Source organism: Pseudophryne corroboree, chromosome 4 (assembly GCF_028390025.1).
Source record: "Pseudophryne corroboree isolate aPseCor3 chromosome 4, aPseCor3.hap2, whole genome shotgun sequence".
NCBI lineage: Eukaryota > Metazoa > Chordata > Amphibia > Anura > Myobatrachidae > Pseudophryne > Pseudophryne corroboree.
The window spans coordinates 502,257,042-503,218,352 of NC_086447.1; the positions used below are offsets into that span (position 1 = coordinate 502,257,042).

Here is a 961,311-nt window from a genome sequence, read left to right on the forward strand (position 1 = left end):
AGTCCTGCAATACCCACATAAGCTGTGCAGCGGAGGGGAGATAGCCGCCTATTCACAGGCTGACTATAGCGGCGTGCGTGTTGAAGCCGCTAGCGACGGAAGATGTGGACGGAGGGTGCAAAGTAGATGAAGGTCGATGTGCACCTTGTAGTTACACCTGAGCTAGGTGTGTATGGGGGCGGGTCCTGACGCGTTTCGTCACGCTCCATGTGACTTTTCAACTTTGAAAAAGTCACGTGGAGCGTGACGAAACGCGTCAGGACCCGCCCCCATACACACCTAGCTCAGGTGTAACTACAAGGTGCACATCGACCTTCATCTACTTTGCACCCTCCGTCCACATCTTCCGTTGCTAGTGGCTTCAACACGCACGCCGCTATAGTCAGCCTGTGAATAGGCGGCTATCTCCCCTCCGCTGCACAGCTTATGTGGGTATTGCAGGACTCTCATGCCGAGGACGCTCGGCTTTGACCAGCCCACCGGAGAGGTATTGAGATTTGTTCTAACCGAGGGACCCATACTCAATTGGGAAAGTATCAGTGCACCCTGTTCTCTAATATTAATCAACCTCACTAAGTGGAATACGGACTTTCTCTATCAAGGTTATGTCCGTCATCTCAATATTAACCACGAGCTATTATCAGACATCATGAGTATACTATAAAGTGACTCTCTTTTAATATTACTTTTACCGGTATACATGTTTTATATTTATAATTATTTTTATTAATCAATAAATACTGCATTTATTCACGTTGATTCATTAAAACAACATGCTAATTAGCAAAAGTAAAAACTGACAAACACATAAAACATACAGTGTATATTTACTGGTTGGGTATGCGTGACCGGCGGTCACCATACCGACGCTGGGATCCCAGCATAGAGATGGCCAGCGGGGGATGGGGGGTCAAGCGCAACAAGCCCCTTGTGGGCTCGGTGGTGAACTGTGCTCACTGCGGGATCTATACTTTCAAACAAGGGGGTAGCTACAATAGGTGCAGGCTGCTATGGGCCCATGCTGCCTCTGGGGCCTGGTCTTCCCCCTGCACCTATTTATGCTGCCATTTGCTTTTTTTTCTTAGCAGTGTGCTACAGGCACATCTGCTGTCCGGGCCAGCTCGGTCTTTCCTCACTATCACTGATGCTGGGAGGAGGCATGGCTGAGACTGCAGGGACATCCCAGGACTACGACCATACCTCCTCCCTGTTTCACTCAGTGAGGAGAGATGGAGAAAGCCTGGTAGAGCAGAGATGTGCCTGCAGTGCATATAAATAAAACAGCAGCCAATGGTACTCTAAAGGTGAGCGCCTGCCCACTGGCTCTGTCTGATGGGGGAAGGGGAGGGAGGGCAGTTAAGTCAAAAGTGGTCTGCTGCCGGGGAGGGAGGGTGGAAGGAGAGAGGAATGGTCCACGGAGATTGAGCTTCAAGTAGTATTGGAAAGGAGGGGAGGGGTTGTGCTGGGGGCCTCCAAAGGTATAGCTAGGCCCCTGCTTCCACAGGGATCAGTATGATATCCCGGCGGCGAGCGCTTTGGGCCCGGTGGCTGCTCTCATGCAGCCAGTGTGAGACGCTGAGTTGGGGGTTCAGGAGCCGGTCAGAAAGCCCTGCAGACCTGCTGTAAGTGAGACACACACACACTCTCTAACACTTTTCACTGTAGGGAGGAGAGGAATAGTGAGGAATGAGGTGTAGGGGCTCTACCTGGCATAAGGTGTATAAGTGGCACTATGTGGCATAATGTGTATAAGGGTCTACATGGTGCAATGTGTATAATGGGCTCTATCAAGCATAATGTGTATAAGGGGCTACCTGGCGCAAGGTCTATAAGGGGTTACCTGGTGCAATGTCTATAAGAGGCTACCTGGCACAATGTGTATAAGGGGCTACCTGGCGCAATGTGTATAATAGGCTACCTGGTGCAATGTGTATAAGGGGCTACCTGGCGCAATGTGTATAATAGGCTACCTGGTGCAATGTGTATAAGGGGCTCTACCTGGCACAATGTGTGTAAGGGGCTACCTGGCACAATGTATATAATGGGCTACCCGGTGCAAAGTGTATAATTGGCTCTACTGTGGCAAAATGTGTATAAAGGGTACTAATGTGTGGTGTAGTGTGACTAATACACTACTGTGTGGTGTAATGTAATATGTATTATGTAACCACGCCCCTTCCCCATGAAGTTACACCCCTATATTTTTAACGTGCACCTTCGGTGCACACTGTCACTGTTTTAAGTATGCGGGGGCACCAATTCTTTCTCAGGCACAGGGCTCCAAAATGTTTAGCTCTGGCTCTGGGAAGGGTAGCAGATTAGTACCAACTCCCCCCATCTTGGTGCCACTGGATATACAGAGAAACCGGGAATTTGCCAGACACAGCAAAATGTCTTGGGCTGGGTGGATATGTGGAAGGTAATGACCCAGTTAACAGACCCAGGCTTGCGCCCCTGCAGTCGACAAGGGTTGTTTTGCTGGGGCATGCGACCTGGGTTGATGCCCCGGCTTATGTCTGAATGGAGCGACCTGGGTCGCACCTAGAATGAGCTGATTGGCTGTTCGAGGCTGCCTGAGGTGAATTCTGATGACCTCCTCAGCAGCAGACATTAGATGATGCCAGAGGCACGCTGAGGAAGATTGGATTGTGGCTTGTTGGTATGATGTATTGGAAGGTAGAAGAGGGCAGGGAGAGGGGAGTTAAAGTGCAAATAACCGGCACCATGAAGAATGCCATGGTATATGGCAACATTTCAAAGATCCCTTGTGTTGGCAGAGTATTGCAGTGACTGGTGTAGTGACGTCTGTCCACACACTTAATGAGCTTAAACAGTAATGCAGGTTTATTCAGTAAACACACAGGTGACTTGAATGTATTATTGTAATAGGCAATTGGACCCTTATTTTAGACAAGGTAACAAAGCAGAGGTAGCGGTACTTATCAGTCTGTTTATGTGGCTGCAGTATATCAGCAGGTGATGTCTTCAGTAGTAAAGGGATGGAGGACTGCATGGCTATGCAGTCTGACTCCCGCTGTGAAGAAGGTGTGCCACCCGGCTCTGTGATAGCTCTGGCGGCGCGGTACATGCAGGAACACTAAGTCTCTCACTCTGTTCACACACTGAGCTCTGCTCCCAGTCTCATCTCTACACGTTCTGTCACTAAGATGGAGGATCAGAGTATACACTAAGCTCCACCTCCAAGAGACACAGGCACAAGGGAACAAACACTAGGGGATGTGTCCATGGGATTCTATTGTAGAAGGAGACAGGCACAGAGTGCACCATCTACTAACACTCCCCCTCACTTAAGACTGTCTCCGGTCACATATTTAAAAGAACATGACATTTTATCAAATATTTCAATAAAGTAATTCCTGTAACTGAAAACATAAATGTGAAGCAAAACAGTAAGAATAAATCAACATTAAACATTTTCCAGTTCACATTCCTTCAGGAAGTATGATGACAGTCCTTTTGTCAACATGTCGGCAATGTTTTCTTCACTTACAGCATATTCCACATTGATGGACTTGTTTTCCACTAGTTTACGAATGAAGTGATGTCTTATAGCAATGTGCTTAGACTGTCCATGATGCTATGTGCTACAAGAAAGATCTATTACTCCCTTGTTATCACGCTTTATGTTGATGATATCACTGTGATAAAGAAGACCTAACTCACATAAAGTCTCTTCTACCCAAAGCACTTCTTTTTAAGTTTCTGTGAGCACCATATACTCCGCCTCTGTTGTGGAAAAAGCAACTGTGGGTTGTTTCCTACTTGCCCAGCTTACAGCTGTGCCTGCTAGTGCAAACAGGTATCCAGTATAGGAACATCTGTCGTCCTCATCTGACCCCCAGTCGGCATCACAGAATACTTTTACACTGGTGTCTGTTGATTCTGTAAATCTCAGCTTTAGTGAACTTGTACCTTTGAGGTACCTTAGAATTCTCTTTACTGCAATCCAGTGTAGTCTCCCAGGATTATTTGCAAACTGGCTTGGCCAACTCACTGCATGTGTGATGTCAGGTTGTGTCCCAGTACTTGCATACATCAAACTACCAACAGCATTTTTGATAAGGGATTTCTTGCATTTCCTCTATTTCCCCCTTGCTGCTTGGTGACATGGCCTTGACCATTTTTACACTTTTGTCAATGGGAGTACTTACTGGTTTTGCATCTGTCATTCCGTATTTGGAAATTATTGCCTCAATATATGTTTGCTGGCCAATTGTGACAGTCCCTTCTACTAGGTTTTGCACAATTTTCATGCCTAATAAGTGATTTGCAGGGCTTAGACCTTTTAACTTGAATCTTTGTTTAAGCTGGTGCTTGTGCTTCACATCAATGATGTGATTTTCTTGACCTACCAGAAGTAAATCATCCACATACACAGCTAATATGAACAATTTGTCTTCCATAATCTTATGGTATAGGCAGTGATCAGTCTCTGACCTAACAAAGTTCATTTCTAGTAGCACTTCACATACCAACTTCACATACCAACAATGACCACTTTGATTGAGGCCAAATAGTGACTTCTTTAGGAGACAAACTTTCCCAGTTTGGAATATATCCACATCATAGTGTTCATGTGGTTCCATATAAATTTCCTCAACTAACTCTCCATTCAGGAATGCAGAATCAAAATCTAGCTGATATAACAGTAGATCATGTAGTGTAGAAATAGCAATCACTAATCTTAAGGTACAATACCCTGCGACAGGTGAGTAGATCTCTCCGTAATTGATTCCGGACTTCTGGGTATATCCCTTGGCAACAAGGCAGGCTTTGTAATGAGCTACTGTCCCGTCTGCATTCAACTTCATGCAGAAGATCCACTTGTTCTTGATCGTTTTACAGTCACTTGGTCTATCAACCATAGTCTATTTACTGACAGTTCTGTATCAATTGTTGACTTTCACTCTGTCCAATCACTGCTTGACTTTGCTTCTTGTATGTTTTCAGGTTTACAGTAAGCTATGTTTACATACTCCTCACTGTATTACTTGGCTGGAACACCTTTGTTGCTCCTCATGGAACTTCTGTTCCTTGATTTGTTGTCTACTTTGACACTCTCAGATTTAGACACGCTTTCTGCTGCCTGTACACCCACTAATACATTATTTTCTTGCTCCACTGCTCCAGTCTGTGGTGCTGTCTCGTAGAATACCACGTCTCTGGATTTAAGAAGACGTTTACTTGTAATATCCCAAAGTCTGTATCCTTTGCTTTCTTTGCAGTATCTGAGCATTATACATTCTATGGATTTTGGATCTAGCTTTCTCCTTTTCTCCTTTGGTATATGTGCAAAGGCTTTGCTCACTAAGATGACTGACACTTGGCTTTTCTCTGGACCACGCCTCCAGTGGCGTTTTGCCTTTGACAGCCACTGTATGTGCACTATTCTTTAGGTATACTGCAGAAGATAATGCTTCTGCCCAAAATTTCCTTTCCAGTCAAGCATCACTAAACATAGTCCGTGCTCTTTCAACAATTGTGTGGATTGCCTGCTCACTCATGCCATTCTGTTCCAGTGTGTAGACAATTGTTACCTGCTGCTTTATGCCATATTTTCTAACGAATGCATCTAAGACTTTGTTATCATACTCTCCACCATTGTCTGATCTCAGGATCTTTAGTTTCAGACCCGTCTGTGTCTCCACTAGGTTTTTGTATTCCACAATTTTGTTGACAACTTCACTCTTTTCTTTAATGAAGTACACGTGTGTCATTCTTGTGACATCATCAATGAGTGTCATGAAGTACCTATAACCACTGATTAATTCCACCTCCATTGGACCACACACGTCAGTGTGCTCTACTAACTGACTTTGGAAATGGGTTGCGAGTTTGCTTGCCTTTTATGCAACTCTCACACATGGGTCTTTCAGCGTTGCTCACAGTGTTCCCTGATACCATTCCATCTAGCAGTTTCTGGACGTTGTTATATCCTAGATGACCCATGTGTTTGTGCCACAGCTCCACCGACTGTTTTTCATCAGTAGGCATCATTGCAGTACACTCTGCAGTGTCCAGGACATATGGCTGGTTGCATCGGATTGCTAAAGCAAGTCCCTCTTTTATTTTGCACCATACACATGCACTTCTGAAATTAAACTCTATAGCCTTTCTTCTCTAGGACACTGATAGCAATGAGATTACTTCTTAAATCAGGCACGTACAACACATCTTGGATATCTGTAACAACTGTTCTTCTCCAATTCTTAAATGTACTGTGATTGTCCCAGCTTGTGATGCAGTAAGGACCTTATTTCCAATCCCTGTAACTGTAGTGGGTACACACAGTGTTAAAGTATTGAACCAATGGCTATTGCAGCTGAAATGCCTAGTGGCCCCCGAGTCCATGTACCAGCAATCCTTCCTGTGACTGTCTGCTACATTCAGTGCTGACTCATTTGGCTTGTCACAGTGATTCTGCGCACCACTGGAATTTCTCATCCTGCAATCTGAAGCTTTATGTCCTATCTTGTGACATACAAAACATTTGAACTTGTGTTTTTTAGACTTTGCGCCCTTTGTGATCATGGCAGAACCCTCAGCTATGGTCTCGACAGGAATACGTTCTTGGAACTGTAGTAGCTTTGCCCTTACAATCTCTGTTGTCAGCTTAGTATCATTTGACTCTAAAGCAACCACCAAAAAATCTAGGGGGTCATTCCGAGTTGTTCGCTCGCAAGCTGCTTTTAGCAGCTTTGCACACGCTAAGCCGCCGCCTACTGGGAGTGATTTTTAGCTTCTTAAAATTGCGAACGAAAGATTTGCAATGTTGCGATAAGACATCTCTGTGCAGTTTCTGAGTAACTCGAAACTTACTCGGCATCTGCGATCAGTTCAGTGCTTGTCGTTCCTGGTTTGACGTCACAAACACACCCAGCGTTCGCCCAGACACTACTCCGTTTCTCCAGCCACTCCCGCGTTTTTCCCAGAAACGGTAGCGTTTTTTCACACACACCCATAAAACGGCCAGTTTCCGCCCAGAAACACCCACTTCCTGTCAATCACAGTACGATCACCAGAACGAAAAAAAAACCGTGAGTAAAGGGGGTCATTCCGAGTTGTTCGCTCGCAAGCTGCTTTTAGCAGCTTTGCACACGCTAAGCCGCCGCCTACTGGGAGTGAATCTTAGCTTCTTAAAATTGCGAACGAAAGATTCGCAATGTTGCGATAAGACATCTCTGTGCAGTTTCTGAGTAACTCGAAACTTACTCTGCCAGTGCGATCAGTTCAGTGCTTGTCGTTCCTGGTTTGACGTCACAAACACACCCAGCGTTCGCCCAGACACTCCTCCATTTCTCCAGCCACTCCCGCTTTTTTCCCAGAAACGGTAGCGTTTTTTCACACACACCCATAAAACGGCCAGTTTCCGCCCAGAACACCCACTTCCTGTCAATCACAGTACGATCACCAGAACGAAGAAAAAAACGTGAGTAAAATTCCTAACTGCATAGCAAATTTACTTGGCGCAGTCGCAGTGCGAACATTGCGCATGCGCACTAAGCGGAAAATCGCTGCGATGCGAAGAAATTTACCGAGCGAACAACTCTGAATGACCCCCAAAATTCCTAACTGCATAGCAAATTTACTTGGCGCAGTCGCAGTGCGAACATTGCGCATGCGCACTAAGCGGAAAATCGCTGCGATGCGAAGAAATTTACAGAGCAAACAACTCGGAATGACCCCCCTAATTCTGGCGTCACATTCTGCTACATAGCTATTGCCACTTCTTCCTCGTCCACCTGTGCCCCCACAGATGCCAACTGCTGAGCTATCGACAATAACTTATAAATATAATCATTCATGTTCTTGCAGGCACTCAGTTTCATTCCATATAGCATGCATCTCAAACTTATCCTTCTCATTAGACCTTTGTCTTTATACGCATTTTGCTGGGCTATCCACATGTCCTTAGCTGACACTTTCCCACTGACTATTTAATAGACATGCTGCTCCACAGCTAAATATATCATCTCGATGGCTCTGTCTACATCATCTGGGTTAGGACCTGCTCCTGGGTCTATTGTGACCTTCCACAACTTTTCCCACTTAAGCTGCATCTCCATGGCAAACTTCCATGTAGCATTGTTATCTGAACCTTTCACCTTAGCAAAGTTCATACTGTGTCCTATGTTATACATCTTCTCTGCACTTGTATAAAATGTCACTTTAAACTTTCTCTGTGTTATTACTCAAAACACTCAGGGGTTAATCTTTTGGTACGCGGGTCTGTGCCCATAACAGTAAACAGTAATGCATGTTTATGCAGTAAACACACAGGTGACTTGGATGTATTATTGTAATAGGCAATTGGCCCCTTATATCAGACAAGGTAACACCAGCAATGGTAACGGTACTTATCAGTCTGGTCATGTGGCTGCGGTATATCAGCAGGGGATGTCTCCGGTGGAAAGGGATGGAGGACTGCATGGCCGTGCAGTCTGACTCCCGTTGTGAAGAAGGTGTGCCGCCTGGCTCTCTGATAGCTCTGGAGGCGCGGTACATGCAGGAACATTGTAAGTCTCTCACTCTGTTCACACACTGAGCTCTGCTCCCGGTCTCAGCTCTACACGCACTGTCACTAAGATGGAGAATCAGAGCATACACTAAGCTCCACCTCTGAGAGACACTGGCACAAGGGAACAATCACTAGGGGATGCACCCATAGGATCATATTGTAGAAGGAGACAGGCACAGAGCGCACCATCTACCAACACCTTGTATCAGGGGGTGAAGAAAACACAACAGCAAGTAGTTAATAAGCTGAAATCATTAAAGAAATGGGTTCCAGGTGATAGGTTGACCTGTCATTAGGCCAACAGTCAGTATGTCGACCACAGTGGCGCATGCAGGGGGGATTTCTGTGTAACCAGAAACCACCCCTGCCCAGCCAAATTCTTTTTTTCTGGGACAAAGATAGCTGTGTCTCCGTCTCAGTACAAACCACGATCGCGATCACAGAAGCTGCTGCTGCACAGAGCTCTTGTCGGCAGAGCTCAGGCTGTACACAGAATCACGTGGGAATTGCTGCTCCCGCTCCTCACATTCTGCTATTACAGGCCTGGCCAACCTGTGGCTCTCCAGCTGTTGTAAAACTACAAGTCCCATCATGCCTTGTCACAGTTTTGTTATTAGGCAATGCTAAAACTGTGGCAGGGCATGCTGGGATGTGTAGTTTCACAACATCTGGAGAGCCACAGGTTGGCCAGGCCTGTGCTATTACATGGCCCCAGGTGTGAGTGAGTGAGTGAGTGAGTGAGTGAGTGAGTGAGTGAGTGAGTGTGTGTTTGTGTGTCTGTGTGTGTGTGATATGTAAATATGTATTTTAGACACAATACAGTATACAGTATTGTATATAATATATATATATATATATATATAATATATATATATATATATATATAAATAAATAAAACAAATGCCATGGACCGGCACTCCCTTACAGTACTTCCAACATGCTCATGTGCCCTCAGTAACAAGATGGATACCAGACTACACAAACAGTCGCGGCACTCGGAGTTTTAAGCAGGATAACGTGTATTTTTTAACATTTCACAGCATTTCCAACGTTTCGGGGCTGTATCACCCCTTTGTCAAGGTGAATTAACGTTAACATCAATGTTAATGTTGAAAAATACATGTTATCCTGCTTAAGAGTCCAATTGCCGTGGCCGTTTGTGTAGTCTGGTGTGTATATATATATATATATATATATATATATATTATTTATTTATTATTTTTTTTTTTGAAGAATGCCTGCACACTCAATTCCTGTAGCAACTTGTTGGGGTGCCACTAAATCTTCATGTTTAAAGGAGAGCAATCCTCTGGCATGAATACTTATAATCGTAGTTGAAAGTGCACTCACCAATCCAATCCAATATTGGATTGGTGAGTGCACTTTCAACTACGATTTTATATATATATATATATATATATATATATATATATATGTATACACGAGTAGCCATGGCTATGACGCCTCCCCCAAGTGTGCATGTGGGATTAAATTAAAGGGGAACGAAAATAAATATTAGAGGCAGTATCAAACTGGGACATGGAGGGTTAGATATTCCAATCCACCAAAGTAATTTGACTAATAAAATCCAATTTTGTGTGTACGAAATAAAAATACACCTTATTTATATGGTGGTTTCTCTGCAACGGGTGATTCTCTGAAGAAATTGAATCTCCCCGGGCAGATAGTGACTTTAGTTGTTATCCAGTATTCATGAAGAGTCACATGGGGGGGTCATTCCGAGTTGTTCGCTCATTGCCGATTTTCGCTATGCTGCGATTTGTTGCAAAATGCTCATGTGCAAGGCACGCAGGGCGCATGCGCTTAGTTATTTTACACAAAACTTAGTAGATTTGCTGGTGTTCATGCGGCGCTTTTCAGTCGCACTGCTGATCAGTGAGTGATTGACAGGAAAGGGGCGTTTCTGGGTGGTAACTTAGCGTTTTCCAGGAGTGTGCTAAAAAACGCAGGCGTGTCAGGGAAAAACGCAGGAGTGTTTGGAGAAACGGGGGAGTGGCTGGCCGAACGCAGGGCGTGTTTGTGACGTCAAACCAGGAACTAAACTGACCGAGCTGATCGCAATCTAGGAGTAGGTCTGGAGCTACTCAGAAACTGCAAGAAAATATTTAGTAGCAGTTCTGCTAATCTTTCGTTCGCTATTCTGCTAAGCTAAGATACATTCCCAGAGGGCGGCGGCCTAGCGTGTGCAATGCTGCTAAAAGCAGCTAGCGAGCAAACAACTCGGAATAAGGGCCATGGTCCGGAAGATACCTGTTTGTATAGGAATACAACCAATGTCATAATCATACAACAGAGGTTCAATCAAAGTTATGACCCCTGTGTCACTGCTGCCCAATGTCCCCTATTGCCTCCTGGCCTGTTAGTCCAGCCTTCTTCCCCGTTATTCCTTCCTCCTGTCTTTCCAGGAGCATGTCTCTCAGCCTCCTGTCCCCTGTTACTCTGGTCTCCTGTCTCTCCAGCCCCCTGTCCCCTGTCACTGCAGTTTGCAGACCCCTGTAACTCCAGCCTTCTGCCCCATTACTCCAGCCTTTGGTGTCACCACAATAACCAACCCCTTTCATGGGCTCTCTCTGACTTACCTTCTTCTCTTCAGCCTGCATGTTCCTCTTCTTTAAAGGTGATGGGGTGATACAATGTTTCTGCTGCATGCAGAAAGAATGACAAATGAGTTTGTTGTTGTTACGTAAACTTTGCAGTAACTGTAGCTTATACGGAAACATTTGTAAACATTTCCACAACATTTTCCATACAGTCTGTTGTGGAATCTGCAATTCTAAACTTGCACGTGTTGTCGACTTCTTAGGGCTGCACATGTAGATGTCACGGACACAAGCCACATGTTCCTCTGATACAGGTAGCCTCCAAGAACTTTTCCCTTTGCATAAACAACCAGTGTTTGTAAAATTCTTGCTTCAGTTGTAGATGGACTGCATTGTAGGTCGAGGGTTCCCATATAATGTTCTAAAATGCTGGTGCACAACAGTAACAGAGTTTGTTTTTGCTAATTCTAGCACAAAAAGCCTTCTCTACCAGCATAAAAGCCATTTTGCTTGTATGACGCAATGGCAGTTCATTCAATGCTGCAGTCATAAAAACTGTCATTCCAGCTGTGATTTTTTTTCTCTTTCCTCCACTTCCTTTACATGTAAACGATTGTCCACTATCCTTTCTGTGAAGTAATTTTTCCTCAAAATTCCCCTGAACCTCCCATCCTTCAGTCTCAGTGCATGTCCTTGTGTTCTAATATTTCTCTTCATTTGAAGAATGTTTCCCTCCTGGACTTTGTTAAAACCCTTGATATATTTGAAAGTTTCTATCATTGTTCCCCTTTCCCTCCTCTGCTCCAAACTATTCATATTGAGATTTCTTAGTCTTTCTGGATATGTTTTGTGATGTAGGCCATGCACCATTTTATTTGCCCTTCTTTGTACAGCCTCCAATGTACTAATATTCTTCTGAAAATATGGCCTCTAGAATTGAACACAGTATTTTAGATGAGGCCGTACCAATGACCTATACAGTGGCATTATTACTTATTTCTTTCTGCTGCTCATTCCTCTCCCTATGCAACCAAGCCAGTGGCATGCGGTGAGGTCAGTGGCTGGGAAGGCACAACAGCCATAATGTCCGCCGAATCCTGCCGATGACCCCTACCGCTGCCAAGCCAATGCCCGCTACTGCCTCTGAGCCGATGCCCACTGCCGCCGCCAATGGCCTACAAACTCGCCCACCATCAACTGACCGAGCCCTCCGCCACTAACTTGCTTCTCAGTCCGATGCCGCCAATGCCCGATGCCTGCCTGCTCATCATACTTGTGATATATTGTAAATTTTTATAGAAATAAAAATAAAAATTAGTGTTTGGGACTGGGAAGGGGGCGGGAGGAGGCCATGAATGCAATATTGTTGTCCAGGGCTTCCATTAATTTAATGGAGAAGGGTCTGAATGGGTTAAAAAAAATGTAAAAAAAAATGCGTGAGGTCCCCCCTCCTAAGTATAACCAGCCTCGGGCTCTTTGATCCGGTCCTGGTTGTTTAAATACTGGGGGGAAAATTGGACAGGGGTTCCCCGTATTTAGACAACCAGCATCGGGCTCTTAGTCTTGGTCCTGGTTCCAAAAATACGGGGGACAAAAGATGTAGGGGTCACCCGTATTTTTAAACCCAGCACCGGGCTCCACTAGCCAAGGACATAATGCCACAGCCAGGGGACACATTCATGTAGGTCCCAGTGACGTGCGGTGGGGTGAGGCAGGTGAGGCAGAGCCTTTCCTGTCATACTATCATTTGTGCCAGAGTTTTGACTGTATAAAGTATATGAAAAATACAAATAATTTGTTTAAAATATCTTCTTTGCTTTATTCTAATGATTTTTAGAGCCAAAACTCTGGAGTAAAAAGTCCATGGCACGGGAGGCAGTGCCTTACCTGTCTATCTTTTCCAAACATCCCTGATCAAAACTCACCAAATTTCCAGGAGTTTATACTGCTGTACCTGTGTATAATGCCCAGATGTACTCTTTGGCTTATATATTGCGTGTAAATCTGTCTCTGGGGCTTGCCAGTGCCTCCTGACTCATTTAGCTCACCGCATGTCCCTGGTAGGTCCCTGCGGCCATGGCATTACCCCCCAACTAGTCACCCCTGGCCGGGGTTCCCTGGAGGAGTGGTGACCCCTTAAATCAAGGAGTGTCCCCCCCCCCCTCCAGGCACCCAAGGGCCAGGGGCCCCTGAGCGGTGGGTGCCTGGGTGATAGCCATAAGTGTGTAAAAAAAAAAATTGTTTTTTGTTGTGGCACTGCAAGGCCCAGCAAGCCTCCCCCACTTGCTGGTACTTGGAGAACCTCAAGGACCAGCATGCAGGAAAATAACGGGCCCACTGGTACCTGTAGTTCTACAACAACAAAAAATACCCAAATAAAAACACAACACACACACACCGTGAAAGTAAAAATTTAATAAAACACACTTACACACTCACACATACTTACCTACATCCCACGCTGGTCACATCCACTTGTCCATGTAGAATCCAATAGGGGTACCTGTAAAAATGAGAGAGAGATTACTTACCTACATCTCACACCGATCATGTCCACTTTTCCATGTAGAATCCAATAGGGGTACCTGTAAAAATGAAAATTATACTTACAAATGAAGTAATCCACAGGAGGGGGGAAAGGGGAGAGAGAGAGAGAGAGAGAGAGAGAGAGAGAGAAAAATGAATATTATGCACTCACTGAGGCGGGAGGACGTTGGGGCACAGACATGGGAGAGTGCTGCTGCTGGCTGTAAGGACGGAGCAGGCACCAGAAGAGGAACGAGGGGGGGGGGGGGGGGGGCGGGATTCCTACCCGGCCACCGCACACAGGCGCCGCACCGGAGGAGGAACAAGAGGAGAGGCATTCCTACCCGGCCACTGAACTCAGGCATACAGGCGCCGCCACTTCCGCCTCCAGCGCCATCTGTGGGTGATTGGACAGCGGATCCAGCACTAGATCCGCTTTGCCAATCACATCTGGGGGACTGACAGGGGCGTGCATTCATTGGGGCTGAATGCACATCCCTGTCATTGAGGCACCAGTATAGGTGCCGCTTCCCCATGCATTTTCAATGGGCTTTCACAGCCCATTGCTTTACCCTGCCCCCTGCTCGCCCCCCGCTGCCCGGACTTTTAGTGTTAGCAGCGGGAGGCACCTCACCCCAGGGGCGGAATGGCCCACCAGGACACCAGGACAGATTCCAATGGGCTGGTCCCATATCCCGCTCAGCCAGGCCAATTCACACTCAGGGTGGGCTGGCTTACACTGCTTCCAGTACTTGTGGTTCATTGGAATGTAATCCGGAAGTTAGGCTAGCGGACACTTTCAGGTGCCGCTAGCCGTGATAAGTGGTAATGCTGTTCTACCAATGGGGGACCTTGAGAAAGTTAACCAGCCCAGCAGCATCCTCTCCCTGGCCCCAGACAAAGATCTCTTCAATGAGCCCGGCCCAGGAGCAGCAGCAAAGCGATGGTCGGAGCCTGGTTCACTACACCCGCTGCCACCCCAGCTCCCGCACTCTCACTGAACTGGCCAGAGCGAAAGGGGACCCGGCAGAGAGGTTATTTTTAATTACATTATTTGCATTATCATGTTAGTGTAAGGGCTGACCAGGCAGCACTCACAGCCAGCCCTGGGACAATCTCTAATGCAACGTCCTTCAGCCCTATAGCTGCCCAATGTCTGTCCATAATGATGGGCCTTTTATGTGGTGTCTACGTATGTAATGCGGTGGCTACGTATGTAATGCGGTGGCTATGTATGTAATGCGGTGCTATACGTGTAGTGCGGTGCTATACCTGTAATGTTGTGCTATTCGCGTTATGTGGTGCTATTTGTGTAATGTGGTGCTATACTTGTAATGCAGTGCTATATGTGTAATGCAGTGCTATTTGTATAATGTGGTGCTATTCATGTAATAATGTGGTGGTTATGTATGTTATATGGTGGCTATGTATGTAACATGGTGGCTATGTATGTAATCAGGGGCGGATTGGCCACTGGGACAGATTCTGTTGCGCTGGTCCCCTGTGTCTGTGTTACACTACTTGTGTGTGCTCCCTCCCTGTACTGTGCTGTATGTAGTGTGTGCTCCCTCCGTGTACTGTGCTGTATGTAGTGTGTGCTCCCTCCCTGTACTGTGCTGTATGTAGTGTGTGCTCCCTCCCTGTACTGTGCTGTATGTTGTGTGTGCTCCCTCCCTGTACTGTGCTGTATGTAGTGTGTGCTCCCTCCCTGTACTGTATGTATGTAGTGTGCGCTACCCCTCCCTGTACTGTGCTGTATGTAGTGTGTGCTCCTCCTCCCTGTACTGTGCTGTATGTAGTGTGTGCTCCCTCCCTGTACTGTGCTGTATGTAGTGTGTGCTCCCCCTCCCTGTACTGTGCTGTATGTAGTGTGTGCTCCCTCCCTGTACTGTGCTGTATGTAGTGTGTGCTCCCTCCCTGTACTGTGCTGTATGTATGTAGTGTGTGCTCCCCCTCCATGTACTGTGCTGTATGTATGTAGTGTGCTGTGTGCTCCCTCCCTGTACTGTGCTGTATGTAGTGTGTGCTCCTCCTCCCTGTGCTTTGAAACATATAAGGTTCAAAAAAAGTGGTTTGTAGAATGAAAAATCAATAAAATCAGAAGTAGATTAAAGGCATGACTGCAGTGTCAGTAGACACTGAAAGTGGGCATATCAGTCCTTGTATATTCAGATGTACAGATGTAAATCAGGGAAGGGCATTGTAGCAGCATATGCATAAAGGGGGTCATTCCAAGTTGATCGCTCGCTGCCGATTATCGCAACGCTGCGATAAGGTAAAAAAATAGCAAAACTGTGCATGCGTATGCGCCGCAATGTGCACGTGCATTGTATGGGTACAAAGAGCATCGTTGTTGTGCAATGCTTTCAGTGACGAATCCATTCGCACAGACGATCGCAAGGAGATTGACAGGAAGAGGGCGTTTGTGGGTGGCAACTGACCGTTTTCTGGGAGTGTTTAGTAAAATGCAGGCGTGTCCAGGCGTTTGCAAGGTGGGTATCTGACGTCAATTCCGGGACCTCTATCGCTAGAATCATCGCACAGGATAAGTAACTACAGGGCTGGTCTTGTTTTGCACAAAATTTGTTCGTGTTGCTCTGCTGCACATGCGAAAATACACTCCCCCGTGGGTGGCAACAATGCGTTTGCACGGCTGCTAAAAGTAGTTAGCGAGTGATCAACTCGGAATGAGGGCCACTGCACAGGTAAACATTAGCATAACGTAAAGCAAAGGAGGCCCCAACTGCAGGGCCGTAACTACGTGTGTGCCAAGTGGGCTTGGCACACAGCGCAGTTGCCCTGAGGGCGCACGGCCAGCGGCATGTAATGAGTCAAATTGACTCATTACATACCGCCTCTGAAGTCCGCGCCGTGCGCCGCAGCCGCGCTGGAGGAGAGAGAAGCGCCAGAGGCAGCTGAGAAGGAGGAGGAGGGAGGGGGACTGGAGCCGCAGCAGCGCTATTTCATTGGTAGTAAGCGCCGCTGCAGCATCCCCCTCTCCTTCCGTATAGGCTGCCCGGCGCTGCTGTGGATGCTGGGATGCGGTTCCTTCCTCCCAGCATCCACAGCAGCGCCAGGCAACCAATACGGAAGGAGAGGGGGATGCTGCAGCGGCGCTTACTACCAATGACATAGCGCTGCTGCGGCTCCAGTCCCCCTCCCTCCTCCTCCTTGTCCGATGCCTGCACACTGCACAGAGGAGATGCCAGCACGAGAAGCCTGTCAGCGGGGGAGAAGGTAAGTATATCCCTCTCTCTCTCTCTCTCTCTCTCTCTCTTTCTCTCTCTCTCTGGGGGACACCGTCTGCCATAATGTGTAAAAAGAGGGACTGGCTGCCGCAATGTGTAAAAAGGGGTCCTAGCTGCCGCAATGTGTAAAAAAGGGTCCTGGCTGCCGCAATGTGTAAAAAGGGGTCCTGGCTGCCGCAATGTGTAAAAAGGGGGACTGGCTGCCGCAATGTGTAAAAAGGGGGACTGGCTGCCGCAATGTGTAAAAAGGGGTCCTGGCTGCCGCAATGTGTAAAAAGGGGGCCTGGCTGCCGCAATGTGTAAAAAGGGGTCCTGACTGCCGCAATGTGTAAAAAAGGGTCCTGGCTGCCGCAATGTGCAAAAAGGGGGCCTCGCTGCCGCAATGTGTAAAAAGGGGGCCTGGCTGCCGCAATGTGTAAAAAGGGGGACTGGCTGCCGCAATGTGTAAAAGGGGGCCTGGCTGCCGCAATGTGTAAAAAGGGGGACTGGCTGCCGCAATGTGTAAAAAGGGGGACTGTCTGCCGCAATGTGTAAAAAGGGGGACTGTCTGCCGCAATGTGTAAAAAGGGGGACTGTCTGCTGTAATGTGTAAAAAGGGGGACGCTGTCTGCTGTAATGTATAAAAGGGGCTCTACCTGGTGTAGTGGCGCTACTGTGCAGCGTAATTTGAATAATGGAGACTACTGTGCACCGTAGTATAAATTGCTATTATTTTGTGGCCACGCCTCTTCCCCATGAAGCCACGCCCCTATATATTTTTTGCGCGCCTGCGGCGCGCACTGCCCCTATCTTGCATGGGGGGCGCCAATGTCGTTTCTTGCACACAGCGCTAAAATGCCTAGTTACGGCACTGCCCAACTGTGTCTATCTCAGAATCAGGACCTCTGAGGAGTGACACCGCCCTCTTGACAGGCCCCTCCCCCTCAACAGACTCCACCCCATTAGGGCTGCTTCCATAAATTTCCTGGGCTGGTGTTCGATCCCAATCTGCCCCTGGCAGCTACTATGGGGCCCAGAGCTGAGAGAGGCCACCTTCCCTGTCACAGTTACATGTGTTATATATAGGGGTGTAGCTACCATAGGTACTTTAATTGCCTACCAGTGCAATGCCCCACCTACTGGTGTGATCTCCACGTCCTGTGACACGATCCTCCTGCTGTGACTGCCTACCAGTGCAATGCCTCACCCACTGGTGTGATCTCCACCTCCTGTGACACGATCCTCCTGCTGTGACTCTCTAACAGTGTAATGCCTCACCTACTGGTGTGATCTCCACCTCCTGTGACATGATCCTCCTGCTGTGACTGCCTACCAGTGTAATGCCTCACCCTCCGGTGTGATCTCCACCTCCTGTGACATGATCCTCCTGTTGGTGCTGTGACTGCCTACCAGTACAATGCCTCACCCACTGGTGTGATCTCCACCTCCTGTGACACGATCCTACTGCTGGTGATGTGACTGCCTACCAGTGTAATGCCTCATCTACCGGTGTGATCTCCACCTCCTGTGACACGATCCTACTGCTGGTGATGTGACTGCCTACCAGTGCAATGCCTCACCTACTGTTGTGATCTCCACCTCCTGTGACACGATCCTACTGCTGGTGATGTGACTGCCTACCATGCTGCATTAGCCTTGCTTACTACCACTGTGGGTAATGCTAACAATTTGCTTAAGCCCAATTTGTGTTGGGCCCCGCTTATAGTTGACTTACTCCAACCTACATGAGGCCACTTTTCATATATTTCCAGGGCCACTTTACCTTCCCAATCTGCCCCTGTCTGGCATGGAAGAAATGTGAATGATAAATCAATGTAAATGTACCAGGAGGTATTGACGAGCCTTTATAACATTATCTTATACTGTGAATTTCTTATCCTGTTTCCAAGACAAATAATTAATTTAAATTGTTAATTAAGCGAAAGGAAGACATGATATATTTCATGAGATATATCAAGCTGTGGAGAGAGATAAAGTTGAGTATTTGCCCAAATGAAATGAAGCTTCTAACTACAGGTATCATTTAATGTACTGTGCTAGATAAGTGACCGAAGTTGATTTGGTGGTTTGGACATCTGCACTTTATCTCTCTCTAAGGCTTGATACATCTCCCCAAGAGTGCTGTATATAAAATAAATGTCTGGGTGCTATACAGCAGGCCAGGAGCACAAACAGGACAGCAGCGTAAAAGTCATTTCAGTAATAATTTGCGGACCCTGTGAAATTAGCATTCAGTAAAGACGGGAGACTCAGTCAATGAATACATAAAACATTTTTTAGTTTATGATAAAATATAAAAAGTTTATTAAGTGGAAAATGTAATAAATAATATTTGCGAGACATCTCAAAAACAGTCGGTTTTGGGGGCTGCCCACAAATATTAACCAGCCCCTGAATGTATGTATTGGGGAATGCAGTGGATATTTGAGATATCTATTGCGTTCCTCCTATTTTGAAAACAAAAGCAGCCACCAAAAGTTTCTACGGCAGATGGTAAAAACTGTGAAACTCCCCAAGGTCCAGAATGCAAAGCATTTCTGAGCTTGGCCCGGCAGCTAATGCCATTTCTAAATGTCTTTTGTAGCCTGTGGGCTACATTATGCAATAATTCCCAGGAGAAGGATCCTTGGTATCCCTCTGCATTACTGTCTGCTCTCACATATGCAGTCTGATGATTGCACATGTGAACTAGGGCAGCCGGGGTCTAAACCCAGAAGTAAAGTGATCGCATTAGCAATTATTTTACCTCTCATACATTGCAGGGACGGACGTGAGATTGGTACTCATTATGGCATAAAAGCTACACCTCTGGACTCATGAAGAGTCATCCTTCAGCACTCAGGAGAGGAAAAACCCCTTGGGGGGAAACCTCTGGGGAACCATGGCCTCAGGATCGCCCTTCCCTCTGGGCATTAAGAGGTGTACAAATAGAGGGGTCAGTATGCTATCCCAGCACATGGGATTCCGGTAGTTGTCATACCGATGCCAGGATCCCAGTACAGAAAAGACTGACAGGGGTGAGTAAGGGTGTTCTCCCCTCTTCCCACCCCCCTAACCCTGCCTGTCCGCAATCTAACCCTAACCTTTCCCTTTATGCCTAACCCTCCTGCGGAGGTGCATAATCCTAACCTCTGTCCATGCTGCCTAAACCTAACCCTCCCTCTCCAGCAGCCTAACCACCACCCCTCTGTCCCTGCTGCCTAAACCTTATCCTCCCTACCTCGCAGCCTAATCACTCCTGGGGGTGCCTAACCCTAACCCACCCTACCCGTAGCCTAACGCGGGTGTAGTATGTCTGACCGGCGGTCAGGAGACCGCTGGTCAGCATACCGATGCTGGGATCCCAGCAGGGAGGGGCGAGTGTAGCAAGCCCCTTGCGGGCTCGGTGGTGACCTGCGGTCGCCACACGTTCTATTCCCACTCTATGGGTATCGTGGACACCCTCGAGTGGAAATAGTCCCTGTTGGTCGGCATGTTAATTAAGCGAAAGGAAGACATGATATTTTTCATGAGATATATCAAGCTGTGGAGAGAGATAAAGTTGAGTATTTGCCCAAATCAAATGAAGCTTCTAACTACAGGTATCATTTAATGTACTGTGCTAGATAAGTGACCGAAGTTGATTGGGTGGTTTGGACATCTCCACTTTATCTCTCTCCAAGGCTCGATACATCTCCCCAAGAGTGCTGTATATAAAATATATGTCTGGGTGCTATACAGCAGACCAGGAGCACAAACAGGACAGCAGCGTAAAAGTCATTTCAGTAATAATTTGCGGACCCTGTGAAATTAGCATTCAGTAAAGACGGGAGACTCAGTCAATGAATACATAAAACATTTTTTAGTTTATGATAAAATATAAAAAGTTTATTAAGTGGAAAATGTAATAAATAATATTTGCGAGACATCTCCAAAAACAGTTGGTTTTGGGGGCTGCCCACAAATATTAACCAGCCCCTGAATGTATGTATTGGGGACTGCAATGGATATTTGAGATATCTATTGCGTTCCTCCTATTTTGAAAACAAAAGCAGCCACCAAAAGTTTCTACGGCAGATGGTAAACTGTGAAACTCACCAAGCTCCAGAATGCAAAGCATTTCTGAGCTTGGCCCGGCAGCTAATGCCATTTCTAAATGTCTTTTGTAGCCTGTGGGCTACATTATGCAATAATTCCCAGGAGAAGGATCCTTGGGATCCCTCTGCATTACTGTCTGCTCTCACATACGCAGTCTGACGATTGCACATGTGAACTAGCGCAGCCGGGGTCTAAACCCAGAAGTAAAGTGATCGCATTAGCAATTATTTTACTTCTCATACATTGCAGGGACGGACGTGAGATTGGTACTCATTATGGCATAAAAGCTACACCTCTGGACTCATGAAGAGTCATCCTTCAGCACTCAGGAGAGGAAAACCCCCTTGGGGGGAAACCTCTGGGGAACCATGGCCTCCGGATCGCCCTTCCCTCTGGGCATTAAGAGGTGTACAAATAGAGGGGTCAGTATGCTATCCCAGCGCATGGGATTCCGGTAGTTGTCATACCGATGCCAGGATCCCGGTACAGAAAAGACTGACAGGGGTGAGTAAGGGGTGTTCTCCCCTCTCCCCACCCCCCTAACCCTGCCTGTCTGCAATCTAACCCTAACCTTTCCCTTTATGCCTAACCCTCCTGCGGAGGTGCCTAATCCTAACCTCTGTCCATGCTGCCTAAACCTAACCCTCCCTCTCCAGCAGCCTAACCACCACCCCTCTGTCCCTGCTGCCTAAACCTTATCCTCCCTACCTCGCAGCCTAATCACTCCTGGGGGTGCCTAACCCTAACCCACCCTACCCGTAGCCTAACGCGGGTGTAGTATGTCTGACCGGCGGTCAGGAGACCGCTGGTCAGCATACCGATGCTGGGATCCCAGCAGGGAGGGGTGAGTGTAGCAAGCCCCTCGCGGGCTCGGTGGCGACCTGCGGTCGCCACACGTTCTATTCCCACTCTATGGGTATCGTGGACACCCTCGAGTGGAAATAGTCCCTGTTGGTCGGCATGCCGACCATCGGGATAGTGAGAGGGCGGGATTTCGGTGGAGGTCATGTGACCGTCGGTCTCCCGACCGCCGCTCACATGAATACCACCTGCCTAACGCTAACCTCCCCCGAAACGCAGCCTAAACCTAACCCAGCGCCTGACACCTGAACCTAACCCCCCACCTGATGCCTAAACCCAACCCTCCCACTCCCACAGCCTAACCACCCCCAGGGGTGCCTAACCCTAACCCACCCTACCGCAGCCTAACCCTAACTCCCCCCACCCACAGCCTAAACTTAACCCCCCACCTGAATCCTAAACCTAATACCCCGCCTAAACTTAACCCTCCCTCCCCCGCAGCCTAACCACCCCCGGGAGTGCCTAACCCTAAGTTCCCCCCACCCGCAGCCTAAACTTAACCCCCCTGCCTAACGCCTAAACCTAACTCTCCCGCCTGATGCCTAAACCTAACCCTCTCTCCCACGCAGCCTAACCACCCCCAGGGGTACCTAACCCACCCTATCTGCAGCCTAACCCTAACCTCCCCCCACCTGCAGCCTAACCCTAACCCCCCGACTGACGCATAAACCTAACCCCCCTGCCTGATGCATAAACCTAACCCTCCCCGGCAGCCTAACCAACCCCCCGTGCCTGATGCCTAAACCTATCCCCCCTTGCCCTGCCATAAACCTATGATTGTGGGGATACGGGCATCGGTATCCTTGCCCATTCGGAGTTCCAATGTCGGGATTCTTAAGAGTGTCGGGATCCCAGTGTCAGTATTCTAACTGCATAAACCCGACATCCAGCATCTTTACCGCATCTCCTAATAGGTAATGCATATTTCCCAACATTTGGAGCATGTGTCCGCAGCTCTCCTCCCAGGGCAGCTATTCAGGGATCACCCACTGCGTGTAGACGAAGATGAAGAGATGAAAAATCATTGTTAGTGGATGAACAAGCAGAGAGACAAACTGCAAACAGTGGTGTGGTTGTGTAGAGAGAAAAATCTCTCTATGTAAATATGTTACTCTAACTACTGAGGACATGGAAAATACCTAAAATAAGGACAATTATCCCAAAGGGCCAATTGTTTTTATACAATACACACATTGGGGGGATAAGTTCTCTCTTATAGTAATTAGTGGGTACCTTCAGAAAAGAAATTTGACCAGTGAATAATAAAAGCTATAAATTGCTAACATTTAGGGGTCAATCCAATTAGGTACGAGTTACCATTGCTGCGACGTTTCAACAGCATCCAAACTCACACCCTTCGTGGCCAGATTCAGCCTATGGGGCTACCAGAAAGTGCGGCTGTTGTAAGACAAACTCGCACCTAAACTGACCCCTAAGTTGTTAAATGTGATAAAATAGTAAAATATAATGGTATAATTGTGGGCCTGATTCAGTCATGGTTGTTGAAGCGATCGCTGCTGCAATCTTGCCGTTCACAATTGCATCGTGAGTCTGAGCAGTCGTAGGCTGAGCAAGTCTCCTAGACACAGGGGGCTCTCCAGCAGCAACACAGGTCACAATGGGCAATTTACGCACGCACATGGAATGGCGTTTGAACGGACCTGACACGCTGGTATACAGTTAGCCACCCCCATTACCACCTCAAACGCTGACTTCCTGTCAATCACTTTGCGATGGGATCCTCTATGTGAGCTTGATTTCATTTTATGCGCAGTGCAGCTTACATGCATGCATAGTGAAAAAGCATTGAGCCACTTGGTGTAACAGTAGCTCTGCATCCGCATCTGAATCAGGCCCCCTGAGCGGTAAGGAGAAGGACTCTAGGGAAAGGACTATGTCACCTTTATTATATGTAAAGATAGGGAAACAGTTACTTGTTACAGCTCCAATTCATATCATTTATACCATTCTGTACCATTTCATCATTTGGTTATTCTATGGGGGAGATGTATTAAGCCCTGCAGAGTGATAAAGTGGAGAGAGGTAAAGTACTAGCCAATCAGCTCCTAACTGCCATGTTACAGGCTGTGTTTGAAAATTGGCAACCATGAGCTGATTGGTTGTTGTTAGTTGTGAGTTTATCTCTCTCCACTTTATCACTCTCCCAGGCTTTGTACACCTGCCCCCAGTTCATTGATATACTGTAAATGTCAGCCATTTCACTATCTCCCCCGATCTGTTTTGTTCTTCCCCCGATCTGTATGTTCTGTATCATGCTCTGCCCACCCTTCCTGTTTTTCTGTATTACAGTATGTTCTACATCTCGCAACCCCCAAAGTGTATGTCCTTCCTCTATATGTCCTATAGAGTACGCCACAATTTCTATGTTTTTGTATTGTGCCCCACACCATCTGTATGTGCTATACCAAGTTGCCCCCTTCTGCATGTTTTGGACTGTCCGCTCTCCCCCACCATAGACCCTATGTTTTGTACTGTGCTCTCAATATCCCCCACCACACACACAATTACACAACTATGGTAACTTACCTCCTGCATGCTATTCTCCAGTCACTAATTCCTCTGCGACCCCTCCCGTCGTCTTCAACTGACACTTTGCAGATCTCTTTGCCGGTCACCCGACACTCTGCAAATCTCTTTGCCAGAACTTTGCCAAATGATGATCTAAATAACCAAAATTTCCTGGTCAGACACTTATACTTATACTTATACTTATGTGTATACTTATACTACTACATTTTATTACATACTTTCATTTTTATTCATTTGCAATTTATCTATTTTATTGACATTTTATCCAAAACCCAAGATCCTTTTTCATATAGACCCAAGTTATCTGCTCCAGGTTAGTATCATACACTGGGCCTAATTCAGACCTGATCGCAGCAGCAAATTTGTTCTCTAATGGACAAAGGGGGTAATTCAGCATTGATCACAGCCACAAATTTGTTAGCAGTTGGACAAAACCATGGGGGTCATTCCGAGTTGTTCGCTCGCTAGCAGTTTTTAGCAGCCGTGCAAATGCTAAGCCGCCGCCCTCTGGGAGTGTATCTTAGCTTAGCAGAAGTGCGAACGAAAGGATAGCAGAGCGGCTACAAAAAAATATTGTGCAGTTTCTGAGTAGCTTCAGACCTACTCAGCGCTTGCGATCACTTCAGACCATTCAGTTCCAGATTTGATGTCACAAATACGCCCTGCTTTCTCCCAGCCACGCTGCGTTTTTCCTGGCATGCCTGCGTTTTTTCAAACACTCCCTGAAAACGGTCAGTTGCCACCCAGAAACGCCCACTTCATGTCAATCACTCTGCGGCAGCCAGTGCGACTGAAATGCATCGCTAAACCTTGTGTAAAACTACATTGGCCGCTGTGAAAGTACGTCGCGCGTGCACATTGCGCCACATACGCATGCGCAAAAGTGCCTTTTTTTGCATCATCGCGGCGCAGCGAACATTTTCAGCTAGCGATCAACTCGGAATGATCCCCCATGTGCACTGCAGGGGGGGGGGCAGATCTAACATTTGCAGAGAGAGTTAGATTTGGGTGGGTTATTTTGTTTCTGTGCAGGGTAAACACAGGCTGCTTTATTTTTACACTGCAATTTTGATTTCAGTTTGAACACACCCCACCCAAATCTAACTCTCTCTGCACATGTTATATCGGCCCCCCCTGCAGTGCACATGGTTTTGCCCAACTGCTTACAAATTTGTTGCTGCGATCAACTCTGAATTAGGCTCAAAACCATGTGCACTGCAGGTGGGGTAGATGTAACTTGTGCAGAAAGAGTATGGTAACTTACCTCCTTCATGTTATACTCCCGTCGTTGCTATCTCTGTGACCCCTCCCGTCGTCTTCAACTGACACTTTGCAGATCTCTTTGCCGGTCACCCGACACTCTGCAAATCTCTTTGCCAGATGATCTAAAAAACACAAAAGACTATCATTAAGCATAGTACTAGTTTAAGTACAATAAAATGTCCATGAGTCAACCAGTTTCCCAATTTCCCTTAAACCAAACAAGATACTTTCAAAGTTATCAATGTCCCATTTATCTATTTTATTAACTTTTTCATCCCAAAGCCACGATTCTGCTTCATAGAGACCCAGGTTATCTGCATCTCCTGTATGTGTGCTTATCCTCCATACTGCCCTCTTTATTCCTGTAACGCTACATTTTTATTCCTAAATATGTCGTTCCTTCCTGCGCTTCTCCTATTTATGTGCCTTTCAGCTGACTATACTGCACTCTGTCTTTCTTACCCCTCTCCATCATACCCTGCTATGTAGGACTCACCTCCTCCTACCTGTCTTCCTGCATGGAAACTGGAAACGTCAGCAGCTGTAGCTAGAATGTTACAGGAAGAAGCAATGTAATGTCACAGGCTAGTGATGTCACAGGCTAGGTGTGATGTCACAGTAACTAGCAGCAAAGCTACAGAGTTACAGCTATCTTACATATACATTTTCTACATCAATTACAACTGAATATACATGAGTTTCTAGTTTAAAAAATGAGACTAGTGTAGAAAATGAAGTATAAGGCAATGCTGTACAGAGTGCCTCAATGTATAGGTAAAGGGAAAACATAAGTGACAGGAATTTCTAGACTAAATCACCACTTATATTTTATAAGGAAATAAAGCTCTTTATCTAAGAGGCTGAATTAATAATTTTCCGTGTGTGTGTGTGTGTGTGTGTGTGTGTGTGTGTGTGTGTGTGTGTGTGTGTGTGTGTGTGTGTGTGTGTGTGTGTGTGTGTATATATATACACATATAGAGAGAGAGAGAGAGAGAGAGATAGCTATACTAACTATACTGTCCCATTAAACCAGGAAACTCACGAATTATACAGTTTCTGTGGCTGGTTGACCTCAAGTCTGCATTTCACCTGGTTTAATCAGCCACAGAACCTGTGTAACCCATGAGCATATAATGAGTAGAGATGTGCAGCGGGCATTTTTCGTGTTTTGTGTTTTGGTTTTGGATTCGGGTCCGCGGTCATGTTTTGGATACGGACGCATTTTGGCAAAACCACCCTTTCGGGTTTTGGATTCGGATGCGTTTTGGATTCGGGTGATTTTTTTAAAAACCTCAAAAACAGCCAAAATCATAGAATTTGGGGGTAATTTTGATCCTATAGTATTATTAAGCTCAATAACCACAAATTCCACTCATTTCCAATCTATTCTGAACACCTCACACCTCACAATATTATTTTTAGTCCTAAAATTTGCACCGAGGTCGCTGGATGACTAAGCTAAGCAACCCAAGTGGGCGGCACAAACACCTGGCCCATCTAGGAGTGGCACTGCAGTGTCAGACAGGATGGCGCTTAAAAAAATAGTCCCCAAACAGCGCATGATGCACAGATAAATAAAAAAAGAGGTGCAAGATGGAATTGTCCTTGGGCCCTCCCACCCACCATTATGTTGTATAAACAGGTCATGCACACTTTAACAAACCAATCATTTCAGCGACAGGGTCTGCCACACGACTGTGGCTGAAATTACTGGTTGGTTTGGGCCCCCACCAAAAAAGAAGCAATCAATCTCTCCTTGCACAAACTGGCTCTACAGAGGCAAGATGTCCACCTCATCCTCATCCTCTGATTCCTCACCCCTTTCACTGTGTACATCCTCCTCCTCACAGAGTGTTAATTCGTCCCCACTGGAATCCACCATCACAGGTTCCTGTGTACTTTCTGGAGGCAATTGCTGATAAATGTCTCCACGGAGGAATTTATAATTCATTTTGATGAACATCATTTTCTCCACATTTTCTGGAAGTAACCTCCTACGCTGATCGCTGACAAGGTGACCGGCTGAACTAAACACTCTTTCGGAGTACACACTGGAGGGGGGGCAACTTAGGTAAAATAAAGCCAGTTTGTGCAAGGGCCTTCCTGCCAGTATACGTACGGACTATCTGACATGCCTACTTGGATGCTGTCACTCATATGATCCTCCACCATTCTTTTAATGGTGACAGAATCATACGCAGTGACAGTAGACATGTCAGTAACTGTTGGCAGGTCCTTCAGTCCGGACCAGATGTCAGCACTTGCTCCTGACTGCCCTGCATCACCGCCAGTGGGTGGGTTTGGAAATGTTATCCTTTTCTTGGCAGCTCCAGTGGCGGTAGAAAATGAAGGAGGAGCTCTTGGCGGGTCACGTTCCGCTTGACTTGACAATTGTCTCACCAGCAGGTCTTTGAACATCTGCAGACTTGTGTCTGCCAAAAAGAGAGATACAACATAGGCTTTAAACCTAGTATTGAGCACGGTGGCCAAAATGTAGTGCTCTGATTTCAACAGATTGACCACCTGTGAATCCTGGTTAAGCGAATGAAGGGCTCCATCCACAAGTCCCACATGCCTAGCGGAATCACTCCGTTTTAGCTCCTCCTTCAATCTTTCCAGCTTCCTCCTCACCCGTATCCTCATCCTGGTATACTTCAACAGTGACATCTTTAATTTGAATATCAGGAACTGGACTGTGGGTGCTCCTTCCAACACTTGCAGGGGGCGTGCAAATGGTGGAAGGAGCCACCTCTTCCCATCCAGTGTTGGGAAGGTCAGGCAACGAACCCGCCGACACATTTGGACTCTCCTTGGGGATTTGTGATTTAGAACGCACAATTCTTTGCTGTGCTTTTGCCAGCTTAACTCTTTTCATTTTTCTAGGAGGAAGATGAGTGCTTACATCGTCATGTGAAGCTGAACCACTAGTTATGAGGAACATAGGAGAGGGCCTTAGCCGTTCCTTGCCACTCCGTGTCGTAAATGGCATATTGGCAAGTTTACGCTTCTCCTCAGACAATTTTAATTTAGATTTTTGGGTCATTTTACTGAACTTTTGCTTTTTGGATTTTACATGCTCTCTACTATGACATTGGGCATCGGCCTTCGCAGACGACGTTGATGGCATTTCATCGTCTCGGCCATGACTAGTGACAGCAGCTTCAGCACTAGGTGGAAGTGGATCTTGATCTTTCCCTATTTTACCCTCCAAATTTTTGTTCTCCATTTTTTAATGTGTGGAATTATATGCCAGTAATATATCTGGAATTAGACAGCAGTAATGTCTGGAATTAGATACCACTAGATAGATACCAGATACCACTGTGACTGGAATGATGATGACCTATGCACAGTGACAGGACACTACCACAGCACCCTACAGCAGCATGAAGCAGCACAAGACACTGAGCATTGACCAGTGATACTAAGCACTGATGATACGACTGAGAACTGACACTGAGCAGCACGATGCAGCACAAAACACTGTACTAGTATTAGTAGTGTAGTATTACTGAGCCGCACAAGACAATGAGTAGTGATACTGAGCAAGATGATACTACTGAGAACTGACACTGAGCAGCACGATGCAGCACAAGACACTGTACTAGTATTAGTAATGTAGTATTACTGAGCACTACGATGCAGCACAAGACAATGAGCAGTGATACTGAGCACTGGTGATGATACTACTGAGCACTGATACTGAGCACTGATGATACTACTGAGAGAACTGACACTGTGCAGCACGATGCAGCACAAGACACTGTACTAGTATTAGTGAGCAGCACAAAAGCACTCTGGAATTGTCACCCCCCAGATACCACTGTGACTGGAATGATGATGACTGATGCACAGTCACAGGACACTACTACCACAGCACCCTACAGCAGCAACATGCAGCACAAGAGAGACACTGTACTAGTATTACTGAGCAGCAATAAGTACTGATACTGAGCACTGATACTGAGAACTGACACTGAGAGAACGTAGCCACGTCCTCTCTGTACTCTCTAAAATGCCCGAGTGAAAATGGCGGCGACGCGCAGCTCTTTATATGGAATCCAAATCTCGCGAGAATCCGACAGCGGGATGATGACGTTTTGCCTCTTTGGGTTTTCCGAGTCAGGCGGGAATAACCGAGCTGGGCTTGGACCCGTGTTTGACACGTGGAGTTCGGGGGGGGGGGGTTCTCGGCGAACCAAACCCGCTCATCTCTAATAATGAGGAGAAGAAATAAGAGTTGTCTTTTTTGTGGTGCACTAGAAGTGTATTATTCAATATCAGCATATATAAAACTGTAAGGCAGGCCCGCAAGGTGACATTCACAGGGAATAGGTAATGAAATCCACTCAACTTGTTCACACCCACTGGACATGTTGGAAAGAGGTTGAGTGGACAGTGCGCGTGGCAGTGCCCTGTGGCACCACATGGCACCATTGTACCGACAGCTGGACTGCTGAGAACGGAACCTGGAGGGTACATAACTTTTTGGTTTTCATTTCATCTCATGACACTCCACCCAAAGCTACTCTTCTGGTTGTCCTATCAACTAGGACAACAATGAAGGTGACTCCATAACATTTCTTCCATTGTTTTTCCATGTCACAGAAACATTGCATGTGTGTTACAGGTGACCATCCTAATCATCTCTCCTTCACTTCACAGTAATGTCATTGTTAGTGATACATTATTTGGATCAAGCATCAAAAGGAAACTTAGGTATAAGAGTCTGGCCGGCATATCACTTATTGCATGACGACCTTGTGTCTGCGCTGTACTGTATGTAGACGGAGCATTTGGTTTTGCTAATGACTTACATAGACTCCATTAGAGGGCATGCCGACATACTGTAGCATATTGTTGAATGTTAACATGTATGATCTTAAACTCCATCTATAAATGTTCTGCTGCGAGACTTCCAATATGCTCAGAATATTGCTACTATGACAGATAATTTAGTATATACTAGCTGGAGTACCTGGCGTTGCCCCGGATTTTAAGAATGCCTGTTTACAAAAATAAATGTTAATATTAAACACACAGTATAAATAACATTGTAGATAGCTGAATAACCGTGCTTTGGTACAGGATGAGGATGGTAAATTAGAATGATAGTTTGTTAATTTACGATGATTGGAGATCTACAGTAGTCTATAGGCATATCTTGCTTCCCTGATGCACTTTGTGTAGTGGCCACAGCCCTTTTTGGTCCCTCAAGGGACCCTGCTCTTCCCACTATACAACTCTCAGTCTTCCTGCTGCCTCCATTCCCCTCCTCACATCATGTCACCGGCCCTGTCACATATCATGCATGTCCTGATATAGTGTGTGCTGCTGGCCCACCCCTAGGGGTGCTAGCGGTGTGTTACCTAGTGATGAGCGGGTTCGGTTTCTCGGAATCCGAACCCGCCGAACTTCAGCTTTTTTTACACGGGGCCGAGCAGGCTCGGATCCTCCCGCCTTGCTCGGTTAACCCGAGCGCGCCCGAACGTCATCATCCCGCTGTCGGATTCTCGCGAGGCTCGGATTCTATCGCGAGACTCTGATTCTATATAAGGAGCCGCGCGTCGCCGCCATTTTCACACGAGCATTGAGATTGATAGGGAGAGGACGTGGCTGGCGTCCTCTCCGTTTATAGAGAGGAGAGTAGAGAGTTAGAGACACTATTTACTAATTTTGGGGAGCATATTAGGACTGGAGTACTAATGATTTGATACACGTTCTGGCGCTATGATTGTGCTGGTTCTCTAAGCTGCTGTTAGGGGGAGAGATAGTCAGTCTCTCATGAACTGCAAAAACAACATGTAAACCATAAAACAGCGCTAAATGAAGAAACTAAAAAACAGGTGTTTCCTTAAAAAGAATTATATACGTTTTAATAATACATATAAAAAATGAGGAATTCTCATGAATACACCATAGGATAATGGAGCCTCTATAGCCAGTCTCTGACCCTTGACAATTAGATGTAAATGTGCACACCTCTTGGTTTTGACAATGTCCCTGTGACCGGTCACAATATCAACAGGATCTTCACTTAAATATGCAGATGAGTCCAATCTTGTGATATATTTACCAGGATATAGTGGATTGGCCGGGTATCCCACCTAGCGAAGATCCAGAGGCTGTCTCAGATCCAACGCCGATGATTTTGGTGGTTTTCCCTCTATTAATTTTCCACGTCCATGGATTAGGAATGTCCAAGATGGTGGTAACTGCAATGGTGTCCTGGAGGTGATTCCGGAATGTCTGGGTCAGGGCTGGTATCCTTACGCGTTTCGCTGGCGTTTGGCAGCTTTAACAAAGGCCTTTGTTAAAGCTGCCAAACGCCAGCGAAACGCGTAAGGATACCAGCCCTGACCCAGACATTCCGGAATCACCTCCAGGACACCATTGCAGTTACCACCATCTTGGACATTCCTAATCCATGGACGTGGAAAATTAATAGAGGGAAAACCACCAAAATCATCGGCGTTGGATCTGAGACAGCCTCTGGATCTTCGCTAGGTGGGATACCCGGCCAATCCACTATATCCTGGTAAATATATCACAAGATTGGACTCATCTGCATATTTAAGTGAAGATCCTGTTGATATTGTGACCGGTCACAGGGACATTGTCAAAACCAAGAGGTGTGCACATTTACATCTAATTGTCAAGGGTCAGAGACTGGCTATAGAGGCTCCATTATCCTATGGTGTATTCATGAGAATTCCTCATTTTTTATATGTATTATTAAAACGTATATAATTCTTTTTAAGGAAACACCTGTTTTTTAGTTTCTTCATTTAGCGCTGTTTTATGTTTTACATGTTAGGACTGGAGTACTACTACCTGCTGATAGTGTGACCAGTGACCATTGACCACCAGTTTAATCCGTTCTCTGCCTGAAAAAAAACGATACACAGTGTGACACAGTCACATACCATATCTGTGCTCAGCCTCAGTGTGCTGCATCATCATATGTAATACTGTATATCTGACTGTGCTGAGTGCTCACTGCTCACACAGCTTAATTGTGGGGGAGACTGGGGAGCAGTTAGAGCAGGAGTACATAAATAATATATTTTAAGTACAGTGCACACTTTTGCTGCCAGAGTGCCACACTGCCAGTGTGACTGACCAGTGACCACACTGACCACCAGTATATTGTGATTGTCTGCTTAGGACGGAGTACTACTTGCTGATAGTGTGACCAGTGACCAGTGACCACCACCAGTTTAATTAATCCGTTCTCTGCCTGAAAAAAAAGATACACAGTGTGACACAGTCACATACCATATCTGTGCTCAGCCCAGTGTGCTGCATCATATGTAATACTGTATATCATTATCTGACTGTGCTGAGTGCTCACTGCTCACACAGCTTAATTGTGGGGGAGACTGGGGAGCAGTTATAGCAGGAGTACATATTTTAAGTACAGTGCACACTTTTGCTGCCAGAGTGCCACTGCCAGTGTGACTGACCAGTGACCACTGACCACCAGTATATTGTGATTGTCTGCTGACCACCAGTATATTGTGATTGTCTGCCTGAAAAAGTTAAACACTCGTCGTGTGGTGTTTTTATAAACGCATTCTGCAGACAGTGTCCAGCAGGTCCGTCATTACATAATATATACCTGTCCGACTGCAGTACTAGTGTGATATATATATATATTTTAATTTTATCTCATTATCATCCAGTCTATATTAGCAGCAGACACAGTACGGTAGTCCACGGCTGTAGCTACCTCTGTGTCGGCAGTGCTCGTCCATCCATAATTGTATACCACCTACCCGTGGTTTTTTTTTTTTTCTATCTTCTTGATACTAGTAGCTTACTTTAGGAGTCTGCAGTGCTGACAGACAGTGTCCAGCAGGTCCGTCATTACATAATATATACCTGTCCGGCTGCAGTACTAGTGTGATATATATATATATTTTGATTTTATCTCATTATCATCCAGTCTATATTAGCAGCAGACACAGTACGGTAGTCCACGGCTGTAGCTACCTCTGTGTCGGCAGTCGCTCGTCCATCCATAATTGTATACCACCTACCCGTGGTTTTTTTTTTTTTTCTATCTTCTTGATACTAGTAGCTTACTTTAGGAGTCTGCAGTGCTGACAGACAGTGTCCAGCAGGTCCGTCATTACATAATATATACCTGTCCGGCTGCAGTACTAGTGTGATATATATATATATTTTAATTTTATCTCATTATCATCCAGTCTATATTAGCAGCAGACACAGTACGGTAGTCCACGGCTGTAGCTACCTCTGTGTCGGCAGTCGCTCGTCATCCATAAGTATACTAGTATCCATCCATCTCCATTGTTTACCTGAGGTGCCTTTTAGTTGTGCCTATTAAAATATGGAGAACAAAAATGTTGAGGTTCCAAAAATAGGGAAAGATCAAGATCCACTTCCACCTCGTGCTGAAGCTGCTGCCACTAGTCATGGCCGAGACGATGAAATTCCATCAACGTCGTCTGCCAAGGCCGATGCCCAATGTCATAGTACAGAGCATGTAAAATCCAAAACACCAAATATCAGTAAAAAAAGGACTCAAAAATCTAAAATAAAATTGTCGGAGGAGAAGCGTAAACTTGCCAATATGCCATTTACCACACGGAGTGGCAAGGAACGGCTGAGGCCCTGGCCTATGTTCATGGCTAGTGGTTCAGCTTCACATGAGGATGGAAGCACTCAGCCTCTCGCTAGAAAAATTAAAAGACTCAAGCTGGAAAAAGCACAGCAAAGAACTGTGCGTTCTTCGAAATCCCAAATCCACAAGGAGAGTCCAATTGTGTCGGTTGCGATGCCTGACCTTCCCAACACTGGACGTGAAGAGCATGCGCCTTCCACCATTTGCACGCCCCCTGCAAGTGCTGGAAGGAGCACCCGCAGTCCAGTTCCTGATAGTCAGATTGAAGATGTCAGTGTTGAAGTACACCAGGATGAGGAGGATATGGGTGTTGCTGGCGCTGGGGAGGAAATTGACAAGGAGGATTCTGATGGTGAGGTGGTTTGTTTAAGTCAGGCACCCGGGGAGACACCTGTTGTCCGTGGGAGGAATATGGCCATTGACATGCCTGGTGAAAATACCAAAAAAATCAGCTCTTCGGTGTGGAAGTATTTCAACAGAAATGCGGACAACATTTGTCAAGCCGTGTGTTGCCTTTGTCAAGCTGTAATAAGTAGGGGTAAGGACGTTAACCACCTCGGAACATCCTCCCTTATACGTCACCTGCAGCGCATTCATAATAAGTCAGTGACAAGTTCAAAAACTTTGGGCGACAGCGGAAGCAGTCCACTGACCAGTAAATCCCTTCCTCTTGTAACCAAGCTCACGCAAACCACCCCACCAACTCCCTCAGTGTCAATTTCCTCCTTCCCCAGGAATGCCAATAGTCCTGCAGGCCATGTCACTGGCAATTCTGACGAGTCCTCTCCTGCCTGGGATTCCTCCGATGCATCCTTGCGTGTAACGCCTACTGCTGCTGGCGCTGCTGTTGTTGCTGCTGGGAGTCGATGGTCATCCCAGAGGGGAAGTCGTAAGACCACTTTTACTACTTCCACCAAGCAATTGACTGTCCAACAGTCCTTTGCGAGGAAGATGAAATATCACAGCAGTCATCCTGCTGCAAAGCGGATAACTGAGGCCTTGGCATCCTGGGTGGTGAGAAACGTGGTTCCGGTATCCATCATTACTGCAGAGCCAACTAGAGACTTGTTGGAGGTACTGTGTCCCCGGTACCAAATACCATCTAGGTTCCATTTCTCTAGGCAGGCGATACCGAAAATGTATACAGACCTCATAAAAAGAGTCACCAGTGTCCTAAAAAATGCAGCTGTACCCAATGTCCACTTAACCACGGACATGTGGAGCAGGGCAGGGTCAGGACTATATGACTGTGACAGCCCACTGGGTAGATGTATGGACTCCCGCCGCAAGAACAGCAACGGTGGCACCAGTAGCAGCATCTCGCAAACGCCAACTCTTTCCTAGGCAGGCTACGCTTTGTATCACCGGTTTCCAGAATACGCACACAGCTGAAAACCTCTTACGGCAACTGAGGAAGATCATCGCGGAATGGCTTACCCCAATTGGACTCTCCTGTGGATTTGTGGCATCGGACAACGCCAGCAATATTGTGTGTGCATTAAATCTGGGCAAATTCCAGCACGTCCCATGTTTTGCACATACCTTGAATTTGGTGGTGCAGAATTATTTAAAAAACGAGAGGGGCGTGCAAGAGATGCTGTCGGTGGCCAGAAGAATTGAGGGACACTTTCGGCGTACAGGCACCACGTACAGAAGACTGGAGCAACACCAAAAACGCCTGAACCTGCCCTGCCATCATCTGAAGCAAGAAGTGGTAACGAGGTGGAATTCAACCCTCTATATGCTTCAGAGGTTGGAGGAGCAGCAAAAGGCCATTCAAGCCTATACAACTGAGCACGATATAGGAGGTGGAATGCACCTGTCTCAAGCGCAGTGGAGAATGATTTCAACGTTGTGCAAGGTTCTGCAACCTTTTGAACTTGCCACACGTGAAGTCAGTTCAGACACTGCCAGCCTGAGTCAGGTCATTCCCCTCATCAGGCTTTTGCAGAAGAAGCTGGAGACATTGAAGGAGGAGCTAACACAGAGCGATTCCGCTAGGCATGTGGGACTTGTGGATGGAGCCCTTAATTCGCTTAACAAGGATTCACGGGTGGTCAATCTGTTGAAATCAGAGCACTACATTTTGGCCACCGTGCTCGATCCTAGATTTAAAACCTACCTTGGATCTCTCTTTCCGGCAGACACAAGTCTGCTGGGGTTCAAAGACCTGCTGGTGAGAAAATTGTCAAGTCAAGCGGAACGCGACCTGTCAACATCTCCTCCTTCACATTCTCCCGCAACTGGGGGTGCGAGGAAAAGGCTCAGAATTCCGAGCCCACCCGCTGGCGGTGATGCAGGGCAGTCTGGAGCGACTGCTGATGCTGACATCTGGTCCGGACTGAAGGACCTGCCAACGATTACGGACATGTCGTCTACTGTCACTGCATATGATTCTCTCCCCATTGAAAGAATGGTGGAGGATTATATGAGTGACCGCATCCAAGTAGGCACGTCAGACAGTCCGTACTTATACTGGCAGGAAAAAGAGGCAATTTGGAGGCCCTTGCACAAACTGGCTTTATTCTACCTAAGTTGCCCTCCCACAAGTGTGTACTCCGAAAGAGTGTTTAGTGCCGCCGCTCACCTTGTCAGCAATCAGCGTACGAGGTTACTTCCAGAAAATGTGGAGAAGATGATGTTCATTAAAATGAATTATAATCAATTCCTCCGTGGAGACATTGACCAGCAGCAATTGCCTCCACAAAGTACACAGGGAGCTGAGATGGTGGATTCCAGTGGGGACGAATTGATAATCTGTGAGGAGGGGGATGTACACGGTGATATATCGGAGGATGATGATGAGGTGGACATCTTGCCTCTGTAGAGCCAGTTTGTGCAAGGAGAGATTAATTGCTTCTTTTTTGGTGGGGGTCCAAACCAACCCGTCATTTCAGTCACAGTCGTGTGGCAGACCCTGTCACTGAAATGATGGGTTGGTTAAAGTGTGCATGTCCTGTTTATACAACATAAGGGTGGGTGGGAGGGACCAAGGACAATTCCATCTTGCACCTCTTTTTTCTTTAATTTTTCTTTGCGTCATGTGCTGTTTGGGGAGTATTTTTTTGAAGGGCCATCCTGCGTGACACTGCAGTGCCACTCCTAGATGGGCCAGGTGTTTGTGTCGGCCACTAGGGTCGCTTAGCTTACTCACACAGCTACCTCATTGCGCCTCTTTTTTTTCTTCTTTGCGTCATGTGCTGTTTGGGGAGTGTTTTTTGAAGGGCCATCCTGCGTGACACTGCAGTGACACTCCTAGATGGGCCAGGTGTTTGTGTCGGCCACTAGGGTCGCTTAGCTTACTCACACAGCTACCTCATTGCGCCTCTTTTTTTCTTTGCGTCATGTGCTGTTTGGGGAGTAGTTTTTTGAAGGGCCAGCCTGCGTGACACTGCAGTGCCACTCCTAGATGGGCCAGGTGTTTGTGTCGGCCACTAGGGTCGCTTAGCTTACTCACACAGCTACCTCATTGCGCCTCTTTTTTTCTTTGCGTCATCTGCTGTTTGGGGGGTGTTTTTTGGAAGGGCTATCCTGCGTGACACTGCAGTGCCACTCCTAGATGGGCCAGGTGTTTGTGTCGGCCACTTGGGTCGTTGAGCTTAGTCACACAGCTACCTCATTGCGCCTCTTTTTTTCTTTGCATCATGTGCTGTTTGGGGAGTGTTTTTTGGAAGGGCCATCCTGCGTGACACTGCAGTGCCACTCCTAGATGGGCCAGGTGTTTGTGTCGGCCACTTGCGTCGCTGAGCTTAGTCACACAGCTACCTCATTGCGCCTCTTTTTTTCTTTGCGTCATGTGCTGTTTGGGGAGTGTTTTTTGGAAGGGCCATCCTGCGTGACACTGCAGTGCCACTCCTAGATGGGCCAGGTGTTTGTGTCGGCCACTTGGGTCGCTTAGCTTAGTCATCCAGCGACCTCGGTGCAAATTTTAGGACTAAAAATAATATTGTGAGGTGTGAGGTGTTCAGAATAGACTGAAAATGAGTGGAAATTATGGTTTGTGAGGTTAATAATACTTTGGGATCAAAATGACCCCCAAATTCTATGATTTAAGCTGTTTTTTAGGGTTTTTTGAAAAAAACACCCGAATCCAAAACACACCCGAATCCGACGAAAAAAATTCGGTGAGGTTTTGCCAAAACGCGTTCGAACCCAAAACACGGCCGCGGAACCGAACCCAAAACCAAAACCCGAAAAATTTCAAGTGCACATCCCTAGTGTTACCCTCACAGTGTTTGTTCCCAAAGTGTTAGTCATATGTGTAACAAGTTTGGTGTAAATTGCTCCAGGCATTCCAGAGTTATGCTGACTGCTGAAAAACTCTGTGCTGCTGCCTCACCCCTAGGGGTGCTAGGGGTGTCTTACCCCCACAGTGTTTGTTCCCAGCTTGCAAGTCATATGTGAACCAAGTTTGTTGTAAATTGGTCCAGGCATTCAGGAGTTATGCTGTCTCCTGACATACTCTGTGCTGCTGTCCCACTCCTATGGGTGTCTAACCCCCACAGAGTTTGTTTGCAGATTCTAAGTCATATGTGTACCAAGTTTGTTGTAAATTGCTCCAGGCCTTCCACAGTTATGTTGTCTGCTGACATACTCTGTGCTGCTGTGCCACCCCTAGGAGTGCTAGGGGTGTCTTCCCCCCACAGTGTTGGTTTCCACAGTGAAAGTCATATGTGTACCGAGTTTGTTGTAAATTGCTGCAGGCATTCCAGAGTTATGCTGTCTGCTGCCTCACCCCTAGGGGTGCTAGGGGTGTCTTCCTCCCACAGCAGGGCCGTAACTACGTGTGTGCCAAGGGGGCTTGGCACACAGCGCAGTTGCCCTGAGGGCGCAACGGCCAGCGGCATGTAATGAGTCAAATTGACTCATTACATGCCGCCTCTGCTGTGTGCGCCGCCGCGGCGCTGTGGAGGGGAAGACAGAAGCGCCGAGCAGCGGAGAGAAGGAGGAGGAGGGAGGGGGAGCAGGGAGCCGCAGCAGCGCTATTTGATTGGTAGTAAGCGCCGCTGCAGCATCCCCCTCTCCTTCTGTATTGGCTGCCCGGCGCTGCTATGGATGCTGGGATGCGGTTCCTTCATCCCAGCATCCACAGCAGCGCCAGGCAGCCAATACAGAAGAAGAGGGGGATGCTGCAGCGGCGCTTACTACCAATCAAATAGCGCTGCTGCGGCTCCCTGCTCCCCCTCCCTCCTCTTCCTTCTCATCTCACTGCATGCACCCAGGGACCTGCCAGCACGAGGAGCCTGTCAGGTAAGTATCTCTCTCTCTCTCTCTCTCTCTCTCTTTTTCTTTTAGAGGGACACCGTCTGCCATAATGTGTAAAAAGGGGTCCTGGCTGCCGCATTGTGTAAAAAGGGGTCCTGGCTGCCGCATTGTGTAAAAAGGGGGACTGGCTGCCGCAATGTGTAAAAAGGGGTCCTGGCTGCCGCATTGTGTAAAAAGGGGTCCTGGCTGCCGCATTGTGTAAAAAGGGGGACTGGCTGCCGCAATGTGTAAAAAGGGGGACTGGCTGCCGCATTGTGTAAAAAGGGGGACTGTCTGCCGCAATGTGTAAAAAGGGGGACTGGCTGCTGCAATGTGTAAAAAGGGGGACTGGCTGCCGCAATGTGTAAAAAGGGGGACTGTCTGCCATAATGTGTAAAAAGGGGGCCTGGCTGCCGCAATGTGTAAAAAGGGGGACTGGCTCCCGTAATGTGTAAAAAGGGGGCCTGGCTGCCGCAATGTGTATAAAGGGGGACACCGTCTGCCGTAATGTGTATAAACGGGGACGCTGTCTGCTGTAATGTGTAAAAAGGGGGACTGTCTGCTGTAATGTGTCAAAAGGGGGACGCTGTCTGCTGTAATGTATAAAAGGGGCTCTACCTGGTGTAGTGGCGCTACTGTGCAGCGTAATTTGAATAATGTAGACTACTGTGCACCGTAGTATGAATTGCTATTATTTTGTGGCCACGCCCCTTCCCCATGAAGCCACGCCCCTCTAAATTTTTTGCGCGCCTACAGCGCGCACTGCCCCTGTCTTACATGGGGGGCGCCACTGTCGTTTCTTGTACACAGCGCTAAAATGCCTAGTTACGGCACTGTCCCACAGTGTTTGTTCCCAGATTGTAAGGCATATGTGTACCAAGTTTTGAGTACATTGCTCCAGCAATTCCAGAGTTATGCTGTCTCCTGATACACTCTGTGCTGCTGTCTCCCACCCTAGGGGTGCTAGGGATTTCTAATTGTTTTAGTTGCCTCCGCCGTGTTTTAATACGCTCGTATGTAAAATTTCACGATCATCGCTTGTAAACTGTGGATTTGTATAGAAAGACAGAAGAGTAAGTGAAGGCTGCATAGGCATGAAATTATATAAGGGGTCTTTGGTTTGTGATGGGTTAATGAGAGAGCTTTGCTAGTTAGATTAGCCTCCCCCCTACCCCCGGTGAGTCTGGTTGTTTTCTGCATGAACCTATCAGGTTGTTTAGGGGAGGTAACATTGGGGGCGGGGGGGTATATAGATAGGGAGCGAGCAGCAGCACTTCCTCTTGGGTAACTGGAAATCCCGCCCGCCCTTCCCCTTTTTTATTTTGTTGCTGCTCTCGAATTTGGCTTCTATTTGGCTTGCAATTCAATCTTCGCTTTCGGCGGGAAGGCGCATTTGACCAGCGGCCACATGGGCATAAATGGTCTTTGACGAGCAACTACCCTTTCCAAGGACAGCTAGTGAGTTCTGTTCGGACGAGGGGATGATGGCCATTTTCGTAGGAAATGGTAACGCTATGCCATAGTAAGGGGTAGTGTTTGCCTTTTCAGGACAGGTTATGCGTTGGCCAGATGAGGCGTTTAAGTCGCCTCATATCATAAAGTGGGGGCATTTAAGACGCCGCCATTATTACGTAACATCCATAGGCTAGAGCTGGTCATCAAGCGTTTTCCTTGCCATCCCTTACCAGAAGGGTCATTCCACTTAATAAATACGTTAATGACCTTTTAAAACTTATGCAGTGGTTGTCCGCGTCTTATTGTGTCCGTGTCATTTATTTTAGTAAGATAAGCTATCTTAATGGTTATGGTAAAGGTAGTCACAATAAATCAATAGACACCTTATGACGGATTTTCGCTTTTATATAGTAGATACACTTAGAGTTACTTTGATATGTGACTGTCATACTTGTCAACATTTTATAACAAGTTCCAGGGATGCTTGGTGGCTGAGCCCAGTGCATGGTGGAATGTCATGTGCGGATCTGTCTAGGAGGACCTTGGTGCACTACAACTCCCATCGTGTCATGTTTACTGGACTTCATTATAATGTGATGATTTGTTTTTAATTTATGTTAATTACTCATGTTCCATACATTTTCATTTATACCACTTAATGTGCACATAACACAGTGTTTATACGGCCTAATTCAGACCTGTTCACTCGCTAGCATTTTTTTGCAGCGCTGCCATCAGGTCAGAACTGCGCATGCGTATGCACTGCAATGCGCAGGCGCGTCGCACAGGTACAAAGCGGTCCGTTGCTCTGCGATGGGTTTTTTGAAAGAATCCATTCACATGGGCGATCGCAAGGTGATTGACAGGGAGAAGGCATTTGTGGGTGTCAGCTGACCGTTTTCTGGGAGTGGTTGGAAAAACACAGGCGTTCCCAAGCGTTTGCAGAGCGGGTGTCTGATGGGAATTCCGGTCCCGGACAGGTTGAAGTAATCGCAGTGGCTGAGTAAGTCCTGGGCTACTCAGAAACTGCACAAAATAATTTTGTACCGCTCGGCTGCACATGTGGTCACACACTTGCACAGCAAAAATACACTCCCCGGTGGGCGGCGACTATGTGAACGCAGGACTGCAAAATACAGCTAGCGAGCGATCAGGTCTGAATTGGCCCCATAGATCCTCCAGAAACCCCATGGGGCTGTTTTACTGGTCCATGTCAGGTTTGGCCATCCAAGTGTGAGGTCAAATTGATCAATAATCCTCGGCCACAGCTCCAGAAGCGGGATGGGCCTGCGTGTGGCCAGCTGTACAGTGGAGACATCGGATAACAGCCCATGTCCTCTCATGCTTTATAGTGCTTAGTTGCAAAATTGGTGGTGGTGGTGGGTGTTTGGTAGGCTAAAGCACTGGGGCTCGTTACAAATACTGGAGTCTATTTACTAAGCCTTGGAGAGAGATAAAGTGGACGGAGATAAGTACCAGCCAATCAGCTGCTAACTGTCATATTATAGGCTGGGTTTGAAAAATGACAGGAGCTGATTGGCTGGTACTTTATCTCCATCCACTTTATCTCTCTCCAAGGCTTAGTACATAGACCCCATTGTATGCAGTGGATGTGGGGGTGATGAAATGGTTAAAAAATAGATACTTTTTTGCTGGTGAGCTACAGGGCCCAGATATCACACACTTACCAAGTTCTTGGCTACCAGTTGGGAGGGGTATGGTGCAACCATGTGGCAGTGCAGGGGCATGACAGCAGAATCGCATCATCAAGGCACGATGACATCATTGTAAAGCGGGGGAAGGGGCCATGATGATGGGATTCAGCAGGAATAGCGTCATCAGCTCGCCTGGACTGGTCACTTCACACGGGAAGTGGGCGTCAGCGTGTGGAACTGAGGCATTACTGAAGATATGCCTACACCTTGGTGCCTGCTATCCTGGAGTCTCCAAGAAATTGAGGGAGAATAGGCAAGTACCATATGCTCTATCATGCGTTGGGATCATGTAACCAGCGGTTGGGATCCCAGCGATCAACATCCTGATGCCGGGATCCTGGCTGCCAGATTGCCGGTGGGGGTACGAGTGCAACAGAGCCCCATGCGGGATCGCCAAGGGAGTAGCTACCATAGGTGCAGGGAGTGCAGCTGCTATGGGGCCCAGAGCTGAGAGAGGCCACCTTCCCTGTCACATTTACATGTGTTATATACAGGGCAGGGGTGTTGGAATGGGGGGGGGGGGGGGCAAGGTGACAGCGTGCTCCCCCCACACATGACAGATGCGCCAATACTGGGGCAGAGGAGCGGCAGCGGCTATGTTAAATACCGCTGCTGCACACAGAGTTGGGTCCGACCATAACGCCGGGTACAGCGCCACCCTGGCCTGAGGAAGGGAGACACCGTTAACACTCAGCAGGGCTGCTGTACGTCTGCCGGGTGGGCGGGGACAAGGGGGGGGAGCAGGCTGAGCAATTGCCGGAATCAAGTGGGTGCAGCCACCAGCGCTGCTGGTAAGAATTGCAGGACAGCCGCAGTGGAGAATGAAGAGCGAGGCTCTTCTATATTAAAGAGTTGGACCTCACTGCTAGGCTAGTCACGTTGGTAAGCCTCTGATTATACCTGGCTGACCTGTGCTCCTCCTCCCCTCTGTACTCAGTTCTGCTCCCTTTACTTCACATTGTACGTCTGTCTTCTGTCTCTCCCAGTATGTCTCCATGTCACCAGTGTGTATGTCTCCAGCGCCCCCCCCCCCCCCCACCACCACCACCAGCCACCATTGTGTATGCCTCTGTTCCCCCTCTGGCCGCAGTGTGTATGTCTCCATTGCCCCCCCCCCCCTTCCCTCCCCATCTCCAGTGTGTATGTCTCCAATTCAGAGCCGTAACTACAGCGCAGTCGCCCTGAGGGCGCAACGAGCAGCATTCTATGTCAGCGGCTTGTAATTAGTCAAATTGACTAATTACAAGCCACCTGTGCTGTGTGCGCCGCGCCAGAGAAGAGGAGAGGAGCAGCGCCGGAGGCAGGGGAGGAGGAGGAGGGAGGGGGACTGGAGCCGCAGCAGCGCTATGTAATTGGTAGCTGCGCCACTGCAGCTGTCCCTCTCCTTCCGCATTGGCTGGCCGGCGCTGCTCTGAATGCTGGGATGCACTTCCCTTATCCCAGCATTCACAGCGGCAGTGGGCAGCCAATGCGGAAGGACAGGGACAGCTGCAGTGGCGCCGCTACCAATTACATAGCGCTGCTGCTGCTCCAGTCCCCCTCCCTCCTCCTCCTTCTCCCCTGCCCAGGATCTGCCAGCAGCTGCATCGAGGAACCTGACTGCCTGAGCCAGGGGGGAGAGATGGTAAGTATCTATCTATCTACCTAGCTATCTAGCTATCTATCTATCTATCTATCTATCTATCTATTATGTCTGCCGTAATGTGTAAAAAGGGGACGCTGTCAGCCATAATGTGCAAAAAGGGGATGCTGTCTTCCGTAATGTGTAAAAAGGGGACGCTGTCTGCCGTACTGTGTAAAAAGGGGACGCTGTCTGACGTAATGCGTAAAATTGGGGACGCTGTCTGCCGTAATGTGTAAAAAGGGGGACGCTGTCTGCCGTAATGTGTATAAAGGGGACGCTGTCTGCCTTACTGTGGAATAAGGGGACGCTGTCTGCCGTACTGTGGAATAAGGGGACGCTGTCTGCTGTACTGTGGAATAGGGGGACGCTGTCTGCCGTAATGTTTAAAAAGGGGACGCTGTCTGCCGTAATGTGTAAAAAGGGGACGCTGTCTACCGTACTGTGTAATAAGGGGACGCTGTCTGCTGTAATGTGCAAAAAGGGGGACGCTGTCTTCCGTAATGTGTGAAAATGGGAGACTGTCTGCTGTAATGTGTAAAAGGGGATGCTGTCTGGCGTAATGTGTAAAAAGGGGGACTGGCTGCCGTAATGTGTAAAAAGGGGACGCTGTCTGCCGCAATGTGTAAAAGGGGACGCTGTCTGCCGTACTGTGTAAAAGGGGCTCTACCTGGTGTAGTGGCGCTACTGTGTGGCGTAATTTGAATAATGGAGACTACTGTGCACCGTAGTATGAATTGGTATTATTTTGTGGCCACACCCCTTCCCCATGAAGCCACGCCCTATTTTACATAAGGGGGGGCGCAAATGCAGTTTCTTACACACAGCCCTAAAATGCCTAGTTACGGCACTGCTCCAACCCCCCAACCCCCCTCCCCCGCAGCTCGTCACAAGTGTATATTTCCCTTAGGGCCGCAGTTTGCTAGGAAGCTAGGGGCGCCAAACTAAGATTATATCTTGCCCCCCCAACTTAAAACTGTTCTGATGCCCCTGATACAGGGTATAGCTACCATAGGTGCAGGGAGTGCAGCTGCTATGGGGCCCAGTGCTGAGAGGGGCCACCTTCCCTGTCACAGTTACATGTGTTATATACAATGACGTGGCTACCATAAGTGCAGGGAGTGCAGCTGCTATGCAGAGCTGAGAGGGGCAACCTTCCCTGTCACAATTACATGTGTTATATGCAGGGTGTAGCTACCATAGGTGCAGCTGTTTTGGGACCCACAGCTAAGAGTGGCCACCTTCCCTGTCACAGTTACATGTTTTATATACAAGGGTGTAGCTACCATAGGTGCAGGGAGTGCAGCTACCAGGGGCGGATTGGCCCACCAGGACACCATGACAGATTCCAATGGGCTGGTTCCATATACCCCTCAGCCAGGCCGATTCACACTCAGGCTGGGCTGTCTCACACTGCTTCCAGTACTTGTGGTTCATTGAAATGTAATCCGGAAGTTAGGCTAGTGGGCACTTCCAGGTGCCGCTAGCCCTGAAAAGTGGTGAAGCTGTTCTACCAATGGGGGACCTTGAGAAAGTTAACCAGCCCAGCAGCATCCTCTCCCTGGCCCCGGCCAAAGGTCTCTTCAATGAGCCCGGCCCAGGAGCAGCAGCAAATCAATGGTTGGAGCTGGGTTCACTACACCCGCTGCCACCCCAGCTCCCGCACTCTCACTGAACTGGCCAGAGTGGCGACTGAGCACTGAAGGGGACCCGGCAGAGAGGTTATTTTTAATTACATTATTTGCATTATCATGTTAGTGTAAGGGTTAGGGCGTTCCCGGTCACAGTGTATGGTTTGGGGACTGGACAGGAGCAGGATGTACTTTGTTCTCAGGATGCCAGCTGACCAGGCAGCACTCACAGCCAGCCCTGGGACAATCTCTAATGCAACGTCCTTCAGCCCTATAGCTGCCCAATGTCTGTCCATGATGATGGGCCTATTTATGTGGTGTATACGTATGTAATGCGGTGGCTACATATGTAATGCGGTGGCTATGTATGTAATGCGGTGCTAGTCATGGAATGTGGTGCTATACGTGTAGTGCGGTGCTATACCTGTAATGTTGTGCTATTTGTGTTATGTGGTGCTATTTGTGTAATGCAGTGCTATACGTGTAGTGCTATACATGTAATGCGGTGCTATACGAGTAATGTGGTGCTATACGTGTAATGCGGTGCTATTTGTATAATGTGATGCTATTCATGTAATAATGTGGTAATATGTATGTAATATGGTGGCTATGTATGTAATCAGGGGCGGATTGGCCACTGGGACAGATTCTGTTGCGCTGGTCCCCTGTGTCTGTGTTTCACTACTTGTGTGCTCCCTCCCTGTACTGTGCTGTATGTAGTGTGTGCTCCCTCCCTGTACTGTGCTATATGTAGTGTGTGCTCCCTCCCTGTACTGTGCTGTATGTAGTGTGTGCTCCCCCTCACTGTACTGTGCTGTATGTAGTGTGTGCTCCCCCTCCCTGTACTGTGCTGTATGTAGTGTGTGCTCCCTCCCTGTACTGTGCTGTATGTAGTGTGTGTGCTCCCTCCCTGTATTGTGATGTATGTAGTGTGTGCTCCCTCCCTGTATTGTGCTATATGTAGTGTGTGCTCCCTCCCTGTACTGTGCTGTATGTAGTGTGTGCTCCCTCCCTGTACTGTGCTGTATGTAGTGTGTGCTCCCTCCCTGTACTGTGCTGTATGTAGTGTGTGCTCCCTCCCTGTACTGTGCTATATGTAGTGTGTGCTCCCTCCCTGTACTGTGATGTATGTAGTGTGTGCTCCCTCCCTGTACTGTGCTGTATGTAGTGTGTGCTCCCTCCCTGTACTGTGCTGTATGTAGTGTGTGCTCCCTCCCTGTATTGTGATGTATGTAGTGTGTGCTCCCTCCCTGTACTGTGCTATATGTAGTGTGTGTTCCCTCCCTGTACTGTGCTGTATGTAGTGTGTGCTCCCTCCCTGTACTGTGCTATATGTAGTGTGTGCTCCCTCCCTGTATTGTGATGTATGTAGTGTGTGCTCCCTCCCTGTACTGTGCTGTATGTAGTGTGTGCTCCCTCCCTGTACTGTGCTGTATGTAGTGTGTGCTCCCTTCCTGTACTGTGGTGTATGTAGTGTGTGCTCCCTCCCTGTACTGTGCTGTATGTAGTGTGTGCTCCCTTCCTGTACTGTGGTGTATGTAGTGTGTGCTCCCTCCCTGTACTGTGCTGTATGTAGTGTGTGCTCCCTCCATGTACTGTGCTGTATGTAGTGTGTGCTCCCTCCCTGTACTTTGCTGTATGTAGTGTGTGCTCCCTCCCTGTACTGTGCTAAATGTAGTGTGTGCTCCCTCCCCATACTTTGCTGTATGTAGTGTGTGCTCTCCCTCCCTGTACTGTGCTGTATGTCGTGTGTGCTCCCTCTCTGTACTGTCCTGTATGTAGTGTGTGCTCCCTCCCTGTACTGTGCAGAATGTAGTGTGTGCTCCTCCTCCCTGTACTTTGAAACATATAAGGTTAAAAAAAGGGGTTTGTTGAATGAAGAATCAATAAAATCAGAAGTAGATTAAAGGCATGACTGCAGTCTCAGTAGACACTGAAAGTGGGCATATCAGTCCTTGTATATTCAGACGTACAGATGTAAATCAGGGAAGGGCAGGCGCGCACGCAGGGGGGGTTTCCGAGTACCCATAAACCCCCCCCCCAAGCTGCCGATCATCAACTGAACTTTGACGTGTTTTTTTTTTTTTTGTGTACATCGCGGACAGTGTCTCCCTCTGCGCAGGCCAGCTGCACACTGAGCTGGCTACTGCATGTAGGGGGAGCTGCAGCAGCTCCTCTCAGGCAGAGTCACTCAGTGCAAGCAGCCAGCCAGCCGCGCCACGGGACTTGAGCGGCGCAGTCAGCGGGACCCGGACCAGCGGCGGTGAGTGACGGATCATCTCGCCATCTCGCGGCCAGTGAGTGCGGGAACAGGGGGGGGGGAAGCAGCCAGCAGGGACCCGGACCAGCGGCGGTGACGGATCATCATCTCGCGGCTACCAGTGAGTGCAGGAACGGGGGCGGGGGGGGTGCTGGTGCGTCTACCACCAACTGTATGTCAGGGGTTGAAGGAGGGGCACTCTGAAAATAAATTGCTGCAGTGATTGGTGCAGCATGTACCTCCCCCAGCCATCACTGTTTGTGCAAGTAGCGTGTCATGTCATGTGTATAGGTGCTGAGGGCTGTGCTTCCTGTTAATGGGTGTGTGTATATGTATTGTGTGCATGTATATTGTGTATGTATGTGTGAATGTACTGTATGTTGTGTGTGTATATATGTTCTGTGTGCATGTATACTATGTGTTTATGTATGTATGCATGTAAGCTGTGTTTATGTATGTGTGCATGTATACTGTGTGTCTATGCATGTATGTATACTGTGTATGCATGTATGTATACTGTGTGTGCATGTGTATTATGTGTCTATGCATGTATGTGTGCTGTGTGCATGTATACTATGTGTATATGCATGTATGTATGTATACTGTGTGTGCATGTATGTATACTGTGTGTGCATGTGTATTGCGTGTCTATGCATGTATACTGTGTGTCTCTGCATGTATGTATGCTGCTTGCATGTATGCTGTGTGCATGTACAGTATGTATGTATGTATGTATGCTGTGTTCGTAAGTATGCTACTGTACAGTATGTGTGTGTATGCATGTCTATGTACACAGATTTACTGTATATGTGTGTACACACACACACATGTATATATATTTATATATATATACACACATATACATAGCTTGTGCTGTGTGTGTATATGTGTGTGTATATATATATATATATATATATATGTTTATATACTGTGCTGTGTGTATGTGTGTGTGTGTGTATATATATATATATATATATATACATACATACATACAATCGTGTACGGTGGCACTCAGGCAAATAAAGACAGGACAACAGCCTCTGTAACCAACGTTTCAAAGACTCCTCTTTTTCGTCAGGGCATGGCCACAGAGGCTGTTGTCCTGTCTTTATTTGCCTGAGTGCCGCCGTACACGATTGTTCGCTTGGGGGAGCTGTGGAGGTCTCCTTGAACGGAAGGCAACGAGAAAGGTACCGTTTTGTAATGCGGAGAACTGCCGGGCTCACTGTGATAGATATATATATATATATATATATATTATAGTATATGGTCGGAAACCCCCCTATGAAAATCCTGCGTTTGCCACTGAAGGGTAATGTAGCAGCATATGCATAAAGGGGGTCATTCCGAGTTGATTGCTCGCTGCTGATTTTCACAGCGCTACGATCAGGTAAAAAATGGCAAAACTGCACATGCGTATGCGCAGCAATGCGCATGTGCGTCGTACGGGTACAAAGAGCATCGTTGTTGTGCAATGCTTTTAGCGACGTATCCATTCCCACAGCCGATCGCAAGGAGACCGAAAGAAAGAGGGCGTTTGTGGGTGGCAACTGACCATTTTCTGGGAGTGTTTGGGAAAACGCAGGCGTGTCCAGGCGTTTGCAGGGCGGGTATCTGAATTCAATTCCGGGACCTCCGTTGCCAGAATCATCGCACAGGATTAGTAACTACAGGGCTGGTCTTGTTTTGCACAAAATGTGTTTGTGTCGCTCAGCTGCACATGCGGAAATACACTCCCCTGTGGGTGGCGACAATGCGTTTGCACGGCTGCTAAAAGTAGCTAGCGAGTGATCAACTCAGAATGAGGGCCACAGTCACAGGTAAGCATTAGCATAACGTAAAGCAAAGGAGGCCCCAACTGTGTCTGTCTCAGAATCAGGACCCCTGAGGAGTGACCCCGCCCTCTTGTCAGGCCCCTCCCCCTCAACAGACTCTGCCCTCATTAGGCTGCTTCCATAAATTTCCCGGGCTGGTGTTTGATCCCAATCCGCCCCTGCCTCTTCCGCTGCTTCCCACCCTCACATGCAGCCATATACACAGGGGAAAAATGATTAGAATAATAAAAGAAGATATTTATCACAGAATCTGTGCTATAAATATCTTCTTTTTATTATTTTAATCATTATGACAGGGGAGTCACTGCCTCCCCTGACTGCACGTCCCTGAACCAAGCATCTTGACTAGCCTTCCTCATTGCTTTGTTACTTACCTGCCTTTAAGTCACCTAAAATAGTGACTCCTAGATCCCTTTCCTCCTCAGTAGTTTCCAGTATAGTGTCATTAATACTATATTTAGCCTTTGGATTTTTGAGACCCAAGTGCATGATTTTGCATTTTTTGGCATTAAACTGTGATTGCCAAACTCTTGACCATTCCTCTAGTCTAGATCCTCAGTAATTTTTTTACTCCTCCTGGTGTGTGTACCCTGTTGCATACCTTTTTTCATCTGCAAAAAGACATACAGTACCTTTAATGCCATTTGCAATGTCACAAATAAAAATATTAAAAAGCACTGGTCCAAGTACAGATCCCTGGGGTACTCCACTGGTAACATTTCCCTCTTGTGAATGCACTCCATTTACTACATCTCTCTGTTTTCTATTCTGCAACCAAGATCTTATCCACTCAACCATCTTGGTATCCAATCCGAGGCTTTTGAGTTTATTTAGTAGTCTGCAATGTGGGACAGCGTCAAAAGCCTTACTAAATTCTAGATAAGCTATATCTATGGCCCCTCTATCTATTACTTCAGTCACACAGTCAAAAAAGTCAATAAGGTTTGTTTGACATGATCTATCCCCAGTGAATCCATTCTGTTTAGGATCCTGAAAATTGCTGGATTTCAGATAATCTACAACTCTTTCTTTCACATGGTTTCCATCAATTTCCCTACTACTGATGTAAGGCTCACTGGTCAGTAGTTCCTTCCTTCAAATTTTTGCAGTGGGACTACGTTTGATCTTTTCCAGTGCTCTGGAATTACTCCTATAGCTAGTGACTGGTTGAATAATTCTGTTAATGGTGCTACCAGCACCTCTTTAAGCTCTTTTAGTATCCTTGAATGTGTCTCATCTGGTCCCACTGATTTATCAATTTTCTGATTTGAGAGTTCTGTTAGGACCTTCTCCACTGTAAATATACTTGTTTCATTTTTCTGAATATCCCTACAACTTAACTGTGGCCCCTTCCCCTCTCTTTCAGTAGTGAATACTGAGCAAAAATAATTATTAAGATAATCTCCTATTACATTGTCTCCCTAAACAAGACTCCCAGTCTCTGTCTTTAGTCTTATTTTTCCACCTTTTCTTTTTCTCCTTTTGCTTATATACCTAAAAAAAAGATTTTCCTTCTTTACCCACTAACTTGGTCATTTTCTCCTCATGCAAAGCACAGTGGATCAGGTCTCAGTGGGGGCTGATTAGTGAATAGTGTTTATAAGGAACTCTAACTAGGTTAATAACCAAGGCTTGCGCTCTAGAATGCCATTTACACAGCATTCTGAAGTGCAACAAAGCATGTGATGTTGGCAGTAAAAGACTGCTACATCTCTGCTTGTGGCCTGACCAGCAGCAGGAAATTAGTTCTGAAATTTTCATTTAAAACACCGGGGATAGAGGAAGAGGGCGTATTCATTGCGACCATTTCAGAGAAAGCACATATGGCAGCAGCTGTGTCCCATGCAAACTCGCCAGTTAAGTGCTTAAATAGCATAAGTATAGGAGCCACTGCTAAGTATGAATGAGCCATGGAATGGAAGAAGCATGTGAGAGGAGTGTGGAGGTGCTAGAAAGAAAGACAACCATAGGTACAGGTTGGAGGGAACTATGTAGGGGAGATCCATGGAAAGGGCGAGAGAAAGCCTTGGGTGGTGGGGGAAAGAAAACCATGGGAGAGGGGAGTAAGACAATTGTTATGTGAACATAAGTAGGTGAAATGTCTTTTAAGAAGGGTGAGCGGTGTGTAAAAGTGATGTACTGTAACTGCAGTTTATTATTTATTAGCAAATATATAAAAATGTTTTGGGTACTATAAATTTAGGCTGGCTTTTAGATTCTAAACTTGCCCCTGAGTGATGAGTACGGAAGTTGTGGACAAGCTCCGAGACGCAGGGTCTGCAAGCGCCTACGATTACTGTATATTGCCTGGCATACACAGATATATGAGACAGCAGAGCACCGCATGAGCCTGAACCAAAACATCAACGCTGCCAAGCGTATACATTGGTTAAGCCCAGCCAGACAGCCAATGCCTGGCAGACTTGAGAGCCAGAGTGCCGGTAATTTGTTGCACATATTTAAACAGGGTGCACCTAGAGCCCCCACAGAGGGACTATGTTAGAACACTCTGGCTACGGAAAAAAAAAGTGTGATAAGAAGTTGCTTAAATTCTACTAAAGGCCAGTACTCACTGGCCGATGCGGAGGAGATGTGTGCTGAGCGAACCGCTCAGCACACATCTCTCCCGCCGCTCAGCACAGCGCGATCTGTGCTGAGCATGCGGAGGGAGACAGTGGGGCCGCTCATTTCACCCAGCGGGTGAAATGAGCGACCCACTAGATTGGCCTGCATGGCATGCCAATCTAGCACCAGCGATAGCGATGCGCGGGGTTGCGCATCGCTATCGCTGTAGGGGCTACACACAGAGCGATCAGACTTAAAATCTAAGCAATCTAGTCAGATTGCTTAGATTTTAAGCAGCGATCGCTCCGTGAGTACCCCCCTTAACAAACATACAGGCTTTGTGAAGGATTTTGTTCAGCTTCAGTTGCAGTTTTTCTAAAAAAGCAAAACTGCAAATGCTAGCACTCGCATGCTGGGGGCCACCCAGCACAGGGCAAGGCCACCTAGCATTTGAAGGGCCGCCCCGCAATGCATTCACATTTATAAATGTGAATGCAACGCAGGCTGCATGATCATCGGGCTTTACCAGTAGCCCCCTGCATAATCAGCCACGCTGTTTATGCAGGCGCACATTTTTTATTATTTTAAACTGTATCTATGTCTGTTGCCTAGGAACAGATTATAATTGTGAATTCATTTGATTTGAAAAGTGGTTTAAATAAATACCCCTCCATACGGACAGCGTTCCTTCTTTTGTTTTTGATAAACATTTATTTAGCCTGGCTTAATGACATATGAAAGGTAAAAGGGGAAAAACTGATCAACCTCTATATAAAGGTTAATTACGTAATGAAACACAGCTCCACCATGAGACCTCAGAGTCAGACCCGCTGCATACCCATCTGAGTATTGTCAGGTTCACTTCGTGGCTTTTTGGGTCTCCATCAGCGGCTGCTCACTGCAGCTGTTACTCCATCCCCTTTATCCCAGACTGATGCGGTGCTTTCCTTCTGTCCCTGCCATCATCCACATACTGTCAGGGTTGGTGGCTATGGTGTCCTTCTGCTGGATGTTTCCGGGAACTATCCAATACCTCACTGGTACCAGCCTGGTGTAAAGCCAAGACCCCACCGGTACACATCCAGTGAACAGCCAAGACCCCATTGGTACCAGCCCAGTGTACAGTTAGACTTTAGTGGTCCACCCTAAGTCCCATCAGTTCCAGTTTAGGGTACAGCCTTATTTCCACCAGGTCCAGCTGGGATTCTGGTCCACTATCCAGCTTGAGTCCAGTCCGCTATCTCGCTGGTAATACAGTCCGCTGGCCAGCTTACATTCCAGATCGATCTTCCCAATTAACTGTACTGCTTTCACTTCCCCAGCAGTCAAGTCTAATCCAGAATCTTGATACTGCAGTATCCTTTCTGTCCCTCATGTGAAGAAACTGCATCTAGCCTCATTGTCTTCTGCATAAAGGGTCTAATTCAGAGTTGATCGTGTATTGTGTATGGCGATGTGATATATTGTTATCTCGCATCGATATGCAGCATACTTGCCTACCTGACCCTCTCCATGAGGGAGAAAATGCTCTGTTCCTGGACTTTCCTGGTGATGTATGATTGGCATCACCTGTAGTGAAACACCTTTCTTATCAATTAACTAGCCCACCACAGGTGATGGCAATCATACATTACCAGGTAAGTCCAGGAACAGAGCATTTTCTCCCTCATGAAGAGGGTCAGGTAGGCAAGTATGATATGCAGTTGTGTTGCACTGTCATTTTGGTGTATACTCAGTTTAAGGCTCTCTCCAAAAGCTAAACACAATGATCTGGCAGGGAGTGTCAGGCCCAGCCAGCTTAAGTTGAGTCCTTAATTGCAGGACCAGGTGCAGTAGTTGTTAAAAGAGTTTAAGGGGTACATTTACTAAGCTGTGATAAGAGTGGAGAAGTGAGCCAGTGGAGAAGTTGTCCCATCAACCAATCAGCAGTTCTGTATAATTTTATAGTATGCAAATTATAAATGTTACTTCAGTGCTCATTGATTGCCATGGGCAACTTCTCCACTGGTTTACTTCTAAGCTCTTATCACTGCTTAGTAAATGTCCATGTGGTGAAACGTACGTCCAAAACGGCCCGACACAAGGACTCCCCACTGCAGGGGGAGCCGTGACGAGCAGCGCGAGTATACAGCGGCTGAAGCGGCACAGAATGGCTCAGATCGGTATCTACCTTCTCCTCTCTTCCTTCAGGCGCATCCAGACCCTGCAAGGCTGCTGGCATCAGGGTCCGCCTAATACCACAAATGGGACCATGAGCCGCCGCCTGTTCTCTTTCTCTCCCTTCAACGGCACAGCCCGCGGTCTCACTCTCATCTGCCCTCCGCTCTTTGATGAGGTCAGATAGCAGAAGGGATTCTCGGACTGGAGTGCCCACTTTTTCTTTCCCTATTGTTTAATTTTAATAAATTTTTTCTATAGTTACCCACACTTCATTGTTTTTTTATACCATCAGGTATCAATGTTCCCTTTGGTATGTTAATAACCAGTGGCTTACTCAATGTTTATACATTAGTACTTATTTGTTATTCTATATTTAACTGACACTACCATTTAAGAGTAACCTTGCTGTGGGATTACACAAAAAAACTCCCTTTATTTTTCCAATTATACTTCAATGTTCTAATTAGCAGATTGTGTGCATTAAATCCATGTACTATTTTAGTCACTCAATATACTGAGGCTGATTTGGGTTTCCTCTATATCCTTCTCTTCCCCTCTTTCTCCCCCCCCCCCCTTTTTTTCCACATGTACATTGACCCTTTTCCTAGTGGCACATTTGGACCCTGCAAGGCCATTCGGGCTTCAGGGTCCATCTAACACCGCGACAGGAATACAGGTTTTTGTACATCTCTTTATTTTTCTGGACACAGCTCACGTTCCCACTCTCATCCGTCCTCCACTCTTAGATGAGGTCAGACAGCAGATGGGATTAGTGAACTAGAGTGTCCACTAATTCTATTTTTCTGTACACTGTTTTTTTGATCAAAATTACTGTTCATGGTTACAATCCCGTATGCACTCAAAGGTGCATAGTGACACATCTGTTTATCCTACGAGAACCATGATATATTTTCTAAGATTTTGAGTGGCTACTCACAGGGCATTTATATTATGACCATATACTATACATAAGGGTTGTTTCTGTTTGATTTGGCGTGACTCATGCAAATTGTTGTTCACCTCTATATAATAACAACAGTCACTTCTATTATACACAACCAAATTATTCCAGGGTTCTTATTTAGTAACCTTTGTTTATGATACCTTGTGACACCTACATTTAGATACATACTCTTAGGTTGTTACATCAGTGCTCCATCAAAGTTCTATGGTTACCTTTGAACTGTTTTGCCTATGGAATACTCTGTCGTATGGTTACTTTTGAATTGTACTGTATATGAAATGCTCAGCCACATGGATGGGTAGCCACCCGTGTTGTATTTCCATGAATGTTATATCTACAGCAACTCTCCTATAATATTGAAGGGAACGTAATTATATGCTTATGATCATTCTAATTGTATAATATTCTTACTGGAGATACAACAGAGGAGTCATGCCGATGTAATTATCAGATCTTTGTTATTTTAGCTGGGATCAAGAAGGATATCCTAGTCTTATGCGCAGATTTTCTCCAGCCACAGGATCTAACAACCTATAATGTATTATGTATGCCGCCTGCTAGAAATTCAGACAGATGTGTTTTTGAGCTGTGTATGAATTAGATGCTCAGGTTTTATGATTACATACGAATTTTGATAAATTTTTGCCACAACGACTAATTCTACGTCCAACATTATATTTCTAGGGGAATTCTTTAAATATTATTTGAATTATATACCCCATGTATTTTATAGTCTAATGTTGACAAATAAAAGTTACGTTTTAACTTTGAACAAACATTTCATCATCATATATATACTATAACAAAAAAGAGTGCTCCAAACAAAGGAATCTTCTTTCATCGGTGAGCTGTGAGTCCTACCAAACACGTCGATTAACTGTGTACTTGTTACATTATTCCTGGAGCACCTCCAACATAACGGATAACTATCCATTGGGATTTATTTGTGCTAGTTGTTTTTTTTCTAATTGATTTCTATATTTCAGTCTGGTGCGGGATAATTTCCAGTTTATTTAGTAAATGTCCCCCTAAGGGCCTAATTCAGACCTGATCATAGCAGAAAATTTGTTAGCAGATGGGCAAAACCATGTGCACTGCAGGGAGGGAGGTATAACATGTGCAGAGAGAGTTAGATTTGGGTGGGGTGTGTTCAAACTGAAATCTAAATTGCAGTGTAGAAATAAAGCAGTCAGTATTTACCCTGCACAGAAACAATATAACTCACCCAAATCTAACTCTCTCTGCACATGTTATATCTGTCCCCTCCCAACCCCCTACAGTGCACATGGTTTTGCCCATCTGGTAACAAATTTGCTGCTACGATCAGGTCTGAATTAGGCCCTAAATCTTGACCTACTGGAATGCACCACATGATAACTGCTGCAGGAAAGGTAATAAGTACAAGCCAAGTGGACATCTCTGCACACCATAACCAAATTAAATGACATTAGTTGATTCAAAAATTTTCAGGATTAATTCCAAAGCCCAGATTTCTGCCACCAACATTATCAGTAGTCCTTTTGACTAATTTTGTTTACTATTAGTGAACCTGCACCAAAGCAGACAACCCCTCTTCTTCTATACGACCTGCAGGCTGTCTGGATGTCGTCTGTCATTGTGACAGATGCCTGAATCCTGGCACCAATCAGGAGATCGACGATGGATACCCGACAGCCAACAACCCGAAGATGAAAACGGGGTGTGGGTTAGGGTTAGATACTAGGGGGTTGTAGGATTAGGCACTAGGGGGGAGGTTAACTCTAGCCACCTAGCCCAGACGGTTAGGGTGGGGGAGTAGAAATACTTACCCCCTTTGCTGTAGGGATCGGCAGTGTCAGGATGTCGGGGTCGGTCATTTGACCAACAGCATACCGACAGCTTGGATAGAGGAAGTAATTCAGAGATGAATGTAGATCGCTGCATACGCAGACAGATCTGCGTTCATATCCGCACATGCTGGGGGCCACCCAGCACAGGGTAAGGCCACTCAGCATGTGTGAGGATGGCTACCACTGTATCCACAATTAGATTGCGAACGCATCGAAACTAAGGGGGACCCCTGGCTGCGCTGTCAGGTGGTTGGCTGCCATTTTTCTTTTAACGGTGCGGCTACGTGTGACAATCCCGGCCCACCTCCATTCAGGCTGCCCTGCCCCCCTAATGGCGCATCACCACCTCACGAAAGCCTGCTGCTGTCAATCACATTGCGGCCACATCCTTCAAGTATGCAACCGCAATGTGTATGTCCGCACAGCCTCGATGTGGTCACTGCACATGCACAGTTTTCCGCCACCGGCAATTTGCGCTGCAGGCCACACCAATGGCAGGGTCTGAATGACCCCCATAGTATGTATTCCTCTGCACATTGTATACATTTAGTTTAAGATGTTGAAAACTAGAAAAAAATCCTTTTCATTCCCAGAAGCAGATTTTATTAAAACACACACACACACACACACACACACACACACACACACACAGCCTAAGGACCTTAATCAGTAAGGATTGCAAATTCTGCTTTTTAGTAGAGATGAGCGGGTTCGGTTCCTCGGAATCCGAACCCCCCCGAACTTCAGCCTTTTTACACGGGTCCGAGGCAGACTCGGATCTTCCCGCCTTGCTCGGTTAACCCGAGCGCGCCCGAACGTCATCATCCCGCTGTCGGATTCTCGCGAGGCTCAGATTCTATAGCGAGACTCGGATTCTATATAAGGAGCCGCGCGTCGCCGCCATTTTCACACGTGCATTGAGATTGATAGGGAGAGGACGTGGCTGGCGTCCTCTCCGTTAGAATAGATAGAGACACTTGAGTTGATTTACTACTAACTTAGTAATTTTGGGGAGCATTAGGAGTACTCAGAGTGCAGAGTTTTGCTGATAGTTACTAGTGACCACCACCAGTTTTATTTATTATTTAATATAATCCGTTCTCTGCCTGAAAAAAAACGATACACAGTCACATACCATATCTGTGCTCAGCCTCAGTGTGCTGCATGATAATATCATCTATGTATATCTGACTGTGCTGAGTGCTCACTGCTCACACAGCTGAATTGTGGGGGAGACTGGGGTGCAGTTATAGCAGGAGTACAGTGCACACTTTTGCTGCCAGTGTGACTGACCAGTGACCACCAGTATATTGTCTGCCTGAAAAAGTTAAACACTCCTGTGGTGTTTTTTTTTTTTATTCTATAAACGCATTCTGCTGACAGTGTCCAGCAGGTCCGTCATTCATTATATTATATAAATATTTACCTGCAGTAGTGTTATATTTTTTTTGTTCATCTCTATCATCTTTATCATCTCTATACTAGCAGACGCAGTACGGTAGTCCACGGCTGTGGCTACCTCTGTGTCATCAGTGCTCGTCCATAATTGTATACCTACCTGTGGTGGGGTTTTTTTTTCTATCTTCTTCATACTAGTAGTTTAGGAGTCTGCTGACAGTGTCCAGCAGGTCCGTCATTATATTATATATACCTGCAGTAGTGATATATATATATATTTTTTATATCATTATCATCTCTATACTAGCAGACGCAGTACGGTAGTCCACGGCTGTAGCTACCTCTGTGTCGTCAGTGCTCGTCCATAATTGTATACCTACCTGTGGTGGGGTTTTTTTTTCTATCTTCTTCATACTAGTAGTTTAGGAGTCTGCTGACAGTGTCCAGCAGGTCCGTCATTATATTATATATACCTGCAGTAGTGATATATATATATTTTTTATATCATTATCATCTCTATACTAGCAGACGCAGTACGGTAGTCCACGGCTGTGGCTACCTCTGTGTCGTCAGTCACTCGTCATCCATAAGTATACTAGTATCCATCCATCTCCATTGTTTACCTGAGGTGCCTTTTAGTTGTGCCTATTAAAATATGGAGAACAAAAATGTTGAGGTTCCAAAAATAGGGAAAGATCAAGATCCACTTCCACCTCGTGCTGAAGCTGCTGCCACTAGTCATGGCCGAGATGATGAAATTCCATCAACGTCGTCTGCCAAGGCCGATGCCCAATGTCATAGTACAGAGCATGTAAAATCCAAAACACAAAATATCAGTAAAAAAAGGACTCAAAAATCTAAAATAAAATCGTCGGAGGAGAAGCGTAAACTTGCCAATATGCCATTTACCACACGGAGTGGCAAGGAACGGCTGAGGCCCTGGCCTATGTTCATGGCTAGTGGTTCAGCTTCACATGAGGATGGAAGCACTCAGCCTCTCGCTAGAAAAATGAAAAGACTTAAGCTGGCAAAAGCACAGCAAAGAACTGTGCGTTCTTCGAAATCACAAATCCACAAGGAGAGTCCAATTGTGTCGGTTGCGATGCCTGACCTTCCCAACACTGGACGTGAAGAGCATGCGCCTTCCACCATTTGCACGCCCCCTGCAAGTGCTGGAAGGAGCACCCGCAGTCCAGTTCCTGATAGTCAGATTGAAGATGTCAGTGTTGAAGTACACCAGGATGAGGAGGATATGGGTGTTGCTGGCGCTGGGGAGGAAATTGACAAGGAGGATTCTGATGGTGAGGTGGTTTGTTTAAGTCAGGCACCCGGGGAGACACCTGTTGTCCGTGGGAGGAATATGGCCATTGGCATGCCTGGTGAAAATACCAAAAAAATCAGCTCTTCGGTGTGGAAGTATTTCAACAGAAATGCGGACAACAGGTGTCAAGCCGTGTGTTGCCTTTGTCAAGCTGTAATAAGTAGGGGTAAGGACGTTAACCACCTCGGAACATCCTCCCTTATACGTCACCTGCAGCGCATTCATCATAAGTCAGTGACAAGTTCAAAAACTTTGGGCGACAGCGGAAGCAGTCCACTGACCAGTAAATCCCTTCCTCTTGTAACCAAGCTCACGCAAACCACCCCACCAACTCCCTCAGTGTCAATTTCCTCCTTCCCCAGGAATGCCAATAGTCCTGAAGGCCATGTCACTGGCAATTCTGACGAGTCCTCTCCTGCCTGGGATTCCTCCGATGCATCCTTGAGTGTAACGCCTACTGCTGCTGGCGCTGCTGTTGTTGCTGCTGGGAGTCGATGGTCATCCCAGAGGGGAAGTCGTAAGACCACTTTTACTACTTCCACCAAGCAATTGACTGTCCAACAGTCCTTTGCGAGGAAGATGAAATATCACAGCAGTCATCCTGCTGCAAAGCGGATAACTGAGGCCTTGGCATCCTGGGCGGTGAGAAACGTGGTTCCGGTATCCATCATTACTGCAGAGCCAACTATAGACTTGTTTGAGGTACTGTGTCCCCGGTACCAAATACCATCTAGGTTCCATTTCTCTAGGCAGGCGATACCGAAAATGTACACAGACCTCAGAAAAAGACTCACCAGTGTCCTAAAAAATGCAGTTGTACCCAATGTCCACTTAACCACGGACATGTGGACAAGTGGAGCAGGGCAGACTCAGGACTATATGACTGTGACAGCCCACTGGGTAGATGTATTGACTCCCGCCGCAAGAACAGCAGCGGCGGCACCAGTAGCAGCACCTCGCAAACGCCAACTCTTTCCTAGGCAGGCTACGCTTTGTATCACCGCTTTCCAGAATACGCACACAGCTGAAAACCTCTTACGGCAACTGAGGAAGATCATCGCAGAATGGCTTACCCCAATTGGACTCTCCTGTGGATTTGTGGCATCGGACAACGCCAGCAATATTGTGTGTGCATTAAATATGGGCAAATTCCAGCACGTCCCATGTTTTGCACATACCTTGAATTTGGTGGTGCAGAATTATTTAAAAAACGAGAGGGGCGTGCAAGAGATGCTGTCGGTGGCCAGAAGAATTGCGGGACACTTTCGGCGTACAGGCACCACGTACAGAAGACTGGAGCAACACCAAACATGCCTGAACCTGCCCTGCCATCATCTGAAGCAAGAAGTGGTAACGAGGTGGAATTCAACCATCTATATGCTTCAGAGGTTGGAGGAGCAGCAAAAGGCCATTCAAGCCTATACAACTGACCACGATATAGGAGGTGGAATGCACCTGTCTCAAGCGCAGTGGAGAATGATTTCAACGTTGTGCAAGGTTCTGCAACCTTTTGAACTTGCCACACGTGAAGTCAGTTCAGACACTGCCAGCCTGAGTCAGGTCATTCCCCTCATCAGGCTTTTGCAGAAGAAGCTGGAGACATTGAAGGAGGAGCTAACACAGAGCGATTCCGCTAGGCATGTGGGACTTGTGGATGGAGCCCTTAATTCGCTTAACAAGGATTCACGGGTGGTCAATCTGTTGAAATCAGAGCACTACATTTTGGCCACCGTGCTCGATCCTAGATTTAAAACCTACGTTGTATCTCTCTTTCCGGCAGACACAAGTCTGCAGGGGTTCAAAGAACTGCTGGTGAGAAAATTGTCAAGTCAAGCGGAACGCGACCTGTCAACATCTCCTCCTTCACATTCTCCCGCAACTGGGGGTGCGAGGAAAAGGCTCATAATTCCGAGCCCACCCGCTGGCGGTGATGCAGGGCAGTCTGGAGCGACTGCTGATGCTGACATCTGGTCCGGACTGAAGGACCTGCCAACGATTACGGACATGTCGTCTACTGGCACTGCGGGTTCACTACGGCTGGCCGGTGGTCGGGCTCCCGGCGACCAGCATCCCGGCGCCGGGTGCCCGACTGCCGGTTTACCGACAGCGTGGCGAGCGCAAATGAGCCCCTTGCAGGCTCGCTGCGCTCGCCGCGCTACGCGCGCCACACTATTTTATTCTCCCTCTATGGGGGTCGTGGACCCACACGAGGGAAAATAAGTGTCGGTATGCCGGCTGTCGGGCTCCCGGCGCCGGTATACTGAGCGTCGGGAGCCCGACCGCCGGCATACAGAAGACCACCCGGCACTGCATATGATTCTCTCACCATTGAAAGAATGGTGGAGGATTATATGAGTGACCGCATCCAAGTAGGCACGTCAGACAGTCCGTACGTATACTGGCAGGAAAAAGAGGCAATTTGGAGGCCCTTGCACAAACTGGCTTTATTCTACCTAAGTTGCCCTCCCACAAGTGTGTACTCCGAAAGAGTGTTTAGTGCCGCCGCTCACCTTGTCAGCAATCGGCGTACGAGGTTACTTCCAGAAAATGTGGAGAAGATGATGTTCATTAAAATGAATTATAATCAATTCCTCCGTGGAGACATTCACCAGCAGCAATTGCCTCCACAAAGTACACAGGGAGCTGTGATGGTGGATTCCAGTGGGGACGAATTGATAATCTGTGAGGAGGGGGATGTACACGGTGATGAATCGGAGGATGATGATGAGGTGGACATCTTGCCTCTGTAGAGCCAGTTTGTGCAAGGAGAGATTAATTGCTTCTTTTTGGTGGGGGTCCAAACCAACCCGTCATTTCAGTCACAGTCGTGTGGCAGACCCTGTCACTGAAATGATGGGTTGGTTAAAGTGTGCATGTCCTGTTTATACAACATAAGGGTGGGTGGGAGGGCCCAAGGACAATTCCATCTTGCACCTCTTTTTTCTTTCATTTTTCTTTGCGTCATGTGCTGTTTGGGGAGTGTTTTTTGGAAGGGCCATCCTGCGTGACACTGCAGTGACACTCCTAGATGGGCCAGGTGTTTGTGTCGGCCACTAGGGTCGCTTATCTTAGTCACACAGCTACCTCATTGCGCCTCTTTTTTTTCTTCTTTGCGTCATGTGCTGTTTGGGGAGTATTTTTTGGAAGGGCCATCCTGCGTGACACTGCAGTGCCACTCCTAGATGGGCCAGGTGTTTGTGTCGGCCACTAGGGTCACTTATCTTAGTCACACAGCTACCTCATTGCGCCTCTTTTTTTTCTTCTTTGCGTCATGTGCTGTTTGGGGAGTATTTTTTGGAAGGGCCATCCGGCCTGACACTGCAGTGCCACTCCTAGATGGGCCAGGTGTTTGTGTCGGCCACTAGGGTCGCTTAGCTTACTCACACAGCTACCTCATTGCGCCTCTTTTTTTCTTTGCGTCATGTGCTGTTTGGGGGGTGTTTTTTGGAAGGGCCATCCTGCGTGACACTGCAGTGCCACTCCTAGACGGGCCAGGTGTTTGTGTCGGCCACTTGGGTCGCTGAGCTTAGTCATCCAGCGACCTCTGTGCAAATTTTAGGACTAAAAATAATATTGTGAGGTGTGAGGTGTTCAGAATAGACTGAAAATGAGTGGAAATTATGGTTATTGGGGTTAATAATACTTTGGGATCAAAATGACCCCCAAATTCTATGATTTAAGCTGTTTTTTAGGGTTTTTTGAAAAAAACACCCGAATCCAAAACACACCCGAATCCGACAAAAAAAATTCGGTGAGGTTTTGCCAAAACGCGTTCGAACCCAAAACACGGCCACGGAACCAAACCCAAAACCAAAACACAAAACCCGAAAAATTTCCGGTGCACATCTCTACTTTTTAGCAGAATTTACAATCCTTCACTCGCATGCTGAGGGCCGCCCATAGCAGAACAAACCTGCTCAGCATGCTGCCCGCCGCCCGCTCACTGCGATCACGCTGAAATTGCGACACAATCACAATTTCAGCGTGATTGCAGAAATTATGGAAGCAGGGGCGTTTCAAAAATGGGCCTCCGGGTGGGGGTGGGCCCCCTCCCCTGTACGCCTCCCCTGTATGGCACTGTAGACTCTGGCATTGTGCCGGAGTCTACTGCGCACGCGCAGGTCTCTGGAAACATGGAGCCCACCATGATCCAGAGACCAATTTGCTGGTGATTTCCGCCGCGATCGCAGCGCCTGACGCTGAACTCCGGGAAGGTAAGTATTAAAATGGGTGCAATGTGTGGATGCGGCAGCAGGAGACCAGCCGCCATTTTTAAGATCAGAGCAGCTGCATGTGACGCCCCTGACATGCCCCGATTTTCCCGCCACCACCCCCACAATGCTCTATCACCGCCCGCCTCACGAATGCCTCTACCTGTCAGTCAGGTAGAGGCGTTCGTAGTTACTGCGGGTCACCTACAGTAAATGCGGGCGCATGGGCAAGACTGAACCAAAATTTTGGTTGGATCACGGATTGCGATCCAACCTGAATTAGCCTCCTAAATACAGAATCCTGATTATTCTATATTAGAAAGGTGGAATAATACCGAAGCAAGAACCAAAAAGTATTTGTCGTTTTTATGAAATACACTTATGTTTATTTTCTTGAAATTTGAATAAAAAAATAATACTTTATTTCTCCATACTGCATAGATTTTATTTGATGGGTAATGACTAATGGAATTTTCTGAAAAATCTAAGTTTTCTGAATTAAAACAAGGCATACCTGTAGTCTGTGTGGTTACCGCATATTGAAGTTGGAATGTAATCAATATGGACTCTCAGTGGCAAAAAGGATTAAATCTATCAAACTTCCTAAACATTCAGGGTTTGGTACATTTTCCTTACCTTGCTTCTAAATCATCCCATCAAGTACTGGATATCTAAAAAGTAGGGATGAGCGGGTTCGGTTCTCGTCGAACCGAACCTCCGCACATTGCGTTCCAAGCCGGGATCCAAGTCCGGCTCAGGACTTCCCGCCTTACCCGGATCCCAAAACGAGGCAAAACGTCATCATCCCGCTGTCGGATTCTCACGGGTTTTGGATTCTATATAAGTCTCCATGTATCGTCACCATCTTCACTCAGGCTGTGAAGAGTGTACTGGATGAACGTGTCCATCTGCAGTACTGTGTTGTCTGGCGTGGGGCGGGTGCTCTGTCTGGTGTATCTGAAAGGGGGTGCTCTATCTGCTGTATCTGAAAAGGGGTGCTCTATCTGCTGTATCTGAAAAAGGGATGCTTTGTCTGCTGTGTCTGAAAGGAGTGCTCTGTCTGCTGTATCTGAAAAAGGGGTGCTCTCTCTGTGCTGTATCTGAAAGAGGTGCTCTCTCTGTCTGCTGTATCTGAAAAAGGGGTGCTCTGTCTGATGTATCTGAAAGGGGTGATCTGTCAAAAAAAAATTAATAAAAGCTAAAACCCAAAAAAACTAAAATTAGAATTATAAAAAAAGTTTATTTTTTGTTTGTTTGTGCTGTACCCCAGTGTAATACTATACAATTGTTATTTTATTTCATAAGTACTGTGACACTGCCGGTCAGACCGCAGTATATTATTTCCTACTTATACACGTATTGTGTGACGCTGTCGAAGGTAAACTGCAGTGTGTAACTGCTGAGTTATGTCGTTTTCATGTTGGTAGTGTAAGTGCACCCTCTTGTGGAAATAATTTAAAACATGAATTTTGAGAACTAATGTCCTACAAAACATAATAAGCAGAAATCTTCATTTAACAGAGAGAAACAGACAATGCTGGTACTGACAGCAGTGAGAAGAGAACAGCAGCAAAATAATCTAGGAATGGATTTCAAAGAAGCAAATGCATTTGTTCAAAATAGACTACCCAGTATACTATAAACAGCATATTATATACACACACACTTCCCAACTTTGAATGAGTCAATGTGGGTCTCCTGCTGCGCAGCAGAGCTGTGCCTGCCCGAAAAGGGGGTGTGACCTTGGCAACGGGGAATGGCTAAGCAACACTGCTGCAATCGTGAGCCACGCCCCCCATTTTCCATCACTGTGGTGGCATGGCCAGTGCTCTATGAGCTGCTGGCATGCCCCCAGTCCCTCTAGTCTCCATGAATAGATGCTATGCGCATGCGCAGTGTCTAAAATTGCAGCTGCTCTAAAAAGATAAAATACAAAATGGATGATTCAATTAACTGCGAGACAGCTCGACTCACAAGTGCATGCAAACGCAGTTCTGTATGCGTGTATTTGGGTTACCTACAAAAAACTGCAAGTTCAAGGTGAGATGGAGGTTAATTGATGTTTCATTACTGGTGTTTCCACGGGTTTAGAATGAAATACCTACAATCAAAATCCCGACATTTAAAATACTGAAGAGGTCAAAATAGTAATACCAACATTTAAAATGTCGATAGGTTAAAAAGTCAACACAAGTTTTTCATCTGTTTTTTGGTGTGTATGTCGACATAGGTCAACATGGACACCGTATAAGTGTACCGCGTCACCTCGCATGGCCACTGGGATGGTAAAGTAAGAACAAGTCGGTTTCAATGAAAAAAATCATGAAAAACCCATGTCGCAGTTTTGACCTGTTGACATTTTAAATGTCGGTATTTTGACCTTGTCTGTATTTTAAATGTCGGTATATTGACCACATAGCACTGCTTGGCTCACTCTACAGATGGAGCCACGCTCATCTGAGGTGGCTCCATCGCAAACAAGCACTCCCGGCGTGACTAAGCTGTCCAATCACTAGCGATTCCCCATCCCGGCTGCAGCAGGCGCCGTGGGCTGTGTGGGCGTCCGCTGCAGCTGGCGCCGCTGACTGACACTAGAGGTCATAATTGACCCCTAGTGTCTGAGCGGCGCTGCTATGGGAGAGACGTCATGACGTGTCTCCCATAGTAGAGAGGAGCCGGCGGCCGGAGACGGAGGACAGCGCAGCAGAAGCGGTAAGTATGTGTGTGTATTTTTTTTTTTTATGTATGTGTGTGTTTGAGGCACAGCTACAGGGGCACAACTACAAGGGGCACAACTACAAGGGGCACAGCTACAGGGGACACAGCAACTTGGGGGCACAACAACAAGGGGCGCAGCTACAGGGGCACAACTACAAGGGGCACAGCTACAGGGGACACAGCAACTGGGGGGCACTACAACAAGGGGCGCAGCTACAGGGGCACAACTACAAGGGGCACAGCTACAGGGGACACAGCAACTGGGAGGCACAACAACAAGGGGCGCAGCTACAGGGGCACAACTACAAGGGGCACAGCTAGAGGGGACACAGCAACTGGGGGGCACAACAATAAGGGGCGCAGCTACAGGGGCACAACTACAAGGGGCACAGCTACAGGGGACACAGCAACTGGGGGGCAAAACAACAAGGGGCACAGCTACAGGGGCACAACTACAAGGGGCACAGCTACAGGGGCACAACAACAAGAGGCGCAGCTACAGGGGCACAACTACAAGGCTACAAGTGGCACAGCTGAAGAGGCACAACAACAAGAGACGTCATGACGTGTCTCCCATAGTAGAGAGGAGCCGGCGGCCGGAGATGGAGGACAGCGCAGCAGAAGCGGTAAGTATGTGTGTGTATTTTTTTTTTTTATGTATGTGTGTGTTTGAGGCACAGCTACAGGGGCACAACTACAAGGGGCACAGCTACAGGGGCACAACTACAAGGGGCACAGCTACAGGGGACACAGCAACTGGGGGGCACAACAACAAGGGGCGCAGCTACAGGGGCACAACTACAAGGGGCACAGCTACAGGGGACACAGCAACTGGGGGGCACAACAACAAGGGGCGCAGCTACAGGGGCACAACTACAAGGGGCACAGCTACAGGGGACACAGCAACTGGGGGGCACAACAACAAGGGGCGCAGCTACAGGGGCACAACTACAAGGGGCACAGCAACTGGGGGGCACAACAACAAGGGGCGCAGCTACAGGGGCACAACTACAAGGGGCACAGCAACAGGGGACACAGCAACTGGGGGGCAAAACAACAAGGGGCACAGCTACAGGGGCACAACTACAAGGCTACAAGGGGCACAGCTACAGGGGCACAACAACAAGAGGCGCAGCTACAGGGGCACAACTACAAGGCTACAAGTGGCACAGCTGAAGGGGCACAACAACAAGAGACGTCATGACGTGTCTCCCATAGTAGAGAGGAGCCGGCGGCCGGAGATGGAGGACAGCGCAGCAGAAGCGGTAAGTATGTGTGTGTATTTTTTTTTTTTTATGTATGTGTGTGTTTGAGGCACAGCTACAGGGGCACAACTACAAGGGGCACAGCTACAGGGGCACAACTACAAGGGGCACAGCTACAGGGGACACAGCAACTGGGGGGCACAACAACAAGGGGCGCAGCTACAGGGGCACAACTACAAGGGGCACAGCTACAGGGGACACAGCAACTGGGGGGCACAACAACAAGGGGCGCAGCTACAGGGGCACAACTACAAGGGGCACAGCTACAGGGGACACAGCAACTGGGGGGCACAACAACAAGGGGCGCAGCTACAGGGGCACAACTACAAGGGGCACAGCTACAGGGGACACAGCAACTGGGGGGCACAACAACAAGGGGCGCAGCTACAGGGGCACAACTACAAGGGGCACAGCTACAGGGGACACAGCAACTGGGGGGCAAAACAACAAGGGGCACAGCTACAGGGGCACAACTACAAGGCTACAAGGGGCACAGCTACAGGGGCACAACAACAAGAGGCGCAGCAACAGGGGCACAACTACAAGGCTACAAGTGGCACACCTGAAGGGGCACAACAACAAGGGGCGCAGCTACAGGGGGCACAAATACAAGGGGCACAACTACAAGGGGCGCAGCGACAGGGGCACAACTACAAGGGGCGCAGCTACAGGGGCACAACAAGGGGCACAGCTACAGGGGGCACAAATACAAGGGGCACAAATACAGGGGGCACAACTACAAGGGGCGCAGCTACAGGGGGCACAACTACAAGGGGCGCAGCTACAGGGGCACAACTACAAGGGGCGCAGCTACAGGGGACACAACTACAAGGGGCGCAGCTACAGGGGCACAACTACAAGGGGCGCAGTTACAGGGGCACAACTACAAGGGGCGCAGTTACAGGGGCACAACTACAAGGGGCGCAGCTACAGGGGCAAAACTACAAGGAGCGCAGTTACAGGGGCACAACTACAAGGGGCGCAGATACAGGGGCACAACTACTAGAGATGAGCGGGTTCGGTTCCTCGGAATCCGAACCCGCCCGAACTTCAGCTTTTTTTACACGGATCCGAGCGACTCGGATCTTCCCGCCTTGCTCGGTTAACCCGAGCGCGCCCGAACGTCATCATGACGCTGTCGGATTCTCGCGAGGCTCGGATTCTATCGCGAGACTCGGATTCTATATAAGGAGCCGCGCGTCGCCGCCATTTTCACACGTGCATTGAGATTGATAGGGAGAGGACGTGGCTGGCGTCCTCTCCATTTAGATTATAAGAGAGAGAGATTTACTGGAGTTTAGGACTAGGAGGAGTACTGTAGAAGTGTAGAGAGTGCAGAGAGTTTACTAGTGAGTGACCACCAGACAGTGCAGTTTATTTAATATATCCGTTCTCTGCCTGAAAAAAGCGATACACACAGTGACTCAGTCACATACCATATCTGTGTGCACTGCTCAGGCTCAGCCCAGTGTGCTGCATCATCTATATATATTATATATCTGTCTGACTGCTCAGCTCACACAGCTTATAATTGTGGGGGAGACTGGGGAGCACTGCAGTGCCAGTTATAGGTTATAGCAGGAGCCAGGAGTACATAATATTATATTAAAATTAAACAGTGCACACTTTTGCTGCAGGAGTGCCACTGCCAGTGTGACTGACCAGTGACCTGACCACACTGACCACCAGTATAGTTAGTAGTATACTTATATTGTGATTGCCTGAAAAAGTTAAACACTCGTCGTGTGACTTCACTTGTGTGTTGTTGTTTTTTTTATTCTATAAAAATAAAACTCATTCTGCTGACAGACAGTGTCCAGCAGGTCCGTCATTATATAATATATAATATATACCTGTCCGGCTGCAGTAGTGATATATATATATTTTTTATATCATTTATCATCCAGTCGCAGCAGACACAGTACGGTAGTTCACGGCTGTGGCTACCTCTGTGTCTGCACTCGGCAGGCAGTCCGTCCATAATTGTATACCACCTAACCGTGGTTTTTTTTTCTTCTTTATACATAATACTACTACGACATCTCTTTATCAACCAGTCTATATTAGCAGCAGACACAGTACAGTACGGTAGTTCACGGCTGTGGCTACCTCTGTGTCTGCACTCGGCAGGCAGTCCGTCCATAATTGTATACCACCTAACCGTGGTTTTTTTTTCTTTCTTCTTTATACATACATAGTTACATAGACATCTCTTTATCAACCAGTCTATATTAGCAGCAGACACAGTACAGTACGGTAGTTCACGGCTGTGGCTACCTCTGTGTCTGCACTCGGCAGGCAGTCCGTCCATAATTGTATACCACCTAACCGTGGTTTTTTTTCTTTCTTCTTTATACATACATAGTTACATAGACATCTCTTTATCAACCAGTCTATATTAGCAGCAGACACAGTACAGTACGGTAGTTCACGGCTGTGGCTACCTCTGTGTCTGCACTCGGCAGGCAGTCCATAATTGTATACTAGTATCCATCTCCATTGTTTACCTGAGGTGCCTTTTAGTTGTGCCTATTAAAATATGGAGAACAAAAATGTTGAGGTTCCAAAATTAGGGAAAGATCAAGATCCACTTCCACCTCGTGCTGAAGCTGCTGCCACTAGTCATGGCCGAGACAATGAAATGCCAGCAACGTCGTCTGCCAAGGCCGATGCCCAATGTCATAGTACAGAGCATGTCAAATCCAAAACACCAAATATCAGAAAAAAAGGACTCCAAAACCTAAAATAAAATTGTCGGAGGAGAAGCGTAAACTTGCCAATATGCCATTTACGACACGGAGTGGCAAGGAACGGCTGAGGCCCTGGCCTATGTTCATGGCTAGTGGTTCAGCTTCACATGAGGATGGAAGCACTCAGCCTCTCGCTAGAAAAATGAAAAGACTCAAGCTGGCAAAAGCAGCACAGCAAAGAACTGTGCATTCTTCGAAATCCCAAATCCACAAGGAGAGTCCAATTGTGTCGGTTGCGATGCCTGACCTTCCCAACACTGGACGTGAAGAGCATGCGCCTTCCACCATTTGCACGCCCCCTGCAAGTGCTGGAAGGAGCACCCGCAGTCCAGTTCCTGATAGTCAGATTGAAGATGTCAGTGTTGAAGTACACCAGGATGAGGAGGATATGGGTGTTGCTGGCGCTGGGGAGGAAATTGACCAGGAGGATTCTGATGGTGAGGTGGTTTGTTTAAGTCAGGCACCCGGGGAGACACCTGTTGTCCGTGGGAGGAATATGGCCGTTGACATGCCAGGTGAAAATACCAAAAAAATCAGCTCTTCGGTGTGGAGGTATTTCACCAGAAATGCGGACAACAGGTGTCAAGCCGTGTGTTCCCTTTGTCAAGCTGTAATAAGTAGGGGTAAGGACGTTAACCACCTCGGAACATCCTCCCTTATACGTCACCTGCAGCGCATTCATAATAAGTCAGTGACAAGTTCAAAAACTTTGGGTGACAGCGGAAGCAGTCCACTGACCAGTAAATCCCTTCCTCTTGTAACCAAGCTCACGCAAACCACCCCACCAACTCCCTCAGTGTCAATTTCCTCCTTCCCCAGGAATGCCAATAGTCCTGCAGGCCATGTCACTGGCAATTCTGACGATTCCTCTCCTGCCTGGGATTCCTCCGATGCATCCTTGCGTGTAACGCCTACTGCTGCTGGCGCTGCTGTTGTTGCTGCTGGGAGTCGATGGTCATCCCAGAGGGGAAGTCGTAAGCCCACTTGTACTACTTCCAGTAAGCAATTGACTGTTCAACAGTCCTTTGCGAGGAAGATGAAATATCACAGCAGTCATCCTGCTGCAAAGCGGATAACTGAGGCCTTGACAACTATGTTGGTGTTAGACGTGCGTCCGGTATCCGCCGTTAGTTCACAGGGAACTAGACAATTTATTGAGGCAGTGTGCCCCCGTTACCAAATACCATCTAGGTTCCACTTCTCTAGGCAGGCGATACCGAGAATGTACACGGACCTCAGAAAAAGACTCACCAGTGTCCTAAAAAATGCAGTTGTACCCAATGTCCACTTAACCACGGACATGTGGACAAGTGGAGCAGGGCAGGGTCAGGACTATATGACTGTGACAGCCCACTGGGTAGATGTATGGACTCCCGCCGCAAGAACAGCAGCGGCGGCACCAGTAGCAGCATCTCGCAAACGCCAACTCTTTCCTAGGCAGGCTACGCTTTGTATCACCGCTTTCCAGAATACGCACACAGCTGAAAACCTCTTACGGCAACTGAGGAAGATCATCGCGGAATGGCTTACCCCAATTGGACTCTCCTGTGGATTTGTGGCATCGGACAACGCCAGCAATATTGTGTGTGCATTAAATATGGGCAAATTCCAGCACGTCCCATGTTTTGCACATACCTTGAATTTGGTGGTGCAGAATTTTTTAAAAAACGACAGGGGCGTGCAAGAGATGCTGTCGGTGGCCAGAAGAATTGCGGGACACTTTCGGCGTACAGGCACCACGTACAGAAGACTGGAGCACCACCAAAAACTACTGAACCTGCCCTGCCATCATCTGAAGCAAGAAGTGGTAACGAGGTGGAATTCAACCCTCTATATGCTTCAGAGGTTGGAGGAGCAGCAAAAGGCCATTCAAGCCTATACAATTGAGCACGATATAGTAGGTGGAATGCACCTGTCTCAAGCGCAGTGGAGAATGATTTCAACGTTGTGCATGGTTCTGATGCCCTTTGAACTTGCCACACGTGAAGTCAGTTCAGACACTGCCAGCCTGAGTCAGGTCATTCCCCTCATCAGGCTTTTGCAGAAGAAGCTGGAGACATTGAAGGAGGAGCTAACACGGAGCGATTCCGCTAGGCATGTGGGACTTGTGGATGGAGCCCTTAATTCGCTTAACAAGGATTCACGGGTGGTCAATCTGTTGAAATCAGAGCACTACATTTTGGCCACCGTGCTCGATCCTAGATTTAAAGCCTACCTTGGATCTCTCTTTCCGGCAGACACAAGTCTGCTGGGGTTGAAAGACCTGCTGGTGACAAAATTGTCAAGTCAAGCGGAACGCGACCTGTCAACATCTCCTCCTTCACATTCTCCCGCAACTGGGGGTGCGAGGAAAAGGCTCAGAATTCCGAGCCCACCCGCTGGCGGTGATGCAGGGCAGTCTGGAGCGACTGCTGATGCTGACATCTGGTCCGGACTGAAGGACCTGACAACGATTACGGACATGTCGTCTACTGTCACTGCATATGATTCTCTCAACATTGATAGAATGGTGGAGGATTATATGAGTGACCGCATCCAAGTAGGCACGTCACACAGTCCGTACTTATACTGGCAGGAAAAAGAGGCAATTTGGAGGCCCTTGCACAAACTGGCTTTATTCTACCTAAGTTGCCCTCCCACAAGTGTGTACTCCGAAAGAGTGTTTAGTGCCGCCGCTCACCTTGTCAGCAATCGGCGTACGAGGTTACATCCAGAAAATGTGGAGAAGATGATGTTCATTAAAATGAATTATAATCAATTCCTCCGCGGAGACATTGACCAGCAGCAATTGCCTCCACAAAGTACACAGGGAGCTGAGATGGTGGATTCCAGTGGGGACGAATTGATAATCTGTGAGGAGGGGGATGTACACGGTGATATATCGGAGGGTGATGATGAGGTGGACATCTTGCCTCTGTAGAGCCAGTTTGTGCAAGGAGAGATTAATTGCTTCTTTTTTGGGGGGGGTCCAAACCAACCCGTCATATCAGTCACAGTCGTGTGGCAGACCCTGTCACTGAAATGATGGGTTGGTTAAAGTGTGCATGTCCTGTTTTGTTTATACAACATAAGGGTGGGTGGGAGGGCCCAAGGACAATTCCATCTTGCACCTCTTTTTTCTTTTCTTTTTCTTTGCATCATGTGCTGATTGGGGAGGGTTTTTTGGAAGGGACATCCTGCGTGACACTGCAGTGCCACTCCTAAATGGGCCCGGTGTTTGTGTCGGCCACTAGGGTCGCTAATCTTACTCACACAGTCAGCTACCTCATTGCGCCTCTTTTTTTCTTTGCGTCATGTGCTGTTTGGGGAGGGTTTTTTGGAAGGGACATCCTGCGTGACACTGCAGTGCCACTCCTAGATGGGCCCGGTGTTTGTGTCGGCCACTAGGGTCGCTAATCTTACTCACACAGCTACCTCATTGCGCCTCTTTTTTTCTTTGCGTCATGTGCTGTTTGGGGAGGGTTTTTTGGAAGGGACATCCTGCGTGACACTGCAGTGCCACTCCTAGATGGGCCCGGTGTTTGTGTCGGCCACTAGGGTCGCTAATCTTACTCACACAGCTACCTCATTGCGCCTCTTTTTTTCTTTGCGTCATGTGCTGTTTGGGGAGGGTTTTTTGGAAGGGCCATCCTGCGTGACACTGCAGTGCCACTCCTAGATGGGCCCGGTGTTTGTGTCGGCCACTAGGGTCGCTAATCTTACTCACACAGCTACCTCATTGCGCCTCTTTTTTTCTTTGCGTCATGTGCTGTTTGGGGAGGGTTTTTTGGAAGGGACATCCTGCGTGACACTGCAGTGCCACTCCTAGATGGGCCCGGTGTTTGTGTCGGCCACTAGGGTCGCTTATCTTACTCACACAGCGACCTCGGTGCAAATTTTAGGACTAAAAATAATATTGTGAGGTGTGAGGTATTCAGAATAGACTGAAAATGAGTGTAAATTATGGTTTCTGAGGTTAATAATACTTTGGGATCAAAATGACCCCCAAATTCTATGATTTAAGCTGTTTTTTAGTGTTTTTTGAAAAAAACACCCGAATCCAAAACACACCCGAATCCGACAAAAAAAATTCGGTGAGGTTTTGCCAAAACGCGTTCGAACCCAAAACACGGCCGCGGAACCGAACCAAAAACCAAAACACAAAACCCGAAAAATTTCAGGCGCTCATCTCTAACAACTACAAGGGGCGCAGCTACAGGGGCACAAATACAAGGGGCGCAGCTACAGGGGGCACAACTACAAGGGGCGCAGTTACAGGGGCACAGTTACAGGGGCACAACTACAAGGGGCGCAGCTACAGGGGGCACAACTACAAGGGGCGCAGCTACAGGGCGCTCAGCAACTGGGGGGCACAACAACAAGGGACGCAGCTACAGGGGGCACAACTACAAGGGGCGCAGCTACAGGGGGCACAGCAACTGGGGGGCACAACAACAAGGGACGCAGCTACAGGGGCACAACTACAAGGCTACCAGGGGCACAGCTTGGGGGCACAACAAGAAGGGGAGCAGCAACAGGGGGCACAAATACAAGGGGCACAGCTACAGGGGGCACAACTACAAGGGGCGCAGCTACAGGGGCACAACTACAAGGGGTGCAGCTACAGGGGCACAACCACAAGGGGCGCAGCTACAGGGGCACAACTACAAGGGGCGCAGCTACAGGGGGCACAGCAACTGGGGGGCACAACAACAAGGGGCGCAGCTACAGGGGGCACAACTACAAGGGGCGCAGCTACAGGGGGCACAGCAACTGGGGGGCACAACAACAAGGTGCACAGCTACAGGGGCACAACTACAAGGCTACAAGGGGCACAGCTACTGGGGCACAACAAGAAGGGGCGCAGCAACAGGGGGCACAAATACAAGGGACGCAGCTACAGAGGGCACAACTACAAGGGGCGCAGCTACAGGGGGCACAACTACAAGGGGCACAGCTACAGGGGGCACAACTACAAGGGGCGCAGCTACAGGGGCACAACTACAAGGGGTGCAGCTACAGGGGCACAACCACAAGGGGCGCAGCTACAGGGGCACAACTACAAGGGGCGCAGCTACAGGGGCACAACTATAAGGGGCGCAGCTACGGGGGCACAACAACAAGGGGCGCAGCTACAGGGGCACAACAAGGGGCGCAGCTACAGGGGCACAACTACAAGGGGCGCCGCTACAGGGGCACAACTACAAGGGGCGCAGCTACAGGGGGCACAACTACAAGGGGCGCAGCTACAGGGGCACAACTACAAGTGGCGCAGCTACAGGGGCATAACTACAAGGGGCGCAGCTACAGGGGGCACAACTACAAGGGGCGCAGCTACAGGGGGCACAACTACAAGGGGCGCAGCTACAGGGGCACAACTACAAGGGGCACAGCTACAGGGGGCACAACAACAAGGGGTGCAGCTACATGGGCACAACTACAAGGGGCGCAGCTGCAGGGGGCACAACTACAAGGGGCGCAGCTACAGGGGGCACAACTACAAGGTGCGCAGCTACAGGGGGCACAGCAACTGGGTGCACAACTACAAGGGGCACAGCAACTGGGGGCACAACTTCAAGGGGCACAGCAACTGGGGGCACAACTACAAGGGGCACAGCTACAGGGGACACAGCGACCTGGGGGCACAACTACAAGGGGCTCAGCTACAGAGGGCACAGCTACAAGGGGCACAGCTACTGGGGGCACAGCTACTGGGAGCACAATTACAGGGGTCACAACTACTGGGGGCACAGCTCTGGGGGCACAGCTACTGGGGGCACAACTACAGGGGTCCCAACTACTGGGGGCACAGCTACAGGGGGCACAGCTACAGGGTCACAGCGACTGGGGGCACAACTACTCAGGGCACTGCTACAAGGGGCACAGCTACAGGGGGCACAGCTACAGGGGTCACAGCCACAAGGGGCACAGCTACTGGGGGCAAAGCTACAGGGGGCACAGCTACAAGGGGCACAGCGACTGGGGGCACAACTACAGGGGTCACAACTACTCAGGGCACTGCTACAGGGGGCACAGCTACTGGGGGCACAGCTAGAGGGGTCACAACTACTGGGGGGCACAGCTACTGGGCTCATAACTATTGGGGGCGCCTGCTTCATCCTCCCTGACGCGGGAAGACGTTAGCACTCTCCCCTGTCTGTGCTAACGTCTTCCCGCGTCGGTGATGGCATAATATTCATTTCTCTCTCTCTCTCTCTCTCTCTCTCTCTCTCTCTCTCTCTCTCCCCTGTGGATTACTTCGTTTGTAAGTATAATTTTCATTTTTACAGGTACCCCTATTGGATTCTACTGGACAAGTGGACGTGACCAGCGTGGGATGTAGGTAAGTATGTGTAAGTGTGTAAGTGTGTTTTAATAAATTTTTACTTTCACGGTGTGTGTGTTGTGTTTTTATTTGGGTATTTTTTTGTTGTAGAACTACAGGTACCAGTGGGCCCGTTATTTCCCTGCATGCCGGTGCTTGAGGTTCTCCAAGTACCAGCAAGCGGGGGTGGCTTGCTGGGCCTTGTAGCTCCACAACAAAAAACAATGGCCCTCATTCCGAGTTGATCGGTCGCAAGGCGAATTTAGCAGAGTTACACACGCTAAGCCGCCGCCTACTGGGAGTGAATCTTAGCTTCTTAAAATTGCGACCGATGTATTCGCAATATTGCGATTACTAACTACTTAGCAGTTTTAGAGTAGCTTCAGACTTACTCTGCCTGTGCGATCATTTCAGTGCTTGTCGTTCCTGGTTGACGTCACAAACACACCCAGCGTTCGCCCAGGCACTCCCACCGTTTCCCCGGCCACTCCTGCGTTTTTTACGGAAACGGTAGCGTTTTCAGCCACACGCCCCTGAAACGCCGTGTTTCCGCCCAGTAACACCCATTTCCTGTCAATCACATTACGATCGCCGGAGCGAAGAAAAAGCCGTGAGTAAAATTACTTTCTTCATAGTAAAGTTACTTGGCGCAGTCGCAGTGCGAACATTGCGCATGCGTACTAAGCGGATTTTCACTGCGATGCGATGAAAAATACCGAGCGAACAACTCGGAATGAGGGCCAATATTCTTTTTTTTACACACTTATGGCTATCAGCCCGGAACCCACCGCCCAGGGGTGCTGGGGACAGCCTCGGGCTTCACCCCTGGCCCTTGGGTGCCTGGAGGAGGGGGGAGACCCCTTGATTTAAGGGGTCCCACTCCTCCAGGGATCCCCGGCCAGGGGTGACTAGTTGGGGGGTAATGCCACGGCCGCAGGGACCTACATAAATGTGTCCCCCGGCTGTGGCATTATGTCCCTGGCTAGTGGAGCCCGGTGCTGGTTTTAAAAATACAAGGGACCCCTACATCTTTTGTCCCCCGTATTTTTGGAACCAGGACCGGACTAAGAGCTCGGTGCTGGTTGTCTAAATACGGGTAACCCCTGTCCAATTTTTCCCAGTATTTAAACAACCAGGACCGGCTCAAAGTGCCCGAGGCTAGTTATGCTTAGGAGGGGGGACCTCACGCATTTTTTTTTTTACATTTTTTAACCCATTAAGACCCTTCTCCATTAAATTAATGGAAGCCCTGGACAACAAAATTGCATTCATGTCCTCCTCCCACTCCCTTCCCAGTCCCAAACACTAATTTTTATTTTTTTTTCTATAAAAATGTACAATATATCACAAGTATGATGAGCAGGCAGGCAGCGGGCATTGGCGGCATCGGACTGAGATGCAAATTAGTGGTGGAGTGCTGTAAGCCATTGGCGGTGGCAGCAGGCATTGGCTCAGAGGCAGTAGCGGGCATTGGCTCGGTGGTGGTAGGGGTCATCGGCAGGATCCGACATTATGGCTGTAGTGCCTCACCAGCCACTGATCTCACCGCACGCCACTGCTGCACACATCCTTTTTGCTGAGCAAATGGGCTCTCATCATGAATAATGGGCTGCATTGGGAGGGGGTGAAAGAGGTACAGTTGCTTTCAGTGACAAGTTTTAGAGCAACATATATTTGAACTCCATACCCAGGCCATCTTTCTTGATCTGTCACTTTCCTATTCCGCACAACTCCCAGCTCCCCGTGTTACATATGTGTTCTCCCAATATATGTGTGATTTGCCAGAGTTAAGTCACCCTCCCTCACTTCTGGGAGTTCTCAAACTGTGGTGGATCTCACTAACCCCTAAATTATTTTTGCTACTCTTCCCGACACGTGTCCTGGCAGTATCGCCCTCACTAAGCTACTTTCACCCAGGTGCATATCTCCCATGTACAGTACTAAATCAGTTCCCTACATTAGCTGAGAAACGAGGTACGTACCCTTGTGCTGGCAGTATCTCTCAGTCTCGGTCAGAGACGTAACTAGGTGTGTGCAGAGCAGGGACATGCAGTCAGGGAAGGCAGAGGAGGCAATGCCTCCCCTGTCATAATGATTAAAACAATACAAAGATCCTACTTTGTATTATTCTAATCATTTTTAGCATGAAAATGCAGTTTAATCTGTGTGGGAGGCTCTCGCTGCCTCCCACTGACAATAATAAAGTGGCTGAAGTGGGGGGCGGAAGGGGGCGGGGCCAAGCTGCGGGCTGGAAAAGCCCATTGAAAAACGAATGAAAAGCGGCACTAGAATGTCTGCCTCATTGACAGTGGGCTGTTCCTTCAGCTCAGATCAAGGCACACCCCTGTCAATCAGCAGACGTGATTGGACAGTAGCAGAGGCGGGCTGAGCCGGGTGGGCAGGGTGTCAGATGCCATTCCCCCAGGGCCATAAGCGTGCACAAAGGGGGTGCCAGGTGTGCACAGGCAACCCTTTATGTCACACACAGCTGCTGTCGCCAGGCACTCGCACGGGTGGTTCATTGCCTGTCTCCCCAGTCCAGCGGGTGGTGGGCTCCGGTGCTGGGAGGCTAACAGCAGCGTGGTCAGGGGAGAGCTCGACTGTGAGGAGGCAGAGTGTTCCTGTGATGCCGGCATGTGCCCGAGCAGGATGCAGGAGACTTCTGCCCGTGGCCGGGAATGGAGGGGGGGAGTTGCGGCTACCTCACACTGCAAGGCGATGCTACTGTGCTCCAGTGTGTACAGAGCAGGTCTCCCCTTCAATCTAGTGCTGCTGTGCATAGGACCTGGTGGTCTGTTTGCAGCAGCGGTACCCCTCCAGCCCTGCTCCACCCAGTCATGCTCGTCGCAGCTGAGCTGCATGACATCACATCACTGATGCCACACTCCTCGCAGAGTCAGGGAAGAGGAGGAGCATCTGGAGGAGACAGATGTTGGAATGGTGCCGTGCACCTGGCTGGAGGAAACCGGAGTGGACACCATCTGCAAGCTGACTATCCCATAGTGCCAGCTGCTGAAGAGGTGAGTAATGCTGTGCACAGAATGCAGAGATAGGGAGTTTTTCAGGCTAATGTGGGGGTGTAGGTAATAAATACCACCCAGGCGCTAACTAGTGGTTGCTTCTGTTTAAAATAGCCACCATGTAGGAGGGGGTATGCGGTTAGCATACCGACTGTTGGGATCTCGGTGGTCACAATACAGACACCGGGATCCCGAAGGGGGCACCATACCATCTATGGGTGTCCACGACACCCATAGAGGGAGAATAGAGCCTGTGCCCGCAGCGTGGCTAGCACAGCAAGCCTGCAAGGGGCTTAGTTGCGCTCGCCCCCCTGCCAGCATTCCACCGCTCGGGATGCCGTTGTCAGCATAATGACGTTCAGCATCCCGTGAGGCAACAAATCATACCGAACCCGTATGGTTCCGGAGGTAATAAATACACACAAGGCACTAATACAGGGTGTGATACCCACAAATCACAACCCTACCATAGGCAGGCCCGGCAATCAGCGGGGTCAAAGGGGACACTTGTGCCCGGGCCCCGATGTTCTGAACACTAAACATAGCCTGCGGCATCTAGTGGTGGATCATGAAAGGATCGCGCCAGCCACCCACCTGACACAGGCCGTGCAATATAGGTAGGCAAAACCTATTTAATTAGGCATACAGTGCCGTGAATCCCCCTCTGGTAGCCCCCTGGTCATTTGGTCCTATCCCCGAATGACATGACGCACCGCATGACACTGTGGCTATCCCTTCCATCCATCCCTGCTCTGTCCCTCCCTAATATGTCACTGCTGTAATGTTTAATCCACCGAGGATTAGAAGACACACCGGGCAGGATAGTGGTGCTTCCAGGCTGTGGGGGTAATTCAAACCTGATCGTAGCAGCAAATTTGTTAGCAGTTGGGAAAAACCATGGGGGTCATTCTGACCCGATCGCACGCTGCAGTTTATCGCAGCGGTGCGATCGGGTCAGAACTGCACATGCGATGGCATTGCAGTGCGCCGGCGCATGCCAGATGGCCGAAGGTCACCGCTACAGTACGAACGCCTCTGCCTGATTGACAAGCAGAGGCAGTCGCTGGGTGGGGGGGACGAAATGGCGGCATTTTGCCGCCGTTTCATGGCCGCTGTCCGGCCAACGCAGGCGTGGCCATAACGTGGTGGGGGCGGGCCGCAGCGGCTGTGTGACGTAACACGTAGCCGCTGTGGGATGGGGAGCGTCTAGTATCTCCGGCCAGCTCGCTAAAGCTGCTCTGGCCGGGAGCTACTCCTAAAGTGCAAAAGCATAGCTGCTGTGTGATGCTTTTGCACTTCTGTTGGGGGGGCCAGCCCTGACATGCAGGGCGGGATAGCCCTGTGCTGGGCATCCCCCTGCATGTCTATGGACATGATCGTAGCCCTGCAAAATTTAGCAGGACTACGATCAACTCGGAATGACCCCCTATGTGCAGTGCAGGTGTGGCAGATATAACATGTGCAGATAGAGTTAGATTTGGGTGGGTTATTTTGTTTCTGTGCAGGGTAAATACTGTCTGCTTTATTTTTACACTGCAATTTAGATTTCAGTTTGAACACACCCCACCCAAATCTAATTCTCTCTGCACATGCTATATCTGCCCCCGCTACACTGCACATGAGGGGTCATTCAGACCCGATCGCACGCTGCATTTTTTCGCAGCTGTGCAATCGGGTCTGTACTGCGCATGCATGTGGCCCACAATGCGCAGGCGCGTCGGCTGCCGTCGCCAGCCATCGTCAGGCAACGACGAATCTAACGAAGAAAGCGATCGCACCGGCGATCGCAACAAGATTGACAGGCAGAAGGTGTTCGTGGGCGGCAACTCACAATTTTCTGGGAGTGTCCGGAAAAATGCAGGCGTGCCCAGCCGTTCCGGAGGAGGATTCCTGGTGTCACCACCTGTCCGGATCGTCGCAGCGGCTGAGTAAGTCCTCGCCTGTGCAGAAACTGCACATACTTTTGTTTGTGCAGCTCACTGCACAGCCGATCGCACCCCTGCAAAGAGATTACCCCGTCCCCTGTAGGCGGCGATTACCTGGTCGCAGCAGTGCAAAAAATAGCCTGCGTGCGACCAGGTCTGAATTAGGCCCATGGTTTTGCCCAACTGTTAACAAATTTGCTGCTATGATCAGGTCTGCATTACCACCTGTGTTGGTAAGTGATCAGTGTATTTAATACTATCTCTGTCTTTTATAATATTAAGAATTTAGGAATGTGTGGGTCTAGGGACAAGAGGGTGGGGGAAGTGGTTGGGGGTGCCCCAGACATGTCAGTGTATCGGACCCCAAGATTTCTGTTGCCGGCCCTAACCACAGGCTGGGGACTAGAGCACACAGGCAGATTTCCTATATATATTATGAATGAAACTAGGTTTCCTTTGCTGTCCAGCTGAAATCAGTCTTCTAAACACGTGGCTACATTAATAACTGACAAAAGATAAAGGTAAAAATTGCATGCCTGTGCTTAAAAGCTTTTACATTATCATTTATAATATATAGGAAAATTCAGTAGATAGACTAGAAATAAGCACAACCCCTGGGCAGCACTAGGCAGGTGTGCAGCTAGAGAGGGGAAAGGTTGGGGCATATAACCTGATAACGGAGAGGGTTATGCATCAGCAGGAAAGCAGGAACCTGGTAGGATTTGGCATGGTTGTACTGTAATATATAACAAAAAGGTACACCTCTTTGGCCTTCTTTGTGTGTGCTGAGGGCTGCAGCGCTGTCTGCTGTGCTCGTCCCCCTCTCTTGCTCTGGCAGCACTGCAGACATTACAGCCGGCAGCACTGGGCAGAGAGAGTGTATTCCTGTGCGCTCATCCGCTATCTTCTTCTGGTCTGCTAGTGCTGCAGCTATTGTGGCAGGCAGCACTGGGCAGGCAGAATGATTCTCTGTGCGTCCCACCCCCCCTTATGGTGTTATGAATCAGGAGTTCAGAGGACTGTTGTCAGCTGCTAGAGTTGTGTAAGTGAACTGTTGCTGGGCAGAGACACACACACACACACACACACACACACACACACACAACCCCCCTCCCTTCCCCCCTGTGATGAGAAGGAAGAATGAGGTAGGGGTATAGGGGCTACCAGTCTTAATGTGTATAAAGGGCTCTACTGTGGTTTAACATGTATATAGGGTACTACTGTGGTGTAACATGTATAAGGGGTACTACTGTGGTTTAACGTGTATAAGGGGCTCTACTTTGTGGCATAACATGTATAAGGGGCTCTACTGTGTGATATAACATGTATAAGGGGCTCTACTGTGTGGCGTAATGTGACTTAACGGACACTACTGTGCTGTGTAATGTGAACAAGGGACACTACTGTATGGTGTCATGTGAACAATGGGGACTACTGTGCGGTGTAATGAGTGAAGGGGGATGGTGAGAGATTCAGGCAGGAGATGTGGGCGTGGCAGAGAGACGCAGGCGGGAGATAATGGTGTGGCTGAGAGATGCAGAGGGCAGGAGGTGACATAAGTCTGATTGAACCTCTGTTGTATGATGATGACATTGGTTATATTCCACACAAACAGGTATCTTCCATACCATGTGATCTCCTACATGAATAGTGAAGACCTACTGAAGAAGCTGTCTGCCCAGGAAGGATACATTTCTTCAGAGGTTCCCTGTAGTGAGAAACCACCATATAGGTAAGGTGCAGGACTGTCAATAGGCGGTGTTAGATACGCCTAACAGGTGGTGCTAGACACCCTCTGATGGTGCACCCCCTAATAAAATGTGCTGTGCATGCCTATGCCCAGGGCGGCCACATTTTAAGTACTCACAGACCAGCATTCCCTTCAGGAGGTAGCGTGACATTCTGTCACCAGCCGCTTCTCCCTGTGGACACAGCTCAACCATGAAGCCTCTGCAGATCCTCACCTCCTCCAGTTCAGCAGGACCTGCAGCTGCTTGACTGCCCTACCCCCTCTTCGGCCGCTGACAGCTCCCTGCAGCTGCGGGTGTCCCTCTGCTTGTGGATAGCAGACTGATCATGGTGCTGGGAGCTCAGTGGAGTGCTGAAGGGAAGGGCAGAGTGGTGGGATCTCCTGGCTCATGATGCGTACCGCTGCCAGGTGAGTGCAAGGCCTCATTTTCTGTAGTATAACTCCCAACTTTCATTTCTTCTAGGGCCCGATGTTAGGGGCGTGTCCTATTGGCTAGGGGGCGTGGCCTCACAACAAGTGCTGCGATCACAAGCCATGCCTCCATTTTCATGATTATGGGTGCATGAACAGCGCTCAATGAGCTGCTGGCCATGCCCCCTGTCCCTCTCTGTGGGGGGAGGGGATGTAGTTATGTGACCAGCGGTCAGGAGTCTGCAGGTCCCAATATCTCCCCCTACATCCCACCCCCTCACAATCCCGACGGTGGGCATAGAGTGGGAATAGAATAGAAACTGTGGCTACCGCAGGTGGCCACCGAGCCTGCAAGGGGCTTGTTGCACTCGACCCCAACCCGCATGGCATTCCGCTGCCAGGATACCAGCATCGGTATGCTGATCAGCGGTCTCCTGACCGCCGGTCACAAATACCACACCCCTGCCAGGGAATAGACGCTGTGCACATGCGCACAGCATCTATTCACCATTGCTCTGATCAGAGCAGCAGATGACGGGGATCTCCCAACTACCACAACCCCCCTTACCACTACCACCACAGGACACTGCAACCCGTGGGTTGGACAGCGGGACAGACCGTGAAAAATGGGACTATCCCACCAAAATCGGAACAGTTCTTAGGTATGCTGTAGCACTAGCTGTGCTGGTTATGGGGAGTGTGATTAGTAGCTGAGGAATTCCCGCTGTGTGGTTAGCGAGATTAGCGATTTTAGCCAGTACCTCCCCAGGCATTTACCTCACCAGGCAGACAGGGCATTTGCTAGGGTGTTTGGCGCCTACCTGCAAACTAAAAGTTTGTGCCATCCCTACAATATTTTACAAAGTTACAGTGTGCGCCTAAGGTGTGTGTCGCAAAAAAATGGGAGATCTCACAAGGTAGGGGTGTGGCAACACAATAGTACCCCCATTTCAAATTATGCCACGTGGTAGCACAATCTTATTCACATTACATTGCATTTAGTGCCCGATTCACATTACACCACATAATATTGCCCCTTATTCATGTTACACTACAAAGTAGTGCCCCTTATACACGTTATGCCACACAGTAATGCCCCTTATATATGTTATGCCTCACATTTGAATTATTGCTGAAGCTGTTGAGATTAGACCTGGTGAGGCCCCGGTAGTATTGGAGGAGCAAGATGTTCTGAAATGTCTTAGAGGTGTCAGCATGACTAAATCTGCTGGCCCAGATGGGATCCAAGGTAAAATCCTTAGAAAATGTAGTAATGAGCTAGCTTGGATTTTTACGGCTATATTTAATACCTCTCTACAGGTCTGTAAAATACCAAACTGTTTTAAGTTTACAGAAATTACCCCTGTACCCAAAAAGGGCTTGCCTAAATGTTTAGATGATTATCGGCCCATTGCGTTAACATCATTAGTTATGAAATGTTTTGAACGATTGATGTTAAAACATATCAAATCCCATTTTCCTGCGAATTTTTACCTTTTTCAATTTGCCTATCGGCAGAATCGGTCTACGGAGGCCGCAGCTCTGACTGTTTTACATCAGGCACAGAACCATTTAGAAAAGAAAGGGACTTGTGTGAGAATTTTATTTGTAGATTTTAGTTCTGCGTTTAATACTATTGTACCGGCATCTTTGGTTTTTAAGCTTTTTAATTTGGGCTTAAACGGGTTCACGTGCAATTGGATTTAAAACATTTTGACCGATAGGCCTCAAGTAGTCAGGTTAGATAAATCTGTGTCTGGTGAGGTCTGCATAGGCACGGGGGTTCCGCAAGGGTGTGTTATTATATTCATTATTTACACATGATTGTTTTTCAGTCTCTGATTCTGTTAAAGTGGTGAAATTCGCAGACGACACTGCAGTTGTCGGTCTGATAAGTGGAAATGATGAGTTATCTTATAGATCCGAAATTTTAAGTTTACAGGAATGGAGTAAAGTAAATTGTTTGATTCTAAGCACATCCATAACAAAGGAAACGGTTGATTTTAGACGTGGTAGCAATAGACCGTTATTTCCTGTATTCCTGGATGGAAAGCCGATTGAGGATGTGGCTTCTTTTACATTTTTGGGCACGTACATTTCTAATGATCTAACTTGGTCCTTGAATAGTATTTTTTTGATTAAGAAGGCGCAGGAGCGCCTTTTCTTTTTAAGGAGACTTAGAGCTGTCTGTTTGATACAAGTACCTTAGTTAGGTTCTATCGTATAGATAGTGTTTTGATGTACGGAATGATAGTGTGGTTTGGAAATTGTACTGTAGCGGAACATATTGCTCTTGAACGTGTGGTCAAAACTCCTAGTAGGATCATTGGGGTGTCCCTGCCATGTATGAAGGATTCTTATACTGAAAGTGTATTAAGGAAAGCTAGCTGTATACTCGCTGAGGAGAGTCATCCAAATTGTTTGATCTTTGAAAGATTGCCATCCTTAAAACATTTTAGGAGTGTTCGTGCCCATACAAATCGCATGTCAAACAGTTTTTTTCCAACTGCTGTTCAGGTTTTGTGCTAATCTTTTAGAAATGTAGTATAGTCTTACGGTTTATCTTATTGCATTGAATGCTCACATTGTATTTCATTGACATCTCGTTGCTGTTTTGTTAATGACTAATAAAGTATATTATTATTATTATTATTATTATTATTCATTTGGGGTGACAGTGGGACACATTCACAGGACAGTAGGAGAGTAGGTCAGGCACAGGGTGACATTAACCATTCCCCTGTGTCACCCTAATCTGATTTTGCCATTGCCAGCCCACATATTACTTTTGCCCACAGCCCCTCACACCCAATTAGCCACTGAGGTGGCTGGTCACCACTGCTGTTTTCCTGGCTGCTCTATTTTCCTGGATCCGACAGGTGCAGTAGGGAGGAGTGGAGACAGAGGGGTGGGGGGACTGGAGACTGAACGGTGCGCTTCACAGTTCATGCTGCAGATGCCTGTCATATAGTGCGACAGGAGCAGGCTGCAGCGGCTAACAGCAACCATGGACGGAAAGCATCAGGGAAGCAGGGCAGGGAAAGCGCGTCTCCTGGACAGCGCCTCCCTGCTTTGTATACCCTTGCTGAGCAGGTAGTACCAGCTCTGATTATAGAGGAAGCAAATTAGGGCACAACTTACTTTTACAACTTACCATTTTCTGTAGGGACTATAAGAATACTAGTCATGCAAGCTTGTACACGTTTATATGTGAGCCAAAACATTATCTGGAATATATTTGACAGAAGTCCACTTTATTGATGACTAAAGTGCCCTAAAATTATAGACAGTAGTGAAGTTGCTCAAGAAGGTGAAGATCCTAGTCAGGATGAAAGGAAAATTGTGTCCCTAATACCTAAATCAGTGTTTTCCAACCACGTTCCTCAAGGCACAATAACATTCCAGGTTTAATTATATCCATGCTTGACCACAGATGGCTAAAGTAAAATAATCTAGGTACTAATTAAGTCACCTGTGCTATTTTCAAAACATGGGGGTATATGCAATTCACGGCGAATCGCGGCAATTTTTCGCCGTTTTTTAATTCGACTAAATTCGCCAGGTGAATTCCGGAAGGTGGCTTCCGGAATTCACCATATTCAATGAAAAACGGATTCGCCAGAATCGCGGGCGAAAATCGGCCGATTTGGCGGATTTTGCCGCGATTTAAAAAAACGGGAAAAACCCGGAAAAAAAAATGGCGTGGGGTCCCCCCTCCAAAGCATAACCAGCCTCGGGCTCTTCGAGCTGGTCCTGGTTCTAAAAATGCAGGGGAAAAATTGGGCAGGGATCCCCCGTATTTTTAAAACCAGCACCGGGCTCTGCGCCTGGTGCTGGTGCCAAAAATACGGGGGACAAAAAGAGTAGGGGTCCCCCGTATTTTTAACACCAGCATCGGGCTCCACTAGCTGGACAGATAATGCCACAGCCGGGGGTCACTTTTATGCCGTGCCCTGCGGCCGTGGCATTAACTACCCAACTAGTCACCCCTGGCCGGGGTACCCTGGGGGAGTGGGGACCCCTACAATCAAGGGGTCCCCCCCCCAGCCACCCAAGGGCCAGGGGTGAAGCCCGAGGCTGTCCCCCCCATCCAATGGGCTGCGGATGGGGGGGCTGATAGCCTTTTGTGATAATAAAAAGATATTGTTTTTTTCCATTAGTACTACAAGTCCCAGCAAGCCTCCCCCGCAAGCTGGTACTTGGAGAACCACAAGTACCAGCATGCGGGAGAAAAACGGGCCCGCTGGTACCTGTAGTACTACTGGAAAAAAAATACCCAAATAAAAACAGGACACACACACCGTGAAAGTAAAACTTTATTTCATACGCCGACACACACATACTTACCTATGTTGACACGCCGACTGCCACGGTCTCCGACGATCCGAGGTACCTGTGAAAAAATTATACTCACCTTCCAGCGTCCAGAGGTACATCCAGGTCCAGAGATAATCCACGTACTTGGCAAAACAAAAAAACGAACAACGATCCATACCGGACTAGAAAGGGGTCCAATGCTTTCACATCAGACCCCTTTCTCCCGAATGCCGGGACATCACGTGACTCCTGTCACTGAAGTCCCTTCAGCCAATCAGGAAGCGCTACTTCCGTGGCGCTCATCTGATTGGCTGTGCGCTGTCTGTGATGTGACAGCGCATCGCAAAGCCGCTCCATTACTTTCAATGGTGGGAACTTAGCGGCTAGCGGGGGGGTCACCCGCCGGTCAGCCGCCGACCGGCGGGTGACCTCACCGCTAGCCGCTAAGTTCCCACCATTGAATATAATGGACTGGGCTGTGCGATGCGCTGTCTGCTCAGACGCACAGAGCCAATCAGATGAGCGCAACGAAGTTGCGCTTCCTGATTGGCTATAGAGACCTTTCTGTGACAGCTGTCACTGACAGGTCTCTCTGCATTCGGGGATAGGGGTCCCATGTGTCAGCATGGGACCCCTTTCAGTCCGGCATGGAGCGGGTGTTCGGTTTGTTTTTTTCTCCAAGTACGTGGATTTATCTCTGGAGCCTGGTTGAGGTGAGTATATTGATCTTTTATTTTCAGGTACCCCTGGATTCTACATGGAGAAGAGGACCGGTGTCGGCGTGTGAACATAGGTAAGTATGTGTGTGTCGACGTATGAAATAAAGTTTTACTTTCACGGTGTGTGTGTCCTGTTTTTATTTGGGTATTTTTTTTCCAGTAGTACTACAGGTACCAGCGGGCCCGTTTTTCTCCCGCATGCTGGTACTTGTGGTTCTCCAAGTACCAGCTTGCGGGGGAGGCTTGCTGGGACTTGTAGTACTAATGGAAAAAACAATATCTTTTTATTATCACAAAAGGCTATCAGCCCCCCCATCCGCAGCCCATTGGATGGGGGGGGACAGCCTCGGGCTTCACCCCTGGCCCTTGGGTGGCTGGGGGGGGGGGACCCCTTGATTGAAGGGGTCCCCACTCCCCCAGGGTACCCCGGCCAGGGGTGACTAGTTGGATATTTAATGCCACGGCCGCAGGGCACGGCATAAAAGTGACCTCCGGCTGTGGCATTATCTGTCCAGCTAGTGGAGCCCGATGCTGGTGTTAAAAATACGGGGGACCCCTACGCTTTTTGTCCCCCGTATTTTTGGCACCAGCACCAGGCGCAGAGCCCGGTGCTGGTTTTAAAAATACGGGGGATCCCCTGTCAATTTTTTCCCCGCATTTTTAGAACCAGGACCAGCTCGAAGAGCCCGAGGCTGGTTATGCTTTGGAGGGGGGACCCCACGCCATTTTTTTTTAGGATTTTACCGTTCCAGCAATAAAAAAAAATAATAATAATAATAATATTTTAAAAAATATATAAATAATATTTGTGCCTCCAAAAAAAAAAAAAAAAGTACCTAATCCCTTCTAATATAAATAGATCTGCTATTCCCAAAAAAAAAACCACAAAAAAAACATGTTTAAATTTTTTTTATTTGTTTTCACCCTCCAAAGTGTGGCGGATTGAAAATGACGAATTTGCTGTCTAAAAGCACTGCTGTCGAATTTCCAAACTTGAATTGAATATGCTTTGGTCGAATTGCAGCACTTATATCATTGCAGAAAAGTCGAATTTGCAAAAATTCGAATTTCAAAAAGTCGAATTTTGAAAGTCCGTTTTTTGGTCGGAAAGCACTGAATTGCATAGGCGAATTTTTTTTTTGGTCGAAAATGACCCGAAATTCGACAATTTCGGGAATTCGACCGCAATTGCATATACCCCATGGACTGTTAATGTGCCTTGAGGACTGTGGTTGGGAAGCCCTGACCTAGGTTATGATATGACTGCATCTCCAGAAGTAACTTCAAAATGTCTGGAAGTTGGTGTCTAAACAGTTGAAAGTAGTGAATAAATTTAATCAACTGGGACTTTAACACATCAAACATCACTTTGATTCTCCTAATCTACACAAGAAAACCATGTAGTACATGTCCAAAGCATGCTGTACATTGGAGACTAGACTCAAAGGCTTTAATTCAAAGTATAGCTCTTGGAGTTAGTATCTGCAGACAATGTGGCTACAAATATGCTCTACTGAGAACAGATCACTTAGTTGAATTCATAAGATCAGACCACATTTAGAACAGCAAAGCCAAATTGGTCCAGCCTTATGGGTGTCCTCGTTAATTTCATAATCATAATCAACACTGGCAGCCAAATTGTATCAAATATAAATTAAGAAGTTATGTATAACCAGGGCCAGATTAAGTCTACAGGGGGTCCGAGGCATTAAAGACAGGTGGCTTAACCCCTCCTTATAGCACCACAGCACCCCCCTCCCCCAATTGCGTTTATGCTACTCAGAACCTCCACGAGGCAAGAGCAGAAGCGCAGGTCCTACCTGCACTCCAGGGCAGACTGCCTCCTCTGGGGCAGCACGGGGTACAGTTGCTTGTCTTGAGCCCTGCCACCAGAAGCAACTCTCCCAGCAGCTGCATGGCAATTATTGCCATCCTGCTGCTTGCGGCAGAGGCTGGAGATGACCAGAATCATCCAGGACAGCAGCTACAGTAGGGGTGGATCAAGACTTTTCTTTTAGGAGGGGGGGTGGTGGTTTAAAAATTTATTCTGATTCCTCCCCTCTACCCTCATTACTCCTCCCACTTCCACAAAATACACCATCAGAGTGGAATGATGCCAGGCCCGGCGACAGGGGGGGTCAAAGGGGACAATCGTCCCGGGCCCCAACGTTGTGAGGGGCCCCGAGGACCGGCTGCGGCAGTGTGGCGGCTGCAAGCTCATCATGGATGAAAGTAATTATATACATCGCAGCAATGAGCCGCCGCACCGGCCGCCCGCTGTGTAGTTAATAGCAGCATGATGCTGCTATTAACTATAAAGCAGGCGGCTGGCGCGGCATCGCATTGCCGCAATGTATATAATTAGCCAGCACTAAGAACAACGGCACCCATGTGGTAACCCCCCTCTGCCCCAAGGTCAGCTGTGCAATGACGTCGCTCTCCTCCCGGCCCGCCCTGTCTCTGCTGTGGCAACTACCTGAGAGGAGCGGCCGTGCAGTCTGCAGAAGCAGGACTGCAATTAAAATGACTGCCAGGCTGGCGAATATACAGAATAAAACAGCCTGAGGCAAGCAGGCTAGCAGCTTGTGGGGAGACTGGTCTGAATAGCGGCGGCTGTGTGCTGGTAAGTGTGCGCTCTTCTGGATTTTGGGGCTTTGGGTTTGGGCACATGTCATAGATGCATGAATGCAGGCCTGGCGAAAGGGGGGTGGTCAAAGGGGACACCCTTACCGTGCCCCGAGGGTCAGAGTACTTTTAGTACTTTTACAACTAACTGCCTGTCTGTCACCAATTTAGTTAACTAAAGCCTAGTACACACTAGGCGATCCCCGCGAACATCGGCGGCGGCGGGGACCCGGCCGGGTGCCGGCATTGGCAAGTGCATACACACTTGCCGATGCCGGTGAGGAAGGGATCGATGGTGGGGGGAACAACGGCAGCATGGCTGTCGTTAACGAGGACCTTCCTCGTCTACAAGTTCAGACGAGGGAGGGGGGGCGTTAACGATGTGCGCATCGATAGTGACATTGAGTGTACACACTAGGCGATATTGTGAAAGATCTTGCTCAAATCAGCCCTTCTGAGCGAGATCTCTCACTTTCTCGTCTAGTGTGTATGGGGCTAAAGTGTCTGGCCGCAGAGTCCTCCCTTCCCCCCTCACTTGGTCCCGTCCCAGTGGTGCATGCAGCCGTCACGACATCATGACTATGATGCTGCATCGCCTTCCATGTCTCTTGCCATTGAGGAGCATGCCTGAACCAGCCAAGCCTCCTGCCAGTGTTGGGCACAGGTGTGCGACAGTGCATTTACAGACTGAGGGGGTGGGGGGCCCCAGAGATATCAGTGTATGGGGCCCCAAGATTTCTGTTGCCAGCCCTGAATGATGCACTAACATATCGTGCACACATTTGCCGGAGACTCACTGTCACCCAATGCTGAAAAGGTGTTCTCCATGACATCAAGCAGAGTGAAGTGGCTTCCCTAGGTGAGGGAAGCAATATGAGAGCTGACATCCCCTCATTGTTAGAGGTTTGTGTTGCACTTTCGGAAAGATAAGGGAGCCAAGGGGGGTCAACAACAAAGGGTAGTAAAAGACCATGGATTTGTGCAACAAGCAAGATGGGAGCTACAGTACTGGTAGACGTTTAAGAAGAGCAAGAGAGGCAGAAAGAGGGGAGAGAGAATGCAAAAGACACAAAAGAAATCTCAGTCCATACACAAAAATAAACACAGCCAGACAAGGCCAAGCACAACTGCTAATAAGGTCACTCTTGCATCTCTGTAGCTCCCAAATAAAAAAGAAAAATAAAGAGACATTGGGGTATATTTACTAAGCTCCCGATTTTGACCGAGATGGTGTTTTTTCTTCAAAGTGTCATCTCGGGAATTCACTAAGCACAAATCACGGCAGTGATGTGGGCATTCGTATTTTTATTACGGCTGTGTAGTAAAAATACGAATGAATACACCATCGGTCAAACGCGGCTGTTTAGGTATTGAACTCGGTCATTTACTAAGCATTCGTATTTGAAATCTCTACCGTGAAAATGCATGTGCGGCCGTGATAAAATACTAATCGTACAAAAAGCCTAAAAAAAATAGACCTGCTTTTGAGAAGCGTGTTTACATGTGTTGCCAATTCTACATTACTCACACCTGACTTTTTGGACCTTTAAAAGGGGCCCAAGCACATTTTTCTCCTCTCTCACTCTGAAATGGCTGCTACCGTGTGTAGTACTGCTGTCTTGTTTGCTGGGGGATACCTGACACTGCTCCATGAGGCTACAATAAACCCAGGCCAGGAAAATGAACATGGTCAGCAGGTTGTACAGGTTCCGCGTAGGCTGGCGATGCCTGGTTTTTTTTTTGTGGGCGTTTAAACTTTAACAAATTGGCTGATGACCAGGTTATACAGATGGTCCGACTAAATGTAAATAACATTTTCCGTCTGTATGACCTTGACAAACTGAACCTAGACCCTGAGACAGCACGCTCTCGCTCTGTCTCAGGCCTGCACAAACTCCTGGCTGTGTTGCACTTTATGGCTACTGGCAGCTTCCAGCCTGTGACTGGCGATGTCATTAGTATCTCACAGGCCACCTTTTCTAAATATTTAATTCAGGTGAGTTAAAACATACATACACGTCTATGTCTAAGTGGTGCTTCTGTAATGTAATATAACACAGTATTGTATTGATTACAGGTCATGACACTCACCTTAAATTTAGGAATGTCCACTCAGGTTTTGGATGTCTTGGATGGCCACATAGATGCCTCTCTCTGCTTCCCTACCCAGGAGTCGCAGTGGCATGCAGTCAGGGTAGCTTTCTCTGAGCTTGCGGCCATGCCCAATGTGCTCGGTGCCATAGATTACACACACGTTGAGCTGAGGCCACCTAGGGGCAGGCAAAATATTTATACCAATAGACATCTGGGCCAAGACACTAATGTGCCGGTGGTTTCTGTAGCTAATGAAACAATACACATATTCCGTGTGAACAATTTATTACCTTGAACACAGGCATTTTTGCTGTAACAAATCAACATAATTTTTAAATTAACAAACTATTAGCTGCAGGCCTGATTATTATTTTTTTTGGTGTGTTCTGGGTGCCGAGGTTTGGGCTGGCTCGTTGGTCCGGGTTCTACTGGAGCGTCTAACTGGGGATTGAACTGGGGTCTGGCTTGGTGTAGTTTTCCCCGAGCTAGAGCTGACTTGGTGTGATGCCAACACATTAAGGCTTTGACTTAGTATATTGAGGCTTGCAGTGAGTTGCGTATTAGCGGCAGTGTTGCTTGCTATTATTCTGGACAGGTTGTCGTTTACAATTTGGTTGTGTTGGATTAGCTGAATTAGGGATTGGTGCTGCTGCTGCTGTTGTTCATCCATGATGCGTTGGAGATTGGCTTGCATTTGGGAGTTGTCTGCCCTCATCTGCTCCATTGAATTGGCAATTTTGCCCACCTGAACTATAAGTCTGCCTGAGTTTCGACTCAGTCTAGGCAGATGATGGGGCAGACTTGCCAGGTATTGGCTGTGGGTGTTGAGGCACGCATAGTTTTGCTCCTGTTGTGTGGCCCAACGGCTCCAAAACTCAGGGCCCATTTGTGTCTGGGGTGGTGTTGTGCTCAATTGGGGGCTTTGGGATGTTTGGGGTGGTTGGGGTATGTCCTGCGGCGTGGTTGGCTGGGTAGGATCGATGGGCTGCAGGTGTAGTGTGTAGGTATCCTGCTGGTCAATTTCCTGCTGGGCATCCTCGGTCATGATGGCTGGTTCTGTATGGGGTTGAAGACAGCCACTATTTAGTAAATATTTAGCATTGGTCTTACTATAGCTTTACGTCAACATGCATTACTTCTTAATATTCATGTTGGAATTGATAAATAGATTGTGGCCTAAACTTAACTATGTTGTTCACCTTTTTGATCAGACCACATTTAGAACAGCAAAGCCAAATTGGTCCAGCCTTATGGGTGTCCTCGTTAATTTCATAATCATAATCAACACTGGCAGCCAAATTGTATCAAATATAAATTAAGAAGTTATGTATAACCAGGGCCAGATTAAGTCTACAGGGGGTCCGAGGCATTAAAGACAGGTGGCTTAACCCCTCCTTATAGCACCACAGCACCCCCCTCCCCCAATTGCGTTTATGCTACTCAGAACCTCCATGAGGCAAGAGCAGAAGCGCAGGTCCTACCTGCACTCCAGGGCAGACTGCCTCCTCTGGGGCAGCACGGGGTACAGTTGCTTGTCTTGAGCCCTGCCACCAGAAGCAACTCTCCCAGCAGCTGCATGGCAATAATAATATGTGGCTTCTAACGTTCACTACTCAGTTGTAATAAGTTTGAGGGAATTGTTGGACTCTGAGCCATAATTAATGTGCGAACACGAAGAACTGTAACAAATACAAATTATTACATTTACATATTGGGTATGAAGCTTCCTTTGGAACAACACACACAATACAATAAATGTGTTGACCAATACACTCATACATTGTTCAAGGCAGTCAGTGGTCTGCCCAAAACGTTAACAAATATAGTGGTCTAAAATGTAAACATTAACAATGGGTGAAAAAGTCTTAAGGTGCCCTATGTTTAGAACTGGTGATGTTGGCCATGCAAAACAATTGGATGAGACTTAACATTTATGTAGGTGTTTTTAGCAAAGATTAAAAGTATAAATATTTGTTGATATGGCCAACATCACATCTGACAATTAACCATCTAAAAAAAACCTTACCACCATGTGCTTGCTGTTGGTGATTATTACAAGGATGACTGTTCATGTGTTTTTATTTTTTTGCTGTGCACAAACAGTGGTGCAGATGTATAAACCTGGAGAAGGCATAAGGAAGTGATAAACCAGTGATATGTGCAAGGTGATAAAGGCACAAGGCAAACAGCTCCAATATGTAAATTAACAGTTAGTTAGTTTTTTTGTGCTGCTGCCTTTATCACCTTGCACATCTCACTGGTTTCTCACTTCCTTATGCCTTCTCCAGGTTAATACATCTAACCCACTGTTTTTTACCTGCTTTACAGGTAATTGTTATGTTTACTCACCAGACAACTGAGGGGATTGTGGATCCTCACTTTGTGGGCTGGCCAAAATAGCTTGTGGTGGCAGGGCCGACACTGCGGAGATGCGCCGTTGGGGTGGTGATGATGGTGCTGGTGATTCAGCCTCAAGACAGCGTCTCTTGGTTGGCATCCTAGCCACAGTAACCGAGCCCTGTGATGGGCGCCTTAGTGGAGGGGGGTTTGCTGAAGAAGAACCTATGTGATAAGATAAACATTAACATTTTGTTTTTCTATGTGTTTGCAGAATATGTGTTTACAGTAAAATCTTACCTGCATTGCCACCATCTGCATCTCTTGGCAGTGTTGGATGTGGCCTGGCTGTGCTGCTTCTCTTTCATACTGTAGAAATATGAAGAATGTCCTCATGAACATACTATTTTGTTGATATGTTTTTGCAAATTCCTTATTGTGATGTAAACATATGTGGTACCTGATGAGAAGTAAACTAAACGATGCTTATGCTTTTCTGCCTGACTTCATTGGGTGTGTATACTTTAAATAAGAAACAATTTCACCAAACAAACAATACATACACAAAGGCGCATAATGCACAATATTATACTACTTAAAACCCAAACGTCGTAGCTTGACACAACCACAATATTGCACGCTAAGTTACCAATTTTTGATGCTAACAAGAAAACACTACCCACAAATATCTGCACAAAATTGTAAACATCAAATCCAAATATGCATGAAAAATCACATCAAGCATACAAAGGACAACCCAGAACAACACACAATAAACATAAATCCATTGAAATTGTTAAATAAAAAAACTTTGCATAAAACATAATAATCACACTTCTTTAAAATACACCTACAAACATTTACTTTTGACATAAAACACCAGAAAAAGGCCAAGGCAACCAGAAAAATTGACAATACAAAGGATAAAAACATACATAATTGATATTAACACTACATCAGGCCTGACCAACCTGTGGCTCTCCAGATGTAGTGAAACTACACATCCCAGCATGCCCTGCCACAGTTTTAGCATTCCCTAATAGCAAAACTGTGGCAAGGCATGATGGGACTTGTAGTTTTACAACAGCTGGAGAGCCACAGGTTGGCCAGGCCTGCACTACATCACCAACACATTAGAAGAATGAACCAACGTACAATCACAATTAGCTAGAAGACATTTCAGACAACTAAGGACAAAGCACAGATGTTTAAATAAAAAAAAAAAAAAAATAACTCACCTTGGCCGATCCGAATCCCGGACATGAGTCGCACCAACCACTTCTGGCAGAATCAGAGTACGCACAGGCTCCTCCCAATCCCGATAAGACGCTCGGAAGGGGTGTCCACCCCCGGTTTGGCGGGCTGATTTAGCCTCCTTGACACGGTGCTTGATGTCGTAGAATCGCTTACGACACGTGTCCTCGGTCCGCCTCACCACACCCTCACTATTAACAGCTGCAACGACCTTCCCCCACAGAACAGTCTTCCTGCGTGACGACACCTTTGCAGCATCATGGCCAAACAACTGTCGATGATGCCTCATCAGCTCCCGCACCAATGCCATATTCTCAGCGTAGCTGAATTTAACATTGCGGCCCGTCTGTAGTGGTGCGTGGCTGCGGAGCCACAACACCATCACTATCACTATTACTGGAGGCCGCAGCAGCAACCTCCCCCTCCTCCTCACTAACCTCCTCCACCTCACTCACCTCCACCCTCTCACTCACCTCCTCCACCTTACTCACCTCCTCCCTCTCACTCACCTCCTCCACCACACTCACCTCTGACTGGGACATAATCAGGACAAACAACAAATAACACTGAGAAAAAAAAACAGTAAACACACTCCTCCACTACCACTATACACCACACACACACACACACACACACACTCACTCACTCACTCACAAACAATGACAATAGACGTTAAAAAAAAACAATGACAAAAAACTTGACAGACTTTTAAATAACTACACAACAAGTATGACAAGACTACTTACACACACAGTACAGCACTCAAAAATCGAAAAGAACCTTCTCAAATCTTCCACAAACTCCAAAAACTCCAAAAACTCACCAACTCCTAACACACCTTCCTCTCACCTCTCCACTAGCTAAACCCACGAGGTGCGGCCGGTTTGGGGCGTTTTTATAGTAATGAGCACAGACACTCCTCCATCATGAATCAAACCATTCACGGACGAGTGACAAAAACGAAACTTAGAAAAAAAACGCGGCCGGGACCGGATAAACACTACCGTAACAGAAATGTGACGCAGTCGTAAAAAAAACTCATAACACGGCCGCAAACCCACTAAATCGGCCGCATTCTACCTTACAAAACCACGAATGACATCGACATCGGAAAACACGAAAAATACAAATACGACAGCTTAGTAAATGAGGCGTAACATTTTCAAAAAGTTGCAAATTCACACATTCGATGTCATTCGTGATGAATCTCCCTCCAAATCGGTACAAATACGAATTTTAGTAAATTTACCCCATTATTGTTATTCATACTTCGGGCAGTATTCTATTAGGTGTGGTGATTTACCGCACGGTAATAACAGGCTTTTTAGCCAAATAACTCTATTGGGCTATCCAATTACAGACAGTTTTTACCGTGCAGTAAATCACCGGTTATCGGCCTATACCACATGGGATCCATGATCATCATGGACCCATGTGTTACCGTCAGATAACGGGTCTCCTGGAGCTGGTTATCGGGGATTCTGCTTCGCGTGCATGAGGCATGTGCAGAGCCGGATTAAGACCAATGGGGGGCCCGGGGCACTTTAGAGAGTGGGGCCCCTAATAGAGAAGGCAGAATAAATATATATATATATATATATATATATATACTTGCCTCCCCAAGCAGCACACGGCGGACCTCCTGCCCTGCACTCCTGTCCCCACTGCAGCAGCGGCCACACAGACAGGACAGCTGAGCGACGGCTCAGCTGTCCAATAATGTATGAATCAAGCAGCCTGCCGCTCAGTCATTGGCTGGGCAAGTAATTAGTACACCCTCCCCTCCCTCCCCCCACACACACACACACACACACCTCTCAGCGCCACTGGTCTTATCCCCCACTGTGAGAAGGTGATTGGGATATATAATACGCACAATACTCCTATATCATTGGACACAATTGTTCCATTGACTAAATATACAATATTTGTTATAGCAGTAAATTCCCTTTCTTTATACAGCTACTGTATATCCAGTACATATGTTCCATTAACACTCCACACAGTTTTCAGTCACACAGTTTCAGAGACTGAACCAATCCTTTACCAGCTGGAGAGTGAAGAAGAGTGGAGAAGTGGCCAGTAGAGAAGTTCTCTTCCGCGCGAGCCCACCATCACCTGTCAGCGGTCTTCATATTAATTTTATGTAATCTTGAAGGGAAGTACCTCCTGCCCTGCACTCCCGTCCCCTCTGCAGCAGCGGCCGCACAGACAGGACAGCTGAGCGACGGCTCAGCTGTCCAATAATGTATGAATCAAGCAGCCTGCCGCTCAGTCATTGGCTGGGCACGCAGGCTACTTCATTCATACATTATTGGACAGCTGAGCCATCGCTCAGCTCAGCTGTCCTGTCTGTGCGGCCGCTGCTGCAGTGAGGACGGGAGCCAGGGAGCACAGCACCGCAGATCGGATCGGAAGAGAGATCCGATCTGCGGTGCGGCAGGGGGCCCTTTTGGAAAGAAGGGCCCGGGGTACGTATCCCCCGGGCCCCCCCCCCCCTTAATCCGGCTCTGGGCATGTGCCCCCTTTATTTCGTCTGTATGCGCAACACCTTCTTACTATATATGGAATGGTGCTAAAAGCTACATAACAGCATTGTTAAGTATGTTGAGATACTGTAACTTGAAACAAAGAAAGTCAAGCGTTTTAAACCTTCAATAACTAAGGCCCTCATTCCGAGTTGTTCGCTCGTTCTTTTCCTTCGCATCAGTGCGATTTTCCGCTAACTGCGCATGCGCAATGTTCGCACTGCGGCTGCGCCAAGTAAATTTGCTAAGAAGTTTGGTATTTTACTCACGGCATTACAAGGTTTTTTCTTCGTTCTGGTGATCGTAGTGTGATTGACAGGAAGTGGGTGTTTCTGGGCGGAAACTGGCCGTTTTATGGGAGTGTGTGAAAAAACGCTGCCGTTTCTGGGGAAAACGCGGGAGTGGCTGGAGAAACGGGGGAGTGTCTGGGCGAACGCTGGGTGTGTTTGTGACGTCAAACCAGGAACGACAAGCACTGAACTGATCGCACTGGAAGAGTAAGTCTGGAGCTACTCAGGAACTGCAAAGAAAAATCTTTTCGCAATATTGCGAATACTTCGTTCGCAATTCTGCTAAGCTAAGATTCACTCCCAGAGGGTGGCGGCTTAGCGTGTGCACTGCTGCGAAAAGCGGCTAGCGAGCGAACAACTCGGAATGAGGGCCTATAGCGGGTGTATAACAATACATCACATCGCAGGTTACTTACCATTCTTGATTTTCGGATTGAGTGCCAAACTACCCTTCGATTGCATATTGGGCCTAATTCATGTTTGTAAGCAAATGCAATTACAATTTTCTCACCTATGGAACTGCCAATGTTAGCAAGTGAAGTTGCCATCCAGGAATGAAGAGAGACACCCACTGCCATTGAAAACTCATTCAGATTTGCGGATACATTTGCAGCCTACACACAAAAGCGAGAAACATCGGAGCTAAGGGTTGGTCTATGGCTAATCAGACTGGACACAGCAGTATTGGTACATGAGCAGGGGTATATCTAGGGGTCCGAGCACCCCTGGCAAAGTAAGGGACTGGCACTTAAAACCCCCTCACCCGCCCATTCTTTAAATAGGGAAGGTGCGTGTAACTACAGTATGTGTGTGTGTGTGTGTATGTATGTATATATATATATATATATATATATATTTTTTTTTTATTATTTATTTATTTATATATATATATATATATATATATATATATATACATACATACATATACACACACACACACACACACACAGTATATATATATATTAGGGATGTGCAGCTGGCACTTTTTGTTTTTTTGTGTTTTGGTTTTGGTTCTAATTCCACTTTCATGTTTTGGTTTTGGCTTGGTTTTGCCAAAACCACCCTTTCGTGTTTTGGTTTTGCTTTTGGATTATTTTAGGGGGGAAAACATAAAAACAGCTAAAATCACAGAATTTGGAGGTAATTTTGTTCCTACGGTATTGGGCGATATTCACGCCCAATCTCTCTCTAAAGTGATGGGAGATCCATCTGCCTAGTTATGCCGGGTGTGCACATAGACGCTCCCATTCAGAGCGTCTCTGTCCGGGCGCGTGGACGGAGACGACCTCCATTCAAGTGATAGGGGCGCATCTCCGTTGCGGGCGCCCAACAAGTCGGGGATGCTCTCAGCGATAGGCGCGCCATAGTCACAGACGGAGCCAAGACTAGCATGGCTGTTTGAAGCAGGGAGGTTCAATGATTGAGTAAGCTCTTCCATGTTCATATAGTGGTCTACTCTCTGAAACCACAGAGAAGAATCGGGACAGTGTGTGGATCTCCAATAGCATGGTAGAAAAGTTCTTGCAGCATTCATCAAATGCCGCAGTAAAGAGTTTTAATAGGTTGAGAGAGGTATATCCATTAAAGGAAACAACCAAACCTCAGGTGTGTCAGATAAGAGGAGTCCAGTAATCTTGCTCATTACTTTTTGGACTATCCAGAAGTCAGTTATGATCGGGCAAGTCCACCAGATGTGTGGGTAAGGCTTGCATGAAGTATAAGATTTTAGGTATGATGTTCATTTTTATTGTGTTGAATCTACCCAGCCAGGACAATTTCTGAAGATCTTTTTTGAATTGTGCAAGTAAAGGGGGAAAATTGAGTCGATATAAGTTTGCGGTAATAGGAGATAGAGGGATTCCCAGATATTTGAGTTGGGAGGGATGACAAATAAAAGGAAATTAACTTTTGAGATCAGGTCCCACAGATGAGTGGGACAAAATATTCATGGACACAGATTTCGAGTAATTGATCTTAAAATGAGAAACTTGACTAAGGGGGTAATTCCAAGTTGATCGCAGCAGGAAATTTTTTAGCAGTTGGGCAAAACCATGTGCACTGCAGGGGGAGCAGATATAACATGTGCAGAGAGAGTTAGATTTGGGTGGGTTATTTTGTTTCTGTGCAGGGTAAATACTGGCTGCTTTATTTTTAAACTGCAATTTAGATTGCAGATTGAACTCACCACACCCAAATATAACTCTCTCTGCACATGTTATATCTGCCTCCCCTGCAGTGCACATGGTTTTGCCCAACTGCTAAAAAATGTCCTGCTGCGATCAACTTGGAATTACCCCCTAAATCTATCGAATTTATGCATGAGGGCAGAGAAAGAGGACACCAGTGCAGTTATAGTAAAAGGCAAATCATCGGCAAATAGTGCTAGTCTGAATTTGTTATTATCAATCGTGATACCTTTAATATCATGGTTGAACTGAATAGCTCTCGCCAGTGCAACCATACAGAGCACACAGATAAGGGGAGACAGTAGGCATCCCTGTCTCAAGCTGTTTTTAATTGAAAAATAATCAGAGAGGGCACCATAAACTCATAACTGGGCTGAGGGAGAATGATACAGAACGAGTATACGGTGGAGACAATAAGGCCCCAGACCCAGGCAATGGAGAATTGCCAATCAATTCTGTTGAAAGCCTTCTCCGCGTCTGTAGAAAGAACGATTGCATGGGGACCATTGTTGGTTACATGATGAATGAGATCTATAATTTTTGTGGTGTTGTCCCTGACTTCCCTTCCCTGCACAAAATTTACTTGATATCCATGTATTAAATCTGGAATAAGACAACCCAACCTGTTCACAAGCAATTTGGTATATAGTTTTATATAACATGTTAATAGTAAATGGCTCTATAGCCAGAGCACTGAGTGGGTCTTTGCATTTTTTCTTTCTGGGGAGGTGGAGGGGGGGGGGGGATAACAGGGATATGTGCCTCAAGAGACTGAGAGAACACTGACTCTGCAGAAATCGTATTAAAGGCCCGTAAAAAGAGAGGCATTAAGTGGGATCGAAATGTCTTCTATCTATCGAAATTTGTCTGGGCCCGGGCTTTTCCCAACTGGTGTTGATGCCAAAGCAAAATCTAATTCCTTGATGGCAAATAGTTGTTCAAGAGAGGCTAAATCATCATCTGCAAGTCATGGGAAGCCAACCAAAGAGGAATAATTCTCCACAGCTTCTGAGAATGCAGGTAGATTATTTGGGGATTGACATATTTTCAGATTGTAACGATTCATATAATTTTGTAATGCAGCTGCAATCTGAGAGAAAGAATGTACAGTTCTTCCGCCAGAATCCTTTATCGAGTGCACATATGTCTGCAATCATTGGGCTCTCAGTGCTCTAGCCAACATAGAACCAGGTTTATCACCCCATTGGTAATATTTATGTTGGCACCTTCTCAGATCATGTGCAGTCTTGTCTTGCAGGAGTTTTTTAAGGGCCAATCTAGCTTCAGTAAGATCATGCAACACTGCGTCATCAAGGAAAGTCTCCAATAGTTGGATACTGGTCAATAGTTGTTTACGTTGGGCTTCCTTCTCCCGTTTCAGTTGAGACCCTAATTGGGATACATTTTCCTCTAATCACACACTTATGCCATTCCCAAACTGTTATTACAGGAGTGTTTGGGATATCATTGAGATATAATCAGTGATGGATTGAAGTTCATCTTTCATGCGCTGATCAAGAAGTAGTATTTCTTTAAATTAGGAGGATTTATAATAACATAAACTGGGGCATGGTCAGACCATGTAATTTGGCCAATGTGGCAGCTTGGGAAAAATTGTAGATTCCTACAATCAACCAAAATGTAGTCAATGTGGCAGTAAACAGAATGAGGAGAGAAAAAGGTGTAGTCTCTGACAGTGGGGTGCTGAACCCTCCATAGGTCTAACAGTTGATATTCATGTAATAACTGCCATACTTTATGATGGTCTTTATGTGAAGCACGAGGTGACCCAGAGGAAGTCTAATGGGATTTCAAGGGAACAATTGAAATCGCCACCTAGAATTAAACGCCAGCCAAAGAAATAACAAAAACATAAATGTAGCATATACAAGAATGCACGGCAGTTGACTCAACCAGTAAGTGTATGTTACAGTGTTACAGATCTCACAGTGACAAAGGGGAAATAAGGGAGAAGAAAGAAGAAAATAAGAAGAGGGAGCTGAAGAAACAGATTTACGGAAAAGTAAACAATAAAACACATATAACTGCAATAATTTGTAGTGATACCTAGCATAAAGAGAAACAGTCCGCTGTTGGGACATATGGGGTACATCTTTTGATCCATGTTATTTAATACAAATTTTATCTAATTCACCTGTGGATCTAGGTATCATTATGCGGTGATAGAACAGTGTGTATCTGCCTTCAGTTGCAATCATGTAGATAAACATAGCTCGTATGCCCCTACTGCTGCGGCCAATATGCATAGCCATAAAACTACTCGAGCAGTCAATGTTCCTCATTGTTACGTCGGTGCTCCGATGGGTGTCTATATAGTCTTTTCTGGACTGCAGCTTCACTTGTGATATTTAGCAGGTTCATAGCCTGAAAATGTGCACATTGTTGAGGAATTCAAAAGAATATGACACTTACTGTATTATTGTCCTTTATTTACATGGCGCCACAAGGTATCCGCACAGGGTCGGACTGGCCCACTGGGGAACATGGTAAACCACCAGTGGGCCCCATAATATGGGTCCCCCACCTCCTCCAGGGATCAGGTTCCAGACTGTGCACTTGAATTATTCATTATATGTTAGCTTACACCATATTGCACAGGAATATGGTGTACTTTCTACAGTGCATTGCAGTTATTAACCTGGTACATTATCATGCATATACTAGCAATATTTACTACAGTATATATTTATAAAGGGGCCCAGACCATGCACTCTCTAATGGTTAGCCAAACCCCTAAACATGGGCCCCTACTGCTGCATTCCCCGGTGGGCCCTTAATGCCCCAGCCCGACACTGTATCCACAACGCCCAATTACAGAGTACATTATCAAAATAATCAAAACAGGAAACTAGTGACTTACAGTTGAAGACAATATAGGACAAGTACTGGATGGATGAATAAACATACCTACAGCAGCAGACGACAATGACATAAGTATCAGGGTGGCAGAAGACCGTGGGATTTGGTGCCATTGAAGATGGTTTAAGTAAGCGAAGAATAAATTCATGAGGATTGAGAACCCTGCTCATGAGAGCTTACATTCTAAAGGGGAGGGGCACACAGACAGGGGTGACACAGATGGGGAAGACAGTGAGCGTGGAACAGAGGATTCGGATGAGTTTAGGCTGGGTCTTCAGAGCCCATTTGAATTTGGTAGAGAAGTGGGGAGTCTGAGGGGGGAGAGGTAGAGAATTCCAGAGAAAGGGAGCAGCACATGAGTAATCTTGAAGGTAGGAGTGGGAGGAAGCAATCCGTAGACAGGAGAGGCAGCGTGCATTAGCAGAGCAATGAAGACAGGTGGGAGTGAAGAGGGAGATAAGGTCAGAGATGTAAATGGGAGAGCAGTGGGTGAAGGCTTTGTAAGTGTGAGAAGTTTGAATTGAATTCTGCAAGGAAAGGGAAGCCAATGAAGGGCTAATAGGAGAGGGGAGGTGGATGTTGTACATTTGGTGAGGAAGATGAGCCGGGCTGCACTGAGGACAGATTGGCGTGGAGAGGCATTTGTCAGGGATGCCAGTTAGGAGATTACAGTTGTCCAGTCTGGAAATGACCAGTGAGTGGATAAGGGTTTTAAAAACATCCTGGGGCAGAAAGGGTCTAAACCTGGAAATATTTTTGAGATGAAAATGGCAGGTTTGTGAGAGGTGCTAAATGTGTGGTTTAAAAGGAGAGGGTGAAGTCAAAGATTACTCCAAGACAGCACACTTGGGGGCTAGAGGAGATAGTAGTGCCATCAATAGATAATGAAATTGTGGAAGGTGAGGTAATGTGGGAGGGTGGGAAGAGGATCAGCTATGTCTTAGACATGTTAAGTTTAAAAAAGCGCTGGGACATCTAAGAAGAAATAGCAGAGAGACAGTGGAAAGATACCAGTGAGGAGAGCAGGGGAGGAAAGGTAAATTTGAGTATCATCAGCATAAAGATGGTATTGGAAGTTAAAAGAGCTAATGAGTTCACCTAAAGAGAATATATATAGAGAGAAAAGGAGATGACTAAGAATAGAATCTTGGGGGCCACCTACAGTTAGTAGAGGTGTGGGGGAGGTGGAGTCATGAGAGGAGACAGAGAAGGAACGGTCAGAGAGGTAGGACAGCCAGGAGAGGGCAATATCATGGAGGCCAAGGTAGTGAAGGATTTGCAGGAGAGGGTGGTGGAGGTGGGCAGAGGAGGGAGTTGACAGTGGCAAAGGGGTGCCAGGGGTTGAAAACTAGGAGCTGAGATTCTTGAAGTATGACTGCTTAGCGAGGGAAAGGTGTCACGATCCTGACTGTAATTCTCAGATTTGGTAACTTACCTTTGCCATCTGTCCTGGATCCTGCGTCTTTTCTGTTCACTGGGTTAAACAACTTGCCAGGAACATGAGTTTCCTGAGTGCTGAGTTCTCTGCCTGGAAGGTAAGAGTTAATGAGCCCCACCTGTGGTGATTAACCTACTGTGTGAATTCAGCAAGTCTCTGCATGGTGTGCCTACACAGCAATCATTGTTGTCATTCTAATATATGCCTTTCTGACTCCAGGGGTCACCAGATACATTCTCCACTGTGCTCAGCAATCTGGAGTTTAGGCCTAAAAGCCAGCATCCTCTGTTCATTTGTAGAAGTTCAGGCTTCAGTGTTCTTTCGTCCTGCTAGGCCTCACTCCACATCAGAGCCTAATCTAAAGTACTGATGTGGCAGGGTCTGATCACCTGACCTGGAGCTATCTAATCCTGTGCCAGCCTGAGACTCTCTGAATCACCTGTTGCTGCTCACCAATCATCAAGGACCAGGTAGTATAAGTCTGGAGACTTGAGTTGCAGACTCTGCCAGTTCCTTGTGTCACACACAGCTCTGTGTGAGCTTAGAAGCTGTACTGCGGTTACTGTAAAACTCTGCTCTTTTGCTACCCAGTCTGGATTACAGTTGTGTTACCATTGCTATCCATTATTTCTCCAGTCTCATCTTAAAGCCACAGCTGCAGTATTCTTCAGTCTCGTCTTAAAGCTACAGCTGCAGTATTCTACAGTGTCATCTTAGTCACAGCTGCAGTATTTCTCCAGTCTCGTCTTAAAGCCACAGCTGCAGGATTCTACAGTCTCGTCTTAAGCCACAGTTGCAGTATTTGTCAGTTTCGTCTTAAAGCCACAGCTGCAGTATTCTTCAGTCTCGTTTTAAAGCCGCAGTATTCTTCAGTCTCGTCTTAAAGACACAGCCACAGTGTTCTTCAGCTTAGCCTTAAAGTCACAGCTACAGTCATTGTTCTACTTACAGTTGCGTTTCCAGTTATATCTGGTACCAGCCCAGTTCCAGTTTCACCAGTAACCAGTCCGGCTCACAACCTCGCCAGTAACCAGCCCAGTTCCAGTCTCACCAGTAACCAGTCTGGTTCTCAATCTCGCCAGTAACCAGCCCAGTTCTGCGCAACTCCAGAGAACCTATTTCATAGTAACCTTGAGTACACAAGCACCTACTCCTGTGACAGTATATTCAGTTCAATATCATGAATACATTCACCATCCTGCTATCAACACCAAGTCCTTGGTGATCCAGTGATCAGGATACGGCTCCCTCTGCTGAGGCCTGGGTTTGATCCCCGGTCAGGGATTGCTCCTTCTTCTTACTGATTCCTACAGACCAGCCTAATATACACAGTCCTCCAGTCGCCCGCACAGACTTCACTAACACCGGGTTCACAAAAACCACAGTCATGACAAAAGGGCAGCAATGAAGGATGAGAGCATAATTTTGAAATGGAGTATTGTCTTAGAGCATGATTTCCTTCACTGTCTCTCAACAGTGCATGAGCATTTTTAAGGTATCTGGTGCATTTGGTGTACAAGAGTTGAGGTTGTAATCTGCGAGGGTGAATAGTGGTTGGTGGAGTGAGAGTCAAGAGCAGAAGTAAGGGATGCATTGTATAGGGAAGTGGCTTGTTCACGGCATGAGAGAGAGAATATGAGAGAAGTGAGTCAAATAGGGAGTATAGGGATGTGGTGTCAATAGCCTCAATGTTACACTTAGTGATGGTAGCCTTAGGAGGTAGAGATGGGGAAGCAGAGAGAGATAAGTTAAAAGAGAGCAGGTGGTGGTCAGAGGGGGAAGGGGGAAAAGAAAGTTGAAGAAATCATAAATATCACAACGGTGAGTGAAAACCAGATCCAGTGAGATCCCATTCACATGGGAGGGTGAGGCAATCCACTGGGAGAAACCAAGTGAAGAGGTGAGGTTGAGGAGGGGATTTAGTGGGGATATCAGTAGGGATGTTAAGGTCGCCTAGGATAAATCAGGGAATGTCAGAATAGAGGAAGCCAGGAAGCAAAGTTGTTCAGGAATTTGGAGGAAATGCTGGGGGGGGGGGGCAGTTATTGACAGCAATTTGAAGAATAGCAGGTTGGTAGAGGCGTGTAGCATGGACCTCGAATGTAGAGAATGTGAGGGACGGTTCTGGTAGGTGCAGTTAGAGAGTAAAAGGACACCAACACCACGGCGACCCCTGGGACGCCGTGTGAGAATGTGAGTCCTCCAGCAGAGAGAACTGCAGGAGAAATTGTGTCAAGAGGGGCTAATCCAGGTTTTCAGTGATGGCTAGATGTAGGGAATTGGAGATGAAGAGGTCATAGATTGGGACCAGTTTGTTACAGACAATTCGAACGATAGCAGGTTGGTAGATGCGTATATCATGGACCTCGAATGTAGAAAATGTAAAGGACGGTTCTGGAGGTATGAGTTGGTAGGTGTGGCTAGAGGGTAAAAGGACACAAACACAAACCATGGCGACCCCTGGGTCGTGGGGTATGTGAGAATGTGAGTCCTCCAGCAGAGAGAGCAGCAGGAGAAACTGTGTCAAATGGCCTAATCCAGGTTTCAGTGATGGCTAGGAGATGCAGGGAATTGGAGATGAAGAGGTCATAGATTGGGACCAGTTTGTTACAGACAGATCTGGCCTTCCAGAGGGCACAGGAGAGAGTCTATGGCTGTGATTTGAAAGAGATTATCAGGGCTTTTGTAGCGATGAGGTGAGATGCATTTGAAAGGAAGGGATATAGGGGGTCATTCCGAGATGATCGCACTTAGCAACTTTTTGCTGCCCGTGCGATCAACTAGACGCCGCCTATGGGTTTTTTGCATAGCAAGGATGCGAATGCTTGTGCAGCCGTGCTATGCAAAAACATTTTGTGCAGTTTCTGAGTAGGTTTCAATTTACTCACCCGCTGCGATGTCTTCAGCCTGTCCGGTCCTGGAATTGACGTCAGACACCCGTCCTGCAAATGCCTGGACACGCCTGCGTTGGGCTCACCACTCCCAGAAAACGGTGAGTTGCCGCCATGGAACACCTTCCTGCTGTCAATCTTCTTGCAATTGCGGCAGCGATCGCTGTCTTCGTTCTTCTTGTCGTTGCCCAGCGACGGCAACAATGCGACTGCGCACTGCGGCCGCCGCACATGCGCAGAACCGACCCGATGGCACCACTGCGAAAAACAGCAGCGTGCGAACGGGTCGGAAAGACCCCCGTAGATTGTGAAGTGATGATGCTGGTTCCAGGGGTAGGAAGGGAAACTGCAGGAGTGGGGCACGGAGGGAGTGTGGTATAATACTGGTGGAGAGGTGACAGGGAGGGGAGGGAGAGAGCAGGGCTGGGTGGTGGGGTGTACATGATGGGGCAGAAGTGAATGACAGTGGGGTAACAGAAGCAGACGGGAAGTAAAGTAGAGGAGAGGATGGGAGACAGAGGAGAGAGGGTGAGATGTAGGAGACTAGGAGAGAAGAATAGGGCTGGTAACGGGGCAAGACAAAGAATTAGGTAGACAAGAATGTTGTCAGCCTGGGCATAGTGTGGATGAGGTAAATAGGGATAGTAATTTGAAAAAAGGAGTGGTGGCAGAATTAGCAGTAGAATTTCAGAAATGCAGGTGATAGGAATACCAAGGGAATTCAGAGAGATGAAAAATTACAGTGTTTGTTTATGTGAGCAGAATCTCAGTGTACCTTCATTAACTATTCCTCTCAGACCAAAATTTGTATGCAAGGTATTTTCAATGTGAAGCAAAACATTCATTACAAATGTTTTCTACAGAAAATAGTTGTATAGTGTTCACAGACAGTGAGAATTGGAGGATGTTAGAAATGAACATAGATTTGTAGTTGTGAAGCAGTCCAAGTGTTGATGTAGTTGTAAGTTGTTTTTCTTAATTTGTTTGTTGTTTTTCTTTCAGTTTTTGTCCAGTTTAAGTCCAGGATAAGTCTGATAAGTCACATATCATTCTGCATATCGCGCCGAAATGTCTTTGAATATTGCACCGATCTGTTTCTGTCCCATTATAACTTTAATTATTAGCAAACAGTTCAAATATCTATCATTATTCTACATACTACACTGAATTGTAAATGAATATCGCACTGAATTGTATTTTTCTGAATCTGTACGTAATCCCCAGGGATACCACGCTCTTTCTATTTAATTCTTGCGTTCTCCATTTTTCTAGGGTGCTCTCTCTCATCCCATAATCATCAGTGGCATTCTGCAATGCTTATGGTAACAGAACGCCACCCCATCAAGGGACAGCAGAAGCAGCCCTCTAACGTATATTTCCGAGCCATTGTCTGTTTTTGCTACTCTCTCATTCTGTCATTCGATGTTTAAAACAGATGATCGAACAGCAGAAGTGCTAAGAAACATGGACCTAGCACTGGATTTTCATAAATTCAGTTTACATATATATTGAGAATTATATATCACGGCGCACGTCACTCAATAACATCTTCTATTTAGTGCATTTATCAGTATACTAAAAGATATTCAGGCACCCGTTAGTATAAATTCATCATTCTAACATATGAATCGCATGACTGTCTGTATGTTTGGATTGATTGCACATGTGGGGAATTTATTTACCTATGGTCAGACCGCACTGAGTATGCCCAATCTCGTCTGATCTTGGAAGCTATACACTGCAGGGCCTTGTCAGTACCTGGATGGGCGACCACCAGAGAATACTAGGTACCGTAGGTATTTTATTCTCCCACATTGGTGACTCATTCTTTTATACCAAATCATGATTCCTTGACACACAAGCTGAGCCTAAGAGAGCCACTCATTCCCACAAATATATTTCCTGGATAGGAAAATAAAGGAATTTTTGTGACAACAAAGGGAACACAATATTTTCGCTCAGTCATTTAATCTTTTTTTCGCCTAGAAATTATAGCATTTGTGCATTTATTTGATATACACCAAATGCCTTCCTTCCTTCTTCCCCTTTTTTTAGTATATCCTAATAAAAGTTACATTTTAACACATTCGTATTTTCAATCTTATAAGTGTGCCCTGGAAAAGGCATACTGTATAGTCGCTTTTGTCTTTTTCTTTCTTAAAAAGACCATACCTTTTTCATAGTTTTCTGAACTATCTTCTGGGAGCACCACCAATTTGTTGCTGAATTTATAATACCGTTAGGCTTGATGTTGGTTATCAATATTGTAATAGCTAAATAAATATCATACATACGGCAGTACGGATGGTGTAATGGTTAGCATTACTGTCTCACTGCACTGAGGTCATGGGTTTGATTCCCACCATGGCCCTAACTGTGTGGAGTTTGTATATTCTCCCCGTACTTGCGTGGGTTTCCTCCGGGTACTCCGGTTTCCTCCCACATTCCAAAAATATACTGGTAGGTTAATTGGCTCCCTACAAAATTAACCCTAGCGTGAATGTGTCTGCATGTACATGTGATATAGAATATAGATTGTAAGCTCCACTGGGGCAGGGACTGATGTGAATGGCCAAATATTCTTTGTAAAGCGCTGCGGAATATGTGTGCGCTATATAAATAACTGGTAATAATACTGTATCCTGTGCAGATTTATATCTTTCTAGTAACTCATGTTCATAAGGCCACGTCTTTGATGTGTGCCTTTTTATGGGGTGTGGCCACATGTCATCCACCCAGTGTTTGTCACATTGGAGGAAACCAAGCACTCTGACAGCTGCTTTTCCCAGCACTGAATGGAAGCACATTTACAGCTGCTCTGCAACTAGTGTCTCCCAGTTCTCTGCACGTGCGTGAGACACTACTGCACATGGGTGGGACAGCGTGCCAGTGTCTAAAAATGGAACTGTCCCACTAAAATTTGGATGGTTAGGAGTAGGGATGAGCTCTCCGAACAGGGAACCAAGCACACCCGAGCCGCAGCTCGGATATTCCCGCCACAAGTCCGAACGCCATCATCCTGGCGTCGGATTCTCATGAGACTTGGATTTTATAAAAGACACCGTGGTCGGGATTCTGCGCCATTTCCCGGATAACGCATGCTGCTGTATCCTGCTGATCACTGTGTACTGTAAAAATACAAATAATCCTGGCACCTTAAAAGAATGCAATTCCAGCTGCTCAGAGTGTGACTGTAAAAGGCTGGGATTTTCAACCTTTTTAAACTCGTGGCACACTAAAAATAAGAATTTACTTACCGATAATTCTATTTCTCGGAGTCCGTAGTGGATGCTGGGGTTCCTGAAAGGACCATGGGGAATAGCGGCTCCGCAGGAGACAGGGCACAAAAAGTAAAGCTTTCCGATCAGGTGGTGTGCACTGGCCCCTCCCCCTATGACCCTCCTCCAGACTCCAGTTAGGTACTGTGCCCGGACGAGCGTACACAATAAGGGAGGAATTTTGAATCCCGGGTAAGACTCATACCAGCCACACCAATCACACTGTACAACCTGTGATCTGAACCCAGTTAACAGTATGATAACAGCGGAGCCTCTGAAAAGATGGCTCACAACAACAATAACCCGATTTAGTTAGCAATAACTATGTACAAGTATTGCAGATAATCCGCACTTGGGATGGGCGCCCAGCATCCACTACGGACTCCGAGAAATAGAATTATCGGTAAGTAAATTCTTATTTTCTCTATCGTCCTTGTGGATGCTGGGGTTCCTGAAAGGACCATGGGGATTATACCAAAGCTCCCAAACGGGCGGGAGAGTGCGGATGACTCTGCAGCACCGAATGAGAGAACTCCAGGTCCTCTTTTGCCAGGGTATCAAATTTGTAGAATTTTACAAACGTGTTCTCCCCCGACCACGTAGCTGCTCGGCAAAGTCGTAATGCCGAGACCCCTCGGGCAGCCGCCCAAGATGAGCCCACCTTCCTTGTGGAATGGGCCTTAACAGATTTAGACTGTGGCAGGCCTGCCACAGAATGTGCAAGTTGAATTGTGCTACCAATCCCACGAGCAATCGACTGCTTAGAAGCAGAAGCACCCAGCATTGTTGGGTGCATACAGGATAAACAGCAAGTCAGATTTCCTGACTCCAGCCAACCTGGAAACTATATTTTCAGGGCCCTGATAACATCCAGCAACTTGGAGTCCTCCAAGTCCCTAGTAGCCGCAGGTACCACAATAAGCTGGTTCAGGTGAAACGCTGACACCACCTTAAGGAGAAACTGGGGACGAGTCCGCAGCTTTGCTCTGTCCGAATGGACAATCAGATATGGCTTTGTGAGATAAAGCCGCCAATTCTGACACTCGCCTGGCCGAGGCCAGGACCAACAGCATGGTCATTTTCCATGTGAGATATATCAAATCCACAGATTTGAGTTGTTTAAACCAATGTGATTTTTTTAGGAATCCCAAAACTACGTTGAGATCGCCCAGTGCCACTGGAGACATCAAAGGGGCTGTATATGCAGTACTCCCTTAACAACTTCTGGACTTCAGGAACTGAAGCCAATTTCTTTCTGGAAGAAAATCAACAGGCCGAAATTTGAACCTTAATGGACCCAATTTGAGACCCATAGACACTCCTGTTTGCAGGAAATGTAGAAATTAACCTAGTTGAAATTCTTCCGTGGAGCCTTCCTGGACTCACACCCTGGCACATATTTTCACCTAAGCGGTGATAATGTTGTGCGGTCACCTCCTTCCTGGCTCTGACCAGGGTAGGGATGACCTCTTCCGGAATGCCTCTTTCCCTTAGGATCCGGCGTTCACCCGCCTTGGCGTCAACGCAGCTGCGGTAAGTCCCGGAACAGACACGGTTCTTGCCGAATCAAGACCCTTCTTAGTATCTCTTGAAGTTCCGGGAACCAAGTCCTTCTTGGCCAAACCGGAGCCACGAGTATAGTTCTTACTCCTCTCCTTCCTATCATTTTCAATACATTGGGTATGAAAAGCAGAGGATGGAACACATACACCGACTGGTACACCGACGGTGTTACCAGAGCGTCCCAGCTATTGCCTGAGTGTCTCTTGACCTGGCGCTTCAGGTGGGACGCCATCATAACCACCTTTGGTCTTTCCCAACGGTTTACAATCATGTGGAAACTTCCAGATTAAGTTTCCACTTTTCCGGGTGGAATTCATTTATGCTGAGGAAATCTTCCCAGTTGCCCACTCCCGGAATGAACACTGCTGACAGTGTTATCACATGATTTTCCGCCCAGCGAAGAATCCTTGCTGTCATTGCCCTCCTGCTTCTTGTGTCGCCCCGTCTGATAACGTGGGCGACCGCCATGATGATGTCCTACTGGATCAGCACCGGTTGACTTTGAAGCAGGAGTCTTCCTAGGCTCAGAGCATTGTAAATTGCCCTTAGCTCCAGTATATTCATGTGGAGAGAAGTCTCCAGACTTGACCACACTTCCTTGGAAATTTTTTCCCTGTGTGACTACTCCCCAGCCTCTCAGGCTGGTATCCGTGGTCCCCAGAACACAGTCCTGAATGCTGAGTGTGCTGCCCTCTAAAAGATGAGCACTCTGCAGCCCCCACAGAAGAGACACCCTTGTCCTTGGAGACAGGATTATCCGCTGATGCATCTGAAAATGCGATCCGGACCATTCGTCCAGCAAATCCCCTGAGATCTGCCGAATGGAATCGCTTCGTAAGAAGCCACCATTTTTCCCAGGACTCCTGTGCATTGATGCACTGATACTTGGCCTGGTTTTAGGAGGTTTCTGACTAGGTCGAATAACTCCTTGGCTTTTTCCTCCCGGAGGAACACCTTTTTCTGGACTATGCCCAGAATCATTCCTAGGAACAGCAGACGTATCGTCGGAAAACAGCTGCGATTCTTGGAATATTTAGAATCCAGTCGTGCTGTCGTAGAACTACTTTAGATAGTGCTCTTCCGACCTCCAACTGTTCTCTGGAACTTGCCCTTTTCAGGATATCGTCCAAGTAAGGGATAATTTAGATGCCTTTTTTCTTTGAAGAAACATCTTTTCGGCCATTACCTTGGTAAAAGGCCCGGGGTGCCGTGGATAATTCAAACGGCATCGTCTGAAACTGATATTGACAGTTCTGTACCACGAACCAGAGGTACCCTTGTTGAGAAGGGCAAATTTGGACATGGAGGTAATCCTTGATGTCCAGGGACACCATATAGTCCCCTTTTTTCCGGTTCGCTATCACTGCTCTGAGTGACTCCATCTCGATTTGAACCTTTTATGTAAGTGTTCAAAGATTTCAGTTTAGACTATGTCTCACCAAGCCGTCTGGCGTCAGTACCACAATATAGTGTGGAAAAATAATACCCTTTTCCTTGTTGTAGGAGGGGTACTTTGATTTATCACCTGCTGGATATACAGCTTGTGAATTGTTTCCAATGCTGCCTCCCTGTCGGAGGGAGCCGTTGGTAAAGCAGACTTCAGAAACCTGCGAGGAGAAGATGTCTCGACTCTCCAATCTGTACCCCTGGGATAATACTTGTACTATCTAGGGGTCAACCTGCGAGTGATCCCACTGCGCGCTGAGACTCTTGAGACTACCCCCCCACCTTGAGTCCGCTTGCATGGCCCCAGCGTCATGCTGAGGACTTGGCAGACGCGGTGGAGGGCTTCTTTTCCTGGGAAGGGGCTGCCTGCTGCAGTCTACTTCCCTTACCTCTATGTCTGGGCAGATATGACTGGCCTTTTGCCTGCATGCCCTCATGGGAAAGGAAGGATTGAGGCTGAAAAGACGGTGTCTTTTTCAGCTGAGATGTAACTTGGGGTAAAAAGGTTGGATTTCCCAGCTGTTGCCGTGGTCCCCAGGTCCGATGGACCGACCCCAACTAACTCCTTCCCTTTATACGGCAATACTTCCATGTGCCGTATGGGATCTGTATCACCTGACCACTGTCGTGTCCATGACATCTTCTGGGTGATATGGACAACGTACTTATCTTGATGCCAGAGAGCAAATATCCCTCTGTGCATCTCACCTACATATATATAGAATGCATCCTATTAAATGCTCTATATGAATAAAATATTTTCAGTCAGGGAATCCGACCAAGCCAACCCAGCACTGCATCTCCAGGCTGATGGCGATCGCTGGTCGCAGTATAACCACCGTATGTGTGTATATACTTTTTAGGATATCTTTCCAGCTTCCTATCAGCTGGCTCCTTGAGGGCGGCCGTATCTGGAGACGGTAACGCCACTTGATAAGCGTGTGAGCGCCTTATCACCCTAAGGGGTGTTTCCCAACGCGCCCTAATTACTGGCGGGAAAGGGTATAACGCCAATATTTGCTATCGGGGTAACCCCACGCATCATCACACACTTCATTTTATTTTATCTGATTCAGGAAAAACTACAGGTAGTTTTTTCACTCCCACATAATACCCTTTTTTGTGGTACTTGTAGTATCAGAAATATGCAACACCTCCTTCATTGCCCTTAACGTGTGGCCCTAATGAGAAATACGTTTGTTTATTCACCGTCGACACTGGATTCAGTGTCCGTGTCTGTGTCTGTGTCGACCGACTGAGGTAAATGGGCGTTTTTAACGCCCCTGACGGTGTTTCTGAGACGCCTGGACCGGTACTAATAGTTTGTCGGCCGTCTCACGTCGTCAACCGACCTTGCAGCGTGTTGACATTCTCACGTAATTCCCTAAATAAGCCATCCATTCCGGTGTCGACTCCCTAGAGAGTGACATCACCATTACAGGCAATTTCTCCGCCTCCTCACCAACATCGTCCTCATACATGTCGACACACACGTACCGACACACAGCACACACACCGGGAATGCTCTGACAGAGGACAGGACCCACACTAGCCCTTTGGGGAGACAGAGGGAGAGTTTGCCAGCACACACCAAAACGCTATAATTATATAGGGACAACCTTATATAAGTGTTTTCCCTTATAGCATCTTTATATATATCTCAATATCGCCAAAATCAGTGCCCCCCCTCTCTGTTTTAACCCTGTTTCTGTAGTGCAGTGCAGGGGAGAGCCTGGGAGCCTTCTCTCCAGGCTTTCTGTGAGAGAAAATGGCGCTGTGTGCTGAGATAGGCCCCGCCCCTTTTTCGGCGGGCTCGTCTCCCGCTATTTAGTGAATCTTGGCAGGGGTTAAATATCTCCATATAGCCTCTGGGGGCTATATGTGAGGTATTTTTCGCCAAAAAAGGTTTTCATTTGCCTCCCAGGGCGCCCCCCTCCCAGCGCCCTGCACCCTCAGTGACTGCCGTGTGAAGTGTGCTGAGAGGAAAATGGCGCACAGCTGCAGTGCTGTGCGCTACCTTTAGAAGACTGCAGGAGTCTTCAGCCGCCGATTCTGGACCTCTTCTTACTTCAGCATCTGCAAGGGGGCCGGCGGCGCGGCTCCGGTGACCATCCAGGCTGTACCTGTGATCGTCCCTCTGGAGCTGATGTCCAGTAGCCAAGAAGCCAATCCATCCTGCACGCAGGTGAGTTCACTCCTTCTCCCCTAAGTCCCTCGTTGCAGTGATCCTGTTGCCAGCAGGACTCACTGTAAAATAAAAAACCTAAGCTAAACTTTCTCTAAGCAGCTCTTTAGGAGAGCCACCTAGATTGCACCCTTCTCGGCCGGGCACAAAAATCTAACTGGAGTCTGGAGGAGGGTCATAGGGGGAGGGGCCAGTGCACACCACCTGATCGGAAAGCTTTACTTTTTGTGCCCTGTCTCCTGCGGAGCCGCTATTCCCCATGGTCCTTTCAGGAACCCCAGCATCCACAAGGACGATAGAGAAATAGGATTTTAATTACCTACCGGTAAATCCTTTTCTCGTAGTCCGTAGGGGATACTGGGAATCCATTTAGTACCATGGGGTATAGACAGGTCCACTAGGAGCCATGGGCACTTTAAGAAATTTACAGTGTATGCTGGCTCCTCCCTCTATGCCCCTCCTACCAAACTCAGTCTAGAAAACTGTGCCCGAGGAGACGGATATAGTTTGAGAAAAGGATAAAGTGGTGAGATTATGAACCAGCACACACAGAACAAGAGGAAAGCCATGCTAACCAAACTTGAAACAGGAACAGCAACAACTGAACAAACCAGAATACTTAACCAAGTAACAGTGCAGGAAGAACGAAGCACCGGGCGGGTGCCCAGTATCCCCTATGGACTACGAGAAAAGGATTTACCGGTAGGTAATTAAAATCTTATTTTCTCTTACATCCTAGGGGATACTGGAAATCCATTTAGTACCATGGGGAAGTACCAAAGCTTCCAAACCAGGTGGGAGAGTGCAGAGGTTCCTGCAGAACTGACTGACCAAACTGAAGGTCCTAAGAGGCCAAAGTATCGAACTTGTAAAACTTTGCAAACGTGTTTGAACCTGACCAAGTAGCTGCTTGGCAGAGCTGTAAAGCAGAGACACACCGGGCAGCTTCCCAAGAAGAACCCATTGACCTAGTAGAATGGGCCTGTACAGATTTTGGAACCGGCAAGCCTGCCGTGGAATAAGCATGCTGGATAGTGAGCCTGATCCAGCGTGCAATTGACTGCTTTGAAGCAGGACACCCAATTTTATTGGGATCATAGAGAACGAACAGCTAGTCCGATTTCCTGTGACGAGCTGTTCTCTTTACATACACCTTCAAAGACCTTACAACATCCAAAGACTTTGAAGTAGCAGAGGTGTTCGTAAGAACCAGAAACACAATAGGTTGGTTGATGTGAAATGCAGACACCTTAGGGAAAATTTGCTGATGAGTCCTGAGTTCAGCTCTGTCCTCATGGAAAATTAAGTAGGGGCTCTTGCAAGACAATGCCCCTAACTCCGACAGATGTCTTGCTGAAGCCAAGGCCAGCAGTGTGACAGTCTTCCATGTAAGGTACTTTACGTCTACCTCCTGTAATGGTTCAAAGCAGTCTGATTGGAGGAACTGCAGCACCAAATTGAGATCCCTAGGTGCCGTGGGAGGCACAAAGGGAGGTTGGATGTGCAGAACACCTTTCAAGATGGTCTGGACCTAAGGGAGAGAAGCCAATTGTTTCTGAAAGTAAATGGACAAGGCCGAAATCTGTACTTTAATGAAGCCTAGACGTAGGCCCACATCCACTGCCGACTGCAGAAAAAGCAGGAAACATCCCAGATGAAATTCCACCGCAGAATATTGTCTGCTCTCACACCAAGAGACATATTTCTTCCATATATGGTGGTAATGTTTAGACGTTACCCCCTTCCTGGCTTGGATCATAGGGGTAATGCATGCCTGATCACTCGCTAGCTGTTTTTTGCAGTTCTGCGATCACATAGTCGCTGCCCACCGGGGAGTGTATTTTAGCTGTGCAAGTGTGCGATCGCATGTGCAGCCAAGCGGTACAAAAAGATTTTGTGCAGTTTCTGAGTAGCCCAGGACTTACTCAGTCACTGCGATCACCTCAGCCTGTCCGAAACTAGAATTGACGTCAGACACCCGCCCTGCAAACACTTGCGAACGCCTGCGTTTTTCCAACCACTACCAGAAAATGGTCAGTTGAAACGGTCAGTTGACACACACAAACACCTTCTTCCTGTCAATCACCTTGCGATCGTCCGTGCGAATGGATTCTTCACAAAAACCCATCGCAGAGCAATGAACCGCTTTGTACCTGTGCGACGCGCATTGGGGTGCAAACGCAGTTCTGACCTGATCGCATCGCTGCAAAAAATGCTAGCGAGTGATCAGGTCTGAATGACCTCCATAGTCGGGATGACCTTGTCAGAAATCTCTCTCCTGGCTAGAATCAGCCGTTCTACTTCCATGCCATTAAACGTAGCCGCGGTAAGTCTTGAAAGATGAACGGGCCCTGTTGCAGAAGATTCTCGCAAAGAGGTAGAGGCCACGGATCTTCGATCAGCATCTCGAGAAGATCCGCGTACCAGGCCCTTCGAGGCCAGTCTGGAGCAATGAGGATTGCTTGAACCTTTTCCCTTTTTGTTCTTTCTAGAATTCTTAGGATCAGGGGAAGTGGTACCCAGCTGGTAGACCCACGTAGATGTCAGAGTGTCTACCGCCGCTGATTGTGGGTCTCAACTTAGAACAATACCGCTTGAGCTTCCTGTTGAGTCGAGAGGCCATCATGTCGATCTGTGGATATCCCCACCAATGTGTCAACCACCAGAACACCTACGGGTGAAGGCCCCACTCCCCCGGGTGTAGGTCGTATCTACTGAGGAAGTCTACTTCCCAGAAGTCTACTCCCGGAATGAAGACTTGCGGCTCTGCTTTTCATTCCGCCCTGACGGTTTATGTACGTTACTGCCGTCACATTGTCCGACTGGACTTGAATGGCCTGATTCCGAAGTAGAGATGAGGCCTGCAGAAGGGCATTTGTAGATAGCCTGAGTTCCAGGATTTATATTGGAAGGATGACTTCCTGACTTGACCATCTTCTCTGAAACATGCTCCATCTGGGTGACTGCTTCCCAACCTCCGAGGCTTTGAATCCCGAACCTCTGACCCTCTACTAGGTGAGAAGTCTGTAGCCACCACAGAAGGGAGATCCTGGCTTTTGGTGACAGACGGATCCTCTGGGTCATATGAAGATGCGATCCAGAACATTTGTCCAATAAATCTAGCTGGAAGGGCCTCGCATGAAACCTTCCGTACTGAGGCCACCATTTTCCCCAGAAGGCGAATGCACTGATGCACCGAGATCCGTGTTGGTTTCAGGACAGCCCGAACCATCGACTGGATTACCATTGCCTTTTCCAAGGGAAGGAACACTCTCTGAAACTCTATGTCCAGTATCATTCCCAGAAAAGGAAGCCTCTGTGTTGGTTCTAGGTGAGATTTTGGTAGGTTCAGAATCCACCCATGATCCAGCAGTAGTCTGGTTGAGAGACCAATGCTGTCCAATAACCGCTCCCTGGACGGTGCCTTTATCAGAAGATCGTCCAGGTAGGGAATTATGGTGGTCATTGCGAGCTGATCGCAGCCAACAGCTTTTAGCTGCTGCTGCGATCAACAGTCCACGCCTATGGGGGAGTGTATTTTAGCTTAGCAGGACTGCGATCGCTTGTGCAGCCCTGCTAAGCTAAAAAAAATCAAGCAGAAGAAGACTAGGGCTGGACATACTTACCCTGTGCGATGGATCCAGCGATGATGGGCCCGGCTTTGACGTCACACCTCCGCCTTCCGTTGACACGCCTGCGTTTTACTCATCACTCCCCGAAAATGGTCTCCAACGGTTCGGATCCGCCCATCCACGCCTCCTTCCTGTCAATCTTCTTAGTGGTTGCCGCTGTGACCGCTTCCCGCCGGTAGCTGCGATGTAACCCAGGGCCGGGCAACGTCGCGCACACACACAGCGGCCGCCGCACATGCGCATTCCGCACCAGTTCGCACTGCAGCGAAAAACCGCAGCGTGCTAACGGGTCGGAATAACCCCCTATGTTCACTCCGTTTGTGGAGTAGAAACATCATCTCTGCCATCACTTTGGTGAACACCCTTGGTGCCGTGGAGAGACCAAATGGCAGGGCCTGCAACTGGTATTGACAGTCCTGCAGTGCAAACCATGGATAAGCCTGATGAGGTGGCCAGATCGGAATGTGAAGGTACGCATCCTTGATATCCAGAGACACTAGAAATTCCCCCTCCTCCAGACCTGAGATCACCGCTCTCAGAGACTCCATCTTGAATTTGACCTGGTCGCACAGGCAGTGGCGTAACTAGAAATTTTTCTCCCCCAAGCCAAAAAATTCTTCGGCGCCCCCCCCCCCCCCCCATCCATCCCCCATAATTGGCACTATTAAAGGGATAAATGTGCGCGCGCCGAAGGAGCGCGCTGTAAAATAGGGTGTGTGGCTTCGTTGGGATGGGCGTGGCTTCACATAAAGGGGTGTGGCATTGCAGGAAAAGACTACGTTATACCCCAGTTTTCCAACCTGCACGCCCAGACGTTAGCCACCACTGGAAAGAAAAATAATCCTGATTCATGCCCCTTACATTTGTAATTTTTCCTCCTTATAGTAATGCCCAGTATACATTATGCCACATACTGCAATGGCCCTTAGACATTATGCCACACACAATAATGCACATGACACAATATGCACACACCATAATGCCCCCGACACATTATGCCACACACCGTAATGCCCCCGACACATTATGCCACACACCGTAATGCCCCCGACACATTATGACAGGAATCGCAATGCCCGTTATACATTATGCTACACACTGCAATGCCCCTGATACATTATACCACATACCACAATGCCCGTGATATAGTATACAACACACCGTAATGCCTGACACATTATGACAGGAATCGCAATGCCCGTTATACATTATGCTACACACTGCAATGCCCCTGATACATTATACCACATACCACAATGCCCGTGATATAGTATACAACACACCGTAATGCCTGACACATACCGCAATGCCCGTTATACCCTATGCTACACACCGCAATGCCCGTTATACATTATGCCACACTGCAATGACCCTGAGACATTATACCACATACCACAATGCCCGTGATACAGTATGCCAGACACCGTAATGCCTGTGACACATTATGACACACACCGCAATGTCCGTGATACATTATGCCACACACCGTAATGCCCATTACACATTAAGTCCTACAGTAAGGCTTCTAATTACTTTTAAATGACCTGCTCGTTGCCAGGGGTTTTCATGCTCAGGGTGTCATGCTCGTTGCCAGGGGTTTCATGCACTGGGTGTCATGCTCGTTGCCAGGTGTTTCATGCACTGGGTGTCATGCTCGTTGCCAGGGGTTTCATGCACTGGGTGTCATGCTCGTTGCTAGGGGGTAGTGCTTGTTGCTAGGGCTGTGCTCCCAGTGCCACATATGTCCCCAGTGCCAGATATTACCCCACGGTGCCAGGTACTCACATGACCCCAGTGCACAATATAGCCCCCCCCTTATGTGCCAGGTACACATATACCCCCCAGTGCCACATATGCCCCCAGTGCCAGATATTCCCCCTCAGTGCCACATATGCCCCCAGTGCCAGATATCCCCCCCCAGTGCCACATATGCCCCCAGTGCCAGATATTCTCCCCCAGTGCAAGCTATGCTCCCAGTGCCAGATTCCCCCCCCCCCCAGTGCCACATATGCCCCCAGTGCCAGATATTCCCCCCAGTGCCACATATGCCCCCAGTGCCAGATATTACCCCCCCCAGTGCCAGATATGCTCCCAGTGCCAGATTCCCCCACCCCCCCAGTGCCACATATGCCCCCAGTGCCAGAAATCCCCCCCCAGTGCCATATATGTCCCCTCCCCCGCTGCTGCTCCCCCGCTGGTTTGTGTTGGAGGGACACGGAGGGCACAGCGCGCGCCTCTCCTGTGTCCCTCCTGCATCATCTCCGGCCGGCGGCCGCGGGTCTAATAAACGAAGTGCCGTTCGTGAGCTCTGATTGGCTCACGAACCGGCACTTCTTCTATTAGACCCGCGGCCGCCGGAGATGATGCAGGAGGGACACAGGAGAGGCGCACGCTGTGCCCTCCGTGTCCCTCCAACACGGCAGGGAGGGTTAGTAGGAGCAGATTGACATGCGGACGCTCGTCCGCATGTCAATCTGTGCTAAATCAGTGGCGCCCCCGCAGCCCCTCGCCCCCAAGCCACCGCGAGGGCTGCGGGGGCAGTAGTTACGCCACTGCGCACAGGCTATTTTGTGCACTGCTGCGACCAGGTATTCGCAGCCTACAGGGGAGGGGGTTAGAGCTGTGCAGGTGTGCGATCGGCTGTGCAGAGAGCTGCAAAGCAAAAAGTTTGTGCAGTCTCTGCACAGCTCAAGACTTACTCACCCGCTGCAAAGAATCTTCTTGGAGCGGACGCCAGGATCCCTCCATGCAAAAGGCCAGGCACGCCTGCGTTTTCTTCGACACTCCCAGAAAACGGTGAGTTGACACCCCCGGCCAGCCTCTTCCTGTTAATCTTCTTGCGTTCGCCGCTGTAAACGCTTTCTTCGTTCTTTTTATCGCTGCCAGGCGACGGCCGCTGCCGGGCAGTGACGCGCTTGCGCATTGTGGTCCGCACGCATGCGCTGTTGAGACCCAATCGCACTGCTTCAAAAAATGCAGAGTGCGATCGGATCGGAATGACCCCGAGTACACTAATAACCGCTTTCCCCCTGCTATGACCCCCTGGTACCGCTGAGGTAATCAGGAGTCTCTCCGGAGGAGCTGCGCGTCCCTGTCAGCGTCTGTGTCAGTTGCAGAGAGAAAATTGCGCTGGTGAGCTGCTAGATCCACTCAGAGTGAAGCCCTGCCCCCCCAATGGCGCGCGGTCTTCCCGCTCTTTTTTTATACTGGCTGTTTGTGTCTGAATGCATAAAATGGAGACAGACTCCTTTTATGGCTTTGTTGCCAGTCTGGGTACTGTGTCCACTGTTCAGCGTTTGTGTCCTTACACAGCGGGAGACGCAGTCCGCCCCGTTCAGAAGCCGTGCGTCTCCATACCCTCATGCCGCCATAATGGCCAGCGACCCGTTAGCCAGGACGCCGGCTTAGTGCTCACCACTCTTCTTTCTTCTGGCTCTGTTAGGAGTGGCGGCGTGCTGCAGGAATGTATGCTCGCCGTGGTGGGGCTTGCGAATAGTTCCCTCAGGAGCTAGTGTCCTGTCAGCGGGGAACCGGACCATTAACACTTCAAGCGGTTGGGCCGTTGCCCCCCCCTAAGTCCCATGAAGCAGTCAGGCTGGTGCCAACCAGCCCTGCCTGAAAATAACAAACATAAAATAAATGCAGAAAACTCTTCAGGAGCTTCCAGAGACGTGACCGGCTCCTCTGGGCACATTTTTTAAACCGAGTCTGGAAGGAGGAGCATAGAGGGAGGAGCCTGCGCACACTATCAAATTCTTAAAGTGCCCAAGGCTCCTAGTGGACCCGTCTATACCCCATGGTACTAAATGGATTCCCAGTATCCCCTATGACGTAAGAGAACCTATATTAAAGGATGAGCCATTACTCATGGGCCAGTGTTATAGACATGCCCCCAGGATAAAAGTTGCCAGCCAGCCAGCCCCAGTAGTGGTCTTTCAGATGTGGTTGCAGTTGCTATCACTGCTCTTTCCTTGGAAGCAGCAGTGATAGCGCTGTATGGTGATGCAGCAGGAGGTGTCTACTTTAGGGATGGCCATCGACCATCCATGATTCGAAATCATCGATGGTCTATGACAGATGTTGAATACTTTTTCCATCGATGGGGGATAACCAGATGGCTTCCCACCATCAATGGTTTAGTGCTACCAATTTTTTTTTTTTTCCCCTCATAGTGTCAGGGCACTGAGCTTAGCACCGCCCCTGGCAACCACTAAGCCATGCCCCCTAGCATTGATTGGCTTGCAATCCCTGAGTCTGCAGCTGCTTTGCATCCTATGTTGCAGGACCCGTTTAAGCATCCTGCGCAAAGTACAGAAAATCGGTACTTTGCAACGATGGCTGCAGGTGCAATACCTTTAATATTGGTTTCTCTTACGTGCAATAGCACTTACATGAGGCCCAGTGAGTGATCTCTTTGATAAACTTTGACATGAATGATCATTATCGGCATTTATTTCAGGCCCACACACTAAACCCACCCACGTACCCTGCATGGCTCACATGAAGATACCCAAGGTGGGGTATTTATCAAAGCATGGAAAGAGAAAGTGCCAACTAATCAGCTCCTAACTGAAATTTTCAAACACAGCTTGTGAAATGAGAGGAACAGATTGGTTAGTGATTTATCTCTCTATGGGCGGGATGTTCTAAATGGAAAATGCTGTAAACCCCCATTCACCGCATTTTCCGAATCTACTAAGCCCCAGCCGCCGGATCAGCGCCGCGGAGGTGATCGCCAGCTTTTGCTGGCAATACCCCACAGAAGCCTATGGGCTTCTCTCCGCAGCGCTGGTGTGAGGGATCCCTCCCAACATGCCCTGCGACCTACCACGTCACTCTGCGCATGCGCAGAATGACTCCGGGAGGGGGGGGGGGGGGGGCTGTGGCGAAACCTGGAAGTCAGGGAGCCGCCGGGGAAGGACAGCTCTTATCGGACGAAGTGTCCTTCGCAATGCTAATTGTATACTTAAGTACTTTTGCAATAAAACACGCAAATTTTGACCACGTAATTCGTGTGCTGCCAGTAATATACAGTGGCGGTTCTTGCCACGGGCAAGCAGGACTTTTGCCCGGGGCGCCGCCTTCCGGAGGGCGCTGGCGCCATCCGGAGGGCGCCGCACCGTGGCAAGATCCGCCACTGCTGCCCGCTGTGTCCCCCGTCCGCCTCCGCTGCCCGCTGCCGTCCCCGTCCTCGGCGCCTCCTGTGAAGGGAACTAGACGCTATGCGTCTAGTTTCCCTTCGTGGAGAGTAACTGCTGAGCGGTGCGCGATGACGTCATCGCGCACCGCACAGCAAAGGTCCTCTCCAAGAAGGAAACTAGACGCATAGGGTCTAGTTTCTCTTCGTGGAGAGGACCTTTTGCTGTGCGGTGCGCGATGACGTCATCGCGCACCGCTAAGCATTCAAGCGGCGCTTTCAATGTACAGGGGGCGTGACTCACCACGCCCCCTGTATTAGGCCACGCCCCTTTCCTGCCCGGGGCGCTCTGCGCCCTTGAACCGGCACTGGTAATATAGAGGTTGCCCAACCCTATAAATCGTACTAGAGACCAAAAAAAATAAGAATTTACTTACCGATAATTCTATTTCTCATAGTCCGTAGTGGATGCTGGGGACTCCGTAAGGACCATGGGGGAATAGCGGCTCCGCAGGAGACTGGGCACATCTAAAGAAAGCTTTAGGACTATCTGGTGTGCACTGGCTCCTCCCCCCATGACCCTCCTCCAAGCCTCAGTTAGGATACTGTGCCCGGACGAGCGTACACAATAAGGAAGGATTTTGAATCCCGGGTAAGACTCATACCAGCCACACCAATCACACCGTATAACCTGTGATCTGAACCCAGTTAACAGCATGATAACAGAGGAGCCTCTGAAAGATGGCTCACAACAATAATAACCCGATTTTTGTAACAATAACTATGTACAAGTATTGCAGACAATCCGCACTTGGGATGGGCGCCCAGCATCCACTACGGACTATGAGAAATAGAATTATCGGTAAGTAAATTCTTATTTTCTCTAACGTCCTAAGTGGATGCTGGGGACTCCGTAAGGACCATGGGGATTATACCAAAGCTCCCAAACGGGCGGGAGAGTGCGGATGACTCTGCAGCACCAATTGAGAGAACTCCAGGTCCTCCTCAGCCAGGATATCAATTTTGTAGAATTTTACAAACGTATTTGCTCCTGACCAAGTAGCTGCTCGGCAAAGTTGTAAAGCCGAGACCCCTCGGGCAGCCGCCCAAGATGAGCCCACCTTCCTTGTGGAGTGGGCATTTACAGATTTTTGGCTGTGGCAGGCCTGCCACAGAATGTGCAAGCTGAATTGTACTACAAATCCAACGAGCAATAGTCTGCTTAGAAGCAGGAGCACCCAGCTTGTTGGGTGCACACAGGATAAACAGCGAGTCAGATTTCCTGACTCCAGCCGTCCTGGAAACATATATTTTCAGGGCACTGACAACGTCTAGCAACTTGGAGGCCTCCAAGTCCCTAGTAGCCGCAGGCACCACCAATAGGTTGGTTCAGGTGAGACGCTGAAACCACCTTGGGGAGAAACTGAGGACGAGTCCTCAATTCCGCCCTGTCCGAATGGAAAATCAGATAAAGGCTTTTTCAGGATAAAGCCGCCAATTCTGACACGCGCCTGGCCCAGGCCAGGGCCAACAGCATGACCACTTTCCATGTGAGATATTTTAACTCCACAGATTTAAGTGGTTCAAACCAATGTGACTTTTGGAACCCAAAACTACATTGAGATCCCAAAGTGCCACTGGAGGCACAAAAGGAGGCTGTATATGCAGTACCCCTTTTACAAACGTCTGAACTTCAGGGACTGAAGCTAGTTCTTTTTGGAAGAAAATTGACAGGGCCGAAATTTGAACCTTAATGGACCCCAATTTCAGGCCCATAGACACTCCTGTTTGCAGGAAATGTAGGAATCTACCCAGTTGAATTTCCTCCGTCGGGCCTTACTGGCCTCGCACCACGCAACATATTTTCGCCAATTGCTGTGATAATGTTTTTGCGGTTACATCCTTCCTGGCTTTGATCAGGATAGGGATGACTTCATCCGGAATGCCTTTTTTCCTTCAGGATCCGGCGTTCAACCGCCATGCCGTCAAACGCAGCCGCGGTAAGTCTTGGAACAGACAGGGTCCTTGCTGGAGCAGGTCCCTTCTTAGAGGTAGAGGCCACGGATCCTCCGTGAGCATCTCTTGAAGTTCCGGTTACCAAGTCCTTCTTGGCCAATCCGGAACCACGAATATAGTGCTTACTCCTCTCCCTCTTATCAATCTCAGTACCTTGGGTATGAGAGGCAGAGGAGGGAACACATACCCTGACTGGTACACCCACGGTGTTACCAGAGCGTCTACAGCTTATTGCCTGAGGGTCCCTGGACCTGGCGCAATACCTGTCGAGTTTTTAATCATGTGGAAGACTTCTGGGTGAAGTCCCCACTCTCCCGGGTGGAGGTCGTGCTGAGGAAGTCTGCTTCCCAGTTGTCCACTCCCGGAATGAATACTGCTGACAGTGCTATCACATGATTTTCCGCCCAGCGAAGAATCCTTGCAGCTTCTGCCATTGCCCTCCTGCTTCTTGTGCCACCTGTCTGTTTACGTGGGTAGAGACCGAAACGAACTTACTGGCAGCGCCTAAAATGGAAAGATCTACCAAATTGCAATAGCACCTGATCGCTGCCGATAATAGGCACTGTGTATGTGCCTATGAATGCAGTGATTAGGAAAGGAAAAAAGAAAATCGGCTGCGCTTAAGGTGCTTTACAAATTGGTATATATCATGAAGAGTTGACAATCTTCTGTATAAAATTTATTTATTATATAAAATACAGCTACAACAGATAAAATTGATCATATAAAAGATAAATGCATAACCATACTCAGAAGCACCATAATATGAGCATACAGTATCAATCAAAAATTTGTGTCTAGAAATCCCCTGATTCAGGGTACAAGATTGATACTTGTTTAAAGATTGTAACAATAGTAACACTTAATCTTTACAATTTTACTCTCTACAGTGTGATGTGGCTATATATAGAGACAGCAGAATTTTTTCTCCAATCATTGGAGACAGAAAAAGGGCCCAGTAGTTAAATAAGCAATGAACAATATACCGTTTTTACCTCTCCTATGGGCTGGTACTACCGAGCGTCCTCGGTAGAGTCCTGTATAACGCCCACAGTATGATGTTGAGGAGCAGGATTTTGATGAAGAGAATAATTATCCGGGCTTGCTCTTTAGTTTGTAGGTTGTTCATTGCTTATTTGACTACTGGGCCCTTTTTCTGTCTCCAATGATTGGAGAAAAAATTCTGCTGTCTCTATATATAGCCACATCACACTGTAGAGAGTAAAATTGTAAAGATTAAGTGTTACTATTGTTACAATCTTTAAACAAGTATCAATCTTGTACCCTGAATCAGGGGATTTCTAGACACAAATTTTTGATTGATACTGTATGCTCATATTATGGTGCTTCTGAGTATGGTTATGCATTTATCTTTTATATGATCAATTTTATCTGTTGTAGCTGTATTTTATATAATAAATAAATTTTATACAGAAGATTGTCAACTCTTCATGATATATACCAATTTGTAAAGCACCTTAAGCGCAGCCGATTTTCTTTTTTCCTTTTTTTTTTTTTTTTTCTTTTGTTTACGTGGGTGACTGCCGTGATGTTGTCCGACTGGATCAACACCGGCTGACCTTGAAGCAGAGGTCTTGCTAAGCTTAGAGCATTGTAAATGTCCCTTAGTTCAGGATATTTATGTGAAGTGATGTCTCCAGGCTTGACCATAAGCCCTGGATATTCCTTCCCTGTGTGACTGCTCCCCAGCCTCGCAGGCTGGCATCAGTGGTCACCAGGACCCAGTCCTGAATGCCTAATCTGCGGCCCTCTAGAAGATGAGCACTCTGCAACCACCACAGGAGGGACACCCTTGTCCTTGGTGACAGGGTTATCCGCTGATGCATCTGAAGATGCGATCCGGACCATTTGTCCCGCAGGTCCCACTGGAAAGTTCTTGCGTGGAATCTGCCGAATGGGATTGCTTCGTAGGAAGCCACCATTTTACCCAGAACCCTTGTGCATTGATGCACTGAGACTTGGCTCGGTTTTAGGAGGTTCCTGACTAGCTCGGATAACTCCCTGGCTTTCTCCTCCGGGAGAAACACCTTTTTCTGGACTGTGTCCAGGATCATCCCTAGGAACAGAAGACACGTCGTCGGAACCAGGTGCGATTTTGGAATATTGAGAATCCAATCGTGCTGCCGCAACACTACCTGAGATAGTGCTACACCGACCTCCAACTGTTCCCTGGATCTTACCCTTATCAGGGAATTGTCCAAGGAAGGGATAACTAAAATTCACTTCCTTCGAAGGAATATCATCATTTCGGCCATTACCTTGGTAAAGACCCGGGGTGCCGTGTACCATCCATACGGCAGCGTCTGAACTGATAGTGACAGTTCTGTACCATAAACCTGAGGTACCCTTGGTGAGAAGGGTAAATTTTGACATGAAGGTAAGCATCCTTGATGTCCCGAGACATCATGTAGTCCCCTTCTTCCAGGTTCGCAATCACTGCTCTGAGTGACTCAATCTTGAATTTGAACCTCTGTACGTAAGTGTTCAAAGATTTTAGATTTAGAATCGGTCTCACCGAGCCGTCCGACTTCGGTACCACAACAGTGTGGAATAATACCCCGTTCCCTGTTGCAGGAGGGGTATCTTGATTATCACCTGCTGGGAATACAGCTTGTGAATGGCTTCCAAAACTGTCTCCCTGTCAGAAGGAGACATCGGTAAAGCCGACTTTAGGAAACGGCGAGGGGGAGACGTCTCGAATTCTAATTTGTACCCCTGAGATATCACCTGAAGGATCCAGGGGTCTACTTGCGAGTGAGCCCACTGCGCGCTGAAATTCATTGAGACGGGCCCCCCACCGTGCCTGATTCTGCTTGTAAAGCCCCAGCGTATACTGAGGGCTTGGCAGAGGCGGGAGAGGGTTTCTGTTCCTGGGAACTGGCTGATTTCTGCAGCCTTTTTTCTCTCCCTCTGTCACGGGGCAGAAATGAGGAACCTTTTGCCCGCTTGTCCACGAAAAGACTGCGCCTGATAATACGGCGTCTTCTCATGTTGAGAGGCGACCTGGGGTACAAACGTGGAATTCCCAGCTGTTGCCGTGGCCACCAGGTCTGAAAAACCGACCCCAAATAACTCCTCCCTTAATAAAGCAATACTTCCAAATGCCGTTTGGAATACGCATCACCTGACCACTGACGTGTCCATAACCCTCTACTGGTAGAAATGGACAACGCGCTTAGACTTGATGCCAGTCGGCAAATATTCCGCTGTGCATCACGCATATATAAAAATGCATCTTTTAAATGCTCTATAGGCAAAAATATACTGTCGCTATCTAGGGTATCAATATTTTCAGTCAGGGAATCCGACCACGCCAACCCAGCACTGCACATCCAGGCTGAGGCGATTGCTGGTCGCAGTATAACACCAGTATGTGTGTAAATACCTTTTAGGATACCCTCCTGCTTTCTATCAGCAGGATCCTTAAGGGCGGCCATCTCAGGCGAAGGTAGAGCCCTTACAAGCGTGTGAGCGCTTTATCCCCCCTAGGGGGTGTTTCCCAACGCACCCTAACCTCTGGCGGGAAAGGATATAATGCCAATAACATTTTAGAAATTATCCGTTGTTATCGGGGGAAACCCACGCATCATCACACACCTCATTTAATTTCTCAGATTCAGGAAAACTACAGGTAGTTTTTCCTCACCGAACATAATACCCCTTTTTTGGTGGTACTCGTATTATCAGAAATGTGTAAAACATTTTTCATTGCCTCAATCATGTAACGTGTGGCCCTACTGGAAGTCACATTCGTCTCTTCACCGTCGACACTGGAGTCAGTATCCGTGTCGGCGTCTATATCTGCCATCTGAGGTAACGGGCGCTTTAGAGCCCCTGACGGCCTATGAGACGTCTGGACAGGCACAAGCTGAGTAGCCGGCTGTCTCATGTCAACCACTGTCTTTTATACAGAGCTGACACTGTCACGTAATTCCTTCCAACAGTTCATCCACTCAGGTGTCAACCCCCTAGGGGGTGACATCACTATTACAGGCAATCTGCTCCGTCTCCACATCATTTTTCTCCTCATACATGTCGACACAAAAGTACCGACATACAGCACACACACAGGGAATGCTCTGATAGAGGACAGGACCCCACTAGCCCTTTGGGGAGACAGAGGGAGAGTTTGCCAGCACACACCAGAGCGCTATATATATACAGGGATAACCTTATATAAGTGTTTTTCCCCTTATAGCTGCTGTATAGTTAATACTGCGCCTAATTAGTGCCCCCCTCTCTTTTTTTAACCCTTTCTGTAGTGTAGTGACTGCAGGGGAGAGACAGGGAGCTTCCCTCCAACGGAGCTGTGAGGGAAAATGGCGCCAGTGTGCTGAGGAGATAGGCTCCGCCCCTTTTTCGCGGACTTTTCTCCTGCTTTTTTATGGATTCTGGCAGGGGTTAAATGCATCCATATAGCCCAGGAGCTATATGTGATGCATTTTTTTGCCATCCAAGGTGTTTTTATTGCGTCTCAGGGTGCCTCCCCCCCAGCGCCCTGCACCCTCAGTGACCGAAGTGTGCTGAGAGCAATGGCGCACAGCTGCAGTGCTGTGCGCTACCTTGTTGAAGACAGGACGTCTTCTGCCGCCGATTTTCCGGACCTCTTCTGCCTTCTGGCTCTGTAAGGGGGCCGGCGGCGCGGCTCTGGGACCCATCCAAGCTGGGCCTGTGATCGTCCCTCTGGAGCTAATGTCCAGTAGCCTAAGAAGCCCAATCCACTCTGCACGCAGGTGAGTTCGCTTCTTCTCCCCTTAGTCCCTCGATGCAGTGAGCCTGTTGCCAGCAGGTCTCACTGAAAATAAAAAACCTAATCTAAAACTTTCACTAAGAAGCTCAGGAGAGCCCCTAGTGTGCACCCTTCTCATTCGGGCACAGAGATCTAACTGAGGCTTGGAGGAGGGTCATGGGGGGAGGAGCCAGTGCACACCAGATAGTCCTAAAGCTTTCTTTAGATGTGCCCAGTCTCCTGCGGAGCCGCTATTCCCCCATGGTCCTTACGGAGTCCCCAGCATCCACTTAGGACGTTAGAGAAAGAATATTACAGCGCTCAGGAACATATACTATTTATTAAAATACAATATTTGTAAAACATATAAAAATCACATCCACCGGCCGGTACTTAAATTGCACAGAACTGCAGCTAATACTGCAGTTATATAAGTATAAAATAAGAATTTACTTACCGATAATTCTATTTCTCGTAGTCCGTAGTGGATGCTGGGGACTCCGTCAGGACCATGGGGTTTAGCGGCTCCGCAGGAGACAGGGCACAATAATAAAAGCTTTAGGATCAGGTGGTGTGCACTGGCTCCTCCCCCTATGACCCTCCTCCAAGCCTCAGTTAGGATACTGTGCCCGGACGAGCGTGCATAATAAGGAAGGATATTGAATCCCGGGTAAGACTCATACCAGCCACACCAATCACACCGTACAACCTGTGATCTGAACCCAGTTAACAGTATGATAACAACGAAGGAGCCTCTGAAAAGATGGCTCACAACAAGAATAACCCGATTTTTGTAACAATAACTATGTACAAGTATTGCAGACAATCCGCACTTGGGATGGGCGCCCAGCATCCACTACGGACTACGAGAAATAGAATTATCGGTAAGTAAATTCTTATTTTCTCTAACGTCCTAAGTGGATGCTGGGGACTCCGTCAGGACCATGGGGATTATACCAAAGCTCCCAAACGGGCGGGAGAGTGCGGATGACTCTGCAGCACTGAATGAGAGAACTCCAGGTCCTCCTCAGTCAGGGTGTGCCCCTGACCAAGTAGCAGCTCGGCAAAGTTGTAAAGCCGAGACCCCTCGGGCAGCCGCCCAAGATGAGCCCACTTCCTTGTGGAATGGGCTTTTACTGATTTTGGCTGTGGCAAGCCTGCCACAGAATGTGCAAGCTGAATTGTACTACAAATCCAGCGAGCAATCGTCTGCTTAGAAGCAGGAACACCCATCTTGTTGGGTGCATACAGGCTAAACAGCGAGTCAGATTTTCTGACTCCAGTCGTCCTGGAAACATATATTTTCAGGGCCCTGACAACGTCAAGTAACTTGGAGTCCTCCAAGTCCCTAGTAGCCGCAGGTACCACAATAGGTTGGTTCATGTGAAAAACAGAAAACAGCTTAAGGAGAAATTGAGGACGAGTCCTCAATTCTGCCCTGTCAGAATGAAAAATTAAGTAAGGGCTTTTATATGATAAAGCCGCCCATTCTGACACACGCCTGGCTGAATCCAGGGCTAATAGAATCTTCACCTTCCATGTGAAATATTTTAATTCCACAGTGGTGAGTGGATCAAACCAATGTGACTTTAGGAAACTCAAAACAACATTGAGATCCCAAGGTGCCACTGGGGGCACAAAAGGAGGCTGTATATGCAGTACCCCTTTTACAAACGTCTGAACTTCAGGCACTGAAGCCAGTTCTTTCTGGAAGAAATTTGACAGGGTCGAAATTTGAACCTTAATGGACCCTAATTTTAGGCCCATAGACAGTCCTGTTTTCAGGAAATGTAGGAAACGACCCAGTTGGAATTCCTCTGTAGGGACCTTCTTGGCCTCACACCACGCAACATATTTTCGCCAAATGCGGTGAAAATGTTTTTCGGTTACATCCTTCCTGGCTTCGACCAGGGTAGGGATGACTTCATCTGGAATGCCCTTTCAGGATCCGGCGTTCAACTGCCATGCCGTCAAACGCAGCCGCGGTAAGTCTTGGAACAGACAAGGCCCCTGCTGGAGCAGGTCCTTTCTTAAAGGTAGAGGCCATGGTTCTTCCGTGAGCATCTCTTGAAGTTCCGGGTACCAAGTCCTTCTTGACCCATCCGGAACCACGAGTATCGTTCTTACTCATCTCCTTCTTATGATTCTCAGTACTTTTGGTATGAGATGCATAGGAGGGAACACATACCCTGACTGGTACACCCACAGTGTTACCAGAGCGTCCACCGCTATTGCCTGAGGGTCCCTTGACCTGGCGCAATATTTGTCTAGTTTTTTGTTCAGGCGGGACGCCATCATGTCCACCTTTGGTTTTTCCCAACGGTTTACAATCATGTGGAAGACTTCCCGCTGAAGTCCCCACTCTCCCGGGTGGAGGTTATGCCTGCTGAGGAAGTTTGCTTCCCAGTTTTCCACTCCCGGAATTAACACTGCTGAGAGTGTTATCACATGATTTTTCGCCCAGCGAAGAATCCTTGCAGTTTCTGCCATTTCCCTCCTGCTTCATGTGCCGCCCTGTCTGTTTACGTGGGCGACTGCCGTGATGTTGTCCCACTGGATCAATACCGGCTGACCTTGAAGCAGAGGTCTTGCTAAGCTTAGAGCCTTGTAAATTGCCCTTAGCTCCAGTATATTTATGTGGAGAGAAGTCTCCAGACTTGATCACACTCCCTGGAAATTTTTTCCTTGTGTGACTGCTCCCCAGCCACTCAGGCTGGCATCCGTGGTCACCAGGACCCAGTCCTGAATGTCGAATCTGCGGCCCTTTCATAGATGAGCACTCTGCAGCCACCGCAGAAGAAAACACCCTTGTCCTTGGAGACAGGGTTATCCGCTGATGCATCTGAAGATGCGATCCGGACCATTTTCCCAGCAGATTCCACTGAAAGGTTCTTGCGTGAAATCTACCGAATGGGATCGCTTTGTAAGAAACCACCATTTTTCACAGGACCCTTGTGCAATGATGCACTGATACTTTTCCTGGTTTTAGGAGGTTCCTGACTAGCTCGGATAACTCCCTGGTCTTCTTCTCCGGGAGAAAACATCCTTTTCTGGACTGTGTCCAGAATCATTCCTAGGAACATTAGACGTGTCGTCGGAAAAAGCTGCGATTTTGGAATATTTAGAATCCACTCGTGCTGTCGTAGAACTACTTGAGATAGTGCTACTCCGACCGCCAACTGTTCTCTGGACCTTGCCCTTATCAGGAAAGCGTCCATATTTCTTTTAGGAAGAATCATCATTTCGGCCATTACCATGGTAAAGACCCGGGGTGCCGTGGACAATCCAAACGGCAGCGTCTGAACTGATAGTGACAGTTCTGTACCACGAACCTGAGATACCCTTGGTGAGAAGGGCAAAATTTGGACATGTAGGTAAGCGTCCCTGATATCCAGTGACACCATATCGTCCTGGTTCGCTATCACTGCTCTGAGTGACTCCATCTTGATTTGAACCCTTGTATGTAATTGTTCAAATCTTTTAGATCTCACCGAGCCGTTTGGCTTCAGTACCACAATATAGTGTGGAATAATACCCCTTCCCTTGTTGTAGGAGGGGTACTTTGATTATCACCTGCTGGGAATACAGCCTGTGAATTTTTTTCCAATACTGCCTCCCTGTCGGAGGGAGACGTTGGTAAAGCAGACTTCAGGAACTTGTGAGGGGAAGACGTCTCGAATTTCCAATGTACACCTGGGATACTACGTGTAGGATCCAGGAGTCCACTTGCGAGTGAGCCCACTGCGTGCTGAAACTCTTGAGATGACCCCCCACCGCACCTGAGTCCGCTTGTATGGCCCCAGCGTCATGCTGCGGACTTGGCAGAAGCTGTGGAGGACTTCTGTTCCTGGGAATGGGCTGCCTGCTGCAGTCTTCTTCCCTTTCCTCTAACCCTGGGCAGATATGACTGGCCTTTTGCCCGCCTGCCTTTATGGGTACGAAAGGACTGAGACTGAAAAGACTGTGTCCTTTTCTGCTGAGATGTGACTTGGGGTAACAAAAGTGGATTTTCCAGCTGTTGCCATGGCCACCAGGTCCGATGGACCGCCCCTTTATACGGCAATACTTCCATGTGCCGTCTGGAATCTGCATCACCTGACCACTGTCGTGTCTATAAACATCGTCTGGCAGATATGGACATCACATCTACTCTTGATGCCAGAATGCAAATATCCCTCTGCGCATCTCGCATATATAGAAATGCATCCTTAAAATGCTCTATAGTCAATAAAATATTGTTCCTGTCAAGGGTATCAATATTTTCAGTCAGGAAATCCGACCAAGCCCCCCCAGCGCTGCACATCCAGGCTGAGGTGATTGCTGGTCGTAGTATAACACCAGTATGTGTGTATATACTTTTTAGGATATTTTTCAGCTTCCTATCAGCTGGCTCTTTGAGGGCGGCCGTATCTGGAGACGGTAACGCCACTTGTTTTTATAAGCGTGTGAGCGCCTTATCCACCCTAAGGTGTGTTTCCCAACTCGCCCTCACTTCTGGCGGGAAAGGGTATACCTCCAATAATTTTCTATCGGAGGAAACCCACGTATCATCACACACTTTAATTTATCTGATTCAGGAAAAACTACAAGTAGATTATTCCCACCCTACATAATACCCTTATTTGTGGTACTTGTAGTATCAGAAATATGTAACACCTCCTTCATTGCCCTTAACATGTAACGTGTGGCCCTAAAGGAAAATACGTTTGTTTCTTCACCGTCGACACTGAAGTCAGTGTCCGTGTCTGTGTCTGTGTCGACCAACTGAGGTAAATGGGCGTTTTTACAAGCCCCTGACGGTGTCTGAGACGCCTGGACAGGTACTAATTTGTTTGCCGGCCGTCTCATGTCGTCAACCGACCTTGCATCGTGTTGACATTATCACGTAATTCCTAAATAAGCCATCCATTCCGGTGTCGACTCCCTAGAGAGTGACATCACCAATACAGGCAATTTGCTCCGCCTCCTCACCAACATCGTCCTCCTACATGTCGACACACACGTACCGACACACAGCACACACACAGGGAATGCTCTGATAGAGGACAGGACCCCACTAGCCCTTTGGGGAGACAGAGGGAGAGTTTGCCAGCACACACCAAAAACGCTATAATTATACAGGGACAACCCCTTATACAAGTGTTTTCCCTTATAGCATTTTCACATATGTAATCATATCGCCAAATAAGTGCCCCCCCTCTCTGTTTTAACCCTGTTTCTGTAGTGCAGTGCAGGGGAGAGCCTGGGAGCCTTCCTCACAGCAGAGCTGAGCAGGAAAATGGCGCTGTGTGCTGAGGAGAATAGGCCCCGCCCCCTAAAACGGCGGGCTCTTCTCCCGGAGTTTGTGAGATCTGGCAGGGGTTAAATACATCCATATAGCCTCAAGGGCTATATGTGATGTATTTTAGCCATAAAAAAGGTATAATACATTGCTGCCCAGGGCGCCCCCCCCAGCGCCCTGCACCCTCAGTGACCGCTGGTATGAAATGTGCTGACAACAATGGCGCACAGCTGCAGTGCTGTGCGCTACCTTATGAAGACTAAAAGTCTTCTGCCGCCTGTTTCTGGACCTCTGGACCTCTTCAACTTCGGCATCTGCAAGGGGGGTCGGCGACACGGCTCCGGGACGAACCCCAGGGTGAGACCTGTGTTCCGACTCCCTCTGGAGCTAATGGTGTCCAGTAGCCTAAGAAGCAAATCCATCCTGCACGCAGGTGAGTTTACTTCTCTCCCCTAAGTCCCTCGTAGCAGTGAGCCTGTTGCCAGCAGGACTCACTGAAAATAAAAAACCTAACTTAAACTTTTATTCTAAGCAGCTCAGGAGAGCCACCTAGATTGCACCCTTCTCGGCCGGGCACAAAAATCTAACTGAGGCTTGGAGGAGGGTCATAGGGGGAGGAGCCAGTGCACACCACCTGATCCTAAAGCTTTTATTATTGTGCCCTGTCTCCTGCGGAGCCGCTAAACCCCATGGTCCTGACGGAGTCCCCAGCATCCACTTAGGACGTTAGAGAAAAGGTATAATACATTGCTGCCCAGGGCGCCCCCCCCAGCGCCCTGCACCCTCAGTGACCGCTGGTATGAAGTGTGCTGACAACAATGGCGCACAGCTGCAGTGCTGTGCGCTACCTTATGAAGACTGAAAGTCTTCTGCCGCCTGTTTCTGGACCTCTGGACCTCTTCAACTTCGGCATCTGCAAGGGGGGTCGGCGACACGGCTCCGGGACGAACCCCAGGGTGAGACCTGTGTTCCGACTCCCTCTGGAGCTAATGGTGTCCAGTAGCCTAAGAAGCAAATCCATCCTGCACGCAGGTGAGTTTACTTCTCTCCCCTAAGTCCCTCGTAGCAGTGAGCCTGTTGCCAGCAGGACTCACTGAAAATAAAAAACCTAACTTAAACTTTTATTCTAAGCAGCTCAGGAGAGCCACCTAGATTGCACCCTTCTCGGCCGGGCACAAAAATCTAACTGAGGCTTGGAGGAGGGTCATAGGGGGAGGAGCCAGTGCACACCACCTGATCCTAAAGCTTTTATTATTGTGCCCTGTCTCCTGCGGAGCCGCTAAACCCCATGGTCCTGACGGAGTCCCCAGCATCCACTTAGGACGTTAGAGAAAACAATATCAGTTTCACAATAAGTATAGCAAAACGTTTTCTTCTTTGTAGCCCAATAGTTTATGGCTGATTTTTCAGTGCTGCAAAGCTATAAAACATCAGAAGTTACTTTGTTTCATTTAAATCATCTGTAATAGGTGTTTCTAGACACTGCTGCAGCAATCAATAATGAGATCACCACACAGACTCCTGTATTCAGTGTCTAGACTGGAATCCAGTGGCAGGCTTAGTAAACAGTTATTGTATATGCAATAAGCATCGTGGCGATGGGTGGCAATGTCTCTTAGGGGTCTATTCATGAAACAGTGAAAAGTGTGGAGAAGTGATCCAGTGGAGAAGTTGCCTATGGCAACCAATCAGTCAGGGCCGTTTCTTGGGGCAGGCGAGCAGTGCAACCGCACTGGGCGCCCGCCGCGGCACTAACTGTGGCTCCCTGCTTCCCCCTCCTATTTCTCCCCGAGTACCCCGCTCGGGGGACAGAGTTTCACGGAATGAGGCGGTTGAGTCGTTACGTCGCGACGCAACCCCATCAGTCCGCGAAACTCCCCCCCCCCCCCTGAGCGGAGTAAAGAGGGGGATCCAAGTTAGGAAGAGGGAAAGGCCGGCGCGAGGAGCGACTGGTGAGGCGGGCCGAAGAGCGGTAATCGCCTCTGTAAGTATTCTCTCTCTCAATGTGTAAAATGGGGACACCTGCCGTAATGTGTGAAATGGGGACTCTTGCCTGCCGTAGTGTGGGGATTTAATGTATCAAGGGCATTGCGGTGTGTGGCATAATATGGTGCCCCCTGCACCATACTGTGTGGGGCTTAATATGGTAGAATTTTTTTTTCCTGTGGTGGTCGTGATCTGTTGGAGCAGGGTCAAAAACTGGATTGTGAGGTAGTCTTTTCAGGCGAGGCCACACCCATTTAGATGAGGCCACGCCCCCTAGTCGGGTGCGCGTGCACGTTTTTTTTTTTATCTAGGTGTGTGTGTGTGTGTGGGGCACATTTTTTTTTATTTCATGGGGGGGGGCGCATTTTTAAATCTCGCACCTGGAGCCAAATTGGCTAGAAACAGCCCTGCAATCAGCGTTGAGGTAACATTTAAAAAATGCCTTCTATACAATTGTACGGAGCAGCCGATTGGTTGCCATGGGCAACTTCTCCACTGGCTCACTTCTCCACACTTTTCACTGCTTCATGAATATACCCCATAGTAAGGATGTAGTTGGAATCCCTACAGTCAAAATACCAACACTGGAATCCCGACCGGCAGTACCGCCACAGCTATAACCACTGGGTGTCCACGACACCCATGGAGTGGGAATAGAACCTGAGGCCGCAGCGTGGCGAGCATAGCGAATCTGCAAGGGGCTTCGTTCCACTCGCCCCACTGATGGCATTCCGACGGCCGGGATTCCGGAGTCGGGATTTTGACCGCTGGGATCCCGTACCCAACCCCTCTTACAGTAGGTCATCCCGCCCTCTATGCTTTTCTAAATACCCCGTCTGGTTTTTCTGCTATGTCAAAATAATCACTTAACGGAAATGCAAAATTGCTAAATAAAACAAACTTTTTTTGGCCAGATCTTATGCACATGGCGTGTTATTCCCAAACAATACAAAGTGTTCCGTGGCTACTGTAGTGTGACCATCTAATACTGGCAGTTCACTTGTGTCACACAGTGACAGCGACTGCTGTACTTTCCTCACAAAGGTGCTGTAGAAGAAGCAAAGTTCTAGCAATACACAGACGTGAACTGCCAGTGACGGGCGTACCATGGTGTACAGTACACCGTCGCCTCCCCAATCTCTTTCCCAGTGGTGTGTGCTGCCATTACAAAGAATTAATAAAGCGCTGTTCAGCCTGAGCAGGCCGGCCGGCAGCCGGTACTGAGCACACTGACAGCTGCTGTAAGAAGTAGCGGCAAGCAGTGAGGGCGGCGGAATCTATTGCGAGCAGTTCATCACCGGGTTAGGGCGCTACACACTGCACGGCTCCCCGCTCCCCGCTCCCATCCAGCTATGTCCGACCGCTTCTCCCTGTCCGACTGTGATGCCATCGGCTTCGACCTGGACCACACTCTCTGCAGGTACCGGCTACAGGAATCCAGCAAGGTGAGTGTGCTGCAGGTGGGAGGCGGCTGGCTCGGGGCTTAAGAGCGCGCCCGGAGAGGCTGCCATTACCCTCCAGGCACAGCTGCACATGACGAGGCCGCAACGTCACTGGCCCTCACAGGCTTCTAGTGCGAGACAGTAGCAGCTCCTCACCCGGCTGCCGCTCACCCGAAGACGAAGGGGTTACCCGACGGTTTCGCACAGATAGGCCTAGATAGCCATGAGGCCCCTCACCAGGGCCCGTGTGACATGCGCATTCGTGGCGCGGTGACCGTGCATGGGAGCGTCTGTGTGTGCCCGGTGTGCATAAGATGATATATACAGTATATGCAGGCAGCAGCAGCTCGGGCCATGCTCATCATGCGCACTAGTCGTGTATCACGTGGAGCTTTAATAAATAAATAAATAATAATAATAATAATAATAATACTCTGGTGTGTAATATTTTACCAAGATTCAATAGTCACCGTGGTTCTTCTTACACGCTGTAATGGCTCATTCGTTATGTTTATGTACGTAGCAACCTCTTGAAACGTAAAAGTCTCAGGATGCTCTGATAATAGTAAATACTCTAACGTATAGAAGGAAGCAAAAAATTAAATGTTTATGCTCTGCTACATGAAAGTACACACTGGAAATGCTGTTTAGTTATTTTGTAGCACACTTTTTACTGGTAACCACATGAAATAGGATATATTTAGATATACAGTATATTATGTACATAGATGTATGTTTGTGTGTGTGTGTGTGTGTGTGTGTGTGTGTGTATATATATGTGTATGTATGTATATATGTATATATTTTTATATATATATATATATATATATATATATATATATATATATATAGTTTCTGTAAAAGTCCGCACTCACATCAAAAGAGTCCATGTATTAGGGGTGCTCCTCAAAAAACCCCAAAAGGTTTCACATATACCAGGTATAAGAGACCAAAAAGATCTCAAAAGAGGGCACTCACCAGTCCAATTGACTAAAAGGCTTTTATTATTTCATCACAGTCATCAGTAAGGAGTCGACGTTTCGACCTATAAGGTCTTTCTCAAGACAGTCACCAAAGACATCCAGTCAGCATGCCAGCTAACAGCATACTGACTATGCCTGCCGGTTCCCCTTATATAGCAACACAACCAAATTTAATTAAACAACCATCATCAATCATTAGAATCACATTGCAGCGCTGACGCCCCAACAATGTATATAGCATATCACAAGATAGAGCTAGCCAAGTTACTTATACCTAATACATACCGGCAGGTTAAATTACATACACCTGCTCATGATCAGCATCAGCCGGGGACGCATAGTGCACACCCGGAAATACCGGAAGTGCGTTATATGCGTTCCACCGGCTATATACACCCATAACAACATCGCCGTGGAACGCAAAACCCGGACGTCCTGGAAGCGCATCAAATGCGCACCCGCAACACCACCGGACGCGCTCCACAGTACACATACCACATTCTTGTAATTATAAGGCATAGAGTCACTTAATATCAAAGAACCGAGGTCGCATTGCGCACACCCGGAAGTACCCGGAAGTGCATCATTTGCGTTCCACCGGCTGTTGAGACCCACCATAGCATCGCCGTGGAACGCAAACCCGGAAGTGCCGGAAGCGCATCAAATGCGCTCCAGCAGCACCACGGGGTGCGCTCCACAGTGTACATACCACTATTATTATTATTGTAAAACATGGAATCAATTGATATCAGCATAAAAAATGTCCTACTGCGCATAATCAGTGCTATAACTCACTAAAACACATGTATATAGTAACCATACGATTATTTCAACGAATATCAATGATGAGGATCTGCTCAAAAATCACTATTGACCATACAAGCAAGTGGTCACAATAGGGTAGTTTAAAGTAGACACTCCGCTAGACACTCTAAAGTCACTGTATATAGCTCTATGCACAGATGGTACCATACAAATGTATCTAGGGCAGGTTAATCTCAACACATATTACATAAACATATATTAAAATGCTATAGAAGAGGACCCGGCAGAGACCAGACCACCCAGTGAAAGAATCTTAAACAATATATTAATGGCAATCACTGCCATCACTTAACACTAAACATATAAAATATATATATACATAACAACTAACAATCGCTGTGCCTCTCATAGAAGGAGAATTAAAACATGATTCCCACTCACCTGCTAATGAATGAAAATATTTAATGGATTATGTTCATTAAGACCACGTGAGGCAATAGTATCAAGCCTGTGGATCCAACGAGCTTCACATTTCTTCAGGGTAAGTACTCTATCACCACCCCTCAGGGGTTCAGGAATATGATCAATCACCATACAACGTAGTGAGGCCACTTGGTGATTAGCATGTAAAAAGTGTGTGGCCACAGGTTTATCAGAATAACCAACTTCTATGGCTTGTCGAATAGAATATCTGTGATTGGCCATCCTATCCCTGAATGATCTCTTGGTCATCCCCGTATAATAGAGACCACAATGACAAATGATTATATACACCACAAAAGCACTAGTACATGTCAAATTGTGCTTAATGGGTATTCTTGTGCCATTGTGTGGATGGCGAAAGTCTTTGCCACTGAGCATCGAATTACAGGTGGTACACCCCTTGCATTTAAAACAACCAGTCCTTCCTGAGCGTAACCAGCATGAAGACCCTACAATAGGTTGCATAGTGGGACGCATCAGTAGCTGGTGCAGATTGGGGCCCCTCCTATATGCACACATCAGAGGTTTAATTCCACGTAATTTCAAGCCGGGATCTGTGGCTAATAGTGGCCAATGTTGTTCCTGAATCCTCTTCGTAGTCTGGGAGGTGTGATCGTAGGTGCTCACATGTATCATTCTATTCTCAGAAGCCTTATTAGGCATTGTATGTCTTGGATACTTATGTCGATGATATGCTTTATTGATGCACCTATCAAGTGTATCAGGTGAGTACCCTCTTTGTAAAAACCTGGTTTTCATTTCATTAATTTGATCACGGGCAAGTTCACTCGAGGAATTTATCCTAAGTACTCTCAAAAATTGAGTGATCAGAAGACTTTCTTTCAATGTAGGGGGGTGTTGGCTGGTAGCCTGTAGTAAAGTATTCCGATCAATCTGTTTACGAAACAGTGTAGTACTTAATCGAAAACCATCCCTCCAAACAGTTACATCGAGGAAGTTGACCGTCTGTAAATCCACATTACACGTAAATCTAATAGGTTCATCCAATGCATTAAGGGAATCTATCATACTAGTCACTTCGTCCCTAGTGCCAGACCATAACAGAAAAATATCGTCAATGAATCTAACATACAATAAACATTTGTGCCCAAATCGTTGATAGATGAAATTACGTTCATAGATGGCCATGTACAAATTGGCATATGCCGGTGCCAGGTTGGAACCCATAGCAGTACCGTTAATCTGGTATTTCCGGGTGTGCACTATGCGTCCCCGGCTGATGCTGATCATGAGCAGGTGTATGTAATTTAACCTGCCGGTATGTATTAGGTATAAATAACTTGGCTAGCTCTATCTTGTGATATGCTATATACATTGTTGGGGCGTCAGCGCTGCAATGTGATTCTAATGATTGATGATGGTTGTTTAATTAAATTTGGTTGTGTTGCTATATAATGGGACCCGGCAGGCATAGTCAGTATGCTGTTAGCTGGCATGCTGACTGGATGTCTTTGGTGACTGTCTTGAGAAAGACCTTATAGGTCGAAACGTCGACTCCTTACTGATGACTGTGATGAAATAATAAAAGCCTTTTAGTCAATTGGACTGGTGAGTGCCCTCTTTTGAGATCTTTTTGGTCTCTTATACCTGGTATATATATATATATATATATATATATATATATACACATACATACATACACACACACACACACACACACACACACACACACACACACAGTGGTCGAAGTGGAAATTTTGAAGTGGGGGGATGCAATTATGCGGTCACCCAAAAGGGGGCGTGTCCCGTGTAGTAACACCCCTTATACCAGAGGTTCTCAAACTCGGTCCTCGGGGGCACACACAGTGCATGTTTTGCAGGTCTCCTCACAGAATCGCAAGTGAAATAATTAGCTCCACCTGTGGACCTTTTAAAATGTGTCAGTGAGTAATTAATACACCTGTGCACCTGCTGGGTTACCTGCAAAACATGCACTGTGTGTGCCCCCGAGGACCGAGTTTGAGAACCTCTGCCTTATACTATCTAGTACTGGTGCCCCTTTCACATTATAGCACACTGAATGAGCTGAAATTCACATTGTAGCACACTGAATGAGCCCAAATTCACATTATAGCACACTGAATGAGCCCAAATTCACATTGTAGCACACTGAATGAGCCCAAATTCACATTATAGCACACTGAATGAGCCCAAATTCACATTATAGCACACTGAATGAGCCCAAATTCACCTTGTAGCACACGGTATGAGCCGACATTCACCTTGTAGCACACGGTATGAGCCGAAATTAACATTGTAGCACACTGAATGAGCCAAAATTCACATTGTAGCACACTGAATGAGCCGGAATTCACATTATAGCACACTGAATGAGCCGAAATTCACCTTGTAGCACACTGAATGAGCCGAAATTCACATTGTAGCACACTGAATGAGCCGAAATTCACCTTGTAGTACACTGAATGAGCCGAAATTCACCTTGTAGCACACTGAATGAGCCGAAATTCACATTGTAACACACTGAATGAGCCGAAATTCACCTTGTAGCACACTGAATGAGCCGAAATTCACCCTGTAGCACACTGAATGAGCCGAAATTCACATTGTAACACACTGAATGAGCCGAAATTCACCTTGTAGCACACTGAATGAGCCGAAACTCACATTGTAACACATTGAATGAGCCGAAATTCACCTTGTAGCACACTGAATGAGCTGAAATTGTGACAGCAGGGACAGCCAGATTGACGACAGGGAGAGAGAGACAGTGACAACAGGGAGAGAGAGACAGTGACGACAGGGAGAGTGACGACGGAGAGACAGTGACGACAGGGGGAGAGACAGGGGGAGAGAGAGTGACGACAGGGAGAGAGTGACGACAGGGAGAGCGTGACGACAGTGACTACAGGGAGAGTGACGACAGGGAGAGCGACGACAGGGAGAGTGACGAGAGTGACGACAGGGAGAGTGACGACAGGGAGAGACAGTGACGACAGAGAGAGACAGGGGGAGATAGAGTGACGACAGGGAGAGTGTGACGACAGGGAAAGTGACGACAGGGAGAGTGACGACAGGGAGAGACAGTGACGACAGAGAGAGACAGTGACGACAGGGAGAGAGGCAGGGGGAGAGAGAGTGACGACAGGGAGAGAGAGAGTGACGACTGGGAGAGTGACGACAGTGAGAGTGACGACAGTGAGAGTGACGACAGTGACGACAGGGAGAGTGATGATAGTGACGACAGGGAGAGAGAGTGACAACAGGGAGAGAGTGACGACAGGGAGAGAGGGGGAGAGAGAGTGACGACAGTGAGAGAGTGACGACAGTGAGAGTGACGACAGGGAGAGAGAGACAGTGACGACAGAGAGAGACAGTGACGACAGATAGAGAGACAGGGGGAGAGAGAGTGATGACGGAGAGTGACGACAGGGAGAGTGACGACAGGGAGGGTGACGACAGGGAGAGTGACGACAGGGACAGCAGGGAGAGAGGTGACAGCAATGGAACATTACCTTATTTGTTGCTGGCAGCAGTGAGCTGGCGCTGGGCGGCTGGTGAGCGGGGACGGCGGCGGCTGGTGAGCGGGAGCGGCGGGCGGCTGGTGAGCGGGAGCAGCGGGCGGCTGGTGAGCGGGAGCGGCTGGCAGCGGTGAGCGGCTGTGAGCTAATACAGCGCTCTACATAGCCGCCAGCCGCCGCGCAGGGACGGGGAGCACCATGTGCAGCAGGATGCCACTTCCCTCGCCTCCTGCTGCACTTTCTGGGCTCATTTCCGGGTCAGTGGAAGAAGTGGCGGTATACCATACCGCTGTATACCGCCCCACTTCGACCACTGTATATATATATATATATATATATGCAAACAGATAGTACAGTGCCACTTGTGAGGTGAAAATCTCAGTAAGACTATGTAAACGAAAAATAGAATTTCGATAAAAAACTAAAAGCCCACGTATCCTTATCAAATGGTGTCAGCCAAACCCTAAAAATACAACACTGGTATAGTATTGTTAAAATGTATAAGAAATGGGGGGATAGGGGTACCGGCGACAAGTGCGGCTAAAAACAGTGGTTTAATATGCTTTAAAATTAAAAGCCAAAAGATGTTATAAAATTATAAAAATAAGTTTTAATATGTACGAGAGTAAAAACAGTTTCAAAAAAAGGGTTTAAAATGCAAGAATTTTTTTTTTCCATATAAAGGACTATACGAAAGGTATAAAAGGATAGGAATTCAAACTTAACTTGAAAACAGTGGGTGGTCAGTACAGGCCCACTGTTTTTAGCTGCACTTGTCGCTGATACCCCTATCCACCCATTTCTTTTATATATATATATATATATATATATATATATATGTATATATATATATATATATATATATATATATATCTATCATACCTCCCAACATGAGTTGCTCCTGGACTTCCCTCTTAATGTATGATTGCCATCACCTGTGCTGAAACACCTTTCTTATTCATTAACCTGTTTAACACAGGTGCTGGCAATCATACATTAAGAGGGAAGTCCAAGAGCAGAGCATTCTGTCCCTCCTGGAGAGGGTCATGTTGGGAGGTATGATATCTACAGGGCCGGACTGGGATCAAAAATAGGCCCTGGCATTTTTGAAGCACACAGGCCCACCTCGGTGTCAGCATCTGACTCCTCCCCTTACTATTCCCGACTCCTCCTACTTCTTAGTCTATGCTCTTACAAATATAATTAATATTATAACAACATACAAGTGTATATCATTCTGTATTAAAATACACACAACCATTGGTTGAAGTGGAAATGTTAAAGTGGGGGTATGGAAAAATAAAGGCTGTAACTAAGCGTGCGCGCTCCAGAAAAGGGGCGTGGACACGCACGCGCCCCATTCACTAGAATGAGAGCGTCTGTGTGCACTCCTGGCGGGGCTAATCGGCGACCAATCAGACAGAGAGTGTCCCATAGAGGTACTGTGTGCGGGTGTGGCCAATTAAAATGGGAAGTGATACACAGACATATGCCTCCAATAGTGCAGTGCCAGATCCACAATTGCCCCCACAGTGCCAGATCCACAAATGCCCCACAGTGCCAGGTATATAAATGCCCCCACAGTGCCAGATCCACAAATGCCCCCACAGTGCCAGATCCACAAATGCCCCACAGTGCCAGGTATACAAATGCCCCCATAGTGCCAGATCCACAAATGCCCTCACAGTGCCAGATCCACAAATGCCCCACAGTGCCATGTATACAAATGCCCCCATAGTGCCAGATCCTCAAATGCCCCCACAGTGCCAGATCCACAAATGCCCCCACAGTGCCAGATCCACAATTGCCCCCACAGTGGGGGCAATTGTGGATCTAGCACTGTGGGGGCAATTGTATACCTGACAGGTATACAAATGCCCCCACAGTGCCAGGTATACAAATGCCCCCACAGTGCCAGGTAAACAATTGCCCCCACAGTGCCAGCCAATTGCCCCCACAGTGCCAGGTATACAAATGCCCCCACAGTGCCAGCCAATTGCCCCCACAGCAGTACTGCAGCTGCTTACCGCTGCTGCTCCTCCGGCTGTGATGTTAGGTGTCAGGAGCTCAGAGCGCGCCAGCGCGGCTATGTCTGGCGGCGTGTAGCGGACTTCAAACCAGCCGCCGGTTCATGAGCCAATCAGAGCTCGTGGACAGGCAGCGGCGGCTCCTGATTGGCTGCCGGTCCGCGAGCTCTGATTGGCTCACGAACCGGCGGCTGGTTTGAAGTCCGCTACACGCCGCCAGACATAGCCGCGCTGGCGCGCACTGAGCTCCTGACAGCTGAGACACGCTGCCGCCGGACTGAGCGGCAGCGTGTCTCAGTGACACAAGAGGGGGTCAGCTGGACCGGCCCACGTGGCCATCGGCCCTTCTGGCATTTGCCAGAAGTGCCAGATGGCCAGTCCGGCCCTGGATATATATATATTTCTCTTACGTCCTAGAGGGTGCTGGGGTCCACATTATTACCATGGGGTATAGATGGGTCCCTTGGGAACTTTTAAGAGTTTAATAGTGTGGGCTGGCTCCTCCCTCTATGCCCCCCCACCAGACTCCGTTTAGAAAATGTGCCCCGTGGAGCCGGTCACAGCTAGGGGAGCTCTTAGGAGTTCTTTTAGTTTTATTGTTTTTTAAAGAGTTAGGTACAGGGAGACTTCTGGCAACAGCCTCCCTGCTTCGTGGGACTTAGGGGGGAAGTAGGATCCAACCCTTGAGGTTAATGGCCCCTATCTCCGCTGACAGGATACTGAGCTCCTGAGGGTGATGATCGCAAGCCCCTGAGGTGACCGCTCACTCCCGCAGCACTGCCGCCACCCCCTAACAGAGCCAGAAAATGGAGTGGTGAGTATGACGCCGGTGCCCCGGTAAGCGGGTCACCGGCGGGAAGCAAGACTAAGAAATTTCAGTCATGTCTGGGCGTCCTCATGCCTGGATCCCTGGGTACAGGATATTGTTACCCAGGGGTACAGACTGGAGTTTCAAGAACTCCCACTCAAATATTCTTCAAGTCGGGCTTGCCAGCTTCGCTGATAGAAAGTGCTATCCTACAGGAAGCCATTCAAAAATTGCTAAGGTCAAAAGTAATTGTTCCAGTTCCTTCTCACCTACAACACAAAGGTTATTATTCAAACCTGTTTGTGGTACCGAAACCGGACGGTTCGGTAAGACCTATTTTAAACCTAAAGTCATTGAACCCCTGTCACGATCCGGGTATCTGGACGCCATTTCTTACCCATCAGATGCCTCCTAAGGCTGGCTCAGCGCTCCAGGACCGGATCCCATCTGTTATCCTGATGTGTACATTCCTGTATCCTCTCCTGTCACTCTGGGACGCTGTCACAGTAAACGCCATATTACACCTGGCATGGCGTCTCCCGCGGCCTCCGCCGCCGTCCCTGAACTTCTGCATGCAGAGTGTCTGAGTGGCGATTACGTCAGCCGCGGCCTCCGCTGTGTCCGCGTGGTTGGATGTGCATCTGTCAGCCTGGCGCCTCCTGTCTCCGGTGGCCGGCGCCGCCATTACTGTTTTCATTACCACATGGATTACAAACCAAACTTCCCTCCAAGTGTCTGCATGGGCGCAGCCATCTTGGATTCTGTCAGCTGATCATTTCCACCAATCTGTTCTCAGTATTGATAATCTGCATAATTGCCTAGCCAATCCCTTCCTTGCTGCAGGTATAAATACACTGTGCCTGAGCAAGGAAGGCGTCAGTGCTTTGGTTGTCAAACCTAGTTCCTGTTTGTCTCCCTCCTGTGATTGTCTTCCAGGTTCCAGCTCCTGTCTCAAGACTTCCACCATAGAGACCCGCACCAGCATTCCACCTGCGGTGTAGCCTGACTCTCCAATCCATTGTGGATTCGTCTGTTTCCAGCTACAACATTACCTGCTTCCAGCTCAGCTTCCAGCAGAGTACAGCTTCCCTTAAAGGGCCGGTGTCCTTTCTACACTTTACCACTCTCCACCGGTATTATTATTTCTCCGCTCTCAAGTTCTACATTTCAGTTCATATTTCATCGCTCCCAAGTTCATTTATTATTTAACTGGTTCCAGCCAGTATCCACTCCGTGCTAACAACAGTCTGGTTCCAGCCAGTATCCACAGCAGCTGTTTTATCTTCAGCAACCCAGCTTTTCCTGGAACACCAGCTGGCACAATCCTGGGTTATCTCCATTGCTACAGTCGGGCCTGGTAAGGACTTTCCATCTAGAAGATCATAAGAACTATCTCACACTACCAGTGCCCTGTGGCTCCTGCCATCCTGTAGTACCCAGGAACTGTATTTATTCTTTGCTGACTTTTACGTTTTCTTTTACTGCTGCTGTGTTGCGGAGTTGTCATAATAAACATCATTGACTTTTATCCAAGTTGTCGTGGTCACGCCTTCGGGCAGTTATTATTCATGTTACTTACATGTCCAGGGGTCTGATACAACCTCCCAGGTTCCGGTACATCTCAGCCCCTACAACTGAGGCTGCCTCCCGTCAGCTCAGGCCCTCAGTTGTGACAGTAAGCACTGACCTAATGAATCCAGCCGGAGACCAGGATCAAGCGGCCAGGCCGATGCAAGAACTGGCAGCCCGACTAGAACATCAGGAGGCTGCACAGGGCCACATCATCCGCTGTCTCCAGGATCTCTCTACTCGGCTGGATGGGATTCAGACAACTCTCCGTGGATCAGGCGCGTCTGGTGCGTCAACCACAGTGACTCCAGCTATAACCCCACCCACCTTACCCATTTCTGCTCCACGTCTTCATCTTCCAACGCCAGCAAAATTTGACGGATCTCCAAGATTCTGCAGGGGATTTCTCAACCAGTGTGAGATTCAGTTTGAGCTACAACCTGGCAATTTTCCCAGTGACCGTACAAAAATTGCCTACATTATTTCTCTTCTCAGTGGCTCAGCCCTTGATTGGGCATCACCGTTATGGGAGAGGTCCGACACCCTGCTATCTTCCTACACTGCCTTCGTGTCAACATTCAGGCGCATCTTCGACGAGCCAGGCCGGGTAACCTCAGCTTCATCCGAGATTCTCCGTTTACGCCAGGGGTCACGTACTGTAGGACAATATCTGATACAGTTCCAGATCCTGGCATCCGAACTGGCATGGAACGACGAGGCCCTGTATGCTGCATTCTGGCATGGCTTATCTGAGCGTATTAAAGATGAGTTAGCTACCAGAGACTTACCTTCTAAGTTAGATGAGCTAATCTCACTCTGCACGAAAGTTGATTTACGTTTCAGAGAGAGAGCAACTGAGCGTGGAAGATCATCTGCTCCAAAATCTTCTGCTCCTCCTCCTCGTCAACTGTCACCATCTAAAGATGAGCCCATGCAACTTGGCCGTTCCCGTTTAACTCCTGCTGAGCGCCGAAGACGTCTCTCCGAGTTTCTCTGTCTCTATTGTGCAGCTCCGTCTCACACCATTAATGCCTGTCCCAAACGTCCGGGAAACTCCAAATCCTAGCTCGCCAAGGAGAGGGCCGGCTAGGAGTAATGATCTCCTCTCCATCTCCTCAAGATTGTAATCTCCCAGTCTCGCTTCAAGTTGCTCAACGTTATCGGAACGTCATTGCCCTCCTTGATTCCGGAGCAGCTGGGAACTTTATTACCGAAGCCTATGTTAAACGGTGGTCCCTACCCACCGAGAGACTTCCTTCGTCCATTTCTTTAACTGCCGTGGATGGCAGCAAAATTTTTGATGCAGTTATTTCTTTTAGGACTCTACCAGTTCGTCTGAGAGTGGGAGTTCTTCATTCCGAACTTATTTCTTTTTTAGTGATTCCAAGAGCCACACATCCTGTGGTCCTGGGCCTTCCATGGCTCCGTCTTCACAATCCTACAATTGATTGGACGACTACGCAAATCCTGGCATGGGGTTCCTCCTGTGCTGAGACATGTTTGTTTAAAGTATTGCCTGTCTGTTCTTCCTCCCCCAGGTCGTCTGATGTTCCACCTCCTCCATATCAAGATTTCACGGATGTGTTCAGTAAAGCTTCTGCTGATATCCTTCCTCCTCATAGAGAATGGGACTGTCCGATTGATCTCGTTCCAGGGAAGGTTCCACCTCGAGGCCGAACTTATCCGTTGTCTCTGCCTGAGACGCATTCTATGGAGGAATATATTAAAGAGAACCTAGCAAAGGGGTTCATTCGACCTTCTTCTTCTCCAGCCGGCGCAGGCTTCTTTTTTGTAAAAAAGAAAGATGGTGGTCTGCGGCCGTGCATCGACTACAGAGGTTTGAACGACATTACCATCAAGAACCGTTATCCTTTACCCCTGATTACTGAGCTCTTTGACAGAGTTAGCGGAGCTACCATCTTTACAAAGCTGGACTTGCGAGGTGCATACAATCTCATCCGGATCCGTGAGGGTGACGAGTGGAAGACCGCCTTTAACACCCGTGACGGACATTATGAGTACCTCGTCATGCCCTTCGGATTGAGCAATGCTCCAGCTGTCTTCCAGCATTTTGTCAATGAGATCTTCAGAGACATTCTATACCGTCATGTCGTGGTCTATCTAGACGATATCCTCATTTTTGCCAACGATTTAGAGGAACATCGTTTTTGGGTTAAAGAGGTTCTGTCCCGTCTCCGTGTCAATCATCTCTATTGCAAATTAGAAAAATGCGTCTTTGAAGTCAAGTCCATTCCGTTTCTAGGGTACATTGTGTCCGGTTCCGGACTAGAGATGGATCCTGAGAAACTACAAGCAATCCAAAATTGGCCGGTACCCTTAACCCTCAAAGGGGTCCAGAGGTTCTTAGGGTTCGCCAACTATTACCGAAAGTTTATACGAGACTTTTCCACCATTGTGGCGCCTATTACTGCTTTCACTAAGAAGGGTGCTAACCCGTCCAAGTGGTCTGAAGAAGCCATGCAAGCATTTCATCTTTTAAAACAAAGGTTCATCTCTGCGCCTGTTCTGAAACAGCCTGACATCGACTCTCCTTTCATCTTAGAGGTGGATGCCTCCTCCGTTGGAGTAGGAGCGGTGTTATCTCAGAGGGCTAAAGATGGCCATTTACACCCTTGCAGTTTCTTCTCCCGGAAGTTCTCCCCAGCTGAGCGCAACTATGCCATTGGCGACCAGGAGTTGCTAGCCATCAAGCTCGCTCTAGAAGAGTGGAGGTATCTGTTGGAGGGAGCTTCTCATTCAATCACCATACTTACAGACCACAAGAACCTTTTATACCTGAAGGGCGCACAATGTCTCAACCCTCGTCAGGCCAGATGGACACTTTTCTTTTCCAGGTTCGACTTTAAACTCCAGTTCTGTCCGGGCTCTCAGAATCGCAAGGCCGATGCCCTTTCCCGCTCATGGGAGCAAGAAAATGAGTCAGAGTCTTCAGACAAGCATCCTATTATAAATCCGTTGGCATTCTCCACGGTAGGGATGGACTCTACGCCCCCATCAGGGAAAAGTTTTGTGAAGCCGATGCTAAGGAAGAAGCTCATGCATTGGGCCCATGCTTCCCGTTTTGCCGGACATACAGGTATCCAAAAAACCCTGGAGTTTATCTCTAGGTCCTATTGGTGGCCAACTCTGAAAAAGGACGTCTTGGAGTTTATTGCATCTTGCCCAAAGTGTGCCCAACATAAAGTATCCCGCCAGTCGCCTGCGGGGCAACTGGTTCCACTATCCGTTCCCCGTCGACCATGGACCCACTTGTCGATGGATTTCATTACAGACTTACCCATGTGCAACAAGTTCAATACCATCTGGGTGGTAGTTGACCGGTTCACCAAGATGGCACACTTCATTCCTCTCACCGGTCTTCCGTCAGCTTCCAAGTTGGCTCAAGTATTCATACAAGAGATCTTCCGACTCCACGGTCTTCCTGAAGAAATTATCTCAGATCGAGGAGTTCAATTCACAGCCAAATTCTGGCGAAGTTTATGTCAAGTCCTCCAAGTCAAGCTAAAGTTTTCCACGGCTTACCATCCTCAGACCAATGGTCAAACCGAGAGGGTGAATCAGGACTTGGAGGCCTTCCTCCGCATCTATGTGTCCTCCTCTCAAGATGACTGGGTTCAATTACTTCCCTGGGCCGAGTTCTGTCATAACAACCAGTATCATTCTTCATCTGCTTCAACACCATTCTTCACTAACTTTGGATTCCACCCTAAAGTCCCTGAGTTCCAACCGCTTCCAGCAACTTCTGTTCCCGCAGTGGATATCACCTTGCATCAGTTTGCCAATATCTGGAAGAGCGTACGATCAGCTCTGCTCAAGGCATCGTTCAGGTACAAGAAGTTTGCGGATAAGAAGCGTCGAGCAGTTCCTGCTCTCAAGGTGGGTGATCGGGTATGGTTATCCACGAAGAATTTGAGGTTAAGCGTTCCCAGTATGAAGTTTGCACCTCGCTATATCGGTCCTTTCAAGATTGAACAAGTCATCAATCCTGTTGCTTACAGACTCCAGTTGCCTCCCTTTTTAAAAATACCCAGGACATTCCATGTTTCCCTGTTGAAACCGCTGATCTTGAATCGGTTTCATTCCTCACTTCCTCCAACTCCGAAAGTCCAAACTCAACGAGGCGTTGAGTATGAAGTGGCCAAGATCCTGGACTCACGTCACCGTTACGGTCAACTACAATATCTTATTGACTGGAAGGGTTATGGTCCTGAGGAACGTTCATGGACCAATGCTTCTGATGTCCATGCTCCTGCCTTGGTCCGGAGATTCCATTCCAAGTTTCCTCAAAAGCCAAAGAAGTGTCCTGGGGCCACTCCTAAAGGGGGGGGTGCTGTCACGATCCGGGTATCTGGACGCCATTTCTTACCCATCAGATGCCTCCTAAGGCTGGCTCAGCGCTCCAGGACCGGATCCCATCTGTTATCCTGATGTGTACATTCCTGTATCCTCTCCTGTCACTCTGGGACGCTGTCACAGTAAACGCCATATTACACCTGGCATGGCGTCTCCCGCGGCCTCCGCCGCCGTCCCTGAACTTCTGCATGCAGAGTGTCTGAGTGGCGATTACGTCAGCCGCGGCCTCCGCTGTGTCCGCGTGGTTGGATGTGCATCTGTCAGCCTGGCGCCTCCTGTCTCCGGTGGCCGGCGCCGCCATTACTGTTTTCATTACCACATGGATTACAAACCAAACTTCCCTCCAAGTGTCTGCATGGGCGCAGCCATCTTGGATTCTGTCAGCTGATCATTTCCACCAATCTGTTCTCAGTATTGATAATCTGCATAATTGCCTAGCCAATCCCTTCCTTGCTGCAGGTATAAATACACTGTGCCTGAGCAAGGAAGGCGTCAGTGCTTTGGTTGTCAAACCTAGTTCCTGTTTGTCTCCCTCCTGTGATTGTCTTCCAGGTTCCAGCTCCTGTCTCAAGACTTCCACCATAGAGACCCGCACCAGCATTCCACCTGCGGTGTAGCCTGACTCTCCAATCCATTGTGGATTCGTCTGTTTCCAGCTACAACATTACCTGCTTCCAGCTCAGCTTCCAGCAGAGTACAGCTTCCCTTAAAGGGCCGGTGTCCTTTCTACACTTTACCACTCTCCACCGGTATTATTATTTCTCCGCTCTCAAGTTCTACATTTCAGTTCATATTTCATCGCTCCCAAGTTCATTTATTATTTAACTGGTTCCAGCCAGTATCCACTCCGTGCTAACAACAGTCTGGTTCCAGCCAGTATCCACAGCAGCTGTTTTATCTTCAGCAACCCAGCTTTTCCTGGAACACCAGCTGGCACAATCCTGGGTTATCTCCATTGCTACAGTCGGGCCTGGTAAGGACTTTCCATCTAGAAGATCATAAGAACTATCTCACACTACCAGTGCCCTGTGGCTCCTGCCATCCTGTAGTACCCAGGAACTGTATTTATTCTTTGCTGACTTTTACGTTTTCTTTTACTGCTGCTGTGTTGCGGAGTTGTCATAATAAACATCATTGACTTTTATCCAAGTTGTCGTGGTCACGCCTTCGGGCAGTTATTATTCATGTTACTTACATGTCCAGGGGTCTGATACAACCTCCCAGGTTCCGGTACATCTCAGCCCCTACAACTGAGGCTGCCTCCCGTCAGCTCAGGCCCTCAGTTGTGACAACCCCTACTTGAGGGAATTCAAATTCAAGATGGAGTCTCTGAGAGCGGTGATCTCAGGTCTGGAGGAGGGAGAATTCCTGGTATCCATGGATATCAAGGATGCGTACCTTCACATTCCGATCTGGCCGCCTCACCAGGCTTATCTCAGATTTGCGCTGCTGGACTATCACTATTGGTTCCAGGTGCTGCCGTTTGGTCTCTGCACAGCACCAAGCGTGTTCACCAAGGTGATGGCGGAGATGATGATACTCCTCCGCAAGCAGGGTGTGAACATAATTCCTTATCTGGACGATCTGCTGATAACAGCGTCTTCCAGGGAGAAGCTGTTGCAGAGCATTACTCTTTCAACTCAAATACTCCAGGATCATGGATGGATCCTGAATTTTCCAAAGTCGCATCTGGAGCCGACAATGCGACTGTCCTTCCTGGGGATGATCCTCGACACGGAAGTACAGAGGGTGTTTCTGCCGGAGGAGAAAGCATTGGTGATACAAACGATGGTCCGGGATGTCCTGAAACCAGTCCGGGTATCGGTTCATCAGTGCATTCGCCTTCTAGGGAAGCTGGTTGCCTCCTATGAGGCTCTACAGTACGGAAGATTTCATGCATGGTCTTTCCAACTGGATCTCCTGGACAAATGGTCGGGATCTCCACTTTACATGCACCAGAGGATATGTCCGTCACCGAAGGCCAGAATATCGCTCCTCTGGTGGCTGCAAACCTCTCACCTACTGGAGGGCTGCAGGTTCGGGATTCAAAATTGGATCCTCCTAACCAAGGATGCAAGTCTCAGAGGTTGAGGGGCAGTCACCAAAGGGGAAAACTTCCAAGGCAGGTGGTCAACTCTGGAATCCATCCTTCCGATAAACATTCTGCAACCAAGAGCTGTGTACAATGGTCTTCTACAAGTGGCACATCTTCTGAAACATCAGGCCATTCAGGTTCAGTTGGACAATGTAATGACAGTGGCCTACATAAACCGACGAGGCGGAACGAAGAGCAGAGCTGCAATGTCAGAGGTAACAAGAATCATCCTCTGGGCGGAAAAGCATGTGGTGGCGCTGTTGGCAATCTTCATTCCAGGAGTGGACAACTGGGAAGCGGACTTCCTCAGCAGACACGATCTCCATCCAGTAGAGTGGGGCCTCCACCCAGAGGTGTTCGCAGAGGTGACAAGTCTTTGGGGCTTACCTCAAATAGACATGATGGCCTCACGCCTCAACAAGAAGCTTCGGAGGTATTGTTCCAGGTCGAGGGATCCACAGGCAGTGACGGTGGACGCCCTGGTAACTCCGTGGGTGTTCAAATGAGTGTATGTGTTCCCTCCACTTCCACTCATCCCAAGGATTCTCAAAATAATCAAAAGAACAAGAGTTCAGGCGATCCTCATTGCTCCGGAACTGGCCAGGAATGGCTTGGTACGCGGATCTTCTGGAGTTACTGCTGGAAGATCCGAGGCCTCTTCCTCTTCGAGAGGACCTTCTGCAGCAGGGGCCGTTTGCTTATCAAGACTTACCATGACTACGTTTGACGGCATGGAGGTTGAACACCAGAATCTTAGCTCGGAAGGGCATTCCGAACAAAGTTATTCCTACCCTGATACAGACTAGGAAAGGAGTAACGTCAAAACATTACCATCGGATTTGGAAAAAATACGTGTCTTGGTGTGAATCCAAGAAGTTTCCTACGTTGGAGTTTCAACTTGGACGGTTTCTCCTCTTCTTGCAAGCAGGTGTGGATGTGGGCCTGTGCCCCATAAAAGTCCATATTTCGGCCTTGTCCATTTTCTTCCAGAAACAATTGGCTGCCCTCCCTGAGGTTCAGACTTTTCTTCAAAGGGGTTCTGCACATCCAGCCTCCCTTTGTGCCTCCTACGGCACCTTGGGATCTTAACGTGGTGCTGCAGATCCTGCAATCGGATTGGTTCGAGCCTTTACAGGAGGTTGAGGTCAAGTTTCTTACTTGGAAGGCGGTCACACGGTTGGCATTGGCATCTGCTAGACGTGTGTCAGAATTGGGGGCATTGTCCTACAAGAGCCCCTACTTGATTTTCCATGAAGATAGAGCTGAGCTCAGGATGCGTCAGCAATTTCTTCTGAAGGTTGTGTCGGCTTTTCATATCAACCAACCTATTGTTGTGCCATTGGCTACTGACGCCTCAATTACTTCAAAATCCTTGGATGTTGTGAGGGCTTTGAAGATTTATGTGAAGAGAACTTCTCGTCACAGAAAGTCGTACGCTTTGTTTGTCCTTTATGATCCCAACAAGATTGGGTGTCCTGCTTCTAAGCAGACGATTTCTCGCTGGATCAGGTTTACTATCCAGCATGCATATTCTACGGCAGGCTTGTCATATCCACAATCTGTTAAGACCCACTCTACTCGTAAGGTGGGTTCTTCCTGGGCGGCTGCTTGGGGTGTCTCAGCCTTATAGCTTTGCCGAGCAGCTACTTGGTGAGGGTCGAAAATGTTTGCTAAGTTCTACAAGTTCGATACTTTGGCCTCTGAGGACCTAAAGTTTGGTCAATTGGTTCTGCAGGAGCCTCCGTGCTCTCCTTCCCGTACTGAGAGCTTTGGTACATCCCCATGATACTAATATGGACCCCAGCATCCTCTAGGACGTAAGAGAAAAGAGGATTTTGGTTACCTACCGGTAAATCCTTTTCTCGTAGTCCGTAGAGGATGCTGGGTGCCCGCCCCGCGCTTCGTTTTCCTGCAAATGTTATTTGATTCAGTACAACTTCGTTTTTAGTTAAGTATTGCATTGTTACTTGGTAAGTAATGTTTCAGCCATTGCTGAGATTTTCAAGCAAGTTAGCTTGATGTTCCTTGTATGTGTGAGCTGGTATGAATCTCACCACTATCTGTGTTAAATCCTTCTCTCGAAGATGTCCGTCTCCTCGAGCACAGTTTCTAGACGGAGTCTGGTAGGAGGGGCATAGAGGGAGGAGCCAGCCCACACTCTCAAACTCTTAAAGTGCCAATGGCTCCTGGTGGACCCGTCTATACCCCCATGGTACTAATGTGGACCCTAGCATCCTCTATGGACTACGAGAAAAGGATTTACCGGTAGGTAACCAAAATTCTATTTTTTCAATAACATGATTCGTAAAATTTCATCCATACTGGATATTCCATGGTCAACTGTGATATTTGAAAGTGGAAGCGTTTAGGAACAACAGCAATTCAACCATAAAGCGGAGGACCACATAAAATGACAGGGTTTTATATAGAGATGGACGCACCATGCAGCGGCCACGTCCATTGGGTCTGCTCACGCACACCAGCCATATTGCAAATGCGCGACCCTTCACCATGCGATCACATAGTGATGGACAGCGGCAGCCGGCGGGGGTTGGGGGGCGTAGACGTGGCGTTTGGCAGGTGTGGTCCGGACAACACAGACATGAGACATGCCCGGACCGTTTTTGGGGCAGCTGCGTGACGTCACACGCAGCCCCTCCAAGAAAAAAATGCAGCTGGGTTATCTGCCAGCGCAGGCAAGTTTGCGAATGCATCACGGGGCGGCCTTGCCCTGTGCTGGGTGGTCCCCAGCACGTGAGTAGATGGTGCTGCGGAAGCAAGATTTGCATCCATCTCTGAATAGACCCCACAGAGCAGGTCAACAACTGCTGTGGCGCATGGTGCGTAAACGTTGCCAACGCTCTGCTGATTCCATAGCTGAAAAGTTCCAGACTTCCACTGGCATTAATGTAAGCACCAAAACTTTGCGGCGGGAGCTTAATGGAATGAGTTTCCATGGCCGAGCAACTGCATGCAAGCCTCACATCACCAAGTCCAATGCCAAGCGTAGGACAGGGTGGTGTAAAGCACACCGACAGTGGACTGTGGAACAGTGGAAATGTGTTCTATGGAGTGACGAATCATACTTCTCTGTTTGGCAGTCAAATGGGTGAGTCTGGGTTTGGTGAATGCCAGGAGAACATTACCTGCCTGACTGCATTGTGCCAACTGTGACGCTTGGTAGAGGAGGGATAATGGTATGGAGCTGTTTTTCAGGGTTGGACTCTAAGTGATATTATCTTATTTTCAGTGAAGGGCAATCTTAATGCTTCAGCATACTAAGACATTTTGGACAATGCTGTGCTTCCAACTTTGTGGCAACAGTTTGGGGAAGGCTCGTTTCTGTTCCAATATGACTGTGCCCCAGTGCACAAAGCAAGGACTATAAAGAAATGGTCAGCATCCCGGCCGTGTAGATGCCGGCGGTCAGGTGACCTATGCCAGAATCGTGACAACACTCGCAATCCCGGCGCCCATAACTTACCTTCGGGGTGAGTGTTAGGTCCCACGGAAGGGAAGGTGGGTTATGGAGTGGCACTATGCGGCTGGTCGCTGTTTCCACTTTACTAAGTCTGAGCATATTGCTACATAATTTCTTTTGTAATAGCCCTGATTCTCCTGCACTTTGTTATATTCAAATTTAGGCACGATTCATTGGTTTTAGATTTACCACCTGCAATAGTTAAAGGTTATTTAGGCAGGTGTTTGTGCCTTTTGCTTATAAATTTGCTGTGTCACTTAGTTGCAGAGTAACATGGCAAGGGAAGTAGAAAGGCTTACAAAGCAAAGCTTTGTTTTGCTCTTCTGCTATTATTTTATGCATGTTCTAAATGTTGATAAAAATTTTCTAAAGGTCGCACAGAGCCCGGAGCCCTCTACACAATTTGTGAGATGGAGCTGTGGACTAGCCGTCGGGAAGTTCGACGTTTGAGTCAATTATTGCGGAACTTACAAGGCAGGTAGATTATCAGTCAGAAGTAAATTACTCGTCTTTCCCTTACTGCAAAGTGCATTTCCAAGGTTTCAGCATTTACGGATAGGATTTTTTCAGTCTTTGAATCTGCAGCCACTAAGAAACGGTCTTGGCAGACTTCGGTTGTTTTTTTGAATTTCTGCAGAGTGTTGGTAACACGATGCCGGCGCCCAGGATCCCGGCGGCCAGAATACTGACCGTGGGATCCCAGCAGCAGAATTCCAGCAGGGGGGGCGAGCTCAACAACGCCCATTGCGGCCTCGCTGCGCCCACCATGCAGCAGGCTCGGTGGCTCGCTGCGCTCATCAGAAGTTCTATTCCCACTCTATGGGTGTCGTGGAAACCCACGAGTGGGAATAGTCCCTGTGTGTTGGCATTCCGTCAGGTGGCATTGTGATCGATTGGGATTCCGGCGTCGGCATGGTGACCCCATCCCTCTGCAGATACTCACAAGAGGAGGGTGATCTTATGAATACTAATTGGGAGGATGCATCTAGATGGATCTGGGTTGGTCCTGAATTTACAAAAATTAGGCTACTGGAGAAAAGATCCCTTATTTCAACTCCTAAGGTGCAAATTCCTTGGCATGTCTGGTTACTCTTGCAGGGGAACCTTCAGAGGACATGCCTCAACAAACTCTTCATCCAGGCACTGGCCAGTAGAATTCATTACAGTATGTTCAGGGGCCCAGATTCCAACCTCAGGTGGTACTGGCTCATATTCTGGGATGTCTGGCTCCAGTCCATTCCAGACCACAGGGCATGTAGCATTGTGTACAGAGGATACATCCTAGCCTTGGTAGGTCCCATACCCAGGAGATTTTTTGCCACTTGTCCCCTTCGCAGTCCATCCATTCAGACATCTCTTTTGCCTATGGTACATTCTCTCTTATATTCCAGAGTAATTATTTTTGTTCCCTAAGGCCAGAAAGGGCTTCAGTATTACTCAAACCTCTTCCCGGTAAGCAAACCGGATGGGTCCTTCCATTTGAATTTAAAACAGCTAAATTGCCATCTCTTACAAAATTCAGGGTAGAATCTCTGCACTCGTTCATTAGCACAATGGATGGTCGGGAATATTTAGCTAAATTAGATATAAAGGACACATATTTTCATATTCGCATCTGAAAGGGCCATTATCAACGCCTCTGCTTAGCAGTAAGAGACTTGCATTTTCAGTTTCAAGCCCTACTCTTCTGCCTGTCCACTACTCCCATGGTTTTCACAAAGGTCATGGCTCACATGGTTTCATTGTTGAGGTGCTGAGGGTCTCTCAGCTGCTATCTTTAGATTACTGCACCTTTTGTCCTTTCCTCAGGATAGTCTGCTTTAGGGGCTTTATCTTTTATCTCTCAGTAGTCAAGTTCCAGCACTATCCACTCTTTTTCAGAGATATTTGGCTATCATTCGAGAGGTAAGGACCTTTCAGGGTATATTTCGAATGTACATCTGATTTTGGTCTTGAAAGCTCTTCAGAAGTTTTCCTTCAAAACATTTGAGACTGAAGCTGTGTTATTTTACATGAAAGGTATTTTTTCTATTGACCATTGCATCTGCTAGACGCATCACTGTTATGATTCCAGCACTCTGGTCAGAGGAGATCTTATGGCAAGGACCGGAGCACTGGAACGGAATGCTGGGGAAGGGAGCAGGACAGGAAAATAGCCCCTGGCGCCCTAACTCTGTTGTCTCACCCATGTTGTCAGAAATCCCCTGCGAGACTATGGTTTCTTGAGCCCTTGGCAGCCGCGTTTGAAGGGCGGATTATGTCTGCCCAACTTCGATGCCCCCCGGTCTTAATGAGAGACAAAGGGAAACCCAAGACAGGGTGATAACAAGAGGCCCTCTAACTAAACAACCAGGCCAGGGGCTAAGCAAACTCAAAACTATAATATGTGCGGAGAAACTGCCAGGGAAAAGGACAACCAAAATATCCACTTGTCCAATTCTCCTACCCGGCACCGCCGAGTACCAGAGAGGACTTGTGGAAGCGGAACCCTCCGCAAATGCTCCAAACACAAAATATAAAAGGTAAAGCGGCTGAGCCGCAACACACGGCAGAGCCGCAACTCACGAATACCACTGGATATAAAACGGTGATCAGTCAGGACTCCAGGGAACCAAACGACCTCTTGGGATGAGATGACAACTCCCAAATACCGGACTTCTGAGGACTGGAATGACCGGATACAGCAGGACTGGAAACAGACTCTCAGCAAACAAAGGCAGCATGCAGGAAGCTATTACCGGCGTCTGTGAGAAGCCCTGGGAGTGTATTTAACAAGGAGTCCTCCAATCAGCTGCTAAAGGCTGATTAGAATAAATGCCGTGCAGCTGCCTTGCTGCACGACCAGAGAGCAGGTGAATACCTTAATTTCCTAAAGCCTAACAACGGGGAACGCGGTCCGCCAGTGGCGTCCCCGTTGCTAGGGTCCGTGCGGCTCAGCGCGCCCGGCGTCTAGCGTTGCTAGGGAGCCGGCGGCTGTACGCGCACGGCGTCTCTAGTTGCTAGGCGCCGGGCCGCGCAGACAAGCGGACCCCGGCGCCTAACAGTACCCCCCCCTTGAGGAGGGGTCAAGGAACCCCTAAAGCCAGGTTTCTGAGGAAATTCCCGAAAAAATGCCCTCTTGAGCCTCGGGGCATGAAGATCCTTATCCAGGACCCAAGACCTTTCCTCCGGACCATAGCCTTTCCAGTGAACTAGAAAATACAGCCGACCCCGGGACAATTTGGAATCGAGAACCTTCTCTACCAAGAACTCCTGTTGTCCCTGTATATCCACTGGAGATCTACCCTGAGAGATCTTCCGAGGAAATCTACTGGAAGAAACGTATTGTTTCAACAGGGAACAATGAAACGTATTTCCAATCCTGAGAGATCTTGGTAAACGTAACCGAAAGGCAACTGGGTTGACTCTTTTAATAATAAGAAATGGCCCAATAAATTTGGGTCCCAGTCTAGCCGAGGATTGTCGAAGCCTGATGTTGCGAGTCGACAACCACACCCTATCTCCCACCTTAAAAGTGCAAGGACGTCGGAGCCTGTCAGAAAATTTCTTCTCTCGAAAGGCCGCTTTTCTGAGAGCAAGGTGCACCTTTTTCCAAATGGCTCTGAGATGGGAGGTTAAGGTTAGCGAGGAGACTGAGGAATGATGAAAAAAAGAATTAGCTCTGGGGTGAAAACCAAAAACTGAAAAGAATGGAGACTCTTTAGTGGAGAAATGACAAGAATTATTGTAAGCAAATTCAGCCAACGGAAGAAACTCGGACCAATCATTCTGGAGTTTGGTGAATACAAGCGCAAATATTGTTTCAATGATTGGTTAACTCGTTCGGTTTGCCCGTTGGATTGTGGGTGGTAACCGGATGTTAACGACAATTTCATCTTCAATGAGGCACAAAAACATTTCCAGAATTGTGCGATGAATTGTGGACCCCGATCAGAAACAATATCAGTAGGCAACCCATGAAGCCTGAATACATGGCGGAGAAACAAAACTGCCAACCCTTGGGCAGAAGGCAATCGGGGAAGAGCAATAAAATGAGCCATTTTACTAAAACGGTCCACTACCACCCATATGACTCGGAATCCGGCTGAAAGGGGAAGGTCAACCACAAAATCCATGGAAATATGAGACCACGGCCTGAGAGGAACATTTAAGGGCATAAGTTGCCCGATGGGCAAGGAACGGGGAACCTTATGCTGTGCACAAACCTGACATGAATAAACAAATTCCTTGACGTCTTTAGAAAGACCAGGCCACCATACTGAGCGAGAGACTAACTCCAATGTCTTAGAGACTCCTGGATGTCCTGAAACTTTGTTATCATGGAATTCCGTTAAAACAGTAGCTCTCAAAAACTCAGGGACGTAAAGACGACCAGCAGGAGTAATTCTAGGAACTTGGTGTTGAAGCTGTTTTAACTGGGTAAATAAATCTTGTGTGAGGCCCGCCCAGATGACCGAAGATGGAAGTATGGGGGTAACAGGATTGTTATTGTGAACCGGAAGAAAGCTACGTGACAGGGCATCAGCCTTAGTATTCTTGGAACCAGGCCTGAAAGTGATTATAAATTTGAAACGCGTAAAAAATAATGCCCAACGTGCCTGCCGGGCATTAAGCCGCTTAGCCGATTCAATGTATTGCAGGTTCTTATGGTCAGTCAATACCGAAATAGTATGTTTTGCTCCCTCCAGCCAATGCCTCCACTCCTCAAAAGCCCACTTTACCGCCAGTAACTCCCGATTACCAACGTCATAGTTGGATTCAGCGGAGGAGAATTTCCTGGACATAAAGGCACAAGGATGTAACTCCAGAGACTCCGGATCCTTTTGAGAAAGGATAGCCCCCACTCCAACCTCCGAGGCATCAACCTCCACCACAAAGGGCAATTCCGGATTAGGATGTCTGAGGACTGGAGCCGAGACAAAGGCTTGTTTCAAGGCCCGGAAGGACAACTCAGCTTCACGCGACCAGTTGGTAGGATCCGCTCCTTTCTTTGTCAGAGCTACAATGGGAGCAACCAGGTCAGAAAAAGAATGAATGAACCTCCTATAATAATTCGCAAACCCTAAAAAGCGCTGAATTGCTTTTAAATTGGTGGGTTGCGCCCAACTAAGGATGGCCTGGAGTTTCTTTGGTTCCATGGAAAATCCCTGAGGGGAAATTATGTACCCTAAAAAAGATACTTCCGTGACATGAAACTCACACTTCTCCAACTTGGCATATAAATCATTCTCACGTAACTTTTGAAGAACCAGACGCACCTGGGTAAGATGTTGTTCCATTGATTCAGAAAAAATCAGGATGTCGTCTAAGTAAACGACCACGAATTTCCCTAGGAAGTCACGGAGCACATTGTTAATGAGGTCTTGAAAAACTGCCGGAGCATTGGACAGGCCGAACGGCATCACCAGGTATTCGTAGTAACCCGACTGAGTACTGAAGGCCGTTTTCCACTCATCTCCAGATTTAATTCGGATGAGGTTGTACGCTCCTCTAAGGTCAATTTTAGAAAAAATCACAGCAGAACGTAACTGATCAAAGAGTACAGAAATCAACGGCAAAGGATAGGTGTTTTTAACTGAGATCTTATTCAGGGCTCTAAAATCAATGCAAGGTCTAAGCGAGCCATCCTTTTTCTCCACAAAGAAGAAGCCTGCACTTAAAGGAGATTTTGATGGTCTAATAAATCCTTTCTCAAGGCTCTCCTTTACATAATCATTCATAGCCGTAGTTTCTGGCCCGGATAATGCATATAATCTTCCCTTTGGCAATGCGGCACCAGGAATTAACTCAATAGCACAATCATAAGGCCGATGGGGAGGCAGAATGTCCGCATTGCCTTTGGAGAAAACATCAGCAAACTCCTGGTATTCCACCGGAATAAGTTCTGGAATGATAGCTGCTACTCTGACTGGAAACGTGATACATTCCTTATCACAAAAAGTACCCCAATGTGAAATCTCCCCCGACCGCCAATCAATGGTGGGATTATGAAAGGCCAGCCAAGGGTGACCCAGAACAACTGGAACTACTGGGCAATGTGTAAGAAAGAACTCAATTTTCTCGGAATGTAGAGCTCCTACTGTAAGTAGTACAGGGGGTGTACGGAGAGAAATAATCCCATTAGACAGCGGACTCCCATCTAAGCCATGCATGGTGACACACCTACCCAAAGGTAACTGAGGAATGCCTAAGGCCTTAGCCCAAGTTAAATCCATAAAGTTTCCTGCAGCTCCACTATCAACAAAATCCGACACCGAAGAACTGAGGCTGCCAAAGGAAACTTTAACTGGGACTAAAAGGGAGTTATTCGAGGAGATAAGCTGCAGACCTAGGTGAACCCCCTCACAATTCACCTGGTCAAAGCGTTTCCCGACTTGTTCGGACAATTACGAGCAAAATGTCCCTTACCCCCACAGTACAGACAAAGACCAGAATTTTGCCTTCTGGCTCTTTCTTCAGGAGACAGCCGGGAGAGACCCATCTGCATGGGCTCCTCTACGTCTTCAGGAATGGAATATACACACGGACTTGACCTTACAGGTGCTCCTTTTTCAGCCCTCCGCTCTCTGAGACGACGATCAATCTTAATAGAAAGCTCCATGAGTTTATCGAGAGTCTCAGGAGCGGGGTACTGAAGGAGACTGTCTTTTATAGACTATGATAAGCCGAGGCGAAACTGACTGCGCAGGGCTGGGTCATTCCAGCCACAGTCGTTCGACCAACGGCGAAACTCCGTACAATAAACCTCCGCAGGATTTCTACCCTGTCTGAGAGCGCGCAACTGACTTTCAGCGGACGCCTCTCTATCAGGGTCATCATACAAGAGCCCTAAAGACTCAAAAAAAGCGTCAACTGACAACAATGCCGGATCCTCTGCTCTTAAACCAAATGCCCAGGTCTGAGGATCCCCCTGGAGCAAAGAAATAATAAACCCGACCCGCTGAGATTCAGTACCCGAGGAAGTCGGTCTTAAACGAAAATAAAGTTTACAGGATTCTTTAAAATTAAAAAACTCTTTTCTATCACCAGAAAAACGGTCAGGCAAATGCATCTTTGGTTCAGGGACTACCCTTGGGGAAGCTCGCAAAAGATCTTCCTGCGACTTCACCCGAAGAGAAAGATCCTGAACCATCTGAGTAAGTTCTTGAATCTGGCTGACTAAGAGCTGACCAGGATTTGGCCCTAAACCTGTTGGATTCATGAGGCCGATAAACTCTCACAAAACTGAATGAGAAAAAATTAAACCCCGTTTAATTTTAAGTTTTGGTACGGCCGGTAATAATGTTATGATTCCAGCACTCTGGTCAGAGGAGATCTTATGGCAGGGACCGGAGCACTGGAACGGAATGCTGGGGAAGGGAGCAGGACAGGAAAATAGCCCCTGGCGCCCTAACTCTTTTGTCTCACCTGTGTTGTCAGAAATCCCCTGCGAGACTATGGTTTCTTGAGCCCTTGGCAGCCGCGTTTGAAGGGCGGATTATGTCTGCCCAACTTCGATGCCCCCCGGTCTTAATGAGAGACAAAGGGAAACCCGAGACAGGGTGATAACAAGAGGCCCTCTAACTAAACAACCAGGCCAGGGGCTAAGCAAACTCAAAACTATAATATGTGCGGAGAAACCGCCAGGGAAAAGGACAACCAAAATATCCACTTGTCCAATTCTCCTACCCGGCACCGCCGAGTACCAGAGAGGACTTGTGGAAGCGGAACCATCCGCAAATGCTCCAAACACAAAATATAAAAGGTAAAGCGGCTGAGCCGCAACACACGGCAGAGCCGCAACTCACGAACACCACTGGATATAAAACGGTGATCAGTCAGGACTCCAGGGAACCAAACAACCTCTTGGGATGAGATGACAACTCCCGAATACCGGACTTCTGAGGACTGGAATGACCGGATACAGCAGGACTGGAAACAGACTCTCAGCAAACAAAGGCAGCATGCAGGAAGTTATTACCGGCGTCTGTGAGAAGCCCTGGGAGTGTATTTAACAAGGAGTCCTCCAATCAGCTGCTAAAGGCTGATTAGAATAAATGCCGTGCAGCTGCCTTGCTGCACGGCCAGAGAGCAGGTGAATACCTTAATTTCCTAAAGCCTAGCAACGGGGAATGCGGTCCGCCAGTGGCGTCCCCGTTGCTAGGGTCCGTGCGGCTCAGCGCGCCCGGCGTCTAGCGTTGCTAGGGAGCCGGCGGCTGTACGCGCACGGCGTCTCTAGTTGCTAGGCGCCGGGCCGCGCAGACAAGCGGACCCCGGCGCCTAACAATCACTGAATTGGCTAGCTTACCTTGTAAGACTCCCCTTGTCATTTTTCATTCCGATAGGGTGGTTCTTTGAAATAAGCCTCCTTTTTACCAAAGGTGGTTTCAAAATTCTATATTGTTCACCTGGCCATTTCAGGGGCAGCCTCTTTCTTTGCTACCATGTCTTCATTGCTTTTGGATGTTGTTTATACTTTATGGATTTATATTGACTGTACATCTTCAATTCAGCGTACGGATTCCCTTTTGGCCTTGGTTGATGCCCCAAAGATAGTTTGGTGGCATTCAAGTGTTCCATTGCGAGAATGATAACCTCTGCTAATGTATCTACCAGGCTTACCTGTCTTCAGATAAGCTTGCTCTTTCTACTAGTGCAGTTGGAGCTTCTTGGGTGGTTCGCCATGGAGCCTCGGCTGAACAGTTGTGCAGAGCATCGACCTGGTCTTCTGTACATATCTTTACAAAATTTTACTGGTTCCATACTTTTGGTTTTAGTGACACTAGTTTAAATCAAAAGTGTTGTGTGCTACTTTGCCAGGCGTGTCGCTCTTCCCCTGTTGGCCTTGCTTTGTAAAGTCTCATAATGAAGACTATAGTATCCCCCAGATAGAATGTAAGAGGAAATTTAATTTTTGTGCTCACCGTAAAATTCCTTCCTCATAATCTATCTGAAGGGTACAGAGCTCCTACCCTGATTTGTTCTTGTTTCTTCTATGTTCAGGTTAGTTCTTGTTACATACTGTAGTTATAGTTGTACTTCCTCCGTATGGCTTATTTATGCAAAACCTAAGGTTCGGTAAAGGTGGAAATGGTTAGAGGGGGTGTAGCTTACACTTAATTTGTTAATGTCTATACTCCTTTGCCAGCCCCTCTACCTATAAGACTACAGTGTCCCCATATGGATTACAAGGAAGGTGACTACAAAAATGCAAGTTTTTAAAATCAAGGGGGGTCATTCCGAGTTGTTCGCTCGGTAAAAATCTTCGCATCGCAGCGATTTTCCGCTTAATGCGCATGCGCAATGTCCGCACTGCGACTGCGCCAAGTAAATTTGCTATGCAGTTAGGATTTTTACTCACGGCTTTTTCTTCATTCTGGCGATCGTAATGTGATTGACAGGAAATGGGTGTTACTGGGCGGAAACAGGCCGTTTTATGGGCGTGTGGGAAAAAACGATACCGTTTCCGGAAAAAACGCAGGAGTGGCCAGAGAAACGGGGGAGTGTCTGGGCGAACGCTGGGTGTGTTTGTGACGTCAAACCAGGAACGATAAGCACTGAACTGATCGCAGATGCCGAGTAAGTCTGGAGCTACTCAGAAACTGCTACGAGGTGTGTAATCGCAATATTGCGAATACATCGTTCGCAATTTTAAGATGCTAAGATTCACTCCTAGTAGGCGGCGGCTTAGCATGAGCAAATCTGCTAAAATCCGCTTGCGAGCGAACAACTCGGAATGACCCCCCAGATGTTGTAATTTGAAAGCACTTAAACTGCATGGTAAAACTGTGTGCTGTACTGGCAATAAGGCAGTTCTTACCCTAACTGTGTTTTAGATTGTTATTTAGTTACAGATGTATCCATGCTCATCGTGGCTACATGTTAGACACAGCCACATGTATGTCTTAGACGTGCATGCACATCTTTTGCATGAATGGGAACGGCAAATGGCGCAGCGCGAGTACGCCAAGCCGCACCAAGAGTGCTAGTTTAGTGCAAATGTAGCTACGATGAGAATGGTTACATCTGTAACTCTTATGATCGCAGTGCTCAGATTACATAATTATGTTGAAAATACAAAGGGATGAAGGTCCGGATCATGAGTTATCAAAATAATAATCTAAAAGGTATATGGACCAATCTTCCCTGTATGTTCTACATAATTATATAATCTAAGCACTGCAATTAAGTGTACTACAGTATATATGTAAAGTGTTGAACTTATGCACTTTGAGTTTTGAACTTATGCACCTTGGGGGTATTTTAGGTATGGTTGGATTTGCTTTACATGCAGCAAAACAGAGGTGCCAATTTATGTTTTTGCTGGTGGGTGCTCAAGCCTGTGACGCCCCCTGCCTTTTTACACATTACGGCAGGCAGAGTCCCCCTTTTTACACATTGCAACAGGCAGAGTCTCCCTTTTTACACATTACGGCAGGCAGAGTCCCCCTTTTTACACATTACGGCAGCTGAGTCCCCCTTTTTGCACATTGCAATTAAGTGTACTGTATATGTAAAGTGCTGAATTTATGCACTTTGGGGGTATTTCAGGTGTGGTCGGAGTTGCTTTACATGCAGCAAAGCAGAGGTGCCGGTTTATGTTTTTGCTGTTGGGTGCTCAAGCCTGTGATGCCCCCTGCCTTTCTACACATTACGGCAGCTGAGTTCCCCTTTTTACACGTTACGGCAGCAGAGTCCCCATCACGGCGCCCAAAGTGCATCGGCCCTGGCCAACACACACATACTGCTGCCATTATGTATTAAAGAGGCCTCCCCTACCCCCCCCCCCCCCCCCCCCCCGCAGCGCAGCACCACCACACTACACTACAGCAGATTTGCCACAGGCTGATCCAGAAGCCTTACCAGCTCTCAGAGTCCCAAGGGAACCGCCCACACGCTGCCGCTACAGGAAGCTTCCATGCCTGCCCTCACTGTGGAGATCCATCAGGCTGGGTGACCCAGATCACAAACACACAGTGTAGACGCCAGGCAATGAATGAGCAGCTGCTGAGATAAGCAGGAGCCAGGCGATAGACAGGCAGAGGGGACCCCAGTCTAGCTGGGCACATACACCAAGTAACCCCGGGGAGGGGGGAGTTCTAGCTCTGGCCACCAGCCGCACATACCGAAACCACCTTGCGGGGAGAATTCTTGCCTGCCGCGGCCTTTACTTCCCTCTCTTCTACTTCCTGTTCCACTTCCATGGGCTCCTTTTCGCTGCCACCCCCAGCAAGTCCCAATTTCACAGATACCCACAGCTCCAGCGCTGCCGCCATCGCATCAATCAGACTCTACGGGCGAGCTGTACACACACAGGTTGCGCTGCTCAGTCCTCTGTCCGGCAGTCATAGAGCGTCAGGGTGCCCTGGCTAGACGAGATGCTGCACATGACCCACAGGTGCAGGCGGTGATGGATCAGCTGGGGAGGGGTGGGAGTTGAGTATCAGGGCGGGAGCTGGATGGGCGTTGGTGCTCTGGCCCAGGAGCACCCACGGAATCGGCGCCTATGCAGCAAAGTACTGATTGTCAGTACTGTGTGCATGTGCAGGACCCTTTCTGTACATGCGCAAATGGGTCCTACAGTGACAGACGCTGATCAGCATCAGACTGTCAGTGATTGACAGTCTGATGATGCGAAGGGGTGGTAGCGGCCTCTGTTTCTCCAAATGGAGACATGTTGCAGGGGAGGTACGGGTCCAGGATCTCTGCCAGAGCATAGAGATTTCCCGGCCTCTAGGTAGCAGCTGCTGTGGCTGGTATGCACGACCCCATATGTCTGCAGCCCTCCAGTGGCTCCGGGGAAGATCCGCTACTGTGTTGCCTCTTGCTGCATTTCCATATTAGGTAACCATATTATCGCTGCTGCTTCCATGTAAGCTGTAGCAATAAAAATTCCAACCACCTCTGAATTAAGCCCTTTATTTTATGTTTTACCCCTATGTGTGGTGCTGTAGAAACGTTGTGGTGCCATATAAATAAAATATCAGAAATAAAGCACAAAATACTTATTTTGCTCTGTGACTGTTATTCACTGTATTAGAAGCAGAAGCAATCAGTGCATGAGTAGAGGGCAAGGCATCAATGTAGACATTACTGATTGCTAATGTAACAAATGGCAAGTTAGTTTAGATTTTAATGTTTGAAAATAAAAATTCCTCTTTAAAAATGAGTAGGTTGCAGAGCTACGCAGCCTGGTTTGTTTCCCACAATACCAGGAGTGTGATCCCTTCTGCCGTTGTGGTCCTATTAAAATGTCAAGTCTAGATAAATACATAAAATGCAAGAACATAATATTAAAATGACATCTAACTGAAATAACAACCAGTTTAAGTTAAAAAAAAATGTAAAAGTCTTTTTTTTTTTTTCATTTTGCAGTAATTTAATATAGGTTGCTTTCTGATCTATTTACATCTATTTATTCTACTGCTTAGTGCTGAGAAGACTTCTCCAGACCATGCTGTTTGCATTGAAGTGGGAAAATATGTATTAGGTTTTTGTCTGTATTGATAGGTAAATTGCTCACACGGGTGTGGTATGCGTGACCTGACCGCCGGTCAGCATACCTCTGCCGGTATACCGGCAGCAGAATGCTGGCGGGGGGGCGCAACAAGACCCTTACGGGCTCGGTGGCGACCGCATTCCCTCTCTATGGGTGTTGTGGACACCCACGAATAGAAATAGTCCCTGTTGGTCGGCATGTTGACTGACGGGATTGTGAGTGGGCTGGATGTAGGCGGAGGTATTGTTGTCATATGACTACATCCCACTCACACCATATATGATTTAGATCAGAATCCGGCTTAAAATATTTACCTTTATTCCTAGAGGTTTAATGCTTGATAAAGTAAATCGTAATGCTTTTGTTTGCCAAAACGGTGGGTTTCCAATCTGGTGGGTTGTGGTGCAGTTTTGACTTTTGTAAGTTGTAGTTTTCAAATAACATATCAAACAGCATGAAAAATTAAAGCTGCACTTCAGTAAATTCCTTGGCTGATTCAGAGTCATATGCAGGTCGGATTCAAATGTAGCCCATTGCGTTCTCGGAAATAAACTTGGGTCTCCACCTGTATTCAGAGTTGGCTGCATGTACAGATGTAGCCGGGCTCAACTTACCTGCGATGCTCCCTGTCTGCTTGTGAAAGTAGCAGTAATCACTATTAGTGTGCATTTGTACCAACCACATCTTTACATCTTTGGTGCATTCGATCCATCTGAACTCAGACAGATCTCTACTTAGGCACATCTTGCAATAATCTGCTATTCCGTCTCTATGCCTATGAAACTATTATATAGCATATGCTCGGCTGGGGAATGTGTGTAGTGGAAAAAAATAAAATAAAACACAAGAATTGCATTTCTGTTTGTAGCCCTCAGTTTTTGCCAAGTAAATACACCACACACTGGGACACTACAGTGGTTATAGAAAGCCTGCTGTGACTTTGGCTGATTCTATTACCAATATTTATTTGGTGCACGTTGTATCTTTTATTCTGAGTTTAAGAGGACCATGTTATTGATTCCTATATTATTTATGTATTGCATGCCTTGTGCACTATGCATAAAAAGAGTCTTCTTTTACTTGAGAGAGTACTTTTTAAATGTGTATATCTTGACTACATTGCCAATAAAGGGGCTTTATGTTTCATGGTCTCTCCTGGGCTGCTTCCTCATAAGCTGGTCCAGCTCTGACATGGCAGGAAAGGTGTCACATTTGAGGAAGCAGCCCCGAGACACACAAACTTTTAGTTAAGGGTGAGTAAACGCTCAGAGCCGGCCCTAACAAATATGATGCCCTAGGCAAGATTTTGGCTGGTGGCCCCTAGCACCACCGCTGGTTCCGCCTCTGACCTTGCACTTCTTTCCCAGCACCATCACCCCTCACCCATAGCAGTCCTTATTTTGGTGTTTGGACCCCCTATATTTTAAATAGGAACAGTTCCCACATTTTGTGCACGGCCCAAAAAGGAGTGTGCTTTTGCTGGCAAGGGGCATGGCCACACAATAGTAACCCCAATTCCAATTACGCCACACAGTACTGCAACTTTATTCACATTTGATCATGCGATAGTGTCCATAATTCACATTACATCCCACAGCAGTATTACTTTACCTTATAAACGAAAACGATACTCCTCACAGTAGAGCCCCTTTTTCACATTACATCACACTGAATTGCTCCTTATTCACATTACACCACACCCTATTGCTCTTTATTCACATTAGACGACACAGTAGTGCCCTTTCTATACGCAACGCCACATAGTAGAGCACGTTATACACATAATGCCACACATTAGTAATGCATTTATACACATAATGTCGCTTACACATGACACCTTATTAATGTCCTTATAAACATAATGCGCCTTACACATTATGACAACCTTTATTAATGCCCTTTTACACATAATGTCCCTTATACATATGCCGCACATTATTAATGCCCTTATACACATAATGACACATAGTGCCCCCTACACACTATTAGTGCCCCATACACATAATGACACACATACAGTAGTACCCTGTTACACATATGCCGCACATTATTAATGCCCTTATACACATAATGACACACATAGTGCCCCTTACACATATGTTGCACATTATTAATGAATTTTTACATGACACACATAATGCTCCTTACACATATTCCGAACACTACTGCACAACCAACCCACTCACATGCACACAGCACTCACACTGCCACTAACACTGTGACCTCTGCCTCTGCTTGGATACAGATGTGTCCTCATAAATCTTGCCTCAATGCTAACGTCGGGCACACCTTTTTTTAAGAAAATGCATCTTATTTGCATTGCTATGTGGCTAGGATGAACAAGCAGATTCTGCTGATTAAAATGATATGCAGCATTGCTATATACTGTGTGAGACTGTGGCTGTATCTGCATATGAAATGCTACATACAGAATATAGGCATGCCGCATATCATTTAATCAGCAGAAGCTTATGGTTCTCAATAAAAAATAAATGATAAAAAAATAAACATTTACCATCACTCCAACTTATCCCTAATTGTATCGCACCATGGGGTATATTTACTAAAATTCATATTTTTCAGAATGAGGTTAAAGTTCAAACACGAATGACATCGAAAGTGTAAATTTGCAACTTTTTTAATTTATTACGACTAATTTACTAAGCTGTCGTATTCTGCATTTTCGTGTTTTCCGATGTCGATGTCATTCGTTTTTTTTGGCAGTGTTTCTCTAACGTCCTAGTGGATGCTGGGAACTCCGTAAGGACCATGGGGAATAGCGGGCTCCGAAGGAGGCTGGGCACTCTAGAAAGATTTATGACTACCTGGTGTGCACTGGCTCCTCCCACTATGACCCTCCTCCAAGCCTCAGTTAGATTTCGTGCCCGGCCGAGGTTGGATGCACACCTAGGGGCTCTCCTGAGCCCTTAGAAAGAAAGTATAGTTTAGGTTTTTTATTTTCAGTGAGACCTGCTGGCAACAGGCTCACTGCAGCGAGGGACTAAGGGGAGAAGAAGCGAACTCGCCTGCTTGCAGCCGGATTGGGCTTCTTAGGCTACTGGACACCATTAGCTCCAGAGGGATCGACCGCAGGCCCAGTCCTTGGTGTTCGGTCCCGGAGCCGCGCCGCTGTCCCCCTTACAGAGCCAGAAGCAAGAAGATGGTCCGGAAAAACGGCGGCAGAAGACATCAGTCTTCACTAAGGTAGCGCACAGCACTGCAGCTGTGCGCCATTGCTCCTCATGCACACTTCACACTCCGGTCACTGAGGGTGCAGGGCGCTTGGGGGGGGCACCCTGAGCAGCAATAAAAACACCTTGGCTGGCAAAAATACCACAATATATAGCCCCAGAGGCTATATATGTGGTAAATACCCCTGCCAGAATCCAGAAAAAAGCGGGAGAATAGGCCGCGGAAAAGGGGCGGAGCTATCTCCCTCAGACACACTGGCGCCATTTCTCCTTCACAGATCCGCTGGAAGGAAGCTCCCTGGCTCTCCCCTGCAGTCTACACTACAGAACAGGGTAAAAACAGAGAGGGGGGGCACTAAATTTAGGCGCAATATATATATAATATAAAAAGCAGCTATAGGGGACATAACTCAGTTAGTCCCTGCATTATATAGCGCTCTGGTGTGTGCTGGCATACTCTCACTCTGTCCCCCCAAAGGGCTTTTGTGGGTCCTGTCCTCATTCGGAGCATTCCTTGTGTGTGTGCGGTGTGTCGGTACGGCTGTGTCGACATGTTTGATGAGGATAATGATGTGGAGGCGGAGCAGATGCCTTTAGAAGGGATGTCACCCCCTGCGGGGCAGACACCTGAGTGGATGGGCTTATGGAAAGTAATGAGTGCACGTATAGACTCCTTATATAAGAAAATCGACGACATGCCAAATGTGGGACAGCCGACTTCTCAGCTCGTGCCTGCCCAGGCGTCGCATGGGTCGTCAGGGGCTCTAAAACGCCCGCTACCTCAAGCAGACCCAGATGTCGACACTGATACTGACACCAGTGTCGACGACGATGAGTCTAACCTGATGCCCACTAAGGCCATTCACTGCATGATTGAGGCAATGAAAGAGGTGTTACACATTTCTGATATAACTACAGGTACCACTAAAAAGGGTATTATGTTTGGAGAGAAAAAACTACCCGTAGTTTTTCCCCCATCAGATGAATTAAATGAAGTGTTTGAAGAAGCGTGGGCCTTCCCTGATAAAAAATTGGTAATTCCTAAGAAGGTACTAATGGCGTTCCCTTTCCCGCCAGAGGATAGGTCACGTTGGGAAACACCCCCTAGAGTGGATAAAGCGCTCACACGTTTGTCTAAAAAGGTGGCACTACCGTCCCCGGATACGGCCGCCCTCAAGGAACCTGCTGATAGAAAGCAGGAGGCGATCCTGAAGTCTGTATATACACACACAGGCATTATACTTAGGCCAGCTATTGCGTCAGCTTGGATGTGCAGTGCTGCCGCTGCGTGGTCAGATAAACTGTCAGAAAATATTGACACATTAGACAGAGACACGATCCTGTTAACCATAGACCATATAAAAGACTCAGTCTTATATATGAGAGATGCACAGAGGGAAATCTGCCGACTGGCATCTAAAGTAAGTGCATTGTCCATTTCTGCTAGGAGAGGCTTATGGACTCGCCAGTGGACAGGAGATGCAGATTCAAAAAAGCACATGGAAGTGTTACCATATAAGGGTGAGGAATTATTTGGGGATGGTCTCTCGGACCTAGTTTCCACAGCAACGTCTGGGAAGTCAGCATTTTTACCCCATGTCCCCTCACAGCCTAAGAAGGCGCCGTTTTATCAGGTTCAGTCCTTTCGGACCCAGAAAAACAGGCGTGGAAAAGGCGGGTCCTTTCTGTCCAGAGGCAGAGGTAGGGGAAAAAGGCTGCAACAAACAGCAGGTTCCCAGGAGCAAAAGTCCTCCCCCGCTTCTTCTTCCAAGTCCGCCGCATGACGGTGGGGCTCCACAGGCGGAGCCAGGTACGGTGGGGGGTCGCCTAAAAAATTTCAGCGATCAGTGGGTTCGCTCACAGGTGGATCCCTGGATCCTGCAAATAGTATCTCAGGGGTACAAGCTGGAATTCGAGGCGTCCCCACCCCACCGGTTCCTAAAATCTGCCTTGCCGATTGCTCCCTCAGACAGGGAGGCGGTGCTAGCGGCAATTCACAAGCTGTATTCCCAGCAGGTGATAATCAAGGTACCCCTACTTCAACAAGGCCGGGGTTATTATTCCACACTATTTGTGGTACCGAAACCGGACGGTTCGGTGAGACCCATTCTAAATTTGAAATCCTTGAACACGTACATAAAGAAATTCAAGTTCAAGATGGAATCGCTCAGGGCGGTTATTGCAAGCCTGGACGAGGGGGATTACATGGTGTCCCTGGACATCAAGGATGCTTACTTGCATGTCCCCATTTACCATCCTCACCAGGAGTACCTCAGATTTGTGGTACAGGATTACCATTACCAATTCCAGACGCTGCCGTTTGGACTGTCCACGGCACCGAGGGTATTTACCAAGGTTATGGCGGAAATGATGATACTCCTTCGAAGAAAGGGAGTTTTAATTATCCCGTACTTGGACGATCTCCTAATAAAAGCGAGGTCCAAGGAACAGTTGTTGGTGGGAGTAGCACTATCTCAGGAGGTGCTGCACCAGCACGGCTGGATTCTGAATATCCCAAAGTCACAGCTGGTTCCGACGACACGGCTACTGTTCCTTGGTATGATTCTGGATACAGTCCAGAAGAAAGTGTTTCTCCCGGAGGAGAAAGCCAGGGAGTTGTCATCTCTAGTCAGAGACCTCCTGAAACCAAAACAGGTATCAGTGCATCGCTGCACACGGGTCCTGGGAAAGATGGTAGCTTCTTACGAAGCAATTCCCTTCGGCAGGTTCCATGCCAGAATCTTTCAGTGGGACCTGTTGGACCAGTGGTCCGGATCGCATCTTCAGATGCATCGCTTAATAACCCTGTCTCCAAGAACCAGGGTGTCTCTACTGTGGTGGCTGCATAGTGCCCATCTTCTAGAGGGCCGCAGGTTCGGAATACAGGACTGGGTCCTGGTGACCACGGATGCAAGCCTTCGAGGCTGGGGGGCAGTCATACAGGGAAGAAACTTCCAAGGACTATGGTCGAGTCAGGAGACTTCCCTTCACATAAATATTCTGGAACTAAGGGCCATCTACAATGCCCTAAGTCGAGCAAAAGCCCTGCTCCTACACCAGCCGGTGCTGATCCAGTCAGACAACATCACGGCAGTCGCCCATGTAAATCGACAGGGCGGCACAAGAAGCAGGATGGCGATGGCAGAAGTCACAAAAATTCTCCGATGGGCGGAGAATCATGTACTAGCACTGTCAGCAATGTTCATTCCGGGAGTGGACAACTGGGAAGCAGACTTCCTCAGCAGACACGACCTCCACCCGGGGGAGTGGGGACTTCACCCAGAAGTCTTCCAGATGCTGGTAAACCGTTGGGAAAAACCACAGGTGGACATGATGGCGTCCCGTCTCAACAAAAAGTTAAAAAGATATTGCGCCAGGTCAAGGGACCCTCAGGCGATAGCTGTGGACGCTCTAGTGACACCATGGGTGTACCAGTCGGTTTATGTGTTCCCTCCTCTGCCTCTCATTCCAAAGGTATTGAGAATAATAAGAAAGCGAGGAGTAAACACAATTCTCGTGGTTCCGGATTGGCCAAGACGAGCGTGGTACCCGGAACTTCAAGAGATGCTCTCAGAGGACCCGTGGCCTCTACCGCTCAGACAGGACCTGATACAGCAGGGGCCCTGTCTGTTCCACGACTTACCGCGGCTGCGTTTGACGGCATGGCGGTTGAACACCGGATCCTAAAGGAAAAGGGTATTCCGGAAGAAGTCATTCCTATGCTTATTAAGGCCAGGAAAGATGTTACGGCAACGCATTATCACCGCATATGGCGAAAATATGTTGCATGGTGCGAGGCCAATAAGGCCCCAACAGAGGAATTTCAACTAGGTCGATTTCTGCATTTCCTGCAAGCAGGAGTGGATATGGGCCTAAAACTAGGCTCCATTAAAGTACAGATCTCGGCTCTGTCGATTTTCTTTCAAAAAGAACTAGCTTCAGTGCCTGAAGTTCAGACTTTTGTAAAAGGAGTGCTGCATATTCAGCCCCCGTTTGTGCCTCCGGTGGCACCTTGGGATCTCAACGTGATGTTGAGTTTCTTAAAATCACATTGGTTTGAGCCACTAAAAACCGTGGATCTGAAATATCTCACGTGGAAAGTGGTCATGTTATTAGCCTTGGCTTCAGCCAGGCGAGTGTCAGAATTGGCGGCTTTATCATGTAAAAGCCCTTATCTGATTTTCCATATGGATAGGGCAGAGTTGAGGACTCGTCCCCAATTTCTCCCTAAGGTGGTGTCAGCGTTTCACCTGAACCAGCCTATTGTGGTGCCGGCGGCTACTAGTGAATTGGAGGACTCCAAGTTGCTAGACGTTGTCAGGGCCCTGAAAATATATGTTTCCAGGACGGCTGGAGTCAGAAAATCTGACTCGCTGTTTATCCTGTATGTACCCAACAAGCTGGGTGCTCCTGCTTCTAAGCAGTCTATTGCTCGCTGGATTTGTAGTACAATTCAGCTTGCACATTCTGTGGCAGGCAAACCACAGCCAAAATCTGTAAATGCCCATTCCACAAGGAAGGTGGGCTCATCTTGGGCGGCTGCCCGAGGGGTCTCGGCTTTACAACTTTGCCGAGCAGCTACTTGGTCAGGGGCAAACACATTTGCATAATTCTACAAATTTGATACCCTGGCTGAGGAGGACCTGGAGTTCTCTCATTCGGTGCTACAGAGTCATCCGCACTCTCCCGCCCGTTTGGGAGCTTTGGTATAATCCCCATGGTCCTTACGGAGTTCCCAGCATCCACTAGGACGTTAGAGAAAATAAGAATTTACTCACCGGTAATTCTATTTCTCGTAGTCCGTAGTGGATGCTGGGCGCCCATCCCAAGTGCGGATTGTCTGCAATACTTGTAAATAGTTATTGTTAACTAAAGGGTTATTGTTGAGCCATCTGTTGAGAGGCTCAGTTGTTTTCATACTGTCAAACTAGATATAGTATCACGAGTTGTACGGTGTGATTGGTGTGGCTGGTAAGAGTCTTACCCGGGATTCTAAATCCTTCCTTATTATGTCTGCTCGTCCGGGCACAGTGTCCTAACTGAGGCTTGGAGGAGGGTCATAGTGGGAGGAGCCAGTGCACACCAGGTAGTCATAAATCTTTCTAGAGTGCCCAGCCTCCTTCGGAGCCCGCTATTCCCCATGGTCCTTACGGAGTGCCCAGCATCCACTACGGACTACGAGAAATAGAATTACCGGTGAGTAAATTCTTATTTTTACGGGAGTGAATAGTAAAACACTGCCGACATTAACACAATGAATCTCGGCCGGATCTGTGAGATCCGTGCAGGGCTTCATTGTGCACCTTTCGTAAGAAAAATAACATTGTAACAAATCTAAAAAGAAAAATGCGTGGAGTCCCCCCCCCCCCCCTCCTAAGCAAAACCAGCCTCGGTCTTGGTTGACAAAATATGGGGGGGGGGAATGACAGGGGTTTCCCCATATTTCATAAACCAGCACCGGGCTCTGCGCCTGGTTCCAAAAATACGGGGGGACAAAAAGCGTAGGGGTCCCCCGTATTTTTGAAACCAGCACCGTGCTCCACTAGCCAGGTACATAATGCCTCAGCCGGGGGACACTTTTATACTGGTCCCGGCGGCCCTGGCATTACATACCCAACTAGTCACCCCTGGCCGGGGTACCCTGGAGGAGTGGGAACCCGTTAAATCAAGGGGTCCCCCCCTCCAGCCACCCAAGGGCCAGGGATGAAGCCCGAGGCTGTCCCCCCCATCCAAGGGCCGCGGATGGGGGGCTGATAGCCTTTAAAAAAAAAGTGAATATTGTTTTTAGTAGCAGTACTACAAGTCCCAGCAAACCTCCCCCGCAAGCTGGTACTTGGAGAACCACAAGTACCAGCATGCGGTGGAAAACCGGGCCCGCTGGTACCTGTAGTGCTACTACTAAAAAAAATACCCCCAAAAAAACAGGACACACACACCGTGACAGTATAAGTTTATTACATACATGTACACCTCCAAACATACATACTTACCTATGTTTCCACGAGGCTCGGTCCTCTTCTCCATGTAGAATCCTTGGGGTACCTGTGAAAAAATTATACTCCCATAATCCAGGGTATCTTGTATTCTTTGTATAATCCACGTACTTGGCAAAACAAAAAAACGGAAACCCGACCACGCACTGAAAGGGGTCCCATGTTTACACATGGGACCCCTTTCCCCGACTGCCAGGACCCCCCTGACTCCTGTCAAAGAGGGTCCCTTCAGCCAATCAGGGAGCGCCACGTCGTGGCACTCTCTGATTGGCTGTGTGCTCCTGTAGTGTCTGTGAGGCAGCACACGGCAGAGATACAATGTAGCGCCTATGCACTCCATTGTATCCAATGGTGGGAACTTTGCGGTCAGCGGTTGACCGAAAGTAACCTCACCGCTGACCGCAAAGTTCCCACCATTGGATACAATGGAGCGCATAGGCGCTACATTGTATCTCTGCCGTGTGCTGTTCACAGACACTACAGGAGCACACAGCCAATTAGAAGAGTGCCACGACGTGGCGCTCCCTGATTGGCTGAAGGGACCCTCTTTGACAGGAGTCAGGGGGGGTCCTGGCAGTTGGGGAAAGGGGTCCCATGTGTAAACATGGGACCCCTTTCAGTGCGTGGTCGGGTTTCCGTTTTTTTGTTTTGCCAAGTACGTGGATTATACAAAGAATACAAGATACCCTGGATTATGTGAGTATAATTTTTTCACAGGTACCCCAAGGATTCTACATGGAGAAGAGGACCGAGCCTCGTGGGAACATAGGTAAGTATGTATGTTTGGAGGTGTGCATGTATGTAATAAACTTATACTGTCACGGTGTGTGTGTCCTGTTTTTTTTGGGTATTTTTTTAGTAGTACTACAGGTACCAGCGGGCCCGGTTTTCCACCGCATGCTGGTACTTGTGGTTCTCCCAGTACCAGCTTGCGGGGGAGGCTTGCTGGGACTTGTAGTACTGCTACTAAAAACAATATTCACTTTTTTTTCAAAAGGCTATCAGCCCCCCATCCGCCGCCCTTGGACGGAGGGGACAGCTTCGGGCTTCACCCCTGGCCCTTGGGTGGCTGGAGGGGGGGGACCCCTTGATTTAAGCGGTTCACACTCCTCCAGGGTACCCCGGCCAGGGGTGACTAGTTGGGTATGTAATGCCAGGGCCGCCGGGACCAGTATAAAAGTGTCCCCCGGCTGTGACATTGTGTACCTGGCTAGTGGAGCCCGGTGCTGGTTTCAAAAATACGGGGGACCCCTACGCTTTTTGTCCCCCGTATTTTTGGAACCAGGACCAGGCGCAGAGCCCGGTGCTGGTTTATGAAATATGGGGGAACCCCTGTCATTATTTTCCCCATATTTTGTCAACCAGGACCGGCTCAAAGAGCCCGAGGCTGGTTTTGCTTAGGAGGGAGGACCCCACGCATTTAAAAAAAAAAAAATGAACACTTTCCTACCCCTTCCCACTGATAAACATGCACGGATCTCACGGATCCGTGCATGCCTATCAGAACACGGTAAAAAAAAAGCTGGTCTATTTTAAAACTGCTTTTTTTTACGATTTGTATTTATTCACGGCAGTGTTTGGCTATTGCCGACAGTGTTTGTGAAATACAAATTTTAGTAAATGACCGAGTTCTATCAAATAACAGGCGTGTTTGACCGATGGTGTATTCATTCATAATTTTTCTCATGGACTTCAAAAAAAATACGAATGCCCTCATCACTGCCGAGATTTGTGCTTATTAAATTCCCGAGATGACACTTTGAAGAAAAAACGCAAAATCGTTCAAAATCGGGACCTTAGTAAATATACCCCCATGTTAGCATAATCATAATAAGCAATGTGAAAAAATAAAGAACGATTTTGGGGTCATCTACTGTTTATAAAATAAAGGGCCATACCCCAAGCATCCCTTCCTGGAAATAGGTGCTTGCACATGCGTGGTCAGCAGCCCACACATGCTTCGTAGTCCAGTGGTGTCCTGAAAAAGAAGTGAAGTGGCCACATTAGTGATCACTTCACTTCTATTACATCACATGGACTGGCTTTTATCAGAGTCCCTGTCCCTGCATTCGTTTTTTGTTTTTTTTAAATACATTTGAGCATATTGCTGCAATAAGTGGCATTATAAATTATAATAACCTGATCATGTCACGCCTGAGGTCAGAGGCTGACCTGGGGAAGCCTCAGGCGTAGGGGCAGACATGTAGTTGAACCTGGATGGCTGGATAGGGTTCCTAGACATGCAAGATACCCTTGGAGCATGTGCCCGAAGGTGTGACCAGAATAACAGAGGATTGTATAAAAGGTAAGTCTTTTATTAAGCACGCAGGTAAAGCAATCACAGCGGTAGATGGTAGTAGACTCAAATATCAGCAATCGGTTAACCCCAATGGAAGCACACAGATAGGTACCACAAAGTCAGTAATAGTCCTCAGTGCACAGAAGTCAGATAAATGCTGTTGGTAAAATTAGGCATCAAGATGGCGGCAATCATGGAAGATGTATTGCTGGTAATGGGACTCCATATATGCAGACAGCTAACTACTAAGACGGAGGTAATGAGCCGATACTGACCAGAGAGAGATTATACTGGTGATGCAGGGTTGATGGTGAATTACCGATGATGCCGAACCAATGATGAGAAACAGATAACGAGGAAACGATGATTGAACACCGAAAGCAAACAGAATCTATGATGGGTCGGGAATGATGCTGAAACAATGGAGTCAGGCTGCACCACTGGATGGAAATTGGCGCAGGTCTCTTTAAGTGGATGGAATCACAGGAACTGGTAACCTGGAACTACAGAGCAGAGAGAACAACCACAGACAGCACAACAACAGAGATATCCAACACTGGATTAGACACCCGTAGCACTGGCAACCAGAAAGTGCTTTTACAGGAAATTTATACCCACTGGGAAGTGGTGATTGGCTGAGCAATCAGCTAGGAAGCAGACTGCAGATGATTGGCTGTAGAGACTCATGTGATCTGACCAAATATGGCTGCACCCGTCTTTAAATATTGGAGGGAAAGTCTGTTTGGAAACAGCGTACCTGTGGCCCACAGTAATGGCGTCGGCAGCGGAGGTCGCGGGGAGCTGAGAGCGACATGAGCCCTGACAGGAGGGACATGCTGCACCGGACGCCTCATCAGCAGCACCGCATGACCTCGGGAGCGACTGTGAGGACACTGTGCTGTGCAGCAGACGCAAACAGCACAGAGGATAACCGGACCTGGAACGCAGAGACAGTCTGGAGAGACAACTGAGAGGCAAGTACGTGTGTCCTGTCACCTGGATTGTGACGGATCATTAATAAATATTCCTGAAAGAGCTTTAAATCAAACATTTCTCTGACGTCCTAGTGGATGCTGGGACTCCGTCAGGACCATGGGGAATAGCGGCTCCGCAGGAGACAGGGCACAAAAGTAAAAGCTTTAGGATCAGGTGGTGTGCACTGGCTCCTCCCCCTATGACCCTCCTCCAAGCCTCAGTTAGGTTTTTGTGCCCGTCCGAGCAGGGTGCAATCTAGGTGGCTCTCATAAAGAGCTGCTTAGAGTAAAAGTTTTGATAGGTTTCTTATTTTCAGTGAGTCCTGCTGGCAACAGGCTCACTGCAACGAGGGACCTAGGGGAGAAGAAGTGAACTCACCTGCGTGCAGGATGGATTTGCTTCTTAGGCTACTGGACACTAGCTCCAGAGGGACGATCACAGGTACAGCCTGGATGGGTCACCGGAGCCGCGCCGCCGACCCCCTTGCAGATGCCGAAGTAAGAAGAGGTCCAGAAACCGGCGGCTGAAGGCTTTTCAGTCTTCATGAGGTAGCGCACAGCACTGCAGCTGTGCGCCATTGCTCTCAGCACACTTCACACCAACGGTCACTGAGGGTGCAGGGCGCTGGGGGGGGCGCCCCGGGCAGCAATGTTAATACCTTTTCTGGCTAAAAAGAATACATCACATATAGTCCCTGAGGCTATATGGATGTATTTCACCCCTGCCAGGTCTCAGAAAAACCGGGAGAAGAGCCCGCCGGAATAGGGGGCGGGGCCTATCTCCTCAGCACACAGCGCCATTTTCCCTCACAGAACTGCTGGTGGGAAGGCTCCCAGGCTCTCCCCTGCACTGCACTACAGAAACAGGGTTAAAACAGAGAGGGGGGGCACTTATTTGGCGATATGATTATATATTAAGATGCTATAAGGGAAAACACTTATATAAAGGTTGTCCCTGTATAATTATAGCGTTTTGGTGTGTGCTGGCAAACTCTCCCTCTGTCTCCCCAAAGGGCTAGTGGGGTCCTGTCCTCTATCAGAGCATTCCCTGTGTGTGTGCTGTGTGTCGGTACGTGTGTGTCGACATGTATGAGGACGATGTTGGTGAGGAGGCGGAGCAATTGCCTGTAATGGTGATGTCACTCTCTAGGGAGTCGACACCGGAACGGATGGCTTATTTAAGGAATTACGTGATAATGTCAACACGCTTCAAGGTCGGTTGACGACATGAGACGGCCGGCAAACAAATTAGTACCTGTCCAGGCGTCTCAAACACCGTCAGGGGCTTTAAAACGCCCATTTACCTCAGTCGGTCGACATAGACACAGACACGGACACTGACTCCAGTGTCGACGGTGAAGAAACAAACGTATTTTCCTTTAGGGCCACACGTTACATGTTAAGGGCAATGAAGGAGGTGTTACATATTTCTGATACTACAAGTACCACAAAAAAGGGTATTATGTGGGTGTGAAAAAACTACATGTAGTTTTTCCTGAATCAGATAAATTAAATGAAGTGTGTGATGATGCGTGGGTTTCCCCCGATAGAAAATTATTGGCGGTATACCCTTTCCCGCCAGAAGTTAGGGCGCGTTGGGAAACACCCCTTAGGGTGGATAAGGCGTTCACACGCTTATCAAAACAAGTGGCGTTACCGTCTCCAGATACGGCCGCCCTCAAGGAGCCAGCTGATAGGAGGCTGGAAAATATCCTAAAAAGTATATACACACATACTGGTGTTATACTGCGACCAGCTATCGCCTCAGCCTGGATGTGCAGCGCTGGGGTGGCTTGGTCGGATTCCCTGACTGAAAATATTGATACCCTTGACAGGGACAGTATTTTATTGACTATAGAGCACAGAGAGATATTTGCACTCTGGCATCAAGAGTAAGTGCGATGTCCATATCTGCCAAAAGATGTTTATGGACACGACAGTGGTCAGGTGATGCAGATTCCAAACGGCACATGGAAGTATTGCCGTATAAAGGGGAGGAGTTATTTGGGGTCGGTCCATCGGACCTGGTGGCCACGGCAACAGCTGGAAAATCCACCTTTTTTACCCTAAGTCACATCTCAGCAGAAAAAGACACCGTCTTTTCAGCCTCAGTCCTTTCGTCCCCATAAGGGCAAGCGGCCAAAAGGCCAGTCATATCTGCCCAGGGATAGAGGAAAGGGAAGAAGACTGCAGCAGGCAGCCCATTCCCAGGAACAGAAGCCTTCCACCGCTTCTGCCAAGTCCTCAGCATGACGCTGGGGCCGTACAGGACCCCTGGATCCTACAAGTAGTATCCCAGGGGTAAAGATTGGAAATTCGAGACGTCTCCCCCTCGCAGGTTCCTGAAGTCTGCTTTACCAACGTCTCCCTCCGACAGGGAGGCAGTATTGGAAACAATTCACAAGCTGTATTCCCAGCAGGTGATAATCAAAGTACTCCTCCTACAACAAGGAAAGGGGTATTATTCCACACTATATTGTGGTACTGAAGCCAGACGGCTCGGTGAGACCTATTCTAAATCTGAAATATTTGAACACTTACATACAAAGGTTCAAATCAAGATGGAGTCACTCAGAGCAGTGATAGCGAACCAGGAAGAAGGGGACTATATGGTGTCCCGGGACATCAGGGATGCTTCCTTCATGTCCCAATTTGCCCTTCTCACTAAGGGTACCTCAGGTTCGTGGTACTGAACTGTCACTATCAGTTTCAGACGATGCCGGTTGGATTGTCCACGGCACCCCGGGTCTTTACCAAGGTAATGGCCGAAATGATGATTCTTCTTCAAAGAGAATGGACGATATCCTGATAAGGGCAAGGTCCAGAGAACAGTTGGAGGTCGGAGTAGCACTATCTCAAGTAGTTCTACGACAGCATGGGTGGATTCTAAATATTCCAAAACCGCAGCTGTTTCCGACGACAATTTGCTGTTCCTAGGGATGATTCTGGACACAGTCCAGAAAAGGGTGTTTCTCCCGGAGAAGAAAGCAAGGGAGTTATCCGAGCTAGTCAGGAACCTCCTAAAACCAGGAAAAGTGTCAGTGCATCATTGCACAAGGGTCCTCGGAAAAATGGTGGCTTCTTACGAAGCGATTCCATTCGGCAGATTTCACGCAAGAACTTTTCAGTGGGATCTGCTGGAAAAATGGTCCGGATCGCATCTTCAGATGCATCAGCGGATAACCCTGTCTCAAAGGACAAGGGTGTTTCTTCTGCGGTGGCTGCAGAGTGCTCATCTTCTAAAGGGCCGCAGATTCGGCATTCAGGACTGGGTCCTGGTGACCACGGATGCCAGCCGGAGAGGCTGGGGAGCAGTCACACAGGGAAAAAATTTCCAGGGAGTGTGATCAAGTCTGGAGACTTCTCTCCACATAAAACAATGCTCTAAGCTTAGCAAGACCTCTGCTTCAAGGTCAGCCGGTATTGATCCAGTGGGACAACATCACGGCAGTCGCCCACGTAAACAGACAGGGCGGCACAAGAAGCAAGAGGGAAATGGCAGAAACTGCAAAGATTCTTCGCTGGGCGGAAAATCATGGGATAACACTGTCAGCAGTGTTCATTCCGGGAGTGGACAACTGGTAAGCAGACTTCCTCAGCAGGCACGACCTCCACCCGGGAGAGTGGGGACTTCATCGGGAAGTCTTCCACATGATTGTGAACCGTTGGGAAAGACCAAAGGTGGACATGATGGCGTCCCGCCTGAACACAAGAGACCCTCAGGCAATAGCTGTGGACGTTCTGGTAACACAGTGGGTGTACCAGTCGGTGTATGTGTTCCCTCCTCTGCTTATCATACCCAAGGTACTGAGAATTATAAGACGTAGAGGAGTAAGAACTATACTCGTGGCTCCGGATTGGCCAAGAAGGACTTGGTACCCGGAACTTCAAGAAATGCTCACAGAGGACTCATGGCCTCTGCCGCTAAGAAGGGACTTGCTTCAGCAAGTACCATGTCTGTTCCAAGACTTACCGCGGCTGCGTTTGACGGCATGGCGGTGGAACGCCGGATCCTAAGGGAAAAAGGCATTCCGGAAGAGGTCATTCCTACCCTGGTCAAAGCCAGGAAGGAGGTGACCGCACAACATTATCACCACATGTGGCGAAAATATGTTGCGTGGGGTGAGGCCAGGAAGGCCCCACGAAGAAATTTCAACTCGGTCGATTCCTGCATTTCCTGCAAACAGGAGTGTATATGGGCCTCAAATTGGGGTCCATTAAGGTTCAAATTTCGGCCCTGTCAATTTTCTTCCAGAAAGAATTGGCTTCACTTCCTGAAGTCCAAAAGTTTGTCAAGGGAGTACTGCATATACAACCCCCTTTTGTGCCTCCAGTGGCACTGTGGGATCTCAACGTAGTTCTGGGATTCCTCAAATCACATTTTAAACCGCTCAAATCTGTGGATTTGAAATATCTCACATGAAAAGTGACCATGCGGTTGGCCCTGGCCTCGGCCAGGCGAGTGTCAGAATTGGTGGCTTTGTCTCACAAAAGCCCATATCTGATTGTCCATTCGGACAGGGCAGAGCTGCGGACTCGTCCCCAGTTTCTCCCTAAGGTGGTGTCAGCGTTTCACCTGAACCAGTTTATTGTGGTACCTGCGGCTATTAGGGACTTGGAGGACTCCAAGTTGCTAGATGTTGTCAGGGCCCTGAAAATATAGGTTTCCAGGACGGCTGGAGTCAGGAAAACTGACTTGCTGTTATCCTGTATGCACCCAACAAACTGGGTGCTCTTGCTTCTAAGCAGACGATTGCTAGTTGGATGTGTAGTATAATTCAGCTTGCACATTCTGTGGCAGGCCTGCCACAGCCAAAATATGTAAATGCCCATTTCACAAGGAAGGTGGGCTCATCTTGGGCGGCTGCCCGAGGGGTCTCGGCTTTACAACTTTGCCGAGCTGCTACTTGGTCAGGAGCAAACACGTTTGCAAAATTCTACAAATTTGATACCCTGGCTGAGGAGGACCTGGAGTTCTCTCATTCGGTGCTGCAGAGTCATCCGCACTCTCCCGCCCGTTTGGGAGCTTTGGTATAATCCCCATGGTCCTGACGGAGTCCCAGCATCCACTAGGACGTCAGAGAAAATAAGAATTTACTTACCGATAATTCTATTTCTCGTAGTCCGTAGTGGATGCTGGGCGCCCATTCCCAAGTGCGGATTGTCTGCAATACTTGTACATAGTTATTGTTACAAAAATCGGGTTATTATTGTTGTGAGCCATCTTTTCAGAGGCTCCGCTGTTATCATGCTGTTAACTGGGTTCAGATCACAGGTTGTACAGTGTGATTGGTGTGGCTGGTATGAGTCTTACCCGGGATTCAAAATCCTTCCTTATTGTGTACGCTCGTCCGGGCACAGTATCCTAACTGAGGCTTGGAGGAGGGTCATAGGGGGAGGAGCCAGTGCACACCCCCTGATCCTAAAGCTTTTACTTTTGTGCCCTGTCTCCTGCGGAGCCGCTATTCCCCATGGTCCTGACGGAGTCCCAGCATCCACTACGGACTACGAGAAATAGAATTATCGGTAAGTAAATTCTTATTATTACTAGGTTCTAGAATCCAAATAGTTTTTATAAAATGGTGCTCCTTCATGGCCATGTTTGATCTGAAGAGAGCTTGTAAATCATGTAAAATGCTAATGATGAGACACACCCTTTCTGTTCCCCTTCTCCAATCATTGCTCTTGGTCAGTTTTGCAGTGATTGTGTAATTCTGCTACATATATCGCCAGAAACCATACTGACTGTAACAAATAAGAAAGAGTTTTCACACTTTTGTAGTATACATTAATATCAGCTGTACAGTTGGATTGCCTGTTAATAAAGTTGTTGGGCAGCTGAGCATGCTAGTGATTCTCATGGTACTTAGGGCCGGATTTCAATTTGTATGCAAAAAAAAATGGGAAAAATATCGTGGGCAACTGAAGTCCCCCCTTAGAAGGATAAAAACCAAAGATTATAATCAGGTCAGTTTTTTAAATATTTTTGCTGTGGTTTAGGGATCCACAAAGGATATTTCTCTGGCAGGGTCCACAGTTTATCCACAGGGTAACAATGTGATATGATGGAGCGACAGCGTATTGGCACCAAACAATCACAAGCTTTCAGTCCTCCCAGGATGCAACGGACCCGTCCATATATCCCCACCCACTGGCTCAGGCAAATCAATTTTTTGTTTGTTGCGGCAGGAGCCGGACCATGGTCAGAGGGCTGCTGTTCTATGGCAGCCCTAAGCTTTCTTATTTTATTTTTATAGTCTTACTATGTTTTTGAGCGATCTTTCTTAACAGCGTCTTATACGCATATTGGAAAGAGTTGCTCCAACAACTCTCTGCCGGGTCGCAACAACGCTTACCATGTGTACAGTGCTGTCTCGGCGTGCACCTGTGTCGGATATACTAGCAGGTCCAGCAGACGTTACCAGGCTCTGGTCGGGGCACGGGGAGAAGGTAAGGTATCAGTTCCCCATAGTCGGGGAATACGAACACAGCAGCACTGTATTGGAAGGAGACTACCAAACAGTAGCTGACGCGCCGCCACCACGGGTGCTCCAGCGTTAGGCCTTAGGGATCATAAGGCACCAGGAATAGTATGAGGATGCGATCCCTAGGGTTGATGTCAGCAGTGGGGAGTTAGACGCTCTCCTGGTCGCCCCTCCCCCCAGTTCATGACCCGTTTCCGCGAGTCTCCCGCCATGAACTGTTGCCTCACTTCCGTCTCAGACGCTACCACGAGGGGTCTCGGTCGCAGCATAGGCCGCTGCGTCTATGTTCATTAAGCACTACCGTGAGGAGACCTGGTTGCAATACAGGCATCTGTATGGCCGGTGCGTCTGTATGCACGGTGCATCTGTGTTCACTAAAAGTTCCCGGAGCGGCGGTGTACACTAACGTATTGATCGATCTTGGAAGTGAGGTGAGTCTCCCTGTATCCCACTCTACTGAGTACGGGTCATGCAGCACTAAATTTCTATCTACTTTTGTCAGTATGAATAGTTACATTTAAGTGCCTATTGCATATGAGTCTGTGTACATTACTGTGGTTTTCTTCGCATTGCGTCTGAATACGTTAAGATCTGTATTAAACAGAATTCAGTAATATGTACTCCTACATACTTTAAAAGTGTTCATAGTTGATTATGTGCTCATATGACTAATATAACATGTGACTGACTGCTAGTGTGAGTGCTTACTTTTATATATGTTTGTCAGTTGATCTTCTGATCCTCAATGCGGGTGCATGGGTAAGGGTCAGATTGATATCACTTTAGAACGATAAAGTGGTTACAGTCACAAATTGTGTAGTACACTGGGAAAATGCTGATTACTTATCATGTCTAAGAGCGGCAAAAGTGACGAGAGTACACTTACAGTAACACCAACACTCATATCATGTTGTCTTGCAAAAACTGTGTTATCCTTTCTGATTTAGTACAGGATGGTTTATGTGTAAAATGGTTTGCTTTTCAGCATAATACAAGGGAGATCCCTGATCTACGTCAAGTACAGATAAATCCCCCTTGGGCGATGTTTGCACAGACCTTGTCCAGTATAGCTGAAAGTACAGCGTCAATACCAGGAATAGGGTTCACTATTAACCCATACATGCAGCTCTCTACCTACGGTATCCCCAACAACTTCTCCAATGAAACAAGCTGATAAACCGAGTGTAAGTAAATCATCAACTGCACAGTCTACACATGATGATTCATCAGACGATGAAAGCTCTACATACTCTACTTCGGCATACAAAGAACAGGTAGAGGGTATCAGCTCAGTGAATATAGCTGAATAAATGAGAGCAGTAAATGCCTTTCTGTCCTCAGAGGGTCAGCAGAGCCTGTGTTAAAGATAAGGTACCTATGTTGAAACGTCCCAAAAAATAGGGCCTCCGCATGGGGGACCCCAGCAGCTGATGGAAATCATGGAAAAGGTTTGGGTTATACCCAATAAGGAATATAGCTTCCCAGTAAATGGGATTCCAAATATCCTTTTCCAGCTGGGGACTGTTTAAAAATAGGAAGTGCCTCCTAAAGTAGATATGCATATCAATGAGGGGTGGTTTTCTGAAAACCATATTGTCTCTGTCTGGGGCAGTCATAAGGCCAGCCATGACTTCACCTTGCAATCTACAGTCACATCACACTGGATAGGCCCAATCTCACTAGATCTTGGAAGCTAATCAGTGTTGGGCCTGGTTAGTTCTTGGATGGGAGACCACCTTGGAATACCAGGTGCTGTAGGTACTCTGGGCTGAGGTACTGGAAGACAGGTTTTCAGCGCCTGCAAGGGAGCAAAAATCCCATATAGCTAATTTGGACAATAATGTTCTAGGGCATCAGCATTAACAATAGCTGCTTGCAGAGCAGTTTTGCTTACATAAATGGAAAGCTGATTCAGAATCAAAGAAGGTTCTGGAAACTTTGCCTTTGGCTGGAAGTTTCTGTTTGGGAAGGAGTTAACAGATATTCTGGAGTCAGAAACAGACTCCAAGAAGGTCACGTTTCCTTCCACATATAACCCGAAACCTAGAAACCTAGGGGTCCGGTTTTGGCCTTGTCGGTCATAAAGGAACGTAACAGCCCCAATACAATAAGGCAAAGAAGCAAAGGCAACCAGAGGGCCAGCTTCCAAACCAGAGGATAAGCCATCGGCATGATGGTGCGGGCCTCCTTCTGGGGGGCCCCAAAAGGATAGGGGGCCGACTTCTTCAGTTTGCACAGATCTGGTAGCAGTCTACAAACAGATGCCTGGGTTCAAGAAGCGGTATCTCTAGGTTATGCTTTCCCTTCTAGAAGCATATTCCTCGAAGGTTCTTCTGTTCCAGTCCATCTCGAGTAGAGGCGAAGGACAGGGGTGTGCAAGAAGCAGTTCAGAAATTGCTTTTGTCAGGAATAATCTTTCCAGTAACCCCTGCACAATAGGGACAGGGGTTTTTACTCCAACCGGGTTTGGGTTCAGAAGGATCCTTTCACCCCATTCTCAAAATCCTAAACAGATAACTTTGGGTACCACGGTTCACATGGAGACGTTTCGCTCCATAGTTTTTGCATGGAGCCAGGAGATTACATGGTATCCCTGGATAGTCAGGATGCTTACCTACAGGTTCCTATAGCACTGTTCCATCAGTGTTATCTCAAGGTTCACCATTCTCCAGCAACATTTTCAGTTCCAGACCTTACCCTTTGGGTTAGCCACAGCCCCCAGAGTATGTACCAAAATTATGATGATTATGGTAGCTTATCTCCGCAAGAATGGGATAAGAAAATTGCCATACCTCGACCACCTTTTTTATCCTGGCACAATCACAGGAAAAGCTTCTGTGCCATCTCCAACAGACAATGACTTGTCTGCAGAGACACGGGTGGTTCATATATTGGGCAAAGTCATCTCTGGTTCCGTCACAACGGATGACTCACTGTGGGGCAGTACTTAATTCAAGTCTGCAGAAATTGATTACCTCGGAACAAGATATCCAAGGTACAGTTGTTACACAGTAAAACAATATCAATCCACGCAGCTATGCGACTGATGGGTTTGAAGGTGTCAACAATCGACATGGTGGCGTATGAACAATTCCACTCAAGACCTCGGCAGCGTTTGATTCTGGCCAGATGGAATGGAATACATCAGACAATAAAGAAACAGACTATGGTACTTTCACACAAGATAAGAAAGTCATTAGCCTGGTGGCTACAGACATTCCATGTAGACAAAGGGAGAACCTTTTTGGATATCAGATGGGGGATCCTGACAACAGATGCCAGTCTTCAGGGCTGGGGAGCAGTGTCCGGAAGATTATGGTTCCAGGCAAAGGACACTCTTCAAGGAAGACCAGTCCAGATCCGCTCGGATAATTTAACGGCAGGGGCGTACCTCAACCATCAGGGAGGAATGCGCAGCCAAACAGCAATGAAGGAGGTAAGTCACATACTAAAGTGGGCAGAACTCCATCTTCCAGCATTGTCCGCAGTATTTGTTCTGGGAGTCCTAAACTGGGAAGCGGACTTTCTCAGTCGACACGCCATTCAAGTAAGCGAATGGGCTCTACACCCGGAAGTCTTTCAGACTCTGGTACACAAGTGGGGTTTGCCAGAGATAGATCTCATGGCGTCCCGTCTGAACAACAAAGTGTTTGTATACGGGGCAAGAACAAAGGATCCCAGTGCGATCTTTGTGGACGCCTTGTCAGTGAAATGGGATTTTCATCTGGCGTATATATTTCCTCCGATCATCCTGCTACCAGGGTGGTGAGGAAAATAAAAGAAGCAAACGGTGCCGTGATTCTAATAGCTCCGGCTTGGCCCAGAAGGCATTGGTACACAGATCTGCAGATAATGCCGATGGATGCTCCACTTCTGCTCACTCAACGTCAAGATCTACTAATGCAGGGTCCTTGTTATCACAGGCATCTGGATCGACTATCGTTGACGGCGTGGCTCTTGAAACCTCTATCCTGAAGTCAAGAGGATTCTCGCTACAGGTAATTCAAACAGTACTCAGAGCAAGGAAACCATCCTCGGCTCGCATTTATCACCGAATATGGTAGGCCTATATTCATGGTGTAGTGAAAGAAACATGGACCCGAAATCTTTCCAAGTTTCCAGGGTCTTAGATTTCCTTCAAGTGGGAATGAATAAGAGTTTGAAGGTGGCTTCCTTGAGAGTACAAGTATCAGCGTTGACTGTATGGTTCCAAAAGAAAATTGCCATGTCACTGGATTTGCGTACTTTTTCCAGGGAATGCTGTGCATTCAACCTCCTTTTGTTCCTCCTACAGTGCCTTGGGACTTAAGTCTAGTCCTCAAAGCCCTTCAAGTTGCTCTGTTTGAACCACTTAATAAAGTGGATCTTAAATGGTTGACAGCTAAAGTTCTCTTTCTACTGACTATGGCATCAGCTAGAAGAGTGTCCGATTTAGGAGCGCTGTCATGTTCTCGTTTTCTGATTATTATTTTTTATCCAGACAAAGCAGTTCTCAGAACTAGGTATGAGTATCTTCCTAAGGTGGTGTCTAAATTCCATCTTAATGAAGAAATTGTCCCGTTTTTTCAGGTATCGGGACTTTCTGGGGGAGATGCGTCGCGGGACGTAGTCTGAGCATTAAGGATCTACGTGGATCGCACCAGTGCCATCAGAAAGACAGATTCTCTCTTCTTTTTCTACGGAATCCACACGAGAGGATGGCCTGCTAATAAATAGACGCTGGCTAGAGGGCTTCAAATGATGATTTCGGAAGCATATTCTCAAGCAGATCTCCCTGTTCCGGCTAATGTCTCTGTTCACTCTACTTGTAAGGTAGGTTCTTCATAGGCAGCACAACATGGTGCTTCAGCAGAACAGATATGTAAGGCAGCCACATAGTCTTCCAATAACACATTCATTAGACATTATGCTTGGATACTTTTGCCTCTCATGACGCTGAATTCGGGCGTAAGGTTCTCCAGTCCAATCAGGAGCGTCCCCACCACTAAAATTGCTTTGGGAAATCCCATTGTTATCCTGTGGATAACCTGTGGACCCTGCCGGAGAAATATACGTTATGGTAAGAACTTACCGTTGATAACGGTATTTCTCCTAAGTCCACAGGTTCCACAGGGATCCCACCCTGACGCACCTGATTTGAGGATCTTGCTACTCACTAACCTCTTCCTTCTTGTACGGAAGGATGTGCATGTGTGTTCTTCTCGCCTGATTAGGGCTCTACATGGTGCTCTTGCCTAGATGCTTTGGAATCCAACTGATTTGCCTGAGCCAGTGGACGGGGATATAATGGACGGGCTCGTTTCATCCTTGGAGGACTGAAAGCTTGTGATCGTTTGGTGCCAATCCGCTGTCGCTCCATCATATCCCATTGTTATCCTGTGGAACCTGTGGACTTAGGAGAAATACCGTTATCAACGGTAAGTTCTTACCATAACATATATTTTCTATGTATTTCTAGATGTCTTGCTGTACAGTTAATGCAGTTTTTCAAATTCCACAAAACTGTTGAATCTGAAATACGTTTTAAGATTGTTTGTTTGCACAAAGCCAAACAAGAGACAAATGCCCTACACATATAAACAGAGCAGTCCCAGATACAGAGTGCCTGCCTGCAGTAGGTTGCAGAATGAAACTCCATCAGAGGGCAGGGCCACATATCTTAGTAAGATGTATTAACATTTAGTTTTGTAGCCATTTAAAGGGCAACAATAAAACAACATTTGCATAAAAAATAAAATATGTTGAATATACTAAAGGAAAAAAGAACATACTTATATTTGTGTCAAAACTATAAACATTGTTAAAAAGGCTTTGGGTGATAGCGTTTTATGCTCTTCCACATAGGAGTAGGGCTGGGGGAGCATGGTCACTTCATATAGGGGGCCCCCTCCTCACTGAAACACATTCCCTCCTTTATACTATAGCAAATCACCCCACCCCCTTCTTACCTTGGTAGCATCACTTTTTTTCCTCATCCCTCCACTTTAAAACATCCTCCTCACATATGTATTAACACCATCCCTCACTACATTAGCATGCCATTTCTTCCCCCTATCTCTTTTCTGAACACATGACCCTTGCATGTTGCTTACCTGTCCTGTGGTGATGTTCCTTTCAGACACCACTGAAATTAAGGTGCAGATGCAATTACCCGTGGGTTGTATTATGCGGCCTTCCCTCTTGGGTAAAGGCAGACCAGTGGCAGGCCATTTGTTGTGCATCAGTGGTTTAGATGCTTGATATCCCGGCTGTTGGGATCCTGGCGCTCTGCATACCGGAGCCGGGATCCTGACTGCCGGGATACCGACAACTATTCTCCCTCTTGTGGTGTTCACGACACCCCTGGAGGGAGAATAAATAGTGTAGCGAGCGCAGCGAGCCCGCAAGGGGCTCTCTTGTGCTCGCCCCACTGCCGGCATTCCGGCAGTCGGGATTCTGGCACCGGTTTGCTGGGCACCGGGATCCCGACCGCCGCTATATCATAGTACACCCCTTTAGATATACCTCTTGAGGATAGGTGAGGAATTAGATAGGTTTATGGCAATGCAATCCAGACAAGAGGTCAGCAGGGAGAAAAAAGTGAATGGGTGATTAGTTATGTGAGACATCATTGAAGGGTGTCATTGAGGATTAAGTTATAGGAGTTGGATAGTGTCCATCAGGTAAAGAACTGGAAAAATAAGACAGTTTCCCAGGTGTAATAGCCTACATGATGCAAATAGTGTCAAAATTTGGGCAATTTTCTTTAGCCCCATAATGTGTACTTCTTTTAAGATGTCATCCTGTAGGTCTGTTCTGCTTTGTATTAATAATTTAATGGTGTGTAGCCTTATTTTATTCTGGAATTAAGTATAATTGCCTTACCACAACCCACAATACAGTACCTCAAGTACTTAACACTGGTTGCTTAAAAAAGACGTCCAGACATAATTGCAGCATTTCCAAAGCTTTTTGGAACATCAAACAAGTATTTGCTAAAAAAATTTAAAAGCCGTGTCTTCCAAGTAAAAGAATCACTTCAATTAAGTTTAGTTTTATATTTTTCCCAAGATAGTTTGGACTTGATACAGAATATAGAGAGGGAGGGGAAAACAAAATATGGGGTACATTGGTAATCAGTGATTGAAAATTTTATATTGTTAACACATTAGGGGTAATTCAGACCTGATCGTAGCAGCAAATTTGTTAGCAGTACGGCAAAACCATGGACCTAATTCTGAGTTGATCGCAGCAGCAACTTTGTTAGCAATTGGGCAAAACCATGTGCACTGTAGGTGGGGCAGATATAACATGTGAAGAGAGAGCTAGATTTGGGTGGGGTGTATTCAAACTGAAATCTAAATTGCAGTGTAAAAATAAAGCAGCCAGTATTTACCCTGCACAGAAACAAAATAACCCACCCAAATCTAACTCTCTCTGCAAATGTTGAATGTTAGAATTGACTAGTTGATGCTCATGTAGTTTTAGGTTCATAGCCAATTTACAGTACCTGTTTTATACTTATTTATTCTAAAGTTCGAAAGATTTCCATATATAGAGTTATTTACAAAGAGTATGTAAGGACAGAAGTTCTGTCATTTGTGTCTCATAATCTGCATACATTTAAATCTTATATTCTCAGGGTGCATCTCTGATGCCCATAATATGTGGATTATTGGGGGCGATAGAGGACAGCCTTGCTTTGTACCATTTTCAATTAAAAATAGAATGGTAGCAGTACAATTTGCAAGTGCTGATGCAACATAGCTGAACTATAAAGCTTTGATTGCATGTAGAAAATACCTGCTGAAGTCTTCTTGTTTAGGATATGATGCCATGATACCCTGTCAAAGGCTTTTTCTGTGTCTGGGTCCATATATTCGGCCCAAATATCTTCTGGTTTTATATGCCCCCTTCAATGAAACAGAGTTGTGGTGGCTCAAAGTTGTCATGACCGAGGCAAGTCTATTTGCCTGAATCTGTGGGCCTGTATCTAGCACATAACTAGAGATCTCTGCATTATATTTATATAATTATAATTGCTTCCTGGTCTCTCTCTTGAATTTCTGCCATTGGAGAATGCCTTTGAATAGTTCCATGAGTAGAGGCATCAAAACTATGGTAAACACTTTATACTAAGACACTGGGGTATATTCAATTAGCAGCGATAACGGACTTTTCGCGTGAAAAGTCCGGTTTTCGCGCAAAAAAACTGACTTTTCCCACGAAACGCAATTACAGCCTATTCAATTTTCCGGGAAAATTTATCGGTGATCATTTTTTCACTAATTTCACTTCACCTACTCTGAAGCAGGTGAAAAGCTGGGAAAAGTCACTATTTTAAGGTAAAAATGTTTGGATATGGTACAGAACTCCTGGGACACCCCCCTTAATGACTAATTAGGCACATTGAGGTTTTTAATTATTTTTAATTGGCCAATAATGACATGTAATTTTTGGGATGAAAAAGTACAAAGTGATGGAAATTGGGGTTCAAGGTATGGGACAGGTATATTGGGGTGCTTTATGAGTGGGACAGGTGTTTTTAGGCTTGCAGATGGGAGTAATCGGTCTGTTTCCACTTTTTTTTTAAAGTACCCTAAAATGACCCTAACATATACTTATACCCATTTTCATGTACCCCAAATTTAATGAGAGCATTTATTTTGCTCAAAAAAACTTGCTTTCTATCATTTTTTGGCATTTTTAAAAAAATGCATATAACAGCCATTTCACACCATTTAAGTCCCCAAAAACTCTCTAATGTGATCTCTAATACACTTCTCTTCTGTTTTCCTATGTTAGTTTAGCATTTTTTGGGGTACAGGCTGATTTCACCTGCACTTTTCACTGCAAGAATTTTCATGTGAAACACGTTTGGAATTAAATAGGACGAAAAATTGCCGCAAATTTGCGGATAATTGAATACCATAGACCAGGGCTGGCCAAACCGGTCCTGGAGATCTACCAACAGTTCATGTTTTCCAGGCCTCCTGGAGATCTGTAGAATGGTCAGTTAGGAATGAATGCAGCACATCTTAATTAGTAATGACTGTACCTGTGCACCAGCTAGGTGGTCTGGAAAATGTGAACTGTTGGTAGATCTCGTGGACTGGTTTGGCCAGCTCTGCCCTAGACTGTCAGTTATCACTAAAATGGCTTTAAAGGGAAAGGTCATAATCATGGGGGAAATTAATCTGCCTGATGTAAATTGGGAGGGGTCTTTTACAAATTCAACTACAAGTGGCACATTTTCAAATCCTTACATGGAGCATCTCTCAACCAATTGGTGAGGGGGTCCACTCTCTAAGGGTGTGTACACACGGTGAGATAAATCTGTGAGATTTTGACTAGTCAAAATATTATGAAAAGTTAGTGCATATCTCATGGTGCTAGGCAGCTTGCGATACAGATTCGATCCCGATGCGCGCTCCCGTGGGGTCGGTATCGTAAGGCTAGATAGACTGCGCAGGCAAGTCAATCTTGACTATCTAGTGTACAATCTAGTACAAAGTATAGTCAAAATTGGCACTTAGTCAAAATCGTACATAGACAAAATCTCAAGCACAGATAGTCAAAATCTGTTCTATCTGTGTTATCTGGGCTCTGGGGGAGTTCAAGGGAAATAGCATAGTCAAAGTCGAACATAGGAGGGATCTCACCCTGTGTACACACCCTAAGACTTAATATTAGATTTAATACTCACAAATGGTGACAGGATATCAGACATACAGTATATGTGGGTGAGTACCTAGGATCCAGGGATCATCAGGCAGTATGGTATAGTATAAAGACGGGGTCCAACTCCTGTCACACAAAAAACAAAGTTGTTGGATTCTAGGAAGGCAAACTTTGCAAAAAATGGTTAGATGTTTAAGCGATTCACTAGTAGATGGAGGAACTTAAAAGTAGTGCAGGAGAGGTGGGAAAAACTAATAAATACCTTTGTATCAAAAGGGTTAGGAAAGCACCAGGAAAAGAAATCGAACGTGGTTCACAAAAGAGGTATCAACTAGTGCAAAAGCAAAGAAGATGTCCTTTAGGAAATACAAACAGACTCAAAATAATAACGACAAAAAGGTGTCTCTTACCAGGTGGAACTAGGCTAAGAAGGTGATCAGGCATGCAAAGCGAGTACCTTACTTGCCTGGAAGCGGGTCCCTCCTCCCCGGCCAGCCCCATCTTCCCAGTGATATTTGGGAAGATGACGCTAGCATCTAGAGAGCAAAGACTCTCACACACAGTAACTGTAGCTGGATAGGGGAGATATACTGCAGATATGATACAGACACTGCTCTCAGAGGCTTTAATGTAGCAGGAGCCCTGGACTGCCAATGTGATTTATAATAATGCATTACACTTAATCAGGGGCACCAAAGCCTTTTTGGTTGGGGGGAAGGGGGGATGGACGGACAAGATATAATTTAATTTTAACGCTCCTAAATCGCTGAATGTCACCCCCTCAAGTTGGACTTACCTGCCACACCACCTACCTGATGACAGAGATAGGAAACAGGGAAAGTGTAGCAAATATCTTTGATATATGCTGCAGAACCCTTGTAATACCTGTAAGGGTATTCTGATTTTTCGCCCAATTTCCCACAAAATGTGTATAATAAATATGCCCCATAAGCATAACTGTAACATATGAGTGACTTTATGTAGAAGACGAAGAGACAGGGTCCACTCATAGCTCAAACCCAGGCTGACGCTGTACATGGAAGATAATAAGACTTTACAGAGTACATTTTCTGCTAAACCCGGTTGAAAATAGGAGGAGGTCAAGGGGTACTACAAGGGAAGAGGGTGGGAGGAGAGCTGAGGGGGAAGAGGTAAGGAACAAATTAAGTTGGAGGTGAGAAGGGCACAGTGATGGTCCCAGAGCAGGGGCCAACCCATGTAACTAGCCACACACTGTAGGGGTAAGAGCAAGGGGAATTAGGTACCTGGAGGCAGCCGGAGAAGGGCTGTGGGAAGGGAGGAGGTGGAGCATCCGAAAAGAGTATTATCTTCATCCTGACACTGCACGTATTGTCAAAGTCGAAAAATATTCCAGTACATATACCCCGTACTAACCACACACACACATGCCCCCTGCGCGTACACTTGTTCCGCCGTGCGTGCACATATCCGCAATTTGCGTATGATCGCTCCCGCGGTCCTGCGCGTGGTATGGGTATCTACGGTGGAGTTTGTGAGTGCATAGAGGGTTATCAAAACATTACATATTTAACCCAAATAGTGCACATTGTACACATAGCTCCCCTGCACCACATCAGCAAGTATCAACAGTTTAAATTATTCCAGGACTAAGGGATTCGCCTTTGCATGATAGGAAGGGACAGACTAAGGTTAGAAGGTGATGTCTAGTATCCAGCTGTAGGGTATTTTAAGGGTAACATTCCGGTGTTGGTTACAGGAAAATCGCATGTTCCTGCGTATAGTTATGTGCAGAAGTAGAATATAGATATAAACTGTATTTACTGTATATTATGTATGCGGCGGGAATCCAGAGGAGACCACCCACAAGAGCAGTTGAGAAAGACATCGCCCACCTTTTCAAATCAACCTATGACCTCTCCTGTAATGTAAAGATGCATCTCTGTGTCCAATGGACAAAGAGATTACAGTATCCATTGTATTGTTTATGGAAGTAGTGTATAAAAAGCCTGTTGCTGCCTGGCCGGTCAGAAGACTCTGAACGCTATCTACCTGATGAGCGGAGGACTGGTCCAGGTTGCGCAAGCGAATATTCTCACGTATGTACATTGACTGTAGCCATTTACTCTGTTGTATTGTAGTGTATAAATTGTATTGTTATCCCCTTCCAGATATATACGCTGAGGTTTCGGATCCCAGTGTTTAACTACAAATCGGTGTCGTGTCCTCTTTTCCCTGCTAGGGTTTAAAAGCGTATTTAACTGTATAAGGTTTAAGAGTGTATTGATAAGGTGTGTACGCACTGCGGGTACTTTATACCGTCAGTGCTGCATAAGGTTTAAGGTGTAACATCATTGCAGTGCTTTGCTGCATACGGTTTAGAGTGTAATAACATCATTGCATTTCATTACTAATAAGGTTTAAAGTTTATCAAGAGTGTTTGCGCGCGCTGTGTGTACTTTGTACCCCCAGCGCGGCGTTTGTACGCTAAGTCCGTACAAGGTACGGGACTCTGTGCGCAAATAGCGTACAAAGTGCGTAGCTTGTGTATTAAGTCTAGCGGCCGCAGCGGCTCCATGGTAAAAGTGTGTTTAAAGGTATAGCTTTATGGTTTAAGATAATATCGACATTATCAGTATTAACTGTAGACGGTGGCCGCACTGCACCCCATATCCCAGTACTTTGACTTAAGCCTATCAAATGTTATTTTTTCTTTTTTGTTTGGGGGGGGGGTAGGGCAGCATATCCCCCTTGCCCCCCTTGTTTTCCAGCACCTAAGCACTTAGGGGGTCATTCCGAGTTGTTCGCTCGCTGACGATTTTCGCAGTGCAGCATTTAAGTGAAAAAAATGCGCATGATACGCAGCGCGCATGCGCTAAGTACTTTCACACAAGACTTTGTAGATTTACACAATCTCGAGCGACTTTTATTTATCGCTCGAGTGATCGTAGTGTGATTGACAGGAAGTGGGTGTTTCTGGGCGGAAACTGGCCGTTTTCAGGGAGTGTGCTAAAAAAATGCAGGCGTGCCAGGTAAAAACGCAGGAGTGGCTGGAGAAATGGGGGAGTGGCTGGCCGAACGCAGGGCGTGTTTGTGACCTTAAACCAGGAACTAAACGGACTGAGGTGATCGCAGTCTAGGAGTAGGTCTGGAGCTACTCAAACTGCAGGGAATTATTTAGTAACAGTTCTGCTAATCTTTCGTTCGCACTTCTGCTACCGGTAAGCTAAGATACACTCCCAGAGGGCGGCGGCCTAGCGTTTGCAATGCTGCTAAAAGCAGCTAGCGAGCGAACAACTCGGACTGACCCCCTTAGTTAACAATACAAAAGAGCATGTAGGCACATACAGTATCACTTCCTTGAGGACATCATTCCTGCAATGAATAGTTGCCGAGACTTTTGCAGCTCTTTAATAGAAAATGCTATCAAAGTATAACTACGGCTTTTCTATTCAACTGATAAAGTTACATGAGATACTTTTTTCCATATTCTTCATACTGTAGGCATCGCCTACTATTGATAAAAAACCACAGTCCTTGTTGCTCTTGCGAGAATTAATCAATAACTGCACCTCACCGGTTATAGTAGGGAGCAACTCAATTGCCTTGAAGGCTGTTTTAACATTATATATATACAGCATATATTATATATATATATATCACATCCATACCCGTCCTACAAATTTGCAAGGCTGCCGATTATCGATTGACCACCCATGTGTACGGATCATAGTGCACACATGTGAGGCCAAACTTTGAGAAAATTCAGTGTCTTTTTTTATTGCTAGGCGTACGCAAGTTGATTGATAAGAAGCTGGTGTTTAGGGGTGGTAACTGGGAGTGTCGGGAAAAACGCAGGCGTTTTCAGGGCGGATGTGTAATGTCAACTCCGGCCCCGATCAGCCAGTTTCTTTCGCAATGTAGGTATAGGTCCTGGGCTACGCACAGACTGGAAAATAGGATTTTGGTACTTACCAGGTAAATCCTTTTCTTTGAATCCATAGGGGGCACTGGAGTACTCTTGGGATATGGGCGGCGTAGCAGAACAAAGGCACTGAATATTTAAATTTAGAACTCTCCACCCCTCCATATCCCAGAGTACCTCAGTGTACGAACCCAGTGTTTTTACTGAGCGAACTACTATAGAGAGGTTGACAATGGAGAATTCCTATAACATAACGGACAACAACAAAGTTGACCCATAACGTTAATGTCAACTAAACAGTTGACAGCATAACCGATAGATCTTTATAGTTTGAACCAATCGGTGAAAATGTGTTACCATAAGCTCCTTTGAGCTTAATACAAACCAGGTAAAACGTGTTACCCTAAGCTCCTCTGAGCTTAAAACAACCCAGGTAAAACTGCTCTGGGTGGGCGTCCTATGGATTCAAAGAAAAGGATTTACATGATAAGTACCAAAATCCTATTTTCTTTTTCATCCACTAGGGGTCACTGGAGTACTCTAGGGACGTACCAAAGCTTCCCTCGTGGGCGGGAGAGCTGTTTGACACTTGTAACAGTAGGCAGCCAAAGCTAGATGCTGATGCCGCAACCATTCATAACGTGTAAACGTGCACAAACGTGGTGCACTGAAGGCTATGTAGCCGCGTCGTAGACGCTCCACGACCCGCTGGGTCTGACATTCCCACAGAACCTGTGGGATGAGCTATTACTGACGTAGGCGATTGTAACTTAGCCTTAAAGTAAGCCTGACTTGTAGTCATTATTATCCAACTGGATAATGTCTGCTGAGAAACTGGCTAACCCCAGTTGGCAGCATCCTAGAGAACAAACAACGTATCCGTATCACGTACTGTAGACGTTCGGGACATATATAAACGCGTAATGCGTGTACCACATTCAGAATTCTAGAATGTGCTGTCAACACAGGAACCACTATTGGTATATTGATGTGAAGAATAAGAAAGCGGAATTCGTCCGAAGATCTGCTTTGTCATGAGAAAACTCAAATACGGTGGCTTGGAATACAAGGCACCCAAATATGAAAACAAAACCCTTGCCGAAGCTAAGGCTAGAAGAAAAATGTTTTCCCAAGTGAGAAACTTAATCCCCATTTGTTGTAAGGGTTCAATATGAAAACTGTAAGAAATCTGAACCCAACCTCAAGTCACCTGGCGCTGTAGGTGGGATAAATGGAGGCTGCACTTTGATGACACCTTGTAGAAAGGTGTGTACAGACGCAATAGAGTCAAACGTCTTTGAAAATAAGTTGACCACACAGATACCTGCACCCTCAGTGCAGATAAACGCAGTTTTCCATCCCACCCCGTTTAACAGAATACGGGTAACTTGAAGGATGATGTCGGAAACTTCCGAGCTTTACCACCTATGTAAGCACACCAAATTTTGTAATAATGAGCTGCCTTAAGCGGCTTACTAGCTCGTAACATGGTTGGTATAACCGATACTGTAATGCCCTATTTCTTTTCTTAAGAGGGCGGTCTGAACCCTCACCCCGTCAACCGCAGCTGCGGTACATAGGTAATAGGTACATAGGTAACTATGGATAAAAGAACGTTCCCTGTTGTAACAGGTTGGACGTATTATGAGCGGGCCAAGATCGTGTGCAAGTATTCCTTGGAGATTCGAGAAGCAAGCTCTCCGAAACCCATGAGATATCACTAGTATGACTGTGACGAACTGTCTTATGATCCGTTTTGGCAACGGAGAGAGCAGCGGAAAATGGTGGAGCCAGATACACGATGCTGAATGACCACACGAATGTGAGAGACTCCACCGCCACTGCCCTTGTGATCTGTTGTTTTGTACACATACTGAGCTTTTGTAATTGTGGCGAGATGCCATCATGTATACCTGAGGGTAACCCCCTTCTGTGGACTCACATATGAAACACCTCTGGATTTAATGTCCAGTTTTCAGGATATAAATCCTGACGGGTGAGATCATCTGTCTAACAGATGTCCACTCACGGAATGAACCCCGTTGACATTATCACATAATGGTGTTCTGGGCAATTGAGGATTCGAGTTACCTGCCGCATTGCCATGCGGCTTCTTGGTTCTCCCTGGTTGTTGTGTATGCAACTCCCGTTGCGTTGTCTGACTGCCCTTGGTCAGACTGAAAGCGAAGCATGTAGTGCATTGTAAATTGCACGGAGTTCCAGGACATTTATCGACAGCAATCTGTCGTGATCCGTTTTAGAACCTCTGTCGCTGATCTTTTTTAACTACAACTCCTGAACCTCTGAGACTCTCGTCCAGAGTATATACACCCTCGCCCCTCTGTGGGAAACGCGAGTGAAGGCCGGCGAACTAAATCGCTTTGAAACACATCATTATTCTTAACAGGCGAATACACCAATGTACCGCTAGTGTGCGTGTTTTGCACTAATTACTAGATGTACATTTGTTCTTGCTGGTGTAGTAGGTAAATGTCTTTGATTTACCGTATTTATAATCTTACCTAGGAATTGACGTCGTTCAGACGGAATTAGATGCGATTGTTTTTGAACTTGATCTGCCACCGCAGTATACATTAGTAGCGCAAGTTAGAGGAACTTTGTTGAGACAGAGTTCTTATGAGCAGATCGTCTAAGATAGAGGAACTCTGTTGAGACAGAGTTCTTATGAGCAGATCGTCTAAGTATGGAACGATTGTCACTGTCAGGACTCTGAGATGAGCTATCATCACCAACATTACTTTGGTAAATACCCGAGGCGTTGACAAGAAACGGTAGACCTGAAATGGTTAATGGTTGTGGCGTTTTGCAAACGCTAGAACCTGTGATGAACAAACCGGAATGGGTAAATACGCATTGTGAAGATCAAGTGCAATTATGCAATTTTGTGGCTCCAATAAGCAAATACTAACCGCAGAAAATCCATTTTCAAACTGCAGTAAGTGACTTGCTGATTGAGATTGCGACGGAGCTGTCTGGTTTTGTTACCTCAAACAGAGGGGAATAAGTAACCCTGACTCTGTTGGTGTACTACTGCCTGGTTATAAAGACAGCTGAAAACCAGCAGAGACTAAATGGCAACCTGCCAAACCGTTCGACAGAGGCAGTCTTGTCCTTTAATCTGTAAATAGCTGAGACATCCATGAGTTGAAGTCTGGAAACCCCGCAAATGTAACATGTAAAGACGCGCTTCCACAATTGGAAAAGAGGTCATCAAGCCACTGGCTTGCTGACTGTAGCGTCCTGTCGTTACAAGGCGTGACTGTTTTGTACCACCGCCTTGAAAAAACTGAAGTCTAAAGGGATTAAACGCCGGCACAAGTATTTCCGTTTTGATACTGGATGCGGTAATGGCTGAATATCAAATTTAGGACCAAACAAGCTCTGGCCTTGTCGTGCTGAAACTAGCGACGATGAAAAGTGAGAATCGAAGTAACCGGCGTTAGCAGAAGCTTTACAGATATACTCTGCAGCTTCTTTTAACAGTGATCTCATTGTTTCCATACATAGAGTCTAGTGACCCAAATGTATCTTGGGTCTTTATAATGTTTGACACAGACGCATTTACCAATGGCGGATCGCGTCATTTTGGAAACGATTAAATAGTGGTCAAAGTCTACTCAGTCTCTGTAAAAATGGAGACATTGACTCACTGGGATTTAGCAATGTATGTTGTCAAAACCCCCGCACTATCTGAGTGCTGGTCTAATGTACCCTTCTCACTCGTAGTTATCGGTGTGAGATTTGACATAGAATCGTGCATTAAATTATAAGACCAGTTAAATAAACACCCTGGTACCCAAAGGGAAATTGGCCCTTTGGAAAGACTGTCTTTTGTTAGAGCTGGCGGAGTACTTCCGAGACTCCGATGTTACCGCTCTTTTAATTTGAATTGCCCATGCTTATAGGATTTTTAAAATTTATTTTTAGTCTGCGCTAGAGCCTTACTCGCTATGCAGACAGACACCACAATAGGCAACGGACAGACACTTGCACGACTTATTGAAGTTATTATGTGTCATATATATATTTTATTGTATATGAAACTCATGGTTGTTCCTCTCTACGGAAATCTTTAGTAAAAGGCGAAAGATTTATTCGATCTGAAGAGAAACCAGAGTATTCTTTATGTGAAAAGCAGTTCACATGGGCATGTGAAACCCGAACCAAATTCCCACTAACACCCCTGCGCCTCTGGTGGCTTAGAGATGTAGGGCAGGAATGTTCCAGAATTACAAACTGGAAAACAACAGGAAGCATGGTTAAAATGGCCCCTTTGCCATGCTGACCCTGATAATCACAGAACAAATTACAAATGTTTCCGTGTTAATATAGCCTATTATACAGTATAATCACAGGCCGGGTACAACACATGCTCTATGAATAAATATATATAAGCTCATAGCCTATGATAATTACAGACATTAATATATTTATACAGCATTAATATAGGCTCAATAGCCTATTATACAGTGATAACCACAGACCTTAATATAGGCTCCATAGCCTATTTACAGTGTTAATAACAGCCATTAATATAGGCTCAATAGCCTATTATACCGTGAAAATCACCGACAGTAATATAGATTCAATAGCCTATTACTGCCAGGACAGGTAACAATACATTATAAATACCTGTGACATATATATATATATACACTGCTGTTCATATATTTGATCCGCCAGCTTCCACCGTGCCTCTTCCCCCCTGTAACGCTGTGTGTCTGCGGGAAGCCTGCACTGGCATGTCACCGTCTCTGTACTGAGACTGAGGGAGCGTCTGCGGCCGTATGGCGCTGAGCGGCCGGACGGAGCTGGGCGGCCGAACTCTCTGCGGGAAGCCTGCACTGGCACTTGTGGGTGGATGGTGCTGGGCGGCCGGACGGAGCGGCGGTCATACTGAGACTGAGTATGGCTTCCCCCCTGCTGGGCGGCCGGACGGAGCTGGGCGGCCGAACGGAGCGCTGGGACGGGCGGCTTGCAGACGTAGCGGCTGGGGCTTGGCGGGCGTATGAGCGGCGAAGCAGCATATTAACCCCAACATAGCGGGGCGGCAGCCTGCGCTGACCGCCCCGTTCCCCAGCCTACCTTGCTTGCTCCTGATCATGGCTGCGACGGGGCTTCTTATGTGTAAGCTCCGTCCAGCTTCAGTGATGTAACTCATGGCTGTGACGGGGCTTCTTCTGTGTAAGCTCCGTCCAGCTCTGTAGTCCTGGCTGCGACGGGGCTTCTATGTGTAAGCTCCGTCCAGCTTTCAGTCAGCTTTCCAGTGATCTATGGCTGCGACGGGCTTCTTCTGTGTAAGCTCCGTCCAGCTCTCTAGTCCTGGCTGCTCTTTGCAGGAGCAGTGGGCTGTCTGTGGCTGTGAGGGTGCTCTTTGTGAGGACCGACACGCCATGCGCTGCCCGTGCAGCGGCACTATCCCGGACCCATGTCTTTCTTGAAACTGGGAAGGGATGTGCTATTAAAAAAAAAAAAAAACATGAAAAATTAATAAAATCTTCCAACAAGTGTGGGAATCCCACAAGCCGATGTTAGTGCTTTGAGCACAGAAAAAACACTGGGTTCGTACACTGAGGTACTCTGGGATATGGAGGGGTGGAGAGTTCTAAATTTAAATATTCAGTGCCTTTGTTCTGCTACGCCGCCCATATCCCAAGAGTACTCCAGTGACCCCTAGTGGATGAAAAAGAAAATACATTAGATGGTGAGTGAGTTGCAAATGGATTTGCAGCTGACCGTCTATCGCAAAGCTTTTCACATGGCGTATGCAGACTTGCATGTGGCAGATTTTCACTCTGGGTGGCGATTTACTGATCACAAACCTCTGCAAATTCACAGAGGAGCGATCAGGTTTGAATTAGGCCCCTAGTACAGACAAGTGATAAACATACGTTATGTTAAGAACTTACCGTTGATAACGGTATTTCTCCTAAACCCACAGGATAGACTGGATAACAATGGGATATGATGGAGCGACAGCGGATTTGCACCAATTGATCAAAGCTTTCCGGCCTTCCAGCTTGCAACGGGCTCGTCCATATATCCCCGTCTCCTGACTCAGGCAAATCAGTTGTATTCCAAAGCTCAAGGCAGGAGCATCATAGATAGCCCTAATCAGGTGATAAGAACACACATGCACACCCTTCCGTACAAGAAGGAAGAGGTTAGTGAGTAAAAGGATCCTCAAATCAGGTGCATCAGGGTGGGATCCCTGTGGATCTTGTGGACTTAGGAGAAATACCGTTATTAACGGTAAGTTCTTACCATAACGCATATTTCTCCGGCAGGGTCCACAGGTTATCCACAGGATAACAGTGGGATTTCCCAAAGCAATTTACTGGTGGGGATGCTCCTGATTGGACAGGAGAATCCTTCGCCTGAATTCAGCGTCATGAGAGGCAAAGGTATCCATGGCATAATGTCTAATGAATGTGTTAATGGAAGACCATGTGGCTGCCTTACATATCTGTTCTGCTGAAGCACCACGTTGTGCTACCCATAATGATCCTACCTTGCTTAGAGTGAGCAGAGACATTAGCCAGAACAGGGAGATCAGCTTGAGAATATGCTTCTGAAATCGTCATCCGAAGCCATATTGCCAATGTCTGCTTATCAGCAGGCCATCCTCTCTTGTGAAATCCGTAGACAATGAAGAGAGAATCTGTCTTTCTGATGGCACTGGTACTATCCACATAGATCCTTAATGCACGGACCACGTCCAGCGATGCATCTCCCGCAGAAAGGCCCGGTACATGGAAAGCCAGGACTACAATTTATTTATTAAGGCGGAATTTAGACACCACCTTCGGAAGATACTCGGATCTAGTTCTTAGAACTGCTTTATCTGGATAAAAAAATCAGAAACGGGGAGCGACATGATAAAGCCCCTAAATCTGATGCTCTTCTAGCTGACGCCATAGCCAGTAGAAAGAGAGTTTTAGCTGTCAACCATTTAAGCTCCACTTTATTAAGTGGTTCAAATGGGGCAACTTGAAGGGCTTACAGGACTAGACTAAAGTCCCAAGTCACTATAGGAGAAACAAAAGGAGGTTGAATGCGCAGCATTCCCTGGAAAAAGTACGCACATCCTGTAAGATGGCAATTTTCTATACATACAGTCAATGCACTCTCAAGGAAACCACCTTCAAATCTTTATCCATTTCTGCCTGAAGGAATGTTAAGACCCTGGAAACTCTGAAAGACTTAGGGTCCATTTTCCGTTCACTGCACCAATGAATATAGGTTTGCCATATTCGGTGATAAATGCGAGCTGAGGAAGGTTTCCTTGCTCTGAGCATTGTTTGAATTACCTGTTGTGAGAATCCTCTTGACGTTTCAAGAGCCACGCCGACAAAGACAGTCGATCCAGATGTCTGTGATAACAAGGACCCCACATCAATAGATCTATACGTTGAGGGAGCAGAAGTGGAACATCCATCGACATCCTCTGCAGATCTGTGTACCAATGCCTTCTGGGCCAGGCCTGAGCTATTAAAATCACGGCACCTTTCCCTTGCTTTATCTTTTTCACCACCCTTGGTAATAGGGTGATTGGAGGAAACACATAAGCCAGATGAAAGTTCCATCTCATCGACAGGGCATCCACAAAGATCGCTCTGGGATCCTTTATTCTTGACCCATATGCAAACACTTTGTTGTTCAGACGGGTCGCCATAAGATCTATCTCTGGCAACCCCCACTTGTCTACTAGAGTCTGTAAGACCTCTTGGTGTAGAGCCCATGCGCTTGCTCGAATGGCATGTCGACTGAGAAAGTCCGCTTCCCAGTTTAGGACTCCCGCAACGAACACTGCGGACAATGCTGGAAGATGAAGTTCTGCCACTTTAGCATGTGACTTACCTCCTTCATCGCTTTTTTTCTGCGAGTTCCTCCCTGATGGTTGAGGTACGCCCCTGCCGTCGCATTGTCCGGGTGGATCTGGACCGGTTTTACCCGAAGAATGTCCTTGGCCTGAATCAGTGCCATGTATATGGACCGAATTTCCAATATATTTATTGGCAGGCAACCTTCATCCTTGGTCCATTGCCCCATGAAAAATAACCTTCCTGACATTGCTCCCAAGCCCTGGAGACTGACATCTGTCGTCAGAATTTCCCAATCTTGTATCCAAAAGGGACTCCCCTTGTCCAGAAGGGATGTCGGTAGCCACCAGGCTAATGACCTTCTTACTTCTATTGAACCATAGTCTGTGTTTTTATCGTCTGGTGCCACCCATTCCATTTGGCAATGATCAGACGCTGCAGAGGCCTCAAGTGGAATTGTGCATACTTCACCATGTTGACTGTTGATACCATCAAACCCATCACATGCATTGCTGCGTGAATGAATACCTTTTGACTGTGTAGCAAGTCCTGAATCCTTGACTGAACCTTGGATATTTTGTTCAATGGTAACATTACTCTCTGAAGACTTGAATCCAGTACATCTCCCAAGGTAGTCATCTGCTGTGACGGAACCAGAGATGATTTTGCCTAATTTATGAGCCACCCGTGCTTCTGCAGACATGTTATTGTCTGTTGCAGATGACATAGGAGCGACTCCTGCGACTGTGTCAGGATTAAAAGATCGTCGAGGTATGGAAAAATTCTTATCCCCTGCTGTCGGAGATAAACTGCCATTACCACCATAATCTTGGTAAATATTCTGGGGGCTGTGGCTAACCCAAAAAGTATGGCCTGGAACTGGAAATGCTGTTGGAGGATAGCGAACCTGAGATAGCACTGATGGGACAGTGCTATAGGAACATGTAGGTAAGCATCCTGTATATCCAGGGATACCATATAATCCCCTGGCTCCATGGCCAAAATGATGGAATGTAAAGTCTCCATATGAAACCGAGGTACCCAAATGTATTTGTTCAGCACTTTGAGATTGAGATTGGGCCGAAATGACCCATTTGGCTTCTAAACTAAAAACAGGTTGGAGTAAAAACCCTATCCTCATTGTTCAGGAGGAACTGGAATGACTACTCCTGACTGATACACAAAAAGAAAGAAATAATAGCAACGCTAAATTCAATTGATATTAAAAAATGAGATGGATTGGATGAAAACGGATTAAAATATTTATTTAATAACTCTGATTAATAACCAATTAAAAGTCAATATGACCACCGACGGAATTAATGAACCAGAAATGTCCGTTCCTTTTAAATAACTGGACACCAGTTTAGGCAGAATATATAGGCTTAGGAGCTGATTGCACAGTCCCAAAAGGATTATTACCGCTTCTTGTGCCGCTGGAGGGAGAAATGTCCCATAGAAGATCCTTCAGTTGGGAGTTAGTAACGTAATCTCAATCCTCACCAGTATGCGGAGCTTGGCTTGCGGAAGGGTCCTTGATATGCCTGTTTGTATCCACCAAATTGTAGACTCTGGACGTCCAGTATGGTCCGGGCACTGATTCAGCAACAAATCGACGGTGATCAGGATGGCATCTGACGCGTTTCGCTGCAGGTCCTGCTGACTGAACCAATTTCTGAACTGCCTCTTGCAAAGCCCTGGCCTTCGTTTCTACCCAAGACGGGCTGGTACAAAAAAACCGTCGAGGAGGGTACTTCTTGAAGGCAAAACATAACCTAGAGATACCGCTTCCTGCACCCAGGCATCTGTTGTAGACTGTTGACAGATCTGTGCAAATTGAAGAAGTTGGCCCCCCACCCTCGGGTCCCCCAAATGGAGGCCAGCACAAACAGGCTGATGGCTTATTATCTGTTTTACCAACCGGTCCTCTGGTAGCCCAATGCTTTTTAGTCTTACCAGACTTGTTGCATTGGGACTGCCTGCTATCACTTTTACTTTTAGCTTTTTCCTTGAAACCGAAAGGCCGGAACTTTAGGTTTGAAATTGTATGTGGAAGGAAACTTGACCTTCTTGGAGTCTGCTTCTGACTCCAAACTATCTGTCAATTCTTTTCCAAAATGAATATCTCCAGAAAAGGGCAAAGATTCCAAAACCTTCTTAGATTCTGAATCGGCTTTCCATGTTCGTAGCCAAACTGCTCTGCGGGCAGCTATTGTTGAAGCTGATACACTGGTGGCAATAGTACCCATATCCAAGAACATTGCAGCCTGTTTTATATGTGCTATATGGGATTTTTGCTCTCTAGATGCTATTGAAAAATTCCCCTCCAATGCATCAGCCCAGGTAGCCACTGCCTTTGCCATCCCAGGTGAAGCCATGGCTGGCCTTATAACTGCCCCAGACAGCGATAAAATGTTTTTTAGAAAACCATCCACTCTCCTATCAGTGACATCATTTAATGATGTTGAAGGCAAAGGTAATGTAGATTTTCGCACTAATCGAATCACATGCGTATCTACTTTAGGAGATTTCTCCCTTTTTAAACAATCCCCAGCTGGAAGAGGAAAATTGGCATTCCATTTCTTAGGAATTCTAAACTTCATATTAGGCGTAGCTCAAGCCTCTTCCATGATTTCCGTCAGCTGATCTGACCCTGGAAACTCAGTCTTAACTGTTTTGGGACGTTTAAACACAGGTGCCTTGGTTTTTAACACAGGCTCTTCTGAATCCTCTAAGGATAGAATGGCTTTCATTGCTTTAATTAACTCTGCTATATCCATTGAGCTGAGACCTTCTTCCTCCTTTCGTATGCCGAAGTAGAATTAATTGAACTTTCATGCTCCGATGAATTCTCATCTGAACCATGTTTAGCCTGTGAGGATGAAGATTTACTTACTACCGGCTTATCAGACTGTCTTTTGAGAGGCTGCTGCTGGAAGTGATACACCACAGGTGGGAAGCTGCATGTAAGGATTAATCGTGTAACCTATCCCCGGTACAGGAGTTGTAGGAATTATCCGTTCAGCTATACTGAATAAAGTCTGTGCAAACATAGCCCAAGGTGGATCAACCTGCACCTGAAAATGCCTTGTATTTTTCAAGAACCCCTGGTGAAAGCTAAAACAATTTGCACACAAAGCATCCTGAACCAGGGGGGCCATTCCGAGTTGATCGCTCGCTAGCTATTTTTTGCAGCGCTGTGATCAGGTAAAAACTCGGCAAACCTGCGCATGCGTATGTACCGCAATGCACATGCGCGTCGTACGGTTACAAAGAGGATCGGTGCTGAGCGATGGATTTAACGAAGAATCCATTCGCACAGCCGATCGCAAGGTGATTGACAGAAAGAGGGCGTTTATGGGAGGCAACTGACCGTTTTCTGGGAGTGTTTGGAAAAACACAGGCATGTCCAAGCGTTTGCAGGGCTAGTGTCTGACGTTAGTTCTGGGACCAAAAAGACTGAAGTGATCACAGCTGCTGAGTAAGTTCAGAGCTACTCAGAAACCGCAAAAAACTTTTTTTGCACCAGTCGGCTGCAAAAGCGTTCGCACACTTGCAAAGCAAAAATACACTCCCCCATAGGCGGCGACTATCTGATCGCTGCGCTGCAAAAAATAGCTAGCGAGCGATCAACTCGGAATGACCCCCAAGATCCTGAGAGGATAACACAGCTTTGCAAGACAAACATGATGTGAGTGTTGGTGTTGCTGTGAGTGTATCTTCCTCACCTTTGCCGCTCTTAGACATGATAAATAATCAACACTTTCACAGTGTACTACACAATTTGTGACTAATCACTTTAAGTTTTTTAAAGTGACATACAATCTGACCCTACCCATGCACCAGCATTGAGGATCGGAATAAAACAAAACTGACATTGTAACGTCAACAATCACACTAGCAGTCAGTCACATGTTATACATTAGTATAATAAGCAATATGAGCACATCATCAACTACAACTACATTTCAAGTATGTAGGAGAACATATTACTGAATCATGTTTAAACAGATCTACCGTATTCAGATGCATTGCGAAAGAAACAACAGTAAATGTATACAGACTCGTATGCAATAGGCACTTATCTAACTATTCATACTCAAAAAGGTAGATAGAGACTTAGGGGGTCATTCCGAGTTGTTCGCTCGGTAAATTTCTTCGCATCGCAGCGATTTTCCGCTTAGTGCGCATGCGCAATGTCCGCACTGCGACTGCGCCAAGTAAATTTGCTATTCAGTTTGGAATTTTACTCACGTTTTTTTCCTCGTTCTGGTGATCGTAATGTGATTGACAGGAAGTGGGTGTTTCTGGGCGGAAACTGGCCGTTTTATGGGTGTGTGTGAAAAAACGTTACCGTTTCTGGGAAAAACACGGGAGTGGCTGGAGAAACGGAGGAGTGTCTGGGCGAACGCTGGGTGTGTTTGTGACGTCAAACCAGGAACGACAAGCACTGAACTGATCGCAGATGCCGAGTAAGTCTCGAGTTACTCAGAAACTGCACAGAGATGTCTTATCGCAATATTGCGAATCTTTCGTTCGCAATTTTAATATGCTAAGATTCACTCCCAGTAGGCGGCGGCTTAGCGTGTGCAAAGCTGCTAAAAGCAGCTTGCGAGCGAACAACTCGGAATGACCCCCTTAGTGCTGTATTACCCGTACTCAGTAGAGTGTGATACAGGGAGAATCACCTTGCTTCCTGGATCGATCAATACGTTAGCGAACGCTGAGCGGATCCAGACGCTACCAGTGTACACTGCCGCTCCATGAACCTATAGTGAACACAGACACTCAGTGAACACAGAAAAAAGAAAAAGAGAGTGCGCTGTCAATGGCAGCCTGTATAGGGAAGGTCAATTCCCTGAAATGGGTATACAGATAGCGAAAGAGTTATACTGGCGCCGGCTGTTGGTCAAATAATGAAATTACAATTAATAAATATAAAATATGACACTCAATTTATTTATACATTCATAAAAGAGAAAAAAGTACTCCCATTTCTCAAAGGAATAAAATATAGCAATTGCTAAAATTCGTTTATCTAAAAGTGCAAGGTGCCACTATTTTCCTTCTAAATATATTGTCCACGGCTTCTGGCTAAGACTCTATTCCAAATTGCTCACAAGTCAATAGATGACACAATTGTTACCAGACTTGCTTCAGGATAAACGTCCCCCTAGGTATCTCGTGCAAATAAGATCCAGATGGCAACAGGGAAAGGTCTGGGTCTGTAATGAGCAGTGAACACAGACGCACCAGTCGCACAGCCGCCTATGCTGCGACTGGGTCCCCTTCGTGTACAGCATCTGAGACTGATGCGGGAAACAGTTGATGGCGTGAGACTCGGAGGAAACTGGTCATGAACCAGGGGGAGGGGCGACCAAGAGAGCGTCTGACTCCCCACTGCTGACATCAACCCTAGGGATCGCGGCCTCATACTATTCCTGGAGCCTATGATCCCTAAGGCCTAGCGCTTTTGCACCCGAGGTGGCTGCCACGTCGGCGACTTTTTGGTAGTCTCCTCCCAAAACAGTGCGGTTGTGTCCGTATTCCCCTTCTAAGTGGATCCGATGCCTTACCTTCTCCCCATGCTGCGGCCACAGCCTGGTAACGTCTGCTGGACCTGCTAGTATATCCGACACAGGCGCCCGCTGAAACAGCACTGTACTCGTGGGTAAGCGTTGTCGCGACCCGGCGGAGAGTTGTTGGAGCGACTCTTTCTAAGGTACATATAAGATGCTGTTTAGAAAGATTGCTCAGAAAAAAAAATAGTAAGACTATAAAAATAAAATAAGAAATCTTAATGCTGCTAAAACCAACAGCCCTCTGACCATGGTCCGGCTCCTGCCGCACCAAACAAAAAACTGATTTGCTTGAGCCAGGAGATGGGGATATATGGACGGGCCCGTTGCATGCTGGTAGGCTGGAAAGCTTTGACTGATTGGTGCAAATCCGCTTCATCATATACCATTGTTATCTTGTGGATAATCTGTGGACCCTGACGGAGAAATTAACATGTCACAGGAAGCCTACAGACCAAAGACTTTTAACTGTTTTAAAAATTGTTAGGGTCGGTCCCAGTTAATGTGAGCAGGCGTGGCCAATGCAGGGAGCAGTGGCCAGCCCCCCGCCTTAGTAAATTTAAACAAAATGTATTTGTGCAGCCTAGGGGGGGTGGTGGTGGTCATCAGGCTGATGGGCGCTGTATACTGGTATGGGTGGCGGGTAGCATTGTTCATCACATCCTCCCCCCCGCATATCACTTCAGGGAGGAGTGACTGCCTATGCAGTTGCTTCTCCCCCCGGCGCAGCACACAATCAGCGTGTGTTCTGGGCTGGGGAGAGAGGCAACAGCAGAAGCAGTTACTCCTCTCTCTCCCGCCGCACCCAAGTGCCTACATCAGGTAAGGGGGGGTGGGCCCATGTAAAATGTATTCCATCACGGCATCTATGCCTTGCTGGTTCCATCCATCATTCTGAACACCTACCTTTTTGGTTCCGCCAAACATTCAGAAAACCTGCATTGCTGTCTTTATACAGCACTCCAGAAAACCTGCAATGTTATCTTCAGCATTCTGCAAACGTGCCTTGCTGTTTCAGTCCAGCATTCTGAACCCCTGTCTTGCTGGTTCCGTCCAGTATTCTGAACTCCTGCCTTGTTGGAAAGCCAATCCTGACATCCTGAAAACTTGCCTAGTCGGAAAAAGCCATTCCTAACATCCTGAAATCTGCCTAGTCAGAAATCCAATCCTGACATCCTGAAATCTGCCTAGTCGTAAAGCCAATCCCGACATCCTGAAGACCTGCCTAGTCGGAAAGCCAATCTCGACACCTGAAAACCTGTCTAGTCGGAAAGCCAATCCAGACATCCTGAAAACCTGCCTTTTCGGAAAGCCAGTCCCAACATCCTGAAAACCTGCCTTGTCGGAAAGCCAATCCCGACATCTGGAAAACCTGCCTTATTGGAAAGCCAATCCCGACATCTCAAAAGCCAATCCCAACATCTGAAAATCTGCCTTGTTGGAAAGCCAATCCCGACATCTGGAAAGCCTGCCTTGTCGGAAAAAAGCCAAACCGACACCTGGAAAACCTGCCTTGTCAGAAAGCCAAACCCAACATCTGGAAAACCTGCTGTTCTGGGTCCGCCCAACCTTCTGCAAATTTACTTTGCTGGTTCCGTCCAGCATCTGGAAAACCTGCTGTGCTGGTTCCACCCAGCCTTTTGCAAATCTGTTTGCTGGTGACTCCCAGCATTCCTACTGCTAGTCTTCATGGACTTTCCGTTCTCTGAGACCACCAAGCTACCTATTGCACTGGTGGTTCACACCGCCAGTGTTTCAGTTCCCAAATAGCTGGTCACTTCCTCTCCTACGTTCCTCAGCCAACTGCCACGTCTGCATGAGGAGATTGTATCTTAAGCCTGCGCAATTCTGTCCACAACTCTCAAGTCCAGACCCAGAGACCAGACCTAGACCGGATTCATAAATTACTACAGCCGTGACACTACCATTTATATGTATATCTGGAATTGTGAGGGATTGTGAAACTACTGTACAGTACTTGGTATAACATCTTTCCAGAAATCTAATTATATATCTATGTTTAGTTGTACTTACGTGTAATAAACTACAGCTATTTAACGATACATGTATTTATTGTGAGGATTTTCCAGTGGAAAAGCAGACAAGAGTAGTTTCCGGAGAACCATTTCAAAGAGAATCACTTAAGTATTTAAAGTAGGTCGACAGTCATTAGGTCAACCACTGTTGGTCGACATTGACATGGTCTACATGGAGACATCGTCGACACATGAAAAGGTCGATATGGATTTTTGAACTATTTTTTGGTGTCATTTTTTCCATAACATGACCAGGAACCTAAATTAGTGTACCGCGTCCCCTTGCTCGGCACAGGTTACCGTTCCCAATCGTAGCAAATGTGGATGGTAAAGTATGAAAAATGTAAAAAGCTAAAGAAAAAAAGCCATGTCGACCTTTTCATATGTCGACCATTTTCATGTGTCGACCATGTATCCATGTCGACCAATAGTGGTTGACCTAATGACTGTCGACCATAACATGGTCGACCATCCAAACGGATACTGTGGAGTACAGGGAGGTTACATTAGGAGTATAAAGCTTATACCGTTATTATTTTTTATCCCTGCAGGTGTAAAAGCTGAGTTTATATCATAACTGGGACTGAGCAGTGTAATTGCAATACCTATTGTTTTGCAATTGAAGGTCACTTGTTATGTGTGTGGGAAGATTCTGCATTTGAGTTGTGGTTAAGAACATAAAATATTACTATGAAGCATGTTAATGCATATGTAAGCCTTCTCAATTGTCCTGATACATCACCTGCAAACTAGACAACCCTCAGAATATGTTGAGCAAGTGAGCGCTTCAAAGTTTTAGTAGTTTTACTGGCAGACTGTGGCAGTGTAACCATAGCTCTATTCAAGAGGTAATAAATAAATAAATAAATAAATAAATAGAGGTATTGTGACAATCTGTGGTAAATAGCTTGGTAGATGGCTAAAGGTGTGTACACACTGTGAGATATTGCCTTGCGATTTTGACTATATAGTCAAAATCACAAGGAAAGTTAGTGCAGATCGCAAGGTGTTAGCCACCTCGCAATCCCGATTCGATCCCAATGTGCACTTCTGCTGGGACGGTATCGCAAGACTGTGCAGGCAAGTCAATTTTGACAATAGTACAAAGTATAGTCAAAATTGGCACTTAGTCAAAATCACACATAGCCAATATCACAAGCACAGATAGTCAATATTGCATAGTCAAAATCGAAGATAGACAAAATCTCACCATGTGTATGCACCTTTAGTGCATGCTTGAATCAGGGTCACACAGCTTTTCAGTTTCAAAGTAAACAAATGGAGTTTTAGTGTCAGCAATCAGTATTAAATAAAACAAAAACCAGCACATCCCCCGTGCAGGGCACTACCTCACTTCTTGGTCCCTTTCTAAAATGGACAGATACTGTAGTCTGCATGCAAAGTCCCAGCCCTGTCTCTCACAGGTAATATGCATCCTGGCCTTTTCAGACTCAGGGCCAACCGGCCTAGCTTGTTCTCAATATCACATGCGCAGTTAGAGATTTGCGGTCTTCCTTGTCTCCTACAGATTAGACACTGGCCTCCTGACTCCCACTGGCCTCCTGGCTCATTGAGCTCTTTAGCTGCTACAGACCCACTTGGACTCCACAGGCAGCCTGACTGGCTTTCGCAGCTGCTGGTGCATTCTCACTTGACTGCATAGTCTCCTGGACTTTCTCCAGGCAGCCATTAGGTATGGTCACACCTCTTATTTCTTCTCTGTGGTCAGATACATCCAGCCCCACACAGAATCCATGGCTCCTATCTCCATCTATGCTGATACTGCTACAGTATTTTAGCTCAAAACTGAGAAGAGATGTAGACTTCTGGCCTGGTAGCTTCTGGAAGTGGAAAAGTGTCTGGAACTTAGCAGCACCTGTTGAGGAACAAGCAAACAAGAAAGAACTTCAGTAGCCAAGAGTGGTGTTGTAAGAATGCATAATTTTCTGAGCAGGAATATTCTGACTTAAGATATTTTTTCATTTTGTAAATCGTGTTACCAGAATGTATAAAGGGTATCCCTGTTCTAAAGAGGTCTTGCCTCCTTAGATCTTTTATGGCAAATTTGGAATATGGTGTTAGGTGAATATCCAGTTTTGAAAATGTCCTTTATCTCTGCTCCCTGAGATGAAAGAAAGTAACGATGGCAATACATTTTTCAAACAATAAATATATTGCTTTGCACACAACCTCTTGAGTTACCAAAGGAATTTCCATTTTATGTATTTTTGCAAATCACTTCAATATACTGTAGATTGTAGGTGCCTCATCGGGATGGTTTTCAGTATGCTGGCTGTTGGGATCCCGGCACTCAGAATACCGGCGCCCGAATCCCAACACCCGGCATACCGACTACTATTCTCCCTCTTGGGAGTCCATGACCCCCCTGGAGGGAGAATAAATAGCGTGGTGCGCCACCGTGCCTGCAGCATGGCCAGCGCAGCGAGCCCGCAAGGGGCTCATATGCGCTCGCCCAGCTGCCGGCATGCCGGCGGTTGGGAACCCGGCGCCGGGATAACATACTACACCCCCTCATCATACAGGTTGTACAAAAGTAGAATGGTCAATCTGTACTGGGTTATAAAACAAGATCTTGAAGACTAGGGCAACCAAACAAGGGTAGTAGAGGAGACCATAGGGTCCTAAACAGGGCAGATCTTTCGATTAAAATGAGAAGTGACTTAACAAATGTGTTATATTAGTAGGGAACTGGTTCCTTTAGAAGTGATGTAGCACTGGTAGCTGGGCTTACTTTTCCTATGTTATTAAAATAGTATCTCATTTTCTTTTACAGTTGATTTATGACAGTTTTGCTCGGTATCTGGTGGCAGAAAAAGGATATAAAGAAGACTTGTTATCAGTTACACCTGAGGAATGGGATTTCTGGTAATCTTATTTACTGTAATATTTGTGTGGATAACAAGATGAACTGATATAATTGCATACATGTATTTCACACGTATTTTATTTGTTCGAGGTGTGTTTTTGTTTGACTAATTAACAGTTAAAAATTAACCTGATCTTTTTAAACCTTTTTAAGGAGGAAATACTGTTAGTTTCCTTATACTGTCCATACACTAGGTTGATATTGACCCGTCATTCGACCCATCCCATTCATATCATGCATGTTTTGGGTGCAAATGCCATGCAATGCACGGCCCCGTGGGTCATACATTGCTTCAACTGATCATATCTGCTGTACATACGATCAGTCGATCCTGGCCACCGGCAATTGCTAAAGCACCATACAATCTATCGCATGCTGGGGAACTCGCGGTGGGGGGATGGGTCATAGGACAGCTTGCATCTAATGCAAGTCGTCCTAATGTATGGGCGACATTAGGCTCAATTACTGGTTTGTTTGTTTTTTTAGTGTTATTTATTTCACTTTGTACCTATCAGTATATTTCTACTCATAACAGAGAATGGGGTATATTTACTAAAATTCGTATTTTTCAGAATGAGGTTAAAGTTCAAACACGAATGACATCGCAAGTGTAAATTTGCAACTTTTTGAATTTATTACGACTAATTTACTAAGCTGTCGTATTCTGCATTTTCGTGTTTTCCGATGTCGATGTCATTCGTATTTTTTGGCAGTGTTTTACGGGAGTGAATAGTAAAACACTGCCGACATTAACACAATGAATCTCGGCCGAACCTGTGAGATCCGTGCAGGGCTTCATTGTGCACCTTTCGTAAAAAAATAACATTGTTACAAATCTAAAAAAAAAATGCGTGGGGTCCCCCCCCCTAAGCTAAACCAGCCTCGGGCTCTTTGAGCCGGTCCTGGTTGACAAAATATGGGGGGGGGGGGAATGACAGGGGTTCCCCATATTTAATCAACCAGCACCGGGCTCTGCGCCTGGTCCTGGTTCCAAAAATACGGGGGACAAAAAGCGTAGCGGTCCCCCGTATTTTTGAAACCAGCACCGGGCTCCACTAGCCAGGTACATAATGCCACAGCCGGGGGACACTTTTATACTGGTCCCGGCGGCCCTGGCATTACATACCCAACTAGTCACCCCTGGCCGGGGTACCCTGGAGGAGTGGGAACCCCTTAAATCAAGGGTTCCCCCCCTCCAGTCACCCAAGGGCCAGGGGTGAAGCCCGAGGCTGCCCCCCCCCATCCAAGGGCGGCAAATGGGGGGCTGATAGCCTTTTGAAAAAAAATTGAATATTGTTTTTAGTAGTACTACAAGTCCCAGCAAGCCTCCACCGCAAGCTGGTACTTGGAGTACAACAAGTACCAGCATGCGGTGGAAAACCAGGCCCGCTGGTACCTGTAGTACTACTACAAACAAACATACCCCAAAAAAAACAGGACACACACCGTGACAGTATAAGTTTATACTGCACACCTCCAAACATATATACTTACCTATGTTCACACGAGGCTCGGTCCTCTTCTCCATGTAGAATCCTAGGGGTACCTGTGAAAAAAAATTATACTCGCATAATCCAGTGTACCTTCTGTTCTTTGTATAATCCACGTACTTGGCAAAACAAAAAAACGGAAACCCGACCACGTACTGAAAGGGGCCCCATGTTTACACATGGGACCCCTTTCCCCGACTGCCAGGACACCCCCTGACTACTGTCAAAGAGGGTCCCTTCTGCCAATCAGGGAGCGCCACGTCGTGGCACCCTCCTGATTGGCTGTGTGCTCCTGTAGTGTCTGTGAGGCAGCACACGGCAGAGATACAATGTAGCGCCTATGCGCTCCATTGTATCCAATGGTGGGAACTTTGCGGTCAGCGGTGAGGTTACTTTCGGTCAACCGCTGACCGCAAAGTTCCCACCATTGGATACAATGGAGCGCATAGGCACTACATTGTATCTCTGCCGTGTGCTGCCTCACAGACACTACAGGAGCACACAGCCAATCAGGAGGGTGCCACGACGTGGTGCTCCCTGATTGGCAGAAGGGACCCTCTTTGACAGTAGTCAGGAGGGGTCCTGGCAGTCGGGGAAAGGGGTCCCATGTGTAAACATGGGGCCCCTTTCAGTGCGTGGTCGGGTTTCCGTTTTTTTGTTTTGCCAAGTACGTGGATTAATCAAAGAAGACAAGCAACACTGGATTATGTGAGTATAATTTTTTTTCACAGGTACCCCTAGGATTCTACATGAAGAAGAGGACCGAGCCTCGTGTGAACATAGGTAAGTATATATGTTTGGAGGTGTGCATGTATGAAATAAACTTATACTGTCACGGTGTGTGTGTCCTGTTTTTTTGGGGGTATTTTTTTAGTAGTAGTACTACAGGTACCAGCGGGCCTGGTTTTCCACCGCATGCTGGGACTTGTTGTACTCCAAGTACCAGCTTGCGGTGGAGGCTTGCTGGGACTTGTAGTACTGCTACTAAAAACAATATTCACATTTTTTTCAAAAGGCTATCAGCCCCCCATCCGCCGCCCTTGGATGGGGGGGGGGGGACAGCCTCGGGCTTCACCCCTGGCCCTTGGGTGGCTGGAGGGGGGGGACCCCTTGATTTAAGGGGTTCCCACTCCTCCAGGGTACCCCAGCCAGGGGTGACTAGTTGGGTATGTAATGCCAGGGCCGCCGGGACCAGTATGAAAGTGTCCCCCGGCTGTGGCATTATGTACCTGGCTAGTGGAGCCCGGTGCTGGTTTAAAAAATACGGGGGACCCCTACGCTTTTTGTCCCCCGTATTTTTGGAACCAGGACCAGGCGCAGAGCCCGGTGCTGGTTGATTAAATATGGGGGAACCCCTGTCATTTTCCCCCCCATATTTTTTCAACCAGGTCCGGCTCAAAGAGCCCGAGGCTGGTTTTGCTTAGGAGGGGGGACCCCACGCATTTTTTTCCTGACAATTTAACACTTTCCCACCCTTTCCCACTGATAAACATGCACGGATCTCATGGATCCGTGCATGCCTATCAGAACACGATAAAAAAAAGCAGGTCTGTTTTAAATCTGCTTTTTTTTACGATTTGTATTTTTTCACGGCAGTGTTTGGCTATTTCCGGCAGTGTTCGTGAAATACACTTTTTAGTAAATTACCGAGTTGTATCAAAAAACAATCGTATTTGACCGATAGTGTATTCATTCGTATTTTTTTTCTTTGACTTCCAAAAAAATATGAATGCCCTCATCACTGCCGAGATTTGAGTTTAGTAAATTCCCGAGATGACACTTTAAAGAAAAAACACCATCTCGGTCAAAATCGGGAGCTTAGTAAATATACCCCAATGAGTCATATTTAAATGTTAATGTGAAAATTAGTTTCATCATGGAAATGTTCAAAGGAATCTAATATTGTTTACATCTGCTGTAGGGACAAATCTTAGGATAAGTCTTAACAAAGTATTTCTAACTGTTTTGTTAGTTTTTAAATAAGTTCTGTTTCCCCGTAACATTTGTGTTTGTTTCAATTCATTAGTCTGAAAATTCTTTACTTTTAGCATTAACACTTTGCAACTGCTTCCATTATCCATGGATTACGGTATATAAAGCAATATATTTCCTGAGCAACATTTTAATATTATTATAGTTTATTTATAGAACGCTGCCAATACTGCAGTACTGTAACAGGGACTATTTATCATTCACATCAGTCCATTCTTAATTGGAACATACTGTAAAATTTAGAGACCCTAACACACAAGCATATACACAGCAACCAGCTAACTTAGCAGTATGTTTTTGGAGTGTGGAAGGAAACTGGAGTACAAAGATTAAATATGGGAGAGAACATAATGGAATACTTATTTTTAAAGTGATTGGTAGCGGGACTGCCATCAGAAATCGCGGGGCCTGGTACAAATGATAAAGACAAGGCCTGCCAACTCCTCGGTTCCTCGCCCCCAAAGGCAGGTAGAGCTGAGACACAGATGTGGAGAGGGGGCAGAGGCACAGATATGGATGGAGCAGGTACAGATTTGGAAGGGGGAGAGTAGAGACACAGATGTGGGGAGGGAGCAGTTGGACACACTGTGGGCGATCTCACATTGCGATCTTTAGTGTAGTGCACACTATATCTGGCCAAAGAGAGTGGTGGTGGGGGAGAGAACTGCAGGTGAAGCAGAGATTATCATGAGCCCTGTGGAGATGCTGCTGCTTCTAGCACTGGTTGCTGCTGCTAGCTTAGCTGTGTGATGAGCCATTCATTTATATCACTCCCTGGAGTGGCAAAACAAGGACAGGGTGAGCTTGGCGCCGTTACGGACCCTTGAAGATGGGGGTGCCTCCAGCCATTGATATGGACACAGACTGCATCGGTGGCATTTCACATGTGGTGCCAGACTAACTTCTCTGCTGGCTCACTTCTCCACCCTTATCAATGCTTAGCACATCTCCCCTTAAAGTAGGCATTTGTGATTAATAAATGCCAAGCATTCAAGCAAGGAACCTAGCAACCTATATCCCAGTGCGCCTGGTGCCAGGGAATCAATTTGTATCCCAATGCACCAGGGAAGCAAGTAGTACCCTAGTACATCTAGTACTTGTATGCCCTCTCTTGTTAGGGCATACAAGTACCGTTGTGTCTACAGTTACTCACCCAAAAAGTGAAACCATGCCCCTCCCACTTTTTAAGAAGCTGTAACTTTTTATTTTTTTTATTTGGGGGGGGTGGGGGGGTGGTACCATTTTTCATCTTGTCCTGCGCACCAAAGACCCTAGTTATGCCTCTTCTCCCTGGTTAGCAGCTTGCGCTGTACTGTGTGAGTGTAATGATTGACTCTGCCGGAGGTTGGGTGCTCTCAGCTATCAGTCCCTACCTGATGGCGGCTCTGATTGAGAGTGCTCTTACTACATCACCATTTCTGTGTGAATTAAAACCGCTATGCATAGACATGACTGCATTCAGCGCAAATATTGGTGCTCAAGTACCTATAGCACGCACAAAGCTTGCTTCTATGGAAACCATATAAACTTAAACAGAGATAGGGCCCCAGACCCCATTGTTGTGCCTTAGTGCTTCATGAATATATGAGATAATATATGATTTACAACTGGAAGCTAGATTAATAAATGCTGCTATCAAAATTGACGAAATTCTGCTGGCTCAAACAGCCTATTACTGTAGGTTGCATGTTCCAGCCAGTAGGCTAAATGACTGAAGGAATGGCATGCTCAGATTTTATTAACACATTTTTCTGCTGATTGTTTTAGCTTCAAGGGCTTGGTGCTGGATATGGAAGAAGGAAACTTTCTTAAACTTGCTGCAGATGGAACTATTCTCAGGTATCCTCTATCACAGGGGTATTCAACTATTATTTTGAGTGGCCAATCTGAAAAGTTAGGGAGATTTGGCAGGCTGCATGTATTGATTGATTGATTGTGTGCCACCTCCTCATTATATTGCTGAATTGACTGTGCAGACCCTTCCATTTTTATAGTTGCATAGCTGTCGTGATTCCCCATTATTAGGCCTGAATGAGTTTTTATCCCCCCCCCCCCCCCCTTCCTTTATTAAGCTTGCTTGATTTTGTACTCCTCTACTCCATTTCAATTTCTTTAATCATCTTGCACATTCCTTACTTTGTTTCCTCTCTCCACATCTATTCCCTGGCCTGATCCTCTTCGCTGATGTAATGATGTTATAATATCAGTCTTGTCCAATCACACATGCACAATGTGCAAAACAAAAAAGGGGTAAAAACTAGCCCAATAAAACTGCAACCCAAGCAAGGGTAAAGTAGATAGCAATTCTAAAATTATAAAGGCAATTTTCACTGTTGATGGAGAAAGGACATGTGGGTCGGTTTAAACATTGTTGCGGAATGGATTTGGGGGGGGTGATTCAGATCTGATCGCTGGGCTGCTAATTTTGCTGTCCAGCGATCAGATAGTCGCCGCCTCCAGGGGGAATGTATATTCGCTGTGCAGTGTGTGATCCTATGTGTACACCGAGCTGCTAAAAGTCACTTTGTGCAGTCTCTGCGCAGCCCAGAACTTACTACTACAGTGAGATGAGAACAGGCTGATCGGAGTCGGAGCTGACGTCACACACCCTCCTTCAAAACGCTTTGGCACGCCTGCATTTTTCCGAACACTCCCAATAAACGGTCACTTACAACCCACAAAGGCTTCCTTCTGTCAATCACCTTGCGAACGCCTGTGCGATTAGAATTTTCACACCATCCTGGCCCTGGCCGGTGATGCCCTTTGTTGTTGTCCGACGCGCGCGTGTATTGCGGTGCACGCACAGTTAGTACCTGATTGCCCGCTTTGCGAAAACGCACAGCAGTGATCAGATCTGAATCACCCCCTTGGTCCACAGGCTGTGAGTTGAATAGGTTTGTTCTGTAGGAATGTTTTTTTTGACTCTTTGACTACTTATTATTTTGAGTATTAGAAATGCTTTTACTTAAGACAGTCGTTATGTGGGCAGAACATTTTGGAGGCCAGTGGCTCATGCTACCTTAGATTTCTGGTTCTATAGCAGCTATACTTCCTATAAACAATGCTGTTATGGAAGTACGCTTCTCACTTGCCACTCGATGGCGCTCTCACTTAGGTTAAATTTTGTGTGGGCATATCAATGTTCTCATAGACAGAATTGTGAATTATACTGAGTTATGCATATGCAGGAAGCCATCTGATTTCAGACAAATCTCTTACACTAGATATAGGTGGCAGTGCATGCTGATAACAATGACACCTATTTGAACAATATATTTTAATATTTTAATATCAATTATGCGTAAATAGATTTTCAGAACAGTAGTGATAGATTCATGGACAGATTGTATTATTACTACAACAATACCATATACGGTAGGGTGTAAATACTAATGTTCAGCAATAATTCAAGGCAACTGTAATGGTTTACATTTTGTGTCCCATTTTGTACAGGGCATGTCATGGCACCAAGCCAATGACTGCAGAAATGATTGAGGAGACTTATGGAGAAAAGAGGCAGTGGAAGCACTTTAAAGAAATCAATGGAACATATGCACGATCAGGTACATAGTACTTCTGTATGAGGATGGTGGTTTTTTTTTTTTTAAACATGCAGAGAGGGTGGGTTTGCAAATCCCACCCCTAAATTTCCCTTCAGCACCCTAAAAATTACCTGTAACCATACCTGAACCTATCTGGCAATAGAAATTCAGAGAATTAGTTTACACATGTTTGCAAACACATGTTTAGCTGCTGAGCCACTTCAAGGCTTCTCCGATATCAGCAGTGCTAACACTACATAATAGCAGTGCCCACATAGGGCCATGTAATTTGTCACAGTAGGCCTCATGATAAAGGCTGTTACTAAAACACATCCAGACAGAGAGCTAACTTACCTGGGAGCCACCCCCAGGATCTCCCATTTCTTTCTGTACTTAGACTTTATCAGCATTCCCCTGGGTGCACAGGAGAATGCAGTAAATGGCCATGTATGTGTATATCAGCAGTTATTGCATCTTTTTACCTAGAAAAAAAATAAGAATTTACTCACCGGTAATTCTATTTCTCGTAGTCTGTAGTGGATGCTGGGAACTCCGTAAGGACCATGGGGAATAGACGGGCTCCGCAGGAGACTGGGCACTCCAAGAAAGATTTAGGACTACCTGGTGTGCACTGGCTCCTCCCCCTATGACCCTCCTCCAAGCCTCAGTTAGGACATTGTGCCCGGAAGAGCTGACACAATAAGGAAGGATTTTGAATCCCGGGTAAGACTCATACCAGCCACACCAATCACACCATATAACTCGTGATAGGAACCCCGGATAACAGTATGATAACAATGGAGCCTCTGAACAGATGGCTCGCCATAACAACCCGATTTTTGTAACAATAACTATGTACAAGTATTGCAGACAATCCGCACTTGGGATGGGCGCCCAGCATCCACTACGGACTACGAGAAATAGAATTACCGGTGAGTAAATTCTTATTTTCTCTAACGTCCTAGTGGATGCTGGGAACTCCGTAAGGACCATGGGGATTATACCAAAGCTCCCAAACGGGCGGGAGAGTGCGGATGACTCTGCAGCACCGAATGAGAGAACTCCAGGTCCTCCTCAGCCAGGGTATCAAATTTATAGAATTTTGCAAACGTGTTTGCCCCTGACCAAGTTGCAGCTCGGCAAAGTTGTAAAGCCGAGACCCCTCGGGCAGCCGCCCAAGATGAGCCCACCTTCCTTGTGGAATGGGCTTTCACATTTTTAGGCTGCGGTAGTCCCACCGTAGAATGCGCCATCTGAATAGTGCTACAAATCCAGCGCGCGATAGACTGCTTAGAAGCAGGTGCACCCAGTTTGTTGGGTGCATATAGAACAAACAGAGAGTCAGTTTTCCTGACTCCAGCCATCCTGGAAACATAAATTTTCAGGGCCCTGACTACGTCCAGAAACTTGGAATCCTCCAAGTCCCTAGTAGCCGCAGGCACCACAATAGGTTGGTTCAAGTGAAAAGCTGACACCACCTTCGGGAGAAACTGAGGACGAGTCCTCAACTCTGCCCTATCCATATGGAAAATCAGATAGGGGCTTTTACAGGACAAAGCCGCCAATTCTGACACCCGTCTGGCTGAAGCCAGAGCCAACAACATAACCACTTTCCACGTGAGATATTTTAAATCCACAGTCTTAAGTGGCTCAAACCAATGTGATTTTAGAAATTCCAAGACCACATTGAGATCCCAAGGTGCCACTGGGGGCACAAAAGGAGGCTGAATATGCAGGACTCCCTTTACAAAAGTCTGAACTTCAGGCAGTGAAGCCAGTTCTTTCTGGAAGAAAATCGACAGGGCCGAGATCTGGACCTTAATGGACCCCAATTTGAGGCCCAAAGTCACACCTGCTTGCAGGAAGTGTAAGAAACGACCCAGTTGAAATTCCTCCGTTGGGGCCTTCTTGGCCTCACACCAAGCAACATATTTCTGCCAAATGCGGTGATAATGCTTTGCGGTGACATCCTTCCTGGCTTTGATCAGGGTAGGGATGACTTCCTCCGGAATACCTTTTTCCTTCAGGATCCGGCGTTCAACCGCCATGCCGTCAAACGCAGCCGCGGTAAGTCTTGGAACAGACAGGGTCCCTGCTGCAGCAGGTCTTGTCTGAGCGGCAGAGGCCAAGGGTCCTCTGCAAGCATCTCTCGAAGTTCCGGGTACCAAGTCCTTCTTGGCCAATCCGGAGCCACGAGAATAGTTCTCACTCCTTGCCTTCTTATTATTCTCAGTACCTTGGGTATGAGGGGCAGAGGAGGAAACACATAAACCGACTGGTACACCCACGGTGTCACTAGAGCGTCCACAGCGATCGCCTGAGGGTCCCTTGACCTGGCGCAATACCTTTTTAGCTTTTTGTTTAGGCGGGACGCCATCATGTCCACCTGTGGTTTTTCCCAACGGTTGACCAGCATTCGGAAAACTTCTGGATGAAGTCCCCATTCTCCCGGGTGGAGGTCGTGCCTGCTGAGGAAGTCTGCTTCCCAGTTGTCCACTCCCGGAATGAATACTGCTGTCAGTGCTAACACATGATTCTCCGCCCATCGGAGAATCCTTGTGGCTTCTGCCATTGCCCTCCTGCTTCTTGTGCCGCCCTGTCTGTTTACATGGGCGACCGCCGTGATGTTGTCTGACTGGATCAGCACCGGCCGGTTCTGAAGCAGGGGTCTTGCTTGACTTAGGGCATTGTAAATGGCCCTTAGCTCCAGAATATTTATGTGAAGTGAAATCTCCTGATTTGACCATAGTCCTTGGAAATTTCTTCCCTGTGTGACTGCCCCCCAGCCCCGAAGGCTGGCGTCCGTGGTCACCAGGACCCAGTCCTGTATTCCGAATCTGCGGCCCTCTAGTAGATGAGCCGTCTGCAGCCACCACAGCAGCGACACCCTGGTTCTTGCCGATAGGGTTATCCGCTGTTTCATCTGGAGATGGGACCCGGACCATTTGTCCAACAGGTCCCACTGGAAAGTCCTTGCGTGGAACCTTCCGAATGGAATTGCCTCGTACGAAGCTACCATCTTTCCCAGGACTCGTGTGCATTGATGTACCGACACCTGTCCCGGTTTTAGGATGTCTCTGACTAGAGATGACAACTCCTCGGCTTTTTCCACTGGAAGAAACACTCTTTTCTGGTCTGTGTCCAGAATCATTCCCAGGAACAGAAGACGTGTCGTCGGGACCAGCTGTGACTTTGGAATATTGAGAATCCAGCCGTGCTGTTGTAGCACTTCCCGAGCAAGTGCTACCCCTACTATCAACTGTTCCTTGGACCTCGCCTTTATCAGGAGATCGTCCAAATACGGGATAATTGAAATTCCTTTCTTGCGAAGGAGTATCATCATTTCGGCCATTACCTTGGTAAAGACCCTCGGTGCCGTGGATAACCCAAACGGCAGCGTCTGGAACTGATAGTGACAGTCCTGTACCACAAATCTGAGGTACTCCTGGTGAGGAGGGTAAATGGGGACATGTAGGTACGCATCCTTGATGTCCAGGGAGACCATGTAGTCCCCCTCCTCCAGGCTTGCAATAACCGCCCTGAGCGATTCCATCTTGAACTTGAACCTTTTGATATAAGTGTTCAAGGATTTTAAATTTAAGATGGGTCTCACCGAACCGTCCGGTTTCGGTACCACAAACATTGTTGAATAGTAACCCTTTCCTTGCTGAAGGAGGGGTACCTTGACAATCACTTGCTGTGAATACAGTTTTTGAATAGCCACCAACACTGCCTCCCTGGCAGACGGAGTTGCCGGTAAGGCAGATTTTAGGAAACGGCGGGGGGGGAGACGTCTCGAATTCCAGTCTGTACCCCTGAAGTACTACTTGAAGGACCCAGGGATCCACCTGTGAGAGAGCCCACTGTGTGCTGAAATTGTTGAGACGGGCCCCCACCGTACCCGGGTCCGCCTGAGCAGCCCCAGCGTCATGCTGTGGACTTACCGGACGCAGGGGAGGACTTCTGCTCTTGGGAACTAGCTGTGTGTTGCAGCTTTTTTCCTCTACCTTTGCCTCTCGGCAGAAAGGATGAGCCTCTAGCCCTCTTGCTTTTCTGGGGCCGAAAGGACTGTACTTGATAATACGGTGCTTTCTTTTGCTGTGGGGCAGCCTGTGGCAAAAAGGTAGATTTCCCAGCAGTAGCTGTGGACACGAGGTCCGAAAGACCATCCCCAAACAGTTCCACCCCCTTATAGGGCAAAACCTCCATGTGCCGCTTTGAGTCGGCATCGCCAGCCCATTGCCGAGTCCATAACCCCCTTTTGGCGGCAATGGACATAGCGCTTATTCTTGATGCCAGCCGGCAAATATCCCTCTGTGCATCACGCATGTATAAGACTGCATCTTTTATATGCTCAATCGTCAGCAAAATATTGTCCCTATCCATGGTATCGATATTATCTGACAGGGAATCTGACCACGCAGCAGCAGCACTGCACATCCAAGCTGATGCAATCGCTGGTCGTAATATAATGCCCGCGTGTGTGTAAACAGCTTTTAGGGTAGCCTCCTGCTTTCTATCAGCAGGTTCCTTCAGGGTGGCCGTATCCGGAGACGGTAGTGCCACCTTCTTTGATAAGCGTGTCAGCGCCTTATCTACCCTAGGGGGTGTTTCCCAACGTGACCTATCCTCTAACGGGAAAGGGTACGCTGCCAATAATAGTTTTGAAATTATCAATTTCTTATCAGGGGAAGTCAATGCTTCCTCACACACCTCATTTAATTCCTCAGATGCAGGAAAAACTACTGGTAGTTTTTTCTCACCAAACATAATACCCTTTTTTGTGGTACCTGGGGTATTATCAGAAATGCGTAAAACATTTTTCATTGCCTCAATCATGTAACGGGTGGACCTGTTGGAGGGTACACTTGTCTCATCATCGTCGACACTGGAGTCGGTATCCGTGTCGACGTCTGTATCTGTCACCTGAGTTAGCGGGCGTTTTAAATCCCCTGATGACATTTGAGACGCTTGGACAGGCACAAGCTGTGTAGCCGGCTGTCCTATGTCGTCAAACCTTTTGTGTAAGGAGTTGACACTTTCACGCAATTCCTTCCATAAGTCCAGCCACACAGGAGTCGACCCCGCAGGGGGTGACATCACATTCACAGGCATTTGCTCCACCTCCACATAATTTTCCTCCTCATACATGTCGACACAGCAGTACCGACACACAGCAGACACACAGGGAATGCTCTTACAGGGGACAGGACCCCACAAGGCCCTTTGGGGAGACAGAGGGAGAGTATGCCAGCATACACCAGAGCGCTATATATCACAGGGATATCACCTATAGAAGTGTGTTTTCCCTTTATAGCTGCATAAATATAGTTATACTGCGCCTAATTTGTGCCCCCCCTCTCTTTTTTACCCTTTTCTGTAGTGCAGGACTGCAGGGGAGATCCAGGGAGCTTCCTTCCAGCGAAGCTATGAGGGAAAAATGGCGCCAGTGTGCTGAGGGAGATGGCTCCGCCCCTTTTTCGGCGGGCTTTCTCCCGCTAATGTAAAAGTTCTGGCAGGGGTTAAAAAGCACCTATATAGCCCCTGGGGCTATATATGGTGCCAGTTTGCCAGCCAAGGTGTTAGTATTGCTGCTCAGGGCGCCCCCCCCCCAGCGCCCTGCACCCATCAGTGACCGCAGTGTGTGGTGTGCATGAGGAGCAATGGCGCACAGCTGCAGTGCTGTGCGCTACCTTGGAGAAGACAGAAGTCTTCAGCCGCCGATTTTCTGGACCACCTTCTTGCTTCTGGCTCTGTAAGGGGGACGGCGGCGCGGCTCCGGGAACGGACGACGAGGTCGGGTCCTGTGTTCGATCCCTCTGGAGCTAATGGTGTCCAGTAGCCTAAGAAGCCCAAGCTACCACCACTTAGGTAGGTTCGCTTCTTCTCCCCTTAGTCCCTCGATGCAGTGAGCCTGTTGCCAGCAGGTCTCGCTGAAAATAAAAAACCTAAACTATACTTTCTTTCTAGGAGCTCAGGAGAGCCCCTAGTGTGCATCCAGCTCGGCCGGGCACAGAAATCTAACTGAGAATTGAAGGAGGGTCATAGGGGGAGGAGCCAGTGCACACCAGGTAGTCCTAAATCTTTCTTAGAGTTCCCAGTCTCCTGCAGAGCCCGTCTATTCCCCATGGTCCTTACGGAGTTCCCAGCATCCACTAGGACGTTAGAGAAAATAACATTTTTAATGTAACTGGAAGTTACTATCTAGTGAATCAAAATTAATGTTGCGACATTTTAATATAACAGTGAAGATCGATGGAACTGTAAATTACCGTTGATCTTTGACTTCTCCCCCATTCCCCTTTCAGACTTTAAATATTGATGTCAGTAGAAGGGGCGCTTTTCTGTTATGAACCACATTGCTTCTATATACGTTTGTAACATACAGTGGGGTTCGAAAGTTTGGGCACCCCAGACAAAAATTCATTTTAATGTGCAAAAAGAAGCCAAGGAAAAACGGAAAAATCTCCAAAAGGCATCAAATTACAAATTAGACATTCTTATAACATGTCAAAAAAAGTTTGATTTTATTTCCATCATTTACACTTTCAAAAGAACAGTAAACAAAAAATGGCGTCTGCAAAAGTTTGGCCACCCTGCAGAGTTAATACCTTGTACTGCCCCCTTTGGACAGCTGAGACCTGGCAGTGTCATGGATTGTTCTCAATCATCATCTGGAAAGACCAGGTGATGTCAATCTCAAAGGTTTTAAAAGCCCAGACTCATCTGACCTTGCTCCAACAATCAGCACCATGGGTTCCTCTAAGCAGTTGTGTAGAACACTGAAACTGAGAATAGTTGACGCTCACAAAGCAGGAGAAGGCTATAAGAAGATAGCAAAGCGTTATCAGATGCCCATATCCTCTGTTCGGAATGTAATTAAGAAATGGCAGTCATCAGGAACAGTGGAAGTTAAAGCAAGATCTGGAAGACCAAGAAAAATATCAAACAGAACAGCTCGCAGGATTGTGAGAAAAGCAAGTCAAAAGCCACGTTTGACTGCACGATCCCTCCAGGAAGATCTGGCAGACACTGGAGTTGTGGTACACTATTCCACTATAAAGAGATACTTGTACAAATATGGTCTTCATGGAAGAGTGATCAGAAGAAAACCTCTTCTACGTCCTCACCACAAAACTCAGCGTTTGAAGTTTGCAAATGAACATATAGACAAGCCTGATGCATTTTGGAATAAAGTTCTGTGGACCGATGAGGTTAATAGAACTTTTTGGCCGGAATGAGCAAAGGTACGTTTGGAGAAGGAAGGGCACATAATTTAATGAAAAGAACCTCTGTCCAACTGTTAAGCATGGGGGTGGATCAATCATGCTTTGGGGTTGTATTGCATCCAGTGGCACAGGGAACATTTCACGAGTAGAAGGAAAAATGTATTCAATAAGTTTCCAGCAAATTTTGGACGCTAACTTGATGCCATCTGTGAAAAAGCTGAAGTTAAAGAGAGGCTGGCTTCTACAAATGGATAATGATCCTAAACACACCTCAAAATCCACGGTGGATTACATCAAGAGGCGTAAACTGAAGGTTTTGCCATGGCCTTTACAATCTCCTGACCTCAACATAATTGAAAATCTATGGATAGACCTTAAAAGAGCAGTGCGTCACAGACAGCCCAGGAATCTCAAAGAACTGGAAGACTTTTGTAAGGAAGAATGGGCGAAGATACCTCAAAGAAGAATTGAAAGACTCTTGGCTGGCTACAAAAAGCGTTTACAAGCTGTGATACTTGCCAAAGGGGGCAGTACAAGGTATTAACTCTGCAGGGTGGCCAAACTTTTGCAGACGCCATTTTTTGTTTTCTGTTCTTTTGAAAGTGTAAATGATGGAAATAAAATCAAACTTTTTTTGACATGTTATAAGAATGTCTAATCTGTAATTTGATGCCTTTTGGAGATTTTTCCATCTTTCCTTGGCTTCTTTTTGCACATTAAAATGAATTTTTGCCTGGGGTGCCCAAACTTTTGAACCCCACTGTATATGGGGAAACTCACACTTGAATAGTGGAGTCCCCATATTTATGTGCATAAAAGTATTGGGTGTATTTATACAGTGCTTTTGGTGCATCTTTATGCTACTGTATGTCAACCAATTCAAATGAATACCATTTCTGCTGGAAGATCAGCAGATATTCAATACATTAGAAGGATGACAGTCACTCCTTTCCCCTGTTTCTTAAATAATTATTTAGTAAATAATCAAAAATTGTTAAAATCTTAATTTCATTCACACCAAGGTGTAAATGTAATAATACTACAAATAGAATTGAGAGAGCAAAGACAAAAACACTGTTTTTGGGAGCACTTGTTTATGATAATAGAATATAAATGTATGTAACACTGCTCAAAAAAATAAAGGGAACACTAAAATAACACATCCTAGATCTGAAAGAATGAAATATTCTTATTAAATACTTTGTTCTTTACATAGTTGAATGTGCCGACAACAAAATCACACAAAAATTATCAATGGAAATCAAATTTATTAACCCATGGAGGTCTGGATTTGGAGTCACCCTCAAAATTAAAGTGGAAAAACACACTACAGGCTGATCCAACTTTGATGTAATGTCCTTAAAACAAGTCAAAATGAGGCTCAGTAATGTGTGTGGCCTCCACGTGGCCTGTATGACCTCCCTACAACACCTGGGCACGCTCCTGATGAGGTGGCGGATGGTCACCTGAGGGATCTCCTGCCCAGACCTGGACTAAAGCATCTGCCAACTCCTGGACAGTCTGTGGTGCATTGTGGCTTTGGTGGATGGAGCGAGATATGATGTCCCAGATGTGCTCAGTTGGATTCAGGTCTGGGGAACGGGCGGGCCAGTCCATAGCATCAATGCCTTCGTTTTGCAGGAACTGCTGACACACTTCAGCCACATGAGGTCTAGCATTGTCTTGCATTAGGAGGAACCCAGGGCCAACTGCACCAGAATATGGTCTCACAAGGGGTCTGAGGATCTCATCTCGGTACCTAATGGCAGTCAGGCTACCTCTGGAGAGCACATGGAGGGCTGTGCGGCCCCCCCAAAGAAATGCCACCCCACGCCATTACTGACCCACTGCCAAACCGGTCATGCTGGAGGATGTTGCAGGCAGCAGAACATTCTCCTTGGTATCTCCAGACTCTGTCACATCTGTCACATGTGCTCAGTGAGAACCTGCTTTCATCTGTGAAGAGCAAAGGGCGCCAGTGGCGAATTTGCCAATCTTGGTGTTCTCTGGCAAATGCCAAACGTCCTGCACGGTGTTGGGCTGTAAGCACAACCCCCACCTGTGGACGTCGGGCCCTCATACCACCCTCATGGAGTCTGTTTCTGATCGTTTGAGTAGACACATGCACATTTGTGGCTTGCTGGAGGTCATTTTGCAGGGCTCTGGCAGTGCTTCTCCTGTTCCTCCTTGCACAAAGGCGGAGGTAGCGGTCCTGCTGCTAGGTTGTTGCCCTCCTACGGCCTCCTCCACTTCTCCTGATGTACTGGCCTGTCTCCTGGTAGCACGTCCATGCTCTGGACACTACGCTGACAGACACAGCAAACCTTTCTGCCACAGCTCGCATTGATGTGCCATCCTGGATGAGCTGCACTACCTGAGCCACTTGTGTGGGTTGTAGGGAGGTCATACAGGCATGTGGAGGCCACACACACTACTGAGCCTCATTTTGACTTGTTTTAAGGACATTACATCAAAGTTGGATCAGCCTGTAGTGTGTTTTTCCACTTTAATTTTGAGGGCGACTCCAAATCCAGACCTCCATGGGTTAATAAATTTGATTTCCATTGATAATTTTTGTGTTATTTTGTTGTCAGCACATTCAACTATGTAAAGAACAAGGTATTTAATAAGAATATTTCATTCATTCAGATCTAGGATGTGTTATTTTAGTGTTCCCTTTATTTTTTTGAGCAGTTTATATAATATAAAACTTAACCTTTAATAGTTCCCTAGGATGATAATATAAATGCATAAAAAAAACTTGATTGCCTTTTTAACAAATAAGGTTCAGGATCAAAAATAAATAAATAAATGAATATTTGGATGAAAATATCACTTCAGATTCCTATGAGACTGAAGACAATAAGAGGAATCATAACAATCACTAGATAATTAGGAAGTAGTTAACAAACTGACACAGTTTATATTGAAAATAGAGAGAGCCAAAAGAAAGGCATTGAAATAATAGATACAAAATAGTTGTCTCCTCGAAAAATTGCCCACAGTACCTAGTATTGCCAGGTGGTCTCCCATCTGTAAATGTAATAACGTCTGAGCTGACAGAGGTGCAGGACTTTGGGTGAGAATGCCCGTATTTTTAAAGCGGAAATCATTTACATGGCAAAACCAACTTGGTTTTGCCTTGTAAAGGATTGCTGCTTTAAAAATATGGGCAGCTCGAACCCTATTTCATTTACCCCCAAATCTTGGAAATGTGTGCATTTTAAGTTTGAGTAAAGCTGGATACACACCAGGGACGTACGGTGAGGTAAATTTCTGAGGAGGTACTGGCTAATACCAGAGCCAGATTTACACACCATATATGAGCCCAAGAGGTCGTGTCGGCATTATACACAGATGCAGCAGTATATACTGTTGAAAATTCGCTGAATTTTGATCAGAGATGTGCAGATACAGAGCCGTAACTAGCTGTGTGCCGAGTGTGCTTGGCCCACAGCGCATATGCACTGAGGGCGGAGAACTGGCACATCTTCCCCTCCGCAGCCACCCCCATCCACCACAGCCGTCCAGCACCCGCAATCGCATCAATCTGCCACCACTGCCCGCCCGCAGCTTCAGCGATGCCGCTTGCCTGTCTCCCTTGAAGGGAGTCCTTTCCAGGCTGTCAGCAACCCCTCCCCGCGACCGCCCACCCGCGGCCTGCCTGCACCCGCGATTACAATCTGCCGTCCGCCCACTGCTTGCCTGTCTCCCTTGAAGGGCATCCTTTCCAGGCTGTCAGCAACCCCTCCCTGCAGCCGCCCACCCGCGTCCACCGCTGCCTGCCAGCATCCGCGATCACATCAATCCGCCAGCCGCTTCAGCGCTGCCGCTTGCCTGTCTCCCTTGAAGGAGAAGTCAGCAGCGGCACCTAGTTTCAGCTGTGTTAGGACTGAAGCAGGTCTCTGGAACTCCACCTTACACACACACACACACACACACACACACACACACACACACACACACACACACACACACACACACACACACACACACACGTGAGTGTAGGAAGGAGAGTACGGAGCAGTAGGTGGCTGAGCCAGAGGAGCAGACTGGTGAGGCATACAGGGGGGGGGATGGGATTTAGAATTTAAATACAGCGGCCAGCATAGTATGGAAGTAGGGTTTTTGAAAATGGTGGCCAGCATGATATGGGGGTAGGGGGATTTAGATACAGTGGCCAGAATAATATGTGGGTGAGGGGGAACTTTACATACAGCGGCCAGCTTACACACATATGGGCTCAGCAGCTCCACAATAATTGTCCCTCACTGTTCCCTACACTCATCCTCACTGCACCCTACATTCACCTTCACTGCACCCTACACTCACCCTTACTGCTTCTTACTCCCAGGGCCTGCCAGCCCCCAACCCTTGCTGGCATCTGCTGACATCACGCCGCCATTAGATACCTATTGCTTGGACCCACCTCACCCTCCTGTCACACTGGTAGCAATAATTGCAAGAAACAGCTCTGCTCCCACCCTCCCTTACTGCTCCCTACACTGGCCCACACTGCTCCCTACACTCTCTTCCTTACTGCTCTATACAGCAATCCTCACTCACTACTACCTACACTCATCCTTAATGATCCCCACCCACCCTCACAGCTCTTTACTCCTACCCTCCCTTGCCTTGCTCTACACTGTCTGTTACTCACTGCTCCCTTCACCCACCCTCATTGCTCTCTACACTCACTGCTCCCTACACCCTTCCTCACTGTTCCCTACACTCACCTCACTCACTGCTCCCTACACTCTCCCTCACTGCTCTCTACAATGACCCTCACTCACTGCTCCCTACACCCATCCTCTATGCTCCCCACCCACCCTCACTACTCTCTGCTCCTACCTTCCCTTTCTGTGCTCTACACCAACCGTTACTCATTACTCCCTCCACTCACTCATTGCTCCCTACACTCACCCTCACTCATCTCTACACCTGAGCTCACTGCTCTCTCACAAATTTGTAAATGACACACTACACACAAATAAAAACCACTACTGCACTCCTAAATCAGACTTAGGCAGTGGGGAAGGGGGGATGTTAGAATAAACAAAGATATTAGAATATTATGAATTTATTGTTCTTCAATGTAATAGTTGAATTCTAATCTCCCCCCCCCCCCCCCTTCCTAAGTCTGATCTTGCAGCACTACTAGTTTTTTAAATTGTCAATAATACTATGAGGGCTGGAAATGTAAAGGTTGGAGTAGACCAGCACCTGGAAAGGGATGGAGAGAGCCAGAATCTGCACTAAGGGGGTCATTCCGCGTTGATCACACGCTGCCGATTTTCGCAGCGCAGTGATCAGGTATAAAAATGGCAAAACTGCGCATGCCTATGCACCGCAATGCGTACGCGCGTCGTACGGGTACAAACAGCATCATTGCTGTGCAATGCTTCTGCACAGCTGATCGCAAGGAGATTGACAGGAAGAGGGCGTTTATGGGTGTCAACTGACCGTTTTCTGGGAGTGGTAGGGAAAATGCAGGCGTGACCAGGCGTTTGCAGGGCGGGTATCTGACGCCAATTCCGGGACCTCCAACGCTAGTATCATTGCACAGGATAAGTAACTACAGGGCGGGTCTTGTTTTGCACAAAATGTTTTTGTACCGCTCGGCTGCACATGCGATCGCACACTTGTAAAGCTAAAATACACTCCCCCGTGGGCGGCGACAATGCGTTTGCACGGCTGCTAAAAGTAGCTAGCGAGTGAACAACTCGGAATGAGGGCCTAACAGTGACAGCAGGATACAGTCACTGCTCAGTGTTGGAGCCACTGTCTAATCAAATTTGTCTAATCAAATCTGCCTCACTGACAGGGGAGTGCTCCAAAGTGTGGTGAAGGCATGTCACTGAGGCAGATGTGCCTCTATTGTTTTTTTTTCAATGGGCTGTATTTGCCATAATGAGAAAAAAAGGACTCTACCTGACATTACGTGTAAAAGGGAGCTCTGCCTGCTGTAATGTGTAAAAGGGGACTATGTCTGCCACAGTGTGTAAAAGGGGGCTCTACCTGTCATAATGTGTAAAAGGAGATTTACCTGCCGTAATGTGTAAAAGGAGACTCCAGCTGCCGTAATGTATAAAAGGGGACTCTACTTTCCGTAATGTGTAAAAGGGGACTCTGCTTGGCATAATGTGTAAAAGGGGACTCTACCTGGAGTAATGTGTAAAATGGGGCTCTACCTGGTGTACTGTGTGACAGGGGGCTCTACCTGATGTAATGTGTAAAAGGGACCCTACCTGGTGTAATGTATGTAAGTGGAACTACTGTGCAGTGTAATTTGAATAATGGAGACTACTGTGCAGCTTAATATGACTTGGTATTATGTTGTGGCCAAGCCCCTTCCTCATGAAGCCATTCCCCCAATTTTTTGTTGTATGCCTATGGCGTGCACTGGCCCTATTTTAAATACAGGGGGGGGGGGGGTGCGCCAATGCTGTTTCTTGCACACAGTGCTAAAATTTCTAGTTACAGCACTGTGCAGATAAGATAGGCAGGTGAGGCACTGATGAAGAATAATAATAATAATAATAATAATAATAATAATAACAACTTTATTTAATAGTGCTCTTCCTCCAATAGAACTCAAGGTGCTTAACAGCTAGACTTAACATAACAGAGTACAGAAACAAGGAAGTACAGGCAGAGGTGAATTTAGGGGCGAGGGCGCCCCTAGACACAACTAACAGCATTTTCTGTCTGCCCAATTTTATTATTTTTGCTGATTGGTTATAAGCCCTCCTTTAATGATAGCCAGTTTAATAGAATAATGAAGAAAAAGCCACTGACTATGACATTTGTTATTTTTTATTATGTGTACATATTTACCGAGTAGGACAGTATGTGCATGTCCCACCCATTTACACTCCATACAAGATATCATAATGGCACAGTACAGTGTAAATATTTTGCAGTTACTGGTACATTTCAGGGTAACCGTACCAACACAAGCATCCAAGTGCCACACCCCAAACAAGTGCTGCCCCTAGGCACATGTCTCACGTGCCTAATGGGAAATTCGCTATTGAGTAAAGAAAAGCTTTTCAGAAAATACAGAGAGCATGTGCTGTAGATATTTAAGGGAATGTTGGAGTAAACAGTAAAGTCTTGAGCCTGTTTTTGAAGGATTCTAGAGTGGGGGCCTCTCGGACTGTGTGGGAAAGCAATTTCCATAGAGTAGGAGCCGCATAATGGGGGTAATTCCGAGTTGATCGCAGCAGCAAATTTGTTAGCAGTTGGGCAAAACCATGTGCACTGCAGGGGGGGCAGATATAACATTTGCAGAGAGTTAGATTTGGGTGGGTTATTTTGTTTCTGTGCAGGGTAAATACTGGCTGCTTTATTTTACACTGCAATTTAGATTTCAGTTTGAACACACCCCACCCAAATCTAACTCTCTCTGCAAATGTTATATCTGCCCCCCGCTGCAGTGCAAATGGTTTTGCGCAACTGCTAACAAATTTGCTGCTGCGATCAACTCGGAATTACCCCCTATATATCGCATAGTGCATCTGTCCGTGCATACAGCCGTCATTCACAGACATAATGTATTAACCCTACATCACTGCCAAAGCCGATATATCTTCAAAAATATCAGTACTGTACATCTGCTTGTGTGTACGACTGACCCACTGACCGACCGACCGATATGCCGGCCACAGTAACCGCCGACAATGGCAAAACAACTGGAGGGGAGGGGGATTAACATTCCAGCCCAGTTGTGATGTATGCAGGACATGTTGAGCGGCTGATTGTTAAGTGCATATAGATACCAGAATCGACTGCTCGTCAGCAGATATGTGGGTCGACAGATAGGTCGTTTAACTGTGAGGTCATTAAACGGTATACCCAGCTTTAGAACAGTAAGTGACCACTCCATTTGATGGAGTAAGTGATCTAGTTTACTAATTGTTATGCCTTATTCACCTTTTCTTGATTTTTAGGTCTGAAATATACAATGCACCCAGATCTTATCTAAATATATAAAGGCAAATACCACTGACTCATCACAAAATCTCCTGAACTATAAGAACTAGGAACTTGAAATTTGGACAGTAGCTTGCTTTTGTCACGTAGGCATCCACTAAGAAGGGATTTTTCAAAATTCCACCCACAAAGGGGTTAAAAGGGGTGAGATGATTTTTGGGAATTCCCCACTCACAGAGGAGAGTTAACACAGCTCACCCAGCCGGGGCTATAAAGAATGCATGGTGCTGGTTATAACAAGTCGTGGAGTGGGAAGGACACAGTTCTCGGTTCCTGCACTTCCTTGCCAGTGGCAGTTGAAGAGCAATCCATTATTCAAATAGGGGAGCCACCCCTAAACACTGTCAAACATCGCTGGGTTTGGCTCCCCTATTTGAATATTGGACTGCTCTGCAACTGCCACTGGCAAGGAAGTGCAACCATATGGTTCAGGAGATTTTGTGATGAGTCAGTGGTATTTGCCTTAACCAACCTATTTCCAGTCAGGAGCGGATACTGGCCCTCATTCCGAGTTGATCACACCAAGTAACTTTTTGCTGCTGGTGCAATCAACTAATCTCCGCCTATGGGGGAGTGTATTTTAGCATAGCAGGGTTGCGAATGCTTGTGCAGCCCTGCTATGCTAAAAAGTTTCCTGCAAAACAAGACCAGGAGGGTAAGAGTTACTTACCCTGTGCGACGGATCCAGCGACGAAGGTCCCGGTCCTGACGTCAAACATCTGCCCATCAAACGCCTGGACACGCCTGCGTTGGACTCACCACGCCTAGAAATTGGTGAGTATCCGCCCCGGAACGCCTCCCGCCTGTCCATCTTCTTGCGATCGCCGCTGCGATCACATTTGTCGCTGGTGGCGTCGTTTCCCGGCGACGATCATCGCCAGGCAACGACGCGCGTGTGCAATGCGTCTGCTGCGCATGCACATTTACGACCCGTTCGCACCGCAGCGAAGAACCGCTGCGTGCGAACGGGTCGGAATGACCCACAGTGTCTCAGTTATCAGAGGTTAACCTGTCACTTGACCTAAACATTGCCGAACCTCTCAGAGAGCAATAGGTGGAAAGGAGATATTTTGACTGCTAAATGCATTAAAGTAAAGCTTGATAGTCAGCAACTGCTTATAGTATCTGCTGTGTAAAGGGTAATGACAGCTCTCCCAGTGACCTTAAGTGTTGTGCAAAAATATTTACCTTTTTACCTCAAAAGAGGAGCCCTAAGGAGAGCGAGAAGCTAAACAAGGAGACCTAGGGCCCTTTGGAATAGAGTCATCCTGTCCGTGCAAACCTTACATAGTTAACATACAGCAGGCGGAGCTTGAACTGTCGTCCCAGTATTTACAGCACTGAGCAGGGCAGCATCAGAGGCGGGACGGGGCAGAGAAGGAGGCAGATTATTGTTCTCAACGCCAGCCTTTTGACAGCATCAATCCGGGGAAGGCCCGCCCGGAGGTGCGGCCTGACAAAGATTGGCAGCGGTGGGCGGAGCATGTCCTGCTGTAAGTCTAATTGCTGATCTTCTGATAAACTAACCAGTTAATTTAGGTATATCCGGTCGTCCAGAAAATAAGACACAGAGACCACAGATTCACATAGTTTTGTGTTTTATATTTAAAAAAAAATTAAAAGCAGTATTAAATTTCCTTAAATACCAGCGCTTTTCATCTCTTTGTGATTATACTTGAAATTCCATAGCAAAGCACAAGTATTCAGATAGTTTCAAATACAATTAAAAACATAAAGAAGAGGGACTTCTTTTACTTTACTGCTGGGTTAGGACTTGGTATGTCTACTGTGTATATGTGGTCCTCATAATACTATGCGATTATTAAGATGATATCAAGATGATGTTAGCTGTTAGAGCACAAAATGCTGTAAATTATTTCTAGGTAGATTTATTTGCATTGACCAAATTTAGTGAATATTCACCACATGTACCCTGATTTAATAACATTTCGCAAGATTTCAGAAAAGGTCAAAATTGGAAATCTCCTCTGTATGTCTTAAGACCGGTAAATGCAGTATTCATGTGTTTGGTCTCGAGTCGCCATCTAGTGTTTAAAGGAGATCCTGAACTGGGACTGACGTGGCAGAAAGGAATATCTCTCCAACACAGAACAATGTGCCTGCTCATTCCCTCCTGTAATCTTTTACATTCTGTTCCTAATGTTTTACATTTAATTATTCCCTAGTATCATCTGATTTCTCCTCTTCATCCTCTACTATCATCTGACCCCGCTCCTCTTCATCCTCTACTATTAGCTGACCCCACGCCTCTTCATCCCCTTCTTTCACCTGACCCTAAACCTATTCATACTTTACTATCACCTAACCACACGTCTCTTCATCCAATACTATCACCTGACTCCACGCCTCTTCATCCTCTACCATCACCTGACCAAACGACACTTCGTCTTCTGCTAACATGTGACCCTAGGCCTCTTCATCTGCTACTATTACCTGACCCTACACCTCTTCATACTCTACTGTCACCTGACCCCACGCCTCTTCATCCATTACTATCACCTGACTGGCAAAAAGGAATCTCTCTCCAACACAGAACAATGTGCCTGCTCATTCCCTCCTTTAATCTTTTGCATTCTGTTCCTAATGTTTTTTATTTAATCATTCTCTAATATCAACTGTTTTCTCCTCTTCAGCCTCTACTATCATCTGATCCCGCTCCTTTTCATCCTCTACTATCACCTGACCCCACGCCTCTTCATCCCCTTCTTTCACCTGACCCTAAACCTCTCTATCACCTGACCCCACGTCTCTTCATCCTCTACAATCACCTGACCCCACGCCTCTTCATTCCCTCCTATTACCTGACCCAGTGCCTCTTCATCCTCTACTATCACCTGACCACAGGCCTCATCATCCCCTCCTATTACCTGACCCAGTGCCTCTTCATCCTCTACTATCACCTGACCCCGACAAATAATGTAAGGGGCATAAATCAGGAATTAAAAATATAGTGCTATGGATTGTTTGAATAAGGGTGGCCCCATGAGGTCTAAATCCACCTCTGATTGGAGGCTCAATTTTTGAAAAGCTTCATAGTATCTATTGCTGTTTGTTTATGCTGGTTTATATTTCTGTCATAAGAATAACAAAAACCATATCGTGTATTGTACTTTCTCTTACAGCTAAATACTACTTCTATGACAACTATTTTGACTTACCTGGAGCTCTTCTGTGTGCCAAAATAGTAGATTCTTTAGAAATGGTGAGTATGAAAACAACAATTTTGTGACAGTATTGTTTGACATTTGTACCTCTTGGCATAACTTTATATATGCCTTAAATTAATACTGAGTCACGTCTTGTGTAGTGAAAGTCTGTCCAGCCTACATCTCAGTAGAAATGCTTCTTAACTGTGTGCAGCTTACATAAACCTGCAAAATGTAGTATTATTTCTGCACTTCAAACCTAACGTACACTCACCTGTGCCCCTAACTCATACTTCGCAATGAACCGCTTTCATCTTGCAAATCCATAGACATTGCTGCATTGGCCATGCGCTTCTCAAATGGAGTACTAGTAATTTCTATAAAACACAGATAATAATTTCAATGCAGCCTTATAATATTTCCCTGACTGAAGATATTGATACCCTAGATAGGGACATGGAAGTATTGCCTTATAAGGGGGAGGAGTTATTTGGGGTAGGTCTATCAGACCTGGTAGCCACGGCAACTGCTGGAAAATCCACATTTTTACCCCAGGTAGCTTCTCAACCTAAGAAGACGCCGTATTATCAGGCGCAGTCCTTTCGGCCCCATAAGGGCAAGCGGGCAAAAGGCGCCTCATTTCTGCCCCGTGGCAGAGGGAGAGGAAAAAGGCTGCAACAAACAGCCAGTTCCCAGGAACAAAAGCCCTCTCCCGCCTCCGCAAAGTCCTCAGCATGACGCTGGGGCTTTACAAGCGGACTCAGGCACGGTGGGGGCCCGTCTCAAGAAGTTCAGTGGGCCCACTCGCAAGTGGACCCCTGGATCCTTCAGGTGGTATCTCAGGGGTACAAATTGGAATTCGAGACGTCTCCCCCTCGCCGTTTTCTAAAGTCTGCTTTACCGACGTCTCCCTCAGACAGGGAGGCAGTATTGGAAGCCATTCACAAGCTATATTCCCAGCAGGTGATAATCAAGGTACCCCTCCTACAACAGGGAAAGGGGTACTATTCCACACTATTTGTGGTACCGAAGCCGGACGGCTCGGTGAGACCAATTTTAAACCTAAAATCCTTGAACACTTACATACAAAGGTTCAAATTCAAGATGGAGTCACTCAGAGCAGTGATTGCAAACCTGGAAGAAGGGGACTATATGGTGTCTCTGGACATCAAAGATGCTTACCTACATGTCCCAATTTACCCTTCTCACCAAGGGTACCTCAGCTTTGTGGTACAGAACTGTCACTATCAGTTTCAGACGCTGCCGTTTGGATTGTCCACGGCACCCCGGGTCTTTACCAAGGTAATGGCCGAAATGATGATACTCCTTCGAAGGAAGGGAGTTTTAGTTATCCCTTACTTGGACGATCTCCTGATGAGGGCAAGATCCAGGGAACAGTTGGAAGTCGGAGTAGCACTATCTCAGATAGTGCTGCGCCAGCACGGTTGGATTCTCAATTTTCCAAAATCGCAGCTGATCCCGACGACACGACTTCTATTCCTAGGGATGATCCTGGACACAGTCCAGAAAAAGGTGTTTCTCCCGGAGGAGAAAGCCAGGGAGTTATCCGAACTAGTCAGAAATCTCCTAAAACCAGGCCAAGTCTCAGTGCATCAATGCACAAGGGTCCTGGGAAAGATGGTGGCTTCTTACGAAGCAATCCCATTCGGCAGATTCCACGCAAGAACCTTCCAGTGGGATCTGCTAGACAAATGGTCCGGGTCGCATCTTCAGATGCATCAGCGGATAATCTTGTCACCAAGGACAAGGGTGTCTCTCCTGTGGTGGTTGCAGAGTGCTCATCTTCTAGGGGGCCGCAGATTCGGCATTCAGGACTGGGTCCTGGTGACCACGGATGCCAGCCTGAGAGGCTGGGGAGCAGTCACACAGGGAAGAAATTTCCAGGGCTTGTGGTCAAGCCTGGAGACATCACTTCACATAAATATCCTGGAGCTAAGGGCCATCTACAATGCTCTAAGCCTAGCAAGACCTCTGCTTCAAGGTTAGCCGGTGCTGATCCAGTCAGACAACATCACGGCAGTCGCCCACGTAAACAGACAGGGCGGCACAAGAAGCAGGAGGGCAATGGCAGAAGTTGCAAGGATTCTTCGCTGGGCGGAAAATCATGTGATAGCACTGTCAGCAGTGTTCATTCCGGGAGTGGACAACTGGGAAGCAGACTTCCTCAGCAGACACGACCTCCACCCGGGAGAGTGGGGACTTCACCCAGAAGTCTTCCACATGATTGTGAACCGTTGGGAAAAACCAAAAGTGGACATGATGGCGTCCCGCCTCAACAAAAAACTAGACAGGTATTGCGCCAGGTCAAGGGACCCTCAGGCAATAGCTGTGGACGCTCTGGTAACACCGTGGGTGTACCAGTCAGTGTATGTGTTCCCTCCTCTGCCTCTCATACCCAAGGTACTGAGAATCATAAGAAGGAGAGGAGTAAGGACTATACTCGTGGCTCCGGATTGGCCAAGAAGGACTTGGTACCCGGAACTTCAAGAGATGCTCACAGAGGACCCGTGGCCTCTACCTCTAAGAAAGGACCTGCTCCAGCAGGGACTCTGTCTGTTCCAAGACTTACCGCGGCTGCGTTTGACGGCATGGCGGTTGAACGCCGGATCCTGAAGGAAAAAGGCATTCCGGATGAAGTCATCCCTACCCTGATCAAAGCCAGGAAGGATGTAACCGTACAGCATTATCACCGTATTTGGCGTAAATATGTTGCGTGGTGCGAGGCCAGGAAGGCCCCTACAGAGGAATTTCAACTGGGTCGTTTCCTGCATTTCCTGCAAACAGGACTGTCTATGGGCCTAAAATTAGGGTCCATTAAGGTTCAAGTTTCGGCCCTGTCGATTTTCTTCCAGAAAGAACTGGCTTCAGTTCCTGAAGTTCAGACGTTTGTCAAGGGGGTACTGCATATACAGCCTCCTTTTGTGCCTCCAGTGGCACCTTGGGATCTCAATGTAGTTTTGGGGTTCCTAAAATCACATTGGTTTGAACCACTAACCACTGTGGACTTAAAATATCTCACATGGAAAGTGGTAATGCTGTTGGCCCTGGCTTCAGCCAGGCGTGTCTCAGAATTGGCGACTTTATCCTATAAAAGCCCTTACCTAATTTTTCATACGGACAGGGCAGAATTGAGGACTCGTCCTCAATTTCTCCCTAAGGTGGTTTCAGCGTTTCACTTGAACCGGCCTATTGTGGTACCTGCGGCTACTAGGGACTTGGAGGACTCCAAGTTGCTGGACGTAGTCAGGGCCCTGAAAATATATGTTTCCAGGACGGCTGGAGTCAGAAAATCTGACTCGCTGTTTATCCTGTATGCACCCAACAAGCTGGGTGCTCCTGCTTCTAAGCAGACTATTGCTCGCTGGATTTGTAGTACAATTCAGCTTGCACATTCTGTGGCAGGCCTGCCACAGCCAAAATCTGTAAAAGCCCATTCCACAAGGAAGGTGGGCTCATCTTGGGCGGCTGCCCGAGGGGTCTCGGCTTTACAACTTTGCCGAGCAGCTACTTGGTCAGGGGCAAACACGTTTGCTAAATTCTACAAATTTGATACCCTGGCTGAGGAGGACCTGGAGTTCTCTCATTCGGTGCTGCAGAGTCATCCGCACTCTCCCGCCCGTTTGGGAGCTTTGGTATAATCCCCATGGTCCTTACGGAGTTCCCAGCATCCACTAGGACGTCAGAGAAAATAAGAATTTACTTACCGATAATTCTATTTCTCGTAGTCCGTAGTGGATGCTGGGCGCCCATCCCAAGTGCGGATTGTCTGCAATACTTGTACATAGTTATTGTTACAAAAATCGGGTTATTATTGTTGTGAGCCATCTTTTCAGAGGCTCCTCTGTTATCATGCTGTTAACTGGGTTCAGATCACAGGTTGTACGGTGTGATTGGTGTGGCTGGTATGAGTCTTACCCGGGTTTCAAAATCCTTCCTTATTGTGTACGCTCGTCCGGGCACAGTATCCTAACTGAGGCTTGGAGGAGGGTCATAGGGGGAGGAGCCAGTGCACACCAGGTAGTCCTAAAGCTTTACTTTTGTGCCCAGTCTACTGCGGAGCCGCTATTCCCCATGGTCCTTACGGAGTTCCCAGCATCCACTACGGACTACGAGAAATAGAATTATCGGTAAGTAAATTCTTATTTTAGGCTTTTTATTATCACTCACAAATGCTTCATCGTGCAGAAAATATCTTGCAGAGCTGTCGCTGTCGCTGTCAACGTTTCGGTCCTTGTTGGACCTTTGTCAAGACCATCAAAACAAGTTCATGCAGTCATCCTGAAGCCCATATCACCAAGAACTGTACCACATTGCCTTATATACCATCAGATACCCATTAGACCACCCCCACAGGAAGTCCCTGTTTACTCAGTTAGGTCCAAAGCAAAACCATATTATTACACCAATTTATTATCAACACCCAGAAACATATCAGCATGACCAGAAGCCTAATCGCTACCTATACAGACAGTGCTGTGTGTTGTAAGACCATTTAAACTAGTCCTAAGCGCTAACTAGCGCCGGACCGGAAGTGCGGTGCGTTCCAAAGCCGGTGGAACGCACGCCAGAAGTCAATGACAGGAACAGGAAGTGACGTTATTCCACTTCCTTCGCGGCCGGGTGCTCAGTACATGGAACGCAAGCTCCAGCCTGCGTTCCACAGCGGCGGAATCTATCTAAAGTGAATGCAGGAAATATTTAACCCTGCAATCCACTGCATTTAGATATACAAAAAATCAAGTACCTGAATAGTGTAAAATACCCAATGACTAAATACTGATAAATGATCCCTTATCTCCACGGGCATAAGAGGCACATAGGCAATATGGTACATTTATACCGACATAGAAGAACAATACAAACATACATATAATATTTAAAAAAATTAATAATACATAAAACCGCATCAGAAAATCTGATGCGGCAAATTAACAAAATTTATTATAGTCAGGCAAAATCAGCCTGCCACCAAAATACCTCTGGTTCTCATCCCCACAGAGCCGGCCCTAGCCAGTATGATGCCTTAGGCAAAATTTTGGCTGGTGCCCCCTAGCACCACCGCTGGTTCCGCCTGTGACCTTGCACCTCTTGCCCAGCACCATCACCCCTCACCCATAGCAGTCCTTATTTTGGGGTTTGTACCCCCTATATTTTAAATTGGAACAGTTCGCACATTTGGCACACAGCCCAAAAAGGGGTGTGTTTTTGCTGGCAAGGGGCATGGCCACACAATAGTTACCCCAATTCCAATTACGCCAAACAGTACTGCAACTTTATTCTCATTTGATCATGCGATAGCATCCATAATTCATATTACATCCCACAGTAGTATCACTTTACCTTATAAACGTTACTCCTCACAGTAGAGCCCCTTATTCACATTACATCACACTGAATTGCTCCTTATTCACATTACACCACACCCTATTGCTCTTTATTCACATTAGACGACACAGTAGTGCCCTTTCTATATGCAACGCCACATAGTAGAGCACCTTATACACATAATGCCACCCAGTGATGTCCCTTACACATATGAGACACATTATTAATGTCCTTATAAACATAATGCGCCTTACACATTATGACAACCTTTATTAATGTCCTTTTACACGTAATGTCCCTTACACATATGCCGCATATTATTAATGCCCCTATACGCATAATGACACACATAGTGCCCCCTACACATATGCCGCACATTATTAATGCCCTTATACACATAATGACACACATAGTGCTCCTTACAAATATGTTGCACATTATTAATGCATTTTTACATGACACACAAAATGCTCCTTACACATATTCCGAACACTACTGCACAACCAACCTACTCACATGCACACAACACTCACACTGCCACTAACACTGTGACCTCTGCCTCTGCTTGAATACAGATGTGTCCTCATAAATCTTGCCTCAATGCTAACGTCGGGCACATTTTTTTAATGAAAATGCATCTTATTTGCATTGCTATGTGGCTGGGATGCACAAGCAGCTTCTACTGATTAAAATGATATGCAGCATGCATATATACTGTGTGAGACTGTGGCTGTATCTGCATATGAAATGCTACACACACTTTGGTCCCATCCTAAAGATATCTCACTACAGTATGCAAATTCCAAAATACAGAAACATTTGAAATCCAAAATACCGCATATCATTTTAATCAGCAGAAGCTGCTGATGCCCCTAGGCATATCAAATGCCCTAGGCAATTGCCTAGTTTGCCTATGCCTATGGCCGGCTCTGCATCCCCAGCAGTCCTTTTGCAAAAAAATATTATATGGATTAAATTCATTGAGGCCATGCGGCACTACCGTATCTAGTTCGTAAATCCATTTGGCCTCACGTTGTCTGAGCATCTTTTCCCGGTCACCTCCACGACTGTCGAATAGGTTTAGGTATATGATCAATGATCATACATCGCAGACTTGAAATATATACACTTATTAAAGAGAATACAATTTAAACATACTACTGCAAACAGACAATATTTTCACACAACAGTCATTTTAACAACACCACATTTGCAATGTATTTGTACAGTATTTAAAAAAAAAATCCAATGTGCTAACAATGATCATACTAAAATGTTTGTAAAACTTCACAGGAAATATTAATGCCACCTGACTGATATAGATTTCTTATATAGAGTAATAGGCATATCTAGTTCTTATACTATACAGGTTGAGTCTCCCATATCCAATATCCTAGGACAAGAAGTATTTTGGATTTCAAATGTTTCTGTATTTTGGAATTTGCATACTGTAGTGAGATATCTTTAGGATGGGACCAAAGTCTAAACACAAAATGCATTTTCAGTATGTTTCATACACATAGCCTGAAGGTAATTTTAGACAATATTTTTAATAATTTTGTGCATGAAACAAAGTTTGTGTACATTGAACCATCAGAAGCAAAGGTGTTCTTAGTCACACTCCATAAAATTTTGGATTTCGACTATTGTATTTTTGGATATGGGAGACTCAATCTGTATATAAATATACTGCAGGTGTAGAGATGAAAACTGAATAGGGGTGCCCTGTTTAAGAGAGAGCGTACATTCTAAATGTGTATTTGTGTACTTGGCAGACTGATGGACAGAACAAGTATGATTTCTGGAAAGATGTTATTTCTGCAGTTGAACACAACTACAAAACCACAGCTTTTAAAGGTAAGGCACTCCTGTGGATTTAAGTTTAAATAGTATGTGTGCATCAAACAGTTAGTCAGGAACACCCATGGAAAATCTTGCACATTGCATACAATCACGTTTTGTAGAATTCAAGCAAGTGTTTGGAAATCTTTACCATAGCAACCAGTCGAAGTTATGAAAAATGAGCAAATGGTTCAGTTGAGGCACATTATAAAGTTTTCTTGTTGACATTGCTTTTTCAGTTTAAATGTATGTGTGTAGCTGGTAATAAAACATGTCATCTTCTGCACTGTCTACAGCTTATTTGCTCAGCTAATGTGGATGGTACTGTACTTTTCAGCCAATGTTTGCAGCTAACAGTATGATGCAAAATACTATCACATATATTTGTGGCATTGCTTTAAAATTTGTGGCAAAGCTATTGCACGGCCCTTTTTAAGGATAGATTGCCGCCCATGCGGCCCCTGAACTGTATCATGTTGCCTGATAGTGTACTGCAGTTAGTCATACACTGCACAGCAAGTGAGTCAGGTGCCATATTATAATTCTTATCATATTTTGCCATACATAAAATGTATTGATCTGGCTCTGTTTTTATGTTAGAGGAGTTACATCTATTTTTTTACTTGCCATGGTATCGTGAGAAATGCTTTCTTGGTGTGACCAGGAAAGTGAAGTAGATGATTTTAGCAACCACTATCGGCAATCCTTGTGACATTCATTAAGCAAAGCTTTGTTAAAATGAATTTTGCACTGCAAAACAATTTTGTATATACATTGACTGAAATTCATAAACATATTACTGTAGTCAGAAACCTATGAAAATCTTCTTTATACTGACATCTTGAAGTACTAAACTTGCTCTAGAGTTGACGCCTCTTTATTCCTGATGTTAGAATGATAGTTTGCTCCTGGAATGGGATCTAAAACTTGTATTGTGAAAGAAATATAGTTTTTGTTCCAAAACAGCCTAGTTACATAGATTTTCCAATTCAACTGGTAGCAGGCTGGGGTTGTTCCTGCCTACATAAACATTGTATAATGATGGCAAAAAAAGCTGACAGTGCATATGTTGTTAATACCTCTAAACTCAGACAACATGCTTTTTGCAAAAAAAAGAAGAAACATTTATAGATTCATATTCACATCAGTTTGGGGTTACTAATTATCTGTTAAATAAGTATGTTAAAATACAGAAAATTATTTCTCACTACAATAATATATATGATTCTCATGCATCAGGAATGTTACATTTTTGCCTATAGGAAGAGAACAAAAAACTAGTTTGAGATTCTACCTTAGCATACACTGTTTTACAAACTATTTCTTATTTTTCTCATACATCCTAGGGGATACTGGGAATCCATTTAATACCATGGGGTATACATGGGTCCACTTGCAGCCATTGGCACTATAGAAGTTTGATAACGTGTGCTGGCTCCTCCCTCTATGTCCCTCCTACCAGACTCGGTTTAGAAAATGTGCCCGGAGGAGCCGGTCACACCTCTGGAAGCTCCTGAAGAGTTTTCTACATTTATTTTAAAAGTTTGTTATTTTCAGGCAGGACTGGATGGCACCAGCCTGCCTGCTTCGTGGGACTTAGGGGGGTGGGGACGCTGTTTCGTGGGCGCGGTCCAGCCAATGCAGGCGTGGCCGGACCGTGCAGGGAGTGGCCCGCAGCGGCTGCGTGACGTCATATGCAGCCGCTGTGGGCCGGGGAGCGACGAGTAGCTCCCGGCCAGCACACTAAAGCTGCGCTGGTCGGGGGCTACTCTGGAAGTGCAAAGGCATCGCCGCTGTGTGATGCCTTTGCACTCCTGCTATCAGGGAAGTCCTAAATATTCCTGATAAAGTGACAGAGGTATGTGAGGAATCTTTTTTTAATGTGAAGAAAATATCCTCAGCCACTTTTCCTGTGTCAAAGGAACTAAATACCCTGTTTGAGGAACCGTGGGTTAATCCAGATAAGAAATTTAAAATTCCTAGGCCGTTATTATCATCTTTTCCTTTTCCTCCCGAGGATAGGAAAAAATGGGAAAATCCACCGATCGTGGATGCGTCAGTCTCCAGGTTCTCACGTAAAATAGTATTACCTGTTCCTGGTGCAACCTCCCTAAAGGATGCAGCTGATTGTAAGATTGAGACTACACTCACATCTTTGTATACAGCTGCTGGGGTGGCCCAGAGACCCACTATAGCATGTGGGTGGATTACGCGAGCCATTGGTAAATGGTCTGGTAATTTAATTGAGGGGTTAGACACCTTACCTCAAGAAGAAATTATTTTACTACTGCAACACCAACAAGACTCTGCAAACTTTATGGTGGAAGCCATTAAGGAGATAGGTTTGCTTAATACACGCATCACAGCTATGGCAGTGTCGGCACGCAGGGATTATGGCTACGTCAGTGGACTGCTGTAGCGGACTCCAAAAAAGGTGTGGATGGCCTGCCTTTCACAGGTGAGGCCTTATTTGGAAATTACCTCGACAAGTGGTTTCGCAAGCTACTACAGGTAAATCCACATATCTACCATCTGCAGATCTGCCAGAAAGACCTACTTAGGACCAAATTTACAGTCCTTTCGGACTGCAAAGTTTTGGGGCAAGACCAGAGGTTCTTCTACCGCCACCAGAGGTGCTAGAGGTAAACCACGCAAACCAGCAGCTGCTGGTTCACATGAACAGAGCTCTGGCTCTGCCTCCTCAATGCCCGGGAGACAGGCAGGTGGGAGCCCGGCTAAAATTCTTCAGTCACACCTGGACAAGATGTTTCCAGGATCCCTGGGTCATAGAACTTATATCCCAGGGCTACAGGCTGGAGTTCCAGGATCTCCCACCTCACAGATTCTTCAAATCAGGCTTACCAGTTTCACAAGAAGCAAGAGTAACCTTACAAGAAGCCATTCAAAAACTGTTACAGACCCAGGTAATTTTTCCAGTTCCACCTCATCTACAAAATAAGGGATACTATTCCAGCTTGTTTGTAGTTCCAAAACCAGAAGTTTCGGTTAAACTGATTCTGAATCTCAAGTCATTGAACCCATACTTACGAGTGTTCAAGTTCAAGATGGAGTCCCTGAGAGTGGTGATCTCAGTTCTGGAAGAAGGAGAATTCCTAGCGTCTCTGGATGTCAAGTATGCGTACCTTCACATTCCGATCTGGCCGCCTCATCAGGCTTATCTACGGTTTGCGCTGGAGGACTATCACTACCAGTTTCAGGCCCTGCCATTTGGCTCCACGGCACTGAGGGTGTTCACCAAGGTGATGGCAGAGATGATGATGCTACTCCGCAAACAGGAAGTGAACGTGATTCCTTATCTGGACGATCTTCTGATAAAGGCTGCGTCCAGGGAGCAGTTGTTGGAGAACATTGGTCTCACGACCAGATTACTCCTGGATCATGGGTGGATTATGAACCTACCAAAATCTCACCTAGAACCATCGCAGAAGCTTCATTTCCTGGGAATGATACTGGACACAGAGTCTAAGAGAGTGTTCCTTCCCTTGGAAAAGGCAATGGTGATCCAGTCGATGGTTCGGGCTGTCTTGAAGCCGAGTCGAATCTCAGTACATCTGTGCATCCGCCTTCTGGGGAAAATGGTGGCTACTTACGAAGCAATTCAGTACGGAAGGTCATGCGAGGACCTTCCAGCAGGATCTGTTGGACAAATGGTCCGGATCGCATCTTCACATGCACCAGAGGATTAATCTGTCACCAAAAGCCAGGATCTCCCTTCTGTGGTGGCTACAGACGTCTCACCTAGTCGAGGGTCGGAGGTTCGTGATTTAGAATTGGATTCTGCTAACCACAGACGCAGGCCTCAGAGGTTGGGGTGCAGTCACCCAGCGGGTACAGTTTAAGGGAGATGGTCAAGTCAGGAAGTCATCCTTCCAATAAACATCCTGGAACTCAGGGCTATCTACAACGCCCTTCTGCCGCCCTCACTTCTTCTTCATAATCAGTCCATTCGAGTTCAGTCGGATAGTGTGACAGCGGTAACGTACATAAACCGGCAGGGCGGAACGAAAAGCAGAGACGCAATGTCAGAGATGTCAAGAATTCTCCTCTGGGCAGAAAAACACACTGTGGCGTTGTCGGCGATCTTCAATCCGGGAGTAGACAACTCGGAAGCAGACACGACCTGCACCCGGGGGAATGGGGTAGGTATTCCAGTGGTTAACACATCGGTGGGGGTATCCACAAATCGACATGATGGCCTCTCGACTCAACAAGAAGCTCAAGCGGTATTGTTCCATGTTGAGAGACCTACAGGCAGTAGCGGTAGACGCCCTGACAACCAGCTGGTGTACTTGTTTCCTCCCATTCCTCTGATCCCAAGAATTCTTAAAAGAATAAAAAGGGAAAAGGTTCAAGCAATCCTCATTGCTCCGGACTGGCCGTGAAGGGCCTGGTATGCAGATCTTCTCGAGAGTGCTGATCGAAGATCCGTGGTCTCTACCTCTTCGAGAGGATCTTCTGCAGCAGGACCTGTTCATCTATCAAGACTTACCACCGCAACGTTTAACGGCATGGAAGTTGAACGGCTGATTCTAGCCAGGAGAGGGATTTCTGACAAGGTAATCCAGACTATGATCCAAGCCAGAAAGGTAACGTCTAAACATTACCATCGTATCTGGAAGAAATATGTCTCTTGGTGTGAGAGCAGACAATATTCTGCGGTGGAATTTCATCTGGGGCTTTTTCTGCAGTCGGGAGTGGATCTGGGTCTACGCCTAGGCTCCATTAAAGTTCAGATTTCGACCTTTCAGAAACAGTTGGCATCTCTTCCTGAGGTCTAGACATTCTTGAAAGGTGTTCTGCACTTACAACCTCCCTTTGTGTCTCCGCGGCACCTTGTGATCTCAATCTAGTACTGCACTTCCTTCAATGGGACTGGTTTGAACTGTTGCAGGAGATAGACGTACAGTACCTTACGTGGAAGACCGTCACACTGTTGGCCTTGGCTTCAGCAAGACGTGTGTCGAAGCTGGGGGTGTTGTCTTACAAGAGCCACTACTTAATTTTCCATGAGGACAGAGCTAAACTCAGGACTCGTCCGCAATTTCTTCCTAAGGTGGTGTCCACATTTCACATCAACCAACCTATTGTGGTTCCAGTTGTTACGGACGCCTCTGCTACTTCAAAGTCTTTGGATGTTGTAAGGGCTTTGTTGGTCTATGTGAAGAGAACAGCCTGTCATAGGAAATCGGACTTGCTGTTTGTTCTTTATGATCCAAATAAGATTGGGTGTCCTGCTTCGAAGCAGTCAATTGCATGCTGGATCAGGCTCACTATCCAGCATGCTTATTACATGGTACTAACTGGATTCCATGTATCCCCTACAGACTACGAGAAAAGGATTTACCGGTAGGTAATTAAAATCCTATTTTTTCGCAGTTTGGCCCCGCACCTGCGCATTTACGATACGTACGCATGCACAGTCATTCGATAATCGTCCGCCTTGCGATTTTGCACAACAGCAATCAGGTCTGAATTAGGCCCATAGTGCAGTCAAAATAACAGCTCAGTGTATGCAATGAAAAGCAGAGATGTACTGTACGTGTTCGGGTCTTAGAAAACCACACTTAACCCGAACTTGGGGTTTCCAAGAAGAAACGAGTTCGGTCTCTAGTTTTCTAGAGAAGTTCAGATTGCAAAACGTTATTTTACAGGAAATCTCCGATTCTAGCATGTTTTGGATTGCATATAATATTCCCTCCCTCATGATCAGCCACCACTTCACACTAGAGAGTGGAGGGAGATGGTATGGGACTGTGGGCTGTGAATTAAAAACACCATTAAGACGCCATCATGGTGTTATTGTGGTGCTATTATAGCAGAGAGAGAGAGTTACAGTAGGTAGATGGAGTGGGTGGGAAGAGTTACTGCAGGCATCTTTGTCACTGTGTAGTATGTGTATTTTTTTGTCAAACACACACTGCAAACTGCAAACAGGCTACTGAGTGTAGTGCTGGAACACAGCATCTCAAACTTTTTCGGTCAACTCGGACCTCAGAAATAATTATTATAAAGAAGTATTTTTTGTTATCAGATGTGTAAAAAAAAATGCTAGCCTTTTATAATTTAATTTAAAAACTTGCATAGTGTATTTTTCAATGGCAGCTGCTGTGTGCAGTGGTATCCCCATCATCTGCACCCCAAAACAGTTACTAAAAAGGACACCTTTTATGTTCCTGGTGTGTATAAAAAATAAAAAAAAATACCCTGTCTTTCATAATCACCTTTACTGATTGTGGTTGTATCCCTGCCATCTTTACTTCAAAATAATTATTGCAAATAAGTAATTTTCTTTTCTTGGTGTGTACAAAATTAGCCAGTTGTCAATAATCAAATGTAAAAAATGTGTGTTTTTCAGTGGCAGTTACTGTGTGCAGTGGTATCCCATTCATCTGCACCCCAAAACTATTTTTGCAAAGGAGACCTTTTCTGTAGCCGGTATGAAAAAGCCAGGCTTTTGTAAACAAATAAAAAAAATTGTAATGTGTGTTTTTCAAAGGTAGTGTATATTACTGTACTTACTCAGCTACACCCTAAAAATCATAAGTAGAGAAAAAAGCATTGGTATTGCTGGTGTCAACAATATTTTTTAAAGCCTTTTAATAAAATTGCATGGTAAATGTAGCAGTACTTTATTTCCCTATCTCATTGTACATTTACTTGGTGTTGTGTCAGTTAAGTTCAACTAAAATCAGTCATGGATAGAAGAAAATGAGCAACCCAGTTCTAGTGCTGGCAGTCATAGTACTTCAGCATCTGCTAAAGAAGAAAAGAGCATGCAGGGCACCTCAAACCTAAACAATATTTCACAATCCTAAAAATAAATATCACCTCTAACTACGGGCCTAATTCAGCATGAGTTGTAGCTTTGTGAAAAATTGCAAAACTACAACTTCCACTAGCATGCGCAGGGCAATATGTCATAGGTCACGCACGCCACATCACCGTTCCACTCGACCATCCAGTGCTGCTCCGTTCTGCTTCGTGTTGCTCCATGATTCTTCTCAGTGCTTCTCTCTGCTCCATGCTTCTCTCCTGTGTGTGGTGGAATTACTGTGGGGAGGAACAATGTGTGTAATTACTATGGGGGACAGTGTGTTCCATTACTATGGAAACAGTGCATGGTGGAATTACTGTGGTGGTTGGACAAACTGTCCTTACTATGAAGGACAGTGTGTAGTGGAATTACTGTGTGGAGACAACACTGTGTAGTATTACTATGGGGGACAGTGAGCCTAATTCAGACCTGATCGCTGCTGTGCGATTTTGCACAGTAGCCAATCAGGTCTGAACTGCGCCGGCGCCGCAGTGCACTGGAGCATGCCAGACAGCCAACGGCCATCTCAGCCCTGAGATGGTTGCTGGGCGGGCCAGCAGCGTTTAGCCCCCGTTTTAGGTACGCGATCCAGGCATTGCAGGCCTGCCCGGACCATGCGGGGTGTGGGCCGCAGCGGCTGCATGACATCACACGCAGCCGCGGTGGCTGCGTGTTGGCACATGCAGCCGCTTCGACCCGGGTAGCGACGAGGAGCTGCGCTGGCTGGGAGCTACTCTTCAAATACAAAAGCATTGCAGCTGTGCAATGTTTTTGTACTTGTGCGGGGGGGTAGGGTGTCTGTGTAACTGATCGTAGATGTGCTAGATTTAGCACATCTACGATCAGGTCTGAATTAGGCCCAGTGTGTGGTGGCATTTATTTGGGGGACAGTATGTGGTGGAATTACTGTGTAGAACAATGTGTGGAATTACTATATTTTATTACTGCGGAGGTGAATGCATTTTTTTTATTACTGTGGTGTCCAATATGTTTTATTACTGCAGCTGCCAATGTGTTTAATTACTGCAGGGTCCAATGTTTTTGTTTTAATACTGGGGGGGGGGGGGGGGCTAATGTGTTTGCTTTATTACTGCGAAGTCCAATGTGTTTCATTACTGTGGGGGTGAATGCATGTGTTTAATTTCTGTGGGGGCCAATGTGTTCTAATACTGCAGGGGCCAATGTGTTTTATTACTGTGGGGGCCAATGTTTTCTAATACTGCAGGGGCCAATGTGTTTTATTACTGTGGGGTCTAATTTTTTTTTTTATTTCTGTGGGGACGACTGCATTTGTTTTATTACAATGGAAAGCAGTAGGTGTTTTTTTTTTCTGTGTTAGTTTTTATACTGTGCTACTGCAGCGTGTGACCGAAAAACTGATGGTTTGCCTTGGCAATTTTTAAAATTTTGTTTAGTGTGCCACAAGTTTAAAAAAAGTTGGCAATCGATGAGCTACACTCTTCCAAAAGGTAGAAATGCAGAGGCTAAAAACATGGACAATTATACAGGACTCACAGGGTTAGGAATTGGGTGGCATAAATAAGTAAAGGGTCATTCCATGTCAGTTCAACCATGCGTGTCCACCACCCATCTCAGATTTGTATGAATTTTTTTAGTTAAGAGAGGATGTAAAAAAAACTATTTCTGCCAAATATCTCAACTGTGTGACAATTCGTTTATTAAATATTTAATTCTTTATCCAGTTTATTTGAAGTATCACGGGTGTTTATAAAGGAATCACCAATAAATTTGGACCTTCCTTCCAAATCAAAAATCCAAACCAAATTTATTTTTCTGCTTTACGTTTCGAGTTACGGTAAAAATGCACGTTTTTCAAAAAAACGTAAAAACGCTAGGTTCAATCAACATTAGATATCCCAATTTTTTTTAGGTACTTCACAAAGTTATACATTACTACCATACAAAAAATCAGCATGGTAGTCTGTTTCATAGTGGAGAAAAAAATCATGAAGTTGACGTTCAATTAATGTTGTACCGCATACATAATTAACACAAGAAACCATCAAATTTATAAACTTAAACATAACTTGAGTCCATAACTTAAGTTGAGTCAACAATCACATTATCTTTCCCTTGCTTGGAACCTGTTGTAACAGTCTGTAATTTTCCTTAAAATGTCAACAGACAGTGCCTTCCAGTACTTCCTTGGATAGTGGGCACTTCCGTTACACAGGGGACATGAATAAAAGGAACAAAACACTGAAGGCCAGGACAACACATTTATTGATTAGTTTTGTTTCATGAAGTGTACCAGCACATCTTGTTCCTCCTCATTACATTGAATAATATACCCAATGTACCAGATGTTATTGTACACTGCTGCTATGTATGTTCCAGGTTGCAGATCACTTCTGTCTACATTTTTTGTGACTGTGGTCATAGTGACACTAAAGGGGGTTATGCAATTAGCCACGGCTAATTGTCCCACCGGGGGCTATCCAATTAGACCTGTAATGCCGCGTTTCGCGCTTGATTATCAGGGAATTTGTTTGCAGGTGAACCAAATCCACGGAAAACGGGGCTGTTTCTACCAAAAAACACACAGGTTTCACTGAACCCATGTGTTTTTTGGAGATAATGTTTTTTTTTTTACAGGCGACCAAATTTGTTTGCCTTTAAAAAAATATATGGGTGATACATCGGGAAAAATCGCCCAATGTATTTTCACCTGTAATTGGATAACCCCCAAACTGTGGTTCCTACTGGCTTCATATTGTCTGATGACAATCGGAATATGTGTAGTTCATCATAACTAATAGGCCGAAATTGGTGATGAGTACGTGTTCCTACCACAGTCTTTGCTGTTTCTTGAGAGCTATGCAGCTTAGTTTTGCAGTCTTGTATTTCATTTTGTGACACGTAGAAAAACTTTATGCCATGTATCTTTTCAGTCCAGCTATACAGGTCCAAAGGTGTCAAGATGTGATAGGTTTCCACTGCTTGCAGACTGGTGTGGGTGGCCAGACGTTTACTAGCACCGCTAAGTGTTTCATGACTACCGTAATGAAGGCATGCACAGTTATGGCTACATGGTCACGGGTATCACCTATAACACACAGACTTACAGTTTAAAGTAGTGAAGGTGGTGGAAGTAGAAAAGGACGCTTAGACTTAGCTTATGGTTGAGGTTTGGAATGTTCTGCTTCTGATGACCAGACAGGATACTCCAGCGTGTGTGGGAAAAATGTTTTAAGAAAAACAATGTGTAGTAAGGTCTTTTTAGACGAATGATAAGTATGCAAATAATTAATTAATGATCTCTTCACTAATGTTATGAGTAGTCAACATGATATATATATATCACAAACAGTAGAAAACTGTTATAAACACACCTTACTTACACAAGCAAGGGTGTAGGAAAACCTATAGCAGTATCTTTCTTGATATTTCCCTAACTATATAGACGGATATAGTGGGAATTTCAAAAACAGCTGTCTCTGATATAGGGTCGGTAGGCAGTTGCGTACCTAGCACTCACAGTCAGAACTGTTGTGGTCCTCATATAGCGGTTTCTTTACACAGCGATCAAGGGGCGTTAATCCTCTCACTCCGGTGTGATGATCCGATTGGACACTCAGAAATATGTGGAAGAATATATTACAAAACACAATATGTGTGATATCGTTATGGCTTCCCAAAATATCGCTATGGGGTAATGTCATCTGACAAAACCCGCTCGCAAAAGTGACAGTGAGTAACAGGTGGTATCTTTAGATCAAAGGAATTTTAACCCAAACACACCTGACTTACACAGAAAGGGTGCACGTAGGCTTATAAAGGTATCTTTTTCACAGTCACAGCACAAAATCAACCGGTGAGAGCAAATTGATAGAATGGTGAGCAAATCGGATAAATCGGTATCAGCGTACCTAACACTCGCAATTCAAGTAGCTGGGATCCTCCCATAGCGGTTTCTTTAAACATCATTTCGACCGTGATCATAAAAAATATATCAATTTTCTCGGTACAAAAAAAAGATGAAACAAAAATGTCAACATATAGTATTGAGAACTATATTGCATGGGGGTGCGACAAACTCTGAGTGAAGTAGGAGCCACATGGGATAAAGAGTGGTCATCAGAAGCAGAACATTCCGAACCTCAACCATAAGCTAAGTCTAAGCGTCCTTTTCTACTTCCCCCACCTTCACTACTTGAACGGTAGCGCCATCTAGTCCTCAAAACCACAGATCTTTCTATCACTTACACCCTTTGGGATAGGGCAACCAGTGGACCTTACAGGCAGCAACCGTCATACTAGAAGCGCCACGAAGGACTTCTCCACACCACTTTTTTACAGTTTAAAGTGTTACACAAACATCTTGCCTAAAAAAACAGATGTAGACACACTAATCGTTGCCTCGCGACAATTGTGCCCGCAAATGCATGCGTATGAACACCAATGGAAGCCTATGGAGCGAACGCTGGCTGTGATCAGTCGCAGCACAGTGCATTCGCACTATGCCACTATGCATATGCCATGCGCACGCATCGCAGCGTAGATGAGCGTGGCTCTATCTGTATACTGCAAGTGGGTGAAGTGTTGCTTGTGAAGTGTCCCAGTGGAATCCTTGAATTGCATCCTGCCACACAATTTAATAATTTTCTCCAAAATCTAGTAACACATAGCTTCTGTTTCTGGTCGAATGGTTTTCTTCAACTGGCGTAGGTATTCAGCCTGCGACTTCGCTGTTTATAGATGAGCTGTTGCATCATCAACAGCACTACAAATAACTTCACGGAATTGTTTCACAGTACTAGTGATTGTAACCAATTTACTTTGGTCAGTGTGGACCCCCTGGTTATAATCAATTGTGTCCTCATCATCCATGTCACTATCATAAAAATGTTTTTCAACTATTTTCTGAAGTGCTTCCAGACCTGGGCATTTGTCACATCGATGAAGCATACATGTTTTTGAGACTGAAAAACAAACAAGGATTTCAGTTAGGTCTTTGTAGTCCATCTTTAGAGGTAGAGCAGCAACCAATACTTTTTTAAGTTTTGGTGAGTTTCGCAAACACACAGAATGCATTCTTGTAGCAACGCTAACTAACACACCATGTAGGTCGTAAGGAACAAACCTTAGACAATGTCTGGAAAACGGTATTTGAAAGCAAGTTAAAGCTCTTTCAAGTTTACTAGGAGAAGCCTTTTCTGTTTGTGAATTCTTTTTCTTCCTGGAACTTTTACAGAAACAGACTTTCTTTCCAGGGCACATCCGAGAATGTTTATTATCTTTGTAAAACTGCTGTACCCGATAAACGATTTGTACAGGAAGGGCTTCCCTCTATATTTTCCAGGTTTTGCCAGTATGCCATGGATTTCTTTAAGTTTTCTTGATTGTTTTACCATTTATTCTGTGACATTAAAGAAGTTAGGGATTCAAGTTATGTTTACATTTTTAAATTTCATGATTTTTTGTGTTAATTATGTATGCGGTACAACAGTAATTGAACGTCAACTTCATTATTATTTTTTTCCACTATGAAACAGAGTACCATGCTGATTTTTTTTTTGTATGGTAGTAATGTATACCTTTGTTAAGCACATAAAAAATTGGGATATCTAATGTTTATTGAACCTAGCGTTTATACGTTTTTTTCTAAAAACGTGCATTTTTACTGTAACTCGAAACGTAAAGCAGATAAAGTAATTTGGTTTGGATTTTGGAGGAAGAGTTACCTTAGGGATCCAAATGTCATGGTGATTCCTTAATAAACACCCGTGATACTTCAAATAAACTGAATAAAGAAACTGCAATTAGTAAATAATTGAATAAATTAAAACTTCCGTATTTAATAAACAAATTGTCATACAGTTGAGATATTTGGCAGAAATAGTTTTTTTGACATCCTCTCTTAACTAAATAAAATTTGTAAAAATCTGTAATGGATGGTGGACATTTCTTTTTTTTTTGGGGGGGGGGTGGGGTGGAGGGATTTGTTGTGGAATGACCCTAAAGGTCTACTAATGAATGTGTTCACAATTTGTAGGTTACTTTATAGAAAATTACATTAGCAAGTAACTGTCATTTTTAGGTCACTTATTTTAGATGGAACAGTGCTTATGATCCCTATATGTATGCTTGTTTTTTATATTTTATTTCATTTCTCTGTTTTACTTTTCTATGTAGTTATGAATGTTAGGATAATCAATCAATTAATCATTGCTTTACCTGGATACCACTACAAAAAACTCTGTCTCCATTCCCTGTATTGGCCTCAGGCCTGTGAATTGTTGCTTGGAGAACTTTACAGTTGCATTAGAAAACTCACATTTGGATGCTTGGTTTTTAATATTGGCTTCCTTTCTATGTCTGTTTTACTTTTCTTTATACTTACATTTTGACTGTTAGTACAATCAAGCAGCCAATTAATGAATGTTTTCCCTGGATACTTGTTTTTTAGTAGTTTGTTCCATGTCTCTGTTTAACTTTAATCAATCAATCAATCAATCAATCAATGCTTCACCTAGTTACCAGTGCATAAATACTCCATCTCCATTCCCTTGTACTGGCTTCTTGCCTCGTTCATGATTAATGAAAACGTTCCATGGGGTTGTATAGATTATTAAGCTGTCATTCTGTCTGCCACTGATGTGCCACTGCTGTATGTTTCATAGATGTTCAATAATTTTAAAACTGCTGTATGTTTCTTCCTCAGCAGCTTTTGGCCAATATTGGTGACAAAAATATTGGGGCAGATGTATTAACCTGGAGAAAGCATAAGGAAGTGATAAACCAGCTATAAATGCAAGGTGATAAACGCACCAGCCAGTCAGCTCCTAACTGTCAATTTACATATTGGAGCTGATTGGCTGGTGCGTTTATCACCTTGCACTTATTACTGGTTTATCACTTCCTTATGCCTTCTCCAGGTTAATACACCTGCCCCATTGGGACCTGTGAGGTGGTCAAAATTGACTGGAAATTAATGTTATTTATGTTAATAATACTGTAGGAACAAACTTCCAAATTACACGATTTTTGCTGGTTTTATCAATTGTTTTAAAGAAACCTAGATCCAAAAGCAAAACATTTGAAGATGGTTTTGTCAAAACTGGAACATGATGAAGATTTAGAACCAAAACCAAAACACTGGGGTCCGCTCACATCTCAAATTAAAACACTGCACACTAATTAGTAAGGTACATACATTTTATTATTTTAACACAAGTAGAAAATTAATAATTATTGGTGCTTGTTTAGTGTAGGAACATTTTTATTTTCATGTCAACAAATATGTTTTGAGATACACACAATCAGTCCTTCATCATTTTTCAGATTTAGTTCAAGAAGATAATACACAGTTTTTATAAATATAATTACTTGATGCACCAAAGTCAGATAAAAATAATAAAGTTTAATTGAAACAATGCAGTGCTGCATATCTGTGTAGCACATTCCACAAGAAATTTATTGTTTTTCAGAATAGTTTAAAACTAATGTACAGGAATATTGTTATAGTGCTCATTATGAGTAACAAAATGTTTGTCTGCTAGAACATGTGTGTACATTTTTCAAGTCATAAAGAATTGTGATTGGTTAAAAGGTTGAAACTTGGATTAATTGTTTTATATTACTGTTGCAATGTAACAGTTTTATGTCTGATGAACTATATTTAACAATTCATAATAATACACAGTACAGTAATCTAATACATGCTTTATTTTGCTTTATTTAACAAATATAGATTCCATAAACATTTTAAAAATTGTTTCATGATTCATAATAATGTTTTTTTTTGATAGAAAGATCATTACAATTATTAGGTAAGATTACAGTGGCATCAGGCTGGGGCATTTACACACTGCAAAACATGCGGGGCAACAATGCTACTTTAAACAGTCTTGCAATCACGGGTCTGATCCAGGATAAGGAACATGTTTTCAACCCATGTTACAGCTATTCACACCATACTTTGGACCTGGGTAAATTCCTGGTTGTCGCCTTTGACACTACACCTGTGTCTGTCATTAAAAGTGGACTGTAACAGGCTCATCAAGTTGAGTCAGTAAACCTTGATTCAATGCACTTCTTTTAACATAACCTGTGTAGAGTTGCGTGGGAACATCCTTTCAAACCACAATGAATCCAGCTCAGACCCTTAAAAACCATGGTCATGACCAAGGTCATGAACCTGGCAAACATAATGCGGGTTGACTCATTCACACTGGCACACAACTTGGTCTTTTCCCAGGTCTTTGTATCTATGTGAAAGGGCTATAACAAAGTGCTCACCCACTTTGCAGCCTTGAAAATTAGTCTGCGTTTAGTTTTGTTAATCTAGCTGAAAGTGTATATCCAATCTGCCCAGGAAAAGCTTGATGCGTGATTTACACAAATGCCTTTGCAGGAGCAGTTCGGTACACAGCGGTTTTGTGAAAATATGTAAATGTTGCCTTCTCTGGGGTTTGTATTGACATGCCCACTGGAGGCGTCTCAGATTTGCTGATTGTGTATGAAAAGACAACCATCGGTTGACAGCCAAATCATATTAATAACCCTATAGGCGCGCAACATGGCCATCAGAAGTAAGATGCCAGAGCCATGTTTACTGCATATAGGATCGCAGTCTCAAGCTGTGACACGCCACCGAAATGGAGTTGCCACTCCTCTGTTGATGCACACAAGTGCTCACTGACTGTCAGTCTCTTTAGCAAATAAATCACTGTGACCAGCGTCACAAGACCATCGCGGCACATGTGCAGTGCGTCTATGTATGTTCCACTGCAGAAAGCATCAACATTGCGTCCATCTCTGAATCAGACCCATTGGCCAGTACAAATGCCACCACCTTTCCTGCAAATGCCTGTTCTTCCATGAAAGGCAAGGTATTAGACCTTTTTTGTAATGGGACAGGACTCACAAAAGATTAATCGCTCTCAGGCTTTCCACTGTTATGATTTATACATGACCCTTTGGGAATTACTGTTAAATTAATCATAAAGCCAAGAAAATTGCTACCTCAACTGTGAATATAAGTGACCGATAATCTTTAAATGGATTATTAATAGTAATACAAAATACTGCTAATTGCATAAACATACTGCAGCACACAGCAGGCAGTGCAACAATTTATCTCATTAATCAATATGTTACTAACCTGATTGAGCTCTACATTGGTTGCTTTGGGCTGCGGCACACGTGCACCACAACATTTAGCAATCCTTACACTGGGGGATAAAACATTGATATGATGTATTTCAAAGATGTGATATTTCTGTCTAACAGAAATATAAAATAAATGTTTAGAATGATATAAAATTCTCATGATTTTCAGACTAAGTGCAAATAGAAAATCACCAGTAAATACTATTAGACTCAGTTCAAGTTTTATGACTTTATCCCTTACCAGGACAAGGCTCAATTACTCAGTATTTCAGAGACATATGTTGAAGAGAACATTACAAATGAATTAGTCAGTGTGTATAATATAGACTATACATTGCTTTCTATATACATTGTGAGCTTGCAGGCAAGGCTGTCTCATCTCTTTCTGTTATTGCCAGCCTTATTTTGTTCCAATGTTTGTTCACAGATGTAAACATTGTGGGTTAAAGTAGATACACACTAGGCGATGTGCTCAATGAGCGACATCGCCTAGTGTTTCCCCTCCCGGGCCAGGCCGCCCGACGTCGGGCATGCACACTGTGTGATATCTTTAGCGATATCACACAGTGACGTCATCCACGGATCATAGCCCAAATTGAGCCGAGGGATGGTGACGATGAGCGATGCGCGGGGTCGTGCATCGTTTATCGTCCGCAGCATACACACTGGGCGATATAGTAAACAACGTCACTCAGGAAGCTCAAAATGAGTGACGTCATTTACTTTATTGTCAAGTGTGTACCCACCTTTATGCTAGTACTATATAAATAAATGTAAATAATAATACAGGTTGAGTATCCCATATCCAAATATTCCGAAATACGGAATATTCCGAAATACGGACTTTTTTGAGTGAGATTGAGATAGTGAAACCTTTGTTTTCTGATGGCTCAATGTACACAAACTTTGTTTAATACACAAAGTTATTAAAAATATTGTATTAAAAGACCTTCAGGCTGTGTGTATAAGGTGTATATGAAACATAAATGAATTGTGTGAATATACACACACTTTGTTTAATGCACAAAGTTATAAAAAATATTGGCTAAAATTACCTTCAGGCTGTGTGTATAAGGTGTATATGTAACATAAATGCATTCTGTGCTTATACTTGGGTCCCATCACCATGATATCTCATTATGGTATGCAATTATTCCAAAATACGGAAAAATACCATATCCAAAATACCTCTGGTCCCAAGCATTTTGGATAAGGGATACTCAACCTGTATTGTCCAGGGAAGTTGTTAGATGGGTTTCTTTTTTACATATTTGTTCCTATATCTAAAATGGAACATGAAATGATCTTTAAGGTAAAAAACAATATAATATATTATCTTGAAAAACAAATTCAATTTATATATTTAACATATTCATCATAGAAGCTAAAAAAGGATGGATGCTATTTTCTTTAAACATTATTTTTTATTTTATTTTTTAAAATGGTACTTAAACAACGGGGCTAATTCAATTAAGTGTGAGTTGCATTGCACATCGTTTTACTGCTACTAATGCCATTAATTCAACTGGAAATTCTCACAGTCAGCATCGCATCTGAAATAGGCCTTTTCCGTGCATGATGCTCATTGAAGGACAGTCTAATTGAATTGGTGCCACCACTTTAGCTTAACTGAATCTTCCCCTACGGATAGTAAAATCACTTGGACTAATTAAAATGCCCTGAACACTGCTGCCAAAAGTAGAATGTTTTGCATGGTTTCTACCCATGCACACGTGCCCTTTACAGTATATTTAAGGCAATGCTCCATATATGAGCAAAATCTATAACTAGTGAAAGTATGAACTCCATTATCCGTTAAAACTAAATAAAGTTTGTGGTTAGTGTATGCTGATGGGTGAAACATTTATGTGATGGAAGATCCTTAAGCTTATTTTGCTCCAGAATATTCATATGTCATAATAATTGCTCAGAAAGGCAGATTTATATCTACTAGCTAAGATTTTTACTGCCTAAAATGCACCATTGATAATCACCAGTGATCCATACAAGGAGTTTTGTTAAGGAGTTCATGGCCCCCTGAACTTATTCCTAGCGTGGAAGACTAGAGAGTTGTCAGTTAACAGGATTAGTACACAGAGAGGTCTTACCAAAGGAAACAATGGTCAGGTCACAAGCCGAGGTCTAACTGAGAATTCAGGAGGCATCCGAACTGTGCTATAAGTAGCACACTGAGTGAAACATAGGATCAAGTACACAGAAACTATGGAGTATAATAAGGAAGCCTAAAACTCTTGCAACTCTCAGGTGTTAGAGCAGTATTTAAACTTGATGTCCTTGGCAATGTATGGGGTCAATACAGTTGTGGGTGAAGTGTATGAGTTGCTGTTGCAATGGCGTGGGCAAGCAGGCACCATATCTTGCACCCCTCAGGGCCTGATCTCCCCCCAAATTCACTAAATTTTATACACAGCCCTGTGGGGCTGCAAACAAAATTGTGCTAGTCCAAGATACAGTAAAGTTCAGCTGTTTCCACACTAATTTGCAGGGGCGAAAACATCACCCGCAATTGGAATGACCCATAAGTGTTCTTTGGGCTTCAGATCTAAAGCATAGAAATAGCTGTGCACCCAACCCTGTGGAAAGAGCAGGGCGTTGCGGACCACATGAAAAAGCTGAATCAGACCTGTGAAGCACCTGCTAGGTTCTAGTACTTCTAATTGTATCGCTGGGGACTATCCAGTTAGCCCTGATAACCCAGCATTTATCCCAGATGCAGTCTTATCAGGGATTATGCTTTGCGTGCATCAGCATAATCTGCTATAAATGCCACGAAAATACACACAACTTATCGCAGGACCTACAGTGGGGCAAAAAAGTATTTGGACAGCCACTGATTGTGCAAGTTGACACACTTAAAAAGATGAGAGAGGTCTGTAATTTCCATCATAGGTACACTTCAACTATGAGAGACAGAATCTGAAAAAAAAACTAGGAAATCACATTGTATGATTTGTAAACAATTTATTTGTATATTCTTGCGGAAAATAAATATTTGGACAATCAAAAAGTTTAACTCAATACTTTGTTATATAACCTCAGTTGGCGATTACAGAGGTCAAACGTTTCCTGCAGTTCTTGACCAGGTTTGCACACACTGTAGCAGGTATTTTGGCCTACTCTTCCATGCAGATCTTCTCTAGATCTGTCATGTTTTGGGGATGTCGCCGGGTAACACAGACTTTCAACTCCCTCCACAGATTTTCTATTGGGTTGAGGTCTGGAGACTGGCTAGGCCACTCCAGGACCTTGAAATGCTTCTTATGGAGCCACTCCTTAGTTGCCCGGGCGATGTGTTTGGGGTCAATGTCATGCTGGAAGACCCAGCCACGTTCCATCTTCAATGCTCTTACTGAGAGAAGGTTTTTTCCCAAAATCTCACAATACACGGCCCCATTCATCCTCTCCTTAATACGGATCAGTCGTCATGTCCCCTTTGCAGAAAAGCAGCCCCAAAACATGATGTTTCCACCCATATGCTTCACAGGGGTATGGTGTTCTTGGGATGCCATTCATCATTCTTCTCCCTCCAAACATGGCGAGTTGAGTTTATACCAAAAAGTTTGATTTTGCTCTCATCTGACCACATTACATTCCCCCAATCCTCCTCTGGATCATCCAGATGGTCACTGGCAAACTTTAAATGGGCATGAACATGTGCTGGCTTAAGCAGGGGGACCTTTCGGGCACTGCAGGATTTCAATCCATGACGACGTAGTGTGTTACTAATGGAAACCTTTGTGACTGTGGTCCCAGCTCTCTTGAGGTCATTGACCAGGTCCCCCCATGTAGTTCTGGGCTGATTCCTTACCATTCTCAAGCTCATTGATACCCCACAAGGTGAGATCTTGCATGGAGCACCAGGTCGAGGGAGATTGTCAGTGATCTTGTATTTCTTCCATTTTTTAATAATTGCGCCAACAGTTGATCTCTTCTCGCCAAGCTGCTTGCCTATTGTCGAGTAGCTCATCCCAGCCTTGTGCAGAGATGCAATTTTGTCCCTGGTGTCCTTAGACAGCTCTCTGGTCTTGGCTATGGTGGAGAGGTAGCAGTTTGACTGTTTGAGGGTGTGGACAGGTGTCTTTTATACAGATAACCAGTTCAAACAGGTGCCATTAATACAGGTAACGAGTGGAGGATAGAAGAACTTCTTAAAGAAGTAACAGGTCTGTGAGAACCAGAAATCTTGCTGCTTGGTAGGTGTCCAAATATTTATTTTCCACAAGAATATACAAGTAAATTGTTTAAAAATCATACAATGTGATTTCCTGTTTTTTTTTCAGATTCTGTCTCTCACAGTTGAAGTGTACCTATGATGGAAATTACAGACCTCTCTCATCTTTTTAAGTGGGTCAACTTGCACAATCGGTGGCTGTCCAAATACTTTTTTGCCCCACTGTATGTATTTTCACACAAAAAGGGGTGTTTTCGCACAATCTAATTGGATAGAGGTGATTAAAAAAAATGTGAAAAACACCCATTTTTCACAGCCGTGGCACTAGCGTGGGTAATTGGATACCCCCCTAAGATTTAAATTATAGTATACTAACTGTGTAGCGGCAAATTTAATGTTTCTTCTTCTTTTTTTTTCCTTCTTTTTTTTAAACAATTTTGTAAGACATTCTGCTTAAAGGCTGTGTTCCTCAAAACTGACATTTATCTCTTGAAGTGCCTATTTTCTTTTCATCTTCATAGTTTCTTAATATTAGAAATGTTAGTCTTTTCTATTGGAGTAGAATGCAAAATATGCAAAGGCTGGCTCCTTATTTGTAGAAAAATAAAATAAAAGAGGATACATTACTGGTTAATACTGTAAATTCTTGAAAATGCTATTTAGTTTTAAATGAGCATTTTGTAGTTTATCGTAATTAACATTACTCCATCTTTTGAATAAACTGGATCATTTTTAAAATAATCTTTGCTTTCCACTTGAACATGCTATATTTTGAAACTGACGAGAAATTAAAATTATAAGTAAGAGTGATGTAAAGTACAGTACATCTGGAAAATAAGTATTGGTTTATTGTGAAATGTATTGTAAAGTTTTAATCCCTATTATAATGTCAGAGATAAAGGCGAAAGCAACTATCTGAACAAAATAATTTGGTAATTGTACAATATACTATATCTAAAGTATAAAACTCTGATTATTGCTGTAAAAGTTAATGCATTCTATTATCATATTAATTGTGTTTTTAACTGGTCAGGATTTTGTTTGTTTTTGTTAAGTCTAGCTATGAAGCTCCCCAGAATTTCTGTATCCAAATTCCTATTAGTTCGTTCAACTTTCTTTTTTTCCTCTTTTTCAGCATAGTTTTTTCTCAAGTACATCATGTTTCTAGTAGAATAATTACAATGTTTCTACCACTGTCATATGACTATCCTATGATTCAAAATAGTAAATACTGTAGATTAATGGAATTTTCAATAGATACAGTAAGAGTAACTTGTTATCTAAGAAAAATGAAAGTTGTTCAGATGGCTCATTTGGCTTTAAATATTATTACGGACAAAACAGCTATGTAAAGGCTCACAGTGTATCATTATTATAGATCTAGATTTCTCTAACATTCCTTTAGCGAAACAATATAGCAAAATACAAAAATTGACATAAACGGCCTTTGAAAATGTAGCTTTCAACAGTTAGGGTATTTCAAATCAGAAAGTTTTAATTTAAATATCTATTAAACCTAACATAATAAAAATTCATGCATCTAAAGTCTCAAAAATGCAATGTATTTTATTGCATTTTTTGTAGCATTTTATAGATTTTGTCCTGTAACAAAACCCCCCAATGTATTTCAAAGTAATAATAAAAAAAAGAAATGTATGAATGCTTTATCATGTTAGACCAAACAAGAATCCTGAGAAAGATGAATGTATATAGTCAGAAGAATATAAGCCATTTGATTCTGCACTAGGTAACTGAAGCCAAACTTGATCATTTTCAGTTAGGTCTATGACAGCACTGCCTGATGCCTGGTCAATGTATCCTTTCTTATATTCATCATAGGTATACATTAATGGTGTACCATTTTTATACAGTGCCACCCAAATATTTGTGCCTTTTACATGTACATGGTAAGCAAAATAATAGAGTCCTGGTATCCTACATGTAAATATTCCAGTTCGGACATCATAGTGATTTTGTCTGTTATATAAGATCTTGTCAAATTTTATTGGTACACCGACTGCTGGAAAGGCTTTAGAGAGAATAGCAGTAAATGCAGATAACCGAATCTCTGTAAGACTTTGAATTTGCCCTGATTTTGCATAGCCATCTGGCATGTGGTGTGGCATTATTACGTGACCTGGTTGGCCTGGTGGACCTGGTTGCCCGGGTAATCCAGGCTCGCCATTAATTCCTCTTGGTCCAGGGATTCCAGGTGGTCCCATTGGTCCTTGTATACCGTTTACTGCAATGGCAGCTGGGCCTGGTAAACCAGGCACACCTTTTTCACCTTTCTGTCCAGGAAGACCTGGAATTCCTGCTGCTCCTGTTTGTCCTCTCATACCTGGTATGCCCGTAGCGCCTCTTGATCCTTGTTCGCCATTGTAACCTACTTCTCCTCTAGGGCCTGCTGGGCCAACTATTCCAGGCAAACCGGGTGGTCCTATAAAACCTTTCTCTCCTTTTTGACCTTGAGTGCCCGGCAGCCCTTTAGGACCAGCAAGGCCTGGCTCACCTGTATACCCTGGTTTTCCATCCATTCCAGGTAAACCTCTCTCACCGTTAGGACCAGGAACTCCTGGCGAACCTTTTGGACCAACTTCACCTTTATGACCTGGTAAACCAACTTCTCCTGGAAAGCCTCTAGAGCCTTGCAAGCCTGCATATCCTGGCAACCCCGCTAACCCCGGCTGTCCTTGAATACCAATTGGTCCCTGATCACCTTTCATACCAGGATTACCAGGGATCCCTTCCAGTCCTCTTTGCCCTTTCACTCCTGGTAAACCTGGCTTTCCATAACCTTGTATTCCTTGAGGGCCATGCATGCCTGGTAATCCTGTTTGACCTTTTTGTCCAGAAGGCCCTGGTAGTCCTGGTGCTCCATTTATTCCAGGTTTACCAAATCCTGTTGGCCCAGGCAGTCCTGGTAGTCCTTGGGGCCCTGAGTGTCCTTGCATTCCTGGTTCACCTGGTAAACCCCTGTCACCTAATTTTCCTGGTTGTCCAGGAACACCATTTATACCAGGTTTGCCAATACCAATAGGACCCTGTGGCCCTGGATGCCCTATCAAACCTGGAGGTCCTCTCTCACCTGGTTGACCTGGAACTCCATAACCATTTTGACCTTTTATTCCATTAATACCAGGCATGCCAGGTTCACCTTTAAATCCAGGTGTACCTCTTGGCCCGGGGTTTCCTACTGCTCCTTGAGGACCTGGATTTCCAGTTGCAGAAATTCCAGCAGGTCCAGGTATTCCTGGTGGCCCTTGGTGACCTTTTAGTCCTGGTAGACCAATAGGCCCAATATCACCCTTTTCTCCTTGAAATCCACGCTCCCCATGCTTTCCAGGTAGACCTGGCTGTCCTGGTTTTCCAATGGAGGAAAATCCTGGTGGCCCAGGCACTCCTTGAGCTCCTTGTGGCCCAGGTGCTCCATAACCTGGTTTTCCTGGAGGTCCTGATGGGCCAGGTAATCCTCTTGGGCCAATGGGTCCAGGGGGCCCCGGTGGCCCCTGTTCTGACTCACTTGGAAAAACTAAAAGAAAAAGAGGAATCTGTATTTAGAAATTACAATAGAAAGTATCTTGTGTATAATGGAAAATAAAAACAAATGACATGAATCATTTATAATGGTGCTTATTATGTCTTGTTTTCCTTGTTGCTTTTAACAGGGACATCATAGCTTTAAAGTTAGGCCATACATGTGAATAATCAAATTTGACAGAATCAATTGACACTTGGCTAAGTGACCAGAGCACCAGGGGCCTGTTATACCCCTTTCACATCGCAAATACCGGGTCCCACCCGGGAATTGGAAACTGGTCCTTACAGGGTGGGACCCGGTATTAGACCTTAACATCTGGCTCCCTGACCCGGCAATATGCCGGGTCGGGTTTCTATTGTGGCAGAGAGCGGAGGCGGCACTGGGAGATGAGCTTATCTCCGCACTGCCTCTCCCTATGTAGTGAACAGGTCTCTGGTAGCATCGACCCGGCAACTCATTCACACTAACCCTGACCCGGTATTCAACCCGGGAATAACACAGCAGTTACGTGGAGTCCAGCATTCGTGAGAGCAGTTCTATGTGTTAACACAGTCTGTTGGTTTGGGTATATTGGTTTGTTATTTTCTATCTCCTTGGATGCTAGTTTAAAAGTGTCTAAAATGTTTTTTTTTTTGTGTTTTTCTTGTAATAGTGAAACATTCAGTTAGTTCAAACTATTATTGATGCACGTATAACACAAAAAAATCATTAAGTTAATGGGCAGACTGAACAATCTTATTTAGAAGTTCTCACATGAGTGCCCAGCTCATAACCAAACAGAAAATATGGAGCAAATCAGGATTTGTCATACCACCTTTGCCTTTGCTACTGTCTCTGCGATCTGGTCAGGATCCCAGCAGTCAAAATACCAATGCCGAATTCCCGACACTACTCGGAATGCCAACACCGGATCTCGACTAGGGTCACAAGCCTGGTGCCAGAATCTCGAATGAGTGTGTGCCAGACTGTCTGAGAGGTAAGCGGCGGGGGGTAGGGGAGGTTAGGTTTAAGCTACAGGGGGAGGGTTAGGCGGCGGGAAGGGGGTTAGGTTTAGGCACCTCCGGGGAGGGCTAGGGTTAGGCTGTGGGGGCGGGGGGGGGGGGGGGAGGGTCAGGTTTGGGCTGCTGATACTGCAGGCCTTCACTGTATTGAAGGAATCATAAAGTCGGAAGATTACCAAGCCATACTGTAACAAAATGTACTTCCCAGTGTAAAAAAAAAAAAGGTTTGGGTCAAAGTTCATGTGTCTTCCAGCACGATATAGACCCAAAACAGATCCAAAAGCACAAAAGAATGGTTAAAAAGGAAACAAGCTAAGATTTGTCATTGGGAGAAGGATTCCTGGAAATATACAAGAGCTCCAACAAATTGTAGTGAAAGAGTGGGAGAAACTACTTACAGACAGGTGCAAGAAGCTTATAGATGGCTACAATAAATGTTTGGTGACAATCATTATTTGCCAAGGGCTATGCTACCAAATATTAAGTAGTGCTGTCTTTAATACTGTTCAGGTCATATTGTAAGTTGAAAAGGTTATTTTTTTAGTTCATGACCTTGGACATCATATTATAATATTCCCATGATACGATATTGGTACATTTTCATTTATTTCTGAAACTATTGTACTAGTTACACTTAAAATTCAAGGGTGCCAATAATGTATATACATGCTCCCAGTTATTTTGAACCTTATCATGTTTTAAACACAGTTTTCTTAATTAAATGTTAGTGGGAAAAATGTTCATACTTTAATGTACAGTATGTGATCTGTTTTATACTGTAACTTTGAAAGTTTTCTTTTATATGTTTTTTAAAGCACTGCAAAATGCATAGCTATAACACTTGCAGCAAAGGCTTGCTTTCTGTATTGTTTTGGGTCAAGTTTGTATTCTAGGCTTGACATAAGGACATTCGGAAGGTTCATTATGGAAGTTTCTATATTATAGTACTGTGCCAATTGCAGAGTATGTGGTTACAGCTTTTGTACACATGAGACTGACAAATAGAATGGTTTGATGTTTAATACTGTGGCTAATAACTTAATATTTGGTCGGACTGTGAAGGTTAAATTCAAGGTTTAACTGTTCACTGTTCTTAGACTACATCAACTGTAATTCCATAAAAGTGAAGCAAGCAGACAAACAGCTATCCACTGTCCTTAAAATAAATAGTATACTCATTCAATATTCTATAAATTCACCAATTGTACTACCAGTTTTTTTTTATAACAAACTGAAACTAAAACAGGATTATTGTTAAAAAAAAAATAGAATGACATTTACCACTGAACCACTCTGCTGCAGACAGTATGTGGGATTTCACATATACGTAACTAAAGACGCATTGGCGTTTCTATCATGGGTACACATGGGTACACACGGGCCCCTGGGTCCAGGACGGTGCACACATTGCACCCATATTTTAATACTTACTTCTCCGGAGTCCAGCGTCGTGCGCTGTAGCCGCAGCCGTTACGACAGAATATCACATCCAAAATGGCCACTGTGCAGTACAAATTTTGTCTCCGGAACATGGCAGGCGCCATGTTTCTAGAGACATGCGCAGTAGACTCCAGCACAATGCCGGAGCTTATGGCGCTGTGGAGAGGAGGGGGCCCACCCGGAGTCTGTACACGGGCCCCCTCCTCTTTTAAGACGCCCCTGTATAGACGGGTGTCAATCATCATAGTGACAGCAGTTACGCAGTAGCGGATCTTGCCACGGGCAAGCAGGACTTTTGTCCGGGGCGCCGCCTTCTGGAGGGCGCCGCACCATGGCAAGATCCGCTACTCCTGTGCCCCCCGCTGCCCGCTGTGTCCTGGTGTCCTGCTGTGAAGGGAACTAGACGCGTAGCGTCAGGGCCGGCGCTACCATTAGGCAGCTTTAGGCAGCTGCCTATGAGCGCCGGCCACTGGAGGGCGGCACATCCCTCCTGAATTAGTTTTATCTAAAATCTTCACGTGCAGCAAGGGCTAGCTAGCGGCGACCGCAGTGTGGGTCTAACCAGCCGCAGCCCGCAGCCGCCTCAATCAGTCACCCCCGGCCAGCGCCCCCTCTGCTGATGGACCCTGGCAACCCCCTTCCAGCATGAGCTGCATCTGCCGCGCCCCCTCTGCTAATGGACCCCGGCCAGCGTGAGCTGCGTCTGCCGCGCCCCCTCTGCTGATGGACCCCGGCAACAAGCAGGAGCAGCAGCGCGATGCTGCTGTGTCCTAAATACGGACAGGCAGCAGCATTCTCTCCTTCCTCCCCCTGCAGCCGTAGAGAGGGAGGTCCGATCGCTGCCCCCAGCATTCCACGCTCCTTCAATTGTCGCCATTTGCGGCTTGCCACCAACTGTTGGCCGCCCCCCTGCTCCTGGCACCCTTAAGTGGTAGATACCTGACCCTGGCCGGCTCCACCTCCTGCAACTACATCCTCAGCATATAGGGGGTAATTCCAAGTTGATCGCAGCAGGAAATTTTTTAGCAGTTGGTCAAAACCATGTGCACTGCAGGGGAGGCTGATATAACATGTGCAGAGAGAGTTAGATTTGGGTGGGTTATTTTGTTTCTGTGCAGGGTAAATACTGGCTTCTTTATTTTTATACTGCAATTTAGATTGCAGATTGAACTCACCACACCCAAATCTAACTCTCTCTGCACATGTTATATCTGCCCCCCTGCAGTGCACATGGTTTTGCCCAACTGCTAAAAAATTTCCTGCTGCGATCAACTTGGAATTACTCCCATAGCCACGAACAGTCCCAGCCACAGTCAGCAATAATATATATATATATATATATATATATATATATATACACACACACACACTCAAGATCAGAATGTGGGACCCCCTGGGCTACCAGTTTCACTATCCATGTAGATGTAAAGGGAATACCAGATTCTGAACTTGAGCATGTGTGTGTATATATATATATATATATATATATAAAATATATATATATATATATATACACACACACACACACACACACACACACACACAGTGCTCGAAGTGGACCGGTATTCAACGGTATGGCATACCGGCACTTCTTCGAGCACTGTGTCTGAAGACCCCCGCCGCATCGAGCTCTCGCTCCTGACCACGGCGCCACTACTATTTCAAATCTGCCGCGGACCGCTCTTGCTTGGCTGCCGGTCCGCAACACATTTGAAATAGTAGCGCACGGTCATAGGACCCGCTGTGCCACCAATCACAGCAGGGTGAAGGGGTCACTAAAAGACCCCCTCTCGGGTGGGGACATATAAAAGGACCCACTCACTGCCATTCAGTGGCTGCCTGAGAGCTGAGAGGGCTGCGGAATAAGCGAGACATGGGGAGGCAGGGAACATTAGTAGGAGGAGCAGAGTGGAGACCGGGGACACGGAGAGGAGATGCCCCCACGACTAGCCGCCCTGACTGAGAGAGGGGTACATCGTCCGGACAGCGAGGCCAGAATAAGCGCCGCACCGCAGCTACCAGCGAGCACCATGGCAGACAAGGAGGGAGGGTAAGTGTGGACTGTGCAGAAAGTTTGCGGCTCTGGTGCTGGAAACTCTAGAGGTGAGATCACAGCCACCCGGTCACATAAGGAGGAGCGCCAGTGTGTGGCACCCTTGGTGCCCGTCTTCATCACTCAGAGTCCCGCAGAGCGGCAAAGGTTCCATGCACCTCACCCTATGCTGTTCCCTTTTTCTCCCTGTCTCTCTCTTTCTCCCGGCTCTGTCTCCCTGTCTCTGCGTCTCTCTCCCTCTGTCTCTAATCTCCCTGTGTGTCTCTCTCTCCCTGTCTCCCTCTCCCTGTCTCTCTCCCGCGTCTCTCTTTCCCCATCTTTCTCTCCATCTCTCTCTCTCCCTTTCCCTGTCTGTGTCCCCATCTCTGTCTCCCTCTCCCTGTCTCCCACGTCTCTCTTTCCCCCCTCTTTCTCTCCATCTGTCTCTCTCCCTCGTCTCTCTCTCCCTGTCTCTCTCCTTCTCCCTGTATCTCTCCCTGTCTCTGCATCTCTCTACCTCTCCTTCGCTTCTCTGTCTCCATGTCTCTCCCTGTCTCTCTCTACTGTCTCTATCACCCCCTCCGTGTCCCTGTCTTTGCATCTATTTCTCTGTCTCCCCTCCCTCGCCCCTCTCTCCCCATCTCCGTCTCTCCCTCGCCTTTCTCTCTCCCTCATCTCTCTCTCCCCCTCGTCTCTCTCTCTTCCTCGTCCATCTCTCTCTCTCTCATCTCCCTCTCTCCCTCATCTCTCTTCCCCTCTCCCTGTCTCTGCGTCTCTCTACCTCGCTTCTCTCTCTCCTTATCTCTGTCTCTCTCTCCATGTCTCTCCCTCGTCTCTTTCCCACTCTCTCTCCCTTTCTCTCGCTCTCTCCCTCTCTCTGTCTCTGTGTCTCAGAAAAGGAGGAAGAAGGTGATATCACACACACAGGAGAAGTGTGTGTGTGTGTGGGAGGGGGTGCATGGCTCACACAGGGGAAGGGGGGTTATCACTCACACAGGGCAAGGAGTCAGTAAAATACAAATAATTGTTTGCAAGGGCGGGGGGGACACAAAAATGTTCTTGCCTCTGGGCAATTGAGCTGAAGTTACGCCACTGCTTACCCTGCTGCCTTTCTCCCTAGTCCCTACTGTATGCCCATGCTATCCCTCTCTCTGTCACTCTCCCTGTCCCTGCTGTCACTTTCCCTGTCCCTCTGTCACTCTCCCTGTCCCTATGTCCCCGCTGTCACTTTCCCTGTCCCTCTGTCACTCTCCCTGTTCCTATGTCCCAGCTGTCACTCTCCCTGTTCCTATGTCCCAGCTGTCACTCTCCTTGAATTTTGTCTATTCCATGTGGCATAATGTGAATTTCGGCTCATTCAGTGTGCTATAATGTGAATTACGGCTCATTCTGTATGCTATAATGTGAATTACGGCTCATTCTGTGTGCCATAATGTGAATTTCGGCTCATACCGTGTGCTATAATGTGAATTTCGGCTCATACCGTGTGCTATAATGTGAATTTCGGCTCATACCGTGTGCTATAATGTGAATTTCGGCTCATACCGTGTGCTATAATGTGAATTTTGGCTCATACCGTGTGCTATAATGTGAATTTCGGCTCATACCGTGTGGTATAATGTGAATTTCGGCTCATACCATGTGGTATAATGTGAATTTCAGCTCATACTGTGTGGTATAATGTGAATTTCAGCTCATACTGTGTGGTAAAATGTGAATTTCGGCTCATACTGTGTGCTATAATGTGATTTTCGTCTCATACTGTGTGGTGTAATGTGATTTTCTGCTCATACTGTGTGGTATAATGTGATAGGGGCACCAGTACTAGATAATATAAGGGGTCCTACTATTGTGGTGCATAATGTGTATAAGGGGTATATGATGTTGTAAATTACACTGAAGGCCATGCCCCCTTTTCCAGAGGCGCACGCATAATTGCAATCATTACTTTTCTTCCATACCCCCACATCAAAATTTCCACTTTGACCACTATATATATATATATATATATATATACTTTTAATAAAAGGAAAGGGGATACGGTACACAAAATCAATATATACAAAGGGGTGTAACTAGCATTTACAACTATAATCAAAGAAAGAAACATAATAGGCACTCACTTTTCATGAAATGGATATACTGTATTATTATAAAAAGGTTTTGTGTGTGTGTGTGTGTATATATATATGTTTATAGGTGGTGCACTGGCTATGTGAGACAACGACACCATCATTTTGAATCTGGAGCCATCCACAAGCCAATCGTAGCTCATGGACCGCAAGCTAATTATAATGTGGCATAATGTGTAAGGGGCATTACTATTGTGTGGCATAATGTTATAAGAGGCATTACTGTGTGTGTCATAATGTGTAAGTGGCATTACTGTGTGACATAATGTATAGGGGGCATTACTTTATGGCAAATAGTGTTATAAGGGGCACTATTACTGTGTGGTATAATGTGTATAAGGAGTACTACTGTGTGGCAGGACGTGCATTGACTCTACTGTGTGGTTTAATGTACATGGGCTCTACTGTGGCATAACGTGAATAAGGGGCGCTACTCTGTGATGTAACGTGTATAAGAAGCACTACTGTGTGACGCAACATCAATAAGAGTCACTACTGTAACTACACGTGAATGGGGGGGGGGTAGGCTTACGTTTTGCCTAGGGTGCCGAGATACCTTCCACCGGCCCTGCGTAGCGTCTAGTTTCCCTTCGTGGAGAGGACCTTTACTGTGCGGTGCGCGATGACGTCATCGCGCACCGCACAGCATTTCAGGGGGCATAACTGACCATGCCCCCTGTATGAAGCCACACCCCTTTTTCCCGCCCGGTGCGCAAAAAGGCCTAGAACCGGCCCTGCAGTTACGTGGAGTCAGGCATTCGTGAGAGCAGTTCCATGTGTTAACACAGTCTGTTGGTTTGGGTATACCGGTTTGTTATTTTCTAACCCCTTGAATGCCTTCATGGAACAAAGAGGACCTGATCTACATAAGGAATAGGTGAGTATAAAAAAATGTTTTTTTACAACTACCATGGATTCTATTGGAGAAGGGGACATTATCTACACAGGGAATAGATGAGTATGAGTGAGTGTACTGTATTAAACCTTTACTCTCACAGTATGTGTGTCCTGTCTTTTTTAATATTTTTTTAAAAGGAGGACTATTGATACCAGCAGGCCCTTCAATCCCCCACATGCTGGTACTTGTGGTTCTCCAAGTACCATTGTAGGGATCCGGTCATGTGACTGGAGCTCGGGATCCCGGCGGTCATCATGCCGACGCCGGGATCCCGCCTTCTTATCAGCTTGACAGTCGGCATGCCGACTGACAGGGACTTTTCCCACTTGTGGGTGTCCACGACAGCTACAAAGTGGGAGTAGAACCTGTGGCGAGCGCAGCGAGCCACCGAGCCTTCTGCGTGGTGAGTGCAGCAAGCCCACAAGGGGCTTTGTTGCGCTGACCGCCCCCACCCCCACCCCCCTCCGCCGGCATGCTGGGATCCCGGGGTTGGTATGCTGACCGCCGATCTCCCAGCCCCAACCCATATTGTAAGTGAGTTTGCTGCAAATGCACAAGAAAACCCTTTCAAAAGATACCAGCATTAACAATCATACAGATCCTGTGTAGCGGGCATCCCACCCTGCGCAGACAGCGGGACCATCTAGGAAGCTCCTTAACATACATTTCGCCAGGGGTACTTGCTTACAAGGAGAACAGATCCTGTAGGTTTTTTTTTTTTTAATCTTGTAGCGGTTCCGCGGAAAGAGAAGCAAAGTGTCAACATAGTACAGATGAATGTAGCCAATGGTACTGTGTTGTAGAATTTATGTAGTATACTCACCCTCAATAGGATGGAAGAATGCTTTGGAAATTCATTTAGAAACCTGATGTCTGTCTGTATTATGTGTAGTGGGATCCAATGTTCCAGAAAGATCCAATGACATAGAAATGAATGGGTAGTTAATACGAGCAAGTAGTTATAGTAGCAGCAACGTTTCATACAGCCTGAAGAACAGTATGAACAACCTGACCTTTAAATAGGGGAACTTTATTCCTTAATGATGATTGACCGGTCATAAAGTGAAATTAAATAAAGGTGTCAGAATGAGGTCAGGTAATTAAATGTGAAAAAGAAGAACAATGATCTGTAATTTGTCGTGAGAAACTAACCAAAATAAATTTCACTTGGTTAGACTAATTTTAAAAAAGAAAGACATTTCAGGAAACATTGATATACAGGTAGACCGTCAATTATCCGGCACCTGATGGTCCGGCACCAGTGGCGGTTTTTACCTATGGGCTGCTGGACTACATCCGCTCCAGGTAAAATCTACCACCAAGCTCACTATCAGTGAAGCCAGATACAGTACGTGAGACTGCACTGGCTTCACTGTGACTGGCTGTGACTTCCTATTGTAAGTCCTACCTGCCAGTCACAGACACTACAGGCAGTCCCATTCGGAGGTGTTTCCTCCCCCTGGGACTGACAGATCGGGCTGCGATAGGCAGAGAGCTGACTTACTGTGGAAGCCAGCTCCCTGCCTCGTCAGCCCTAGTTGGCTTCTATGGACTACAGCTGGTGCAGTCAATAGAAGCCATGGTTTTGCGCATGCAGTACCGCCGCTGCTACTGCACATGTGCTGGGTCCCAGGGTCTGTGAACCAACCCAGTGGCGGAGACCCGGCAATCGCCAGTGGCAACCCTCCTACTCCAACAAGGTATGAGCCGCTGCTGTCATGCGCTTCTCTTAATCTGGACACATATGGTGCCGGGGGAGGTTAGGCTGTGGGTGGAAGTTAGGCTATAGGAAGGTTTAGATAGGCAGCAGGAGACTCATTTAGGCTGCACGGAGTGGGGGGAAGAGAATCGGGCTATGAGCGGGTAGTCAGGCTGCGGCGGCGAGTCGGGCTGTGGGTGGGTAATCCAGCTGTAGGCGTTGAGTCAGGCTGCACGGTTAGAGTTAGGCTGTGAGAGGCATGCTGGGTAGAATTAGGCTGCAGGGGAGGGGGGTTTAGGATGCCACTGACACCACCGTCACTTATACCACTGATAATCCGGAAAAATTTATAGTCCTGCACAGTGCCAGAGCCGAGGGTGCCAAATTATCAGTGGTGTACCTGTATTTTGAAATGTGAAATGGGTATAGTCTTGGTGATGTGCAACCAGTTTTTTAAACAATTTAAAGTAGTTTTAAAATGGCATTTTATACAGTGATTTCTCTAACGTCCTAGAGGATGCTGGGGACTCCGTAAGGACCATGGGGAATAGACGGGCTCCGCAGGAGATAGGGCACTTTAAGAAAGCTTTGGATTCTGGGTGTGCACTGGCTCCTCCCTCTATGTCCCTCCTCCAGACCTCAGTTTTACACTGTGCCCAGAGGATGAAGGGCGCACTGCAGGAAGCTCTCTTGAGTTCTTTGCTACAGAAAGCATTTTTGTTTGAATTTTTACTTTTTCACAGGGAGCACTGCTGGCAACAGGCTCCCTGCATCGAGGGACTGAGGAGAGAGGGGCAGACCTACTTAACTGATAGGATCTGCTTCCTCGGCTACTGGACACCATTAGCTTCAGAGGGGGTGAACACAGGTTCGTCCTGGGCGTCCACCCCCGGAGCCACGCCGCCGTTCTCCTCACAGAGCCAGAAGAACAGAAGCAAGAAGACTTCTCAGGCGGCAGAAGCCTTCAGCTTCACAGAGGTAACGCACAGCACTGCAGCTGTGCGTCATTGCTCCACATCACCTCACACACTCCGGTCACTGTATGGGTGCAGGGCGCAGGGGGGCGCCCTGGGCAGCAATAATAACACCTCTTAGATGGCAAATAGGTATATACATGTACAGCTGGGCACTGTACATGTATATAATTGAGCCCCCGCCATTTTACACGATTTTGAGCTGGACAGAAGCTTCTCCCTCAGCACTCACCAGCGCCATTTCTCTCTCCACAGAACGCTGAGAGGAAGCTCCCCGGACTCTCCCCTGCTTACACACGGTGAAGGGAGTTTAAAAAGAGGGGGGGCACATAATTGGCGGAATAAAGTATAATACAGCGCTGCTGGGGAAAAGCATTCTGTGTTGGTCTCCAGGTTGTTGCGCTGGGGTGTGTGCTGGCATACTCTCTCTCTCTGTCTCTCCAAAGGGCCTTTCAGGGGATACTGTCTTCAGAAAAAGTTTCCCTGGGTGTGTGCAGTGTGTCGGTACGTGTGTGTCGACATGTTTGATGAGGAAGGCTCGCTTAATGTTTAGGGGAAGTGCTTGAATGTCAGGTCGCCGTCGGCAACGCCGACACCGGACTGGGTGGATATGCTGAATGTCTTGAATGCAAATGTAAATCTCCTGCATAAAAGATTAGACAAGGCTAAAGCTAGGGATCAGTCAGGTAGCCAGTCCGTGCCTGTCAATGTGGTGCCAGGACCTTCAGGGTCTCAGAAGCGCCCCATATCCCAGGTCGCTGACAGAGATACCGACACAGATACTGACTAGTGTCGACTATGAGGATGCAAAATTACAGCCGAAGGTGGCAAAAGGTATTAGGTACATGATTATTGCCATAAAAGAGGTTTTGCATATCACGGAGGAACCCCCTGTCCCTGACACGAGGGTTCATATGTATAAAGGGAAAAAGCCTGAGGTCACGTTTCCGTCCTCATTTGAGCTAAGCGAATTATGCGAAAAGGCTTGGGAATCTCCGGATAGGAGACTCCATGTTCCCAAAAGGATTCTTATGGCGTATCCTTTTCCACAGAAGGATCGGATACGATGGGAATCTGCGCCTAAAGTAGACAAGGCGCTGACACGCTTATCCAAGAAGGTGGCACTGCCTTCTCCGGATACTGCTTCCCTCAAGGATCCTGCTGATCGCAAGCAGGAAATTACCATGAAGCACATTTACACACATTCAGTAACTATAGTTAGGCCGGCCATGGCGTCGGCCTGGGTTTGTAGTGCTGTCGTGGCATGGGCAGACTCCTTATCTACGGAGATGGACACCTTAGATAGGGATACCATTCTAATGACCATGGAGCATATCAGAGATGCTGCCTTGTATATGAGGGATTCTCAGAGAGACATTTGTTTACTAAGCTCTAGAATAAACGCTATGTCTATTTCTGCTAGGCGGCTCTTGTGGGCCCGACAGTGGACGGGAGACGCTGACTCAAAGCGGCATATGGAGTCATTGCCTTACAAGGGGGAGGAGTTGTTTGGAGAAGGCCTCTCGGACCTAGTCTCTACTGCTACGGCCGGTAAATCGAATTTTTTACCTTATGTTCCCCCGCAGCATTCTAAGAAGGTACCACATTATCAAATGCAGTCCTTTCGTTCCAATAAAAACAAGAAGGTACGAGGATCGTCCTTCATTGCCAGAGGTAAAGGCAAGGGAAAAAAGCTGCACTCAGCTAGTTCCCAGGAGCAGAAGTCTTCCCCTACTTCCGCAAAGTCCACAGCATGACGCTGGGGCTTTCCGGGGGGGGGGGGTCAGATCAAGTGGGGGCACGTCTTCGTCTTTTCAGCCACGTCTGGGTTCAATCACAGGTGGATCCCTGGGCAATAGAGATTGTTTCCCAGGGATACAGACTGGAATTCGAAGACATGCCCCCTCGCCGGTTTTTCAAATCGGCTCTGCCGGCTTCCCCGTCAGAGAGGGAGCTAGTGTTAGCGGCAATTCACAAATTGTACATTCAACAGGTGATAATCAAGGTTCCTCATCTCCAGCAAGGAGAGGGTTATTATTCATCCCTGTTTGTGGTACCGAAACCGGACGGTTCGGTCAGACCCATTCTAAATCTAAAATCCCTGAACCTGTACTTGAAGAGGTTCAAGTTCAAAATGGATTCGCTCAGAATGGTCATCGCCAGCCTGGAGGGAGGGGATTGGATGGTGTCCCTGGACATAAAGGATGCGTACCTTCATGTTCCGATTTTCCCCCCTCACCAGGCGATTCTGAGATTTGCAGTACAGGATTGTCACTACCAATTTCAGACGTTGCCGTTTGGGCTTTCCACGGCCCCGAGAATATTCACCAAGGTAATGGCGGAAATGATGGTGCTCCTGCGCAAGCAGGGAGTCACAATTATCCCGTACTTGGACGATCTCCTTATAAAGGCGAGATCTCGGTAGAAGTTGCTGGACAGCGTGTCTCTGTCCGTGAAGACGTTGCAGATGCACGGCTGGATTCTCACTTTACCGAAATCCCAGCTAGTACCTGCAACGCGTCTGACCTTTTTGGGCCTGATTCTAGACACACACCAAAAAAGAGTTTTTCTTCTGGTGGAGAAGGCTCAGGAGCTCATAGCCCTGGTCAGGAACCTTTTAAAGCCAAAAAAGTTTCGGTGCATCATTGCACAAAGGTTCTGGGGAAGATGGTGGCTTCATACGAGGCCATCCCCTTCGGCAGGTTCCATGCGAGGACTTTCCAATGGGACCTATTGGACAAATGGTCCGGGTCCCATCTACATATGCAGAAACGGATCACCCTGTCTCCCAGGGCCAAGGTATCTCTCCTGTGGTGGCTGCACAGTGCTCACCTCCTAGAGGGTCGCAGGTTCGGCATTCAGGACTGGATCCTGGTGACCACGGACGCGAGCCTCCGAGGTTGGGGGGCTGTCGCACTGGGAAGAAATTTCCAAGGTCTCTGGTCAAGCCTAGATACTTGCCTCCACATCAGTGTCCTGGAGTTAAGGGCCATTTACAACGCCCTACACCAGGCGGAAGAGTGGCTTCAGAACAAACCGGTTCTGATTCAGTCGGACAATATCACGGCAGTGGCTCATGTAAACCGCCAAGGCGGCACAAGGAGCAGAGTGGCCATGGCAGAGGCGACCAGGATTCTGCGCTGGGCGGAAGGCCATGTAAGCGCACTATCAGCAGTGTTCATCCCGGGGGTGGACAACTGGGAGGTGGACTTCCTCAGCAGGCACGACCTGCATCCGGGAGAGTGGGGACTTCATCAAGAAGTCTTCACACAGATCGTGGATCGGTGGGGACTGCCTCAAATAGACATGATGGCGTCCCGTCTCAACAAGAAGCTAAAGAGGTATTGCGCCAGGTCAAGAGACCCTCAGGCGGTAGCGGTAGACGCTCTGGTGACACCATGGGTGTTCAGATCGGTCTATGTGTTTCCTCCTCTGCCTCTCATACCCAAGGTGTTGAGATTAATAAAACTAAGAAGGGTCAGAACAATTCTCATTGTTCCAGATTGGCCAAGGAGGACTTGGTATCCGGATCTGCAAGCGTTGCTCACAGAAGATCCGTGGCCTGTTCCTCTAAGGCAGGACCTGCTGCAGCAGGGGCCCTGTCTGTTCCAAGACTTACAGCGGCTGCGTTTGACGGCATGGTGGTTGAACGCCGGATCCTAGCAGAAAAAGGGATTCCGGAGGAGGTCATTCCTACCCTGATCAAGGCTAGGAAGGATGTGACGTTGAAACATTATCACCGTATATGGCGGAAATATGTTTCTTGGTGTGAGGCCAGAGCTGCTCCTACGGAGGAGTTCCATTTGGGCTGTCTGCTTCACTTCCTTCAAACGGGAGTGAATTTGGGCCTAAAATTAGGGTCCATACAGGTCCAAATTTCGGCCTTATCCATTTTCTTTCAAAGAGAATTGGCTTCTCTTCCTGAAGTACAGACTTTTGTGAAGGGAGTGCTGCATATTCAGCCTCCCTTTGTACCTCCGGTGGCGCCTTGGGATCTTAACGTGGTATTAAGTTTCCTCAAGTCACCTTGGTTTGAACCACTCAAAACAGTGGAGTTGAAATACCTCACTTGGAAAGGGGTCATGTTGTTGGCCTTAGCTTCTGCAAGGCGTGTTTCGGAATTAGCGGCTTTATCATATAAAAGCCCATACCTGATTTTTCACGTGGATAGGGCAGAGTTGAGGACTCGTTCTCAATTTCTGCCCAAGGTGGTCTCATCTTTTCATATGAACCATCCTATTGTCGTGCCTGTGGCTACACAGGACTTGGTTGACTCCGAGTCCCTGGATATGGTCAGGGCTTTGAAGATTTACGTGACCAGAACAGCTAGGATCAGGAAGACTGAAGCTCTGTTTGTTCTGTATGCGGCCAACAAGGTTGGCGCTCCTGCTTCAAAGCAGACAATTGCTCGCTGGATCTGTAACACGATTCAGCAGGCGCATTCTACGGCAGGATTGCCATTGCCTAAATCGGTTAAGGCCCATTCCACTAGGGAGGTGGGCTCTTCTTGGGCGGCTGCCCGAGGTGTCTCGGCACTACAGCTGTGCCGAGCTGCTACTTGGTCGGGGTGAAACACCTTTGCAAAGTTCTATAAGTTTGATACCCTGGCTGAGGAGGACCTCCTGTTTGCTCAATCGGTGCTGCAGAGTCATCCGCACTCTCCCGCCCATTTGGGAGCTTTGGTATAATCCCCATGGTCCTTACGGAGTCCCCAGCATCCTCTAGGACGTTAGAGAAAATAGTATTTTTCTTACCGGTAAATCTATTTCTAGTAGTCCGTAGAGGATGCTGGGCGCCCGTCCCAAGTGCGGACTTCTTCTGCAAGACTTGTATATAGTTATTGCTTACATAAGGGTTATGTTATAGTTGGTCGGTCTTGAACCGAGGCTATGTTACTTGTTCATACTGTTAACTGGGTAGTTTATCACAGGTTATACGGTGTGATTGGTGTGGCTGGTATGAATCTCGCCCTTAGGTTACATAAATCCTTTCCTCGTACTGTTCATATCCTCTGGGCACAGTTTCTCTAACTGAGGTCTGGGGAGGAACATAGAGGGAGGAGCCAGTGCACACCCAGAATCCAAAGCTTTCTTAAAGTGCCCTATCTCCTGCGGAGCCCGTCTATTCCCCATGGTCCTTACAGAGTCCCCAGCATCCTCTACGGACTACGAGAAATAGATTTACTGGTAAGTAAAATCCTATTTTTTCAAGAGAAATATACATTTGAAATAGAATTTTTTTTTTTTCAAATGTAAGCAAATATATAAATCCTTAGTTGATGTTTAAACGGCAAGCATCATTTGATGGGAATGATAATTTTGCTACATTACATCCGGAAAGTATGCACAAATAGGAATAATTGTATTTTTTCCCTCAAAATTCTACACACAATACCCCATAATGACAATGTGAAAACATTTATTTTTAGATTTTTGCAAATTTATTAAAAATAAAAAACTAATAAATCACATGTACATAACTATTTAAAGCCTTTGCCATGAAGCTCAAAATTGAGCTCAGCTGCATCCTGTTTCCACTGATCATCCTTGAGATGTTCCGATAGCTTAATTGGAGTCCACCTGTGGTAAATTCAGTTGATTCCACATAATTTGGAAAGGTACACACCTGTCTATATAAGGTCCCACACTTTACAGTGTATGTCTGAGCACAAACCAAGCATGAAGTCAAAGGAATTGTCTGTAGACCTCTGAGACAGGCACAAACCTGGTACAGAAAAATATATGCTGCTTTCAAGGTTCCAATGAGCACATTGGCCTCCAACATCCGTAAATGGAAGAAGCTCGGAACTGGGCAATCGGGGGAGAAGGGCCCTAGTCAGGGAAGTGACCAAGAACCCGATGGTCACTCTGTCCAAGCTACAGCATTCCTCTGTGGAGAGAGGAGAACCTTCCAGAAGGACAACCATCTCTGCAGCAATCCACCAATCAGGCCTGTATGGTAGAGTGGCCAGACGGAAGCCACTCCTTAGTGAAAAGTACATGGCAGCCCATCTGGAGTTTGCCAAAATGCACCTGAAGGACTATCAGACAATGAGAAACCAAATGCTCTTGTCTGATGAGACAAAGATTGAACTCTTTGGCGTGAATGCCATGCGTCATGTTTGGAGGAAACCAGGCACCGCTCATCACCAGGCCAATACCATCCCTACAGTGAAGCATGGTGGTGGAAGCATCATGCTGTGGGAATGTTTTTCAGTGGCAGGAACTGGGAGAATAGTCAGGATAGAGGGAAAGATGAATGCAGCAATGTACAGAGACTTCTTGGATGAAAACCTGCTACAGAGCGCTCTTGACCTCAGACTGGGGCGACGACAGTTTATCTTTCGGTAGGACAATGACCCTAAGCACACAGCCAAGATATCAAAGGAGTGGCTTCAGGACAACTCTGTGAATGTCCTTGAGTGGCCCAGCCAGAGCCCAGACTTGAATCTGATTGAATATCTCTGGAGAGATCTGAAAATGGCTGTGCACCGACGCTTCCCATCCAACCTGATGGTGCTTGAGAGGTGCTGCAAAGAGGAATGGGTGAAACTACCCAAAGATAGGTGTGCCAAGCTTTTGGCACCATATTCAAAAAGACTTGAGGCTGTAATTGCTGCCAAAGGTGCATCAACAAAGTATTGAGCAAAGGCTGTGAATATGTATGTACATGTGATTTCTTAGTTTTTTATTTTTAATAAATTTGCAAAAAGCTGACTTTTTTTTTTTTTACATTATCATTATGGGGTATTGTGTGTAGAATTTTGAGGGGAAAATGAATTTATTCCATTTTGGAATAAGGCTCTAACATAACAAAAAGTGAAGCGCTGTGAATACTTTCTGGATGCACTGTATTACTTCATAGTAAGTGCTTTACTAACATCTGTCTCTGAGCGAGTAGTAATGGATGGATGTTACAGCTTCAGCTGAAATTTCATGAACCAATACTTTGGAATTTTCCGATAGTGATAGGATTAGATGCTCTTTAATCAATCACCCATACTAAAGAAGGGAGAGTGCTGCTTATCCTTCTGTAAAGTATTAATTTCCCTTTATCTGTGATTGCTATATACTAAATATTGTGTTATTGTTAATATTGTAATGTCTTTGAGTGAATAGTATTTTATACAATAAATGTTCTGTTTATAGTTTGAAATATTTGCATAAGCATGAACACTGTTTCACATACATACTGGGTCAAATGTATTGTCCAAGAAAAGGTAGCCACTTTGTTTAATAGTAATATTTGGTGCCTGGCGAAAGTTGTTGTGTTAGCAAAATAGGGACACTTGGCCTTGGTGTCATGACAAGCATCACCAGAGCACAATGTAAATTAATAATAAAATAATACTTGAATTATTTAATTAATTAAAATATGTTTCCAATTATTATACAATACAACAAAACAACATTGATGAACAGATTATCTGTGTAGGCAGATCCCTGGCTCCCTGCTCTCAGCGGGACTCCCTCTCTCAGTGGCCTACCTGCCATGTGCTGTCACATTTGTATGTGAGTTCCCACCCTGCCCCCACATCTACTACTTCTGGGCACTGCGTATTGTTCCTCCTCACAACTTGGATTTGCATAGGCAGTGTTCTAGTTTACAGTAAGGTACAACTCTATAAACACCTTTTACTAGAATGAGGAGATTCTATTATGTACTTAGCCTGCCATTTCTTCCATCATTATTGCACAGATGTTGTATTCCAGAATTCTCCTGCTCAGACATCCTCTGAGTGCAGTGCCGTTTCTTGCGGCACCTCCTGAGCATTTTCAAACTCCCCTCCCCTCTCCTCCCGAGTGCCCAGCTCGGGGGGCGGGGTTTCGCGGAATGACGCGTTTGCGTTGTGACGTCACAACGCAATCGCGTCATTCCGCGAAACCCCGCCCCCGAGCTGGGCACTCGGGAGGAGGGAGAAGGGGGAGCCAAGCCGGCCAGCGCTGTGCAGACGAGGGAGAGGCGGCTGAAGAGCGGGAAGAACCGCTTCAAATGTAAGTCAGCCCCTCTCCCTCTCTCTCTCTCCCTCCCCCCCACCACCACCTGCTGTACTGTGTAAAATGGGGACACTTGCCTGCCGTAATGTGTAAAATGGGGACACTTGCCTGCCGGAATGTGTAAAATGGGGGCACGTGCCTGCCGCAATGTGTAAAATGGGGACACTTGCCAGCCATGCTGTGTAAAATGGGGGCACGTGCCTGCCGCAATGTGTAAAATGGGGACACTTTCCTGCCGCAATGTGTAAAATGGGGACACTTGCCTGCCGTACTGTGTAAAATGGGGGCACATGCCTGCCGCAATGTGTAAAATGTTGACACTTGCCTGTTGTACTGTGTAAAATGGGGACTCTTGCCTGTTGTACTGTGTAAAATGGGGACTCTTGCCTGTTGTACTGTGTAAAATGGGGACACTTGCCTGTTGTACTGTGTAAAATGGGGGCACGTGCCTGTTGTACTGTGTAAAATGGGGACTCTTGCCTGTTGTACTGTGTAAAATGGGGATTCTTACCTGTTGTACTTTGTAAAATGGGGGCAAGTGCCTGCCGCAATGTGTAAAATGGGGACTTTTTTTTTTATCCTGTGGTGGCCGTGATGATGAGATCAGATGAGGTCACGCCCATCTTAACAAAGCCATACCCATTTTAATGACAAGAAAAAGGATAATATATTATCAGAGAGCGCATATAGTTATATATCCAATTTATTACCTGCTGCAGTAGGGGGAGTCCTTTATCAATTTTATATATGTGTATGTATTTTTATTTTTTTGCATGTAATAAATTAGATATATAACTATATGCGCTCTCTGATAATATATTATCCTTTTTCTTGCTATTTTGTTGGTGGACAGGTCAGTACTGTCCAGTTGAGAGCTGCTATCTTGATATAAACGACCAATTTTAATAGGTGGCTAGGAGGCGCTGGAATAATTGTTTTTCTTCCCATTTTAATGAGGTCACGCCCCCTTGCCGGGAGCGCTCGCGCCTTCGGCGCACGCATACTTTTCCTCTTTATATCTATGGGGGGGGCACATTTTTTTCTTATGTGAATGGGGGGGGGGGGGGGGGCATTTTTAAATCTCGCACTGGGAGCCAAATTGGCTAGAAACGGCCCTGCCTGAGTGTTACTTGGTTCCATATTTTCTCTTTTTTCATACTATTGTGTCACTACTGTATCTTTGATTTCAGTATGCAGTTTAGACAGTTAACAGGTCAACAGAAGGGGGGGCACTGTTAGGTCAAATCCTGGCATTCCGACATGGCAAAAATGTGATTGAAAGCATTTCAACAGTGTCGGCTTTGCAACTTCACATATGATGGTAAAGTATGGCCAATTCTGTATTTTTAGACAGTAAACCACTGCCGATGTCCATCAGTTTGCTATTGACAGCAAAACCAACACTTTTTCTTTAGTGCACCACACATATTATTTACCATATTCTCTCATAGCTACAGATCCAGCATTGCAATTCTTAGTGAATAACAAAGCTGGTTATTTTATAGTGGGTGGTATTATGGTAATCCTTGAATCTCTGTTGTTACATATTGAAACAAACCAGTAGAGTATTAATTTATCCTATCCTTTAATAGTTCTGCTCCTCTTCAAAAGAGTTGAAAAAGGTCAGGACTCGGAAATGCTACTTATTTGGATCTTCTGACATTATCAACATTCACATTGTTCTGTTATCGTATACACATTTAGCTGTACAACTGTAAACTTATTACTTCAACCCTGGGTCATATATTCTAGTATTTGTCAAAATGTTAATAATTTACTATAGGACTGTCTTTAAAAGACGATGCATATCACTCATCTATTAAAATATTAAAATTAATATTCCACATTCACTTTCTAGCCTATGTACAATGAAACAGAAAACTGTTTGTTCAAGCTGTCACATAGAATGATGCCCCAGTGTTTTATTTCTCTTTATCTACTCAAACTAATCAGATTGTATCACATATAGTATTTTACTATTATTGGTGGTGTGTCAGTGGAAGTTTGTTATGGCTGCAGTGTAGACCAGCTCGGTGCATTGCCTCACACATTTTCAACTTTTCACAAATGTATAATCAGTTGTGAAGGCAATGGGAAATTACAAAGTGGTGGCTGTCATGAGTTCACTGAGATTATGGAGTTTTGACCTAGGTGTACGTAACACACAAGTCACGGTCTCCTGCCCTGGTTTCTAATATAGGTCATAGGTTTTGAAGAATAATTGAACAAGCCAAAGTCTAGTACACAGTAAAAAAAAAAAAAAAAAAAAGACTCAGAACCAGGTCACATGTGTAGAGTAAAAAACAGAAAGTAAAAGAATGGTCATAACAACTCAAGCTGAATATAGTGTAGAGATGCCATAACCAGGAGGAGCTCTGCAACATGTTTAGTCTACTGCTTGTTATTGGTCTCATCACGTCTGCTGGAAGTTCTGAACTGAATAAGTCCTCATTACTCGTGGCTAAAGGCCTGTGCGCATCATAGTACTGATTAGTAGAGTTTATCAAGCTCTATGGGAAAGGTTACTTTCTATAGATTAAGACATGCATAAAAGGGATTCTAGGGATTTCTGTGGGGGGAAAAATACCCTGGTCGGGTTGATTGCGAATGTGCTGCCGCTGGCTAACACGACCCCACACTCCACTTACACTAACCTGCAGCCAGGGCTGGTTATCGTGATCTGGGAGGACAGCCGATCATCTGATCCTGTATGCTGCTTTGATCTGCGGTGCTGTAAAGTGAGATGCCGGCTTCACAGCATCTAAGTTCACTGTACTGCACCTGGGGTCACAGTAGGAGCATACGCTCAGATGACCAGCTGCCCTCACCCGATCATCGGTCCTGGGTGCAGGTAAGCATTACTTTGATTTTATTTTGTTTTCAAACCTTTTTTTTTTCTTTCTCTTACATCCTAGTGGATACTGGGTAACTGTACTTTAGTACCAAGGGGGATAAATCAGATCCACTGGAGCATGGCACTTTAAAACCTTTAGTGTGTGTATGTGTGTGCTGGCTCCTCCCCTCTATGCCCCTCCTACCAGACTCGGTTTAGAAAAATGTGCCCAAGGAGCCGAGTCCATTTCTCTGGAGCTCCAGAGAGTTTCATTTATTTTTTTATTTTAGTTATTTATTTTCAGGTAGTACTGGTTGGCAGCCAGTCTACCTGCTTCGTGGAACGTAGAGGGTGGTCTGAACCAACCTCCTGAGGGTTAATGGTTCGTAATCCCAGCTGACAGGACACTGAGCTCCTGAGGTGATGTTTCACACACCATACTGATACCTCTAACAGATGGTGAAGATCGAAGGTGCAGTGAGTGTTAACACCGGGGTCCCGGTTAGCGGGTCCCTGGTGTGGTTTGGCAGCATGTCATGTGGCGGTCATGGGCCACGAGCAGCGGTGCCTGCCGTGGACTACACTGGATCAGCGGGCTTTATGCTTCACTGTGCTCACTGTCAGTAGGCTTTGTGTGTACTGTATATCTTAAATTCAGCTAGTATAAGTAATTTAGTGGGACCGCGTGCCATTACAGGGGCAGGGCTTCCTGGAGAGCGGGACCAGAGGCGGGAAGGTGCCATTTCCTGATGCTGCAGATCATCAAGGCTGCTCCTCCACGGACCCCCACTATTACAGACTCTGTACTGGTACCAGGGCGGTCGTAGCAGAAGGGGAGCACATCAGCGGCAGCGCCGCTGCACATATATAAGGTGATACACATATTTTCACACACTGCGCTGCTGTGTTCTGTGTGCTGGTCTCCATTTCTCTGTGTCTCTCCAGGGGCTCTCTAGGGTCTGTGTTGAGGTGTTTTTCAGTGGGTTTGCGCTGTACTACAGTTGTGTGCAATATGTTTGTTGACATGGTTATGTGTGCTGCTTGTAATCCTACCCCTTCTTCTGCAGGGTCCCTCATGTGTGAACAGTGCTCCTTATCTCCACAGGGACACAGTTCACAGGCTAGATATGTGGATGATGATGATATGGATGAGGACAGCTCTCTGTCCCCCCCGGGGTAGAGGTTCTCATTTATGCTGTAAGAAAGGTTCTTCACATACCCAATTAGGAAGCAGAACCAGATGAGGAGTTGTACTTTAATGTTAGATCCAAGACCTCAGCCACGTTTCCTGTGTCTCAGGAATTAAACTCCCTGGCTAGGGAGGCATGAATGAACCCTGACAAGAAATTCAAAACTCCTCAGAGGTTTTTATCTACTTTTCTCCTCCCAGCTGAGGACAGGCAGGTATGGAAAAAAAAACCCCGTCAGTCGATACGTCTGTGTCCAGACTGTCTAAGAAATTGGTACTGCCGGTGCCAGGGGCTTCATCCCTAAAAGACCCTGCTGACTGTAAAATTGAGACTACTCTAAAGGCAATATATATACGGCAGCAGGCGGACCACAGCGCCCCATGATAGTTTGTGGTTGGATTTCTAGGGCAGTAGTTAAGCGGTCTGATAATATTATTAATGAATTAGACACTCTGCCCAGGATGAGGTCATTACTCTGCTGCAACACATACAGGATGCTGCAGATTTTATGAGCGAAGCTATAAAGGAATTGTGTAAGATAAATGGCCGCACTACTGCTATGGCAATTTCGGCACGCAGAGCTCTGTGGTTACATCAATGGTCAGTGGACGCAGATTCCAAAAAGGGTGTAGAAAATCTTCCCTTTACAGGTGATGCCTTATTTGGGGACAAGTTAAATAAATGTATCTCCCAGACAACAGCGGGTAAGTCTTCGGTTGCACCACCTGCTCGACTTTCTTACACAGGTCCCTCCTTGCAGTCCTTTCGTGTGGCAAGGTTCAGAGGCAGGGGGCCAAGGGGTCTCCACCACTCCCAGAGGATCTCGTGGTAAGTCCCATAAACCTGCAATTGCTGCATCCCTGGACCAGAACACCGGATCCCCTGTCGCTAAGCCTTCCGCATGACGGTTGGCCCCAGCAGCAAGGCGACTTTCAGGTAGGTGCTCGCCTTCAACAATACTGCCAGGATCCTTGGGTGAGGGACCTCATTTCCCAGGGATTCGGGCTGGAATTTCATGCACTTCCTCCTCACAGATTTTTCAAATCGGGCTTACCAGTTTTACCCGCAGCAAAAGTTACCTTGCAAGAGGCTATTCAAAAACTTTTGTGGACAGGGGTGGTGGTTCCAGTACCTCCTCCGTCACATAACAGGGGTTTTTACTCCAGTCTGTTTGTCGTTCCAAAACAAGACGGTTCGGTGTGACCCATTTTGAACCTGAAGTCTCTAAACCCGTATCTGCGGGGGTTCAAATTCAAGATGGAATCCCTGCGGACAGTGGTATCCGGTGTGGAGGAGGGGAAATTCCTGGTATCTCTGGATGTCAAGGATGCTTACCTACACATTACCATGTGGCCCCCTCATCAGGCTAACCTCAGGTTCGCCATATTGGACGACCATTTACAGTTTCAGGCCTTACCCTTTGGACTATCCACAGCTCCGAGGGTCTTCACCAAAGTCATGGCGGAGATGATGCTGCAACTGCGCATGATGGGAGTCAACATAGTCCCCTACTTGGACAATCTCCTGATAAAGGCTATGTCCAGGGAGCATCTACTGCACAGCATCGATCTGACGACTCGCCTACTTACGGATCATGGGTGGATCCTAAATTTTCAGAAATCTCACCTGGAACTGACCCAACGTCTTCAGTTTCTGAGAATGATACTGGATACAGTGTCTCAAAAGCTGTTTTTTCCAATGGACAATGCCTTGGCTATCCAGGCTATGGTCCGCTCAGTGCTCCGACTTCACAAAGTCTCCATATATCTTTGCATCCGCTTGCTGGGCAGGATGGTTGCTGCTTATGGAGCAATCCAATACAGCAGATTTCATGCCCAGGCATTTCAGCTGGATCTGCTGGACAAATGATCACAGTCTCACCTTCCTTATCTCCGAAAGCCTGGATTTCTCTATTATGGTGGCTACAAGTTCTTCACCTGGTAGAAAGCAGGAATTTCAATATCCACTCATGTATTCTACTGACAACGGATGCCAGCCTCCGGGGTTGGGGGTGGGACCTGTGACCCAAGGGGCCCAGTTCCAGGGGATATTGTCAGTTCATGAATCTGCTCTGCCGATAAACATCCTGGAACTCAGGTCAATTTACAATGCTCTTCTGCAAGCTTCCCATCTCCTAAAAGATCAGGCGATCCAGGTTCAATCGGACAACGCCACAGCAGCAGTGGCATACATAAACCGACAAGGGGGAACAAGAAGCAGATCGGCGATGCGAGAAGTGTCATAAATACTCTTCTGGCCAGAGGTCAACGCAAACGCCATCTCAGCCATATTCATTACAGGAGTGGACAAATGGGAAGCAGACTTCCTCAGCAGACATGACCTCTATTTGGGGGAATTGGGCCTACATCCCCAGGTGTGTCAACAGTTAATTCACCGGTGCGGTTTTCCGCAGATAGATCTGATGGCTTCTCGTCTCAACAAGAAGCTATGCCGTTACTGTTCCAGAATGAGGGATCCGCAGGCTGCGGCAGTGGACGCGCTGACGACATCGTCGTGGACGTACCAGTTTGTGTACCTTTTCCCTACTCTACCGCTAATCCCAGGGGAAAGCGTTCAAGCAATTCTAATTGCCCCGGTATGGCCTCGTTGGGCATGGTACTTGGACCTTCTATCCATGACTCTGGAGGATCCCTGGACTCTGCCGCGCCAAAAGGATCTTCTCCAACAAGGTCCGTTCGTCTATCAAGACTTACAGTGACTACGTTTGATGGCTTGGAAGTTGAGAGGGAGATTCTAGCCAGAAAAGGTATTCCCACCAGGGTTATTTCCACTATGGTCCAGGACAGGAAGATGGTTATGTAAAACTTTATCATCGTATCTGGAAAAAGTATGTTTCCTGGTGTGAAAGTAGAAAGGTTTCTCCTGTGGAATTTAGAATTGGTCGTTTTCTACTTTTCCTGCAAGCAGGAGTGGATATGGGCCTACGTTTATGCTCCATCAAAGTGCAGATTTCGGCGCTTTCTATTTTCTTCCAGAAACAACTTGCCATGTTGCCGGAAGTACAGACTTTCCTAAAAGGAGTTCTTCATATCCAACCACCCTTCGTACCTCCCACGGCTCCGTGGGATCTCAATGTGGTTCTGTCCTTTCTTCAATCGGATTGGTTTGAACCCTTACATAGGGTTGAATTGAAATTTCTTACCTGGAAGATGGTGATGTTATTAGCATTGCCGTCTGCCAGACGTGTCTCTGAATTGGTGGCCTTATCCTGTAAGAGCCCTTATTTGATTTTTCATGAAGACAGAGCGGAACTTAGGACCTGACCTGAGTTTTTGCCAAAAGTGATATCAGCTTTTCATGTGAATAAACCCATTGTGGTTCCGGTGTTGTCTGACACTTCCGTTGGCCCAGAGTCCTTGGATGTGGTGAGGGCTCTGAAGATTTATGTCAAATGAACTTCTTGTCATCGGAAATCTGACTCGCTGTTTGTACTTTATGAGGCCACCAAGATTGGTCATCCGGCTTCTAAGCAATCAATTGTTCGTTGGCTCAGGTTGACCACTCAACAGGCCTATACTTCGGTGGATCTGCCTTTGCTGACGTCTATTCAGGTCCACTTGACGATATCTGTGGGCTCTTCCTGGGCGGCTGCCCCGGGGGTCTTGGCCTTGCAGTTGTGCCGAGCTGCTACTTGGTCTGGTTTGAACACGTTTGTTAAGTTCTATCGGTTCGACACTTTGGCCAAGGATGACCTTCAGTTTGGTCAGGCGGTTTTGCAGGGGTCTCAACACTCTCCCACCCGTTTGGGAGCTTTGGAACTTCCCCATGGTACTAAAGTACAGTTCCCCAGTATCCACTAGGATAGGTGTGTCCAAACTGTGGCCCTCCAGCTGTTGCGAAGCTACATATCCCAGCGTGTCCTGACACAGTTTTGCTGTCAGAGAATTCTAAAGCTGTGTCAGGGCATGCTGGGATGTGTGGTTTCTCAACAGCTGGAGGGCCGTAGTTTGGACATGTCTGCACTTGGACATAAGAGAAAATAGGAATTTAATACCAACCTGAGTAAATGTTTAGTTTTGTTGTTGGGATAGTTTTGCTATCCTGGTTAGGTTGGCATTACTATCCTCTGTTCTGGTTAGAGCCCTCCTTTTTCGGTTATGATTGTGTGATGGCTTAGTGAGTCACCTCTGTTGTACCTGTTTTCTTCTCTCGTGGTATGTCCGTCTCCTCGGGCACAGTTTCCTAGACTGTATCTGGTAGGAGGGGCGTAGAGGGAAGGAGCCAGCACACACATACACACACTAAAGGTTTTAAAGTGCCAGGCTCCAGTGGACCCGATCTATATCCCATGGTACTAAAGTACAGTTCCCCAGTATCCACTACGGACTACGAGAAAAGGAATTACCGGTAGGTATTAAATTCCAATTTTTTCAGTACACAGTGAATGGCCTGTGTGTCTATCCGACACACCAGGCTGATCACAGGAGCTGGATTCGAGCTCAGAACTCACTGCCAGAAGACAGGGAAGGCTGTGCAGGAGTAGGGGAACCAGAGGGAAGCCTCTCACAGGGCTCCCTCTGGTATTTTTTTATAATTTAATTTTAGTAAATTTGCGCAGATTGCTTTTCCCATTACAAGTATGAAAAATGCAAACTGGTTGCTAAAAAAAAATAAGAATATACCGGTAATGGCTTGGGGAGAATTTTGCAAGTTCTCCTACATTTGCTTATTAGTACATTCAGGTAATACTAAAATAATGTGCAACGGATGTGAAAATCATTTTGATAAATACGGCCGTTAGTGAATTGGCTCTTATTGCAGGTAGAAGTGTATTGTGCCTTACAGAAATGTTGTTGCCAACCATAGTTTAGAATGATTCAATTCAATCTGGGCATTTAATAAGCGTTAATCAAAGACGTCAGTTTGTATATCGTTAGGGCAACAATGGCATGGCAATATAAATGATAAGAGATCACTATGGGAGGAAAAACAAAACCTCAGAATACTGTATTTTATTCAAAACGATTTATGTAAAATACAAATATTTATACCTGGATGCACCTATGACCTGCATTGGTTTGTATTTGTAAATTACAGGTGAAACTAACAAGCTACAGTATATTTTCACTATCTAAAAGTGTGTATATGCTCCTGGTTTGCAAGTTGTAATCCAGATATAAGCAATAGCATTAAATAAGTAACATGGCATATGTATGTCTTGTTTTAAATAACTAAAATACCTTTATTGACTAGTTCATTTGAGAAACCTCCCTAGATTGCATTACATAATGGGTAAACAAGTAAAGTAAAATGCACTTTAGTTAAAAAAAAAAGTCCAGGCAACCAGACACTTTTCACTGTCAGGCTTGCTGAACAGTATTATATTCATTATTGATCTGGTGCTATTGGAAATTGACACCAATGTCTCCTCCTTGATCGTAATGTTACATACTGTATGATGGTATAGATCACATGATGATATACAACGCAAACGAGATTAAAAAAAAGTATGTCCTAAAAGTTTGAAGGCATATACATAGAATAAACACCAGGGACCAAATGTAATAGAGTGAGAGTTTCAGAAAGTGAGAGATTTGGTAAGGTTTTTCCGTTTTTTTTAAAGTGGCAATCATTTACACTGCAAAACCAGGTTGATCTTGCTGTGTAAATGATTGCCACTTTTAAAAAATCTGCTAAACCTTACCAAATCTCTCACTTTTTGAAACTCTCACTCTATTACATTTGGCCCCATATCCCATCTAGATGAACTGTTGCGGTTTATTGTTATTACATCTAAAGAACAGTATAAAACTTATTTTGAGTTATAATTGCAGTTGTTTATACTCTAAAAATGTTATGTGTATATGTAGGTTAATAAATAGCATTTACACCTAAATAGATGCATACAGATTTTATGTAGTTGTACATTTCTGTTTAGTATATACAGGTTGAGTCTCCCTTATCCAAAATGCTTGGGACCAGAGGTATTTTGGATATGGGATTTTTCCGTATTTCGGAATAATTGCATACCATAATGAGATATCATGGTGATGGGACCTAAATCTAAGCACAGAATGCATTTATGTTACATATATACCTTATACACACAGCCTGAAGGTCATTTTAGCCAATATTTTTTATAACTTTATGCATTAAACAAAGTGTGTCTACATTCACACAATTCATTTATGTTTCATGTACACCTTATACACACAGCCTGAAGGTCATTTAATACAATATTTTTAATAACTTTGTGTATTAAACAAAGTTTGTGTACATTGAGCCATCAAAAAACAAAGGTTTCACTATCTCACGCTCACTCAAAAAAGTCCGTATTTCGGAATATTCCGTATTTCGGAATATTTGGATAAGGGATACTCAACCTGTATTATATTAATACAAGAAGTCCCTTAATGCTTTATGTTTACCTGAAATTATCACATTTTAAGTTTGAATAAATATGTTATATGTTTTATTAAAAAGCAAGGCCCACTCTACTGTTATTCATGATCAGAAAACTAGCTTGGAAATTAGATAGCTACTTTTGTCACCCTATACATAATACCAACAACAAAAAATAAGGGTAAAGAAAATAGCTTACCTTGACTTTTTGTATTAAATGGAAGAAATGGTGGTGGTCCCTTCACACTCGACTGTTTTGTACGTCTTTCAGGAAAATAGCCAGATGTGTAGACAAAATTTGGAGAAACCAAGAGTAAGATGATGCTTGTTTGTAAATGCATGTTGCCAGACTTGTTCTGAATTAAAGAAAAAATGATAGTAATAATTGACATTCCATTCAGTAAATGGATTGTGTTTGCACAGCCACAGTATTAAAAACAAAAAGTAAATAGCATTTGGTTTTTAAATATTTAAAATTATTATTGCAATCTGTGGTGTTCTGCAGAGGTCAGATATTCATGCATGTAGTCACTATATTCTTGTAAGTGCGGCTTTCATAGTACAGTTTAAAACACAGCTCCCGTGTGGTGTTTTGGAAATGATGCTCATTGAACAGTAAGTCTATTTCTGTTCTGTAATTTAAGCACTGTGCAGACCAATAACTGACACTTCCCTGAAGCATGTTTTATATATTCTGTCTCAGGAAAGAAAAAGTAGAGTAAGAAAAAACCCCATATAAAAAGCAGCAAGCAATATAAAATTACCCCGGTTTATAAGTTGCAATCATCAGCGTAGAATATCTTTTGCTGCTGTCTGCTTTTAATTTCTGAAGTCTAAGTCACGAAGCACTCATCTGGTCCCAGTTTCTAGAAAATGCCGTGTTCAAATGTAAAAGTATTCTATCAGATATTTGCCCAGCCCAGTGCCCTTAAGTATAATTTCATTCATTTATTTATACTGTTATGCAAATAGAATCATTTTACTCAAGAAAGCTCCTCCCTTAGAATAGGAAGCGTTAATTATACAATAAGTGATTGAAGGCTGGAATGCGTGGCCATTGTTGTGTTATTACTCATCTTTGGGTGGGAAATTGGGTCCTAACTGGTAATCAAAAGTATCAGCCCAGAGAAGAAATAACACATTTCTAAAAAGAAAAATATATATATATAAGAAAGAAGTTTATGCTTACAAATCACATTAATCATAATCTTTAGTTTTAAATGAATGCTATAGTCCCTACAACTCACATGGCAATCATGTTTATTTACTGACATATGCACAAAGTGCTCAAGAGCTGTAAATAATAGCAGCTAGTTACTTTCTTTTATTTGTCTACAGTATATCATGCTAGAACAATAAAATCTACTGTATGTTATGAGTACAATGTGCAACACATTACTCTCAGCCAATATACCATGTTTTCTAATCACACTGTATATATACCACCATTTGTACGTTATTGTTTTTCATGTTTCTGTATTACACTGTTCTGTAGTCAGCTTTTTTTCACCTACTTCATCCTCCTATTTTAAAATATATACGGAATCTCTAAAAGACTGGCTACCTACATATAGTTTACCAGAAATGGGGTTTCTTAACGTATATTAACAACCATATCGAAGACATCTGTTTCACCTGTCTTTTTTTTTTTTTTTTGTTATGTTTGCCCAAGCAAATGTTATGCTTTTAAGTTCTGGTAAGAGCACTGTATACTTGCGTACGGTGAGGGTGTCCAAATTGGAGATGCTGAACAGTTATGAGAACTGACCCTTCTAAACGTGTCCCCCTCCTCCCCACCATGGTATAATGCAGTGAATCACGGTTCTGCGAAGAGGGGGCAGAACCACAGTGATTTGATTCTCATACGATTTTGTCATATTGACCTCGTCCCCTCCTCATGGACTCGCGATTCACGGCATTATATAGTAGTAAAAGTACTAGTATTGCTGTAAATAGAGGAAAGCTTCATTGAAGTCGTATTTCTTTGCTGTAGTTTGCTCTCACAGTGTCAGTATACAGTAGACTGGGTCTAATTGTAACAGATCTATTAGTGCTGCCTTACAGATAAGTTTACCTAGATCTCAAAGCATGACATCTAAAGTCGCACATGATTTAGTCAATGTAACTGAGCATGGAGTATGTCAATTAGGTGTCATTGTCAACACAAGCCTGGGGGTGTCCTAGGTAGTGCTCTTACACTGTGAAAGTGTCTCCCTCAGTCATTACACACTGACCCCTTCTGCTTCTTACCTAAGCACAAGCCTGGCCAACCTGTGGCTCTTCTGCTGGAAACACAGAGGTTGGCTAGGCCTTCCTTAACAAATAGGGTGGCATCCTCCGTTGCCCAGCATAACTCTGACAGGAGCAGCACCAGGTAGTTTAACATGTAAGAAGCTCTTTCACAGGGATGTGGTTAGCATCCCGATGGACGGGATGCCGGCGGTCACTCGGAACACTGGTGCCGGAAGACCGACTGCCGACATCCCGAAGGTAAGTAGCGGGGAGTATATAAGAGTTAAGGCCCGGGAAGCCATGGGAGTGGGGGGTGGGGGTGAGCCCTAGCTGGCACCCCCCGAGGGTTGGCCCTAGCTGCCACCCCTCTAAGGTTAGGGTAAGGGAGTGGGGGATCTTCATTGTCGGGGTGCCAGTGTTGGTCATATTACGGCAAGCTTCCCGACTACCGGGATATCATACCCAACCTCTTTCACATCAGTGGATGACACTGTGTACTGTATGTGGGCACTCCAGGGCACTAGAAACACTAGTCGGGTGACATCCTGCTCATTCTGTGTTTTAGTCACACTGTAACTATTGACGCCCCAGGTAACTGCTTAGTTTTATCTAATGGTAGCTCCAGCTCGGATAGGAATCGGAAAGTGCAGTTTTTTTTATGATGCAGTAATGTATAAAATAACCCCAATAACTGAGGCAGCAAGTAAATAATATAATGTCTACACACACCTTAATGGAATTCACTTTATGGTGTAGGAATAATATTCCAATGCAGTCCTTTTAATCAGAATACCTGGCTAGCTATGATTGAATCTTATTCAGAATTCCCTGCCCAATTTTATGTGGTATCTTGCTCAGAATGCATGTTGGCAATAAAGCATGTTTACCAAATATGATAGAAAGTAGCCAATAACAATACTATATTTTGACCCAAATGTAATATTCTGTTTGCTAATCCTGGTGTGATTCCAGCAATATAGCCGCAAAATTTAAAGCGGCATTTAGTTTTACTGCAAAAGCAGGGGTTTTTTTTGTTTTAAAATGAATTGCCGCTTTAAATTTAGCAACTATATCATCTTAATCACTTAGGCATCTGCAAATTGGATCCAATTATATTTTGAGCCTTTAAAGTTTGACTTTTGCCATATCCACGCACAGAAAAAACAGCATCCATACTAAGGGGTTTATTTACTAAGCCTTGGATGGAGATAAAGTCGCTGGAGCTAAAGTAACAGCCAATCGGCTCCTAACTGCTATGCCACAGGCGGTGTTTGAAAAATAACAGGAGCTGATTGGCTGTTACTTTATCTCCAGCGACTTTATCTCCATCCAAGGCTTAGTAAATAGACCCCTAAATATCTAGAAAAATGTTGGATTCACATTAAATTCACAGAAAAAAAGTATTTTACAGTTGCACTCTTTTACTAAGGTGGAAGTTTTTAGAACTGGTGATGTTGCTCATAGCAACAATCAGATTCTACTTAACATTTAACGAGCTGCTTCTAGAAGATGATAGAATCTGATTGGGTGCTATGGGCAACATTACCAGTTCTACAAAAACTCCCACCTTAGTAAATTTACCCCAACGGTAAATTTAGAGTTGGTTATTTAGAGTTGGAGGTATGTACATTTTTTGCGTAACATACACATTTACAAACTATATATTGCTTGAAAAATATGGCCACATTCCTCTGTATATAGATATCTAGTTATAGTTTACTTGTGTCTCATTATATACAGAAACTGAGCAAAGCAAAGGCATCTTCATGTATTTGTAACATTGTTAAACCTGGCTGCATCCCATAGATACGCCTTTTAGAAGGCATACTGTATCTCTTGTGGGAACTGAAAGGCTGATGTAACCATACACAATGATGATGACCATCAGCAGCACTACCTAGCTACATTGATTGGCTGATTGTGGATTGCCCGCTCTATCTTATAATTCATTAGATTGCAGTTTTGCATCTTTATATGAAAAATATGTGACTGTCTATTCCCATTACTTAAATGACCTTCCCATTCGTGCCAGAAGGAAGATTTACATTTAATTTTTAAATGTTAAAACAACAGATGTGGAGATGTTTGTCTTACCATTTTAAGTAAAAAAATAGACTTTAATATCTGTCGAGACACTATACTGTGTTAGGTAATTTACTTTTTTTTTTTTTACTGTTATGGCCACATCTCTATGCTGTCGTGAGATGTTAATATACAGTACAGACTTGGTTCTATTTCTGAGCTAGAGGCATATTCTAACCAATAAAATAGAAGACTCAGTTCTCTCTATAACCATACCTCCCAACTGTCCTGAATCTAGTGGGACAGTCCCGCTATTTGTCCTGCTATTTGTCCTGCCCGCGGGCAGCAGTGTCCCGCGGGTGGAGGGGCAGTTGGAAGATCCTTTGATCACACGCTGATCCCTGAACAGATGGCATGTGCATGCGCATTTATACAGTACAAGGATGTGAGCAGGGGGCTGCCCAAATGCTCGGGGAGTGCTGGGCACACCCCCACAACAATGAAAAACTGGTCCCTGAAGCAAAGCTATGCCCACTGGGACGACACCACGCCCCTTCCAACTGACGCCACGCCCCCTTCTAGGGTCCCGATTCAACACTCGGAAAAGTTGGGAGGTATGCTATAACCAATCAGGATGAATCAAAGTCAGTTGGACAGTGAAGAGATCTACTCCTTTAGGTGTATCTCTGAGCCCACACCAAGTATATGCACTGCATGGACAGCATCCTCTACCCACCTGCCTGTATCAGCAGTGGAAGCAGGAGACCCCAACCATTTGTCATTAGGCAAATACTGCTTCTCTTTTTTTTTTTTTTTTTTATAATTACCTTACTCCTAAACCTACTGCAGTGCTGTAAAAGTATGTCATGTCCAAGGGAACCCAGAAGAGATATGAAGGAAAGGATATGTGATATGAGAGTGCTCAGGGGAAGATACAGGTACTGTATATAAGAGATGGACATAGGAACATAATTGACAGTTGTATGGGCACAGAGGAGAGACAAGGAACAGAGATGGGATAGCCTTACATCATTTAAGGGGTGTGGAATATAAGGTCAGCATTCATCATATTAACGTCTTTAGAAGTAGAGCTGTATCCCATAGCAACCTATCAGATTCTACTTAAGATTTTTCTAGCACCTTCTAGAAGATTGTAGCTAGACTCTGATTGGTTGCCATGGACAACATCTCAATGTCTGAAAACCTGCACTTTAGTAAGTATACCCCATAATGTTAACATGGCTGGATACATCATGTGGACACTGCTGAAATGCTGACATGATAGAATGTGAAAAAACTATCCCTGGTGGTCTAGTGATGACTCGCCTGCTAACAGCAGCAGTGGTGTCTTCCAAGTCTGTGGTGTATATACTGGCGCCGGCTGTAGGTCAAGTAATGATGGACATAATACAAATAGAATTAGGTAAAATATAACCACTATTTTATTAAACAATCTTCACAGATGTAAATTATTAAAATATTATAGCAATTGCTAAGAGTAGTAAAATATAGGATCAAAATTGTAAGGGACCACTGGTTATGCCCTTTAGGTGTAATGTCCCAAATTTCTGACTAGGACTCTATTCCACTTAAGCTCACAAGTTCAATTGAAGGCATATATTGTTACCAGACTTGCTTCCGGAAGAGGAACCCCCTAGGAATCTCATACATGAAGATCCAAATTGGCAAACAGGGATGTATCCGGGTCTGTAAGTGACTTGTGCTGGGATTTTATCCGGTGGATGCAAAAGAGTCCATAGTGTCAGAGTTGTTGTTGGAAAAACACCTTGTGGTCCTTACACAGATAGCTTTTATCCTATTTTTCTTCCAAGTCTGTGCATGCTTCTGACAGAGTGGCGGTTCTGGTAAGTATTCTTCGCCTAATCACTATGCCTAAACCCCCCCCACCACCACCACCTCAGTTTCTAATGCTAATGCTGACAATCTGAAAATGTGTCAACATGCTGCCTGTAAACATTTCAACAATATTGTAACTGTCGACGTGATAGCAACATCATGATTGTCTACACTGTGAATGGTAACCGTGTGACTGCATCCCATGATGTACTGTGTCTTTGTATTTTATTACATAGTGTTAAAAAGGATCTAAAATGAAATTCAAGCTATCAAATTCCATAAAGCTTCTGGGATCCCCAGGCGCCTGGCCTCTTTCCATACCACCACTTTTACATTTCCACTTTGAAATATTATATATATATATCTTTTACATATACACACACAATTAGAAGCTAGATAATGGGTGTACCCATAAAGTATATTTACAATGTAAGGAGTAGACTTCTGTGCATGTCCTGTGGTGCACCAACGTGCAAAGGTCACAACTCATCCCAATTTAATGGAGCAGATGAGCTGAGTCAGTAAAATACTGCAAAGAAGGATTCTACATCTGTAAAAATACAAACTTTCCACAAGTAAAATTGTGTCCAAATATTTAGCAAACCTAGAAGGTAATGTTAATTCAGATAGATGATAAGTCTGTTAACTATGGAGTACAAAGTTTCCTATTGCTGGATAATTCACTTTTCTCTCATGTGTCCCTTTTGCTCCTTCATTTTCTACAGCACTCACTGGCGTATTTATAATAGGTGCAGTATGTGTGGTGCACACGGGGTCCAGGGGGGTCCACATCGCACACCCTGCCCCTATTATTATTAATACTTACCCTCCGGAGTCCCGCAGCGCTGCAGAAGTCACTTGGAAAATGGCGCAGCGCCATTTTCGCTGTGTTTTGCGCATGTGCACAAAGAAAATCACTGAGACAATGACCGCCGTGCCATTTTCCCAGAGATCTGCTCATGCACTGTAGACTCTGGGACAATGCTAGGGTCCCCTAGGGACCCTAATGCCCAGAGCTACAGCGCTGCTGGCTAGAGAGGAGGCGGCCCAGACAGATCCTGCACATGGGCCTCCTCCTGTCTAGAAAGGGCCCTGACAGCACTGTACTGGGCTTAGGAGCTAAGGTGAATAAAACAGAGAAGGGGTCTTCTGCTTCCACTGCTGATACAGCAGGTAGGGGAAGAATGCTGTTGACAGTGCATATTCTGTAATAGTTCAGAAGGAGACAAATACCTAAAGGAGCAGTAGAACTTCTAACTGACCAGTTGCCCTTGAGTCATCATGAGTCAGTGGCATATCTATAATTTGTTCAGAGTGTGCAATACACATGGGTTCTGCACCCATGTGTTATACTTACCTCTCCAAAGTCCTGTGTTGGCACTGCACAATACACCAGATAATTGGCGCACTGGACATTTTCCCACAGATTTGCTCATGCACTGTAGAAAAGTCAGGGGAACCATGGCGCAGGCACCAAGTTCCTAGAGACCTGCATAGGGGCAGTAGACTCTGGCATAGTGCATACAGTCTGCCCACCTGTGCTGCCAACAAGAGAGGAGGGGGCTTGCATGGAGACTGTACATGGACCCTCTCTTAATCTGGCACTGTCCGGATTACTTGTACAGAGGACTGGTCTTTCTGGTGACAGGAGGGATAGCACAGATGGAAAGCACATGCCCCCATCTTCTGCATATGTACCTGTCTGTAGAACATGCGATGAGACCAAGACGTTCCAGCATATTGACACCTAATACATTATATTAGGGGTCATACAGACCCGCCCGCTGACACGGTCACAGCACAGTTTGCCATCCTGATGGATGCGACCGCAATGTGATTGAGAGTGACGGGCATTCGCCAGGTGGCAATGCGGCCAAATCAGGGCGGACCAGGACCATTTTCGGAGCTGCTTCATGATGTTGCACACAGCTGCTCCGATTTAAAAAAAATGGAGGCTGACCGGGGTCAAGCTTAGTTCCGATGCATCCGCAATCTAGCTGCGGACACATCAGGAGGTGGCCTCACACATGCTGGGTGTCCTTGCCCTGTGCTGGGCGGCATTTATAGTCCAATTTGCAATGTCAGCTGTGATGAGCGGCAGGCGCAGAGCCATGCTATGCCCTCGAAAGCAACATCACACAGCGGACCACTGCAGGGGGGGCGGTTATAACATGACCAGAGAGAGTTAGATTTGGGTGTGGTGTGTTCAAACTGAAATCTAAATTGCAATGTAAAAATAAAGCAGCCAGTATTTACCCTGCACAGAAACAAAATAACCCACCCAAATCTAACTCTCTCTGCAAATGTTATATCTGCCCCACCTGCAGTGCACATGGTTTTGCCCAACTGCTAACAAATTTACTGCTGCGATCAACTCTGAATTACCGCCCACGTGCGATGCAGCTTACGACCCGCGGGAGCGCACATTGTACTCTATATCAAGCGTACATCCTATACAATATCAGCCGGATCATATGCGATATTGCATAGTGGGTACGCACCCTTAGAACGATTCCACAAGAGCAGTAGCAGCAATCATGTAACTTTTGGTCTGTGGATTCCAGTTTGTCTCTAGTACTCACAGGGCCGGATCTACCATTAGGCAGCTTTAGGCAACTGCCTAGGGGCGCTGGCTCCTGGAGGGCGCCACTGAATTCATCTATCAAAAAACTGAAGGATGTCTCTATACAGTATGTGGCCTCCGCAAACTGCGCTTGCTGCTGCTGCGGGTCTAATCAGGTGCAGCCACCACTATCATGCTGTACCACATAGTGTCACAGCGGTTCCTCCTTACTGACACATGTAACATCAAGTCATGTGAAGGCACCTAGGAGGCAAATGTAACTATGGCTCCCGGGGGGTGCCTCCGTGGCCGCTCGTCATAGCCCTGATGCCCCTCTTCCAGGCCCCTGGATCCCAGCTCTCCAGCAGCAAGCAGCACCTGACTACATGTCTGCACCCAGCAGCAATGCTGTAATGCTGCTGCCACCTGTAAGAGGAACCATGCCAATTATGAGGGAAAACAAGGAAACAACTTTTAGGTAAGTAACCCATGGGGCTTTCTGTGGGACAACAGACAGTACAGATCTTACAGCCTGGTGGGTGGTTTGCACTTGTAACAGCATAATAGGAAAAACACAGGCACTGGGGACAATACAATACAAATGGAGGTCAGTAATGGAGTTACAGATCGGGGGATGGAACACAAGGAGAATACAAATATATGTATGCGTGTATGTATGTATACACAAACTATTAAATATCCCCACAAGACTCTGTATGCAGAGTGTATATACAGGTTGAGTATCCCTTATCCAAAATGCTTGGGACCAGAGGTATTTTGGATATCGGATTTTTCCGTATTTTGGAATAATTGCATACCATAATGAGATATCATGGTGATAGGACCCAAGTCTAAGCACAGAATACATTTATGTTTCATATACACCTTATACACACAGCCTGATGATAATTTTAGCCAATATTTTTAATACTTTGTGCATTAAACAAAGTGTGCGTACATTCACACAATTCATTTATGTTTCATATACACCTTTATACACACAGCCTGAAGGTCATTTAATACAATATTTTTAATAACTTTGTGTATTAAACAAAGTTTGTGTACATTGAGCCATCAAAAAACAAAGGTTTCACTATCCCACTCTCACTCAAAAAAGTCCGTATTTCGGAATATTCCGTATTTCGGAATATTTGGATATGGGATACTCAACCTGTATATATATATATATATATATATATATACATATAATATATATACATATATATATATATATATATATATATATACACACACATACACACAATTCCTAACATGCCAGCTAGTGTGTAAACAGCGGCAGAAAGACAAGACTGGTCTTCAATCAAAGATTTGGAAGTGAAAGTATGTTGTGAACAAAGCCACAACATTTTATGACCTTTTTTCACATACATTTTCACTTTAAAGGGGATATTACATTGTTTGAAAAGTCTGTTGGGTGTCTGTTTTTTCCCTGTCTATTAGATAGGAAAAAACGGACACCCAACTGACTTTTCAAACAATTGAATACCCCCCAAAAAGTCCTTGGGTGTTGTCCCTTTTGTCTGTATACTGTATGTATAATAAAGTAATTCACCCCAGCTCACCTAGTGGCCACCTGCATCTCACCTCCGAGAGGTGGTTGTGGTTGAGTTTGCAGGTTAGAGGGCGCTAGGCTGAAGCATTGCCTAGGATGCAGAGAGACCTTGCACTGGCCCTGAGTACTCAGATGCCGATTTTACCTCTGCTACATGCAGCCCTGTATTCAGTAAATCGCAAAGTGAACATGTCAGTACTTCCCACAACATCTGGGACCAACTTACTTTTCTGTTAAAAAGTTTTGTGCTCAGAGCCGGATGCTGTGATGTCACAGGAGGGGACAGGTAGGAGATATAGGGCCCGATTCAGACCTGATTGCTACTGTGCATTTTCGCACAGCGGGCGATTATCGATAGACTGCGCATTCGTATGCACCGCAATGTGCACGTGCGTTGCCAAACAAAAACGGGCATCGACGCACAGCGACAGGCTGGTGCAAAAATTTCAATCGCACAGCGTTTTCAGGGAGGGTGTGTGACATCAGCTCCGGTCCCGATCAGCCTGTTCTCATCACACTGTAGGAGTAAGTCTTGGGATGCGCACAGACTGCACACACTGGAAAAATCAGTCAATGGTGAGTGTGGTGCGATCGGATTTGCAGCTGTCTGCTGACTCAGGGATTTTTTCAAACAGGGCATACACATGTGATCGCACACATGCACGGCAAATATACACAACCGTTGGGCGGCGACTATCTGATCGCAGGACAACAAATTTAGCAGCCCAGCGATCAGGTCTGAATCACCCCCATAGAGTGGATGCTCCAGGCGGCTCTACACTCTGGATGATTTGAGCAACACTGCAGCAGTACTACTGGCCGCATGGTGCTGTTCCGTGGCACCCTGCTAGCCAGATGCAGGTGTTGTGGTGTAGTGACAGTGCTGTCCCTAGGACCCTGTCGCACACCCTTCCCAATGGCCATGTCTGTGCTACTGTGATCATTCTGATATTATTGTCTAAGCATTGTTCTAGCCCTTTTCTTTTCAAGATAACGTTATGTACATACAGAGGGCCTAATTCAGAAATGGTTATAGTTCTCATCGCTGCTGTGTCTTTGGACACAGCAGCAATGTGTTAAATATACTAATGCAGCAGGAGGCATCTGAAGGAAAAAGACACCTCTGGCCAGCATCACAGATAGGAAACGCAGCATCTGATCATTTGCGAGACCAGTGACCATCTTAGTAACCATTAAGTCACTCAGAGTGGCCCTCACAGCTCCATAGCCGTGGCCAGGAAGTTTGCTTTGGAAGACACCCCCCACTTTAGGGATCGCTGTGGAGCTCTGCCCACTCCTTGCCCCAAAGCAGTGCTGCAGCTCAAGGGGTATGCGCAGAGATATACTGTATGCATACCATCGGGTTTGCGTACATCTCCAAATTAAGCCCAGAGTTCAGAAGATGCAGAATCAGTGAGTAATGAGCAATATGTGACATGCAAAGATAACAGGTTACCAAAAGACCATGCATATAAAGTTGTATACAATATAACCATAATCTGCATTTGTTTCTCTTCACACTAACCTTAACACTGTAATCTTCAAATTTATGTAAGAATTATATTAGCAAAAGTCTGAATTAGAAATTAGGTAACCCCACTTCACCTTCTGTTTATACATTTTCCCTCTCCGATCTTAGCTCTCCTGTCTACTAAACTGTATTGTAATCTGGCCAACCTGATGAAAAGCAGCAATTAGAATCTATTATCTGTTCCTCCTTTCAAGTAACAACAGCTAGGCAAGGCGTCTGCTTATCAAAGGATGGTGGCTTACACTTGGGCTCGTCCATGTACAGTATATAGATTACTGTAAGGTACCTCACAATGGTAAAAGGGCAGTACTTACGTTTTTGTGATGGTTCGTGTGTGATGAGATGTGCATTTCATCAGCTCTGACAATCGGGTTGCATACAAAATGTTGACATGATCATAATGTCAATGTTGACCATGTCTACATACATCATATAGACATTGATTACATGGCCACATGTTACAATGTACACATTTTGGGGGTCATTCCGAGTTGATCGCTCGCTGACGTTTTTCGCAGCATAGCGATCAGGCTAAAAAGCGACTGTTCTGCGCATGCGTATGGGCCGCAGGGCGCATGCGCTAAGTAATTTCACACAAAACAAAGCAATTTTACACGGGTGAGCGACGCTTTTCAGTCGCTCTGCTGAATGGTGTGTGATTGACAGGAAGTGGGTGTTTCTGGGCGGAAACTGACCGTTTTCCGTGAGTGTGCTAAAAACGTAGGCGTGTCAGGCTAAAACGCAGAAGTGGCTGGGGAAACGGGGGAGTGGCTAGCCGAACGCAGGGCATGTTTGTGACGTCAAAGCAGGAACTAAACGGACTGAGGTGATCACAATCTAGGAATAGGTCTGGAGCTACTCAGAAACTGCAGGAAAAGATTTTCAAGCAGTTCTGCTAATCTTTCGTTCGCACTTCTGCTAAGCTAAGATACACTCCCAGAGGGCGGCGGCCTAGCGTGTGCAATGCTGCTAAAAGCAGCTAGCGAGTGATCAACTCGGAATGAGGGCCTTTGTCCTAATGGCCCAGCAGTGACTTACCTTCTCCTGGTGGCTGCAGTGGCTCCGGCAGCGTCTTCCAGGTCACACCAGACACAGAAGACCATCACTTCCAGGTCAGACTTTCAGTCCTCTGGCGTTACGGTAAGTATTTGACCTGAATCCCTAACTCTCCCTTTAGTGCCTAACCTGAACTCCCTCTCCCCCCCACAGCCTAACCCTAACCTTCTTCTGCAGAAGTGGGATGCCTGTATGTTTCAGAGTTCTGAAATAGCATGTTATCAGACCACCACTACCCTCTCCCTTACTACTCCACTGTTACCTAATAACACCAATAGCAAATGAACAAGCCACGGTCAGTTGACACCCACAGATGGCCACTTCCTGTCAATCTCCTTGCAAACGCTTGTGCGTTCGTATTTTTCGCACTATCCCGTCGCTAGGCACCGATGCCTGTCGCTGTTGTGTGACGCACCGGCGCATAGCGGTGCATACGCATGCGCAGTTCAGATCTGATTGCCCGCTTTCCGAAAAAGCACAGCAGCGATCAGATCTGAATTACCCCCATGGACTCCTAGGTCCCTTACACCCATCTCCTTTGGAGGGCACTTTTTAGCTATTGAAACATGATGAAGAATCAGACTGCTCATAATTGAATTGAAGGCTTGAGTCACTATTATTTGCTAATGCAAGAACGCACACACTGAGCGATTATCTGCAGACTGCACATGCGCTGTGGACGCATTGCGTGTGCACGAAGGTCAAAATGTGATTGCTCTGCATTTGCAGCCAAAGTGTAAAGCAATTGCAATTTGATTGACAGGAAGTGATCGTTCGTGGGTGGTAACATGGCGTTTGTGGGGAGTAATTTTGAAAATGCAGACTTGTCATGGCCCTTTTCGGGGCGTGTATCTGACGTCATCTGCGAATGCTACGATAAAAAACACAGTGCCCGGTGCGACTGCATTCTCATTATTTTGAGTAGGCATAGGTCTGCCGCAACTGTTACTTATTCTCGTTTTTTTGCGATTCTGCTAATTCATATGCAGATTTGTGATTGCATCTGTGGGCGTCTTTTATCCTTTCTGGGCGGTTCTTCACATGCGATTATTAGCGGTATACGGACTCTGGGTCAACACCACTTAGGTCGACAGTGAATAGGTCGACAGGAACAAGGTCGACATGAGTTTAAAAAAAAAATTGGGAACAGTAACCTGTACCGAGCGCAGCGAGGCACCTTGCCCTGCGAGGGGCACGGTGCACCAATTGCGGTTCCCGGTCACTTTACGAAGAAAACTACACCAAAAAAACATGAAAAGCTCATGTCGACCTTTTTTTCACGTTGACCTTGTTCACGTCGACCTAATGGCCATGTCGACATATTTCTAATGTTGACCTAGCCACTGTCGACCAATAGGTGTCGACCTAGACACTGTCGACCCTGAGTCCCATACCCATTATTAGCATTAGCAGGTTTGTGAAAATTGCTATTTCAGCCTCAATAGCGATCCATAGTGAATTAGGCCCTGAGTACATAGTTGAATGATAAGGTACACTAGTGGTAATGATGGGTATGGGGCTAACTGGGCCCTACATAAAATGCTGCGGATTAAAGGTTTAGGGTTAACAGCCTAGGCCTTTTCAAGCCCAGAGCCTTGTAGCAGCAGCAGCAGCAGCACTGTGACACTGTTCAGTGCTCTTCCGATCAGCCTGCTTTATATTTAATTCATTGTTCTTTGGGGGTAATTCAGACCTGATCACTGTTGTGCATTTTCGCTCAAGTCCAAACTGCGCATGCGTATGCACCGCAATGCGCAGGCACTTCGCATGGGTACATAGCAGATCGCCGCTCAGCGATGGGTTTGTGCGATGGATCCATTCGCACAGGCGATCACAAGGTGATTGACAGGAAGATGGCGTTTGTGGGTGTCAACTTACCGTTTTCAGGGAGTGTCAGGAAAAATGCAGACGTGTCCAAGCGTTAGCAGGGAGGGTTCCAGTCGTCAATTCCGGTCCCGGACAGGCTGATGTGATCGCAGCGGCTGAGTAAGTCCTGGGCTGCACAAAGACTATTTGTACAGCTCTGCTACACATGCGTTCGCACACTTGCACAGCTAAAATACACTCCCCATTTAGGCGGCGACTATCTGATCTCAGCAGTGCAAAAATTGCTTGCTTGCGATCCGGTCTGAATTAGACCCTTTGCCATTATGATTTTTTTCATAAATTACCATAGACCGCAACCTGACAAACATTGGCCATGTTTAATAGAACATTTCTTTTCAGTTTTATCGAAGAGAACAGGACAGGCTCCCTCTGTCTGCAATGTAAGCTAAATGCACCGTGTGGCTCCAGGGGGCAGTCAAAGACGTTCTATTTCTATTCAGTATCTTGTTCTTTGTTACATCTAAATGTTGCTTCAGGAACTGTGATGTACGTGAATAATATTTGTTTGATTACAATCTGAGATGTTTATCCTGGAACTTCTTGACATTGAAAAGTTTTCGTGATCTACAGTGTCCTGGTGAAAAGCATGTACAATAATGCTGTTTATAAGAGTAGCGCTAAGAGTAATACATACATAGTTTAGCTGTACAATCTAAGAAATATACTGCTTATTAACTTGGCACTATAAAAAAGTGTTCTTCAAACGCAAATATCCTGGAAATAAGAAGCCTTTAAAATAAATGTAAAAGTTAACCAAGTGTTACATGGACAGATCAGTGGGTGGCCTCCTACTATGGGAATATAAGTACTTTCCGTTTTCCTCATGTGTGTGGGCTGTTTCTTTATTTCTAATAGAATCATGAGAGGCCACCCACTAAAGCATCCCTAAAAGCCTTTTGTGTTGCCTTAGCTCATATATTAAAAAGTGTAACCACATAGCTGTCCATTTCCTATTATTGTTATCATTTCTTTATAAAGCACCAGACATACTCTGTAACACTGCCACTGATTCTAGTCTCACCAATTGTATAAACACAAACACGCTTCCTTGCATTAATCAGTGTTTCAAGATGGTCTTCATCATGAAAGCTCACTATCATCTCATAAAGAAAAGTAAAGGAATCCTTATTTACTTTGTTTATTAATATTATTTTATAAACCCTTTAATAGAAAACAACACAGAGGGGTACATGTACGAAATGATGATAATCCCTTTTTCATAATTTTCAACAAAAAAGAAGTTATTACTGCTTCTGTAAACTATATTAAAAGGATGACCTTAGAGGAACCTTATGAGACCGTTACTAAGTGATGAAAAGCTGAACACTTTGTGGGAGATGCACTTAGCCTTGAAGAGAGATAAAGTACCAGCCAATCAGCTCCTAATTGCCATGTTACAGGCTGTGTTTGAAAAATGACAGGAGCTGACTTGTTGGTACTTGATCTCTCTCCACTTTATCACTCTCATAGGCTAAGTATATCTACCCCTTTATCACTTATCCCCTAACAAATATCGCCATCAGAGGATGCTTTGTGTTACTTAACAGTTCCCCCTTGCCCTCAAATTTATGCAAATTAACTTAAAAATTATTTATACCAGCATTACTCTTCAGTTTTGTTCTTTAAGCAGTTGAGGTCTCGCAGAGCCCACTTTATTTCAATTGGTGAAATTCCAAGCAATTTAGTTGCAATATTCTCTCTGCTCCTATCACATGTAAAGTCTTGTACTTGCCAAAATATATGGCAGGGGAATACCTCCCTATAAATAATAATTTGCTCCTATGGCAAATTGCCATAAAACAGCTATCAAAGATCTGGATTGTTTACTAAGGCTTTAATTGCAACTTGCATTTGAAAATGGTAATGGATCAAACAAACAGAATTCACATTGGCTTGTTTTCATTTAAGTAGTTTTATATTATTATGTTTGCATATTATCATCATTATTATTATTATTATTATTATTATTATTTTTATGTATTTATGAGATGCCACAAAAAGCCCAGTGCTATACAGTGGTTAAGAAAACCATATGAGAAAGGTATATGTAGAAGAACAACAAGCAAAGTTGTGCACTTTCAAAAAGTATATACAGATGGAGCCGTCATTGTTGTTGCTCCCACTGTGACTAGGCACGCCCACCTGGGCGCACCTAGTCAATGGGAGCGTCTCCGTATGGATGGGCATGCGCGTCCAGAGGGAGACACTCCCCATTCACTTGAATGGAGAGCGTCCCCGTCCGGGCGGGTGCACGTGCCCAGACAGAGACGCTTACAATGGGAAGCGCCTCCGTTCACTCTCGGCATGACTACGTGGACGGATCGCCTAGTCAAGCTGGGAGTGCACGCATGCACCTCAACCAGCAAAGATAACGCTGGCTCCATCTGTACTTTATGCTGTGCAAAAAGTATATACTTTATGCTGTGCATAAGACATATGTGTCTATTACTATATCTAGACATATGTCCCCATTTTTCCAATAAGGTCATAAGGCACATGCCTCGTGGGGAAGAGGTATGATAAAATTGATCCCACAGAAAGCCCATGCTATGATGCCCTCCCCACATTTTACATCTATATATGCTTCATCGCATACGAGCGCTCCCGGCGTGACTAGGCGATCCGTCCGCCTAGTCACGCCGGGAGCGCTCAGAGATGTTCCCATTCTAGTGAATGGGTGCGTGTGTGTCACGGATGTGCATGCGCCCCAGATGCGGCGGTAGGGCGCGCCCAGACACAGACGGAGCCATGATTAGCGTGGCTCAATCTGTATATATATAATTCACACACATTTACAGAGCACTGTAAGAAAATTATTTGGACACAAATCCTCTTTATAACACATTTGTGCACTTAACTTGAGAGCTCGCTGTTATTTAGTCACAATACTCTTTATTAAATAACACATTTCAATATACTGCCATACCCAGGGTTCAAATTTATAACATGTTGCATTCCAATCAAACACCTTACTGGAATGCAACATTTGATGCTGAATAGAAACTATGAGATTACAAGGCAAGCTTCAAATAGAATCTCTAGTTTAGAATTCTCTAACTTTCTATGTAAAGGCAGATAGCTCAATGAATAGAGTGTCTGACTGCAATGCCACAGGTAATGCATCTTGAAATGTAATAAAAAAGCAGGAAGCTGCAAGTGAAAGTAATTAAAACAGATAATTGACAAGTGCTGCCAACAGTGCCCCCTACCCTGCAGTGCTATGTGCGGTTCATACTCTGCACACACCTAGTTACAGCCTTGCACAGGATTATGAAAAAATAAGCACATTCCCTATTTACAGTATTACTGCAATAATGCCAGAGATCTCCTATGTTTGCTAAAGTTTCACTTACTACCACCATCCCTATTTTTAGATGGTGTTAGCCAGTTTTGCCTATATCAAAAGCCTGGCAGAGAGGGATCTTTTGATCCTTCCCATGTAGGTTAAAGGTCCTTCCTTTTTGCACTCTTCTTTTATGCACATATGCACAATGGCATAGCTGGTTCTGAATCATGTAGTATAGTGATAGAGAAAGCTATTGCTATACGATTAACTGTTTGATAGGACAGCATTTTATCACGGGGTGAAACTAGGCATTCTGTCACCTGGGACAAGGACTCAGAGCCCACAGCAATAGATTGCAGTCGCCCTCTACCTATATCATATAATGCATAGAACATCAATGTGGCCCCAATTGCAATACATACTCAGAGCATCATAGTGACCGTAATATAATGCACTGAACGTGGCAGTGACTACCAGAAAATACAGAGTACATGAAAGTGACCACCATATAATACAGAAAGCATCAGTGATTGACATATTATACAGAAAGCATCGCAGTGACCACTATATATTGTAGAGAACATCACAATGACCACCACATAGTACAATGAGTGTCAGTGATTGCCATATAATACAGAGAACATGACAGTGAACACCAGAGAGAATTACAGTTACTGCCAAATAAAAGAGAGTATTTTTCTCTCCTCAACTATATACCCTTCCTTAAAAACGATTAAGTACGCCAGCATTACCATAATAACCCCTTTCAATATAATTTAATTAACCCCTTAACAATGATTACATACAGTTAGATCCATATATATCTGGAAACTGACACCATTTTTGTCATTTTATCTATTTATCAAAACGTGTACAATACATTATATTATGAATATGGATTCAAAGTGCATGTAATCAGCTTAAATTTAAAGGTATTCACATCCAAATTGGTGAAAGGGTTTAGGAATTACAGCTGTTCAAAATAAAGCCCCTTCTTTTTAAAGGGACCAAAAGTAATTGGACAGTTGACTCAGTAGCTGTTTAATGGACAAGTCTCAGTTATTCCTTTCTTATTTCTCCATCAATTAAGCAGGCAAAAGGTCTGATGTTGATTCCAAATGTGGCATTTGCATTTGGAAGTCATTTCTGTGAACCCACAATATGCGGTCAAAGAATCTCTCAATGCAAGTAAAACAGGCCATCCTTAAGCTAGGTACACATTAGATGATTTTCTGAACGATTGCCCGATATCCAACGGATAAGAATGAGATATCGTTCAAATCATCAAATGTGTACACACTATTGCACGCTCCTGCGGGTTGTCCATCACATCTTCAAATCTGCTGTACATGCAGCCCAATCAGAAGATGTGGCTGGGGACCCGCATCTGGATGTAGTGGTGGAACGATATACAGGTATTGTGCGGTCGTTCACCTAACTGTGCAGTGTGTACGTGCCGCACAATATATCATTCCGTTGCGTCTGGCATCAGCTGTGTACACAGGTCGTCTAATGTGTTCCCAGTTTTATGCTGCAAAAACAAACAAATCTATCAGAGAGATAGCGGGAGCCTTAGGAGTGGCCAAATCAACAGTTTGATAAATTCTGAGACAAATACAATGGACCAGTGGGCTTTGCAACACCAAAAAGGTCTGGACATTTACGGAAGTCAACAATGGTGGATGATCACACAGTCATTTCCATTGTAAAGAAAAAACAGTGCACCACATCAAGCCAAGTGAAGAACACTCTCCAGGAGGTATGGATATTATTATCCAAGTCTACCATAAAGAGAAGACAGAGTCTTCTAAAAGGAAATACAGAGGGTTCATCACAAGGTGCAAACCATTCATAAGTCTCAAAATTAGGCCAGATTAGACTTTGCCAAAAAAATAAAAAATTCCAACCCAGTTCTGGAATAGCATTCTTGGACAGCTGATCTTAGATCAACCTGTACCAGATTGATGGGAAGAAAAAAGTATGGAGAAGGCTTGGAATGGCTCATGATCCGAAGCATGTCACATCTTCTGTGTAACACAGTGGAGGCAGTATGATGGCATGTTTCTGCATGGCTTCCAGTGGCACTGGGTCACTAGTGTTTATTGATGATGTGACAAAAGATACACTGCAGAAGCAACCCAGGAGTTTTTTAAGGCAAAGAAGTGTAATATTTTGCAATGACCTAGTCGATCGACTGATCTCAACCTGATCAAGCATGCATTTCACTTGCTGAAGACAATGCTAATGACAGAAAGATCCACGAACAAACAACAACTGAAGACATTTGCATTAAAAGCCTAGCAAAGCATTATAAACAAGGGTTCCAGACTTCAGGCAGTCATTAGCTGCAAAGGGTTCTCGACAAAGTATTACATTTTATTTATGATTATGTTAATTTGTCCAATTACATTTCAGCCCTTGAAAATATTGGACTGTGTATAAAAATGGTTGCTGATTCTAAATGTTTCATACAATATTTTTGTTCAGCCCCTTTTATTAAAGCTGAAAGTCTGCACTTCAATTGCATCTCTATTGTTTCATGAACATATTTCCCATTAGCCCCAACATCATCTAATAATTCTATTAACTCCCTAATTACTTCCCTCAGTTCATAAAAAAAACTGTTCATCTTAACGCCATTAAAGCATTAACCACTTACCCCCTTATTATTAATATTATTGCCTATCATAATCTATACCCCACCCCCTTGTACAGTACCATAACGTACGTTTTGGAGATTGTTGAAGCCACTCTAGAATGTTCATGAAGTAGGAACCATGAAACAGCTGCCTGTCAGGAAGATCCAGCCAAGGTTGTAATTGAGGAGTAAAAAAGGAATACAGAGGCAGACAGGAACAAAAGGGACTATGCAGCCTACTGCTGCAGAGCATGATCCCTGGGAAGGAATAACTGTACAGCTCACTGACCTCTCTCTCTGTTGACCCTGCTCTCCATCTCCATGATTGCCGTAACAATATGGCTACACTGCTGGCAGCCCCCTTTCTTCATTACCTAGGACATGTCCCCTGTCTGGCCTCCCATAGCAGTGCCCTTGTCTTGTCATATAAAATGTTCCATCTGGGGCTTCTTGATAAATTGCCCCAAAGCTTTATTTGTTATCGCAATAAATAAGAGATGAAGTTTAGCATTACAAAATTGTATTATTTCCTAAATATGCCTCAAAGTTTGTGAAAGAAAATGCAAGAGGCATAATACATGGTTGCTTAGGTGAAATATGGTTTCAGTAGTATGCTGTTGCAAAGTTAATAACAGCTCACAAGTCTACTTAAAGTGTTTAACTGAAAATAAATATACCCCACCAACCATTAACAATCTACTTTACACTCACAGAAAATGAACACACACATTACCTTTTCAAAAGTAACTCCCTTCTGACACAAGCCTTTCTTTGGGTATCCAAAAGGAAAACAATGGATATTGAAAACAACTAAATTGAAATGAATCTAGCTTTGCATTAAATGCTGTATTTATATATTACACAGTGTGTTTAACATATAGGATATTTAAAAGCATACAACTACCTATATTTTTGTTAACACCCATCTTTCCCATAAACGCAGCAGAATGACATACCTATGTCAAATTGACACAACTAACTTATTATGACTGTAGGAAATCTGAATGTGGAAAACCAGTTTTTAGGTACAATATTTTGGGCTACAAAGCATTTTTATACTCTTGTACAGTATTTATTGATCTGCTTTTCTTATGTTTACTGCTAAATTCTGAACTTTCCTGATAAAAATACATAGATCATTTAAATAGAGATGTGAACTTGAATAAGATAATTTGCCCATGCAATGACACATGATCATTTCACTAGGTTTTGTAATAGGTTTTGCCTGGAAACCCCCTACCTCGGACAGTGGCCCAAATTAGGACCACAATATCAGTAAATTATATGGTTTCACGAGAGCTACAGCTTCAATATATGGTATGAGAGATGAAATGGAGCCGCTGCACTTGCCAAGGAACAACAGCTTTTCTTATCCAGTCTGCTGTGTGGATGTGAGTGGTCAAACGGGATGCGGTCAATTAACCTACAATCAATATCCAGACGGTCAAAATACCGACAACCATTGACTGATGGTCAAAATCCCGACAAGGTCAAAATACCAACAGGGTCAAAATACTAACATTTAAAATGTTGACAGGTCAAAAAGTCGACATAAGTTTTTTTAAATTATTTTTTTCATTGAAACCGACTTCTTTTTACTTTACCATCCCAGTGGACCTGGAAGGGGAATATTGTGAATATATAGTCGCAAGGCACAGTGGTGCCATGCGAGGGGACGCGGTACACTTATACAGTGTCCATGTCGACATACACACACACACACACAAAAAACTTGTGTCGACTCTTTGACCTGTCAGCATTTTAAATGTCCATATTTTGTCCTTGTCTGCATTTTAAATGTACGTATTTTGACCTTATCGGGGATTAGACCTTGTCAGGATTTTGACCGTCGGTCAATTGTTGTCGGTATTTTGACAGTCGGGATTTTGATTGTAGGTATTTCATACTAGACCCTGGTCAAACAGCAAGCTGGACTTAAGAACATTTGTCAACAAGAAGATATAAGCATATTAACAAGAGGAGAATGTAATGTTTAACCTTTCCCTGACCACTTGTGTTATGTAAATGTTATAAATACATTTGAAACAGTAAGTACATTTTTTTAGAATCTTACCTCTTCTAATACTTTAATACTTTATTACAGTAAATACACTACCCACCTAGTGTATAAGGACACAAATATGTCTAGGGTCACTTCTAGGTTATTCCGCTGCTCTCTTTGAATTCTGAATTTGCTCCAATGCTCTGCATAAAAGTGGACTTGGATTGTGCAATAGTTCCCACATTCGGGGAAACAAAATCATTCACCTCAGGCAGGCTGGCCTTACTTATCTAACGGCTTGTGATCGCTGGCCCTGTATATGTCTGAAGTACAGTAATATGAAACAGACTTTAGTATGTGCTGCCCCACTTCATTTGCTAGCCACACTAGCTCTAAAATCTGGAATTTGGAAACCCCCTCTAGAAACTATGCATTTGCCCCAGATATTTTCGTTTCACTGCTTAATACATTGACTTTCAAAGTGTAGAAAAACCAATGTTACCGTCCGAAATAATTACTGATGTTTGATAAATGAGACCTGCATGCCTTGCAGAATGCAAAACAATAAGTGTTAAAGCTAATGAGGAGACAAAGTCTAACAGAAGATGATACAGTTATACAGTGTATAATCACAACAGTGGCAAAGTCACATGCACAAGTTACACAACACCTAGCAACATCTCCCCAAAGAAGAAATAAGGTTAGAACCCTTTCGTTACCCATGTATCCTATACTGTAAAGTAGTTGGATCTTTAGGTCGACAAGTATTAGGTCAACAGTCGCTAGGTCGGCCCCATATAATCAACATGCCCATGGTCAGTAGCGTAAAAAGGTTGACAGGGTCAGTTGGTCAACATGTGAAAAGTAGACACTTGATACAGTCAACAGGTACAAAAGGCCAACGCAGTGAAAATGTTGACATGGAAATGGTTGACACATTTTTATTTTTATTTTGTATGTTTGCATTTTGTATATTACACCATGTAAAAGCCAAAATAATGTAAATGTGTCCCCTTGTGGGCTTGTTTCACTTTTTGGGCAAGGTGCCTCACTTGGCTACTGCTGCGCTCGGTACAGGTTACTATTCCCAGTCATAGTCCATGTAGATAGTAAAGTTGATAAAACAAAACTTATGTCGATCATTGTCTTGTCAACCATTTGAACCTGTTCGACCCTGTAAATGTGTCACCCTTTTTACATGTCAACCTTTTGACTATGTCTACCTTTTGTACCTGTCAACCAAATGCATGTCGACCATATGGGGTCGACCTATTGACTTTCGACCTATCACTCGGTTACCAGTGAAAGGATGAGAACTACTTTCCCCACAAACATGATGTATGGATAACAACACAGTTGAGAACACTGAGTTCATATACTGGGGATACTTAGGGCCTAATTCATATGTGGTTAGGGGAGCACTTGCTGTTGCTTACATGGTAGCAGCAGTGATGCACTAGTATGTTAATGCAGCAAGAGGCGTCTGATACAAGCAGTCATCTCCTGCTTGCATTAGTGATCCATGCTGCATCCTAGAACAAAGGATTGGATCACCTGTGACACCATTGGTTGACTGCATGACCCACGGAGAGGGCTTGCACAAGCCAGCCACTGCTGCTTCTAAGGACATCCTAGCCTTGGCACTCCCCCAACGCCTCACCACCCCCTCGACATTCCCAAATGACAGCAGACTGTCAATCACTGACAGTCTGCTGACATAGTGCGTCCAACAATGCCTGACCCGCCGGAACCCATATATGTGCAGTACCAATCCGGTGCATGTGCAAAGTACAAGACATTGCTACTTTGCGCTATGTGCTGTACCTCCAGCCACATCTGCATGAGGCCCTTTGTTAGGGATGTAGTTATGTGTAGTCATGTGACCATGCCAAGGGCGAAACGCGTTGAGCCTGTTGCTGTATCCAGGAATGCCACCTTGGACAGATAAGCCTTTTTATTTGTGACCTCTTGTACGTGTGCTACCCACTTTGCTGTTTGGGATTGCTTTCCCTGGATTTTGTACAGTGTTCTGAATCCTTGTTTTTAAACAAATATGCAGAGTTGAAACATTACACATCATGGTCTCCATTTTTTCTCACTTTTATATGCACCTTGACTATGTGCCTAATTTAGATCTGTTCGCTCGCTAGCTATCTTTTGCAGCGCTATCAACAGATAGACGCCGCCTATACGGGAGTGTATTTTAGCTTTACAAGTGTGCGAACCCGTGTGCAGCCACCCTGTACAAAAACAGCTTGTGCAGTTTCTGAGTAGCTCTGACCTTACACAGCTGCTGCGATCACTTCAGCCTATTCGAGCCTGGAATTGACGTCAGACACCCGCCCTGCAAACGCTTTGACACGCCTGCGTTTTTCCAACCACTCCCAGAAAATGGTCAGTTGCCACCCACAAATGCCCTCTTTCTGTCAATCTCCTTGCGAACGGCTGTGCGAATGGTTTCTTCGCTAGAAACAGTGCACAACAACGATCCGCCTTGTAACTGTACGGCGCGCCTGCGCATTGCAGTGCATCAGTAGTGACCTGATCGCTGCGCAGCGAAAAACGCTAGCGAGCGAACAGATCTGAAGTAGGCCCTATGTGTTGGCCAGATGACTGAAGACTCTGACAAAGAAGCTAAGTGTTTTCCCAAAATATTTGTTCAGCAGAGCACTTTTTTTCACTTTATATATGTTTGCACCATTGGGCGCTTTAGACCACACCTTTGACTCAATTACTATTTTATGCGTGACTCACAAACACATTGTTTTTTAGCAGCCACCCATAGATATTAATGGGGAGTATCTTTTTCAATTAATTTTTTTAATTCATGATGATATTTCACGTGCAATTTATTTATACCTGTGCGCTTAGTTCTTATTTTCTTTTTGTTTATTGATATACAGTAATTAGGTAATATTGCTTCCATTACTTCCTCTTATCCTGATTCCATTGATTCCATTGCGCTCGCCAGGCTGCGGGCATGGTGGTGCGCTATGCGCGCCACGCTGTTTTATTCTTCCTACAAGGGGGTCGTGGACCCCCAAGAGGGAGATAAAGTGTCGGTATGCCGGTTGTCGGGATTCCGGCGCCGGTATACTGTGCGCCGGGATCCTGACAGCCGGCATACTGAAGACCACTCGTGAAACCTGAATCTATTCTGTGGGTATAAAATATTGGGTTAAAATCCCTTATATTAACACCTTATGAGTTTATTGCCACTATATGCTATACTGTTACAGTATTTGAAACAATATACGGGTTTTAAAGAAATATACACAATGTTATGTTCTTTCTGTTTTTCTCATTTTTTTGTATACTATACAACAATACGGACACGAGTAGTCTGAAGATCGGGAAACCTACAGATAAGCCACTTTTTTATTTTAGGTTATGTATGCACTGGTGGACTTTATATTTTAGCATTATTAGGTGCTGGGGCTCTTCACTAATTCTTTACCACAAATTAGTGTCTTACCATTGCACTTTATTGTTATCCAGCTGTCACCTATTAAATAGGGAGTGCGTGTTTGTCTTTACTGTACAGATCTAAGTAATGAATAAGAGCACAAGGTACTCTGGTGTCAAGTTTATTCTCTTTTTTTGCCTATATATATTATATATAACCTTATCAACCCAAAGCATAATCTTCTATTATGGGTAAAATTATTCTTTCATTAGTAAACTCAATCAACCTAAAACATTTCAATATTTACATAAATTTAACTTTTTTACTTTATGTTTTTTCAACACCACTTTATAAGTTGTAATTTAAAACACCAGTGTAAAACTGGGTTTTAGATTTGATGGCTAAATACAGTACTTTCTACTCTAAATAAAAGCATTTCCCAGTGAGTTAATAAACAAAATGGTTTAAAATCTTGCCAGGAGTGACATAGCTTTAACATTTTACACATTTTTTGCTCTGTCTCCTTGTTTATGCCTCTGACACACACATTCTTTTTTTATACCAGTTACTCTTGGAATGGCTTGAGGGAATTCTTTCCTATGGCCATACTGGCTTGACCAAAACCGCCTGTCACTCCAGACTTGGCTCTATAGTGAAGTCTGCTGGCTTCAAATGACTTTGTTCTTTTTCTTTTGTGACTAAACTGTTTTGGCAGAATCTGTCCCATTAGTCCAGTCTGGGTCTCATGGCTTACAGTATACTGACTTAGCATCCAGATGATATTAATGCTTAGTTTTTGGATGTTTAGGGAACAAGTACTTTTCATAGTAATCACTGACTAGCATATTTACCCAGTTAACATTACTGAAGATTAAAGTGGATATTTAAAGAAGATGCCGCTTAATAGTCTCAAACTACTTTTTTGATAGATGAATATATTATTTGGTATAGCTTTGTTAAATCAAAATTTGGGTATAAATTCAATCTATTTTTAAACAGACTTTTTTTTATTTTTTTTTATTTTTTTTCGCTATACACTAATAATTCTTGAAAACCACTCTCAGGGCTAGCTTTAGGCCTGTTATCCACTAGCATTAACAAAATTCAACTGACACAGCTAGTTAGTTATGCACTGCACAGAGTTTGACATGTATTGTGTAACTACTGCTTATACCTTTTGTTCAGTGGGTGATGGTGGTTACGGACTACTGTACCACTCCAATATGGAGGCAAACAGTAGGTGAAAGTATATTTTGGATGTACAGTAACATCCATCCCCGTATTTGGCTGAATGCTTTTTTTCTGGTGTTAAAAAACATTAGTAAAAACTTTCCTTTAAACACAAATAGTTAACTAGCCTTGAAGTTAAAAAGACAAGACACACACACACCGTGAAAGTAAAAATGTATTTACACACATTTACACATACTTACTTAGTGTCCCACGCAGCACCTTGGTCCCCTTGTCCAAGTAGAATCCATTAGGGTTTCTGGGAAACGTCATAGCGCTCTACTGATTGGCAGAGCACTCCTGGCCTGTCAATCAGGCGGAGCGCATAGGCTGTAATGGAGGATTGTGAGCCTCCATTATAGTCAATGGTGGGAAAATTGCAGTCTGCGGTAGACCGCGAGGTTAATTGAGGTCTTGTGGGTGACCCCAATTAACCTTGCGGTCTGCCGCAGACCGCAGGTTCTCACCATTGACTATAATGGAGGATTGGGATCCTCCATTACAGCCTATGTGCTCCGCCTGATTGACAGACCAGGAGCGCTCAGCCAATCAGGAGAGCGCTATGACATGGCGCTCCCTGATTGGCTGCCAGGTCCTCTAGTGACAGGAGTCAAGGGGGTCCCGGCATTCGGGGAAAGGGGATCCATGTGTTGCTTGGACTGGGTTTTTTGCGTTTAGTTGCTTGGACCGGGTTTTTTGTGTGGTTTTTTTTTAACCCTGTGGATGCCTACATAGACAGAAGGGGACCGATCTACACAGGATTCTAGGTGAGTATATTGGGTTTTTTTTTTACAGGTACCCTAATGGATTCTACTTGGACAAGGGGATCGAGGTGCTGTGTGGGACACTAGGTAAGTATGTGTGAGTGTGTATAAATAAACGTATACTTTCACGGTGTGTGTGTCTTGTCTTTTTTGTGGTATTTCTTTTGTTATGGAACTACAGGTATCAGCGGGCCCGTTATTTCCCCGCATGCTGGTACTTGTGGTTCTCTAAATACCAGCATGCGGGGAGGCTTGCTGAGACTTGTAGTTCCACAACAAAAGACAATATTCTTTTTTTTTTACACACAAAAAGCTATGAAGTCGCCACCCACAGCTCAGGGGTTCATCCCTGGCCCTTGGATGCCCGGAGGGGGGGGGGGGGGGGGGCTTTATTGTAAGAGTCCCCACTCCCCCGGGGAACCTCGTTCATGGGTGACTAGTTGGGGGGGTTTGTGATGCTTTGGCCGCAGGGACCTATATAAAAGTGTCCCCTGGCTGCGGCATCATCTCACTGGCAAGTTGAGCCCAGTGCAGGTTTCAAAAATACGGGGGACCCCTAATTCTTTTGCCCCCCCATATTTTTGGAACCAGAACCGGTCAAAGAGCCGGTGTTGGTTGTTTAAATACGGGGATCCCCCAGTTAATTTTTTCACCGTATTTTTGCAACCAGGACCGGCTCAAAGAGCCCGGGGCTAGTTATGCTTTTGGGGGGGATCTGCACATCATTTTTGTTTTTACTTTTAACTATTAAAACACTTTTAAAGTCAGAAGCATGCATAGTTATCAAAGATCTGTGCCAGCTTAACCAAAAATCGCCAGTGTAAACCTGGTCTATTATTCTGCCAATTTTTGGTAAGGTTTTCTATGTAAGTGTTATAATCGCATCCTATTACATTTGCGATTTTCAGTGTTTTCAATGGGAAAACATCTGGATGCGATTTTGATACTTGCGATTTCTAGTATAAGTAAAAAGATGCGATTTTGTGCAAAACCGCATCTTATTACATTTTTTGATTTTCGTAAAACGTTCAAATTTGCGGTAAAAATCGCACGTTTTTTCAAATAGCACCCTATTACATTTAGACTATAGTGTAGGTCCTTGCACCTTCAGACACATACTTGTACACAGGGGTCTTTAAGGAGCATTAGCATAGACTACAGCAAAAGAAGTTAAAGCGGTCGCAGCAGCATGCAACTCAGAATTAGTCCTATAGTGTTTTATTGTGTGTTTCTTCTAGGTTTGTACAGTATTTGTTACCAGTGTATTTATTCATATTCATTATTTCTACATCTGGCAATAGGTAAGTCTTGGATATGAAACTAGAGCATCTGCCAGTTTGTAGTTTGTGTTGAATGTGCAGTCACCACTGTGTTATTGAATCTGCTATGCTATAACCAATGTTAGCTAATGTTTGTTTTTAGATTGTGTTTGTGTTCAAAAAGTAAAACAGTCATCCAGCTACAGCACCAATACTCTTATGTGTGAGTGATTCATTGCTCAACACACCATAGGTAGAAGAAATGGTTAATCTCTTCTTCATCTCTTCTATTCACAGATACAGTAGGTATCTAATACCTCCTTTGCACCAGTTATTAGTTCTTAGATTACAATATGACATACAATTTTTATAAAATTTTATAAAACCCTGGCATTGTATTTGTTTCTGTCACCTGCAAATGTGCTTCATTACTAGTTAATGGCTATGAAGAAAATGTTGATCCAATGCAGACTTCTTCCATTACAATTTTTTGCTATCCTACTTTACTGCCCTCATTCCTGCTTTAGATCTCTAGTATCCACCCAGTCCACCAACCCATCACCTCTTTGCCACTGTCAATTTACTTTGTTTCCTGCTGCTACCACCATCCACTTCTTCCCTCAGTGCTCATGATTTCACCACCCAACTTGTTGGAAAAATCATTACCATCCAACAAGAAATCTCCTCTTGCTAGATGCATCCCCCTACATGCATAGTCTTCTCAACTCACCTACCCACCACCCTCGGTTCTTTCTCCTGATAATGAAAATGAGGTCATACCACATCTCTCATCTTCGCCTCCCTCATTCTGTACACTCAGTTCTGTCCCATCCATCTACTGTCTCTCAACTGGTACTTTCATCTTCAAACATGTGCTTGTTCTCTTACCCGCAATAAACCATCTCTTAACCCTACCTCTCTCTCCAACTACTGCTCCATTTATGCCCTCCCTCTTACTTTAAATCAATTTGAGCATCTTGTATTCAACAGCTTGACCAACTTTCTCTTTGCTCGCTTTCTTCTCAATCCTCTGTTGTAGTGCTGTGACTTTTTTCAGTGATCTGTGATCTACATATAGCTGTCAGTGGATGTCCCAGTAGTACATGATGCTCAGTTGGGAAGATGTAATGAAGTCCGAGTTGGTGCAGGTACATGGCCAAACTTGGACTTTTTCTTTTTAAAGTGGCAATCATTTACAAGGCAAAACCATGCTTTGTAATTTATTGCGCTTTCAAAAAAAACATCCAACCTGCATCTCCGGCCAACCCGAATGTGATTACATCTAACCTAATATGTCCAAAATGGAGCTCATTGTTTTCACCCTTCTTGTAGTCACTACTCTTCCACCAATCTCCCTTATACGCTCTGCTGTTCCCCAAATACACTGCATTGGTTTCATCCTCACTCAGTCCTCATGTACACTCCATACATCCAGTCCCTTGTGCTGTTATGTCACCTTCTGCTTCTAAATATTGCCAGAATATACCCCCTTTTTCACTGAGAACCTTACCAATAACCATTTTCTTAGAACTAGTATATGTTAGCATTCAGTTATGGGGCAGTTGTCTACGGGGCAGTTGTCAGAAGTTTAGAAATATACGAAGTTTGGAAATTACAAAGTTAAGAAATTTTAAAAAGAACAGTTAAACCAGTGGTGGAAGTGGGCGGGTACGGGTGGGTACGGCGTACCCGTAAGAATTTAGCCGTACCCACACCGACGGGCCGCCGCTCCTCTTCCTTCCCTCCCTCCCCCACGCCGCACCGCCGCACACGCCTCTGATGTGAGGGCAGGAGAGTGCAGCCTGCGCCTCTCGTTCCCCTCAGTCTCCGGTGGGTGTTTCAGTTTACTTCAGCGCCGATCCGTGAGCCAATCAGAGCTCGCACCCGCGAGCTCTGATTGGCTCACGGATCGGCGCTGAATTAAACTGAGACACCCGCCGAAGACTGAGGGGAACGAGAGGCGCAGGCTGCACTCTCCTTCCCTCACATGACAGACAGGAGGACAGCGACGGCAGCGGTGAGTAGGGGAGGGGGGCATGTTATACCTGGCACTGGGGGGGCATGTATACCTGGCACTGGGGGCATATCTGGCACAGGGGGGCATATATACCTGGCACTGGGGGCATATCTGGCACAGGGGGGCATATATACCTGGCACTGGGGGATATCTGGCACAGGGGGGCATGTATACCTGGCACTGGGGGCATATCTGGCACAGGGGGGCATATATACCTGGCACTGGGGGCATATCTGGCACAGGGGGGCATATATACCTGGCACTGGGGGATATCTGGCACAGGGGGGCATGTATACCTGGCACTGGGGGCATATCTGGCACAGGGAGGCATATATACCTGGCACTGGGGGATATCTGGCACAGGGGGGCATGTATACCTGGCACTGGGGGATATCTGGCACTGGGGGGGCATGTTATACCTGGCACTGGGGGATATCTGGCACTGGGGGGGCATGTTATACCTGGCACTGGGGGATATCTGGCACTGGGGGGGCATGTATACCTGGCACTGGGGGATATCTGGCACTGGGGGGGCATGTATACCTGGCACTGGGGGATATCTGGCACTGGGGGGGCATGTATACCTGGCACTGGGGGATATCTGGCACTGGGGGCATATCTAGCACAGGGGGGCATATATACCTGGCACTGGGGGATATCTGGCACAGGGGGGCATGTATACCTGGCACTGGAGGATATCTGGCACTGGGGGCATATCTGGCACTGTAGGGGCATTTCTGTATCTGGCACGGGGGGCAATGTATATCTGACACAGTGGGGGCATTTGTGTATCTAGCACTGTGGGGCAATGTGTATCTGACACTGTGAGGCAATGTATGGCACTCTGGGGGCATTTCTGTATCTGGCACTGTGGGGCAATGTGTATCTGGCACTGTGGGGCAATGTGCATCTGGCACTGTGGGGCAATGTGCATCTGGCACTGTGGGGCAATGTGTATCTGGCACTCTGGGGACATTTGTGTATCTGGCACTGTGGGGCAATGTGTATCTGGCACTGTGGGGCAATGTGTATCTGGCACTCTGGGGACATTTGTGTATCTGGCACTGTGGGGCAATGTGCATCTGGCACTGTGGGGCAATGTGTATCTGGCACTGTGAGGCAATGTGTATCTGACACTCTGGGGACATTTGTGTATCTGGCACTCTGGGGACATTTGTGTATCTGGCACTGTGGGGCAATGTGTATCTGGCACTGTGGGGTTATATGTATCTGGCACTGTGGGGCAATGTATATCTAGCACTGTGGTGCAACGTGTATCTGACACTATTGGGGTCATACGTGTATCTGCCCCTCCCCCATATGTGTATCACGCCCCCATTTTCATTGGCCACGCCCCATGTGGCATTTGGCCACACACATTTTTTTGCGCGCGCGCCTTCGGCGCGCGCACACAGTACCCATAAGACATTTTTTCTACTTGCACCACTGAGTTAAACCAACAGTTAGTCTACATATATCTCACTGAATATGGACTGATCAGCTTTCTATATATCTTTTAATCTCACAGGTATGTTGATTTCTGACTGCTGATCCCTACACCTCTGCAATAACCCACAGACATCTCCATGCTATATTTTCAAAGTATGTTGATTTCTGACTGCTGATCCCTACACCTCTGCAATAACCCACAGACATCTCCATGCTATATTTTCAAAGTATGTTGATTTCTGACTGCTGATCCCTGCGAACTATAACTCTTGATCTCTATCACACCAATGTATATTTTAGCAGTGTATGTAATTGTATTTGTAGAATATTAGTACTTGCTTATAGCTGATATTCTCTCTTGTATTGATGTTGGTCAGTGGAGTGGAGTTTATTAGCATACATGGCCTGATGTTTACTTAACACAGGGTAATATAATTCCTTTGATTAGATGTCCAATTAGCTTCAGCTGAAGCCTTTGTAAATTAGAACTAGTATATGTTAGCATTCAGTTATGGGGCAGTTGTCTACGGGGCAGTTGTCAGAAGTTTAGAAATATACGAAGTTTGGAAATTACAAAGTTAAGAAATTTTAAAAAGAACAGTTAAACCAACAGTTGAACAAACATTGAAAAACATTGGAAAGCAGGTAAATCTATCATTTAACTAACAAGTTCCATAAGCATTTTCCTATCTATACTTTTCTCTTTATAAACACCATGCTCCACAAACTGTTTTTCCTCATAGCACTTCATGGTATCCTCTATAAAATGACATCATCCTTCACTATTCCTGTTATTTATCGCTCTGTACACATTGCAGCCTCATTAATCCACTCCCCTCTTATTAACACTCATGAGCTTTTAACCTATCTATGTACACTAACTGCACATCCTCTACCTGTCACCATAAACTATCACACACCTCCCCCAACTATACCTATCTCTCTCTTCTTCTGCTTCTACTAGCTGGTGACATATCCCCAAATCCAGGTCCCATCCACATACCACGCTCACATTCAGCTGATTCACAACAGAATATAAAATCAACAAACCTTATCAACATCACTTGTCTCCCATCTACCTCCAAGTCACTAAAATGTGCTTTATGGAATGCACGCTCTGTTTGCAACAAATTAACAGCTATTCATGACCTTTTCATAGCAAAAAAATTCAATATGCTGGCTATAACAGAAACCTGGCTCACACAATCAGACACTGCCTCCCCTGCAGCACTGTCACATGGTGGCCTCCACTTCACACACACACCCAGGCCTGGTAACATCAAAGGAGGGGGTGTTGGAATATTACTATCCAAATGTTACACGCACATTGTTTTACCACCTGTTCCCTCACTCACATTTACATCCTTTGAGGTACACTCTATTAGGATTTTCACCCCTTTCTCTCTGCGTGTTGCAGCTATCTATCGCCCACCTGGGCAACCCAAAAAGTTTCTGGAAGATTTTTCTGCATGGCTCCCTCACTTTCTTTCCTCTGACATCTCCACCATCATTATGGGTGATTTCAATCTCTCTATTGACAGTCCACAATCTCCCCATGCCTCTAAACTACTCTCTCTAACCTCCTCTCTTGGCCTCTCCCAATGGACTGACTCCCCTACTCATCAGGAGGGCCACTGCCTTGATCTTGTATTCACCAGACTATGCTCTGTTTCTGAACTCACTAACACTCCTTTCCCTCTCTCAGATCACAACCTTATCACATGCATGCTCTCCTCCATTACTTCAAACTCAATGTCCATAAAGTCTACAAGGACACCTCTTACCCGCAGAAATATTAACGCTATTAATTTTCAACAACTGTCTACCTCTCTGCAACCACTGCTTTCACCAATTTCTACATTCACCTCTCCAGAGACCGCTGTGTCACACCTTAACCAAACTCTAGTAACAGCACTTGATGAAGTGGCTCCAGCTACCCATCACACTCCATGTAGACTTAGATGTCAACCGTGGCACTCTAAATACACTAGACACTTACAAAAACTCTCACGAAAAGTTGAACGCCAGTGGGGTAAATCTCGTAGTTCAAGTGACTTTCTCACATATAAGACCACCTACCACTCTTATCGTACTGCTCTGGACACTGCCAAACAAACATATTTTCAATCTCTCATCTCTGCTCAAGCCTCTAACCCCAAGCGACTTTTTAATACATTTAAATCACTTCTTGTCCCTCCCTCACCTAACCCACCAGCCACTGTCAGTGCGCAAGATCTTGCTTCCTATTTCAAGGACAAGATTGACAAGATCCGAAATGAAATGGTATGCTCTTCCACAGCAAGTGACCTGTTCAATTCCCTGCCTGAACCCTCTAACACCTTCTCTTCCTTTGATCCTACAAATGAAGATGAAGTATCTGCACTCTTTTCATCTGCCTACTCTAATACCTCTCCCCTTGACTCTATACCCTCACAAATTAGTAAAGCTCTGTCTACTGTGCTCATCCCAACCTTAACGAAAATCTGTAATCTCTCCCTGTCTACTGGTATCTTTCCTTCTCTGTACAAGCATGCAGTGATTACTCCCATTCTGAAAAAACAAAACTCTGACCCGAACTCTCTCTCTAACTACCGTCCCATCTCTCAGCTCCCATGCCCCTCCAAGCTACTGGAGAGACTTGCCTACACTCGCCTCACACACTTTCTTAACTCACACAGCCTACTGGACCCACTTCAGTCAGGATTTCGTGCCCAACACTCCACAGAGACAGCACTGACTTTGGTAGTGAATGATTTGGTCACTGCTAAATCTAAAGGACATTTCTCTCCACTTATTCTCCTTGATCTCTCTGCTGCTTTTGACACTGTTGACCATTCTCTTCTCATACAAACACTACAATCCCTAGGTATTCAGGACACAGCCCTTTCTTGGTTCTCATCCTACCTATCTAATCGCTCCTTCAGTGTTCGTTTCTCTGATTCCACCTCTCCTTCGCTACCTCTCTCAGTTGGAGTACCGCAAGGCTCAGTCCTAGGTCCTCTGCTTTTCTCTATCTATACCACATCTCTTGGCAAACTAATCAACTCTTTCGGATTTCAGTACCATCTGTATGCGGATGATACTCAAATCTACCTATCCTCCCCTGATTTGTCACCATCTGTATTGGGCCGTGTCACTGCATGCCTTTCTGCCATTTCATCTTGGATGACATCTCGCCACCTCAAACTTAATATTTCCAAAACAGAATTAATTATATTTCCACCGGCCAATAGTAGTTTCCAACCTGATATCTCTATCACTGTTGAGAACTCGGCAATCACCCCTACCCCACAAGCTCGCTGCCTAGGTGTCATTCTTGACTCTGAACTGTCCTTTGTTACCCACATTCAATCTGTCTCAAGATCATGTTACATACATCTAAGAAACATATCCAAAATACGCCCTTATCTTACACAAGACACAGCAAAAACTCTAATCCATGCTCTCATTATCTCCCGCATTGATTATTGTAATAGTCTCCTGACCGGTCTTCCCAAACATAGGCTCTCACCACTACAATCCATTTTGAATGCAGCTGCGAGACTAATCTTCCTTGCCAGACGTTTATCGTCTGCAGATCCGCTCTGTCAGTCCCTCCATTGGTTACCAGTATTCTACCGTATTAAATATAAAATACTTTTACTCACATACAAGGCTATTAACCAAACTGCACCAACATACATCTCTTCACTCATCTCAAAATATCTCCCTACCCGACCTCTCCGCTCTGCACAAGATCTACGTCTCTCATCCACACGCATTACTTGTTCACACTCAAAATTACAGGACTTTATCCGGGCTTCACCCACTCTGTGGAATGCACTCCCACGCACAGTAAGACTCGCCTCTAGTCTCCAAACCTTTAAATGTTCCCTGAAAACTCACCTCTTCAGACAAGCCTATCAAATTCCAGACCCACCCACATAACCTTCAGTGCTTCCCTATCTAATTACATCCTCTGTAGAATATTCATAACATCACATATCTTGTCTTTCTTTAGTCTCACACCCTCCTGACACTTGGATAACTTTGTGGGGTATCATCATACAACCCATTAAGAACCTAGCAATCTGGTGGACCATTATGCAATAGGTAGCATCTATCCTTGTGTATCTATGCCTATTTCCCTATAGATTGTAAGCTTGCGAGCAGGGCCTTCCTACCTCTGTCTGTCTGTTTTTACCCAGTTTTGTTCTATTACTGTTGTTCTAATTGTAAAGCGCAACGGAATATGCCGCGCTATATAAGAAACTGTTAATAAATAATAAATAATAAATAAATTTTCTCGTAGTGTATTGCCTTAAAACTTGAACATCCTACTATCTGGCCTACCTCTCACCAGTCATGACTGAAATGAACCAAAGCACACATACACCTGCATATAAAAAAAGCCTGTGTCATTTATTTATATAGTGCAGTATTATAAATATATACTGTATATTAAAGCAATTGATTGCTAAATAAATAAATGAACAATACATTTACATAAAACCAAATTTGAATGTTCTAAATGTCATATAATGTAGTCTCAAGATCCTGTAATTACATCCACAGCCGCAGTGTATAATATCCTCTATAACAGAGTCTGCTTAGTGGTACCGTTGTATAATTAAATCTGTTTAAAAGGATGGTGTCCCCTTCTTTATATACGGATATAAGGTGAAAGTTCCAATATATATTTAGGTGGGCAGCGGGCGTACAGTATCTGATGGTCAGCCTCCTATTAATGCAGAAAACACCACTTTATATGGTTCTTTAATTTTTACACCTCCAAAAGGGAATATAGTCCAATGCTCACCAAAAATGTCAGATCATGTGTTCCACACGTCAGCCACGTGTGTTGGTAAGCTTGTGACTGGATCCCACTTTACCGTGTAACAACACTGGCAGTTTCCAATGTAGTATAAACGACCGCTATTGCGGGATCGGGTAGACACCTTAGTTAAAGCAGCAGAGGTGATAGTGTTGGCTGGTCAGTTTTCCGAGCTCAAGATAAAGCAGCAGGACCACCAAAAATGATTCTCTAATGCGTTTCTCTCCCTTGGGAGCTGTTTTATTTCATTAATAAATTACATAGGCTATATTTTTATACAGGTGCATGTGTGCTATGGTTAATTTCAGTCATGACTTACGCTAACTTATAAGTGCAGTACCCATCAGTCATACCATGTAAACTTGCCCTAGCTCCATGCTAGGTTCAGATTCTCCGTCAGAGTATGGCCTCCTATGTGACTGATTGTGCATCTGAGTTTGCAAACTCTATATCAAGATGCTCATGATACATAACACAGACAGACCATGCACACGCCATATAAACATTACTCCATGGTGGTCATTCCGAGTTGATCGCTAGCTGCATTCGCTCGCTGTGCAGTGATGAGGGAAAAAATGGCACTTCTGCGCATGTGTATGCGGCGCAATGCGCACGCACAACGTATTATTACAACGAACTATGTAGTTTCACACAGGGTCTAGCAATGCATTTCAGTCGCACTGCCTGCCGCAGAGTGATTGACATGAAGTGGGCGTTTCTGGATGTCAACTGACCGTTTTCAGGGAGTGTTCTAAAAAACGCAGGTGTGCAAGGAAAAACGCAGACGTGGCTGGGCGAACGCAGGGCGTGTTTGTGACGTCAAAACAGGAACTGAACAGTGAAGTGATCGCAAGCGCTGAGTAGGTTTTGAGCTACTCTAAACCTACGCAAAAAAAAACTTTGTAGCCGCTCTGCGATCCTTTCGTTCGCACTTCTGCTAAGCTAAAATACACTCCCAGTGGGAGGCGGCATAGTGTTTGCACATCTGCTAAAAACTGCTAGCGAGCGAATAACTCTGAATGACCCCGCATATGCAATCATCATACCCACAAAGGCAGAACCAAGTGAACCTGAAGGCTCAGTGCCAAGATGGTATAAGTGAGGCATAGGCAAATTTAGGACCATTTTTTTTTTATTGCATTTTATGTGGTAAATGTAATTATTTATTAATAACACTGTCTAAATGCAGAAAGGCTATCTTATGTATATGAGCTTTCATTAAAATACAATATTATATACAGATTGGATAATGTAACTTCACTACTAACATTGTCAAGCAACATTTAGTGTAAACCATGCACAGATAAATCTGGTACATACAGTGCCTTGCTAAAGTATACACCCCCCCCCCCTTGACTTTTTACCTATTTTGTTACATTACAACCTGTAATTTATTTTTATTTATTTTTTGTAATCTGATTTTCATGTGATGGATCTGCACAAAATAGTCTAAGTTGATGAAGTGAAATGAGAAAAATTTATATAAAAAATAATTTTTATAAATACAAATTTGAAAATAGGCATGTGCATATGTATTCCCCCCCCCCCTTTGCTATGAAGCCCCTCAAAAGTTCTGATGCAACCAATTACCTTTAGAAGTCACATAATTAGTGAAATGAAGTCCACCTGTGTGCAATCTAAGTGTCACATAATCTGTCAGTATAAACACACCTTTTCTGAAAGGCCCCAGAGGCTGCAACACCACTAAGCAAGAGGCATCACACCATGAAGACCAAGGAGCTCTCCAAACAAGTCAGGGACAAAGTTGTTGAGAAGTACAAGTCAGGGTTGGGTTATGAAAAAATATCCAAATCTTTGATGATCCCCCGGAGCACCAGCAAATCCATCATCTTCAAATGGAAAGAACATGGTACCTTCCAAGAGAGGGCCGGCCACCAAAACTCACAGACCGGCCAAGAAGGGCATTAATCAGAGAGCCAGCACAGAGACAAAAGATAACCCTGAAGGAGCTGCAGAGTTCCACAGCAGAGACTGGTGGATCTGCGCATGTGACCACAATAAGCACGTACACTCCATAGAGCTAGGTTTTATTTAAGAGTGGCCAGAAAAAAGCCATTACTTAGTGTTAACAATAAGAAGGCATGTTTTGAGTTTGCCAAAAGGCATGTGGACGACTCCCCAAATGTATGGAGGAAGGTGCTCTGGTCAGATGAGACTAAAATTGAACTTTTCAGCCACCAAGGAAAACGATATGTCTGGCGCAAACCCAACACATCCCATCACCCAAAGAACACCATCCCCACAGGTGGTGGCAGCATCATGCTGTAGGGATGTTTTTCAGCAACAGGCACTGGTAAACTGTTTTGAGTCTAGGGAAAGATGGATGGTGCTAAATATAGGGATATTCTTGAGCAAAACCTGTTTCAGTCTGCCTGTGATTTGAGACTGGGATGGAGGTTCACCTTCCAGCAAGACAATGACCCAAAGCATACTGCTAAAGCAACACTCAAGTGGTTTAAGGGGAAACATTTAAATGTGTTGGAATGGCCTAGTCAAAGCCCAAATCTCAATCCAACTGAGAATCTGTGGTCAGACTTGAAGATTGCTGTTCACAAGCGGAAACCATCCAACATGAAGGACCTGGAGCAGTTTTGCCTTGAGGAATGGGCAAAAATCCCACTGGCAAGATGTGGCAAGCTCATAGAGACTTATTTTATCCAAAGCGAATTGCAGCTGTAATTGCCACAAAAGGTGGCTCTACAAAGTACTGACTTTAGGGAGGTGAATAGTTATGCACGCTGAAGTTTTCTGTTATTTTGTCCTATTTGTTTGCTTTACAATAAAAAAAAAAAAATCTTAAGTTGTAGGCATGTTCTGTGAATGAAATGATGCAAACCTTCAAACAATCCCTTTTAATTCCAGGTTGTGAGGCAACAAAACATGAAAAATGCAAAGGGGGTGAATACCTTAGCAAGGCACTGTATAATATTGCTTTCTCCTGATATAAAAAAAGCACAAATAATATCTTTGGAGTAGTGGCGTGCGATGAGGTCAGTGGCTGGTGAGGCACTGCAGCCATAATGTCCGCCAAATCCCGCCAATGAACCGTTCTGCCGCTGAGTTGATGCTCGCTATCGCCCTCGAATCGATGCCCGCTACCGCCGCTGTCTCTGAAATCCCTGGGTTTTTTCTTTTGCAGTCCAAAGAGTAGCTGTGGCAGCATTGATTGGTTGAGCCGTGGATGGTTCTGCATTGCTGATTGGCGGCAGATCATGCAGCGCATCTGCTGATGATCACTGCTAGCCGATGCCATATCAGTCCTGACCCCCAAACCTGCTACCAGCAGCAGTGGCACCAGTGATGATCCTGCTCCCCCTTCCTCTCCCCCTCCTGCTGCTATCCACCCAAGCTCCAGCCGCCCCTGAACCTGCCATCTGGGTCCTGAGCAGACGAGCCACCGGTCCGCGGCTGACGGGAGAGTGCAAGACCCAGTGTTGCTGCTGAAGAGTGGAAGAGCAGAGAGTGCTGGCATTGGAGATGTTGCGCATGGCAACCAATCAGATTTTAGTTTACATTCATCTAGCACCTTCTAGAAGGTAATACCTCAAATCTGATTGGTTGCCATGGGCAACATCTCTACTTCTAAAAAAACTCACTCTTTAGTAAATTTACACCCAGGTGGGAAAAAGAATTGACTGTGTAATTCTATACTTACTGTATACAGCCATGTGTCTAAGGGTGAGTTTTTATGTTTAGTTAACACTCGGCATAATGCCAGTGGTAGTATATAGAAATGGAACTAATGCTAATTAAAGCATTTTTACCGTGATGGCAATATAGCTTTAAACATGATGCATTATGCTGTCCACATTTTAGCTATAAACTTTCTGTAAATAAAACAACTACATCCCCTGATAATCACTTGAGCATGTTTCACTGCTTTCAGTGCACACAGACGGCTCCCAGCGGCCGTACCCACTGCATGCGGCCAAGCCCTGCACACAGCTCCCTCATGGCTGGGACACAGCACAGTGTATAAAACGGCTGTATTGCCACAGCCATACAGCATCTCTCCCTGTATAGTGATCACTCTCCCCTCCAAACATCTTTCTCAGCTACCACACTCAGGCTGGGGGATCTCTTACTAGCAGGCTTCTCACTGCTCTGTGCTTTGGTGGTGCTCCGCTGTGTATTACAGTACTACACACATACTGTGTGTCTTACCTACACTGTCTCTTCTGCACTGAATTGTCCTGCATGAAAATATATTTATCTCCGGCGCCTGGTTCAAAGTCCACTGCGTCGAGACAGGAACCATGCCATGCCGCTCCCATTATGGCACCGGGCAAGGAGACACCACCTTCCTCTACAGTTTCTAAAAAAGCTGCTCCAGCCCTGGACCGCTCGGATTCCTCTAACGTATGCCGCGCAACCGACTCACCCATCACCTATACAGATATGGTTGACGCAATCAAATCTACGGTTGGTCCACTTCTTACACAAGCGGATTCTGATATAACTTCACAATTACATCACCTCTCGCATAAAGTTAGTGTTGCTGAAAATTATATTGGAAAACTTTCTCATGATATGACTTCTGTACAAACGGCTATGGTCAAGCTTCAAAAGGAAAATTACCAGCTTTGGAATAAGCTGGACGACGTTGAAAATAGATCTCGTCAAAACAACATCAGGATTGTTGGCCTTCCTGAATCAGTTTAAGATCAGTCTCTCTAGAAATTTGCTAGTGTCACCCTGCCATCTCTCTTGGGCGTAACTGCTGAATGCCAAGATCTCGTTATTGAACGCAGACGTCGTTTTGGTCCTGCCCGCAAATCATCTGATCAACGCCCCAGAGTGGTAATTTTCAGATGTTTGAATTACTTACACAAGATGGCACTCTGGACAGCTTCTAGAAAACGTTGTCCCATTATGTTGAAGAACACAAAGCTACTACTCTTTCAAGGTTTTTCTGTTGAATTGATCAGGAAAGCTTTTTCGCCTCTATGTTCGCGCCTTGTGCAGGAAAAAAAAAGTTGGCTTTATTGTGTCCAGCAAACCTTCGTCTTTACTCTTGTGATTCATTTGTGGATTTTCAGAAACCATCTGATGCGGAAGCATACCTTCATGAACAGGAGCACTCCCATTCTTAGGATATTGCTGACCCTTAGTTTGCATTTTTTTACCTCACCGCCTGACCTTTGGACACTGGTTTAAATGACAGTACCATTTTCTGCCTGGTCCATTAGTCGTTTACATGGTTCTCATTTCTCTGGTTTGTATTTTGGTTTACGAATACCTGCTTTTTACTATTGCTCTTTACAGGAATCTAAATGTTCCCTGTGTTTAACTTCATTGTTATATGTATACATATTGGCCCTCATTCCGAGTTGATCACTCGCTAGCTGCTTTTAGTAGTATTGCACACGCTAGGCCGCCGCCCTCTGGGAGTGTATCTTTGCTTAGCAGAAGTGCGAACGAAAGGTTAGCAGAACTGCTCGGAAATCTTTTCATGTAGTTTCTGAGTAGCTCCAGACCTACTCCTTCCTTGCGATCACTGCAGCCAGTTTGGTTCCTGGTTTGACGTCACAAACATGCCCTGCGTTCGGCCAGCCACTCCCCCGTTTCTTCTGCCACTCCTGCGTTTTTGCCTGGCACGCCTGTGTTTTTTAGCACACTCCCTGAAAACGCTGAGTTGCCGCCCAGAAACACCCACTTCCTGTCAAACAACAAACACTCGAGCGACTGAAAAACGTCGCTCGAGCCTCTGTAAAACTACAAAGTTTTGTGTGAAAGTACTTAGCGCATGTGCGCTGCGTACCATGCGCATGCGCAAAAATGCAGATTTTTCACCTGATCGCTGCGCTGCGAAAAACGTCAGCGAGCGATCAACTCGGAATGAGGGCCAATATCTCTTATAGGCCTCTTGCAGTTTTTCATGCTACTTGACTGTTACATGCTGTGATACCATATGTTGTCGTGTTTTCCCTTTCTCTCAAACATGTCCCACTTCAGGATGGTTTTTTTTTTCTATTATAGGGCTCTCCGGATCTAGAATTTAGCTATAATGTATTTGCATTATGCATTTGCTATTGTTATTCACCAGAAGTACTATTTTTCACTCATATACTGCTGTTTGCAGCTGCATTTTTGTGTTTTCAATTCTTACTATATGCTCGACCCTCCCTGCTCTTCCTTTTCATTTTTTGCCCTATTTTTTTCACTGACCCTGGTAGGTAGGCTGAGCTATTTATTTAGTTTGCTATTACTCCCTCGTTACCTATGGCCCCCGTAGATATGAAGATATGCTCTTTAAATGTAGGAGGTATTAATTCCTTGTCGAAACGCCGCAAAATTGTACAATAACTTTCTAAGTAAAATTTAAACTTAGCTTTTTTACAAGAATCCCACCTCACTGCCCTGGAGACTGCTAAACTTGCACAACAAGGTTGGGAAGTTCTTGCAGTGTTCCCTTACAATTCTAAATACTGAGGAGTGGTAATTTTATCTAGAAAATTTATGTTTCTGACCCCTACTACTGTTCATACAGACCCAGAAGGTAGATTTGTCTCTGTAGTATTAGTCGACACGCCCTTTGTTTTTGTAATGTATATGCTCCTAATAATTAAAAGAAAACTTTTTTTTCCTCCTTATTGACGATTCTCACTCCTATACAACGTGACAATCTCATTATATGTGGTGATTTTAATTTAGTCTCCTCACCCTACTTGGACCGTTCTAATCACTCCAGCAATTCACTGTCTACTCCTAAATTAGGGATTTCCTCTTTCTCTGATCAGCTCCAGATTGTGGATGTATGGAGAGCATTGCACCCCATGAAAAGGGAATTCACTTGTCTATCCGCTGAACACAACACTCTTTCGCAAATTGATTATACCTTTCTCTCCTCCCATTTTTTACCAAAAGTCTCGGAAGCTTCCGTAGAACCTATTGCAGTTTCAGACCATGCACTCACCTGGTTCTCTCTCTCTCTTTAAATCTCCCATCCCACACTACCAAACCCTGGCATTTTCCTACTGGCTTATCAGATTCCCAGCTTTTCCGTGACAAATTGCAATTAGCTTGGAATGATTATGCTTTTAATAATGAACAACATGCAACCTCTGACCCCATTTTATTTTGGCAGATGGCCAAATCGGTGCTATAATTTTTTATACTTCTGCAACATGGAAAAAATATGCCCAATCCTATCTCTCTCTTCAACAATCCTTATCTGATTCCTACCAAATATTTAAACTGTATCCCACACCTGATAATAAACCTCCTATACCATGGCTAAGACCAAATTTGATAACTTATTGCAGACCATGAGCGATAAATATTTATTTGTCATTGAACATAAATTTCACAAATTTGGAAACAAGACCGGTAAATTACTGACTTCCCTTCTCCGAGGTTCTCGCCCACCTATGGTAGTCCATCCTCTTAAGTTACCAGTTGGCTCATTGACCAATGACAATGCCCAAGTGGCTCGCATAATGAGCTCCTTTTATGAATCCCTAAACGCCTCTTCCACTTCTACCACAATAACTACGCCTCACTCAGACCAGTCTAATACTTCCCCTACCTTCGCTTCGTCCACTTCTAAATTCTCTGTTCCATATCTCTCTCACTTTCCTCAAGTCCATACCTCTTATCTAGATACTTTGACTAGTCCAGTATCTCAAGAGGAGGTGACTTATGCTATTCGGCATCTTAAACCCCTAAAAGCTCCTGGCCCTGATGGATTCTCTTCAGAATTTTATAAGATCCTTCTTCCCCAGATAATAAATTCCCTTGTTTCGGCTTATAATGCCATGATTTCTAACTCCTCTTTCCCCCCACATTATAAAACTGCTATTATAACACTTATTCCTAAACCTGGCAGGGACCTCTCTTCCCCGAATTCCTATAGACCTAACTCTGCTGAATCTCGACTATAGCAATTTAACTAAAATTCTTGTGAATCGCCTCAAACATATTCTCCCCTCTATTATTCATTATTATTTAAGTTATTTATATAGCGCACACATATTCCACAGCGCTTTACAGAGAATATTTGGCCATTCACATCGGACCCTTCCCCAGTGGAGCTTACTATCTATATTCCCTACCACATGTACACGCGCACACATTCATACTAGGGTTCATTTTTTTTCTGGGAGCGGGATCCAATTGACCTACCAGTATATTTTTGGATTGTGGGAGGAAATCGGAGTACCTGGAGGAAACCCACGCAAGTACGGGGAGAATATACAAACTCTGCACAGGTAGAGCCATGGTGGGAATCGAACCCATGACCTCAGAGTGCTGTGAGGCAGAAATGCTAACCATTACACCATCCGTACTGCCCAATATTCATACTGACCAGACTGGTTTCATTGCAGGTAGACACTCCCCAGTTAATGTTCGACGAGTTCTCTCAGTTATTCAGCATCTTTCGTACTTTCCACCTATCACTGATAATGTCATACTGGCCCTAAATACCGAAAAGGCCTTTGACATGATACTGTGGCCCCATCTCTTTCAGTCCTTATTGCTATTTGGTTTTTCACCCGTGTTTATAAATTTGCTCAAAGCATTGTATCATGGTTCATCTTCTCAGGTATATTGCATCGGCTTTCTCTCTATGCCTTTCCCTATCGCCAGAGGTACTCGGCAGGGATGCCCACTTTCTCCCCTGTTATTTGCAGTAGCAATTGAACCTCTGGCGATAGCAATCTGCAACACTCCTTCTATTACAGGCATTTTGATTAGAAATATTGAACTTAAGATTTCATTATTCGCGGATGATATGTTGCTTTTTCTTTCCAATTCTACCTCTAGCATTCCTGAGATTATGAACCTGATATCTTCTGTCGGCCACTTTTCGGGATATAAAATAAAAATTGACAAATCTGAAATGCTTCCCATCAACTGCCCTTCACACTTATCTGTATCAAGCCCTTCTCTTTTCCCCTTTAAAGTCGTCATGGATAGCATAAAATATTTAGGTATTCACATCACCTCTTCTCTTAACACATTATATAAAGCCAACTTCACCTCTGCACTCAACAAAATATCTCCGTCACTTGATACATGGTCCTCCCTGCCCTTGTCACTTTTAGGCCGTTTAGTAGTAATAAAAAGCATAATCTTTCCAAAGATATTTTATGATATGCAAATGCTACCTATTGGCTTACTCAAATCGGATTTACTTAGATTTAACAAATCTGTTACTAGCTTCCTTTTGTCACGATCCGGGTAACTGGACGCCATTATTTACCTTTCAAGTGTCTCCTGAGGCTGTCTCAGTGTTCCAGGGCCGGATCCAAGCTGTGTTGCTGATGTCCTCACTTCCCATCTCCTCCCTATGATCCTGCAGCGCTGTCACAGCAGCTTCATAAGTCTAAACTTGGTAAATCCTAAAATGGCGTCTCCAGCCCTCCGCGGCCTTCGCCGCCATCTCTGTGGTCCCAGTGTGCAAATAATCAAGTATGGCGTCTCATGCCCTCCGCGGCCTCCGCCGCCATCTCTGTGGTTCCAGTATGCAAATGTTCATGAATGGCGTCTCCTGCCCTCCGCGGCCTCCGCCGGCATTGCTGCCGTTTCTCCACATGGATTTACAAACTATCTTTCCCTCCAAAACTAACATGGGTGCAGCCATGTTATTCCCTGTCACATGGTATCATTTCACCTATCCGCTGTGCTGCTGGAATCTGCATAATTGATCAGCCAATGCCTGCCTCCCAGCAGGTATAAATATCCTGTTCCTGGACTAGGAAATCGTCAGTGCTTTGGTTGTCAAACCCAGTGTTACCAGTCTCACCTCCTTGTGGTTGTTTTGCTAGCTCCAGGTATTTCCAGCTCCTGTCTTCAACGCCACTAGAGACCCGCACCAGTAACCACCTTACGGTGCAGCCTGACTCTGCAGTGTCCTATCATTGCACCCTGCGACTGGCAGTTACCTAACACCGGCTTCCAGCATCTAGCTTCCAGTGGTGTCCTGTCTCCTATTACCATCGGTGCTCTGCCATCAATTTCCAGATACCATCGGTGCTCCGCCATCGATTCCCAGATACCATTGGTGTTCCGACATCGATCTCCAATAACCATCGATCTCCAGCATCACCAATATCACTCATATTTTCTCCTGCTACAGTGGTGCACCAGCACTCCCACACAGTTCATCACCTGGTCCGGTTCCACCCGGCATACCCGGCAGTTCACTTGTGCTTACCCAGAACCAGTTATTCAACAGTACCACCAGCTTCCAGTGTAACATCAGCTGGTCAGTTCCTACTCGCATTCCATTATTCAGCGGATGGGTGCTGGTTAAAGACTTACCACCTCCTGGTCTCTTAAGACTGTCTTGTGATATTACCGCACCCAAAGGCATCCTAACCTCTGCTGCATTTCTAGGAACTGTGTACTGTCTTTATTCATTTATTATACATGAATACTGCAACTGCCGATGTACCACCTGAACTGTGCTTAAATAAAACTCATTAACTCTTCTTCTGTTGTCGTGGTCACGCCTTCGGGCATTGGTACTGCAAGCTCATCTGCATGTCGAAGAATCCCATATTGCCTCCCAGGTTCACGTACACCTCAGCCCCTACAACTGAGGCTTCCCCTGGTCAGCACCAGCCCTCAGTTGTGACACCTTTGGCAAGGGAAAAAAGCTAGACTCTCCCTTGATAAGTTACAGCTTCCCTGATCACATGGTCGCATGAAGGCCCCCAATCTTCATTATTTTGCTTTCGCAGTTTTTTTCAGATATATTCGCGACTGGCTTCTGGATACATCATCGTACACTTCTCCTTCCCTAGATCAAGCCTTGTTTCACCCATATTCCCCGGCAGCTTTACTTCACACAAAACCAGCAGACATTCCTAATTCCCTACATGATAACATATTGTTCCATGACACCTACTGTGCATGGCTCACAATTAATAAAAATTGCAGTTCTTACATCCCTCTCTGGAGCAACCCTGCTTTTCCCCCTTCTTTGACTAATCCCTTCTTTTATTGCTGGAGGGACAAGGGCTTGTCCAATATTTCCACAGTGTTTGACGCTGGAGGCACAATTTGTTCATTTATAACAAAAATAATCAGTTACCCAAGGCGCAAACACACCTGTGCAGCCACTTGGGGATGAAAAGGGCCACTTAACCCTTATAAACAAATTACAATACAAACAGAATCCACAAGTATAAAGCGCTCAGTGCTGTCTCACATAACAATGCTCAGTGTCCAAATAAGAAAGTGAATCAGTCCCAAATATCCAACAAACTCCTCCTCAAATGTGTCTCGCTGTTCCAATATGGGATAGCCTCCTATTCCTCGGTGTGTCTCATGATGATATAAAATGAGGAATGCATAGATGCGTATCGTACTCACTTCTCCAAAGATATTGATCCTCACATCACGGTTTCTTTGTCCAATGCTCCGCCATATGTCCCTCCTCGTATAATAAACGTGGGGATGGGGCATGTACTGATCTCCACGGACACTCCAGTGTCTCTATGCATGAGAGATCCTGTATACATGTCACAGTGAAAGATACCTTTATGTGCGTATATATACCATTTTTATTGTGAGTGGGGTACGCATTGGATTACTAGAAGATTTTTGGTTTTATTCTGGAAGCAGTATAGGAGATATTGCACCATGATCTTTTATTGTTCTTTATTTTATATCATCATGAGACACACCGAGGAATAGGAGGCTATCCCGTATTGGAACAGCGAGACACATTTGAGGAGGAGTTTGTTGGATATTTGGGACTGATCCACTTTCTTATTTGGACACTGAGCATTGTTATGTGAGACAGCACTGAGCGCTTTATACAATTTGTTCATTTGCTGCCCTCAAGGTTGTATATTCTTTTCCTAATGCGCAGTTCTATATGTATTTACAAGCTTGCCATTATGTATTCTCCCTTGACAAGATACATTGTTCTACTAGATCAAAAGATTTCCTAAACTCCATTTTAACTTCTTCGTTAACAATACCCTACCGTACCAGGCATTTATACTACCAATTACTCACTGTAGACACAGATAAATACTGTGAATCTTCCGTACGTCCTTGGACTTCTGTAATCCCTACCATTTCCTCACTCATATCTGTACATAAACATTTTGGTTAGGCCTATCGTTATCTACAATCAGCCTATCTACAGGAAGTTCATTTCCGTTTTCTTCACAGGGCATATATCTCCCCTGCCCAAAGGAAACATTGGGTGGTGGGGGAAACTGGTGCTTGTCAAAAGTGTCACCACTCCTCAGCATCCTTTCTACATTGCATATGGGAGTGTGGCATAATTAAGTGTTTTTGGTATAAGATAATGGCATAAATTAACGTCATATTTAAGATATATGTTTTCCCAGATATTATTGCTTGTATTTTCCTACACTTTGGTAATTGTCGAACTGTTAATTTGCAAAGTCTTTCTCTGCCCTTACTGGTTACGATTATTACTGTCGCAAAAAAAGTAATTTTACTTCATTGGACTTCATTGGGATGTACTTCACCATCTCTAAATGAGGTTAAGCAAAAATTACTACAACTGATGTATTTTGATAGGCGGTCTTTAATGCAGTCTGATGTTGAACTCGGAGTGTCGAAATTTTTTGCAAAATGGGAATGTTATATTAATGTACTTTCTCCTAACACTGTTTCAGATATCTTGAAACCATTTATTAACACCAGATGGTTTCTTTAACGCTCCATTTCATGATGTTTTACTGCTGTATTTGATAATCAACTAATAATCCTATAGATTTACTAACTAATGCCTCTCTACATCTCCATTTATGATACTTTCTTCTCTCCCTCTCCTACCACCAGGTCTCACTAAGTTTCCCTTCTCTATCTCTTTCCCCTCTTCCCATTAGTTTTCCCTCTTTCAAATGTTGCTTCTATTTGCTTTTTCATTGAACAATATTTGATGTAATGATGTCTATTGTTGACTGTGTTATCCTGTTTCTGTCAGGATAACACAGTCACCGCAATGTTGGCTACATTATCTTTACTATTTTGACTCACTGTATTGTTTTGCCTATATCTCTTATTTACTTCTGTAAAATTAATAACATTTGTCTACAAAAAACCTAATAATATCAGAGGATTAACCCCAAATAGAGTAAAACTTCAAAACAGAAGCCCCTAGCTGTTAATGCTAACAATGTATTCATTATAAACTTCAAATCTGTTTGTAGTGCAAATATATTGGATAACAGAAAAAGTGATACGTTGAATATACTCAGCATCAGTTCTAAGGCTGGGTACACACTGGATCGATGGGGATTCATTCCGACATAGGAACAAATCCCTATCAGTCCGAATTGCCCGTACACAATGGTGAGATTTTAATGAAGGTCGGAACGACCATGTTCTGTCCTTCATTAACATAACACAGGATGCTAGCGATGGACGCTTGGTTTGATGTGCAGCTTTTTCTCCATGCGACCACGGGAGCGCGCAATCCTGGGTACACACTGCGCGATGTAAGCGATATGTTGCACCAAAATGGCATTTTGGTGCAACATCGCTCCAGTGTGTACCCAGCTTCAGAGTTACAATATCAGGTGTTTCTTTTAGCCAAATATTTTTCTTACACTTCAGAAAGTACAAACCAGTATGAAAACGGGATATACAAGACATCCAAGCTGGGCAGTATAAACTGTTGTTATTATCTTGCAGTTAACAAAGACTGAAGGTGTAATTACTGGATCAATCACAAAAGAAATCATTATTAAATTATACTTTTTGTGTTCTGACAGAAGTAGATGTTATCAGGGTTCCTTAGACACGTGACTGTTTAAGAATAGAAATTACAGTGTATTTTTTTTAAACACCTGGAATTTATGTGGTACCTCTTATATAAACCACTCACTGAAGGTATCGTGGTCACACATTAGTACGTATGTGACATTAGCAGTTCTTTGCAGATCTGATATACAAATCAAGGAAGTGATGGTATCATTATATCATGAACATCTCCACTCTTGTGTAGTGATAGGCATACAAAATGAACAAAAGCTTCAAACACACAGAATAGCTATATTGCCTATTGGTAGGCAGCTACTATTTATTTCACTATTTCCTACTACTTACAGTCTTATCACTATGATAACGTTTTTTAAGAAAAACATTGCTGTACACTTGTGACCAAAACTATTTGAATTCAATGTTCCGTATTATTAAGTGCATCACCCCTGGGCAATTATCTCCTCTCCTGTACTGCTTGTTACTTCCTAAACTGCTTACTTTCTCTGTCCCAGTTGTTAATGGAGATTACTGTTCAAGATAGGTGCAAATTTAGGCCCTCATTCCGAGTTGTTCGCTCGCAAGCTGCTTTTAGCAGCATTGCACACGCTAAGCCGCCGCCTACTGGGAGTGAATCTTAGCTTAGCAAAATTGCGAACGAAAGATTCTCAAAATTGCGAATAGAAATTTCTAAGCAGTTTCTGAGTAGCTCGACACTTACTCTGCCACTGCGATCAGTTCAGTCAGTTTCGTTCCTGGTTTGACGTCACAAACACACCCAGCGTTCGCCCAGACACTCCCCCGTTTCTCCAGCCACTCCCGCGTTTTTCCCAGAAACGGCAGCGTTTTTCACACACACCCATAAAACGGCCAGTTTCCGCCCAGAAACACCCACTTCTTGTCAATCACACTCCGATCACCAGAACGAAGAAAAAACCTCGTAATGCCGTGAGTAAAATACCAAACTTCTTAGCAAATTTACTTGGCGCAGCCGCAGTGCGAACATTGCGCATGCGCAATTAGCGGAAAATCGCTGCGATGCGATGAAAAAGAACGAGCGAACAACTCGGAATGAGGGCCTTAATCCTCAGGCTATAATAGAGTGTGAGGTGAATAATGCTATTTGAAGGGGTTTGGCACTTAGTTGAAAACATTGCTTAGGTTGCTTAGCCCACAGGAGGCTCTGAAATGATTCCTCTTACAATTAGCCTTTTCATTAGAACATGAATAATCAGGAGTGTATTAAGAGCGGGTTGGGTCCGCGTTACCGCCGCTGGGGATCCCGGCGGTCAGCATACCGACTGCAGGATCCCGGCGGCGGAATGCCGGCAGGGCGGGGGGGAGAGCAACAAGCCTTTTGCGGGTTCGCTGCGATCGCCACGCTGCTGTGCTTGCCACAGGTTCTATTCCCACTTTATGGGTGTCGTGGCCACCCATGAGTGGGAAACGTCTCTGCTAGTTTCATGTTGACTATCGGGATATAGAGGGGGGCGGGGGCGGAATGTAGCCATCAGTAATGTGACTGATCACATAACTACATGCCTTAAGAGCTGAAAGGGACGAGAGCTGTTTCCAGGGGACCCCCAGCCATAATGTGGTCCCATCTCCCGTACCTATAACAATGTGCATGCCCATGTGGTCTACCAGCTCAGCATGCTCATCCAGCTGCACAAGGTTCTAGTTCATCTTTCTGGTAATAAATCTGGAAAGATGGCACATGTACAAACAACAGAAAAATAAGATTTTACTTACCGATAAATCTATTTCTCGGAGTCCGTAGTGGATGCTGGGGTTCCTGAAAGGACCATGGGGAATAGCGGCTCCGCAGGAGACAGGGCACAAAAAGTAAAGCTTTTCCAGATCAGGTGGTGTGCACTGGCTCCTCCCCCTATGACCCTCCTCCAGACTCCAGTTAGGTACTGTGCCCGGACGAGCGTACACAATAAGGGAGGATTTTGAATCCCGGGTAAGACTCATACCAGCCACACCAATCACACCGTACAACTTGTGATCTAAACCCAGTTAACAGTATGATAACAGCGGAGCCTCTGAAAGATGGCTTCCTTCAACAATAACCCGAATTAGTTAACAATAACTATGTACAATTATTGCAGATAATCCGCACTTGGGATGGGCGCCCAGCATCCACTACGGACTCCGAGAAATAGATTTATCGGTAAGTAAAATCTTATTTTCTCTATCGTCCTAGTGGATGCTGGGGTTCCTGAAAGGACCATGGGGATTATACCAAAGCTCCCAAACGGGCGGGAGAGTGCGGATGACTCTGCAGCACCGAATGAGAGAACTCCAGGTCCTCCTTAGCCAGAGTATCAAATTTGTAAAATTTTACAAACGTGTTCTCCCCTGACCACGTAGCTGCTCGGCAAAGTTGTAATGCCGAGACCCCTCGGGCAGCCGCCCAAGATGAGCCCACCTTCCTTGTGGAGTGGGCCTTTACAGATTTAGGCTGTGGCAGGCCTGCCACAGAATGTGCAAGTTGGATTGTGCTACAGATCCAACGAGCAATCGTCTGCTTAGACGCAGGAGCACCCATCTTGTTGGGTGCATACAATATAAACAACGAGTCAGATTTTCTGACTCCAGCTGTCCTTGCATATATATTTTTAATGCTCTGACAACGTCCAGTAACTTGGAGTCCTCCAAGTCACTTGTAGCCGCAGGCACTACAATAGGCTGGTTCAGATGAAATGCTGACACCACCTTAGGGAGAAAATGCGGACGAGTCCGCAGTTCTGCCCTGTCCGAATGGAAAATCAGATATGGGCTTTTGTAAGATAAAGCTGCCAGTTCTGACACTCTCCTGGCCGAAGCCAGGGCTAGAAACATGGTCACTTTCCATGTGAGATATTTCAAATCCACCTTCTTTAGTGGTTCAAACCAATGAGATTTTTAGAAAGTCCAAAACCACATTGAGATCCCACGGTGCCACTGGAGGCACCACAGGAGGCTGTATATGTAGCACTCCCTTAACAAAGGTCTGGACTTCAGGGACTGAAGCCAATTCTTTTTGAAAGAAAATCGACAGGGCCGAAATTTGAACCTTAATAGATCCCAATTTGAGACCCATAGACAATCCTGATTGCAGGAAATGTAGGAACCGACCCAGTTGAAATTCCTCCGTCGGAGCACTCCGATCTTCGCACCACGCAACATATTTTCGCCAAATTCGGTGATAATGTTGCACGGTTACTTCCTTCCTTGCTTTAATCAAAGTAGGAATGACTTCTTCCGGCATGCCTTTTTCCTTTAGGATCCGGCGTTCAACCGCCATGCCGTCAAACGCAGCCGCGGTAAGTCTTGAAACAGACAGGGACCCTGCTGAAGCAAGTCCCTCCTTAGAGGTAGAGGCCACGGATCTTCCGTGATCATCTCTTGAAGTTCCGGGTACCAAGTCCTTCTTGGCCAATCCGGAACCACTAGTATCGTCCTTACGCCTCTTTGCCGTATAATTCTCAATACTTTTGGTATGAGAGGCAGAGGAGGAAACACATACACCGACTGGTACACCCAAGGCGTTACCAGCGCGTCCACAGCTATTGCCTGCGGATCTCTTGACCTGGCGCAATACCTGTCCAGTTTTTTGTTGAGGCGAGACGCCATCATGTCCACCATTGGTCTTTCCCAACGGGTTACCAGCAAGTGGAAGACTTCTGGATGAAGTCCCCACTCTCCCGGGTGAAGATCGTGTCTGCTGAGGAAGTCTGCTTCCCAGTTGTCCACTCCCGGGATGAACACTGCTGACAGTGCTATCACATGATTCTCTGCCCAGCGAAGAATCCTTGCAGCTTCTGCCATTGCACTCCTGCTTCTTGTGCCGCCCTGTCTGTTCACATGGGCGACTGCCGTGATGTTGTCCGACTGGATCAACACCGGTTTTCCCTGAAGCAGAGGTTCTGCCTGGCTTAGAGCATTGTATATTGCTCTTAGTTCCAGAATGTTTATGTGAAGAGACGTTTCCAGGCTCGTCCATACTCCCTGGAAGTTTCTTCCTTGTGTGACTGCTCCCCAGCCTCTCAGGCTGGCGTCCGTGGTCACCAGGATCCAATCCTGTATGCCGAATCTGCGGCCCTCCAATAGATGAGCACTCTGCAACCACCACAGAAGAGACACCCTTGTCCTTGGAGACAGGGTTATCCGCAGGTGCATCTGAAGATGCGACCCTGACCATTTGTCCAACAGATCCCTTTGGAAAATTCTTGCGTGGAATCTGCCGAATGGAATTGCTTCGTAAGAAGCCACCATTTTTCCCAGGACTCTTGTGCATTGATGTACAGACACCTTTCCTGGTTTTAGGAGGTTCCTGACAAGCTCGGATAACTCCTTGGCTTTTTCCTCCGGGAGAAAAACCTTTTTCTGAACCGTGTCCAGAATCATCCCTAGGAACAGCAGACGAGTTGTCGGCATTAACTGGGATTTTGGAATATTCAGAATCCACCCGTGCTGTTTTAGCACTTCTTGCGACAGTGCTAATCCCATCTCTAGCTGTTCTCTGGACCTTGCCCTTATTAGGAGATCGTCCAAGTATGGGATAATTAATATGCCTTTTCTTCGAAGAAGAATCATCATCTCGGCCATTACCTTTGTAAAGACCCGAGGTGCCGTGGACAATCCGAACGGCAGCGTCTGAAACTGATAGTGACAGTTTTGTACAACGAACCTGAGGTACCCCTGGTGTGAGGGGTAAATTGGAACGTGGAGATACGCATCCTTGATGTCCAAGGATACCATAAAGTCCCCCTCTTCCAGGTTCGCTATCACTGCTCTGAGTGACTCCATCTTGAACTTGAACTTCTTTATGTACAGGTTCAAGGACTTCAGATTTAGAATAGGCCTTACCGAGCCATCCGGCTTCGGTACCACAAAAAGAGTGGAATAATACCCCTTCCCTTGTTGTAGAAGAGGTACCTTGACTATCACCTGCTGAGAGTACAGCTTGTGAATGGCTTCGAAAACCGTCTCCCTTTCGGAGGGGGACGTTGGTAAAGCAGACTTCAGGAAACGGCGAGGTGGATCTGTCTCTAATTCCAACCTGTACCCCTGAGATATTATCTGCAGGATCCAGGGATCTACCTGCGAGTGAGCCCACTGCGCGCTGTAATTTTTGAGACGACCACCCACCGTCCCCGAGTCCGCTTGAGAAGCCCCAGCGTCATGCTGAGGCTTTTGTAGAAGCCGGGGAAGGCTTCTGTTCCTGGGAAGGAGCTTGTTGCTGTCTCTTCCCTCGACCTCTGCCTCGTGGCAGATATGAATAGCCCTTTGCTCTCTTATTTTTAAAGGAACGAAAAGGCTGCGGTTGAAAAGTCGGTGCCTTTTTCTGTTGGGGAGTGACTTGAGGTAGAAAGGTGGATTTCCCGGCTGTAGCCGTGGCCACCAAATCTGATAGACCGACTCCAAATAACTCCTCCCCTTTATACGGCAAAACTTCCATATGTCGTTTTGAATCCGCATCGCCTGTCCACTGTCGCGTCCATAAAGCTCTTCTGGCCGAAATGGACATAACACTTACCCGTGATGCCAGTGTGCAGATATCCCTCTGTGCATCACGCATATAAAGAAATGCATCCTTTATTTGTTCTAACGACAGTAAAATATTGTCCCTGTCCAGGGTATCAATATTTTCAATCAGGGACTCTGACCAAACTACCCCAGCACTGCACATCCAGGCAGTCGCTATAGCTGGTCGTAGTATAACACCTGCATGTGTGTATATACTTTTTTGGATATTTTCCATCCTCCTATCTGATGGATCTTTAAGTGCGGCCGTCTCAGGAGAGGGTAACGCCACTTGTTTAGATAAGCGTGTTAGCGCCTTGTCCACCCTAGGAGGTGTTTCCCAGCGCTCCCTAACCTCTGGCGGGAAAGGGTATAATGCCAGTAATTTCTTTGAAATTATCAGCTTTTTATCAGGGGCAACCCACGCTTCATTACACACGTCATTTAATTCTTCTGATTCAGGAAAAACTATAGGTAGTTTTTTCACACCCCACATAATACCCTGTTTAGTGGTACCTGTAGTATCAGCTAAATGTAACGCCTCCTTCATTGCCAAAATCATATAACGTGTGGCCCTACTGGAAAATACGGTTGATTCGTCACCGTCACCACTGGAGTCAGTGCCTGTGTCTGGGTCTGTGTCGACCGACTGAGGCAAAGGGCGTTTCACAGCCCCTGACGGTGTTTGAGTCGCCTGGACAGGCACTAATTGATTGTCCGGCCGTCTCATGTCGTCAAACGACTGCTTTAGCGTGTTGACACTATCCCGTAGTTCCATAAATAAAGGCATCCATTCTGGTGTCGACTCCCTAGGGGGTGACATCCTCATATTTGGCAATTGCTCCGCCTCCACACCAATATCGTCCTCATACATGTCGACACACACGTACCGACACACAGCAGACACACAGGGAATGCTCCTAACGAAGACAGGACCCACTAGCCCTTTGGGGAGACAGAGGGAGAGTTTGCCAGCACACACCAAAAGCGCTATATATAACAGGGATAGCCTTATAATAAGTGCTCCCTTATAGCTGCTTTATATATATCAAAATATCGCCATAAATTTGCCCCCCCTCTCTGTTTTACCCTGTTTCTGTAGTGCAGTGCAGGGGAGAGACCTGGGAGCCGTCCTGACCAGCGGAGCTGTGAGAGGAAATGGCGCCGTGTGCTGAGGAGATAGGCCCCGCCCCTTTTCCGGCGGGCTCGTCTCCCGCTATTTAGTGAATCCAGGCAGGGGTTAAATATCTCCATATAGCCTCTGGGGGCTATATGTGAGGTATTTTTAGCCTTTATATAGGTTACATTTGCCTCCCAGGGCGCCCCCCCCCCAGCGCCCTGCACCCTCAGTGACTGCGTGTGAAGTGTGCTGAGAGGAAAATGGCGCACAGCTGCAGTGCTGTGCGCTACCTTTAGAAGACTGCAGGAGTCTTCAGCCGCCGATTCTGGACCTCTTCTGACTTCAGCATCTGCAAGGGGGCCGGCGGCGCGGCTCCGGTGACCATCCAGGCTGTACCTGTGATCGTCCCTCTGGAGCTGATGTCCAGTAGCCAAGAAGCCAATCCATCCTGCACGCAGGTGAGTTCACTTCTTCTCCCCTCAGTCCCTCGTTGCAGTGATCCTGTTGCCAGCAGGACTCACTGTAAAATAAAAAACCTAAGCTAAACTTTTTCTAAGCAGCTCTTTAGGAGAGCCACCTAGATTGCACCCTTCTCGGCCGGGCACAAAAATCTAACTGGAGTCTGGAGGAGGGTCATAGGGGGAGGAGCCAGTGCACACCACCTGATCTGGAAAAGCTTTACTTTTTGTGCCCTGTCTCCTGCGGAGCCGCTATTCCCCATGGTCCTTTCAGGAACCCCAGCATCCACTAGGACGATAGAGAAAGACTGGTACAGTGACAGAATCTTTTCTAGCTACTGTACTGTGCCATCTTTCTAACCTCGGGATAAACATGCTGAGCTGAGGTGCTGCACAAGTAGGGACAGTGGTCTGTGCTAGGTGCAGTTTGGTCTCCCTGGCACTGCACCCCCTATACCAATGACAGTTATGCTACTACAAATAATTTGAATTATAGAAATGTAAATGTTCTAAGTTAATGATTTTCAGTGCCATAAATCAGAACGTAGGCCGGTTGTAATGGCTTGCGAGACGGCCTGCTTTCCGAGACTCCGGTTGAACTCATACGTTTTCTTAAAGCAGAAAAATCGTTTACAAGGTAAAATCAACCAGGTTTTGCCTTGTAAATGTTTGCTGCTTTAAAAAAAAACGTACGAGTTCAGCCGGAGTCTCGGAGCTCCGGCCGTTTCTCAAGCCATTACATCCGGTCCCTATAAGTGCACTACCCTACACTGCACAGATTTTAAAGTTAGCGAGATGTTCTATGATCTGTATGCCTTCATATCATGTATATTTTCAAAATGACTTATATGTATTTTATTATGCTAGGAGCTGTAGTATTGATTTTTTATATTGTTTATACATTTAAAAGCAGTGATTTTATTTCCCCCTTCAAGGTTTATATTCAATTTAAAATAAAATGCAATTGTCTGAGATAACAAAATATCCCTGTTTTCTATAAGCCAATTTCAGTAGCCGACTTCATTGTTGAAATAAATTAGAAAAAGATAATATAATCATGGATAGATGTCTCAGAGATTAAACAGGCAGGCATAAATTAAATCCACAAGGCCAACGTCCTAACCTATGTACCAGACCACCTCTCCAAATGGAGTTTTACTTTCCACATGTTAGGAATAACATTTCTGTTGCCAGCCCTTCAGTACATTTCTCTTAATCACAGCAGGATGTGAAACAGCATGAAGGAAGGTGATCTGAGGGAACTGAAGGTTATTTATACATCGTTTATTGGTGAAAACCTCCAAACATTTCCACTACTTATGCAACTATTATATTGTACAATGTTTCCTAAAATACTTGAAATAGATTTATTTATGCATGACCTAATTGTTTTTTTGTAAGCAGTTAGAATTATGACACAACTTCACCTATCACCTCCAAACAAGAGACTATCAGTTTCTTATAATGGCTACATTTCTAAACATCTGAGATTCCCACACTTAGTATCAGCAATGGAATGCTTATGCGAAAAATGAATCTGGCATGTGGAAGAGGAAGAGAATGTGGCAGGAGAGAGCATCAGGAAACAGGTGGGACTGTTGAATGCATGGTTGAGGGATGGAGGAAGCTGAGCAATATATGACTAAGCAGCATATTTATTATTATGTGCAGTGTGCCACCTGAATATAAAAAATCCTTCTATACGAACCCGTAATCACACATGCAATCCTTTTACTGCCCCTATGGACACCTGGCAGCCACTGCGCATGCATGACTTTTCAGCTACTTATGCATAATGCGACAAAGGCATCGGCATCTCCTTCAGTCCACCAGGGATTCCTTATTGCAGTACTCCAGGTACTCCAGTTTCCTCCTACAATCCAAAAACATACTAGTAGGTTAACTGGATTCTGAAATACATACTGTGTATGTGTGTGTACACATGGTAGGTTACAAAGGGGCAGATGTATTAAGCCTGGAAAAGCGATAAAGCAGTGATAAGTAGAAGGTAATAACGCACCAGCCAATCAGCTCTTAACTGTCATTTTTCAAACCCATAACGATTGGCTGGTGCGTTATCACCTTCCACTTATCTCTATTTTATCACTTCTCCAGGCCAAATACATCTGACCCATAGATTGTAAACTCCATTCCATATACTATATACAGTATATATATACTCCCCTGATGACAGCATGGGCCGAAACAGCTGTTGGGAACTGTGACTGGGTTGGTCTGAGGACCCCAGGTAAACTGTGAGATGTTATATCTTTATATTACTGGATGAACTGTCAATCATGCTGAATTTGCACAGAACTTTTCTAAAGTATTAAACTTCATTTAAAGGAGTGCTGGTCCTGTCTGCTATATAGCCCCTGCTTTAGCCTCATGGTGTGGACTGTTGGATATATTATCATTGGACCTGGCACCCTTGGATTCAGGACTTGGTGTAGTGCGTCTTTTTTTCAGTTGGTATAAATAAATATATATATATATATATATATATATATATATATATATATATAAATTCCACAAAGCATTTCTTATAAATTACTCTTGGATGTTCCCCTCATCACCACTGTGTGTGCAGATTTGTTCTAAAGGATGGATGCAAAGCTGAAGGAATAATAAAAAATGCCTTTGCTAATGCTGGGCAGACACTGTTCGATGGAATGCCTGTCTGACCGACAGACATTTTATCTGACAGCCTAGTAGATAGATATTTCACAGTGTATTGACCACAATATCAACATTCCTACCCTGGGGAGGAGACATTTCCCCGTTCTTCCTTAGGGGAGAAACGGGAAATGTCTGTTCGTATGCACTGCTGCAGCCATCTGTCAGCCATTGCAGTTCATATACTGCCAGGTGCGGCCGACTTGCAACTTCAAAATATCACATCAGATGGACATGCTGGATGATCTGGCATGTCCAACCAGTCAATCATTTGGATCAGTCATGTGTATACAAAACAATTATATGTCTGATCCGCCAATATGGTTGTGATCAATCAGAGTGGTCACATCAATAACCGTACACAGAACTGAAAGGAATTAAAAAGTATTTAAATGCACTACCTACATCTCACATTCTTCCATCTTAGACTGTGGTGTACACTTACTAAGCAGTGATAAGAGCGGAGAAGTGAGCCAGTGGAGAAATTTCCCTATCAACCAATCAACAGCTCTGAATCATTTTATAGTATGCAAATTATAGATGTTACTTCAGTGCTGATTGGTTGCCATGGGCAACTTCTCCACTGGCTCACTTCTCCACTCTTATCACTGCTTAGTAAATGTACCCCTTAGTAACCACTTGTCACTGCCCAGTGGTATATCACTGCAAAGGTTTGTTACATAGAAGCCGATGTAAAGTTGGATGTACTGTACATCTGTTTTACAGTATTTCCATGTGCATGCACATAAAAATGTAAGCCTGTATCCATACACACCTTACACTTAGGAGCCCTTTCAACTGGAGAGGTAGTTCTGCCAGTATTGTGTGAATAAACTAAGGACCTTTTCCCATAATAATTGCTGAGATAGGCCAGGACAGAGATTCTCAAACACGGTCCTCAACGCACCCCAACGGTCCAGGTTTTAAGTTTATCCATGCGTGGCCACAGGTGACTTAATTAGCACCTCAGTCAATTTGATTTAACCATCTGTGCTGAACCATGGCTATACCTAAAACCTGGACCGTTGAGGTGCCTTGAGGACCGCGTTTAAGAACCTCTGGTCCAGGAGATGTACCTGTTGCTGATAATAAAGAAGACTGGTACAATGAGATACACTGATGACGCATCTTCACCACTCCCACTGATATTGCTTTATTCATGAGTGTGGCCTTAATGTTATATGAGCTTGTAGACCTTCTGTATATACTTGACATTTCCATTTGGTCTGTATTAGGAGAAAATATTCTTACTTGTTTTTAATGAAGAAGACTGCAGATGTTTGTATTTAGTTATTTGTATTGTAAATGTGATTTTCATTGTACATATGATACTTCATAACAGTATAATTTTTTGTACTGTATAAATAGTATAATGTGCCTCTAGCATTTATTATACTGTCAAACCACATATCTGTGCTATAACTATGCTTGTTCCTATGCTTTTGTTGTGTGTGAATATACATACTGGATTTATTTATTCTTGATGTAAAACTCCCCCCTCCATCACCGCTCACCTCCAGATCACCACGGAAGGCTTCTTCTCTGTCATTGTGCTGCTGCAGGCACATCTGTTGTCCTGGTCGGTTCCGTCTTTCGGGGGAGCAGACTAGCCTACAGTGCAGCAGCACACTGCTAAAAAAAAAGAATCCACTCATGGAGGTGAATGCATGGCTGCCAGCATAACGAGGTACAGAGGGAGGTCTGGGAGGTGGCCCTGTCCCCGTAACAGTTTCACCCCCTATACCTACACGTATGCCACCAGCATTGGAAGAGGTCATGATCCAGAGTAGAAGTAGTTATACAGTGGTTTTGAGTGGTAGAATATAGAGAACTATTAATGACATCACTGAGGACAGTGTCACTCAGTGTGCCAAATATACCCTGGGCGCGTGTAACCGAAAATGGGCATTGCCTGTGGCATGCCCCCATTTCATCACTCGGGGTGGGGGGGGGGAGGGGGGGGGGGAAGCGGTGCCCAGTACTCCCAGAGATGTTGGACTGCCCCAAGAGACTAGCCACACACTGCTGGTTCCTCTTCAATGACTGGAAGCTAGGCAGTGCACACTAGCATCACAGTGCAGCATCCGGCTCCAGGTCACTTAGGAGAAGCTGGCATTTTGGTGTCGCTCCCTTGGAGATGACAAATGGTGCATGCTGCAGACCCTTAGTGATGCCACTGACAACTGTAGGCTTTCTCTATATAATAGGTTTCTGAGATCTAACCCTGTTTTAGACTTTCTGTTTATCTTGTATAATACATTATTATTATTATTATTATTATTATTATTATTATTACAGGTTGAGTATCCCTTATCCAAAATGCTTGGGACCATAAGTATTTTGGATATCGGATGTTTTCGTATTTTGGAATAATTGCTTACTATAGTGAGATATCATGGCGATGGGACCTAAGTCTAAGCACAGAATGCATTTATGTTTCATATACACCTTATACACACAGCCTGATGGTATATTTTAGCCAATATATTTAATAACTTTGTGCATTAAACAAAGTGTGTGTACATACACACAATTCATTTATGTTTCATATACACCTTATACACACAGACTGAAGGTCATTTAATACATTCTTTTAATAACTTTGTGTATTAAACAAAGTTTGTGTACATTGAGCCATTAGAAAACAAAGGTTTCACTATCTCAGTCTCACTCAAAAAATTCCGTATTTCGGAATATTCCGTATTTCGGAATATTTGGATATGGGATACTCAACCTGTATTATTATTATTATTAGTAGTAGTAGTATTAACCAGCTAATCCATTAAGTTAACCTACTCTACAGTAAATGATGGCAGAAATATTGGTGGTCTGGGAAATATGGCTGCATATAGTACAGCCTAGGGCAGTGTTGGCCCACCAGGAAATGCAGTGGTAGGGGCCCAAGCTGAAGGGGTGTGGCTATCCACCTGAGATAGTGTGGTCAGGCACCAAAGTGACTTGGCCAACCATTAGAGAGGACATGCTAAAAGAACAGGGTCTTTTTTTTATTTTTATAAAGGAAGGGACATGGGTGTGCCAGGAGCACCCACTTTGGTTGGCAGATGGGCTGATCTTGGTGTATTTTCCATGGAAACTAACAAAGCACCCATGTTCATCCATGATACTAGCACCTAGAGGAGGGGTGCGGCTCTCGGGCAGTGGGGCCTACCGGGGATTGCCCCTTTGCGGCCATGGACTAGTCCAACCCTGCCCTAGGGCTACGGTAACAGAGAGTGTCACTTCAGGAAATTTATTTTTATTAGGTGGCAGTGTATTAATTTCAGTTATGTACATAACCTTAATCTGAAGTGAGTATAATCTGTAAATTATGTAACCTTTCTATTATGTTGTTTATACAGGTTGAGTATCCCTTAACCAAAATGCTTGGGACCAGAGGTATTTTGGATATCGGCTTTTTCTGTATTTTGGAATAATTTCATACCATAATGAGAGATCATGGCAATGGGACCCAAGTCTAAGCACATAATGCATTTCTGTTTCATATACACCTTATACACCTCACCTGAAGGTCATTTTAGCCAATATTTTTAATAACTTTGTGCATTAAAGAAAGTGTGTGTACATTCACACAATTCATTTATGTTTCATATATACCTTATACACACAGCCTGAGGGTCATTTAATACAATATTTTTAATAACTTTGTGTATTAGTCAAAGCTTGTGTACATTGAGCCATCAGAAAACAAAGGTATCTCACTCTCACTCAAAAAATTCTGTATTTCGGAATATTTGGATATGGGATACTCAACCTGTATTCAAATTAATTTAAGCCTACATATCTAATAAAATGTTGGGGATGCTACTATTAAAATGTTTACAGGAGTAAAAATGATAATGAATTGTTATAAATAGATGGTTTTCCAACTAAAGTAGATTGAATCATAGTGTTTTCATGAAAAGCATGCAGTCTGATAGATAATTGTGAAACTTATACTATACAATCGACCAAGACGTAGTTGATCTAAAAGTGACAGGAAATGTTTTCACCATAAAAGACATTATTTTTACATAACTGTACTAATCACATATCACAATCATCATATAAAAAGAGTTCTATCATTTATTATGCAAATTATATGTATTAAAAAAAAGAGATAACAGCAGAACTAAGAAACTTTGGGCCTAATTCAGATCTGATAGCTGTGCTGCTTATTTTGCTGTCCTGTGATCAGATAGTCGCCGACCAAGGGAGTGTAAATTCGCCCATGCAAGTGTGGATCGCATGTGTATGCCATGTTAAAAATGTTCCTCAGTCAGCAGACAGCTGCAAATCCGTTTGTACCACACTCACCGTATGAAATCGAATGATTTTACCACTGTGTGCAGTCTGTGTGCAGCCCAGGACTTACTCCTACAGTGCGACGAGAACAGGCTGATCGGGTCCGGAGCTGACCTCACATAGCCTCCCAGAAAACGCTTGGCAACGCCTGCACTTTCCCTGACACTCCCAGAAAACAGTCAGTTACCATCCACAAGCGCCCTCTTCAGGTCAATCAGCTTGCAAATGGCAGTGAGATTGAAATTTTCGCACCAGCTTGTCGCTGTTTGGCGATGCCTGTTGTTGTTTGGCAACGTGCATGCGCATTGCATATGCATGCGCAGTCCATCAATAAACGCCCGCTGTGTGAAAATGCACAGCAGTGATCAGGTCTGAATCGGGCCCTTTGTTCAATTATTACAGCAACACCAAGCACATGTTCTACAATTGCACATGACAATACAGTCATTAGGGATATGTTTAATTTTATTGTAAGCAAGCAAGAAGCAGCCCAACAACAACACTTGATGTCAATAATTACATTTCCACTTTAGATTTAGGGGGAAATTTAATCGATTGCGGTAAATTTGACTGAAAAAAAAGAAAAAAAGAAAAAATTGCCTTTTTCTCTATTTTTTTGCCAAGTTTTTCTTTGGGGCAATTCAAATAAAGCCTGTTATTTTACCTGCTTTCATGCAAAACACACAGGATCCAGGAAAAGTTCCCGGATCCATGTGTTTACGTGATCGCGGCCTCAAAAACACAGCACTTATTGGAGATTTGTTTCTCCTGCCTCTGGATAGGTAATACAATATAGTGACAGCTATCTGGGATAATTGAATTACCTCTTTAGATTGTCTATTGGAAATGCAGAATAATAAAGTGAAAATAAATATTTCTTATTAATAGCATATATGTTCCCTTTATATCTATTACATATTTCCTCTTAAATTATACCTATCACATAGTAAATTGATTTTTATTTATTTTACTTTTTTTTAGGAGCAGATTCTGAGACATTTGTTTCCAATTTATTTAGGTACATATGTAGTCACTGTCTCACTTGGCTCCTCCTTACCCATTCATAAGTGTCTCTTCTAATTTATTATAGCCTGTCTTGGCACACACCAGTAGCGTGCATGTGTGCTTTGGCATGTCCTCCCTGTCCTTGCTGACGCCACTAGTGCTCTCTGTTTAAGATCTTCCAGTGGCAGATTTTTACCTGAATTATTTTCTGTTGGAGTTATTCATATTGACCCAGCTACAGAAGCCTTTTCTGTTTATGACCTCCAGTGACAAACGCAGGATTCCTAGAGGTGGGTTTCCAAATGAAGTCCACCCATTCTGAGGAACATTAGAGAACGTGCTGGAGTCTGGGGGAGTGGTAGAAGAACCCAGTAATGACCCTGGACGTTAATGTAAACAATGTTCTTTTATATACTGGATATTGTATGGAATACAGTATTAATATTTAACACTATAGAATGATAGTCTCTAGTATTGGCTGTAGCAACCATTTAAATAATCTAAATAAGTGGTTAGGAAAATGTTAAACATTCCAAAATAAATAAATACATGCTCATAATAGAACCAGTACTGCACTTTCTAAGCACACACTCTCGTGGTAAGGCTCCTGTCTCTTCTTCTTGGTGGCTACTCTTTGGTCCAGTGCACACACAGCAAACCTGGTAGAAGAAGTTGCTACTACTAGGCAGCATCTCTGCTCTGTCCCTTACACTGCATGATGTTGCAGCAGCTCTAGTGATCATATTATATACCATTGCTATTGTTGTTATAATTTTAGCCACTTACCAAGAGAAGGGAGGTTTCCAGGCAACCGCTCCTCCCCCCCCCCCTCATTTGCCTATGATATCCATATCTATAAATAACAATAAATCCACATTAAATACATGCAGGGGCTTAGCCAGAACACTGAGGGCCCTATAGCAACATTTTGAAAGGGCCCCTATCCCAATGCTTCTAGAGAGACATGTCTCTGGAGCATTTGTTAATTATATGCCTTATAAAAGTGTCTTAGTTCATTTTCTGAACCATAGTAGTGCCTTAGATAATGTTATGCCCCTTAGTAATGCCCTATTTTATTTTATGAACTATAGTAGTGCTCTAATTCCTGTTATGTTGCACCGTAGGGCTGTCAGTGCACATTATGCAACACAGTACCCCCAATTCACATTATGTCACACTGTACGGCTGCCAGTACACATTATGCAACACGGTACTCCCGATTTACATTATGACGTAGAGTGCTCCCAGTTCATATTATTCCATACTATAGTATCTCTATTTTATAGTATAGCATATTACAGAGCCCCCAGTTCATATTATGCAACATTATAATGCCCTCCAGTTCATTTTATACCACTTTACAATGAGCAGTTCCAGGGCTATATAGATTTATTCTAGACCCTAACGCATAAGTTTGTAAGGTCTCCTAAGTATCACCCAATGGTAAAAATATATATAACACATGTAACTTTGGCAGGGAAGGTGGGCCCTTCTCAGCTCTGGGCCCCATAGCAGCTCCACTCCCTGCACCTATAGTAGCTACACTCTTGAATACATGATAAACCTAGCAATAATTAGTACTCGCAATTCTCATATAAACTACTCTTTAGAGTGAAAAAAATATGACACTAAATTCTTTATAGATTGTAAGCTTGCGAGTACGGCCCTCCTACCTCTAGGACTGTTTGTTTTTGCCCGGTTTTGTCTTCTAATTGTGTTCAGTTGTAAAGCGCAACGGAATTTGCTGCGCTATATAAGAAACTGTTAATAAATAAATAAAATAAATATTTAAGGATAGAAGAAAAAATTTATATCTTTTCACAGGGGAAGCAATGGCACTGGCAAAATTCTGTTTTGGGGATGCCATTTCCCTCAGTTGGCTCTGGTGTAACTAGTTACCTCTAAATTGATGGTGTCTTTTTTTTTTTTTTATAATGAGCACAACAGTAGAAATTGAGTGAAGAGAAGGGGCTTACTTGTTAACAATGGAGTAGTAGGGGCATAGATTCAGTTATTTTTGTTTAGTAGTGTAAACTTTTGTAAAGAGAGATAGAGAGAAGGCACATTGCTAGGGGGGGTTTCCTTATTTTGTGAAGCAATAGTCTTGTACCACAACTGAGTACGCAGAGATTGAGTTTCATCTTTTACTTTCAATGTAAGTCCGTCTCTTCATAGTTTTATATCTCCTATCTCATACTAGACAGTAGGCATGTACACTGTACAGTACATTAAGGAGCTCTGGCCGACCATCAACCTTCACAAGGGCAAATTTGCATTGTGTATCATGTCCACTTCATTAGAGAGGTACTGTAGCACTGACACATTTTTTTTTTGTAATTAATATGCCTATAATTAGTGTGGCCAAGATGTTTAACACATAAACAGCTTTTTTTTTCTTGCAGCTATTTTATCGTCTGTCGGCATTGTTGGCTTTCGGGATTCCGGAATCGATATCCTGATCGCCGAGATCCCGAAAGCCGGCAAATTGATTGCATCCCCTTCAAAATAGTGTTTATAGAACTGGGACTCTGAGATTGGCATACTGCAAACTTTATTTCTACTTGGTAATTCTGAGCAGTTATAATAAAAATACAATACTATAAATGAATAAACATGGAACTTCTATCATACAGTACTGTATATAGGAATAACATAATATCCATTTAATCTGGAACACCCATGATTTACACAGGTTCTGTGGCAGAAATACAGGCTCGAATTTAGCCAGCCACAGAACCTGTGTAAATGATAGGTGTCCCAGATTAAAGGGATATTTTGGCAAGTCCTAAGCATATGCAGATGTGCTCATTCTCATCTATGTCACTATTCGCGGCAATGTGACCATGATAAGAGTGCTTGCCACTTGGCACGTGCTTTCCATATGTGCACGCGCCCCATTGGAAATGCATAATGCAGTCGCACCCACGACTAGTGCCGGACAGCTGCGAATAGTCGCTGCCGCAATACATGCTCACATGCGTACGCATCGCTGCACAGATGACCTAGGACCCATCTGTAACTTTATCTGTTGTTGAGAGTGTTGGTGGAAACAGAAGCTGCCACACAGCTGTACCCTCTTCTATCTTTGTTGTACTGAAGTTGTACTTACCAGTGCCCTTACTTTGTATTTAGTGGCTCTGACTCATACTTCTGTCTGAATATGGCTCTTGTTTTGACAGTTGATATTTTCTTGTAAGTTGCATATAACATTGTAAAACTTTCCAAACCAATGTTCCCCAGGTGTTCTGTGAGAGTTTCATCTTAAAACCATGTGCTTAGTATCACTTTCAATAAGAATACATTAGTTGGCTAGACTGTTCAGCCAATATCAAGAAATATTATGCAACTGGCACAGATACCAAGATTCTTGAGTTAAGATTGTCACATTTTTCTATTAGCATGACAAGCCAGATCAGAGGAACCTGATATTTGACATTTGCAAAAGAAAAATAATGGATACAATTTCAAATCAGTTTTTTGTTGCTCATTTTTTTGCCCATAGCAGTGTGTAGAGAAATCTCACCATGACCAGCACAATGTAAATATAAAATCTTTTAATTTTTTTTTTACGTTTCCATTCATTCTGCTTCTGCACAGAAAGTGAGAGTTCTTAATTTCAAAGATGCAGTCTGAAGAATGTAGCTTGAGATTTGCCCATTTAAAATGAAGCTGTTTTAGGTTATTTCATTGGGATTCATAATAATGCAATTCTGGTTATTTTATTATGCCTTTTAAATCTTGTAAAATGACTATACTAGGATGTTATTAGAAGCCAACTTTTACTCCTTCAGAACTAATTTGTGTTTTGAATTTTTCATCAGAGCATGGAAGTCTTGGAATGACAAAAATTTGAAAAAGTTTAAATTTAAACCACAGTCCTGAAATGTATGTGTTCTTTTGTTTCATTTCATTTGTTCATACTTTTGTTATTACAACTTTCCTTCGTTTAAACTCTATCCATGTTTGGTAAATTATTGCTCTTGTACAGCTATCAAGCTTTCAGACCATTAATTTACATTATACTGTGTTTTTGTTCATTGTACTTTCTCATGTGCCTTCATTTGCAAAATAGTAATCAGTAGCGTTTTGATCATCTCAGATTTGCTTTTTGTGTAAAAATTGCAATTACATGTTTGTTAGAATAGATTGGTGGGATTATATAATTTTGCATTTCTTAAAGTTTTTCAATTGTACTTGTATAATGGGGCACTATGGATTCAGGAAAATGTCTAAACCTTTGGAAGATAGTAAACTGCTGCTTGGTAAGTGCAGATTCACTTAACATGTGGAGTTACCAGGTACAGTAGTAACAGGCTTTCCAATGTGATATACACAGAACCCAAACCTTGGCAGTTGCTGACACCATAAGGACCAGAAATCATGACAACAAAACACAAGGTCATGGTCACAAGATCAAGACAAGCTGAGTCTGAAATATGTAGGAGATCAAAGCAAAAAGTTATGGGTCTATTTAATAAGCCTTTGATGGAAATACAGTGGTCGGCATTAAAGTCCCAGCCAACCAGCTCCTAACTATCATATTTCAAACACAGCCTGTGACATGGCAGTTAGGAGCTGATTGGCTTGTAATTTAACTCCATCCACTCTATCTCCATCCATCCAGGGCTTCATGGATAGGAGAACAGATGGATATGTATCTGAGTAAAACAGGGGGTGTGCCAGGAGAAGAGTAACTTTGGAGTGACTGCCATTAAATGAAGGAATACGGTACATTAGGAGAGATACAAAACCCCATAGAGGACACACTGACTGCTACCAATGATCTCCAAAATTGCCCACCTACCTTATAGATGGTTTGTAAATAAAAAGCAGTTTCACATCCATCAGTGATGTTCATGCTGTGACTATAGCTACTGTAAGAAACATTGGGGGTAATTCCAAGTTGATCGCAGCAGGAATTTTGTTAGCAGTTGGGCAAAACCATGTGCACTGCAGGGGGGGGGGGTAGATATAATATGTGCAGAGAGAGTTAGATTTGGGTGTGGTGTGTTCAATCTGGAATCTAAATTGCAGTGTAAAAATAAAGCAGCCAGTATTTACCCTGCACAGAAACAAAATAACCCACCCAAATCTAACTCTTTGCAAATGTTATATCTGCCACACCTGCAGTGCACATGGTTTTGCCCAACTGCTAACAAAATTCCTGCTGCGATCAACTTGGAATTACCACCAATGTTACTTACAGTAGCTATAGTCACAGCATGAACATCACTGATGGATGTGAAACTGCTTTTTATTTACAAACCATCTATAAGGTAGGTGGGCAATTTTGGAGATCATTGGTAGCAGTCAGTGTGTCCTCTATGGGGTTTTGAATCTCTTCTAATGTACCGTATTCCTTCAGATTAAGAAAATTAGTAGATCGAAGATAAGTACTTTTACACAACACTACATAAAATATTAGAGTCCCAAAAAAATTTAGTATAATATGGTCGCATAAATAAATATTGGATTACTTGTAAATATTGGCACAGGTTTTATTTTAAAGCTATACATTTGCACCAATTTTGGTTAACCACTTTTTTTTTTAATTTCATTAATCCAATAACAAGCATTTATACACTTATTTAACTGTTATTGTCAAAACAAATATTCCTAGGGCCGGATAGATTAGTTTGCTATAGCACCATTCCCCGCCCTTGTAGCATATACCAATCGGGATCCGGTCTGAAGATCGACAGTGTCTAGGTCGACAATGTTTAGGTCGACCACTATAGGTCAACAGTCACTAGGTCAACATGGATGGAAGGTCGACAGGGTTTCTAGGTCGACATGTGCTAGGTCGACAGGTCTAAAGGTCGACATGAGTTTTTCACATTTTTCTATTTTTTTCATACTTAACGATCCACGTGGACTACGATTGGAACGGTAAAGTGTGCCAAGCGAAGCGGTAGCAGAGCGAAGGCACCATGCCCGAAGCTCGCTCGCCATGCGAGGGGACGCGGTGCACTAATTTGGGATCCCGGTCACTCTACGAAGAAAACGACACAAAAAATAATAATCCTCATGTCGACCTTTAGACCTGTCGACCTAGCACATGTCGACCTAGAAACCCTGTCGACCTTCCATCCATGTCGACCTAGTGACTGTCGACCTATAGGTCGAAACATTGTCGACCTAGGCACTGTCGATTTGATGAACCACACCCATACCAATCACCCTTGTAACCATAGAACTAGCAATTGACCCACATGTAGCACTTCCCTCTCACTGTATTCCTGAGTCAGAATTATCCCCTCCCCCATCTCTGTACCCCATTGTAGCATTATCCACCCCTACCCCAGTGTCTATATATCTCCTTTGTAGATATAACCCCCTGTGACAATAAGCTTACTATGGCAAAAAATTCCCTGACACTCCCAGTGACAAATCCCCAGTGGCTATAGATCCCCTTTATCATCAGTCCCGCAGTTGATCTATGCACTAGTAGGGCCATATGCAATTGCGGTCGAATTGCCGCAAATGTCGAAAAACGGGGCATTTTCGACACAAAAAAATTATTCGACAATGCAATACAGTACTTGTGGTTCTCCAAGTACCAGCTTGCGGGGGAGGCTTGCTGGGACTTGTAGTTCTGCTACAAAAAACAATATTCTTTATTTTGTCACTTGGCTATCAGCCTCCCATCCGCCGCCCTTGTATCAGGGGGACAGCCTCGGGCTTCACCCCTGGCCCTGGGGTGGCTGGAGGGGGGGACCCCTTGATTTAAGGGGTCCCCACTCCTCCAGGGTACCCCAGCCAGGGGTGACTAGTTGGTTATTTAATGCCACGGCCGCAGGGACCGGTATAAAAGTGTCCCCCGGCTGTGGCATTATCTCTCCAGCTAGTGGAGCCCGGTGCTGGTGTGAAAAATACGGGGGACCCCTATGTTTTTTGTCCCCCGTATTTTTTGCACCAGGACCGGACGCAGAGCCCGGTGCTGGTTGTTAAAATACGGGGGATCCCCTGTCAATTTTTCCCCCATATTTTTACAACCAGGACCGGCTCAAAGAGCCCGAGTCTGGTTATGCTTAGAAGGGGGGACCCCACACATTTTTTTTTCTGGGTTTTTTAAACACTTTTGTGCCGTCCATGAAGACGGATCCAGGACGCACCCTATCGTCAATTGGTCCGTTTTTCGACAGCGGGACTGTCGAATCCGTTTTTTATTGAATATGTCGAATTCGGGTCCTGGCGGGAGGGTGTCTGACTGTCGAATTGTGTCGAATTCGACCGCAATTGCATATACCCCGTAGTTGGTTAAATAGTGCTCAGATTTTTGCACAGAAGTACACTGTTTTTGCTGGTTTTGCTATAGTCTTAGCCGTTAATAAGTTTGGCGGTTTCATAAATGCCAAAAAAGCTGAAAAAGTTAGTTTGATAAAATCACTTCTTGATATATTTTTCCCCAAATCTAACAAAATACATGGAGCCTTAAATAATAGCCTACGAGATATAGGCAAGACCAAGATCCCAGCATATTTCTAGAGTGACAATCATTTAAACGCCAAAACCAATTTAGTTTGGGTTAAGGTTGTTAGGTCGACACTCATTAGGTCGACCACTGAAGGTCGACAATGCCATTAGGTCGACATGGCCATTAGGTCGACATGTACTAGGTCGATGGGTCAAAAGGGCGACATGAGTTTTTCACTTTTTCTTCTTCATTTTTTGGAATTTTTCATACTTAACGATCCACGTGGACTACGATTGGAACGGTAATCTGTGCCGAGGGACACGGTGCACTAATTTGGGTTCCCCGTCACTTTACGGAGAAAACGACACCAAAACAGTCAAAAACCTCATGCTTGGAGGAACACTTGAGGAGGTGGATTCTTGAAATTGTCTTTTGTCCTACCAACAGCGCCGAAGGATAAAGTGGTGATTTTGTTCCTTTTGTGTGTTGTTTAGTAGTTTGGGTTGAAACTACTACACTTATCCAACAGGCGCATTTGATCTTGTTACACAATCTTTTATTTTTAAAAACCTCATGTCGACCTTTTGACCTGTTGACCTAGTACATGTTGACCAAACGACCATGTCGACATAATGCATGTCGACCTAATGGCAATGTCGACCTGCGGTGGTCGACCTAATGAGTGTCGACCTAAGTTGGGTCGACCCAATGACCCATACCCTTTAGTTTTGCCTTCTAAATTATTGGTGCTTTAAAGAATATGGACTAACTCACCAGACTCACATATATGGCTGCATCTGTTGTAAACTTTGGGTAAGTTTGTCCATTTATTCTGTTTGTCATTCCAAAAATCTGGTATCATACTGATTACAGGTTGAGAATCCCATATCCAAATATTCTGAAATATGGAATATTCCGAAATACGGACTTTTTTGAGTGAGAGTGAGATAGTGAAACCTTTGTTTTTTGATGGCTCAATGTACACAAACTTTGTTTAATACACAAAGTTATTAAAAATATTGTATTAAATGACCCTCAGGCTGTGTGTATAAGGTGTATATGACACATAAATGAATTGTGTGAATGTACACACACTTTGTTTAATGCACAAAGTTATAAAAAATATTGGCTAAAATTACCTTCAGGCTGTGTGTATATCTCATTATGGTATGCAATTATTCCAAAATACGGAAAAATCCGATATCCAAAATACCTCTGGTCCCAAGCATTTTGGATAAGGGATACTCAACCTGTATTACTTTGGTGTGAGAAGATGTAAGCATCTTCATAATATGCATACAATAAGAAGTTACCTTTTTAATAATAAATTAGGGTTTCTACCTGGACAAATAACTATACTGTAATTTGGGGGCAGATGTATTAATCCTGGAGAAGTGATAAAGCAGTGATAAGTGCAAGGTGATAACGCACCAGCCAATCAGCTCTGGTATGTAAATTGACAGTTAATAGCTGATTGGCTATTGCGTTATCACCTTCCACTTATCGCTGGTTTATCACTTCTCCAAGCTTAATACATCTGCCCCTTGGAGTTTTAATTACTTGCTTTTCAAGTGGACTTTCCCTATATTATACTTGTGGAGACAAAAATAAATTTGTCTTTGAGTTTAAAGTCAGGTTACTATTGTTCCAAAATATGTAAAACAAAAAAAACAAAACCCATGTACAGTACTTCCCTTTCTACTAGCTGCAAGTTTGCATGCCATATATTCTTTTTTGCAGTCAAGAAAATGAATAACTCTCAAGTGGCAGGCACCACCTTAAAGCAGAAAACGTGATCTGCAGGAAAACATTCTCGTTAATGGAAACCAAACAACATTCTTCAAATATCTAGGTGGTATTGCTGGGGAGCTGAGCATCACTCATCATCAGCAGCAATATTTTCTTAAGTTGGGTGGAACAAAAAACCTCTATTGCTTCTATAATTGGCAATAGAAAATCTATTTAACACGGGCGCATAGTATAAGTCCAGTATAATGTACATAATGGTTTATGACTTCAGTGCACCAGTTTTAGGTGTTGGGCCTTGCACCATATTGTACCTGCACTCTCTAGTGATGCTGTTTGGATTTGAAATACTTAAACAAATAATTGTTTGTCCTTAATAAATCCTACATTTAAAACTAACAGGTTTCTTATTTAGTGCGCACAGTGATAAATTTGTATCTGTTCTGCCATGGGTCTATATTAATGTTTAAAAATGATTTGAAAGGATGAACTACTGACTTTTCAGTCAATCTAATTAATGTGATTAGGCATGTACATACAGTTTTGATAAAGAGCGCTTGCATACTGTGTCATAAATAACACTTCATTGACTTTTCAACAATGCAATCTACTAAATATACAATTTATTATACTACTGTTCATAACAGAAAACACTATAATGTGTGTATTACGTACTGTAATCTTTATTCCTGTTTTTATCTGCTAATTTAATAATGTCTTATTCATATGCCTACTGCCATTAACTTTTAGTCCAATTTAAATTACATTTGTATTTTACAATTGTACATTGACTATTGATTTTGATCACAATGCTTGCATACTATTAAGGGGTCTATTTACTAAGCCTTGGATGGAGGTAAAGTGGACGGAGATAAGATACCAGCCAATCAGCTTCTAACTGCCATGTCACAGGCTGTATTTGATAAATGAAAGTTAGGAGCAGATTGGCTGGTACTTTATCTCTGTCCACTTTATCTCCATTCAAGGCTTAGTAAATAGACACCTAAGTCTCCTATGTTTGACTCAGAATCCTAGTTATACATATTAACTAGTTTCACAATCCCGATGTGTCACTTGTGTCATAGTAGCTGGTTCACAATATACTTTTGTTCTGTGTCACTAGTACCTTGCATATGATTCTTGGCACAGTCATTTAAACATTTTTTAGGCCTCCAGCCACAGAGACATTCAGCAAGCAAGCAAACTCTTTTCACTGATTATTTTACTTTGAGCTGAAATACTCAGTCTGCCAAATCCACTTCTGTAAATGTGTACTGAATTGTACATATATTGAAGTTAAGTATTTCGTTAAATCACAAGTACGTTCTAAGCAGACGCACTGTGTTGCTGTTCGTGTATGTTTTTGTGATTATTTAGTCGAGTTCAGGTATTTTTCTTTGTTAGGATTCAAATGAACATTTCAGTCTTCTGTGCTCCTTGCCACCTCACATATTTTTTATGATTCCAAGTAAAGGAAAAATTATTAGCTTGCTGTAAAAATATTTACATAATCCATTACATCAAGCAGTATAAAGCAGATGTCCTACCTTATGAAGAATGAAGGAATTTCTAATTGTCCAGTTCCGGTTTGTATTTGTATGCACAGGTCATCACCAAGTCCACTCACATTGGGTCTGCCTATTTCACAGCTGTGAGCATCAACACAGCCTGGACACTCTCTGATCCGCAAGCTCTGTAAAGGAATGCAGTTTTCCCTTAAACAATGTTTATATGATAGATTTTGAACTTTTTTTTTTTTTTACTTTTTATACCGAGCTCAGTTGAATTATATTCTGGCTACCGAAATATGGTGTGTCTTCTGATTCATTTCCAGGAGAAAATCATTTCTTTGTTTCCCAGCAGTAAGACACTCTTTTTTGAGAAGTGGAAGGGGAATTGGATTTTCATTCATCTGATCCCATGTGTTAAATTAAGGAAGGCTATGACATTTATCTTGGCAGTGTCTTTATAGTGGGATTGGACCGGTGTGGCTTGGAAAATGCATTCCTAAGTGTTTCTAATTAATAAATCAAAATTATTTATATATCTTGCAAAAATATGACAGTGAGGTTATTAATTCTTCCTTTGTTTATTAGTCTATTCCCTTTCTTTTCTCCTCCCTCTTTGTTTCCATTTAATGCTTGTGTGAATCCAATATAAACAAACACATATATGTATAGTAACTTAAAAAACCTATTCCTGATACTGTCATAATTATTATTTTAAAATGAATTTGTTACCCATGTTCTCTTTACATTACTTATTGCTTTAGTGCATAGTGCTATACTCTGTTGTAAGCAACAACAAAAAACTTGGAACCCGACTCACCAAGGAGAGTGCATTTCCTCCAGCAAGCTATTCTCCCTCTTGGGCAGTCTTTCTTGAGTCTGCACAGTAGCAGAGCTGTGACATGTAGGCAAACCTCATCTGGGAGCAAAAATGTTGTAGTCTGACAGCTCAATCTGGAAACCAAGCCAGGATGTCACACACTAGTTCTTGCTCTTGGACTGCCTACATCTACTTGTCATAGCTCAACTGCTGTGCATTCTGGTTCCACTTTAAAATGTAGTAATGACAATAATAACTCATACTCTGTTATTATCCTTTATAGCTTCACAATAGCTAAATGTATGTAATATGGGAAAAGTGTGTGTCTGTCATAGAAACATAGAATTGACGGCACATAAGAACCACTTGGTCCATCTAGTCTGCTGGGGGTTTTTTTTTTACATTTTGGTAAACTTAACCCTATTTGATCCTTATTTATTTGTAAGAATATTCATATGCCTATCCAAAGCATGTTTAAATTGCTCTACTGACTTAGGGGTATATGCAATTAGCGGCGAATCGCGGCAATTTTTCGACCGTTTTTCAATTCGACACAATTCGACAGTCTAATTTCGGCAAGTGGGTGCCGAAATTGACCATATGCAATAAAAAATGGATTCGACAGTCCCGCTGACGAAAAACGGCCGATTTGACGGATTTTGTTCCGTTTTTTTAAAAACGGGAAAAAACACGGAAAAAAATGGCGTGGGGTCCCCCCTCCAAAGCATAACCAGCCTCGGGCTCTTCGAGCTAGTCCTGGTTCTAAAAATCCGGGGGGAAAATGGACAGGGGATCCCCCGTATTTTTAAAACCAGCACCGGGCTCTGCGCCTGGTGCTGGTGCAAAAAATACGGGGGACAAAAAGAGTAGGGGTCCCCCGTATTTTTTACACCAGCATCGGGCTCCACTAGCTGGACAGATAATGCCACAGCCGGGGGTCACTTTTATACAGTGCCCTGCGGCCGTGGCATTAAATATCCAACTAGTCACCCCTGGCCGGGGTACCCTGGGGGAGTGGGGACCCCTTCAATCAAGGGGTCCCCCCCCCAGCCACCCAAGGGCCAGGGGTGAAGGGACCTCTGTGACAGGAGTCACGTGGTGTCCCGGCATTCGGGGAAAGGGGTCCCATGTGAAAACATGGGACCCATTTCAGTCCGCTAGTCCGGGTGTGCGTTTATTTGTTTTGCCTAGTACGAGGATTTATATCTGGACACTGGATTGAGGTGAGTATAATTTGATTCACAGGTACCCCGGATCGTCGGATCTGGAGACGTGGCAGTCGGCGGGTCAACATAGGTAAGTATGTGTTTGTCGGCAGGTGTGCAATAAAGTTTTACTCTCAAGGTGTGTGTCTCCTGTTTTTATTTGGGTATTTTTTTTCCAGTAGTACTACAGGTACCAGCGGGCCAGTTTTTCTCCCGCATGCTGGTACTTGTGGTTCTCCAAGTACCAGCTTGCGGGGGAGGCTTGCTGGGACTTGTAGTACTACAGGAAAAAACAATATTCTTGTCATTTTCTCAAGGCTATCAGCCCCCCATCCGCAGCCCTTGGATGGGGGGGGACAGTCTCGGGCTTCACCCCTGGCCCTTAGGTGGCTGGGGGGGGGACCCCTTGATTGAAGGGGTCCCCACTCCCCCAGGGTACCCCGGCCAGGGGTGACTAGTTGGATATTTAATGCCACGGCCGCAGGGCGCTGTATAAAAGTGACCCCCGGCTGTGGCATTATCTGTCCAGCTAGTGGAGCCCGATGCTGGTGTAAAAAATACGGGGGACCCCTACTCTTTTTGTCCCCCGTATTTTTTGCACCAGCACCAGGCGCAGAGCCCGGTGCTGGTTTTAAAAATACGGGGGATCCCCTGTCCATTTCCCCCCCCGGATTTTTAGAACCAGGACCGGCTCGAAGAGCCCGAGGCTGGTTATGCTTTGGAGGGGGGACCCCACGCCATTTTTTTTCGGCATTTTACCATTCCATTTAAAAAAATAAAAATAAATAATAATAGTATTTTTAAAAATATATAAATAATACTTGTGCCTCCCAAAAAGACAAACCAAGTACCTAATCCCTTCTAATATAAATAGATATGCTATTACCATTAAAAAAAAAACACACAAAAAAACACGTTTTAAATTTTTTTTATTAGATTCACCCACCAAAGTGTGGCGGATTGAAAATGACGAATTTACTGTCTAAAAGCACTGTTGTCGAATTTCCAAACTTCAATTGAATATACTTTTGTCGAATTGCCGCATTTGTACCATTGCAGAAAAGTCGAATTTGACAAATGTCGAATTTCAAAAAGTCGAATTTTGAAAGTCCGTTTTTTTGACGGAAAGTACTGAATTGCATTGTCGATTTTTTTTTTTTTTTGCGAAAAAGTCCAGTTTTTCGACAATTTCGGGAATTCGACCGCAATTGCATATACCCCTTAGCCTCAACCACCTCTGACGGGTGGCTCTTCCACCTATCCACTACCCTTTCTGTGTAAGTAATTTTTCCTCAAATTTCCCCCGAACCTACCTCCCTCCAGTCTCAGTGCATGTCCTTGTGTTCTAGTATTTCTCTTGCTTTGAATAATGTTTCCCTCCTGTACCTTGTTAAAACCCTTGATATATTTGAAAGTTTCCATCATGTCCCCCCTTTCCCTTCTCTGCTCAGAACTATATATGTTAAGAACTTTTAGTCTTTCCTGGTATGTTTTGTGATGTAGACTATACCAATGACCTTTATGCATGGCCAGAGTTTTTTTTACATATCTCCCCCAAATTTGGCATGGTGGTTTAGTTTGACCAGAATTAGGTTGTGGCCACCGTTTAGGCCATGGAGTCTCTGAATTGAAATTTTTGGTTAAGCAACTTTGCTCAGGATGTCTTCTAGTGTCGAAAAACTGCACTGATCTGAAGTCACGGGCTCATATGTACCATTGGGGGGCAGGCAGAGCTTCATCAGAAGAGCACTGAGTATGATATCAACTGTCACACTGCACCTGCACTGACAGTTAATGTTGGTCTGCACAACCACAGTTTTCAAAAATGCCATGTTACCAAATAAACAATCAAGTCTGGGTCTCAGCTCCTCAGCTTCTAGAAGTAAAAGAGTGGTAAGATACGAGGAGACCTCAGAGGAAGCACAAGCATGCTTGGGAGATCAACTAGCAGCTCCTTGACAGTGAGAATCACTCAATTCAAGGCTAGTTCTCCAATTTGCTACTGATGCTAAACATACAGCATCCAGTTCCATGGAGTCCCCAGCTTCAAGACAAACATGTCAGTCAGCTGATGCTGCTAGACATGCAGTCTCAAGGGACATGGAGTCTGCACTAGCAAGACAAACTCATCAGTTAATCAAGGCTGCACAAACTGCTATATCCAGGGCCATGAAGTGCCCAGGTGCAAGACAAGCCCACCAGTCAGCCAGTGCTATACAAGCTGCAGCGTCCCGAGCCATGGAGTTTGCAACAGTAACACAAATTTGACAGTCTGTCAATGCTGAAAGAACTGCAGTTCTCAGATTAAAACCATGGCAGGACTTAAAAGATGTTGCATTTAACTATGATGCAAATATCCAGTATGAGATGCACCCTAAGGAAAATATTGGGAAGATAGCCAGGCAATGCAAGCGCTGCAGTGCTAAGACGTGGGGCACATCTACGATCAGGTCTAAATTAGGCCCATAGTCTCAGAAATAGGTAGATGTTTTATCTAAGACTCAAAATTATATATATATATATATACTGCATGTAGATATAGTATTGTATAGAACTATAAAATGCAACTAAATAAAATTAAGAACAAAGGTTCATACAAACGGCAGGATGTAATGGAGTCCGTGATTGCTGGAGGTGTGGGATGTCGACTGACTCAGATGTTTTCTTAGAGGGGCAAACACTTACAAGGCAAAACCATGCCTTGTAAGTGGTTGCCCCTTTAAATAAATGTCCGAGATCAACCGGCATCCCACACCTCCAGCGATCTGGAAGTCCATTACATCCCGCTGAAAATGTACAAATATTAATTTACAGTAAGCGTCCATATGGAAACAGAATGGTTTACCTAGAAAAATAAGGGTATTTAGTTAAAAATGTTTAGACCATTAGGAGATGATAGATTGTTCAGAAATAAATACAGATTTTCACCTGTATTTTGAGCAGCTGCACCAAACCTATATATCCTCCTTTTGAAATAACCAGTCATCACTATCAACTTGCATTCCACATTATACAAATTTCTGTTTATATTAATCCCTGAATAGGGATTACTATAGGCTCACAACATGCCCTCAGAACACTTATGCCTATGTCTGAACACTCATTTGTTGACCAGTTACAGTCTTTCAGCTGTAAGTGGAGTTGAGTGTGAGCTTGAATCATCACAGCTGCTCAAAGTTGCATATGGTCAATTCAGGTGCTGTGGCGCATGCACAGTGCAATAAAATCGCAAGTTACAACCACAAAGCAGACATGCATGCCACTCTGAATCAGACCCTCATGTGTCCCTTTATGGCAGGCCAGAAATCCATATTCATGGATGGATAGTGTTTTGTTATTAGGGATTGTGTCACCTGTGCAACAAAATGTATGAATGCTCATTTATATAAAAGATTGAAATTATACTATTTTTAAATTCTTCCAAATCTCCACTTAACATACAATATAACATGCAATATATGAACACTTTAACATAACAACATAACGTACTGTTATAATAGTCAATGGCACTATTATTCTTCTCATTTCCAAAGCTTTCTGTCGCTGAGTTACTTTTGATACCTCTTTCTCCAGCACCAGATGGTTCCAACATTACTAGGATGTGTCCCTTCTTCATACAAAATACAATAAGCCTCTATAATACAGTATATGCTTAGAATACCTTAAACTATCTCATCACCTGCTGCTTCTCATGTTTTCCAATCCTTACTTTGGCTTCATGAAACATCCAGAATAAAATGCTATCTCTTGAAACCCTTTATCTCCTATTTCTTGATCAACTCCTGCCCTAGCTTAATGTCTGAGCTCTCCCAAAAATACTCTCATAGTTGTCCTCTCAGCTCTTCTAGTGATTACTTTATTTAATTCCATCTCATAATGTTTTCCCATACATGGTTCCAAAATACCTCCTGCACAACTCTCCAACTGTGACATTGTATTCTACACTCTCCTCTTAGTCTATCTTTCACCTTTACAGCTTTAAACACTCCATGAAGACCCTTAAAAAAATACTGTTTTTCTACCTATAATTTTTCCTTGCTCTTTTTACATCCAACTTGCTATTACTGTTACTCCCACAACCCTATGTATTATGTGACCCCCCATACCTCCAAAATTGTAAACTTATTTGGGCGAACCACTTTTTTCTTCCTTTTCAATGTTGTATGCATGAAACCCATTTGTAATGCAATCCCTTAAATGTAAAGTGTTGAAACATTTAAGCATCATATGGCCTGATCTTTAGGTGACTTTTGGGGTTTTCCACCTGGGAAGATTGGCAATCGCCTAGAATACTCACAGGACTTTGGTTTTTTTGGATATGGTTTCAAAACCCTTAACTCATTGGTGAGCAGGAACAATTGCTTCTATGCATTTATTCCAAATGTTGCTTCCCACAGGGCTGTAGAGAGCAGCACAGGTACTGCTGGAAGGGCATGGCATGCCTATGACCCCACAAAGAAATATCACTTAAGAAGGCACAGCCCAACGCACTCCACATGAGGGTGCCATTCAGATCCAGGGGGCAGGGGAGACGCGGGGGAACACTGCATCTTACCTTGCTTGCTCCACGGCTGGCACCATCTTTCCAGCAATAACTGGGAAGATGGTGCATGTGCACTAGGGTGCAAAGACTCTGGAACAGAGTTTCCTGTCAAATTGAGTATGCCTTTCTATCTTGCAACTGCTGTATACAACTGTAATACTCCCAAATGTAAGTCAGTGTGCCAAATGTAATAGCCTTCAGTTTGGAGAAGAATTTATCTGATTTAAAGCATCACATTTTTAAAGGCAAAATCAAGTTGATTTTGCTTTAAAAATAAACCCACTTTCAATGAATTATTTTAATTTCTGGATCATCTGCACTTTTACCAGCCCATAGACTTATCCTATGTCTCACAACTAGCTAACAACCTTTCCCCAGTCCAGCAGAATTAAACTACAGTGAACTATATATTTTAGGATACTATTTGCATTGGGTACATTGCATCTCTCCTTCAAATAGAGGCATACCTCCCAACTGTCCCGATTCCAGTGGGATAGTCCCGCTATTTGGACACTGTAGGCACGGAGACGGTTGGGGGAGCCTTTGATCACCCGCTGCACTGTTTTGCCAAACAGTGAGTGATCTCTGAATACTGTACATGCTGTGCACATGCACACGGCATGTATTCAGTGCTGGGAGGTGAGCAGGGGGCTGCCCAGCTGCTCAGGGAGCCCTGGGCACATCCCCAAAATGAAGATAAATAAGTCCACATTGTGAGGCCATGCCCACTAGAGGCCACACCCCTTACAGGGTCACGCACGACTTCACCGCACGAGGGTCCCGAATATCTTCATTGACAAGTTGGGAGGTATGTAGAGGTCCCCTAATATTTCCAGGCTAGTTATAACAACATGCATTAACTATGGCTTACGGAATTATTAGCTGCACTAAACAATGGCACAGTTATTTTAAAAAAAAAATTATTTTTGACCCTTGATTCTCCTGTAGCCTTGCACATTCCCTGTGCTCTCTAGTCACATAAATCTTACTTTAGTTTTATTAGTGTAAAATAACTTTTTTTTTATATGTATGTATATATATAGGTCCTGATCATGCCTCTTGCTTGCATGCTGAGCGGTTGTCCAAAGATTGATAAAACTAGCGCCAGAGTATTACTTCCTCAATGTGGTATGAAATTATAAAGTGTGTATATTAGGCACTCCCCAATTTTCTGGGTGGCAACCAGGTGACAGTAAAGTGCAGTGGTAAATTACACAGGAAAAAAGAGATAAAAACAATAAAGTGACCAGCGCCTATAAAGTGCTTAGGGTGAAGTTTGTGCACTTAGTGCTACAATAGTGAATAGAAGGACATAAAAAAACCAAGCTTATCTTTTAAAACTCCATCTTCGGACCATTCTTTGGGCCCAATTATCATGTGATATATCAGATAGCAGGATAAAAAAAACAATAGATCATTGTGCGTATTTCTTAGAAAACCGGTACCTTGCCTATATACTGTGTATATATGTATGTGTGTGTGTATATATATATATATATATATATATATATATGTTTTGGTGTTATAATTAGGAGAGACTACCCCAATTTCACATTTACACCAAGAAGTGCAGATACTTTTTAGGTTTTAGAGTTAAAAAGTTATTTTAATGCACACAGAAGTAAAAAAATATTTAAGATCAGCAGGCACATGGTAGGTATCAAACGTACAAAGAGTAAAACATATTTGAGCTTATCTGGTCAATCAACTGGATACAGGCATGAGGTAAGTCTTATATAATCAATGGAGATGGAACAAGCGCCTCATGGTGTAATAATCAGAGCTGGCCCTAACCAATATGATGCCCTAGGCAAGATTTTGTCTGGTGCCCCCTAGCACCGCTAATTCCGCCTCTGACCCTGTACCCCTTTCCCAGGACAATCACACCTCACCCATAGCAGTCCTCAATTTGGTGATCCTACCTCCTATATTTTAAACTGGAACAGTGCACATTCAGCGCACAGCCCCAAAAGGATGTGTTCTTGCTGGGAAGGGGCATGGCCACACAATACTACTCCCAATTCAAATTACGCCACACAGTAGTGCAACTTTATTCACATTATATCATGTGATAGTGTCCCTTATTCATGTTACACCACACAGTAGGACCACTTTACCTTATATATGTTACTCCTCACAGTAGTGCCCCTTATTCACATTACATCATACTGAATTGCTCCTTATTCACATTATACCACACCATATTGCTCTTTGTTCACATTAGACCACACAGTAGTGTCCTTTCTATACGTTATGCCATACAGTAGATCACCTTATACACATAATGTCACACATTAGTAATGCCTTTATACACAATACCACTGTCACAACTGAGGGCCTGAGCTGGCGGGAGGCAGCCTCAGTTGTAGGGGCTGAGATGTACCGGAACCTGGGAGGTTGTATCAGACCCCTGGACATGTAAGTAACATGAATAATAACTGCCCGAAGGCGTGACCACGACAACTTAGATAAAAGTCAATGATGTTTATTATGACAACTCCGCAACACAGCAGCAGTAAAAGAAAACGTAAAAGTCAGCAAATAATAAATACAGTTCCCGGGTACTACAGGATGGCAGGAGCCACAGGGCACTGGTAGTGTGAGATAGTTCTTATGATCTTCTAGATGGAAAGTCCTTACCAGGCCCGACTGTAGCAATGGAGATAACCCAGGATTGTGCCAGCTGGTGTTCCAGGAAAAGCTGGGTTGCTGAAGGTAAAACAGCTGCTGTGGATACTGGCTGGAACCAGACTGTTGTTAGCACGGAGTGGATACTGGCTGGAACCAGTTAAATAATAAATGAACTTGGGAGCGATGAAATATGAACTGAAATGTAGAACTTGAGAGCGGAGAAATAATAATACCGGTGGAGAGTGGTAAAGTGTAGAAAGGACACCGGCCCTTTAAGGGAAGCTGTACTCTGCTGGAAGCTGAGCTGGAAGCAGGTAATGTTGTAGCTGGAAACAGATGAATCCACAATGGATTGGAGAGTCAGGCTACACCGCAGGTGGAATGCTGGTGCGGGTCTCTATGGTGGAAGTCTTGAGACAGGAGCTTGAACCTGGAAGACAATCACAGGAGAGAGACAAACAGGAACTAGGTTTGACAACCAAAGCACTGATGCCTTCCTTGCTCAGGCACAGTGTATTTATACCTGCAGCAAGGAAGGGATTGGCTAGGCAATTATGCAGATTATCAATACTGAGAACAGATTGGTGGAAATGATCAGCTGACAGAATCCAAGATGGCTGCGCCCATGCAGACACTTGGAGGGAAGTTTGGTTTGTAATCCATGTGGTAATGAAAACAGTAATGGCGGCGCCGGCCACCGGAGACGGGAGGCGCCAGGCTGACAGATGCACATCCAACCACGCGGACACAGCGGAGGCCGCGGCTGACGTAATCGCCACTCAGACACTCTGCATGCAGAAGTTCAGGGACGGCGGCGGAGGCCGCGGGAGACGCCATGCCAGGTGTAATATGGCGTTTACTGTGCCAGCGTCTCAGAGAGACAGGAGAGGATGCAGGAATGTGAACATTAGAATAACAGATGGGATCCGGTCCTGGAGCGCTGAGCCAGCCTTAGGAGGCATCTGATGGGTAAGAAATGGCGTCCAGATACCCGGATCGTGACAGCACCCCCCCCTTTAGGAGTGGCCCCAGGACACTTCTTTGGCTTTTGAGGAAACTTGGAATGGAATCTCCGGACCAAGGCAGGAGCATGGACATCAGAAGCATTGGTCCATGAACGTTCCTCAGGACCATAACCCTTCCAGTCAATAAGATATTGTAGTTGACCGTAACGGTGACGTGAGTCCAGGATCTTGGCCACTTCATACTCAACGCCTCGTTGAGTTTGGACTTTCAGAGTTGGAGGAAGTGAGGAATGAAACCGATTCAAGATCAGCGGTTTCAACAGGGAAACATGGAATGTCCTGGGTATTTTTAAGAAGGGAGGCAACTGGAGTCTGTAAGCAACAGGATTGATGACTTGTTCAATCTTGAAAGGACCGATATAGCGAGGTGCAAACTTCATACTGGGAACTCTTAACCTCAAATTCTTCGTGGATAACCATACCCGATCACCCACCTTGAGAGCAGGAACTGCTCGACGCTTCTTATCCGCAAACTTTTTGTACCTAAACGATGCCTTGAGCAGAGCTGATCGTACGCTCTTCCAGATATTGGCAAACTGATGCAAGGTGATATCCACTGCGGGAACAGAAGTTGCTGGAAGCGGTTGGAACTCAGGGACTTTAGGGTGGAATCCAAAGTTAGTGAAGAATGGTGTTGAAGCAGATGAAGAATGATACTGGTTGTTATGACAGAACTCGGCCCAGGGAAGTAATTGAACCCAGTCATCTTGAGAGGAGGACACATAGATGCGGAGGAAGGCCTCCAAGTCCTGATTCACCCTCTCGGTTTGACCATTGGTCTGAGGATGGTAAGCCGTGGAAAACTTTAGCTTGACTTGGAGGACTTGACATAAACTTCGCCAGAATTTGGCTGTGAATTGAACTCCTCGATCTGAGATAATTTCTTCAGGAAGACCGTGGAGTCGGAAGATCTCTTGTATGAATACTTGAGCCAACTTGGAAGCTGACGGAAGACCGGTGAGAGGAATGAAGTGTGCCATCTTGGTGAACCGGTCAACTACCACCCAGATGGTATTGAACTTGTTGCACATGGGTAAGTCTGTAATGAAATCCATCGACAAGTGGGTCCATGGTCGACGGGGAACGGATAGTGGAACCAGTTGCCCCGCAGGCGACTGGCGGGATACTTTATGTTGGGCACACTTTGGGCAAGATGCAATAAACTCCAAGACGTCCTTTTTCAGAGTTGGCCACCAATAGGACCTAGAGATAAACTCCAGGGTTTTTTGGATACCTGTATGTCCGGCAAAACGGGAAGCATGGGCCCAATGCATGAGCTTCTTCCTTAGCATCGGCTTCACAAAACTTTTCCCTGATGGGGGCGTAGAGTCCATCCCTACCATGGAGAATGCCAACGGATTTATAATAGGATGCTTGTCTGAAGACTCTGACTCATTTTCTTGCTCCCATGAGCGGGAAAGGGCATCGGCCTTGCGATTCTGAGAGCCCGGACAGAACTGGAGTTTAAAGTCGAACCTGGAAAAGAAAAGTGCCCATCTGGCCTGACGAGGGTTGAGACATTGTGCGCCCTTCAGGTATAAAAGGTTCTTGTGGTCTGTAAGTATGGTGATTAAATGAGAAGCTCCCTCCAACAGATACCTCCACTCTTCTAGAGCGAGCTTGATGGCTAGCAACTCCTGGTCGCCAATGGCATAGTTGCGCTCAGCTGGGGAGAACTTCCGGGAGAAGAAACTGCAAGGATGTAAATGGCCATCTTTAGCCCTCTGAGATAACACCGCTCCTACTCCAACGGAGGAGGCATCCACCTCTAGGATGAAAGGAGAGTCGATGTCAGGCTGTTTCAGGACAGGCGCAGAGATGAACCTCTTTTTTAAAAGATGAAAAGCTTGCATGGCTTCTTCAGACCACTTGGACGGGTTAGCACCCTTCTTGGTGAAAGCAGTAATAGGCGCCACAATGGTGGAAAAGTCTCGTATAAACTTTCGGTAATAATTGGCGAACCCTAAGAACCTCTGGACCCCTTTGAGGGTTAAGGGTACCGGACAATTCTGAATTGCTTGTAGTTTCTCAGGATCCATCTCTAGTCCGGAACCGGACACAATGTACCCTAGAAACGGAATGGACTTGACTTCAAAGACGCATTTTTCTAATTTGCAATAGAGATGATTGACACGGAGACGGGACAGAACCTCTTTAACCCAAAAACGATGTTCCTCTAAATCGTTGGCAAAAATGAGGATATCGTCTAGATAGACCACGACATGACGGTATAGAATGTCTCTGAAAATCTCATTGACAAAATGCTGGAAGACAGCTGGAGCATTGCTCAATCCGAAGGGCATGACGAGGTACTCATAATGTCCGTCACGGGTGTTAAAGGCGGTCTTCCACTCGTCACCCTCACGGATCCGGATGAGATTGTATGCACCTTGCAAGTCCAGCTTTGTAAAGATGGTAGCTCCGCTAACTCTGTCAAAGAGCTCAGTAATCAGGGGTAAAGGATAACGGTTCTTGATGGTAATGTCGTTCAAACCTCTGTAGTCGATGCACGGCCGCAGACCACCATCTTTCTTTTTTACAAAAAAGAAGCCTGCGCCGGCTGGGGAAGAAGAAGGTCGAATGAACCCCTTTGCTAGGTTCTCTTTAATGTATTCCTCCATAGAATGCGTCTCAGGCAGAGACAACGGATAAGTTCGGCCTCGAGGTGGAACCTTCCCTGGAACGAGATCAATCGGGCAGTCCCATTCTCTATGAGGAGGAAGGATATCAGCAGAAGCTTTACTGAACACATCCGTGAAATCTTGATATGGAGGAGGTGGAACATCAGACGACCTGGGGGAGGAAGAACAGACAGGCAATACTTTAAACAAACATGTCTCTGCACAGGAGGAACCCCATGCCAGGATTTGCGTAGTCGTCCAATCAATTGTAGGATTGTGAAGACGGAGCCATGGAAGGCCCAGGACCACAGGATGTGTGGCTCTTGGAATCACTAAAAGTGAAATAAGTTCGGAATGAAGAACTCCCACTCTCAGACGAACTGGTAGAGTCCTTAGAGCAATAACAGTTTCAAAAATTTTACTGCCATCCACGGCAGTTAAGGAAAAGGAGGAAGGAAGTCTCTCGGTGGGTAGGGACCACCGTTTAACATAGGCTTCAGTAATAAAGTTCCCAGCTGCTCCGGAATCAAGGAGAGCAATGACGTTCCGATAACGTTGAGCAACTTGAAGCGAGACTGGGAGATTACAATCATGAGGAGATGGAGAGGAGATCATTACTCCTAGCCGGCCCTCTCCTGGGCGAGCTAGGGTTTGGAGTTTTCCCGGACGTTCGGGACAGGCATTGATGGTGTGAGACGGAGCTGCACAGTAAAGACAAAGAGACTCAGAGAGACGTCTTCGGCGCTCAGCAGGAGTTAAACGGGAACGGCCAATTTGCATGGGCTCATCTTTAGATGGTGACAGTTGACGAGGAGGAGGAGCAGAAGATTTTGGAGCAGATGATCTTCCACGCTCAGTTGCTCTCTCTCTGAAACGTAAATCAACTTTCGTGCAGAGTGAGATTAGCTCATCTAACTTAGAAGGTAAGTCTCTGGTAGCTAACTCATCTTTAATAAGCTCAGATAAGCCATGCCAGAATGCAGCATACAGGGCCTTGTCGTTCCATGCCAGTTCGGATGCCAGGATCTGGAACTGTATCAGATATTGTCCTACAGTACGTGACCCCTGGCGTAAACGGAGAATCTCGGATGAAGCTGAGGTTACCCGGCCTGGCTCGTCGAAGATGCGCCTGAATGTTGACACGAATGCAGTGTAAGAAGATAGCAGGGTGTCGGACCTCTCCCATAACGGTGATGCCCAGTCAAGGGCGGAGCCACTGAGAAGAGAGATGATGTAGGCAATTTTTGTACGGTCACTGGGAAAATTGCCAGGTTGTAGCTCAAACTGAATCTCACACTGGTTGAGAAATCCCCTGCAGAATCTTGGAGATCCGTCAAATTTTGCTGGCGTTGGAAGATGAAGACGTGGAGCAGAAATGGGTAAGGTGAGTGGGGTTATAGCTGGAGTCACTGTGGTTGACGCACCAGATGCGCCTGATCCACGGAGAGTTGTCTGAATCCCATCCAGCCGAGTAGAGAGATCCTGGAGACAGCGGATGATGTGGCCCTGTGCAGCCTCCTGATGTTCTAGTCGGGCTGCCAGTTCTTGCATCGGCCTGGCCGCTTGATCCTGGTCTCCGGCTGGATTCATTAGGTCAGTGCTTACTGTCACAACTGAGGGCCTGAGCTGGCGGGAGGCAGCCTCAGTTGTAGGGGCTGAGATGTACCGGAACCTGGGAGGTTGTATCAGACCCCTGGACATGTAAGTAACATGAATAATAACTGCCCGAAGGCGTGACCACGACAACTTAGATAAAAGTCAATGATGTTTATTATGACAACTCCGCAACACAGCAGCAGTAAAAGAAAACGTAAAAGTCAGCAAATAATAAATACAGTTCCCGGGTACTACAGGATGGCAGGAGCCACAGGGCACTGGTAGTGTGAGATAGTTCTTATGATCTTCTAGATGGAAAGTCCTTACCAGGCCCGACTGTAGCAATGGAGATAACCCAGGATTGTGCCAGCTGGTGTTCCAGGAAAAGCTGGGTTGCTGAAGGTAAAACAGCTGCTGTGGATACTGGCTGGAACCAGACTGTTGTTAGCACGGAGTGGATACTGGCTGGAACCAGTTAAATAATAAATGAACTTGGGAGCGATGAAATATGAACTGAAATGTAGAACTTGAGAGCGGAGAAATAATAATACCGGTGGAGAGTGGTAAAGTGTAGAAAGGACACCGGCCCTTTAAGGGAAGCTGTACTCTGCTGGAAGCTGAGCTGGAAGCAGGTAATGTTGTAGCTGGAAACAGATGAATCCACAATGGATTGGAGAGTCAGGCTACACCGCAGGTGGAATGCTGGTGCGGGTCTCTATGGTGGAAGTCTTGAGACAGGAGCTGGAACCTGGAAGACAATCACAGGAGAGAGACAAACAGGAACTAGGTTTGACAACCAAAGCACTGACGCCTTCCTTGCTCAGGCACAGTGTATTTATACCTGCAGCAAGGAAGGGATTGGCTAGGCAATTATGCAGATTATCAATACTGAGAACAGATTGGTGGAAATGATCAGCTGACAGAATCCAAGATGGCTGCGCCCATGCAGACACTTGGAGGGAAGTTTGGTTTGTAATCCATGTGGTAATGAAAACAGTAATGGCGGCGCCGGCCACCGGAGACGGGAGGCGCCAGGCTGACAGATGCACATCCAACCACGCGGACACAGCGGAGGCCGCGGCTGACGTAATCGCCACTCAGACACTCTGCATGCAGAAGTTCAGGGACGGCGGCGAAGGCCGCGGGAGACGCCATGCCAGGTGTAATATGGCGTTTACTGTGCCAGCGTCTCAGAGAGACAGGAGAGGATGCAGGAATGTGAACATTAGAATAACAGATGGGATCCGGTCCTGGAGCGCTGAGCCAGCCTTAGGAGGCATCTGATGGGTAAGAAATGGCGTCCAGATACCCGGATCGTGACAACCACAGAGTAATGCCCCTTACACATGACACACATTATTAATGTCCTTATACACATGACACACATAATGCCCCTTACACATATGCCGAAAACTATTGCACAACCAACCCACTTGTACACAGCACTCACACGGCCACTAACACTGTGACCTCTGCCTCTGCTTGGATACAGATGTGTCTTCATACATCTTGCCTCAATACACCATGCAGCAGGAGACGCCTGGCTTGTGTCAATTGGTAGGTCTAGGCCGGCTCTGCTAACATCAGGGCTCCTTTTTTTTTTACAGAAAATGCATTTGCATTGCTATGTGACTAGGATGCATAAGCAGCATCTACTGATTAAAATGATATGCAGCATGGATATATTCTGTGTGCAACTGTAGCTGTATCTGCATACGAAATGCTACATTACAGGGATTTCCAGGAATACACAGTAACATAGCATTTCATATGCAGATACAGTGCAGTCACACACAGAATATAGGCATGCCGCATATCAATTTAATCAGCATAAGCTGCTTGTTCCCATAGGCATTCCAAATGCCCTAGGCATTTGCCTAGTTTGCCTATGCCTAGGGCCGTCTCTGGTAATAATTTTGTCACTGTATTGGAAACACTGGCCCTCATTCAGAGTTGTTCGCTCGGTAAAAATCTTCGCATCGCAGCGATTTTCCGCTTAATGCGCATGCGCAATGTTCGCACTGCGACAAGTAAATTTGCTATGCTCTTAGTAATTTTACTCACGGCTTTTTCATCGTTCTGGCGATCGTAATGTGATTGACAGGAAATGGGTGTTACTGGGCGGAAACAGGCCGTTTTATGGGCGTGTAGGAAAAAACGCTACCGTTTCCGAAAAAAACGCAGGAGTGGCCGGAGAAACGGAGGAGTGTCTGGGCGAACGCTGGGTGTGTTTGTGACGTCAAACCAGGAACGACAAGCAGTGAAATGATCGCAGATGCCGAGTAAGTCTGGAGCTACTCAGAAACTGCTACGAGGTGTGTAATCGCAATATTGCGAATACATCGTTTGCAATTTTAAGATGCTAAGATTCACTCCCAGTAGGCGGCGGCTTAGCATGAGCAAATCTGCTAAAATCCGCTTGCGAGCGAACAACTCGGAATGACCTCCACAGACAAAATGTATATAGATATTCTGAGTACTAGATAATAGAATTAGTTAAGCATGTCACATTTAGTAGCCTCGTTCTCTCGGGTATAGCCAACCTCAGTAAAGTGCAATTAGGAAGTTCTCAGAATTCCAAGTGAAAAACTCCACTGCTTGGTGTGTGTTAAACATAATAGTAGCATGTATTTAAACATACACAGTGCAATTATGGGTTTGACACATAAAAAAGGTAAAACAAAGAAATACAATCTAAAAACAGTTTAGCTTGTTATCTCAATGTGATTGGGGTGGTAGTATTGTTTGGCAAAGTGCCCCAAGTCCACAGCAATGCCCAAGTAGGGAGGAACGCAGAACATCTATATATGTGTTGTCTGTGTTTCCAATACAGTGAAAAAATTATTACACTATGAGGCGTTTGTTCCATCTCCATTGATTACAGATTTGTTTGCTACTAACTCAGCGGCGTATTGAGAAACTGAGCAGCCATCCATAGAGACATCTGTGGAGAAGAGTGTAATCCTAATCTATATGGAGAATTCCTATTTCAACATACCTAAACTAATTATTTGATCTATACAAACAATTTTGAAAGGAAGAAGAAGCAGCGTACTGATTTTTTTTTTTTGGGGGGGGGGCACTCCATCTTGCCTCTGTGTGACTGGGATGAACTTGCGCCCTTGATAAGGTATATATAAAGCAGAAATGCATTCTGTGTTTTGACTTGGGTCCCGTCCCCATGATATCTCATTATGGTATGCATTTCTTCTAAAGTACGTTAAAATATGATATCTAAAATACTTGTTTCCCTGAGCATTTGGGATATGGGAGACTCAATCTGTATAGGGGTGGAGGAGAATCTGATGTGATGTAACCATAAACAGAATAGGGTTGTGTAGCGGTGTTTGTTCACACATAGGGGTCTATTCAATTGATCCGACAAGTTATAAAAACGTCTCTTTCCGACTTTTTTAGGTCAGATCTGGATTCGACCTATTCAAGTAATTTGCCGTTTTTCTGACTTGTCGGAAACTCTGACTTTTCGGAATACACATGGATTGGTAGATTAGCTGCAGATCCACGTATATATTATCGGATTTGTGGGTGTTTCCGACAGGTGTTAGACCCGTTTTCGACAATGCCAATCCAACTTTAAAAGTCGGATCGGCATTGTCGAAAATGGGCTAAACCTGTTGGGAATTGAATAGCGCAGTGTCGGATCCTCTCCGTCGGAGAGGATCCGACACCAATTGACTAGACCCCATAATATGGTATGTAATGTAGGGTCCTTACTAAGCACAACTGATGGGCACTGCAAGATGCATTGATTTTATAGCACAGCACCTTGATATTCCATCACCTACTCTCAGTTCTTAGGAGCCACGTTTGTGAAATCAGTGAGAGGAAAGGTGTAAAACTCAATTGGAAAAAATGTAAACATCAAATTCCAGTCCTCTGCCTTTTAGTACCATCCCTTTCATTCAAATAAATCTTAACAAAAACAAAACTCAGCTTTACCTAATTTATTGCTTATAATAATTCTGAGATTTTTATAACATATGATTGTAAATGTAATAGGGTCCAAGTTGCTGGAGGTCCGGGATTTTGTCTGAGAATGGACATATTTTCAAAGCAGCAATAATTTACAAGGCAAAGTCAACCTGATTTTGCCTTGTAAATGATTGCCGCTTTAAGAATATGGCTATTTTCAGACAAAATCTTGGAACCTATTATATGTATGCATATTATGTTTTATTAAACTGCTCTGACATGGCCTAATTCAGAGTTGCACTCAATGTCAGCCAGATTATGTGCTCAGACATACAGTAAGTGCAGATCTTTGTATTCAGAGTTGAACGCATCTTCCATATCCATTTGCTTCTAAAAGTAAAGGGGGTTACACACGGAGAGATCCGTGTTGAATTCTAAGCAATCTGACCAGGGTGTGTAGGGTGCCGGTGACAGCGTTGCGTGGTCCCGTGCATCGCTATCGCTGGCTCTAGATTGGGCATGCATGCATGCCAAATCTAGTGAGATCGCTCATTTCACCGCTGGGTAAAATCAGAGGCCCCCCTCGCTCAGCAGACATCGCGCTGAGTGCTGAGCGGGGGGAAGGATGTGTGCTGAGGGGTCTGTGCTAGATCTCTCAGCAGACATCTCCCCCGTGTGTACTCCCCTTAATTGTCATCATCAGATAACCTTCCGTGCGAAGAATGGATAGAACACCTAGTTTCCTATAACAGGAAGTTAACTCTCTTTACCGTCGCAACTCCGTTAGGATTTGTTATTCATTGCAAATTTGTTTTTCCCCCAAGATAACGTGTATGCCACTTTGGTCCAAAAAGGACTTTAAAGGGCCCAAACATCAGACAGGAATCAGGGCAGTTCCCTGTGGTGCTAATGTCTGGGTCCGGGGATTGGGGTAATTCAGTAAGTTAGAAATCCTCAAATCGCTGATTCCACCAAAAAATTATTGGGATCAGTATGATGGGGATTTTTAACATGCTGTCCACTGACCAGTGTATTGGTTCAACAGAGTGAGGAATTGGGCTATAGATGTATGGCCCACATTACCCAAAGGATTTTGTTTTGAATTCCTGCATTTACTTGTCTCTATCAAAATAAATATTTACAGTCACATATATATTTAGTGATATGATTTGTACATTCTTCTTGGTTTATGTGATATTAATGTGGTCTTGTTTGGGGCTCTGCAGTCTTAATGGACCTTTTAGTTGTGTCACATTGCTTTTGTCCCTTTATACATGAGAGGTCTCATTGTGCAACTGAAATCGTGCATCCCGTGTACATTGTTATGCATCATTAAAAATAACCTTTTACATATTTATAGGACTGAAATTTTTATACTTTCTCTTTCAAAAATGCAAATCTAATATCTCTAATAACATGTTTCTTCTCTGAGAATATCACTGAATTCAGTGAAAAGTCTGTAAAATGTCTAGTACAAATTACTTACCAGTTTCCTGTCAAGAAACTGTGAACTATGCTAGCCAACAATGTTACCTTAGACCTGTGGTTTTGAAACTATGGTTCCTGGCCCTAAGTCCTTGTAGACATTCACAATTCTTTCCAACATCTCCCTTTCACCAGTTTTCTGTGACTAGTATTGACTGCTTTTTTTTATGTAACTCTACCATTTTTTAAATGTTGCTTTTGTATATCTGGCTGTAGTGCTGAGAGAAACATGTAAGTATTCCAGTGTTCAAAGTTATTAGTAATTTTAAAGACCTAGCCAGTATGACTACTCTTGACTAACTTTATGACCAAAAATGTCTGGAAAATTACTATTTTTACAAAACAGTAGAAACTGTGGCAGGAAGAACATAAGGGTTATTCTTTAAATGTGAAATGTATTTAATGTCTCTGTAGTTTTCAGGTGTCATTACTGTAATGCATCAACAGACGAGTAAACCTTTTTCAGTGTGTTTTCAAAGGGTGTGGTATAATACTGTAGGTCAGCAATGAAGAGATTGACATTGTCTAATTTGATTGTAGATGGTCGACATGCACAAGGCAGACATGGGAAAAAGGTTGACACAAGCAAAAGGCTGACATGGAAATGGTCAACACATGATTTCTCTAACGTCCCAGAGGATGCTGGGACTCCGTAAGGACCATGGGGATGCTGGGACTCCGTAAGGACCATGGGGAATAGACGGGCTTCGCAGGAGACATGGGCACTTTAAGAAAGACTTTAGACTCTGGGTGTGCACTGGCTCCTCCCTCTATGCCCCTCCTCCAGACCTCAGTTTTAGTTTTAGACTGTGCCCAGAGGAAGATGGGTGTGTAAGAGGTGCGGCGGTGCGTGGTGCCTGCTGCCGTGCAGGTGTAGTTTCGGTACTCACCAGGCGCCGCTCTCTCTCACCTTCAGGTACCGGAACCTTCAACGGACCTGGCAATCTTCAGTCGGATCCGGACACGGCGATTCCCTCTCGGAGCTGACCGACGACCGAGCTGAGGAGAAAACAGTCTACCTTAAGGGGGGTATCAACCCTTCTTCCACCGGAAAAGGGGATACCCCAGGGGTGACAGCGACCTTCACCGGTTGGGTGAAAGGTCATCACTGGCACAAAGCCTCAGCCACCCAGATTTCACACACTCGCACTCTCGCGCTTAGTGTGATGAAGGGGATTCTCACGTCCGTGAGCAATCCCTATTCCGGCGCTCGGGGACAGGCAAAGGGACAAACGTACACGGATGCTACTCACCGTCACAAGTCTTGCACTCCGATCTTCTCCACTTACAGGTCCCTGTAAGGAGGCAAACAAACAAACAGCCGTGCAGGGCCTAACTCTAACCTAGTGTCACACACCTATACTAACTACAACGGCAGAGCCCTCAAACTAGCTCTGTGGGTGTGGTGCACAAAACTAAACACAGACTTAACAAGCCTGCACGGTAACACACATATGCAATCACATTCACAGTGTAACAACCACGGTGCTGTCCCTTTAACGACCTAAATCAGAACGCAAGGGAGTGGGCGCTGTACAGCTCACCCACCTCCCGTACCCCTACTTGGGCCTACTGCCCCCTATCTGCAACCAGGCCAGAGGCCTGACTTTATCCTCGGGCCTAGTGCCCGCCTATCTTGGTGCCCGTTGGGTGATCTGGGCCTAATGCCCAGGGTCACCTTATAGAGTGGGGCTCAGGCTTACAAGCCTGCCTACTCTGTGCACGTAGGGATGGCCTGGGCCTAGCGCCCAGTACCACCCTTATTCATCTGGGGGGCACACCTATTAATCTGGGCCTAATGCCCACTATATGCCCTCGGGCCTAATGCCCGCCTACACAGCCAATTACGGTGGCCTGGGCCTAATGCCCAAACCACCAAATCAGGGGGTGACCAACTCCTAACTGCACAACAGGCCTAGTGCCTGAACTGTGCCCCCGGGCCTAGTGCCCGCCTACTGCGCTGGGAGAGGGTGGCTTGGGCCTAATGCCCAAACCACCGAACCAAATAATGACCCCCAAACTCCTATCTGCGCTCGGGCCTATTGCCCGTCCGTGCCCACGGGCCTAATGCCCGAACACCCGGTGGTTTAGGGAGGAATGGGAGGGGGGGCACCTTACAAGGGCCTACCTTGGTGGAGAAGGCTGCAGTGGGGAACTGCACAGCTCCATTGCTTCCCACCACTGCAGCGCTTCTCAATCCGCGATGGCCTCTTCTGCCGCTGGCCCGTCCTGGCCAGCGGCGCCGCCGTCGCTTTGCCGCGTCCAGCCGCCGCTGGACATCTCCTTCCCCGAGCCTGGAGTCTTCTGGCCTCTTCCGCGGCCACCCCGAGCTCTTCAGCGCTCTCTACTGCGCGCCCTCCGTCTTCGGCTCCCGCCCGGCGTCTTCTCCCGCGCTCTCTCGCGCGCGGTCTCTTCGGATCCCGCCCGGGATCTGACGTCAGACGCCGGGGGCGGGGCCTATGACGCGGCAGGCGCCGATTGACTCGCCGCGCCCGTCTCCGATTGGCCGCCGCTCCGGGAGCCGCAATTGGCTCCCGGAGGGCGCCAACATTTGAACGCCTCCGCAGCCGACAGCCTGGTGCAGGGAAACATCCGATCCCTGCACCAGACACCCGCCGCCGCACACCCAGCGCTGGGTACAGACAAGCTGCCCCAGCGCTGTCCACCCTCGCGCTCTGCAGGGGACACAGATCCCCTGCACACTGTTGTGGTGATGTGCCCTGGGACACAGGGCACATCTCCACATTTCCCCCCGCTTTTTCCTTTGTAGTCCCTACAAAGGTCTCCACGATGTCCATCGTCCGCGGGTCAGGGAAACCCGAGGTCCCTCCGGCGAGGTTGTGTTCGAGGGCCCAGCCCGGACAGACCGTGACCCCACATCCTTCTTCCTCCTGCTCCGGGTTCCTCTTCTTACCTCCTGACCTCCATCGGCAGATCCTCTGGGGGAGTGGCATCTCCTCACGGTCGCTCGACGTTGGCCACCAAGGGGAATCTTCCTCCACGGGGACAACAGTCATCCACTATTGACCTCCCATGTCGTCTGTAGCATCGTCCCTGTCTTCAGGGTGTGGTACCGACCACCACCCAACAGCAGAATCCTCCGGGGCATCCGTTTCCTCCCGGGCAACAACCACCATCTGTCGCATCCCCTCGTGGGGCATCTCCAAAGGTCCCATGTCTTCCTCTGGAACGGGTCCTCCCACGTCATCACGATTCTCCCCCCGTATGTCCGTCCAGTTCGGCACTCCCGGCAGGTCTTCTTGCTCCAGGACTATCTCCTCCTCTTCACGGAGGGCATTCAACTGGGAGCACGACTCCACCCGATCCTGCCAGTCACTCTCGTCAGCGCATCCGATGCCAGAGTCGTCCCCCACCTGTTCTTGGAGGGATTCGTCGGCGGACAGCTCACCATAGTCCGAGCCCTCCTCCGATATCTGGACTAGGGGATTATTTTCCTCCTCAGCGTACTCCTTCGCTTCCGCTGGCATCTTTACTTCCTCAGCGTACTCCTTCGCTTCCGCTGGCATCTTTACTTCCTCAGCGTACTCCTTCGCTTCCGCTGGCATCTCTTGGTACCCAGGGCACACCTGTTCCACACGTCCTCGTCGTGGACAGTTCCATCGCGGGGAGATTCTGGACGTCCCCGTCACTGGGTCTTCACGCTTTTCTTCGCAGCGTGGTCTCTTCACCTCCCAGTCGTCCACCTCCGCCTTATGCGGGAAAGGATTCTGCCTTACTGGGGTTACTTTCTTGGGACAGAGTAGGTCCGCGGCATCTTCCCAGGGGCACTCACTGGCCACATGTCCTGGTCGCCGACACTTCCAACAAGGGAGGGCCACTGCCACCTTCTCCAAGACGGGTTCCTTGGCCACCTCCTTCACTGAGGGATCTTTACCCGTTGGTTCCGGCTCAGAGGAAATGGGCACATGCGAACTAACTTCAAGCAGGGTCTTCTGCTCCATTTCCCTGGTTTCCTCCTCCCATCTCTGGGCACGACCATCCGCAATCATCCGATCTTCATTCCACGGACAATCGGGAAGCGCATGTCCTCTCGCCTCGCAGAGCGCACACACGGGCTCTGCAGCCACCCGGTCCCAAAGCTGCTGACTAGATTCCGTCAGCTGCTTCACCGTGGCCTCGTAGTCTGTCCTGTCTTCAGTCCATGGACATTCCAGGAGCCGATGTCGGGGATCTCCACAGCTTTCACACCCGGAATCAACCTCGTCTTGGCTCAACTCTTCATCCCAGGGACAACTGTTATGCTCATGCCCGTAGTTTCCGCAGAGCAAACACCAGGACTCTTTCTTCGATTGGCCCTTCCGACATTTTCGGTCCGCTTCCTGGACCACCTTCTTTGGGGATGTCTCTCACCAAGTACATTCGTCGGCAAAGTGTCCCGTTTGCCGACATTTCTTGCAGGGCATCACAGCGGCTTTCTTGCGCCCCTTCTCCCGGCGCTCTTCCTTTTCACGCTGGACCGACCGCTGCACCATCTCCAGGAGGTCTGCCCCAGACACCGTCACCCAGTCGCTCTGGTCCGCACACATCTGGGGGTGGGTCTGTTCCGGAGCCGTCCGCAGGGAGGTCTTCTTGGGGACGTTCCAGATCGTGTCCGTGGTCCTTGATCCTGCCGACTACGCCAAAATGTAAGAGGTGCGGCGGTGCATGTGGTGGTGCCTGCTGCCGTGCAGGTGTAGTGTCGGTACTCACCAGGCGCCGCTCTCTCTCACCTTCAGGTAACGGAACCTTCAACGGACCTGGCAATCTTCAGTCGGATCCGGACACGGCGATTCCCTCTCGGAGCTGACCGACGACCGAGCTGAGGAGAAAATAGTTTACCTTAAGGGGGGTATCAACCCTCCTTCCACCGGAAAAGGGGATACCCCAGGGGTGACGGCGACCTTCACCGGTTGGGTGAAAGGTCATCACTGGCACAAAGCCTCAGCCACCCAGATTTCACACACTCGCACTCTCGCGCGTAGTGTGATGAAGGGGATTCTCACGTCCGTGAGCAATCCCTATTCCGGCGCTAGGGGACAGACAAAGGGACAAACGTACACGGATGCTACTCACCGTCACAAGTCTTACACTCCGATCTTCTCCACTTACAGGTCCCTGTAAGGAGGCAAACAAACAAACAGCCGTGCAGGGCCTAACTCTAACCTAGTGTCACACACCTATACTAACTACAACGGCAGAGCCCTCAAACTAGCTCTGTGGGTGTGGTGCACAAAACTAAACACAGACTTAACAAGCTTACACTTCGCCCTGCACGGTAACACACATATGCAATCACATTCACAGTGTAACAACCACGGTGCTGTCCCTTTAACGACCTAAATCAGAACGCCAGGGAGTGGGCGCTGTACAGCTCACCCACCTCCCGTACCCCTACTTGGGCCTACTGCCCCCTATCTGAACCCAGGCCAGGGGCCTGACTTTATCCTCGGGCCTAGTGCCCGCCTATCTTGGTGCCCGTTGGGTGATCTGGGCCTAATGCCCAGGGTCACCTTATAGAGTGGGGCTCAGGCTTACAAGCCTGCCTACTCTGCACGTCGGGATGGCCTAGGCCTAGCGCCCAGTACCACCCTTATTCATCGGGGGGGCACACCTATTAATCTGGGCCTAATGCCCACTATATGCCCTCGGGCCTAATGCCCGCCTACACAGCCAATTACGGTGGCCTGGGCCTAATGCCCAAACCACCAAATCAGGGGGTGACAAACTCCTAACTGCGCAACAGGCCTAGTGTCTGAACTGTGCCCCCGGGCCTATTGCCCGCCCACTGCGCTGGGAGAGGGTGGCTTGGGCCTAATGCCCAAACCACCGAACCAAATAATGACCCCCAAACTCCTATCTGCGCTCGGGCCTATTGCCCGTCCGTGCCCACGGGCCTAATGCCCGAACACCCGGTGGTCTAGGGAGGAATGGGAGGGGGGGCACCTTACAAGGGCCTACCTTGGTGGAGAAGGCTGCAGTGGGGAACTGCACAGCTCCATTGCTTCCCACCACTGCAGCGCTTCTCAATCAGGGATGGCCTCTTCTGCCGCTGGCCCGTCCTGGCCAGCGGCGCCGCCGTCGCTTCTCCACGTCCAGCCACCGCTGGACATCTCCTTCCCCGAGCCTGGAGTCTTCTGGCCTCTTCCGCGGCCACCCGAGCTCTTCAGTGCTCTTCCGCGCGCCCTCCGTCTTCGGCTCCCGCCCGGCGTCTTCTCCCGCGCTCTTCCTCGCGCGCGGTCTCTTCGGCTCCCGCCCGGCGTCTGACGTCAGATGCCGGGGGCGGGGCCTATGACGCGGCGAGCGCCGATTGGCTCGCCGCGCCCGTCTCCGATTGGCCGCCGCTCCGGGAGCCGCGATTGGCTCCCGGAGGGCGCCAACATTTGAACGCCTCCGCAGCCGACAGCCTGGTGCAGGGAAACATCCGATCCCTGCACCAGACACCCGCCGCCGCACACCCAGCGCTGGGGACAGACAAGCTGCCCCAGCGCTGTCCACCCTCGCGCTCTGCAGGGGACACAGATCCCCTGCACACTGTTGTGGTGATGTGCCCTGGGACACAGGGCACATCTCCACAGGTGCACTGCAGGGAGCTCTCCTGAGTTTCCTGCTAAGAAAGCATTTCGTTAGTTTTTTTTCTTATTTTTAGGGAGCTCTGCTGGCAACAGACTCCCTGCATCGAGGGACTGAGGAGAGAGGAGCAGACCTACTTAAATTATAGGCTCTGCTTCTCGGCTACTGGACACCATTAGCTCCAGAGGGAGTGGAACACAGGTTCGTCCTGGGCGTTCATCCCAGAGCCGCGCCGCCGTTCTCCTCACAGAGCCGGAAGAAACGAAGAAAGAAGACTAATGAGGTGGCAGAAGCCCTCGGGTGCTTAACGGAGGTAACGCACAGCACTGCAGCTGTGCGTCATTGCTCCCATACTGTTATGATTCCAGCACTCCTGACCGGAGGAGATTTTATGACAAGGACCAGAGCGCTGGAATGGAATGCAGGTAACGGGAGCAGGGAAGACTAGTTGCCCCTGGCGCCCTAACTCTATTGTCTCACCCGTGCTATCGGAAATCCCCTGCGAGACTATGGTTTATTGAGCCCCTGGCAGCCACGTTTGAAGGGCGGATTATGTCTGCCCAACTCCGGTGCCCCCCGGTCTTAGTGAGAGACAAAGGGAAATCCGAGGCAGGATGATAACAAGAGGACCTCTGACTGACAACAGGCCAGGGGCAACAAGCTAACTAACAAAAACAGAAGTATGTGCGGAAACCCGCCAGGGAAAAGGACAACCAAAATCCACTTGTCCAATACTCCTACCCAGCACCGCCGGATACCAGAGTGGACCTGTGGAAGCAGGACCCTCCGCAAAATGCTCCAAAACACAAATAATAAATAATAAAGCGGACAAGCCGCAACACACGGCAAGGCCGCGACTCACGAACACCACTGGATGTTATATGGTGATTAGTCAGGACTCCAGGAATAAGATGACAAACTTCCGAGTTCAGGACTTCCGAATACTGGAATGACCGGATACAGCAAGACTGGAACAGACTCTCAGCAAACAGAAACAGCATGCAGGAAGCTATTACCGGCGTCTGTGAGAAGCCCTGGGAGTGTATTTAACAAGGAGTCCTCCAATCAGCTGCCAAAAGGCTGATTAGAATAAATGCCGTGCAGCTGCCTTGCTGCATGGCCAGAGAGCAGGAGAATACATTAACTCTTAAAGCCTAGCAACGGGGAACACGGTCCGCCAGTGGCGTCCCCGTTGCTAGGGTCCGTGCGGCTCAGCGCGCCCGGCGTCCAGCGTTGCCAGGGAGCCGGCGGCTGTCCGCGTACGGCGTCCCTGGTTGCTAGGCGCCGGGCCGCACCGACGAGCGGACCCCGGCGCCTAACAGTACCCCCCCCTTGAGGAGGGGTCAAGGAACCCCTAAAGCCAGGCTTCCAAGGAAACTCCCGAAAAAATGCCCTCTTGAGCCTTGGGGCATGAAGATCCTTATCCAGGACCCAGGACCTTTCCTCTGGACCATAACCTCTCCAGTAAACCAGAAAATAAAGCCGGCCCCTGGACAACTTGGAATCGAGAACCTTCTCCACCAGGAACTCCTGTTGTCCCTGTACATCCACTGGAGATCTTCCCTGAGAGATCTTCCGAGGAAATTTATTGGAAGAAATGTATGGCTTCAACAGGGAGCAATGAAACATATTACCAATCCGAAGAGATTTTGGTAAACGTAACCGGAAAGCAACTGGGTTAACTTTTTTAATGATATGAAATGGTCCAATAAATTTGGGTCCCAACCTAGCTGAAGATTGTCGAAGTCTAATGTTACGAGTCGACAACCATACCCTATCTCCCACCTTAAAATTGCAAGGACGTCGGAGCCGGTCAGAAATTTTTTTCTCACGAAAGGCCGCTTTTCTGAGAGCAAGGTGCACTTTTTTCCAAATGGCTCTGAGATGGGAGGTTAAGGTTAGCGAGGAAACTGAGGAATGTTGAAAAAAAGAATTAGCTCTGGGGTGAAAACCAAAAACTGAAAAGAATGGAGACACGTTGGTGGAGGAATGACAAGAATTATTGTAAGCAAACTCCGCCAATGGAAGAAACTCGGACCAATCATTCTGGAGTTTGGCTGAGTACAAACGCAAATACTGTTTCAATGATTGGTTAACTCGCTCGGTTTGCCCGTTGGACTGTGGGTGGTAACCAGATGTTAATGACAATCTCATCTTTAATGAAGCACAAAAACACTTCTAGAATTGTGCAACGAATTGTGGACCCCGATCAGAAACAATATCAGTGGGCAACCCATGAAGTCTGAAAATATGGCGGAGAAACAACACTGCCAATCCTTGGGCAGATGGCAGTCGGGGAAGGGCAATGAAATGAGCCATCTTGCTAAAACGGTCTACTACCACCCAAATGACTCTGCATCCAGCTGAAAGGGGAAGGTCCACCACAAAATCCATGGAAATATGAGACCATGGCCTGAGAGGGACATTCAAGGGCATAAGTTGCCCGATAGGCAAGGAACGGGGAACCTTATGCTGTGCACAAACCTGACATGAAGAAACAAACTCCTTAACGTCTTTAGAAAGAACAGGCCACCATACTGAGCGGGAGACTAACTCCAATGTCTTAGAGATCCCTGGATGCCCGGAAACTTTGTTATCATGGAACTCAGTCAAAACATTAGCTCTCAGGAACTCAGGGACGTAAAGACGACCAGCAGGAGAATTTCCAGGAGCTTGGTGTTGAAGCTGTTTTAACTGGGTAAATAAATCTTGTGTGAGGCCTGCCCAAATGACTGAAGATGGAAGTATGGGAGTAACAGGACTGTTATCATGAACCGGAAGAAAACTGCGTGACAGAGCATCTGCCTTGGTATTCTTGGAACCTGGCCTGAAAGTTATAATAAACTTGAAACGAGTAAAGAACAAAGCCCAACGAGCCTGCCGGGCATTCAGCCACTTAGCTGATTCGATGTATTGCAGATTCTTATGGTCAGTCAATACTGAAATGGTATGTGTTGCTCCCTCCAGCCAATGCCTCCACTCCTCGAAAGCCCATTTTATTGCCAGTAGTTCCCGGTTACCAACGTCATAGTTGGATTCAGCGGAGGAGAATTTCCTAGACATAAAGGCACAAGGATGTAGTTCCTGAGACTCTGGATCCTTTTGAGATAGTATAGCCCCTACTCCAACCTCCGAGGCATCAACCTCCACAACGAAGGGCAATCCTGGATTGGGATGTCTAAGGACTGGAGCCGAGACAAAAGCTTGTTTCAAGGCCCGAAAGGACAACTCCGCTTCACGCGACCAGTTGGTAGGATCCGCTCCTTTCTTTGTCAGGGCCACAATGGGAGCAACCAGGTCGGAGAAGGAATGAATGAACCTCCTGTAATAATTCGCAAACCCTAAAAAGCGCTGAATTGCTTTTAAATTGGTGGGTTGCGCCCAACTAAGGATGGCCTGAAGCTTCTTTGGTTCCATGAAAAATCCCAGAGGGGAAATAATGTATCCTAAAAAAGATACCTCCGTGACATGAAACTCGCATTTCTCCAGTTTGGCATATAGATGATTCTCACGTAACTTTTGAAGAACCTGACGCACCTGGGTAACATGTTGTTCAATAGAGTCAGAATAAATCAGGATGTCGTCTAAGTAAACGACCACGAATTTCCCTAGGAAGTCACGGAGCACATCGTTAATGAGGTCCTGGAAAACTGCTGGAGCGTTAGACAAGCCGAACGGCATCACTAGGTACTCGTAGTGACCCGACTGAGTACTGAAGGCTGTCTTCCACTCATCTCTGGACCTGATTCGGATGAGGTTATACGCTCCTCTTAGATCGATTTTGGAGAAAATCACAGCCGAACGCAGCTGATCAAAGAGGACAGAAATCAGCGGCAGAGGATAAGTATTTTTAACTGAGATTTTATTTAAGGCTCTATAGTCAATGCAAGGTCTGAGCGAGCCATCCTTTTTCTCCACAAAGAAGAAGCCTGCACTTAAAGGAGATTTAGATGACCTAATAAATCCTTTCCCTAGGCTCTCTTTAACATAGTCATTCATGGCCGCAGTTTCTGGCCCGGATAAAGCATATAACCTTCCCTTTGGCAATGCGGCACCAGGAATTAGCTCAATGGCGCAATCATAAGGCCGATGGGGAGGCAGAATGTCTGCATTGCCCTTGGAGAACACATCAGCAAACTCCTGGTACTCCACAGGAATGAGTTCAGGAATTGCAGCAGCTATTCTGACTGGAAACGAAATACATTCCTTATCACAGAAGGCACCCCATTGAGAAATCTCCCCTGACCGCCAATCAATGGTGGGATTGTGAAAGGCCAGCCAAGGGTGACCCAGAACCACTGGAACTGCTGGGCAATGGGTAAGGAAGAACTCGATCTTTTCAGAATGAAGAGCTCCTACCGTAAGTAGTACAGGGGGTGTACAGAGGGAAATAACCCCATTGGACAGTGGACTCCCATCTAAACCATGCATGGTGACACTCCTACCCAAAGATAACTGAGGAATGCCTAAGGCCTTGGCCCAAGTTAAATCCATAAAGTTTCCTGCGGCTCCACTGTCGACAAAAGCCGACACCGAGGAACTGAGGCTGCCAAAGGAAACCTTAGCTGGGACTAAAAGGGAGTTATGCGAGGAGATAAGCTGCAGACCTAGGTGAACCCCCTCACAATTCACCTGGTCAAGGCGTTTCCCGACTTATTCGGACAATTACGAGCAAAATGTCCCTTACCCCCACAGTACAAACAAAGACCAGAGTTTTGCCTTCTGGCTCTCTCTTCAGGAGACAACCAGGAGAGACCCATCTGCATGGGCTCCTCTATGTCCTCAGGGATGGAATATACACACGGAGATGACCTGACCGATGCTCCTTTTTCAGCCTTCCGCTCTCTGAGACGATGATCAATCTTAATAGAAAGCTCCATGAGTTTATCGAGAGTCTCAGGAGCGGGATACTGGAGGAGACTGTCTTTAATAGATTCTGATAAGCCGAGGCGAAACTGACTGCGCAGGGCTGGGTCATTCCAGCCACAGTCGTTCGACCACCGGCGAAACTCCGTACAATAAACCTCTGCGGGATTCCTACCCTGTCTGAGAGCGCGCAACTGACCTTCAGCGGATGCCTCTATAACAGTCCTAAAGACCCAAAAAAAGCGTCTACTGACAACAACACCGGATCATCTGCTTTTAAACCAAATGCCCAAGTCTGGGGATCCCCCTGGAGCAAAGAAATAATAATCCCGACCCGCTGAGATTCAGTACCCGAGGAGATCGGTCTTAAACGAAAATAAAGTTTACAGGATTCTTTAAAATTAAAAAACTCTTTTCTATCCCCAGAAAAACGGTCAGGCAAATGCATTTTTGGTTCAGGAACTACCCTCGGGGAAGTTCGTAAAAGATCTTCCTGCGACTTCACCCGAAGGGAAAGATCCTGAACCATCTGAGTAAGTTCTTGAATCTGACTGACTAAGAGCTGACCAGGATTTGGTCCTAACCCTGTTGGATTCATGAGGCCGACAATTTCTTACAAAAACTGAATAAGAAAAAATTAAACTCCGTTTAATTTTAAGTTTTGGTATGGCCGGTAATAATGTTATGATTCCAGCACTCCTGACCGGAGGAGATTTTATGACAAGGACCAGAGCGCTGGAATGGAATGCAGGTAACGGGAGCAGGGAAGACTAGTTGCCCCTGGCGCCCTAACTCTATTGTCTCACCCGTGCTATCGGAAATCCCCTGCGAGACTATGGTTTATTGAGCCCCTGGCAGCCACGTTTGAAGGGCGGATTATGTCTGCCCAACTCCGGTGCCCCCCGGTCTTAGTGAGAGACAAAGGGAAATCCGAGGCAGGATGATAACAAGAGGACCTCTGACTGACAACAGGCCAGGGGCAACAAGCTAACTAACAAAAACAGAAGTATGTGCGGAAACCCGCCAGGGAAAAGGACAACCAAAATCCACTTGTCCAATACTCCTACCCAGCACCGCCGGATACCAGAGTGGACCTGTGGAAGCGGAACCCTCTGCAAAATGCTCCAAAACACAAATAATAAATAATAAAGCGGACAAGCCGCAACACACGGCAAGGCCGCGACTCACGAACACCACTGGATGTTATATGGTGATTAGTCAGGACTCCAGGAATAAGATGACAAACTTCCGAGTTCAGGACTTCCGAATACTGGAATGACCGGATACAGCAAGACTGGAACAGACTCTCAGAAACAGCATGCAGGAAGCTATTACCGGCGTCTGTGAGAAGCCCTGGGAGTGTATTTAACAAGGAGTCCTCCAATCAGCTGCCAAAAGGCTGATTAGAATAAATGCCGTGCAGCTGCCTTGCTGCATGGCCAGAGAGCAGGAGAATACATTAACTCTTAAAGCCTAGCAACGGGGAACACGGTCCGCCAGTGGCGTCCCCGTTGCTAGGGTCCGTGCGGCTCAGCGCGCCCGGCGTCCAGCGTTGCCAGGGAGCCGGCGGCTGTCCGCGTACGGCGTCCCTGGTTGCTAGGCGCCGGGCCGCACCGACGAGCGGACCCCGGCGCCTAACACATACACCTCACACACTCCGGTCACTGTAAGGGTGCAGGGCGCAGGGGGGGGGGGGCGCCCTGGGCAGCAATAGAATACCTCTCCTATGGCAAATGACTATATACATGTACAGGTGGGCACTGTACATGTATATAAAAGAGCCCCCGCCATATTTTATTTTGTTTGAGCGGGACAGAAGCCCGTCGCCGAGGGGGCGGGGCTTCTCCCTCAGCACTCACCAGCGCCATTTTCTCTCCACAGCACCGCTGAGAGGAAGCTCCCCGGACTCTCCCCTGCTTGACACACGGTGAAAGAGGGTTTTCTCTAACGTCCTAGTGGATGCTGGGGACTCCGTAAGGACCATGGGGAATAGCGGCTCCGCAGGAGACTGGGCACAGCTAAGAAAGAATTAGGACTACCTGGTGTGCACTGGCTCCTCCCACTATGAGCCTCCTCCAGACTTCAGTTAGAATCCTGTGCCCGGCCGCGCTGGATGCACACTAGGGGCTCTCATGAGCTCCTAGAAAGAAAGTATATGTTAGGTTTTTTATTTTACAGTGAGATCTGCTGGCAACAGACTCACTGCAGCAAGGGACTAAGGGGAGAAGAAGCGAACCTACCTAACTGGTGGTAGCTTGGGCTTCTTAGGCTACTGGACACCATTAGCTCCAGAGGGATCGACCGCATGGAACCGGCCATTGGTGTTCGGTCCCGGAGCCGCGCTGCCGGCCCCCTTACAGAGCCAGAAGCAAGAAGAAATCCGGAAAATCGGCGGCAGAAGACATCAGTCTTCACCAAGGTAGCACACAGCACTGCAGCTGTGCGCCATTGCTCCTCATACACACTTCACACTCCGGTCACTGAGGGTGCAGGGCGCTGGGGGGGGGGGGGGGGGGGGGCGCCCTGAGAAGCAATAAATACACCTTGGCTGGCAAATATATCACAATATATAGCCCCAGAGGCTATATATGTGATAAATACCCCTGCCAGAATCCATAAAAAAGCGGGAGAAAAGTCGGCGAAAAAGGGGCGGAGCTATCTCCCTCAGCACACTGGCGCCATTTTCTCTTCACAGTGCAGCTGGAAGACAGCTCCCCAGGCTCTCCCCTGTAGTTTTCAGGCTCAAAGGGTTAAAAAGAAAGGGGGGGCACTAAATTTAGGTGCAATATTGTTTATACAAGCAGCTATTGGGGGAAAAATCACTCAGTTATAGTGTTAATCCCTGCATTATATAGCGCTCTGGTGTGTGCTGGCATACTCTCTCTCTATCTCCCCAAAGGACTTTGTGGTGTCCTGTCCTCAGTCAGAGCATTCCCTGTGTGTGTGCTGTGTGTCGGTACGGCTGTGTCGACATGTGGGATGAGGAAGGTTACGTGGAGGTGGAGCAGAGGCCGATAAATGGGATGTCGTCCCCTGTGGGGCCGACACCAGAGTGGATGGATAGGTGGAAGGTATTAAACGACAATATCAACTCCTTACAAGGCTGGATGACGTAAAACAGCTGTGGGACAGCCGGCTTCTCAGCCCGCGCCTGCCCAAGCGTCTCAAAGGCCATCAGGGGCTCAAAAAAGCGCCCGTTACCTCAGATGGCAGACACAGATGTCGACACGGAGTCTGACTCCAGTGTCGACGAGATTGAGACATATACACAATCCACTAGGAACATCCGTTACATGATCTCGGCAATAAAAAATGTGTTACGCATTTCTGACATGAACCCAAGTACCACATAAAAGGGGTTTTATTTTTGGGGAGAAAAAGCAGCCAGTGTTTTGTTCCCCCATCAGATGAATGAATGAAGTGTGTAAAGTAGCGTGGGTTCCCCCAATAAGAAACTGGTAATTTCTAAAAAGTTACTGATGGCGTACCCTTTCCCGCCAGAGGATAGGTCACGTTGGGAGATATCCCTTAGGGTGGATAAGGCGCTCACACGTTTGTCAAAAAAGGTGGCACTGCCGTCTTAGGGTACGGCCACCTTGAAGGAGCCTGCTGATAAAAAGCAGGAGACTATCCTGAAGTCTGTTTATACACAATCAGGTTATATACTGAGACCTGCAATCGCCTCAGCATAAATAGTGCTGCTGCAGCGTGGTCTGATACCCTGTCAGATAATATTAATACTCTTAGACAGGGAAAATAGTTTGCTAACATAGAGCATATTAAAGACGTTGTCTTATATATAAAGGATGCACAGAGGGATATTTGCCGCTGGCATCCAGAATTAATGCTATGTCCATTCTGCCAGGAGGGTATTAGAAACCCGGCAGTGGACAGGTGATGCTGCCTATAAAAGGCACATGGAGACAGGTGCGGCAGGGGCGCGTCTCGGGAACTTCAGGGACCAGTGGGTTTGCCCACAGGTCGATCCCTAGGTTCTGCAAATAGTATCACAGGGATACAGGCTGGAGTTCGAGGCGACTCCCCCTCGCCGTTACCTCACCTCAGCCTTGCCTGCTGCCCTCGGAGAAAGGTAGTACTGGCGGCAATTCACAAGCTGCACTTCCAGCAGGTGAAATCTAGGTACCCCTCCTTCAACAAGGCCGGGGTTACTATTCCAAAATGTTGTGGTACCGAAACCAGACGGTTCGGTGAGACCCATTCTAAAATTGAAAGCCTTGCACACTTATATACAAAGGTTCAAGTTCGAAATGGAATCGCTCAGGGCGATTATTGCAAGCCTGGAGGGTATCACTGGACATCAAGGATACTTACCTGCATGTCCCTATTTACCCTTTTCACCAGGAGTACCTCAAAATTGTGGTACAGGATTGTCATTACCAATTCCAGACGTTGCCGTTGGTCTGTCCCCGGCACCGAGGTATTTACCAAGGTAATGGCCGAAATAATTATCCCGTACTTGGACGATCTCCTTATAAAGGCGAGGTCCAGGGAGCAGTTGTTCGGCGGAGTAGCACTATCTCGGGAAGTGCTACAACAGCACGGCTGAATTCTGAATATTCCAAAGTCGCAGCTGGTTCCTACGACGCGTCTACTGTTCCTGAGTATGGTTCTGGATACAGAACAGGATAAAAAGGGTTTCTCCCGGAGGAGAAGTCCAAGGAGTTGTCGTCTCTAGACAGAGACCTCCTAATACGTATACAGGTGTCGGTGCATCAATGCACGCGAGCCCTGTGAAGGATGGTAGCTTCTTACGAAGAAATTCCATTCGCCAGGTCCCATTCAAGGATTTTCCAGTGGGATCTGTTGGACATGTGGTCCGGGTCGCATCTTCAGATGCATCGGCGGATAACCCTGTCTCCAAGGGCCAGGGTATCGTTGTTGTGGTGGCTGCAGAGTGCTCATCTTCTAGGGGGCCGCAGATTCGGCATACAGGACTGGGTCCTGGTGACCACGGATGCCAGCCTTCGAGGCTGGGGGGCAGTCACACAGGGAAGAAACTTCCATGGCTATGGAAAAGTCAGGAGACTTCCCTACACATAAATATTCTGGAACTAAGGGCCATTTACAATGCCCTAAGTCAGGCTAGACCCCTGCTTCAACACCGGCCGGTGCTGATCCAGTCAGACAACATCACGGCGGTCGCTCATGTACACGACAGGGCGGCACAAGAAGCAGGATGGCGATGGCAGAAGCCACAAGGATTCTCCGATGGGCGGAAAATCATGTGTTAGCACTGTCAGCAGTGTTCATTCCCGGAGTGGACAACTGAGAAGCAGACTTTCTCAGAAGACACGACCTCCACCCGAGAGAGTGGGGACTTCATCCAGAAGTCTTCCAAATGATTGTACACCGTTGGGAAAGGCCACAGGTGGACATGATGGCGTCCCGCCTCAACTAAAAGTTACAAAGATATTGCGCCAGGTCAAGGACCCTCAGGCGATAGCTGTGGACGCTCTGGTAACACCGTGGGTGTACCAGTCGGTGTATGTGTTCCCTTCTCTGCCTCTCTTAACCAGGGTAATGAGAATAATAAGAAGGAGAGGAGTAAGAACTATACTCATTGTTCCGGGTTGGCCAAGAAGAGCTTGGTAACCAGAACTCCAAGAAATGATCTCAGAGGACCTATGGCCTCTGCCGCTCAGACAGGACCTGCTGCAGCAGGGGGCCTGTCTGTTTCAAGACGTACCGCGGCTGCGTTGACGGCATGGCGGTTGAACGCCGGATCCTGAAGGAAAAGGGAATTCCGAAGGAAGTTATCCCTACGCTATTTAAAGCTAGGAAAGAAGTGAACGCTAACCATTATCACCGCATATGGCGGAAATATGTTGCGTACTGTGAGGCCAGGAAGGCCCCAAAGGAGAAATTTCAGCTAGGTCGATTTCTGCACTTCCTACAGTCAGAGATGACTATGGGCCTACAATTGGGTTCCATTAAGGTCCAGATTTCGGCTCTTTCGATTTTCTTCCAAAATGGAACTGGCTTCACTGCCTGAAGTTCAGACATTTGTCAAGGGAGTGCTGCATATTCAGCCTCCTTTTGTGCCTCCAGTGGCACCGTGGGGACCTCAACGTGGTGTTGGGTTTCCTAAAGTCACATTGGTTTGAGCCACTCAAAACCGTGGATTTAAAATATCTCACGTGGAAAGTGGTCATGCTTTTGGCCTTGGCTTCGGCAAGGCGGGTGGCAAAATTGGCGGCTTTGTCATGCAAAAGCCCCTATTGGATTTTCCATATGGATAGGGCAGAATTGAGGACTAGTCCCCAGTTTCTTCCTAAGGTGGTATCAGCTTTTCACTTGAACCAACATATCGTGGTGCCTGCGGCTACTAGGGACTTGGAGGACTCCAAGTTACTGGACGTAGTCAGGGCCTTGAAAATTTATGTTTCCAGGACGGCTGGAGTCAGGAAGACTGACTCGCTGTTTATCCTGTATGCACCAAACGAGATGGGTGCAACTGCTTCAAAGCAGACTATTGCTCGCTGGATTTGTAGCACAATTCAGCTTGCGCATTCTGTGGCTGGCCTGCCGCAGCCTAAATCTGTAAAAGCCCATTCCACGAGGAAAGTGGGCTCTTCTTGGGCGGCTGCCCGAGGGGTCTCGGCTTTACAACTTTGCCGAGCTGCTACTTGGTCAGGGGCAAACACGTTTGCAAAATTCTACAAATTTGATACCCTGGCTGAGGAGGACCTTGAGTTCTCTCATTCGGTGCTGCAGAGTCATCTGCACTCTCCCGCCCGTTTGGGAGCTTTGGTATAATCCCCATGGTCCTTACGGAGTCCCCAGCATCCACAAGGACGTTAGAGAAAATAAGATTTTACTCACCGGTAAATCTATTTCTCGTAGTCCGTAGTGGATGCTGGGCGCCCGTCCCAAGTGCGGACTGTCTGCAATACTTGTATATAGTTATTGTTAACTAAAAGGGTTATGGTTGAGCCATCTGTTGAGAGGCTCTGTTATGTTCATACTGTTAACTGGGTATAATATCACGAGTTATACGGTGTGATTGGTGTGGCTGGTATGAGTCTTACCCGGGATTCAAAATCCTTTCCTTATTGTGTCAGCTCTTCCGGGCACAGTATCCTTACTGAAGTCTGGAGGAGGGTCATAGTGGGAGGAGCCAGTGCACACCAGGTAGTCCTAATTCTTTCTTAGCTGTGCCCAGTCTCCTGCGGAGCCGCTATTCCCCATGGTCCTTACGGAGTCCCCAGCATCCACTACGGACTACGAGAAATAGATTTACCGGTGAGTAAAATCTTATTTTAAAGTAGAGGGGGGGCACATAATTGGCGATTATACATTACAGCAGCGCTACTGGGTAAACATTCTGTGTTTTTCTCCGAGGTCATATAGCGCTGGGGTATGTGCTGGCATACTTTCTCTCTGTCTCTCCAAAGGGCCTGAAGGGGAACCTGTCTTCAGAAAAGAGTTTCCCTGTGTGTGTGGAGTGTGTCGGTACGCGTGTGTCGACATGTTTGACGATGAAGGCTCTCCTAAGGAGGAGGGGGAGTGCATGATTGTCAGGTCGCCGTCGGCAACGCCGACACCGGACTGGATGAATATGTGGAATGTCTTGAATGCTAATGTAAATTTATTGCATAAGAGATTAGACAAGACTGAGGCTAGGGATCAGTCAGGTAGTCAGACCATGCCTGTCCCAGTGGCACCGGGACCTTCTGGGTCTCAGAAACGCACATTATCCCAGATCATTGACACAGATACCGACACAGATTCAGATTCCAGTGTCGACTATGAGGATGCAAAATTACAGCCAAAAGTGGCTAAAAGTATTCGTTACATGATCATTGCTATTAAAGAGGTTTTGCATATTACTGAGGAACCCCCTGTCCCTGACACGAGGGTACACATGTATAAAGAGAAAAAGTCTGAGATCACCTTTCCGTCCTCATTTGAGATAAGCGAATTGTGCGAAAAGGCTTGGGAATCTCCAGACAGGAGACTACAAGTTCCCAAAAGGATTCTTATGGCGTATCCATTCCCACAAAAGGACAGGATACGATGGGAATCTTCGCCTAAAGTAGACAAAGCATTGACACGCTTATCCAAGAAGGTGGCACTGCCTTCCCAGGATACTGCTACCCTCAAGGATCCTGCGGATCGTAAGCAGGAAGTTACCATGAAGTACATTTACACACATTCTGGTACTATTGTTAGGTCGGCTATGGCATCGGCCTGGGTTTGTAGTGCTGTCGCAGCATGGACAGAATCCTTGTCTACGGAGATTGAGACCCTAGATAAGGATACCATTCTAATGACCCTAGAGCATATCAAGGATGCTGCGTTATATATGAGGGATGCTCAAAGAGACATTTGTTTACTAAGCTCCAGAATAAATGCTATGTCTATTTCTGCTATGCGACTCTTGTGGACCCGACAGTGGACGGGGGATGCCGACTCAAAGCGGCATATGGAGTCGTTGCCTTACAAGGGGGAGGAGTTGTTTGGAGAAGGCCTCTCGGACCTTGTCTCTACTGCTACGGCTGGTAAATCGAATTTTTTACATTATGTTCCCCCACAACATACTAAGAAGGCACCTCATTACCAAATGCAGTCCTTTCGTTCAAATAAAAGCAAAAAGGTACGGGGATCGTCCTTTCTTGCCAGAGGTAAAGGCAAGGGAAAAAAGCTGCACACAGCTAGTTCCCAGGAGCAGAAGTCCCCCCCTACGTCTGCAAAATCCACCGCATGACTCTGGGGCTTCCCTGGGGGGGCCAGATCAAGTGGGGGCACGTCTTCGATTTTTCAGCCACGTCTGGGTTCACTCACAGGTGGATCCCTGGGCAATAGAGATTGTTTTTCAGGGATACAGGCTGGAATTCGAAGAGATGCCTCCTCGCCGGTTTTTCAAATCGTCTCTGCCAGCTTCTACGTCAGAAAGGGAGTTAGTGTTAACTGCAATTCAAAAATTGTACCTGCAACAGGTGATAGTCAAGGTTCCTCTTCTCCAGCAAGGAAAGGGGTATTACTCAACCCTGTTTGTGGTTCCGAAACCGGACGGTTCGTCAGACCCATTTTGAATCTGAAATCCCTCAACCTGTACTTGAAAAAGTTCAAGTTCAAGATGGAATCGCTCAGAGCGGTCATCGCCAGCCTGGAGGGGGGGATTGGATGGTTTCCCTGGACATAAAGGATGCTTACCTTCATGTTCCGATTTTTCTTCCTCACCAGGCGTTCCTGAGATTTGCGGTACTGGACTGTCATTACCAATTTCAGACGTTGCCGTTTGGGCTTTCCACGGCCCCGAGAATTTTCACCAAGGTAATGGCGGAAATGATGGTGCTCCTGCGCAAGCAGGGTGTCACAATTTTCCCATACTTGGATGATCTCCTCATAAAGGCGAGATCTTGAGAGAAGTTACTGGACAGCGTGTCACTGTCAGTGAGGACGTTGCAACAGCACGGCTGGATTCTCAATATTCCGAAGTCCCAGCTGGTTCCTACAACACGTCTGACCTTTTTGGGCCTGATTCTGGACACAGAACAGAAAAAGGTTTTTCTTCCGATGGAAAAGGCTCAGGAGCTCATAGCTCTGGTCAGGAACCTATTAAAGCCAAAAAAGGTTTCAGTGCTTCACTGCACCCGTGTCCTGGAGAAGATGGTGGCATCTTACGAGGCCATCCCCTTCGGCAGGTTCCATGCGAGGACTTTTTAATGGGACCTACTGGACAAAAGGTCCGGGTCTCATTTACAAATGCATCAAAGGATCACCCTGTCTCCCAGAGCCAGGGTATCTCTCCTGTGGTGGCTGCACAGTGCTCACCTCCTGGAAGGTCGCAGGTTCGGCATTCAGGACTGGATCTTGGTGACCACGGACGCGAGCCTCCGAGGTTGGGGAGCAGTCACACAGGGAAGAAATTTCCAAGGACTTTGGTCAAGTCAAGAGACTTGTCTTCACATCAACATCCTGGAACTAAGGGCCATATACAACGCCCTACGTCAAGCGGAGATCTTACTTCGCAATCGAACAATTCTGATCCAGTCAGACAACATCACCGCAGTTGCTCATGTAAACCGCCAAGGCGGCACAAGGAGCAGAATGGCAATGGCGGAAGCCACCAGAATTCTTCGCTGGGCGGAGAATCATGTAAGCGCTCTGTCAGCAGTGTTCATTCCGGGAGTGGACAACTGGGAAGCAGACTTCCTCAGCAGACACGATCTGCATCCGGGAGAGTGGGGACTTCATCAGGAAGTCTTCGCGCACATTGCAAGTCGGTGGGGACTACCCCAAATAGACATGATGGCATCCCGTCTCAACAAAAAGCTACAAAGGTATTGCGCCAGGTCAAGAGACCCTCAGGCAGTATCTGTGGACGCCCTAGTGACACCGTGGGTGTTCCAGTCGGTATATGTGTTTCCTCCTCTTCCTCTCATACCCAAGGTGTTGAGGATAATAATAAGAAGAGGAGTGAGAACAATTCTCATTGTTCCAGATTGGCCACAAAGGACCTGGTATCCAGATCTGCAAGAAATGCTCACAGAAGATCCGTGGCCTCTTCCTCTAAGGCAGGACCTGTTACAACAAGGTCCCTGTCTGTTCCAAGACTTACCGCGGCTGCGTTTGACGGCATGGCGGTTGAACGCCGGATCCTAGCGGAAAAAGGTATTCCGGATGAGGTCATTCCTACGCTAATAAAGGCTAGGAAGGACGTGACGTATAAACATTATCACCGAATATGGCTGAAATATGTTTATTGGTGTGAGGCCAGGAATGCTCCTACGGAAGAATTCCATCTAGGCCGTTTTCTTCACTTCCTACAAACTGGAGTGAATTTGGGCCTAAAATTAGGCTCCATTAAAGTTCAGATTTCGGCCTTATCCATTTTCTTTCAAAAGGAATTGGCCTCTTTACCTGAAGTACAGACTTTTGTGAAGGGAGTACTGCATATTCAGCCTCCTTTTGTACCTCCGGTGGCGCCTTGGGACCTTAACGTGGTGTTAAGTTTCCTTAAGTCACATTGGTTTGAACCACTTAAAACAGTGGAGTTGAAATATCTCACTTGGAAGGTGGTCATGTTGTTAGCCTTGGCTTCGGCTAGGCGAGTTTCGGAATTGGCGGCTTTATCACATAAAAGCCCCGATCTGGTTTTCCATATGGATTGAGCGGAGTTGCGGACCCGTCCTCAATTCCTACCTAAGGTGGTCTCATCCTTTCATATGAACCAACCTATTGTCGTGCCTGTGGCTACACGTGACTTGGAGGATTCCGAGTCCCTTGATGTGGTCAGGGCTTTGAAAATGTACGTGGCCAGAACGGCTAGGATCAGGAAGACTGAAGCTCTGTTTGTCCTGTATGCAGCCAACAAGGTTGGCGGCCCTGCTTCAAAGCAGACTATTGCTCGCTGGATCTGTAACACAATTCAGCAGGCTCATTCTACGGCAGGATTGCTGTTACCGAAATCGGTTAAGGCCCATTCCACTAGGAAAGTGGGCTCTTCTTGGGCGGCTGCCCGAGGGGTCTCGCCACTACAGCTGTGCCGAGCTGCTACTTGGTCGGGGTCAAACACTTTTGCAAAGTTCTATAAGTTTGATACCCTGGCTGAGGAGGACCTCCTGTGTGCTCAATCGGTGCTGCAGAGTCATCCGCACTCTCCCACCCGTTTGGGAGCTTTGGTATAATCCCCATGGTCCTTACGGAGTCCCAGCATCCTCTAGGACATTAGAGAAAATAAGATTTTACACTTACCGGTAAATCTATATCTCGTAGTCCGTAGAGGATGCTAGGCGCCCGTCCCAAGTGCGGACTTCTTCTGCAAGACTTATATATAGTTATTGCTTACATAAGGGTTATATTATAGTTCATCGGTTTGGACCGAGACTATGTTGTTTGTTCATGCTGTTAACTGGGTAGTTTATCACAAGTTATACGGTGTGATTGGTGTGGCTGGTATGAATCTTGCCCTTGGATTAGCAAAAATCCTTTCCTCGTACTGTCCATCTTCTCTGGGCACAGTTTCTCTAACTGAGGTCTGGAGGAGGGGCATAGAGTGAGGAGCCAGTGCACACCCAGAGTCTAAAGTCTTTCTTAAAGTGCCCATGTCTCCTGCGGAGCCCGTCTATTCCCCATGGTCCTTACGGAGTCCCAGCATCTCCATGGTCCTTACGGAGTCCCAGCATCCTCTACGGACTACGAGAAATAGATTTACCGGTAAGTGTAAAATCTTATTTTTTATGGTGTTTTTGTAGTGTCAATTTGTAGGTTTCAGCACATGAAACTCTAATTAGTGCCCTGTGTCCCCTCACATGGCTCGCTTCGTTCACGGGTTACCGTTTCCAATCATAGTCCACGTGGAGGATAAAGTATGAAAAAAAATGGAAAAAAATCCCCAAAAATTACATGTTGTGTTGACCATTGTCATGTCGACCATTTTTACCTGTTGATCATGTTGATAATATGCATGTTGACCATATGGTGTTGACCTATTGACTGTTGACCTATCGAACGGAACTGGTTTTCATTGACATTTAATGTAGTGAGCAGCATGCTCATCTATATCACAAATCCTGTGCTTTTTCTGCTATTGCGTGACCATTGAGGAGACTTCTAGCTGGCCGGCGTTGACTCAGAGATCATGTTACACTTCTCTCATGAATGAGCTAGAATACTAAAATGCTAATTATTCTACCTCAGTGGCAAACGCAGGATTTGCATGGGGGGGGTTTCCAGAACTGGGTGCAGCCAATCACGGGGGTGGGGACTGAGGTGACCCAGTATATGCTGGATACGTAAAACTAGTGTGTCTGTGTGTGTGTGTATATATATATATATATATATATATATATATATATACACATATCTACACATATATATACCATGTATATATATATATATAAATATATATACGTAGAAAGAAATCGGCGGCACTCCAGGACTTTCAAATAGTAAAAAATGTGTATTTAAGACATCACAAAATACAGCATGTGACCGACGTTTCGGGGCCCGTAGCCCCTTTTTCAAGGTGTATGTGATGAGTGCCAAAAGCTTACCTTATATGCCGTGAATTACCCGCCAAAGGTGATGAGGACGGACGCCTCCGGCCACTCCGTCTCCGCTGCGCTCCCTGGACTTCCGGGGTCCGCTACGGATGACGTCACGCGTCCATGCGTCGGGTTGCCATAGTAGCAGCCGCCGCGTCAGATCGCGCTTGCCGGGGCTGTCAGAAAAACAAACAAACAAGTGAAATTAATTAAGATGTGGAGCACCCATGCAATTTGTACTTAATCTAGTTAAGGCTGATGAAGCAAAGTGAGAGAACTTATTGTTGTGCACGAACATAGAAAGGGAAACTTGCTGGGAGGGATACTGTGTTAGTGCTAATGCACAACCTAACAATATCTCATAAATAGTTGTCACCAACATGTTGGGTATTACTAGTACAGAGATACCCAAACGTGGTTACGCTCCCCAATGTCTATTGATTGGAACCCATTATATGGAATCACTATAAGTAATAAACAGGTTATCTAGTCACCATAGGCAAAAGCACCGTGCACACCAGAGATAGTGAATGGCAAACAGTGACATCCCCTCTATTCCCCTATATACTAGGGTATCTATAGGAAAGTCCATCTTGTTCAAGCCTTCAAATGTCCCGCATGTTCTGTCCAAATTAGTGAAGACAATTCCACGCAATCTTTTCATTCAGACCCCTGGGGCTTGTCGTATTGAGTTTGAAGATCCATCTTGCTTCCAATGTGAGGAGTTTCCCTCCTCTATCTCCTCCACGTATGGTGTCTGGTACGTGGTCTATAATAATATGTTTGAGAGATTTAAGTGGATGTTTCATCTCAGCGAAATGCCTAGCTATTGGTTGGTCTATTTTCTTCCCAGTCAGGGCTTGACTGATGGCTGATCTGTGTAGGGCCATGCGCTCTCTGGCTGTCCTGATAGTTTTACCCACATAGCCTTTGCCGCATGGGCATACAATTAAGTAGACTATGTATTTAGAGGTACAGGTGTGCACGGCGCTCCAGAAATGGTGGAGTGGCCACCCAAAAAAGGGGGCGTGGTCACCCAATAGGGGGCGTGTCCCATGTAGTAGAACCCTTTATACTATCTAGTACTGGTGCCCCTTTCACATTATAGCACACTTAATGAGCCGAAATTCACCTTGTAGCACACTGAATGAGCCGAAATTCACCTTGTAGCACACTGAATGAGCCGAAATTCACCTTGTAACACACTGAATGAGCCGAAATTCACCTTGTAGCACACTGAATGAGCCGAAATTCACCTTGTAACACACTGAATGAGCCGAAATTCACCTTGTAGCACACTGAATGAGCCGAAATTCACCTTGTAACACACTGAATGAGCCGAAATTCACCTTGTAGCACACTGAATGAGCCGAAATTCACCTTGTAACACACTGAATGAGCCGAAATTCACCTTGTAGCACACTGAATGAGCCGAAATTCACCTTGTAACACACTGAATGAGCCGAAAATCACCTTGTAGCACACTGAATGAGCCGAAATTCACCTTTTTAACACACTGAATGAACCGAAATTCACCTTGTGGCACACTGAATGAGCCGAAATTCACCTTGAAGGTGTTACAAGGTGAATTTCGGCTCATTCATTTACCACTCCCCCCCCCCGCCCAGCCCACTCTTCAAAAGTCCTTCACAACTTTGCCTCCTGGCTCCATCTCTTCTTATATTCAGATCTCCCTTCCATTATCTTAGGTGATTTCAATATCCCAATTGATCTTCCCACAGAATCCTCTGTTTCTAAACTCCTTACCCTCACATCATCGTTTGGTCTCTCCTAATGGACATTCCCACCCCTACACTGACTCCCCTTCTCCATCAGAACGCAATTCAAGCTTCTCACACTCATTTACAGAGACCTCAAACATTCTTATCCCATTTACATCTCTGACCTTATTATCCCTTCACACTCCTGCTCACCCTCTTCGCTCCACAATTAATGCTGCCTTTCCTTACAACTGATTACTTCCTTCCACTCCCACCTCTAAGATTTTGCACATGCAGCTCCTTACCTCTGGAATCTCTACCTCTCCCGATCAGACTCTCCACTTCTCGTTAAAATTTCAAACAGGCTCTCGGGACCCACTTCATCAAACCATCCATGTGTCTCCACTGTCTGTCTATCCCTATCGTTTAGAATGTAAGCTCTCATTAGCAGGGCCCGCTTCCCTCATTTGCTTTTCTCCCCTTACTTATACTATCATGTGCTGCAGGGCCGTTACTGAGGGTGTACGAGTGGTGCCACTGCACAGGGTCTTGTTGGTGGCAACATCGCTGCTCTACTGCCCTCACTGTTGGCTATACGGGATAGTACTTGTATCAGTAGCTTCCATTTACATGCTCCTCCCTCTGTGTAGTAGCAGCAGCAGTACGTTAGGATTCTGTTACTTCTCCCTGCACAGGGCTCCTTGCAGGGCTGATAGTCTCCTCTTAGTCCTGGACTCCAGGAGCAGCAGCAGCTTCGTAGGGGAGGCTGCAATCTGTCACTGCCCGTCACCCTGGTGAGAACTGTCACAGGTACACCCCCAGGTAGAAAAGTTAGTACACTATCCAGGGGCCTGGGGAGGGAGGATATAGCAATGACCTGGCTATAAAGGCAGAAGTGCTGCACCAGTGACCTTATATTGTTTATAGAGTTATAAGAGGTTAGGCAGATGTTTTCACAGTGAACAGGCATTTAAGGGGAATTCAGTTGCCGGCAAAGGGTGTGAATTGCCATTGCAGTGCTGTTTAAACATAGGCAACAGCACTCCATCTTGCACCATTTGTCCAGCCGGCCGAATGCCATATTTGCATAAAAGTGTTCGCTGCCCTATGGAGCTGCCGTACAGTGCGCCTATTGTTCCGCTGACTCGGCTGGGCAAATGGATTTGCCAGGAATTGAATTCCTTTGTTAGCTTCCATTTTCAAACCAAAGAAGTCTCTCTGGCACAACCACACATACAGATGTAGCCACTCATCTATTCTGCAGCTATTCAAACCCGTGACTACATTTTTATGATGCGTATGCATATACTATTTGAATCCGTTGAATTGAGTGGCATTTCATCAACATTTACTATTACCAGATTTATATCTGCCATGTTCCAACGATAGATGAGCAGTGTATAAATAGCACAGAGTTGTCTTTAATGTGTAAGCAAAGTGGAAGAGGACCAGAAAAAAGTAAATGGTATCAGGCGAAAGATTAAAGGAGCATCCTGTAAAGTGTTGGTAAGATGTACCGTATATACTCGAGTATAAGTCGACCCGAATATAAGCCGTGGCACCTAATTCTACCACAAAAACCTGGGAAAACGTATTGACTCGAGTATAAGCCTAGGGAGGGAAATGCAGCTCTAGCCGTACACAGCCCTCAGTGCCAGATATGCCCTCATACTGCCAGATATGCCCCCACAGTGCCTGATGTGCCAGATATGCCCTCATGCTGCCAAATATGCCCCACAGTGCCAGATGTGCCAGATATGCCCTAATGCTGCCAAATATGCCCCACAGTGCCAGATGTGCCAGATATGCCCTCATGCTGCCAGATATGCCCCTCATGCTGCCACATATGCCCCACAGTGCCAGATGTGCCAGATATGCCCTCATACTGGATATGCCCTCATGCTGCCAGATATGCCCCTCATGCTGCCAGATATGCCCCTCATGCTGCCACATATGCCCCTCATGCTGCCACATATGCCCCTCATGTTGCCACATATGCCCCTCATGCTGCCACATATGCCCCTCATGCTGCCACATATGCCCCCTCCCCAAGTGCCAAATATGCTCCCCCAGTGCCTGTTACTTACCCCTCCGTCGATCCCGCGCTGTCTTCTGAAGGAGGGACACGGAGCACACAGCGCGCGCCTCTCCTGTGTCCCTCCTGCATCTCCGGCGGTCAGAGGTCATGAACGGGTACTTCCTTTAATAGACCCGCCACTACCGCCGGAGATGCAGAGGGACACAGGAGAGGCGCGCGCTGTGCGCTCCGTGTCCCTCCTTCACACTGCACTGCCACTGACTCGAGTATAAGCCGAGGAGGCTTTTTCAGCACACAAAAAAGTGCTGAAAAAGTCGGCTTATACTCGAGTATATACGGTATTTATTTTTATTTATTTATTTTGAGGGGGGTGCTGATACTTTTTCTCGTATTTTGCACTAGTTATGGCATTGACCTACTGTAGACTCCCTGCAATGGCACCTAACCTATGGTTTCTGCCACCCTGTTGCTTATTTGAGTGTTATGACCATTGATGCAGCAATGTTTATAAACCATGTAAACCATGTACTTGTGCTGCATTGTCTTGTACTTGAAGTCACTGTTTTCTTGTTCTGTTCATTATTTATGTACATTGTAAGGCACTGCGGATGATTTGTGGCGCCATGAAAATAAACGATGATAATAATAATAATAATGACAATTTATTTTGTATATATTTTTTGCTAGAGCTTAGTAGCTCACTAATTCTTTTACTTAACCTTATTATGTTTCTGATACACATTAACTACACCACAGAACTCCCTTTTATGTGCTGTGCGTGGCAGGTTCCAAGTCATACATGTGCATTGGACTTAGTACACCAGTCCCTAAAAATGGGAATGTGAGAAGGAGGTGTGGGAGAATGACTCCACATCATGCACCATTAGCCGTCTCTGAGGATCATAGTTGAAAAATAATGTTGCGCTTGCACACAGTAACATCCACATCTAATTCAGAGGCGGAACTGCAGGAGGCAATGGCGTTAGCTGCCGCCAGACTCCTTCTCTGAAGGGGCCACCTCTCCTCCATTGGCTCTCATTCCAGGTGTGCTGACCTCTATTTAGGTATTTGCTGCTATATCAGCGACACCATTCTGTTAACTGTTTTAATTAATTAATTTATAGGCACCGCTATTTCTTCCGAGGCGACTACCTCTCCAGTCCTTACACCTTATGAAAGTAACGCCCTCTTATTATAGAAATACGTTTTGCAAGTGTGATACCCAGGATTAGAACCTACGACATATTACACCGGAAGCAGACACCTTACTGATGGAGCTATTTGTTCCTGCATAGGATGCACGAGAATTACTTGTTGTCAGAGAAATAATCAGCAATATGAACTGATAATAGTAAGCAGCTTGAGAATTGCAGACTTTCATTGCCGGAGCAAATAGCTCTATCAAGGTGTCTGCCTTCAGTGTGACAGGTCATGGGTTGTAATTCTGTTTATGAATGCTCAGTAATGTGTGATTTGTAACTGAAAGAAGAACAATATAATGAAGATTGGTGATCCGCACATCAGGGTATCTTTGTCGCAGGACCCACTGCTTATCCAATAATGCTGACAATCCAAATTGTATAGGGGGTTATACAATTTAATAAAAAGACATTAAAAACATATCTCAATATAAACACAGATTTCCAGTCCATTCTGAGGGAAATGCTGATGTTATGTCCTCATCTCTGAAGGACCACTGGAAGTGATGTAAAGGTCCCAGGAAAAGTCTTACCAGATGGTCCAGGAAATAGGAGTTCCCCAAAAGTCACTGGCTGTCCTCTACAGACACAGCGCCAAAGCGTTTTGACCAGTGGGTCTTTATCAAGGTGGTGCTTCCTATGTCCCCCAAAAGTGTATTTATTCCATTTGAGGTCCCGGCACCATTGCTATTGGATAATGGGAGTGGAGGCTTTTCTTTAAATGGGAATTACTTCTTCAAAGGTCTTTGTATAATATCAGTAGAAACGGTGAAATCCTCAAATTTTTTCAACTGTTAACTTTTTATGAGGGACATTGACAGTTATGTCTCCTTTCCATAAACAATTTAATATACAGTTATCAGGATAAAACTGGTTAATGCACAGTGGACAGTGCTGGTCGGGATTCTCTGGGCAAAAGCAGATGCAGAGCTGCTATGTTCCCTCATCCAGGGATCGGCCCAATATTTATCTTGCCTCCGGGGAACATGGACGAATCTATGCCACTGCTCATTCTAGTGCTAAACTAGTCATACAAAGGTTAAACATAGTGCTTAAAATTAGGCAAAATCTATTTCTAATGTGACATTTTTTGACCATTCAGACCAGAAACTCAGTGTGTCACATGGCAATCAATTAATGTAGTCTGAAAGTGAAAGCACAGACAGGCTGATACTGGTCATCTGCTAAGCAACTTTTGGACATGCATACCTCCCAACTTTTCTCTCACCCGAGGAGGAACACTATTGCGCGTCGAAGGCGCGCGCCCGATTTTAGGGGGAGTGGCCTAACGGAAAGGGGCGTGGTCTTGTGGCAAGTGCCGCGATCGCAAGCCACGCCCCCGTTTTCGTCACTGCGACCCGCGGGTGGGACAGCGGGACAGACCGTGAAAAACGGGACTGTCCCGCCGAAATCGGGACAGTTGGGAGGTGTGGACATGTCTGACATTTTGGGGCTCAAACACAAAGTCTTATCATACCAATTTGTTAATATACTGTAAATGCTATACTATATCTGTGTGCCAATCAGAAGACAGCTGCAGTATTTACATGGTGGCCATATTTACTAGTATAAATGTATAAAATGAACTGCAGGATTTGGTTGTGAATCTAGTGCATTATAGTATAATTTTGTATGTGTGTATGTACAGTATATATATCAGGGACATGCGGTGAGGTAAATAGCTGGGGAGGCACTGTCTAGTAACAGAGACAGATTTACACACAATATATGAGCCTAAGGGTTCATGTAGGCATTATATACAGGAACAGCAGTATATACTGCTGGAAATTTGGTGAGCTTTGATTAGAGAAGTGCTGAAAAGATAGGATGGGAGGGCACTGCTAACCTGACATAGACTTTTTACTCCAGAGTTTTGACTATAAAAATGATTAGAATAATACAAAGAAGACATTTCTAATATATTTTTTTGTATTTTTCATATACTTTATACAGTCAAAACTCTGGCGCAAACGCTAGTATAACAGGAAAGGCTCTGCCTCATCTAACTGCAGGTCACTGATATACATACATATATGGGATACCGGCAGTCGAGATTCCTGCAGTTGGGACTCTGGCACTGGCATCCCAGCTGTTTGAAAGCCCGGCAGGGGCGCAGGAGGCAGCTAACCCTAATCCTCTGCCTCCCCTTAACCCTCCCTCCCCATAGCCTAAACCTAACCCTCCCTCCCTGCAGCCTAAACCTAACCCTCCCTCCCTGCAGGCTAAACCTAACGCTCCCTCTCTGCAGCCTAAACCTATTGCTCCCTCTCTGCAGCCTAAACCTAACGCTCCCTCCCTGCAGCCTAAACCTAACCCTCCCTCCCTGCAGCCTAACCCTAACCTCCCCTGCTCGTAGCCACACCCTAACCTTCCCTTCCCACATCCTAAGCCTAAACCTCCCTCCGCAGCCTATCCTATACTTAGGCATTCCTACATGTGTCAGTATTCCGACGACAGCATACTGACTGCTGGGATCCAAAATACATCATGTACTGTATAAAGGCATTTTTATTTTAAAAAGGAGAATGAAGTTTATACTAAAAACAATAAAGGGGTCAAAAATGAATCAGGGTTAAAATTAAAATCCACCTTCTCCATTGAGTCTAAGGGCAACCATTTAGACACATTTTCTGAATCGATTAAAAGAGATCTAGAGATATTAGCTAATAAAAGGAATAGGAGAACTAATATTTCAAAAAAAGAATGTTAGGCAGTTAAAAAATTGGAACAAAATTTCAATATAGTTATAAAAAATGCAGATAAAGGCTGGGGGGTCTTGTTATTTTAGACAGCAGCATACATACGGGAGGCCTGGCGATTGTTAAGTGATGAGAATACCTATCTGAGAGTGAAAGAGAATGAATTGGCTAGAGTAAATGATGAAATTAATGGTCTCCTAAAAAGGAACTAGATAGTGGTTGTATTTCAGAGGAAGAGTATGGGTATCTCATGGTTAATTATCCAAGAGTACCCATATTCTACTTCTTACCTAAGATACACAAAAGGCTGGAAAATTAATTAACCTCCGGATTATCTGAATTTGTAGATTATTATTTACAGAAATATGTGTCACAAAGTCATACATAAAAGATTATATGCAGGTACTTAAAATTTTGGATAACTTTATTTGACATGGCAGCTTCAGTTGGTGTACAATAGATATTGAAGCACTTTAAACAAGTATCCCACATGAGAAGGGGATGCTGCGTGTGGAAGGTTATCTGAGGGGGGATAATGGAATTTCAGAGGTGAAAAGGAGATTTATTTTGGATTGCTTATTTTATGTATTAAAAAAGAATCTGTTTAAGTTCCAGGATCAATACCTTTTACAGCAGTGTGGGACCGCTATGGGGACCCCCTGTGCCCAGAGTTTAGCAAATGTATATCTTGGTGAGTGGGAAACTAAGTGTGTATATTGAGCCACTAACTCCTTTCTGGCTAATATTGTGTTATTTAAACGCTATATAGACTACGTACTTATACTATGGGAGGGGAGCCAAGATAGCTTTTTGAGTTTAAAGAATATCTGAATACTAATGAGTATAACCTAAGATTTATGTATAATTTCCAAAGATCTAAGATTGAATTTTTGGACCTAGTTCTAGACACCACAAATTGGAATGCTGGCGAAAAGATAGACACATACACATTCATTAAGTCAGTTGATAGCAATAGCTACATACATTTTGTAAGTAGCATCCTGCAAAAGTGGAAAATTAATATTCCGTTCTCGCAATTTGTTAGACTGAGACGTAACTGTGCTCAAGATTTGAAGTTTGATACACAGGCAAATATATATGGTGCCAGGTTCAAGGAAAAGAAATATCCTGATGAATTAATAGAAGGTAGTATTATGAGAGCTAGATATATTCCGAGACAGCAAGTGCTGGAATATAAAGACAAATCTAGGGGGTATAAAGATAATGAGTTTTTTGTTCCATTTGTGACCGCTTACAACATTAAAGAAAGGGAGATTAAAAGAAATGTAACTAATCATTGGGACATTCTGACCCTTGATCCAATATTAGGGAAAGTATCACCTAGTGCCCCACAAGTTATATTTAGAAAAGCAAAATCTCTAAAAGATGTATTGGCTCCTAGTCTCCTCCCGCGCTTTCCAATCACCACGGAAGGGTTTATCAACAATGTAGGTTTTTACCCCTGTGGACATTGCAAGGTGTGTAAGTTTTATAGTTGAAATAAGAAGGCATTCAGCAAATCAGATGGCACAGGTCAATTTAAGATAAATAAATTGATGAACTGTTTAACCACACAACATATATTTCATTGAATGTGAGTGTGGGAAAAGTTATATAGGGAAAACTAAAAGGCAACTTAAGTTGCGCATTTTAGAACATATGTGCAATGTATTAAAAGGAGTTAAAAATCATAGTGTCCCTCGTCACTTTGCTGAATGCCAAAAATCTTTGGTTCAAAATTTTACGTTTAAAGCAATAGAACAGATAACGTTGGACGAAAGGAAAAGAGATATTTTGCAAAAATTGGCTAAACGTGAAACCTCCTGGATCTACATTATAAACTTAACACCTTTTGTCCTTGAGATTTAAATGAAGATTGTGATATTACTCCTTTTTTGGTGGATTGAGTTGAATTAGAGGTTTGTTTTTAGGTGTTACTTCCCTCTGCTTGTTTAGACACATACGTAGTGGTTTGCTTTAAGTACTATGCCCCTCTGCTACTTTAAAATAGCCATTTAGCTTGGTTGCTCTGCTTGTTTTCTTTTTCTGTTGTCATTGCGGGTGGGCAGGTGGACTGCAGTTGTTGGATTTTTTAATCCAACAACTTCATGATACAATAATACAAATAAATTCATGATACAATATATTTATATATATCATGTATTGTAAATTTTATATTATATCATGAAAGTCTGTTATTAATGTAATGATGTATTGTGACTGTGTATATTAATGATGATGTGTATTGTAAAAGATTATGAATTTCCTGGATATAGAGTGTAAGGGCAGCAATTGTACACAGTTGTGGTTAATTCATTAATTGGCTAAAGGGCAGCTCTATTTAAACACTGCCATGAGCAATGCATGGATATACCCACTGAGGAAGTCTGGCAAATGACGAAACTGGTCTGAGCGGCTTGGTTGTGACCCAACGTGTTTCATCCTCTTAATGTGACACAGCTTTTACATAGTGGGAGAGACACAGACATTGTTACTACAAGTTACGACCTGTTGAGACCTGTGGAAGAAATGCACTTGTTACTTTTTTATAACACGCCTGGTACCATAAAGCTATTTTAGAAAGCTGACCTGTTGATATTTAAAATGACACCTACGGAGAAAACACGCAAGATACATTCCTAGCAATATATACTCTCTAGAAAAATTAGTTTGGTACTTTAAAGTTACCCTAGGAAATGTATGCTAAGGAATAATTACCTACTTACGTCAAATTTGTCCTAAATCCAGCATACTAAATTATTTATCTATACCCCTGAAGATGTCCATTAAGAGTACGAAACACGTTGGGTTATTCTTACAACAGCCTACAAATCCTGAGGGCAGAACACCTATGAGCTCACACCCGGGAGGATGAGGTGCATAACATTATACCCCTAGGGAACTAGCATGTTACCAGTTGTCATTACCAAATATGTAAATTTATTGCATTGTACGTAAAGTGTTATTCTTCATGTCAAGGTTTACATCTCCCTGTTTATCTATATGAATACACTATTTAAGGAATTCTATTTTTGGTATTTTAAATACTAAATGGTATCTAAGAAAAATTTTTGTATTACAATTTTTTTTTAGCATAAATATTAGCGCACCTAAGGTATTTTGTTTGTTATCTCTATTACTTGATCCCTACTAGCAGGGTATCACCATTGGGTTGCAGCCTAACCATTCCCGGTGCAGAAAATAGGATATTGCTATATATATATATATATATATGTGTACAAAGGAAGCTAATAGCGCCACAGAAGTAGTATCTAAGTTTGTAAACAACAGTATTAGGAAGAGAGTATTCTGAGTTGATAGTCTAGAGATATATATATATGTGTTACCTGGAGGACACTCCCTATAGGCTATTAGGGCGTCAGCTTATGGACCTCAAAAAACATATAGGCACTGGTACATATGCCTAGAGGGTTAGAAATAGGTACGGAAGGATGAGGTACTTACAAGCGACCAAAGGTGTCGAAATAATAATGTAACAGCCAGGTGTTCAATAGATACATAAAAAAATTTAAATTTATTCTCAGAATACAATGCACTAAAAAAAGGGGGGGGTGTTAAAATAGGGTATATAATTATTGTAAAAATATAAACAATTTTTTTAAAAAATGCAACCTAATCAATAAAATCTGGTATAAAAGCAGCAGAGTTGAGGCTAAAAAATTATAACACATATACCAAAAGTCAATGAAAGGTCCATAAAAGCAAGAGCAATATGTACTCACTTTTATACATATTGCTCTTGCTTTTATGGACCTTTCATTGACTCTGCTGCTTTTATACCAGATTTTATTGATTAGGTTGCATTTTTAAAAAAAATTGTTTATATTTTTACAATAATTATATACCCTATTTTAACACCCCCCCCCCTTTTTTTAGTGCATTGTATTCTGAGAATAAATTTAAATTTTTTTATGTATCTATTGAACACCTGGCTGTTACATTATTAATTCGACACCTTTGGTCGCTTGTAAGTACCTCATCCTTCCGTACCTATATATATATATATATATATATATATATATAATATTATATTATATTATATTATACATATATAGACTTTGTGTGTGTCTTTTCAGCTTTTACTACAGTTTAATGTCCTGTGTTATTTCCTAAGACTATTCCACTGTGCCAGTTTATGATTCAGTGCAGTTGATGGATTAAAGGTGGAAACAAACTCTAAAGTAGCTGAGACATGTATGTCTAAAACTTCACTAATAAAAGCTTCAACATCTGTTGGAAATCACTCTTGTAAGTTCAGAAACATTTCTGCTTTTCATTTGGAAGAGCATTTTTAGACTGGTCAGTTATACAGTGCCAGTACTATAATACACATGCCTATTGACTCTTAAGTCACTTGCTTTATAGTAAAGATAGATGTTTTAATAGTGAGCTTTAGCTGACATTCTGGTCTTAGTAGCCATGTTTATAAATGGAACACAGAAAAGTGACTTCAAATAAGACCTCTTTAGAGGCTTAAGAACACCTGTTAGCTACACACAGTAGAGGAAACCGTTTTGAATGTTGAATGAGGTTGGGTACAGGATGTCAACGGTCAGAAGACCAACAGCGGCATCGCTATGCACATAATCCCAACACCGGCTAGGTCAGTATTCTAACCCTCTTCCCCTACCCCCCTAATCCATACTTGCTTACTTTTGAAAACTAGTTTCAGGGAGGTTCCAGGAGGCAGCAAAATACACTGCACAAAGTGCGGTGCGCCGTTGAAAGAGGGTGTCATGGAAAAGTGGCGTGGCCATAGAGCTCCCTTTTTATACATAACAGCATTCCGAACTCCCTTTTACACATTACACCAGGCAGAGCTCCCTTTTACACATTATGGCAGGCAGGGTCCCCTTTTACACAGTACAGCAGGTAGAATACCCCTTTTACACATTAGGCAGGTAGAGCTCCCTTTTACACATTACGGCAGGCAGAGTCCCTTTTTTATACATTACGGCAGGCAGAGTCTCCTTTTTACACATTATGGCAGCAGAGTCCCCTTTTTACCCATTATGGTAGCAAAGTCCCCCTTTTTAGACATTACGGCAGGCAGAGTCTCCCTTTTTTACACATTAAGCAGGCAGAGTCCCCCTTTTTTGCACATTATGGCCGCAGAGCCCACCATTTTTACACATTAGGCAGGCAGAGTCCCCTTTTTTACACATTATAGCAGCAGAGTCCCCCTTTTTACACAGTATGGCAGGCAGTCCCCCTTTTTTACACAGTTTGACAGGCAGTCCCCCTTTTTGCACAGTATGGCAGGTAGTCCCCCTTTTTTTTTACACTTTATGGCAGGCAGTCCTCCATTTTACACATCATGGCAGGCAGTCCCATTCTTTTGTACATTATGGCAGGCAGTCCCCCTTTTTTACACATTATGGCAGGCAGTCCCCCTTTTTACACATTTAGCAGGCAGAATCCCTTTCGTTTACACATTATGGCAGGCAGTCCCCCTTTCTTATACATTATGGCAGGCAGTCCTCCTTTTTTACACATGGCAGGCAGTCCCCCTTTTTTACACATTATGGCAAGCAGTCACCCTTTTTTTACACATTATGGCAGGCAGTCCCTCTTTTTTACACATTGGTGGGGGGCAGGAGAAAGAGAGAGAAAGATACTCACCTTTGATGAGCCCGCATGCCTCTCCTATCCTCTTTCCGCCCTATGCTGCGCTCTTCGCAGTGCAGGGCATTGTGGATGGGCTGGGGGCGGGCTGGGAGAGACGTCATCTTTCCCAGCATACAGGGAGGGAGCGGAGGGGGAGCTGCAGTGCTGGCCGGCTACCTATGTGAGACGGTGATGGAGCGGGCAGGTGGGTGTTGCCGGTGGTCCTGCACCTCCAGCGCATCTACGCTGTGTGCCAGGCACCACTTGCACACACCTAGTTATGGCCCTGGCCCCAGTCTCCCATATTACAGCCAGTACACACAGACCCATATAACATTAAATAATACACAGCCCCACTCCCCCATATTACACCCAGTACCCTCAGTACAACATTATATTACATTATACATAGCCCCTGTTCCCCATATTACAGTCAGTACACCCAGACCCATATTACATTACTACACCGCCCCCCCATTTTACCCTCAGTACCACATTACATTACATTATACACAGCCCCCCCCCCCCCCCCCAATATTTCACCAAGTAGCACATTACATTTCACACAGCCCTCCTCCCCATGGTACAGATAGTACACACAGCACTATATTACATTATATTATACACAGTGCCACCCCCCCCAATATTACACCGAGTAGCACATTAAATTTCACACAGCCCCCCCCCCCCCCCCCCCCCATATTATACCCCTTTCACATCACAAAAATAACACAGTATCGACCCGGGATATTGCCGGGTCGACACTGGTCTCTGTGCGGTGTGAAAGGGGCCATGGAGAATTTCCAAGTCGCTTGACCCGGTAATTCAACCCAGGTTATAAGAAGGGTTATTCCCGGGTTGAATACTGGGTCAGTGGCAGTGTAAACGGGTTCCCGGGTCAATGCGACCCTATGACTACATAAGGAGAAGCGGTGTGGAGATGAGCTCATCTCCCAGCTCCGCCCCCCGCCGCTATGGCAACCCAACCCGGCATTTTGGCGTGTCGGGAAGCCTGCTGTTAGGGTCCAATGCCGGAAAACCACCCAGGAAGGACCCGTTTCCAATTCCTGAGTGGGATCCAGCATTGGAGATGGGAAAGGGGTATTACACATAGTACACACATATTACATTATATTGTACACAGCACCCCCCACCCCCAATATTACACCTGGTAGCACATTACATTTCACGCAGCCCCCCTCCCGCATATTACACAAAGTACCATATAACATAATATTATGCAGAGCACACGCAGCCCATACACCCCCCAGCCCACCCCCAATCACATTATACACATCCCCCCTTCCCCATAAAACCCCCAGTACATACAGCACCCACCTGGTTATTGCTGCTCCTTCCTGTGAAGAGCAGGAGCCGTCCCCGGGACAGTATGGTAGGCGGAGGCAAGCCCTGTGAGTGTGGTGGGCAGGGCCAGCAGCAGTGAAGCAGAGCACTGGCAGTCAGTAGACCAGCCACTCTGCTGATCTCCTGCCTCCGCTCAGACTGGCCGGCGCAGAGCACTTAGCAGGATGGCTACCACTACCCACAACCCTGTGGTGGCCGGTTGTGACCTTTTCAGTGCAGGCCCCGCCCCCTGCATTTCCGAACTCGCGCATGCACAGTTCGGATTTACAGGAAGCCACTTTAAAAACCGGGAGTCTCCTCCTGAATGCGGGAGGGTAGGCAAGCCTGTCCTAACCTTCTCTGTCGGCAGCCTATCCCTAACCTTCCTCCTTAGTGCCTAACCCTCCCCCCTGCAGCCTAACCCTTACCATACCCCCTTAGTGACTAACCCTCCCATTTTAGTGTCTAACCCCATCCCCCACACCCACATACTAACTTTAACCTCCTCTATACTGCTTAAGCCCCCCTTCCCCCCCACACTCCCCCATGGCCAAAACCTAACCAGTACAGCCATTCTTCTGCTTGGGATGCCGACAGTCAGGATTCCAGCGTCGACATTGTGAGCTGTGTCAGAGTTCCGATGCTGGTCTTCTGACCAGTGTCAGGATTCCAGCGTCGGTATTCCAACCAGATGCGGCTCCTACCTTAGCGGAGGAGGAGGGCTGCCACTGGCAATGCTGCAGTGTCTCCACTGCCTTGGGACCCAATGCATGCGAAGTATCAGCGATGGTACTGCACATGCACAAAACCACAGTATCTATGGACTGCATCGGCTGCAGCCCATAGAAGCTAGCTAGGGCTGACGGGGCTGTTATACGCAGCCTGGTCTGGCAGTCCAGGACGGAAGGAAACACCTCCCAATGGGACTGCTTGTAGTGTCTGTGACCGGCAGGTAGGACTTCCAATAGCAAGTGAAGCCAGTGCAGTCGATCTTTACTGGATATTTCACTTTTTTATTTAAAAAGAAAGCAGAATTGAATTTACACTCATAAATATATCAATATGTTACATAATACAGATATATCTGTGTTTACTTTATGCATATAGGTTGGGGAATTTTACCTTAAATCAAATAGGGCTTTCTTGGTATAGCATTCATATATCCGTGTTTCATTTATTTGAATTATATTGTGGAAAACAAAAATAGACTAAAAAATATCAAATTATAAGTATCTCATAAACTATGTTTCTCTTACGTCCTAGAGGATGCTGGGGACTCCGTAAGGACCATGGGGTATAGACGGGCTCCGCAGGAGATAGGGCACCGAAAAAGAACTTTGACTATGGGTGTGCACTGGCTCCTCTCTCTATGCCCCTCCTCCAGACCTTAGTTAGATCTTGTGCCCAGAGGAGAATGGGTGCACTGCAGAGAGCTCTCCAGAGTTTTCTGTGGAAAAATAATTTTGTTAGGTTTTTTATTTTCAGGGAGTCCTGTTGGCAACAGGCTCCCTGCATCGTGGGACAGAGGAGAGAGAAGCAGAGCTGGCTTGTCAAGGTGGGCACTGCTTCTAAGGCTACTGGACACCATTAGCTCCAGAGGGAGTTGGAACACAGGTCTCACCTGGGGTTCGTCCCGGAGCCGCGCCGCCGTCCTCCTCACAGATGGCGAAGATAGAAGCCGGGTGAGTATGAGAAGGCAGAAGACATCATAGGCGGCAGAAGACTTCAGATCTTCATGAGGTAAGGCGCGCAGCGGTAAGCTGTGCGCCATTGCTCCCAGTCACACACACACAGAGCAGCACTGAAGGGTGCAGGGCGCAGGGGGGGCGCCCTGGGCAGCAATAAACCTCACATTTGGGCACTGACAAGGTAGATTAGGCTGCTGGGCAGTAATTCTACGATCCCCCGCCATTTTCTATTAAAAAATCACCGGGACCGAAGCCCGCCGCCGGGTGGGCGGAGCTTGATCCCTAGCACTAACCAGCGCCATTTTCTCCACAGAAGCTGCATGAGGAAAACGCTGGCTCCCTGGTCTCTCCCCTGCTGAACATTCAGGCTGGAAAAAAGAGGAGGGGGGCATTTTGAGCGCAGTGAGTGGGAATCTGGTCATTTTATATATATATATAAAAGCGCTATCTGGTCATATTTTTCCAGTGTTATTAAGCGCTGGGTGTGTGCTGGCATACTCTCTCTCTGTCTCTCTTAAGGGCCTGGTTGGGGTTTTTGTCCCCTTATAGGTTAATACCTGTGTGTGTGGGGTGTCGGTACGTGGTGTCGACATGTCTGAAGCGGAAGGCTTTTCCAAGGAGGAGGTGGAGCAAATGAGTGGTGTGTCCCCGTCGGTTGTGCCGACTCCAGATTGGATGGACATGTGGCATATGTTGAATGCAAGTGTGGCATCTTTACATAAAAGGCTTGATAAGGCTGATTCAGGGGGGACATCATGGGGTCAATCCTCAGATTGGACCGACTCACAGGGCCCGTCGGGGTCTCAAAAGCGTCCCTTAACACAAGACACTACTACCGACACGGATTCAGATTCCAGTGTCGACTATGACGAAGTAAAATTGCACCATAGGGTGACTAAAACCATTCAGTGTATGATTGCGGCAATAAGGGATGTGTTGCATATTGTGGATGAACCCTCTGTCCCAGACACAAGGGTACACATGTTTAAGGAAAAGAAACAGATTATTAACTTTCCCACATCTCATGAATTAAATGAAAAGCTTGGGAGACTCCGGATAAGAGACCGCAGATCCCCAAAATAATTTATATGGCATACCCTTTCCCTAAGCAGGACAGGGAGATTTGGGAATCGCCCCCCACTGTGGACAAAGCCCTGACGCGCTTGTCCAAGAAAGTGGCGCTACCGTCTCCTGACACAGCAGCCCTTAAGGACCCTGCAGATCGCAGGCAAGAAACTACCTTAAAGTGTATTTATTCTCATACGGGTGCTGTGCTAAGACCGACAATTGCGTCGGCATGGGTGTGTAGCGCAATTGCAGCTTGGACAGATGAGCTGACAGATCAATTTGATAATATGGATAAGGATACTATATTCCTAGCTCTAGCCCATATTAAAGACGCAGTCTTATTTATGAGGGATGCTCAAAGGGACATTGGATTGCTAGCTTCTAGGGCCAATGCCATGTCTGTCTCAGCGAGAAGATCCTTATGGACTCGCCAATGGACGGGTGATGCGGATTCCAAGAAACATATGGAAGTACTACCCTACAAGGGTGATGTATTGTTTGGGGATGGGCTGACGGACCTGGTTTCCACAGCCACAGCAGGTAAATCAAATTTTTTACCATATATTCCCTAACCGCAAAAGAAAGTAACACCCTATCAGATGCAGTCCTTTCGGTCGCACAAGTCCAAAAGAGGTCGGGGATCCTCTTTCCTCGCCAGAGGTAAGGGCAGAGGCAAGAGAGCACCTGCTCCGGCAGGTGCCCAGGAACCAAAGTCCTCCCCGGCTGCTCCAAAACCCACAGCATGATGCTGGGGCTCCCCTGAGGGAGTCCGCACCGGTGGGGGCACGTCTTCGACTTTTCAGTCAGGCCTGGGTCAGTTCGGACCTGAATCCCTGGGTGTTGGAAATAGTTTCCCAGGGTTACAAATTGGAATTCGAGGAGGTGCCCCCGCGCCGATTTTTCAAATCACCCCTACCAGCTTCCACATCGGAAAGGGATGTAGTGTTAGCTGCAATTCAAATGCTGTGTATACAGCAAGTGATAATCAAGGTTCCCCTGCACCAACAGGGAAGAGGTTACTATTCAACCCTATTTGTGGTCCCGAAACCGGACGGTTCGGTCAGACCTATTTTGAATCTGAAATCCCTAAACCTGTACATAAGAAGATTCAAATTCAAAATGGAATCTCTCAGAGCGATAATAGCCAACATGGAGGAGGGGGAGTTTATGGTGTCTCTGGACATAAAGGAGGCGTACCTTCATGTCCCCATATATGCCTCCCATCAGGAATACCTGAGATTCGCTGTACAGGATTGTCATTACCAATTTCAGACGTTGCCGTTTGGACTCTCCACGGCCCCGAGGATTTTCACCAAGATAATGGCGGAAATGATGGTGGTCCTGCGCAAGCATGGAGTCACAATTATCCCATACTTGAACGATCTCCTAATAAAACCAAGATCCAGAGAGAAATTGCTGAGCAGTGTGGCGCTCTCTCTGAGAGTGCTCCAGCAACACGGTTGGATTCTAAATCTACCGAAGTCACAGTTGATTCCGACAACTCGACTACCGTTCCTAGGTATGATACTGGATACGGAACCAATGAAGGTCTTCCTCCCAATAGAGAAAGCCCAAGACATACAGAACATGGTCAGAGACCTGCTAAAACCGAAAGGGGTGTCAGTTCACCAATGCACTCGAGTTCTGGGGAAAATGGTGGCGGCCTACGAGGCCATTCCCTTCGGCAGGTGCCATGCAAGGACTTTTCAGTGGGACCTTCTGGACAAGTGGTCCGGGTCCCATCTGCACTTACATCGGAAAATAACTCTGTCCCCAGGGACCAGAGTGTCCCTCCTGTGGTGGTCGCAAAGTGCTCACCTCCTGGAGGTTCGCAGGTTCGGAATTCAGGATTGGATCCTGGTTACCACGGACGCGAGCCTCCGAGGATGGGGAGCGGTCACACAGGGAAAACATTTTCAGGGTCTTTAGTCAGACCAGGAGTCCTGTCTACACATCAATGTGTTGGAACTCAGGGCCATTTACAACGGCCTTCGACAAGCGGAGAGTTTTCTTCGAAACCTACCGGTTCTGATTCAATCAGACAATGTCACAGCAGTGGCTCATGTGAACAGCCAAGGCGGGACAAAAAGCAGAGTCGCGATGGCGGAAGCCACAAGGATCCTTCGCTGGGCGGAAAATCATGTAAGCGCTCTGTCAGCTGTCTTCATTCCGGGAGTGGACAACTGGGAAGCAGTCTTCCTCAGCAGACATGATCTCCATCCAGGAGAGTGGGGACTTCATCAAGAAGTCTTTGCAGACGTAACACGTCTTTGGGGAACTCCTCAAATAGACATGATGACGTCACACCTCAACAAAAAACTTCAGAGGTACTGCGCCAGGTCTCGGGACCCTCAGGCAATAGCAGTGGACGCCCTGGTAACACCGTGGGTGTTCAAATCGGTCTACGTGTTTCCTCCTCTTCCTCTCATCACAAAAGTGTTGAGGATCATAAGACGAAGAAGAGTACGAACGATACTCGTTGTCCCAGACTGGCCTCGAAGGGCCTGGTACTCGGATCTACAAGAGATGCTCACAGGAGATCCCTGGCCTCTTCCTCTGAGGGAAGACCTGTTGCAGCAGGGGCCCTGTGTATTTCAAGACTTACCGCGGTTACGTTTGACGGCATGGCGGTTGAACGCCGAATCCTAGCAAAAAAGGGGATTCCGGAAGAGGTCATCCCTACGTTAATAAAGGCTAGGAAGGAGGTGACGATAAAACATTATCACCGTATCTGGCGAAAGTATGTGTCTTGGTGTGAGACCAAGAATGCACCTACGGAAGATTTTCATCTGGGTCGTCTTCTCCACTTCCTACAGACAGGAGTGGATATGGGCCTGAAATTAGGCTCTGTTAAGGTACAGAATTCGGCCCTCTCGGTTTTCTTTCAGAAGGAATTGGCTTCTCTTCCAGAAGTCCAGACGTTTGTAAAGGGAGTGCTGCACATCCAGCCCCCTTTTGTGCCTCCAGTGGCACCATGGGACCTGAACGTGGTGTTGCAGTTCCTAAAATCACACTGGTTTGAACCGCTTAACAAGGTTGAGTTGAAATTTCTTACCTGGAAGGTGGTCATGTTGTTGGCCTTAGCATCAGCAAGGCGAGTGTCAGAATTGGAGGCTTTGTCACACAAGAGCCCCTACTTGATTTTTCATGTGGATCGAGCTGAATTGAGGACAAGTCCGCAATTTTTGCCTTAAGTGGTTTCTTCGTTCCATATGAATCAACCTATTGTGGTGCCTGTGGCTACAAGTGACCTGGAGGATTCCAGATCCCTGGACGTAGTCAGGGCCTTTCAAATTTATGTAGCCAGGACGGCTAGAATTAGGAAATCAGAGGCTCTGTTTGTCCTGTATGCGGCCAATAAGATTGGCGCTCCTGCTTCGAAGCAGACTATTGCTCGCTGGATCTGTAATACGATTCAGCAGGCTCACTCTACGGCTGGATTGCCGGTACCAAATTCGGTTAAGGCCCATTCCACTAGGAAGGTGGGCTCTTCTTGGGCGGCTGCCCGAGGCGTCTCGGCATTACAACTTTGCCGAGCGGCGACTTGGTCGGGGTCAAACACTTTTGCTAAATTCTACAAGTTTGATACCCTGGCTGATGAGGACCTAGCGTTTGCTCAGTCGGTGCTGCAGAGTCATACGCACTCTCCTGCCCGATTGGATGCTTTGGTATAAACCCCATGGTCCTTACGGAGTCCCCAGCATCCTCTAGGACGTAAGAGAAAATAAGATTTTAAACCTACCGGTAAATCTATTTCTCCTAGTCCGTAGAGGATGCTGGGCGGAAACTCTGCAAGACTTGTGCGGAAACTCTGTGTGCGGAAACTCTGTGTGCGGAAACTCTGCAAGACTTGTATATAGTTGTTGCTTACATAAGGGTTATGTTACAGTTGACATCGGTCTTGGACCGTTACTGTAGTTTGTTCATACTGTTAACTGGTTATGTATGTTCCAGGTTACATGGTATGATTGGTGTGGGCTGGTATGAATCTTGCCCTTGGATTGCTAAATCCTGCCTTGTATTGTCCATCTCCTCTGGGCACAGTTCTCTAACTGAGGTCTGGAGGAGGGGCATAGAGGGAGGAGCCAGTGCACACCCATAGTTAAAGTTCTTTTTAGGTGCCCTATCTCCAGCGGAGCCCGTCTATACCCCATGGTCTTTACGGAGTCCCCAGCATCCTCTACGGACTAGGAGAAATAGATTTACCGGTAGGTTTAAAATCTTATTTGCACTGCATGAGGGGCAGATTTTAAATCTGCGGAGAGATTTAGATTTGAGAGGGTTGTATTCAATCTCTAATCTAAATTGACATACATAAATAAAAATGACCAGCATTTGTGGGCTATACACAAAAGCAGACAGTATTTACCCCATACATGCAAAAATGTTTATGTATTTGCAACATGGTTTGTCCTGGTACACAGTTTTTTGAACTTTCTTATTTTATTCCCAAATCAATAATCAGGCCCATTATGCTTTCATCATCTTCCTATGTGTCTCTGACTGACATAGCTTTTTCTGAAAGAGATAGAACAGCTAAAACAAAATAGGTATGTGCCATGCATCTGTAATTGTAATTTATTATTATAATTTATTGGTTTCAATTTACTCCATGGTGGCCATTAAAGTGGACATACTCAAGCAGTAAAATCTATGTCACGTACATACTGCATAATCAAACATTTTAGTGTCTGTGTGGAGAACATATCTGAAAGTGAATCAGAACAGAATAACATAGGAAAATGATAATGACTGCAGAAGGTATGGATAGATGTCCAGCCTTCTGCCTTACAAAGCACCACTACCAAGGCTTTAGCCCTTTTGCACAAGTTGCCACCGATCCAGTAGAGGGAGAACTTAGTATTTCTGCCATTTTAAGGCCACCTCTCTTGTTTGTATGCCTGTATTATTTGCATAATCTAGTCCATCTACCTGTACCCCATAAAAATATAACCAGCACCATAATTGAGCAGATCCACGCAGTGTGCAGCCATACATCCAATCCCTTGCAGCCACACACTACAGAGATCAACACCTTTTCACAAAGTACAAGGTAAGCTTCAAATAGTTAAAACTCTCCAGCTTGGAATTCTCTAGCTTTAAAGGCAGATAGCTCAATGAATAGAGTGTTCGACTGCAGTTCCACATGCAATGGGTTTGAATCCCGGCCACATCAGCCTCCTGAAATGTAATAAAGAACAGTGCGACTGAACAAGAAAGAGCTATCAAGTCAAGTTCATGACTGCTGTATAGGTATTAGCAACAGGATGGGTGATGGAAGGAGACAGGGGCGGCCAGTAGATGCTGGGCTTCAAAAAGGGGGGAAGCTCCAAGTGAAAGTGATTAGATAATTGACAAATGCTGCCAACAGCGCCCCCTACCTTGCAGCGCTATGTGTGGAGCACACTCCACTCACACTTCGCTACGGTCCTGACTTTCAGTATCATCCATTGCAGAGAAACTTTCTGTATTGGTTCATTTGGGGCTTCCATTAGAACGTTAATCACTAGATTATCCCACATAGCCACAAAGCATCTACTATAAGGGACAATTCTCGTCACTACTTGAAAAGTACCAATTATCAACTGGTCTCCAAAATATTCCTGGCTTCTCTTGCAGACAGCTATAAATATTTTTTTTTCTTCTTCTTTGTATGTTTTTCTAGATAGTTGTGTATTGTTATATTAAAATACAAAATTAAGTAAAACCATTTGAGTATCTTTTGCTTCTCTTAACTAATATCCCCCCAATGTATAAAGGTCTGCATCAATTTTCCCCTCACCATGTGCTCTTTAGTCTGGTAGCATTTTAGAACTAGTGATTATTTGATTGATTATGCCTTGTTTATCAGACACCCCCTGGGGTCTCAACCAATCTAGGCAACCCCACCAATTATCTTGGATTAATTTCTCGCTGCTGTTTCGATTATTATTTAGTCTCTTATAATTAGTTGGAATGCCTTGTTTGGGAATTATATCTATAAAAGACCAGAAATATCCCCCAATATAGAGAACCCCCTTACCAGCAGTGATCACATGATCATGGAACCAGTTGTACTCTTTATTGTAGATGCATGCTTCCACTTTTGAAATATTTTAAAAGGGAGATGCCCACCTTCATGTTAATCTGATATTCATCACTAATTGAATGGATTTTCATATGAACTACAAAGATGCCAATCAACTAATTGGCATTATGTAAGTAGGTAAGCCAGACTAACTAAACCTGTTTTTTATTAAAGGGCTTCCTAGTATTTAAAAAAAATCTATTTTACATAGTGCTTTTTGCACTGTGTAAGTTTAAGTAAAACATGGGGAAGGAACACATATTTATTAATATAAAAGCAAAAAAATCTTAAAATACATATGGTGGTATACTATTACAGGAGATAAAACATTGGGTGCAAAAACGTATATATTTCTCTTACGTCCTAGAGGATGCTGGGGACTCCGTAAGGACCATGGGGAATAGACGGGCTCCGCAGGAGACATGGGCACTTTAAGAAAGACTTTAGGTATGGGTGTGCACTGGCTCCTCCCTCTATGCCCCTCCTCCAGACCTCAGTTTACTACTGTGCCCAGAGGAGACTGGGTGCATTACAGGGAGCTCTCCTGAGTTTCCTGTCAGAAAGTATATTTGTTAGGTTTTTTATTTTCAGGGAGCCTGCTGGCAACAGACTCCCTGCATCGAGGGACTGAGGAGAGAGAAGCAGACCTACTTCTGTGAGTTTCAAGGCTCTGCTTCTTAGGCTACTGGACACCATTAGCTCCAGAGGGATCGGTACGCAGGTCTCACCCTCGCCGTCCGTCCCAGAGCCGCGCCGCCGTCCTCCTCGCAGAGCCGGAAGATAGAAGCCGGGTGAGTATAAGAAGAAAAGAAGACTTCAGAGGCGGCAGAAGACTTCATGATCTTCACAGAGGTAACGCACAGCGGTGAAGCTGTGCGCCATTGCTCCCATACACCTCACACACCACAGTCACTGTAATGGTGCAGGGCGCAGGGGGGGGGGTGCCCTGCGCCCTGGGCAGCATATAAACCTCTCTCTGGCAAAAATAGGTATATATACAGCTGGGCACTCTATATATAAAGAGCACCTGCCAGTTTTAGTATATTTGAGCGGGACAGAAGCCCGCCGCTGAGGGGGCGGGGCTTCTCCCTCAGCACTCACCAGCGCCATTTTCTCCACAGCACAGCACTGAGAGGAAGCTTCCCGGACTCTCCCCTGCTTAATCCACGGGGAAAGAGGGTTTTGAAGAAGGGGGGGGGGGGACACATAATTTGGCACATTTATATATGTACAAACAGCGCTACTGGGTAAACATATATTTATATAGAGTTTTTTCCTGGGTCATATAGCGCTGGGTGTGTGCTGGCATACTCTCTCTCTGTCTCTCCAAAGGGCCTTGTGGGGGAACTATCTACAGATAAGAGGATTCCCTGAGTGTGTGGTGTGTCGGTACGCGTGTGTCGACATGTCTGAGGTAGAAGGCTTTCAGGGGGAGGAGGAGGAGAAAATGAGTGTGGTGTCTCCGTCGACAACGCCGACACCTGACTGGATGGATATGTGGAAGGTTTTAAGGGCTAATGTAAATGTATTGCACAAAAGATTAGACAAAGCTGAAGCTAGGGAACAGCCAGGGAGTTAACCCATGTCTGTCCCTATGTCGCAGGGACCTTCCGGGTCTCAAAAGCGCCCACTATCCCAAATTGTAGATACAGATACCGACACGGATTCTTACTCCAGTGTCGACTACGATGATGCAAAGTTACAGCCAAAATTGGCTAAATGTATTAGATATATGATCATTGCAATAAAAGATGTTTTGCATATCACAGAGGAACCCCCTGTCCCTGACACGAGGGTACACATGTATAAGGGAAAGAAACCTGAGGTAACCTTTCCCCCCTCACATGAGTTGAACGAATTATGTGAAAAAGCTTGGGAATCTCTAGACAAAAAGCTGCAGATTCCCAAGAGGATTCTTATGGCGTATCCTTTCCCGCCAACGGGCAGGATACGGTGGGAATCCTCCCCTAGGGTGGACAAAGCATTGACACACTTATCCAAAAAGTTAGCGCTGCCATCCCAGGATACGGCTACCCTCAAGGATCCTACTGACCGCAAGCAGGAGGTTACCTTGAAGTCCATTTACACACATTCTGGTACCTTACTCAGACCGGCGATTGCGTCGGCCTGGGTTTGTAGCGCGGTAGCAGCATGGACAGATACCTTATCAGCGGAAATTGAGACCCTAGATAAGTACACCATTTTATTGACCCTAGGGCATATAAAAGATGCTTTCTTATATATGAGAGATGCTCAAAGAGACATTAGTCTACTGGGTTCTAGAATCAACGCGATGTCCATTTCTGCTAGACGAGTCCTATGGACCCGGCAATGGACAGGTGATGCCGACTCAAAGAGGCATATGGAGGTTTTACCTTACAAGGGTGAAGAATTGTTTGGGGAAGGTCTCTCGGACCTGGTCTCCACAGCTACAGCTGGTAAATCAAATTTTCTACCTTATATTCCCTCACACCCTAAGAAAACGCCACATTATCAAATGCAGTCCTTTCGATCACAAAGAAACAAGAAAGTACGAGGTGCATCCTTTCTTGCCAGAGGTAAGGGCAGAGGAAAAAAGCTGCACAACACAGCTAGTTCACAGGAACAGAAGTCCTCCCCGGCCTCTACAAAATCCACCGCATGACGCTGGGGCTCCGCTGAGTCCGCCCCAGTGGGGGCACGTCTTCGAGTTTTCAGCCACATCTGGATTCACTCACAGGTGGATCCCTGGGCAATAGAAATTGTTTCCCAGGGTTAAAAGCTGGAATTCGAAGAGGTGCCTCCTCGCCGGTTTTTCAAATCGGCCCTACCAGCTTCTCCCCCGGAAAGGGAGATAGTGTTAAATGCAATTCACAAATTGTATCTTCAACAGGTGGTGGTCAAGGTTCCCCTGCTTCAACAAGGGAGGGGATATTACTCAACCCTGTTTGTAGTCCCGAAACCGGACGGTTCGGTCGGACCCATTTTAAATTTAAAATCCCTGCACCTATACTTGAAGAGGTTCACGTTCAAGATGGAATCGCTCAGAGCGGTCATCGCCAGCCTGGAAGGGGGGGATTTTATGGTATCTCTGGACATAAAGGATGCATACCTTCATGTTCCCATTTATCCACCTCATCAGGCGTACCTGAGATTTGCGGTACAGGATTGTCATTACCAATTTCAGACGTTGCCGTTTGGGCTTTCCACGGCCCAAGGTAATGGCGGAAATGATGGTGCTCCTGCGCAAGCAAGGTGTCACAATTATCCCGTACTTGGACGATCTCCTCATAAAAGCGAGATCAATAGAGCAATTGCTGAACAGCGTCTCACTTTCACTAAAGGTGTTACAGCAACACGGCTGGATTCTCAATATCCCGAAGTCGCAGTTGGTTCCTACGACTCGTCTGACTTTCTTGGGCATGATTCTGGATACAAACCAGAAAAGAGTTTATCTTCCGATAGAAAAAGCTCAGGAACTCATGACTCTGGTCAGGAACTTATTGAAGCCAAAACAGGTGTCAGTTCATCACTGCACTCGAGTACTGGGAAAGATGGTGGCATCATACGAAGCCATTCTCTTCGGCAGGTTCCATGCGAGGACTTTCCAATGGGACCTATTGGACAAGTGGTCCGGGTCACATCTACAAATTCATCAGTTGATCACCCTGTCCCCCAGAGCTAGGGTATCTCTCCTGTGGTGGCTGCAGAGTGCTCACCTTCTAGAAGGCCGCAGGTTCGGCATTCAGGACTGGATCCTGGTGACCACGGACGCGAGCCTCCGAGGTTGGGGAGCAGTCACGCAGGGAAGAAACTTCCAAGGTCTTTGGTCAAGTCAAGAGACTTGTCTTCACATCAACATCCTGGAACTGAGGGCCATATACAACACCCTACGTCAAGCGGAGACCTTACTGCGCGACCGACCAGTGCTGATCCAGTCAGACATCACCGCAGTGGCTCATGTAAACCGCCAAGGTGGCACAAGGAGCAGAGTGGCAATGGCGGAAGCCGCCAGGATTCTTCGCTGGGCGGAAAATCATGTAAGCGCACTGTCAGCAGTGTTCATTCCGGGAGTGGACAACGGGGAAGCAGACTTCCTCAGCAGACACGACCTGCATCCAGGAGAGTGGGGACTTCATCAGGAAGTCTTCGCAGATATTGCAAGTCAGTGGGGACTGCCCCAGATAGACATGATGGCATCCCACCTCAACAAAAAGTTACAGAGGTATTGCGCCAGATCAAAAGACCCTCAGGCGGTAGCTGTAGACGCCCTTGTGACACCGTGGGTGTTCCAGTCGGTCTATGTGTCCTCCTCTTCCTCTCATCCCAAAGGTGTTGAGAATAATAAGGAAAAAAGGAGTACAGACAATTCTCATTGTTCCAGATTGGCCATGAAGGACCTGGTATCCGGATCTACTGGAAATGCTCACAGAAGATCCGTGGCCTCTTCCTCTACGACAGGACCTGTTGCAACAGGGGCCCTGTCTGTTCCAAGACTTACCGCGGCTGCGTTTGACGGCATGGCGGTTGAACGCCGGATCCTAGCGGAAAAGGGCATTCCGGATGAGGTAATTCCTACTCTGATAAAGGCTAGGAAGGACGTGACAGCTAAACATTATCACCGTATATGGCGAAAATATGTTGCTTGGTGTGAGGCCAGGAATGCTCCTACGGAAGAATTCCATCTGGGCCGTTTCCTTCACTTCCTACAAACTGGAGTGAATTTGGGCCTAAAATTAGGCTCCATTAAGGTTCAGATTTCGGCCTTATCCATTTTCTTTCAAAAAGAAATGGCTTCTCTCCCAGAAGTACAGACTTTTGTGAAGGGAGTGCTGCATATTCAGCCTCCTTTTGTACCTCCGGTGGCGCCTTGGGACCTTAACATGGTGTTGAGTTTCCTTAAGTCACACTGGTTTGAACCACTTAAAACGGTGGAGTTAAAATATCTCACTTGGAAAGTGGTCATGTTGTTAGCCTTGGCTTCGGCTAGGCGAGTGTCGGAATTGGCGGCTTGGTCTCATAAAAGCCCCTATCTAGTTTTCCATATGGATAGAGCGGAATTGCGGACCCGTCCTCAATTCTTGCCTAAGGTGGTGTCATCTTTTCATGTGAACCAACCTATTGTGGTGCCTGTGGCTACGCGCGACTTGGAGGATTCCGAGTCCCTTGATGTAGTCAGGCCTTTGAAAATTGACGTGGCCAGAACGGCTAGAGTCAGAAAAACAGAAGCACTGTTTGTCCTATATGCGGCCAACAAGGTTGGAGCCCCTGCTTCAAAGCAGACTATTGCTCGCTGGATCTGTAACACGATTCAGCAGGCTCATTCTATGGCTGGATTGCCGTTACCAAAATCGGTCAAGGTCCATTCCACTAGGAAAGTGGGCTCTTCTTGGGCGGCTGCTCGAGGGGTCTCGGTACTACAGCTGTGCCGAGCTGCTACTTGGTCTGGTTCAAACACCTTTGCAAAATTCTATAAGTTTGATACCCTGGCTGAGGAGGGCCTCCTGTTTGCTCAATCGGTGCTGCAGAGTCATCCGCACTCTCCCGCCCGTTTGGGAGCTTTGGTATAATCCCCATGGTCCTTACGGAGTCCCCAGCATCCTCTAGGACGTAAGAGAAAATAAGATTTTAAACCTACCGGTAAATCTTTTTCTCGTAGTCCGTAGAGGATGCTGGGCGCCCGTCAGACTACTTCTGCAAGACTTGTATATAGTTTTGTTACATAAGGGTTATGTTATAGTTTTCATCGGTCTTGGACTGATGCTACCTTGTTTTCATACTGTTAACTGGTTAGTATATCACAATTTATACGGTGTAATTGGTGTGGCTGGTATGAATCTTACCAGGGCCGAATCTAGGATTTTCGTCACCCGGGGCAAGGCAATAGTTTGCGCACCCCCCCTCAAAAAAAAAAAAATATATATATATATATAACAACAATAACAACAGTAAAACAAACTCTGTCAGATTAAAATATCAGATTGCCAGGAAATTTGAAAAAAGGAGATACTATTGGACAATATTCCCCTATGTGCATCAAATGCCCTACAGTATACGTCACATGGAAGAAGTATATACCAAGGTAGATATAGACAGGCGCACGTATGAGTGGTTTCTCCTAGCAGCTGTAATGGGAGATAGTCAATCTCCCCAGAAAATAGATACCAGTAAAATGAAATACAGCGCCAAATATACTTAAAACAATTTAATCCACAATATATGACAATTAAAAATTAGGAAGCGTATCTATTGGACAACACACACAGGTAATAAATTTTCAGGACTTGTCCACCAATATGGGCACCTCTTCAATGTCCAGCGTTTATATAGTTATTTCTCACACATGGCCATATTATATCAGCATGAAATGTTCCAGCTAGGAAAGAAGTTCCAAACTGTGTTCCAAATGGAGGAATCCAAGTAGTTAAGCTCGTTCGGCGACGGCAATGTTGGATCCTGGTTCACAGATGTCCTTTAACAGATGTAGTTGAACATGCCCTGCCAGCGTGTTCAACTACATGATCCATTGTGTGTCCCCATACATTGCACTATATCATAACACTTTGTCACTGCACTACATTCTCCAACCCACTGCACTACATCACTATTCTACATCCCCTACACGCTGAACTACATCACTACACTACATGCCCCTATGCTCTGCACTACATACCCTATATGCTACACTACATCACTACACTACATCCCCTTATATGCTACACCACATCAGTGCACTACATGCCCCTATATACTGCAATGCATTACTACACTACATACCCTATATGGTACACTACATCACTACACTACAACCCCTTATATGCTACACCACATCAGTGTACTACATGCCCCAATTTACTGCAATACATTACTACACTACATACCCTATATGGAACACTACATCACTACACTACATCTCCTTATAAGCTACACCAAATCCCCCCATCTGGGAGGCAAAGCGGAGGTTGATACTGCTAACTGAACGCACAGTGCACTTCTATAGCTTGTACAGTGCACTGCACGCTAGTTGCAGCACTGCGTGGCAAAGAAGAGAGTTTAAGACAGTAGCCGGCGTAGAATAGATCCCAGGTACTGGAGCTCACCTGCACAGCATTGGAGCCAGCTGTGGGCAGACAGGTGGGTCAGAGACATTGCCAAAGGTGCTGTCTGGTGCCTCACTGGAGCAGCACAGCACTGCCGGTAAAAAAAAACCTTAAAAAAACCCCTGTTCCTTTGTAACTCCTTGGCGCCTCCTCAAATCCTGCACCCGGGGCGCATGCCCCCTTAGCCCCCCCCTAGTTACGGCCCTGATCTTACCCTTGGATTAACAAAAATCCTTTCCTCGTACTGTCCGTCTCCTCTGGGCACAGTTTCTCTAACTGAGGTCTGGAGGAGGGGCATAGAGGAAGGAGCCAGTGCACACCCATACCTAAAGTCTTTCTTAAAGTGCCCATGTCTCCTGCAGAGCCCGTCTATTCCCCATGGTCCTTACGGAGTCCCCAGCATCCTCTACGGACTACGAGAAAAAGATTTACCGGTAGGTTTAAAATCTTATTTTTTTGCCCTTTTTTCTGACGTTTCTCCAATGATTTTTTTTTTTACAGGCTATCAAATTATCCAATCGCCCATAAAAAAAACAGCTTTCCTCCCGAAAACACTCAGGTTCAGTGAAACCTGTGTGTTTTCATGAGAACACAGCCACGTTTCTGTTTCTGGGGATTTGGTTTCACCTGCCTTATGCAGGTGAAAAAAAATCCCAGAGAAGCCGCTGCGACCCGTCAGTGTCCCAGGACCACCGCAGCAGCAGCAGGCTAGGACTGCAGTGAGGGTGCCGTGGCCAGAGCCGGCCCTAACCAATATGATGCCCTAGGCAAGATTTTGGCTGGTGCCCCCTAGCACCACCGCTGGTTCCGCCTCTGACCTTGCACCTCTTTCCCAGCACCACCACCCCTCATCCATAGCAGACCTTATTTTGGTGTTTGTACCCCCTATATTTTAAATAGGAACAGTTCGCACATTTGGCACACAGCCCAAAAAGGGGTGTGTTTTTGCTGGCAAGGGGCATGGCCACACAATAGTAACCCCAATTCCAATTACGCCACACAGTACTGCAACTTTATCCTCATTTGATCATGCAATAGTGTCCATAATTCATATTACATCCCAAAGTAGTATCACTTTACCTTATAAACGTTACTCCTCACAGTAGAGCCCCTTATTCACATTATATCACACTGAATTGCTCCTTATTCACATTACACCCCACCCTATTGCTCTTTATTCACATTAGACGACACAGTAGTGCCCTTTCTATATGCAATGCCACATAGTAGAGCACCTTATACACATAATGCCACACAGTAATGTCCCTTACACATATGAGACATATTATTAATGTCCTTATAAACATAATGTGCCTTACACATTATGACAACCTTTATTAATGCCCTTTTACACATAATGTCCCTTACACATATGCCGCACATTATTAATGCCCTTATACACATAATGACACACATAGTGCCCTCTAGACATTTGCTGCACATTAGTGCCCCTATACACATAATGACACACATACAGTAGTACCCTGTTACACATATGCCGCACATTATTAATGCCCTTATACACATAATGACACACACAGAGCCCCTTACACATATGTTGCACATTTTTAATGCATTTTTACATAACACATATAATGCTCCTTACACATATTCCGAACACTACTGCACAACCAACCCACTCACATGCACACAGCACTCACACTGCCACTAGCACTGTGACCTCTGCCTCTGCTTGGATTACAGATGTGTCCTCATAAATCTTGCCTCAGTGCTAACGTTGGGCACATGTTTTTAATGAAAATGCATCTTATTTGCATTGCTACAGTATGTGGCTAGGATGCACAAGCAGCTTCTGTTGATTAAAATGATATGCAGCATGCCTATATACTGTGTGAGACTGTGGCTGTATCTGCATACAATGCTACACACAGAATATAGGCATGCCGCATATCATTTTAATCAGCAGAAGCTGCTGATGCCCCTAGGCATATCAAATGCCCTAGGCAATTGCCTAGTTTGCCTATGCCTATGGCCGGCTCTGGCCGTGGCTCGAGAGCCAGCACTCAGCATGGTCACATGATGGGGGATCGTTAATGTGACCGGGGAACCGGAGGTCGGCGCTGCACAGAGAGATGTCAGGAGCCAACACCCGTTGCAGTACAGTAACAAAAACCCAGATAAACCACAGCTCGTGCCGGCTTATCGGGGTTAATAGGATAGCCCCGTGCGATATCATTACCCGCATGTATTACCACGTGTAATTGGATATTCTCCATAGTGCCATGTTTAGTAAAAGTACATAATGCTTTTGTTGTACATCAGATTTATATCATTCTTTTGCATTGCGTAAGTATAAACAAAAATTTGGTATGCTTCATCTCCATCTTTCAATATTGCCGTTCCGTGTGAATAAAATTGACAGATGATGGGAAAACAAATTAAGATTACTATGTTACAATGTACTTGCCACATTTTAGATAAATAGCTTTTAATCTCTTGATGTTTGCACTATGTAAGTGTAAATCAATATTTTAAAATTCTGTGGTTTTTCTATGCCTCCTCCCCCCAGAAGAGAGCATGCAAAAACAGCACGCACTGAATGCGAATGTCCTAACTTGGCTAGAGAGTCTGGCAGTATATAGTGTTCTACTCATTTCCAGACAACCTCCTTCATTCATTTTCTCTGCCTTATGAACTCTTGGCAGTGAGCTGTGACGAAGTGAGGAAGCCACTTGGACATGAGCATAAATTGGTATGCAGCCTGACTCTTAAGGCGAGTTAGGGAATTTGCAGAAACAGCACACTGAATTTATATGTTCTCCTACAGGTGAAAGGAGCATTGAAAGTCTCAAGGTTTGCTTTTCTTTTTATTTTGTTTTTTTCATAAAGATGGATCTTTCCACCCATGATCCATGGAGCCTCCACGGTACTACACTGTACTGTACCCTTAAACCCATGTTTTAGTTTTTACTCTGAAGTACTAAATTACCCAAGATCAATTACTTTATACAAAACTAAATAGTTTTAGGTGAAATTACAATATACAAAATGAAATAGTTGCCACATATATTACTTGCCACAAATAAAATGTTCCATTTTCACCCCAAAGGGCAGCTATGAAACACTGTTGTCCTTTTGCCCATTGTGCAGGACATAAAAGTAATCCCAGACATGCATTGCATAGTACAGTATGTACGCATTCAAATTTTTTGTTTTACATTTTTTTTTTTGCAGGATTTCTGTTTGGTTTAAAGGGTTTCTACTAAGTATTTATTTTAAGACCAAAAAGTTTTATTATTTGTTATTTATTATTACCAGTTATTTATATTGCTCACACATATTCCGCAATGCTTTACAGAGAATATTTGGACATTCACATCAGTCCCTTCCCCAGTGTAGTTTACAATCAATATTCCTTACTCCATGTACACACACACATATGAAAACTAGGGTTAATTTTGTTGGGAGCCAATAACCTACTAGTAAAATTTTAGATTGTGGGAGGAAATCGGAGCACCTGGAGGAAACCCACGCAAGTACAGGGAGAATATACAAACTCCGCACCTTTAGGGCCATGGTGGGAATCGAACCCATGGCCTCAGTGCTGTGAGGCAGTAATGCTAACCATTACACCATCCGTAATAGCTACTTTATGCTGATGGAGGCCTTGGCATTCCTGGACCTAATGGTTGAACATCCCTTTCATCTATCGGGGTGGAAACGTCCGAGTCCCAAGCCAGTTCATAGGGTTCATGATCAGGGGAAGTTGGCGCTAGAATGGAGCTATATATAACTGATATATTGGCTTTGCAGCCTATAGAATCGACATAAAGATGCTCATATGGGGTCAGTTGCCAAAGGGAACTGAAAGGAGTTTGTGAATGTACAAATCTGACAATTTGGAGATACTGATAATGATAGGAGGAAGGGGTATACATTTAATTTGCTGGCTGTCGGGATCCCGGCGGTCAGGATACCGATGCCAGAATCCCGACAGTTGGCCATGACAGTAGCCGGAATACCCTGACCATGTTTCCAGCACTATTCCTTTCAAGCTAAAGGCCTGTATCTATGTATATTACTACTAGTGGCTTACATGAACCAAGGTACCTTATTTCTGCTGCTTCTTTAATAGTTGCTGTTTGGAACTGTGTTTATTTCCCTTGCTGTTGATACTACCTGTGGCCTGCATGAACTATTGTATACAACTATTGCTACTTCATTAATAGTTGTTGTGCTCTCCAAACATACCTCCCTTGCTGTAAATACATTCTGAGATTGCACTATGTAGCTTATGCTATCACTTTTATTATCAACATATATATAGTACCATATAAAGTACCTGCATACTCCTCCCTGGAAGTATTCTTGTTACCATTTGTTTCATTGTCTTGGGCAATCCTGTTATTACTTCAAGTGCATTAGTATTATCTCTCAGCCCTTTCCTGCATTACTTCTCCAGCTATATCCTGTGATCTGCTAATGGTAATATAAGGCTCTACTTCCTGGAGGTTTAAGACCTAGCGGCATCCTAAGTACCAATGTGTGTATAAAACAGTAAGGGAACAACGGGTAGTTGTTATAGGCAGAAGACTCCCTAGTGGCTCTAGGGGTCTTATGCAATCGTGCAGGAGTTTCATAACAGGTTGTAGATGTTTACATTGAGCGAGATGGGTTTGGGAAGAGGTACCATGTATTTTCTTATTTTTGGTCATGTTTATGTACATATCTTAATTCATGTATGTTTCTTATTTCTGATTGTAGTATACAGTACTGTGGTGGTGGTGGCAATACCCTCTTCTGTGGGGGATGGCCTTTTGTGTGTCTGACAACCTCTTGCACTCTTGTAGACTGTCCACCTCTCTATGTGACTGTTTTTGTTGCACAAATGTAGCTTTACGTCACCTAATTTAGGATTAGTATGTATCTGTTATGCACACCAGTGCCTGCAGGAAAGTACTGGTGTCAGAACTGTTATGCACTCCAGTGTCTGCAGGAATGTACTGGTGTTTGAACTGTTATGCAAAACAAATGGACTCACAGACAAACTGGGGAATATGACATAACGTACACAGAAGGTAATAGGGTAACAAAATACACACAAAGTGAACAGAGAAGCCCAGAGGCTAAGGAACTGGGTATCTCCCTTGTATTAGAACTGCACAGATGGAAAAAGCAAGATGTTGTGTTTTAATACATAGAGAACCCGAAATGCTGTTGCTAAGGGCAACAGCAAAACCCTAAAGGGTTACCAACGGGTGTGGCAGTAAACTCCTTGGTCAGAGATGGAATGATAGACACAAGGAGAGTCTCCACAATCCTATTTCTCACTTGCAGTGCACAGGTTTTAGCTTACTGCCACTAAACTGACCCCTGACACCTAGCACAGTGAGACAGGATTAGACAGGCAAGTCTTAGAATACAGCCGCAAACTTGCTAAGTTCACAGAGTAGTAACAGAACCCCAGCAAGCTAAACGACTGACTCCAGTCTTACTGCTAGGTCTGGATTGGCAGAGTGTAATACCAAATCCCCAGGCCTATTTGCAGTAAGCAACAAACAAATACAAAGCTACACAGTACTGGCTAACTTTCATGAACTGACTAACCAACAAAGATTCAGCAGCATCTGCTTACCCTGAAAAGAGGCCTTATAAAGCAGGTGCTGTCCACGCCCCACTCAGACCTCACAGACTGTGAGCACAAAAACCAGCACCGGATCCCCTGCCGTGCACAGAGCCTATAACCACTGCACAGCAAAAGACCCGAACCGGAGTATCAGCTGCGCTCAGGTTACTCCACTAGCACTTGTCTCCCGGTTGCCATGACGACGTGGCAGCACAGGGCAGGAGACCCTAACAGTACCCCCCCTCTGACGAGGGGTCAAAGAACCCCTACCACCGGGTTTATCGGGGAACTGCGAGAAGAAAGAGCGTATCAGTCTGGGGGCATGAAGATCACAACTGCCACCCACGACCGCTCCTCCGGGCCATACCCCTTCCAGTGCACCAAAAATGACAGCCGACCCCGAACCACCTTGGAGTCAAGAATCCTTTCAACAACAAACTCCCTCTGGCCACGTATCAGAAGAGGGGAAGGTCTTCCACTGGAAGAAGGATTACTAATCGCCCGTTTTAAAAGGGAACAATGAAATGTTTTATTGATACCCAAAGAACGGGGCAGATCTAACTGAAATGCCACCGGATTGATAACCCTGGTGATCTTATAAGGGCCGATGAACCGGGGCCCTAACTTATGAGATGGCTGTCTCAACTTCAAATTCTTGGTAGACAACCAGACGAAGTCTCCTAATTTGAAGCTGCAGGGTCTTTTCCGCTTATCAAAAACCCTTTTGGTCACTAATGACACAGACACAAGGGCTTTCTTCACTTTCCGCCAAATACCTCTAAGGACCGAAACCACAGAGGAACCACCAGGCGTGGAGTCCAGGGGGTCAAAAGAATTGGCCTTAGGATGATGCCCATACACACAAAGGAAGGGAGAGATCCCTGTAGCAGAGTGAGCCGCGTTGTTATAGGCAAACTCCGCCATGGACAGATGAGCAACCCAGTCAGTCTGACACTTGGAGACATAACACCTGAGGAACTGCTCCAAGGACTGGTTCACCCTTTCAGTCTGCCCATTAGACTGCGGATGGTAGCCTGACGACAAGCTGACAGAAATCTGGAGATCGGAACAAAATGCCCTCCAGAATTTGGCCACAAACTGGGATCCGCGGTCAGAGACCACATCAAGTGGCAACCCGTGGAGACGCACAACATGCAGCATAAATAATTCAGACAGGCGTCTGGCTGATGGCAGCCCAACCAGTGGAACGAAGTGCGCCATCTTCGAAAACCTGTCAACGACAACCCAGATGGCTGTCATCCCCGAGGATTTGGGCAAGTCCACCACAAAATCCATTGAAATGTGGGTCCATGGCTTAGATGGGATAGAGAGTGGATGTAATGGGCCAACAGGAACCCCTCTAGGAGTCTTATTTCGGGCACAGATGTCACATGCCCGAACCCACTGATCCACATCCTTAGCCACCGAGGGCCACCACACCGCCCTAGATAGCAACTCCCGAGTTCTGGCAATACCCGGGTGACCTGCCGACTTCTTGGCATGGAATTCCAGGAACACTCGCTGTCTTAACCTAGGAGGCACAAACAAAAGACCTACCGGAAGGTCTGGAGGAGCCTGCTCCTGTGCTCTAAGGACTAATGATAAGAGGTCCTGGGTAATGCCCACTTTAATACATGATGGGGAAACAATGGGCAACGGCTCCTCGGTGGTCTCCTGGATTGGAGCAAAACTCCGCGAGAGCGCATCAGCCTTGATGTTTTTTGACCCAGGGCGATATGTTATCAAAAAATTAAAGCGAGCAAAAAACAAAGCCCATCGTGCCTGCCTGGCATTGAGACGCTTCGCTGACTCTAAATATGCCAGATTCTTATGGTCAGTGAGAATTGAGACCACAAACTTAGCCCCCTCAAGCCAGTGTCTCCACTCCTCGAGTGCATCCTTAATAGCCAACAATTCCCGGTTACCCACGTCATAATTCATCTCGGCAGGCGAAAATTTACGGGAAAAGTAAGCACAGGGATGAAGGCGATTATCAGACACTCCCATCTGAGAAAGCACTGCCCCAATACCCATCTCAGAGGCATCCACCTCCACCACAAAAGGACGCTCTGGATCTGGGTGTCGCAGCACCTTGGCCGAAACAAATGCCCTTTTGAGACGGGCAAAAGCCGCTTTAGCCTCACAAGACCAGTGAGCAACATCCGCCCCTTTCTTAGTGAGTGCCACCAAGGGCGCCACTATAGACGAAAATCCAGCGATAAATCGTCTATAAAAATTCGCAAAGCCCAGGAAACGCTGAAGCGCCTTCAAACTAGTGGGCTGCACCCAATCCAGGACTGCCTGTACCTTGGAACCCTCCATTTGGAAACCTTCTGGGGAGATAATATATCCTAGAAATGCGATTTGCTGAACTTCAAATTCGCACTTCTCCAGCTTCGCCCCAAGCCGGTGGTCTCTGAGTTTCTGGAGGACTAAGCGTACATGCTTCCGATGTTCCTCCAGGGAATGGGAGAAGATTAGGATGTCATCTAAGTATACAACTAAGAATCTATCCAAATATTCCCTGAGCACATCATTCATGAAATCCTGGAAGACTGCCGGGGCATTACAGAGCCCAAAAGGCATCACCAAATATTCATAATGCCCTGAGTGGGTATTAAAGGCAGTCATCCATTCATCCCCCTCTCTTATTCGGATTAGATTGTACGCACCGCGTAGGTCAATCTTAGAAAAAATGGTGGCAGTACGAAGCTGGTCAAACAAGACCGAAATGAGAGGCAGTGGGTATGAGTTTTTAATCGTGATACGGTTCAATTCCCTGAAGTCGATGCAGGGTCGCAACGAACCGTCCTTTTTACCCACGAAGAAGAACCCCGACCCAACTGGAGACTGTGAAGGTCTGATAAATCCCTTAGCCAAGTTCTCCTGAATGTACTCTGCCATAGCCTGAGTCTCAGGACGTGACAGGGAGTACAACCTGCTCTTGGGAAGCTTAGCATTTGGCAACAAATCAATGGCACAGTCATAGGGGCGATGGGGAGGTAGTACCTCTGCAACTTTTTTGGAGAACACGTCCGCAAAATCTGCATAACACCCTGGCAATCCTGGCAAACTTAGCTGCGAGAGCCTGACTGGAAGGCTCAAGCAACTCCTGAAACAATCAGTACCCCAACTAAGAATCTCCCCAGAGACCCAGTCAAATTGAGGATTGTGGGCCCTTAACCAGGGTAACACCAACACCAATGGGGCAAAAGTACAGACAGTCACATAAAAGGACAATTTTTCAGAGTGTGTGGCTCCAATAAACAAAGAAATCTGGCTAGTGCAAGAGGTAATTTTACCTTGGGATAATGGTTCCCCGTTTAACCCACAAATCTCAATTTCCGATGCCAAGGGTACTAAGGGAACAGAGTGTTTCAGGGCGAATTGGCGGTCCATAAAAACCCCGTCGGCCCCACTGTCCACAAAGGCCTCAGTCTTGACAGTTTGACCGAGGATCTTCAAGGTCACCGGAATGATAAAAGTCTTCTTGGGAAATTCTGACTTCTGGCCTGACAGGATATTTCCCATCACCCTCAGGCCCTGAAGTTTTCCGGCTTTTCTGGGCATGATACTACCACATGACCTTTATTCCCACAGTACAAACACAACCCCTGCTGTCTCCTCCGCGTCTTCTCACGCGAGGAGAGGCGGGTAGCCCCAATCTGCATAGGCTCCTCAGAAAATTCCTCAGAGTCTGAGGTTCCCTTGGGAAGGAAGGAAATCTCAGTCTCCCTTTCAAGCCTACGCTCTCTCAGCCGTCTATCCACCCGGATGGATAACTGCATGAGCTGATCCAAGCTATCAGGCAAGGGATATTGTACCAGTTGGTCCTTTATCTGGTTAGAAAGACCTCTTCGGTACTGGTGTCTCAGGGCTGGGTCATTCCACTGGGTATCATGGGCCAACCTCCGAAACTCCGTACAGTAAACCTCAACTGGCCTTCGCCCTTGCTTAAGGATCGAAATCTGAGCCTCGGCTGAGGCCGTCTTGTCAGGGTCATCATACAACATGCCCAGTGCCGTAAAAAAAGCATCAACACTTTTAAGCGACGGACAGTCAGGCTGCAACCCATATGCCCAGACCTGTGGGTCTCCTTGTAGCAAGGAAATCACTATGCCCACCCGCTGAATCTCCGACCCAGAAGACTGAGGCCTAAGCCGGAAGTATAGCTTGCAGCTCTCCTTGAAACAAAAGAACTGCGAGCGATCTCCAGAAAAACGATCCGGGAGATTTACTTTCGGCTCCTTAACCCCTGCAGGTGCTGCTGCTGCGGGAGCTCCACCAGCAGCCTGGGAGGTGTGCATTTTAATGGACAAATCATTAAATTGTCGAGTCAGGATCTGCACCTGATCGACCACCTGTTGCAATGTATTTTGAGGGGTATGCTCCATATTCCCACAAAATTTCAACAGGAGTATTAGGCTGCTGAATATGTTATGCACACCAGTGCCTGCAGGAAAGTACTGGTGTCAGAACTGTTATGCACTCCAGTGTCTGCAGGAATGTACTGGTGTTTGAACTGTTATGCAAAACAAATGGACTCACAGACAAACTGGGGAATATGACATAACGTACACAGAAGGTAATAGGGTAACAAAATACACACAAAGTGAACAGAGAAGCCCAGAGGCTAAGGAACTGGGTATCTCCCTTGTATTAGAACTGCACAGATGGAAAAAGCAAGATGTTGTGTTTTAATACATAGAGAACCCGAAATGCTGTTGCTAAGGGCAACAGCAAAACCCTAAAGGGTTACCAACGGGTGTGGCAGTAAACTCCTTGGTCAGAGATGGAATGATAGACACAAGGAGAGTCTCCACAATCCTATTTCTCACTTGCAGTGCACAGGTTTTAGCTTACTGCCACTAAACTGACCCCTGACACCTAGCACAGTGAGACAGGATTAGACAGGCAAGTCTTAGAATACAGCCGCAAACTTGCTAAGTTCACAGAGTAGTAACAGAACCCCAGCAAGCTAAACGACTGACTCCAGTCTTACTGCTAGGTCTGGATTGGCAGAGTGTAATACCAAATCCCCAGGCCTATTTGCAGTAAGCAACAAACAAATACAAAGCTACACAGTACTGGCTAACTTTCATGAACTGACTAACCAACAAAGATTCAGCAGCATCTGCTTACCCTGAAAAGAGGCCTTATAAAGCAGGTGCTGTCCACGCCCCACTCAGACCTCACAGACTGTGAGCACAAAAACCAGCACCGGATCCCCTGCCGTGCACAGAGCCTATAACCACTGCACAGCAAAAGACCCGAACCGGAGTATCAGCTGCGCTCAGGTTACTCCACTAGCACTTGTCTCCCGGTTGCCATGACGACGTGGCAGCACAGGGCAGGAGACCCTAACAGTATCAACATGAAACTGCCAGGAATTCCTTTGTAACAATTCAGTACCAAGTAGAAATGTCTATTGAATACCTTGATTAAACGTAAGAGCAGCCATATATTCTGATGTGTGGCCTGGGATTTGTAAGCTGCTGAATATTTAAATGCTGGCTGGTCATTTAGTAAACTTAAAAACGTCAAACACAGGTAACAACTAGCCAGAACCTCTAGTTTGAATATTAGTGATGGCAAAATCAGATAACTGGGCACTGGCAAGTAAAAGTAGAACCATCCATCCACCACCCACGATATGCTGATAGATGCCACTTCTGGAACGTATGCAGTAGCAGCTGCGCACAGATCTCTGGGTGTCAGTAAAAGATCACCTCTCTGTCCTTTAGCCACAATGCACCAGTAATCTCAGATGGTGCTGCGTGGCAATGTAAACACCTATACACACTGGAAGGAGGAGATCTTGGGGGTAATTCCAAGTTGATCGCAGAAGGAAATTTTTTAGCAGTTGGGCAAAACCATGTGCACTGCAGGTTTGGCAGATATAACATTTGCAGAGAGAGTTAGATTTGGGTGGGTTATTTTGTTTCTGTGCAGGGTAAGTACTGGCTGCTTTATTTTTACACTGCAAATTAGATTTCAGATTGAACACACCACACCCAAATCTAACTCTCTCTGCACATGTTATATCTGCCTCCCCTGCAGTGCACATGGTTTTGCCCAACTGCTAAAAAATTTCCTGCTGCGATCAACTTGGAATTACCCCCCCTTACTGTGGAAGGCTCACACAATGTCGGTGAAGACCGATTATAATATAGACTGTCAGTGGCTGTTAGAGGTAGTTTGATAAATCTAATGTCTCAGTTATCAGTGTAGAAATAAATCTTAATGTGTTTCTCGTACCAAATGCATTGGCTGTTTCTTCAGAAGAAATAAAGACTTTGAAAAAAACATTGATGTTATTAAGGTTTCATATTTTATTTTATGTGATTTCTACATATGTGCATATGTCTTTCTATGAATAGTCACAGTGTATTATGTAAGGTTAATAATCAATTTGTAATTTAGAGATTATGTCCAGTAAATATTTATCCATCTGCGCTCACTCCTTTTGCATAAATGTTTCCCTTTTTGTTACTGATTTACAATTGGTACAACTTATACTGGTAAAATAAAGAATTTGGTTGTGGTGCTTATATATAGTATAGTATTATTGAGGATTTTTTTATATTAACTTTTAGGTAAATAACTGATATTTTATGATTTAGCTATTATGTTCAACATAATTCATATTGTCTTATATAAGTATATATTGTTTACAAGTAAAGCAATTTATATTGTATTAACACTACTGGCCTTGTTTATTATTTTTATATATTTAAGCTCTGTAGCAAAACTATTTACCTTTCTGTTGTTGTAAAGGGAGATTGCAATCCCTGTGTTTTGCTAAGGGCTTCTTGCCTGGGTGTTCTAATCAGTTAAGCTGTAATATATTACTACCTTAAACAGGAAAAGGTATAGCTTTTTCTTCACTCAAGAGCATCTTTATCTCCTTATCCAGTGAGCTGCTAAGAATTGATAAACTCAATTACCTTTTGTGTAGGATAACATAGTTTTCAAAAGATTGTTAGAAAATTAGGTTCACATGAGAAGTCTCCACTTTTTAACATAGGGACCTACTGTACATAATAAGCCTTGAAGAGAGATTAAGTGGATGGAGATAAAGTACCTGCCAACCAACTCCTGACTATTACAGTTGACCCCATAGGGGATGCAATCAATTTGCCGGCTGTCGGGATCCCTGCGGACAGGATACCGACATCAGAATCATGACAATGCCGACAGCCGGACAGCCGCACAGGAGCTATTCCCACTCGTGGGTGTCCATGACACCCATAAAGTGAGAACAGAACCTGTGGCGAACCACCAAGCCCACAGTGTGCGCTTGTCCCACCCGCAGGTAAATAGTATGTATTCCCCCCATAGTCTTAAGTTTTGGGGTACCTGTAAACAAACATTAATCAATTGCTGTGTTTAGTTACATTAAGTCATGCTCATCTTTCTGCAATGCGGCATGCTGCTTGACGTGCCAGGCTGTGACTATTCGCAGCCGGCAATCGCTCCATGGCTATTAATAGTCACAGTCCGGCACACCATGCAGCAAGCCGTGTTGCAGCATGACACATCGCAGCAAAGATGAGCATGACTACATCTGTAAATTGCTTAATAAGCTGGATGACCATAAATGTGCCTGTGTGTGCCGATGTACAAAAGCACAGCCTTCAATAAACAAGAAAAGGAGAGAGGCCCTGATCATTTAACAGGTGAGGAACTGTTTGGTTGATAGCTGCTGTTTTAAGATTTCTACAATGGCTAGTTCCATGTTTCTTGCCTCATTACAGCCATACAATAGTACTGGTAGCTGCAAAGAAAGCCAAATACCAATAGTTGTTTGTTTGTTTGTTTGTTTGTTTGTTTGTTTTATTGGTATGTGATGATACTGCTTCCTCCAGCTACAATTGTTATTTCACTAGTATCAAGGGTTCCCCATACCTGTTAGATTGTAAACAGGGTCATATTTACACACACTGCACACCTCATTTATGTTTTAATACTTACCTTTCCGTTCCGCATTGGGTCCTGCAGCATCTGCAAAAATCACTGCCAAAATGGTAGTAATTAGTCTCTGGAACATGGCAGGCGCTATGTTTCTGAAGACCTGCGCATGCTAAATGCATGTTAAAACGCCCCTGGTTCATATATCGTAGATATTTACCCACACGCTGCATGGTGCCTTGCTCTAAGGATGGGCAAATGGCAGTCACATATCGAGCCTTCAATCAATGTGGGATCTCCATGTAAAGTAAAGTAAAAGTAAGAAATTGGGAACATATTATTGATATTATGTTGCTGCATACAAGGTTAGTTAGAAAGAGGTAAAAGATAAAGCTACAGCCAACACATGCTCATTGGACTTGCATAGGCAGGGAGTCACTAGGGATTAGGTACATTTATTGCTGCTTCCAAAACATAATTTTTTAACATTGATGAAAATATCAGACATCAAAGCCCATCCCTACCCTGACAGGTTTCAGAATGTAATACCACGGCACAACGCTGTCTGTCACAGACAGTGTGCCGAGGAGGGCTCGAGCCGTCAATCTGCATTTAACAGTGAATCTGTGCTACCTTGCCTTATACCTATGAGCATCCGAGTGGACACTAATGGAGGGTTTACTGTTTGGTGCATGTATAATTCTAAAAAAGATACCTGGAAAATGATGTGCTGTATGTGGTTTGTGTGGGATGGTTGGAGGGTGGGGAATGCAAAGGAGGGAAGATAGTTCAACAGAATATTAAATATGATAAATGGCGTATAGTGGTGGGCAGGGCTCAGCAAAGCACTGGCATGAGATGATACTGAATTTCCTAACCCAGTATTGGTTGTGACCCTTTAATCATTTTTTATTTGTCACTGCCCTCTCGGGAAGTGGCTGTGTAGTGATTGGTTGATCCACACAATCTTGTGACAAGTAGCCAGCCCACACATCACACAGATCTGTTACAGAGGGATGGATAGTGGTTGTTAGAGACTCCCCACTAGGGTCAAGGACAGATGAGACTACTGCATTGTGACTCTACTCCTGTCTTATCTAATGATTACAGAGAAGCTGCCTCCACAGATATCCCATCATTTCTCTCCTGTCCTATGTCCGCCACAGATCCTGCTCATATAGAAGTACTTATATCCCATATGTGACAAAACATACAAAGGGATTGGACATTGAGAGACATATGGCGGGAGAGGAAAGGGAATGATATGGAGGGGGCATGGAAGTGGTATGCAGAGAGAACCATGCATGCTAATTATGTTGGTTGGTGATCATTATACTGTATATGAATATAAAAATACTACTACTGTAGCTTCTTAGCCAGCACACTGATAGAGATGTGTCCTCATGAACCTATCCCTTTTGCGCCATGTGGTGCATGACACCTGCCAATTCCTGTGTTGCAAAATGTTTCCCCAACTTTGCCTCCTCTTTCTCAACTATTTTCCACAATACTTTTTTCTTCATTGTGCTACTTTTTCCACAATTTTGCTTCTCAGCTCACAAATAGTGTACTATATAAATGTATACAGTATAAACTAGCTGAATACCCGTGCTTCGCTACGGAATTTCAAGTATAATCACAAAGATTTTATGGTACTGGAATCTGTAGTCTCTGTGTCTTATTTTCTGGACAACGGGATATACCTAAATTTAACTAATTAGCTTATCACAGAAGATCAGCAATTAGACTTACAACAAGACATGCTCCGCCCACCGACGCCAATCTTTGTCAGGCCGCACCTCTATGCGGGCCTTCCCTGGATTGATGCTGTCAAAAGGCTGGCGCTGAGGACAATAATCTGCCTCCTTCTCTGCCCCGTCCCACCTCTGATGCTTCCCTGCTCAGTGCTGTAAATACTGGGACAACAGGCCAAGCTCCACCTGCTATATGTTAACTATGGAAGGTTTGCAGGTATAGGCTTACTCTAGTCCAAAGGGCCCTAGGTCTCCTTGCTTAGCTTCTCACTCTCCTTATGGCTCCTCCTTTGAGGTAAAAAGGTAAAGATTTTCACGTAACACCTAAGGTCACTGGGAGAGCTGTCGGTACCCTTTACACAGCAGATAAGCAGTTGCTGACTTTAATGCATTTAAGAGTCAAAATATATCTCCTCTCCTCCTACTGCTCTCTGAGAGGTTTGTTTAGTTCAAGTGACAGGTTAAGCTCTGATAATTGAGACACTATAAACAAATTGGTTAAGTACTGATATCTGAGGGGGAAAAAAAAAAAAAAAATATATATATATACAGCACAGGGGGGCGGTTCTAGACCTCGTGGCGCCCAGGGCGAAAGTTTCTTTTGGCAAACCCCCCCCCCCCCCCCCGATAGGTGAAATAGGGTTAGTGCGAGCCGCAGGCACGTGGCAAATGTGAGTGTGGCTTCATAGAGAAGGGGAGTGGTCACAGTTTTGATCCCTGTAGTTTTGCCCTCTGTACCCACTACTGTGCCCACCAGTAGCTGTGCCCCTAGTAAAAAATTAAGAATACTCACCAGCCTCGTTCCTGTTTCCCGACCGCTGCTGCCCTCCGTCTCCGGCGCCGCTCCTCGGATCTATGGGAGAGACATCATGACGTCTTTCCCATGGGAGCGCACAGACACTAGAGGTCAATTATGACCTCTAGCATCTATAGTGTTCTAAACTGCTGTGCGGTGTGCGATGAAGACAGTCGAACCGCACGGCAGGTGCCAGTAGCAGGGAAAGGCCCTCCACAAAGGAAAACTAGACGCTACCTCACTGCGCATCTAGTTTCCCTTCGCAGATAGGATCTTTTCCTAACCACCACCGCCACACCAGTTAGTAGCGGCTCTTGCCACGGCTGCAGCACCCTCGGGACAGCGGCACCCAGGGCAAAAGTCCTGCTTGCCCGTGGCAAGAGCCGCTACTGATACAGTATATGAAAGGGAAATACCACTGACTCATCAAAAAATCTCCTGAACCATAAGGCTAGACTGCCTTGTCAGTAGGAGTTCCAGAGTAGTCCATTATTCAGATAGGGGAGCCACACCCAGCGATGTTTGACAGTGTTTAAGGGTGGCAGTTGATGTGGCTTCCCTATTTGAATATGAATTGCTGTGCAACTGTCAAGGAAGTCCAGGAACAGAGCATTGGGTCCTCCCTACTCCGTGACTTGGTATCGCTGGTACCATGCATTCTTTATAGCCCCTGGTGAGCGGGCTGTCTTGACTCTGGTCTGTGGGTAGAATTTTGGAAAATCCCATCTAAGTGGGTGCCTGCGTCACAAAAGCAAGCTACTGTCCAAATGTCTAGTTCCTAGACCTTATGGTTCAGGAGATTTTGTGATGAGTCAATGGTATTTGCCATATATATATATATATATACAGTATATACTGTGAGTGTGTGTGTGTGTGTGTATATATATATATATATATATACATACAATGTGTGTGTGTGTGTGTGTGTGTGTGTGTGTGTGTGTGTGTGTGTGTGTGTGTGTGTGTGTATGTGTATGTGTGTCTTTTAGAATACATTTGAGATCTGAGGCTTGAGGGAGTCTTTAGGGAATGCAGCATTTTGTGGTAAGTGAGAGTCTGAGGAGGCATATGGTGAAATTGTGGATGAAATGGTGCATCTGTTTGCTTTGTCCACACGCAGAACATAATAAAATTGTTCTATTTAATTAGGTTGTAGTGCAGTATACAGTATAACAGTTTTCAAACTCGTCTCTCAAGGATATAATAGGCCCAGTATTAACATTTGTCAGGGGGCTGATAATTCTTATGTGTGGCTCTGATGTTATGAATCACCTGGGTGCTGGTTAAACGACAAGTCACAGATTATAGTAGTGAATGCAGTATGAGGTTTTTTTGTAGAAAGTTACAATGGCAGGAGGGTACTGGTAAACTTGATATGCAGGGTACTTTGACAGTACAGGTTTTCTTGGCATGGCAAAATTACTAATTAATCATATGCAGATTATTTTGAAAGATAGAAATACTTAGCACAGGAGATCATCAGGTACATAAACGTGCAGGAATCTAGGAATCTTTGCAAGGCAAAACATGAAAAACGAGTCAAAGCAAGTGTTTTTGGCTTGGCAGAATATTGGCATTTCAGAATCAGAAAATAAAAACAGGGAACATGAACAGGACCAGGAATCCAGAAAACATGAACATCAGTGACCTAGCCATGAGGGCTGTTTACACTCAGAAATAATAGCCAGGAGTCAGGTGTAGAACATGCTAATAATTGCGTCTTTAATTACCTGACATATGAGTGCAGAGCAGAGTCCAGAGCGCAGCACCTCTGGTGGCTAGAAAACATAGTGTTACTGGAAAACACAGCAAAACAGACAGAGTTCTAACATCTGATCAGATGGTCTTTCTATTTTGATTATTGATTAGTGTGCCCACATGTTTGGTTTACTTAATCAGTATCATTTGCACTGTTTTTGAAAATCTCTGAGCCACCTTGAATTCTAACTTTAACTTTTAGCTTAATATTAATTTACATGCAAAGCTGAAGAATAGGGTAGTGTTGAGTGATATGAATTCTGGTCAGACTTTAAACAAAAAAAAGGCCTACAGTGTGTTAAAGTCTATGTACTTATGATTAGTAGAGGAGTCAGTTTTAATGGAGAAATGTACAGTACATTAAATGTCTGACTAGTAGGAACAAACCAATGCCAGCAACATTGCTTAGTTTAGTCTTCAAAAATTGTGTTAGAATGCCTCTGCCAGGAATATTTTGTGGTTGAAGTATCTAATATCAAGTCTACAAATATATCCAGAATAAACTTTTAGGGAATGTTAGTTAGTGTGAATCTTCATTTGGAAATGCATGAAACAGTTTTGCTTGAAAGCTGCTGGTAACTATATGTTGCACACTATAGTAGTACACTGGAATATAGAAAAAGCCAGTTGCCTAGCAAATGCATACTGTATTTTGAAATTAGTAATACTAATAGTAAAGGGTAATATTATCATAACAATACTAATAAAAATGCAATGAAATGTGTTTAATAAAATAAATTATTTTAATTTGCCCTACTTTCATTTGTTTGTTTATTCTTTTTTTTTGTTCATGCTTAAGTTTAACTTTGATGTAGAATATCAACTTGAAATACAGGCTGCCACTATCATTATAAAGGGGTGGAGTGAATATGTATATGTTTATATATTTTAATACAAAATTTATTTTCAATGGTGCACCGCCGCTAGTTTTGCCTCTGCATCGGGGGTCTTAAAGCCCACTTCGTCTAGCATCTACCACAGCACAGGCAAATTCCCACCCTGGATGGATGGGTCAGGGGAAAAGTCACCTGTGTTTTAGCTGTTTTTTCATCCTGAAGGAGATGGAGGGCATCACACTGCTGTGTGGAGTAACTGCTCTGCTTTAATATAGCGGTGTGCGATGGGCCATTTTTCGGGTTTTGTTTTCTTATTTTTGATCTGTATCTCCTTCTTGTTTTGAATCTGTATTGGTTTTGTCAAAACCGCCCTTGCAGGTTTTGGTTTTGGATCTGTATTTAAAAAAATAATAATCATGAAAACCGCTAAAATAACAAAATTTAGGGGTGTTTTTGTTCCTACAGTATTATTAACCTCAAAAACATTCATTTCCACTAATTTCCAGACTATTCTGAACACCTCACAGCTCACAATATTGTTTTAATCCAGTTTAGGCCGAAAAATTGTACCGAGGTAGCTGGACGGAGCAGCCCTTGGATGTACAGTATATACTGGGAGGGCAAAATATTTAAAAAAATAATGTATTTAATAAAATGACGCATTAGGCAAGGCTCAAGATTTCAGTTCACAAAAAGATGATTAACGCAAAGAATAAAAACACAATATTTTAGATTTAATTTATTTTAATTAAAATTTATTTTATTTATTTCGGATCAAATTCTTAATTTCCTCAAAGATATCTTTGAAATGCAGAAAGTTCGTTATACAAGTGTGGGGAATTTATATTAACTTAATATCATTTAAATTAAGTTATTTTATAATTATTATAAATAATATTAATTTGAGTTAATCACAATGTGCTGATAAGAAGAATTATAAAAATAGTATAATAAGTTATAACATAAGAATATGAGCTACGACCACTGCACCCTGAAATGGACGGAGCACATCTGGATGTATACTGGCACACACCGGCGGTTACAGTGTCATACAAATGAATCAGAAATATATATATAATAATTACACACTGCGGTTGACTTCACTGACAGAGCTACACAAATGAGTCAGAAATATGTATAATAATTACACAATGCGGTTGACTTCACCAACAGCGTCGCACAAATGAGTCAGAAATATGTATAATAATTGCACACTGCGGTTGACTTCACTGACAGCATTGCACAAATGAGTCAGAAATGTATATAATAATTACACACTGCGGTTGACTTCACCGTCAGCGTCGCACAATACGTGTATGAGTAGGAAATAATATACTGCGGTCTGACCGGCAGTGTCACAATACTTATGAAAATAAAATAAAATTTGTATAGTACACTGGGCACACAAAAAAACTGTCACAAACAAAAAATATATTTTTTTTATAATTATAATTTTAGGCTTTTTGTTTTTAGCTTCTATTATTTTAATTTTACACAGGGGCGGAGCCCCTGGATGGATGGACAGATTACCACTTTCAGATACAGCAGATAGATCACCCTTTTTTCAGATACAGCTTACAGGCAGAGTACCCCTGGACTGATAGAGCAGACTTAGCAGCACCCCTGGACTTACACAGCAGACAGGGCACTCCAGGACTTATACACCAGACAGGGTACCCATGGACTGATACAGCAGACAGGGCACCCCAGGACCTATACACCAGACAGGGTACTCCCCAGACTTATACAGCAGACAGGCCACCCCTGGACTGATACAGCAGACAGTGCACCCCTGGACTTATACAGTAGACAGGGCACCTCTGGCTGATACAGTAGACAGGGCACCACTGGACTGATGCAGCAGACAGGGCTCCCCTGGACTGATACGGCAGACTTAGCAGCAGCCCTGAACCTATACGGCAGACAAGGCACCCCTGGACTTATACAGCAGAAAGAGCATGCCTGGACTTATACAGCAGACAGGGTACCCCTGGATTGACACGGCAGACTTAGCAGCACCCCTGGACTAATATGGCAGACAGGGCACCCCAGGACTGATATGGCAGATAGAGCACCCCTGGACTTATACAGCAGACAGGGCACCCCTGAACTGATACAGCAGACTTTACAGCACGCCTGGACTGATATGGCAGACTTAGCAGCACCCCTGGACTGATATGGCAGACAGGGCACCCCAGGACTTATACAGCAAACAGGGCACCCCTGGACATATACAGCAGACAGGGCATCCCTAGACTGATACAGCAGACAGGGTACCCCTAGACTGAAACGGCAGACTTAGCAGCACGCCTGGACTGATATGGCAGACAGGACACCCCTGGACTGATACGGCAGACAGGACACCCTCTAGACTGAAACGGTAGACTTAGCAGCACCCCTGGACTGATACAGCAGACAGGGCACCCCTGGACTGATACGGCAGACTTAGCAGCACCCCTGGACTGATATGGCAGACAGGGCACCCCATGACTTATATAATAGACATTATACAGTAGACAGGGCACCCCTGGACTTATACAGCAAACAGGGCACCCCCCGGACTGATACAGCAGACAGAGCACCCCTTTCAAATACAGCAGACAGAGAGAGCACCACTTTTAGATACAGCAGACAGATCACCCGGCCCGCGCCACGCCAAACACAGTACTGAGAAAAAATTGATTGTACCTTAGTCTTAATTATTCAATATATACAGTATTACAGTTACCAGGCTACCAATTGCACACCTCACCATTGCGTTTGTGACAAACTGGACTTCTCTTTCAACCAGCTCTGCATGGTCTAAGGGGGGATGGGGGGGGGGGGTCATTAAATTCAGAGTGAAAGGGAAAAATCAAGCTTGGGGATGTTCAGGTTCAGGCACTCTGTTAAAAAAATGTTGTGGGGTCATATAGTTTATTAAACTGCCATGTCTGCCACTGCCGTTCTGCAATGTTTCATAGATGTGCTATATTCTGAAAGCAGCTTGTTTGTGCCGCTGCTCTGTCACTTTCTTTAGCCAGCCTTTGGCCAATATTGGCAGAGGCATCGGAATGGGGGAAGCAAGGGGGCAGCTTGCCCCCCCCAAAAAAAAAAACAACCCAAAAGGCTCTGGGGAGGGGAAGCACTTACCTCCGGAACCCCGCTGAGACTCCTACTTTAAAAGCCTGCCGCTGGTGCCACAGCGTCCTGTCCTAGCCAGTTCTTCACTGATGCATTACTGGGAGGAGGCGGGGATGTCCCGGCAGGCCCAGCATGGCCACCCCTCCTCCCAGTAATTTATCCCTGAAGAGTGAACAGCCGACCAGGACAGGACATGTGGCAGCAGGCTGCGGCGCCAGGGGCAGCCTTTTTACAGTATGAGTCTCCGCGGGGATCTGGAGGTAAGGGGGTGGGGGGGGGGGGATGTATATTTTACTATGCCTTCCCCAACCACAAAACATTCCTGCTCCCCTGAATATTGGTGTACGATATTGTGACCTGTGAGCTGGTCAAAAGTGACTGGAAATTAATGTTATTGAGATTAATAATACTACAGGAAGAAAGGCCCCAATGATATGATTTTAGCTGCTTTAAGGCATTTAAAAAAAAAATACAAAACTAAAACACGTGAGGGTGGTTGTGTAAAATTAAAACTAAAACACAGGGACAGTGATCGCACTGAGCCCAAAAAAAAATGGGTCCCAGGGACCCCTCACTTTTAAAAATTGGGGTCCTACCTGCAGTGATCGCGCTGAACCGAAAAAAAAGTGGGTCCCAGGGACCCCTCACTTTTAAAAATTGGGGTCCTAACTGTCCTTTTCTGGGTCCCATCGGAATGAAGGTTCTTATTAATGATTTAAATATAAAAACACGGACTTGATTTGGACACAACAAAAGTGTTGCAAGGGGGAGGATGGGGTGACGATGCTGCTGGGCTGTGTAGCATACAGGACATCCTGCACCAGAGCTGTAACTAGACATTTTGGTGCCCTTTTGGCAGAAAGTGAATTGGTGCTCCCCCTCCCATACTCCAAAGCATGGATAGTGCGCACCGAAGGCGCGCACCAAAAACTTGGGGGTCTGGCTTTGTGGGGAAGGGGCTTGGCCACATAATAGTGCCAATTCACATTACACCACACAGTAGTGCCGCTTATACACATTGCACCAGGTAGTACCTCCTATACACACTGCACCAGGTAGAGCACATTATACACATTGCACCAAGCAGAACCACCTATACACATTGCGCCAGGCAGAGCACGTTATACACATTGCGCCAGGCAGAGCACGTTATACACTTTGCGCCAGGCAGAGCACGTTATACACTTTGCGCCAGGCAGAGCACGTTATACACTTTGCGCCAGGCAGAGCACGTTATACACTATGCGCCAGGCAGAGCACATTATACACATTGCACCAGGTAGAGCACATTATACAAATTGCACCAAGCAGAACCACCTATACACATTGTGCCAGGCAGAGCACGTTATACACATTGTGCCAGGCAGAGCACATTATACATTTTGCGCCAGGTAAAACCAGCTATACACACTGAGCCAAGCAGAGCACGTTATACACATTGCGCCAGGCAGAGCACGTTATATACATTGCGCCAGGCAGAGCACGTTATATACATTGCGCCAGGCAGAGCACGTTGCACCAGGTAGTACCTCCTATACACACTGCACCAGGTAGAGCACATTATACACATTGCACCAAGCAGAACCACCTATACACATTGCGCCAGGCAGAGCACGTTATACACATTGCGCCAGGCAGAGCACGTTATACACATTGCGCCAGGCAGAGCACGTTATACACTTTGCGCCAGGCAGAGCACGTTATACACTTTGTGCCAGGCAGAGCACGTTATACACTTTGCGCCAGGCAGTGCACATTATACACATTGCACCAGGTAGAGCACATTATACACATTGCACCAAGCAGAACCACCTTTACACATTGTGCCAGGCAGAGCACGTTATACACATTGTGCCAGGCAGAGCACATTATACATTTTGCGCCAGGTAGAACCAGCTATACACACTGAGCCAAGCAGAGCACGTTATACACATTGCGCCAGGCAGAGCACGTTATACACATTGCGCCAGGCAGAGCACGTTATATACATTGCGCCAGGCAGAGCACGTTATATACATTGCGCCAGGCAGAGCACGTTATATACATTGCGCCAGGTAGAACCACCTATACACACACTGAGCCAGGCAGAGCACGTTATACACTTTGGACGGGGAGAAGCTGCGGGCAGCGCGATTGAATGGGGAGAAGCTACCGGTGGTGATTTGATGGCAAGAGAGGCACTGAAACAGTATTATTAGCAGAGACGCACTGGTCACTTAGAGACCTCTCTGCTTGTAGTGCGTAAAACGCGCTATAGCGCATATTTTGTGATCACTGGGTGTAGTGGGAAGAGAGTGAGGTGGGTGTAGGGGGAAGAGAGAAACTGACTGAGAGCGGGTTGACAGAGGGGAAGAGAGAGACGGACAGAGAGAGGGGGCGGGACAGACAGAGAGGTGGGGAGACAGAGAGGGAACGAGGAGACGGACAGAGAGAGAGAGAGAGAGGGAACAAGGAGACGGACAGAGAGAGAGAGAGGGAACGAGGAGACGGACAGAAAGAGAGAGGGAACGAGGAGACGGACAGAGAGAGAGAGAGAGGGAACGAGGAAACGGACAGAGAGAGAGAGAGGGAACGAGGAGATGGACAGAGAGAGAGAGTGAGGGAACGAGGAGACGGACAGAGAGAGAGAGAGGGAACAAGGAGACGGACAGAGAGAGGGAACAAGGAGACGGACAGAGAGAGAGAGAACGAGGAGACGGACAGAGAGAGAGAGAGAGAGAGAGAGAGAGAGAGGGAACGAGGAGACGGACAGAGAGAGAGAGGGAACGAGGAGACGGACAGAGAGAGAGAGAGGGAATGAGGAGATGGAGAGAGAGAGGGAACGAGGAGACGGACAGTGAGAGAGAGAGAACGAGGACACGGACAGTGAGAGAGAGAGAACGAGGACACGGACAGAGAGAGAGAGAGAGAGAACAAGGACACGGACAGAGAGAGAGAGAACGAGGAGACGGACAGAGAGAGAGAGAGAGAACGAGGAGACGGACAGAGAGAGAGAAAGAGAGAACGAGGAGACGGACAGAGAGAGAGAGAGAGAACGAGGAGACGGACAGAGAGAGAACGAGGAGACGGATAGAGAGAGAGAACGAGGAGACGGATAGAGAGAGAGAACGAGGAGACGGACAGAGAGAGAGAACGAGGAGACGGACAGAGAGAGAGAACGAGGAGACGGACAGAGAGAGAGAACGAGGAGACGGACAGAGAGAGAGAACGTGGAGACGGACAGAGAGAACGAGGAGACGGACAGAGAGAACGAGGAGACGGACAGAGAGAACGAGGAGACGGACAGAGAGAGAGGGAGGAAACGAGACGGACAGAGAGAGAGAGAGGGAACGAGGCGGACAGAGAGAGAGAGGGAACGAGGTGGAGAGAGGGAACGAGAGAGGGAGTGGGAACGAGAGAGGGAGAGGGAACGAGAGAGGGAGAGGGAACGAGACTGACAGAGCGAGAGAGAAAGTGGAGGGGGGAGATTGGACAGAGAAAGGGGGGAGATGGAAAGAGGGGGGGAAGACCGAGAGAGAGGGGATAGATGGAGGCAGAGGAAAGGGAGTGATTGAGAGAGGGGCTTGTACTACTGTAGCATTGCTTGTCAGTGGTGTATATAATCTAGGGCTGCTACTGTGCATGGACACGGCTGCCAGTGCCTCTGCACATTCCTCCGACGGACGTTTGGTGCCGGGGACGGTCAGGACAGGGGTGTAATAGAAGTAGGCAAGGGCTGTGAGAGCGGCCCCAGTCCTCCCCTTCCAGCCCGGTGTCCGTGTCAGCAGCAATAGAGGGGGAGTTTAGATTAGTAAAATAGGTACAGTAAGACACAGGCAGCATTTGAGTGGGAGGAGAAAGAGAGCGGACCTTTTACTGGCCGGGAGACAGGACCCGAGTGACTGGCTGTGCAGTGGCCGTCTTCATACACAGGCTCTGGGACACTGGCGGTGGGCGGGCGAACAGGCGCAGCGCTGGTCGCGGCATTTAATGAGTCAGTGAGACTCATTGTAATGCCGTCCCTGAACCAGCCCCCACCGCGGGAACAGACAGCCCCCCTCTCCCCACGCCACTTATAACGAGCTCTTACCGTGCACCCGACCCCCCTCTCCCCTGCCACGGACCACTGGCAGCACTCAGAAGCCAAACCCCCTCCCCAGCCGCGGGTTACCCAATGTCACAGAGGATCGCTACCACGGAGCTGCGCTGTCATGTCCTGACTGGCAAGGCTCCACCTCCTGTTTTTAAAGCCTGCCGCCGGGCCGCCACGCCAATCAATCTGCCAGGCTAGGGATTGGCTGCAGCGGAGCGCGTCCCAGAGGACTCACACATGTTGGAAAAGTGAGTCCCTGAACATCAATACCGGGTAAAAAACGCGCTATAGCGCGTTTTTGCGAACACTGCAGGGATCAATGTACATCTCTATATTTAATATGGGCATTATTATTAAGGCTGTTTCCTGACCACCTTGATGCCTGCGTAAGGTTAGGAATGAGTACCTACTGCCCTGATTACACTTTGGGGGTAATTCCAAGTTGATCGCAGCAGGAATTTTGGTAGCAATTGGACAAAAAAAGTAATGGGAAAGGACAGAACAGGACAAATGTCCCTATCTGTTTTTCTTCCGGCGCTAATAACAATTGTTAATTGATTAATAGTGAAACAAAAGCAGCTCAGTAAGACTACTAGCTAGGTTGCCAACAATAAAGAACTATTAAAAAAGAAGAAAAATACTCTGCGCTTCATGTACACTGTATCAAACTAGAGTGTGCAGTCTGTCATGTAGAATAATTGACTCAGTAGAACTTCAAAGATACATAAAAATCAATTTATATTCAATAATCTTTAAAAGTGACAAATTTTAACAAACAAGCAGCATATAGTTTGCAACAAATAGCTATTATGTATTAACCACAATTGGTAGAGCAAACAATATATTAAAACTAATTACTTGATTCTATTTGATAAATGAAATTGACACACACTGGCGTCCCAGTGATTATTAAAATGTCCGGCAAAGAATGATCACAGCCTTGTATTAAAGAGCTTATAAAGATGATGGTGTATAATTACCCATGTGCTGGTTCCTGAGATATTATGTAGACAGGGTCCGTTTTTATAACTGTGCACATATATGTGTAAGATATACTTTTTGAAGCTGGTTAGAAGCTATTTCAAGGGCTGCCGTTTAATTAACGCATGGCACTGTTCCAAGCAAATGGTAATCTTTAGTATAACCTGTACGTGGATCTCCAGAAGACTCTCTCCTCGTCACGGGTGTTAGACCTCGCAGCGGAGGCCAGCAGCAATCACTCAGTGAGGGCAGACGGAGTCCTGGACGTCAGTGGTACAGCACAGAGATCGGAGACAGTGCTACAGCTGAGAGCCGCCGGCTGAAGCGCCCGGCGTGTAGCAGACCGTAACAGGTTAGAGCTGTGGAGAGCCGTATGCAGGCTCAATTGGCGAGTTGATTCCAAACGACTGAATGTGGAAAGTGGGCGCCCACAGGCTGGTTAGCTTCTAACCAGCTTCAAAAAGTATATCTTACCCATATATGTGCACAGTTATAAAAACGGACCCTGTCTACATAATATCTCAGGAACCAGCACATGGGTAATTATACACCATCATCTTTATAAGCTCTTTACTACAAGGCTGTGATCATTCTTTGCGGGACATTTTAATAATCACTGGGACGCCAGTGTGTGTCAATTTCATTTATCAAATAGAATCAAGTAATTAGTTTTAATATATTGTTTGCTATACCAATTGTGGTTAATACATAATAGCTATTTGTTGCAAACTATATGCTGCTTGTTTGTTAAAATTTGTCACTTTTAAAGATTATTGAATATAAATAGATTTTTATGTATCTTTGAAGTTCTACTGAGTCAATTATTCTACATGACAGACTGCACACTCTAGTTTGATACAGTGTACATGAAGCGCAGAGTATTTTTCTTCTTTTTTAGCAATTGGACAAAACCATGTGCACTGCAGGGGAGGCAGATATAACATGTGTAAAAGGGGGATGCTGTCTGCCGTAATGTGTAAAAAGGGTATGCTGTCTGCCGTAATGTGTAAAAAGGGGGACGCTGTCTGCCGTAATGTGTAAAAAGGGGGACGCTGTCTGCCGTAATGTGTAAAAAAAGGGGATGCTGTCTGCCGTAATGTGTAAAAGGAGACACTGTCTGCCGTAATGTATAAAAGGGGCTCTACCTGGTGTAGTGGCGCTACTGTGCGGCGTAATTTGAATAATGGAGACTACTGTGCACCGTAGTATGAATTGGCATTATTTTGTGCCACACCCCTTCCCCATGAAGCCACGCCCTTAATTTTTTTGTACGCGCACTGCCCGTATTTTACATAAGGGGGGTGCCAATGTCGTTTCTTGCACACAACGCCAAAATGCCTAGTTACGACACTGGGGTATATTTACTAACATTCGTAATTTTCGGAAAAAGGTCAAAGTTCAATCACGAATGACATCGAAAGTGTAAAACTGCAACTTTTTGAATTTATTACGCCTAATTTACTAAGCTGTCGTATTCGGATTTTTCATTTGTTCCGATGTCGATGTCATTCGTGTTTTTTTCCCGTTTTTTACGGCAGTGATTAGCAAAACACTGCCGACTTTATCACAATGAATCTCGGCCGGATCTGTGTGATCCGTGCTGGGGTTAATTTTTTTTTTTTTTTAAATAAACACTGTAAAACGGAGAAAAAAAATGCGTGGGGTCCCCCCTCCTAAGCATAACCAGCCTCGGGCTCTTTGAGCCGACCCTGGTTGCAGAAATATGGGGGAAAAAATGACAGGGGTTCCCCCATATTTAAGCAACCAGCATCGGGCTCTGCGCCTGGTCCTGGTTCCAAAAATACGGGGGACAAAAAGAGTAGGGGTCCCCCGTATTTCTAAAACCAGCACCGGGCTCCACTAGCTGGACAGATAATGCCACAGCCGGGGGTCACTTTTATATAGTGCCCTGCGGCCGTGGCATCAAAAATCCAACTAGTCACCCCTGGCCGGGGTACCCTGGGGGAGTGGGGACCCCTTCAATCAAGGGGTCCCCCACCAGCCACCCAAGGGCCAGGGGTGAAGCCCGAGGCTGTCCCCCCCATCCAATTGGCTGCGGATGGGGGGCTGATAGCCTTTTGTGAAAATGAAAAGATATTGTTTTTAGTAGCAGTACTACAAGGCCCAGCAAGCCTCCCCCGCATGCTGGTACTTGGAGAACCACAAGTACCAGCATGCGGCGGAAAAACGGGCCCGCTGGTACCTGTAGTACTACTACTAAAAAAATACCCAAAAAAAGACAAGACACACACACCTTGAAAGTAAAGTTTTATTACATGCATCCACACAAACATACATACAAACTTACCTTATGTTCACACGAGGGTCGGTCCTCTTCTCCAGTAGAATCCATGGGGTACCTGTTGAATAAATTCTACTCACCAGATCCAGGGTACCAGGCTCCTCGTAGCATCCATTTGTAATCCACGTACTTGATTAAAAAAAAAACGGAGAGCCGAGCCACGCACTGAAAGGGGACCCGTAATTTCGTAATATGGGGGAACCCCTGTCAATTTTTTACCCATATTTTTGCAACCAGGATCGGCTCAAAGAGCCCAAGGCTGGTTATGCTTAGGAGAGGGGACCCCACGCAATTTTTTTGGGGGATTTTACAGTGTTTAATTTAAAAAAAAAAAAAAAAAATGAACCCCAGCACGGATCACACAGATCCGGCCGAGATTCATTGTAAAAAAGTCGGCAGTGTTTTGCTAATCACTGCCGTAAAAAAACGAAAAAAAAAAACGAATGACATCGACATCGGAAAACCCGAAAAGGCTAAATACGGCAGCTTAGTAAATTAGACGTAATCAATTCAAAAAGTTGCAATTTTACACTGTCGATGTCATTCGTGATTGAACTTTGACCTGAAACGGGAAAATACGAATCTTAGTAAATTTACCCCTGTGTGTACATACGACACTCCTACTGGCTTCAATGGGAAGCGGTTACAATACCACTAATCGGGATCCCGGACGTCACAATGCCGACGCTTTGTCTACTAAGCACTGAAGTAATGATGTTATGATTCCCCAATTTATAAGTGACAACAAACTTAATACAGATACAGTACGGGAGGAAATGTAATAGGTTGTGAGAATCAGGATGTGAGAGATTATGTGAAAGTTCTCCTGTTTTTTTTAAAGTGGCAATCATTTAGATGCCAAAAGCAGGATAAAAAAAAAATAAAACAGGAAAACTCTCACATCCTGATTCTCACACCCCATTACCTTTCCCCCATTAAGTTTATGTTAAGTTTATGTTGTTATCAGTGCTCGAAGTGGGCCGGTATACAACGGTATTGCATACCGGCACTACTTTGAGCACTGACGGCCGCCGTCGCATCGAACTGACCGCAGCGATACTATTTCAAGTCTGCCATGGACTGGCAGCCAATCAGGAGTCAGTGCCGCACCCAAGGCCGCCGACCACAGCCTCCTCCTCCGTTGCACCACAACTACCCTCAGTCCTTCTCTGCACCTCCACACCATCTCTGAAGCCCGCAGCCTCCTCCGCCCCACGCCTTTTCATGCACCGCAGACCACAGCCTCCTTATGCACCGCAGACCACAGCCTTCTCATGCACCGCAGACCATAGCCTCCTCATGCACCACAGCTGCTAAATAGGTAATCATACCCTGCTGCCTTACGCTCTCCCTAGTCCCTACTGTATGCCCTTGCTGTCCCTCTCTCTGTGACTCTCCCTGTCCTTATGTCCCTGCTGTCACTTTCCCTGTCCCTCTGTCACTCTCCCTGTGCCTATGTCCCTGCTGTCACTTTCCCTGTCACTCTCCCTGTCTCTGCTGTCACTCTCCCTGAATTTTGTCTCATTCCATGTGGCATAATGTGAATTTTGGCTCATTCTGTGTGCTATAATGTGAATTTCATCTCATTCTGTGTGGTATAATGTGAATTTCGGCTCATACCGTGTGCTATAATGTGAATTTTGGCTCATATCGTGTGCTATAATGTGAATTTTTGGCTCATGCTGGGTGCTATGATGTGAATTTTGGCTCATACTGTGTGCTATCATGGGAATTTTTGGCTCATGCTGTGTGGTATAATGTGAAAGGGGCACCAGTACTAGATAGTATAAGGGGTCCTATTATTGTGGTGCAAAACTTGTATAAGGGGTGGTAAACTACACTGAAGGACGTGCCTCCGCCCCCTTTTGAGTGACCACGTCCCCTTTTTCCGGAGCGAGCACGCATAATGACAACCTTCATTTTTCCATACCTCCACTTCAGAATTTCCATTTCGACCACTGGTAGTTATACAGTATATCACATACCTCCCAACTTTTCTTATTTCAGATCCGGGACTCCTCAACCGCTTCGTGGGAATGCCGCTACTGCCTTCCACGCCTCACCTTTTTGTCGCTGAGGGGGCATCGCTCTGTGAGCTGCTGGCATGTCCCCAGTCCCTCTGTCTATTCACCACTGCTCTGCTAGGCAGTGCAGCGAGTGACAGGAACCTCCCAACTGCTCCCTCCACCACAGGACACTGCAGCCCGCTGATGGGACAGCGGGACAGTCCCAGAAAACCGGGACTGTCTCGTGAAAATCGGGACAGTTGAGATATATGATATCATCACTTTTGTAATAGAAATTGACAAGCCCTTTCTCATCCTCAGAGGGCCTGCTTCAGAGATGTATGCAAATGCCTTCACACCAGCGATTCAGTGCCCAGTGGCTGTTTGAAAATATGCAAATGTCACTTGGGTAAGAAGGCGCAACCATCGTGTGCACATTGGTGGTCATTCGGAGTTGAACGCTCGCTAGCAGTTTTTAGCAGCCGTGCAAACGCTATGCCGCTGCCCACTGGGAGTGTATTTTAGCTTAGCAGAAGTGCGAACGAAAGGAACGCAGAGCGGCTACAAAATAATTTTGTGCAGTTTCAGAGTAGCTTTAGACCTACTCAGCGCTTGCGATCGCTTCAGACTATTCAGTTCCTGTCTTGACGTCACCAACACGCCCTGCGTTCGCCCAGTAACAGTACGTTGTGCGTGCGCATTGTGCCGCATACGCATGCGCAGAAGTGCCGATTTTTTGCCTGATCGCTGCGCAGCGACCAAAAACAGCTAGCGATCATCTCGGAATGACCCCCATTGTTATGGGGACATGGCCAGCACTCAGTGAGCTGCTGGCATGCTCCCAGTCCCTCTGCCTCCGTGAATAGACGCTGTGTGCGCATGCGCACAGCGTCTATTCACCGCTGCTATGCCACTACCACCGCGGGACACTGTTTCCTGCGGGTGGGACAGCCGGACAGTCCCAAAAAAACGGGACTGTCCAGCGAAAATTGGGACAGTTGGGAGGTATGATTGTGAATCAGACTCAGAGTAATTCATACTTGCCAACTGTGTTGTATATACAGTAGTTTGCATTGCTCTGTATGTATTCCAGTGGAAGGTAACACCAGATCTCTTTTTGTGTTGTGTATTAGTTGGTGTATAAATCTCTTATCATGTTATTAGTTTTAAGCAGTTTAAAGCTGGATACACACTGGAGCGATTTCAGTATGATATGCCGTTTCATAACGATTATCGCCTACATCACTCAGTGTGTATGCATGATTACGCGCTCCTGCTGGTTGCTAGCAACTGTTTCTGGTCATCCGTGCTGCACATCTGAGTTGATCGCTAGCTGCATTCGTTCGCTGTGCAGCGATGAGGCTAAAAAACGGCAGCTCTGCGCATACGTACTGTTACAACGAACGATGTAGTTTCACACAGGGTCTAGCGAAGCATTTCTGTTGCACTGCTGGCCGCAGAGTGATTGACAAGAAGTGGGCGTTTCTGGGTGGCAACTGACCGTTTTCAGGGAGTATTCGGAAAAACACAGGCATGCCAGGGAAAACGCAGGCGTGGCTGGGTGAACGCACGGCGTGTTTGTGATGTCAAAACAGGAACTGAACAGTCTGAAGTGATCGCAAGCGCTGAGTAGGTTTTGAGCTACTCTAAAACTGCACAAAACAAAATTGTAGCCGCTCTGCGATCCTTTCGTTCGCACTTCTGCTAAGCTAAAATACACTCCCAGTGGGAGGCGACATAGCGTTTGCACGGCTGATAACAACTGCTAGCGAGCAAACAACTCGGAATGACCACCATCAAGCGTTAGTGCTAGTGATTGTGTGCTTATCTTGCAGTGAGTACAGCAAACCGGACAACAAACCATGGGCCAGATGCATCATCGCTTGGAAAGTGATAAAATGGAGAGTGAAAAAGTACCAGCCAATCAGCTTTTAACTACCATTTTTCAAACACAGCCTGTGACATGGCAGTTAGGACCTGATTGGCTGGTACTTTTTCACTCTCCATTTTATCATATTCCAAGCGATGATGCATCTAGCCCCATATGTCAGACAAATTTGACATCATCTTCATGCCACTCCCTGTAACGGAATGGTATGAAGATTGCTCTAGTGTGTACAGGAGCAATGATAATGAGTTAGCGACCAAACGATGCGATATATCGTCCGCTCAATATCGCTGGCTCTGGGCTCAGTGGAAATTGTCAGTAAATTCGGAAAGATTAACGGACGCTCCAGTGTGTAGTATACCCAGCCTTACAGTAAAAAATCACTGTGTCCTGGTTACTAGGAAGGGATGTAGTTAATATACCGGCTGTCAGGATCCCGACACCGGAATTCCGACAGCTGGCAAAATGCCGACGGTAAGAATACCGACCGCTCCCCTGTATTCCACCTCGGGTGGTGAGTCCACGCCACCACCCCAATGGCGGATCTAGACTTTAGTTTTAGGGGGGGGCGGATGAAAAATGTATACTGACCCCTCCCCTCTCTACTTTTACTCCTCCCACCTAGTTATGCCCCTCCCACTTAAAAGAGATTACCTTAGCAGCAGGACATCACTCGAGCCCGACACAGAGAACAGTCCCAGGGGTCGAGCATCTCTGTGCTGCTAGGAGGTTGGGCCTCGGCTTTCCCCACCATCCCGGGAGCCAGCCATGCTCTTCTCCTCCGGCCGCACCAGCCACTTGGCCGCAGCCAGCATGAAGGCCCACAGCACCTGGTGATGTTCATGGTGCGGGGTCCCCACTGGGGTGAGGGGGTGACGCTGGGTCCTGGTCATCTGCGGACCTGCGGTATCCAGCTATCGTGAGCACATGCGTGGATCTGCCCCGAGTAGTCGCAGTGCTGGGATACAACACACTGCAACTTTACTACACACTATTACTAGAGTCTTTGCCACAGCAATACTCTTTAATGGAATACGAACTTGATTTTAATGGTCCATCTGGGAACACACACACACAGTCACACACACACACACACACACACACACACACACACACACATATATACATACATCATAATGTGTGCATTTTTTTCTCTTTATGGAAACTCCTTCCTAGTAAGCAGATCCAGTTGGGAGAATTATCTCAAGCAGCAGGGATCTGGGTAAAACAAAGTAAAATCCCCTGCGGAAGGGGGGCTCGCCTCATCACTACTATGTGCAGGGAGAGGGTGATACAGAAGAAGCCTCTCTGCACAGGGCGCGCAGCCTGTCAGAGCAGATAAAACTTATCCGGGGAGCGATGTCTCATTCCTAGAACTGCGCCGTTATTTCACTTTCCGTCATACATCGCGGGATGCGAGCTGCTCATATCACAGTGATGCACCCAGCAATGACCCTTCCCCTGACTGTATCCCAGCGTGCTCTATATACCATATTATCCATATACCATTAGTAACATGTGTATTACAACAGATATTAGGGGTCACCGCGCAGCTCTGTGACCTGTACAGCGCCAGTCAGTTGCCCAGATCTGAGGCCACTTACCTGGGTAAGGCAGAGAGGGGAGTATATGCTGCTGATTGTGAAAAGAGCAGGTGTAGTGGTCAGGGTGAGAGAGGACAGGATCACGCATGCTGCCGGCTGCTAGCCGCCGCCAGGCTCCACTACAGTGCTGGCTGCTAGCCGCCGCCAGGCTCCACTACAGTGCTGGCTGCGGCTGCCGCAACAGATCGTCGGGCCAGGCGCCGGGCGGAAGTACTTAACGGCCGGATGTGCTGCCTGGCCGCGGCTGCGCAGATGATCACCGCGACTGCGCAGATGACTGCCGCGGCGGGACCGGCCGTCTATCCCGGCGCCGGTATGTGTAGGGGGGGGGCGTTCGCCCTAATCGCCCCCCGCTAAATCCGCCACTGCACCACCCGAGGGATAATAGAACTGGTGGCAAGCAAAGCATGTCCCATGACACATCTTTGATGCTGCTGCTGCCTAATGTCATTGATGTTTCGCAGCTGTATTGAAGGTGAACAGGAATGGGACGTGAGGCAGCTGCAAAATTACTGCTGCCTGCTGCCCTGAAGGAACTTCTGTTTCTCCCCTATGTTCTCCTCACAATGGATCATTTTAAGCAGCTGTACCAGTAGCTTTTATAAGAAGCCCCCCCTTCTGCAGCCATTACAGATCAGTGAGTCTGATGCAGTTCATGGCCTGTCACAGTCTCTGATGCGGCTTGTGTCTTCAACTCATTACAGATCAGTGAGTCTGAGGCAGTTCATGGTCTATCACAGTCTCTGATGTGGCTTGTGTCTTCAACTCATATGAGGTCGTATATAAGTCTTCTGTGAGGACCAATGTGTGTGTTCATTTTCTTGTGGGGGGCAGTGTGTGTGTGTGTGTGTGTGTGTGTGTGTGTGTGTGTGGTTTTTTCCTGTGAGTGGCAATGTGTGTTGTTTTTTGCTCTGGTAGCATATTTTCTTCATTTGATAGTATGGGTGGATCAAGAACAAAATGATAAGGGGGGCACCATGACAGGGGAAGAGGAGAGGTCTTTTGCATGCATGATCCTAAGTGGGTATGGCCTCACAACAAGGGGCATGGACTCAAATGGAATGCTCTGTCCATGAGCCACACCCGTTTTTTCATCACGCAGCAGGCATGGAGTACATGCAATATTCCCCCTGCATGTCATCAGTGCCATCCCTCCTTCTCACCAGTTCCATTCCCCCCGTGTCTCAACAACCTCATTCCCTACATGCTTCTCACCGGCACCATCCCCCCATCTCACTGTTTCCCCCTGTTATTCACCAGCACCATTCCCCGATCTCACAAACATCACCCCTCCCCCAGCTTCTCACCAGCATCATTCCCTCATCTCACTAATGTCACCCTCCCTGTTTCTCACCAGCACCATTACTCCATCTCGCTAACGTCAGCGCTCCGCTAATCACCAGCACTGTTCCCTCTCCTCTCATCAGCATCATCTGCCCTGTATCTCTCTAGTGCCATCCTCCTGTCAATCCAACTCACCCCAGCTCACTACCCTTGCCCCCCCCCCCCCCCCACACACACACACTCTATGTCTATTATTGAATAGTTCAGTCACAGCTATGAGTCCTGACAAACCCTTTTATCCATTTTATTTTTACTAACTTGATTGACCACAGGCTGCAGTCTTCCATAGCAGTCCGCTCAGTGGTGGTCACTGTGGTTGGTGTGAGTGTTGGGGAGTCCACTTCTTCAGTGTCCTATCTGGGAGGTTCCGTCCCTCTGTGGGGTATGATCACTGGTAACAGCTGCATCTTGTTTCTGGCTGTCACACTAGTCACAGGAAGAGGCGCCACCAACATAACCTAATAGGCGACGCACTATGGGTGCTCTGTGACTCCTCTGACAAGAGGAGTAATGATGCCCATCTACCATCGATGATTTAAAGTCATCAGTGGTCTGTGGCCGATGTTGAATACTGTTAACATTGAGGGTGTATAACAAGATGGTTATACACCATCGATGGTAGCTGTATGCACAATGTTTTTTGTTTCCCCCCCCCTTTCATTTTTAGGGCTGCCTTTTGCTGCACAGGTCTGCTAGGCTGTCAGCCAGCAGCCTCCAACTCTTACATTGTGTGTTGCCGGGAATGGGATGTCCCATCTCTTTCAGAGGCTGAGCTATCATTCACAGATCAGCCCCACTCCCAGCTCTCACACAGCAGCAGAGAAAACAGCCGTGCATGCGCATAAACACTGAGTGGCCACAGCGTACTATAATGAGTCAGTCTGACTCATTATACTACTATGGGCGGGAGTGTTAACTTGCTGCAGCTGATTAACCACAGTAAAAAGAAAAATCTCCTAAACGACAAGGAAAGGCACGTGCCTTGTTGCCCCCCAAATCTGCTGGTTGATTGTATTCATTATGAACATACTTTGTTTTTGTGTGGGGGAGGGAATGTTTGGATCTGAGAATGTTTTGCTCAGTTGTGAAGGACTTTTGTTACTTACAGAATATTTTCATCATAATCATTAACAGCAGATGCGATATACAAGAAACTGTACAAGCTGAAAGAATTAAGGTCATTTGTATTCAGTGTAGCAAATCACAGTACCAAAACCACTAAAAGAATGATTCGCTGAAACTAAGAGCTATTTATTGGCTTTAATAAATGATTTGTAAGATGAAAACCACATTTCTTCAGACCTTGGGCCTAATTCAGATGTGGTAGGAGAGTGCATCAATGCTGCTTCCATGGAAACAGCAGCAATGCGCTAATATAGAAATGTATTGGAAGGCATCTGATATAAGTAGCCGTTTCCTACTTACTGCATTAATGACCTGTGCTGCATCCTAGGATGTAGCATCAGATTACACCACTGGCCAGCTGCGTGATGCGACCCGCACAAGCTGGCAGCTGCAGTTCCTACAAAGAGCCAGAAAATCTCCATCTTCTGATAGAGATCCTAGCCTCGGCACTCCACCAAAACGGTAGCCGTTGCCGCCCCATACCCGCCTGCCCCCTTTAATTCTGTGTCTCTCAGTCTGCTCCTGTAATTCTGTGTCTCTCATCCTGCCCCCCACTTCAGTCTGTGTCTCTCATCCTGCCCCCCCACTTCAGTCTGTGTCTCTCAGCCTGCCCCCCCTTCACTGTGTCTCTCAGCCTGCCCCCCCACTTCAGTCTGTGTCTCTCAGCCTGCCCCCCCCCCTTCACTGTGTCTCTCAGCCTGCCCCTTTCACTGGGTCTCTCAGCCTGCCCCCCCCCCCCTTCCCTGTATCTCTCACTTGCACCCGCCCCTGTTCACTTGCAGCCAGACTCTCTCACCTCTGCTTTCTTTATGAGGCGGATGGTGAAGCCAGGCAGGCAACGCAGTGAAGCAGGCTCTTCTTCGAGGCAGCCGTAGGTCAGGAGAGGAAGCGACTTATGATGTGATGTCGTGCTCCCAGCAGCCCTGACCCCTGGATATTGGTATGAGCTTTCATGTCGCGGAGTAAGGTGCTTGGCAGTGCAGCATTGCGGCTGCAAGGTGGTTGCACCGACGCTGCACCGTACCGGCTTCTAATTATTAACTGCCATATTTGCACCACTGGTCTTAGCTAACCCTTGGGACCAGTCTTTGCCCATTTGGAACACTTGTTTTATGGAAATAATGTGTCATGCCTGGTTGTGTGATTGCTGTCAGCATGAGAAGAACTATCTACAGATGTGAGATTGCAGGCATCGTAAGATGTACTGACTGTAGTAATTTAATGCAGGCAGCATTAGATGAAATGGACTGGCTGTTGTCATAACATAAATGGCTGCTACCTGAGCTGAGTGCTGGGCAGAAAGAAAGAAGTAATAATGCCACTTTAAGGGGTATATTCAATAAGTGTCGGAAGCTGCCGCCTTTTCGAAAAGATGGCAGCTTCTGAAAGATTTAGGTCGGAAGGGGTTCTGACCTATTCAATGCCGGGCCATTTTTTCCGACAAGTCAGGAATTGCTGACTTATCGGAAACCACATGGATTGTTGGATTAGCCACGGATCCACGTGTTCCGCAGCCAAATCCGACAGGTTTTAGTCTCGGTTCTGACAATGTCAATCCAACTTTTTTTAAAGTCAGATTGACAATGTCGGAATCGTGGAGATGAGACATGGCACAGGTCAGCGGCGATGGAACCATGTGTGGAGATGAGCGTGGATGGAGCGGCATGGACGGGTGAGGAGCAGGGAGCGGCTGTCGGGACATAGCGGCGTGGACGGGTGGGGAGCGGCTGTCGGAACGTAGCGGTGTGGACGGATCACCAGCGGCTGTCGGGAGCGGCCAAATCCTACAATCGGAAAGGATCCGACAGGTATTAAATACACCCCTATATATCATTGATACAACCTCATCTAGAATACGTGGCGAGATGTAATGCAGTCTGAGTGATCTCTGACTTTTTTTAAAGGGACAATCACTTACAAGGCAATACCATGCCTTGTAAGGGATTGTCCCTTTAAAAAAACACCTGAGATCGGCCGGCAACCCGCACCTCCAGTGATTTTGGACTGCTTTAGGTCAAGCCATCCGTGTTCAATTCTGAAGACCATATCTCCAGAAGGAAATAAATACATTAGAGACTGTACAAAGAAGGACAACTAAAATGGTGCATGACCTACATCACAAAACTTTCCAGGAAAGACTAAAAGATCTTAACATGTGTAGTTTGGAGCAGAGAAGGGGAAAAGGGGACATAATAGACACTTTAAAATATATTAAAGGTTTCAACAAGGTACAGGAAGGAAATATTTTTCAAAGGAAGAGAAGTTTTAGAACATGAGGACATGCACTGAAACTGGAGGGAGATAGGTTCAGGAAAAATTACTTCACAGAAAGGGTAGTGGACGAGCCTCCCAGCAGAGGTAGTAGAGGCTAAGACAGTAGAGCAATTTAGACAGGCATGGGAAAGACATAAGGATATCTTTACGAAAAAATAAGGCTCAAATATGGTTTGAGGTGACAATATGGTTAAAAAAAGGGGCAGACTAAATGGGCCAAGTGGTTCTTATCTGCCATCAAGTTCTATGTTTCTATGAGCATCCTATGAGCCAAGAGGTCTCTGTGGCTGAGATGGCATGAGGGGTGGACACTGGTGGCACAAAAAGATGGGGCTCTCTGGTATATAAGGGGCATGAGGATTGTGAGTGGGGGGGTCACTGCAAATATATTTTCACAGGGTGCCAGTAGACCTGGGACTGGCCATTTAGATGCCAATATGACCTGGGTGTGGGTCCCATAGCAATGGCACCTCCTTCACCCACTATAGCTATGCCCATATGATTAATTATAGGATGAAAACTAACTTTTACCAGGAATTTTACAACTGTTTAGTCTACAATGGTGTAATTTTGTAATTCTAGACAGCAAATATTCTCAATTAAAAAAAAAAATCAAATATACAGTATGTATAAAATGTGCAATGTTGTGCCATACAAAATAGTATTTTAGAGGCGGTCATTGAGAGTCTTCATTTTTTAGTTTATGCCTTTACTAAATTAAATTTGTTTAGCCTTTCTGGCAAAACTAATTTCTCCTAAAAACAAAACCTTTCAGACTTTGCTTTGCATTGTGGAGGATTGAACTGTGTACTTTAAATCAAATGTCTTTTTCAGCATTGTTTCAAGCTTATGAAAAATGCAAAAGGTAAAAAAGTATCCTTATAGGCATTAGTATATAAAAACATGCAGTTAACATTTATTGCAGGGTGCAATATGTACTGTAAAGCATGGAAACTGTGTTTGGGCCTCAGACTATGCAATAAAATGTTAATCAACAGTGACATAGTACTGATTAAAGTTTTGTTTATGAACATTACCTACGGCATTTACCTGTATATACTTCTGTGTGATTGCCTTCTTTCACCTGGCTTCAGGGTTGCCAAGAGGGCAGGATAGCGGGAAAATATTACCCAGGTCAGCAGCAGGGGCCCAGGAGTGCAGAGGCGGTGTAACCATGACTCCCCATGATGCCTCTCCGATCTGTACCACACTTACTGAACAAGAGTCATTACCCTTCCTTTGGCTACACCTTCTAGCATTCGGGCCCACGAGAAGTCAGCGCCCCTTATTGGCATTGCATAACATAGCCAGATACGAAATCCACATACTTCACAGCAGGACTAAAACATCTCAATATCTATTTCACAATAAAGTCCTACCTAGGAATATGAGTAGCATTGTAATGTGTTTACTTATTTTATTTAATTATTATTCATGGTGGTAAAATTTTGATAAAGTTATAGTCAAGTATATAAGTAAAGTTTATGGCTATAGATGTGAATTTCGATATACTGTACATGTGAAATTCCATCCAGTTAAACTGAAAGTTGAGCAAAATGGATTATCAGATTATCTGAAACGTCTTAAACTAAAACCTTGGTTGGAAAATATAAAAAAAAAATCCAAAGTTTAAATAAGGATATCAGAAGTACAAAATGTTTTAATTTGTGAAGTTACTTAGGAAAAAAATTGTTATATATCAATATCAAGTCAAGTGGCATAAACCTAAGTACATGTATCAATTTAATAAGAACAAGAATATCAATTAAACAGTATGCTATAAATGAAATAATCATATGGCAATAAGGTTTAGTAAAAGAAAAGAAAAAGTAGTTCCAAATTCTCAACTGGTTTGAGGATAATAATTGAATGTTCCAGGCACTAGATATGAAAAATGTTCAACAATATTAATGCCAAAAGAAAAACAGTTTAAAATCAAGAGATTTGCTTGGTCTAAGTCATGTAGTTCCTAAAAAAATAGGAGACATTGGAACAGAGTTCAAAGTCCTATAGTTTATTTTCGTACAGTTTAAATTTGACGTCCACCCTTTTCTTCTACTCTTTAAAAAAATCTATTGACCTGAAAGTAATCCTGTAAATTTTCTTATTACACAAGGACATAATGTGAAATATTTAAACAGAGGGAAAACTTAACCCCCACCCCAAAAAAAAAAAAAATAATAATAAAATAAAATCCACGTCTAGCAATTTCTTTTAAATCATTGGCAACTGATGATAAATTAAAGTTTCAATGACAATTGCTTTCTAATCTGATGACCAGACCTGATAAAATAGTATATAAAACGTCTCCCAACTGGATTGTTATCATTAAAGTATTTTTTTCTGTATAGATTACTAAGAATTATGTTATACAAGCTACAATTTGAAAGTAATTTTCTAGACAATTGCACTGGAATTAAATTAGTTTGAATTTTTTTTTTTAATTGTGCTCTGTATTTTTACATGTAGTACACTGTCCTGACATTAATTGTACAAAAATAATGTGTTGTTAGTATTTTTCTGCTTTACTGACTTTGACTCTCTGTGGGATTCATGCAGAGTTGGATATAAGTTCAACTATTAGGCGCAAAATGCCATTTTAATTACTGCTCAACAATTACTCTGTAGAGTTGGGCATATTTTACATTTATGACTCCATACAAATAAAGAGGCAACCATGAGGTGGGAAGGGATGGATTAGCAAAGCCTAGGTACAATAAGGTCACTTTTTATACTTCAGAAGAAATATAAAGTGAAGGCGCGCAAAATTACTTAGTCTGAATCAGCTGCTGATTTAAAACAATTATCCACAATTTATTAAAAACTATAAAACAAACTTCTTAACATATAAAACACTTAGTAAAAAGCACACATGCACAGCAGGGAAGCACAAGTGTCTGAAGAGCTTACACATGCATTTAAGTTGTTAATATAGAGGTTCAGTTCTCTTTATGCAGTGTTATTTAATAAGCACATGCAATTAGCTGATGGAAACAAATGTTCACACTGATGCGTATTTTGAGTGAGAGCATATCCACAGAATAGGAGGTACATGCAGCAACAGGCTGAAGGTGCAAGCACATGAGTTTACCTTCCCGACAGCCGGAAGAACATGTGTAGCTGGCACACCATGCGGCGGCTGATGGACAACGGAACCGCTCGTTCTCAGTCAGTGCACTATGCAGCGGCTGTTGGTAGCCCAAGGACGCTCGGTAATAGCACGTCAGATTGCTTCCGGGTTCGGGGCTTCCAACTTCCGGAAATTGTGTTCCACCTGCTATGCATGTCACCTTTTTATACTTTCTGTATCATGTAGGGGTGAAAGATATCACACATACACCAGGAGATGCCATGTTGGACTGGGGCTTGAAGAGCCCACAAAAAGAGTGCAATGATAGGGGCCCACAAAGAAGTCTTTTTGCGTCCCGCTTCACATTGCTGCAAGGGATGAAGCCATCTACCGGTGAAGAGATGACTAGCTGCCATACAGGATCCTTGTGCAACCCGTGGAGGACTTGGCTAGCACCATAACTTAGTTTATAAAGAAAAAATATGCTTACAAATAAGGAAATCATCATGACATCCTACATCCTTGCACTTTTTGTGCTTTGCTAAATATTTTAAAATAAAAAGTACTAAATTGCGCTGTGAATGGGATTTTTTTAAGCAGCTCAGTTAAAGGTTCTCATACAATGTAAAAATAAAAAGAGCGCTTGATACCCCTGTTCAAAGCAAGGACATCAGGGGTAAGACACTCCTTAAACATACCTGGTTAATAATAACTAACGGACTGACGAGCACTTAGATAGGGTTAGATAGATATCCTCATCTTTTTGGCTGAACTGCAATCCAATCCCAAATAGTCCAAAAAGGGCTGTAAACATTTTTATTAATCTTTTTTCTTTCACAGGTTTTGCGCATACACATATTCACACATATCAAGCGCTCTTTTTATTTGTGCTTTGCTAAATATGCCTTCTAGTGAATACTACATTTTTTGTGAGGAATCCCTGACTGACGGTGTTTGGAAACTCCATTAGCATGTACACCAATGCTGTTTTGAGATTAATGATTAGGGTCCATAACATACTGTATAAAAAGTTTTCTATTCAGTTTCTTCTCTTCTCAACAAAAAAAAAATTAAAATCTAAATGTTGTGCTGTCTTGCAATGTAGAGTTTCAGTTATGTGGCTTTGAACATGGTTGTTCCTCCAATTGTCCCCTCATTTCTGATCAGAAGCCATGAGACATCCATCAATTTTAGCAGAAGATAATTAGAAAGGTAATTAGTGAAGAGGTTAGAAGTGGACGAAGAAGGGTAATGTGCAGTGCTGAAAGTAGGGTGGTATGGAGTACCTTTAAGAAATATGGTGCCCAACGCTGGGGCATAATTTATAATGGGCATTTTTGTAAAATGTCAGTGGCATAACTGTGTGTGGCATAATATGTAATAGGCAATACGTGTGTGCTATAATGTGTAATGGGCATTATGGTGTGTGGCATAATGTGTAATGGGCATTACGGTGTGTGGCATAATGTGTAATGAGCATTACCGTGTGCCATAATGTGTAATGGGTGTTACGGTGTCTGGCATAATGTGTAATAAGCATTATGGTTTTTGGCATAATGTGTAATGGGCATTACAGTGTTTGGCATAAAGTGTAAGGGGCATTACATGTGTGGCAATGTGTAATGGGCATTACGGTGTTTGGCATAAAGTGTAATAGGCATTATGGTGTGTGGCATAATGTGGCCATGCCTCTATTGTCATAGAGCCACTCCGCTAGTTTTGTGTGAGCGGAGTGGCTATATGACACATGACCACGCCCATTTTACTATCAGTACAACTAAGAAAAATAATTATATTTGCACCACTGGTAATGTGCAAAGCAAGAGGAAAATTTTGAGAGGCACAGGGGAAAGATGGCAGGTAGGGGCAAATGGCAAAAGATGGGTGTAGATAGATATTAGAAGCAGAGTAAAAGGGAGACAGACACATACATAAACTGGTGAGAAAGACTGGACAGAGACACACAAACACAAAATGGGAGTAAAGAGAGACAGGCGCATGTACAAAATTAGAGGCAGATATACAAAGAGATGGAAAGATAGGAAAAAATACACAAAAGGGAGACAGAGGCACACTTGGTGAAACTGACACAGATAGAGAAAGCATAGAGGACAAAAACAAAATTCTGGGGCAAAAAGGATAAAATGAAAGGATCTTTAGTGCATATTGTATTACTCACATAAAATCTAATCTCCAGAAAGAAATTATGATATTGGTTATTAGGAACTGCTAGCTAGCAAGTGGGCTTTTGGATACAAATACTGCATCACTTTTATTATGGCATACAAGCATTTAGTATACATTGAGTCAGTTAATAGATTAAGTCAGAGGGAAGCCCAATGGACATTCCTTTTTTTTTTTAGATTTGACTTCCTGATAATCTATTGGTCTGGCTACAAACAGCTGCTTCCTTTTCTAGCTTCGGTGGTCATTCCGAGTTGTTCGCTAGCTGTTTTCGGTCGCTGCGCAGCGATCAGGCAAAAAAATGACACTTCTGTGCATGCGTATGCGGCGCAATGCGCATGCGCGACATACTTTCACAACAGCCGAAGTACTTTCACACAAAGTCTAGCGACGCTTTTCAGTCGCACTGCTCTCTGCAGAGTGATTGACAGGAAAGGGGCGTTTCTAGGAGGTAACTGACCGTTTTCTGGGAGTGTGTGGAAAAATGCAGGCGTGTCAGATACAAACGCAGGCGTGCCTGGGAAAATGCAGGCGTGGCTGGTCGAACGCAGGGTGTGTTCGTGACGTCAAACCAGGAACTAAACAGTCTGGTAGGTCTGGAGCTGCTCAGAGACTGCACAATCTTTTTTTGTAGCAGTGCTGCGATCCTTTCGTTCGCACTTCTGCTAAGCTAAGATACACTCCCAGAGGGCGGCGGCTTAGCATTTGCACGGCTGCTAAAAGCAGCTAGTGAGCGAACAACTCGGAATGAGAGCCTTCATTCTTCACCAGCATCGCAACCTGCCTCAGCAAACACCTATAATTCCTCCCTAGAAGATCATGGCTGGCTTAACCAAGGATCTGTACTTACAACTATAATTGGTTTAGAATCAAGTCCCCAAAGGAGTTACTGGTTACCAGCAGGAACTATGGTAAGTGTCCAGCACTGTACCATGAATAGTCTCTGGAGGTAATAGCAGAAGCCTATGATAACTAGTTCACACAATGATACTTGAAGCAGCAGAAGTAATTGGTAGAATGAAGTGAGTTGAGGGTACCACAATGGATGCAAGTCTTTGGGCAGTGCTCACCAGCATGGAGAGCTCTGGAACTTCAGTATGACATCCCAGTGGTCAACTGAGGAAGTTGGTGAATAGACAGGTCAAGGAATCTCAGAGGTACACTGGTGCAGAATGGGAAATGTTAAAAGCTAGAATGTTTCTGGAATAACTGCAGTCTGTGACGGGATCAGCAGAACAGACTGGTTGTTGGTAAACATAGGTTTTCCCAGAGGACTGAGAATAGTTAGGCTGAACTGTCTGATGTGGAATCTTATAGGAGACTGAATAGTGCTAGCAGAATAGACACTTTAGCAGCAGTGATCACTATCGGGAGAGTTGATAACACACAGCCATGCTGATAGCACATGAGTCTGAATAATGAAACAACGGAACTTGTTGAACCCTGGAGTACAAATGGTCCAGGATTCTGTGGTTAGTACTTGGCAGGACTGACAAGTACTGGTGAAATATATATAAACTAGCTACCAGCCCTTGATACAGTAGAAGTTGTACTGGCTGTGAGTCATGGGTAGGGAGATATTTATATAGGGTGCATTGGCTGCTGATTGGACTCACGAGTAATGTGCAGGAGATCTGCACTGGAATTGGTTGAGCAGCGGTCAGCTGACCTCAGGCAAGTTGACAACAGTCAAACCTCTTTATATGGCTTGAAACATGTTCTTACAGTTTGGGTGCGATATGGGGATAAATGTTATAGGGTGCAAGTTGCCAGAGATCTGGGATTTTGTCCGAGCATTACTGTATTTTTAAAGCAGCAATCATTTACAAGGCAAAACCAACGTTTCTCAGATTATATCCCGGACCTCTGGCCACTTGGTTTCTATTTCATTTACCATCATGCACTGCTATGATGCAACAGCACCTGGTGCAGAAACAGTTATTATTGGTTCGATCTGTGACACTGGCCCATTTTGTTTCTCTCTCAGACCTCCCTTCTGCTAAAGTAAATGACTGAGTTAATTGTTCAGCACATTTTAAAGCTAAATGTGTTTCCTTTTAACATTTTGCCTGAGAGAGAGTAGCAGTTTGTTACCCAGTTCTGGAGGGCCTTTTTTATTTTACCGGGTTTTTACTTGTGTTTTCTCTGTTGGAATATCATCCCTAGTCCAATAAACAAATGGGGAGGGTGAACCAGGGTAACGAGAACAATATTTAAGGTACTACATGCCACATTTTTAGGCTCTCCCGTGTTCACATACAGGTACTACTCATTCTTCATCAGGCGTATCCTCTTTCTTTTGTGTATTCAGACATCTCCTGTAGGTCTTTTTATTGGACAATCTACAATCAGAGTCGTCTACCATTAAGGGAACTGCCATACAGCTAAAAGGAATTGGGAGGAATGTTCAGACAGAAGTCTCTCAAGCAGCATTTCAGACATTATATTTTGGGGTTGTTTTGATCAAATCAAGAAATTTCAAGGTTGGTCAAGGTTTCTGGTTGTCTAAACACAACAGCAGGTTAAGACAGCCTTCTACAAAGTAAGTCCAAAATATATTGTCCCTTTTAAAATTGTGAGGAATTCAAATCCCATGTCTTTGTAGTTGTACTCACCAGCATTAATGAGGATTCCAAGCAGGGACGTAGCCAGAACGTTGTGGGCCACATAGCAACATGTTGAAGGGGCGCCTATCCCAATGTTTCTAGAGAGACAACTCTTCACAGCAGTTGTTAATTTTTTGCCCCATAAAAGTGCCCTAGTTAATTTTCTGAACCATGGCCCTCATTCCGAGTTGTTCGCTCGCAAGGCGATTTTAGCAGAGTTACACACGCTAAGCCGCCGCCTACTGGGAGTGAATCTTAGCTTCTTAAAATTGCGAACGATGTATTCGCAATATTGCGATTACAAACTACTTAGCAGTTTCAGAGTAGCTTCAGACTTACTCGGCATCTGCGATCAGTTCAGTGCTTGTCGTTCCTGGTTTGACGTCACAAACACACCCAGCGTTCGCCCAGACACTCCTCCGTTTCTCCAGCCACTCCCGCGTTTTTTCCGGAAACGGTAGCGTTTTTATCAACACGCCCATAAAACGCCGTGTTTCCGCCCAGTAACACCCATTTCCTGTCAATCACACTACGATCGCCGGAGCGAAGAAAAAGCCGTGAGTAAAAATACTATCTTCAGAGCAAAATTACTTGGCGCAGTCGCAGTGCGAACATTGCGCATGCGTACTAAGCAGAAAAACGCTGCGATGCGAAGAAAATTACCGAGCGAACGACTCGGAATGAGGGCCCATAGTAGTGATTTAGTTAATGGTATACCCCATAGTGGTGCCCTTGTTTATTTTATGAACCATAGTAGTGCCCTATTTCACGTTATGTCACATTGTGGGGCTGCCAGTACACATTGGGGGTAATTCCAAGTTGATCGCAGCAGGAATTTTGTTAGCAGTTGGGCAAAACCATGTGCACTGCAGGGGAGGCAGATTTAACATGTGCAGAGAGAGATAGATTTGGGTGTGGTGAGTTCGATCTGCAATATAAATTGCAGTGTAAAAATAAAGCAGCCAGTATTTACCCTGCACAGAAACAAAATAACCCACCCAAATCTAACTCTCTCTGCAAATGTTATATCTGCCCCCCCTGCAGTGCACATGGTTTTGCCCAACTGCTAAAAAATTTCCTGCTGCGATCAACTTGGAATTACCCCCATTATGCAACATAGTATCCCCAATTCACATTATGACATACAGTGTTCCCAGTACATATTATACCACACTACCATGTCTCCACTTTATATTGTGCTATATTACAGTGCCCCAGTTCATATTATGTAACATTATAGTGCCATCCAGTTAATTTTTAACCACATTACAATGAGTAGGTCCAGGGGCATACCTAGATATATTACAGGTGCCAAAAAGTTTGTAAGGGTCCATATGTACCATCCAGTGGTGAAAAATGTATATAACACATGTAACTTTGACAGGGACAGTGGGTCTCTCTCAGCTCTGGGCCCCATAGCAGTGGTATTCCCTGCACCTATAGTAGCTATGCCCTTGATTGCAAGAACATTTCATTGCTCATTAATGACGCCAGTGTTCTATTCCAAAAAAATTTTGTCCCAAGTTTCCTCCTGCTACTACTTTAGTCTTTGTCCAAGGACAGTCAAAATTTCAGGTGGAGAAAATTGTGGGTCATGTCCAATATCTTATCCATTGGAAGGAATATTGGGGGTCATTCTGAATTGATCGCTTGCTACCGTTTTTCACAGCGCAGTGTACAGGTTAGTACTGCGCATACGTATACACCACAATGCACGCGCACGTCGTACGGGTACAAAGTGGATCGTTGCTGGGCGATGGATTTAACGAAGAATCCTTTCGCACAGCCGATCGCAAGGAGATTGACAGGAAGAGGGCATTTATGGGTGTCAACTGACCGTTTTCAGGGAGTATATATAATAAATATTGGCCACTCCTCAAGAGGGGTAATGTTAGAAACATGTTATCACAGTCCTACAATAAATACCACTAATGTGTTCAGTGGGTTTAGAACCAAGGATCATCTGCATTGTGGACCTGTGCTCCTGCTGTTTGAGCCACATCACTAGTTGTTTGTTCAGAATTTTGTTCAGAAGAAACGTGTACTTTTGCGGTTGACCGGCTCTCCACCAACTTCCTGTTGACAGTCAATCCCCTGTGTGCTGTGGGTATTTAAATCTGCTTGTTTTGTTGTCTGGTATCTCTATTACCTATGATGTGTGATATCCTCTGCCTGACTTCTGTTATTGACCCAGATTGTACTGACATTGTTATTCTGGTTTTTTTTTTTTTTTACCTTGGCCCGATTAATGGCTTACCTTCTGTCTGCTGCCCTCCCTGAACTTAGCCTATGTATGGATTATTATACCTTCTCCAGAGCCTACTCCTGCTTGCTACCTGCTGAGACCTTGGCCTGTGCAAACTCTGCTGTGCCAACTGCCCACTGACACCCTAGTGTCTCGACTAATTCCTCCTGACACGTCCAGTGCTATCCCGGAAACCATGAACCCCTTGGGGTGTCACTGGTAAACACTTGCACTACTATATGTTAGACTCTGTACCCTCAAGATAAGTAGCGCCAAATGCAGCTGACAAGTTCTCTGAAACATCTACCAGTTTAGTGGTTTATAACAAAAGTTGCACCTGTATAACTATATGTACCAAAATCACACCCAATCTCACATGCATGGGATATTTTTTCAACCCAGAGGTATAAGCTCAAATGCAAAGTATTGTAATACAGTTGTTAGGCCTTTAGATTGTTTGGTATTCTGCAATTACATTTAAATTGCCCACTAATCTAGATACTCAGTGCTTGTGTAAAATTGGCAGAATGCAGGGCATGCTGGCACTTGTGATTATTAGTGATATACTTCACTCCTTTTTTTTTGCAGATTGATTACAGTAATTTTTAAATATGGCTTTATTTTATCAATTACCTGATTTAGACTCCTCCTATAAAGATTATAAACCTAAATGTGCAGACTGATAAAATGGATTTTCAAGTGTCAAATACATGTGCATATGAAACAATTTAATACTTGTTTGGTGTGAACTATTGTCAAAGCACCATAACATGTGCAAACTACAGTACTTCTTCTTTATTTCGATCTCAACGGCACCTCAAGCAAAAGATGAAAGAATCTTGAAGTGTGTAAAACCAGACAAACCCTCTTACCGATGTGATCTATTCCAAGATTATACATTCCACTTGTTTTATTAATTTAAATGTCACACATATATCCACAATGTTGAGATTACATGTTCAACTGCATCTATTGCAAAGTTTGCACAAGGATAGTTGCATCTAGCTACCCCACACATCCTACTCTATCCTACACTTTATGATTCGTCATAGTAAAGAAAGGAAATAATTCTAAAATATATTAAAACATTTTTGTAACTATTATAAAACCATTTGTTGCATTTGGAATTTTACATTGTTGTTACTACATCACATCTTACAATAATTCTTTAAGCATGAATAGGTCTTGTCATTTCTTTTGTAACTATATATTAATCCAATATCTTTGGATATGGAGATGTAATTGGTGTTGCATGTAGTTGCATTTATTTCTCTGTTAGTATTAGCTAAATTTCTGAACTGCATTTAATATACCATATCAATAATGTTTTATTCATTTGATAAAATAGAACAATAAATTGACAATGAATTACTGAGATATTCTTAAACATAAGTAAATAATCAACCTTCTTTTCAAATATTTCCCACAACTTTAATAAATGTATTCTAACACACTAACACACACAGTACAATATTTATTCTGTCTGGATTTTAATGCCCTGCATGCTTGCACTTGTGGTTCTTCAAGTTACCAGAATGTAGTGGACGCTTCCTGAGACCCGTAGTCCTCCTGTAAAACACAATATTATTCTATATTTCACTAAATTTCTATCATTGCAGCACCCAGGGGTGCTGGGAATAGCCCCAGGCTTCAGCCCTGGCCTTAGGTGGCCTAGAGAGCGGGGACTCCTTTATTGTGTGGGTCCCCACTTTCCCAGGCATCACCAGCCTGGGCTGACTAGTTATGAAGGGGTTGAATGCTTTGGCTAGGAGACCCTGAAAAGTGTGTCCCGTGGCTGTGGCATTGCTCCCTGCTAGTGGAGCCCGGTGTTGGTTCTAAAATACGGGGGGTCCGTAAATGCAAGGAAACCCTATGTATTTTTTCCCTGTTTCTTTTTTTAACCAAGGCCGTTTACATTTAGTTCTGTTAATTGGGAAACTCTCTTGCGAGGTATCCGGATGATGTATGACAGTAATAAGGTTGATCACTATTGGTCAACATGCATTAGGTTGACATGGACAAAATGTCAACATTGTCAAAAGGCCGACATGGCAATGGTTGACACAGGAAAAGGTCGACAGTATTTATTTAAAAAAAATTAATTTTATACTTTACCATCCACATGGACTATGATCGGGAATAGTAACCTAGTGAGCGAAGCGAGCCATGCAAGGGGATGAGTACACTAATTGGGGTTCTCGGTCATTTTATGGAGTAAACGACACCCCAAAAAATAAAAAACTCATGTCGACCTTTTCCTATCTCAACGTTTTCTGTGTCAACCTATTTACCATGTTGACATTTTTTGCCATGTCAACATTGTGCTTGTTGACTTTTGGGGTAGACCTAGACATTGTCAACCTGTTTCAGATCGACCCAATGATCCACACCCCTTTTGTGACATAGTTGAGGATTTGCACATACTGTACTTTAGTTTCCAATTTTGTCATCCTGTTTATCTCCTAAATGTCATAGTTTTTATATCTATAAATTCTAAAGTTATTAGCATGACATGTGTCCTTTCATAGATTTAAAATATGGGTTATTTTTGTTTTCATCTAGCCTTGCTAGTGTTTCTGAAATTGAATTTCTCAAAGTTTCCTCTTCATAATCAATATTTTTTGTAACGTTAATAGAATGCTCATCTAAAACATTTTCCAAAATCTAAGTAGAAATTTCAATACAGGGGCATAATTCCCAGAGACGATGGAGATGCCTGCCTCTGGGCTCCAAGCCCTGAAGGGCTACCTGCATGTTCAGCAGTACCTGTGTGGTTCACAGAGGGATCCACAGTGTGACAGTTGCTCTTCCAACGGAGCTTTGTGGCGCACCTGTTGCTGCTGCAGAGCTAATTGGCTTATGTCCCCTAGTATAACCTTCATAAAGCACCCAACAGGGCTGCCTCACTTGCTACACTCATGTATGGGATGAAAAATACTGCTACCCGATGGCTATGTTGGGACTTTTCTCCTAACATTAGGTCAATGTAATCATTTTGTGTCATCTCTTCTAGATGTGACCTATCCCACCCAGGGTAATCCTTCCTACATAGTGTGCCCAACATTGAGGGTCATTCCGAGTTGATCGCTAGCTGAAAATATTCGCTGCGCAGCGATGATGCAAAAAAATGGCAGCTCTGCGCAAGCGTATGCGGCGCAATGCGCACGCTTTACGTACTTTCACAACGGCCGATTTAGTTTAACACAAGGTCTAGCAAAGCTTTTCGGTCGCCCTGTTGGCCGCAGAGTGATTGACAGGAAGTGGGCGTTTCTGGGTGTCAACTGACCGTTCTCAGGGAGTGTTCGGAAAAATGCAGGCGTGGCTGGGCGAACGCAGGGCGTGTTCGTGACGTCAAAACAGGAACTGAACAGTCTGAAGTGATCGCAAGCGCTGAGTAGGTCTAAAGCTACTCTGAAACTGCACAAAATTATTTTGTAGCCGCTCTGCGATCCTTTCGTTCACACTTCTGCTAAGCTAAAATACACTCCCAGTGGGAGGCGGCATAGCGTATGCACGGCTGCTAAAAACAGCTAGCGAGCGATCAACTCGGAATGACCCCCATAGTTCCCTCACCTGGTACCTTTTGTGGGCGGTATATCTAACCCATGGAAGTTATTACCTAAAATGTCTGCACCAACCCTGCATTACGCTTACTGTGCGCTCTAGAGGCCTAATTCAGACCTGATCGTAGATGTGCCAAATTTAGCACATCTACGATCAGTCACACAGACATGCGGGAGGACACCCAGCACAGGGCTAGTCCACCCCGCATGTCAGGCACGACCCTACACACACACATACACACACACACACACACACACACACACACCCGCACAAGTACAAAAGCATCGCACAGCGGCAATGCTTTTGTACTTTAGGAGTAGCTCCCTGCCAGCGCAGCTCCTGCACGCTGGCAGGGAGCTACTCGTCGCTGTGAGGGTTGCAGCCGTCGTGGCCCTCCCCCCCCAACGTTGCCCCTAAACACAGCCGGCCCGCCCGCCCAGCTTCCGCCTCTGCCTGTCAATCAGGCAGAGGCGATCGCAGGGCTGAGACAGCCGTTTGCTGTCTGGCATGCGTCGGTGAACTGCGGTGCCGGCACATGCGCAGTTCTGACCTGATCGGCTACTGTGCGAAAACGCACAGCACCAATCAGGTCTGAATTAGGCCCTAGGTTTTCTTTTTACCTTTGTATTACTGTACTAACCTTTTGTACTATGAGCTTTGATCTGATTCCTGTAATCTTTTGTTCTATGTGCTCTGGTTTTAATGCCTGTATAGCATCTTTCTCCTGTTGGAGAAAGAGTGCTATATAAATAAAATTATTATTATTATTATTATTATTATTATTATCTGTTAAAATGTTGGAAATTCAGTGTAAGTTGGGACAACGTAATGCTTAGTACATACTTTATATATTGTAGTACTGTATGAATACATGTTAGGGCAGTACGTATGGTGTAATGGTTAGCGTTACTGCCTCACAGCACTGAGTTCATGGGTTCGATTTCCACCATGGCCCTAACGGTGTGGAATTTGTATATTCTCCTCGTGCTTGCGTGGGTTTCCTCCGGGTACTCCAGTTTCCTCCCACAATCCAAAAATATGCTGGTAAGTTAATTGGTACTCAGCAAAATTAACCCTAGTGTAAATGTATGCGTGTGTCCATGTGGTAGGGATTATGGATTGTAAACTCCACTGGGATAGGGACTGAATGGTCAAATACTCTCTGTAAAGCGCTGCGGAATATGTGTGCGCTATATACAGTAAATAACTAATAATAAATAAAAAATAATGTTTGTCCCTGAATAGGAGGTGTTCATTTAGGCCCCAACTGTAACATACTGTAGGTGCCTATTCATGAAAATCAGCAGGTCTATTATACAGATGGAGCGCGCTCATCTGAGGTGGCTCCATCGCAAATGAGCACTCTCGGCGTGACTAGGCGATCCATCCACCTAGTCACACCGGGAGTGCACAGAGACACTCCCATACAGAGCCTCTCTGTCCGGGCGTGCGAACGGAGATGCTCTCCATACTAGTGAATGAGGCGCGTCTCCGCCGTGTGCGCGCACCCAGGCGGACGTGGACGCTCTTGGCACCCGGGCGCGCCTAGTCACAGACAGAGCTACGACTAGCGTGGCTTATCTGTACATGGGAATCAGTAGTTTCTGAATGTTTTTGTATATTAAACTTACAGATGCATTCATCAATATAACAGTGCAGATGATGTTACAGAGGGATGCAGTTAAAATGTTGGCAGTCAGGAGACCGATGCCGGAATCCAGACAGCCGGTGAAATGCTGACAGAGGAAATACCGACCCATGCACCATTCTCACACTTGGTTGGTGGGTCCACATTACCAACTGAGTGGGAATAGAACCTGTGGCGAGCAAAGCGTGCCACCAGGTCCAAAGCAAGGTGAGCGCAGCAAGCCTGCGAAGGGACTTGCCGCCTCGCTGCCAGGATTCCGGCAGATGGGGTGCCGCTGTCGGTATACTGACAGCCAGCATCCCGTCTGCTGGTAACAAATACCGGATCCGTTACAGACACTGTATCTCCTGCGTACAGCAAAGAAATGTGCCATGGCATCTCCTTATACTAGTAATTATACTATCATCGAGCTCTATAGAAAGGGGTCCAAGCCCTTTCAATGGACACGTACAGTACTGTATCTGGAGAAACACTACCTGGATGGAGTCCGGTGGTGTAAACTTTCAGCACTTCTGTTAGCACTGAAAGTGTAGATGTTAGGTTTCACCTTGGCAGCTGCTGTTTAAGGCATCTGTCCTAGCTGCAGTAGTTTTGAGCTACAAATCTCAGCAAGTTAGATTATTTGCATTAAGCCATTGTTATTGATGAATTTACCCCACAGATCATAATGCTGATTCCACTTCAGGGTTTGTGCAAGAAACAACACAACGTTCTCCATTTACTCTTCAACTTACAGTAAAGCCACCCCACAGTGTATCCATTTATAACAAACTTGTCTTTATCTGGGGATTAGTATGAAATACCTACAATCAAAATCAGAACAACAATTGACCGACAGTCAAAATCCCAACAAGGTCAAAATACAAACATTTAAAATACCGACAAGGTCAAAATACCAACATTTAAAATGTCGACAGGTCAAAAAGTCGTCAAGAGTTTTTCATTGTTTTTTGGTCTGTATGTGGACAGAGGTCGACATTGACACCGTATAAGTGTACTGCATCCCCTCACATGGCGAACGCATGGTGCCTCGCTGCTCTCGACACACTATTATATTCCCCCTCCAGGTCCACTGGAATGGTAAAGTATGAACAAGTTGGTTTCAATGATAAAATCATGAAAAATTCATGTCGACTTTTTGACCTGTCGACATTTTAAATGTCGGTATTATGACCTTGTCTGTATTTTAAATGTCGGGATTTTGACGATATCGGGATATTGACCTTGTCGGGTTTTTGACTGTCGGTCAAAAGTTGTCTGTATTTTGGGGGTCATTCTGAGTTGATCGTTAACTGCCGTTGTTCGCAGCGCAGCGATCAGTCTAAAAATAAGCATTTCTGCGCATGCGTATGGCCCGCAATGTGCACGCGCGTCGTACGGGTACAAAGCCCATTGTGGTTGTGCACAGGTTCTAGTGAAGTTTTCAGTCGCACTGGCGGCCGCAAGAAGGTTGACAGGAAAGGGGTGTTTCTGGGTGTCAACTGACCATTTTCAGGGAGTGTTTGCAAAAACGCAGGCGTGTCTGAAAAAATGCAGGCGTGGCTGGGCGGGTGTATGACGTCAAATCCGGACACGAATAGGCTGAAGTGATCGCAAGCACTGAGTAGGTTCAGAGCTACTCTGAAACTGCACAAACTGTTTTTGCAAAGCTCGGCTGCACAAGCGTTCGCACTTCTGCTAAGCTAAAATACACTCCCCAGTGGGCGGCGGCATAGCGTTTGCACGGCTGCTAAAACTAGCTAGCGAGCGATCAACTCAGAATGACCCGCTTTGACCGTTGGGATTTCGATTGTAGGTAAATTGACCGCATCCTTTTTTCTGAAGGAGTAACTAAAATTCAGTCTGAATGAACAGACTTTCCATTGTCTCCAGAACTGCATCAAATATTCATACAAAAATAATCTAAAAATGTATTTAACCGGCCAACATAATTTGTGTTTCACTTGTTGCATCCTTTTGGTGAGTGTTTATGATGTTGATGGCAATTTTTTGCCAGATATTGATGGCCATGTAGAAGTGCTAAACACAAATTCTGTGTTTAAATCTATATGAAATGGCGGAAAAATGTGTTCATTTGTCTGTAAGGTAAGCTGCCCTGGAAAAAACTACTGCACTTGAAATTTCGACTTCTAAGTAGACCCAGGATGCAACCACAGCATGGCTGCAGATAAACAAATCCAATGTCTCAGGTCCTGGAGACTAGCAGTCCATTACTTATCAGCTGGTCAGCCTGTCTACGGATGACTTGATGGCATTCCTGCAGCCGCACACATGGTCCCCCGCTATTCTCTCAAGTGCTTACCACAGTCTTTCCCGCTATCGCTGGCTGCTGGGAGTCGCCATGCTGCTTGAGGTCAGCTGACTGCCAATCATCCAACCACAAGTCCAGTAACAAACAGATGATAATTCCATCCACTCAGAGTGCAACAGGGGGGACAGAAGGACTTCCTATGTCTCCAGCAAGCCACAAGAACAGCCTTGCTAATTCAGCTGCATTTTTAGACTCCAGACTCCTGAGATCATTTTATTGAACAAAGAGCTCTGTTCACTGCAGGTTCCAGCTTGCTCCAGAACCAGCCTGTACCTTCTGCGTTTCAGCTTCTTTCCACCTATGGTTAGCTAGACCAGTGTCTATATCCAGAAGTCACTACTATTTGCTTACAGACAATTTATTGCTTAGTTGTAAAAATACAAGGCCCAGCTAGATATCCCACAAAGATGACTTCAGTAATTCCTTAGCTGGTTCCAGCCCGGTCCAGAAGCACTGTCAGTTCCTGTCTGATTTCAGTAATTTCTCAGCCGGTTCCAGTCTGGTCCAAAAGCACTTTCAGTTCCAGCCTGACTTCAGTAATTCCTTAGCTGGTCCCAGTCCGGTCAAGAAGTAATAGACTGTTACAGTCTGGAATCCTAGTTCTGACAGCCTCAACTATTGCCTGTTCTGTCCCACACTCAGTCTTCATCCTGAGTTCTGAATCCAGCTCTCCTGCTCCAGTATAATCTCATGCACAAGAGCTACATATGCCCACCAAGCTTCCTGTAGCACATACTGTAGCACCAACTACTGAACCATCTCCAGTGTCATCCACGAGAACACAAGAATCTCCTGATGTACCAGTTAATTATGGAAAATAAATGTCAAATGCAATTGATGTGTACTAGTATCGATGGGTTGAATCCAAAACTTGCAATAAATTAACTTTTTTTCCATAAGCAGAGAAGCTGTAAATGATCGTATCCATTGAAATATGTGAACAGGTTTATTCTCCCTTCTAAGAAAAAAGATCAATAGCAGAAGTAATAATATATGAAAACTGACAGCTGCAGGGAAATAACCTTACCTGTGTGCAGTGAAGCTGTTCGGTTCAGACTGGCAATGACATGTCATACGATGGCCCTTTTAATTTACTGTACCAGGTTATCCATTCCTCATAAGTAGTAGACTGTTGTATTGAACAAACATTGGATGCAGGTAGATCAATGATAGTTGAGATAATTCTATGTCTAGGTTAGGGTTCATGGTAATGGGGGTAGGTGGGGGAATGTTAGAAAACACAGAGGGCCAATTCAGGTTTGTTTGTTATTCTACTACAATGCTACTCGCGTTGAGTGCACAGATCTAAATACAGACAATCACCCATATATTAAGTTGTGCATAACTATTCAGCCACACCTCCCTATATATGTTTGTTCAAACTGCCATCAAGATTATCAGCACATATTTGTATTTGCCCTATACCTGATTGAAGAGATCTGAAGTCAGACCTGTATGCGCACAACCCAGCATAGCCTTTTTTCCTCCAGCAGGCCCTCAACATGCCCTCAACTCAGCCTACATAAAAATGTCCCGTTGCTGCCCAGTTACGGCCATTCACCAATGACTGAGATGTGTATGATTTGGAATCCCCTGTAGGTGTGTGTGCAGTACCACTCTGAATAAGCCCCAGAGAGTTGAACAGGGCAGAAACATAGAGGAAAGGTATTGTTGAGGTGAATTCCTGTGAAGAGAAGGAGATTATGGTGAGTCATATGGATGGTGCTTTGTAAATGGTGGAAGAAGTCTCCAGATTTATTATTGTTTATTTATAAAGTGCCACCAATTTACGCAGAGATGTACAGAAAATATGTTTTCACTGAAGTCTATAATCTAAGCGGGAGAAGTATCAGACCTTCTAAGGAGGGAAAGTGGAGGTATCGCCCACAGCTACAAATCAGATTGTAGCTATCATTTATCTAATACATTACATAAAATGGCAGCTAGAATCTGATTGGATGCTGTGGACAACTCCCCCCACATTTCCCTCCTGTGCATTCACAGGAGGGAAATGTTACCAGTGGAGTACCCCAAGAATCTGTACTTGGACCAGTGCTTTATAATATCTTTATTGGTGACATTGCAAATGGCATTAAAGGGAAATTATGTCTCTTTGCAGATGATACAAAGGTATGCAACCGGCTAGACACACCAGGAGGGGTAAAACAAATGATTGAGGATCTAGGTAGACTAGAGGAATGGTCAAGAGTGTGGCAATTACAGTTTAATGCCAAAAAATGCAAGATCATGCACTTGGGTCTCAAAAATCCAAAGGCTAAATATAGTATTAATGGCACTATACTGGAAACTGCTGAGGAGGAAAGGGATCTAGGAAACACTATTTCAGGTGACTTAAAGGTAGGTAAGCATGCCTCCCGGCATGACCCTCTCCAGGAGGGACAAAGTGCTCTACTTCTGGAATTTCCTCTTGATTTATGATTGCTGGCCCCTTAATTGAACAGGTTAATAGAGCAGAAAGGTGTTTAACCACAGGTGATGGCATTCATACATTGAGAGGGAAGTCTGGGAGCGGAGCGTTCTGTCCCTCTCTGGAGAGGGTCATGTTGGGAGGTATGGATAAGCAATGTAACAAAGCAATGAGGAAGGCTAGTCAGATGCTTGTTTGCGTAGGGAGAGGAATCAGCAGCAGAAAGAAAGAAGTAATAATGCCACTGTATAGGTCAGAGGTTCCCAGGCGCGGGAAAGGCACCCCAACAGTCCAGGATTTGGGTATATCCATGGCATGGCACAGATGGTAAAATCAAATTGACTAAACTGCTAATTGAGTCACCTGTGGCCAGGCATGGACACATTTAGGACCTGGACCGTTGGGGTGCCTTGAGGACCGCGTTTGGGAACCTCTGGTATAGGTCATTGGTACGGCCTCATCTAGAATACTGTGTTCAGTTCTGGAGGCCATATCTTCAAAAGGATATTAATACATTAGAGACTGTACAAAGAAGGGCAACTAAAATGGTACATGGCCTACACCACAAAACATAACCAGAAAGACTAAGAGATCTCACTATGTATAGTTTGGAGCAGAGAAGGGAAAGGGGGGACATGATAGAAACTTTCAAATATATCAAGGGTTTTAAGAAAGTCCAGGAGGGAAACATTCTCCAAATGAAGAGAAGCAATAGGACACGAGGATATGCACTGAGACTGGAGGGAGGGAGATTCAGGAGAAATATGAGGAAAAATTACTTCACAGAAAGGGTAGTGGACAAGTGGAATAGCCTCCCATCAGAGGCGGTAGAGCCTAAGACAGTGGAGCAATTTAAACATGCATGGGATAGACATAAGGATATCCTTACAAAGAAATAAGGATCAAATAAGGTTTGAGATAAAAAAAATATGGTAAAAGAAAAGGGGCAGACTAGATGGGCCAAGTGGTTCTTATCTGCCGTCACATTTTATGTTTCTATGGTGAGAGTTGCTGGGAGTGACTGGGGGTCTAAGTTCCACTTGTGTGTCTCCGTGCATGAAAATGTGCCTGGAAGCAGAAAATCTGTTGGGATTGGTATGCACATATCTATAGGCTTATGTCCAGGGCCAAGTCTGTGTCAAGAAACTACTACTTTGTTTTACCATTATTATCTATAGTCTGAAAAGTATATATAAATTCCCCTTAGGAAAGTAATTAAAATAAGTGCAGAAAGTTTGCATGGAATAAGAAAAAAGTAATTTTGAGAGCTCAAGACCATATTCAATATATATGAATGACATGCTTTTTATTTCTGTGAATCCAGAGCTATCCTCCTTGAAGACTGTTCAATAAAAACATTGATCTGATTACTAAGCATATAGCACCAGAGTTGTTGTTGTTTTTTTTACTAGTTTTTTTTTTCAGTCGCAACATAATCAAGTCTTAGAAAGTATGCCAGCCATGGCATATTGCTGCAATTTGTGGTTTCACTGTTATGCTTGAAGGGAAGAAAAGCAATATTTTAGTAGGTCGGGATAGTTAAAATTTCTAGCCTGTGAGGTTTTGGAAACTTTATTAAAGCACAAACAGGTGTAAAGCTATTTTATGGGGAAAAAATCTATAGTGGAAAAAAAATGAAAATACTCTTGTCACAAAAAACTGACTATTGCAGAATCTAGTCTGTTTAATCAATAATGAAATGTTCACTAACGTAGATCAAAAGAACCTTATAGCTATAGAGATGTACTTTATGAATATTCCCGAAATATACATTTTATTTTAAATAATATAAAGGCATATTTATTACAGGGAAAAAACAATTTCTCCCTATTATTATTATTATTATTATTTTTATTATCCTTTATTTATATGGCACCAAAAGGAATCCACAGCACCCAATTACAGAGTACATAAACAAGTAAGGAAAATAAGAAAATAGTGACTAACAGTTCAAGACAATATAGGACATGTACAGTTTGTATAAACATAGCTGCGTCAGCAGATGACACTGAAATAAGTATTAGGGTGGCAGAAAACCGAGGGATTTGGTGCCGTCGAAGGGAATATGGAGTAGAAGATAGTTTAAATAAGAGAAAGAAAACACATGAGGGGAGAGGACCCTGCTCACGAGAGCTTTCATTCTAAAGGGGAGGGGCGGGTGACACGGTGACACAGATGTTTTAGACAGTGAGCGTGAGACAGAGGGCTTAGGATGAGAGTTTGCTGGGTTTGGTGAAGGACTGAGTCTTGAGAGCCCGTTTTAAGTTTTGTAGAGAGCTGGAGAGTCTGAAAGGGGTAGGTAGAGAATTCCAGAGAAAGGGAGCAGCACATGCAAAATCTTAGAGCTAAGAGTGGGAGGAGGTAATCAGTAGGCAGGAGAGGTGGCGGGCATTAGCGAAGCGAAGAGGACAAGCGGGAGTGTAAAGGGAGATAAGGTCAGAGATGTAAATTGGAGACGAGTTTGTGAGGGCTTTGTAAGTGAGTGTGAAAAGCTTGAATTGGATTCGGAAGGGGAGCAAGTGAAGGGCTTGTAAGAGGGGAGGTGGACTGAGTGAGTTTGATGAGGAAAATGAGCCGGGCAGAAGCATTGAGGATAGATTGGATTGGAGGGAGGCATTTGTCAGTGATGCCAGATAGGAGAAGATTACAAAAAAAGGTACAATCTCACTTTTTGCGCTCCAAATGTCCCTTCACTTGAATAATCCTCACACCGATTATAGGAATTACATGAAACAGAAAATAAAACACAATAGTGTAATACTGTATGCGAGAATAAAGTTCTTTCCACTGTGCAGAGGAGAATAAAGGTGATGGAAAACAGTCCCAACAGAGATCAGACGTCCACCTTCTTATGGGATCACCCAAAGTGATGTAGTGAAGACTTGACAACGGGTTCTTACATGTATGCTTACTTGTAAAAATGTAGTAGAACACCCATAAAGGTTTCTTTAATGGAGATACTGCTTTCTCTCTTCTTAGACCATATGATGCAGATAAATACCACTCATGGAATAATATGTGAAATAAAAAAGGGAAGCCAATTAGGGCAAAGAAAACCCCTTTTATTAACAGTGTTATATTGATGTCCTAAAACCAGCGTATCCATTGAGGGGAACATATGACATTGTGATATCCGGATTTTACTCTGTCAGCTGAAGTCCATCTCTGTTTCCCATTTTGGGTACGACTGGTTGTCTGTTTGTATTATTTTTTTAATAAAAATAAAAGGGGTTTACTTTGCCCTAATTGGCTTCCCTTTTTTAATTTCACATATTATTCCATGAGTGGTATTTATCTACATCATATGGTCTAAGGAGAGAGAAAGCAGTATCTCCATTAAAGAAACCTTTATGGGTGTTCTACTACATTTTTACAAGTAAGCATACATGTAAGAACCCGTTGTCAAGTCTTCACTACATCACTTTGGGTGATCCCATAAGAAGGTGGACGTCTGATCTCTGTTGGGACTGTTTTCCATCACCTTTATTCTCCTCCGCACAGTGGAAACAACTTTTCTCTGACGTCCTAAGTGGATGCTGGGGACTCCGTCAGGACCATGGGGAATAGCGGCTCCGCAGGAGACAGGGCACAAAAGTAAAAGCTTTAGGATCAGGTGGTGTGCACTGGCTCCTCCCCCTATGACCCTCCTCCAAGCCTCAGTTAGGTTTTTGTGCCCGGCCGAGAAGGGTGCAATCTAGGTGGCTCTCCTAAAGAGCTGCTTAGAGTAAAAGTTTTGTTAGGTTTTTTATTTTCAGCGAGTCCTGCTGGCAACAGGCTCACTGCAACGAGGGACTTAGGGGAGAAGAAGTGAACTCACCTGCGTGCAGGATGGATTGGCTTCTTAGGCTACTGTACACTAGCTCCAGAGGGACGATCACAGGTACAGCCTGGATGGGTCACCGGAGCCGCGCCGCCGACCCCCTTGCAGATGCTGAAGAGAGAAGAGGTCCAGAAATCGGCGGCTGAAGACTTCTCAGTCTTCATGAGGTAGCGCACAGCACTGCAGCTGTGCGCCATTGCTCTCAGCACACTTCACACCAACGGTCACTGAGGGTGCAGGGCGCTTGGGGGGGCGCCCTGGGCAGCAATGAAAGTACCTATGCTGGCTAAAAATACATCACATATAGCCCCTGGGGCTATATGGATGTATTTAACCCCTGCCAGGTTGTCAGAAAAAAAACGGGAGAAGAAGCCCGCCGAAAAGGGGGCGGGGCCTATTCTCCTCAGCACACAGCGCCATTTTCCTACACAGCTCCGCTGCTAGGAAGGCTCCCAGGCTCTCCCCTGCACTGCACTACAGAAACAGGGTTAAAACAGAGAGGGGGGGCACTTATTTGGCGATATTATTATATATTAAGATGCTATAAGGGAAAACACTTATATAAGGTTGTCCCTGTATAATATAGCGTTTTGGTGTGTGCTGGCAAACTCTCCCTCTGTCTCCCCAAAGGGCTAGTGGGGTCCTGTCCTCTATCAGAGCATTCCCTGTGTGTGTGCTGTGTGTCGGTACGTGTGTGTCGACATGTATGAGGACGATGTTGGTGAGGAGGCGGAGCAATTGCCTGTAATGGTGATGTCACTCTCTAGGGAGTCGACACCGGAATGGATGGCTTATTTAGGGAATTACGTGATAATGTCAACACGCTGCAAGGTCGGTTGACGACATGAGACGGCCGGCAAACCAATTAGTACCTGTACAGGCGTCTCAAACACCGTCAGGGGCTTTAAAACGCCCATTTACCTCAGTCGGTCGACACAGACACGGACACTGACTCCAGTGTCGACGGTGAAGAAACAAACGTATTTTCCATTTGGGCCACACGTTACATGTTAAGGGCAATGAAGGAGGTGTTACATATTTCTGATACTACAAGTACCACAAAAGAGGGTATTATGTGGGGTGTGAAAAAACTGCCTGTAGTTTTTCCTGAATCAGATAAATTAAATGAAGTGTGTGATGATGCGTGGGTTTCCCCCGATAGAAAATTATTGGCGTTATACCCTTTCCCGCCAGAAGTTAGGGCGCGTTGGGAAACACCCCTTAGGGTGGATAAGGCGCTCACACGCTTATCAAAACAAGTGGCGTTACCGTCTCCAGATACGGCCGCCCTCAAGGAGCCAGCTGATAGGAGGCTGGAAAATATCCTAAAAAGTATATACACACATACTGGTGTTATACTGCGACCAGCGATCGCCTCAGCCTGGATGTGCAGCGCTGGGGTGGCTTGGTCGGATTCCCTGACTGAAAATATTGATACCCTTGACAGGGACAGTATTTGATTGACTATAGAGCATTTAAAGGATGCATTTCTATATATGCGAGATGCACAGAGGGATATTTGCACTCTGGCATCAAGAGTAAGTGCGATGTCCATATCTGCCAGAAGATGTTTATGGACACGACAGTGGTCAGGTGATGCAGATTCCAAACGGCACATGGAAGTATTGCCGTATAAAGGGGAGGAGTTATTTGGGGTCGGTCCATCGGACCTGGTGGCCACGGCAACAGCTGGAAAATCCACCTTTTTTACCCCAAGTCACATCTCAACAGAAAAAGACACCGTCTTTTCAGCCTCAGTCCTTTCGTCCCCATAAGGGCAAGCAGGCAAAAGGCCAGTCATATCTGCCCAGGGATAGAGGAAAGGGAAGAAGACTGCAGCAGGCAGCCCATTCCCAGGAACAGAAGCCCTCCACCGCTTTTGCCAAGTCCTCAGCATGACGCTGGGGCCGTACAAGCGGACTCAGGTGCGGTGGGGGGTCGTCTCAAGAGTTTCAGCGCGCAGTGGGCTCACTCGCAAGTGGACCCCTGGATCCTACAAGTAGTATCCCAGGGGTACAGATTGGAAATTCGAGACATCTCCCCCTCGCAGGTTCCTGAAGTCTGCTTTACCAACGTCTCCCTCCGACAGGGAGGCAGTATTGGAAACAATTCACAAGCTGTATTCCCAGCAGGTGATAATCAAAGTACCCCTCCTACAACAAGGAAAGGGGTATTATTCCACACTATATTGTGGTACTGAAGCCAGACGGCTCGGTGAGACCTATTCTAAATCTGAAATATTTGAACACTTACATACAAAGGTTCAAATCAAGATGGAGTCACTCAGAGCAGTGATAGCGAACCAGGAAGAAGGGGACTACATGGTGTCCCTGGACATCAAGGATGCTTACCTCCATGTCCCAATTTGCCCTTCTCACCAAGGGTACCTCAGGTTCGTGGTACAAAACTGTCACTATCAGTTTCAGACGCTGCCGTTGGATTGTCCACGGCACCCCGGGTCTTTACCAAGGTAATGGCTGAAATGATGATTCTTCTTCAAAGAAAAGGCGTCTTAATTATCCCTTACTTGGACGATCTCCTGATAAGGGCAAGGTCCAGAGAACAGTTGGAGGTCGGAGTAGCACTATCTCAAGTAGTTCTACGACAGCACGGGTGGATTCTAAATATTCCAAAATCGCAGCTGTCTCCGACGACACGTCTGCTGTTCCTAGGGATGATTCTGGACACAGTCCAGAAAAAGGTGTTTCTCCCGGAGGAGAAAGCCAGGGAGTTATCCGAGCTAGTCAGGAACCTCCTAAAACCAGGAAAAGTGTCAGTACATCATTGCACAAGGGTCCTGGGAAAAATGGTGGCTTCTTACGAAGCGATTCCATTCGGCAGATTTCACGCAAGAACTTTTCAGTGGGATCTGCTGGAAAAATGGTCCGGATCGCATCTTCAGATGCATCAGCGGATAACCCTGTCTCCAAGGACAAGGGTGTCTCTTCTGTGGTGGCTGCAGAGTGCTCATCTACTAAAGTGCCACAGATTCGGCATTCAGGACTGGGTCCTGGTGACCACGGATGCCAGCCTGAAAGGCTGGGGAGCAGTCACACAAGGAAAAAATTTCCAGGGAGTGTGATCAAGTCTGGGGACTTCTCTCCACATAAATATACTGGAGCTAAGAGCAATTTACAATGCTCTAAGCTTAGCAAGACCTCTGCTTCAAGGTCAGCCGGTATTGATCCAGTGGGACAACATCACGGCAGTCGCCCACGTAAACAGACAGGGCGGCACAAGAAGCAGGAGGGCAATGGCAGAAACTGCAAGGATTCTTCGCTGGGCGGAAAATCATGTGATAGCACTGTCAGCAGTGTTCATTCCGGGAGTGGACAACTGGGAAGCAGACTTCCTCAGCACGACCTCCACCCGGGAGAGTGGGGACTTCATCGGGAAGTCTTCCACATGATTGTGAACCGTTGGGAAAGACCAAAGGTGGACATGATGGCGTCCCGCCTGAACAAAAAACTGGACAGATATTGCGCCAGGTCAAGAGACCCTCAGGCAATAGCTGTGGACGTTCTGGTAACACCGTGGGTGTACCAGTCGGTGTATGTGTTCCCTCCTCTGCTTCTCATACCTAAGGTACTGAGAATTATAAGACGTAGAGGAGTAAGAACTATACTCGTGGCTCCGGATGGGCCAAGAAGGACTTGGTACCCGGAACTTCAAGAGATGCTCACAGAGGACTCATGGCCTCTGCCGCTAAGAAGCGACTTGCTTCAGCAAGTACCATGTCTGTTCCAAGACTTACCGCGGCTGCGTTTGACGGCATGGCGGTTGAACGCCGGATCCTAAGGGAAAAAGGCATTCCGGAAGATGTCATTCCTACCCTGGTCAAAGCCAGGAAGGAGGTGACCGCACAACATTATCACCACATGTGGCGAAAATATGTTGCGTGGTGTGAGGCCAGGAAGGCCCCACGAAGAAATTTCAACTTCGTCGATTCCTGCATTTCCTGCAAACAGGAGTGTCTATGGGCCTCAAATTGGGGGTCCATTAAGGTTCAAATTTCGGCCCTGTCGATTTTCTTCCAGAAAGAATTGGCTTCAGTTCCTGAAGTCCAGAAGTTTGTCAAGGGAGTACTGCATATACAACCCCCTTTTGTGCCTCCAGTGGCACTGTGGGATCTCAACGTAGTTCTGGGATTCCTCAAATCACATTGGTTTAAACCGCTCAAATCTGTGGATTTGAAATATCTCACATGGAAAGATGACCATGATGTTGGCCCTGGCCTCGGCCAGGCGAGTGTCAGAATTGGCGGCTTTGTCTCACAAAAGCCCATAACTGATTGTCCATTCGGACAGGGCAGAGCTGCGGACTCGTCCCCAGTTTCTCCCTAAGGTGGTGTCAGCGTTTCACCTGAACCAGCTTATTGTGGTACCTGCGGCTACTAGGGACTTGGAGGACTCCAAGTTGCTAGATGTTGTCAGGGCCCTGAAAATATAGGTTTCCAGGACGGCTGGAGTCAGGAAAACTGACTTGCTGTTATCCTGTATGCACCCAACAAACTGGGTGCTCTTGCTTCTAAGCAGACGATTGCTAGTTGGATGTGTAGTACAATTCAGCTTGCACATTCTGTGGCAGGCCTGCCACAGCCAAAATATGTAAATGCCCATTCCACAAGGAAGGTGGACTCATCTTGGGCGGCTGCCCGAGGGGTCTCGGCTTTACAACTTTGCCGAGCTGCTACTTGGTCAGGGGCACACCCTGGCTGAGGAGGACCTGGAGTTCTCTCACTCGGTGCTGCAGAGTCATCCGCACTTTCCCGCCCGTTTGTGAGCTTTGGTATAATCCCCATGGTCCTGACGGAGTCCCCAGCATCCACTTAGGACGTCAGAGAAAATAAGAATTTACTTACCGATAATTCTATTTCTCGTAGTCCGTAGTGGATGCTGGGCGCCCATCCCAAGTGCGGATTGTCTGCAATACTTGTACATAGTATTGTTACAAAAATCGGGTTATTATTGTTGTGAGCCATCTTTTCAGAGGCTCCGCTGTTATCATGCTGTTAACTGGGTTCAGATCACAGGTTGTACAGTGTGATTGGTGTGGCTGGTATGAGTCTTACCCGGGATTCAAAATCCTTCCTTATTGTGTACGCTCGTCCGGGCACAGTATCCTAACTGAGGCTTGGAGGAGGGTCATAGGGGGAGGAGCCAGTGCACACCACCTGATCCTAAAGCTTTTACTTTTGTGCCCTGTCTCCTGCGAAGCCGCTATTCCCCATGGTCCTGACGGAGTCCCCAGCATCCACTACGGACTACGAGAAATAGAATTATCGGTAAGTAAATTCTTATTTATTCTCGCATACAGTATTACACTATTGTGTTTTATTTTCTGTTTCATGTAGTTCCTATCATCGGTGTGAGGATTATTCAAGTGAAGGGTCATTTGGAGTGCAAAAAGTGAGATTGTACCTTTTTTTTGTTACGCATTGTTCCTATAGGTTGGTGATCTATTTGGTACTATTTGCTGCTCTTTTGCAGCGCCTCAAGGAGGGATTTTTTCTTTTTTCAGGAGAAGATTACAGTAGTCCAGTCTGGACATGACCAGTCAGTGAATAAGGGTCTTACTGGCATCCTGCGTGAGAAAGGGTCTGATCCTGGAAATATTTTTGAGATGAAAACTACAGGTTTGTGAAAGGTACTAATGTGTGGTTTGAAAGAGAGGGAGGAATCAAGGATTACTCCAAGACAGCGCACTAGGGGGCTAGTGGAGATAGTAGTGCCATCAATAGATAATGAAATTGTGGGATGTGAGATTATGCAGTAGGGTGGGAAGATGATCAGCTCAGTCTTAGACATGTTAAGTTTAAAAAGCACTAGGACAGAGATAGCAGAGAGATACAGTAGTTGGATACACGAGTGAGGAGAGCGGGAGAGGTCAGGGAGGAAAAGTAGATTTGAGTATCATCTGCATAAAGATAATATTGTAAGTCAAAAGAGCTAATGAGCTCACCTAAAGAGGACGTATAGAGAGAGAAAAGAAATGGACCAAGAACAGAACCTAACACCTACAATTAGTGGAAGTCGGGGGTAGGAGGAGTCATGAGTGGAGACAGAGAAGGAACAGTCAGAGAGGTAGGAAGAAAGCCAGGAGAGGGCAGTATTACTCAGACCAAGGGAGCAAAGGATTTGCAGAAAGAGAGGGTGGTCCACAGTGTTAAAAGCATCGTATAAGTCAAGATAAATAAGTAGTGGCCCTTGGATTTAGCAGAAAGGAGGTTATTGTAGACATTCCTGAGGGCAGTTTCAGTGCAGTGGAGAGGACGGAAGCCAGACTGGAATGGGTCAAGCAGCGAGTTGGAGTAAAGAAAGGCAGGAAGGCGGTTGTAGACAATTCGCTCAAGGAGTTTGGAGGCAAAAGGGAGGAGAGAGATTGGTCCAGAGCTCTCCCTAACCAATATGATGCCCTAGGCAAGAGTTTGTCTGCTGCCCCCTAGCACCACCGCTAGTTCTGCCTCTGACCCTGTACCCCTTTCCAAGCACCATCACCCCTCACCCATTGCAGTTCTCATTTTGGTGCTCCTACCCCTATATTTTAAATAGGAACAGTGCGCACATTTGGTGTGCAGCCCAAAAAGGAACGTGTTCTTGCTGAAAAGTGGAATGGCCACAAAATAGTACCCCAAATTCAAATTACACCACCTAGTAGTGCAACTTTATTTACATTATATCATGCGATAGTGTACCTAATTCACGTTACATCAAACAGTAGTGCCACTTTAACTTATACACGTTACTCCTCACAGTAAAGCTCCTTATTCACATTACATCACACCGTATTGCTCTTTATTCACATTAGACATCACAGTAGTTCCTTTCCTATACATTACACCACACAGTACACATAATGCCACACATTAGTAATGCCTTTATACACATAATACCACACAGTAATGCCCCTTATACATATGACACACATTATTAATGTCCTTATAAACAAAATGCACCTTACTCATTATGCCAACCTTTATTAATGCCCTTATACACATAATGTCCCTTACACATACGCTGCACATTATTAATGCCCTTATACACATAATGACACACATAGTGCCTCTTACACATATGCCGAACACTATTACACACAACCAACTCACCCGCACACAGCATTAACATGGCTGCTAAAACTGTGACCTCTGCCTCTGCTTGGATACAGATGTGTCCTTATATATCTTGCCTCAATACACCATACAGCAGGAAATGCCTGTCGTGAGTCAGCTGGCAGCTCCCGGCCAGCTCTAACGTTTTATTTGCATTGCTATGTGACTAGGACACACAAGCAGCTTCAGCTGATTCAAATTATATGCGGTATGCCTATATTCTGTGTGCGATTGTGGCTGTATCTGCATGCGAAATGCTGCATTACAGTGATTTCCAGGAATACACTATAACGTAGCATTTGGTATGCAGATACAGCCGCAGTCACACACACAATATAGGCATTCTGCATTTAATTTTAATCAGCAGAAGCTGCTTGTGCCCCATGACATTCCAAATTCCCTAGGCAATTGCCGGGTTTGCATATGCCTATGGCCGGCTCTGGATGGGTCAGTAGTTGGAGAGAGTGTGTGGATAATAAATATAAAATAGTAAGACACCCATTTTTATAGGTGATAGGCCTTCTGCCTATTTACCAAGCCCACCCTGCTGGTGAAGTTATCTCCTTTGACGGTTTTTGCCATGGATCATTGGCAAACGTTTTCTAGTAATGCAAAGATGGATCACACATGCGAAAAGGCAGTGAAGACTTATTTTACAGCTTTAAGTCAGTTTCACTTTTATTAATAAATTGGGGTGGGGGGGGGGGGGGAGATTTCCATGGAGATGTCCAAAGGATGTCAATCGGGGGTACTAACCAGGCTATTCTTTGTACCTGCTGAACCTGGTTATAATGCAGTTTTAAGTAATTATTTATTCCTCTTTTCAGTAAACAATACAAAGAATAAAAATAAATATTAATGAGTTACCAATTTTATCAAAGTACTACTTACCACTATCTGTTTCTGGTTTTCTGAAGTTAGGATTTCTGTTCAGTAAATGAATGAAGAATGAAGTTTTAAAATAAAGAAATCAGGGGTGATTGTGTTAATCGTGATTCTTCTTATACTAATGTGGGTGGTCTTAGACAGCTCTCACTGAGTTTTGGCCAACTAGTTTACTGTAGTAGCACACCCATGATGTGTATGGCACAAGTGAATCAGATATTTTAAAAGTTATCTCTTGCCTTGGTAAATGTTCCAATTCAAATAACCAGTTGCAGAGTGTGAAAAGAAGAATGTTTTACATAAGATGGGTATGACCATGTATAAGAAAAACATAAATTATACAATACATTTGAATTTTTATCACACACTGTGTCCACTGATTAATGTCTATTGCATTGTTTGTGCAATTGGCATTAAGACCCAATTAGGTGATTTAGGATTCTCAATAGAGAAGACAATTTAGAATTATTATTCAGGTTACATTTAAATAAATGTTACCTAGGAGGTGAGCAAGTCATGGCTGTTGACAAGATAGAAATGCTATACCAGTTACATAAATACAAAAATAACTGTGACAAAATAAAATAAGGATTAACGTGTTTATCTTCAAAGCAATTACATAAGGGGATGTGGTATTATGGTAAAGTAATACCATTTCAGGATGTTTTTCTTGTATATTGCTCTACAAGTTACTGAGGGGTCTACTATAGGGTGTAGTATGTTATGCCGGCTGTCAGGATACCGGCACCAGGATCCCGACCGCCGGCATGCCGGCAGTGGGGCGAGCGCAAAAGAGCCCTTTGTGGGCTCGCTGCGCTCGCCACGCTGCGGGCACGTTGGTGCACGCTATTTATACTCCCTCCAGGAGTGTCGTGGACCCCCCAAGAGGGAGAATAGTTGTCAGCGTGCCGGCTGTCGGGATTCCGGTGCCGGTATACTGAGCGCCAGGATCCCAACAGCAGAGCGAGCGCAAATGAGCCCCTTGCGGGCTCGCTGCGCTCACCATGCTGCGGGCACGGTGGCGCGCACGCTGTTTATTCTCCCTCCAAGAGGGAAAATAGTGTCGGTATGCCGGCTGTTGGGATTCCGGCACCGGTATGCTGAGCATCGGGATCCCGACAGCCGGCATATCAAGTGCCACCAGCTACTTAGACATGGCCTGATATACAAAACAAACAAGCAATGTATGACACTAGGGAGAGAAGTGGCACAACATGCTGAATGAAAACCAGGAGCGGTTTGTCCATCTGACATGCAAAGCACCATCCACCTTTGGCCTACCGGTAACAGCACACTTTAAATGGGACATTGTTTCCAGCTACAACTATCCAGTTATTTTCCAGAATACAGGACTCATTACTCCCAGTCCTAGTCAGTTTTTATATATTTGTGGCACTGTATCTTTAATTAACACAGATCAGCGTGACTATTCATTGTATTTTTATTCAGATACATAAATATATATATATATATATATGTCTATTGTTTATATATATATATATATATATATATATATGTTATTTTATTATATTGTGGGCTATTAATAAATATATTGATTTTATAATTAAGCAGTTCTGCATATATATTTTTCATAACACAGCCAGCGCTGGTATATACATTTTATACTCTTTTGCTTTTATATAGGGATTTGACCTTCTCCATACCAGCTGCTGTTGATAGCGCACCTGAAAATTATTCCCTTATTTGTAGACATGCAGAGGAACTCTGAGCTCAGCCAGTGGGAGAGTATAGAGCCAGATAAAGTCATAGGAGTCTGGGGGACTAAAGACAATGGTCTAAATTAGTGTAACTGAGTGAGTTTCAGAACTGAAACAGAGAAGGATAGTCAAACTTGATCAAAATATAACTGTGTTGCATATATTGAAGGTATAGGACAGTGTTTCCCAGTCACAGTCCTCAAGGCATACTAACAGTCCAGTCAGGGGCGGAACTCTCGGAGACAGCGGAGTCCGTTGCCGCCGGGCTCCTGGCCATGAAGGGGGCACGGCGCCTACAGCTACAGCTGCTCCGTTGTCCCCCGACCCCCGTTCCGTTCACACAGGACATGAAAGAAACATTTCCGTAGTGCAGCAGGAGCTGCTAGAGGAGCAGCCGACGGACGAACGAGCGCAGCGCCTATTAGCATCAGCGGCGCTCGCTCCTCCTCCTGTCTGTGCTCTCTGCTGCTGTATGCTCTGGCCTGGGTCGCAGATATCACGTGACATCCTCCCGCGACCCAGAGCCGACGCACGCCGCCCAGGAGACCTAAGAGCCGCTAAGCCGCCAGGAGAGAGTGCGGGATAGCGGCGCTGTCACAGACTCCTGAAAAGTAAAGTACCTATGTACAGTACATGCAAGCACTTTTGTGGGGGGAGAGAGAGGAAGGAAGGGGACATAGTGCTACCAAATGATTTTTTAAAAGCTATATAATATTATTTCTCTAACGTCCTAAGTGGATGCTGGGACTCCGTAAGGACCATGGGGAATAGCGGCTCCGCAGGAGACTGGGCACAACTAAGAAAGCTTTAGGACTAACTGGTGTGCACTGGCTCCTCCCCCTATGACCCTCCTCCAGACCTTAGTTAGATTTCTGTGCCCGGCCGAGCTGGATGCACACTAGGGGCTCTCCTGAGCTCCTAGAGAGAAAGTATATTTTAGGTTTTTTATTTTACAGTGAGATCTGCTGGCAACAGACTCACTGCAACGAGGGACTAAGGGGAGAAGAAGCGAACCTACCTAACTGGTGGTAGCTTGGGCTTCTTAGGCTACTGGACACCATTAGCTCCAGAGGGATCGACCGCATGGAACCGGCCATTGATGTTCGGTCCCGGAGCCGCGCCGCCGGCCCCCTTACAGAGCCAGAAGCAAGAAGAGTCCGGAAAATCGGCGGCAGAAGACATCAGTCTTCAACAAGGTAGCGCACAGCACTGCAGCTGTGCGCCATTGCTCCTCATACACACTTCACACTCCGGTCACTGAGGGTGCAGGGCGCTGGGGGGGGGGGCGCCCTGAGCAGCAATAAAAACACCTTGGCTGGCAAATATATCACAATATATAGCCCCAGAGGCTATATATGTGATAAATACCCCTGCCAGAATCCATTAAAAAGCGTGAGAAAAGTCCGCCGAAAAAGGGGCGGAGCTATCTCCCTCAGCACACTGGCGCCATTTCTCCATCACAGCTCCGCTGGAAGGAAGCTCCCTGGCTCTCCCCTGCAGTCTACACTACAGAAAGGGTAAAAAAGAGAGGGGGGGCACTAAATTTAGGCGCAATATACATATAGCAGCTATAAGGGGATATAATTTAGTTAATCCCTGTATTATATAGCGCTCTGGTGTGTGCTGGCATACTCTCTCTCTGTCTCCCCAAAGGGCTTTGTAGGGTCCTGTCTTCTGTCAGAGCATTCCCGGTGTGTGTGCGGTGTGTCGGTACGGCTGTGTCGACATGTTTGATAAGGAGGCTTATGTGCCTATAAATGTGTTGTCACCCCCTGCGGGGCAGACACCTGAGTGGATGGACTTGTGGAAGGATCTACGTGAAATTGTCGACTCCTTACATAAAAAGTTTGATGACATGCCAACTGCGGGACAGCCGGCTTCTCAGCTCGTGCCTGCCCAGACGTCTCAAAGGCCATCAGGGGCTCTAAAACGCCCGCTACCTCAGATGGCAGACACAGATGTCGACACGGATACTGATACCAGTGTCGACGACGAAGAGACTAATGTTATGTCCAATAGGGCCACTCGTTACATGATTGAGGCAATGAAAAATGTTTTACACATTTCTGATGTGACCCCAGGTACCACAAAAAAGGGTATTATGTTTGGAGAGAAAAAACTCCCAGTAGTTTTTCCTAGAGATGAGCGCCGGAAATTTTTCGGGTTTTGTGTTTTGGTTTTGGGTTCGGTTCCGCGGCCGTGTTTTGGGTTCGACCGCGTTTTGGCAAAACCTCACCGAATTTTTTTTGTCGGATTCGGGTGTGTTTTGGATTCGGGTGTTTTTTTCAAAAAACACTAAAAAACAGCTTAAATCATAGAATTTGGGGGTCATTTTGATCCCAAAGTATTATTAACCTCAAAAACCATAATTTACACTCATTTTCAGTCTATTCTGAATACCTCACACCTCACAATATTATTTTTAGTCCTAAAATTTGCACCTAGGTCGCTGGATGACTAAGCTAAGCGACCCTAGTGGCCGACACAAACACCGGGCCCATCTAGGAGTGTCACTGCAGTGTCACGCAGGATGTCCCTTCCAAAAAACCCTCCCCAAACAGCACATGACGCAAAGAAAAAAAGAGGCGCAATGAGGTAGCTGTGTGAGTAAGATAAGCGACCCTAGTGGCCGACACAAACACCGGGCCCATCTAGGAGTGTCACTGCAGTGTCACGCAGGATGTCCCTTCCAAAAAACCCTCCCCAAACAGCACATGACGCAAAGAAAAAAAGAGGCGCAATGAGGTAGCTGTGTGAGTAAGATAAGCGACCCTAGTGGCCGACACAAACACCGGGCCCATCTAGGAGTGTCACTGCAGTGTCACGCAGGATGTCCCTTCCAAAAAACCCTCCCCAAACAGCACATGACGCAAAGAAAAAAGAGGCGCAATGAGGTAGCTGTGTGAGTAAGATAAGCGACCCTAGTGGCCGACACAAACACCGGGCCCATCTAGGAGTGTCACTGCAGTGTCACGCAGGATGTCCCTTCCAAAAAACCCTCCCCAAACAGCACATGACGCAAAGAAAAAAAGAGGCGCAATGAGGTAGCTGTGTGAGTAAGATAAGCGACCCTAGTGGCCGACACAAACACCGGGCCCATCTAGGAGTGTCACTGCAGTGTCACGCAGGATGTCCCTTCCAAAAAACCCTCCCCAAACAGCACATGACGCAAAGAAAAAAAGAGGCGCAATGAGGTAGCTGTGTGAGCAAGATAAGCGACCCTAGTGGCCGACACAAACACCGGGCCCATCTAGGAGTGTCACTGCAGTGTCACGCAGGATGTCCCTTCCAAAAAACCCTCCCCAAACAGCACATGACGCAAAGAAAAAAAGAGGCGCAATGAGGTAGCTGTGTGAGTAAGATAAGCGACCCTAGTGGCCGACACAAACACCGGGCCCATCTAGGAGTGGCACTGCAGTGTCACGCAGGATGTCCCTTCCAAAAAACCCTCCCCAAACAGCACATGACGCAAAGAAAAATTAAAGAAAAAAGAGGTGCAAGATGGAATTGTCCTTGGGCCCTCCCACCCACCCTTATGTTGTATAAACAGAACATGCACACTTTAACCAACCCATCATTTCAGTGACAGGGTCTGCCACACGACTGTGACTGAAATGACGGGTTGGTTTGGACCCCCACCAAAAAAGAAGCAATTAATCTCTCCTTGCACAAACTGGCTCTACAGAGGCAAGATGTCCACCTCATCATCATCCTCCGATATATCACCGTGTACATCCCCCTCCTCACAGATTATCAATTCGTCCCCACTGGAATCCACCATCTCAGCTCCCTGTGTACTTTGTGGAGGCAATTGCTGCTGGTCAATGTCTCCACGGAGGAATTGATTATAATTCATTTTAATGAACATCATCTTCTCCACATTTTCTGGATGTAACCTCGTACGCCGATTGCTGACAAGGTGAGCGGCGGCACTAAACACTCTTTCGGAGTACACACTTGTGGGAGGGCAACTTAGGTAGAGTAAAGCCAGTTTGTGCAAGGGCCTCCAAATTGCCTCTTTTTCCTGCCAGTATAAGTACGGACTGTGTGACGTGCCTACTTGGATGCGGTCACTCATATAATCCTCCACCATTCTTTCAATGTTGAGAGAATCATATGCAGTGACAGTAGACGACATGTCCGTAATCGTTGTCAGGTCCTTCAGTCCGGACCAGATGTCAGCATCAGCAGTCGCTCCAGACTGCCCTGCATCACCGCCAGCGGGTGGGCTCGGAATTCTGAGCCTTTTCCTCGCACCCCCAGTTGCGGGAGAATGTGAAGGAGGAGATGTTGACAGGTTGCGTTCCGCTTGACTTGACAATTTTCTCACCAGCAGGTCTTTCAACCCCAGCAGACTTGTGTCTGCCGGAAAGAGAGATCCAAGGTAGGCTTTAAATCTAGGATCGAGCACGGTGGCCAAAATGTAGTGCTCTGATTTCAACAGATTGACCACCCGTGAATCCTTGTTAAGCGAATTAAGGGCTCCATCCACAAGTCCCACATGCCTAGCGGAATCGCTCCGTGTTAGCTCCTCCTTCAATGTCTCCAGCTTCTTCTGCAAAAGCCTGATGAGGGGAATGACCTGACTCAGGCTGGCAGTGTCTGAACTGACTTCACGTGTGGCAAGTTCAAAGGGCATCAGAACCTTGCACAACGTTGAAATCATTCTCCACTGCACTTGAGACAGGTGCATTCCACCTCCTATATCGTGCTCAATTGTATAGGCTTGAATGGCCTTTTGCTGCTCCTCCAACCTCTGAAGCATATAGAGGGTTGAATTCCACCTCGTTACCACTTCTTGCTTCAGATGATGGCAGGGCAGGTTCAGTAGTTTTTGGTGGTGCTCCAGTTTTCTGTACGTGGTGCCTGTACGCCGAAAGTGTCCCGCAATTCTTCTGGCCACCGACAGCATCTCTTGCACGCCCCTGTCGTTTTTTAAAAAATTCTGCACCACCAAATTCAAGGTATGTGCAAAACATGGGACGTGCTGGAATTTGCCCATATTTAATGCACACACAATATTGCTGGCGTTGTCCGATGCCACAAATCCACAGGAGAGTCCAATTGGGGTAAGCCATTCCGCGATGATCTTCCTCAGTTGCCGTAAGAGGTTTTCAACTGTGTGCGTATTCTGGAAACCGGTGATACAAAGCGTAGCCTGCCTAGGAAAGAGTTGTCGTTTGCGAGATGCTGCTACTGGTGCCGCCGCTGCTGTTCTTGCGGCGGGAGTCCATACATCTACCCAGTGGGCTGTCACAGTCATATAGTCCTGACCCTGCCCTGCTCCACTTGTCCACATGTCCGTGGTTAAGTGGACATTGGGTACAGCTGCATTTTTTAGGACACTGGTGACTCTTTTTCTGAGGTCTGTGTACATTTTCGGTATCGCCTGCCTAGAGAAATGGAACCTAGATGGTATTTGGTACCGGGGACACAGTACCTCCAACAAGTCTCTAGTTGGCTCTGCAGTAATGATGGATACTGGAACCACGTTTCTCACCACCCAGGATGCCAAGGCCTCAGTTATCCGCTTTGCAGCAGGATGACTGCTGTGATATTTCATCTTCCTCGCAAAGGACTGTTGGACAGTCAATTGCTTACTGGAAGTAGTACAAGTGGTCTTCCGACTTCCCCTCTGGGATGACCATCGACTCCCAGCAGCAACAACAGCAGCGCCAGCAGCAGTAGGCGTTACACGCAAGGATGCATCGGAGGAATCCCAGGCAGGAGAGGACTCGTCAGAATTGCCAGTGACATGGCCTGCAGGACTATTGGCATTCCTGGGGAAGGAGGAAATTGACACTGAGGGAGTTGGTGGTGGGGTGGTTTGCGTGAGCTTGGTTACAAGAGGAAGGGATTTACTGGTCAGTGGACTGCTTCCGCTGTCACCCAAAGTTTTTGAACTTGTCACTGACTTATTATGAATGCGCTGCAGGTGACGTATAAGGGAGGATGTTCCGAGGTGGTTAACGTCCTTACCCCTACTTATTACAGCTTGACAAAGGCAACACACGGCTTGACAAATGTTGTCCGCATTTCTGGTGAAATACTTCCACACCGAAGAGCTGATTTTTTTGGTATTTTCACCAGGCATGTCAACGGCCCTATTCCTCCCACGGACAACAGGTGTCTCCCCGGGTGCCTGACTTAAACAAACCACCTCACCATCAGAATCCTCCTTGTCAATTTCCTCCCCAGCGCCAGCAACACCCATATCCTCCTCATCCTGGTGTACTTCAACACTGACATTTTCAATCTGACTATCAGGAACTGGACTGCGGGTGCTCCTTCCAGCACTTGCAGGGGGCGTGCAAATGGTGGAAGGCGCATGCTCTTCACGTCCAGTGTTGGGAAGGTCAGGCATCGCAACCGACACAATTGGACTCTCCTTGTGGATTTGGGATTTCGAAGAACGCACAGTTCTTTGCGGTGCTTTTGCCAGCTTGAGTCTTTTCAGTTTTCTAGCGAGAGGCTGAGTGCTTCCATCCTCCTGTGAAGCTGAACCACTAGCCATGAACATAGGCCAGGGCCTCAGCCGTTCCTTGCCACTCCGTGTGGTAAATGGCATATTGGCAAGTTTACGCTTCTCCGACGACAATTTTATTTTAGGTTTTGGAGTCCTTTTTTTACTGATATTTGGTGTTTTGGATTTGACATGCTCTGTACTATGCCATTGGGCATCGGCCTTGGCAGACGACGTTGCTGGCATTTCATCGTCTCGGCCATGACTAGTGGCAGCAGCTTCAGCACGAGGTGGAAGTGGATCTTGATCTTTCCCTAATTTTGGAACCTCAACATTTTTGTTCTCCATATTTTAATAGGCACAACTAAAAGGCACCTCAGGTAAACAATGGAGATGGATGGATACTAGTATACAATTATGGATGGACTGCCGAGTGCCGACACAGAGGTAGCTACAGCCGTGGACTACCGTACTGTGTCTGCTGCTAATATAGACTGGATGATTGATAATGAGATGAAATCAATATATATATGTATGTATATATAATATCACTAGTACTGCAGCCGGACAGGTAGATAATATATTTATTAGGTATTGGTAATGATGACTGATGACGGACCTGCTGGACACTGTCAGCTCAGCAGCACCGCAGACTACTACAGTAAGCTACTATACTATAGTAGTATGTACAAAGAAGAAAGAAGAAAAAAAAATCACGGGTAGGTGGTATACAATATTATATATATATATATATATTATATACAATTATATATATATTAAACTGGTGGTGATTGATTATTAAACTGGTGGTCAGGTCACGTTGCAACTTGCAACTAGTACTCCGAGTCCTAAGCAGACAATCACAAAATATATTATTATACTGGTGGTCAGTGTGGTCACAACAATGGCAGTGTGGCACTGACTCTGGCAGCAAAAGTGTGCACTGTACGTTATATGTACTCCTGAGTCCTGCTCTCAGACTCTAACTGCTCCCCACTGTCAGTGTCTCCCCCACAAGTCAGATAATACACTTACAGTCACACTATCTAATCTATAAATATCACTTCAGCAAGTAGTATAGTAGTATACAGTATAGTAGTACTCCTCCTAATAATGCTCCCCAAAATACTGTGTCTCTCTCTTCTCTAAACGGAGAGGACGCCAGCCACGTCCTCTCCCTATGACTCTATAAATATCACTTCAGCAAGTAGTAGAGTAGTATACAGTATAGTAGTACTCCTCCTAATAATGCTCCCCAAAATACTGTGTCTCTCTCTTCTCTAAACGGAGAGGACGCCAGCCACGTCCTCTCCCTATGACTCTATAAATATCACTTCAGCAAGTAGTAGAGTAGTATACAGTATAGTAGTACTCCTCCTAATAATGCTCCCCAAAATACTGTGTCTCTCTCTTCTCTAAACGGAGAGGACGCCAGCCACGTCCTCTCCCTATGACTCTATAAATATCACTTCAGCAAGTAGTAGAGTAGTATACAGTATAGTAGTACTCCTCCTAATAATGCTCCCCAAAATACTGTGTCTGAGTAGTATACAGTATAGTAGTACTCCTCCTAATAATGCTCCCCAAAATACTGTGTCTCTCTCTTCTCTAAACGGAGAGGACGCCAGCCACGTCCTCTCCCTATGACTCTATAAATATCACTTCAGCAAGTAGTAGAGTAGTATACAGTATATAGTAGTACTCCTCCTAATAATGCTCCCCAAAATACTGTGTCTCTCTCTTCTCTAAACGGAGAGGACGCCAGCCACGTCCTCTCCCTATGACTCTATAAATATCACTTCAGCAAGTAGTAGAGTAGTATACAGTATATAGTAGTACTCCTCCTAATAATGCTCCCCAAAATACTGTGTCTCTCTCTTCTCTAAACGGAGAGGACGCCAGCCACGTCCTCTCCCTATGACTCTATAAATATCACTTCAGCAAGTAGTAGAGTAGTATACAGTATAGTAGTACTCCTCCTAATAATGCTCCCCAAAATAGTATACTGTGTCTCTCTCTTCTCTAAACGGAGAGGACTCCAGCCACGTCCTCTCCCTATGACTCTATAAATATCACTTCAGCAAGTAGTATAGTAGTATACAGTATAGTAGTACTCCTCCTAATAATGCTCCCCAAAATACTGTGTCTCTCTCTTCTCTAAACGGAGAGGACGCCAGCCACGTCCTCTCCCTATGACTCTATAAATATCACTTCAGCAAGTAGTAGAGTAGTATACAGTATAGTAATACTCCTCCTAATAATGCTCCCCAAAATACTGTGTCTCTCTCTTCTCTAAACGGAGAGGACGCCAGCCACGTCCTCTCCCTATGACTCTATAAATATCACTTCAGCAAGTAGTAGAGTAGTATACAGTATAGTAGTACTCCTCCTAATAATGCTCCCCAAAATACTGTGTCTGAGTAGTATACAGTATAGAAGTACTCCTAATAATGCTCCCCAAAATACTGTGTCTCTCTCTTCTCTAAACGGAGAGGACGCCAGCCACGTCCTCTCCCTATGACTCTATAAATATCACTTCAGCAAGTAGTAGAGTAGTATACAGTATAGTAGTACTCCTCCTAATAATGCTCCCCAAAATACTGTGTCTCTCTCTTCTCTAAACGGAGAGGACGCCAGCCACGTCCTCTCCCTATGACTCTATAAATATCACTTCAGCAAGTAGTAGAGTAGTATACAGTATAGTAGTACTCCTCCTAATAATGCTCCCCAAAATAGTATACTGTGTCTCTCTCTTCTCTAAACGGAGAGGACGCCAGCCACGTCCTCTCCCTATGACTCTATAAATATCACTTCAGCAAGTAGTATAGTAGTATACAGTATAGTAGTACTCCTCCTAATAATGCTCCCCAAAATACTGTGTCTCTCTCTTCTCTAAACGGAGAGGACGCCAGCCACGTCCTCTCCCTATGACTCTATAAATATCACTTCAGCAAGTAGTAGAGTAGTATACAGTATAGTAGTACTCCTCCTAATAATGCTCCCCAAAATACTGTGTCTCTCTCTTCTCTAAACGGAGAGGACGCCAGCCACGTCCTCTCCCTATGACTCTATAAATATCACTTCAGCAAGTAGTAGAGTAGTATACAGTATAGTAGTACTCCTCCTAATAATGCTCCCCAAAATAGTATACTGTGTCTCTCTCTTCTCTAAACGGAGAGGACGCCAGCCACGTCCTCTCCCTATGACTCTATAAATATCACTTCAGCAAGTAGTAGAGTAGTATACAGTATAGTAGTACTCCTCCTAATAATGCTCCCCAAAATACTGTGTCTGAGTAGTATACAGTATAGTAGTACTCCTCCTAATAATGCTCCCCAAAATACTGTGTCTCTCTCTTCTCTAAACGGAGAGGACGCCAGCCACGTCCTCTCCCTATGACTCTATAAATATCACTTCAGCAAGTAGTAGAGTAGTATACAGTATAGTAGTACTCCTCCTAATAATGCTCCCCAAAATACTGTGTCTGAGTAGTATACAGTATAGTAGTACTCCTCCTAATAATGCTCCCCAAAATACTGTGTCTCTCTCTTCTCTAAACGGAGAGGACGCCAGCCACGTCCTCTCCCTATGACTCTATAAATATCACTTCAGCAAGTAGTATAGTAGTATACAGTATAGTAGTACTCCTCCTAATAATGCTCCCCAAAATAGTATACTGTGTCTCTCTCTTCTCTAAACGGAGAGGACGCCAGCCACGTCCTCTCCCTATGACTCTATAAATATCACTTCAGCAAGTAGTATAGTAGTATACAGTATAGTAGTACTCCTCCTAATAATGCTCCCCAAAATACTGTGTCTCTCTCTTCTCTAAACGGAGAGGACGCCAGCCACGTCCTCTCCCTATGACTCTCAATGCACGTGTGAAAATGGCGGCGACGCGCGGCTCCTTATATAGAATCCGAGTCTCGCGAGAATCCGACAGTGGGATGATGACGTTCGGGCGTGCTCGGGTTAACCGAGCAAGGCGGGAGGATCCGAGCCTGCTCGGACCCGTGGAAAAAAGCTGAAGTTCGGGCGGGTTCGGATTCAGAGGAACCGAACCCGCTCATCCCTAGTTTTTCCCCCTTCTGAAGAATTAAATGAAGTGTGTGAAGTAGCGTGGGCTTTCCCAGATAAAAAATTGGTAATTTCGAAAAAGTTACTAATGGCGTACCCTTTCCCGCCAGAGGATAGGTCACGTTGGGAAACACCCCCTAAGGTGGATAAAGCGCTTACACGCTTATCAAAAAAGGTGGCACTACCGTCTCCGGATACGGCCGCCCTGAAGGAGCCTGCTGATAGGAAGCAGGAGGCTCTCCTGAAGGCTATATATACACACACTGGTATTATACTGAGACCAGCTATTGCTTCAGCATGGATGTGCAGTGCTGCTGCTGCATGGTCAGATTGCCTGTCAGAAAACATTGACACCCTAGACAGGGACACTATATTGCTAAACATAGAGCATATTAAAGACGCTGTCTTAAACATGAGAGATGCACAGAGGGATATTTGCCGGCTGGCATCGAAAATAAGTGCACTGTCCATTTCTGCCAGGAGAGGGTTATGGACTCGGCAGTGGACAGGTGATGCAGATTCTAAAAGGCACATGGAAGTTTTGCCTTATAAGGGTGAGGAGTTGTTCGGGGATGGTCTTTCAGACCTAGTGTCCACAGCAACGGCTGGGAAGTCAGCATTTTTACCACATGTCCCCTCACAACCAAAGAAAGTACCGTATTATCAGGTACAGTCCTTTCGTCCCCAAAAGAGCAGGCGGGGTAGAGGCGCGTCCTTTCTGCCCAGAGGCAGAGGTAGGGGAAAAAAGCTGCAGCATACAGCCAGTTCCCAGGAACAAAAGTCCTCCCCCGCTTCTTCTTCTAAGTCCGCCGCATGACGCTGGGGCTCAACAGGCGGAGCCAGGTACGGTGGGGGCCCGTCTCAAAAACTTCAGCAATCAGTGGGCTCGCTCACAAGTAGATCCCTGGATCCTTCAAGTGGTATCTCAGGGGTACAGGCTGGAATTCGAGACATTTCCCCCCCGCCGTTTCCTCAAATCTGCCTTGCCAACAACTCCCTCAGGCAGGGAGGCTGTGATAGAGGTAATTCACAAGCTGTATTCCCAGCAGGTGATAGTCAAGGTGCCCCTACTTCAACAAGGACGGGGTTACTATTCCACAATGTTTGTGGTACCGAAACCGGACGGTTCGGTGAGACCCATTTTAAATTTAAAATCCTTGAACACATATATAAAAAAATTCAAGTTCAAGATGGAATCGCTCAGAGCGGTTATTGCAAGGATGCTTACCTGCATGTCCCCATTTACCATCCCCACCAGGAGTACCTCAGATTTGTGGTACAGGATTGTCATTACCAATTCCAGACGTTGCCGTTCGGCCTGTCCACGGCACCGAGGGTATTTACCAAGGTAATGGCCGAAATGATGATACTCCTTCGAAAAAAGGCAGTTTTAATTATCCCATACTTGGACGATCTCCTGATAAAGGCGAGGTCCAGAGAGCAGTTGTTGGTATGGGTAGCACTATCTCGGGAAGTGCTACAACAGCACGGCTGGATTCTAAACATTCCAAAGTCACAGCGGGTTCCTGTGACACGTCTGCTGTTCCTGGGGATGATTCTGGACACAGTCCAGAAAAAAGTGTTTCTCCCAGAGGAAAAAGCCAAGGAGCTGTCATCTCTAGTCAGAGGCCTCCTGAAACCAAAACAGGTGTCGGTGCGTCACTGCACGCGAGTCCTGGGAAAGATGGTAGCTTCCTACGAAGCAATTCCATTCGGCAGGTTCCATGCAAGAACCTTTCAGTGGGACCTGTTGGACCAATGGTCCGGATCGCATCTTCAAATGCATCGGCTGATAACCCTGTCTCCACGGACCAGGGTGTCTCTGCTGTGGTGGCTGCAGAGTGCTCATCTCAGAGAGGGCCGCAGATTCGGCATACAGGACTGGGTCCTGGTGACCACGGATGCCAACCTTCGAGGCTGGGGGGCAGTCACACAGGGAAAAAACTTCCAAGGACTTTGGTCAAGTCAGGAGACTTCCCTACACATAAATGTTCTGGAACTAAGGGCAATTTACAATGCCCTAAGTCAGGCAAAACCCCTGCTTCAAAACCAGCCGGTACTGATCCAGTCAGACAACATCACGGCGGTCGCCCATGTAAACCGACAGGGCAGCACGAGAAGCAGGACGGCGATGGCAGAAGCCACAAGGATTTTCCGATGGGCGGAAAATCACGTGTTAGCACTGTCAGCAGTGTTCATTCCGGGAGTGGACAACTGGGAAGCAGACTTCCTCAGCAGGCACGGCCTCCACCCGGGAGAGTGGGGACTTCATCCAGAAGTCTTCCAAATGATTGTAAACCGTTGGGAAAGGCCACAGGTGGACATGATGGCGTCCCGCCTAAACAAAAAGCTAAAAAAGTATTGCGCCAGGTCAAGAGACCCGCAGGCGATAGCTGTGGACGCTCTAGTGACACCGTGGGTGTACCGGTCGGTTTATGTGTTCCCTCCTCTTCCTCTCATACCAAAGGTACTGAGAATAATAAGGAGAAGAGGAGTAAGAACTATACTCATTGTTCCGGATTGGCCAAGAAGAGCTTGGTACCCGGAACTTCAAGAAATGATGTCAGAGGACCCATGGCCTCTGCCGCTCAGACAGGACCTGCTGCAGCAGGGGCCCTGTCTGTTCCAAGACTTACCGCGGCTGCGTTTGACGGCATGGCGGTTGAACACCGGATCCTGAAGGAAAAGGGCATTCCGGAGGAAGTCATTCCTACGCTGATTAAAGCTAGGAAAGAAGTAACCGCAAACCATTATCACCGCATGTGGCGAAAATATGTTGCGTGGTGTGAGGCCAGGAAGGCCCCAACGGAAGAATTTCAGCTGGGTCGTTTCCTGCACTTTCTACAGTCAGGGGTGACTATGGGCCTAAAATTGGGTTCCATTAAGGTCCAGATTTCGGCTCTTTCGATTTTCTTCCAGAAAGAACTGGCTTCACTACCTGAAGTTCAAACTTTTGTTAAGGGAGTGCTGCATATTCAGCCCCCTTTTGTGCCTCCAGTGGCACCTTGGGATCTCAACGTGGTGTTGGATTTCCTAAAGTCACATTGGTTTGAGCCACTTAAGACCGTGGATTTGAAGTATCTCACGTGGAAAGTGGTAATGTTGTTGGCCTTGGCTTCGGCCAGGCGTGTATCAGAATTGGCGGCTTTGTCATGTAAAAGCCCTTATCTGATTTTCCATATGGATAGGGCAGAATTGAGGACTCGTCCCCAGTTTCTACCTAAGGTGGTATCAGCTTTTCACTTGAACCAACCTATTGTTGTGCCTGCGGCTACTAGGGACTTGGAGGACTCCAAGTTACTGGACGTAGTCAGGGCCTTGAAAATTTATGTTTCCAGGACGGCTGGAGTCAGGAAGACTGACTCGCTATTTATCCTGTATGCACCCAACAAACTGGGTGCTCCTGCTTCGAAGCAGACTATTGCTCGCTGGATTTGTAGCACAATTCAGCTTGCGCATTCTGCGGCTGGCCTGCCGCAGCCTAAATCTGTAAAAGCCCATTCCACGAGGAAGGTGGGCTCTTCTTGGGCGGCTGCCCGAGGGGTCTCGGCCTTACAACTTTGCCGAGCTGCTACTTGGTCAGGGGCAAACACGTTTGCAAAATTCTACAAATTTGATACCCTAGCTGAGGAGGACCTTGAGTTCTCTCATTCGGTGCTGCAGAGTCATCCGCACTCTCCCGCCCGTTTGGGAGCTTTGGTATAATCCCCATGGTCCTTACGGAGTCCCAGCATCCACTTAGGATGTTAGAGAAAATAAGATTTTACTCACCGGTAAATCTATTTCTCGTAGTCCGTAGTGGATGCTGGGCGCCCGTCCCAAGTGCGGACTGTCTGCAATGCTTGTATATAGTTATTGTTACCAAAAGGGTTATTGTTGAGCCATCTGTTGAGAGGCTCTGTTATGTTCATACTGTTAACTGGGTATAATATCACGAGTTATACGGTGTGATTGGTGTGGCTGGTATGAGTCTTACCCGGGATTCAAAATCCTTCCTTATTGTGTCAGCTCTTCCGGGCACAGTATCCTAACTGAGGTCTGGAGGAGGGTCATAGGGGGAGGAGCCAGTGCACACCAGTTAGTCCTAAAGCTTTCTTAGTTGTGCCCAGTCTCCTGCGGAGCCGCTATTCCCCATGGTCCTTACGGAGTCCCAGCATCCACTACGGACTACGAGAAATAGATTTACCGGTGAGTCAAATCTTATTTTTTATATATAATATATGCAATCATCTAAAAATGCAGAACACCAAATAAGACACAGTCACAGTGGCATAACTAGCATCACTGTCACAATGTCTTATTTGGGGTGCAGCATTCTTAGATGATTGCTAGTATTTTGTTATAAGCAGATGCCCAACTACTTTATCCCACTATTCACTTGCTGTTGGATTAGGGTGGTCTTCTGGTTGCCGGCGGTCGGGGTCCTGGCGACCAGCATACCGGCGCCGGAATCCCGACCGCCGGCAAACAGACATCTTTCCTCCCTCTTGGGGGTCCACGACCCCCCTGGAGGGAGACGCGCGCCACCGTGCCCGCAAGGGGCTCATGTACGCTCGCCCAGCTGTCGGTATGCCAGCGGTCGGGATCCTGGCGCCGGTATGCTGGTCGCCGGGACCCCGACCGCCGGCAAACCATTTTACACCCGTTGGATCCTTCATTGGAGTGCCACACCTCTATCCACCTATCCATTTCTTCATTTTGAAGGCTGTAAGTTTAAGTGGCAGTGCTAGACCCACCTTTTGTCTATGGGGTCAATTCTATTCAGCGACAGTTGAATAGCGCCGGGAGTTAGCTCCCATCGCTATTCAATTCAGCTCAAGTTAAGTCGGCGAAGGCTCGTTCTCGCCGACTTAACAGGTTGAATTGTTGGGAGAACGGGCATTCTCCGACTTAACTCCCCGGTGCGATGCTGATTCCCAACAGAATCAGCCTCGCGCGGCAGCACTTTTGTCGGGTTACTTCTCTCATCCCCCGGGGGTGAGAGAAGAATTCCTGACAATTGGTGTCACTTGGCGCTGTATTGAACTCCCGGCGCTATTCAACTGTCGCTGAATAGAATTGACCCCAAAATATGTGTGTATATATATATATATATATATATATATATATACACAGATATTGCATGGACCGGCACTCCCACTGTTTCAAACAATTGCCCTGGTGCCCTCTGAGAAAATGGTAGTTATACACTGCCCTTTTGTGTGTGTGTATATATATATATATATATATATATATACCCCCCACCCCAAAGAACCGGCACTCCAATTATTACATATGCTTTTCTGGTGCTATCACATATACCGTGGTTCACATATACACTTTCTGCGGTGCGGCACTCGGCATAAAAAGTAGTCAGCAGACTTGGATATAGATAACAACGTTTCAGTGTTTTTTTTTATTGCACTATCATCAGGCTGACAAAGACCTTTGTTAACCTGATGATAGTGTAATAAAAGAAACACTGAAACAATGGCCCTCATTCCGAGTTGTTCGCTCGCTAGCTGCTTTTAGCAGCATTGCACACGCTAGGCCGCCGCCCTCTGGGAGTGTATCTTAGCTTAGCAGAATTGCTAACGAAAGGTTAGCAGAATTCCGAATAAATAATTCTTAGCAGTTTCTGAGTAGCTCCAGACCTACTCCTACACTGCGATCAGCTCAGCCCGTTTCGTTCCTGGTTTGACGTCACAAACACGCCCTGCGTTCGGCCAGCCACTCCCCCGTTTCTGCAGACACTCCAGCGTTTTTCCCTGACACGCCTGCGTTTTTTAACAAATGCCGGGAAAACGCTGAGTTGCCACCCAGAAACGCCCCTTTCCTGTCAATCATTTACCGAACACCAGTGCAACTGAAAAGCGATGCAGAAGCCACAGCAAAACAGCTAAGTTTTGTGTTAAATAACTAAGCGCATGCGTACCATGCGCAGTAAGCGACTAATCGCAGCATAGCGAAAATCAGCAACGAGCGAACAACTCGGAATGACCCCCATTGTTTTCTATATCCAAGTCTGCTGACTACTTTTTATGCCGAGTGCCGCACCACAGAAAGTGTGTGTGTGTATATATATATATATATATATATATATATAAGTACCCCTAGCAGAGGGTCCAATACATAAATAAAGCAAAGGCGGCACTCAGATAAATTACCAAACAATTACTAGTTTGATCAAAGTTTCGAAGTTTACTACTAATAAAATCACCTACCTAATACCATAAACAGTGCCGCCTTTGCTTCATTAGATGTATATATACACACACACAAACACACACACAAACACACACATATATATATGTATATATATATATATTTATATATAATACACACACACACACACACATAAAATAGCAGCAGGTTAAGTACTCCTAGTGACTTACACACAGGTACACTGATGGCCATTAACCCTGCCACCAGTGTACCTGTGTGTGAGTGCAGAACCTGCTGCTATTTTGTGTAATCCTTCTGTTTGTTAACCCGCTGCAGTAACCAGCTTAAAGGGAGAGCCGGACCAAGCGGATTTATATATATATATATATATATATATATATATATACACATACACAGCGAACAGCGATGTGGCACTCAAGGCAATAATGACAGAACATACCAGCATTATTGGAGTTCTGTCATTATTGCCTTGAGTGTCACACTGCTGTTCGCTGTATACACACTACTCTTTTGGAGGCACCGGGCGTCTAAAGCTCTGGTATACGGGAATGCTGGGTCATTTGCTGTGTGTGTGTGTGTGTGTGTGTATATATATACCATAGATGAATGCGGCTCCCAGACAGTAAACACAGCTTAGACCATGGCTAGCGTATGAACATTTCACACTGTCCCCAATTCTCAGTCCCCTTCCATTGCACATTGCTCTTTGTGTTGATCTCCTATTTGCTTGACCTCTCAATGCCAGACTGGCCACTTATTTGTATATCTTGAAGTCCATTCTACTTGCCTGTAGGCAGAGCGCTGGCTGGGTGTTACTGTGATGTAATTTGTCTATATGGAACTTCCACTTTAAAAACTTAAGTTAAAGGCAGTTGTAATGGGCAGTATGGACGGTGTAATGGATAACATTACTCCCTTGCAGGACTGAGGTCTTTGGTTTGATTCTCACCATGGGCCTAACTGTGTGGAGTTTGTATATTATCCCCGTGCTTGCGTGGGTTTTCTCCCACAAGCAAAAAATATACTGGTAGGTTAATTGTCACTCAACAAAAAGGAACCCAAGTGTGTGTGTACATGGGCAGGCTAGATAGGCCAAGTGGTTATCTGCCATCAAAATTTTTGTTACTGAAAACTATCATAGACTGCTATAGCAACAGTAGACAGGAATTAAGTGAGACATTTATATTCTTTCTGTGCTACTGTACATGTATAGTTTGGAAAAACACGGTGTGGATCATTAGATCGACAGTGTCTAGGTCAACAATGTTTAGGTCGACCACTATAGGTCGACAGGGTTGGAAGGTCGACAGGGTTTCTAGGTCGATATGTGCTAGGTCGACAGGTCGACACAAGTTTTTGTGTGTCGTTTTTTGCATACAGTGACCGGGAACCCCAATTAGTGCACCGTGTCCCCTCGCATGGCTCGCTTCGCTCGCCGTGCTTCGGGCAAGGTGCCCATTCCAATCGTAATCCACGTGGATCGTTAAGTATGAAAAAGTTAAAAAAAAGATTTTTTTTTTAAAAACTCATGTTGACCTATCGACCTAGCACATGTCGACCTAGAAACCCAATCGACCTAGTGACTGTCGACCTATTCAATGTCAACCTAGACAGTGTCGATCTTCAGACCGGATCCCGGAAAAACTTGCTTCTCATAAGATGAAACTGTTGAAAATGTGTTCGTGAATGTTCTCTGACATGTACTGTAAAAGTATCTAATACTCAAAGCATAAATAGTTAATAAGAGAACAAAAACAATATGTTGACACCTGAATAGGCCACTTCCCAAAGGCAAAGATGTGCATTTCTTTATTTAATTGTAGGTTTTAATTAACATAAACTATTCATTGTCTGCTGTATGGTTTTTATTTTATTTTTTTTGCTTACAGTACGATATAAGTTTATTAAAAAAGAAAACAGAAGTACGGATGGTGTAATGGTTAGCATTACTGCCTCACAGCACTGAGGTCATGGGTTTTATTCTTGCCCTAACTGTGTGGAGTTTGTATATCCTCCCTGTGCTTGCGTTGGTTTCTTCTGGGTTCTCCAGTTTCCTCCCACAATTCAAAAATATGCTGGTAGGGTAATTGGCTCTCAATAAAAAAATTACCGTAGTGTGTAAGTGTGTGTGTGTACTTGTGTTTAGGGCAGACTAGCTGGGCCAAGTGGTTTTTTATCTGCCATCAATTCTGTGTTTTTATGTTATGGGGGCTTATGGCTGGGGAACAAAAATGGGAATGTATTGTTGTGGCATGATAATGTGTCGGATATAAATGTGTGCACTTTGTGGATATGAAAATATGCTATAGGTGGAGTACACTGTAAATGCAGTGATAAAAATATAACCAATAATAACTGCTACTGTATTTAATTTAAATCCTCATCCCTGTACAGACAGAGCTTTGGAATTGAAACCAACCAAATAAGATTACACCCTGACAGAGGAGCCAAGTGCATCCGGGCGTGCAGAAGCAGGATCAGCTTCACTGGGTATTAAGATCCTGCATAGCCATAGGTGGCGGTAAGCAGGAGTCTTTTTTGCCATTGTTACGGTCAGGTCACTGTGATGTTTAATGCTGGGTACACACTATGTGATATGTTGTTTGTTCAGCTGACAAACGACATATCACAAAGATATGTCTGTGAACGACATTGTTCACAGACATTTTGCATCAGCTCTGCAGCACAGCCGATGCCAATATATGTTGCAGATAAATCAGTACATCTGGCTGTCTGTATGACCAACCCACCAACCAACCCATATGCTGGCCAAAGAACTGCACAGAGTGACGTAGCTACCAGTTACTGTGGCCAGACATGTTAGCCGGTATATTGGTGTGTATGCACAATATAATTTGTGCATAGCACTTAACAAATCATTGGATCGGTTGAGCCCATCAGGCTTGCGGCCAATCCATCGCTCAGGTGTGTACCCAGCTTAAGAAATAGGTAACTTAAGCGCTGTTAATATTGTATGGTGGCTTGCCAGTAAATTAGAGTATGCTTCTAAAATTATTATTAACAGTTTCTTATATAGTGCAGCATATTCTGTTGCGCTTTACAATTGGAACAACAGTAATAGAACAAAACTGGGTAATAACAGACAGACCTAGAGGTTGGAAGGCCCTGCTTGTAAGCTTACACTCTACAGGGAAATAGACATTGATACACAAGGATAGGTGCTACCTATTGCATAATGGTCTTTCCAGATTGCAAAGGTTCTTAATGGGCTGTATGATATGGTCACTCAGCAATATTTGCCTGGGGTCTGGATGGTGTGAAAGTGAAGAAAGACAAAATATGTGAGGTTATGTGTGGATTGTATAGCTGTAATTAGAGAGGAGACACTGAAGATTATGTGGCTGAGCCCGGAATTTGATAAGCTTGTCTGAAGAGGTGAGTTTTCAGGAAACGCTTGAAGGTTTGGAGACTAGAGGAGAGTCTTATTGTGCGTGGGAGATCATTCCACAGGGTGTGTGCAGCCCAGAAAATGTGTAAACTGAAGTCAATAGGCGGGTTGCATACAAAGAAGAGAAACAGTAGCGGTGTGGCTAATCTGTGAAGGCCATTGGACCTTGAAGCTCTGGATATCTTCTGCAGCCCAGTCATTTCTTTGTCATCTCTATTGCCCCTTGGGAGTGCTTTGTCTAATAGGAGGAAGAAGGACACCATATCTTGGTGGGATTGCTCACCGTACTCACTCACTGTATGACAGTTGTCAGTGAAGAAGTTAACATAAGAGTCAAGAGAGTGGATTATGAGTGACATGTTGCAACCTAATGATGATACTTTTCTAGAAGGTGGTTTACAATCTCAACATAGAAGAGCCATGCACAACACATTTAAAGGCTTCCCATGTCACTTTCTCATTATCGTGTAGGACTCAGTAGAAGTTTTCAGCCTTAAGAAGTTGATGAATTTAATATAATTTAAAATGTGATAGTAGGCTGTCTTTTCGTTTGAAGTCATTTGGCATTTCTGGGTGGAAAATCACAGCACACAACCAAAATTGTCAGCAATATTAACACATTTAGAAGTACCTATTTTCATATCGGAAACACTTTAAATGTTGCACAGTGTTGTGGGAGACTTGTACATTATTATTATTATTATTTTTGTCAGCTTATTGTCCTCCACTTATTAGAATTTACAGACTACTTTAAGAAAAGCTAACCTGGACCATGTCTGCAAATCCTGGTAAAGGAAAACTCAGCGGTGCTGCACGAAGGAGAATTAACAAACGCAAACAAACTTCAGAAAGAGAACTATTGCAAAAGATTCCAAAACTCAGTACTTATTTTGGTAACCCATCTCAGAAAACTTTGGACACTGGTACATCATCAGAAGAGACTGAAGAATATCAGGAAGAGCAGAATGAGGGAGAGATTCAGCAAGATACAGGAGAGGCAACTATAGAACTACTTGATGGGTCCGAAGAAGCAATTGAAGGACATAATGATGCTGAAACACATGCTGAAACACATGAAAGAGAATGTGAAAATACTACAACAGCAGAGAATTTACCACTGTCTGCTGACAGAGCTCATTTTGGAGCGAGAGCACTGAAGTCTTTCGAAAAAGCAATTTGTTGTTCAGAGTGGCTTGTATCAGCCAAAGGGCCCTTTCCCAAAACAGAAAGATGGCTCTAGCAAAGGTCGCAGTTTCAGCGAACACTTTTACACACGCCACACAAAGTCTGGCTTAAGTTTACCAAGAATATGGCTTTCATACAGTCCAATTGCTGACAAATGCTACTGCACTCCATGTTGGCTATTTAGTACAACACAGAATCAAGCATGGACTGAGGGAACAAATGATTGGAAAAATCTGCCACGCAGCATCGAGAGGCATGAGAATTCTTCAGTACATTCAGAAGCATGTCAGGTGTACAATACCTGGAAAAATGATGCCACTGTGGATCTCTTGGCCAACAAGCAAATATATGAAAACCGGAAATACTGGCGTCTTGTACTGGATCGTGTTGTAAATGTCATCATTACGCTTTCAAGATGCAATCTAGCATTTCGAGGTCATCGCGAGTATGTTTATGATAAAGAGGATAATCCTGTGCCTGGCTCACGTGGAAACTTTCTTGAATTTATTAATCTGATAGCTAGATATGATCCAGTACTTGAAAACCTACTGAACAAGCCAAAGGGATCCACAAAATATTTAAGTGGGTCCATTCAGAATGAGATTGTTGAAATTCTTGCCAATCATGTGAAGCAGCAAATCATAGCTGAAATAGCACATGCTCCATTTGTCTCTGTTATTATGGACACCACAATGGACATTTCAAAGACAGACCAACTGAGCAAGATATTTCGTTATGTCACAATTGAGAAGAATCATGACGGTATACCAGTCACTCTGAGAATTAACGAATCTTTTGTGGGATACAGTGAAGTAAAAAGTCAAAAAGCAGATGATCTCTGGCAGCAGTCATAATGGAAGAAATTATAAATATCACAGAACTTCGGAAGTTAGGAGGGCAAGGATATGATGGGGCAGCCAACATGAGTGGGGCATATGGTGGAGTCCAGACTCTGATGAAGCAGAAGGCACCAAAAGCTCAGTATATTCATTGTTGTGCTCATGCTTTAAATCTGGTCATCAACGATGCAGTGAAGCATGTACAGGATTTGAGGCATTTTTTTTATCTGCTTGAAAGACTATACGTCTTCTTCAGTGCAATCAGTAGGTGGCATCGTCTACAAAAGGAAGGCAACTGCTCAATTACTCTAATGCGACTTTGCCCTACTCGCTGGTCATCCAGGAATCAAGCCTTACTTGCTCTGCGGACCAGATTTTTTGATGTTATGAAGCTGCTGACCATCTTGTCATTTACCGGGAAGAACGGTGAGGAAAAATGTGAAGCATTGTCACTAAAGAAATATTTTGAAAGTTTTTCTACTGTTATAACAGTGATTTTGCTGTCAAAGATACTTGGACCACTGGACATAATATCAAAGACAATGCAGTCACAGTCAAGTGATCTAAACACTGCTGTTGTGCTACTGCAGTCATTTGTGCAGGATATGATTGAATTACGCAACAACTGGGAAACTACGTTGTCCTTGGCAAAGGAGTTACCAAGTAGTTGGGGCATAGAATGCATGTTCTTTCCATCAAAACGGATTTGTCAAGTCAAAAGCTTCCACGATGATCTCTCAAGGGATTCTAGGCTACAGTCTGCTGAGAAACGCTTTCAAGTGGAAGTTTTTAATGCAGTTATCGACATCACTATTACTCAAATGGAAACCCGGTTTCAGGCAATGCAGAAGACATACAAACTGTTTATGTGCATACAGCCGAAGATCATTCTTGAGAAGAGTGTTGAGGAACTGATCGGGCTCTCAAAGGTTCTCACGAACCAGTATTCTGAAGATATTTCTGATGAGCTTGCTGACCAGTTAGTGCTATTTAAATTGACACTTAGTGTAAAACTTACTACCATTAATTCTATCAAAGAATTAGGCGAGTTCCTATTGGTCAATCATCCGGAATTGTCCAGCAGTTTTTCAGAAGTGATCACTGCAAGCCTGTTGTATTTAACACTTCCTATCACAGTTGCATTAGCAGAAAGAAGCCTGTCGAAGTTGAAGCTCAGTAAAACATACTTGCGCAGTACGATGTCTGAAACCCGATTGAGCTCCCTTGCAATTTTATCAATAGAGAACCAACGATTAAATAGTGTGGACACAGAAAAACTAATTGACATTTTCGCGGACTCAAGGGCCCGTCAAAAACCTTTCTGAGCAACTCTACATTGCTGGGTTATTTATATTTTGTGTGTAGAAGACTTAGGAGGTCATTCCGAGTTGTTCGCTCGCAAGGCGATTTTAGCAGAGTTGCTCACGCTAAGCCGCCGCCTACTGGGAGTGAATCTTAGCATCTTAAAATTGCGAACGAAGTATTCGCAATATTGCGATTACACACCTCGAAGCAGTTTCTGAGTAGCTTCAGACTTACTCGGCATCTGCGATCAGTTCAGTGCTTGTCGTTCCTGGTTTGACGTCACAAACACTCCCAGCGTTCGCCCAGACACTCCTCCGTTTCTCCGGCCACTCCTGCGTTTTTTCCGGAAACGGTAGCGTTTTTTCCCACACGCCCATAAAACGGCCAGTTTCCGCCCAGTAACACCCATTTCCTGTCAATCACATTACGATCGCCAGACCGATGAAAAAGCCGTGAGTAAAATTACTAAGTGCATAGCAAATTTACTTGGCGCAGTCGCAGTGCGGACATTGCGCATGCGCATTAAGCGGAAAATCGCTGAGATGCGAAGATTTTTACCGAGCGAACAACTCGGAATGAGGGCCTTAATACTGAATCACTATGTTCAACTCACTTTGTTTAAATATAATTGATAACGTGTTCAGTTACATGTTATTAAATCATAATTTGTTTGACTCTTCCCTGGACTTTCAATTGTAAGTAATTTTGCATACTAGATATGCTTACTTGTATTTTTGTTGCCTGCATAACCGTAAATCAGGTTCAAATTTGTTTTACAAAGAGTCGGCATGGGAAGGGGGGACAACAACATTAATCTTGCCTCCGGGCACCTGGGACGAACTTACGCCACTGAGTCCAGTCATATCCATGCTGGAGCACAGATAGTTAAATCAAAATATCTCAGGTACTAATTTGTCACCAGTGCTAAAGTATGGCTATCCTTAAAACCCAGACTGTTGGTTTGCCTTGAGGACCGTGGTTGGGAACCCCTGGAATAGGATGTTGGAAAAACTAGACAACATCTGGTACAAGGCTGATTAAAAAAACTTTTTGGGAAGGATAACTGTGTAAAGATATTAGGAAATTGTTACATAAACAAATTGATTGAACATCAGGATTTATGTTCCTACTGTTATATATAGCTGCCTATTATTATGCACTGGTCACCAGCCTGTGATATCTGCTATCCACAATTAGATATCTGGGAGGAACTTGCCGTATGATCTGAGGATAAGACTTTGAAAAGGAAAGAAGATGCTATTGAATATAGGGAAATAAATGTGGCAATATCAGTGTTGACGTAACAGATAAGTAATTACACTAATAAAGACGTTTGCCTATTACATATTTCTTTTAATTTTCTGGTGCGACTTACTTTAAGATTCTAAGAAAATATATCTAGGAACAAAAAAAATCTGAATTTTGGCCACACCATACTGTATTTTGTAAAAAAAAAAATAGTCCTGACTATAGGGCATAATTATTCAAATCTTCCTAGGTCAAGATAAATATTACATTCCAGGCCTGATGACAGCCTCCTGACCATACCACACGTCACAGGCTTTGGGGTTCATTATGAGTTCTGCCATCACCCTATCAAAAATGATATTGGATTGACAGTTCAGAACCAAAGTGTTTATATCCTTCAGTCACCCACTAGCTAAACTGGATTCCCTAAACTGCAGCTGTGCTTCTATGCAGTATATACAGTGCATGTCTGTACTGCCGGCAACTTAACTACATACCGTCTATACAAGTATATACTGTACATTAGTCGCCATGTAATAGCGGTCGTTCTGCCACTGAATGTAAGCTATTCCCTAAATAAAAAAATAAAAAAGTTTAAAATGTAATATTGCAAGCAAAAGTGCTGTGTGTGAATTGAAACAATAAGCCATCAATTGGTTTTATTCTTTCCACCACCTTCTAAAAACCCCCACACTATATATACAATAATGACTCGAACAACTGAACTGCAATTTAAAGAGGTCACAGCCAACTTTATTGATCAAATTAGAATTGGAATTCTAAAAGTGGGTAGCGACAAAAGCAGTGCCTAGGTTTGATTTAAGCAATCATTGGGGCGCGACCATAAATCCCGCCCCTGCGCAATTTAGCTGAGCGGTACGACTTCCCACCAAAATGGCATAGCACTGGGCCATCCTTGAGATGACGACCAAGTCGGCTCTTGAGGCCACGTCAAACTCACCGATTATCCGGGGGAAGTGCCGTCCAACTGTTGTTACGCTACTACAGACCGCCGAGAGCACTGCTTGCCGCCAGGCTACACCTCGTCTGTCAGATAATAATTATACTTCACATACACCTGACGGTGATTGCCACCATGACTCTCATAATTCATGTAACATAATGTCTCGCATAATTCATGTAATGATCCGACATATTAATTGGGCGGGTGGGTGGATATCTTCCCTGATTCCGGACAACAAAGAGAATGCAGGGTGTGCTCCCTTGACCTTATGTATCCCCCCAGGTAACTCTCCTCCCCCCTTCTCCATAGGCTGCTGCCCTGTGTTATCTCTCCTTCTGCACTCCCCCCTTCCTCTGGCACAACACCAGCTTTCTTACACTAAAAAGCCAGGCGCTTATTTTTTCTCCCACGTAATCGGTACACAAATTCTTTTACCGCAAGTGTTACTGTTGCAGCTGCTCATTTTCTATCCAACATTGATCCCAATATGGTTCAGCTTCATTAAAGGCCAGTACTCACTGGCAGATGTGGAGAGAGATGTGTGCTGAGCGAACCGCTCAGCACACATCTCTCCCCCGCTCAGCGCAGGGCTGCGCATCGCTATCGCTGTAGGGGGTACACACGGAGAGATCACTGCTTACAATCTAAGCAATCTAGTCAGATTGCTTAGATTTTAAGCAGCAATCGCTCCGTGAGTACCCCCCTTAAGATGTCTTGTTCGCCTGTGATATTCTGTGAAGAATAGAGATTATTACCATCTTGCTCTGATTTAACAACCAGCTATTATAGTTCCAAATTGCATATACATTGATCATTACTCTGGCAAAGTGTGGATTGTTATAAAAAAGGGACAATTGACTTTGATTATTTATGTTGAAAAGTCATATCAATTTGAGAATTAGACATATTTTAATAAATATATGAGCTATTTTCATTAAGATTGCATCGTGACATTCATACCTCCCAACCATCCTGCTTTTGTTGGGACAGTCTAGATTTTGGATGACTGTACGTTGATCAGGGTGCTTATCCTGATTTGTGCATTGCCACATGCTGTGGAGACAGGTGTCTACACAATTAGCAACATCTGAAAATATAATTTTTCTGGAAAAGAAATGCCTCCAGGGGCCTGGCCATGTCTCCCTGGGGTGTGGAAATGTTCCCAGTGCACAACACCACCAACCCATTTTGGAGATTGCCAGTGTTGTGAGGTAAGGGGAGCTCACTTGTTAAAGAAGATTACATACAGATATCCATCAACAGACAGACAGTTCCAATAATTTTTTCATCTGTTTCCACGTGTAGAAGGGATACAAGTTTGTAAAAGTGAAAAATTGAAAAAGTGAAAAATTTTCAGCAGTTTTTTGAAGGACAAATTTACATGGTTTTTCTTTAAAAATATTGTTTCTGGAGATGTGGCCTAGCTGGCTAACTGAAGAGGCAGTTTCTGCGAGCTCCAGAATCCACAATCATTTACCAGCTCCGAACATTCCCAAAGGGATTGGAGCGGGCTCCCCATCTCCTGTGTTGACTGCCCGGACTTCCACCGCCTCAGTGGGTGCCATTTACGGAGCCATTCACGGAGCTGGGGGCCGCCGTTTTAGGCATTTGAAAATTGCGGCCTAGCTGCCAGCTAGTAGCCTCGGCCCAGAGCATCGGGCTGCACCCGGAAATGGAGCGCGGCCGGAGTGGGCCCGTGGACCCAGCCCAATTACACTTGCAGTGCGGGGACATAAGTGGGGATGCATCTGGACACAGGCTATAGCGGATAGGTCCTCATAGAGTGCCCAATAAGGAAAAAAACCACGGCAACCAGAGGTGAGTGAAAGCTTTTTGCACCAGAGCCCAGTCTGAGTCGGCCTCTCCCCTCCACCCAGTGTATATTGATAGAGACATGTGAGTACAGTACCTACACCCACTCCTACCCTTACCCAAGTTTGTTATTGTGCCACAGCCAGTGGGATTCCGAGGGTCGGTCAAAAGACTGTACAGTGCTTAGTGGTCTGTGCTGGCACGTCCACTACAACTTTTTCCTCAATCCATCTGGCAACCGATCCTATTGTGGAGGGGTCCGCCACTCTGCCTCTTCTTTATTCTCATTTTTCTTCATTCCCATTTTTCATTTTCATCCTTTTTTTCACTCTATATTTTATTCTTCTTCCCTGTTCACATAATTTTTGTGAGTATAAAGAATTGATGTTGGTGACGTGAATATGTGTGGGTGCCTCCACCACTCTGATATGTTTTAACTGCACTCCTGATTCTTGTTCTATGGAACTGATACTGATTTAACCCGAACCAGATATTACCAAGACTTGTCCTCAATTTACTATCTTTAACATGCCTCCTAAACGATAGAAAGACTCTGCAGGAGTTTCCCAAGTCAGTTTCTTCAAAACCACTTCTCCAGCGCAGAGTGTCAAAGCTAATACCAAACAAGAGAAAAACCCTTCTCAATTGTCGGTGCTCAGTGCACCATTTGATCCGGCTCCTACATCCAGTTTGCAGCAACCACCCATGAGGGATGATGCCCCGCTGACAGTGGGGTCTATGAAACTCTTTCTAGCTTCATTCAAAGCAGATATCTCTGCAGAATTTAAGTCTCTGCAATCCTGTCAACAGGCAATTGAAGTGGCCGGAAACTGCACTGACCATATCGAAAACAAAATGGAGGAAGTGGTCAAATCACACAATGACTTTATCACACTACATGAAGATCTCCGAGCAGAAGTAACATCCTTACGAAGTAAAATATGTGATTTGGAGGACAGGTTGCGGCATAATAATATTAACATTCAAGTTACTGTGTTCCAGAATCAGTCTCTTTTTCGGAGCTTCAGGAATATGTTACAGACTTATTCATGAAGCTGATGCTGACAAACCCGATTACGGACTTCCTCCTGGATCGCATACATCGCATGCCTAAAGCTGGGAATGCGCCATTGGGCATTCCCAGAGATACATTAGTGCGTCTCCATTATTTTCATATAAAAGAAGCCTTTCTACGAGCTGCCAGACCGTGTGACTTTCCCACCCCTATCCTGGGAGACTTGCAAATTTTCGATGACTTGTCAGCTGCCACATTGGCCCTTCGCAGGTCCTTTGACCCAGTTACTAAAGCCCTTCGGAAAGCAAATATTCTCTACAGATTGGGCTTCTCCACGAAACTGGTGATCCGAAAAAAATTACTCCACACATGTTGCCTCCACGTCGGAAGAATGTATAAAATATCTGGTTTCTTGGAATTTGGAGCATATATCTTCAAAGGTTCTGGAAAACCTGCGCATTCTGTGAGAATGGTCCACAGCAAGCAAGTCTACTTGAGCCTCGTGTCTTCTTTATGGACTTGATGTTTTCTCATTATTGTTCTTTACCTCAGTTATTTCATTATAGTTTTGTAAGGTGTCTAAACCCCAGTTCATCCACCTTTCCCTGGACTCGATTGTACTGTATGTTATTTACAAGTCATGGATGAGCCAGGGAATTGCTTAATTGTTTAGAGTCCCTTGGGCCCTTCAGCTATTAGCGATAGGTTTCCACCCAAATTCAATATAAATAATATTTTAACAACATTTGAATGTTTGACGGGTTATCTAGTTATTAGACCACCAGGTTATCTGGGGACCACAAAGTTCATTATATTTATGTGCCCCAAGTTCCCTCAGGAGTGACGGAGGCACTAGTTATCCACGATCTCAACGTGCCACCTTTGGAAGTGGCCCTCTATAGCCCCTTTATGGTGCTATTATTTTTCTTTTCTGTGTTTCTGTAATTGTTTTTCCTTTTTTGTCCTTCTATACCCCTTTACCATTAGATCAGTTTACAGTATTGTTCCACAGTTCTTTTGTGATATGGTTTTTTCCTTTTTGGTCACATACACCAAAGTGTCTATGGTACCCTAATCTCCACTAACTACAATCTTTAAGACTTGTTTTCATTTATCCAAATGTATTTCCCATTCGGAACAATTTTTTAATTTGCTACATCGTTTATACCTTACGGGTTTACTCCATAAAATCTGGCCTTTGTTGGCGTAACTGTGGTTGTGTGGGTTCTCGCTTACATATATTATGGTTTTTAGTTTTTGCTCTTATTTCTAAAGTATTAAACATCTCGGTCACCCCAGACCCGGTGCTGGCATTGTTCCACCTGTATTGAGGTGACTTACCTAACAATAATAGATACAGTATATAACGGGCCACATACAAATCACTACAAAATCCCTGATCGTGAAAGACTGGCAATCCCCTCATATTCCAACTATCGCCCAAATTGAACAAAAAGTTCACTCCCACTATGAAAATGAAACAGCGGGGGAGTCCATACTCCTCAACCTCCAACCCCTGGAATAGATGGTTCTCACTAAAACATAAAATCAATATAACACTGTTCTTTCTGTTGTTACCTCCTCGAGGTAGACTCTCCCTCTTTCCCCGAATGCCGAGACCCCCCGTGACTGCTGTCACTAGAGGACCCGGCAGTCAATCAAGAAGCAACACGTCATAGCGCTCTCCTGATTGGCTGTGTGCGCTCCTAGCCTGTCAGTCAGGCATAGCACACTGGATATAGTGGAGGATTGCGGTCCTCCATTATAGTCAATGGTGGGAAAATTGTGGTCTGCAACTAACCGCGAGGTTGATTGAGGTCACCCACAAGAGTTAAGTCCGACAGTGTTTTACTATTCTCTCCCTAAAAACACTGTCTGCAATACGTATTACACCGACACCGGTAAATATGAATTGAAAAAGCACTGTAGTTTAGTAAATTACCATGTTTTTTTCTCAGAAAGTTGCATTCTCACACTGCCGATGTCAGTCGAGATTGATCTCGGCTGAAATCGGCAGAAATGCGAATATTGGTAAATATACCCCCTTTGTCTTTTTTTTATATTTGCTTACAATCTTCCCCATTGGGAGGTCATAGATTCCTGAGACAGCTGCGGTTTTGATCCTCCAAGTCCATACTCTGCGAGGCATACACAGAGGCATGATAGTTTTCTTTTGTCCATCAAAACAGTCTATACTCAGAAATGTGCATAACTAAAGAAGTTTTTAACTGATAGCCATAAATGTCTGATTAGAATTCAACTCATTCAACATTTACAAAGGTTTAAATAACATAAAGGTGCTCATGCTACAGAAAGTTAAAAGCAAAGCAAAAAAAAAAAGCCACAAAAAAAAGAGCAGACAGATTGAGTTGGGAAGTGGTGTGTCCTTGCTCAGATACAAATTTCAGTGTAAAACAAAGCTGCTACGTGAGTGCATGCCACCACACCACATAGGAGTGTCCCATATTCATGTTATGACACACAGTAGTACCCCTTTTACACAAAGCCATCAGCAGTAGTGCCACTAATACACATAATGCCTACAGTAGTAGCGCCCCTTATACAATGCCCACAGCAGTAGTGCCCCTTATGCAATGTCCACTGTAGTGGTATTGCACCTTATGCAATTCCCACAGTGGTAGTGCCCCTAATGCAATGCCCATTATGCCCCCAGGAGTGATGCCCCTTATGCAGTGCCCCCAATAGTAATGCCTCTAGTAATAGTACCTCCAGTAGTAATGCCCCCTGTAGTAGTGCCCTCAGTGGTAATGCCCCTGTAGTATTGTCCCCATTAGTAGTGCCCTCTGTAGTTGTGCCCCTAGTAATAATGCCAACAGTGGTAATGTCCCCTCTAGTATTGACCCATTAGTAGTGCCCCAAGTAGTAATACCCCCTGTGGTAATGCCCCCAGATTTAATGCCCCTCTGGTAATGCCTGCTGTAGTAGTGCCCCCTTTAGTATTGCTCCAGTATTAATGCCCCCATGGTAGTGCCCCTCACACACAACCCCCCCCCAAAAAAAAAATGCTTACTACTGCCATCTGGGTCTGCTCTGGCCACCCGCTCATCGAAACCATGGGAGAAACGCAATGAAGTCTCTACCATAGTGCACACTGCGGGACTCAGGAGCCGGAAGCTGGTAGGGAAGGACCCAGCTCCCTGGTGACATACTCTCAGCGGGCGTATGACATCTCCCTGGGTGCCAGGCAGACATTCTGGGTTAGGTGGGCTGGATAAGGCGGACTGGAACCAGTATTTAGACCAGCCTTATCATGGTGCTGAAATCAGAAGGATTTCTGCTTCTTCTACTCACCACTGAATAGCCTTCAATACCATTTACATACCTATTGAACAGTTCTCATACCTGTGGCATCTCGTTGGAGCCCAAGAACACCTACTCTCAAGTGTAGATGCAGATGAGGTGTGTACGACTGAATAGCCCATAGTTGCTCAAAATAGTAAAAGCAGGATCAGATGTATGCACAGTTGATAAAAAATTGTGAGATCTGTTCTCAAAGAGGACTTACATGGAACTGTGACTCAGACCCTGAGTGTTCAAAGCCTTTAGAACAGCGCAATAAAAATTAGTAAACATATTTACTGTACAAGCTGAAAATGTAATTTAGATAGCTTTGGGTCAAAGAAAAATAAAAATTTGCCTTAATTAACCAGTTAAGTACCGCATCACCCTTTTTCCATTGCAAACAGCCTGGAAATAAATTAGTTTTGGCAGACTAATGGCATCTGATTATAGTCTGAAATGGATCCTCAAGTAAGAGATGTATTTCAGAATTGTTCTGTTTCTTTTACCTTCCTAGAAATGATTTATGAATTTTGTTCTGCTTACACTGCCAAAATTATGCATTCCAAAAACTTTTCTTTTTCTTAAAAAAGGGTGATTTGAACAGGTGTGGTATATTTTGTCAGCATTCATAATATGGAAAAGAGAGTGCCAACATGCTGGCAATGACCACTTTGACCACATTGACATTCAAAATATTTGCAATGCATATTTTACCAATAACATGTGAGGGAAAGGGTAAAGAAGGAGGACTTGAGACCAGCTTTAAACAGTGGGGTGAAGGCAGTTCATAACTGAGAGCTGGTAGTAATAGCATTGGATTACTGTGGTGCCAGCTAAGCTTGCCACAAACACAGACCATGTTATGGGTCAGATATTGAAGACAGACAATATGAACAAGTCTTTCTCAGGATGCTCATTATGGTCTGCATTTTTGTTACATGTGCGAGACATGGCTGCAGACTGAGATGATGGCAGGAGGGTAGGAATTATTCCTTGCAGCAGCTATTTGACAAGTTTAAGAACTCAGTGTGCCTGATTAACTTATGGACATATTTGAGGAGATTTGGAACAGACAGAGGGATCAGGATATATTTTGGTTTAAGTGGGATCTGCAGACTCAGAATGGTGGAGGCCAGAAAGCTGTATTCCTTTACAGAATTACTTCAGTTTAAGGAAGTCTACCAGATTGGCTACAAAGACCTCAATTGGTCATAATTCCTCCAGTAAGTATCTAAAGCACCTGAAAAATGCATAGGAACCTACTGGGGTCATACTACCCTTGGTAGGACAAGTTGTGAGCATTCTTCTTAACAGAAACACAGATGGAGGGCTTGACAAATCAGTCAAAAAAGTATTCATTGAAGTTAGATTCCTACTTTGATCAAATCCTTCCAGGCACCAGAAGAGGGAAGTAGAGCATCTTAGTGCATGGCGGTGAGGTAGTGGCCAAAGAAACAAAGGTTATCTAATGTATAGGCTGATCTGCTCTGAAGGTGGCACTTAACCTAAAGGAAAAAATGCTTAATCTGCAGGTACTGGTGGAACTGCTCCCTGGAGAAACTGTACTGGTCTAAAGATAATCCTACTTGAGACCATATGGAAGCCATGTGTGGAAAAAGACATGGGGGGAAAACTGTGATAAACCAGATTGGGACAATTGGGGATGGTGAAAAAGAGAAGCTAGCCACCTGTTAGAACATGCTGAGGTGGAAATGAGAGCCACTTGCTATTGACATTTTTATGACTAAGCAAATTCCAGGAGGTGAACACCACTGCATGCACTGTGCCAATTTAGCTGAATAATAGTCTTTACGAAAATTTGGGATGTCCAAGCTACCCACAGCTGAGGATCAATGAAGATTGCGAACAAAAAAAAATGAAAAACCACAGACTTTTGCCAGACCAAATAAAATAGCTAATTTACGGTATGCAACAATTAAAGAACTGGGTGAAGGAGAGGCACTGTTGTATAAGGCATGGAATAAATACAGTAGGCACTAGAGAATGTTCACTTTAATTAAGGTCATATGCCCTACCTTAGATATAAAAATGCTATTCCATGACTCTAGATCACCACTAATGCATTAATGCAGTTGAGAAGGTGAGTAGTTGGCTCAATAGAGAGCTCGTCTTTTTGTAAGCGTAACCCTTAAATAATTAATTTGGGTGGAACTCCATTGAGAAGGAAAATGTAATTGCAGGAGTTTCCTAAGTTTTAAGAGAATAAAAGAAATACAGAATTTCAGTTTCAGTTTTATTAATTGTTAAGTTAGTCACTCCTGTAAAGGTTTGAATTTCGGTAAACATATTAGTGAGCAAAGTCATGGAGTATGAGAATGTCATGTCTGTAAAGAGCAACTATCGGTATGCTGGTGGAAAGAGCAACAACTGTTTGCCTACAATATCTGGGTTTAGTCTAATATTGGTTGCAGGGGCTTTGAAAGTAAATGAAAAAAAAAAAAATAAGGGGACACCATGTTTAGTTCCATTACCAGCAGTATATACATTCATTAGGACTTAGTCAAAGTGGTTAAAGGCTTTCTTAGCATCCAGACAGTAGTTACTACACAGGGATATATCTTAACCTTCATTAAGGACAGCCAAGATACTGCCCTCTTCATAGCAGGGATAACTGACCTAACCTTCAGTTTAATAGGAACGTTTTGTAAGTCAGAAATACATTAAAGTTCTTGTAACATGAGGCTGGAAGACCAACATAATGCATTTTATATATTTACATAACACATATATCAAATATGCGCAGCTAAAAGTATGTACATTTTCATGCATTTCTATATGATTTCAACAGAAAAGTCAAAGTGCATCCCATTTTATGAAAGATCACAATCCAGCCAGAACTGTAAAACTGGTCAGTGTCCGTGAATTTGTTCACATTCGTGGTATAGTAGATGTCCCTTGTATACAGAGAAAATGGATCTGCATGTTTAATTACTGATAACCTTACATGACTGTGCATATTTGAAAGACAAACCAAGACAAATATGTTTATCTTTAACTTCCTGTGAAGTTTTTCCTATTGTCATGTTTTTATCAGTTCAGATCATTTTTCTTTTCCGTTGTTTATTATGTCTGCTTTCCGTATTACCAGCTATATATGTTACAATTTTGAACACATTCTTAGTAAGTTAAAATACAGGAAAGTGTAGTGGAAGAAGAAATGTAATAAGTGCATCCAGTACTTTGGCTCCGTTTCCATGGGGGCCATGGGGTGTGTATGTTGTAGGTAAAAGCGTGTTTCACCAATTTGCAGTCTCCTTTCTTACTCTCCTTGGTTTAGTGAGCTTTGAATAAATTCAAACAGGAAAGATCTGAGACCTAGAAGACTGCCAAAAATTCAGTGGTCTCTGGGAGCGTGACAGTTGAACTAGTAGACCTTTGTGGTATGTGAAACTGCTGGAAAGAATTGCTTTGCTCAGGAGCCAGTGACGGCACGGCTGGATCTCGGAACATAAGGGCTTGCCAAAGTGTCTGTGCAAAAAGAGATTCACAGTGACTGAGTGGTCATTCTTTAGGTTTATTCAATTAAATGGCATTCCTTTTCTCACTGAAGATAGATGACAAATGACTTCTACTTGTGGGGTAACATATACATTACTTGCAAAGAAAACATTTACCAAATAGAAGTAATTGAGGGTCCTGGTAATTTATTTACTCGCAGTCCTGTCTTGTATTTTGTTGCTTCTGTTAGTTTGGGTTTGTAGTTGTACTATGAGAACTAGAGCACCTTGACTAAGCAGAATTAATATATGCTATGTATAATTTATCTCTTATACTTCTGTGTAATGCCCAAAATACAGCACGATTTCCAATACTGACTTGTTCCAAATGTGTGTGTATGTATAGATAGATAGATAGATAGATATAGAATGTGTATGTGATTCTAAAGGGCCCTACAGACACGGCGATCTGCCGCCAAGCTACCCGACCGCAGATACGGCAGACAGGCAACCTGGCGGGCGGTGACCCGGCTCCATAGCAGTGCATGCAAATATATACGAGATCGTACATATTGGCCTGCATGCACAAGCGACGGGGCACCAACGATGAACGAGCGTGGGGCCGTGCATCGTTCATCGTTGCTGCCTCCACACTGAAAGATATGAACGGTATCTCGTTCATTAATGAACGAGATTGTTCATATCTTTCATTAATATTGCCCAGTGTGTAGGGACTATAAGAGATAGATAGATAGATAGATAGATGCTGTAGATAGACAGAGAGGTAGATATAGAATATGATTCTAAGACATATATATAAATTACAGATTGTATATGATTCTCACCAAAGTACATACTTCACTTGTCTGGACGCAGGCTGGCAGAACAGGGCTGTAACTAGGTGTGTGCCGATGGTGCATTGCCCACAGCGCAAATGCACTGAGGGTGCACCATCTGGCAGCACACCTGCACGGCGACTATCTCCAGACTCCCGTGTTGTGCACATACTCACTGCCGCCGACGGCACCGCCTGTGTCCAGCTGACGACACCGCCTGTGTCCCACTGCCGGCACTGCCTGAGTCCTGCTGATGGCGCCGCCTGTCTCCCATCACCCACCGCTGCCGCTGTAAAGGACCCGGGAGCTAGCCTGGCAGCAGCGCTGTGCTCACTGTCTGCCTCAGCTAATTGGCCCAGCCATGAACGCCGGCTCGGGAAAGACGTGATGACGTCAGATGTCTCTCCCGGCTTACACAGAGACTCTCCCACACTGCCCTGCGCCCTGCCCTACCGCTGTACAGCGAGCGAGGAGCTGATAGTTGAAGGAGGAGGAGATCCTCATTTTCCTCCTTCTGGTGAGTAAATTACGAAATTACGTTTTATAAAGAGAAAAAATACATCCATTTGAATGGGGACTCTGTCTGCCGTAATGTGTAAAATATAGACGCTCTCTGCCGTAACGCGTAAAAAGGGGCCGCTGTCTGCCGTAATGTGTAAAAAGGGGAATCTGTCTGCCGTAATGTGTAAAAAGGTGGACTGTCTGCCGTAATGTGCAGAAAGGGGGACTCTGTCTGCCGTAGTGTGTAAAAAGGGGGACTATCTGCTGTAATGTGTAAAAACGGGGACTCTGCCGTAATGTGTAAAAGGTGGACGCTGTCTGCTGTAATGTGTAAAAGGTGGACGCTGTCTGCTGTAATGTGTAAAAGGTGGACTCTCTCTGCTGTAATGTGTAAAAAGTGGACGCTATCTAGCGTAATGTGTAAAAAGGGGACGCTGTCTGCCATAATGTGTAAAAAGGGGACGCTGTCTGCCGTAATGTGTAAAAAGGTAGACTGGCTGCCGTAATGTGTAAAAGGGGCTCTAGCTGGTGTAGTGGCGCTACTGTGCGGCGTAATTTGAATAATGGAGACTACTGTGCACCGTAATATGAATTGGTTTTATTTTATGACCACACCCCTTCCCCATTAAGCCACGCTCCTATATTTTAAATGCGTGCTGCCCCTATTTTACATGCAGGGTGGGGGGGAGGAGTCACCAATGCCGTTTCTTGCACACAGCGCTAAAATGTCTAGTTACGGCACTGCGGCAGAATACTGCAAATCACTGTTGGCACATATGCGTACATGCATTTCTGGGCATTTGCAGATTAATTCCATGAACTATACAAACCTGCATACATCCCATTCTGCATATTGTGACAATACCAAATATATACTATGGAGCTGAAGCAGAGTTAAATGCAAGTCGGCCACAATTACACCTGTATTGAGAGCACAGAGGTTAAGCGGATGTTACCCATATGAAGCATTGTATGAGACCACATCCCCCCTAAAAGTACACCAATTACACATATGCCATCATTATCAGTGCACACTTGCAACAGCCTTCATGCAAGTGGTCTGTCTGAAAACTGGTATATTTACGCTTCCACACATCTCTTCCATTGACACTCTCACTAAAGTTTGCCTATGTGCAAATGCCCCGTTTCCACCCAGTGAAGCCCATTTAGCCACAAGTGGAGATGTGATTGAGTTACATACAAATCAGCATTGCTCGTACATGTGTGCGCTCGCCTCCTGATCTTATGCAGCACAAAACCACACAAGATCTATTCTCAAAACTGACTTCACCGCTGCATCAGCCTTTAGGCCTGATTCTTCCTTGACAGAAATGTGCATAGTTAGCCTTGCTCTGTTTTCTGGCAGTCTAGTCTGAATAGTAAAACAGTCTTCCGACAAGTAAAATCCTTATCTTAAAGTTCTCTGACAAGCAACCAGTTAGTATATAAAATAGTAGTTAGTAGCACTATTATATAAGCAACTTGCAGTTTATTTAGTAATTGTTTAAAATAGCAGTGCAGTACCTACTGTAGATAGATTGTGTTATTATGGCTCTGCCAGTTCTGTAATACAGAATCAGTAAAGCTAACCAAATTTAAATGACCACAGTGTGAGCTGGAGAAAAACTAGAATCTTTTATTAATAATAATCTAGGGTAATGATAGGCTGTGCATCAGTTACCTGGTGAGTGTAATTTTCTGCATTCCTGATTAGACAGCCTTGCATTAAGTGAGGATTTACTATTTCCTTACTGCCTGGAATCTCAAAATATTAATCTCAACCATCTGTTAAATTGTTGTCAATGAATAAGCATGTCTATTGTGCAATATAGGATGTAGTTATGTGACCAGTGGTCACTATACCAGCACCTACATCCCGCCCATTTACTATCCCGACGGTCGGCATACCGACCAACAGGGACTGTTCCCACTCGTGGGTGTCCAAGACACCCATAGAGTGGGAATAGTATTAAATAATGGTGCGCTCCGTACCTGTCTTCAGATGCATAAGGTCATGTGGGCGCATCCCCTATGTTCATCCCCTAGTGGCAGTGTCTCAGGGAAGCGGAGACTAGCGCATGTTCGTTCCTCCATGTTAGACAGTATGAAAGCTGAGACCAGAGAGAGCGGAGCTCAGTGTGAGTGTGAGAGAGACACATCCGCGTTCCTGCATGTACCGCGCTGCTGGAGCTATCAGAGAATCGGGCAGTGCATTCCCTTCACAACAGGAGTCAGACTGCAAGGATGTGCAGTCCTCCATCCCTTACCACCGGAAACATCCCCTGCTGACATACCGCAGCCACATGAGCATACTGATAAGTACCGCTACAATTACTGTGTTACTTTGTCTAATCGTTGTGTTGTAGTCGCACAGGTAAGTTTATATCAAAGACAGCGCCCTATTTATCTCATATGGCTATTTGTATTTATGCATAAAGAGATGGGGGGTGCTACCACAAGCAACAATATATATTCAAATAGAAAGAGGGACAGAAGAAATTTGCTTTATAGCGGTGCACACAGCTACGAATAATAAAATATAACCTTTATTTCATAAATGATTAAAAAGTGTTATCGAAATATAAAATGAGAATAAAGAAAGTGAATGCAGATAGGAAAAGTGATTCAAATTAGGAACTCTTGCGCTTCAGTAGTCCACTGATCTCATGAATTGTTTATAATAAAATACATACATGCAATCGTGTCTGGGTCTTGTGTCAGTGCATGAGTTGTGCATCTGATTGGTAATCTGTCTAATGCCTGCAGACTACAGAAAATTCAAATATCCAAATTGGTTCTTATGATTAACACCAATCTTATATCGCATGGTATTTGAAATGGACCTTGAGAGCTGCCACAGCTAATACAGATGATATACCTATTACAAAATAAAGTGAGGGAGATTATACATCCGTATGAATGAATTAAATCTTTTATATTCAAATACTGCAATAAGACGAGGGCTCAATAATTAGTCTATTATCCATGCATTTGAAAGTATTGACAACAACAAACTGATACTCTGAGAAGGAGTGATATGAAACACCGTATGGGCATAAAACTATACTGACATAAGGGGTTGACACAGAACAGGAATCATCCAGGCTACGATACCCTAATGTATTGACATAGAACAGACACTTTTGAGTGTGAGGAGGACATGCTAATGTATTAATATAGAAACAGCAAGTCGGATAATGTTATAATTATGGAGAGATAGTGACTCCATTGGACATACTGTGCCGCTCAGCCACATATTGTAATCCCGAGAGGGTTGACAAACCATATTGGGGCCGATATAAGATTGGTGTTAATCATAAGAACCAATTTGGATATTTGAATTTTCTGTAGTCTGCAGGCATTAGACAGATTACCAATCAGCCACACAACTCATGCACTGACACAAGACACAGACACGATTGCATGTATGTATTTTATTATAAACAATTCATGAGATCAGTGGACTACTGAAGCGCAGGAGTTCCTCATTTCAATCACTTTTCCTATCTGCACTCACTTTCTTTATTCTCATTTTATATTTCGCTAACACTTTTTAATAATTTATGAAATAAAGGTTATATTTTATTATTCGTAGATGTGTGCACCACTATAAAGCAAATTTACTTTGTCTAATAAAAGAGGCCAATTACCCAATATTACAGCATATCCAAGTCACCTGTGTGTATACCAAATAAACCTGCATTGCTGTTTAACTCATTAAGTGTGTGGACTAACGTCACTGCACCAGGCACCGCAATACTCTGCCAACAGGTTATGGGCCCAGCCACACGTGTTTGGAGATTAACCTCTGAGTGTTTGAGTAAATTGCAAAGTATAAAAGAACACACAAAGTTAAAAGTGACATTTTATAGAAGCACTGGGAAGATGTATAACACAGGTCACAGTATGAACTTTGGTAAGCTGAAAGGTTCAGAGAACTACACTACATGGAAGTTTACCATTATGCAGCTTAAGCGGGAAAAGTTGTGGAAGGTCACAATAGACCAAGGAGCAGGTCCTAACCCAGATGATGTAGACAAAGCCATCAATACGAATGTTTAGCTGTGGAGCAGCATGTCTATTCAATAATCAGTGGGAAAGTGTCAGCTAAGGACACGTGGACAGCCCTGCAAAGTGCGTTTGAAGACAGAGGTATGATGAGAAGGATAAGTTTGAGACGCAGTCTATACAGAACGAAACTGAGTGCCTGCAAAGATATGGACGATTATATTGATAAGTTATTGTCGACAGCTCAGCAGTTGGCATCTGTGGGAGCACAGGTGGATGAGGAAGAAGTGGAAATGGTGATGTTGCAGAATCTGATGCCAGAATTTGATTTTTTGGGTGGTTGCTTTAGAGTCAAATGATACTAAGCTGACAACAGGGATTGTAAGGGCCAAGCTACTACAGTTCCAAGAGCGTATTCCTGTTGAGACCATAGCTGAGGGTTCTGCCTTGATCACAAAGGGCACAAAGTCTAAAAAGCACAAGTTCAAGTGTTTTGTATGTCACAAGATAGGACATAATGTTTCAGATTGTAGGATGAGAAAATCCAGTTGTGCGCAGAAGCAGCATGACCAGCCAAATGAGTCAGCACTGAATGTAGCAGACAGTCACAGGATGGATTGCTGGTACATGGACTCGGGGGCCACTAGGCATTTCAGTTGCAATCAGCATTGGTTAAATTCTTTAACACCGTGTGTACCCACTAAAGTTACAGGGATTGGAAATAAAGGTGGTCATTCCGAATTGTTAGCTCGTTGCCGTTTTTCGCAACGCAGCGATTAGGTGGAAAATGCGCATGCGCATGGTACGCAGCGCGCATGCACTAAGTTATTTATTACAAAACTTAGTAGATTTACACAAGCTCGAGCGATGTTTTTTTATCGCTCGAGTGATCGTAGTGTGATTGACAGAAAGTGGGTGTTTCTGGGCGGAAACTGGCCATTTTCAGGGAGTGTGCTAAAAAACGCAGGCGTGCCAGGTAAAAACGCAGGAGTGGCTAGAGAAACGGGGGAGTGGCTGGCCGAACGCAGGACGTGTTTGTGACGTTAAACCAGGAACTAAACGTACTGAGGTGACCGCAATCTAGGAGTAGGTCTGGAGCTACTCAGAAACTGCAAGGAATTATTTAGTAGCAGTTCTGCTAATCTTTCGTTAGCTATTCTGCTAAGCTAAGATACACTCCCAGAGGGCGGCGGCCTAGCGTGTGCAATGCTGCTAAAAGCAGCTAGCGAGTGAACTCGGAATGAGGGCCAAAGTCCTTACTGCATCACAAGCTGGGACAATAGGGGTAATTCCAAGTTCATCGCAGCAGGAATTTTGTTAGCAGTTGGGCAAAACCATGTGCACTGCAGGGGAGGCAGATGAGAGTTAGATTTGGGTGTGGTGTGTTCAATCTGCAATCTAATTTGCAGTGTCAAAATAAAGCAGCCAGTATTTACCCTGCACAGAAATAAAATAACCCACCCAAATCTAACTCTTTCTGCACATGTTATATCTGCCTCCCCTGCAGTGCACATGGTTTTGCCCAACTGCTAACAAAATTCCTGCTGCGATCAACTTGGAATTACCCCCAATGATAGTGCATTTAAGAATTGGAGGATAAATAGTTGTTACAGACATCAGAGATGTATTGTTCGTGCCAGATTTGGGAAGTGATCTCATTGCTGTCAGCTTCCTAGAGAAGAAGGGTTACAGAGTCCAATTTGAGAAGGGCAAGTGTATGGTGCAAAAAGAGGGACTGTTATTGCTTCAGCAACCCAGTGCATCCAACTATATGTCCTGGACACTGATTGTACTGCAATGATGGCTATTGATGCAAACCAGTCAATGGAGCTGTGGCACAAGTGCTGAGGTCATCTAGGATATGACAACGTCCAGAAACTGCTAGATGGAATGGTAACAGGGATCACCCTGAGCAACGCTTAAAGACCCTTGTGTGAGAGTTGCATAAAAGGCAAGCAAACTCACAACCCATTTCCAAAGTCAGTTAGTAGAGCAGAGACACCACTAGCTCTAGTACACACTGACATATGTGGTCCAGTGGAGGTGGAATCGACCAGTGGCTACAGGTATTTCATGACTCTCATTGATGACGCCACAAGAATGACACACGTGCACTTCATTAAAGAAAACAGTGGGGAATACAAAAACCTGGTGGAGACTCAGATGGGTCTGAAACTAAAGATCATGAGATCAGACAATGGTGGAGAGTATGATAACAAAGTCTTAGCCGCATTCCTTAGAAAATATGGCATAAAGCACCAGATAACAATTGCCTACTGTCACAACTGAGGGTTTAGGCTGCCAGGAGGAAGCCTCAGTTGTAGGGGCTGGTATGAAATTAAACCTAGAAGGTTTAATCAGACCCCTGGACATGTAAGTGTAGAAGGATTACCCGAAGGTGTGACCATGACAACCAGGTTAAAAGTCAATAAAAGGTTTTATTAACAGACTCCGTGTATAAACAACAGTATTCACAGTTGATAAAAGCAAATGGCATATAATACAGTTCCTGGATCACTTATAACCATAAAAGGTATCACAGAGCACTGGTAGGTTGAGGAATGGATGTTAAAGTCCCTTGATGGATTAACCTTACCAGGCCTGGCTGTAGTAGTGAAGATAGCCGAGGAACACGCCAGTGGAAGTATAGATGTAGTTGGTAACTTGAACAGACTGTTGTAGATACTGGATGGAACCAGCCAGGTGGTAGAGACACGGAGTGGATGCTGAATGGAATCAGCCAGGTGATGAAGACACGGAGTGGATGCTGGATGGAACCAGACAGGTGATGAAGACACGGAGTGGATGCTGGATGGAACCAGACAGGTGATGAAGACACGGAGTAGATACTGTAAGATGCTAGGGAGCGTGGAAACAGAAGAGTAGTGAAGAGGTTACCGGTGGTAGTGGATACTGCTGGTAAGTAGGGATCCGCTGGAATAACACCGGCACTTTGAAGAAAGTGAATACTGCTGAAAGCTGACTGCTGGAAGCAGATGGGTTAGTAGCTGGAAGCTGGAATAGCCACGGAGGGCTGCAGAGTCAGGCTGCACTGCAGGATGGAAGGCAGGTGCGGGTCTCGTAGTGGATGCTGGAGACAGGAGCTGGAACCTGGAGAAACAATCACAGGAGAGAGACACTGGAACAAGGTTTGACATACAAAGCACTGACCATTTCCTGGTTCAGGCACAGGATACTTATAGCTGCTGCAGGGCAGGCATTGGCTGGCCAATCATGCAGGTTCACTGTGCAACGGATTGGTGGAGACTGAACATGTGACTGAAACAAACATGGCTGCACCCATGTTAGTACTTGGAGGGAAAGCTGGTTTGGAAAACCATGTGGAACCATAACAGCAATGGCGGCGCCGGCCGCGGAGGACAGGAGACGCCAAACTGACAACTGCACACTGAGACACATGGATGACAGTGGAGGCCACGGCAGGCATGGGGCACCACTCTGACAACCTGCATACTGTAACACAGGAGCGGAGGCCGCGGAGGACGGGAGACGCCATGCTAGATTCAAACATGGCGCCACTGTGACAGTGTCTCAGAGTGACAGGAGGGATATGCAGAGTGTGGACATCAGGAACACAGATGAGATCCGGCCCTGGAACGCTGAGCCAGCCTCAGAAGGCATCTAAAAGGCAAGTAATGGCGTCCAGATACCCGGATCGTGACAGCACCCCCCCCTTTAGGAGTGGCCCCAGGACACTTCTTTGGCTTTTGAGGAAACTTAGAGTGGAAATTCCGGACCAAGGCAGGAGCATGGACATCCGAAGCATTGGTCCAAGAGCGTTCTTCAGGACCATAGCCCTTCCAATCAATAAGATACTGCAATTGACCGTACGGAAACGTGAGTCCAGAATCTTGGCCACTTCATACTCAACTCCCCGTTGAGTTTGGACTTTCGGAGCTGGAGGAAGTGCAGAATGAAACCGATTCAGGATCAGCGGTTTCAACAGAGACACATGGAATGTCCTGGGTATTTTTAGGAAGGGAGGTAACTGGAGTTTGTAGGCAACAGGATTGATGACTTGTTCAATTTTGAAAGGACCGATGTAACGAGGTGCAAATTTCATGCTGGGAACTCTCAACCTCAAATTCTTCGTGGACAACCACACACGATCACCCACCTTGAGAGCAGGAACTGCTCTACGCTTCCTATCAGCAAACTTCTTGTACCTGAATGAGGCTTTGAGCAGGGCCGCTCGCACACTGTTCCAGCTGTTACAAAACTGACGCAAGGTGACATCCACTGCTGGAACTGAAGTTGCAGGAAGCGGTTGGAATTCTGGAACTTTAGGGTGGAATCCATAGTTGATGAAGAATGGTGTTGAAGAAGATGAGGAATGGTATTGATTGTTGTGGCTGAACTCGGCCCAAGGAAGGAGTTGAGAGGAAGACACATAAATGCGGAGGAAGGCCTCCAAGTCCTGATTCACCCTCTCGGTTTGACCATTGGTCTGAGGATGATAAGCTGTGGAAAACTTTAACTTGACTTGGAGGGCTTGACATAAACTTCGCCAAAACTTGGCTACAAATTGTACACCACGATCGGAGATGATTTCTTCAGGAAGACCGTGGAGTCGGAAGATCTCTTGAAAAAACACTTGAGCCAGCTTGGAAGCTGACGGAAGACCGGTGAGAGGTATGAAATGTGCCATCTTGGTGAACCGGTCAACTACCACCCAGATGGTATTAAACTTGTTGCACATGGGCAGATCTGTAACGAAGTCCATCGACAAATGGGTCCAAGGTCGACGGGGAACAGATAATGGAACCAGTTGCACAGCGGGCGACTGGCGGGATACTTTGTGTTGGGCACACTTTGGGCAGGAGGCAATAAATTCCATGACGTCCTTCTTCAGAGTTGGCCACCAATAGGACCTAGAGATAAACTCAAGGGTTTTCTGGATGCCTGTATGACCGGCAAAACGGGAGGCATGGGCCCAATGCTTGAGCTTCTTCCTTAACACCGGCTTCACAAAACTTTTCCCTGGTGGAGGCGTAGAGTCCATCCCTACCGTGGAGAATGCCAACGGATTAATAATAGGATGCTTGTCCGAAGACTCGGACTCATTTTCTTGCTCCCATGAGCGGGAAAGGGCATCGGCCTTGCGATTCTGAGAACCCGGACAGAACTGGAGTTTAAAGTCGAACCTGGAAAAGAAAAGTGCCCATCTGGCTTGACGAGGGTTAAGACATTGTGCGCCTTTCAGATATAAAAGATTTTTGTGGTCGGTAAGGATAGTGACTGAATGAGAAGCTCCCTCTAACAGATATCTCCATTCTTCCAGAGCGAGCTTGATGGCTAGCAACTCCTGGTCGCCAATGGCATAGTTGCGCTCAGCTGTGGAGAACTTCCGGGAGAAGAAACTGCAAGGATGTAGATGACCATCTTTAGCCCTCTGGGATAACACCGCTCCTACTCCAACGGAGGAGGCATCTACCTCAAGGATGAAAGGAGAGTCGATGTCAGGCTGTTTCAGAACTGGTGCAGAGATGAAGCGTTGCTTTAATAGATAAAAAGCTTGTGTAGCTTCTTCAGACCACTTGGACGGGTTAGCACCCTTCTTGGTAAAAGCAGTGATAGGCGCCACAATGGTGGAAAAGTCTCGTATAAACTTTCTGTAATAATTGGCGAACCCTAAGAACCTCTGGACCCCTTTGAGGGTTAGGGGAATCGGCCAATTCTGAATTGCTTGTAGTTTCTCAGGATCCATCTCTAGTCCGGAACCGGACACAATGTAACCTAGAAACGGAATGGATTTGACTTCAAAAACACATTTCTCTAATTTGCAATAGAGACGATTGACACGGAGACGGGACAGAACCTCCTTTACCCAGAAGCGATGTTCCTCTAGATTATTGGCAAAGATAAGGATATCATCTAGATAAACTACGACATGGCGGTACAGGATGTCTCTGAAGATTTCATTTACGAAATGCTGGAAGACAGCTGGAGCGTTGCTCAATCCGAAGGGCATGACGAGGTACTCATAGTGTCCATCCCGGGTGTTAAAGGCGGTCTTCCACTCGTCACCCTCACGGATCCGGATGAGATTGTAGGCACCCCTCAAATCCAACTTTGTAAAGATGGTTGCTCCGCTAACTCTATCGAAGAGCTCTGTAATCAAGGGTAAAGGATAACGGTTCTTAACGGTAATGTCGTTCAAACCTCTGTAGTCGATGCACGGCCGCAGGCCACCGTCCTTTTTAACGAAAAAGAAGCGCCAGCTGGAGAAGAGGAAGGTCGAATGAAACCCTTCGCCAGGTTCTCTTTGATGTACTCCTCCATGGAATGCGTCTCTGGAAGGGACAACGGATAAGTTCGGCCTCGAGGTGGAACCTTCCCTGGGATGAGATCAATTGTACAGTCCCATTCTCTATGAGGAGGAAGGATATCAGCGGAGGCTTTACTGAACACATCTGTGTAGTCTTGATATGGAGGAAGTGGAACATCAGACGACCTGGGGGAGGAAGAACAAACAGGAATCACTTTGGACAAACAGGTCTCAGCACAGGAGGGACCCCATGCTAGTATCTGCGTAGTCGTCCAGTCAATCGATGGATTGTGAAGACGGAGACATGGAAGGCCCAAAACCACTGGATGTGTGGCTCTTGGAATCACTAAAAAGGAAATAAATTCTGTATGAAGAACTCCTACTCTCAGACGAACTGGTAGAGTCCTTAAAGAAATAACTGCGTCAAAAATCTTACTGCTATCCACGGCAGTCAAGGAAATAGACGTAGGAAGTCTCTTGGTGGGTAGGGACCACCGTTTAACATAAGCTTTGGTTATGAAATTCCCAGCTGCTCCGGAATCAAGGAGGGCAATGACATTCCTATAACGTTGAGCAATTTGAAGCGAGACTGGGAGATTACAATCATGAGGAGATGGAGAGGAGATCATTACTCCTAGCCGGCCCTCTCCTTGGCGAGCTAGGACTTGGAGTTTCCCGGACGTTTGGGACAGGCATTGATAGTGTGAGACGGAGCTGCACAGTAGAGACAGAGAGACTCAGAAAGACGTCTTCGGCGCTCAGCGGGAGATAGACGGGAACGGCCAATTTGCATGGGCTCATCTTTGGATGGAGACGGTTGACGAGGAGGAGGAGTAGAAGACTTTGGAAAAGATGATCTTCCTCGCTCAGTTGCTCTTTCTCTAAAACGAAGATCAACCTTTGTGCATAGTGAAATTAGCTCATCCAACTTGGAAGGCAAGTCTCTGGTAGCTAATTCATCCTTGATGTGTTCTGATAAGCCATGCCAGAATGCAGCATACAGGGCCTCGTCGTTCCATGCCAGTTCGGATGCCAGGATTTTGAACTGTATGAGATACTGTCCCACAGTACGTGTTCCCTGGCGTAAACGGAGAATCTCAGATGAAGCAGAGGTTACTCGGCCTGGCTCGTCGAAGATGCGCCTGAATGTAGCTATAAAATCAGTATAGGAAGACAACAGGGTATCAGACTTCTCCCATAAAGGTGATGCCCAGTCAAGGGCTGAGCCACTGAGAAGAGAAATAATATAGGCAATTTTAGTACGGTCACTGGGGAAATTGCCAGGTTGTAGCTCAAAATGGATTTCACACTGGTTGAGAAATCCCCTGCAGAATCTTGGAGATCCATCAAATTTTGCTGGCGTTGGAAGATGAAGACGTGGAGTAGAAATGGGTAAGGTGGGTGGGGTTACAGCTGGTGTCACTGTTGTGGACGCACCGGACGTGCCAGGTCCACGGAGGGTCGTTTGAATCCCATCCAGTCGGGTAGAGAGATCCTGGAGACAGCGGATGATGTGGCCTTGTGCAGCCTCCTGATGTTCGAGTCTGGCTGCCAGTTCTTGCATCGGCCTGGCTGCTTGATCCTGGTCTCCGACTGGATTCATATGGTCAGTGCTTAATGTCACAACTGAGGGTTTAGGCTGACAGGAGGAAGCCTCAGTTGTAGGGGCTGGAATGAAATTAAACCTAGAAGGTTTAATCAGACCCCTGGACATGTAAGTGTAGAAGGATTACCCGAAGGTGTGACCATGACAACCAGGTTAAAAGTCAATAAAAGGTTTTTTTAACAGACTCCATGTATAAACAACAGTATTCACAGTTGATAAAAGCAAATGGCATATAATACAGTTCCTGGATCACTTATACCCATAAAAGGTATCACAGAGCACTGGTAGGTTGAGGAATGGATGTTAAAGTCCCTTGATGGATTAACCTTACCAGGCTTGGCTGTAGTAGTGAAGATAGCCGAGGAACACGCCAGTGGAAGTATAGATGTAGTTGGTAACTTGAACAGACTGTTGTAGATACTGGATGGAACCAGCCAGGTGGTAGAGACACGCAGTGGATGCTGAATGGAATCAGCCAGGTGATGAAGACACGGAGTGGATGTTGGATGGAACCAGACAGGTGATAAAGACACGAGGTGGATGCTGGATGGAACCAGACAGGTGATGAAGACACGGAGTAGATACTGTAAGATGCTAGGGAGCGTGGAAACAGAAGAGTAGTGAAGAGGTTACCGGTGGTAGTGGATACTGCTGGTAAGTAGGGATCCGCTGGAATATCACCGGCACTTTGAAGAAAGTGAATACTGCTGAAAGCTGACTGCTGGAAGCAGATGGGTTAGTAGCTGGAAGCTGAAATAGCCACGGAGGGCTGCAGAGTCAGGCTGCACCGCAGGATGGAAGGCAGGTGCGGGTCTCGTAGTGGATGCTGGAGACAGGAGCTGGAACCTGGAGAAACAACCACAGGAAAGAGACACTGGAACAAGGTTTGACATACAAAGCACTGACCATTTCCTGGTTCAGGCACAGGATACTTATACCTGCTGCAGGGCAGGCATTGGCTGGCCAATCATGCAGGTTCACTGTGCAACGGATTGGTGGAGACTGAACATGTGACTGAAACAAACATGGCTGCGCCCATGTTAGTACTTGGAGGGAAAGCTAGTTTGGAAAACCATGTGGAACCATAACAGCAATGGCGGCGCCGGCCGCGGAGGACAGGAGACGCCAAACTGACAACTGCACACTGAGACACATGGATGACAGCGGAGGCTGCGGCAGGCATGGGGCACCACTCTGACAACTTGCATACTGTAACACAGGAGCGGCGGCGGAGGCCGCGGAGGACGGGAGACGCCATGCTAGATTCAAACATGGCGCCGCTGTGACAGCGTCTCAGAGTGACAGGAGGGATATGCAGAGTGTGGACATCAGGAACACAGATGAGATCCGGCCCTGGAACGCTGAGCCAGCCTCAGAAGGCATCTAAAAGGCAAGTAATGGCGTCCAGATACCCGGATCGTGACACCTACACACCGGAATAGAATGGCGTGAGTGAGCGGGCCAACCGCACAATTGTTGAAAGAGCACGGACTATGTTAAGTGATGCTGGCCTGGAAAATAAATTTTGGGCAGAAGCAGTATCTACTGCAGTATACCTAAAGAATCGTGCACCTGCAGTGGCTTTCAAAGGTAAAATGCCTCTGGAGGCTTGGTCCAGAGAAAAGCCAAGTGTCAGTCATCTTCGTGTTTTCGGGAGCGAAGCTTTTGCACATATACCAAAGGAGAAAAGGAGAAAATTAGATGCAAAATCCATAGAATGTATAATGCTTGGATACTGTGAAGAAAGCAAAAGATTTGGACTTTGGGATGTTACAAACAAACGTTTTCTTAAATCCAGAGATGTGGTATTCCATGAGACAGCACCACAAACTGGGACAGTGGAGCAAGAAGAGAATGTATTACTAGATGTACAGGCAGCAGAAAGCGTGTCTGAAACAGAGTGTCAAAGTAGACAACAAATCAGGTAACAGAAGTTCCATGAGGAGCAACAAAGGTGTTCCAGCCAAGAAATACAGTGAGGAGTACGCAAACATAGCTGTGAACCTCAAAACATACAAGAAGCAAAGTCAAGCAGTGATTGGACACAGTGGAAATCAGTAATTGATACATGACTGTCAGCACTGGATGAAAACAGTACATGGACTATAGTCGATAGGCCAAGTAACCGTAAAAAGATCAAACAACGAACAAGTGGGTCTTCTTCAAGAAATTAAAAGCAGACGGGACAACAGCTCGTTACAAAGCCCGCCTTGTTGCCAAGGGATATACCCAGAAGTTCAGAGTCGATTACGGAGAGATCTATTCACCTGTCGCAAGGTATAGCACCTTAAGGTTAGTGATTGCTATTGCTACACTACATGATCTACTGTTATATCAGCTAGACTTTTATTCTGCATTCCTGAATGGAGAGTTAGTCGAGGAAATTTATATGGACCCAACTGAACACTATGACATGAATATATTCCAAACAGGAAAAGTTTGTCTCTTAAAGTTACTATACGGCCTTAAGCAAAGTGGTCGTTGCTGGTATGTGAAGTTGGATGCAGTGGTACTAGAAATGGACTTTATTAGGTCAGAGACTGATCACTGCCTATACCATAAGACTATAGAAGAAAAGTTGTTCATCATAGCTGTGTATGTAGATGATTTACTTCTGGCAGGTCAAGAAAATCACATCACTGATGTGAAGCACCAGCTGCAACAAAGATTCAAGTTGAAAGATCTAGGCCCTGCAAATCACTTATAAGCTTTGAAAATTGTACAAAACCAAAAAGAAGGGACTGTCACAATTGAACAACAAACATACATTGAGGCAATAATTTCTAAATATGGAATGACAGATGCAAAACCAGTAAGCACTCCCATTGACAAAAGTGTAAAGATGGTCAAGGACATGTCACCAAGAAGTCAGGGAGAGATAGAGGAGATGCAAGTAATCACTTATCAAAATGCTGTTGGTAGTTTGATGTACGCAAGTATTGGGACACATCCTGACATCACACATGCAGTGAGTCAGGCAAGCCAGTTTGCAAATAATCCTGGGAAACAACACTGGATTGCAGTAAAGAGAATCTTAAGGTACCGCAAAGGTACAAGTTCACTAAAGCTGATATTTACAAAATCAAAAGACACCAGCTTGAAAGTGTTCTGTGATGCCGGCATGGGGTCAGATGAGGACGACAGACGTTCCTATATTGGATACATGTTTGCACTAGCAGGCGTAGCCGGCAGCTGGGCAAGTAGGAAACAACCCACAGTTGCTCTTTCTACAACAGAGGTGGAGTATATGGCGCTCACGGAAACTTCAAAAGTAGCACTATGTAGAAAAGAGACTTTATGTGAGTTAGGTCTTCTTTATCATAGTGAGATTCTCAACATAGAGTGTGAAAACAAGGGAGCAATAGATCTTTCTTGTAGCACAAAGCATCATGGATGGTCTAAGCATATTGCTATAAGACATCACTTCATTCGTGAATTAGTGGCGAATAAGTCCATCAGTGTGGACTATGTTGGAAGTGAAGAAAACATTGCCGACATGTTGACAAAAGGACTGTCATCACACTTGTTACATGCATTCCTGAAGGAACGTGGACTGGAATATGTTTAATGTTGATTTATTCTTACTGTTTTTGCTTCATAACCATGTTTTCGATTACAGGTATGACTTTTTTAAATGTTTGATAAAATGTCATGTTCTTTTATATGTGACCGCAGACAGTCTTGAGCGAGCTGGAGTGTTAGATAATGGTGCGCTCCTCTTCAGATGCATAAGGTCCTGTGGGTGCATCCACTAGTGCCAGTGTCTCAGGGAGGCTGAGCCTAGCGAATCTTTGTTCCTCCATCTTAGACAGTGTGAGAGCTGAGCTCAGTGTGAGTGTGAGAGAGACACATCAGTGTTCCTGCATGTACTGTGCTGCTGGAGCTATCACAATGGGAGTCAGACTGCACAGACGCGCAGTCTTCCATCCCTTACGACCGGAAACATCCCCTGCTGACATACCGCATCCACATGAGCATACTGATAAGTACCGCTACAATCACTGTGTTACTCTATCTAATATAAAGGTCCAATTACCCAATATTACAGCATATCCAAGTCACCTGTGTGTTCCAAATAAACCTGCATTGCTGTTTAACTCATTAAGTGTGTGGACTAACGTCACTGCACCAGGCACCGCAATACTCTGCCAACAAATAGAACCGCTTTGTTGCGCTCCCCCCCTTCCCTGCCGGGCATCTAAATGTTGTTATTGCAACCGGGCAATATTTATAAGTTATTTGCAAATAGCTGCAAACTTAGGTATGAGGCACACAAATTGTTATTTGATTATTCTGCTGAAAATTTAGCCTCTAACAAAAGGGCAGTGCAGTATTTTTTATATTCTAATTTAAAATAAATTAATACCATCAGAAAATATATATGTTTTATTAACATTTGTCTTGAAATTAATTGGGGTTCTACAATAATTTGGGAATAGTAATAATTAAAATAATGCCCCTTAATAAACCAATTCAATGGTAATGTTTATAATATGTAGCTGTAATAGTGTCACTAATATAATAGCAGTAACAGTAATCTTCATTAATAAATAAGTAATAATAATAATAATACCATTATAAAGTAGCAATACTCATTAATATACTGTATAAACAGTAGTCATTCTTATTAATATACCCTGTGAATAATAGTAGTAATATGATACTAATTGTGTATAGTAATATTCCACCACTGGTGAAAGTACCGCCACCAATGCCACTTTTGGTAGTAGTGAACAGCAATATTACATTAATAGTAATTATGGCCATTATAATGTCAAAATTATAAAGTCAAATGTTGCAGTGTAGCAGTAAAGTGTGAACCACTTTCCCAGCATATGTCTTTTTATAGATGATTTGTGACTGATTTAGTAAATCAAATGTATATAGGGGGTCATTCCGAGTTGATCACTCGCTAGCTAGTTTTAGCAGCCGTGCAAACGCTATGCAGCCGCCCACTGGGGAGTGTATTTTAGCTTAGCAAAAGTGCGAACGCATGTGCAGCCGAGCTCTACAAAAACAGTTTGTGCAGTTTCAGAGTAGCTCTGAATCTACTCAGCGCCTGCGATCACTTCAGCCTATTCGTGTCCGGATTTGACGTCATACACGTGCCCAGCGAACGCCCAGCCACGCCTGCGTTTTTTCAGACACGCCTGCATTTTTGCAAACACTCCCTGAAAACGGTTAGTTGACACCCAGTAACGCCCCCTTCCTGTCAATCTTCTTGCGGCCACCAGTGCGTAGGAAAACTTCGCTAGAACCTGGGCACAACCACAAAGAGCTTTGTACTCGTACGTCGCGCGTGTGCATTGCGGAGCATATGCATGCGCAGAAATGCCATTTTTTCACCTGATTGCTCCGCTGCGAAAATCGGCAGTGAGCAATGACCCCCATAGTTTTAAGGGGCCTGTTTACCAATGAATATTTGCGGGATATTTCCTGAAAACACAGATTTTTGTGGGGTATCTGCGAATACCGTATCCCCGGCATTTATGTACAGGGCACGCACAACAGCAATTCTTTTCCTCCATTTTTAGATGCAAAAGCAGCCCGATAGGTTTCATAGGTGTAAAACCACTTTATGTGTTGGTGGTTAAACTTGCTTTATTCTCATCTCAGTGGCTGTACACGTGCACTGTCCTGGGTATGAAAAACATTTCACAAATCTTTGTACTGTAATTGCCTCGGATATGTCTATTAATACAGATTGAGAGCCTAATTCACTAAGGATTGCAATTGCAAAACTGATTGCGGCAGCTTTTCAATTGCGATTCTTAGCAATGCAAATACATGCGGATGCGATGTTCATCTGCGACTGCAGGCTTCTCAGCCTTGCCGTCGCAGTGTGGCTTTTGAGGCCAAGGAAACGGCCTCTCACAACACAGTCCTTGGCCTAGCCACTCCTGGAAAATGGGGGCGACACGCCCCTGTTTTCCTGAACGCCGGTTGCTGTCATCCCTCATCAACAGTGTCATCCAGACACCAAAGATTCATACACCGGACAGGGTAAGTATTATAGCCCTCCCCTATCCTAACCCTCCAGGGGTCTCGGCTAGGGCTAACCCTCTAGGGGTGTCATCTATGGCTAATCCTCCGAGGGTGTCGGCACAGTGCCTAAACTAATCCCCCCTTGTGTCTAACCCTAACCCCACCCCCCCACACACACACCCCACATGGGCCCTTACCCTAACAGGTACACTGATACTTACCTTTTTATGTCAGCTGTCTGTGTTTTGGCGCCGGTCTCCTAAGTTGTGTCAGGATTCCGGCGTCTGACACATGACCGCTAGCATTCCGGCAACCAGGATGCTGAATGCATCCCACTGAATACACCACCCATGCACCTACAGCACATAAAAGATCATCAGATATGCATCAGAGATGGCTTATGACACCAAAAAGAATACAGATAAACATGCACTACTGCATAACAAATAACCATTTTAAAAATGCAAATTAATTTGCCATATATTTATAAAGTTTAGATATTTGTGTCTATTGTATATCCAAATCATAGTCCAATTTAAAGTACATGAAATGACACAATTGTATGCATACTGGGCCTGATTAACACTATGCTGATGTTAACACAATTCAGCAATTATCTGTAAACTGCACGACAGTGCTGCAATGCGCACATGCAGCGATTGATTTGCCATTATGCTCGCAGTAAAGATTAATTAGCAAGTGATTGACAGGAAGTGGCCATTTTGTCTGAGGTAACAGGAGTGACGTCAAAAATGCGGGCGTGTTGGGATCATTTTAGGAATGTGTCAGCCACCAACTGCGATCCTGTATGCAGAAGTCACGTCTCAGGGTATCTCAGTTGCAGTGGCCATTCTGAGTGACTATTCTGTGGCACCGGCTATGCTGCGAATGTGTATGCAATTGCGAACAGATGCGAAGGATTCGGTGGACATCTCTATACGAATCCCAGCTGTTCAATTATATTTTTGTACATCCTCTGAGTCAAGAATCGCATTTGCGGCAGCATTAGCCTACAACTATGAATGAGGCCCACTGCTCAGTAGTTGAGTTGTGTAGATTTGATCTACCATATACTTCTCTTTCGTTTCAATTGGATAGTCTTAAAATGTATTGTATAACTCTTTAAAAACGTCTGTTGGCTAGAATATGAAATGTCTTCCTGTCAAAACAAAAAATATTTGCTGTAATAGATACACAATTGTTATTTGATGCTTGCAAAGTTCAACATTGTATTATAAGCAGGACAAAATGATTTTTTAGGAAAACAGACAAAAACATACTTGCACACAATGTTTCCATTACTTTAAGAATGGAATCCAGTGATTATGGTCTGGGAAAGGAAGATTGTGGTTTATAAATGCATAATATGCTGCAGATAAACACTGAAATATTCAAACAAAGACATCTGTTTTTATGACAACCTTTTTGGCTTTAAAAGAAGAGAGAATTCAGAAGCTCATTGGGCATGAAAGAAAAAAAACTTTTCCTTGTAGTCTCAGCACCCATCTAATACTGATACCCAAAGCCGGCTGCATTTACTGTGCAAAGGAAAAATGTGCTGCCACAAACAAACAGCTACAAAATCACTACAGTGTTGGACTGGGGCATGAAGGGTACATGGAAGGAATTAAATTGTAGTGGCCCGTTGGAGGGCCATGACACATCCCTGAGTGGGTTTGGCCACAGGGACAGCAGGAAATAGGAATAACTGCACTGGTCACCTCAACTGAGGGGATGCAGTTAATTTACCAGCTGTCGGGATCCCGGCAGTCAGGAGACTTACACCGGAATTCCGACAGCCGGCCAGAGCCCAGAATTCCCACTCAGGTGGTGGTCCACGCCACCACCTGAGAGGGAATATAACAGTGCAAGCAACTATTGAGTAACTAGTGAGCAAAGGTCGCCACCTGTCCCGAAGCGTGGCGAGTGGTGCGAGCCCGTGAGGGGATACGCTGCGCTCAATGCTGGAATTCCGGCGTTGGTCTCCTGATTCTTCGTTCCTTCTAGTACAATATAACAGTTTAGCAAGGCTGAACCAATGCTATAATCCACCCTATACCAGCTCACTATTAGCGTTTCTATAATAGGCGCAATGTGTCAAGGAGGGCCCACACCACACACACTGCCCCCATGTTCTTTAATTATCTTGCTGGATTCCTGCGTCAGAGTTGCAGCCGTGGGCAAAAGTCACCAGCAATATAGCCATGTGCAGTATAAATTTAGTCTCCGGAACATGGTGGGTGCCATGTTTCTGGAGATCTGAGCATGCGTAGTAGACTCTGGCACAAAGCCAGAAACTACTGAGCAATCAAGAGTAGGGGGCACACGTGGAGTCTGCACATGGGCCCTCTCCTCCTGAAACACCCCAGCAGACCACCACGGAACATGTGATGTCATGACATCACATCGAGGGGGCTGGGTTGCCGGTATCAGAAAGGAGTGCACGGAGCACTTTAAGGTAGAACTTCGGTGCTCCCTTACTTTTAGAGGGATATAACAACATCCATAGCCAATACAGATGTGTCCTCATACATCGAGCATCTATACGCCATACAGCGAGAGACACCCAGCGCAACTGAGATGCTCATAGGGTTGTAGCATACTGTATTTTTCTTCAAATTGTGCATCTTTTATGCATTGCAGATGCAGTAAAAAGCCACTTAGAGGGTACTAGAGACGGTAGGATGCACCATTGACCACACAGGAGAACTTCCTTTTAAACTAAACAACTCACATAATGTCACTCGCACTCTGGTTTGCAAATTTTTCATGGACTTCCGGGTCAGAAATCTTGCGTGATGTTGCATGTGAGTTTTGTAGACCCCGGAAATCTTGCACCCTATTACATAGTGCGAGTTGCGGTACAAACTAGCACTGAACTCACAGTGAGTAGGTGTGAGTTTGTGCTTGCAAAATTACTTGCACCCTGTTACATTTTGCTACATACCCAAAATGTATAGACAGATTAATTTCAGTTGTCCAGCAGCAAGTGAAAAAAAGCTTGCTAGGCTTTAAATATTACAGATAGTAACCCCTCAAAGTCACTGCACTAGGATCTCTTAATTGCTACAATATAGATACTATGGGGGAATTCAATTAGGCGCTGTATATTTTGCACAAAAAAACGTTTTTTTTAGTGATTTTGGCGTGATGTTCATTATCAAATTCAATTACCCCCATATTTTGCGCAGAAAAATACCAATTCTCGTGTGAAAATACAGAATCCGGATCCATATGTTGTCACGATCGCGACTGCAAAAATATAATAAAAATACAATAGCACTGTCTTTCAGGGCTTATTGAATAGTCCCCAGGGATTAATTAGCTGCAGTAAAATTCCCACCTATGTATATCTATTGGTTTGCTTCCTATTAAGTAAAACATACAGGCTCAAGATTAAATGTATATTTTATATTTCACTGAAAATAAGTGCATACATCACACACAATAAAAAAAACAATAATATGAAATATATCCTCTAGGTATATACAAAAACCTGCTGCGGACTCGCTCCATTTGGAAATATACTGTATATATACAATCAGGATGTGAAAAAAAAATCATGATTCTAAAAATGATGAAATAAACCAAGTACAAACAAAAATGTAAAGTTCTTTTAAAATACTGTAAGCTCACACATTAGATTTATTGATCACCTTAAAAAAGAAACACAAGTTTTGCAGCTTTTTAGTACCCAACTGGTTTCTCAGTTTTGACTGCACCAAAACAAATGTTGAAAATATTATTTCTACTGAAGCTGATTATGCTGCAGCTGTTAGCTAATGCTCTACTGCTACCAATATATTTTCATTACTAGCTACAGTTTCTGAACCAATGTGCATTTTCCACCAATCTATTGGTGCCACTGTTGACACAATATCGTGGTCAAATAGGTTACTAAACGGGGTTGCTTTAGCATGGAACTTGAATAGTGTTTGTAGAAGGGTATTTGAATGTGTATGTTTTTCTTTATATATATAGAAATATATATAAATAAAGGATAATAATAATAATAATATATATGAAAACAAAGGGGATGCGAAGGCGCACAGATAACGTTAAAAGGCTACACAGATTGCACATGATGAATGGTACAATATTATAAAAGTGAAATAAAAATTTTCTTTGAAAAATTACTTTGGTGTTTATAAATTGACACTCCTTCATATAGCAATGAGTGGCGGCAGCCTTAATCAGTGTAATACTGTACATGCTTGGAAACACATATATAACGTAAATAAGAATAGTGAAGAAAAGGGCGCCTTCTAGTGTCTCAAGTGTGTAGTGTGAAGACCAATATTAATGAATGGACACTACTTATCTGATACAATCTTTCTTCGGTCATATGACCATTATGGGTATGACATGAAAGAAATAAAAAAATATAACATACCATGTACAGTTTTCATACCATTGTTAACTCAAAGGTCTGGTTTGTATACATCAAATTAATTAAAAAAAACCTTCTAAGGGCAAATAAATCCCTAAAATTTTTGTAATCCACAGCCAGGGATTTAAAGGTTTTTCACAATTTTTAATACAAAAAATAAATAAAACGGTATACAAATGGTCATATGACTGAAGAAAGATAGTATCAGATAAGTAGTGTCCATTCATTAATATTGGTCTTCACACTACACACTTGAGACTCTAGAAGGCGCCCTTTTCTTCACTATTCTTATTTTATATATATATATATATATAAATTCTTGAAAAATGAAAATTCTCAAAGTTAATTTTGACAATTCATTAAACACCTTGATTTTTTTATTTAAAAAAATTGTGATTTAAATCAGTGATTAAAAAATAAATAAATAAATCATGTGATTTAAATCAGCACACCCTGTACACAATAGTAGCATATACTTGAATGCAATCAAATAAAGTGATAAATCATAAATGGCAGAATAGCTGTTAGAACAAGCCTGTGTTTACATGCATAAATTTGGTAGCATTTCATGTCCAGTAAATAGAAGCAGCTGTTATATTTATTTATTTATTACCAGTTATTTATATAGTGCAAACATATTCCGCAGCGCTTTACAGAGAATATATGGCCATTTACATCAGTCCCTGCCCCAGTGAGCTTATAATCTATATTCCCTACCACATGTACACACACATTCACCGTAGGGTTAATTTTTTTTGTTGGGAACCAATTAACCTACCAGTATAATTTTTGGGGGGATTGTGGGAGGAAACCGGAGTACCCAGAGGAAACCCACGTAAGTACCGGGAGAATATACAAACTCCACACATCTAGGGCCATGGTGGGGATCGAACCCACCATCTCAGTGCTGTGAGGTATTAATGCTACCAATTACACCATCCGTACTGTAATAGTCAAGTTTTTAGCGTGGATATCAAGCAAGCCGCTTAACTGTGAAAAGTAACTTATATTGTAAAGATCGCAAACCCGTTACTGGTAGTGTCCCAGCATGGAAAATAAATAAACCCAAATGGTCTCCTATAAATTTTCCTCAAGATTAGTATTAGTAAAGCAGCATATCATTAGTGGTATAGCAACACTTGCAGGTACCAATATAAGTGCACTTGTAGCCCTGTGCAGCTATAGTTACCATCCACTGTTCCTGTCACATAGGTTCTCAATGTATGTAATGGCATAGCCACACCGAAACAGGGTGCCAGTGGTAGATACCAACAGCATGTATGGGAGAGTAAGAGCCACAGGCATTGTTGAAGGAGATCCGGGCTGCCACACTGTGAGTGGAACTTTTGTATCAGTCTCCTTAGCATATGGAGATGGACCAGGTAGGCTGCACGGGAAGGAGTGACATGGACACGTTTCATCTCCTAGCAGAGGGGTGCCTTTTCAAGACAAAGTGCGGCAGCCCGTATCTCCTTCAACAATTCCCTTGTGATCAGAGGGATAGGGTGTGGGAGGGGCTGAAGCATTTTATAAAAACAAAACATGCCATTAGCACACCATCAGGGCTCCATTTAAGTGCTATTAGGACTCAGGCGTTACAGTAGTTTAGCTTTAAAATTTTATTTATATACAGTAATAGTAGGTGTAGGTGCCTGGGAAGGGTGACTGGCTGCAGGCATCATTGTCAGTGTATGTATGTGTATGTATGCAGAGGCGCTTTAAGAGAGGAGAGGGCCTGTGTGCCGCCTCTGTGCTGCCCCCTTCTCTCTGGCAGCACATAGACTCTGGTAGCCTACTGCACAGGTATCCGGGAACATAGTGCCTCGGGAACATCGTGCCTTGTTCCTGGGGACATCTCGATTACACATGCATAAAACATGGCTGCGACAGCCATTTTCCAACTGATTCCTGTCTTCACTGCTGGCTGCCACAGGACTCCGGAGGAGTAAGTACGACTATGCATGTACAGATGTGGCAGCGCTCATCTCATGCGGCTCCATTGCAGACATGCACTCCCGGCGGGACTAGGTGATCCGGTGCCTAACCCCGCTATGGGAGTGCACAGAGACACTCCCATTGTTGTGCACGGAATTGCTCACACGCATGCGCGTCCCATTCACAGCGATAGGCGCGACTAGTTGGGCGCGCTGCGGCTCAGACGGAGCAACAATTAGCGTGGCTCCATCTGTATGTGTGTTTGTCACACACATACTGCAGTGTAAACACATGCAAACAGTGTGTGCTGCTGCAAAAAAAATTAAAAAGCAAAGTTATAAAAGGCTATTGTTTTGAACCTGCATTTTTCTAATTTTTCCTAAAGGAAATTATTGCTTGTCACTTGTGTTTGAGACTGGGCAGAGACAGTTTTGATTTTAGATTATTGGGAGAATGTAATAGGGTGTAAGGAACAGATAGTGATAGATTTTGTGAGAGTTCTGTTTTTTTGTTTTTTTAAAGTGCCAATAATTTACATGGCAAAACCAGGTTGATGTTGCCACTTAAAAAGACCAGAACACTCACAAATTCTCACATGTCCTGGTTCTAACACCCTATTACATTCCTCCCCTCTATGTCAAAAAATACTGTTTCCGAGCTGCACCCCAAGAAGCCATCTTTTGAGTGTCTTCCTGATAAAGCTAAATATTTATCTTACTTAAAACCCTTTAAGAGGCCTAAGAACACTGTACGCTATTGACGTCTGGAGTACCGTAAGGGTACGCATGTTGCGTAACAATCGCTTACCTGTAGTCGAGACGCTCAAGCGTTACGTTCGCTCACGGCCAAGAGATCACAGGCAGGCCCGCTATTGGCTGCTGACTAACGCTATAGCGTAGCGTACGCTCGGGACCACGAGGAGATCACCAGCGGCGCAGACGCTCACAATGTTAAACCTTTACATGTAAACCATGTACTACACCCACAATGTTAAACCTTTACATGTAAACCATGAACAATGTATTATACAGGAAAAACCTTAGTGTAATGGTGGGGTGTAGATGCAACACAATGTAACCTTATTAACTTAAAGCTGTTCGAGCGTCTCCGACACTCTGAGAATACTTAACACCATAAGAAATACACAAATGCCGGGCTTAGGGTCTAACGCCTTATATGAATGTTATACTTGCAAAAGAATAATACAATACAAGTCATACACTACCAATATAACATAGACTAACTAACCAGATAACTACACAGGAAATACAATACAATACAAGTACGTTTAAGGGAAAAATGAGAGAAAGAGGAGAAGAGAGAGAGAGAGAGATATGGCCCACAATACCAATAAAGACAATATGATTGCGGAGAAAACTTACGCACAAGGGGAACGATCGCATGCGCCTCTGGATATCCAGCTCCCGATTATCAGCAATGAGAACCGTTGAAGAGTGAGAGCTGGATATGATCGGCTTGTCTATTTATGCCCCACACACAATACAATTCAATGGTCCCTACAATCTCATTGTTCATTGGACACAGGAATTCGTCTTCGCATTATAACAAAAGGTTATAGGTTGATTCATACAGGTGGGCTGTGACTATTTCCAACTGCTCAGGTGGGTGGGAAACTAGGTTTCCCGCCGCATGGATAAGTAAGTGCAAATAATAGTAAAAGTACATAAACTTCTTATGTCCATAACTATTCGCACGAGCGATTAATCTGCTTCAAACCAACACCGGAATATTGCTAATTAAATACTCTTCCGATGGATACTAAACACCACTGTATGACTTATGTCTGACCCTTCGTATCAAACAAAGAGGGATCTCTCTGTCCATGAACATGCTATATTAACTAAACTTTCAGATTCTATCAAAGGGACCATGATCTACAAAATACATTATATGGTTAAAATATATATCGATTGAGTCGCCCGCTAGACGCATACAAACTCTACCGTAAATTTGCATATCGTGCGCCTGCGGGTGCACGCGACTGCGAGTATGCGCACGCACGGGAGAGCTCTTGCACGCGCAGCGGGAGCTCGCATGAGGTGCAGATATGGCAGTGTGCATAGTGATATTTTTCTGACTTTGACATTCCTGACATTAAAAAAAATATATATATTTTATTTCTGTTTAAGAAAAGACAAACTGTAATATTTTCTAATTCCATTTAAAAAATATTGTACAGTATATTCATTAAGAATCGTGTGTTACAGTATGTTCATTTGCAGTATGTATAACAGTAGTGTATATTAGAGTTGTGTTACCGATTGCACGTTACATACCCCCTATCTGTACTATCTGTTACATACCCCCTATCTAATAATTATTATTTCTTGCAAAGAAGACATCTTGTTCTTGCTGTTTAAAAATGTAAGCAACTGTATCCTTTTTTTTTATAATCAAATTAAATATTTTGTATAGTGTGTTATTATTAAGAGTGACACAGCATATATTACGGTTATGTTACTGGGTGCATGGTTTCCAATAATCTGCACCCCTAAATCATAATTGGAAAACAAATAAAAAAATTTGCTGGTGTCAACAAAACTCTCCAGCCTTTTAATAAAACCATGGTAAAAGTAACAGCCATCCTTCATTTCCCTATCTCATTGTACAGTATGTTCACTTGGTGTTGTAGCGCTTAAGTTCAATAAAATAACTTTACTCCTGTCCTGGTTTTAAAACAATAAAACCAATCAAGATTCAGTCAATAGAAGAGCATTAGCAACTCAGTAAAGGGGGGTACTCACGGAGCGATATTCTAAGCAATCTGACGAGATTGCTTAGAATTTGAGCATTATCGCTCCGTGTGTGCCCCCTACAGCGATAGCGATGCGCAGCCCCGCGCATCGCTATCGCTGCTGCTAGATTGGCCTGAAGTGCAGGCCAATCTAGCGGGTCACTCGTTTCACCCGCTGGGTGAAATGAGCCCCCCCTTGTCTCCGTCGCCCCCCCCCCCCCCCGCACGCTCAGCACAGATCGCGCTGTGCTGAGCGGCGGGAGAGATGTGTGCTGAGCGGTTCGCTCAGCACACATCTCTCCCACATCGGCCCGTCTATATGGGCCTTAATAGTGCTGTGGCTGCTGCCAGTCATAGTAATGTACTTCTTCAATATCTACTAAGGGCAATCAAGAGAAAAGAAGGTGTAAGAAAGGGCACCTCAAATCTAAACAGTATTTTACAAAGGTAAAGAACTGTTATCTCTATCTATGAAAGGAAAATTTACTTCCAAAAAAATGTAAACTTGCCAACATGTCATACACCTTACACAGTGGCAAGGAATGCTGAGACCATGGCCTTTCTTTGCAAGTGGTGGTCCTACTACTGCTTTTTCATGCAATAAAAGCCTATTGTGAATGCTGGGACCAAACACAAGAGTCTATTTACTAAGCCTTGGAGAGAGAAAAAGTAGACGGAGATAAAGTACCAGCCAATCCGCTCCTAACTGCCATGTTACAGGCTGTTTGAAAAATGAAAGTTAGGAGCTGGTTAAGTCTTCATGTGTCACCCTTAAAACAGGCAAATCAGTGCACACAAAGAAGAACACTTAGGGGGAGATGTACTAAGCAGTGATAAAAGTGGAGAAGTGAGCCAGTAGAGAAGTTGCCCATTGCAACCAATCAGCATTGACGTAACATTTATAATTTGCATACTATAAAAGTATACAGAGCAGCTGATTGATTGCCATGTGCAACTTCTCCACTTGCTCATTTCTCCACTTTTATCACTGCTTAGTACATGCCCCCATAAGGCTGAAGAAAAAACTGTGTGTTCACAAACATTCCAAATTTCTGAGGAGACTCTAAGGGTGTCCACATGTACTATGTCTGTGTCTGATATTTCTGATTCTGACATTGTCATTATAGAGAAATCTCTCCATTATTTCTGATCCCTCTGCCAGCCTGAGGTGATTCCCTTAATTAAACTATGCAGTTAGAGAAGCTGAAGGAAGAGATTAAACAAAGTGATTATGCTAATTATGTTGGACTTTTAGATCAAGTTCTTTTTTGCTTCACACAAAAGCGTTACATCTTGACATGATAGATCCTACAGTAGGTTTAAGTCCTATACAACATTTCTCTGGCTGGGTCCACAGGATTATCCACAGGATAACATTGGGATATTGTCGAGCGACAGCGAAAATGGCACCAACACGGTCACAAGCTTTCTGGCCTCCCAGGATGCATTGGGGCTTTCACCATATAGTCCCACCCACTGACTCAGTCAGATCAGTTTTTTGCTTGGTGCGGCAGAAAGCCGCATGGTCGCAGGGCTGCTGAGAGTAGCAGCCTCAAGCTTTTTGTTATTTTATTTTTATAGACTAACTATATTGTTTTTTTGAGTGACTTCTCTTAACAACGTCTTAAACGCATACTAGAAAGAGTCGCTCCAACAACTCCCCACCGAGTCGCAACATTGCTTACCTTCGGGTATTAGTGCTATCTCGACGGGCGTCTGTGTCGGATGTTCTAGCAGGTCCAGCAGACGTAACCAGGCTGTGGCCGGAGCATGGGGAGACGGTGAGTCTATGGACTTCCTCTTACTAGAGAGTTCAGGACACAGCTACACTGATTTGGTGGAGACTAGAAACAGTGTCTTGATGCGCCGAACATCTCGAGTATGACAGCGCAACGCTCCGGGGATCATAGGCGCCAGGAGTAGGTAGAGGCCGCGATCCTGGGAGTTTAAGTCAAAAGGGGGATTCAGACGCTCTCCTGGCCGGCCCTCCTCCGAGTTCATGGCCAGTTTCCGCACGTCTCTCGTTTCATGAACTGAATGACCTCACTTCCGGCTCAGACGCTACCACGAGGGTACTCGGTCGCAGCTTAGACGCTGCGGTTGTGTACACTATTAATCCCGCCCAGACCGAGTCGCAGGCCTTAGCGTCTGCATACACATGGAAGCCGCTCAGCGTCCGTGTCCGACAGTGAGCGACCGTGTCCGTTACCAGTTATCAAGTGCGGTAGTGTACATCAGTAGCGTCTGAATCCACTCAGCGTCTTACGCACATATTTGCTTGGATATGGAAGTGTGGTAAGTCTCCCTGTATCCCGCTCTCCGGAGGCAGGGTATACAGTACTAAAAATTCTCTCTACTTCTTAGTATGAATTGTTAATTTTTAGTACCTATGGCATATGAGACCTGTATATTACTGTGTTTTCTGCATGTTATGTTGAAAAAGAACCAGTTAAAAACAGAAGTACACTTTTTCCTACTTATGTATAAGTTGTTATGGAGGTTGTATTCTCATATGGCAATGTCTAATGCTTTAACATGTGACTGACTGCTAGCTAGTATGTGTGCTGACTTTTCTGTGTAATGTCAGTCCTGTTCTGACCCTCAAATCAGGTGCACTGTGGTCAGATTGATCTCACCTCTATATACTGACATATAGGGTGATTTTCAGTCACAAATTGTGTAGTCATTAACAGATTATTATCATGTCTGTGAGCGGCAAAAGTGACGAGGAGAATTTATCAAGCACTCCTACAGCCCTAACATGCTTATCTTGTAAGTCAGGGGTAATTGATATGAATCAATTGGTCACTTATGAGGGTTTGTGTGCAAACTGTTTCGCTTTTCAGCGAAGTTTAAAACAGGAGCTGGTTCAACCACCAACAGAGCCACCATGGAATATGTTCGCAAAGACTCTATCTTCTATAGCGGACAGGTTAACTCCGGTAGCACCACCTCAAGGGTTAGGTTACACTATGAACCCATACATGCAGCTCCCATCCTATGCCTTGGTTCCAGTAGCCTCTACAAGCAACCAAGGGGCAGGTAAGACTAAGACAGATACGTCAGTATGGCAGACTATGCAAAATGATACATCGGATGATGATACAATAGATTTGAATACTCCGTATGATGATCAGTCGCAGAGTTTTAGTTCAGAAGATGTAGCTGAACTTATTAATGCTGTGAAGGCTGTTCTCTCGTTGGAAGAGCCAGCCAAGACAGTGTTAAAAACTAAAGCACCTGTATTTAAACGAACAAAATCAGTGAAAGCTGAATTCCCAGCGTCAGAGGAGCTGACAAAAATGATGGATAAGTCTTGGGCTGCGCCCAGTAAAAAGTATAAGATTCCTAAAAGATGGGATTCTTATTATCCATTTCCTGCTGTGGATTGTTCGGAAAGAGAATTTCCTCCAAAAGTAGATGCACATGTTCTGCAACTCGTGCATAAATCTGCTTTACCACTGTCATCTACCTCACTAAATGATGTCACAGACAGAAGGGTAGAGAGCCTTTTGAAAAATATATTTTCTCTTGTAGGAGCAGTGGTAAGACCTGCTATGGCTTCGGCCTGGGTAGCAAAGGCAATGAGCGAATGGATAGAGGACTAGAGAATGACATCCCTTCTCCTACTAGGGAGCAAGAGGATCGTTTTTGCCATTTAAGTCAATCTACCCAGTATTTGGAAGAAGCAGCAATTGATGTAGGTACAGTTGCTTCTAAAGCTTCAGCCTTGACAGTAGTCGCTCGCAGAGCTGTTTGGCTACGTACCTGGAAGGCAGATGCGGAATCCAAGAAAGAATTGGAAGCATTGCCTTTTGTCGGTTATATATTATTTGGAAAACCTTTATCGGATATCCTAGAATCAGAGGCTGAATCGAAAAAGGTCAGATTTCCGGCTGCTTATAACCCTAAGTCCAAGGGTTTAAAATTTTGCTCATTTCGTTGGCAAAGTGAAGCGAAAGCTAAAGAGGAGCCTAAGCAACCCCAGTTTAAATCCAGGGGTAGGAAGCAGTGGGCTAGCACAAAGCCAGCTTCCAAGCCTGAACAGAAACCCTCAGCCTGAAGAGCCGGGCCTCCGCCTAGAGGATTCCAGGGTTGGGGGCCTACTCCTTCATTTTGCACACATATGGCAATAGTCAACAACAGATGCTTGGGTGCAGAAGGTAGTATCTCAGGGGCATGGGTTCCCATTCAGGAGGCAGCCTCCTCAAAGATTTTTTTGCACCAGCCCGTCTCGTATAGAGTCGAAGGCCGATGCCCTGCAAGAAGCAGTTCAAAAATTACTGCAGTCAGGTGTGATTGTCCCAGTACCTCCATCACAAAGGGGACAGGGGTTTTACTCCAATCTATTTCTAATCCAGAAACCAAATGGGTCATATCGACCAATTCTCAATCTGAAAATGTTGAACAGATACATTTGGATCCCAAAGTTCCACATGGAGACATTACGCTCCATAATGTTGGCTATGGAACCGGGAGATTACATGGTATCTTTGGATGTACGGGATGCTTACCTACATGTGCCTATAGCACTGTCGCATCAGTGTTACCTCAGGTTTGCCATCCTCCAAGAACATTTTCAGTTCCAAGCTCTGCCCTTCGGGCTAGCAACAGCACCCAGGGTGTTTACCAAGATCATGGTGGTTATGGCAGCTTGTCTGCGCAAACAGGGGATAAGAATATTCCCATACCTGGACAACCTGTTAATCTTAGCACAGTCACAAGATTTACTGTTGAGCCATCTTCAACAGACGATAGTTTGTTTACAGAGACACGGGTGGCTCATAAATTGGTAAAAGTCGTCCCTGAATCCGTCACAGCGGATGGTTCATTTGGGGGCCATATTGGATTCAGACCTACAGAAAGTTCTCTTACTAGAGAAAAAGATAGTCAAGGTGCAGGTCATGGCTCAGGAAGCATTGCACGCCCAGACAATGTCAGTCCATGCAGCAATGCGACTGTTGGGTCTGATGGTATCAACCTTCGACATGGTGGAATATGCGAAATTCCATTCCAGACCATTGCAGCACCTTATTCTGACCAAATGGAACGGGAATCATCAGACGATAAAAAAGCAGATGATAAAGTTTCCAGTAAGCGTAAAAAGGTCTCTAGCGTGGTGGCTACAGACAGACCATTTAAACAAGGGGATACCCTTTTGGATAAAAGAGTGGCAAGTCCTGACAACAGATGCCAGCCTGCAGGGCGGTACTCGGAAGCCTATGGTTTCAGGGAAAATGGACCGCAAGGGAAAGTCGCCTGCCAATAAATCTGTTAGAAATAAGGGCCATTTACTTGACTCTAGTTCAGGCAAAGGACAGTCTGCAGGGAAGACCAGTCCAGGTTCGCTCAGACAATGCGATGGCAGTAGCATACCTCAATCATCAGGGAGGTACTCACAGCAAGAGACTGATGGAGGAAGTAACTCCCATTCTAAAATGGGCAGAACTCCATCTCCCAGCATTGTCAGCAGTTTTTGTCCCGGGTGTACTAAACTGGGAAGCGGATTTTCTCAGTCGGCACACCATTCAGGAAACCGAATGGGCACTACACCCCGAAGTGTTTCAGACACTGGTGAACAGATGGGGTCTACCAGAGATAGACCTTATGGCGTCTCGTCTAAAACAGAAAAGTTCCAAGGTACAGATCGAGAACAAGGGACCCAGGAGCGGTCCATGTAGACGCACTGTCAGTAGAATGGATGTTTCAGCTGGCGTATCTGTTCCCGCCAATATCTCTGTTACTCAGAGTAGTGAGAAAGATAAAACAAGCAAAAGGAGCAATGATTCTAATAGCTCCAGCTTGGCCAAGAAGGCATTGGTACACAGATCTGTTGAGAATGTCCGTGGAAGCACCGATACTGCTCCCTCAACGTCCAGATCTACTAATGCAGGGTCCTTGTTGTCACAGTCATCTGGATCGCCTGTCTTTGACGGCATGGCTGTTGAAACCTCTATCTTAGAGGCTAAAGGATTTTCGAAACAAGTAATCCAAACTATGCTTAGAGCAAGAAAGCCTTCTTCGGCCCGTGTGTATCATAGAATATGGCAAGCCTATATTTATTGGTGTACTGGAAAAAAATTCAATCCGAGATCTTTTAAAGTGTCCAGGATTTTGGATTTCCTTCAGGCAGGATTGGATAAAGGTTTGAAAGTTGCTTCCTTGAGGGTTCAAGTATCAGTGTTAACTGTATGGTTTCAGCGAAAGATTGCTGATTTACAGGATGTACGTACGTTTTTTCAAGGAGTAGTACATATTCAACCTCCATTTGTTCCTCCTGCAGCTCCCTGGGATTTGAATTTAGTTCTTAAATTTCTCCAGGGTCCTCTGTTTGAACCACTTAAGAGAGCAGATCTTAAGTGGTTAATGGCTAAAGTTCTTTTTTTACTGGCAATGGCGTCAGCCAGAAGAGTGTCAGATTTAGGAGCATTATCGTGTAAATCTCCTTTCCTAAGTTTTTTTCCAGACAGAGCAGTTCTCAGAACGAGATCTAGTTATCTTCCAAAGGTGGTATCAAAGTTTCACCTGAATGAAGAGATTGTAGTCCCAGCTTTTCAGGTATCGGGACTTTCTGCGTGAGAAGCGTCGCTGGACGTGGTCCGGGCTTTAAGAATCTACATAGATCGTACTAGTGCCATCAGAAAAACAGATTCTCTCTTCATCCTCTACGGATTCCATAGAAGAGGATGGCCTGCTAGTAAACAGACGCTGGCGAGATGGCTCTGAATGGTAATATCAGAAGCTTATTCTCATGCACATCTCCCTATTCCGGCTAATGTCTCTGCACACTCTACACGTAAGGTAGGTCCTTCTTGGGCAGCACAACAGGGTGCTTCAGCAGAACAGATATGAAGGGCAGCCACATGGTCTTCCATAAACACATTCATTAGACATTATGCCTTGGATACTTTTGCCTCTCATGACGCAGACTTCGGGCGAAAGGTCCTCCTGTGCAATCAGGAGCGTCCCCTCCACTAAAACGGCTTTGAGAATCCCAATGTTATCCTGTGGATAATCCTGTGGACCCAGCCAGAGAAATATACGTTATGGTAAGAACTTACCGTTGATAACGTGATTTCTCTTATGTCCACAGGGATCCCACCCTGACGCATCTGATTTGAGGAACTAGACAATCACTAAAACCTCTTCCTTCTTGTATTGATGGGTGTGCATGTGTGTTCTTATCGCCTAAACAGGTCTCTACCTAATGTTCCTGCCTAAAATCGATGTGGAAAGAACTAATCTGACTGAGTCAGTGGGTGGGACTATATGGTGAAGGCCCCAATGCATCCTGGGAGGCCAGAAAGCTCGTGACCTTGTTGGTGCCATTTTCGCTGTCGCTCGACAATATCCCAATGTTATCCTGTGGATACCTGTGTACATAAGAGAAATCACGTTATCAACGGTAAGTTCTTACCATAACGTATATTTTTCTTTCCAAATGACCCAGATCTTAAGAGATGTAAAGAGCTCCTTGCGAGCAAGTTGTCAGTTCAAGTGGCACAACAACCTCTCCTTATTCAGCTTCTCCTGCTGCAATTGCTGCTGCCACCAGGAAAACACTGAACTTTTTCAAGAGACCTACTGGTGGTGAAGATGATGAGTCAACTTAGTACATCAGAGTGAAACAACATCTGGTCAGGCTTAAAAGTATTGCCCATAATTATTGACCTGTATACCATGACTCAATCTGATACAGTAATCATCAATAGGATAATAGAGGATTCGTTTAAAGACAATGTACACATTAGCTTGTCACACAGTACATTTGAATACTGGGGGAAAAAAAGGAGATTTGGAGCCCCTTGTACAAAATCTCTTTGGTGTAAGCTACAGTGTGTAGTTGGAAACAGTTTTTAACAAGACCAGTAACCTTGTGATCGATTGGTGTAGGAGGCTACTACCAAATAAATTGGAAAAACTGATATTCATTGAAATGAATTATAAATTCTATGAGGGAGACCTTGGCAACAAAATACAACAAACTTCTGTAATGGTGGATTCCAGTCGGGATGAGTTAATATTGTGTAATGATGAGGATGATTTTAACAACAGTGAGGAGTGTGATGATGAGGATGATGATGAGCCTGACATGTTCCAAGTGTGACTATGAATAACAACCTGGTTAGCTGCCTTTAGCCCACCGGTAGCTTAATTTAACTAAACCACAAAAAATTGGGGGTTTTGGGGGGGGGGCAAACAAACCAAGCACTTCAGTCAGACTAGTGACAGTTCCTGTCGCTAAAGTGCTTGGTTTGTTAAACTATACATGTCCTTTTAAATATACAACATAAGGGTGGACCACTTTTCTTTTCAATATGGGCTGTATTTTGGGGGGCATTGTTGATGGTCTTCTGTCTCTCGCAAGTCAATCTCTTACCAGCTCATGCTTCTTATTATCATTCTATTTTGTGTGTGATTGACTGGCAATATATAATAAATTATAACAATAACCGTATTATACTGTATTATTATTATAATTTTTTTGGGGGGAGGGGCATTGTTGATGGTCTTCTGTCTCTACCAAAGCAATTTGTATCTCTGGTATTGTCCTCACTCCTGAGGCATATGCTGCATGGATCTGTTTGCGATTGCATTATAATTTAGAAATTGAATCTCACATTAGGATTCTTGCTTTTTAATAGTTTCTTCCACACCTCTCTTATTTTCTTGTTTTATTCAATCAATTCATCAGTCAGTCAGTCAGTCAATTCATTAATTATTCAATGAATGAATCAATAATTAAATAAAAGCTTTACCTGCCCTCCACTGCATACTCCAGCTCAATTTTCCTGTACTGCCATTGGGCCTCTGATCTACTGTAGTTCTTCTTGATTAATGAAAACATTCTTTCTGTGGGGTCATAATGTTTATTAAACTGCTATCCTCTCTGCCACTGCTGTGTTGCTATGTTTCACAGATGTGCAGTATTCTTTTAAAGGGACATGTGTTTCTGCTGCTACTCTGTCACTTCTTTTATCTAGCTATCTGTTATCTTGCTGCAGCCTTTGGCCAATATTGGTGGACAATACTGTGAGCTTTGAGGTGGTCAAAATTGATGGGAAATTAATGCTATTGATGTTAATTTTGTAGGAACAACAATAGGCAAAACCAAACATGAATCTACACCAAAATACTTGAGGGTGGTTTTGCCAAAGCCAAAAACCAAAACCGAAACACTGAAGGTGGTTTTGGCAAAATCAAACCCAATGTACACATGCATCGCTTGAGGGCTAAAGACGCCTACTGCCAACATTGCACATCCGAGTGCTGCATCTTAGTATGCAGCATCGGATTACCAAAGCGAATCTTGGCTGTAGTGTTTGCAACATCAGTCATCTGTGTAAGCTTAAGACTACTCAAATTGGGTGCCTCACCTACACAGCCGAGGCCAGTAAATCTGCTTTGGATGACAGAGAACTGGCCTTGTCACTCCTACAAAACGAGTACAACACACCCCAGTTTTCGTAAACACCACCACCACCACCCTGTCCCCAAACAGCCGCTGCTTGTCAATCAGGCTGCGGCTTAGGGGGGACTGCGTACCACAAAGGCCATAGTTGCATACCCTCCCTCATTCTGCAGGAGACTCCCTGAAATAGTAGCAATCTCCCTGACTCCCTGAATAGTCCAGCAATGTCCCTGATTGCACCTTACCCCCATTATGTAGCTGCTACATTCTTGAAGAAAACTATAAATCAGAGATGCATACATTCAAATGGGATCATCAGTTCCATTTCCCTGCACTGGTTATAACTAAAGGCACAGTGGGAGAAGTGATAAAGCAGTGATAAGTACAAGGTGATAACGCACCAGCCAATCAGCTCCTAACTGTAAATTTACATACTGTATTGGAGCTGATTGGCTGTTTCTTTATCACCTTGCACTTATCATTTCTCCTGGCTTAATACATCTGCCCCAATGATCCCTATGGCTACATGCATTTTAAAAAAAGGTTTCTCGTGGCCACTTACAGTATATGGAAGCTCTTGTAAAACACTATACCATACCTCCCAACTTTCCCGATTTAAGCGGGACAGTCCCGCTAACTGGACACTGTCCCGCTGTCCCTCCCGCGGGTTACAGTGTCCCCCGGGCAGGGGGCAGTTGGGCGATCCAGTGATCACCCCTGCTCTGCTTTGCAAAGCAGCCGGTGATCACACTGAATAGATGCCGTGAGCATGCACACGGCATCTACCAGCACAAGGAGGGGGCCGGGGGCTGTCCAGCAGCTCAAAATGACGGAAACGGGGGTCACGGCAAGAGGCCACGCCCCCTTACCGTGAGGCCCTGTCCCTCTACTCAAACCCCCATCACCTTTTTCTGATGTGACCGCGCCTCCAGCTCGTGTGTCCTGATTCCCAAGGGACAGAAGTTGGGAGGTATGTAATTCACAAATAAACAGAGCCGGTCCTAGGCATAGGCAAACTATGCAAATGCCTATGGCATTTGGCATGCATAGGGACACAAGCAGCTTCTGCTGATTAAAATAATATGCAGCATGCCTATATTCTGTATGTGACTGCGGCTCTACCTGCATACGAAATGCATTACTAATGTGCGGCATTATGTGTATAAGGTGTACTACAGTACTTTGTGGCGTAACCTGCTGTATAGAAAGGGCACTACTGTGTGGTCTAATGTGAATAAAGAGTAATATGGTGTGGTATAATGTGAATAAGGGGGACTACTGTGAGGAGTAACGTGGTACTACTGTGTGATGTAATGTGAATAAGAGACACTATTGTAACATAGTAACATAGTATCTAAGGTTGAAAAAAGACAATTTGTCCATCAAGTTCAACCTATTTGTGGTCTCCTATTCAGGATTATTTTGGTCTAAAGTCTGTCTGATGCTGATGTCAGCCGTTGTGTTTTATTCGTCTTTTCATAGTAACTATAGTGCGCGACTACGCACCATAACCCTGGATATCCTTATCCAATAGGAATTTAACCCATTCTTAAAGGAGTTGACTGAGTCCACCATTACAACTCCCTCAGGCAGGGCATTCCAAACACGTATTGTCCTCACTGTGAAAAAACCTTTTCGCCGCATTGTGCGGAATCTCCTCTCCTCTAACCTAAGCGAGTGTCCACGTGTCCTCTGTGCTGATCTTACCAAAAACAGGACCCGCGCAAGCTCTGTGTATTGTCCCCTTATATATTTGTAGATGTTGATCATGTCCCCTCTATGGGGTATATGCAATTCCGGCCGAATTGCGGCTTTTTTTCTCCCGCTTTAAAATTCGACACAGTTCGACCGTCGAATTCCGGCCGACGGGTGCCGGAATTCGACATATTCAATAAAAAGCGGATTTGACAGTCCCGCTGTCGAAAAACGGACGAATTGACGGATAGTGTGCGTCCTGGATTCGACTTTCTGACGGTGCAAAAATGGTTAAAAAACACAGAAAAAAATTGTGTGGGGTCCCCCCTCTAAAGCATAACCAGCCTCGGGCTCTTTGAGCCGGTCCTGGTTGTAAAAATATGGGGAAAAAACGGACAGGGGATCCCCCGTATTTTTAGAACCAGCACCGGGCTCTGCGTCCGGTCCTGGTGCAAAAAATACGGGGGACAAAAAGTGTAGGGGTCCCCCGTATTTTTTGTACCAGCACTGGGCTCCACTAGCTGGGGAGATAATGCCACAGCCGGGGGACACTTTTATACCGGTCCCTGCGGCCGTGGCATTAAAACCCCAACTAGTCATACCTGGCCAGGGTACCCTGGAGGAGTGGGGACCCCTTAAATCAAGGGTTCCCCCCCTCCAGCCACCCAAGGGCCAGGGGTGAAGCCCGAGGCTGTCCCCCTCATCCAAGGGCTGCGGATGGGGGGCTGATAGCCTTGAGTAAAATGAAAGAATATTGTTTTTTGCAGAAGAACTACAAGTCCCAGCAAGCCTCCCCCGCAAGCTGGTACTTGGAGAACCACAAGTACCAGCATGCGGGGGGAAACGGGCCCGCTGGTACCTGTAGTTCTTCTGCAAAAAAAATACCCAAATAAAAACAGGACACGCACACCGTGAAAGTACAACTTTATTACACACATGCCGACACACACATACTTACCTATGTTCACACGCCGACCTCTGTCCACTTGTCCAAGTAGAATCCGGGGTACCTGAAAATAAAATTATACTCACCTAAATCCAGTGTCCTGTTATTATTTGTAATCCTCGTACTTGGCAAAAAAAAATGCATTCCCGATCCACACGGACTGAAAGGGGTCCCATGTTTACACATGGGACCCCTTTCCCCGAATGCTGTGCCCCCCCCCCCCCCCCCCGTGACTCCTGTCACTGAGGGTCCCTTCAGGCAATCATGGAGCGCCACGTCGTGGCACTCTTCTGATTGCCTATGCGCGTCTGAGCTGGCAGACAGCACATCGCACAGCCCCTCCATTATATTCAATGGTGGGAACTTTGCGGTCAGCGGGTGACTACAGGTACCAGCGGGCCCGTTTTCCCCCCGCATGCTGGTACTTGTGGTTCTCCAAGTACCAGCTTGCGGGGGAGGCTTGCTGGGACTTGTAGTTCTTCTGCAAAAAACAATATTCTTTCATTTTACCCAAGGCTATCAGCCCCCCATCCTTCACCCCTGGTCCTTGGGTGGCTGGAGGGGGGGGACCCTTGATTTAAGGGGTCCCCACTCCTCCAGGGTACCCCGGCCAGGGGTGGCTAGTTGGGGTTTTAATGCCACGGCCGCAGGTACCGGTATAAAAGTGTCCCCCGGCTGTGGCATTATCTCCCCAGCTAGTGGAGCCCGGTGCTGGTACAAAAAATACGGGGGACCCCTACGCTTTTTGTCCCCCGTATTTTTTGCACCAGGACCGGACACAGAGCCCGGTGCTGGTTCTAAAAATACGGGGGATCCCCTGTCCGTTTTTTCCCCGTATTTTTACAACCAGGACCGGCTCGAAGAGCCCGAGGCTGGTTATGCTTAGGAGGGGGGACCCCACGCATTTTTTTTCTTGATTTTAACCCATTCCCACCCCTTCCCACTGAAAACCATGCTCTCTCTATTTTAGTCAGTTAAAAAAAATATATTCTTTTAAAAAATATGTAAATAATACTTGTATCCCTCTAATAGACAAACCAAGTACATAATCCCTTCTAATATAAATAGATATGCTATTAGCAATAAAAAAAACACTAAAAAAAAACATGTTTAAAAAATGTTTTTATTAGATTCCTCCAGCAAAGTGAGGCGGAAGGAAATTGACGATATTACTGTCGAAAAGCACTAAAGTCGAATCGACATTCTTCAATTGAATATACTTTTGTCGAATTGCCGCATTTTTACCACTGCAGACATGTCGAATTTTCAAAATGTCGAATTGCAAAAAGTCGAATCTGAAAAGTCCGTTTTTGTGTCGAAAAGTACTGTATTGCATTGTCGATTTTTTTTTGTGTCGAAAATGCCCCGTTTTTCGACATTTTCGGGAATTCGACCGCAATTGCATATACCCCTTTGTCTCCTCTTTTCCAGTGTAAACATGCCTAGCCTTGCAAGCCTTTCCTCGTATTCCAGCATCTACATGCCCTTAATTAGTTTAGTCGCCTGCCTCTGAACCTTTTCTAGCTCCAGAATATCCATTTTGTAGTATGGTGCCCAAAATTACACACAGTATTTAAGATGTGGCCTCACTAGTGATTTATATAGTGGGAGTATAACACTCTCGTCACTTGCATCTATCCCCCGTTTTATGCATGCTAATATCTTATTAGCCTTCTTTGCTGCGATCCTACTTTGGGTACTGCTGCTTAGTTTGCTATCTATGTTAACACCTAAGTCCTTTTCCAGTACAGACTCCCCTAATGTTACCCCATTTAGTATGTAGGTATAATTTTTGTTCTTGCTACCACAGTGCATTACCTTACACTTGTCTGTATTGAAGCGCATTCTCCATTTGGCTGCCCATGCTTCTAATAAAATTAAGTCGTTCTGAAGAGACTCAGCATCCCCCTTCATATTTATAACGTTATACCATTTGGTATCGTCTGCAAAAATTGACACCATACTCGCGGTTAGGTCGTTATTGAAAATGTTGAACAATAGTGGTCCTAGTACAGACCCTTGTGGCACACCACTTAGCACTTCAGTCCAGTTTGAAAATTATCCATTAACCACAACGCGCTGTTCCCTATTATCTAAACAATTTTTGACCCAAGTGCATATTGTGCTCCCTAGCCCTATTTCTTGTAGCTTATAGATAAGTCGATGTGTGGTACAGTGTGGAAAGCTTTGGCAAAGTCTAAAAAGATTACATCCACCTCCTCACCCTGATCAAGGTTCGCATTTACTGTTTCATAAAAGCCAAGTAAGTTGGTTTGACATGATCTGTCCTTCACAAATCCATGTTGACTTTATTGACTTCAAGGAACTTCTGAATACTATCCCTTAAAATATCTTCCAATACTTTCCCCACTATGGATGTAAGACTAACTGGTTTATAATTACCCGGTTCAGCTTTACTTCCCTTTTTGAATATTGGCACTACTTCCGCTATACGCCAGTCTTTGGGAACCATACCTGATATAACTGAATCTTTAAAAATTAAAAATAGCGGTCTTGCAAGTTCAGAGTGAAGCTCCATTAGAACCCTTGGGTGAATTCCATCGGGACCCGGTAACTTATTAATCTTTACATTTTTTAATCGGTCACAGACTACCTCCTCACTTAAATGAGCACTTATCAGTGGGACATTATCATTATTGAGATTGTGTGTTAGTCCCTGAATTTTCACCTCTTGTAAATACCGTTGAAAAAAACTCATTTAGTTTGTCCGCTATGTCATTATCATTTTTAACTAAGACTCCCAACTTGTATTTTAAAGGGCCTATACTCCCCTTCTTTAATCTCTTGCTGTTGATGTATTTAAAAAAAAAATTGGGATTCGCTTTGCTTTCCTTTGCTACTAGTTTTTCTGTTTCTACTTTAGCCGCTCTTATTTCTTTTTTGTATATTTTGTTACAGTCCTTATATTGCTGAAATGACTCTGCATTCCTGTCAGATTTGTATTTTTTGAATGCTCGCCTTTTCTTGCCCATAAGTTCCTTTATCTTTTTGTTAAACCACATTGGTTTGGGATTTTTATTCCTTTTTTTGCTGCTCGTGGGAATAAATTTGAGAGTATTTTTAACTAGCAGTGATTTTAATACATCACATTTCTCCGTAGTATTGTTTCCTTGAAAGAAAATTTCCCATTCAATATCCCTTAAAGCTTCCCTCATCATGTCAAAGTTGGCTTTGCAAAAGTTTAGAGTCCTAGTTGAGCCTGTATAGGACTGCTTATGAAAACTGATGTTGAATGTGACCATATTGTGGTCACTGTTTCCTATGGGCTCCCCTACTATAATATTTGATACCAATTCCCCATTGTTTGTTAATACCAGGTCTAAGATTGCATTGTACCTAGTAGGTTCCTCGATTAGTTGAACTAAGTAGTTATCTTTTAGTGTGTTTAAAAACATGTTACCCCTAGCAGTATCGCATGAATAGTTTATCCAATTTATCTCTGGGTAGTTAAAATCTCCCATCACTACTATGGGGGTCATTCCGAGTTGATCGCTAGCTGCATTCGTTCGCTGTGCAGCGATGAGGCAAAAAACCCGGCACTTCTGCGCATGCGTATGCGGTGCATGCGCGGTGTACTATTACAACGAACTATGTCGTTTTACACAGGGTCTAGCGATGCTTTTCAGTCGCACAGGCAGCCGCAGAGTGATTGACAGGAAGAGGGCATTTCTGGGCATCAACTGACCGTTTTCTGGGAGTGTTCGGAAAAACGCAGGCGTGCCAGGAAAAATGCAGGCGAGGCTGGGCGAACGCTGGACGTGTTTGTGAAGTCAAATCAGGAACTGAATAATCTGAAGTGATCGCAAGCACTGAGTAGGTTTGAAGCTACTCTGAAACTGCACAAAATTATTTTGTAGCCGCTCTGCGATCCCTTCGTACGCACTTCTGCTAAGCTAAAACACTCCCAGTGGGCGGCAGCATAGCGTTTGCACGGCTGCTAAAAACTGCTAGCGAGCGAACAACTCGGAATGACCACCCATGTCTCCTACTCCTGCTGCTCTTTCAATTTGCTTCAGTAACAATTCCTCATCAGATACATTAATACCAGGTGGCCTATAGCATAAACCCAATACTAACTTTTTTATTCCTTTAGCCCCGCTTGCAATTTCTATCCATAACGTCTCAACAATGTCTACAGTCCCCTCCTGAATATCTTCCTGTATATCAGGTTTTAAAAACGGCTTTACGTAAAGGCATACCCCTCCACCCCGTTTATTTAATCTGTCTCTCCTGAACAGCGTATAACCCTCTAGATCAGAGGTTCTCAAACTCGGTCCTCGGGGGCACACACAGTGCACGTTTTGCAGGTCTCCTCACAGAATCGCAAGTGAAATAATTAGCTCCACCTGTGGACCTTTTAAAATGCGTCAGTGAGTAATTAATACACCTGTGCACCTGCTGGGTTACCTGCAAAACATGCACTGTGTGGGGTCCTGAGGACCGAGTTTGAGAACCTCTGCTCTAGATTGACTGTCCAATCATGAGATTCATCCCACCAAGTTTCAGTAATGCCTATAATATCATACTGTGTGCTTTCTGCTAGTATTTCTAGTTCCCCCTTTTTACCTGTAAAGGGGGTACTCACGGAGCGATATTCTAAGCAATCTGACTAGATTGCTTAGAATATCAGCATGATCGCTCCGTGTGTAGCCCCCTCAGCGATAGCGATGCGCGGCCCCGCACATCGCTATCGCTGCTGCTAGATTGGCCTGCATGCAGGCCAATCTAGCGGGTCGCTCACTTCACCCGCTGGGTGAAGTGAGCCCCCCCCCCCCGTCTTCCCGCGCACGCTCAGCACAGATCGCGCTGTGCTGAGCGGCAGGAGAGATGTGTGCTGAGCGGTTCGCTCAGCACACATCTCTCCTGCATCGGCCCGTGGGTACTGGGCTTAAGGCTTCTAGCGTTTACATACATACAATTAAGATAAGTATTTCCACTTGTGCTAGGGACATCATTCACTTTATGCAGCATTGATGACCCATAATCCTTATTAGTTAGTGTTATGATAATACCTTTTTTAGTACCCATGTTAATACCCTTACTGGCTGCTCTTTCCCTCCCCCCTATTCCTCCCCCATTTCGTTTACTACCGCCATCCCCTCTATTCTCACTGCATGACCCGTAGTTTCTAGCTAAACCCTCTCCCCAGGCTCCTAGTTTAAAATCTCCTCCAACCTTCTAACCATCCTTCCCCCCAGCACCGCTGCCCCCTCCTCATTCAGGTAAATTGAATGACATAATGTGAATAAAGTTGCAGTACTGTGTGGCGTAGTTTCAACTGGGGGTATTATTGTGTGGCCATGCCCCTTTCAAACAAGAACACGCACCGTTTTGGGCAGCGCAACGAATATGCACACTGTTCCTATTTAAAATATAGGGGGTAGGAGCACCAAAATGAGGACTGCTATGGGTGAGGAGTGATGGTGCTGGGAAAGGGGTACAGGGTCAGAGGCGGAGCTAGTGTCTGTGCAAGGAGGCACCATCCAAAATCTTGCCTAGGGCATCATATTGGTTAGGGCCGGTTATGCAAACAAATCCTGCAAAATGTCAATGTAATTTCTTCAACAAGTAGATCTCACTAACTTTGGGGCTCATTGACATTTGGATGTATAAGAAGAACTAGAAAGATGGTTATTGAGTTGGGTGCACAAAACCTATTTGTTGAATTGATTATAAAGATAAAACGTAGCTTTTATTGCTTATATTAATATTGAAAAGGTCCTTGTAGTAGGACACATACAGCAAAATATAGAGGTTAAAAACATGAAATTTACAAACATATAAGTAATAAAGAGTGAAAAAGTTGTGTAAGAAAGATTCTTAAAAAGTGGGGTCACCACAATGACTCCTGCAACTCAGCCTAGTTAAAGCTGCCCGTACAGCGAAACATGCATGTCGGCTTCTTAGTGGGCCACCACACTCCTTTAAATTGATTGCAATGTTGTATGTCGTGTAATATATATTTTCGTATCCACCTGCACCAGCACTGACTTTAATATAGCTATATTGATTAGGATCCGCAAAGCGGGCTGTTGTGCATGAGTTCAGAAATTTAGTAAGGGCCATTTAAGATAACAGCAAGGGGAATCACCCCAGCTTACATCTGCATCAGAGGAATGAATTACCTCATTGTTTGGATGGTATGCTCCGGTGGTTAATCAAACCACTGTGTTAGATGTTTTAGTATGATGCCTCTTATAATAGCAATTTGGCACCTTACATAAACATATACATTTTATGCTAATTTAGCACCTGTACTGCCTAGATTAAAAGCGCATGGACTAGGAATTGCACAGTTGATTATGGATTAAAGTTACCAAACACCGCAGGGGTTACTATAGTCAGCTGCAGTGGGAATTATTTCAACTATTATCCGCATTAGAAGGATTCATTTCCATATCATATGGACAACTGACCTCTGCGGCTGATTTGATTATTGACCCAATACCTTTGATTTATTAGTATTCATAATCTCCCCAGCGGACATCTCCACATACCGTACACATTCTATACCTTTATAATAAAAGCCACTAGCTTTCTAATAGGGACATATTTATATGACTCGTAAAGGTATCAGCCTATTTATTTACACAGTACGGTGTCATTTGTGACAAGAGACACCAATATCACATACATCTGTGAAGTGTTTTAGTATAGACTTCACAATTTACTTTATGAATCACTGTTGCAACAATTGTTGCCTTTGTGCAATACCAGTCTAAGGATATTTGGAAACATTTATTTTTCTATTTATAAATAGTGCTGACTGTGCAGTATCTACAGGACTAGTGGAAACACTCCCTGCTTCTATTTATAAACAGCAATAATTGCGGTATTTAACCATATTTTTTGTTAACCCTGTCAATACACGGGGCTCAATTTTGATTACTTTGGATTCATCATAAGGGGTGACGCTTAACACCCATATACACAGTAATCAGCCAATATCCTCATACCTCACCTCCACGTTACCTCAGATCTCAGTAGCTTTGTGAGTGCCCTAGACCCCCACATTGACAATTTTGTGTAGGAATGTACATCTAAAGTATTTTTAATTGACTATGATCTAGTACATGGGGGATGCATAGCTAATTCAACCCCATACTTTCATTGTGAGGGAAAGAGGTCATAACTGAGGTATTCCATACAAGCTACCGCATTTATGCATTAGAGGCAGCACTAAACATCAGTGTCAGTTGAATGTGACACACACACACATATATGTGTATACCTTGTCAAAGTCAGAAAAATATCTCTATACACACTGCCATATTTGCACCTCATTCTGGTCCGCGCTGCGCATGCGTGCGCTCTCCCGTGCGTGCGCATACTCACAGTCGCGGGCACCCGCAGGCGCACGGTATGCGTATTTACGGTAGAGTTTATGTGATCGTAGCGTGCGACTCAATCGTTACATATTTTCAGTAATAATGTATTTTGTAGATCATGGTCCCTTTGATAGATTCTGAAAGTTTAGTTAATATAGCATGTTCCTGAACAGAGAGATCCCTCTTTGTATTGTACGAAGGGTCTAACAGGGGTCATACAGTGGTGTTTAGTACCCATCGGAAGAGTATTTAAATAGCAATATTCCGGTGTTGGTTTGGGGCGGATTAATCGCTCGTGCGAATAGTTATGGACATAAGAAGTTTATGTCCATTTACTATTATTTGTTCTTACTTAGCCATGCGGCGGGAAACCCAGTTTCCCTCCCACCTGAACAGTTGGAAGCAGTCACAGCCCACCTGTATGAATCAACCTATGACCTTTTGTTATAATGCGAAGCCGAATTCCTGTGTCCAATGAACAATGGGATTATAGGGACCATTGTACTGTATTGTGTGTAGTGTATATAAGGTCAGCCAGCCTGAATAGCCAACAGACTCTCTCCACAAAGGGTTATCATATTGACAAACTTGGGGTCTGGTACCAGGCTGCGCTGCGATCGTTCCCAGTGTGTGTATGTAAGTAATTCTCTGTAATCATTGCTCTTTCATTGTATTGGCCACATTCTCTCTCTTTCGGTTTAGTTTAAGATTGTAAACGTTATTGTATATTTCTGTCTAGATATTCTGTTAGATCTATATGTTAGTTTGTAGCGTATGACTTGTGAACTGTTTCCCCTTTTGAAGTAACTTTAGATATGTGTTAGTAAAAGGCTTTGGACCCTTAAAACGGTAGTGTGTATTTGTTATATTGCAAGGGGTAATAGGAGCGTCTCGATCGCTCGAACAGCTTTAGTATCTATAAGGTTAAACAGCGTTACATCACTACATTGGTTCGGATACAAGGTATACAGCATAAGAATATCTTTCCAGCGTGTTACATACAAGTTTTAATGATTGTTATCGTGTGAGCGTCTGCGCCGCTCGTGATCTCCTCGTGGTCTCGAGCGTCCGCTACGCTGATAGCGTAGCATTACGGTAGTCGCTCACCTATAGTGTGCCCGATACCAACAGCGTATTCTCGCGAGCGTTTGTGGCGCTCGAGCGGCTCGCTCCCGCTACAGCGTCCGCTACGCTAAGAGCGTACCCTTACGGTACTACATACTCCAATAGCGTACAAAGTCTCTTAACCTCGTAGAGTGTTTAATAAGGTAATAAAAATCAGCATTCTCAATTGAGGGCTCGTCCTCCCTCCACACATCCATCCGCACTAGCTAAAACAGACTTTATCTGTCAGCAAAGGGCGGGAACGCAGTATCCTTTCGTATCCGTATTGGTGGTGAGGGATACAGTAGTGCTGACTAGATAAGCGTCTGTTTCGCTACGCTGTAGGAGTGCTGGGGTGGAATCCGGAACCGGAGGTAAGAACAATACGCTATTATCTTTTAAAACTGTTTATTTCTGCTTTTGCATACGCACACACGCATACACGCACGCATCTACATTGTTGTAACTCACTTTCTTGTTGCCATTAGAATTGATTATTAGACACGTGCTGAGGAATCTGGTGCTATTTAGTTAAGATTACAAAGGAAAATTGTTAAGGGTATAAGTGTAAAGAACACACACACAGCATAGCAAATACTGTGTGGTGTACGGTAAGCGATTTCTGTTGAGTATTGTTTACATTGATAGAAGCGTGTTGATTGTGTCGCTGTGGGCGTATCTGCACTTTTGTCTCGGACAACGTGCAAAAGCACGTACGTGACGCAAAGGCATACGCACGTGGCGTGTTTTACGCAACGGAGCGTACAGATACGCCCATTGAGACTCATATCACACAATAACCTTGTTTAGGGTGGGCGGTATAGTATAGCCACCTGGTAAATAGCACACAGTTGTTCAGTTCAGTTTTACTAAAAGTATTAGTGAAAAGAAAACCTTTTTCTACTGCAAAACCTGTATGAAAGGAATTTCTGTACAGAAAGATTAAAAGTGTATATGATTGAATAAGAGTGAGTGTGGAACTTAAGGTATTGTTTTTGTGAACCCACAAATCGGGATCCCGTCGGAGACCACATCAGGTGAGTGGACACTTGGTGGCGTGGGACTGGCTTGCCCGCGTTAACATTATATAACGTAAAGGAGCAAGTAGTTTCCGCAGACAAAAGGACTGCGAGGTATTTAAGCGCAGCCCCGGGGGGGGTTTGCGTAGCACCCATATAGTTAAAGCTCCGGCTGAAGGTTTCGCAGCCTAAACAACCGATTCCATTGGTCGTAAAACGTATAAATATTTAGTTATTTATGCGCTGTGCGACTGGACCGCACGTAATTGTGTGCATTAGTTTGTTACCTTGGTACCCATCAACAATTTATTGTGGGATCATAAATGCTACTTGTACATTCTAACGTGATTTGTGTAGGTTTTTGTTATTTTAAGGGAGTTTCGCTGTTCACTAAGCAAATCTCTAACGACCAATACTTGCTGGGGAGGGATCGCATACTCCCACGCGCCCCAGTAAATAGAGGTTACAAAAGATCCCACGGATTGGATAGGCCAATTGGGGCGCAGAGTGAGTGAAAGCACTAGTTGAACTTTCACCGTCGCCTTACCGCGGGCAATTTGGTCTGTTTGTCAGAATTAGCTAAGACAGCAATATCTGCAAACGATGGGGGCCAGTTGCTCAAAGAAGGGACGTCCAACAAGGGTTCACGTTGGTAGTTGCTGGCCCAAAGGGTCCGCCAGGTATCAGGTATTATGCAACGAATGGGAACTTATGACAGAGGATGATGGGGAACAGTCTCCCCGGGTAGGCAGTCTGAACCCTGAGGTATTGCAGAACCCACGAAAAAGGATAGGTCAAATAAAATCTGCTAAGCAGAGGATTAGACAAAATGATTGTTTACAGTTATGGCAACGGGAAAGTGAAATACAAGGAGAGCTAGCTCATACAGCTGACTCTCACCTTGGTGAGAGAAATGTGGCAATGAAAGAGAAGGTGGTTACAGAGAATGACACACTGGTGTACGATAAAAATGCACTTAGTAACTGTGTTAAGAATGAAAGTGTAAAATGTAATAATGTTTATGAAAATGAAAGTGTTAAATGTACAAATGTTAACCTGTGCAAGTCGCACCCCATGTTAAACTTCCCTCAGGATTATCATCAAGAAAGTGAGCCCAGAACGATGTCGACACCTCTTCCAGCAGCCATCACACAAGACATCCAGGTGGACGCGACCAAATCGGTAAAGGCAATAATCAAACCCCCTAACGAAGGGTCAGGTGAGGTCGTGTCCACAGGTACGTACAAAGTTTTATATCATGCACAAACAAATGTACCTCATATTGTAGAACCAACGCAAGATGATGTAATTGAGTTTAGTCCTATCAGGGTGATCACAGTCCCCAATGGGAAGACTGACGATCAGGGAATCATTCCCGTCAAGGACAGTGCAATGCGCCGTCCCTGGTCCCGGATGGAATTGAGATCAATTATGTCTGAATTTCCTGATCCTAGGAAAAATCTAGTAACATGTCAAAGGTTTATTAAAGAACTAGGAAACTCCACAGAACCCACCAACAAAGATTGGCGGACAGTGCTGAGGGCATGTTTGCCCTCCAGCGTTGAGCCTGCGAAATTTATTGCTGATTGTAAATTAAACACAGAGGTACCTCATACGGAGGAAAACAATCAGGAATGTATTAAGCAGATCAACCGACAGTTAGGAGTATATTTCCCTGCCGTTGTCAAGTGGAATGAGATTTTCTCCATAAGACAAAACGAAGGGGAAAGTACTTCTAATTATTTCCACCGGGCATTGCAGGACATGACTAGGTATACGGGTGTAGAAAACATCGAAACAAGTGCACCGCACAGAGAAGTAGCAATATCTGTGCTAATGGATGGTTTAAAGGAAGTGTTGAGAGCAAGGATACAGATCACCAATCCATACTGGAGAGATAAATCAGTAACTGCATTAAGGGACTCTGCTGTTGGGCATGAGCAAAACATCAGCAAGCACAGGGAAACACAGAGACGTAAGGAGCCTCAGATCCCTGTGGGTAAGTCCAAGGTGATAAGGTGTTATAATTGCCAGAAGGAAGGCCATTTTGCAAGAGATTGCAGATCAGGAAGTAGACAAAATCCACATAAAGTCAGACCCCCTAGACCAAGAAATGAGCAAAATTATAACACACACAATTATAATCAGGGATCTTTTAGGAAGAATTTTGGGCCACACCCATGATATGTAGTCAGGAAAGGTGATCATTAGGACTGATGGTAAGCCTGAGGTAACGGTTAATAAATTGGGAGGTCATTCACTGAAGACACAGGAATGACCAGGTGAAATGTTGTAAATGTATTTGTGAAAAAAAAAATGTTTTTTTCTCTCTCTCTATCCCCATCTCTGACGATTATTGGTAAGAATTCAAACATTGCATATCCGCTTGGTCCTTGCAGAAGTCTACCAAACCCCAGCATGACCTATCCGCCACAATGTATTCTGGCCAGATACAGACAGTGGAGTAATGCAGGTGCTGGTGGGGAGGGACTGCTCAAGGAAACCATAGGACACATAGATATGACAGCCTGATAATCTGACAATGTTTTCCTAATGCTGACAATGTTTTAAAAAAGTTTTAAAAATGTTTTTTTTTCTCGTTTCCGATTGTGTAGTTACTGTTGAGTTATGTAATATATATGCATATGAATTGTTCTCTCTTTTGTTTTTTCTCTCTCTCTCTTCTCACTCATGTTTTCATGTTTAAAGATGGTATGTCACACATCAGTTAGACAAATGGTAATGCAAGATTTTTGCTCCTTACAGAGGGATCGCTGATTTGGAAAGAATATTGCATCATCGGAATGTTCGTTTGGAAGACTGAGAGACAGCACCTTTGAGATGACGACAGAACAAGAAGAACGACAAAGACTAGAGAACTTAATTATCGTAACAAGTCTCTCTCCCCCTCAAACTGTTTTTTTGTACCCCATTACAAATTTCTTCTTTTCTCCTCCTGTAAGATGGACTTGCCCCAAGAGACTGTGATATGGATTTTCCTGTTGACCATGATGTTGACCAGAGCAGTCTGTTTCGGTGAGAGTATCAGTGAGGTCAAGAAAGGATCCAGAAAGGTCCTGATGATAAAGATGGAGGTGTAAATTTCCAATAGCAACCCAATCACCAAGCAAAGGCGAGTACCGGAAACGATCTAGCAGCCATGTTATCTGTAAACATTTTTCTTTTAAGGATTGTTAGCTGAAGAAAACTGTATCTGTAGGCTCTGTAACAATGTCATTGAGGATGGGTGCATTAAGAAATGCCAATCCAGTTTTAATATCCACATGGACCGGCATCCATTGAGTGACTATCACTCCTTAGTGGGTAGTGAGTGTTAAATCAAACAGATTGTTGGGTATGCTCTCAAGTACCTCAAGGTCATAGCAAATCAGGACTAGTACCATTTCCTTTAACGATAGGGGAGGTACTTGAGCTAAAGGGTGGGAGACCGGTGGACAGGAGGTTTAATATCTCCAGTCCTCCTAGTTTGAAGCTCCACCAATACCATGTGGATAGGTCCCTATTATGTTTTAACATCTCCAATCCCCGAAAGCCGGGAAATTGGGAAGTGTCATGGAGTAATCAAACCATGACCTTTTCGCATAGAGCAGATAGAATGCCTACAGATACAGAGCTTGTACGCCACATAGCCAGTAGAGGAAAATCTTTCCGGTATAGGTATACCTTAGGAAATAGGATTACAAGAGTTGGAGAGGTATCACCAGGATACTGTGCACATATCGTACAACCTGATACGTGTACTAAGCAGATGGAAGAATTAGGGTTAGGAGATTTCACATGGATGGTGTGTAATATGGTTATGTCCTACTCCGTCCCATATGTTCTCCCCGATGATGCATATTTCATATGCGGGAGAAAGGCGTACAAGTGGCTTGCCCCAAACTCTGAAGGATTGTGTTATATTGGAAAAGTACTGCCCGAAGTAATGACTGTATCACATGACAAAATGAAAGACATACACCGTGGTGCCCAAGCTCCTTATACTCACACCCATTACGAGCACGTTGTTAAAAGGCACCTGATAGAGAAGACAGAGCATCCGGCCTCTGATCTGATAAGTGAATCCACCGGGATTCAATTCTTAATCGCGTTAGATTTCACCCGCACCGCTAGAGGAGTGCTGAATTATAAATACATATCGGCGCTCGCAAATTTGTTAGACAATATCACTGAAATGTATGATGACACATTTAGGTATACTGGAAGGGAACTTCAAGCTTACAAAACAGAACTGGTACAGCATAGAATGGTTCTCAATTACCTCACAGCAGTGACAGGCGGATATTGTGTCACACTGGCAACACAATACGGCGTGAAATGTTGCACATATATTACGAATAGCACCGAGGATCCGGTCGAGGTCATAGACCAAAAGATGGACGATATTCTCCAACTGAAGTGGGAATTTCGCAGGAGACACAATCTCATTCTTGCTGCTGTAGGTAATGAGCGGACTGGTTGGGTGTCATGGTTGAACCCGCGAAATTGGTTCTCCGGTTTAGGAGACTGGGCTCAAGGAGTCATAATGGATGTTGGGAAGTTTCTCCTATGTATCTTAGGTGTTGTCAAATCGATTGGATTGATATTTAGATGCGGTCAGGCTTTAATGAAGTGCAAACATCGTACAAGGGTAATGAGTTTAAGGAGTGAGGAAACTGTAATTCCAATGGACTTGATTTATGACCCAAATGTAGAAACAATGATGTGATGAAAATGCGATTTCTACGGTCCGTTTCTTTCACCTGTTTTTCCGTTTTCTCCAAGGTAACAAGACCCACTTGGACGAGGAATTTGATGAGCCGATATACAGACAACAGAGGGATTAAAGAAGAAGTTTGACAACCTGATACACAGATTTTTGATGAACTATGCCATGGATCCCCAGTTTCCCTAGAAATTTTAAAATTACGCTAGCCCAACACTTTTGTAAATCTATGGACATTGACAGCTTTGCTCGCACCTTATGAGCAAAAGCACAAAGAAGACTGCATTCAACAGACACCAAACAAGACCTCAATCGACGAATGTACATTTACCTGACATAGAATACCACCGCATTTACCGTAATTATGTCTTTTCTTCATTTCTACAACCCTCAGGTAATGACACACATAGTCGATAGGGAATACAGGCACAGATATCAGCAATCACATATCTCCCCCAATTCATGTATCATCAACTAAAATGTGCTCCCCCATTTTGTTACAACCAAAGCCGAAAAGAGCTCGGTAAAGTTTGACAGCCCATCCACAGACCCGTACCACAGGATAAGAAGGAATTCAAATGTATACTTCGCAATACCTCGAAGCTTGATGTACCACACGTACGGCACGATGATACATGACCCCCAAGCACGGATTCATACACACATGCTTCTGCTATCTCACTAGGTCATACCCTTTTCCTACCTTCTCCTCTCCTCCCCTACCCAACCATGTAAATGTATTAACCCCTAACATATATTTTTCTCTTTTTGAAATGTTTTCAGGAAGTGGCAGTTATTGTTGACTGCCAAAGGGTGGACTGTCAAAGTCAGAAAAATATCTCTATACACACTGCCATATTTGCACCTCATTCTGGTCCGCGCTGCGCATGCGTGCGCTCTCCCGTGCGTGCGCATACTCACAGTCGCGGGCACCCGCAGGCGCACGGTATGCGTATTTACGGTAGAGTTTATGTGATCGTAGCGTGCGACTCAATCGTTACATATTTTCAGTAATAATGTATTTTGTACCCATCGGAAGTAAAAGGCTTTGGACCCTTAAAACGGTAGTGTGTATTTGTTATATTGCAAGGGGTAATAGGAGCGTCTCGATCGCTCGAACAGCTTTAGTATCTATAAGGTTAAACAGCGTTACATCACTACATTGGTTCGGATACAAGGTATACAGCATAAGAATATCTTTCCAGCGTGTTACATACAAGTTTTAATGATTGTTATCGTGTGAGCGTCTGCGCCGCTCGTGATCTCCTCGTGGTCTCGAGCGTCCGCTACGCTGATAGCGTAGCATTACGGTAGTCGCTCACCTATAGTGTGCCCGATACCAACAGCGTATTCTCGCGAGCGTTTGTGTCGCTCGAGCGGCTCGCTCCCGCTACAGCGTCCGCTACGCTAAGAGCGTACCCTTACGGTACTACATACTCCAATAGCGTACAAAGTCTCTTAACCTCGTAGAGTGTTTAATAAGGTAATAAAAATCAGCATTCTCAACCTTATAGGCTGTAATACAGGTTAATCACAACATTTGACGAACTGTGATTATATTGAATATCCTAATTTCTCATCAGTACATTAAGGTACGCATAAGCACTACTCATCTAAGTATCTTAAGTGGCTCGAATCTTACACAGAAATAAATAATTATACAAGTTGCAGGAGTCATTGTGGTGACCCCTCTTTTTAAGAATCTTTCTTACACAACTTTTTCACTCTTTATCACTTATATGTTTGTAAATGTCATGTTTTTAACCTCTATATTTTGCTGTATGTGTCCTACTACAAGGACCTTTTCAATATTAATATAAGCAATAAAAGCTACGTTTTATCTTTATAATCAATTCAACAAATAGGTTTTGTGCACCCAACTCAATAACCATCTTTCTAGTTCTTCTTATGTGTCGTTATACTTTGGTTGTAATAGGGTCGCACCCCCAGAGAGGCTTAAAGTCTAATTTAGACACACGTATATTGGGGTTCCAATTGTTATACTCATACACTAAATCTCTAATATAAATTTATAAGTGTGCAGATGTAATTCTTGTGTTCTCTTCAAAACATTGGATGTATGTCATTTTTATGACATGCCTCTCAGATGTAGCAGTACACGTCCGCACTAAGATAGGTGTTATTTTCACAATCTCTCTACAATGCTTTTTCAAAAGTAGCAATAAAGGGTAAGGGGAAGAGGGAACTGTTGCACTGGAATAATCGTGTCTATCTCATATAGGTGTGTTGTTGTTTTTTGTTTTTTTAATTTTAATTTTAACACTGACCTTCTCACAAATTTATTTCATTATTCTCACAACCTCATCACGCCCTCACCCTCTCTATTTTTGTACTTGCATAATAATAATAATAATAATAATTATAATTAATTCTATCATAAATAAAGACAGTGGTGATGCATTATTACTGGATAATATTAACATATTGCAGGATGAAGTGCATCCATTATTAATAGAAATTGAATCACATAGATAGCACATTAACAACATTTATTAATAAGAGTCCTTTGATGAAAATGAGACAAGACGCTCTTGAAAAATGGACGCATTAACAATAAGGATTTTTATTAAAGTTCTCATAATTAACATACAGAATATATGGCACTAAACAACATTAATTGCCTCCGTATTTTCATAATATCCAGAGTCTGGTGTGATCTGGGATATCTCTGTTACTGACACTGTTATAGTTATTCATAATTTATATTGTTTTCATAGGAAATGATTACTTATAACAGTACATTATGTACATTAGCCAATACGTTTAGCTAACACATTAGCCAATTAGCTAATACATTAGCCAATACGTAACAAATTGTCCTAATAAGAACTTCATTATGTAGGGAATATACTCTAATTGCATGATTATATACGGGGCTGCAGCTAATGACATAGAGATGAGAGCAGCTCCAACGGACTTTAACACGTCACTAGATTTGAAAGACCCGCGCCACAAACTGATTGGCGGCGGACGGAATAAAAGAACACTTCACCCGCTGCCTCAGATTACCCTGAAGAAGCAAATGTGAAACGTACGTAGGACCTGAGCGTCCTACGTATCTGTCTCTTATGTCCTACTAAATGTACAAACTACACTAAATGTACTCACATTATTAATAGATATTTTGTAGCAATATAGAAATGAATATTAGCAGAGCTGCATTACGGAACCCTAGGGTATAGGGGTGATTGCAGCTAATACAAGGGCGGTCCAGAACCATTTGATTAACGTGAATTTAAGACTGTTCATATACGCCTGGATAGTATATTTCAGACTACAAATGAGGGATTTATCATATTATGATTATGTAAACCTGGAAGAATACGTGTACATGACTACCCGATATAGCGGGAGCTTCAGAGATACACAGTGTCTGTTCTGACGTGCAACACAGGGCAACAACAGACATTAGATCTAGACTACATAAAATGTGTGTTACATCAGAGGCGGAACTACCGGCAGTGCAAGCAGTGCGTTGCACTGGGGCCCGCCTCTGTCCAGGGGCCCAAGCATGTAATGAGTCAAACTGACTCATTACATGCCGCTGTGCGCTGCAGGCATTGGCTGCCCGCAGCGCACAGCCGCCCGGAGAGGAGAGGAGAGGAGCAGCGTCACGGACGGGGGAAGGAGGAGGAGGGAGGTGAAGGAGGGAGCCGCAGCAGCGCTTTGTTACTGGTGGAGGCGCTGCTGCTGCTGCCCCTCTGCTTCACTATAGGCTGTCTTCCGAGAACAGCCTATAGGGAAGCAGAGGGGCAGCAGCAGCAGCGCCTCCACCAGTAACAAAGCGCTGCTGCGGCTCCCTTCTTCACCTCCGTCCTCCACCTCCTCTACTGCCCGGGAATCGTCTGACGCGGCTGCACCGAGGAGCCTGAGCCGGCGGAGAGGGTAAGTATAATTCATCTTTCTTTCTTTTTCTCTTTTTCTTTCTTTCTCTTTCTTTTTTCTTGGGCCTGCCTGCCGCTATGTGTAAAAATGGGGAATCAGCCTGCCGCAATGTGTAAAAAGGGGGGACTGCCTGACGTAATGTGTAAAAAGGGGGAATCAGCCTGCCGCAATGTGTAAAAAGGGGGGGCTGCCTGAAGTAATGTGTAAAAAGGGGGAATCAGCCTGCCGCAATGTGTAAAAATGGGGGCCTGCCTGCCGCTATGTGTAAAAATGGGGGACTGCCTGCCGCTATGTGTAAACAGGGGAATCAGCCTGCCGCAATGTGTAAAAAGGGGGGACTGCCTGACGTAATGTGTAAAAAGGGGGAATCAGCCTGCCGCAATGTGTAAAAAGGGGGGACTGCCTGACGTAATGTGTAAAAAGGGGGAATCAGCCTGCCGCAATGTGTAAAAATGGGGGACTGCCTGCCGCTATGTGTAAAAAGGGGTAATCTGCCTGCCTCTATGTGTAAAAAGGGGTAATCTGCCTGCCGCAATGTGTAAAAATGGGGAATCTGCCTGCCGTAATGTGTAAAAATGGGGACGCTGTCTTCCGTAATGTGTAACAAGGGCACGCTGTCTGCCGTAATGTGTAAAAAGGGGACGCTGTCTGCCGTTATGTGTAAAAAGGGGATGCTGTCTGCCGTAATGTATAACAAGGGCACGCTGTCTGCCGTTATGTGTAAAAAGTGTACGCTGTCTGCCGCTATGTGTAACAAGGGCACGCGGTCTGCCGTTATGTGTAAAAAGGGCTCGCTGTCTGCCGTTATGTGTAAAAAGGGCACGCTGTCTGCCGTTATGTGTAAAAAGTGCACGCTGTCTGCCGTTATGTGTAAAAAGGGCACGCTGTCTGCTGTAATGTGTAAAAAGAGGAATCTGTCCGCTGTAAGGTATAAAAGGGTCTCTACCTGGTGTAGTGGTGCTACTGTGCGGCGTAATTTGAATAATGGAGACTACTGTGTACCGTTTTATGAATTGGTATTATTTTGTGGCCACACCCCTTACCCACGAAGCCACGCCACTATGTATTTTTGCGCGCGCCTACGGCGAGCACTGCCCCTGTTTTGCATGCAGGGGTGGGGCTCCGATGCCGTTTCTTGCACACAGTGCTAAAATGTCTAGTTACGGCACTGTTGCTAGGTATCCATTTCTCTGGCCCTGAGCAGGTCCCCCTCACCAGATCCTCTCCAGGGGTGAGGGGGTGGACTTGGATGGGATGTGTGTGGGGGGGGATGTGGGGGGGGGCCCAAAGCATTTTGTCGCACCTGGGCCCACCGCTCGCTAGTTCCGCCACTGTGTTACATGCTTAATTGGGACATAAATGTGATCTCATACTGATTGCATATTTGTACCTGATCAGATAACAAATTTATACAAGGGGGAACCCCATACTATACAGCGTCCCTATTGAATTGTTTATACTATACTTACTAACATTGTAATTAGATCATACTCGAACATATTTTCAAGTGTATATAATATCAGATCCAGTGATCAGATTATATAGAGTGTGCCCTAGATCCTGCATGACATAGGTCACACTTCTAACAGAATATAACAACAGGTGTTACGATCGGACTGTGTATGGTGATTAGTGGACTCCCGATTATAACGGGAAGATATGCATGTGGTTATTTATGTGCCTGTATAATAAATGAGGTGTCCTATTAAAATTACTGTGCATGGTACACGCATAAGGCAGCTTACAACATTGTAATAGCACACGGCTATATATATGCCTGTACAATAATAAAGGTGCTCTTGTAAAGTTACTGTGCAAGGTGCGTGCATCTTGAATTCCACTATATTACTACAGCACTAAGTAATTAAATTATTTGTGAACACATATGTATATCTGTATGCACACACAATTATTGTTAAATAACCATTGTCTAGATGAATGGTGATAATAGGGAGATCACCATTAAAATAGAAGGAAGTTAATTAGAGAGTGAAAGGGGAGACCACATAGATCTTCAACATCATACTGATATAATGATGCCTGACACTGATAAGTGAAAGATCAGGAATAATTATACCCAAATATATAGGGGATTTTGTCAGCTTCTGAGATACTATAGGGATTTGACGCCTTCAAACGAGAGACCCATTGGTGATGCTGTTATATAGCATAATACTCACCAATTGAATTTAGTATATTCCTGACACTATAAGTGAGAGGATGATGGATTTACATCTGACACTATAGGTGAGAGATGATCCATTAATACTTACCGGGGCAATACATGTGACTGACACTATATGTGAGAGGTGACTTGTTGATCTAACTGACATTGGATACGTAAAGGTACTTTTATTCTGGAACCTGACACTATATGTGAGAGGTGGCTTGGACTGTACCTCATTATTATCGTCACTTTTTACAGTATGATAAATTTTCTCCCCTTATGTGATCTCCCATAAATACATGGCATATTAATCTCATAACCCCATATCTATTATTGTGGATATAATTGGAGAAATAGGATCCATATATTACAGTGATTTTCCACTGAAAGGATATGTGGCATGAAATTTTGTAACATTTGTTGCAGGATATGTATGACTATTATGTTACAATATTTCACCAAACACTATCTCTGGGCAATGAGCCAGGGATTTAATAAGAGCACGAAAGAGACACTGTGTTACAAATTCAGAGAAACATAGAATTTGTCAGCAGATAAGAACCACTTGGCCCATCTAGTCTGCCCCTTTTTTTTTTTTTTTTATTATTTTTATCTCTAACCTTATTTGATCCTTATTTCTTAGTAAGGATATCCTTATGTCTATTAGAGATGAGCGGGTTCGGTTCCTCGGAATCCGAACCCCCCCGAACTTCAGCCTTTTTACACGGGTCCGAGGCAGACTCGGATCTTCCCGCCTTGCTCGGTTAACCCGAGCGCGCCCGAACGTCATCATCCCGCTGTCGGATTCTCGCGAGGCTCGGATTCTATCGCGAGACTCGGATTCTATATAAGGAGCCGCGCGTCGCCGCCATTTTCACACGTGCATTGAGATTGATAGGGAGAGGACGTGGCTGGCGTCCTCTCCGTGTAGAATAGATTAGAGAGACACTTGATTTACTACTTGGGGAGCATTAGGAGTACTCAGTACAGTGCAGAGTTTTGCTGATAGTGACCAGTGACCACCAGTTTTATTTATAATCCGTTCTCTGCCTGAAAAAAACGATACACAGTCACATACCATATCTGTGCTCAGCCTCAGTGTGCTGCATGATAATATCATCTATGTATATCTGACTGTGCTGAGTGCTCACTGCTCACACAGCTGAATTGTGGGGGAGACTGGGGTGCAGTTAATAGCAGGAGTACAGTGCACACTTTTGCTGCCAGTGTGACTGACCAGTGACCACCAGTATATTGTCTGCCTGAAAAAGTTAAACAAACACTCCTGTGGTGTTTTTTTTTTTTTATTCTATAAACGCATTCTGCTGACAGTGTCCAGCAGGTCCGTCATTCATTATATTATATAAATATTTACCTGCAGTAGTGTTATATTTTTTTTGTTCATCTCTATCATCTTTATCATCTCTATATTAGCAGACGCAGTACGGTAGTCCACGGCTGTGGCTACCTCTGTGTCGTCAGTGCTCGTCCATAATTGTATACCTACCTGTGGTGGGATTTTTTTTTCTATCTTCTTCATACTAGTAGTTTAGGAGTCTGCTGACAGTGTCCAGCAGGTCCATCATTATATTATATATACCTGCAGTAGTGATATATATATATTTTTTATATAATTATCATCTCTATACTAGCAGACGCAGTACGGTAGTCCACGGCTGTAGCTACCTCTGTGTCGTCAGTGCTCGTCCATAATTGTATACCTACCTATGGTGGGGCTTTTTTTCTATCTTCTTCATACTAGTAGTTTAGGAGTCTGCTGACAGTGTCCAGCAGGTCCGTCATTATATTATATATACCTGCAGTAGTGATATATATATATTTTTTATATCATTATCATCTCTATACTAGCAGACGCAGTACGGTAGTCCACGGCTGTAGCTACCTCTGTGTCGTCAGTGCTCGTCCATAATTGTATACCTACCTGTGGTGGGGGTTTTTTTTCTATCTTCTTCATACTAGTAGTTTAGGAGTCTGCTGACAGTGTCCAGCAGGTCCGTCATTATATTATATATACCTGCAGTAGTGATATATATATATTTTTTATATCATTATCATCTCTATACTAGCAGACGCAGTACGGTAGTCCACGGCTGTAGCTACCTCTGTGTCGTCAGTGCTCGTCCATAATTGTATACCTACCTGTGGTGGGTTTTTTTTTTCTATCTTCTTCATACTAGTAGTTTAGGAGTCTGCTGACAGTGTCCAGCAGGTCCGTCATTATATTATATATACCTGCAGTAGTGATATATATGTATTTTTTATATCATTATCATCTCTATACTAGCAGACGCAGTACGGTAGTCCACGGCTGTAGCTACATCTGTGTCGTCAGTGCTCGTCCATAATTGTATACCTACCTGTGGTGGGGGTTTTTTTTCTATCTTCTTCATACTAGTAGTTTAGGAGTCTGCTGACAGTGTCCAGCAGGTCCGTCATTATATTATATATACCTGCAGTAGTGATATATATATATTTTTTATATCATTATCATCTCTATACTAGCAGACGCAGTACGGTAGTCCACGGCTGTAGCTACCTCTGTGTCGTCAGTGCTCGTCCATAATTGTATACCTACCTGTGGTGGGGTTTTTTTTTCTATCTTCTTCATACTAGTAGTTTAGGAGTCTGCTGACAGTGTCCAGCAGGTCCGTCATTATATTATATATACCTGCAGTAGTGATATATATATATATATTTTTTATATCATTATCATCTCTATACTAGCAGACGCAGTACGGTAGTCCACGGCTGTAGCTACCTCTGTGTCGTCAGTCACTCGTCATCCATAAGTATACTAGTATCCATCCATCTCCATTGTTTACCTGAGGTGCCTTTTAGTTGTGCCTATTAAAATTTGGAGAACAAAAATGTTGAGGTTCCAAAAATAGGGAAAGATCAAGATCCACTTCCACCTCGTGCTGAAGCTGCTGCCACTAGTCATGGCCGAGACGATGAAATTCCATCAACGTCGTCTGCCAAGGCCAATGCCCAATGTCATAGTACAGAGCATGTAAAATCCAAAACACAAAATATCAGTAAAAAAAGGACTCAAAAATCTAAAATAAAATCGTCGTCGGAGAAGCGTAAACTTGCCAATATGCCATTTACCACACGGAGTGGCAAGGAACGGCTGAGGCCCTGGCCTATGTTCATGGCTAGTGGTTCAGCTTCACATGAGGATGGAAGCACTCAGCCTCTCGCTAGAAAAATGAAAAGACTTAAGCTGGCAAAAGCACAGCAAAGAACTGTGCGTTCTTCCAAATCCCAAATCCACAAGGAGAGTCCAATTGTGTCGGTTGCGATGCCTGACCTTCCCAACACTGGACGTGAAGAGCATGCGCCTTCCACCATTTGCACGCCCCCTGCAAGTGCTGGAAGGAGCACCCGCAGTCCAGTTCCTGATAGTCAGATTGAAGATGTCAGTGTTGAAGTACACCAGGATGAGGAGGATATGGGTGTTGCTGGCGCTGGGGAGGAAATTGACAAGGAGGATTCTGATGGTGAGGTGGTTTGTTTAAGTCAGGCACCCGGGGAGACACCTGTTGTCCGTGGGAGGAATATGGCCATTGACATGCCTGGTGAAAATACCCAAAAAATCAGCTCTTCGGTGTGGAAGTATTTCAACAGAAATGCGGACAACATTTGTCAAGCCGTGTGTTGCCTTTGTCAAGCTGTAATAAGTAGGGGTAAGGACGTTAACCACCTCGGAACATCCTCCCTTATACGTCACCTGCAGCGCATTCATCATAAGTCAGTGACAAGTTCAAAAACTTTGGGCGACAGCGGAAGCAGTCCACTGACCAGTAAATCCCTTCCTCTTGTAACCAAGCTCACGCAAACCACCCCACCAACTCCCTCAGTGTCAATTTCCTCCTTCCCCAGGAATGCCAATAGTCCTGCAGGCCATGTCACTGGCAGTTCTGACGAGTCCTCTCCTGCCTGGGATTCCACCGATGCATCCTTGCGTGTAACGCCTACTGCTGCTGGTGCTGCTGTTGTTGCTGCTGGGAGTCGATGGTCATCCCAGAGGGGAAGTCGTAAGACGACTTTTACTACTTCCACCAAGCAATTGACTGTCCAACAGTCCTTTGCGAGGAAGATGAAATATCACAGCAGTCATCCTGCTGCAAAGCGGATAACTGAGGCTTTGGCATCCTGGGCGGTGAGAAACGTGGTTCCGGTATCCATCATTACTGCAGAGCCAACTATAGACTTGATTGAGGTACTGTGTCCCCGGTACCAAATACCATCTAGGTTCCATTTCTCTAGGCAGGCGATACCGAAAATGTACACAGACCTCAGAAAAAGACTCACCAGTGTCCTAAAAAATGCAGTTGTACCCAATGTCCACTTAACCACGGACATGTGGACAAGTGGAGCAGGGCAGACTCAGGACTATATGACTGTGACAGCCCACTGGGTAGATGTATTGACTCCCGCCGCAAGAACAGCAGCGGCGGCACCAGTAGCAGCATCTCGCAAACGCCAACTCTTTCCTAGGCAGGCTACGCTTTGTATCACCGCTTTCCAGAATACGCACACAGCTGAAAACCTCTTACGGCAACTGAGGAAGATCATCGCAGAATGGCTTACCCCAATTGGACTCTCCTGTGGATTTGTGGCATCGGACAACGCCAGCAATATTGTGTGTGCATTAAATATGGGCAAATTCCAGCACGTCCCATGTTTTGCACATACCTTGAATTTGGTGGTGCAGAATTATTTAAAAAACGACAGGGGCGTGCAAGGGATGCTATCGGTGGCCAGAAGAATTGCGGGACACTTTCGGCGTACAGGCACCACGTACAGAAGACTCGAGCAACACCAAAAACACCTGAACCTGCCCTGCCATCATCTGAAGCAAGAAGTGGTAACGAGGTGGAATTCAACCCTCTATATGCTTCAGAGGTTGGAGGAGCAGCAAAAGGCCATTCAAGCCTATACAACTGACCACGATATAGGAGGTGGAATGCACCTGTCTCAAGCGCAGTGGAGAATGATTTCAACGTTGTGCAAGGTTCTGCAACCTTTTGAATTTGCCACACGTGAAGTCAGTTCAGACACTGCCAGCCTGAGTCAGGTCATTCCCCTCATCAGGCTTTTGCAGAAGAAGCTGGAGACATTGAAGGAGGAGCTAACACTGAGCGATTCCGCTAGGCATGTGGGACTTGTGGATGGAGCCCTTAATTCGCTTAACAAGGATTCACGGGTGGTCAATCTGTTGAAATCAGAGCACTACATTTTGGCCACCGTGCTCGATCCTAGATTTAAAACCTACCTTGGATCTCTCTTTCCGGCAGACACAAGTCTGCAGGGGTTCAAAGAACTGCTGGTGAGAAAATTGTCAAGTCAAGCGGAACGCGACCTGTCAACATCTCCTCCTTCACATTCTCCCGCAACTGGGGGTGCGAGGAAAAGGCTCGCTGGCGGTGATGCAGGGCAGTCTGGAGCGACTGCTGATGCTGACATCTGGTCCGGACTGAAGGACCTGCCAACGATTACGGACATGTCGTCTACTGTCACTGCATATGATTCTCTCACCATTGAAAGAATGGTGGAGGATTATATGAGTGACCGCATCCAAGTAGGCACGTCAGACAGTCCGTACGTATACTGGCAGGAAAAAGAGGCAATTTGGAGGCCCTTGCACAAACTGGCTTTATTCTACCTAAGTTGCCCTCCCACAAGTGTGTACTCCGAAAGAGTGTTTAGTGCCGCCGCTCACCTTGTCAGCAATCGGCGTACGAGGTAACTTCCAGAAAATGTGGAGAAGATGATGTTCATTAAAATGAATTATAATCAATTCCTCCATGGAGACATTCACCAGCAGCAATTGACTCCACAAAGTACACAGGGAGCTGTGATGGTGGATTCCAGTGGGGACGAATTGATAATCTGTGAGGAGGGGGATGTACACGGTGATGAATCGGAGGATGATGATGAGGTGGACATCTTGCCTCTGTAGAGCCAGTTTGTGCAAGGAGAGATTAATTGCTTCTTTTTTGGTGGGGGTCCAAACCAACCCGTCATTTCAGTCACAGTCGTGTGGCAGACCCTGTCACTGAAATGATGGGTTGGTTAAAGTGTGCATGTCCTGTTTATACAACATAAGGGTGGGTGGGAGGGCCCAAGGACAATTCCATCTTACACCTCTTTTTTCTTTAATTTTTCTTTGCGTCATGTGCTGTTTGGGGAGTGTTTTTTGGAAGGGCCATCCTGCGTGACACTGCAGTGCCACTCCTAGATGAGCCAGGTGTTTGTGTCGGCCACTAGGGTCACTTATCTTAGTCACACAGCTACCTCATTGCGCCTCTTTTTTTTCTTCTTTGCGTCATGTGCTGTTTGGGGAGTATTTTTTGGAAGGGCCATCCGGCCTGACACTGCAGTGCCACTCCTAGATGGGCCAGGTGTTTGTGTCGGCCACTAGGGTCGCTTAGCTTACTCACACAGCTACCTCATTGCGCCTCTTTTTTTCTTTGCGTCATGTGCTGTTTGGGGAGTGTTTTTTGGAAGGGCCATCCTGCGTGACACTGCAGTGCCACTCCTAGATGGGCCAGGTGTTTGTGTCGGCCACTAGGGTCACTTATCTTAGTCACACAGCTACCTCATTGCGCCTCTTTTTTTTCTTCTTTGCGTCATGTGCTGTTTGGGGAGTATTTTTTGGAAGGGCCATCCGGCCTGACACTGCAGTGCCACTCCTAGATGGGCCAGGTGTTTGTGTCGGCCACTAGGGTCGCTTAGCTTACTCACACAGCTACCTCATTGCGCCTCTTTTTTTCTTTGCGTCATGTGCTGTTTGGAGAGTGTTTTTTGGAAGGGCCATCCTGCGTGACACTGCAGTGCCACTCCTAGATGGGCCAGGTGTTTGTGTCGGCCACTAGGGTCACTTATCTTAGTCACACAGCTACCTCATTGCGCCTCTTTTTTTTCTTCTTTGCGTCATGTGCTGTTTGGGGAGTATTTTTTGGAAGGGCCATCCGGCCTGACACTGCAGTGCCACTCCTAGATGGGCCAGGTGTTTGTGTCGGCCACTAGGGTCGCTTAGCTTACTCACACAGCTACCTCATTGCGCCTCTTTTTTTCTTTGCGTCATGTGCTGTTTGGGGAGTGTTTTTTGGAAGGGCCATCCTGCGTGACACTGAAGTGCCACTCCTAGATGGGCCAGGTGTTTGTGTCGGCCACTAGGGTCACTTATCTTAGTCACACAGCTACCTCATTGCGCCTCTTTTTTTTCTTCTTTGCGTCATGTGCTGTTTGGGGAGTATTTTTTGGAAGGGCCATCCGGCCTGACACTGCAGTGCCACTCCTAGATGGGCCAGGTGTTTGTGTCGGCCACTAGGGTCGCTTAGCTTACTCACACAGCTACCTCATTGCGCCTCTTTTTTTCTTTGCGTCATGTGCTGTTTGGGGAGTGTTTTTTGGAAGGGCCATCCTGCGTGACACTGCAGTGCCACTCCTAGATGGGCCAGGTGTTTGTGTCGGCCACTAGGGTCACTTATCTTAGTCACACAGCTACCTCATTGCGCCTCTTTTTTTTCTTCTTTGCGTCATGTGCTGTTTGGGGAGTATTTTTTGGAAGGGCCATCTGGCCTGACACTGCAGTGCCACTCCTAGATGGGCCAGGTGTTTGTGTCGGCCACTAGGGTCGCTTAGCTTACTCACACAGCTACCTCATTGCGCCTCTTTTTTTCTTTGCGTCATGTGCTGTTTGGAGAGTGTTTTTTGGAAGGGCCATCCTGCGTGACACTGCAGTGCCACTCCTAGATGGGCCAGGTGTTTGTGTCGGCCACTAGGGTCACTTATCTTAGTCACACAGCTACCTCATTGCGCCTCTTTTTTTTCTTCTTTGCGTCATGTGCTGTTTGGGGAGTATTTTTTGGAAGAGCCATCCGGCCTGACACTGCAGTGCCACTCCTAGATGGGCCAGGTGTTTGTGTCGGCCACTAGGGTCGCTTAGCTTACTCACACAGCTACCTCATTGCGCCTCTTTTTTTCTTTGCGTCATGTGCTGTTTGGGGAGTGTTTTTTGGAAGGGCCATCCTGCGTGACACTGAAGTGCCACTCCTAGATGGGCCAGGTGTTTGTGTCGGCCACTAGGGTCACTTATCTTAGTCACACAGCTACCTCATTGCGCCTCTTTTTTTTCTTCTTTGCGTCATGTGCTGTTAGGGGAGTATTTTTTTGAAGGGCCATCCGGCCTGACACTGCAGTGCCACTCCTAGATGGGCCAGGTGTTTGTGTCGGCCACTAGGGTCGCTTAGCTTACTCACACAGCTACCTCATTGCGCCTCTTTTTTTCTTTGCATCATGTGCTGTTTGGGGAGTGTTTTTTGGAAGGGCCATCCTGCGTGACACTGCAGTGCCACTCCTAGATGGGCCAGGTGTTTGTGTCGGCCACTTGGGTCGCTGAGCTTAGTCATCCAGCGACCTTGTTGCAAATTTTAGGACTAAAAATAATATTGTGAGGTGTGAGGTGTTCAGAATAGACTGAAAATTAGTGGAAATTATGGTTATTGAGGTTAATAATACTTTGGGATCAAAATGACCCCCAAATTCTATGATTTAAGCTGTTTTTTAGGGTTTTTTGAAAAAAACACCCGAATCCAAAACACACCCGAATCCGACAAAAAAAATTCGGTGAGGTTTTGCCAAAACGCGTTCGAACCCAAAACACGGCCACGGAACCGAACCCAAAACCAAAACACAAAACCCGAAAAATTTCCGGTGCACATCTCTAATGTCTATCCCATGCATGTTTAAATTGCTCTACTGTCTTAGCCTCTACCACCCTGATGGGAGGCATGATCTCCACCCAGTGAATCCATGCTGTTTGGGATCCAGTAAATTGCCGGATTTGAGATAATCTACAACTCTTTCTTTTAAGAGTGTTTCCATCAATTTCCCTACTACTGATGTAAGACTCACTGGTCTGTAGTTGTTTGCCTCTTCCTTGCTTCCACTTTTGTGCAGTGGGACTATGTTTGCTCTTTTCCAGTCCCCTGGAATTACTCCTGTAGCTAATGACTGGTTGAATAATTCTGTCAATGGTGCTACCAGCACCTCTTTAAGTTCTTTTAGTATCCTTGGATGTATCCCATCTGGCCCCATAGATTTGTCCACTTTCAGCTTTGAGAGTTCTGTTAGGACCTTCTCCTCTGTAAATGTACTTGTTTCATTTTACTGAATATCCCTGCAACTTAACTGTGGCCCCATCCCCTCTCTTTCAGTAGTAAATACTGAGCAAAAATAATCATTAAGATGATCTGCTATTAAATTGTCTCCTTCAACAAGACTCCCAGTGTCCGTCTTTAGTTTTATAATTCCGCCTTTTGTTTTTCTCCTTTCGCTTATATACCTAAAAAAAGTTTTGCCTCCTTTACCCACTGACTGGGCCATTTTCTCCTCAGCTTGTGCCTTTGCACATCTGATTACCTTCTTTGTCTCCTTCTGTCTAACAAGATATATCTTTTTGTCTTCATTATTTTGTGTCTGCTTATATTTCCTAAAAGCCATCTTTTTTGCTCTCACAATATTTGCTACTTCTTTTGCAAACCACACTGGCTTCCTTTTCCTTGTGTTTTTCCTAACAGTTTTGATACAAAGGTCTGTTGCCTTCAATATTGCACATTTTAATGTTTCCCACCTCTCCTGCACTATTTCCAAGTTCCTCCACTCTGCCAAAGAATCGCTTACACATTTTCACATCCCTACAAAATCAGCCTTCCTAAAATCCAACACCTTTGTTTTTGTATGGGACGAGTCAGTCTCTGTCTTAATGCTGAACCATACTGCTTGATGATCACTGGATCCCAGGTTTTCACCCACTTTTACGTCCGATAATCTGTCTCCATTTGTAAGTATTAAGTCTAATATTGCGTCTTTCCGAGTGGGCTCCCTCACCAATTGGTGGAGGGATGCTCCCTGAAGGGAATTTAAAATGTTCCTACTTCTAGTGGAACTAGCAACAGACACCTCCCAGTTTACATCAGGAAGATTAAAGTCTCCCATGATTATTACCTCTCCTTTTAATGCCATTTTAGTTATGTCCTGCAATAGGTTCTTGTCAAGTTCCTCTTCCTGACCTGGTGGCCTGTATATCACGCCAATACGAATAATCAACTTTTCCCCTGTTTCTATGGTCACCCAAAGGGCCTCAGTTTTTTCTTCAATACTTTGTATTAATGTCCTTCCTAAATAAAGTATATCCCGGTATAGCTATGTCCCAGTCATGATTTTCATTGTACCATGACTCTGTAATTGCCACAATGTCTAGATCATCCCTTGTCATTATTGCAGTTAGTTCTGGGATTTTATTTCCTAAGCTCCTAGCATTTGCACACATAGCTTTTAGAGTTTTGTTTGTGCTTTTTCTGTTCCTAGCTATTCAATACTATATAATACACAGCTGTATTTAATCTCTCTTCCAGGCAATATATTTATATCTCTATAAGAGTACATAAATGGCAATGTGTCATACAAATATCTATAATATTTATCATAAATAGATATCTAATAAGAGAGTTTTGTACACAGACAAAATTAGTGAACAGATACGAAAGAGACGCTCATTAGTTTTTAAAATTTATGTTTATTCTATTTACTCTTTTCTGTAATTCACAGTTTTGTTATGTCATCACATTAACTTTACATGTTTTTTAATATTTCGCAGAAAGTCAACTCAGAGGACATGATATACAACATGTCACTAGATATACATATATATTTTTTAAGAATTCATAAGTTTGTGCACCATAAACAGATCCTTTCTTTTTTCCTCCTCCTTTCATGTTATATGTATTTTTCAAAAGTAGGCAAGCATGACAAAGGTGCAGAATGTTTACTGTGCATGCACAGTCCACTCATCATCAAATTTATACACACACCATTAGGTTTGCGTACAACTCAAATCAGGACTAATGACAGCATGATTTCCTCCGCTGTGCAATTATATTTTTGTACACTATGGCCCTCATTCCGAGTTGATCGCTCGCTAGCTGCTTTTAGCAGCATTGCACACGCTAGGCCGCCGCCCTCTGGGAGTGTATCTTAGCTTAGCAGAATAGCGAACGAAAGAGTAGCAGAATTGCGATTAAATAATTCTTAGCAGTTTCTGAGTAGCTCGAGACTTACTCCTACACTGCGATCAAATCAGCCCATTTTCTCTAACGTCCTTGAGGATGCTGGGACTCTGTAAGTACCATGGGGAATAGACGGGCTCCGCAGGAGATAGGGCACTTTAAGAAAGCTTTGGACTCTGGGTGTGCACTGGCTCCTCCCTCTATGCCCCTCCTCCAGACCTCAGTTTTACACTGTGCCCAGAGCAGGATGGGTGCACTGCAGAGAGCTCTCCTGAGTTCTCTGCCTAGAAGCATTTTTGTTTGGATTTTTTTCTACTTTTTTACAGGGAGCACTGCTGGCAACAGGCTCCCTGCATCGAGGGACTGAGGAGAGAGGGGCAGACCTTCTTGTCTAAGATAGGCTCTGCTTCCTCGGCTACTGGACACCATTAGCTCCAGAGGGGGTGAACACAGGTTCTTACTGGGCGTCCACCCCCAGAGCCGCGCCGCCGTTCTCCTCACAGAGCCAGAAGAACCGAAGTCAGAAGACATCAGGCGGCAGAAGCCTTCAGCTTCACTGAGGTAACGCACAGCACTGCAGCTGTGCGTCATTGCTCCCATACACCTCACATACTCCGGTCACTGTAAGGGTGCAGGGCGCAGGGGGGGGGGGGGGGGCGCCCTGGGCAGCAATATAACACCTCTATTATGGCAAAAGACAATATACATGTACAGGTGGGCACTGTACATGTATATAAAAGAGCCCCCGCCATATTTTAGTAAGTTTGAGCGGGACAGAAGCCCGCTGCCGAGGGGGCGGGGCCTCTCCCTCAGCACTCACCAGTGCCATTTTCTCTCCACAGCACCGCTGAGAGGAAGCTCCCGGACCCTCACCTGCTTACACACGGTGAAGGGGTGTTTAAAAGAGAGGGGGGGGGGGCACATAATTGGCGGATAACATATTATACAGTGCGGCTAGGGGAAAACCATTTTGTGTTGGTCTCCAGGGTCATTGCGCTGGGGTGTGTGCTGGCATACTCTCTCTCTGTCTCACCAAAGGGCCTTAAAGGGGATACTGTCTTCAGAAAAGAGGTTCCCTGTGTGTGTGAAGTGTGTCGGTACGCGTGTGTCGACATGTTTGAAGAGGAAGGCTCGCTTAATGTGGAGGGGGAGTGCTTGAATGTCATGTCGCCGTCGGCAACGCCGACACCGGAATGGGTGGATATGCTGAATGTCTTGAATGCAAATGTCAATCTATTGCATAAAAGGTTAGACAAGGCTGAAGCTAGGGATCAGTCAGGTAGCCAGTCCATGCCTGTCCCTGTGGCGCCAGGCCCTTCGGGGTCTCAGAAGCGCACCATATCCCAGATCGATGACACAGATACCGACACGTATACTGACTCTAGTGTCGACTATGAAGATGCAAAATTACAGCCGAGGGTGGCAAAAGGTATTCGGTACATGATTATTGCCATTAAAGAGGTTTTGCATATTACTGAGGAACCCCCTGTCCCTGACACGAGGGTACACATGTATAAAGGGAAAAAGCCTGAGGTCACCTTTCCGTCCTCATTTGAACTGAGTGAATTGTGCTAAAAGGCTTGGGAATCTCCGGATAGGAGACCACAAGTTCCCAAACGGATTCTTATGGCGTATCCTTTTCCACAAACGGATAGGATACGATGGGAATCTTCGCCTAAAGTAGACAAGGCGCTGACACGCTTGTCCAAAAAGGTGGCACTGCCTTCTCAGGATACGGCTTCCCTCAAGGATCCTGCTGATCGCAGGCAGGAAATTACCATGAAGCACATTTACACTCATTCAGGTACTATTGTTAGACCGGCTATGGCGTCGGCCTGGGTTTGTAGTGCGGTTGTGGCATGGGCAGATTCCTTATCTACGGAGATTGACACCTTAGATAGGGATGCCATTCAAATGACCATAGAGCATATCAGAGATGCTGCCTTGTATATGAGAGATGCTCAGAGAGACATTTGTTTATTAAGCTCCAGAATAAATGCTATGTCTATTTCTGCTTGGCGGCTCTTGTGGACCCGACAGTGGACGGGAGACGCCGATTCAAAGCGGCATATGGAGTCCTTGCCTTACAAAGGGGAGGAGTTGTTTGGAGACGGCCTCTCGGACCTTGTCTCTACTGCTACGGCTGGTAAGTCGAATTTCTTACCTTATGTCCCCCCGCAGCATACAAAAAAGGCACCTCATTATCAAATGCAGTCCTTTCATTCCAATAAAAACAAAAAGGTACGGGGATCGTCCTTTGTTGCCAGAGGGAAAGGCAGGGGAAAGAAGCTTCACACAGCTAGTTCCCAAGAGCAGAAGTCCTCCCCTGCGTCTGCAAAGTCCACCGCATGACGCTGGGGCTTCCTGGGGGGAGGCAGATCTAGTGGGGGCTCGTCTTCGGTTTTTCAGCCACGTCTGGGTTCACTCGCAGGTGGATCCCTGGGCATTAGAGATTGTTTCTCAAGGATACAGGCTGGAATTCGAAGACTTGCCTCCTCGCCGGTTTTTCAAATTGGCTCTGCCGGCTTCCCCGTCAGAGAGGGAGCTAGTGTTGGCAGCAATCCAAAAATTGTATATTCAACAGGTGATTGTCACAGTTCCTCATCTCCAGCATGGAGAGGGATATTACTCAACCCTGTTTGTGGTCGCGAAACCGGACGGTTCGGTCAGACCCATTTTAAACCTAAAATCTCTGAACCTGTACTTGAAGAGGTTCAAGTTCAAAATGGAATCACTCAGGGCGGTCATCGCCAGCCTGGAGGGGGGGGGATTGGATGGTGTCCCTGGACATAAAATATGCTTACCTTCATGTTCCGGTATTTCCCCCTCATCAGGCGTTCCTGAGATTTGCAGTGCAGGACTGTCACTACCAATTTCAGACGTTGCCGTTTGGGCTTTCCACGGCCCCGAAAATTTTCACCAAGGTAATGGCAGAAATTATGGTGCTCCAGGCAGGGGGTCACAATTATCCCATACTTGGACGATCTCCTCATAAAGGCGAGATCTCGGGAGAAGTTGCTGGACAGCGTGTCTCTGTCCATGAAGACGTTGCAGTTACACGGCTGGATTCTCAATATACCGAAGTCCCAGCTAGTCCCTACAACACGTCTGACTTTTTTGGGCCTGATTTTAGACACAGACCAGAAAAAGGGTTTTCTTCCGATCAAAAAGGTTCAGGAGCTCATAGCCCTGGTCAGGAACCTATTAAAACCAAAACAGGTTTCAGTGCATCATTGCACGCGGGTCCTGGGGAAGATGGTTGCTTCATACGAGGCCATCCCTTTCGGCAGGTTCCATGCGAGGACTTTTCAATGGGACCTCTTGGACAAGTGGTCCGGGTCCCATTTACAAATGCATCGAAGGATCACCCTGTCTCCCAGGACCAGGGTATCTCTCCTGTGGTGGCTGCACAGTGCTCACCTACTAGAGGGTCGCAGGTTCGGCATTCAGGACTGGGTCCTGGTGACGACGGACACAAGCCTCCGAGGCTGGGGAGCAGTCACACTGGGAAGAAATTTCCAAGGTCTCTGGTCAAAACTAGAGACTTGTCTCCACATCAACGTCCTGAAGTTGAGGGCCATATACAACGCCCGGCGTCAAGCGGAGGAATTGCTTCGGGAAAAAACGGTTCTGATTCAGTCAGACAATGTCACGGCAGTGGCTCATATAAACCGGCAAGGCGGAACAAGGAGCAGAGTGGCCATGGCAGAAGCGACCAGGATTCTACGCTGGGCGGAAGGCCATGTAAGCGCGCTATCAGCAGTGTTCATCCCGGGAGAGTGGGGACTTCATCAAGAAGTCTTCGCACAGATCACGGGTCGGTGTGGACTGCCTCAAATAGTCATGATGGCATCCCGTCTCAACAAAAAGCTAAAGCGGTATTGCGCCAGGTCAAGGGACTCTCAGGCGGTAGCGGTAGACGCTCTGGTGACACCTTGGGTGTTCAGATCGGTCTATGTGTTTCCTCCTCTTCCTCTCATACCCAAAGTGTTGAGAATAATAAGAATAAGCAGGGTCAGAACAATCCGCATTGTTCCAGATTGGCCAAGGAGGACTTGGTATCCGGAGCTGCAAGAGTTGCTCAGAGAAGATCTGTGGCCTCTTCCGCTAAGGCAGGACCTGCTGCGGCAGGGGCCCTGTCTGTTCCAAGACTTACCGCGGCTGCATTTGACGGCATGGCGGTTGAACGCCGGATTCTATCGGAAAAAGGGATTCCGGAGGAGGTCATTCCTACCCTGATCAAGGCTAGGAAAGACGTGACGTTGAAACATTATCACCGTATATGGCGAAAATATGTTTCTTGGTGTGAGGCCAGAGCTGCTCCTACGGAGGAGTTCCATTTGGGCCGTCTACTTCACTTACTTCAAACAGGAGTGACTTTGGGCCTAAAATTAGGGTCCATAAAGGTCCAAATTTCGGCCTTATCCATTTTCTTTCAAAGAGAACTAGCCTCTCTTCCTGAAGTACAGACTTTTGTGAAGGGTGTGCTGCATATTCAGCCTCCCTTTGTGCCTCCGGTGGCGCCTTGGGATCTTAACGTGGTGTTACGTTTCCTCAAGTCACCTTGGTTTGAACCACTCAAAACTGTGGAGTTGAAATACCTCACGTGGAAAGTGGTCATGTTGTTGGCATTAGCTTCGGCAAGACGTGTTTCAGAATTGGCGGCTTTATCACATAAAAGCCCATACTTGGTTTTTCACGTGTATAGGGCAGAATTGAGGACTCGTCCTCACTTTCTGCCAAAAGTGGTCTCATCTTTTCATGTGAACCAACCTATTGTCGTGCCTGTGGCTACACGGGACTTGGAGGATTCCGAGTCCCTGGATGTGGTCAGGGCTTTGAAGATTTATGTGACCAGAACGGCTAGAATCAGGAAGACTGAAGCTCTGTTTGTTCTGTATGCGGCCAACAAGGTTGGCGCTCCTGCTTCAAAGCAGACTATTGCTCGCTGGATCTGTAACACGATTCAGCAGGCGCATTCTACGGCAGGTTTGCCATTGCCTAAATCGGTTAAGGCCCATTCCACTAGGAAAGTGGGCTCTTCTTGGGCGGCTGCCCGAGGGGTCTCGGCATTACAGTTGTGCCAAGCAGCTACTTGGTCGGGGTCTAACACCTTTGCAAAGTTCTATAAGTTTGATACCCTGGCTGAGGAGGACCTCCTGTTTGCTCAATCGGTGCTGCAGAGTCATCCACACTCCCCCGCCCGTTTGGGAGCTTTGGGTTAATCCCCATGGTCCTTACGGAGTCCCAGCATCCTCAAGGACGTTAGAGAAAATAAGATTTTACTTACCGGTGAATCTATTTCTCGTAGTCCGTAGAGGATGCTGGGCGCCCGTCCCAAGTGCGGACTTCTTCTGCAAGACTTGTATATAGTTGTTGCTTACATAAGGGTTATGTTATAGTTTATCGGTTGAATCGAGGCTATGTTGTTGTTCATACTGTTGACTGGGTAGTGTATCACAAGTTATACGGTGTGATTGGTGTGGCTGGTATGGATCTCGCCCTTAAATTTACAAAAATCCTTCCTCGTACTGTCCATCTCCTCTGGGCACAGTTTCCCTAACTGAGGTCTGGAGGAGGGGCATAGAGGGAGGAGCCAGTGCACACCCAGAGTCCAAAGCTTTCTTAAAGTGCCCTATCTCCTGCGGAGCCCGTCTATTCCCCATGGTCCTTACGGAGTCCCAGCATCCTCTACGGACTACGAGAAATAGATTTACCGGTAAGTAAAATCTTATTTTGTTCCTGGTTTGACGTCACAAACATGCCCTGCGTTCGGCCAGACACTCCTGCATTTTATCCTGGCACGCCTGCGTTTTTCTGCACACTCCCAGAAAACGGTCAGTTTCCGCCCAGAAACACCCACTTCCTGTCAATCACACTCCGATCACTTCAACGATGAAAATTCTTAGTTCGGACGTGAGTAAATCTACTAAGTTTTGTGCTAAAATACTTAGCGCATGCGCATTTTTGCCTTAATCGCTCCGTTGCGAAAATCGGCAACGAGCGAACAACTCGGAATGACTCCCCATGAGGGAGATCTAATTAAGGTGATTTTGTTAACGTCACCCACCATTGCCATCTATAACTTATTTAATTCTACAAACTCTTGTTGAACTTGCTAAAAACAGATTCGTTTTAAACATTTCCATGACAATTTTGCAAATTGGCCTTCACTAGATGCCCTAGTCTACATTTCACAATGTGGAAATCGGTGACATCTGTGATTGTCAGATGTATGGATGTATGTTTGAAAAAGTGGAGATTTACTGTATATGACGACTGGATAGATCTTCATTTTAGGGCTAATGACCTGTTCAAAGCAATGTATTTCCTACAGCATCCTTCATTTATATTACTATTGCCTTTTTAAGCTACTGTAGTCAGAACATATCCTGTTTCTTTTTCCATGAATGTTATTAAGGTGATATTATACAATGTAAAAAATACAAAACAATGCAAGTTTATAGTCATTGTTTACATTTAATATTTATACATGTTAATCAAGATACAATTTATATTAAAATGTACATAACATTCTGAAAGCATAATTTTAAAATAAATGGCGCACTCTTGTGGCCATTTATCATATAAGGTTTGTGGGAGTTTTTGTATTAAAAAAAATCTATTGTACATTAGTTTTATGTGACATAAATAATGAATGGTATAACTGATTATATTTATTAAGAGTAGAGATTTGAGGTCCCACTAAAATGCTGCGATGGACCATGAAGCCCAGGATAGCTGTACAGACCTGTTGCATAAAACTGCATTATAGCACACGTGGAGAAGTAACATAAACAGCATTTACAGGCTCTCTAATCCACTATAAAGTTGTATAATAAGGTAGCTTTTAGGAACATAGAATTTCATAGCAATATGTTTCTAGCTATGTGTGACACGGTAGCTAGATACATTTCCATGCTTGTTTTACTTTTTTTCTGCTTTGTATAATCGTTATACTAAACTCTGGGCCTGATTCAGAGAAGTATGCAAAGTCAATGTTCCACGCAATGGAGCGATTATCGACAGACTGCGCATGTCCTGTGTCAAGGTGGTGCTGCAAACTCGCACGCCATGAGACGCCTTTGCAAAGTGATTTACAGGAAGTGACCATTTGGGGGTGTTAACATGGTTTTAGCGGTGAGTGGGTGTACAAACGCAGACGTGTCATTGCTGTTTTTGGGGCGTGTATCTAACTTTTAGCTGCGTGCCTTAACGTACAAAAACATGGCGCCCGTGTGACTACTGTCGGGTCAAGTCTGTGTAGTGGTAGGGCTACCCTTCAGCCTGATGTTCCTTCTTCTTGCGTATAGACTGCGTATGTGTACGCAAATGAAAATGAGTTGCTGTTTCTTCGGTGGGCGTCTTTTTTTCTTTTCTAGGTGGCAACTTCACTTGCTGATATCAGTTGTGTTGCCAATAAAATCACACTAGCAGCTGCATTAGCGTACTTCTCTAAATCAGGCCTTCTATGTGTCCATGTGGAAGGGAATATAGATTTTAAGTTCCACTAGGACAAGGACTGCCCTAACCCCTAACACAGTGGTTCTCAAACTGAGTGCCTAGGCACCCTGGGGTGCCTCCGGACACTTGCAGGAGTGATTTGGATTGGTGGCCCAGGATCAGTTCAAATGATTTATGGTCAATGTAATAGGCAAAACCAGTGCTAGTAAATTATGTGTACAAAGAGAATCAAATCATGTCCCTCACCGCATAACTGAACCTAAGGATGACATATAAACACAATTTACTTAATTAGGTATTTAATTCTAAATTTCTCAATGAGAAACTTTTGGCATAGGGGTGCCGTGACAAACATTCTTATACTCTTAGGCACCTTGATTCAAAAAAGTTTGGGAACCACTGCCCTAACCCAATCTCATAAACTAACCCTAATACCCTAACCCTAACACTCTAAGCCTAATACCTTAATAATATGGTTCTTATGTGCCACCAAATTCTATGCTTCTGTGTTATTCGGCGTCATAATGGACAGAGTGTCTTATTCTAGTTGCACGAAAAGTACACGCTGCAGCGTTTATTTGTGGTTGCCCGTCTGCAAGTTTATGTAAATGCAGCTACAAACCACTTCCCTTGTGTTTATCAATTGGCAAAGCCCTAGGAGGAAAATGTCCGCACAGATGATGATAATTAATATTTAATCTTTCCCCCAATTATATATTATACAGTAATATTATCAGATACATCACCCAGGAATAAAATTAACAGATATCAAAGAAAAGAAAGTATTCCTATAAGGGGCACTCACAGACTGAAAGGGGTAAATTTACTAAGATTGGAGTGCTATTTAAGATGAGATGTTGCCCATAGCAACCAATTAGATTCCAGGTATTATCTTCTAGAAGGGTGTGGTTCATAGAGTCGACCACACTTAGGTCAACAGTGTCTAGGCTGACCACTACTGGTCAACAGTGACTAAGATGACCCACAAAATAGGTCGACACAAGCATGAGGTCGCCCTGAATAAGGTCGACATGACAAAGGGTTGATAAGAGTTTTTAAAAAATATTGGTGTCGTTTTCTTCGTAGAGTATCCAGGAACCCCAAGTAGTGCACCGTGTCCCCTCGCACAAGGTACCTCGCTGCGCTCGGCACAGGTTACCATTCCCAATCGTAGTCCACGTGGATCGTAAAGTATGAAAAAGTTTTAACAAATGAAAAAAAAAGTGAAAAACTCATGTCCACCTTTTGTCATGTCGACCTAGTGACCATGTCGACCTATAGTGGCCGACCTAACGACTATCAACCTAAGTGTGGTCGACCTAGAGACCGGATACCCTTTAGAACAGGCATTCCCAACCATGGTCCTCAAGGCACACCAACAGTGCAGGTTTTAGTGATATCCAGGCTGCAGCACAGATGGTTAAATCAAAATAACTGAGCTACTAATTAAGTCACCTGTGCTGAAGCCTGGATAGCACTAAAACCTGCACTGTTATACCCCTTTCACACCAGAAATGCAGGGACAAAACCCGGGAATTCTGCCACGGGCTCATGCAGGGACATTCCCGGGTTGGCACCTTTCACACCAGCATTTTTTCCGAGACATCCCGGGTCTGCACCTTTCATACTGAACCCGGGATGGCCCTGCATTTTCTGAAAATGGGCGTCTCAGAAAAACCACAAGACCAGGAAGTGCCCTGAATAGCCAATCAGCATCAGCAGAGGCAACTCGGGAAGGTGGGACATGTCCCTGCACCATTCACACTGTCCAGGGTCCAGGGATCATCCCGGGACCAACCCTGGTCGATTGCAGGGTTGAAATGCAGGGACAGAAATCCCGGGTTTTTGTCCCTGTACCCTTTCACACCAAGAAATATCCCGGGTTGATGCGCGTTCATGTGTTTTAACCCGGGAAATTTATGGCTGTGTGAAAGGGGTATTAGTGTGTCTTGAGGACCATGGTTGGGAATGCCTGCTTTAGAAGGTGCTAGATAAATAAGTAAAATCTGATTGGTTGCTATGGGCAACATCCCATCTTAAATAGAACTCCCATCTTAGTAAATTTACCCTAAAGAGTATAATAATAACTTCAGTAAGTCATATCAATACTCTGGGGAGTAAAAAAATGAAAACATATCAAAAATAGGTCAGCAAAATATAAGGTGACATGATAAAAGTGAATCAAGTGTGAGTGAATTAAAATATTGTCTCCACCGTAAACTCTCTGTATTTATTCAATATATAATATATGTAGTGAATCACTCCTAGGGGTATATTTACCAAAGTGGAAATGTTGCCCTTAGCAACCATGGAGATGTGGATAACTGGTGCCAGGTTCCTTTGGGGAACAGATAGAGCAGCAGGAGCCTTGCAATGGCCCCTCAGGCGTAGTATGTGGAGAGAAGGGGGAGGTTACAGCGCTGTCTTTGATCAATAAGTGTTTATATTCCTTTTGATACATTCTTCCAGTAATGTGCTCAAATAGCCAAAAAATATGTGGATGACAAAAGTGCTATAACAGTGTGTAACGCACTAGTACTTGAGTTTGCAAGAGAGTACATACAAACTCACGTTGTTTCAAGAAGTGGTAGGCATTGGACAAACTCTCACTGTTGTCCTACGGTGATTGCATGAGCTATGTAGATGTCGCCTTGAACTGTTGTAGGTTTTTCTCATCTTGTAGGGCTTACGAGGAAACATCTCCACTTGTAAAATCTTGCATGTTAATAAATATATCACCTAGAGTTAAGTAATAATATCTTTTGAATGCAGTGGGGTACCTATAGAGTGTGCAGCTGCTATGGGGCTCTGGGGCTTGGGGGGCCCAAACCTGCTGATGTACACTGCGGGGTCCCAAACCCGTCGTGACAACAGTAAATAAAAATAAAAAAGTGAAATTTTTTTATTTTTTATAATAATACATTTTAGAGGGTGCAGTGGGCTTGCCTTCGGGTCCCCCCAAGCTGCCAAGCCCCATAACAGCTGCATCCCCTGCACCTTATATAGTTAGGGGGTCCAGCTATATCTGTCTGTCTATGCTCCCTCTCATCCATCCATCTATGCCCCCTTCCATCTGTCCGTCTATACCTCTTCCTGTCTGTTCGCCTTTCTGTCTACGCCTCCAAATGGTGCTCTGTCTGTCCATCTGTCTGCCCATGCCTCTTTCCATCCCTCCATCTATGCTCCCTCTCGTCCATCCATTTATACCCCCATATAATGCTCTTTCTGTCTATTTGTCTGTATATGCCCCCTTCTGTCCATCCATCTATACTCCCATATCGTGCTCTGTCTGTTCGTCTGTCCATCTATGCCCCCTCCCGTCCATCTGTTTGTCCATCTATGCCCCCATATGGTGCTATGTCTGTTCGTCTGTCCATCTATTCCACCTCCCATCCATCCATGCTTCCATATTGTGCTCCGTCCGTCCATCCGGCCTTCAATGCCGCCAACGTCCGTCTATGCCTCCATATGGTGCTCTGTCCCTCCATCTGTTTGCCCATGCCCCCGTCCGTCCATCCCCTGTCCATCTGTCTGTCTAGGCGTCCACCTGCTGTAGTCAAGTAGTGTCTCTCCTGCTCACTGTTTCTCCCTCTCTCTCTCCCCCCTCCCCCTCTCTTCCTAACACTCTCTATCAGAGGCGGATTGGCCATAGGGTTTTCAGGGAAGATTCCCGGTGGGCCGACGCACCATGGGGGCCTTTTTTGTTTGAGGACATGTGGTCCTTTTGATAGACATAATGAATAAGATGCAAAATAATTTGCATATATGAAAATGACTTTGCCACTTAGCCTGTGATTGCAGATGATTTAGTGCAGTGGTTCTCAAACTCGGTCCTCAGGACCCCACACAGTGAATGTTTTGCAGGTAACCCAGCAAGTGCACAGGTGTATTAATTACTCACAGACGCATTTTAAAAGATCCACAGGTGGAGCTAATTATTTCACTTGCGTTCTGTCAGGAGACCTGCAAAACATGCACTGTGTGGGGTCCTGAGGACCGAGTTTGAGAACCTGTGATCTAGTGTATGCTCTGTCTGCCTGCTTGGCTGACATATAAGATTGAGTGAATAGTGATTGGGATACGGTTGGTGTAATAAGCAAGAAAATATATCTTTCTAAAGAATGATATAGTTTCCTAAATTCTGAAGGTGTATCATATAATGTGCTCATAACATTTAATTTTATTTCTTTTTAACTTCCCCCTTGATGCTGGACATGCCCACTATCTGGAAAGTCTTGGGGGGAAGTACTGCTGCCACGGCCCATGGGTAGACCTTACACCTCTGGTGCTGCCCATGCGGGGCCACTAGTACAAATTTTTCCAGGGCCGCTTTTTGTTCCCAATCCGCCCCTGCTCTCTATCGCTACTCTCTTACTCTCTATCCCTGACACTGTCTCTCCCTCTTTCTCTCATTCCCTCTTTTTCCATGAAAACCCTTTCTCTCTCTCTCTCTCCCGCTATATCCTGCTCATCTCACTCTTTATCTCTCTCTTTCCCCCTGGCACCCTCTTTCTCTCTCACTCCCCTCTCCTGTCCCTAAGGGGCATTGTAGTAACAAAGGCTGGGGGATCAGGAGGGCCATTCCAAGATTTTGCTATGGAGCCCATAAAGTTCTAGTTACGCCCCTGGTTGAATGCTCTGAATAACTGTGTGAATATGACAATTCAGTAATCATGAACTAACCCTGTCTAGAATTAATATATTCTGACACAACATATGATCCACGTATAACTCCGTTATCACTAGTGTGGCGTGATGTAATGGCATTCAAGTTTGCCATTGCTCTCTACAGCACTTAATATTTTCTGCTATGCAGAAAGCTGAAAAACATTTAGCAAAAGTGTGAATATTTACCTTATATAATGACACCTGTCATTTTCCTGCTTTGTATAACTGAAAACTGCAGCGACAAATGGATCTTGTTCAATCAGTCCCTTCAGGAGGCTATAACTCCCCACGCTCCTCCCCTCATGTACATATGCTATATGAGTGTATGCAACTGAGATCTCTGCATTACTATAATCAGGAAGAATGTACTGTATGTATCTTTATGCTGACCTACTGTATTTGCAGTGCAGGTAAGTTAGCTCTTAACCTTAATAGATACTCACCTTGCATACTGTATAATGTGTGTGCTGGGGGGGGTGGAATGGGGGTACAGAGCCCATGATGAGGGAGTTAGTACACAGAACTGCATAGGGTGTGTGTGGGGGGGAGGGGTTCATCACAGTGAATAAATATTGGGGTGTTACAGTGTGCACCCTGCACATAGTATGGTGGGTGGGGAATCAGAGCACATATTGGGGGATAAGGGTCAGCGCTCACAGTGCACGGTGTATAGTTTGTGGGGGGAGGGGTCAAAGAATTCAACTAGTACAGTGTGGGGGTCAAAGCATATATTGGGGGATGAGGGTCAGGTGCTCACCGGGCACAGTGTATAGTGGGGGGGGGGGCGTCACAGTACTCAGCCTGCACAGTGTAGGCATAGGTCAGAGCACATATTGGGGAGTGAGGGTCAGCACTCACAGTGCATGGTGTATAGTGGGGTGGCGGGGGTCACAGTACTCAGCCTGCTCAGTGTTTGGGTGGATCAGAGCACATACTGGGGGTAAGGGTCAGTGGTCACCCTGCACAGTGTATAATGGGGGGGTTACAAAGCACATATTGGGAGTGAGGGTCAGTGCTCACCCTGCAAGGTGTACGAGACGGAAGGGGGGGGGGGGGGCAGAGCACATATTGGAGGGGGGTGTAAGTACTTATCCTGCATACTGTATGGGGGGCATCACTGAACCTGCACAGTGTGTAGTTGGGGGTCACATATTGGAGTGTGAGGGTCAGTACTCTCCCTGCAACGTGTATGGGAGGGTCAAAGCACATTTTGGGTGGGGAGGGGGGGGGGGGTATCAGTGCTTATCCTGCATACTGTATGGGGGATGGGAATCAGTGCCTACCCTGCAGACATGCACAGTGTATATCGTCAAGAAGAAAACTACCAAGAAGTAAAATGGGCGCAACTGGGACTGTGTTTCTAATAGAAAAGAGCTGCTACCTAGAATAGGTGAGTCAGACCTATGTACATAGAGAAACAAAAACAAGAATAGGAGGTAGCGCTTAACTAATAACACAGATGGATTGTCAGAAATTTATAACATTTAATCTAAAAATATTAAAAGACATACAATAAAAAACAATTATGCTAATAGTTACTCTAGGATGTTTTTTGACTCGTGCCTGTTCCTACGATGTTCCGGACATAAATATGTGCAAGTTCCACTGGTAATTGATGTGACTGACGCGCAGTCTGGGGAGAGGTGAATGATACACTGGCACTGTTGGAGGAATAGTAGTCCCACAATAGGAGCTGTATTGACTGTAGGGTCCTCACCAGAGCTACGGTGGCTTGTAGGTGTAGTCCAATCCCTTGTAAAAATCCAGTGGATATTGAAAGAGTCCAGTTGGTTCAGGCAAAGATGAAGTCCATCCAATGAAGTGGGGTGACCAGGGAGCACAACTGAAGCGTTTCGCAGCAAAAACCTGCTGCTTTTTCAAAAAAGGTTACCGTTCCCGATTGTAGTCCACGTAGGGATCATAAAGTATGAAAAAGTTCTAAAAATTAAAAAAAATTAAAAAAAAAACTCATGTGGACCTTATGTCATGTCGACCTAGAGTCCCTGTCGACCTAGCAACCATGTCGACCTACTTACCATCCACCAATAGTGGTCGACCTAGACAGTGTCGACCTACTTACTGTCGAACTAAAGACCAGAGCCCATTGAATACATTTTTGTAATTCATAAAAAAGAAATGTTTGGGAGTTGTGTCTAGCACCATACAGGATGCAATGTTTTATCACATTTGTTTCTGAAAAGTGATATTTTGATTATTCCTGTTTAATAATAATAATGAAAACAAAAGTATATTTGAACATCAATGTAATGCAAAGTAATGTAATGCATACTGTGTCTTTGTTTCAGAAAATTGTGGAACATATTTTCCAACTGTTAAAAAGGACCCAAGCAAATATTTAAAGCCATGTCCCGATTCCGTTAAGAACTGGATCAAGAGTCTGAAAAATGCTGGAAAACTGATATTATTAATCACTAGCTCACATAGTGACTACTGCCGACTTTTGTGTGAGCATATCTTGGGGTGAGTTATAATATTACTCCCTTTAATATTTGTATAGTTTTCTCAGTAAGTGTCCATTGTGTTAATCTTTTATGATGCTATATTTTTTATGTCCATTTTTTTCTCCATTGATTGATTACTAGGTAATAATGTGAAAAAAGTTCATAGTATTCTGTGAGGCCCATAAGCGGTCTAATTAAGATGTGCAGACAGTTGCATGCGAAGCTATGATTTCATTCACAGCAGAATTCCATAAATATGGTAATGGCTCAGCTGCCGTGCACAGAGCTGGTGTCTCACATCCGCCATTTATGTACAAAAGCAGGAACATCAGAGGCATATAGGTCGCACCAGCCACCCTATGCTTTCTCAGAATGAGCGTCTCACCTATGGCGCCAGGACCTTTCCCGTTACATAACAATTCATAGTGGTTGATTATGGGACCCACAAAAAATGATCCTGACACGCCTGCATTTTTCTAACCAGCCCCATTACCTCACACAAACTATGACTAGCTGTCACTCACTTTGTAAATAAATCATTTGTCTGTCCGCAATCTCTAACTAATCACTGCGCATGTGCAGTGTGTCTTTGGCACATGCACACTGGCAAACAATGGCGCCGCTGTGTCCAACATCGACATTACACGCACCTCTAGAACCGGGTCCGATATTGATTGTGTGACCTATACTGCAGCTAGTTTTAAGGCTGTTTTCCCACTGGCATGGATAGAACAAAAGTATTCCATCTTTATTCCTATATTTTACTAATGTTAAAAGGGCTAATAAAAACATCATTGTTTACTTCAGTTTTGGCGTTTCACAAATCAAGCTAACCTCTCATTATAAAAGAACACTGGTGTTACAACTGAGGGTTGGTGTCGGCTGTGGGAAGCCTCAGTTGTAGGGGCTGAGGTGTATGTAAACTTGGGTGGTGAGATAGGACTCCTAGACATACGTGTGGACCTGCAGCACCAAGCACGAAGGCGTGACCACGACAACAGAGGATAAGTTTAAAAGGTTTATTGAAACTAAGCTCACAGGTATATGTCGGCAGTTCTCAGGAGTGCATACAGGCAGTCTTTAGGTGTGGTATAACGTAGGAACAGTCTTTAAGGAATTGGAGATGGTATGTCCTTACCAACACCTATGCATTAGGTAGCAGATGGAAAGCGGAAGCTGGTGACTGTAAACTGCCGGGTGTTACCAGATGGGACTGGTCTAACAGGAGAGCTGAGTGGTTAGTGCAGGAGCGCACTAATGTAGCTTGAGAGCGAAGAATATGTTGGAGATGCTTGAGTGCGCAGATTACTAATACTGAGACAGGGCACCGCTGGAAGCTGGAATGCTGAGAGCTGGTGTGCAAGTAATCTGTTCAAACGCAGGGTGCAATATTAGGATACTGCGGAGTCAGGCTGCACCGTGAGGATAGGAATTGGTGCCAGTCTCCAGTGGAGTTTTGCAGACAACAATCAACACAAACAGGAGAGACTGGGATGACCATTGAAGCACTGACTGCTTCCCAGCCCAGGAACAGGATATTTATACCTGCTGGAAAGCAGGTATTGGCTGGGCAATTAACCAGAGACCAGAGTACAGCTGCTGGGTAATCAGGCTGAGAGCAGAGTGCAGCTGATAGTCTGAAAGGTAACGTGATTAGGAAAACATGGCTGCGCCCATGTTAGCTTTTGGAGGGAAAGTCTGTTTGGAACCTGCATGTGAAATTTAACCCTGATGCTGCCAGAATCACAGTGATGAGACCTGAGACAATGGGATGCAGTGTGCTGCATGCAGACAGCACAGATGGAATCCGGGCTTGGAATGCTGGGACAGTCTCAGGAGGCATTTAGAAGGTAAGTATTGACGAGAAATTACCCGGATCGTGACAGCGGGTGCAAAAGTGAGCATTGTTTTCTCATTACCAAATGAGATACATACAGTATTTATATGATTTTAATGTTACTAAAATATAACAATTCAAAATTAATAAAAATACAGTACAGATGCTTTAAATATAAATGAAAATGGATGGGTAGATGATAAAAAGTCATTTATATAACTACAGATGTTAACAAATACTAAAATGTTTAGTACAAGATAATATGAATGGAAGGATAAAATTATATAGTATAAAAGTAAAACAGTTAATAAAATTTAAAAGAATGCTGAAAGCTTTGTGTTTTCATTTATTATTATTTTAGTTATCTTGATTTTTTAATACATGTTTATTCTTATATTTTGGTAGTATCGCAAAAATATGATGGACATTTGTATCAATAAAGAGGAACCTAGACATTTTTAATGAAGAAACAATACACCATAAACTCATGATTTTTTATAACAACTATAAAAGTTTATAATATACTAATACCAGCCCTGCAAAATGACGAAATAACATAACAGTAATGTCAGCGCCAGCGGCTGTGTGCGCCCGAAAGGAGCAACAATTGATTTGCTCCGTCAGGCGCCATCTATTGTCCGCTGGTGAGCAAAACACTTGAATTCCTGCCTTAGAGATGAGGAGCAGTGTTATGCTGCTTTCACATCGCAAAACCTGCTTTTGAAATGGTATTTGAAACGGGTCTGAGCAGTTAAACCCCTTTCACATCTCATGTTGTAACCAGTAAATTACCATTTCATTACCGTTTTGGTACCTTTCACACTGAACCCGTTTCACCCATAGAAAACAGTGGTTGTCATTATAAATGGACTTTTCTGGCCCACACATTATTAATAATTATTAATTAATTCATTATTAATAATTTGGATAGTCGTACGATGGAACCCAGCAGCTTGAAGCATTTTTGCTATGTTTTTATATATGAGGGTATCCTTGACTGTCCCAGTAATTTGGCAGGAGATTTCCTCATCCCCTCTGATCCTAAAGCAGCTCCCTCACCTCTTCATCACTCCAATTAGACATTTTATAATGGCTTTGCAGTCTAAACGTTTATAAAGCCACTCTCACATGTGTCTCCTGTGTTTTCCAAGCTGTTTCCTGGTTGTGGCTGCTGACATCACACATGGAGACAGCCTATGACCTGCTGGGGCTTGCAAATACCGTTTCAGACCCTTTCACACTGCACAGTGAAATGGGACTGAAACGGGTAGGACCCTTCTTTTTTACCGTTTCAAAATACCGGTATTTTGAAAACGGTAAATTGAAAGGGACCCTTTCACATCGCAGCTTGACCGTTTAGGAAGCCAGTTAAAACGGCATAATACCGGGTATAAGCTGCGGTGTGAAAGGGGTATTAGTCTTTTATTATATAGGATGAGAATCACAAATATACCGATACACATACGGGATTAAAAATGAATGTCCACAGCTTGTCTTTCATGTAAATAGGATGAGTGCAATTTGATATCCATGTCTGAAAGATACAGTATTAAGATTTTAAATCAGGGTGCACTATTTCTTCGTTCTCCATACATTTACATTACTGTAGCTTTTTGCTTCTAACAATTTAATGTAGCTTGTATGTTACATTTCCACTGACAATGTACAAAATCCAGTCATTACTTTAAAGAGGCAAATAAAGGCATGTTTAAGCGGGATGCGGATAGCATCCCGTAGGCCGAGATGCCGACTGTCATGTGACCAACGCCAGAATCCCAACACCACTTGGAATCCCGGCACTGTAACAACGAATGCAGACATCCTGAAAGTAAGTATCGGGGCCACTGTTTTGGTTAGGACCCGGTGGGGGGGTTAGGTTAGGGTTAGGCACTAGAGGGGGGTTAGCCATAGCCATCACCAGGTGTTAAAGTGAGCCGGAACGTGGCGGAACTGCGTTCCGTCAGTTGCACTTGGAGACGGAACGCAGTTCCGCCTCCTCCGGCGCTGCTGAAAGATGCTGGGCGCCCGCTGAGATTGTTTTACCAGCGGGCTCCCGGCTCCCTCTCCACAACGGGCAGCCAGAGGCAGGAGCTCCAGCTTTCCGGCTCTGTCAGTGTAGGCTATGGGAGAGACACCGGAAGGACTGCAGCGGTCGGACGTGGGAGCGGGGCTCGGTGAGTATGGTGGTATATGTTTTGTTTTTTGTATGTGTAGTGGCGCATTTACTGGGGGGCTTTACTACTGGGGGGCTTTACTACTGGGGGCTTTACTACTGTGGGCATTACTACTGAGGGCATTACTACTGGGGGCATTACTACTGGGGGCTTTACTACTGGGGGCAAATTACTGTGGGCAATCTACAAGGGGGAAAGCTACTGGGGGCATTACTAATGGGTGCTAACTACTGGCGGTAAACTACAGGAGGGCATTACTACTGGGGGTATAACTACAGGGGCATTACTACTGGGGGCATAACTACAGGTACATTACTACTTGGGGGCAAACTGCAGGGGTGCTAAACTACTTGGGGCATAACTACTGGGGTTAAACTACTGGGGGCATTACTACTTGGGGGCATTACTACTTGGGGCTAAACTACTGGGGGGCTAAACTACAAGGGGGCAAACTACATGGGGGCTAACTACTGGGGGCATTACTAATGGGGGCTTACTACTGGGGCATTACTAACGGGGCTAACTGCTGGGGGCATTACTAACGGGGGCTAACTAATGGGGGCATTAGCAGGAGGGCATTACTTCTGGGGGCAAACTACAGGAGGGCATTACTACTGGGAATATAACTACAGGGGCATTACTACTTGGGGCATTACTACAGGGGGGCTAAACTACTGGGGGCATAACTACAGTGGTTAAACTACTGGGGGCATTACTACTTGGGAGCATTACTACTGGGGGCTAATCCACAAGGGGGCATAACTACAGGGGCTAAACTACAAGTGGACATACTACAGGGGGCATTACTACTGGGTGCTAAACTACAAGTGGGCAAACTACTGGGGGCATTACTAACGGACAAACTACATGGGGGCTAAACTACTGGGGTCATAACTGCAGGGACATATACCACTGGGGCATAACTACTGGGGATAAACTACATGGGGCTAAACAACTGGGGGCATTACTACAGGCAACATTACTACTGGGGGGCAATACTACACAGGGGCATTACCATTAAGGGCATTACTACTGGGGTCACTACTAATGAGGGCATTGTAAAGAGGGCACTTCATAAGGGGCATCACTCCTGGGAACATAAGGGGCACTACTATTGCGGGCATTGCATAAGGGGTACCACTACTATGGGCTCTATGTAAGGGGCACTACTACTGTGGGCACTACCAGTACAGTGGACAGTGCATAAGGAGCACTACTACTGTGGGCATTGTATAAAGGAGCACTACTACTGTGGGCATTGTATAAAGGGCGCTACTGCTGTGGGCATTATGTGTATTACAGGGTGCTACTACTGTGGGCATTATTACTATTGTGTGACCACGACCCTTTCTTTTTGAGACCACGCACCTTTGTTGTGGCAATAACTTTATTACATGGGCGCCTTGGCGAGGAAGGGGTGAGTTCCACCACCTCTCTAGGACCACTTTAAGCACTGGCCGTAACCCCCGAGTCTTAGGCCTAGCCACCCCCTCCACTCTCTTAGTCCTAGCCGCCACCCCAGGTGAGTTAGGGTTCGGGGGATCCTGTATCACACCCATTTAAGCATAATTATATTTAAAAGGTGACATTGCTTAATCCATGTTACCGTTTCTCTAATTTGTGCTGAATGAGGAAATCTGGTACAGTATCAACATATGCTTTTATAATACGAAAGTGATTCTTATATATGTATGTACTCCCATTATCCGGCACTCCCCTGTAAGCACCAACCTTAATTTCCAGGGTGCACTCCTAGGGGCTCACAGACCCCATCCATATGCAACAATAACAGAGGTGGCGCTCCTGGACTGCTTACTTAGTGAAGATTTAAGGTGCCATTTTGGCGGCGATTTCCACCGCGACGCAGTTCTTGAATGCTGGACTCCATATAGGTAAGTATTGAAATGGGTGCAATGTGTGCGGTGTGGGCCCCCCTTGATCCAGGGGTCTGTCTAAACCGCACACATTGCACCCATTATAGAAACGCCAATGGTACTTTCCCACAGTTCAGTACGTATAACTGTTTTCAAAATGTAACATTTTGTTATAAAGTTCATTGTATTATGTTGTATTATGTTCTAAATTAATTTGCCGTTGTAATGATGTGTGCTTTTTGGTATAATATAAAATACACTGCTCCAAAAAATAAAGGGAATACTTAAACAACACAATGTAACTCCAAGTCAATCACACTTCTGTGAAATCAAACTGTCCACTTAGGAAGCAACACTGATTGACAATCAATTTCACATGCTGTTGTGCAAATGGAATAGACAACAGGTGGGAATTATAGGCAATCAGCAAGACACCCCCAATAAAGGAGTTGTTCTGCAGGTGGTGACAACAGACCACTTCTCAGCTCCTATGCTTTCTGGCTGATGTTTTGGTCACTTTTGAAAGCTGGCGGTGCTTTCACTCTAGTGGTAGCATGAGACGGAGTCTACAACCCACACATGTGGCTCAGGTAGTGCAGCTATTCCAGGATGGCACATCAATGCGCGCTGTGGCAAGAAGGTTTGCTGTATCTGTCAGCGTAGTGTCCAGAGCATGGAGGCGCTACCAGGAGACAGGCCAGTACATCAGGAGATGTGGAGGAAGCCGTAGGAGGGCAACAGCCCAGCAGCAGGACCACTACCGTTGTGCAAGGAGGAACAGGAGGAGCACTGCCAGAGCCCTGCAAAATGACCTCCAGCAAGCCACAAATGTGCATGTGTCTACTCAAACGATCAGAAACAGACTCCATGAGGGTGGTATGAGGGCCCGACGTCCACAGGTGGGGGTTGTGCTTACAGCCCAACACTGTGCAGGACGTTTGGCATTTGCCAGAGAACACCAAGATTGGCAAATTCCTCACTGGCGCCCTTTGCTCTTCACAGATGAAAGCAGGTTCTCACTGAGCACATGTGACAGACGTGACAGAGTCTGGAGACACCAAGGAGAACGTTCTGCTGCCTGCAACATCCTCCAGCATGACCGGTTTGGCAGTGGGTCAGTAATGGTGTGGGGTGGCATTTCTTTGGGGGGCCGCACAGCCCTCCATGTGCTCGCCAGAGGTAGCCTGACTGCCATTAGGTACCGAGATGAGATCCTCAGACCCATTGTGAGACCATATGCTGGTGCGGTTGGCCCTGGGTTCCTCCTAATGCAAGACAATGCTAGACCTCATGTGGCTGGAGTGTGTCAGCAGTTCCTGCAAGACGAAGGCATTGATGCTATGGACTGGCCGCCCGTTCCCCAGACCTGAATCCAATTGAGCACATCTGGGACATCATGTCTCGCTCCGTCCACCAACGCCACATTGCACCACAGACTGTCCAGGAGTTGGCGGATGCTTTAGTCCAGGTCTGGGAGGAGATCCCTCAGGAGATCATCCGCCACCTCATCAGGAGCATGCCCAGGCGTTGTAGGGCGGTCATACAGGCACGCGGAGGCCACACACACTACTGAGCCTCATTTTGATTTGTTTTAAGGACATTACATCAAAGTTGGATCAGCCTGTAGTGTGTTTTTCCACTTCAATTTTGAGTGTGACTCCAAATCCAGACCTCCATGGGTTAATAAATTTGATTTCCATTGATAATTTTTGTGTGATTTTGTTGTCAGCACATTCAACCACAGTATATAAAGAACAAAGTATTTAATAAGAATATTTCATTCATTCAGATCTAGGATGTGTAATTTTAGTGTTCCCTTTATTTTTTTTGAGCAGTGTATATTAGTGCTATAAGCTGTTAAACTTCAAAAATGCACATTGTACAAAAGGTTTCCACAATATTGGTCACTACTGTACATATATTATATAGGCATATCTAATGATCAGCAGTAATTTATTGAGGATGTTTTTGTTCATTAGGAAGGATTTTGAAGAACTCTTTGACATAATAATTACCAATGCCTTAAAGCCAGGATTTTTCTCACTTATACCACAACAAAGACCATTCTGGACTCTTGGTAAGTTTGCCCTGTATGGCTCAACAGTCTAACGTTGTAATAATTACATTACAAAATGTAAATCTGCATTTAAGTATTGTTGATACATGATCATCTTCATTATACTGAAGAGGTCATTGATATGTTGAACAGTTTACTCTCTCCTGCTGTAAGTGGGACTAAGGGGTACATTTACTAAGCAGTGATAAGAGCGGAGAAGTGAGCCAGCGGAGAAGTTGCCCATGGCAAACAATCAGTACTGAAGTAACATCTATAATTTGCATACTATAGTATGATACAGAGCTGCTGATTGGTTGATGGGGAAATTTCTCCACTGGCTCACTTCTCCATTCTTATCACTGCTTAGTAAATGTACCTTTAAATAATCTATTCCTCTTTGCTAGAAAGTGTTCCAGTTTTGCATGTGATAAATAATCTTATTGGATGAATCCTCATTTTACTTTGTAAAGTAGATGATGCTTCCTAAAATGTAATATACTACTGTAATCCTGGAATTTTTAGCATCCTAATCAGGATAACTACTGTACAATATGGCCAATTTCAGAGTTTACTCTGTGAATTAGTACCACAGACTTCTTCAGCTGTGCCTGACCATATCAGTGTCAAGTGAACATAGTCATAAGGCCAGTACTCACGGCCCGATGTGGGAGAGATGTGTGCTGAGCGAACCGCTCAGCACACATTTCTCCCGGCGCTCAGCACAGCGCGATGTGTGCTGAGCGTGCGGGGGGAGACGGGGGGGCCGCTCATTTCACCCAGCGGGTGAAGTGAGCGACCCGCTAGATTGGCCTGCATGCAGGCCAATCTAGCATCAGCGATAGCGCCGCGCGGGGCCGCGCATCGCTATCGCTGAGGGTGCTACATACGGAGCGATCTTGCTGAAAATCTAAGAAATCTAGTCAGATTGCTTAAATTATCGCTCCGTGTGTACCCCCCTATAAACTACAGTGGCCAGGAGCTACTAATGGTCTAATAGGCATAATTAGCAAATAATATTTGAAGGATATCCCCAGAAAACACACATTTTCATGGCTACCAAAAAATACCAAGGCCCCCCAGAAAATGCAAGGATGTGGTACCACAGCGTGAACCCCTCATTTCAGTATCAAAGTAGGTTTGTATGGGTGCTGTTAAAATGCTGAATTTATCAAGCTCCGGAATGCTTTGATTGGCTACAGATTGCAAAACTCTCAGAGAGAGAGCTTAGGATCTCAATGATTTCTTATTGCATGATAAGTGGTGATCAGGAATTATAATTATCAGAACCAAGTCCCTATACGTAATATATTGTACAGTGTGGACCTAGTTTAAGACACCCTGCAAGGCTGATGCCAAAGATGAACAGAGGCTGAGCTTCAGGAGAGAGATTACATAGGAATATGGTAGAAAAATGAAAGTTTACTTTCAAACTACCATGAGCTAGAGGAGAGAGAAATGAGAGATTCAATGCAATTTGAAATTCATGGAATTGCTACCCTGGTATACAGACGGGTAAAACACAATAGAATCTGTAGACAGGGCCAGTGCAAGATCTCTCTGCACCCTAGGCAAAGCTTTAGCCCAGCACCCCCTAACCTAGTTTATGCGATTACGATCTGTACGCATTATCTGTTGCTATTACCTCTCGCACATGCGCAATGCTAATGCTATACATGTGCAGTCGTTGGATAATCACTCTTATACGTCCTAGAGGATGCTGGGGACTCCAAAAGGACCATGGGGTATAGACGGATCCGCAGGAGCCTGGGCACACTATAAAGACTTAAACTGGGTGTGAAATGGCTCCTCCCTCTATGCCCCTCCTCCAGACCTCAGTTAGACTTTGTGCCCAGGAGTGATGGGTCACACACTAGGGGAGCTCTCCTGATTTTCTCTAAAGACTTTATTATTAGGTTTTTTATTTTCAGGCAGACCTGCTGGCTACAGGCTCCCTGCATCGTGGGAGTGAGGGGAGAGAAGCAGGACCCACTTCTTAGTTTAAAGGCTCTGCTTCTCGGCTACTGGACACCATTAGCTCCAGAGGGTTCGATCACTTGGTGCGCCTAGCTGCTTGTTCCCGGAGCCACGCCGTCACTCCCCTCACAAAAGCCAGAAGAAAGAAGCCAGGTGAGTATTGGAAGAAAATAAGACTTCAGTGACGGCAGAAGACTTCAGTAACGGAGGTAACAGCAGCAGTAGGGCTGCGCTCCATGCTCCCACACACCAACGTCTCTGGCAGGGTGCGCAGGGCGCTGGGGGGGAGCGCCCTGGGGGCATGTTGCTGATGGTCTATAATGCTGGCGGGGGACATATTACGGTGCCTGGGCACAGCGTATGTTCACCCCGCCAGCGTGTCAGAGGGGGGAGAGACAGCGGTAGCGCTGCGCTCCCGGCTCCCGCGCTTTCCATCACCTGCAGGGTGCAGGGTGCTGGGGGGGGGAGTGCCCTGGGCAGCATATAATAAAATCAGTAATATCACTGGCGGGGGGACATACTTCGGTGCCCGCCCCGCCAGTGCGCGCGCTCCCGGCTCCCGCACTCCACCGGGCCTGCAGGGTGCAAGGCGCTGGGGGGGAGCGCCCTGGGCAACATTTAAAAAATGTAATCACTGACGGGGGGACATGCTTCGGCGCCCGCCCCGCCAGTGCGCCGCGAACGGGACGGAGCGGCAGCGGTAGCGCTGCGCTCTCTGCTCCCGCTCCCTGTCGGCCTCCAGGTGCAGGGCGCTGGGGGGGAGCGCCCTGGGCGGCATTGATAAAAGGATCCCGGGCGGGGGAACATACCGGACACCGGGTGTCTTCGCCCCGCCGGGAGACTGCAGCGTGCACGCTACGGTTCATAGCTCCCACACACCAACAGCTTCCGTGGGTGCAGGGCGCATGAGGGGCGCCCTGGGCTGCGTTGGGACAAAAAGTAAGTTATACAGTGAGTTACCCCCTGTATATAGGGTCCCCAGCTAGTTTTTAGGGAAAAAAACACACAAAAGAAGTGCGCTGGCACTTTTACACTACAAACTTATTGATTTAATATCATATATAAAAATACATCTTACACACCCATACCATATAAAACAATTAAAGTATATGACAATTAAGCTATATAACTTGCAGGATAACTCATGCTTAATATACCAAACCAAAGAACTTTTACTGCCCCTCACTACTTACTTATATATGTGCAGCTGAGTATTTAAGCTGAATGGTACCATTCAATACATATGTCTGACTTATGACTCTGTTTCTTTAATTGTTATAATAGGAAATTGTCCGGTCACTCAGAAAGCCTGGATTAATCTCACAGGTTACAGTTCTTTAGCATGCAGCCAATTAGATATACTCTCCAGACAAAGTTCCTCACACCATTAAGTTGTCAACCAGTGTGAACTCCACTTATAATATATTGTGATTATGGCTTTTAGTAAGGATAATTATCTGCGCAAGAGTGTTCAGCTTTACACGCGTCAGATTGATACCTCTCCCAGCTGTCGCTTCCAAATACAGCCTTATCCGGAGTCCACTGTCTGGTGGATGGCAGGTATAGTGTCGGATATTACCCGCATGTATAGCTGTCTCTGGCCGGCAAGTAATAGGGTAAAGATATCTCATAAAAACTCCTTAGCAGTACGTCCGACAAACGCGCTTCCCCGCTTAGATATACAGCTCAGCGGCTTCCATAGCTTTTATAGTTTTTAGGGGGTTATATATTTATATTTATTTAATTGAGCGGGTTTAAGCGCGCCGGGAGGGGGCGGAGCTTAGCCCTCACAGAGGAGTCAGTGCCATTTTCCTCAGGTCCCCACCAGGATTTACTGTATAGTAAGAAGGAGAGGGGGCACAGAGTGTTTAATGCTATATGGGTGTCATATAGCATTATGTTTAATAATGGATGCATAATCCTTGTTGTGATACATAAACTCACTGTTTCCCTGTGTTTTACCCACTATCGGTTAGTCGACATATGTCGACAGGTGTTAGGGCTTTGTCACAAGCTGCTGTGGGGATAACTGTCGGCTTCGCCGACGCTTGGCGGTACTTGATTCAAAAAAATTAAGTAATAGCAGGTTGGTTTTGTGTGCTTGAAAACAAGTCAACGCGCTAGGGGAGACACAGTTGTTGGTAGATGCCCTGTCGGCATCAACGGTATTTCCGGGGTAGAAAAATTAACAGGCTGTTATTGCCTTGTACCTGTATTGGTATATATATATATATATATATATATATATGTATATATTTATAGGTATATGTGGGGGGAGTGTTATTGAAATTGTATATGTATACTTCCCTCAGACCCCTTGGGGTTCTAAGATTATTATTATTTTTTGCCCGCTTACTACTCCTTGCTGTCGACATTTACTCAGTTTCTGTCAACCATAACGTTCCTGGTAGATCCACAAGGGCACGTCAGTACATGGTCATACACATTCACAACACATTGCTGGGACCTGACGGGTCTGGACAATCCACTTGCGTATAGGGTATATCTATATGTATATATATGTAGATATATATTTATATATGCATGGTTAGGATATGTGTGTTTTATTGTGTATTACATTATGTATATCCATGAATGCTAAGATAATGGTATTCTTCTCATGTGCTGATCGCTCTGTTGGTTAAGCTCTAGATTGGCCGTGACGAGTTGGTTTTCGATCCTCTCAAGGAGTCCGAATATTATTCTCTTCCCGACGTGAAGAGAACATTACGGCAGTCAACTCCTGGTCGACGCAGACCCCGGTCGCAAAGGATCATACACAGGAAGCTAAGTGATATTTTATTTCTATACTTTGGCTTTATTTGCATTGCATGCACATGAGGGAGGGTTGTATTCTGGTAGGCATCCGATAGAATTACCCTACCCAGAGTGGGTAAACTTGCTTATGTTGATTCTACTTATAACATTGCAGCAGGCTGCCGCGTGACAGCAGGAGGTGTAGCTGGGAAAATGCTGAGGTTGTCTCCAAAAGATACTCGGGGGAGGTATACAGCTGTTTGGTGAGCCCTCTGTTCAGTCACTCTCGGCGGATACACCTGGTAAGTCTACCTTCGTAAGTTAGCCTCCTTCACAACGGTTGGTGATGCATTCTTTTGTGGGATGCAGTCGTTTTAACCGGTTCGATACCGTTCTTTTTTCCTTTTCTGTGCAGACAGTGGAAGGTTGGAAGGTAAGAGTTCTGCAGCCTTGGTAGGTTCGCAGAAGTGGATGTCGTTTTCTGTTTCCAACACATCCACCACTTGTCGCTGAGTCTATCTGGCTAGTTCCCAATCCGGTGAGCGCTAGTCTAATAATTTCAGTTAGTGCAGGAATGGACTAAGACTTGTGAGTTATTTATAGAATCAAAAGGGGGAGCATTCTGAGTTACGGTTGTTCCCCTTACTGTTTTTTCTAATGGATCTTGCCATTCCCCTCTGGTTGGGGAGGTAGTACGCTACGTCATACAGAGGTGCGTCAGGTTCAGGATATTGTCCGGTTGTCCCTGTATAAAGGTGCAAATTGTTGTTTCTCTCTGACTGTTCTTCGACACAGGGATTGGCTGTTGTTCCCACCGACACAGTTGTCGGAGGTGGGTTTCAGAGTAGATACTGCCCGGTTAATGTTCGGGTTTTTTTCCTGTGGAAAGAGGTCTGAGGATACATAGTTGGATCAGCTTTGCTGGGACACTTCATCAATATGTTCTGTTACTAAAACAGATGGGTGCGGCCTACGAGGCCTGTTTTGGTGAGCACGTCTACTGCCAGAATGGCTTTCAAGGGGCCAGTTGAAATTGTGGTCCGCATTTTACCTGCACATGCACCGGAATATAACCCTAAAGGCCAGGACATCACTCCTGTGGTGTCTGCTCAGTTCTCTCCTTCTAGAGGGATGAAGGTTCGGGATCCAAGGTTAGATCCTGGTATCCGTGCATAGGGATCTCTGAGGCTGGGGAGCAGGCCTTGCAAGGGACGTATTTCCAGAGGTTAAGGTTAAGTTGGAAAGCTTGTCTGCAATAAGCTTTCTTGATTTAAAAGATATTTTCGACGAACGTATTCTTCGTGTTCGGCCCATGTTAGTTCTGCCAGACCACTTATCAGCAATGGCGTGAGTAAGCCGCTATGACGGAACAAGGAGCAAAGCTGCAATGGCAAAAGATGCACAGTTTTGCCGTGGGGCAAAAAGTCTGGTAGTTTTCGTTCCAGTGGTTGGCAAAGGAGAAATAGATTTCCTCTGCTGACGCGATCTCCATCCGGGGAAAAATTCAGTCATCGTCAAGAAGTTTTCACAGACGTGACAACTTTTGTGGAGGGTCGCAATTGGTCATTTTGGTGTCTCGCTTCAATGAGAGGCCTTAGGGATATTGTTTCAGGTCAAGGGACACCCTCGTGACACCGTGGGTGTTTTTAGTCGGTCTATGTGGCCTCTCCTATTTAATTTTTTTCGGAAGGTGATAAACGTAAGAAGAACATAGGTTCAGGCAATCCTCTCGGATCTGATTTAGCCAAGGAGGTTTTGCTATCCAGTTTTTCATGATTTGCTCATGGGAGTTTCCTGCCCTCTTCCTTTACGTGAGGAACTGTTACAACTAGATCATGGCGTGTATCAAGACTTACAGCGACTGCGTCTGACGGCGTGGCGGTTGAATGCCATATTCTAAGCCGGAAGGATGTTCTCAGTGAAGCCGTTTCCTCAATGTTTCAGGCTAGGACAGAAGTAACGGCAAAGCCTTTCTGCCGTGGTTGGCGTATTTCTGTGTCTTGGTGTGAATCCAGGATGGTTCCTACGGAAGACTTTCTGCTAGGTCGTTCTTATCCATACTTACAAGCCATTGTGGATGCAGGCCTACAGTTAGGCTCCATTTCGTGGCAGTATGGCCTTATTATTTTCTAAAAAAAAAATTCTCTCTTGGAAAGTGGTCATGCTATTGGCTTCCAGGTAGACAGAGAGGACTTGTGAACTCGGATTGTAGTTCTACCAAAGAGTGGTTTCTGGGTTTCGTTGAAAACAGTCTATTTTTTATGCCGGTGGTTCCTTCGGCATTAGCTGATTCAAAGTCTTTCGGTGTTACCGGGGATTTGAATATTTAGGTTGCCAATTTGGCTCAGTTTGGAGAAATAGAGGCTCTGTTTCTCCGGTATGCTCCCAACATGCTTGGAGCGACTGCAGTATGCTGTCTGTTACACGCTGAATCTGTGATACGATTTGGCATGTTGTTCGATGGTTGGATTGCCGTCACCGAAGTCGGTGGAAGCCCATTCTAATGGAAAGATGGGCTCTTCTTGGGCGGATGCCCGAGGAGTCTAGGCGATTCTAGAGCGGATTATTGGTCGGGATCAAACGCTTTTGCTATGCTCTACAAGTTTGATACCATGATTGTTGGGGACCTTTTTGTTTGCTCATTCGGTGCTGCAGAGTCGTCCGCACTCTCCCACCCATTTTGGAGCTTTGGTATAAACCCCATGGTCCTTTTGGAGTCCCCAGCATCCTCTAGGACGTATGAGAAAATAGGATTTTGGTACCTACCGGTAAATCCTTTTCTCTTAGTCCGTAGAGGATGCTGGGCGCCCATCCCAGTGCGTACGGTGTCTGCAGTTAGTGTTTTTGGTTACACCCTGGGGGTGTGTCTTCTCTGTCAGGCGGTTGCTACCGTTTTTTCATGCCATGGCATGCAGGGTCTTATTTTTGCTTATGTGGACACACGGTTTGTGTTGCATATTCTCTCAACATATGGCTGTGTTTTGTTCATGCTGTGGGCTGGTATTCTACTGAATGCCACGTTCTACGGTGTGTTTGAGGTGTGAGCTGGTAGGACACTCACAATAAATTCTTTCCTCGAAATGTCCATCTCTCCTGGGCACAGTTTTCTAACTGAGGTCTGGAGGAGGGGCATAGAGGGAGGAGCCAGTTCACACCCAGTTTAAGTCTTTATAGTGTGCCCAGGCTCCTGCGGATCCGTCTATACCCCATGGTCCTTTTGGAGTCCCCAGCATCCTCTACGGACTAAGAGAAAAGGATTTACCGGTAGGTACCAAAATCCTATTATTTGCGCTTTCTCTGAATAGCGATCCATGCTGAATTAGGCCCTGTGTGCAATGTGACACAGTCTTCCGTGATCTATTAATAGATCATATGTTTTCTGTTTATAGCTTATAAAGGAGTGCAGTGAATCTTTATTCCACATACGTTTATAAACCCATATCTTCTGTGTATGGCTTAAGTAAGTCCAGTGTCTTATGCAAGCAACATACTATACTGTGCCATTATTTCACCTTAGTGTTGTGTGGGGATGTAGTTAATATCCCAGCAGTCAGTATCCTGGCGTTTACGATACCGCCGCTGAAATCCTGACAGCCGAGAATGCCGACAGCCTCGACAGGGCTATTGCCACACGTAGGTGTCCATGACACCCATAGAGTGGGAATAAAACCTGTGGTGAGCGCAACGAGCCATCGCGCCCGCAGTATGGCAAGTGCAGCGAGCCCGCAAGGGGACTTGTAGCGCTTGCCCCGTTGCTGGCATTGTGTTGGGCGGGATGCTGCTGTCGGGATATGGACAGCCGGCATCCTCCCCGCCTGGATTTCATATTCAACCCGTTGCATGAGTGTTATCTCTTCTTGGTAGCCAGTCCCTCTGTCTTTTTCTCTTCTGAGATTGCAGTAGTCACTGTAGCAACCACATAGGCAGTAACAACTTCTATTTCACAATCCATTCTTAGTTTCAACAGTCTCTATCAGTCTATCAAAGTCTATCAATAGTATAGCGTGCAGCAGCAGATGGGAAGTGGGTTCCTCCTCCTCAGCAGCGCCATCTTCCCAATGACATTTTTAAGAAGATTTCACTGGCAAGATGGCACCTGAGGAGGAGGGACCCACTGTCAACGGTATCCGGACTCCAGGTCGACAACAAAAAGGTCGACACACCTTAGGTCGACGCCAATTGGTCGACACACCTTAGGTCGACGTGGACAAAATGTCGACCTGGAAAAAAGGTCGCCATGGAAAAAGGTCGACATGAGTTTTTCACGATTTTTTTCTTTTTTGGAACCTTTTCATACTTAACGATCCACGTGGACTACGATTGGAACGGTAATCTGTGCCGAGCGAAGCGAAGGCACCATGCCCGAAGCGAGCCATGCGAGGAGACGCGGTGCACTAATTGGGGTTCCCGGTCACTCTACGAAGAAAACGACACCAAAAAAACATAAAAAACTCATGTCGACCTTTTTCCATGTCGACCTTGTTCCTGTCGACCTTTTGTCCATGTCGACCTTTTGTCCATATCGACCTAAGGTGTGTCGACCAATTGGCGTCGACCTAAGGTGTGTAGACCTTTTTGTTGTCGACCCTGAGTCCCAGACCCCTGTCAACACCCAGTGGATCAGCACCACAATTACTATTTTATTAACATATATTTTTTGTAGGGGGCATGTCCATGACCTGTTTAGGCCACGTCCACTACAGTACGCTCTCTATAGCCCTGATGGCAATTCTTCTTGTTCCCCTTCTGTATGTTTGTCCAGTCTATTTGCTATCATAGTAGCACAATTATCTGACAGTATATATAGAGAAATATAGTAAAGAGGATCTTAAAGAAAAGACAATAATTTCAGATGAAACGATATATCACTAGTGTGTACGTTCAACATTGTATGTCCTTGAGATTGTTTTGTAGCTCTGATAATTGCAAAGTCACTATGATTTTGTGTCAAATGATAGCATCCTAACATATATTTTCACAACAGTATAGCATCCTAACGTATATTTTCACAACAGTATAGAGCAACAGACGTCAAAGAACAGCTGTAGGTTGTATGTTATCTACTTTTGGTCTAAGGTCAGAAAAATGGACTATGACTGTGACCTAAACTTTCTTCAATCACGGCGCCCTGGAGTGTCAGCTTTTATTTAATCATGGTACCCCTAGGCCAAATGTTTCTTACTGAGAAATTCAATAAACATTATTAAATTAAGTGAATTGTGATTAGTTGTCATCCTTAAGTTCAGTTATGTGGTGGAAGACAGGGCTGCACTTCATTTTGTATATATATTTTATGATTAGCAGCTACCAGCACTGGTTTTGCTTATTATTACTACCAGTTTCTTATATAGTACAGCAAATTCTGTTGCATTTTACACTTTATAATTGTAAACAACAGTAATAGAACAAAACTGGGTAATAATAAACAGATGTAGAGGTAAAAAGGCCCTGCTCACAAGCTTACAATCTATAGGGAAATAGGCATTGATACATCTCTATCTATGGCCGTCAGCCCAAGTAGTACGATAATTACTCCCTCACTACTTACATCTCGACACATTTCACTCACAGCTCTCTCCTACTCAGCAACCATCTTTACTCGCTTATTCTCCTGCTGGTAAAGGCTCATATCTATCTATGGCTGCCAGCCCCAAGTAGTACGGTGATTACTCCCTCGCTACTTACATCTTAGCTGTATTAAGTTCTGACAATTGTGGTGCTCTTTGTTACCTGTACTCTATTTTTGTTATTTATTTATTTACTATAATGCTAAGTTTCTCCAACGTCCTAGTGGATGCTGGGGACTCCGTAATGACCATGGGGAATAGACGGGCTCCGCAGGAGACATGGGCACTTTAAGAAAGAATTTAGATTCTGGTGTGCTCTGGCTCCTCCCTCTATGTCCCTCCTCCAGACCTCAGTTTGAGACTGTGCCCGGACGAGCTGGGTGCTGTTCAGTGAGCTCTCCTGAGCTTGCTGTGAGAAAGTATTTTGTTAGGTTTTTTATTTTCAGGGAGCTCTGCTGGTAACAGACTCCCTGCATCGTGGGACAGAGGGGAGAGAAGCAGCCCTACTCCCTGAAGCTAGGTCCTGCTTCTAAGGCTACTGGACACCATTAGCTCCAGAGGGATCGTACACAGGATCTCACCCTCGTCGTCCGATCCCAGAGCCGCGCCGCCGTCCCCCTCGCAGAGCCGGAAGACAGAAGCCGGGTGAGTATGAGAAGCAAGAAGACTTCGAAATCGGCGGCAGAAGACTCCGTTCTTCACTGAGGTAACGCACAGCACTGCAGCTGTGCGCCATTGCTCCCACACACCTCACATACTCCGGTCACTGTAAGGGCACAGGGGGGGGGGGGCGCCCTGGGCAGCATATGGACCTCTTTTGGCAAAAGTACCCATATATACAGTTGGGCACTGTATATATGTATGAGCCCCCGCCAAGAAAATGTATATTTAAGCGGGACAGAAGCCCGCCGTCGAGGGGGCGGGGCTTCTTCCTCAGCACTCACCTGCGCCATTTTTTCTCCACAGCTCCGCTGAGAGGAAGCTCCCCAGGCTCTCCCCTGCAGATACACGGTAGAAGAGGGTAAAAAGAGAGGGGGGGCACATAATTAGGTGCAAAAATCAATATAAACAGCAGCTACTGGGTTAACATTAAGTTACTGTGTTATTCCTGGGTTTAAAGCGCTGGGGTGGGTGCTGGCATACTCTCTCTCTGTCTCTCCAAAGGGCCTTGTGGGGGAATTGTCTTCAGATGAGCATTCCCTGAGTGTGTGGTGTGTCGGTACATGTGTGTCGACATGTCTGAGGTAAAAGGCTCCCCTAAGGAGTAGATGAAGCAAATGTGTGTGTGAGTGGTGTCTCCGTCGACAACGCCGACACCTGTTTGGATTTGTGAAATTAAGTGCTAAGGTAAATTTATTGCACAAAAGATTAGAGAACATACAGGGAATCTACCCATGTCAGTCCCTATGTCGCAGAGACCTTCAGAGTCTCTCAATGCTCACTATCCAAAATAATAGACACTGATATCGACACAGAGTCTGACTCCAGTGTCGACTACGATAATGCAAAGTTACAGCCAAAATGGCAGGAAAGTATTCAATGTATGATTATTGTAATAAAAAATGTTTTGCATATCACTGATGACTCATCTGTCCCTGACACAAGGGTACACATGTTTAAGGGGAAGAAAGCTGAGGTAAATGTCCCTCCTCTCATGAAGAAAAAGAGCGGGAATCTCCAGACAAGTAGCTGCAGCTTCCCACAAAGAATTATCAGGGAGTATCCTTTCCCTACTAGGGCCAGGATATGATGGGAATCTTCCCCTAGGGTGTCACGTTTGCCCAAAAGGTAGCGCTGACTTAACAGCTATCCTCAGGGATCCTGCAGATAGCATGCAGTAAAAGTACTTTGAAGTCCATTTACACACATTCTGGTACACTACTCAGACCGGCGATTGTGTCGGCATGGGTTTATAGCGCTGTAGCAGCGTGGACAGATACCTTATCAGCAGAGATTTAGACCCTAGTATGTATATATATATATATATATATATATGTTTATATATAGATATATGTTTATATATAGATATATATATATATAAAAGATGCTGTCTTAGATAATATATAAAACATGCCCAAAGAGACATTAGTCTACTGGGTTCTAGAGTCAACGCTATGTCGATTTCTGCTTGCCGTGTCCTGTGGAACATGCAATGGACAGGTGATGCCGACTTAAGAGGCATATGGAAGGTTTACCTTACAAGGCTGAGGATTGTGTGGAGAAGGGATCTCGGACCTGGTCTCCACAGCTATAGCTGGTAATTCTGATCTTTTGCCTTATATTCCCGCACAGCCTAGGAAAGCACGACATTATCAAATGCAGTCCTTTCGATCACAAAGAAACAAAGTCCGAGGTGCGTCCTTTCTTGCCAGAGGCAGGGGCAGAGGAAAGAAGCTGCACAACACAGCTAATTCCCAGGAACAGAAGTCCTCCCTAGCCTCTACAAAATCCACCGCATGTCGCTGGGGCTCCACAGGCGGAGCTAGGACCGGTGGGGGCACGTCTTCGAAATTTCAGCCACAAGTGGGTTCACTCCCTATTGGATCCCTGGGCAATAGATATTGTGTCTCCGGGATACAAGCTGGACTTCGAGGAGATGCCCCCTCACCAACGGCCCTGCCGGCATCCCCCCACAAGAGGGAAATAGTGTTAACTGCAATTCACAAATTGTATCTTCAACAGGTGGTGGTCAAGGTTCCCCTCCTTCAACAAGGAGGGGGTTATTATTCGACCATGTTGTAGTCCCGAAACCGGACGGTTCGGTCAGACCCATATTGAATTTAAAATCCCTGAACATATACCTGAAAAGGTTCAAGTTCAAGATGGAATCGCTGAGAGCGGTCGTCGCAAGCCTGGAAGGGGGGGATTTTATGGTGTCTCTGGACATAAAGGATACATACCTTCATGTCCCCATTTATCCACCTCATCAGGCGTACCTCAGATTTGTGGTACAAGATTGTCATTACCAGTTTCAGACGTTGCCGTTTGGTCTCTCCACGGCACCGAGAATATTTACCAAGGTAATGGCGGAAATGATGGCACTCCTGCGGAAGCAAGGGGTCGCAATTATCCCATACTTGGACGATCTCCTCGTAAAAGCGGGATCAAGAGAGCAGTTGCTGATCAGCGTTCCACTTTCTCTGGAAGTGTAACGGCAACACGGCTGGATTCTAAATATTCCAAAGTCGCAGTTGGTTCCTACGGCTCGTCTGCGTTTCCTAGGCATGATTCTAGACACAGACCAGAAAAGGGTTTATCTCCCGATAGAGAGAGCTCAGGAGCTCATGACACTGGTCAGGAACCTATTAAAACCAAAACAGGTGTCAGTGAATCACTGCACTCTAGTCCTGGGAAGGATGGTGGCATCATACGATGCCATTCCCTTCGGCAGGTTCCATGCGAGGACCTTTCAATGGGACTTACTGGACAAGTGGACCGGATCACATCTTCAGATGCATCGGTTAATCACCCTATCCCCCAGGGCCAGGGTGTCTCTCCTGTGGTGGCTGCAGAGTGCTCACCTTCTCGAGGGCCGCAGATTCGGCATTCAGGACTGGGTCCTGGTGACCAGGGATGCAAGCCTCCGAGGGTGGGGAGCAGTCACACAGGGAAGAAATTTCCAAGGTCTGTGGTCAGGTCAGGAGACTTGCCTTCACATCAACATCCTGGAACTAAGGGCCGTATACAACGCCCTACGTCAAGCGGAGACCCTGCTTCGCGACCAACCGGTTCTGATTCAGTCAGACACCATCACCGCTGTGGCTCATGTAAACCAACAAGGCGGCACAAGGAGCAGGGTAGCGATGGCGGAAGCCACCAGAATTCTTCGCTGGGCGGAAAGTCACGTAAGCGCACTGTCAGCAGTGTTCATCCCGGGAGTGGACAACTGGGAAGCAGACTTCCTCAGCAGACATGACCTCCACCCGGGAGAGTGGGGACTTCATCAAGAAGTTTTCGCACAGACTGCAAGTCGGTGGGAACTGCCACAGGTGGACATGATGGCATCCCGCCTCAACATAAAACTACAGAGGTATTGCGCCAGGTCAAGAGACCCTCAGGAGATAGCTGTAGACGCCCTGGTGACACCGTGGGTGTTCCAGTCGGTCTATGTATTTCCTCCTCTTCCTCTCATACCCAAAGAAAAAGAGGAGTGAGAACGATACTCATTGTTCCAGATTGGCCACGAAGGACTTGGTATCCAGATCTGCAAGAAATGCTCACAGAGGACCCGTGGCCTCTTCCTCTAAGACAGGACTTGTTGCAACAGGGGCCCTGTCTGTTCCAAGACTTACCGCGGCTGCGTTTTACGGCATGGAGGTTGAACGCCGGATCCTAGCGGAGAAAGGCATTCCAGAGGAGGTCATTCCTACTCTGATAAAGGCTAGGAAGGACGTGACAGCTCAACATTATCACCGTATATGGCGAAAATATGTTGCTTGGTGTGAGGCCAGGAATGCCCCTACGGAGGAATTCCAGCTGGGCCGTTTCCTTCACTTCCTACAGTCAGGAGTGAATTTGGGCCTACAATTGGGGTCCATTAAGGTCCAGATTTTGGCCCTATCCATTTTCTTTCAAAAGGATTTGACCTCTCTACCTGAAGTTCAGACGTTTGTAAAGGGAGTGCTGCATATTCAGCCCCCTTTTGTGCCTCCAGTGGCACCTTAGGATCTTAACGTGGTGTTGAGTTTCCTGAAATCCCACTGGTTTGAACCACTCAAAACGGTGGAGTTGAAATATCTCACGTGGAAGGTTGTCATGCTATTAGCCTTGGCTTCGGCTAGGCGTGTGTCAGAGTTGGCGGCTTTGTCACATAAAAGCCCCTATCTGGTTTTCCATGCGGATAGAGCAGAATTGCGGACCCGTCCACAATTTCTGCCGAAAGTGGTTTCATTCTTTCATATAAACCAACCTATTGTGGTGCCTGTGGCTACTACGGACTTGGAGGATTCCGAGTTGCTTGATGTAGTCAGGGCTTTGAAGGTTTATGTAGCCAGAACGGCTAGGGTCAGGAAAACAGAGTCTTTGTTTATCCTGTATGCTTCCAACAAGCTTGGTGCTCCTGCTTCAAAGCAGACTATTGCTCGCTGGATCTATAACACGATTCAGCAGGCTCATTCTGCGGCTGGATTGCCGCTGCCAAAATCAGTTAAGGCCCATTCCACTAGGAAGGTGGGCTCTTCTTGGGCGGCTGCCCGAGGGGTCTCGGCATTACAACTTTGCCGAGTGGCTACTTGGTCAGGTTCAAACACTTTTGCAAAGTTTTACAAGTTTGATACCCTGGCCGAGGAGGACCTTGTGTTTGCTCAATCGGTGCTGCAGAGTCATCCGCACTCTCCCGCCCGTTTGGGAGCTTTGGTATAATCCCCATGGTCCTTACAAAGTCCCCAGCATCCACTAGGACGTTAGTGAAAATAAGATTTTATTTACCGGTAAATCTATTTCTTGTAGTCCGTAGTGGATGCTGGGCGCCCGTCCCAAGTGCGGACTTCTTCTACAATGCTTGTATATAGTTATTGCTTAAATAAGGGTTATGTTATGGTTGCATCAGGGTTGACCTGTTGCTCTGTTGTTGTTCATACTGTTGACTGGGTATATTTATCTCAAGTTATACGGTGTGATTGGTGTGGCTGGTATGAATCTTGCCCTGGATTGCCAAAATCCTTTCCTTGTACTGTCAGCTCTTCCGGGCACAGTTTCTCTAACTGAGGTCTGGAGGAGGGACATAGAGGCAGGAGCCAGAGCACACCAGAATCTAAATTCTTTCTTAAAGTGCCCATGTCTCCTGCGGAGCCCGTCTATTCCCCATGGTCCTTACGGAGTCCCCAGCATCCACTACGGACTACGAGAAATAGATTTACCGGTAAGTAAAATCTTATTTTTGTCTCCCTATACCGTTCTTTGTACGGCGCTGCAAAAACACTTGTGGCGCCCTATAAATAAAATGTAATAATAATAATAATAATAATAATAATACACAAGGATAGATAATGGTCCAGCCAGATTGCAAAGATCCTTGGTGGGCTGTACAATATGGCAATGTTGGTCAAGGGTCAGGAGGATGTGAAAGTGAAGAACGAGAAACTTGTGAGGTTTTGTGGGGACTGTAAAGAGAGGATGTAATTAGATAGGATAGCTTATGAAGGTTATGTGGGTGGTTCTGGAGTTTGATAAGTTTGTCTGAAGAGGTGAGTTTTCAGTGTTATACTCAAGTATTTGGAAACTAGAGGTGAGTCTTATTGTGGATGGGAGAACATTCCACAGAGTCGGTGCAGCTCAAAAAAAAGTCCAGCAATCATGAATGGGAGCAAGTAATGTTTGCGGATTAGAGACACAGATCATGTGCAGAGTGGAGAGGTCAGGTTTAGAGATATTTTGAGATAAGAGATGTATGTTGGTAAATAGTTAAGGATTTGAGTGCTACTATGTGTATGTTGTGGAAAAGAGAAACAATGTAGCAGAAGAAATAGACAGAGTATCAGTATTAAGGGAACACAAATAGAGGGAATAATGAAGTAAAACAGAAAATAAGGTCCTCTTAAAGAGCTTGGAGCGCTTTAAGAGGACCTGGGAACCCACACTGACACTTAAAAGACACACCCAGCTGGCGCCTGACTGAGCAACGGCTGCCGCCGGGACAAGAACGTTCCCCGTCTTATCCACATACGGACTACTGCAAAGGCACCGCACAATCCGCCAATGTTAGGTAGCCACCGCCAGGACAGAGACTCAGCCCTATTCCACCCCTGCACAGACCGCTGCAAACGGCAATGGACAAAGCCGTCAAGATAGGGTGAATAAGTATAGCCCAGACGGGCCGATTTGAACTAACTTAAGCCGCAGTGAAACATACAGTAGAAGGTCCCCACGATCTCAATACCTCTGAAAAAAGCATGTAAACATTAGACACTGCTTGCATTGTATTTATTTTATTTTTATTTTATTTTATTTCCATTATTTTGTAACCTTATTTTCTGTTTCACTTCATTATTCCCTATATTTGTGTTCCCTTAAGACTGATACTCTGTCTATTTCTTCTGCTACATTGTTTCTCTTTCCACAACATACACATAGTAGCACTCAAATCCTTAACTATTTACCAATCCTTCATACGTTGAACTGCTTAACCAATTTTCAATAGCACAGCATACTGTTCTCTTTTCACAAGAGATGTATGTTGGTTTAGCTTGGTTAATGGTCTTATGTGTGAGTAAAAGTATTTTATATTATATACAGTAGAATACATTAACCAATGGAAGGACTGAGAGAGCGGATCATCAGACAATCATTGGGGCAGATGTATTAACCTGGAGATGGCATAAGGAAGTGATAAACCAGTGATATGTGCAAGGTGATACACACACACCAGCCAATCACCTCCTAACTGTTAATTTACATATTGGAGCTGATTGGCTGGTGTGTTTATCACCTTGCACAGATCACTGGTTTATCACTTCCTTATGCCTTTTCCAGGTTAATACATCTGCCCCAATGAATGTTTAGTGAGGAAGATCATCCTCGCAGCTGTAGTCAATATGAATTGTAGTGGTGAGAGTATGTTTTGGGGAAAACCAGTGAGGAGACTATTGCAATAATTAATGCAGGAGATAATGAGTTGTGGCAGTGTCTTTTGTAATTTATGGTCATATCCATGATAAGTTTTTTAGTGCATATAACATAAATTTGAGACAGACTGAATGTGGGGAACAAAGGACAGCTCAGAGTCAAGAATGACACCTACGCAGTGAGCTTATGGGGTAGGGTTGATTTTTTAGTTATCAATAATGATAGCAGGGGCGTAACTCCCAGAGGCAATGGAGACTCCTGCCTCCAGGATCTAAGCCCTAAAGGGGCACCTGCATGCACAGCAGCACCTGTGTGGTGCACAGCAGGATCTTCCAATTGAGCTCTGAGGTGCATCCGCTGTAATGGGATCTGCCAGAAATGCTGCACGCAGCTGAATCACAGCATAGCTGGAGCCCTGCCAATTCACTGTGGCTCCAGTACCTGTAGACCAGCTGAGATCGTTATCTATATAATTTTCCATGGTGTGTGCGAGTGTGTGTGTGTGTGTGTGTGTGTGTGTGTCAGTCATTAGTATGTATGTATGCACGTATATATATATATATATATACACACACACCATATTTGGTTTCTCTTTTTTATAAGGGGTAGGGGTCACCAAACTCCAACTTGCTTCCGGTCACTTGGGATGAACTTACGCCCCTGAATGATAGAGATATCATGTTGGTAAGCAACGGCGGCTACAGTGCTGACTACCTTGTGCAGGGGAGGACCGATAAGTACACAATATAAACATACATGTGTACATGTATGTAATATATGTGCTGGCATGTGTCCAGAAACTCCTTTGAAACTAGCCAGTGAGAGTCTGGGGGCGGGATTAGGAAAGGAAATCCTAATGCAGAGTCCTGGGATCTGCACAGTGGCTGTGGTATACAGCGCCGCTTCTGATCCGGACACAAGCCAGCACATATATTATATACAGCTACGTATGTATATGTGCTTAGCGTTTCCCCTTGCACAAGGTAGTCGGTGCTGTTGGTAACTACTATTGCCTGAAGGAAATATAACACTGGGCAATAACATTTTAGTTGCATTTATTTGGCACTTGTTTTAAACTAATTTGGGTGGGCTGATTTCAAGAGTTAGTGTTTCTCTGTAAGCTACAGGTTTTTTTTTTTTCCAATTCATTATTACAATTTTTTATCTTATTGTTAATGTTTCAAAATGGAATTCAACAATTTAAAGTTGGATACTATCTTGGATTCCGTGTTTGTGAAGATATTTTTTATGTATTCATAAAATTGTGTAGGTGCACAGTATGCATAAAAGATCAAAAATATGGAAAAATAAAAGCATTTGTTCGGAGTATAAACTTTTATTCAATATCGTAAAATATCCGTATATATGTAATGCAGCAGGTAATGCACAAAAATTGATATGGATGGCATGCAATGTTCAAGTGGGTTTTATTCAGGCAAAAATGTGCGCTTGTAGCTCTTGCGTTTGTGTACTTGCGCAGAGCAGTCTCGATATATGCCCCAGCAGTAGTCTGCCATCATATTCTTGTCCTATCGCACCTGATAACGCTGTTCCATCGTCTGCAGGTCTTGATGGAAGCTCTCTTCCTGTTCATCACTAATGGCCTAAAGGTTCTCGGGAAATTGATCTAGGTGACTGTACAGAAAATGTATCTTTATATTCATGTTAAACCCAAGATCGCGGAAAGCCAACAACATTTTTTTAACCAAAACCTCATAGTTGTCTGCCTTTTTGTTACTAAGAAAGATTTGTATAACTTCCACAAAAGATAGCCATGCTGCCTTCTCATTGCTATTCATGTTCCTCAAAAATTCCTAGTCATGTACAAGGACACAAATTTGAGGTCCATTTAATCTGCTTTAACCTGTTTTAATCTTCTTGAACGACAAAACAGGAAAAGCAGAAACTATATGTTGAAGACATCACAATTATGACACACAATAGAGGGTTATTCAGTGTTGTTAACAAACCAAAAAAAGTTAGCTATTGGTCAAAACCATGTTGCAATGGGGAAGATGTAACATGTGCAGAGAGATTTAGATTTGGGTTGGTTATATTGTTTCTGTGCATGGTAAATACTTGACTACTTTATTTGGGTGTGGTATACAAGTTAGACAATTGAAAGATAGACAGTCATTCGGTCAACACCAAATGGATCAAATAAGTTGTGTGAGTTAAGAAAGTCTGTGATGCCAGCGTAGGCAAGTCTCTCAAGTAGCTTGGAGGGACATGGGAGCTGAGAGTTTCAATGAGAGTTTGGGCCAGAATTTAGTTTTTTTTTAAAAAGAATGTGAGTAATCAATGCTGGATTACAAGGGGGAGGGGAACGACAGGGGGTGAGTACTCCCTGGACCACCCTATCTCAGGGTGTTCCCTAGCTAGAGATGGGCTCTGCCACCTGCAGCAGCACTCCTAACAGCAGCATGGCAGCCTAGAGAGAAGTAGAATCCTCCCAGTCATGGTGCCGGCACCCGTCTGTCTGTACCCGGCAGGTTTGCTCACTCACCTGCTCCGGGAGTGACAAGTATGGCACTGTGAATCTGACACTGGGGGATGATGTCTCATCTCTCATGAAGGCGATGAGGAGAAGGACTCAGAGGTCAGTATGCTGTAAATATATTGAGGGAGAAAATCACAAATTTTATAAGGGGTGGGGGTGAGAGAAGATCATTAAAGATATAAAGAGTGGGGGTGATCAATAAATATATAATGGGTGGGACAGAGGTGTAAGTTCATACCAGACGCCCATGTTATGCAAAAATCCCTGGAGTGTAGCCAGGCCCTGCCTGACGCATTCGACGGCTATGCAGCTGCATAGAGCATGAGAAGGTGAGTCGCACTGCACCCTGGTGCCCGCCCTGGACACTAACAGGCTCCTCTGACAATTGCACAGCTGTGCCGTTGTAAAAAGGAGACTTGGAATTGCCTGCTCCTCCTCCGGGAAGACTCCTCTGACTCTGTCAGCCCTGAGCACAGAGCACTCCCCCAATGACAGGGAACAGGAGGAGAGAGACAGTGCAGTATCTGGTGAAGAGGGAAAGTTCTTGTGGGTGGAGCTACAGAAGGGCTGGGGCATCAATTGGTGCATATACCAGTTTAAAAATTCAATGTTTGGGCTGTGGAGGTGGGAGTCATTAGCATTTCTATCATGGGTGCAATGTGTTCATGTACACAGACCCCTGGGTCCAGGGGAGGACCACACCGCACACACTGCACCCATGTTGTTTTATACTAACCTTTCCGGAGTCCCACAACAGGTGCTGTAGCAGCAGTTGCGGCAAAAAAAAAAATCTCTAAATGGCCACTGTGCATGCGCCGTAGGAAATTTGTCCCTGGCCATGGCAGGCGCCATGTTTCCAGAGACCTGCACATGCAAAGTAGACTCTGGCACACTGACGGAGCCTACGGCACTGTGGAGAGTAGGGGGCCCACCCGGAGTCTGCACACAGGCCCCCTCATGTCTAAAAACTCACCTGGTGGGAGTGATATTAGAAAAATCAGTGTGTGGTATATGGCGATTTAGGATTAAAGGTCTAGATATATAGGATAGTTCATAAGGAAATGGCAAGTTTTACATTGAAATCACCTGGCCTGAGGTGTTTGTTCAACTGTTTGATTAACTGTTCCGAAAATACACTTTGTGATTTCCTCCCTGTACTTTGAAACATATAAGTAAATCTACTAAGTTTTGTGCTAAAACACTTAGCGCATGCGCACTGCGTACCATGCGCATGCGCACTGCGTACCATGCGCATGCGCATTTTTGCCTTAATCGCTCCGTTGCGAAAATCGGCAACGAGCGATCAACTCTGAATGACCCCCATTATCTAATACTGTGAATTTCTTACCCTGTTTCCAAGACAAATAATTAATTTAACTTGTCAATTAAGTGAAAGGAAGACATGATGTTTTTCATGAGATATATCAAGCCGTGGAGAGAGATAAAGTTGAGTATTTGTCCAAATCAAATGAAGCTTCTAACTACAGGTATCATTTCATGTACTGTGCTAGATAAGTGACAGAAGTTGATTTGGTGGTTTGGACATCTGCACTTTATCTCTCTCTAAGGCTTGATACATCTCCCCAAGAGTGCTGTATATAAAATATATGTCTGGGTGCTATACAGTAGGCCAGGAGCACCAGCAGGACAGTAGCGTAACAGTCATATCAGTAATAATTTGCGGACCCTGTGAAATTAGCATTCAGTAAAGACGGGAGACTCAGTCAATGAATACATAAAACATTTTTTAGTTTATGTTAAAATATAAAAAGTTTATTAAGTGGAATATTTAATAAATAATATTTGCGAGACATCTCCAAAAACAGTCGGTTTTGGGGGCTCCCCACAAATATTAACCAGCCCCTGAATGTATGTATTGGGGACTGCAATGGATATTTGAGATATCTATTGCGTTCCTCCTATTTTGAACACAAAAGCAGCCACCAAAAGTTTCTACCGCAGATGGTAAACTGTGAAACTCACCAGGCTCCAGAATGCAAAGCATTTCTGAGCTTGGCCTGGCAGCTAATGCCATTTCTAAATGGCTTTTGTAGCCTGTGGGCTACATTATGCAATAATTCCCAGGAGAAGGATCCTTGGGATCCCTCTGCATTACTGTCTGCTCTCACATACGCAGTCTGGCGATTGCACATGTGAACTAGTGCAGCCGGGGTCTAAACCCAGAAGTAAAGTGATCGCATTAGCAATTATTTTACTTCTTATACATTGCAGGGATGGGCATGAGATTGGTACTCATTATGGCATAAAAGTTACACCTCTGGACTCATGAAGAGTCATCCTTCAGCACTCAGGAGAGGAAAACCCCCTTGGGGGGGAAACCTCTGGGGAACCATGGCCTCAGGATCGCCCTTCCCTCTGGGCATTAAGAGGTGTACTAATAGAGGGGTCAGTATGCTATCCCAGCGCATGGGATCCTGGTGGTTGTCATACCGATGCCGGGATCCCAGTACAGAAAAGACTGACAGGGGTGAGTAAGGGTGTTCTCCCCTCTTCCCACCCCCCTAACCCTGCCTGTCCGCAATCTAACCCTAAACTCCCCCTTAATGCCTAACCCTCCCGCGGAGGTGCCTAATCCTAACCTCCATCCCTGCTGCCTAAACCTAACCCTCCCTTCCCCACAGCCTACCCACTCCCGGGGGTGCCTAACTCACCCTACCCACAGCCTAACCCTAACTTCCCCCCACCCGCACCCTAACCCTATCCTCCCCCCACCCACAGCCTAATCCTAACTCACCATCTGATGCCTATACCTAACCCCCGCCTGATGCCTAAACCTATCCCTCCCTTCCCCGCAACCTAACCACCCCCCGGGGGTGCCTAACCCTAACCAACCCTACCCGCTGCCTAACCCTAACCTCCCCCCACCCACAGCCTATACCTAACTCCCCGCCTGACGCCAAAACCTAACCCAGCGCCTGACACCTATACCTAACCCCCCGCCTGATGCCTAAACCTAACCCTCCCTCCCCCGCAGCCTAACCACCCCCGGGAGTGCCTACCCTAAGTTCCCCCCACCCTGCCTAACGCCTAAACCTAACCCTCCCGCCTGATGCCTAAACCTAACCCTCTCTCCCACGCAGCCTAACCACCCCCGGTGGTACCTAACCCACCCTAACTGTAGCCTAACCCTAACCTCCCCCCACCTACAGCCTAACCCTAACCCCCCGCCTGACGCATAAACTTAACCCTCCCTCCCCGGCAGTCTAACACCGCCCCCGTGCCTGATGCCTAAACCTAACCCCCCTTGCCCAGCCCTAAACCTATGATTGTGGGGATTCGGGCGTCGGTAACCTTGCCCATTCGGTATTCCAACGTCGGGATTCTTAAGAGAGTGTCGGTTCTCCTAATAGGTAATGCATATGTCCCAACATTTTGAGCATGTGTCCGCATCTCTACTCCCAGGGCAGCCATTCAGGGATCACCCACTGCGTGTAGACGAAGAGGAAGAGATGAAAAATAATTGTTAGTGGATGAACAAGCAGAGAGACAAACTGCAAACAGTAAAAACAACCCTGATCCAGGCGCTAATTTGTTAATTGTATTATTTACTCTTAATTTAAGATTTATAAATTTAGAGCTGCAATCTTTGTCCAGCTGTACCTGTGTACGTACAGCTAAAACTTGATCAAAACACTGGCCCTCATTCCGAGTTGTTCGCTCGCAAGGCGAATGTAGCAGAGTTACACACGCTAAGCCGCCGCCTACTGGGAGTGAATCTTAGCTTCTTAAAATTGCGACCGACGTACGCGCAATATTGCGATTACAAACGAGTTAGCAGTTTCAGAGTAGCTCCAGACTTACTCTGCCTGTGCGATCATTTCAGTGCTTGTCGTTCCTGGTTGACGTCACAAACACACCCAGCGTTCGCCCAGGCACTCCCACCGTTTCCCCGGCCACTCCTGCGTTTTTTCCGGAAACGGTAGCGTTTTCAGCCACACGCCCCTGAAACGCCGTGTATCCGCCCAGTAACACCCATTTCCTGTCAATCACATTACGATCGCCGGAGCGAAGAAAAAGCCGTGAGTAAAAATACTTTCTTCATAGTAAAGTTACTTGGCGCAGTCGCAGTGCGAACATTGCGCATGCGTACTAAGCGGATTTTCACTGCGATGCGATGAAAAATACCGAGCGAACAACTCGGAATGAGGGCCACTGATCAAGAAGCTACACAAGAAAAAAAAAAAGTGACTGATTGCGCTATTTCTCCAGGTGCGTATATGAATAAAAACACGTGTTTTTCACTTCTCTGGTGTTTATTTTAGTACAAACGTTATATCTCATACAACAATATAATAAAAAAAATTTAAGTATGCATACTCATTAGGGGCACATTCTAAAAAATTATTTTATAATAATAAAAATGATGATATTTCTCTGTTTTAGACATCCAGTGCTCAAATCTATCAGAGACAATTAATAGTTACACTCCTGGATTAAAATGCAACATAATTTATGTATACATAAATTATGTTGCATTTTAATCCAGGAGTGTAACTATTAATTGTCTCTGATAGATTTGAGCACTGGATGTCTAAAACAGAGAAATATCATCATTTTTATTATTCTAAAATAATTTTTTAGAATGTGCCCCTAATGAGTATGCATACTTAAATTTTTTTTATTATATTGTTGTATGAGATATAACGTTCAAACTGCAAACAGTGGTGTGGTTGTGTAGAGAGAAAAATCTCTCTATGTAAATATGTTACTCTAACTACTGAGGACATGGAAAGTACCTAAAATAAGGACAATTATCCCAAAGTGCCAATTGTTTTTATACAATACACACATTGGGGGGATAAGTTCTCTCTTATAGTAATTAGTGGGTACCTTCAGAAAAGAAATTTGACCAGTAAATAATAAAAGCTATAGATTGGTAACATTTAGGGGTCAATCCAATTAGGTACGAGTTACCATTGCTGCGACGTTTCAACAGCATCCAAACTCACACGCTTCGTGGCCAGATTCAGCCTATGGGGCTACCGGAAAGTGCGGCTGTTGTAAGACAAACTCGCACCTAATTAAACTGACCCTTTGTTGTTAAATGTGATAAAATAGTAAAATATAATGGTGTAATTGTGGGCCTGATTCAGTCGTGGTTGTTGAAGCAATCGCTGCTGCAATCTTGCCGTTCACAATTGCATCGTGAGTCTGAGCAGTCGTAGGCTGAGCAAGTTTCCTAGACACAGGGGGCTCTCCAGCAGCAACACAGGTCGCAATGGGTAATTTATGCACGCACATGGAATGGCATTTGAATGGACCTGACACGCTTGTATACAGTTAGCCAACCCCATTACCACCTCAAACGCTGACTTCCTGTCAATCACTTTGCGATGGGATCCTCTATGTGAGCTTGATTTCATTTTGTGCGCAGTGCAGCTTACACGCATGCACAGTGAAAAAGCATTGAGCCACTTGGTGCAACAGCAGCTCTGCGTCCGCATCTGAATCAGGCCCCCTGAGCGGTAAGGAGAAGGACTCTAGGGAAAGGACTTTGTCACCTTTATTATATGTAAAGATAGGGAAACAGTCACTTGTTACAGCTCTAATTCACATCATTTATACCATTCTGTACCATTTCATCATTTGGTTATTCTATGGGGGAGATGTATTAAGCCCTGCAGAGTGATAAAGTGGAGAGAGGTAAAGTACCAGCCAATCAGCTCCTAACTACCATGTTACAGGCTGTGTTTGAAAAATGACAACCACAAGCTGATTGGTTGTTAGTTTATCTCTCTCAACTTTATCACTCTCCCAGGCATTGTACACTTGCCCCCAGTTCATTGATATACTGTAAATGTCAGCCATTTCACTATCTCCCCTGATCTGTATTGTTCTTCCCCCGATCTGTATGTTCTGTATTATGCTCTCCCCACCCTTCCTGTTTTTCTGTATTACAGTTTGTTCTACATCTCGCAACCCACAAAAGTGTATGTCCTTCCTCTATATGTCCTACAGAGTATGCCACAATTTCTATGTTTCTGTATTGTGCCCTCACACCATCTGTATGTGCTATACCAAGTTGCCCCCTTCTGCATGTTTTGTATTGTCCACTCTCCCCCACTATAAACCCTATGTTTTGTACTGTGGGGGTAATTCTGAGTTGATCGCAGCAGGATTTTTGTTAGCAGTTGGGCAAAACCATGTGCACTGCAGGGGAGGCAGATATAACATGTGCAGAGAGAGATAGATTTGGGTGTGGTGAGTTAAATCTGCAATCTAATTTGCAGTGTAAAAGTAAAGCAACCAGTATTTACCCTGCACAGAAACAAAATAACCCACCCAAATCTAACTCTCTCTGCAAATGTTATATCTGCCCCCTGCAGTGTACATGGTTTTGCCCAACTACTAAAAAATGTCCTGCTGCGATCAACTTGGAATTACCCCCTGTGCTCTCAATATCCCACACCACACACACAATTACACAAGTATGGTAACTTACCTCCTGCATGCTATTCTCCAGTCACTAACTCCTCTGCGACTCCTCCCGTCGTCTTCAACGGACACTTTGCAGATCTCTTTGCCGGTCACCCGACACTCTGCAAATCTCTTTGCCAGAACTTTGCCAAATGATGATCTAAATAACCAAAATTTCCTGGTCAGACATACTATGTGTATAATAATACTACTACATTTTATTACATACTTTCATTTTTATTCATTTGCAATTTATCTATTTTATTGACTTTTTTATCCAAAACCCAAGATCCTTTCTCATATAGACCCGTTATCTGCTCCAGGTCTTCCCTAGTGCTAGGACCATGGGGGTCAGTCCGAGTTGTTCGCTCGCTGCCGATTTTCGCAATGGAGCGATTAAGGCAAAAATGCGCATGAGCATGGTACGCAGTGCGCATGCGCTAAGTATTTTAGCACAAAACTTAGTAGATTTACTCACGTCTGAACGAAGAATTTTCATCGTTGAAGTGATCGGAGTGTGATTGACAGAAAGTGGGTGTTTCTGGGCGGAAACTGGCCGTTTTGTGGGAGTGTGCGGAAAAACGCAGGCGTGTCAGGGAAAAACGCGGGAGTGTCTAGAGAAACGGGGGAGTGGCTGGCCGAACGCTGGGCATGTGTGTGATGTCAAACCAGGAACGAAACGGCCTGAGCTGATCGCAATCTGTGAGTAGGTCTGGAGCTACTCAGAAACTGCTAAGAAATTTCTATTCGCAATTCTACAAATCTTTCATTCGCTATTCTGTTAAGCTAAGATACACTCCCAGAGGGCGTCGGCCTAGCATTTGCAATGCTGCTAAAAGCAGCTAGCGAGCGAACAACTCTGAATCACCCCCCCATGTTAGTATCATACACTGGGCCTAATTCAGACCTGATTGCAGCAGCAAATTTGTTCTCTAATGGACAAATCCATGGGGTTCATTCCGACCCTATCTCTCGCTGCAGTTTGTCGCAGCGCAGCGATCGTGTCGGAACTACGCATGCGCCGGCACCGCAGTGCGCCGGTACATGTCAGTCATCAGTGCCCAGCGATTGTCTCTGAGACAGAGGTGATCGCTGGGCGGAAGGGGTCTGAACAGCGGGGTTAAGCCGCCGTTTAGTAGGCTTGGTCCAGCCAACGCAGGAGTGGCCGGACCGTTGGGGGGGGCGTGTGACGTCTTACACAGCCGCTGCGACCAGCGGTAGCGACACACAACTCCAAGCCAGCCACAGGAGCTGCTCTGGCTGGGAGTTACTCCACAAATACAAAGGCGCAATGCTTTTGTGTTTGTGCGGGAAGGGGGGGGGCGGCACTGACATGCGGGGCGGACTAAGCCTGTGCTGGGCGTCCCCCCGCATGTCTGGAAACATGATTGTGGCTGTGCTAAATTTAGCACAGCTACGATCAACTCGGAATTACACCCCCATGTGCACTGCAGGTGGGACAGATGTAACATGTGCAGAAAGTGTATGGTAACTTACCTCCTTCATGTTATACTCCAGTCGTTGCTACCTCTGTTACCCCTCCCGTCGTCTTCAACTGACACTTTGCAGATCTCTTTGCCGGTCACCCGACACTCTGCAAATCTCTTTGCCAGATGATCTAAAAAACACAAAAGACTATCATTAAGCATAGTACTAGTTTAAGTACAATAAAATGTCCATGAGTCAACCAGTTTCCCAATTTTCCTTAAACCAAACAAGATACTTTCAAAGTTATCAATGTCCCATTTATCTATTTTATTAACTTTTTCATCCCAAAGCCACGATTCTGCTTCATAGAGACCCAGGTTATCTGCATCCCCTGTATGTGTGCTTATCCTCTATACTGCCCTCTTTATTCCTGTAACGCTACATTTTTATTCCTAAATATGTCGTTCCTTCCTGTGCTTCTCCTATTTATGTGTCCTTGTACCTGTATTCCCTGTTCTGTCTATCTTGTCTTGCCTTTCAGCTGACTATACTGCACTCTGTCTTCCTCACCCCTCTCCATCATACCCTGCTATGTAGGACTCACCTCCTCCTACCTGTCTTCCTGCATGGAAACTGGAAACGTCAGCAGGTGTAGCTAGAATGTTACAGGAAGAAGCAATATGATGTCACAGGCTAGTGATGTCACAGGCTAGGTGTGATGTCACAGTAACCAACAGCAAGCTACAGAGTTACAGCTATCTTACATATACATTTTCTACATCAATTACAACTGGATATACATGAGTTTCTAGTTTAAAAAAATGAGACTAGTGTAGAAAATGAAGTATAAGGCAATGCTGTACAGAGTGCCTCAGTATATAGGTAAAGGGAAAACATAAGTAACAGGAATTTCTAGACTAAATCACCACTTATATTTTCTAAGGAAAGAAAGCTGAATTAATCATTTTCCGTTGTGTGTGTGTGTGTGTGTGTGTGTGTGTGTGTGTGTGTGTGTGTGTGTGCGCGTGTGTGTGTCAGTAGCGGATCTTGCCACGGGCAAGTAGGACTTTTGCCCGGGGCGCCGCCTTCCGGAGGGCTCCGCACCATGGCAAGATCCGCTACTGTGCCCCCCGCTGGTTCCCCGCCGTGAAGGGAACCATACACTACACGTCTAGTTTCCCTTCGTTGAGAGGACCTTCGCTGTGCGGTGCGCGATGACATCATCACGCACCGCACAGCATTGTGGGACTGACAGACGCTAGGGGTCATATTTGACCTCTAGTGTCTGTGTATGCTGTGCTATGGGAGAGACGTCATGACGTCTCTCCCATAGATCCGAGGAGAGGAGAGGCACCGGTGGAGGTCTGCAGTGGTCAGGAGCGGGGATTGTAAGTATTATTTTTTTCTGTGTGTGCAAGCGGCGCTACGCTACAGAGGGCACAAATGGTGGCACATTTGCAATGCTGCTAAAAGCAGCTAGCGAGCATTTGCAATGCTGCTAAAAGCAGCTAGCGTGCAATAACTCGGAATCACCCCCCCATGTTAGTATCATACACTGGGCCTAAATCAGACCTGATTGCAGCAGCAAATTTGTTCTCTAATGGACAAATCCATGGGGTTCATTCCGACCCTATCTCTCGCTGCAGTTTGTCGCAGCGCAGCGATCGGGTCGGAACTACGCATGCGCCGGCACCGCATGTCAGTCATCAGTGCCCAGCGATTGTCTCTGAGACAGAGGTGATCGCTGGGCAGGAGGCGTCTGAACAGCGGGGTTAAGCCGCCGTTTAGTTGGCGTGGTCCAGCCAATGCAGGAGTTTGCCGGACCATTGGGGGGGGGCGTGTGACGTCTTACACAGCCGCTGCGACCAGCGGTAGCGACACACAACTCCTAGCCAGCCACAGGAGCTGCGCTGGCTGGGAGTTACTCCACAAATACAAAGGCGCGATGCTTTTGTGTTTGTGCGGGGGGGAGGGGGCGGCACTGACATGCAGGGCGGACTAAGCCTGTGCTGGGCGTCCCCCCGCATGTCTGGAAACATGATCGTAGCTGTGCTAAATTTAGCACAGCTACGATCAACTCGGAATTACACCCCCATGTGCACTGCAGGTGGGACAGATGTAACATGTGCAGAAAGTGTATGGTAACTTACCTCCTTCATGTTATACTCCAGTCGTTGCTACCTCTGTGACCCCTCCCGTCGTCTTCAACTGACACTTTGCAGATCTCTTTGCCGGTCACCCGACACTCTGCAAATCTCTTTGCCAGATGATCTAAAAAACACAAAGACTATCATTAAGCATAGTACTAGTTTAAGTACAATAAAATGTCCATGAGTCAACCAGTTTCCCAATTTTCCTTAAACCAAACAAGATACTTTCAAAGTTATCAATGTCCCATTTATCTATTTTATTAACTTTTTCATCCCAAAGCCACGATCCTGCCTCATAGAGACCCAGGTTATCTGCATCCCCTGTATGTGTGCTTATCCTCCACACTGCCCTCTTTATTCCTGTAACGCTACATTTTTATTCCTAAATATGTTGTTCCTTCCTGTGCTTCTCCTATTTATGTGTCCTTGTACCTGTATTCCCTGTTCTGTCTATCTTGTCTTGCCTTTCAGCTGACTATACTGCACTCTGTCTTCCTTACCCCTCTCCATCATACACAGCTATGTAGGACTCACCTCCTCCTACCTGTCTTCCTGCATGGAAACTGGAAACGTCAGCAGCTGTAGCTAGAATGTTACAGGAAGAAGCAATATGATGTCACAGGCTAGTGATGTCACAGTAACCAGCAGCAAAGCTACAGAGTTACAGCTATCTTACATATACATTTTCTACATCAATTACAACTGGATATACATGAGTTTCTAGTTTAAAAAAATGAGACTAGTGTAGAAAATGAAGTATAAGGCAATGCTGTACAGAGTGCCTCAATGTATAGGTAAAGGGAAAACATAAGTGACAGGAATTTCTAGACTAAATCACCACTTATATTTTCTAAGGAAATAAAGCTGAATTAATCATTTTCCGTTATGTGTGTGTATGTGTGTGTGTGTGTGTGTGTGTGTGTGTGTGTGTGTGTGTGTGTGTGTGTCAGTAGCGGATCTTGCCACGGGCAAGTAGGACTTTTGCCCGGGGCGCCGCCTATATATATATAGAGAGAGAGAGAGATAGGTATACTAACTATACTGTCCCATTATACCAGGAAACACACGGATTATACAGTTCCTGTGGCTGGTTGACCTCAAGTCTGCCTTTCACCTGGTTTAATCAGCCACAGAACCTGTGTAACCCATGAGCGTATAAAGAGGAGAAGAAGTAAGAGTTGTCTTTTTTGTGGCGCACTAGAAATGTATTATTCAATACCAGCGTATATAAAACTGTAAGGCGGGCCAGCAAGGTGACATTCACAGGGAATAGGTAATGACATCCACTCGACTTGTTCACACCCGCTGGACGTGTTGGAAAGAGGTGGAGTGGACAGTGAGCGTGGCTGTGCCCTGTGGCACCACGTGGCACCATTGTACCGACAGCCGGACTGCTGAGAACGGAACCTGGAGGGTACATAACTTTTTGGTTTTCATTTTATCTCATGACACTCCACCCAAAGCTACTCTTCTGGTTATCCTATCAACTAGGACAACAATGAAGGTGACTCCATAACATTTCTTCCATTGTTTTTCTATGTCACAGAAACATTGCATGTGGGTTACAGGTGACCATCCTAATCATCTCGCCTTCACTTCACAGTGATGTCATTATTAGTGATACATTATTTGGATCAAGCATCAAAAGGAAACTTAGGTATAAGAGTCTGGCCGGCATATCACTTATTGCATGACGACCTTGTGTCTGCGCTGTACTGTATGTAGACGGAGCATTTGGTTTTGCTAATGACTTACATAGACTCCATTAGAGGGCATGCCAACATAGCATATTGTTGAATGTTAACATGTATGATCTTAAACTCCATCTATAAATGTTCTGCTGCGAGACTTCCAATAAGCTCAGAATATTGCTACTGTGACAGATGATTTAGTATATACTAGCTGGAGTACCTGGCGTTTTAAGAATGTCTGTTTAGAAAAATAAATGTAAATATTAAACACACAGTATAAATAACATTGTAGATAGCTGAATACCCGTGCTTTGGTACAGAATGAGGATGGTAAATTAGAATGATAGTTTGTTACTTTACGTTGATTGGAGATCTAGTATATAGGCATATCTTGCTTCCCTGGTGCACTTTGTGTAGTGGCCACACCCCTTTTTGGTCCCCCAAGGGACCCTGCTCTTCCCACTATACGACTCTCAGTCTTCCTGCTCCTTCCATTCCCTTCCTCACATCATGTCACAGGCCCTGTCACATGCAGCCCTGTCATCACTGAGATATCATGGATGTCCTGATATAGTGTGTGCTGCTGGCCCACCCCTAGGGGTGCTAGTGGTGTGTTACCCTCACAGTGTTTGTTCCCAAAGTGTAAGTCATATGTGTAACAAATTTGGTGTAAATTGCTCCAGGCATTCCAGAGTTATGCTGACTGCTGAAACACTCTGTGCTGCTGCCTCCCCCCTACTGGTGCTAGGGGTGTCTGGCCCCCACAGTGTTTGTTCCCAGCTTGCAAGTCATATGTGAACCAAGTTTGTTATAAATTGGTCTAGGCATTCGGGAGTTATGCTGTCTCCTGACATACTCCGTGCTGCTGTCCCACCCCTAGGGGTGTATAACCACCACAGAGTTTGTTTGCAGATTGTAAATCAGATGTGTACCAAGGCCCTCATTCCGAGTCGTTCGCTCGGTTATTTTCATCGCATCGCAGTGAAATTCCGCTTAGTACGCATGCGCAATAATCGCACTGCGACTGCGCCAAGTAATTTTACAATGAAGATAGTATTTTTACTCACGGCTTTTTCCTCGCTCCGGCGATCGTAGTGTGATTGACAGGAAATGGGTGTTACTGGGCGGAAACACGGCGTTTTCGGGGCGTGTGGATAAAAACGCTACCGTTTCCGGAAAAAACGCAGGAGTGGCCGGAGAAACGGGGGAGTGTCTGGGCGAACGCAGGGTGTGTTTATGACGTCAAACCAGGAACGACAAGCACTGAACTGATCGCAGATGCCGAGTAAGTCTGAAGCTACTCTGAAACTGCTAAGTAGTTTGTAATCGCAATATTGCGAATACATCGGTCGCAATTTTAAGAAGCTAAGATACACTCCCAGTAGGCGTAGGCTTAGCCTGAGCAACTCTGCTAAATTCGCCTTGCGAGCGATCAACTCGGAATGAGGGCCCAAGTTTGGTGTAAATTGCTCCAGGCCTTCCACAGTTATGCTGTGTGCTGACATACTCTGTGCTGCTGTCCCACCCCTAAGGGTGCTAGGGGTGTCTGATACCCACAGTGTTTGTTTGTTTCCACAGTGAAAGTCATATGTGTACCAAGTTTGTTGTAAATTGCTGCAGGCATTCCAGAGTTATGCTGTCTGCTGAAATACTCAGTGCTGCTGCCTCACCCCTAGGGGTGCTTGGGGTGTCTTCCTCCCACGGTGTTTGTTCCCAGAATGTAAGGCATATGTGTACCAAGTTTTGAGTACATTGCTCCAGCAATTCCGGAGTTATGCTGTCTCCTGATATACTCTGTGCTGCTGTCTGCCCCCCTAAGGGTGCTAGGGATTTCTAATTGTTTTAGTTGCCTCCGCCGTGTTTTAATACGCTCATATGTAAAATTTCACGATCGTCGCTTGTAAACTGTGGATTTGTATAGAAAGACAGAATGACGGATTTTCGCTTTATATAGTAGATACAGTACACTTAGAGTTACTTTGATATGTGACTGTCATACTTGGCAACATTTTGTAACAAGTTCCAGGGATGCTTGGTGGCTGAGCCCAGTGCATGGTGGAATGTCATGTGCGGATCTGTCTAGGAGGACCTTGGTGCACTACAACTCCCATCGTGTCATGTTTACTGGACTTCATTATAATGTGATGATTTGTTTTTAATTCATGTTAATTACTCATTTTCCATACATTTTCATTTATACCACTTAATGTGCACATAACACAGTGTTTATAGGGCCTAATTCAGACCTGATCGCTCGCTATCATTTTTTGCAGCGCTGCCATCAAGTCAGAACTGCGCATGCGTATTCACCACAAGGTGCAGGCAGGTCGCACAGGTACAAAGCGGTTCGTTGCTCTGCGATGGGTTTGTGCAAAGAATCCATTCTCATGGGCGATCACAAGGAGATTGACAGGAAGAAGGCGTTTGTGGATGTCAACTGACCGTTTTCTGGGAGTGGTTGGAAAAACGCAGGCGTTCCCAAGCGTTTGCAGGGCAGGTGTCTGACGTGAATTCCGGTCCCAGACAGGTTGAAGTGATCGCAGCGGCTGAGTAAGTCCTGGGCTACTCAGAAACTGCACAAAATCTTTTTGTACCGCTCGGCTGCACATATGGTCACACACTTGCACAGCAAAAATACACTCCCCGGTGGGCGGCGACTATGTGAACGCAGGACTACAAAAAACAGCTAGCGAGCGATCAGGTCTGAATTGGCCCCATAGATCCTCCAGAAACCCCATGGGGCTGTTTTACTGGTCCATGTCAGGTTTGGCCATCCAAGTGTGAGGTCAAATTGATGAATAATCCGGGACCACAGCTCCAGAGGGGGGATGGGCCTGCATGTGGCCAGCTGTACAGTGGAGACATCGGATAACAGCCCATGTCCTCTCATGCTTTACAGCGCTTAGTTGCAAAATTGGTGGTGGTGGTGGTGGGTGTTTGGTAGGCTAAAGCACTGGGGCTCGTTACAAATACTGGAGTCTATTTACTAAGCCTTGGAGAGAGATAAAGTGGACGGAGATAAGTACCAGCCAATCAGCTGCTATCTGTCATATATTATAAGCTGGGTTTGAAAAATGACAGTTGGGAGCTGATTGTCTGGTACTTTATCTCCATCTTCTTTATCTCTCTCCAAGGCTTAGCACATAGACCCCATTGTATGCAGTGGATGTGGGGATGATGAAATGGTTAAAAAAATATATACTTTTTTGCTGGTGAGCTACAGGGCCCAGATATCACACACTTACCAAGTTCTTGGCTGCCAGTTGGGAGGGGTATGGTGCAACCAGGTGGGCAGTGCAGGGGCATGACAGCAGAATCGCATCATCAAGGCACAATATATAAAGCCACGATGACATCATTGTAAAGCGGGGAAGGGGCCATGATGATGGGATTCAGCAGGAATAGCGTCATCAGCTCGCCTGGACTGGTCACTTCACACGGGAAGTGTGCATCAGCGTGTGGAACTGAGGCATTACTGAAGATATGCCTACACCTTGGTGCCTGCTAACCTGGTGTCTCCAAGACATTGCGGGAGAATAGGCAAGTACCATATGCTCTATCATGCGTTGGGATCGTGTAACCGGCGGTTGGGATCCCAGCGGTCAGCATCCTGATGCCGGGATCCTGGCTGCCAGATTGCCAGTGGGGGTACGAGTGCAACAGAGCCCCATGTGGGCTCGCCAAGGGCGTAGCTACCTTAGGTGCAGGGAGTGCAGCTGCTATGGGGCCCTGAGCTGAGAGGGGGGCCACCTTCCCTGTCACAGTTACATGTGTTATAGACAGGGTGTAGCTACCATAGGTGCACGGAGTGCAGCTGCTATGGGGCCCAGTGCTGAGAGAGGCCACCTTCCCTGCCACAGTTACATGTGTTATATACAGGGTGTAGCTACCATAGGTGCACGGAGTGCAGCTGCTATGGGGCCCAGAGCTGAGAGATGCCACCTTCCCTGTCACAGTTACACGTGTTATATACAGGGTGTAGCTACCATAGGTGCAGGGAGTGCAGATGCTATGGGGCCCAGAGCTGAGAGAGGCCACCTTCCCTGTCACAGTTACACGTGTTATATACAGGGTGTAGCTACCATAGGTGCAGGGAGTGCAGATGCTATGGGACCAAGAGCTGAGAGAGGCCACCTTCCCTGTCACAGTTACATGTGTTATATACAGGGTGTAGCTACCATAGGTGCAGGGAGTGCAGATGCTATGGGACCAAGAGCTGAGAGAGGCCACCTTCCCTGTCACAGTTACATGTGTTGTATACAGGGTGTAGCTACCATAGGTGCAGGGAGTGCAGATGCTATGGGACCAAGAGCTGAGAGAGGCCACCTTCCCTGTCACAGTTACATGTGTTATATACAGGGTGTAGCTACCATAGGTGCAGGGAGTACAGCTGCTATGGGGCACAGTGCTGAGAGAGGCCACCTTCCCTGTCACAGTTACACGTGTTATATACAGGGTGTAGCTACCATAGGTGCAGGGAGTACAGCTGCTACGGGGCCCAGTGCTGAGAGAGGTCACCTTCCCTGTCACAGTTACATGTGTTATATACAGGGTGTAGCTACCATAGGTGCAGGGAGTGTAGATGCTATGGGGCCCAGAGCTGAGAAAGGCCACCTTCCCTGTCACAGTTACATGTGTTATATACAGGGTGTAGCTACCATACAGTAGGTGCAGGGAGTGCAGATGCTATGGGACCAAGAGCTGAGAGAAGCCACCTTGCCTGTCACAGTTACTTGTGTTATATACAGGGTGTAGCTACCATAGGTGCAGGGAGTGCAGCTGCTATGGGGCCCAGAGCTGAGAGGGGCCACCTTCCCTGTCACAGTTACATATGTTATATACAAGGGTGTAGCTACCATAGGTGCAGGGAGTGCAGCTGCTATAGGACCCAGAGCTGAGAGAGGCCACCTTCCCTGTCAGAGTTACATGTGTTATATACAAGGGTGTAGCTTCCATAGGTGCGAGGAGTGCAGCTGTTATGGGGCCCAGTGCTGAGAGGGGCCACCTTCCCTGTCATAGTTACATGTGTTATATACAAGGACGTAGCTACCATAAGTGCAGGGAGTGCAGCTGCTATGCAGAGCTGAGAGGGGCAACCTTCTCTGTCACAATTACATGTGTTATATGCAGGGTGTAGATACCATAGGTGCAGCTGCTTTGGGACCCACAGCTGAGAGGGGCCACCTTCCCTGTCACAGTTACATGTGTTATATACAAGGGTGTAGCTACCATAGGTGCAGGGAGTGCAGCTACCAGGCGTGGATTGGCCCACCAGGACACCATGACACATTTCCATGGGCTGGTTCCATATACCCCTCAGCCAGGCAGATTCACACTCAGGCTGGGCTGGCTCACACTGCTTCCAGTACTTGTGGTTCATTGGAATGTAATCCGGAAGTTAGGCTAGTGGGCACTTCCAGGTGCCGCTAGCCCTGAAAAGTGGTGAAGCTGTTCTACCAATGGGGGATCTTGAGAAAGTTAACCAGCCCAGCAGCATTTTTACTTACATTATTTGCATTATCATGTTAGTGTAAGGGTTAGGGCGTCCCCGGTCACAGTGTATGGTTTGGGGACAGGACAGGAGCAAGATGTACTTTGTTCTCAGGATGCCAGCTGACCAGGCAGCACTCACAGCCAGCCCTGGGACATTCTCTAATGCAACGTCCTTCAGCCCTATAGCTGCCCAATGTCTGTCCATGATGATGGGCCTATTAATGTGGTGTCTACGTATGTAATGCGGTGGCTACGTATGTAATGCGGTGGCTATGTATGTAATGCGGTGCTAGTCATGTAATGTGGTGCTATACGTGTAGTGCGGTGTTATACCTGTAATGTTGTGCTATTCATGTTATGTGGTGCTATTTGTGTAATGCAGTGCTATACGTGTAGTGCTATACATGTAATGCGGTGCTATACGTGTAATGTAGTGCTATATGTGTAATGCAGTGCTATTTGTATAATGTGGTGCTATTCATGTAATAATGTGGTGGCTATGTATGTAATATGGTGGCTATGTATGTAATCAGGGGCGGATTGGCCACTGGGACAGATTCTGTTGCGCTTGTCCCCTGTGTCTGTGTTTCACTACTTGTGTGTGCTCCCTCCCTGTACTGTGCTGTATGTAGTGTGTGCTCCCTCCCTGTACTGTGCTGTATGTGGTGTGTGCTCCCCCTCCCTGTACTGTGCTGTATGTAGTGTGTGCTCCCTCCCTGTACTTTGCTGTATGTAGTGTGTGCTCCCTTCCTGTACTGTGCTGTATGTAGTGTGTGCTCCCTCCCTGTACTGTGCTGTATGTAGTGTGTGCTCCCTCCCTGTACTGTGCTGTATGTAGTGTGTGCTCCCTTCCTGTACTGAGCTGTATGTAGTGTGTGCTCCCTCCCTGTACTGTGCTGTATGTAGTGTGTGCTCCCTTCCTGTACTGTGCTGTATGTAGTGTGTGCTCCCTCCCTGTACTGTGCTGTATGTAGTGTGTGCTCCCTCCCTGTACTGTGCTGTATGTAGTGTGTGCTCCCTCCCTGTACTGTGCTGTATGTAGTGTGTGCTCCCTCCCTGTACTGTGCTGTATGTTGTGTGTGCTCCCCCCTGTACTGTGCTGTATGTAGTGTGTGCTCCCTCCCTGTACTGTGCTATATGTAGTGTGTGCTCCCTCCCTGTACTGTATGTAGTGTGTGCTCCCCCTCCCTGTACTGTGCTGTGTGTAGTGTGTGCTCCCTCCCTGTACTGTGCTATATGTAGTGTGTGCTCCCTCCCTGTACTGTGCTGTATGTAGTGTGTGCTCCCTCCCTGTACTGTGCTGTATGTAGTGTGTGCTCCCTCCCTGTACTGTGCTATATGTAGTGTGTGCTCCCTCCCTGTACTGTGCTATATGTAGTGTGTGCTCCCTCCCTGTACTGTGCTGTATGTAGTGTGTGCTCCCCCTCCCTGTACTGTGCTCTATGTAGTGTGTGTGCTCCCTCCCTGTACTGTGCTATATGTAGTGTGTGCTCCCTCCCTGTACTGTGCTGTATGTAGTGTGTGCTCCCTCCCTGTACTGTGCTGTTTGTAGTGTGTGCTCCCTCCCTGTACTGTGCTGTATGTAGTGTGTGCTCCCTCCCTGTATTGTGCTGTATGTAGTGTGTGCTCCCTCCCTGCAGTGGCGTCACAAGGCGGGTGCGGGGGGTGCGGCCCGCACCCGGGTGTGACGCCTGGAGGAGGGTGACACCAAATGTCAGCTACTCCGCACTGACAGGAACCAGGTGCTGCAGTGAGAAAGTCTCCTACAGCACCCGGCTCCTGTCACAGAAGAGGAGCCAACAGCGGACGGAGACTGGCTCTGGGGGAAGCCCAGCATCTCCGGAGATGCTGGGCACGCCCCCAGAGTGACGATTCCGGGATCCCCGTGAAGCCACGCCCCCTAAGTACATGGTCACGCCCCCTTTTTGCCGCGATCGCGGCAGGAGATCAGGGGCGCGCACCGGGTGTCACCACACCCGGTGACGCCTCTGCCTCCCTGTACTGTGCTGTATGTAGTGTGTGCTCCCCCTCCCTGTACTGTGCTGTATGTAGTGTGTGCTCCCTCCCTGTACTGTGCTGTTTGTAGTGTGTGCTCCCTCCCTGTACTTTGCTGTATGTAGTGTGTGCTCCCTCCCTGTACTGTGCTGTATGTAGTGTGTGCTCCCTCCCTGTACTGTGCTATGTGTAGTGTGTGCTCCCTCCCTGTACTTTATGTAGTGTGTGCTCCCTCCCTGTACTGTGGTGTATGTAGTGTGTGCTCCCTCCCTGTACTGTGCTGTATGTAGTGTGTGCTCCCTCCCTGTACTGTGCTGTATGTAGTGTGTGCTCCCTCCCTGTACTGTGCTATGTGTAGTGTGTGCTCCCCCTCCCTGTACTGTGCTGTATTTAGTGTGTGCTCCCTCCCTGTACTGTGCTGTATGTAGTGTGTGCTCCCTCCCTGTACTGTGCTGTATGTAGTGTGTGCTCCTCCTCCCTGTACTGTGCTGTATGTAGTGTGTGCTCCTCCTCCATGTACTGTGCTGTATGTAGTGTGTGCTCCCTCCCTGTACTTTGCTGTATGTAGTGTGTGCTCCCTTCCTGTACTGTGCTGTATGTAGTGTGTGTGCTCCTCCCCTGTACTGTGCTGTATGTAGTGTGTGCTCCTCCTCCATGTACTGTGCTGTATGTAGTGTGTGCTCCCTCCCTGTACTTTGCTGTATGTAGTGTGTGCTCCCTCCCTGTACTGTGCTGTATGTAGTGTGTGCTCCTCCTCCCTGTACTGTGCTGTATGTAGTGTGTGCTCCTCCTCCATGTACTGTGCTGTATGTAGTGTGTGCTCCCTCCCTGTACTTTGCTGTATGTAGTGTGTGCTCCCTTCCTGTACTGTGCTGTATGTAGTGTGTGCTCCCTCCCTGTACTGTGCTGTATGTGGTGTGTGCTCCCTTCCTGTACTGTGCTGTATGTAGTGTGTGCTTCCTCCCTGTACTGTGCTGTATGTAGTGTATGATCCCCCTCCCTGTACTGTGCTGTATGTAGTCTGTGCTCCCTCCCTGTACTGTGCTGTATGTAGTGTGTGCTCCCTCCCTGTACTGTGCTGTATGTAGTGTGTGCTCCTCCTCCATGTACTGTGCTGTATGTAGTGTGTGCTCCCTCCCTGTACTGTGCTGTATGTAGTGTGTGCTCCCTCCCTGTACTGTGCTGTATGTAGTGTGTGCTCCCTCCCTGTACTGTGCTGTATGTAGTGTGTGCTGTATGTATGTAGTGTGTGCTCCCCCTCCATGTACTGTGCTGTATGTATGTAGTGTGCTGTGTGCTCCCTCCCTGTACTGTGCTGTATGTAGTGTGTGCTCCTCCTCCCTGTACTTTGAAACATATAAGGTTAAAAAAAGGGGTTTGTAGAATGAAAAATCAATAAAATCAGAAGTAGATTAAAGGCATGACAGCAGTGTCAGTAGACACTGAAAGTGGGCATATCAGTCCTTGTATATTCAGATGTACAGATGTAAATCAGGGAAGGGCGTTGTAGCAGCATATGCATAAAGCGGGTCATTCCGAGTTGATCGCTCGCCGCCGATTTTCGCAGCGCTGCGATCAGGTAAAAAACAGCAAAACTGCGCATGGGTATGTGCCGCAATACGCATGCGTGTTGTGCGGGTACAAAGAGCATTGTTGTTGTGGAATGCTTTTAGCGACTAATCCATTCGCACAGCCAATCGCAAGGAGATTGAAAGGAAGAGGGCGTTTGTGGGTGGCAACTGACCGTTTTCTGGGAGTGTTTTGGAAAACGCAGGCGTGTTCAGGCGTTTGCAGGGCGGGTATCTGACGTCAATTCCGGGACCTCCGTCGCTAGAATCATCGCACAGGATAAGTAACTACAGGGGTGGTCTTGTTTTGCACAAAATGTGTTCGTGTCGCTCAGCTGCACATGCGATCGCACACTTGCAAAGCAAAAATACACTTCCCCGTGGGTGGTGACAATACGTTTGTACGCCTGCTAAAAGTAGCTAGCGAGCAATCAACTCAGAATGAGGGCCACAGTGACAGGTAAACATTAGCATAACGTAAAGCAAAGGCGGCCCCAACTGTGTCTGTCTCAGAATCAGAGGAGCGACCCCGCCCTCTTGATAGGCCCCTCCCACTCAACAGACTCCACCCCATTAAGGCTGCTTCCATAAATTTCCTGGGCTGGTGTTCGATCCCAATCCGCCCCTGGGGGTAGGTCCGGCACAGGATGACATAGTACCCTGCTCCAGAGTACCATGGCACAAGTTTGGGAACTAGTAGACTATATATTAGAGATGTGCACCGGACATTTTTCGGGTTTTGTGTTTTGGTTTTGGATTCGGTTCCGCGGCCGTGTTTTGGATTCGGACGCGTTGGTATCCGGACTCCAGGTCGACAGCAAAAAGGTCGACACACCTTAGGTCGACGCCAATTGGTCGACACACCTTAGATCAACATGGACAAAAGGTCGACAGGAACAAGGTCGACATGGAAAAAGGTCGACATGAGTTTTTCAGGATTTTTTTCTTTTTTGGAACCTTTTCATACTTAACAATCCACGTGGACTACGATTGGAATGGTGATCTGTGCCGAGCGAAGCGGTAGCGGAGCGAAGGCACCATGCCCGAAGCATGGCGAGCGAAGCGAGCCATGCGAGGGGACACGGTGCACTAATTGGGGTTCCCGGTCACTCTACGAAGAAAACGACACCAAAAAAACATAAAAAACGCATGTCGACCTTTTGTCCACGTCGACCTTTTTCCATGTCGACATAAGGTGTGTCGACCAATTGGTGTCGACCTAAGGTGTGTCGACCTTTTTGCTGTCGACCCTCAGTCCCAGACCCGACGCATTTTGGCAAAGCCTCCCTGAAACATTTTTGCCGGATTCGGGTGTGTTTTGGATTCGGGTGCTTTTTTTTTTTAAAAACCCTCAAAATCATAGAATTTGGGGGTAATTTTGATCCTATAGTATTATTAACCTCAATAACCACAATTTCCACTCATTTCCAGTCTATTCTGAACACCTCACACCTCACAATACTATTTTTAGTCCTAAAATTTGCACCAAGGTCGCTGGATGACTAAGCAAAGCGACCCAAGAGGGCGGCACAAACACCTGGCCCATCTAGGAGTGGCACTGCAGACACAGGATGGCCCCAAACAGCACATGATGCAAAGAAAAGAGAAAAAGAGGTGCACTGTGGTCGCTGGACGGCTAAGCTAAGCGACACAAACACCTCAATATCACAGGAATTATTTGTTCTAATCAATGGTATTATTGGTCCAAATCGCTGGAAGAAAATGACAAAATCACTGGAATTATTAATTCTAATCAATGGTATTATTGGTTCAAATCACTGGAAGAAAATGACAAAATCACTTGAATTATTCGTTCTAATCAATGGTATTATTGGTCCAAATCACTGGAAGAAAATGGAATGGATGGATACTTGCAGTGACACAGAGCTGCAAGATACAGCAATGCCCTACTGTACAACTATATACTGTTAGTCACCAAAATGCTGCACTGTAATACTAGAAGCTATAGAAAAGTATATATATTATTGTATATATCAGTACAGAGCAGCGTAACTGTGACCCATGTGTCCTGACAAGCAGTATAGAAGCTATAGAAAAGTATATATATTACTGTATATCAGTAGTAGTACAGAGCGGTGTAACTGTGACACGTGTGTCCTGACAAGCAGTATAGAAGCTATAGAAAAGTATATATAATATTACTGTATATAAGTACAGAGAGGTGTAACTGTGACCTATGTGTCCTGACAAGCAGTATAGAAGCTATAGAAAAGTATATATAATATTACTGTATATAAGTACAGAGAGGTGTAACTGTGACCTATGTGTCCTGACAAGCAGTATAGAAGCTATAGAAAAGTATATATAATATTACTGTATATCAGTACAGAGCGGTGTAACTGTGACGGTTTCGGTATGAATGGTCGACCATGTTATGGTCGACAGTTATTAGGTTGACCACTATTGGTCGACATTGACATGGTCGACATGGACACATGGTCGACACATGAAAGGTCGACGTGAGTTTTTTTACTTTTTGTGTCGTTTTTTTGCATAAAGTGACTGGGAACCCTAATTAGTGCACCGCGTCCCCTCGCATGGTGCCTTCGCTCCGCTACCGCTTCGCTCGGCACAGATTACCGTTCCAATCGTAGTTCACGTGGATCGTAAAGTATGGAAAAGTTCCCCAAAAGAAAAAAAAGTTACAAAACTCATGTCGACCTTTTCATGTGTCGACCTTTCATGTGTCGACCATGTGTCCATGTCGACCATGTCAATGTCGACCTAATGACAGTCGACCATAACATGGTCGACCATGTGAACGGATACCAACTGTGACACATGTGTTCTGACAAGCACTATAGAAGCTATAGAAAAGTATATATATTACTGTATATCAGTAGTAGTACAGAGCGGTGTAACTGTGACACATGTGTGTCCTGACAAGCAGTATAGAAGCTATAGAAAAGTATATATAATATTACTGTATATCAGTACAGAGCGGTGTTACTGTGACACATGTGTCCTGACAAGCAGTATAGAACATGCTTACCGACATTCTGGCTGCTCTCTGCGGGAGAGAGCAGCCAGGTCGGCTCAGAGGGCGGGCAGGGGAGGCTGTGAAGTAGAGGAGGGGGTGGTCCGGATGCGGGATGGGGCGGAGCAAGGGTGGGTGGGGGCGGAGCAAGGGCGGGGTCACTGTGACACCTCCTTTAAGCCACGCCCCACGCTCTGTAGTGCCGCGATCACCGGCATTACACTGCAGGGGGCGTGGCTATGATGACGCGATTCAGCAAGAATCGCGTCATCAACTGCCCAGACCGCCCACTTTACACACTAAGTGGGCGGACGGGCAGGGGGGACCCCGCAAATCGGGAGACTTGCCTGCTCTTCCGGGGGGCCGGGAGGGTCACCCGATTTTCGGGAGCCTCCCGGCCATTCCGAGAGAGTAGGCAAGTATGGTATAGAAGCTATAGAAAAGTATATATATTATTGTATATATCAGTACAGAGCGGTGTAACTGTGACACATGTGTCCTGACAAGCAGTATAGAAGCTATAGAAAAGTATATATATTATTGTATATATCAGTACAGAGCTGTGTAACTGTGACCCATGTGTGTCCTGACAAGCAGTATAGAAGCTATAGAAAAGTATATATTATATACTGGTGGTCCCCCAGTCCCCACAATGCAGCACACTGAGCACAGATATGGCAGAGAACGTAGATATTTTCAGCACACTGAGCACAGATTATTTGCAGCACACTGAGCACAGATATTTTCAGCACACTGAGCACAGATTACAGAGCTTTTCAGGGAGAGAACGCTGCCACGTCCTCTCCGTTCAATCTCCAAAGCACGAGTGAAAATGGCGGCGACGCGCGTCTCCTTATATAGAATACGAATCTCGCGAGAATCCGACAGCGGGATGATGACGTTCGGGCGCGTTCTGGTTAACCGAGCGAGGCGGGAAGATCCGAGGCTGCCTCGGAACCGTGTAAAATGGGTGAAGTTCAGGGGGGGTTCGGATCCCGAGGAACCGAACCCGCTCATCTCTACTATATATATTAAAGGTAGTATCTGTTTTGCAATTAAACCTATGTGACAACTTTGCAGTGTAATCCAATAGTAACATGAAACAAACAATAAAATATAGTTCTCTTGTGTGGGCAAGTATTGTATTGATATGAGTACATATATTGATTGACATCCGCGGTTTAAATAAGACAACTGAAAAACCTATTTGTTCTGTACGACTTAAAACTAAGGGGGTAATTCCAAGTTGATCGCAGCAGGAATTCTGTTAGCAATTGGGCAAAACCATGTGCACTGCAGGGGAGGCAGATATAACATGTGCAGAGAGAGTTAGGGGGGTCATTCCGAGTTGTTCGCTCGCAAGCTGCTTTTAGCAGCTTTACACACGCTAAGCCGCCGCCTACTGGGAGTGAATCTTAGCTTCTTAAAATTGCGAACGAAAGATTTGCAATATAGCGAAAAGACATCTCTGTGCAGTTTCTGAGTAGCTCGAGACTTACTCGGCATCTGCGATCAGTTCAGTGCTTGTTGTTTCTGGTTTGACGTCATAAACACACCCAGCGTTCGCACAGACACTCCTCCGTTTCTCCAGCCACTCCCGCGTTTTTCCCAGAAACGGTAGCGTTTTTTCGCACACACCCATAAAACGGCCAGTTTCCGCCCAGAAACACCCACTTCCTGTCAATCACATTACGATCACCAGAACGAAGAAAAAACCGTGAGTAAAAAACCTAACTGCATAGCAAATTTACTTTGCGCAGTCGCACTGCGGACATTGCGCATGCGCACTAAGCGGAAAATCGCTGCGATGCGAAAAAATTTACCGAGCGAACAACTCGGAATGACCCCCTAGATTTGGGTGTGGTGTGTTCAATCTGCAATCTAATTTGCAGTGTAAAAATAAAGCAGCCAGTATTTACCCTGCACAGAAATAAAATAACCCACTCAAATCTAACTCTCTCTGCAAATGTTATATCTGCCACACCTGCAGTGCACATGGGGGGTAATTCCAAGTTGATCGCAGCAGGATTTTTGTTAGCAATTGGGCAAAACCATGTGCACTGCAGGGGAGACAGATAGAACATGTGCAGAGAGAGATAGATTTGGGTGTGCTGTGTTCAATCTGCAATCTAATTTGCAGTGTAAAAGTAAAGCAGCCAGTATTTACCCTGCACAGAAACAAAATAACCCACCCAAATCTAACTCTTTCTGCACATGTTATATCTGCCTCCCCTGCAGTGCACATGGTTTTGCCCAACTGCTAAAAAATTTCCTGCTGCGATCAACTTGGAATTACCCCCTAAGACGTTAACATATTGCTGTGTACACCTTTTACTTGCCCTCATACATTACAACGCCTGTCTGTACCTGAAAAATGTGCTGTTTCATTGTACCACTGGGCCTTCCTTTGCAGTGCACAAATTGTTGTATACACTACTGTAGATCTCTGAATTCATGAGCTCACTGTATAAGTGTTACACTTAAATTCACCACTAGATGCTGCACTAAACAACAAATCTGAATTTGAGAAATATGCTGCCTTTTACAGAAGACTGCTGCTGCTAATATGCTGTTGCACCAATAAATAAATTAAACACAAAACCTCTTGATTTATGAACTGAGCATTGTAAAATTTGTAGCCATGAATAATCTACATGCTTTCTGTTGCACTTACGACCTCATTCAGCATCAATTGCTTCTGCAATGTGATCATATTATCCCATTTGCAGGCCCAGTGCGCACGTGCAGTGTTGGTTTTGCGCATGCTGGGAAATGGGATTGCATCGCATTGATGCGAGCGCTCTTCCTGATTGACAGGCAGGAGCATTCGCAGTGTGGCGTTGCGGGGGCGTGACGTATAAAATGGGGCTGGTCCTAGCCGTTTTCAAGAAGGCCGCGTGACATCACGTGACAGGTAAAATGGCCGCGCTGCGCCTGTTTTCGCAGCCAGGGTGCGCATGCATGGGGCTTCACTTATTTTGCAGAACCAGCGTTGGGATCACAATTGAATTGTGATCGTATCGCTGGCAGCCATTAGCATGCTGGGCAGCCTTGCCCTGTGCTGGGTGGCCCCCAGCATGCGATCGTCAGCAGTTGCAGTTATGCTATATTAGCAATACTGCAACTGAAGCTGAATAAGACCCTTAAATCTTACATGTTTGCTCATCTGCTGCAGTATTATAGATGTCATATATGACAGCTTCAACAAATGATGAAATGTAATCCTGATTACAGGGGAAGCTAAGGAGACATGTGTTTATATTTGCAGTAACTTGCATTATGACAATTTTGTATTTTTTTTTATAAAGGAGGCTACATTCTAACCCGCAACTTGTTTGTGTTAATTAAAATATTATAAAATTATTGCAGTAAACATTGAGATATAAGATTTTTCAAACTCCTCTCTCAAAGAGAGATCAGGCTAAAATCAAACATTGTCAGGGTCCCAAAACTTTTATGGCTGGCCCTACATCCTGGTAAGCTCTAGTTTAACTCTGCATTTCAAAGCTGGCCTATTCCGCATCCATGCAGCACAAAATATTCATGGGACAAATTTTACACCATTAGGTATACATGATTGTAACTATGCCCAGAGTCTCCTGTAAATGATCATGATCACACAATACAATACATCATCATCCAAGTTTCTATACATTAAAGTGTGAAAAGTCCTATGTCATTGTATTTGCGATGGCGATAGGAATTCATAAAATCCTGTTTCTCTTACGTCCTAGAGGATGCTGGGGACTCCGTAAGGACCATGGTGTATAGACGGGCTCCGCAGGAGACATGGGCACTGTAAAGCTTTAGAATGGGTGTGCACTGGCTCCTCCCTCTATGCCCCTCCTCCAGACCTCAGTTAGATCCTGTGCCCAGAGGAGACTGGATGCACTGCAGGGGAGCTCTATTGAGTTTCTCTGAAAAGACTTTTGTTAGGATTTTTATTTTCAGGGAGCACTGCTGGCAACAGGCTCCCTGCATCGTGGGACTGAGGGGAGAGAAGCAGACCTACTTAACTGATAGGCTCTGCTTCTTAGGCTACTGGACACCATTAGCTCCAGGGGGTCGGAACACAGGTGTCGTCCTCGCTGTTCGTCCCGGAGCCGCGCCGCCGTCCTCACAGAGACGGAAGATAGAAGCCGAGTGAGTATAAGAAGAAAGAAGACTTCACAGGCGGCAGAAGACTTCAGATCTTCACTGAGGTACCACGCAGCGGTAACACTGCGTGCCATAGCTCCCACACTCACACACACAGAAGGCACTGTAAGGGTGCAGGGCGCAGGGGGGGCGCCCTGGGCAGCAATAATTACCTCAAGGGACACTGGCTAGCATGTTATATACTCCGGAGGCAGTATATTAGAAAACCCCCGCCAGTATAAAGAATTTGAGCAGGACCGAAGCCCGCCGTCGAGGGGGCGGAGCTTGATCCTCCAGCACTAACCAGCGCCATTTTCTCCACAGCACGCTGCAGAGAAGCTGCTCCCCGGACTCTCCCCTGCTGAGCAAGTACAGAGGGCAAAAACGAGGGGGGTGGGGCACATTTAATTGGCACAGTAAGTGTATTATTTATCTATAAAAGCGCTGTACAGACTGGGATTTTGTTCCAGTGTCCAGTGGCGCTGGGTGTGTGCTGGCATACTCTCTCTCTGTCTCTGCAAAGGGCCTTATTGGGGGGCTGTCCCCATATTTGTATATCCCAGTGTGTGTGGGGGTATCAGTACGTGTGTGTCGGCATGTCTGAAGTGGAAGGCTCGTCTAGGGAGGAGGCAGAACAGATGATTGTGGTGTCTCCGTCGGCACCGCCGACACCTGATTGGTTGGATATGTGGAATGTTTTAAATGCAAATGTGACTTTATTACATAAAAGATTGGACAAAACAGAGTCCAGGGAAATAGCAGGGAGTCAATCCATGGCTTTGACTGTGGCACAAGGCCCTTCGGGGTCTCATAAACGTCCCCTTTCCCAGGTAGCAGACACTGATACCGACACGGATTCTGACTCCAGGGTCGACTATGATGATGCGAGGTTACACCCACGGGTGGCCAAGAGTATTTCATTATATGATTATTGCAATAAAGGATGTTTTGCATATCACAGTAGACCCCAAATATATGCACTCTTGTCCCCACCTAATGCGCGAACAAGTGTGCACACTCCCAAGCGCTGGTGATGATCGAGAAATGGAAGTTAAATGATGGTACAGGCTGCTGCCCCAACTTATAAGGATAATTGTATTCCTTATATTACAAAAAAAACACACTACTTTGCATAGGAGAAAACTCCTTGCAAATAAAGAGGGGCGCTGTCTGCACCAATCAATGGAGACCACAAAAATATATTAATAATAAAATTTCATATGATTTATTTTATTTAAAAAAAACTCAAATCTCACATATATATGCTGCAGCACAAAAAAGTATTCAATCAAACAACCATGATTAAATGAACATCAGATCAATTCATAAGCTTATATATTCCCCCAATCTGCAATCCATGATTACTATAAACTATAAAACAATCAATTAAAACTTGATGTATAGATATTTCCTACTAATGTCCACTGAATCGTATATATAAAGTGGTATGGGCTGATCTTCAAACACTAGGTGTTCATATGTCCCTAAAATTGCGTAAGATCTTATTTAAGAATGTGTGCACACACTGATTTATATAATTAAATATTGTCATATTGTTATATATATACATGTGTACATGTATTTATATGTGTAATATAGATAAATTTCCCCATGTGTGTATGTGCACGCATATGCACATATATAGAATATTATATTTGAGGTGGTGGATGAACATCAGAGTATATATATGGGTCAATAAATATGAGGGGTTAAATATGCATATTTTAAAAGCATTTATAAACGTAATGTATTTCATAACAATGGTAGCCATTTGAAAATGAGGTGTGGAATACATGTATTAGTGGTTTATTGGAATCAAAGATGGCCACCGGAACCCAAAATGAGGCTTGGTTTCCTAAGAAATATTTCTTCAACTATTTCCTGACATGAAAACGAGGTTTGGTAGGGGCTGTCAAAATGGCCGCTGCAGTCTATAAAAGGAATGGACTGAAAGTGAGGCCTGGAACGCACAAGCGAGTGCGCATGCGCAAATCGGCACGGGAATTGCAAATTACAGGGCCTATATAAACGGGGCCCACTGAACATAGTCATTCGAACTGAGGAAGCCGCTGATGTGATAGAAGGCGGAGAAACGCGTTTTCGAGTTGACTGAGTCAGGGTGTATCACCTCTATTCACTACGATTTGGAATCCAGTTTAGATCCACGGCATAATTGTCAGTGTACCTGCAATTGCGGCTAACCACTAGCAGAGGGAGCCGAAGCACTGTGGATGCCTGTGAAAAGATTTCATACTCCAGATAGTCTGCACTAAAATGGAACAAGCACCAGCAGAGGGAGTGGAATCATGGATCAATATAAAATTTGAAACCAGCTGGAGGGTATATAAATGTCAAACATGCATGACAATATTTAATTATATAAATCAGTGTGTGCACACATTCTTAAATAAGATCTTACGCAATTTTGGGGACATATGAACACCTAGTGTTTGAAGATCAGCCCATACCACTTTATATATACGATTCAGTGGACATTAGTAGGAAATATCTATACATCAAGTTTTAATTGATTGTTTTATGGTTTATAGTAATCATGGATTGCAGATTGGGGGAATATATAAGCTAATGAATTGATCTGATGTTCATTTAATCATGGTTGTTTGATTGAATACTTTTTTGTGCTGCAGCATATATATGTGAGATTTGAGTTTTTTTTAAATAAAATAATCATATGAAATTTTATTATTAATATATTTATGTGGTCTCCATTGATTGGTGCAGACAGCGCCCCTCTTTATTTGCAAGGAGTTTTCTCCTATGCAAAGTAGTGTGTTTTTTCACAGTAGACCTCTCTGTCCTTGACACGAGGGTCTGCATGTTTAAGGAAAAGAAACCTGAGGTAACGTTTCCCCCATCTCATGAGCTGAACTCCTTATTTGAAAAAGCTTGGGAAACTCCAGAGAAGAAACTGCAGATTCCCAAGAGAATTATTATGGCGTATCCTTTCCCCTCACAGGACAGGTTACGGTGGGAATCCTCGCCCACGGTGGACAAGGCTTTAACGCACTTGTTCAAAAAGGTGGCACTACCGTCTCCGGACACGGCAGCCCTCAAGGATCCTGCTGATCGCAGACAGGAAACTACCTTGAAATCGATTTATACACATACGGGTGCCTTGCTCAGACCGGCAGTAGCGTCGGCATGGGTGGGTAGCGCAATTGCAGCATGGGCAAATAACTTGTCATCTCACATAAACACCCTAGATAAGGATAGCATTTTATTGACCTTGGGTTACATTAAAGAGGCAGTGTTATATATGAGAGAGGCTGCGAGAGACATTGGGCTGTTGGGTTCAAGAGCAAATTGCCTCCTCGACGATTTTTCAAATCGGCTTTGCCAGCTTCTCCCCCAGAGAGGGAAATAGTTTCAGCTGCCGTACAAAAGCTGTGTCAACAGCAAGTGATTATCAAAGTTCCCCTAATGCAACAGGGGAAAGGGTACTATTCAACCCTATTTGTGGTCCCGAAGCCGGATGGCTCGGTTAGACCCATTCTGAATCTAAAATCCCTGAACCTGTATTTGAAAAAGCTCAAATTCAAGATGGAATCTCTCCGGGTAGTGATCTCCAGCATGGAAGGGGGGGATTTTATGGTATCACTAGACATAAAGGATGCATACCTTCATGTCCCCATTTATTCCCCTCATCAGGCGTACCTGAGATTCGCTGTAAATGACTGTCATTACCAGTTTCAGACGTTGCCGTTTGGGCTTTCCATGGCCCCCGAGGATTTTCACCAATGTAATGGCGGAAATGATGGTGCTCTTGCGCAGGCAAGGAGTCACAATTATCCCATACTTGGACGATCTCCTGATAAAAGCGAGATCGAGAGATCAATTGCTGAAAAGCGTGTCACTCTCCCTGAGAGTGCTGCAGCAACACGGCTGGATCCCAAATCTACTAAAAGTCGCAGTTGATTCCAAAGACTCAGCTATCATTTTTAGGCATGATTCTGGACACGGAAAAAAAAAGAGGGTTTTTCTCCCAACGGAAAAAGCCCAGGAACTCCAGAACATGGGGGGTAATTCCAAGTTGATCGCAGCAGGAACTTTTTTTAGCAGTTGGGCAAAACCATGTGCACTGCAGGGGGGCAGATATAACATTTGCAGAGAGAGTTAGATGTGGGTGGGTTATTTTGTTTCTGTGCAGGGTAAATACTGGCTGCTTTATTTTTACACTGCAATTTAGATTGCAGATTGAACTCACCACACCCAAATCTATCTCTCTCTGCACATGTTATATCTGCCTCCCCTGCAGTGCACATGGTTTTGCCCAACTGCTAAAAAATTTCCTGCTGCGATCAACTTGGAATTACCCCCATGATCAGAGACCTGGTAAAACCAAAAAGAGTGTCAGTTCATCAATGCACTCGAGTACTGGAAAAAATGGTGGCGGCCTACGAGGCCATACCCTTCGGCAGGTTCCATGCAAGGATGTTTCAGTGGGACCTTCTGGACAAGTTGTCGGGGTCCCATCTACAAATACATCGGAAAATAAGCCTGTCCTCCAGGGCCAGGGTGTCTCTCCTGTGGTGGCTTCAGAGTGCTCACCTTCTAGAGGGCCACAGGTTCGGCATTCAAGACTGGGTTCTAGTGACCAGGGACGCGAGCCTCCGAGGATGGAGAGCAGTCACACAAGGAAGACATTTTCAGGGACTATGGTCAAGCCAGGAGGCTTGTTTACACATCAACGTGCTGGAATTAAGGGCCATATACAACGGCCTACATCAAGCGGAGAATCTTCTTCACGACCTACCCATTCTGATTCAATCAGACAGCGTCACAGCCGTGGCTCATGTAAACCGCCAGGGCGGGACAAGGAGCAGGGTGGCAATGGCGGAAGCCACCAGGATTCTTCGCTGGGCGGAAAATCACGTAAGCGCTCTGTCAGCAGTCTTCGTTCCGGAAGTGGACAACTGGGAAGCAGACTTCCTCAGCAGACACGATCTCCATCCGGGAGAGTGGGGTCTTCATCAAGAAGTTTTTGCAGAGATAACAAGTCGTTGGGGACTTCCTCAAATAGACATGATGGCATCACGCCTCAACAAGAAGCTTCAGATGTATTGTTCCAGGTCAAGGGACCCTCAGGCAGTAGCGGTGGACGCCCTCGTGACACCATGGGTGTTTCAGTCGGTCTATGTGTTCCCTCCTCTTCCGCTCATCTCAAAAATATTGAGAATCATACAACGAAAAAGAGTACAGACAATACTCATTGTTCCGGATTGGCCTCGAAGGGCCTGGTATTCAGATCTTCAGGAAATGCCCACAGAAGATCCGTGGCCTCTTCCTCCCAGGGAGGACCTGTTGCAGCAGGGGCCCTGTGTGTGACTTACCGTGGTTACGTTTGACGGCATGGCGGTTGAACACCAAATCCTAGCTAGGAAAGGTATTCCTGGGGAAGTCATCCCTACTCTGACAAAAGCTAGGCAGGAGGTGACGGCGAAACATTATCACCGTATCTGGAGGAAATATGTATCTTGGTGTGAAGCCAAGAATGCTCCTACGGAAGATTTCCACCTGGGCCGTTTTCTCCACTTTCTACAGACAGGAGTGGATATGGGCCTAAAGTTAGGCTCCATTAAGGTGCAGATTTCGGCCCTATCAATATTCTTTCAGAAGGAATTGGCTTCTCTCCCAGAAGTCCAGACTTTTGTAAAGGGAGTGCTGCACATCCAGCCTCCTTTTGTGCCCCCAGTGGCACCATGGGACCTTAACGTGGTTTTACAGTTCCTTAAATCACACTGGTTTTAACCTCTTCAAACGGTTGAATTAAAATTTCTCACTTGGAAAGTGGTCATGTTGCTGGCCTTGGCATCTGCAAGGCGGGTGTCCGAATTGGCGGCTTTTTCTCACAAGAGCCCCTATCTGATTTTCCATGTGGATCGAGCAGAGTTGAGAACTCGTCATCAATGTCTACCTAAGGTGGTTTCGTCGTTTCATATGAACCAACCTATTGTGGTGCCTGTGGCTACGGCTGTCTTGGAGTCAGGGCCTTAAAAATGTATGTAGCCAGGACGGCTCGAGTTCGGAAAACAGAGGCACTGTTTGTCCTGTATGCAGCCAACAAGGTTGGCGCTCCTGCTTCTAAGCAGACTATTGCTCGCTGGGTCTGTAACACAATTCAGCAGGCTCATTCTACGGCTGGATTGCCGTTACCTAATTCGGTAAAGGCCCATTCCACTAGGAAGGTGGGCTCTTCTTGGGCGGGTGCCCGAGGCGTCTCGGCTTTACAGATTTGCCGAGCAGCTACTTGGTCGGGTTCAAACACTTTTGCAAAATTCTACAAGTTTGATACCCTGGCTGAGGAGGACCTTATGTTTGCTCAATCGGTGCTACAGAGTCATCCACACTCTCCCGCCCGGTTTGGAGCTTTGGTATAATCCCCATGGTCCTTACGGAGTCCCCAGCATCACTTGGACGTAAGAGAAAATACGATTTTAAACCTACCGGTAAATCATTTTCTCCTATTCCGTAGAGGATGCTGGGCGCCCGTCCCAGTGCGGACTAATTTCTGCAAGGCTTGTATATAGTTGTTGCTTACATAAGGGTTATGTTACAGTTTAGATCCGTCTTTGGCTGATGCTGTTTTGTTCATACTGTTAACTGGTTTCGTATATTCCATGTTGTACGGTGTGGATGGTGTGGGCTGGTATGAATCTTGCCCTTAGATTAACAAAAATCCTTTCCTCGTACTGTCCGTCTCCTCTGGGCACAGTTCTTTAACTGAGGTCTGGAGGAGGGGCATAGGGGAGGAGCCAGTGCACACCCATATAAAGTCTTTAGAGTGCCCATGTCTCCTGCGGAGCCCGTCTATACCCCATGGTCCTTACGGAGTCCCCAGCATCCTCTATGGACTAGGAGAAAAAGATTTACCGGTAGGTTTAAAATCTTATTTTTTCAATATCATGTACTTACAACAGAGATAGGAATTCACTCTATGAAAAATCCCTGTTTTGATGGATCTTTGTAAATTTGTTTAACAAGGACCCTGGTATTAGTCGTACTACTGCAAATTCTTCTTCTCTTAGCTGATCATAATTAGTGCAATAATTATTTATTTTTATTTAAATAAAGATTTTTTCAAAGTATTATTATTATTATACTTTATTTACATGGCGTCATAATGGTTCCGCAGCGCCTATCAAAGAACATAAACAAATGAACAAAACAATAAAAACAGTGACTTACAGTACAGGACAATGTAGGACAAGTACATAGTATATGAATATACAGTAGCTGCATCAGCAGATGACACTGAAATAAGCATCAGGGTGTCCAAAACAAAAGGCTAGGTGGCTTTGAAAAGAGTATGATGTAGAAGATAGTCTAAGTAAGGGAAGGAAAAGCACATGGAAGAGAGCCCTGGTCGTGAGAACTTACATTCTAAAGGGGGCAGGCAGACAAACAAGGGTGACACAGATGGGGTAGACAATGAACATGGAACAGAGGCTTAAGATGAGAGATGGCTGGGTTTGATGAAGAAGTGGGTCTTGAGAAGCTGTTTGAAGTTTTGTAGAGAGGTGGAAAGCCTGATGGGGAGAGGCAGAGAATTCCTGAGATAGGGAGCAGCACGTGCAAAATCTTGGAGGAAGGAATTGGAGCAAGTGTTCAGATGGGAGGAGAGGCAGCATGCATTTGTGGAGCGAAGAGGACGGGCGAGAATGTAAAGGGAGATAAGGTCAGAGATGTAAATAGGAGAGGAATGGGTGAGGGCCGTATAAGTGAATGTGAGAAGCTTGAATTGGGTTCTGATGGGGAAGGGGAGCCAGTGTAGCGCTTGTAAGAGTGAGGAGTATGTTTTGAATGCAAAAATGAGCTAGACAGCAGCATTGAGGATAGATTGGAGTGGATATAGGCGTTTGTCAGGGAGGCCAGATAGGAGGAGATTACAGTAGTCCAATCTTGAAATGACCAGTGAGTGCATGAGTTTCTTAGTAGCATCCAAGGTAAGAAAGGGTCTGGTCATGGAAATATTTTTGAGATGGAAATTGCAGGACTGCAAGAGGTACTACTGAATATGTGGTTTGAAGGAGAGGGAGGAGTCCAGGATAACTCCAAGGGACCGTACGTGGGAGCTAGTTGTTCCATCAATAGATAATGAATTTGTTGGAAGTGAGGTTATGCAGCAGAGTAGGAAGATGATCAGCTCAGTTTTCAACATGTTAAGTTTAAGAAAGCACTGGTACATCCAAGTAAAGGTTGCAGAGAGACAGTTGGAGATACGAGTGAGGAGAGAGGGAAAGAGGACTGGAAAGGGGGAGAGCCAGATTAGGGCCATGACTTTCTCTCTAGATATCGGGAAAAGGAAGTCAGGGTTGGTAGGAAGGGGTGATCAGGGAAAGGAGGGTCTGGTGATGTCCTGGCATATTGAGTCAATTTAAATGTACAGTGGGTGGCAATGTCAAGGGCAGAGAGTTTGGAGGGTAGTTGACATAGGTGTAGGCAGAAGAGGTAATTGACAGCGGCAAAGAGACGCCAGCAGTTTGAATACCGGGTGGAGATGAGGTTCTTGAAATACGACTGTTTAGAGAGGGAAAGGGCAGCACTGTGAGATGACAGCATCATTTTGAAATAGAGGAAGTCTGTCTTAGAGCGTGATTTCCTCCGCCGTCACTCAGCAGTATGTGAACATTTTTATAGATACAGTATCTGTTTACTTTGTGATGCCAGGGTTGAGGTGATCTGCAAGGGTGAATAGTGGTCACCGGAGCAACAATGTCAACTGCAGAAGTATGAGAGGCATTGTATAAGGAAGTGTCTTGTTCAGGGCAGGATAGATAGAAAATTGGAGAGAGAAGTGAATTGAACAAGGAGGATAAGGAATTGGTGTCGATAGTCTCAATGTTATGCTTAGTGATAGTAGCCTTAGGAGGCGGAGGTGGAGAAGCAGAAAGGGATAAATTAAAAGAAAGCAGGTGATGGGCAGAGAGGGAGAATGGGGAGTTGGAGTAGCCAGAAATATCACAACGGTGAGTGGCCACAAGTTCAACTGAGTGCCCCCTCAAATGGGAGGGTGAGGAGAGGTCTACTGGGAAAACCAAACAATGATGTGAGGTTAAGAAGTTTAGCGGCCGAGGGTTTAGTGGGGATATCGATTGGGATGTTGAAATCACCTAAGATAATTGAGGGAATGTCTGAAGTGAGGATGCCAGGAAGTAAAGTTGTTGAGCAATTTAGTGGGAATGCCAGGGGGACAGTATATGACAGCTACTCGAAGGTGTACCTCAAATGTAATAAATGTAAGGGACGGTTCTGGTGGTATGAATTATTAGGAGAAGGACCCCAACATCATCGCCAGGATGACCCCTGGGCCAGGGTGTGTATGTGAATGTGATTTCCCCAGTGGAGAAAGCAGCAGGAGAAGTGGTGTCAGAGGGGGAAATCCATGTTTCTTTAATGGCTAGGAGGTTAAGGGAGTTAGAGATGAAAAGGGACCAGTTTGTTACAGACAGATCTGGCATTCCAGTAGGTACAGTAGAGAGGGAGAGATATGAATGAGATTTTCAGGGTTGCTGTAGCGTTGAGTTGAGTTTAATATGTTAGAAAGGGAAACTGCAGAAGGGGGGCAGGAAAGGAATACAGTGTGATACGGATGGAGGTGAGGTGAAGTGACAGGGAAAGGTGGTGGGGAGCAGGGCAGAGTGATTGGGTAGTATGCCCATGGCGGGGCAGAGGTTACTGAAAGTGGGGTAACAGGAGAGGTAGGGAAGGGAAGCAGAAGGGTGGATGGGAGACAGGAGGGGAGAGATGAGGAGATATAGGAGGATAGGGGGGAAGCATAGAGGTGGCAAGAGGGGACAAAATAAAGGATTAGGTAGCCAAAGAGTGATGGTGGGAGTTAATAAAAACCTGGACTGGTATGGATGAGGTAAATGGGTGGTAAAATTTGGAAATAGGAGTGGAGACTGTATGATAGAGACAGAACAGTAGAATTGCAGGAATGCAGGTGAAAGTACATTGTTGGTAAATGTGTATGTTCAATGGCAATAATACAGTTTCAAGAAAAATAAAATTGAAGTTATTAAGGTTGCATAAGTTGAATTTTAAAGTAGACTATTAGAATTGAGAGGTTGTGAGAGTAGGGAAAAAGACTGGACTCTCAAACGTGTTGGTTGGAAATGCTGGCAGTTGGGATGACCAAACGTGGTATCCCAATGCTAAGAATCTTGACATTGGGAAGGTAAGTCCCCCTACCTCTTACCCTCCCTCCCCGCACCCTAAACCTAACCCCCCTGCCACAGCCTAACCCTCCCCGATGGTGCCTAACACTTAACCCCCCATAGCCTAAACCTAACCCTTCCTCTCCCCGCAGTCTAATCCTAACCCTCCCCCTGGAACCTAAACCTAACATTCCCCACCCGGCGGCTTACCTGCCTGGTGGCCCGGTCCACGCTCGTTCAGGTTTCCGGTGTTTGGGATTGTGGCTCCAGGATGTTGCTCCTTGTCGGGATGATGCGCTGCCATTTCAATCATTGTCAGGAATCCGGCGTCAGTATTTCGACTGTCGAGATCCCAACTGGCGGGATCCTGACCGGATCCCCTTTCAAACATAAAAGGACAAAATGACATTGGTACAGCTGTGAATTCATATTTTTGTGGTAAACTAAAAGTATAACCATAAGGAGTTGCAGTTGAAGTGGAAAGGTCTTGCAGCGTTCCAAACATAGATTTAAGGAATGAGTATCCAGGGTACTCAGAATGGAGTTGTTTGTTGTGAAGCGTAAGTGGAGTAACATTTGTTGTTTAAAAGCAGTCCTTCATTGTTCCAGATTTTTGGTAGGATGTTAGAAGTTAGAATTATTTAGATTTTTTTTATATTTGTATTCTATTTTTATGTATTGTTTTTCCTCATATGTGGAAATTAAGCTCAAGTTCATGCTCTCAGGGGGTCATTCAGATCTGATCGCCGCTGTGCGTTTTCACACAGCAGGCGGTCAGATCCGAACTGTGCATGTGTACGCACCGCACTGCGCCAGCACGACACACGGCTGCAACGGGTATCGGCGCCCTGCGATGGGATTGTGCAAAGGATCCATTCGCACAGGCGATCGCAAGGAGATTGACAGGCAGAGGCTGTTTGTGGGTGGCAACTGACCGTTTTCAGGGAGTGTCCGGAAAAATGCAGGCGAGATCAAGCGTTTTCAGGGAGGGTGTCTGACGTCAAATCTGGTCCCGAACAGCCTGATGTGATCGCAGCGGCTGAGTAAGTCCTAAGCTGCGCAGGGACTGCACAAAATCAGTTTGTGCAGCTCTGCTACACATGCGATAGCACACTTGCACGGCGAAAGGCGAAAATACACTCCCCCTGTAGGCGGCGACTATCTGACCGCAAGACTGCAAAAATCGCTGCCTAGTGATCAGATCTGAATGACAATGAACCCCTCAGTTTATCTGCAAAAGTGTAAATCTGCTAACATTTCCAGACTGGCCTGGCTTTAGGCAATATTGTAGTTACAGAAGGTATCCGGACTCCAGGTTGACAACAAAAAGGTCGACACACCTTAGGTCGACACCAATTGGTCGACACACCTTATGTCGACATGGACAAAAGGTCGACATGGACAAAAGGTCGACAGGAACAAGGTCGACATGGAAAAAGGTCGACATGAGTTTTTCACAATTCTTTTCTTTTTTGGAACCTTTTCATACTTAGCGATCCACGTGGACTACGATTGGAACGGTAATCTGTGCCGAGCGAAGCGAAGGCACCATGCCCGAAGCATGGCGAGCGAAGCGGTGCACTTATTGGGGTTCCCGGTCACTCTACGAAGAAAACGACACAAAAAACCCATAAAAAACTCATGTCGACCTTTTTCCATGTCGAACTTGTTCCTGTCGACCTTTTGTCCATGTCGACCTAAGGCGTGTCAACCAATTGGCGTCGACCTAAGGCGTGTCGACCTGGAGTCCCAGACCCGTTACAGATTGTGTCAATAGATGGCAATAGTAACAACCTTGACTACATACTGTATACATAACTTGTTGAAAATTATGGTCACTGAGTGATTTTTTTGAATAATCTTGTTTTTATTGTGCTTACAGAAAGTGATGTAGAAATAGAAATATTACCGACGATGGAGAAGGCAGGCTGGTACTCTCAAGGCAACTGGGTACATCTGTATGACCTGTTAAAGAAAATGACTGGAAAGCCTGAACCAAAGGTTCGACAACAAAAATAACATTTAAATATTTTTTCCTTAACTAAATGCTATCAATTATGTATATACTTAAAAACAGGCAAGAAAGAGTCTAATTTGTCTATGTACTAAGCCTTGGAGAGAGATATAATAGATTAAGATAAAGTACCAGCCAATCAGCTCCTAGCTGCCAAGTCACAGGCAGTGTTTGAAAAATGACTTAATCTCCGTCCACTTTATCTCTCTCCAATGATTATTACATGGACACCTAAGTTGCTTGGAGCCTGTTAAGTGCAAATTGAACCAGTCTCACAAACAAATTTTAAACTTTATAAAAACCCACACTGGTAACCGAATCATCAGCAGTATTCCCAAACACAGAAGAAATCATGCTTTTTTTTTTTTTTTTTTTAAATAAGTGTTCCAAACACTATAATCCTCTTTTCACATCACAGTTGCAGCAGTTACTACATACTACAATTACATAATTGAGTGAGTCTTAGCAGCATTTGACAAATCAAACATGGGCCGCAGCAATTATCGCCATCAACCTGAACCCAGGGTTTGAGTACCCATAATGCATGTGATTCCAGACAGGTAATGTAGATTGGCAACTTTTAGGTGGCCATCTTGGATGCATTTTATAGACAAGCCATTAATGTATTTTTGGTACATGCCCTCTGCAAACCCCAACCCAGCCCCTTGGCCAGGAAGTCATAAGTGTGAAATGTGGCTGAGGCTTCAGGGCAAAAGAGGTGCATTGTGGAAGCATGCGCATGCACAATAAAACAAAGGGATGTTGGGAAAAGACCCTCAAGTCCATTCTGATGTAATTTACCATGTTGTCATACAGTATATGCCAGGCTTTTTCAACCAGTGTGCCATGGCACTCTAGTGTGCCGCGACCAGTTGCAAGGTGTGCCGTGGAGCCAGAGCAGCTTCCTGCACCTTCAGGGTGAACTGTTGACCCGGGCTCTTCTTAGAGGATCAGTCGTGCTCTGGCCGTGACCTATACCTTGAAGACACGGCGGTGTGATATCATAGGTCACGGCCGCCGTGTCTCACCACCTAGCCAGCCCACCCACCTGTATACACATCTTCCAATTCCCGCATGCATACACAGCTTTCCTTGCCCACCCACATCTACTCCTGCCCGACCGCCCGCTGCTCAGTATTCACAGCAATCCACTATGAACAACCCCCGCCACTGAGTGACAGGGAGGAGGACAGCTGACCAGTAGGGGCTAATATTTGTTATTTTATGTATACTGTGGGGAACAACAGGATTTATGTGGGGAGAATAAGGATTTATGGGGGGAACAATGTGAATAATTTCTAGTGGGGAGAATAAGGATTTATGTGGGGAGCAATGTGATTGTTTTTTCTGTGTAGGCCAATGTATGTGTGGATTTTTTTTTACTGTGACGGCCAATGTGTGGGTTTTTTTTTTCTGTGGGGAACTGATGGTGTGCCTTAGCAGTTTGAAAATATTGTTCGGTGTGCCGCGAGTAAAAAAAGGTTGAAAATCACTGGTATATGCATTCTTTGTCTACATTGGTGTTCATTTGTATGCTTGGTTTTTGCAAAGCCTAGTAAATTATTTTTAAATTCTTGTTTCCAGGCCATTAATATGTGCACTGTGGCCTGATTCAGAGGTGGATGCTGCTGCATCTGCACTTACGTCCGTTGGCGAGTAGTGGGAGCGATAATATGCCAATGTGATTTTGAGACTACCCCTGGTGTTTTAGTGTGTCTGCATGTGAGACACCTACAAACTGTGTCTCTGGACGTCCGTAATTCTTTACATGCTACCATCAGCACATCATTATGTGCATCATCTGCAGTTTCTCCATCTGTACATAGCTTCTGTGGAAATGGCTGTGCGTCTGTGAATGCAGATACTTTCACTGAGACGCCCGTGACACTACCATAACACGCCAATGAGAGTGTTTTGTGAACATCACTTTGCCGCTCAACTTCTGATACCATCTGATCCACGCAAGTGCAGTAGCAACTGATTGGTCAACTATGTGAACATCTGGGCTGCATGCACTTTGCATGTGACTCAGAATCAGACCCTTTATGTGTCAGGTAGATTGCACATGTTTACATAGGCGTGCGCACGGGGGGTGCCTGGTGCGCACAGGCACCCCCTAATGTGCGGCACCACCTGCCTGCTGCAGCACAGTCGAGTGTTGATCGCTGCCCCCCCACTGCGAGCCCAGCTTGCTGCTCTGCATTGTTTGACGTCCTGTGCGCCTCCTCCCAGCCCTAGACGGCCAGTCCAGCTGATTTGAAGGGGTTTTCTATAAGTGGGCGTGGCCACGGGGGTCCGCGATTAGGCCACGCCCCCAACTTTCCCTGAGCCCGGCAATCTGTGTGCACTGTGCAGCCCAGCCTTCTCTTGCTGGGCCAGGTGGATCTCTAATAGCAGCCATCCCATGGAACCCGGCCAGGAAGGAGAAGGTAAGGTTTGTGTATCTGACAGTGTGTGTGTCAGCAGAGCCGGCAACATGGGGGTGCGAAGAGTACACCCATGTTCTGAGGGGCCCCGAGGCTCTGACCCCACCTTCCCTGTTCTATCTCTGCTGCAGCATACATGATCTATGCAGGAGGAACACCGGGGTTAATTCAGAGTTGATTGTAGATGTGCCAGATCGCACCCTGCCAACGGCGTTCTAATGCCGTTGGCATGCCACCTCCTGCCCCGCGACCGCCTCTGCCGTCTGTAGCTCCGTCCAGCGCCCAGCTCCAGGAACTGCTGGCGGAATATCCTCCTGCTCCAGACGCCCTCCTCCTCCGGTCCCGCCTGGCAGTCAATCTACCATTCCGTACAAGCACCTCCTTTCCCGGCCCCAGGCTGCGCTGATTGGTGCAGCCTGTGATGTCAGCAGCAGGGGAGGAGCCGACATCTCTGTCCCTCATTCCCCCGGAGTCTGCACCCGCCTCAGCAACAGCAGCCGGCATCGCAAAGGACAGCTCTTATCGGTGAGAGCTGTCCTTTGCTATACTGATGGCATATGTTAGTACATATGCGATCAGTATGTAGTCGAAAGTGTGGCGGAATATTCTGCCACACCATAGTACATCCCGCCCCCTATCTTTTCCGCCTTCTTCCCCTCTCTCTCCCTATCTTTCCCTCTCTCTTCCTCCCCCTCTCTCTCCCCCCCACCCCCTTTTTTATTTTTCTCTCTCCCACTTTCTCCCATTTATCATGGATTACATATTGAATGCGATCTAGGCGAGATCTTACCGCCCAGGATCGCATTGCAATATCCGATCCCTTCGGGTGACTGCGATGCACTGAGGCATTTCTGGCGGAAGGTTCTTTGGGAACCCTGCTAGATCTACTCTCCCCGATCTGTAGCCCATAGGCTACAATGGGTTACAGCAGTCAAATATTGCAGTAGCTGCGGGGAACAATATCGGGAATGCTTCGCATTCCCGATATTGATACATTGGGCAGCATTTAATCCCCCATAGAAACCTTTGGAGGATGTGGCTGTGGGCGGAAATAGAGGGATCCCAGCAGGTGCCAATACCTGCAGCGATCCCTCCTTTATACATACCAGGGAAACTTAATATTTGCGCCTAACTTCCAAAACGGGTCTTTTTCGTGGACAGAGCCGGAAATATTTTTTATAAATGGGCCCCTCTGTCTCTCTCCTTCTCCATATCCTACCCCCTCTCTTTCTCCCTCCTTTTCTGTCCCTCTCTCCTTTTCCCTCCCCCCTCTCTTCCGTGGGGGGGGATCTCTCTCTCTCCCCCTTCTCTCTCGGTGGTCGAGGTGCCACCTGACCTGCAGTCAGTTACTACTGCCACTGTCTACTCCAGCGGGGTAAGGCTTCATGGTCATGCTGGGTGATGCCTGCTGTGCTGGGTCAGAGGCGGAACTACAGATGTTGCTACACTCATCCATCATTGTGGAATGGATGGCGTGACTAGTGTGCCTTAGTCTGTGATGCGCGTGTGCATATTCACGCACATTCTATAGACTTCTACAAAGCAACGCTGGCTGCAACTATTTTCAACACGGCATTCAGTGCAGCTTGCCGCAATGCGTATGACCGTGGGTACGCACCACGGCAACGAAGAGGCTGGCTACATCTGTAGTGGCAGTGCTAGGAGCACCAGCCAAAATCTGCCTAGGGCATCAAATTGATTAGGGCCAGCTCTGGGCATAATGTGAATTTAGGTCATACTGCGTGGCATAATGTGAATTTCTCTTACGTCCTAGAGGATGCTGGGGACTCCGTAAGGACCATGGGGTATAGACGGGCTCCGCAGGAGACATGGGCACTATAAAGAACTTTTAGTATGGGTGTGCACTGGCTCCTCCCTCTATGCCTCTCCTCCAGACCTCAGTTAGTTCCTGTGCCCAGAGGAGATAGGGTGCATTACAGGGAGCTCTACTGAGTTTCTCTGATAAAAGACTTATGTTAGGTTTTTTATTTTCAGGGGGCACTGCTGGCAACAGGCTCCCTGCATCGTGGGACTGAGGAGAGAGAAGCAGACCTACTTAAATGTCAGGCTCTGTTTCTTAGGCTACTGGACACCATTAGCTCCAGAGGGAGTCAGAACACAGGTCTCACCCTGACGTTCGTCCCGGAGCCGCGCCGCCGTCCTCCTCGCAGAGCCGGAAGATAGAAGCCGGGTGAGTATAAGAAGAAAAGAACACTTCAAGGCGGCAGAAGACTTCAGATCTTCACTGCGCGCCATTGCTCCCACACATTACACACACAGAACAGGCACTGATGGGTGCAGGGCGCAGGGGGGGGCGCCCTGGGCAGCAATAAACCTCTGGACTGGCATTTATGGGCAAATTAGGCTGCGGAGGCAGTAAATACAGAATCCCCCGCCATTTTTTGAATATTGAAGCGGGACCAAAGCCCGCCGCTGGTGGGGGCGGAGCTTGATCCCTCCGCACTAACAGCGCCATTTTCTCCACAGAACGCTGCAGAGAAGCTGGCTCCCCGGACTCTCCCCTGCTGAACTCGGTGACAGAGGGATGGAAAGAGGGGGGGGCGCAATTATTGGCGCAGTGAGTGTATACACATTGAGATATATATATAAAAGCGCTATCTGGTTTTTATTCCATTGTCAGTTGGCGCTGGGTGTGTGCTGGCATACTCTCTCTCTCTCTCTCTCTCTCTCTCCAAAGGGCCTTGTTGGGGAATTGTCCCCTTATAGTTATATCCCTGTGTGTGTGGGGGTGTCGGCAAGTGCGTGTCGGCATGTCTGAAGCGGAAGGCTCATCCAAGGAGGAGGTGATGCAGATGAGTGGTGTGTCTCCGTCGGCAACGCCGACTCATGAATGGATGGACATGTGGCATATGTTAAATGCAAGTGTGGCCTCATTACATAAGAGACTAGACAAAGCAGAGTCCAGGGAGAAAACAGGGAGTCAATCCACAGATTGGACTGGGTCACAGGGCCCTTCTGGGTCTCAAAAACGTCCCCTATCCCAAATAGTAGATACTGGTACCGACACGGATTCTGACTCCAGTGTCGACTACGATGATGCAAGATTACACCCAAGGGTGGCAAAAAGTATTCAGTGTATGATTATTGCAATAAAAGATATTTTACATATCACTGATGACCCCTCTGTCCCTGACACGAGGGTACACATGTTTAAGGAAAAGAAACCTGAAGTAACCTTTCCCCCATCTAATGAGCTTAACGAGTTTTTTGAAAAAGCTTGGGAAACTCCAGATAAAAAACTGCAGATTCCCAAAAGGGTTCTTATGGCGTATCCTTTTCCTACACAGGACAGGGTACGTTGGGAATCCTCTCCCAGGGTGGACAAGGCTTTAACACGCCTGTCCAAGAAGGTGGCGCTACCGTCTCCAGACACGGCAGCCCTTAAGGATCCTGCTAACCGCAGGCAGGAGACTACTTTAAAGACTATTTATGCGCATACAGGTGCTTTGCTCAGACCGGCAATAGCGTCGGCATGGGTATGTAGCGCAGTGGCAGCATGGACAGATAGCTTGTCAGCTGACCTTGATACCCTAGACAGGGATACCATTTTATTAACCTTAGCCCACATTAAAGACGCAGTCTTATATATGAGGGACACTCAAAGAGACGTTGGGCTGCTGGGTTCCAGAGCCAATTCCATGGCTATTTCTGCGAGACGAGCTCTATGGACCCGCCAATGGACGGGTGATGTGGACTCAAAAAAGCATATGGAGTGTTGTTTGAGGAGGGGCTCGCGGACCTGGTTTCCACAGCTACCGCGGGTAAATCTACCTTTTTACCTTTTGTTCCCCAACAGCAAAAGAAAACTCCACAGTATCAGATGCAGTCCTTTCGGTCGCATAAGTCCAGAAGAGGTCGGGGTTCCTCCTTCCTTTCCAGAGGTAAGGGTAGAGGAAAGAGAACACCTGCTTCGGCTAGTTCCCAGGAGCAGAAGTCCAAAATCCACCGCATGACGCTGGGGCTCCCCTAAGGGAGTCCACACCAGTGGGGGCACACCTTCGACTTTTCAGCCAGATCTGGGTTCTTTCAGACGTGGATCCTTGGGCGATGGAAATGGTTTCCCAAGGCTACAAGCTGGAATTCAAAGAGGTGCCCCCTCGCCGATTTTTCAAGTCGGCCTTGCCAGCTTCATCCCCAGAGAGGGAAGTAGTGTTAGCTGCAATTCAAAAGCTGTGTCAACAGCAAGTGGTTGTCAAGGTTCCCCTGGTCCAACAGTGAAAAGGGTATTATTCAACCCTGTTTGTGGTCCCGAAGCCGGATGGTTCGGTCAGACCCATTTTAAATCTAAAATCCCTAAACCTGTACTTGAAAAAGTTCAAATTCAAGATGGAATCGCTCCGAGCTGTAATATCCAGCCTGGAAGGGGGGGATTTTATGGTGTCACTAGACATAAAGGATGCTTACCTTCATGTCCCCATATATCCCCCTCATCAGGAGTACCTGAGATTCGCTGTACAGGACTGTCATTACCAGTTTCAGACGTTGCCGTTTGGGCTTTCCACGGCCCCGAGGATTTTCACCAAGGTGATGGCGGAAATGATGGTGCTCCTGCGCAAGCAGGGAGTCACAATTATCCCATACTTGGACGATCTCCTGATAAAGGCGAGATCGAGAGATCAATTGCTGAAGAGCGTGTCGCTCTCCCTGTGAGTGCTACAACAGCACGGTTGGATTATCAATCTGCCAAAGTCACAATTGGTTCCAACATAAAGAAAGAGGGATCAGATCAAGGAAAGTCACAGCGCTGTTTCTAATATGCCAAATATCACAGGAAAATATACTGTCCAGATTTCTTCACGTATATGAAGAACACTGTACCACATCCGTATAGATAAAAAAAATGATCCTTACTTTATTTCAAACATCCATCTAAAAAGTCTCTTTATGCAGACACAGGGCAATCTCAGCAAGAGAAGCGGTACAAGCGTTGGATTTCAAATGTACTCAGTGGAGCTCACCAGACTCTCAGGACGCAGTTGATAATCGCGGTGCTCTCTATTACGGGATTTGCTCGCCCGCAGTTGCTTTCCATACACCGCTAGCCGTCCTTAGGTCACGGACCCTCCAGGCGCTGCAGTCGCCACCACACTCCTCCGCTCTCCCCCGTTAGTTGCTCTTTGCTACACGCGGATAAAGACCAGGTTCACCTACGGCTGCCGACGCGTTTCTACCCTCAGCGGGTCTTTGTCGAGGCACCTGTGAGATTTGGCATATTAGAAACAGCGCTGTGACTTTCCTTGATCTGATCCCTCTTACTTTATGTTTGATATTTGGGCAGTGTGAGCTGATCTGCCACAGATAAAGGGAAACAGCTGCAGTTTTTTTAAAGCGCTCCATACGGAGGACAACAACTTGTGTTTTTGACAATTGGTTCCAACGACTCGACTATCATTCCTAGGAACAAAAGAAGGTTTTTCTCCCATTGGAAAAAGCCCAGGACCTCCAGAACATGGTCAGAGACCTGCTAAAACCAAAAAGAGTGTCAGTTCATCAATGCACTCGAGTTCTGGGAAAAATGGTGGCAGCCTACGAGGCCATCCCCTTCGGCAGATTTCACGCGAGGACTTTTCAGTGGGACCTTCTGGACAAGTGGTCCGGGTCCCATCTACAAATTCATCAGAAAATGACACTGTCCCCCAGGGCCAGGGTGTCTCTCCTGTGGTGGCTGCAGAGTGCTCACCTTCTAGAGGGTCGCAGGTTCGGCATTCAGGACTGGGTCCTGGTGACCACGGACGCGAGCCTCCGAGGATGGGGAGCAGTCACACAAGGAAGAAATTTTCAGGGACTATGGTCAGGCTTGTCTACACATCAACATACTGGAATTGAGGGCTTAAAACAACGGCCTACGACAAGCGGAGAATCTTCTTCGCGACCTACCGGTTCTGATTCAATCAGACAACGTCACAGCCGTGGCTCATGTAAACCGCCAAGGCGGGACAAGGAGCAGAGTCGCGATGGCGGAAGCCACCAAAATTCTTTGCTGGGCGGAAAATCACGTAAGCGCTCTGTCAGCTGTCTTCATTCCAGGAGTGGACAACTGGGAAGCAGACTTCCTCAGCAGACACGATCTCCATCCAGGAGAGTGGGGACTTCATCAAGAAGTATTTGCAGAGATAACAAGTCTCTGGGGAATTCCTCAAATAGACATGATGGCGTCACGCCTCAACAAGAAGCTTCGGAGGTATTGTGCCAGGTCCCGGGACCCTCAGGCAGTAGCAGTAGACGCCCTGTTGACACCATGGGTGTTTCAGTCGGTCTATGTGTTTCCTCCTCTTCCTCTCATCACAAAAATATTGAGAATCATAAGACGAAAAAGAGTACAGACAATACTCATTGTTCCAGATTGGCCTCGAAGGGCCTGGTACTCAGATCTTCAGGAGATGCTCACAGAAGATCCGTGGCTTCTTCCTCTCAGGGAGGACCTGTTGCAGCAGGGGCCCTGCGTGTTCCAACACTTACCGCGGTTACGCTTGACGGCATGGTGGTTGAACACCGAATCCTAGCTGGGAAAGGTATTCCGGAGGAAGTCATCCCTACTCTGATAAAGGCTAGGAAGGAGGTGACGGCAAAGCATTATCACCATATCTGGAGGAAGTATGTATCTTGTTGTGAAGCCAAGAATGCTCCTACGGAAGATTTCCATCTGGGCCGGTTTCTCCACTTTCTACAGACAGGAGTGGATATGGGCCTGAAGTTAGGCTTCATTAAGGTACAGATTTCGGCCCTATCTATATCCTTTCAGAGGGAATTGGCTTCTCTCCCAGAAGTCCAGACTTTTGTGAAGGGAGTGCTGCACATCCAGCCACCCTTTGTGCCCCCAGTGGCACCGTGGGACCTTAACGTGGTGTTAAGTTTCCTGAAATCTCACTGGTTTGAGCCTCTTCAAACGGTTGAATTAAAATTTCTCACGTGGAAGGTGGTCATGTTATTGGCCTTGGCATCTGCAAGGCGGGTGTCCGAATTGGCGGCCTTGTCCCACAAGAGCCCCTATTTGATTTTCCATGTGGATAGAGCTGAGTTGAGGACTCGTCCTCAATTGTTACCTAAGGTGGTTTCTTCATTTCATATGAACCAACCTATTGTGGTGCCTGTGGCAACAGGGGACTGGGAGGACGTAAGAGAAAATAAGATTTTAAACCTACCGGTAAATCTTTTTCTCCTAGTCCGTAGAGGATGCTGGGCGCCCGTCCCAGTGCGGTCTAAATCTGCAAGACTTGTATATAGTTGTTGCTTACATAAGGGTTATGTTACAGTTGGAATTGGTCTTTGACTGATACTGTTTTTTGTTCATAATGTTAACTAGTTGCGTATATTCCAGGTTATATGGTATGATTGGTGTGGGCTGGCATGAATCTTGCCCTTAGATTAACAAAATCCTTTCCTCGTGTTGTCCATCTCCTCTGGGCACAGTTCTCTAACTGAGGTCTGGAGGAGGGACATAGAGGGAGGAGCCAGTGCACACCCATACTAAAAGTTCTTTATAGTGCCCATGTCTCCTGTGGAGCCCGTCTATACCCCATGGTCCTTACGGAGTCCCCAGCATCCTCTACGGACTAGGAGAAAAAGATTTACTGGTAGGTTTAAAATCTTATTTTCTCTAACGTCCTAAGTGGATGCTGGGGACTCCGTAAGGACCATGGGGAATAGCGGCTCCGCAGGAGACTGGGCACAAAAGTAAAGCTTTAGAACTACCTGGTGTGCACTGGCTCCTCCCCCTATGACCCTCCTCCAAGCCCCAGTTAGATTTTTGTGCCCGAACGAGAAGGGTGCACACTAGGTGGCTCTCCTGAGCTGCTTAGTGAAAAGTTTAGTTTTAGGTTTTTTATTTTCAGTGAGACCTGCTGGCAACAGGCTCACTGCATCGAGGGACTAAGGGGAGAAGAAGCGAACTCACCTGCGTGCAGAGTGGATTGGGCTTCTTAGGCTACTGGACATTAGCTCCAGAGGGACGATCACAGGCCCAGCCATGGATGGGTCCCAGAGCCGCGCCGCCGGCCCCCTTACAGAGCCAGAAGACAGAAGAGGTCCGGAAAATCGGCGGCAGAAGACGTCCTGTCTTCAACAAGGTAGCGCACAGCACTGCAGCTGTGCGCCATTGCTCTCAGCACACTTCACACTCCGGTCACTGAGGGTGCAGGGCGCTGGGGGGGGGCGCCCTGAGACGCAATAAAAACACCTTGGATGGCAAAAAATGCATCACATATAGCTCCTGGGCTATATGGATGAATTTAACCCCTGTCAGAATACATAGAAAAACGGGAGATAAGGCCGCCGATAAGAGGGCGGAGCCTATCTCCTCAGCACACTGGCGCCATTTTCCCTCACAGCTCCGTTGGAGGGAAGCTCCCTGGCTCTCCCCTGCAGTCACTACAATACAGAAAGGGTTAAAAAAAGAGAGGGGGGGCACTAATTACGCGCAGTATTAAAGATACAGCAGCTATAAGGGGAAAAACACTTATATAAGGTTATCCCTGTATATATATAGCGCTCTGGTGTGTGCTGGCAAACTCTCCCTCTGTCTCCCCAAAGGGCTAGTGGGGTCCTGTCCTCTATCAGAGCATTCCCTGTGTGTGTGCTGTATGTCGGTACGTTTGTGTCGACATGTATGAGGAGAAAAATGATGTGGAGACGGAGCAGATTGCCTGTAATAGTGATGTCACCCCCTAGGGGGTCGACACCTGAGTGGATGAACTGTTGGAAGGAATTACGTGACAGTGCCAGCTCTGTATAAAAGACAGTGGTTGACATGAGACAGCCGGCTACTCAGCTTGTGCCTGTCCAGACGTCTCATAGGCCGTCAGGGGCTCTAAAGCGCCCGTTACCTCAGATGGCAGATATAGACGCCGACACGGATACTGACTCCAGTGTCGACGGTGAAGAGACAAATGTGACTTCCAGTAGGGCCACACGTTACATGATTGAGGCAATGAAAAATGTTTTACACATTTCTGATAATACGAGTACCACCAAAAAGGGGTATTATGTTCGGTGAGGAAAAACTACCTGTAGTTTTCCTGAATCTGAGAAATTAAATGAGGTGTGTGATAATGCGTGGTTTTCCCCCGATAACAACTGATAATTTCAAAAATGTTATTGGCATTATATCCTTTCCCACCAGAGGTTAGGGTGCGTTGGGAAACACCCCCTAGGGTGGATAAAGCGCTCACACGCTTGTAAGAACAAGGGCTCTACCCTCTCCTGAGATGGCCGCCCTTAAGGATCCTGCTGATAGAAAGCAGGAGGGCATCCTAAAAGGTATTTACACACATACTGGTGTTATACTGCGACCAGCAATCGCCTCAGCCTGGATGTGCAGTGCTGGGTTGGCATGGTCGGATTCCCTGACTGAAAATATTGATACCCTAGATAGGGACAGTATATTATTGCCTATAGAGCATTTAAAAGATGCATTTCTATATATGCGTGATGCACAGCGGAATATTTGCCGACTGGCATCAAGTCTAAGTGCGTTGTCCATTTCTACCAGTAGAGGGTTATGGACACGACAGTGGTCAGGTGATGCGGATTCCAAACGGCATTTGGAAGTATTGCCTTATTAAGGGGAGGAGTTATTTGTGGTCGGTCTTTCAGACCTGGTGGCCACGGCAACAGCTGAGAAATCCACGTTTGTACCCCAGGTCGCCTCTCAACATGAGAAGACGCCGTATTATCAGGCGCAGTCTTTTCGTGGGCAAGCGGGCAAAAGGTTCCTCATTTCTGCCCGTGACAGAGGGAGAGGAAAAAGGCTGCAGAAATCAGCCAGTTCCCAGGAACAGAAACCCTCTCCCGCCTCTGCCAAGCCCTCAGTATGACGCTGGGGCTTTACAAGCAGAATCAGGCACGGTGGGGGGCCCGTCTCAATGAATTTCAGCGCGCAGTGGGCTCACTCGCAAGTAGACCCCTGGATCCTTCAGGTGATATCTCAGGGGTACAAATTGGAATTCGAGACGTCTCCCCCTCGCCGTTTCCTAAAGTCGGCTTTACCGATGTCTCCTTCTGACAGGGAGACAGGTTTGGAAGCCATTCACAAGCTGTATTCCCAACAGGTGATAATCAAGGTACCCCTCCTGCAACAGGGAACGGGGTATTATTCCACACTGTTGTGGTACCGAAGCCGGACGGCTCGGTGAGACCGATTCTAAATCTAAAATCTTTAAACACTTACATACAGAGGTTCAAATTCAAGATTGAGTCACTCAGAGCAGTGATTGCGAACCTGGAAGAAGAGGACTACATGATGTCTCGGGACATCAAGGATGCTTACCTTCATGTCCCAATTTACCCTTCTCACCAAGGGTACCTCAGGTTTATGGTACAGAACTGTCACTATCAGTTTCAGACGCTGCCGTATGGATGGTCCACGGCACCCCGGGTCTTTACCAAGGTAATGGCCGAAATGATGATACTCCTTCGAAGGAAGGGAATTTTAGTTATCCCTTACTTGGACGATTCCCTGATAAGGGTAAGATCCAGGGAACAGTTGGAGGTCGGTGTAGCACTATCTCAGGTAGTGTTGCGGCAGCACGATTGGATTCTCAATATTCCAAAATCGCAGCTGATTCCGACGACTCGTCTTCTCTTCTTAGGGATGATCCTGGACACAGTTCAGAAAAAGGTGTTTCTCCCGGAGGAGAAAGTCAGGGAGTTATCCGAGCTAGTCGGGAACCTCCTATAACCGAGCCAAGTCTCAGTACATCAATGAGATGGTTCTGGGAAAAATGGTGGCTTCCTATGAAGCAATCCCATGCGGCAGATTCCACGCAAGAACTTTCCAGTGGGACCTGCTGGACAAATGGTCTGGGTCGCATCTTCAGATGCATCAGCGGATAACCCTGTCACCAAGCACAAGGGTGTCTCTCCTGTGGTGGTTGCAGAGTGCTCATCTTCTAGAGGGCCGCACATTCAGGACTGGGTCCTGGTGACCACGGATGCCAGCCTGCGAGGCTGGGGAGCAGTCACACAGGGAAGGAATTTCCAGAGCTTATGGTCAAGCCTGGAGACATCACTTCACATAAATATCCTGAAGCTAAGGGCCATTTACAATGCTCTAAGCTCAGCAAGACCTCTGCTTCAAGGTCACCCGGAGTTGATCCATTCGGACAACATCACGGCAGTCACCCACGTAAACAGACAGGGTGACACAAGAAGCAGAAGGGCAATGGCAGAAGCTGCAAGGATTCTTCGCTGGGCGGAAAATCATGTGATAGCACTGTCAGCAGTATTCATTCCGGGAGTGGACAACTGGGAAGCAGACTTCCTCAGCAGACACGACCTCCACCCGGGAGAGTGGGGACTTCACCCAGAAGTCTTCCACATGTTTATAAAACTCGACAAGTATTGCGCCAGGTCAAGGGACCCTCAGGCAATAGCTGTAGACGCTCTGGTAACACAGTGGGTGTACCAGTCGGTGTATGTGTTCCCTCCTCTGCCTCTCATAACCAAGGTACTGAGAATTATAAGATGGAGAGGAGTAAGCACTATATTCGTGGCTCCGGATTGGCCAAGAAGGACTTGGTAACCGGAACTTCAAGAGATGCTCACGGAGGATCCGTGGCCTCTACCTCTAAGAAGGGACCTGCTCCAGCAAGGACCCTGTCTGTTCCAAGACTTACCGCGACTGCGTTTAACGGCAGGGCGGTTGAACGCCGGATCCTGAAGGAAAAAGGCATTCCGGATGAAGTCATCCCTATCCTGATCAAAGCCAGGAAAGATATAACCGCAAAACATTATCACCGCATTTGGCGAAAATATGTTGCGTGGTGCGAGGCCAGTAAGGCCCCGACGGAGGAATTTTCAACTAGGTCGATTCCTACATTTCCTGCAAACAGGAGTGTCTATGGGCCTGAAATGGGGGTCCATTAAGGTTCAAATTTCGGCCCTGTCAATTTTCTTCCAAAAAGAACTAGCTTCAGTCCCTGAAGTTCAGACGTTTGTGAAAGGGGTACTGTATATACAGCCTCCTTTTGTGCCTCCAGTGGCACCTTGGGATCTAAATGTAGTTTTTGGGTTCCAAAAGTCACATTGGTTTGAACCACTTAAATATGTGGAGTTAAAATATCTCACATGGAAAGTGGTCATGCTGTTGGCCCTGGCCTGGGCCAGGTGCGTGTCAGAATTGGCGGCTTTATCCTGTAAAAGCCCTCATCTGATTTTCCATTCGGACAGGGCGGAATTGAGGACTTGTCCTCAGTTTCTCCCTAAGGTGGTTTTCAGCGTTTCACCTGAATCAACCTATTGTGGTGCCTGCGGCTACTAGGGACTTGGAGGACTCCAAGTTGCTAGACGTTGTCAGAGCCCTGGAAATATAGGTTTCCAGGACGGCTGGAGTCAGAAAATCTGACTCGTTGTTTATTCTGTATGCACCCAACAAGCTGGGTGCTCCTGCTTCTAAGCAGACTATTGCTCGTTGGATTTGTAGTACAATTCAGCTTGCACATTCTGTGACAGGCCTGCCACAGCCAAAATCTGTAAAAGCCCATTCCACAAGGAAGGTGGGCTCATCTTGGGCGGCTGCCCGAGGGGTCTCGGCTTTACAACTTTGCCGAGCAGCTACTTGGTCAGGAGCAAATACGTTTGTAAAATTCTACAAATTTGATACCCTGGCTGAGGAGGACCTGGAGTTCTCTCATTTGGTGCTGCAGAGTCATCCGCACTCTCCCGCCCGTTTGGGAGCTTTGGTATAATCCCCATGGTCCTTACGGAGTCCCCAGCATCCACTTAGGACGTTAGAGAAAATAAGAATTTACTTACCGATAATTCTATTTCTCGTAGTCCGTAGTGGATGCTGGGCGCCCATCCCAAGTGCGGATTGTCTGCAATACTGGTACATAGTTATTGTTACCAAAAAATCGGGTTATTGCTGTAGTGAGCCATCTTTTCTAGAGGCTCCTCTGTTATCATGCTGTTAAATGGGTTTAGATCACAAGTTATATGGTGTGATTGGTGTGGCTGGTATGAATCTTACCCGGGATTCAAAATCCTTCCTTATTGTGTACGCTCATCCGGGCACAGTATCCTAACTGAGGCTTATAGGAGGGTCATAGGGGGAGGAGCCAGTGCACACCAGGTAGTTCTAAAGCTTTACTTTTGTGCCCAGTCTCCTGCGGAGCCGCTATTCCCCATGGTCCTTACGGAGTCCCCAGCATCCACTACGGACTACGAGAAATAGAATTATCGGTAAGTAAATTATTATTTTCGGCTCATACCATGTAGCATAATGAGAATTTTGGCTCATACCGTGTGGAATAATCTGAATTTCGGCTCCTACCGTGTGGCATAATGTGAATTTGGCTCATACCGTGTAGCATAATGTGAATTTGGCTCATACTGTGTGGCATAATATGAATTTTGGCTCATACCTTGTGGCATAATGTTAATTTCGGCTCATACCGTGTGACATATTATGAATTTCGGCTCATACCATGTGCATAATGTGAATTTCGGCTCATACCTTGTTGCATAATGTTAATTTCAGCTCATAACGTGTGACATAATATAAATTTCGGCTCATACTGTGTGGCATAATGTAAATTTGGCTCATACCGTGTGGCATAATGTAAATTTGGCACATACTGTGTGACATAATGTGAATTTCAGCTCATACCGTGTGGCGTAAGGTGAATTTGGATCATACTGTGTGGCATAATGTGGATTTTGTCTCATACCGTGTGGCGTAATGTGAATTTCGGCTCACACTGTTTGGCACAATGTGAAATATGGGCACTACTGTCAGTAGCTGGTGAGCATGGGGACATGCAGAGGAGGAGTGTGATGGCATAGAAAGAGGCAGATGTGGCTGTGATGGCATGTGTATATTTTAAACTTTATTTTTGTTATATTTAAACTCAAATGTTCGGCCCCCTAAATCTCCCATACTTTTCAGAATGTCCGACTCAAGATTAGGGTGTATGTGCTTAGGGGTGCAAGGGGTGTGTGTGTGGGGGGGTACATATGCACCTAGGCCCACCACTCTTTAGTTCCGCCGCTGGGTCAGGAATAGGTTGGGGAAGTGTTAGCAGCGATATGGTACAGCGGCAGCTAGGACTCAGGGTTATGCCGTAGCGGACAGTCAGTACCGGCCGGTGGTCACACCATTATGTTTCATTTTATTTCTCTGGGGTGTAGTATATCTACTTTATTATTTGGAACTAGGGAGAAATTAGATTAAGCCATGTGATTTTACTGAGAGAATGTAAAATAGTGCTAGAGGTCCCTGGGCGGTGGTAGACACGCAGAAAAGGCGGTGATAGACACGCCCCTCCTGCGGTGCACCCCCTAATAAAATTAGCTGTGCACGCCTATGCATGTGTATGCTTACCACAAGGTTAATCTTTCTGACACTCACCCATGTACTCGATTTATGGTAATGTGTCCAGCATTCCATTTATATGCTCATGAATGTAATTTTCATCAGCACATCTCATTTGTTTAAGTTTCTTTAGTGGAAATATCATACTGGTTACACAGGATCTATAATGCAGCTACTGTAATGCATCCCACATGTGCTTTGCTGTAATCTCATATTTTATGTGAATTAGCTGGTTATCTTTAACTAAAGCATAATGGTAGCTTGTGCTTTTCCTCTCTTTATCCTATTCCTTGTTAAAAAATGTTTGCATTTCTTGAATGTCAATCATGAAAATTCACAGTACAAATAAGATAGAAATCACATTGACATTTACATTGGCATATGTGATGAAAAGGTTTACAGAAAAAGATAGATTTTTCACTCAAAATGTGCATCTAATTGGGAGCAACAAAACTATTTTACTAGATTGCATTGATCAGTTTGATGTGCAACATGTGTGCAGCTATGCACGATTGTTTCTGAATCCGTATACAAAGTGCTATGATGCAGTGGCTCTAAATTTTTCTCACGTGAAGTTCCGTTGTACTTTATCTGTGACTTTCTACATGCTTAAAACAAATTCCTATGTAGCTGAAGTATTATTAATGAGTAAGACGCATTCACAACTGTACAGTAGAAACGTTTTCTACAACTACCAGGTTTCAAATCATGTATTTGTTGTATATTATTTTTAGAAATAAGGTTACAAACAGTCAATGCATGCAAGTGTAATTAGTTTCTCTTTTCATATTTCAAAGGAAGGTGGATTGTGAAGGACTCATGCATGGAGAGATTTTGTCTCACTGCCACCTTTAGGCACTCTGATATCTTTTGGAATATTGGAGAATATGACACACAAAACAATTAAACAGCTACTTGGTTGAAAACTAACATACGCCGATCAATAACCCTTTTATCAAAGGGCACATACTGTACATAAACAGTGGAAACATACACTGTCTGTGTTTTGAGATTTGGTTCAACTAGCACTATCCGGTAGACCAAATTTTAAGCTACAAGACCTAATTTGCTTGTGAAAGCAAAAAAGATGGCCTGTAGGAAATATAAGCAGATACAAAATAATGAAGTCAAAGAGGTTTATCTTGTCATACAGAAGGAGACTAAGAAGGTAATCAGATGTGCAAATGCACAAGCTGAGGAGAAAATGACCCAGTCAGTTGGTAAAGGGGACAAAACTTTTTTTTAGCTATATAAGTGAAAGGAAAAAAGGAAAAGGCGGAAAAATAAGGCTAAAGACAGAGACTGGGAGTCTTATTGAGGGAGACAATGTAATAGCAGATAATCTTAATAATTAATCATTATTCTCTACTGAAAGAGAGGAAAAATTGTTCCACAGTTAAATTGTGGGTATATGCAGAAAATGAGGTAGAAAAAAGTACATCTACAGAGGAGAAGGTCCTAACAGAACTCTCAAAACTGAAAGTGGATATATCAGTGGGGCCAGGTGGGATACATCCAAGGATACTAGAAGTGCTTAAAGATGGGCTGGTAGCACCATTAACAGAATTATTCAACCAGTCACTAGCTTCAGGAGTAATTCCAGAGGACTGGAAAAGAGTTAACGTAGCTCTGCTGCACAAAAGTGGAAGCAAGAAAGAGGCAAGCAACTACCGACCAGTGAGCCTCACATCAGTAGTAGGGAAATTGATGGAAACACTCTTAAAATAAAGAGTTGAAGATTATCTCAAGTCCAGCAATTTACAGGATCCCAAACAGTATGAATTTGCTGAGGTGGGGGGAATCATGTCACACAAATCTTATTGACTTTTTTGACTGGGTGACTAAAGTAATAGATAGAGGGGGAGCTGTAGATGTAGCTTATCTAGACTTTAGTAGGGCTTTTGACACTGTCCCCACATCGCAGACTGGGTTATCCTGGTTGCAGGATAAAAAACAGAGTTGTAGTAAATGGAGTGCATTCATAGGAGGGAAATGTTACCAGTGGAGTACCCCAAGAATCTGTACTTGGATCAGTGCTTTTTAATATCTTTAGCTGTGATATTGCAAATGGTATTGAAGGAAATGGAAATGCAGTTTTGCAGATGATACAAAGGTATGCAATAGGGTAGACACACCAGTAGGGGTAAAACAAATGATTGATGATCTAGGTAGACTAGATGAATGATCAGGAGCGTGGCAAAAATCCAAAGGCTAAATATAGTATTAATGCCATAGTATTGGAAACTACTGAGGAGGAAAGGGATCTAGGAGTCACTATTTCAGGTGACTTAAAGGCAAGTAAGCAGTGTAACAAAGCAATGAGGAAGTCAAGTTAGTTGCTTGGTTGCATAGGGAGAGGAATCAACAGCAGAAAGGAAGAAGTAATAATGCCACTGTATAAGTCATTGGTACAGCCTCAAGTCCATCCACTTCAGTACTGAACTGATCTATATGTCCAGTGTCTATCTACTCCAGTGATAAGCTGACCTATCTGCCCACTCCAGTACCCTCAGTCTCCTTAGTGTTGTTAATATTGACCAAGCTAGATTACAGAACAGGCAGTTAGCAAGTCATTGTTTTTATTTTTTATAGTGCAGAAACTTAGTTACAGCTATTGTCAAAGTGAGTCACACTGGTGCTGCTGCGTAACCCTAAGTGTCACATTGTGTTTTTTGTCACTGTCCACAGTGTAGCTGCAGCCCAGTGCTAACATATATTTTTTGTACAACTGATGTATTATGTAGGTGCCGTGCCCCACTGCGTTCACATAAATATAAGCACTGTGAGTCCACAGTGTAAGTTGTCATTTGTAAAAAAGTTCAAATAAAAAAATACTAAAGTTGTTATTTCGTACAACTTGTGTGTACTGTACCCCACTGCATTCACTTTACATAAATATAAGCAGTATGAGTCCAAAAAAAAATTCAAGTAAATAAATACTAAAGTTGATTTTCTGTTTGTAGAACTTGTGTATGGTGTAGGTACTGTGCCCCCACTGCATTCACATAAATATAAGCACTGTTAGTCCACAGAGTGAGTTGTCATTTACAAATCAACTTATACAACTTGTTTGTGTTCATTGATATGGATCACAATCAGTCGAGAGAAGAGCAGGAACAGCAACCAAATACTAGCACTGCAGCTGCTGTCACCAGTCATAACAATACCAGTTCTTCAATGTCATCTACTAAAGCTGATGCTCAAGGGCTTAGAGAGTTTAAGTCAGGACTTCTGAAATAAAAAAAAAACATAAAAACATAAAATTACCAGCTTGCCATTCACCACACACAGTGGCAAGGAAATGCTCAGGCATTGGCTTTATTTATGAGTGGTGATTCTGCAACTGTCTGTGAGGCATAGAAGAGGTGTAAAAAAATTAAAATCTTAATATCAGTGCAAAATAACTCACTAAGGCAAACTGTGTGTTCAGAAATGTCACAAATCTCTGAGGCAAGTTTAAGTGTGTCACTATCTACAAGTACTATGTGTTAGCCTGACCTTTCTGTTACTGTACTTGTAGAGAAGCCTGATTTCACCATGTTTGAACCCTCTGCAAATGTGGGGATGAGCAGCACAAGTGAAATGCTGACATAAAAATTAAGGATACTACCATTGAAGTGCAACAGGATGAGGGGGATATTTGTGTAGCTGATGTCAGCACTAATTTTTGTATAAGTCATGCACCAGTGGAAGCAGTACTTGCCAGTAATAAGAAGACTATTGCCATGCCTAAAATCCACTGTGTGGGTGAATCGCCTACAGCAGCAGGAACAGCAGCAGCATCTAACAAGCAATGCTAGCTCATTCAGAAGAAGGATACTTTCTATATAACCGGCTTCACTAAAAGGCATGCCACTGACAACCTCTTAGAAAAACTAAGGGATGCCATAGTAAAATGGTTTACCCATTGACAATGCCGTTTTATATGCAGGAATGAAAGCTATACCTTAAACACACCTTAATACATTTTACCATGGAGCCGCTGCGGCCGCTGTACCTAATATACACTCTACGTACTTTGTACGCTATTAGCGTACAAAGTCCCGTGCTGTGTACGGACTTAGCGTACAAACGCCACGCTGACGGTACAAAGTACTCACAATGTGTACACACCCAGAGATACACTTTAAACCTTCTACAGCAATGCAATGCAATAATAATACACTTTAAACCTTATACAGCAATGCAATGCAATGATAATACACTTTAAACCTTAGCAGGGCAATGAAGACACGACACCAGATTGTAATTAAACCACTGGGTTCCGACACCACAGGGTATTATTGCTGAAAGGGGGTTACAATACAAATAATACAATACAATATAACAGAGTGAATGGCTACATTCAATGGTACATACGTGAGTGGACAAGCTTGCGCAACCCGGCCGGTCCCCGGTCATCTAATAGATAACTTTGTGAGTCTTGTGTCTGACCAGGCCTGCTGCAGGCTCTCTTTATTCACTTCATCCAAAACATAACACAATGGATACTGTAATCTCTTTGTCCATTGGACACAGGGATGGTCATTTACAGTACATGAGAGGTCATAGGTCTGTTTGAATAGGTGGGCGATGTCTATTTTCACTGCTCTTGTGGGTGGTCTCCTCTGGATTCCCGCCGCATACATAATGTACAGTAAATACAGTTTATATCTATATTCTGCTCCTGCCCATAACTATCCGCAGGAACATGCGATCTTCCTCAAACCAACACCGGAATGTTTCCCTTAAAATACCCTACAGCTGGATACCAAACACCACCTTGTAACCTTGTTCTGTCCCCTCCTATCCTGTAAAGGTGAATCCCTTTGTTCTGTTACCTTTTAAACTGATGTTAATTTCTGATGTGGTGCAAGAAGACTATGTGTACATTGTGCACTATTTGGATTAAATATGTAATGTATTTTGATAGCCTTCCATGCGTTCACAAACTCTACCGTAAACACTCATACCACGCGCTAATGCGCAGGACCGTGGGAGCGACCATACGCAAATTGCGAATATGCACACGCACAGCAGGCAAGTACGCGCATGGAGGCCATCTGTGTGTAGTTTGTACATGATGTGTGTACTGCAATATTTTTCGACTTTGGCAGTCACCAATAAGTGCCACTATCTAATCACTAAACAGAAAAATATCCCACAATATCTACAGAAGTTTGGATAGTCGGGAGAGAGGGGTAGGTAGGAAATGTATGACCTAGTGGGATAGTAAAAAGCATGTATGTATGAATTCATGTCTGAGGGGCATGTATCATCGTGCCGTATATGTTCTAAATAAGCTTCGAGGTATTGCGAAGTATACATTAAATCCTTCTCATCCCGTACTAAGGGTCTGTAAATGGGCCAACAAACACTACCGAGCTCTTGTCGGATTGTTCCAACAAATGGGGTGCAAATTTAATTGATGATACACAGAGGGGAGACATATGTGAGTGCTAGTATATGTGGATATCACCTGTCGACTATGTGTGCTATTAACTGGAGGTTGCAGAGATGAAGATAAGACACATATCTAAAATACATTCACATAAACATTTTGGGTAGGGCAGATGTCTTTTCCGGATGGATGTATCTGGGCAGAGGGGGAAACACAGGAGAAACGGGTGAAAGAAACAGGCCATGAAATTCATTTACAATCCTTATCATAACACTGTCTCTATGGATGGGTCATAAATTAAATTTGCTGCTATAACAGCGCCCTTGCTCCTTAGACTCATCAATTTTGTGCCGTGCTTGCGCCGCGTCAGAATTCGAACACACCTAAATATCATAACTGTAACAAAAACAAGATGAAAGTGTCCCGTGCGCAAAAAGCTGCTAATAATGTATAAACTCCTGTGAGGTTTCCTCCAACCCCTCACCAAAAAGTGCACAAATATACGTTTAAAATGGAGAGTAAACTTAACCAGCGCTTGTGTTTAGATGATCAGGGTCTGATGTATTCCTTATCTATCCGTCCTCATAGTGGATCATGTGAATAAAAAAGATGTATATAGCATAACACCCTTTTATTATATACAATATAGACAAATAAAACAATTGTAGTAAATAGCACAAATCCTGGAGTGTTAATAGGTGCAGTGGGTAATTACCAGATGTTCCAGAACTGTGATTAAACAGTTCTAAATGGGCATAGAGATTTAACTGTAGGGATTCCGGATTACCCCCAGTATTCGGTCCAATGATGTTATAACCGCGTCTCCACTCCACTGCAGACCTGTAAAACACCTCCCTGGATCTCACCAACGCGTTTCCACCCCGGGCTGGGGTCTTTTTCAAGGTGCAAATAGTGCAATGTCACTCTCCTTCTAACTCCGGATATTTAACAAAACGATCCACCAATCATTGTCCAGCAGGTCCAGCTGGACCCTATACATTAATTACCTAAAGTTCCGTGGTCCTCTGCTGGACCTGTGCGTCACTTCTTTTGTTGTCCTGGTAACCCGTCTGTGTATATGACTTCCGCGTCTAGCCGCGTCCCTGTTGCCACGGAAACCCGTACTTCCGGTCCGGAAGTCTGTAGCGGTACACGTCACCCCGCTCTCCGGCGTCAGCCAAACCTCCTAGTTGTCATAGTGATACAAGTCTCTGTGTCCGTCAGTATATATCCATACCGGGCTCGGATTTATCTGTTCTCAAACATAGATATCACTGAAACCATACATCCCAACATGACACTCTCCAGGAGAGACAGAAAAATCACCTAAATATCAAACCAATAATTATGACGACTCCCAGGATACAAAGGAGAAACTTCCCTACACTCATAATAACATTTTGAGCCCACTCTCCTAAACCTGAGAACCAATTTCGTGGGTTCAACCATGAGACCCAGCCGGTCAGTTCATTACTCACAGTCGCCAAGGTAAGGTTGTGTTTCCTCCTGAACTCCCACTTCAACTGTAAGATATCGTCCATCTTTTGATCGATGATCTCCGTTGGGTCGTCAGTACTGTTCGTAATATACGTACAGCACTTCACCCCATATTGAGTTGCCAGCGTAACACAGTACCCACCTGTCACGGCTGTGATATAATTAAGGACCATCCTGTGCTGAATCAGTTCCTTCTTGAAAGCTTATAACTCCCTTCCCGTATACCTGAAGGTGTTGTCATACATCTCAGTGATATTATCTATCAAGTTCGCTAGCGCATGGATATACCTATAATTTATAGTTCCTCTGGCAGTACGGGTAATGTCTAATGCGAGAAGGAACTGAATCCCGGTGGATTCGTGGATCAAATTAGAGGCTGCATGCTCTGTCCTATCTATGAGGTGTCTCTTGATGATGTGTTCATAGTGAGTATGAGTATAAGGAGCCTGAGCACTGCGGTGAACATCTTTCATTTTACCATGGGTTATGGTCATGACCTCTGGCAGTACTCTCCCAATATAACACAATCCCTCTGAGCTCGGGGCAAGCCACTTGTACGCCTTCCTCCAACATATGAAATAGGCATCATCTGGGAGAACATAGGGGACAAAATATAACATCACCATATTACAAACTTTCCAAGTAAAGAAACCCATCCCTAGTTCTCCCATCTGCTCAGTATCAGTATCGGGCTGGATGATATGTGCACAATACCCTGGCAATACTTTTCCAACCCACATGGTCTTGCTTCCACGAGTATACATATACCTATACCGAAAATACCTCCCACTGTTGGCTATTTGGCGTACAAGTTCAGAGTCTATGGGTATCCTATCAGCTCTGTGTGAAAAGGTCATTGTCTGGTTATTCCACGTCACTTCCCAATTTCCCGGTTTTCGGTAATTGGAAATATTAAAACATAATAAGGATCTATCTACATGATACTGGTGGAGCTTCAAACTAGGGGGCCTAGAAATATTGAATTTCTTGTCCACCGGTCTCCCACCCCGCAATTCGAGTACCTCATCTATTGCTAAAGGGTACGGTACTAATCCTGACTTGCTCTGACCTTGAGGTACCTGTGAGCACACCCAGCATCCTGTCTGGTTTAAGACCTTACCCACTAGTGAGTGGTAATCACTCAACGGATGACGGTCCATGTCGATATTAAGGTTGGACTGACATCTCTGGATGCACCCACCCTCAACTATATTCTCATAATTCCTACAAATACAATATTCATCAGACAATAACCCCTCACAGTGCCTCCGAGCTCCCGGACTACCAGAGCGCTTACTGATGCCAGCCTTTACTAAAGTGATGTGCTGATCCTGAGATCCTACAAATTCATACTTGCCATCAGAACCCATTCCAGATCCCTGCTCGACCTCTCTGGGACCCTCACAAAAACAAACTGTCCTTATCAAAACCAGAGTGTCACAACTGAGGGCTGGTGCTGACCAGGGGGAGCCTCAGTTGTAGGGACTGAGGTATATGTGTACCTGGGAGGCAGTACAGGGTTCTTAGACAAGCAGGGAACCTTTAGAACAAATGCCCGAAGGCGTGACCAAGACAACGAAGGAAAGTTCAAAGGTTTATTAAACACAGTTCAGAGGAATACGGATGACTTGGTACAGGTAACAGGAATCACAGTTCAGAGAAATACTTGGGATCGATGGCGGAGCACCGATGGAGACTTGGGATCGATGGCGGAGCACCGATGGAGACTTGGGATCGATGGCGGAGCACCGATGGAGACTTGGGATCGATGGCGGAGCACCGATGGAGACTTGGGATCGATGGCGGAGCACCGATGGAGACTTGGGATCGATGGCGGAACACCGATGGTTACTTTGGGATCGATGGCGGAACACCGATGGTTACTGGGGATCGATGGCGGAACACCGATGGTGACTTGGGATCGATGGCGGAACATCGATGGTTACTTGGGATCGATGGCGGAACACCGATGGTTACTGGCAGGGCAGAGCACCGCTGGAAGCTAGAAGCTGGAAGCCGGTCTCGGGTAACTGCCAGTCACAGGGTGCAATGTTGAGACACTGCAGAGTCAGGCTGTACTGCAGAGAAAGTCCATGGGAGAACTGCACACTGGAATCACTGAAGACAATTGAAGCACTGACCAACTTTCCAGCCCAGGAACAAGATATTTATACCAGCTGGGAAACAGGGATTGGCTGGCTGATTAAGCAGAGTCTAGAGTGCAGCTGCTGGGTAATTAGGTAGAAACCAGAGTGCAGCTGATTGGCTGAAAAGTAACATGTGATGAAAACAAACATGGCTGCGCCCATGTTTGAATTTGGAGGGAAAGACTGTTTGTAACTTGCATGTGAGCTTTAACCATGAAGCTGCCAGAATCACAGTAAAGAGATTAGAGACAGAGATGCAGCGTGCTGCACACAGACAGTGCAGATGGAATCCAGGCTTGGAACACTGGGACAGTCTCAGGAGACATCTGGAAGGTAAATACTGATAAGGAATTACCTGGATCGTGACACAGAGTTACTAATAGAACCCGAAACGCAGTCTCTTGTGATCGATCCATTTCGTTTAGGGAAAGGAGGAAAATAAGAAGGGGAAAAGACAGGAAAATGCAGGGGGAGGTGAAAAAAAAAAGAATGATACTACAACCGTTCTAGATCTGTGCTCGGATGCCCTTCAACAGTCCTGCCTCTCAACCTTCCCGGAACAGACACTCCAGTGATACGAGGTTCTCTACACTCTGCTCTTTGTCACGAGTTCTCTCCGGGTCAGCGGCCTTTCTGTAGGGAACATAAATCTTGCATTTCAATGTGTTTAACTGTTGTGTATTATCAGTTGTGTGAAGTAAACCATCTGTGGAAAGTGAAAAGAGAAAGGAAATAATAAAAAGAAAATTTTTCAGATTTGCGTTCACCATCAGGCTGTCACGCCATCATGCATATCGGTGTCTATGCACAGTCTCCCTTCACCAGTATTCTCATTCTCCACCCTTTGTGCATGACCAGGCACACTGCGTTAATACTGGTGTCCCTATGCTGGTGAGATATACTGGATTTGGGCAGAACTCTGAAAAACCGAGTAGGCCTGTGGCGTCTGAACTGTAACCCTGTCGGTGGACGTAAGAGATGAAGAGGAAGCTTTGAAGACAAATCACATAGAGTTTAGTAACAGATAAGTTGGTAGAGGCAAAGAAGATTTTACAAAGTTTGACATCTGGATTGGGCACTAAGGGGAATGATTCTCTACTCGGTCTGCTCCCCAAAAAAAAAAAATCTATGTGTGTTATATCTCTACTGGGACTATCCCAGCCATCAATCCAGTGTCCTGTCCATTCTAAATTCATAGCGAACCCGGTATCTTTGAGATAATTTCCTCTACCTGTGATGGACATGTATCTAGAACAGTGAAATGCAACCTTAGTCTTCGTGGGTATCCAACATAATTCGTACTTCCTGGGCGGGAGCCCGCTATATGTATACCATCTCTAACAAAACTTCTGCTAAATTAATTAGAGGTCACTTCTGCTAGAGAAAGAAGCAGAAGTTTAGAGACCTCCTCCTAACCCCAGTAAGTTCTGTCAAAAGGGTAAAGTTGCATTTATTCCATTCTTCCCATTAACCGAATCTGTGTTTTCTATATGGCTCGTGACTCCTTACTATATGTCCCTTGATCCCGTCTATGTGTTTAATAACATGGCTTGTTTTCTCTGTCTAGGGGTCTATATTGGCTATGTGCTCTACTACTCTTGCAATCTCTAGCAAAATGTCCTTTATTTTTTTACAAATGTAACAATTTCTCTGTCTTTTCTTACCACCAGGGTTTTTGGGGTTTAGGCTGATGAGACTCTGGTGTAAGAGCCTGTATACTTTCAATCCCCAGCCTCTCCTCCTGCAGTTCTCTACGCCTAGCAATATTCTTATGGTGTTCAATCGCGCACTCTCTACGAAAAGCTATCCAATCAGGCAAAAAATGTTTGTACCCTGTCCCTTACTGTCTGATTGAGTCCGTCCATTAATACAGAAACAGCTACCTCCCTGTTATTCGCATCGTTCCCTGTATCTGATACCCCCATGTATCTATCTATTATTTGCAGGTCCTGATGGAAGTATTCAGATGTCATTTCATTTTCCCTCTGTTTTATGGAGAAAATTTTTCTCCACTTAACAGTTGTGGGGAAATACAACTCTAGTTGCATGTTAATTTACTCTAAGTTCTCCTGATTGTGTTTTGTCAGTCATAAGACTATCCGACTCTAATCTACAATCAGTGATACATTTTTGGGTGTCAATATTAGGAGGAAGCACGCTTTAAAAAATATCCACCAGTGTTTGTTTGTTGGTTCATACGCATTACCCAGATCTCTGAAAAATTTCTGACATCCGGCTAAATGCTTCCGAGGGTCGGGGAATTCTGAAATGATTGATCGCAGCTCATCTCTGGGCCACGGGCAATACATTGCATTATTCCTGGTGAGGATTATTCCCTGACTATCAGTTCCCCCATTGGGGGTTACTATTTCCAAGACAGGGTGTAATCCTACCATTCCGTTCCTAATCTGTTTACTGTGAGGTGTTGTTGTCTCTGTGCAATGAACTGTCTCACACTTACCGGTAGCTGTGACCTCACCAGTTCTTTCATTGGGGAATATTGTTACTGCACTACCTGGTTGGACAGGCCCCACCTGAGTTTCCTGCAGCGAGGTGACTGCCTGGAGGAGAGCTGCGATTTGGCTGGATATATTTGTTATTAAAAAAAAAGATATAGATTCAATATATATATTACAAAGTACAGTATACCTATAGTTACAACTCATACAGTAAGCAGTTAAAACATACAGTTACATACAATTACAGTTACAGGCCAGCGATACAATTACCATTCCCTCCAATGCATCTTATGTCTCTCTCTCTCTGTAAATAAATACAGGAACTGATCTGCCAGCAAGTCCATCATCCTCTTGTGACCTATAACCTTGAAAATACTTAAAAAAACAGGATACATCTTGCAAAAAATAATTAGGGTTAATACATTGTTTTTACATACTACTATATTTTCCAGATATACCATTGACTGTAGCCATCTTCTCCCCCGCAATATACGGTAGTGGTGGTGCGGTCGCCATTGTTTTCCTGCTAGGTTTGGAACCTGCTGCACGAGCTAATTCCCTTTGCATATCCCCCTCTTGCTGCCATAATTTTAAACAACCATTATGTCTAATCCTTTGTTTTCTGGATTTAATCAGACATATCTTTAACCTTAAGTTCTGTAATACCTCTGGTTCAAAGCTGCTCACCTTAGGGAATGGTTCCCTATCATTGTTAGTCATACATACCCACTCATTGCATAAAACTTCTATGTGTGAACCATATTTTTCACACATGATAAACCTTGCTGAGCCTTTTGGCCACAATTCTGCCTGAACCCTGTCTAAACGTCTCTTACTTGAGCAACTGGCTCCCATATTTGTGGGTCTTTTCTAATAACTTTAAAAAATTCCCACAAACACCAAAATACTCAATATAAGTAGACGGTGGAAGTATACCCGAGCGCCTTCCACTCGCTCTCGCCCGCGCTGGCCAGTACAACTATACACTGTTGGTAGCGGATCGCAATGTACCCAACTTAGGGCTCCTATCAGACCTTACACCGTAATTTATTTCGGTGAAAGTTCTGTTTGGAATATTTTCCTGAGAGAAGCAGTGAAAATTTCCTTTTCGGTATCTTTCAACTGGAATTGTTTGTACGGTGAAAAACAGAGAAATTAGATAACTATCTTTCACCCTTTCCAGTGAAGCCCACCAGGGAGATTTCCCGAAGTTATCAAAGAAAAACCCCTTTGTCTATACAATCACGTCTGCGTATGCTCTTCCACAGCGCATATGACACAATAATATCACGTTGCGCTGTGCAGAACAAATGGACATGTGATGCAATAGCACAGCCTATAGATACTAGTTATCTATTTGCCCTACAATTGCTGTAGACCACCTAGCCTAGACCACTTCAGACCACTAAGAGTTGTATGGGATAACACTAAGACCACCTAGTTAATAATGCAGGGTTGCGAACCCTACGCCACCGGGCCTTTACTAACCCAGTGTGTCCACCTAGACCACCTAGCTTAGACCACCTAGACCACGTCAGTTCTTGGATTCAGTATCCACTCACTTCTGCATTCGCTCACTCAAATACACTTTATTTTTATGTACAGAAAATTTAAATTCATTCAGATAGGCATCTTTACCCCAGAGGCAATACAGTTTTTTTAAACTAAATTAAGAGTGACCTGCTTTTGAAATCTGATAGTTATGTGCTATTGTATTAAATGTCTACTATCCCACCTTTGAACTAAACGACACTATTGTATAATTTGTACTCAGCACCCGCATTCTTACGCACTTTGCGCAAACACGCGACCGTGCGTGTCCCTTACTTTGTCCGAGACACGTGTACAAAACCCTGCGTCCGCAATAAATCACACAGCTCTATAAATGTGAGCAATACTAACTATTGCCCACTAGACACAACTTGTTCTGTATAAACTTTTATGCAGAACTGCGTTTGTGTCTTTACGCTTACTTCCTTAAAATACTGTTATTTCAAATTTACCTATATATTTACCTATATAGCAACAAATGTATCCTATTTCAACACAGATCTATAATGACTCTAGCAATAATCAATAATTTAAATGATATGATTCAAATTGGATAGCTATCTTGCAGAACATACACTGATATAAATATACACATAATTATAATAATTATATATATGTACCATTCACTGGTCTCCTGAGACTCCTTTACCCATTCAGTGCTTCTAATTTGCATATGAAAGCTATGTGCTTTTGCCTGCCTGTAAAAGTGGTTTTTCATTGCTAAGAAAAAGCAGTTACACAGGTTAATTTGCATTTCAATGGCTATCTTATAGCAAGCAGATTCTAACAATCCTAGAGGTAAAAGAAAAGAAAAACTTTGTTTATATCTGTGTGTAATTCTTACATCAAGTATTCATCTTACTATTAACTTTCACTAGGCCCAGCTGAAACTATTTGTAATTGACTATGGCATGGGTTAAATAAATGCATTGGTAACTCATAAATGGTGATTGATGTGACCAATGAGAGCTGATTATTCTGGGCAGTGAAAATCAACCATTTAGAAAAATGACCTTCCCAAAATGGCCGCTGCTCCTCCCCCTTCCACAACCAAAAGGGTTACACAAAATGGTGGACAGGCCATGTGGTTAGTCCAAAATGGAGGACAGACCATGCGGCTTCCTTTGTCACAAAGAAATCACATATACAAGCCCCTGAAGTTATTTTAGGCCTGAGTTAAACATAAAAACTATATCAATGCTATGCAGTAACTTTTAAATGTACTTTTAACCCTACTTAACAGATAAGCAATTCAATCTGAATCAAACACAACATGACTTATTTGAACCTTGTTTTGCAACAATGTGAGAGAGTATGCAAAGTATGGGTACCGTGTACGCTTTTGGCGCCAAAAAAAATCACAGATTTTAAATAGCTTTTTTCCTGTTTACCTTACGAGTTCTACCAGCATCTCTACAAACCATACAGAGCAGACTCCATCTAATCAGCAATCAAGTAGGGTTTTCAGTGCATCCATCGACCAAGAAAAGGATACGTAGGATAACTTTCTGTCCACCCTTTGCTGATAGATTAAGTCTGCTGTGACCTGTTAGGTAGTAAGTATGTGGAAAACCGGAGGAGCCCCCAATTGACAATGCCGTTTTATATGCAGGAATGAAAGCTATACCTTGAACACACCTTAATACATTTTACCATGGAGCCGCTGCGGCCGCTGTACTTAATACACATTCTACGTACTTTGTACGCTATTAGCGTACAAAGTCCCGTGCTGTGTACGGACTTAGCGTACAAACGCCGCGCTGACGGTACAAAGTACTCACAGCGCGTACACACCCAGAGATACGCTTTAAACCTTCTACAGCAATGCAATGCAATAATATTACACTTTAAACCTTGTACAGCAATGCAATGCAATGATAATACACTTTAAACCTTAGCAGGGCAATGAAGACACGACACCAGATTGTAATTAAACCGCTGGGTTCCGACACCACAGGGTATTATTGCTGAAAGGGGGTTACAATACAAATAATACAATACAATATAACAGAGTAAATGGCTACATTCAATGGTACATACGTGAGTGGACAAGCTTGCGCAACCCGGCCGGTCCTCGGTCATCTGATAGATAACTTTGTGAGTCTTGTGTCTGACCAGGCCTGCTGCAGGCTCTCTTTATTCACTTCATCCAAAACATAACACAATGGATACTGTAATCTCTTTGTCCATTGGACACAGGGATGGTCATTTACAGTACAGGAGAGGTCATAGGTCTGTTTGAATAGGTGGGCGAAGTCTATTTTCACTGCTCTTGTGGGTGGTCTCCTCTGGATTCCCGCCGCATACATAATGTACAGTAAATACAGTTTATATCTATATTCTGCTCCTGCACATAACTATCCGCAGGAACATGCGATCTTCCTCAAACCAACACCGGAATGTTTCCCTTAAAATACCCTACAGCCGGATACCAAACACCACCTTGTAACCTTGTTCTGTCCCCTCCTATCCTGTAAAGGTGAATCCCTTTGTTCTGTTACTATTTAAACTGATGTTAATTTCTGATGTGGTGCAAGGAGACTATGTGTACATTGTGCACTATTTGGATTAAATATGTAATGTATTTTGATAGCCTTCCATGCGTTCACAAACTCTACCGTAAATACTCATACCACGCGCTAATGCGCAGGACCGCGGGAGCGACCATACGTAAATTGCGAATATGCGCACGCACAGCAGAGCAAGTACACGCATGGAGGCCATCTGTGTGTAGTTTGTACATGATGTGTGTACTGCAATATTTTTCGACTTTGACACCATCTTGGACAATCCTCAGGATTTGTGATTTCTGATAATGCCACAAATATTGTAAGAGCATTACAGCTGGGTTAATTCAAACATGCCCCACGTTTTGCTCATACAATCAAATAAGTCCTTTATTTGCTTTGCCAGGATCCAAGGGTTGTAAATATCTTGAAATTGGATCGCTACATTTTGGCGACCGTGCTTGAGCCTAGGTTTAAGTTGTACATCATGTTTTTCTTTCAAACTGACCCAGATGCAAAGAGCTACTGTGGCACATGGTGTGACGTCTCCTCCCTTAGTTTCTCCAACAACTGCTGACAGGAAAAAATTAGCTTTCCCAAAAGACCCACTGGTGCCTGGTGCTACAGATGAATGAACACAACATTTTGACATCTGCTCTGGTTTAAAATAATTGGCCAATATTTGTGACACCTGTACCAAACTCCATCTGATAAGGTCACCATGCATAGAAGGATGCAGAATTATTTTAATGACAGCGTACAAATAAACAAATCAGACAGTCCCTTTGACTACTGGGAGGAAAAAAGGCAATTTGGAGGCCTTATACAAACTTGCTTTCCATTACTTAAGCTGCCCACCCTCCAGTGTGTTATTGAGAGAGAGTTTTCAGCACAGCTGGGAACCTTGTCAGTGATCGTCGTAGGAGGCTACTTCTTCAAAATGTGGAAAAGATGATGTTCATCATGGAAGACCTTTACCAGCAACTGTATCAGAGAACAGAGACTTCTGTAATGGTGGATTCCAACGGAGATTAATTAATATTGTGTGAAGATGATGTATGAAGATGATGTACACACTGATGAGCGTGAGGGTGAGAATGATAATGGGGTCATTCTATGCCAGTTCACACAGGCATGACACCCACCGATCCATATTTTCATGATATTTCATTCTTTCGTTAAAAATGAAAACTACCATTAGGTATAATTTTGCACATCAGGAGAGTATTTTCATTTGTATATTTCTATCTATATGTACAGATTTCTAATTACACATAGGGGAGTATTCAATAAGCTGTGATAACCGTTTTTTTGCTCAAGAAACTGCATTTTACTGTAAATCGTAAAAGACGCCATTGAATTAACCGCAATATTTTATCGTCGATAATTTTACCATGAATTTCACTTCACCTATCCTGAGCAGTTGCAAAGTGATACGTGGATTAGGCACTGAGATGTGAATTTTTTTCAAGATACACCTCAGAAAAAAACGAAGCATCAGGAGTGGAATTTCCCAGCATTTTTTCTAAACTTTGACCTCTATATCTCAAAAACTGTGAGGCCTAGCAAATAAAAACTTGACACGGGTTAGTAGCTCTGTCGTCGTATCAAGTGTACAAAGTATCATAAAAATATGAGTCGGTGGTTGTCATGCCTGGGTGAACTGACATGGAATGACCCAATGACAACATCTTGCCACTGCAGAGATCATTGAAAACACTGTTAGCGTAGCTGCCTTAAGCCCATTGATAGCCTGTTTTGTGGGGGCCGAAACAAACCAAGGACTTCAGCCACAAAAGTGGCTGTCCCAGTCACTGAAGTGCTTGGCCTACTAAACTGCATGTCCTTTTTATTATCCAACTTAAGGATGGATGGGAGGTCCAAAGGACCATTCCATCTTGTGCCACTTTTCTTTTCTGGCACTGCTGTGTGACGATGCTTCATAGATGTGCTATAAACTGCCATGTGTTTGTGCCACTGCTATGTCGCTTAGTTACCAGCTTGCTGCAGCCTTTGGCCAATATTGATGAAAACAATATTATGGGCTGTGATGCGGCCATCTTGGATAGGGGAGGTGAGAGATGCACCACCGCTGCTAGCTTCCCCTTGATCCCTGGATCCGCCACACTCTTTCTCTGCTAGTGCTCTCCCACCTCCCTGCACTTCATCACCATCTCTCCACCACTCTCCAGAGTGGAGTTTCAGGCAACAGAACCCCGGACCTCATACTGGACTCTGCATGATGCGGCCTTCTCCTGCCCTTGTAACATTGGCCTGAAGACATATTGAGGGGCAGCTGGGTGAACAATGCCATCACACTACCGAACACCGCTGAGGAGGCAATTACCCCCCCGGATAGATCCTCCACATTTGCCTTACAGCTTTGCGGGTGGGGGGGGGGGAGATGCCAGTTTCTACATAGCGCGGACCTGTTGGGAGCCCTGCTGACACACGTGGGCTATTGTACCTCTACGGCTCTGGTGGGTGCCTCTGCGAAATAGACACAGGCCGTGTGCAACACTCCTCTCTGGCTGGGTGTATGTGCAGCACTCTCCTTTTTGGACACCAAGATCTCCATAGCTTTGTTCTTCTATAGTTATTGCTGATGCCGACACCTGATAGTTACACCTTGCTCTTGGACCATATGCTTCGCTTGTAAATGTTCTCCCTCCCCCTCCACTCCAAGTATCTATCAATTGTGGTGACCTGATGTGAAATCTATTGACAGACTCTCAACCTGTTCTCATTTGCTTTATTACAACATGAATTACCAGTACACCTTGATATAATAACACACTGACTGCGACAATGCCGCCCAAACATCAGAAGGAGGCAACGGGTGTTCCACCAGTTAATTTTTTTAAAAACCAGTCTCCTTAGCATCCTGCCAAAAGTGCCTCTTCTACCGAAAAAGGCCACAAACAGTGGTCCGCATTGAGCACTCCCTTTGAGCCTTCGACTTCGGCCACTACTACACAGGTTGCCCTGGGAGATGATGCTCCACTCACGATTGGTTCCATGAAGCAGTTGCTGGCATCTTTCAAAGCGGACATCTCAGTGGAATTTAAATCTGCTCTACAGGTCTGCCAGCGGTCTATCGATGAGGTAGTCCAACGCACTGCTCATCTAAAACCAAACTAGAAGAAGTGGTTAAGTCTCACAACGAGCTAATTACCCTTCATGACGATCTGCAAACGGAAGTTACGGAGCTCCGTAGCAAACTTGGAAACCTCTAGGACAGGTCGTTTATGTTAAATTACAGGGAATACCAGAATCTGTGTCGAACATCGATTTGACTGAGTTTGTCACGGACATTTTTACAAAGCTGCTCCCAAAGGTGTCGTTAACAGATTTCTTACTAGATCGTATACATCGGCTACCGAAATCTAGAAATGCCCCAAAGGATACTCCAAGGGGACATTAATGAGGTTTCACTACTTCCACATCAAAGAAATGGTGCTCCATGCAGCTAGACCATCTGACGCTTCCGAAGATGTTTTGGGTGACCTACAAATATTCAGGGACTTGTCTGCCACCACGTTGGCTCTCCGTCGCTCTTTCTATCCGGTAACCAAAGCCCTCAGAAGATTATCAAATAAAATTACACAATTCTGATGCTAGATTCTCTTCTCAAATCATGTTTAAATTCACAACCTAAAATAATTTTCCAAAAAAAGATACAACTTAAAAAATGATCTGTCTCCTAGCTTCTTTAGGGGTCAAGAGTCCTATGGTTCACAGTTAATAAGTGGTGATGCTGCTTTTTTAAACATAAAAGGATGCTGCAGATGTATACACAACAAAAGGAACCACCTGTAGAGGGTACACAATCCCGATAGTCAGAGTCAGAGTTCTGACCATTAGAATGACGGCAGCAGGAACCCGATAGTGATAATGCCGGCAAACTTTGAAAAGTATTTTACAGCTAGACCTAACCCTAACATTATCCCACCACTAACCCCCCCCCCCCCCCCCCCACACACACACACACACAAGCCTAAACCTAACCTATCCTGCAGGCTAACCATCGCACTGTATGAAGATGCCAGTACTTTCACCCATCAGGATCCCGCCAATGGTATTTTGACAGTCGTGATTGTGATCTTGGGGATGCCGTCTACATTCCCTTGTAGGTATCTGAAAAATAAACAAACATCATTTGTTTCAGTCAATACTGGACAAGAGCTTCAACTAAAAGGTTTTGTAAATTGTTGTTCTTCTTATAATATATTTCCTCATCTTTATCTGTGGCTTTCAGTATGTGGAATGTGTAACCAGGATGCTGAAGGTTCCAGAGGGAGCAGAGGAGAATTGCTACAGGGGAGGGGGATCCCCACCTGTATCCACCCCTGTTTTGGGCTACTTGCAAAAGCAACCAGTATTTACTCTGCAATGCAAAAGCAAAAAAATTATTTGCACCCCTTGCATTGCAACATGGTTTGTTCCAGATCCAAAGTTACATGCTTTTTTGCTTTGTTCCCAACTCAGAATCAGCCTCATATTGTTTTGGGAATAGTTTAAATTTCTTCTTAATGAAGGGTAAACTCTTCGAACACTAATAATATTTAATATATTGTTATATTTTTTTATGCCAGAAAAAGGGAAACTAAATGCATCTCATAGTATTATTCGGTGTGGAATTGTCACAATCCGTGCAATACCACTGCCCTCCTGTGGTGCTGCCCTTGTCTCTGGTCTGTGGTGATCAGGTGATGCAGAAGATGTGGCAAACACCTGTAACTTTCTAATTTATAGATGCTTCACAAGCCTTCCTGTGCCAGATCACCAAGTGTAAGCTGCAACGGTTACTCTGTGGCAGTCTCCCTGTGCAAGATCCTAACCCGTGCCTCTTGATCTCCCTGTGACTTCCACCAGTGTGTTCCTTAGTCTAGTCACTTTCCAGCTATTTGGATCCATTTGTTACTCCCTGGGTTTGGACTTTGAGTGTTCTCAGCCATTCAGACTCTGGGGGGAATTCAATTGAGAGTGGGATTTTTTTTTTTTTTTAAACGGCAGTGCAGGTTTTTTACCTCAGTCACTGGGTTTACCTATTCAGTTAGAGGAAAGAAAATGAGATGCAGTGATTTCTATAGAACATCTCCCAGCAGCCACCTCCCATCCAAGCAGCTGTCTTGCCTTCCAGCAGCGCCACCCCAAGTGCAAAGATGGAGGGGAGACCAGCAGGGTTCAGTGTGATTTAACGACGGACACAATACCGACGGTCATAATCCGGACAGTCATTGACCTACAGCCAAAATATAGACACGGTCAAAATACCGACATTCATTATGCTGACATGTTACAAATGCCAACATAGTCAGAATACCGACATTTGAAATGCCGACATGTCAAAATACCGACATGAGCTTTTCTGGGTTTTGGTGTCACTGTCGACACAGGTGGACATGGACACTGTCTAAGTGTACCGCGTCCCTTCGCTGCACTCGCCATGCATCAGACACGGTGCCTCGCTGCGCTCGGCACACTATAATGTTCCCCCTCCTGGTCCACTGGGATGGTAAAGTATTTTTAGGCAAAAATTCATTAAAAAAAGCATGTCGGCATTTTGACATGTCTTCATTCTGACTATGTTGGCATTGTGAACATGTCGGCATAATTAATGTCAGTATTTTGACTGTGTCGTTATTTTGACTGTCGGTCAATGGTTGTCGGGATTATAACCGTCTGTATTGTGTCTGTCGGTAAATCAACAGCTACCCGACCAGCGAGAGTCATGGAGACCACCAGAGCAGTAAGTAGAATTGTTTTCCGTGCGCCTCAATGCAGGAGTGTGCATACACGTGGTAATCTAAAATTTGGTGCAAGGTCTGTGAGGTTTTTTTGTGGTGAAACCTTGCTCCCAATTTTATTCCCCATTGTACCTGTGTCTACCTGAGTGCCTGAGTTTCTTGGCAAGTATTTCTGTATTCATCCCAGTGTTAGACATCTGCAAGTAACTGGCAGTTATCTATGAAACTGTGCAAATATCCTGGATATTACTGTGAAATAGCCTGCACATACACGCATGCGGGGCTGGGGTCAGAGTACCTGGAAACCCCCACCCCTGGCCGCTGATCTACCACATAGCCGGTGACCGATTTATTTATTTTTATACAGAAGTCTACGCAGTCCCGAATGCCAGAGCTTAGCCGCTGCTCCAGCAGCTCCGTTATGGACACAGTGTGAGTCAGACTGAGAGGCTGGCCGCTGGCATGTAAGGGGAGCAGCTCCTCTCAGGCTGTGCTTGTGTGCCCGGCTTGTGTGGTAGCTGCGTTGTCTTGTGCCCTCAACCCAAGGGGGGATGGGGGGGCTGCATGTGCGTATACAATCACCATGGCAGAGTGGTGATGTCTCTGTATACTGTATGCCGGGTGCGAGCGAGTGAGTGTGTACTCTATACATACCCTCCAACATTTTACATCTAAAAATTGGTACACATTAGAAAAGGGGGTGTGGTCACAGGTAAAGGGGGTGTTGCCACGCTCCTTTTCCTATACTTTCAATGGAAGTTTGGCGAGCCAAAAATCAGTACAGACCATAAAAAAATGTACTGTACCTGCTAAAAGGTACAGCTGGAGGCTATGCTCTATAATAAATGATGCTTTCTGACCAGCATGAGTGGGAAGCGGGAGCAGGAGCCAGGGAGTGGGGTTGGGTGGGTTAGGGTGAGGCATGATTGTATTTGTGCTGCTGTCTATGGAGAGGCCATGGGTGCTAGGGTGGGAGGGATCATGGTGGCTCAGGTATACTGACTGTCTATGGAGAGGGAGAGGGGTTCTGGGGTGGGAGTCATCTAAATGTATCTTTCTCTCGTAGCTCTCTCACTCTCTAAATCAGGGGTCAGGGAACTTTTTTACCTTCTACCTCAAAATATATTTAGATAGGCCGACGTTACCCCCTTGATTTGAAAGGGAGGAAATCATATATTATTGTGCAAATATACTGGTTATCACTGTTTATATGGCATTTCTGAGATACTGTGTGTGTATATATATATATATATATATATATATATATATATATATATATACAGGTTGAGTATCTCATATCCAAATATCCGAAATACGGAATATTCCGAAATACAGACTTTTTTGAGCGAGAGTGAGATAGTGAAACTTGTGTTTTTTGATGGCTCAATGTACACAAACTTTGTTTAATACACACAGTTATTAAAAATATTGTATTAAATGACCTTCAGACTGTGTATATAAGGTGTATATGAAACATAAATTAATTGTGTGAATGTAGACACACTTTGTTTAATGCACAAAGTTATAAAAAATATTGGCTAAAATTCCCCTCAGGCTGTGTGTATTAGGTGCATATGTAACATAAATGCATTCTGTGCTTAGATTTAGGTCCCATTGCCATGATATCTCATTATGGTATGCAATTATTCCAAAATACGGAAAAATCCGATATCCAAAATACCTCTGGTCCCAAGCATTTTGGATAAGGGATACTCAACCTGTATATATACTGTGTATATATATATATATATATATATATATATATATTGGTCTTTCTTTCTTTTTTTATTATTATTTTCGCCAATTATTTTTTGGCGATGAATGGGTTAATTAACACTTTCTCCCCAAAACACCAGTATGAATGTAAGAAAGATGGATGAGGCGGGAAGGGGGGCACGACTTTTAAGAGACAGATGGTCACATCCTCACCTCAGTAATGTCAATGGGAATTTCCCACTGTTATGTGGGCCATTGTCTGATCCTGCGGAACTCAGGGCCGCAGGCGTGAGGACAGGACAGCGCAGGACGGGCGGGCATGAGGGAGCTCAGTGTGATGACAGCACGTCACCCCGCGGCCAGGAGCAGAGCGCAGGGCGGGCAGGAGGGAGTGCGGTGTGACGTCAGGATGTCACATCGCAAGCCGTACGGTGCTGGACGGGGCTGTGTCTCGGCAGCGCGACCGTCCATTACCCCCTGGAATTTCATTTTTACCCCATTTGGGGTAATTTACTCCTGTTCCCTGACCACTGAACTACATGTAGCGCTCTTACTCTCATTTCTCATGTAGCTTTCTCTCTCTTCACCAAGCTCTCTTTTCATGTAGCTCTCTCTCTTTTCATGTAGCTCTCTCTCTCTCTCTCTTCATGTAGTTCTCTCCATGTACTGTAGCTCTCTCTCTCCATGTAGCACTCTCTCTCTCTCCCCATGTAGCCGTCTCTCTCCTGATGTAGCTCTCTCTCCATGTAGCACTCTCTCTCTCTCCCCCATGTAGCTCTCTCTCTCCCCATGTAGCTGTCTCTCTCAATGTACTGTAGCTCTTTCTCCATTTAGCGTTCTCTCTCCATATAGCGCTCTCTTTTCAGTTAGCGCTTTCTCTCCTTTCCATCTCTCATTCTCGCCATGTCTGTCTCTCTCGCCATATCTGTCTCTCTCGCCATATCTGTCTCTCTCTCTCGCTCTCGCCATGTCTGTCTCTTGCTCTCACCTTGTCCCTCTCACTATCGCCATGTCTCTCGCACCATGCCCCTCTCTCCCTTCCCATGCCCCTCTCTCTCTCTCTCCATGTTCTTTCTCTCTCTCGCCATATTTCTCTCACCCTTCATATTTACACATATCTGGAACCCCCCCTTAAAAATCCTGCGTTTGCCCCTGCTGCAATATTAGCGTGGCTCCTTCATTACAAGTTTCTGTGCACTCCAAGTACCTGCTCCAGCAATTGCCGATGTTAATATCTGTGCTTGTTATCTACAAGGACCCCCATTTGCCATACTGCACCTGTTCACTCACTGGGTTGTGGACTTTAACTACAGTGAGTTCCTTGACTATTTAGCACTTTGCCTATCTCAGTTACTGCAATTATCCGGGACATTGTTTATTGAATTTCCAGTGCTTCAGTTATTCGGAACATTGTTTAATGCATTTCCAGTGTTTCAGTGTTTATTAGCATAATCCAGGACATTGTTCATTTGCTTAATTGTGTTCCGTATTCACATGTTTATTACCCTAACTAAATACCTGCTTCATTCCTGCACTACACTGTGACAGTAAAACATTACTATTCACTTATACCTGCAGCATTAGTATTGTTCCCTGCTAAACACGTTCACACTGAGGAAATCCCACATGAACCATGGGGGTCATTCCGAGTTGTTCACTCGCAAGCTGCTTTTAGCAGCTTTGCACACGCTAAGCCGCCGCCTACTGGGAGTGAATCTTAGCTTATCAAAATTGCGAACGAAAGATTAGCAGAATTGCAAATAGACACTTCTTAGCAGTTTCTGAGTAGCTCCAGACTTACTCGGCATCTGCGATTAGTTCAGTCAGTTTCGTTCCTGGTTTGACGTCACAAACACACCCAGCGTTCGCCCAGACACTCCTCCGTTTCTCCAGCCACTCCCGCGTTTTTCCCAGAAACGGTAGCGTTTTTTCCGCACACACCCATAAAACGGCCAGTTTCCGCCCAGAAACACCCACTTCCTGTCAATCACATTACGATCACCAGAACGAAGAAAAAACCTTGTAATGCCGTGAGTAAAATACCTAACTGCATAGCAAATTTACTTGGCGCAGTCGCACTGCGGACATTGCGCATGCGCATTAGCGACTAATCGCTCCGTTGCGAGAAAAAAATAACGAGCGAACAACTCGGAATGACCCCCCATGACAGTATGAGATGCTAATATCAGGCTGCCAGAGGAAATAGTTTCCCCATCCGTTAATCCCCAAGCTCCTGGCCCAACTACAGATTTAGTTATCAAGCATACAGTACTACGTGTTCGACACAAATTTCTAGAGGGACCTCCAGACCCCATCAAAATATCTTCTGAGGTTCCTGCAACTAAGATGTCCTCAAGGGAGAAAATTGTGTTTGAGTCAGAAACTATGGGGTATATTCAATTAAAGTCGGATCCATTCCGACATGTATTTGTCGGAATGGATCCGACAACCCCTATTCAATCCCATCTTAATTCGACTTTTTCAAGTCGAATTAAGATGGGACACAGAGGAGGAGAAGGGGGGCGAGCCGCGGGGGGACAGCCGGCGGGCATACAGGGAGAGCAGCGCTACAGTAGCGCTGCAGCAGGATGTCACTCAGCCGCCCGACCTCACGGCAGCTTCCACCCAGCTCCAGCAGCAGCTGCCGTGAGGTCCGGAGGTCTCTGTAGTTCCCGGTGGTCTTCCCTCTAGGTGCCTACTGGGGAGGGGGCTGCTGGGAGATGTAGTACTCCCAGTGGCTGCCTCCAGGAAGAGGGGATGACTACATGGGGGGGGTCACACATACATCAGGAGTCTCTCACATACACACACAGATACTCATGCACACTCATGAACACACTTACACACAAAGACGCTCATACACACTTACAAACACCCACACACACTCATTCATCACTGCTGAAGGAAACTGGCTCTCGACATTGGATGCAGAAAACACCACTTCAGAAGGTGAGTAATTACTAATTAATCTAATTGGAACCTTTCAGTTGCTTAATTAGTCCTTTGTGCGTGCTGCTGGAGTCTCAGAGCAAGTCCTGTTGATTTTACCAACCATACCTGGTGGTATTGTACCTTCTCCCGGTGTCAGCAGTGTCTCTAGCATCTTTTTCTGTGTACCAGCGGTCAGGTGAGCGTCAGTTGCATTGGCGTTCTGGATTGGCATACTGGTATTTCTATCGCTATTCCTAACTGTAGTCCCTACCTCTAACTTACTCCCACAGTCTCACCCGACCGTGCCTAGTCTTTAATGTTGAGATCCTCAGAATGTCGACATTTCGCATGGCGACTTTTCAGATGTTGACACTGTGAACAGTTTGATGATACCTGTTGACAGTTTGAGCCATGTCAATGTTCAGATGTCACCATTGTGGTGTTGACCTTATGAATGATGACATGGTTATTGTCCCGATTTGACTGGATACCGTATTACTATACTTAAGCAGAATGTATTATTTAACATTTTAGTAACATGTGGATCTGCAAGTTATGCAATCACTTAGGAACCAAAGTTTTTAAAAAAATAAAAAATTTATTTTTTATTTGAGGCTTCACATTTTTGCTTAGAAATGGCAGGCAGATGCTGGATCCTCTACAGCCATAAAAGGTGGAGCCATATGAAACTAATGAAGCCGTTTGATGCGAAATTAATATAAACATATTGACATTTTTTCACATGAAAGACTCTGTTCTCATTGAAAAAAAAAGCCAGATTATAATAATGTTTTTCCAGTTTTAAAGATCAGACAGAGAAATTTATATACATGTACATATTTTTGTTGTAACCCCAGCTAAACAAAGGCATTTACAAACTATAGTAGTTACATAAAAATGATTGTGTTCTAGGCATGTATGCTGCTAGTGCTGCGATCCTCTTATGGATTCTGATTCACTGGCTTATCTATAATGGGTGCAAGGTGTTCAGTGCACATGGGCCCCTGGGTCCATGAGGGGCCCCACACCACACACCCTGCACACATGTAATTATACATACCTCTCCGTCGCCCAGAAATCACTTGGAAAATGAGAGCCGCGTCCATTTTCTGGTGATTCGCGCATGCACAATAGGGATGTCGCGGGAACGCAGTGCGGGCGCCATGTTCCTGGAGACCTGCGCACGTGCAGTAGACTCTGGCACAATGCCAGAGTCTACTGCACCAATGACGGGTCCCGATTGGAGCCTACACATGGGCCCTCTACTTTGTTAAAGCGCCTCTGTTCTGATTATTTATTTAAATAGAATGTATAATTATACAGTATGTATATAGTAATATGCTTGAATGATCTGTGGGTCTTCTTATAATGCTGCAATGAGAGATGTGACTTTGCAGCTGGTGCATGCTTATGCCTCCTAAGCAACAAATATGGCAGGGATAGGGGGAGTCTTTTGTGATACCCTCATCTTTCAAACTACAGTATGGTGCCTCTGTTTAATTATTGTCTGGTGAACATTTTTGATCAGTAGACAATGGCAATAAGTAATAGTAAAGCAGATGGAAGGAGCACTGGCAATGTGGCATAACCAGAACTTTTTTTTTTGTCCCATGACAACATTTTGAAGAGCACCGATCTTAATACTTCTAGAGAGAGAGAGCTTTCTGCAGCAGTTGTTCATTTTATGCCCTATATTAGTACCGAAGATCTTTTCATGAGCCATGCTAGTGTCTAAATTGATGTTATGTCCCACAGTAGTGCCAAGTTTATTTTATGACCCTTAGCAGTGCACTAGTTCATTTTATGACCCATAGTAATTCCTCCGTTCATTTTATGCTTCACAGTATTTCACTTGTAAACATTATACCACACAGTGCCCCTAGTTCACATTATGCCACATTGCAGTGCCCTTAAAGTAGTTCACAATATCCCACATTGGGGCTAATTCAACAAGGAACGCAAAACTGCAAAAATCGCAAAAATACGTCAAATCTGAGACAAAAAATACAATTTCTGAGACAAAAAATACAACTTCTGAGACATAGCAAAAACTGCGTATACACTACGAAAACTAGGCCTGTAGGCGGCATACTAAAGGGCTGGACTTGCAAAAACTACGAGCAGGGGCGTGTTGTGGGCCTATGCAGATTTTAGATAGGCGGAGCATACGCATTTTTACAACTGAACGCACATTTATGGTGTGCACTTTCTGAGTGACTACAGGTCAACCTTAAAATCTGCACAATCTGACCTCAGTTGTAGAATGTTTGATGTATACTGCAATCATTGCTTTATTACACCCAGCTGAAGCAGCTCACACTGCAGACCACAATGCAGTTTATTCAGCTGCATTGAAATTTATCAACATGTAAGGGAGCTTTAAAGTATTTAACACATGTATTATAGAGATGAGCGGGTTCGGTTCCTCGGAATCCGAACCCGCCCGAACTTCAGCTTTTTTTACACGGATCCGAGCGACTCGGATCTTCCCGCCTTGCTCGGTTAACCCGAGCGCGCCCGAACGTCATCATGACGCTGTCGGATTCTCGCGAGGCTCGGATTCTATTGCGAGACTCGGATTCTATATAAGGAGCCGCGCGTCGCCGCCATTTTCACACGTGCACTGAGATTGATAGGGAGAGGACGTGGCTGGCGTCCTCTCCATTTAGATTAGAAGAGAGAGAGTGAGATTGAGACAGAGACACTTGATTTACTGGAGCTTAGGAGTACTAGAGAGTGCAGAGTTTACTAGTGACTGACCACTGACCAGTGACCACCAGTGCAGTTTTATTTAATATAATCCGTTCTCTGCCTGAAAAAAACGATACACAGTGACTCAGTCACATACCATATCTGTGCTCAGCCCAGTGTGCTGCATCATCTATGTATAATATCTGACTGTGCTCACACAGCTTAATTGTGGGGGAGACTGGGGAGCAGTTATAGGTTATAGCAGGAGCCAGGAGTACATATTATTAAAATTAAACAGTGCACACTTTTGCTGCAGGAGTGCCACTGCCAGTGTGACTGACCAGTGACCTGACCACACTGACCACCAGTATAGTATACTATATTGTGATTGCCTGAAAAAGTTAAACACTCGTCGTGTGACTTGTGTGGTGTTTTTTTATTCTATAAAAAACTCATTCTGCTGACAGACAGTGTCCAGCAGGTCCGTCATTATATAATATATACCTGTCCGGCTGCAGTAGTGATATATATATATTTTTTATATCATTATTTATCATCCAGTCGCAGCAGACACAGTACGGTAGTTCACGGCTGTAGCTACCTCTGTGTCGGCACTCGGCAGTCCATCCATAATTGTATACCACCTACCCGTGGTTTTTTTTTTCTTTCTTCTTTATACATACTACATCTCATTATCATCCAGTCTATATTAGCAGCAGACACAGTACAGTACGGTAGTCCACGGCTGTAGCTACCTCTGTGTCGGCACTCGGCAGTCCATCCATAATTGTATACCACCTACCCGTGGTTTTTTTTTTCTTCTTTATACATACTACATCTCATTATCATCCAGTCTATATTAGCAGCAGACACAGTACAGTACGGTAGTCCACGGCTGTAGCTACCTCTGTGTCGGCACTCGGCAGTCCATCCATAATTGTATACCACCTACCCGTGGTTTTTTTTTCTTTCTTCTTTATACATACTACATCTCATTATCAACCAGTCTATATTAGCAGCAGACACAGTACAGTACGGTAGTCCACGGCTGTAGCTACCTCTGTGTCGGCACTCGGCAGTCCGTCCATAATTGTATACCACCTACCCGTGGTTTTTTTTTCTTTCTTCTTTATACATACTACATCTCATTATCATCCAGTCTATATTAGCAGCAGGCACAGTACAGTACGGTAGTCCACGGCTGTAGCTACCTCTGTGTCGGCACTCGGCAGTCCATCCATAATTGTATACCACCTACCCGTGTTTTTTTTTTCTTCTTTATACATACTACATCTCATTATCATCCAGTCTATATTAGCAGCAGACACAGTACAGTACGGTAGTCCACGGCTGTAGCTACCTCTGTGTCGGCACTCGGCAGTCCATCCATAATTGTATACCACCTACCCGTGGTTTTTTTTTCTTTCTTCTTTATACATACTACATCTCATTATCATCCAGTCTATATTAGCAGCAGACACAGTACAGTACGGTAGTCCACGGCTGTAGCTACCTCTGTGTCGGCACTCGGCAGTCCGTCCATAATTGTATACCACCTACCCGTGGTTTTTTTTTCTTTCTTCTTTATACATACTACATCTCATTATCATCCAGTCTATATTAGCAGCAGACACAGTACAGTACGGTAGTCCACGGCTGTAGCTACCTCTGTGTCGGCACTTGGCAGTCCGTCCATAATTGTATACCACCTACCCGTGTTTTTTTTTTCTTCTTTATACATACATACTACATCTCATTATCAACCAGTCTATATTAGCAGCAGACACAGTACAGTACGGTAGTCCACGGCTGTAGCTACCTCTGTGTCGGCACTCGGCAGTCCATCCATAATTGTATACCACCTACCCGTGGTTTTTTTTTTCTTCTTTATACATACTACATCTCATTATCATCCAGTCTATATTAGCAGCAGACACAGTACAGTACGGTAGTCCACGGCTGTAGCTACCTCTGTGTCGGCACTCGGCAGTCCGTCCATAATTGTATACCACCTACCCGTGGTTTTTTCTTTCTTTCTTCTTTATACATACTACATCTCATTATCATCCAGTCTATATTAGCAGCAGACACAGTACAGTACGGTAGTCCACGGCTGTAGCTACCTCTGTGTCGGCACTCGGCAGTCCATCCATAATTGTATACCACCTACCCGTGGTTTTTTTTTTCTTCTTTATACATACTACATCTCATTATCATCCAGTCTATATTAGCAGCAGACACAGTACAGTACGGTAGTCCACGGCTGTAGCTACCTCTGTGTCGGCACTCGGCAGTCCATCCATAATTGTATACCACCTACCCGTGGTTTTTTTTTCTTTCTTCTTTATACATACTACATCTCATTATCATCCAGTCTATATTAGCAGCAGACACAGTACAGTACGGTAGTCCACGGCTGTAGCTACCTCTGTGTCGGCACTCGGCAGTCCATCCATAATTGTATACTAGTATCCATCCATCTCCATTGTTTACCTGAGGTGCCTTTTAGTTGTGCCTATTAAAATATGGAGAACAAAAATGTTGAGGTTCCAAAATTAGGGAAAGATCAAGATCCACTTCCACCTCGTGCTGAAGCTGCTGCCACTAGTCATGGCCGAGACGATGAAATGCCAGCAACGTCGTCTGCCAAGGCCGATGCCCAATGTCATAGTACAGAACATGTCAAATCCAAAACACCAAATATCAGTAAAAAAAGGACTCCAAAACCTAAAATAAAATTGTCGGAGGAGAAGCGTAAACTTGCCAATATGCCATTTACCACACGGAGTGGCAAGGAACGGCTGAGGCCCTGGCCTATGTTCATGGCTAGTGGTTCAGCTTCACATGAGGATGGAAGCACTCAGCCTCTCGCTAGAAAAATGAAAAGACTCAAGCTGGAAAAAGCACAGCAAAGAACTGTGCGTTCTTCGAAATCCCAAATCCACAAGGAGAGTCCAATTGTGTCGGTTGCGATGCCTGACCTTCCCAACACTGGACGTGAAGAGCATGCGCCTTCCACCATTTGCACGCCCCCTGCAAGTGCTGGAAGGAGCACCCGCAGTCCAGTTCCTGATAGTCAGATTGAAGATGTCAGTGTTGAAGTACACCAGGATGAGGAGGATATGGGTGTTGCTGGCGCTGGGGAGGAAATTGACCAGGAGGATTCTGATGGTGAGGTGGTTTGTTTAAGTCAGGCACCCGGGGAGACACCTGTTGTCCGTGGGAGGAATATGGCCGTTGACATGCCTGGTGAAAATACCAAAAAAATCAGCTCTTCGGTGTGGAAGTATTTCACCAGAAATGCGGACAACATTTGTCAAGCCGTGTGTTCCCTTTGTCAAGCTGTAATAAGTAGGGGTAAGGACGTTAACCACCTCGGAACATCCTCCCTTATACGTCACCTGCAGCGCATTCATAATAAGTCAGTGACAAGTTCAAAAACTTTGGCCGACAGCGGAAGCAGTCCACTGACCAGTAAATCCCTTCCTCTTGTAACCAAGCTCATGCAAACCACCCCACCAACTCCCTCAGTGTCAATTTCCTCCTTCCCCAGGAATGCCAATAGTCCTGCAGGCCATGTCACTGGCAATTCTGATGATTCCTCTCCTGCCTGGGATTCCTCCGATGCATCCTTGCGTGTAACGCCTACTGCTGCTGGCGCTGCTGTTGTTGCTGCTGGGAGTCGATGGTCATCCCAGAGGGGAAGTCGTAAGCCCACTTGTACTACTTCCAGTAAGCAATTGACTGTTCAACAGTCCTTTGCGAGGAAGATGAAATATCACAGCAGTCATCCTGCTGCAAAGCGGATAACTGAGGCCTTGACAACTATGTTGGTGTTAGACGTGCGTCCGGTATCCGCCGTTAGTTCACAGGGAACTAGACAATTTATTGAGGCAGTGTGCCCCCGTTACCAAATACCATCTAGGTTCCACTTCTCTAGGCAGGCGATACCGAGAATGTACACGGACGTCAGAAAAAGACTCACCAGTGTCCTAAAAAATGCAGTTGTACCCAATGTCCACTTAACCACGGACATGTGGACAAGTGGAGCAGGGCAGGGTCAGGACTATATGACTGTGACAGCCCACTGGGTAGATGTATGGACTCCCGCCACAACAACAGCAGCGGCGGCACCAGTAGCAGCATCTCGCAAACGCCAACTCTTTCCTAGGCAGGCTACGCTTTGTATCACCGGTTTCCAGAATACGCACACAGCTGAAAACCTCTTACGGCAACTGAGGAAGATCATCGCGGAATGGCTTACCCCAATTGGACTTTCCTGTGGATTTGTGGCATCGGACAACGCCAGCAATATTGTGTGTGCATTAAATATGGGCAAATTCCAGCACGTCCCATGTTTTGCACATACCTTGAATTTGGTGGTGCAGAATTTTTAAAAAAACGACAGGGGCGTGCAAGAGATGCTGTCGGTGGCCAGAAGAATTGCGGGACACTTTCGGCGTACAGGCACCACGTACAGAAGACTGGAGCACCACCAAAAACTACTGAACCTGCCCTGCCATCATCTGAAGCAAGAAGTGGTAACGAGGTGGAATTCAACCCTCTATATGCTTCAGAGGTTGGAGGAGCAGCAAAAGGCCATTCAAGCCTATACAATTGAGCACGATATAGGAGGTGGAATGCACCTGTCTCAAGCGCAGTGGAGAATGATTTCAACGTTGTGCAAGGTTCTGATGCCCTTTGAACTTGCCACACGTGAAGTCAGTTCAGACACTGCCAGCCTGAGTCAGGTCATTCCCCTCATCAGGCTTTTGCAGAAGAAGCTGGAGACATTGAAGGAGGAGCTAACACGGAGCGATTCCGCTAGGCATGTGGGACTTGTGGATGGAGCCCTTAATTCGCTTAACAAGGATTCATGGGTGGTCAATCTGTTGAAATCAGAGCACTACATTTTGGCCACCGTGCTCGATCCTAGATTTAAAGCCTACCTTGGATCTCTCTTTCCGGCAGACACAAGTCTGCTGGGGTTGAAAGACCTGCTGGTGAGAAAATTGTCAAGTCAAGCGGAACGCGACCTGTCAACATCTCCTCCTTCACATTCTCCCGCAACTGGGGGTGCGAGGAAAAGGCTCAGAATTCCGAGCCCACCCGCTGGCGGTGATGCAGGGCAGTCTGGAGCGACTGCTGATGCTGACATCTGGTCCGGACTGAAGGACCTGACAACGATTACGGATACGGACATGTCGTCTACTGGCACTGCATATGATTCTCTCCCCATTGAAAGAATGGTGGAGGATTATATGAGTGACCGCATCCAAGTAGGCACGTCACACAGTCCGTACTTATACTGGCAGGAAAAAGAGGCAATTTGGAGGCCCTTGCACAAACTGGCTTTATTCTACCTAAGTTGCCCTCCCACAAGTGTGTACTCCGAAAGAGTGTTTAGTGCCGCCGCTCACCTTGTCAGCAATCGGCGTACGAGGTTACATCCAGAAAATGTGGAGAAGATGATGTTCATTAAAATGAATTATAATCAATTCCTCCGCGGAGACATTGACCAGCAGCAATTGCCTCCACAAAGTACACAGGGAGCTGAGATGGTGGATTCCAGTGGGGACGAATTGATAATCTGTGAGGAGGGGGATGTACACGGTGATATATCGGAGGATGATGATGAGGTGGACATCTTGCCTCTGTAGAGCCAGTTTGTGCAAGGAGAGATTAATTGCTTCTTTTTTTGGGGGGTCCAAACCAACCCGTCATATCAGTCACAGTCGTGTGGCAGACCCTGTCACTGAAATGATGGGTTGGTTAAAGTGTGCATGTCCTGTTTTGTTTATACAACATAAGGGTGGGTGGGAGGGCCCAAGGACAATTCCATCTTGCACCTCTTTTTTCTTTTATTTTTCTTTGCGTCAGTGCTGTTTGGGGAGGGTTTTTTGGAAGGGCCATCCTGCGTGACACTGCAGTGCCACTCCTAGATGGGCCCGGTGTTTGTGTCGGCCACTAGGGTCGCTTATCTTACTCACACAGTCAGCTACCTCATTGCGCCTCTTTTTTTCTTTGCGTCATGTGCTGTTTGGGGAGGTTTTTTTGGAAGGGACATCCTGCGTGACACTGCAGTGCCACTCCTAGATGGGCCCGGTGTTTGTGTCGGCCACTAGGGTCGCTTATCTTACTCACACAGTCAGCTACCTCATTGCGCCTCTTTTTTTCTTTGTGTCATGTGCTGTTTGGGGAGGGTATTTTGGAAGGGACATCCTGCGTGACACTGCAGTGCCACTCCTAGATGGGCCCGGTGTTTGTGTCGGCCACTAGGGTCGCTTATCTTACTCACACAGTCAGCTACCTCATTGCGCCTCTTTTTTTCTTTGCGTCATGTGCTGTTTGGGGAGGGTTTTTTGGAAGGGACATCCTGCGTGACACTGCAGTGCCACTCCTAGATGGGCCAGGTGTTTGTGTCGGCCACTAGGGTCGCTTATCTTACTCACACAGTCAGCTACCTCATTGCGCCTCTTTTTTTCTTTGCGTCATGTGCTGTTTGGGGAGGGTTTTTTGGAAGGGACATCCTGCGTGACACTGCAGTGCCACTCCTAGATGGGCCCGGTGTTTGTGTCGGCCACTAGGGTCGCTTATCTTACTCTCACAGTCAGCTACCTCATTGCGCTTCTTTTTTCTTTGCGTCATGTGCTGTTTGGGGAGGGTTTTTTGGAAGGGACATCCTGCGTGACACTGCAGTGCCACTCCTAGATGGGCCCGGTGTTTGTGTCGGCCACTAGGGTCGCTTATCTTACTCACACAGCTACCTCATTGCGCCTCTTTTTTTCTTTGCGTCATGTGCTGTTTGGGGAGGGTTTTTTGGAAGGGAAATCCTGCGTGACACTGCAGTGCCACTCCTAGATGGGCCCGGTGTTTGTGTCGGCCACTAGGGTCGCTTATCTTACTCACACAGCTACCTCATTGCGCCTCTTTTTCTCTAACGTCCTAGTGGATGCTGGGGACTCCGTCAGGACCATGGGGAATAGCGGGCTCCGCAGGAGACAGGGCACATCTAAAAAGCTTTTTAGGTCACATGGTGTGTACTGGCTCCTCCCCCTATGACCCTCCTCCAAGCCTCAGTTAGGTTTTTGTGCCCGTCCGAGAAGGGTGCAAACTGGATGGCTCTCTTAAGGAGCTATTTAGTAAAGTTTTTTTTAGGTTTCTAATCAGTGATTCCTGCTGGCGACAGGATCACTGCAACGAGGGACTTAGGGGAGAGACTGGCAACTCACCTGCGTGCAGGAGGATTGAAGTCTTAGGCTACTGGACACTGAGCTCCAGAGGGAGTCGGAACACAGGTCAGCCTGGGGTTCGTCCCGGAGCCGCGCCGCCGATCCCCCTTACAGACGCTGAAGAAAGACGGCGGAACGGAGGTCCGGAAACAGGCGGCAGAAGACTTCACAGTCTTCAGAGAGGTAGCGCACAGCACTGCAGCTGTGCGCCATTGTTGTCACACGGCTCACTGACACGGTCACGGAGGGTGCAGGGCGCTGCTGGGGGCGCCCTGGGCAGCAATATAAATACCTATTTGGCAAATAAATACATCACATATAGCCATTAAGGCTATATGTATGTATTTTAACCCAGGCCAGTTATTAAAAAACCGGGAGGAAAAGCCCGCCGAAAAGGGGGCGGAGCTTATTCTCCTCAGCACTCAGCGCCATTTTCCTGATCAGCTCCGCTGGTGAGGAAGGCTCCCACTCTCCCCTGCACTGCACTACAGAAACAGGGTTAAAAGAGAAGGGGGGCATAAATTGGCGATATAATGATATATTAAGAGCGCATATATAGAAACAACACCTTCTAGGGTTGTTATATACATTATAGCGCTTTTGGTGTGTGCTGGCAAACTCTCCCTCTGTCTCCCCAAAGGGCTAGTGGGTCCTGTCCTCTATCAGAGCATTCCCTGTGTGTGTGCTGTATGTCGGTACGTGTGTGTCGACATGTATGAGGAAAATGTTGGTGAGGAGGCGGAGCAAATTGCCTGTAATGTTGATGTCACTCTCTAGGGAGTCGACACCGGAATGGATGGTCTACTTATGGAATTACGTGATAATGTCAACACGCTGCAAGACGGTTGACGACATGAGATGGCCGGCGGACAAATTAGTACCGGTCCAGGCGTCTCAGACACCGTCAGGGGCTTGTAAAAACGCCCATTTACCTCAGTCGGTCGACAGACACAGACATGGACACTGACCCCAGTGTCGACGGTGAAGAAACATACGTAATTTTCCTTTAGGGCCACGAGTTACATGTTAAGGGCAATGAAGGAGCTGTTACATATTTCTGATACTACAAGTACCACAAATAAGGGTATTTTGTAGGGTGTGAATAAACTACTTGTAGTTTTGCCTGAATCAGATAAATTAAATGAAGTGTGTGATGATACGTGGGGTTCCTCCGATAGAAAGTTATGGGCGGTATACCCTTTCCCGCCAGAAGTAAGGGCGAGTTGGGAAACACACCTTAGGGTGGATAAGGCGCTCACACGCTTATAAAAACATGGCGTTACCGTCTCTAGATACGGCCGCCCTCAAGAAGCCAGCTGATAGGAAGCTGAAAAATATCATGACAGTATATACACACATACTGGTGTTATACTACGACCAGCAATCGCCTCAGCCTGGATGTGCAGCGCTGAGGGGGCTTGGTCGGATTTCCTGACTGAAAATTTTGATACCCTTGACAGGGACAAGATTTTATTGACTATAGAGCATTTTAAGGATGCATTTCTATATATGCGTGATGCGCAGAGGGATATTTGCATTCTGGCATCAAGAGTAAATGTGATTTACATATCTGCCAGACGAAGACACGACAGTGGTCAGGTGAGGCAGATTCCAGACGGCATGTGGAAGTATTGCCGTATAAAGGGGCGGTCCATCGGACCTGGTGGCCATGGCAACAGCTGAAAAATCCACTTTTTGTTACCCCGAATCACATATCGGCAAAAAAGGACACAGTCTTTTCAGTCTCAGTCCTTTCGTCCCCATAGGGGCAGGCGGGCAAAGGCCAGTCATATCTGCCCAGGGGTAGAGGAAAGGGAAGAAGACTGCAGCAAGCAGCCCATTCCCAGGAACAGAAGCCCCTCACAGCTTCTGCCAAGTCCGCAGCATAACGCTGGGGCCGTACAAGCGGACTCAGGTGCGGTAGGGGGTCATCTCAAGAGTTTCAGTACGCAGGGGGCTCACTCGCAAGGGAACTCCGGGATCCTACATGTAGTATCCCAGGTGTACATTGGAAATTCGAGACATCTCCCCCTCACACAATTCACAGGCTGTATTCCCAGCAGGTGATAATCAAAGTACCCCTCTTACAACATGGAAGGGGGTAGTATTCCACACTATATTGTGGTACTGAAGCCAACCGGCTCGGTGAGATCTGAAATATTTGAACACTTACATACAAGCGTTCAAATCAAGATGGAGTCACTCAGAGCAGTGATAGCGAACCAGGAAGAAGGGGACGATATGGTGTCACTGGATATCAGGGACGCTTACCTACAGGTCCAAATTTGCCCTTCTCTCCAAGGGTACTTCAGGTTCCTGGTACAGAACTGTCACTATCAGTTCAGACGCTGCCGTTTGGGTTGTCCACGGCGCCCCGGGTCTTTACCAAGGTAATGGCCGGAATGATGATTTTTCTTAAAAGGAAACATGGACGCTTTCCTGATAAGGGCAAGGTCCAGAGAACAGTTGGAGGTCGGAGTAGCACTATCTTAAGTAGTTCTACGTCAGCACGAGTGGATTCTAAATATTCCAAAATCGCAGCTTTTTCCGATGACACGTCTACTGTTCATAGGGATGATTCTGGACACAGTCCAGAAAAACGTGTTTCTCCCAGTGGAGAAAGCCAGGGAGTTATCCGAGCTAATCGGGATCCTCCTAAAACCAGGAAAAGTGTCAGTGCATCATTGCACAAGAGTCCTGGTAAAAATGGTGGCTTATTACGAAGCAATTCCATTCGGCAGATTTCCCGCAAGAACTCTTCGGTGGGATCTGCTGGACAAATGGTCCGGATCGCATCCTCAGATGCATCAGCGGATAACCCTATATCCAAGGACAAGGGTGTCTCTCCTGTGGTGATTACAGAGTGCTCATCTTCTAGAGGGCCGCAGATTTGGCATTCAGGATTGGATGCCGGTGACCACGGAGGCCAGCCTGAGAGGCTGGAGAACAGTCACACAGGGAAAAAATTTCCAGGGAAGTGTGATTAAGTCTGGAGAATTCTCTCTGCATAAATAAGCTTAGAGCAAATTTATAAGGCTCTAAACTTAGCAAGACCTCTGCTTCAAGGTCAGCCGGTATTGATCCAGTGGGATAACATCACGGCAGTCGCCCACGTAAACAGAAAGGGCGGCACAAGAAGCGGGAGGGCAGTGACAAAACTGCAAGGATTTTTCGCTAGGCGGAAAATCATGTGATAGCACTGTCAGCAGTGTTCTTTCCGGGAGTGGACGACTGGGAAGCAGACTTCCTCAGCAGGCATGACCTCCACCCGGGAGAGTGGAAACTTCATAGGGAAGTTTTTCAGCATGATTGTGGATCGTTGGCAAAGACCAAAGGTGGACATGATAGCGTCCCGCCCGAAAAACGGGACAGGTATTCCGCCAGGTCATGAGACCTTCAGGCGATAGCTGTGGATGTTCTGGTAACACCGTGGGTGTACCAGTCAGTGTATGGGTTCCCTCCTCTGTTTCTCATAACCAAGGTATTGAGAATTATAAGACATAGAGGAGTATGAACTATACTAGTGGCTCCGGATGGGCCAAGAGGGACTTGGTACCCGGAGCTTCAAGAGATGCTCACAGAGGACTAAGGGCCTGGGGAGCTAAGAAGGGACTTGCTTCAGCAAGTACCATGTCTTTTCCAAGAATTACCGCGGCTGCGTTTGACGGCATGGCGGTTGAATACCGGATTCTGAAGGGAAAAAGGCATTCCATAAGAGGTCATACCTACCTTGGTCAAAGCCAGGAAGGAGGTGACCGCACAACGTCATCACCACATGTGGTGAAAATATGTTGCGTGGGTAAGGCCAGGAAGGCTCCACGAAGGAAATTCAACTAGGTCGATTCTGCACTTCCTGAAAACAGGAGTGTTTTGAGCCTCAAATTGGGGTTCATTAAGATTTAAATTTCGGCCCTGTAGATTTTCTTCCAGAAAAAATTGACTTCAGTTCCTGAAGTCCAGATTGTAAAGGGTGTATTCCATATACAGTTCTTTTGTGCCTCTAGGGGCACCGTGAGATCTCAACATAGTGTTGGGATTCCTTAAAATCATATTGGTTTGAACCGCTCAAATCTGTGGATTTGAAATATCTCACATGGAAAGTGACCATGCTGTTGACCAATATCTCACATGGAAAGTGACCATGTTGTTAGTCCTGGCCTCGGCCAGGCGATTGTCAAAAAGAATGGGCGGTTTTGTTTTACAAAAGCCCATATTAGAATTTTCCATTTGAACAGGGTAGAACTGGGACTCGTCTCCAGTTTCTTCCTAAAGGGGTGTCAGCGTTGTCACCTGAAACAACCTATTGTGGTGCCTGCGGCTACTGGGGACTTGGAGGACTCAAAGTTACTAGACGTTGTCAGGGCCCTAAAAATATATATATATATATATATATATATATAGTTAGGACGGCTGGAGTCAGAAAGTCTGACTTGCTGTTTATATTGTATGCACCCAACAAGCTGGGTGCTCCTGCTTCTAAGCAGTCTATTGCACGCTAGATTTGTAGTACAATTCAGCTTGCACATTCTGTGGCAGGCCTGCCACAGCCGAAATATGTAGATGCCCATTCCACAAGGAAGGTGGCCTCATCCTGGGCGGCTGCCCGAGGAGTCTCGGCATTATAACTTTGCCGAGCAGCTACGTGGTCAGGGGAGAACACGTTTGTAAAATTTTACAAATTTGATACTCTGGCTAAAGAGGACCTGGAGTTTTCTCATTCGGTGCTGCAGAGTCATCCGCACTCTCCCGCCCGTTTGGGAGCTTTGGTATAATCCCCATGGTCCTGACGGAGTCCCCAGCATCCACTAGGACGTTAGAGAAAATAAGAATTTACTTACCGATAATTCTATTTCTCGTAGTCCGTAGTGGATGCTGGGCGCCCATCCCAAGTGCGGATTGTCTGCAATGCTTGTACATAGTTATTGTTACAAAAATCGGGTTATTACTATTGTTGTGAGCCATTTTTTCAGAGGCTACTTCGTTTTGTTATCATACTGTTAACTGGGTTCAGATCACAAGTTGTACGGTGTGATTGGTGTGGCTGGTATGAGTCTTACCCGGGATTCAAGATCCTTCCTTATTGTGTACGCTCGTCCGGGCACAGTACCTAACTGAGGCTTGGAGGAGGGTCATAGGGGGAGGAGCCAGTACACACCATGTGACCTAAAAAGCTTTTTAGATGTGCCCTGTCTCCTGCGGAGCCCGCTATTCCCCATGGTCCTGACGGAGTCCCCAGCATCCACTACGGACTACGAGAAATAGAATTATCGGTAAGTAAATTCTTATTTTTTCTTTGCGTCATGTGCTGTTTGGGGAGGGTTTTTTGGAAGGGACATCCTGCGTGACACTGCAGTGCCACTCCTAGATGGGCCCGGTGTTTGTGTCGGCCACTAGGGTCGCTTATCTTACTCACACAGCGACCTCGGTGCAAATTTTAGGACTAAAAATAATATTGTGAGGTGTGAGGTATTCAGAATAGACTGAAAATGAGTGGAAATTATGGTTTTTGAGGTTAATAATACTTTGGGATCAAAATGACCCCCAAATTCTATGATTTAAGCTGTTTTTTAGGGTTTTTTGAAAAAAACACCCGAATCCAAAACACACCCGGATCCGACAAAAAAAATTCGGTGAGGTTTTGCCAAAACGCGGTCGAACCCAAAACACGGCCGCGGAACCGAACCCAAAACCAAAACACAAAACCCGAAAAATTTCCGGCGCTCATCTCTAATGTATTACTCTAAAATATATGTTAGTAGTAGTAACCTAATAATTCTTTAAGTTAATAACAATGCAGGTTTGTCAAGAACACATTTACTTTCCTACAAACATGTACAATAACATTTACAAGCAAGTTTTTTTTTATTTTTTGTTTGGTTTATGGCTTTTTGTTTAAAAGCTGAGTTTTTATTATGATTTAAAGCAACAAACAATTATTATCTTCAAAAATCATACCCACATACATGTGTAAGGTTTCTTTTTGTTTTTTTCTCTGTTGACAAAGCAACATATGTTCAATAACATCACCACAATAATTGTGATTTTGTGGACATTTTAATTATGCACCACTTTTATTTTATTTATTTATTTCACATTAAACAATAACATAAGGAATGTTAATAACAACAAAGAAACATTAATATGTCATGTATGTAAACTTTCAACATAAAAAAAAACTATTTATTTTTTCCTTTTTCTGCCTGCGTTTGTGGATTCACCAGCGGAAGTAGCTCGTCTTTTTGTTCGACGCATCCTGTCAGTAGGCATGGTTGGCTCAATGTTATGTATGGCTGATGTTAAATTGTGGCATCGAAAACCTTTACGTAAAAAAAATGCGACTAAGTGTACGTTTTTTCGCAAAAAATGCGGATTTTTAAATCTAATTGCAAAATTAGCAAATTTGACAAGTCCACCTTTTTTTTTGTAACATTAAATTAGTGTTGCAGATTTTCCGTTTGGGCGTGCCTTCGCAATTCTGCAATTGATTGCAGTTTTTGCTAATTTGTACTTTTTACGATCCTTACTGAATTAGCCCCATTATACAATAGTGCTTGCAGTCCATATTATGCCATACAGTACTCCCAGTCGACATTATAACATACAGTGTCTCCAGTTTTTACAATACCTGATTACCAAATAGGCAGAATAGGCACTGGCCCATGGGCCCCGCAACTTTTAGGGGCCCCGCAAAAATGGAACAAAATAATATTTATTTGATCTTGAGCGAAAATTACAATCAAGCTTTCTTAAATCTTAAATTGTTTCTAAAAGAAAAAAAATAATCTACTCTAAGAAACAAAAACTTTACATTAAAGTCTCTATAGAGAAAATACTGTAATAATGTGATGCTTCCATTATAACTTAAAGTACATAAACCATAGACATCAGATTCACATGACAGTTTCCAGATCATAGACTGTTGGTTGTTAGAATTAAAAATGTATTAGGAGATAATTTGCGAAGGGGGCCCTGAGATTTCGACTGCTTACGGGCCTCCACAGGGTTTAATCCAGCACTGCTACAGTATCCAGAACATAATATTCCACATTGTAGTGCCCTTAGTTCACAATAGCCTACTGTACATTATAATTCTGCCAGTACACATTTTGGTACACAGTGCTCCCTGATCACATTATGCCACACAGTATCTCCAGTACATACTGTATTATGCCTCACTATAGTGCCCCATGTTCACACTGTGCAACATTACAGTGTCTGCCAATTGATATTATGCCACATTAGAGTACCCTCCTGTTCATTTGCCATATTTATGGGAACGCTGACATGTCACAGCTAGCTAACACCATTTCAGGCTTTGTTCGGCAATGGGGATCATTGCAAATGCATTTCATTTTAACCTTTAGATTAATGGTAAAAGTAAGTAAACCCTCACAGAGGCACAGGGTTTTCTCCCAGGCTCCCACAGGGATGCCAAAATGGTAAGTTGCTGTGGAATCAGACTGGAATCGGTATGACTAGCACTGGATACTGGACAGAAGCTTGCTTTCCCAGAAAAAGACTCAGGAAATGAATGCAGTGGAGCACAGAGTGTCCGTACACAGGCTGTATGAGACATTGCACTGGCAACCTGCCAGCGCTACATAAAGTCCTTTTATAGGCACTGCTTGATGCTGATTGGCTGAGTCCTCTGGAGAACCAGGACCTAGGCTTTCATTGACAGTGTGGTGGTCAGCTGACTAGATATAAGATAACTGCGCCCATAGACCAGAGCTGGTGGAAATCGAAGAAGAGAGGATTCTGCAGCCACCTGACTCTCCTTCACACTGGCACCGGCTGGAGACCCTGGAGGATGCAGCGGGAGTCACGGAATATGCAACAATGGCGGGGAACAGTGAGAGGCAGAACCCCGGTCTACACTAAAGTCCCAATGGCCCCTGAAGACAGAAAGTGATGGGGTCTGTAGCTGAGGTCTTCAGGGCATTTTGTGACATCTCTCATTTAATAAAGATGCTCCCAATTAACCAATTGTAATCAGTTTAAGCCATACATTTTGCTGAACTGAGCAGTATTTTAGGAGAAAACCAGAAAAGTTTCATCTAAGACAGAGGGTGGTTTTCATCTAAGAAAGGAGGTTTGTCTTTTGAGGTTTACAATCCAGTACAGTAGGTAAACTTCTAGTTTGCAGATATATCTTCTGAGAGTAAAAAGTAGGTGATGTGTACAGGGCCGACCATTTCAGCTTTATGCACTGGGTACAGTACTGTTTGTTTTTATATAACTTACTAAAGGAAAGAAGGGAATACTGAGTTGCAATGTATTGTAGAATCTTCTATGCGTAATGATGAGCCTTACTTTATTTATTTGGACAGTGGGCATATGGGACATTCCTTGGCGAGTGCAGTTTAGGAGCGCTAACATTTGTACAAATAAAAATTTAAATAAATTAATTTCATTTGTCATTCTTGATTAAAGAAAGAGAAGAGAAATCACATTGTGGTGGCTTTGTGGCAATTGTAAATCCTTTCTGCGCACAGGTATGGGTCATTAGGTTGACCACACTTAGGTCGACCACTATTGGTCGACATGCAGTAGGTCGACTTTGTCAATAGGTCGACATTACTTTTTTTTACTGTTTTTGGTGTCGTTTTCTTCGTAAAGTGACGGGGAACCCCAATTAGTGCACCGTGTCACCATGTCTTTACCTAATGGTTTAAATTTTGTTTAAGTAGACCAATAGCATTGTATGACACACAATAATAAAAATGACCAATTGTAGGTCCCGAATTGATATTCCAAGTCTATACAGGATTGCCATTATGTATTATTGTAAGAATACTATTGATATTCTAAATTATCACAATTTGATAATGCATATGCTCAGTTGCTGTCTGCACCACATCTGGGGTGGGGACTGCAGCTCCCTCTGAGAGATAACAAAACGTTCCAGAGAATCTCAGGACATAATGGGGGTAATTCCAAGTTGATCGCAGCAGGAAATTTTTTAGCAGTTGGGCAAAACCATGTGCACTGCAGGGGGGCAGATATAACATGTGCAGAAAGAGTTAGATTTGGGTGGGTTATTTTATTTCTGTGCAGGGTAAATACTGGCTGCTTTATTTTTAAACTGCAAATTAGATTGCAGATTGAACACACCACACCGAAATCTAACTCTCTCTGCACATGTTAAATCTGCCTCCCCTGCAGTGCACATGGTTTTGCCCAACTGCTAACAAAATTCCTGCTGCGATCAACTTGGAATTACCCCCAATGTCAGAGAAAGCTGGAATGGGAAAAGCAGCTAGGTGGCTGGAAAAAAAATCTATTAATAATAGATCATCATCATCATCTTATATCATATCAGGCTAAGATATCAAAAAAATATTAATCACATCTATATTAGTGGCATAACCCCATTAAAGAATACTGAGATCATCTCTTCTGTTTGAAATAGCTGATAAAGTAACAGAAGGCAATGGCTGCACCTGTAAACATTTTAATAAGCTAAGGCCGGTATTCAATTACCGGCGAAGACACATCTGGAGTGAAAAACTGACTTTTGGGCTATCCAATTAGATGTTTCTTTGATATTTGTTTTTGGGCTATCCAATTAGATCACCTAAAAAAAAAAAATACCTTTTCACTAGAGATGAGCGCCGGAAATTTTTCGGGTTTTGTGTTTTGGTTTTGGGTTCGGTTCCGCGGCCGTGTTTTGGGTTCGACCGCGTTTTGGCAAAACCTCACCGAATTTTTTTTGTCGGATTCGGGTGTGTTTTGGATTCGGGTGTTTTTTTCAAAAAACCCTAAAAAACAGCTTAAATCATAGAATTTGGGGGTCATTTTGATCCCAAAGTATTATTAACCTCAAAAACCATAATTTCCACTCATTTTCAGTCTATTCTGAATACCTCACACCTCACAATATTATTTTTAGTCCTAAAATTTGCACCGAGGTCGCTGTGTGAGTAAGATAAGCGACCCTAGTGGCCGACACAAACACCGGGCCCATCTAGGAGTGGCACTGCAGTGTCACGCAGGATGTCCCTTCCAAAAAACCCTCCCCAAACAGCACATGACGCAAAGAAAAAAAGAGGCGCAATGAGGTAGCTGACTGTGTGAGTAAGATAAGCGACCCTAGTGGCCGACACAAACACCGGGCCCATCTAGGAGTGGCACTGCAGTGTCACGCAGGATGTCCCTTCCAAAAAACCCTCCCCAAACAGCACATGACGCAAAGAAAAAAAGAGGCGCAATGAGGTAGCTGTGTGAGTAAGATAAGCGACCCTAGTGGCCGACACAAACACCGGGCCCATCTAGGAGTGGCACTGCAGTGTCACGCAGGATGTCCCTTCCAAAAAACCCTCCCCAAACAGCACATGACGCAAAGAAAAAAAGAGGCGCAATGAGGTAGCTGACTGTGTGAGTAAGATAAGCGACCCTAGTGGCCGACACAAACACCGGGCCCATCTAGGAGTGGCACTGCAGTGTCACGCAGGATGTCCCTTCCAAAAAACCCTCCCCAAACAGCACATGACGCAAAGAAAAAAAGAGGCGCAATGAGGTAGCTGACTGTGTGAGTAAGATAAGCGACCCTAGTGGCCGACACAAACACCGGGCCCATCTAGGAGTGGCACTGCAGTGTCACGCAGGATGTCCCTTCCAAAAAACCCTCCCCAAACAGCACATGACGCAAAGAAAAAAAGAGGCGCAATGAGGTAGCTGACTGTGTGAGTAAGATAAGCGACCCTAGTGGCCGACACAAACACCGGGCCCATCTAGGAGTGGCACTGCAGTGTCACGCAGGATGTCCCTTCCAAAAAAACCTCCCCAAACAGCACATGACGCAAAGAAAAAAAGAGGCGCAATGAGGTAGCTGACTGTGTGAGTAAGATAAGCGACCCTAGTGGCCGACACAAACACCGGGCCCATCTAGGAGTGGCACTGCAGTGTCACGCAGGATGGCCCTTCCAAAAAACCCTCCCCAAACAGCACATGACGCAAAGAAAAATAAAAGAAAAAAGAGGTGCAAGATGGAATTGTCCTTGGGCCCTCCCACCCACCCTTATGTTGTATAAACAAAACAGGACATGCACACTTTAACCAACCCATCATTTCAGTGACAGGGTCTGCCACACGACTGTGACTGATATGACGGGTTGGTTTGGACCCCCCCCAAAAAAGAAGCAATTAATCTCTCCTTGCACAAACTGGCTCTACAGAGGCAAGATGTCCACCTCATCATCATCCTCCGATATATCACCGTGTACATCCCCCTCCTCACAGATTATCAATTCGTCCCCACTGGAATCCACCATCTCAGCTCCCTGTGTACTTTGTGGAGGCAATTGCTGCTGGTCAATGTCTCCGCGGAGGAATTGATTATAATTCATTTTAATGAACATCATCTTCTCCACATTTTCTGGATGTAACCTCGTACGCCGATTGCTGACAAGGTGAGCGGCGGCACTAAACACTCTTTCGGAGTACACACTTGTGGGAGGGCAACTTAGGTAGAATAAAGCCAGTTTGTGCAAGGGCCTCCAAATTGCCTCTTTTTCCTGCCAGTATAAGTACGGACTGTGTGACGTGCCTACTTGGATGCGGTCACTCATATAATCCTCCACCATTCTTTCAATGGGGAGAGAATCATATGCAGTGCCAGTAGACGACATGTCCGTATCCGTAATCGTTGTCAGGTCCTTCAGTCCGGACCAGATGTCAGCATCAGCAGTCGCTCCAGACTGCCCTGCATCACCGCCAGCGGGTGGGCTCGGAATTCTGAGCCTTTTCCTCGCACCCCCAGTTGCGGGAGAATGTGAAGGAGGAGATGTTGACAGGTCGCGTTCCGCTTGACTTGACAATTTTCTCACCAGCAGGTCTTTCAACCCCAGCAGACTTGTGTCTGCCGGAAAGAGAGATCCAAGGTAGGCTTTAAATCTAGGATCGAGCACGGTGGCCAAAATGTAGTGCTCTGATTTCAACAGATTGACCACCCGTGAATCCTTGTTAAGCGAATTAAGGGCTCCATCCACAAGTCCCACATGCCTAGCGGAATCGCTCCGTGTTAGCTCCTCCTTCAATGTCTCCAGCTTCTTCTGCAAAAGCCTGATGAGGGGAATGACCTGACTCAGGCTGGCAGTGTCTGAACTGACTTCACGTGTGGCAAGTTCAAAGGGCATCAGAACCTTGCACAACGTTGAAATCATTCTCCACTGCGCTTGAGACAGGTGCATTCCACCTCCTATATCGTGCTCAATTGTATAGGCTTGAATGGCCTTTTGCTGCTCCTCCAACCTCTGAAGCATATAGAGGGTTGAATTCCACCTCGTTACCACTTCTTGCTTCAGATGATGGCAGGGCAGGTTCAGTAGTTTTTGGTGGTGCTCCAGTCTTCTGTACGTGGTGCCTGTACGCCGAAAGTGTCCCGCAATTCTTCTGGCCACCGACAGCATCTCTTGCACGCCCCTGTCGTTTTTTTTTAAATTCTGCACCACCAAATTCAAGGTATGTGCAAAACATGGGACGTGCTGGAATTTGCCCATATTTAATGCACACACAATATTGCTGGCGTTGTCCGATGCCACAAATCCACAGGAGAGTCCAATTGGGGTAAGCCATTCCGCGATGATCTTCCTCAGTTGCCGTAAGAGGTTTTCAGCTGTCTGCGTATTCTGGAAACCGGTGATACAAAGCGTAGCCTGCCTAGGAAAGAGTTGGCGTTTGCGAGATGCTGCTACTGGTGCCGCCGCTGCTGTTCTTGCGGCGGGAGTCCATACATCTACCCAGTGGGCTGTCACAGTCATATAGTCCTGACCCTGCCCTGCTCCACTTGTCCACATGTCCGTGGTTAAGTGGACATTGGGTACAACTGCATTTTTTAGGACACTGGTGAGTCTTTTTCTGACGTCCATGTACATTCTCGGTATCGCCTGCCTAGAGAAGTGGAACCTAGATGGTATTTGGTAACGGGGGCACACTGCCTCAATAAATTGTCTAGTTCCCTGTGAACTAACGGCGGATACCAGACGCACGTCTAACACCAACATAGTTGTCAAGGCCTCAGTTATCCGCTTTGCAGCAGGATGACTGCTGTGATATTTCATCTTCCTCGCAAAGGACTGTTGAACAGTCAATTGCTTACTGGAAGTAGTACAAGTGGGCTTACGACTTCCCCTCTGGGATGACCATCGACTCCCAGCAGCAACAACAGCAGCGCCAGCAGCAGTAGGCGTTACACGCAAGGATGCATCGGAGGAATCCCAGGCAGGAGAGGAATCATCAGAATTGCCAGTGACATGGCCTGCAGGACTATTGGCATTCCTGGGGAAGGAGGAAATTGACACTGAGGGAGTTGGTGGGGTGGTTTGCGTGAGCTTGGTTACAAGAGGAAGGGATTTACTGGTCAGTGGACTGCTTCCGCTGTCGGCCAAAGTTTTTGAACTTGTCACTGACTTATTATGAATGCGCTGCAGGTGACGTATAAGGGAGGATGTTCCGAGGTGGTTAACGTCCTTACCCCTACTTATTACAGCTTGACAAAGGGAACACACGGCTTGACAAATGTTGTCCGCATTTCTGGTGAAATACTTCCACACCGAAGAGCTGATTTTTTTGGTATTTTCACCAGGCATGTCAACGGCCATATTCCTCCCACGGACAACAGGTGTCTCCCCGGGTGCCTGACTTAAACAAACCACCTCACCATCAGAATCCTCCTGGTCAATTTCCTCCCCAGCGCCAGCAACACCCATATCCTCCTCATCCTGGTGTACTTCAACACTGACATCTTCAATCTGACTATCAGGAACTGGACTGCGGGTGCTCCTTCCATCACTTGCAGGGGGCGTGCAAATGGTGGAAGGCGCATGCTCTTCACGTCCAGTGTTGGGAAGGTCAGGCATCGCAACCGACACAATTGGACTCTCCTTGTGATTTGGGATTTCGAAGAACGCACAGTTCTTTGCTGTGCTTTTTCCAGCTTGAGTCTTTTCATTTTTCTAGCGAGAGGCTGAGTGCTTCCATCCTCATGTGAAGCTGAACCACTAGCCATGAACATAGGCCAGGGCCTCAGCCGTTCCTTGCCACTCCGTGTGGTAAATGGCATATTGGCAAGTTTACGCTTCTCCTCCGACAATTTTATTTTAGGTTTTGGAGTCCTTTTTTTACTGATATTTGGTGTTTTGGATTTGACATGCTCTGTACTATGACATTGGGCATCGGCCTTGGCAGACGACGTTGCTGGCATTTCATCGTCTCGGCCATGACTAGTGGCAGCAGCTTCAGCACGAGGTGGAAGTGGATCTTGATCTTTCCCTAATTTTGGAACCTCAACATTTTTGTTCTCCATATTTTAATAGGCACAACTAAAAGGCACCTCAGGTAAACAATGGAGATGGATGGATACTAGTATACAATTATGGATGGACTGCCGAGTGCCGACACAGAGGTAGCTACAGCCGTGGACTACCGTACTGTACTGTGTCTGCTGCTTATATAGACTGGATGATAATGAGATGTAGTATGTATAAAGAAGAAAGAAAAAAAAACCACGGGTAGGTGGTATACAATTATGGATGGACTGCCGAGTGCCGACACAGAGGTAGCTACAGCCGTGGACTACCGTACTGTACTGTGTCTGCTGCTAATATAGACTGGATGATAATGAGATGTAGTATGTATAAAGAAGAAAAAAAAAACACGGGTAGGTGGTATACAATTATGGATGGACTGCCGAGTGCCGACACAGAGGTAGCTACAGCCGTGGACTACCGTACTGTACTGTGTCTGCTGCTAATATAGACTGGATGATAATGAGATGTAGTATGTATAAAGAAGAAAGAAAAAAAAACCACGGGTAGGTGGTATACAATTATGGACGGACTGCCGAGTGCCGACACAGAGGTAGCTACAGCCGTGGACTACCGTACTGTACTGTGTCTGCTGCTAATATAGACTGGATGATAATGAGATGTAGTATGTATAAAGAAGAAAAAAAAACCACGGGTAGGTGGTATACAATTATGGATGGACTGCCGAGTGCCGACACAGAGGTAGCTACAGCCGTGGACTACCGTACTGTACTGTGTCTGCTGCTAATATAGACTGGTTGATAATGAGATGTAGTATGTATGTATAAAGAAGAAAGAAAAAAAAACCACGGGTAGGTGGTATACAATTATGGACGGACTGCCGAGTGCCGACACAGAGGTAGCTACAGCCGTGGACTACCGTACTGTACTGTGTCTGCTGCTAATATAGACTGGATGATAATGAGATGTAGTATGTATAAAGAAGAAAGAAAAAAAAACCACGGGTAGGTGGTATACAATTATGGACGGACTGCCGAGTGCCGACACAGAGGTAGCTACAGCCGTGGACTACCGTACTGTACTGTGTCTGCTGCTAATATAGACTGGATGATAATGAGATGTAGTATGTATAAAGAAGAAAGAAAAAAAAACCACGGGTAGGTGGTATACAATTATGGATGGACTGCCGAGTGCCGACACAGAGGTAGCTACAGCCGTGAACTACCGTACTGTGTCTGCTGCGACTGGATGATAAATAATGATATAAAAAATATATATATATCACTACTGCAGCCGGACAGGTATATATTATATAATGACGGACCTGCTGGACACTGTCTGTCAGCAGAATGAGTTTTTTATAGAATAAAAAAACACCACACAAGTCACACGACGAGTGTTTAACTTTTTCAGGCAATCACAATATAGTATACTATACTGGTGGTCAGTGTGGTCAGGTCACTGGTCAGTCACACTGGCAGTGGCACTCCTGCAGCAAAAGTGTGCACTGTTTAATTTTAATAATATGTACTCCTGGCTCCTGCTATAACCTATAACTGCTCCCCAGTCTCCCCCACAATTAAGCTGTGTGAGCACAGTCAGATATTATACATAGATGATGCAGCACACTGGGCTGAGCACAGATATGGTATGTGACTGAGTCACTGTGTATCGTTTTTTTCAGGCAGAGAACGGATTATATTAAATAAAACTGCACTGGTGGTCACTGGTCAGTGGTCAGTCACTAGTAAACTCTGCACTCTCTAGTACTCCTAAGCTCCAGTAAATCAAGTGTCTCTGTCTCAATCTCACTCTCTCTCTTCTAATCTAAATGGAGAGGACGCCAGCCACGTCCTCTCCCTATCAATCTCAATGCACGTGTGAAAATGGCGGCGACGCGCGGCTCCTTATATAGAATCCGAGTCTCGCGATAGAATCCGAGCCTTGCGAGAATCCGACAGCGTCATGATGACGTTCGGGCGCGCTCGGGTTAACCGAGCAAGGCGGGAAGATCCGAGTCGCTCGGATCCGTGTAAAAAAAGCTGAAGTTCGGGCGGGTTCGGATTCCGAGGAACCGAACCCGCTCATCTCTACTTTTCACCTGAAAACACACAGGTTCAGTGAAACCTGTGTGTTTTCAGTAGAAACAGACCAATTTTCAGAGAAAAACAGGGCTGTTTTCTGTGATTTTGCTTCACCTGCCTGAGACTAATTGAATAGTCCCCCGGCAACACAATTACTCGCAGGTAATTGAATACCGACCTAAATGTAATGTTAGAAATATTAGAATTTTTAGTTGCCATAATAGACACATTGGACTGCATTACATTTAAAAAAGCCATTTAGTTAGCTACTAGGCATTGGTATGATGTGCTGTACATCACTTAGACAACAGTAGGATACAGCTGGAAACAGCTGTAATAGTTTTCCCATCTGCTTATATAGAGATTTGCATAGCTTGGGGAAACCCTGGTTCCCGCTGCTATCCCTGTAGTCTGCCTGTAATATACACACAGTATATACTAACTTTTTTCTGAATTTGTGTTCTTCACCTTTATTTTTTTCCTCTGTAGTATATTACATTATATCTCCTATATATTTGCCTACATCTGTGACTCTGTGCCTGCCCGTAACGCTGGGCGGAGTCACAGATCTGGGCGGAGTCACAGATCGAGGAGAGGATGCAGGGCAGAATCAGGAGATAGCTACGCTGGATGCAGGGCAGGTAATAATTATTACACGTCCTGCCTGCGATTCCCAGTCCCGGCACGCTCCTCCTGGCTCCTGCACACGGCGGGTACTGGGGTGGGGGGCAGGGGCGTCGGAATGGGGGGGGCAAGGGGGCAACTCGCTCCCCCCAAATCATGAGAGAGGCGCCATTCACCTGGGCCCACAACCTGTGCCGAAGCTTCAGTGCTGCCTGCGCTGTATTAGCACTGCAGCGGTGAAGCTGCCTTCCCCGTGTGCTCTGGTCGGCACGACGCGGGCTTTGCAAGCCGCGTAGAGCGCCGGTCAGTGGAGGGAACCGCTGCTCAGTGAGTGAGTCACCTTCACTCACTGTACAGCGCGCCGGCGCCCGCCCGCCAGATCCCGGCGGCTCAACCGTGATGTGCCTCCTCTGCCCAGCCCTCCTCTCCTGCCTGCCTGTATGTCTGGCCACACGCCGCGGCTCCCAGCAGCTCCATGATGACAGTCCCCCTCTGCCCGGCCCTCCACTACCGTGGCTCACACTGACTAGACACAGGTTAGAGGGGTCTGGGGGAAGGGAACATGAGATGACCTGCTGTGGGACACAAATTCAAAGAGCTGCAGGAGGGACAGGGAGCTGGGACCATGCCAGAGAAGATCTCTCTCCCCTCTCTCTCACCCCCCCCCCCCTTCACTCTCTCACCCCTCTCTCTCTCTCTCTCTCTCTCTCTCTCTCTACCCCCTCTCTCACTCCCCCCTTCACTCTCTCACCCTCCTCTCTCTCTCTCTCTCTCTCTCTCTCTCCCCCACCCCCTTCTCTTTTTCTCTCTCCCCTCCTGTGTAATGTAAGGGACGCTACTGTGCTGTGTAATGTGACGGACGCTACTGTGCGGTGTAATGTGATGGACGCTACTGTGCGGTGTAACATGAAGGACGCTACTGTGTGGTGTAACGTGACGGACGCTACTGTGCGGTGTAACGTGACGGACGCTACTGTGCGGTGTAATGTGACGGACGTTACTGTGCGGTGTAATGTGACGGACACTACTGTGCGGTGAAATGTGACGGACGCTACTGTGCGGTGTACTGTGACTGATGGACGCTACTGTGCTGAGTAATGTGACGGACGCTACTGTGCGGTGTAATGTGACGGACGCTACTGTGCGGTGTAATGTGACGGACGCTACTGTGTGGTGTAACGTGACGGACGCTACTGTGCGGTGTAATGTGACGGACGCTACTGTGCGGTGTACTGTGACTGACGGACGCTACTGTGCGGAGTAATGTGATGGACGCTACTGTGCGGTGTAATGTGACGGACGCTACTGTGCGGTGTAATGTGACGGACGCTACTGTGCGGTGTAACGTGACGGACGCTACTGTGCGGTGTAACGTGACGGACGCTACTGTGCGGTGTAATGTGACGGACGTTACTGTGCGGTGTAATGTGACGGACGCTACTGTGCGGTGTACTGTGACTGACGGATGCTACTGTGCGGAGTAATGTGACGGACGCTACTGTGCGGTGTAATGTGACGGACGCTACTGTGCGGTGTAACGTGACGGACGCTACTGTGCGGTGTAACGTGACGGATGCTACTGTGCGGTGTAACGTGACGGACGCTACTGTGCGGTGTAATGTGACGGACGCTACTGTGCGGTGTACTGTGACTGACGGACGCTACTGTGCGGAGTAATGTGACGGACGCTACTGTGCGGTGTAATGTGACGGACGCTACTGTGCGGTGTAATGTGACGGACGCTACTGTGCGGTGTAACGTGACGGACGCTACTGTGCGGTGTAACGTGATGGACGCTACTGTGCGGTGTAACGTGACGGACGCTACTGTGCGGTGTAACGTGACGGACGCTACTGTGCGGTGTAATGTGACGGACGCTACTGTGCGGAGTAATGTGACGGACGCTACTGTGCGGTGTAATGTGACGGACGCTACTGTGCGGTGTAATGTGACGGACGCTACTGTGCGGTGTAACGTGATGGACGCTACTGTGCGGTGTAACATGACAGACGCTACTGTGCGGTGTAACGTGATGGACGCTACTGTGCGGTGTAACGTGACGGACGCTACTGTGCGGTGTAATGTGACGGACGTTACTGTGCGGTGTAATGTGACGGACACTACTGTGCGGTGTACTGTGACTGACGGACGCTACTGTGCGGAGTAATGTGACGGACGCTACTGTGCGGTGTAATGTGACGGATGCTACTGTGCGGTGTAATGTGACGGACGCTACTGTGCGGTGTAACGTGACGGACGCTACTGTGCGGTGTAACGTGATGGACGCTACTGTGCGGTGTAACGTGACGGACGCTACTGTGCGGTGTAACGTGACGGACGCTACTGTGCGGTATAACGTGACGGACGCTACTGTGCGGAGTAATGTGACGGACGCTACTGTGCGGTGTAATGTGACGGACGCTACTGTGCGGTGTAATGTGACGGACGCTACTGTGCGGTGTAACGTGACGGACGCTACTGTGCGGTGTAACGTGAAGGACGCTACTGTGCGGTGTAACGTGATGGACGCTACTGTGCGGTGTAACGTGATGGACGCTACTGTGCGGTGTAATGTGACGGACGCTACTGTGCTGTGTAATGTAACCGACGCTACTGTGCTGTGTAATGTAACGGACGCTACTGTGCTGTGTAATGTAACGGACGCTACTGTGCGGTGTAATGTAACGGACGCTGCTGTGCGGTGTAACGTGACGGACGCTACTGTGCGGTGTAACGTGACGGACGCTACTGTGCTGTGTAACGTGACGGACGCTACTGTGCGGTGTAACGTGACGGACGCTACTGTGCGGTGTAATGTGACGGACGCTACTGTGCGGTGTAATGTGACGGACGCTACTGTGCGGTGTAATGTGACGGACGCTACTGTGCGGTGTAATGTGACGGACGCTACTGTGCGGTGTAACGTGACGGACGCTACTGTGCGGTGTAATGTGACGGACGCTACTGTGACACCCTCCAACATCCACAGCCCACCTCTCCACCACACGCAGCACCTTGGACACCATCCGCAGCCGCTACCAGTGAGTCCCTGAATCAGGGGTGATCAGCTGCACGGAGAGGCACCTCCACCTCACTGCACCCACCCTCTTTTCAAGCCCCTCCATTCCCACACTGAACTTACACCTACATTCTGTACATCGTGCCCTGCAGCCACTGTTCACGCCGTCGCAAGGGGCTACGCCCTCTTCACCATCGCATGCCCTTTTGTTGTGCAATATTTAATCACTAACAAAACTAGGAATGCTGGTAATTCTCCATATAATACAAATATTGAACACCAGAAAGGCGTGCAGGGGTTAAGGGGGCGTAGCCCCTTGCGACGATGTGAAGAGCGCCCGTAGGGCGCGATGAATCACCTAGTAATTTATATATTCATCTTATGCCAGCACTGGCTATAGTTACAGAATGCATATTTGGTGGATTCAAGAAATAAGTTGTCAGATAAGCAAAACTTTCTTTATTATTACACAGATTTGATATGTATGGATATTTCACGTTTTACATTCTGACTTTTCTAAAGGGTGTGTTCTTCTACACTTTCTTATGAACGAACTTGGAGATTTTCTTTTGTTGTTGTTGTTTATGTGAGGTTATATTTTACTGTCACTAGCACAGATATGTACTGAGGTTAAGCAATGGGCGCCATCTAAACCATAATTTCCAATGTCATCTGTAGGGAAAGTTGGTTGCTTGCATAAAGGAGTAGAGCTCAGTTTTGTGGAAACCAATGCCAAAACAAGGTCCTGCAAGGCACTCTTGCTAGCAGTGACTATACTGAGGTCTGGTTATTGATGTGTCATCCTGAATTCTAGTCCCTTTGGAACTCTAGTACATCAACCCAGGGTAGGTTTGCTCCAGTGGCAGGACCGGATTACGGGCCACATAAACCTGGAGCAGAAAATATTCAAAGTCCTATACTGCGAAGAGGAGAAGCTGTGACAGTGCAGTGTGAGTGTGACCATTGTCATGTGGGTATGTACACCCCCTACACTATCAGACCTTTCTCACTAAATTGCATAACTTTGTGAGAAAACTACAAATACAATTTCAAGACTTGTGATTTATGGCCAACTGTGTGGCGAGCTAGGCAGTTGGTCATTAACATGCTACCATGGTGATGGGCCTATTTTTTTTGGAGGCCTGGAACTGTAGCTGCTTTTGCCCCATTGTTAATCTGGCCCTGTCCAGTGGTATTCTAAAAATGTAGCTTTGTGGGTTAAAATAGGATGTAACTGGAGCTGGGCACTGAACTCACCTTGAGCGCATTAATACAAAATGGCACTGTACCCTCCCTCCTTCCCAAAAACGTAAATATACTGGAACAAAAATGAAATTCTTTCAATTCTGTGCTACACTGAGTCCAACTGTACTAATATTACAATTGTATAGAGCAGTGGTTCCCAAACTTTCTTGAATCATGCGCCCTAGAGTATTAGAATTTTTTTCACAACACCCCTAGGCCAAACGTTTCTTATTGAGAAATTTAGAAAGAAATATTAAATTAAGTAAATTGTGTTTATATGTCATCCTTAGTTTTGATTGTGTGGTGAGGAACAGGATTTGCTTCTGCTTATCCACATATTTTATGATTGGCAGCCACTAGCATTGGTTTTGTCTATTACATTGACCAGAAATAATTTGAATTAGTCCTGGACCAACAACCTAGGGCGCCCCTGGAAGTGTCCTGCGGCACCCCAGGGAGCCACGGCACACAGTTTGAGAACCACTGGCATAGAATGTAATAGCTAACAGACTATGTGTGAGGACAGATGGATACATTATAAACAGGATGAAAATATTGTAGGTAAGTAAACTGTCTGATGCAGTATAACGTTATGGGAACATAGACATTGTGTAAAATGTGACTTTCTGGAGTAAAGCTATACTGTTGTTTTCTCTCCATTAAGTTACAGGAAACGTTTGGAGAAATCACTAGTTTTTTTTGCATGTTTTCATTTCTCCATTCTGATCCTGTAGCCCCCATTGGATCTAATGGAGAATGTGCAGGAATGATATTTACATAGATAAGAAAAGCAATGTGTTGTTCTTTTTATTAGCAATGATATTTATATTTGGCATTATCTTCACATATGTTATACTGTACTGTGTGCATTGTGTATTTAAGAAAAGCAAACATCAATACAGTAGCATTTAAAAGAACATTCTTCTGCATGATGTTTATGTTGCTGCAGTGTGAAGTAGTTTTCCTAATTTCAGTTTCTATAGGTTACTATAATACTAACTAAAGAGGTTTTATTTTATATTTCCTTTATCTTCTGGCATGCAGACTGTGTACTTCGGGGACAGCATGCGGTCAGATATATTCTCAGCCCGCCATTACAGCTGCTGGGAGACTGTCCTCATACTGGAGGAGTTAGAAGGAGGTGAAGCCCCGGAGCCAGACATGACTGATATTGGATCCTGCTTAAAAAAGAAAGGAAAATATGATGTAAGTGACCCCTACAGATGTTTTCTCCGAGAATAAGCATCACTGTAAGTCACATGTTGGATATGTGTAACAGAATAACAAACTCCACAAGAACGTACACGAACATCCACTTATATGTTATTTTCCGCTTGGCAGTTCTGGCTTATGAGTAATATCACGGTACACTATAAATAATTTTATTGGGTCAATAAGAGCAATTTACTTTGGCAGTGAGAACATTTTTGCAACTATAGACTGTGGCAATATTCTTATGCTGAGGTAAAGGCTTACACTTCAGGTGGAGGAAACACAACAAGATTCACAGCAGCAGACATGTTTATAGTAGTTGCAAGCTGTTTTTGAAAGGTTATGAAATTTATTAAAATAAAACCAAAATAAACTCTAAACTAGTTGGGCGACAATAATTTAGCAATAAAATAACATTTAGAAGTCTGTCCCTTTACCAGTACACAAAACCAAATAGTTAACTGACATATTTCATGTTTGAACTTTATCAGCTATCACTAGTGAATGGGAAGCTTTACTGAAAACCACAACATCAGAAAATAACTACAGCAAGGGGCGTCAAACTACCGCATCCATCCTATCGCAGACTTTTGTGGCCTGTGGGCAGAGGTCCACACTTTTACACTCCACTGCTCAAAACCCTAACCCTACCTTCATAGAGAAGCAGTGTCAGTGATCCTGGCTTATGCTCTTCAGTATCGGAGTGGGGCATGCACAGTAACACCACTGCAATGCTATGTTCCCTGCTTATCACTGATTGAATTAACCGCTTGTCTGGCATGGTCACATCAGATGTGACCAGACCAGCAAGTGCCTTATCCATACCTCCCAATCCCAACTTTCTGGAGGTAGGAAGCAGGACTCTTGCGCAGCGTAGCCGCGCCTGGCCGGAAAAGGGGGCGTGGCCTTGGTAAAGGGCTTGACTTCGTAGTAATGCCGCGCCCCTAGTCCCGCTTGTCTCAGTGAATAGACGTTGTGTGCACGCGCACAGTGTCTAGTCTCCGCTGCTCTGCTAAGCAGGGCAGCGAGTGACCGAGTAACAGGGGTTCTCCCAACTGCCCCCCTCCCCTCCACCACGGGAGACTGCAGCCCGCAGTGGGACAGTGGAACAGTCTCAAAAAAATGGGGCTGTCCCGCAAAAATCGGGACAGTTGGGAGGTATGCCTTTTCTGACCTGGTCACACAGGATGCAACCAGTCAGATAAACTGTGTTTACAGCTGCAGGGAAGAGAAACTTCCCCTGCAGCTACGGTCAGAGGCTGCATTCTCTCACCCTCCCCCAGTATTTGCCATGCTGCCGATCATTGCTGATCGGTCAGCACGCCAGGACTCCACACCCAGCTGCTGCAGACAATAGCAGCTGCTTGGGAAGTGTAAATCAACCCCCCCAAGCTGCCCCCCACTGTGTACCTGGTGGCTGTCCCCACTGTTTAAACTGAAGTCGCAATGTTTCCAATGTTCCCAATATTTAGATGGTGCCGACCGATGTTTGAGTAAAAACTATATTTCTGCAGCAGGTTACATTGGTTTCCACATGGAAACATCAGGGGGCGTAGAGTGGATCTTGATCCAGAGGCACCAACAGGCTAAAGCTTTAGTTGTCCCAGGATGCATTGGGGCCTCCTCTATAACCCTGCATCCAGGCACTGAGAACTAGAAATGAGCGGGTTCGGTTCTCAGAAAACCGAACCCTACCGGACTTCACACTCCGAGCCCGGATCCGAGTCAGGCTCGGGTTTTCCCGCCTGACTCGGAAACCAGAACGAGGCAAAACGTCATCATCCCGCTGTCAGATTCTCGCAGGATTTGGATTCCATATAAGGAGCCGCACGTCGCCGGCATTGGAGAGTGTAGAGAGAGGACGTGTCTCCGTTCTCTCAGTGTCCGTGTCTTGTGCTGCATCTGTCCAGTCACAGTGGTTGTGTCCTCTGCTGCCATATGCCCAGTGCTGCTGTATAGGGTGCTGTGTTGTGCTGCATCAGTTCAGTTGTGGTGTATTGTGTTGCATCAGTCCAGTCACAGTGGTGGTGTCCTCTGCTGCCATATGTCCAGTGCTGCTGTATAATAAGTCCAGTCCAGTGGTGCTGTGTTATCCTGCATAAGACCAGTGGTAGTGTCCTGTGCTTCAGTCAGTCCAGTGACCAGTCTCAGTGGTGTCCAGTGGTGCTGTATAAGTCCAGTCCATTGCGGTGGTGCTGTGTTGTCCTGTATCAGTTCAGTGGTGGTGTCCCTGTGCTGCCGTATATGTCCAGCGGTACTGCCATATACCCAGCGGTATTGCCGTATATGTCCAGTGATCCTGCAGTATAATTCCAGTGATCCTGCCGTATAAGTCCATTGATCCTGCCGTATAAGTCCATTGATCCTGCCGTATAAGTCCAGTGATCCTGCCGTATATGTCCAGCGGTACTGCCGTATATGTCCAGCGGTACTGCTGTATATGTCCAGCGGTACTGGCGTATAATTCCAGTGATCCTGCCGTATATGTCCAGTAATCCTGCCGTATATGTCCATTTATACTGCCGTATATGTCCAGTGGTCCTGCCGTATATGTCCAGTGATCCTGCCGTATATGTCCACTATTACTGCCGTATATGTGTATGTCCAGCGGTACTGCCGTATAATTCCAGTGATCCTGCCGTATATGTCCATTGATCCTGCCGTATAAGTCCAGTGATCCCTCCGTATATGTCCATTGATACTGCCGTATATGTCCATTGATACTGCCGTATATGTCCATTGATACTGCCGTATATGTCCAGCGGTACTGCCGTATATGTCCAGCGTCACTGCCGTATAAATCCAGCGTTACTGCCGTATAAATCCAGTGATCCTGCCGTATAATTCCAGTGGTACTGCCGTATAAATCCAGTGATCCTGCCATATAATTCCAGTGATCCTGCCGTGTAAATCCAGTGATCCTGCCGTATATGTCCATTGATACTGCCGTATATGTCCAGTGATCCTGCCGTATATGTCCAGTGATACTACCGTATATGTCCATTGATACTGCCATATATGTCCAGCGGTACTGCCGTATATGTCCAGCGTTACTGCCGTATATGTCCAGCTGTACTGCCATATAAATCCAGTGATCCTGCCATATAATTCCAGTGGTACTGCCGTATAAATCCAGTGATCCTGCCATATAATTCCAGTGATCCTGACGTATAAATCCAGTGATCCTGCCGTATATGTCCAGTGGTACTGCCGTATATGTCCAGCGGTACTGCCGTTTAAATCCAGTGATCCTGCCGTGTAATTCCAGTGATCCTGCTGTATAATTCCAGTGGTACTGCGTATAAATCCAGTGATTCTGACGTATAATTCCAGTGGTACTGGCGTATTAAGTCCAGTGATCCTGCCATATAATTCCAGTGATCCTGCTGTATAATTCCATATAAATCCAGTCCAGTGGTGCTGCCATATAAATTCAGTGGTGCTGTCCTGTGCTGTATATTATTTACTCCAAATAAAGGGGTTATTAATATTTAATCCAAATCATTTTTACAGGGTTTGCCCTGTGAGGTGTAGGGGTACACTCTCCTGTGCCGCATATTGGCCCTCATTCCGAGTTGTTCGCTCGCAAGTGAATTTTAGCAGATTTGCTCATGCTAAGCCGCCGCCTACTGGGAGTGAATCTTAGCATCTTAAAATTGCGAACGATGTATTCGCAATATTGCGATTACACACCTCGTAGCAGTTTCTGAGTAGCTTCAGACTTACTCGGCATCTGCGATCATTTCACTGCTTGTCGTTCCTGGTTTGACGTCACAAACACACCCAGCGTTCGCCCAGACACTCCCCCGTTTCTCCAGCCACTCCTGCGTTTTTTCCGGAAACGGTAGCGTTTTTTCCCACACGCCCATAAAACGGCCTGTTTCCGCCCAGTAACACCCATTTCCTGTCAATCACATTACGATCGCCAGAACGATGAAAAAGCCGTGAGTAAAAATCTTAACTGCATAGCAAATTTACTTGGCACAGTCGCAGTGCGGACATTGCGCATGCGCATTAAGCGGAAAATCGCTGCGATGCGAAGATTTTTACCGAGCGAACAACTCGGAATGAGGGCCCTTGTGTTATATAACTCCAGAAAACTAATGGAGAACAAAAATTTGGAGGATAAAATAGGGAAAGATCAAGAACCACTTCCTCCTACTGCTGAAGCTGCTGCCACTAGTCATGACATAGACAATGAAATGCCATCGTCGTCTGCCAAGGCCAATGCCCAATGTGATAGTAGAGGGCATGTAAAATCCAAAAAGCCAAAGTTCAGTAAAAAGACCCCCAAAAATTTTTTAAATTGTCTGAGGAGAAACGTAAACTTGCCAATATGCCATTTACGACACGGAGTGGGAAGGAATGACTAAGGCCCTGGCTTATGTTCATGACTAGTGGTTCAGCTTCACATGACGATGGAAGACCTGATCCTCCCACTAGAAAAATTATTACAGTTTAAGCTGGAAAAAGCAAAGAAAAGAACTGTGCATTCTAAGATGGTATCACAAATCCCCAAGGAGAGTCCAAGTGTGTCGGCGGTTGTGATGCCTGACCTTCCCAACACTGGACGGGAAGAGTTTGCTCCGTCTACCATTTGCACGCCCCCTGCAAGTGCTGGAAGGAGCACCCACAGTCCAGTTTATGATATTGAAATTGAAGATGTCACTGTTGAAGTACACCAGGATGAGTATATGGGTGTTGCTGGCGCTGAGGAGGAAGTTGATGAGGATTCTGATGGTGATGTGGTTTGTTTAAATGAGGCACCGGGGGAGACACCTGTTGTCCGTGGGATGAAGAAGCCCATTGTGATGCCTGGGCAAAATACCAAAAAAGCCACCTCTTTGGTGTGGAATTATTTCTCCACAAATCCGGACAACAGGTGTCAAGCCGTGTGTTGCCTTTGTCAATCTGTAATATGTAGGGGTAAGGATGTTAACCACCTAGGAACATCCTCCCTTATACATCACCTCTAGCGCATTCATCAGAAATCAGTGTCAAGTTGTGAAACTTTGGGTAAGAGCGTAAGCAGTCCACTGACACCGAAATTCCTTCCTCCTCTTGTTCCCAAGCTCCTGCAAGCCACACCACCAACTCCCTCAATGTCAACTTCCTCCTCAGTCAGGAATGTCAGTAGTGCTGCAGGCCATGTCACTATCAATACTGACGAGTCTTCTCCTAACCGGGATTCCTCCGGAGGATTCTTGAGTGGCACGCCTGCTGTTGCTGCCGCTGCTGTTGTTGCTGCTGGGAGTCAATCGTCATCCCAGAGTGGAAGTCGGAAGACCACTTGTACTACTTCCAGTAAGCAATTGACTGTCCAACAGTCCTTTGTGAGGAAGATTAAATATGACAGCAGTCATCCTTTTGCAAAGCGGATAACTGAGGCCTTCACAGCTATGTTGATGTTAGACGTGCATCCGGTATCCGCCATTAGTTAGTGGGACTTAGAGATTTGTTTGAGGTACTGTGTCCCCAGTATCAAATCCCATCTAGGTTCCACTTCTCTAGGCAGGCGATACCGAGAATGTACAGAGACGTCAGAAAAAGTGTCCTCAATGTCCTAAAAAATGCAGTTGTACCCACTGTCCACTTAACCACGGACATGTGGACAAGTGGAACAGAGCAGACTAAGGCTATATGATTGTGACAGCCCACTGGGTAGATGTATGTCCTCCCGCAGCAACAACAGCAGCGGCACCAGTAGCAGCATCTCGCAAATGCCAACTCGTTCCTAGGCAGGCTACGCTATGTATCACCGCTCTCCGTAAGAGGCACACAGCTGACAACCTCTTTCTGAAACTGAGGGACATCATCGCAGAATGGCTTACCCCAATTAGACTCTCCTGGGGATTTGTGATATCGGACGCCACCAATATTGTGCGTGCATTACATTTGGGCAAATTCCAGCACGTCCCATGTTTTACACATACAATTAATTTTGTGGTGCAGAATTTTTTTAAAAATGACAGGGGCATGCAGGAGATTCTGTCAGTGGCCCAAAAAATTGCGTCCCACTTCCGGCATCCAGCCATCGCGTGCCGAAGACTGGAGCGCCATCAAACATGCCTGAACCTGCCCTGCCATCACCTGAAGCAAAAGGTGGTAACGAGGTAGAATTCAAAACTCTAGATGCTTCAGAGGATGGAGGAGCAGCAAAAGGCCATTCCAGCCTATACATCCATCTACGATGTAGGCAAAGGAGGGGGTATGCACCTGACTCAAGCGCAGTGGAGAATGATTTCCGTCTTGTGCAAGGTTCTCCAACCCTTCGAACTTGCCATACGTGAAGTCAATTCAGACACTGTCAGCTTGAGTCAAGTCATTCCTCTCATCAGGCTTTTGCAGAAGCAGCTGGATAAATTGAAGGAGGAGCTAAGACGGAGCGATTCCGCAAAGTATGTGGGACTTGTGGATGGAACCCTTCATTCGCTTTGCCAGGATTCAAGGGTGGTCAATCTGTTGAAATCAGAGCACTACATTTTGGCCACCGTGCTCGATCCTAGGTTTAAAGCCTACGTTGTATCTCTCTTTCTGGCAGACACAAGTCTGCAGAGGTTCATAGACCTGCTGGTGAGAAAATTGTCAACTCAAGTGGAACGTGACCCCTCAACAGCTCCTCCTTCACTTTCTCTCGCAACTGGGGCTGTGAGGAAAAGGATAAGATTTCTGAACCCACCCGCTGGCGGTGATGCATGGCAGTCAGGAGCGAGTGCTAACATCTGGACCAGACTGAAGGAGCTGCCAACGATTACTGACATGTCTACTGTCACTGCATATGATTCTGTCACCATTGAAAGAATGGTGGAGGATTATATGAGTGACAGTATCCAAGTAGGCATGTCAGACAGTCCGTACGTATACTGGCAGGAAAAAGAGGCAATTTGGATGTCCTTGCACAAACTGGCTTTATTTACCTAAGTTGCCCCTCCTTCAGTGTGTACTCTGAAAGAGTGTTTAGTGCAGCCGGTAACCTTGTCAGCGATCGGCGTAGAAGGTTACTTCCACAAAATGTGAAGAAGACGATGTTCATCAAAATGAATTATAAATTCCTCCAGAAAAGACCTTTACCAGCAATTGCCTCCAGAAAGTACACAGGGACTTGTGATGGTAGATTCTAGTGGGGACGAATTAATACTCTGTGAGGATGAGGATGTACACAGTGAAAGGGGTGAGGAATCGGAGGATGAGGATGAGGTCGACATCTTGCCTCTGTAGATCCAGTTTGTGCAAGGAGAGATTGATTGCTTCTTTTTTGGTGGGGGCCCAAACAAACCAGTCATTTCAGCCATAGTCGTGTGGCAGACCCTGTCACTGAAATGATTGGTTTGTTAAAGTGTGCATGTTCTGTTTATACAACATAAGGGTGGGTGGGAGGGCCCAAGGACAATTCCATCTTGCACCTCTTTTTCTTCTTTGCATCATGTGCTGTTTGGGGACTAGTTTTTTAAAGTGCCATCCTGTCTGACACTGCCGTACAACTCCAGTACTGCCGTATAAGTCCAGGGGTACTGCCGTATAAGTCCAGGGGTACTGCCGTATAAGTCCAGTCCAGTGGTGCTGTCTTGTGCTGCATCAGTCCAGCGGTGGTGTGTTGTGCTGCCATAAGTCCAGTGGTGCTGTCTTGTGCTGTATATTATTTACTCCAAATAAAAGGCTTATATACATTACTTATATTATTATCCAAATAATTTTTCAGGGTTTGCCCTGTGTGGTGTAGGGGTATGCTCGCCTGTGCTGCATATTATTATAATAGCTTCAAATAAAAGGGTTATTATTATCCAAATTAATTTTACAGGCTTTGCCATGTGTGTGTGTTTGGTTTAGGGGTACGCTATCCTGTGCCACCAATATTGTGCTTGTATTACATCTGGGCAAATTCCAGCATGTCCCATGTTGTTTGTGCCGCACACTTGTGGCGCTTAGCTTAGTCATACAGCTACCTCATTGCACCTCTTTTTCTTCTTTGCATGATGTGCTGTTTGGGGCCTAGTTTTTTTAAAGTGCCATCCTGCCTGACACTGCAGTGCCACTCCTAGATGGGCCAGGTGTTTGTGCCGCACACTTGTGTCGCTTAGCTTAGCCATCAGCTACATCATTGCACCTCTTTTTCTTTTTTGCATCATGTGCTGTTTGGGGCCTATTTTTTAAATCTGCCATTCTGTCTACCACTGCAGTGCCACTCCTAGATGGGCCAGGTGTTTGTGTCGGCCACTTGTGTCGCTTAGTTTAGTCATACAGCGACCTCGGTGCAACTTTTAGGCTTAAAAACAATATTGTGAGGTGTGAGGAGTTTAGAATAGACTGGAAATGAGTGGAAATGAAAGACTGCGTAGGTCATGTAATATGGCCGTAACAGCATAAACTCACCGGCTGGGCCTGCTGCACGCCTCTTAATGCATCACTCTGGCACGGAAGGGGTTACAGTTTTTGTGGGAGGAACGTAAGAAAAACTGCATGGATTGTGATTGGCTGGATTCTGTATAGGGGCTAGTCTGACATACATATAGTCTTCAGACCTAGGACATCCTGCCCCTTTTTCCAGTTTTTCCGTGGATGATAAGTACTACTGCTTGTCAGTAATTATTACATTTAACTACTTTCTCTATCCTATTTCTCCCTGCCTTCTCCTCAGCTTTATCTCTCTGTAGTTCTCTTTCCTACTCGGTTCTTCCCTTCTCCTTTCATTTCCTCCTGCTCTTTTTATTTCCTCATGTGTGCCTTCTGTGGCACACTACACTAATCGCAGCGCGGTCCTCCCTGCTCGGTTCCTGGACTCCTGTACAGTCCGGCCGAGACGGGGCGGGCCTGCTGCGGCTGGGGTGCGGGAGGCACCTGGCGTACGCGGCTGGGCCCGGCCGCCCACCTGTGCTCCCTTACGCCCGCACTCTCTATCTACGTTCCCGCCGCCAGCTGCGGCGGTGGCCGGAGCGCGGGGGGCCGCGGGCTGCTGAGGCGGCTTGCAGGGGACGGGCTTGCTCCGTCCCTGCACCCGCCGGTCGGGGCTGCTGGCGGGTGCGCCAGTCCTGCACGGACGGGACACTGCTCCCGCCGTGCTGGCCGGCGGTATTTCTTCTCAGGAGGCCGACTAAGGAGCTCAGTGGCACACAGCGTCGGGTCACTGATTCATGTGATATATTTAAAAAAAAAAAAAATGAATAAATAAATAATTAAATAGAATTACAAAATATTTCAGTACTCGCTCAAATGGCGGGCGGGGGGTCGCGCGCCTGCCGGACGCAGGATGTCCCTGCAGCACGCGCGTGCTGTACCTAATTCGGCCATAACCAGTGGGGGGCGCCCCCGTATATCTGTGGCTCACATCCCCCTCTCCACTGGGCGGGCGGAGGGTTGCGCGGCTGCCGGACGCGGTGCATCCGTGCGGCGCTCGCGTGCTAATATATTGCAGGTCCGCACTAGGGGAGCCCATATTAGGCCTCCTCACGCAGGGCCTGGTGGTAAGTCCCAGATCGCGACCGGGTGTAGAGCTCCCGTGGCGGTGCGACGCGCCCTCTCTGCCGTTGCTGCTGGGTCAGTGCCGCCGGCGGTCGTTGCAAGGGCCGTCACGCAGGGACGGTCCGCATCCGCCCGCGGTGGGATGGGCCACCTGGCCTCTCCTGACGTGGTTGGGCCCGTGGCTCCACCCCCTTCTGGGGTTGCACGCGCGTCGGTTAGTAGTGCCGCTTCCCGTGGCCGTGCGCCTCAGGCCGCTCCCAGGCTGGGGGCCCGGCCGCGGCTCCATCGCCCCCCTCCCTCGGGGGGGCGGCAAGCACAGGAGGGAAACGAGCTGTCTGTCCCCCGCGGCGTCCGGACTGATCATTCGGACGCTGCTGCGGACAGCCCTCTGTCAGACGGTGCACTCGGTTTTTTCTAGTTCTGATGGCGCTCCGTTATATGGTGCTGACACCATGCTCAGGATCGGAGGATTTCTCGGCGCAGGCGGGTCAGGCAGAGTTTATTGCAGCAGGACAGATATGTCGTGATACCCGACAGGGAGGGATCTCCCGGGTCCTTGCTCCCAACGGGTGGTTTGCGAACCTCCCGTGGGGCGCGGGACTCGCGTGCCGCGTCTGAGCTTAGGGCGACGGCGGCCGCACCTCTGGTGGACGCCACCGTCTTGTTCGCCATTTTATGCCGCAGTCGTGTCGGCGGTGGCTCCCTTGTTCCCCACCATACCCGGGGGACAGGGGCAGTCCACCGTTTCTTTGGCTGATAGCATCGCGCAGACTCTTGCGCCGCTCCTGTTCTCTGGCGTAACGCCGGCCCGCCAGATCCGCTCCCGGCGGCCGCGGGACCGGTGGGGGAGCAGGGGAACAATGTCTATTTGTCTCCCCTTGCCGTGGACGTCGGGTCAGGAATGTAGGCGGCGGTGCATCCACAAGTCGTCCGGAGGCTGCTGGGATGGTCGGAGTTCCCTCTCATGCAGGTGAGTCTACATGGGGCTCTGACTGGTCCAAAGGGAGCGCGGTTACCTCCCGTAGCGGCTTGGGATCTAGTACACAGTCCCGCTCCTCTTGCGAGGGCAGCAGTACGCGTAGGGTTTCCAGAAAGCGCAGTAGACACCGGCGCAGGCGTCGAGGCACGGACTCTTCCCTCGCCTCCACGTCCTCGGAGGGTGTGTCCCTCTCCGACGGCAGTCTGCACAGGGTCAAGCGTCGCAAATGGCACGAGCGCTGGTATTCAACCCCTTCTGCCTCGCAAGTGTCGGTGGAGTCGGACACCGTTCACTGCGCCAACACGGCAGTGCTACGTGGGCTCAGACCCAGGGTCCGGATCTGTAAGGGCCGATACGTCAATATATTGCTCTTTCTAGCAATGATCGTGAAGCCTTGCTTTCAGCTAAGACACTGGTTCATACCTTATACACGTGCTGTACCATATGTACACAGGGTCGGCTTGGCGACGTTACGATGAGGACTTCCGGCGCATTCAGCACGGGCGGCATATCTATAACTTCTGTAAAAAGGATGTGGACTTGTGCTCGGAGCTGATGCAGGGTTCAGCCGGCACTGAGGAGGGCATTACAGCGACACGATGGGCAAACCGACCTGCCTCTCGTTCTGCCGGCTTTCTAGGGGGTTCATTGCCCGCGGGGCATGGTACGTGCTTCGCTTTCAATAATGCTCAATGTGACTTGGGGGGGCGATGTCGTTTTCGTCACTCCTGCGATCACAGACTGCCCCTGTCCAGGGACCGGGGTGATTCCAGGCCGCAGAGCTGCGCTCCCGCGGCCCCAGGCGCTGGCCACAGCCCCCACCCCTATTAAACTTCGGCGCTCATACCCTGGCTGCGACGGTACCCGCGGCCGGTGGACGCCCATGTCTTACACTCGGGTTTTCGCTTCTGGCTTCTCCTTGCCGATGCATGGACTGGTAGGTCCCGGGGCTGGTACGAACCTGCGTTCGGCTCGGGAGTTTCCGGACGTGCTCTGGCGGAAGGTTTAGGCTGCGGTGTCGTTGGGCAGACTGATAGGCCCTTTCTGTTAACCCCCCCCCCCCCCCTCACCAGATTTGGTCTTGTCCCCCATAGGCATAGTGCCCAAGAAGTCCGCGGGCTGATTTCGGCTCATCCGAACGTCTTTCCTGTCCTCTCGGGTCGTCAGTTTGTGACGCTACCCCTTTTGATCAGTGTAGGGTCGTTTACCTATCTTTTGATCCGGCCATAGCCACCATTAGGTCTTTTGGTCCGGGGGCCGTGATGTGTAAATTGGACATCCAGTCAGCGTTTCGTCTCCTCCCGCTGCACCCTTCCGGCTTTCGCTTTATGGGTTTTACACTGGACGATGGCTATTACATCGATCGGTGCCTCCATATGGGTTGTTCTATCTCTTGCGCATACTTCAAACTATTCAGTTCTTTCCTCCACTGGTGCCTGGAGCAGGCTACGGGCGAGCGGGGAATTTCGCAATACTTGGACTATTTTCTTTTGATCGGCCCACCGGACTTTGATCGCTGCGTCTGCTTGCTGCAGAGGGCATTGGCCCTCTTCGCGCACTTCGGGGTTCCGGTTGCCCCAGAGTAGATGGAGGGTCCCTCCGCCCCCTTGGTTTACCTCGGGATTCGGATAGATACGGTCGGTGGTCTCTGCAGGCTCCCTGTGGACAAGGTGTTGCGTCTTCACGATGGTTTCCTCTCTGGGCTCGCTGCGGGCAAGCTTACTCTAAAACTGGCTCAATCCTTATTGGGCCTGCTTAATTTTGCTTGCAAGGTTACCCCCATGGGTGGGGTTTTCTGTAGAAAATTGCGACAGTTGGGATGAGACGCCCGCATGATTTGCTTAGATTATCACTCGAAATCTGGAGGGATTTACGTATTTGGGACGAATTTCTAGTTCGTTGCAATGGCGTCTGTATTTGGCAGGAGGCAGTCATGTCTAGCGCGTCCTAGGAGCTTTTCACGTATGCCTCTGGTGCCTTCGGGTTTGTAGCTTATTTCGCTGGCCGATGGTGTGCGTCTCCCTGGCTGCGTGCCTGGTTTGGCGAGCACCTCACGACCACCATGCTGTTGCTGAAAATTTTTCCCATTCTGGTCGCCTTGGGGTTGTGGTGCGATGCCCTGCGTAACAAACAGGTTATCTTTTGGTGCGACAACTTGGGCGTGGTTTTTTGCCATAAACCGGCAGAAGTCCACGTCATTGCCTGTCCTGCGGGTCCTTGCGCAGATAGTCTTGCTATGCTTGGTGACCAACATTATGTTGCAAGCCAAGCATGTCCCGGGAGTGCGTAATGACATTACTGATGCCTTTTCTCGCGGCGACTGGCAGCGGTTTAGGCGCTTGGCTCCTGCAGCCCTGATCCCTGGGGAATCATGCTCTGCTTATGTGTGGCAGGTTATCCACCCGGATTGGAGGATTTAGCCCACTGGTCGTTGGCCCCTGCAACTTTCGCGGCTTATCTGGCTGCCTGGAAGCGGTGGAGTCGCTACCTTATGGAGAGAGGCCATAGTGGTAAGACCTCTCTCGACTTACTTTTAGATTACATCTGGGTTTTTGTACCCCGACGGGATTTCGCGGTGGGGTTCTTGCGGGTATATCTTACTTTCTGCAGCTTCGGGGGGAGGAGGCCTTTACTAAGTCCTTTTTCCTTCGGAGGGTGTTGAAAGGATGGGCTTGGGCGATCCCGCCTCGGCCGGACAATTGCCGGCCGATCGCTGGGTCTTTGCTGAGGCGAATCTTGGGATCCCTACGGAGTATTTGCTCTTCCGGGTACGAGGTTCGCCTCTTCATGACGGCCTTTATGATGGCCTTTCACGGTGCGTTCAGGGTGGGTGAGCTGGTGTCCGTTTCTCGGACTTCTGTCTCGCCCATGCTGGCGGCCCACATCGTCATACGCCCCGACGGTTTGTGGTATGGGATTCAGCGCTCCAAGACTGATGCAGTCGGCACGGGGCAGTGAGTTTGAATGGGTCGGGCTCGTGTGCAGGGCATTTGTCCAGTTATCGCGGCCCGGTCTTATTCGTCCGCACGGCCTCCAACGCCTTCCGGGTGGCTCGTCCATGGTGACGGTCCCCCGTTGACCAGCTCTCAATTCTGGTCGGTTTTGGGACGTTGTATTTTATACCTGGGTCTATCTCCGGCCGACTATGGGACTCACTCTTTCCGCATCGGCGCTGCTTCAGCAGCCGCTGCGGCGGGTTGGTCCGAAGTCGAAGTCCGGGCACTGGGTAGGTGGAGGTCTGGTGCAGTCAGACGCTATATCAGGCCTTTTCCTCCCAGTGCGCCCCTTTGAGGACTAGCCGCTCGTCGCAGTTGCACTTTGTGATTGCGGGGGCCTTGAGGAATTTTTGTTTTATCGTTGGTTTTAATTACGGCTTTTGCCGGATAACGAAGTTTTGTGTTTTTGCCTCAAGTCAAATTGGGCGACCCACCCCTCCTCCCCCCCTGTTAAGGACGCAGGTTAGGTTACCCATTTTCTCCATACTATATTTCGTTTATTAACCTCAGTCACACCCTTCTTTTGCAGGAAGGCGGCTAGATCCGTGCTTTATATGGCTTGTTGGCCATTCCCACGTCGGTGTCGGCTCGGAGCTGCAGGCTGTGCGCTGGTTGAGGCATAGAGGCCTCTGTGGTCGGCAGTCGGCGGATTCGGGCATCCGTTTTTTCTGGTCCTGCATGTGGGTGGCAATGATCTGGTGTGCCGGGTCTTGAGGTCTGTTTAGCTTCATGTTCTGTTTTCTTTAGTTTGAGTGGAGTTGAGTTTTCTTCGTGTTATGTTTAGTTGAGTTGAGTTTTTTTCGGTTCGGTGGCGATGGCAGGATGGTAACCTGTCAGTTGGCCGGTTTCTGAACGGTTATTTTAGTTTAACTTAAGGAGTTTATTGTTAGTAAGTTCGGGTGAACTTTTAGGTATTTTTATAGTCTTATTATTAATTGATGGGCACCAACGTACCTGGTGGGGCCCATATGATAGATCATAAACATGTGTGGATATCGGGGCCGGAGGCCCAATTTTTTACCCCGTAGGGGCGGAGCGTACCTCCGTCCCAACAACTGTTGGTGGGCAGGGGTAGTGGCAGAAGGTCGACCCCTGGCCTTGGATTTTGGATTTCCGATGTCTGGGATGGAGGCAGGAGGCCGATCCCGGAACATCTGGGGCAGAAGGCCCCCTCGCACATATGTTTTTATTGCCCGGGATGGAGGCAGGAGGCCGATCCCGGAACATCTGGGCAGAAGGCCCCCTCACACACACATGTTTATTGCTCTATTTTGTCATATAATTTTGGATCACCCTTATTAAGTTGTTTATCATGATTACCCGCTCTTCTCCCCGCCACCTTAGTTAGAGAGGGAAGTCTGCATTTTTAGTTTTAGTATTAATAGGCCTTCCTCTTAGTCAAAATAAAAAGCTGACCCCTTTCACGCCAATTACGGTTGTTGTGTCTTTATTTATTAAGATAAGTGTGCTTGAGTGGCGTGCGAATGCATCTGACGTGTGAAGTTTATGTTATTGAGGTTAACAATACCGTAGGATCAAAATTACCCACAAATTCTGTGATTTTAGCTGTTTTTATGTTTTTTTCAAAAATCATCCAGATCCAAAACCAAAACACGAAACGGTGGTTTTGGCAAAACCAAGCCAAAACCAAAACACGAGTGGGGAATTAGAACCAAAACGCGAAAAGTGCCCACCACACATTATTTTGTCATATAATTTTGGATCACCCTTATTAAGTTGTTTATCATGATTAACCGTTCTTCTCCCCGCCACCTTAGTTAGAGAGGGAAGTCTGCATTTTTAGTTTTAGTATTAATAGGCCTTCCTCTCAGTCAAAATAAAAAGCTGACCCCTTTCACGCCAATTACGGTTATTGTGTCTTTATTTATTAAGATAAGTGTGCTTGAGTGGCATGCGAATGCATCTGACGTGTGAAGTTTAAGACTGCGTAGGTCATGTAATATGGCCGTAACAGCATAAACTCACCGGCTGGGCCTGCTGCACGCCTCTTAATGCATCACTCTGGCACAGAAGGGGTTACAGGTTTTGTGGGAGGAACGTAAGAAAAACTGCATGGATTGTGATTGGCTGGATTCTGTATAGGGGCTGGTCTGACATACATATAGTCTTCAGACCTAGGACATCCTGCCCCTTTTTCCAGTTTTTCCGTGACCCACCCTCCTGCCCTGGGGAGTTGGTTTTTGTTGCTACAGTGTGGTTACTTGTGTCGGATTTTCGTGGCCGGTTTCTGAATGGTTATTTTAGTTTAACTTAAGGAGTTTATTGTTAGTAAGTTCGGGTGAACTTTTAGGTATTTTTATAGTCTTATTATTAATTGATGGGCACCAACGTACCTGGTGGGGCCCATATGATAGATCATAAACATGTGTGGATATCGGGGCCGGAGGCCCAATTTTTTACCCCGTAGGGGCGGAGCGTACCTCCGTCCTAACAACTGTTGGTGGGCAGGGGTAGTGGCAGAAGGTCGACCCCTGGCCTTGGATTTTGGATTTCCGATGTCTGGGATGGAGGCAGGAGGCCGATCCCGGAACATCTGGGGCAGAAGGCCCCCTCACACATATGTTTTTATTGCCCGGGATGGAGGCAGGAGGCCGATCCCGGAACATCTGGGTAGAAGGCCCCCTCACACACACATGTTTATTGCTCTATTTTGTCATATCATTTTGGATCACCCTTATTAAGTTGTTTATCATGATTAACCGTTCTTCTCCCCGCCACCTTAGTTAGAGAGGGAAGTCTGCATTTTTAGTTTTAGTATTAATAGGCCTTCCTCTCAGTCAAAATAAAAAGCTGACCCCTTTCACGCCAATTACGGTTGTTGTGTCTTTATTTATTAAGATAAGTGTGCTTGAGTGGCGTGCGAATGCATCTGACGTGTGAAGTTTATGTTATTGAGGTTAATAATACCGTAGGATCAAAATTACCCACAAATTCTGTGATTTTAGCTGTTTTTATGTTTTTTTCAAAAATCATCCAGATCCAAAACCAAAACACGAAACGGTGGTTTTGGCAAAGCCAAGCCAAAACAAAAACACGAGTGGGGAATTAGAACCAAAACCCAAAACGCGAAAAGTGCCCACCACACATCTCTACTGAGAACTCAGTTTCGAGTTGGTGCCTGCAGCAGCAGGTCACCTAACAGGAAGGCTGCACTGGGCAGCCCCGAAAAAGCTTTTCTAAGAAGATTTTCTTCTCTGGGCTGTCAGCACTGTAAGTCATAGTGACATTTCAGCGCTGCAGCTCCATCACCTTCCAAGCAGCCTGGTTCCCGGGTACTTGCGGCAGAGACGTCTAGACTTAGGCACAGAGTCGCAGACCACTCTCCTGGATCACGTGGCTGCTACGGGGTGGAGGTAAGAGGGCCCCCCAAGTGGGACCCACCATTAAATCGCGTTCCATCTGCGACCTAGGGAGACAGGTTGCGGTGCTGGCGTGGACACTGTCACTGGGCAGGGATCCCACTAGACCACCGTCTGAGTACAGGTCGGGTGTACTAACACCCCATTTAATAAGGCTTACAGTACCCGGGGTGGAAGTCAGCATAGGGGAGCATGCGCTTGACCTGTAGCCCCAGCCAAAGGTGCCATCTTCTTGCAGAATTCCTGCCCTGGGGCTGCCTCACACTCTCCCTCATTCTCTGACAGAGACGCTGGGCCCCATCTTCTTAGCATAGCTGCTGCTGGTCTCCGGAATTGCAGGGCAAGGTCTCCCTTGTAAAGCCGCCTGTACAGAGTGCTGAGACTTTACAAACACCTGTCACAGACAGTGTTAGGTGAGAAAGAGTGTACCAATTACAGAATATATTGTACGAATATTCTGATATATCCTCTGGACTTGGACCGCACTGTGATATATAGATATACTAGATACACTGTCTTGCCAGGGCATTGAATGGGCGATGGGACAGTAGGAAAGTATGCTGTATACAGGAGCCCCAAAGCAATATATATATATATATATATATATATATTTAGAGAGAGAGAGAGAGTCACATGCCAAACCCTCGGGATGAGGTTTAAGACAGAACCAGCACTCTGCGTATTATTCAAAACAAATCTTTTCTCCACGTTGAACTTCATTCATAGAATAATTACATCGACATCAGCATGTATCGACAACAGCATATACTCATCGCATTGTAGTAGTATTTCATCACTGGCAAACTCCCAAACAGCCGTTTTCGGTAAGTAACCTTCCTCAGGGGAATAACCAGACAAAATGTCAAACTGCCATGTCAGAAAGTGCTTGCGTGCCGTGCAACACCTGTGAGCGCATTATATGTGCTCACAGTGCCATACTCAGGACTTCTCTAACGTCTTGATCATATGAGAACACTATTTGTTATTTAGGGTTAATTCATTATTGATGGCATTTAGGTGCCCTATTATTGAAACCTTGATCTCATTTATGATCTTTACCGTTTTTTGCCAGTCCAGAACCATGGGATACATACACTTGTTGTCCCGGGATGCTGTGCCCGCTAGCGCAGCACTGGCGGGAGAATTTCCGCCGAGTGACACGCAGCCTGCGTTCCAAGTACCGGATCTTCCGGACTCGTGGGGAGCGGCGTGCGTTCCACGGCGTGCGCTTCCTGGTGTATGTGCAGCGGCGGGACCGGTCTCTGTGGGTGGTGATGGACCCCAGGTGCTGGTGGTGAGTATGGCACTGTGAGCACATATAATGCGCTCACAGGTGTTGCAAGGGTTGCACGGCACGCAAGCACTTTCTGACATGGCAGTTTGACATTTTGTCTGGTTATTCCCCTGAGGAAGGTTACTTACCAAAAACGGCTGTTTGGGAGTTTGCCAGTGATGAAATACTACTACAATGCGATGAGTATATGCTGTTGTCGATACATGCTGATGTCGATGTAATTATTTTATGAATGAAGTTCAACGTGGAGTAAAGATTTGTTTTGAATATCACGCAGAGTGCTGGTTCTGTCTTAAACCTCATCCCCAGGGATTGGCATGTGACTCTATTATCCTCTTTTTAACCGGACACCTGCTTTTCTTTTAATGGAGAGTGTCAGTGCGGCTTCCCGGGACTTTGTTCTGTGATTTGGCTATATATATATATATATATATATATATATATATATAGATGTGTCCACTTACATCTTTGCTATTTTGCTAAATTCGGCAGAACATGCAAAACACGGCTAAGCTGTTTTTCACGAGTAGCGAGTGGATGGATTTTAACATTTTTGTTTGCCATAATAGAAAATGTATAAAGTAACATATTAAAGAAGCAAATTAGGAAAAATCACAAGGCATGGCTAAACCTCTGAGTATATGCCATAGTTATTGCTTTGGGGCTCCTGTATACAGCATACTTTCCTACTGTCCCATCGCCCATTCAATGCCGGCCTGGCAAGACAGTAACAGTCACATTCTTTTAAGTACTCAACCTTTCAGATGATCACATGCAATAAACCATATTATTTTTGGCAGTGTGAAAGGGGTATAATGTGGTTTTCTCTCACAGACAGTGCAAAATAGCATACAGAAATGTAACTGTTGTATATGTGCAAATAAGTATTGCTTATTATCTAACAAGAAGCTGTGCTGTTTCTTAAAGGGCGTACGCACGGAGCGATTTCTACTTAATTTCTAAGCAATCTGACTAGATTGCTTGATATTAAGCACACATCGCTCCGTGTGTAGGGTGCTGGCGACAGTGATGCGCGGTCCCGCACGTCGCTATTGCTGGCTCCAGATTTGGCATGCATGCATGCCAAATCTAGTCGGGTCGCTCACTTCACCGCTGTGACTTCTGAGTGGGGGGAGAGATATGCGCTGAGCAGTCTGTGCTAGATCGCTCAGCACACATCTTCCCCGTGTGTACCCCCCTTTACCTGTGTAAAGAATAGCATTTTCTATCTACCAGAGCCTTCTGTTACTAATGGAATTTACTAGGAATCGTGTATGACCGAGTTTGCATTTCTGGGTCTGTTTGGCCATTTTTTCAAACACGGAAATATACTAAAGTCAAACTCGGAATTTGTATCGAATCCAACTTCCAAACGCACCTTTCATGCAGATATGATTTAATACACCACATAACAGCCAACTCACAATTGCTTTCCATAGGAAACAGCAGTACACGGAAATTTAAAAAGATTCGTGTTGACCAACACACCACAGAATTAGGCAAGCTCAGGCCAAAATGCACGTTGGGAATAGACGTTCCCCTGACTAGCATGTTTTGAGAAGCCTGCACAAATCACACCGGTCTGTGCAGTGCTTCTCTGTGTAAAAGTATTGAGTTACAAATACAGAGAAAACATGAGTGGGGTTCCCCCCAAGTATATCCAGCCCTGGGTTCTTTAAATGTCCCTTGGTTCAAAAAATACATTGGAAAAAAAGGCGTTGGGGTTCCTGGTATTTAATAAACCAGCACCGGGCTCTTGGAGCTGGCTCTGGTTCTAAAAATTTGTGTGTGGGGGGGAGGGAATTGCATAGGGGTTCCCTGTATTTTTAGAGACAGCACCAGGCTCCACTAGCAAGGGGGTAATGTCACAGCCAGGGGACAGAGTTCAGTGGTCACCCTGGCCAAACCATTCACCCCCCTTAATTAGTCAGCCCAAGGTGGGGATTTCTGGGGAAGTGGGGACCCCCTCAAATAAAGGGGATCCCTTTCTACAGTTTATCCCAGGTCTGAGCTGAAGCCCTGGGCTATTCCCCGCACCCCTTGCCTGTGGGTAAGAGGTTGATAGCAATCAGTGAAAGATAAAATAAAGTAATAATGTATTTTACAGGAGGATTACAGGTCCCAGTAAGCTTTCAATGCATGCCGGTACCAGGAGAACCACAAGTACCAGCATGTGGGGCCTAGTGGTCCTGCTTGTACCTATAGTTCTCCAGTAAAATAAATAGTAAAATAACCAGAAGACACACACAACATTGACAGTTCAACTTTACTACATACACTCAGTTTATACTTACATTCTCCTTGGCGCCAGTCAGTTCCCTTCTCCAGTAGAATCAGTCTGTTTGGAGTTAAAAAAAATTAATTACATAGTTACCCAACCCTTTCTGCAGGTCAGTCCTATTTTCCAGTAGCATCACAGGGCCATTAAGAAAAATGGATTCCCGATCCATTTGGACATAGAAGAGCTATATGTGTATACACTTATAGTCCTTCTCTGCAAGTGACGGAACCCATGTGTGTTCCGTAACTTGTATAGCTACCAGGCAATCAGCGGCTACTACCATGGTATCTGGGGGAGAGAAAGTCTGAGAGACACAGTGAGAGGCTAAGAGAGACAGGGGGAGGCTTAGAGACACAGAGGGAGGGGGAGGCTGAGAGACACAGGGGGAGTGGGAGTCTGAGATATACAGGGGCATAGTGAGGCTAAGTGACAAAGGGGGATGGTTAAATTGAGAGACAGGTGAATGCTGACACTATGAGAAGTGGGGATAGGGGTCTGAGAGACACAGTGGTATGAGGGGCTGAAAGACATAGGGGATGGGGGGTGGAGAGACACAGGGGGTGCTGAGGCTGGGAGACATGGGAATAGTGAGACTGAGAGACACAGGTGAGTGTTGAGACTGGGAGACATGGGGATGGTGAGACTGAGAGACATGGGGGTGTTGAGACTGGGAGACATGGGGATGGTGAGACTGAGAGACATGGGGGTGTTGAGGCTTGGAGACATGGGGATGGTGAGATGGAGAGACATAGGGGAAGACTGAGAGACACAGGGGGAAAGTGAGGCTGAGAGAAACAAGGATGGTAAGGCTGGGGGACACAGTGGAAGACTGAGAGACACAGGAGGAGGCTTAGAGGCACAGAGGGAGTGGGAGTCTGAGATATACAGGGGCATAGTGAGGCTAATTGATAAAGGGGGATGGTAAACTGAGAGACACGGGGGAATGCTGAGGCTAAGAGAAGTGGGGATAGAGGTCTGAGAGACATAGGAGGATGTGGGGCGGAGAGACACAGGGGGTGGTGAGGCTGGGAGACATGGGGATGGTGAGACAGACACAAGGGAAGACTGAGAGACACGGGGATGGTGAGGCTGAGAGAAACAAGGATAGTGAGGCTGAGGGACACAGTGGAAGACAGAGACACAGGAGAATGGGGGAGACTGAGAGACACAGGAGTTGGTGAGACTGAAAGACAGAAAGAAATGCTGGGGCTGAGACACACGGGGAGGCTGGTGCAGAGAGCCACATGAGGAGACTGAGGCAGAGAGACATAGGAGTGGCTGAGGTCGAGAGACATAGGGGGAGGCTGAGAGACATGGAGAGAGGCTGAGGCTGAGAGACATGGGGAGAGGTTGATGCTGAGAGACACAACAGAGGTCTGAGAGTCATAGGTGGAGGCTGAGATACACAGGGGGAGGCTGAGAGACACAGGGTGGGGAATGAGGCTGAGAAATATGGGGAGAGATGAGGCTGAGAGACACAGGTGAGATGAGTAGATAACTGGAGATGGAGAGACACAGGGATGGGGTTGGAGAAGCACAGATGAGGAGTGAGGCTGGAGAAACAGGAATGAGGCTAGAAGGAGACAGGGGGATATCCATTAGCATACTGGCCTGTACCTACTGAGGAAGGCTAGGGGGTCTAAAAACTAGAGATGAGCGCCTGAAATTTTTCGGGTTTTGTGTTTTGGTTTTGGGTTCGGTTCCGCGGCCGTGTTTTGGGTTCGAACGCGTTTTGGCAAAACCTCACCGAATTTTTTTTGTCGGATTCGGGTGTGTTTTGGATTCGGGTGTTTTTTTCAAAAAACACTAAAAAACAGCTTAAATCATAGAATTTGGGGGTCATTTTGATCCCAAAGTATTATTAACCTCAAAAACCATAATTTACACTCATTTTCAGTCTATTCTGAATACCTCACACCTCACAATATTATTTTTAGTCCTAAAATTTGCACCGAGGTCGCTGTGTGAGTAAGATAAGCGACCCTAGTGGCCGACACAAACACCGGGCCCATCTAGGAGTGGCACTGCAGTGTCACGCAGGATGTCCCTTCCAAAAAACCCTCCCCAAACAGCACATGACGCAAAGAAAAAAAGAGGCGCAATGAGGTAGCTGTGTGAGTAAGATTAGCGACCCTAGTGGCCGACACAAACACCGGGCCCATCTAGGAGTGGCACTGCAGTGTCACGCAGGATGGCCCTTCCAAAAAACCCTCCCCAAACAGCACATGACGCAAAGAAAAAAAGAGGCGCAATGAGGTAGCTGTGTGAGTAAGATTAGCGACCCTAGTGGCCGACACAAACACCGGGCCCATCTAGGAGTGGCACTGCAGTGTCACGCAGGATGTCCCTTCCAAAAAACCCTCCCCAAACAGCACATGACGCAAAGAAAAAAAGAGGCGCAATGAGGTAGCTGTGTGAGTAAGATTAGCGACCCTAGTGGCCGACACAAACACCGGGCCCATCTAGGAGTGGCACTGCAGTGTCACGCAGGATGTCCCTTCCAAAAAACCCTCCCCAAACAGCACATGACGCAAAGAAAAAAAGAGGCGCAATGAGGTAGCTGACTGTGTGAGTAAGATTAGCGACCCTAGTGGCCGACACAAACACCGGGCCCATTTAGGAGTGGCACTGCAGTGTCACGCAGGATGTCCCTTCCAAAAAACCCTCCCCAATCAGCACATGATGCAAAGAAAAAGAAAAGAAAAAAGAGGTGCAAGATGGAATTGTCCTTGGGCCCTCCCACCCACCCTTATGTTGTATAAACAAAACAGGACATGCACACTTTAACCAACCCATCATTTCAGTGACAGGGTCTGCCACACGACTGTGACTGATATGACGGGTTGGTTTGGACCCCCCCCAAAAAAGAAGCAATTAATCTCTCCTTGCACAAACTGGCTCTACAGAGGCAAGATGTCCACCTCATCTTCACCCTCCGATATATCACCGTGTACATCCCCCTCCTCACAGATTATCAATTCGTCCCCACTGGAATCCACCATCTCAGCTCCCTGTGTACTTTGTGGAGGCAATTGCTGCTGGTCAATGTCTCCGCGGAGGAATTGATTATAATTAATTTTAATGAACATCATCTTCTCCACATTTTCTGGATGTAACCTCGTACGCCGATTGCTGACAAGGTGAGCGGCGGCACTAAACACTCTTTCGGAGTACACACTTGTGGGAGGGCAACTTAGGTAGAATAAAGCCAGTTTGTGCAAGGGCCTCCAAATTGCCTCTTTTTCCTGCCAGTATAAGTACGGACTGTGTGACGTGCCTACTTGGATGCGGTCACTCATATAATCCTCCACCATTCTATCAATGTTGAGAGAATCATATGCAGTGACAGTAGACGACATGTCCGTAATCGTTGTCAGGTCCTTCAGTCCGGACCAGATGTCAGCATCAGCAGTCGCTCCAGACTGCCCTGCATCACCGCCAGCGGGTGGGCTCGGAATTCTGAGCCTTTTCCTCGCACCCCCAGTTGCGGGAGAATGTGAAGGAGGAGATGTTGACAGGTCGCGTTCCGCTTGACTTGACAATTTTGTCACCAGCAGGTCTTTCAACCCCAGCAGACTTGTGTCTGCCGGAAAGAGAGATCCAAGGTAGGCTTTAAATCTAGGATCGAGCACGGTGGCCAAAATGTAGTGCTCTGATTTCAACAGATTGACCACCCGTGAATCCTTGTTAAGCGAATTAAGGGCTCCATCCACAAGTCCCACATGCCTAGCGGAATCGCTCCGTGTTAGCTCCTCCTTCAATGTCTCCAGCTTCTTCTGCAAAAGCCTGATGAGGGGAATGACCTGACTCAGGCTGGCAGTGTCTGAACTGACTTCACGTGTGGCAAGTTCAAAGGGCATCAGAACCTTGCACAACGTTGAAATCATTCTCCACTGCGCTTGAGACAGGTGCATTCCACCTACTATATCGTGCTCAATTGTATAGGCTTGAATGGCCTTTTGCTGCTCCTCCAACCTCTGAAGCATATAGAGGGTTGAATTCCACCTCGTTACCACTTCTTGCTTCAGATGATGGCAGGGCAGGTTCAGTAGTTTTTGGTGGTGCTCCAGTCTTCTGTACGTGGTGCCTGTACGCCGAAAGTGTCCCGCAATTCTTCTGGCCACCGACAGCATCTCTTGCACGCCCCTGTCGTTTTTTTAAAAATTCTGCACCACCAAATTCAAGGTATGTGCAAAACATGGGACGTGCTGGAATTTGCCCATATTTAATGCACACACAATATTGCTGGCGTTGTCCGATGCCACAAATCCACAGGAGAGTCCAGTTGGGGTAAGCCATTCCGCGATGATCTTCCTCAGTTGCCGTAAGAGGTTTTCAGCTGTGTGCGTATTCTGGAAAGCGGTGATACAAAGCGTAGCCTGCCTAGGAAAGAGTTGGCGTTTGCGAGATGCTGCTACTGGTGCCGCCGCTGCTGTTCTTGCGGCGGGAGTCCATACATCTACCCAGTGGGCTGTCACAGTCATATAGTCCTGACCCTGCCCTGCTCCACTTGTCCACATGTCCGTGGTTAAGTGGACATTGGGTACAGCTGCATTTTTTAGGACACTGGTGACTCTTTTTCTGAGGTCTGTGTACATTTTCGGTATCGCCTGCCTAGAGAAATGGAACCTAGATGGTATTTGGTACCGGGGACACAGTACCTCCAACAAGTCTCTAGTTGGCTCTGCAGTAATGATGGATACCGGAACCACGTTTCTCACCACCCAGGATGCCAAGGCCTCAGTTATCCGCTTTGCAGTAGGATGACTGCTGTGATATTTCATCTTCCTCGCAAAGGACTGTTGAACAGTCAATTGCTTACTGGAAGTAGTACAAGTGGGCTTACGACTTCCCCTCTGGGATGACCATCGACTCCCAGCGGCAACAACAGCAGCGCCAGCAGCAGTAGGCGTTACACGCAAGGATGCATCGGAGGAATCCCAGGCAGGAGAGGACTCGTCAGAATTGCCAGTGACATGGCCTGCAGGACTATTGGCATTCCTGGGGAAGGAGGAAATTGACACTGAGGGAGTTGGTGGGGTGGTTTGCGTGAGCTTGGTTACAAGAGGAAGGGATTTACTGGTCAGTGGACTGCTTCCGCTGTCACCCAAAGTTTTTGAACTTGTCACTGACTTATTATGAATGCGCTGCAGGTGACGTATAAGGGAGGATGTTCCGAGGTGGTTAACGTCCTTACCCCTACTTATTACAGCTTGACAAAGGGAACACACGGCTTGACACCTGTTGTCCTCATTTCTGGTGAAATACCTCCACACCGAAGAGCTGATTTTTTTGGTATTTTCACCTGGCATGTCAACGGCCATATTCCTCCCACGGACAACAGGTGTCTCCCCGGGTGCCTGACTTAAACAAACCACCTCACCATCAGAATCCTCCTGGTCAATTTCCTCCCCAGCGCCAGCAACACCCATATCCTCCTCATCCTGGTGTACTTCAACACTGACATCTTCAATCTGACTATCAGGAACTGGACTGCGGGTGCTCCTTCCAGCACTTGCAGGGGGCGTGCAAATGGTGGAAGGCGCATGCTCTTCACATCCAGTGTTGGGAAGGTCAGGCATCGCAACCGACACAATTGGACTCTCCTTGTGGATTTGGGATTTCGAAGAATGCACAGTTCTTTGCTGTGCTGCTTTTGCCAGCTTGAGTCTTTTCATTTTTCTAGCGAGAGGCTGAGTGCTTCCATCCTCATGTGAAGCTGAACCACTAGCCATGAACATAGGCCAGGGCCTCAGCCGTTCCTTGCCACTCCGTGTCGTAAATGGCATATTGGCAAGTTTACGCTTCTCCGACGACAATTTTATTTTAGGTTTTGGAGTCCTTTTTTTCTGATATTTGGTGTTTTGGATTTGACATGCTCTGTACTATGACATTGGGCATCGGCCTTGGCAGACGACGTTGCTGGCATTTCATCGTCTCGGCCATGACTAGTGGCAGCAGCTTCAGCACGAGGTGGAAGTGGATCTTGATCTTTCCCTAATTTTGGAACCTCAACATTTTTGTTCTCCATATTTTAATAGGCACAACTAAAAGGCACCTCAGGTAACAATGGAGATGGATACTAGTATACAATTATGGACTGCCTGCCGAGTGCAGACACAGAGGTAGCCACAGCCGTGAACTACCGTACTGTACTGTGTCTGCTGCTAATATAGACTGGTTGATAAAGAGATGTCTATGTAACTATGTATGTATAAAGAAGAAAGAAAAAAAAACCACGGTTAGGTGGTATACAATTATGGACGGACTGCCTGCCGAGTGCAGACACAGAGGTAGCCACAGCCGTGAACTACCGTACTGTACTGTGTCTGCTGCTAATATAGACTGGTTGATAAAGAGATGTCTATGTAACTATGTATGTATAAAGAAGAAAGAAAAAAAAACCACGGTTAGGTGGTATACAATTATGGACGGACTGCCTGCCGAGTGCAGACACAGAGGTAGCCACAGCCGTGAACTACCGTACTGTACTGTGTCTGCTGCTAATATAGACTGGTTGATAAAGAGATGTCTATGTAACTATGTATGTATAAAGAAGAAAAAAAAAAAAACCACGGTTAGGTGGTATACAATTATGGACGGACTGCCTGCCGAGTGCAGACACAGAGGTAGCCACAGCCGTGAACTACCGTACTGTACTGTGTCTGCTGCTAATATAGACTGGTTGATAAAGAGATGTCTATGTAACTATGTATGTATAAAGAAGAAAGAAAAAAAAACCACGGTTAGGTGGTATACAATTATGGACGGACTGCCTGCCGAGTGCAGACACAGAGGTAGCCACAGCCGTGAACTACCGTACTGTACTGTGTCTGCTGCTAATATAGACTGGTTGATAAAGAGATGTCGTAGTAGTATGTATGTATAAAGAAGAAAAAAAAACCACGGTTAGGTGGTATACAATTATGGACGGACTGCCTGCCGAGTGCAGACACAGAGGTAGCCACAGCCGTGAACTACCGTACTGTGTCTGCTGCGACTGGATGATAAATGATATAAAAAATATATATATATCACTACTGCAGCCGGACAGGTATATATTATATATTATATAATGACGGACCTGCTGGACACTGTCTGTCAGCAGAATGAGTTTTATTTTTATAGCATAAAAAAAAACAACAACACACAAGTGAAGTCACACGACGAGTGTTTAACTTTTTCAGGCAATCACAATATAAGTATACTACTAACTATACTGGTGGTCAGTGTGGTCAGGTCACTGGTCAGTCACACTGGCAGTGGCACTCCTGCAGCAAAAGTGTGCACTGTTTAATTTTAATATAATATTATGTACTCCTGGCTCCTGCTATAACCTATAACTGGCACTGCAGTGCTCCCCAGTCTCCCCCACAATTATAAGCTGTGTGAGCTGAGCAGTCAGACAGATATATAATATATATAGATGATGCAGCACACTGGGCTGAGCCTGAGCAGTGCACACAGATATGGTATGTGACTGAGTCACTGTGTGTATCGCTTTTTTCAGGCAGAGAACGGATATATTAAATAAACTGCACTGTCTGGTGGTCACTCACTATATAATATTATGTACTCCTGGCTCCTGCTATAACCTATAACTGGCACTGCAGTGCTCCCCAGTCTCCCCCACAATTATAAGCTGTGTGAGCTGAGCAGTCAGACAGATATATAATATATATAGATGATGCAGCACACTGGGCTGAGCCTGAGCAGTGCACACAGATATGGTATGTGACTGAGTCACTGTGTGTATCGCTTTTTTCAGGCAGAGAACGGATATATTAAATAAACTGCACTGTCTGGTGGTCACTCACTATATAATATTATGTACTCCTGGCTCCTGCTATAACCTATAACTGGCACTGCAGTGCTCCCCAGTCTCCCCCACAATTATAAGCTGTGTGAGCTGAGCAGTCAGACAGATATATAATATATATAGATGATGCAGCACACTGGGCTGAGCCTGAGCAGTGCACACAGATATGGTATGTGACTGAGTCACTGTGTGTATCGCTTTTTTCAGGCAGAGAACGGATATATTAAATAAACTGCACTGTCTGGTGGTCACTCACTATATAATATTATGTACTCCTGGCTCCTGCTATAACCTATAACTGGCACTGCAGTGCTCCCCAGTCTCCCCCACAATTATAAGCTGTGTGAGCTGAGCAGTCAGACAGATATATAATATATATAGATGATGCAGCACACTGGGCTGAGCCTGAGCAGTGCACACAGATATGGTATGTGACTGAGTCACTGTGTGTATCGCTTTTTTCAGGCAGAGAACGGATATATTAAATAAACTGCACTGTCTGGTGGTCACTCACTAGTAAACTCTCTGCACTCTCTACACTTCTACAGTACTCCTCCTAGTCCTAAGCTCCAGTAAATCTCTCTCTCTTATAATCTAAATGGAGAGGACGCCAGCCACGTCCTCTCCCTATCAATCTCAATGCACGTGTGAAAATGGCGGCGACGCGCGGCTCCTTATATAGAATCCGAGTCTCGCGATAGAATCCGAGCCTCGCGAGAATCCGACAGCGTCATGATGACGTTCGGGCGCGCTCGGGTTAACCGAGCAAGGCGGGAAGATCCGAGTCGCTCGGACCCGTGAAAAAAAACATGAAGTTCGTGCGGGTTCGGATTCAGAGAAACCGAACCCGCTCATCTCTACTAAAAACATGTGTACCCCTTTCTCTTCCCTAATTGTGGCTTTCTGTAGAGGGGCGGGACCTCAATTACTCAGTTAAATCATCACAGCAACCAATCCGCCCACATTCCTATGACCTGCTCCCTAGATGAGCTGACCTGGCTGCCACCTACCTGAGCAAGGAAGACGGCAAGTATGGTTAGACGTATGGGTTAGGTCAATGTGCTGAAAGATTGTGGGGCAGATTTATTAAGCTCGGTGAAGAGATAAAGTGGAAGGTGATAAAGTACCAGCCAATCAGCTCCTAACTGTCATGTTACAGGCTGGGTTTGAAAAATGTCAGTTAGGAGCTGACTGGCTGGTGCTTTATCTCCTTTCAATTTATCACTTCACCGAGCTTAATAAATCTGCCCCTATGTTTTTAAAAGGGGAAGATATTCTAGTTATTCTTTTGCTGTTGAATGCATGAAAAAAAATAAAACATAAACTTGACTTGTGGCTTTCTGCCAATGTCTTAGTTATATCTCACTGTTCTCATCATTATTACATGTTTGTTACTTCACATACACAGGATATAGAAAATTAATTTATAAACAATTCTGCACAATCTCATAATTCAGACCCACATCTCATACTTTGTGTATACTTGTTTAAAGATTAAGTAAAGCCGGTATGCAATACAACTGTACAGTATATCAGAACCTGTATATTACTACGTGAAATGATATACCTCATCTGATGTGATTATGGGGGTCATTCCTAGTTGATTGCTAGCTGAAAATGTTCGCTGCGCAGCGATGAAGCAAAAAAATGGCACTTCTGCGCATACGTCAAATCCGGAACTGAACAATCTGAAGTGATCGCAAGCGCTGAGTAGATCTGAAGCTACTCTGAAACTGCACACATTTTTTTTGTAGCCGCTCTGCGATCCTTCCGTTCGCACTTCTGCTAAGCTAAGATACACTCCCAGAGGGCGGCGGCTTAGCGTTTGCACGGCTGCTAAAAACTGCTAGCGAGCGATCAACTCGGAATGACCCCCTATGTCTCTGTCCGTGAGAGAAAGCTGACATTTTCTAATAGCTTATGAGCTGATATTCTATAAATTCCATAGGCTGCTGCAGAATTGATTGTAAGCCAAGTTTGCGGGTCGTATCATGCATGTTTTTACACTGTGCCTGCTCCATAACTGAGCGCATGCAGGTATGTGTAAAGCAGACTCATATGCACGTCAAATGCAGCTCCATTTGAGGAGGAGTGACTGGAGGGGTGTAACTGGGTGTTCTCATGTAGGCAATGTGCAGTGAATATGTAAATACTTGTTTTCAGACTTATTTTCGCTTACGTCCTAGAGGATGCTGGGGTTCCATTTAGTACCATGGGGTATAGACGGGTCCCTGGGGAGCCATGAGCACTTTAAGAGTTTAATAGTGTGGGCTGGCTCCTCCCTCTATGCCCCTCCTACCAGACTCAGTTTAGAAAATTTGCCCGGTGGAGCCGGTCACAGCTAGGGGAGCTCCTAGGAATTTTTCTAGTTTTATTGTTTTTTAAGAGTGTTAGGTACAGGCAGGCTGCTGGCAATAGCCTCCCTGCTGCGTGGGACTTAGGGGGGGAGTAGGACTCAACTCTAGAAGTTAATGGTTCTCTATCTCCGCTGACAGGACACTGAGCTCCTGAGGGTGCTGATCGCAAAGCCCACGAGGCGAGCGCTCACTCCCGCAGCACGGCCGCCACCCCCTAACAGAGCCAGAAGATAAAAGAGTGGTGAGTATGACGCCGGCCAGTGGCGTAACTACTGCCCCCGCAGTCCTCGCGGTGGCTTGGGGGCGAGGGGCTGCGGGGGCGCCACTGATTTACAGCAGACTGACATGCGGACGAGCGTCCGCATGTCAGTCTGCAGTCTCCTTCCCTCTGCCGCTTGTTGGAGGGACACGGAGGGCACACAGCGCGCCTCCCTGTGTCCCTCCTGCTGCATCATCTCCGGCGGCTGCGGGTCTAATAGGGGGAAGTGCCGTCCGTGAGCTCTAATTGGCTCACGAACCGGCACTTCCCCCTATTAGACCCGCGGCCGCCAGAGATGATGCAGCAGGAGGGACACAGGAGAGACGAGCTGTGCCCTCCGTGTCCCTCCAAAAAGCGACGGGGCGGGGGTAAATATCTGGCACTGGGGGCATATATGGCACGGGGGGGGGGGGAGGGAGGAATATCTGGCACTGGGGCATTTCTGGCACTGGGGGGAATATCTGGCACTGGGGGCATATCTGGCACTGGGGGGGGGATATCTGGCACTGGGGCATATATGGCACTGGGGGGGGGAATATCTGGCACTGGGGGCATATATGGCACTGGGGGGGGGATATCTGGCACGGGGGGCATATATGGCACTGGGGGGAATATCTGGCACTGGGGGCATATATGGCACTGGGGGGGGGGATATCTGGCACTGGGGCATATATGGCACTGGGGGGAATATCTGGCACTGGGGGGGGATATCTGGCACTGGGGCATATATGGCACTGGGGGGAATATCTGGCACTGGGGGGGGATATCTGGCACTGGGGCATATATGGCACTGGGGGGGAATATCTGGCACTGGGGGCATATATGGCACTGGGGGGGAATATCTGGCACTGGGGGCATATATGGCACTGGGGGGGATATCTGGCACTGGGGGCATATATGGCACGGGGGGAATATCTGGCACTGGGGGGGAATATCTGGCACTGGGGGCATATATGGCACGGGGGGAATATCTGGCACTGGGGGCATATATGGCACGGGGGGAATATCTGGCACTGGGGGGGAATATCTGGCACTGGGGGCATATTTGGCACTGGGGGGGAATATATGGCACTGGGGGCATATCTGGCACTGGGGGCATATGTGGCACTGGGGGGGAATATCTGGCACTGGGGGCATATGTGGCACTGGGGGGGTATATGTGTACCTGGCACATGGGGACGACGACTATATTTGGCACTGGGGCATGTAAGTACCTGGCACCGTGGGGGAATATCTGGCACTGGGGACATATGTGGCACTGGGAGCACAGCCCTAGCAACAAGGACTACCTCCTAGCAACGAGCATGACACCCAGTGCATGAAACACCTGGCAACGAGCATGACACCCAGTGCATGAAACACCTGGCAACGAGCATGACACCCAGTGCATGAAACACCTGGCAACGAGCATGACACCCAGTGCATGAAACACCTGGCAACGAGCATGACACCCTGAGCATGAAAACCCCTGGCACCGTGCATGGAACCAAGAGCATGAAACCCCTGGCAACGAGCATGACACCCAGTGCATGAAACCCCTGACAACGAGCAGGTAATTGAAAAGTAATTAGAAGCCTTACTGTAGGACTTAATGTGTAATGGGCATTACGGTGTGTGGCATAATGTATCACGGACATTGCGGTGTGTGTCATAATGTGTCACGGGCATTACGGTGTATGGTATACTATATCGCGGGCATTGTGATATGTGGTATAATGTCTCAGGGTCATTGCAGTGTGTGGCATAATGTATCACGGACATTGCGGTGTGTGTCATAATGTGTCAGGCATTACGGTGTGTGGTATACTATATCACGGGCATTGTGGTATGTGGTATAATGTCTCAGGGTCATTGCAGTGTGGCATAATACATAACGGGCATTGCGATGTGTGGCATAGGGTATAACGGGCAGGGCATTGCGGTATGTGTCACAGGCATTACGGTGTATGGTATACTATATCACGGGCATTGTGGTATAATGTCTCAAGGTCATTGCAGTGTGTGGCATAATGTGTCACAGGCATTGTATGTGCTATAATGTATCGGGCATTGCAGTGTGTGGCATAATGTATCACGGACATTGCGGTGTGTGTCATAATGTGTCACAGACATTGTATGTGCTATAATGTATCAGGGGCATTGCAGTGTGTAGCATAATGTATAACGGGCATTGCGATTCCTGTCATAATGTGTCACAGGCAGTACGGTGTGTGGCATAATGTGTCACAGACATTACGGTGTGTGGCATAATGTGTCGGGGGCATTACAGTGTGTGCATATTGTGTCGTGCATTATTGTGTGCGGCATAATGTCTAAGGGCCATTGCAGTATGTGGCATAATGTATACTGGGCATTACTATAAGGAGGAAAAATGACAAATAATGTAAGGGGCATGAATCAGGATTATTTTTCTTTCCTGTGGTGGCCAACGTATGGGCGTGCAGGTTGCAAAACTGGGGTATAAGGTAGTCTTTTCCTGCAATGCCACGCCCCTTTATGCGAAACCATGCCCACTCCAACAAAACCACGCCCCTTTTTTGGCACGCGCGCCTTCGGCGCGCGCATATTTATCCCTTTCTTGCTCCCAATTATGGAGCATGAAGGGGGGGGGGGGGGGGGGGCGCCGAAGAATTTTTTGGCTTGGGGGAGAAAAATTTCTAGTTACGCCACTGACGCCGGCGACCCGGTAAGCGGGTTGCTGGCGAGAATGGCGGCACAAGGGTGGGAGCGCAGCTCTGACAGGCTGCGCTCCGGAGGGCTCAGTGGCACTTGATGTGCGGCGCTGTGAGGGGCGCCCTGAGCCAGTGCAACTAACCTACACTGGTCACAGATGCTAACAAGGGCTAATCCCACTGTTAGCAGCTAAATCACCTCAGGCCAGTATAATCAGTGAAAGCGGGAAGATGCGCCATTGCAGGGGGCGGGGCTTCTCCTCAGAGAGGATCCAGCACTCACCAGTGCCATTTTCTCCCTGCAGACACACGCTGACAGGGAGTGCTGTCCTCCACATAATACACTAAAGTAACAAGATGTTATAAACAAGGGGGGAGAGTAAATTATGTACTAGCTACCCTGTTAAGGTTAAGCTAGTCAGCAGGGTTTTTATCATAATAAATGCCTATTAGGGCGCGTTGTTGCTGTCTTCTTATACTTTGTGACTCTCTGAAGATATTCTGGGGGGGGAAACTGTGTTGACATTTTCCTGTGTGTGTGTGTAACTCACTTTACCATGTTAAGGGACTTTGTCCTGTACTGCAGAATGTATATCTTCTCCTGGGGTGTCTATACCTTGCTCAAAACTGTACATATTCTCAGGCTTCGTGGCCGATCCCCCTGAGGTGGCCTCCATAGGGTGTACTTTAAAGTAAATTTCTTCAAATATATCCCACACTGGGAAGAAGCTGCAGTTTTGAGTAGTCTGGGAATTAAAATCCCACAGTTGCGCCTCTCGCACTAATTACGTACCCTAACAAGCGTACACTTGCCCATATACTGCATGACACATGAGGGGGGCAACATATATTTGAGGCTATTAGGGATGAGAAATATTATATATATATATATATATATATATATAATAAATGCCTTCCCACTGTTTAGGGCGTTTAAACTCCTTATTTGGGAAAACCTGAGTACAGCCGGAGATATTATCCAGTTTCTTAAAGAGTGTTTATATTGTCAAAGACGCTTGTGTTACCTCACCCTGGTATAACCTCCATAAAGGCTGATCGAAGATTGAGACTAATCTCTAATACTGTACACTGCTGCAGTTGTGACTCGGAGACCCACTAATGCGTAGATCTCTGGGGCTATTGTAACGTGGTCAGGCTCCTTACTTGATGATTTAGATTCTATGTGTAGGAGTGACATGTACTTGTTTCTATGTCACATACAGGATTCTACAGGCTTCACGGCTGGACGCCATGAAGGAGATTGGCCTGCATAACGCAGGGACCACTGCTCTGGCAGTTTCGACAATTAGGGGATGGTGGCTGCACCAATGGACTGCGGTTACAGAATTCAAGAAAGGTATGGTGAGCCAGTCCTTCACGGGTGAGGCCCTGTAGGGATACTCGGGATACATGAATATCCGAGCCAACTGCGGATAAGTTGACATATCTTCCTTCCGCAGCTGCACCAAGAAATTGGATCCTACACCTATCCTGAAATCCCTTCAAACCGCAATGTTTACACATGAATCCAAGGGTTCCTCCACTTCCTGTAGAGGACGTTGAGGAAATTCCAGAAAACCTGCATTGCCAAGTTCCTGGGAACGGATTTCATGTTCAGTATTCTCAAAACCTTCGTTTTGATGGTGGACCTCACTGCCTGGGTATCAAGCAGGTGGGAGAGAGACTACACAGATTTCAGTAAAACATCTAGGCGATATCCTGCCTAGTCTTCTGGGAAACGTTAGACTGCCCAGGGGTGCAGACTGGAGTTTCTAGTACTCCCGCCTCACAGATTCTTCAAATCAGGCTTACTAGCTTCACAGGCTGACAATACAATACTGCTGGAAGCTATTCTAACATTCTCCAGGGAAAGGTTGTTACAGTGTCATTATTCCAATGGTTACTATTCAAACCTAAGGTCATTGAGCCCCTAGTGGTGGGTGTTCAATTCAGGATGGAGTCTGAGAGCGGTGATCTTTGGTTGAGATTTAGGGAATTCCTGGTATCCCGGGATATCAGGGGTGCGTACCTTCACATTCCAGTCGGGACGCCTCTCTAGGCCTATCTACGGTCGCACTACAACTAGGTCATTTCCAGTTCCAAACACTGCACTTGGCTTCTATACAACACCGGGGGTGAACATCAAGGCCATGGCAGCGATTATGCTCCTACTCCACAGACCAGGAGTGAACATAATTCCATATCTGGATGACCTTCATCAACTGTCCCGGGATTTTTGGGTGGATCCTAAAGCCGACAAGGGGTATTCCTTTCTGGGGAATATTCTCGTCACAGACGTGCAGAGGGTGTTTCTACCGGTGGAGAAAGTGTTGGTGTTCCAATCAATGGCTCGGGATGTCCGGAAGCCAGCCCGGGTATCGGTTCATCAATGCATTCGCTTTCTGGGGAAGATGGTTGCCTTCTACGAGGCTCGACAGTATGGAAAATTCCTTGCACGGTCTTTCCAACTGGATCTCCTGGTCAAATGGTCGGGATCTCATCTTCACATGCACCAGCGAATATGCTTGGTGCCGAAAGCCAGAATTTCATTCCTCTGGTGGCTGCAAACTTCTCACCTTCTCGAGGGCTGCAGGTTTGGGATTCGGAATGGGATCTTTCTAACCATGGATGCCAGTCTCAGAGGTTGGGGAGCTGTCATCCAAGGGGAAAACTTCTAAGGAACGTGGTCAAGTCTGGAATCCATCCTTCCAATAAACATTCTGGAGCTAAGGGCCGGGTACAACGGCCTTCTCCAAGCGGCACATCTTCTTCAAGATCAGGCCATTCAGGTTCAGTCGGACAACGTCACGGCGATGTCCTACATAAACCAACAGTGTGGAACGAAGAGCAGAGCTGCAATGTCAGAGGTAACAGGAATCCTCCTCTGGGCTGAAAATCACGCGATGGCAGTGTCAGCAATCTTCATTCCGGGAGTGGACAACTGGGAAGCGGACTTCCTCAGCAGACACGATCTCCTTCCAGGAGAATGGGGCCTCCATCCGGAGGTATTCGTAGAGGTCACATGCCGATGGGGTGTACCTCAATTAGACATGATGACCTCCCGCCTCAACAAGAGGCTTTGGAGGTATTGTTCCAGGTCGAGAGACCCTCAGGCAGTGGCGGTGGATGCCTGGGTAACTCTGTGGGTGTTCCAGTCAGTGTATGTGTTCCCTCTACTTCCGCTCATCACAAGGATTCTCAAACTAGTGAAAAGAACAAGAATTCAGGCAAGCCTCTTTGCTCCGGACTGGCCAAGACGGGCTTGGTACGCGGATCTTCTGGAATTACTGCTGGAGGATCCGAGGCCTCTTCCTCTTCGCGAGTACCTTCTGCAACAGGGTCCATTCGCTTATCAAGATTTACCGCGGCTACATTTGATGGCATGGAGGTTGAACGCCTGATTTTAGCTCGGAAAGGGCATTCCGAAAAAGGTAATTCCTACCCTGATACAGGCTAGGAAGGGAGTAACATCTAAATATTACCATCAGATTTGGAAAAAGTACGTGTCTTGGTGTGAATCCAAGAAGTTTCCTACGGTGGAGTTTCAACTGGGACGGTTTCTTCACTATCTGCAAGCAGGTGTGGATGTGGGCCTATGCTTGGAATTCATAAAAGCCCAGATTTCGGCCTTGTCCATTTTCTTCCAAAAACAATTGGCTGCTCTACCTGAGGTTCAGACTTTCTTGAAAGGGGTTCTGCACATCCAACCACCTTTTGTGCCTCCTACGGCACCGTGGGATCTTAATGTGGTGCTGCAGTTCCTGCAATCGGATTGGTTCGAACCTCTACAGGAGGTTCAGGTCAAGTTTCTTTCTTGGAAGCCTGTCACACTGTTGGCATTGGCATCTGCTAGGTGTGTGCCAGAATTGGGGGCATTGTCCTACAAGAGCCCCTACTTAATTTTCCATGAAGATAGCTGAGCTCAGAACGCGTCAGCAATTTCTTCCACAGGTTGTGTCAGTTTTTCATATCAACCCACTATTGTGGTGCCAGTGGCTACTGGCTCCTCAATTACCTCAAAGTCTTTGGATGTTGTGAGGGCTTTGAAGATATATGTGAAGAGAACTTCTCGTCACAGGAAGTCGGACGCTCTGTTTGTCCTTTATGATCCCAACAAGGTTGGGTGTCCTGCTTCTAAGCAGACAATTTCTCGCTGGATCAGGTTTACTATCCAGCTTGCTTATTCTATGGCAGGCTTGCCATGTCCAAAATCTGTTAATGCCCACTCTACTCGTAAAGTGGGTTCTTCCTGGGAGGCTGCCCAGGGTGTCTCGGCTTTACAGCTTCGCCGAGCGGCTACTTGATCAGGATCGACCACATTTGCTAAGTTCTACAAGTTCAATATCTTGGCCTCTGAGGACCTAAAGTTTGGTCAGTCTGTTCTGCAGAAGCCTCAGCGCTCTCCCTCCCGTACTGGGAGCTTTGTTACATCCCCATGGTACTAAAAGGGACCCCAGCATCCTCTAGGACGGTGGTCTCCAACCTTAATTGAGGTGTGAGCTACTTTTGGAAAATAAAATCTCTGAAGGAGTTACCCCCTCCCCCCAATGCGTGTGCATTCCTGCGAAAGTGGGTGTGGTCTTGCAAAAGTGGGTGTGGCCTCACAACTACAAGTAATGTCCCCCCCCCGCATAGTGCCAGATACACAAATAATGCCCCTCAACAGTGCCAGATATTCAAATAATGCCTTCCAGAAGTGCCAGATACACAAATAATGCCCCCCAGCAGTGCCAGATATAATTTCCCCCGCAGTGCCATTTAAAATGCCCTCCACAGAGCCAGATCACAGAGTCCCCCCGCAGTGTCTGATGCAGTGCCCCACACAGTGCTAACCCTTGCTGGCTGTTTCCGCTACCGTCGGTGCTGCTCCTCCTGTATGAGGGAAGGAAGGGGAGGAGAGCGCAACGCGCGCCTCTCCTGTGAAGTCCGGAGAGCAGCTGCAGTGAGGGTGGCAGAGTCTCCGGCAGCGGCGGGCATTTGAAATATGGTGCCGGTAAGAAAGCCACTCAAAACTTGCAATCCGGCAGCCAATCAGCCGGTCCATGAGCTCTGATTGGCTGACGGCCGGCACCATATTAAAAATGAAGGGAGGAGGAGTGCCAGTGACTGCCCAAGCCCGTGCGCTCTGTGAGCTACTGAAAATACTACGGCGAGCTACCGGTAGCTCGCGAGCTACGGGTTGGAGATCACTGCTCTAGGACATAAGAGAAAATAGGATTTTAATTACCTATCGGTAAATCCTTTTCTCATAGTCCGTAGAGGATGCTGGGCGCCCACCCGGCACTTCGTTTTCCTGCATTGTTACTTGGTTACTTATTGGTACAGCTGTTGCTGTTCCTCTTTCCTGCTGAGTAGCATGACTTCTTCTCGTTCTTGCTGGTTAGCATGGTTTCTTCATGTTGCATGCTACTTAGCATGGTTTCTTCATGTTGCGTGCTGGTTAACATGGGTTCCTCATGTTCTTGCTGGGTAGCATGGTTTCTTTCATGTTGCATGCCGGTTGGCATGGTTTCTTCATGTTTCATGCTGATTCGCTTGCTTTCTTCAAGTTGCATGCTGGTTTGCATGGTTTCTCCATGTTGCATGCTGGTTAGCATGGTTTCTCTATGTTGCGTTATGGTCAGCATGGTTTTTCAATTTGGTGTGAGCTGGTGTGATTCTCACCACTATCTGTGTATTTCCTTCTCTCGAAGTATGTCCATCTCCGCTGGCACAGTTTCTAGACTGAGTCTGGTAGGAGGGGCATAGAGGGAGGAGCCAGGCCACACTATTAAACTCTTAAAGTGCCCATGGCTCCCAAGGGACCCGTCTATACCCCATGGTACTAAATGGAACCCCAGCATCCTCTACGGACTACGAGAAAAGGATTTACTGGTAGGTAATTAAAATCCTATTTTCTGCACCAGTGATGTGCACTGATATTGACGGGTATTAAATGCAGTGTATGGCTATTACTGGTGTTCTCACAGAGATGAGTACAGCTCTGCATATGGATGAATATATCTATTTAGTTTTATACCTGCAATGTGGGAGCAATTACATGCAACTTGTATTTAACTCTTCCTCATCCTCCAAAGCTCTAGAAACAAACCAAAGAATGCAGACCAGCACTGCCTTTTTATTTGTGCGAATGCAACTATTAGTCTCTTGGAACTAAACAAATTTTGTGAACATGACAGAGACCGTACAATGTCCCTTGAACATCCAAACCTTTATCTACTTTAGGACCAACCCACTTATTTACCTCAACTTTCATTTCTCACCTAAAATACTATATATCTCCTTTGGCTGCCTATACATTAAATAAAATGTAAATTCCTATCATACACTGACAAAGTCTTCAACCACTATCCCCTTCCTCCTACTTCTGCAACCTCAACTACCCTCACACTTCCTTTCGCCTGTGCCACTCAGCCAATGACTTCCTCTTTCCTCATTCCTTATGATTTCCTCTCACTCCCATATTCAGGATTTCTTCTGTGCTGCCCCATGCTCCCTAGGTCAATCAGACTTTCATCTAGCTTCCTGGCCTTTTAACATGCCTAACACTCCAAAATTTGCAACCCATTGCTCTGCCACCCACGTCCTCTCTGTGTTCCTCCTTTGGCCTTTTGCAGTGTAAGCTCTTGTGAGCAGGATCTTCTCTCTTCAAGTCTTGTTATGTAGTTACGCATGTTGTAGGCTGTAATTCTATGTAATTTAACTATAATTTGTTTATTGTCTGTATTTGTCTATATTTCTGCTGCGGGGTACACTGGACTCTACAGGGAATGACATTGGGGTGTAGAGTAGGATCTTGATCCGAGGCACCAACAGGCTCAAAGCTTTGACTGTTCCCAGAATGCATAGCGCCGCCTCCTCTATAACCCCGCCTTCGTGCACAGGAGCTCAGTTTTGTAGTTGGTGCCATGCAGTAAGCAGGCATACAACAGGGAGGCTGCTCCAGCAGCCCTGAGAAGAAGCTTTTAAAAGAAAAATGAAGACTTCAAGGGCTGCAGCAGAGGCACTGTCTGTGTTAGATGTCAGTCAGACATCTCCTGCTGCAGCTCCATCACCTCCCCCAGCGGCGCTGTAGACTCCTGCGCCCTGGTTGCCGGGTACTTACAGCGGAGGCTCCGGTTTTCTTCCTGTTAGTCACACACACGACCGCTGTTCTCCTGGATCACTGTGGTAGTACAGGGACCCCACTAGACCACCAGGGCAAGGGTACAGGTCGGTTTTCTCTCATAAACCGTTTATATAAGCCCACAGTACCCACACACACATCACGATTTTCCGAGACAGTATTCGGCACTGCCCCCAAATCTTGGCTCAGAGCGCAGTGCATACAATGATGCAGGAACAGTTCTGCACATGGACTTAACACCCCACCATCGGAGACGTACCAAAACCATTGGGTTTGTCTACATCTCCTGATTAGTTCCCTAGCTGGGATACGGTTGTTAGGTCGACACAACTTAGGTCGACAGTCATTAGGTCGACCACTGAAGGTCGACATGAGCATTAGGTCGACGTGTACTAGGTCGAAAGGTTGACATGAGTTTTTCACTTTTTTTTTCTTGGGATTTTTCCATACTTGACGATCCACGTGGACTACGATTGGAACGGTAACTTTGCCCGAGACATGGCGAGGGGACATGGTGCACTAATTGGGGTTCCTCTGCACTTTACAAAGAAAACAACACCCAAAAAAAGTAAAACAACTCATGTCGACCTTTTCACCTGTCGACCTAATGCCCATGTCGACCTAATGCCCATGTCGACCTAGTACATGTCGACCTAATGCTCATGTCAGCCTTCAGTGGTCGACCTACTGACTGTCGACCTAAGTTGAGTCGACCCAAAGACCCATACCCCCCCAGCTCCTATTGGCCTCTTTGTTTTCACTGACTTAAAATTCCTTAATTAAAAAAAAAATGAGTCTTTGTAAATGATAATTGTGCCATTCTTAACTTTTTTGGTTTTAGAGCTCTCATCCACAAGAACCATATTCTGTGTCGAAAAAATGGGGATCTTACTTTGCAGACTGCATTCCAAGCACAAAGAGTACCCAGGAAACACAGACTGTCACCTGGTGTTGCGCCAGTATTATGAATTACAGTACAATTACCATCCCGAGCATCACAGCAATTGTAGGTGAGTAGTGGGTTTTCAGTGGTAAGTTTTTCATTTCATTGTAGTAGCCAGCAACAAAAGTGAAATTATACAATGGTAAGTGTGGCCTAAATTATACAGCTCAAGGTGCCACTTCCCTATAGCTCCTACCTGGACTTGACCTCTCCACCAGATCTCACTGAGAAAAGGTAAGTATGAAAGAAATACATAGGCAGGACCTGACCACCCCCCTCCCCCTCCTCCTTCATTGGCAGAGCACTACCTCCCAAACTCTACAGTGGGACAGTAGTGCCCCTTATTCACATTATGTCACATAGTAGTGGCCCTTATTCAGATTATACTACACAGTAGTACCCCTTATACACATTACACCACACAGTAGAGCCCCTTATACACAATGCTCACAGTAGTAGTGCCGCTTCTGCACATAATGCTCACAGTAGTAGTACCGCTTGTACACAAAATGTCCACAGTAGTGCCCCTTCATAATGCCCACATTAGTGCCCATTATACATATAATGCCCACATTAGTAGTGCTGCACATACACATAATGCCCCTTACACAGTTCTTCCCCATTCCGGCCCACTTTAACTCCTGTACACAGGAAGTCCCTGCACAAAGAAGACATGAAAATGAATACTTAGTAGAATATACCATTATTTAAATGTTTTTTGTTGTAAATTAACATCATAGCAAGTGCTTTGTTTTAACATTTACGTAACACATACTGTATGAAATACCTCTGCTCAAAACCGACCTCTGAGGTGGGGGGGGGGGGGGGGGGGGGGTGTCAGGGCATTTGGGGCCACAGATGCAGGGACAATGGTACAACAGGCTGCATGGTAATTAAGAATCTCATTACTACACCCGGACGCCCTTGCCTTTCGCTGACACCTTCTCCAGACACAATGCCAGAAGACCTCTACACACAGAGTATACAAATATTGAGGATACAGTGGAGCAATTATGTGTTGTTATTTCCTTTACATACTATTGACATACAGTAGATTCTTTGCGGAATAAAGTATAACAGTAAAAAAACATATGAATGCTTCAATGCAAATATGGGCATAATTTTCTCATTAGAAGAATATTTTGGATCTTGCTGCACTAATCAGGTGTTTGTCATTAAAACATGGGAACGCATTTGTAAAAATAGGTACCTGAGGGGTCTATGTACTAAGATTTGGAGAGAGATAAAATGGATGGTGATAAAGTACCAGCCAATCAGCTCCTAACTGCCATGCTACAGACTGTGTTTAAAAAATGACAGGAGCTGGTTGGTTGGTACTTTATCTTCATCCACTTTCTCTCTTGCCGTGGCTTAGTACATAGACCCCTCTGTCACAATAGATCTTCAATCAATCATTCTATCAATCTATCTGTGGTCTTGATTCAGAGATGTATGCAATACTGAGATTATTGGCCAACTGCGCATGCATCGAATTCGCACTGCACATGCACCAAGGTACCTTTAGGTAGTTGCTCGCAGTGAGGATTTATTCAAACAGTCCCTTCTGTTATATTTCTTGACAGAAGCGACTGTTTGGGGCGCGGTTACGTAGAGTGACGGCAAAAACGCAGCATGTCGTAACTGTTTTCATAGCATTTCTCATCCTACATACATCTGTAAACTCATATGCATAAAACATGGCGCCAGCGCCTCAGCTCCTGCGGCCATTGCAGCAGGAGTTTGGTGTCGTTTTCTTCGCAAAGTGACCGGGAACCTCAATTAGTGCACCGTGTCCCCTCGCACGGCTCGCTTCGCTCACCATGCTTCGGGCAAGGTGCCTCACTCCACTACCGCTGCGCTCGGCACAGATTACCGTTCCCAATTGTAGTCCACGTGGGTCGTAAAGTATGAAAAAGTTAAAAAAATGACCTTTTGACCTGTCGACCTAGTACATGTCGACCTATTGCCCATGTCGACCTAATGAATGTCGACCTTCAGTGGTCGACCTAATGACTGTCGACCTAACAACCGTATCCCCAGTGAGGTACAAGCACAGTCATTTACACTGCTAGTAATGGTGCTGAGATAGCAGGTATAGTTACTGTATACTCATCCATGAGAGATAGGGAATTGAATATTTGACATCTAAAAGCATAATAATGTCATTGTTTACTTCTTCTTTTTTTTTTTTAGATTTGCCTCTGGATTTTAAATTTACAAGATTCTCAAGCAATAATTCAGACACTGACGGCTTCTACCCTCAGCCACCGGCAGTCCTGCTATCTCACAACAAGGAGGGTGCTGCAGCGTAATCACTGTTGTTAGTATACGAGGAGCTAAATGACTATAAAATGGCTATAACTGTTCTAAACGTTTCTGTTGAAAACAAATGTGGCTGAATATGCCTTTTCACATTAAGATTCTCTTTCTTAATAATTATACATTTTAGTTGAAAGAAGGTAAGATATACCAAAATGATTTGTAGCAGCATTTTGTATTCAATTTCAAGCAGATTTGTGACCCTCCGTTTGTATAATTCGACGTTTTAAGTACAGAGTTTTTATTGTCAATAAGCAGTCCTCATGCTACCGTTATGTAAAGTATAGTGATAGTAGTCCAAGGTATTCCCATTATTGTTTCCGAAACTGAAATGGTAACCTTGGACAGTATGACCGCCGGCTGTGAGTGTCAGGAAATGCGGTGAAAGGTAGATTAGCAATAACTAGATTGCTGGAGGTGAGTAAATATCCTTTTCAATAATTAATCAGTGTAAAACTGTGATACTTTTCTATATATGTAGCCAGTATAGCGCTTACACAGGCTGCAGATGTTTTGTAAAATTGGCAAGAAACAACATTCTCCGGTATGCTGTTTAATAATCAATGTACTGTGATGCTGAAATAAATATACAGTAAATATTTATAATGTCCTAAGCATTCTTTTTAGATATAATGTAACATTCTAGAGTGAAGTAGATGCACTATTCTTACATTAGACTTTACGGCCTGATTCAGGTTTGTTAGCAAAGCAAAAGAGTACACAATTGGGTAAAACCATCAGGTTGTACAGATGTAACGTGTGCAGAAAGATTTAGATTTGGGTGAGTAATATTGTTTCTGTGCAGGGTAAATACTGGCTGCTTTTGCGTGTAGCCCACAAATGTTAGGCAGCTTTATTATTATACCGCAATTTAGATTTTAGTTTGTACACACCCCATCCAAATCTAAATCTTTCTGCACATGTTACATCTGCCCCACCTGCAGTGCAACATGGTTTTGCCCAGTTGTGTGCTTTTCTCTTTATAACAAATCTGAATCAGGCCCTTAAAACATTACTACTTGTCTACAGATACTGTAGTGCTATGTACTTTATGCAGTGGTTCCCAGACTTTCTTGAATCACAGCGTCCTAGAACACAGTATCAGCATTTATTCACAGCACCCCTACGATAAAAGTTCTTTATTGATAAACTTGGAAAGCAATAGTAAGTTAATTGTCCCTATCTGTTATCATTAGGTTCGGTTATGTGGTGGTCAGGGCCGGATTAAAGCTAGTGGGGGCCCAGGACAATGGAGGTTGTGGGGGCCCCCACTACTTACGGTGCTTGCAATGCCCAGCGCCCCCCTCGGCTGCCCGCCTGCAAGGTCCACCCCCGCCAGCCCGATACACTAAACCCCTCCCCCCGCTGCTGCCCACTTGCCCGCAGTTGCAAGAGACACTAACCCCACCAGGGACACCCGCAGCAGGCCACCCACCCACAAGAACCACCCCACAAGAGACACTAACCCCCCGTCACTCACGGACTCCTCCGCCTGCTCCTGTTGTAGCAGGGACTTCACCGGAGCAGCAGTAGCAGCAGGGACAGGCGTCGGATCGAACAGTCACTGTCTCGCGGGACTATCACTATCCCATGAGACTGACTGATTGGAGGAGCTGTTATTGAAGAGCTGAGCTGCAGGAGGGAGATTCCTCCACTTGACAGCGGACAGTGTGGGGGTCCCGTGACGGCCGCTCCTTTCGCCCCTGCCTTAATCCGGCCATGGTGGTGGTGTACAGTTGTACTTCTGATTTCCACATGTTTTATTATTGGCAGCCACTAGCACTGGCTTTGCCTATGACTTTGACCATCAATAATTTGATTTGGTCCTGGACCACCAAGCCAGTGCACCCCTGCAAGAGCCTCGCGTCACCCCCGGGTGCCTAGGCACACAGATTGGAAACCACTGATTTAATGTTTTCTTTTTGTTATGCAACAGAGAATTTTTGGGTTTGCCAAAGTGTACAATTTTCCAAATAACTATGATGAAATGTTCTTTATATGAATATATGTTTGACAGGATTTCATCACAGAAAGTGTTATGTTTTTCTTCCACTCTAAAATAGAAAATGTAAAAATAATAACAAGTAGAATAAATTGGAAAAATGATCTATGGAGATCATTTACAAATAAGTCACAGTGTTGTCACTTAATAGATCATTTAAAATTACAGTTTTGCATTTCAATTTGCCAAAGTCCTGCTGAGAAACATTAAATGATAACTACTCAACAATATTAAAGCATAAATAACTTAATATGTCCTATTACTGTCTTTTTTCCCCCTACTGTTATTTATAATGTCATCGTTCCACAGTGTGTAGACTAAAGATGAGTCATTCTCTAGAATCGAACCCTACTGAACTTCATTACCCGAGCCCGGCTTGGTTTTTCCACCTGACTAGGAAATCAGAACAAGGCAAAACATCATCATCCGGCTATCAGATTCTCGCAGGTTTTGTATTCCATATAAGGAGCAGCGCATCACCGCCATTTTCACTCCGGCATTCGAGAGTGTAGCGAGAGGACGTGTCTCCATCCTCAGTGTCTGTGTGGGAGGGGAAGTGGGGTGGCGATTCCAGTGCTGTCTTGTGCTGCTCAGTCCAGTGTAGTGTCTTATGCTGCATCAGTCCAGTGCAGTGGTGGTGTCCTGCATCAGTACAGTGGTAGTGTCTTGCGCTGCATCAGTCTAGTCACAGTGGTGGTGTCCTCTGCTGCCATATGTCCAGTGCTGCTGTATAAGTCCAGTCCAGTGGTGCTGTGTTGTACTGCATCAGTCCAGTGGGGGTGTCCCTGTGCTGCATCAGTCCAGTCACAGTGGTGGTGTCCTCTGCTGCCATATGTCCAGTGCTGCTGTATAAGTCCAGTCCAGTGGTGCTGTGTTGTACTGCATCAGTCCAGTGGGGGTGTCCTGTGCTGCCATAAGTCCAGTGGTGGTATCCTGTGCTGCTATAAGTCCAGTGCTGCTGTATAAGTCCAGTCCATTGCAGTGGTGCTGTGTTGTCCTGCATCAGTCCAGTGGTGGTGTCCCTGTGCTGCTTTATATGTCCAGTGATACTGGCGTATATGTCCAGTGATACTGCAGTATATGTCCAGTGATATTGCCGTATATGTCCAGCGGTTCTGCTGTATAAATCCAGAGATACTGCTGTATATGTCCAGTGGTACTGCCATATAATTCCAGTGATACTGCCGTATATGTCCAGTGGTACTGGCGTATAAATACAGTCCAGTGATACTGCCGTATATGTCCAGCGGTACTGCCGTATATGTCCAGTGGTACTGGCGTATAAATCCAGTGGTACTGGCGTATAAATCCAGTCCAGTGATACTGCCGTATATGTCCAGCGGTACTGCCGTATATGTCCAGTGATACTGCCATATATGTCCAGTGATACTGCCATATATGTCCAGTGATACTGCCGTATATGTCCAGCCGTATAAATCCAGTGATACTGCTATATATGTCCAGTGGTACTGCCATATAAATACAGTGATACTGACATATATGTCCAGTGATACTGCCGTATATGTCCAGCCGTATAAATCCAGTGATACTGCTATATATGTCCAGTGGTACTGCCATATAATTCCAGTGATACTGCCGTATATGTCCAGTGGTACTGGCGTATAAATACAGTCCAGTGATACTGCCGTATATGTCCAGCGGTACTGCCGTATATGTCCAGTGGTACTGGCATATAAATCCAGTGGTACTGGCGTATAGATCCAGTCCAGTGATATTGCCGTATATGTCCAGCGGTACTGCTGTATATGTCCAGTGGTACTGCCATATAAATCCAGTGATACTGCCATATATGTCCAGTGATACTGCCGTATATATGTCCAGCCGTATAAATCCAGTGATACTGCCGTATATGTCCAGTGGTACTGCCATATAATTCCAGTGATACTGCCGTATATGTCCAGTGGTACTGGCGTATAAATCCAGTCCAGTGATACTGCCGTATATGTTCAGCGGTACTGCCGTATAAATCCAGTGATACTTCCGTATATGTCCAGTGGTACTGCCATATAAATCCAGTGGCACTAGTGTATAAATCCAGTCAAGTGATACTGCCGTATATGTCCAGTGGTACTGCCATATAAATCCAGTGATACTGCCATATATGTCCAGTGATACTGCCGTATATGTCCAGCCGTATAAATCCAGTGATACTGCCATATATGTCCAGTGGTACTGGCGTATAAATCCAGTCCAGTGATACTGCCGTATATGTCCAGCGGTACTGCCGTATAAATCCAGTGATACTGCCGTACATGTCCAGTGGTATTGCCATATAATTCCAGTGATACTGCAGTATATGTCCAGTGGTACTGCCGTATAAATCCAGTGATACTGCCGTATATGTCTAGTGGTACTGCCATATAATTCCACTGATACTGCCGTATATGTCCAGTGGTACTGCCATAGAAGTCCAATGATACTGCCGTATATGTCCAGTGGTACAACCATATAATTCCAGTGGTACTGCTGTGTATGTCCAGTGGTACTGCTGTATAAATCCAGTGATACTGCCGTATATGTCCAATGGTACTGCCATATAATTCCAGTGATACTGCCGTATATGTCCAGTGGTACTGATGATTAAATCCAGTGGTACTGGTGTATAAATCCAGTCCAGTGATACTGCCATATAAGTCCAGTCTAGTGGTGCTGTCATATAAGTTCAGTGGTGCTGTCCTGTGCTGTATATTATTTACTCCAAATAAAGGGGTTATTAATATTTAATCCAAATAATTTTTACAGGGTTTGCCCTGTGTGGTGTAGGGGTACGCTCTCCTGTGCTGCATTTATATAATATATATGCAGTTATATAACTCCAGAAAAATAATGGAGAACAAAAATTTGGAGGATAAAATAGGGAAATATCAAGAACCACTTCCTCCTACTGCTGCCGCTGCTGCTGTTGTTGCTGCTGGGAGTCGATCGTCATCCCAGAGGGGAAGTCGGAAGACCATTTGTACTACTTAAACTAAGCAATTGACTGTCCAACAGTCCTTTGAGAGGAAGATGAAATATGACAGCAGTTACCATGTTGCAAAGCGGATTACTGAGGCCATAACAACTATGCTGGTGTTAGACGTGCGTCCGGTATCCTCCATTAGTGCAGTGGGACTGCAGTGCCAACCCTAGATGGGCCAGGTGTTTGTGCCGCACACTTGTGTCGCTTAGCTTAGTCATACAGCTGCCTCATTGCACCTCTTTTTCTTCTTTGCATGATGTGCTGTTTGGGGCCTAGTTTTTGAATAGTGCTATCCTGTCTGCCACTGCAGTGCCACTCCTAGATCGGCCAGGTGTTTGTGCTGCATACTTTTGTTGCTTAGCTTAGTCATACATCCACTTCGGTGCAACATTTTGGCCTAAAACCAATATTGTGAGGTGTTCAGAATAGACTGGAAATGAGTGGAAATGAATGTTATTGAGGTTAAAAATACCATAAGATCAAAATAACCACCAATTCTGTGATTTTATCTGTTTTTATGTATTTTTAAAAAATCATCCAGATCCAAAACACAAAAGGGTGATTTTGGCAAAACCAATCCAGATCCAAAACACGAGCATAGAACCAGAACCAAAACACAAAACACGAAAAGTGCCCGCCGCACATCTCTAGTGTAGACTAGAACTATATAGTCCTCACCCCACAATTTTTACTGTTCTCCAGACAGCTGCAGGATTTGAGAAAGAAAATGGCTCATGAAATAGCATATTCTGGATTAGTGGTGCAGCCATCTATTTCGTAGTCACGATCCCTTAACAATCAGTCTGTACACTTACTGTATATTAAGCAAGTTCTCCAGGAGATGAATGAATAATGATGTGCACAAGCTGAGCTGAAGGTTTCTTACAGTTCTTCAGTTTAATTCCAGTTTCAACACCTTATGGGGCTGCTACAGTCCATAAACACTTTTAAGCTGGTTCTAGACTCATGTTTGTTAGGAGTAACGCCATCACCTCAGAAGTTGGAATTATTTAAACGTATCCAGTAACAGGCCTGAAAGTGTCGCAGGGGAGGATTTCCACTAGCTTCCTTTGAACCATTGGTTTCTACAACCAGTCTAAGCTATTTTATAATGCCTTTCAAAATATAATAAGGAAGAATTAACACTTTTCTTCAAATTTTTAAGGTTAAGTGTAACTATTACTCGTTAGCCGTATAACAATGGAATTGACTATTTTCTGCCACTCTATCAGGATGGGCAAAAATTATTTATAGAAAAAGTTCACATCATGATGAATATAAAGATATTTGTCATGTGCTATTAGACCTATATGGAATGACACTAGTGATATACGAATAACATGTACAAGTGATTCCAGCACTACAGTATCTGGTAATTAAGAGGCAGAACTTGGACAAGTTTGCTAGAACCATATAACTGTGATGTTCACCTCTATCTGCTCTTGAATATCTGTATTTTCTTTCTGAGGTCTGAACTGTGGTCACAATATTTATTTCATCCAGGGGCTGGTCCTTTACATGATTCTCTTTGGTAAAGGAGAAATTGCATTCCACACCAAGAATTGGTAAATGTCCAATCTTAGAATGATTTTTCAACATGTGCTGCTACCCTATAGTACAATAGTCAGGTGTGATCGCGTGGGGAAGCGATCACACCTGCACACCCTGCCACCGCCCACCAGATTGGAAACCAGCATACCCCCACCCCCATTGGGCAAGATATCATTTTTTTAAGGAGGTGGTCTGGCCATACCTCCCCCACATTGGCAAAGCTCCCCTCCCTGTATCAGGTCCCAGTAGAGCTATTGGCACCCCTGGTCATTATATGCAACCAGGGATTGTGCTTACAAATAAATAATGCTGTATTTCATTAATAAAGCCATTGGTGCCATTGGGAGAAAATGACTGGCACAAGTGCAGCATCTCCACAAGCACCAGTCACAGAAGTCAACAGAAGAGGAGTGGAACTGATTAGACAGGTGAGTTAACACTCTCTCTCTTTGGCAAATGATCTTGTCGTACAAGATGTACATCCGGGCAGTATTAGGCCCTGCTTCAGTGAGATAGTAGGCGCAGCAGGGTCATTTATCATTCTCTACTCGCAGATCATACATCTCCCTAATAGTTACTTTGTATACACTGTATTGATTGTAACAGGATGATAGAATTATTGTTACAACTTAAGGCACATAAGCAAAGGGGGTGATTCAGACCTGATCATAGATGTACTAAATTTAGCACATCTACGATCAGTTTTTCAGACATGTGGGGGGATGCCCAGCACATGGCTAGTCCGCCCCGCATGTCAGGCCCTGCCCCACCCCCGCACTTGCCAAGTAGCTCCCTACCTGCGCAGCCTAGTTGCGCTGGCAGGTGGCTTCCTGCCGCAGCCCACCCCCGCAACGGTCCAGACACGCCTGCGTTGTCCAGACTGCACCCCACCAACGGTGTTCTAACACTGTTGGCGCACCTCGTGACCGCCTCTGCCTGTTAATCTCACTTTTGCATCTCACTGGGCCTCATGAGGTGCGGCCAGTCCCATACAATGGTCCGGATAAGCCTGCATCACCCGGAACATGCCCCGTGACCGTCTCTACCTGTCGATCTCACTTTTGAATTCCACTGGGACTCACGTGGTGCGGCCCACCCCCACAATGGTCTAGACCGCGCCCCACCAATGGCGTTCTAATGCCGTTGGCATGCCCCGCAGCCATCTCTGCCTGTCAATCTCACTTTTTCATCTCACTGGCATTCCTCAAAGGGCTTCACACTGTGATCGCTTCCGCTGCAACTATCGGGTCGGAATTAGTCCCACGGTGCAATGTAACCTTATGATTTCTCTAACGTCCTAGAGGATGCTGAGACTCCGTAAGGACCATGGGGATAGACGGGCTCCGCAGGAGACTGTCACACGTCGCAGGCAGCGGCGCCCGTGCTTGCCCCTGCGTGTGTCTTGGATTACCCGGCGCCTCTCTCCCCCGGCGGTCTCCGGGTTCCGGCGTCGGGTCGGTGTGTCACCTCGGCGGCTTCCCGGAGCGAGGGCGCCGCCATCATGAGTGTGGTCATGGAGGCGGAGCAGGACTGACGTCACCTGCCCGCTCCGCCAATCAGGCAAGGGCAGGAGATTCAAAGTCAGACGCCGGGCAGAGACCCGGCGCCTGAGTATCATTATTCTGCTGTCAGAAACTGTGATCTCCAGAGCTCCCCTGTTCCTGCTAAATCCTGTGTTCTCAAGCATCTCCTTGTTTCCAAGTATCACCGTGCCTCCAAGCGTCCGAGTGCCTCTACGCACCTCCGTGCCTCCCAGCATTACTGTGCCTCCAAGCACCCAAGTGCCTCCACGCACCTCCGTGCCTCCCAGCATTACTGTGCCTCCAAGCACCCAAGTGCCTCCACGCACCTCCGTGCCTCCCAGCGTTACTGTGCTTCCAAGCACCTCCACGCACCTCCGTGCCTCCACGCACCTCCGTGCCTCCAAGCACCTCCACGCACCTCCGTGCCTCCAAGCGCCTCCACGCACCTCCGTGCCTCCAAGCACCCAAGCACCTCCACGCACCTCCGTGCCTCCACGCACCTCCACGCACCTCCGTGCCTCCACGCACCTCCGTGCCTCCAAGCGCCCGAGCGCCTCCACGCACCTCCGTGCCTCCAAGCACCTCAGTGCCTCCAAGCGCCACCGCGCCTTCAAGCACTTCTGTATCCAAGCACCTCAGCGCCTCCAAGCGCTTCCGCGCCTTCAAGCACTTCTGTACCTCTAAATACCTCAGTGCCTCCAATCATCTCAGTGTCTCCAAACACCTCAGTGTCTCCTAGCACCCAGAGCACTTTAGCGCAGTTTGTGCCTCCAGCATCGGATAGTCTTCACTGATTTATCAACGCCTTTCAAGCTTTGTCTTTCAGGAGACCTTCAGCATCCACACGTGCCTCCTGTTTGCCGATCTAATCCTGCATGAGAAAAACTTACATTCGACCATCCCTGCTGCGGCCCAGTTGCGGTTCCTCTTCCCGGACACCGGAAGAAACCCCGAGTCCACAACACTCTCAACTCAGGTCAGTGATAGAGACATGGGCACTTTAAGAAAGACTTTGACTCTGGGTGTGCACTGGCTCCTCCCTCTATGCCCCTCCTCCAGACCTCAGTTTGATACTGTGCCCAGTGGAGACTGGGTGCATTTCAGGAGCTCTCCTGAGTTTCCTGTAAGAAAGCATTTTTGTTAGGTTTTTTATTTTCAGGGAGCCTGCTGGCAACAGACTCCCTGCATCGAGGGACTGAGGAGAGAGAAACAGACCCACTTCTTTGAGTTCAGGGCTCTGTTTCTTAGGCTACTGGACACCACTAGCTCCAGAGGGATCGGTACGCAGGTCTCACCCTCGCCGTCCGTCCCAGAGCCGCGCCGCCGTCCTCCTCGCAGAGCCGGAAGAAAGAAGCCGGATGAGTATGTGAGGAAAAGACCCATCTGAAGCGGCAGAAGACACTTGGATCTTCACTGAGGTAACGCACAGCACTGCAGCTGTGCGCCATTGCTCCCCTTCACCCCACACACTCCGGTCACTGTAAGGGTGCAGGGCGCAGGGGGGGGGCGCCCTGGGCAGCAATATAAACCTCTCTTATGGCACAGATGTATATATATACATGTACAGCTGGGCACTGTACATGTATAAAAAGAGCCCCCGCCATGTATTGAAAAAATTGAGCGGGACAGAAGCCCGCCGCCGAGGGGGCGGGGCTTCTCCCTCAGCACTCACCAGCGCCATTTTTTCTCCACAGCACCGCTGAGCGGAAGCTCCCCGGACTCTCCCCTGCTTGACACACGGTGACAGAGGGTTTTAAAGTAGAGGGGGGGCACATAATTGGCGCAGATACATAAAACAGCGCTGCTGGGTAAACATTAATTTACTGTGTTATTCCTGGGTCATATAGCGCTGGGGTGTGTGCTGGCATACTCTCTCTCTGTCTCTCCAAAGGGCCTGGTGGGGAACCTGTCTTCAGTAAAGAGCTTCCCTGTGTATGTGTGGTGTGTCGGTACGTGTGTGTCGACATGTCTGAGGCTGAGGGCTCACCTAAGGAGGAGGTGGAGTTTATGAATGTTAGGTCTCCGTCGGCGGTGCCCACGCCGGACTGGATGGATATGTGGAATGTTTTAAGTGCAAATGTTAATTTATTGCACAAAAGGCTAGACAAAGCCGAGGCTGGGGCACAGTCAGGGAGTCAACCCATGCCTGTCCCTATGTCGCCGGGACCTTCCGGGTCTCAGAAGCGCCCACTATCCCAAATAGTTGACACAGATACCGACACGGATTCAGACTCCAGTGTCGATTACGATGATACAAAATTATAGCCAAAGGTGGCTAAAGGTATTCGATATATGATTATCGCAATAAAAGATGTGTTGCATATCACTGAGGAACCCCCTATCCCTGACACGAGGGTACACATGTATAAAGGAAAGAAACCTGAGGTCTCCTTTCCCTCCTCACATGAGCTGAACGAAGTATGTGAAAAAGCGTGGGAAACTCCAGACAAAAAACTGCAGATTCCCAAAAGGATCCTAACAGCGTATCCTTTCCCGTCGCAGGACAGGATACGGTGGGAATCCTCCCCTAGGGTGGACAAGGCCTTGACGCGCTTATCAAAAAAGATAGCGCTTCCATCCCAAGATACGGCTACCCTCAAGGATCCTGCTGACTGCAAGCAGGAGGTTACCCTGAAGTCCATTTACACACATTCTGGTACGTTACTCAGACCGGCTATTGCGTCGGCCTGGGTTTGTAGTGCTGTAGCAGCATGGACAGATTCCTTATCAACGGATATTGAGACTCTTGATAAGGATACCATTTTATTGACCCTAGGGCATATAAAAGATGCGGTCTTGTATATGAGGGATGCTCAAAGAGACATTAGTTTACTGGGTTCCAGGATAAACGCTATGTCTATTTCTGCTAGGCGTGTCTTATGGACCCGACAGTGGACTGGTGATGCCGACTCCAAGAGACATATGGAGTTGTTGCCTTACAAGGGTGAGGAATTGTTTGGAGAGGGACTCTCGGACCTCTTCTCCACAGCTACGGCAGGTAAATCAAATTTTTTGCCATATATTCCCTCACAATCTAAGAAAGCGCCTCATTATCAAATGCAGCCCTTTCGTTCCAATAAAAGCAAGAGAGCACATGGATCGTCCTTTCTTGCCAGAGGTAAGGGCAGAGGGAAAAAGCTGCATAACACAGCTAGTTCCCAGGAACAGAAGTCCTCCCCGGCCTCTGCAAAATCCACTGCATGACGCTGGGGCTCCTCTGAGGGAGTCAGCTCCTATGGGGGCACGTCTTCGACTGTTCAGCCACGTCTGGGTCCACTCACAGGTGGATCCATGGGCAATAGAAATAGTTTCCCAGGGTTACAAGCTGGAATTCGAAGAAGTGCCTCCTCGCCGTTTTTTTCAAATCGGCCCTACCGAAACAACCCCTGCAAAGGGAGATAGTGTTACATGCGATTCACAAATTGTGTCTTCAACAAGTGGTGGTAGAGGTTCCCCTGCTTCAAAGAGGGCAGGGGTACTACTCAACTCTGTTTGTGGTTCCGAAACCGGACGGTTCGGTCAGACCCATTTTAAATTTAAAATCCCTGAACCTTTACTTAAAACGGTTCAAGTTCAAAATGGAATCGCTCAGGGCGGTCATCGCCAGCCTAGAAGGGGGAGATTTTTTGGTATCTCTGGACAAAAAGGATGCATACCTGCATGTCCCCATATATCCTCCTCATCAGGCGTACCTGAGATTTGCGGTACAGGATTGTCATTACCAATTTCAGACGTTGCCGTTTGGTCTTTCCACGGCCCCGAGAATTTTCACCAAGGAAATGGCGGAAATGATGGCGCTCCTGCGCAAGCAGGGTGTCACAATTATCCCGTACTTGGACGATCTCCTCATAAAAGCGAGATCACGGGAGAAGTTGCTGAACAGCGTATCACTTTCACTGAATGTGTTACAGCGACACGGCTGGATTCTCAATATTCCAAAGTCGCAGCTGAATCCTACAACTCGTCTGCCCTTCTTGGGCATGATTCTGGACACAGACCAGAAAAGGGTTTTTCTTCCGACGGAAAAAGCGCAGGAACTCATGATTCTAGTCATGAACCTGTTGAAACCAAAACAAGTGTCAGTACATCATTGCACTCAAGTTCTGGGAAAGATAGTGGCAACATACGAAGCCATTCCATACGGCAGATTCCATGCAAGGACCTTCCAATGGGACCTATTGGACAAATGGTCCGGGTCGCATCTGCAATTGCATCAGCGGATCACCCTGTCCCCCAGGGCCAGAGTATCTCTCCTGTGGTGGCTAAACAGTGCTCACCTTCTAGAGGGCCGCAGGTTCGGCATTCAGGACTGGATCCTGGTGACCACGGACGCGAGCCTCCGAGGTTGGGGAGCAGTCACACAGGGAAGAAATTTCCAAGGACTTTGGTCAAGTCAAGAGACTTGTCTTCACATCAACATCCTGGAACTAAGGGCCATATACAACGCCCTACGTCAAGCGGAGATCTTACTTCGTAATCGACCAGTTCTGATCCAGTCAGACAACATCACCGCAGTAGCTCATGTAAACCGCCAAGGCGACACAAGGAGCAGAGTGGCAATGGCGGAAGCCACCAGAATTCTTCGCTGGGCGGAGAATCATGTAAGCGCTCTGTCAGCAGTGTTCATTCCGGGAGTGGACAACTGGGAAGCAGACTTCCTCAGCAGACACGATCTGCATCCGGGAGAGTGGGGACTTCATCAGGAAGTCTTCGCGCAGATTGCAAGTCGGTGGGGACTACCCCAAATAGACATGATGGCATCCCGTCTCAACAAAAAGCTACAAAGGTATTGCGCCAGGTCAAGAGACCCTCAGGCGGTAGCTGTGGACGCCCTAGTGACACCGTGGGTGTTCCAGTCGGTATACTGTATGTTGCTTTGTCTGCGGGATTCAGCGTAACGAGACGCACTAGTAAAGTAGTCCTTACTATACAGTATACAGTATTTCAGTATTATATTTTACGGGAGCCCACAGGCATGCGCAGTGGTGATTGTAAAAAGCGACATCTGGTGGATGATCGCAGGTATTACACGTAAAGGTAACGCCAAACGTCTGTCTCCGTGCGATTAGATAGCCTCTCTGTGACTAGGCGCGCCTCCCTACGCCCCAGTACGCTGCGTATGCTCAATCGGGACAAACGCCTCAGCCGCTCAAGATAAAGGTGGCTACATCTGTATGTGTTTCCTCCTCTTCCTCTCATACCCAAGGTGTTGAGGATAATAAGAAAAAGAGGAGTGAGAACAATTCTCATTGTTCCAGATTGGCCACGAAGGACCTGGTATCCGGATTGGCAATAAATGCTCACAGAAGATCCGTGGCCTCTTCCTCTAAGGCAGGACCTGTTACAACAAGGTCCCTGTCTGTTCCAAGACTTACCGCGGCTGCGTTTGACGGCATGGCGGTTGAACGCCGGATCCTAGCGGAAAAAGGTATTCCGGATGAGGTCATTCCTACGCTAATAAAGGCTAGGAAGGACGTGACGTCTAAACATTATCACCGAATATGGCGAAAATATGTTTCTTGGTGTGAGGCCAGGAATGCTTCTACGGAAGAATTCCATCTAGGCGGTTTTCTTCACTTCCTACAAACTGGAGTGAATTTGGGCCTAAAATTAGGCTCCATTAAAGTTCAGATTTCGGCCTTATCCATTTTCTTTCAAAAGGAATTGGCCTCTTTACCTGAAGTACAGACTTTTGTGAAGGGAGTACTGCATATTCAGCCTCCTTTTGTACCTCCGGTGGCGCCTTGGGACCTTAACGTGGTGTTAAGTTTCCTTAAGTCACATTGGTTTGAACCCCTTAAAACAGTGGAGTTGAAATATCTCACTTGGAAGGTGGTCATGTTGTTAGCCTTGGCTTCGGCTAGGCGAGTTTCGGAATTGGCGGCTTTATCACATAAAAGCCCCTATCTGGTTTTCCATATGGATAGAGCGGAGTTGCGGACCCATCCTCAATTCCTACCTAAGGTGGTCTCATCCTTTCATATGAACCAACCTATTGTCGTGCCAGTGGCTACACGTGACTTGGAGGATTCCGAGTCCCTTGATGTGGTCAGGGCTTTGAAAATTTACGTGGCCAGAACGGCTAGGATCAGAAAAACAGAAGCACTGTTTGTCCTGTATGCAGCCAACAAGGTTGACGGCCCTGCTTCAAAGCTGACTATTGCTCGCTGGATCTGTAACACGATTCAGCAGACGCATTCTACGGCAGGATTGCCGTTACCGAAATCGGTTAAGGCCCATTCCACTAGGAAGGTGGGCTCGTCTTGGGCGGCTGCCCGAGGGGTCTCGGCACTACAGCTGTGCCGAGCTGCTACTTGGTCGGGGTCAAACACCATTGCAAAGTTCTATAAGTTTGATACCCTGGCTGAGGAGGACCTCCTGTTTGCTCAATCGGTGCTGCAGAGTCATCCGCACTCTCCCGCCCGTTTGGGAGCTTTGGTATAATCCCCATGGTCCTTACGGAGTCCCAGCATCCTCTAGGACGTTCGAGAAAATAAGATTTTAAACCTACCAGTAAATCTTTTTCTCGTAGTCCGTAGAGGATGCTGGGCGCCCGTCCCAAGTGCGGACTACTTCTTCAAGACTTATATATAGTTATTGCTTACATAAGGGTTATGTTATAGTTTCATCGGTTTTGGGCCGATGATATGTTGTTCTTCATACTGTTAACTAGATAATATATCACAAGTTATACGGTGTGATTGGTGTGGCTGGTATGAATCTTGCCCTTGAATTACAAAAATCCTTTCCTTGTACTGTCCGTCTCCTCTGGGCACAGTTTCTCTAACTGAGGTCTGGAGGAGGGGCATAGAGGGAGGAGCCAGTGCACACCCAGAGTCAAAGTCTTTCTTAAAGTGCCCATGTCTCCTGCGGAGCCCGTCTATCCCCATGGTCCTTACGGAGTCCCAGCATCCTCTACGGACTACGAGAAAAAGATTTACCGGTAGGTTTAAAATCTTATTTTTTACTATATAGTCAAAATTGTAAGGAATGTTAGTGCAAATCGCTCCATGCGTACACAGCTTGCTATACCGATGCACGCTCCCGTGGTGTTGGTATCGCAAGAAAAGATAGACTGTGCAGGCAAGTCAATCTTGACTATGGCCCTCATTCCGAGTTGTTCGCTCGCTAGCTGCTTTTAGCAGCATTGCAAACGCTAGGCCGCCGCCCTCTGGGAGTGTATCTTAGCTTAGCAGAATTGCGAACGAAAGATTAGCAGAATTGCTACTAAATAATTCCTTGCAGTTTCTGAGTAGCTCCAGACCTACTCCTAGATTGCGATCACCTCAGTCTGTTTAATTCCTGGTTTGACGTCACAAACACGCCCTGCGTTCGGCCAGCCACTCCCCCGTTTCTCCAGACACTCCTGCGTTTTTTCCTGACACGCCTGCATTTTTTAGCACACTCCCGGAAAACGCTCAGTTATTAACCAGAAACGCCCCTTTCCTGTCAATCATTTACCGATCAGCAGTGCGACTGATAAGCGCCGCACGAAAACCAGCAAAACTGCTAAGTTTTTAGTTAAATAACTCAGTGCATGCGCGCTGCGTACCATGCGCATGCGCATTTAGCAGCATATCGCAGCATAGCGAAAATCGGCAACGAGCGAACAACTCGGAATGACCATCTATATTGTGTACAATCTAGTACATAGTATAGTCAAAATTGACACTTAGTCAAAATCTCACATAGTCAAAATCTCAAGTAAAGATAGTCAGTATTGGTGGTTCAGGGCTCCAGGGAGTTCAGGATAAATCGCCAAGTCAAAATTGGAGATAGTGAGTATCTCGCAGTGTGTATGCATCTTTAGCATCAAATGATGGGTATTCTTATACCCCTTTCACACTGCACAAATAATGCGGTATCGACCCGGCATATTGCGTGTGAAAGCGCCATAGTCGAAATCCGTCTGACCCGGGAATTCAACCCGGGAATAAAGCAGTGTTATTCCCAGGTTGAACACCGGGTCAGTGGCAGCGTAAATGGGCTCCCGGGTTGATGCGACCTGGGAACTGTTCACTACAACAGGGAGAGGAGGCGCGGAGATGATCTCAGCTTCCAGCTCCGTCTCCCCCCCCCCCCCCCCTACCCGCCGCTATGGCAACCAGCCCGGCATATTGCTGAATTGGAAAAGCCAGCAGTAGCGTCCAATGAAGGACCCGTTTCCAATTCCCGGATGGGATCCGGCATTGGCGGTGTGAAAGGAGTATTAGTAAGAAAGTGCTGAACTCATATCGGTGTAGTGATGATACAAACCCTGGAGGATTAAAGTGTAGATTTTACATCCATATATCAGAATTTATGTCAGTCTGTACATAGAGGGTAATTCAGAGTTGATAGCAGCAGCAAATGTGTTAGCAGTTGGGCAAAACCATGGCCCTCATTCCGAGTTGTTCGCTCGCTAGCTGCTTTTAGCAGCAGCGCACATGCTAGGCCGCCGCCCTCTGGGAGTGTATCTTAGCTTAGCAGAATTGCGAACGAAAGATTAGCAGAACTGCTACTAAATAATACTTTGCAGTTTCTGAGTAGCTGCAGACCTACTCCTACAGTAGATTGCGATCAGCTCAGTCCGTTTAGTTCCTGGTTTGACGTCACAAACACGCCCTGCGTTCGCGCCAGCCACTCCCCCGTTTCTCCAGACACTCCCGCGTTTTTCCCTGACATGCCTGCGTTTTTTAGCACACTCCCGGAAAACGCTCAGTTACCACCCAGAAACACCCACTTCCTGTCAATCATTCACCGATCAGCAGTGCGACTGAAAATCGTCGCTTGAACACCAACAAATCTACTAAGTTTTGTGTAAAAGAACTTAGCGCATGCGCTCTGCGTACCATGCGCATGCACAGTTAGCAACAAATCGCAGCATAGCGAAAATCGGCAACGAGAGAACAACTCGGATGACCCCCCATGTGCACTGCAGGTGTGGCAGATATAACATGTGCAGAGAGAGTTAGATTTGGGTGGGTTATTTTGTTTCTGTGCAGGGTAAATACCGGCTGCTTTATTTTTACACTGCAATTTAGATTTCAGTTTGAACACACCCCACCCAAATCTAACTCTCTCTGTACATGTTATATACGCCCCCCCCCCCCCCCCCACACACACACACTGCAGTGCATATGGTTTTGCCCAACTGCTAACAAATTTGCTGCTGCGATCAACTCTGAATTAGGCCCATGGGGGGTCTTTCTGAGTTGATCGCTCGCTAGCAGTGTTTCGCTGCCGTGCAAACGTTAAGCTGCCGCCCTCTGGGAGTGTATATTAGCTTTGCAATAGTGGATCCCTTCCATCGCAGAACGGCTACAAAAAAAAAATTGTGCAGTTTTAGAGTAGCTCCAGACCTACTCAGTGCTTGCGATCACTTCACACCATTCAGTTCCGGATTTGACGTCACAAACACGCCCTGCGTTCACCCAGCCACACCTGCATTTTTCCTGGCACGCCTGCGTTTTTCCGAACACTCCCTGAAAACGGTCAGTTGACACCCAGAAACGCCCACTTCATGTCAATCACTCTGCGGCAGCAAGTTCGACTGAAAAGCTTCGCTAGACCTTGTGTGAAACTACATCGGCCGTTGTGAAAGTACGTCGCGCGTGCGCATTGCACCACATACGCATGCGCAGAAGTGACTTTTATTTGCATCATCGCTGCACAGTGAACATTTTCAGCTAGCGGTCAACTCGGAATGACCCCCATAGTGTGCTATATCATGGTCTTTCCAGTATCAGTTTCAGATAAGTGTTTCTCTAACGTCCTAGAGGATGCTGGGACTCCGTAAGGACCATGGGGATAGACGGGCTCCGCAGGAGACATGGGCACTTTAAGAAAGACTTTGAATCTGGGTGTGCACTGGCTCCTCCCTCTATGCCCCTCCTCCAAACCTCAGTTTGACACTGTGCCCAGTGGAGACTGGGTGCATTTCAGGGAGCTCTCCTGAGTTTCCTGTAAAGAAAGTATTTTAGTTAGGTTTTTTATGTTCAGGGAGCCTGCTGGCAACAGACTCCCTGCATCGAGGGACTGAGGAGAGAGAAACAGACCCACTTCTCTGAGTTTCAGGGCTCTGTTTCTTAGGCTACTGGACACCATTAGCTCCAGAGGGATCGGTACGCAGGTCTCACCCTTGCCGTCCGTCCCATAGCCGCTCCGCCATCCTCCTCGCAGAGCCGGAAGATAGATGCCGGGTGAGTATGAGAGGAAAAGCTTCAGAGGCGGCAGAAGACAGCTTGATCTTCATAGAGGTAACGCACAGCAGTGAAGCTGTGCGCCATTGCTCCCATTCACCTCACACACATCGGTCACTGTAAGGGTGCAGAGCGCAGGGGGGGGCGCCCTGGGCAGCAATATAAACCTCTCCTGTGGCAAATGTACATATATACATGTACAGCTGGGCACTGTACATGTATATAAAGAGCCCCCGCCATGTTTTTAAGAATTTTGAGCGGGACAGAAGCCCGCCGCCGAGGGGGCGGGGCTTCTCCCTCAGCACTCACCAGCGCCATTTTTCTCCACAGCACCGCTGAGAGGAAGCTCCCCGGACTCTCCCCTGCTTGATACCACGGTGAAGGAGGGTTTTAAAGTAGAGGGGGGGGGCACATAATTGGCGCATATACATACTTGAAAAGCGCTACTGGGTAAACATTCTGTGTTTTTTTCCTGGGTCATATAGCGCTGGAGTGTGTGCTGGCATACTCTCTCTCTGTCTCTCCAAAGGGCCTGGTGGGGAACCTATCTTCAGAAAAGAGCTTCCCTATATGTGTGTGGTGTGTCGGTACGTGTGTGTCGACATGTCTGAGGTTGAAGGCTCACCTAAGGAGGAGGGGGAGTGTATGAATGCAAGGTCTCCGTCGGCACCTGACTGGATGGATATGTGGAATGTTTTAAGTGCTAATGTTAATTTATTGCACAAAAGATTAGACAAAGCTGAAGCTAGGGTACAGTCAGGGAGTCAACCCATGTCTGTCCCAATGTCGCCGGGACCTTCGGGGTCTCAGAAGCGCCCACTATCCCAAATAGTAGACACAGATACCGACACGGATTCAGACTCCAGTGTCGACTACGATGATGCAAAATTACAGCCAAAAGTGGCTAAATGTATTCGATATATGATTATTGCAATAAAAGATGTTTTGCATATCACAGAGGAACCTCCTGTCCCTGACACGAGGGTACACATGTATAAGGGAAAGAAACCTGAGGTCACCTTTCCCTCCTCACATGAGCTGAACGAATTATGCGAAAAAGCGTGGGAAACTCCAGACAAAAAACTGCAGATTCCCAAAAGGATTCTTATAGCGTATCCTTTCCCGCCAAAGGACAGAATACGGTGGGAATCCTCCCCTAGGGTAGACAAGGCTTTGACACGCTTATCAAAAAAGATAGCGCTCCCAATACCTGCATGTTCCCATATATCCTCCTCATCAGGCGTACCTGAGATTTGCGGTACAGAATTGTCATTACCAATTTCAGACGTTGCCGTTTGGGCTTTCCACGGCCCCGAGAATTTTCACCAAGGTAATAGCGGAAATGATGGTGCTCCTGCGCAAGCAGGGTGTCACAATTATCCCGTACTTGGACGATCTCCTCATAAAAGCGAGATCACGGGAGAAGTTGCTGAACAGCGTATCACTTTCACTGAAGGTGTTACAGCGACACGGCTGAATTCTCAATATTCCAAAATCGCAGCTGAATCCTACGACTCGCCTGTCCTTCTTGAGCATGATTCTGGACACAGACCAGAAAAGGGTTTTTCTTCCGATAGAAAAAGCGCAGGAACTCATGACTCTAGTCAAGAACCTGTTGAAGCCAAAACAAATGTCAGTACATCATTGCACTCAAGTCCTGGGAAAAATGGTGGCGACGTACGAAGCCATTCCCTTCGGCAAGTTCCATGCAAGGACTTTCCAATGGGACCTATTGGACAAATGGTCCGGGTCACATCTGCAAATGCATCAGCGGATCACCCTGTCCCCCAGGGCCAGGGTATCTCTCCTGTGGTGGCTGCAGAGTGCTCACCTTCTAGAGGGCCGCAGGTTCGGCATTCAGGATTGGATCCTGGTGACCACGGACGCGAGCCTCCGAGGTTGGGGAGCAGTCACACAGGGAAGAAATTTCCAAGGCCTTTGGTCAAGTCAAGAGACTTGTCTTCACATCAACATCCTGGAACTAAGGGCCATATACAACGCCCTACGTCAAGCGGAGACCTTACTTCGCGACCGACCAGTTCTGATCCAGTCAGACAACAGCACCGCAGTAGCTCATGTAAACCGCCAGGGCGGCACAAGGAGCAGAGTGGCGATGGCGGAAGCCACCAGAATTCTTTGCTGGGCGGAGAATCATGTAAGCGCACTGTCAGCAGTGTTCATTCCGGGAGTGGACAACTGGGAAGCAGACTTCCTCAGCAGACACGACCTGCTCCGGGAGAGTGGGGACTTCATCAGGAAGTCTTCGCACAGATTGCAAGTCGGTGGGGACTGCCCCAAATAGACATGATGGCGTCCCGTCTCAACAAAAAGCTACAAAGGTATTGCACAAGGTCAAGAGATCCTCAGGCGGTAGCTGTGGACGCCCTAGTGACACCGTGGGTGTTCCAGTCGGTCTATGTATTTCCTCCTCTTCCTCTCATACCCAAGGTGTTGCGAATAATAATTGTTCCGGATTGGCTACGAAGGACCTGGTATCCGGATCTGCAGGAAATGCTCACAGAAGATCCGTGGCCTCTTCCTCTAAGACAGGACCTGTTGCAACAGGGTCCCTGTCTGTTCCAAGACTTACCGCTGCTGCGTTTGACGGCATGGCGGTTGAACGCCGGATCCTAGCGGAAAAAGGTATTCCGGATGAGGTCATTCCTATGCTAATAAAGGCTAGGAAGGACGTGACATCTAAACATTATCACCGAATATGGCGAAAATATGTTTCTTGGTGTGAGGCCAGGAATGCTCCTGCGGAAGAATTCCATCTAGGCCGTTTTCTTCACTTCCTACAAACTGGAGTGAATTTTGGCCTAAAATTAGGCTCCATTAAAGTTCAGATTTCGGCCTTATCCATTTTCTTTCAAAAGGAATTGGCCTCTTTACCTGAAGTACAGACTTTTGTGAAGGGAGTACTGCATATATCCAGCCTCCTTTTGTACCTCCGGTGGCGCCTTGGGACCTTAACGTGGTGTTAAGTTTCCTTAAGTCACATTGGTTTGAACCACTTAGAACAGTTGAGTTGAAATATCTCACTTGGAAGGTGGTCATGTTGTTAGCCTTGGCTTCGGCTAGGCGAGTTTCGTAATTAGCGGCTTTATCACATAAAAGCCCCTATCTGGTTTTCCATATGGATAGAGCGGAATTGCGGACCCGTCCTCAATTCCTACCTAAGGTGGTCTCATCCTTTCATCTGAACCAACCTATTGTCGTGCCTGTGGCTACACGTGACTTGGAGGATTCCGAGTCCCTTGATGTGGTCAGGGCTTTGAAAATTTACGTGGCCAGAACGGCTAGGATCAGAAAAACAGAAGCACTGTTTGTCCTGTATGCAGCCAACAAGGTCGGCGGCCCTGCTTCAAAGCAGACTATTGCTCGCTGGATCTGTAACACGATTCAGCAGGCGCATTCTATGGCAGGATTGCCGTTACCAAAATCGGCTAAGGCCCATTCCACTAGGAAGGTGGGCTCGTCTTGGGCGGCTGCCCGAGGGGTCTCGGCACTACAGCTGTGCCGAGCTGCTACTTGGTCGGGGTCGAACACCTTTGCAAAGTTCTATAAGTTTGATACCCTGGCTGAGGAGGACCTCCTGTTTGCTCAATCGGTGCTGCAGAGTCATCCGCACTCTCCCGCCCGTTTGGGAGCTTTGGTATAATCCCCATGGTCCTTACGGAGTCCCAGCATCCTCTAGGACGTTAGAGAAAATAAGATTTTAAACCTACCGGTAAATCTTTTTCTCGTAGTCCGTAGAGGATGCTGGGCGCCCGTCCCAAGTGCGGACTTCTTCTGCAAGACTTGTATATAGTTTTGCTTACATAAGGGTTATGTTATAGTTTTCATCGGTCTTGGACTGATGCTATGTTGTTTTCATACTGTTAACTGGTTAGTATATCACAAGTTATACGGTGTGATTGGTGTGGCTGGTATGAATCTTACCCTTGGATTAACAAAAATCCTTTCCTCGTACTGTCCGTCTCCTCTGGGCACAGTTTCTCTAACTGAGGTCTGGAGGAGGGGCATAGAGGGAGGAGCCAGTGCACACCCAGATTCAAAGTCTTTCTTAAAGTGCCCATGTCTCCTGCGGAGCCCGTCTATCCCCATGGTCCTTACGGAGTCCCAGCATCCTCTACGGACTACGAGAAAAAGATTTACCGGTAGGTTTAAAATCTTATTTTTGGACATACAGTATAATCAAAAGTACTGGTACCAACAGAGGCAGATCTCTGGGAGGCAACGGAGTCATCTGCCGCCGGGCTCCTGCTCTGAAGGGGGCACCTCTCCTCCCATTCTGTGACACTATTAAATTAAGTTAATTGATAGCTGCTGCTATCTCTTCAGTGGCCGACTTCCTCACTGGTCCCTGCACCTTACAAATAACACCCTTTTTATTATACTGTAGATACACATTTTACAAGTGTCATACCCAGGATTAGAAACCACAACCTATTACACTGGAAGCAGACACCTTACTGTTGAAGGTGTTTACTCCTGTATAGGCAATATGAGAGTTCTAACTATATGAAGTTACGTCTCTGATAATTACACATAACTTCATATAATTAGAATTCTCATGTTTCCTGTACAAGAGCAAATAACTCCATCAGAAAAGTGTCTGCTGTTAGTGTAACAGGTCATGGGTTCTAATCCTGGGTATGACTGCTAAGAAATGTGTCATTTAAAATAACAGATAATTAAATGTATAAATACAGTATATAATTTTTTTTCAGAATACTCCATACACACACACACACACACACACACACACACACACACATATGTATATATATATATATATATACACACACACACGCACACGTACATACATATATTTATCTTAATATAGGAAATTAGGGGGGGGGGGCACCAATATTTATCTTGCCTTTGGGCAACTGTGACGAACTTACGCCACGGGGTACCAGTAACTAATAAACTGATGTGTAACTCCAATTCTTTGCACCAGGGAAGTGCCGATAAAAATTATAACATTTTACCTAATTGGACAGTTACATTGGGCAGGATGTAATGCAGTCCTAGTTCAGAAGCCGTGCAGGATGCTGGCTGAACTCAAACTTTTTTTAAGGGGTACTCATTTACAAGGCTAAACCATGACTTATAAAATGATTGCCCCTTTAAAAAAAAAAAGTCCAAATTCGGCCTGCATCCTGCAATGACCGCTGAACTTGGACTTTATTACATCCTGACCTATATTATTGTTCCACTAATATTTATTTCATCTTAGGGGTATATTCAGGGCCGGTGCTACGGTATTTGGCGCCCCCCTGCGAACTATAAATTAGCGCCTTCCCTCCCATATTTAATAAAGGGATTGCGTGTGCCTTCACAAAAAGGGGTGTGGTCTCACAAGTAAGGGGTGTGGCCACACAATAGTACCCCAATTCAAATCACGCGACACAGTAGCACAATCTTACTCATATTACACCACACGTAATGACCCTGACTCCTATTACACCACATCCTTTCTGCCTATCTGTACACTTTTCTGTCTCTTTGCCTCTCTGTACTCCTCTCTTCCGCTGTGCCCCATTCTGCCTCTATCTGTACCCCCTACTGCCTCTGTGGCCCATTCTGCTTCTCTGTGCCTCTAACATTACCCCCTTTCTGCCATTTTTCCCTTTTTATGCTATCCATTATATATTTGGTTCCCCCCTAGCCACTGTGTCACTCCTTACACCTGTGTCCTATCCCAGCCACTGTCAATTTCTACCCATGTTGTCTCCGAGCCACTGTGTCATCCCTCAACCCCTGTGTTCACTTCCAGGCACACTCCCCCTTCCCCAACTCCATGTGTTCACTTCCGGCAATATGTCCTGTCCCCACCCCTGCACTGCACAGCTGTGTTCACTTCAACCCAATGTGTCACCCCATGGCTCCCTCCCCCACCCCTCAGCCCCAGTGTTCACTTCCATGCACATTTTCACCCCCCCCCCCCCAACCCCTGTTTATTTTCAGGGCCCTGTATCACCCCCCAACCCCTGTGTTTTCTTCCAGGCACTGTGTCACTCCCCCAACCCCCCCCCCCCCCCGCACAGCTGTGTTTACTTTAAGCCAATGTGTGTGTCCCCATGCACCCCCATCAACCCCAAACGTTGTCAAACAACCCCTCTAATTCACAACTGCCTCTTGAATGCACTGTCCCAACAAATCTGACCTCTTACCTGACCCATGGACCAGGTGCAGCTGCGCCCCTTCAGTGTATGTGGTGGGTTGGCCTTCCGTGCTCTCCAGTGCGGCAGCGCCAGATCAACTGAAGTCAGGAAGACCATGGTACACTGCTCAGCGGGGTAGCAAAGCAGGGATGAAGAGCGCATCTTCAGCTCACTGCTTCCTTGCTTCGCGCCAGCCCAGGTCAGCAGTACGGACGGACCTGGCAGTGGCGGAGTGTTGCAGGCGGGGATGTGTGACTTTGAGTTGGTGGGGGTGCGATCGTAACGGCAGAGCTGACGCAAGCCGCTCAGCAAAGGGATGCAGTGCAGGGAGGCGCACAGCTGAAGAGGCGCTGTCCCTGCTCTGCATCCCTGTGCTGCCAGCTGCCGCTGCGCCTGTCCCACTGGAAGACAGGTAGCGGCGCTGGCAGCTTACAGCGCGGCTCTGTCACCCTCGTCCTCCCCAGAGAGAGCACGCAGTGTGCAGCCTCAGCCCACACACAGCGCCACTGTCACATCCCGTGTTCAGTGGCGTCATGAGGTGGTGGCGGGGAGTGTGGCCCGTACCCGGGTGTCACCCTTCAATGGGGTGACACCAAATAGAGGCACGCACTTGCATCTCCCTCCCCTCCATTAATCTGAGAGGCGAGACACATGTTCACAGCACCGTCCACACCCCCTTCTACCCGCTGTCACTGTCAGACAAATCCGGCCCCAGTGGCGTGTTGCAGGCAGTGATGTGTGACTTTGAGTCAGCAGGGGTGCGATCGTAATTGCAGCGCTTGGTTCCGGTCCCTGGCACCCCGGCACTCAGGGCCGGTGCTAGGGTGTTCGGCGCTCCCCTGCAAACTACAAATTTGCGCCCTCCCATACTTTACAAAGGGACAGCGCACGTCTTTTGTGCACACCAAAAAAGGGGTGTGGTCTTACACAGAAGGGGCATGGCCACACAATAGTATCCCCATTTCAAATTACGCAACAGTACACAATCTTATTCACATAACACCGCACCTAGTAGTGCTTCTTATACACAAAATTCCCCCTGTAGTAGTGCTGCTTACACAAAATCCCACCCTGTAGTAGTGCCGCTTACACAAAATCCCACCCTGTAGTAGTACCACTTACACAAAATACCCCTAGTAGTGCCACTTACACAAAATGCCCCTAGTAGTGCCGCTTATACAAAATCCCTCCTGTAGTAGTGCCACTTACACAAAATACCCCTAGTAGTGCCGCTTACACAAAATACCCCTAGTAGTGCTGCTTACACAAAATCCCTCCTGTAGTAGTGCCGCTTACACTAAATTTGCTTACACACATTTTGTCCACCAGTCACACATACATACACACACAGATACACACACACATACACAGATATACACACACACACACACACACACACACACACACTTTCTCAAGCTCACTCACTCTCTTTACATCTTCTTACCAAAAAGGAAGTCTGGCTGGCCGGAGCTGTCCATCCTCCTGTTCCTCCTCATGATCAGCCTGGTCCCTTGTAGCTCTGCCCCTCTGTTCCATATAGCAACGCCCCCTTTTTGGGTCCACTTGCACAGTAAGTAAACACTGCGCGCTGTCACACAGTTAGGGAGGAGGGAGAGGAGGCTTAAAGCAGCCGGCAGCAGCAGGTGGGACAGGCGGCGCAGCAGCGGGGATGCAGGGCAGGGGGAGCGCCACTCATGCCTGGCGCCTACCTGCACTGCATCCCTTTGCTGAGTGGGTAGGACCGGGCCTGTGCATAGCTATTCTGCTATTGACTGCACTAGCAGAGTTGAGTGGTATTGCCTCAGTAGTGATCAGTGATGAGCAGGACAAATGAAGAGATACTGGCTACGTAAACCCAACAAACCTCTGATTAAGCTGCAGTAATATACTGCTGACCTGCAGAAGCTGGACCACATATGTTTAATAACATAACATCTAGTAAAGTGACCATATAAAGATATATTAGCTACGGGTAGCCACTATACCAACTAGAACCTTATAAAAAGGCAACGTGCACATTGGAATGTGCAGTAAACGAGAGAGGTCCATGTGATTATCAACCAATTGTCACAAGGATATAGTATAAATATACAAAACTGGGTTTTGATGTACAGGATTTGTCTAAAATGCTAACAGAAAACAAACTCTAAAGTCCTCACCAGTTCCCAAAGTTTCTTGTGCAACCTGCCCTACAGCTGCCAGTGGGACACACAGTCCAAATGCAGGATTGCCCTGCACAGTAGGAGAAAGCAGCCTACAGTGCTGAATGATTGGGGGTAATTCCAAGTTGATCGCAGCAGGAAATTTTTTCGCAGTTGGGCAAAACCATGTGCACTGCAGGGGGGGGGGGGGGGGGGGGGGCAGATATAACATGTGCAGAAAGAGATAGATTTGGGTGTGGTGAGTTCAATCTGCAATCTAAATTGCAGTGTAAAAATAAAGCAGCCAGTATTTACCCTGCACAGAGACAAAATAACCCACCCAAATCTAACTCTCTCTGCAAATGTTATATCTGCCTCCCCTGCAGTGCACATGGTTTTGCCCAACTGCTAACAAACTTCCTGCTGCGATCAACTTGGAATTACCCCCATAGTTCACACTTAGGGGGTAATTCCAAGTTGATCGCAGCAGGAAATTTTTTAGCAGTTGGGCAAAACCATGTGCACTGCAGGGGGGGCAGATATAACATTTGCAGAGAGAGTTAGATTTGGGTGTGGTGAGTTCAATCTGCAATCTAAATTGCAGTGTAAAAATAAAGCAGCCAGTATTTACCCTGCACAGAAACAATATAACCCACCCAAATCTAACTCTCTCTGCACGTGTTATATCTGCCCCCCCCCCCCCTGCAGTGCACATGGTTTTGCCCAACTGCTAAAAAATTTCATGCTGCGATCAACTTGGAATTACCCCCTTAATACAGTAGCAGCTCAAGTCCAGTTTCAGATCTGGCAACCAGGTATCCAGTACACAGGGCAAAGGCAGGTCAAAGTCCAATTCAAAGGTCTGGTAGCACAGGGACAAGGCAGAGACAAAGATCGCAGGCCAAGAGTCTGGAGGTCAGCATCTCAGTAAAGAACAATCACCTAAAGGTCTGGGAACAGCAGCCTGCTAGTGTGCTCACATCAAGAGTGCCCATATGATTGTATAAGTTCCAGAGGTGCCTATATAATATGTCATCCAGTAGGAGGCCCACATGATAATATATACGGTTGAGTCACATTATTATGAGCACCAGCTAATAGCCAGAGTAATCGCCGTGTGCAGCACGGACAGCAGCTAGATGGGCTGAACCGTCATTTTTCAGACACGTCTGGTAGCCCTCGGGTTCATTTTGATGGTGAGTTTATCCACTGTAGTGTGTCAGTCGGCCCTCACTCACCTTCGTAGACGACGTTCACCTCTCACATCAATGGCATGTGGTGCTCCGCAGTTCCACGCTGGTTATTCGCGATGATACCATTTGTCCTGCCACGATACACCTTCACCACAGCAGCACACGAACAGTTCACAAACTGTACTGTTTCAGAAATACTGCCACCCTTTTACTCATGACAGTAACGAGTGATACGTCTGCAGACGGCCTATTGCACACCTTATATACCTACAAAGCCAGCGTATGACGCGCGCTGCCGGTGCAGACTTCAAATGTAGGTGGTGGTCATAATAATGTGATTCGACCTTGTACCTGTACATATATGACAACATGGCACCTAATGTGGTTGTCTTTCACCACTGTATCCCGCAGTATATTTGGACTGGTCAGTGGCATTGGGGGCCTAACCACTTTGTGTCACCCTCACTGGTTCCACCATCTTTGTGAAGCCTGTCCAAATAGCTTAGGGGCCCATTCCAATGGACTTCTCTCCCTTTAATTGAGTGCTCTACTTAAACCCCATTATCCCAAAGCACAGTGTCAGATCTTTGTCTGCACTTGTGTTTGACAACCTGGCTGCTACAGTCTAGTACTGTGGTTTCACTGTCTCCTGTGGACACTCTGCTGGATATTCTAGTCCCACTTGTGGATACTAGTGCAGGCCTGGCCTACGGGTGTAGTATGTTATGCCGGCGCTTGGGATCCCGGCGCCCAGCATACCAGCGCCGGCAGAGGCGGGCTGGCCAGGGGACATGATACCATGTGCCCTACGGGCCACGCTACTGCCAAGGGTCATGGGCCGGCTGCCACCTTCCACTACACCAGCGGTAGCCAACCCGCGGCTCTCGAGCCGCATGCGGCTCTTTCTATCTCCTCATGCAGCTCATAAGCTCCCGCGGCGCCTCCCGCTGCCCTAGTCTGCAGTGCCTGGCGCGGCCCTGTGAGCTCACGGACCGACAGCCAATCAGGAGTCTTAGCTGCCGGTCCGCGAACTCTGATTGGCTCACGGACCGGTGCCTAATTAGAGAGAATCAACACTGCCAGAGAGTGGCCTCCCCTCACAAGCAGCAGACTGAGCAGAGCAGCAGCGCGGCAGTGAGCAGCACTTGGGGGGGGGCGCAGTGTGGGGACATGTGCATTTTACACTGGGAGCATATCTGGGGGAGTGTATCTGGCACTGGGGGCATATCTGGCACTGGGGGCATATCTGGCACGGGGGGACATGTGTTTCTGGCCCTGGGGACATATCTGGCACTGGGGGAACGTGTATCTGGCACTGGGGGCATATCTGGCACGGGGACTGGGGGGACATGTATCTGGCACTGGGGGCATATCTGGCACTGGGGGGGCATGTGTATCTGGCACTGGGGGCATATCTGGCCCTGGGGGGATGTGTATCTGGCACTGGGGACATATCTGGTACTGGGGGGGACAGGTGTTTCTGGCATTGGGAGCATATCTGGCACTGGGAGGGACATGTATCTGGCACTGGGGGGGATGTGTAGCTGGCAGTGGGGGCATATCTGGCACTGGGGAGACGTGTAGCTGACAGTAGGGGCATATTTGGCACTGGGGGCATATCTGACACTGGGGGGACATGTGTATTTGGCACTGGGGGATGTGTATCTGGCAGTGGGGGCATATTTGGCACTGAGTGCATATCTGGCACTGGGGATACGTGTAGCTAGCAGTGGGGGCATATCTGGCACTGGGGGAATATTTGGCACTGGGGGGACGTGTATCTGGCACTGTGGGCATATCTGGTACTGTGGGCATATCTGGCACTGGGGGGACATGTGTATCTGGCACTAAGGGGACATGTGTATCTTACACAGGACATATCTGGCACTGGGGAGATGTATATCTGGCAGTGGGGCATATCTGGCACTATGGGGACATATATGTATCTGGCACTGTGGAGGAATATATGTATCTGGCACTGTGGAGGAATATATGTATCTGGCACTGTGGGGACATATATGTATCTGGCACTGTGGGGACATATATGTATCTGGCACTGTGGGGACATATATGTATCTGGCACTGTGGAGGCATATACCGTATATACTCGAGTATAAGCCGACTTTTTCAGCACTTTTTTTTGTGCTGAAAAAGCCACCTCGGCTTATACTCGAGTCAGTGCAGGCAGAGGCAGAGCAGTGTGAAGGAGGGACATGGAGCGCACAGCGCGCGGCGCTCCTGTGTCCCTCCTGCATCTCCGGCGGCAGCAGCGGCGGTTCTATTACAGGAAGTACCCGTTCGTGACCTCTGATCACGAACCGGCACTTCCTATAATAGACCCGCCGCGGCCGCCGAAGATGCAGGAGGGACACAGGAGAGGCGCGTGCTGTGTGCTTCGTGTCCCTCCAGAAGACAGCGCGGGATCGATGGAGGGGTAAGTAACAACACTGTGGGGCATACCTGGCACTTGGGGAGGGAACGTATCTGGCAGCACTGTGGGGGCATATCTGGCAGCACTGTGGGGGCATAACTGGCAGCACTGTGGGGGCATATCTGGCAGCACTGTGGGGGCATATCTGGCAGCACTGTGGGGGCATATCTGGCAGCACTGTGGGGGCATATCTGGCAGCACTGTGGGGGCATATCTGGCAGCACTGTGGGGGCATATCTGGCAGCACTGTGGGGGCATATCTGGCAGCACTGTGGGGGCATATCTGGCAGCACTGTGGGGGCATATCTGGCAGCACTGTGGGGGCATAACTGGCAGCACTGTGGGGGCATATCTGGCAGCACTGTGGGGGCATATCTGGCAGCACTGTGGGGGCATATCTGGCAGCACTGTGGGGGCATATCTGGCAGCACTGTGGGGGCATAACTGGCAGCACTGTGGGGGCATATCTGCAGCACTGTGGGGGCATATCTGGCAGCACTGTGGGGGCATATCTGGCACTATGAGGGCATATCTGGCACTGAGGGCTGTGTACGGCTAGAGCTGCATTTCCCACCCTAGGCTTATACTCGAGTCAATAAGTTTTCCCAGGTTTTTGTGGTAGAATTAGGTGCCTCGGCTTATATTCGGGTCGACTTATACTCGAGTATATACGGTATGTATTTGGCAGTTTTGTGTTTTTTTTGTGTTTTTATATGTATGTGGCACTGTACAGGGGCTTTATTTGTATGTGGCACTGTACAACATGACTAAAAATGGGGTTATGACACAAGGTCATACTCCTACAAATGTCAAACCGAAAGGTGTGCACATAAAAATGGGGTGTATGCGCATGATATGGCTCTTTCCCTTGACTACAGATCTTTTCTGGCTCTTTGCCACTGACTGGTTGTCCACCCCTGCACTACACAGCTCTGCTGAAGCCGCGGCTGCACTGATAAATGTATAATAAAGTATCTTTGGGATAACTTACACCAGGCTTAATTTTTTTTTATTAATAAATATTTTTTAAACAAAAAAACCTCCATTTAAGATGGCGCCATTACTTATATGCCAGTGCTCTGGACATGCCCCCCAGGCTAAAAGTTGCCAGCCAGCCCCTGGGTGCCGGGATCCCGACCGCCGGCATGCAGGCAGCGGGGTGAGCACAAAAGAGCTATGCGCGCCACGCTGTTTATTCTCCCTCTAGCGGTGTCCTGGACACCCCAAGAGGGAGAATAGTTGACGTTATGCCGGCTGTCGAGATTCCGGCGTCGGTATGGTGAGTACCGGGATCCCGACAGCCAACATATCAAATGCCTCCCCTGGCCAACCAGTGGCTCTCCAGCTGTTGTGAAACTACAAATCCTAGCATGCTTTACCAGCTGATCAGTGTGTGAGTATGCCAGGACTTGTAGTTTCACAACAGCTGGAGAGTCACAGGTCGGTCAGGCATGTTCTAGTGCCTCCTGTGAATACTCTGCTAGTTCATCTAGAGCAGGGGTCAGGGAACTTTTTTACCTTTTACCCCAAAATATACTTAGATACGCCAACGCTACCCCCTTGATTTGAAAGGACAGAAATCATATAATTTATTATGCATATATACTGGTTATCACTGTTTATATGGCATTTCTGAGATACTGTATGTATATATATATATATATATATATATTTATATATATTTCTTTTTTTTTTGCCAATTAATTTTTGGCAATGACTGGGTTAATTAACACCTTCTCCCCCAAAACACCAGAATGAGTGTAAGAAAGATGGATGAAGGGGGGAACGACTTTTAGGAGACAGATGGTCACATCCTCACCTCAGTAATGTCAGTGGGAATTTCCCACTGTTATATGGACCACTGTCTGATCCTGCGGAACTCCGTCAGCGGTCAGGCACAAAACACTTCAAGTTCTGTGTGTGGGTTGGCAGGCCGCGGGCGGGAGGACAGGACAGTGCAGAACGGGCGAGCAGGTCACACCGCGGCCAAAAAAAACCAAACATATCTTGTTTCTTTGTGCTCCACTGTCAGTCATGATGATTGGCTAAAAGGAGTTTCTGGTACAGTTACAGTAAGTATAGTAATAGGCTGGGTTTTAACTTCTATGTACCATGGAGGCGAACACTTCAGTACATCAATTCCAGCTCCTCCAGTGTATATAATACCTCAATATTACATGTGGAGCGGCTATAAGAAATAACAAGTTTCTTAATGCTAATACATAAATTAGTGGCGTACGTCTGTACATATGTTGTGGGTAATCATGTCTGAGATGAGACGGGCACCATTCCAGCTCTCACCGCAGGCAGCAGAATGACTGGTAATACATCCGATTACAGAGCTGCACGAAAAAGAAGTGAATAAGAAGCTGGAGCTTGAATAAGAAGTGAATAAGAAGCTGCCCGAATAAGAAGCTGGCCGAATAAGAAGCTAACTTCAGCCTCGTCATGCTTGTACAGAAAGAACACTTTATATTAAGAAATCAATGAAAATGTACATTTATCTTAATACTATATTTTGGGTGATAAAACAGCATTTTATAAATACAGAACACAGTAGAAGGTTGCATACTGTGTATAGGAAATCAAGTTATTATTTTATGCAATCAGCAGAGAAGATGTGAGGTATAGAATTATAGGTAGGCAGCGTCATGGATTTGTTCGGACTGCTGCAGTTTTGTATCAAAAAGTTAAACTACAGTACAGTAGTGTTTTTCTGGAAAACAAGTTTCCCTGTCCTGTTCAAGCTGCTCTTTTCCCCAAACACTATTTACTTTTAAGCCTCATGGATATCTTAAGGTTGTTACATCTAACCCCTAACCAATACTAATACTGCAATCATTTGAAGGTCATAATACTGTTTTCAGATAGGGAACGTAACTGGATATTACTCCGCTTGTAGTAGGGTGGGATTTACTAGAATACTGTTTGTAAAGTGAAACTTCCATTTGCAGGAAATAGGATGCCATGTGGAACTGATTCCAGATGTTTTGTTTCTTCTTGAGAACAGTCTCTGGATAAAAATGAGCTGCCCAGAAAAGAAAAGTCATGTCATGACAATGCTATTAGTGTTATCCTATAAAGTGCAACAATGTTTCTATTTTATTCAAGTACTGTAGTCTTGCATTATTCACAGTTATAGAGTCCTATTTACAAATAGCATTTAACGGTAAATGCTTTTATGTTATGTACCTTGGATTTGATGCCAGTTTCCATTATCTAGCATTAATAGTAACTTATTTTTTCAATCAGGGAATCCAACACCACAACAGTTACTATACATAATACATAATACAATGCTCAGCGGTCATTCACAAGGGAACACTTACTATATGGTAACATTTGCAATGTACCACGGTACCCAATCAGCAGTAAGTGATTTTCTGTCTAGGACAAAGTAGAGAATATAAGCATGTATGTGATTGGTTGCTGTTTTATAGCACAAAAGTCCCACTGAAACTAAGGAACTACTGTATATATGTGTGGCGTTTGTGTATTCTCATGAGGGAGCGAAGGTGCTGAGAACTGGCGCCGCAGCCGGATAAGGGGGAGGGGCGCTAGGTGTCAACAGCAAGGGAATAATGGGGAGGTTGCTGGCGGGAAAGCTGTTCCCCTTTCCAGCACCAGCCAGTGGAAGTCAACAAAAGGTAAATGCTAGGGAAGGGGGGCAGCGGGGGTATATAACAGCTGGCTGAGGGAGTTAGGGATGGCCATCGGTGTGGTCTCCATCGATGGTGATATGGAAAGTAACCATCGATGGCTACCAACTATGCAGTGGATAACCATCGATGGTTCCCACTATCAATGGTCATCCCTGTTTTTTCACTGACTGGCCCATGGGTCAATCATAATACAAGGGCGGGGCTTTGCATGTGTCGGAGGTGGAGCTTTGCTCCGTGTCCCGGCACCACAGACAAATATATATATATATATATATTTTTTTTTTTGGTTATACCTTTCCATCGATGGTGGGAAACCTTCCCCATCTATGGCAAAAGTATTCTACATCGGCCATAAACCATCAATGATTTTGAATCATCGATGGTCGATGGCCATCCATATAGGGAGTCCTCTTACCTCACTGCCCCAGCCAGGACAGTCCCACTGAAACTAAGGAACTACTGTATAAATGTGTGGCATTTGTGTATTCTCATGTTTGCATGGGTTTCCACCAGTGTTTTGTAACACAACCTAACACATGCTGGTAGGTGTTAGGGGCCTATTCATCATCATGTAGGGGCATGTTACAAAAGCAAAAACACTAGTTTCTGCATATTTTAAGTAGAGAGCCCATTTATTATTTGGGATCCAACACATACTTGTCTACTCTCCTGGAAGGTGTGAGAGTGCCCCAGAGATGTGCGTTGAGGTAAATGGCTCAGGAGGCACTGGTTAGTCCCAGAGCCAGATTTACACACAATATATGAGCCCAAGGGTGTATGTGTGCATCACAAATAGGTGGGGTAAGTTCATCCTCGTCGCCCGGAGGCAAGTTAGAGTTTGGTGCCCCTACCCCTTGTAAAAAAAGTAAAAATTACACATAAATTGGGGCTAGGGCAAAGGTGACAGGGAGGGACAGTGCCAGGACAGGTGTGACAGGGCAAGTACTGAGATGACAGAGACAGTACGGTGTGGCCAGGACAGACAAAGACAGAGGGGACAGGAATAAAACGGGCAACAAGGCCAGGACAGAACAGAGGAGACAGGAGAAAAGGGTGTCAGGGACAGGACAGAGGTGACAGAGCCAAAACAGAGATGACAGGGACAGTAAAGTGGGGAAGAACAGAAATGACAGGGCCATGATATATAACCAAGACAGAGGTGACAGTGACAAGAGAGTGGTGAAAGGGACACGACAAGGACATAGGTGACAGAGCCAGGAAGGAGATGGGGACAGTACAGAATAGAGGGGTGACAGTGCTAGAAAAGCGATGACAGGGACAAGATAGAGGTGACAGGGGCAGAACGATGACAGAGGTACCTGGACAGGGGTGATAGGACAAGGCCAGAGCGGACAGGGACAGAACAGAAGGGTCAGGAGAGAGGGATGATAGGGCCAGGATAGAGGTGACAGGAGCGAGGGAAGACAGGGCAATAACAGAGGTGACAGGACAAGCGGTGACAGGGACAGAATACAGGGAGTCAGGGCCTGCAACAGAGGTGATGGGCAGGAAAGAGGTGATAGGGGCAGGACAACGTGACAGGGACAGGAAAGAAGGACCAGGAAAGATGGCACAGAGGTGACAGGGACAGGATAGGGGTGACAGGGGCAGGACAGGGGTGACAGGGACAGGACATGAGGGCCAGGAAAAAGGGGAGACAGGGCTGGCACAGAGGGGACAGGACAGTGGTTTTAGGGACAGGACAGAAGGGCCAGGAAAGAGGGGAAACAGGGCTGGCACAGAGGTGACAGACAGGACAGGGTTGACAGGGACAGTACATGAGGGCCAGGAAAAAGGGGAGACAGGGCTGGCACAGAGGGGACAGGACAGTGGTTTCAGGGACAGGACATGGGTGACAGGGACAGGACAGAAGGGCCAGGAAAGAGGGGAAACAGGGCTGGCACAGAGGTGACAGGGACAGGATAGGGGTGACAGGGGCAGGACAGGAGGGCCAGGAAAGAGGGGAGACAGGGCTGGTGCAGAGGTGACAGACAGGACAGGGTTGACAGGGACAGGACAGGAAGGCTAGGAAAGAGGGAAGACATGGCTGGCACAGAGGTGACGGACCGGACAGTGGTGACAGGGACAGGAGGGCCAGGAAAGAGGGGAGACAGGGCTGGCACAGAGGTGATAGACAGGACAGGTGTGACAGAGACAGGACAGGAAGGCCAGGAAAGAGGGATCCAGGCTGGCACAGAGGTGACAGGGACAGAACAGAGGTGACAGGGACAGGACAGTGGTTTCAAGGACAGGACATGGGTGACAGGGACAGGACAGAAGGGCAAGGAAAAAGAAGAGACAGGGCTGGCACAGAGGTGACAGTGACAGGGGTGACGGGCAGGAAAGAGGTGACAGGGGCATGACAGGGTAGGACAGAGGTGACAGGGGCAGGACAGAGGTGACAGGGGCAAGACAGAAGGGCAAGGAAAGAGGGGAGACAGGGCTGGCACAGATGTGACAGGACAGGGGTGACAGGGACAGAAGAGTGGGGAGACACGACCAGGACACAGCCCTGAATTCAACAATGGTGGGACTTGGAGGAGGTAGTTGGCAGCTCAGCCTCACTCTCTATATATACAGTAACTTATACTGTATGCTGTACCTCCAGTCCCACTCTCTCTGTTACATTACCTAGCAACAGGATAAACACAGCCGCTTACCAGCCCAGTCCCCGTCCCATACCTCTGTCTCTCCTCTCCCCGTTATCCTGTTGAAGTTGTCATGGCTTTTCTCCGCCAGTTTCCAGACTCGCTCGCTGAAGCTCAGCCACTTCTTCCTTGCTTCCTAGCAGCCAGCTCTTGGATCACTGGGCAGCAGAGACTGGAAACCGGGAAGGGGACGGAGCAATCAGGTTGGCAGCTGCAGTGCCACCCGGCTATCTGCGGTGTGAGAAGAAGCCGGGGGCACCCCACCACTGTCAGTGCTGTAGCTAGCGGTGGTGGTGGCGAGGCTGCTGTGCTCGGTTTTGAAAAGGGTGGAAAGAAGGGTGTTATGGCATGGGGTGTACAAACTGCCAGCCCCCGCTGATGGATCCCTCCCCTCAGCAGCGCTTTTGTCTATTTAGTAGAAAGGGCATGAAACGGCCAGGGGATAATGGAGAAAGTGCCCCCCTTTAGGGCTGGAGCCCGGCGGCAACCGACTCTTTTGTCTCTGGCAGTTCTGCCCCTGGGTGCAGTAATACTGTATACAGTATACTGCTGGAAATCTGGTAAGTCTTGATCAGAGAAGAGAAGAGATAGGCAGGGAAGGCACTGTCTCACTGGTCGTAGACTATAAAAATTATTAGAATAATATAAAGAAGATATTTATAATAACTTCTTTGTTCATATACTTTATATAGTCAAAACTCTGGCGTATACTGGAGTTTGACAGGAAAGACAGTGCTACACCTGCCTCGCCTCACCGCACATCACTGGAGTCTCCCACAACCTCGGAAAAGTTTGGGTGTGTGATGCTGCAGCTGCAGGGGCCTATATAAAAGTGTCCCCCGGCTGCGGCATCACATCCTTGGCTAGTGGAGTCCGGTGCTGGTTTCAAAAATATGGGGGACTCCTACTTCTTTTGACCCCCGTATTTTAAGAACCAAGACTGGTCCAAGAGCCCGGTGCTGGTTGTTGAAATTCATGGAACCTGAGTAAATTTTCCCCCTGTATTTTTGCAACCAGGACTGTCTCAAAGAGTCCGGGGCTGGTTATGCTTTTGGGGGGGACCTGAACGTCTGTTTTTTTTTTTTACATTTTTAACTATTTCTTTACTTTTCCAAACAGAAGCATGCACGGATCTCGCTGATCTGTTCATGCTTCTGTCAAATTTGCCAGCAAGAACCTGGTCTATTTTTAGAATAGTTTTTGGTAATGTTTTGTGTGTGAGTTACAAACTCGCATAGCATTACATTGACCAAGATCTATCTGTCGTATTGAAAAACATCTAGATGCAAGTTGTCATATGCGAGTTTGTAGTAAGGTCTGAAATGTGCGAGTTTACTCACATCCGAATTCCATTACACTGGTCGAGTTTGCAAAATGTGTGACTTTAGAGCTATATTCACACATTTGTGCAAACTCGCACTCCATTACATTTGGCCCAATATGTCACAACATAAAACTGGATATAAAAGCCCACATCCTCAAACACACCACTATATTGCTATTTTATTGCTTTTATTGATGTTATCTGGATTGTTGGTGGCTATGGCACAAGCTGGGCTCTGACAATGAGGAACTGACTTGGTCTGTCTTAGGTCTCTAGCATGCTGGGATTTGCAGTCATTTTGGGTTCATGGGAGCTACAGTACAATGGGGATTATTCAGAGTAGAGATGTGCGGCGTGTACTTTTCGTGTTTTGGTTCTGGATCCCCGCTCGTGTTTTAGATCTGGTTTGGCTTTGCCAAAACCACCCTTTCGTGTTTTGGTTTTGGCTTTGGATCTGGATGATTTTTTATAAAAACATAAAAACAGCTAAAATCACAGAATTTTGAGGTAATTTTGATCCTACGGTATTATTAACCTCAATAACATTAATTTCCACTCATTTCCAGTCTATTCTGAACACCTCACACCTCACAATATTGTTTTTAGGTCAAAAGGTTGCACCAAGGTGGCTGTATGACTAAGCTAAGTGACACAAGTGTGCGGCACAAACACCTGGTCCATCTAGGAGTGGCACTGCAGTGTCAGACAGGATGGCAGATTTAAAAAATAGGCCCCAAACAGCACATGATGCAAAGAAGAAAGAGAGGTGCACCGAGGTTGCTGTATGACTAAGCTAAGCGACACAATCACCTGGCCCATCGAGGAGTGGCACCACAGTGTCAGACAGGATGGCAGATTTAAAAATTAGGCCCCAAACAGCACATGATGCAAAGAAGAAAAAGAGGTGCAATGAGGTAGCTGGATGGCTAAGCTAAGCGACACAAGTGTGCGGCACAAACACCTGGCCCATCAAGGAGTGGCACTGCAGTGTCAAACAGGATGGCACTTAAAAAAACTAGACCCCAAACAGCACATGGTGCAAAGAAAAAAAGAGGTGCACCAAGGTCGCTGGATGGCTAAGCTAAGCGACACAAGTGCGCGGCACAAACACCTGGCCCATCTAGGAGTGGCACTGCAGTGGCAGACAGAATGGCAGATTTAAAAAATAGGCCACAAACAGCACATGATGCAAAGATGAAAAAGAGGTGCAATGAGGTAGCTGTATGACTAAGCTAAGCGACACAAATATGTGGCACAAACAACATGAAACATGCTGGAATTTCCCACATGTAATATACGCACGATATTGGTGGCACAGGAGAGCATACTCCTAAATCACACACACACGGCAAAGCCTGTAAAATTAATTTGGATAATAATAACCCTTTTATTTGGAGCTATTATAATAATATGCAGCACAGGCGAGCTTACCCCTACACCACACAGGGCAAACCCTGTAAAAATTATTTGGATAATAATATAAGTAATGTACAGTATATAACCCTTTTATTTGGAGTAAATAATATACAGCACAGGACAGCACCACTGGACTTATGGCAGCACAAGACACCACCACTGGACTGATGCAGCACAAGACAGCACCAGTGGACTGGACTTACACGGCAGTACCCCTGGACTTGTACGGCAGTGTCAGACAGGATGGCACTTTAAAAAACTAGTCCCCAAACAGCACATGATGCAAAGAAGAAAAAGAGGTGCAAGATGGAATTGTCCTTGGGCTCTCCCACCCACCCTTATGTTGTATAAACAGCACATGCACACTTTAACAAACCAATCATTTCAGTGACAGGGTCTGCCACATGACTGTGGCTGATATGACTGGTTTGTTTGGGCCCCCACCAAAAAAGAAGCAATCAATCTCTCCTTGCACAAACTGGCTCTACAGAGGCAAGATGTCGACCTCATCTTCCGATTCCTCACCCCTTTCAGTGTGTATATCCTCCTCTTCACACAGTATTAATTCGTCCTCACTGGAATCCACCATCACAGGTCCCTGTGTACTTTCTGGAGGCAATTGCTGGTTAAGGTCTTCCTGGAGGAATTTATAATTCATTTTGATGAACATCATCTTCTCCATATTTAGTGGAAGTAACCTCCTACGCCGATCGCTGACAAGGTTAGCGGCTGCACTAAACACTCTTTCGGAGTACACACTGGAGGGGGAGGCAACTTAGGTAAAATAAAGCCAGTTTGTGCAAGGGCATCCAAATTGCCTCTTTTTCCTACCAGTCTGACATGCCTACTTGGATGCTGTCACTCATATAATCCTCCACCATTCTTTCAATGGTGACAGAATCATATGCAGTGACAGTAGACATGTCAGTAATCGTTGGCAGCTACTTCAGTCCGGACCAGATGTCAGCACTAGCTCCTGACTGCCCTGCATTACTGCTAGTGGGTGGACTAGGAAATCTTATCCTTTTCCTCGCAGCCCCAGGTGCTGCAGAAAATGAAGGAGGAGCTGTTGACGGGTCACGTTCCACTTGAGTTGTCAATTTTCTCACCAGCAGGTCTTTGAACCTCTGCTGACTTGTGTCTGCCGGAAAGAGAGATACAACATAGGCTTTAAACCTAGGATCAAGCACGGTGCCAAAATGTAGTGCTCTGATTTCAACAGATTGACCATCCTTGAATCCTGGCAAAGCGAATGAAAGGCTCCATCCACAAATCCCACATACTTAGTGAAATCGCTCCGTCTTAGCTCCTATTTCAATTTCTCCAGCTGCTTCTGCAAAAGCCTGTTGAGGGGAAAGACCTGACTCAAGCTGGCAGAGTCTGAACTGACTTCACGTGTGGCAAGTTCGAAGGGTTGGAGAACCATGCACAAGATGGAAATCATTCTCCACTGCGCTTGAGGCAGGTGCATTCCCTTTCCTTTGCCTATATCGTAGGTGGATGTATAGACTTGAATGGCCTTTTGCTGCTCCTCCATCCTCTGAAGCATATAGAGTGTTGAATTCCACCTTGTTACCACCTCTTCCCTCAGGTGATGGCAGGGCAGGTTCAGGAGTGTTTGCTGGTGCTCCAGTCTTTGGCACACAGTGGCTGAATGTCGAAAGTGGCATGCAGAGCATCTCCTGCACGTCCTTGTTATTTTTCAAAAAATTCTGCACCACCAAATTAATTGTATGTGCAAAACATGGGACGTGCTGGAATTTGCCCAGATGTAGGGGGTCCGAGTTGATCGCTAGCTGCCGTTGTTCGCAGCACAGCAATCAGGCTAAAAATCTGCATTTCTGGGCATGCATATGGACCGCAATGCACACGCGCAAAGTACGGGTACAAAGGCCTTTGTGGTTTTGCACAGGTTCTAGCGACGTTTTCATTCGCACTGGCAGCCGCAAGAAGATTGACAGGAAGGGGGCGTTTCTGTGTGTCAACTGACCGTTTTCAGGGAGTGCTTAGAAAAACGCAGGCATGCCAGGGAAAACGCAGGCGTAGCTGGCCGAACATTGGGCAGGTGTGTGACGTCAAAAGCCAACCCACCAACGTTAGAATCAATGCACACGAAGAGTAACTACAGGGCTGGTCTTGTTTTGCACAAAATGTTTTTTGCAGGCGCTCTGCTGCATAGACGTTCGCACTTCTACAAAGCGAAAGTACAGCCCCCGGTGGGCGGCGACAATGTGTTTGCATGGCTGCTAAAAACTGCTAGCGAGCGATCAACTCGGAATGACCACCGTAATGGACACACAATATTGGTTGCATTGTCCGATATCACAAATCCCCAGGAGAGTCTAAGTGGGGTAAGCCATTGTGCAATGATGTCCCTCAGTTTCCGTAAGAGGTTGTCAGCGGTGTGCTTCTTACGGAAATCGGTGATACACAACATAGCGTTTGTGAGATGCTGCTACTATTGCCGCTGCTGTTGTTGCTGCGGGAGGCAATAAATCAACCCTGTGAGCTGTCACAGTCATATAGTCCTTAGTCTGCCCTGTTCCCCTTGTCCACATGTCCGTGGTTAAGTGGACAGTGGGTACAACTGCATTTTTTAGGACAATTTTTCTGACGTCTCTGTACATTCTCGGTATCGCCTGCCTAGTGAAGTGGAATGTAGATGGGATTTGGTACTTGGGACACACTACCTTCATCAATTCTCTAAGTCCCACTGAACTAATGGCGGATACCGGATGCACATCTAACACCAACATAGCTGTCAAGCCCTCAGTTATCCGCTTTGCAACAGGATGATTGCTGTCATATTTCATCTTCGCAAAGGACTGTTGGACAGTCAGTTGCTTACTTGAAGTAGTACAAGTGGTCATCCGACTTCCCCTCTTGGATGACGATCGACTCCCAGCATCAACAACAGCAGCGGCAGTAGGCATACCACTCAAGGATCCTCCAAAGTAATCCCGGTTAGGAGAGGACTCCTCAGTCTTGCCAGTGACATGGCCTGCAGGACTACTGACGTTCCTGACTGAGGAGGAAGTTGACGTTGAGGAAGTTGGTGGTGTGGCTTGCAGGAGCTTGGGTACAAGAGGAAGAAGGGATTTAGGTGTCAGTGGACTGCTTACGCTCTTACCCAAAGTTTCTGAACTTGACAATGACTTCTAATGAATGCGCAGCAAGTGACGTATAAGGGAGGATGTTCCTAGGTGGTTAATGTCCTTACCCCTACTTATTACAGACTGACAAAGGCAACACACCGCTTGACACCTGTTGTCCGGATTTGTGGAGAAATATTTTGCCCAGGCATGACAATGGGCTTATTCATCTCAAGGACAACAACGGTCTCCCCCGGTGCCTGATTTAAACAAACTACATCACCATTAGAATCCTCCTTGTCAACTTCCTCCTCAGCGCCAGCAACACCCATATTTTCATCATGGTGTACTTCTACAGTGACATCTTACATAGTAACATAGTAACATAGTATCTAAAGTTGAAAAAAGACAATTTGTCCATCAAGTTCAACCTATTTTTTTTCTTCAATTTGACTATCAGAAACAGGACTGTGGGTGCTCCTTCCAGCACTTGCAGGGGGTGTGCAAATGGTGGAAGGAGCCACCTCTTCCCGTCCAGTTTTGGGAAGGTCAGGCATCGCAACCCGCTGACACACTTGGACTGTCCTTGGGGATTTGTGAACGCACAGTTCTTTTCTGTGCTTTTGCCAGCTTAACTCTTATCATTTTTCTAGCGGGAGGATGAGGACTTCCATCGTCATGTGAAGCTGAACCACTGGTCATGAACATAGGCCAGGGCCTTAGCCGTTCCTTGCCACTCTGTGTCATAAATGGCATATTGGCAAGTTTAAGTTTCTCCTCAGACCATTTAAAAAAAATGTTGGGGGTCTTTTTACTGAACTTTGGCTTTTTGGATTTGCATGCCCTCTACTATCACATTGGGCATCGGCCTTGGAAGAAGACGTTGATGGCATTTCATTGTCTATGTCGTGACTAGTGGCAGCAGCTTCAGCACTAGGAGGAAGTGGTTCTTGATCTTTCCCTATTTTATCCTCCAAATTTTTGTTCTCCATTATTTTTCTGGAGTTATATAACACAATATGCGGCACAGGAGAGCGTACCTCTACACCACACAGGGCAAACCCTGTAAAAATTATTTGGATTAAATATTAATAACCCCTTTAGTTGGAGTAAATAATATACAGCACAGGATCGAACCACTGGACTTATACGGCAGTACCTCTGGACATATACGGCAGTTTAACTGGAATTATATGGCAGTACCACTGGACTTATACCGCAGTATCACTGGAATTATATGGCAGTACCACTGGACTGGATTTATATGGCAATACCACTGGACTGGATTTATACGGCAGTACCACTGGACTTATACGGCAGTATCACTGGAATTATACAGTACCAGTCAAAAGTTTGGACAAACTTTCTCATTCAAATGAATGAGAAAGTGTGTCCAAACTTTTGACTGGCATTGTATGGCAGTATCACTGGACTTATATGGCAGTACCACTGGACTGGATTTATACGGCAGTATCACTGGATTTATATGGCTGTACCACTGGACATATACGGCAGTATCACTGGAATTATATGGCAGTACCACTGGACTTATACGGCAGTATCACTGGACTGGATTTATACGGCAGTACCACTGGACTTATACGGCAGTACCAGTGGACTTATACGGCAGTACCAGTGGACTTAAACGGCAGTATCACTGGAATTATACGGCTGTACAACTGGACTTATACGGCAGTATCACTGGAATTATATGGCAGTACCACTGGATTTATACGGCAGTATCACTGGACTGGATTTATACGGCTGTACCACTGGACTTATACGGCAGTACCACTGGACTTATACGGCAGTACCAGTGGACTTATATGGCAGTACCACTGGACTTATACGGCAGTATCACTGGACTGGATTTATACGGCAGTACCACTGGATTTATATGGCAGTACCACTGGACATATACGGCAGTACCACTGGATTTATATGGCAGTACCACTGGACATATACGGCAGTATCACTGGAGTTATATGGCAGTACCACTGGACTTATACGGCAGTATCACTGGACTGGATTTATACGGCAGGACCACTGGACTTATACGGCAGTACCAGTGGACTTATACAGCAGTATCACTGGAATTATATGGCAGTACAACTGGACTTATACGGCAGTATCACTGGAATTATATGGCAGTACCACTGGATTTATACGGCAGTATCACTGGACTTATACGGCAGTACCACTGGACTGGATTTATATGGCAGTATCAATGGACTTATACGGCAGTACCACTGGACATATACAGCAGTATCACTGGAATGATATGGCAGTACCACTGGACTGGATTTATACGGCAGTACCACTGAACATATACGGCAGTACCACTGGACTTATACGGCAGTATCACTGGACTGGATGTAGATGGAAGTATCACTGGAATTATACGGAAGTACCCCTAGACTTATATGGCAGTAACCCAAGACTTATATGGCAGTACCCCATGGCTTATACGGCATTACCCCTGAACTTGTACAGCTGCACCACTGGACTGGACTTATACGGCAGTACCCCAAGACTTATACGGCAGTGCTCCTGAACTTATACAGCTGCACCACTGTACTGGACTTATACGGCAGTACCCCATGGCTTATACAGCAGTACCCCTGAACTTATACAGCTGCACCACGTACCCCTAGACTTATACGGCAGTACTCCTGAACTTATACAGCTGCACCACTGTACTGAACTTATACGGCAGTACCCCTGAACTTATACAACTGCACCACTGTAGTGGACTTTTACGTCAGTACCCCAAGACTTATACAGCTGCACCACTGTACTGGACTTATATGGCAGTACCCCTAGACTTATACGACAGTACCCCTGAACTTATACAGCTGCACCACTGTACTGGACTTATGCAGCAGTACCCCTGAACTTATACAGCTGCACCACTGTACTGGACTTATATGGCAGTACCCCTAGACTTATACGACAGTACCCCTGAACTTATACAGCTGCACCACTGTACTGGACTTATGCAGCAGTACCCCTGAACTTATACAGCTGCACCACTGTACTGGACTTATATGGCAGTACCCCTAGACTTATACGACAGTACCCCTGAACTTATACAGCTGCACCACTGTACTGGACTTATGCAGCAGTACCCCTGAACTTATACAGCTGCACCACTGTACTGGACTTATATGGCAGTACCCCTAGACTTATACGGCAGTACCCCTGAACTTATACAGCTGCCCCACTGTACTGGACTTATACAGCAGTACCCCAAGACTTATACAGCTGCACCACTGTACTGGACTTATACAGCAGCACCCCGAGACTTATACGGCGGTACCCATGAACTTATACAGCTGAACCACTGTACTGGACTTATACGGCAGTACCCCTGAACTTATACAGCTGCACCACTTTACTGGACTTATACAGCAGTACCCCAGGGCTTATACGGCAGTACCCCTGAACTTATACAGCTGCACCACTGTACCGGACTTATACGGCAGTACCCCAAGACTTATATGGCAGTACTCCTGGACTTATACGGCAGCACAGGGACACCACCACTATACTGATGCAGGACAACACAGCACCACTGCAATGGACTGGACTTATACAGCAGCCCTGGACATATGGCAGCAGAGGACACCACCGCTGTGACTGGACTGATGTAGCACAAGACACTACCACTGTACTGATGCAGGACAACACAGCACCACTGCAATGGACTGGACTTATACAGCAGCACTGGACATATGGCAGCAGAGGACACCACCACTGTGACTGGACTAATGCAGCACAAGACACTACCACTGTACTGATACAGGACAACACAGCACCACTGCACTGTACTTATACAGCAGCACTGGACATATGGCAGCAGAGGACACCACCACTGTGACTAGACTGATGCAGCACAAGACACTAGACTGGACTGAGCAGCACAAGACAGCACTGGAATCGCCACCCCACCTTCCCTCCTGCACAGACACTGAGAGGGTGATTCCAAGTTGATCGTAGCCCTGCAAAATTTTGCAGGGCTACGATCATGACCATAGACATGCGGGGGGATGCCCAGCACAGGGCTATCCCGCCCCGCATGTCAGTGCCGTCCCCCCTCGCAGAAGTGCAAAAGCATCACACAGCGGCAATGCTTTTGCACTTTAGGAGTAGCTCCCGGCCAGCGCAGCTTTAGCGTGCTGGCCGGGAGCTACTCGTTGCTCCCAGGCCCGCAGCAGCTGCATGTGACGTCACATATCCGGCCACGCCTGTGTTGTCCGAACCGCGCCCATGAAATGGTTGCATGCACAGTTCTGACCTGATCGCACAGCTGCGAGAAACTGCAGCATGCGATCCGGTCAGAATGACCCCCTGAGGACGGAGAGATGTCCTCTCGCTACACTCTCCAGTTCTGGAGTGAAAATGGCAGGCGACGCACGGCTCCTTATATGGAATCCAAAACCCACAAGAAACCGACAGCGGGATGATAACGTTTTGCCTCGTTCCAGTTTGCGAGTCTAGCGGGAAAACCTGATCCAGGCTCGGGTGGTGAAGTCCGATAGGGTTCGGTTCTCAGGGAACCGAACCTGCTCATCTCTAATTCAGAGATGGACGCAGATCTTGCTCCCGCAGCAAGATCTGCTTCCATGTACTCACATGCTGGGGGCCGCCCAGCACAGGGCAAGGCCGCCCAGCATGTGTGTGGCGCCACCCCACGATGCATCTGCAATTTAACTGCATATGCATCAAACTAAAGTCGACCCCTTCTTGTGTTGGCAGGCAGTCCGGCGTCATTTTTGTGATGTCACGCAGCCACCCCAAAACCACTCCTGATATGCCCTCATTTTTTCCCACCATGCCCCCGCAACGCCTTGTCACCGCCGAACCAACGCATGCCGCTGTCAATCATCTTGCAGACGCATCCTTTGGGGATGCACCGCAATGTGAATGACCGCACAGGCAAACTGCGATGTGGCCACATCAGCAGCAGACTATGAATAGTGTCCAATGTAACCTGAAGTATGGGAGATTTTGAGAGTGCAAGGGGCATAGCTAGTGCACTGTGCATTTGAAGCATGATAATGTATTGCATACTGACCAAGCAGGGACAGCTCTACCATTAGGCAGCTTTAGATGACTACCTAGGGGAGCCGGCCTCTGGAGGGCACCATTGAATCAATGTAGCAAAAAAGTGAAGGATGTCTTTGTATGCGGCCTCCTCCCTTTACACTGTGCTGGCTGCTGCTGCTGTGGGTTTAATCAGGTGCAGCGGCCGCTATCAGGCTGTACCATATAGTGCCACAGTGCTTTCTCTGTACTTCCACATGTAATATCAAGTCATGTGAAGGCACATTGGAAGCAAATGTAACTATGTCTCCCAAGGGGCGCCCATACGACCACTCCTTATAGCCCCGATGCACCTGCTACAGGCAGGGGTGTAGCGAGGGTGTCTCCGGTGGAGCGCGAGCTCCGGGTACCGGAAAAGTTAAAGGGCGCACCGTCACCTGCACCCACCCCCTTTCTCTGTTTGCTATACCATGGGTGGAGGGACAGTCAGCCATAGAGGAGGAGGAGAAGCAAGGGGGTGCACACTGACTTAACTTGGATACTAGGTAGGGAACAGGGCAGGCCAGAGGTGACAGCAGGAGACACGGACAGCTAGCACATACCGGAGCTCTGCCGTCCTCTTTATATGTTTCACTGTATGCTTGTAGCTGTGCAGCGGGGTTACTTCTGTCCTGCTACACCACTCTCTGCCCCAGCTACTCCAGCACCTTTTTCTGTCCCAGCTACTGCTACAGCACCTCTCTGCCCCAGCACCTCTTTTTGCCCTGGCTGCTACAGCATCTCTCTCTACATTGATGCTGCAGCACCTCTCCCTGCCCCAGCTGCTGCAGCAGCACCTCTCCCTGCATTAGAAGCTGCAGAGTAACATGTATAAGCGGTTCTACAGTGGCATAATGTATATATATGTGACTACTGTGGTGTGACGTGTATAAACGGCTCTACTGTGGTATAATGCGTATAAATGGCTCTACTGTGGCATAACATGTATAAGCAGCTTTACTGTGTTGTATATTAAGGGCATAAAGTGTATAAGGGGTACTACTGTGTAGTGTAATGTGAATAACAGACAATACTGTGTGGTATAATCTGAGTTGGTACTATTCTGTGGCCACTCCCATTTTCCCATGAAGCCACACCCCTATACTTTTATTGCACGCCTTAGGCATGTAACATGCACCCAATCCACTACAGGAGAGGGGGCGCCGAAACATTCCCTTGCTCCGGGCTCCATGGAACCTAGCTACACCTCTGGCTACAGGCCCCTGTATCCCTGCAAGCCGCACCTGACTGCTATTTATTTTATCATCTTATAATATGTTTCTTTAAAAAAATGAAATATTAATAGGTTTATTTCAGCCATCACAACATTTCATATAACAAATAAACCTCAACTAACTACATTAAGGATTTATATACCAGGTCAAATAAAAAAATTTTTTTAGAAAGAACAATTTTCGCTTTCATCCATGCCCCTGAAGCATACTTTCTTAGCTCATATAATCTTCTACTGGTAGCCAGGATACAGTATATTTGATTTTAAACAATGTTTGAACTTTTAGAAAGAAAAGTAAAAGTTGTATAGAATGCTTTGGGAACCAGTGGCTTTCCAGGTGTTTGGGAGCTATAAGTGTCGGAATACCCTGCAAGCCAGATGCCAAAAATGCCTACGTTCCATGGCTGCCCTATGTATTTTTTCCCTAGAATCATTTTGTTTTACTGCATACAAAACACATATGGAAAAAACATCTGTTCCAAATAATCTATATTGTTCATAAATTATCAATGTCTATTCTACAGTACATTCTCTGCCTGTTTACTAGTATTGTTAATACTAAGAAGCACAGATTGGGAGCAGGTTATCTTCTTGCATATGATCTTAGAAATTACTTCACAGTCTCCCTCTATGGCATCAGTGACTGCCATATAATACAGGCATGTGGAGCTCTGTCTGATGGCATATAACATAGGGGGTCATTCCGAGTTGATCGTAGCTGTGCTACACTTAGCACGGCTACAATCTTCTTCCCTGACATGCGGGGGGGGGGGGGGGCGCCCAGCACAGGGCTAGTCCACCCCGCATGTCAGTGCCGCCCCCCCCCTCCCCCCCCCGGACAAATACAAAAGCATTGCACAACGGCGATGCCTTTGTATTTGAGGAGTAACTCCCGTCCAGCACAGATCCTGTGGCTGGCCGAGAGTTAATTGTCGCTGCCGCTGGCCCGCCCCCCCAACGGTCCGGCCACGCCTGCGTTGGCCGGACCACTCCCCCTAAACGGCGGCTTAACGCCGCCATTCAGCCCCCTCCCGCCCAACGACCGCCTCTGTCTCAGAGGCTAGGCAACGAAAGCTGCCATGCGCCATTCCGACCCGTTCGCTGCGCTGCGACAAACTGCAGCGAGCAATTGGGTCGTAATGACCCCCATAGTTGCCTACCCTCCCTCATTCTGCAGGAGACTCCCTGAAATAGCAGACTCCTACCTGACTCCCTGAATAGTCCAGCAATCTCCCTGATTGCACCTTTTCCCCATTATGTAGCTATTACATTATTGGGGGGGGGAAATAAATCAGATATACATACATTCAAATGAGAACATCAGTGCCATTTCCCTGCATTGGTTTTAAGACACAGATCCCTATGGCTACATGTACTTTAATAAGGTTTCAACTTTCTTGTGGCCACATACAGTATACAGTATGGATCCTCTTGTAAAACACAATACAAGAACAAATCCTGCAAAATATCAGTGTCTTTTCTTCAACAAATAGATCTTACTAACTTTAGGGCTCATTTACATTTGGATGTAAGTCATTTTCATTTCCTCTCAGATGTAGCAGTACGCGCCCGCACTTATAGTTGTTACTTTCACAACCTCCCTGAAATGCTCTTTCAAAAGTAGGCAAGTATGCATATAAAGAGACATATTGGAGCCTGAGAAATAAAATGGTTGCAGCCAGGGCCATCTTAACAGCAGTGTAGGCCCCTGGGCACAGCAATGCACTGGGGCCCCTACCCATCCTCCAGCGGTAGGGGTGGAGGGTGCTATCAGCAGCAGTTTTTATGTCCCGCGGGTGGTAGGGGGTGTTCTATCTTCTGCTCAGCATGTAGGACCTGGAGCAGTAATTTCTGCTAATTACTCCTTTACTGCACAGATAGGGCAGGAGGGTTATACTAAACTGTAGAAGGGGGCATTGAGCTGAATGAAGGGGCCCCGGTACATGACTTCCAGGGTGGTACGGGGTGTTTGATATGTAGGCAGGGGTGAATAGTGGAGTGGGCTTAATATTCATCATTTTACGGTGGGAGGGCAGCTTGCTTGACTGCAGATATCTCCTGTTCCTGTAAATAGATTTCTTAGCTTTGAATGAGATAAAAAAAAACTAGAGAGTCCCATCTTTCAGGAGGTTCTGGGGACTTTGTAGTCAGAGTTCAGGAGACAGAGTAATCCACCGGCGAAAATATAAAACTGCAAACCAGATGTGTGGAGCTGGAGCAGGGACCAGCTGCTTGAAGGCTTATATCTCCAGTTCTGGGGATTGTAGAGACAAGCTGCCAGTGTCCCCTGAAAGGGGAGAGTCACAACTTTTGGAGAATACCCTCAGAAAAACTCTAAATTAGACAGAACCCAAGATATCTGGCTGGGAATAGCAATTAACAGTTTTGGATGGGGAGCACTGCTTTGAAGTCGGATATCTCCGGTTCCCCAGGGCCGGTTTTCAAAAATCTGGTACCCCTTGAAAGAGGAGACCCTCAGGTATCAGCCATAGGGCCCTTATACTCCTGGGGCCCTTGGGCAAGTGTCCATTGAGCCCATATGAAAAGACGGCCCTGGTTGTAGTCCTATTACGGTTTGGACCACACTCCTGTTCACATAATCTGATCAGGAATCTGAGAATAAAAAGGTGACGCCCTAATTTACGCCTACCCTATGCGGGGTGCAAGGTATCCGCCGGAAACGGGCAAATAATAATAGCACAGACATTTGGCTACATGCCCACAACACTTCTATGAAATGGTTTTCTGGCATGCATCCACAAGGTAGTCACCCAGTTTACACCAAGAAACGCCAACTTCACAGATGTAGAGAACTGGCAGCTGTCATAGCCCCCATGGGCACATGCACAGTATGCAAATAATCACTCGATGTGGCCACTTTTTGCCTTGTGTGCAAATCAGAATCAGACTCTTTACTTTCAGAGTTCTAGCTTTTCAGCATCTCTTTTATTACTGTAGCAAAAGCTTCATATGTAGACATGTGTGCTGGAGTGTAAAAACAGGAAACATGCACAAGCAATTACCTTAAAATAAATCTATATATATTATTATGTATGGTAAGGGTACAGTATTTGTGAAATTGAATGGATTACAATATTTTTTTTTATTATTAAAGTTCACAATGAATGCTTAATGAGCGAATATTTGTGACTTTTTACTCAAGTGCAACACACTCACTACTATAAATGTACACAAAAGTCAGAACAACCAAATTGTATCAATGGACCACATAAATATTCAGTGAATTTACCTTTATTCAGGAATTGTGACATCACCACTACTGATCGGAAATTAATAGACTTGGGAAATCATAAAACGGGTGCCCTGGAGTTCCTTACTTATATCTGATGATTTGACACTTTATCCCAGTAGTGAAGAAACTAGTGAGTGGTGGGCCCAGCTTATGCTTTGGGCCCCCTGGCCGCAACCTAGAACTCCAAATTAGAGACTCTTTGCGAGTGCCAAACTGGGTAGAGGGCGTGGCTTCACGGCACATCAGTATTATTTGTGTACAATGCAAAATAGTCTTCAATCAAATCATGATATGATCATTTTGCATTATACATGAATAATACTTATGCCCTGTGAGTGAGTGCAGTGTATGTAGTGAATAGGTCGGATGGCACAGCACAAGTGTGATTGGTGTGGGCTGAGATTATGAAGGGTCTTTACTTCCAAGTGCCCACACCAGAACTGTAGTAATTGGAGGTGCCTTCTTCCCCCCAGTGACAAGAGGCATTAGTGACTGCCATATATACAGACAGCATTAGTGACCCCCTTATGCCACAGGAAGTATTAGTAACACCCTTATACTACAGACAGCATTAGTGACCCCCTTATACTACAGATACTGTAGCATTAGTGACCTCCATGTACTACAGACAGCTTTAGTGACTGCCATGTACTACAGACAGCATTAGTGACCCCCATATACTACAGGGGTGTGGTATAAAAGATAGATAGTGTCTAGTTAAACAGTCAATAGATAGACACCATATGTTAGACAGACATTAGGTCGACAGGGTCAAAAGGTCGACAGGGTCAAAAGGGCGACATGAAAAAGGTAGACAGTACAAAAGTTCGACATGGTCAAAAGGTCAACATGAAAATGGTCGACATAAAAAAGGTAGACACCATGTTTTTTGCATTTTTGTGGTTTGTGTGGATAGTTTTGTCATCTGGGACCCCCAATTGTAGAAAGGCATCCCCTCGCGGGGCTCGCTTCGCTTGCCATGCTTCGGGCTTATAACCAACTCTATGCCGACATGGATAGAGAAGGTATGAAATAGTCCAAAAACATGTTAAATAAAAAAAAAATTGTCTATCAAGTCGACCTTTTGACCCTGTCGACGTAATGTCTGTCCAACATATGGTGTCTATCTACTGACTGTCTAACTAGACACTATTTATCAACTGGATACCTACTACAGACAGCATTAATGATTGGCATGTACTACAGAAAGCATTAGTGACCACTTTATACTACAGACAGCACTAGTGACCCCCATATAGTATAGACAACATTAGTGATCTCCATCTACTACAGACAGCATTAGTGACCCCCATATACTACAGACAGCATTAATGATTGCCATGTACTACAGAAAGCATTAGTGACCACTTTATACTACAGACAGCATTAGTGACCTCCATGAACTATAAACAGCATTAGTGACTTAGTGACTGCCATATATAATGACAGAATTAGTGATCCCCTTATACTACAGACAGCATTAGTGACAACTTTATATTGTATATCGATAGATAGACAGACAGACAGACCGATATATATATAATGTGTATTTAAAATCCAAAAGATACCTGAGAGCAATGCTCATATTTTTAAAAGTCAGTGTAGGCACTGACCAATAGGGAATGGCTATGAAGGGGCTGGTCAGCTTAACAAACTATTACAATATTTTGGAACTAACACTACCTGAAATCAGAGGAATTACAGTTTGGAATGTTATTAGGGGAGTGCTAAATTTGTATGATTTTTTAAATTTAAATAGTGTGGTCACAAATACCACTGGCACCGCGGATGTATGAGTGCTGTGGATTCTAGCCTATTGTTTATATAAAATTTTGTGGTCATACTTTTTCTTGCACCCCTATTTTTCATATGTAAATCAAATGTTAAGAAATTCCTAAGGATCATGGTTATTTAGGCTAGTCCTCCACATACATTTTTTTGGTGCCGTTTTCTTCGTAAAGTGACCAGGAACCCCAATTAGTGCACCGTATACCCTCCCATGGCTCGCGGCTTCGGGCAAGGTGCCTCGCCCCGTTGCCGCTGCGCTCGGCACAGGTTACTATTCCCAATTGTAGTCCACGTGGATTGTAAAGTATGAAAAAGTTTAAAAAATGAAAAAATGTGAAAAACTCATGTCTCTGCAATGAGTACGTAAATTAGTCCGTAAAGTACACAAATACCTAAACCATGGGGGTCATTCCGAGTTGATCGCTCGCTGCCGATTTTTGCAGCGCAGCGATCAGGTGAAAAAATGGCATTTATGCGCATGCGTATGGCCCGCAATGCACACGCGCGACATACGGGTACAAAGCTCTTTGTGGTTGTGCTCAGGTTCTAGCAAAGTTTTCCTTCGTACTGACGGCCGCAAGAAGATTGACAGGAAGGGGGCGTTTCTGGTTGTCACCTGACTGTTTTCAGGGAGTGTTTGTAAAAATGCAGGCCTGTCTGAAAAAACGCAGGCGTGGCTGGGCGTTCGCTGGGCGGGTGTATGACGTCAAATCCGGACACGAATAGGCTGAAGTGATCGCAGGCGCTGAGTAGGTTCAGAGCTACTCTGAAACTGCACAAGCTTTTTTTGCAGAGCTCGGCAGCACAAGCGTTCACACTTCGTTTGCACGGCTGCTAAAAACTGCTAGCGAGCGATCAACTCGGAATGACCCCCAATAACCGGCAAACCTTGCTGGTCTTCCTTTTTAAAGAAACCAGGACCTATCAGCAACGCTAGAGGGGAGAGCACCACTTAATGACTAACCTTGTGCAGCTGCTGCGCTGCACGTTTTCTGTGATCCTGGTAACAGTGGAGGCAGCCCGAGGATCCCGATCCCCTGAGGCCACCTGGTGCCCCAGTTGCCTAGCAACCAGCGGAGATTGCCGGGCAGAAGTGACATGACGTCCCGGTTGCCTAGCGACGGCTAGGCCCTATGGCAGAGATGAGCAGTGGCGGATCGTAAAAGTCAGAAGGTCGACATGAAAAAGGTAGACAGCACAAAGGCTGACAGGATAAAATATTGCAATGAACACCTTCAACACAAAAAAGGTTGACACAAGTTTTTTTAATTTGTGTGTTTCATTTTTTATGTTTAACCTTGTATGACCCATATATTAATACGCTCGCAGCAAAGTTACTAAAGGTAATAGTGACATGGACAGTAAATTAAGCAAAAGTTGAAAAAACACGAAAACCCCTTATAAAACATGTGTCAAACATATGTTGACCATTGTCATGTCGACCCTTTGAACCTGTCAACCATTTGTACCTGTCAACATGTTGTACTGTCTGCCTTTTACATGTCGACCCTTTGACCTTGTTGACTTTTTCTACCTGTCAACCTTTTGACTGTCAATCAATCATCCACCACCCCATGTAAAATGGGCACAAAATGTTTATATACCTTGCAAATGTAACACATGCAAATATTATATTCCTAGCATAAAGCACTCAACTTTCATGTGAAAAAGGTAGAATAAGATGTTTACAAATAAAACAGTCAGTTTCTATATATGACTATCAGACCATATCTTTGGGAGGATTCTAGGACATGGCAGGATCCTGTGGTCACGGAGACCTTTAAGGAATCAGAACAAGGTTACCCAATGTTTATGCTACTTGAATACAATATTATTATTTTCTGAAGTTTATTTATGCTAAAGCATGGCAGACATTAAAATGAATAACACAGGTCTGCGAAATTTAAGGTATTGAAAGCTTTTTTAATAATACTTTTATATTCTTAATTATACTCCTGTGTACATCAAGAAATAGTATATAAGAAATGATTACATCACATTTACCTATTATGGGGTTACATACATTTTTAAGAAAAAAACAAGAAGTTTAATTGTTCTTGACATATTTATTGTGCATTACGAAGAAGTGTAGATGATATCACTGTGTTTTTGTCTTCATTACATAATAAAATAACAATAAAATCAAACAATAATGGAAACAAAACTATACTTATTGAAAAAATCGTGAATATCTAGTTTTTATGTCTTCAAACTTAATTTTGTCGCTTTTTGTTTATACGTTTTTTCTGAGTCTTCTCTCTGTATCATTCAGCAGTAGTCAGCCATCATGCTGACGTCCCGACGTGTGTGTGTGTGTGTGTGTGTGTGTGTGTGTGTGTGTGTGTGTGTGTGTGTGTGTGTGTGTGTGTGTGTGTGTGTGTGTGTGTGTATTAGCGATGTGCACTTTTCGTGTTTTGGTTTTGGTTCTGATTCCCTATTCATGTTTTGGTTTTGGATTGGTTTTGCCAAAACCACCCTTTCGGGTTTGGTTTTGGATCTGGATGATTTAAAAAAAAACATAAATACGGCTAAAATCACAGAATTTGGGGGAAATGTTGATCCTACGGTATTATTAACCTCAATAACATTAATTTTCACTCATTTCCAGTCTATTCTGAACACCTCACAATATTGTTTTTAGGCCAAAAGGTTGAACCGAGCTGGCTGTATGACTAAGCTAAGCGGCACAAACACCTGGCCCATCTAGTAGTGGCACTGCAGTGTCAGACAGGATGGCAGATTTAAAAAATAGGCCCCAAACAGCACATGATGAAAAAGAGGTGCACCGAGGTTGCTGTATGACTAAGCTAAGCGACACAAGTGTGCGACACAAACACCTGGCCCATCTAGGAGTGGCACTGTAGTGTCAGAAAGGATGACAGATTTACAAAATAGGCCCCAAACAGCACATGATGCAAAGAAGAAAAAGAAGTGCACCGAAGTTGCTGTATGACTAAGCTAAGTGACACAACCACCTTGCCCATCTAGTAGTGGCATGCAGTGGTTGAATGTCGAAAGTGGCCCGCAATTTTTCAGTCCACTGACAGCATCTCCTGCACGCCCCTATCATTTTTAAAAAATTCTGCAATTGGTGGACTTATACGGCAGTACCCCTGGACTAATACAGCAATACCCCTGGACTTATATGGCAGTGTTAGACAGGATGGCACTTTAAAAAAACATGCCCCAAACAGCACATGATGCAAAGATGAAAAAGATGTGCACCAAGGTTGCTGTATGACTAAGCTAAGTGACACAAGTGTGCGACACAAACACCTGGCCCCATCTAGGAGTGGCACTGCAGTGTCAGGAGGGCAGATATAAAAAAAAGGCCCCAAACAGCACATAATGCAAAGATGTAAAAGAGGTGCAATGAGGTAGCTGTATGACTAAGCTAAGCGACACAAACAATTGGCCCATCTAGGAGTGGCACTGTAGTGTCAGACAGGATGGCACTTAAAAATAATACTACCCAAACAGCACATCATGCCAAGAAGTAAAAGAGGGCAATGAGGTAGCTGTATGACTAAGCTAAGCAACACAAGTGTGCGGCACAAACACCTGGTCCATTTAGGGTTGGCACTGCAGTCCCACTGCACTAATGGCAGATACCGGACGCACGTCTAGCACCAGCATAGTTGTTATGGCCTCAGTAATCCGCTTTGCAACAGGGTATATATATATATATATATATATATATATATAGAGAGAGAGAGAAATAAAGACTACGGCGCTTTGGTGCGGCTTTGTGTTGTCTATACCTTGAATTTAAAATAACCTTTTGTAAAAATAGAGTATAAATAAAGAATAAAAACACTTCTCAATATATTAAATGAGTGGCAGCTTATAATACATACATATGTGCTTGGCATGCACACATAAGGATTTAAAGGAATTGGTGAAAATAAGCGCCCAAGAGTGTAGATTGTATAACAAGGTGAATATAAATGAAGGTATCAAGAGTGGGTATATTAAAATCAGTTAAAAAACTTATCTGAAAACCAGAGAAGCTAAATTCAGGCGATGCTTCTTTGACGCTTAATACATGTTGAAAAAAAGAAGAGCAAACATAGTGTGTACTTTTTTTTGTAAATATCAAAATATATCACTGGCTAGAAATCATTAGGCTTAATTAGGGAAACAGCATATTCCCAAGTATGCAATCAATATATAGCCTAGGCAGTGTATATATAAAAGATAAATTATTTAATACACGTAATGACATAAAAATACATTAAAATACATAAAATATGAATAGCTGTATATCATGCGTACAGAATAAAAGATTATATCAAGCTTATCTGTCCATAAATAGCTGGAATGCATGCGTACAGAATTCAAAATTATAGATGGCTTTTCTGTCTATAAGAGGAAATGTCAGCAGGTAGTCCCAACGCGTTTCGTCCGTCATCAGTAGGACTTCATCAAGCAAGCTTGATGAAGTCCTACTGATGACGGACGAAACGCGTCATATATTTCGATATTTACAAAAAAACAGTACACACTATGTTTGCTCTTCTTTTTTTCAATATGTATTAAGCGTCAAAGAAGCATCGCCTGAATTTAGCTTCTCTGGTTTTCAGATAAGTTTTTTTTTAACTGATTTTAATATACCCACTCTTGATACCTTCATTTATATTCACCTTGTTATACAATCTACACTCTTGGGCGCTTATTTTCACCAATTCCTTTAAATATATATATATACGACAGTATCACTGGAATTATATGGCAGTACCGCCGGACATATACGGCAGTATCACTGGAATTATACTGCAGTATCACTGGAATTATACGGCAGGGTCACTGGACTTATACACCAGTACCATGGGACGTACTTGGACGTTCCAACATGACAATGATCCAAAACACAAGGCCAAGTCAACCTGTCATTGGCTACAGCAGAATAAAGTGAAGGTTCTGGAGTGGCCATCTCAGTCTCCAGACCTCAGTATCATTGAGCCACTCTGGGGAGATCTCAAACGTGCAGTTCATGCAAGACAGCCCAAGAATTTACAGGAACTGGAGGCTTTTTTCCAAGAAGAATGGGCAGCTTACCCATCTGAGAAAATAAAGAGCCTCATCCACAACTACCACAAAAGACTTCAAGCTGTCATTGATGTTAAAGGGGGCAATACACGGTATAAAGAACTGGGGTATGTAAACTTTTGATCAGGGTCATTTGGGTAGTTTATGTTGTCATTATGATTTAAAAAGAGTAAACACAGTTGTTTAACAATAAATGGCTTCTTCACCCAACCACTAACCATGAGTGAAAGAAAAGTCTGTGAGTTATCATTCATATTCTCTGACAAATGGCCAGAAAATCACAAATTCTGCTAGGGTATGTAAACTTATGAGCACAACTGTATATGTGGTATGTGTGTGTGTCCTGTCATTGTTGGTAGTGTGTACTGTGTGTGTATATGTGGTGGTAGGGAGTGGTTAAAAATTTTGAGCCGGCACAGGGCAAAACTGTGTTGCATCTGTTGTATTTGGTTCCACCTTCGCCAGCTCACCTTGTAGTTGCAGTTGTTGTGTGTGTGCAATGTTCCTTTAGACAGTATGGGGTTTAGGCCCTTTGTAAATTTCAGCTCCAGGCCCATATGGACCTTAATCTGGCACTGGGCGGGGAAAAGTTTTATGATGAGAACTAAACTGCAACGTTCTATAAAACCGACTGAATTAATTTAAGACAATGTTTTATAATAAACAAAATATGGAATATCCGTGCTTCGCTACAGAATTTCAAGTATTTCCGTGCATATAAGTTTAATTTTGAAGGACTTCCTGGTAAACTAATTAGACTTACAACAGGACATGCTCCGCCTGCCGCTGCCAATCTTTGTCAGGCCGCACCTCCGAGCGGCCCTTCCTCGGATTGATGCTGTCAAAAAAGGCTGGCGCTGAAGAGAATAATCCGCCTCCTTTTATGCCCCGTCCCGCCTCTGATGCTGCCCTGCCCAGTGTTGTAAATACTGGGACAACAGGCCAAGCTCCGCCTGCTGTATGTTAACTATGTAAGGTTTGCGGGGACAGGCTGACTTTATTACAAAGGTCCCTAGGTCTCCTTGCTTAGCTTCTCACTCTCCTGAGGGCTCCTCCTTTGAGGTAAAAAGTTAAAGATTTTGCACAACATTTAAGGTCACTGGGAGATCTGTCGGTACCCTTTACACAGCAGATAAGCAGTTGCTGACTATCAAGCTTTCCTTTAATTCATTTAAGAGTCAAAATATTTATGTCTCCTTTCCTCCTATTGCTCTCTGAGAGGTTCGGCAATGTTTAGTTCAAGTGACAGGTTAACCTCTGACAATTAAGACACTATTCTCTCCTGACAGGAAATAGGGTGGTTAAGTACTTATATCTGAAATATATATATATATATATATATATATATATATATATATATATATATACACACACATAGATAGATAGATAGATAGATAGATAGATAGATAGATAGATAGATGATTGATAGATAGATGTAGATATATATATATATTTATACATATATATATCTGTATACACATTTTATTTTTCACCCTTTCTCACCCCCCGTGTTGATGGGGGCTGGACCTGGAATGAAACTGCATCGGGAGTGTCACTATTCATCTCAGGGACCCTGAAAACTATGGATTTTTACATGTCACCCCGTTCCCACCCCCACCCCTAGGGGTGCTAAGGGTGTCTTACCCCCACAGTATTTTTTTCCAGATTGAAAGTCATATGTGTACCAAGTTTGGTGTAAATTGCTCCAGGCATTCCAGAGTTATGCTGGAACATATATCCATACACACATACATCCATATATAGATGTAGGCAGAATACATTTATTACTTTAATGAATATGAAAAAAAATGACTTATTCATAAATACACGTTTCGCAGAAAAACATGATGTGATATGAAAAATCGGGAGTCATTTTCATGTTCAGAAGCCAAAAATCTATAAGTATCACATAAATTAGTTAAAAAAGCTTTTTCATCGCAGACCTGTGTAATTACTGATGATACTATTAAACTCCATTTAACATACTGTATACTTAGGCTTGGATTGGCCCACAGGGGTACAGGGAAAATCACCAGTGGGCCCCACTGCCGGGGGGCCCACCTCCTGCTCTAAGGATCAGGTTCTGCACTGTGCACTTGAATGTTACATTATACATATGTTACCTTATACTGGACTATGGTGTATTTTCTACAGTGCATTACTGTTATTAATCTGTTATTAATCTGGTACATTATCATACATGCAGCAGATTAATTTACTGTATATATTTATGAAGGGGCCCAGACGTTGCACTCTCTAATGGTTAGTGAAACCAATGATGTGGCAGGCCACACCCCCTCTGCAGACTGGCCACACCCCTAACATGGGCACCTACCACAGCATTCCCTCGGTGGGCCCTGCATGACCCAGTCCGCCACTGCATATACTAAAGCTTAACATGTTTGCAGTAGCTGTAATCCCTTTACTGATTATCATCAAAGAGCGAAGTGGAGATTGTGCTGGCCCACAGACAGGGCCGCCATCAAGGGAGTGCTGCGGGTACTGGTGTCCCGGGCCCGGATAGACAGGGGTGCCAAAGAGCAGACCGTGGACCAGCAACGTGAAGACAGCGCTGCTGTGGCAGTGGCATTTTGAATTTCCCGCTGTCCGTGAGGAGATTGTGGTCCGGCAGCCTGTCAAACATGAAGACAGCGCTTCGGCACTTCAAAATTCCATCTGCCCGCGAGCCAATCGTAACTCACGGCCCGGCAGCCAATCAGAAGCAGCTGCATTAGCCGCTCCTGATTGCCTGTCGGTCAGCGAGCTGCAATTGGCTTGCGGACAGCAGGAACTTTTAAATGCCGCAACGCTGTCTTCATGCTAGGCAGGCAGGCTGCCGGACCACAATCTGCTGCTGGGACCACCTGTCTGCGGGGGAAAGGGTGCTCTAGGAGGCAGCAGAAGCAGCAGCAGAGGTGGCCACCTTCCACCATCATCCATCAACATATCTAAGGTACGTGCATGAGCATTCTGTGCCCTGTGCCTTCCCCACTAAAGTCCAGCCATCTATTTAATGTATCACCCCCCAAGTCCATTCTGCCTTGCCCTGTGCCCCCCATTAAGAGCCAGCTTTCTCTGCCCTGTGCCCTCATCCAAGGTCTAGCCTCCCCTGCCCTGTGCCCTTCCATTAAGGTCCAGCCATCCCTGTTCTATGTCCCCCATTAAGGTCTAGCCTTCTCATTCTTGTGCCCCCCACCCCCCCAACCAAGGTACAGCCTCTCCTGCCCTGCATACCTTCTTAAGGTCCGGCCTTCCTTGCCCTGTGCCACCCCCCAACATGTCTATCATCCCTGTGCCCCCAATAGGTCCAGACCTCCTGTCCCTGCATCCCCCTTTGGTCCTGTCTTCCCTGTCCAGTTTCAGTCCTCCCGTCTCCATACATCACTGATCTCTCATATATTGCCCCCACCACAAGCCTTTACCCTGTGCTCTTCACAATTCACTTTTCCTCTTGCCCTGCCCCTCAACCTACCTCACCACTATATATTTATTATGGATCCCCACTCCCATATCCCAAACTTTAAAAAATTAAACTAAAAAATTGGTTTACACACTATTTGATGCCATATGCCCGTTGTAGCTCCACCCACCAATTATTATTTTTTTGGAGGGGGGGCTGCCTATTTCATCAGTCCCGGGCCCCACAGTTTCTGATGGCAGCCCTGCCCGCAGATACTAAAAGGAAGATAGAAAGGGACCAATAATAATATTCTCCCCTATACTGTATATTAATAGAGCAATGCAGTAGCCAAAAGCTGATTCTGTTATTCTTATACAGTAAATTCCTACCTATATTGCTTTTACTGTCACTCTAGAAAATATGTAATTATTTTTGACTATCTAAATTCTTTGTAATGTATATCAAAGATAAGTATTACTAATCTTTTACAGTCAATTCAAATTCTGTATTATGTTCCAGATAGTAAAGATTACAAAGTAATTATAGAATAAAAAAACAACAGACCTCAGTTTAATGGAAATGAAAACAAAATAACAGTTGGTCTTTGTTAAGAGGATTTGCTATAGTAACGTAAAAAAAAATAACTGGGATATGTAAAAAAATATGGGATTACATTTAATCTTGGTGTAGCTCTCAAAATTATACTGTATTAAGCCATACAAAATACAGTGCAGCAAATAAATACAGTAAAATAAAACTAACACAATTTCTGGAAGATTTTGTACTGGAAAAGCACTGAGGCTGCGTCCACACCAGACAAGCATGTAGTGCTGACAGAGTGGCCGATTCAGGCAGGTATACACGCTTACAGTTCGGTCGCTCAATGTGTAGGCCCTCTTGTCAACAAGAGTGGGCATTTTGAATAGGCGGACTGAGTGTACACACAGCCAGATGGTCCGATATATCTTTAGATACTGTATATCAGCCATCGGCTGTGCTACACAGCCAATGCGATATGCCTGTGAACAATGTAGTTCAAAGACATATTGGGTGCACACACCCTACGATGGGCTCGCAAAATATTGTCCGTTTACTCGAATGTTCGATATATATCGCTTAGTGTGTACCCACCTTAAGAGTGTATAGCATTACTGTCTCACAGCACTGAAGTCATGGATTCGATTCCCACCATGGCTCTAACTGTGTGGAGCTTCTATATTCTCTCCGTGCTTGCGTTGGTTTCCTCCGGGTACTTTGGTTTCCTTCCACAAGCCAAAAATATACTATGTAGTTGGGGATGTGCTCTGCGCTCCCTAAAAATGTTTACTTGTGTGTTTTGTATAGCCGAGCGGCCCAGGTTGGATTAGGAAACTCTTTTCGTTTGTTTCCTGGTTTTACAGAGTCTGCGGGGAGGGGAACCAACCTTTGGCGCTACAGGTTTTGAACTTAGGGATAGTGATTTGTTCGTAATGGAACACAATTTTCGGCAGATAATACAGTGGGTGTGTACAATATATATGGGTGTGATGGAAATATATAAAGGCAATAGGGTGTCTATGGGTGTGATAATGGGTGTGTGTAATATATATAGGTGTGACAAAAATATATACGGAGGCAATGGGATGTATATGGGTGTGATGAATATATATGGAGGCAATGGAATGTGTCCAGATAAAAATTGTTTATTAGGTGAAAAATGTATTTAAAGAGTTTTTGACAATATTCCTTAATAAAATTAGAAAAAGAAGGCAAATATGTTCAGTGTGGTTCTATTACATAATAAACATATGCAGCACATCAATTAAAAATAAATATAAGAAAATATAAATAAAAATTATGGAATAGAATAAAAAAATATATATAGAATAAAAATAAAATTATATATAACCAGACTTTAAATCTAATGTTAATCGATACGTGATCATTTACACTTTGCTTTTGATCATAGAGACCGGTCTCTTCTACTTTAGAGTGTTATAGGGTTATTATAGTGTGGGTCACGGCAGAGCTGTCTGTGTCCACAAAAAGGTCCGGTTTATAGTAAGTTCCTGTTGCTCCGAAAAAGGCAGTTTGTAATGGCAATGGTTTTCAGGTGAAAGTGTGTCACGGGTTGCTTACGTGTCTTCGCCCTTTTCAGGGCTGGGGAGTCCGTGGGTGTCCTATGCTGCTGCAGGTGTCCTTTTTCTTTTTTCCTTCCTCTGTATCCGCGGTTTGTTACAGGCGCCTGTAACTCCGGTTCCTTTGATGTTACCTCGTTGACGTCTTCCAGGAAGTCGGGATCTCCGGGTTTCGGGTGAGAAGAGGGGGCGTGGTCCAACGCGTTTCACTCGGCCAATGGTGCCGTGCTTCGTCAGGGACAGTGTGCTGGTGTGTGCCTCAAGCTCATTTAGATAGGGTTGAGTCTGCTGTGATTGGTTCAAAAGAGTTTCCTTTCAATCAGTGCAATTAGCACGTCTATTGTGAAAACCGTTTCTCTTCTTATCCTGTCTTTGGTTTGTTTAATAATATGGCAAGCGTGTTTTCGTCTTCAGCTTGTCATAGATAGTATCAGAATACGCATTGCAAGTTTCTGATAGTAAATAGTAACAAAATACACATTGTAAGTTTCTGATACATTCGATTCATAAACATCCTCTATATAGACATTTAATACAATTACTATTTTCTTCCCCTATTTCAGTATAATACTTATATTCATATATATTCCAATCCGTATATAACTTCTATCTAATTTTTCTTCTTCACTCATAAAAACCATGTGTATGCATACATAACATATATATCCCTATCCGTGTATAACTACAACCTAATTATGCTTCTTCTCTCATAAAAACCATGTATATGCATATATAACAAACATGGGCCCTCATTCCGAGTTGTTCGCTCGTTCTTTTTCATCGCATCGCAGTGAAAATCCGCTTAGTACGCATGCGCAAAGTTCGCACTGCGACTGCGCCAAGTAACTTTACTATGAAGAAAGTATTTTTACTCACGGCTTTTTCTTCGCTCCGGCGATCGTAATGTGATTGACAGGAAATGGGTGTTACTGGGCGGAAACACGGCGTTTCAGGGGCGTGTGGCTGAAAACGCTACCGTTTCCGGAAAAAACGCAGGAGTGGCCGGGGAAACGGTGGGAGTGCCTGGGCGAACGCTGGGTGTGTTTGTGACGTCAACCAGGAACGACAAGCACTGAACTGATCGCACAGGCAGAGTAAGTCTGGAGCTACTCTGAAACTGCTAAGTAGTTAGTAATCGCAATATTGCGAATACATCGGTCGCAATTTTAAGAAGCTAAGATTCACTCCCAGTAGGCGGCGGCTTAGCGTGAGCAACTCTGCTAAATTCGCCTTGCGACCGACCAACTCGGAATGAGGGCCATAGTTTTCTTATAAGTCCCTCTGTGAAACAACAGCGACTTTACAAAAAAGCATTTTAGACACTATGGCCCTCATTCCGAGTTGGTCGGTCGCAAGGCGAATTTAGCAGAGTTGCTCACGCTAAGCCGCCGCCTACTGGGAGTGAATCTTAGCTTCTTAAAATTGCGACCGATGTATTCGCAATATTGCGATTACTAACTACTTAGCAGTTTCAGAGTAGCTCCAGACTTACTCTGCCTGTGCGATCAGTTCAGTGCTTGTCGTTCCTGGTTGACGTCACAAACACACCCAGCGTTCGCCCAGGCACTCCCACCGTTTCCCCGGCCACTCCTGCGTTTTTTCCGGAAACGGTAGCGTTTTCAGCCACACGCCCCTGAAACGCCGTGTTTCCGCCCAGTAACACCCATTTCCTGTCAATCACATTACGATCGCCGGAGCGAAGAAAAAGCCGTGAGTAAAAATACTTTCTTCATAGTAAAGTTACTTGGCGCAGTCGCAGTGCGAACTTTGCGCATGCGTACTAAGCGGATTTTCACTGCGATGCGATGAAAAAGAACGAGCGAACAACTCGGAATGAGGGCCTATGTTGCAGGTGACACGTAAGCAACCCGTGACACACTTTCACCTGAAAACCATTGCCATTACAAACTGCCTTTTTCGGAGCAACAGGAACTTACTATAAACCGGACCTTTTTGTGGACACAGACAGCTCTGCCGTGACCCACACTATAATAACCCTATAACACTCTAAAGTAGAAGAGACCGGTCTCTATGATCAAAAGCAAAGTGTAAATGATCACGTATCGATTAACATTAGATTTAAAGTCTGGTTATATATAATTTTATTTTTATTCTATATATATTTTTTTATTCTATTCCATCATTTTTATTTATATTTTCTTATATTTATTTTTAATTGATGTGCTGCATATGTTTATTATGTAATAGAACCACACTGAACATATTTGCCTTCTTTTTCTAATTTTATTAAGGAATATTGTCAAAAACTCTTTAAATACATTTTTCACCTAATAAACAATTTTTATCTGGACACATTCCATTGCCTCCATATATATTCATCACACCCATATACATCCCATTGCCTCCGTATATATTTTTGTCACACCTATATATATTACACACACCCATTATCACACCCATAGACACCCTATTGCCTTTATATATTTCCATCACACCCATATATATTGTACACACCCACTGTATTATCTGCCGAAAATTGTGTTCCATTACGAACAAATCACTATCCCTAAGTTCAAAACCTGTAGCGCCAAAGGTTGGTCCCCCTCCCCGCAAAAATATACTAGTAGGTTAATTGGCTCCCAACAAAATGAATACCCCTTTTACACCGCCTCAGGTGGGTCGCACCTGGGAGCCTGACACGGGAGCTGTGTTGCGGTGGGGACATCACTTAGAGATCACATGATCTCCAAGCGCTGCCTGTACACACACAGTGAATGGGAAACGGGTCGCATCGACCCGGCTCCCGTTCATACCGCACAGGAAGCTGGGGTGAACACGAGTTCAACCTTGCTCGCTACCAGGCTTGAAATACCGTGTCGCTCGACCCTGTATTTTTGCCCTGGCACCTTTCAGACCGTACATGAACATGGGTTATGCGCGCTCATGTGACAATAACCCGTGTTCATAGCTGGCAGTCTGAAAGCGGTATAACCCTAGTGTGAATGTGTGTTTATGTACATGTGGTAGGGAATATAGGGGGTCATTCTGAGTTGTTCGCTCGCTAGCAACTTTTTGCTGTGCTGCAATCAGAATAGTCGCCGCCTATGGGGGAGTGTATTTTCGCTTTGCAATTGTGCAAACGCTTTTGCAGCCGACCGCACAAAAAAGTTTGTTGCAGTTTCTGATTAGCACTGGACTTACTCAGCCGCTGCGATCATTTCAGCCTGTCAGGTCCCGGAATTGACGTCAGACACCCGCCCTGCAAATGCTTGGACACGCCTGTGTTTTTCCAAACACTCCCAAAAAGCAGTCAGTTGACACCCATAAATGCCCTCTTTCTGTCAATCACCTTGCGATCGGCTGTGCGAATGGATTCTTCGTTAAATCCATCGCACAGCAATGATCCTCTTTGTACCTGTACGATGCGCCTGCACATTGCGGTGCATACGCATGCGCCGTTTTGCAGAGTCTTAACCTGATTGCAGCGCTGCAAAAAGTTGCTAGCGAGTGATGAACTCGGAATGACACCCATAGATTGTAAACTCCACTGGGGCAGGGACTGATGTGATTGGTCAAATATTCTCTGTAAAGCACTACGGAATACGTGTGCGCTATATAAATAACTGTCAATAAATACATTTGTCAAGTCAGCCCAACCTGGAGTGATAATGTTTTTAAAAACGATTAATAAAATATCACTGGAGCAGATGAGCAATGCTTACTACCCCCAGCAAGCAGTGAGATGTAGATGTGAGGAGTCCGCAACTTGCTATCAGGGAACTTGTCACTGCTAGAGTGGGCAGTGGACACCAGGGGGTATATTTACTAAAGTGTGGGCTTTTTAGAAGTGGAGATATTGGCCCTCATTCCGAGTTGATCGGTCGCAAGGCGAATTTAGCAGAGTTACACACGCTAAGCCGCCGCCTACTGGGAGTGAATCTTAGCTTCTTAAAATTGCGACCGATGTATTCGCAATATTGCGATTACTAACTACTTAGCAGTTTCAGAGTAGCTCCAGACTTACTCTGCCTGTGCGATCAGTTCAGTGCTTGTCGTTCCTGGTTGACGTCACAAACACACCCAGCGTTCGCCCAGGCACTCCCACCGTTTCCCCGGCCACTCCTGCGTTTTTTCCGGAAACGGTAGCGTTTTCAGCCACACGCCCCTGAAACGCCGTGTTTCCGCCCAGTAACACCCATTTCCTGTCAATCACATTACGATCGCCGGAGCGATGAAAAAGCCGTGAGTAAAATTACTTTCTACATAGTAAAGTTACTTGGCGCAGTCGCAGTGCGAACATTGCGCATGCGTACTAAGCGGATTTTCACTGCGATGCGATGAAAAATACCGAGCGAACAACTCGGAATGAGGGCCCTTGCCCATAGCAACTAATCAGATTCTATGGGGTTTATTTACTAAAGTCCCGATTTTGTCCGATTTTGTTTTTTTTTCTAAGTGGCAACACGGGAATTTACTAAGGCCAAATCTCGGCAGTATTGGGGGCTATTTGTAATGGTTTCCACGTCAGAGATCAGAAATACGAATGAATAGACCATTGGTCAAATGCGGCTGTTTGTTCATACAACACGGGAATTTACTATTCATTCGTATTTGGGTGTTTGTCTCTGAATGGTCAATTGCGGGTGTATTTTTTTGCAATTCGTTAAAAAAAAGCAGCAAAAAAAATAGACCTGCTTTTTCCTGGCATGTTTGGTTAGTCATGCACGGATCAGTGAGATCCGTGCATGGTTATCTGTGGGAAAGGGTCTGTTTAGGTGACAAATGTAAAAAAAAAATTTGTGGGGTACCCCTTCCTAAACATAACTAGCCTCGGGCTCTTTGAGCCGGTCCTGGTTGTAAAAATACAGGGGGAAAAATGAATAGGGTCCCCCCATATTTAAACAACCAGCACCGGGCTCTGCGTCCGGTCCTGGTTAAAAAAATATGGGGGACAAAAGACATAGGGGTCCCCCATATTTTTTAAACCAGCACCAGGCTCCACTAGCCAGAGAGATAATGCCACAGCCGGGGGACGCTGTTATACAGGTCCCTGCGGCCGTGGCATTACCCCCCCAACTAGTCACCCCTGGCTGGGGTACCTTGGAGGAGTGGGGACCCCTTAAATAAAGGGGTCCTCCCTCCAGCCACCCAAGGGCCAGGGGTCAAGCCCGAGGCTGTCTCCCCCATCCGTGGGCGGTGGATGTGAGGCTAATAGCCATAGTGTACAATGAAAGAATATTGTTTTTTGTAGAAGAACTACAAGTCCCAGCAAGCCTCCCCCGCAAGCTGGTACTTGGAGAACCACAAGTACCAGCATGCGGGAAAATAATGGGCCCGCTGGTACCTGTAGTTCTACTACAAAAAAATACCCCAAAAAATACACAAGACACACCGTGATAGTATAACTTTAATTTACATACATGCACACGTACACACATACATACTTACCTATGTTGACACGGAGCCCCTCGGTCCTCTTCTCCAGTAGAATCCACGAGTTACCAGTAAATAAAAAATATACTTACAAACAATCCTGTGTAGATCGGTCCTTTTCTTTATCTTTGTAATCCAGGGACTTGTTAAAATAAAAAAACGATCAACCCGAACCACGAACTGAAAGGGGTTCCATATTTACACTTGGAACCCCTTTCCCCGACTGGCGGGACTCCCCGTGACTCCTGTCAGTGTGGGTCCCACCAGCCAATCAGGGAGCGCCACGTCATGGCACTCTCCTGATTGGCTGTTCGCTCCTGCACTGTCAATCAGAGGAGCGCACTGGTTACAATTTATCGTAGCGGTGCTCTACTGTAACCAATGATGGGAACTTTGCGGTCTGCGGTTAACCGCGAAGTTAATTGGGGTCACTCTTGTGGGTGATTGGTTGCTATGGGCAACATCCCATCTTAAATAGAACTCCCATCTTAGTAAATGTACCCCCTAGTCTATATGCAATGGTCAAAGTGAAAATTTTGAAGTGGGGGTATGGAAAAGTGAAGGCTGTAATTATGCAAGCGCCTCGTGCTCTGGAAAAGGGGGTGTGGCCACTCAAAAGGGGCATGTCTTTAAGTGTACTGTACCACACCGTATACCCCTTGTACAAATTATGCACCACAATAATAGAACCCCTTATACTATCTAGTCCTGGTGCCCCAGTCACGCCACACATTACGCCACACAGTATGAGCCAACATTCACATTATGCCACACAGTATGAGCCAAAATTCACATTACACCACACAGTATGAGCCAAAATTCACATTATGCCACAGAGTATGAGCCAAAATTCACATTATAGCACATAGTATGGTCCAGAATTCACATTATGCCACACAGTATGAGCCAAAATTCAAATTATGCCACACAGTATGAGCCAAAATTCACATTACGCCACACAGTATAAGCCAAAATTCAAAAGGAATGAGCCAAAATTCACATTATGCCACATGGAATGAGACAAAATTCACATGATTCCACACGGAATTATACAAAATTCAGGGACAGAGTGAGAGTGACAGCAGGGATATAGGGACAGTGGCAGCAGGGACATAGAGACAGAGAGAGTGACAGCAGGGACAGAGAGAGTGACAGAAAGAGTGACAGCAGAGACAGGGAGAGTGACAGCAGGGACATAGGGACAGAGAGAGTGACATCAGAAACAGAGAGAGTGATAGCAGTGACAGGGAGAGTGACAGCAGGGACATAGGGACAGATAGAGTGACAGTAGGGACAGAGAGAGTGACAGCAGTGACAGGGAGAGTGACAGCAGGGACACAGAGTGATAGAGAGAGAAACAGATAGCAGTGAAAGGGAGAGTGACGGCAGGGACATAGGGACAGATAGAGTGACAGGGAGAGTGACAGCACTGATAGAGAGAGTGACAGCGGGGACAGAGAGAGTGACAGTAGTGACGGAGAGTGACAGCAGGGACAGATAGAGTGACAGCAGTGGCAGGGAGAGACAGCAGTGACAGGGAGAGTGACAGCAGGGACAGAGAGTGACAGCAGGGAAAGAGAGAGTGACAGCAGTGACAGCAGGGACAGAGAGTGACAGCAGGGACAGAGAGAATGACAGCAGGGACAGAAAAAGTAACAGCAGGGACAGAGAGTTTGAAAGAGAGAGGGACAGATAGTGACAGCAGGGACAGAGAGAGTGACAGAAGGGACAGAGAGTGACAGCAGGGACAGAGAGAGTGACAGAAAGAGGGACAGCAAGGGCATACAGTAGGGAGGAAGAAAGGTAGCAGGTTAAGACTACCTAATGGCAAGCGGTGGTGTGGAAGAGGCTGTGGGCTGTGGTCAATGGTGGTGCAGAGGAGGCTGTGGTCAGTGGCGGTGCGGCGGAGGAGGCAGCTGTGTTCGTCAGCAGCGACTGCTGCTGTGGCATTCAGTGCGGCTCTAGTTGTGAAGCAGCCCTCCCCTGCTTACAGTCCATCTATCATTTCAAATCTGCCGCGGACCGGCAGCAAATCAGGAGGTGCCGCGCGGCTGCTCCTCATTGGCTGCCGGTTCCAGAGCTCCAATTGGTGCTTGAATAGCGCCAAATTTGAAATGATAGCGGTGGAGGGTGTCTTCAGCGATCAGTGCTCGAGGTGCCGGTATGACATACCGGTGTATACCGGCCCACTTCGAGCACTGTCTAATTAGAGATGAGCGCCTGAAATTTTTCGGGTTTTGTGTTTTGGTTTTGGGTTCGGTTCCGCGGCCGTGTTTTGGGTTCGAACGCGTTTTGGCAAAACCTCACCGAATTTTTTTTGTCGGATTCGGGTGTGTTTTGGATTCGGGTGTTTTTTTCAAAAAACACTAAAAAACAGCTTAAATCATAGAATTTGGGGGTCATTTTGATCCCAAAGTATTATTAACCTCAAAAACCATAATTTACACTCATTTTCAGTCTATTCTGAATACCTCACACCTCACAATATTATTTTTAGTCCTAAAATTTGCACCGAGGTCGCTGTGTGAGTAAGATAAGCGACCCTAGTGGCCGACACAAACACCGGGCCCATCTAGGAGTGGCACTGCAGTGTCACGCAGGATGTCCCTTCCAAAAAACCCTCCCCAAACAGCACATGACGCAAAGAAAAAAAGAGGCGCAATGAGGTAGCTGTGTGAGTAAGATTAGCGACCCTAGTGGCCGACACAAACACCGGGCCCATCTAGGAGTGGCACTGCAGTGTCACGCAGGATGGCCCTTCCAAAAAACCCTCCCCAAACAGCACATGACGCAAAGAAAAAAAGAGGCGCAATGAGGTAGCTGACTGTGTGAGTAAGATTAGCGACCCTAGTGGCCGACACAAACACCGGGCCCATTTAGGAGTGGCACTGCAGTGTCACGCAGGATGTCCCTTCCAAAAAACCCTCCCCAATCAGCACATGATGCAAAGAAAAAGAAAAGAAAAAAGAGGTGCAAGATGGAATTGTCCTTGGGCCCTCCCACCCACCCTTATGTTGTATAAACAAAACAGGACATGCACACTTTAACCAACCCATCATTTCAGTGACAGGGTCTGCCACACGACTGTGACTGATATGACGGGTTGGTTTGGACCCCCCCCAAAAAAGAAGCAATTAATCTCTCCTTGCACAAACTGGCTCTACAGAGGCAAGATGTCCACCTCATCATCACCCTCCGATATATCACCGTGTACATCCCCCTCCTCACAGATTATCAATTCGTCCCCACTGGAATCCACCATCTCAGCTCCCTGTGTACTTTGTGGAGGCAATTGCTGCTGGTCAATGTCTCCGCGGAGGAATTGATTATAATTCATTTTAATGAACATCATCTTCTCCACATTTTCTGGATGTAACCTCGTACGCCGATTGCTGACAAGGTGAGCGGCGGCACTAAACACTCTTTCGGAGTACACACTTGTGGGAGGGCAACTTAGGTAGAATAAAGCCAGTTTGTGCAAGGGCCTCCAAATTGCCTCTTTTTCCTGCCAGTATAAGTACGGACTGTGTGACGTGCCTACTTGGATGCGGTCACTCATATAATCCTCCACCATTCTATCAATGTTGAGAGAATCATTTGCAGTGACAGTAGACGACATGTCCGTAATCGTTGTCAGGTCCTTCAGTCCGGACCAGATGTCAGCATCAGCAGTCGCTCCAGACTGCCCTGCATCACCGCCAGCGGGTGGGCTCGGAATTCTGAGCCTTTTCCTCGCACCCCCAGTTGCGGGAGAATGTGAAGGAGGAGATGTTGACAGGTCGCGTTCCGCTTGACTTGACAATTTTGTCACCAGCAGGTCTTTCAACCCCAGCAGACTTGTGTCTGCCGGAAAGAGAGATCCAAGGTAGGCTTTAAATCTAGGATCGAGCACGGTGGCCAAAATGTAGTGCTCTGATTTCAACAGATTGACCACCCGTGAATCCTTGTTAAGCGAATTAAGGGCTCCATCCACAAGTCCCACATGCCTAGCGGAATCGCTCCGTGTTAGCTCCTCCTTCAATGTCTCCAGCTTCTTCTGCAAAAGCCTGATGAGGGGAATGACCTGACTCAGGCTGGCAGTGTCTGAACTGACTTCACGTGTGGCAAGTTCAAAGGGCATCAGAACCTTGCACAATGTTGAAATCATTCTCCACTGCGCTTGAGACAGGTGCATTCCACCTACTATATCGTGCTCAATTGTATAGGCTTGAATGGCCTTTTGCTGCTCCTCCAACCTCTGAAGCATATAGAGGGTTGAATTCCACCTCGTTACCACTTCTTGCTTCAGATGATGGCAGGGCAGGTTCAGTAGTTTTTGGTGGTGCTCCAGTCTTCTGTACGTGGTGCCTGTACGCCGAAAGTGTCCCGCAATTCTTCTGGCCACCGACAGCATCTCTTGCACGCCCCTGTCGTTTTTTTAAAAATTCTGCACCACCAAATTCAAGGTATGTGCAAAACATGGGACGTGCTGGAATTTGCCCATATTTAATGCACACACAATATTGCTGGCGTTGTCCGATGCCACAAATCCACAGGAGAGTCCAATTGGGGTAAGCCATTCCGCGATGATCTTCCTCAGTTGCCGTAAGAGGTTTTCAGCTGTGTGCGTATTCTGGAAAGCGGTGATACAAAGCGTAGCCTGCCTAGGAAAGAGTTGGCGTTTGCGAGATGCTGCTACTGGTGCCGCCGCTGCTGTTCTTGCGGCGGGAGTCCATACATCTACCCAGTGGGCTGTCACAGTCATATAGTCCTGACCCTGCCCTGCTCCACTTGTCCACATGTCCGTGGTTAAGTGGACATTGGGTACAACTGCATTTTTTAGGACACTGGTGAGTCTTTTTCTGACGTCCGTGTACATTCTCGGTATCGCCTGCCTAGAGAAGTGGAACCTAGATGGTATTTGGTAACGGGGGCACACTGCCTCAATAAATTGTCTAGTTCCCTGTGAACTAACGGCGGATACCGGACGCACGTCTAACACCAACATAGTTGTCAAGGCCTCAGTTATCCGCTTTGCAGCAGGATGACTGCTGTGATATTTCATCTTCCTCGCAAAGGACTGTTGAACAGTCAATTGCTTACTGGAAGTAGTACAAGTGGGCTTACGACTTCCCCTCTGGGATGACCATCGACTCCCAGCAGCAACAACAGCAGCGCCAGCAGCAGTAGGCGTTACACGCAAGGATGCATCGGAGGAATCCCAGGCAGGAGAGGAATCGTCAGAATTGCCAGTGACATGGCCTGCAGGACTATTGGCATTCCTGGGGAAGGAGGAAATTGACACTGAGGGAGTTGGTGGGGTGGTTTGCGTGAGCTTGGTTACAAGAGGAAGGGATTTACTGGTCAGTGGACTGCTTCCGCTGTCACCCAAAGTTTTTGAACTTGTCACTGACTTATTATGAATGCGCTGCAGGTGACGTATAAGGGAGGATGTTCCGAGGTGGTTAACGTCCTTACCCCTACTTATTACAGCTTGACAAAGGGAACACACGGCTTGACACCTGTTGTCCACATTTCTGTTGAAATACCTCCACACCGAAGAGCTGATTTTTTTGGTATTTTCACCTGGCATGTCAACGGCCATATTCCTCCCACGGACAACAGGTGTCTCCCCGGGTGCCTGACTTAAACAAACCACCTCACCATCAGAATCCTCCTGGTCAATTTCCTCCCCAGCGCCAGCAACACCCATATCCTCCTCATCCTGGTGTACTTCAACACTGACATCTTCAATCTGACTATCAGGAACTGGACTGCGGGTGCTCCTTCCAGCACTTGCAGGGGGCGTGCAAATGGTGGAAGGCGCATGCTCTTCACGTCCAGTGTTGGGAAGGTCAGGCATCGCAACCGACACAATTGGACTCTCCTTGTGGATTTGGGATTTCGAAGAATGCACAGTTCTTTGCTGTGCTGCTTTTGCCAGCTTGAGTCTTTTCATTTTTCTAGCGAGAGGCTGAGTGCTTCCATCCTCATGTGAAGCTGAACCACTAGCCATGAACATAGGCCAGGGCCTCAGCCGTTCCTTGCCACTCCGTGTCGTAAATGGCATATTGGCAAGTTTACGCTTCTCCTCCGACAATTTTATTTTAGGTTTTGGAGTCCTTTTTTTTCTGATATTTGGTGTTTTGGATTTGACATGCTCTGTACTATGACATTGGGCATCGGCCTTGGCAGACGACGTTGCTGGCATTTCATCGTCTCGGCCATGACTAGTGGCAGCAGCTTCAGCACGAGGTGGAAGTGGATCTTGATCTTTCCCTAATTTTGGAACCTCAACATTTTTGTTCTCCATATTTTAATAGGCACAACTAAAAGGCACCTCAGGTAAACAATGGAGATGGATACTAGTATACAATTATGGACTGCCTGCCGAGTGCAGACACAGAGGTAGCCACAGCCGTGAACTACCGTACTGTACTGTGTCTGCTGCTAATATAGACTGGTTGATAAAGAGATGTCTATGTAACTATGTATGTATAAAGAAGAAAGAAAAAAAAACCACGGTTAGGTGGTATACAATTATGGACGGACTGCCTGCCGAGTGCAGACACAGAGGTAGCCACAGCCGTGAACTACCGTACTGTACTGTGTCTGCTGCTAATATAGACTGGTTGATAAAGAGATGTCTATGTAACTATGTATGTATAAAGAAGAAAGAAAAAAAAAACCACGGTTAGGTGGTATACAATTATGGACGGACTGCCTGCCGAGTGCAGACACAGAGGTAGCCACAGCCGTGAACTACCGTACTGTACTGTGTCTGCTGCTAATATAGACTGGTTGATAAAGAGATGTCTATGTAACTATGTATGTATAAAGAAGAAAGAAAAAAAAACCACGGTTAGGTGGTATACAATTATGGACGGACTGCCTGCCGAGTGCAGACACAGAGGTAGCCACAGCCGTGAACTACCGTACTGTACTGTGTCTGCTGCTAATATAGACTGGTTGATAAAGAGATGTCTATGTAACTATGTATGTATAAAGAAGAAAGAAAAAAAAACCACGGTTAGGTGGTATACAATTATGGACGGACTGCCTGCCGAGTGCAGACACAGAGGTAGCCACAGCCGTGAACTACCGTACTGTACTGTGTCTGCTGCTAATATAGACTGGTTGATAAAGAGATGTCTATGTAACTATGTATGTATAAAGAAGAAAGAAAAAAAAACCACGGTTAGGTGGTATACAATTATGGACGGACTGCCTGCCGAGTGCAGACACAGAGGTAGCCACAGCCGTGAACTACCGTACTGTACTGTGTCTGCTGCTAATATAGACTGGTTGATAAAGAGATGTCGTAGTAGTATGTATGTATAAAGAAGAAAAAAAAACCACGGTTAGGTGGTATACAATTATGGACGGACTGCCTGCCGAGTGCAGACACAGAGGTAGCCACAGCCGTGAACTACCGTACTGTGTCTGCTGCGACTGGATGATAAATGATATAAAAAATATATATATATCACTACTGCAGCCGGACAGGTATATATTATATATTATATAATGACGGACCTGCTGGACACTGTCTGTCAGCAGAATGAGTTTTATTTTTATAGAATAAAAAAAACAACAACACACAAGTGAAGTCACACGACGAGTGTTTAACTTTTTCAGGCAATCACAATATAAGTATACTACTAACTATACTGGTGGTCAGTGTGGTCAGGTCACTGGTCAGTCACACTGGCAGTGGCACTCCTGCAGCAAAAGTGTGCACTGTTTAATTTTAATATAATATTATGTACTCCTGGCTCCTGCTATAACCTATAACTGGCACTGTAGTGCTCCCCAGTCTCCCCCACAATTATAAGCTGTGTGAGCTGAGCAGTCAGACAGATATATAATATATATAGATGATGCAGCACACTGGGCTGAGCCTGAGCAGTGCACACAGATATGGTATGTGACTGAGTCACTGTGTGTATCGCTTTTTTCAGGCAGAGAACGGATATATTAAATAAACTGCACTGTCTGGTGGTCACTCACTATATAATATTATGTACTCCTGGCTCCTGCTATAACCTATAACTGGCACTGCAGTGCTCCCCAGTCTCCCCCACAATTATAAGCTGTGTGAGCTGAGCAGTCAGACAGATATATAATATATATAGATGATGCAGCACACTGGGCTGAGCCTGAGCAGTGCACACAGATATGGTATGTGACTGAGTCACTGTGTGTATCGCTTTTTTCAGGCAGAGAACGGATATATTAAATAAACTGCACTGTCTGGTGGTCACTCACTAGTAAACTCTCTGCACTCTCTACACTTCTACAGTACTCCTCCTAGTCCTAAGCTCCAGTAAATCTCTCTCTCTTATAATCTAAATGGAGAGGACGCCAGCCACGTCCTCTCCCTATCAATCTCAATGCACGTGTGAAAATGGCGGCGACGCGCGGCTCCTTATATAGAATCCGAGTCTCGCGAGAATCCGACAGCGTCATGATGACGTTCGGGCGCGCTCGGGTTAACCGAGCAAGGCGGGAGGATCCGAGTCTGCTCGGACCCGTGAAAAAAACCATGAAGTTCGGGCGGGTTCGGATTCAGAGAAACCGAACCCGCTCATCTCTACTGTCTATATGTATATTGTTCCTATTGCCACAGAGCAAAAAGAAACAAAAAGAGTTAGACTCTTTTTGGGGGCACACTATTGGTAATGATAGAAGGAAGAGAAATGAGATGACTGCACACTCTTCCCTGAGTAGTGGGTGGACCTTGGTACCTGTAGGTATTTTAAAGTCAAAATGCACGCTCTCAGGGCCTAATTCAGATCTGATCGCAGCAGCAAATTTGTTACCTAATGGGTAAAACCATGTGCACTGCAGGTGGGGCAGATATAACATGTGCAGAGAGAGTTAGATTTGGGTGGGTTATAGTGTTTCTGTGCAGGGTAAATACTGGCTGCTTTATTTTTACACTGCAATTTAGATTTCAGTTTGAACACACCCCACTCAAATCTAACTCTCTCTTCACGTTATATCTGCCCCCCTTGCAGTGCACATGGGGGGTAATTCTGAGTTGATTGCAGCAGGAACTTTGTTAGCAGTTGGGCAAAACCATGTGCACTGCAGGGGAGGCAGATATAACGTGCAGAGAGAGTTAAATTTGGGTGTGGTGTGTTCAATCTGCAATCTAAATTGCAGTGTAAAAATAAAGCAGCCAGTATTAACCCTGCACAGAAACAAAATAACCCACCCACATGTAACTCTCTCTTCACATGTTATATCTGCCCCTCCTGCAGTGCACATGGTTTTGCCCAACTGCTAACAAAATTGCTGCTGCGATCAACTCGGAATGACCACCATGGTTTTGCCTATTAGCTAACAAATTTGCTGCTGCGATCCGATTTGAATTAGGCCCTCAGTCAGAGTAACAGTGCATAGAGATGGGAAGTCACCTGCTGGTGTCCCTGATATAACTGTTGGTGTTCTAGACACCAACATTGTTTGTGTCCTGTGCTGCTGGGGTGAACCACTGGTGCACAGTGGGTGCCCTCTGACTCTGAGACGGACGATTCGCACTTGTACTTTCTCAATTGAGAAATCTAATTTCTCTTCCTTCTATCATTACCAATAGTGTGATATCGCTCACTTGCCATCAATACCTTGTGCATATGACAAGCAGCGGCATATACCCCTGTATAAAAGTAATGATTAATTTATAGTTACTACTACCTATTTAATTATCCTTGATTCATGGTACTCTCATTGTAGGGTTGGTCCGGGTTGTCCCAGTGCTGCAGCGTCATCAGGCTGCAACAACAGATGTCCACTTCGCACTCCACAGTGCATCACACACATGCTCACATGTTGGGGGTAATTCCAAGTTGATCGCAGCAGGATTTTTGTTAGCAATTGGGCAAAACCATGTGCACTGCAGGGGGGGCAGATATAAAATGTGCAGAGAGAGTTAGATTTGGGTGTGGTGTGTTCAATCTGCAATCTAATTTGCAGTGTAAAAATAAAGCAGCCAGTATTTACCCTGCACAGAAACAAAATAACCCACCCAAATCTTACTCTCTCTACACATGTTATATCTGCCTCCCCTGCAGTGCACATGGTTTTGCCCAATTGCTATCAAAAATTCTGCTGCGATCAACTTGGAATTACCCCAGTTGTATAATGCTTGACCCACAACATGCAGCAGCTGTCAGAGTTACATATGAGATGTGAGTAGCTGATCTTTCAAGAGGAGCACACTACAGTACATGTATATTATTTATGACCGAAAGTCCCATGTATGCTTAACAATTATCTGCTACTGATATCCTATATAATAAAAGGCTAATGCTGCTCCTCACCTCTATGGGGGGAATTCAGGTGTTTAGTGCATCTGCAACCACTTAATGGTGCCCGATGGATCAATTCAAGTGTTGCTCCGTTAGGGGCGTGTGCAGCTGCTGGCGCTGACATTACTGTTATGTTGTTTCGTCATTTTGACGCGCTGGTAACTAGTTAACAAATAACATTATACATTATTTGTTTTTATTACTATAATCATCTAGATACTGTATATAGGCCCTCATTCCGAGTTGTTCGCTCGTTAGCTGCTTTTAGCAGCATTGCACACGCTAAGCCGCCGCCTACTGGGTGTGAATCTTAGCATAGCAGAATTGCGAACGCAAGATTAGCAGAATTGCAAATAGAAATTTCTTTGCAGTTTCTGAGTAGCTCGAGACTTACTCTGCCACTGCGATCAGTTCAGTCAGTTTCGTTCCTGGTTTGACGTCACAAACACACCCAGCGTTCGCCCAGACACTCCCCCGTTTCTCCAGACACTCCCGCGTTTTTCCCAGAAACGGCTGCGTCTTTTCGCACACACCCATAAAACGGCCAGTTTCCGCCCAGAAACACCCACTTCCTGTCAATCACACTCCGATCACCAGAACGAAGAAATTTCTTCGTTAAGCCGTGAGTAAAATACCAAACTTTTTAGCAAATTTACTTGGCGCAGGCGCACTGCGAACATTGCGCATGCGCAGTTCGCGACTAATCGCACCGATGCAAAGAAAAATAACAAGCGAACAACTCGGAATGAGGGCCATAGACTTTTGAATACAATTGGCATCACAGAGAAATGCTTGAAATTGTCTATTTAGATAAAATTGTCTATTTAGATATTTCTTATGATAATAAGAATTATTCTGAGAGTGACTCTCTATAGAAAGTGCTGTGGCTCAGCTAGTAAAGCTCTGGACTACAGAACTAAGGGGGTCATTCTGAGTTGATCGTAGCTGTGCTAAATTTAGCCCGTCCAGCCAATCGACCGCCTCTGCCTGTCAATCAGGCTGAGGCGATCGATAGGCAACGACGTCCTTCGGCCATCTGGAATGCGCAGGCGCATGCACAGTACTAACCCGATCGCACCGCTGCGATAAACTGCAGAGTGCGATCGGGTCAGAATGACCCCCTAAGGATCATAGGATCAAATCCCAGGAAAGAAGGAGTAAACTGGGTGCACTTTAATAGTTTTTATTTCAAAGGATATAGAAAAAAACCTTTTGTTTATTCAATTTTATAAAAACTATATATTTATCAGGATATCTCGACCTATGAAAAAAAGTAAGTATTGCCGCTAACTTGTCTTCCATACAGATTAAGAAGAATCATGTTTAACTATTGTATAACTAATAGTAAATGTAGATCGGTATATGCAGAAACACCATCTGTTTTAAAAGAACAGAAAAGAAGCTTTAGCCAATTATAGGTAATATAATCGGATTTAAAGTATAAAGTAGGGGGGCGTGGCCTGACAGCGGAGGAAAGTGGCAGCAGAATCCCTCGGCTCTACTTTACTAAATACACTCTTCCTGCCCTCTTCTGCCACCCCCTTCCCTACATCCACCTCCCTTCCACCCTCACTTACCCCCCGCTGTGTCTCGGTTAGCGCCGCGGAGCCGGGGTGTGTTACACAGCGCTCCTGCAGGTTGCGGCCTACCACTAGTCCGGCGCCGGGGCCTCGATTTCTGAGCCGCCCAGGGGGAGGACTGGAGGGCTCGTATCCCGCGAAAAACTGCTGCGGCACGTCTGCTGGAGACCCGCTGACGCGGCTGCCTGGGTCCCCGCACGCCCGGAGGAGGTATTTACCCACACTGCGGCCCACTCGTACTCCACGGTCGGGACCACTATTTTCAGGGCTGCCTGGAGGGGGATCCGGAAGTCTTCATCCTGCAGACGGCTGACCTTGCACCCCTGCTGGGATGTGTGCTGCTGCGGTCACCTTGGTCTCTGGACCTGCTGCCTCCTGATGTGACCCCTGTGCCCCAGTTGGAAACGCCTGCTTACTCCTTCACTCCTGCTGCAGCTGTGACATATGCTTGGCACCCAGGTAATCTCTCGGCTGAGAGACCCTCTCTCCTTTTGTTTGCTGCCTCAGTCTTTGCATCAGTGACTACCAGATTGTTACACTTGAGAGCTGCATTGCCCTCTACCCCTGACCTACCTGCTATAGTGTACATTTCAGCTGCTGCTGCTTTTGCTGTAACCTTAGCTCTCCTGATATTGCCTCCTTGCTCATCTGGCTCATCCTGCTGACTGCCTCACTCCAGCTGCTCCGCACATAAATCCATGCTGGCTCCCGTAACTATGTGACATTTCTCCTCGCCCATATGCGCATATACCATGCTGTTTACGGACTGATGCCGACGGCTCCTAAGCCATTACTCGTTGGGATGTAGCCTGTTGTATTTCCCTTTTTTTTTTTCTTCTTGTGACCTCATCATTGCCCGCGCCTTGCGTGAGGCGACTCCTACTGTATAATTAGGCCCTACGTTGCCAGCTTATTTTTATGGAAAAATTTCTCATACCCACCCCGATGTCAGTTGCTGGTTCCGCCTCCACAACCCGAGATGATACTTTGTGGGGACACTCCTCTGATTCAGATTGTTCTGTCACCCATTCCAGATCTTTACAAAAATGCAAGTCTGCTCCGGCCAGTAAGCCTCCCAAAATAAAACCTGCGGATATTGTGGCGGTGCTGGGCCCCCTGCTAGATGAAAAACTGGCGGGCATTAGGGAAGCTATTGACTACTCTATCCAAATTAACTCAACATTCTGGCCGCCTATATGACATCGAACAGAGGATGTCTACCCTGGAGGATGATTTGCATACAGCACAACTTACCATTAATTCACAGCAAAGAGACATTTCGGATCTGACCCAAAAGCTAGATGATTTGGAGAATTGCGGATGTAGAAGTAATCTCCGGGTGGTGGGTATCCCCGAATCGGTCAAAGGCCATGAGTTACTTGATCTTCTTTCTAACTGGATACCGCAACAACTAGCTATGGATCTCAAAGGCACCCCTCTGGCTATCGAACGGGCACATAGAATCGGCCCTGAACGCAAAACTAACTCTGGTCGCCCTCACCCTGTGATCATGAAAATCCTTAATTATGCCGACAAGGCTCGGCTCTTAGATCACTATCGGAAGACGGCTGGCCTGAACTACAATGGAGATCGGCTCTTGATCTTTCAAGATTTTTCTACTATTGTCGCTGCTAAGCGCAAGGAGTTTGCCCCGTTATGCAAGCAAATGTTTGACGCCAAAATTCTCTCTCCTATATCCGGCTCGACTGCGAGTCTTCGACGACGGCAAGCCGTTGTTCTTCGATGACATAACACTTGCTAAGGCCCACTTCTCGAGTCTACCCACTTGAAAGTTGCACTGTTATTATTGCTTGCATCCATGTTTTTTCTCTTTTTTCCTCCATCTGTAGGTCACGTGGAGAGGAATAATTGCACAGCTCTGTGTATACAATGAGCTGTACTTTTTCTTGTTTTTCTTGTTTTTTTCCTTTGTTACTGGTTAGTATTGTTTGTTGCACCTGCCGACCCCAATCCTCCATGGGTCAACCCCTTCCCGCACGCTGGGACGGGCAGGGGCCCTACTTTACCTTTAGTATATATTTTCTTGCATTCCCGTCCGTCGGCATAGGCTGGCATAGCTGACCCTGCTCCTATTTCCCCCACCGCCGCGGGAGATACTCCACTCCTTGCTTTTAATAGTGTCATGGAATGTGGAAGGCCTTAATGCTCCAGTGAAGCGTAAGAAAGTGCTCTCCCACTCCACCGTATGACCCCCCACATCACCTTCCTACAGGAAACACATTGGCTGGATGATCCCCATAACACTTTACGTGCCCCCTGGATTGGGGATTGTATTTCGGACCCTTATTCTAATAAGACATGGGGAGTTGCCATTCTTTTTAATAAGTCTTTACAATATTCGATACGCAGAAAGTTTCTCGATCCTAATGGGAGGTTTATTTTGCTGGATGTGATAATTGGTAATGTCTTGTATACTCTCCTTAATCTATATGCCCGAATGTCTATCAACAGGATTTTTTTTGCAGTTGTCCTACAGAAACTTTTATCTTGGGGGAGCTCTAATCTAATCTTGGGAGGAGATTTCAACATGGTCATCGATCCGTCCATGGACAGGTTTGGGGTGAGTGCTTTATCCTCCCAATCCGGCTGTGATCTTCTTTCTTCCCTCTGTTCGCAACTTGCTCTCTCCGACCCTTGGCATATACATCATCCTCTTCTTCGTGACTACTCCTTCTACTCTCACCCCCACTCTACACACTCCCGTATTGATTATATTTTCCTATCCCGACATCTCTTCCCTAAATTCACTCACACCTCGATCAAAAATATTATCTCAGACCATGCCCCTATTGTGATTTCTCTTAAGCTAGCGTTGCCTCAATGCTTTTGCAAATGCTGGCGATTCCCTGCTTATCTTATACACTCGGAGGATTTTCTCCTACATCTTAGACACACTTGGCACACCTACGTTTCTGATAATTTAGCCCAGGCAGAGGATGTCTCGCTGTTCTGGAGCGCCTCTAAAGCTGTTATCCGGGGCCACATTATCTCATACGTAAATTCTAGACGCAAAGCATTTAACTCCCACCTACATGAACCAAGGGGGTCATTCCGAGTTGTTCGCTCGCAAGCTGCTTTTAGCAGCTTTGCACACGCTAAGCCGCCGCCTACTGGGAGTGAATCTTAGCTTATCAAAATTGCGAACGAAAGATTAGCAGAATTGCGAATAGACACTTCTTAGCAGTTTCTGAGTAGCTCCAGACTTACTCGGCATCTGCGATCAGTTCAGTCAGTTTCGTTCCTGGTTTGACGTCACAAACACACCCAGCGTTCGCCCAGACACTCCTCCGTTTCTCCAGCCACTCCCGCGTTTTTCCCAGAAACGGTAGCGTTTTTTCACACACTCCCATAAAACGGCCAGTTTCCGCCCAGAAACACCCACTTCCTGTCAATCACATTACGATCACCAGAACGATGAAAAAACCTCGTAATGCCGTGAGTAATATACCTAACTGTATAGCAAATTTACTTGGCGCAGTCGCACTGCGGACATTGCGCATGCGCATTAGCGACTAATCGCTCCGTTGCGAGAAAAAAATAACGAGCGAACAACTCGGAATGATCCCCTGAGTTCCATTCTCACCTCAACTTCTAGAACATATAAGCGTTCTGACACCCCTACACATAAAGAGGCGTACCTGACCGCTAAACAAATATATGATACCTTCCTAACAGAGCAGGCCCAGACACGATATGATTACCAGCGGAACAAATTTTTTAGATGGGGTAATAAATCGGGCAGACTTTTGGCAAACCTCGCTCGGGGACCCCGTATGCGTACGTGGGTTGAGGTGGTCAAATCTACAGACACTATTATATCAGATCCGACAGCCATTTGCGCTGAATTTATGCAGTTTTACAAATCCCTGTATACAGCAGAGCCAGATAACGTGGAGGTAGGTCAATCCTTTTTGCATGACGCTCAGCTTCCTGTCCTCTCTCGAGACGACAGGGACCTTCTCGAGACATCTATAACTAAGGAAGAGATACTCACAACTATCAAATCTTTACCAAACGGCAAGAGCCCAGGCCCTGATGGCTTTGGGGCCGAATATTATAAATTACTTAGTGCTGAACTCACACCTACTCTAGTTAAACTATATAATCATATCTTTATCTCCAGAACCATACCTTTATATTTCAATGAGGCGCGGATAATCATAACAGCCAAGCCGGGTAAAGATCCCTCCCTCGTGGGTTCCTATCGCCCTATCTCACTTCTTAACCAAGACTTCAAATTGCTTACCAAACTAATGGCCAACTGCCTACAGTCTTGTCTGCCTCATCTCATTTCTCCAGCTCAGTTAGGCTTTATTAAAGGCAGACAATCTGTACAAGGTATTAGATTGACGTTAGCTGCTATTTCCCATGCCCGCCTTCATAATCTAGAAGATAATATTCTTATTAATTTAGACGCCGAAAAGGCCTTCGATAAAATTGCTTGGCCACACCTTTCTAGAGTGCTCTCCCATCAGCAATTTGGCACTAATTTCTGTAGTCTGATGCAAACCCTCTGCACTGCCCCGATGGCCCAGGTGGTAGTCAATAATGTGGCCTCCTCTTCCTTTTTGTCTTGAGAGGGGCACCAGGCAAGGATGCCCTCTCTCCCCTTTGCTCTTTAATTTGGCCTTGGAACCTTTTATTTGTTATGTCCAACTGCTACCTGGGTTTAGGGGTATTGTTAATGGGGATCGCAAACTCAAAGTTATAGCCTTCGCAGACGACCTACTTATATGTACCTCAGACCCTAAACGCTCCCTCCCTGTATTGGTAGAGGCAATTGACAGATTCTCATCTTTTGCTGGCTTCTCTATTAACTTTGCCAAGTCTGAAGCACTGGCCATATTTGGCCAGGCGAGACTGGGTTGGGCTAGACCTTTCCAGTTTAGACGGGCCCCCTCGCATATCACATTTTTGGGAGTGGCTCTACCGCAACATCTCCCCACTCTCTATGCACGTAATATTACCCCGATCATACATAAAATCCAGGATGAACTTAGCCTATGGCAAAACCTTCCCTTTAACGTGTTAGGGAGATGCAACCTGTTTAAAATGGCAAGCTTCCCGAAACTCCTGTATATTCTTCAAATGACTCCCATTCTTCTCACTAATTCTGATTTCTCTTTACTTAATACCCTGCTTTCCAAGTTTATATGGAACCGTAAACGTCCCAGGATAAGTCTTAAAAATTTTTTCGCAATCTGTACGTCAAGGTGGTGTAAACCTCCCAAACATTAAACAATATAATCTAGCCTGCTTGCTACGTTTTTCCATGGACTGGCTCAGTGGCAACGATGTATTCACAGATACCAAGTTAGAATCTCAGCTTTGTACTCCCCTCTCCCTTGGTTACTTTCTACATGCCCGGCCCTCTCAAATAAAATCTTCCCAATTTGATAACCCACTATTGTCTTCCACTATTAAGGCGTGGAAAATGGCTAGAAAAGCTCATGGTCTTAAATATTATTACTAAGTATCTCTACCCTTGCTTGGAAACTTGGAGTTCCAGAATGGTACTGCCTCTTTGCCTTTTAGTGCTTGGTGCTCCTCTGGTTTAAGGACTTTACGTAATCTGATGACACCTTCTCATACTCCTTTGCCATTCCAGGAGGCTATTGAGAAATATAAAATCTCGCCCCTGCATGGATTTTACTACTCCCAAGCTATACACTATCTTACGTCCGTTCTCCCTCACCTTAAGGAACAAGACTTTGTTAACCCCTTGGATTCTCTTTTACGCTCCAATACTTACTCCATATCTTCTATTTATGCCCGTACACGCTTGGAACTAAACCCCCACACTGATTTTCCTGATCTAGCGAAATGGATCTCCCAAGTTCCTACACTTACAGTAGAAAACCTATTAGATACTTTTCTTGCGACCCTTAAACTAATACCAGCAAGTATATATCAGGAAAGGGCCTATAAACTGCTACACAGGGCATATATCTCACCTAAACAGGGTTTTCTAATTGGTATATCAGATAGGGCTGAATGTAATAAATGCTCAGCGGTAGAAGCTGATATTTTCCATTGTTTCTGGGCCTGCCCTGCCATTCAAAAGTTCTGGCATACCTTACAGCATTATGACACCTCAACGTTAGGCATCCCCTTTCTATGTACTGTTCCTTGGGCCCTTTTTGGTCACCTGTCGGACCAACCTGGAATTCCACGCACTGATAAAAAATTGATAGTGTTACTTTCAGCATTGGGGAAAAAAGCGATATTGCAACAGTGGATCTATCCTACCTCTCCTACTCTTTCTATGGCTACTACTAGGTTACTCTTTTTATTTAATATGGACTGGTTGGAGGCTTCTATCCATAAGGAAACCCTGACTCCTGCACTCTTTAAGTGCTGGGATAAATACATTTGCACCCTTCCTCCTCACACTAAACTAGCAATACATAAATGTTTCCAATCCAACTTTTGGTACTCTCTCTGACAACTTGATAGCTGAGTCCCTCTGACTAACTGAGCCTCCTCTCTTCCCCCTCCCCTTCTTCTTCATTTGTGCTCCCCCCTCCATACACTTCTTCTCTTCTTCCCCTTTTCTCCTTATTTCCTTTGTTTCTTCCCTGGCGGATTGGATGGACACTGCTATGGACGGATCGGTGGCCTGTGGCTCTTGGTAGGTGCATTTGTTCACTATGTTCACTAAGTTTATTCAACTGAATAGTGTTTTTGTGATATTATTTTTTTTCTTTTTCTTTATTTATACTGTCAGAATTGAGTGTCAGTTTTTAGTCAGTCGTATTCAGTTCCATTCTTAATATAATACAGCCTAGCTGCCGCTCTTCTGGTGGTTTACAGTTTGTTTTTGTTGATTATTTCAGAAAATTAGAAAATTTCCTCTGCTTACTTACATATGCTGTATATTTTTATTTCCTTTATCTGATTATTCTGATGTTGACATGTTTGATATATATGCTGTTTTTCTCATTTCTGTACTGTATTTTGGAGGTATTTAATAAACATATTTGGGAAAAAAAAGTATAAAGTAAAAATTATTAAACAAAAAACTAAATATACAGAAGCATGCACACAATGTGTATGTAACGGGGAAGGGAAAAGAGACACATGACACATGTGTATACAGATATATATATATATATATATATACACACATACACATGTGTGAACTGGCGCATCCGGGTCACCCACGCAGATATGGCGACAGACATCGACTCATAGATTACATGGGAAGACCCGCACCGCCAATCTAACAATTTAAGAAGAAATACTGCAATGAATGGGCATTGTACTAGGGGATGTGGGGGAGGGGTGGTATATATAAGTACTAAATAACCCTTAAAGGGCCGAGCCAGAAATTACCACTATAGCAATTTATTAGTCAAGACACTTTTCATAGATGGAACTGCAGACGCTGGTATAGTACAGGGCCACATTGGACGAAACATAGAAAAAACACAAAAAGTTGATTATAAAGTTATGTTCCCATTAATTGGACCATATTATAACAGTAGATGTGACAGTATCCTCCCAAATGGATCAATGTTGATAAAAGCAGTCTGCCAGGGCAGTATTGACGAGTCATAAGTCCAATGGTATAATGGGGTTAGTTTACAGATGATTATTCAAATATTATTCATCTCAGTGTTCTTGCTTAAGCCTAGCGGAAAGAGGGTATTTAGGGTACAGATCCAATAGGCCTCCCTTTTGCATAGGCAGTTGAATCTGTCACCCCCTCTGGAAGTTTTGCCCATATGTTCTATTCCCTGTATAGACAAAGTCTCCAGATCACCATTATGGACCTGATTAAAATGTCTCGGAACACTATGTGTATTTGTTTTCTTTAGAATGAGTCTTCTGTGTTCAAGGAACCTAGCATTTAGGGATCTAGTAGTCCTTCCCACATATTGGAGCCCACAACCGCAGAATAACAAATAGACTACAAAAGTAGTTTGGACATTAATATAACTTGTCACTTCAAACTTAGTACTATGATCATCCCTAAAGTATGAAAATTGTCCTTTGTCATGTGTTATGTTCTTACAGGTAATGCATCTAGATCTCATACACTTACAGTTACATTTTCTAGTGGAGATTTTATTTAAATCTCTTGTGCCACTAGTAAGAAGATCAGGAGATGGTTCGAAGTGACTAGGTGAGAGATAATTATGCAAATTATTTGCCTTTTTAGTACAACTTTAATATCGTCTTCCAAGCAACCTGAAAGTATCTTGTCCATTTTAAGGATGGCTAGGTTTTTGTTCATAATTTTCTTGATCGTAGTAGGAAGAATTATTGAACTTTGACACAAAATTGGGTTCATTATTCCCTATTTTTGAACACACAGTATTGCAAGATGTATTCACCTTTAGTAGGACCTCTCTCTCCCTTATATGGGTTTCTTCCAGGGATTTATCTAATTGATCTGTGGTACACCTGTTCAAGGAGCGATTGATTCAGTTCAGTGCTTTGATAAATAAAATCATTAGTCTCTGAACAGTCCCTTTTTAACCTAAGATATTGACTCTTAGTTAAAATTAACTAAAAATTGTTAGTAGAACGTTGATCTACTTTTGAACTAAGCATTTTTATGATGCATAGGAAAAACACAACTTCTTTTAATGCTGTGTGACAGTAAACTTACTGTATTTGTGTGAGAAGGTAAAATTTGCAAAACCGTTTTGGGATAGTGCAATATCAGTGTTCCACCACTCCCTTAACCAATGCAGTATGGTTCCTTACTCAGATTATTTAATAGCAACACATTCACAATTAATGATTAGCCTCTTACAGGGCAGGATTAAGGGCCACGTGGGCCTGGGGCTGAAAATAGTCAAGGGCCTATTGGCGTAAATGAATTAGCAGTACTGGACATCAGACTGATACCGGTGGAACTCAACTCCAGATGGGACTGTTGGCACTTGGACTGAACGCCTACACCAGTGGGACTGGACATTGGGCTCGGTCCAGTACAAAAGAGCTGGACACCGGGCCGTAACTAGTGGATATGGACACTGGGCTGGGACCAGTAGACAAGAGCTGGCCACAATGTTGGAACCGGTGATGCTTGAGGCCAGGCTGGGACCGGTGGACACTGGAGACTGTACTGGGACTGGAGATGCCTATACTCGGACATATTCAGGCCAGTGCACAGATGCATATACGCCTGTCAGTAGCCCTATCAATTGGGTACCTGATGATAATGACAGTGGGCAGCACTTGAAAAGCCACTTCTGATTGGCTGATTTTTAATTCACCTCAACTTACAGTATATGCATTTCTGATAGATCATGCATATATTTTATGATTTTGTGTGTTTAGCTCAAGTTTTCCCTTTTTCCTAATTTCATTCACAGGTGAGAAGGAATATTATATCTGCTTTATCATAGAGAATTTGTATGTAAATTAAACTGAATGTGTCAGTATCAAAGAGAATGTGTCAGTATCAAAAACTAATGCTAAGAAACTTTTATTGTGTTCATGACACAGTTGGGTGTAAGTGTATCTGGTATAAGTACGCCTGATATAAACTGGGCAATTGGTGCAGCACTGGATGGCTCTAACGATGGGTACACATCAGCAAATAGACAACCATGCTATTTTTCTATGCAAATTTTTTCAGCGTAAATTGCATCCAATATTTGTCCAATAAAGCATCAGGCACACAATGTCACAAATTGGTATTTGCACTGCACAACTGCATTTTTTGTTCCTTATTAAATCAATGATAGTTTTATGTGGCTCAGTGCAAATGGTATTATTTTACACACACGAAAAGCATTTTCATTTGCCTGCATGAAATATTAACATATTGCACTCTCCCCTCCAAAAAAAAGAGAAAATATTAATCATACCTAGTAAGCAATTACTAGATGCAATAATAATGGATAGAAATATATCTTTATTTCTGTGTAAATAATATCTTATTAACACAGTTTAGCTTTTTTCCTTTAGTACTGAACAAAATGTAGAGTGCTGAGCAAAATGTGGAATCTCACAGCTTTTTAAAATGAAGTCTTCTTGTTGAAAAGAATAACCTCTGTGAATATGTTTCTGACAAAATCAATCAGCATAGAATCAGTAAGAAATAGGTGGCAAATTCCATTTGTAAATGCAGAATATTTGGAATACTCTCAAATATTTTAGCTAAAGAAAGACATTTAGTCATCTGGAAAAAAAGAAAGCATTCATATCAGCACAGGGCATTTGTTGTAAATCATTTTACACATTGGTGGTCATTTCCGAATCTTAGAAAAATCTTGTTTTGTTTATAAAAAAATTTACATCTTTTTTGGATAGTTATATACAATTATTATCATCATCATCATCATCATCATCATCATATAATTATAAAGCTCTCACAAAATGTGCAGTTCTGTACAAGACTCAAACAAAATATATGAAACAGAAAGTAAGGTTGATCCTACCCAATGAGTCTAAAAGATGTGGATGGACACATGATTAAGAAGGAAGTGGAATAACATTTAGAACTAATGATATATCAGCCACCTACAATAAAGCAGTCAATGGTGCAGCTACTAGTGGTAGATTACAATCATTTAGAGCAAGGTTACACAGTATTTTTCTCTTTGGATGCCACACATTCAACACTTCAATTCAAAAATAAATCTGAAGAGCTACCACAATTACATCTATACATATATCTGTAAAAGTAGTTGATGATGTCCCTGTCTTTCCTTTATTGAAGCTAGTTTGCTTAAGATAACATAATTTGTTATTAGGCTCTCAGCAGGATTAACTGTGACAGGATTCACTCACCAGAGACACAGGCTTCACTCGATATGCTGGTTCACCTGTACAAAATATACAAGCGCTAAGTAGTAAATAATGAATTGAGTCAGGACAAAACAAACAATTAAAAGGTTAACAACAATAATATGTTTAAGCTCTTTTTAGAAAAATTTTCTTGATGTGGAATTACGGATTCACAAGGCACAACTGAGGATGCGTTGGTGATACAGTGTATTGCATTGTCCCTATCTTAACCCTAGCCAGCGGTATCCACTCTCGGTTTCCAGTCCGTGCCGGGCACTGTATTGAGCGGTAAGTGCAAGCTGCGGCGCTGAGTGATGACATCGCCGGCTGAGCGGGATTCAGCTGAAGGTATCCCGGCGCTCTGACAGCAATCTCTCGTTGTAGCCTCCACCTGACCTACGCGTTTTGCACCAATGCAGGTGCTTTGTCAAGGATGAGGGTGGCTTTCCTCAGTGTCCATTTAAATAAGTTAAATAACTTTATTGATGGCCGGAAATGGGGGCTGAAAATTGGTTAAAAAAGCGGGAATTACATTCCCGCTTTTGTAACCAATTTCCGGCCATCAATAAAGTTTTTTAACCTATATTTTAACCCCAATCTGATGCTGTGTCCTGCTGCATTTACATTTTGTTATAGTGATCCGATTCTGTGTCCATCTGCATTTACATACAAAGCTATCATTGCTGCTTCCAAGGAACCAGCAGCGATAGGAACCTAACCCCGTCTTAATTAATCACAGAGTAGGCTACCGGGAAGTGTTTTGAGTTGGATAAGTAACTGGTAGCCCAAGACCAACAGATGTTGGGACAATAAAATTCCAAATTATGGGGTGCAGTGGCAGGAGCACAGGTATAGAGGGTCCATCCAGAGCAGAGTAACCATCATTTCTAGAAAGGCATAAAGCGCCTGACTAGCATGCATGTGTATGTGACAAATAACAAGGAATTTACAGTGTAAACTGCAACATACTGTATTGCTCTATGGTTAGCAAAATATAGAAACACAGAATTACAGTAAAACTCTATATAAACAGCAGGAACATTAGCAGCACCTCAAAAATAGTTGTATAACAAGCAGTAATACAAAACTTGCTTGTAAGAGGGTGTCAGGTATTACCAGTCCGTGAGAAGTTTAATCAGCCATCAACAGTGAAGAACTGTCAATTACTGTAGGTGGCTCCTGACTGGCATTCATTGGGCGATGATATGAGGGTTGTGATAGCAAGATGAGTCTACGAAGCACAGACTTGCTAACATTCACAATGTGAATGGTGTGCTGTGTGCCCTTAATCTTGACTTGTGAGTGGAAGAAAAAACCCACTTGTATCTATAGCCAGATCTTAAAATACTTGGATTTTAGAGCCTTCAAATAGGAAAAGTTCCTGCTTGCCATAGAAATTTGATGTTTAGTCTTGAAGGAAAGGAATTTAAGAATAACATCCCAAGGAGGTTCTATGTCCTTAGGCTTCAGACACAGACACAATGTGCCCTTTCTATGGAGAGAGGTTGGCCAGTAATGGATGGAACCAGGGCGGTAAGAATATGTGTCAGAAAAGAGTGCTAGTCTGCGGCAATAAATGACTCTGGGATGTTTCTGTTTATAGTGTTCTCTGTTCTCCAAATACTCATTTCAGTAAAAAATCGCAGATCTCTACTGAGATCCAGATCCATATCAGCAGCAACTTAGAATTCCTGTGAAGACTTAGCACGCACCTGGTCTAAGGCAGTGACATCCGACATCAAATGCCTGTTACAGTGACAAGATAAAGGAATTCTTGAGGTCAGCAATCATTGATTTGAGATCACGAATATCTCCCTTAGTACAGAAGACTGGTATTAAGAAGAGGAGGAAAGCTTTCACTGACACTGAAAATGTTGAGTAATTTCAGATGTACAACCTTTTTAGGTGCATACTGTTGTTCTCTGCATGGATTAGAATGACCAGGTATCAGGAATGTGCAGTGAAATGGCTCAAGAAAGACTGGCTAGTACCAGAGCCAGATTTACACACAATATATGAGCCTATGGGTTCATGTGGGCATTATATACAGGAACAGCAGTATATACTGCTGGAAATTTGGTGACTGTTGCTTAGAGATGTGCAGAAAAGATAGGAAAGTGAGGCATAGCCTCATCTGTCATAGACTGTTTTCTCCAGAGTTTTGACTACAAAAATGATTAGAATAATACAAAGAATATATTTCTAATATATTATTTGTATTTTTCATATACTTTATATGCTCAAAACTCTGGCGTAAACGTTAGCATGACAGGAAAGGCTCTGCCTCACCTGCCTCACCCTCCGCAAGCCACTGCCAGGTATACTTGGGGAGAAAAATCACCAGTGAACCTTGATATTAGATGTAAGCTCTGGGTGGAGGGACCAGGAGAGACACAATGGAAGCATGATGGAAGGCAGCAGCTGGGGGTGGTGGGCAGAGCTTCCAGAACATAAGGGCACACAGGGAAACCCAACAATAAAGGTATAGGAGAGCAAGTGGAAGAATTTTTGGGGTGCACGAGGACAAAGCAAACACCAGGTGTGACAATAAGCAGCACTATAGCAGGAATCCAGGGGCTTGTGCCAATGGAATGGAGGTCCTGAATGACTGATAGAAGACAGTCTACAAGCCACCACAGTGCCCCAGATAAGGTGAGTGACTGTGAGGTAGGTAAGCTGAGTTGAGCTGGGCTACATAGCAGTTCAGCTGTATCCATACAGTTGGGCCAGGAGGCAGTGCCTATAAAATGTCAGAAGAAAAGCCACACAGTGTGCCTGGAGGACACAGCAGCAGTAGTAGTGAGGTTATCGTGAGAAGGGGTCAGGGTAGAAGCTTGGCTGCATATCACAGGAGGAGTCACAGTCAATTTTCCGAAGGACGCGATCCCAGTGGTCGAAATACCGACATCAGAATTCCCGAAGGACGCCAGAAGGCTGGCATCTAAATCTCGAAAGGGGCCAGGATCCCGGCATCAAAATACAGACGCCTGGAATCCCAGGCGTTCTTTCAGTGGGATGCGCTCACATCCTGCCACAGTGGGGGGGAGCTTAGGTTTAGGCATTAGAAGGGGGGGGGTTAAGGTGAAGGGACAGGAAGAGTATGGTTAGGTACCGGGAAGGGAGGGTTATGGTTAGGCACTTAGAAGGGGAGGTTAGGGTTAGGCAGCAAGCGGGGAGGGTTAGGTTTAGGCAGCGGGGAAGGGAGGGTTAGGCACCAAGCAGGGAGGGTTATGGTTAGGCATCACCATGGAGGGTTAGGCACACACAAAGGAGGGTTAGGGTAGGTAACAGGTGAGGGTTAGGGTACTTACTGGAGCACTCTTGGGATTCTGATGGCCGGGATCCAGCTGTCGGTATTCTGACCGCCGGCATCCCGTCCATCCGGATATCATTCTGAATCCCTCAGGAGCATCCCCATCACCTAGTAGGCTGCAGGACACTCAGCTGGTCTCCGGAATGGAAGCCATAGCAAGAACCAGCACAGATAGGGAAGTCCACGGCAGAAGAAACAGTAGGTGGGCACTCCAGGAACCCCCATGACGGCATTGACACCCGTGCAGAGCACAGCAAAGTGTACAATGCACGGAGCAATAGGAGGATGCTCAATGGGGAGCTCAAACAGTCGGCAGCCTGGAAGAGAGGTGACACAGCATGTGGAACTGCTCCAGAAGGCCCTACAGCAGAAAGGGTAGGAATTGTGGACAGAGCCGTGGAGTTATGAGGCTAAGCTGCTCATGCCACATATCTGTGTAGCAGTAATTTTATTTAACCAACCTACAGTACCTACCTGTCATCATCATCATCATCATCATATACCTCAAATCCCCCCCCCCCCCACAAATTATAATATCCTCCATCAATCAACCTAACTCCATCATTTCAACTACCTATACATACAGATGTGTCCTTGTGTATCTGACAAAGGGCCTAATTCAGACCTGATCGCTAGCAAGTAATTTTTGCACTGCTGTGATCAGATAATCACCGCCTACTGGGGGAGTGTATTTTAGCTGTGCAAGTGTGTGAACGCATGTGTAGCAGAACTGTACAAATAGATTTTGTGCAGTCTCTGCGCAGCCCAGGACTTACTCAGCCGCTGCGATCACATCAGCCTGTTCAGGACCGGAGTTGATGTCAGGAACCCTCCCTGCTAATGCATGGACACGACTGCGTTTTTCCAGACAATCCCTGAAAAGGGTCAGTTGACATCCACAAACGCCTTCTTCCTGTCAATCTCCTTGCGGTCGCCCGTGCGAACTGATCCGTCGCACAAACCCATCGTTGAGCGGCGATCCGCTTTGTACCCGTGCAACGCGCCTGTGCATTGCGGTGCATATGCATGCGCAGTTTGTGCCTGTTTGCCCGCTGTGCAAAAACGCACAGCAGCGATCAGGTCTGAATTACCCCCAAAGTGCGGAACAATGCTAATATGTTAGTATAATATTAAACCCCAATAGGGCAGAATAATGACAGTCATATATAATTAATATTAATTTAATATCTCAAACAGAACATATAATCTAAAAAATTATCTTCTTAGTAATACAAATACTATTTATTACGCATATCTGTCTATCCTTCAGAGTAAAAGTGAAGTGCCAAGTGCAGTTCAATATCCCAATTCACATAGATGCTGCACACTCATCCAGTTCATATAACAGTCTGTGGAACTACAAGTCCTGCAATAGGATGAAAATGGATAAGCTCACTGTACTCAGACAAAATCCAATATACTCTGATATGCGGTCCAGCTAGGCAAATCACCCCAGCGATATGTGTTACCTGCCACTTGCGGCTCCATCTTCTCCTCTGGAATATGTGAGTATAATGCCACCACTGCTACTGACAGAGACAGTCTGTGCCCTGGTTCTCCTTAGCAGATTCACTCGCGGCGTCACTCCTCTGTTACCGCTGTGATCGTGGTATAATGTCTTAAAGTTGAGGAAGGTGTAAAGGAGTTAAGGAGTCTATTTACTAAGCCTTGGATGGATATAAAGTGCACAGAGATAAAGTACCAGCCAATCAGCTCCTAGCTAGCATGTCACAGGCTGTGTTAGAACTAACCAGCTACTAACTAATTTTTCAGACTTATCTCCAGCAACTTTATCTCCATTCAAGTTGTAGTAAATAGATCTCTTACGGGCACTGGGCAAACAGGATCCAAATCAGACACACACCAACCTGGGACAGTACTGACGCGTTTTGCAAATTAAGGGGCTTTTTCAAAGAGAATAAGTATTCTTATTCTCTTTGAGAAAGGCCCTTGTTAAGTATATACTTTTAAAGGAATATCTTATTAAGGGAAGAGGCTGACTATCTGTACTGATTACACTTCTCCTGAACCATCTCCCTACGCTTAAAAACTTACCGCAAATCTCCTTCTGAATCCAATGTAAAGAATATTGAGTGAGCCATCTTTTCCACCTTAACTGGCATTGGTGCACTTATGCGTAGTATCTCAGCCATAACCTACCTCTGTAGGTCCCTTTCCTTTGTAATGCGTTTACTGCCTGATTAGGTGCCTTTACAATGAGAAATGTGGGGTGCTGATCCTTTTCATGACATGAAAGACAGCCATAAATCCACATCTTTGCAGACTTGTCAAATAGCATGGAGTGGCAGTAAGGGGTAGGCAGGCACAGTGACCATACTGCAGGAAAGAAGTTTACCATTCGTTCCTACAGGGGAAATCTAGTTGTGCCAGAACACATGATCACAGCTAGAAGGAGCTGGTCCTGCTGGTGTACTTATTAATTAGTGTCAGCTGGATCCTGCTCTGAAGAACCAGATGTCAGCACCTAAGCTTTGGATACCCGAGTACTCCTTCCCCACCCTGAGATCCGGCACATTCATCCCAAGTACCCACCCTGTCGTCTTCACTGTCTGTCTATTCTCCTACACCCTCCTGCCCCTCCTGAGACCATGCCCTATCACCCCAAGTCCCTGCCCTGTCTCTGTATTCCTTTCCTGTCACAGAGTACTGCAGTTGCTATACTCTGAAGCTCCACATGGACTAGGCAGATTCTCTGGGAGGGGGGTGTTTTAGTACTGTTTGTGGTGGGGGTGGTGTACTAATGTTTTGTGTGGGGGGGGGCATTAATTTTATCTGTGTTATATGTGGGTCACTGATGGCCTCTGTATTGTATAGTGGCATCTGCGATGCTCTTTGCATTTTATGGCGCTCACTGTAATTCTCTCTGCATTTTATGGCAGTTACTGGAATACTCCTTGCATTAACTGGTGGTCACTGCATTGCTCTCTGTATTATATGGTGGTGACTGCTATGCTTTCTGTATTATATGGTGGTCACTCCCTTCATTATTTGGCGGTCACTGTGATACTTTCTTTATTTTATGGCGGGAATTGCAATGCTCCCTGCATTATATGGTGATCACTAAGATGCTCTCTGTATAATATGGTGAGCATATCTATTGATATCTGCCACACCCCCTAAATCGGCTGGCCACACCTCTTCAACTCCCTTCATGGTCTTTCATGCCTCAGTGTGACATCCTTGCATGGCTGCAATACATCTGGGGTCAAATGCTATTATGATTTATAAAAACATGCAAATATTTTCTGCTCATTTAACTGCACTGAATTTGGTGACTTTGAACACTAACTTATTGCCAATCCCCTTTCATATTTTAACCAATAGCGCAGACATCCTTCAACTCCAAATCCATGAGAATTTCTCCTTGAATACAGCAGTATTTCTTCTTTTAAGGCGGACAAATGAAAGTTTAGCCTCCTCTGTGGTAATTATTGCACAAACTAATTTTTAACAGCCACACCCTGATAACATTTCCTGAGAATAGCAAATAAACTGATGAAGCATAAACAGCACTATACAGCACAGTACCTATAAAGTAGGATACACGGGAAATTTGCGTATCCCATGACCAGGCAAAGATAGATGAAGATTAGTGGAATTCCTCTGTGATGCCACGTTACCATAGCCTGAGTATAAATTAGGACAAAAAATAAAACTGATGTTTTAGTGCTACATCTGGTTTAGAACACACATAAGGTGTTATTCAGTGGATGTCGTGACAAAATCCACCTGAGAATGCGTCAAATGTAGGTATAAAAATGTTAATTGCAATATACTCATATGCTCTGTGTAAAAATGATTAAAATACCTACAAATATATATCTTAAGCTGGCATACACGGTCAGATAAAATGCCTGACAGACATTGTATCTCACACCCATCAGATATCATGGGCATACACTGTGATATACTGTATCTCAAAGGGATGCAACCAAAATACCAGCAGTCAGGAGCCTGACAGTCAAGAGACCAACAACGGGATACTGATGGACAGAATCCCAACACATCCTGGATGCAAGTACAGGGGTTGGGGTTAGAGACGGGAGGGAACGGTTAGGGCTAGGCTGTAGGATGGAGAGGTTAGAGTTAAGGGTAGAAGTAGGGAGAAAATACTTACCGAGATGTGTCGGGATTCTGTCTGTCTCCTGAATATTGGTATGCCGACTTCTGGGATTTCTTATCCAACCCATATCTCAGTATATGGTCACATGATATCTGCGTTCCTCCCCTGGGAAGGAAACATTTCCCTGTTCCTCCACAGTGAAGGAATAGAGGAAATGTCCGTCAAATCAGCCATGGCAGTGCATACACTGCCCAATGCGGCAACCCAAAATATAGCGACAGACAAGCTGGATGATCCGGCATGTTCAACTGATCTATATTTTAGGGCCAGTTGTGCACACACACTGTACACTTATCTGTCTGATCCACCCAGACAATTGTGAAGTGCCCAGCATTATACTTTAGCACAAAGTCTTACCACCACTAAGATTTAGTTCAATTTAAAACCCAAACCTATCGGATACGCAATTTAATACAACCAAAGTTACAGTGCTTATTGAATAAAAAAGGTGACAATAAATTGACATACAGAAATATAGTGTATAAATGAAAACAACTACTAAAAAATAAAAGCACAGAAACAGAAGAATTACAGTACATTATGTATCTTTTGTTTGATCTGACACACATCATATCATAATAGATATGAATTTTTTACTGAGTAGACTGACCAACAACAACTGTCAATTTCCAAAATCATTTTATTACTTTAAACATTTGTCCCGCCCAAATCCCCAACCTCCCTGATATCACAATGGGGAGCTGTAACACACCTTGGAAAGAGGGAGTACCAGCCAATCAGCTTCTCACTAACATTTTACAAACTACATTTGAAAAATTACAGTGAGGAGCTCATAGGTTGGTACTTTAGTACTCTCCAAGGTTTGATACATCTATTCCCATAAAGAGATATACTGTACTGGTGTGCTAATATAACAATTTTATTACTATTTTGTATATAAATAGTTCTAGTACTGGGTTCTACAAATATATTATTATTATTATTATTATTATTATTATTATTACTACTCTCTCCTGCATTGAAATATGCCATTGATTCCACCAAATATAGTATGATTTTCCATGCATTTACCTATGAAACATTACTAGATTGGATCCTTGGGGAGATACATAATCCTTTTATGTTCCTAATGGCCTGCATTATGACTAGTTCAAGTGGTTACCAATTTACACAGAGATGATCTCAAACATGGTGTCACGATTCGGGTAATTTCTCATCTGTATTTACCTTCCAAATGCCTCCTGAGACTGTCCCAGCGTTCCAAGCCTGGATTCCATCTGCACTGTCTGTGTGCAGCACGCTGCATCTCATTGTTTCAAGTCTCTTCACTGTGATCCTGCTACTGCGGCCTTCACCGTCATTGTTACACATTCCTATAGTAGTTAATTCCCCGTCTGTGTGTGTTCATGGGCACAGCCATGTTGGACTTCTGTCACATGACATTGTTCCTCCTATCCGCAGTACTGACAGTGCTGGAGCCTAATTGCCCACCAATCCCTGCTAATCTGTGGGTATTAATATCCTGTATCAACACCCAGAAGATGGTCAGTGCTTCAATAGTCTTCAGTGATTCCAGTGTGCAGTTCTCCCATGGACTTTCTCTGCAGTACAGCCTGACTCCCTGGTGATTACACTCTGCAGTGTAACCCGACTCTCCAGTGATTAACCCTCTACAGCAGGCATGTCCAAACTGCGGCCCTCCAGCTGTTGAGAAACCACACATCCCAGCATGCCCTGACACAGCTTTAGCATTCTCTGACAGCAAAACTGTGTCAGGGCATGCTAGGATATGTAGTTTCACAACAGCTGGAGGGCCGCAGTTTGGACATGCCTGCTCTACAGTCTACCCTGATTCACCTGTGTCTGAACTCTGGCTTTCCAGCAGCCATTCCCCAGCTTCTTCTACAGCTCTCCAATGATCCCCAGCATCATTTCATGCTTCACCTGTGCTTCTAAGTACAATAGTGCATTTCTATCTGCGAACCCCAGCTTCACTCAAAGCTTACCAACGATCCCCAGCATCACTTTATGCTTCACCTGTGCTTCTAAGTACAATAGTGCATACCACTTATACTTCAGATTACTGGTCACAAGCAGTAATATTTCAGAGACTCACTTGTTACTGTTTTGTTTGGTTGCACATTATCTGACTTTTCATTTAATAAAAGCACTTAAAGATATTCCTGTTGTCGTGGTCACGCCTTCGGGCAATTGGTATACAGCTTCTACGTATGTCCAGAAGTCCTCTCGCACCTCCTACATTCCGGTACCCGTCAGCCCCTGCAACTGAGGCTTCCAGTCACAGTCATCAGCCCTCAGTTGTGGCACATGGATAATATAAAATACTTTTCTCTTACGCCCTAGAGGATGCTGGGGACTCCGTAAGGACCATGGGGAGATAGACGGGCTCCGCAGGAGACATGGGCACTAAAAAAGAACTTTAGCTATGGGTGTGCACTGGCTCCTCCCTCTATGCCCCTCCTCCAGACCTCAGTTTGATACTGTGCCCAGAGGAGACTAGGTGCACTACAGGGAGTTCTCCTGAGTTTCTCTGAAAGTAAGAATTCTGTTAGGTTTTTTATTTTCAGGGAGCCCTGCTGACAACAGGCTCCCTGCATCGTGGGACTGAGGAGAGAAAAGCAGACCTACTTAAATGCTAGGCTCTGCTTCTTAGGCTACTGGACACCATTAGCTCCAGAGGGAGTCGGAAAGCAGATCTCCCCTTGCCGTTTGTCCCGGAGCTGCGCCGCCGTCCTCCTCACAGAGCCGGAAGATAGAAGCCGGATGAGTATAAGAAGATAGAAGACTTCAGAGGTGGCAGAAGACTTCAGATCTTCGCTGAGGTAACGCGCAGCGGTAACGCTGCGCGCCATTGCTCCCACACACAACACACACGGCAGGCACTGATGGGTGCAGAGCTCTAGGACTGGCCAGACGTTATATATAGGCTCTGAGGGCTGTATATAGAAAACCCCCGCCAGTTTTTAAAGAAATCGAGCGGGACCGAAGCCCGCCGCTGAGGGGGCGGAGCTTGATCCCTCAGCACTAACCAGCGCCATTTTCTCCACAGCACACCGCTGAGGAACTGGCTCCCCGGACTCTCCCTTGCTGAACACGGTAACAGAGGGTTTTAAAGAAGGGGGGGGGCACATAATTTGGCACAGTTGTTATATATATAAAAAGCGCTCTATATATCTGGGAATTTTTTCCAGGGTCAGTGGCGCTGGGTGATTGCTGGCATACTCTCTCTCTGTCTCTCCAAAGGGCCTTGTTGGGGAACTGTCTCCAGATTAGAGATTTCCCTGAGTGTGTGGGGTGTCGGCACGCGCGTGTCGGCATGTCTGAAGCGGAGGGCTCTTCTAGGGAGGAGGTGGAGCAAATGAGTGTGGTGTCTCCGTCGGCAACGCCGACACCTTACTGGTTGGATATGTGGAATGTTTTAAATGCAAATGTGAATTTATTACACAAAAAGGCTGGACAAAGCGGAGTCCAGGGAATGTACAGGGCGTCAAGCCCTGCCTTTCACTATGTCACAGGGACCGTCTGGGTCTCAAAAGCGCCCACTATTCCAAATAGTAGACACTGATACCCACACGGATTCTGACTCCAGTGTCGACTACGATGATGCGAAGTTGCAGCCAAGGTTGGCAAAAAGTATTCATTATATGATTATTGCAATAAAAGATGTGTTGCATATAACAGATGACCCCTCTGTACCTGACACGAGGGTCCACATGTTTAAAGAAAAGAAGCCTGAGATTACTTTTCCCCCTTCACATAAGCTAAGCGAGTTGTTGAAAGGACTTGGGAAACCCCAGACAAAAAACTGCAGATTCCCAAAAGGATTCTTATGGCGTATCCTTTCCCGGCTAAGGACAGGATACGGTGGGAATCCTCCCCAAGGGTGGACAAAGCGTTGACACGCTTATCCAAAAAGGTAGCGCTGCCATCTGAAGATACCGCAACCCTCAAGGATCCTGCTGATCGCAGGCAGGAGACTACCTTGAAGTCAATTTACACACATACTGGTACGTTACTCAGACCGGCGATAGCGTCGGCTTGAGTTTGTAGCGCTGTTGCAGCATGGACAGATACCTTATCTGCTGATATGGATACGCTGGATAAGGAAACCATTTTATTGACCCTGGGTCATATTAAGGATGCGGTCCTATATATGAGAGATGCTCAGAGAGACGTTGGCCTACTGGGTTCCAGAGCCAACGCTATGGCAATTTCTGCTAGGCGAGCCCTATGGACCCGACAATGGACGGGTAATGCATATGGAGGTTTTGCCTTACAAGGGTGATAACTTATTTGGGGAAGGTCTCACGGACCTGGTTTCCACAGCTACTGCAGGTAAATCAACTTTTTTGCCTTATGTTTCCTCACAGCCTAAGAAAACGCCTCATTATCAGATGCAGTTCTTTCGGTCGCATAAATCCAAGAGAGTACGGGGATCTTCCTTTCTTGCCAGAGGTAAGGGCAAGGGAAAAAAGCTGGCAACTACAGCTAGTTCCCAGGAGCAGAAGTCCTCCCCGGCTTCTACAAAATCCACCGCATGACGCTGGGGCTCCGCTGAGGGAGTCCGCCCCAGTGGGGGCACGTCTTCGACTTTTCAGCCACGTCTGGGTTCAATCACAGGTGGATCCCCGGGCAATAGACATTGTTTCCCAGGGTTACAAGCTGGAATTCGAAGAGGTGCCTCCTCGCCGGTTTTTCAAATCGGCCCTACCAGCGTCTTACCCAGAGAGGGAGATAGTTTTAAATGCAATTCAAAAATTGTGTCTTCAACAAGTGGTGGTCAAAGTTCCCCTGCTTCAGCAGGGGATGGGCTATTACTCAACCCTGTTTGTGGTCCCGAAACCGGACGGTTCTGAATTTAAAATCCTTAAACCTATACTTAAAAAGGTTCAAGTTCAAGATGGAATCGCTCAGAGCGGTCATCGCCAGCCTAGAGGGGGGGGATTATATGGTGTCCCTGGACACAAAGGATGCTTACCTTCATGTCCCCATATATCCTCCTCATCAGGCGTTCCTGAGATTTGCTGTACAGGATTGTCATTACCAATTTCAGACGTTGCCGTTTGGGCTTTCCATGGCCCTGAGGGTTTTCACCAAGGTGATGGTGGAAATGATGGTGCTCCTGCGCAAGCAGGGAGTCACAATTATCCCGTACTTGGATGATCTCCTAATAAAAGCGAGATCAAGAGAGCAGTTGCTGAACAGTGTGTCACTCTCTCTGAGGGTGTTGCAGCAGCATGGCTGGATTCTCAATCTCCCAAAGTCACAGTTGGTTCCAACGACCCGTTTTGCCTTTCTTAGGCAAGATTCTGGATACAGAGCAGAAAAGGGTTTTTCTCCCGAGGGAAAAGACCCAGGAACTCCAGAACATGGTCAGAGACCTGTTGAAGCCGAAAAGGATGTCGGTGCATCAATGCACTCGAGTTCTGGTGAAGATGGTGGCGTCTTACGAGGCCATTCCATTCGGCAGGTTCCATGCGAGGACTTTTCAGTGGGACCTTCTGGACAAGTGGTCCGGGTCACATCTACATATTTATCAGATGATCAGCCTGTCCCCCAGGGCCAGGGTATCTCTCCTGCTGTGGCTGCAGAGTGCTCACCTTCTAGAGTGTTGCAGGTTCGGCATTCAGGACTGGGTTCTGGTAACCACGGATGCGAGCCTCCGAGGATGGGGAGCAGTCACACAGGGAAGAAACTTCCAAGGTCTGTGGTCAAGCCAGGAGGCTTGTCTACACATCAACGTACTGGAATTAAGGGCCATATACAACAACCTTAGTCAAGCGGAGAATTTGCTTCACGACCTACCGGTTCTGATCCAGTCAGACAACATCACCGCAGTGGCTCATGTAAACTGCCATGGTGGAACAAAGAGCAGAGTGGCAATGGCAGAAGCCACCAGGATTCTTCGCTGGGCGGAAAATCATGTAAGCGCTCTGACAGCAGTCTTCATTCCGGGAGTGGACAACTGGGAAGCAGACTTCCTCAGCAGACACGATCTACATCCATGAGAGTGGGTACTTCATCAGGAAGTCTTTGCAGAGATTACAAGTCAGTGGGGACTGCCTCATATAGACATGATGGCGTCACGCCTCAACAAGAAGCTTCCGAGGTATTGCGCCAGGTCAAGGGACCCTCAGGCGGTAGCAGTGGATGCCCTGGTGACACCGTGGGTGTTCCAGTCGGTCTATGTGTTCCCTCCTCTTCCTCTCATCTCAAAGATTTTGAGAATCATAAGACGAAGAGGAGTACAGACAATTCTCATTGTTCCAGATTGGCCTCGAAGGGCCTGGTATCCTGATCTTAAGGAAATGCTCACAGAAGATCCGTGGCCTCTTCCTCTCAGAGAGGACCTGTTGCAACAGGGGCCCTTTCTATTCCAAGACTTACTGTGGCTGTGTTTGATGGCTTGGCGGTTAAACGCCGGATCCTAGCTGAAAAGAGCATTCCGGATGAGGTCATTCCTACTCTGATAAAGGCTAGGAAGGAGGTGACAGCAAAACATTATCACCGTGGAGGAAGTATGTGTCTTGGTGTGAGTCCAAGAATGCTCCTCTGGAAGAATTCCATCTGGGCCATTTTCTTCATTTCCTATAGACTGGAGTGAATTTGGGCCTAAAATTAGGCTCCATTAAAGTTCAGATTTCGGCCCTATCCATTTTCTTTCAGAAGGAATTGGCTTCTCTCCCAGAAGTCCAGACTTTTGTGAAGGGAGTGCTGCATATCCAGCCTCCTTTTGTGCCTCCAGTGGCACCATGGGACCTTAACGTGGTGTTGCGGTTCCTTAAGTCTCACTGGTTTGAGCCACTTCAAACGGTGGAATTAAAGTATCTCACATGGAAGGTGGTCATGTTGTTGGCCTTGGCATCTGCAAGGCGAGTATCTGAGTTAGCGGCTTTGTCTCACAAAAGCCCCTATCTGATTTTCCATGTGGATAGAGCTGAGTTGCGGACTCATCCTCAATTTTTGCCAAAGGTGGTTTCATCTTTTCATATGAACCAACCTATTGTGGTGCCTGTGGCTACGCGGGACTTGGAGGATTCCGAGTCCCTTGATGTGGTCAGGGCATTGAAAATTTATGTAGCCAGAACGGCTAGGGTTAGGAAAACAGAGGCACTGTTTGTCCTGTATGCAGCCAACAAGGTTGGCGCTCCTGCTTCTAAGCAGACTATTGCTCGCTGGATTTGTAACACGATTCAGCAGGCTCATTCTACGTCTGGATTGCCGTTACCAAATTCGGTAAAGGCCCATTCCACTAGGAAGGTGGGCTCTTCTTGGGTGGCTGCCCGAGGCGTCTCGGCATTACAGCTTTGCCGAACGGCGACTTGGTCGGGTTCAAACACCTTTGCAAAATTTTACAAGTTTGATACCCTGGCTGATGAGGACCTCATGTTTGCTCAATCGGTGCTGCAGAGTCATCCGCACTTTCCCGCCCGTTTTGGAGCTTTGGTATAATCCCCATGGTCCTTACGTAAGGACGTAAGAGAAAATAAGATTTTAAACCTACCGGTAAATCTTTTTCTCCTAGTCCGTAGAGGATGCTGGGCGCCCGTCCCAGTGCGGACAACATTCTGCAAGACTTGTATATAGTTATTGCTTGCATAAGGGTTATGTTACAGTTTTGATCGGTCTTTGACTGATGCTGTTTGTTTCATACTGTTGACTGGTTCGTATATTCCAGGTTATATGGTGTGGATGGTGTGGGCTGGTATGAATCTTGCCCTTGGATTAACAAAATCCTTTCCTCGTACTGTCCGTCTCCTCTGGGCACAGTTTCTCTAACTGAGGTCTGGAGGATGGGCATAGAGGTAGGAGCCAGTGCACACCCATAGCTAAAGTTCTTTTTTAGTGCCCATGTCTCCTGCGGAGCCCGTCTATCTCCCCATGGTCCTTACGGAGTCCCCAGCATCCTCTACGGACTAGGAGAAAAAGATTTACCGGTAGGTTTAAAATCTTATTATTTGATCCATAATGTTCCTCCTAAGGATAATACACAGACATAAGGAGACCCAAATATGGGGCCTAATTCAGACCTGATCGCAGCAAAATATTTTTCTAATGGGCAAAACCATGTGCACTGCAGGTGAGGCAGATATAACATTTGCTGAGAGAGTTAGATTTGGGTGGGTTATTTTGTTTCTATGCAAGGTAAATAATGGCTGCTTTATTTTTACACTGCAATTTAGATTTCAGTTTGATCACACCCCACCCAAATCTAACTCTCTCTGCACATGTTATATCTGCCCTACCTGCACTGCACACATACCTCCCAACTGTCCCGATTTTCGCGGGACAGTCCCGTTTTTTTGGGACTGTCCCGCTGTCCCACCCGCGGGCCGCAGTGTCCCGTGGTGTGGAAGGGGAAGTTGGGAGGCTCCTGTCATCGCTGCTCTGCTTAGCAGAGCAGCGGTGAATAGACGCTGTGCGCATGCGCACAGCGTCTATTCAGTGAAGACAGGGAGAGGGGGCATGCCAGCGGCTCACAGAGCGCTGGTCATGCCCCCTTTAGTGATGAAAAATGGGGACATGACTCGCGATCGCGGCAGTGCCGCGAGGCCACGCCCCCTTTTGGTTAGGTCACGCCCCCTTTTCGGGTGCGCGCGCAGGAGTCCCTCTTTGAGCCCTCACAATGTTGGGAGGTATGTGCACATGCTTTTGCCCATTACAGAAAAATGTTGCTGCGATCAGGTCTGAATTAGGCCCTTGGTCCTTTTGAATAAAAGGACTCTTAGACATGTTTTTAGGATCTTTAGAGCTCTTAATTGTGTAAAAAAATGAATATTGGGGGTAATTCCAAGTTGATCGCAGCAGGAAATTTTTTAGCAATTGGGCAAAACCATGTGCACTGCAGGGGAGGCAGATATAGAGAGTTAGATTTGGGTGGGTTATTTTGTTTCTGTGCAGGGTAAATACTGGCTGCTTTATTTTTACACTGCAATTTAGATTGCAGATTGAACACACCACACCCAAATCTAACTCTCTCTGCACATATCTGTCACCCCTGCAGTGCACATGGTTTTGCCCAACTGCTAAAAAATTTCCTGCTGCGATCAACTTGGAATTACCCCTATTGCTCCAGCCAAGACATACTGAAGTCACATCCTGCATCTCCCCCCTGCGCCTGTTAATTGACCTGTAGCTGCATGATTACCTAGTGCCCCCCTCTGGAGAAGAATTGGACTGGTGGCTGGTGCCCCATGTGAGATCCGGAGCCGTCTGTGCGGGTGTCCTGCTGTGCGCTGGGCCCGGGTGTGAAGCCGCGGTCTTGCGCTTTCACTTGCACCGGAAGTTCGGCCTCTCGCTTCTCCCCGCCGCCCGCTGCGGCTTTTATGGGCGGGTCTGAGGAGTCACTGCCTGCCGCTCCGTCTGGCCATGTGGACGCCGGCCAGATCCCACTACAGCCGCCCTCTTCCTCCTGTGTGGCCTGCCGCTGCCAGCCCACAGGTTGCTCTCTGGACTTCCTGACGCTGTACCTGCCTACAGTATACAAGAAACCTCAGGTACCCAGGGCTCTGGGCTATTACTGTGGGGAGTGCCACTTTGGGAGCCTGTGCTGGGTGTCCTGGAGGATAGCTGCGCTGGGTGCTTCCTCTCCCTCCTATTTTTACTCTGCTGGCTGTTATTGATATCTGCACCTGTCTGTGGTGCTGCGGGGTGTGGGCTCCCTTGTCTAGCCTGGGAGACGCTGCTGCGGAACTAAATCTCCGTGCCTTGCAGGAACTGTCTTGGTGGGACGCTGGTTCGCTCCCTGCTCCAGCCCATCTGCATCACGCTTCTATAGGCTGATAAGCCGAAACGTAGCCAGGAACCTTGGTCCTTCTTTATACCTATCTACACTTTCCTATACCCGTGGGCCTCTTCGTAGTGCGCTGGGCAGACACCCCCTCCTTTGCCTGCATTTGCTTTGATTTACCCTGCTGGTCGAGTGTTGCGGCACGGTGCTGTCCAAAATGGTGAGAGGCTGCCAGCACAACGTGGCGGCGGGCGCAATGGAGAAGTTTGTCCGTAACCCTAGCCCTCAGCAACAGAGGGAGAGACTGCACGATCTGAGGCATCTCCTCCGTCTCCTGCTTATAGCTCTGCCTCCTCTAAACCACCTGATACTGCATTACAGAGAGTGCTGGATGCGGTGACCGCCAGTGAGGCTCGTTTGGCTGATAAAATTGAACAGGTGCAGTCTGATCTCTCCTTTATTCATCAGGATCTCCAGTGGGTGAGGGAGAGGGTGGGAGAGGCTGAGACTCGTATTTCCAATGTTGAGGATTCTGTCGCCCCGTTAGGACGACGTACTGATGCTTTGGAATCTTAGATGACTGATGTGCGCAAAAAGCTGACGGATATGGAGGGTCGCTTACGGCGCAATAATGTCCGCTTCATCGGCCTGCCGGAGAAGGAGGAGGGCTCATCTCCTGAAGAGTTTCTCGAAAAATGGCTTCGGGATGCCTTTGGGTCCGAGGAGTTTTCGCCCTTCTTCACCGTTGAACGGGCTCATAGAGTTCCGACACGCCCATTACCTCCGGGGGCTCCTCCCCGTACCTTCATTGCCAAATTCCTCCATTTCTGTGACTGAGATGTTGTTCTGAAACTTGCTCGAACAAAAGGCCCTTTAAAATGGAACGGAATGGATGTACAAAAAGATAGGGCTCAATTCTTGCCTGTTAAGAGGAGGCTCCGTGAACTTGACCTATCATATGCCATGCTATTTCCATCAAGACTGCGGGTGGTGGCTGATGGTGAAACAAAATTTTTTGCGATTCCTCGTGAGGCCATGATGTGGCTGGATAGACGATTCCCAGCACGACGTGCTCTTGCTGATCCTTGATTTTTTTTCTGTGTAGCTCTGATTACAGGACTTTTTTTATTGCTATGTCGGATGTGAATATATGCTATTTTCTGCGGGGTGGCAGGATGTGGGAGTGTTTAATTGTTTTTGGTTTCTTTTTCATCCTCTGCTACTCTGCCTCAACTGTTTACATATGCTATTTGTCTAGTGTTAAACTGATCTGATATATTTTATATTTTTGGGGGGGAGGTTACATATGGTTGATATATATGGTTCTATAATATCCGTATGTGTTTTACTTTGTGTATTGTACAGGCCTAGGCGGGTGGATCTTTCTGGTTCACCCTTAATTTTTTCAGGGGTGTTATGGTTGGTGGCTGGAGGCTACCTCTTTTATATTCTTGGCCCCGATTAGGGTGTGTCTGCACTAGTTAATGGTGCAACAGATTTTTGTGTGTTTTATTTTCTAGGAATTTGCATTTTGTTTTGGGATCCAAGTATGCTACGTGTTGGGGGTGGTATATAGGGTGGGAGGTGGAGGGATGTTCCGGCCTGTGATTGTTTTATGTATGGAAGTTTATGTTTTGACTGTATGTGGATTGCTGCTGTATTTTTTAGGCACTGGTGTCCGGTAATTGCACAAATTGCATGGCGGAATTGGCTGGCTGCGGGGTGTACTGCTTCTTATGCTTTATGACGTTTTATGTCTGGGCTTAAAGTAATGTCATGGAATGTGAGAGGGCTCAATGATAAAATTAAGAGGTCCCTGGTACTTCGACAGATTACAATTTATGCCGCTGATATTGTCTGTCTTATGGAAACTCATTTAGTGGGTGGTAAGATTCTTTCATTGAAGAGAGCCTGGGTGGGATGGGCGTACCATTCCATGCACACTTCTGCCTCTCATGGAGTCTCGGTTCTTATTAGGAGGACCGTCCCCTTTGTGTTGGAATCTATACAAACGGATCCCTGGTGGAGATATGTGTTTTTGAAATGTAGATTATTTTATGCTCCTGTGCTCCTTCTAGCTGTATATGTGCCTCCCCCTTACTCTCCTGATGTCCTTAAGAAGGCTGCTGGGTTTTTGGCCTCGTTTCCTGGGGTATCTGTTATTTGCCTGGGGGATTTCAATAATGTGTTGGATGTGGCGCTGGACAGGTTCTCTGTATCTCCACCTATTGCGTATTCTGGGAATTCCACTTTTGCTGATGTGGTGTCGGGGTTGGGCCTGGTCGATCCCTGGAGATTGAGACATCCGTCTCTTAAACAGTACTCCTGTTTCTCTCATTCCCATTCTTCGTTCTCTAGGATTGACCTGGCCCTCCTCTCAATCGACATGGTTCCCCGAGATAGTGATATTAAATATGAGACTAGGGGTATATCGGATCACTCCCCCTTGACTTTTACCTTAGACTTCCGCTGTTCTAGGGGCCAGGCCGTATGGAAATTTAATCCATTTTGGCTTGTGCACATGGGGGATGGCTCCGAATTGGTGACTGCTTGGCGGGAGTTTTTTGATATGAATAGTGACGAAAAAGCTATTTCTAACCTATGGGACACATTCAAGGCTTTTCAGAGGGGAAGTCTGATTAAACGGGTGTCTGGGTTGAAGTCCTTTTAGAGGCGTCGGGAGGCTGAGCTGGAGGCCCAGAGTGTCGCTGCGGAATCACAGTATTTGCGGGATTTTTTGGACAGTTCTAAATTAACCTGGCTGTCGGCTCAGAGGACATGGAAAGATTACTTAATGGAAAAGACTCAGCATAGACTCCTCTCTCTTCCCACACCTTTTATGCTACTGGTGGACGTACCTGGCTTCCCTTGCACGGGGTGATAGAACAGCTAATGTTGTGATTGAGATTGTAACCTCGGATGGTGTTTCTCTGACACAGACTCCACAGATTGCGTCAGAATTTGTATCTTATTATAGTTGTCTATACGGTTCCAAACTGGACTGTACTTCATTGCAATTGGACGAATATTTGGACACTGTTAGTTTCCCCACCTTGTCCTGTGAGGCTTACAAAGAAATTAGGGCCGCTGTTAAGGCCTCCCCTAGCGGCAAAGCCTCGGGTTTGGATGGCATACCTTCTGAGGTCTATAAGCAACATTTGGACTTCTTCGTCCCTCACTTATTTGAGTTATATAGCCAAATCTTTGCACAGGAGTCTCTTCCTCCATCTATGGCGGAGGCAATGATTGTGGTTCTTCCTAAACCTGACAAGGATCTTAGGAAAGTTGAGTCCTATCGCCCTATATCCCTTTTGCCCACTGACGTAAAAATTTTGGCCAAGGTACTGGCGGGTAGATTGAATACATTTATCTCTCATATTATACACCCGGATCAGACAGGATTTATCCCCAATAAATCGACTTCCATTAATCTTAGACGTCTGTTAACTCACTTACAGATTCCCCGCAAAGACTCCTCCTCCTCTATAGTTGTTTCATTAGATGCCGCCAAGGCTTTTGATTCTGTGGAATGGGATTATTTGTGGGAAATCATGCGTAGATTCGGTATAGGCCCAAATTTTATTAAATATGTTTGATTAATGTATTCTTCTCCTTTAGCCAGAGTGGTGGTAAATGGATTTGTATCTCACTCCTTTCCTTTATCTAGAGGAACGCGACAGGGATGCCCATTGTCCCCTACCTTGTTTGCGATGGCTATCGAACCCCTTGCATGCCTCCTGAGGGCGGACGTGGGGATCTCTGGTTTTAAAGTGGGTACTCGGGAGGATAGGGTAGCCCTATACGCCGATGACATTCTGTTGTTTGTGGATCGCTATGCTGAGTCTATGCCCAGGATTTTGGAAATTATTAACGAGTTCGGGCGATACTTTGGGCTCCTGATTAATTGGGAGAAATCCTCTGTTATCCCACTCCGGGGTGGGATTCCTGCCTCCCCTTTGCTTGTTCTTCCATTACGGTGGGTGGACTCCTTCAAATATCTGGGCATTTGGGTGTCTAATGATCTCCAGGAATTTTCCTCCCTTAATATTACACCACAAATAACATACCTTCGCGGTAAGGTGAAGGCCTGGGGGAAGCTGCCTTTGACGGTTACAGGGAGAGTTAATATGGTAAAAATGGTTTTCCAGCCCAAACTTCTGTATATTTTACAGCAGTCTCCTGTTTATATTTCTCAGACGATTTTCAAACAAATAGATGGGTTGCTTTCCTCTCTGATATGGGCTAGTAAGCGGGCATGTCTGAGACTGGATACCCTTACCAGGACACGGGAACTGGGGGGTTTGGCTCTTCCCAATTTCCGTTTTTATTATTATACGGCACAACTGACGCATATTTGGGAATGGGTTAACGATTTCAATGCCTTGGCTTTGCATTCACTGATGTTGAACCATGACTACTCTGGTGGTTCCCAAATACAGCTACTCCTCTGTGGCAGCGTCAAAATGTCCACATTGCCACTTATAAAACAATCCATTCTGATTTGGAAATTGGTGCACTCTGTGATGCGTGGCCACGGTATCGATCCTGATACCCCACTAGATAATGTTTATGGGCTGCCGGAATTATGTCAGCTTCAAGTCCGGGAGGTCTGGGGACATTGGGACATTTATATAGTGATGGGACGCTTAAATCATTTCAGCAACTTCAACAAGAGCATAATGTTCCCTCAGGGTTTTTTTTTCCGTTCCTTCAATTGCGACATGCTCTGGCTGCCCAATTTCCTGATGGCCCTCCAACCCTCGCCGATTCCCCAGTCAAATCAATGTTGCAGACGCTGGAATCAGGACACCGGGTTTCTAGGATATATGGTCGTATTCTCCAGATGCACCATACCTTCGGGGTAAGTGGGAGTTGGAAGTAGGTCCGATGTCGGACGATGTATGGAAGAATGCTTTGGGGTCTTTCTGCAGAACTACAAGTACCAGAATCCTCATCCACAACCTGGCGACATTTGGACATAACAATTTCCACTGGATCAAACTTCCGCACAAGTTCTTCACAGACCCAGACTCATCCCCACTTGCCATCTGGTCTCCATTTGCACAGGAGTCCTAGGGGAAACTATCCGGAAATACGTCTGGTAAAATCATTTCTATCCAATGAACTTGTGTAATACTGTGGATTTTCAGTCCTAGCCAGGGACAGTGGACATTCATTTAGAGGGGTACTTGTGGCATTTTAAATGTATATTGTGCTTATACAATTGTTTTTAAAAACAATCAAGGAGTAGACTATCTCCTTTAAGAAAGCTTATTATAAATAAAAATATTATTTTTTTTCTTTTTAAATCCACTACTGATTCAGTTGTTGTTGTATTTCTGAATTTCAGCCAGCGCCAGTACTTATTCTTTTTTACAGTCTGCAATGAAGTCGCTAAACTTCAACTGGACATCACGCTTCATATTACCTGGCTATCAGTCCTGGAGGAAAGCAATGAAGCTTCTGTTGAGTATCACAACAAGATGTTAGATGCGGCGGTCTATCAGGTGCAAGATCTCCAGATTTCGCATTTAATAAATAACGATCTAGATTTTTTTTTAAAAAACAGCTGTAGGAACAACTTTAAAAATTGGGTTCTCCCGGCGGTCATCTCCACCCAAAGCCTCAAAGATGTTTTGACACAAATCTAGATATAATAAAAGACAAACCCTGCCCCTCACCTCTATGGGGAGAATTCAAGTATTTTGCGTGCCCGTGGCCACTAGATGGCGCTCACATTTCAGATTTCAATTGTTGCTCCATTCGGGCACGCACAGCCACCGTGGCTGACCTTACTGTTATGTTGTTCCATCATTTTGACGGGCTGGTAACTAGTCTATAATAAAACTCGCAAGATCCTAACAAGCCCAACACCAGTTGCATCATTTTGGATGGTGTAGATTTTGATGGCCATTGGATCCACATGTTCCAAGACCTCTCATGGCATACCCGCCAGCTACAGTGAATTTTGGAGAGATCACAAATATATAAATCAGTTCCCCTTGCGCAAGACAGAGCAGCAAAGAAATTCACAAGATCTTATCAAAACCTCTTACACAGTCAAATAAAAATATTGAAATGATGTGCTCCATTGTATGCATAAGATCACCTTCTCGCTCCTCTCTTGGAGCTGATCCCCTCCTCCCCCTTTTCTGTGTACCAGTATTAGACCCAATGTATGTGATGTTAAACTACTTTTTTTGAATATGAATTATTCTAAATAAATAATTGTTTATTAAGACTGTTTTAGAGAAAGTGAATTTACTATTTGTTTGTATGCTGGGTAAAACCTTTTGCATACTCAATATTTCTCAGGGGTTGAGGATCCCCTGCCCCAATAGCAGCAGACCTAACAGTAATCTGCATTTACTAAACAGGAGCGCAGTCCGTATACCATTACCAGATCATGTTGGATAGGTTTTAAATAGATGCTAATAACCTAATTCAATCATAAAAAAATGACAATTTTTGAGCGTTTTTTGGAGAAATATTAGCCAGTTAAGTGCTCAATGGTGGACCTGCTCTTCAGCCTTAGTTTTGTACTCCATGTATATATCCTTTGTTGTGTTAGTACTTCACAAGAGGGTAATTCAGACTGGATCGCTGCAGCGGCAGCGATCGCAGTCTGAATACAGGGGCAAACGCAGGATTTGCACAAGGGGGTTTCCAGAGAGGGGTGGAGCACACCACGGGAGTGGAGACTGCAGTGACCCAGTATATGTTGGGTCTGTTAAACTAGTGTAGATAGATAGACTTACATAAGATGATAGATAGATAGATAGATAGATAGATAGATAGATAGATAGATAGATAGATAGATAGAATAGATAGATGTAGCGCTGCATATATAAACGAGCCAGCACAGGTTAATAAATGCGAGCTCCCGCTCCCCGTTACTTGTGTAGCGGGAAGGTGACGATACGCTTCGGCTATCATTGCAGG

At 45.7% G+C, this 961,311-nt stretch overlaps 2 protein-coding genes, 1 long non-coding RNA gene, 1 other non-coding gene and 2 pseudogenes across 4 annotated transcripts; 3 read left to right on the top strand and 3 right to left on the bottom strand.

Annotated features, from left to right (window-relative positions):
* Positions 1 to 94,650: 94,650 nt before the first annotated feature.
* Positions 94,651 to 97,090, bottom strand: LOC134911557 (uncharacterized). Its single transcript, XR_010176670.1, has 3 exons — positions 97,020 to 97,090; positions 96,732 to 96,944; positions 94,651 to 95,438 (listed from the first exon to the last, which is right to left on the bottom strand). It is a non-coding gene; the product is annotated as an uncharacterized LOC134911557 (long non-coding RNA).
* A 14,776-nt stretch (positions 97,091 to 111,866) lies between these two features.
* LOC134912509 (5S ribosomal RNA) lies at positions 111,867 to 111,985 on the top strand (annotated as a pseudogene).
* Positions 111,986 to 142,594: 30,609 nt separating this feature from the next.
* On the top strand, positions 142,595 to 845,527 carry NT5DC1 (5'-nucleotidase domain containing 1). The gene is made up of 12 exons (XM_063917166.1): positions 142,595 to 142,905; positions 226,225 to 226,316; positions 231,567 to 231,638; positions 233,253 to 233,362; positions 251,709 to 251,788; positions 258,854 to 258,935; positions 657,426 to 657,600; positions 665,446 to 665,543; positions 725,842 to 725,960; positions 800,873 to 801,034; positions 842,501 to 842,669; positions 844,796 to 845,527. Exons 1-12 carry the CDS (start codon positions 142,813 to 142,815, stop codon positions 844,912 to 844,914), a joined length of 1,371 nt encoding a protein of 456 aa, XP_063773236.1. The 5' UTR covers positions 142,595 to 142,812; the 3' UTR covers positions 844,915 to 845,527.
* LOC134913726 (5S ribosomal RNA) lies at positions 196,050 to 196,168 on the top strand (annotated as a pseudogene).
* Positions 212,000 to 212,112, bottom strand: LOC134913498 (U5 spliceosomal RNA). The gene has a single exon (XR_010177251.1). It is a non-coding gene; the product is annotated as a U5 spliceosomal RNA (small nuclear RNA).
* Positions 280,623 to 388,501, bottom strand: COL10A1 (collagen type X alpha 1 chain). Its single transcript, XM_063917165.1, has 3 exons — positions 388,269 to 388,501; positions 311,382 to 311,538; positions 280,623 to 282,614 (listed from the first exon to the last, which is right to left on the bottom strand). The coding sequence occupies exons 2-3, from the start codon at positions 311,521 to 311,523 to the stop codon at positions 280,750 to 280,752; spliced, it is 2,007 nt and encodes a 668-aa protein (XP_063773235.1). The 5' UTR covers positions 311,524 to 311,538; positions 388,269 to 388,501; the 3' UTR covers positions 280,623 to 280,749.
* Positions 845,528 to 961,311: the final 115,784 nt, after the last annotated feature.

What these genes read in the sequence shown, in the direction of transcription:
- NT5DC1 (XM_063917166.1), top strand. Translation starts at nt 142,813, where the DNA reads ATGTCCGACCGCTTCTCCCTGTCCGACTGTGATGCCATCGGCTTCGAC. An exon ending in TGGAACATATGCACGATCAG is followed by an intron (nt 233,363 to 251,708) that starts GTACATAGTACT and finishes TTTCTCTTACAG; the next exon opens with CTAAATACTACTTCTATGAC. An exon ending in AAGACCATTCTGGACTCTTG is followed by an intron (nt 665,544 to 725,841) that starts GTAAGTTTGCCC and finishes TTGTGCTTACAG; the next exon opens with AAAGTGATGTAGAAATAGAA.
- COL10A1 (XM_063917165.1), bottom strand. Translation starts at nt 311,523, where the DNA reads ATGCATTTACAAACAAGCATCATCTTACTCTTGGTTTCTCCAAATTTT. An exon ending in ATTTAATACAAAAAGTCAAG is followed by an intron (nt 282,615 to 311,381) that starts GTAAGCTATTTT and finishes TTTTTCTTTTAG; the next exon opens with TTTTTCCAAGTGAGTCAGAA.